This window comes from Festucalex cinctus, chromosome 19 (assembly GCF_051991245.1).
Source record: "Festucalex cinctus isolate MCC-2025b chromosome 19, RoL_Fcin_1.0, whole genome shotgun sequence".
Classification (NCBI taxonomy): Eukaryota; Metazoa; Chordata; class Actinopteri; order Syngnathiformes; family Syngnathidae; genus Festucalex; species Festucalex cinctus.
The window spans coordinates 1,710,587-2,720,000 of NC_135429.1; the positions used below are offsets into that span (position 1 = coordinate 1,710,587).

The following is a 1,009,414-nucleotide window of genomic DNA, read 5'->3' on the forward strand; positions in this document are numbered from 1 at the left end:
TGTATTGTAATAACTACCATTGCTTTAAATGACCTCTTCAGGTCAAAAGCTGCATCAAAGCCTTCTGTGTAGTCTAGCATTAAAAAACATTAAAAAATAAAACGTATAAATACGTTTTTGGTAGGGAAGAACAAAGTATTAAAAAATGTATACACATTTTGGGGTTTGAATGAGTTAAAAAAATGGATTGTGACATTTTTTTTAAATATTTATTTATATTTTATATATATATATATATATATATATATATATATATATATATTTTATATATATATATATATATATTTTATATAATATTTATCATTTTTATCTCAATCATTTCTTCATTCGAAGAATATTTTATCTTCAAAGAAAATCCAAATAAATATGTAAAGAAAGGTATTAATTTCTATTTTTGCTTGTAGCAGGACTAAAGAACCGCGCGTGGCTCCAGAACCGCAGGTTGCATTCAAGAGAAGAATACTGCAATTATTCACCATTTTTATTCAGTGCAGTGCAACAACCTTGGCAGAGGTTTGCGGGACTGTAATGATCCCGAGCTTCCGGGTGCATTCCAAGCATTTTTTTTTTTTTTTTTTTTTAAAAGATTCAATCAACAATCTGTGATAGTCAGCACGCAAGCGCACACCTGGCGCTCCCTTTATTAGCTTATGCAGCACTAAAAGAGTCGTAATGAACCGAAGTGGGACTCTGCATTGCTGCGCTCCATTCGAAATCAAACGCACGAGCGTGATTTGTGTTTTCAGGCGTACTTTATGAGTCACTTCTTCGCCGTCCGAGGAATATGCGACATTGCATTTCGACGCAGAAAGGGCAGGAACTGCTATGTGGATTTCACCTATAGGTTTTTTTTCTTTTTTCTTTTTTTTTTGGAACACAACCCCAGCAATAAACAATGGAACACTGTATCTGTACAATCTTGCCTGTGATCAAATGACAGGCCTTTGACCTTTACGCATTCCTGTCGTCTAGCTTGTACACTCAAAGCATACTTTAACATAGAGGTCTTTATTGTTGGTTATTTTCTCGGCATGCTTCTCTTTTTGAAATTTACAGGCCAATTAGTGTGCACGGTATTCTTGAATATATGTTATCTTTTGACTCGCAGAAGTAATGGGGAAAAATATACGGTGAACTTGACCTGGTTTTGCACACGCAAGCTTCCTCATTTGATTGTGAGAAGAAAACAGTGTTGTGGTTTTGTCCGTCTATGTAGATAATAAAACAAAAACAAAATACAGTCAAACCTCGGTTTTCGGACATAATCCGTTCCAGAAGGCTGTTCTAAAAGCGATTGTTCGAAATCCAAAACCATTTTTCCCATTATAATTAATGTCAATAATTTCAATCCGTTCCAAGTCTAAAAAAAAAATTTCCAAGTTTTTTTTTTTTTTTTTTACTATTTTACACCATAAACTGCACTGTATACTATTTACCATAAATAGAAAAAAAGGGTAGAAATACTGTTTTACTTAGATATCCTATCTAAAATGATGAAAAAAAAATGCAAACATTTCCTTTTTTAAATTCAATAGTTCTGTGCATAATAATAATCATCATAATAATAATAATAATCCATCCATTTTCTTGACCGCTTATTCCTCACAAGGGTCACGGGGGGTGCTGGAGCCTATCTCCTATCTCCTGTCCTATCTCTGGACAGTAGGCGGGGGACAATCTGGACTGGTTGCCAGCCAATCAATCGCAGGACAATAATAATAATAATAATATTATTTCAGGATTCACACATATATTGATTGAATGAATTGACTACCAATGGTAATACTGTTGATGAATATGCTAATCAATGCTTCCCCAACTACATATTAAAGTGTAAATAGCTGTGAAAACATGATTTCTTTGACTTTGTCGATCTTTAACATAAAATAACATGTTTTGTTTTGTTTTTCTTCAATTCTCCATATCAGCTTCCATGTTTTGACAGCATAGCGAAAGAATGGCACCGACGTCATGCCCTCCCTTGCAGGAATAACAATGGATGGCGGGCTTGGTGAAGGCCAACAAGCGAGGGAAATAGCGTCCTATAAATACATTCCGAGTGCTGTGTCTGAGTCGAGAAGCGGTTGGCGGCGAGTGGCCGTCCTGGATTGGAGCCTCTCGGAAAGCGCCGTCGACTGTAAGCAACGGAAGTAAATGATCTGTGGCTCATGCGCAGCGCACACATAATTACAACCATAAATAGAGTTCGACTATACACACAGCTGAAATGGATACCTGGCAAGCTGTGTTTCCCCCTCCAGGCGGAATGTTTTGGAATCTCTCCGTCAGTGATGCCGCATTACACGTGTTTAAGTCTGCGGCGGAGCGAGCTCGTGCTGAACTGCAAAGAAACGTTACAAAGGTGAGCCGGCATCGAAACGGGGGGCCTGATCTTTCCGAAGTCCTCCCATGTCAATGTATTAATGCTGCGTGCGTGCGTGTATGGAAGCGTGCCAGCATCCCCCCACTGCAATTGTTCAACTTGAGGAATTTTAATAACTCGCACTGCTGCATTGGACTTGGATCAGATCCACGAATGGTTCTGCTTGTTGGCTGCAGCTGTCAACAGTTGTTTCGCAACATCGCCCGGGGTCAATTAACGCGGCTACCTGAAGTTAAGTATGACGTCATTGTTTCATTGGTACAAAACACAGTTCAAGGCCCAGTCTGCCGGTTTCACTCAGGAAAATGCACTTTAACTTCCTCTCAGTCTACACATCTGGGCTTATGTTAATGTCTGGTGGTGATTTTGTCCTAAACAATCATCCCCCAATGCCTGTATTTTGCCATTTTGTGTTTGTTTTGTAAACTGCGGGACGTTTCTGTGGAAAGACAGTATTTACACCCCTCCAGCCAATCGCAGAGCGGGGGGGGCGTGTCGCAAACGGGGCCGGGCGAACGTGTCGGCTGCGTGACGTCACTCCCGCGGCAATTTCAAAGCACGCACGGATTTTTTATTATTTTTTTTTCACTCACCCACCCACCCACTCACTCACAGAAGCTTACATTTGTGAATGAGTGAGTGAAAAAGAAAAACAATCCGTGGGTGCTTTCAAATTGCCGCGGGAGTGACGTCAATATAGGCAGCAACCCTGTTTCGAATCCGGGTCACTGCAACCAGTTGTAAAGTTCTTATGGCAACTTTGACTTTTAGCATGCATATTCTCAGTGAAACTATTTACTGGATGCCACAAAAGATGCAGTACACAGCTGGGGAGCCTTTTTTTTTTTTTTTTTTTTGCTGGATGCGGAAGAAGGTCTAATCTGTCCAAAATGGTTTCTACTCTTACGCTGTCTTGGTCTAGCCCACGTGAAAATGTGTGACCTGATTGTCTTAACTGGTTTCAACCAGAAAAGCGTGCCAGAATGCAGATAGATCGGAAGACGCCAAGTCATTGCATTTTGTGACTGAGAAAGTCCGGATGAACTTGCTTATGGCTTGACTTGACTTTTTTTTTTTTTTTTTTTTTTTTTTTTTAAATGTAGCCAGAATGATTTTTGCCACAAGAAGTTTTGACTAGTTTGTCTCCCTGAAGGAAACACACTTGCTAAGACTTAAGGTAAAGCGTGTTTTTTTGTTTTTTTGTTTTTTGTACTGGGCTCGGTCATGTCTGTGTAATATCCCGAAGCCACAGAAAAGTGTGTGCGCCGTCTTAGTAAAAGACCAAACGAAATCGGTTGTGTTACCATGGTATCAGCCGGACAAACAGGGGTACACAGTGAGGAAGATTAAGACGTGCAAAGCTGGAGCTGTGACGTTCGCGTTCCGCAACAGTTTTCATTTCGTTTCCATGAAAGTAGAGAAAACTTGAAGAGGGATTGAAAATAAACAAGCAGAGAGACGGAGAAGGGAGCGGCTCGGAACGAGGAGCGGCGGCGATCTGGTGTATGTCTGGACACAGTTGGCAGCTGCTCCTGCCGGCACATCTGGAGACCTCATTAGCTAACAACAACAAAATGGGCTCGACCTTGAGTGTCTATTATCGTTTATAGAAATCGAAGTGTGGCGATAAGAAGGAAATTTGATGAATAGTTGATTGTATAGTACAGGGGTGTCCAAACTACGGCCCGGGGGCCATTTGCGGCCCGCCGTCCATTTTTCAGTGGCCCGCGACGTATGCTAAAAAAAAAAAAAAAAGGCATTTGACTCGGTTCAAATCAAATAAAACAAAAATGTTTGGAGAAGGGAGGGTATCGAAAAACAGGTGACATTAAAGGTTATTTTAGTAAACTAAAACTAATGAAAAAAATCAAATTCAAGAAACAATATTGCTACCGAAATAAAACAAAAACGAAAATGCTTTTTAAAAAACGAAAACTAACTGAAACTACATTTTATGTTTACAAAACTAACTAAAACGAACTATAATTATCGCAAACATGTCCTTTGTTTTAGTCTTTGCTAATTAATTTAATGCATGAGCCTTTGGGGATGATTTGAAATGTGATTTTAGTAGATTTATTTTGATATCAACCGGAATAATGAGGTTTGAAAGTAAGTCACACAGAAGTGACGTCATCTAGCAGCAGCCAATAGAAAAGCACCAAAAGATGACGTTACTCCCATGGTGTTTTTTTTTTTTTAATTATTGCGCACAAGTAATACACATTTAAAAAATAATAATAATAATAATAATAATACTGAAACTAACGCAGAACTAAACTAATAAAAACTAACAGAACCACCCTGGAAACTAATAAAAAATTAACTAAAATGAAAAATTAACTAAACTATAATAACACGAAAATTGGTTTATATACTGTAGCATTTTTTCTAAATATGCAAAAGCCCAATTAAATGATTTGTACAATTTTTAGGACTAAACCCAATTTCTCTTCATAACATTATGTGGCCCTTTTTCTGGATGTGGCCCTCAAATGAAAAAGTTTGGACACCCCTAGTATAGTATGTAATATTATTAATGTTTATTTCTGTTTATTTTATTGACTAAGAGACGGGGCAAATTTGACGTATACTTGTTTTTCAGTTGTTAATCATTGTATAATCTAAAATATTCTTTTGACATTCCTCTTTCCTCTTCCAGTGCACCATAAATTGTCTCTACTACAATAGTCCCACTTCAAAAAAAAACCAAGTTTCTATTTTCTGGTTGATCTCAGGTGACCAAACTGCGGCCAGCAGCAAGCAGCAGCAGTTTTCCTGTGCATACAATACAATAACAAGCAGCTGCCACCATCATTGTTCTCGCCCTCGGGCCAAGCGGTCCGATAACGCAAACATCGTGGCCTCAATCGGGAAATCTCGTCTCGATAACGGCAGACGGACCGGCGTGCACCCTCAATTTCTTATCAGATTGGAAAGGGTGAAACCTTTTCACCTCATTGCCGCTAGCGAGGGAAACTTGAAGCTCGCTTCGCAGCTGCACTTGAAACGAAGAGCTTCGACAGCAAGTTGAGCTGGATGGCATCGCCTTTTAATGAGGCGGGATAACGCTGGCTGCTTGACAATATAGAACTGCCAGAAAGGTTCATTTCCTCTGCTGATTTTTAGGAAAGATCAGCATGTCGCAAAAGTGCCGCTCAGAATTTAATTTTTTTCCCCCCCAGAAAATGTTCATATTATGGCTTTTTACCCAATAATGTCTTATGAATCTGCTGTCCAAACAAACTAAACCAGGGGTGTCCAAACTACGGCCCGGGGGCCATTTTTTTAGTGCATTTGGCTCAGTTCAAATAAAAGAAAAACAAAAATGTTTGGAGATGGTCAAAGTAAGAAGGGAAGGTGTGGAAAAACACAGGTGCTATTAAAGGTTATTTTAGTTCACTAAAACTAATGAAAAAACTAACATAAAAAAAACAATTTCGAAGATGCTTTTAAAAAAAAAAAAGAAAATTAACTGAAACTACATTTTATGTTTACAAAACTAACTAAAATAAAACTCTAATTATTGCAAAAATGTCCTTCGTTTTCGTCTTTGGTAATTAATGCATGAGCCTTTGGGGATGATTTGAAATGTGAATTTTAGTAGATTTATTTTGATATAAACCGGAATAATGACGTCGCGCCCATTGTTTTTTTTTTAAACGTTGCGCACGAGTAATACACATAAAAAAAATTACAACTAATACTGAAACTAATTAAACTAAAACTAAGCATTTATTAAAGAACTAAAACTAACAGAACCACCCTGAAAACTAATTAAAACTAACTAAATTGAAAAAAAAACTCAAAACGAAATAAAAACTCAAATGAAAAATGCCAATAAAACTAATAACTCTACTGCCATATTACAAACAAATTGGTATATATATACTGTAGCATTTTTCTAAATATGCAAAAGCACGAATCAATTATTTGTACAATTTTTAGGACTAAACACAATTTCTCTTCATAACATTATGTGGCCCTTGCGATTTTCTGGATGTGGCCCTCAAATGAAAAAGTTTGAACACCCCTGGACTAAACTAAGTGCAGTTTCTGAAGAAACGCTGAATGCTCAGATTTTAAAGCATGTGCTTATGAAGTAAATTGAAAAATATATTATGTGGCAATTACACATTTTTAATTGTAGTTAAATGACGAATAAAAAGAGAAGTTGAACTGCAATCTGTCACAGGTGGGATTTAATCGTTTCAGGGAAATTGTAATGCATTCCCTGATCCCTAACTATTTCTCCATCACATTCCTTTTTCACATGAAGAGTTTTTGTTAGTTCTTTTGCAGTCCAGCGCTGAGCACCACACGGATTCTTTTTTTGTTTTTTTCCCACTTTCTCGCTCTTATCAGTGTTGGGTGACGCTGGTATTTCCTGTCTGTAACAAGAGCAGAAGGTGGCACAGGATGAGAGCTGCTTCCTTTTGCTGGCACACCCAACATGAACCCGCTGGACGCATCCACTGGCTTCTGCAGTGACGACAGCTTGGCCCTGGAAAAAGTCGCGTCACGTCGTCACAGGTCAAAGGTCGCATGCCGCAGTCTTGGTTTGAACTTTGATCAGTTTGTCACTATCACCAAGGATGTTGGTTGTCTCTGTTTAGATCTTTAGATTGGTTTATTGATTTGTTTGTATGCAACTCGCTGTTACTGTTGACAGCTGACAAGCCCAATTGTCGTTATTTTTAGGTGTCTTCTTTTTTTTTTTTTTTTCCACAAAATTTGAGCGAGTTAAGAATAAAAATCATTGAAAGAAAAAACGACCAAAATAGCCCTAATAAAATAAAACTATTAAAGGGGAAGTCAACCCAAAAGATTCCTTTATTTTTATTTTTATTTTTTTTTTTTACAGTATGTTCTGTGCAGCCCCACTTTATGTTTATGTCGTAAAAGTACACAATAATCCTGTTTGCCTTGAAAGATGAGTTAAAATGCTTGAAATCGGCTGCCACTTTTTTTTATTTATTTATTTTTGATAACATGTGGCAGTAAAAGTGTTAACAATTATTAATTCAATAATGGGTTAATTATATTACATTATTAGTATAACTGCAAAAAAAAAAAAAAAAACTCATTGTGCACATGATCAAGATGTTAATTTCCCAAAAAAATACAATTACCGGTATATCATTCTTCCCAACTAAGTTGATGCTTTTCCTGATGTTCATGGCAGACGGGGTGTGGCTGGTGTATATTCTCTCTTAATGCTTTTTTTTTTTTTTTAACTCTGTATGAATGATTCATGCCAATTTTGGCACACGCGCCCCCAAGGGACTGAAAACAGCGAAACGTCATCAGAGAAAATGGCCAGATGTGGTCCGCATGAACACGCGCAGCTGTTGCCACCAGGGAGGGCCGTTGCTGTACGTGTGTTTATTCGAAGTGGCTTCCTTGATCACCGGCTTCGCTCAGCAAATGTTATTTGGACCGCTTGGGCGGCGTTTGGACCATTTTCAGCTACACTTCATCCCGTCGTGAGTCAAGTGGAAATATGAAATCAACGTTTGCAGGTATACTTCAAGTGTTTGCAATTCATTTGCTTTGGCTTGATGTATTTTATTATTATTTTTTTATTAATCATATGAACATAAACAGGTAGCAGATAAAAAATAATTAAAAGAAAGAAAAAACGTATACAGTCATCAGTGACAGTTTACATGTTCAAAGGGAGGAGGAAGAAGTTGAAAACTTATCTAGCCCCACCCCTTATTCTTTGTCTCTTTTGACTTATTTCATTATTAATACAATAAATTAATACATTTCAACAAAAGAAAATGTGTAATCCTGCCCGTGCCAATCGCGTGTATACATGAAATTCATCCACAATAATAATAATACATCCTCATACTCGCATATACAATTTTTATTACACTCATACTGGGACATCGGAAAAGAAAACAAAATTAAGTTCCTACTATATTAATTTTCATGTACTCATCAACTTTTTAAGCTTTTCCGTTTTATTTGAAGAAAGAAAGATGTTTTTGTATGTATTTATTTGCTTATTTGTTTTTGTCGGCTGGCTTCTTTTATTATTATTATTATTACATAAAAATACTAAAAAAAAAAAAGCATGCAATTAATATCCAGTGAATATTTTTCCCCATTTATTAATTTATTATAATCAAACATACCTAGTCCATTGTAATTAAATTCAAGGCTAGTAATAATAATAATAATAATAATAAAGAAGTGTAATTCAGCAAAAATTAATTGGATATTTGATGCCACACTTAAAAAAATAAAATAAAATTTGGGAAAACAAAATGGTGGCATTTTGGATGGCACAATAGCAGCATATAAACCTGGTAATGATTTTTGTATGTACTTATTTTTAGAACAGCATACGGTAATATTTGTGATTAATGCTGTTCTAAAAACTGACTACTATTTGCTGACTAGCAATTACAGACTGAAAAGTTGCGGCTGTAATTAGTTTCATGCAGATGTAGCTTGAACGCATCCAAAGGTTTCCCACCTTGTAACTCAACACTGAACGCCGCCTTTCGCCTCATTGGACTCCGATTGGAGAATTTTATTGAGGGCAAGTAATAATTACATTTTCTTTTTTGCTAAAATGTTCTGCTGTCTGTAATTTCGGTTTAGTGAATGTTATGATCATCGTCTGCTCTCACCATAGAAGTTACGGACTAGGGAGCCATTGAGTGAACATCCCTGTACATGCTCGGTTTGGCCACTGAACAGATGCCACTTATAGACAATTGATGTTTTTAAATGGTGCATGGTAAGTACGAATCACTTTTATTTTGTTCTCTGGTTTGTCAACTCTGACAGTTTATTGAAGCAAGATTGGAAACGAGCTGAAAAGGAAATGCTAAAACAAAAAGGCTCATTTGTATCTTTTAACAAGAAAAATGTCATTTTACAAGATTGCAGTCTGTCTGTTTGCCTGTCCCCGTGGCTGCTAGCTGTTGCATGGTATGTAAGATTTTTTTTTATTTTGTTCTCTGTCAACTGTGACAGTTTAATGACGCAAGATTGGAAACGAGTTGAAAAGAAAAGAAAATACTAAAACAAACAAGGCTAATTGTCTGTTTGCCTGTCCCCGTGGCTGCTCGCTGTTGCGCTCCGACGTCATCACAGTGTGAGTTTCAATTTTGTGTTATTAGTGGATTGCCAACATTAAAAGTTATGACCAATGATTTCTTTGTGATGGTGTGCTGAATTTGAAGTACAGTAGCTGTACTTTTAAGTGCGAGACAAAAACTAAGCCCAGATTGACTTTAATTGAATCGATCAATCTTGAGCAGGAAATTTCAACTGCATGTTCACATGAACTTAGAAACGGGAACGTCTTCCTGGGAATAATTGCTCACATGTTTCCTCGAACAGGTTTTGGCAAAGTTTTTGCCATAAATCATGCACCGTCGTCACCAAACAATAGCTCCAAAACTCTTGTCATCTTGTAGCTCGTAACCTTTGGAGCTTTTCAGATTAACTTTCCCTTCCTTTGTGTGTCAGCCTTGTCATATTGTGGGAGAAGAGAGTTGGAAGACAGAGAGTGCTTGTTGCCGTCAGAACGAGCCATTGTGCACCAAGAAAACCGCACTAATTCACCGTGTGGGTGATATTGTGCAAGGCTCGCTATCTGCCCTTCGAAGAATGTTCCGTGTTGTAAAAGTGTGCGCGCACACCCACAGAAAATCCAAAATAGTCTTGCAGTTTGTGCCAAACTGTCCACAAGTGATTATTAATATGTACAATGACATACAAGTGGATTTCACTTTTCCCATAGTGTTTATTCTTATCTCCACTTTTCTGCAAAAAAATTAGAATATGTAGATAATGTAGGAGAAGTACAAGGCATAGAAATAGAAAGCACGAATGAAATTAAGTTTCTAGGTATCTTTATTGATGAACATTTAATATGCAAAGCGCATATAGAACATGTCAAATCTGAGGTGTGACAAACCGTAGCCGTGTTACACAACCGTAGGCAGTATTCTGACCCGTTTTGGGCTTTTGTTGGTTCTGACCAAGTCATTTCAAAATAAGATATGGCTTACGGGTTAAAGAAAAAAAATAATAAAAATCATTGACTGAACCCATCTTTCTTTTACAGAAACGTGCTATTTGTGTCGCTTGCGGTTGTGGATACAGAGACCACGCTAATCCATTATTGATACAACTGCAAACTTTCAAATGTAATAAATTGATGGAGTTTAACCGCCTTCAAATACTGTATAAAGCCCATCATAAAATTTTACCAGTCAATAAATTGGATAATTTATTTAAAAAATATATATAAATAATAAATTACAAAAATAAAAATAAATAAATAATGTATTTGTTTATAAAATATAAATAATGTAATCATTTATATTTAAAAATAATAATTAATAATTATAATAATTTATATTAAAAATAAATTAGAAAAAATAAAAAAATAAAAAGGGTACAAAAGACATTTTTTTTCAAACCTAAATATAGAACAAAACAAAAAGAACGATGTATTTCAACTCAAGGTGTCAGTCTGTGGAACAATCTGGATTGTAAAACAAAATCATGTCAGTCTATTTGTATTTTTTTTTTAAAATGTATTAAAGTACAATTACTGCAAAAAAACAAAAAAAAACTAGCACAAGGACATGCAGTTAAATTATTTTGAATTATTTTTGGTACACTGAAAGCATCTTGACCGCTCAGTCATTCATTTTGTGTTGATTTTTTATTTATTTTTTTCAGACAAAACAGGTTTCATTTCTTTTACTTTAAATAGTAAAATTAAAAAAATGGAATTGAATTGAAGTATGCACATGACATCCACTTGAATGAAAGAAAATAATAATACCTACAAACACAAGTCCTTTAATTTAATTCATGGATGTGCAGATGGAGCAGATACATGGCAGATAGTTTTTATATTGGAATTTGTAGAAGAAGTTTGAAGACTTCGCTGAACCAATCGAGAGCAAAACTGAAGTTGGGGGTGATGTGCTTCCAGGGCTAGTGAGAATACTTGCTACAGAGTTCTGTAGATTTTGGAGTCCATCCAGGACATCGAGCTGCAGCCCAGACTGGATTTTGTTGCTTACTTTTGTTTGCTTCACTTGCACATTGCCAAAAAAATGAGCGAGCTGCAACAGTGGCCCTCGGGTCAAAAGGCAATTCGGCAAATTACGCCATTCTAAAAGTTGTACTTGAAATTCAGATGTCATAGTAACTGGTCAGCGTAGTCAAACATTCAGTTATTTTCAAAGCATCTGCTCTGGTCTTGTTGAACACCAAATATTACTTTAAATTTGGAATAATATTCAAATACAACACGTCAACACGACTACAAGTGCTGAGTATTGCTGACTGTGATCGTTCAACTTTGTTAGAAACTTTATTTGCTGTATATAAGATGCAACATAAAATTAGAAATAAAATACCATGAATTAAAAAAATGTTTTTCTGAATCAAATTTTCAAGAAGAGCTCCCCATAATAAGCATTTGTTCTACAAGAAGTCCAGAGTTTGATTCCCTGTCATTGTACAATCCAACGTGTTGTGAATGAGAAGGCAAACGTGAATTTGGAAGTAAATAGGAAAGAATTAATTTCCCCATTAATTTCCGAACGCACCAATGTGTTGTGTTAGCAAGATTGCGACTTGTTTTGTATACATCTCGACTAGCCCACGACTCAGAACTTGCGGCACTAAACCGCAAACTTCAGGGGAAAAAAAAAAACAATTAATTCACACACAGTATAGTACATCTTTTTAATTTAACTACATTTTATCAATTATTATGAAATTACGGTATCATTACTAAAAGATGCAGCCATCGTTCTATTTAACATTTTTCTCCACTTTTATGTTAACACGAGTATGAAAACATAGAAAAAAATGTACATTGTTTTGTACATTTAGAACAGATAAAATTTGCAATTAATCGTGAGTTAACTATTGATGTTATACGATTAATTACGATAAAAAATTGTAATCGCCTGACACCCCGAGTATTTAGGCAACGCAATAACTCTGATAGCAAGCCACGACGTGATTTTTCAACATGTTTGCCGTCAGAATTATCTCGAGGCACGTGTCCAGAGATTTGTCATCATCAAGTTTCTCTGTTTGTTTTCCCACTCAACCAAAGGAGCTTATTGGAGAAAGGCAAGCACCTGCTATTAAACGTAATACCGCTCAGGATGTTTGCCTCACTTCTGTTTATCTGTGTTTGTGCAATGAGGTGGGAAAAAAAAGATTCAAAGGCACAACAATGGCAAGGGAAAGTGAAAGACATTTCGGAAGGAAGCACATAAAGTAACGCTGTAACGACTGAGCAGATAAAGCGAATACGTTAGTTTGAGTTTTGAGTTCACCAAGAAGGATGCTGTGACCCGATGACATCACACATTGTGCTCAGGCCAGCGGGGAATGATTGTTTTTTGGGCTCACGGTGCAGCCGGATCTCCACCTTGTGGCTTGGACGCCGTCTTGCAGCACTCAAACTCCTGCCTGGCAGACACGCCGGAGTGAGCTCCACACGCACACACCCTCCGGCCCACACGCGGATTCCCCGGCAAGTCAAATGGAAACGGTGAAAAGGTGATTTTCACGCACCCTGCATGTTGTTTTCGCCAAACGGGCTTAGCAAAAGCAATAAAAGAGCTGTTTAAAAAAAAAAAAACTGAGTGAGCCAGCAGCGGGCGAGTGAAGGAAGAGGACATACTTTTGTGGAGATTTATAAGCTCCGGGGTCACAAGGTCATGACTGAAACCTGACATCACTGCTCAAGTATGCAGAGCAAAAGAAACGCCTACGCAATAATGACGCAAATATACGAGGGTCGTCGTGGACTGAACCTACCGTGTGTTTTGAATAAAAGTCACACTTTCTGTCACAAATTGATCACGTCTGGAAACTCTCTGGGGAAGCGTGGAAGTCATGAATGTCATTTATACACTGTTTCCACCCTGTTTGCCACAGTTTGGGAATAGCAAATCCCCAATCTGGCTTGTATTTCCCAAGTGGTGCGTATCAGCCGGATGACGATGGCTGCCTCGGCTACGTAAACAGTGCGACGTCACACCAGTGTCGCCCACCAGTGAGTCAACAGAGAGGGAGAAAAAAAAAGACGGAGAAAACAACGGGATGACTCCCAAACTTTAAATTTAGACACTTACCTACACTATCTGTTTGTGGGCAGCAGTTATCTACTCTGTCGGGACTTTTTGAGAAGTATAGTGACGATGATTCAACAGATTAGATCAAATTGGACATCTGAGGGTCACCAGCAGGTTGCCCCAATGATCACATAACTAGCCGACACCTGTTCTAAAAATAGTTCACCGGTAGTGTTCATTTTATCACACATTTTGAAATTTAATCTTTCCACACTTTTAATTTCATCAATGTTAGTCAACCTCATCCTGTTTTTATTTAGTCAACTTTTAGTCGACTATAAATCTAGCATTTTATTCTTTATTTTAGTCCAAGAAAACAGAATTTCATTTGTCGTGTTTGAAACAACTTCACACACAATTAAAGTGGCGACTATGGCTCAAGCTATTAAGTTAGCCATCATTAGTTAACGGGAGAAGGGCGGCTGTGCAAAAATGTACCATGCAATTCATGTTGCTTTCTTGTTAAGCAGTTTTGTGCTGTCCTTTAATTCACTTCAATTTAAAACAAACAAACAAACCAAAACAAAAAAACAAAACAAAACGTTATTTATTTATTTATTACTTTATAAAGCACTTTAAAACAACCATCGCTGCATAAAAAGTGTTGTAGCCTACATGAAATAAAAGTCAGTCAAAATGCACATAAACAATACGGCTAATGTTTAAAGTAACAAAATACAGATACGATACGTATCGCGATACATATGTGTTCCAATACTTGATCTTCATGGCGATACGTATCTCAATATGTTACATTAATTTTCTTGCATTTAATAATAACAGTCATATGTATGCCTAAAGGATATGTTTGTTATGCTGACTGACAAAAATATTTTTGTTAGTAGCTCTTCTGGTTTACCACCAAAGCGGTGTGCCTGGTCTAAATTTGCAGCTTTCACAGACACACCGGGAACAATTATTAATAGGCATGAGCCGATATGAGCAAAAATATCAACGTATTAAAATTACAGCTCTAAAATGTGCTTATTTGAAATATTTGGGGAAACAAAAACAGCATTTTTTTTCATGTAACACATTCTACTTCGTTTTTAAACAAAATATAGGAAAACTGGTACATTAAGACAACGTGCCATGTTGAGTTTATAAGTAAATAAATATTAATATTCTTCCTCTGCTTTAATTTTTCTTAGCAAGACAGAGTGTCCAATCACTGGTGAGCTATTTTTTGCATTAATTGAAGGCAATTAACTTCAAAACGGCAAACGTTAACTGCCTCTTTAAAGTTAACAAGCAATATCGATTCTGACGCCTGCGTATCGATACGTGTATTGTAATGAGGCCCGCGACGATATATTGCCGTATCGATTTTTTTGAGCACAGTGAGTAGGTGTCGCCCCCAGTTAGCTATTTGTGAACATGTCATTTCAAGTTTTGCCCTGCTGGATCTTAGCCTCCTAATGATATGGTTCAAGACTTTGGGAGCCACATGAGCATGACTAAGGGAGGAGGAAGAGAGAGAGAAAAAAACTGACCAACCCCTCAGAAGATTTCCTGTTTCATGAAAAGTGCTCGTACAGTGAGTCATATAGGGCACGTCCTACCCGCTTGTGTTTACTCCTCTCACAGCTGCCGAAGGGAGCAACAAGCGGACCGAAGAAAGTTCGCGAAAAGTCTGGATATTAACCCCCCGTCAAAGCTTCGGCTAATTAATGAGAAAGAGAGGAGCCTCTTGTCTGTTTCTTCATGGAGCTACTTCGCTTTTCCGCTTTCTGGTGTGGAGCGATACTCTGTGGTAGTATTGTGCTCGAGCAGGCGGGTGAGTTGGGACTTTTACTGTCAACAAAAAAGTTCTTTTATCTTCCAAGTTAATTCACTGACACTTTAGGGTTGTTTAACTCTTTTTCGAAAACTCAAACTGCGACTTTTCCCACAGGTGTTGTGGTCTTCTCATTGTAACTTAAACCAAGTGGCGTTTAAGACGACTTGAAGCAGTCAGTGACGTGTTTGCTTTCTTTTATTTTAGTTGAATTGTTGTGCCTTTTTTTAAAACGACGATACGTTAAAGTTGAGCCAGTGTGCGGAGCCAAGTCACAATCACAGATATGTCCATCTTTGGTGTGCTGCATGGAAACATTGCTCACAGGTCGAGCTACCCCCCCACCGGAGCAAGACAGTCTTGTGCATTCATCTGTCTCACTCTCATTCCCGGCGGCTGTTAATCCGCCTCCCCTCGCCCTGCAATTAGACGTAGCCTCGGGTGACAATTACTATCATTCACCCTCTCAAAAGCCACCCCGCTGGGTTTAAATGACACGCTCTCTCTCTCTCTCTCTCTCTCTCTTTTTTTTTTTTTTTTTTTCCTCCTCACTAATTATGTGATTATCTAACACGAGTATTCAAGCATGGACACCTCCTTATCACACTTGAACCCCAGCCCACCAAGAATTGCTGTCAAAAAGTTAGGTCATGCAAAGGCTGTCAGAAAAGTTTTAATATTGTGTCCAACTGACTCAAATCAGCCAACATCCTGCTTTGTCTCCTGTGTATATCCCGAGAAGCCTTGCATGCAGGAAGAGGATGCAGCAGCTCTCTTCTTTCTCGCTGCAGGTTGCACAGTATTTCTGCAGCAGCAAACCACAGGGCTAACTCCACCCTGCATACTGACAAAGGGGGCTTTTGTGGCATAGTACGCACACACACACACACACCACCTTTGCCTCCTGCCTGTGTGAAGTCTGGCATGTCCAAACAGACGCTGAGCTTCTTCACAACAAGTGGCTTCTCCGCTCAAGATGCATGCATTTTAAGATGGTCGAACAATAGTAGCATACCTCCATTTATTGTGGGGGATACTTTACCAACAAGCTTTAAAAAAATAAAATTCTTAATTTTATTGTTCCCTACCGCTCACTTAAAACATAATTAAACTGACTGAAACACTTTTTAAGTATCCCTTACTGCTTCTTCTCACTGACTTTGAGGCAATAAAAAGCAGATCTTAAACATTGAGAATATAAACACCAAAATGATTCACCAAACATCTCAATTATCATTTCGTCTCACGAAAATCTGCTAACATATAGGGTCTAATGATAAACCAGACCAGAATGGAAATGAGATGTTATGATAATTATAAACCTTCACGCAAGTACTACTGTAACGTACTTTGAGCAGTTATGCATGCAAATACTCGTGTATACAGAATATTTTCGCATATGTCTGTGAACGACGACTTGTTGACCCCCACATGTCGGATTCACATATTCTCAGATTTAAAAAAAAAAATGTTGTGAATAGTATTGTATTTTCCGGTATGTTTATGAATCTGTATTTGGGCTGTGCAATTAATCAAAATTCAATTACAATTTCAAATATTACAGTCCACTATTACAAAATCAGCATAATAGTGTTAAAAAGAAAAAAGAAAAAAGAACAACAACAGAAACATTAACTATATAGCCGTTGTTTTAAGAAACATTTACAGCCATACAAAAAATAAAACTAAGTCAAGAGTTCAACTCTACAGCTATATTTTGTAGTCCACTGTGTTTATTTTGACCAACGACTGAGGCGGCCAAATTCATTTTTACGCAACTGACTGATTTCTTTTACTTTCTGACTGCTATGCATGACAAATGAGCAACGTCCCCACAAGTGAGGAGACGCTTCCATGTCTGCTTTTGTTCTTGGCTGTCTGGGTTTTGTCTCCACGATAAAGATCGAACCTTCAGGCACTCGGCCACAATCGTGTCTGTCTGCTGGCAAAGTCAAGTCAGAACAAGTGCAAAGGAAGTGGATGCTTTTGCATACTGTCATAACGATTTTTTTTTAATTATTATTATTATATCCTGTATTGTACTGGATTGTTGATTGAGTCTTGAAGCAAAAGAGACAGAATGGCGTGTGCTACATGAACAAACCAACAGTAGATAGGGCCTGTGAATTTCAAGTTAAAGCCCACAAGTAATCGACTCTCTCCATTTGCCTATATTAATATTGGATAGTCTGCATTTTGACAAATATTGCCATTGGCCATTTAAAAATATCTGAAGGCCACTTGCTGTCGACTGAAGATGAGCTAATATGAGTTTGACACCCCTGCTTTAAAGTCATTTCAGGATTCCCCAACCCTGTGATTGTCATAAGTTGGTTGGAACCAAAAAATAGTCTGTTTTTTAACGTTTTTAACTGACTAAATCCATTTCTTTCTCTCCCCAGATTCCTATATAATAAAGGTAAGAAGGCTGTGCAAGTTTTGCGACGTACAATCGACCAGCTGCAATGGCCGAGGGAGCTGCAAGGTGGAGTGCGACATCACCTCCATCTGCCCCCATGACGACGACGTGTGCGTCGCTATTTGGTACGAGTTCGCCCGTGCGCCTTTCCTTTTTAAGAGAGAGTCATCACGAGCTGACGTCACAAGTACACAACACTGTTCAAATGATCTTGGTTGAGGTTGGAATCGTTTCCTCATTCGTTTGACCTTTGAACTGTCAACAACCAAGACTCTGAATATAATTATGGAAGCACAAGTTACCTACAGTAGCTAACTGTCAGGCTTTATTATGACTCATTGGTTGCGCCTAAACGTGTAAATGTCTCTGACGGTATTTCTCACATTGCTTTTATTGCTCGTCTGCTCACAAGGCGGAAGAAAGACGACAATGTCACGTTTGACACCGTCTGCCACAACCCGGCCCACAAGCTGTACGGTCTGGTCCTGGACGACTACAACAACAGCAAGTGCGAGATGAAAGAAAGAAAGGGCATGGGCTCGTCCTTCTTCATGTGCTCCTGCTCCGAGGACGAGTGCAACGAACGCATCATTTTTAACTCCTGTAAGTTGAGAAAAAAAAAAAAAAAAAAAACACATCGTCATCATCAAAGCATAACTCAAGCCGTCAAAGCCCAAGACCAGTTGACAGTAGGGCTGTGCAATGAATTGAAATTCAATTACAATTTCAATTATTACATTCCACAATTACAAAATCAGCATAATCATAAAAAAGTCAATAATAAAATAATAATTATATATATATATATATATATATATATATATATATATATATATATATATATATATATATATATAATTTTTATTTTATTTTTTTTGGCACAACTGCCTTGTACATTCTAGTTGCTCTCGACCTGGAATCGGAAATACCGTATTTTGACTACAGCATCCAAGGCAATAGCGGCAAGCAGCAAGGTACATTTTCCAAAACGCAGCTCACCACAAAGTGCCAAATTGAAAGCACCTGGGCAAGCCACATCACGTAATTTTTTTTTTTTTTTTACTCGCTGTGGGAAATGTCCGCACTTCTTCTGTGACTTTCAACACAGCCTTGCAAAAGGTAGCATCGAAAACGAATGCAATACCAATTGCATTATAGCGTAATCATTTGCAGTACTGTTATTTATTTTTTTATTTTTACAGCTATTTTTTTAAAGCCTAATTTAGCTGGAATAACCTTAATTTCTTTTTCCCATCCATTTAATCAGTCTGTGAATTAATATCGTTTTTTATTACATAAGACTCAGTAATGAGCTGTCTTCAAACTGTCATCTGGGTTCATTCAGTGCCAGTAAAAATAAGTCAAAACTTGCACCCCACTCACCAATGCAATTCCACTTGAACCACTCGAAACCTGAGTCGCAGTCGCCACCTATTTGAACATAGCATCCATATTTTGACGCCGTTTCTCCCCCAAAAGTGTTCAACGTGATGAAAATGTAAGCAGTCGTAGTCATGTACAGTAACAGGTTTGTTGTGAGGAATAGCTTCTCACTCTGAAAATCTAAACAAACCGTCTGGGGGCCACGTTGAGGATTTCAGACATGTGGTTTCCTGTTTAGAAAAAAAAAAAAAAAAAAAAAGAGAGAGAGAGCGCGAAGCAGAGAGCTTGCCTAGGCAAGCAACGAGATGCCCTCCCCAAGACTTCCTCCTCCCTTATTTACACAGCTTCTGCACCTCGCAACGACACTTCTAAACTCGGATTCACTGCTTTGGCTTGGAGCAAAATTTGGAAATTGAAAAGAACACTTCTGTTCTGTGTCTGTACATATCATTTTGGAAGTCGCCTATTTAGTAACTGCACCATAAAAGCAGCACAATTATAAAGGTTCTGTTTTTTTGTTTTTTTGTTTTTTTACCAAAACCATAGTTAAGCGCCCAGACGCAAGACTTTCCAAATTTTAAGCCTCAGACATAAACTATGAAGAGATACAATATGTGGTTGACTGGGTCACGGTTTGGGGCACTTTGCCTTTGCGGTGGTGTAAACACTAACTTTAGCTCCCTGAGACATCAGACATTCCTCAGGGAAGGGTCACGTTCCTCCTCCTGTTATTGGCAACAATAATGCATCTTTGGAGCCTGTCTATCAGGAGGGGATTTTTGTCATGCATGCCGACAGCTGGAGCATTTTAGAGCGGAGACGACACTCCAAAGTCTAAACAAGAAAAAGCAAAAAAATCTCACAACCTACATCTCATAGATGTGACATGAAAGTCAAAGAAAACAAAATAACTCTCCAGTTAATGCCTGCTACTTTGTCTTTCCCCATTTTTATTCTCGTGTGACTTTGGCACTTTATTTTCCCAAACTAATGATGCTACCAGCGGACCCTCAAATACAACACAATCCTTTCCAAAAGATTTTGCTTGAATTCAATTTGTCTTGTGATACAAACTTCTACCATTGTTAAAAAAGAAAGAAAGAAAGAAAGAAAGAAACCAATAAACTTTGAGTTTTTCTTTTTGACTTATCATCATTGATACTCTTGGGATGTTTTTTTTGTTTGTTTGCTGCCATCTGGTGGCCATAGTTAGTGAGTGTTTTTGATTCTACAACCCATTGACCAGGCAGCGCTGCACTTAGATGTTGCACTGCCCATTGATTAAAAAAACAGAAAAAAAAAACGTAGTTGACGTCATTTAACGTTTATGGCGGCATACATCGTGATTTTATTAATCGTGATTAAACGTTTTTGGCAGTCAAAGAGAAAAGCATTCCACATGCATTCAGCTTTCAGCATCCCCACGCAATTTCTCCAGAAATTGCACTTAGTCTGGTTAATAATGTCATTCCGTTTTAGGTTCATCTTGTTGTCCTTTGTGTGTCTCAGACATGGATTCCCAGGTTGCCGTCATCCTCGTGAGCCTGGTTCCTCTCCTGGTCATGGCGATTGTGGTCATTACGTCCTTCTACTGCTATCGGGTGCACCGCCAGCGGCGAGCTAACGCCAAACGCAAGAAAGGCGCCCCCCTGGATTTCAGCGACGCGCACGCCATCATGGGCGACGACGAAGGCTCCGACAGCAGCTCCACGCACGCCAACAACCTCAACCACAATACAGAGTTGTTGCCCATCGAACTGGACGTCCAGGTGGGCAAAGGTCGCTTCGCGGAGGTTTACAAAGCCAAACTGAAGCAGGGCTCGTCGGTCAGCGACGAGCAGGGCTTCGAGACGGTGGCGGTGAAGATCTTCTCGTACGAGGAGTACGCCTCCTGGAAGAACGAGAAGGACATTTTCTCGGACGCCGACCTGAGGCATGAAAACGTGCTCCATTTCCTGACAGCGGAGGAGAGGAAGGCACAGAGACAGTACTGGCTGATCACGGCGTACCAGCCCAGAGGCAACCTCCAAGATTACTTGAGCCACCATATTATCAGCTGGCACGACTTGTGGCTGCTGGGAGGATCGCTTGCCAGCGGACTGGCTCATCTGCACAGCGACCACACGTCGTGCGGTCGCTACAAGGTGCCGATCGCGCACAGGGACATTAAGAGCTCCAACATACTCGTGAAGAGTGACCTGACCTGCTGCCTGTGTGACTTTGGCCTCGCGCTGCGGCTGGACAATTCGCTGTCTGTGGACGAGCTAGCAAACAGTGGTCAGGTAGGTAACTTTGACTTTTTCAATCAGTTTTATTTTACATAGTTAATCTCGTCTTCTGAGTCACACTTAGTTTCTCTGGTTTAACTCACTCAGAGAGTTTCGTTTCATTTTCCTTATGGTTCTGTTTCTGTTTAAAAACCTTATTTATTGATTGATTGAATTTTTATTTTATAGTTGTATTTTTCTAATTATTATTATTATTTTCATTAATCCAATCTCTGGTGTAATAACCTTATTTATTGATTGAATTTTTATTTTTTATTTTATTTTTATTATTATTAATTCAATCTCTATTTATTTATTGATTGAATTTTTTTATTTTATTATCTTTTCTTATTGCTGCTGGACATGTAAATTTCCCAGAGGGGGAGCCATCCCAAAGGGATCAATAAAGTCAAGTCTAAGTCTAAATAAAATTAAAATAAAGAAGAAAAAGAAGTTAGGTTAAAATGGATAAAGTATCAGATATTTATTAGGAGTTTAATATTATTATTATTATCTCATATAATGCTTTTATTCTTGTGTTTGGTTCTTAGGTGGGAACAGCCAGGTACATGGCACCGGAGGTCTTGGAGTCCAGGATCAACCTGGAAAACATTGAGTCCTTTAAACAGGCCGACGTGTATTCCATGGCACTTGTACTGTGGGAGATGATTTCCAGGTGCAGGGCTATTGGAGGTAAGATATCAGCAGACACTGATAAGATTGAGACTGCGTTCCGTCTGACCTATTTTATGATCGCAAAACAGAATAAATTTATGATTTTTTTTTTTCGCGCAAATTTGCCATTTTATAAAGTGGCAAATTTGCGACTCTATAAAGTGGCAAATTTATAATTTCAGAGTAAATATTCTGAGAAAAAAAAACTGAGGAAAAAAAAATTTGAGAAAATATTCAGAGAAATTTGCCACTTTATGAAGTCGCAAATTTGCCACTTTATAAACTCGCAAATTTATGAGGGGTTTTTTCTTGCAAATTTGCCACGTTATAGTCACAAATTTGCAAGCTTTTTTTCTTTGCAAATTTGCCACTTTATAAACTCACAAATTTGCGACTCTATAACGTGGCAAATTTGCAAGAAAAAACTCGTAAATGTGCGAGTAAATATTCTGAGAAAAAAAACTTTGAGGAAAAATAAAATTGAGAGTAAATATTCAGAGAAAAAAAACTCACAAATTTTCAACTTTATAAAGTGGTAAATTTACGAGTTTTTTTTTCTCTGAATATTGTCTTCCCCTCTAAAAAAAAATATATATATATATATATATATATATATATATATATATATATATATATACGCCGTCATATGTGTCGACTGCATCGCTGGTGCTACAAAATGTGAGAACAAAACTCGAGTGTCAAACCCACAATGAATCTTGTGGGAGTCTCAAGGATTACACTCTATGCTGCTCATGTGCCGTTACCTCTGTTTGTCATCCAGTTGCAAAAACAAGGTCAGGATACGTGCGAATAATAGAAATGGATGATTGTCGGAGAGCGAAGCACACATGTCAGACCTCAGTCATTTGTTTTCACTTCCCCTTAAATGTCTCCGCGGGCCTGTTCTTTGCTGCGACTGCTCCATTGTGTCGCTGCAGTGATTGAAAGCTAGCTTTGGGCTTGAACGCGCCTCCTTGAGCTCTTTTCCTGTTTTGCACCCCCCCCACACACACACACTCCCCCCACGGAGGTGCTGGGACTGTATTGCACAGTCGTGTTGGCCAACAGGCCAAAGTGACCCACAAATCCCACTTGTTTTCCCTTTCCCGAGTACAAGAATATGCACGCTCTGTGGGTACGTTTTGAAAATAAAATCGGCCATTTCCTGTTTTGCATAAGCACAGACTGTTTTGGTGTCAACCTAACTACTGTTTAAGTACGGACGTCTTTATTTGCGGATGCCGTGTCTCTCGACAGAAGTCCAGACAGAATTCTTGCTTTGTCGTGACCGACCAGATGCGAGCGGCTATATTAAAAAAAATCTCCTCACGAGCGTGAGTTTGACTCGCTTTGACATCCTATTCCCGTCCATATCTTTTATTTCTTACTTCCTCTCCAACGCGTCCATTGTTCTGATTTAGGACGTCCATTTCTAGGGAAGCTGCATTATTTCTGTACCAAATTTAAACACATTGCTTGGAATATTGCTGTCATTTTGTGCTACTAAACTTGACAGCTTCTCTATATTTCCCGGTGTGCCTTTGCACTCTGTCTGTCTCTCAAGTACTTCCTACCCTGAGGCAGGTGATGCAGCAGTTAATGACTCCCCCACTGCATGGAAACACTCTCGAGAGCTTTACTCATGCCAACACAGTCTGACAAGGAGGACAAGACACAGGTTTTCCAGCGAGATGGAAAGCAGAACCAGAATAATAATGGAGGGCAGCTTGGCTCGTTCGTGCATATTTCTTTTTACGCTACCCAAGCACGTATTGGGACAACTGGCCGTTAACACCTTACAGGTAGTGAAAATTGCCCCCCCATCCTGCTTCCATAACTAACAACTTGCATGTGTTTTTCGAGCTGACTCATTGCAAGATGTTTGAAAAGGGGCTGAGATCACCATCGGCAAACTTGCCCGGCCATGTTTTTGTGCACTGTCACGTCCCAAACGGCTCCCGTAAATTGTTTCGGTAGTAGGGCTTGGTTTCAAAAATGGAATGGAATTTCAGTGGCCCGCGACATATGCTAAAAATGGCATTTGACTAAGTTCAAATAAAATAAACAAAACAAAAATGTTTGGAGATGGTCAACGTAAGAAGGGAGGGTATCGAAATCCAGCTGCCATGAAAGGTTATTTTAGTTAACTAAAACTAATTTAAAAAAATAAAATAAAATAAAAAAAATATATATATATTGTTACCGAAATAAAATGAAAATGCTTTTTAAAAAACGAAAACTAACTGAAAGTACATTTTATGTTTACAAAACTAACTAAAACTAACTATAATTATAGCAAACATGTCCTTCGTTTTAGTCTTTGGTAATTAATTGAATGCATGAGCCTTTGGGGATGATTTGAAATGTGATTTTAGTAGATTTATTTTGATATAAGCCGGAATAATGACGTTTGAAAGTATGTCACACAGAAGTGACGTCATCTAGCAGCAGCCAATAGAAAAGCACCTTCAGGTGACGTTGCTCCCACGGTGTTTTTTAAATATTGCACACCAGTAATACACATTTAAAAAAAAAAAAAAAAACTAATACTAGTACTGAAACTAACAAACTAAACTAAAACTAAGCATTTTTTAAAGAACTAAACTAATAAAAACTAACAGAACCACCCTGAAAGCTAATAAAAACTAACTAAAATGAAAAATTCCCAAACTATAATAATAACCCGACTGCCATATTACCAATAAATTGGTTTATATACTGTAGCATTTTTCTAAATAGGCAAAAGCACAAATAAATTATTTGTACAATTTTTACAACTCAACCCAATTTCTCTTCGTAACATTATGTGGCCCTTGCATCCTCCTGATTTTCTGTATGTGGCCCTCAAATGAAAAAAGTTTGGCCACCCCTGGTATACGGTTTTCCCGTATATAATCATATCTGTAGTTGATTCAACTCAATAATAGAGTTGGTGGGAATAATTTTGGTTGGGCCTTGGTTGAAAAGTGCCAGAGATTTGGTATTCATTCAGGAATCAGTCAAAAAAAAAAAAAAAAGGGGATTTTTACAGACTTAATTCCCCAAGTTCAACAAAAAACATCAATGAGTCACCGGTGAGCGCTCACATTTGCTCCGACAGACAAAGTATGAACATGTGTCCACAGGCGTGCACATACCGCACATAAGTTGAGCAACACATCCCGGCTCCACATTTTAACGACGGAAGTTCCGCATACCGCCACCTGTGTGCGATCCCCACCCGCCCGCCTTGTGTGCGCGACAGATGTCGGATCATCTCTCGGAGCCTCGGTGGCAGGCGGCCACATGGCCGTTCTGTCCCCGCTCGCGCGTCTTTTGCTGTGATCTGAGATCTGCTGCCAGGCGCGAAGGACACACTCGTTGGTCTGTTGATGGCAGCCAACCAGCCAATGCTGACTTCTTTTTTTTTTTTCTTTTTTAACTAACAAAAAAAAAAAAAAAAAGTGAGATATGACAGAAGTTTACGGTCTAACAGTCTCCATTCATTCTAAAAATGGTTATGGTACTAATTGGAAATGTGAATATGGGCCAACCCCAGCATTGTTTCGATTTTGAAGCAATACATTAAAACCTTTAAGAGTACTGGCATTTTTTTTAAAAGTGGAAATCAACCCCAAACAACAGATTTAATATTGAGTTTGTGGAATATGAATAGGGCAACAAAATCCACCTGTATTTATCCATCTCAGGGAGCGGCCATTTTGTCACCACTGACTGAAAATGACATCACAGTTGCTCAGGGCTCATGTAACAACCATTCGCGACTCGCCTTGCGACAATCACGTGACCAAACTCGGGCCCCGTCCACACGAAAGCCCGAATAATCAATATTGTATTGATATTCCTTTTTGAGCCAATCGATTCATAAAATCGTGTATTGATTACTTTAATCGCTTTTTCCACTTAAATTTATAGGAAAAGAATTGATACCCAGTCGTAATAAACTTCACAACTTTGATCAGATGTAATGTATATCGTGCAGAATTGGAAATTTGTCCCTCTTTTGAGACTGGACCTTCATTTGTAATAAATGTTGCAAAACAGACACACGCCCAAAGTTAATGCCTTATTGCTCATTGTATGAAGGCTTGCATGACATCACTTGTGATATCATACAGCAGAGTTTTTTGTTTTTTTTGTAACTCATAGGCGTAGTCATGCCGAAATATTTGAGTTCCGAATCTCAGGGGCATTTGCCGCATTCAACTCTACAGGATCCATTTTGAAATCCTGATCTGGTATTGTGCCCGTTCCTGACACTACGCTGGCGTGGATGTTTTTGTCTCCCGTCAGCTGAAGCAATATAATGTGCCACTATTAACTTATTTATCTTGTTGACCCTCAAGGAATGTTTCTTGTGAGACTTTTTTTTTTTTGTATTTATTGTTCCCTCCCAACAGTGAAATGAAATATCCGCCTTTGTACAGAGGCAGAGGAAGCATTTGAGCGATCCGACATGATGAACAGTCCCACGAGAGACAGAAAATGCTGGCGTGGAGGCCTTTTTTATTTCCTACAAAATGTCTCCCGTATAATTTAGCCGGTCCGGATTTAGGGCTTGGAAATCCGATGAAGGCGTTCCTGCGACGGGTGGGGCCTGGAGGTGGGGGGGGGATAATGGCGGAGTACGAGTAGACGGCGAAATGCCTCCCAAGTCCCAGGAGGGAGAGATTGAGCCAGACTCGAGGCGAGGAGGAGGAGGAGGTTAGGCCAGCTGCTTTCCACATGTCAGAACGTCAACGCTGTCAGGGTTCGAGGGCCTGGCGGCGTGGCGTGAATGAATGTGAGAGGAGGCGTGGTCTGTTTTGGATGTTTGAAATGTGTATCAAAATCTATTTGCATATATGCAGTGTGTGTGTAAATGGCTTTTACAACCTGTGAGGAATACAAAACAAGTATCTCCGCCACTACAGTTTAATTAATAATGAAAGCCAGCAGAAGAGGACGGGAGAGGATTAGCGGATGACTCACACAGACTTTGGGAAACAGGCAATGTTATTGCGATTCCGATTACCAAGTCCGCCTTGTACCATATCAGTCACAGCTTTGTAAAAGCGCGGAACGCTTTCTCTTAAAGACAAGACGGTAAAATAAAATGTTAACGGTGCTTTACTGTATGTCTGCTTTGTTTTGGCTTGCCACTGCAAATGACGCTGTTTAACTGTGCCTCCGGTCAGCCGGTAATCACAAGATAACAAGGTGGCGGGAAATATAAAGACTCGATGAACTTAAAACACATCATCTGTTCATTGTAGGACTTTTCAAATTCCAGACATACAGTATATACAAACAGCACTTTAAAACAACCACTGCTATTTTCTTAAGATTGAACCCAGGTGCAGCAGATGCAATGAAAACTGCAGAGGCCCCAGAATTGAGCCCTGTGGAACACCATACGTTCAGTTATTCATAATGTACATATTGTTCCAACCACTTTCTTTTGTTTTGTTTTGTTTTTTTCTCAACATATTTAGTATGTACGGAAGCGTATTGCATTGATTCACTTTTAAAAAATTATTATTATTATTATTAATGATTATTTTTTATTATTAATTTTTTGGGGGAGCTTTGTTTTTTTTGAGTAACTTTTTTTTGTCTATTTTTCTGAATATTTTTCTTCTGTCATAAAAAAATAAAATAAAAATCCAAAAAACAAAGACATTTTTCAGAAAAACAGGAGGGAAAATTACTCAGCAAAAATAGGTTGTTTTTTTGTTGTTGTTGTTTTGTTTTGTTTTGTATTATTATTTATTTTGTGTGTTTGGCTGCTGTTGTGTTTTTTGATAATGTTTTTTTGTTGTTGTTGTTTTTTGTTTGTTTATTTACGCAGAGGTGAAAGAGTATGAGCCCCCTTTTGGGAATTTAAGGGAGCACCCGTGCGTCGAGAGCATGAAGGACAGCGTGCTCCGAGACCGAGGAAGACCTGAGATTCCCAACAGCTGGATTAACCACACAGTAAGAGGCAACACGCACACATTTCGATTTGCCAATTTCCCAAGTTTCAGTCTCCCAAACCTTAAAACAAGTCGTTCATACTCCCGTTTAGGTGCGTTTGCAATCATTTCTAGTTTGAATACATTCCAGTTTGACAAAATGCTTGACTAAATTGGAAAATATTATGCAGGCTGTCGCTTTTATTCAATATTCTGACCCCAATTTTAGGGTGGTGTCCTTTTTTATTTCAACCACTCAGGATGAGTAACCAGACGAGTGGAAGACGTTACGTCAAAAGTGGATTTTGATGGACGTACAATTGGCAACTTGAAGTGCACGTTGCGATGAGATCTCATATTGTAGAGCAGACAAAGCGGGATTTCAATTGTAGGGCTTTTCCAGACGCTTTCATTCAGACGTGGCTGCATGTCAGCATAGCACAGTCCGACTACTGTAAGTTTCGTCGCCTTCCAGTTGGTGTGGGTGGATAGCGATTGCATTGAGGGCCGCCAGACGAGAGGAGGGAGGGGAGAAGTTGGTATGTGAGGGAGCAACAGATGGTGCAAGCCGGGACATTGCAGTGAAGGATTGTGTGGACTGGCCGGATATTGAACGGTTAGCAGCTAAGTCGCTATCCGTATTACTTGTCGGCGGTGCTTTCCCTGCCCATTAGGATTGTTTACATTCCTCCCGTGGCTAATGTGTCACAGGCTGCTGATGCAGTCAACGGCGTCGTTACAGTCGCTGCATCCAAAAATACACTATTAGTTGAAATCCTAGCAACAGTCGCAGCCTTGGATGACTTCCTAAATGACTTTTCGTTCAATTTCACGTCATAATCAGACATTGTGGCCTGGCTAAACTCGTTAATGTTTTGCAATGAGTTGTCATTAGCTGTCGACCGTCTGCGACAAGTTTCGTAGCAAAAGTCTCCACAGCAAAGAAGACACAGCCAATCAGAATGCTTAGTTATATCACATGGTCTTTCAAAAAAAAAAAAAACATTTTTAGGTAGTAAGTAGGGGTGGGCTATATGGTAAAAATGTCATATCACGATTCTTTAAAAATAAATTCACGATCTCAATTTTATCACAATTATTCTGAAAAACAGAGCACCGACTTTTGTTTTTCGGATTTTTTTTTTCTTTCTGTTTTTGTGGAATGTTTTTTTTCCCCCTGTTTTTTGGAGTAATTTTTTTCTCCTGTTTTTCTGAATATATATATATTTTTATGACAGAAAAAAATCTTCAGTAAAACAGAAGAAAGAAGAAATCAGAAAACCAGAAAAAAAATACTCAAAAAAAACAAAAAAAATTAGTCAGAAATGTTTTTTGCTTTTTTATTTTTATTTTTTCAAGTGAATGCAATACACCACTTATCTATTTAATATCCCTAACTATATTTATAATTAGCTGTGGACGAAAATCAAACCAAATATAGTCTTTCCGCCACCAAAACAGATTGACGTGTGGTCTAGCCTCTCAGATGGCAACATTCCGTGTAACATTTCAAATGTTTTAATCCCAGAAATTCAATTCCTTTCCTCCCCCTGCAGGGCATCCAGCTGGTTTGTTCCTCCATCGACGACTGCTGGGACCACGACCCGGAAGCCCGCCTGACAGCGCAGTGTGTCGCCGAACGCTTCGAAGACATGGAGTATTTGGACAAGCTGTCCGACTGCTCCGACTCGGAGGAGAAGATCCCCGAAGAAATCATTGTGGTGGATGAGAAGTAGAGCGCCCCCTCCTGGGTGACACGGAAACAAAACTGGAAAAAAACAAATCTGCGGTTCATTCCGAAGGCAGAAGGACTTTTTTTTGGGGGGGGGGGACATTTCTCATCTCATATACAAGCGGATCACAAACAAAACAGGGATATCACAAATAGAAAGCTTCCAACCAAATACTTTTTGCACTTTATCGTTATCTATGCACACTAAACTTCTTACGTCAGGACAAATTCATTTCAGGCAGACCAAGTAAAAGGAATGTTTATTTAAAATACGTTTGAGACATTTCAAATATAAGACCGCTCATGACGCTAAATGTTTCATGGTGCAACTTTAACTTATCGTGACAAAGCAGTGACGCACGTGTGAAGAATCCACGGCGGTAATTTGTGTTAAAAGACACTTTTGAAACCAAAAAACAAATCTTTATCAAAGAAAAAAAAAAGTGTTTGTGAGTTTGTCTTACTATGCAGTGTGATCTCCAGTAAATGAGGAAGTCTGCTTAATCATTGCCAGACATTAAAGGGGATGTACAGTCAGTAAAATTTGAACCTACAACTTCCTGACTGCTGCCTGTAAAAGCTGAACTTAGGTTTTTTATTTTTTTGCAGAAACGGGGAGTATATTGTACATCCCACGCTTAGAAAAAAAAATCATTTGTTTTGTATAAAAGTGTTAAGATAAAATTTAGTGTTATATGAGAAATTAAGTGGTGTTATTGAGGTTTTCATGGGTTTGTCAGCTGGTTTGAGCAAGCCAGTGAAAATTGACTATTGTACAAACGACGACTGTAGTATGTTGCTTTGCATTTTGAAATTTAATATCCGTGCAGACACTAAACGTTGAACCTATATGCTTATGCTTGGACAATTCACATCCTCCGTTCTTACACTTCTTTTTTGGTTGTCCATCTTGTGTCAATTTTAACCAGGAGTTCTCCTTGTTTACATTTTGGATTACAAACTTTAAGCTTTAATGCTCTTGGACCTGGATGGTCTCGTCATCCTGTCTCCGTTATAAATTGGCAGGATATGAACCGCAAGCTACGCCAAAGTTTCTCTTATATGGTCATTTTCATCTCTATATTGTTGTCATATTCCGGATTAAACCTTTTTGTTTTGTTTTTTTTTCCTTTTAAATCTACACCTGTTCAGTCATTTCTGTCGTGGTTCTGTAGGTGGAAAAGCTGCTGTCAGGGATGGTATCATCACTGATTTTTTTTTATTATTTTTTTTATTATAACTACTGCATAGCCACAATTTGGAATACTGAGTAAATAATGGCAAAATAGTGACCACACAATTATGTTACATGATCAATAAATATCAGCGAGCCGGTTCAATAAAAGCAGCCATACTGTCTCCACTGTTTGACTGTTTATTTTTTTTTTCAGTGAGCCACGCCCACCTCTTTAGCCACCCTACTCACCTGGGTGTACAGGTGCGTCAAATCAGCAATAAGTGAAGTGCGCATCTCGAATTCAAGGTGCATTCATTGAAAATGAATTGGATCCGGTGGAATGGGCTCTGATAGAAACGTTTCAACAACTACGAAGTTGCTGGGGGTTTTTTTTTTCTTTCTTTCTTTTTTAATTAACATGCATAACGTGGTTTACTGATATCGGGTAAGTTGACTTGCAAGCTTTATAGTGTACAGTTAGGCAAAGATTGTCACCACGCTAATCTCCGCCATTCAAATTAATGATAGGGTAGTTGGTCGCCTCGTTTGTTTGTTTTTTTCCTCGCGCATGCGCAAACTTCATGCGCACTTTGCTTATTAGCTGCTATTTTAAGGGAAAGTCGACCTTACAATGTGTTTTAGGTGCCCCCGCTAGTTTAAATACAGCATTATGATTAATATTGCATTTGTAGCACATGAGTTAAGCAGCAAAATCCACCTGTTTATCCATGTCAGTGGGCGGCCATTTTGCCACTAGCCGCAGAGTATCGAAATGTGTAATGAGCGGAGACCATGGCAACGTTTCACAATCTCCATATTACAAGGTAAGCTGTTATTTTAATGTCATATCCCGAAATATTGTAACACCTGTTCTCAACATAAAAAAAGTTCCTTATGCTATAAACCAACGTGTAGTTTTTCAAAATTTTGTTAGTTTGTGTCATCGCTATTAGCTCTAATCAGTGGTATTTGACTATTCGACTATTTGAAAAATTATATTCCATGAAGTCCAAGATATAAATCCAAAAATAGAAATGAAAAGGATCATAAACATTTTTCTCTTCATCCAAAACACATTCCAAACAGCCCCATTGCAAGAAATGTCCACATGTACATGACAATACTTTTGGTGAATTGTTAGCTAGCTAGCAAGCTTTTTTCTTTTTTCTTTTTTTTTTTTGAAGATATTCAAACCTCCAATACAACTTATATGATTTACAAACATACATGATGAGATAATGAAGACTTAAGTATAAATAATTAAAAGAAAATGTATAAAGTACAACAAATTCACATTTCAAACTAGCTAGCTAATCGCCTCTCGCGTTGTAAATTCCCATCGTATGAGCTTTTCTATTGCTCCTGTGGCAGTTTGTATGCTCTGTATTTATAACCAGTGCCAAGCCAGCAGATAAATTGGACCGACCCCAGGAAATCCACATGGATAATAAATTATTTAAAGCCGGACTCCCATTATAAATGGATTGCCATAGTTTGTCACAGCCAGGTAGCGGTTGTTGGGATTCTTAATAATGCAATAATATCATGCAAATTATGTACAGTTCATGCTTTTAATTATTTATTCATCCATCTATTTTCTATTCTCCTTTTTTGTAGTGACATGGGTGAGCTGGAGCCTGTCCCAGCTTCCGCCCAAAAAGGCCGGAACCTCAGAACTGTAAGGCAGATGTGATAACCACTCTAACATGTTTTATCTCTTTCATTTTTATTAGCAGTCGTAGTAGCTTTAGCTGTGATGGGAAGTAAACAAGTTAAAAACAAACGGGGGAAAAAAACATAATAGGCCAACAGTACTTATGCAGCTTTTTCTTATTTTGTTGTTTACATCATTCAATTCAATCCTTTTTTTTTTTTTAACTACATGTCAAACAATCCGAAAATGTGACACTGTACAGTACTTAATTGACACAGTATCTTTGAACAAAAATAGAGCACCCTTCTCATGAATCAAACATTTTTTTCCCTTTGCTTCCCACCTTTCCTCGCCTGAGAGCGATACGCTGCCTTATATGCAGTAATGTAAGTACCTGGCATAAACCAGGATATGTGGCACATGTCTTGATTTTTACTTCTCAATACCAACACACGATTATCACCACCAGTCCTCGTTTTTTGCTGCATTTGATCAAAGGTAAAGACAGGAGCACGCTGAAGTTTTTATTTTATTTTTTAGCGATGATAATTCCAGGTGGTGAGACTGTCATCTATTTGAATCGACAAACTTTCTTTTGTCATAAATTCAAAGCGCTACTGTCAAGCTAGCATAGTAACTGCTACCCAAGAGAGGAAAAAGAAAATAGTTTCTCAATGTTCTCCCTCAAGGCAGAAAAATACATAGCCAAGAAGTAAGGTGTATTTTTTTCCCAGTCATCGTGACCTAATTGTTTGTTTGTTTTTTACTCAGTTGACGTTAGAAAAGCTTTGGAAGCCATTGTTTTGATTTCGTTCACGTTGAGCTAATGTCGGGTCTCGGGTCAGGTCTGGAGCCGGAAGGCTGGCCGCAGCGTCACCTGTCTCAGCACCTGCTGGCAGGCTGGTGCTCCAGGTCTCCTTTTGCGTTGTGTGTTGAAATCAAATGCGAGTCGGGAAAAAGAATAGGCGGGAGTCCAAAGTCAAGCTGAACAAAAAGTGGCTTTATTGGCAAAAGCACAATGAGACCATTCAATTTGCGCAAATGGAAAAAATCTGATCATCTCAGGAAGTGCAGCAGTTTATAAAGCTTCATCCATGGTACAACCTCTTTTCCCAATTGGCTGTCAAACTTGTCTGCCCACTTCACGCTTAGATCTTATTGGCACGGGAAAGCCTCGGCCAAACCCACTTATTAACGAGATGCAAATTATTGAATGCTAATGGTATCTGCTTTTGACCACTAGGGGGTAGTGCGAGCTTAGTTTTGTGACTTCTACTGGTATCCAATTGTTATTGAGTAGCCCGCAGATCATACGTCCCCCCTCCCGTTCTTGAGACCAGAAGTAGTAACAAGTTTTACTGGTATCAAAAGAACTTATTCGTTCATAAAAATAAGGTGACCTATCATTTACATTGAAAAGAACTTATTCGTTCATAAAATAAGGTCATCTATCATTTACATTGTATAATCTAATAATTTTGCTAAACTAACCTTTTGCAGACACCCAAAAATAGTGAGAGCCCTGTCCCAAGCCTCGTCCCCCAGCCAACAACAACGGGATCCCTGTCCCGAGTCACCTGACTGCCACTTGACCGTTTGCAAAATAATGAGATCCTTGTTCTGAGCTTCTCCTATGATTGTCCACTAGAAGTCATAAAGTAATTAAGATTCTGCTCTGACCTTTTTCACCGTCATGCTTGTTAGCTTCTTCAGGATATCTCTTGTTCGTTTTTTGGCCCTTAAGCGTGAAGGGGCAGCTCTCAACAATTGACCACAGTGAACATGTGATTTCGAAGGGGAAGTTCTTTTCAACAGTTTGACCATCGTGAACATGTGATTTCTGGTATTTTCAGCTGGCACCTTAGAGTTTCAAAATTAAGTAAAATGATTAATTGGTAACAAATACATGATTCCCTTTGTGAAAAGTCAGGATACACACTGGCATTCAATTCCCTTAGGCTATTTAAACACAAGTAGCAATCATAAAGTTGTTTAGCATGAAAAGGATTTCACTTGAACATTTGGCCTAGAATAGGTCAATAGTTCAAGAGACAGCACCAAAAATCAGATCCCACATTCCCCCCTTCATGATGTGAATACATCATGAACAAAGTAGACAAAGATGATTGGAAGCACAGCTTAGTCGTTCATGAAATCACAACACAGACACCAGCATACAAATTCTGAGTTATTGGCACCGCTAACACCAATCATACAGCGTAAACAATTACACACCGCGACACCTGCAAACCTCCACATCAACTCCAGTGTTAGAGCAAAGCTCTGCAAGTGACCAATATTGAACCCGAACAGATCGAGTGTGCGCTCTTCGGAGGGGGCAGGCACCTCCTGGAGCGCGGGGGAACTTGGAAGCGGCTCGGTATGAGCCTCCACACCGTGGGACTTGGCCACATGTCAACCTGCGTAAGAGCATGGGGCCTTAAATTAATGAAAGAACTACTAGACACCTATAGCCCTGTGTCACGTAGTCAATAACCAAGCAAAAAGGCAAGTTAACACTCGCTATCTACATTACAAGCGACAGAGTTTAGCACATCAACACTAAAAAAAAGGCTAAGTGAAATAATTGTATGCCAGTAGTTGTACCCGCCGGCTGGCGGCCAAAGGGACAGATTAACATAGTGTAAGTTTAAAGGTAAAGTAAAAATAGCATAGACATAAAAAAATTGCATAAAATCATAATAAGATTAAAATAGTACAGCCATAAAGGGCTAAATAAAAGAAAAAAGAAAAGAAAAAAACATGTGGATCCAAAAGGCTAACATAACATAGTGGAGGATTTTTTTTTTTTTTTTTTTTTTTAACAAACTGAAATCTCAAAATATAAAACAATAAAATGGCACATTATAAAACCACATCGAAGAGAAGAACAAAGGTTATATGTCTAACACGCTAAGATAAATGCTGAGCACGTAACATGCTAACGGTACTCAAAATTTGCTATGCGATATTATGTCCAAGGAGAGGAGCGGATGGGGAAGCTCTCAGAAGAGTGACAGTTCAGGAGAAAAATGTGAGCGGTGTATGCATGGATACAGGGAGTGCATGGGCTGAGAGAGAGAGGCTAGTGATGGGTGGGGGTGGAAATGTTTGCAATGGCCCGGGGCAATATGAGTGGAAGGAGGGGTGTAAATGCAAAAGAGAAAGTGGAAGAAAGAGGGGTCCAGAGGTGACGAGAGTCCGTGTGTGCGTGTGAACGCGAATGTCCATGTGTGTGCGACACATGTCCGTAAACGAACGAGGGCTCCGTGCCCTACACGAGTGAGTCAGGTGGATGGTGTGTGGATCAGCGACGACCATCCGATCATGATTTCCACACTGCGTGGGGATTATTATGCCCCAACAAAACAGTGATAATGCAAGATGCGATGAAAGGGTTTCCCACTGCCCTGGGGATTATTATGCCCCAGTCAGAACAGTGACTGCAAAGGTGTGGTCGTGATGTCCAGTTGTCCTCTGGACAGCACACCTGTACTGAAAAGGTGAACCAGAGTCGCAAGGGGCGGTGCAGGCGTCGGCAGGGGACCGAAAATGTCAACCCAGATTCTTTCTCGGTTGACAGGACAGGTGGTCAGAAGTGAGGCCTCTTCAGGCTAAGGATTCGGCTGTGCAGCCATGCCACGCTGTCTGGCTAGGTCACGCTGTATGGCAGCTCTCTGCCTGGCACGGGCTTTCATGATGCCCGCGCGCCACACCTGGTATAGCTCCTTGGTGTCATCTGGGATCCGGCTGCACAGGATCCTGAACTCGAGGCGGGAGATGTCAGCCAGCTGTTCCACTGCCAGGGTCGCGCAGTCGTAGCCTTGTTGCCCCAAGCTCGGGAAGCACAGGCCATGGGGCATCCTCAGTCTATGCCGCTTCCATGAATGGCGGCAAGGAGCCAAATCCTCATCTGGCCTCGGGTGTACGGCTGACGCAGGATGAGCACCTCCTCGCACCCCTGCTGCTCCCGGTTGTGGGGGAGGGTTGGGGGCCACATAAGATGAGGAGCCACTGGGGGAAGTCAACAGGTGGATGAGTCTGGTGGGAGCCTGGGGGGACCACATGCCGGGCCTAGCAATATCAGTTGGCAGGCCAGACGGCTGTGGCCTTGGCGCAGGTGATTGCCTCCCAGGCGGAGGGCACCAAGGCTGTGACCCTGGCCGTGGAGTTGGTCGCCTTTGTGGATTGGCTGGTGAGTCAGGAGATGCTGGGTCCGAAGGCGTCCGCAGCCGCAGACGGATTGGTTGCAGTGCCGGGGAAGGCCTGGATGGGTTCAATGGTGGCTCCCCTGGCTGCATCGGGGGACCCGCCGTTGGGAGTATGTTGTAACTCCCCCTTCCAGCCAGCTCATCACTCAGGCGCGGCCACCAGTTCCCGGGCGTCTCTCCCATCTCCTTCCTCCTGCTTAGGTGAGGGGGATATAAAGGAGAAACGCATCTGCCACCGCCACTTCCCTTTTTCCTGCTGCGCCACGCAATATTGGTCAATATTCTGGAGACATCTAGTCATACGTAGACGTCTATCACTCATAGTGTCCGCAACTAGCTTTCTCCGTGTAGAAAACAAAGTATATCCATTTAGCTTAATTGTTATCACTTCTATCAGGGCCCTAGTATTCAAAGTCTTATAATGGTCCTGGCTGAAAACGTCGTACTCAAAATAAACAGGGAATATATCAGTAAAAATTGCCATTCCCCCCTTTAAAACATAAACATGTTTTAACCATTTCCAGGGATAAATAACAACCTCCCTAACAACAACATGAAGGGGGAAAGAGCCTACATAGTGATAGGGAGTAAACACTACTTTATTACTCCGGGCACATCGGGTAGTAGAGCGACAAAAAGGGATGGGGCCGAGGGGTAAGTCATTCAATATGTCCTGCAGACCAAATTTAAGTTTTTTGTTTGTTTTATGAGTCATTAGTTAAGATATTTATCTGCCATAACTTCATAGACAGAGTCGCAAGGGAAAGAGGAAGTGGCATCAGGCAAATGCATGTCGGCGCCGTAAGAATCAACCACCACTGGAAAATGGGTTACAGCATTAATAGATCTCCTAACTAGCACTTTAATCAGGGGCAATATACAACAGGTGGTAATTAACACTAGCAAGAGGAGCAGGCCCAGTGCAGTGGCAATGAGGGACAAAACCTTCCCGAAAGACATACTTTCAAGCCATTTGGCGAGTGTGTCCAGCCACCCAGTTTTGGTGTTCCAATTTGAATTACGGACATGCTCGTCTTGTAGCGTAACCAATTGTTGTAAGACTAAAGTAAGGTTACCTTTTTCACCAGTATGCATAGGAATCTCCACGCAACATTCGTCACCAATCATTGAACAGATCCCGTTATCTACGGCTAACATAGTGTCCAACACAAGTCTATTTTGCAAGGTCATTAGAGTGGTAGCATGGAGCTGCTCATGAATATTCTCTAAGGCCATTACTGTCCAGTTAATAAAACGTTGTTGATTATACCACAAGTAATTGATCCATCTACTGTTACGAGCAATATATTGTGAATTAATAAATGGACCAAAGAGCGGAATCCAGCCAGTGCCTTGGCCGGACCGGATCCAACCTTCAGAAATAGCAGAATGCTCATCTGGGACCTCTATTGGCTGCTGGTCCCATGAAATATAGACAGAATCGGGCTCAGTGAGTGTGTTTGGACGCAAAACAGACCTCTTCCCAGCCTTCTTTTTAATAGCCAACACTGCCAACTGCCCAGTCACCATAACAGGTGCACACAACCCCCGCCAGCGGGCGGGAATTACAGCCTTAACTTGATCATCATTGTCGCACAGCCAAAAGACGTCTGCGAGTGGGGTACTGGGAGCATCACCTGCAATAACAGGGATGACTCTGTGGGTTCCAGAAGTGCCATTAACAGCATGGACCAGGTCACCTCCATTTTGGAGGACCTGCGCACATTGCAGTGGGGACAGGGCAGTTGTGTTAATTAAATGTATGACTGACCAGAGCTTGCGACCACCCGGGATGACACTAGTTAGGGTGTGGGTTCTTTGTAGATGCCCATCCATTGAACGGTTAGCTGCTTTTATCCACATTCTTTTATATTTAAGCCCAAAAGCAACACAGACCGGGTGCACAATATTTCGGTCTATACGCGACATAGGTGGGGCAGCTAAAGACATATTTTTAGACAAAACCCGCGGGCAATGGTACTTATCTGTGACCCACTCAGGATAAATACCTGATGCTAACCATAGCGCACAAGTCGTAAAACATAATCCAGCACCACAATCATTTTCCCTTAATTCCGGCAGGGGCCGTACAGTGGGCAAGCGCTTACGATTATAACATGTTATACAGGGGCGTTTACTTATTTGTCGGGCTGAATAGGTCATCCATTGATAAAATAAACTACTATCCTGTCCCAAGATTTTAACAGAATGATCATTATTAGCAATTTCATTATAATTAGGCAAATTAACAGCACGCCGGGAGCGAGTGTGTGCCACGCGCATCAGAGTAAAAGCTTCATTTACAGTCATAGTAACGCCTGTATAACCAGTAGTCGGGAGACAGTGGGTGACATTGCATATGAGTGTGACTGAACCATAAACGTAACATTGTCTAGTCAGTGCCTCCATTGCAAATTTGTCATGAGTCGGTCCTACAGTCAGAGTATAACGGCTAGAGGGAGTATTTACATATGTCAGATCTATGTTAGAGTCATTGTCCCAGGCTCCCTGCGCCGCAACAACAAGCCCTGCAGCCAGAGCACATTGGTGAAGACGCACTTCCCTATCCTCAATACTCTGTACTACGCTAAAGGTGAAATACGTCAGGGGCGGCAGGGCTATCAGCAAGATCAGCAAGGTCAGGCTGATATTCCTGCAGTTCTCGGAGGAGGTCAAGGTCAATGGTCGAGAAAGGGACACAGTCACTCCGACTCGGCTCAGCCTGGACTGGATCCGCCTGACCGGTCTGGGCGGAGGACGGGCCGGCTCCTCCATCGTCAACTGATCCGGCCCCAATGTCCCCTCCAACTGATGCATCTCCACCCATTCCTGAGGTGGGGGGTGGGAGAGCTGCACTTCCCCCCCCCTCGGGGGAAGCATCACTTGTGACAGCACCTGGGCTAGGCTGCTCATTGTCAGATGATGCCAACTCACTTGCGCAGCTAGGACTCAGAGGCGGAGGTAGCGAGCCACTACTAGGTGATGAAGAGTCGCCCCCTTGTGCTAGCCTTTGGGATCGTCTAGGAGCGCGCTGCACAGAGGGTTCTCTAGCCGCCGCGGGCGTCCGAGGCCTGGCTTCTCCCTGCGGGGTGGCGTGGTCACCCCTGGCCAGGCCTGGTTGCGTTTCAGCAGGCCCTTCAGGCCGCGGTGCAGGACAGCAGTGGTTTAGGTGGAACCAGACTGATTTACCTTGGACTTTGACAGAAGTTGGAGTTGACAAGATGACCTTGAAAGGACCTTCACGTCGAGCCTCGTTCCACCTGCGCTTGAAAGTCTTCACGTACACCCAATCACCGGGCGCCACACGCTGCAGGTCAGGCTGGATTTCGGCCTGTCGGTCCTCTGCGGTCTCAATAACCTGTCGAGAGATAGCCTTGTGTATTTGGGTTAAATGGTGCAGGTAGGAGGTCAATTCCATTTCACACTGTTCTAATGGAGGCCCTTCATACGGGCCTCTCAAAAAGGGCACAGGCATGCGACGGCCAGTTAGCATTTCATGCGGGGTTAAATGGGTCGTGCGGTTAGCCTGTGATCGCATTGACATGAGAGCTAGCGGCAGGGCATCCATCCAATTCAACTTACCATTACTGCTTGCTCTAATTTTGGCTAATTTGGCTTTCAAGGTACCATTAGCACGTTCGACCACACCTTGAGACTGGGGGTGGTAGACACATCCAAATTTTTGTTTTATCCCAAGCATTTTCATGCTAATTTTTACAATGTTGGCAACAAATGCTGGACCATTATCCGAGCTGATCAGGTCAGGGATGCCAAATCTGGGGAACACCTCCCGGCACAAGAATTTAGCAGCAGAACTGGCATCAGGACCCTTCGTGGGGACAGCCTCAATCCACCTACTAAACCTGTCAATTACCACCAGAACATATCTGTAGCCCCTCACCCTTTCAATCATGTCGATGTGGTCCATCATTAGATGCCGAAACGGTCCTTCCGGTATAGGAATGTGGCCCAGTGGTGCTGAAAAGGATTTCCTCACATTGTGCTGTGCGCACACAATGCACTCGTGTAAAGTCCGATCCACCATGGCTGCCAAGAAAGGTGTCCACCAAACCGCTTTTAGCTTGCGCAACACCTCACCCCGATGACAATGATCTTGGCCATGGGCAGCCAAAATTGCTGTTTTCACCAATGACAGGGGCAACACAAAATGTCCCTCCGGGCTGCGCCACAAATTTCTCTGATGCCCATCTGTCAAACACTTGGAAGCGCCTCTTTTCTTCCAAACACTCTTCTCATACACTGATGCCGCATCCTGGGTCTCAATCAAGGAGACTAATGTAGTCAAAGGCTCACAGTCACCCGCAACCAGCAGGGGGGCCATAGCCCCCACCGATGTGACCTCCCTGGCTAACTCATCTGCATAGTTATTCCCCTGGGCAATCAATGAGTCATTCTTTTGGTGACTAGCACATTTGATGATAGCCAGAGCTGATGGCAGCATCATGGCTTCCAAAAGTGAGGCAAGCGCTTCTGCATGAACAACTGGAGTACCATCAGCTCGCTTAAAGCCTCGTTGCTGCCAAATTTTTCCATTAATATGACACACGCCATAAGCATATGCAGAATCTGTGTATGCATTTAGACGCTTGTCTCGTGCCAATTGACATGCGGCTGTCAATGCCATCAGCTCAGCAAGCTGGGCTGAACAAGGCTGCGGAACCTTTTTCGCCTGCACTTTAGATAATGAACCATCCAAGTGCAATTGGACAACTGCATAACCCGCATGGTTACCTGTTACATCTTTAAAGCATGACCCATCAACAAAATATGTGAGATCCGCCTCGATAGGCTGATTATGAAGGTCATCACGAGGTTTCAGAAATTCTTCTGTTGATTGAATACACTCATGCGTTATATCTGATTCTGGGACCATCATACGAGTGGCTGGATTAACTGTATTACATCTTTGTATCGTTAACTCAGGTGCTGACAAAATTACTTCGTATCCGGTACGCCGGGCTTGAGTCAACACAAAACGCGGACTCGTAAGCAGTGCATGCAATTGATGTGAAGTAAAAAGGGACACAGGGTGGCCCATAGTTATTGGTGCTGCTTTTTGAAAAGCAAAGACGGCCGATGCTAATCCTTGGTAGCATGGAGGCAACCCTAACTCAACATTGTCCAATTTAGAACTATAGTAAGCAATCGGCTGCTTCCCAGTTGGAGTATCCTGCATCAAGACAGCACATGCATGCCCAGATTTTTCTGCAACATACAAAAGGAATGGCTTTGAGTAATCAGGGTTTCCCAAGGCAGGTGCTTCCTGGAGGTCACGCTTTAGCATTGAGAATCCCTGGAGGGCTTTTTCATTCCACTCCAAGTTAGCTGAGCCATTGTTCTGTCCGGCCGCGCGGATCATTTCACGCAGAGGGGCCGCTTTTATGGCATAGTCACAGATCCAGGCTCTGCTATATCCTGTCATTCCCAAAAAAGTCAGCATTTGACTCACTGTTTTTGGCTGTGGGGCTTTAGCAATTGCCTCCAGGTGAGTAGCAGATATTTTTCGTAAGTTGCCGCATAACCTCCTCCCCAAGTAGTCTACCTCCTTTTGACAGAACTGCAACTTGTCTCTGCTAACTTTATGCCCTCCCTTTTCAAGTGCTAAAAGAACAGTCAATGAATCACGCTCGCAATTTTCTTTTGTCGGACTGGCAACCAAAATGTCATCCATATACTGAATGACAGTGCTTTCTACCTCTAGGTGACCTAAATCCTCTGATAGGACCCTGTTAAAGATTGTGGGGCTGTCAACATAGCCCTGTGGTAGGCGTGTGTAGGTATATTGCTGCTTTTCATACGTAAACGCAAACAAATATTGCGATGCTAGATGTACTGGAACGCTGAAAAATGCTGAACACAAATCAATCACTGTATACCAGAGTGACTCAGGTGGGATGTTTGAAAGCAAAGTGTGGGGGTCCGGCACCACGGGAGTCTCAGCATCCACTATGGCATTAATAGGTCGTAAATCATGCACAAGTCTGTAATCAGGCGAGCGTGGCTTGGGAACGGGGAAAATCGGTGTGTTGCACGGGCTCTTTGTTTTGACCAAGACCCCTGCTGCTATCAGTCCTTCAATAGTGGGCTTTATCCCTATGGCTGCTTGTGGCTTCAGGGGATACTGGCTTTTATTGGGCAGTGTCACGTTTGGTTTTAACTTGATTACAACTGGCTGTGCTGACTTAACAAAGCCTATGTCTGTCTTATGTTGTGACCACAGTCGCGAGGGTATCTGACCAAGCAGGCTTTCATGCTCTGCTGACAGTGAAGCTTGCACAAAAGCTGGCCTGTGCACCAATGTGGTCACAGCGCGGCCTTCACTGACAGCAAAAAATGAAATTTTGATAAATTGTTTATCGGGTGAAATATGGACGCGCGGATTATCGGTGTCTTTCCATGCAATAATTTGTAATGCTTCTTTTACCATTGGGCCAAGCTCCCATGATTTGTGTCCCTTTTCAACAAACAGTGTCATGTGTGGTGCTGAATTTGGCACTTGAAACCATATGGCTGCTCTTAATGGAAGTGTAATTGCTGCGGCTGCCCCTTGGGGGCCTACATAAATGTTGACTACGTGCACATAGAAGCAATTATTATCCATAACTTCCTTCCAGCAAATCTCATAGTCTCTGTGGTTTTGCAATTCGTCAAAGAAGAGTGTGCAATGTTCAGGCATTGATGGCTTTCTTGCATGGGGCAGTATTTTTTGTGTCCATTCAGTCCATAACTTCCAATCCGACAGGAGTGGTGCAGTCTTCACGAGCAACAGAGAGTATACAGTGGCATAATGCTGTTTTTCTCGTGGGGTTTGGAGTGGCATCAGGGTGGTGGCTGGTAGCGAGTCTTTCGGCGGCAGCTCAACCCAGATTCCATCCGGTGTGCACATGATATTGGCATTAAGAGCACAGAGAATGTCTCGTCCAAGTAGGTTGATTGGCGTTTGGTCAGAGATGAGAAGTGGCGCCACTACCTTTCTTCCTGATACCAACATTGGAATTGGTTGGGTGAGGGGGATTAACTGGGTTTTCCCAGAGAAACCTATAGTCTTTATCGATGAGCCAGACAGGGGGAGTTTTAATCCAGAGCTCCCCACGCAGGAATAAGTAGCCCCTGTATCCACCATGAAGTCATGTTGTGATCCTTCAATGACAACAGGGACAGTGGGCTCGTCCTGTGGTTGCGTTGTTACTGCTGGCGCCATGACGATTTCTCCCCCAGGCTTCTCTGGGCCCCCCTATTGCGGCCCTCTCAAATCTATCCAGGGATTGGTGGGACAGTCGCGTTTGACGTGGCCTGGCTCGCCGCAGCCCCAGCATTCGTTTCCCTGGGGGCGGTTCTGGCCCCGGGGTGCTGGTCCTCGATGAGCCGCATTGCGCCTGGGGTCAGCAAAAGAGGTTGGTGGTCCCCCATGGTGGCCCGCTGGAACAGTCTGTGGGCCCGCATTTCCACGACCAGGTGTCCGCCGGCTGCCATGGCTGTGAGTCTCCCTTGTGGGCTGGCTTCTTCCATCCCTTGGCTCATTATAGTGCACGTGGATTTCAGTTGGCACTGAAGGATGCATGGGAAGGTTCAGGGTCTGCGGCCCATTAGGCTGAGTCAGTAGGGGTCCTCCCAGTGGGAGGATTGGCAGGACAGCAGCTGGCACAGGTGCAGGTGCTTGTGTTGTGAAGGCAGTTGCCTGGGGCATGGGGGCCGTTACCTGGGGCACCTGGGGGCAGGAGGCCACATATGGGGCCACAGTTGGAGCCGGAGGCTCAGGGATCGGGGGACCTCCCACCGTTACCAGAGGAGCTTGAGTCTTGACCTTGTCCTTCTTCTGTCTCAGCTCAGTCAGCTGCAAGTGGGTGAGCTTGGCGTTCATCTGACGATGTGCCTCTTCTTCTTTTTGTTTTTCCTTCCGCAGGGCCTCCACATGGTGCACCAGGTGCTCTTGGAACAGAGGCCAGTCCATTTTCATGAGTCCCACCACATTGTCCAGCCGGTCTTGAACTTCATCAGGCATAGATTTTTTCACCATGACTTTGAACAGGCTTTCAGTGGTGCTGTTATTATTCCAGGCACTGCCGGTCTCCTCTCTCCACTTCCGCTGGAAAGAGTGAAGGAATTTAATAGGGCACTCATCTTCCTTCAATGTCTCACCCTCCAGTTTGGCTGGGTCCATTTTTTCGGGATAATATTGTCGCAGCTGCCTCCAGACATCGCCACGGTGTCCATTAAAGCCAACATGATCAGCCTGGTTCCCCATCAGCAGCACATCCAGTCCAGCTCTCTCCAGGATCTCTTCCGCTGCATGTTTTCCAACCAGGTGCATCAACAGCGCTTTGATGTCTCCCAAGGCAAGCGTGACTCCGGCAGTGCTTTCTTCCAGGGCGGTGATCCATTTGTTAGCCCCGTTCGTCAAATCAGGCAGCCTGTCAGCTAGACCTATCATGTCGCAGAAGGACCAAGGCACATAGTGGCGCTTTCCATAACTTCTGGTGACCAGTGGGCACTGGGAGACGCTGGCCCCGTGAGGGCCTCCTTGTTCGCTGCTTGGGTGGTATGCTCTTCCGCTGCGCAGTGTTCCGCCAGGCCCATGTGGCTCGGCTGCATTCCTGCCAGGAAATGATGATCTTGGAGTGTTCTCATAGTCCGCCCCTTGCAGCGGCCTTTCAGTGCTCCACTGGCTGGTGTAGTGGGGAGGATCAAATGTCTCAGGGATGTCCACCAGAGCTTCCTGGTTGGGCGTGGGAGCAGTGTAGGAAGCGGATGGTGGGCTCTGGCGTGGATGCTGGCCTCCTTCTGGAGTGGGCCCAGGGTGCAGGTTCAACTCCCGTCGTGCCGTCAAGGGAGTCTGGGGGCTTAGAATTGGAGGTGTTGGTTCGGCAGCGCTTTCTGACAGCTGGATCAGGGATGTCTGTGGGCACCTGCTCTCACCCCCCCCGTACCGCTTCTCCATGTCAGCCAGTGAAAGGAGCCCATTGTTGGAGCCTCCCTCATTCGCGCGTGCGATATGTCCTTGCTTTTTAAGGCACTCTGCTAGCATTATGTCTTTGTATTGCTTTCTGTTGTCTCTCGTCTCTTGAGTTGTCATTTCCATAAAGTCCAATGAGTCATCCGTGAACTTCTTCTTTTTTGACCACATGGGCAAAGCATCCACTCCTACTTTTCGTATTACTTCATGAAGGGCACTTAGTTTTTCTTCCAGTTCCTCATCATCAATCATGGGTGTGCGTGTCTGCGAATTAGGATCAAGTCTATGTGTGAATAAACTCGATCGAGTTGTCGGGTTGTGGGCTGTGTCTATACTATTCTCTTTGGCTCTGATGCGTGTGAGTGTGTGTGCTTCAGCAGCGCGCCTGTGTGCAAGGGTCAAAGGGTCAATAGAGTGCGCGCGCGCGCGTGTGAGCTCGCTTGGATCAACAGTGTGCGTGCATGCATGCATGTCTGTACCTAAAATGTCTCCTAATGGGCTAGGACTACATGTGGATGTAGACAAATCCGAAGAACCGCCCGCCCTCGCACCTGCATCAAAGCCCACCCTTCCATATCCTCTGTCTGCTTTTGGCTGTGTTTTGAATGACACCTCAAAAGTGCCTGTAACCTCCCCGCTTAAACTTCTGTCTTGGCCCCCCCTTACCACGTATTGACCAGACTGGCCCCCACCCTTCTCACATGTATATGGTGGTGGGTTGGCCTGCAGCTCTGGAGCAGTAGGCAGGCACAGTAGCTCTTCAGCTTTATTTTTTTGAATTTGAGGATGAGACGGCCCGTCTTCCCTCAGCGGGAGCTGTGATGCCCCAAATGCCCGCTTTCTGCCCTCCTCTCTAAAAAATCGCAACACTTCTCGCTCTCTCGCCCGCTTTCCTTGCCTGCTTGCGCTAAAGTCTTTTGCTTTATAATGTTTAATATTTTGCTCAATTTCATCGCAACAGGCAGCCATAAAGGTCCCTTCTTTAGGCCATCTTAATTGGCCAGAGGTTCTTTTGTGCCACTTTGCCATACTTTGTCGAATTTGTTGCTCAAAATCAGGTTTTTGCATGATTACAAATGCCATTGGGCTAGATGTCCCGACTCCCTTTGAGTGTCGAACACCCATGACGCCCTGCGTAACCTCACCTGATTGTGAATTCAGACTTGCCGGTTCGTTGTCCGCGCTTACTTTTATCAAGACAATTATCTTGCCCGCGGTAATAGCAGTTTTTAGTTTTGTTCGGGGGTGAAAAGTTAGCCTTAGCTGCTCCTCGCCGTCACAGTCAATTTCTTTAGTTAATTGCCCAAATTTACCCACCTCCCAATGCACTTTTCGGGGAACCACTGAAATACAGAGCTTTGGATCTTCTGAAATTTTGTTTTCTCCCACAAGAGGCAAATGGTTGGGGATTCCCAATAAAGGTTTTAGAGGGACAACTGCTTGATCTTGAAAATTTCTGCAGAGATAGTCCAACAGTGGAGCTAGCCGGGCTGCTGTCCAAATTTCCCTAAGTTGCAAGTCCCAGTCAATACCGGGAAAATCTTTCTTAATACACCCAAGATTACAGAAATCTGTTATTTTCCACAGTTTATGATTTATCAATAGCTCACTTTGCCACTGTTCTTTCCCGTTTTTGTCACGAAACGTACGTTCAAGCCAGAAGTGGGTTCTTATTCCCTGCACTTCGGGCTCGTCAATATCAGGAATATTTAATTTTGGCACACTTTCCTGTACGATTATATTCTCCATCCACTATTAGTTCATATCACTCACCTTACTTTTATTTATACTATTTTACTATTTCCTTTCTTTATTTATTCGTTTAATTATTTTATTATTATTGCTCTCGTTATTATTCTTATTATTGTTGCCGATAACAAAAAGGCACTTTATTTATTAGTTTTTATTATTATTATTAATATTATTATTTTTTAAACCCGCTCTCCTTCCTTTCTATCCCTCCCACTGCAGGCTTAACAATTTTATTTCTTATTTTTCCATGCCGTTTACAATGCAATCCACAGAATAATTCACAATGCGATTCACAAATCTTTCCAACACTATTTCCCACTATCTCACAATCCTTCCCTAATTACCTATTTCACATCAGTATTTCAGAAAACCTTCCTTTGTTTTTTTTTTTTTCCAACTGACTAGCACACAGGCATCAACCACTAACCTTCTCACTATTTTGCATACTTTTCATCCAACTTTAGCTCAAACACCACTAGACAACACTACACAATCTTCTTTCCAGTTAACAACTTTTTCTTGATTATCCCTAATGGACTCTTAAAAAACAACATTCAGTTATGCTTTTCCTACTAGCAATCCACTTTTATCCACAAGTCCGCCGTCTGCCACACAATTTGCCTGTCACAGACCAAAAGACATTACAAACATAGTTCCTCTTGAACTAAGCTTATAGACAAAAACACAGTGATCTTAACGACCCAAAACCTTCCTGGCTGGGGACACTGCAATCACTTGGCTCAATACAATTTCTTTAGCCTACTCCGAGGCTCTTAAACACACACAAAAATAAGGTCTTCTTCGACCTAGAAACCCGCCCGAATTTTCACACACTTAGCACAATGCTTCTCGGCCTGTCCTGAGGCCGAAAAATAGGGTCACCTTTACCCAAGCAGGTGCTCAGTTACCAGTCAAATTTACATCACAATGAGTCCATCTCGGACTTACAACAAGTCCCTTCGGACGAGACCCGCCTCGGGTCTTAAAACAATAATACTGTGGCTCACCTCAGAGCAGAAGCCTAACTAGGCTTTTTCAACAAAAATAATCCGTCCTGGATTTGCAGCCCACCTAGAGCAGAAACCTAACCTCTTAGGTTTTTACAACAACAAGGATCCGTCCTGGATCTGCAGCTCACCTAGAGCAGAAGCCTAACCATTAGGCTTTTACAACGAAAATTATCCTTCCTGGATCACCCCTTCCTGGGGCAGCTCACCTTGAGCAAAGAACACTTTCTACTTAATACTTTGGCCGTTTTTCACACAATCAAGACAAACAAACATACAACATGCACGTGGTCAGGTTGACTTGGACTCCTACAATTTGCAATTTACTTTTGACTAAATTCGAAATAGACCTGGGCATATGTCAGACAGCTAGACACGCCGTGATCAGGCAGTTAGTTTCCAGACTTCAATAATTGAGCAGAATAAAAGGTCTGCTTACCTTAATTTTTGTAGGCCTTGTCTGGAAGTAACGCACCGATTTGGCGTGACACGCTGTCCGTTTTTCCCCAGAACTTTGTCCAAATCCGGGTCACGGCACCAAAATGTCGGGTCTCGGGTCAGGTCTGGAGCCGGAAGGCTGGCCGCAGCGTCACCTGTCTCAGCACCTGCTGGCAGGCTGGTGCTCCAGGTCTCCTTTTGCGTTGTGTGTTGAAATCAAATGCGAGTCGGGAAAAAGAATAGGCGGGAGTCCAAAGTCAAGCTGAACAAAAAGTGGCTTTATTGGCAAAAGCACAATGAGACCATTCAATTTGCGCAAATGGAAAAAATCTGATCATCTCAGGAAGTGCAGCAGTTTATAAAGCTTCATCCATGGTACAACCTCTTTTCCCAATTGGCTGTCAAACTTGTCTGCCCACTTCACGCTTAGATCTTATTGGCACGGGAAAGCCTCGGCCAAACCCACTTATTAACGAGATGCAAATTATTGAATGCTAATGGTATCTGCTTTTGACCACTAGGGGGTAGTGCGAGCTTAGTTTTGTGACTTCTACTGGTATCCAATTGTTATTGAGTAGCCCGCAGATCATACGTCCCCCCTCCCGTTCTTGAGACCAGAAGTAGTAACAAGTTTTACTGGTATCAAAAGAACTTATTCGTTCATAAAAATAAGGTGACCTATCATTTACATTGAAAAGAACTTATTCGTTCATAAAATAAGGTCATCTATCATTTACATTGTATAATCTAATAATTTTGCTAGACTAACCTTTTGCAGACACCCAAAAATAGTGAGAGCCCTGTCCCAAGCCTCGTCCCCCAGCCAACAACAACGGGATCCCTGTCCCGAGTCACCTGACTGCCACTTGACCGTTTGCAAAATAATGAGATCCTTGTTCTGAGCTTCTCCTATGATTGTCCACTAGAAGTCATAAAGTAATTAAGATTCTGCTCTGACCTTTTTCACCGTCATGCTTGTTAGCTTCTTCAGGATATCTCTTGTTCGTTTTTTGGCCCTTAAGCGTGAAGGGGCAGCTCTCAACAATTGACCACAGTGAACATGTGATTTCGAAGGGGAAGTTCTTTTCAACAGTTTGACCATCGTGAACATGTGATTTCTGGTATTTTCAGCTGGCACCTTAGAGTTTCAAAATTAAGTAAAATGATTAATTGGTAACAAATACATGATTCCCTTTGTGAAAAGTCAGGATACACACTGGCATTCAATTCCCTTAGGCTATTTAAACACAAGTAGCAATCATAAAGTTGTTTAGCATGAAAAGGATTTCACTTGAACATTTGGCCTAGAATAGGTCAATAGTTCAAGAGACAGCACCAAAAATCAGATCCCACACTAACACATGCGAATGGTAACATGTTTGGGTTTTAATCTTCTTAGTGTGAGCACTATGTAAACTAACAAAAGAGTATGCAGTAATCCGACAACAACGCATCATCGCTGCATGCATTTTTGTCTTAACGCCACAGGAGGGCGATGTTGGACTGCTGGATGACAGTTGATGCGGGCATGATTTGCGTCTGCGAAGAATTGAATTGAAGTGCTGGATCCAGCAGCGTGCGTGTTGGAAGTAGTGGACTCACTGGACAAACATAAGGTACTTGAAGAGGGGGATTGTCATTGTGCCACACACCACTCAGCAAAAAAAAAATGTGCACTGAAACAGCTTTCTTGGCTCATTAAACCGTGGAGCTTCATTCTGTTGGAGGAGCCAAACAGCAGGCGGAGTATTTGGCCAAAACTAGCTCATCATTGTGTACTCGCGGGTCACTTCATTAGGCACATCAGAAGAAGAGCCGATGAGAGAGATACTGTATGTGTGTATTTAAAATGTGTGGGTGTTGGATATTATTACTGTATGAAAGTGACTCTGTTATCAGAGCTTCTATAGTTAGTGAGCATATGCTCACATAACCCTGAGGTATTGTTATAATAATCAGAGAGAAATGCTCTGCTGCCAGTCATTGTTCATTCCTGTTTGCAGGTTGCCATGGGGATGCAGTATATATCAATTAAAGCTACCGGAATGTGTTGTCTGGGGTAAGCAATAAAAAATATTGCATGCTTCAATGAAGACTTTCCTCCTCAGGTGCAGTAAAAGTCATAACCCGTTTTCATCTCTGACCCAGTCGGTTCTATATATTTTTTTAAGGAGACATATTATGCGACCACCACCCCCACAAACACGCACACACAAAAACTCTGAATTTTCCTATCATTTGTGGAGACAGCATTTCATCATCAAGTCACTGAATTAATACACTTTGTCAATTAGTGTAATTTGACATCAACAAACACAAACGCCTCCCGCACCCAGGTTGAAAATTGAGCTGCAATAGAAGTAGTGATTTACCCCAATTTAACAAAAAAATATGATCATTGAAGTCTACAAGATGTCACATTGATTTAGAAATAATTTGCCACGAAATATTTTTTGCGTGCCCAATATTAATTTTCATACGTACTGTAAAAATCAATCTATCTTTTTTCCTTTGGGCTACTTCTCCATGACAACTGCAGCAAATGCTCGTGCGAGGCTGTCGATGCTTGCTGTGCTCTTGTGCATTCCTGAGCACTTTGTGTTGATTCTCTGCGCCCTCCGACATCATCCCATATTCACCAGAGAGGCCGGTGTAACTTTATTTAGGAGGCGTGAAAGGTGCTCTGTCACATGAGCGATTGAGGGCAACCGGGAGGAGGATCGATTAGACGCGGGCAGTGACTAAGTGGTCACTCTTTAATGAAGTGCCTCCAACGGTTGTTGTTTTTTGGGGTCTGAAAAGGGTTGACATAAACATTGATTTTGGGATGAAAGTGAAAGAATGAGGGAACCTTATTTCACTCATGTTGGGCTGTTGGTTAATAGATGTTCTTGTCTGTACGGTAGAACACAATCGACTGATCTTTCTCTGTCGGTCTGTCCATCTGCCTGACTGCTTGACTATCGAGCCTTACCTAACTGTCTTTCTGTCTAGCACTTTATTTTTTCCAAATAATACACCTTATCAATCTATCTGTCTGTATCGCTAGATAGCTAGCACATCTCTATATAGCTAGCTATCATCTAGTTAGCTAGCTATCGCCTCGCTATTTAGCTAGCTATCATCAGTCTAGTTAGCTAACTATCACATCTCTAGCTAGCTATCATCGATCTAGTTAGCTAGCTATCGCCTCGCTATCTAGAAAGCTGTCATCTATCTAGTTAGCTATTGCCTCTATTTAGCTATCTATCACATCGTTAGCTAGCTATCATCTAGTTAGCTTTTTTTTTTTTTTTAAATCTAGTTAGCTAGCTAGCTATCGCCTCTCCATCTAGCTAGCTATCATTCTATCTAGCAATCATCCATCTGTCTCTCATCTGCAGCTAATCTATCAGCTATCTCTCTAGCTAGCGAACTATCAGTTATCATGCGACCATCTATCACTATTATAGCTATTGTCTTTTGGTCCGTCCCTCATTCCTTCATTATCCATCAGTCATTTCACTTCTTTCGATCGGCCCATCCGTCCGTTCTCCATCCATCTTGAGTGTTCTTCTCTGTACACAGCCTGATTGTTTTGTGATCACTGCAGAATAAAGTGTGCAGTCCCAGGGCCGCCATTGGACATTCATCTGTTGTCGCGGCTATTGATGCAAGCCCGAATAAGCCTCTCAGGAAAGTAGCGAGGGGTGTATTTTGTCAAACTGAGGCTACGCTTACTGCAGTCATCAACACTGGTGGCATTTTCCGGTGTACGTTTTTTGTCAGATCTGCAGTTTTTATATTTGAACTTCACCTTCCTTCAAAAGACGTCATGGAGAGGTTTCTTGAACCAAGTGAAATGTTGATAAGGCAAAGGGTGCTTTCAAGATGTTGAACACAATTTGGGTGTGACATTTTGCTCGCAAACAGCAAACTTCTCTTTGCTTTTCTCGCTACCTCTCGTCAATAAGAAGTGAAACATCCCTGAAGGCTGTCAGTGATATTCCATCTATTTATGAGCAATGGCACCTTTTATGCAAAAGGCCAGTGCCATATTTGTTGTTTTTTTAATCCCTAATTCTATACTCTAACCCACCCTTCCCTATATCACATTTTATTTTAACAGGATTATGCAAAATACCACCAACCATCATCATTACTGAATACACATGACTGCTTAACATTAACATCTAATTTTACTCCCTGTGATAAAAACATTGCTAAAAATAAAGCAATGGTCTGAGTTTTGTTCACAACAGTGATACATGTCCAATTAATATTCAGACTGGCAAGAATCGACTATAATTGGATTCTCCCCCTTTCTGGTGATTAATGTATTTGGTACCAAAGTAAGAAATCAAAGGAGAGAGTTTCGATATGGGGAAACTGTCATCGTTTCAGTTCCTGTAGCCTCACAGAAGCACTAATTCATCATGTGCTTTGCAAAGATGAATAACATAAATCACGCCATGATGGATTGTAACATAATGGTGATTTGCACCACTATTTTGCATTCTATCGGGCGACATGAAAATAAAACGAGGGCGGTGTGTAGCTCAAAAGAGGTAATTGACTTCTATGCAAAACAATATTTACGTTTTTATCAAATTGAGCAGCCTTAACATATTCGCAAAAATGAAAGTCTTCCGTGTTTTGACATTTATAGAGAACATCTGTTCCGCCATGTTCACATCAGGATTTGAACTACTTCCCCGAGCCCCATTGACTGTTGGAGAAATGAGGCATGCTTTGAGTGAAATGGGGTGTCACTGATTAGGGCGCACAGGTGACACCTGAACAACAACCTCACCAGGTAGTGGCTCATTACTCATTACATGTGTTTAATCCTTAATTCGGCTCAAGGCACAGAGAGACATTAAAACCTAACTACTAGGTGTTATTGATCACCGAAAGTTAAATTAACTCGACATAGTGTTAGTCAGTTACTTGTCTAATTCCTGTAGTGTGAATTTAACTCTGCTTAGTGAGTTATAATGTACTCTCTCCCAGGGTTAAAGGTTGTACGACATTTTAAAGGCATTGATCACTGTGCAGTATTTACCAGGGATGTAACGATATCCAAATATCACGATACGATATTAACACGATACGGTAACTATCACAATATTGTGGGAAGGTTGGCGCTATTTAAAAAAAGATCACAATATTGTGTAAAAAAAAAGAAGAAAAAAAGCTCATACAAAAAAAAAAGCAAAATATTGTGCTTTTGTACATAACAGCAATACATATAAACAACGTCCAATCTCTAATAACTTTTAATATTGAGGCACTCACCTAATGCAAGCACAGATTGAGTTCCTCCACATATTGACTCGCTTCACAAGAATATTCCCAAACAAAATGGCTAAAAAAAAACATTGGTGAATTACATTGCAAATCCTTTTGACCAGCTCATGCTCCAACCTCCAACATGTCTGAGAAAGAACTACAGAGCAAGGTGCAATGAGCATTTCTTGCCAAGTATCTTAAGCTTTTTTTTTTTTTTTTTTTTTTTTAGGACTGGCCTTTGGCAGAGTGGAGCAGTATAAACACCTTAGAATGCCAAGTAGAAAATTGGCCGGTGTTTTATGCTGTTGGGCTGCAAGCACAAAGGCAAAAAAAAAAACCAATGCAAATATTCAAGTCTTTGCCTCGGAGACGTCGGGGAAAGACAAAAGAGCGACGTTAGCGCCTTGCCCGTTAATTTTGCCAGACTTTCATCTGCGTTTTGGCATTTTGACAAGCAATCGTCATGTTATAATCTGAATCTGTACGCGCAGACGTGGATTTGTTTCATGATCACATTTTATAGTCACAATGTTGGTGTTTATCCGTGTCTGTGTACCTTTTTTTTCCCTGTGATCTTGTGAACTCCAGACTTGCATCCACCTCTGCCAATCCTCTCTCCAAGATGACCTCATCAATTTTCATAATCACACTTATCCAGCCTTTCATCTCTGCAAAAACTGCGTGATCACCGTCTTATCTCCCCCCGTTCTCTCTCCAGACTATAGCCCCAATGCACAGCTCCGTTAAGCCGACTAACTTCAGTGCAATTTTCCTCAACATGAATATTTCATTTTAATGTTAAATCATTCCGTTTTTGAGGAAAAGGGTTGGCCGTAAATATTTTTACTGAAAAGGAACAAGCACATTGAAAGATTTATGACATTTTAGCTGCATAGCAAAGAATGTAACCCTCCACACTGCTTTAGTGGTGCACATTTGCACAATTTTGAAACCATCTGGCGTGTTAAAAATTACGTATGGCGTATCAGAAAGCGTGACCGGAGGCATCGTCAGGAAACTAAGCGGCTGCTTGGCGCTCGGTGGCCACTAGGGGGCCGCCCAAAATCGTGAGGTTATTAATGATCTCATAAAACCTACAAACGAACACGTGAAAGGACTCACAGGTGACCGAGGTGGTTCTTTCTATAACACGATTCTTCTTACAACTCCAATTTATAACAGTACAATTTCATCCGTTCCCAAAGTCAGCATTTGTTTTCAGTGTTCAAAAATCCCATCGTCCATTATAGCCTTTAAAAACCTTTTGGAAAATTGTGAACGTATACTCAGATGAATGCTGTGTTCTCGTATGTGCTGACAGGCATGATAAATGGCGTGACACATCAATCTTTATTACCAATCCAATCTAGAGCATCCAAGGGCACCACAATTATTACATTGTGCATTTATCTTCACATGACTGCTAAAAGGCTTTGGTGCGATTATTATTTTTTTTTTTTTTACTGTGCAAGTGGACAACTAGCACAAAAAAAAAATCTTACTTTCCATTCTGTTTAATTGAATGACAAATGTCTTTATTAGCAGAGAGCGCCAGACTGACACCAATTCAAAAATCCTCAAAGTTAGCGATCAACGCTAAATTTCAATTGGTATATTGATCCTGTCAATCTACTCGATGCTGTTCTCCCATTGGTCGAGCGGCGCGCAGCCCCGCCTTCTAATACCTGTCGATTTGTGACAGGCCGCAACAGCTTCCGGTAACCCCGCCCATCGCATCCCTTCTTCCTCTTTCCACCGGTGCTCTGGTGTGGAGCGTCGTGTGTACCGTGGATTGACTGTTGCGGTTTCAGTGCGTAGCAGGCGTGTGCATCATGGGATGTAACCGCTACTAGCTCAAATCTCATTCGAAAACTATTCTAAATTCCAAAGTAGGCGGCGGCTCGGGTGGAAACCAAGGGAACGTACATCAGCACGGAGCGGAGGGAGAGACGGTAGTTTTGGCTGGAGGGGGACTCTAGCAAAACCTACTGACGCCGCGCGCAGAAATGGCGGAGCACCACGCAGTCAGCGACGGCAAGCACAAAGCGTCCGCTAATGCCGGCAGCTCGGTGCACGGAAACAGCCGAGCCGGCGCCGCGGGTGCTGCGGGCGGCAGAGGAGGCCTGTCGGGCGGACTGACACAGCCGGCGGGGTGGCAGTCGTTACTCTCGTTTAGCATTCTCTTTCTGGCCTGCCTGGCCGGATTCAGCTCCAGACTTTTCGCCGTCATTCGGTTCGAGAGTATCATCCACGAGTTCGATCCGTGGTAAGTCAAGCTAGCCAACACAGCCGTATTGGTTATTATAATTTTTAAATATTTATAAACGTCGGTGCATTCATGTCCCGTTTGAATGATTGAGACTGTTGTCATTGTCATAATGACCAACGTGGACCGTTGACATTTAAACATGACGCTTCGTGTCTCATTTAGCTAGCCGGGCTAGTTTGGACTTCTTGTCTCGTGCTGATTTGTCTTCTTCCACACTCGTGGCCCAGTTGAGTCACACGAGGACTGCACTTCACACAGATAAGAGGCGTGATTAACCGTGAGAAATGAATGAGTGTTTGATTTGTACCTTTTTGGGGAGTTTTAATACATTCAAAGAAGGGAGTATGACGTTGCACAATGTGGCGAGAAATCGCTTCAGCCGTAACTGCTGTGATTGATAAGCTGTTGTGTCGCCGGGGCGAGATCTTATCGTCGAATTTGTTCGTAATTATACTGTGGAATAATGAAATGCATCATGGAACACAGGGCTTTCGTTGACTTTTAAGCCGGCGCTCGTCACCACTGCGGACGGTTTGTAACCCGGAAGCAGACGGAGTCGCTGTGACCTGTCATCACAAGAGCCGTATTCAGGCCGCTTGTGTCACGTGGGTCCTGCATAGATTGGACTTCCTGTGTGCCTTCACACAAGTTAACGTTAGAACCACAGTGTTGATGAAATATACTATTGAAATTAATTAATTAAAATACTAATTAAATATACTGATATCAACAGCTTATTTAAAAGGGATATATTATGGAAGGAAGTGCAAATGTATTGGTAATAGAGCTGCAACTAACAATCATTTTGATAATGAAAAAATGTATAGTATTATTATTTAATAATTAATTATATTAATTAATTAAGATTTAGTTACTAGTTTGGTCCGTAACATGGCAGGAAATAGGTAAAATGTTAAGTATAAGCTATTTTTGCAAATGTTTTATTTTGAAATCTGTTTTAAAGAATTTTTACTGTTTAGGGGCAGAAATTCTGAGCATTTGGACAATTTGAAATTAACCGAGATCTCTAAAGGATTAATTCATTATCGATTTGAATTATCGAAACAGTAGCGCAAAGAAACAAACGGACTGTGTGAAGATTAATTACTGCGCTTCCCTTTTTATGGGGCGGAGCCTAGGAAGTGACCTCAGGAACTAGGTCATTTGGTCTGCATGTGAGTCTTGAGCGTGAGTTTAGCCCTACTTTACCTCCTTGTGTGTTTTGACGTTTGTGCCCAACAATTGAATGCACTGGATAGTTATTGACCTCTGACTGAATTGTGACCTTTGATTCATCCGACTAGGAAATGTTTAGCTTTAGGCAAATTAGTTTGTACCGAGCCACTACGGCTTTGCTGATATGCTACCCAGTACCCACTAGGTTTTATTTCCGGTTCTGTGGGCATCATCTCAGTTCCTGTTTGCTCTCACTGGTATGCTACTCTTTGTAAAAGATTAGCAGTGGACAGGCCAAGTATGTTGTTAACTTGAAAAGAGTCTGAGCATTTCTACTTAGAGCTTGGAATTTGCCCCAAGGAGTGACCTTAACATTGTTTCTGAGTGTTAAATACTGGCCAGAGGCCACTTTCTCTCATTAGAGCCTGCTTACCTAGCATCTGGGTGGTCACATAGTTTACCACACTGCATAGTGTAAGTTGGATTTTGGTTTTATTTTTTTTGCACACCATTTTAAGTCTGTTAGTAAGGATATGCTCGAGGGCTGCACGATATTGGAAGAACATGCGATGTGTGTTATAGTTGCTGAATATAGCGATATCGATGATATTGTGATATTTAACATGTACCTAAAGAAATGACATTTTTATTATCTCATGAAAGGATTGCATTTTTTTCATACGGCAAAATAATCAAACTCAATGTATTCTTAATTGTAATTACCTCTCGATAATAAAGTATTTTATGGCAGTGCACATTTTCGTTAAGTACACGGTGTTACAACTATGTTTTGTATTTGCATTATTAGGGTTGGAACACCCACGTAACTAGGGGCATGGAAAGCAAATAAAAAGAGGGTGAGGATGGTATTTTTTTTTTTTTTCCAGAGAGTGCAGTAGTGAATTGTATCAGTCAGTTCCTCGCGAGCTTTGATCTGAGTGTCTTCTCTCCTTTTTGCCATGTTTAATAAATGTCAAACAGGTAAACCCGACAGTCTGCCTGGTCAAATTCAGATAAAAGCATAAAATTCCATATCAAGCATATTGCAAGTCTTTGCGATATGCATATTGCATCGGCCAATATCATGATATCGATATTGTTTTTAATATATTGTGCAGCCCTAATATTAGAATCTGATGATGATGATGATAATCTATTGATTATTCAATCAATTGACTAATTGGATTCATTTTGATTTTGCATTAAATTGTATTACAAAAACATTTGACTCCCTGATTGCTGTTTATTAACCAGTGATTAGTGTTTATTTTGTACTTCATATTTGTTACAGAGATTTAAAAAAAAAATAAAAGCGGGGTTGATTGATGTTACCGGTTCGGTCATTGATTTCCAAGGTAAACAGATGTTTGCAAATGTCTTAAATTGATTAAACACAGAAGATAATCAGTCCTCTTTCATGAAAGACTACAGAAATCAGTGAACAATTACTGCTTATATGCTGTAATCAGAGGATTTGGACAAATTTAAATAAAAATAATGGCTCTAAACGATTACTTAAAGTTAAAACATCCCCATTCTCTGTGGAAGTGCTCATAACAAACATTTTAAACTTGATTTGAGATAAAGTAACAAACACACACATTGTATTTGCTGACAGGCTGCTAGCAGCCAACATGAAGTCGGAGTAATGTGTGTGTTCCCTGGACTCTCAAACAAAGAAATTGCAAATGTAATTGTGAAAAATGGTTGGTTCAGATTTTTGTCAGGTCAATCAAGTGGATTGAAAATCCAATCGCTGTTTATTCATCTTTAGTTATGCTGATCACATAACCGAGAACCACAGCCTCGTGTTTTTCACATCGTGCGACACAGTTGGAGGTTTTACAGGGTGCGTGGTAGAAGCACAGAATGGCTGTTTTATTGATTTCATGTGAAAAGGTGGACTAGTGTTGATACTGGTTTTGACTGGCACGTCGGTCACGTTCCTCATTTACAGTATATTTTGTTACAGCCTTACACCAAAATGGATTAATTCATTTTACACTCAGAATTCTACCCCTTAATTAATGACATTTTAAAAAATCAATTAGTTGCCTGGAAATTATTTCCAAAGACAAACACCTCTATAAGATCCTGCTGTTTGACAGCACATGTCAGAGCACCAACAAAGCATGGAAATGTTTGCAGACCAGACAGGAAAATTGCTGCTCCTGGGAAGGTCCCAGTGAGCACAATGTCTGTGAGCCTACCGCTAACAGGAAGTTAGCAAATGCTAACAGGAAGTTGATATTGACTTCGGGGGTGTTTTTCCTTCAAATAACGAATTTCCACACAAATCTTGTGGGAACGCATACCCACAGATGAGATAATACTACACAAAGCACAAATTCTTCTCAATGTGTGAAAAATTTTATTTTTTATTATAAAACCAACAAACATTTATTTAAAGGTTTAATTCATCAATACTGTGCAAAATGTTCAGACAACAATGTATGATTTTAATTAAATAATAAAAAAATTACATTCATAGCTTATGCAAAAAAATAGCTGTTCATAGCTTGCTTAAAAGCCGCAATTAAATAGTAACTATCATATCATGATATGACGGTTCATGTCGTAGTTTTGTCTGACAGTGGAGTGAAGATGGGGAGAAAAATGCAATTAAATTCTCTGGAAAAGCTGGAATGACGGTGTTTGTTTTTGAGATTTGGGTGTTTGTCCATGTTCATCTCGAGTGATATTCTTAATTAATTTGAGCTTTTTAATTTGGCATCTTGGTCTGTCGTCTTGTCTATACTTGTGCATTTAAGAGAGTCTTGAATATGGTCTCAGTTAACGCAGCGTCATGTATTTCTTAAAATATATCCTCTGGATGCTATGCGCGGGGCTTCGGGGTAGAAGTGTGGAAGAATGAAAGGCTTGAATCTGGGCATACTGACAGGTGTCGGCATGCAGCTCCGTGGGAGACTACAGCTACATTTGGAGAAAAGATAAAGAGGGGAGGGGGTTGGGGATAGAAATTGTGGAAGGATTTAATACCTGTCAGGCATCCAATCTGAGGGAGGTTCTGTAGATACAGCCATAGAGATTTCATTGTTTTCATAGTTTTTTTGTCGTCGTGTGTCTTTGCTGTGTTATGACGTTGGGAAGTTTTTATCTGCCCTCTTTACCAACTGTGTAAAAAGTGTCTTTGGCGGATAGAAGTCTTTCAGAAGTGCCCATAAAATAGAATCTGCTGAAGAGTAGATTGATTTTTGAGCAGCTGGGTCTGTCTTGGAAAAAAAAAAAAAACAAATTCACAAAATTCCAAAGAAATTTTGCTACCGGTTTTTGCCATTTGTTTGTTTTGCTGTATACACAAGACAGTAAATTGTTACTTTGGGAAATAGCAACAATCCAGTTTCACACTTAAGTTATCACCATGCAAATGAAATTAATACTGTTCAAAATACAGTCCCAGACATGCTATTGAAAAACTTGCATGGATCTGATCCTTTCTCACCAATGTGCAGTCAGTGGGCACCACAGTCAATTGTGCAATACATCTTTTTTTTGGGGGGGGGGGGGGGTGTTCAATACCTTGGTACATAAAACTTGATGAGCAAAAGTTCTTTCTTTCTTTCTGACTGTTTTTGGTCTAATTTAATAAATCTAGTTGGTGCCGAAATTTGCTTTTGGTCATTACTGAACCACAGTGTGAAACTGTAGCATAAAATATTACAAAATATTGACAAATGCAATTGCAAAAAGTAGTGTAGCACTCTGCATAATGCACAAAGGTAAGTAAATGAACAAAATAGAATTGAATCGCTCCCATCTATGCAGTCTTGAGGAGACGAGTACAACAATGTTAATGCGTTCGATGCCCCGTACACAATTGAAAGACAACTCCAGAATTATGACTGCAAAAAAAAGGGACAAATGCATGTGACTAAATACTGTTACGACACGCCAAGGGTAATGCTCTCCAATAAACAAAAACAGAATGCCGAAAAAAAAACAAATACTGTTTTTGGATGAATTTGCAGATGTATGTAGGGGAATGGCGCTATTAAGACATTCACACAGATGCTCGGTGCTTTTAGCTGTATTCATTGGCTCACTCACAGCTACCAATTACTCTTTGTTGCATGGTGTGCGTTTATTAAAATGAACTGTGTGTCAATGGTGACTGACATGCCAGAAGCTCATTAAAATACCATATTATTACAGTGGCTGTGTCGTTGTCCCCTTTAATTGGTCTTTTGTTTGCTTCAGCTGAGATGATTCATCACTACTTGAAACCTCAGTGTGAACCAAAAATATGTTTAATTATTAGTGTCCATGGGGGACTTTCTACCACAATATAAGAATGAGCCTGAATTTCCCAATGTGAACATAAACTTGGCTGACTTAATGACGGCTCAAATCTTTTAATTGACCGTGAACGTGCTAGTAATATTCTTCATGGAGATATTCACACAAGAATACGGTCAGTTAGGGTAAGCGACGAGAGTCCACTGCAATTGACTCAACTTCAAGCACGAACGGTTGCGACCTTGAAAGAACCATGACGAGAAAGAGAGAAATCAAAATCCGCAAAAGTCGCAAAATGTGTTTTTAAATGTACTAATTGTGAGTGAAAAATAATGAAAATATTAAATTAATTCGAAACAAAATATTAACTTTTCATTGCTATAATGGGCTAAATAAGTGAGGTATCTCTTTAAAGTGTTACCTAAACAGCTTGAGACTTCATGCTGTCTGTGTCTGCTTCAGTAACTTGCAAGAGAGCGCAAAGGAATGATTTCCCCCCAGTTGTCACTCTGGGCTCCAGTTCAATCAGAAGCCCCAAAGTGTGTAGTCATCTCTTTCTTCTTTTCAATCATCTCATCCAGGCTCTCATGAACATAGACCCGCGTGAACAGGCCTGGATGAAGGAGCGTTCAGAAGGAGATGTACCCTAGAGTGAAAATGGTAACCGACAAGATGGTAGCGTAGCGGTTCACTAAGCTGCCTTCCATGCGGCTGGCGCAGGCTCATTTCCCAGCGAATGCTGCAAACGTAATCACCCTGTGATTGACTGGCGATCAGTCCAGGGTGCGTAGTGCACGTCTCACCCCAAGTCATCTGGGATAGTCTCCAGCTGCTCAGCGATCCTGAACAGGATTAGCTGTTTAAAGAACTGATGTATGGACTTTTAAGATTTAAAATCACTTACCGGGATTATTTATGATTACTTAAAGATTTAAAAAAAATTCTGCTTATCAGGATTGTTTGAGTCCAATTAACTTAAAAAAATAAATAAATAAAATACTTTTCAGTTCTAAATCATGCCTTTTTTAGCCAACGTTGGTGCGGCTAGACAAAAGCTGAATTTGGCTACGAATGAAGCACTCTCACGCGTCTCTTGACTCGCTACAACAGGCTGTTGGATGTGCTTCCCACTCTGCGATTTGGAGATTTAAAGCGAGAAGCAGAGGTTAGTCATTCAAACTCTAATCTGTCAAGTATGGTGGAGCGCGAGCAGTATGAGGTCATTATTGCCTTTTGTGCCTTTTGGATTTGATTGTTTATCATAAGGTTGTGGGTAGAAATTTGAAATATTAGATTAACTGTTCCTCAGTAAATTCTGCTGACTTGCCATTCCTACTCATGTCGACCTTTTGAAAATATAAAAGCAAAGAATTAATAAAATTCGGGTATATAGACCTTAAACCAAAAATAATTTTCAGTGTACAACGAAAGTAAATTGTTCCAATACTTTTGGAGGAGAGTGTGATGTATTTTATTCTGTTTATTTATTTTTTCTTTTATGTGCTCCGGGTACAAATTGGGTCATGTCACTGTAACTCATGCTACATTTTAAGACGCATGGAGAATTTATATTAAATTCAACCACTGTGACTCAGTTAGGACCTTATTTTTAAAAAAAATTAAAAAAAAATAAATAAAAAGCTGTACTGCCTGCTTTCTGTCGCAGAGAAACTAAATTCTCTGGGCGCTGAGATTAATTTGGGTTTCCTCTGCCTGATGAGGAGCAGAGCATACACTATAGTATCATCCGTTTAGCCATGAGCGATCCTTCATCCTTCCCACCAAAGCCCTTAAGTGTGAAAACTCCCCCATAACTGGGATGATATAATTGGAAGAAAATCCAATGCTTGATTTAGCACAGGAATTTCGCCCCCCTCTAAACAAATTGGTGTCCCCTTTTCCTCCACTAAATTATGCATGTAAAGTCACGGTTAGAATAGTGTAACTTTGTGTTTTACAAAGACAGGAAAAGCCCCCTTTGGAGTTATCTGTATTCTGCTTGGTTGCTCATTAAATTACGGGGATAACGGCTGCTACATCAAACGAGCACTGCTTGGGGGTTTCGTGCAGTGGGACAACATTTCTTGTGTCGTCTGGGTTCCTCTCCAACTTTTACCAAAAAAAAACAACCTGACCAAGCATGTGTTGCACTCCGTAATATGATGTAATTTGTTTTTAGTATTAGAAATTCCTCATAAATTCAAGTAACCAAGATGGTTGACCAAATTGTTTTGGGTTTTTTTGGCAGATTATTTTGGGAAGTGGCAAAAGACTCCCGCATCCGACCTGTTTTTATAAATATGGACAAGCATATGTTAATTCACGGTACTCGTTAAACAGGTCCAGTAAAATAAAACTGGACTTGTAAAAGATTTATTCGTCAGATGTTCAGTTATTTTAATGAACAAAAGCCATCACATAATACGTAGCCTCTGTAAACACTGAACTAGCTTTATAAAGATACTTGATTATGTATATGGACCATTTAAAAATGGTGTTTTGTGATAAACTGGTGCTTAGCGAACTTGTCCTTCCGATGTGTCATCTACAACTTTTTATACATTCAGAATGTAACGTAATCCCCCATAACTCGTTTTTATCTGTTGGTGAAGTGTAGTTATTGAGCAAGGACAACAAACAAATCACATTTGTGGGTTACTTCCATCATGGAACTTCACTGCTACTTCAGCCGGCAACAACGTTATGGACCCTTCTGCAGAGACTGCAACATCGAGTGTGTGTTAATGGCAGTAAACGGGTTCAACAACAAGCAAAAATTTATCGTGATCTTTGTGTTCTGCAATGGTGGTCAGTGTATTGAATAAGCAATTTTACCATTCATTTAACTGCAACATCGACTAATAATGCCTCTTAGATGCCTAATCGGGGAAAGATTGTGTTTAGTTCTTCCTGTGCAGTGAAGAGTCTCTCCACATCTTAAGTCACTACCTCCATATATCATCCGCTTATTCCTCACAAGGTTCGCTGGGGCACTGGAGCCAAATATGTTATATGCAGCCCCACTAGTCTAAATATGGCATTCTGGTTGCTCAGGGCTCAGATAACCAATCACAGCTCAGCTTCAGAAAACAGGTGAGCTGTTATTTGTCGTTGCCAGAACGCTGAGCAAAATTGATGTCATTATCAGTCGACAGCAAGTGGCAAAATTGCCGCCCCAAGATTTTGCTTCATAACTCATATTCCACGAATATAATATTAATCAAATGTCATGTTTAGAGTAAGGTCACATATAACATTGCCAAGAAATGCTTAAGATTGACTTCTACTTTAAGGACAGTCACATACCGCATGTTATTGTTCTCTGCTGGCTGTTGACCAACCAGGATTACCGATAACCAATGGCAAGTCTTCATGCAGCGATTGCGGCTTTGTGTGGAGCAGCATTAACTTGTGTGATTTAACACACCGTATTAATGATTTAGTTTGCAGAGAGGCTGCAAAAATGTCAGTGTCTTGACAGTGCTTGCGCTGAATTTCTGTCCATTGGGATGGAGATATATTTCTCACGCTCTCTTGGTGACTTTGCAGTACATAACAAAGCCGTTATGCGCAACACAAGAACAATGACAATTTTATTTTTTAAACAGCAATCAATTGCACGCCTGACATCTTTGTGTCCACGGCTGTATTTTCGTTTATCATACTCTTTTTTTTTTTTTTTTTTTAAGGTCTATTTCTTCTTGCAGCAGGTAAATATTTGGACATTACTCAGTTTTTTTTTTTGTTTTTTTGTTTTTTTTTGTACTGTCAAGTCAAGATGAGGACTGAAGTCATAATGACACACGGTAATAAAAATGCTTCAAAATGTTCTCAATATGCATCACTGTCACTGATGAATAGGCAGACAACTTCTTCCGTTTGCCTTTGGCGTTTGTGTTTGCAAAGTCCCATTAAATAGCCACCCACCCAAGCTGTTTTGTGTCAGTAATTAGTCAATTTCTGTGGGATTTCAATGTGATGTTATCTTCTGCTTCTTCCTGATTCCCCCAGTGCTTTGCCCAGTTTTGCTTGATGGTAAAAATTGCATTTATTTTTGTAGATAAAAGCAAATCCTCCGAAATCCATTTCCTTTGACTCGTATGCCATTGTTTGGATTTATTTGTTCTGTTTAGGCCTTAGTGTTTAATTTTCTTCTTCTGATTAGTATTAGCTACAATTTCAGAGACACCCACAAAGTGACTTGAAACACACCATTCGATTTAGCACTGTTCAGAATGGAAATTGTTACATTTTGTTAACATTAATAGCTGCAGTGAATTGTGTTTATTGGATTTTAAATTGACTTACTTGCTAACGAAAACCTTCATGTATCCAATTAAATTCTCTTTGGGAGATAATTAGCATGTACCTGCACAGAGTGAAGGCAAAATGGGCTCAGTTTCCCATTCATTTCCTTATTGGGGCACACCCGCCACAGTCATAAAAATGATAACCTTGATTTGCTCAGACATTTATTTGGCATTGGCTTTTGTGGCACATAATAAATTAAAATGTATAAATACAGGAATTATTTTTAATTAACCTTAAAACGCAATCCATATAGTGCTCCCAATTAGTCTGTTTAAATTACTATAGATCAGAACTCAGGAGTGTCAAGCTTCTTTTCATTAGGGGTCACGTCAGAGTTATACTTTGTCTCTTCGGGCCAGGTAGAACTGTGAAAATCTGTAAATGTGTAACTCTTCTTCATCATACATCAATATATTGTAGATCATCTTACCAACAAGTTGACAACGTATCTGCATTGCAAGCAGATACTCAAATATAAATATGGCCAACATTTAAGTGAAAAATATGCCCTTAAATTCTTAAGTTGACACTTAATGTTCATTAGGCGCATGAAGAACATCTCTATTGAAGCCTCGGGAGAAGTGCGAGACGAGGCAGTTTTCGACAAAAACGGAGCGCCGCATAAATGAACAACTTGTCAATTAATATTAATACTGTATTGTCTTCCAATTTTAAGCACCGCTTCCTTTTTACCACCAGGTCGACCTGCAAAGTATGGTCTCCCTGAACCGCTATAGGTTGTTGCATTGTATTAGTTCACCACAAGATGGCACTACATTTTACACACTGTCACTTTAAGGTTGTTTTATTTTTTTTATTTTTTTCCCTACTCTTGCCAGAGGTCTCCAGTCTACCCTTATCGCCTGAGAACAGTGTGGGTTTACTGTAGCCCCAAGTTGCAGTTTTGTGCCCACCCAAAATTTGCCAACCAGCAGTTATTGACATAACTTCGTATTTAATCTTAATCTCCAGTGATTAGAACCACCCTTCTAATTTTTCCATCTGTTGTTTTGTGTTGTTCAGTGGCTGTCACTTTACTTAAACATCTGCTGCAAATGAGTTTTGTCAATCAGGCATACTCACAAGGAGGATTTTAGCTGACATCCTCTTTGGAGTAGTCCTATGTGATTATGGATGTCTATGTGTCTTGTAATAGGATTATGGATGTGCCCCTCAAATATTCTATGTGGAATTTTAATAAGGTTCACTTCACATTCACATTGCAAAGTTGTGTTGTTAAGACACCTGGGCTAATATTTTAAATGTAAGTCACTTAATAATTCCACTGTGAAACGCTACGGTCTAATTTACTTACTTTTCCAATTCTATTCTCTTGCAAGAATGATTAATTATTCAAGGTGCTGACCGGATGTCTGGAACCAAAAGTCTACTGAACAGGAAATGATCATGTCCGATCACATAGTTGATAGTGAACTGTCTATCTGTTTCAAGATCTTCCCGTTCGTCATGGTAAAGTAAAAGCGAAAGGCCACTTAAACCTAAATACAACGCAGTATGAATTTTTAAAAATCGGATTATGAGTTTTAGGGAAATTGAGCTAAACTACCTTTTTGGGGAACACTTTTGTGTTATTTTGCCTATTGGAAATCTGGTCAGAAAAGCACCTTTTTAGTGAAACAGTTTCACGTCATTTCTCAACGTATCGCAACAAAAACGGACTCCCTGTATATGTTGCGATAACGATCACAACTGGTTTAACTAAAGAAAAGTATGCCTGCATAATTAGATGTTTAAGATGGTGCTGATTCTTAGTTTTTTAATCACATAGTAGCTTGCATGTACACACCAAGGAATCTGATGATTAGTTTGAATAGCAAATCTGAATAATCCTCGCCTCTTTAGTATACCTCTCTGGTAATCACCACAAAGCGCATTTTCCTGCAATCTTTTTTTTTTTTTTTCTTTTTATCTTAAGGCTGACCTGAGCAATTGGCATCACCGCAAAAGGCTCTGGGTGAATTGAAGCCTTATCTTCCCCTTTCTCACAAGGTGAAGCCGCTGCAGCTTGCCCATTGTTGCTGCTTGCAGAAAACCCATTCCTTTTCGGAAAAGTGCTTCTGGTCTGTCAGCTGACATAGCAATTTGGCAAGCTGTGACAAAGATGAAAATGTCATGTGGTATTATAGCCTTACACTTAACTTGACCCCTTTTGTGTCTCTTTAGGTTCAACTACAGATCAACACATCATCTCACAACCAATGGTTTCTATGAGTTTCTTAACTGGTTTGATGAAAGGGCATGGTACCCGCTGGGAAGGATTGTTGGTGGCACAGTAAGTACCTCCATGGGAAAATGAGGTCATGCTCTGAGTCACACATGTCTACTTTGTCCGTATTCCCTTTCTAGGTACTGGTTAAAAACACATTTTAACAAGAACAATAATGTAGCGTATTTGGCAATTTTGTTTTAATTATTTTTTTAATTAATCTAGAATCTAGTGAAGATAAGAGGTTTAAAAAAATGGATGGATGGATAGTTTTCATTTTGCTTGTGTCTTCTTTATCTGTCAGAGCAGTGAATTCTGAGCTCGTTACAAAATTCCTCTGCACAGTTGCGACGATGCTTCAAATGATGTGCAGGTACCATTATCATCCCATCGCCCACTGTAGCAGATGGTAAAGGGCAGAAGCTTTAAAAATGACAGATAATGTTTGAATTTTTTACTCTCTAATGCACAAACGCAGCGAGGAACACCAAAACCTGTCCCTTCATGTGTCACACGTAGTTATTGTCAGAGGCTGCTAAGTGAGAGATGACAAGCCAAGCTTGTAATAATGGATTTGCAGGTTGTGCTACAATGCTCATAGTGTTTGGGTTTAGACCATGTGCATAGTGTGGGGATATGATTAACATTATTACAACACCAATGAACAAGACATGACATATTGTTAGAAATTACTGGTACAGTTTTGCGACGTGAGAGCTTACTCGGATTCTTTTGTTGTCTTCTCTCTATGTCCGTCCATTAGCAGTTTAGAAAGAAATGAAGGATGTCATCCTGTCTCTTTCTGTGTCTGCCTCCATGTTGGACAGATTCGGCCGTCTTATTTTCCACCTTATTGAGAGGATTTGTAAGCTTAATCAAACTGTGCTGTTTTTCCCAAATGTAAACATTAATCCAGCAATGCCCCAAACTGAGATTGTACGACTGTGCAGTGGAGAAGTAGGTTCTGTGTTGTACAGTAATTCCTTTTGTGTATCTTTTACCCACTTGCAACATTTGAATGTTTTATTGGCATTCCTACAGTGCCGCCACTGCATTTTTCCACTTTTTCTCATCCTGACAATGCTCCATCCCTGCCTTCGTCCCAGCCTTATAGCAAGCTGCTGGCTTTTATTTTTTATTTAGATTCAGACTTTTCTCATGAATTGTGTATGATAACATTAAGCCTCCGAGCACTCAGGTGGTTACGCCATTTAGCAAATAGATGGGCCTTTTATCAGTTAACGTGACAGTGGACTTTCTTTCGAGACCGGTCCCGCTTATTTCTATTTCACGACCACCCATCATGCATTCCACAGAGAACTGCCAGATATGCTTTGTCTTGAAACTACAGATAAGAAAGAAGTGTTTCTTTAATGTGATGGTCCAAATAGAGCACAATAAAAAGCAATAAAACAAACCTTGTTACCCCTCAGGACGTTGACACAAGTGCATCTTTGATGAAAGCTTTTGTTTTGCACATTTTGTTTTTGGAATGAGAAACCTGCTTAATGCATCACTAAATGAATGCTTGCTTAGAAATGTTTATAAATAATGTATAAACATTCTTTGCAAATGTGCTGCTGTGATGAACAATTTAGAACTTCTCAGCATTACAGAACCAGTTCAAATGAGATTTTAAACATTGTAGAATAACAATTATCACAGGTGCTGTCCTTTTACTGAAGGGAAACTTTGCTCTACAAGGCCATAATTCGAATCAGAACTGGAAGTCGGGTTATATTTTTGATGAATCTTGAAAATAAAATCAGTCCTTATTGTGGAGCCGAGTTATGCCAACTAACTCAAACGAATTGCGAGCAGATACAGATGTCATTTCTCATCTATTAAATCTCAAGCTGCAACAAAATGCCACGATCCAAAACGATTCATGAACAAACCCCTTCCTGAAGCTAATGTAGTCCAGCAAACCACAAAGAGAGCTACTCTCCACAAATGGCAAAAACATGGAACAGCGGTGAACCTTCACAGTACATTACCACAACAGTGACTACATATTCACCATGAGCTCACAAAATGAACACAGGAAATGATTTAAAACGGTGGTTTTCCAACCACTGGTTCATTTGGTATTGGTTCATTTTGGTACTGGGTAGGGATGTAACGATATCCAAACATCATGATACGATATGAAGGTCACGATAAGATAATTATCACAATATCGAGGGGAGGTTGGCAATACAAAAAAAAGGTCACAATAGTGTTAACAAAAAAACAAAACAAAACAAAAATGTATGTGAAATGACAGAATGAAAGTGCATGTTTTTTTTCCAACCTAAGTATTGATAAACATCAATACAATGTGACATCTATTTTTTTAAATACATCTGGACTGAAATCTGACATAAATGTTGTGGCATCAAAAACCCTCCAGGTTGCTGTACTAAAGCAATTCTGCAAGAACAATGGGCCAAAATATCACCATAGATGTAAATCCTAGCTTAAAAAAAAAAAACACTTAAAATTTCGGTTGTTGCTGCTGAGGGTCGCCCAACCCATTATTAGGTGAGGGCCTTACTCTTTACACAGGGCAGGATTGCTTTAAATAGTATAGAAACTATTTTATTTGGGTTATAGCTCCCTGGTGTGGCTGTTTTTTTTGTTTTTTTTTGATGGCATCAAACAGTAAAGTGGGCAAACTGTGCCAAAAATGCGTTTTAGTAGTGGGCTATTACTTTTTCATGGCACTGTATATTTTCCATCAGCACCTGTCAAGGAAACTACCTAGTTGTTTTCACATGACAGCTTTTTATTGCATCAGATTTTGTTTCTCCCAAATTTTCATCTCTCTGCAGTCATTCAATTTATTTATTTATTTGTTAAACCCATCTCTTCCTGTCTCTGTCCACCTACACAGGTATATCCAGGATTAATGGTGACTGCGGGACTCATCCACTATGTACTCAACATGCTTCACATTACGGTCCACATTCGAGACGTGTGCGTCTTCCTGGCGCCGGTGTTCAGCGGCCTCACGGCCATCTCCACGTTCTTGCTGACGCGGGAGCTGTGGAATCAGGGCGCAGGGCTGCTGGCAGCCTGCTTCATCGCCATCGTCCCGGGCTACATCTCCCGCTCGGTCGCCGGCTCGTTTGACAATGAAGGCATTGCCATCTTTGCCCTGCAGTTCACCTACTATCTCTGGGTGTGTATGCTTGATTTCATTTGTAGTAATTGGTGGATTAAATTGTGAGACAAAAGAGCTGTACTGTAGGCAAAGGTGAATGTCTTCATATAAAAAAAAAGAACAAAATGAGGGAAAAAATAAACCACTGGCAGGCCAGATAGATGAGAAAAAAAAAAAAAAAAGTCTAAATTACATCTACCTTTTGATAAACATGCAGCATTGTCCCTGAAGAGCATCTTCAGTCCTTTGTTCAGTTTCAGCAAACACACTTTGTTTCACCAGAAAAGTGGCCCCACTTTGTTGTTTGGCCACAGATGATGAATTATAGATCTGAAGTCTTAAAAGGCATAGAGGGTTTCTATGCCGACCATGTGGCAGCCAAGTAATGGCAGACCTTCACAATAAAACCTTTTAAAGCATAGAATACAAAAGCATTAGGTCTGGTTTTACCTCAACCAGATGTGTTGCATTTGAAGTCAACATTCGAGCATGTTTTGGTTTCGTCTTGATGCCAGATAATTTGTTTTGGATATCGAGCGTGTTAAGAAAGGAAAGAGAGTAAGTATCGTAATTTTCATTCCGTTGTATGCCTCTTCTTACTAGCATTATGCTATTCAAATACCAAAGGGCAAATTAAGTAGTTTAATACATCATTCCACTAGAGAGCAATTCATTGGCTGTACAGTAATGCAATGATCTTCATGGGATTCACTTTCCATTGTTGCTACTTCATTACGTTTCTTTTTCTAAATACCTATAACAGTGCTTGATTAGAGGAGCACGGGGACTGTTAGACTCCAAGACTCCACCAAATTAGATTAATTGGGAATGTGAGTCAGCCACTATTTGGGATGTTATGGTTTAATTCTTGAAAAAGAATATTTTTGTATTAGGATGGAACCACGCTTGTTAGCTTAAAAGTGCATTGGGGAGTTCAAAATGTTAACGTTTAAGCTTTTTCTACATCATGCATACTCCACCAATGCCCAGGTGAATACAAAGAGCCCTGAATATTTAGCTGCGACTTTGCTATCAGCTTGCATATTTCCTGTGTGGAGTGTTCGGGGGTGGAGTGTCAAATCACGCTCGTCGCAACAGACAGACAGTGTTGTTAGCGAGTGTACAACAAAATTGGGATGGAAACGCGCGCGCGCACACACACACACACACACACACCCCCCCACACACACACACACCCACACAAAAAAAACTCCGGCACCATGCACAAGCTTGACACAGAGGCTGCAGTTCCGCTTTAGGCCAGCGGTGGCAGTCTTGAGTCAAAAGTGACAAAGTCCACAATGCACCTTTAAGTCAACTTATAGTCATCGTTATTTATATAGCACTTTCTTTAAGATGAATGTGTATCATAAGTGTCTTTTGAACTTCATTAGCTGTATCAATTTGTTAAAAAAGATTTTCTCTTCCTCTTGAGGGATTTTCATCCATTGGAAATTGTTAGCACAGTCCTTTTTTTAATTTAATTGGTCAGCATTACCAGGCCATAGCATGTATATTTGAGTCGGCTATCGCATCCACACAATAGCCTGTAGGCATGTGAACAGGTCAGCATTTCTTACAGGCTTGTTACTTCTCCCGAGTGCAGTGCTGAATCATTTCTCGGTGTATACTTAAATCATTTACAGAGAGGATTTGTCATGTCTGCTGTTGGCTGTTGTCAACTGTCATATTTCCTTTGTACTTCGTCTCCAGGCCTCCAACACTCAGCACGGAAACAGAACCTGAATTTGCAGCTAGTTTTTTTTTTTTTATTTTTTTTTTTTTTTTTATTTTTTTTTTTTTTGGGACACCATGCACGCTTGTCAAATTTCTGGAAGTAATTGCCTGAGTCGCACCTTGAGAAATTTTGGGGTTTTGGGTGATTATAAAAGTGTTTCCTTGACTAAAGTGGGCCCCCAATACTTGTTTTCAATCATTTACTTTTTAAAAAAAGAATTTATTTAGGGGACAAAATCCTCTTTCTTTTTTTTTTCCTTTTTTTTTTTTTCTTTTTTTTTTTTTTTTAAATTAATGGGGTTCAGCTTAAATTGTACATGACTTTTCTCAATTTGTGGCATCCAGTTCTACTGTATAGTTTGAAGTTGTAATATCACCATTCACCACTAAATGACTGTACTAGGATGTGAGGCCTACTATTTTTTTGTGGATTTAGAATGACACGCAACCCAAACATAGTGAGGTTGTTTTTGTGGAAGAAATGCACAAAATAAGTTCTTGTACTTGATGTCGTGTTGCTCCAATTTACTGCCGCCCTTGATTGTTTCAATTGTTATTCACAGGAGCCCCTTGCAGGGGGGAAAAAAAATCACACTGTGCATTAAGTAGCAATTTTTAATTGTTCAAACCCTAGCTTTTCTTATTCTATTACATTATTGCTCCATTTTGTTCCTCACACGGTCGTAAATGCTTATTGAAGTCCTCAAGTCACAGTCCTCCCTTTGATTCATTATCTGACAGTCTTTCATTTTGACCACTAATGGCATATTCAACTTGACTCACTTAATCTGTTTATACTCAAAACACAAGTGCGTGCGTGCGTGCGTGCGCGCACACACGCGCACTCTTCCATAATCTATATACCGGTAATTGAATCCTTTCATTCCCAGGGAAGGCACCCTCCAATATATGCATACTCACAACAAAATGTTCCCTTGTGCAACCTATCGGAACATGCATAAAATGTTGGACCAACAATAGCACTATTTTCTTTTATTTTTTTTATGATCAGGACTTGGGGAGAATATAACATATGTTTGATAGGACTTTAAATATGAAAACTGTCCACAGTGTCTTCTGTCAAATTCTGCTATTTGCAGTCAGCCATTTTAAAGCAACTGTGTAATTTGTGTACTATTTACTGTCAGACTAAACTTCATAACGGTCCTTGTTAATACCTTACATCAATAGAACAACTTGAATAACCACCGATGCATTTTTACCTTAATGTAGCCACAAAGTGTAGTTATAAAACGCTTTTAAATTTGACCGGCTGGCCATGTTGACGTCTTGATTGTTGGAGTTGTATGGTAACACATTATGATGCCCATTGGAACGGGATGCACGTCAAAGAAATTTGAAGCCAATTAAATATTCAACACAAATTAGCGGTAGATTCACCTGCTTTTTAAGTTGCTTGTTATTTTTGGCGAGATGAGAACAATTTTTCCCACTGGCCACATATCAAGAGATTGAATTGAACGTCACAGCAGGTGGGGAAGAGCAGAGCAGAGCAGAAGACGTGAGGTTGAGCTCGTAGAAAAACATTTTGTATTTAAAGTTTCTTAATTGGGTTAATGTGTTTGTTTCGTCTTATTTGGAAAGATTTATCCCAACACAAGAGATCTGAAGTGGTGTATTAATATAATATATTTGCAATAGTTTATTTTTTTTTAGAGATTAAACCTCCGTGCAAGTCTGTGGCTATTCTACAGTAGTGCATCTCAACCTTGATTGAAAATCCTCAATAACTGAAGGCTCGCACAATGTCATAACCATTCTCACAGTAGTCCTCTACCTCTCACCGAGTGTTTGTTCAGTCCCACGGTCCTATTGAGGGCAAACGCTGTGGATTAGAATAGGAATCGATGGGCAGCCAGGAGATGTTTTTTTTTTATTTTTTTGGACATCCAGTCAGTGCTTGTTTACAGCCTATCGTATATGGCAAGCCCTCTTCTAATCTATTCATTGTCTTTCCCAGGTGAAATCTGTCAAGACAGGCTCTGTGTTTTGGACTATTGGCTGTTGTCTCTGCTATTTTTATATGGTAAGTATCATTCCGCACAAACGTTGACACTGCTGACATTTTGACGTGATTCACCACAGCTGATATTTGTTTTATCCCATGACTACTGCTGATATTTGTACAACCTAACACAGCCTTCGGTTTAGTATTTGCAGATAGTATACAACTGTTAAATACAAGTTGTTTTTAAGGTCAATGGACTTCCACGTAGGTCAGAATGACAATTGCTTTAAGATGCACCCATTTAATGAATTTTGCCAGGTCTAAATAAAAATCTCTGGCTTAGTTTTTCTGGCTCGTAGATGGGTGTCCAATGAGATAAATTACAATCGATCACAGCATCCAAAAGGGCTCATTTTGATAGATGGGCTGATTGAAAGATGGATATTACTGTCTCTGAATCAATTGAAGCTGTAGAGACGAAGGAAAAGAGTTGTTTGTGTCGGAAGACGGGGTATACAAGAATGATAAGGGAATGCACAAATTATGTTTTTCTCTTTGCACCATAGCTGGGTTGCTCATGAGACGATACAAATTCAAGCCTCCCGTGCTTCTGATTTTTATTATTGGTGTGTCTTCATTCTCCATCATGCGCTCTCTGTATTGGTAATAAGTCTGTGTACTTTATCCGCAGCCCTCCCACTGTTGTTGATACAGTCGCCCTAGCAACAAAAACAGCTTTTGGTCATGAGGCGAAAGCACGGCATAAACTCATTGTTGCTCCCCCCCCCCCCTTTCGGGGTCACAATTCTGCCAACCTATGTTGACACTTGGTCGTGGTTGTAACTGAATGTGACAAGTGGGAGAGAGAAAGAGAGAGAGAAAGAAATCATTGATCTTGAAATCCGCTTCAGGAGAGAAAATGCGACAAGAAGGGCAAGTTAAAGAGAAGGATCAAAGCAGCAGGCTTCCCTGATGGACGGGAGCAACGGCAACCATGCTAGTTGCTGTGCAACATCCTCCTTTTTCCAGTCGGTTGTGTGCGAGGGTGGAGAAGAAGCATTATGCATGACTCTCTACTGCTGTCATGCTCATTCTCCAAGTAATGTATTTTCATTATCCCTCTGTCTAAACAGTCACTACCCACTATCATCGGGGAGCAGCGGAGCTCATTTTTGCCCAATTGAGTATTTAAACTGCTCGCACCAGCCGCTCCGTTATTCTAATTCACTTACACGGCTCTGGAAACAATTATGAGAACACTGCAAAATTATCATGTTTCTCTGGTTTTGCTGTTTGAGATTTGAGTGAAATTAACATGTTTTATTCTATAAACTGCTCACAATGCACCCTCCATATTCCAAATCGTGTGAGGGTATTCCTTTGCAGAGTAAAGCAAGCAAAATGGTGCATTCAGGGTAGTTTCACAATGTCGGAAATATCAAACGGTTTGCACTTTACACCAATGTACAATGAGGAAAAAAGCAGGCATTGACACAAACAAAAAAAAAATGTTTGGTATATCAGAGTTGTCCACACTGCAAACCACTTTTTCTCACTGCGCTCCATGTTCGCGATATCTCTTCCGGATGGCCCTGCGGTCAGCCTGTGAAATTCAGAGTGTGATAAGAGTGAAAAGACTTTGCTCCAACCACTGTCGGATTCTTGCCCTGAGCTGTTGCCCTTTGGCTGTAGGCCAGACTGTTGGCTTTTAGAACCGTGTTCTAACAGCCAAGCTTGTTTGAGTGCACCCTCGGGTGGGACTCTCTCCATTCCTCACGATTCTATATTTTCCTTTTAGTTCATTTGTGTTTTCTAGTTCAGTATATAGCAGTCTTCAGCATTCATACTTTTGAATAAGAAGAAAAGAAACTATTGCTTTAAAAAAAATAAATTCCTCTCTGCACGAGCCCATGGTCAATGTTAAGCCATCCGAGAGCGACTACTTGAATTCTTGCACTGTAACGTATATGTCTGGTCTGTCCTATGCAAGTCCTGTATATGTATATGTATATGTATATGTTTCCGACTGTCAGAAAAGCAACAAGTAGTTCTAGCTTTCTGCTGTAAATGCTAATGCTGAAAACAAGCAATTTGCTTCCCCGTAGAAACGCGCAAAAAACATGCCATGATTTATGCATCTTCGGGAAAGGGGCACTCAGGGGAGATGCCAAATGTTTCTCCTTCCCCACTGTACACTGCATAACAAGCAAAGCCTTACAAGTCTTGGCCCGACTGGAAATTAGGCCAAAAAAGCTGGCTTAATTATTGCCGTGAATGGCGAGATATTGCTCAATCTCATTTCTTTCTCAAACGCTCATGTGAATTTCACTCATCATTGAATTCAGTTATATTATTTGAATATGAAAGCTTGAATTATTTTTGTTCTTGTCTCTTCCAGGTATCGGCATGGGGAGGCTATGTGTTTATAATCAACCTGATTCCCCTCCATGTGTTTGTGCTGCTGCTGATGCAACGTTACAGCCGAAGAGTCTACATAGGTATGGTGCACAGGTTTACCGTAATAAGATGTTGTAGGGAATGGCTTGATGTTTACGATTAGATTGGAATATGAATGTAAATGTATGCAAAAAAAAAAAAAAAATCTCCCTCCAATAGAACCTTCCGTTAAGATGCTCGAAATTCAAATTCCCATCTCACAATCGTAAGCAATTGGCCGTGATTTCTCAAATTCGACCTCCTGCTACAACGTTCGTAGAGAATATATTTGCGACGCTGAAACATGTACAACTTGGTGGGGGATGAAAGTAGACATGAGTCTACATTTGTCGAAATATCTGACATTGATGGCCCTTTGGGAGCTTGTGGTTTTTTGATAGCTTCTAAGTTCCTTTCCTGTCCTTATCTCTTCACAGCCTACAGCACATTCTACATCGTCGGACTTGTACTGTCAATGCAGATTCCGTTTGTCGGCTTCCAGCCAATCAGGACCAGCGAGCATATGGCTGCTGCCGGTAAGTCAGATGTGACTGATTTGACATTTTCATTTTTCGGCAGAAGTACAATTGCGTTTAGTTGTTTACTTTGTGCGTGCCAACAGATAACTGGTGTGAGACAACGGGGGTATATGTCATAAATTACAGTCGACGTGATTGCATCGAAGTTGTTTCCAGTAACGGGTGGCAAAATAGATTCATTATCAGTGTGGCTGCATGTTAGTATGTTAGTATGTGTAGCCCACCAAATCCTAATGTAGTTGACAATCTACTTTCAAACTAAAAGGAATTTTGGCTCAGTTGTGATTGATTGCATAATAATAAACACATGGGCAAAATTGCCCCCAAAATCTATTTCCTTGGTTATGTAACAGGTGTCTTCAAGTGTGTGATCAATGTGTGCAATAATTTTATTATAATGGCCTTAAATATAAACCCATACATAACAAGGTAATATATGCCACAGAGTTATGGGGGGGGGGGATTGAGAGCAGAAATTTGGACACGGTTTGCTCTTTTTAATGAGACTGCAGGAAAAAATGACTTTGCAAGATAATTACCTTCTTTGCAGAGAATGCAGGAAAAGTGGAAGGTGGGCAGCATGTCACTTTACAACACTGTTTTTTGTTATTTTAATGTTAGGATTTGGTTTCAGCTTTTTACAAGTAAAAAAACTCATTTTAAACGTGTGCAGGGTTGCTGATTTCGTTCTTGTATTCAAAATAAAAATAAAACAGTCCTCATAGCAAACTTTACCAAATTTCTTTTTTTTTTTTTTTTAGCAATATTGTGATAACAGTGATTACATTATATTTTTTGTTACTCTAAAGTTTCATTTCTTCTAGTAAAATGTCTTTGCTGACTTGGCAGCCACACAGGTTTGTCATTACGCAACTGCAGTTTCACCATTCAACGTCTCACATTTTACTCAAGCAAATTCCGGTCTTTGAAGTATTTCTGCCCACTAGCACACCTGATTCATATAATCAGCTCATGCGCATGCCTGATAACGATCCTGATCGTTAGTATCGGGTGTGCACAGGTGAGTTAAAGATGTACAAGGGAAGAAATGATCATCTCCTCGAACTCAAGTGTGCGAAGCACATCATAAATATCTGAATAATGATCCTTATTTAATCTACTATCTGCTCTCCTTTACTGGCCTACTTTGAAGATTTAATGACACTCTTGCTTTGAAAGAGGTGAAAAGTTACTGAAGCAGTATTATCTATTTTTTTGTGCACATTTAAACGGCTAATATATTCTGGAAGCAAAAGGGAACTTTGGTTGTTGTTGTTGTTGTTGTTGTTGTTGAAGTTAATGCATATAAAAGCTGGGGAATAAATGGTGAAACAAACATTGTGCCAGGTCAATAAAGCAAATGCCAGCGATAAAATAAACCAAAGTAAAACTTTTATTTTAATAAAGCCAAGTCATTGTCATGTAAATTGGACATATTTTTGTCAAATATTTCTATTCTAAGTCAATATCACCCTGCCCTACACACCATGCAATGTCCGATCGCCGTCAAAACCCTTTGAAGCCATTTTACCACCATTTTGACTTTCATATATTTACATTTTGTCAAATGCCCAGCAGCCCAGCCTTATTTGCATTCATAAAATGTCAGTATTGTTTTTCAAGACCGTAACTAAACAATTGTATTGTTTTCTTAAAACTACTGAGCAAATTTTTTTCTATTTTTGGCCACTGACAAACACTATTTTCTTTAAACATGCACTAATCTTGTATATACTTTTTGTTTCTAAGCAATGCTGCAGGAGCATTTTTTTTCTCTTTTTTTTCTTTAAACAATGTACACAAACGGCATCCTGCAAGACGTTAAGCAATTCAACACCAGAAATATCCGCGACTCCGTTTTTAGCTTTGCCTTCCCGCTTAAGTCTATTTTGTGTCGCCTGTGTAGCAGCTGCTCCGAACATCTGGTGGTAGCATTTAGGAGGCACCATGGGAGGCGATAGGAGAGTGACTGAGCCATGGATTTGTTAGGACGGTGCCCCCTTGGGCACGTGGGGAGGTGGGATAGAATTTTAGCACCATGGCTGCTCTCCAAGAAACCTTCAAGGGGCTTCGTTGTGGAAAAGGTGGGCACGCTGAAGAAACAGGGTGATGTGGGTTGACAGAGAAAAATGCTGGAAAGAAGAAGTGCTTAATTTCTTTCCTAACAAATTCAGCAGATGTTAAAAAGAGGCAGATTCAAGAGCTCTGCGCGATGAATAAGTCATGAAACACGTATTCAGTGCAACCTAAAGCACCGTGAATTGACAAAAGACAAAGCAAACACATTCACGATTTGAAAGCCGTCTGACGGGTCGTTTCTTTTCCTACTTTCAGGTGTGTTTGCCCTCCTCCAAGCATATGCCTTCCTGCAGTACTTGAGAGACAGACTGACCAGACAAGAATTCCAGACGCTCTTCTTCCTCGGCGTTTCTCTCGCCGCCGGCGTGGTCTTCCTCACCGTCATCTATCTCACGTACACGGGTATGAATGCAATATCCTGGCTGGCGTGGTATCAACATGTACAACGTGATCCGTGTTTGCCATTGTGAGCAATTGCACAACTTCACATTACACTCAGTAATTATCAGATTTAAGTGTGGGAATGCCCACGTTATTGTGATTTTTATTCCCCACACTTTTTTGCCGCTTAACAACTCCCACATTCAATTAGCTTAGAAAATTGACACCTCCCGGCGTATATATCGTCTGATTCCACATGACTTACAGTAGTTGCACAATTTAACATTTAATATCAACTTTTCCTCATTCATTTTCAATGGGATAGACGTTGAACCTTTTTCTAAGTATCACTTTCCACGCCCGCTGCCATACATATAATTTATCATCATTAAGGGATGCTCGATGGCACAGTTGTGCATTGTCCAGTAACCAGGAGGTCATAATTTCATAATTTATTTACTTCATAAGCATTCTACGTGTATTCAAATCTTAGCATTCAGCTTTCAGCATTCGCACGCAATTTCTCCAGAAATTGCACTTAGTCGAGCTGTCTATTGGCATTTAAAACTAATAAATATGCATACAACCTCAATAATGAATCCTCGTAAATCTGTTTCATGAATTTGTTAATCTGTTGATCTTTCTTTCCAATACTTCCCTTAATGTTCTCTATGGCTGTTATTTGTGCATGAATACCATGGCAGATTTAGATGAATAAGCATGCTCTCAAATAGGTCAATGAACTGATCTGGGATGCAATATATACCATGCTCAGAGGATTCTTGTGCCACACTAAAAGCTCCTAATGATGGCAAATGTGCGTCAAGACCGATGAAATGCAGTTGTACATAGAATACAATCCATTTTTATCTGCAACAAACTGAGCAAGCAGTGTTTCAAGTGACTTAAACATTCTTCGTGTTGTCCTCTTATTAGTGTTGACATATTGTCCTGAGCAATCAAGGCAGATAGTTTTAGCTACCTGTATGTCACAATAGATTTATGGTTGTCATCACATTTTTTTCACTTTGCCTCAGCGGCTAGCTTTTTGTGGTGGCGTGACAAAAGAATGGAGAGAGAGAGAAAATGCAAAACAAGCTGATGTCTCGTGATATTTGCTGAAGTCTTGCCGATTGCCTTTACATGTGTCATGGTTTGTTTGCTTAGCACATTTTACAGTGCACGGAGGGAATGATGCCGCAAAGGCTTGTGGTACACCTTCATACTTTGTCTAATATTAACTATAATTTTGTTTGACAATCTTAAACATTAAAGTGAGGGTAACTCAAACAAAAGTACTTTTTTTATGGCACTGTAGTGATAGAAACCCCCCCAGCATATTTTAAGCATGGAAGTACCGCTCCAAGTTTTAAACACAATTGAACTTATTAAAACGGTGTAAATGTATTTGAATGCACAAATATCTATAAGCATTTTTGTCTCTTAATATTGTCCTTGCACTTCATATTTTCTTCTGATATGCAGCTCTGCGCTAAGGTTAGCCGAGCCGCCATCGTTTCACGCTTCCTTGGCTATTTATCGATTCCATTTAGCTTTTTATTAGTATTTCAATGCTGTAATTTGTGGCGCTGATGGACTGCTTTTTGTTTGTGAAATTACACTTCATTCCATTTGTGCGAATTAGACTTGATTTACCATTTTGAGATCACGTCTTCGTAGAGCTCTGTTCGACATCACCCCAAATCACAATGGCGAGGAATGTCATAAATTTACAACCACTCAAACAGTATCCATAAAACACATTGCTCCTTCAGTAGATCATCATTAAAGTGGGGTTTATGTCATTGTGCTTAGAATCAGTTGCTGTACTTGGGCCAGTTAGTGAATATGTGTATGTTTTATATATAGATAGCATGTGGCTTTTCAACACTCACCACCATTCATTTAAACTTTACCAACTTGTTACTTGTTTTCCTCAGTCTTGGGAACCTTGTGATATTTTTTATTTTTTTAAATTCTGCAAACTATTCTCTCTGTTATAGAAATGAAGTGTAGGTGCTTTGGTTTGTTTAGTTATAGATGGTAGCAAATTGGTATCGCAGTTGGGAAAAGGGAAACGGTGCATTTTTAAAATATGCGGCTGAGCTCATTTGTGTTGTCTTGTATGGGTGTTGGTTGTGCACATGTACGACTGTGAAAGCCCCCCAAGCAACAATTCAGAGCTGTAATGTATTCCAGATCAAAGCTTAAAATATATATGCACATATGAAATGCCTTGTGCCTAATTTGCAGTATAAATGCTTCCTCTTATGTTTATAAATAAGAGAATTCCCGTAATTAAGATGTCAGAATACTATTCCTACAATCAGGAGGACTATGATTACACATGAGCCTCGCATTTTCTGAACCATTTTGCTCGTGTGATTTAGTGTCTTATAAAAAAATTATAGCCAGCACAATGTGTAGTTTGTTGGTTTAAAAATAGTATGCAAATATTGCTTTCAGACGTTGTTTCTTGCATCACATAGATGACTAAAACGTTGCATTTTGTATGTTTTTGTAATTTAGAACTGTTTCCAGGCATCTAAATAGTTTGGGCAGGCAACAATTGTTCATATGCATACCACATAACGATTTAAACGAGTTAATTCTAACATCTATACAAAGAAAGAATCTTGCCGTGAGCCTCTGAGTTATCTAAAACTGGCAGTTTTTTGCACTCTTGGAAAGTGGCTAACTTTTGGAATGGAAGTTGGCCACACAGCATAATTCTACGATTGAGCCAAACTACAAACTACAGCCGCTAGAAGTCATATTTGGCCAGAGGCACAGAAAAGCCGGCAGCCAAACTGGCAGTGGAAATAAAAGGCTAACGTAATCTCGGGTGTCAGCCCTGCAACTGACTGTTGATCTGCCCAGTACGCTGTACGCTGCCTCTGCCGGGATGTATCAACATGATTGTGCAGCCACTTTATGACCACTTGCACAATATACTGAATGAATGAATATAAATCAGCCTGTTTTTATGTATCTTGGGGTGACCATTTTGCCACTAGTTGTCGATTTTAAAAATGACATCACAGTTGCTCAGGTAATGACCAATCACGATTTACCTGTTTTCTGAATTTGGCCATTTGACATTCTCAAGCTGAGCTGTGATTGGTCGAGCCCTGAGCAGATGTGATGTCATTTTCAGTCGGCAACAATTGGTAAATGAGATGGGTAAAAACAGGTGTGTTTTTGCTGCCCTTATTCATATTCCATACACACAAGATTACATGTTTGGACAATGTGGTGTTGGTTCACAGTTATGGTGGGCATAAATGTGCTGAAGCACAGATGAGTCAGCAGGGGACAGGGCTGGGCATGGTTTACCCCACCGTAGTACAACATTGAATTGTTTATTTAGCCATTCATTGTAGTAGTCTTAGACTAGTACTTAGTCCATTTACTAAACTACTAGTTGTTGATCATATGAATGTTTGCTGTTTTTGGTGACTGGAGGGCAATGATCACATATTTATAGATAGTGATTTACAGTTACCGGTATTTAATTTTGATTTTTAGTTGCTGAATAAATAGGGCGTAATGTTTCAGATTGTCTTCAGGCAATTTCCATGTTTATTCCAAGACCTGAAGATCAGATTGCATTAAATATAGTTATTATTGTTTTTGAAATGCAATTGAAAAGACTATTTCCTGTCTTACAGGATACATTGCTCCATGGAGCGGGCGTTTCTACTCACTCTGGGACACTGGGTAAGTTTTGCTGAAATGTGTAGTAAAATTGAACATTCTGTGCAAACCTAACTTGCACCATGACGTAGAGGGTTAAACGCTTCAACAGAAATATTTCTTGTCCCACATAGCAGCATGCGCTTTGTGATCTGCAAATGACAAAAGACGTATGTGACAATCAGTTCCCACCCTATTTGCTGATTGATGCCGTTTCCTTTGGAGGCTGATACAAATTCTTTTTGTGGCTCTTTTTTTTTTCTCCCCATGGTAATCAGTAAAAACTTCAGAAGGAAATATTTCAAGCTGTATTGTAAAAGGCCGTAATGAATGAACAGAGAGCATAAAACACAAAAGGAAGCGCAAAGAGAGCGCATAACTCGCGTGGTGATATATCTTAATGTTTCATTACAAAGATGCCGTGGATGTAATGGATCTTTCCACCTTATTATTCCGGGGAATTTATTGCATCATTTGTCTGTCCTTCCAACTTTCCCTTTAGCTATGCCAAGATCCACATCCCCATCATAGCATCGGTGTCGGAGCACCAGCCGACGACGTGGGTCTCCTTCTTCTTTGACCTTCACATCCTAGTGTGCACCTTCCCGGCAGGCCTCTGGTTCTGCATCAAGAACATAAATGACGAGCGAGTGTTTGGTAAGTCTTTGGTGGACTTCAAGGTCATCTAATGTCGCAGTTTGTTTTCAAGACAGTATTGTGCAACAACTCAATGAACATATGAGTGGGCTGATATATTCATCATATTTGACATCTTTTACCACTCAATGGATAGTCGTTAAATGAGCAGAAGGGGACCTAACTCCAAGCCTTGAAGGACACCACGTTTAACGTGGGGGAGCTTTGTCCTTATAAGTAGTCATCCTTTTCACCCAGAAAACTGTCCATGCCAGAATAATGACGTAAGCAGACATTTAGACAGAGCAGAGAAGTTAAACGGAAATATGGAAATGGAAGACTGGATTGAATGGAGCACAAAAGTACTTCTGAAGCCAAATGTAATTTCTGCTGAAAATGAATGCTGACAGTTTCATATTATTCAGCAGAGTTATGATGAATTGCTAAGTCGTCTTCATTCAGATAAGGAAACACTCAATTCACTCAATCTTATCATAAAAAAGTCATCGAATGTGGGTGGAAAAAAAAATATTGATAAATGCTTGTCCGCCAACATCCCCAGCCACCACCCACCAAAAAAAAAAAATCTTGATTATGAAATAGTGTGGCCTATTATTGCTTGCCATCTAATATGAAACTGATTAAGACAAAAAATAATGAAAAGATTTTTGTGAATAAGAGACTAATACTGTATAATACAGTTTTATCCTGCTGATTCCAATCACATCTATGAATTCTGATACCAGTAGGGATGTAACGATACTGGCAAAATCGTGATATCGCGATATTAAAACAGCCACAATATATCGTCGTCGTCATGTCACGAAATTAAAAGCAGCACATCTGATCAAAAAAGTCAGGTTGATTTCCATTTTTGCAGTTCTAGCACCCTCTGGTGGCTACTTTTTTAGTGCAGTTTAATTTTCACAAAGGCATGTTTTGGCCCTTCTATGTTTAAAATGCCCGCTAATCATCAGATGATCGTCTTAGTATGCTTGTGAAGCGAGTCGATATGTGGAGGAACTCAATGTGTGCGTGCATTATTAATTAAGTGCCTCAATTTTAAGTGTTGTTAGAGATTGTAGCTTGTTTATATGCAATTTTCTTATGCACAAAAGCACAATATATATAATTTTTTTAGTATGAGCTCTTTTTTTTACAATATTGTGACCTTTTTTTGTATCGCAAACCTCCCCACGATATCGTGATAATTATCGTGATATTGTATCGTGATGTTTTCGATATCGTTACATCCCTAGATACCAGTCGCATTGATTAGCTGCACACTTGTCAATTTTAGAGATGCTCATTAATGCTTATTAAAATAATTGATTAATCTATTTTTTTAAGTAATTAATCAAATTAAAAATAATTATCCAAATCCTTTTTTAATACATAATTGACTTATGACTTGATTAACAAATATTACAAGCTTTTAATGTAAAAAAAAATAGGACAGCCCAGTCTAGATAAAGGTCAGAGGACATTCAAGCAATAGAAACGTCCTTCAGCTGTCTGTTTCTCCTCCAACTTACTCAGCCAATTATTGCTATTGATTAGGCACTCACTTGTTGAGCCCGGTCGGCGCTTTTGAAGGACGGAAAGCTACCGGTGTACTTTCTATTCCGGCGCTGTAATGTGGAGAAGTAGAAAAGACTGATTAACTGAGCCTGAGGCTGCCTTTTTTTGTCTTTATTCATTTTTGACATCGGCGTATCTTTTCAGTCTGCACTTATTCAATGAGTCATGTTATTTTCGTCTTTTTTTTTTTCCTTTGCAGTGGCCCTGTATGCCATCAGCGCGGTGTACTTCGCCGGCGTGATGGTGCGTCTCATGCTGACACTAACTCCGGTGGTGTGCATGCTGTCGGCCGTGGCTTTCTCCAGTGTCTTTGAACACTACATGGGAGATGACACCAAGCGGGAGAAGCCCCCCGCCGAAGACAGCAGTGATGAGGACGACAAGAGGAATTCTGGGAATCTCTATGATAAGGTAGGGTGTGATGCATTGTCGAGCTGTACTGTACAAATGGACATTTTTTTTTTTTCGACACAATGTCGCAGGAAGCAGTCGCGTTTCGATCCGACACGTGTCGAGGTGGATGGTACCACCTTTGCTTGGATTTGCATTGCAGGGTCCCAGTGCCCAATTACAATTTGGCATTGCAAGCCCCCCAAAAGCAATGGGGTTGTCAGCGTCCTGGTTTTAAGGAAGGCTGTGATACACTGAAAAATCCCCCAACTCCAAGCATGATACATTTTTTTTTTTTCTTTAATAATTCTTTAGAACTATTCACACTTTTATAGAAGCTTTTTTTGTGCAGCTGTTTTTTTTTTTTTTTTTTTTAAATAAGATTTTTGTGGCGAACAAAAGCTTTTAAGGCCGTAATCACCCATTCCTAAATCACTTGCATTTTCTATAATGGGCAAAAAAAAATGTTTTACTAATTATTTATTATTATTGTTATTGTTATTATTGTTATTATTATTATTAAATTGGATTAATTAATTTATTTATTTATTTTTACATAAGCTTTTAAGGCCATATCACCCATTCCTAAGGCTGCTATGATGCATATCCGAGTTGAACGACTGGAGAGCCAAAAATTGAAATTGTGTCACTTGAACCATACAGTGTAAATCCATCTCTGGAGTCTTGAAGTCACTGTGATATCTCTCTTTGTTGGTCGCGCTTGGCTCAACACCCTTTGTGGGGCTTTTGTGCTCAAACAGGAAAGCTGGCAGCTTTCATCTACACATCCCACCAATATTTTGAGCCGTTTCAGCTAACCTGTGATTCATCTGTGATTCAACTACAGCTATTTGATATGTTCACCCAATTCTGAGCACACTCGCATGGTAAATGAGCGGTTCGATACCTTTTTGTTGTTCGTCAGACAAAAGCAGTCAGTATAAAGCGAACACCACACGTGCAGAAATATTTTTGAAATGAATATCCTCTCTTCAACATCCGGACCAATGGCGTTTTTTAATCGAATCACCGTCCTTCCGGCAAGCACATCCACATGCACTTGAAATCCACTTCAACCAGTCAAAAGCCTGAAAATATTTTTTTGTTTCACATTTGAACGCCTCCGTACAATAGTTATACCCACACTGATGTTGTCAAGGTGCATGAAATCAAAGTGGCTCGTGTAAGACAACATCATTTCATCATTCAACAGCTTTCTCCCCCTCCTCCCTGTGCCACGTTTTGTAAAAAAGTGACCTAAAATGATATGGAGGGATATATAAATACCCAACATGGCCTTGTTAGAAAAGAGGGAAGGGTGAGTCTTGTTTTTTATTTTATTTTTTGTATTGTATCCTCAGAGGCACATAACATGAGGACTCTGCACCATAGTTTGCATATGTAGTACTTTGTCCGTTCTTTATGGAACGTCAGCATCATAAATCATTGTGTGCGCTAGGGATGTAACGATAACGGCAATATCGTGATATCGCAATATTAAAACTGCCACAATATATCGTCGTCGTCGCGTCACAATATTAAAAGCGGCACATCTGTTAAAAGAGTCGGGTTGATTTCCATTTGTGCAATTCTAGCACCCTCTGGTGGCTTGTTTTTTATAGTGCAGTTTAATTTTCACAAGGCATATTTTGACCCTTCAATGTTTAAAATCCACAACAATGGTCAGATGAAGGGGAATGGAATATGCTCGTGAACTGAGTCAATATGTTTAGGAGCTCAATGTGTGCTTGCATTAGCAAGTGCCTCAATATATATTTTTTATATATAATTTATAAATTATAAATTCTCATATTTTTCATTGCTGTATTGTACAATTTTTTTTAGTATGAGCTAAAAAAAAAAATTAATACAATATTGTGACCTTTTTATTTTATTATTATTATTATTATTATTTATTGTATCTCCAACCTCCCCACAATATCATGATCATTATCATATCGTGACCTTTGTATTGTGATGTGAAGTTTGGATATTGTCACATCCCTATTGTGTTGCCTCCCTTTCAGGCTGGCAAGGTACGAAAACACGTGTCCGAGCAGGAGAAAGCTGAAGAAGGTTTGGGTTCAAACATCAAGTCCATCGTCACCATGCTCATGCTCATGCTCCTGATGATGTTTGCCGTCCACTGCACGTGGGTCACCAGCAATGCTTACTCCAGCCCCAGCGTGGTGCTCGCATCGTACAACCATGACGGGTAAGGAGTGACAACACCCTCACGTGGTGTTCACACGCCTGCTGTAATTTGATAATGGCTGTAGAATTACCACATGGAGAGGGGCTAAATTAGTAGTTGGGGGGGAAAAAAAGTGTCTCCACAAAAAGCAGCAAGACAGGAAGTACATGCATATTTCATACATTTGTTGAAATATTGATGTGCGCATGACAGCGCGCGCTTTGATATGGCTACTTATTTTAGGCTTTCTAGGTCACGTAAATGTGTTTGTGTTAAGCATATGCTGCAGTTATTGGCCGTCTTCAGAGAGTAGCGTAGCACTCATCCCAAACTTTTAAAATACTTGCAGCGAGATGTAACAAAGTTGTCTTACCCCTTATACATTGTATTTCTGGTCGCCATATTTAGGACATGAATCCACCCTCAAAAAATTGTGAATTACTATTCAGATAGCTTTCTGTACTAACTCAAATAGATGGCAGCGCACATGTCATGCCAAAATATCATCAATAAATCTCTTCATGGCAGGTTTTGGGAAAGACATGACTGGGACTATGGTAGCCCATAAGTGATTAAAAAAAAATAAATAAAACAAAAACACAAACTCGCAGGGCAACAAAATTAAACTTTGATGCCAAGTAGGCGGCCACAAAATCTCATCCTGTGGCCCACAATTGGCCCCCGCACCACAAGTTTGAGTCTGTTCTGAGCAACAAGTAACAACTAATGAATTAATTTCAGTATGTGGAAATATTGTAAAATGGCCCTACATTTAATATTTTTGACGACTTCCCTGCAACATTATTTTGCTTTTGTCTCGTCAGGTCACGTAACATCCTGGACGACTTCAGGGAGGCCTACTACTGGCTGAGGCAGAATACAGACGAGCATGCGCGCGTCATGTCGTGGTGGGACTACGGGTATCAAATAGCCGGCATGGCCAACAGGACCACGCTCGTTGATAACAACACGTGGAACAACAGTCATATAGCACTGGTGAGCTCTTTTAATCGCAGAGAAACAAAAATGAGCAGCAGCCACCAGATCAACAAGCTCTGTTGTGATTGTTTTTGTTTTTTGTTTTTTTAATGAAATTGCCAATTCTATCAGCTCTCTCTTCGTCATGTTTTCTTAAGCATTTCATTTCATTGCTGTCACATACAATAGGAGGTTGGTCGCGTTGATTTCTCCCTCAGCTGCTGCATTTAAAAATGTCTTCCTTTAAAACTCCGTCTCCACTTTGATGCCCTCGCTGCCTGTCTGCTCCTCATCTGTTCTTGGAAAATAGAATCACGGCGCATTAGAGGGCGTAATTGACTGGTGGCTACTGCTCTGCTAGCGACCCGTGTGCACTTGCATTTTATTTGAGGTTTTTCCCTTTCACGGAGTCAAGAGTTGACTGTGACAGTGGATGGCCATTGGAGAGACTTCCTCTCACAAAGCAAAGAGGAGAAACTTTACGAGCGTCATAAAACGTTTCATCCCCCAAGGATGCAGCCAACTTGCGAGATTAAAGCCTGCTTGTGTCCAACATGCTGGCATGTGTTTTCTGGGTACAAACCAATGTTTTTTTATTTTTTAGTTTTTTTCTAAATTCAATGGCAAAACTTTCAGAGCTAAGCTGTAAATCACTGGTTTAGGGAAAAAAAAAAAAGTGGAGCATTCTACAGATAAACTAAATTTCTGACAGTCACCCACAAAAAAATGTCAACAAGAATCAACATGCACAACAATGTGAAAGTGGGTGTTTTTGAGCCAGATGTTCAAATTTAAAAACCGTTATACTACAATTTTGCTGAAAAACAAATATACAATACAGTTAATCTTTTTTTGTTTGTTTGTTTTTTGTGATTACATGTGGATGAGAATGAGAACGCAAATGTGGTATAGGAAGAATTGATTTTTGTTTTTTTTACTTGATTTATCATATGAACCACGATGACAACTGCGTGATTGACAGACACATGGCCCAAACGAATGGCTTGGTCACAAAGTGTCTTGGTTAAACCGAGACATCTGGTTTAGAAGGTAACGTGTACGTGAGGGTATGTTTCTGCCTGAAGATGGAGACTGAAGCTTATCCTCCATTTTGGATCTGGTGAAGATAACTGTGTGAAGCTCTTTACAGTTTCCCAGTGATAGAGGTGACAGTTGGCCAATAAATGTTTTGAGGGATGAGGACTGGTGGCAAGATCTGGAATATATGCTGGCAAAGTCACATTAATCATGTCGCACGCATCCAAGCTTGATTCTCTGCAGGGACCTCTGCAAATGTTTACGTCGAACTTGGAGGTCTCAAGTTGCAGCAACAGGGCCTACAAGTGTTTTTCATACGTTACTGTACAGTAATTCTGACTTGAATACTTCCATTAGCATTTAAAATCGATTCAACTGGTACTTTTGCCACTCTAGGTGGGGAAAGCCATGTCTTCCAACGAAAGCGCCGCCTACAAAATCATGAGGTCCCTGGACGTGGACTACGTGCTGATTATTTTCGGCGGTGTCATCGGCTACTCGGGCGACGACATCAACAAGTTCCTGTGGATGGTGAGGATCGCCGAGGGGGAGCACCCAAAGGACATCAGGGTAAGTGGCGGCGCATCCTCAAAAAGGCACATGACGCCAATCTCTTCTCTTATTGGCCACAAGAATGTGAAGAAGGTTTGCACTGCCAGTAATGATGACAAAACCAGTTTTGCGGAAAACTAAAATACACGTCTGGAATTCAACACAGCCAATAAAACAAATGAAAGTGATGCGGGCGTGCTCAAGTGAAGACGTATCAGTTAAGCAACAGTAATCTGTTTAAATGCCCCCTGCAGCTACATCACCGTAATGATTTTTTGTTTTTTTAAAGCAAGGTGCAAGCACATCAGTAACACCGATCGACTGTTAGCCGCAGATGCGATCAGAATACCAATAGGGAAGCAGTGGCAGTAGTTTTCTGTCTCAGTAAATGTCACTTGTGTGTTAAAAGGGATGATTGGAACAGGATGAAAACCAAAGTAGCTCTCTTTGAGATGCAGCTTGAATAGTTAGCATCTTTGTCAAATTCATTGGGAACTCTATTGTGCCGCTTGGTGGAAAGGTTGCAGTCGTGTCGTGTACGGTTTCCAACTTGCGAGGGGTTTTCCAGCAGCCTGACCATCTGCACAGCTCCGTCTTGGTACCTGATCTGTTCACTAAGCATCCAGTCTGGATGTTTCCGTTAAACGGGCTCCAATTAAAAGCCAAGTGCAGTTTCCTCCTCCCTTTTTCCACTCTTCAGATTCCATCCTCAAATTTGTACAGTACAAATATAGTCTAATTACAGTTTTGAAATTTGAAATAAGAGTAGCTGCAGCCGCAAATTGTGAAATACAATCTAGTGAGTGGTGAGAGTAGGTAAATGTTTTGAATATTGGTATGGTTTTCTTTTTTTCTGCACCTGGGAACTGTCAAAATACATCAATAAACAAACAAGTAATTGATTATCAAGTCATCTATTTTAACTCATTCACTGGCAGCCATTTTCACATTTCGCAATCCCGTTCACACGCGGCTGTTTTGCTGGATTTGGACTGATTTTGCAAGGCCCGCAGAATATTGCGTTCTATTGCTATTAAAACATGGAACATATCAAAAGAAAGATTCAAATCTCTTCTTTCATCAGGGAAAAAAAAAAAAGTACATTTCTGTTTCCGTTTTGCAGCAAATAGCATTAGAATATAGCTAAGTTTAATCAATTGTCACAAATATGTTTAGAATCGTGAGTAATTAAGGTTTTTGTTTTTTTTTTTTCAACATGGCCCTGGTTGAGTTCCGTTGCTCAGCTGCCACCTGCTGGCCGTTTGTGTAATAACTACCATTTCTGCAACCGTTCTTTGCAGTTGAGAGGCTGCATTAAAGCCTTCTGTATGCTCTAGCATTTAAAAAAAATGTCTTTGGGACACTTAAAACATTAAAAAAAACACAAACAAACGTATTTATACTTATTGGGGAATAGATTAGTTAATAATCGAGCACAGCCATCGTTTGGAGCCATTTTTTAATTTAATATTGTCCAAATTGTCTGATTTCAGCATATCAACAGTAATGGTTCATTGATTTCTGTAGTCCTTCATGAAAGAAGACTGATTATCTTGTGTTTAAAATCAAAATAAGACATTTGCAAACATCTGTTTCTACTTTGGAAAACGATGAACTGGTAACAGTACATCAATTCCCCTTTTCTTCAATTACTATTCGAATACGGAGTATGAATTAAACGGCAATCACTGGTGTTTACATCACAAAATGCTTTTGTTATGAATGCATTTTAATACAAAATGTAAGTGAATCAAATTAGTGGATTGATTCTAAAAATGTTCTATAGTAACAGCACTAGTACTTACACCAAATCGCCACAGAGTGCATTTTTATGAGTCGGGTAGAATTGAATAGATGTTTAAAAAAAATAATAATGGTAATGTTGTCTTCCAGGAGAGCGACTACTTCACTCCTCAGGGAGAGTTCAGAGTGGACAAGGCCGGTTCTCCCACTCTGCTCAACTGCCTCATGTACAAGATGTCCTACTATCGGTTTGGTGAGATGCAGGTGAGTTTGAGCTAACGGCCGCTTTTTTTTTTTTTTTGCACCCCAACTCCAACAATACAACACACGACTACAGTACCGTACAGTATTTGATCTGTTGCGCATCTCGAGGGCGAGTCGGGTCTCGTGAGAATCCTCAACACTTCCATCCGGCGCTCTGATCCACTTCAGGGGCTCGGATAATGAGTCGCAGTTGTGCGCAAAAGTTCACACAAGTCGTCTTATCCCGGAACAAGTCAGGTGCACTGTTCCTGTGCTTTGTAGACAGTAACAAGCGGCTGCCGCCACGAAAGGTGATTGGCTGGTTCAAAGGTGTTCGCAGGTGCCTCGGGAGTCCCCGCGGTGTGACGGAAGATTTCAAAGATTTTTCACATGCTTTGTGCTGCGGGACTAGTTGGGAGTAGGCAAAGGCAGGGGCGGAATGATCCTTCTTGAGATCACACGACTGCCTACAGGTCGATTGAATCCGTTTCAGCCAAGAAATGGGGGAAAAACAAATACGATGTATTATAGAAAATGGCAGTGGAAGAAAACTGGTAATATTAGTGGTTGTTAACGGAAAAAAAACAGGTTATGTGTCTTCTCCCATCTAATGGAAGCGCACATCCATCACTATATGTTCCAGACGTACATAGATGAACAAACATACTTGTGTAATCATTTTCAGACCAATTAAAGTAAGACTGGATAATCCCCCGCGGCGCACGGAATTATTTTTACACCAAAATCAGATATTGCCCAGCAACCTGCAGCTTCCGCTGTTTTTCTCATTACTCTGTAGAATGACCTCAAAGCCTTTTCAAGTTCCCCCGAAGCTTTGCAACTGTTTGTATGTCGTAGCCTTCTCTGCTAGATTCCTCTAAATCTCACACTAGTTCTTCTTGAGACAGGTTGGCTAATGAGTTTTCTTTTTTCTTTTTTGCCCCGGGAAGCTGCGTTTCTTCTGACATTTTACTACCCCCCCCCCCCCCCCCCCATCTATCTCTCAGCTGGACTTTCGAACGCCCCCGGGCTTTGACCGGACGCGCAACGCTGAGATTGGGAACAAGGATATCAAATTCAAGCACCTGGAGGAGGCCTTCACCTCGGAGCACTGGCTGGTCAGGATCTACAAGGTCAAGAACCTTGGCAACAGGGAGCCGCTGGACCGCAAGCTTCGCAGCATCGTGCCCAAACAGAAGCACACCTCCAAAAAGGTGCAAACAAGCATGGAACGCACATTCATATTGGCATTTTTAAGACCTCTGTTAACTTAAGAGTTAGTGCTCGAAAATTCAAATCATTTCTGCCTTTGTAGGCAACACTTGAAACAGCCCCGCCAGCCCCCCTCAACAAAATAAACTGAGTTGTGTTGCATTTGCTCCTTTCAGACGGCCAAGAGGAAGCGAGGCTACGTGAAGAACAAGCTGCAACTGAAAAAAGGCAAGAAAGTACAAAAAAAGTAACCCCGACGGACTGTCCAAGCAAAACAGATGCGAATGCGACGAAAACCTCTGACAAACAATGAAGAAGAGCACCAGGGTTGTGGATTTCTGTGGCACTTGGTCGGCAAGCGTTTCTCATTAACAGCACCCCCGTGTGGCCAGGAAGGTGAAGTGTCAAATACTGGCTTTCTCCAGAAAACCTTTGTCCATTTTATCTTAGGGGGGGGACGTTTTTGTCTTGCTTCTTTTCTCCACTTTTTTTTTTTTTTTGATTTGCAATCGATTTTTTTTTTTTTTTTTTTTTTTTTTTTTTTTTTTTTACTTTGTACTTGAATGTGCAGCGAGGCATCGGGCTGCTCTGTTGGTTTATGTCGATTAAAACTGTTGTGGTTCACAAACGATGTGATTATCAGTGCGCGTAAGGGAAGAGGGAGGGGTTGGGGGGCCAGTTTGCACCAAAGAGCCATTGACGTGACCTTGCTCCATGGCACATGTGAACTCCTGGGAAAGAAGAAAAAAAAGAAGCGAGGAAGCGCTCAGGCCTCGTTCCTGACACGTGTACACGCCAACGTATGCGGTATGGAGGGACGTCAACCACCTGTTTGAATTCATCATCATCATCATCACTCACGCTTCCTTTTTTGATCATTTGCAAACCAATTGGCCTAACGTGTAACTGTTATGTAAAGATAATGTCAAAAGAATTATAATATATTGGATTCTTGTGATTTTTTTATTTTTTTTATTTTTTTTTTTTAATATGCTGTTTGTTTTTTGTTTTGGATGTTTTTTGTATGACAGCAAATAGATAAGTGAATGCAATAATAATTCTTGTACAGAGGGCCTTGATTTTGTTAATGGATGGAATGAATGTGAATTTTTACAATGCCGATCCCCCCCCCCCCCCCCCCCCCCCCCCCTCCTAAATGGCCTCGATTGTACATTTTTGCTGCTAGGGCTTCAAAGAGGCAAGCAACAATACGTTAAAAGAAAAAAAAGAAAAAAGTAGGGATGTTATTAAATTAGGCCTCCCTTCCTGCAGAGGGCGCTCTCGTCATGGACTCACATTTTTGCTGTCTTCCGTCGTTTAGCAACAGGTGCGGAGGCCTCGCAGACGGGATGTTACTAGACTGATACTGAAAATACTGATTCAAACGATTTCATCATCATGCAGTGTTTTGTTTTGTTTTGTTTTTTTGCCTTGCTCTCCCCGTCTCGTAGGGATACTCGCATAATCACCATTCATGTTTTCCACTGCAGAGCTGCGTCCACTCGCTTGGGGTGGAAATGTTACTACTAGGAGGAAAAGTGCAAATATTACGATGACACTTGTAATCTTACATAAGAGTCTTTTCAATATTTGCTTCTTTTTTTTTTTTTTTTTTTTAAATAAATTACACCTACCTGTTCTCCATTGTTCCTTGTGCCCCCAAAACATTAGCAGCATTGTTTGCGCATCAATCTGGTGGCATTACAGTGCCAAGGAAATGTTGACGTGAGTTGCAGAGCTCCGTTTAGACATTAAGTAGTCATTTGCTGCCATCTTGTGGCCACTATAAACAGTTAGTTTGCGTACATCATTTCACCAATTTTGTTTTTCGTAGCAGAAATGTTTGAGCTGGGAATGAAACTTACACACAAGTATCACATCAATGTCTTAAACCGCATTTTTGATTTTTACGTTTACTCTGACAATTTTGTTGAAAATGGTCAATAAAAGTTGCAAGTTTGAAGGGATCTTCTACAGTTAGTTTTTTCCAAAAAGATGAACAGTAGTAGTTTGAAAAACAATTAACATTTTCATGACGTCTTCTAAAGGGTTATGTAACAAGGACGCAGCTCTGATTGGCTGTTTTGTTTTTTGTTTTTTTTTTGTGCTAATTTCAAAGACACTGAATTGTTCTTTGTGTTGCCATGTCTGAACTTGAGATTTCGATTTTCTTTCCTCGCCAGTGTTGCTTTAATGCTCGTGACATCTTTTTCGGCTTTCAGATCATCACCTCGAGTTTGCTTTCAAGAGGAGTTCAAACTAAGCCTTAATGTGATGTGAAGTTGCTCTTGATTTCCTTTTGGGTTGTTAGTTTGACGCCATCATCCTCAGCGCTTCTTCTCCCCTTCAGCTTTTTACACTGTTGCTCTGTTTGTTCAGTCATCTTGAAATATACACCGAATCGAAATGAAAGCATCTTCTTGTGTTGTCATTGTGGCCTCCACCTCGAACAAGTGCAACCGGGCAGCGTTTCTCTCTTGTGGGTTTAGTTATATTCCACTAGGTGGCAGCAACAACCCTCGCATGACCGAACACTTCAGAGAACTGCTGGTTGGCTTTGACGAGAATCAGGTTTGAAATCGCATGCTACTAAATATTGGTAAAACAGCTTAGTATATATGTGTGTATATATATATATATATATATATATATATATATATATATATATATATATATATATATATACATATATATATATAAGCCAAGTTACATGGTGTAAAGAAAAAAAAAATCATGCTGAAAATATTTGAAAGTCGTTTTGGGGATGTTACGGACATTACCAAAGACAGTGACATCTAGTGGATATTTTAAGTCTTAACAAGTTTACAAAAATGGTGACTAAAACAATCACTAACGTAGAACAATGTACAGTAACTTCTTTTATTTTTATTTTTTAAGACCACGTCAATTTTTAGAACACCCAAACGAAATTTATATAATAGCCTATGAATATGAATATATATGCAAATGAATTTCCACATGCATCGAAGCTTAAAGTTTCGAGTAAAAAAAAAACAACTAAAATAAATATTTGTATGTATTTTTTAACTAAAAAAAAACAAAAAACACAAATAATGCAGAATATATAATGCTTTTTTTTGTGCTCATGTACAAAGTACAAACATGGTGAGAATGGGACGTCATATCAACGGCCAACGGACGTTTAGACGTCAAAAGTCAACCTAGTTTGGGGGTCATATGGACGGAGAAATAGTCCACGACCGGCCAAACACGATTCGTACATGATCTGGAGGTCCATTAGATGTCGGATGTTTAGTGGGAGATATATGAATATAATATGATATATGAATGATTGTTTCACTAAAGATAATATGGCACATTCATCACGTCTGCATCGAATTTGCACTCAGAGATTATGACCATGACGCTCTCCCTCCACCGTGACGTCACACAGGAATGGTCTATAAATGGCGACCCGCGTGCTTGTGGGATATGTTTGGTTTTTTTTTAATAAAGGTGAGACACTTTTGCAGTCCTGATGACAGGCCAGCAGGCGGCGCTAGTGTGCAACAAGCGGAAAAATTTGAATGGTGGGCTGACGTCACGTCCGACTGCAGCTCGCTTGATATACAGGTTTGGGGGGTTTTTCTGCGACCATATGCGTGGTCTTCTGTCAGCTCGGTAGGCGAGCACACGAGCAACTTTTTGGCGTTTGTTGCCCTTTCTCACATGACGTTTTGCTTCTTGTAGGATTCGCACATTTGAGGTAAAAGAGCGTTTGAGGTTCGAGCACATCACGTCACAATGCGTTTCTTTGCTTCATTGAGAACGGCTCGCTCTTTTACCACCGTTTCAAACTTTATTTTTTCTTGCTGGCCAGCAATCTGTTGGCGCTAGGGAAACACTTCCAAACAATCTTTCAGAACCTTAAGTAAATTGAGTTTTTGTAACGGAAATGAAAATGGCGAATGTGCTTTGTTGAAATAACCTGCTCAGTTGTCGATGCTAAAATTTGGTCAAAACATTTTTTTTTTTCATTCTTGGTAAGTCCTCCTTACAACAGACAGCGTGCACAAGTTCACCATGTATCATTGCTCGCCGATTTATCAACTGTTTGACCTATTTTCTTGGTCACACTGATTGTTTTCAAATACACTCGCATTGACGCTCTCCCTTCACCGCAAGAGGGCGCACTTTAACGGGACGTCACACTGGAAGGGTCTATATATGGCGACCCGCGTGCTTGTGGGATATGTTTGGGGTTTTTTAAATAAAGGTGAGACACTTTTGCAGTCCTGATGACAGGCCAGCAGGCGGCGCTAGTGTGCAACAAGCGGAAGAATTGGAATGGTGGCTTGACGTCACGTCCGACTGCAGCTCGCGTGATACAGGTTTGTTTATTTTTCTGCGACCATATGCGTGGTCTTCTGTCAGCTCGGCAGGTGAGCACACGAGCAACTTTTTCGCGTTTGTTGCCCTTTCTCACATGACGTTTTGCTTCTTGTAGGATTTGCACATTTGAGGGAAAAGAGCGTTTGAGGTTTGAGCACATCACGTCACAATGCGTTTCTTTGCTTCCTTGAGAACGGCTCGCTGTTTTACCACCGTTTCAAATTGTATTTTATTTTTTTCCTGCTGGCCAGCAATCTGTTGGCGTGAGGGAAACACTTCCAAACAATCTTTCCAAACTATTAGTGAATTGAATTTTTGTAACGGAAATGAAAATGGCGAATGTGCTTTGTTGAAATAACCTGCTCAGTTGTCGACGCCAAAATTGGTCAAAACATCTTCTTTTTTTTTTCATTCTTGTTCACCATGTATCATTGCTCGCCGATTTATCAACTGTTTGAACTATTTTCTTGGTCAAAATGATTGTTTTCAAATACACTCGCATTGACGCTCTCCCTTCACCGCAAGGGGGCGCACTTTAACGGGACGTCACACTGGAAGGGTCTATATATGGCGAGACGCGTGCTTGTGTTTTTTTTTTTTTATAAGCATTTATTTATCAACAAATGAAGCTTACAGGCTTACAAAAACATAGACATGTACATCTGGGCGATCTCAAAAACAAACGTGAAAAAACAACATAGATATGTTATAAAGGTGAGACACTTTTGCAATCCTGATGACAGGCCAGCAGGCGGCGCTAGTGTGCAACAAGCGGAAGAATTTGAATGGTGGCCTGACGTCACGTCCGACTGCAGCTCGCGTGGTACAGGTTTGTTTATTTTTCTGCGACCATATGCGTGGTCTTCTGTCAGCTCGGCAGGCGAGCACACGAGCAACTTTTTGGCGTTTGTTGCCCTTTCTCACATGACGTTTTGCTTCTTGTAGGATTTGCACATTTGAGGGAAAAGAGCGTTTGAGGTTCGAGCACATCACGTCACAATGCGTTTCTTTGCTTCATTGAGAACGGCTCGCTCTTTTACCACCGTTTCAAACTTTATTTTTTCCTGCTGGTCAGCAATCTGTTGGCGCTAGGGAAACACTTCCAAACAATCTTTCAAAACCTTAAGTAAATAGAGTTTTTGTAACGGAAATGAAAATGGCGAATGTGCTTTGTTGAAATAACCTGCTCAGTTGTCGACGCCAAAATTTGGTCAAAACATCTTTTTTTTTTTTCATTCTTGGGAAGTCCTCCTTACAACGGACAGCGTGCACAAGTTCACCATGTATCATTGCTCGCCGATTTATGCCGGTTTGACCTATTTTCTTGGTCACACTGATTGTTTTCTAATACGAGTGTATTGGATGCATATAATTTATATATGTATTGAAGGCAGGTGTAAAATGCCTTAAGTTCTGTTTAATGAATTAAAAAGAAAAACATAAATCATGCTATTTCTACTAATTACTGTCAAATATTTTCTCCAATTTGGATACTGTAAATTTATAGAATCGTATGCCGATAAACATTTATTGGGAGGAGCAATATGGCGGCCTCGCATTTGGCTATTGAGAGCGCCGTCCATCGCACGTTACATGGTACTTATTAGAATATTGAATTGAATTGTGTGCTCTATATAAAATTTGTACTTTTGTGTGAGGAAAATCAAATAAAAGATCACAGAAATTTACCAGTTGCTTCGTTCAGTTTGTATTATTGGTGTATATAAAATGCCCATATCACACAGTTCTATTGCAAAATGGTCAAGTAAAACAACTGCATCATATTTTCTCGAGATGTTGTATTTGATTGTGCGTTTGTACCTAATGTAATGTCCCCATATGTCACCCCCCCTGCAGAGAACATGTGGTGCTCTGGGTCCTCTTCCAAACTGCCTGGCCGCTGTGAGACCACCAGATGACGAGTCGGCAGCTCTCCCACCCCCAAGTGTCCCCACATTTGTTCCCGTGTAATATTGTGAATTCATCTTTGTTTCTCGTAATAAAGCACAAGTAACAAACTCCACTGCCTCTTTACTTCAGTCATAAAGTGACTTAGCAATTCCAAGACGAGCCCCCTGCGGCTTGACAATGAAAGCAGACCACACCATGACAAATATGCTCAAATCGAGTCATGACAAAGTTTACAATTGAAATACTCGTCTGCTATTTGTATGAAACACTGAGCAATGCTAACGTGCAAGCTGATATTTAAAAAGTGAATGGTCAGTCAAATGTTTCAAGTGGATATCGGGCAGGACAGGTTTAGTGATGGAGGAGAACTTGACATTTTGACTTTGGTAAATGTTCACTTTGATGGCGAAAGGAAACACAAGCAGTCCTGCCAAAGCCAACGTGCCAGCGGCTGGCTTGTGGTGGACGAGTCGACGTCCATGTTACGTAAAGGATCAATGTGCATTTAGCACTTGGAATACTAAAACATAAATCGCCGCTACTCGGACAAAGTGGCCGAGCGGTAAAAACTTTGCCTGGTGTGCAGACGACCACGGTTCGATCCCCGGTGACCCCAATTTACAATTCAAAAGCAAGAAAGAGTGAGAATCGAACCCGAGCGTGCTGATGCACAGGCGAAGTCATTTACCATTCGACTATCTCGAAGTGAAAAATTTCAGTCGTTTGGTCGTATTTAAATGTTGTTTGACGCATTTGCGATTTGCTGCGTCACTGTGACACTTGATGAATACGTTCTAAAAAAACGAAACCGGCATGAGAACCACTGGCCGAGTGGTGAAGGATCATGTCTCCGGAGCAGACGAACCGGGTTCAAGCCCCGGACGCGGTGGACGCGTCTTTCTATGAAGCACTTTGAATGTTTCTCTCTTGCGTATTCAATGCAGTAAACTTCGATTTGTGTTTGTTTCTATGTTAAATAGCGAACTTTTTTATTTTTGTGCTTGTTTTTTTTTTTAAATAGTGACGTCATCACCGGAAACCTATTTAAGCCGGAAGAAACGCGACGTTCATTCTTTCTCACCTCAGACAGCATCGCGTCGTCCTCGTCTTCCTGCTGCTCCGCACGAATTTCCACAAGATCTTACAACACTTTGACCAGGTTAGTGTTCGTGCTTTTAATAACTTTAAATTCGCTACTTTTGTTCACTTTTAGCGCAATGTAGCACTTTTGGCGTGGTTGCATCTTGCAAACACGTTTGTGCCAGCATTGCTACTAAAAAAAAAAAAAGGTTCTACGAGGTTAAACTGCACCAAAACGCTTTTATTGTCACTTTTTTTTTCCCCAGAATCGCGATGAAAACAAAGCGACGTTTTCCGGAAGGTAAGTAGACCAAAATGTAACAATTACACGGACTGAATCAAGCAGATTTAAATACATGCGTGTTAATTGTCTAATTGTTTGTCTACAGATGGAAATCTTCAAATTGAGCCTAAAATGGCCGACTTGCTGTGCGTTTCAACGTGGACTAACAAACCAGTTTGCATCAAGTGTTTCTAAATGTCTCCTTTCTGTCCACAGGCTCGCATCTTCAACAAATGGCCAGATTGACTGCAAAAATGGCAGAATGCAAGTTTTTATTAAATATATCTATTATTAAAACAGACAAAATAAAGTTTTAGGTTGTGTTTCTTATTTCTGTCCACAGGCTCTAAAATGGCCGACTTGCTGTCGTTTGAGGCGTGGCTTCATGAGACTTTCAACTAAGCTAAACTAGCTTGTAAGGCCGACTGTTGCAAAAGTTAAAATGCTTACACAAACGTTGTCGTATCTTTCAGGCCAGCAGCTGCACGTCGTCGTGGAAGAGGCGTCCAGTGCTGCCCTTCACTGGTGAAACACACGTTCACAAGAGCCCAAATGTTTGACACGTTTATTTAAGCATGTGATTGAACCTCTTGTATCACTTCAGGCATAACGAGCTCGGCACAGGAGATCTGGATGAGATGGACGACAGCTTCAAAGAGCTGTGGAACAAGACTGGCAACAAGTGAACATTTTCTTTTTCCATTTAATGTTTCACCAAAGCGGCAATGAGAAACTGCAGTCAGGACCCTCTTCCAATTCTGGTCCTTCAGGGCCAGAGTCTTGCAGGTTTTACTTTTTTCTGCACAACAGCTGATTCTGATCTTTAAGAGTCAGGTGTGATGTACAGAAAAATGTAAATCGTACAGGACTCAGGCCCAAAAGGACCAGGATTGGGGAAGCCTGGTTAACAAGGTACTTTACCCTCTTGCATGTTCTTCCTGCTGTTGTCCACCAGGTGGTGGTGAAGAGCCTGATTGACGCAACATGGCTCCTCCTGTGCAGGTCAAAGTCATCTTCATCAAGGTTTGGACCTGTTGCAAAGATTTAACTTAACACATTTTTTTCCTTAAAATTCTAGATGGTGCAGTCCATCAGACATGATCAACTTGTGTCCAACATGAGTGTCAACGTAAACTCCAAACAAATTTGCCAATTAAACATTTCAAAGTGCACTCACCTGCATTCTTTGACTCTGCATGCAGCGCACCTTCCAGTCCAAGTGGGGCCCGTCCGAGTTTCTGCAATCAAGACGACTCCTTGCAGGTGGTGCTCCAAGCTGCCTCCATTTTCAACGTTTTAGTTTTAAATAAAGAAAATAAATGAGCATGTTGCCTGGTCCCTTGCTTGTGTTGTGCAGGTTTGTCCGTCCTCTTCACAGGTGTGCCAGCATGTTCGGCGTGCTGCTTCAACAAGAGGTTAATTATTAAAAAAAAAAACTGCGCTAAAAAAGTGATTGTCTGTTTGCCATGGTGTCCACCTTGCATGTTGTGTTGCAGATGAAGCTGCTGGATGTTCCAAGATGAAAGAAAGCAGACTGATTGGAGTTGGTGTCCTCAGCTGGTAAGAGAAAAAATTTGATTTCAGCTTTCAATTGTCTCATTTGAATTTGATGTGTCCAGTGTGGAGGACGACGGGGTACCTGCTGACAGCCAAAGTTCAACGACGAGCCAACAACTTTTGCTTTTCTTGCTGATTTTGCATCCACAAGGTACATGGCAGATGTTGACACTCTTGATTGCACAATCAGGCCAACCTTGATCAACTCGCCTTTTTTTCCTCTTTAGGCAGCAAGGAAGGTGATGAGCTTCCTGAAAATGCAGTGGTGTGGAAACAAGTTACAGAAAACTCGTCTTGGTAGGTTTTTCATGCTAAACTTTTTTTTTTTTTTCTGCACTAGAAGTTGACTTAACTTTGTGACTCACTTTTTTTTTTTTTTTTGACGTCTTAGGTCCACGTTCTTCTTCCTGGCCAGCCACTTGACCACATGCAGTGAGGAGCAGACTTATTTTTTTTTTTTAGGTCCATGCGCTTCTTCCTGGCTGACCTGTTGACCACAAGATCATCCAACATGTAACTTTTGTTTGCTTTGTGATTGACTCTGCAGAAGAAAAAATAAAGCTTGATTACAAAAGAACACTTTAATTCTTGATTTGTTTCTCAAAACATCACAAACACAACATAAAAAAAAAAAATCTAAACTTAAAAAAAAAAAAAAAAACATATAAAAAAATTAAAACTTAAAAAAAAAAAAAAAAAACTTCTAAATTCTTTTTTTGGATTTCTTTTTTTGAGGGTTTTTTTTTTTTTTTTTTTTTTTCCTGGAATTTTTTTTTTCCCCTCAAATTGGGCAGGATGAGGCCGGAATACTGGTTTGTGATTGGCTAATAGTTCTGGAAGTGGGCGGAGCAATGAGGATGAAAGGCTATGATTGGTTGATAAGTGGGTGTGGCTATGCAAACTAGAAGCGCTGTGATTGGTTGGTGTAAGTGGGTGTGGTTATAAAATTTTAAAGCGACGTGATTGGTCAGAATTGCAAAAGTAAGCCCGTTTTTGCAAAATCGAACACTGTGATTGGTCGGTTTGGGGTGGGCGTGGTTATGCAAATTTGAGCTGCTTCGTGATTGGTGGAGCCAAAACTGGGCGGAGTTAGAGGTAGTCAAAGCAGCGGAGAGCTTCTGGAAGCCATTTTGAAGTGTTGAGGTAAGAGTTTCACATCAGTTACTCCAATGGACACGAGACTTTTTGTGTTCACCTCAGCCAAAGTGGCTCAAATTTGACAATTTGGAGAGCAACAGGAGGAGGAATATGAGACGACAGAGTGGTAAACTGCTGTCAGACTCAGAATCGTTTGTTTGCCACTACACAGCAAAGGCTTCCAATGCGCCGAGGGCACATTTGACTGATAAAACACAAAGACGCCCGTTCAAGTTGAAGCATTTATTGAACACAAAAGCTTGACATGACAATTTGAAAGCCTTTGAGGCGCTTTTGTGTGGGACCGACTCAGCTGAAGGAGCTCACATGTGGCGTCACTTCCTTCCAATGCCACACGGACACCACGTGAGCACACCAACCGACATCTCGCACTGGCAATCAAACGTAAGTGCCGTGTACTTTGCAACATCCTCACACACCTCTGGACAGGTTTTCAAATCACAAGTTCATTTAAAAAAAAAAAAAAACAAGGTAGAAAATGGCGGAGCTAACAGGTGCTCAAAAAGTCATGGAGAAGCCTTTGGCAGACTGACAGAAGAGTTTATTGTCAAGGCAAAAACTCTTCGTAGGGGCTAACGAGGCATCGCAGGTGTGTCAACATGTTTTTTTGTATGTTTTTTTTGTCCTTTGTCCATTACAAAAATTAGAAAAGATTGATAAAGGTGCTCCTTTGTTAAGTTTATCCTTTTTTTTTTTTTTATTATTTATTTATTTTATTTTTGTCCATTACAAAAATTAGAAAAGATTGATAAAAGTGCTCCTTTGTTAAGTTTCCTTTTTTTTTTTTTTTTTTTTTTTTTTCCCCCCCATTACAAAAATTAGAAAAGATTGATAAAGGTGCTCCTTTGTTAAGTCTATCCTTTTTTCCTTTTTCTTTTTTTTGTCCATTACAAAAATTTTAAAAGATTGATAAAAGTGCTCCTTTGTTAAGTGCTTTTTTTTTTTTTTTGTCCATTACAAAAATTAGAAAAGTTTGATAAAGATGCTCCTTTGTTAAGTCTATCCTTTTTTAAAAAAAAATTATTTATTATATTTTTGTCCATTACAAAAATTAGAAAAGATTGATAAAGGTGCTCCTTTGTTAAGTGCTTTTTTTTTTTTTTTGTCCATTACAAAAATTAGAAAAGTTTGATAAAGATGCTGCTTTGTTAAGTCTATCCTTTTTTTTTTATTTAATTTATTTATTTTATTTTTGTCCATTACAAAAATTAGAAAAGATTGATAAAGGTGCTCCTTTGTTAAGTTTCCTTTTTTTTTTTTTTTTTTTTTTTTTTTTTTTTTTGCCCATTACAAAAATTAGAAAAGATTGATAAAGGTGCTCCTTTGTTAAGTTTATCCTTTTTTTATTATTATTTATTTTATTTTTGTCCATTACAAAAATTAGAAGATTGATAAAGGTGCTCCTTTGTTAAGTCTGTCCTTTTTTTTTCTTTTTCCTGTCCATTACAAAAAAATTTAAAAGATTGATAAAGGTGCTACTTTGTTAAGTGCTTTTTTTTTTTTTTTGTCCTTTGTCCATTACAAAAATTAGAAAAGATTGATAAAGGTGCTCCTTTGTTAAGTCTATCCTTTTTTTTATTTTATTTTATTTTTGTCCATTACAAAAATTAGAAAAGATTGATAATGGTGCTCCTTTGTTAAGTTTATCCTTTTTTTTTTTTTTTTTTTTTTTTATTTTATTTTTGTCCATTACAAAAATTAGAAAAGATTGATAAAGGTGCTCCTTTGTTAAGTTTATCCTTTTTTTTTTTCTTTTTTTTTGTCCATTACAAAAATTAGAAAAGATTGATAAAGATGCTGCTTTGTTAAGTCTATCCTTTTTTTTTTTTTAATTTATTTTATTTTTGTCCATTACAAAAATTAGAAAAGATTGATAAAGGTGCTCCTTTGTTAAGTGCTTTTTTTTTTTTTTGTCCATTACAAAAATTAGAAAAGTTTGATAAAGATGCTGCTTTGTTAAGTCTATCCTTTTTTTTTTTTTAATTTATTTTATTTTTGTCCATTACAAAAATTAGAAAAGATTGATAAAGGTGCTCCTTTGTTAAGTTTCCTTTTTTTATTTTTTATTATTTTTTTTTTTTTGCCCATTACAAAAATTTGAAAAGATTGATAAAGGTGCTCCTTTGTTAAGTTTATCCTTTTTTTATTATTATTTATTTTATTTTTGTCCATTACAAAAATTAGAAGATTGATAAAGGTGCTCCTTTGTTAAGTCTGTCCTTTTTTTTTTTTTTCCTTTCTTTTTCCTGTCCATTACAAAAAAATTTAAAAGATTGATAAAGGTGCTCCTTTGTTAAGTGCTTTTTTATTTTTTTTTTGTCCTTTGTCCATTACAAAAATTAGAAAAGATTGATAAAGGTGCTCCTTTGTTAAGTCTATCCTTTTTTTTATTTTATTTTATTTTTGTCCATTACAAAAATTAGAAAAGATTGATAATGGTGCTCCTTTGTTAAGCCTATCCTTTTTATTTTTTTTTATTTATTTATTTTTTCTTGTCCTTTGTCCATTACAAAATCACAACACTGCGTACTTACAATCATCATGTGTCCAAATGCAGGTTGCCGTCCGTCCGTCCGTCCAGTCTGTCGGCTGCTGAAAGGTCCCCCGAGGCTGTCAATCATCCAGACAAAAAAACAAAGCGGTGAGTCACATTGTCAACACTTTTCACAATGGCCACATAATGATCAGAATCGGATAACGTCAATATGGCAAAATGAGTTCAAATTAGACATCAAACAGGCAACAAACTGCTCCTCCATCAGTCCTTCACCTTCCCGTGGAAAAAGATTACTTGATTCGGGCAATATGACTCTCAAAAATGGAAAATGATCTTGAAAAGATATTTTCCATCTCAAAAATATGAAAATGTTTTTAAAAACAGTTTTACCTTGACAATACAGTTTGCGTCTTAAGAGTATTTAAATAAAAAAAAAACATACCAACTTGAATATCACATTCTTCAAATCACTTGTATTTATTTATCTATTAATTTAAATGATTTCTTGAATAATTATGGTACACTTCGCTTTTTCTTCTCAGAATCAATTGTTATATTTATTTTCATAATGTTTTTGATTCAAGAGTTTCACTTTTGTCCACTAACTGATCAGTTTTTTTCTTGTTTTTTTTGTGCGTGAGATGAAAGTCTTCCCTTCCACAAGGAATCGCTTCAACAAGATTTCAAGCTCAGAAAATGTAAACTTTACATATTCAGATTTTATATTGCAATAGAAAAAAAAATACATGCTAAATATAAAAATCTTAATTATGGCTGCAACTAACAGCAATAATTGATTAATCTGTCGATTATTTTGCAGGGCAATTAATTGGATAGAAAAAAAAAACTTTACATTTCATTATTTCAATATTAGTTGAAAGTTTACCATGCACAATAAACGGATTATGATTACTGTAAAACTATTTTTTGAAAAAATAAAAAATTAAAAAAAATATCCCCAAAAGAAAGTAACATTGTTTAGGCAGTACCTACGGGTTGAAGAAGAAAAAAAAAAACTGCTTTTTAGCACATTTCAATCGAAACTTATTTTAATAAACAAAGTGCAAAAACAAGATTTTTAAAAACCTTCATTAAGTTTATGAAAATCACAACAGTATTTTTTTCTCAATCTACACTGTTAGCAATTTGTTCCACAAGTCCCATTACTGCCTTTCTCAATAAGGTTTATGTGAAAATAGTTTACTGGATTTTTTTATTTTTTTTAAAGAACTATGACAGTAACAATATATAGGTTTGTAATTAGTAAATCAATGTTGATCTCCACTCTTATAAATCAGAATAACTTTTGCTGTTTTCGTTTTGAGAGGTTGCACTATAAATTTGACAATACTTGATATTCAAGCCGTATCAATATTTAAACAGTCAGTGGACTTTAAGAAAATAAAAAAAAAATAAAAAAAAGGAGACTTAAACAATTGATCAATGATGACGATGGTTTGAAATTGTGCTCGGAATGGCCTTTGAAAATTCCAAAGGAGTCGTCTCCATACAGCAGCAAAATAAAAGCTACATCCAAATTGATAACCCAAAATGAGAGACACCTCTCATATGGCGACACTCCATACTCCAATGTTGGGCTTAGTCGAATTATTTCAATAAATATATATATTTTTTCAATCTTTAAACAGTTTTTCTCATTCTTTATGACAGGTCGTCTTAAAAAAAAAAAAAAAAAAAAAAAAAAAAAAAGATTTCTTTTTTTAAACAAATGTTCAGAAATTATTAGCAGTATTCATATTATGAGGAGCTTGTGCAGGTGTACAGTCAGTGTGTTTTGGTCTGTGGATATTTCTTTAAAAACAAATATGAAAAATAAGAGAGTCATTTGATTTTCGTTTTAAAATAGATTGAAATACAGCTTGATTTTCTCGTTTGGCTGTCTGGAACGGGTAAGGAGAAGTCTCATTACTGTTTTAGTGAGTGAGTGAGAGAGATTTAAAAATATATAAGACATTTAAAAATATTTGTAAAAATATAAGATACATTTAAAAAAAATTAACTACAAGAGACATTTAAAAATATATTTTTTTAAATAAGACATTTAAAAATATTTTAAAAAATACAAGACATTTAAAAATATATTTAAAAAAATACAAGATATTTAAAAATATAAAAAAATACAAGATATTTAAAAATATATAAGACATTTAAAAATATTTGTAAAAATATAAGATACATTTAAAAAAATTAACTACAAGAGACATTTAAAAATATTTTTTTAAAATAAGACATTTAAAAATATTTTTAAAAATACAAGACATTTAAAAGTATATTTAAAAAAATACAAGATATTTAAAAATATAAAAAAAATACAAGATATTTTAAAATATTTTAAAAAAATACAGACATTTAAAAGTATTTTTATAAAATGAGACATTTAAAAATAATTTTATAAAATATGAGACATTTAAACATATTTAAAAAAATAGACATTTAAAAATATTTTTAAAAAACACAAGACATTTAAAAAATATTTGTAATAAAATGACATTTAAAAATAGGAGATGTCTGATGTATGTCGTTTTTTTTATTATCATTATTATTATTATTATTATTATTATTATTATTATTGCATTAAAAGACGGGTACCGGTAATTATGTCTACATGTGTAGTTTGTCTAATTTTGTCTGGAGATGGTCACATAGAATCGATATTGGGGTTGTTGTTTTGTTTGTTTTTTTGTTTGTTTTTTTTAGATGTCAATGTCGCCATCTCCTGGCCAGTATGAGAAATGCTCGGGGTGACAACTTCGAGATCCAAAAACAAAAAACAAGTCGGTTTTTTTTTTTCGGCTTGTGCCTCGTGCGGTCTCCTTTTTACGTTGTTGAAGTAAAAATTGATAATTAAACTGTTACTAGGCTTTCCTTTCTCGTTCCAGACAACCAAACGAGAATAACGAGCTGTATTTCAAATTTGGTGTTTCTATTTTAAAACGAAAATGAAATAATATGACTCGTTTTTCTATTTCTATATCTGTTTTCAAACGAATATCAAATGACCCAAAGAGTGAGAATGTTTTGAGCGACTCTCCACCAGCGGCACAAGAACAAAACAGGAGCAAAATAGGCATGTGTTACCTTTTGTAGAAGATGTTGGTGACGAGATGTAGCAATTTGTAGCATGTGAAGCCATTACTCTATTTTCATTGTGGCCGTCAGCATCTGTTTGGAGAAGAAAACAAGAATCAAGTCAAGCGTTTTCCTTGATTGACTTTTGATTGACAGCTGAGTGCTACTTGTAGGCGTGCTAGCTGCCTAGCCACCCGGCTTTGTTGACATATTAGCAAGCGAGCTTCCAATGACCTTGCGAGTAACATTAAACAAGCTCAAATGTTATCAAGAGCCTTCTAGGTCGTGTATTAGTCATACACATATAAAGGGCAGTTTAAAATACTCACTCGAACGACAGGACTGCGATTGATTGAAGGCTTGCTTCTGCTTCCTATACGTACGGTAAGCGAGAACGTTCAATTCACATTAAGGCAAAGTACGTGGTTGTCTGAAGAAAAAATAAAAAATAAAAATTACGTTGAGGTTCATAATGTGTACATATTTCTTTGGTTTTACATCTTCGGGTAATCCGATTGAGTTAGGGAAACACTTCCAAATATCTTTCAAAACAAAAAGTAAAAATAATTTTTTGAAACGAAAATGAAAGTGGCGAATGTGCTTTGGTGAAATAACCTGCTCGGCTGTCGACGCCAAAAGCGTGAAGTAAATGAATGAATAAATGAATTTGATTGTTTATTTTTGTATTTATTTACACATTTATTTGTATTTTTTTTATCTATTTTATTTTTATTTTTGTGTTTGTACTTTTTGATCAAGCATTGTCCAAGCACAGAATCTGAAGGTTGATACACGACAAACACAAAGATAATCGTGATGTTCTTGATATGTTGTTATAAAGGTGAGACACTTTTGCAGTCCTGATGACAGGCCAGCAGGCGGCGCTAGTGTGCAACAAGCGGAAAATTTTGAATGGTGGGCTGACGTCACGTCCGACTGCAGCTCGCTTGATGCAGGTTTGTTTGTTTTTTCTGCGACCATATGCGTGGTCTTCTGTCAGCTCGGTAGGTGAGCACACGAGCAACTTTTTGCCGTTTGTTGCCCTTTCTCACATGACGTTTTGCTTCTTGTAGGATTTGCACATTTGAGGGAAAAGAGCGTTTGAGGTTCGAGCACATCACGTCACAATGCGTTTCTTTGCTTCATTGAGAACGGCTCGCTCTTTTACCACCGTTTCAAACTTTATTTTTTCTTGCTGGCCAGCAATCTGTTGGGTTTAGGGAAACACTTCCAAACAATCTTTCAAAACTAATAGTGAATTGAGTTTTTGTCACGGAAATGAAAATGGCGAATGTGCTTTGTTGAAATAACCTGCTCAGTTGTCGACGCCAAAATTGGTCAAAACATCTTTTTTTTTCATTCTTGTTCACCATGAATCATTGCTCGCCGATTTATCAACCGTTTGACCTATTTTCTTGGTCACACTGATTGTTTTCAAATACACTCGCATTGACGCTCTCCCTTCACCGCAAGGGGGCGCACTTTAACGGGACGTCACACTGGAAGGGTCTATATATGGCGACCCGCGTGCTTGGTGGGATATGTTTTTTTTTTTTTTTTTTAATTTAGGTGAGACACTTTTGCAGTCCTGATGACAGGCCAGCGGGCGGCGCTAGTGTGCAACAAGTGGTAAAAATTTGAATGGTGGGCTGACGTCACGTCCGACTGCAGCTCGCATGATGCAGGTTTGTTTGTTTTTTCTGCGACCATATGCGTGGTCTTCTGTCAGCTCGGCAGGTGAGCACACGAGCAACTTTTTGGCGTTTGTTGCCCTTTCTCACATGACGTTTTGCTTCTTGTAGGATTTGCACATTTGAGGGAAAAGAGCGTTTGAGGTTTGAGCACATCACGTCACAATGCGTTTCTTTGCTTCCTTGAGAACGGCTCGCTGTTTTACCACCGTTTCAAATTGTATTTTATTTTTTTCCTGCTGGCCAGCAATCTGTTGGCGTGAGGGAAACACTTCCAAACAATCTTTCCAAACTATTAGTAAATTGAATTTTTGTAACGGAAATGAAAATGGCGAATGTGCTTTGTTGAAATAACCTGCTCAGTTGTCGACGCCAAAATTGGTCAAAACATCTTTTTTTTTTTCATTCTTGTTCACCATGTATCATTGCTCGCCGATTTATCAACTGTTTGAACTATTTTCTTGGTCAAAATGATTGTTTTCAAATACACTCGCATTGACGCTCTCCCTTCACCGCAAGGGGGCGCACTTTAACGGGACGTCACACTGGAAGGGTCTATATATGGCGAGACGCGTGCTTGTGTTTTTTTTTTTTATAAGCATTTATTTATCAACAAATGAAGCTTACAGGCTTACAAAAACATAGACATGTACATCTGGGCGATCTCAAAAACAAACGTGAAAAAACAACATAGATATGTTATAAAGGTGAGACACTTTTGCAATCCTGATGACAGGCCAGCAGGCGGCGCTAGTGTGCAACAAGCGGAAGAATTTGAATGGTGGGCTGACGTCACGTCCGACTGCAGCTCGCGTGATGCAGGTTTGTTTATTTTTCTGCGACCATATGCGTGGTCTTCTGTCAGCTCGGTAGGTGAGCACACGAGCAACTTTTTGGCATTTGTTGCCCTTTCTCACATGACGTTTTGCTTCTTGTAGGATTTGCACATTTGAGGGAAAAGAGCGTTTGAGGTTCGAGCACATCACGTCACAATGCGTTTCTTTGCTTCAATGAGAACGGCTCGCTCTTTTACCACCGTTTCAAACTTTATTTTATTTTTTCTGCTGGCTAGCAATCTGTTGGCGCTAGGGAAACACTTCCAAACAATCTTTCAAAACCTTAAGTAAATAGAGTTTTTGTAACGGAAATGAAAATGGCGAATGTGCTTTGTTGAAATAACCTGCTCAGTTGTCGACACCAAAATTTGGTCAAAACTTTTTCTTTCTTTTTTTTCCATTCTTGGGAAGTCCTCCTTACAACAGACAGCGTGCACAAGTTCACCATGTATCATTGCTCGCCGATTTATCAACTGTTTGACCTATTTTCTTGGTCACACTGATTGTTTTCTAATACGAGTGTATTAGATGCATATAATTTATATATGTATTGAAGGCAGGTGTAAAATGCCTTAAGTTCTGTTTAATGAATTAAAAAGAAAAACATCATAAATCATGCTATTTCTACTAATTACTGTCAAATATTTTCTCCAATTTGGATACTGTAAATTTATAGAATCGTATGCCGATAAACATTTATTGGGAGGAGCAATATGGCGGCCTCGCATTTGGCTATTGAGAGCGCCGTCCATCGCACGTTACATGGTACTTATTAGAATATTGAATTGTGTGGTCTATATAAAATTTGTACTTTTGTGTGAGGAAAATCAAATAAAAGATCACAGAAATTTACCAGTTGCTTCGTTCAGTTTGTATTATTGGTGTATATAAAATGCCCATATCACACAGTTCTACTGCAAAACGGTCAAGTAAAACAACTGCATCATATTTTCTCGAGATGTTGTATTTTTTGATTGTGCGTTTGTACCTAATGTAATGTCCCCATATGTCACCCCCCTGCAGAGAACATGTGGTGCTCTGGGTCCTCTTCCAAACTGCCTGGCCGCTGTGAGACCACCAGATGACGAGTCGGCAGCTCTCCCACCCCCAAGTGTCCCCACATTTGTTCCCGTGTAATATTGTGAATTCATCTTTGTTTCTCGTAATAAAGCACAAGTACCAAAACTCCACTGCTTCTTTACTTCAGTCATAAAGTGACTTAGCAATTCCAAGACGAGCCCCCTGCGGCTTGACAATGAAAGCAGACCACACCATGACAAATATGCTCAAATCGAGTCATGACAAAGTTTACAATTGAAATACTCGTCTGCTATTTGTATGAAACACTGAGCAATGCTAACGTGCAAGCTGATATTTAAAAAGTGAATGGTCAGTCAAATGTTTCAAGTGGATATCGGGCAGGACAGGTTTAGTGATGGAGGTGAACTTGACATTTTGACTTTGGTAAATGTTCACTTTGATGGCGAAAGGAAACACAAGCAGTCCTGCCAAAGCCAACGTGCCAGCGGCTGGCTTGTGGTGGACGAGTCGACGTCCATGTTACGTAAAGGATCAATGTGCATTTGGCACTTGGAATACTAAAACATAAATCGCCGCTACTCGGACAAAGTGGCCGAGCGGTAAAAACTTTGCCTGGTGTGCAGACGACCACGGTTCGATCCCCGGTGACCCCAATTTACAATTCAAAAGCAAGAAAGAGTGAGCATCGAACCCGAGCGTGCTGATGCACAGGCGAAGTCATTTACCACTCGACTATCTCGAAGTGAAAAATTTCAGTCGTTTGGTCGTATTTAAATGTTGTTTGACGCATTTGCGATTTGCTGCGTCACTGTGACACTTGATGAATACGTTCTAAAAAAAAGAAATCGTCGTGAGAACTGCTGGCCGAGTGGTGAAGGATCATGTCTGCAGAGCAGACGAACCGGGTTCAAGCCCCGGACGCGGTGGACGCGTCTTTCTATGAAGCACTTTGAATGTTTCTCTCTTGCTTATTCAATGCAGTAAACTTCGATTTGTGTTTGTTTCTATGTTAAATAGCGAACTTTTTTATTTTTTTGCTTGTTTTTTTTTTTAAATAGTGACGTCATCACCGGAAACCTATTTAAGCCGGAAGAAACGCGACGTTCATTCTTTCTCACCTCAGACAGCATCGCTTCGTCCTCGTCTTCCTGCTGCTCCGCACGAATTTCCACAAGATCTTACAACACTTTGACCAGGTTAGTGTTCGCGCTTTTAATAACTTTAAATTCGCTACTTTTGTTCACTTTTAACGCAATGTAGCACTTTTGGCGTGGTTGCATCTTGCAAACACGTTTGTGCCAGCATTGCTACTAAAAAAAAGGTTCTACGAGGTTAAACTGCACCAAAACGCTTTTATTGTCACATTTTTTTTCCAGAATCGCGATGAAAACAAAGCGACGTTTTCCGGAAGGTAAGTAGACCAAAATTTAACAATTACACGGACTGAATCAAGCAGATTTAAATACATGCGTGTTAATTGTCTAATTGTTTGTCTACAGGTGGAAATCTTCAAATTGAGCCTAAAATGGCCGACTTGCTGTGCGTTTCAACGTGGACTCACAAGCAAACCAGTTTGTATCAAGTGTTTCTAAATGTCTCCTTTCTGTCCACAGGCTTGCATCTTCAACACAACGGCCAGATTGACTGCAAAAATGGCAGAATGCAAGTTTTTATTAAATATATCTATTATTAAAACAGACAAAATAAAGTTTTAGGTTGTGTTTCTTATTTCTGTCCACAGGCTCTAAAATGGCCGACTTGCTGTCGTTTGAGGCGTGGCTTCATGAGACTTTCAACTAAGCTAAACTAGCTTGTAAGGCCGACTGTTGCAAAAGTTAAAATGCTTACACAAACGTTGTCGTATCTTTCAGGCCAGCAGCTGCACGTCGTCGTGGAAGAGGCGTCCAGTGCTGCCCTTCACTGGTGAAACACACGTTCACAAGAGCCCAAATGTTTGACACGTTTATTTAAGCATGTGATTGAACCTCTTGTATCACTTCAGGCATAACGAGCTCGGCACAGGAGATCTGGATGAGATGGACGACAGCTTCAAAGAGCTGTGGAACAAGACTGGCAACAAGTGAACATTTTCTTTTTCCATTTAATGTTTCACCAAATTGGCAATGAGAAACTGCAGTCAGGACCCTCTTCCAATTCTGGTCCTTCAGGTTTTACATTTTTCTGCACAACAGCTGATTCTGATCTTTAAGAGTCAGGTGTGATGTACAGAAAAATGTAAATCGTACAGGACTCAGGCCCAAAAGGACCAGAATTGGGGAAGCCTGGTTAACAAGGTACTTTACCCTCTTGCATGTTCTTCCTGCTGTTGTCCACCAGGTGGTGGTGAAGAGCCTGATTGACCCAACATGGCTCCTCCTGTGCAGGTCAAAGTCATCTTCATCAAGGTTTGGACCTGTTGCAAAGATTTAACTTGATTAACACATTTTTTTCCTTAAAATTCTAGATGGTGCAGTCCATCAGACATGATCAACTTGTGTCCAACATGAGTGCCAACGTAAATTCCAAACAAATTTGCCAATTAAACGTTTTAAAGTGCACTCACCTGCGTTCTCTTTGACTGCATGCAGCGCACCTTCCAGTCCAAGTGGGGCCTGTCGGAGTTTCTGCAATCAAGACGACTCCTTGCAGGTGGTGCTCCAAGCTGCCTCCATTTTCAACATTGTAGTTTAAAATAAAGAAAATAAATGAGCATGTTGCCTAGTCCCTTGCTTGTATTGTGCAGGTTTGTCCGTCCTCTTCACAGGTGTGCCAGCATGTTCGGCGTGCTGCTTCAACAAGAGGTTAATTATTTAAAAAAAAAAAAAAAAAAAAGTGTCTGTTTGCCATGGTGTCCACCTTGCATGTTGTGTTGCAGATGAAGCTGCTGGATGTTCCAAGATGAAAGAAAGCAGACTGATTGGAGTTGGTGTCCTCAGCTGGTAAGAGAAAAAGTTTGATTTCAGCTTTCAATTGTCTCATTTGAATTTGATGTGTCCAGTGTGGAGGACGACGGGGTACCTGCTGACGGCCAAAGTTCAACAACAAGCCAACAACTTGTGCTTTTCTTGCTGATTTTGCATCCACAAGGTACATGGCAGATGTTGACACTCTTGATTGCACAATCAGGCCAACCTTGATCAACTCGCCTTTTTTTTTCCTCTTTAGGCAGCAAGGAAGGTGATGAGCTTCCTGAAAATGCAGTGGTGTGGAAACAAGTTACAGAAAACTCGTCTTGGTAGGTTTTTCATGCTAAACTTTTTTTTTTTTTCTGCACTAGAAGTTGACTTAACTTTGTGACTCACTTTTTTTTTTTTTTTGCCGTCTTAGGTCCACGTTCTTCTTCCTGGCCAGCCACTTGACCACATGCAGTGAGGAGCAGACTTATTTTTTTTTTTTTAGGTCCATGTTCTTCTTCCTGGCTGACCTGTTGACCACAAGATCATCCAACATGTAACTTTTGTTTGCTTTGTGATTGACTCTGCAAAAGAAAAAATAAAGCTTGATTACAAAAGAACACTTTAATTCTTGATTTGTTTCCCAAAACATCACAAACATAAAAAAAAAAATAACATAAAAAAAAAATATAAACTTTAAAAAAAAAAAACAACTTTTAAATTCTTTTTTGGATTTCTTTTTTTTTTTTTGGTTTTTTTTTTTCCCTGGAAATTTTTTTTTTTTCCCCTCAAATTGGGCAGGATGAGGCCGGAATACTGGTTTGTGATTGGCTAATAGTTCTGGAAGTGGGCGGAGCAATGAGGATAAAAGGCTATGATTGGTTGATAAGTGGGTGTGGCTATGCAAACTAGAAGCGCTGTGATTGGTTGGTGTAAGTGGGTGTGGTTATAAAATTTTAAAGCGACGTGATTGGTCAGAATTGCAAAAGTAAGCCCGTTTTTGCAAAATCGAACACAGTGATTGGTCGGTTTGGGGTGGGCGTGGTTATGCAAATTTGAGCTGCTTCGTGATTGGTGGAGCCAAAACTGGGCGGAGTTAGAGGTAGTCAAAGCAGCAGAGAGCTTCTGGAAGCCATTTTGAAGTGTTGAGGTAAGAGTTTCACATCAGTTACTCCAATGAACACGAGACTTTTTGTGTTCACGTCAGCCAAAGTGGCTCAAATTTGACAATTTGGAGAGCAACAGGAGGAGGAATATGAGACGACAGAGTGGTAAACTGCTGTCAGACTCAGAATCGTTTGTTTGCCACTACACAGCAAAGGCTTCCAATGCGCCGAGGGCACATTTGACTGATAAAACACAAAGACGCCCGTTCAAGTTGAAGCATTTATTGAACACAAAAGCTTGACATGACAATTTGAAAGCCTTTGAGGCGCTTTTGTGTGGGACCGACTCAGCTGAAGGAGCTCACATGTGACGTCACTTCCTTCCAATGCCACACGGACACCACGTGAGCACACCAACCGACATCTCGCACTGGCAATCAAACGTAAGTGCCGTGTACTTTGCAACATCCTCACACACCTCTGGACAGGTTTTCAAATCACAAGTTCATTTAAAAAAAAAAAACAAGGTAGAAAATGGCGGAGCTAACAGGTGCTCAAAAAGTCATGGAGAAGCCTTTGGCAGACTGACAGAAGAGTTTATTGTCAAGGCAAAAACTCTTCGTCAGGGCTAACGAGGCATCGCAGGTGTGTCAACATGTTTTTTTGTATGGTTTTTTTGTCCTTTGTCCATTACAAAAATTAGAAAAGATTGATAAAGGTGCTCCTTTGTTAAGTCTATCCTTTTGTCTTTTTTTTTTTCTTTTTTTTTTTCATTTTTGTTCATTACAAAAATTTGAAAAGATTGATAAAGGTGCTCCTTTGTTAAGTCTATCCTTTTTTATTTTTATTTTTTTTTTATTTTTGTCCATTACAAAAATTAGAAAAGATTGATAAAGGTGCTCCTTTGTTAAGTTTATCCTTTTTTTTAATTATTATTTATTTTATTTTTGTCCATTACAAAAATTAGAAGATTGATAAAGGTGCTCCTTTGTTAAGTTCATCCTTTTTATTGTTTATTTTTATTTTTTTATTTTTGTTCATTACAAAAATTTGAAAAGATTGATAAAAGTGCTCCTTTGTTAAGTCTATCCTTTTGTCTTTTTTTTTTTCTTTTTTTTTATTTCATTTTTGTTCATTACAAAAATTTGAAAAGATTGATAAAGGTGCTCCTTTGTTAAGTCTATCCTTTTTTTTTCTTTTTTTTTGTCCATTACAAAAATTTTAAAAGATTGATAAAAGTGCTCCTTTGTTAAGTGCTTTTTTTTTTATTTTTGTCCATTACAAAAATTAGAAGATTGATAAAGGTGTTCCTTTGTTAAGTTCATCCTTTTTTTTTTTTTTTTTTTTTTATTTTATTTTTGTTCATTACAAAAATTTTAAAAGATTGATAAAGGTGCTCCTTTGTTAAGTCTATCCTTTTTTTTTTCTTTTTTTTTGTCCATTACAAAAATTTTAAAAGATTGATAAAAGTGCTCCTTTGTTAAGTGCTTTTATTTTTATTTTTGTCCATTACAAAAATTAGAAGATTGATAAAGGTGTTCCTTTGTTAAGTTCATCCTTTTTTTTTTTTTTTTTTTTTTTATTTTATTTTTGTTCATTACAAAAATTTTAAAAGATTGATAAAGGTGCTCCTTTGTTAAGTCTATCCTTTTTTTTTTCTTTTTTTTGTCCATTACAAAAATTTTAAAAGATTGATAAAAGTGCTCCTTTAAGTGCTTTTTTTTTTATTTTTGTCCATTACAAAAATTAGAAGATTGATAAAGGTGTTCCTTTGTTAAGTTCATCCTTTTTTTTTTTTTTTTTTTTTTTTTTTTTTTGTTCATTACAAAAAATTTGAAAAGATTGATAAAAGTGCTCCTTTGTTAAGTGCTTTTTTTTTTTTTGTCCATTACAAAAATTAGAAAAGATTGATAAAGGTGCTCCTTTGTTAAGTTTCCTTTTTTTTTAATTTATTTATTTATTTTATTTTTGCCCATTACAAAAATTAGAAAAGATTGATAAAGGTGCTCCTTTGTTAAGTCTATCCTTTTTTTTATTTTTATTTTTGTCCATTACAAAAATTAGAAGATTGATAAAGGTGTTCCTTTGTTAAGTTCATCCTTTTTTTTTTTTTTTTTTTTTTATTTTATTTTTGTTCATTACAAAAATTTTAAAAGATTGATAAAGGTGCTCCTTTGTTAAGTCTATCCTTTTTTTTTTCTTTTTTTTGTCCATTACAAAAATTTTAAAAGATTGATAAAAGTGCTCCTTTGTTAAGTGCTTTTTTTTTTATTTTTGTCCATTACAAAAATTAGAAGATTGATAAAGGTGTTCCTTTGTTAAGTTCATCCTTTTTTTTTTTTTTTTTTTTTTTGTTCATTACAAAAAATTTGAAAAGATTGATAAAAGTGCTCCTTTGTTAAGTGCTTTTTTTTTTTTTGTCCATTACAAAAATTAGAAAAGATTGATAAAAGTGCTCCTTTGTTAAGTTTCCTTTTTTTTTAATTTATTTATTTATTTTATTTTTGCCCATTACAAAAATTAGAAAAGATTGATAAAGGTGCTCCTTTGTTAAGTTTATCCTTTTTTTTTAGTATTATTTATTTTATTTTTGTCCATTACAAACATTAGAAAAGATTGCTAAAGGTGCTCCTTTGTTAAGTTTCCTTTTTTTTTTATTTATTTATTTATTTTATTTTTGCCCATTACAAAAATTAGAAAAGATTGATAAAGGTGCTCCTTTGTTAAGTTCATCCTTTTTTATTTATTTATTTTTTATTTTTTATTTTTGTTCATTACAAAAATTTGAAAAGATTGATAAAGGTGCTCCTTTGTTAAGTCTATCCTTTTTTTTATTTTATTTTATTTTTGTCCATTACAAAAATTAGAAAAGATTGATAAAGGTGCTCCTTTGTTAAGCCTATCCTTTTTATTTTATTTTTTATTATTATTATTTTTTTGTACTTTGTCCATTACAAAAATTAGAAAAGATTGATAAAGGTGCTCCTTTGTTAAGTTTATCCTTTTTTTTTTTTTTCTTGTCCTTTGTCCATTACAAAATCACAACACTGCGTACTTACTCACAATCATCATGTGTCCAAATGCAGGTTGCCGTCCATCCGTCCGTCCGTCCAGTCTGTCGGCTGCTGAAAGGTCCCCCGAGGCTGTCAATCATCCAGACAAAAAAACAAAGCGGTGAGTCACATTGTCAACACTTTTCACAATGGCCACATAATGATCAGAATCGGATATCGTCAATATGGCAAAATGAGTTCAAATTAGACATCAAACAAGCAACAAACTGCTCCTCCATCAGTCCTTCACCTTCCCGTGGAAAAAGATTACTTGATTCGGGCAATATGACTCTCAAAAATGGAAAATGATCTTGAAAAGATATTTTCCATCTCAAAAATATGAAAATGTTTTTAAAAACAGTTTTACATTGACAATACAGTTTGCGTCTTAAGAGTATTTAAATTAAAAAAAAAACATACCAACTTGAATATCACATTCTTCAAATCACTTGTATTTATTTATCTATTAATTTAAACGATTTCTTGAATAATTATGGTACACTTCGCTTTTTCTTCTCAGAATCAATTGTTATATTTATCTTCATAATTTTTTTGATTCAAGAGTTTCACTTTTGTCCACTAACTGATCAGTTTTTTTCTTGTTTTTTTGTGCGTCAGATGAAAGTCTTCCCTTCCACAAGGAATCGCTTCAACAAGATTTCAAGCTCAGAAAATGTAAACTTTACATATTCAGATTTTATATTGCAATAGAAAAAAAAATACATGCTAAATATAAAAATCTTAATTATGGCTGCAACTAACAGCAATAATTGATTAATCTGTCGATTATTTTGCAGGGCAATTAATTGGATAGAAAAAAAAAACCTTTACATTTCATTATTTCAATATTAGTTGAAAGTTTACCGTGCACAATAAACGGATTATGATTACTGTAAAACTATTTTTTGAAAAAATAAAAAAATTAAAAAAATATCCCCAAAAGAAAGTAACATTATTTAGGCAGTACCTACGGGTTGAAGAAGAAAAAAACAACAAAAACTGCTTTTTAGCACATTTCAATCGAAACTTATTTTAATAAACAAAGTGCAAAAACAAGATTTTTAAAAACCTTTCAAAAACCTTCATTATGTCTATGAAAATCACAACAGTATTTTTTTCTCAATCTACACTGTTAGCAATTTGTTCCACAAGTCCCATTACTGCCTTTCTCAATAAGGTTTATGTGAAAATAGTTTACTGGATTTTTTTATTTTTTTTAAAGAACTATGACAGTAACAATATATAGGTTTGTAATTAGTAAATCAATGTTGATCTCCACTCTTATAAATCAGAATAACTTTTGCTGTTTTCGTTTTGAGAGGTTGCACTATAAATTTGACAATACTTGATATTCAAGCCGTATCAATATTTAAACAGTCAGTGGACTTTAAGAAAATAAAAAAAAAAATAAAAAAAAGGAGACTTAAACAATTCATCAATGATGACGATGGTTTGAAATTGTGCTCGGAATGGCCTTTGAAAATTCCAAAGGAGGAGTCTCCATACAGCAGCAAAATAAAAGCTACATCCAAATTGATAACCCAAAATGAGAGACACCTCTCATATGGCGACACTCCATACTCCAATGTTGGGCTTAGTCGAATTATTTCAATAAATATATATATTTGTTCAATCTTTAAACAGTTTTTCTCATTCTTTATGACAGGTCGTCTTAAAAAAAAAAAAAAAAAAAAGATTTCTTTTTTTAAACAAATGTTCAGAAATTATTAGCAGTATTCATATTATGAGGAGCTTGTGCAGGTGTACAGTCAGTGTGTTTTGGTCTGTGGATATTTCTTTAAAAACAAATATTAAAAATAAGAGTGAGTCATTTGATTTTCGTTTTAAAATAGATTGAAATACAGCTTGATTTTCTCGTTTGGCTGTCTGGAACGGGTAAGGAGAAGTCTCATTACTGTTTTAGTGAGTGAGTGAGAGAGATTTAAAAATATATAAGACATTTAAAAATATTTGTAAAAATATAAGATACATTTAAAAAAAATTAACTACAAGAGACATTTAAAAATATTTTTTTTTAAATAAGACATTTAAAAATATTTTAAAAAATACAAGACATTTAAAAATATATTTAAAAAAAATACAAGATATTTATAAATATAAAAAAATACAAGATATTTAAAAATATTTAAAAATATATAAGACATTTAAAAATATTTGTAAAAATATAAGATACATTTAAAAAAATTAACTACAAGAGACATTTAAAAATATTTTTTAAAAATAAGACATTTAAAAATATTTTTAAAAATACAAGACATTTAAAAATATATTTAAAAAAATACAAGATATTTAAAAATATTAAAAAAATACAAGATATTTTAAAATATTTTAAAAAAATACAGACATTTAAAAATATTTTTAAAAAACACAAGACATTTAAAAAATATTTGTAATAAAATGACATTTAAAAATAGGAGATGTCTGATGTATGTCGTTTTTTTTATTATCATTATTATTATTATTATTATTATTATTATTATTATTATTATTATTGCATTAAAAGACGGGTACCGGTAATTATGTCTACATGTGTAGTTTGTCTAATTTTGTCTGGAGATGGTCACATAGAATCGATATTGGGGTTGTTGTTTTGTTTGTTTTTTTGTTTGTTTTTTTTAGATGTCAATGTCGCCATCTCTTGGCCAGTATGAGAAATGCTCGGGGTGACAACTTCGAGATCCAAAAACAAAAAACAAGTCGGTTTTTTTTTTTCGGCTTGTGCCTCGTGCGGTCTCCTTTTTACGTTGTTGAAGTAAAAATTGATAATTAAACTGTTACTAGGCTTTCCTTTCTCGTTCCAGACAACCAAACGAGAATAACGAGCTGTATTTCAAATTTGGTGTTTCTATTTTAAAACGAAAATGAAATAATATGACTCGTTTTTCTATTTCTATATCTGTTTTCAAACGAATATCAAATGACCCAAAGAGTGAGAATGTTTTGAGCGACTCTCCACCAGCGGCACAAGAACAAAACAGGAGCAAAATAGGCATGTGTTACCTTTTGTAGAAGATGTTGGTGACGAGATGTAGCAATTTGTAGCATGTGAAGCCATTACTCTATTTTCATTGTGGCCGTCAGCTTCTGTTTGGAGAAGAAAACAAGAATCAAGTCAAGCGTTTTCCTTGATTGACTTTTGATTGACAGCTGAGTGCTACTTGTAGGCGTGCTAGCTGCCTAGCCACCCGGCTTTGTTGACATATTAGCAAGCGAGCTTCCAATGACCTTGCGAGTAACATTAAACAAGCTCAAATGTTATCAAGAGCCTTCTAGGTCGTGTATTAGTCATACACATATAAAGGGCAGTTTAAAATACTCACTCGAACGACAGGACTGCGATTGATTGAAGGCTTGCTTCTGCTTCCTATACGTACGGTAAGCGAGAACGTTCAATTCACATTAAGGCAAAGTACGTGGTTGTCTGAAGAAAAAATAAAAAATAAAAATTACGTTGAGGTTCATAATGTGTACATATTTCTTTGGTTTTACATCTTCGGGTAATCCGATTGAGTTAGGGAAACACTTCCAAATATCTTTCAAAACAAAAAGTAAAAATAATTTTTTGAAACGAAAATGAAAGTGGCGAATGTGCTTTGGTGAAATAACCTGCTCGGCTGTCGACGCCAAAAGCGTGAAGTAAATGAATGAATAAATGAATTTGATTGTTTATTTTTGTATTTATTTACACATTTATTTGTATTTTTTTTATCTATTTTTTTTTATTTTTGTGTTTGTACTTTTTGATCAAGCATTGTCCAAGCACAGAATCTGAAGGTTGATACACGACAAACACAAAGATAATCGTGATGTTCTTGATATGTTGTTATAAAGGTGAGACACTTTTGCAGTCCTGATGACAGGCCAGCAGGCGGCGCTAGTGTGCAACAAGCGGAAAATTTTGAATGGTGGGCTGACGTCACGTCCGACTGCAGCTCGCTTGATGCAGGTTTGTTTGTTTTTTCTGCGACCATATGCGTGGTCTTCTGTCAGCTCGGTAGGCGAGCACACGAGCAACTTTTTGGCGTTTGTTGCCCTTTCTCACATGACGTTTTGCTTCTTGTAGGATTTGCACATTTGAGGGAAAAGAGCGTTTGAGGTTCGAGCACATCACGTCACAATGCGTTTCTTTGCTTCAATGAGAACGGCTCGCTCTTTTACCACCGTTTCAAACTTTATTTTTTCTTGCTGGCCAGCAATCTGTTGGCGTTAGGGAAACACTTCCAAACAATCTTTCAAAACTAATAGTGAATTGAGTTTTTGTCACGGAAATGAAAATGGCGAATGTGCTTTGTTGAAATAACCTGCTCAGTTGTCGACACCAAAATTGGTCAAAACATCTTTTTTTTTTCATTCTTGTTCACCATGAATCATTGCTCGCCGATTTATCAACCGTTTGACCTATTTTCTTGGTCACACTGATTGTTTTCAAATACACTCGCATTGACGCTCTCCCTTCACCGCAAGGGGGCGCACTTTAACGGGACGTCACACTGGAAGGGTCTATATATGGCGACCCGCGTGCTTGTGTTTTTTTTTTATAAGCATTTATTTATCAACAAATGAAGCTTACAGGCTTACAAAAACATAGACATGTACATCTGGGCGATCTAAAAAACAAACGTGAAAAAACAACATAGATATGTTATAAAGGTGAGACACTTTTGCTATCCTGATGACAGGCCAGCAGGCGGCGCTAGTGTGCAACAAGCGGAAGAATTTGAATGGTGGCCTGACGTCACGTCCGACTGCAGCTCGCGTGGTACAGGTTTGTTTATTTTTTGCGACCATATGCGTGGTCTTCTGTCAGCTCGGTAGGTGAGCACACGAGCAACTTTTTGGCGTTTGTTGCCCTTTCTCACATGACGTTTTGCTTCTTGTAGGATTTGCACATTTGAGGTAAAAGAGCGTTTGAGGTTCGAGCACATCACGTCACAATGCGTTTCTTTGCTTCAATGAGAACGGCTCGCTCTTTTACCACCGTTTCAAACTTTATTTTATTTTTTCTGCTGGCCAGCAATCTGTTGGCGCTAGGGAAACACTTCCAATCTTTCAAAACCTTAAGTAAATTGAGTTTTTGTAACGGAAATGAAAATGGCGAATGTGCTTTGTTGAAATAACCTGCTCAGTTGTTGACGCCAAAATTTGGTCAAAACATCTTTTTTTTTTTTTTTTTCATTCTTGGGAAGTCCTCCTTACAACGGACAGCGTGCACAAGTTCACCATGTATCATTGCTCGCCGATTTATGCCGGTTTGACCTATTTTCTTGGTCACACTGATTGTTTTCTAATACGAGTGTATTGGATGCATATAATTTATATATGTATTGAAGGCAGGTGTAAAATGCCTTAAGTTCTGTTTAATGAATTAAAAAGAAAAACATAAATCATGCTATTTCTACTAATTACTGTCAAATATTTTCTCCAATTTGGATACTGTAAATTTATAGAATCGTATGCCGATAAACATTTATTGGGAGGAGCAATATGGCGGCCTCGCATTTGGCTATTGAGAGCGCGTCCATCGCACGTTACATGGTACTTATTAGAATATTGAATTGAATTGTGTGGTCTATATAAAATTTGTACTTTTGTGTGAGGAAAATCAAATAAAAGATCACAGAAATTTACCAGTTGCTTCGTTCAGTTTGTATTATTGGTGTATATAAAATGCCCATATCACACAGTTCTATTGCAAAATGGTCAAGTAAAACAACTGCATCATATTTTCTCGAGATGTTGTATTTGATTGTGCGTTTGTACCTAATGTAATGTCCCCATATGTCACCCCCCTGCAGAGAACATGTGGTGCTCTGGGTCCTCTTCCAAACTGCCTGGCCGCTGTGAGACCACCAGATGACGAGTCGGCAGCTCTCCCACCCCCAAGTGTCCCCACATTTGTTCCCGTGTAATATTGTGAATTCATCTTTGTTTCTCGTAATAAAGCACAAGTACCAAAACTCCACTGCTTCTTTACTTCAGTCATAAAGTGACTTAGCAATTCCAAGACGAGCCCCCTGCGGCTTGACAATGAAAGCAGACCACACCATGACAAATATGCTCAAATCGAGTCATGACAAAGTTTACAATTGAAATACTCGTCTGCTATTTGTATGAAACACTGAGCAATGCTAACGTGCAAGCTGATATTTAAAAAGTGAATGGTCAGTCAAATGTTTCAAGTGGATATCGGGCAGGACAGGTTTAGTGATGGAGGTGAACTTGACATTTTGACTTTGGTAAATGTTCACTTTGATGGCGAAAGGAAACACAAGCAGTCCTGCCAAAGCCAACGTGCCAGCGGCTGGCTTGTGGTGGACAAGTCGACGTCCATGTTACGTAAAGGATCAATGTGCATTTGTCACTTGGAATACTAAAACATAAATCACCGCAACTCGGACAAAGTGGCCGAGCGGTAAAAACTTTGCCTGGTGTGCAGACGACCACGGTTCGATCCCCGGAGACCCCAATTTACAATTCAAAAGCAAGAAAGAGTGAGAATCGAACCCGAGCGTGCTGATGCACAGGCGAAGTCATTTACCACTCGACTATCTCGAAGTGAAAAAATTCAGTCGTTTGGTCGTATTTAAATGTTGTTTGACGCATTTGCGATTTGCTGCGTCACTGTGACACTTGATGAATACGTTCGAAAAAACGAAACCGGCATGAGAACTGCTGGCCGAGTGGTGAAGGATCATGTCTCCGGAGCAGACGAACCGGGTTCAAGCCCCGGACGCGGTGGACGCGTCTTACTATGAAGCGCTTTGAATGTTTCTCTCTTGCTTATTCAATGCAGTAAACTTCGATTTGTGTTTGTTTCTATGTTAAATAGCGAACTTTTTTATTTTTTTGCTTGTTTTTTTTTTTAAATAGTGACGTCATCACCGGAAACCTATTTAAGCCGGAAGAAACGCGACGTTCATTCTTTCTCACCTCAGACAGCATCGCGTCGTCCTCGTCTTCCTGCTGCTCCGCACGAATTTCCACAAGATCTTACAACACTTTGACCAGGTTAGTGTTCGCGCTTTTAATAACTCTAAATTCGCTACTCTTGTTAACTTTTAACGCAATGTAGCACTTTTGGCGTGCTTGCATCTTGCAAACACGTTTGTGCCAGCGTTGCTACTAAAAAAATGGTTCCATGAGGTTAAACTGCACCAAAACGCCTTTATTGTCACATTTTTTTTTCCATAATCGCGACGAAAAGCAAGCGACGTTTTCCGGAAGGTAAGTAGACCAAAATTTAACAATTACACGGACTGAATCAAGCAGATTTAAATACATGCGTGTTAATTGTCTAATTGTTTGTCTACAGGTGGAAATCTTCAAATTGAGCCTAAAATGGCCGACTTGCTGTGCGTTTCAACGTGGACTCACAAACAAACCAGTTTGTATCAAGTGTTTCTAAATGTCTCCTTTCTGTCCACAGGCTCGCATCTAAAACACAACGGCCAGATTGACTGCAAAAAATGGCAGAATGTAAGTTTTTATTAAATATATCTATTAAACAGACAAAATAAAGTTTCAGGTTGTTGATTCTTATTTCTGTCCACAGGCTCTAAAATGGCCGACTTGCTGTCGTTTGAGGCGTGGCTTCATGAGACTTTCAACTAAGCTAAACTAGCTTGTAAGGCCGACTGTTGTAAAAGTTAAAATGCTTACACAAACGTTGTCGTATCTTTCAGGCCAGCAGCTGCACGTCGTCGTGGAAGAGGCGTCCAGTGCTGCCCTTCACTGGTGAAACACACACGTTCACAAGAGCCCAAATGTTTGACACGTTTATTTCAGCATGTGATTGAACCTCTTGTATCACTTCAGGCATAACGAGCTCGGCACAGGAGATCTGGATGAGATGGACGGCGCTTCAAAGAGCTGTGGAACAAGACTGGCAACAAGTGAACATTTTCTTTTTCCATTTGTTTCACCAAAGCGGCAATGAGAAACTGCAGTCAGGACCTTCCTCCAATTCTGGTCCTTCAGGGCCAGAGTCGTGCAGGTTTTACTTTTTTTTTTTTTTTTTTTTTTCTGCACACCTGATTCTAATCTTTAAGAGTCAGGTGTAATGTACAGAAAAATGTAAATCCTACAGGACTCGGGCCCAGAATTGGGGAAGCCTCCTCAACAAGGTACTTTACCCTCACATGTTCTTCCTGCTGTTGTCCACCAGGTGGTGGTGAAGAGCCTGATTGACGCAGCATGGCTCCACTGGTGCAGGTCAAAGTCATCTTCATCGAGGTTTGGACCTGTTGCAAAGAGTTAACTTGATTAACCCATTTTTTTTTTTCTCAAAATCTTAGATGGTGCAGTCCATCAGACATGATCAACTTGTGTCCAACATGAGTGCCAAAACGTGAACTCCAAACAAATTAGCCAATTAAACGTTTTAAAGTGCACCCACCTGCATTCTCTTTGACTGCATGCAGCGCACCTTCCAGTCCAAGTGGGGCGGGTCGGAGTTTCTGCAATGAAGACGACTCCTTGCAGGTGGTGCTCCAAGCTGCCTCCATTTTCAACGTTTTACTTTAAAATAAATAAAATAAATGAGCATGTTGACTGGTCCCTTGCTTGGGTTGTGCAGGTTTGTCTGTCCTCTTAGTGTGCCAACATGCTAGACGTGCTGCTTCAACAGAAGGCTAATTATTTAAAAAAAAAAAAAAGTGTCTGCTAAAAAAAAAAATTGTCTGCTTGCCATGGTGTCCACCTTGCATGTTGTGTTGCAGATGAAGCTGCTGGATGCTCCAAGGTGAAAGAGACTGATTGCAGTCGTTGTCCTCAGCTGGCAAGAGAGAAAGTTTGATTTCAGCTTTCAATTCTCATTTGAATTTTGTCAAGTGGAAGACGACGGCGGGTTTACCTACTCAGTCAAAGTTGGACAAGCGTGCGCACAACTTCAGATTTTCTCGCTGATTTTGCATCCACAAGGTACATGACACTCTTCATTGCACAATCATGCAAACTTTGATCAACTCCTCACTTTTATTGGTATTTTTCTTTACAGGCAGCAAGAAACACGATGAGCTTCCTGAAAATGCAGCAGTGTGGAAACCGTTCCAGAAGACAACTTGTCTTGGTAAGTTTCATGCCAAAAACCTATTTTTCTGCACTACAAGTTGACTTTGACTCACTTTTTTGTCTTTCGTTGTCTTAGGTCCATCTTGTTCCTGGCTGACTTCTTGACCACAAGCAGAATGTCATCCAACTTGTAACTTGTTTGCTTTGTCATTTCATGTCTACTCTGCAAAAAAAAATAAAATAAAGCTCGATTACAAAAGTACATTTCAACTCTTGTCATTTTCAAACATCACAAAAACGTTAAAAAAAATATATATATTAAACTTACACAAAAAGAACTTTAAAAAAAAATTCAGGAATCAAAAAAAAAAAAATTCAGGAATTAAAAAAAAAAAAAATCCTGATTTTTTTTTTTTTTTTTTTTTCTGGATTTTTTATTTCCTGGATTTTTTTTCTCCCCATGAATTATTATTTTTTTTTTTTGAAATTGGGTGGGACAAGGCTGGAATACTGCTTGATGATTGGCTGATAGCTCTGGAAGTGGGAGGAGCAATGAGGATAAAGGGCTGTGATTGGTTAAAAAGTGGGCGTGGCTCTGTGAAAAGAAGCGCTGTGATTGGTCAGTATAAATGGGCGTGGCTACAAAATTTTTAAGGGCCGTGATTGGTCAGAATTGCAAAAGTTTGCAAAACCGTGCGTTGTGATTGGTTGGTTTGGAGTGGGCGTGGTTATGCAAATTTGTGCCGCTTCCTGATTGGTGGAGCCAAAATTGGGGCAGAGTTAGAGCTTTTGGAAGCCATTTTGAGTGTTGAGGTGAGAGTTGCACATCAGTCACGACAATGGACAAAACACTTTTTGTCTTCACCACAGACAAAGTAATGAAAATGTCAACATTTGATAGCAAGTGACATCAATTTCACCATTTGGAGAGCAAACAGGATGAGTAAGACGAGATGACACACTGGTTTGATGACTGCTGGCAAACTCTCCTCAACCTTTCACATGGTTTGCCACGACGAACCAAAGCAGTTGAGGGCACATTGACGGATAAAAAGACAAAAGACGTCCGTTCAAGTTGAAGCATTTATTGTTAAAAGTTTTGAAAGCATTTCAGGCGCTTTTTGCATGTATGTGGGACCAACTCGGCTGAAGGAGCTCACCTGTCACCTGACTTCCTTCCAATGACACACGGACACCACGTGAGCACATCCGACATCTCGTACGGACCGGGATAAAAAGTAAGTGACAAGTACTTTCCAACATCCTCACACACTTCTGGACAGGTTTTCAAATAAATAAATGAATAAAACACAAAGAAAGTCAAAAAACTTAGACCTAATGGGGGCAAAAAGTGGCGGAGAAGCCTTTGGTTGACTGCCAGATGAGTTTATTGTCAAGGTAAAAACTCTTCGTCAGGGCTAACGAGGCATTGCAGGTGTGTCAACATGTCAAGTGAAAAGCAGTCATGTGACAGCAGAAATGTCAACCTGACCAAAAATAGGCATGACGTATCAGCACTTCTCAAATGACGTTTGAAAAGATTGACAAAGCAGCAGCCATGCAAAAAAATAACAAATACATAAAAAAGCTTGATTGACAGCAGTTGCCTCCCTGCCACCAAAATTGACAAAAGCACAAGTTGCTCACTAAAAGTCACTTCAGTGCAACAATGCAATATTCAGTGTTGACTGTTGCTCATGTTTGTCATTATTAAATATACATTTTAAAATTTATTTTTTTAAATCGATTTAATAATTAAGTGAATTATTTCTTTTTCAAAAAAAGTCTGTATTATGGGCACAAAGTGGGACACTATTTTTATGAACACAAAAATGTACTTTACAATTAAGTTTACTATTTAACTATTTTTTATTTATTTTTTTAAAGTTGAATAAAGCAGAAAGCGATATCAAAGCAACCTGTCTTTGCTTTGGCCTGGTTAGGGGCTACCTGGCTGATAAAATATTTTGCAGGGGGTAAAGGTTGACAATCACTGCACATGCCAAAAGAAAAAAGAAATAAATAAAACCGATCCTAACTGGACAAAAAAAATAAATAAAAAATAAAGAATTAAATAATAAAATAAAAAATAAAAAACAACCTTGTCCATAAGTGTTTGAGGATGTGCGAGAGCGAGGCCCTCTTGTGGGCCGATGTAACATCACACATGAGGGGCCCGATTGCCAAAGATTCTCCGTGCAAGATTCTCAGTGCTTTGAGAGGCTTGGGAGAATCTTTGGGAATTGGCCGGGTGGGCGGGGCCAGCTCCTTAAACACACAACACTGCGTACGTACTCACAATCATGTGTCCAAATGCAGGTTGCCGTCGTCCGTCCGTCAAGCGTGTCGGCTGCTGACATCTCCCCCAGGCTGTCAATCATGCAGACAAACAAAAAAAAAAACAAAGCAGTGAGTAATATTCTAAACAATTGTTGACATGTCAAAATGCAAACGAGTTCAAATTGGAGGTCAACAGGCAACAAACTGCTCCTCGTTCATTCCTTCACCTTCCCGTGGGAAAACAATACTTGATTCCAGAAATATGATTCTCAAAAATAGGAAACATTTTTCAAAAACTTACAAAACTTGAATGTCAATCTATATTATTGATTACATATTTTGACATCGCCCAAAAAGGCAATGTGGGCCCGTCTTCCTATGGGATCACCACCTGGAGGAGGGGCCAAAGCGAGGTGGGTGGCGGCCCAAAAAAAAAAAAAAAAAAAAAAAAAAAAAAGACCCCCTGACTAGGGAGGCAAACTCTTGTTGGTTGGGGTCTTGTTCACGAGTGTTTGGGGCCCCGGGGACGAGGCAAGACACGCTTGGAGAGACGCGTGTCTCTTGGCTGGCCTGGGAACGAACGTCAGATGAGCTGCTTAAAGTGGCTGGGGAGAAGCAAGCCTGGGCTTCTTCCCTCCTAAAGCTGCTGTCCCCACCACACGACCACTGGAGTAAATGGATGGATTTAATATTTTTATTTATTCATCTATTTATTATTTTTAAATGAGTTAGTTAATAATGATGGTACACTTGACGTTTTTATTCTCAGAATCAATTTTTATATTTATTTCCAAATGTTTTTGATTCAATATTTTGAGTTTTGTCCACTAACTGATAAGTCATCAGTCTTTTGAGCATGCTGGATACTTATTTTTATTTTATTTTATTTTGATTTATTTTTTGTGCATCAGGTGAAGTCTTCCCTTCCACAAGGAATGGCTTCAACAAAATTTCAAACTCAGAAAATGTCCAATTTAAATATTCAGATTTTAAATTGTAATAGAAAACAATTGCATGCTAAATATAAAAATCTTAATTATGGCTGCAACTAACTGCAATAATTGATTAACCAGTCGATTATTTTGGCGGGCAATTAATTGGATTAAAAAATAATAATTATATCCCTTTATTCAAAAACAGGAACATTATTTGAAAGTTGAGTGTGTACAATAAACTAAGAAAATTATTTTTTGCGGTGGTCAAAAAAAAAAAAAAAAAAAAAAAAAAAAAAATCCCCAAAAGAAAGGAACATTGTTTAGGCATTTACCAGTACCGATGGGTTGAAGAAGGAAAAAAAAAAAAAAAGACAATTTGAAAAATATGTTGGAAGACCTTAATCGTAGGTATGAGGATAAGAGAACATAGTTTTGAAATCTGATTGACACATTATTGGAATGTTTTTCATCTTATTCTTTCATATTAGCCACTCTGACAAAAAAGGATACATCAGGGGATCGTGTTACACAAGTACCAAGAAAAATAACTGCCTTCAAGGGTGATTTTTTTTTGTGTTTTTTTATGTATTCAATTTAATTTTTATTTTTTTATGACTAGTTGAAGCGTGAGCACAGACCCTTGTGACCTCGTGAGTCATCATTTGATTTGAAATGATTAAGCAGCACATACTGACGTCATTTCTGTCATCTACATAACTTTTAGGTCATTTATGTGTCAGGACTCTCACGCCATATTTAATCTTTTTTTTTTTCTTCTTCTTCTTCTTCTTCATTAATATATTGTGATCTACAGTATCAAAAACCTTCATCAAGTCTATGAAAAAAAGCCCAACAGGATTTATTTATTTTTTCTTTTTTATTTTACACTGATATCAATTTGTTGCCCAAGTCCCATTACTGCCATTGAGGTTTGGTGCCATTCAGCAAAAGTGCTAAAAAGGGTGGATTTCCCCCCCAACTATCCAGGTAGCGTGATTAAGAAACGAAGAAAGAAAGAAAACAATAACATTTAAAAATGTTTAAAATAAAAATAAAATAAAAAAAACACAGGCATAAATAAATCTCTTTTTTAATCACAAAACATGCCTGGACAATTATTTATTTATTTATTTATTTTTTAAATGATGATGATGCCTCTAAGACTGAAAATAATTTGACTTTCGGGACACGTTGAAGGTTGTGGATGAGCATGACAGACATTTTCAAACTTGTAAAGTGGGAATTTGTTTCATTTGGGCAACATTTTCAGACATATTCTCCACTATCACTTCAAGTTTGCTCATGACTGCATTCTCAGGGTTTCACTCCATGTCAAAACACATGGGCAAAAAAAAAGAAAAAAAAAATTCCTTCTGGTTTTGTGTGCTTTGTAGCAACAATGATGTTTTACTGTTTTGTTTGGTTTGTTTTTCCTCGCCATTGGGCATTCAATTAAGTTGAGAAATGAGACTTGTGTTTGAACAGAGTGACACTTTGAGCATTTTGAATTGATGTTCTCCTTAAAATAATTCCATCAGGTGTTATTGAAAACTTTGTTGCCATTTACTGTTAGTATTATTGTACCACCTTAATGTTTTTGTCCAGGCCTGATTTGTGCCTGTCTTTTTTTTTTTTTTCTTCTAAAACGCCTTAAAAAAAATGTAAAAAAAAAGATGCACCCAGAGTAAAGTAAGAAGCTGTTTTTGGGGTATCAGCAAAATTTTTATCTTTTTGAAGATGACACTTTGATTTTTCTCCCCAACAGTTAGAATATGTTAAAGTGCTACTGGCACGGAGTAATGCAAGTTTGAATTAAGAAAAAAAAAAAAAAAGACATTTTATGTACGTCTATTTTTTTTTCCATTATTATTATTTTTCACAAAGTCTGCCATGGAAATGAGTGTAGCATGGTGCTGTGAACTGGGAAACGCAAAAGGATCACAGCATGAAGTCTTCCCTCGTTCCACTTCAAATTTGAAAATAATACGAAAGAAAATGAGCATTTTATACATGTTTTTCCAAACCACAACTTAAAAGCAATGTCTGCTTTTCCTTGTTTTATTATTATACTCGCATTAACCAGCAATTATCTCCACGTGTTTAGTTACCGTTTGTGGAATTTTGACTGGAGATGGTCATACAGAATGGGTATCGTTTTTTTTAGACGCCAGATCGCCATCTCCTGGCCAGTATGAGAAATGCTCACGGTTACGAGTTTTTTTGTTTTTGCTTCGTGCTTTATCCTATTTACGTTTTTGAAATATAAATTAATAATTAAACTGTTACGAGGCTTTTCCTTGCTCGTTCCAAACAACCAAACGAGAAAATCGAGCTGTATTTCAATTTTTAAAACGTTGAAATTAGAAATTCGTTTTATTTTTGATATATGTTGTTAAACAAATATCCAATGACCAAAAGAGACATGGGCCTATTTCAATAAATAATTTGTTCAATATTTAAACAGTTTCTCTTTTTTTTTTTTTTTACAGGTGTTTTTAACATGTTATTTTTAAAACCAATATTCAGAAAATATGAGCAGTATTCGTATTATGTGTAGCTTGTGCAGGTGTACCTAATGTTTTGATCCACTCGCCACCAGCTACACAGAATAAAACAGAAGCAAATAGGCATGTGTTACCTTTTGTAGAAGATGTTGGTGATGAGATGTGAAGGATGTAGCAGGTGAAGCCATCACTCTCTTTCATTGTGGCCATCAGCTTCTATTTGCAGAAGAATACACCAAACAACATTCAAGTCAAGCGTTTTCCTTGATTGACTTTTGATTGACAGCTGAGTGCTATTTGTGGGCGTGCTAGCATGCTAGTTGCCAAGCCACGAGGCTTTGTTGACATATTAGCAAGCGAGCTTCCAATGAACTCGCGAGTAACAATAAACAAACTCAAGTGTTATCAACATCCTCCTAGGTCGTGTATTAGCCATACACACATGAAACGGCAGTTTAAATTTGTTTAAAATACTCACTCAAACGACAGGACTGCGATTGCGAACATTGCGAACTTGCTGAACCGGATGCCTACGGGAAGGGAGAAGGTTCAAATCACTTTAAGGCAAAACTGTGCGGTTGACAGGTTGTCTTGACAACGCAAAAAAAAAATAAAATAAAAAACAAATTTTTTTTTGTTTATTTGTACCGTTTCCGGGCAATCCGTTGGCGCTAGGTAAACACTTCCAAACAATCTTTCAAAACAAATAATTTTTGTAACGAAAATGAAAGTGGCGAATGTGCTTTGGTGAAATAGCCTGCTCGGTTGTCAACGCCCAAAATTGAGTCAAAACAGCTTTTTTCATTCTTGGTAAGTCCTCTTTACACCAGACAGCGTGCAATAAATACATAAATAAATATATACGTGAATGAACGTTTTTTGTGGCGTGAAAGCAGCAAATTCCATGGTAAAACAAAGCAGTAATGCTGACGGGCCACCGGGGGGCGCAAGTGTGCAAAGCGCCGTTCAACAAGCAGAAGAAAGCGCCGTTCAATTAAGCAGAAGAAGACTTTGATAGGTGATATTGGAGACAGGTGTGCACGACGGGATTACAGGTCAGGCAAGATGGCGCCGACACGTGTGGCCTTTTCTCAGGTAAGTTAGCACGCGGGCGAATGTTTGGCCGGCGTTTGTTCCAGTTTCTTACAGTGACACGTATATTTGCTTCTTGCAGGACTGTCTTGAAGTGAAAAGTCCAAACCAACCGGTGACGTTTACCTTCATCTGTCAAATGCAGATAAGCTGCTGGCTGCATGAACTGTGAAGCTAACATTAGCTTAGCTTCACAAGGACACGACAAACATTTGAGGTTTGATCACATCACATCACGTCACAATTCAATTCACTTTGCTTTATTTTGCAATTATTTTGGGTACTTTTGCCACCATTTCAAATGTATTTGCTTTGTTTGGTTTTAATGCTGGCCAGCTTTTTTTTTTTTTCTTCCATTGTTGTAAATGACACACCTGAAAGCTTTGTACTGAACTGTAAGGTCTTTTGTTGTTTAATTATTGATTGGGTCTATTGAATATCGTTTTATTTCTGGTGGTGTGTAACTTTTGTTTTTGTCTTTTTTTTTTTCCATCATTGGTCATTTCCTTGTCTGGGCTTGTGAATTTTGCTGTTGTGGTCAAATGTTTTTGTTTTTTTTCCCCCCCTTCAACTCTGAGTTATTGAATTTGTAAGAATTGTACTCGCCAGCCACCCACCATCTCCATCTTACAATTCATGTGAAGGGTTATCTAATATTGTCATTTATTTTCCTTGATTGTTTTTTGTTTTGCAAACTTGTGAATGTGATATTGTCTTATGCACTGTTTTTTATTTTTTGTTTTTCTATGTGTAATTTTCTGCTAAACTTGGCAGTCTGGGTCATTTTATTTTGTTTCAACATGGATTGTATGAGGGTGAAATATACAAACACACATGAAATAAAGTTCCCTCCAGCACACAATTAATGGCATGTTTGTCTTTTGCAGGTTGGATGATGAGCCAGATGGGACGAGGAGGCAAAGGAACAAGTCAAGAATCAAGCGCACACACAAAACTTGAATTATTATATGAATTGTATGATGTGTGGGGAGCTCCAGGTGCCCTTTGGTTCTGGGTGACAATTTTGTGCTGGACTGGAAAGGTTGCTTTGAAATGTGGACAAGTTGGTCAGAGCTGACGGTTGGAGTTGTCTTGCGTCAGGTGGTCTGCACTTGTGCCTTGTCTGGATCCAGACGTTTGTTGTTGTTGTTGTTGACGACAGTTGAAGGCCAGTGTAGGATTTGAGGAAGCACGCAATCATGTTAATAAGCACAAATTGAAAATAATTATGAAATTGTCCCACTGTGTTTAAGGCTTGTGGAGGCACCAGCTTTCGTGAGGGGAGCCAAGAGGAAGTGGACCAATATAGTTAGTACACAAGTGTTTTGGTTGTTTTTTTTTGGGGGGGGGGTTACACTTGTCATCCGTTGCAGCCGATTGGTCCAGCCGTCTCCGCTCTCGTCTCCAGGTTGCTCAAATGTTTTTTTCCCCTTCTCCTTGGATGCTTGCGGTCAGCGGACGTCGCCAACCTTTGATAAGCCGTTGAGACTCATTTCTAATGTTTTGAAAAAATGTTCTTGCAGGTTGTGGGAGGGGCCATCACATCCAACCGCAGCAGTTGCACAAAAAGGGCCGCATTTGTGTGCTTGTTTTGAGCAGCCTCATGAAACACATCAGGCAAGTCAAGAAATAAGCAATATGAAGTTAGCACATAACTCATGAAATTTCTTTTCTTTCCCCAGCAATTTAGGAACCAAGTGGCTGGCACCATAAAGATGACTTGACACAAGATGTTTGTTGGTATCAAAACTGACTTGCGACCAGGAGGGGGCAGAATATGGAGATTTGTGGCATGCCTTCGTTGTTTGGGTGTGCAAAGTGTGGGGAGAGTGGTTCGTGTTTGCAAGATCTTGCTCTGTCATTGTTTTTTGCTTGTCTGGGTTCAGTTTTGTTCCATTGATGGCTACTTGAAAGTGGCTTTGCACAATGTCGGTTGCATTTCAGGCACAAGTCCGTCATATTGAGCCATTTTTTTGTCCATTTTTAGGCTTGTCTCTGCACCTTCACAAGAGGACCTGAACCAAGTACACGACTCATTTTGCCTTTTTTCGTCTTGCACAATAATTTGTTTTTAGCAAATGCAGAGCAGTCTTTTTGGGGTTGGTCCATCCATCGGTCCACTTGATTTTTTTTTTTCTTTTTTCTCTCTCCTTTTCAGATGGCATTTAGGTTGGGAGATGCCACCCACAAACCTTTTAATTTCGCCAGCTGTGGGCTCAAGAAGCCCTTTTGAGATGCTATTTGTGATTAACTGGCTCGACAAATGCACTTGAATTCATCTTGCAGGAAGGAGGTGGAGTCCGTCAAGTGGCAGCATCAAAAGTCAACAGTGACCATGCGCATTCATCTGCTTGTTTTGCAGGTTGAGAAGATGAGTGACAAGTTGGTGAAGTTGTTTGGGGGCTGAGCAGCTTTTTGGTTTGTGCAGTACAGGCTTTGCATCATGATTGAGCAACATCAATCAAACCTTTTTTTCTTCTGTTACAGGCTGAAGAAGAATAAATGTACACAAAGGAGCTCCAGATGAAAGTCTTCATTGCTATTGAGGCAAGTGTGCAGTTAATTGCGTATCAACATGGATGGCAACACGTTCACAAGAGTCTGTTTTCTGTTCCCCACGAAGGTGCTTGTGGATGCTGCAAGTGTTGAAGAGCAGAGCCAGCAATCTTGGAGGGAGGGAGAATATGTCTTGTGTGAGACTTGCGATGTTTATTTCCACTCTGTCACCAACTCACTGGGTGTGCACCAACTCACACTGACTGCATGCTTGTCTACCCCCCCAAACCACTAAAAATGTAGCCGGTTTCTACGTCTATGAAGTGGTTTTTTTTTGTTTTTGTTTTTTTAAAATTATGGATACAACTGAAGCTTGTTTTACTTCTGTCTGTTCCAAATATGCTTTTCTGCTTGAATAAAAAAAAAAAAGTGGTTAGTGTTTGCAAGATCTTGCTCTGTCATTGTTTTTGTCTTGTCTGGGTTCAGTTTTGTTCCATTGATGGCTACTTGAAAGTGGCTTTGCACAATGTCGGTTGCATTTCAGGCACAAGTCTGTCATATTGAGCCATTTTTTTTGTCAATTTTTAGGCTTGTCTCTGCACCCGCTCGTACAAGAGGACCTGAACCAAGTGCACGACTCATTTTGACAGTTTTCTTCTTGCACAATAATTTGTTTTTAGCTAATGCAGAGCAGTGTTTTTGGGGTTGGTCCATCCATCGCTGGTCCACTTGATTTTTTTTTTCTTTTTTCTCTCTCCTTTTCAGATGGCATTTAGGTTGGGAGATGCCACCCACAAACCTTTTAATTTCGCCAGCTGTGGGCTCAGAAAGCCCTTTTGAGATGCTATTTGTGATTAACTGGCTCGACAAATGCACTTGAATTCATCTTGCAGGAAGGAGGCGGAGTCCGTCAAGTGGAACCACAGCAGCATCAAAAGTCAACAGTGACCATGTGCATTCGTCTGCTTGTTTTGCAGGTTGAGAAGATGAGTCTGACAAGATGGTGAAGTTGTTTGGGGGCTGAACAGCTTTTTGGTTTGTGCAGTGCAGGTTTGCATCATGATTGAGCAACATCAATCAAACCTTTTTCTTCTGTTACAGGCTGAAGAAGAATAAATGTACACAAAGGAGCTCCAGATGAAAGTCTTCATTGCTCTTGAGGTGTGAGTGTGCAGTTAATTGCGTATCAACATGGATGGCAACACGTTCACATGAGTCTGTTTTCTGTTCCCCACAAAGGTGCTTGTGGATGCTGCAAGTGTTGAAGAGCAGAGCCAGCAACCTTGGAGGGATGGAGAATATGTCTTGTGTGAGACTCGCGATGTTTATTTCCACTCTGTCACCAACTCACTGGGTGTGCACCAACTCACACTGACTGCATGCTTGTCTCCCCCTCACTAAATTGTAGCCCGTTTGTACATCTATGAAATGTTTTTGTTTTGTTGTTTTGTTTTAAATTATGGATACAACTGAAGCTTGTTTTGCTTTTGTCTGTTCTAAATATGCTTTTCTGCTTGAATAAAAAAAAAAAAAAAAAGTAACAATTGCAAGTTTTCAGTTTCAGACTTGAGAGAGCGAGAACATGCAGGATGCATTTAATAATTACAAATATGTATAATGTTGCACTACATTTTGCCAAGCATGCTGTCTAATAAAGCATGTCGAATGAACATGTATGGCATTTTTCACAAATGTGTACTGCTGTTGTGAATAAAGTGCTGGTTTTGTTGTTGTCCGAGTTGTTCTTCCTGCAGACGATGGGCAAGCTCCAGCTGGCTCTTCTGCTGCGGTTAGTGTGGGCTTCAGGTCCCCGTGTCTGCATTCACGTGACCCTCAACATCTCAAGCTGAGGTACGCCGCCTCCCTTTTGGTCCCCTCAGCTTGCGATGACCTGAAACAATTCAACTTTGAAGGGCCAGGGGACCAATTGTAGGCTAAAAGCTACTACTGATTCATGTGAGGAGGGACCAGTTTGACATGAATACCTTGAATGTTTGTGTAAAGATGTTAACATTGCTAATACGTCACTTTTTATGATTTTAGAGCTGTCAAATGATTTAAAAAAAAAAAAATCAGATTAATCACTATAATTTTGATTAATTGCTTAATTAAAAGCTTTTTTATCAACTTTTTTTTTTGCCTGTCAAATTTAAAGTGCACCTGTTATGTGTTAAGTCTTTTGACATTTAATGTTGATGTCAACAGTTTTTGGTCCCCTGCACATGCTCATGCTCTTTTTCTAATCATTACTTGCATACAAATATTCTGAATATCATTTATTAAATGCTTTACTTGAATGCATGCTGCATGTGTTTATTTCTCAAACAACCTGTGCTACCTTGAACGTAACCATCTGCTGTCAGCTAAAGCTGCTGTCAAAATATTCTGCATTAATACATAATACGATATATATATATATATATATATATATATGTATATGTATATATATGCTTGATTAATTTGATTAATGCTTTAACAGCACTATTAAATACACAAATTTCACCAAATTTAATGGCTCGTCAGTCTTCGATGTCAAAGATGCCAAATACTACCTTGATTGACAGATCAGCACCACTAAACAAGTCCATGCAGTTGCCATTATCCAACCTTTTTGCTCTGTAACGACAGCGATTGACAATTGCGAACATCCGGGCATCAACACAGTGCAATTGTATTGTTTTTTTCTTCTGTGACTATCATGCAAACTAGGTGTGGTGTATGGCTTTAAGCCAATGTTTATGGTCGCAGGTTGTGACGTCACGGCGACCGGGCCCAAGTGTGTGTGATGAGAAAATAAAAGCTCAGTGAGCACAAGCCTATGGAAGCCCAAAAGTGTCAAAATTCAATAAATAAAAAGGCCTTTTTGAAATAACTATTCTTTTGATAAATAACAGGCCATTATGTAATATGGCCATTAAATTTTAAGATGAGGTGTTAGTATTATTAACAGTTTTATTCTATTCTTGAATATGTAACAAATATTTTATTTTGATTAAATATTTCGTAATGATTATTTTAACAACGTCATACTTTTTAAAAATAATGACATTTAATTTATTTTCAAGGTTTTATAACATAATAAAACGTTGTTTTACAAAGTCAGTTTTTATTTCATAATGTCCTTTTCCACAATGGTCTTCTTTTACATAATGGCGTTTTACAGCCGAATGTCTTGGTCTGTCAATCAAATGACATGAGGCGGAGCCATTTACGTGATTGGCTGAGTCCCTTATACAGACATGAGCAGCAGCACTTATTTAATGAATTTCGACAGTTTTGGGCTTCCATACAGGCACATTTCTGCAGCAGTCCAACGACATTTCATCACGTTTTGAAATCGAAATAATCCCAACAAATCCAATTAGTAATTGTTACAAGGATCCAAAGTCCAATGCTTTTCAGTGGGCGGGGAGCGTCATTTTCACGGAGGTGGCCGCCATTGTGACTCATGACGTAATCGGAAGCTGGCGGTGCCGTTTAGCTCGCGCCGGCCACGCATTGCAATGCAGTAGTAGAAATAGACCGTTGAAAAACTTGACCTTGCGACCGCCAGTGAATAGTAGGACTACATTTCCCATAATTACTAGCTGCAAAAGAAGGAAGTATTTCGAGTTCCCGTCAATGGCGATCGCTCGCTTTGCAGGATTTGCATATGACAGAACGTGCTTCAGGACCTCTTCACACCGAATAAACTAAGTTTTTAAAAATAAAACAAAACAGAAGAACAACTTTTATGTAATGGAGAGAAACGTTAGTGTGTTAATTGCACAGACAGTAAGCTTGACACTTGCTTTCATATCGAGATCATTGCTTTATCGTTTCTTGTGAAACACATTCATTGTTATGTAACGTTGACAGCAGTTATTGATACACACGGGAGGGAATGAAACATGGTTAGGGTTAGTAGCACACATTACACAGACATTTAACATACGACGTTGTGAGATTTGAACCCTGGACCTCAGGGTTCGCAAACCGTGTACCTAACCGCTCGACTAGCGGAACGACTGAGGGTGACCGCCGCTCTGTGTCCATATATATGAAAGAATAGGATTTTCAGCGCCAGGGGGCGCTTCTGTCAGCAAGCAAAAGACAAAACTGCGCAGAGACCGGCCGACTTCGTTGCCACCGTGGTCTGGAGGTTAGCGCTTCTGCTTGAGACGTCGTAGGTCCCGGGTTCAAATCCAGCAGCGGCTGCTTCCGCTTGCTGTCCTTCACTATACTGATACATACAAAACTACAATTGGGCATGTTGTAGTTGCAATCAAAGTGCAATTTTGTTATTCAATTAAAAAAGAAAAAAAAAAAAAGCTGAAACACAATCCTTTCTACTAGTAGCATTCTAGTAGCATGCTAGTACAATGCTAGCAGAAAGCTAGTAGAAAGCTAGCTACCCACTACCATTCTACTAGTAGCATTCCAGTAACATTCCAGTAGCATGCTAGTAGCTACTAGCTTTCTACTAGCATGCTACTGGAATGTCTCTAGTAGAATGCTAGTGGGTACTAGCATTCCACTACTAGAAAGCTAGTGGGTAGCGGGCGGGGCAAAGCTATGCTAGAATGCTAGTAGCATGATAGCAAAATGCTAGTAGAAAGCTAGTGGGTGGTGAAGCCCCGCCCACCACCCACTAGCTTTCTACTAGCATTCTCGTAGTGGAATGCTAGTAGCATGCTAGTAGAATGCTAGCAACATGCTAATAAAATGCTAGTAGCATGTTAGTAGCATGCTAGTAAAATACTAGTAGCACGCTAGTAGAATACTAGTAGAAAGCTAGTGGGTAGTGGGTGGGGCTTCGCCCCGCCCACTACCCACTAGCTTTCTACTAGCATTCTAGTAATAGAATGCTAGTAGCATGCTAGTAAAATACTAGTAGCACGCTAGTAGAATACTAGTAGAAAGCTAGTGGGTAGTGGGCGGGGCGAAGCCCCGCCCACTACCCACTAGCTTTCTACTAGCTTTCTAGTAGTAGAACGCTAGTAGCTACCCACTAGCTTTCTACTAGCTTTCTAGTAGTAGAATGCTAGTAGCATGCTAGAAAAATACTAGTAGCATGCTAGTAGAATACTAGTAGAAAGCTAGTGGGAAGTGGGCGGGGCGAAGCCCCGCCCACTACCCACTAGCTTTCTACTAGCTTTCTAATAATAGAATGCTAGTAGCATGCTAGTAGAAAGCTAGTGGGTAGTGGGTAGTGGGTGGGGCTTCGCCCCGCCCACTACCCACTAGCTTTCTACTAGTATTCTACTAGCGTGCTACTAGTATTTTACTAGCATGCTACTAGCATTCTATTACTAGAATGCTAGTAGAAAGCTAGTGGGTAGTGGGCGGGGCGAAGCCCCACCCACTACCCACTAGCTTTCTACTAGTATTCTACTAGCGTGCTACTAGTATTTTACTAGCATGCTACTAACATGCTACTAGCATTTTATTAGCATGTTGCTAGCATTCTACTAGCATGCTACTAGCATTCCACTACGAGAATGCTAGTAGAAAGCTAGTGGGTGGTGGGCGGGGCTTCACCACCCACTAGCTTTCTACTAGCATTTTGCTATCATGCTACTAGCATTCTAGCATAGCTTTGCCCCGCCCGCTACCCACTAGCTTTCTAGTAGTGGAATGCTAGTACCCACTAGCATTCTACTAGAGACATTCCAATAGCATGCTAGTAGAAAGCTAGTAGCTACTAGCATGCTACTGGAATGTTACTGGAATGCTACTAGTAGAATGGTAGTGGGTAGCTAGCTTTCTACTAGCTTTCTGCTAGCATTGTACTAGCATGCTACTAGAATGCTACTAGTAGAAAGGATTGTGTTTCAGCTTTTTTTTTTTTTCTTTTTTAATTGAATAACAAAATTGCACTTTGATTGCAACTACAACATGCCCAATTGTAGTTTTGTATGTATCAGTATAGTGAAGGACAGCAAGCGGAAGCAGCCGCTGCTGGATTTGAACCCGGGACCTACGACGTCTCAAGCAGAAACGCTAACCTCCAGACCACGGTGGCAACAAAGTCGGCCGGTCTCTGCGCAGTTTTGTCTTTTGCTTGCTGACAGAAGCGCCCCCTGGCGCTGAAAATCCTATTCTTTCATATATATGGACACAGAGCGGCGGTCACCCTCAGTCGTTCCGCTAGTCGAGCGGTTAGGTACACGGTTTGCGAACCCTGAGGTCCAGGGTTCAAATCTCACAACGTCGTATGTTAAATGTCTGTGTAATGTGTGCTACTAACCCTAACCATGTTTCATTCCCTCCCGTGTGTATCAATAACTGCTGTCAACGTTACATAACAATGAATGTGTTTCACAAGAAACGATAAAGCAATGATCTCGATATGAAAGCAAGTGTCAAGCTTACTGTCTGTGCAATTAACACACTAACGTTTCTCTCCATTACATAAAAGTTGTTCTTCTGTTTTGTTTTATTTTTAAAAACTTAGTTTATTCGCTGTGAAGAGGTCCTGACGCACGTTCTGTCATATGCAAATCCTGCAAAGCGAGCGATCGCCATTGACGGGAACTCGAAATACTTCCTTCTTTTGCAGCTAGTAATTATGGGAAATGTAGTCCTACTATTCACTGGCGGTCGCAAGGTCAAGTTTTTCAACGGTCTATTTCTACTACTGCATTGCAATGCGTGGCCGGCGCGAGCTAAACGGCACCGCCAGCTTCCGATTACGTCATGAGTCACAATGGCGGCCACCTCCGTGAAAATGACGCTCCCCGCCCACTGAAAAGCATTGGACTTTGGATCCTTGTAACAATTACTAATTGGATTTGTTGGGATTATTTCGATTTCAAAACGTGATGAAATGTCGTTGGACTGCTGCAGAAATGTGCCTGTATGGAAGCCCAAAACTGTCGAAATTCATTAAATAAGTGCTGCTGCTCATGTCTGTATAAGGGACTCAGCCAATCACGTAAATGGCTCCGCCTCATGTCATTTGATTGACAGACCAAGACATTCGGCTGTAAAACGCCATTATGTAAAAGAAGACCATTGTGGAAAAGGACATTATGAAATAAAAACTGACTTTGTAAAACAACGTTTTATTATGTTATAAAACCTTGAAAATAAATTAAATGTCATTATTTTTAAAAAGTATGACGTTGTTAAAATAATCATTACGAAATATTTAATCAAAATAAAATATTTGTTACATATTCAAGAATAGAATAAAACTGTTAATAATACTAACACCTCATCTTAAAATTTAATGGCCATATTACATAATGGCCTGTTATTTATCAAAAGAATAGTTATTTCAAAAAGGCCTTTTTATTTATTGAATTTTGACACTTTTGGGCTTCCATAGGCTTGTGCTCACTGAGCTTTTATTTTCTCATCACACACACTTGGGCCCGGTCGCCGTGACGTCACAACCAGCGACCATAAACATTGGCTTAAAGCCATACACCACACCTAGTTTGCATGATAGTCACAGAAGACAAAAACAATACAATTGCACTGTGTTGATGCCCGGATGTTCGCAATTGTCAATCGCTGTCGTTACAGAGCAAAAAGGTTGGATAATGGCAACTGCATGGACTTGTTTAGTGCTGCTGATCTGTCAATCAAGGTAGTATTTGGCATCTTTGACATTGAAGACTGACGAGCCATTAAATTTGTTGAAATTTGTGTATTTAATAGTGCTGTTAAAGCATTAATCAAATTAATCAAGCATATATATACATATACATATATATATATATATATATATATATATCGTATTATGTATTAATGCAGAATATTTTGACAGCAGCTTTAGCTGACAGCAGATGGTTACATTCAAGGTAGCACAGGTTGTTTGAGAAATAAACACATGCAGCATGCATTCAAGTAAAGCATTTAATAAATGTTGATATTCAGAATATTTGTATGCAAGTAATGATTAGAAAAAGAGCATGAGCATGTGCAGGGGACCAAAAACTGTTGACATCAACATTAAATGTCAAAAGACTTAACACATAACAGGTGCACTTTAAATTTGACAGGCAAAAAAAAAAGTTGATAACAAAGCCTTTTTAATTAAGCAATTAATCAAAATTATAGTGATTAATCTGATTTTTTTTTTTAAATCATGACAGCTCTAAAATCATAAAAAGTGACGTATTAGCAATGTTAACATCTTTACACAAACATTCAAGGTATTCATGTCAAACTGGTCCCTCCTCACATGAATCAGTAGTAGCTTTTAGCCTACAATTGGTCCCCTGGCCCTTCAAAGTTGAATTGTTTCAGGTCATCGCAAGCTGAGGGGACCAAAAGGGAGGTGGCGTACCTCAGCTTGAGATGTTGAGGGTCACGTGAATGCAGACACGGGGACCTGAAGCCCACACTAACCGCAGCAGAAGAGCCAGCTGGAGCTTGCCCATCGTCTGCAGGAAGAACAACTCGGACAACAACAAAACCAGCACTTTATTCACAACAGCAGTACACATTTGTGAAAAATGCCATACATGTTCATTCGACATGCTTTATTAGACAGCATGCTTGGCAAAATGTAGTGCAACATTATACATATTTGTAATTATTAAATGCATCCTGCATGTTCTCGCTCTCTCAAGTCTGAAACTGAAAACTTGCAATTGTTACTTTTTTTTTTTATTCAAGCAGAAAAGCATATTTAGAACAGACAAAAGCAAAACAAGCTTCAGTTGTATCCATAATTTAAAACAAAACAACAAAACAAAAACATTTCATAGATGTACAAACGGGCTACAATTTAGTGAGGGGGAGACAAGCATGCAGTCAGTGTGAGTTGGTGCACACCCAGTGAGTTGGTGACAGAGTGGAAATAAACATCGCGAGTCTCACACAAGACATATTCTCCATCCCTCCAAGGTTGCTGGCTCTGCTCTTCAACACTTGCAGCATCCACAAGCACCTTTGTGGGGAAGTGAAAACAGACTCATGTGAATGTGTTGCCATCCATGTTGATACGCAATTAACTGCACACTCACACCTCAAGAGCAATGAAGACTTTCATCTGGAGCTCCTTTGTGTACATTTATTCTTCTTCAGCCTGTAACAGAAGAAAAAAAGGTTTGATTGATGTTGCTCAATCATGATGCAAATCCTGCACTGCACAAACCAAAAAGCTGCTCAGCCCCCAAACAACTTCACCAACTTGTCAGACTCATCTTCTCAACCTGAAAAACAAGCAGACGAATGCACATGGTCACTGTTGACTTTTGATGCTGCTGTGGTTCCACTTGACGGACTCCGCCTCCTTCCTGCAAGATAAATTCAAGTGCATTTGTCGAGCCAGTTAATCACAAATAGCATCTCAAAAGGGCTTCTTGAGCCCACAGCTGGCGAAATTAAAAGGTTTGTGGGTGGCATCTCCCAACCTAAATGCCATCTGAAAAGGAGAAAAAAGAAAAAAAAAATCAAGTGGACCAGCGATGGATGGACCAACCCCCAAAACACTGCTCTGCATTAGCTAAAAACAAATTATTGTGCAAGAAGAAAACTGTCAAAATGAGTCGTGCACTTGGTTCAGGTCCTCTTGTACGAACGGGTGCAGAGAAAAGCCTAAAAATGGACAAAAAATGGCTCAATATGACAGACTTGTGCCTGAAATGCAACCGACATTGTGCAAAGCCACTTTCAAGTAGCCATCAATGGAACAAAACTGAACCCAGACAAGCCAAAAACAATGACAGAGCAAGATCTTGCAAACACGAACCACTCTCCCCACACTTTGCACACAAACAACGAAGGCATGCCACAAAGCTCCATATTCTGCCCCCTCCTGGTCGCAAGTCAGTTTTGATACCAACAAACATCTTGTGTCAAGTCATCTTTATGGTGCCAGCCACTTGGTTCCTAAATTGCTGGGGAAAGAAAAGAAATTTCATGAGTTATGTGCTAACTTCATTTGTGTTTGTACATATTGCTTATTTCTTGACTTGCCTGATGTGTTTCATGAGGCTGCTCAAAACAAGCACACAAACGCGGCCCTTTCTGTGCAACTGCTGCCGTTGGATGTGATGGCTCCTCCCACAACCTGCAAGAACATTTTTGCAAAACATTAGAAATGAGTCTCAACAGCTTATCAAAGGTTGGCGACGTCCGCTGACCGCAAGCATCCAAGGAGAAGGGGAAAAAAAACATTTGAGCAACCTGGAGACGAGAGCGGAGACGGCTGGACCAATCGGCTGCAACGGATGACAAGTGTAACCCCCCCCAAAACAAAAAAAACAAAAAAAACTGGTGTACTAACTACATTGGTCCACTTCCTCTTGGTTCCCCTCACGAAAGCTGGTGCCTCCACAAGCCTGAAACACAGAGTGGGACAATTTCATAATTGATTTCAATTTGTGCTTATTAACATGATTGCGTGCTTCCTCAAATCCTACACTGGCCTTCAACTGTCGTCAACAACAACAACAACAACATCTGGATCCAGACAAGGCACAAGTGCAGAGCACCTGACGCAAGACAACTCCAACCGTCAGCTCTCGGAGCCCGGACCAACTTGTCCTCATTTCAAAGCAACCTTCCCAGTCCAGCACAAAATTGTCACCCAGGACCAAAGTCAACCAAAGGGCACCTGGAGCTCCCCACACATCATACAATTCATATAATAATTCAAGTTTTGTGTGTGCGCGCTTGATTCTTGACTTGTTCCTTTGCCTCCTCGTCCCATCTGGCTCATCATCCAACCTGCAAAAGACAAACATGCCATTAATTGTGTGCTGGAGGGAACTTTATTTCATGTGTGTTTGTATATTTCACCCTCATACAATCCATGTTGAAACAAAATAAAATGACCCAGACTGCCAAGTTTAGCAGAAAATTACACATAGAAAAACAAAAAATAAAAAACAGTGCATAAGACAATATCACATTCACAAGTTTGCAAAACAAAAAACAATCAAGGAAAATAAATGACAATATTAGATAACCCTTCACATGAATTGTAAGATGGAGATGGTGGGTGGCTGGCGAGTACAATTCTTACAAATTCAATAACTCAGAGTTGAAGGGGGGAAAAACAAAAACATTTGACCACGACAGCAAAATTCACAAGCCCAGACAAGGAAATGACCAATGATGGGGGGAAAAAAAAGAAAAGAAAAACAAAAGTTACACACCACCAGAAATAAAACGATATTCAATAGACCCGATCAACAATTAGTTAAACAACAAAAGACCTTACAGTTCAGTACAAAGCTTTCAGGTGTGTCATTTACAACAATGGAAGAAAAAAAAAAAAAAGCTGGCCAGCATTAAAACCAAACAAAGCAAATACATTTGAAATGGTGGCATAAGTACCCAAATTAATTGCAAAATAAAGCAAAGTGAATTGAATTGTGACGTGATGTGATCAAACCTCAAATGTTTGTCGTGTCCCTGTGAAGCTAAGCTAATGTTAGCTTCACAGTTCATGCAGCCAGCAACTTACCTGCATTTGACAGATGAAGGTAAACGTCACCGGTTGGTTTGGACTTTTCACTTCAAGACAGTCCTGCAAGAAGCAAATATACGTGTCACTGTAAGAAACGGGAACAAACGCCGGCCAAACATTCGCCCGCGTGCTAACTTACCTGAGAAAAGGCCACACGTGTCGGCGCCATCTTGCCTGACCTGTAATCCCGTCGTGCACACCTGTCTCCAATAACACCTATCAAAGTCTTCTTCTGCTTAATTGAACGGCGCTCTCTTCTGCTTGTTGAACGGCGCTTTGCACACTTGCGCCACCCGGTGGCCCGTCAGCATTGCTGCTTTCACGCCACAAAAAAACAAAAAACAAAAAAAAACGTTCATTCACGTATATATTTATTTATGTATTTATTGCACGGTGTCTGGTGTAAGGAGGACTTACCAACAATGAAAAAAGCTGTTTTGATTCAATTTTGGCGTTGACAACCGAGCAGGCTATTTCACCAAAGCACATTCGCCACTTTCATTTTCGTTACAAAAATTATTTGTTTTGAAAGATTGTTTGGAAGTGTTTAACTAGCTCCAACGGATTTCCCTTAAATTCTACAAATAAACAAACACATCTTTTTGTTCTATTGTGAATATATTTTTGTTGCGTTGTCAAGACAACCTGTCAACAACACACTTTTGCCTTAAAGTGATATGAACCTTCTCGCTTCCCGTAGGCATCCGGTTCAGCAAGTTCGCAATTGTCGTCTTGTCGTTTGAGTGAGTATTTTAAACATATTTAAACTGCCGTTTAATATGTGAATGGCTAATACACGACCTAGAAGGATGTTGATAACCCTTGAGTTTGTTTATTGTTACTCGCGAGGTCACTTGAAGCTCGCTTGCTAATATGTCAACAAAGCCTCGTGGCTCGGCAGCTAGCTCGCTAGCTAGCACGCCCACAAATAGCACTCAGCTGCCAATCAAAAGTCAATCAAGGAAAACGCGTGACTTGAATGTTGTTTGGTGTATTCTTCTCCAAACAGAAGCTTTGATGGCCAAAATGAAAGCGAGTGATGGCTTCACACGCTACAAATTGCTACATCCTTCACATCTCGTCATCAACATCTTCTACAAAAGGTAACACATGCCTATTTTGCTTCTTTTTTGTTCGAAGTAGCTGGTGGCGAGTGGATCAAAACATTAGGTACACGTGCGCAAACTGCAGATAAAAATACTACTAATAATTTCTGAGTATTGGTTTAAAAATATGTATCTATTAGACCACTTGTCCTAAAAAAAAAAAAAAAAAAAAAAAAAGAGTGCAATTGTTTAAATATTGAAAAAAATATATATATTTATTGAAATAGGTCAGTGTGTCTTTTGGTCATTGGATATATGTTTGAAAACAGATATTAAAAATAGAAAAACGCATTTCTAATATCATTTTTGTTTTAAAACAGAAACACCAAAATTTAAATTGAGCTAGATTCTCTCGTTTGGTTGTTTGGAACGAGCAAGGAATAGAATTGAAAAGAATAGAATACAACTTTATTTTCAACGCACTGTCACAAGTTCAGAACAACGAAATACAGTTTGCATCCATCCAGAAGTGTTTTAGCAAAAATAAATTATATATTTTAAAAATAAGACATATACAGTATATACACATTATTGCAGGCTATAAATATGTATTCAGCATTGATAAACTAAATATTTCTAATTATATATAATATAATTGTATATGACTATCTCTACAGTATTTACAGATATTTATTTATAGTAGTGCAATTATGATCAGGAGACAGTGTTCAGGAGTCTAACAGCAGTGGGGTAGTAGCTATTCTGATATCTATTAGGAAAAGCCTAATCATAGTTTATCAATTTTATTTTAAAAACGTAAATAGGATACAGCACGACGCACAAATATATATTAAAAAAAAAAAAAGGCTCGTATTTTTGTTTTCCATTCCGGAAGTTGTCACCGCGAGCATTTCTCATACTGGCCAGGAGATGGCGACACTGTCATCTAAAAACGATATTGATTCTGTATGACTCCAGTCAAAATTCCACAAACGGTAACTAAACACGTGGAGATGATAATAATAATAATAATAATAATAATAATAATAACAAGGAAAATCAGACATTGGTTTTAAGTTGTGATTTGGAAAAACAGGTATAAAATGCTCATTTTCTTTCGTATTATTGTCAAATTTGAAGTGGAATGAGGGAAGACTTCACACTGTGATCCTTTTGCGTTTTCCAGTCCACAGCACCATGCTGCATTCATTTCCAAGGCAGACTTTGTGGAAAATAATGAAATAAATAAAATAAACATATATATATATATATATATATATATATATATATATATATATATATATATATATTTTTTTTTTATTCAAATTTCCATTACTCAGTGCCAGTTGCACTTTATCATGTGTTATCTTCAAAAAGAGATCCAAATTTTGCTGATACCCCCAAAACAGCTTCAAATTTACTTTGGGTGTATCTTTTTTTTTTTTTTTTTTTTAGGCGTTTTAGGTTTATAAAAAACAAAAAAAAAAAAAACAGGCCTGGACAAAAACATTAAGGTAGTACAATAATAATAAAAGTAAATGTCAACATAGTTTTAATAACACCTGATGGGATTATTTTAAGGAGAACATCAATACAAATTGCTCAAAGCGCCACTCTGTTCAAACACAAGTCATTTCTCAACTTAATTGAATGGCCAATGGCTTGAAGAAAAAAACAAACAAAAAAAAACAGTAAAACATGATTGTCACTACAAAGCACACAAAACCGGAAGGAAAAATATTGAACTTTTTTTTTTTTCCCGTTATAATTTTAAAGAGTCCAGATCCTCACATTCTCTGTCTATATACTTCTTCAAATGTGGAAAAAAAAAGATCCTGGAGCAATGCGGCGCATTTTTATTGATTTATTTTTTTGGCTGGCATTTTCTGACATGCAAGTGAAACCCTGAGAATGCAGTCATGAGCAAACTTGAAGTGATAGTGGAGACTATGTCCGAAAATGTTGCCCAAATGACCGCTTACAATTTGAAGATATCTGTCATGCTCATCCACAACCTTCAACATGTCCTGAAAGTCACATTATTTTCAGTCTTAGGGGCACCATCATTTAAAATAAATAAATAAAAATTGTCCAGGCATGTTTCATGATTTAAAAAACAAAACAAAAAGTTCATTTATTTATTTATGCTTTTTAAGTTTTTTTTTTTTTTTTAAACTATTTTTAAGTTCTTTCTTTCTTTCTTTCTTTCTTTCAAAAAAAAACATTTTCATCCAAGTGCCTACTTAGTGTTTGTGTAATTTTGGCTGGAGATGGTCATACACAGGACAATATCGTTTGTTTGTTTTAGACGCCAGTGTCGCCATCTCCTGGCCAAGTATGAGAAATGCTTGCGGTGACGATTTGTGTCCCCTGCCATATCCTATTTTCGTGTCTGAAATACAAATCGAAAAGAAAACTGTAATTAGACTTATACTCAATTACCCGTTCCAGACATCCAAACAAGAAAATCAAGATGTATTTCAATCTATTTTCAAATGAAAATCAAATGACGAGTTGTTCTCTTATTTTTCATTTCTGTTTTCAAACAAATATCCAAAGACCAAAAGACACGGACAATTCACCTGCACGAGATACAGATAATACAAATACTGCTTATACATTCTGAATATTGGTTTCAAAAAATATGTATCGTCATAAAAAAAAGATAAATGTTTAAATATTGGGAAAAAAAATGTTTGATGTAGTTAGACTAATGCCGATGTCAGACTACACGAAAACAGCCCGATTTCAGGCCGACCGACGTGTCGCGGACAAACGGGGCATGTCATAAACGATTTTGGGTTGTCTTGACGTAGCGTCGCCCGTGTAGTGTGACACGTTCAACGACTGGTCGCCTGTTGTCCGGGACGGTTCACGACCATCACGATGAAAGTCTAGCTTGTTAGAATTTTTGCTCGTCTTGACGCATAATGTGACATACCGACATCGTCGTCCGTTTGGTTCCATAGCAAACTGACCAATAGCGAGAGGGAGCGAAACGTCAATCACACACTAACAGCACTTTATAGCTCTTTTTATTAGCATTTTTATTTTATTTTATTAGCATTTGTTTATTTATTCGTTTATGTATTTATTTATTTATCCCCTGGATATTTAATGGGATGGGGCCAGCAGGTGCATTGCATTTCTGGGGGGGGGATTAAAAAAAGAAAAAAAAAAGCGCCCCGCTGCGGCGCTGCGGCTGCATGGAGCGCGCACGCATCCGTGCAACCCGTCAGGCAACGGCGACGTGAATAGAGGACCAAAACATATTGTGACTGTTGTTCTAATAATTTCAGAGATTTGGGCACATATTTAGTGAGGATCGATCACATTTTCATATCGTCGGGCCAGGCCTCGCCGCCTTAACTGTCATCCGCTCTCACTTGAAAGTTTTTTTTTTTTCCCCCTCGGAGTGAGTGGCGTACTATCCAATGCACCGTACTAAAACAAGTCAAATATGAATAAATGAAGCAGTAAAAAAAATACTCAAACAATATAATATTGTTTGATAAAATAATAAAACAAGATGTCATGTCATGTCATGTCATCCCGCATGTAGGCCTAAATAAATTAAAATACAATGTTGGCTAGTAAATCATATTTTAAACACTATTGCAGAGCAGGGAGCGCAAGCTCACATCACACTTGTCCCATGCGTGCTCCATTCACGCAAACACTCCCTGTCCTTGCCTCTTTTTTTTTTTTTTTTTTTTTTTTTTTTTTGGTCCGACCTCCCCGACAAACAGTGGCCGACGCGTCTCTCTTGGCAAGACAACACGCGATGATCGGCTGGTATCTTGTCGCGTTCAGACGTAGTGTGTTGTCTTGCCAAGAGAGACGCGTCGGCCACTGTTTGTCGGCGAGGTTGGACCAAAAAAAAAAAAAAAAAAAAAAAAAAAGAGGCAAGGACAGGGAGTGTTTGCGTGAATGGAGCACGCATGGGACAAGTGTGATGTGAGCTTGCGCTCCCTGCTCCTCAATAGTGTTTAAAATTTGATTTAGTAGCCAACACTGTATTTTAATTTATTTAGGCCTATATGCGACGGGGTAATATAGCCGATTTTGTTCATTAATTTGCGGGATGACATTTTGTTTTATTATTTTATCAAACAATATTATATTGTTTGAGTATTTTTTTACTGCTTCATTTATTCATATTTGACTTGTTTTAGTACGGTGCATTGGATAGTACCCACTCACTCCGAGGGGGGGAAAAAAACAAACTTTCAAACAAACTTTCAAGTGAGAGCGGGTGACAGTTAAGGCGGCGAGGCCTGGCCCGACGATATGAAAATGTGATCGATCCTCACTAAATATGTGCCCAAATCTCTGAAATTATTAGAACAACAGTCACAATATATTTTGGTCCTATATTTACGTCGCCGTTGCCTGACGGGTTGCACGGATGCGTGCGCGCTCCATGCAGCCGCAGCGCTGCAGCGGGGCGCTTTTTTTTTTTTTTTTTCCCCCTCGAGATGCACCTGTCTGGCCCCATCCCATGAAATATCCAGGGGATAAATAAATACATAAACGAATAAATGAACAAATGTATCCATAAATAAAAAGAGCTATAAAGTGCTGTTCGGTGTGTGATTGACGTTTCGCTCCCTTCGCTATTGGTCAATTTGCTATGGAACCAAACGGACGACGATGTCGGTATGTCACATTATGCGTCAAGACGAGCAAAAATTCTAACAAGCTTTCGTCGTGATGGTCGTGAACCGTCCCGGAGAACAGGCGACCAATCGTTGAACGTGTCACACTAAATAGGAACCATCATCATCATCATCATCATCGCCACCATCATAAGTGATGAATTGTTTAACGCTTCTTAATTTCCTTAAAGTCCACATACAAACGGTTTAAATATTGATATGGCTTTAATATCAGGTATTGTAAAATGTAAAGTGCAACCTCATTATGTAACCATTCTTTCTAAACTGCTATTTTTCCATCTGATTTATAAGAGTGGAGATCAACATTTATTTTCAAATTACAGACCTATAAATTTGTACTGCCACAGTTATATAAAATAATAATAATAATAATAATAATAATAATCCAGCAAAACTATTTTGACATAAACCACCTCTATGGCAGTAATGGGACTTGTGCAACAAATTGATACCAGTGTAGATTTAAAAAAAAAAAAAAAAAAGAATAAGAAAAAAATATATATATACTGTTGGGATTTTTATATAGACATGATGAAGGTTTTTCATCCTGTAGATAACAACATATTAATGAAAAAATATAGAGAATTATGGCAAAGGATTCCTGACACATAAATGGGGGAAATAAAAAATAAAAAATAAAAAAGGGAGCCCAGCATGCTACATTTTGCGTCGTCTCGCTATTGGTCAACGCTGTGGGAGCAAAAGATTGACGACATATATCGATCGCATTGTTGGACAAGACGAGCAAAAATTCTGATTCGACTTTGGTCGCGATGGCGGTGAAGCGTCGCGGACAACAGCTGACCGATGAGTGAACGGCTCACAATACACGGGCGATGTCAAGACAACCCCAAATCGTTAACGACGTGCTCCGTTTGTCCGCGACATGTTGCTCGGGCCAAAATCGGACGCTTTTCTTGGAGTCTGACCAAGGCATAAATAATACTCACCCCTATATAATAACCAAAAAAAAAAAGAATCACCCTTAAAGGCACTTTAAAAAATGCTGTTCTTGCACTATATGCTTATTGAGATACTGTTTGAAATGTACTATAAATTAGTGGGGGGGTTCAGTGTTTTTTTTTTTTTTTTTTTTTTTTTTTTTTTTTTTTAAACAATAAAAAAAAAAAAAAGATTTTACAGTAATCATAAGCCATTTATTGTGCATTCAAACAAAGTCCTGTTTTGGAATAAAGGAATGTAATGTTTTTTTTTTTTTTTAATCCAATTAATTGCCAAAATAATCGACCGACTAATCGATTATTACCGTTAGTTGCAGCTATAATTAAGATTTTTATATTTAGCATGTAATTTTTTTTTCTCTTGCAATATAAAATCTGAATATTTCAATTTGACATTTTTTGAGCTTGAAATCTTGTTGAAGGGAAGACACACACACAGAAAATAAAAAATAATAAATAAAATATGTCCAGCACGCTGAAAAGACTGATGACTGATCAGTTAGTGGACAAAACTCCAAATATCGAATTTAAAAAAAAAAAACATTTATGAAGATAAATATAACAATTGATTCTGAGAAGAAAAGTTAAGTGTACCACAATTATTAAATCATTTAAAATAAGAGATTTGAAGAATGTGATATTCAAGTTTGTATGTTTGAAATATTGTAAGACATATTGTCAAGGTCAAACTGTTTTTGGAAAAAGGTTTCATAGTTTTGAGATGGAAAATATCTTTCCAAGATCATTTTCCATTTTTTAAGACTCTTATTTGTGGAATCAGTCGTGAAGGTGAAGGAATGATGGAGGAGCACTTTGTTGCCTGTTGACATCCGATTTGAACGCGTTTGTCATATTTTGCCATGTTGACATCCGATTGTTATCAGGATGTGAAAAGGGAGGAGAATCTTACTCACTGCTTTTCTTTTGTTTTTGTCTGCATGATTGACAGCCTGGGGGAGCTTTCAGCAGCCCACAGACAGACTGGACGGGCAGACAGACAGACAGACAGACGGCAACCTGCATTTGGACACATGATGATTGTGAGTACATACGCAGTGTTGTGTGCTTGACGAGATGGAAGCGTCCAGTTTTCTTCATCTGTAGCCACAGTTGACTTCAATCTGTACTCTTGAGCATGCCAATAAGAAACCAAGATCAAAGTTTGATGTATTTGAAAAGTGTGGTAGTTTTGGAGTGTGAAACAGGCGATAAACTCCATGACATTTTCATTTGGTGCAAATGACAGCAGGTTCAAATCAATATAGATTTTTTTTTTTTTTTAAACTGTAGGCAACAAGAAAAGCAACAGTCTTCACCAATGCAAAACTGTGAAAACATTGCCATCTTCTGGCCAGAAAATGCAATTGAGATTTAAGTTTGATAATATAGCCTTAAAAAAATACTTTATTCAATACTTTCCATTTACAATTAATAATCAAGTTCATCAAACAAAACAAAAAGGAATCACAAACCAAAAAAAAATTCAAGAAACGCTCAGAGGTAACTAAAAATAGATGTGAAATGAAATAAATATGTTACATTTAACGCAAGCAGAAACAGTCTTCATATTTTATTTTTTTTTGTATTTCTTACAATATCTAATTGACAGAAAATAAAAGCTTGAGTTTGTTAAAAAAGGCCTAATTCCCAGAAATGTACACTTTATGTATGTGAAATTTTGCCAAAATGATAAATAAATGAACCAAAAACACATTTGCTTTGCTTTTTTTCAACAAAACCAAAAATAACATTCTTCCCAAATAAAACCAAATCTTTGTGAAAGTAAGTTCTTCTAAAAGAAAACAGGAAAAAAATGACATGTTGAGATTTCCAAAATTAATTGATAATATCGGCGAATATATGGACTTGGTAGTATCATGACGTCATGTTGGAAAGGATCCTGCTTCAGAAATAGCTGTCTGTGCTAAAATTGTTCATAAAGTGAATCAAAGAAGAAGCACAAGGTGATTGTTAGATGTATCCAGGATTCAGTTTAGCTTCGTCTGCCGGGAGAAATTGCTACTTTTGATGTGAGGATGAGTTAATGATGTATTCTACAAACGATGGATACCTCCAAAAGCTGCAATTGCATTATCTGGCCTGAAGATGGCAGTGTTTTGCAAATTTGCATCGCTCTCCTCGTTGCCTACAGTTAAAAAACAAAACAAAAACACTGATTTGAACCTGCTCTTATTTCCACAAAATGAAAAATGTTCTCGCCCATTTTACACTACCACACTTTTCAAATACATTAAAGTGTTATTCTTTGTTTCTTGCCCATAGTTCACACCTTTTCTCAAAAAGAAATCAGTCACTTCATTAAAAAAAAATTATTATTTTTTTTTTTTTGGCATGGCTGCTCGTTTGTCCATCTTTTCAAGTGTCATTTGAGAAGCGTTGACATGTCATGCCTATTTTTGGTCAGTTTGACATTTGTGCTGTCACATGACTGCTTTTCACTTGACACCTGCGATGCCTCGTTAGCCCTGATGACCAGTTTTTGCTTTGACAATAAACTCCTCTGACAGTCTGCCAAAGGCTTCTCCACCACTATTTAGCAACTTTTTTTTTTTTTTTGCCCACCTGTTAGCTCCGCCTTTTTCCCCTTCTTTGTGTTTTTGAATGAACTTGTGATTTGAAAAGGTGTGTGACGATGTCACAAACTTGTCACTTACTTTTGATCCCAGCACGTGCCAGATGTCGGATGTGGTGTCCGTGTGTCATTGGAAGGAAGTCAGGTGACAGGTGAGCTCCTTCAGCTGAGTTGGTTCCACACATGCAAAAAGCATCTGAAATGTTGATGTCAAGGTTTTGTTAAAAATAAATGACTTGTTAACGTGAACAGACGTCTTTTGTATTTTATCCGTCAATGTGCCCTCAACTGCTTTGGTTCGTCAGAACAAACCATGTGAAAGGTTCTTGAGGTGAGAGTTTGCCAACAGTCACCAAAACAATGTGTCATCTCATCTTACTCCTCCCGTTTGCTCTCCAAATGGTCAAATTCATGTCACTTGCTGTCCAAATGTTGACATTTTCATCACTTTTTCTGTCATGAAGACAAAAAGTGTTTTGTCCATTGTCGTGACTGATGTGCAACTCTCAGCTCAAGACTCAAAATGGCTTCCAAAAGCTCTAACTCCGCCCCAATTTTGGCTCCACCAATCAGGAAGCGGCTCAAATTTGCATAACCACGCCCACTTAAAACCAACCAATCACAGCGCACGATTTTGCAAACTTTTGCAATTCTGACCAATCACAGCGCTTCAAGATTTTGTAGCCACGCCCATTTATACCGACCAATCACAGCGCTTCTTTTTGCAGAGCCACGCCCACTTTTTAACCAATCACAACCCTTTTCCCTCATTACTCCGCCCACTTCCAGGGCCATCAGCCAATCAGCAAGCAGTATTCCAGCCTTGTCCCACCCAATTTGACCAAAAAAAATTCTGGGGAGGAAAAAAAAAAAATTCATGGAAAAAAAAATCCAGGAAAAAAAAAAAAAAAAAAAAATCAGGATTTTTTTTTTTTTTTTTTTTTATTCCTGAAGTTTTTTTTTTTTTTAAGTTTTTTTTGTCTAAGTTTAATTTTTTTTTTTAAAGTTGTTTTTGTGAGGTTTGAAAATGACAGAGTTGAAGTGTTCTTTTGTAATCAAGCTTTATTTTTGTTGCAGAGTAAACATTTAATGACAAAGCAAACAAAAGCGACAAGTCGGATGACGTTCTGCTTGTGGTCAACAAGTCAGCCAGGAACAAGAAGGTGGACCTAAGACAAAGAAAACAAAGTGAGTCACAAAGTTAAGTCACCTTGTAGTGCAGAAAAAAAAAATAATTGGGGCATGAAACTTACCAAGACAAGTTGTTTTCTGGAACTTTGTTTCCACACTGCTGCATTTTCAGGAAGCTCATCACCTTCCTTGCTGCCTACAGGAAAAAAAGGGAGGAGTTCAAGTTGCCATGAAGCGTGTCAACATTTACCTTGTGGATGCGAAATATGAACTTGTGCGCACTCTTGTCCAACTTTGGCTGTGAACAGGTAAACCGTCAGTCGTCGTCCACACTGGACACAAAAATTTAAAGTGAGACAATTGAAAGCTGAAATGAAACTTGTCTTCTCTTACCAGCTGAGGACGACTCCAATCAATCAGTCTGCTTTCACCTTGGAGAAGCCGGGCAGTGAAATCTGAAACAACCAACATGTAAGCAAGTGGACACCATGGCAAGCACACAATCACTTTTTTTTTTTTTACGCAATTAACCTTGTGTTGCAGCAGCTCGTCAAGCATGTTGTCACACCTGTGAAGAGGACTGACAAACGTGCACAACACAAGCAAGGGACCAGTCAAAATTATTTATTTTCTTTTATTTTAAACAAACATTGAAAATGGAGGCCGCTTTGAGCACCATCTGCAACCAGTTGTCTTGATTGCAGATGCTCGGACAGGTGCCATGCTGATGCAAAGAAGAAAAAAAAAAAACGCAGGTGAGTGCACTTTAAAAAAAGGTTAATTGGCAAATTTGTTTGGCGCTTACATCATCCTTTGGTATTCATGTTGGACACAAGTTGGTTATTTTTTTTCCTATCAACTGCACCAGCGCCATCTGAAAGAAAACAAAAACTGGATTAATCAAGTGAAATGTTTGCAACAGGTCCAAACCTTTTGACAAAGACAAGTTTGACTTGCACAGGTGGAGCCCTGCTGCGTCAATCAGGCTCTTCAGCACCACAAGAACACGCCAGAAGGTAAAGTAGCTTGTTGAGCAGACTTCCACAATCCTGGTCCTTGAGGCCCTGAGTCCTGCAGGTTTTACATTTTGCTGTACAACACACCTGACTATTCAGATCACAATCAGATGTGTTGGAGAACAAACTTGTAAAAACCTGCAGGACTCCAGCCCTCAAGGACCAGGATTGGGGACACCCGTTTCTCATTGACAGTTTGGGGGGGATCCTGCAGAAAACAAAAAAAAAAAAAAAAAAAAAAAAAAAAAATTGCCGACTTCTTACCAGTCTTGTTCCACAGCGCTGTCCATTTCGTTCAGATTTTCGGGGCCAAGGTTGTTGTGCCTGGAGGGATGCAAGAGGTTCAAGGTTCAATCAAATGCTGAAATAAAAGGTGTCAAACAAATTTTGCACTCTTGTGAACGTGTTTATTTCACCAGTGACGACTCCTCTTCCACAACGACTTGCAGCTGCTGGCCTGAAAGAAACGACAACGTTGGTGTAAGCATTTTAAACAACCTTACACGATAGTTCATCTTACCTCAAATGTTTAGCAGGAGGAGAACTGCAAACATCTCATGAAGCCACGCCTCAAACGACAGCAAGGCAGCCATTTTGGAGCCTGTAGACAAGTAAGAATCAAACAACCTGACACTTGATTTAGTTTAAAAACTCACAAATTCCATCTTTTTGCAGTCAATCTGGCCGTTGTGTTGAAGATACAAACCTGTGGACAGAAATGAGACAAATTAGAAACACGTGATACAAACTGGTTTGCTTGTGAATCCAAGTTGAAACGCACAGCAAGTCGGCCATTTTAGGCTCCATTTGAAGATTCCCACCTGTAGACAAACAATTCGACAATTATCACGCATGCATGTTAATCTGCTCGATTCAGTCCGTGTAAATGTTACATTTGTGTCTACTTACCTTCCGGAAAACGGCGCTTGCTTTCGTCGTGAAACTGAAAAAGGTTAGAGACAAAAACGAGGATGTTTTAGTGCAGTTTAACATGTTTAGCATTTTAAGTAGCAACGCTGGCGCAAACGTGTTAGCAAGATGCAAGCACGCCAAAAGTGCTGCATCGAGTTAAAAGGGAGCAAAAGCAGTGAATTTTAAAAAGATACGATTTTAAAATAGCGAACACTCACCTGGTCAAAGTGTTGGACGATCTTGTGGAAATTCGTGCGGAGCAGCAGGAGGACGACGCGATGCTGTCTGAGGTGAGAAAGAACGACTGGCGCGTTGCTTCCGCCTTAAATAGGTTTCCGTTGGTGACGTCACTAGGAGAAAAAAAAGTAAAAAAAACAAAATACGACGTTTATTTAACATATAAACGCGCAGAAAGTGAGCTATGTTGCATTGAGAAAGCGAGAGTGATTCGTTCAAAGTGATTTATAAAAGACGCGTCGGGGTCTCGTACCCGGGTCGCCTGGTCCGCAGACATAATCGTTAACCACTCGGCCAACAGTTCTGACGACCAATTTCTTTTGGAGGTTATATTCATGAAGCAGTGGAGTGACGTAGCGATAAATGTGCCAATCAACACTTAAATACGACCAAACGAGCTAATATTTTCACTTCTCGATGGCCGAGTGGTAAATGACTTTGCCAGTGCATCAGCAAGCTCGGGTTCGATTCTTGCTCTTGCCCACTTTTGAATTGTAAATTGTCGGTACCGGGGATCGAACCGTGGTCGTCTGCACACCAGGCAAAGTTTTTACCGCTCGGCCACTTTGTCTGAGTCGCCGCGACTTTTCCTTTGGTATTTCAAGTGATAAAGTGACGCTCATATTTAACATTCCACATGACTTCGATTCCGTGCTTGTGTCTCCTGTCGCCATCAAAGTGAATATTTAGCAAAGTCAAAATGTAAAGTTCACCTCCATGACTAAACTTGTCCTGCCTTATCCATTTGAAACATTTTATTGCCCATTCACTGAAAAAAAAAATAGCTTCCACATTAGCACTGCTATGTCCATCCACCCATTTTCTTGACCGCTTATGTCGCGGGGGGTGCTGGCGCCTATCTCAGCTGGACACTGCTATGTCTTCCATACAAATAGTACAGGCCAATATTTCAATTGTAAACTTTGCCATGACTTGATGTGAGCATATTTGTCATGCTTTTCATTGTCAAGCCACAGGGGGCTCGTCTTTATGAATTGAAGGAAAGAGGCAGTGGAGTTTGTTACTTGTGCTTTATTAGGAGAAACAAAGCTCAATTCACGATATTGTACTTTTATTTCCCTCCAGAAAGTCGAAGTGAACCCCGGGACCAAATGTGGGGACACTTGTGGGCGGGGTCGCTGGCTGCCTTGTCGTCATGTGGTGGTCTCACAGCGGCCGGCAGGCACTTTGGAAGACAACCCGGAAGTACCACGTTCTCTGCAGGGGGACACTACATTAGGGACAAATGCACACTCAATCAAATAACATGTTGAGAAAATATAATGCAGTTGATTTGTGTGATGGGGGCATTTTATATACACTAATAAAATTAACTCGATATATATATTTATTTTTATATTTTTTTGAACGAAGCAACTGCTAATTTTGTGTGATCTTTTTTGTGATTTTCTTCACACAAACACATTTTATTTATCGATAAAAGTACTCATTTTATATAGGACCACACGATTCAATTCATGATTCAAAAAGTAGCTTGGAACGCGCGGTGACGTTGCTTTACGTTTTCACTGTTGGGAATGTTCGAAAGTTTACTTCCCCTCAAATTGAGCGTGCAGTTTTCAAAGGAGTTAAAGTTGGCGCGTTGACGGACGTGACCACAAGAGGGCGCACTTTAGTCTTTTCAATTTTCTTTTCTCTTTAATTTAGCATTTTTCGTGCCATTTTTTGCATTTTGTTGTTTCCATTTTGATACTTATTTCTACGTGACCACAAGAGGGCGCCAACATTACATGAATCGCAGAGGACCTTTGAAACTCTCTCTTTTTTATTTAATTTTATTTTTTACATTAGCTATATACTTTTTTCTTCATTTTGTCCATATATACTTTTAGAGGTTTGTATTTTTTAGTCTTTTCAATTTTCTTTTCTATTTAATTTTGCATTTTTCGTGCAATTTTTTGCATTTTGTTGTTTCCATTTTGATACTTATTTCTACGTGACCACAAGAGGGCGCCAACATTACATGAATCGCAGAGGGCCTTTGAAACTCTTTTTTTAACATTAGCTATATACTTTTTTCTTCATTTTGTCCATATATACTTTTAGAGGTTTGTATTTTTAGTCTTTTCAATTTTATTTTCTCTTTAATTTTGCATTTTTCGTGCCATTTTTTGCATTTTGTTGTTTCCATTTTGACTTTTTATTTCTACGTGACCACAAGAGGGCGCCAACATTACATGAATCGCAAGGCCCTTTTGAAACTCGCTTTTTTTTTTCTTTTTTTTTTTACATGAGCTATATACTTTTTTCTTCATTTTGTCCATATATACTTTTAGAGGTTTGTGTTTTTAGTCTTTTCAATTTTCTTTTCTATTTAATTTAGCATTTTTCGTGCCATTTTTTGCATTTTGTTGTTTCCATTTTGATACTTATTTCTACGTGACCACAAGAGGGCGCCAACATTACATGAATCGCAGAGGGCTTTTGAAACTCTCTCTTTTTTTTTTTTTTTTTACATTAGCTATATACTTTTTTCTTCATTTTGTCCATATATACTTTTAGAGGTTTGTATTTTTAGTCTTTTCAATTTTCTTTTCTATTTAATTTTGCATTTTTCGTGCCATTTTTTTGCATTTTGTCGTTTCCATTTTGATATTTATTTCTACGTGACCACAAGAGGGCGCCAACATTACATGAATCGCAAAGGCCCTTTTGAAACTCGCTTTTTTTTCTTTTTTTTTTTACATGAGCTATATACTTTTTTCATTTTGTCCTTAAATATACTTTTAGAGGTTTGTATTTTTTAGTCTTTTCAATTTTCTTTCTATTTAATTTTGCATTTTTCGTGCCATTTTTTTGCATTTTGTGGTTTCCATTTTGATACTTATTTCTACGTGACCACAAGAGGGCGCCAACATTACATGAATCGCAGAGGACCTTTGAAACTCTCTTTTTTTTTTTTAACATTAGCTATATACTTTTTTCTTCATTTTGTCCATATATACTTTTAGAGGTTTGTATTTTTAGTCTTTCCCCCTTCCTTTTCAAATTTTATTTTGCATTTTTCATGCCATTTTTTTCGTTTGTTATTTCCATTTTGATACTATTATTTCTACGTTACCACAAGAGGGCGCCAAAACTACATTAATCGCAGAGGACCTTTTGAAACTTGTGTGTGTGTGTATATATATATATATATATATATATTTGCGATAGTTTTTAAATTGTGTCCATTTATTCTTTTACAGGTTTGTATTTGTTTCTTTTCCCTTTTATTTTGCATTTTTTTGTTATTTTGTTTTTTCCATTTTGATACTTTCTATTGTGTTGTTTCAATGTATATTTTTTTTGTCCTCCAAATGAGCCAACAACATAGAACATTTTAGCTCATGAGCGCCATCTGGTGATCCAAATAAAACGTAAACGAAATCTTCCATTTCCACCATTTTTATTGTTTGATTGTAAAAATAAATAAATAAATAAGCCGTAAAAGAATAAACTCATGATTACATTAACGAGCCAAACATTGGCTGGTGCTCACCTCGCTGACTTGCGGTTGGCCGCCATCTTGCCGTACCTGTCGCTGAAGGCTTGACGTCAATCCACCAATCAAATTCTTCCCCTTGTTGTGCGCTAGCGCCACCCGCTGGTCTGTCGTCAGCACTGCAAGAGTGTTGCTTTTCCATTCGACCAGTTTGGATGGATCAACACTATCATTTTATTCGTATTAAATAAAAAAAATAAAAATAAAAAATAAAAATAAAAAGTTGAAACATTAAGAAGATTAAAAGAGGCCAAAAGATGAGTTTGTGCGTTGTGATTGGTCAGTTGATGGGCTGGTAGTTGCCTGCCATGGCCGCCGCCACCCGTCTCTCACGCAGGCACACGTAGACTCCGCCCATCAGCAGGATGGCGAGCGGCGCGCCGAGGCCCGCCGCCATGATGGCCGCCACCAGCGGGGAGAAGGCGTCGGCGGGGGGGATGCCGACGCCCACCAGCGTCGTCCTGACCAAAAAAAAACAAACAAAAAAAAGACTTAGTTGGACAATTTGCTAGCATGCAAACTCTGTTCCTCTGTCCGGCCTGTTTGAGGCGTTTCCCTCCTCCAAGACAGCTGATTCGAATGATCGGCTCATCCGCAAGCTTGCTCATTCGAATCAGCTGTGTTAGAGGAGGGAAACAGCTAAGACAGGCCGGAAAGCGGCGGCGGAGGACTGGAGTTGCTGAGCGCAGTCAGGCGGCTGGTCCACAGGGGGGCGCCAGCGTGTTGGCCAACTTGGTCTCAGCAGGGTAACAAGATGGCGTCCATATGTCATGTGACCAGCAGTTGGCCAATCACAATCTAGTCTATGCTTGCGCTCATTTTGTCAACAAAATAAATGTCAACACATTCGTCACCAGACTCAAACTAGACTAAAACCATTTTAATAAACAATATTGAGTGAAATACATTTTCACTCAATATTTATTTTTTAGACTAAAATCTGTGGACATTTTAGTTCATTAACAAAAACAAGACAAAAATGATAATTTTGTATAAAAAAAAAAAAAAAAGCTAACAGCTATAAACATTCCAACAATAACGCTCATCCGACCGCTAACTAATGCTAGGCTAACTTACTAGCTTGTAGCATGGAACCACAGTAGCCACTTGTCAATATACGAAACTAAAAATATAAGAGAGACATTTAAAAATATTTTTTTTTAAATATAAAGATATTTCAAAATATAAAAAAAAAAAAAAAAAAAAAAAAAAGACATTTGAAACTCTCTTTAAAAAAATATGAGACATTTAAAAATATTTTATAAAATATAGGAGAGACATTTAAAAACATTCTTTAAAAATGTACGAGACATTTAAAAATATTTGTAAAAAATACAAATATATAATTTATATTATTATTATTTATAATTTAATAAGCATTTTTTTTAGATCACGAAACACTCCTGGACATACATAAATAAATAAATAAATAAATAAAAGGTGCCCCTAAGACATAGGGACATGTTGAAGGTTGCCGATGAGCATGACAGATATCTTCAAACTTGTAAGCGGTCATTTGGGCAACATTTTTGCAGCGGCACAAGAACAAAACAGAAGCAAAATAGGCATGTGTTACCTTTGTAGAAGATGTTGGTGACGAGATGTAGCAATTTGTAGCATGTGAAGTCATTACTCTATTTTCATTGTGGCCGTCAGCTTCTGTTTGGAGAAGAAAACAAGATTCAAGTCAAGCGTTTTCCTTGATTGACTTTTGATTGACAGCTGAGTGCTACTTGTAGGCGTGCTAGCTGCCTAGCCACCCGGCTTTGTTGACATATTAGCAAGCGAGCTTCCAATGACCTTGCGAGTAACAATAAACAAATGTTATCAAACAAATATTATCAAAGATCCTTCTAGGTCGTGTATTAGTCATATAAAGGGCAGTTTAAAATACTCACTCGAACGACAGGCCTCTGCGAAGGCTCTTGAAGGCTTGCTTATGCTTACTATACGGTAAGCGAGAACGTTCAATTCTCATTAAGTGCTGATGTCACGTGACATCAGTCCTGTATTTTAATTGGATGATGGTCCCAGTTAATGTGGCCCCCATGGCTGAGATCAGCTTGGGACATCATTTGAGTGGCTCATCCACTTAAAATGGCTTAAAATGAAAGTTAGACTGTTGAACTTGGTTGTGTATTATACATATATTTTTCAAATGAAATTACCTTACGATGGAGTATATGCCACGGAAGAGGCGGGACGTGATTTTACACATCAGCTTGCTTCCGGTCCGTGTTGCGAACGCGCAACCGAGGGGCACAAAGTCGGAAGCACAAGTATTTTTGACGCAGACCACACGTTGCAAACCGAACCGGAAACTGATGAGCAAAAACAGTCCCGCCTCTTCCGTGGCAGATACCCCATTGGTATCTATGTAAATATATTATTCATGAAATAAAATGTTACAAATTATGGGCTATAAAGACCAATTATGAGCCTGCATAGTGCTCAACAGCGCCATCTGGTGGGCCCCAAACGCAGAGATGCGGGAGGCCTGACTCAGAAGTATAACAAGGCCTTAATATGTGATGTGGCTCATGATCTTAGAGTGATAGAATTACATTGTGATATTGTATTACAAAATAAGGGCCCACAAGAAGAGAAGTAAGCCTTTATGAGAGCTAAACTATAAATAATACAACACAAAAGATGGCGAATAAACCATTACAAATGTGAATACATTCAAAAGTGTAGACTAAACAATCCAAGCCGTTAAAAGCCAATGTACTTACCGGTAATCATATTAAAGTAGTACATTTGTATTGGCAATGACATTTAAAATGTGATCCTGATTGGCATAAGGTTATAAAAGTGTATTATTACATCTATGGTAAAAGTGCTTTATAAACTTTGTTGTTTTTTTTTAGTGTTACGTGAGCCAAGTAGAAGACAACATGTGACAAAAGGATGTAAAAACCGCAGACAGACTTTTAAGTGTGAATGTGCAAAAGGCCTTCTTGGCACGCACAGGTGAAAAATAGAAGACAACTCTAATCCTATATCGACTGTATACAAAATGTCCCACGCGGAGATTTTCCCTTTGGCACCGTTGCTTGGCTCCCGTCTGTCTCCGTGGCAACAGGGCGAGTCCAAATCCCTGCTTTGAAAGTTTCAAGCAGCCACGTTGAACCCCGGATGTGATGTCATCACTCGCTGTCAAGTGGACTTCCACAGAGGATTGTTGTACATCCAGCCGTCTCCCTGCAACATGTTACACTTTTTTTTTTAATAAGCAAAATGAAGGGGTAAGCGCACAAGTCTGACCTCCTTGGTGAAGTATTTGGGTGTCCACGCTTTATTAACAGCCGCCCTCCGCCTCTCGTCCGCCCTCTGCTGCTCCTCCAGTCCGTGTTTGTGCGCCGTCGCCTCGTCCATGTTGCCGTCTCTCAGCGACGCCGTCACGTGTTGCCATAAGCGCCTACAAGCGCACAAACGATCCCATCAGCGTCTCTCCGCGAGCGCCCGTGCGAAGCTTTCATACCTGGACTCGCTGCGTCCTTGTTTGTCGAGCGGCCGCAGCTTCTTCCTGGTTACGGCCAGCCGGGCCGTGTCGATGACTTTGGTTTCGCCGCTGCTGTAGGTGAACTCCAGGGTTCCGTTCCACTCTCCCTGCGCTTTACACACGATGGTGTTGGTCGGGTTGTGTTTCACCTCTGCAGTCACTCTACGGCGGACAAACGCTTGTTGGATTTCATCGAAGAAAAAACATTTATGTGCAGAAGTTCCCTACGTTGTGAAAGTACCCTGATTGCACCATGTAGCCCGGAGCGAATCAGATTCTAGCGTCCCCAAGCGTCCTTTAAGCTATTTAATGACACTCTAGTTGGAGTTAAAGGGACACTCCACTTATTTAGCCCATTATAGCAATAAAAAAAGTTAATATTTTGTCTATAATTAATGTGATACTTTCATTATTTTTCACGTACAATTAGTACCTTTAAAAACACATTTTGCAACTTGCTGTCGACTGACAATGACATCACAAGAGCTCAGGTAACCAATCACAGCTCACCTGTTTTCTAGGTTTGGTCATGTTACATTCACAAGCTGAGCTGTGATTGGTTAACTGAGCCCATGTGAGTCATTTTCAGTCGACCGCAAGATGCAAAATGCGTTGTTAAAACGTACTAATTGTACATGAAATATAGGCCAAATATTAATGTTTGACTGCCAAAAATGGCTAAATAAGTAAAGTATCCCTTTAAGTTTGAAAATTAAGAAGAAAAATGCAAGAGGCTTGAACTTTATATGATATTTATAAGGTTATGTTATACTTAACGAAAAGAATCGTGTTCAACGTGAAGGGACGAATCGACTTAAAGGAGTAGCTGAGTTTTAAAAGCGACGGATTATTATTTTTCCCCATAATCATGCAGCCCTACTCACCTGTGTACTTTGCCGCCATAGAAAGGTTTGGTGTGGAAAGTGACGGCGGCCGAGTAGCCGCTCCTGGCGCAGTTGATGGAGACTTTCCCTCCCAGTTCCACCCAGGGCACGGTGAGGATGGAGCGGGCGTAGGCCGACGGCAGCGAGAAGACGTACTCCTCCTCGTGCTCCGCCAGACACAACACGCCTGGCGGAAGGACGTCAAGTACACCACCAGTTCAAGCGGCCATCTTGCATGCATATAATCAAGTTAACATTGTTATTCGTATTTTAGATGTTTCCCCTCCTCTGACACACCTGATTCATAAAATCAAGTCAGGATTGCTGATAAAGTGACAAAGTGAAATTAAGAAATAAAAACTATGCCATATAAAAACAGGAAGGAATGTTGTTCCTTATTGAATTGTAGTAAGTAAATAAAAAAAAATCAAAATATACAATTATTCTGTAGAATTTTCAGTAGTATCCCAGAATATTCAACATCTGGGAATATATATTTTTGTATTTTTTTTTAATTTATTTTTTTAACCTGAAAAATAGAAAATAACTTGGAAAAAAAAAATCATCAAATAAATTCCATCCATCCAACCATTTTCCGAACACAAAATTGCTCCTCAAATGGGGGAAGAAAAAAATATGAGAGTCATTTGGTACCTCCAAACCTTTAAAACGACCGATTAAAAAGTGCAGTCACGAACAATCGCAGCATTCCAAAAGTCAAACGCAAACGTCAACGAGCTATGACGCACATAACAAAGCCTTCAAATTGTCACGCAGGAAAAGGGAAACGTGTCTAATGGGTGTGCATTCAATGTGTACGTTGTGTTCAGCTCTACACTGATTACAAGTGTGCGATCACAAAGGCAGCAATCAGTGCCTGCGCTGAAGGTCACCGACATCAACCGCCCTTGCACTCGGCAGCCAAAAAATTCAGTTTGTGTCATTCGGTGCCATTGACGGCGATACACGTCAAAGATCCATTTTTAATGACGACTTGTAAAAAAAGGGATTAGTTGGTCAAAACTCACCTTCCCCAACCATGGACACACCTATGGACATGCCCATGAATTTGCTCTTGGTCCACACGTGCGCGTTGACACACATCCGCCTCTCACGGCACTCGCAGTAAAAAGCCGAAACCGGCGGATGATGGCAAACCTGCTCGGCCACAAAACGGACCCTGTAGCAGCCGCCCGTCGCGTCCCTGCTGGACTCCCGGGCGGGACCCTGGTTGGCTCTGAGCAAAGGTTTGATTTTGTCCCGAGGTACTTCCCACGAGCAGTGGAAGGTCTCCCCCAGCACGGGGTTGTAGGGCTTCTTGGCAACAGCCCCCTTGCGCCCCTCGTGGAAGGAGGTCAGGTAGTACTCCACAAAGCGGACGATGCGATCCTCGGCTGTGACTCCGCCCGCTATTGACAGGAACAAGTCCGGATGCGCCATGAAGTTGGCGTACATCTCCAGCAGCGAGCGCTTTTCCAGAATAAACGTCGGCAGCACCACCTGGGGAAAAGCCAGACCGTTAACATTTGAAAAGTCTTCAAAAGATGGGAATGGGAAACGCACCCGTGTGAGGTCCATTCCCAGTTTGAGCTGGGACAGCAAATGGAGAATGACGCTCCTCTGGTCGTCCAGGACTCCCAGGTCCTCCTCCTCATTGTCCTCCGTGTCCGTCACTTCCTCGCTTTGGCTGATGTCTCCCGGCCCGGCCTGGTGCTGTCCAGACAAAAATAAACGCCGGCTGTTTGAATTTGTAAGACAAATCAGTGCTGTTTAATAGGGATGTAACGATATCCGAACATCAGGATACGATATCACGATATGATAATTATCACAATATTGTGGGGGAGTTGGCGATAACCACTTTTCATCAAACTGCAGCACAAGCGCTTGGATTGCTTTCAACGTCTTGTTTGCCTTCAGCCCTGATGCACATGACTGGCCAAAGCCGAGTGAAGATGTGTACTTTCTTTTGTTTTCCCAGCATTCAAGTGAAGGCCGATCGAGCTGACGATGCCTTTGATATCTCCTGCAGTAACGTGACGGAGGCAGGAAGAAGAAAAAACAAAACAAAACAAGAAGAAGATTGTAATGTATAATGCACAAAGTGCTCTCAAGCCTGTGCTTTTGTGCAATACCAGCTTCGGGATCTTATTTTAATGACAATGCCTCTGGAAATAACATCAAAAACAACCGAAACGAACCAGAATGTGAAATTGGCAGAGAGGTGGAAACGCGTCTTCCTGTTACCTGAATATTTCATTGTATGCATGCAAAAGGCCCGCAGAGCGCACACTCGACACGAAAGACCTGCGCAACAACGTGTGCCGGGATGCAGACGTATTTATAGACGTGTTATGAGTCCAGTGGTTCCAATTCATTAAAGGCTCTCGAACTGAGACATGAAATTGCTGCTACGAGGGTCACAGCACTTCGGCTGGAGATTGTAATGAAGTGTTGTCAGCGCAGAATTGTAATGATTAGCTACGAGCTCATACTCGATCATTATTTAGACTTAGACTTGACTTGACTTTATTGATCCCTTTGGGATGGCTCCCTCTGGGAAATTTACATGTCCAGCAGCAATAAGAACAGATAATAAAATAAAAAATAATTCAATCAATCAATAAATAAGGTTGTGACACCAGAGATTGAACTAATCATAATAATAAAAATAAAATTAAAAAAAATAAAAATTCAATCAATCAATAAATAAGGGTATTACACCGGAGATTGAATTAAATAAATTAAAGTACAGTAAGTTTAATAAGGTATAATCTCGAGCGAGAGAAATGCGCGCTCAGTTGGATTCAGGTCAGGTGATGGACTTGGCGGTTGCATAACGTACAATTTATTTGCCTTAAAGAAACGTATTTGGTTGTTTTTATAGCAGGCTTCAGGTTATTGTCCATCTGCACTGTGAAGCGCCGTCCAAACCGTTCTGAACCAATTGACTGAATAGAAGATAATATTGCCGGAAGCAGCTCAGCGTAAATTTTACAAGGTCTGACAAGGTTTGTTTTTTGTTTTTGTCATTGTTTTATTTTTATTGTTATTTTTATTTTTTTAATTCCAAAGTCTGTTCTACAATTTGAATACAGCGAGTCTCTTCTACTCCGCCGGCACTTTAATGAAAATTAAATTCATGTGACTCAACTCATCTTGTGCTTCAGTGTGCCAGGAAGTAGCGCAATGAGTAAGGTTCCCGATAACAAATTGACATTTCCTCTATTTACAAATGCCGCTTGAAATAATACGAAAATTGCCTAAATTAACACATTAAGCCATTTTTCTTTATTGACATTGTTTTGAAATGTCAATCAAATGTCTCACAGCAAAATGAGGTTACAATTCATCAAACTTTTAGCTAACGCGCTCTTGGATGAATTTATAATGGAGACCTTGTATAACCTGCACAAGCCGTCTTATCATAAAGTAACTATTTCATGTTTACTCCCAAAAAATAACAGCTGGCTAATTTGGTCAAATGAGCATACAGTAAGTTCACCATATTTCAACAACATGCATAAACCAGGAATACAAAAAACTCACGTTGTCTTGATGGTTGACCGGCATAAAACTCGACTTCATCTCCATAAAAAGTCAACAACAACAAAAATAACGAGACCAAAGTCAAAGTTGTGTTTAAAGCTGTGCTAAGCACCCATAACAAGACATCTTCATCTCTTCAGGCTCACGTCGCGGTAGTGAGCGGCTGCTGTGCAACCCCCCACCCACCCTGAAAAACAAGGAAGTGGTGAAACAAAGCTCAGGGCTAAGTCCCAGTGACGTCTCCTGCTGCTTCTTCCCATCATCCCTGCGCTGCGCTGCGCTGCGCTGCGCTGCGTTCCCCCGCACGCTTGTTACTTCTTCCTCCTCCTCACTTCTGCCCTGTCTTGTATTTTCTCTCCTGACATCACTTTGCCTCCTCCCCCCTCACTTGGTTGACTCCTCTTCACTGATTTGGGGGCTGGTGGCTAAGAATAGAAAAAAGCCTTTATTAGTCCCATATGCCAAGGTCAACTTTTTTTTTTTCCCCCAACACTTTCACATTCTTTTCATATTCCTTTACAGTTCAATTTGTTACCGTCCTCCCGAAATTATTCCAAGTCCAAATTCTGTCGTGTTTTCCTCCCCTGTGCTGTAACACGTAATCTTCCGTTTGTCGTCGTTTCCTTCATCCACCCTCCTTTCCTTCCTCTGCTCATTCCTGCCACCCTGTTACATCATCGTCGCCCTCCCTTAACCCCAAACCGTCTTCCGCATCCATTCCCAGGCTTTCCTTCTGCTTACAGTCGCTCGCTCTCGTTCCATTTTGCAAAGCGCAGATGGGGCAAGTCTTCATCTTCTTGATCCTCCAGCTCACTTCCACTTCAACTCGATAAAAACTGTACTTTCGACTATTTATACTTCATGTCATTAAGTGTGACCGGTGTTTTGTCTCGTGTGGTGGATTTAACTTGGTTTTTGCTCCTTGAGACCCTGAACAGGGGAAGTGGTACAGCTAATGGAAAGCTACGTCATATATATCTACAAAGCATTTTGCTGACCTCTACTGGTGTAAACCAAAACAACATGAAAATTTGTTTTGCACAAAAAGAATAATAAGATGCATAACAATAAAAGAAAACAAAACAAAAATATATTTGATATATTTTACATCTTTCCATCCCTCAACAGACCTAATTCAAATGATCACTGACTATCAGGCTCTTGCAGAGCTCGCTGATTAGCTGATCATTTGAATCAGCTGTGTTGGAGGAGGGGAACCATCTGAAACATGATTAATGATCCTGACTGGACTTGATTATTTGAATCAGGTGTGTTGGAGGAGGGGAACCATCTGAAACATGATTAATGATCCTGACTGGACTTGATTATTTGAATCAGGTGTGTTGGAGGAGGGGAACCATCTGAAACATGATTAATGATCCTGACTGGACTTGATTATTTGAATCAAGTGTGTTGGAGGAGGGAAACATCCGAAACATGAGCAATGGTCCTGATTTGACTTAGTTGAATCAGGTGTGTTAGAGGAGGGAGCCATCCGAAACATGAGCAACAATCCTGACTCATCACATCCCGACTCATCACAATCGTTGACCGAATGATTCAGGCAAATGATTTATTCAAATGATCACAATCAATCATTTGAATCACGATTGGTGATCATTTTAATAAGTTGTGTTGGAGGAGGGAAACATCTAAAACATGCAGGTTAGTGGCCCTCGAGGACCGAATTTGGACAAGTCTGGTGGGGTGGGCAATTCCAGACCTCTAGGACTCCGGTCCTGCAGGTTTTAGAGGTTTCTCTCCTCCAGCACAAGCTGAATCCAATGAGAAGAATTATGATCAGGCTTATGTAGTTTGCTGATCATATGAATCAGGTGTGTTGGAGAAGGGAAACATCCCAAACCTGCAGCATTTTCATCGAAACCTCACATGTACATTTTTTTTTTTTTAAACAGTAACCAGCAGAGTTGACATTTGTGGTGGACACCGATGCCAATCCTGCTCACCTTCATACAAAAGGACAGCGAGTCCAAAGTGACCCGTCTCACCTCGGCAGCGTGCGACAGGCTCCTTTCCCTGAGGGCCGGCGAGGGCTCGGCGGAGCGCAGGGGAGTCGGGCCGCCGTTCTTCAGATGCTGCCCTGAGGGTGACTTTGGTACCGTCCACACAGGCGCGCCATCTGAGTGAATGACAACGTGTCAGCGGCAAAAGTCAAAGGTCATCATTGATTGCCCGAGTTGGCTCGCAAGGAACGAGAATGGCGAGGAGGATGGAGACAGGCGCCGATCACTTCTGGTTTGCTTCTGACAGTCAATATTAGATTTCATAAATAAAGCTGAAAGGCGGCGGTGGGATTGACACAGACGAGACAGCAGGAAATTGCGTGTGCGCCTTTTTGTGTCTGTGCTTCGTGCGTGTGTCTGAATGAAATATGTGACCGCTTCTCTTTGACTTTGTATCAGAAAGATAAACACTCAGAAAGTCAGAATGTTGCTTTATTTTGACTTGTGAATGTGACTTCCTGACATTTATTTATTTATTTATTTTTGTCAGTGAGCACTTAAAAGCACAATCACAATAATAAAAGGAATAATAGTAAACACAATAAAATGAATGGGGAAAAAAGTTGATATTAAATGTGAAATTGCGCAAATACTAAGTAATGTGGAATCAGACAATATATACCCCGGCAGGCGTCAATTTTTTAAGAGAGTTGAAATTTGAACAATATCGTCTGATTCCACGCTACTTACAGTATGCGCACAATTTAACGTTAAATAACTTTTCCCCATTCATTTACAATGGGACAGTCATTGAACTTTTTCTAAGTATCACTTTCCACGCCCACTTCCATACATATAACTTATCATCATTACCAGGTGTAGTTGGTAAAGTGCATTGCCCAGTCACCAGGAGGTTATCATTTCATAATTTCTCTCTCAATTTGCTTCATAAGCATTCCACATGCATTCAACTCTTAGCATTCAGCATTCCCACGCAATTTCTCCAGAAATTGCACTTAGCCTAGTTATTATTATTTGTTTATTATTCCGTTTATTATTTTGATTGTGCTTTTACAAATATTACCTGCGACAAATGTTTTAAGATGTGAGAAATGAACAATTTAAAATGTATTGGGTAGTTGACTTCATTGCTGTCCATGCAAATCACCGTCCACCCATTCCTCTGTACGTACAGTAAGTCAAGGCCCAACTTTAAATAACTCGTTGTCGGGCTGTGAAGGGACTCGTTGCATTTGTGGAGTTTCATTTCACTTCCTTACAGGATTTTTTTTTTTTAAGTTCGCGGAGGTGACAGAGGAGAGGAAAGCGGATTCGAGAAGAGTTCGAGAAGAGCCTCGCAAGACAGACCATCAGTCCATTCACAAGCTCGACCCTGCCAAACAGTTGGCCATGCACTGCCACAGTATTAAGCACTTTTTCTTCATATCGTGGATAATTCTCATGCGTCGCACAGCCCAGCATTCTGCTTAGAAAATTCCTCACTGTATTAAGGGGCCTATCAGCCAGGCAGCGGATACAAAGTGGTTTGTACTTGCAGCAAGGTGGTCCCACTCCACAACAACGCGTGGCGACTGTTGGTGCAAAGAAAAGTCAGGACTGACTTGCAAGTCAATTTCAAAACGTTTAGAGACAACCCAAGAAGTTGGCACTTTTGGGGTACAATCATCCAATATTAGACATCCTAATCCTTTGTTTGAAATCCAGTCAAGCACCCTCAGGCTGCATGAGGTTTCAATCCAAATAACTTTTATTGGCTCCATTATGATCAGGCACAGGGAAGGTGAAATTCAGCAACATTTGGTACACACACCAAAGTTTACATTAGCCAACGTGCAAAGACAGGAACTGCAGTCCAGTTGGCTCTCGCTAATGGGTTTGGAACACGTGGGCAGAAAGGACAAAGAGGAAGGAGAAGATGGAGAAGTTGGGGGCTCCAGCAGTACAAGAACGGAGCCCCGGGACGACTCACCCGTGGTGACGGCGTGGTTGCGCTGGGTGGCCTGAGACAGAGGCGGCGCCTGGCTTTGGCTCTGTTGGAGGATGTTCAGGCACTCTCCCAGGCAGCTGAGCGTGGCGGCCGACGTGGCTTTCAGCAGCAGCAGGTCCTGGTCCAGACAGGAGACGGGGCCTTTGGTGGGCAACGAGTCGATGGACTGGACAAGGTTCTTCTGTTGGCCCTCGGCTTGCGACATCATCTGGAAGGCAACGCGGGAATTATAATCTCTGCTTCAAGTCTGCAACCCTGAACTGGACAATTTTTTGTTTTAGTCTTCCGCATATATTCTACACCATTCCCGTTATTCTTATTATTCCATTTTAGTCCTCGCGCTTTTTTGACGCGCGACTACTGCCACATTTTTCAACCGATTCTCACCGTTCAAAGTTCGACATATTCCAAAAATTCACGCAACGACCGCTTCCATTTTTCTCAGTTCAAAAATTCACGGCTTAACCACAATTCCCGATTTTTCCCCATTAGTCTTAATGGGAGATTCTACATTTTCCATTTACTTCCACATTATTCATCCAATTCACGTTATTCCAACTTCAATATATTCCAGTATCATTCAACATTATTCCTAATCATTCCACGGGTTTTTATTTAGCCTTCCAGCCTTCACACGCCATTTCCCCATAAATGGCATTTTCTAGTTTAACTTACAACTTCCTCTTGAGTCAAGCTTGACTCTAGCGCACATTTCAAAACAGAAGGTGTATAAATCCTGGCAGTAGAGAGACGAGAAATAAGGAGAACTGGCAGAAAGGTAGAGCGGAGGCAGTAGCAGGATGAATTGCAGATCTTAATTCAAATTCGGAAGGCCATCTTGGATAAATATCAGCCAGCTGTCAAAAATGCCCGACTCCAATGATTTTCGAATCTTTTAAAATGCCACAATGACAAGGTACTTTGTTAAACTCTGCTACTTATTCCACCGCATAGAAGCAACCGACTCTAAATAGGATGAGTTCAACTTTTTCCCTAAAGACAATGTACTCTTCGAGAGCTGTCCAAATTAATCGATTAATTGACAAGTAATCGATTATCAAATTAATCAACAACTGTTTTAATTTCGAGCAATCGTTTGGAGGCTTTTTTTTTTTTAAATTAATATTGTCCCAATCCTCTGATTTCAGCATATCAACAGTATTGATTTCTCTAGTCTTTCATGAAAGATTATCTTCTGTGTTTAATCAAAATAAGAAGGCATAAAAAGCAGGATGTAAAGGAAATTGACATTCAATAATCCTGAGCAAAAACTAGGGTGAGCTGAAATATTGGACTTCCTGTTTTCAATCTTCTCAAATTTACAGTGTCAAGGACACTACAAAATAGTGTACCGCCATCTAGCGGCCGCCAGTGAAATCCAACTTTTTATTCCATGATATTGAAAGTGAAAGTGCATTGCAATTGACTTTATCATTTCATTCTTCCATCCATCACACTCTTCTGTGCTCACAAGCACAGTGATGTATGCCATTTAAAATTAGACTTGAGTGGCTAAATTATAATTAAAAGGGATCAGTATCTCCAGTGCATCATAGTTAATACATATATTGTATATGCATTCTGATAGTATCACCTCATCTGCACCAAAAGAGGAGTACCAAAAAGTATGAGAATTATTCCTATTTGGCTCGAAAAGCATCACAAAAGAGGAAGACAAAAGTTGCATCTTCCTTGTGGGTAATGAAGCTTTTCTCAGCACTAATGTATGCGGGTTGCTAATCTTGCCTTCATTAATATTGTATATGTTCACAGCCCACACCTCGTGTTCTGCGCGCACTTGACAAGCGCATCTGCAGCGGCGCACAAGAGCTATTTTTGAAGCAGTGAAAGCTGCCGGATGAGCTTATTTGCATCTTCTATAGTCAATGGGAAAAGATCCAACAATCGGTATTCAGCTATGCATTCACTTAGATTGGATCCATTGACAACGGATTGTTCAGTTTTGTTCCATAATCTACCTTTATGGAGGACCAAACATGAAAAATAAATCATATAAATACATAAAAAAAAAATGTGAAAATTAAAATGGATAGAAAAATATTCAAAAATTTAATACAACAAAATCATATCAATGGAAATAAAAACAAAATATATAGAAATAATTTAAAAAGTAAAAACCACAAAAATAAAAAATGAGAATCAAAAAATAAAAATAAATTTCAAAATAAATGTTCTCCATAATATGGCGGACCGAAAATGCCAAATAAATAATAATCAAAATTAAATACAAAAAAAACTGAATATAAATGGAAATAAAAACAAAATATAGACATACATAATATAAAAATGTGGAAATAAATACAAAAATAAATAATAGAATTAAACATCAATCAATAAAAAATAAAATAAAAAGGCTCTGCTTTCATATTTATTCCACACTGCAGACGCTGTTATGGAGGACCAACAATGCAATAAATAAATAAGAAAATAAAAATACAATTGATAAAGTACAACTAAGAGACAGATGTAAAAATCTAAATATAACTGAGCATAGCTTCAGGGTTCCTGTTAATGAACATGTGTTCCCATGAATTAGTAACGTGTCATGAATAATATTGAAGTGACATGATCACTCGGCCCCCTGACAGCAAATGTAATTATGCAGATGACAAAAGGCACACAAGAGAAGTGTGAGATAAGAAAAGTGACTGAAATGTATTACTTTCCCTGGCTTATTTATAACATTTTGTTGAATGTTATTAAAGTACTTGCAATGCGTAATCTATGCATTTTTGACGTGTGACATGACTCAAACCAAAAAGGAGCAGACTGGCCCTATTTCCAAACACAGCAAAAGCAGACTTTCCCCGTGGAGCCAACGGGATCAGCCACGTTTCCAGAAATAGCCTAACTAACCCCAGTGATCCAGCTCTCCAACATGGCTGCACGAGCGAGTGCCCGCCCGCGCCGCCGTTTGATGAGCTCACATCAGTCGGCTGTGACAAGCTGGCTGAGGGCAGACGCTCGCGTGGTCCGACTCCCGCTGCCGCACAGACGGGGGATGGACAAATACACGCGTGCGCGGATGGACAGACAGGTTGAAGTGAAGGTGACAAATGTGGCAAGGACCAGTTCTTGTCTCTACACTCGCTTCTCAAAGAACAAAAGTCACACTTGCACTGAATATTTTTTTTGTCTTTTGATCATTCAGGCTTTCATTTATGATCAAAGATGTTGCCAATGCTGCATCAAAAAAACATTTCAACATTGGTTAGTGGTTACCATCACTGTTATTTATTTTTTTAACAATCAAGGAGGTTGTGTTTTTATTCCCTCCCTCCATCCAGTTTTTTTTTTCTTCACTCACTCACAGAAGCTTACGTGTGTGAATGAGTGAGTGAAGAAAAAAATAAATAAATCCCTACGTGGTTTCAAATTGCCGCGGGAGTGACGTCACGCAGTTGACACGTTCACCCGGCCCCGTTTGCGAGTGGCAAAATACAGGCTGGGGAGGTGGGGGTTTAGGACGAAATTACCACAAAAGGTTAATAAAAACACAGATGTGTAGACTGAGAGAAAGTTAAAGTGTGTACATCCTGTATTTAAAAAAGTGCATTTTCCTGAGTGAATCCGGCAGACAGCCCCTTTAAGAAATATGTTTAAAACAAAGATACAAAGAATAAGGGGTAGGCTTAGATACGTTTTTAACTTCTTCCTACTTCCTTTGGACATGTAAACCATCATTAATGATTGTTATGAGTTTGTTTGTTTTGTTTTTTTCTTTCTTTCAATTTTTATTTCCTATTTGTTTATATGTTATGTTTACATGTTCAATAAACTTAAAAACAGGCCAATACCGGATATCAATAGCATTAATTGTTCAAATCATACTGTCTTGATGGTAAGGTGGAAAAATTAAAATTCAAGGAAATTAAGTTTTCGAGCCCAGTCCCTGAGTAGACAACATTTTACAGTAGTAAGCATTTATTTTTATTTTTTTTAAGTTTATGCACATTTAACGAGCCGTGTGGATTTGAGAGAGCACAAACGTAGCAATCACAAAAAGCCCAATTGTGCGTCTGTTGGCTTCCAGCCTGGAAGCTAAAAGTGATACTGGCTGAAGGTCAAACCGACGAGACAAATCATGTATCAATTCACGGATGTGGGAAGGAGCCAGAAAAATGCACGTGCCATACAAGGTGACGTTCTGCAGTTTAAAGTTTACCCATATAGCTCAGCCGTATCTGCACGCAGCAGCTTCTTTTGTCTGTCAAATGTACCCGAGGAAATAAATCACAGAACAAGCCGTCTCCTGCACAATCAGTTCGGAATAAAGGAAAGATGACAAATTGGGAAGAAGTATGAAGTGCTGCATGACGTAGGAATCAGGTCAGACGAATGTGAAGCCAAACAGAATGAATCACAAATCTCAGAGGGCCTTTTTTTTTTTTTTTTGGTTTTTTTTCAGTCTGACGTGGAAACACAAGCACCAGAGGAGTGTTTGTTTTACTTAATGAGCACGCCATCTGCTCGCTATTCACTCGCACTGCAGCAGGTTGACACGAGGAGGCGGAGCAGTCTGCTCCTTGGAGGTGATGAAGGATTCTCCCATTCAACCGACGGCAAGATGCTCTCTTTCTGTCAATGCGGTGAATCACTCGGATGAGATATTCTTAACGAGACGATGCCGACGCGCAGCGTGGCGCAATCGGAATGTGGGGGGGGACCGCACCACGTGTGGAGTGGCCAGAGAGGCAATTAAAAGAAGAGCTCTGCACGAGATTGCAGTCAAAATGGGAAACTTTCAAAATGTTTGTGATCTTGCAGTCCATTTGGGGTATTGTTAAAAGATAATGCTGCCAAATTTGTATGAATAGTTTGGGGAAGGTCCTTTTCTTGACACGCTCACAAATTATAAGACAATTTAAAATCTGTTTATGCTTTTGGAATGTCGGGAAAAAAAAAAAAAAAACCTTAATCAAGATGACTTAGCCGACTTAGCCGCGAAATCCAATTATTTCAAGAAAACAGTTATTTATAAAAAAAATAAAAATAAATAAAAAATAAATTTTGAGCTCAGATGTATAGTATAAACAGTAAACACAAAATGACAATTTAACAGCGACATTGAAGAATAAAGTTTATTTATAAACCGATCCATTATTTCAAATTGGAAAGAAATGTCTTTTCAGATTTCACTTAAATTTCCTACTTGTTTTTAATAAAAATAAAAAATAAAAGATTTCATTTAAGAAAAATATATTTTTTAATCATTTTTAAATTAAAAGGTACAAAAATTACTTGGAAGTGTTTTAACAGTGACTTTTAAGAATAAAGTTTGTTTTTTTATTATACATTAAGCATTATTTTCAATATGTGGGTGAGATATTAATGAGTCTAAATGAATCCAATCACGTCTGTTTCAATATTTTTGCCCACTTGAAAACTATTCAAGCTAGAATTTCTCAACTTTTGCCTCACAATATCTTTTGATTCACATTTTTTGGCACCCACCTCTTTGACCTCCAGCAGCCGTCCCGGATACTGACTCTTGGCCCGCCGCGCTGCCGCCGGCGACTTGTGGTGCGTTATTGTGACGATGTTGCCCGGCGAAGACGTGTGGGCCGGTTGCCTCTGAGAAGCCGGTGATGAAGTTGGCGTGAGGTGTGGGAGGAGGGAGAAGCTACGGTTGCGACCAGATGAGGAGGAGCCCTATGCAATACAAAATTATACATAAATAAATTATCTATATAGGCCTGTATAAATCAATATGAATAAGTATCATTTTTATATATATAATTGAGGGTTATTGGACTTTCAGATGAGATTTCACGAGGAACCTAAAATGCTCTTCAAGTCAAACCAGTTATCCTCAAAGGCCTGCCTTTTTTCTTTTTTTTTTTACCCCCATTAGTGGACAGGGAAACACCAGAGCTGATCTGCCCCGAGATAACAGAGGTCTGGTTACAGTGCCGGTGAAAACAAAATAGATCAAACTTGCACAACAGAGCGCTGCTCACTGAAAGGCAAACAACCAAGCTGCGGTCACGCTGCTTTGCGCTGTAGTAACCAAAAGCAGGTTGCTTCAGATTTCTGAAGAGTGAGATTTCTATCACATAGGTCCTTTGTGATGTTTTGGGGCAGGACTTAAATCAGCTTACAGGAGAGAGAACAGTGTTGCATTGTGCAAAGTCAAGCCGTGAGCAAGCAGAGAAGGAACGGCATTAAGAATTGAGGTTTTGTCCTCTATAACTGGAACAGAGCCCCGAGCATTTCATTAAACTGGAAAGAACTTATTGGACCCAAGAATATGTCTGGACAAGAAGGGGAGGGGCAAACAACTTAAAGAAAAAGGTAGTACTGATTTTTAAATCCCCACACATCCTTATTATTATTTATTTTATACTGTATTGTACGAAAGCGTATTGCATTCACTTGGAAAAAAAATAAACTGTTTTCTGGCTATTTTTGGGGGGGAGCTTTATTTTTCTGAGTATTTTTTTCCTGTTTTATATATATATATATATATATATATATATATATATATATATATATATATTTATTTATTTACTGTTTTACTGAATATTTTTTTTTCTGTCATAAAAAAAAATATTCTGAAAAACAATGAAAACTAATCCTCAGTGACTTGTTGGTCACTTGGAGTTCAGAGGTAAAATAAATAAATATAAACAGGTGATGATGTCATCTTCAGTTGACATATAAACCACCTACAATCTCTAATAATATTGCGGCACTTATGCAAGCACACATCGATCGCTTCACAAGCAAATTAGGTTCCCCTTCATCTGACAATTAGCACAGATTTTAAACATATAAGGCCAAAACATCCCTAATGAAAATTAAATTGCACTAATAAACTAGCCACAAGAGGGTGCTAGAACTGCACAAATGGAAATTAACCTGACTTTTTTTTTTTTAACATATGTGTTCCCTTTAAATATTGTGAACATGACGACGACGATATTGTGGCAGTTTTAATGTAACGATATTGCCCTTATCGTGACATCCCTAATTATGACAACCATGGAAATGGATAAATAAATAAAATGTCTTTGTGCCAGGCATTCTCCGTTAGTGTTACCGTTTATTTGGCTCGGGGGAAACAATTCCAGTGCTGTCACTTTTCTATCTCGCTTTTTCACTCAGCTGTCGACAGATTTGGCCCTGCAGCGTGTGGGCGTAAGTAAGGTACAACGGTCAGCTGCTGATCCGTCACATTTTACACCACAGGATGCATTCGTTACCCTCACACCAGATACTCTGTGAGCACACACTTTTCCAATGTCCGCCAGGGTCAGAAAACTGCCAACAGAATCTAACCAGATATTTCATTAAGTCACTTGTACACATTTTCAAACAAAGAATTTCAGCAAAGCTGAAACAAAGAAGGCAAAGAAATCCTGTTGTTTGCTTTATGCCATCACAAAGACAACTGGACTAAGTCCACAGACTTACTCACCCTACGATTCCTGTTAGGATGCGACCACACTCGATAACAACCTGCTAATCATCGTGAAAAACATTCCGCCTTTGCTTCCGTGCGGCGAGCTCCGTAATCGGCTAATAAACTGTGGTTGCAAAGTGGCACCAACAACAACAGAGCCAAATGTTCTGAGAAAGATCGATCATATCGTGCGCTACAGCCAGACAACCTGACTGCTCGTGCGTTTCTACCAAATAACAGGCGACGGGAAAAATTGAAGCTCTGGCTCCTGCAAATATTACGATAAATAAGACGGGGAGGGCGCATTCGAGTGCGCAAACGCGTGTTGCTCCTGGAAAATGTTTGGAGCTGTGAAACGCATGCCCATTTAAATAGGTAACGACCAATCATGGTCCACCACTTTTCTGGGGCTGGTCAGAAAACAGGTGGACCATGATTGGTCGTTACCTACTTCCTTAGCACAGGTGATGATGTCATCTTCAGTTGACAGTAAGTAGAAAAATGACTTTTTAAAAGGTATTAATTGTACATGAAAATGAATGAAGTTACCACATTAATTATAGACAAAATATTAATTTTAGTCAACAATTATTTATTTTCTCTTCAAAATTCACCTTTAGTCATGCCAGAAACTTTCTGATATGGGGAAGAGCGGAACTGAACAATGATATTTAATAAGCACATGGCAGTACATGCTGTCACAGAGGAGGACATCTCCATTATGAAGTGCTGCGCATCTTTAATAAGATGGCGGTGTGTGTTTATTAGTGACTCACCAGCACATCTTGTCCTCCCCCCGATTCCTCTGCACTCAGGTGTTCATCGGAGCCCTTCAACTTCCTTACCTATTAACCACATGCACACACGGGAAGAAAAGAAACACTGCTTTCAAAAAGTAGAACAGAAAATGAATTCTAGTCATGCAATCGTATCCATTATTGTCAAGTTTTATATATATATATATATATATATATATATATATACTCCCAAAAACATATAAATACGTTCTATTTTAAATGTTTTAAGTGTCCCAAAGACGTATTTATACGTTTTTGTTTTTATGCTAGAGCATACAGAAGGCTTTGATGCAGCCTCTCGATGGCAAAGAACAGTAGACTTCAATTATTGCCAAAATAACTAATTAAAACCCAAATACGTATAAATACATTTTTAATACTTTGTCCTTCCCTACCAAAAACTATTAAATTGCAATCACAATATTGAGGTGGAGGTTGAAAAAAAAAAATGCAATTATTTTTCAAAATCATTCAGCCCTAGTCTCCAATATCACTAAGCATCCCAGGTAATGCAAAATCTAAATCTTCTTGAAATGTATGTGGCAGATAAGCATATTTCAGAATAAGTACTGTTAAGGAATTGTCATCTCTTTTGATGCAACATCTTACGTCTGCAACAAAACAACAGCAACCTTTCCTCAAACTTGATATGTTGATGGAGGACATGCCAAGGTGAATCTATTACCAGAACACAACATCCAAATTGATGTCTGGCTCACGTCAGAGAGCGCCGCTTGTTTATGCTCCTTTGTAAGCGGAAGGCTGAGTTCGAGAGTCATGCGGCGCTCTTCATTAGGAGGTATTATTGTTATGATTGCAAGTCAAAGTACTGTCACTGCAGTTATCGTTCATATACATTAAAGTGCTGTTTCTGTCCAACAATTGCTGTTTTGTTTTGTTTTTTTGATGTGTAGATGTGTGACAAGTCAAATCCATTTACCGCAAAATGAATCCAACCAAAGAGGTGGTGCCCTGTTATGGATGTTTGGGATTAAAAAATATAATCTCATCTTCATTTCATCCTACTGTACAATTTCGGTTTTTGAATGTTATATTAATACTTATGAATCACATTTTTATCTTGAGCCCGATAACACTAAAAACATATCATGGAAAAACAGAGCCCCTGCTTTCTTCACATACATCCGAGGTATACCAGGAGGTGCAACAATTAATCGAGTATTATTTTTAACATCGTTTAATTTAAAAATATCCCTCACGACTTTCATTTCTTTCCTAGTCAACAACAACACATGTTGAACACTAAAAACTATCTGCATCTTATTGTATTTATTTATTTATTTACTTACCTTGGCACTGCAGTCCGAATGTCGCCTGGCACACGCTTGGAGCTGGCTAACCCAATACTGCTGCTCTTTGGCATCAGATGCTGAAAAGATACAAAAAGAAAAACAAAACAAAGTTAATTTACAGGCTTTCTTCCTATTCATGCAATAAACTCTTACAGGAGTTCACAGGCGGGTCGATATGTAGTTAAAAGAGTCTTCGTGTCCACTGAGGGATGCCATTCGTTTTCTTTTATGCAGTCCGACTGCACAGATGAACCTCTGAATTTGATTAAGGTTGCTAGAGCAAGTCTCGCCCTCTACAGATAGCTATTCCTTAAGTCGATTAGTTGAATAAAGAATCCCACATTACTGTCTTAACATTTAATCACTAGAAGAAACATGCAGGTGTGGCATTTACTTGTAAGGTGCACCCCCATTGAGACCACCAAATAGATACATTGTCATGTTTGGAAGAACATACGTAGTTTGCGGTACTTTCAAAGTGTTAAGATGCTGAGCAATCGTTCAATGTTTTTACAAAGCGCAACTTTTTCGTCCAACATCTTACGACGCTCTCATGAGAAGAGGCTGCTTGAGTGCAACCTTGCAGAAAATAAACAGTCGAGTCTGCCGCAGAGGTGTCAATCAGATCCAAACTGCTGCACCTGACTCCCCTTTGCTGTTTGTTGTTCATCACTTGGGAACTCGAGCCACAGCAAAAACTCACTTTGACAGGACGTCCCTCATCTCACATTGAGAGATAGCAAACTAAAGGTACAGCACTGAAAAATGACACTTATTTTTCCGTATCATATGGTTTGACATGGTCAGTCAAAAAATTTTTATAGTTTAATTAAGGATTTAATTTTATTTTTGAATTTCAGATGCACTTTAAATCTTTTCTGTTACAGTTAATAAAGCAATTCTTTGTAAGTTGGTCCATTTTCTCTTTTTTTTTAATTTATTCTCTTATACATTAATACGGATACAGTGTTGTGCAGAGATGTGCTTATAACAATTTTATAGACAAGTGATACTATTTATAGTCGCACGGGGATTGGGGGGGTTGTTTTCTTCTTACTGGTTTGGGGGCATGACAGAAAATAATTGAGAAGCACTGCCATAATACCACAAGACATTACTTGTGCATATACGAGTGGGAAAAAGTAGCAGAGCCTTTGTAGCATTTAGCCTACAAACATTAAATGTGTATTTAAATACGTTCAAACATACACGCAATTACGTTCGAACGTACTCGCCAGTCGCCATTGCAAGATTGTCGTCTGATAGTAATATTGTCTATTTTCAGCCTTGCAATTGTCACTAATGCCTTTTTGTTATGAAGCCAAACATCCCCCCGAGGCTGTTGGAGGCCATTCATGGATACAATTACACGTTTCTTAAATTCAAAAGTGAAATGTAGTAGAATGGCGGCCAGTTGTTGAAACCATCCAGTGAGACCGTGCATTAGTGATACAGTGTATGTATCCTCTTACAGCAGCACAAGTGATAAGAAAAACATGTTAAAAAAAAAATAAAAAATACAAAAAATCAAATTCAGTGAGACGATACACATCAAAAGCTGCATAAGCCGCGAAAAGTGCAAAATGACTCCTTGCTGAACTTTAAAGTTCCGCTCTGCCAATCCCAAGGTAGGATTTCAGGGGGGTTCCCATGGTAACCAAAACCAAATCTGAGCATGCTGGCTAATCTTCATCACTGATTGTTGAGGCCACACATGTGAGCTACTTAAACGCTTTCCTGATGTTTCGACTTGTTGCTTTAACAATAAGCTAGCTGGGCTTTTGTTTGTCTAGGGCTTATAAAATACACTTGTAAACGTTATCTTGGGTTAAATGAGCGAAGATTCCGGAAAGACAAATTATGAAAATCAATTGAAGAATAGAGTCAAGATCATTTTTGTCTGCGCTGTATACCCAAAATATGAGTAAGGCACTTGAAAATGGAAAGATCTCAGTCTGTGTGCGACTCTGCCGACCTCTCCTCGGGTAGGATCATTGATTCCCCTTCGCTCAATACACATGGAGTTATTCAGGGAATATAGGCCAAGTTGTTCTTGTTTTGAAAATCCTTCCCCCAAGAGCGTAAGGGGGCATACTGGTTCCAGTGGTTAGAGTTGAGCAACAGTCAAAGAAAAAAAAAAAAAAAAAAGTCAGTGAAAGAAAAGGCCCTACTAGGCACAAAGCTCAAACCGTCCTGCTGTTATACCTCCCATGTTATTCTAATTTGTTCAAGACAAACATGCCTGGTCAAATGTCAAAAAGCATATACCAACATCAATCAATCTTTTTTTTTTTGGTGACAATTCGCACTGTTGTAGATGTGATCACTTGATTTGCTGCCAACCAAAGCCGCTACCTTCCGTTAAGTTTAGATGAATTTGTGTCACCAAAATGTCAAATACGCTAGGTGCAACTTCAAGGTCCCACTCTCTGTATATCCAGAACGTCCAACAGGCACAACAAGTCCTGCGTGGGCATGAACATCACGTTTTTAATGCTTGAGCGCAGCTGAGCCGTCTACAAAAACATTGTCCAATGTGTTAAGTGGAAATATGAAAGGCACATCCCCCTCCTCAAATAAAACACTCTTCTTGAGAGTGAAGTCAATAAACGAGCAGATCAAAACGAGCGGCGTCGTACCTCTGAGTTTGTACAGCTCTCCATTCACAGAATTGACGATGAACATGTGCGGAACCTCATCGCTCTGCGTCACCGTGGCTCCGATCAAGGGGAGGGACCCTCGTGGCTTCTGGCTCCTTCCCTGCTCGTTAACGTAGTACAGCAGCTGTCCCAAATCTGGATCTAACACAAAGTACCTGAAAAACAGAGATCGATAAACTGGTTAGGAGGCAACATTTCACCAGGCCAAAAATCGGACTACACCATACCCAGCCATCAAAAATGTCTCAAGACATCTTAAAATGTCTCTTAAGACACATTTTTGAGATGTCTTAAGATGTTTTTATAATTCAAAACATGTCTATTAGATGTGTCCATAGACGTGAGTCTTAAGATGTCTTTAGATGTGACAAGGCTGTGGCAGATTCAAGGACTCGGGTGCAGAGAGTTGGCCACCAAGGCAGATGTTTATTAAAAAAACCCACCTGACTCTGAGGGGAAAATAAAAACAAGGGCTATGAAAAGGTCAAACTAAAGGCTCTTCAAAAGGGAGGATACCTAAGCTACAAACAAAAGAACCAAATACAGTCCTAAACTAAACACTAAACTGTGGCTATGTAAAGTACAACAAAAATTTCTCAGACGAGACAAACGATAGCAAGGCTGTGGATCGAGACTGCGGTTGGGCTTGGGTGCTCGAGACGAAACACTATGGCACAAGACAAGGGGAGACACAGACTATTTAACACATGAGGGTAATGGGAAACAGGTGGACACAATCAGGAAGCAGGGTTGACACTGACGCCACATGAAGAAGGGCAGGTGACCTGAAATGAAAGAAGAGTCAGGATCTTCAAAATAAAACAGGAAATGGCAAGACAGAAAAGCCCTCGGCAGGACAACCTTCTTCTACTACCCAACACAGGCCAGAGTGTCACTGGCGTTTTTCTGCTGACCTATCCATAATTTGAAGAAACAGTAGTTGTCCTTGCTCTCTCCTTCTGCCCTGCATTATCTTCTTTTGGCCGAAACTGATCATCAATGCTCTCCCTCCACGTCCAATTAAGGTATTGATTTGCAATCCAACGGCACATCATGGTTGCATAGAATGGTTGGAGACGTGGGACCCCCGCCAGTACCCAGAAAAATCCTAAAGGAGGCGTGTCCAAACTTTCTGCATCAAGTGCCGCATAAAGAAAAATGTAGATACTTGACATTTTTTAGCTTCCGGTTAAAACGCTGTCTAAAATGAATCTATAAAAACTATATACAACTATGAAAACACAAATGTAACAGTTTTATCCCAATGTTGTGTGATCATAAACAAACTCTAAAAGACGAGGGATTCACTACGACCTGAATATTGATCCCTATTCACAATCTTGTTCGTGCATGAGTGTCAACCTCAGCAAATCAGTGAACGATCTGCCTACGTCAGATACTCAGCCGTGTCTTTTTGTCACACACGTCCATACACACACAAAATCTCCCATGTTCAGTCAGCAGAGCGGTCTTTTTACTGTTGACCCCCTCCGGGCAGTCTTGCCCTAGCAGCTAAACAAGACGTGATGGATGGTGCTGGATAATACATACAGGGCCGTATGTCCAAGTTCACATGTAACAGAGCTGAAAATGCTGACGTATGAGACGCAGGATGTAAAAATGGCTCAAAATCCCAAATTCAGTCCAGGGTAATGCAAGGTGTCGTGCGCTATGCTGAACTGTCTATTATGTAGAAGTTTTCTTCCTACGAGTATGCCACTGAGACACCTGACTGAAGCTGCACTTTTTCAATTCACACCTTCAACCGAGGCAGTGAAGCAATGTCATGATTCATCCCTCAAAATGTACCCCGACCACCCACCTGCCACCTCGACATTATTCATTTGACAGCACAGAAAAGTCTGAATTTAGAATCAACACATGGAGGAATCTGTGCCTCCACTATACGGTAGATTTATATTCTACCTATAGCAGACGTAGATGTTGCTTCAAGCCAGTAAAATAAGTTAATAAAAACTCTGGATTGATGTTAGTATTGCATATTTTGCACAAACCTAATATTTGTTGAAATGACAGCACAGGATGATTTAATACACAAGCGTTAACACTACTCACATCACTGAAGAATAAGTAAAAAAAAACAACAAGGGCAGATATCTACCGCTGTTCCATTCCAATCATGCACATCACTTACACAACATTATCAACACTTCACATTGGCAGAGGGCCACCTACACAGCATCGTATTTAGCTCCACTCGGGTCGGTCTGTTTCTCGCCACCACACCGCCTGCCCGGCACTCACAATACACTTGTAATTCGAAAAGCCACTGATGACTGTAATTACTCTACACTGCGCGACCTGCAAGGCATTTCTATTAATAATCGAGTAACCAGATTTGATCCAAATCACAATTCACCTTCACACTTAAGACAACAGCGTTGACTTGAATTAATTTTATATCATTCACTCCACTTTTTATTTTTATTTTTTTTTATGAAAACTCTGAGTAATGGCTGCATTGTGAGAAGAGTATATCAGAACGAGGCAGGGGGTGAAGTCATAAATGCTGAATGAACCACACAATAATGCACTGCTGAGATGTCGACTTCTCTGTGGGCTCATTATGAGAGTGTCCATGGTGCTTCAAAAGAAGAAATATTATGAATACAAATGCACACACAAAAAAAATAGACAGCGATAACGAGAAAAGGCATCAAGATAAGACTGCGCAAAATTAACCCGGCACAGAGATATATGAAAAAGCAAGTAAAATGCTAATTGTATTATTGTGGCTGTAATTATCAATTTTATTTGCCATACTTTTTGAAGAATGGGTACTATTCCCACCTTTTGGTTTAAACAAATAGTTCAAAAGTCACTTGTAAGCATTATATCTTAAAATGATATCCAAATATAGAAGTTGCACTGTAGAGGCAGCAAAAGAATTTATATAGAACAGATACGTGTGTAAAAAATAAATGAAATAAAAAAAAATAAAAAATAAAAAAAAAGACCATGTTCAAGTAAAAATATTGATTTAAATCTGTACTTAGGTAAGAATAAAAGTACAAGCTGAAATGTATATCATTAAATGTTACATTTTGTCCTCTTTCATCTATAACTGCTTCAAACATCAAAGCATATGTAGGAATGGAAGAATGTTGTTTTGTTGTGATTGTATTGTATTTGTGTTCATGTTTTATGTTATGGTTGGTTTTTTTTTGTGTGTTTCTGTAAAGCGCTTTGTGACAACTCAGGCTGTTTGAAGGCGCTATATAAATAAACTTGAGTTGAGTTTTTTCAAAGCAACCACAGCTTAGTTAGCTATGCTAGCTAGCTAAAGCCAGCTAGCACTGGCATGACTTTTATGCTGGCAAAACATATTACCAGCTAAAATTGTGTACTTTTTTTTTAGTATTAAGTAGTAATAAATATGAAATTAGCTCATGTTAACTGAAAAAAATAAAAAATAAAAAACACCTGTTTTTTGTTTTTTTTCTTTTTCAGATTTTCTAGCTTGGCATGAGCAAAGCTTGAAATGAGGACAGCTGGCTCTAGTCTAAAGAGGAGCTTGTTAGTGAAATATGGACTATCTTGACAACATAGATCTGAATCTGTTGCATATTGTTGTTATTGTTCTCTGGACGATGTTCCTCCATATTGCTGCTCTCAATATCTCTCACTCAAGAGCTCAACCACAGTTGGCTTTATCTCTATTTTCTACTTTGTGTTGTCATCTATATATTCACACTCATTTGTACCTGAATAGAAAATGTATAGTCATAAATCTATGGATGTTTTGGGAATGTGAGAGGAAGCAGCAGTACTTGTAAAAACCACGCAAGCGCTGGGAGAACATGCGAACTCAACATAATAGAAACTATTTGAACTTCATAACTTTGAGGCAGCTGTATGAACTACCTTTTCACTGTGCCATGATACTAACAAAGCAGAGAAAGTAAAGCACTGTTTGTGCAAAAAGTAGAGAAATAAACTTTCAAGTAAAGAAAAATGTCAACCTCTCATCAAGTACAGTTTGCATTGAAATGACTCCCCGCCCCTCCCCTTAAAGTGCAACGTGGACAATGCAGCATCAACAAACGAGCCATTCACAAAAGTAAAAGCCAAACTAACTCCGTGTGTTGTTTTATTTACCTGTTCTGCCAGCCTTGGATGAGGTTGGTGTACTTGCTGAGAACTCCTTCCATTTGTCGCCTACGACCCTGCTGCGAACCGGTACTGCTCCCCAGGAAAGCCCCGCGGCCGCCTCCTGCCCCGCACTGGGGGCCGGAACCGGAGCCGGGGCTTGCCGACCCCGTCCGCCCGCCGGGTTTCCTCGACGAGTTGTTTCGCTCACAAGAAGAAGAGTTGCTTTTGTTGGTTCCGTGATGTGGACTGCTCGGCGTCCTGTCCATGCTGCTGACGGGACGGCTGAAGGAAGAAGAGGAGGAGGAGGAGGAGGAGCTGGAGGACGACAAGGAGGAGGAAGGGGGGGACAGGGATGGAGCCCAAGCAGTCGTGGGGAAGGATTTCACCACCACATTGAAGTGTCGAGAAAGACGGCTCGAACTAAACGCGAGACCTGCGGACGTGTCGTGACCGCGCCGTGACGTGGATGCGAGCGACCCCCGCCGCGTGTAAAAACCGACATCTTCCTTGGCCGGTGTTCGAGTCCCGGCTGGCTCGTCTCTGCACTCAGGCTGTGTGACACCGCGACACTGAGCCAGCGTTTTCTTGCACTAAGACACGCCCACTCGAGCCGCCCATCCCGGAAGTTACAATGGAGCCTTGTGGTGCGAAAATGAGATTACAGCCACACAGTTTGGATGCAAAACGTTTTTTGAATATTAATTATTGACAATTCCTAACATCCGGGCATTTCTGATATTTTCATAATGCAACGCCTCCGCAACTAAAAGATAAACTATTCAGAATTAGCACATTTTTACACAGCAATTATCCACCTGTTGCCATTCACACAACAAAATATCATATAGGCTCCGCTCAGGTCAGATTGGACTTGATTTAATTTCTTACAAAGACTATTTGACACAAGGACATGCCAACATCCGGGATTAAAAAGAAGCATCGTGCGGGCTATCGCGATCGACGATTGCACTGACCAATCGAAGGCTCGCCTCGATGAATCTCTGCAGGACACTTAACGGGGCTCAGATAGATTCCCACTGCTGAGGCAGCCTCAAAGATGAGATCAATAGCCTACGGAAGAGTGAAAACATTTTTTATCCCTGAGCAACACAAAATGAGCGATGTTGGTTAAAAGCTCGTGATGAGATTCAAGATGGGGTCAGCTGCATTTCTTTAAACCATTCAGAGCCTTTTCCATTAACGTTCAATTCCAAACATAATATAGAGATGAAACAATGAGCGTTATGAAGGAATCTGGGGGGGGACCAACAAGCCCAATCTAGTTCCTCATCATTAGCAATAATACTCGTCTCCGCTTCATGGCCTCCTCATCTGTTGCTAGATCAAAACGGCATGCGTCATCCTTCTCAGACCTCAGCGCTGTGAAATATGAAAGAGGCTTTGATCCAATCGGCTTCTTCTTCTCCCCAACTAGAACGAAGCATCAAACAGGCAGACGAGACAACCTTAACGCGGGCCTTCTTCCAGTCCTCTCCCAGCATCTGTAATCTGGATTAGCGCCGAGGAGGAGGTCTTTCTCGAACATGAATGTCATCTTTTCAGAAATGAAGAACATCAGCAATGCAAGATGGGAGTTTAAATCTTAAATAATACCTGAAGTTGAACCTGTCTGCATCAGTAAAAGAGCATTAGATGATGATGACCGTAGGACTGGAAAATTAAGTCATTGTGATGCCTTTGTATGATTACAAAAGTACAGAATATACAGTACAGTACACCAGAAAATAAGCTTCAGTCGTTAATGTTCACATTTCTCAAGGACAAGCATAACACCTTTTTGATCATGGGCATTCATTCAGTTAGCTTGTCAGTAGCACTTTGGCTTTAATATTAACACACACAGAGAAGATAACAGCTATCTTTTAACATTCCAATTCAAACAAAGGACAGTGTTGATTTCACCACCTGAAATGTTTCCTAGCTAGGAAAAAAAAAAAAAAAAAAAAAAGACAGCTAACTTCTCTCTGACAACATAAACAGTGAGCTACAATTACGTTCAGCAACCATGAGGACTGGAAATGATAATAAAGTGTTGGTAAAGGTACTCGGTGGTCGAAGCAAGGAAAGAAATGTTCCACATAAACCAGGTTTGGTCTGAGTAATAGGCTGCATACTCACCTGTGTAAATAAGCACTAGTTCGGGGAGGGGCTAGCTGGAGCAAACGGTCCATTTGAACAAAGTACATATATAACTTGTTATAAAAAAATAAAAAAAAAGAGGATATACTGTAAATTTTAAACATAAACAATCTTTTTGGGTGGGTGGAATTAACCATCCCCAAAATGGGCTAGAAACGCCCATGGATTGAACAATAATTTGTAAAATAAACAAATTTTAAAAAGTAAATAAATAGATACATAATAATAATAATAATGTAAATAAATAAATAACCACCCAATAGTGTACAGTGGATATATGAAACATGAAATTGATCAAATTTAGACTGGCGAGGTCTCAGCCTGTCATTGATGATTTCCTATTTTAATCAACTTGCACCTAGTCACAATCTAAGATAATACAAAATATGGTCCAGTATAAATCTAAATTAGAAGGAGAAAGTTTGTTTTTGTTATTTTATATGATACAAAATAACAGTGTGTGGAGTATGCTTTTAATGTCAGTCAGGTTCATAGTAGCACAGCCTTACCTTAGCATTTGCCACCCAAAATGAACATTGTCAATATCACCAACTGAAGTGAAAAATCAGAAAAAAAATGTTAATCAATATTCCAAAATAATGATATAAGTACACAAGATCACAATACAATTGAGTTGAACTCAACTTGTGTAAGTGATCATAAATTGTTTATTTATTAGAGTAGTTCCAGAGTGTTACCTTGCGCACTAAACTCACACTTTTCTTCCAATGCATTTGACATTTAGAGCGCTGACGACCTTTTCAGAAAGTAACTGATGTCAGATTCGCCTTAGAAAAAAAAAAAAAAAAAAAGCAGCTTTGAAGGTAAAAAATGAAAAAGTCCTCTCTCAGTCTTTCTCGCATTTTGCCTGGCATAATATTTCACGGGTTTTAATGAATCATGCTCAAGGAGTTTCGTGATATGAAAGAGCAAACGTTCATTGCCTGGTCAGACTCATTTTGAGAGCTTATTGGAAAAAAACGGCTTCCTGGCAGAGTTCGTGTTACAGTGACGGCAGACTTCGAATACGGATGATTGAATGCATTTCCTCAGCTGTCATATCGGTTCGTTGATGGAAATCAGACATCTCCAATGTCAAACACGATCAATAACTGTGGGCACAAAAATACATTTAAACATTTAATTCTTGCGCCTACCAAGTCAAGGTCACCACTTACAGATACTTGACACTGATAGTTTTTTTGTTATATAAAACAAAAAGAGCTCACACTAAAAAAAAATTGTTTGGATATCGTTACATCCTCACTAATATCAGCACTGCTCTGTTTTCGGGGTCAAATTTGAATAGAGTCACAAAAAGCACACACAAAGAAATATGAATTAAAAAAAGACAAAAAAGTAAAACACTGCTAATAGTAATAATTTTCCACCAGTTGGATTTTCTGCATGATGAACGGCTAAATCATGTTGTGGTTTTGCCCCAGCCTACATTCATTATAAGTAGCAGCTAATAAAACTACTTCATGGATTAGAGGGTGGTATTTTTTTTTTTTTTTGCGCACTGCTTTTCTCCGTGCAAGGCCATGAAAATTCATATTCCATCTTTTTTTTTTTTTTTTTTTTACAAAATCAACTAGCATACAAAGTTAACCAAACAGTGTAATCAGTATACAGTAGAAAATTGATGACTGGGTAAAATTTGTTTCGAGGTTATTCTATTCAAACCCCATTTATTCATTTTTATCCGTATTTGATGGCTGATAAGGTCAAGCTTGAGTCTTCTGTCAAATTAACTTGAATTTAAAGTCTGATTAGCACCAGCAGTGTGGAAAAAGATGAGAGCCGGTGACAGCTTTTCTCTAAAAGTGTCACAAGGATCATATTGGCTCAATTACCGCTCGACTGAACAAGGATGGAAGAAGCCCAATTAGCTCTTTAACTTGACATTAAGAGAGAAAGAAAGTTACGAATGTAACTACGGTTCTATGAGCCCTCCTGTGCTGTAACCAGCACGGGAATTCCCCATGTCGCGACAGCTCTGTAACATTTGTCAATAAATCAGGTATTTAAGCATATTGTCTTTATTGTATCTTTAAAAAACAAAAAAACAAAAACAAAAAACAGAAAAATTCCCCCTTTTAGTCTCATCTGTTATAAAATATAAAGAATTGGTTGGAGGGGGGTCATAACAAGATAAGCATAAACCCTACTGTTGACTTGAGATTCAACTTTACAGAATATACAAATTAAATAACAAATTCAAAACATTATGTAATTCCTTTGTTCGTTAGTCACTAAAGTTAAAATCGTAAAAAGGCTTTAAAAACAATTCGCATTTGTACTACTTATAAACTTATTGAATGTACATGACTTATATGTATATACCCCCTGTCATGTGCTTGTTCAACATTGTATACAACGTACTTGTGAATATGGTTGTTAATAATAATAATAATAATAATAATAATAAGAAGAAGAAGCAAAGTAAAAACAAAAAAAAAGTTACAATCGAAAACAGAAATACAAAAACTTAAACTTTATTATATTTTATTTTATTTATTTTTACTTTATATTATTTCATATTATGTTTTATATAGTTTTATTTATAGAATTTTTTTAAATTATATTTCATATTTTATTATATATATATATATATATATATATATATATATATATATATATATATATATATATATATATATATATATATATATATATATATATATAGACTGCAACTCCCAAAATGCAACGCGTGCCGATTAGTCCACACCCCCACTCGTCACTTCTCCGGCCGTATGCGCCGTGACTGCCACCAGGCGGCTGATTGGAGACAGTGCACCGCACGCTTCCACGCAGGCGGGCTCTTGAGCGGAGCAGCAGCCCCAGACGGAGGTGGAAAGATGGAGTAGCCCATTATGTGTCGAAGCTGTCCTCCTTCAAGATGTTCCCCGGAGTTTTCTATGCACTGCTGGCGGGTTTCCTCGCGGCCGTGGCGTCGTCGTCGGCCAAGCTGTCGCTGGGAGCGGACTACCTGAAGGGAGTGTGCGAGACGGGGCTCCGGACGTGGGGCGAGCAGCGGAGATTTCGCCAAGGGGATGAAACTACCGCCTGCGACCGGGTGAGTCATGGAGGAGTGTCGGGAGTCAAGTTAGCAAGCGCGTCTCGTCCATTCTCCCTCAGCTTCAGCACCAGTCGCGATTTTAGGGTGCGCTCGCCTGATGGGTGACATTGCAGCCGTATGGTATCGCGTTGTTTGCCGTCACAACGCCGTTTCCTCTCACCGGGGTCGGGTTTCCTCTTTGACCTTCAGCCACCTTTAAAAACGTCACGTGACTGTCGAAACGCCAGGTAGTGCTCCGAAAGGTGATCACTATTCATTTTGCATCTCATAGCCTTTTGAAATGAATTGGAAATAAATTCATCTGTTACTTCTTCGTTTTTAGACATTTTATGGTCATTTTTATTTATTTTTTTATTTTTTTAATTCATAAATCTTTCGTCTCTTTATGACAGCTTAAAAATTTGTACTGACATTTTTGAATATTTAATTATTATTTAGTAATTCATTTAAAGAATATTTTACCAAAAAAAAATGTTTAAAAAAAAAATTAAAAAAAAATTTAATAATTTTTTAAGAGATCCACAGGCAGGGCTGGACTAGCCATATGGCATACAGGGCACATGCCCGGTGGGCCGGCCTCTTTTGGGGCCGCTGCAGTGCTTTTTAATTATTATTTCCCTACATTTTATCCCAAGACACTGGCCCACAATGTAGAGGGACCAGTCCGATAATCCGGTCCGAATATGGATAGCAAACTGAAACATCATCAGTCAACATCAATGGCAAAACTACATGTTAGAATAGAGTGAGGATGGGTCAAAATGCCAGGGCCAATTTATTTTATTTTTTTGTGCCAGTTCAGCTCTGTCCACAGGGGGGCACAAGAGACGGATTAAGAGCCAAATGTGGCTCCAGATCCGCAGGTTGCAGACCCCTGATTTAGACAACCCCGTTCACATTTACACAAGAACAATTTTTTATTCCTCACATGCCTTTTTTTTTTTTTCTTCTTTTTTTTTACGACTGAATGGGCTATTTTTTTTTAAATGAAAAATGTGGTCAGGTTTAGTGATGCATCTGAACTTCAAGTTAAAGAATCTCAATGAGCGATGACGATGTAATGTTTCAGCTCCACATCCCTCTGAGGCTGCTGTGTGGCGGGCTGCTTTTCACCTGCAATGCTGTGATGTGGACCTTCCTTGCCAAAGCACTCAGGTACTCCTCCTCCTCCACCCAGACCACTGTGACCACCACTGCCTCCAACTTCGTATCTTCCGTGAGTAGTGCAGGTCACTGAACCAGAAAATGAAAAAGAATGAGGAATTGATTTGGAATATTTTTCTCATCTTGAGGCTTTCCTGGGCCAGCTGATCTTCGGCGAGGCCCAAATGACACTGTGGTGGGTCGGGATCTCCCTGACGTTTTCCGGCCTGCTGGTATTGCAGCGGGTTGCGCCGCAGGATCGACAACCCAGCGCAGTCGCCAAGAGAGACGAATGATGCGTCTCATCTCCACTTAACTGTGCTAAAGTACTTCTCATACTGGTGCAATGTGTGCTTTGAATAGCTTCTTAAGTCGGATTTTCCATCACGCCAAAGATCAATCACGTCAAGTCGTTTTTGTGTGTGTGTATATTTATGAAATGTGTGAAGTACAGGGAAACCGAAGGAACACAAATTGCTAAAACAAAACAAAACAAAAATATTAGATGTTATGTATGCATCTTGTTCAACTAGCTAACAAGCTAACTGGCAAAGTTCTTGGTAGCCTGAACAGCTAAAGTCGGGTTAGTGGTAACAAAACTAAGTTTGTTCGCTAACAAAGAAAAAATAACAGTGAAATCAGTTCGACGACATTTTGAGTAAAAGTGTAAAATAGCCATGTTTAACTTTAGAACTTCTACTTTAGCTTCATACAGAATCCTTTTAAGCTTCACTTCAAATTAACATACAGAGGCAATGGGAAGGAATTAGCTTGTTAGCAATTAGCGCAACTTGCAAAACGGAGCCGTGCAGTAGCAAACTTACTAGCTGAGAATAATCGCTTTGTTTTAAAAGATATTAATGGCCTGAATATAAAGAAAGAAAATGCTTAGTGTAAATAAGTGTGAAGATGGGAAACAGGAAGAAGCAGCTTGCCTGGCTCTTGTCCAAGTTTTGTCATCTGTGCAAATGGATTCCTTTGATTAGTTCTTTGGCATAATGAGATCCTGGAGTTTTGTCGCTGTGTGGTTGCCAGGCAACAAGGTGCCAGTGGGTTATCACATTGCCATGATGTCACCATTAATTCATGTTGATTATGTACAGCAATTGGTTACCAAAGCGTTTGTTTGAAATAACTAGTGACACTCACTGTAAACATCTGTGCACACTTTAGTTTAGCCGAATAACTGAGTTCCTTTTCCCCCCACAATAATATAAATGTAGCTGTTGATCCTAAAATAGAATTTAAAAGCAACTTTCCGTTTCTCAGTCCTCAATTCTCACACACGGCAAATCATGTGACATCAAGCTATGAGCTGCTATTTTCATTAAAAGTGGACATTTTGGGTCTTCAGCGGACAAACTTTGGCTTTTATTTCAATCGTGTCTTGGTAGGACATTCTAAAATGGCGGTCTCTGCTCGAATTGATGCTGTGCCTCAATTTATCGCCATGCTACTTCAGGAAGCAAATATGAGATGGTACAAATCTATGTCGTTAGCTTACTAGCATAAATCTGTGTTGTTAGCCTACTAGCATAACTCCGTTCGCCTACTAGCATAAGTAACTTATTGTCGCAATACTAATAAATAAATACATTTTTAAAAATGTGCTTGCTGACAAAAAATAAAAATTATGCTACTCGGCTAATGATATCTGTTATTATCTTCACTGAATACCAGTTTGATTTCGTCCACTAATCTTGGTTTTAGCGGGTGGGATGCTGCTAGCTGTTTGAGCTCTGTCAATAGTATGACATCATAGGCTGTACACTTTGGACAAAACCACAAGAACTGAGTTGGAAAGAAGTAAATGGCGTACATTCATTTATTAAACGGTCACACTTTGCTGCTGATTAGGACATCAAATGAACGCGTAATGGTAGCTATAATAACGCACACATACTGTACATCAGACACCCTTACAACCGTCGCTGCGTATATCACGTGTATGTACACGCATCCCTATTAATGTGACCACAATGTGAACAGAAATGTCGATGATGTTTTGTTTTGTGTGTTGCAATACTTGGATTGCTCACTTGAATTTTGCATTTTGGGAACACTTAAGTCCGCTATATATTATGGACTAAAGTTGAATGTATAGAGTCATGGCTGTCATTGTCCTATTAAATACAAGTCCTATTTAACTTTCTTTTTTTTTTTGTTCCACTTTGATACAGTTAAATGTTCACTGATAAGCAATACAATATGTTTGGCTGTGATCTGAACGGCATCACTCTACTCTGCTCTCCATTGAAGCCTTTCCAAATGAGATCATCCTCGTAAAGGCATCCTTTCTGAAGCAGTTCTCATTAGACTTTGCAGTTGTACCTAATGAAGTCCCAATGAAAGACTGAGCAAGTCACAACAGTTAAGCATCCTCACTATCTAAATGAGGGTTTCTTTTCCCTCGTTACATCTAATAGGGCAATCTTGATGTGGGAATTTAGAAAAACGCCCGCAAGGCTCTTTTAGTACCTCTGCTTCTAGAATGTGCTCTTTGCTCTTGTGGTTGGCAATTTTTCTTTTTCTTTTTAAACACTCTGATGTGATCCAATCATGATGTGTCGCAAATATAATGTGAAAGATTTGTAAATGTGTAAATTACATGATTTTGCAGCAGAAATGGTCACCTCCACTTAGAGGGGGTAAAACACTAAAATAATGAAATAAACATCTCATCTGACACAATTTTGTTCTCCACTTTTGTCTTTGAAATCATGTTTAAAAAATGTGGTTGATAAATTATTTATATTTATAATCATTATTTACTGCAATTGGCTGGCAACCAGTTCAGGGTGTACCCCGCCTACTGCCCAAAGCCAGCTGAGATAGGCTCCAGCACCCCCCGTGACCCTTGTGAGGAATAAGCGGTCAAGAAAATGGATGGATGGAATTATTATTTATTATTTGGTTATTTTTATTTTTAGTACGTTTTTTTTTTATAACCAATTTGTAACCAATTACTTGGTAGCTTTTTGTACTTTGCCAAAATAGGGCAACAAGTGTCAATCACTTAGAATGGAAAATATTATTGGGTCATGCAAGAATGTTATTATTATTATTATGTTTTGTTTTGTTTTAATGCTGCTTCATACCATTTCAATGTAATATTTACCAATGCATCTTTACAGAATAATGTAACTTAAAAATAGACCAAAGACTTTAAGACTATTTTTAAATCAATGTTGTTTACCTATTATTATTATTATTATTATTATTATTATTATTATTATTATCACTGATTTAGCTGTTAAATGTGATTGGGGGGAAAAAAATGAATGAAGACATTTCCCGAGCGGAGACACTGTAATAAATAGTCATCATATATTGTGTCAACATAACTTTATTTCTCGTTCCTTTACTCAAATACATTATATAAAAAAGAATCATCTTAAAAGCACTAAAATAGTATTCATGACGGACCATACATGTTATAAGATGACAGCTGGTGTTATTATTGTAAGCTGAATAGCAGACTGCATATCCACAAAACGTAAAAAAAAAAAAAAAAAAAAAAAAAAAGATGAATATTGCAAAGATACTGTATTGCGTTTTAAAACACTTTCTAAAAAGAAAGCAACATGCAAATTCAAATCAAATATCAAACTCCCCTTTAACAGCTGGATGATTCATCGAAATTTTCAGTCGCTCAATTCACTTCGACGAACATTTTTCAGTCTTCAACATTTTTATGCTTTAAGGCTGTAAAGGAGCACCTGATTGCTGACTGACATCATTTTAGCGAGCCTTTATTATTCCCCTGACTTCTTTAGCGTAATGTATTCTTGGCAGCAATCTAAAACTCAGCATTTCGTAACAATATACACAACTGCACAAAAATATTAGGTCATAACAGATCTATCGGCGGCCCGACACTTTTTTGTGGGGTTGCACGTTCACCGGCGACAATAACGTTGTGATAGCATCATCTTGAGCAAGTCTTTTATTGATTCACGTTATGGTGTTGTGTTTTTATCTTTTCACATGTAATTATCCTGCAACAAAATGCCTATCCAGCATGTTTCGAGGTTTGTACACCAGCAAAAGTGAGTTACTTGTTGTATACTCCAAACTGTCCACGATTTACAGTATTTCCTCACATAGTGGCTTCCGTTCTAATAGATGGCCACGCCCCCATTCATGGCAGAGAATTTAGCGCCCCACTTCAAATCGATGCCAACAATCTTTACTAGTGACACGTCTGTAAAGCTGAAATTTATAGTGGAGTTTACAAAGTTCAGTTTACAGAGCAAAAACGGCTAAAATTTACCAGTAAATTTAGAAGAAGAAAAAAAAACAAAAAGGGTTCTGAAATCACTTGATAAATCGCAGCAGAAGGTTTTTAGGATGTATTCTTTATTAACTTATAAGTAATGTCCAGAAATTTGATAAAAAAAAATATTTAGATCTAACATTTAGTGTGTGACAAAGGCTGTAATAAAATATAAATACTGCATTATCTTGTGTCAGTAGCATTAAACTAAACTACGCAGACTTTCTAAGGCAGTTTTTTTTTTAAATTCAATTTACCAATTTAGTCAATTTACCATTTTTAAAATTTTTATTTTGAAAGTAAACATGAACTGGGAGACGTAAGAAACAGAACTATTTTTCTTCCTTTTTTTTTATTTATTTATTTTTTTTTATTAAAGAAATGCTCTATCTGCCTATTTGTAAATCGGGTCATCCCAATCTCAAGGCACCATTGTTGTAATATAGATGTATTATAATATATTGAGGATACGTTCCACATAAATACACTTTTTTGATTTGATAGTTTTACCTCTCCCACGTGCTTTAAAAAAATATTTAAATGTATTAAAACAGTTTTCAAACACATTATACTGTACATGTATTTGAACATAAAAAAAAACATGGAATGTACAGAAAATACTGTACGTATTGTGAGAGACCTTTAACTTTTTGACCGCCAAAAACATTTAATAACGATCAGTAAAATCACGACGTATGCCGCCATAAACGTTAAATGACGTCAACTAAGTTTTTTTTTTTTTTTTCCCTCAGTGCAACGTCTAAGAGCAGCACTGCCTGGTCAATGGGTTGTGGAATCAAAAACACTAACTATGGCCAGCAGATGGAAGCATTCTATATATATATTTTTTTTCGTGAATGTTCAATAAATTTGTCATACCAAAGTTTAGTTGTTTTTTTTATCACATGTGGCAGTAAAAGAGTTAAGAGGCGGGGCCTCAGCGTGTCTGCGTGAGTGTCTGGGGAGAGCTGTGGCCAACAGCAGCGTCAGCTCGAGGATGTTTGTTGTGTTTTACGTCACAAAAAAGTGCATCGGCCACTACGGCTCTCCTTTCCCCACACGCAGGGCACTAATTGATGTAATTATACTGTAAAAATTCCACAAAATATAAGTGGGGGGTGAACAATTAAATGCTATGGCGTGAGGAACACTACATACTTTTTTATTCAGTATTATTTTTAGAAATAATGAAAAAATATATTAGTGATTAAAAAAAAAAAAAAAAGTAGTTGAGTAAACAAACTCTACCACCATATGAGGAAATACAATATTTACTCTAATCATAATCTGTATATTTAAAAAAAAAAAATCACATAAAATTCACTCCTAAAATACATTCCTTTGATAGAATGACTTGGACATCCGGTCCAAAGTTCGCCATACGGAGACAATACAAAAAAATGACATCCATATGTACTTGATGCCTCTGCCCAATAATGTAAGGCAATTTCAGCCACAGTGTTGAGTTCAAATTACTGCAGCAAATGAAGCTTTACAGGAAGACAAAATGTCCTTGATTGTTAGTGCACATTGTGATAAAGGTCACACACGAATGATAATAATTCATATTTTGCCCAAAAATCTGTGGGAATCCACAGCAAGCGGGACGCAACATAGTGGAGTGGATTTTTTTTTTTATTTTTTACAAGTTGTGTTTTATTTTAAATATCCATTAAATGGATACTTTACTTTTTTTAGCCATTTTTGGCGGTCAAACATGAATATTTCGCCTATAATAAATTAGATATTTTCATTATTTTTCAAGGGGTCAGGTAACCAATCACAGCTCAGCTTGTGAATGTCACATGACCAAACCTAGACAACAGGTGAGTTGTGATTGGTTACCTGAGCCCTTGTGATGTCATTTTCAGTCGACAGCAAGTTGCAAAATGTGTTTTGAAAGGTACTAATTGTATGTGATAAATAAGGAAAGTATTAACTTTTTATTGCTATAATGGGCTAAATAAGTGAAGTATCCCTTTAATGGAGGAATATGGTCGTTTTGTGCCGTGTGCAAAGTTCTACCTTCACACTATGTACTGGTACACGTCTGCCTTGCCGTGATCGGGCGTCGCGAAGGGGTTGAGCCAGGCCACGGAGAACGGGTGGCCGAATACCACCTTCATGTTCATCCATTTGGACTTTTTCAGCCATTTCCTCTCCTCCTTTTTCAGCTGCTCGATACCCTGGGAGGTCAAAAAAAAAAAAAAAATGAAGAATCTCAATGCGGTGATAAGAAAAAAAAAACTAGGGGTGTTAAAATTAGTGTGTTAATTTTGAGTTAATTTAATGCCACTAACTCTTTAACATGCAATTAATGACTCACAATGCAGCAGAAACATCCACATCAAAATTTAGCAGTAATAAATGTAATAATGCATATATATTTGTGGAGACTGGGATCAAACTGTATTTTACAATTTTGTAAAAAATGTGCAGAAATTAGTTTAAAAGTTACTAAATGTTATAGATAGCTCTTAATATGAAAAAAAATGCACTGAGCTGTCGCCAACGTTTTATAAATGCAATTATGCCATCTAGTGGCAGAAAAATGACAACACAAATCAAGATCAAGTACATCTACTCAATTTTATGAATTATTATGAAATTACTGTATCAATGGCTAAAAGATGCAGACATACATTTCTCTTAGTTTAACATTTTTTTCCACTTATGTTAACAATGTTTTTGTTTTCCCGATGTCACGATATTTGTGATATCGTTACAGTACAAGGCACTATAAAAACACAATATAAAGACATTTAAAATTATTTATCACCAGTTGAAATCAGGTTAATCGCTATGCAACCCTGTTTGTACAAAATCCTTCTGAGAGCAGGCGGCTTTTGGTTGCCTGCGCTTACCGTTTCGTCGGTACAGATCGAGTGCACCTGTGTCCCGAACATGACCGCGGTGAAGATTAAGAATAGGAGCCCCTCGAAGCACAGGAGGATGAGGAGGATGACGGTTGCGGGTGCGGAGAAGGTGCTGCACTCTGATGCCGGAAGGGAAATACGTAAGCAACTACGTACACTTTTGCAATATAATAACAGCAAACTACACACGGATTATTTTATATGAGTGTCATAGAAATACATGACACATTATTTACAAAAATGTGATACTGTAACATCGCTCAAAGTAGAAAGTGCTGATAACAAACATGGGAAGAAAGTTGCCCACTTACTTGACCAATCTTCTTCAAAGCAGAATACAAAATGGAACCCCACCATCGCAAGCGCGTGGAAGGATATTAACGCAATGTACATCTGTATGTAAACAGACATATTAGCAAGAATATGAACCTTGAGATTCCAATTTTGCTACTTGTCTAAACGAAGATATGTACGATCCGATTTCGAGACTCACCGTGAAAAGCACAAAATACTTCTGATTGTTCTCCCCCACACAATTGTTGACCCAAGGACAGTGGTGATCCATCTTTTTGATGCAGCGCTTGCACACACTGCACACAAACACACAAACATAGGCAGTAATAAGAACTGTGACCTCATCAGTACGAGCTTCCCGTCAGCAGCAACTATTTTTTTTTAAACATTTATAGATTCAAACAGTTGATTAGCTATCGCGATTAATCATGACCAATTGTGATTCACGCCGGCCGGTTTACCTGCAGTGGTGAGCTCGGTCAGGCTTGATACTGCAGCATTTAGGACACTTGTAGACCACCTGGCCTGGCTTGAGCTGGAGGCTTTCGATGAATTCTTTAGTCGCGTTTCCTTTTGGCACAGCTCCCTGGTAACAGGAAAAAAAAGAAAAAAGGAATCAGATTAACTCGTTCACTCCCAGCCATTTTCACTGAAACAACCCCTACGTTCATGGCTGTTTTACTGGATTTTGACTGATTTTGGCCCACAGAATATTGTGTTCTATTGCGATAAAAAAATATGGAATCTACCAAAAGAAAGATTAGTCTCTTCTTTCATCAGAAAAAAAAAGTATATTTCTATTTGTTTCCAATTTGCAACAATTAGCATTAGAATATAGCAAAGTTTCATCATTATTTGCAAATCTGTTTAAAACTGGGGAAAAGAACTTGTTGCAACATGGCCCTGGTTGATCTCTTATACTCTGCTGCCACCTTTGTAATAACCATTGCTTCAATCGTTCTCTTCAGTTCAGAAGCTGCACCAAAGCCTTCTGTATGCCTTAGCATAAAAAAAAAAAAACCCATAAAAAACGTATAAATACGTCTTTGGGACATTGGTAACATTTAAAATATAACATTTATATATCAGTGATCAGTGAACAGTGATCATTGGTCATCAACTAACCGGGTCAGTGCACATGGCCCTGGCGTGCGAGGCAAGCGCAAGGAAGGCCAAGCTGTTGAAGAGCAGCCCGTTGAAGAGGCTGTAGGCCGCGTTCTTGGCGGGCCACAGCATCACGAACACCACCACAAACTCGGCGTAGAAGACCAGCAGCCAGGTGATGACGGCGCACACGATTCCGCAGCCGTCGCGGATGAACCACATGGTGTCGGAGGCGCCGCGGGGCGGCGGGGGGACGCAGTGCTCCGGCCTCAGGTAGCCAGCCTGCCGCTCGATGTCCCTGGTGCGGCGAGCCGAGCTCTTCATTCTACAGCAGCCGCGGCTTCAACCGCATGCTGAAAGGCAAAATTCGGAGGGAAATAAGTAGTATACCAACAACCACTCTGGGGACTCAGATGGCATCACTACAACACAAGGTTTGTTACAACTGACTTGAGGATGTGAATGAAACACTGAATGTGGTATACAACTGCCTAAAGGTAGCAAAGTGAAATTCCTCGACTCAGCCAGCATACTTCCTTGGAACCAAGATGGCCGAAAAGCACTATTTAATTTCTCAAGTCACTTCACCATTGTTCCTTGGTTCAAGATGCCACAAGATGGCGCCAACTTAGTACTTTGTTCTTTATTTTTGTGGTCATTTGCTATTCCTCGCCCTCACCAAATTACTGAGCATGGGGACAACAATTCTGATACAGGCATGGAAATACGCTCTTGAACTTGCAGTGTAACTTCCAGTCTGTAAGACAAAGGAAGTTCAGTAAACTAGTGAACCTTTTTATTTGATATGTTTTGTAAACTGGATGCTCAGAAACAATGCCATCTTGTAAATACAAAAGTGCTTTTTTTTTTTTTTTTTTTTTTACTGTGCTTCCTTTATCGTCTATGAGAACAAGATAAACAGAATTGTCTGTGAATCATACATTTGATATATGTACATATAGTGCTTTTTTCAACATTTATCGTTATCATTTTCTAAATATTAATCACATGTAACAGACAAAAATAAAATTAGGTCTGGGCAATCGACCAGTGAAAACTAGCGGTGGTTATATTTCATTCCTAAGAGGTTTGTTGTATTGTTTACACAAGAACTGCGATATGAGGATGAATAAATAAGTTCTTTATGTATACTTGTAGTGTGTCTTAAAACTTGAGTTTTCTTTTTTTTTATTCCTTACTTGTACTCAGCATTACATTTGTCCTTGAATTGGGCTGTTCTTAAGAAAAAATTCATTCACTTCTGAACTCTGAGACGATAAAGCGATGTCCTGAATCAATCAATACATTTCATTATAGAATTAAACACTAAAATTAAACTGTGTTTTGATATAAAACACGTCAGTGGGAAGTTAACATGCGTCGATAAACTCAATAATGAGACTCATCCGGGAGCAGAATGTAAATAAATGCAACGCACTACACTTACAGTTCTTTAAAACATCATTTATCAATCTCTATTTTTTAATCTTACCTCACGCTCTCTCTCGGCGCTGTGGCGAAAATATCACTTAGTAGTTTCTAATCTTTCGAAGTTAAATTCCGTAAAGTAACCCGGAAAGCGTCTCCCCCGCCGTTCCCCCCCGTTAGCGCAGACCCAGTTGCCAGCTAACGTCAGTGGTCTGCTGGGCAGTGGCTGTGCTCGCAGCTCCAGTAGTCACTTTCGTCGCGGCCGCAGTTTCGGTGTGATATTACCGAAATTGTTCATAAACTAGAAAGGCCGGAAATCGCACATTTCGGCCGCCGGTTGCTTTGCTACCTCGATACTTCCTTCCCGGTCGAATCCAGAATCCTCCCCAGTTCACGGGACAATAAAACAGGGCCAACCAGGAAGTATGCGATACTGTTAGGAGTCATGTGGATGGCGAAACTGTGACTTGTACCCTTTACTTTGTCTGTCAGGTTTCTCTTTCACCTATAAACTGGTCGCAAAGCGAGTAAATATTATCCTAGTGTATTTCAAAACATTTACAATTTATATATTTATAGAGGAACTAACAATATTAGCACACATACAGCATTTTTTTTTAATCATCCCAGACCCTCAGGTGTTAAATGACAAGCGGGGCGCTTAGGTTACCGAAGCAAGTGTTCCTTTACACTCGTCTGTTTTTGATGACGTATAATTTCCTCGACGCACATAGGTCCACAATGGCAACAGTGCAAGTAAGCGAAGCTGAAAAGGTGTATATTTTACACGGGATAAGGGTAAGTGTTGACGACGTGAAGATTGTTGATTGTGTTAGAAGTTGCTGAGTAATATGTCGCCATGTTGCAACGATCAGGATGATCTGCGAGTGGATGGAAGGGGCTGTGAAGACTACAGACACATGGAAATTGAGACTGACGTGGTGTCAAATACTGACGGATCGGCCAAAGTTTCTCTGGTAATATATTAATTTTCGAGTTGGCTCTCGCCATATGACTCCTTATGTCACTCATCGGTTTCATTTGTCATCTTCCAGGATGGATATTGCAGGCTTGATCAAATTGTATTCATGTTTGCAGGGCCACACAGCAGTTCTAGTGGGAATAAAGGCTGAAATTGGAAAACCAAGGCCCATGGCTCCAAATGAAGGCTATCTAGAGTTCTTTGTTGATTGGTAAGTTGGATGTGTCTGCCAGTATGATGATGATGATATTACGACTTGGTTAAAAACTCATTGGGCACTAAATCAAAGATTCTGTTTGTACTTGTGTTCACCAGTTCAGCCAACGCAACGCCGGAGTTTGAAGGGCGAGGAGGGGAGGAGCTCGGGACGGAGCTGAGCAACACACTCTACAAAGTCTTCAACAATAAGCACAGTGTGGACCTGAACAAGCTGTGTATCAGTGAGGGAGAACACTGCTGGGTGCTCTATGTAGATGTTCTGGTGAGAGAATTGTTTTTTTTTGTGTGTTTTTTTTGGAGTTCTTGAACTAGCAAAAGTGCAAATACGCTGATTTGCGTTCCACAGCTCCTGCAATGTGACGGAAACCTGTATGATGCCATTTCAGTAGCTATCAAGGCAGCTCTCTTCAGCACCAAGTAAGTTCTGTATGAACAGTTTGTTTATATCTAAGTGTTGTTGTCACAGCATCATGCCTAAAAGGTCTTCTTTTTTTTTTTTTATAAATGTATTTTCATTCAGGCCACAAGATGGCATCATATCTCATGTGACAGCAGCGCACAATGTACTATCGAACATATTAATGCCGTTTTATTTTCACTCAGTTTTAATGGTAAATGCACATGTTTGATTCCTTGAGAAAAATCCATGAAGGTCACATGTAATTGTAGTTAGTAGTATCCATTGATTGATTTTGTTAACCAAGTGCTTTTTCTGATAGAATCCCCAAAGTCCACATATCAACCGATGAAGAAGGGGGGAAGGAAATCGAGCTGTCAGATGACCCCTATGACTGCATGAGGCTCAATGTAGAGAATGTTCCCTGTATCGTAACATTGTGCAAGGCAAGCTCACTCATTAGACTCGCACAAGTCAGGAAAATTATTTTTACGAATGCAGAAGATTCATTTTTCAGCATTGTTTTTCTTGTTTGTGGGGGGTTTAGGTGGGCCACCGGCACGTGGTGGACGCCACTCTGCAGGAGAAGGCGTGCTCCGTGGCCAGCCTCATTATCTCTGTCACGCACAAGGGAACGGTCACCTGCGTGAGGAAGGTGGGCGGCGGCAGCCTGGACCCCGAGAGCATCTTTGAAATGACAGAAGTGAGTCGTCGCCGCTTACACTGATAAAGTTTGTTTGGCAGTTTTTACACTAAATGCAAACCTGTGCCTTGTAGGCTCTGCTAGCTTTATGCTAACATATAATGTGAAACCTCATTGACGGGCTAATGGAAATTAGCATAGATGTTACGACAATGGTAAAGCGTCAAACAGCTGCCACAAGTTGTAAAACCTGGATGCAATGAATTTATACTGTTTAAGTAAACAAAAAAAATGTACAAAGTGTTGAATAGCGTCTTTTTTTCCTCTTTCTTTCTTTTTCCAGGCAGGTAAACGTGTCGGCAAAGCCCTCCACATGCCTCTCATGAAGCTGCTGCAGCAGGAAGAGAGTTTAGGAACAAAGAGACAGAAAGTGGGCTTTCTTGGTTAGAATTGTCAAAGGTGGATAATGCTATGTATATTTCATCATGTAATTTTTGTTTTGTTTTTCAGTAAAAACTCAACATTTTGTACAGCTTACTTGTACTGTCCTTATTTTTTGCATTAGTTTAGATCTGTTTAAATACCAATTTTCATGGAGCCAGGAAATGTATTGGTTCATTCGAGGATACAACTTGACCTTAGCATCACTTGTCCAAAGAATGTAGTTGCAGCTTCTTTTTTTATTGTGTATTTTAAAATAGTAAAAATCTGTTCTGATTATGTAACATGGTTGAGGAAAATTCTAGAATCTCTGCTGCACCTTCTTGCTTCTGCCACGTGGCTTAGGCTGAGGGTTTGAGTAAAGGGAGACCAGATGGGAAGAAATCATTCCAGACGTCTGTCAGACGGTCCAAAGTTTGACGGCAGGCAGATCCAAAGCAAACTGTGGATTTGTCACTTTTTTCTTTTTTTTTTAAATAGAGTTTGGCGCCTAAACGAGACATTTCACGGTTCCCAATGATTTAACGGTTAAAAGTGCATCATCATTAATTTCATTATCCAATTTGAAACAAAAGCAAAACCTTCCCTAACAGCATTTGGTGAACATTCATGAAAAAAGTGGGACAGATCGTTCAAGGTGGCGCTTCTTTCCTTTTCGGCGATTGTTTTTTTTTTGTATACAGTCATTGTAATGCGCGGTGGCGTCGAGCCCGCTGTTTCTTTTTGTTGTTCGTTTAGAATAAATGTTGTGAACTTAAGTTGCTCTCCTTTTTTGTTTTTTTTTGTTTTTATTTTGCTGTCCTGCCGCGCCGTCCATGGCAAAATCAGCCTCCACGCATTACTATGAAAACCGCACATGGTTATGTCATCAGTACTTGAGATTGGTTGACACGCTCTCATCATTTTTCCACATGCACGCACACAAGAGAGAGAATGGGAGGGGGCTCAGAGGCAAGGAGATAAATAGCGAAGGCTCCACGTTGGCCCATCCTCAGTCTGACAAAACGTCGCCATGGAGTGCAAAGGTGTGTGCGTGCTGATGCTCGCGCTGATGCTGGTCAACTGCTCACTCCAGCAGACTCCGCCAAAGAAGAAGCCTGTACGAAAAGGTAATTTGCACCCAAAAAAAAATAAAAAAAACTGTTTAACATTTTACCTAATGTATCATATGTGACACTGAGTTTATAATTATGATCACGTGTGACTTAACATTTTTTTTGTGTGTTTTGGAATTAGACAATAGTGCTGCCATTGAGGAACTACAGAGACAGATTGATGAGATCGTGCAGGACCTCAACCTGCTGAAGGAAGAGCAGGCCTTGCAAAGAGGTAAAAATGAACCTATGAAGCACAGATGTGGGGTTATGAAAACTACTAGAAAATAACTTCAATTAAGTGAAGTTCAGAACTGTTACAAAACAACTAATCAAGTTAATATTAGAGGAACCATTTATATATATATATATATATATATTTTTTTTTAAGACATTCACTGCCATTGACGGTTCTACACGTCAAAAGTTCCATTTTAACTGGGCTGGCAGTGAATGAGTTAATAGCACCTCCACAAACAACAAAAACAACGTCCACTGCATTTAACAATTAAATCTGTCTTATGTAGTATGTTTGAAGGGCACAAAGATGAACGGCAAGTGCATCTTGGCCGACCCGGTGAAGAAGTCGTATCACACGGCCAGCGAGGACTGCAACGCCCTGGGCGGCGTCCTGTGCGCCCCGACGTCGGCCGAGGAGAACGACCTGCTGGCCGACTACCTCCGCCTCAGCGTGGGCCGGGATGAGCAGGTGTGGCTGGGCATCAACGACATGGTGACCGAGGACACCTGGGCGGACCAGAGCGGCGCCAGCATCCAGTTCAAGAACTGGGACACATCCGGCGGCCGCGCCCGGCAGCCGGACGGAGGCCGCTCCCAGAACTGTGCCGTGATCTCGGGGGCCGCCAAAGGGAAGTGGTCGGACGAGAACTGCCGTGACGAGAAGGCCTCCGTCTGCCAGTTCAACGTCGTGTGATGCCGCATAATATGAAATAAGCTGCTTTTTGTGTGTACTTCTGCTGCAATGCCACTTTACCTTCTTTTTAAAAAGAAGCTTTTTTTTTTTTTTTTTTTTTTTAAAAGACGTCTGGTTCTTCAATTGGACTCGTGGGTGTAATTTCCTTTGTGTTCCAAACAATACACCAAAACCAGGAATATTGCAAATCTTGTGCATTCTCTCTTTAAAAAGCGTAACTAGAGCTGCATGTGACATCATCTTTAAAAATACCACTAGCAACACACTCATTAGCACCCCCATTCTGTAACAAAGCTCAGAGCTATTCAGTGTTTCTCATTGTGGTTGTAGAACTGCACTCAGATGTCATTGAAGGTGTGCCGGTGTATTCGATGTCATCAAATACAAACGTGGTCTGACGAGACAAGCTGAAACATCACAACTATTATATTGTGCCTGTCAAAACTGTACTTTGCTGCATTCTGTATTTCACTGACAAGTCTCACATTGAGCCTGAAGAATATTCTTGTTTTTAACTTTTTTTTCCTACATCTTCCTTTTAGCTAGCTAATGTCTAGCCTGATTTAACCTGAATAAACGGTAAAAGCAAATTGTCCACCAATCCTGGACTCGTCAAATTCCTGTTTTCTTTTCAGCTCTTTTCTTGAAGTTTTTGTACTCATGAGTGAGTGAGTTGGAGCTAATTCGAGCCAAGTTGGACCCTGGACTAGTTATTAGCCATAACATTCAACACGTTTTTGAGAAAACTTACATAAGAGAACGGCAATAACTCCACACAGGAAGGCCTGAGTTGGGTTCAAGCCTAAATTTAAAATATCTGCGCGGCAGACATGCAAACCACAAATATTTTTAAGATTTTGTGATGATACGAATTGGTGGGGATAAACTATGTCAACTTGGACTACTGAAGCTGCCGCTTTGCAACTTGGACCACGTTTCTGCGGTGGAAATCATTTCCGCGATCCAAGAATTGAAAACCTCAAGTGTTCAGTCAAATGAAGTGCAACTTTCCCTAAAATTTATTGTAAAAAAACAACAACAACAAAACTGCAATTACAGGCAAATAAAACCAGCCTGACAACATTAAACACCTAAAACATAAATTTGCATCTCCAAAATCCAAAACATGGGAGACTGAAAAATACAAAATGATGAACTCTGAAAAAATAAAGTTCACAACTCCTCTTCTGGAAGCGTTTGAAAATTTCTGAAAAAGCTCAAGTTTAAAACGTTTTTCAACTTATTTCCCTGAGTGCGACTTAGGCACAGAAGCTCCCATCTCTGAGAAGTAACAGAAAATAACATCGTCGTCGTTGTCATCCGACAGCCAAAATCCTACAAGTACTCCTCCGACGTGGGTGGTTCCGGTTCCATGTCGGCACCGGACAGTCGGATGGTGCTCACCTCGCCCGTGTTCCTGAACGTGTAGAGCTCGTTGTCCACCATCCGGCGGTCTTGGAAGCCCAGGCTGTCCTGCCGATCGATGGGCGTGCGCGGACGAGGCGGGATGAACGACTGGGACGGGTCCAGGAAGGTATTGAAGTGGTCCACCTCGGGCTCGGGCTCCGGCTCGTTTATGACGGGCAGCTCGGATGGCCCCGCGAACGTGTGGTAGGAGTCCATCTGCATTCCGTTGTAATGGTCTTGCAAGCTGTCGGCGTAGCTGGACTCCCCCAGGAGGTGACCGTACGCCATGGTGTCGTCAATGGAGGCGTACACGTGGGACTCGTTTTCCGACCGGCCTTTGCTGAACTTCCTTTCGCTGGGACGGAACATATTCCCGCTGCCGATGTAGATGGACGCCTCCTTGCTCATGCGCTCTTTTTTCTTTTTCCTGTTTGAAAATAAATCAGGATAGCCCATTGAAATGAATGGAAATGCTATTAATCCGTTCCAGACTTCCAAAACACCACAATTTTTCTCATGAAAAATAGCACTACATTCTCAACTCAACTCAACTTTCCAAAACTATTAGAACCTTCCTTAAACGTTAATCAGTTGTATTGGTGCAAATATTCTACAACAAAAAATCTCAGTAGTAGAATGTTGCTGACTCGATGGACTCACTTTACAAAGAAGCAGACTAAAGCTAAGACAACGAGGAGGAGGAGGAGGACTGCCGCTATCCCAAGAAGGATGGCTAAGAGATCTGTGAAAGCAAAAGAACACGAAATTAATCTTTTGAATTTTGCAGTTCATAAAGGCCCCAAGAGAACGTTTTCTTACTGGTCTTTGGCTCTAAAACAATTTTGGTGACTGCCCCAAAGTTTCCATCTTCTGGTATACAGTTGGACATGTTGAGGTAGAAGCTCCTTGACACCAATAACTTGTCGTCGGTCTTCTCGTCCTCCCGGCGGCTCAGGATCTCCTCCTCCGAGTCCAGCATCTTGACCTTGATGGCCGTGTGCCGGTCGTCGCATTTGGGTTGGCTGACGTTGGCGAACTGGAGCTGTGCCCGGTATCCGCTGGGCAAAGAGACGATCCAGGACACGGTGGACCCAGGACGCATTCCTTTGGGCCAGTTGGGCGTGGCCAGCAGGGTTGGAGAGGACACATGTGGGCTGACTTGATAAATGAGGGTCTCTGGGAAAACAGCGCAATCAAAAAGAAATCAGGACGCCATTTTGTGTGGAAGTGCAACAGTGCGCTCATGTTAATTAATATTTTACAGTGGACAAAAAAGTTTTTTTTTTAAATTATTATTATTATTTACATTTTTTTAAAGGTTTACTTCACTTATTTATTTAAAATAATTTTTCCTCCTGAATACATTTTTATGAATATTTTTTATGACACAAAAAAATCCCATATAACAGAAAAAATATATATATATATATATATATGAGCTTTTTTTTTTTTTTCAAGTAACTGCAATACACTTCCGCAGAACAGCCATTTAAAAAAAACTATACTGAAACTAACTAAAACTAAGCATGAAAATAATAAATAAATAATAAAAACTAAAAGAACTGTCCTGAAAACGAATTAAAACTAAATTTAAAAAGCAAAACTCAAAAGCTAAAATGACAATCCAAAACTATAATAACCCTATTAATCAGTTTCCAGTATTTGCTGATTTTTTTTTTAACCTATCTATTATTATAATAAACTTTTGTTGTTGTTTTTTTTAAACTCTTTCTACGAGACATAGCGTTGGCTAATAAAGCAAAAGTAATACTTTGCTGCCATCTATAAACCTTTTGGAATGGAGGCTTGTCTCTCACTCAAGGAAATTTTGCTATTCACAGCATGGCCATCTGCTAACATACACAGCCAAAGTCCACCCAAGTAGCATACGATACAAAATCGCATTACCTGGGATCTCTTTCGTGAAGGTGACGTTGAGGAAAGGCCCTTTGGTCTTGCTGAAGTCTCGTGTGGCGGCCGTGACGGAGATGTTGGCGTGCACCTGAAGTTTCTGGATGTTCCCGTTGGAGCAGAAATCCCCCACGGAGAAGCCTTCGCTCTCCTCCACATGCAGGGAGACCGAAGCGTTGCACTTGTGGCCTGGCACCGACTGTTGAAGACTTCCCGATGGCGACACGAGATCGATGGTGCGGTCCTGAGGGATGTTGAGGTGCCAGGTGAAGCTGTGGAGGGGCATCCGTAGACAGGAATCCAATTGGGGGACAGTGAGGAGGGTGCTGGAGCAGGTAGCTCTCTTCTGACAAGCTGGTAAATATTATAAGTTAGTTTACTTAAAAAAAGTCAAGAAATATATTAGAAATTCTTACCAATAACTTTACTGGCTGTCAATTGCACATCTTCATTGGGACAGTCGAGGAAGGAGAGCTCGGCAGTACTGCCTGCAGCCACATTTATCTTCTGTAAAACCTCAGAGTTGACGCTCATCTCGCAGTAGGGATCCGAGCCCACTTTCTCAATCTGCACGGACACTTGTTGCTGTTTGGTCAAGTCCACTGTGCACAAAACTGCGAGGGAAGAAACAGACGAGAACAATCAATTACAGAAAAAGTACTTTGGGTTTAATGGCTCATCCCATCGCGTGTTGTACCTGGATGACCGCTTCTCATAACCGACACGCTATATTTCAAAGTAAGTCCTGGCAACGTCCGGTTGGTTTCACAATTCGTCAGCACCATCTCAAAGTCGCCCTGCTGATGCTCCGGCTGCTTGTCGGTCAGGCCCGTTTTGATCACCTTCTTGTCCTGTCTCCTGTACTCCACTTGCACGATCTTGCCGAGGCACTCGGGAGCCGTGTGATTGTGGAAATGCACCGTGTAGTTGTGCATGCCGGGCACGGTAAAGTCCCATTGCATTTGCTGGTCGTCGGGGAAATCTTTGGGATAGTGGGCGGAGATGAAAGGCGTGTCAGAGACGCCTCGCGGTAGGTTGACTTTCACTATGGCCACCACTGAAAAAAGAAAGAAAAAGCCTCTTTGGTACAGCACATACCGCAAAGGAGTAATATGGAGGACCAAACCTGCCAAAATTAAAAGATAAATACACGAATAAATAACAGCGAAAATTAAAACATATTAAAAATTAAACAAAAAAATCAATATAAAGTGGAAATATACACAGACAAACAAATAATAGTAAAGAAAAAAAAAGTAAAAAAATAAAAAAATAAAAATAAATGTGGAAATAAATACAAAAATAATTATATAAATAGAATTAAATGTCAATCAATAAATAAAAAGACTTCATGCTGTCCACATGAAATGTTATTCAAATGAGGGGGCGGTCCTAAGTGTTTCTTGGGTTGGAATGAAAACACAACACAAGGCAACATTTAACGTATCTACTTACCACTAGTTTCAGGCCCAACACTGAGTTTAAAGTCAACCGGATCCAACTTTCTGTCTTTCGGCACCTGGAGAGAGATGCGGCCCTTGTAGCGTACCTGGATACTCGTCACAGAACCTCCCTTGCAGAAGGTCCCGATGGTGGCAGGGCCCGTTCGCAGATAAGTAACAAGAACGTATGTGTGCCCGTCCGGACAAGTCTTTTCATTGTCAATCTGCTGCATTCCCAGCTCAGGGAAGTCCAGCTGGAAGGCCCGAGTGGAGCTGACTTTCAGATCCCAGGTGAAGGTCCGGTCAAAGTCCGGGAAATGCGAGGACTCGGCCTGGACGATATCGCCAGAGCAGGAAGCTGCTGTGCAGTCTGGAATGACATGGAAACAAACGCAAGCGTTGGGAAAGTTGTGGATGTCAAGAGAGAAAAAAATATAGTGCAAAATTTCTGCCTTAATAAATAAAATCCTTTTGGATAGTAATAAAAATGCATTTAATAAAATATTTCATTCATAATGACTGTGGCTTAATTGAACATATGGATGTACAAAATGTATAATTCTTGTGAGGATAACAATTGAAATGCTTTAAACAATTCACTAAGTCAATATTTATTTATTTAAAAAAAAAAAAAAAAAAGGTGGGTTTGGGGAAACTCGAATTAATTAAAGTTTAAATCGTCCACAACAAATAATTCAAATTAATTCTCAAAATCGATATATCGCTCAGGCCTACTGTACAGTATTGGATATTTAAGTGTTATTGTGGTAACGGAACATAAATAGCAGTACACAAGTTTTCCCATTTGCCTACCAATTTCTCTGTTGATCTCCACAGTGAAGACCTCCTCGGGGTGAGGACAAGTAAAATCCAGGGAGGTGTTCAGAGATTCTCTCAGGATTACAAATTTCGGATCGCAGGTCTGTGTTGGGAGTTTGCCCACACACACGCTGCAGTCAGGTTCAACGGTGTCCCTGCTGATAGTAATGATGGTTTCCGGGTCAGGGGTCACAGACAGCGTTCTGCCAGCTGAAGAGAAAGGGGAGCAGAAAACATAAGTTATAGGATTTCTCACGTGAAATGAATTCCATATGATGCTGTTCATAATACATGATCAATTATCATGAAGATATTTGCCTCTGGGTGCCGCTTTGGCTGTGAAAATCGTCCTGTACATTTCGTCTCCTCGGGACGCCTCCACGGTCACGGCAGTCCTTCCAAGGAGATCGAGACGGGTCACCGGTCCGCCTCTGCAGTAGCTGTTGGTCTTGACCTGCCCGTCGCTTCTCGTTGTGCTCAAAGAGTACCGTGGACCTTCTTGACATTCGTCTTGTGCGGCTACCCGTTTCAGGTTGTCACCAGGCAGTTCCAAGGTCAAGGTCGTGCGATCCGGGACGCGAATGTCCCATTTCAGCGTTCTTTTGAAGTCCTTCCAGAGGGACGGATCGAGCTCTCCATCAGTAGGTGTGCAAGAGCTCTTGGTACATTCTGAGAAGGGAGCATAGTATGACATCCGCACAGATTCTGCAGTTCCACTATACGATAGGGATGTAACAATATCCAAACATTACGATACGATATTATCACGATATGAAGGTCACGATACGATAATTATCACGAATATTGTGGGGGGTTGGCGATACAAAACAAAGTCACAATATTGTAAAAAAAATAAATAAAAAAAATAAAAAAATACATGCTTTTTTACATTACAGCAATAAAAAAATCTAAAAATATTATGAATATATATAAATACAATATATTTATGAATAATATATTTAAAAAAAATATAACATATATTGAGGCACTACTACAAGCATTACAATAAATTGATACAATTTTATTATTAAGAAAGTCAATACATTAATAAATAATTTAATAATTAATTAAATTCAATAAGAAATTAATACATACAATAAATTGAGTCCCTCCACATATTGACTCTGATCACAAGCATATTACTTTCCCCTTCATCTGACAATTAGGCGTGGATTTGAAACATAGAAGGACTGCACAAGTGGAAATCAATCTGACTTTTTTTCTTTTAGAAGTGCTGCTTTTAATATCATGACATGACAACGACGATATATTGTGGCAGTTTTAGTATGGGGATATCACGATATCGCGCTTATTGTTACATCCCTGCTATATCATGACATCGGAGGATAAAACGGCTCACCTATTGTCGTCTGCACCTCCACACTGTACGCGTCTTGAGGTCTGAGGCAGCTAAACTCCAGCGCGAGACTTTGCACGTTGGTCAGGGTCTTTCCAGTCTGGCTGCAGGTGCGGGCAGAATCGACACCGGTACAAAGCTCGCATTGTGGCTCCTGCGAGAACCTGCTGATCGTCACCGTCGTGCTGGAATCGGCGCTCACAACCACCGTTCGGCCATCTAAACAGGAGAGCGGGACCAGAAGTCGAACACAGATTAAGAATCACTGCTTTTACGGTGATAGTGCAGCAACCTTTCCTTCCATTCATTCATTTTCTTCTATTTTTTGGGGGAAATTTTTCAGACTTTGTTTTCATACATTTTTAGACTTTTTTTTGCTGTTCTGTCAATTTTAAAAAATATATTTATGGCGATTTTATAGACATGTTATGATCCTTTTCTGACCTTTCCTTTTTTTTATTTTTAGAAATTTTATGGCTTTTTTTTTTTTTTTTTTTTTTTCCCCCCACACTTTTTTGCTATCAGTTTTCTTACATTTTGGGTAATTTTGTGGACATTTTATGGTAATTTTCAGGAAATCCTCTTTTGTTTGGGGGCATTTTTAGCTACTTTTTAAACATTAGGTTTTCTTTTCTGCTTTTTTAAAATAAATATTCTGACTCTTGGCAATTCTAAAGAAATTTTATTGTAATTTGGGGGATTTTTTGTTTTTGGACATTTTATGATTACATTTTTAACATTTTGGCTTGTAGCTTTTTTTTCTTTTCTTTTTTAATTCAATTCTGTCATTTTTGGTAATTTCATGCACATTTTATGGTCATTTTCAGCTTTTCCTATTCCTTTTTTTGGACATTTTACGGTCATGTTTTGGAAATTTTTAGGTGATTTTTAAAAACTTTTTAATCTTCCTTGAATTAATCTTTTTCTGACAACTTAAAAATTTGGACTGACATTTTTTAAACATTTAATTATCTTTTTTTTTTTTTTTATCTAAATCAGTAACTCATTTAAATATTTAACCGAAGAATTTATATATTAAAAAAAAAAATAATAATAATAATAAAAATCAAATTTCTACTAAATCATTTTTTTTACAGATCCAAAAGGAGCCGCAGACCCCTGTCATAGATAGATAACTTTAATATTGCGTTGTTGTTTTTTTGTATTTGATCACATTGAACACCTCTAATGTGACCGTGATCGTACTTCTGTCATGTGATTCAAACAACCACAGCTCATCCACCAAGAACTGAATTTACAGTACATGAAATATTCTTACTTAGTGGTCTCGCAAAGGCATGGAAGACCGCAGATGCCACTTCCGTCTTCGGTGTAACTTGCAGAGACACAACAGCTTGATCGAGCAGGTCGAAATGGGTCACGGAACCCACTTTGCAGTAACGAGTGTCTGCTCTGTTGTTCCCTTCAAACATGGTCACCGAATACTGATATCCGTCGTGGCACGGCTGCGATGTTTCCCGCAGCGCGTCTCCGAGGACATTCAAAACCACAACGGTCTTTTCCGGCGCCTTGATCGTCCAGATGAACGTTCTGGCGAACTCGCTGAGGAGGGACGGTTGAGTTTCCATCACAGAAGGGGTGCAAGTGCCGTTTGTGCATTCTGCATAAACAAGGAAGAGAAGAAAATGAAGACAACATGCACACATTTTTATGTACTTTTGGTGAGTGGCACTCTGCATTTCATTCCCTTTATACTTGTGACGTTAAATCTTTTCTGATTAAACTGTTTTTGACATATGCTCAAAATGGTTTTAGTTTTTCCTAAATACACAATTTTATGCTAAATAAGTTGAATTCATAATTAAGAGCACAACAAACTAATATGACAAGTATGCCAGTTAACTCACCAATGAGCTGATTGATGGTGACGACGTAAGACTGTTCGACGGGGCAGTTGAATTGCAGCTTGACCTCCTCCTCGGGCTCCAGAGCAAGAATCCCGCGGCACGCCGTTTGCGTGCCGTTGACTCCGCTGACCGTGCACACCGTACACGCGTCCGACGACTGGCCATTCGACACCGTCGCCGATAGCCCTTTGTCGGGCCGGACTGTCAGCTCCAACAAGCATTCTGAGGAAAGAGACTGGAGGAAGTCAAGATGATGCAAGAAATGGAAATCAAGAAATGACAAAACACGAGAAGGGATTACCAGACACGTTGTCTGGCACATCCAGCTGAGAAACAGACTCACCTGACCTTTAATTTGGCATTTTCCCTGTTATTGGACTTCTGGATGCACAAATACTGGATATAAACTATTGATCTTTTTAAAAAGGTCTAATTCTACTAGGGATGTTACGATAAGGGCAATATCGTGATATTAAAACTGCCACAATATCGTCGTCGTCATGTTCACAATATTTAAAAGGAACACTTTGTTAAAAAAAGTCAGGATGATTTCCAATTGTGCAGTTCTAGCACCCTCTAGTAGCTAGTTTATTAGTGCAATTTAATTTTCATTCAGGATGTTTTGGCCTTCTATGTTTAAAATCTATGCTAATTGTCAGATGAAGGGGAACCTAATTTGCCTGTGAAGCGATCAATGTGTGCTTGCATTAGCAAGTAAGTGCCTCAATATTGTTATTCTAGATTGTAGGTGGTTTATATGCATTGCTGTTATGTACAAAAGCACAATATTGTTCTTTTTTTTTTTTTTTAGTATGAGCTCTCTTTTTTACAATATTGTGATCTTTTTTAAATATCACCAACAGCCCCACAATATTGTGATAATTATCGTATCGTGACCTTCATATAGTGATGTTTGGATATCGCTACATTCCTAAATTTTCCAGTGCGGCATTACAATGGAACAATCTGCCAAGGGAACTAAAATTAAGTGGAACCTTACAAAAAAAGCCCTCAAACGGTGGCTACAAAACTATACTTAAATCCTCATATGAAGTTATTTATTTTTATGAAATAATCAATTTTGTATGTTTCGAGCTATTAAGTACCTTTATTGTGCTGCTGTTGTCTTCACCCTGTTTTTATATGAAAAATATGAGTTTATTTTTTTGTTTTAATATTTGTGCTTATAGCTTGTACTTGAATGATTGAAAATTTGAATTAAACTTACTAACTTTGTCGATGAAATGATGTTGCCCTTTTATGTCTTTGTTGTGTCCTGCTGTGTGTTGAGGACCACAGTGGAAATAAGCCCTCTTGCTTTATTGTGTTTTTATCCTCTGTCATGTCAGACTGAAGTGATTGGAAGTTGGATTTTATTTTATTTTTTTCTCTGTCGTCACCAATTTTGTCTTCATATGTTCTGGATTCCAATGTGAGGTTAATGTAACATTTTAGAGGTGCGTATCTGTAATAAGGCAATTTTGTTTTGAATGTCAAAGTATAACACTTGTACCACTAGTGGTACTCAGGCTCACTCTAGTGGTACATGAAAGAAAAATCACCACCCAAGTACAGCTCGGTTGCATTTAAAACTTTACAATACATAATTTTTCCATACCCGCGACCCTTGTGACAGACATATTCAAATGTAAGTGAGAGAGACAGACTCCATTGTATGTGTGGGTTGCTATGATACGATGCCTTCATTTTTAAGTATTTCTGCCATTTTTCACTTTATATCAACTACATAGTTTTGTTTTAGTAACCACAAACTTTTAAAGATACTCCATTCAACATATGCTACTCCCCTACAAGCATGTCATGTATTACAATGGCTAATACAACTGTAAGCCTGGATTAAAAGGGTCAGTTGTACTCCACAAAAGGACAGTCACAGCTCTGTAGCAGATTGCAAGTCAATTATTAATGAAGACATGATCAATTCGAGCCTCCCAGGAAGCGCCATAAATGCCTCATAAAACCTTATAAAGGGGAAGTTCTATGTGTCAAACTAAATGCTTCGACGCTGCTCGGCGTTTTATGAGATACGTCACCATTATTGTGCATTAAAAAAAAAAAAAGTGCTGTTTTAGCTGCAGCTGGTTGAACAAGAACAAGACACCACGGCTTGACCCATAATTTAACGGTCAAACACATAAAACGCTTGAAAATAACTTCATTGAGCAACTTACCCATCGTAGCATAAAGTCTCACCTGATACATCGAGGATAATCAACAACAAAAGTCCGAGCGGCAGGCAGGTGGCGAGCCGCATGTTCGCTTGCAGTCCTCCTTACTGCCAAAACACGTCCAGGATAATATTTTGAATTCCCCCACTCCCAAAAAAAAAACAAAAAAACGTTATAAAGCCCAGTTGTGGCGTGTCAAGGTCGCATTTTGGCTAGGTCCCACATTACGACGCGAACAGGCTGCCACTTCCTGCTTACCTGAGGAGCAGGGGCGTGGTTCGCGGGCACGCTGACCTGTTCAAACCTGACAGGTGAGCTCACGCTTCGACAACTTCGATACACAACCGCGAGGAGAACTCTTCCCTTTTTTTTTTGCGCGCGGCACAATGGCTGACCTATTTATAAGCACTGAAATATGCCGGCGAACACTACGCAGGGTGTGGACAATGTGGCGTTTACGCACACGTGCTCAAGTTGACTACTTGTGGAAGACTGGCAAAAGTGAAAGTGCCGATTCAACCCTGTATTTCAAGGGAGTTAATTTTTTTTTAAATGACAAGATATTTGTTAAAATTGTCCACGTTATCTGACAGTAGTACGAGTGAAATAATCTTCGAAGAAAAATATCAGTAGCTGGCCCCAGTTTGTAACAACAATGCTGCATTCGAGGAAATCGAGGAAATTGGGAATTCGGACTTCCCAGATTGTGGCATTTCTGACCTCCAAGTGTTCAAGGCGAAACAAAGATGGTTGATTCCGATAAACTGTTAGTTGTTCTGGTTCACGCATTCAGTCAAAATCACGTTGTGTGAGATAAATGTATTTTTGATAACTATTTTTTTTTTTATTAAATAAAGAGATAAATATGTTTATAATTGTACTATAAATTATATTTACGTCAGATTAAAGCCGGCTAGTGATGTCGGAGTCCCAAAGGTGCATTCCCGTGCACACTTCCTGGTAAGAAGCTGGAAAATTCTGACTTTTCACTTTCCTCGAATGCAGCATAGCATAATTTAAATTTGAAAAAACTGTATCGCCCATATCAACCTATATGAAAAAAAATGAAAAAAAAGAAAAGGCAAAAAAAATGTATGAAAAAGTCTGAAAAATTAGCTAAAAAAAAAAATCCCCAAAGAGAGGAAATTAATCTCTAGATTTTGATTATTATAAGTAAGAAAATAATCAGATTAAATGCTGTTCATTACAGAGAGACCTTAACTTGTGGGTCAAAAGTGGCCATGAATATTTGAGTTGTGTTTAAAGGAAATTATCCCAAAACAGTTTTTCACAGTACTCCTAGACTGTCTTCATACATTGACAAAAAACCGATATGAACAATAATATATTACCTGTCTATCAGATAACAAGTTAGCATAAAAATGTGTTTAAAAAAAAATATATATATATATCGTTGGCCAACGGCTGTCTTTGACAAGAGTATGTGCCAAGGCATCACATCTAACGAGCTAATCTGATCTGACATGTTTGCGTATTCAAATGGATGCAACTGACTCGAGTTAGTTCATAAATTTTGTACTGGCTTGTGAGGACAATTTTACTTCCACGCTTGATTCTCGCTCGTAAGCCTGAGCAATGAATTTCACTCTAGTGTTGCAGAGGCCTGCTGCCTCCACATGCCACATATCAGAAACATTCCTGAGCAGAAACATACCTGAGGGCAAGAATATGCAACGCACGCACACACGCACTGTATGTATAAGCAAATCATGTGTCTGCTATATTTGTTTGCTGTGTGATATGGCAAATTTATATCCAGAATACATCTTTAACATAAAAAAAAAAAACATTTATCCAAACAAAAATATTTTAAACTAGACTAAGTGGAATTTCTGGAGAAATTGCGCGGGAATGCTGAAAGCACATTGAGAGAAAAATTATGAAATTATAACCTCCTGGTTATTGGACAATGCGCTTTACCAACTACCGAGCAGTATCAGACAACTGGTAATGATGCTAATTTATATATTTGGAAATGGGCGTGGAAAGTGACACTTAGAAGAAGTTCAATGGCTGTCCCATTGAAAATGAATGGGGGGAAAGTTTATCTTAAATGTTAAATTATGCAAATACTGTAAGTAATGTGGAATCAGACGATATATACTCCGGGAGACGTGAATTTTTAAAGCTAGTTGAAATTTGAACAATGTAAATTGGAAGTATTATGTGGGAGTTGTTAGGCGGCAAAAAAAAGTGTGGAGAATAAAAATCACAATAACATATCATTCCCACAATTACATTGCAACGATCATCAGTGACAGACGACAGCAAAGTCTACTACTGATTTCGCTGAACCAGTCTGACAGCATGCAGAGTGGGCGTTGTGGTGGCTACAAGTGTCGCGCCTGAAAAACAAGGGAGCTCAGTGAAGAACCAGCAGCTGTCACAAATCCCTCCCCTCCCATGCTGGTGTTAAAAAAATAAATAAAAAAAAAAAACGGGACGAGCGCACATGTGCTTGCGAGGCCCACCTCTTTGCATGGTTTCGTACCGAGGAATAAGGTTTCATGGCAAATGTTTCTTTCCCACACTCGGATGGGAGATGACCGCTCTTCCGCAGCTGAGATGACCCCAGAGAGTAAAAATGCAGAGTTGGAACATTTGGAAAGTGTCTCATCCGGATTGTAAACAAAAGTGAGTTACTGCACATGGGTGGGTCGAATGCTGGAGCTTGAACACTCCACATGAGGGCAGTCACACAGTACAATTCCAATGTCAGACTCTTCATAACTTAGCAAGTTGATATACAGTGTTTTTGTTAGGGATTTTTGATATTACTTTTTTCTCCCAGACCGATACCAGTATTTGTACTCAGTTCTTGAGTAGTCACTGATAACAAGTACCGATACCACAAGTACTTTTGATATACCCCCCCCCCAAAAAAAAACAAACAAACAAACAAAAAAACAATACCCGATACTTTCAAAGAAAGACCTATATATGCCAATTTAGCATTGTCCCTTAAAATTGCATGAAATTAATAGCAATTTTCAATTCTTCTAATTTCCAATTTCTGATTATTAAAACTCGTTGGCTCGCAGCCACAGTTGGTAAAGTGCATTGCCCAGTAACCAGGAGGTCATCATTTCATAATTTATCTCTCAATTAACTTCAAAAGCATTCCACATGCATTCAAATCTTGGCCTTCAGCTTTCAGCATTCCCACGCAATTTCTCCAGAAATTGCACTTAATCTAGTTTTTTTTTTAAGATACTGTCACCTAATCAATAAAGCAACAAATGTGCTAAAAATTCTTCTTTATTTGCATAAAACATACTTTGCAGAAAAGGAGCTCCATACAGTAATGTTTGTAGTGATAATTAATGCCATGTGATTTTTGACGTTAATCCACATTATTGAGCAATATAAGCACGGATGTAAATGTGCGTGTAAAATTATACCACATGACCTGTTGCCACCCACCTTAGAAGAGTTGGGGAGGGGGTGCGACCAATAGTACTGACCGCACCAATCACAATCTCGAATGGCAGCTCTCCTTACAGCTGTCTGTGCAAAATTAAACCTCCTCGCTGTCAGACAGACGGCTCTGAAAGGAAAAGACAACTTGGAAAAAGAGGAAATGGACACCAGCGGCGGTTCAAACTTTTATTTTGGTAAGATGGAAATATCATTCTGTGATATTTACCTCTCAATTGGGTTTTGTTTTCCTCGACTACTGCACTTTTGTGTGTGTGATTGTGTTGTTAGATGTCACTACTCCTTCTCAATGAATGACTGATAAAGTACAACCTGTTTTTGTTTGTAGGTCATTGTGCAAAATGCAGTAAAGAGGTGCACGGTGCGGGGAAGGTCTGCCAAGCCATGGGACAACTATTCCACGGAAGTTGTTTCACCTGTAGCATTTGTAGTGAGTTGACGAGAAAAGAACATATCACAAAAAAATGCTCAATAAGATGAAACTACATCATTTTATTTTACACATATATTGTTGTAATATTAACTCATTCACTCCCAGGAATTTTCACTGAAGCAAGCCACTGCGCTCCACACTGTTTTACTGGATTTTAACTGATTTTGCAAGGCGTCACAGAATATTGTGGAATACACCAAAAGAAAGATTAGTCTCTACTTTCATCAGCAAAAAAAAAGTATGTTTGTATCTCTTTTTGTTTAGCAGCAATTAGCATTAAGATATATCTAAGTTTCATCATTATTCACAAACCTGTTTAAAACATTGGGAAAAAGAACTTGTTGCAACATGGCCCTGGTTGATCTCTTATACTCTGCTGCCACCTGCTGGCCGTTTTTTGTAATAACTACCATTGCCGTAAGCTACCTCTTCAGATCAGAAGCTGCATCAAAGCCTTCTGTATGCTACAGCATAAAAAACAAACAAAAACAAAAAAAACACCATAAAAAGCGTATAAATACGTTTTTGGGAGTGAAGGATAAAGTATTAAAAACATATTTATACGTTTTTGGGGTTGAATGAGTTAAGTCTCTCATGTTACTAAATAAGTTCAGCAGAATTTTATAAATCAGTTTGATGCAGTTCTACATCACTCTAAACCAACCAAAACATTTTTTGACAATAATATGTTATATGTGACCTCACTAGTCTAAACATGACATTCTGATTAATATTACATTTGCGGAATATGAGTCAAACATCAAAATCCAGCAGTTTTTTATCAATATCAGAAGGCGGCCATTTTGCCACTTGCTGTTGACTGAAGATGACATCACGGTTGCTCAGGGCTCAGGCAACGACCAATCAGAGCGCACCTGTTTTCTGAAGCTGAGCTGTTGATGTTATTTTCACTCAACAACAAGTGGCAAAGTGGCCGCTGTTGGATATTGATGCTTCAGTCATATTCCACAAATGTAACATTAATCAGAATGTCATGTTTAGACTAGTGAGGTCACATACGACATATTATTGACAAGATTTTTTTTTTTATGGGTGTTGACTTCCTCTTCAATTTAGTAGTAATGTGAATTTGTTTCCCATTAGGTAAAAATCTTCAAGGCAAGCCATTCTACACATTGAGCGGAATTATCTATTGTGAGGAGGATTTTTTGGTAGGTACACATGGACAAAATGGTTGGTACCCTTTCATTAACGAAAGAAAAACTTAGTGAAGCTTCATTAAAGGCTACTTTCGAGTCAACTGTTATGTCTTTGTCGTTGTTTTGGGTCATCCTGCTGTTGATAGCCTGCACAGCAAAACAGCCCAAAGCTGAGCTTAATACATGTCAACACAATAAGTGCAGTGTTCTTTTCTTCGCCTTTCATATTTGTATGTGTAAAAATAGAGCTCATTTGACTTGCCAAATAGCTCCACTTGTGTCTCATTTATTCCAGAAGCAAAGAGGACCAACAATATAATCCACGCGTGTACAAGATAGAAACATACAGTAGATTCTCAGTTGCATTTTTATTTTTTTTTTTTTTTATATAATATGCAGTATTCGGGAGTCCATCCATCCCCTGAAGTGTGTTACAGCTGTGGTCAGTTCATCGAGGATACGGTAAGGTACAGGGTGTTCCAAAATGGTTGACCCCATTATAAATGCCCATATCTCGGAAACTACTTGATGGATCTTAATGAAACTTAAAAACACTTTATGTTGAAGGTCACAAGTTTTATTGGTTAAATTTACAAAGAAAAATACAAATATTTGTTGGTTCTATGACAGATTTTCATAAATGTTCAACACCATGTGGCAGGTTATATTTTGGAATTACAGCCCAAGTGCTTTTTAGGACATTCAGAACTTCCTTTCCTGTGTTTTATGTAAGCTCGACGTTACACACAAAAACTTGAAACGTTTCTACACAAGCTGTGAAAATTTGAGGCCATTCCAACGAAAATTGTCCAAATTATTGGCCTGCAAAATGGGGTCAAAACATTTTGGAACTCCCTGTATATTTATGTGCATGTTTGTGTACGTTTGATTAATTACGCCTGCGATTGGCTGGCAACCAGTCCAAGGTGTACCCCGCCTACTGCCCAAAGCCAGCTGAGATAGGCTCCAGCAACCCCCGCGACCCTTGTGAGGGATAAGCGGTCAAGAAGATGGATGGATGGATTAATTACGCAGCGTGCGCACCACCAGGTCCTGCAGGCTCACGGCAAGTCGTATCACTCGGCCTGTTTCCGCTGCGCTGTGTGCAGACAGAGCCTGGAGGACTCGCCCTTTACCGTGGGCGCCGACAAGAAGGTTTACTGTATCAAAGACTATCACAAGTAAGTATGTTTGCTATTGGGTCACACCCAGTTGAGTTATTATCCTGACAAATAAATGACGAATCCGGGAGCTGCAGGGCAGGTTTAACATGAAAGAGCTGTTGGTGCTTTCAGGGTGCTGGCTCCTTGCTGCGCTGCTTGCGATAATTCCATACTACCAACCGAGGTAAGCCTTCAATTTTTTGTTATGATGTTGCATATTTTTCAATTATGAAATCTGTTAACAGCTTTCTATCATTGTTTGCAGGGTTGCACGGAGTCTATTCGAGTGGTGTCGTTGAACAAAAACTATCACGCAGAGTGCTACGGATGCAACGTTGACTTTGTTTGACGATAAGATTGTTGTGTATATATATAAAATATTAAATAAAGTATATAATAGTTAGTGTGCTGTTTAATTTCTGCCTGCAATAATTCCAGTCCAAGTCATTAAACTGTTGTGCTGTCATGTTATTTTTGTCTTTTTTTTTCAGATCACCTTTGTGATAACAAACAGAAATGTCACATTTTTATTTAATTCAAAACGTACATTAAAGGGATAGTTGACTCATTTGGCCATGTTCAGCAATAGAAAGTTAATATTTTGTCTTATCTTTTGTTTGTTTTTTCATCTACAACGAATAGGCTACCTTTAAAAACATTTTACCACTTGTTAACTGAAAATGAGATCACAGGTGCTCAGAGCTCAGGTAACGACCAATTACGGTTCACTTGTTTTCTGGGTTTGGTCACGTGACGTTAGCAAACTGAGCCATGATTGGTCATTACTGTACCTGAGCCTAGAGCACACATGATGCCAATTTCAGTCGACAGCAAGGGGCAAAATGTTTGTTTATTTTTAAAGGTATTAATTGTACATGAAAAATAAATGAAGTTGTCCAAATTAATTCTCGACAAAATATTATCTTCTTACTGCTGAAAATGGCTAAAAAATGTAGTCAGTATCTAGTATCTCTTTAAATATATTCTAGGGTCATCAACTCTGGTCCTCAAGGAACGCTATCCTGCATGTTTTAGATGTTTCCCTCCTTCAACACACCTGATTCAAATGGTCAGCTCATCAGCAAAGTTTGAAGAAGCCTGATAACGATCCTGGTCATTTGAATCAGGTGTGTTGGAGGAGGGAACAATATAAATCGTACATTATAGGGGCCCTTGAGGACTGGAGTGGCTGACACTTGTTCTACATGTATCATGTTTTAAAGTTACATTGTAAATGGCCTTTTTAATTATATTTACTCCCGATATGTCCACACTAAAACTTCTATACCTTCTGTACAAGCTCCTCTGCATATACAGTAATTTGCAAATATTGTATTGTCAATAAATTCAATATGCATCTAACGGGAACCCAGCATTCACCATTCTGAGCAAATTTTCCAAGCTGGTTATACCGCCCCCCTGTGTCGCTATTTGCAAATCACACATTGTCCCCGGAAGGCAGCTCTGTGGGAAATGTAGAAAGTAATTCATCGAGAATGGAAATGGCGTCAGTCACGCTCCGTCGCTGTGCTCTGTGCACCGCGACCTTGCTGAACTTTGCTTTCGTTTTCATATCCGGCGCTGATTTTATTCGCTTTGTATCCTTTCGAGCCATTTACCATAACATCACTGGAGAAACGATACTCTGCCAAGGTAAAACTTTCCTAAGTGTCGCTGGCAAGTTAGCGTAAACCTTTACGAGTGGTATGTTTTTTGTACACGTTTTATATCGTACGCATTCTTTGACACTGCGTCATAACTATATTCATTTACTAGTAGTAGTACTAGTAGTTTTATTTAATTTTACGGCGGTTTTCACGCACGCCCGGCTAGCTCAGTCGGTAGAGCATGAGGCTCTTAACCTCAGGGTCGTGGGTTCGAGCCCCACGTTGGGCGTGAAGTTTGTCTTCTGTTCATTTGCTATGTCATTTCTTTTCCTTTTTTTCTTTTTTTTTTTTACGTTTATAGTTGTATCAGTTATGAAATAGGCCAAACTTAATGCCTGTTGGAAGACAACAAGTTACATAGCGAACAATTTTTAAGTTAAAAATCAAATTTTTCATTTGAATATGATTGAGTCAGTCTGAGCTTGTTTTAGGTCAAATTAAAAACGTCTTTATTTTATCTATAAGTCCTTGACATGGCTAACAAAGTTTACTTTGCTGTTATTTTCCAAATAAGGTATCTTCTCACTCAGTAAACATCCTATAATGTACTTAAAAAAAAAAAAAAGTTGCTCAGGTAATGGCGGCTCGCCTGTTTGTTTGTTTGTTTGTTTGTTTTTTAAGCTGAGCCGTGATTGGTTGTTACCCGAGCAACCATGATGTCATTTTCAGTCGACGGCAAGTGACAAAATGGCTGCCCCCTGAGATGGATAAAAAATGGCTGGATTTTGCTGCTTCTTAACTCATATTGCACAATATTAATCACAATGCCGTGTTTAGACAAGTTGGGGCACGTATATTATTGTAAAGAAAGTTTTTGGGTTGTAGTAATCATTTTCTTTCTCTTTGATTTTTAGTACCACTTAATTAACACTCTTTTTGTTTTCAGTGTCTCGTGACAACAATCAACTTGACTGTGTACTACCCCCCCCCCCTCCTCCCCCTGTTTATTCACCTTATAAGACTCCATAGCATGGTCAGAAGCACTACGAGACAGCTCTGTCCTCCAATCTCTGGTCGTCGATGTGGCTCTGCTGGCTCTGTTCACCGTGCAGCACAGTCTGCTAGCATGGCCGCCTGTCAAACAGGCCTGTCAGTCCATCCTGGGCTGTCTGAACAGAACTGTGTACTGCTTCACCACTGCACTGGCTCTCCAGGTACTGCAACACACGCCGGATAAAACTGTGATCTATTAGTTATTGTGGGAATGCTGAAGCACACATGTTATTGGGATTTTTATTCTCCACACTTTTTTTGTAACAACTCCCACATAATACTTCCGATTTACAATGTTCAAATGTCAACTTGCTTCAAAAAAATCACGTCTCCCAGGGTATATGTCGTCTGATTCCGTATTATTTACAGTATTCGCACAATTTAATGTTAAATATCAGCTTTTCCCCATTCATTTTCAATGAGATAGACATTGAACTTTTTCTAAGTATCACTTTCCACGCCCACTTCCATACATATAACTTATCATTACAGGGTGTTTGATACTACTCAAATCATAGCATTCAGCTTTCAGCATATCCACGCAATTTCTCCAGAAATTGCACTTTCGTCTAGTTTTGACAAAAGTTCTTGTATTTGTGTTAGATCCTGATGCGTTATTGGCAGCCTGTGACTGGCGCCCCCTGTCTGTGGTCAGTGCGCCAAGCACCTTGGAGCGTCTGGTTCCCTCTGCTTTGCTTCACGGTGCACTTTTTCTGCTGGGCTATCATCTGCACCGTCCTTATGATATTTGACTACCCGGAACTGTTGGGCATTAAGCAGGTAATCTCAGATGAGAAATGATCATTTTTAAACTAGGCTTCAGTAAAGTGTGTTGACTAGAACTCGACAATGAGATGAGGAAACTGTCCCATCTTTGCGTAGGTGTATTACCAGTGTTTGGATATGGGGGAGCCCCTGTCCTACAAGTCCTCCCAGGTCCAACGTTTCCTCTCTCACTTTCGCCATCCGGTGTGCCTGGAGCTTGGCGTTGTGCTGTGGCTCCTGCCGGCTTTATCCCTGGACAGGCTGCTCCTGGCATTAACGATGTCAGTCTACCTGGCGCTGGCACACTCGCTGGACAAACAGGATTTAGCTTTCCTCTGCGACCATTTTAGCAGCAAGGTGCACATCTTGACACCAGCCCCCAGCCTGGCCAGCAACCGCAAGGAGAAGTGAAAGTAGTCGTGCCGCTGTGAGCCGAAGCTGATTTAAAATTAAACACTGGCTTAGAACTGGCTGGTCTTCTGGACTTGGAAGGTCTTCGGTGACCTTTTTCGCGCCCTCTTGATGTATTAATCAGTTTGCGGTTTAACAAGGAGGATTCAGTTGCAAAATGTGATTGTATATTTTAATGCATAGAAACAAGAACCACTTTTTTTTTTTTCAATATGGATTTGTGGATGTTGATTGGATAACGGGGTTGTTTTTTTTTAATATTTAATTTTGTACTCTTGTTTTTTTTTTTATTACTGTTTATTAAAAGCTACTGACACCAATTCAATACTTTGATTATTATCATTTTGATGTTTTAGAGTGACAAAGAATTGCATTATGAAAATAAATATAATTTGGAACCCAAAAATGTGTGAATGTCCGGTATAGTATACAGCACACTAATTTAGTAATTTCACAGAGAATGGATTGTGAACCTTGAAACCTTGTTAATTATTAAAAACATACTGAACGTGTATTTTTTAGGGGTGTCAGGCGATTAAAATTTTTTAATCATAATTGTCGCATGACTTCAATAGTTAATTCAATAGTTAACTCCCGATTAATCACAAATTTTATATCTGTTCTAAATGTACAATAAAATGTAAAATAAAATACTTTTTTAAGTTTTTATACTCAACATAAAAGTGGAAAAAATCTTAAACTAATAGAATATGGCTGCAAAAATTTAAAAAAAATGTAAAAAAAACAACAACAACCTGATATTGATTTGTGTTGGTCATTTTTTTTCTGCCACTAGATGGCATAATTGCATTTGTAAGACGTTGGTGACGGCACACTGCATTTTTCTTTTCATATTAAGAGCTATCTAATCTTTAACATGGCATAACTTGTGAAATTCTGCACATTTAAAAAATTGTAAACACCCCTGTTTTGTTGTTGTTTTTTTGTTAGTAATAATAGTTTTGTTTTGTTTTTTAGTTTTATTTGCTGCTTTTCAAAAATGATACAATTAATTCTACAGTATTGGGTCATGTTAATAGATATTAACAAGTCACTTTTTTTTTGTATCAGTCCTGATCCTTTCTGCCAGTTACTCCTTGAGCTCTGCCCCCCTCGACCTCCTCCATCCTCCATCTCCAATTAGACCGTGAGATGAGACGTGTGTGTGGAGAGAGGTGGGGGGGTTAGAGCCCGGGCAGACGGCTGTGCTCGTTAAACGCCTTTCTTAGGTCTCACAATATGGTGCTTGCCACTTAACTCCACTGATGGAATTGAACGTAATTATCGGATTAGTGTCCTGGTGCTTGGGACCAGAAAATATTCACTGTACTCCAGTGATGGTGCCGTGTTCTCCGTTTGCTTCTGAGTGGGACCGAAAAGTACTACTGAGAATATTTTTTCGAGATGCCAAACATCTATTTGTTTGAAGAAGACATGATCTAGTGGCGAACGAGCTGAAGTGGATCATACGTCAATACAAAGTAGGATTCCTGTAAGTATCGGTTACATTTGACTATTACAGAAATGTCTTATGTTAACAGTTAGGCTGTATGCAGAAAAAAATTCAGGTGTTAATCCTGTAATTTAAAAAAAATAAAAAATAAGTGCATCTTTGTATTTTAATCGGTTTAGACTGGACTGCCACTTCAGATCTGCACATTTGAGTAAACTGTCAAGTAATTAGCACCATGGTTAAAATACACATACAAACTTATGACCACTTTCACAATAATATCCAATACAAGATATGGAATAGAAATTTTGCTTTAACAACATTAAAAAACAAATAAATCAATCAATAAATAAAATTTTAGATTTTGACACAATCAGAGACTTAAGCTAACAATTTGTTTATGATTGTGGCTGGAGTATGATTTTGTGTAGGAAGTTGGAAAGGTTTTGTATCATCCCAAGAGCTGTATAGATTAATTAAAGTTGACGGATGACGCAGTGCAGTTCTACAGTGTAAATTGTAAATTAGAAGTGATCATTATTATCTACGGATAGACATTTTTTTTATATATATATACTTGTATTATATTGATTATGTCTATTTAGAAACAATGCATGTTTAAAAAAACAAAACTCTGAAGTAAAATCCTTTTTGACCTCAATGCAAACATAAGCAATATAATTTTCTACGATATAGAAGTGATTTAACTGAACTGAACTTCTCATTTCTGTACTCCAGTCACAGGGGCCGGGACAGAAAAAAAAACTGCCACTTTTCTGTTATGTCTGTCTCCTCTCTTCCGGAATGGAAGCAGCTCCTGTTGGAGAGAAAGAGGAGAGAGGAAGAGGAGCGGGGAAGGCGAGAGAAAGAAGAGGAGGAGAAATTGGCCAAGATGCCTGCCTGGAAGCGAGGGATCATTCAACGGAGGAAGGCGAAGCAGGAAATCCTGGTCGACCGGGAGAAGGACAGAGACGTCGCGATACTGCCGGTGGATGCTCAACCTGCCTCAGATACACTAAGTGATACAGATAACTCTGTAACTGTCAGTCAGGGAAATGAACAATCGCTCAGTCCAGATCCAAACCAGTGGATGGATGTCGACCTTAAATCAGGGAGCCAGGTCTCTATGGAAACCATAGTTCCAGTCCATGAAAACCCATTTATACGCACACAAAGCGTGTGGAAGAAGGGCAAAGAAACGGATGTGGGGTCCCAGGAGAGGGGCAACGAGTTGGAGGTAAAAGAGCGGGAAAAGGACAAACTGCCTCCCAGGGGTCATGATGGGGAGTCTGGAAGAGGAAGAACTATAGAGCAGAAAATAGAGAGATTTCGAGATTTGAGTGAAGGACGAGACAAGGAGAGGAGCAGAGACAGGAGTCAAGGGAGAGAGAATAACAGAGAGTTTTGGGAAAAAAGCCCGTGGAAAGAATCGGTGAAAGATGTCGCCAGGGAGAAAGCCTTCCTGAAGGAGGAAAATGAAAGAGATCCAGCACATTCATTTCCCCCCATCGTTCCTTGTCTTCGAACCATTCGTGCGGACAATATCATCATCATCGAACAGAACCGCAGAGGAAGTGACGAGATAAGAACAAAATGGAGGGAGATGGAGGTGGAGCGGCCTGAGGAGGACTTACAAGGAAAGAGGGGGATGAAGATGGACCTAAGAGAGATCCTGGCAGGGGGAGCGAGCGTGACCGAGATCCGAGCTTCTGATGTTCTTATCATAAAGCCCACAGTGAGCATTGAAGAGCGATCTTCAGGAGGAGGAGGAAGCAAAAACCCTGGGAGAGAGGATGGTGAGATGGGCACCTTGGATGCAAAGAGGGAACATTTGGCCAGGGAACTCAGAACCGAAATGTCCCGGATGAGGGAAAAAGACTACTCCAAAGAAAAAGAAAGACCATTCAGCCAGGCAACAGTGATTAACGATAAGAGGAAGGACAGCTTGGATGACAATGTGTTTTATGAAAGAGGAGGGAGAGTTAGCCAGCTTCTCACTAAATTTGGGGAGCTCCGTAGGCCTCCATCCAGATCGAAAAGTTCCGATAATTTCCTTAGGCCCGGTAGGAGGAAAAATTCAAGGGAAACCGATGAACAAACTGAGGGGAGGACATACGATGGGAGAAATGTGCCGCTCAAAGGTGTGCCAAAACGTTCATTCAGCTTCTCTGATAGGATCGTCTGTGCTAAGGAAAATGGGTTAGATCCAGATGGGTACTTTGAAAGGAAGCCACGTGAGAGGCTATATTCAGACAGGAGTGGGTCAGGACTTGGGAAGGAAATACCAGCAAAGTGCAAAACGGAGTGTGCACAACTTTTAGACAAAGAGAAGTTTGGAAAGAATAAGGATGGGCAAGTAAGGAATGACGATCCGAGTGATGGAACACGGAAAAGAATTGATACAGGGATGGGGTTCCAAAACAGGACTGAAGTCAATAAATTTGACCCTAGTGAAAGGAGGTCTACAGGGATGGCAGGCGAAGATCGGGAAGGCTTCACAATGGCATCTGTCAAAAGCACAGAGGGAATTTCATTCGCTAGAAGAATACCAATCAGGCAGGATGGAAAGGCAAGGACGGCTGAAAGGGAGGCGAGGAGCCTCACAGAGAAAGATTCTATCTTGGGAAAACATAAGGGGCAACTTTGTGGCAATACGGATGCATTGGAGAAAACGGAGACATTCACTAGTCGTTGCGCTGCAGAGAGTTGCTTTCGGCTTGAATCAGACCACAGGGACTGCTCCAGTCTGCTCAGTACTGTGGCAGACAGAGGGGCAGAGTGGGATGCTTTGTCCCATCACACAGAAGAGCTTATCAGCAAAATTGAAAAAATCGTAGACGCACCTGATTATAACAATGATAAAGGTGTCGGGTTTTACAAGAATGAATGCAAGCAGGGGGCACAAGTTCATAATGAGATCGCTGCTTATGATGTAACCCCCAGATCTCCAAAAGGGATCCCTCCTTTGGGGAACCCCCCAGGTCCCCTAGAGATCCAGATCCCTAGGACCGTGTTTTATGTTGCAGAAGAGGTGGCGAGAAAGAAGAATACGGGTCAAAGCAAGGAAGGTGAAGACTCCGAGAAAGGGCAAGGAGTCGAGAGGAGGGATAGTTGGAGGGTCGGCAAGCCCTTGAGCCGCATCGAGTCCCTGCGAGAGAAAATTAGACAAAAAGAGCAGGAGAGGCTAAAACAGAGGCGGGCACAGGGTGTGAATGGGGGGGAAAGCAAAAGGATTTCTGATGCAGAGACACAAGGGGACACCTTTGAGGAAAGTGGGACTGAAAAAGAGAGAGGTTGCGAAACCGTAACTCCTTTGCAGAATAGGATGATGGCAACCGAGCGCGATGAGGCACACACAGAAGCGCAGACATCCGGGTCTGTGTTTGACATCACGCAGGAAGTCGACATGTTGAAAAACTGCCCTCAGCTTCCTGTTTCTGTCCTACACTCACCCACTGTTGGTGGAGAGGAAGTATGCTTTGCCAATGCTCCCTCCGAAGATTGCGTTGAAATATCTGACGATGGACGTGACAAATTGAAACATGTGGAAGAACAAGTGACACTCCACAAGATCCAACACCAGAGCAGGGACGGAGAACAAGAGGAAAAAGACACAGAGGACGCCGAGAAGGAAGTCGTGGAAGGATACAAATCATCCACTGACCCTGCGCAACGTCCCTCCTCGTCACCACCGCATCCCAACTCCCTGGCAGCAATGAGTCGGATCTACAACTTGGAGACAGTTGGTTCCAGATCAGGCTTGTGTTTAAGAGAGAGGAATGTGGACGTTTCATCGGTACATCTCATTAAGGTGAAGCCGCTAATCACGTCAGATGCACAAAAGGGAGATGGGAAAGTGTTTTCAGGTGAAGACGCCTGTGGGCTTAAGACAATACAACTCCAAATTGAGCAGTTTCAGCTTAAAGAGCAGGAAGTGCTGCAGTCTCAACACGTTGCCTCAACATCAAACACTCCTTGTAAGGACAAAGAGGCAAAAGGACCCCAAAGCAAAGGATTCAGAAAGCATCAGACGGAAGATATGGTCAAAGAAATACCAGAAATGAAGCCCAAAAAGTGTCCAAGACGGGTTTTTTCCCCAACATCTCAGCTCAAACAACCAAACCCAATTATTACCTCACACTTCAGGAGCCAATCCCCGGACAAATCTCTGAAACCCTCCGACTGTGCACCAACTCCAGCCTCCTCGCCGTGTCCTCCATCTCCCGCTGCCTCTCCAACACCATCGCCAACGCTCTTCTCCATTCGCAGTGCCTCGGGGGGTCACGGGAAGAGAGGGGCCACCATTACAATCACTCCAAAAAAGTCCACAGGAACGGGAAGAACAACCGGATCCATGACACCGTCCGTACCGGCGGCATGCCCCGATACGAAAATACCCCAGCCGATCCAACAAACCCAGACAACCTTGGCTGTGGCTGAGCCCACGAAGAAGAAATACCCAGCAGTAGAAGAAATTGAAGTGATTGGCGGATATCAGAACCTGGAGAAGTCATGTCTTGTTAGGAGCAAAGCCACTCCAAAAAGGGTAAGTGCGGAATGCTTTATCCATGTTTTGGGATGTGATCAGGTCAAATATAGAAAAAAAAAGTGCAGAGACCATCAATTTACAACAACCATAAGCAGATTTGAGGTTACGAACAGTGCGTAATGATTAATTCTAGACCACGGTTTAATAGTAGTGGATTTTTCATTATATATATATATATATATATATATATATATATATATATATATTTTTTTTTTTTATTTAATGTTGACTTTAGTTTTTTTTAAATTTCGTTTTAATTTTTTTTTAGAGCAAGTTGGTTAGTATTTATTAGTTTTCTACTTTTATAAATGCATGTCGTTTTTTTAAAAAAAATTTTGAACGCTCCTTTTTATTGTATTTATTATGTATTTAATTGTGCTTTCAGGCTTAGTTTTAGGTATTTCATTAGTTTCTGTTAACTATAACATTTTTCTAGATACAAAAAGGCATGCTCAGGTATTTAGTTTTTCATTTCATTGTTACCTAATTTTGGTCGAGAAGTGTTTTTCATCCAAATATTTACTCTAAGTATGCCTTCACTACTGCACTAGCGCTAGCATAGGTAAGTGATAGACTACGGCACTTTCAGGTTAAAAATTCGAATTACGTCACCACCATAGGAACAGAACACCATTATAAACTGAGGATCCCCTGTAGTGGGATACTTGGTCATCTCTGTTTGCAGTTCATCCAAAAATGTTTAGTGGGACTGTTTTGGACTTTATCTAGTTTGACTGTTTGTCAGTCATGCTGACACAGCAAAAGATCTTCTCCAAACTGTTGCCATAAATTTGTGAAGAACTGTCATATTTTTTATGTCAGAAAAAAAAATATCTTCAGGTGAATTGTGTTGTTTAGCCAACATCTGATTAGTCAATTCATAGATGATCACATTTATCCTATATCCATGTGATCGTCAAGACGAACTTGAGACAGGGGAGGCCTCATTTTGCGTCACCTGACCGTCTGTCTCTTTTTGTTGTGTGGGATCGCCTTTTACTGGGAGAACATCCGTCTTGATTGAGAGGCCCAACCACAGAGACAGACCTAAGCTGGTTAAAGCCTTATCAAGCACGGCATCATGATTCTTAGCCATAAAACCCTGCTGGGATCTGCTCGGCGACTGTGCGCTCTTTTGCCATAGTGAACTGTGAACCTGTGTTGACTGCAATCGAGTCTGAGCAGTGTTTCCGTCTCAATAAAGTTAAAAGTTCCAAATTTTCTCCCCTCGCTTTGTTCAATCACATTAAAACTAGTGCAGGATTCTATCGCAGAACCCTTCCTCTTTCCATTGCACCAATGTTGCAGTTTGTGCTGAGTCAGCTTTCTTTGTGTATTTTTGGCTGTTTCAACTGAGTGTTTGCATGGTATGCTCAACAGTTGTTTGCGACAGGCTGCCAATTTTTAATATGACCGAAGGAATTCCATGCACTTGTGTCAGTGAGTTGAAAGCACGGAGCCCGCTTGTGGTAATGAGTTGGAAAATAAAGGTGTTAATTACTAAAACAGAAACTTGGCTAGCAAAGCCTCAGTTCCTCATTCAAACTTATTAACTTCTCTTTACTGAACTTTGGAGAATACTAAGCTTCTTTGGAAAAGGTGGAGGAAGGTTTATATTTCCCCAAATAGTTCCATTTATTCAAATAATGCACACACAAATGATATGTGTACTGTACAAAGACATGACGCTAGTGTTTAGCATGATGACATCGCAGTTGTTCAGGGCTCGCAACGACCAATCACAGCTCACCTATTTTCTGAAGCCGAGCTGTAATTGGTTGTTACATGAAGCATGAGCAACTGTGATGTCATCTTCAGTCGACAGCAAATGGCAAGATGGCCGCCCTCTGAAATAAATAGAAATGGCTGGATTTCGCGTCTTAATCATATTCCACTGACTCAATATTAACCAGGATACCATATTTAGACCAGTGGTGCTGCATAGAACATATTATTTTAAAAAAAAATGTTGTGGTACTCCCCCTTTAAGACTGCATTTCCATATGCCACCACAACTGTACGTTTGACTGTTAACAGGGGAAGGTATGTTTCGACGAGGACCGGCTCGAGCAGTTGTGCGAGTATCCTTCCGAGACCTCCATGTTGGTATCCACCCCTTGCCCTCACGAAACCGGCAGGACCGAGACGCCGCAGGGCGAGGACCCGCAGGAGGAGGAAGGGGAAGCGGACGGAGGAGCCGTCATGTCCAAGAGCACAAGGAATTTGGCGACTGCTTTGGGACGGGGTCTTCGAGTGGGTCAGTGTCACCCCCTTCTCAAAAAACACAATGTGTGATAATCGTTCTTGAAAAAAAAAAAAAAGTGCAAATAATTGATTGTCTAAAAGGTGCTAAAGTCTTGTTGTGAAAGATATTGTAAGAACTTGCATCATAATTACGACGCGTAGCTCGCTAGCTAGCTACGCCTACACTTTATACAGTCCACTGGTGCGACCACTTTAGAGCGCCTCATTGTCAGCTGTGAGTGTGTCCCAGAGAGAAAAGTTGAAGAATGTTCGGAAAAATGCAAAGTGGGGTTTATTTAATTCAATAAAACACAATTTTGGAACTCACGTTATTTCCTTCCCATCTCTACCCCCTTTATCTTTTCCAGATGAGTCATGCCCTCGGTAGATGCCACTCACCTCGCCAAAATGGCCGTGCGGTGCAATCAGGTTTTACTGAGGTTTTTGAATGTTCCATTAGATGTGTTGACATGAGTCATCTCGGTCTGTGTAGCGTTGATGTACAGTTTGGTTGCTGCTGTTACTTGTTTAGCTTTATTTTTCAGGGGGAAAATGTGAATGTATGACACATAATGTCAATGTCCTGTAGTTCACCAACTGTTTTTGGTGCTCTGTGGCAAAAGATCACTTGTCTATGCAATTAATAAGATTGTTTAATTCTGTAGTTAATATATGTGGTAAGATATCAGTGATGTTTATGTCATCTGCGTGCCTTGTGCCTGCTTTATATACTGAACCCACACAGATGATATGAAAATCAGTTGACATATTTTTTCCTGCATTTGTATGTATTCTTGAAAGAAAAATAAACAGGTGACTGTTATTTTAATATTTTGTCATGGGGATGTGGCAAAAACTCCGGAATACAGGAAGAAGACAACAAAAGATCGGCATTAGCATTTTACAACTGCTGTCACAGCTGTTTGTTTGTAAATGAACATGTTTGATTGGTGAACCATGCATAGAGTCTGTACAGGAAATCCACAAATTATTTTTTATTTTTGAAACAGCTTTGCTTGACAATATAATAAATATTTAAGAAACCATTTGTTTCTGTTGTTTTTATTAACTTTTTTTGGTGTGAATTTACATACTAATGTAAGCACACAAATCTATGCTCATGTATGTGTGTAGGTTTATATAATCTGAGTGTTCGTTCTTTTTTAGGTGTCAGCAAATATTTTAGCAATTTTCAACTCTTCATCCTTCCCATAAATGGAGAAAAGAGAGGCATACTGCTATAGTTTACCATGGATCATGTTTAGAATGTTAATAGTTGTCAAACAGAAATTATTTAGCAATATATCTTTAATGTTTCCTCGTGGTGGGACGTAACAATGTACAAATAATAATTTGTGGCAAATATGTTGTGTAATGTGCCATTCTAAAATACAAATTCGAATTACTATTACAGTATATTTATTTCTGTATTTATTTATTTATTTATTTGTTTGTTTATTTATTTCCTTTATACCACTGTTCTGTTCCCAACGTTAGCAAATGTACTGTATTGAGAGCACTTTTTTTTTTTTTTTTTTTTTTTTTTTTTTTACTATTTTTGAGAAATAAATAGTCAAACACTAAATTATAATTTTACCAGCCTGCTTTAACACAAGTACAGTACAGGTACTTTATTTTTAAGTAGAGTATAAAAAGTTAACTATAAAAAATAAAAACTTGTGTTTGTCAAAATGTTCCCGTCATTGTTTTGTTCCTTCTTCTTCCGGTGAAACAGCGACACGTAATGGAGGAATGCGGTACTGCAGTTAGTTTTCATATCTCCGTTTACGGAAACTACTTTTGACGTCAACACGTGTGCAGGCTTGCCCTGAGTTCACTTCAGTACGTGAGGCGTTGCATGCATGTTCCTGCTTCCGAAATAACAACGACGCAGAGGAGGGTAGGTCCGTTGTTGTTCTTTCTCTGTTTTCAACTTGGACTCTGCTTCGTCGATGAAGACTCTCTTGCACATCTTCGATGGAGCACGACTCATAGTTTGTCATATGAAGCCACAACGACTGTGCTAAAGGGTGGGGGGGTTCCATAGGCCGAGGACTTTTAAAGTTTTCGTTCGTATGCTGAGCACGTCTGACAGATGCAAAGGCGACTACAGGCTTGATTGGAGGAAACATGATTTCCAGCAGGATCCAACCGGGAGCGTGCAGACTATGGTTTACTCGTGTACGTATTTTTATTTTATACACGCTTGTGCACGTCTTTGTGCGTCTGTCTTCAGTCTTGCATCAACTGTGTGAGCAAAACGTTTTCTTTCTTTCTTTTTGCAAAGCTACATTTGTAAATAGGGTTTTAAAAAAAGTTTAGAATGCATATGTGTTTTAAAATAATAATAATAATAATAGTAATAATAATAATAATAATTAATTGCAATTAATAATAATTGGATTGCAATTAATGACCCATTTTTTAAAAATAAAAAATGTACTGTATATGAAATTTTTTTTATTTTTGTATTTTATATTTTACAATAAGCCAATTAATTAATAAGAATTTTTTTTAATAAAAATGAATAAACAAGTGAAATATGTAAAAATTTACATTTATTTTAATAGTTAATTACATTTTGTTTATTTTATTAATTTAATTTGAAGAAATTACTGTTTAATCAAATAATATTTTGGTTTTAAAAGGATCAATCAAATGCATTTAATACAATAAACAAATAAAACATATCTAAATATAAAAAAAATAGATTAAAAAAAATAAACATAACATGAATAAATACAATTTTAATTACCCATTTTTTAAAAATTAATGCCACAAATACAGGACTGTCTCAGAACATTAGAATATTGTGAAAAAGTCCTTTATTTTCTGTAAACCAATAAAAAAAACAAAAAAAACAGTGTCATACATTACGGATTCACTTGGAAACACTTGCAGGTGTTTCGAGTTAATTAGACGATTCAAGTGATTAGTTGAATAGCATATACTAGTATACTTTTTCATGATATTCTAATATTTTGAGATAGGATATTTGAGTTTTGTTTAAGTTGTAAGCCATAATCAACAATTTTAAAATAATAAAAGGCTTGCAATATTTCAGTTTATTTGTAATGAATCCAGAATGTATGACATTTTTGTTTTGTTTTTTTAGTTGCATTACAGAAAATAAAGGACTTTATTTCAATATTCTAATTTTCTGAGACAGGACTGTAGAGGACTTGTAAACAAGTTTGTGTTGCTCTGTTTTGACTTATTTTTGTTCCATTATTGGTCATTTTGTGTATGTGTTTATCAATATCAAAGACATGAAGGGATGCTTGCATTAGATTTAAATATAAAAGCCTATATTTGGGTGCATCCTACACAAACTGTAATAATATATACAAAAATGAAACTGACACAAAAATATGAAATGAAATGAAATTAAAATATATAGATAAAATTCCAATATAAGGAGCATTATTAGTACCAACATAACATGTTTTAAACAACTTTTGACTCACATATGTAAAACCACCGTTGACGTTTCCTCCAGGTGACATCCAGGCAGGAGCTGAGCATGTCCACCTTCGTGCCCCCGCAGCCGGTGCCTCCCCTTGGTCAGACCCTGCAGGCCTATATGAGAGGCCTGGAGCCCCTCATACCGCCCGAGGAGCTCGCCCACACCCGCAGGGTGATACGGGAGTTCGCCGGGCGTGGTGGTCTCGGTGCGGAGCTTCAGAAGGGCCTGGAAAGGAGGGCCAGAAAGACAGACAACTGGGTATGTGTTTTGGCTTTCGTCTCACTTGGGAAAGGTGACACATGTTTGCTGATGGATTGATGTGTTGGTAAAGCACAAAGAATGCAACAGTTACTGGATAGCTGTATTGTAGTGCTTAAATCAGTGTACACACTTAACCATTGTCAAATTTGAGCACCTTTTTTAAACCTTAAAATCAAAGTCAGATTTTATTCTTGCGCGGTTTCCTCCGAAAATGGCTAAGCCGCCAAATGTAAGAGTAAAACATGTTATTTATAACCGCAATTACAAGTTCAGCCAAGTGTGAAGCTTGTGCTGTTGCCGTACACAAATGGAGTAGCAACCGGTTTTGTTGTGTTTGTATAACGTCATTCCAAGTCATTCACAAAAGTCCAAATGACAAAAAGAGCTTGGAACTGCAATGTAGTTAGCAAATGAGCTAACAGTTAGCCTAGCTTTCTACTATTTCTTTTTCTTTGTATTTAATTCATGCTACCTCTCGTAGGTCAATAAGAGAACTGTATTATTAAATGTTTAGGTGTTGTCTATGTTATTGTTTAATATCTATTATCTAATGTTAAATGTTTGTCTATTGAGGCGAAACAATACAAATAGTATGTTGACATTCCCTACACGCTTCTCTATACATCCTGATAGTACAAATGGAACCATTTTCAATGATACAAAACATATTAGACTAGTTTTTGTGTACCTTCCCTGTAGATCACAGACTGGTGGGTGCAGTGGGCCTACTTGGAAAGTCGACTGCCGCTGCCTGTTCACTCCAACCCGGCCATTTCTCTCCCCAGACGAGATTACAATGGCTGGAGGAGCCAACTGTTGTGAGTAAACAATGACTGCGCTACACGCAGCACGTGGAGCTAACGCGTAGCTAATCTTGTACTAAAGGAATGGAGTGCATTTCAAAACACAATTAGTTGGCTATATATGATGTTAGGCTACTTTGTAAGCCATTTTATTTTATTTTATTTTTGTTCTGCTCCAGTATAGAGGCATATTTCCCACATGGAACATAATTAGTTAAGCAACAGGAAGTGTAGCTGCCTTGTGCTTTAGCCGCTAATTTACTCTGGAAATAACATAGCATCTAAGCTAGCATGCGTCATGGCTAGCGATATGCTTTTGGTGCGACATGAAACTCATTTTAAACAGCTTTTGATGGTATATTATATACTATACATGTGTTGTCAGAAGCTATTATAAACAAAATATGGTGTTTATTGTTTGTAATGTCTTTAGAAGAAAAAAAAAAAGGAAAATGCGGGTCCCAGGGTGACAACAGTCGAGAATCACAAAAGTTGACAAAATAATAATAATAATAATGATGTAGCCATGACAAAGATGCTATTCTCCTTATTTCAAGACAGTATACAGCAAAATGATTTTATTTTAAGGTAGTATTATTTTGTACTAACAATAATTTGTGTCCTTTCAGGTTTGCTTCCAAGCTGATTGTAGCAGTACTTGAATTTAAAGCCAAACTTGACGCGTAAGTCCTAAATGTGAATGCCCTATATACGAAAAATGATCAAATGATCCTGCTTCATGTTTTGAAAGTTGGGTGTGCTAATATTTATTCATATTTCTAACGGTACTGTAGTGAATTGAACTACACTCAGGTGGCAGTAATCCTCTAATAACCCCCGTAATCTGTCGCACTGCTATTTGTGTGTGCTGACCTTCAGCCCTGCTGGCAAGGCCTTGTATTCCTTTGCTGTATGAAGTTAATCTGTTTCTAAATATACTTGAACACACTTATTTGTAATAGTATCTGTGCCAGGATTACAGTTTGTTTTAACAAGATTTGTGAAATATGAGCTCTTGTTATGAAAACAAGTCATTTGTGGATGTTAACTTGGTGTCTCCCACCTATTTACATGCAATACGTACGTCATTGGCCTACCTCAGGGGTCTGCAACCTGTGGCTTTGGAGCCACATGTGGCTCTTTAGTCCCTCTCATGTGGCTCCCCGTGGCTCTATAAAATAAAAAATAGCATCAATTAATATATATATATTTTTTTTACATATTTATTAGTAGACCAAATATTCTGCAGATGAATTAACGTTTTAGATAGAAATTAATTAAATATTCCAAAAAATGTAAAAAAATAACAAATAATAATTTGTCAGAAAAATGTGCTTGCATAAAAAAACAAAACAAAAAACCCCCCATAAAAAACGTATAAATACGTTTTTGGGACCGTGGTACTATATAAAATAGAACGTTTTTATACGTGTTTGGGAGTGAATGAGTTAATTGATACTGCACTTTATGTAAAAACAAAACAAAAATTAGAGTTATGTCGCATTGGAAAATATATTTGATAAATCGCTATTACTGGTAATCAAATTAACTCAGTGATGAAAATGTTTGGTTTTTTTTACCTGTTAGTGGCCGGCTGCCATTGGAGTACATGCGAGGCAGGCCTCTGTGCATGGAGCTCTACCCGCTGCTCTTCTCGTCCTGTCGCATCCCGGGGCCCAAACACGACTACGTCGCTCACTACGGGACCTCCCGACGATCACCAACGCACATCACTGTGGTCCGGAACTACCAGGTCAGCAATGTTGAGCTCATTATTTTCATATTCGTACTTGGACTGACTGCGATTGGGTATTTGTTGGAGGAACATATGAACCTTGAGATATTTTCATGTACAATAGGAAGCAAAAGAAGGAAGTCAAATATTTTGACCTCCCGTGTTCCTTTGTTTGTGTTCCGCTGTAGGAACAGAATTATGTCATGAACTGAGCCATGTAGATAGAGTACATCCGTGAAAATAATCAGGCAATATTTATTTTTGTGTTTAGTATGTTTTGTTCTGGTCGTAGTTCTTCCAGCTGGAGGTGTACAACAGCGACGGGTCCCGTCTGACGGAGAGTCAGATTCACGGGCAGTTGCTGAGGATCAGGTCTCAGTCCTGGAAGACGGACAAGGAGCCGATGGGCATCCTGACCAGTGACCATCGCAACACGTGGGGACAGGCCTACAACCGGCTGCTGAGAGGTAAAAAAAAAAATACAAATGTACGAGCCTCAGATCTGTACGATGCCATGAAAGATTTTTTTTTTTCGACATCTATTTACATCCTTGTCCTCCTGTGCCTTTCTATACCCTTGTGTCACCCAGATAAGCTGAACCGGGAATCCGTGCAGGCAATTGAGAGGGGGCTTTTTTCGCTATGTCTGGATTCTCCGGTTATGAGGATATCGGATGAACGGTATGTATGCACGCACGCACATTTATACATAGGTTAAGCAGTAGATTGCTGGCTAGAACCCCAGTTTCCCTTCACAGGAAACCGAACACCCAGATGCTTGCGCTCCGTCGTCGGTGTGTGAATGAGATGTTTATTTTACTGCCATGGCAACATTATTGATGAAAGGGCTGCACAAAGGGGAAGCCAACCCCAAAAAATAAAATTAATGACAATAATCTTATATGTGACCTCACTAGTCTAAACATGACATTCTGATTAATATTACATTTGTGGAATATGAGCTAAGCAGCAATTTCCAGCAGTTTTTATCAATGTCAGAAGGCGGCCATTTTGTCACTTGCTGTCACATGAAAATGACATCAATGTTGCTCAGGTCTCAAGTAACAACCAATCACAGCTCAGCTTCAGAGAACAGGGTGAGCTGTGATTGGTTGTTGCCCGAGCCCTGAGCAGCTGTGATGTCATCTTCAGTTGACAACAGGTGGCAAAATGGCCGCCACCTGACATGGACAAAAACGGATGGATTTTGCTTCATAAACTCATATTTCACAAATGTAATATTACGGTAATCAGAATGTCGTCTTTAGACTAGTGAGGTCACATATAACAGATTGTCAAGAAATGTTTATGGTTAATAACTTTGAAAGGAATATACTTTAAAGCAGGGGTGTCAAACTCATAGTAGCTCAGGGGCCACATGGAGGAAAATGTATTAGCAAGTGGGCAGGATCAGTAAAATAATGGTATACAACTTAAAAACAATTCCAAACCCCTACTCTCTGTTTATTGATTGTTCCAACATTCCAATTTTTTTAATTTTTTAATTTACAAAATCATCTTGCGGGCCGGATTAAACCCCTTTTGCGTGCCTGATCCGGCCCGCGGGCCGTATGTTTGATAGCGTTGCTTTTAAAGAAACCACAATTATGATGAACAGATATGCTAGCCGTAAAGCAGCCCAGGTCCTGCACGGAGGCGGGACCTTCTCCAACAGTGGCAACCGCTGGTTTGACAAAACTCTGCAGGTGAGCGAGCAAGCTGCTCACCGTCGACAAACGCAAAAGTTGAAAGCGGCGCCGGTTTGTTGACTTTGTGTGTTTGGACAGTTTGTGATCGGCGAGGACGGCTCGTGGGGTCTCCTGTATGAACAGGCCACAGCTGAAGGGCCGCCCATCGCCACCCTGCTGGATTATATCCTGCGCCACTGGTAATAAAACTGCATGACTCCAACCCCCCTTTTATGAACTAAACTAATGAATCACTTGCACTAGTCTAACAAAACTTTGTTTTGTTTTGCTTTGTTTTTTTAATTGCCTGCAGTGAGAATCCAGACCCAACGAGAGCACCTCTGGTCCCTCTTCCAATGCCCAAGAAGCTTTACTTCCATATAGACAGAGAAATCAAGAGGGACATCGAGAATGCCAAGCAGAACCTTGATATGTAAGTTGTATAACTTGGGTAACAATTTGAAGATTAGAAAAGACTTATCTTGCTGTGTATTGACAACCAGACCTTTTGTTTCCACTTACTTGTTACGTTTGTCCCCAACTGTAAATGAACCCTTGATTAAAAAAAAAAAAAAAGAGAACTCTTGTTGACCTAGTTCTTTTTCTCTTTCTTAGAATCCCATAATAACAACAATGAGTTGTATGACGTTAAGCCTGCCGCACACTGGCGCTATCTGCTGAGCAAAAAGTCATTTGAGACCGTTTGCTCAGCAGATAAGCTCACTGTGTGTTTAATTTTCGACGAGTTGACATGAATAGCTGACATGGTTTGTTTGTTTTTTGCTTTGCGATGTGGCAAACTTGCCATGTTCGCTACTTTGGCGAAATGCTAAGAGCAGAAGTTCAGTTTGACTAATAAAATTAAAGTTTTTCAACAATGTTTTATCAGATGTTGCATCTCTAAACAAAGTAGTCTGAAGTTTATGAGGAAAGTATACAGGAAAAGCCACTGCTAATTCAGAATGATTAAATATACTCAAATGTTTTTTTGTTTTTTTTTCCAGACTGATAAATGACCTGGACGTGAATGTATTCAACTTTACGGAATTTGGCAAAGACGTTCCCAAGCAGCACAAACTGAGTCCCAACTCCTTCATCCAGGTGGCGCTGCAGCTGGCCTACTACAGGTAAAATCAAAACTGACGTTTGAAAATATTTGCAACATGAATTCATTTATTACGGAATAATAATTTGGATATTTCCGATACCATGTTTTTTTTTTTTTAAGGACCAATACCAGTTTGAGTAAATTTTCTCCTTTTTTTAATAGTACCAATACCTTGAAATAAGGCCAAATATCCGCCTGTTGTCAATACCTGGTATTGCTACTCGCCCATCCCTAAATTTGAATACAATCCAATTAGAACTGATTTAAAAAAAAAAAATCTGTACAGCAGCAAAACAAATGGACATATAGAATTTCATATTTGCATATGTCTTCCGTTTGTGTTGGTAGAGTTCATGGCGACGTGTGCGCCACCTGCGACATCGCCTCTCAGAGGATGTTCCGGAAAGGAAGGACCGATTACATCCGCTCGCCTTCAAGCCAGATGCTTAAATTCATCCTTGCCTTCGTCGATCCGTCCGTGTCGGTGAGCAGGCGTGCAATGTTTGATTTTGAACGTTTTGTTATTGTTATTTATTTTGTCTTGCCTTGCAGCGTGAAGCCAAACTCCAACTGTTGACAGAAGCGATTGATGCCTACTCGGCTCTGACTGACCAGGTAACCAAACTATTTAAAAATAAATAAATAAGTATAGATAGGTCTGGTGCCACTGAACATTTTGAGTGGTTGAAATTGAAAAAAAATATATTCATAAATGACTTAGTTATGACATTTCAAAGGAAAAGCCATATTTTGGACAAAATCACAATAATTTAGTTCTATTCAGAAAACTGCCATTGTGTAAAAACTAAGCATGCAAAAAAAAAAAATCTGTTTTCATGACTTATAATCTTATTCAAGCCTCTAACTCTGTCATATGAAATATTCAAATTAGACTTTTATTTTCTATACATGTACAGCATAGTTAGTCTTGCTATTAGAATAATACTGCTATTATTAGCCCATAGAGACATTAAAAATAAATAACTAAATAAATAACTACATATGTATAGATAGGTCTGGTGCCACTGAACATTTTGAGTGGTTGACATCGGAAAAAATATTCATAAATGACTTAGTTATCACACTTCAAAGGAAAAGCCATTTTTTGGACAAAATCACAAGAATTTAAACTAAAATTTGCGCCCAGGAGTTAAAATGTCAATGAAAATTATGGTCAATGTAAATATGATTGTAAGTATTATTGTAAATCATGGTGCCACTTGTACAGTACATATGTCAAACAAAATGTCCATATTTGGACTCTGCAGGTACTTAAAGGACACGGCATAGACAGACACCTGCTGGGTCTCAAGCTGCAAGCCATTGAAGAGGGACTGAGCGTTCCCAAAATCTTCATGGATACTGCCTTTGGCCTGGCAACTCATTGGAAACTCCGAACTGGGCAGGTGTGGGCATACGTTTGTGAAAGAGTACAATTTGTTGGTTACGGTTTTATTTTGTGGGGCTTATTTTCATATGTAAGCGTGAATGCTTGTCTATACGTGACATGCTTTTGACGAGCAACCAGTACAGGAAACCAACCGGTGCTGATATAGTTTTTTAGAATGTACAAATTAGAACTTAATTTGACCTGATTTTGAAAACATGATTTGTAGAGATGTAACGATAACAGCAATATTGTGATATTGTGACATTAAAGCTGCCACAATATATCGTTGTCGTCATGTCACAATATTAAAAGCAGCACATCTCGGGTCGATTTTTATTTGTGCAGTTCTAGCACTCTAGTGGCTAGGTTATTAGTGCAGTTTAATTTTCATTCGGTACGTTTTGGCCCTTCTGTGTTTAAAATTCATTCTATTGGTCAGATGAAGGGGAACATAGTATGCTTGTGAACCAAGTCAGTATGTGGAGGAACTCAATGTGTGAGTGCATTAGCAAGTGCCTCAATATTAACTCATTTGCTCCCAAAAACGTCTAAAAACGTTCTATTTTAAATATTGCCAATATATTTATACTTTTTTTTTTTTTTATGCTAGAGCATATAGTAGGCTTTGATACAGCCTCTGACCTGAAGAGGTCTCTTAAAGCAATGGTAGTTATTACAAATAACTGCCAGCAGGTGGCAGCAGAGTATAAGAGATCAACCAACTTTTTTTTTGTTTCCTGATGAAAGAAGAGGCTCAAATCTTTCTTTTGGTAGGTTCCATGTTTTTATAGCAATAGATCACAATATTTTGTGAGTGGAGGAGATTAAGTTAAGTGTTGTACCGTAAATAAAGATGACTTGAGTACAAAAAAAAACAAAAAACTCTGCTTTTTTTTTCTTTCTTTTTTTTAATATTCATTTCTGTCTTCCCTTCAAGGTGCCTGCGAACACAGACAGCGTGATGTGTTTTGGTCCGCTGGTTCCTGACGGTTACGCCATATGTTACAACCCGCAGTCCGACCACGTCCACTTCTCCATAACTGCCTTCAACTGCTGCGAGGAGACAAATGCAGAAACGCTGGGCGTCGCCGTGAGGGACACCCTGTGCCAACTCTACGAACTGCTGGAGCCTACTGTGTAGCGCTACGTCGGACGAAGAGCATTCCACTTTTCACTCCTCTTTAGTCGTTAAGCAGATTTACAAAAGTGTTTATGAAAGGCTATTTCCTATCTTTTTTTTTTTGCATTGTTTATTTCACGGGTGCACACGTTTCTCTGTGTGTGAAAAGACATCTTAAGCATTAATCACAGTCAAAGTGTTTGTATGTACAGTACAGTATGATTCACTGTTACCGCCATCAATAAAGATTTGCAGGTGACTTGGTGTGGCTGTGAAGGACCAAAAATATGGAATAAAAACGTTGATGGTAACAAATGGTGCTATTGCTTGAATTAAGCTGATGTGGCCCAATTTGTAGGCATGTTTGCGCATAACTTTTTGGTTTGGTTAATAATAAAGCTTATGTTATTGCTCACTAAGGTGGTCTTTGTTCAGCTCACAATCCTTCTTGTAGTTCATCCCGAAAATGTGAGGTGAGGCTTTGTTCCAAACTCATCGAACCTTGGCTTCTTGACAGTATTCAGCAGACTGAATAATCGAATGAGGATGTGACGTCATAATCAGCATGCCTAATCGATCAGTGGACTGGACCGTTAGCGTTACAAACTACTGCATGTTTGTTCTATAATAGCGTCAATCAAACGGCCTCCCTAGGGCCTTCAGAATCAGCTAGTGTGTAAAACGATGTCAGCAATAGAACTGCTCCAACAATATATATATTTTTCTCCATCCTCACATATAGTCAAAGGGGGGCACGTTCCACAAGCAAAACACAGATGTTGCAATCTGCACACAATCAATCAGCATCTGGTGACTGTAATGTATATTGTTTACGTATTTGTTTTGAGATAAATATTGATTCTGATATTTCATCATGTTAAGATCGGTTTTAGCGAAATTGTTCATGGTAATTTACGTTACAATTCTCATGTACTTAGCTGTTAAGGGCGAACAATTTTGTTTTAAAGATTATATGGCACTAAAAAGCGTATTTTAAAGCTTTGAAACTGCAACTGCGCTGATTTGAAACCGGAAGTGACGTATATCGTGACGTTTCAATTTATACCGGAACAAATAAACTTCATGCTCGCTCGGCTGCAACACTCCGGTGTTTACCACCGTGTAATCGAACTACCGCTACTAAAGGGATTTTATTATTTATTTTAGCAGATGTCTGTTGAAAAACAACTGCGCGGAAGTTCCGACGTATTTATCAGGGCTTAGGTGGCAGGGAATGGAGCGAATATTAACTTTTATATTTAAATTATTTAACACCCCTCAGTTTTAATAGAGCACTGATTTATCTGGAGTACATATTGTTATGATGAAAAGCTTTACGACGGACTCGATCGTCCGAAGAAGGGAGAGGAGCAGCTGGGCAGCCAGTTTCCTGTGGCCACTGCTCGGTGCGTGTCTGTGGGCTGCAGCCGTCGCCTACAAGCCGGTGATCATCGTGCACGGCTTGTTCGACAGCTCGGGAGATTTTAAAAACCTGCAACGCTTCATTAACGTGGTAGGTTTTTCAGATGGTCAGAACGATGATGTTTGGCTTATCTCGTCTGCATTACAATTTTTACAAATCCTAATCTGCAGGATGTGATTTCAATTTAGCTTTTACTTTGGAAAACATTTTTTAATTTTTTTTGCGTATTTTCTGACAAGTTACGGGTCAATACAGTAACAGAATCATTATTATTTTGTGTTTGTACATCTGCATTGTCGCATTTAAATAATGTCCTTTTAAAAAAAATAATAATAATAATAAAGGGATTTTTTGTTTTTTTTTATCAACAGATTGATCATGTTTTTAAAAGAATCCCATAGGTACTTTTTTCATCTAAAACTTTGTTCTACCTCCTTTTTCCAGTCCCATCCTGGAACAAATGTGACCGTGATTGACTTGTTTGACCGAGGTTCCAGCCTGCAGCCCATGTGGAAGCAGGTGGATGGTTTCAAGGCTGCCATTTATCCTATCATGCAGAATTCCGCAGAAGGAGTCCATTTTATCTGCTATTCTCAAGGTACAGTATGTGCACGTGTGCGAGTCACACGAAGCAGTGGCATGTTCTGTAGTTGTAGTTATAGTGTTAGTATTGCATAAAAATGACCTTTTGACACATGGTGTTCACGTTACACAATGACTGCTGGTGAGAAAAGTAAGCATTTGTTTCGGTTTAACCACAGGCTGGAATGTCCCATGAAGCATTCTTCAATTCAGTCCATGTTGACATTTTCTGAATGTGAAGCTTATCAGGTTTTTCCTCGTGAATATTTGTTCTTATTGCTGTGTGATGATAATTTAGAAAAGTAAAAGCAGCATTTGTATATTTATTTATTTCAAGTTAGTCACCATGTTATTTTCCCCCACATTTCAGTTCAAATGTGTGGGACCAATATTGTTGATGTCGTTTCAGGTGGACTCATTTGCAGGGGAATATTATCCACTTTGCCAGATCACAACGTGCACTCGTTCATCTCGCTGTCTTCGCCTCAGGCCGGACAATATGGCGGTGAGTTCCTTAAAAAGCTTCAACACGCACTATTTAGTGACTGTTTGCGGTTCGCGTTACGATTATACGACCTTCTGCTTTTTGTTTTTCCCAGACACCGACTACTTGAAGTACCTGTTTCCTCAATTCGTCAAGTCCAACTTGTACCATCTCTGTTATACAGCCATAGGCCAGAGGGTATCAATCTGCAATTATTGGAATGGTGCGACTCAAAACAATAGTTTTGTTGTGTACATTTCTTGTCCTTTTGAATTATTGAATGTTCTTTTAAGTAGGGCTGAACAATTAATTCAAATTAACAGACTTTATTTCGTCGGCTGTTAGCCTTTATTTTATATATATATATATATATATATATATATATACTGTATAATGTATATTCTATGTATCAATATAGTGTTTAGATGTAAACATAATCACCTATTAATCGCAAAGATTCTTTTTCAAAAAGCTTCAGCCCTACTTTAAAGTGACTTTCAAAACACTGTTTGAATTTGGCAGAATAAACAAGTGCCTCTTTCCTCGTCCATCTTCAGATCCTCACCACAGGGACATGTACACCAACAGCAGTGATTATCTGGCGCTGCTCAACAGCGACAGACCCAATCCAAATTCAACAGGTCAGCCAATTCTTATTGCTTCAACTAAAGTTCACCTTCTACAGACCAGTGAGGTCTCGCGAGACGGGACATTCCGAGAATTGCGCCTCAGAAGCGAAACTCTCTTCAATGGGAAATACCGACAATTCGAAATTGTACTTTATCGAAATAGTACAATATCGCTTTTATTTTTGCGAAAAAGGGTAATGGAAACGCACCTATCGATTCATTTGTCAAGTATGACTCCAAAAGAGTTATGTTTTTTTTTTCCCTACCTATACAGAGGAGACATATGTTCAAATAGTTATATTATACGACATCTTTGAGTAAATTTTCTGACTATCATTAAGTAAGCCTCTTTTTCATCTCTCAGAATGGAAGAAAAACTTCTTGAGAATCGACAAGCTGGTGCTTGTGGGAGGACCAGACGATGGAGTCATCACTCCCTGGCAGTCGAGGTGAGTTCTTCTTTTGAAGTTACTACTGTACTGTTTTTACCCCACAACGTCCACATTTTTTGTTCTCGGTTTACATACATTACTGCAGGTTTGTTCCCTTTACATGTGCATGAACAGGTGACGCTCACGCACACATTCTGTCTTGTGTTCCGCTTGTATGTTTTAGTCAGTTTGGATTCTTTGATGACAATGAGACTGTCGTTGAGATGCAGCGACAAGGCGTGAGTAAGATCTAACCGATCTGTTTTGTTATTTTTTTTTAAGATATGATTTGAGGAGCCATTATTGTATTAGTTTTCATATAGCCAGACTAATCTAAAGATGGTATTCTGGTCAGTATTGGGTTTGTGGAATATAAATTGAGGAAAATCCATCTCTTTTTATCTGCCTCAGGAAGCGGCCATTTTGCCACTTGCTGTCGACTGAAAATGACGGCCAATCACGGCTCAGCTGTTTTCTGAAGCTGGTTCGTGATTGGTTGTTACCTGAGCAACTGTGATGTCATTTTCAGTCGACAGCAAGTGGCAAAATGGCCGCTCCCCATTCAGCAAACCCAATATTATAGACGACACAACGTTACATTGTAAAGAACATTATTTTGAAAAAGGCTAACCCTGATGTTGAACTCTCTTTTCTTAATCCAGATCTACTTAACGGACATCTTTGGTCTGAAGACGCTGGCGGCTCGTGGCGATCTCATCTTGTGTTCTGTTCCTTACGTCCAACATGTCTGGTGGCACTCGAATGAGACCGTATTTCACACTTGCATGGAGAAGTGGCTGGTTTAGAACCAAAAACGCTTCGTCATCAACGTCAACATTTGCTATGAAATCTTCATACAGTACTACAGGGGGTCCTCGGTTGACCACGTAGTCCTATGGTGGCAACCTAATCCAAATTGGTATGTGTAGTTGGAATACGCTGTCACTAAACTTTGCTAATGTAAAGTCAAACTGTTGTAAATATTTGTATGAAAACCCCTTCTTTGCTCTAAATATAAACAAATGAAAACTGAAATATAATGTAAAACTACAGAGTAGAGCTGCCAATGTGGAGTAAACATTTTTGGCTGGCAAATATGTTCGAACATAGTCGCATATTATTTGCGCATGCGCGAACCCGTTTTTAGGCATTTGCGCCACATTAACAATTCATTAGAAAATTAAGTAGACAAAAAACAGTTTTTATTCATAACTTTTACGATTTATTATGTCTGCCGTGCATGATTTAGATTCATCATTTTTTTTCACTCGTGCACGTGCAAATAATATGTGAAGGTATGCTAACTTTGTAGCATGTAGCCTACAAGTACGTTCAAACGTTTTTGCGACTCCGTTCGAACATACTCGCCAGTCAAAAATGTTTACTTCACATTGGCATCTCTATGCTTCCGTAGTAAAACAATGAAAGACAGCGGTAACTGAGCCTGCCGTTTGGTGCTGCGTGACGACGTATTGTTACGCCGCAATGCAAACTGGTTCATCATGTGCTGTTGTTAACCTCCAAATGACATATTTGGTATAAACCGAGGCCCCCTGTAAATGAACCACTACAATTTGGGGTCTGAACAATGTTATTATTTGGAAGTAATAACAGTCGTCGTTTTGATTTGATTTTATTTCCATTGCGAGGATGACACAAACTAACTGACATCTGTAAAATTGCAAACGCTTCTATAAAATAAATGTAGAGGTTGACCAGCATTTAAAGCTATTCACGAGGACCAGAATTTATTTGCAGCAACTCCATCAAAGCAACCCAACAGTGCCTGAGCAACGTTCTGTCATCTTGTGTCATTGCCTTACTCTCATTTAATGCAGTATTTCATTCTTTTGATAAATGCACGGTTTTCCATGTTTATTTGTTATTAACGGTAGCTATTTTATGAGTAGCACCAGTTTTAGTCGACGCCGCCTTAAATTTCCCCCTCATGCCTCAGTGTTCCATGTCCCAAACCGCAAGTGCTAAGATATACTGCCTGTTGTGATAGTGCTAAAAGAATTGAAGGATCGAAACTTTAAATTATTAGCCAGAGTGCAATATTATGCAGTAAATTGTAATAGTCTCTTTCTTTATTACCTTTCGTGTCACTTTTTTGCCTGTGCTTATAGGGGTTAGTCATTTCAACCTTTGATTGTGCCCATTTGGCAAGAGATTTGATTCTCATAATACATTCTGTGCTATTTCAGATAAGGATAATGTAATTTTTCATAGGAGTATTTATCAGTGGATCTAAAAGGACTTCTATTGAACTTCCTGAAAGGAATTCTCCACTTTATGATGATTTAAAACATGAGAGGGAAAGCTTTTACTGAAAAGGGAAAACGAGGTTTGTTTGAAGCTTTTGTATGTCATTTTGAAATATTTTACATTTGTTGTACTGTATGCTTGTACAGACTCACGTACCTTTATGGTATGGTTTGAAGGTATAAAGTGAAGTTGTACTTTTTAAAATTATAAACAGATACAGCTATTTTGTCATTGTCCTGAAATTTATACTGTGTAATGTGTTTGGGAAGCTGTTACTGTAAATGTATTTCCGCAATAAAATGTTTTAAACGTGCTTTGAGTGGTATCATTTAGAAAATAATGTATAGGTACATAATTTAGTATTAGATAATGTATTTAATATGTACAGTATAACCAGCAGTTATTCTCTATTATCGTCACCATATATATATATTTTTTGGCCTTAGCCATCTCAGGATGCTGACCACCAAATCAGCTACGATTTAGCCTTAACAGATTGTTTAATTTCATCCATGAAATGGAATTATGAATGCATTTGATCAGTATTCGTTTAAGTTTTTTGTGCTTTCTGGGAAAAAAAATGAGGGTGACGCTCAGGCCAGTTTATATTATAAAACAGATACTACTACACATTTTGACAGTGTTATAAATTTTAGGGTGTGTAATCTGTTTAAGAATGTGTTCAATAAAAGTATTTCCCAATAAAATGTTTAAAATGCGATCTGAGCAATACTTTTCTGAAAGTGTAAATACAGTAGTGAATGTAATGAAAAATACAATAAAATGTGACATAAATTTAGTGTATCATGTTTAACGAAGATATTTACCTATGCAAATAAACCTCTATATGTACTTGTTGACACAAACTGCTCCTTTCTAGTAATATAAAGTACGTTTTAATCATCCTTTTCAATCCCAACGTATAAAAACTACGTTACCCATCATGCACTGCGTACCGGAAACACGTATCCATCCAAGCGGATATGTGAGCGCAGCGCCGCAAGAAGGCCCTTTTCCGTCTCTGAGAAGTGTGCTTCAGACCGTCAGACACCAGTGAGTCAAATATACATTTTTAGTTGCGTTTTCTAGCACACAAAACAAATGTTGCCGTATTAATCGAAAGGACATTAACTCCCTGTCTTCCCAAAAGTTGTGACGAGCGTAGTAATTATGTGGAATGTCTTATTTTCCCTGAAAGTTTTTCGTCCTCATAACAATACTAAGCGCTAGCATGGTGCTAAGTTTTAGCCCATGTGGAAGCTAGCTAGCGGCTAACGACGTTTAACGGTGCATTCTCTATTGATTCTACGCGTCTGTTTTTATTGTAGCGTAGTTGACAAGTCTGACTTTTTGTGTTTTAGAAACTCATGCGGTAGGATTGTTTTAAAATTTGTTAATTGCAAACGTGTTGGGAGACGCGCGTGCGCGAAGGCCCTGCTTAGGAAAGGCAACCAGCCATTACTGTTAACTTAGAAGCTGAAGTAGTTGACAGGCATATAATTCATTAACATTTTTTTCTAAATAGTTTTAGCCCTCCTCCAAGCTTCAAACAAATTTAAAGCCTTATAAACAAACATTTTTGTCTCGCACAGTTCTCCAAATATATATATATATATAAAAAAAAAAAACATGAACCACATAGCTGGCAAGCATTGTGAAACTAAATCTATTTACTGTGCACAGTGACTGAGTGGGAGACCGCCCCAGCCGTGGCTGAGACTCCTGAGATCAAACTGTTTGGCAAGTGGAGCACCGACGATGTCCAGATCAATGACATCTCCCTGCAGGTGAGCACAGCCCCTTGAGGGAACGTTTTGGTGATGAAAAGCGAGGCTAGAGTCACACCTCGGCATTTCTCCGTTGTCCTGGTGTGCTAGCGCGCTCGCAGAGAAATGCGTCTCTGCGTATTCATTGGCTGTTTTCCTCCAGTGGCTCAGCCAATCACCAGCTTAGACACATGACCAGTTTAATAGGCACCTCAAATGCAAAAAAAAAAAAAAAAAAAAAAACCCAGTTGTTTAATGGCTCTTTTGGGTTGCAGGACTACATTGCCGTGAAGGAGAAGTACGCCAAGTACCTGCCTCACTCTGGCGGCCGTTACGCCGCCAAGCGTTTCCGCAAGGCACAGTGCCCCATTGTGGAGCGTCTGACCAACTCCATGATGATGCACGGCCGCAACAACGGCAAGAAGCTGATGACCGTGCGCATCGTCAAGCACGCCTTCGAGATCATCCACCTGCTGACTGGAGAGGTGCGACATTTTTAACTTGGATCACATTTGGAAATAATCGAGTTTAGTCAAGCGAGGCTAGAGTCACGCCTTGACATTGCGCTGTTGTCCTGGCGTGCTAGAGCGCTCGCAGAGCAAACGTCTCTGCTTATTCATTGGCTGGCGTCTCATGTGGCTCAGCCAATCACCAGCTTGGACACATGACCTATTAAATGGCACCTGAGGAAGAACTTATTTTCTATTTATTCTTTTTTTTTTTTTAAATAACTTTTATTGTTATTGTAGAATCCCCTGCAAGTGTTGGTGAACGCCATCATCAACAGTGGACCCCGTGAGGACTCCACCCGTATTGGCCGCGCCGGTACCGTCAGGAGGCAGGCCGTGGATGTGTCGCCCCTCCGTAGAGTCAACCAGGTAACACGACAAACCCAAGCTTTGCGCTAAACTTCATACTGTGACGTTGAAGCTCCTGATAAATGACAAAATTGCCAATTTAACGCGAGGCTAGAGTCACGCCTCGACACCCGTTTGTTGTCCTGGCGTGCTAGAGCGCTCGCAGAATGAAACGTCTGTGCTTATTCATTGGCTGTAGTCTTGAGGTGGCCCAGCCAATCACCAACTCAGACACATCACATTGCCGGTGTTTGCGTAGCCACGTTTGTGACAATTTCTGTCGTTACGTTGCAGGCTATTTGGCTGCTGTGCACGGGCGCAAGAGAAGCTGCTTTTAGGAACATCAAGACCATTGCCGAGTGCCTGGCTGATGAGCTCATCAATGCTGCAAAGGTCTGTTCATGGAGTGCAATTGCTTGATTGCTGTAGCCAGAATGTAGTTTGATTTCTTGAACTCTGGATATTCCCCCCCTCCCCCCTCAGGGTTCATCTAACTCTTACGCCATCAAGAAGAAAGACGAGTTGGAGAGAGTTGCCAAGTCCAACCGTTAAATGTTCTAACAAATCAATAAATTTGGATACATCACTTTACTATTTTGTTGTCAGACATTAACTTGGAAGTAACACAAGGGACATCTAGTGGACAAAATAAGTAAAAGCTACCTATGTCATTAACGTGAAATATTCACTCACCCTTTCAGCACTTAACTCATTCACTCCCAGCCATTTTCATTGAAGAAAAGCCCTTTTGACAGATTTTGCAAGGCCCACAGAATATTATGTTCTATTGCTATAAAAACATGGAACCTACAAAAAGTCTCATCAGGAAAAAAAAAAAAAAAAGTATGAGTTTCCATTTTGCAACCATTAGCATTAGGATACAGCTAATTTTCATCAATATTCACAATCCTGGTAAAAACACTCACAAGAGCTTGTTGCAACACGGCCCTGGCTGATGTCATACTCTACTGCCACCTGCTGGCCATATTTTTAATACCTCTTCATGTCAAGCTGCATCAAAGCCGCCTGTATGTTCTGGCATCAAAAAAATGTGTAAACATTTTTGGGCTTGAATGAGTTAAAGTCAGAATAAATGATACGGAACAATGTATTTACAGAAGATTAATTTTAATGCTTTTCCATAAATATTTTTTTTTATAAAGGGGCTTACTTTAAGTTACAAAATGACACATGACAGTTGTGTATTTTCACTTGTACTTTTCACTGGTCACCATTACTAACCCACACAAAAACACTTCAATAGTTTGGTAGTTCGCCAAACCAAATAGTCAATTTCGAAGCAGTGCGATAAAGATTGTCCAAAGAAGGTGTCGATATCATTTGACCATCACTAGCTTTTTGTATTCAGACACTTTAATAGGTGGACCTTCACAATCACGTTAAATACAAAAGTTGTAGCAAATTCTAACTATACAAAAAGGCATGATTCTAATATTTTGACCCCAAATAGCGTAACCAACGCATTAAAACACTCATGTGATGCCTACTGCACAGCACAAAATTTCATCCCAAGGTTAGCGTTCAAAAAAAAAAAAAAAAAGTGGCACCAGTGAAGTGTTAACTGGATTGAAGAAAAAGTGACATTTAAAAAGGTGTGGCATTTTCTCGCTTAACTTTCAAGGACTTTTGCATGTCATAATTTCCTCCCAACTATGAGATTTTGGTCTTAAACATGAACGTGATAACACCGAGGGATCCAAACACAAGTTTTGCAAATCAGAAATATGCGTGCTTCTTATTGATAAGCAGGCAGAGCGAGGACAGAGAAGCTCCCAACTTGGAGGCCTCGCTGCAGGCCGTAGGCAGGAAGACGTAGTCCTGCAGCTTCTGGAAGGCCTGCGCACAAACGCGAAGAATAATTTGATACAGGAAATGGGGAAAGAAAAATCAAAAGAATCAGACTTTTTAGTGGGCGGGGCTTACAGGAACGCTGCCAGGACATTCATCCACTGGCCTGTGGAGCAGGAAGTCCCTCTTGGATGGGCCCTTTATGTAGATGCAGTTAGCTGCAGATTGCTCGGGAACAGTCAGAACTTCATAGTGGTGGTCCGTCAGCTGTTCCATCATCTGGACACAAAACATGAAAACCTCAAAAGCAGTTCTCAACATTTGCCCAATCACGGAACATTGAGCGATACTAAGAAAAAAACAAACAAACAAAAAAAAAAGACCCGCAAGGTCTTCTTGGCCCCGTCACTGTTGCTGATGACGATGGTGTTGGCCCCTCCCATCGAGCAGATGTTTTTCAGCCGAATCCCACCGCAGACTGGCACGGTGGACACGGAAAAGTCCTGAACACATCAGAGCGGAAAACGTTTTAACGTGGCCCCGTTACACTCTTATTACATAACAGCAGACGCAGGCTTTTACCATTAGGTACCCCCCCCAAAAAAAAAAGCCATAAAAACGGATTAATAAAGTTTTCTTCAATTTATAGCAAAAAGTCTTTTTGTCAGCACACCGTTTCAAAATGTACGGCGTGGTATGAAAAACACAGCTGTTACTAAAACAATCATCGCCACCTGTGCTTCATCTGTTCAAGTGCCTCATAATGATTCCAAAATATGTCATCATGGAAACAGCTGCTTTTTGGCCTGTACTGTATTTAATTCCATTGCTCAGTAAATCTTATGATTGCAAACAATGTGATGTGATGTAGTGCAGCTATTGTTGATGGTGTAACATAACGTTAACGCCTCTCCCCCTCAATGACACCCAAACGTATGTAACAGGCACTATCCATAATGAAACGTGAATGTCCAAATGGCCTCGTTTTCATCCAAAAGGAGAGGCCCATTCATCACCACTTCCACTCCAATTCGCCAAATAACACCTGACTGATTCATCATCTTCATCACTGCTTCTTTGCTCTTACCCGAAACGTGTCCGCCAGCATCTCGGCCCCTTTGTGGTTGGTGTGGGACGAGATGCCCACGAAGAACTCCCTCCCCGTGAAGAGGATGTCGCTGCCCTCCAGCGTGGCCCCTCCGGAGTCCCCAAGGGCCCCGTCCATCTCCACCACAGTAAGGTTGAGCTCCGACATCACCCTGCGCACGGCCTCCACCTGCGTAAGAGTACACATTCTTTGTTATTGTACTTATGGAAGAGTTTTGCTGCCACCTGGTGGCTTGTTAAGGCTAAGGAACTACGTTACATTTTTTCAGTTTTTTTTTGCCACAACATTATTCAACTCCTACTGCCAAAATTCCATTTGTCAAGGATCCCAATCTTGATTTTTCAGTTCTGGTTCACTGATGTCAAGCTGTGTTCACATGATAGCACAGCTGCAAGGTTCTGAATGCTTTCCTTGTTGGGTTTAAGGAAAGAAAAAAAGATTTCCCTTGCAGATTCATTAGTTCTATCGTTTTCTTGCCCCCCAGAAAGTTCATCCTTGGATGCTCTGAATTCTTGCTCACATGCTGACATCTCACGCTTTGATTTAATGTCGTAAAGTAAAAATTAATAAAAAATAAATAAATTTGATACTTTCATTATTTTTCCACATACAATTAATACCTTTAAAAACACATTTTGCGACTTGCTGTCGACTGAAAATGACATCACAAGGGCTCGGGTAACCTGTTTTCAAGGTTTGATCATGTGACATTCACAAACTGAGCTGTGATGTGTTTTTAAAGGTACTAATTGTACATGAAAAATGATGAAAATATCCAATTTATTATAGGCAAAATCTGAATGTTTGACTGCCAAAAATGGCTAAATAAGTAAAGTAACCCTTTAAGCAGCAAAATCCAATTGCTTTTATCTATCTCAGGGTGCAGCCATTTTGTCCGTCGATTGCAAATGACATCATAGGGCTCAGAGTTGGATAAAAGGATTTTGTAATGATTTTTTTTTGGGGGGTTGACTTCCTCTTTGATGACGTGAAAATGACATGACTCAGGTTGTCAACGGGAAATGAAATCTAAAACGTTGCGTGTTCACCTCGCTGCGCCTCTGCTGCCTGAAGGGCCTGGTGATGAGCGCCGTGCCACCTTGGATCACCGCCACGTCCTCCACCTTCCAGCTCATGGGCAGCTCCGGGTCGGGAGGGATCTCGATCAGCTGCAGGCCCACCTTTTGCCTCAGCGCCCCCGTCAGGCAGCCAAACTGACGCTGAGCCTTGGCCAGGTCCACTGAGACGTCCTTGTTCTCGCCGTTGTCTCCCACAACCTTCCCAAAGTTCTCCGGGATGCCTCGCACCACGGCGTGGGTGAACTGGCCATACGGGCACATGTTTGCCATCTTTTGTGGGGGGGGTGTGGAGAGGAGGAACAACTTCTTCACTGTCGAGTTGGGGTGAATTTGAATCAAGTGGAGAGACACTTTCTACCTCCTCCTGTTGCGCATTCTTACAAGAGAAGAAGCACCACCTACGGAAAGAGATATTAACTTTAATCAGGGGAAAGGGTTAGAAAAAACAAACAATTTTACGACTGTTAAAAACCAAAGCATAATAATCATCATAGTCCAAAAGCTTTCCAAACTAATTTCCAATGCTTATGGATTATTTGGTTCTAAGGATTCCACAGGTTTAAATGAAAACAATTAAAGACCAGTTTTACCCATCAATATGACAAAAAAAGTGGGGTTATTAAAATGTTTTTGCCCATCAATTTTGGTTTTAGTTGAGCACCGGTGCAGACAATCTGCAATCTACAAGTAGTGCGACGCCCAACTCTTTATCCTTTCAACCTTTAAATCATCCTTTGGGAAACTGCAGAAAACTAATAAAGACATGAAAGTGGAAGTCCTTACCGCTTCAAAGCGTGGAAGTAAGACGCTTTTTAGCCACGTTCGCCACTTTCCGACGTATTTCCCAAACAGGGCCGTTTCCCGTTATCCTGCTTTTCACTCCTTGTCCTCCCGCCCACTGCTGTGTTGAAATGTGCTACTTCCCAGTAAGCGCTTCAAAATAAAACAACTTTTTTTTCGATTCTCAGACGCTCCGTTTTGGATTTAGAAAAAGACTCGACATTTCTGTTGCGCCGCCCTCTAACAAAATTAATTTTACGACGTGTGGGTGACGAATCTGAACGCCATGTCGGTGTCATTTCCGGTTTGTTGGCGTGCATTTTGTTTGACATAGTTTGAACCATCTGAGTTATTGATTACAAATAAATTGGAACAGCCTATATAAACACAAGGTAGCAGGGAATGTTTTTTTTATTTTTATTATTAAATTATTTATGTATGCAAAATGTGTAAAAGTAAACCAAAATTCAAAGTAATTCATTGCGCGCCGTTCGTACGTTGAACTGTCGGACCACCGTAAAACGAGTGAGATATATTATTATTTAAACAACTATTCTAAAACATTATTCATGTTGTTACAATACTTCTATAAGTGACCAATGCAGTAATAGAAGAATATTTAAGAGTGATTTCACATTTATTTCACATAATTTCTTCCTTAATTTATTTAATGTTGCATTATAACAAGATGCCAAATGTGAATGCAAACACTGCTAATGGTGCATAAAGCTTTAATGAATGACAACAACAACAAAAACCGTTTTTGTTTAAATGTTTTTGAATAAATACAATGCTTGAATCCTTTGTTCTATTCCTCAACTGCATTTAGTAACAGTCCTCATATATTAGCGCCTGTTTATCCAGAGCGGTTATCTGTTTTTGTCCTTGACGTGACAAAAAAAATTAATCTTTTAAGCTTTTCCCAAATGGGTCAGATGGTGCTTGACTATTGGATAAGCACGTTGGACCGTGAGGGGAAACGGATTTTTAGATGCCACTTTTAATAACAACACATAAATGATAGTTTACATTTTATTTTGGCAACATACTTGTACATCTGGACAGTCGTGACTGAGCAAACTTTTACGACTTATGCAGCAGCACAGCATTCCTTTCTGACTGTGTGACTTACAGCAGTAAAAGTCCGGGGACAGCACAAAGACATAAATCAGTGGCGGCGTGGTACAAAAAAAAAACAATTCTGGGCACATAAAGTGGTGGAATAGCATCGGGGGAAATGAGTGCGCGAGGGGGGGGTTGGATGAAAGATGGCAAGTAGAGGGCGCAGACAGGATTAAAGAACACCATCTGTCCCTTTAAGGTCAGGCAAACATTCATGTAAACACATGAACAACACTGGCAGTTCTCCAATCCAAACCATAAATACGTGTGAATGTGAATGATTGTTCGGTGGGTCTGAATTTAGATTTGCACACCTTCAATGCGATGTCACATTTTGCCACAACATGTTTGGCAGCACTGAGATCGACTGGATACACTAGAATGAAGAAGAAGAGGCAGAAAAGGTCAGCTGAGTCACATTAACTATAATCTTCACTTGATTTTGAAGTTGTGAAGAGTAGCAATTCAAAGTCTCCTTTCATTTGTGTGTTTTAATAGTGTAAATGTGGTTTATTATTCTCCAACAGTCCGGATGCCGTTTGGCTCCATGCTGCCACTCATAGGTCATTCTTGGTATGACAGACATGTAAATAGCAGAACTTATTAACCCCGCCACAGGGTGGCAGTGTTGCTCATCAAACAACTTCCTGTTCACTCTTGCGCATCTCTTATCTTGGAATTAAGTGTTTTTGTTATACAGTGGCCAAGTCGACAGTTGAAATCATACTTGTGATGAGTGAAATTTGACATTTCATTCCAATTGAGTAAAATGATAAAATAATTAAGTAAATAAATAAATACAAACCATTGTATTTATTCAAAGAGAATAATATTAAACTATATAGTGTCTGGAAATATTACTGCTACAGCTGCAATTAATCTGTCAACTAATTTGTGAATCTTTGCACTCAACACGATTTTATCCTGTGCTTCTCCACAGTCTCATGAACTTGTAAACAGCTTATCCGGTCTGAGCCACTCGACTGGTCCCATCACAAGACCTCCAGTCAGAAGACCGTCCAACATGCTGTCCTCACGTCACGTCTCCCATTACAACTCAAGGGTAATTCGCTTAAACTCGACGTTCCTATCTTCTTACTTTCTCTCGTCTGACTCTGCAGTCGAACGGATTTTTTGGCATGCTTGTGGAAATGACATGCCAAGGACTCCGATGGGATGTTTATGATTCTTTTTTTTCTTTTTTTTACGCGATGACGCTTGAGACCATGTCAAAGAAGCATTCCAAAATAATATTTGACATTGTGGCTTGGATGAATGGAATGTTCGTGCAATGCATGCTGGGGACCGGCGTTGCATTCTTTAATTGATTCTTTTTATATGGCACTTTGCAATGAGCTTTCAAATTAAGTATCTAAACGGAATTTAGGCACAGGGTGACCTACAAAGCCAGACAAAATGTGGAGTCAATATGCCTCAAAAGTCAAACAAAACTTGGAGTACATTTACAGTATAGAATACAATAGACTTTATTTGAATACATTGATACAATTTCATGAAACAAATTAGAATTTAAGTTGCTTTTGATTGTGTTTAGGACAGCAGAGAAGGGTAAATACACAAATGTAACCATAATTGCAGACCTTAAACAAAGCACGCCAACTTAAAGCTGCCCTCTCAGCTGATCAAAATTATCTCTCCAAATTCAATTAGGAACCTGGCACGCACATGGGGATTTTTCAAATCCTAAAGCAGGCTTTCTCAATTCTGGTCCTCAATGGCCGGAATATCCTGCAGGTTTTTAAATGTTTTCATCCTCCAACACACCTGATTCTAAAGATCAGGATCGTTGTCAGGCTTCTACTTGATTAGCTGGTTTTATGTATCAGCTGTGATGGAGGACAGAAACATCTAAAATAAGCAGGATTCCAAAGGATCCGTTACAGACACCACACATGAAGATTAAAAAAAAAAAAAAAAAAAAAAAAAAAAGAGACAACTCAGCGTTTTGGTTGTACTGTTCTTAATGGAAATATTTGAATATACGCCATTAATTTGTTGTCGATCTGTAAGTGAACATTTATAATAATCACATTCAAATGCACATATGTTGTTTTTGTTTCAAGTCTGTTTCTGATAAATGTTATTATGATTGTGAAGGGGAGACTGAGAAGCTTTAACTTTGCGAATTTGTGTTGGGCTGTCGCTTTTCGTTTGTGGATTTACGAAGCAGATATGACACATCCAATATGGCGGATGGGCCGACGCAAACTAGTCAGTCCATTGCCAGGGTCTTGAGTGAGGTTGGGAGTTCAGTGGCCACCAGCTCCCTTATCCTTATAAAGTAAGGAGAAAAGTTGCGCCTTTTCTTTTATTTACCAAGCACACTTAATATATTGTGTTTATTATTTATGTTCAATGGGGATCATGTTTAATGAAACTTAACAGTCATGTTTTTGGAGAGGCGCATTTGAAGAATGCAGCGGAGGAGCTCGTAAGACGAGGGGTGTGTACTTCAACGGCAAATTGAATTGGACACAATTTGGAAGTTGCTGCGGAAATTTATTTAACGTGAGACTCGTTGGACTGGAAGGAAGCGTCATGTCTGCCTCGCAGCTTATCTTGCTGCTGGGTTGTCTTCCCTTGGCAAGTAAGGAAAAATACAATTTTACTTTTTGCTCCTATGCACTTTTTTTTTGTTAGAATATGATGATTATTTATTTATTTACTTATTTACTTATTTATTTTTAACAAAAAATTTCCCGGTGTTTGAACTTGTTGGACTTTTATTTATTTATTTTTTTTTGACGTTGTCATCCTCTGTAAATGACAAAAAAAAACAACTTCTCGTTAACCACAGTGCTTCAGCACTTTTGCCATATCTTCTTTATCCATTTTGTGTGCATTCTAAAGTTTAAACATCTTAAAAAATACAGTCAAATAAATATTAAAAGATAGAGGTCCTTTCACATTCTTTGAATTTTGTATAAAGTTAAAGCTTTGTTTCACTGTATCATGCTAAAAAAACAAAAAAATAAAAAATAAAAAAACATCTCTAACATATTGTACAAGTAAAATGTGTCTATTTAATGTGGCACATATGTAATTGACTCCCATTTAATATCTATCTACCTATCCACCTACCTTCTCTCTCTCGCTCTCTCTGTCTCGCTATCTAGCTAGTTATTGCTAGGGATGTAACGATAATGGCAATATTGTGATATTAAAACTGCCGCAATATATCGTCGTCGTCATGTTCACGATATTAGAAGCAGCACATCTGTTAAAGTCGGGTTGATTTCCATTCCTGCAGTTATAGCACCCTCTGGTGGCTTTTTTATTTTATTTTATTTTTTTAGTGCATTTAATTTTCACAAGGCATGTTTTTGCCCTTCTATGTTTAAAATTCACGCTAATAGTCAGATGAAGGGTCACGTAATTTGGTTGTGAACTACAAGTAAGTGCCTCAATATATATATTATATTTTTTTATATGTGATATTTTTATACTTTTCATTGCTGTTATGTACAAAAGCACAATATTGTTTTTTTTTGTATTTAGTATAAGCTCTTTTTTTAAATATTTTTTTAAACAATATTGTGACCTTTATTTAATATCGCCAACCTCCCCACAATATCGTGATAATTATTGTATCGTGACCTTCATATTGTGGTAATATCGTATCATGATGTTTGGATATAGTTACATCCCTAGTTATTGCTAGCTAGCTACTGTATATTTTTGTATATTAGCTGTAAAAAAAATTTTTTTTAAAAGTTGACTAACTACTGTACATGGTTTTCTAATAGAAAGTAGTAACTTGGACTATATTTGTGTTCTGTTTCAGCTAGTTTACTGTGTTACACTTGCGTATTTCCTGCCATTTCTCCTATGGACTGCCTAAAGTTTCCCGAGCAGTGTGCGGATGGACATCGCTGCCTGTCCAGCGTTGCAACGGCAAAACGAGGTGACGCTTTGTGTGTGTGTGTGTGTGTGTGCGTAAAAACTGTGGCGCTATTGTTGTACAAATGGAAGACAAAAAGATTCATTGTGTAACGTCTCCAATGGTCTGGATTGGAAAATATTGACTCCATTGTACTGCTGTGTTCAGATTCAAAGACAAGCGCGTGCGCATAATATGAAATCTTCCTCATGAGTGGCGGGACCAAGAGCTCGAAATTGAATAAACATAAAGTGGAAGTTTCTTAAAGTGAAAACTTAGATGAAATTTGAAATTAAAACATGAGAGCTTCCAATTTGCTCATATTCTAAATTAATTCCCCCCCTCAGAAACTAGTATATGTACAAATTTAGCATTATTTTTTACATTGTGGTTACTTTAAACACAGTGCTTGTCAAATAGTGGGGCGGGCCCCCCCAGGGGGGCGCGAAGCTCCATCAAGGGGGGCGCGTTTGACCTCGGGGAACATGCTTTTTAATTTTATAATTTTTATTGTATTTTTTTTACTGTCCTAGAATAAAGTGCAATTGCACCTCCACTACATTAGGGGGCAGTGGCGCTCTCATTATTGGCAGGGAGCATTCGCTCGGTGGTGTCTGGGTTTTGTTTGCACTGAGCATGCTCGCTTTGCACACAGCGAGATGTTTTCTTCTTACTGGGGGGCATGACAGAAAATAATTGAGAAGCACTGCTTAAACAAGACGTTTTTTTTTTTGTTTTTTTTCCCCCCCTTCTGCGTCCATAGGTGCACTTCAAGTAACTTTGTACGAAAAGAACTGCGCCGTTCCCTCCCAGTGTGGCGCGAGCGGGCAGAAATACACCAGCGGCATTTATTTCAACTTCACCAACGTGTGCTGTGATACAGACCTGTGTAACGGGGCGTCGGCACACGCCAAGTGGGGCGGAGCTGCACTCTGCCTGCTGCCCGCGCTCGGCCTCCTGCTGGCCTGAAAGCGACTGCACGAAAAGGCTCTATATGGTATTATACATTTTCTATTGCATTTCTACATACCGGTATATGTATAATAATGCAGTTAACTGAGCTCTGACCTTGTTTGTTTCTCAACCTTTGCCTTTATGTCGCATGTTTTCTGAACACGTGTCTTAACCGATTGCCTGCTGCATTTTTTAGGATTGCATCACCCATGGTAACTCGGGGCGTGGGAACCAAATAAAAAGAGAGGGTGAGGAGAGGATTCTTCAGAGAGTGCAGGAGTGAATTGTATCAGTCAGTTCTTCTTCTCTCTCCTTTTTGTGTCACGTTTAAGAAATGTCAAGCTGGTAAACCTGACAATAATGAACCTAGAGCTTGTTATTAAACTTTTTTTGGGAACTCTTTAGCCTCAAGTCTTGCATTTGGATCATATACTTGGTACTATTTGTGAGCAAAAAAATAAATAAATGGAAGTAACCTTGTCCATGCATTTTCTATAACACTTGTCCTCGTTTGGGTCTTTGGAGCAAGAGCCTATCCCAGATGACACATGTAAACAAAAAATAAATAAAAAATATTCACACTCACGTTCAAGTACAAACGCTCGACTATATGCCGGAGAAAAGACTTGAACCTGGAACCTCAGAAACAAGAGGCAGCTGTGCTAACCACTAGTCCACTGTGCTGCCCCAATTAGCACACGAGTCAAAATCAAGTGACCATAAACATTTAGAACTCAAGAGTAGCAAATGTAGAGACTCGGACACCACTCATTTCTGAAGAAAACTTGATTTTATTTTTTAAAGAAATGCACCAATGAAACGTGGCTTTGGAAGTACAAAAGTCAACATGGAATGAACAAATTATTTCAACATACTTGCTTCATGGCCACTTTTCTGTTGAACAAATGTGAACACAAAACGCGAAAACGGCTACAATAGCAACAAGCTGAAGAGTAAATAGGTGTCATTAAATCAAAAAAACAAAAACATAACATAACATAAGACACGAAATGTTAAGAAAGGTGAAAAACAAAAAAGTAATTTTGATGAGTTAGGTCCCTGAAACTGTATTCAACTCTACAGTACATAACGAAATCTAAAATGAGGCTCTGAAAAATATTTAAGACACTGTCCCTTTAATTGACTCGTTGAGGAAACAGTTCAGTCAAGTAAAAAACAAACCAAAAAAAAAAAATAAATCACTTTGGAAAGAAGGGGTCGACTTCTCCAATTTAAGATGTGTAGCACATATATCAAAAACAGCATAACAAAAAATGTTTTTATTCTTAAAATTGCACTTAGGTGGCTTGATTTTTTTTTTTTTTTTTTTTTTTAACCTCCTCTGGCAAACAAGAGATTATACTGGACTGCTTACATGAACTTTCATTCAATTACATTTGAATTCCAGAACGCCTTCAGTAATAGTTAATGAAGTATAAAGCTTAAGTTATCCAGTTCAGTTAACTCAGGAGGGAAACAAACCGTAACTGAGATATAGTGCACATATATTGTACATATTTAAGTTTCACTCCCTTTTTTCAATTTGTCATTGTTCAAGAGACCTTTTTTTTTTTTATGTAAGTGCACATTTCTTCAAGCTTATCGTTCATCCTATTGAAAACTACCCGCTATTATTTTTAGTTGCAACACTGTCAACTTCCTGTTGCGTGTCGCCAGTATGAGTAAGTAACATGTGACACGCGCAAAATGTTTCAGGACAGTGCCAACTGCTGAACTCAAATCATATCAAAGGAGTATTTGGGTCACAATGAAAAATGAGCGCCATCTATCTCCAATTGCTATAGTTAGTCCTCTTATGAGGAAAAAAACAGTACAGAAATACTAAAACTGCGATATCACAAAACATGTATTAAAAAATACACCTCTCATATCTTTTTTTTTTTTTTCCCCACAAATTGTATTGACCCCAATACTCCATAATAAATTTGTGCTAAACTTTTTTTATATGCTACAAAAAAAAGTCCTTCATATATGAGATGGAATAAAATGGAGGGTATGCAGCTTGCTACAAAGGAAACCATTTCAATAGATTCAAGCTCTTGAAATGGTTTCCTCTCACTGCGTCCTCCAAATGAGCCTGCACCCCTTCCGCTCTATTGTGTGCTATGACACACACAAAAAAAAAACTTTCCGATTTAAAGTGTAACAGTCCTTGTTGCGATAATAAATGTGTATGCCAAATAGTTTGGCCAGTGCTGGTGTGCATGTTTTCTACCAAATACTCCACATTGAAACTGAATGAGCTTTGAAATTTGACCTGACTTGACAACTTTGTGTGTGTATAATCTCCACAAAAGTCAAACGAAATTGTACAAAGTGTACATCTTTTGCGCCCCTGCAACATCGAGGATTTTTAAGCAAACATTTTTTTTTTAATAGGTTTTGGAAGAAGAGACAAAATGTGCCTGTGAGTAATTGTTTGTTCTGCTTTTTTGTGTGTGTGTGAGTGTAGCAGTTGTTTGAAGGTTTATAATTACCGTAATATCAATGCTAATTTCCTTTAGCATGTTTATGGCGTTTCACATTATATATTAGCATTAAGCTAGCTTGTGTTTGATGTGATTATATGGTAGACACTAAGGAATACTTTAACAATTGTGTTTTTAATAAGTTACAATGTGTTTGGGAGGGGGAAAACTATGTTTAAAAAAAACAAACTTTTTTTGTGTGGTCTCTGTATTGTGGATTTTCAACAACCACTGCTCATAAACAGAAAACAAGCAAACAAGTAGAGGCCATCAAATATGACCGCATATTTGTGACTAACGTGAGCATTTGTAGAACACTATGAGGACAAAAGTATTGGGACACCTCCAGGGACAAAAAAAATAAAAATAAAAAATCAGAAGAATGACGTAACTTGATATGTCTCAATACTTTTGGCCGTGATTCAGCAATAGTTTGACTTGGCAAAGCGGTTGTATCCAACTCAGGTTATATAACATATGTTGTTCTTCTGTATATACGTCTGCTTGTTAAATTGAGGATGAATTCTAACTATTTTTTTTTTTCTGCCAAAGCCTACTTGAGAACTTTGGCCACCGAAGAATAAGCCATGTGGATCTCGTCATCGACCGGGCAGGTGGAGGCGAACTCGTCCCGGCCGTATGCTGCGTTCAGGTACCTCCACAGGTTGGACAGAGACTGAGGGATGCTGAATTTTCGGTACTTTAAACACACAACCTAAAACGGATGTAACTTAATAAATAAATGTTGCCAAAAGAAGGGTCGCAAAAAAGCGGGAAGCCTCATTACCTTGACGATGTGAAGCTTTGGAAGCAAGTTGCAGTCAGCCAGTGTGAGTTCTTGGCCGTCGAGGAAGGGGCGGGACGAGGAAGTGACCTCATCGGCACTATTTTGGTCAATTTCGTCAGGAAGCGGCGAGCCGAGGTAGTCGTCGAGTTTCGTCAGTGCTTTCAGGAGGCCTTTCTCCAGATCTGAGCACGTCAAAATAAAAATGGTTTCATTAAACATGAGAAAAACAAAACATTAAACAGTGGCTTGAGGATTTTATTTGACTTACTTTCATTCGTCTGAGGGTTGGAGTTTTTGATGTAAGCTGAGAACTTGGAGAAGACGTCCATGCCTGCTGTGTTTGACTCGGGGTTACGCGCAGCCAGGCGAGGATACCTGAATGACACAGACATGATACAATAATAGTATCTATGGTGCCCCACTAGTCTAAACACGGTATTTTGTAGTGATGCGAAATATGAAGCATCATGAAGCTTCATGAAGCACTTGCAATGTTTTTGTTTTTTTTAACTCCTCTGGATTAAATATTAATGCCTTTACAAGAGAAACTGATTACATTTCTGCATCTGTAAACCAAGAGTGCCATCTAAAGGAGTCAAAAAACATCACAAGTGCTTCATGAAGGTTCATGAAGCTTCATTTTCGCGTCACTACAATACTTAATATGAGTTAAGCCGCTTAATTTAGCAAATTTTTATCAACATCAGAAGGCGGCCATTTTGTCACTTGCTGTCGAGTGAAAAATGACATCACAGTTGCTCAGGTAACAACCAATCACAGCTCAGCTTCAGAAAACAGACGAGCTGTGATTGGTCATTGCCTTAGCCCTTGAGCAACTGTTATGTCATCTTAAAGGGATACTTCACTTATTTAGCCCATTATAGCAATAAAAAGTGAATATTTTGCCTATAATTAATTTGATACTTTCATTATTTGTCACGTACAATTAGTACCTTTCAAAACACATTTTGCAACTTGCTGTCGACTGAAAATGACATCACAAGGGTTTCAGGTAACCAATCACAGATCAGCTGTTTTCTAGGTTTGGTCATGTGACATTCACAAGCTACTAATTGTACATGAAAAATAATGAAAATATCAAATTTATTATAGGCAAAATATTCATGTTTGACTGCCAAAAATGGCTAAATAAGTAAAGTATCCCTTTGGCTGTATTTTGCTTCATAACTCATATTCCAAAACCGTAATATTAATCAGAATGTCATGTTTAGACTAGTGAGGTCACATATAACGCATTATTGTCAAGAAATGTTTAACGTTGACTTCCTCTTGTAAAGATAACAAAAAGCAAAATGGATGAATGCGGTGGACTACTTTGGGGGGCAGAGATTTTCCTCCAAGAACTCCTCGATCTTGTTGGTGTCGGTTTTCACCTCGCTGCCGTACAGCAGGAAAGGCGGCTGGGCGCCGGGAGCCAGGTCGTTCAAGATGTCCGGCTTCCTTTCCATGGATGACAACAAGGAAAAGGGTTCAAGGAATATTACACCGCGGTGCAATAAATAGTCGATTCCCACCTTTTCATGTCCACTGTAGTGACATCAAACGTGACTCCTTTAAGCCACAGCACCATGAAAAGACGCTGGGAGAAGGGACAGTTGCCGATACTTTGGCCATCACTCCCTGCCTGCGAGACAAAATACAAATTTTGCATGAAGTACCTCACAAATGTGAGTACACCCGAAAATATTTTATGAAATCACTTTGCAAATGCACAGCCATTGATGTCGAAACTACAGGAAACAAAAGTGAGCACAGCCGTCAGTGAAAATAAACCAAAAGATGTGATAAATGACCAATGTGAGAATTATTATTTTTTTAACTTAAAAATAAATATTAGCGCACCAAGAGCTGACTGGGAATATTCATTGAATGAGGAAGCATATTTGGGGAAGGGTGGCTTATTTGAAACTACTTGTTCTCTCTCCCCCCCCCCCCTTTTTTTTTTTTTTTTTTTTTTTTAAGTGCAACAGTAACACAAGAAAAAGGGAAAAGAAGATGAAAATGTTTACACTTTTTCAAACATCATACTCTGTATCAAATATGGTATTTTGCCTTTCTGCTGAAGCTAAATAAGGTAACCAAAAATAAAAAATAAAAAATGCAATTAGACATTTGTTGAAAATCATTCAGCCCTACTGGGAAGTCCTTTTACATTCCAAACAAAAAGTCTCCTTTTGTGTTGCAGGTCACTCGCCTGACAGGTTAAGCTTCCATTCAGTGACAGAATGCGTCTGACTGGTTATTTGTCTCTATATGTGCCCCGTGATCGACTTTCTACCAGTCCAGTGTTGTGTGCTGAGAGGTTTGGATCCCAAAGGTGCAGACACAAATAAGATTTTTATCTATCTATTCACACCGAGATTCACAGAAACTCAGAGATGCTGTACACAGGAACAGGTGGACAATAATCCGGCAAAACACACAATTTTCAGACCCGTAAATAGACAGTCAATCACTCTCATTGGTTGTGGCTAGACATGTGAGTACTAGTACTGACATGGAATCATCAGATTGGCTGTTGACTGGTTTCTAACCATATAGAGAGAGATAAATAGAACCAAACATTAGACATTTGCCTCAAACAAATCAAAACAAAACAAAACACAGTCATGATAGTTGAACCCAGGTATGACCGCAGACATGAGACAAGACCCAAACATTACTCCTGCATGACTCGAGTCATGGCATCCAGGGTGTTCACCATATCTTGCCCATTAAAATTCTTTTTCAGAAGTTAATCTACAACGCAAACAACTGGACACTAAAACACAATAATAACACAGTACTATCGCATATATGAACATCTATCGTACAAGTTACTTTTGGTTTCCATTTAAATGACCCTGAAATGGAGGTAAGGAAGTTGAAGTGGCAGTATTATTCTGAGAAGTTACAACAGCATCTTTCTTCCATGGAGAGGAAAAAAAAGTAGAGGGTGTAGCACATGTTCACACAGAGGAGTCATTATGGAAACTTGTGCACAACATATGACTTTTTTTTTTTTTTTTTTTTGGAAGCATAAACATGTAAATACGATGTGTGGGTAGCATGCTATATGACTAAATATAGATTCAGGTCTAATGTTAATGTGCATTTAATAAGATTAGTGGTTTATAAAGCTCGTGAGCCAACAGAGGCGTTGTGGCTGACACCGACACACGTCTGCTTCATTTATGCCAAACGATAGACTGACGCGAAGGACATTTAATAACAATGAACAAAAATGAATCAGCGTCGCGTAGTTTCAACTTGACGACGCGGACCACGTCACGACGTGCGCGTTAATGGAAAAAAAAGAAAAAAGAAAAGTCTCGTCCTTACCTTGACAAAAAGTTCGACTTTGGGCGGATTTGGGTCGCTCATCTTTATTTCCTGCCAATGAGAAGGTCAAAAATGTTCTTTAAATATCAGCGAAGTAACAACATAAAAACCGGAGGAGAAGGATTTCGAAACCGGAGGAGAGCCAAGCCCATCTTCCGCTAACGAGCCCACAGACATTAAACGGCCACTAAACGACATGAAATAACTATAAAAGCACTTCACAAACTAGCGTAACTGTTAAACGACAATCTTATCGTTCTCTTATAACGAATTGTAGATTTTTTTTTATTGTATTTCCGTGTATGTTGAGCTACCTTGAAGCGCTGCTCGAAGCTGCTGACGCCTGTTGCTGTTGCTAGTTTCTCCTCCTCCCAGTGGTGCGTCCTCTCTCCGGGTAGCACACGCACCCCGTTCCCATTTCCTGGAGGCCACCGGCCGAGGCAACCTCATCGCAGAATTTAAAAAGAAAAAAAAAATTACACAAGGGGCGGGTATGTAGTTATTTATAGAAACAAACCAGTGTCACGGCTCAAGAATGTAATCCATAGTATACAAAGAAACATACGAAAGGGAAGGGATTTGCAAAGTCTATTTAAACCAATCGAGTCGGTCCCGTTTTGTTTTCTAGCCCTCGGTTAGAGGCCGAGTTGAGATTTTACTTCACGGTGTCAAACTTAAAGTGACAGTGTGTCACGAGGCCACTTGATGTCGCCAAATAATAAATAATAATTTGCACAAGTGAACAGCAATCTTGGTGAGCTACGCCGACTTGGTGGCAGCCGATATGAAGCAGAACAACAGAAAAACAAAACAAAACAAAGCATGTTCCTTTTACTGCAAGAGAACTGGGAATAACATTCAACAGGTTAGAAGAATTTAGCGCTTTTTTTCCAAATTTTCTGTATGGATAGCACACGTTTTGGCATTAATTAAAACAAACAAACAGTTAACCTCATGAAATTGAAAATTGGTTGCGAAATTAGAACGGTATGACCTAGTTTCAATGTCATCGCGTTGTTGTTGATGGGTACGTGACCCTCCCAATATGGTCGCTTCGTAGACATGTCGCTTGGTCGGACTGACACATACTCCGGCACAGTAGGTGGCAGTAATGCGCCTTAAACACTCCATACCAACCACAGGACTAACTAGAGTTACTAGACGAAGGAAAAGAAGAAGAAAAAGTGGGCGTAAGCAAACGAAGAGGCGACAGGAGGACACGAGTGGAAAACGTTATAAAGGTTACTAAAGTGAGCAACTTCTTGCGGCTACCGACGAAATCTGGGTGCTTTGTGAAAGATTGATGGCGTCGTACGAGGAACTGTGTCGAGTGAGAGAGGAAACTGAGCGACAACGGCTCCCAAACGTCACGTGACCAAACCCGGAAAACAGGTTAGCAAACTTCCTGTTTGTTTACTTTTTTTTGTAAACTTCGTTGAACAATATTGAACACTGAAATTACATATTTTACAGTATGCAGAATGGGGATTATTGAAAGAAATAAAAGATAAAACTAAATCAATGAGCAAATAAGGTACATTTAAATCCAATTGGGCATTTAAATTTACACACAATGGATCATAGGCAAGAAAAAAAAAACACATTTTCCTTGCATTAAGCATAGTTGCTTATTTCAAAATTTATTTTTTCATATATTTTGTCTAACACTTGGAGAATCACTACCATATCGTATTTGACCTTTGTTATCTAAACTATATTGTATTGCTTGCATCATATCCTGCAGATGTCCAGCATCTGATTGGGCATCAGGAAGAGCTTCCCCTTAAGGTGGGGAAGCCCCAATTTGGAACGGGAGGATTCACAGCCCTTCCATATTAAAGAAAAAGAGCAGGCTGACATCAAGCAAGTTGCCACTGATCATTGTCGTGAAGGACAAACCCTGATGCCGCAGCTTCATCTTCACAGTACAAATCACGGAGCACTGTCAGACAACGGCGGCACAAAAGAACCTTCAAGGAGTGACACGGACTTTTGAGGTGAGGACAAACTGTTGAAAACACCTGAAAAGGGCAAAACTATGAAGGAAAATACTTCTCCAGTGCGCAAGCGATAGTGTGCTCGCAAAGAACATTTCAACTGCTCAATTTGTGCTAAAAGAAAGGAAAAAAAAACTTATAAAAAGTCAAACCTTTTGTTGCTCATTGTGCGGTAAGACATTCTTTCAAAAGGAAAATATGATAAAGCACATGAGAACACAGATGGGAGGAAAAACCCTTTAGTTGCTCCACTTGTGGTCAAACATTATCCAGAAAAGACTCAGTGAAGACAAGACACATATGAGAGTACACACAGGAGAAAAGCCATTCAGTTGCTCAGTTTGCAGTAAAGCCTTCATTCAATGAAAGTGCAAAAGTAAACCTCTGTCTAGCGAGGGATGACTACATTATCTTACGTTACCTTATCTTACCTGATGTTATCTTATCTTCTGACTGAGGCGTGAAACCTGCTGGTCTGGTGACAGTTGCTCATCTACAGTCTGTTGTATACGACCCAAAATCAGTCGCTCGTAGAGTTTATAAAGTAGAGAAGGTGTATATAGGTCTATAGCTTGTTGGTAATTTGGAGTCATTTTTAGGTTTAAGTAAGTCTGCTACTTTTTGCATTTTTCCAGATCTTAGTGAGTTTAAAAGTAACTGCACGGTTGTTAAAACACTTCAAGTTGGAAGTTCTCTCAGATTTGTGAATGTTCTTCAATTGTGAAAAAAATATCTATCTAGATCTGCTGCTGCTTAATATGTCAAATTTCAAGTATGTTACTAAAAAATTCTATGGAATAATCTATCAAATATCGATATAAACTTCAACTCAGTATTTTTTTGCATCAAAACATAAAGTATTAAAACTTCGAGACATTAAACTTCACTTGTGCAAAGCTAGAATTTTAGCAAGCGTGTGCAAGACGGATGTGTGATGGAAATGGTCAGTGATGTGGAACACAAGGTAAAATCAAGCACCACATGCCAAGAACATAGAAAGGCACCTGCTTGTGCACCACTCCACCCATGGGAGTGGCCACGGCGGTGACTTCACATTGATGATGCAAGTCCTTTTCTGGGGAAACATGTTTTTAGTCATTGTGGATCCACATTCCAAGTGGCTTGACGTTTATCCTGTGAACCCGGCGACGTCACTTTATTGAATATTATCTTTCCAATCCCTTATTCTTGAACAATTAACGTAGAGGGCAAAAGAGAAAATAACAGGCAAAAAGTGCAAACAGGGAAGACCTGGTTGGTCCTACAAAACACATCAAAAAACTCCAAGGCCCTAAATGGCCCACGTTGAAAAAATGGCTAGGCAGACGGCCATTGTCAGGGAGAGCTGGACGGACGCGGCGCCATTACACAGATCCGTGTTACAACACTCAAAGGAGGCGGTATAAGCATTTCCAAAGATGTCGCCAGTCAGCACATCCCCGCACAGGTCCGTGTCCAGGCAGCCGCGAATTTTTAGTCTGATCGACCCGGTAGAATTGAACTCTGAAATAAGCATAACAAAAAAAAATTAATTAAAGACAATGCGACATAATAGTGGTTGTAATTAAGAGGTGGATTAAGTCGGGTAAGACCTTACTAAAGGGCCAAGTACCAAACACAATCAAGAGGAGAGACAGAAATTGGAAAAAAAAAATAAAAAAAGTTAACTGTCTTGTGCTGAATACTTTTAACGAACACAGTAAACCCGTACCACCTAAAAAAATAAAGTGATGTCTCCTTACGTGCAGTTCCACGATAGCAACTCTGTGTGTCTGCACATGTGACGTCACTACCAAACAGACATAGGTTCACTATACCGACAGGGCAGCGGCGGCAGGTCAGACAGCATGCTGTTCAGTGAGAAACATGAGAGAGAAAAAAAGAGTCAAGTTTTTTGTTTTTGTTTTTGTTTTTTTATCCCCAGAGGTTCCTGGTATACTGACATAGAGTAGGTGGTTGCTGGGCAAACAACAAAAAATAAATAAATAAATGAATGCATAAATAAATAAATAATAAAAACACTTGTTTGACATCGGGGAAGCCAATCCATTTTCTACTGCGTGCATATAGGAAAAGGCCCAGGTCCAGATGGTGTTTCATCTGAATTCTCTGTATTATTATATTAACCTGTCTGCATGTATGTGCATGTATACAGGTTTTGCCATTTTAATTGGTTTCATAATCAGAGATGCTTAATTATATTAATTAAACCGTAATTTTCTGTCCATATTCCAATTTACTGGTGTCTTTCTCAGTCATTGAAAGCTGGAAGATGACCAAGGGCGGATGACATTCTCGTTTTAATAATTGAATATGTGGATGAAAAGTCAGCTGTCTCAAGCCACCTTTTTTGCCTGAATTTGGGATAAGTGGCAGCTTAGCTATGACCTTAATGAGCATAACCGGCACTTTAGAAAATGCACAGAATGACGTATCTATAACGAATGTACCGAATGTATAACGTGTCCTGTTCAGGCTCACGGGGAGTTGGAGCCTATTCCAGCTCATGCTGAGAAAAAGGTGACCATTTAAACTTACATTCACAAAATTGAAATAATACTTGAAAAAAAAAGAAATACTTTATATGTTTAACAATTATAGTGTCAAGTTACTTGAAAATAAAACTGTAGACTTTTACCTTTTTTTTTTTTTTTTTTTTTTTTTTTAAACCAGCCATTGAAAGTACAGTAAGCCGTTATCTTTATCTGAGGAACATCTGCATCCGCAATATACAGTAAGTAGCAACATAAGTCTACTACTAATAATAATAAAACACAACTCATACACATTTCTTGTAAAAGTGAAGCAAACATGCTCGTCAGGTTTTGATGTCGATTTTGATGTTAAGTCCTAAGATCATACATTAAAAATAAGGCTAAATTAGTATTAGCGTTATCCATTTTTACTCTCAGTTACTTACCAGCTGCTACTGTAGTAGCCAGGAAAAATGCTGTTTTCCAAAAGTTGTTCATCGTATTCCTTTGATCACCAAGTTGGCAATTGCTGTAATGCTGTCAATTTAGGCGAGAGACATCACCGACAAGGTGAGCAACCAACAGACGTCATGTGAACGTCAGCAAAAATCTGACTTTTCAGGTTTCTGCACTTGTCATGAATGAGTAGTAAGAATGGAAGACTGAGTGACGCCCATTTGTAGTTTTTGTTTCCTTGTTTGTTGGGCATGGCTCAATAAAGATTTCCTTATTCACATATATGCACAATCGAAACATCTACCCAGTTAACAATATTTATCTACTGCATATCTACACTAGAGGGTAGTATTGGCCTTAAAAATGACTCACCAGTCAGTTTTTTAAATCATTATTTATTTATCATGCTAAATATGGAACACCGTAACCCCACACAATTCAAAACACTCTGTTGTAAATATTTGTCCACACAAAGAAGCTGACTACAACTGGTTGCCATCTTTAATACTAAGATCAACATACTAAATGTTTCATTCATGGTTGTATTTTCATTGTTGTCCTAATCAATGCAGTCTTCAATGACATATTCTATTCCCAATCCCTGATTCTTCAAGTAGAAACTGCAGGTACAGTAATCCCAGACATGTTGAAGCTTCATGCACATAATACCAAAATATACTTATGAAGTGCAGACATCATTTTTGTCCACCTGGGGGTCACCATACTCGCGGTCTAAACTGTAGTATCCGTGATGTTGAATGTGTTGAGTGATGTGAAAGGCAGCAAATGAGAATGTGGAGATGGTTGACTGTTAGTTGGCTATTATGTTTTGTGTTTCCTGTATTTTACTTTGTCATTCAAGCAATTTATACTGTACAAGTGGCTGTGTCTACCCTCCTTTATCCTAACCACCTCCTTTGGGATTTCAAGTCTTCCTAACTAGCTATGGTAGGCTATACTAAATTCATTAGTTGTGTTTACCGTACATGTGTAGTTGTGCCAGTTGTACTTTGCGCTTTAGCTTATTAGGCGTAAAATGATCCCAAATTTTGGACAATCTGTCATGACTCTCACCTGTTGCTACGTGAGTCTACAGAACAGCCCATGTCGGAAAAAAATAATAGCAAGTATTCCACAACATCAAGTTGAATAAAAGAGCGATGCAGTGAAGCTGCAAAAAGTGAACCTCTATATAGCGAGGGATGATTACGTTATTTTATCCATCATAATAAAGGTAAAGTGGACAATGCTTGATTTGATCTGTAAAAACACATCAAGTAGGCTAACTCCGAGGTTTTACATAGCCCAGAGTGAAAAAATACTGGCACAGATGGCCAATATGAAGGAGAGCTGGAGAGATGTGGCGCCGTTGCATCGATCGGTGTTACAACACTCAATTTTGGCCGAGACGGGAGTTCCGAGGATGGTCTGAGTCACGTTTAGCCCGCATACGGCACTCGTCCGGCAGCCGAGTAGTATGTTGCTCCTCGATCTCGAGCCAATCCCTGAAATAAGCAGAATATAAAAATAAATCAATGACAATGACTCAGGTTTGACTCTCGATTGACCTTTTGTGGAGTCCTCTGGGGGTGCTTGATAGCACTCCTGTTGGAGACTCCATCATTTTGCCGAGGGACGTCAATGCACAGGTTGGCAATGACAACGAGATCTGAAAGGGCTTGATTGGGAGGAACGCCCCCCACCCTGATCAAAACTCAGTCGGTGTTCTGTTATTAGACTTTTGTGTCCGTCACGGATTGATGGTTCAAACGTAAGGGTGTCCAACAGTCCATACTTGCACTTGGCACCAGGACACCCTCTCTTCACCACACTCCAATATTCGAGACAGCTGATGGGTATCGGCTGGCCAAGTGGAATGTATCTTCAGCGGTTGTGGGCGGAGTTTGGTTAGGCCATTGAATACGACGTATGAGCAGCTTCAAGGAAATTCTTGTTCACCATCCGGCAGCCCCGGAGGGAGAAGCAATGCACAATTTACACTGTGTATAGTTGAGATTAGGTGCTGCTGATCTCGACTCAAGATGTTTTGAATCAGTGGGGAGAATAATTCAAAGACTTCCTCAATTCCACCAACATGCCTTCCTTTGAGGAAGCAGAGTCTGGGGACTTTGTGGTGGGCTCTCCTTTGTCTGGAGTTGAAGTAACCGAGGTGGTTAAAAAGCTCCTTGGTGACAGCAGGGGTGGATGAGCTCTGGATGTTGTGGTGCTGTCCTGATCGTAAACACAGGTGTCAGAGTCCGGTCCTCGATGGCTTGAGTCCTGCATGTTTTTGAGGTTTTCTCTACTCCAACACAATGAAACTAAGCATGTGAGTTTGCCAATCAGTCTACATGTGTTTTGTGGGCTTGGTGCATTCCACCGTGTCTCTTGGGGAGTTCTGTCAGGGGTGATTCGGTAGTACTATATCGAATCACAGTACGGGCTCTTTGATCCCTGTACGACTCGTGTCAGAAGTTTGTTCCTGACTGCCGGCAGTAAATTTGGATTAGTTTCTGGTGAGGGCTGGACTCACCATTTCTCTTCATAATATTTATTGACAAAATTTCTAGCCACAGTTAGGCATGAAAATCAGCACCTCCTAATCTGAGACCATGGTCCACAGTCGGAAAAGGGTGGAGTACCCTCTTCAGGTCAATTCTGCCCTAAGTGGAGGAGTTCAAGTGAGGTGAGGATGGATCAGGAGATCAACAAGCAGAATGGTGCAGCATCTGCAGTGATACAGACTCTGTATTGGTCTGTCATGGTGAAAAGGGAGTTGAACCCAAAGGTGAATCTCTAGATTGTAGATTAATGGTGGATCTACGTTCTTACCCACCAATGGTCATAAGCTGTGGGTCATGACTAAAAGAATATGATCCAAGCGGCTACAATGAGTTTTCTTTGGAGGGTGTGGAACTGGTTCTTTAACCAACCAGATTTAAAATTTGCCCTCAGAGGACCAGCGTGATATCGATGATGTCAACAACACAGAGACTGAAATAAAATACACTATTTAACTGTCTTGTGTAAAATACATTAAACAAACACAGTAACCCGTACCACAGCCACCAATAAACCGAGGGACTTCTTCTTACCTATAGATAAACGGGAACATTGTTGGTTTGCATTATCTTCACAATCGATGTCTTCTCCCATCCCACATTGTTCATCAGCACCACTTGGGCATTGGAGGCAGGTCAGGCAGTTTGCTATTCAATGAGAAAATAAAAGGGAAAAAAAAACATAGTCAAGACACAGGCATCTGTTTTGTTTTCCCTCCTAAAAGTTACTTGATATCATCAGTCCGATGTTTTGTTCTTAGCCACTTTTCGGTTGTTTTTGAATTGTGATTTTATTTATACCTGTTCTTGTGTGAAACAAGCCCCACTATTTAAATAATAAATGAACAGTGACGGATCACTCCCCCCCCCCCCCCCCTGACTACCTCCAGACAAGGCCTGAACTTCAACTGTGACGGGTGACTGCACCATTCCGCTTTGACAGGTTGTCATTCAAATCGAAAGATTGGCCGATTAGTCTTATCTTATGTTGGCAATCGAAATGGTCGACTTAACGTCAAATCTCTCTTTCTCTGTCTCCCTCTCACTCTATCTCACAGCTAAAATTCAAATCGAAACCAAAACCTCTTGACTGTGAGGCTGCCATGCCAACCTCTCATACTTTCTTGGGTGTGTCACTTTCATAGGATGCTAGATGTTTGGTTACGTTTATTTGCATTGTAACGTACAATTATTTTTAAGCAGCGATGCTAAGGCAGAAGCGATCTGAGGGTTGGGATACGCACCCATCACCCAAATGTGGACCATCGATTACAGATAATGCAAAGCTCAAACTAACTTTTTTTTTTTTTTTTCTTTGAGGAGCAATTTTGCTAATCAGTGACATTCATCAGAGATGAGGGTTTTATCAAATAATCAAAATTACCACGACGGACAGGCGGAATATAGATCTGCAGCTGCTTAATATTTCATTCAAGTATGCTACCGAAAATTCTATCAAATAATCTATTAAATATAAATTTAAACTTCAACTTAGCATTTTTTCTTGTCTCAAAAACACAAAACATGAAAACTTCAAGGCATTAACTTGTGAAAGCTAGAATTTTAACATGCAACATAATATTGTAGTAGACGTATGCGTTTATGAACTTAGAGCAGTATATTTTTTATACTAGGAAAAGTGAACTACTGGAAAATGAAGAAACAGTCTAAATGGCAAACTATACTATAGTGATTAACATTCTAATCAACTATAGTAAAAGTGTTAAGATGATCATCTCATTAGCTAATAATCCTCAAGTAGGATTTTAAAAACTTTAATTTGATCAGGAAATAAGTGATTTTTTTTCTTCCAAATTCACCAAACAAGACCCAGTAAATTCATTCTTCTTGCAAGGTTGAAGCAAACTACTGCTAATCAGATTTTTGATATAATGTGTTGGTACAATAGTTTTGAAATCATACTACATTTAAAAAAAAAAAAAAAAAAAAAAAAAATGAGCGTTATTGCTAGCTAATTTCTTTGTCATCTGCTATCATCTTACCAACTGCTACAATAGTAGCCAGGAGAATTGCAGTTTTCCAAACGTTGCTCATCGTGGTCCTGTTATCACAAAGATGGCCGATGATGCTGTCAATGCTTTCGATATAGGCAAATGGTTCCGTTAAATACTCTTTCGACGAGGTGGGCAGGAATTAGACGGACAGATAAGAATGCGACTCTTCAGGTTTCAGCAACTGTCATGGACTATCTAAATTGAAGACAATCAAAACAAAATGAAAGATAGCACCATTGACTTGGCAGCCTGTTTCAAGAGCTTTGTATTTTTCTCTTTAATTTGTACTTTTCCACGCTTTTTTTGTCATTTAATGTTCATTGTGAGTTATGCGGATCCATGGTGGACTTTTCGGCCATTTTGCCGGCACCCACTTTAGTAAGACATCTAAACAGTTTCCAACAACTTGTGCAACAAGATGCTGTTTCGAATGCTCGTTCAGTTTTGAGAAATGCTCTGGCAAAAGGGTCCTCAAGTTTAAAAATAAAAATTGAGATTCATATATTCCAATTATGCACTTAATTCCCTAAAAAATGATATATAATACATGGTTGTACCTCAAAAAATGGCAAAGTTATATCAATTTTAATGCTGCCAGGTAGAAAAATGGATTTCAAGTTTTGGTCCTTGCACCTTTCAAATATCCAAAGCAACCAGTATCTTATGAAAAATATATCGACCCCAAATTTTCAGGAACTGTAAAAAGATGACTGGAAAGGCAATTCTTATAGCGGGTAAGGACATCATCTGAGATTTGAATAAAATTTTCTGTAGCCTTTGTGTTGTCACTTTTTGCCCTGAGCAATTATAGAAAAATCATTGCACTGTGATCATCAGTAAATGTTATTGCATATCTGCCTTTATCAGCTGGCTATCTGTGTGAACTTGCTGTAGCGTAGCTGTAGCGTTAGCATCTGCCTCCGTTTCTGTTTTGTGTAAACATTCTTTATATTTTACAGTTTCGATTAGACTTGTTCTCTTTTTATCGACATTCCTTTTACCACCTTTTCAAGTTTTACAACATCAAGTGCCCTATGCCAAGTTTGAATGTCATAACTAGCACATACTTTATCAACATTTTCATTTTCGATTGTCCTAAGATAGTCCAGCCTACCGTACACGTCCATCCATCTTGGAACGTTTCACTTTTCACTTTACGTCCCTCAGCAAGTAGACTTCAGCGTCTCCTATTATCTTCGGTTCAGCTCTTTCCCGTCAGCTAGCTTAATCACGTGATCGCCTCGGTCTGAAGCTTTTATCGAGCCTTTTGAATTGCTGAGTGCCGAGTTCTGGGCATGGACCTTTTTCGATTTTAAACAAGCAGCCTCTTTAAAGTGAATTGCCATCAATTCATTTAATTTTCCCCTCAAGCGACCTTGTACACGGAGCTGGAAATGCAAAGATACACATGGGTGGGCTTCACAGTTTTCATTGTCCTTAAAAAAATAAATAAAAAAAAACGTGCACGAGCTTACCGTTGATGGGAAACTGTGACATGCGAAGAAGAATTTAAACCGAAGAAGATTGTAAACATGTATTTATGTATTTAAACTTAACATGTACGGCATGTGGACATCAGCAAAAATGCGACCCTTCAGGCTTCTACACTTATCATGAGGAAGTAGTCATCAGAATCAAGTTTCTCGTAATTGTACAAGTACATAGCAAAGAAAAATAGTTATCAGGTTCAATTGTCGAAGAAATACAAACATACGCACAAAAAAAAAAAAAAACGACTGAAGGCCTGTCGCTTTTAGTGTTCCGAAGATCTTAGATAAGGAAATGAAACAAAAAGGTTCCAGGCTCTCATCATGTTACATTGGGGAGCATGAGCCTGTCGCAACGCAGTACATTTTTGTTCAAGAGTGCCAGGTTTTGTCTTGTTAGACTACAACAACATAAAACAGGTAAATACACCCGAAAAGAGCCTATATTCGGCGGGAACCCCAGCGCTGTGTGTTATGCTAGCGTAGCAAACGTATGTAATTCTGCCGTCCATAAGCGTCCTTTACGACGTTTAATGACAACACCATTGGAAGATAATGTAATACTAAACACACAATAAAAAGAATTACACACATTGAAGCAAAACATTGCTTCGTTGATTACCCATCGCTAGCGCTAACGCTAGTCAATGGAGAATCACATTCAAATGCAAATGGCAGATTAGCATCGACTTCAGGAGCGACATTACTTCAAGTCACGAATATTTACACATAAACGCTGTGGAAGCACATACATGACAATATATTAGAGGTTTTTTTTTTTCTTAAATTGATTAATTTAATTACTAGTTCACGATGGTAATAAATAATAAATTTCTCTTTGAACATAGGAAAGCTTTATGAAAAAGTAAAAAGTAAAATACTTAAAACATCATTCACTAAAATGTTGCTCAATGAAAAAAAAAGTGTAAAGTATAATGTTCAGTCATTTGTTTCTAAATACATGATGATGAAATATGTAATGTGCATAGACTGAATTGTTGCAATGTAGCGCTACATTCTTTTTGATGATTTCCGTTTTCGAGATTTTTTGGGGCGAGGTTGAAATCATGCAAGCTCAAGTATGCACTTGGACTTTCTAGCATGTCCCCTACAGGTCAAAAGTTTACATACACATGAGGCAAAAACTTTCTACTTAAATTTTTAAACATATGCTCTTTTTTTTTTGGTAGACTTTTACTTTAGATGTCTGCTATCTTTAATTGCTACGTTTATTGTTTCTTTATTTCTGACTTATGTAACAAATTTGGTTGTATGTCAAAAAAAAAAAAAAAAGTAGCTGAAAAGGCCAATCCTCAAACAACTGATCGTAGTTAGATGTAAGCTCAAACAAATACACTTAAAATGAACACCAAAAGCTAATGTGTGATACTAATTGACAAAGAAGAAAACTAAACTAACTGAGGACATTTTTGCTATAATTAATATAGTTTACTTTTACGATCGGAATTTTTCATTTTCTATCCCAGCTGACTTCGGAGCACACCCTCAAGATTGTTTTTATTCCAAACACAACATCCATGAAATTATTTTTGATGTGGACATCTCATTTATCATGATAAATAAAAAAAATAAAATATGAAGTCAGATTTACTTTATTTTCACATCTTGGGTTTCAATTTTGTCAAGTACAAAGGATAAATACAAAAAACAAAGTAAAAACTTTAACACAGTGGAAGATTTACGAGCTCAATGTTTCCCTGAAACATTCCATTGATCGACTTCTACAATGTCAGCACATACATTTTTGTCAGCATACAACGTCCAAAGATTTATTTATGTATTTTTTTTATGACTAGCGCTAGACTATAGGCAGACCATCCCTCACAGCAGACTTCCCCACGCGGAGGTCAGGACGGCGGCCGCGATGGCGCTGGCGAGGGTCATCCTGGTGGACGGCGCTCCGCTCTGGACCGGGTTGCACCGGTCCGTGGAGCAGCAGTTGACCGTGGCCTCGTACGTCACGCCCAGCAGGGTGGCGTTGGCGGTCGCGTTGCACTTGGCCTCTGCGATGCAACCCTGCGTGTTGAAACCAAACGAGGAGGAGATGGAAGCGAAAGCTGTCGGGGAGAGAAAATGATATCGCTTGAGTGATGCTGGAGTGGACAGATAATAAATAAATAAATAAAAGTAGTAATAACTCATTTGCTCCCACAAACGTATTTTAATTTAACTATATTACCAGTGTCCCAAAGACGTATTTAAACGTTTTATTTATTTATTTATTTATTTATTTAATTTCTAGGACATACTTGAACTTGATGGAGCCTCTAAACTGAAGAGAATGGTTGAATCAATGGTAGTTATTACAAAAACGCCCAGCAGGTGGCAGCAGAGTATAAGAGATCAATCAGGGCCATGCTGCAACAAGCTGTTTTCCCAACAGATTTGTGAAGAATGATGAAATTTAGCTATGTTCTAATGCTAATTGCAGCAAAACTACGATGGCGTATTAGGGGTACGTTTTTTTTAGGGGGCGGGGGCAATATGACGAGAAAAAAGTGGCAAATTTGCCACTTTTTTCTCGTCAGAAAAAAATTCTTGTCATATTAAAAAGTGCCAAATTTGCCATTTTTTTCTCGTCATATTAAAAAGTGGCAAATTTGCCACTTTTTTTCTCGTCATATTAAAAAGTGGCAAATTTGCCACTTTATAAAGTGGCAAATTTGTCACTTTTTTTTTCTCGTCATATTGACCCCGCACTCTTAAAAAAAAATAAATATATATATATATATATGTGGTCCTAATATACTGTCGTACAATACAGATATAAATATACCTTTTCTTTTTTTTTTCATGATGACAGAAGTGACTAAAATTACTTTTGGTAAATACCATGTTTTTAATAGAACTCAATATTCTGTGGGCGTTGCAAAATCTAGTAAAACAGAGCAAAGGGTCTTGCTTTAGTGAAAATGGCTGGGTGTGAATGAGTTAATTAAATAAATATGAAATAAATAAATTGATAAAAAAAAAACGGGCTACAAGTGGACCTACTTGCTTTTCCCGTGAAGCACTGGGAGGTGTTGGTCGGGCACTCGACAGTGGAGGGGGACACACAGAGCCCGAGCAAACCAAAGGAGCACTGGTTGCATGTGAGGGACTCCACTGAAACAGACAGAAATTAACCTTCGACAAATATTTGTATGCAACAAACAGGATATCGTCATGGCCTGTCAGCATTGTATTGTTTGCACAACAAACAAACGCGCTCCTTAATAAAGTGAGCAATTTTCTTCTAAACCAGCATCCAAAATGTTATCGTGAAAGACAATAGAAGGATTTTTCAGACCTGAATATCATAACAATCTTCACTTTTTTTTTTTTTTTTTGTCTCTATGCAATATCAAAGACAGACGACATTCTTCACATCGCTGCATCTTCTTACCAAGCATGAAGCAAGCAAGCGCCGCAATGCCTCCGATAAGGATCCTGCCCATCTTCCCTGTGGTCGTCGCGAGCACGGAATCCTTCCCAAGGGTCTTCGGGCACCTCGCAGGCTTCAACTGATGAACCTGTTTGAGGGGTGGGTTTTATCAGCTGCAGAAACAGGTGGGTCAGCAAAATGGGAGGGGGTGATCGGGTGCGGTTTCGTCTGCTTTTGTCTTCCAGGCGATTTACGTCAACCGGGGAATAAAGGAATGCCAAAGGGTGTACCACCTTTTTTTTTTTTCTGGCTGACTGGCCAATACCGGTCCGAGTACTCAACTCTTGAATAATCCTACCGATACCGCTAATACTTTTGTTGACACATAACATTTTATCCCGCCCACCAAAAAAATAAAATCACATATACTTACCAATATAGCAATTTTACTAAAATTGTTGCGTTAATTCTTTCTACATTTGTTACAATGTCAACATTTTTTGATCCAATGCAAACTCTCATCCTCGTTCTAATCAATTAATTACTTTGCATAATTTAAAACGGAAACGAATGACCCCAAAATAAATATTGTGAATGTCATACACGAACATTAAATGCTTTACTTTAAGCCAGGGGTGTCCAAACTTTTTCATTTGAGGGCCACATACAGAAAATCAGAAGGACGCAAGGGCCACATAATGTTATGAAGAGAAATTGTTTAGTCCTAAAAATTGTGCAAATAATTAATTGTGCTTTTCCATATTTAGAAAAATGCGACAGTATATAAAGCAATTTATTTGTAATATGGCAGTAGGGTTATTATAGTTTTGGATTTTTTTTAAATTTTAGTTAGTTTTTATTAGTTTAGTTCTTAAAAAAAATGCTTACTTTTAGTTTAGTTAGATTCAGTATTATTTTTATTTTATTTTTTTTTAATGTGTATTGCTTGTGCGCAATATTAAAAAAAGACACCATGGGAGTAACGTCATCTTTTGGTGCTTTTCTATTGGCTGTTGCTAGATGACGTCACTTCTGTGTGACATACTTTCAAACGTCATTATTCCGGTTGATATCAAAATAAATCTACTAAAAAATCACATTTCAAATTATCCCCAAATGCTCATGTATTAAATTAATTGCCAAAGACTAAAACAAAGTACATGTTTGCTATAATTATAGTTGGTTTTATAAACATAAAATGTAGTTTCAGTTAGTTTTTTTAAAAAGCATTTAGGTTTTTATTTTATTTCGGTAACAATATTGTTTTTTGAATTTTAGGTTGAGTTTTTTCATTAGTTTTAGTTAACTAAAATAACCTTTCATGGCAGCTGTATTTCGACACCTCCCTTCTTACTTTGACCATCTCCAAACATTTTTGTTTTGTTTATTTGATTTGAACTGAGTCAAATGCCAATTTTTAGCATATGTCGCGGGGCCCCTGAAAAATGGATAGCGGGCCGCAAATGGCCCCCGGGTCGTAGTTTGGACACCCCTGCTTTAACGCATCAGTCAAACACAACCTGTGCTACCTTTTAACGTAACCATCCACTGTCAAGCCAAAGGATCATCTGTGATCAAAATTAATAGTGCGATTATTAATATGCGTTAATAAATGATTGCAATATATATTTTTTTGTGATTAATCAATAAGGTTACACTTCTACTTTAACAGCACCAATTTTATATCATTTCAGCAGCTATACTGTGAGACTAGTAGGAAAAAAAAGATGACCCAATGCTAATTTAACTTTACAACAGTTGGGTGGAAATGGTAGAAAATTATTGTTAAATAGAAAATAATACACCATGAAGGCCTCCAAATTTTAAGTGTTCAATTCAACATCAGCGGAATTATCATTCACTTGGAATGAACGTCCGCTGTCCTCCACAAAATGCCAAAACAGGCAAGACGGGTTCATCCTGTCGGGTGGAGTTAGCCCAACAACGAAACTGCAACCTGAGTAGTACATACACACGAAAAAAAACGTTTTTTCTTCCCAATTTGAAGACTTTATTGCATCTTTCTTAATGATACAATCTTACACGAGCAATTTCAAGCACACCGTTCAGACACATGCGCACGCTCGAGGGAGAAAACGAATCAAGTGGACACTTGATTCGTTTGCTTGATTTCTGATTTGGATTGAAGCCTGGTGTGTCATATTCAGTTTGATATCGTCTCACCATTGTTAGTTCAGACCATTACTGTCAAACGGTCACACCTTAGTATACATTCCACACTTGCATCTGACAGTTATAGAAAAAGAAAAAACACAAACAAATAAAATGGAGGATAACAAGATGCTAGCAAAAGTTTTATAGTGAAAGAGAAATGTTTACAACCTTTTAATGCAAAGTGTAAAGCTGGTTACATTTATTGTCAGTGTTATACAAGTTGACACTTTGTCAAAAAAAAAATGGATGAAATGATGCCCAAGGCAACTTAGACGACGATATGAAACGAGCCATAGAAATGGTTTTGGAACCGTCAATATAAAACAAACAAAAAAACAGATTCTTCTTAACGTGGCGCCGTTACGACAGCATGTTGGTCAGAAGCAGAGCGATGACGGTGGCGAGGACCAGCGGCCCGCCCGAGATCCCCGGCGCCGAGTTGCACAAGTTGCTGTTGCAACACGTCTTGGTCATCTTGTAGATGGTCGTGTTGCTGCTGGACGGGAAATTCACGTCCTTGGTGACGTTGCACTCGGCCTTCGCTAGGCAGCCCTTCATTCGGATGTCCATGAAGCCGGCTGGGGGGGGCAGGGGACATCGTCAGATTCGACATGACACGAGCAATTTTGTGGGAATGGCAACAATGTGGACTAGCAACAATTGGCAAACTTCAGAACTGCACCAGAAACTCCAGTTGAAATATTCGAGCTCTCAACTTTGTCAAAGATGTCAAATAAATTCCTATTCAGACAGCTAATTTTGCTCGAATTGAAAGGATTTAAAATAAGCATTTGAGCACGTTAAAATGGATTATTCCAATCTTGACCGACCTACATTAAAGTGTGCTGTTCCAATACCAAATCTAAATTGATGTGAACTCCACAATCTGGATCCGATCTGGATTCAAACCGGTTTGACATTGGTTCCAAACCCATCATAAACAGCAAACCCTATTCAAATGAGGAAAAAGGATCAGAAAATTTTAAACAGGATTGTTTTTCCCCAGCATAAACCGAGATCAAATCCAGATTAAACAGCATTTTATAGCAATGCTTCTTTTTGTGCTTATTAAAAAAAAGGAAAAAAAAAGGGATTGGATACATTGTGACGAAAATGTGATTTATTTATTTTTTTTAATACATTTATGACAATAAATATTTTTTAAATGTATTTATTTAATGGGAACATCAACTTTTGACAGCAGAATAAATGAAGGCAGTTGGGTCCGAATAACCATTTTAATCGTTTTTTACAGAGTTCATTTGAATTCCTTCAAGGAAGAAAATGGAGCCAGACTAACTTTTCTTATCTGCTTTTTCATCTATAATGTAAATATTGCTATAGAAAAGCATTACATCCAGTGTATATTTAGTTCTACAATGACGGATACATTGGCTTGCTAACAGTATTGATGACATCATAATTATCTTTTATCTGCAATCTGCAAATATTTTTTTTTTAATAATAACCCAGCACTCCCATCCCACAAGTTGCTACTTATCTCCCCGTATTTTTATTTTTTTTTTTAATGACAGTTCGCCTTGTTAAATAAATTGTGACGTGTCAACGTCGCGTGTCACATTCCGGAAGCCGTTTGAGTGACAGCTGCAAATTGCTGAAAAGAATGTCGACAGGCCAATCGCCGCACTTACCCGCCGTGCCGTTGCCGCTAAAGCAACGCTCGCCTTCTGCACACGTCACCGTCTTGGTGATGCACAGGTTCCAAAAGCCGATTTTACACTCGTAGCACTGCAGAGCATGGCCTGACAATGACAACGAAGAGGAGGATATTAAAGGGTGTATTTAAAAAAACATTTTATAATAACCACAAGTCCACCTAAACAACACAAATAAAATAAATCTAAAACAAAGAATTGCACATTGCACATTTAAAACCACATTACCATTTACGAAAGTCTGTTAGCTTGATGCTAATGCACACTGCAAAACACCATAGATGGGCTAACAAAATTAGCATCAATGTGTTATGATAACCCTTGAGCACAAACAAAATGGAGACAGACACTATAACAATATTCACAAGGATATTTATTTTATTTCATATTTTTTTTATTTTTTTTTAAGGAATTAATCATTTTTGGTCAGGTCAAAAAGTATTGTTTCAAAGTCCACACTTGGAATTAATAATTGTAAGTATTTTTTATATATAGTATTTATTAGGGGTGTTAAAAAAAATTGATTCGGCGATATATCGCGATACTACATCGCGCGATTCTCGAATCGATTCAATAATCGGCAGAATCGATTGTTTTTTTTATTTATTTTTTTATTTTTTTTTATTTTTTTTTAGGATTCACACCTTGAGCATGGAAGAATGTTATATGAACGGAACATTAAGCCTTAATATTTTATTTTAATGCTGTTCAAACATGAAACAGATTACAACCTCTATAAGACTGAAATTTCAGATAAATAAATAATACATTTTCATATAAATCTTACACTCTACAAGCTTACTGATTAGTATTTTCTAAATTTGAATGAAAAAAATCGCAACAATCGACTTATAAATCCGTATCGGGATTAATCGGTATCGAATCGTGACCTGTGAATCGTGATACGAATCGAATCGTCAGGTACTAGGCAATTCACACCCCTAATATATATATAGTATATTTATTTCACATCCTAACAAAAATTGAGGATTTTAAAGGATTTTATAACATTAATAGGGGATAACAATTAAAGCTTATGAAATCAATGTCTAATAATACTAATTTTAAAAATTGGGCAAAAATATGTTTGGTTTTTTTGCAAATACAAAACAAACCTGCAAACAAGCCTATTAAAAGGAGTTGGTCACAATTTGAAATGTGAATTGAAGTAGAGCAAAGCAACTATATGCATTTGCAGCGGAATAAGATAACAGTTTAAAAACTTCCATTCATGGAATTAAAAATTATATTTTTTTACAATGTTGGTGGACTCCCCCATGATGCCTCTTAAGTTGTTGGGATTTAAATTTAACAAAGAAAATATAAATAATTATTAAAAAAAAAAAAAAAACAGTACACAACTAATGTTTACTTTATATCCTTACCCATCAGTATAAATGTTCTCAGTTGTGACAAAGCATCAAAAGCAGTTTAAAAAAAAATAAAAACAGACTCGAATAAATTATGACTCAATGACTTTTCGTAGTGATGACTTCATGCAGGTTTATGGTCAAACAAAATCAGGCGACTCGCCTCCGCTGAGAATCTTTAAAATGCTGACCAACGAGTTTACGTCAGATTCTTATCTGTTGCCGAGGACTTGTTCGACCGGATGGATGCGTTTGTCAAACTCGCTGCTCGGGGGCCACTTCTGGCCCGCTACATTTTTTTTTTTTTTTTTTTTTGGTCCAGTAAAGCAAATTGAGTTGTTTCCTGCCAAAATAGATTTGCTTTTCCTTTTGACAGAAAATCTGTCCCAGAATAATTTTTTGGTTGCCACTATTTTCCATGACTTTAGCTAGTGGAACCGTCACTTGCCTTCGGTGCCCCGCCTGGGAGAGAGACCATGTTTGTTTGTGTGAGTAAGTGACCAAAAAAAAAAACCTCTTAAATGTTAATTTGTCCTAGATATTGAGAGAACAACTTTCCCTTTATTTGTTTCATGTTCGAGAAGGACACGCCTGACAAAAACAACAACAACAAAAAAAAAAAACACAAAGGCATCATGTATGACGCATGAGTTGCGTGTGAATACATTGCATTAAATATTGTGAGTTGTCAAGTTACTCGACAGCGAAGTTTTTTTTTCTTTTCAGGCACTCGTCATTCAAAAACTCCAATTAAAAAGTTGGAAAAATTGACAAAATATGAAATTATTATTTTTTTTAAATATATGCCAATGGCTCCAAAATAAAAAATTAATTTGTGACAAAAATAAAAAAATAATTATGCATTATGGCTCAACTGTAATAACCTTATTTATTGATTGGTTGAATTTTTATTTTATTACCTGTTCTTATTGCTGCTGGAAATGTAAATTTCCCAGAGGGGGCCAACCCAAAGGGATCAATAAAGTCAAGTCTAAGTCTAATTAATAGGAATTTGGTATTACAAACATCTTATAGTAGCAATAAAAGAATACTAGAAATGTACTTTGGGATTAAACTAGCCCTGAAATTCGACTTTGCCAACCAAAGTCGTATTTTATACTGTAAATTGTAACACCTCAACTATTAAAAATCATGTAGTAGCATTAATAGTTTACAGAAAAACGAGCTTCCAGCTTGAAACTGATTGGATGCGGGGTAATAATTGGGGAAAAGTGAATCTTTCAGGCGTGACTCTTATGAAGACCACATCAGGCTTAGCCTGCCACCTGCTGTTGGTGAGGTGAACTGACAGACCTAAAAGAAAAAAAAAAAAGGGTGGAGTTGAACAACATCCTTTTCTATTCACATGTCCACTAGAGGGCGATAGTATTCCAAAAAGCATCAGGTAGTCCTAAAAGCTTGTATGTAGTTTTGAGGGAGCCTGCTGCCATTGTGCACGTTTAATTATTCTCACAGGACGGTGCGTGTATGTGTGAACCTTCCCAGCAGCAGAAAAACCATTTAGAAAAAAAACAAATTATTTCCAGTGAGTTTTGCTTTGTTAAAAAGCTGTGTATTTTCTTAGTCAAAAGTGGGAAACGGGAAGCGAGGGCAAAACAATGACCAACTAGGCGACCGTAAACTCACAATGAGCTGCGAAAAAAAACAAAAAAAACTTTTGAGGCCAAGGTGAAATAAAAACAAATAATGAAGTCACGCACAGTGATAAAAATCGGCGTTAGCATTAAAAAAAAAAAAAAAAAAAAAGTTCCAAGATAAATAGGCACAAGCAAGTCAGGTGTGTAATGTAAATAGCAGTAGTTTGCATTAGGATTTGACATTGACACCTCATTCACTTAACAGCCTGGTTGATGGGATAATCACTTATAATCCAAAAGACATTTGGATGTTAAGCAAACTTGCAAATAGGTAACACAATCAAAGAGAATATTACTCCCAATTTGTCTAAATTTGAGTGTAGCTTGCATTTATCTGGATAGTGATTCACATAATATCCCATAATAGTTTACAAAAACAGCGTCAACTTTCTTTTCTTAGCACGTTTGGCTTGTAAATAATTTAGCAACTGTCACCATGACAACCATGACCACCTCCTAATAACAATTTAAAGGGCCTGCCTGGAGGACCATCTGGACGTATGTGTCGCGCTAGCTAGCATCACGGATAGCATTACCGTTCAGTTTCGCTAGTCACACGATGCTGTTCTGTTCATGTGTAAAATGGCAATAAAAGAAGCATTTTGGCGCCATTTTTTGGGAAGTTTGCATAAAAAAAAAAAAAACATGTTTAAGTGACTTAGTTACATTTTTAAGTGGTTTGCTGCCCTCTTGTGGAATTAAAAGTGAGTAAAGGAGTTTCATTTTGACAAAAATAGTTCTTTGGCACCATACAATAGCCAATGACTTGCAGTTCTTCCCCTGCTATTTGGGTTTAGTGAAGTCCAATACTGCCCACATGAAGCATGATCTCACTGATTTCAAAAACTCAACCAAGATCATTGGGAAAACATTTGCTTCTAAATCCAAAGCATCAGCACACCTCAGCTTTAGTGAGCATTAGTCATACTTTGCTTTTTTTTTTTTCTTCTTTCCTTTGGCCTGTGTGTGCTGTTTTTGTGACAGTCAGACCATAGTGGTTCGTCTGTATCATACACATGAGGATGGAAATTGTTAGTATACCGAAAGTCAAAGAGAGTGAGAAACGTGGACACAAAAACTGGCCTAAGTTAATAAATACAACCTAAATGTGTGTACGTTTAAGAGTAGAGAGCGAAATAGGATTTAGATTAGGCCATTTCAGGATAGTCCAAAGATGAATATTTTGTTTTTGGCTATTATGTGGTATTTTTGACTGTGTTTATTTTGTTAGAACCCATGCATGGCCCTGTAGCTGAGTCACTTGGGCAACACATTTCAATCCAGAATAGATTTCATTGTACCCTTCACTGGTTCCAAGTACCCAGTTTAGCAAAGCAGCTGCAGAACATAACCAAGCGTCGTCCTCACGACTGAATTCTGAAGTGGCCGTTGAACCCGATGCAGTCAAACCTGAGGCAAATTGGAGATTGAGTCTCAAGAAACTCTTTTTAAAAGCGTAGAGCCAGATGTAGTTCTATTTTTATCTGGAAGCTTATGCAGCAGGAACTATTTCAGTGGCCTGCGACATGTTGACAAGAAACTAAATCAAGCGGGCATCTTTTTGGAAAGCACCTGAAAGCAGCCAGAATTGGAGGGAAAAAACAAACAAAAGAGCGTCGCTGTGAGTCAGGGTGTGGCCTGAAACAAGATCCAAATAAAGCCGGTGGCGCGGGGGGGGGTTACCAAAGGAACAATGTCACCCAAAAAAAAAGACAATAGCCACTGAACAAAAGTTACTTGTGGTGTGGACTCTGCAAATCCTCGGTGGAAATGGAATTTGAGACACGGGCCTCAACTGCTGCGAGGTGAGGAATTTCTCACGAGATGGTCCGACAAGTTGGGACGCGATTCAGTCTTTCAAAAGCGTCTCGGGAAAGCTTCTTGCCGCCTCTCACTCAACGCGCGATAAATAGTTTGCCGTGCGCACACGAGAGGTGCCGCTACTTGTTCTTCTGAGAATATTTGCCAACTTGTACTGTGTTGTTGTTGACTCACTTGGAGGCGAGCAGAATCAAAATAGATGCGAGCTAAATAAACGGCAACAAAGCACAACATAACCAGTATGTGTGATTACAGACCTTTTTTTTTTTTTTTTTTTTTTAGGTGTCATGAGCTTAACAGTTGCCGGGCACACACAAAAAAAAACAACCTAACAGCCGTTTGTGTTGAATGTTTGTATAACGTATCACCCGTTGGGTGTTTGCGTAACATGTCTCCTAAGTTATTCACATCGACAATGTAGGCTAGTTAGCAAATAAGCTAACAGTTAGCCTTAATGTCATTTTCTTCCTCTATTCTTTAAAAATTTCAGCAGTTCAGTTCAATAAACCATCTCTAGTCTAATGCTGGGTTCTCACCAAATCCGAAAAGGTGAACTGGAACTCTTCCTTCGCGAGTGTTTCACCGCGTAGAGTTTTTTTGGAACGATTGCCGCTTATTTGCGCAAACGCGCCGCCGAAACGCCTTCCCCCGCTTTTGGTGAGAACGCAGCATAAACATGGTATTATATTAATACTGCGTTTGTGGAATATGATTCAATTGTCAAAAAAAATAACCCTTTATAATCCATCTCCGGGGGCGGCCATTTTGCCTCTTGCTGTCGACTGAAGATGACATCACATGTTGCTCAGTGCTGTAGCGACCAATCACGGCTCACTTGTTCTGAATTTTGTCACGTGACGTTCGCAAGGTGAACCGTGATTGGTCGTTATTTGAGCGCTGAGTAACTGTGATGTCATTTTTAGTCAGCAGTACGTGGTAAAATGGCCACCCGCTGAGATGGATAAAAACAGGTTGGATTTTGATGCTCAATTCATATTTCACAAGCAATATTAAAATCACATTACCTTGTTTAGACTAGTCCGGCTACTCATTTATATGATTTTAACATTTCAGATGTGAAGAGCTGATATGGTCATATCCTGCCATTTTGTGTTTCAGGCGGAATGTGTTCCTGCCAGGTCTTCTTGGTCCGTTTGAAAGTTTCCAAAGCTGCCAAAATTGTGTAAAAATAAATTTGAGACATTTCCCTCCATCTAAAAATGTGCATGGCAACAAATGAACACAACACTTTACCAAGAATAAAACAAAATGTTGCGACGGCTTGCTCAATTTTCTTTAACGATTGATTATCTCTTGTCAGTGTGGTTGTATACTGGAAGAGGAAATTGGCATCATGCAGTATTCATTTATCTGCTTTTTAAAAATTCATGGCAACAGCTTTTGGAGAGGGGGGGGATCCTAATTAAGTGATTGTCTGTCCAGTGGTGTGACCAGTAAGCATGTGACGTGATTCTTATCGCATTTGGCAAAAAAAAAAAAAACTAAACTGAAGTTTTTTTTTTTTGATTGGTTGGAGGGAGGGAGGAAAATATGACAGTAATATTTCATTTCCTGCCAGCCTTGCCAGTCTGCGTGTGTTGCACTTTAGTAAACAAGTGCCGTTTTATTTTAGGGTGTGCCTCTGGTCAGACGAGTGTCCAATTTGTCCCTCTTTTGGGGCCCCACCCTCCCCTGTGAGTGTGCACACGCCCTGGCAAACCGTGTGCACAAAAAACAAACAAAAAAAAACATCCTCAGCGCACTCCAAAATTATTAAATAAACATATCTCCGAGTAGTCATTTTAACTTTTTTTTTTTTTTTTTTTAGGCGCTTAGATCACGTAGAAAAAGTCTTATTAAAAACCAATGTATTTTTCAAGTAAATAAATAAAATGAAGAAAGTACGTTTCTTACCGAGAGCAAAGCAGACTCCCACAGCGAAAAGCTGGAGAACAATTCGGTTCATGTTGATTGACAAGACGTGTGGAGGAGCTGTCAACCCGCGTGTCGCAGACCGTTAGAAGAATCGAACTTTTTTTTTTTTTTTCCCCATCATCAGCTTATTTATAATCTTCCACCCCCCCCGCCCGTGCGTCACCGTTATCCAATGAGAGGAGGTCTTCTGTGCAGAGCAAAGCAGTTTTTTTCCGCCTCCTCTCTTCCCCCAAAACAAACTTTTCCAATCCACCTGCGATCACGTGACGTCACTTTTTTTCCCCACAGTTTTTTGTCACAAACGCACACAAACTTCCAGTGGGCTCCATTTAATACATATTTAAAAGAATGTGACCTATAATGTTAGAGTAGTTTGATTAAAACTAATATCACGAGTTAGCAGAGCTGCAGAATTGATCTACCCAAGTAAATGACTTAAACAAAAAGTAGTCCTCCAAATCATTACTTGTTTTCAGTGTACTTTTTATTTTTATTTTTATTTTTTTAAGTAAGTGAACGTCAAATAGGCAAACATAAAATGGGAATATGCAAATTAAAATATTTCTTAACAATATTGCTTTAAAACAATAAATAACATATTTTTTTAAAGAATAAAATAGACAATTTGAGCCACAAAAATGTTACAAGTAACACATGAATGGCACACTAGGATAATCACGCAGACATTGGTCATGTGACGTTGGTTTGGCGAGAAAATCATGTGACGTAGGTCTCAACAAACAAACCAAAATACGAGTAGTGAGCTGAATTTGTACAATTTATCCAAAATGTTACTTATGTAAATGTAAACAGAGTAAATTGTAACGTTCAACTCTGGCCTAGCAAAGAAAGAGGGAGTCAACTGAACTCATGTGAATCATCTGGGAGGTTTATGTCAAAGTGGCTGGTTGCTATGGAGATGTGAATTACGCATTATTATTATTATTATTATTTTATTTTTTATTTTGGAGTGAATACCTGATTTACATGTCACACAAATAAAAAAAATATTTTTTTTTTTGCCTAAACTTGACCTAAAATTAAAAATCTTAAGTTTGTGTACACTGATTATGTTCTATGACCTAATTTGTGACCTGCCAACAATGACGGTGCTTCATGTGAATGGCTTTAGTCAGTCGGTGCCGTCAGCTTGTATCACGTATCAACACAGGCGGGGTCATGGATGTTTTTAGCCCAAACAATAGCGTTATCGAGATCCTGCTACGTACAATGACATCGGAACACAACAACAGCAACCCTTGCTCAGCCTAATTTAGTTAGCAGAGAGCAGTCAACGCCTAAACAAATGCATCCACAGAAGACTGAACCTGGCATTTTAATTTGTATGTAATTGTGGTATTACTAGTTTTCAGAAAGTATAATAAATATGTTAACAGAATAAAAGAATAAAAACTGTTCAGCAGTTTCGGGTCTAGACAGGTTGGTGTTCAATCACAAGCCACGGAAGAGACTTTGGGTAATAAGTCACGCAAACAGGCCTCATCTTGCCTAACTATGTTTGTGTTCTAAGTGTGTGGGTCACGCCCGAGAAAGAACACTAAACATTTAGTCAATGACTGACAAGCAGAGTCTTGGCCGAAACAACAACAACAATGGGGTCCTTCAAATTTATTTGTCCACATGACACTCTCATGCCCTTTTGTGTTGTGTCTTGAGTTTGGGAAACTGTTTGGTTTCCTTGGCTGTTAGATAACCTCTTTGGAGGCACCTTTTGGAGGCTGCTCAAGCTAGTAAAAAAAAAAAATGCCTCGCTTTGTTTTCCCAAGATATATTTGTCAACGTTACTTGGAAATAGGGTGTGAGGGTGTAACAGAGCTAAAATCATACTAATTCCATCAGCTAAGTGATTACAGATTAGTGACCTGGAGATTCCTGATTGGTCAGAATACAAACTGGAAAAGTATTGAGTCACTTTTCACTTTGTCAGTTTCGGGAACTTTTTACCGCAGCCAATTTGGAAAAAATAACCAGTAGGGAATATATAGTTAGGAGAAGTACTAATGTAGTATTTATTTTTTTGAACGACTTTTTACTTTTACTCCCTACATTTTATTTTATTTTTTACCTGGACGGATTGTGCTCGATCTTAGACATTCCACTGATGTCGTCATTGAAATGCTGTAATATTTCTGACACATTACACTATTTGTTTTGGAAGTGTTTCCCTAACTCCAACGGATTACACGAATAATGTACAAACAAACAAACATGTTCAAATTTTGAACCTCAACGTAGTATTTATTTATATATTTATATTTTTGTCAAGACAACCTGTCAACCGCGCACTTTGCCTTAATGTGAATTGAACGTTCTCGCTTACCGTACGTAAAGGAAGCAGAAGCAAGCCTTCAATCAATCGCAGTCCTGTCGTTCGAGTGAGTATTTTAAACTGCCCTTTATATGTGTATGACTAATACACGACCTAGAAGGCTCTTGATAACATTTGAGCTTGTTTATTGTTACTCGCAAGGTCATTGGAAGCTCGCTTGCTAATATGTCAACAAAGCCGGGTGGCTAGGCAGCTAGCACGCCTACAAGTAGCACTCAGCTGTCAATCAAAAGTCAATCAAGGAAAACGCTTGACTTGATTCTTGTTTTCTTCTCCAAACAGAAGCTGACGGCCACAATGAAAATAGAGTAATGGCTTCACATGCTACAAATTGCTACATCTCGTCACCAACATCTTCTACAAAAGGTAACACATGCCTATTTTGCTCCTGTTTTGTTCTTGTGCCGCTGGTGGAGAGTCGCTCAAAACATTCTCACTCTTTGGGTCATTTGATATTCGTTTGAAAACAGATAATAGAAATAGAAAAACGAGTCATATTATTTCATTTTCATTTTAAAATAGAAACACCAAAATTGAAATACAGGTCGTTATTCTCGTTTGGTTGTCTGGAACGAGAAAGGAAAGCCTAGTAACAGTTTAATTATCAATTTTTACTTCAACAACGTAAAAAGGAGACAGCACGAGGCACAAATCGAAAAAAAAACCGACTTGTATTTTTGTTTTTGGATCTCGAAGTTGTCACCCCGAGCATTTCTCATACTGGCCAGGAGATGGCGACATTGACATCTTAAAACAAAAAACAAAAACAAAAAAAACAACAACCCCAATATCGATTCTATGTGAGCATCTCCAGACAAAATTAGACAAACTACACATGTAGACATAATTACCGGTACCCGTCTTTTAATGCAATAATAATAATAATATTATTAATAATAATAATAATAATAATACTTAAAAAAAACGACATACATCAGACATCTCCTATTTTTAAATGTCATTTTATTACAAATATTTTTAAATGTCTTGTTTTTAAAAAATATTCTTAAATGTCTATTTTTAAAAATATGTTTAAATGTCTCATATTTTATAAAATTATTTTTAAATGTCTCATTTTATAAAAATACTTTTAAATGTCTGTATTTTTTTTTTAATATTTTTAAATGTCTTGTATTTTTTTTTTATATTTTTAAATGACGAAGAGTTTTTGCCTTGACAATAAACTCTTCTGTCAGTCTTCCAAAGGCTTCTCCATGACTTTTTGAGCACCTGTTAGCTCCGCCATTTTCTACCTTGTTTTTTTTTTTTTTTTTTAAATGAACTTGTGATTTGAAAACCTGTCCAGAGGTGTGTGAGGATGTTGCAAAGTACACGGCACTTACGTTTGATTGCCAGTGCGAGATGTCGGTTGGTGTGCTCACGTGGTGTCCGTGTGGCATTGGAAGGAAGTGACGTCACATGTGAGCTCCTTCAGCTGAGTCGGTCCCACACAAAAGCGCCTCAAAGGCTTTCAAATTGTCATGTCAAGCTTTTGTGTTCAATAAATGCTTCAACTTGAACGGGCGTCTTTGTGTTTTATCAGACAAATGTGCCCTCGGCGCATTTGAAGCCTTTGCTGTGTAGTGGCAAACAAACGATTCTGAGTCTGACAGCAGTTTACCACTCTGTCGTCTCATATTCCTCCTCCTGTTGCTCTCCAAATTGTCAAATTTGAGCCACTTTGGCTGACGTGAACACAAAAAGTCTTGTGTCCATTGGAGTAACTGATGTGAAACTCTTACCTCAACACTTCAAAATGGCTTCCAGAAGCTCTCTGCTGCTTTGACTACCTCTAACTCCGCCCAGTTTTGGCTCCACCAATCACGAAGCAGCTCAAATTTGCATAACCACGCCCACCCCAAACCGACCAATCACAGTGTTCGATTTTGCAAAAACTGGCTTACTTTTGCAATTCTGACCAATCACGTCGCTTTAAAATTTTATAACCACACCCACTTACACCAACCAATCACAGCGCTTCTAGTTTGCATAGCCACACCCACTTATTAACCAATCATAGCCTTTTATCCTCATTGCTCCGCCCACTTCCAGAACTATTAGCCAATCACAAACCAGTATTCCCGCCTCATCCTGCCCAATTTGAGGGGAAAAAAAAATTCCAAAAAAAAAATCCCCAAAAAAAAATCAAAAAAAAAAAAAAACCCTCAAAAAAAGAAATAAAAAAAAAGAATTCAGAAGTTTTTTTGTTTTTTTTTTTAAGTTTTAATTTTTTTATGTTATGTTTTTTTTTTTTAAGTTTAGATTTTTTTTTTTTATGTTGTGTTTGTGATGTTTTGGGAAACAAATCAAGAATTAAAGTGTTCTTTTGTAATCAAGCTTTATTTTTTCTTTTGCAGAGTCAATCACAAAGCAAACAAAAGTTACATGTTGGATGATCTTGTGGTCAACAGGTCAGCCAGGAAGAAGAACATGGACCTAAAAAAAAAAAAAAAAGTCTGCTCCTCACTGCATGTGGTCAAGTGGCTGGCCAGGAAGAAGAACGTGGACCTAAGACACAAAAACAAAGTTAAGTCAACTTCTAGTGCAGAGAAACAAAAAAAAAAAAAGTTTAGCATGAAAAACCTACCAAGACGAGTTTTCTGTAACTTGTTTCCACACCACTGCATTTTCAGGAAGCTCATCACCTTCCTTGCTGCCTAAAGAGGAAAAAAACAAAAAAAGGCGAGTTGATCAAGGTTGGCCTGATTGTGCAATCAAGAGTGTTAACATCTGCCATGTACCTTGTGGATGCAAAATCAACAAGAAAAGCAAAAGTTGTTGGCTTGTTGTTGAACTTTGGCTGTCAGCAGGTACCCCGTCGTCCTCCACACTGGACACATCAAATTCAAATGAGACAATTGAAAGATAAAAACTAACGTTCTCTCTTACCAGCTGAGGACAACGACTCTTTCACCTTGGAGCATCCAGCAGCTTCATCTGCAACACAACATGCAAGGTAGACACCATGGCAAGCAATTACTCATTTTTTAGCAGAATTTTTTTTATAATTAACCTTCTGTTGAAGCAGCACACCTGTGAAGAGGACAGACAAACCTGCACAACACAAGCGAGGGACCAGTCAACATGCTCATTTATTTTCTTTATTTTAAACTACAATGTTGAAAATGGAGGCAGCTTGGAGCACCACCTGCAAGGAGTCGTCTTGATTGCAGAAACTCCGACTGGAAGGTGCACTGCATGCAGAGTCAAAGAGAACGCAGGTGAGTGCACTTTGAAATGTTTAATTGGCAAATTTGTTTGGAATTTACGTTGGCACTCATGTTGGACACAAGTTGATCATGTCTGATGGACTGCACCATCTAGAATTTTGAGAAGAAAAAAAAAAAGGATTTATCAAGTTAAATCTTTGCAACAGGTCCAAACCTTGAAGACGACTTTGACCTGCACAGGTGGAGCAATGCTGCTCAATCAGGCTCTTCACCACCACCTGGTGGTGGTGTGCAGGAAGAACATGAGGGTAAAGTACCTTGTTGAGCAGGCTTCCCCAATCCTGGTCCTTTTGGGCCTAAGTCCTGCAGGATTTAAATTTTTCTGTACATCACACCTGACTCTTAAATATCAGAATCAGCTGTTGTGCAGAAAAATGTAAAACCTGAAGGACCAGAATTGGAAGAGGGTCCTGACTGCAGTTTCTCATTGCCAATTTGGTGAAACAAAAGGAAAAAGAAAATGTTCACTTGTTGCCAGTCTTGTTCCACAGCTCTTTGAAGCGCCGTCCATCTCATCCAGATCTCCTGTGCCGAGCTCGTTATGCCTGAAGTGATACAAGAGGTTCAATCACATGCTGAAATAAACGTGTCAAACATTCGGGCTCTTGTGAACGTGTGTGTTTCACCAGTGAAGGGCAGCACTGGACGCCTCTTCCACGACGACGTGCAGCTGCTGGCCTGAAAGATACGACAACGTTTGTGTAAGCATTTTAACTTTTACAACAGTCGGCCTTACAAGCTAGTTTAGCTTAGTTGAAAGTCTCATGAAGCCACGCCTCAAACGACAGCAAGTCGGCCATTTTAGAGCCTGTGGACAGAAATAAGAAACACAACCTAAAACTTTATTTTGTCTGTTTAATAGATATATTTAATAAAAACTTACATTTTGCCATTTTTGCAGTCAATCTGGCCATTTGTTGAAGATGCGAGCCTGTGGACAGAAAGGAGACATTTAGAAACACTTGATGCAAACTGGTTTGTGAGTCCACGTTGAAATGCACAGCAAGTCGGCCATTTTAGGCTCAATTTGAAGATTTCCATCTGTAGACAAACAATTAGACAATTAACACGCATGTATTTAAATCTGCTTGATTCAGTCCGTGTAATTGTTAAATTTTGGTCTACTTACCTTCCGGAAAACGTCGCTTTGTTTTCATCGCGATTCTGGAAAAAAAATGTGACAATAAAAGCGTTTTGGTGCAGTTTAACCTCGTAGAACCTTTTTTTTTTAGTAGCAATGCTGGCACAAACGTGTTTGCAAGATGCAACCACGCCAAAAGTGCTACATTGCGTTAAAAGTGAACAAAAGTAGCGAATTTAAAGTTATTAAAAGCGCGAACACTAACCTGGTCAAAGTGTTGTAAGATCTTGTGGAAATTCGTGCGGAGCAGCAGGAAGACGAGGACGACGCGATGCTGTCTGAGGTGAGAAAGAATGAACGTCGCGTTTCTTCCGGCTTAAATAGGTTTCCGGTGATGACGTCACTATTAAAAAAAAAAAAACAAGCAAAAAAATACAAAAGTTCGCTATTTAACATAGAAACAAACACAAATCGAAGTTTACTGCATTGAATACGCAAGAGAGAAACATTCAAATTGCTTCATAGAAAGACGCGTCCACCGCGTCCGGGGCTTGAACCCGGTTCGTCTGCTCCGGAGACATGATCCTTCACCACTCGGCCAGCAGTTCTCATGACGATTTCCTTTTTTTAGAACGTATTCATCAAGTGTCACAGTGACGCAGCAAATCGCAAATGCGTCAAACAACATTTAAATACGACCAAACGACTGAATATTTTCACTTCGAGATAGTCGAGTGGTAAATGACTTCGCCTGTACATCAGCACGCTCGGGTTCGATTCTCACTCTTTCTTGCTTCAGAATTGTAAATTGGGGTCACCGGGGATCGAACCGTGGTCGTCTGCACACCAGGCAAAGTTTTTACCGCTCGGCCACTTTGTCCGAGTTGCGGCGATTCATGTTTTAGTATTCCAAGTGCCAAATGCACATTGATCCTTAACGTAACATGGACGTCGACTCGTCCACCACAAGCCAGCCGCTGGCACGTTGGCTTTGTCAGGACTGCTTGTGTTTCCTTTCGCCATCAAAGTGAACATTTACCAAAGTCAAAATGTCAAGTTCACCTCCATCACTAAACCTGTCCTGCCCGATATCCACTTGAAACATTTGACTGACCATTCACTTTTTAAATATCAGCTTGCACGTTAGCATTGCTCAGTGTTTCATACAAATAGCAGACGAGTATTTCAATTGTAAACTTTGTCATGACTCGATTTGAGCATATTTGTCATGGTGTGGTCTGCTTTCATTGTCAAGCCGCAGGGGGCTCGTCTTGGAATTGCTAAGTCACTTTATGACTGAAGTAAAGAAGCAGTGGAGTTTGTTACTTGTGCTTTATTACGAGAAACAAAGATGAATTCACAATATTACACGGGAACAAATGTGGGGACACTTGGGGGTGGGAGAGCTGCCGACTCGTCATCTGGAGGTCTCACAGCGGCCAGGCAGTTTGGAAGAGGACCCAGAGCACCACATGTTCTCTGCAGGGGGGTGACATATGGGGACATTACATTAGGTACAAACGCACAATCAAATACAACATCTCGAGAAAATATGATGCAGTTGTTTTACTTGACCATTTTGCAATAGAACTGTGTGATATGGGCATTTTATATACACCAATAATACAAACTGAACGAAGCAACTGGTAAATTTCTGTGATCTTTTATTTGATTTTCCTCACACAAAAGTACAAATTTTATATAGACCACACAATTCAATTCAATATTCTAATAAGTACCATGTAACGTGCGATGGACGGCGCTCTCAATAGCCAAATGCGAGGCCGCCATATTGCTCCTCCCAATAAATGTTTATCGGCATACGATTCTATAAATTTACAGTATCCAAATTGGAGAAAATATTTGACAGTAATTAGTAGAAATAGCATGATTTATGATGTTTTTCTTTTTAATTCATTAAACAGAACTTAAGGCATTTTACACCTGCCTTCAATACATATATAAATTATATGCATCTAATACACTCGTATTAGAAAACAATCAGTGTGACCAAGAAAATAGGTCAAACCGGCATAAATCGGCGAGCAATGATACATGGTGAACTTGTGCACGCTGTCCGTTGTAAGGAGGACTTCCCAAGAATGAAAAAAAAAAAAAAAAAGATGTTTTGACCAAATTTTGGCGTCGACAACTGAGCAGGTTATTTCAACAAAGCACATTCGCCATTTTCATTTCCGTTACAAAAACTCAATTTACTTAAGGTTTTGAAAGATTGTTTGGAAGTGTTTCCCTAGCGCCAACAGATTGCTGGCCAGCAGAAAAAATAAAATAAAGTTTGAAACGGTGGTAAAAGAGCGAGCCGTTCTCATTGAAGCAAAGAAACGCATTGTGACGTGATGTGCTCAAAAGTCAAACGCGCTTTTCCCTCAAATGTGCAAATCCTACAAGAAGCAAAACGTCATGTGAGAAAGGGCAACAAACGCCAAAAAGTTGCTCGTGTGCTCACCTACCGAGCTGACAGAAGACCACCATTCAAATTCTTCCGCTTGTTGCACACTAGCGCCGCCTGCTGGCCTGTCATCAGGATAGCAAAAGTGTCTCACCTTTATAACATATCTATGTTGTTTTTTCACGTTTGTTTTTGAGATCGCCCAGATGTCCATGTCTATGTTTTTGTAAGCCTGTAAGCTTCATTTGTTGATAAATAAATGCTTATAAAAAAAAACCACAAGCACGCGTCTAGCCATATATAGACCCTTCCAGTGTGACGTCCCGTTAAAGTGCGCCCCCTTGCGGTGAAGGGAGAGCGTCAATGCGAGTGTATTTGAAAACAATCAGTGTGACCAAGAAAATAGTTCAAACGGTTGATAAATCGGCGAGCAATGATTCACGGTGAACAAGAATGAAAAAAAAAAAGATGTTTTGACCAATTTTGGCGTCGACAACTGAGCAGGTTATTTCAACAAAGCACATTCGCCATTTTCATTTCCGTGACAAAAACTCAATTCACTATTAGTTTGGAAAGATTGTTTGGAAGTGTTTCCCTAAACCCAACAGATTGCTGGCCAGCAAGAAAAAATAAAGTTTGAAACGGTGGTAAAAGAGCGAGTCGTTCTCATTGAAGCAAAGAAACGCATTGTGACGTGATGTGCTCGAACCTCAAACGCTCTTTTCCCTCAAATGTGCAAATCCTACAAGAAGCAAAACGTCATGTGAGAAAGGGCAACAAACGCCAAAAAGTTGCTCGTGTGCTCGCCTACCGAGCTGACAGAAGACCACGCATATGGTCGCAGAAAAAACAAACAAACCTGTATATCAAGCGAGCTGCAGTCGGACGTGACGTCAGCCCACCATTCAAAATTTTCCGCTTGTTGCACACTAGCGCCACCTGCTGGCCTGTCATCAGGACTGCAAAAGTGTCTCACCTTTATAACAACATATCAAGAACATCACGATTATCTTTGTGTTTGTCGTGTACCAACCTTCAGATTCTGTGCTTGGACAATGCTTGACCAAAAAGTACAAACACAAAAATAAAAAAAATAGATCAAAAAAATTAAAAATAAATGTGTAAATAAATACAAAAATAAATAATCAAATTCATTTATTCATTCAAATTACTTCACGCTTTTGGCGTCGACAGCCGAGCAGGTTATTTCACCAAAGCACATTCGCCACTTTCATTTTCGTTTCAAAAATGTATTTTTACTTTTTGTTTTGAAAGATATTTGGAAGTGTTTCCCTAACTCGATCGGATTACCCGAAGATGTACAACCAAACAAATATGTACACATTATGAACCTCAACGTAATTTTTATTTTTATTTTTTGTTCAGACACACCACGCATTTGCCTTAATGTGAATTGAACGTTCTCGCTTACCGTACGTATAGGAAGCAGAAGCAAGCCTTCAATCAATCGCAGTCCTGTCGTTCGAGTGAGTATTTTAAACTGCCCTTTATATGTGTATGACTAATACACGACCTAGAAGGCTCTTGATAACATTTGAGCTTGTTTAATGTTACTCGCAAGGTCATTGGAAGCTCGCTTGCTAATATGTCAACAAAGCCGGGTGGCTAGGCAGCTAGCACGCCTACAAGTAGCACTCAGCTGTCAATCAAAAGTCAATCAAGGAAAACGCTTGACTTGAATCTTGTTTTCTTCTCCAAACAGAAGCTGACGGCCACAATGAAAATAGAGTAATGGCTTCACATGCTACAAATTGCTACATCTCGTCACCAACATCTTCTACAAAAGGTAACACATGCCCATTTTGCTCCTGTTTTGTTCTTGTGCCGCTGGTGGAGAGTCGCTCAAAACATTCTCACTCTTTGGGTCATTTGATATTCGTTTGAAAACAGATAATAGAAATAGAAAAACGAGTCATATTATTTCATTTTCGTTTTAAAATAGAAACACCAAATTTGAAATACAGCTCGTTATTCTCGTTTGGTTGTCTGGAACGAGAAAGGAAAGCCTAGTAACAGTTTAATTATCCATTTTTATTTCAACAACGTAAAAAGGAGACAGCACGAGGCACAAATCGAAAAAAAAAACCGACTTGTTTTTTGTTTTTGGATCTCGAAGTTGTCACCCCGAGCATTTCTCATACTGGCCAGGAGATGGGGACATTGACATCTAAAAAAAACAAAAAAAAAAAACAAAAAAAAACAACAAGCCCAATATCGATTCTATGTGACCATCTCCAGACAAAATTAGACAAACTACACATGTAGACATAATTACCGGTACCCGTCTTTTAATGCAATAATAATAATAATAATAATAATAATAATGATAATAAAAAAAAACGACATACATCAGACATCTCCTATTTTTAAATGTCATTTTATTACAAATATTTTTTAAATGTCTTGTGTTTTTTAAAAATATTTTTAAATGTCTATTTTTAAAAATATGTTTAAATGTCTCATATTTTATAAAATTATTTTTAAATGTCTCATTTTATAAAAATACTTTTAAATGTCTGTATTTTTTTTAAATATTTTTAAATATCTTGTATTTTTTTAAATATATTTTTAAATGTCTTGTATTTTTTAAAATATTTTTAAATGTCTTATTTTTAAAAAATATTTTTAAATGTCTCTTGTAGTTAATTTTTTTTTAAATGTATCTTATATTTTTACAAATATTTTTAAATGTCTTATATATTTTTAAATATTTTTAAATATCTTGTATTTTTTTTAAATATTTTTAAATATCTTGTATTTTTTTAAATATTTTTAAATGTCTTATTTTAAAAAAATATTTTTAAATGTCTCTTGTAGTTAATTTTTTTTAAATGTATCTTATATTTTTAAATGTCTTATATATTTTTAAATATTTTTAAATCTCTCTCACTCACTCACTAAAACAGTAATGAGACTTCTCCTTACCCGTTCCAGACAGCCAAACGAGAAAATCAAGCTGTATTTCAATCTATTTTAAAACGAAAATCAAATGACTCTCTTATTTTTAATATTTGTTTTTAAAGAAATATCCACAGACCAAAACACACTGACTGTACACCTGCACAAGCTCCTCATAATATGAATACTGCTAATAATTTCTGAACATTTGTTTAAAAAAAAGAAATCTTTTTTTTTTTTTTTTTTTTTTTTTTTTTAAAGACGACCTGTCATAAAGAATGAGAAAAACTGTTTAAAGATTGAAAAAATATATATATTTATTGAAATAGTTCGACTAAGCCCAACATTGGAGTATGGAGTGTCGCCATATGAAAGGTGTCTCTCATTTTGGGTTATCAATTTGGATGTAGCTTTTATTTTGCTGCTGTATGGAGACGACTCCTTTGGAATTTTCAAAGGCCATTCCGAGCACAATTTCAAACCATCGTCATCATTGATGAATTGTTTAAGTCTCCTTTTTTTTATTTTTTTTTTATTTTCTTAAAGTCCACTGACTGTTTAAATATTGATACGGCTTGAATATCAAGTATTGTCAAATTTATAGTGCAACCTCTCAAAACGAAAACAGCAAAAGTTATTCTGATTTATAAGAGTGGAGATCAACATTGATTTACTAATTACAAACCTATATATTGTTACTGTCATAGTTCTTTAAAAAAAATAAAAAAATCCAGTAAACTATTTTCACATAAACCTTATTGAGAAAGGCAGTAATGGGACTTGTGGAACAAATTGCTAACAGTGTAGATTGAGAAAAAAATACTGTTGTGATTTTCATAAACTTAATGAAGGTTTTTAAAAATCTTGTTTTTGCACTTTGTTTATTAAAATAAGTTTCGATTGAAATGTGCTAAAAAGCATTTTTTTGTTGTTGTTTTTTTTCTTCTTCAACCCGTAGGTACTGCCTAAACAATGTTACTTTCTTTTGGGGATATTTTTTTTAATTTTTTTATTTTTTCAAAAAAATAGTTTTACAGTAATCATAATCCGTTTATTGTGCATGGTAAACTTTCAACTAATATTGAAATAATGAAATGTAAAGGTTTTTTTTTTTTCTATCCAATTAATTGCCCTGCAAAATAATCGACAGATTAATCAATTATTGCTGTTAGTTGCAGCCATAATTAAGATTTTTATATTTAGCATGTATTTTTTTTTCTATTGCAATATAAAATCTGAATATGTAAAGTTTACATTTTCTGAGCTTGAAATCTTGTTGAAGCGATTCCTTGTGGAAGGGAAGACTTTCATCTGACGCACAAAAAAAACAAGAAAAAAACTGATCAGTTAGTGGACAAAAGTGAAACTCTTGAATCAAAAACATTATGAAGATAAATATAACAATTGATTCTGAGAAGAAAAAGCTAAGTGTACCATAATTATTCAATAAATCATTTAAATTAATAGATAAATAAATACAAGTGATTTGAAGAATGTGATATTCAAGTTGGTATGTTTTTTGTTTTTTTAAATACTCTTAAGACGCAAACTGTATTGTCAAGGTAAAACTGTTTTTAAAAACATTTTCATATTTTTGAGATGGAAAATATCTTTTCAAGATCATTTTCCATTTTTGAGAGTCATATTGCCCGAATCAAGTAATCTTTTTCCACGGGAAGGTGAAGGACTGATGGAGGAGCAGTTTGTTGCCTGTTTGATGTCTAATTTGAACTCATTTTGCCATATTGACGATATCCGATTCTGATCATTATGTGGCCATTGTGAAAAGTGTTGACAATGTGACTCACCGCTTTGTTTTTTTGTCTGGATGATTGACAGCCTCGGGGGACCTTTCAGCAGCCGACAGACTGGACGGACGGACGGATGGACGGCAACCTGCATTTGGACACATGATGATTGTAAGTACGCAGTGTTGTGATTTTGTAATGGACAAAGGACAAGAAAAAAAAAAATAAAAAGGATAGGCTTAACAAAGGAGCACCTTTATCAATCTTTTCTAATTTTTGTAATGGACAGAAATAAAATAAAATAAAAAAAAGGATAGACTTAACAAAGGAGCACCTTTATCAATCTTTTCTAATTTTTGTAATGGACAAAAATAAAATAAATAAATTTAAAAAAAAAAGGATAGACTTAACAAAGGAGCACCTTTATCAGTCTTTTCTAATTTTTGTAATGGACAAAAATAAAATAAATAAAAAAAAATTAAAAAAGGAAACTTAACAAAGGAGCACCTTTATCAATCTTTTCTAATCTTTGTAATGGACAAAAATGAAATAAATTTAAAAAAAAAAAAGGATAGACTTAACAAAGGAGCACCTTTATCAATCTTTTCTAATTTTTGTAATGGACAAAAATAAAATAAATAAATAATAATTTAAAAAAAAGGATAAACTTAACAAAGGAGCACCTTTATCAATCTTTTCTAATTTTTGTAATGGACAAAAATAAAATAAATAATAAAAAAAAGGATAAAATTAACAAAGGAGCACCTTTATCAATCTTTTCTAATTTTTGTAATGGACAAAAAAAAAAAAAAAAAAAAAGGAAACTTAACAAAGGAGCACCTTTATCAATCTTTTCTAATTTTTGTAATGGACAAAAATAAAATAAATAAATAAATAAATAAAAAAAAGGATAAACTTAACAAAGGAACACCTTTATCAATCTTTTCTAATTTTTGTAATGAAGAAAAAAAAAAAGAAAAAAAAAAAAAGGAAACTTAACAAAGGAGCACTTTTATCAATCTTTTCTAATTTTTGTAATGGCCAAAAATAAAATAAATAAATAATAAAAAAAAGGATAAACTTAACAAAGGAACACCTTTATCAATCTTTTCTAATTTTTGTAATGGACAAAAATAAAATAAATTAAAAAAATTTAAAAAAGGAAACTTAACAAAGGAGCACCTTTATCAATCTTTTCTCATTTTTGTAATGGACAAAGGACAAAACAAAACAAAAAAAAAGCACTTCACAAAGGAGCAACTTTATCAATCTTTTCTGATTTTTGTAATGGACAAAAAAAAAACAAAAAAAAAACAAAAGGAAACTTAACAAAGGAGCACCTTTATCAATCTTTTCTAATTTTTGTAATGGACAAAAATAAAATAAATAAATTTTAAAAAAAAAAGGATAAACTTAACAAAGGAGCACCTTTATCAATCTTTTCTCATTTTTGTAATGGACAAAGGACAAAACAAAACAAAAAAAAAGCACTTCACAAAGGAGCAACTTTATCAATCTTTTCTGATTTTTGTAATGGACAAAAAAAAAACAAAAAAAAAACAAAAGGAAACTTAACAAAGGAGCACCTTTATCAATCTTTTCTAATTTTTGTAATGGACAAAAATAAAATAAATAAATTTTAAAAAAAAAAGGATAAACTTAACAAAGGAACACCTTTATCAATCTTTTCTAATTTTTGTAATGAGAAAAAAAAAAAAAAAAAAAAAAAAAGAAACTTAACAAAGGAGCACTTTTATCAATCTTTTCTAATTTTTGTAATGGACAAAAATAAAATAAATAATTTAAAAAAAAAAAGGATAAACTTAACAAAGGAGCACCTTTATCAATCTTTTCTAAGTTTTGTAATGGACAAAAAAAAAAAAAAAAAAAGGATAGACTTAAAGGAGCACCTTTATCAATCTTTTCTATTTTTTGTCATGGATAAAAAAAAAAAAACAAACAAAAACATGTTAACACCTGCGATGCCTCGTTAGCCCCTACGAAGAGTTTTTGCTTTGACAACAAACTCTTCTGTCAGTCTGCCAAAGGTTTCTCCATGACTTTTTGAGCACCTGTTAGCTCCGCCATTTTCTACCTTGTTTTTTTTTTTTTTTAAATGAACTTGTGATTTGAAAACCTGTCCAGAGGTGTGTGAGGATGTTGCAAAGTACACGGCACTTACGTTTGATTGCCAGTGCGAGATGTCGGTTGGTGTGCTCACGTGGTGTCCGTGTGGCATTGGAAGGAAGTGACGTCACATGTGAGCTCCTTCAGCTGAGTCGGTCCCACACAAAAGCGCCTCAAAGGCTTTCAAATTGTCATGTCAAGCTTTTGTGTTCAATAAATGCTTCAACTTGAACGGGCGTCTTTGTGTTTTATCAGTCAAATGTGCCCTCGGCGCATTGGAAGCCTTTGCTGTGTAGTGGCAAACAAACGATTCTGAGTCTGACAGCAGTTTACCACTCTGTCGTCTCATATTCCTCCTCCTGTTGCTCTCCAAATTGTCAAATTTGAGCCACTTTGGCTGACGTGAACACAAAAAGTCTTGTGTCCATTGGAGTAACTGATGTGAAACTCTTACCTCAACACTTCAAAATGGCTTCCAGAAGCTCTCTGCTGCTTTGACTACCTCTAACTCCGCCCAGTTTTGGCTCCACCAATCACGAAGCAGCTCAAATTTGCATAACCACGCCCACCCCAAACCGACCAATCACAGTGTTCGATTTTGCAAAAACTGGCTTACTTTTGCAATTCTGACCAATCACGTCGCTTTAAAATTTTATAACCACACCCACTTACACCAACCAATCACAGCGCTTCTAGTTTGCATAGCCACACCCACTTATTAACCAATCATAGCCTTTTATCCTCATTGCTCCGCCCACTTCCAGAACTATTAGCCAATCACAAACCAGTATTCCGGCCTCATCCTGCCCAATTTGAGGGGAAAAAAAAAAAAATTCCAGGAAAAAAAAAAAAATCCCCCCAAAAAAAAAAATCCAAAAAAGAATTTAAAAGTTTTTTTTTTTTTTTGTTTATATATTTTTTTTTATGTTATGTTTTTTTTTTTTTAAGTTTAGATTTTTTTTTATGTTGTGTTTGTGATGTTTTGGGAAACAAATCAAGAATTAAAGTGTTCTTTTGTAATCAAGCTTTATTTTTTCTTCTGCAGAGTCAATCACAAAGCAAACAAAAGTTACATGTTGGATGATCTTGTGGTCAACAGGTCAGCCAGGAAGAAGCGCATGGACCTAAAAAAAAAAATAAGTCTGCTCCTCACTGCATGTGGTCAAGTGGCTGGCCAGGAAGAAGAACGTGGACCTAAGACGCCAAAAAAAAAAAAAAGTGAGTCACAAAGTTAAGTCAACTTCTAGTGCAGAAAAAAAAAAAGTTTAGCATGAAAAACCTACCAAGACGAGTTTTCTGTAACTTGTTTCCACACCACTGCATTTTCAGGAAGCTCATCACCTTCCTTGCTGCCTAAAAAGGAAAAAAAAAAGGCGAGTTGATCAAGGTTGGCCTGATTGTGCAATCAAGAGTGTCAACATCTGCCATGTACCTTGTGGATGCAAAATCAGCAAGAAAAGCACAAGTTGTTGGCTCGTCGTTGAACTTTGGCCGTCAGCAGGTACCCCGTCGTCCTCCACACCTGACACATCAAATTCAAATGAGACAATTGAAAGCTGAAATCAAACTTTTTCTCTTACCAGCTGAGGACACCAACTCCAATCAGTCTGCTTTCTTTCATCTTGGAACATCCAGCAGCTTCATCTGCAACACAACATGCAAGGTGGACACCATGGCAAACAGACAATCACTTTTTTAGCGCAGTTTTTTTTTGTTTTTTTTAATAATTAACCTCTTGTTGAAGCAGCACGCCGAACATGCTGGCACACCTGTGAAGAGGACAGACAAACCTGCACAACACAAGCAAGGGACTAGGCAACATGCTCATTTATTTTCTTTATTTAAAACTAAAATGTTGAAAATGGAGGCAGCTTGGAGCACCACCTGCAAGGAGTCGTCTTGATTGCAGAAACTCGGACCGGCCCCACTTGGACTGGAAGGTGCACTGCATGCAGAGTCAAAGAATGCAGGTGAGTGCACTTTGAAATGTTTAATTGGCAAATTTGTTTGGAGTTTACGTTGACACTCATGTTGGACACAAGTTGATCATGTCTGATGGACTGCACCATCTAGAATTTTAAGGAAAAAAATGTGTTAATCAAGTTAAATCTTTGCAACAGGTCCAAACCTTGAAGATGACTTTGACCTGCACAGGAGGAGCCATGTTGCGTCAATCAGGCTCTTCACCACCACCTGGTGGACAACAGCAGGAAGAACATGCAAGAGGGTAAAGTACCTTGTTAACCAGGCTTCCCCAATCCTGGTCCTTTTGGGCCTGAGTCCTGTACGATTTACATTTTTCTGTACATCACACCTGACTCTTAAAGATCAGAATGAGCTGTTGTGCAGAAAAAAAGTAAAACCTGCCAGACTCTGGCCCTGAAGGACCAGAATTGGAAGAGGGTCCTGACTGCAGTTTCTCATTGCCGCTTTGGTGAAACATTAAATGGAAAAAGAAAATGTTGACTTGTTGCCAGTCTTGTTCCACAGCTCTTTGATGCGCCGTCCATCTCATCCAGATCTCCTGTGCCGAGCTCGTTATGCCTGAAGTGATACAAGAGGTTCAATCACATGCTGAAATAAACGTGTCAAACATTCGGGCTCTTGTGAACGTGTGTTTCACCAGTGAAGGGCAGCACTGGACGCCTCTTCCACGACGACGTGCAACTGCTGGCCTGAAAGATACGACAACGTTTGTGTAAGCATTTTAACTTTTACAACAGTCGGCCTTACATGCTAATTAGCTTAGTTGAAAGTCTCATGAAGCCACGCCTCAAACGACAGCAAGTCGGCCATTTTAGAGCCTGTGGACAGAAATAAGAATCAACAACCTGAAACTTTATTTTGTCTGTTTAATAGATATATTTAATAAAAACTTACATTCTGCCATTTTTTGCAGTCAATCTGGCCGTTGTGTTTTAGATGCGAGCCTGTGGACAGAAAGGAGACATTTAGAAACACTTGATACAAACTGGTTTGTTTGTTAGTCCACGTTGAAACGCACAGCAAGTCGGCCATTTTAGGCTCAATTTGAAGATTTCCCACCTGTAGACAAACAATTAGACAATTAACACGCATGTATTTAAATCTGCTTGATTCAGTCCGTGTAATTGTTAAATTTTGGTCTACTTACCTTCCGGAAAACGTCGCTTTGTTTTCATCGCGATTCTGGAAAAAAAATGTGACAATAAAAGCGTTTTGGTGCAGTTTAACCTCGTAGAACCTTTTTTTTTAGTAGCAACGCTGGCACAAACGTGTTTGCAAGATGCAAGCACGCCAAAAGTGCTACATTGCGTTAAAAGTTAACAAGAGTAGCGAATTTAGAGTTATTAAAAGCGCGAACACTAACCTGGTCAAAGTGTTGTAAGATCTTGTGGAAATTCGTGCGGAGCAGCAGGAAGACGAGGACGACGCGATGCTGTCTGAGGTGAGAAAGAATGAACGTCGCGTTTCTTCCGCCTTAAATAGGTTTCCGGTGATGACGTCACTATATATAAAAAAAAAAAAAAAAGTTCGCTATTTAACATAGAAACAAACACAAATCGCAGTTTCCTGCATTGAATAAGCAAGAGAGAAACATTCAAAGTGCTTCATAGAAAGACGCGTCCACCGCGTCCGGGGCTTGAACCCGGTTCGTCTGCTCCGGAGACATGATCCTTCACCACTCGGCCAGCAGTTCTCATGACGATTTCGTTTTTTAGAACGTATTCATCAAGTAGCAGTGACGCAGCGTCAATCAACATAGAAATACGACCAAACGACCAAGACTTTTCACTTCGAGATAGTCAAGTGGTAAATGACTTTGACTGTGCATCAGCGAGCTCGGGTTCGATTCTTACTCATTCTTGCTTTTGAATTGTACATTGAGGTCCCCACGGGGATCGAACCGTGGTCGTCTGCACACCAGGCAAAGTTTTTACCGCTCGGCCACTTTGTCCGAGTCGCGGCGATTTATGTTTTAGTATTCCAAGTGCCAAATGCACATTGATCCTTGACGTAACATGGACGTCGACTCGTCCACCACAAGCCAGCCGCTGGCACGTTGGCTTTGGCAGGACTGCTTGTGTTTCCTTTCGCCATCAAAGTGAACATTTACCAAAGTCAAAATGTCAAGTTCACCTCCATCACTAAACCTGTCCTGCCCGATATCCACTTGAAACATTTGACTGACCATTCACTTTTTAAATATCAGCTTGCACGTTAGCATTGCTCAGTGTTTCATACAAATAGCAGACGAGTATTTCAATTGTAAACTTTGTCATGACTTGATTTGAGCATATTTGTCATGGTGTGGTCTGCTTTCATTGTCAAGCCGCAGGGGGCTCGTCTTGGAATTGCTAAGTCACTTTATGACTGAAGTAAAGAGGCAGTGGAGTTTGTTACTTGTGCTTTATTACGAGAAACAAAGATGAATTCACAATATTACACGGGAACAAATGTGGGGACACTTGGGGGTGGGAGAGCTGCCGACTCGTCATCTGGTGGTCTCACAGCGGCCAGGCAGTTTGGAAGAGGACCCAGAGCACCACATGTTCTCTGCAGGGGGGTGACATATGGGGACATTACATTAGGTACAAACGCACAATCAAAAAATACAACATATCGAGAAAATATGATGCAGTTGTTTTACTTGACCATTTTGCAATAGAACTGTGTGATATGGGCATTTTATATACACCAATAATATCACTCCCGATATATTTATTTTGGTTTAAAACTGAATGAAGCAACTGGTAAATTTCTGTGATCTTTTATTTGATTTTCCTCACACAAAAGTACTAATTTTATATAGACCACACAATTCAATTCAATATTCTAATAAGTACCATGTAACGTGCGATGGACGGCGCTCTCAATAGCCAAATGCGAGGCCGCCATATTGCTCCTCCCAATAAATGTTTATCGGCATACGATTCTATAAATTTACAGTATCCAAATTCGAGAAAATATTTGACCGAAATAGCATAATTTGTTTTTTTTTCTTTTTAATTTATTAAACAGAACTTAAGGCATTTTACACCTGCCTTCAATACATATATAAATTATATGCATCTCATACACTCGTATTAGAAAACAATCAGTGTGACCAAGAAAATAGGTCAAACAGTTGATAAATCGGCGAGCAATGATACATGGTGAACTTGTGCACGCTGTCTGTTGTAAGGAGGACTTCCCAAGAATGAAAAAAAAAGAAAGAAAAAGTTTTGACCAAATTTTGGCGTCGACAACTGAGCAGGTTATTTCAACAAAGCACATTCGCCATTTTCATTTCCGTTACAAAAACTCAATTTACGATTAGTTTTGAAAGATTGTTTGGAAGTGTTTCCCTAACCCCAACAGATTGCTGACCAGCAGGAAAAAATAAAGTTTGAAACGGTGGTAAAAGAGCGAGCCGTTCTCATTGAAGCAAAGAAACGCATTGTGACGTGATGTGCTCGAACCTCAAACGCTCTTTTACCTCAAATGTGCGAATCCTACAAGAAGCAAAACGTCATGTGAGAAAGGGCAACAAACGCCAAAAAGTTGCTCGTGTGCTCACCTACCGAGTTGACAGAAGACCACGCATATGGTCGCAGAAAAATAAACAAACCTGTACCACGCGAGCTGCAGTCGGACGTGACGTCAGCCCACCATTCAAATTCTTCCGCTTGTTGCACACTAGCGCCGCCTGCTGGCCTGTCATCAGGACTGCAAAAGTGTCTCACCTTTATAACATATCCCACAAGCACGCGGGTCGCCATATATAGACCCTTCCTGTGTGACGTCCCGTTAAAGCGCCCCCTTGCGGTGAAGGGAGAGCGTCAATGCGAGTGTATTAGAAAACAATCAGTGTGACCAAGAAAACAGGTCAAACAGTTGACAAATCGGCGAGCAATGATACATGGTGAACTTGTGCACGCTGTCTGTTGTAAGAAGGACTTACCAAGAATGAAAAAAGATGTTTTGACCAATTTTGGCGTCGACAACTGAGCAGGTTATTTCAACGAAGCACATTCACCATTTTCATTTCCGTTACAAAAACTCAATGTACGATTAGTTTTGAAAGATTGTTTGGAAGTGTTTCCCTAAACCCAACAGATTGCTGGCCAGCAAGAAAAAATAAAGTTTGAAACGGTGGTAAAACAGCGAGCCGTTCTCATTGAAGCAAAGAAACGCATTGTGACGTGATGTGCTCGAACCTCAAACGCTCTTTTCCCTCAAATGTGCAAATCCTACAAGAAGCAAAACGTCATGTGAGAAAGGGCAACAAACGCCAAAAAGTTGCTCGTTGCTCGCCTACCGAGCTGACAGAAGACCACGCATATGGTCGCAGAAAAAACAAACAAACCTGCATCAAGCGAGCTGCAGTCGGACGTGACGTCAGCACACCATTCAAATTTTTCCGCTTGTTGCACACTAGCGCCGCCTGCTGGCTTGTCATCAGGACTGCAAAAGTGTCTCATCTTTATTTAAAAAAAACCCAAACATATCCCACAAGCACGCGGGTCGCCATCTATAGATCCTTCCTGTGTGACGTCCCGTTAAAGCGCCCCCTTGCGGTGAAGGGAGAGCGTCAATGCGAGTGTATTAGAAAACAATCAGTGTGACGAAGAAAACAGGTCAAACAGTTGACAAATCGGCGAGCAATGATACATGGTGAACTTGTGCACGCTGTCTGTTGTAAGGAGGACGTACCAAGAATGGAAAAAGATGTTTTGACCAAATTGTGATATCGACAACTGAGCAGGTTATTTCAACAAAGCCCATTCGCCACTTTCATTTCCGTGACAAAAACTCAATTCACTATTAGTTTTGAAAGATTGTTTGGAAGTGTTTCCCTAACGCCAACAGATTGCTGGCCAGCAGAAAAAATAAAATAAAGTTTGAACCGGTGGTAAAACAGCGAGCCGTTCTCAAGGAAGCAAAGAAACGCATTGTGACGTGATGTGCTCAAACGTCAAACGCGCTTTTCCCTCAAATGTGCAAATCCTACAAGAAGCAAAACGTCATGTGAGAAAGGGCAACAAACGCCAAAAAGTTGCTCGTTGCTCGCCTACCGAGCTGACAGAAGACCACGCATATGGTCGCAGAAAAAACAAACAAACCTGCATCAAGCGAGCTGCAGTCGGACGTGACGTCAGCCCACCATTCAAATTTTTCCGCTTGTTGCACACTAGCGCCGCCCGCTGTCTGTTGTAAGGAGGACTTACCAAGAATGAAACAAAGTTTTGACCAAATTTTGGCATCGACAACTGAGCAGGTTATTTCAACAAATCACATTTACATTGGTGCCAAATGGCCTTTCCTTACCTCCAATCTCTTTCTCTCTCTCTCTCTCCGCCCCAACCACAAGTTTTAATCGACATAAACCCAGAGCAGCCCGATGCCTCGCAGCACATTCAAGTACAAAGTTACAACAAATATATATTTTCATATTAATTAAATAGCAGAATAGTAAGAGGGACCCACTTTTTTTGGACTTTCCATCAGCGTGCAGTGTCCGTCTCTTTCGTCCTTGTTTTGCTCCTGCACGAACGTCTTTGTTTTTTTTGTTTTGTTTTGTTTTACTTTGCCGTTCCCCCTTTCAGGCACGACTGCAACATCGTGGCTTCACTTGTTGATCTCGTTATTTTTAGGCATCTTGCAACTTCTTCAGCTCGTGCTGTGTGTGGTTTGTGCAAAACAAAACCAAACCAAAACAAAACAAAAAACGTTCAATGTCCACACTTGAGAGATAAATGTTTGTTCATTCCGTCTTTCAATATATGCAACCGCAAAAGCGAAAACGTGCAACTTTGCAGCTCTCTCGACTTGGTGAAAGAATGAAAACATTTGACTGAAAGACGAAAGCATGAATGTTTTCTTCTTCTTTTAGCAACCGTGGCGTCTCAGTGCTGACGCCAGCACAGACAGCACCACCTGGTGGATGAAAAGATGCTGTGGAGACAGAATGTCTTAGATTTCATGGAAATAAAGTGCTGTACACACGCTTGGAATGGAGATTTTACACTGCTTGTAAACAAACTATACTTAAAATGCTTTATTTGCAAAAATTCATTGCGTCATAACAACCAAAACTCAGCCAAGAACATCACGATTATCTTTGTGTTTGTCGTGTACCAACCTTCAGATTCTGTACTTGGACAATGCTTGACCAAAAAGTACAAACACAACAATAAAAAAACTAGATAAAAAAATATTAATAAATGTGTAAATAAATACAAAAATAAATAATCAAATTCATTTTTTCATTCATTTACTTCACGCTTTTGGCGTCGACAGCCGAGCAGGTTATTTCACCAAAGCACATTCGCCACTTTCATTTTCGTTTCAAAAATTTATTTTTACTAGTTGTTTTGAAAGATAATTGGAAGTGTTTCCCTAACTCAATCGAATTACCCGAAGATGTACAAACAAACCAACAAACAAACAAATATGTACACATTATGAAACTCAACGTAATTTTTATTTTTTATTTTTTCTTCAGACAACCACGTACTTTGCCTTAATGTGAATTGAACGTTCTCGCTTACCGTACGTATAGGAAGCAGAAGCAAGCCTTCAATCAATCGCAGTCCTGTCGTTCGAGTGAGTATTTTAAACTGCCCTTTATATGTATATGACTAATACACGACCTAGAAGGCTCTTGATAACATTTGAGCTTGTTTATTGTTACTCGCAAGGTCATTGGAAGCTCGCTTGCTAATATGTCAACAAAGCCGGGTGGCTAGGCAGCTAGCACGCCTACAAGTAGCACTCAGCTGTCAATCAAAAGTCAATCAAGGAAAACGCTTGACTTGATTCTTGTTTTCTTCTCCAAACAGAAGCTGACGGCCACAATGAAAATAGAGTAATGGCTTCACATGCTACAAATTGCTACATCTCGTCACCAACATCTTCTACAAAAGGTAACACATGCCTATTTTGCTCCTGTTTTGTTCTTGTGCCGCTGGTGGAGAGTCGCTCAAAACATTCTCACTCTTTGGGTCATTTGATATTCGTTTGAAAACAGATAATAGAAATAGAAAAACGAGTCATATTATTTCATTTTCGTTTTAAAATAGAAACACCAAATTTGAAATACAGCTCGTTATTCTCGTTTGGTTGTCTGGAACGAGAAAGGAAAGCCTAGTAACAGTTTAATTATCAATTTTTACTTCAACAACGTAAAAAGGAGACAGCACGAGGGACAAATCGAAAAAAAAACGACTTGTATTTTTGTTTTTGGATCTCGAAGTTGTCACCCCGAGCATTTCTCATACTGGCCAGGAGATGGCGACATTGACATCTTAAAACAAAAAACAAAAAAAAACAACAAGCCCAATATCGATTCTATGTGACCATCTCCAGACAAAATTAGACAAACTACACATGTAGACATAATTACCGGTACCCGTCTTTTAATGCGATAATAATAATAATAATAATTTAAAAAACGACATACATCAGACATCTCATATTTTTAAATGTCATTTTATTACAAATATTTTTAATGTCTTATATTTTTTTTTAATATTCTTAAATGTCTATTTTTAAAAATATGTTTAAATGTCTTATATTTTATAAAAATAATTTTAAATGTCTTGTATTTTTTATATTTTTAAATATCTTGTATTTTTTTAAATATATTTTTAAATGTCTTGTATTTTTTTAATATTTATAAATGTCTTATTTTTTAAAAATATTTTTAAATGTCTCTTGTAGTTAATTTTTTTTAAATGTATCTTAAATTTTTACAAATATTTTTAAATGTCTTATATATTTTAAAAGTATTTTTAAATCTCTCTCACTCACTCACTAAAACAGTAATGAGACTTCTCCTTACCCGTTCCAGACAGCCAAACGAGAAAATCAAGCTGTATTTCAATCTATTTTAAAACGAAAATCAAATAACGACTCAACTTATTTTTAATATTTGTTTTTAAAGATATATCCACAGACCAAAACACACTGACTGTACACCTGCACAAGCTCCTCATAATATGAATACTGCTAATAATTTCTTAACATTTGTTTAAAAAAAAAAGTTTTTTTTTTTTTAAGATGACCTGTCATAAAGAATGAGAAAAACTGTTTAAAGATTGAAAAAATATATATATTTATTGAAATAGTTCGACTAAGCCCAACATTGGAGTATGGAGTGTCGCCATATGAGAGGTGTCTCTCATTTTGGGTTATCAATTTGGATGTAGCTTTTATTTTGCTGCTGTATGGAGACGACTCCTTTGGAATTTTCAAAGGCCATTCCGAGCACAATTTCAAACCATCGTCGTCAATGATGAATTGTTTGTCTTTTTTTTTTTTTTTTTTCTTAAAGTCCACTGACTGTTTAAATATTGATACGGCTTGAATATCAAGTATTGTCAAATTTATAGTGCAACCTCTCAAAACGAAAACAGCAAAAGTTATTCTGATTTATAAGAGTGGAGATCAACATTGATTTACTAATTACAAACCTATATATTGTTACTGTCATAGTTCTTTAAAAAAAAATAAAAAAATCCATAAAACTATTTTCACATAAACCTTATTGAGAAAGGCAGTAATGGGACTTGTGGAACAAATTGCTAACAGTGTAGATTGAGAAAAAAATACTGTTGTGATTTTCATAGACTTAATGAAGGTTTTTGAAAGGTTTTTAAAAATCTTGTTTTTGCACTTTGTTTATTAAAATAAGTTTCGATTGAAATGTGCTAAAAAGCAGTTTTTTTGTTGTTGTTTTTTTTCTTCTTCAACCCGTAGGTACTGCCTAAACAATGTTACTTTCTTTTGGGGATATTTTTTTTAATTTTTTTATTTTTTCAAAAAAATAGTTTTACAGTAATCATAATCCGTTTATTGTGCATGGTAAACTTTCAACTAATATTGAAATAATGAAATGTAAAGTTTTTTTTTTTCTATCCAATTAATTGCCCTGCAAAATAATCGACAGATTAATCAATTATTGCTGTTAGTTGCAGCCATAATTAAGATTTTTATATTTAGCATGTATTTTTTTTTCTATTGCAATATAAAATCTGAATATGTAAAGTTTACATTTTCTGAGCTTGAAATCTTGTTGAAGCGATTCCTTGTGGAAGGGAAGACTTTCATCTGACGCACAAAAAAACAAGAAAAAAACTGATCAGTTAGTGGACAAAAGTGAAACTCTTGAATCAAAAACATTATGAAGATAAATATAACAATTGATTCTGAGAAGAAAAAGCGAAGTGTACCATAATTATTCAATAAATCATTTAAATTAATAGATAAATAAATACAAGTGATTTGAAGAATGTGATATTCAAGTTGGTATGTTTTTTTTTTTTTAAATACTCTTAAGACGCAAACTGTATTGTCAAGGTAAAACTGTTTTTAAAAACATTTTCATATTTTTGAGATGGAAAATATCTTTTCAAGATCATTTTCCATTTTTGAGAGTCATATTGCCCGAATCAAGTAATCTTTTTCCACGGGAAGGTGAAGGACTGATGAAGGAGCAGTTTGTTGCCTGTTTGATGTCTAATTTGAACTCATTTTGCCATATTGACGATATCCGATTCTGATCATTATGTGGCCATTGTGAAAAGTGTTGACAATGTGACTCACCGCTTTGTTTTTTTGTCTGGATGATTGACAGCCTCGGGGGACCTTTCAGCAGCCGACAGACTGGACGGACGGACGGATGGACGGCAACCTGCATTTGGACACATGATGATTGTAAGTACGCAGTGTTGTGATTTTGTAATGGAAAAAGGACAAGAAAAATAAAAAATAAAAAAAAATAAAAAGGATAGGCTTAACAAAGGAGCACCTTTATCAATCTTTTCTAATTTTTGTAATGGACAGAAATAAAATAAAAAAATAAAAATAAAAAAAAGGAAACTTAACAAAGGAACACCTTTATCAATCTTTTCTAATTTTTGTAATGGACAAAAATAAAATAAATAAATTTAAAAAAAAAGGATAGACTTAACAAAGGAGCAACTTTATCAGTCTTTTCTAATTTTTGTAATGGACAAAAATAAAATAAATAAATAATAATTAAAAAAAAAAAGGATAAACTTAACAAAGGAGCACCTTTATCAATCTTTTCTAATTTTTGTAATGGACAAATATAAAATAAATAAATAATAATTAAAAAAAAAAGGATAAACTTAACAAAGGAGCACCTTTATCAATCTTTTCTAATTTTTGTAATGGACAAAAATAAAATAAATAAATAATAATAAAAAAAAAAAGGATAAACTTAACAAAGGAGCACCTTTATCAGTCTTTTCAAATTTTTGTAATGGACAAATATAAAATAAATAAATAATAATTAAAAAAAAAAGGATAAACTTAACAAAGGAGCACCTTTATCAGTCTTTTCAAATTTTTGTAATGGACAAAGGACAAAAAAAAAAAAAAGAATAGACTTAACAAAGGAGCAACTTTATCAGTCTTTTCTAATTTTTGTAATGGACAAAAATAAAATAAATAAATAATAATTAAAAAAAAAAGGATAAACTTAACAAAGGAGCACCTTTATCAATCTTTTCTAATTTTTGTAATGGACAAATATAAAATAAATAAAAAAAAATTAAAAAAGGAAACTTAACAAAGGAGCACCTTTATCAATCTTTTCTAATTTTTGTAATGGACAAAGGACAAAAAAAAAAAAAAAGCACTTCACAAAGGAGCAACTTTATCAATCTTTTCTGATTTTTGTAATGGACAAAAATAAAATAAATAAAAAAAAAAAAAAGGAAACTTAACAAAGGAACACCTTTATCAATCTTTTCTAATTTTTGTAATGGACAAAAATAAAATAAATAAATAAATAAATAAAAAAGGATAAACTTAACAAAGGAGCACCTTTATCAATCTTTTCTAATTTTTGTAATGGACAAAAATAAAATAAAAATAAAAAATAAAAAAAAAGGAAACTTAACAAAGGAACACCTTTATCAATCTTTTCTAATTTTTGTAATTGACAAAAAAAAAAAAAAAAAAAAAAAAGGAAACTTAACAAAGGAACACCTTTATCAATCTTTTCTAATTTTTGTAATGGCCAAAAATAAAATAAATAAATAAAAAAAAAAAAAAAGGAAACTTAACAAAGGAACACCTTTATCAATCTTTTCTAATTTTTGTAATGGACAAAAATAAAATAAATAAAAAAAAAAAAAAAAAAAAGGATACACTTAACAAAGGAACACCTTTATCAATCTTTTCTAATTTTTGTAATGAAAAAAAAAAAAAAAAAAAAGGAAACTTAACAACAGAGCACCTTTATCAATCTTTTCTAATTTTTGTAATGAAAAAAAAAAAAAAAAAAAAAAAAAGCACTTAACAAAGTAGCACCTTTATCAATCTTTTCAATTTTTTTGTAATGGACAAAGGAAAAAAAAAACATACAAAAAAACATGTTGACACACCTGCGATGCCTCGTTAGCCCCTACGAAGAGTTTTTGCCTTGACAATAAACTCTTCTGTCAGTCTTCCAAAGGCTTCTCCATGACTTTTTGAGCACCTGTTAGCTCCGCCATTTTCTACCTTGTTTTTTTAAATGAACTTGTGATTTGAAAACCTGTCCAGAGGTGTGTGAGGATGTTGCAAAGTACACGGCACTTACGTTTGATTGCCAGTGCGAGATGTCGGTTGGTGTGCTCACGTGGTGTCCGTGTGGCATTGGAAGGAAGTGACGTCACATGTGAGCTCCTTCAGCTGAGTCGGTCCCACACAAAAGCGCCTCAAAGGCTTTCAAATTGTCATGTCAAGCTTTTGTGTTCAATAAATGCTTCAACTTGAACGGGCGTCTTTGTGTTTTATCAGACAAATGTGCCCTCGGCGCATTTGAAGCCTTTGCTGTGTAGTGGCAAACAAACGATTGAGTCTGACAGCAGTTTACCACTCTGTCGTCTCATATTCCTCCTCCTGTTGCTCTCCAAATTGTCAAATTTGAGCCACTTTGGCTGACGTGAACACAAAAAGTCTCGTGTTCATTGGAGTAACTGATGTGAAACTCTTACCTCAACACTTCAAAATGGCTTCCAGAAGCTCTCTGCTGCTTTGACTACCTCTAACTCCGCCCAGTTTTGGCTCCACCAATCACGAAGCAGCTCAAATTTGCATAACCACGCCCACCCCAAACTGACCAATCACAGTGTTCGATTTTGCAAAAACGGGCTTACTTTTGCAATTCTGACCAATCACGTCGCTTTAAAATTTTATAACCACACCCACTTACACCAACCAATCACAGCTCTTCTAGTTTGCATAGCCACACCCACTTATTAACCAATCATAGCCTTTTATCCTCATTGCTCCGCCCACTTCCAGAACTATTAGCCAATCACAAACCAGTATTCCGGCCTCATCCTGCCCAATTTGAGGGGAAAAAAAAAAAATTCCAGGAAAAAAAAAAAAAATCCCCCCAAAAAAAAAATCCCAAAAAAAACAAAAAAAGAAATCCAAAAAAGAATTTAAAAGTTTTTTTTTTTTTGTTTATATATTTTTTTTATGTTATGTTTTTTTTTTTTAAGTTAGATTTTTTTTTATGTTGTGTTTGTGATGTTTTGGGAAACAAATCAAGAATTAAAGTGTTCTTTTGTAATCAAGCTTTATTTTTTCTTTTGCAGAGTCAATCACAAAGCAAACAAAAACAAAAGTTACATGTTGGATGATCTTGTGGTCAACAGGTCAGCCAGGAAGAAGAACATGGACCTAAAAAAAAAAATAAGTCTGCTCCTCACTGCATGTGGTCAAGTGGCTGGCCAGGAAGAAGAACGTGGACCTAAGACGTCAAAAAAAAAAAAAAAAAAAGTGAGTCACAAAGTTAAGTCAACTTCTAGTGCAGAAAAAAAAAAAAAGTTTAGCATGAAAAACCTACCAAGACGAGTTTTCTGTAACTTGTTTCCACACCACTGCATTTTCAGGAAGCTCATCACCTTCCTTGCTGCCTAAAGAGGAAAAAAAAGGCAAGTTGATCAAGGTTGGCCTGATTGTGCAATCAAGAGTGTTAACATCTGCCATGTACCTTGTGGATGCAAAATCAGCAAGAAAAGCAAAAGTTGTTGGCTCGTCGTTGAACTTTGGCCATCAGCAGGTACCCCGTCGTCCTCCACACTGGACACATCAAATTCAAATGAGACAATTGAAAGCTGAAATCAAATTTTTTCTCTTACCAGCTGAGGACACCAACTCCAATCAGTCTGATTTCTTTCATCTTGGAGCATCCAGCAGCTTCATCTGCACCACAACATACAAGGTGGACACCATGGCAAACAGACAATCACTTTTTTTTTTTTTTTTTAATAATTAACCTCTTGTTGAAGCAGCACGCCGAACATGCTGGCACACCTGTGAAGAGGACGGACAAACCTGCACAACACAAGCGAGGGACCAGGCAACATGCTCATTTATTTTCTTTATTTAAAACTAAAACGTTGAAAATGGAGGCAGCTTGGAGCACCACCTGCAAGGAGTCGTCTTGATTGCAGAAACTCCGACGGGCCCCACTTGGACTGGAAGGTGCGCTGCATGCAGAGTCAAAGAGAACGCAGGCGAGTGCACTTTGAAATGTTTAATTGGCAAATTTGTTTGGAGTTTACGTTGACACTCATGTTGGACACAAGTTGATCATGTCTGATGGACTGCACCATCTAGAATTTTGAAAAAAAAATGTGTTAATCAAGTTAAATCTTTGCAACAGGTCCAAACCTTGATGAAGATGACTTTGACCTGCACAGGAGGAGCCATGTTGCGTCTATCAGGCTCTTCACCACCACCTGGTGGACAACAGCAGGAAGAACATGCAAGAGGGTAAAGTACCTTGTTAACCAGGCTTCCCCAATTCTGGGCCTTTTGGGCCTGAGTCCTGTACGATTTACATTTTTCTGTACATCACACCTGACTCTTAAATATCAGAATCAGCTGTTGTGCAGAAAAAAAGTAAAACCTGCAAGACTCTGGCCCTGAAGGACCAGAATTGGAAGAGGGTCCTGACTGCAGTTTCTCATTGCCAATTTGGTGAAACATTAAATGGAAAAAGAAAATGTTCACTTGTTGCCAGTCTTGTTCCACAGCTCTTTGAAGCGCCGTCCATCTCATCCAGATCTCCTGTGCCGAGCTCGTTATGCCTGAAGTGATACAAGAGGTTCAATCACATGCTGAAATAAACGTGTCAAACATTCGGGCTCTTGTGAACGTGTGTTTCACCAGTGAAGGGCAGCACTGGACGCCTCTTCCACGACGACGTGCAGCTGCTGGCCTGAAAGATACGACAACGTTTGTGTAAGCATTTTAACTTTCGCAACAGTCGGCCTTACAAGCTAGTTTAGCTTAGTTGAAAGTCTCATGAAGCCACGCCTCAAACGACAGCAAGTCGGCCATTTTAGAGCCTGTAGACAGAAATAAGAAACACAACCTAAAACTTTGATTTTGTCTGTTTTAATAGATATATTTAATAAAAACTTACATTCTGCCATTTTTTGCAGTCAATCTGGCCGTTGTGTTTTAGATGCGAGCCTGTGGACAGAAAGGAGACATTTAGAAACACTTGATGCAAACTGGTTTGTTTGTGAGTCCACGTTGAAACGCACAGCAAGTCGGCCATTTTAGGCTCAATTTGAAGATTTCCACCTGTAGACAAACAATTACACAATTAACACGCATGCATATAAATCTGCTTGATTCAGTCCGCGTAATTGTTAAATTTTGGTCTACTTACCTTCCGGAAAACGTCACTTGCTTTTCGTCGCGATTCTGGAAAAAAAATGTGACAATAAAGGCGTTTTGGTGCAGTTTAACCTCATGGAACCATTTTTTTAGTAGCAACGCTGGCACAAACGTGTTTGCAAGATGCAAGCACGCCAAAAGTGCTACATTGCGTTAAAAGTTAACAAGAGTAGCGAATTTAAAGTTATTAAAAGCGCGAACACTAACCTGGTCAAAGTGTTGTAAGATCTTGTGGAAATTCGTGCGGAGCAGCAGGAAGACGAGGACGACGCGATGCTGTCTGAGGTGAGAAAGAATGAACGTCGCGTTTCTTCCGCCTTAAATAGGTTTCCGGTGATGACGTCACTATATATAAAAAAAAAAAAAAAAGTTCGCTATTTAACATAGAAACAAACACAAATCGCAGTTTCCTGCATTGAATAAGCAAGAGAGAAACATTCAAAGTGCTTCATAGAAAGACGCGTCCACCGCGTCCGGGGCTTGAACCCGGTTCGTCTGCTCCGGAGACATGATCCTTCACCACTCGGCCAGCAGTTCTCATGACGATTTCGTTTTTTAGAACGTATTCATCAAGTAGCAGTGACGCAGCGTCAATCAACATAGAAATACGACCAAACGACCAAGACTTTTCACTTCGAGATAGTCAAGTGGTAAATGACTTTGACTGTGCATCAGCGAGCTCGGGTTCGATTCTTACTCATTCTTGCTTTTGAATTGTACATTGAGGTCCCCACGGGGATCGAACCGTGGTCGTCTGCACACCAGGCAAAGTTTTTACCGCTCGGCCACTTTGTCCGAGTCGCGGCGATTTATGTTTTAGTATTCCAAGTGCCAAATGCACATTGATCCTTGACGTAACATGGACGTCGACTCGTCCACCACAAGCCAGCCGCTGGCACGTTGGCTTTGGCAGGACTGCTTGTGTTTCCTTTCGCCATCAAAGTGAACATTTACCAAAGTCAAAATGTCAAGTTCACCTCCATCACTAAACCTGTCCTGCCCGATATCCACTTGAAACATTTGACTGACCATTCACTTTTTAAATATCAGCTTGCACGTTAGCATTGCTCAGTCTTACATACAAATAGCAGACGAGTATTTCAATTGTAAACTTTGTCATGACTTGATTTGAGCATATTTGTCATGGTGTGGTCTGCTTTCATTGTCAAGCCGCAGGGGGCTCGTCTTGGAATTGCTAAGTCACTTTATGACTGAAGTAAAGAGGCAGTGGAGTTTGTTACTTGTGCTTTATTACGAGAAACAAAGATGAATTCACAATATTACACGGGAACAAATGTGGGGACACTTGGGGGTGGGAGAGCTGCCGACTCGTCATCTGGTGGTCTCACAGCGGCCAGGCAGTTTGGAAGAGGACCCAGAGCACCACATGTTCTCTGCAGGGGGGTGACATATGGGGACATTACATTAGGTACAAACGCACAATCAAAAAATACAACATATCGAGAAAATATGATGCAGTTGTTTTACTTGACCATTTTGCAATAGAACTGTGTGATATGGGCATTTTATATACACCAATAATATCACTCCCGATATATTTATTTTGGTTTAAAACTGAATGAAGCAACTGGTAAATTTCTGTGATCTTTTATTTGATTTTCCTCACACAAAAGTACTAATTTTATATAGACCACACAATTCAATTCAATATTCTAATAAGTACCATGTAAGGTGCGATGGACGGCGCTCTCAATAGCCAAATGCGAGGCCGCCATATTGCTCCTCCCAATAAATGTTTATCGGCATACGATTCTATAAATTTACAGTATCCAAATTCGAGAAAATATTTGACCGAAATAGCATAATTTGTTTTTTTTTCTTTTTAATTTATTAAACAGAACTTAAGGCATTTTACACCTGCCTTCAATACATATATAAATTATATGCATCTCATACACTCGTATTAGAAAACAATCAGTGTGACCAAGAAAATAGGTCAAACAGTTGATAAATCGGCGAGCAATGATACATGGTGAACTTGTGCACGCTGTCTGTTGTAAGGAGGACTTCCCAAGAATGAAAAAAAAAGAAAGAAAAAGTTTTGACCAAATTTTGGCGTCGACAACTGAGCAGGTTATTTCAACGAAGCACATTCACCATTTTCATTTCCGTTACAAAAACTCAATGTACGATTAGTTTTGAAAGATTGTTTGGAAGTGTTTCCCTAAACCCAACAGATTGCTGGCCAGCAAGAAAAAATAAAGTTTGAAACGGTGGTAAAACAGCGAGCCGTTCTCATTGAAGCAAAGAAACGCATTGTGACGTGATGTGCTCGAACCTCAAACGCTCTTTTCCCTCAAATGTGCAAATCCTACAAGAAGCAAAACGTCATGTGAGAAAGGGCAACAAACGCCAAAAAGTTGCTCGTTGCTCGCCTACCGAGCTGACAGAAGACCACGCATATGGTCGCAGAAAAAACAAACAAACCTGCATCAAGCGAGCTGCAGTCGGACGTGACGTCAGCACACCATTCAAATTTTTCCGCTTGTTGCACACTAGCGCCGCCTGCTGGCTTGTCATCAGGACTGCAAAAGTGTCTCATCTTTATTTAAAAAAAACCCAAACATATCCCACAAGCACGCGGGTCGCCATCTATAGATCCTTCCTGTGTGACGTCCCGTTAAAGCGCCCCCTTGCGGTGAAGGGAGAGCGTCAATGCGAGTGTATTAGAAAACAATCAGTGTGACGAAGAAAACAGGTCAAACAGTTGACAAATCGGCGAGCAATGATACATGGTGAACTTGTGCACGCTGTCTGTTGTAAGGAGGACGTACCAAGAATGGAAAAAGATGTTTTGACCAAATTGTGATATCGACAACTGAGCAGGTTATTTCAACAAAGCCCATTCGCCACTTTCATTTCCGTGACAAAAACTCAATTCACTATTAGTTTTGAAAGATTGTTTGGAAGTGTTTCCCTAACGCCAACAGATTGCTGGCCAGCAGAAAAAATAAAATAAAGTTTGAACCGGTGGTAAAAGAGCGAGCCGTTCTCAAGGAAGCAAAGAAACGCATTGTGACGTGATGTGCTCAAACGTCAAACGCGCTTTTCCCTCAAATGTGCAAATCCTACAAGAAGCAAAACGTCATGTGAGAAAGGGCAACAAACGCCAAAAAGTTGCTCGTTGCTCGCCTACCGAGCTGACAGAAGACCACGCATATGGTCGCAGAAAAAACAAACAAACCTGCATCAAGCGAGCTGCAGTCGGACGTGACGTCAGCCCACCATTCAAATTTTTCCGCTTGTTGCACACTAGCGCCGCCCGCTGTCTGTTGTAAGGAGGACTTACCAAGAATGAAACAAAGTTTTGACCAAATTTTGGCATCGACAACTGAGCAGGTTATTTCAACAAATCACATTTACATTGGTGCCAAATGGCCTTTCCTTACCTCCAATCTCTTTCTCTCTCTCTCTCTCCGCCCCAACCACAAGTTTTAATCGACATAAACCCAGAGCAGCCCGATGCCTCGCAGCACATTCAAGTACAAAGTTACAACAAATATATATTTTCATATTAATTAAATAGCAGAATAGTAAGAGGGACCCACTTTTTTTGGACTTTCCATCAGCGTGCAGTGTCCGTCTCTTTCGTCCTTGTTTTGCTCCTGCACGAACGTCTTTGTTTTTTTTGTTTTGTTTTGTTTTACTTTGCCGTTCCCCCTTTCAGGCACGACTGCAACATCGTGGCTTCACTTGTTGATCTCGTTATTTTTAGGCATCTTGCAACTTCTTCAGCTCGTGCTGTGTGTGGTTTGTGCAAAACAAAACCAAACCAAAACAAAACAAAAAACGTTCAATGTCCACACTTGAGAGATAAATGTTTGTTCATTCCGTCTTTCAATCTATGCAACCGCAAAAGCGAAAACGTGCAACTTTGCAGCTCTCTCGACTTGGTGAAAGAATGAAAACATTTGACTGAAAGACGAAAGCATGAATGTTTTCTTCTTCTTTTAGCAACCGTGGCGTCTCAGTGCTGACGCCAGCACAGACAGCACCACCTGGTGGATGAAAAGATGCTGTGGAGACAGAATGTCTTAGATTTCATGGAAATAAAGTGCTGTACACACGCTTGGAATGGAGATTTTACACTGCTTGTAAACAAACTATACTTAAAATGCTTTATTTGCAAAAATTCATCGCGTCAAAACAACCAAAACTCAGCCAAGAACATCACGATTATCTTTGTGTTTGTCGTGTACCAACCTTCAGATTCTGTACTTGGACAATGCTTGACCAAAAAGTACAAACACAACAATAAAAAAAACTAGATAAAAAAATATTAATAAATGTGTAAATAAATACAAAAATAAATAATCAAATTCATTTTTTCATTCATTTACTTCACGCTTTTGGCGTCGACAGCCGAGCAGGTTATTTCACCAAAGCACATTCGCCACTTTCATTTTCGTTTCAAAAATTTATTTTTACTAGTTGTTTTGAAAGATAATTGGAAGTGTTTCCCTAACTCAATCGAATTACCCGAAGATGTACAAACAAACCAACAAACAAACAAATATGTACACATTATGAACCTCAACGTAATTTTTTTTTTTTTTTTTTTCTTCAGACAACCACGTACTTTGCCTTAATGTGAATTGAACGTTCTCGCTTACCGTACGTATAGGAAGCAGAAGCAAGCCTTCAATCAATCGCAGTCCTGTCGTTCGAGTGAGTATTTTAAACTGCCCTTTATATGTGTATGACTAATACACGACCTAGAAGGCTCTTGATAACATTTGAGCTTGTTTAATGTTACTCGCAAGGTCATTGGAAGCTCGCTTGCTAATATGTCAACAAAGCCGGGTGGCTAGGCAGTTAGCACGCCTACAAGTAGCACTCAGCTGTCAATCAAAAGTCAATCAAAGAAAACGCTTGACTTGAATCTTGTTTTCTTCTCCAAACAGAAGCTGACGGCCACAATGAAAATAGAGTAATGGCTTCACATGCTACAAATTGCTACATCTCGTCACCAACATCTTCTACAAAAGGTAACACATGCTTATTTTGCTCCTGTTTTGTTCTTGTGCCGCTGGTGGAGAGTCGCTCAAAACATTCTCACTCTTTGGGTCATTTGATATTCGTTTGAAAACAGATAATAGAAATAGAAAAACGAGTCATATAATTTCATTTTCGTTTTAAAATAGAAACACCAAATTTGAAATACAGCTCGTTTGGTTGTCTGGAACGAGAAAGGAAAGCCTAGTAACAGTTTAATTATCAATTTTTACTTCAACAACGTAAAAAGGAGACAGCACGAGGGACAAATCGAAAAAAAAACGACTTGTATTTTTGTTTTTGGATCTCGAAGTTGTCACCCCGAGCATTTCTCATACTGGCCAGGAGATGGCGACATTGACATCTTAAAAAAAAACAAAAAAAAAACAACAAGCCCAATATCGATTCTATGTGAGCGTCTCCAGACAAAATTAGACAAACTACACATGTAGACATAATTACCGGTACCCGTCTTTTAATGCGATAATAATAATAATAATTTAAAAAACGACATACATCAGACATCTCATATTTTTAAATGTCATTTTATTACAAATATTTTTAATGTCTTATATTTTTTAAAAATATTCTTAAATGTCTATTTTTAAAAATATGTTTAAATGTCTCATATTTTATAAAATTATTTTTAAATGTCTCATTTTATAAAAATAATTTTAAATGTCTTGTATTTTTTATATTTTTAAATATCTTGTATTTTTTAAATATATTTTTAAATGTCTTGTATTTTTTAAATATTTTTAAATGTCTTATATTTTTTTAAAATATTTTTAAATGTCTCTTGTAGTTCATTTTTTTTAAATGTATCTTAAATTTTTACAAATATTTTTAAATGTCTTATATATTTTAAAAGTATTTTTAAATCTCTTTCACTCACTAAAACAGTAATGAGACTTCTCCTTACCCGTTCCAGACAGCCAAACGAGAAAATCAAGCTGTATTTCAATCTATTTTAAAACGAAAATCAAATAACGACTCAACTTATTTTTAATATTTGTTTTTAAAGATATATCCACAGACCAAAACACACTGACTGTACACCTGCACAAGTTCCTCATAATATGAATACTGCTAATAATTTCTGAACATTTGTTTAAAAAAAATATGTATTTTTTTTAAGACGACCTGTCAAAGAATGAGAAAAACTGTTTAAAGATTGAAAATATATATATATTTATTGAAATAGTTCGACTAAGCCCAACATTGGAGTATGGAGTGTCGCCATATGAGAGGTGTCTCTCATTTTGGGTTATCAATTTGGATGTAGCTTTTATTTTGCTGCTGTATGGAGACTCCTCCTTTGGAATTAAAAAAAAAAAAAAAATCCATAAAACTATTTTCACATAAACCTTATTGAGAAAGGCAGTAATGGGACTAGTGGAACAAATTGCTAACTGTGTAGATTGAGAAAAAAATACTGTTGTGATTTTCATAGACTTAATGAAGGTTTTTGAAAGGTTTTTAAAAATCTTGTTTTTGCACTTTGTTTATTAAAATAAGTTTCGATTGAAATGTGCTAAAAAGCAGTTTTTTTTTTTTCTTCTTCAACCCCTAGGTACTGCCTAAACAATGTTACTTTCTTTTGGGGATATTTTTTTTAATTTTTTTATTTTTTCAAAAAATAGTTTTACAGTAATCATAATCCGTTTATTGTGCACGGTAAACTTTCAACTAATATTGAAATAATGAAATGTAAAGTTTTTTTTTTTCTATCCAATTAATTGCCCTGCAAAATAATCGACAGATTAATCAATTATTGCTGTTAGTTGCAGCCATAATTAAGATTTTTATATTTAGCATGTATTTTTTTTTCTATTGCAATATAAAATCTGAATATGTAAAGTTTACATTTTCTGAGCTTGAAATCTTGTTGAAGCGATTCCTTGTGGAAGGGAAGACTTTCATCTGACGCACAAAAAAACAAGAAAAAAACTGATCAGTTAGTGGACAAAAGTGAAACTCTTGAATCAAAAACATCCATCCATCCATTTTCTTGACCGCTTATTCCTCACAAGGGTCGCGGGGGCTGCTGGCGCCTATCTCAGCTGGCTCTGGGCAGTAGGCGGGGGACACCCTGGACTGGTTGCCAACCAATCGCAGGGCACACAGAGACGAACAACCATCCACACTCACACGCACACCTAGGGACAATTCGGAGCACCCAATTAACCTACCATGCATGTCTTTGGAATGTGGGAGGAGACCGGAGTACCCGGAGAAGACCCACGCAGGCACGGGGAGAACATGCAAACTCCACCCAGGAAGGTCCGAGCCTGGACTCGAACCGGAGACCTCAGAACTGGGAAGCAGATGTGCTAACCACTCGACTACCGTGCCGCCCGAATCAAAAACATTTTGAAGATAAATATAACAATTGATTCTGAGAAGAAAAAGCGAAGTGTACCATAATTATTCAAGAAATCATTTAAATTAATAGATAAATAAATACAAGTGATTTGAAGAATGTGATATTCAAGTTGGTATGTTTTTTTTTAATTTAAATACTCTTAAGACGCAAACTGTATTGTCAAGGTAAAACTGTTTTTAAAAACATTTTCATATTTTTGAGATGGAAAATATCTTTTCAAGATCATTTTTCATTTTTGAGAGTCATATTGCCCGAATCAAGTAATCTTTTTCCACGGGAAGGTGAAGGACTGATGGAGGAGCAGTTTGTTGCCTGTTTGATGTCTAATTTGAACTCATTTTGCCATATTGACGATATCCGATTCTGATCATTATGTGGCCATTGTGAAAAGTGTTGACAATGTGACTCACCGCTTTGTTTTTTTGTCTGGATGATTGACAGCCTCGGGGGACCTTTCAGCATCCGACAGACTGGACGGACGGACGGATGGACGGCAACCTGCATTTGGACACATGATGATTGTGAGTAAGTACGCAGTGTTGTGATTTTGTAATGGACAAAGGACAAGAAAAAAAAAAAAAAGGATAGACTTAACAAAGGAGCACCTTTATCAATCTTTTAAAATTTTTGTAATGGACAAAAATAAAATAAATAAATAATAATTAAAAAAAAAGGATAAACTTAACAAAGGAGCACCTTTATCAATCTTTTAAAATTTTTGTAATGGACAAAGGACAAAAAAAAAAAAGAATAGACTTAACAAAGGAGCACCTTTATCAATCTTTTCTAATTTTTGCAATGGACAAAAATAAAATAAATAAATTAAAAAAAGGATAAACTTAACAAAGGAGCACCTTTATCAATCTTTTCTAATTTTTGTAATGGACAAAAAAAAAAAAGAAAAAAAAAAGGATAGACTTAAAGGAGCACCTTTATCAATCTTTTCTAATTTTTGTAATGGACAAAAATAAAATAAATAAATAATAATAATAAAAAAAAGGATAAACTTAACAAAGGAGCACCTTTATCAATCTTTTCTAATTTTTGTAATGGACAAAAAAAAAAAAAAAAAAAAAGGAAACTTAACAAAGGAGCACCTTTATCAATCTTTTCTGATTTTTGTAATGGACAAAAAAAAAAAAAAAAAAAAAAAAAAGGAAACTTAACAAAGGAACACCTTTATCAATCTTTTCTGATTTTTGTAATGGACAAAAAAAAATAAAAAATAAAAAATAAAAAAAAGGAAACTTAACAAAGGAGCACCTTTATCAATCTTTTCTGATTTTTGTAATGGACAAAAAAAAAAAAAAAAAAAAGGAAACTTAACAAAGGAGCACCTTTATCAATCTTTTAAAATTTTTGTAATGGACAAAAATAAAATAAATAAATAAGAATTAAAAAAAAAGGATAAACTTAACAAAGGAGCACCTTTATCAATCTTTTCTAATTTTTGTAATGGACAAAGGACAAAAAAAAAAAAAGCACTTCACAAAGGAGCAAGTTTATCAATCTTTTCTGATTTTTGTAATGGACAAAAATAAAATAAATAAAAAAAAAAAAAGGAAACTTAACAAAGGAGCACCTTTATCAATCTTTTCTAATCTTTGTAATGGACAAAAATAAAATAAATAAATAATAATTTAAAAAAAAGGATAAACTTAACAAAGGAGCACCTTTATCAATCTTTTCTAATTTTTGTAATGGACAAAGGACAAAAAACAAAAAAAAAGCACTTCACAAAGGAGCAACTTTATCAATCTTTTCTGATTTTTGTAATGGACAAAAAAAAAGAAAAAAAAAAAAGGAAACTTAACAAAGGAGCACCTTTATCAATCTTTTCTAATTTTTGTAATGGACAAAGGACAAAGGACAAAACAAAACAAAAAAAAAGCACTTCACAAAGGAGCAACTTTATCAATCTTTTCTGATTTTTGTAATGGACAAAAAAGCACCTGTTAGCTCCGCCATTTTCTACCTTGTTTTTTTTTTTTTTTAAATACTCTTTAAGACGCAAACTGTATTGTCAAGGTAAAACTGTTTTTAAAAACATTTTCATATTTTTGAGATGGAAAATATCTTTTCAAGATCATTTTCCATTTTTGAGAGTCATATTGCCCGAATCAAGTAATCTTTTTCCACGGGAAGGTGAAGGACTGATGGAGGAGCCGTTTGTTGCCTGTTTGATGTCTAATTTGAACTCATTTTGCCATATTGACGATATCCGATTCTGATCATTATGTGGCCATTGTGAAAAGTGTTGACAATGTGACTCACCGCTTTGTTTTTTTGTCTGGATGATTGACAGCCTCGGGGGACCTTTCAGCAGCCGACAGACTGGACGGACGGACGGATGGACGGCAACCTGCATTTGGACACATGATGATTGTAAGTACGCAGTGTTGTGATTTTGTAATGGACAAAGGACAAGAAAAAAAAAAAAAAGGATAGACTTAACAAAGGAGCACCTTTATCAATCTTTTAAAATTTTTGTAATGGACAAAAATAAAATAAATAAATAATAATTAAAAAAAAAGGATAAACTTAACAAAGGAGCACCTTTATCAATCTTTTAAAATTTTTGTAATGGACAAAAATAAAATAAATAAAAAAAAAAAAAAAAGGATAGACTTAACAAAGGAGCACCTTTATCAATCTTTTCTAATTTTTGTAATGGACAAAAATAAAATAAATAAAAAAAAAAAAAAAAGGATAGACTTAACAAAGGAGCACCTTTATCAATCTTTTCTAATTTTTGTAATGGACAAAAATAAAATAAATAAAAAAAAATTAAAAAAGGAAACTTAACAAAGGAGCACCTTTATCAATCTTTTCTGATTTTTGTAATGGACAAAAATAAAATAAATTTAAAAAAAAAAAAGGAAACTTAACAAAGGAACACCTTTATCAATCTTTTCTAATTTTTGTAATGGACAAAGGACAAAACAAAACAAAAAAAAAGCACTTCACAAAGGAGCAACTTTATCAATCTTTTCTGATTTTTGTAATGGACAAAAAAAAAATAATAAAAGAAAAAAAGGATAGACTTAACAACAGAGCACCTTTATCAATCTTTCCTAATTTTTGTAATGGACAAAGGACAAAAAAAAAAAAAAAAAAAAAGCACTTAACAAAGGAGCACCTTTATCAATCTTTTCTGATTTTTGTAATGGACAAAAATAAAATAAATTTAAAAAAAAAAAGGAAACTTAAAGGAAGGCTCCTTTAATTTTACATGTATGGCTTGATCGGCAGTAAATAGTTAGTTTAGCTACGAAAAATGCATAAGAGCTGAAGAATACACCCTTATATTGATTTATTTAACTTTTCTTCAACATAGAAGTACTTCCGTGTTGGAACGCCCCCGAGTGGTGACGTCACTAGTGTGTATACTCTCTTGGCGAACAGTAGTTCACGCAGACATAACAACGAGGAGGACACAAACTGTCACTTGTGCCTTTGTGTATTGCGAAATTTTGCAAGGCGTCGGCAAGGAAAAACCCGCGAGACCCCCCTAAAAAAAAAAAAAAAACAAAAAAAAAAAAAAAAAAAAAAAAAAAAAAACCCTTGAGTAGACAATGGTTTGTTTGCTAAGTGCTGTCAACCTCCCGGCAAGGACAAGCAGGCGCGTGTGTGCAGCGAACATTTCAGGCATGAGGACTTCGAATATATGTTACAATTTGAGATGGGGTACGCCACACGCCTAATACTAAAGCCCAACGCAGTACCGAGTATCTTTAAAGAACCAGACGTGGGAAATAATCCAGCCGATGGAGGATCTCTGGCGGCTATTTCCGCAACTGCTAGCAACACGGAGCCTTCACTGTCACCAACAGCCGGCACAAATCGAGTCCCTACCTACGGCCACTGAAAGATCTCGGAGAAGCGAAGCAAATTTAAAGCGAAAGGTAGGCATGTTTCGTTATTATACTGCACGGACTGTTTTATTTCATAATTCATTTGAGTGTGAACATCGTCAAGTACGGGGACGAGGACGTTATGTTTTATTAGCTCGTAAGTTGTTTATACTTCACAAATTGACCATGTTCATAATCTTATTTTACCAAAAAATTTATAGAATGTGGATTAGTGTCATTATCATGTGTCGTGTGCGACGTACTACATTTGTGTTCTGTCCCGCTGTTCTTCCTGTGGTAACCAGCCTAGGTAACGGCGTCTCGCATTTCCTTACTTCATTCTGTCTATAAATAAACACGGTTAATACACAACCTTCTTGCAACCTTTCGTTTACATCATCGGGACGCTACGCAAAAAAAGAAAAGAAAAAAAACAGCTAGGGGAGGTTGGGCGCTGTAACGATGATACATTTAATTTTACTATTTTTTCTTTTTCCTGAAATAGTTCGTCAGTTCCACACGTTTTGCATTGCTCGTGCTGCGTGTCACGTTACCTGTTGGATATTGGCAGTTGAGATTGTCCGCAAGGAACCGATCCTCGAGTTCTTTCATTTCCAGCCAGCACACATTCATTAGCGGATTGTCCATTCCTGTGCAGCTCCCGCACCACCCCCCCGCCTGATTCACTCGTTCGTTAAAGTTTATTTTGTGCCCGAAAAGACCATCTGGCGCCACAACTTTCACATCCAAGGCAGACTTTCCTTCGGTAGGGTTATTTTGTCGTGTTGGATCGAAGCGATAAGGTTTAATCCTTCCGGGTTTGACGCTAGATGCACGGCTGCGTTGCATAGTGCTTCCATAGTGTAGCGTTTACACACTAGTGACGTAAACATCCGGGTTATTTAGTCACGTGTAACAAACATGCCGGCGTTCGATTCATTTTAACATCGGTTTAAAAGTTATTAAATGTACATAAAAAAATAATCACGTCACCAAATTAATTATTGAAAAAGTAGCAACTTTTTGCTGCTAAAAATGGATCAATAAGTAAAGTGTTCCTTTAACAAAGGAACACCTTTATCAATCTTTTCTAATTTTTGTAATGGACAAAGGACAAAACAAAACAAAAAAAAAGCACTTCACAAAGGAGCAACTTTATCAATCTTTTCTGATTTTTGTAATGGACAAAAAAAAAAAAAAAAAAAAAAAAGGAAACTTAACAAAGGAGCACCTTTATCAATCTTTTCTAATTTTTGTAATGGACAAAAATAAAATAATAAAAGAAAAAAAGGATAGACTTAACAACAGAGCACCTTTATCAATCTTTCCTAATTTTTGTAATGGACAAAGGACAAAAAAAAAAAAAAAAAAAAAGCACTTAACAAAGGAGCACCTTTATCAATCTTTTCTAATTTTTGTAATGGACAAAAATAAAATAAATAAATAATAAAAAAAAAAAGAATAGACTTAACAAAGGAGCACCTTTATCAATCTTTTCTGATTTTTGTAATGGACAAAAAAAAAATAAAAAATAAAAAATAAATAAAAGGAAACTTAACAAAGGAGCACCTTTATCAATCTTTTCTAATTTTTGTAATGGACAAAAATAAAATAAATAAATAATAAAAAAAAAAGAATAGACTTAACAAAGGAGCACCTTTATCAATCTTTTCTGATTTTTGTAATGGACAAAAAAAAAAAAAAAAAAAATAAATAAATAAATAAATAAAAGGAAACTTAACAACAGAGCACCTTTATCAATCTTTCCTAATTTTTGTAATGGACAAAGGACAAAAAAAAAAAAAAAAAAAAAAAGCACTTAACAAAGTAGCACCTTTATCAATCTTTTAAAAAAAATTTAATGGACAAAAATAAAAAAAAAGAATAGACTTAACAAAGGAGCACCTTTATCAATCTTTTCTAATTTTTGTAATGGACAAAAAAAAAAAAAGGAAAAAAAAAGGATAGACTTAAAGGAGCACCTTTATCAATCTTTTCTAATTTTTGTAATGGACAAAAAAAAATAAAAAAATAAAAAAAAAATAAAAGGAAACTTAACAAAGGAACACCTTTATCAATCTTTTCTAATTTTTGTAATGGACAAAAATAAAATAAATAAATAATAATTAAAAAAAAGGATAAACTTAACAAAGGAGCACCTTTATCAATCTTTTCTAATTTTTGTAATGGACAAAAATAAAATAAATAAATAATAATTAAAAAAAAAAGGATAAACTTCACAAAGGAGCACCTTTATCAATCTTTTCTGATTTTTGTAATGGACAAAAAAAAATAAAAAAATAAAAAAAAAATAAAAGGAAACTTAACAAAGGAACACCTTTATCAATCTTTTCTAATTTTTGTAATGGACAAATATAAAATAAATTAAAAAAAGAAAAAAAAGAAAAGGAAACTTAACAAAGGAGCACTTTTATCAATCTTTTCTAATTTTTGTAATGGACAAAAATAAAATAAATAAATAAATTTAAAAAAAAAAAGGATAAACTTAACAAAGGAACACCTTTATCAATCTTTTCTAATTTTTGTAATGGACAAAGGACAAAAAAAAAAAAAAAAAAAAAAGCACTTAACAAAGTAGCACCTTTATCAATCTTTTAAAAAAAATTTAATGGACAAAAATAAAAAAAAGAATAGACTTAACAAAGGAGCACCTTTATCAATCTTTTCTAATTTTTGTAATGGACAAAAATAAAATAAATAAATAATTTAAAAAAAAAAGGATAAACTTAACAAAGGAGCACCTTTATCAATCTTTTCTAATTTTTGTAATGGACAAAAAAAAAAAAAAAAAAAAAAAAAAAAGGATAGACTTAACAAAGGAGCACCTTTATCAATCTTTTCAATTTTTTTGTAATGGACAAAGGAAAAAAAACATACAAAAAAACATGTTGACACACCTGCGATGCCTCGTTAGCCCCTACGAAGAGTTTTTGCCTTGACAATAAACTCTTCTGTCAGTCTGCCAAAGGCTTCTCCATGACTTTTTGAGCACCTGTTAGCTCCGCCATTTTCTACCTTGTTTATTTATTTTTTTTAAATGAACTTGTGATTTGAAAACCTGTCCAGAGGTGTGTGAGGATGTTGCAAAGTACACGGCACTTACGTTTGATTGCCAGTGCGAGATGTCGGTTGGTGTGCTCACGTGGTGTCCGTGTGGCATTGGAAGGAAGTGACGTCACATGTGAGCTCCTTCAGCTGAGTCGGTCCCACACAAAAGCGCCTCAAAGGCTTTCAAATTGTCATGTCAAGCTTTTGTGTTCAATAAATGCTTCAACTTGAACGGGCGTCTTTGTGTTTTATCAGTCAAATGTGCCCTCGGCGCATTGGAAGCCTTTGCTGTGTAGTGGCAAACAAACGATTCTGAGTCTGACAGCAGTTTACCACTCTGTCGTCTCATATTCCTCCTCCTGTTGCTCTCCAAATTGTCAAATTTGAGCCACTTTGGCTGAGGTGAACACAAAAAGTCTCGTGTTCATTGGAGTAACTGATGTGAAACTCTTACCTCAACACTTCAAAATGGCTTCCAGAAGCTCTCTGCTGCTTTGACTACCTCTAACTCCGCCCAGTTTTGGCTCCACCAATCACGAAGCAGCTCAAATTTGCATAACCACGCCCACCCCAAACCGACCAATCACTGTGTTCGATTTTGCAAAAACGGGCTTACTTTTGCAATTCTGACCAATCACGTCGCTTTAAAATTTTATAACCACACCCACTTACACCAACCAATCACAGCGCTTCTAGTTTGCATAGCCACACCCACTTATTAACCAATCATAGCCTTTTATCCTCATTGCTCCGCCCACTTACAGAACTATTAGCCAATCACAAACCAGTATTCCGGCCTCATCCTGCCCAATTTGAGGGGAAAAAAAAAATTCCAGGAAAAAAAAAAAATCCCCCCCAAAAAAAAAATCCAAAAAAAAAAAAAAAGAAATCCAAAAAAGAATTTAAAAGTTTTTTTTTTTTTTTTAAGTTTATATTTTTTTTTTTATGTTATGTTTTTTTTTTTTAAGTTTAGATTTTTTTTTTATGTTTGTGATGTTTTGGGAAACAAATCAAGAATTAAAGTGTTCTTTTGTAATCAAGCTTTATTTTTTCTTTTGCAGAGTCAATCACAAAGCAAACAAAAGTTCCATGTTGGATGATCTTGTGGTCAACAGGTCAGCCAGGAAGAAGCGCATGGACCTAAAAAAAAAAAAATAAGTCTGCTCCTCACTGCATGTGGTCAAGTGGCTGGCCAGGAAGAAGAACGTGGACCTAAGACGTCAAAATAAAAAAAAAAAGTGAATCACAAAGTTAAGTCAACTTCTAGTGCAGAGAAAAAAAAGTTTAGCATGAAAAACCTACCAAGACGAGTTTTCTGTAACTTGTTTCCACACCACTGCATTTTCAGGAAGCTCATCACCTTCCTTGCTGCCTAAAGAGGAAACAAAAAAAGCCGAGTTGATCAAGGTTGGCCTGATTGTGCAATCAAGAGTGTCAACATCTGCCATGTACCTTGTGGATGCAAAATCAGCAAGAAAAGCAAAAGTTGTTGGCTCGTCGTTGAACTTTGGCCATCAGCAGGTACCCCGTCGTCCTCCACACTGGACACATCAAATTCAAATGAGACAATTGAAAGCTGAAATCAAATTTTTTCTCTTACCAGCTGAGGACACCAACTCCAATCAGTCTGATTTCTTTCATCTTGGAACATCCAGCAGCTTCATCTGCAACACAACATGCAAGGTGGACACCAGGGCAAACAGACAATCACTTTTTTAGCGCAGTTTTTTTTTTTAATAATTAACCTCTTGTTGAAGCAGCACGCCGAACATGCTGGCACACCTGTGAAGAGGACGGACAAACCTGCACAACACAAGCGAGGGACCAGGCAACATGCTCATTTATTTTCTTTATTTAAAACTAAAACGTTGAAAATGGAGGCAGCTTGGAGCACCACCTGCAAGGAGTCGTCTTGATTGCAGAAACTCGGACGGGCCCCACTTGGACTGGAAGGTGCGCTGCATGCAGAGTCAAAGAATGCAGGTGAGTGCACTTTGAAATGTTTAATTGGCAAATTTGTTTGGAGTTTACGTTGACACTCATGTTGGACACAAGTTGATCATGTCTGATGGACTGCACCATCTAGAATTTTAAGGAAAAAAATGTGTTAAGTTAAATCTTTGCAACAGGTCCAAACCTTGATGAAGATGACTTTGACCTGCACAGGAGGAGCCATGTTGCGTCAATCAGGCTCTTCACCACCACCTGGTGGACAACAGCAGGAAGAACATGCAAGAGGGTAAAGTACCTTGTTAACCAGGCTTCCCCAATCCTGGTCCTTTTGGGCCTGAGTCCTGTACGATTTACATTTTTCTGTACATCACACCTGACTCTTAAAGATCAGAATCAGCTGTTGTGCAGAAAAAAAGTAAAACCTGCAAGACTCTGGCCCTGAAGGACCAGAATTGGAAGAGGGTCCTGACTGCAGTTTCTCATTGCCGTTTTGGTGAAACATTGAAAGGAAAAAGAAAATGTTCACTTGTTGCAAGTCTTGTTCCACAGCTCTTTGAAGCGCCGTCCATCTCATCCAGATCTCCTGTGCCGAGCTCGTTACGCCTGAAGTGATACAAGAGGTTCAATCACATGCTGAAATAAACGTGTCAAACATTTGGGCTCTTGTGAACGTGTGTGTTTCACCAGTGAAGGGCAGCACTGGACGCCTCTTCCACGACGACGTGCAGCTGCTGGCCTGAAAGATACGACAACGTTTGTGTAAGCATTTTAACTTTTACAACAGTCGGCCTTACAAGCTAGTTTAGCTTAGTTGAAAGTCTCATGAAGCCACGCCTCAAACGACAGCAAGTCGGCCATTTTAGAGCCTGTGGACAGAAATAAGAAACACAACCTAAAACTTTTATTTTGTCTGTTTTAATAATAGATATATTTAATAAAAACTTACATTCTGCCATTTTTTGCAGTCAATCTGGCCGTTGTGTTTTAGATGCGAGCCTGTGGACAGAAAGGAGACATTTAGAAACACTTGATACAAACTGGTTTGTTTGTGAGTCCACGTTGAAACGCACAGCAAGTCGGCCATTTTAGGCTCAATTTGAAGATTTCCACCTGTAGACAAACAATTAGACAATTAACACGCATGTATTTAAATCTGCTTGATTCAGTCCGTGTAATTGTTAAATTTTGGTCTACTTACCTTCCGGAAAACGTCGCTTGCTTTTCGTCGCGATTCTGGGAAAAAAAATGTGACAATAAAGGCGTTTTGGTGCAGTTTAACCTCATGGAACCATTTTTTTAGTAGCAACGCTGGCACAAACGTGTTTGCAAGATGCAAGCACGCCAAAAGTGCTACATTGCGTTAAAAGTTAACAAGAGTAGCGAATTTAGTTATTAAAAGCGCGAACACTAACCTGGTCAAAGTGTTGTAAGATCTTGTGGAAATTCGTGCGGAGCAGCAGGAAGACGAGGACGACGCGATGCTGTCTGAGGTGAGAAAGAATGAACGTCGCGTTTCTTCCGCCTTAAATAGGTTTCCGGTGATGACGTCACTATATATATATAAAAAAAAAATAAAATAAAAGTTCGCTATTTAACATAGAAACAAACACAAATCGCAGTTTCCTGCATTGATAAGCAAGAGAGAAACATTCAAAGCGCTTCATAGAAAGTCGCGTCCACCGCGTCCGGGGCTTGAACCCGGTTCGTCTGCTCCGGAGACATGATCCTTCACCACTCGGCCAGCAGTTCTCATGATGATTTCGTTTTTTAGAACGTATTCATCAAGTAGCAGTGACGCAGCGTCAATCAACATAGAAATACGACCAAACGACCAAGACTTTTCACTTCGAGATAGTCAAGTGGTAAATGACTTTGACTGTGCATCAGCGAGCTCGGGTTCGATTCTTACTCATTCTTGCTTTTGAATTGTACATTGAGGTCCCCACGGGGATCGAACCGTGGTCGTCTGCACACCAGGCAAAGTTTTTACCGCTCGCCTACTTTGTCCGAGTCGCGGCGATTTATGTTTTAGTATTCCAAGTGCCAAATGCACATTGATCCTTTACGTAACATGGACGTCGACTTGTCCACCACAAGCCAGCCGCTGGCACGTTGGCTTTGGCAGGACTGCTTGTGTTTCCTTTCGCCATCAAAGTGAACATTTACCAAAGTCAAAATGTCAAGTTCACCTCCATCACTAAACCTGTCCTGCCCGATATCCACTTGAAACATTTGACTGACCATTCACTTTTTAAATATCAGCTTGCACGTTAGCATTGCTCAGTGTTTCATACAAATAGCAGACGAGTATTTCAATTGTAAACTTTGTCATGACTTGATTTGAGCATATTTGTCATGGTGTGGTCTGCTTTCATTGTCAAGCCGCAGGGGGCTCGTCTTGGAATTGCTAAGTCACTTTATGACTGAAGTAAAGAGGCAGTGGAGTTTGTTACTTGTGCTTTATTACGAGAAACAAAGATGAATTCACAATATTACACGGGAACAAATGTGGGGACACTTGGGGGTGGGAGAGCTGCCGACTCGTCATCTGGTGGTCTCACAGCGGCCAGGCAGTTTGGAAGAGGACCCAGAGCACCACATGTTCTCTGCAGGGGGGTGACATATGGGGACATTACATTAGGTACAAACGCACAATCAAAAAATACAACATCTCGAGAAAATATGATGCAGTTGTTTTACTTGACCATTTTGCAGTAGAACTGTGTGATATGGGCATTTTATATACACCAATAATACAAACTGAACGAAGCAACTGGTAAATTTCTGTGAGCTTTTATTTGATTTTCCTCACACAAAAGTACTAATTTTATAAAGACCACACAATTCAATTCAATTCAATATTCTAATAAGTACCATGTAACGTGCGATGGACGACGCTCTCAAGAGCCAAATGCGAGGCCGCCATATTGCTCCTCCCAATAAATGTTTATCGGCATACGATTCTATAAATTTACAGTATCCAAATTGGAGAAAATATTTGACAGTAATTAGTAGAAATAGCATGATTTATGGTGCTTTTTAATTTATTAAACAGAATTTCAGACTTTTTACAACTTGCCTTCAATACATGTATAAATTATATGCTTCATGATGTTTCGTACAGGAGGAAACTTGTAATTTTTTATTTTATTAACTCTTTGACCACCATAAACGTTTAAAGAATTATAATGCCAAATCTAATATTGGGGTCTAAGCAACTAAGGCAATGAGCGGCTTTGGAGTAGCACACGTTTGGCATGTCAAACCACGACAGTGACGCAAACTGTGTCACCTGAGGAGGTGAAACCTTTCGAACTTAATAAACTGCTCGCCCCAGGCTGACGGCACACAACTGCCACCCAGTGGCCATTTCGCAAAACTCATTTACGTCTATTAGATGCCTTTTAGACCGAAAAACACAATAAAATACAAATAAAACCCCAAAGCAATAATTCACAAAACAAATATAAGTCAATTCTAGGTAAATAAAATACGTGTTGGCAAATCAATGTGTTACGCAACCAAAAGGTCACTCACTTCCGGGTCACGCAACTTGCGTCAAGTCAAATATCCAAAGTGGATAAAACCGTCCAAATCGCCCGTTATGTTTTCTCCATTTTCCATTTGTGCACAAAATCGGAAAATGGAAAATGATTCGTTATCCGTTTTTTTCCATTTTCGTTTTGGAACGAATATTGATTAAACAAGTCGTTTTTTTGTTTTTGTTCCCCCCCCACTTCCTGTTCTGTTTGGAAAAACGACTGAACGAATCATACCCTTCGTAGCCGTCGCGTCCGACGAACTTGGGAAACGATGGGGTCCAGCAGAGAGAGGAAGATTCAGACGTCTACTTTTCTGATAGAAATAATCTAAAAATGTTGTGGTGGTGCTTACCATGTTTCCTTCCAAAGCCTTGTAGTTGATCGACAACGAAATCGATCCCGGCGTCCAAGTCGTACCTCCGCTGGAAAGGCAACCTGGCTCTCAATAAATAGTCTATTGAAATGTCTCTCTGTGATAACGATTCCTTGCAATGTCAGGCTTTTCAATATGTCCTCACTTAAGCCTAAAATACAGTTCGACCATTCTATCGGTTTCCCTTGACCTTTCAACTTTTAAAGAAGGTGCGTTCGATTTGTCTATCTATCTGACCGGTACAAAGCCACATAGCGACGTGGTGTGCACGTTGTAACGAATGGTGCGCACAAAGTAGTAATTCGTTGGCACGAAGCAGTAGTTTCGTGGGCACGAAGTTGGTGTTCGTGCCCACAAAATAGGTGTTCGTGCGTACGAAGTTTTTTGTTTTTGTTTCTTTAATGTCATGTCTGGGGCTCCGTAGCTCAGTGTTGTAATGTAATTTAAAACAACAAGAGCACCGGCAAGGGCATAACACGTCTAAGAATAAGGAGCAAAACGTATGAAAAGAAGAATCAACCTTTATTGAGATTTAATCCTGTCCACCTTTCCCTAATAGCACAGAGAAAAACAACAAACAGGAGTTCAACTGTGGCCATATAAATACGGATTCATTTGAAGAATTCCAACTCATCAGGAAAAAGTATTTGCGACAAGAGGAAACAAGGAGCGTCTGCATCACTGTTTTTTTAGAAAGGGGGGGAAAAAATAAAATAAAATAAAAAATGGCAGCTGGTGGTCTTGCTATTGCTAACCCTAAAATCAAACGAGTTGCAGCAGTGAAATCAGTGCTGTGCTGCAGCGTCTTTACTATCCTCTTTTTTTTTTTTTTTTGTAGAAAACAGCGTTTGTTTTTATTGTGAAGATGAATATGTTAAAACAAACAAACAAAAACAAGCCGGTTTGTATGTCAGATATGAAGCTGACATCCACAGATGGCTAGCTTAGCCTAGCATAAAGCCTGGAAAACAGCGGCAAAGAGCTAACACACTCTGGGATGTCACATTTGTCGAGTAAATCTAAACTCACGACACAATTTGTTTAGCAAATGAAAATAAATACGCAAAAGTGTGTACGGTTGGTGTGAGCCATTTCCAGCTGGTTTCCAAAAGTTATGCAAACTGGTGACTTAATTCATATAAACGAGTAAAACGAGGCCAAGTATGATCGCTTGGAAAAAGTAACATTTACAGACAGCTAGCTTTGTTTCTATAATGTCCTTCCTTACAGTAGAAGCACAGTACGTATTTTATATCTGTAAGATTTTTGTTTTGACACCACAACGACAAACATTTGTAGCCTATGAACCAGCAACACGAGAAAAATAGATCAGTTCTGGTACTATGTTTGAACTGCTGGCAGCCATGTTTGTGGGCTTTTATTGGGGAGAGGGTGCGGACCACCAGTGACTCGTTACCAAACTGTGCCAACACTGACGCCGCTTTAAAATGATTTGGAAAATGATCCGTCTTTTTGGCACGTCAGTTTGGTGAGGGAAGGATACCAAAAAGTAGGATAACCAAATATACACTCGTCACAAAAATGGAAGGATATTGAAATTTTAAGTTGAACCTAAAATGCGCTTTAACTTTTACAGGCAAACTGCTGTGCATTTTTGGAGTTGTGCAAAAAAAAAAAAAAAAAGGTACGGGAACGTTGAACGTGCATTCAAAAGGTTAGAAAAGGTGAAATGAAGTTTGCTGTCGAAGTTATGGTGCATTTTAAATTCATTCGAGTTCCACCTGAAAGCTCGACATCCTTCAATTTTTCCGAGTCGTGTTTGTGTCTTGACTGAGGGGGGGACTGAATACACATTTACGTGATGAAGACTATTACTCATAATCATCATCATCATCAACATTATTATTATATGTTGCTGTCATTTGCTCTAATCTAACCCTCAAAATAATACAGTCTTCAGAGCGGGGAGGGGTCACTTGTGTCACTTACGGGAAAAACACAGGTGACCCCTCACCTTTTTTTTTTGTCAATATTCTTTTGTCGTCTCGTCTCTTTTGACAGCTCCGCTAGCGGATGGCCTTGACGGGGCTTTTGAAGCTAGAGGCCGCTTGCAGCTGCAGCTGGTAGGCCATTGGGTGGATCTTGAACCCGTAGAGCCTGGAGAGGGGAACAAACATCTGAGAATTTGGACGAGATGATTGTTTGCTTTCGACTAAAACGCGCCACAAAAAAGCTTCAACCAAATCTGACGACGCCGACAAAAACATTCAAGACTGAAATTGATGGGGCGCTTTATATTTAATGGTAATGGGAATGTTATACAAAATGGGACTGTTTAAAAAAAACAAATATCAGAGTTAGATTTTCGTTTTTTTAAATAGTAAAAAAACAAAAAAAAGTAACATTTATTTATTTATTTTTTGAATTGAAATATATGAAATTGTTCTGGCTCGCATTCAGATTCGTGTTTCGTCACCGCCATTGCAAGCCAGGAAGAAAACGCGGAGGATCCCCTTTCTGCTTGAATTATTTGAGAGGAGGCATTTATTTGCATCAAAACGCAAATGTGTGACGGTGCAGCAACGCCTGGTCAATCGGGAACCGTGTTGAAATGTGAACCTTTTTGTGTGCCCTTTTTAAGTCCTCGTTCCCCCACCTGTTATTTACATTATTTGTGAGTCACGACAGCAGGCAAAACTGGCAAAACCGCTTTGAGGCGACGCCACTAAACTGACCTTGGGACAAACTGATTGGCAGGTCTCTTGGGCCTGTTCTCGGGGTGAACCATGAACAGCATGTGGGGGAAGCCGGTGCCGAAGTAGGCTCCGTCCGTGTGGTGGTGCCTGGAGGACTTGGGTGTGTACACGTCCATGCATTTGGGGCAGTAGAGCTTGACCATGGCCTCTCCCGGGATGTCTGACAGGCCTGTTGGAGGACGCCGGACAATGTAGTTCATAACCTTTCAGTATCAAGGATCTCCGTATATTCACCAAAACATTGCCACATATTGAATCATTTAAAAAGAAAATCATCTGAAATAGTCTAATTTCCACCCTAATTATACTCACTCATTTATTTTGTTTACTCACCAATGGGAAGCATCGTCTGATTCTCACAATAGACACGAGGACAGTAGCCAAAGTCGCCCTGCTGATACTTCTCCAACTAACACAAAAGAGGAAATGAAGAGAAGCAACATTGGTGGCAAAAAAGTCTGTACGCAAACACATGACAAAAGCCGTGATCAGAATCCACTTGGTCTATCCTTCACTTCCTCACAGTTAATGTTTACCCAGAGCCGTCACCCCACATGCTTTTAATGACGTCCCATCTCACTGAGATAAACAGAATGGGAAAAAAAATGGCCTCGGCGTCTACCATCTGCGCGATGCCTCGGTTGGTGAGGATGTAGCGTGCGTGGATGAGGCCGTAGAGCATCTCAGCCGCCTGCTCGATCAGGTCGCTCTGGTTGGGATTGTCCTCCAGCTCCTCATCTGCAGACACATCGGAGTTACAATTGTCGATTCGCATTCACAGTTTGAAGGATGAAAGCTGTGTAAGCGAGCATGAAATGGTTCCTTGTGCTCATGAATAAATTATTAAGTCAGTCAAATACAGCCCATTAAATGCATACCGATATGACAGTATAAGTGCAAACAGTCCATCCATTCATATTGTTACAGAACACAACATACTGTGGGTCTTTAGTGGACATAAAGCGTTAAAACACCTGGTTCAAGGTCCAGAATCATGTCTAGAGCCTGGCGGTAGTGAGGGACTTGCTCGTTGAGGCCCGTCAAGTTGAATTTGTCCTGGATATAGTCTTCATCCACCTGCCAATCAATAACAAACACCGATCATTTCTTTGTCATTTAACTGAGACATAACGTGGAATGTTTACATCATTTTATTTGCACTGTATGCATCAGTATTAATTCTGTGATAAAGCCGGGTGGCACTGCATTACATTTAAGGCCATGGTCAATTAATCTAATTGAAAAAAAGAAATCGTACCTCGCAGAAAAATTCATTCCCCCTTAATCCACAGAACCAGGAGATCCATGACACTTCCTCTGAACTGCTCATGTCTGAAGACCTGCAAGTGCAAGCATTTTATACGCATGGATCATGTCTTCAAATTTATATGTGTACATCGTACTCACGCAACAGAAATGCGGTTTAATTAAAAACCGGTAAAATGTTATTTCAGGAAGGAATGATGACGAGCTCAGGTTTGGGGCTAGGCTAACTTGACAAATCACAGCTGTTTTAGCCATTGTAATAAACAACTCGCTGTTGTAACTCAGAAGAACACACTCTGAGTTACAGTAAAAATTGTTTTATGCGTCCGATAACGTTCAACGTTGCAGTATTAATATATATATCTATATATATTTTTATTGTAGCTAGCGTTAGCTCGTCATGCTAATACGAACTAGCAAGTGCTCAATCAATATGGCGCATCGTTGCCGTCCTCGGAAGAGCTTTCGCCATTTCCGTTCTTGTGTCAAAGTACGTTTCTCGGGGCAGATAAGTGACAATTTGTGAGCTTACCCAGTTTTTTACTTTTTGCAACAGCTGAAAAATGCGACAGCTCAAATCAACGTAACAAGCTATCGGGTTTAAATAAAATGGACACCGGCTCCCACTACAGGAAGTTCTTCCTGGACTTCCGGCGCAGGTTGAGAGCACTGCTGCCACATGATGGCGAGTTCGACTACTACAATTTTTTTCCAAATGAAGGCCATCCTGTCTTCGACACGTATTGTTTGATTAAAGCTGTAATGACATAAGTGACATTATAATTCTCAACTCTCTAAGCGTTTGTTATAATTGAGCTCTGTAGTCACCACGTCGTGTTTTTTTTTCTACGTTTGAATTAATGAGTTACTACAAATTCTAATTTGTTGGCTTCTTGGTGACATGCTACCTAAAATAAAGTGAAGATAAACTGTCCAAAGGTGTGAAAATTCGTGTGAATGGCCTCCTAATGTCAGCTAGAATCCTAATGAGGACAAAGATGTGGAAAATACAGTTGTTCAAATTGAAGATATTCTGTAATCTATAAGGGAACATAACTTGCAAATGACATTCTTAAATATGTCTGATCTGCACAAAATGGTAAGCAAAGAATCAGACGTGCAACTCCGTATTTCCATTCAATCAAAAGTAGTTTATTTAACTTTGCCTTCTCTGTATAACTTTATTATAATAAGACACTTCTCTGCTTGTACATTGCTCCCTTGAACTAAAAATGGCAACATTTGTTGGTGGGAATGTAAGTTGGGGTCGACAAAACTTAAGATACATACCAATATACATACATGTGCATATATTACGGCGCCATTAATAAAACCATAAATGCTAAAACAAAATGGACCACTCCAGGTACCTCGAGAATGCTGGAAACAGTACAATCTTTTTGAGTAATTTCAATACACTACTTTTTTCTTTTTCTTTTAGCATGGGTACATACAATAATGTGCACATCAATATCAAAGAGTTAATGAGGGATGGCGGACTCTAAGCCAGTCTCCAAAGTACAAGCGATGCCCAAACCAGTGACAGGCAAGCTGCACACATGGCTATGAAATTATGCTTGAAAGTTCTAGTGGAAAGAAGACGCATAGCTTGCTTGCTTATGTACTGTATTAAACTATACAAAAAAACAGTGATTCCTTCCACTGCTTGTTCATTTAGATGAATGTACTGTTTGTATGCAGAGCTAAATGCATCACCGTGGGTGGGTTTTTTTTTCTTCCCTTTCTTTCTTTCTTTCTTTCTTTCAAAGCAGCAGATTTGGTAACATGGGTTCAATTAAGTGTGGGCAAACAAGGCAGAAAGTGCGTGCCATTCTCATTACCCTCTGGTGCTTGCCGTTCCCGTTACAATATAGATACCAGAAAACGCACACATACCAAACACATCACACAGTCGCGCACACTCACAAATCACCAAATGCCCGAACTCGCAACATCCCCGTTAAACTTGTTGTCAGTAAACAAACAAAAAACCCCAACTTACAGCAGTGAATTGATGCAGAGGAGTAGTAAAGTTCACCTTCTTTCCAAACTGTGCAGGTCTGTCTACTGCGTGACTACAAGTGTTACCAATCCAAGATTTCCTGAACAAATCCAGCCTGGTTGCTGAATTGCCCTCACGGGTGGTCTCGGACGACCTTGAACAGCCATCCTTGAGAGCACCCACGTTGGAAAAAGCCTTCCGTCAGATAAGGAGCTCCTGGTAGTCCTTGTTGCAGCGAGAAGTCCCAATAGTAATAGCACAGGGTGCATCACAGCATGCACGACAGCAGAGGAAATGTAATACTCGACCTAGATCTGCGTACTCTGGGCCCAGACAGAGTACCTGTCCTTGTTGCATCACATTAAACTTGCTATACTAAATGAAAAGAAAACAAAAAAAAAACATCAACCAAGTTGTTTTTTTCTTCTTATACTACAAGGAGTGCTTTTTACAACATAATCCACCGAAGCAATTACAATTTAACAAACCAACAATTTGTGAAAACGTGTTCTTTATCGTGAGCCATTTTCTCCTTGAACGAATTCCCCCCTCAAAACAATAAACATTCCACTTTAAAGAGAAAAACGAATTCTTCCATATAAAAATGGAAACCTCGGAGGAAGTAACTTGAGAAATAAAGCCGCCACGTAATTAACGGATTAAACCAATGAAAGCGGAAAACTATTGTCCAATGGGGAGAATTTTTGCAGTGTGCAGAGCTTCTGCGGGTAACGAGGATGCTACGGTGAGGCTGAAAAAGCCTTTATTTTCTTAATTAAAAAGAAAAAAAAAACAAAAACGGATCAATCTAAATGAAACGTCAACGCAGGTTGACATGAACGCGAGAAAGGGAAATAAAACAGCATCTACACACGCAACAGGACGATGATATAAAACGAGGAACTTTAGTGATGTCGAACAGTAGTACAGAAAACTGAAAAGCTCAGACTTGGGAGCAAAAGAAAAAGTAAGTAAGAGATTGAGGGCTGTTTAATGATCCACTTTGTTAAAAACAAAAAAAAAACAAAAAAACACAACCAACCAACCACACACACATACACACTTAACATCTCCTGTGTGGCTGAAAGTGAATTGACAATTCCTGAAAACAAATATAAGATATAAGTATGATATACTGGTACTCTTCTTGTTAAGCTGAAGCTGCGCTTTCTCCCTTTGTTAAGGGGAAGTCGCGCAGAACCGGACTACTGTACACCACCAAAGGCCAAAGTGTGGTAGAAATATACACACGTACACAAATAGAAAAGTTTGCCCAATTTCACCGTTTTGCCAATCATTTTACATCCACGACTACACAAGTTCTACATGTCTTGAAGATGTCATATTGTGCTTGTATGTGCAGCTATGTGAATTCCCCCAATTTAAAACAATGTGCACTTTCGATGCAGAACTACATGCGCGTTAGGGGCAAGATTTTTTTTTTTTTTTTTTTTTTTTTTTTTGAAGGTGAAGAGGACACGATTCAACAGAAATAAGGAAACCAACAGAGAACATATACAAGAAAGGACGGTCAACAGCAGACTGATGCAAAAAGGGAGAAAGTTGAGTGGGGTGAACATAGAATACCGTCTCCGTATACTGTACAATACACTAATATGCTTAGGGATGCGAACACGAAATCATCAAAACAGGGTAAATTTAAAAAAAAGAAAAAAGAAAAAAGGAAGAGTTGGGTTGAAAGTGAGTGCAGTTCAGCCGAAATGTTTTGAAATATTCGATCACTTTCGATTTTTCGGGGAGGGCCAGTTGGCCCGCTTCTCTCCACGGTTGCCGCCTCCGTTTCCTGTCCCACCCGAGCCACCACCGGGTGGACCTCGAGGGCCTCTGCCTCCGCCCCCGCCGACGTTAACCCTCCGGTTTTGTCTTTCCATGCCGGGACGCTGGCTCGAAAAGCTTCTTTTATTCGCTTGAGGCTCCTTGCCGGCCAGCTCTCGCTCGACCGCGCCTCCTCCGCCGCCGCCGCCTCCCTTCCCGAGGTGGTGGTGATGGTGAGAAGAATACGGCTTGCCTCCTCCCTCTTTGTCTCGGAACTCGGTGAAGTCGCTGCTCTCTGAGGCCGTCTCCCACTCCTCGTTCGCCTGGTCGGAGTTCTGGTTGGTGAAGTCCGGGGACTTGGCCCCGTGGCTGTGGTGGTGCTGAGGGTGGGCGGGTCCTGTGCCGCCCTGGTTGAAGTGCTGATGGTGGTGGCTGTTTGCGTTGCTGAGGTGCCCGCCGCTGCTGTTGTTAGCCGTAAGGGTGGCGTTGTGGTTGGCATTCTGGGCGTTACCGATCAACGTCGCCGAGACGGCGGTCCCGTTACTGTCCTGAACCGAGTTTACGGAAGGGGAGGAGGGCCTCCCTCCCCCTATCACGCCGACTCCGCCGTTGATCCGCGCGGCATTCTCTCGCTCCTTCAGCCTCCGGAAGCGAGGCGGCTTGTCCTGCTGATGTTGGGAACGCATGTGGCGGCGACGCTTGGGTCTCTCGAAGCCACCGGGAGGGAAGCCGCGGTTAGTGGGAGGCGGGACTGAATTTGGCCCGCCAGCGATTGACGCAGGGTTGGTAGAAGCTTGTTGGGTCAAAACAGCTCCGTTGTCAGTGGAGGCTTGAGTGGTCGGGGCTGCGGCCAACGGAGTGGACTGAGGTGGATTGGCTCCATGACTTTGAGCTTGGTTTCCATCGGTTGTCTTCTCCTTCTTCTCCAAAGGAGGCCCTCCCCTGCCCAAGTCTTTGTGCCCTGAGGTTTGTGACGGGGCTTGCCTTCGTGCCGAGTTGGGCTGTCTTGAGGGCCCCCCGTAAGAGGCCGAACCGGGGGCACCCCTGTGTCCCCCAGCCGGTCCCCCAACATGGCCGCTATTCCTGTAGATGCTTCCTCCGCTACCACCACCCCTGCCCCGCCTCGACGGCACCCCCCTCGGGGTGAAAACCCGAGCCTGTGACCCTCTGGGTGGCGCCGACGAAATGCTCCCGCTGGTAGCGGTGTTGGTATTCTCAATGCCGTTCTTGGTGTTGGGTTTGTGGGTGTCATCCTTGTCCGACTGACCGAGATCACTAGCTCCACTCTCGCTGCCCGTCTCCGAGCCCCTCTCCCTCCTCCTCTTGGGGATTTCTTCATACTCGGAGCCCTCGCTGCGCGTTTCGCTTCGATTCCTCGCCCTGGCCGGGTTGTGACGGGGCCTATCTTGACCGTGTCTACCGCCGGGTCCCTCACCCTTTAAATCGTGATGGTGGCCAACGGCAACAGACGCGCGATAGTCTCTGCCACTCCTGCCGGCCATTCTCCCGCGGTTGCTGCCACCGGGCCCAGCACTGGCTGTGTAGGTACCTCTATAACCACGACCGCGGCCGTAAAACTCTCCACCTCGCCCACGACTGCCCCTGGTGGCTTTGTTGGAGACTCCATGATTATGGGCATTGTTGGTTCTCCTTTCAAACGAACGGTCTCGGTCCCTCCGGGACGAGGATCCTGAAAATCCTGAAGAAGTGGCGTCTGCGTCTTTAGGTAATCTCCCTGACCCACCGCCGCCACCTCCGGGCGGCCGTTCTTTGCCGCCATTCCTGGGTTTTATTGTCGCAACAGGCTCTTCTTTGCTCGATGGAGCTGAAGCGTTATGAGAGGAGGAGGCATCCTGCTTTCCTGAGGTGGCTTGGCCACCATCTTTCTCTTTATCCTTAACAAAACCTTGGCTTGATTTCTCTCCGAAATCAACTTCTCCCTCTTTCTTTACATCTTTTATCATTGGCTTCTTGATTGGACCTGCCCTTTTGTTGGGATTGTTGGCTCCTGCCTGGCTGGTGGGCTTGTGCTCTGATGGGGCATGGGAGGTGTCATCTCCGCCACGGGAAATGTTCCCACTTCCTGCATTGTTGGCCCTTCTGCTATGAGAGGAAGCCCCACCTGCGTTGGTGCTGCCGGGTCGAGGGCCCCACTGGGTCTCGGTTTTGTGATCCCGCATCCCTCTTTGGTTTGACCTTGGATGAGGATGGTGCTGGGGCTGCGAGTGACTGCCATGCTGGGCAGGAGGTGGGCTTGAGGCCATGGAAGCATGTGGCACATAGGCAGAGCCTGTTTTTTCATGTTTGACATGACCGCCACTGCTGGTACTACTGGTACCTCGTTCACCAAGATTTTGGCCAACACTAGCTTCACCTTCTCTGTGAGAATGATGATGAAGCAAAGGGGCCTTTACATTGCCATCTTCTCTGGTAGAAGCAGAAGAGGAAGATGAGGAGCAAGAGGATGATAGGGAGGGCTGGTTGAGTGGGGGAGAAGGGTTGATTTTCTTCAGTGGGCCCTCTGCTACCCTGTCATGGTTGTTCTCGAGCTTATGTGATTGGACAGCGTAGTGAGGCTTCTGCTGAGGGTGGTGGTTATGATGGTGGTGGAGGTGTGAGTTGCCTTCTACATTAGGGTGCTCTGAACGGCCATTCCGATCATAATGAGGGTGTGGGGCCCCCCAGAGCTGGCCTGACTGAGATCCCCGGGGCGGGATGTCGTCCTGATGGGTGAAGCCATGGGAGTGGCTCCCCCGTTCACCACCTCTTTGTTGTTGCTGCTGCTGGTGCGGTGTCATCCTTGCGCATTGATCGGGAAAGTTGTTGTAGTTGCCCCGCCCACTCATGTAATGATGAGGGGGGTGGCTGCTGCCCGCCGCATTGACAGGAGGTGGCGTCTGGTTCGACGGGCCCGACGTTGCGTTGGGCTGCTTGATGGGGCCCAATCCACCCTCTCTTATGCGATGTGGAGGAGTGTCACTCCTAAATCAAAGATAAAACAGATGCATTTACATAATTGCCAATTAGCAAATGAAAGACAAAGTTAATGGAATATGAATCCAATACAGCCCAAAACAACTACTGTGTCTCCATACCTGGGTCCTTTGGCCACATCCTCTTCCTCTGACGTCTGCCTCTGCCTCAGAGGGGGATTTATCCCGCAACCTTCTCCTCCACCAGGAAATACCTCAGGCCCCCAAGCTATTTTAGGATCAATAGGGGGAGTACCACGGTGAGGGTGCCCTGGATGCTGTTGTTGCCGATCAAAGGTGTCTGAACCAGATCCTCCTGAATCCGATCGCTCACGCCCAATAAGACCTGATGATTTAAAAAAAAAATTTTTTTAATGACTGCAATTATTCAAATATATACATATTTTAAAGGATTACAAACATTCTCTTACCTGATGGATGCATGCCAGTGGAATAAAAGTCCATAGGTGGGCGGCCCTGCATCATGCGCGGGTCCATGTACGGCATCATCATCCAGCGTGGGTCAAAATTCATCGGAAGCGGACGAACTAAGTTGCCGGGTTGATATAACGGGCCACCTTGCTTAGGTCCAGGTCCTGGCTGGGGTGTTGAAACTGGTGAGGGACCTTGTGGTGCCTGGGGTTGGGGTGAGATCTGGCTTTGGGATGCCTGGCTATGCTGCTGTTGCCATTGCTGCTGCTGCTTCAAAAGCTGCTCCTATCAACATGAAGAGAACCGGAGTTTGGGGGTAAGAACATACCACAACAATACTTTGCTGAGTGTAAGGTATGTGGTGCGTTTGTTGTGTGCGGTCACCTTTTGGGGCGAAAGCAATGCAATGCTGCAAAGTGACTAATTTACTAATTGTCACTACATTTAGTGAGATTCAAACCCATATAGCCACCAAAATGTATATAATCAACCAGCAAAAAAAAAAAAAAAAAAAATTTTTTTAAACTGAATAATGAGACTTTTTTTTGCAAAACTACCAGACTTTTGTGCAATCAAAATAACATGTTTTTCAATGTTTTCAGACTTGATTAATATTCTTATAATCGTGATATTTTGGTCATGAAATTTAGTAACAATACATATTTAAACGATACATACAGTAGTGTTCAATCAATCGCCAGAGTAATTTTCTTACCTGTTGCTGCCTCTGAAAACGAGGTGGGAGGGACTTTTGGTACTTTGAGTAACCCTGGCCCGGAGAAACGATTGCTTGACGGCCTGGTCCCCCGCCAATATTCTCAGTCTTCACCGGTTCCGTCCCTCTTTCACCTCCACTTCCTGTCCGTATGTGAGGAGTGCAGGCAGTCTCCTCTTTGTCGACGGGTGAAGGTACTTCCAACGTAGACGGCTGTGGATGCGTCACAGCTGGCTGAGGACAATGCTGCACATCTGAATGGCAAAGAGAATTGTTCGTGGTTTTTTTTTAAACTTCAAACAAATTATACAGACCGCTCATTATTATCTGTGAGCGTACCTGTGTTCGACTCGTAGCTGCTGTTGCTGCTCGCCCGCTGTCTGTCACCAACAGTAAGACCTGTGGCCGCAGGCAGCACAGGAGGCTCTTCAGGGTCGACACACGGCGAAGGCGGCTGGCTGATGTTGGGGGAAGACGCAGAGGCCGATAACGATGGACTCGGGCTGCCAGCTGTGGCCGCCGTAGAATTCCCATCCAGGCTGGGTGTTTTACTGCCACCGCTTCCTCCGACGTTGCCGCTTTGCTGCTGCTGCTGCTTCTCATCCAGCCGTTTCAGCTTTTCGGCACACGCTGCGCGTCTCTCCTCCTCCATCCGACGTTCCTCCTCTTCGCGGCGGCGACGGGCTCGCTCAACTGCAGCGGAGATCTCAGTGGAAGACTGCTTCCTGCGCTGACGCCATGTCTCATCCTCGTCGTCCCCTGGGACCCCGTGGACCAGCAATCCAGGCTGGGGAGGGGGGGTGGGGCCTCCTGCTGCTGGCTGATGCTGGGTGTGGCCTACTTTCCCAGAGCCCAATGATGCACTCTGGATGTGAGACCGGTCCTGAACAAATTGTGTTAGAATTTTTAATCACTATAAATGCGCTTCATGTTCTTTGAAGAGAATTTTTTAACCAAAGAATAAAAAATGAGAGAGAGAGAAAAAAAAAAGAGAAAAATACCAAAAAGCAAATTCTGCATATGGAATTACTTAAAGGTTTTGTGGCCCATGAGTGACAAATGGTGGAATTAAATTAAGAGGCCTGGTCAGGATGTCTACCTGTCGGTAAAAGGAGTGAGGCCCTTGTCCGACGAGTGGCCCAGGTGGGGGGGAGGGCTGCTCCCGGTGACCACCTAGTCCATGCCTGCGCCCCTGTATACAGGCAGACACCGTCAGCCATACTCCACCATCATGGTTTACGCTTATAAAAACGCAGACATACAAGCCGACATGTCGACAAGCCTATGTGGTATGTTGGGCCTCTCTGCCTCTAAAAATGTGCCTGGGCCAATTATTAATCACGTAAATCTATGAAAAAATAAAATGCGTTGAGACTACACATCTCTGTCTAGCCCACTAATAATTTGAAGTTATAACTACACCTGTACACAAAAATGGAGAGGAAATCCAAAGTTGTAATTATTCAAATTAGTGTCATTAAACCTCTCAACATTAAAAACGGCTAAACTACCTGGTAGTTGGATGGTGCTCCTTGGCTACCCTCAGCCCACCCTGGCTTGATGGAGGCGTTCTGTGGGCCATCCTCAGTGTTGGAGGGAGGGCTGCGGCGGTTATCTCCACTGCTGTCTGAGGCTCGAGAGCATGAGGTTGCAGAGGGGGCTTCTTGAGATTTCTGCTGCTCACTAAAATATATTTGTTTAAATGAGCTTTGAACAACAACCATTTTTAGCATTATTTGGTCACAAACTGACTTTGAATCATTCTTGCTCTCTGTTGTGTCCTCTTCTCCCTCTTCATCTCCTTCGTCATCACTGAACTTCAACTTTGCGGAGTAATCAATCTCCTCATGTGCCCCTGTTCAACCAAAATAGGACAAATAATCATTAAGAGCAGCACTTTGACAAACATTGCCTTCGATGTGTGTACCAAAATTCAGTGATTGTTCTCAAAGTCTAAAAGAAATGCTTGCATAAATGAAATCAATACGTTTACTTTAGATTAGTGGCTCTGCACCTTGTTGGAGTTACTGACCCCCACCAGTTTCCTATGTGCATTCACTGAACCCTTCTTTGCTGAAAAATAGTTGGCTAGTTGTGCTGGACTAGAATTGTTCAACTTGGCATTGCAAATCATGCAGTTAGGATGCTGAGTGCCATCACACAACTCAACTCTATATTCATACAGTACTTAAACAACCACTGCTGCTTTATAAAATGGAACGACAATGAAAACGGCAGAGGCCCCAGAATTGAACCTTGTGGAACACCATACATGTGAATTTATATTGCACACACGTTCGACCACTTTTCTTTTGCTCGTCATTGTTAGTATGAAGGGATTACACTAATAAAGGAATCACACGACATACCATCACAATAGTCAAAAGTCGACTACTGAGGGCACTAAATTCCTGCAGCACAGATTGGTCAAGCAATGTAGTGTGAAAACCAAGCGGGGCACATTATCACAAATCATATGAGTTGTATGTGTCTTGACTTCCGCTGAACCACTGCTTTCGATACTTTTAAATCTATTCCAAGGTTCCAAAATCCCCAACAAAATAAGATTGGTAAGTAAGTAGAATATTAGGAATGGGTAAAGTCAGACCTGCCCAGCCTTCATCTCCATCGTGGTCCAGCTCATCGAGCTCCTTGAGGTCATCCTGCTTTAGGATGGAGGGTCGCTTGACCACCTCTCCACCTGCATCTCGTGAGAGAAGCTGAGGCCTGCAGTCAGGACCAAGCTGCGACCGAGAGAACCTGAAAGCGGTGGGACAATCATACATCAAGTTGGAGTATAGAACATTTCATGTGACACTTTTTTTTTGTGTGGGCAGACTGCCATTGTCTGCAAATTGTTCATCTTGGCTGAATTCATTTTTCTACATCAGGATTCATTTTACAGTAAATGTATGTCAAACCCAGCGGAATCCAACGATAGTTAAATGTTTTTGAATTCACTTTCAAAAGAGTTACTCTATTTGGAAAAGTACATACCTTGGAGCTGGACCTTCACCAGGTGGTGGAAACCTGTAGGGCCCTTGAGGACCATAATTTGCCGGGAAGGGTAAATATGGTGGATACATCTAGAAGAAAGAAAAAAACAAACAACTAAGACGTACTCCTCACACAATTCTTTAAAATCAAGAGCCTAAAATGAAGAGGACAAGAGAATGAAAAGCAAACGTACGAATGGAGGCATGATCCCTCGGAATTGGGGAAACCCAGGCCCCACGGGGGGCTGAGGCAGGGGTAAGGCGGGGCTGCCTGCGGGAGGGTTCCTAGGTGGCACGAGGGACTGCGAGTTCTGAGGCGGGACCCCGGCTGCCCCGTCCATCAGCAAAGCCCCGCCGCCGCCACCCTCTGCCGCCCCCTCCCCAGAGAGGGTGGGTGCCAGGCCTCGGCCCCCACCGTCCCGCCAGCTTGTAACGTCTACGCAGACGGCACAGAATTTGAATGCAGAATTCGGTAGACGTTTTCTCCAAGATGAAAGAAACATCACTTACTCTGGGGGCGGAGGCTTGGTCCGGGCCCATACCACTGATCTGCAGTGCCCTGTTCTCTGCCAACTTTGTCCTGGTCGCCAGCCGCCTGCAGGGTGGGAAATTCCTCGCGAGAGAATGGCGACGGTAGGTTTGATCCCTTTCCACCTGCAGAAAGCAAAGATACCACTATGAGATAAAAGGCTGATTCTTATGAATATGAGCGCATGTGTAAGTAATACATAAAAAAAAAAAAAAAGACCCACCATCCCCTTGTACTCCATGTGTAACACTGGCCTGTGCCCAGGACCTTGCCCCTCCGGCCTGGGTTGAAGCTGGGGCCATAGCCTGAGCAGGACACACCAAAATAAGACACACGTCAGCTGTGATCCCTTACAACCTAAAATGACAATATTGATAATACGGCGCATGTATTTTACTGTGACCGTTGGCACCTCTGAAGCTGGCGGGGTTCTCGGGCGGGTCGGTGCAGGCGTCTGTGAAGCCACAGGCTGCTGCGGTTCCTGCTGCGGTGCTGACAATGCATCGGTACTGAAAGGAAAACGGTTTAAAATTACATTCGGCGAAACTGAAAAATCAATTCTGATTTTATTGCGACATGTACACATTTAGAACGTGTATATGACTCAAGTGCAATTGACCTCTTTGGGTCCGCTTGTTCCGGTTTGCTTGCCCATCCTGTGCCGTCTTTGGGAACGAGTGAGACGTTGGGATCGTTGCCTTTATTCTCTGCCTTCAGACTTGGCAAACTGGCAGGGGGTGGCATACGCCGGGCAGAGGCAACTTTACCGAGAGACTGCAAGCCATGGCGGGGGGGAACTGATCGGAGAAAGGAATTAATATGTTAGGTGAGGCCAGGAACCAAAAATCACATCAATTGATCGATCTTCACTGCACACTGGTTTCGGTAATAGAAGACAAAATGACTTCAATCAAGGTTTATAATTTTGTGAGTGTCTGATAGTCATTTAAAAAGTTACATCAGGAGAAGCCAACTGTGAAACTGATATAGGGAAAAACTTTGTAATTGAAAAGAAGCTGTGCTGATTCAAACCGCCATTTTGTCCTGGGGGATTGAAATAAAAATAAAAGAAAACATCACAACATCGCATAGATTTACTATGCTGGAAGGGAAACGGCGAGATCCGAAATAAAACTTAATAAACAATAAACAGACTGTTCACAAGCAAACCTCTGGATCAGCTCACATGATAAACCTTCCATTCAAAATTCTGGCCTATGTGGTGCTACGGAAAATAATTACGGTATTTAGCACGTATGAACATAAGTTTATACAGTATTGTGGACACCTGTATTCTCTTTAACCACGAGCTTTTCTTTACTTGTAGATGAAGCAATATCGATGTGACCTTGACTGATAAGCCTGCTCGGAACAGACTGTTTGCTTTCCTGTCTTTTGACCCTTGTCGAGTGCTGTTAGACTTGTGTATATTTGACGCGTCATATAATAATTGTAATAATAATTGTTTTCCAACCTGTTTCATACATCTCGCCTAACTACTGAAAATTCCACAACATTGGCAATAACTGTAACTGGAGAGCGGAGACTCTACAAACGTGTAACGCAAGCATAAAGACGTCCACAGACCAGGCATGGAAGAAATTATTTCAGTTCAAAATTGAGAATTAAAAAATGTTGTAACGCAGATTTATGCCACGGTTCACCAAACAAGATCCCAGAGATGCTTGAGGTGCAAGCGTGACTGACAGAAATCACTTTTGCATTATGCCGTCACCGACGCTACTAAGATACTCACCAATAGGCTTTTGTGTTTCAAGGCTCTTTCCTTTGTATGTATCAAACAGGTTGAGAGACGCATACTTGGTTTTGCCTTCCTTCCCCTTTGCAGTTTGCCCAGAGCGCTCTGACATTGCGCTGTCCGCTCATCGAGTATGGTGAGCCCTGAGACTGTGAGATGGAAGAGACAATAAGTTACAAAGAGGCAGTTATTTTATAAACAACACAATGGAAATGGAAATACTTATCTAATTCTAAATGACACAAATCAAATCAAATCACACACACAGCAAGAGATCTAAAAACCGGGGCAGCTCAACTCAGAGTTACCCCAAACTTCGATTGAGGAAAAAATTGGTTGCAGGCTCATGACTACTGCAATCGAGGTCTTCAAATATCAAATTCTAATCTTAAGTTCTCTCATGTGTACGCCAAAGCACATTAATTCATTATACTTAAAGGAACTTTAATAGTTACAAGGAGGCTGACGGTAGAACAGGTTGCCACTCCCCAAAGAGCCTGTTGTGTTATTTGCCCTACACTTTATTTTACATATGGACCGGTTCTGTCTAGCGTCAGAGGACGTGGACAAATGACATTACTTAACGATGAGTATTGTGGCACTGGAGGACTAGTTTAAAATCATCCCATTTATGCCGGTACATAAGTTTCATATCTGCATAACTAAACTCTTCACCACAAAGAATCACTGTACAAAAAAAAATGGAGAAAGGAAAATAACTGTTGCTATAGAAACTAATGTTTTTCTCTGTACCTTGCTTTGTGAGATGCAACTAAGTGCCAGGACTGCACATCAACAAAAGGTGAACTGAACTCATTACCATTGCACCATTCATTTGTCACTTAACATGATTCATAAGACATATATGATTTTGTTGTAATAATGAAAACCAAAAACATAAGAAATTGAAATATTTCAGGAATTAACAAAGAAAAACTAACAATCTTTTGGTGACATCATCTCGTGGTGCAGTCTCGTCTCCTCCATATTCGCAAAATAAGACGGAATGGAAACGGGCATGAATCGCATGATTGTTTTGCGGATTTTCACTAGATTCACTTAAATTTGGAAACATTTGGATGGAAACTAACTATTACAACACGTACATGGATATATTCTTTATCCTCTGCAAAAAAAAAAAAAAAAAAAAAAGACTAATTATACTGCATCCTACTGAGTCACTATGTTGTAAAACTGTTCTTCGCGAGTGTTTGTATAACTGTATTATATGTCCCGCGGTATTCAACGTGCGCACCAGAAGGCACGCAGGGGTTGGAAGGGTGAACAGAATTTCCGTTCATTTCAATAGTGAAAGATTATTTGCTCTATGAATATTTTGAGTGGGATGATGTCAGGGCATTAATGTAAATCAGAAGTGAAGCTACGACTCTCAATGGTAACTCCCTTACCATTGACGTTTGATCTCAAATGTCCCTCCAACATAATTAACAGCTACATTGGGATATCATTCCTAAGCAATGCCACTTTAAAAAAAAAAATGCAAACAAACATCTATGTGGCATATAAACGTAAGCAACACTGCCCAAATACCATATGGTGTGTGTGTGTGTGTGATGTTTACATTAAAAAAACACAACAAACAACACAACCGATGGTGTCACTGTATGCATGGACCGTGTGTAAATGGCCAGATGAGATTAAAAAATTAGGTCGTGGTCAACTATATGGGATTAAAGGGGCCAGCAGCCATGCTATACAAAGCCTTGGACTATCTGCAGCATCGGCAGGCCTTACCTAACAATATTTTTCAGGTTTTACCTCAACGCAGTTGTCAGTGCAGTGCAACGCAAAGCCAAAAAAAAACAAAAAAACATCATAATTTGAGAACATCGACTATAAGCCCCAAATCGTCAACTACTTCGATTGATAGTTGTAGCACGGATGCTAGCCGGAGCTAACTGGCAGGCCATCCATGTTCGCATTGGGAGGGGGACTGCGTTGATGTTTCGTAACGCATTTCAAAACTTGCAGTGCCACTTCCGAGCTTGTTCCCACCGTTTAAGTGGACTTTCTTACAAATCACACGTTAACCGGTTCCCGTGAGCTTTCTCAATAGTTAGTTCGGCCATATAACGCTTGTAATTTTGACAGACTTGTGAGTGAACGGAACAAAATGGCGCTGGACACAGGCCCGGTTGGTTTTTACCGTTAACATTTAGCGACACCGGTTTAGACATGGAGTAAGATAAAAACACATTTACTGTTCGTACATGTAGAGGTTAATAACATTACTCGTATTTTCAAACGTTGATACATCGCAGTCTGGCAATGAAATAGCTAAAGATATATGTTGGTCTGAAACTGACTGAACAACCTGTTATAATAATGTTTGGCATTATCCACACACATTAAACGTATATGGTCAGATAATTGAGCAAAGCACATGCAACTTGTACCGAGATCAAATCAAGCCTGGTATTAGAGTTCCACCGCATTTAATTTGTAAGACAATAAAGCCACTGTCTACATTCATTAGCAAGCTAGGCTAAACAAGCTAGAAACAACCAAGGCTGTCCCTTTCCGAGGGAAAAAAAAACAAACATCCAAGACTGCTCCTTCACGAAATTCCATCGCTGGTCTGTTCCAACAGCGTATTCAATTTCTGCTCAAAACAACGCAGCAACTATATATCTCTTCATAAGATATATTCTAAAACTATTTCCAGCCACTGACCTGGTCTTATCCCGACTTGTCTCGAGGTTGATTCGCAGAATGAGGTTAGATTAGCTTTGCTAGCACAGTGACCTAGCTAGCGAAACAACGTTATTTCCCCCGCATAGTCAAACACCCCGCATTAGCATTTTCGTCACAGATGTGAGTGAATAAATACAAAGAAACTATGCTGCTTACTTGTACTCCCCTTCTTTATCCCGAAAACAAATGAATAGGGGGGTGGGGGGAAGAAAAGTGTAAATCGAAGCGTCACCTAAAAAGCTGTCAAAGGCTACTGGGTAATTTCGTGAGATGGGAGCCGTTTGAGAGACGATGGGGGATTAAAAATAATAATAAAAAATTAACGACTGTATCCTATATTAAAAATGGAAAACAAACATTTTAATAAATCTGAATAAATCACAGCTATGGAAAAATGCTGGTCTGTTTTTATAAATAAACTTGGAAAATGCCGTAATGCTGCAAAGAGAAAATTACTGTCAACAGTGAGGGTATTCCAGGTCAGGTTCATTCTGACATGATTGATCTAATCCTAAAAATATGATTCAACAAACATAATTGTTGTTTTAATATATTATAGACAGTTATTTTAGTCTGCTTCTGAGGTACAAGCCAGTTTGCTCTTTAAAAATGGAGTAAAATCAGTGACGTTCAAAACTTTCCACTACATGATGCCATTGATGCATTTTGTATTTTAAAATAACAACGGGGGAAAAAAAAAAAAAAAAAAAAGAATCAGACAAATGTGAATATTTTGACAACAATTTATTATTTCTGATGATCACAGAGGTGTTGGCAAAGAGTTCATTTGAATTGATGCAAATCCAAAAATAGCTAAGATGATAACACAATGTAAAAACAAATTCCCCACACACTGATTGCATCATAAGTAGGAGTGGCTTCCAGGTCCCTCACATGCACCCACACACTTTTAAAATTATAGCCATGGTTTTGAAGCAAACCATTTAAACTCAAGGAGATTCCAAAGTGTATGATACATTCATCAAAAAGACACGAGCATTATTTAACATTTTGTAAAGAAATTGTTACAATCAAATCGAATGTAAAGACATTTTTTAGACAAATGGACAAAGCTAAACGCAAGTACACAGCGTGCATCCCACTGTAAGATATCAGTAAAGTGGATGCATCCTTAAAAAACTAAGCAATATTAAAGCCTCATTTAATTCTACTGAACTCCTCGCACAGCTGAACATTCATACACAGACTGTGCTGGTAGATGTCACAATTTATTTATTTATTTATTCTTAAGTGTTTATTTTCAACTAATATGTCGTCTAGTTTTGGGTGGTCAGCCCCAAAGCAACATAGGGGTAAAGTTATCCTATTACACGTTAATTTTCATAAAAAAATAAAAATGTTTTTTGTTCAATAAAAGATAGAAACATGACAAAGATTAGACAATTATGGATATCCTGGTGCAGGGGTTCACATTTCATGTTTTACATTATAAAAGGTGGGGGGGGGGGGGGGGGGGGATTCCCTTTTGTACCTTCCTGAGAAAGTGTTTCCGTTTTTCCTCGGGTGATCAAACCCTGAAATAATAAAATAAAATAAAGTCATTTAAAAGTCATATTCAGATACCTGTGCTTCTGGATTAGATTATGATTTTTAAATTACCTCCTCTATGATGCACTTGCATACTGTTTGCACTTTGTTGGTTGTTTGTATATTGTTAACGTTAAGTGTACATTTGTGAAAACTGGTGCTGTGGTCATTTCAATTTTCCTCATGAGATGAATACAGTATATATATATATATATATATATATATATATATATATATATATATATATATATATATATATATATATATTAGGGGTGTCACGATTCGCCAACTCCACGATTCGATTTAAATTTCGATTTTGGGGTCACGATTCGATTTTTTTTTCGATTTTTTTTTTTTTTTTTTTTTTTTCTCCGCTCCCCCACTTCATAACACAGAGGCATATGCTTCTGTAGGCTAAGGCTAGTCTATGATCATTGGTTCTATTCATTGTACAGTAAATCTTATTTCAAAAGATCGGCTACATATAGGTGATGCAATTTCCATATTATTTTTGTGTAAATTTATGTAATATATGATAATTGACATTAGGCAGGAATGATCAAATTCAAAGAATTTATTTACAATATAAAGTTAACCGTCTTGTTCTTACTGAAGTGTAAAATAAAAAATAAAAAAACAAAAACAAAAAGTCACAGTGGGTGCCTGCCATCTATTGACTGTTTTTGGTTACAACAGTGTGCTGTGCGTTCCTCTTAAAATAATGTGCAATGTGCAACAACAACAAAAAATATATTGTATCCAAAGTCATGGAACAAATACAGCCTGAACAAACTATATCCCAACATTTACAGTTGCTGGGCATACTGTAGCGTGGTTCAAGTACACTAATTAAATGTTTGAATCCAGCGTTTTCCAAGGCTGCAGGTCTGCTGCTATAAATAGACCTATGGATCTGGCGTTTCGCGCGAGCTGAAGTGTGTGGAAGTTTCACTGTAAATGAGGATGAAATAGTTGGTTGGACCGTTGTTTTCCCACTTCTAGTTGAATTTGATAAATCTAAATCTTTGTGATGCCTGCGTAAATGTCCCGTCATGTTTGTCGTGTTTCCCGTTGTTACGGCTGGCGGCTCGGGCCATTCAGTTTGAATGCGCCAGCGCGACACTCTGATTGGAGGACTGTGCCAGCGCGACACTCCGATTGGACGACTGTGCCAGCGCGACACTCCGATTGGACGACTGTGCCAGCGCGACACTCCGATTGGACGACTGTGCCAGCGCGACGCTATTGTGTATCCGTGTATTATACCCCTATTAGTTATTGTTTCTCCTCCGTTCTGTCAGTTCTGTCAAATGCGGTTATTATTTGTTCACCTTCCACTTTCACTCCCTTGTCAAACCCCTGCCTGAAATTTCAATTAAAACTACTCAGATGTTAAAGTCGACCCGTGTTTATCTACTCTATATTTTCTGTTATTGTGTTACTTCCCTTCCCCTTGACGAGCCGGGCGTAACACCGTGGCCGAGTACAGTACGCGCACATAGCATATCTTGCAACTGTGGTCTTTTTATCGACAACGTGAACGTTGTCGACATAACTCACCGGGAACGCAAAATGTTTCCAAACTGGTGACGAGAGAAGCGGGAGCGGCTTGAAGCACCATTGCTGTGTCTGTCCGCGCTTGCCATCATGACTGCAGGAGAAGTCAGCTAACAAGTGCCGTTAGCTAGTAGCTGAATGGCTGCGTCTCATTTGCTTTCCTGGGAGGTGGCGGTGGCGGCGGTGGCGGCGGGCGCGGGGGGGGGGCATCGAATCGTGTGTCCTCTCTTCTATTTCGATGCTCGAAATCGTGACGTAATTTCGATCGATTTCGATAAAAAATCGAAATCGTGACACCCTTAATATATATATATATATATGTGTCATATCCACACACAAGATCTGTATCTTCAGATTAGAATCAGGCCGCTTTGTGAATGTGTATAAAAATCCAACATGGCCATTGTGAATGGAGTATAAATGTTGAAGGAGTATTAGAAAACAAAAACCGTAAAATTACAGAAGAAAAAAAAAAAAAAAAGTCATACAGTTGCAATAAAATAAAGTTGTGTCGTCACCAGAATCAATTACTAGTAATGGAACTATAATCATGATAATGCCGTGATCACTTGATTGAATGTTTTCACGTTCCTCTACTACAGTTGATCCCCCACTTTATTAGTTGATTTTTTTTTTCAATAATTAAAAAAAAATCTATCACCCATGAATTGCAGAGTTCCACTGTATAGTTTGTAATTGTAATACCATAAATCACCACTAGGTGTCAGACAAGCATGTCAAGAGGAAGGATAGCGACAAGATCAGAATTCTGAACCTCAAAACTAAAAAAAAGCAGATATGCCAACCACTTCTGCACCGCAGTTTGCCAAATTTATAAAAGTCTAACCTCACCTGCGATTCACGTGCATCACCGGCCTCCATACAGGTGGATCTTGGCAAACGAGACCGTCTCAAAGTAGTCTTTCGTGCCCTTCTCGAAGATGACGTAGATGTGTTTCCGGTCATCGGCGGAGCCACTATCCAGCGATGTAATGCAGGAGTAACCGCTTGGGCCCGGCCAAATCTGCAGAGCCGCCTTCTCCCAGGAGTTGCCGGCAGTCAGTGACCAACGTAAGGTTAGATTAATCCCTGCGGGGGACACACTTCAGTTAGCCATCATCACAAACGTGCCTATTGACTAACTGACGTTGTCAGATTTGAGAGCAAATATTTTTCATGTTGCAATTTCATGCTCAAAAACGCAGCCAACATATACTGGCCCCTAGGGATGTCACGATAAGGGCAATATCGTGATATCGCGATATTAATTAAAATTCATTCCCAGCCATTTTCACATTTCGCAATCCCGTTGGCTCCCGGCTGTTTTACTGAATTTTGACTGATTTTGCGAGGTCCACAGAATATTGTGTTCTATTGCTATAAAAGCATGGAAATTATCACAAGAAAGATTAAAGTCTCTTCTTTCATCAGGAAAAAAGTATGTTTCTATCTGTTTCCGTTTTGCAGCAATTAGCATTAGAAGAGAGCTAAGTTTCATCAGTTTTCACAAATCTATTTAAAATTGTAAGTCATTTAGCTTTTTTTCTAGATGGCCCTGGTTGATCTCCTTTGCTCTGCTGCCACCTGCTGGCCGTTTTGTATAATAACTAAAAAACATAAATACGTCTTTGGGACACTTAAAACATGAAAAAAAACAAACAAACTTATTTACACATTATTGGGAGCAAATGAGTTAAAACTGCCACAATATCGTCATTGTCATGTTCACAATATTTAAAAGGAACACATTTGTTAAAAAAAAGTCTGGTTGATTCCCATTTGTGCAGTTCTAGCACCCACTAGTGGCTAGTTTATTAGTGCAATTTAATTTTCATTAGGGATGTTTTGGCCTTCTGTGTTTAAAATCTATGCTAATTGTCAGATGAAGGGGAACCTAATTTGCTTGTGAAGCGATCGATGTGTTTTTTTTTAGTATGAGCTCTTACTATGTTGCTCATTTGATGGGTTGGTGAAGAAGAGCATGCCCTCTTTCTGAAAGGCCCCGGCTGCCACCGCGGGATCCACAAGCTCGTAGTCGAAGTACAGGTCGTCTATGGGCAGGGACATTCCTCCATCCTGGCTTCGCACCACCACCCGACACCTACAGTGGTAGTTGTTCTGGTTTCGGACATTGATGACAATGCTTCCGTCGGTCATTTCAAATGGCTGTAGAAAAAAGCAGGAGAATAAAAGCAACGGTGGAAGCCGACTGCTTCTCAGTTTACCAGTCAGTCGACATTCCAAATTCTCAACGAGCTGACTGAATGCGACAAGAAGCCAGCGAAAGCGATTGAAGTCTCGCTAATGAGGAACTCCAGCTGCGGTTGGACATTTTCCACGCTCTTAATGTCTGCTTGTTGCAAATGTTTTCATTTTGTATTTGTGGTTTTTGGCTGCTTGTCTGATTTAACAAACGGTTGAAAGTGCATCGTTGAAATGATCCCTCTGTCCCCCCAAATTAAACCCTGCAAATGATAAGCAGACCTGCGTACCTGGCACTCATCAGGATTAAAGTCTAGCGCCTTTTTCTGTTGGTTGTAAGGGATGCTTTTCAGCGCTGCACCGTTGAACCACGTCTGTCCATGGTCATCACTCAGGATGCAGAAAACGCCATCGCCTTCTATCGTGCCGTGACCGCACACCACCAATCTTCCTTGGTTTGGCTCATAGCGTTTCTGTTATGGGTGATAAAAAAAAAAAGTAGTGGAAAAATAATCAAGATTTAAGTTGAGTTTTCTTTAAAACCTCATCTTACCTGGATGCCAGAACCTGGTCCAGGAGCAAAATTCTTGACTCCAAGCTGGACCGAAAGGTTTCTGGGTGGACTCCAGCTCAAGCCGTCATCCTTGCTTTCTACCATCATGGTGCTGGCGGGTCGGCACTGGTACAGGTGGAAACAGGTTGTGTAGATCAGAATAACCGAGCCCACTTCCTGGTCGACCACCACCGAGCCCAGGTTCAGGCCGTCCTGCTGAAGTCCATCGTCGACAATGAAGCTGGTCGGGGACCAAGTGGATCCTTAGTGGGATGAAGGAGAGAATTATATTATTAAACAACTTACACTTACACTTGTAAGTGAGATTCAGATGCATAAACTATTTCTACAAGCATTATTTCCGATTTTCATTGCCTGGTAAGCAATGTCTCCTTGGCTAGGCCTGACACAATCAAAAGGGGAAGCGATATCACGATATTGTTGTAAGCTGACAACAGGTGATGACGCACACTTCCTCCTTTGTTTTCCTCCTCTTTGTAGTTGGAGCTTTCTTGACTACTCTCCAAAAACATTAGTCATCGCTTTTCAAAATTTGAACGTCCCTTTACTAGGGCTTGATCGATTTATCAGCTAATATTAACTCATTCACTCCCAGCCATTTTCACCGAAGCAACCCACTTCGCTCCCGGCTGTGGTTCTATTGCTATAAAAACATGGAACCTACCAAAACAAAAATTAGAGTCTTCTTTCATCATGAAAAAAAAAGTATATTAGAATATAGCTAGGTTTCATCATTATTCACAAACCTGTTCAAAACACTGGGGAAAAGAGCTTGTTGCAACATGGCCCCAGTTGATCTCTTATACTCTGCTGCCACCCGCTGGCCGTTTTTTGAAACAACTACCATTGCTTTTAGCGACCTCTTTAGGTCAGAGGCTGCATCAAAGCCGTCTGTATGCTCTAGCATAAAAAAACATTTAAAAACAAAAAACAACAACGTATAAATACGTTTTTGGGACCATGGCAATATTTAAAATAGAACGTGTTTAGGAGCATATGAATTAAGAATTGGCCGCAGTTTTGCCCATTAAACGGCAATACATTCTAATTAAACCTACACATAAATATGTAAAATTTGATTTTTGTGAAGAATCAACAAGATGGAGACATTTGTGACGTAGAATGAAATTTAAATGGCGTAAGAAAATATTTACCCCCTTTTCTCTCAGTGCAGCCAACTGTCTCCAAAATTGCCCTGATGATTCCTGAATGATCCGATATTGAATTTTATTTTGACGTCCTTGGTTGCCACTTGCCAGTAATTCATATTGTCATTAAGGGAGCAAAAATAAAGTTATTTTACTCATATTTCGTTTACAATAAATGGTAATAATAATCCATTGTTGGTAACCGTTTTGTCTGTGTGTGAGTGAATGTTTATCCAACTGCCACCCTAAGTCTGATAATAGTTCAGCAGGTGTGGTTACAGTCACGATACCTTTATCAGTGGATCGCCGCATCGCAATGAACTTTGCTCCCACATCGCCGGATGAGGATTTCCTGCCCTCAGCAAAAGCCAGCAGACTTCCCGCGGCGGTGAAGGTGATCAGAGGGATCCTGTAGGTGTTCACCTCACCTTCCACCCCGCTCACCCACAGCAGCTGCTCCTCAAACACCAGCGGTTTGATCTGGACCAAGAGAGCAAAACATCTGAGTAACTGTGACAGGGCAATGCTCAAAGATGACACGAGTTGTATCACGTCCTGATTTAGCCAATAACATAAATTATGCAAAAATAAGGGGTCCTCTCATGCTCATATTAGAGCAGTAGTAAGTCATAATTATAGTGCAACTTTATATGAAAGACATTTCTGGGAACTGAGCATGTTATGTACGCCATGGCATTTTGTTTTAAGCTGATAATTGAGACTAGTTCATTGCGTGCAGTTTAGCGATAAACCTGTTATGTACCGGTGTTCTGTCACACCACCGTAGTAGTAGTAGTAAAAAACAAACAAACAAACAAACAAACTAACTAACTAAAAGCAATACATGCGTTAAGTTAAACATACCACAATACTACTTTAACTTTGTTGTTTCGGACAAGTAAAGGTCGTTATGGTTTACCGTGACAGAGCAGATGATGACAGCGGGAAGTAATAGCGACAGTGCTGTCGCTAGCACACTTCCTGTTTTAACGTTCCATCCCCGTACGAAAGTCATTTCTTCGGTTTGAGCAGAAAATGAACATACATGTGGCGAGAACTGCTTCGGAATATAAACTAAATAAAAAAAAAAAAATCAGTATTCAGCCTGTCCACATTGTGACCCTGAATCATCAACAAGAGTAATGGCTCATGTGACCAAGGTGGGCGGTCACATGATCACAGCGTGAGACTAAACCCGGAAATAGAAAGTGTGTTTTGATGTTTTTGAATGATATTGAATTCATAAATGGGACAGCTGTTATTTTAAGACTTTTTTTTTTTTAAGCAGCTTTGTTGCATACGTTTTTTAAAATTCCACACAAGCAGTGGCAACCACAATAATTATAATACTGTGTGCAACTTTCGGTCACGTTTGACTGTAAACGTGTAAAAATAAAACATTATAAATCAAAAATAAATAAATAACCAGGCGGAGCCAAATTTGTCACAATATGTCAAAGATTAAGACTGCTTTAGAGATAAGACATTAATAGTTTCTAAATATTTTTTACCACACGATGGCAGTAATTGACCTAAAACAAACAAGGACCCCTAACTGGACCCACTACGAGAGGCCAATATAAAATATATTGTAGAGTAAGTTCAGTACATCAATAACTGATTCGTGATTGAAATCCGTAGCACTTTTGAGCAAATATAGCAAAAAAAAAAAAAATAATAGAAAGCAAAATAATTATGATAATATACAATCTATGCACATGCGGAGTAGAAAACATGCATTTCTGGAATGAATTAGGCTATGCATAACAAATGACACTAGATGCTGTAGAAGTAAAATAAGTAATAATAAAAACAACAATATAAAGGATGAAAATGCCAACTGAACTGATATGCAATTATTTGTGCTTTATATGGTTCAAGTAATGCTCATGAAGGTCTCCATCTAAAATGTAAACCAGCCATTAATGTGGTGAAGGGGATTAAAATCACATGCCAAGTGTATTTGTTAAAATGGTGCAGAAGTATTTGGTCAATAACACTGCATTTTTTATCATTTGAATTTTATACATCATAATGGTTTGGAAATAAGCTTAAGCGTCAAGTGTGAGCTTTGTTTTGAAAATATCAACGTAATTTGAAATACCAGGATGAAAATGCTTCACATTCAATTCCTGATTGAAGAACTTGAAGTTTTATGTATCTTTTATGAATAACAAGGTAGGCTAAGCTAGGCTCTTGTGAGTTTTGTCTAAATATCTTTGAGCCCATGAAAATAGAGTGCATTTATAGGCTGAAACTCTTAAATTAAACCTGAAGGTCTGTGTCTATTATACATAAAGGCAACATCTGAAAAACTCTGTCTGGATCTGAATTTGCCTGGGAAGTTTTAACAATGTAACCGCAAAAATAAAGGCAAAAAGGGCAGATAACTAACTAAACAAAAGCTAAAGTAAACCAAACAGATGTGCCAATGTTTACTCTTCGATAAAGAAATACAGAATAGTACATATAGAAGGAAGAAAATGTTGCTTTCGGTTTTGAAAGTATGTTGGGAATTTGAATTCTCTGTCACTCACTTGCTCACTCACTCACTCACAAGTATATATGAAAAAAAAAAGCAGCAAAATCCACCCGTTATTATCCATGACAGGGGTGGCCATTTTGCCATTTGCTGTCGACTGAAAATGACATCAGAGTTGCTCAGGGCTTAAAGGTAACGACCAATCACGGCTCACCTGTTTTCTCAGTTGGTAATGTGATGCTCGCAAGCTGATCTGTGATTGGTCATTTTACCTGAGCAGTGAGCAACTGTGATGTAATTTCCAGTCGACAGCAGGTGGCAAAATGGCTGCCCCCTTCAGGTGGATTAAAAATGGGCGGCGCTTTATTCATATTCCACAAATAGATCAGAACGTCGTGTTTAGATTAACGGGCCTGCATCTGTAGAACATATAATACTAATTGTCTTGACTAACTTTTGTTCCTACTTTATGAGTGTTTTGGGCAAGTTTGGTTTATTGATCGAAATCATCCTCGTCCCGTTCGGGTTGCCGGGACCACCACTGGCTGCCTTAGGTCAAGGTACCACTGTAGATTTTGCAGGAAAACCACGATACAGTACGTCTTCTGTGGCACCTGTTTACAATTGTGGAAACAAACACGTGTCACAGACACTCTCACATTTAACGTCGTGCTGTGTTGAACCGCGAACAGCATTCCAGCAGTCATGAGGCCGTGCTGAGCTGAGTCACACGCTAAGAAAGAGAGAGAGAGCAAGAAAGAGAAGCTGAGTGGCGTATCCAAGTGTACGCTTCAGTCTGACTTATCTGCTTTGAAAACATGGCGCTACATATCTATCTGCCAACAGCAGCGAGAATGGAACTTAAAAAGTCATCCAAACTTTGTTGACATGAAGAACTTTGATCAGGAGAGCAGGTAGGGAGCTTTTTTTTTATTGACTTTTATTACTCTAAACCTATAAACCTGATTTCCTTTTGTAGTAACTTTAACCCCAGAAGGCATTTGGCGATATAAAAACATACTTTAAACACGTCATCTTCTATTTTGAGTGTGTGTTCTTTCTTTCCCTTTTTGTGTTGAAACAGTGAAGCTACTACTTGTGCAACACAGTTTTGTGAAAGCACTCTTGGAGTTTGTGTAACTTGTATTAGTGTAAATGTCAACGGGAGTGAAGGCAAATAAATAGAAACGAAACATAAAGAGCAGAGAGGAGGAGTGTACATTTTGAATGATGATAGCATATTGTGACATGGCACGACAGCGTTAATATGTGGCAGTGAGACAGGAGAGCAAGAGAAATATTTATTTATTTATGTATTTATTTATTTACTTATTTATTTATGTATTTATTTCGTTATTTAAACAGTTGGTGAGCTGGATATGGCTTTTACTCTATTTCATTATCACACAAAATTATTTTATTTTATTTATTTATTGTTTACAGTTTATTATTAATGTGAAGCCTGATTTTTTTTTTTTTATTTTTTTTTTTTTTTTTAAACACAAGTTGTTCTGCTTTTCTGGCAGATTGCATCACAACATCCGTTACAGTATGTAGGTTCCTTCTACTCCATTTTTGAGCAACTTCAACCAAATGTGAAGTTTTTAATCCCCCCCCCCCCCCCCCCCCCCCATCATATCTCATGATAACAAATGAAGCGCTACTTGGATGTCTCACGCATACTTGCTTTCAGCAGTCATACGCTGATTCCGAGTCTTGTCTGCACAAGACTCGATTGGCTGCGGTGAGATTGCGCAATGATGCTTGGCTGCCAGTGGCGCATAATTGCAAGATTTTGTTTGTGTTGTTGCATGCTGCGTGTTTTTAAGGACGTTTCATTCATTTTGCCGAGGTTCAGTTCATTGTCAAATTTGTTATTATAAAGTTGATAACATACTACACATGTTTTTTTTTTCAGTCAGTTTTTTCATCCCTGAGAAGATGGAAGACAAGGATTGTAATAATCAGATGATGGAGGAGAGTGACGTGGATGAAGCTCAGACGCAGACGAACAATAAACCCAAATGGGCAAATGGTGATATAAGATTAATTGTTTCCTTATTATTTTTCAGATTTAAATACTTATACATACATTTTCAACGCACACATCTCTCTCTCTCTCTCTCTCTCTCTGTTTTTTCTCTTCTTTTTTTTTAGGTCAATGTGTTCTGGCAATTCCAAGCTATTCTCTCCTAAACCCCAGTTTTGATCTCTCACTGTGCAGCTCGACATTGGAGAGGAAAGGCTTTCAGGTCTCACGCACGCAATTACTGTGCACATCTTATTATGTATCAAGTGGCCAGTTTGCAGTATATTTTTGTTTAATTTTTCCTCACCATGTTAGATTCCAATCACAGACATTGAGATTCCGCTGAAAACAGCTCTGGAAGTTCCTTCAGTGAGACGATTCATGATTTTCAACTCATCGCTTTTCCATTTCATAATGGCTCCGGTAAGGATGGTTCACTTTCATGTCATTTAAGAATTGTGTCAATTCTGCAGGGCTGGAATGTAACTATTTATTTTTCTGATGGAATTTGAAAACTTCTATATCATCCTGTTCCTAAGTATATTTTACAGTTTGGTAAAAAGGAAATGAATTGCTACTTTTAGTTTTACACAAAGTAGTGAGTACTTTTGTAACGTCTAAAAAGTTGTGCCTTTTGAATTTGTGTGCACATTAATAAAGCCAGATGATTGGGATTTTTTATTTATTTTTCAATTCCCGATATTTGGCAAAAGAAAATTCCGATAACCGATTTAACGGTCCATTAATTAAAAATACATAATGAATATAATAACTTCTTTTCATGTTACTTTACAACAGAAAGAAAAATCTGTATATTAAAAAAAAATGTTTGTTTGAATGTCATTATCTTTGTCTTATGTTGTAATGTTTTAATGTTGAGAAAAATAATCAGTCGGTTTTTTTGTCCATTTGAAGATGGCAAATATCAGCCGATTAAATCGACCGCAGATTAATCAGTCAGTCAGAGAACACACTTTGAATGTTTGGGAAACATACTAATGACTTTTTTTTTTTTTTTTTTTTTTAAACCGCCTTCACTTATGTGTTAACTATTCAGCCTCAGGCAACAGAAGGTTCTCAGCAGCAACAGAAAGCCAGAATGTTTTTTATTCAGCAACACCCTTTTGTTTGAGAATTTTTTTTTTTTCTTAGGTCAAGGAACCACATTTGCTAACATAAACTTAGTTTGTATAGGCTGAAAATATAATATTGTTGGATTGTGCCATTGAATTGGTTGAATTTTTATTTTATTATTAGTATTATTATTATTATTAATTCAATCTCTGGTGTAATAACCTTATTTATTGATTGATTGAATTATTTATTATTTTATTTTCTGTTCTTATTGCTGCTGGAAATGTAAATTTCCCAGAGGGAGCCATCCCAAAGGGATCAATGAAATCAAGTCTAAGTCTAAATTGTGCATTGTTGGAATAATAATAATGTTCACACACAATAAATGTAAATCCTGCATTACCTACAGTGGAACCAGCTCACAAAGAAAAAGAAAAAAAAAGTAGTGATGATATCACGCAAATCCATTTCCTGTACATACGTATATCTCCTTCCTGCAGTTCCTTTATGTGGTCTTGTGGTGCGCCGTCTTCTCCACGCTGCGCCTCTACATGACGCTCAGCGACTACTGGATCTTGTGTCTGTGCGTCAGTCTCATCTCCATCTTCCTCACAACTGCCATCATCTTTGTTCTCAACCGGAATAAAAAGGAGGTAAAAAAACTAAACACATCTCGTTCAGAGTTCTGTCAGATTCAAGCATACGTACATTTTCATCTGGTTTGTGTCAGATCAACATGAACTTGGATGTGCGGCTGATCCAGGTGAACGAGACGCTGGTCGAGCACAAGCTGCTGGTGGCCGTGGCCGACTGGGTGTACAACTGCAGAGGAAGCATGCGGGTTGGTCCTCCAAAATCAACCAATAGCGTTAAAACTGCGATGTGTGTAAATGTTGCCCTTTACGATAAGAAAAAGAAGACAATTGTCAGCGAAGTCACCAAAAAATGTTCTTTATAATAATAGATGATGATATAGCATAGCATAGCATAGCCTAGCATAACATAGCATAGCATAAGTATAGGTCAGCATAGCATAGCCTAACATAGCATAGCATAGCATAATATAGCATAGCATAGCATAGCATAGCATAGCATAGCATAACATAGCATAGCATAGCATAACATAGCATAGCATAGCATAGCATAGCATAGCATAGCCTAACATAGCATAGCATAGCATAACATAGCATAGCATAGCATAGCATAGCATAGCATAGCCTAACATAGCATAGCATAGCATAACATAGCATAGCATAGCATAGCATAGCATAGCATAGCATAGCATAACATAGCATAGCATAACATAGCATAGCATAGCATAACATAGCATAGCATAGCATAGCATAGCATAGCATAGCATAGCATAGCCTAACATAGCATAGCATAGCATAGCATAGCATAGCATAGCCTAACATAGCATAGCATAGCATAACATAGCATAGCATAACATAGCATAGAATAGCATAGCATAGGATAGCATATACATAGCATAAGCATAGCATAAACATTGTATAGCATAAACATAGCATATCATAAACATAGCATAAACATAATATATGAGCATGAGTTGAATTAAGTTCAATTAAGAATCAAAATCCATTCATTTTTATCCATCCCAGTGGGCGGCCATTTTGTTACTTGCTGTCGACTGAAAATGACATCACAGCTGCTTAGGACTCGGCTAACGACCAATCGCAGCTCAGCTTGTGAACGTCACATGACCAAACTCAGAAAACAAGTCAGCTGTGATTGGTTGTCAGCAAATGACAAAATGGCTGCCGTAAAAAGTGGATGAAAATGAGTGGATTTTGCTTCTTTAGTCGTATTAGCACAAGAATATTAATCAGAATGTTTCGACTAATGGGACTGTCTACAACATATTACTGTAAAGATATTTTTTTGTGTTGTCAACATTTAATTCTTTGTAGGCCTACTTTAATAACATCTGATCATCTTTAGTAACATCTAATCATGCGGTGGTTTGTTCCTTTTCCACAGCTGTACTTTGTGTACTGGGACATGGCTCGTTGTTTGCGAACGCTAACTGAAACGCTGGAGGAGCACAGTTTAGGGGGCATTGACACCTGGGTGAGTTATTTTCGTTACCGCGGCCTTCAAACTGGGTCGGCTCTTTCATTTCTCGAACGGGAAAAGCAACATTGAGACATCCTCGTGCCGTGGAGACACTGTGCGTTAAATCGGGGTGCGACTCTTTCGCCAGAGCAAGCTGAAAAAGAAAATGTCCCATCTCGTCCTGGTGGCCGAGGTCCCGGACGGGGGTCATGATGAAGGTCACTCGGAGGTGGAGCAAGGTTTAGAGGAGCAGAGGCCTCTGCTGAGGAATGGAGACAAAGGCTCCACTTTTTCTTCTTCGAAACTCACCACCAACTACAGTCTCATTCCTGATGCATCCTTAAACGCTCAGGTATGAAAAACAGTCTCGTGGTTCACTACATGCAATTCTGACAATATGAATCATGACTTTTTTTCTTTTTTTTTTTGCTATAGGCTAGAGCCCACCAGCTGTTGATGACCTACAGCGCCGCCTACGTGAAGCTGCTGGTGTCTTCTGATAGGCTGTCCGGCCCGTCACAACGTCACCTCCGACCGCCGAGGAACCACTGCGCCACTGCGCCATTCTGCCTCTGCCAGTTCATCAAACTGAAGATTCTTGAATAGCACAACGGACCGGACGCACGAAAAAGTGAACTTAACTTCCTCCATTTGCAGGAGTTACATTTCCCCCCATGGTAATGAAGTTGTGACCCAATTCCATAGACGTCATACGAAACAAATAATAAATGAACAAAAAACCGAACAAGTCTATACATTACAGTACACAAAATTTTACACATGGAACCTACATTTCATATTATTAGGGAACTATTGTGTAAATATTTTCTATATTCCTGTCATAAAACTGAAAAACACCAAAGCTGTGTTTGGAATCATTTCCCATCCACTGCAGTGGTTTATGTACAGTGGATAGAAAAAGTCTACACACCCTCGCTTCAGTGCCATATTTTTGTGATTCTAATCTTATCTTTTCGAAAGGGGAAGTAAAAATAAACAACTGAAATAATGTGGTTGCGCAAGTGTGCAAACGCTCTTAATACTGGGTCAGGGTTGTTTTCAAAATGGATTAATCATGCTCAAATTCATGTTCAATGAGAGTCAGAACAAGAGTTATAAAAGTTTGAGATTTTTCATTGTAGTTGGTTTTTATTTTGTATTGACTTTTGTTTTTTTAAAGCAGGCATGTGAATTTTTATTTGTTAAAAATGCTTTATTTTAAGTTAGTTTTTATTAGTTTTAGTATTAGTTTTATTTTATTTTTTTTTATTTTTTTTATTAATTATAATTTATTTTGACTTTCTCCAATCTTTGTGAAGTAACGAATACTGCAAAAGAAATTTAAAAAAAAAAAGTTTTTTTTTTTTAAGCTATGATGTGTCCACTACAGTGGACATTTTTTAAAACTTAAATGCTAGGCTCAAATATTGTTAAAACAATTCAAACAATACTTTAATGTGTTCTTAAGAGTCTTATAGAAAACATGCTAACAACATTTAAAGCCTAAATTTGTTCAATAAAAAGTGTTTTATACACTTAACTTTTCCTCTTCCCTAAAAATTGCTTGCACTTGCCTTCTTTTATGATGCAATCAAAGGTAGCAAGGCCCCACCCCTACACATTTGGGATCATTGAAAAGCTCTGAATGTCCTCTACAGAGCACAAAAGGGATTTATTCAATCGTATGCACTGGGTGGGAGATATTCAGGTTTAAAAAAAAAGTCCACTACAGAGGACAAATTTGAATTGCTGGTCGTCAGGAGGATACATATAGCTAATATCAGTCTTGATCCTTTCATCCAAAACAAACGCCAGCCCTGTTAAGTGGCCGGCACAGTTTCCTAACCGTGCAGTGTGTCCCCCACCTTGTGGAAGTTGGCACCCTAATGAAGGCGAGTGGGAAATGGCGTGCAGCATGAGGCCAAGCTGAACAATTTCAGAGACGTGGGCTCTCCTCGGGAGGCTAAACGACCAACTGTGATCCCGCGCACACAAGCCTGGCTCGGCTTCCGTCTTTTGGTTCTCATTTCCCTTATCTCATACTTTCTTGTTTCTGTAATGTGTCTGTGGGTTAATTATGATGGAACACTGACATTCTGGTGCCATATTTTGCATTAATCATCCGGATTCATCATCATCTGGAAAACGGTTTTGCTTCCGTGCACTGACTCAGCGTGACCTCGTCTCTCACTGCCACGGAATTACAATTGTATTATCGTGACAAAAAAAAATAAATCTCAAGAATGAAGTGAATGTGCACAAGATAGGGTGACACTGTGATAGCGTACGAGAGCAAGAGACAGGCGCAGGAAAACGGGTCAGCTATAAATAGCGTTTTAGTGAGAGGTTGGAGAGAGAGAGACACACACACACACACACACACAGAGGTGGAAGAAAAAACACACACGCAGCCAAAGAAAAAGATGCTGCCGTCTCCAAATTGTCATTCACAGACCGTAATTCATATATTTTATTCAGGACTCAAAAACAGCTCAACTCCTGCGCAAAACATCCATAAATAAATAATCACCATTTAACAAAACCGAGGACACTTTGTATTTACTTGTCAGCCGCCTCCTTCCTTAGGAAAAAATAAATAAATAAAAATCACTGCTCTATGACAAGGTCAAATAAAATAAAATAAAGACTAAGCACACAATAACCTGTGGGGTGGGCGAGGGGGGGTGAGATAATATTTGTATCAGAAAGTAAAGTGCTCAATAAGCTGCAGCTAGTTAGCATTATCTAAACTAGTTATGCTAGTTGTGTATGTTTAGTACAAACACAAATTCATGTCTGCGCAAATGTGCAATTCATGCTTTAAATGGGCCATATATATATATATATATATATATATATATATATATATATATATATATATATCAGGGGTGTAATAAAAACATTTCAAGCTGCAAACAAACCATTCGACTCATATTCACACCTATGGACAATTAGCATCTTCAATAATCAAACGCATGTTTTCAAAATGCCGGAGCCTCAGAATTGTCGAACAGATGTTCTGCCATAAATCTCAATAATTAGGCAAAGAAATATAATTGTAAAATATATCAACTTTTGAATAAATTGGCATTTTTTAACATGCTGTCTCCCATATCAGCTATAAATAAATTATCATAGCAAACAAACAAACAAAAAAAAAGAAAATATGCAGAACTAAGTACGTAAGCAACTTTATACATTTTTAATTAAGCACTTAAATCGTGGAGCTTTTCCTAATCAATGAACATTGGAGACTGTATAATACAAATAAGAATAAGTGGTGCCCTGAGATACAACTTAAAAAGAATGGTAATACTGTTAATCTATAAAAAAAAAAAAAAAAAAAAAAAGTAAAATAAATTACAAAAAAATTGGGATGTGTTTTAATCGTGGAAAAATAGCCCTCTTTATTATTGTACTTAAATTAAAAAAAAAAAAAATAGTGATGTCATAAATAAATATAATGTAAAGAATGAAACTGTTTTTGTCCCACTTCTTTTGGTTTGATACATAAGAATCAAGAAGAGACAAATATGCAATCTTCGCAGAGGATAAATAATACATGCCTGGGAGTATTGTTACATTATATGTCTACAATGCTCAACCATTTGTGGTCAAATATCTGTTGCTTAAAGTTACAACACTGCCATGTAGATTATATTTTAACATTAGCATTATGCTAACCAGAACCCTTTTTTTTTTTTTTTTTTTAATGAATTGTATACAAATTCTATTTGTCAGGCAAATGGCGGCTCATATCGAAAACTCCTTAGTCAGGTTACTTGTATCTCAAGGCACCACTGTAAAGTTATTTAAAATAATAATAACTAATTGCTCAAGTAATTTAAACAGTATGATATGTTAAAGTAAAAAAACAAAAATACTTTAGGTCCAGGGAAGATGAACAATATTTTAAAAAAGTGCTGTAAAGCAGTGTAGGCAATATGATTGTTTTGCTCCCTCTTCTATCATGAACATTCATTTTTAGGGTTTCCTATCCTGCACTGCTGATCTAATGATTGCTACATAACAACCACACTCATAGAGGAATATTGTATATAGTAGCTCACATATGCACATCAAGTCTCCATATTTAATATAATTCTAAAGAAACTGCGAATGGCATGCAAGCTTATGCTGTCTCCTAATCGCTACCAATTCACACGTTGTGTCTAGGCGCAAAACGATATACCAAAACCTAGTATTGACAAAATTGAACCAATCTCTTAAAGTGGAAGTCAACCTCACTAGTCTAAACATAACATTCTGATTAATATCACATTTGAGGAATATGAGTTATGAAGCAAAATCCAGCCGTTTTTTTTTAATCCATTTCGGGGCAGCCATTTTGCCACTTGCTGTCGACTAAAGATGACATCACAGTTGGTCAGGGCTCAGGCAACAACCAATCACAGCTCACCTGTTTGGTGAAGCTGCACTGTGAATGGTTCGGTCGACAGCAAATGGCAAAATGGCCGCCCCCTGAGATGGATAAAAACAGCTGGATTTTGCTGCTTAACTCACATTCCAAAAACGCAATATGAACTCTTTTCCTGCCAAAAACGGCAATTGACGTTAAGGACACGCCCACCGAGTACTGCCAATAACGTAAAATCACGTCAACTATGTTTTTTTTTGGGTGAATGGGTAGTGCAACGTCTTGTGCAGCGCCACCGAGTGAATGGGGCGATTTTTTTTTTTAAAAAAAGACCCATAAACTATGGCCAGCAGATGGCAGCATTGTTCCTCTTTTCAATGGGCACCTGTGTAAATGACATGAAAACATGGCGGGATCTTAGCAAATAGAACGTTTTCAAGGATGACGTGAATGAAGTGTTTGTCACGTTAAATCTAATTCACAGAGCGTCACAAAAACAAAAGATATCAGTGTCGGAGTTAATTTTTTGTAGAAAAGGTGTCTTTTGACAAAAAGCTTGTTTTTTCCCCCCCATTTTTGCTTGGTGTCACTCAAATGATCTATTTTCAAATGGTGGTTACTAAAGAACGGAATAAGGTAGAAAGAATGGAATTCAATCTTTCATATGGTGTCCACCATGTTTATGTACTCATAGCACACAACATTTTGTTTTGCCTTGAAGGATAAGTGAAAATGTTTTTTTTTTTTGTTTTTTCCCAGTAAAAGAGTTAACCAGAATACCGTATTTAGACTAGTGGGGCTGCATAGAACACATTATTGTTGACTTCCTCTTTCATATAAATAGTTTAGAAATACGCTTTTAGAAATTTGATACTGCTTCACAACAAATGCATTTATTATCATGCACTACTTGAACTAGTAAAAAGCTGCATCATCACCTCAGATTCAGAATAATACTGATAATACGGTATTAAATTCAAGCCAATTTGAACACAAAGTAAATATCTGGCACATGTTAGATTAATCAATAAATATGTTTGTTTGTTTTTTAAATAATCCACATATTATATACTGTAAGTTTTGACAGCAAATAGAAAATATCTCCCAAACATCTGTTGGGCCACTTTGTCAACGAGCCTACATTTGGTGTGTTGAATGTGTATTGATCCGCTCCCCTTCACATTTGAATTTTACTCTCTTACACAAGTGCATCATCAATAATACAGTAGCAGCAACATGGCACAGTTAATCACCCCCCCCCCCAAAATATTAATATACTTAAATAGTTAGCGACTTACCCTTTGTGTCAGTGGTCCCATGACACGGATGAATTGCAGCTGAGTGTGAATATTAGGTGGATAACAGTTTGTATTTGGCATTTGGACATCCAGCGTAATTGGTTGTTTTGGCTGTCAATGCGGTTGTGTGTGCGCGCGCGTGTGGAGACGCAAGCAGTTAGCAGCGCGTGTGATCGGCGCTTCCCGCGTGATCACGGCCGCTCGCCTCGTCACGGCTCCCAGTCGTCGTCGTGATGCTGCGAGGCGATGATGACCACCACGGTGAGGATGGTGCACAGCACGATGGAGGCGATGCCGACGGCCAGGCTGATGAAGGAGAAGTTGCGGGCCTCGCGGGAGGCGATCTCCGCCGTCACCATGTCCCCTCTGGCGATGGCCGTGCGCACCTAAGCGACAAACGGAACTCTTTTACTGTTTACACGTTATCAAAAAAAAAAAAAATCCACAGTGCCATACAACGTGGGTACCAAATGAAAGATCACATTCCATTCTTTCATTCGAAAAAAAAAAGTATGTTTCTACCTCATTCCATTCTTTCGTCATCACCATTTGAGTGACATTGTGCGAAAATTGAAAATATAATGAGATTTTTGTGTAAAGATACATTTTCTCCACAGCACTAATTTCTCCACTAATATTTTTTGGTTTAGTGACGCTCTGTGAATTAGCTTTAATGTGACAAAGGCTTTGATCATCATGTCATTCTTGAAAATGTTGTTTCATCAGATTTAATCAGATTCCAGCCCATTGAAAAGAGGTACAATGCTGCCATCTGCTGGCCATAGTTAGTGGGTGTTTTTGATTCCACAGCCTCTTGACCAGGCAGCACTGCATTGAGACGTTGCACTTCCCATTGATAAAAAAAAAAAAAAAAAAAAAATAGATGACATTTAATGTCTATGGCAGCATACATCGTGATTTTACTAATCGTTATTAAATGTTTTGGGCAGTCAAAGAGTTAAGACTGCTTCTTTGATAACTGTGACATTTAGTGAGTTAATTTCGAGTTAAAAAAATCAAAGTATTGCATAGTAACCCAACCAAAAAATAGTGTGCAACCTCCTTTCTTCAGACTAAAGGCCGTGCTGTAATGTAATAAAAAAAAAAAAAAAAAAAAAACCCATTTAAAACCAATCGATCTTTGCAAGCTCATGTATTAAATTAATTGGCAAAATTACAGTAAATTTTTTGTTAATTATGTAGATATAAAATGTAGTTTCAGTTACTTACAAAAATATTTTCATTGTTATTTTATTTTGTAACATTTTTATTTTATTTTAGTTATTTATAATACGAGTAGGAAGAAATCTAAGTAAAACTAAAAAGCAATGTTAGCATAATTTTACATACATTTTTTTCTTTACTCTTTCTTTGCTTTCCCCACTTTTATCTCATGCACTGATTCACGAGCTAACAAATCAGTCATAAGTGGCCAATTTGTCACCTACATCAATTCTAGTACCAACTACCAAGTGTATACTAGTCCATAAACCTGAAACCGATTATCAAGAATATCAAATGAATGCTCACACAGATTTCCATAGGAGGGGGCACTTGAATATTATGTAACTCGAAGATGCACGAGTGGCTGCAGCGCAAACACAAGCGGATCGATGTCGCGGGGCGTGCGGAAAGAAAAGAGGCCACGTGGCACCGCATCTACGCACCAAAGTCAGGCCCAGGCCTTGTCAGCTCGACTCAACTCAAAGCCAACTGAGCTGAGTGAGCAGGGTCACTGGGAGAAAAAAAAAAAAAAAAGAAAGAAAACATCCCCTCCAGTTGCTCCCTAAATGGTGCTGTTATGTAACGTAACTGTTGGGTGCATGTGGAACTGCACAGTCTGCTTGTTGTTGAACAACACAGGTAGAGTAGATAAAAACCTTCCTGTGTGAGCGCTACCTGAGCAGTAACCGCTGTACGAGGCCAGATGTTGAGTCGTCTGATTTTATGAATGAAACCGAACACAGCTTTTGAAATCAGAGGATGATACGGCATACAATTGTACTATCGATGATAGATAGATCCTCCTGACTACCAGCAATTCAAATTTGTCCTCTGTAGTGGACCTTTTTTAAACCTGAATATTTCCCACCCAGTGCATACGATAGAATGAACTCCTTTTGTGCTCTATGGAGAACATTCAGAGCTTTTCAATGTTGCCAAATGTGTAGGGGTGGGGCTTTGCTAGCTTTGATTGCATCATAAAAGAAAATGGCTTCCCTCGGTGCAAGCACTTTTTCGGGAAGAGGAAAAGTATATAACACTTTTTATTGAACAAATTTAGGCTTTAAATGTTGTTAGCATGTTTTCTCTAAGACTCTTAAGAACACGGGAGTGTACTCACCTGTACCGCTTTGATGATGGCGATGATGCCGGTGGGCCAGAAGCAGCACACCGTGGTGAGCACGGCGATGGGCAAGTAGTCGTGCGGAGGCCGGCGGTCCATTAAGGTGATGTTGGGCGGGATCTGCATGGGGTGAATCTGACCAGGCGGCATCGCCGGGTGGCCTCCTGTCGCAGGCATGTAAGGCTGCCCCTACAATTGTGAGTTACATTTTTAACATCTAAAATTGAGCTGTGCTAGAATTGAATGCAATTCATTTCATTTTTTACTTTCATAACCTTTTAAATGCAATTCTAATTCGCTGCAAGATATGAAAGAGAATTCATGCTTCTGGGAATGTAAATTATTCAGTTTTTTTTAATCAAATTTCAATGGAATATAATATAATGATGCTGCAGTTTGTATAAAGAGATTGTCATAGTTGGTATATCATGTTGGGAGGTCTTATTCAACTAGTGTCATATGAAATCAACTGATAAAAACTTCATATTTTGACTTTCTAATTATTTTCTAATTCAGATTGATTTTCTGGACAATAGAGGATTCAATGAATCCAAAATGTAGTTGTTTTGTTTTTGTTTTGTTTTTTTACATTTTTTTATTTTTATTTGGGGGGCAAGTGGGATACCTTGAGGTGACATTTGAACATTTTGAATGTGAGACAGACATGCAAACTATGAGGATACAGTGCTACCCTACATTACTAACATGTGAAGACTATATAATTGTGGAGAACAATAGTGGTAGGCCTACTTTAACCTTTAAAAAATTGTTACAGGCTTTATATTTCTCGCTGGTTAAGTCACAAATAACCGTAATTTGTTTATAATATTGACCACACAAAAAAACCTCTGACTCACACAAAAAAGGGAAAAAAACAGCCTCTTATTCAACAAAAAACATACAATAAAAAGAATATCCTCCGACAGAGGAAAAACATTTATTTTTCCTTTATTTATTTCCCCCTTTTTTTCCCCCTCTAAACAAGGAGTAAGCTTTTTTTTGTCCCAGCGAGTCACTAGCTAGAGATAGTTAGTTAGCTAGCTAGATAGCTAGCTTATAGCTAGCTAGCTAGCTAGATAGATAGATAGATAGTGATGTGGATAGATAGATAGTGATGTGAAGTGTTGATGACACTAATAGCGTCTTTTAAAATCAGACTCACCGAGGCCATGGGGTACACGGGAACGTAAGCGGTACATGGCTGCAGTTGCAGAGGGTACCCAGGATGGAGGTATCCCACTGGAGGATGAGGCATGGTTCCACCGGGACCCTGAGTCTGGACTGTGTAACCCTGCGGGGCCCCCGGGGGACCCATTGTGTTACAATGGAACTGAGTCTCTTGGAGGTATCCCTCTGAGCCCGGGGGCGGAAGCGGCGCCGGATAACCGGGCTGGACGCCGGGTGGCATGTTGGGGTGCTGTGGTACGTTCGGGTCCTGAGGGCCCGGGATGTACGGAGGGGGCTGCATCGTCTGGCGGCTGGAGTCGTCGAGTCCTGGGAGAGGAGGGACAAAAGAGGGCACAGTGGAAGAAGGCACGGCAGGATAACCGAGCACAAAGAATTTAAAGTTTTTGCCACATTATTTTGCTTTAGTTCAATGGACATTGTTTTGATCCTAAAAAACAATTACATGGAATAGTGTTTTATCGTTTTGTTTTGGTTTTCGATTTACACTGGCTGAGCTGTAAAAAAAAAAAAAAAAAGTTGAGTATTGTATTTATTAAGAGTAATTAAATGTTCTTCCACTAGATGGCACAAGGTTCACAATAAACGAGCTTCTTCACTTTTTGTGACATTTTTCAGTTTATTTCCCTTTTTTTTGTGTGTGTAATAATAATGAGGTTGACCAATATCCCACCTCTAAAAGTGACAATTAGTGTTATTTTAATTGATAAAATCCAAAAATTACTATTCACCATCAGCAGATATAGTGACGTCATCAACAGATGGTAGGACAACGTGTGGAAATTAGAAGGCTTAAAAAAAAAAAGAGAGACTGGTTTAATGTGCTTAACTTACAAAAACTAGAGGTCAAGGTTGTGGCGTGTGGAGGCACATCCGTGGACGGAGTGGCCACGCATTTGATTTGATGATTTTTCAGCCGCATGACGTGATTCTTTCATCTTAATTCAAACGATTACAGCATCATTATGGCAGCCTGGACGCCCACGTTAGATGCCAACATTTGTTAAGGCTAATGTGGTGAATGAAAATAACAAATCCAATTGAAGAAAAAACAAAAAACAAAACAAAACAAAAAAAACAATTGAAAATAAAAGCATAATTTAGAAAAAGTGTGATAACAATCATTTAAGGCCGCCATATGATGTTGCTCCGCTGGCTGCACCCACGCAGCGCGTTGCATCGAGTCGGCTGTACAAATGCGCACATCGGATGGCGATGGTGACAAATTGGGAATATACAATATTTTCCAAGCACACAAACACAAGACGTAAAAACAATACGCAATACAAAAAACAATTGATTTTACCGTGTTTTCCCGACATGCCTCTCTATCCTCCTTTAAATGGATGCTGTTGTCCCCAATCCAGATAAAGGTGAGGGGGGGGGGAGGAAAAAAAATCCCTTCCAAAGATGCGCAACGGTGCTGACTTCTACTCTAAAGGCGTGCAGGCCATTCTCAAGACGCCTTCATCTTCAAGAGCACAGATAACCTGCGCGTTATCTCTCCTGGAACACTGTGCCTCTGCTCTCGTTCGCGCGCACGCGCCGAACACGACGGTATGAATATGAAATCAATCAGCCTCCCAGAGATGGGCGACAGTCACTTCTGACGAAAGAAAGGCGCAGGCATTGAGCTGGAACATCCCATTAGAACTCAATAAAGAGGCTGGATTTGGATTAGCTGCACCCCCCTACCCCCCTCCCCATATTCTCTTAAATGATTTTCAGGGCATATTCATTTTTTAAGCAACAAAAATACACACACACCTAAGAATACAGTAAGTTTTATTACAACCATTTACAAAGACAAAATTTACAAAGGCAAAAGTAAATGTAATTTCAGCAGTGGCGGAGTCCGGGCTCCGGCCTTCCTGGCTGGAGTTTGCATGTTCTCCCCGTGCCCGCGTGGGTCTTCTCCGGGTACTCCGGTCTCCTCCCACATTCCAGACATGCATGGCAGGTTCATTGGGTGCTCCGAATTGTCCCAAGGTGTGCTTGTGGGTGTGGATGGTTGTTCGTCTCTGTGTGCCCTGTGATTGGCCGGCGACCAGTTCGGGGTGTCCCCCGCCTACTGCCCGAAGCCAGCTGGGATAGGTTCCAGCACCCCCCGTGATCCTTGTGAGGAGCAAACGGTTAAGAAAATGGATGGATGGCTACACTGTTCATCCCAAACTGATGTTGTTGATAGCTTATTGAACGACCAACCTTAGGTTATGTGACATTTGTAAAATATGTAATCCACTTATGCTGAAATGAACTGGACGGGCTTTGGTCGAAACGTTTTTTTTATAAAGCACACGTTCTCTCAGTGGGTGTAGAGGGAGGCGGTAAAGACGATGTCCCTCCGGATGGCGAGGGAGGCCTTCTCCATCTTGCTCCCCAGCACCGAGTCTCCCACGATGCGGGCGGCCTGGCGCACCTCCTTCAGCACCTCGTCCAGACGCTGGATGCAGCGCACCACCGTGCCCTCCTGCACGTCCGTCAGCTGGGCGATCTCGGCGAACGGCTGCGGCGGTCGACGGATGACGGATGGTGAGGAGATGTGCGATGCATGAGAAATAGCGACATGGCAATTTAACGACTCAATACAGCGTGTAATGAAGCTTCATACGATATTTCAACACCGGCGTGGTCAGAAATGCAGGCTAAATATAGGCGAGGTTGGTTGCTCGGAGAAGCCACCTGTTGTCATGGTAACCAGTCTGCATTTGCGTGTGACAACATGAGTCCCTATTAGTAAGCATTAAATCAGACTCTTCTAATGACACTCACATGTCATAATGAATTAGTAATTATTGTCCTCACATGATTCATTTCGGTGGTTGCTAGGCAACAGCATCTCTTACCATTCGCGCCGTTTCGGCGGAAATTACAATTGTGGCTATTTGCTGCTGCCAAATATGGAGGACCAAAAAATATCAAAATAACAAGAAATAATAGTCAAAAATAAAAATGGATATAATATGTATATATATATAATTTTTAAAAATCAATACAAAAAAAATATAAATGGAAATAAAAACAACAAAAATGAATTAATAAAAATAAAATTAAATTAAAAAAAAAATTCTAAAAATAAATATATAATGATTTTTATTATTTTTAACGGAAAGGAACATTTTCCCCCAAATAAAAGAGAATCCAAGACTCACCATGCCTCTGGCCCAGCAGTACACCACCTCTGTCAGGCCAAACTTGAACTGGCCCACAAATTCTTCGGCTGTTTGTGGTAAGCCGCAATCCCGTTGCAACTCTCCTATACGCTGTGCCACTGACAGCACGCGATCAATACCCTGAGTAGAAAACATCGATGAGAGGAACGGTCAACCAATGGAAGGTGGAAAAGGTAAGGGGGAAAACATCTTGATATTCAGTACTGTATAATGCAGTTCAGTTCTAAACCAATGAAATTACAACCACATGAATAAACATTGTTTGATCAAAATGGAGTCATATTGAGTTTAATAATAAATTACGCAAGTGTACCTGCTGTTGTTTGGTGAGTGTACAGTACATGACTCACCTCTTGCTGCTGCAAAAAAAGATTATGCCATTTGCTTTTTTTAAGAATCAATTTTGCTGCTTAACTGAGCATAACGAGATACAAAGAGGGCTCATGACTAATTTAAGAGCATATAAAGCACTTCCATGTCCAGGGTTAAGCTCCAAATACGTGGAAGAAGCAGCAGCAAAGAGCGTTTTTTTTTTTTTTTTTTTTGCAAAACATGAGCGAACACAAGTGAAGCATGATGTTATGCATCATAGGTGCACGTGTACAGTCTTACAGCGGTGAGTCAACCAAAACAAAATGTATTTACAATAATATTTTCTGTGCAGCCCCACTAGTTTCAACACAGTATTCTGATGAATATTGTTTTTGCAATATAAGCCTCCAAGAAATGTCGTTTGGCCCCACTGTGTCTTTAAACAATGAGATTGTTTCTTGAACCAATCAGAATTAGAATTTGTCCTCACAGGGACAACAATTAACTAGTAGTAACAGTAAGTTACTTACTGTAATTATTATATATACAGTAAAAAAAAGTATAGATTTTTTTTAAACTATTATATGCAGTAATAGATATTTACAGTAATTAAATGATTTTACAATAATTAACTGGGAAAAATTTTTTTCCCCAGTTATTAACTGTAAATTCTACTGTAAATTCTTGACAGTGTACATGACCTCACCTCCTGCAAAGTGTTGGTAATGTGCGGCTCCACTTGGGTATTCTGCGTGAAAACCAAACAGGACAGCAGGGCGGCGCTCTCCTCGGGCGCCAGCGGGCTCAGTGCGTTCTCAAACAGCAGCTCGGTGAGGAGCAGCTCGTGGCTGCTGATCTGACAGGCCACGCGGCCTTTGAGCTGCACGGCGCCGCCGCCGTCCACGTACTGGAGCGACTGCAGCACCTGAGGCATGCCGACGGGCAGATACAGCCCAGTTACTATTTATTTGATTCATTTTGATATAAACTATGATTTAACTATATCATCAGTGAACATTGCTAAAGTCAAACAAGCCAACCTTGATCCTCTGATGGTACTCAGGCAGCAGAGATAACGACTGATCTGAGACCAGGAAAAGCAGCTTGTCCAGCTCCTCTTCCACACTCATCCTCTCCTGAACTTTAGCAAACTGAAATACACGCAAAAGTGACACTTTTATGACATCGATTATCGCATCGATGCGGCAATCGCGTCACGCGGAAGCTCGCACCTGCTCGGCGAAAGTCGGCGAGTGGATGCAGTTGAAGTCTCTCAGGCTGTCCTGCAGCACGCGGAGACGCATGGAGGCCTCCACCACCTCGACGCTCTTCAGCTGAAGGTCGTTGACCGGGTCGAGGGTGGCGATGCCGCCGGTGTTGGCCTCGGCCAGCCGCAGGAGCTCTTGGGCGGCCGTGGAGATGGCTTGACCGGGTGGCTCGGTCCTGGATGATGAGAGAAGATCCGTTTTGTCTGCCCAACTGAGGAAAACTTTCCTAAAAACGCAGTTGACTGCCAAACCTGAATCGGGGTTGTTGTCTTTTATGATAATTGTCGATTATCCTGTCGGGAATCACTTTGAGGGTCTTCATTGTGATGCCAGTGATGTCCTGAGGCTTCAGCTTCTGCACTGTATGGCTGCATGGACCTGGGAAAAAAAAAAACAAAAAAAACACCTTGAGTCACTTGTTGCTAAGCAGATTTGATGGAGCATGACCATTTGTTCTGAAAACCATAAAAAAAAAACCTTCATCACTACCCTGCATGACATTCTAACAATATTTCGACAGGAAAAAAAACAACAGCGCCATCTGCTGGTTCCTCCCAATGCATTCCCAAAATGTAGAGTTCACAAATCAAATCCAACTGACCCCACCTTCAGGGATGAAGAGTGCCTTGTTGTAGAGGTGAGGAAGAGCTCGGCTGTCGCCACTGTTTCCTTCTCCTTCCTCGTTGCTTTTGTCGCATATGATGAGTGCTGTGAAGGTGCGATTCACAGCGTCGCCGGACACCTGCAGAGGGAAGCGGACATGGAGGGACCACTGCCTCGAACCTAATTTTTGCTTACTTATTCACAAGACCAAAAATGCCAAAATAAATAAATAAATAAATAAATAAAATAAACAAAAGTAAAAATAAAAAAAAACTATATAAAAATATAATCCAAAAATGAATGAATGCTGGGAGAGTTGTGCCTTCAAATCAATGTGGCGCACACCTAAATATTTTTTGTGCATTCACACTAATGCTTTAATTTATCATTATTCTCAATGTTCTTCTGTATACGTCTATATACTATCTCCTCAAACCTTCCAAGCAGGATATGCGTGTGTAAATCTACCTGCAAGATAACTCCCAGGGCGTTAAGATGCTGCTTGTTGTTCACCACCACAACTCTGCCGACAGACAGCGCTTTCAGCCCATTGATCGACTCCAGAATTGCATGCTGGAGACAAAGACAGCACATGTGCAATTATTACACTCCACAATGACAATTCTGTTTGCGCCAATTTGTTTTCCTTTTTTTGTGTTCGATGCCTGTTTTTCTTGTACTTGTAAATAAGTACATTATTACCGGTAATCTTATATAATTATGACAAATTGTGATTGGTTTTCTGTAAATCACCTTAGTGATTAGGCAAAATATTGTCACCCTAAATTGAGGGACTATTTTGATGTTTTGTTTTTGTCCTCAGTTTGAGGTTCTGTCGTATGAGAAATATGTATAACCCAATAGTGGAAAATAAGGGGTAGCATTACAATAAGTTATAATAAATAAATACATATCATTATAAATTCTATTTGGTCCAAAAGGAACTTACATAATTATAGTGTTTCTATTTTTTTTTAATTGGTCTTAATATTTTTAAATGCTAAAACATTTTCTTGTTTTGTACCAAAAAATAAATAGTCATTTGAATAATCATGATTTCAATTATTACCAAAAATAATTGTGATTATTATTTTTTCCACAACCGAGCAGCCTTACTAGCGACTTATTAGCAGTGATGGAAAAGTGTGAGGTGAGGTTGTGTGTGTTTGTAGCACCTGCAGGATGTCTCTGGTGGTCCGTAGTTCGGTCACTGTGTGGTAGTACGGCAACAAATCAGCGAACTGGCCCTCACTGGCCACAGCGGGCAGCGTGGACAATGTCGCTTTTAGCTGGGTGATCCTCGTCTCATGTGCCTAGAGGAGCACACGATGACAATGAGCATGCATGCAGCAGCTGCTGTCAAAACACACGGACTCGCCAACATCCAACCCCAACCCCACTAGACACGACGTGCGCACACTAATTTCCATAAATTCTATGCCTTGTCAATTATTTGTGTTCAAATTCAATTGTGATGTGTTGCAATCATGTGTACGTCAAGTCAACTTTTCTTAGCTGAGCATTTCAATCCGCTTTGTTGTCGTGTTGCTACCTGAGTGTCTCTGTGGCTTTCAGAGAAGCTCCTCCTCATCATGTCCGTCACGTGGAGCGCCTCAACTCGCAGCAGGTTGAGGATCATGGTGTAAGTCAGTCGGAACTGCGAGTGAAGTGTGGTGGGCTTACCCTGGGAGGGCCAAGATGTGATATCAAAATTAAAAAAAAAACACAAAAAAAAAAACACATAACGAAGTCTTTCCAAAATCTCTGTTCAAATTCATTTATCGCAATCTTTGGCCCTATATTAAATATTCCAATATGTGGATTTATAGCGTTCTATTTCAACTGAACCAGGATGCTGCAGTACACAGAAAAAGACTATGCAGTATTCGGTCGGGTTGAGGAACAATCTTCAGCATGGTAGCCGGCCACTCTACCACGTGAGCTATGCCACACCTACTGTTTGTTAACATATTGCTAGTGTTTCCAAAAGGAGACCAAAAATGATGGAGGTATGAGGATTTCACCTGACACCTGCGATAGACTAACACACATCAGGAGCTATAATAACATTTTACTCTCTTATTTTCCAAGTTTATTCTGTTTATACTGGGACCGAATATTGTCTTTTTTTTGTGTGTAAATTGAGCCTCACCAGCATCATGACATGCAAATCAGACATCTCGTGAACGCCGGCTTTGCAGAGAATGATGACGGTGCCTGTGGCGTCGAGACCTCTCCTGCCTGCTCTGCCCGCCATCTGAATATATTCACCTAAAAACATGTTTTTAAAAAGATGTCAAAACTCGTCTTTGTGTGCTGAAGAAGAAGCGGCGTACTAAACAGCATACCAGGCAGCAGATTCCTAAAGCCGGTTCCGTCATGTTTCCGGATGCTGTCGAACACCACCGTCCTGGCAGGCATGTTTACTCCCATCGCAAACGTCTCCGTCGCGAACAGTACCTAAAACAATGACATATATGATTAAAAGATGCTTATTTTGCCATGTGATGTAAAAAAAACAAACAAACCCACACCAAATAATTATGAATACATTTTGAACACGTCAGACTTACCTTCACGAGACCTCTTGAGAAGAGCATTTCAATAACCTCCTTCAATATGGGCAGGATTCCACTATGATGGACCGCTACTCCTCTCTTCAACAGATCCCTCATCACCACAATCTGAAGAAGATCAAATAGTATATAGAACGTTTTACCTTAATAAGCCTAACATAGCATTCTGATGAATATTGCATTTGTGGAATATGCATTAAGCAGCCAAATGCAGCCGTTTTCATCCATCTCAGGGGGCGGCCATTTTGCTGCTTGCTGTCAACTGAAAATAACATCACAGCTGCTCAGGTCATGACCAATAACGGCTCACATTCAGACAACAGGTGAGACGTTTTGACTAATCAACCCCAAAAAAAATTCTTTACAATAACATGTACGACATACGATTGTGGAATATGAGTTAAGCACCAAAATTCACCTAATTTTACCCATCTCAGAGGGCGGCCATTTTAGCATCTGCTTTCGAACGTCGACTGAAAATGACGTCATAGTACCTAATGGCTCAACTTCTGTACGTCACATGACCAAACCCAGACAACAGGTGCTCTGTGATTGGTCATTACTTGAGCCCTTAAGCTCTGTGATGTCATTTTCAGTCGACAGTAAGTGGCAAAATAAGTAAGTGGCTTCATGGTTTCTTCCCACATTCAAAATATATGTTTTTTAGGTTAAGTGAAGACTTAACTGCTTCACTGTCAGCTATTTTAGTCCAGGCTATACCCTTGCTCTCACCCAAAGTCATCTGGGATAGGCTCAAGCTCACCTACTTCCATAAAAAAAAAATAGAAGAACTGAGATTTCCTGTGAAAGAACGTCTGAGCTACCTGAGGCAGCTGTCTGTCTCCCCCTCTGAGGCGACTCAGGCTCTTTTGGAAGAACGAGTGGATCTCGGCCTTCTCGATGGAGGTGGTCATGTCCATGGAGTCCAGCGAACGGGCGTTCTCGTCACAGCGCGTCCGCGAGAAGGTGAAAGCCACCACGGGGGTCTGCTGCCGATTGGACAGGAAGTGCAAGAGGGTGAGCCACACCGCTCGGTCCTGAAATGGAGACAAGGATGTACATGAGGGGGGGGGGGGGGAGAACATAAAGAAATAATAAGAGCAGCTTTCTGACTGTTTCAGGGAGATAGAAAGAATTACTTGACTAGCTGTGGTGTTCTGGGATGTATTTTTGGCGCCAAAAGATTGGGCGTATTTGCTGGTTCGCTCCTTCTTGGCATCCACAGCTGCGTAGTAGCTGAAAACACACAGTATGCTCTACTTGTAACAACTTTCCATCCTATAAAAGTAGCCTTTCTGTACTTCTACATCATCTACTGATAAGAAAATAAAAGGTGGCAGCTACCCTTTGGTGAGGAAGTTTCCTGTAGCATCCACAAGTAAGAACATCTCTTTCTGGGTCTTTGTGTTGTTTCCAGTGTACAAATAATGCTCCAAAGGCACGGGCCTCTTCAAGGTGCTGATCACATAAATGTGCTTCTTCTTAATGCGTCTGGAAAGTTCGGCAGTTGATATGTCACATTCATCCAGCTCCATTTGTTTTTGGCAAAACTATTCAAAGTCAATGATGAATAATTTAATACTTGTTGTGGCTGCTGTGGACGTGAAGCACCTACCCGATCCACTCGCTAAACTCCAGAGCGTTCGGCACTGTAGCACTCAGGAGAATGATGCTTACGTGATCAGGCAACATGATGAGAACCTCTTCCCACACCACGCCTCTCTGTGCAATTAAAAAATAAATAAATAGGAAAACAGGTGCTATTGAATCTGAATATTTTTTCTAAATTGGAATTTGTATGACTCTTCTGACCTCAGCATCATTAATATAGTGGACCTCATCAAATATGACCCACTCCAAGTCTCTGATGACTTCTGAACCATTGTAAAGCATTGACCTGAAAATGAAGAGAAATTTATCAGTTTTCTGGGGGGGAAAAAATATTCTAATGCTAACCAGAAAAAAAAAAAAAAAAGTAAGAATACCTGAGGATCTCAGTGGTCATAATGAGACATGAAGATTCAGGACTGAGCTGGACGTCACCTGTGAGGAGACCAACGTCCCCAAAGGTGGTCTTGAAGTCTCTGAACTTCTGATTGGACAAAGCCTTGATTGGGGAAGTGTAGATGGTCCTATCCATAAGACAAAAATTACACATTACTAACATCCATCAATCCATTTTTTGTAAAAATATATAGCACTTGCACGATCATTCATATCTATAGATATTTTTCTTAACATTCATAATGTTTTACATGAAACAGTGCTTTAGTATCACATTATTTTTTTATTTTTTTCATAGCCCAGTGAACTAATTTTCAGTTAGTAACTCGGGCTGCTTGTAAAAACAAAGCCAGTAGGTGCATGATGGTAGTCTTCCATTTTTGTTTTAATCTTGGTGTCCCCCTTGTGGTAATGAGAAGAACTTCAATTGGACTTCCCTTTAACCAAAAAATGAAGCCGCTATTTTCAAATAAGAAAAGTGACAGCTCAGAAAGACACAAAAGTGTGACGTGATTTTGACCTTTTCTGCAAATACAGACCTTGTCATGTGTTTCTGCGAGAGCGCGACGGCGTATTCGGCCACTACAGTTTTGCCAGCCGACGTGTGCGCCGCGACAAACACCGAGTCGTGGGCCTCCAGTCGTAATATGGCTTGTTTCTGGAATACATCTAACTCAAACGGCCACTAGAGGAGCAGGGGAGGGTGCAAAAATACCAAAACAGTAAACACCAATGAAAGAAGAGCATGAAGACACTGTTTGGTGCACCGCAGTACCTTAAAAGCTGGATGAGGAATACGTTTGTGGAAATCCTCACAAGGTGAACTTATGTCAACAGGAATGGCCCATTTCTTTGTTTCTTCCGGCTTCTCACTCTTTTTTGAGTTCCTATCTTTTCCCTTGCTGAAGCGAGACGAGGCCGACACAGCATCCTGATGGCAAGTAATGAATAAAATCATACCATTTTTTTTAAATACAAAACCTATTGTAGTTACTAAAACACCTTGATAAATGTATAACAACTGTGCCATGTACTATAAAATACTGTAGTTCATTTGTCATAAATGAACTAAAAACCAAAGTGGAGATATGAGTGAGCTGCAAATTGCCAGATTAATACATATTATAAAACACTAAAAAAAAAAGATTACTTTGATGCCCAGGTCTTCAAGGCTGTTTGTCCTTGGAAGTTTGGCTGCCTGTTCATGTCCTTGGCCTTCCTCCTTTGCTTCTGCCTCAGCCTCCAAATCGGTGACATCATCAGAAGCCGACAGCAGCGACATGAGGTTGACCTCGCGTTTTGCTACTTTAGTTTCTTCAAGATGCACATTTAGAAAAGGAAAAGTTACTAGAAATGACGTGTTTGAATATTGCAAAATAAATCTTCTGACAGTGCCATGTTATTTTTTTATCATCCTGGTTAATTTTTCTATTGAGAAAGTGGCTTGAAATAGCACATTCCCTCTGAAAGAACTTCATGTTTGCTCTTTGAGTGTCTGTCACTAATAATCATTAATCACTAATAAAACCTATGCCTGTAGCAGAATGGCTTAGCCTTAGTGTGAACCAATACAATTAAAATATTCAAAATGTACGCAAGCCGAAGCATGTCGACAAACCTCTGTCAGTGAAGTCCATTCCAGCTTTAAAACCAGGAGGAACTTGGAGCAAATCTGTCAGTTAGAAATTAAGAACCTAAAATAACATATCGTGGAATTACAGTACAGTTTAATGTTTTTTCTGATTTACTTTCATTTTCCCAGAAAGAAATAATGGAATCTGTTACAGATTTTTTGTTCAATATTTGGAGCATATTTTCTTGTAAATACGGTGTCAAATTTGGCATTGCTGGGAAAAAAAAAACATTAAAGCTCACCATTCTCAAAGTCTATGTCCTGTTCCAACTCTGTCTTGTTCTTGATTTGGTCCAGAGTAAGTTCTTCCATACCCCCTATGGAGAAATAGATGGGGGAAATGTGGTAAATACACTTTCAGATATTGACAGTGTTGTCCTCACTTAGAAAAATAACTGAATGCATTTATTTCACCAGGCATAAAGGGGTAGTTTGTGTTGCTTCCTCGAAGGCTCTCGGAAGGAGGTCCGGGTTTGCGTTGTAATGACAGCGAGTTCTTTGACGAAAGGCCAGTGTTCTCCAATGATACCTAAATAAATAACACCAATAATAGGCTCACAATTGACTTCAAACAATGCAATACCGTAGCTCGCAAGAGTTCCAATCACTGCATTCACTTCCTAGTCTTAACATAACAGTAGTACAATGCGAGGAGTGAGAATACCTCTGTGAAATCCAGCAGCATCCCTGTAGTCGGATCTCTGATGACAGAGAGGCCAGAATTGAGTGGAGATGATGTGCAGTTGAGCAGGGAGTCCACATTCACGTTTCTTTGTGTCACTCTGGAAGAGACAACAGCAGAGCTGAGCTTTAAATATTGGCATATATAATTCTTTCCAAAATACAAATAATGGTAAAATGTTTTTGAAAGGAAGCACAGGAAGTGGATTGACATTGTCAGGGTTAACATCAAGTAAGAAGTATATATACATTCTCCTAAGGGAATACTGGCATAAAACAAATGTGATTTTCTTTGGGATACGCACTTTAGAAACTTTTGGAAGGCAAAGTCTGTGTCGTGCAAAGGAAGCCAGCCAGGATCCTGTAAAAACTGTTTCTTTACTTCAGCCTCCAGGCTCAGGCTGGTGGGGGGAAGCCCGTTGGGGAGCTGATAAGGGAAATATATGACATGATGACTGCACAAGCTGAAAAAACCTGTTGAGTTGGCAAAGACCTTCCAGGTCCACCATCAATACTGACCGTGCTCTGCGGAGGAAAAGGCAAGCCTGGGGAAGGATGTGTGATGAGTTCAAACCTACCAGAGCATCCCATCTCCAACAAGGACAGAGGAAGGTCCATAGGGCCCGGTGGGGGCACATCTACAGAGAGGCAGGAGGAAACAAACACGCTAGTAAACGAGATGTACCTTGACAACGTAAATACTATCGGGGAAATGCTATTCTGAAAGAAAACACTGATAAACTCAACAATTACTAACATTAATTCATAATTTATTTGTGGCCAAAAGCGTTGGTGCTGCTACATAAAGCAGTGACTGAAGCTGTTAGTCGAAAATAGCTCCTCATACTGAAGTAACAGAAATTAGGTAGTATATAATAAAGTACTATTATTTTACAATTTTATTGGTTATTTGATAGAACTGGTGGAATTTTAGCGAAACATGTCAAACTTACTTATTCTGTCCATATTCTCTATCAATGGTGCTGGGTTGTCGCATTTGGTTGCTTCGAAACCGGAAGTAAATTGCTTGATGAAACGGAAGTGGCTCGACAGCCACCGTACAAGGCAGATACGAAACTTTGAAGAAAAAAAGACTTTGATGTCAAAATAACTGAAATATAAATAAACATAATTTGTTGTAAAAAATATATAATATGTCACTGCCGCATACAAATATATTCGATTTAGTTAACTATGTATTTTCCCCCGAAATGCCGTCGCCATGTCGTACGTCATATTTACGCGACTGTGTTTTTGTTCAAACGCTCCCTGTGAATTTGGTAAGTAGAAGATTCTGATTATTGCAGACAAATTCAAATAAGTTTATGCATTACGAGAATGACAAATAAAGGTAATTATTTGCTTTTGAACTATATTTAGTTACGTACGTTTACATTTTTGTGCAGCGCGTTTAAATTTACGACAAATTCTTGTCGAGCTAATCGTCTCGGTTGTTGGATTGTGTTGCCGATCGTTAGAACCGCTGATTTGAATAATAATAATAATAATAATAATAATAATAATAATAATAATAATAATTTGTTTTTCTTTTTTCATAGTGAAACCAATTCCATCATGGTTGCGTTTCCATCTTCGCTAACGGAGGAAGAAGAGGCTTTGCAAAAGAAGTATGCGAAACTCAAGAAAAAGGTAAAGAGGAATCACATTATGTATGTACACCAATAAATATATTGTTACTACACTCTTTAATCACTTATTGTGTTTCAGAAAAAGGCACTGCTTGCTCTTAAAAAGCAGAATACAACCAACCAGACAAACACGAGTGGATTAAAACGGAGTAAGTGAATTTACCAGTGGCTGTGACACCTCTGCTAACAAAATGAATCTTTATCGTCTTTGTTATTTGTGCATGACTTGATCACAGCACTGTCAGACCAGCCTGTTGTTGACACGGCGACAGCAACTGAGCAAGCGAAGATGTTGATCAAGTCAGGAGCGATCAGTGCCATCAAGTCGGAGAACAAGAACTCGGGTTTTAAACGTTCTCGTATGCTGGAGATTAAACTAAAGGTAAGATATTATCATTATATTTGCATCTCTATATCTTTTGTTTGTGTTAATATTATTTCTCTTATACTGAAAAGGACCCTGAAAAGGGCCCAGTTCCAGCTTTCTTACCTTTCCAAAGGAGCGTTTCTACAGATGAAGAGCAACCTGAGGTAATATGCAATGTGTTAGCATGATGCCATTTTTGCAATAAGATCCACCTCTAAATATTCAATTTCTTGGTGTATTTTTTATGTTACTTCAAGTCTGGAAGGAGATCCCACAGAAAGTCACTGTATGAGAGGTAGTATGTCACCTTGGATAAAAAGTGGAACAGTGTTTGACTCCGATTTGTTGACGTGAAATACTTCCCTTGCATTTTTCCACAGCTTCGTCAGTTCAAGTGACAGATACCGAGATGAAGATGACGGGGGAGGAATGTCCTCCAGCCGAGAGATGGACAGAGACCGGGACAGAGACCGAGACAGAGATCGAGAGAGGGAGCGGGACCGTGACAGGGAGCGTGATCGTGACAGGGACCGAGAACGGGATAGAGATCGAGAGCGCGACAGGGATCGAGAACGTGACAGGGCGAGGGAACGGGATCGAGAAAAGGACAGGGAGAGAGACCGGAGCAGAGACCGAAGCAGTGAGATGGATCGAGACCGGGATGCGGACAAAGAGCGTGATGGGACATTCAGACGTGAGTAATCATTCCCTGTTGAACATGGGAGAAAAAAAAAAAAAGGCTTGTGCTTCATCACTTGATTTGTAAATCTGTCACTTCCTTTATAAGGATCGGATTCATATCCTGAGCGCAGAGTGAGGAAAGGGAATACAGTGTATGTTTACGGCTCGGGGCTCTCTGAGGACAACATGCGCTCAGCTTTCTCTCAACACGGCAACATCATCGACCTCTCCATGGACAACCCACGCAAGTAGGGAGCAATATCATCATCATCATCATCTAATGTTTTTCAATATTTGTGCATTTTCTTTGATTGCGTTATTCACTGTTACTTTCTTGATCATTATTATTTCTAGTTGTGCATTCATTACATTTGAGAAGATGGAGTCTGCAGACCAGGCAGTCGCTGAGGTTGGTAGATGATGACAATATAACAGGGTGACCTGAGCCCTTTGTGATGTCATTTTCAGTCGACAGCAAGTTGCAAAATGTTTTTAAAGGTACTAATTAGACATGAAAAACAATGAAAATATCAAATTCATTATAGGCAAAATAGTGTTTGACTGCCAAAAATAGCAAAATAAGTAAAGTATCCTGTTAAAGAGCATAAAATTAGACTTGCTGATACCTGCAGAAACTCTGCGTAAAGCAATACGGGTCTATTGTTTTGCCTTATTCTAATGTCAAATCTTTTTCTTACCTTCAGCTGAATGGGAGCACAGTGGGAGACATTCACATCAAAGTCAGCATTGCCAGGAAGCAACCCATGTTGGACGCTGCCACCGGCAAGTCTGTGTGGGCCTCACTGGGTAAACAGTCCACTCGTTCAACTTCTCTTTTTCAACTCTTTGTGCATCTATATCTAGTTTAATCTGCATATTTGCCTCCCTCGTTTGCAGCTGTGCACAACAGCACCAAAGGCTCTTATAGAGACAAGAGGAATCAGGTCGTGTACAGTGAAGATTTCCTGGAATGAAACAAAGTGGATATTATTGTTTTTGTTTGCCTTTCATGTTTTTCTCGTTACAACCTGTTGGCCATCAAAGGATGATGGCTTATTTTTCAATTCTTGTTTGATCCATATATCCACATGCATAAAAACGAGTGTTTAGCTTCTTTTGTCGAGAAGTGTCTTTTTGTTATCGTCACATTTGCTGCAGTGACTTCCAAAATAATGTTAGTTGAAATGGAAAAGGTAGCGCAGGTCAGGTGGACCACTGACCTACGGATGAACGTTCCAAATCAATTTTCAAAAATGGTATTACAAATGTTGTCACTTAGTTGGTTTGACCTGTGAATTTCATCCACTTTTTTCAATTAAATTTTCACTTTTGAAATGCCCTTTTTTCTTTTGTTTTGTGTTTTTTGCCAATATTCGTACCCTGGAAACATTTTCAGTTGCAACTAATTTTCTTTTGACTGGAAATAAAACAAGAAATTGGCAGAAACAGGTTTAAAATATTTGCAATTTCAATGTTTTTTTTTTTTGAAAACTTGAGAATGTTTGGCACCTTTCTGAAGGTTTTTGGTAAGTTCTAGCATTCACAAAATATTGAAAACATTTGATAATGCTCATAAATTTGCACATGGACTATTTTGTCAAAATGTAACAAATAAAATATTTTTTGCACTGTTGCCACTTATGCCATTTCCAGTTAAAATATGCTTATAGTCACCAAATAATTTACACAAATTTTGGACAGTGTTGTAACTGTACTAATGGCTGTGCAAATAATCGGAATTCAATTACAATTTCAAGTATTACACTCCACATTTAAAAAAAAAAAAAATCAGCATTCTCAAAAAAAAATAAAAAATACTAATTTTGACTTGACTTGATCTTGCATCCGACCTTTACTTAAAAATGTCAGATGTACAGTAAATTAACAGGAAAGCAGACCTCAAACATTTATTTCTTTGAACAACAGTAATTACCAGAGGTCTAAGTCATTGAAAGGAATTATAAATTGAACAAACCTTATATTTAAGGCCCCATATTAGGCAGTGTACAACAGGTGTGAACAGACTTCTCGGAATACCTTTTACATGGAATACAATATGTACAGTCAATAAAACCAGCACTTTTTTTTTTTTTTTAACAAAAAATATTTTGAAAAACGTATTTTTTTTCTCCACAAAAGACGACATTTTCAACATACAAAATAAAATCAGTTCTTTCAGACTAATATGAAACACAAATTTCAAAGGCCTCACAGCTAAACTACGTTTACATGACAAACTAGTTTAGCTTGAAATTCTTTGGTTTTTAAGATGCTTGCTCAGTCACCGGACATTCTTGCGCTTCCTCTCGTATCCTCCCGAGCGATCTCTCCCGCTCCTCCTGCTCGTGGATGGAATTCTGCACCGTGGTTTTGCCGTGCTGCTCCTTCAGGTGGCGCCGTAAGGCGGGCTTGTGGGCGAAGCGGGCGTGGCAGTACGCGCAGCGGTGCGGCCGCTCGCCGCTGTGGAGGTTCATGTGGTCGATGAGCGTGGAGCGCTGCGTGAAGCCCTTGGAGCAGAGGGGGCACTGGTGGGGTTTGCCGTTGCCCCGGTGCAAGGCCATGTGCCGGTTCAGGTTGTAGGAGTGGTGGAACTGCTTGTCGCAGAAGGGGCAGGCGTACACCTGGTGGGCGGAGCAGTAGTGCATGGCCAGGGCGTGAGTGGAGGGGCACGTCACGCCGCAGTGCTCGCAGATGACCGGCCCGGTCACGCTGGACGTCGAGCCCACCACGGCGACGGACTCGTCCCCGCCCTCGCTCGTACCGCCATTCAGCCGGCAACTCCCCTCGCCGGCGCCGCCGGACTCGTCCGCTGGGAAATGTGACAAGCTATTGGCGGCCGGCGGCAAGGACTTCTCCCCCCGAGCGTCATCTAAACTCAAGTCCATTCGCGGGAGGTCGACTGAGAAAAAACTTGCCGTCTTCAGCCCCTCACTGACGTCCACCCCGAAGCCGCCAGCTGTCCCCGCGAGGTACCACAAATCTTGGGAGGCTGATCGGGGAGATTTTCTCTCCTGTGAAGACACCCACCGTCTCCTCTTGAAACCCCTCCCCATTGCTCTCCCTCGGCCACGGCTCGGTTCCGATAACCTGTGTCTGAAAGGACGTAGTCCTTCCCTTGCGAAGCCGTCGGGGCCTTGACCTGTTGGATTCAAGTCATATTCGCCGCTCTCTCCTGCAACGTCCCCGTCTGCGGCAGGGGAGCGGGCGTCTTCATGCTCATCGATGGGAGCGCCGGCCTCTTCCTCCTTGACGCTGTTCTGCTCTTCATCAGAGATGTAGACTTGGAACATTTGGGCATCTCCTCTCTGGCCATTCTCCTGGGCCCAAAATAGAAAAATTAGCGTAATACTTTTCCCCAAATTCAAAACAGAAGTAGAGGGCAGGGATCAGCAACCTTCCATGCCAAAAGAGCCATTTTAGGCCAAATAAATCAACTAAAATATGTCTGGAGGCACAAAACATTTTAATGTTGTGATGAAGGAAAGCGTGTTCCTGTACTGAGAGCCCGAGAGCGAGCACCACAACATCCGAAATGTACACATTTATTTTCTTCTATCTTTCATTTTGGGATATTTTTGTTTTGTTGGTAATTTTTCAGACTTCATTTTTCATACATTTTTAGACTTTTCTATCTTTCTGTCAAGTTTCAGGCAATTTTATGTGCATATTTTCTGCCTCTCCATTTTTTTTGAATATTTTATGGCTATTTTTTCCCGTTTCCATTTCTTCTTTTGTTTTTGGACAGTTTTGTGGTTACTTTTGAAAGATGTTCTTTCCCGTATTTTCTTAATAAATACATTTTTGGCAAGTTCTTTGACATTTTATGGTATTTTTCTGCTTTTCTTCTTCCTTTTTGGTCATTTTATGGGAATTGTTTTGACATTTTAAAAATGTTTTCATCTACCTTTCATCTCTAAAGAGCCACATATAGCCGAGTTTGCTGTTTCGAGTGCTTGACCTCACTAAAGACAGTGTGGTACCAATTCCTATCCATCAAAATGTACCAAATGACTGAGATAAACGCAATCTGTTGATTATTGAACAGCTGAAGATCCTTTCTCTTGTTAAACCAGGTAAAACGCATGCTGTTGTGATGCCATGCTTTTTTTCTTTTTGTTAATGACGCATTGTGGAAGTGGAGAGCCAGATTCAGCATTCCATAATGGGAAGTTGCACTTAATTATACTGCTTGGTGGAACATCAATTGGGAACACACACACCTTCACATGTGCCGTTTCCATCAAAGGACGGCCATCATGGTGCTGACTGCATTGCTGCGCGTTCGTCTCTTCCACCAAGTGCGCTTCTGAGCTCCGCAAGGGGGAAGGTCGGCTGCCCGCGGGCGATGCGATGGAATGAATGCTGCCGCTGACAATCACAGGCTGGGGCTGTCCCCCCTCTTTAGCCATCTGCAACATGTGGAAAAGAAAATAACGTGAGCTCAAACTGATTGCAAACTGGAATAATAAAAAAAAAAAAAAAGAGTGAGGAGTTCCCCCAAACTTCTACAAAATGACCATTTGTAAAAAATGTGATTCATGACACCAGGTTCAGGATCATAATGGCCTCCAAAATTGCTGGATTATTTTCTCACTGATTTACTGATTTCAGTAGGCTTACATCTTTACACTTATTTTAGATTCATAGATTGGGTCATTGATCAGCTAGGTCGTTTATAAATACAGTTGAGTTGAGTTTAATTAAACAATGGTTGTGTTTGTTTGTTTTTTTGTCTTTTAGGAAAAACCCCTTTGGGTGACCCACCGTCAGTGGATTGGGGGTTTTCAGCTGCATGTACTTCTTCAGAGCATCCCTACAGCGCTCTACAATATATTCCATCTGCAGGTAACTTGCGGCAGTCAAGTAGTTAACGATCTCCTCTGGTTTGAATTGCAGAACACCGGTGTAGCAGGACTGCAGCAGATCACACATGACTGAAGAGCTGTGCAGCATTGACACCTGGACATTTGTGAGAAAGAGAGCGTTGTTTATCACAGGACAACTGACACAATGACATCGTGCAAATTGGCATTCCTTATCGACCTGAAGCTTCGACGAAGGGTTGAGGAGGAACTGGTCTCTCAAGAAGGGTGAGCAAGCAGCCAGCACTACCTTGTGTCCCGTGAATGTTTGGTTGTTGTTGGTCAATATGGTGACATCACAAAAATGCTGGCAAGATCTCAAAGAATTCATGTGTTGGAGGGTCATGTCCCCGTGGCCGGGCAAGCGGAAACACAGAGTCTCCATCGTGTCTGCAGAGATGGAGTCACTTCTAAGCAACTTCATTTGCAGATAACAATAGGAACACTTGGGAAGGACTACAATTGAATTTACAGTGTACTATAGAATTTAAGATGTGGTAGCTACCATAAAATATATGATGACATAAAAAGAAGAGTGCGTCATAAGCAATAATCTGCAAAAAAAACAAACATATTTAATCCATATTTAAATAAATTAACAACAATGAAAAGTCACCTAAATTCGGTGCCTGTAAAACCATCAATCGTAATGATAAACAGGCAAGAGAATGAAATGAGGCTATTGATCAGTGATTACTATTGTTTTCGCTTCCCAGCTAATCCACGCAGTACAAATAGCAGCTAGCGTTAGCAAACAGGTTAGCTTGATGGCATCTGACCACTCACGCACAAACGAAACATCCTCACTTTATCGTCTTGCAGTTTTTAACTTTGAACGCACTTAACTCCCCCTCTGATTCCGTCGAGTTTTCTCACACGACAGGTGCTGATTTATTTGTTTTAGTGACAGTTTTCTTCCTTCCTTCCTTTCGCTGCGCCGCTTGCTGCTCAAGTGAGTCTGTTTACTTTACGACCTCTCTGGATGAAAGCGTCCCGTGACAACAGCAGTAAACCAGCGTTGTCAGACTACTCGACTGACTTTGAGTCGGTTATACTGTTCGCCTAACGCTGTAGTCCTCCTTAAACGCGATGGTGCAGACTGATTTCTGATCAGCGGGTTTTAAAATCAATAAACTCAAGCGCTTGGGGGGGGGGGGGCAGGGCTTGGGTGTGACGTAGGCACGTTCACGTACGTTTACGCTCATTGGGAAACATGTCGGCATATGAGCCTGCGACAAAGGTATTAAGGAACACACATTACGGCAGTAAATAAGATTCATACATTTGAAAACGCTCTCACGCTAAGCGAAACACGACACTTACAGCGTAGAGATGTTAGAATGTGGCAGCGATTTATTTGTTGGTTATAGGAACTGTTTGCTTCCAAGTTGTGCTAAACTGCTAGCAATTGTGTTTGTTAGCTAGTAACAATGCTGTGTTTAATAAGATGACTACTATGTATATGATCCCGTTTGTCGCAGATATTTTTTGGCTTTTTTGTTGAGACCGTCTTCACTTACCTGTAAAATAATTCATCCAATAGAGTTGCATGGATTTGAATTCGTCCAGGCTTTTGGCTGGTCGAAACGAATTATTCAAGGTAAACGTGGTCTAATTTGACATTTTACAATTATTTGTATTTATGTTTTCCAGTCGCTTTTCAGCTCTGATGCTTTTGTGCATCATTAAGTTGTGTCCTTTTGATAAAAGGAATTGTGGATGGATGTTTTGTTCGATTGTGATGAATGGGTTGCTTTATTGATGGCGGCATTTGACGTAAACACCAGGTCGACCGGCCATTGGTTGAAATATAAACATAATGGTAATCAATGGCAATATATTTGTGCACATTTAATGGCTGAATTTTTATTTGTCGTTGCAGTGATTTTGCATATCGTCACTTTATTAAAATAGTGGCATACATATTTTAACTTTCTGGCAACCTCGAAACTCAGCTGCACACTCTCAATTCAATAGATCATAACTTCCACCCCTAAAATGAAATTATTGATAAATATAATGTAATCAGTATTTGGTTCAGTTGTTTGTTTTCTTAGGGGGGAAAAAGAAGCGATAACTGAGGCCATCATTTTAGGAAGGTGGCGACTGGCGGTTTGTTGACTGGATAATAGCTATGCATGTAAACTAATTATTGCACAATTTGTGAATACAGTGTTATACAAACGCTGTACTTGGTTAAAGCTAAATTAAACCACAATGATTGATTCAGCCCCTCGAAGACTGTGCAGTGTATAATAAAAGCTACTTATAACAAACACAATAAGTGGACTCAGAAAAATAGATGAATATATACTTATGTTTTGGATATCGTCTTATTTCCCAGGAGTCTCTAGAAGGAAATGTCTCAGAGGCTATTGCTGGCCCAAGTCAAGTCAAGCAGGGTATGTACCCCCTTTAGTTGATTTTCTGCGTGCATGAGGTAGATAGTGGATACCTAATGTATTTGTTTCAATAAATTCAGATAATGCAGATGTCACTATGGATGCCGATGCCAGAAAAACAGAGCAAGGGGACAGTGGAACACCAGCGTTGAGTTCTCAGCAGCCTGCAAAGGATGCACCCAAAAATCGGGAGGATGGCGCATCATCACCACTTAACAAACCACCTCCAGGTGATATTTTGCTTGTGAATGTCCACAATTTCCTACATTAACATCATTTGTACTAAATATGACTTCTCCCTTAAAGGATACGCAGCCAAATCCATAGCGCTACCCGTGACCTCCTCCTTGTTGTCCTCCTCTCCTTCTACGTCGACGACGCAGTCCCCGGGCCGAGCAAAGATGAGCGTTTCTGGGCCTGTTAGTAGTAAACCCATCCTGCCATCTGCACCTCCATCTTGTTCCTCTCCCTCTAGCTTATCGGAATCACCCAAAATCCACCGGGCACGTAAAACAATGACCCGACTACCACCAATGCAGGTAAATCTGCTTTATGTATGCGATACAGGAAATCCACTGCACCTTTACGAATGAAAACATATATTATATTTCATTAGCATTTTTGTAACTAACTACTTTGTTATTCAGAGGAACCAAAGTAGTGACACACCTACTCCACCTGTGCCTCCATCAGGGTCATCCACTGACATCGATACTGGTGAGCGTCTTAAATCACTTGGAAATAATAATGTACATGTTATTCTGTTTTGGGATGACTTTATCTCACATACAATGTTCAGTGACATTTGCTGTCAACGCTTTGGCACATCCAATACTGTTATCCGACTTTCAAGCCCAAAAATATTGGTTAAACTCAAACTGTGCACTCTTAGGAGCATTAGAATCTAGAGGTTCCATATTTTAATATGTTAGGAAGTAAAATTAATAAGTGTCCAGCTCTGTTACTATGACAGAAATCCCCATAAACCACACACTGCACACAACGCAACCCGATGACAATTACCATAATATCCCCTTTTAAAATTAACCTGTTTGTTTTATTATCATTGCAAAAAAGAAATAATAAATGTTATGTATCTTTCTCGACAGTTGCAAAAAAAAGAAAACTTGGCCAACCATCTTCCAGCTCTCATGAGAAGTCTGAGAGCTTTTCCGACACAACGCAAAAGACGGTAAGTCGAAGTTGGAAATCTTCAAGCCAGTTGTAGGCTCCTGTTTTCATTTAAAATAAGATTTTTTGTATGCACTATTTTGCACCAGACTGCTGACTTTTAATTTTGATTTGAGATTTGCACAATAAATGTTGTTATCCAAAGTATATTTATTCTTTTATTGTTTTTCAATCAATTTAGCTTTATAAAGGACTATGTCAACCAGTAAGCAAATAATTTATAAAAAAAAAAAAAAAAAAAAAATGGAGACAAACGCTGCAGAAAAATGTATGATTGATATTTTTGCTGTATTATTGTCATGGTAAAATGGGAAGTAATGTTTCCCTTTATGGTACCAACACGTCTGCAAGTGTGGACAACTTGTGGGCTAATAATCATTATTGATTTTGGTCAACAGTTTGAAGATGTTGGCGGAATAGAAAGGCCGCATGTTCAAGACACAGAGGGCTCCGTGAACATGTCAGATCATGTAAGTTTTGTTCTACTTGGTTGGTTTAGTTGGGGAAAAAAAGGGGTTTGACAATTAATACCTTTTTAAAAGGTGACAGGCCGTTCTTCATAGAAGAAAATGCTGACGTGAATGCGACATCACATGCATTGAAACTCTCATCAGATTGAACGTTCTTCTCAGGAATCGGATGCCGAATCACAAAGAGACGCGCGCAAGTCTGGCGAGTTACCATGGAAACAGGCGGATCGGGGGAAAGAAGGAAACAGCGCTGACGTGCTGGAGACAGTTGGAGGTGAGCGGCATAAGCGCAGACATTGATCACCCTAAAACATGTTTCGAGCCATTCAACTTTTTTCACATCAACAGTAAAATTAGGAACTGTGTCTTAATCTAATAGTTGTACTGTATTAACTAATATCTCCCTCATGAACAAAACTTCCTATCCCCAAAGATTTATTACAAATTCAGCTTCAGGCTATAGTACGATTATATGTGGAACTAGAGCTACTTTTAATTGTTTACTGTCCCAAGAATCTCCCATGAACAACAGCACTCACTCATGCTGGTATGTGATTTTTGCGGGTTTCAGATGGACGGTCCAGTGAGTACACGGAAGTCCCCTTAGATGCACTGGACATCGCTGCTGCCGATAGCCTGACACTCTCACCTCATCATGGTAGGTCATCAAAATGTACGCTTGCAAGGAAATTATCGGAATTTATTTGGACCGCCGACGCACCTGTTATAGAGTTTTTGCGTTCCGTTGAATCATATTTGACAAGAATTCCTGAGAAGTGTTTTATCTGCTCAATATGTTGTTTATCACATCATCAAGCTCAAGGCGAAAAGCAAAAAAAAAAAAAAGCTAAACATTTTTGAATACCGTAATTTCATGAGTAACATACATTTTTTGTTTTAACAAAAAAAAAAGGTGTAATCTGGACAAGGACTTGCAAAACTTATTTAAAAATGTACCCATATAGATAGGGACACTGATTACAAGTGATCAAATCCCAAATATCGTTTCACCTGGTGTAGCCGATTAGATGGTGGAAATTTTAAAATCGCCGGCTGTCTTTGTTGCAGAGGGAAGCGACGGGGACACGGAGCGACTGGAGGAGCTTCCCCTTTGCAGCTGCAGGATGGAAGCGCCTCGTGTTGACACCACCAACCATCGTGTCAGCAGGCAGTGTATGGCCACTGAGAGCAGCGATGGAGAGGTTTGTGCAACGTTCTTGTATAGCCTTCAGGCCAACCCATCATTTAGGATCCATCCATTTTCTTATTCACTTGCTCCTCACGAGTCGCAGGGGTGCTGGAGCCTATCCCAGTCGGCTTCGGGCAGGAGGCGGGGTACACCCTGCTGATACGTTCGCAACTGACCTATATGCTTTTTTTTCCCCCCCCACTGAGATGAGACCGAAGATGACATTTTGTGATTGGTCACAACAAACGTGCACAAGATGCCACATCGGCCAATCAGCTCGAAGTATTGGACAGAATGTCCCATGGAGCAGTCCTAGATTGAGAATGTGAAGAATCACAATTGTCAATCTGGTTACATTTCCTTATTATAGCTAATGACTAGGCATGTCAGGTGATTCAAAATATTAATTGCATGACTTCAGTCGTTAACTCGCGATTAATCGCAAATGTAATATCTGTTCTAAATGTACAATAAAATAATTTTTTTCTCCGCTTAACATAAAAGTGTAAAAAATGTTAAACTCATAGAAATATGGCTACATATTTTAGTCATTGATAGAGTAATTACATAATAATTCATAAAATTGAGTTAAAATTAAAAAGAGTTACTGTAAAAAAAAAAAAAGGGTGTGATATTGGTTTGGGTGGAGGTCATTTTTCTGCCACTAGATGGCATAATTGCATTTCTAAGACACTGGTGACAGCTCAGTGCATTTTTCTTTTCATGTTAAGAGCTAGTAACTTGTGAAAAATGAAAATCTGCACATTTTTTAATATTGTAAAATGCAACTTGACCCCAGTCTCCGCAAATATATGCATTATTAATACATTTATATTTGCTAAATTTTGATGTGGATGTGTCTGGTGCTTTGCGACTGAAATTCACCCAGTACAGGCTTTCCAAGTCAGTCGGTCAGTGGTGAAAAAAGCTTGACAATATCAAAGGTTATCTTTGTAACTGTCATTTTTTTGGTTAATATGCCAGCTGAGGGCTTGCACCAATATGACGACCAAAGGAGAGACCATGCGTCCATCCAGCCGGGTGCCCCTGATGGTGCTTTGTGACACCCACCGCTCCCACATGGTCAAACATCACTGCTGTCCTGGTTGTGGTTTCTTTTGTATCGCAGTAAGTAATCAGTTGTCGTTCTTAAATCGGCGTTATTTGGTTGTCCGTTCTCATCCCCGTTTTCTTCTTCAAGGGAACATTCCTTGAGTGCTGCCCGGACCAGCGCATCGCCCACCGCTTCCACCGCGGGTGCGTCACGGTACTCGGGGGTGGGCGGAGCAGACCAAACGGCGGAATGCTTTTCTGTCCCCACTGTGGCGAGGATGCCACTGAGGCGCAGGAGGTCACCGTGCCTTCCTTCAGCTCGGCGACGGCGTCCGCGACCATGGTGGTCACCATGTCGGCGTCCTCCACCACCACGCCGTCTTTGCCGCCGGCCGTCCCTTCGGCGCTCTCCCTCACAGCCTCCACGGGAGGGATGAAAGACGGGAAAATGCCTGAAAGGCCCGTCAGGTATGATTCCTCGAGGGCTCAGTTAGGGCTGCGCAATTAACGGGAATTCAATTACAATTTCAATTTGTACACTCCACAGTTGCAAAATTGGCATTAACGTAAACAAAAATAAAAGATTAATACTAATTTTGAGATGTTTAGCTAAAAGCAATGCTTGTTTTAAAGTGCTTTATAAATAAAGTTTAGTTGAGTGTATAGTTGACATTTAAGCTGTACGTGGCAGTATTTCACATTTCAAACTGGTCGCCAACTTCCCCTCAAACAATTGACTGTGAAGACTTCCACATTAACATGAAAACGATTTGTTTGCAGGCCTGATTCATCAACAACGTTTAGTGCGTCCATTCTTGGCAAAGTAAATAAAAGAATAGGTGAACAACTTTAAGTAAATAAACAGTTTAAGATCAGAAATGGGTCATAAAATGTGCTATTAATAATGAATTCATGATTAATGCTTTTTGGGCTTTTAAAGATATCAAAAAGTGGTAATTGAAAAAGGGAAAAAAAATTATTAAAATTATTAAACCTAATTGGACAAAAAAAAATTCTGAATTTTCATATCGAGCGTACTTCTTACCAACAACTGCTTTCACCAGTGCACGCATGCGCAGCCACGGAATGGCGACACTAACGGTCGAGCAACAACAGCCGCCCCAGCCTGTGCCTTCAACTGCATCCGCCGCCACCGCGCCCCCTCCTGAGGAGGGAGTGGACAGCGTGGGGCCGTCGCTTTGTATGCCAAACGGCAAGGCGGTTTGCCCCAGTGCGCTTCCACCGGGACCCAGCAGGGCGGCGCTACAAAAGGCGATTCTCACGCAGGATACCGAAAGGTTTGCCCTCAAGTACAGTATTGCTCTTTCTGTCAGGTAGCCCTATAAAGTGATGATTTTTCCAAGTCGATGAAAATTGTTGCGGACTTCCCTCCCAGGAGAAAGAAACTGAGGTTTCACCCACGCCAGCTGTACCCTGCTGCCAAACAAGGCGAAGTGCAGAGAGTTCTGCTCATGCTAAGTACGTTGTAAAAGGTCCTGCAACACTGTGGTACATTTCTTTGTAAAAGTGAATTGTTATGTATCGAATTTGTTTCTCCAAGTGGAGGGCATTGATCCCACATACCAGCCTGACTCTCAGAATCGACGCTCTGCTCTGCATGCTGCCGCTCAAAGAGGTCTTTTGGAAGTCTGCTACATACTTCTGCAAGTGTGTGAGGCCATCCATCTATCTATCTAATCTACCTACCTACTACCTATCGATCCATCCAATCTGATTCACTCTGTTTCCATCTTTTCCACATTTGTGCCTCGACTAAATGATCATGTTTTACCGGCAGGCGGGCGCTCACATCGATGCCCAGGACAAGGACCTGAGAACGCCGCTCCTCGAAGCCATCGTCAGCAATCACGTAGAAGTGGTTCGATGCCTGATACAGAATGGCGCTTGCGTCTACCATGTCGTGAGTATCTTCTGCTGGAAACGTTTACATGTTTGGTCAAGATTTATTTCATTTAGTTGTGTTGTTTTTCTTTTTCAGGAAGAGGACGGATATACTGGTCTCCACCATGCGGCCAAACAGGGCAACCTTGAAATTGTCAACATACTGCTGGAAACAGGGCAGGTGGATGTAAATTCACAGGTAAAGAAAAATGAAGCCGAGCGGTCAAATACAGTACACGTGGTCTTTTCGTTCCGTTCTATTACTACCCAACGCTAATATAGTAAACTGTGTTCACATAACAGCTCATTTCCATTTTTTTTTTTGCCAATATTCAACATGTAGGTATGTGATTTTTTTTTTTATTTACTGGTACAATTCCGCTAACCCCCACCGCACCCACGCAAATGCAACCTGGGCTTCTTTCATATGTGGATATAAATCCGATATTGCATACAAGTACAGCGCACTCACACATTGTCATGATTCATCTCAGGATAATGGTGGTTGGACGCCAATCATCTGGGCCGCAGAACACAAACACGTGGAGGTGATCAAAGTGCTGCTGAACCGAGGAGCTGACGTTACCATCAATGATAAGGTGATACCTCAAACTGGAAAGCTTTCTAAATCTGCTTTAAGAAATTGTACGGATTGTCCAATGGCTCTTGTCATGTTATAGATATGCATACATACAACAAAAACATGTTTTCCATTATGCTGTACTTCATCTATAGCGGCAAGCTAAATCTGTATTAACACTGCATGGTTCTAGTGGTGTAATTCGAATTTGCATCATTGCCAACACCTGTCTTCCCCTACTATTTCAAAAAATATAATAAAAGAGATGGTTTTACTTAAAATGTCATTTTTCCCCCCATTAGGAGTTGAATGTATGTCTCCACTGGGCAGCTTATGCAGGAAATGTGGACATCGCAGAGATGGTGTTGAACGCTGGTTGTTCCCTTGCCTCAGTTAACGTGCACGGCGACACGCCGCTCCATATTGCCGCAAGAGAAGGATACTTGGATTGCGTCACGTGAGTCATTATTCAAGCTAAATAATCAAAACACTTCCTTTTAAAAAAATAATGGTGATAATAATACTAATTGTGTTTTTCACTTTAGGTTGTTTCTCTCGAGAGGTGCAGATATTGACACCATTAACAGGGAGGGAGACACGCCTCTCACCCTCGCACGACCCGACACGCCGGTATGGGTTGCACTCCAGATTAACAGGAAGATACGAAGGGGGATAACCAATCGTATGCTTAGGACAGAAAGGATTATATGCAGGTTGGTCTGTTGACATTTCAAATGGGCTGCATAACCAGGGAATTTTTTTGCTATTTTCTCTTTCTGTTGTGGGCTTGAAAAATTCTTTTTTTTTTTTTTTTTTCCCCACCTCACTCGTTGCTGTACTGTCCTAGCGACATCGCCCAGGGCTACGAGAACGCACCCATTCCATGTGTAAACGCGGTAGATGACGAAGGCTGTCCTTCGGACTACAAATACGTTTCAGAAAACTGTGAAACGTCAGCAATGAACATAGACCGTAACATCACACATTTACAGGTAAAATGCACGACTGCCGTTCTGCTCCAAAAAGACGACGAGCTACTTTAAGGCGACGTTTGTCACGTGTTTCCTCAGCACTGTGGCTGCACCGATGACTGTTCGTCGAGTAACTGCCTCTGTGGACAGCTCAGCATCCGCTGCTGGTATGACAAGGTAAGACAAAAATCAAAATTTGGTTTGAGATTCAAAACGAAGGAAGTCATGAAAATAATGGTTTATTATTATTTATTTTATTTTACTTAAAAAAAATAAAATAAAAAAAAACTTTTATTTTATTATTATTATTTTTTTTACAGGATCAGCGGTTGCTTCAAGAATTTAATAAGATCGAACCTCCCCTAATATTCGAATGCAACATGGCCTGTTCTTGTCACCGCACATGTAAAAATAGGGTGGTACAGGCTGGCATCAAGTAAGTATTCCAAATATACACTCACGAGCCACAAGATTTGGTGCCTCTTCATATTCAAGACGTAGCCCAAAAGGGAATCAATTAAGTCATCGGTCACATTGACAGATTGAGAATATCTTGCTCCGTCAGAACAATAGTCCGATTCCGTGACATTTAGCTGGAGCAGCATATTACCTGAATACACTGCTGTTAATTGTATGATTTTTAACACATTCACTGCCATTGACGGCTATAGACGTCAAAGTTCCATTTTAACTGGGCTGTCAGTGAATGATTTTATTTGCCTCACATTCAAACCACTGAACTATGTTCCTCTCATTCCCTCAAGAGTTCGCCTTCAACTCTACAGGACAGCGAAGATGGGCTGGGGCGTTCGAGCGTTGCAGGACATTCCCCAGGGAAGCTTCATCTGCGAGTAAGAGAGGACCATCCACTCCCTTAGCTGTTTTTGTCACTAGGGCTTCGATGTTAAAATATCTTTATTCCACGCAGATATGTAGGGGAGCTGATTTCAGATGCAGAAGCGGATGTCAGAGAGGATGACTCCTACCTTTTTGATCTGGACAATAAGGTAATAATTAGAACACAATGCACCGTACTCAAGTGGCGTCTAACGCGTCCGGTGTTTTCTCTGAAAGGACGGGGAGGTGTACTGTATCGATGCCCGTTACTACGGGAACATCAGCCGCTTCATCAACCACCTTTGTGATCCTAACTTGATCCCAGTGCGTGTGTTTATGCTGCACCAGGACTTAAGATTTCCACGCATCGCCTTCTTCAGCTCCAGAGACATCCTTAGTGGCCAAGAGCTGGGGTGAGTGAGATTTGTTGAAATGGAGATCGCCATTATATATATATATATATATATATATATATATATATATATTCTGTATAAATCAACTAAATTGCCAAAAATGTCAGAGAATTGAATTTAAAAAAAAAACTGAAAAGAAAACATTCAAAAAGTAATCATAAACTGTCCAAAAACATTGGTTTCTAATATTTTATCACTATTCCCCCCCACCATAGGTTTGACTATGGCGATCGATTTTGGGACATTAAGAGCAAATACTTTACCTGCCAGTGTGGCTCGGAGAAATGCAAACACTCTGCAGAGGCCATTGCTTTGGAGCAGAGCAGATTGGCTCCACTGGAGGCCAGTCCTGAGTCGGGAGCAGACTGTGGGTTGACTATACCCAGCATTTAAACAACAGAAATAGGAGTTTGTCTTTCATATGATGTTTTTGAATGGAAAGGTGCTTTTTTTTTTTTTTTTAACTTCATTCAATGGTGGTAATTTTTTTTTGCCATCAAATCACAGGCTGATTTGCAACGTCACTAAACATTTCCTCCATGAGACAATATGCAACAGTTACAACGAAATGCCATTTTTGTTTACATAATGTATGCTTGTTGTTGAACAATGTAGCTATATTTGACAAAACCGGTTTCAGCATTAATATGCCATTGCATAACCCATATTGTATATTTCCTGTGGTTCTAAAAACAGACTGCATTTTTGTACACACTCCGGAAAACCAGAAATGAAATGACCTGTCGTGTATTTGAGGCATCGCATATCCATTTGTGTTGCCTTTTACTGCTGTTGTTTTGTAACTCTTTTTAAAATATACATTTAAAGTAATAAATTTGAAGAAAAATGTTTGCACATTGAGTTTTACTACCATTGTATCTTGTTATAACTACACAGTGCCCGAAGTAAACTTAGAAGCCAGTGATGGGATCATTAATTGCGGTTTTGTCAATCGTGATCCTCAACCCAGATCGTGTCTCAAGTTTCTCAACCAAAATAAGATTATACGTACGACAACAATTACACTAAACAACAAGCAGAAAGTTTAGATTGTTTTGCTTATACTATAAAAACGGTTCATATCCTTATGCAGACAAGCGAGGAAGCACGCTTCAATAAGATTCTGATGTTCTCTCTTTTTTTCCTTCCTTCCTGTCAAGTTAGTTTACTCAAGTGCAGTTCCTCCAACTTGAAAGAGAAACAAGCATCCACTTGAAGACTCCAACTGGGATTCACGCAATGACAAAAGTTTTCTTTTTCAATTTCAAGGTATTGACCATTAGTCGACCATTAGGTTGCCCATTAAGTGAAAAACCTTTCAAACAAGAAAATATATACAGAATATTACAAGCACATTGAAGCAATCTGGACTTATCAAAATACATCCTACATTAACATTTTCCATATTCAATGCAAACCATTTTATATCAATACGACGACTCATTCAATAAAACACATTAAGTTAATTGTTAAAAATCATTTACATTAGTTTTTAATACATAGCTCAATCATGTTTTAAACTTATTTAATTGCAAATATTTTTTTCTCCCCCATTTTATCCGATAAACATACACTTAAATCAATGCTACCAACTAAGCCCTCATTCAACTCCTACTTCTGAATCATCACAATAAACTCTTCACCACGTGTGACTGAAAGCAGGCTAGAAACCGAGCATATCAATTCAAACAGTTAAACAAATAGCCAGCAATCAACATCCTTATAGTAAAACTCGCACTCCTAAACACAGTGCTTCTCACCATGTCAATTCAACAGGCATGGATACATTCAAACTCAAGCAATTAATCACACCCAAACAATTAGCATTGCTAGACAAACACTGAACTTATTTAATATATGTTGCTCTTACCGGCTGCCTCTTCAATTTTTGTGGAAGCTTGCCCTGCACTCTTATCACAACACAGCTGTCAGTGATGCAGAGTAGTGTTGCTCACTGCAAGGCTGATTTTAATGTGACACCAAGTGGTGCCACGCCTTAAATGCTCCGGACACAACAGGCGGCCTACTCCCATCAGTCTAAAAATTATCTCACGGTTTTAAATTAACAAATTAAGCCTCGCAAAATAAACCTGTTGGCTAGTAGCTTCAAGTGTTCAGAAGGCATCGTTTGGCCATTACATTTAGCACTCCAAATTGGGGCATTGTTAAAACCCATGTAACGTTTTTCCCATTGTTTTGGATTTATATGTATATTTTAATTAAATGCCAATCCATTTCTGTCACTTGTCCAGGGTACATGCAGAACGTATCACCAGCCAATGACCGGGCTCCATTTACTCAAGCAGTAAAAACCAACCAATCAAAACTCAGAACTATGGGACGCGCTTGAATTACCCATAATGCATTATGGTAGCTTTTATATCATTCAAATACAATCACATATTAAAGATACTGTTCCTACTGTGGAAATTATCGATATATTATTTATGATACTTCAACCACTTATACACAACCATAAATGCAGTTTACTAAGTTTTCGTACTATTGTAACACCTTGACAGAGAAACGTTTTACCACTGCATGTATTGGCAACATTTCCATCGAATCAGTAAAAGGGCTTCAACAACGTCAGTGTTTCGGATAGTAACCTTAATTGGGCGCTATTCGCGGAATCTAAATCAAGAGATTTCGGAAGCACAATTTTTACAATAGGGAAAACTGGTATCCGATTGATCCGGTGTCCCGTCAACTTGTAAAAAATAACACAAAATCAGACGCTAATATAGCGACGAGTATAGTAGCGTTCACGTTACTGACTCAATTTAAGCAGTCGCCCGTTTATATTTACCGTACATTACCGGCACCCTGCCACCGTACAACAAATTCTGTTAACGTTAAGCTTCATACTACGATATATATATATTTTTTTAAAGTATTTCAAAGGAAGCCATGTTAAAGGGATCGTTCGGCTTTTTTAACATGAATCTCAATTTGATCCTCACCTCCCGTGTGTGCGATCAGCACTGACTTACCCCTGACAGCGTTCGGTGAGACCAGTTCTGGTTCGGCGTTGGACGAGAGGAAAATAGTCCAGCAAGCTGGCTGGGGTCTCGGAAATAAAGCGTTGCCAACGCAACAAATCGTAATTGGTGATTTGTCCTTTAATTTTTTTGCTTATTGCATATATTTTTTTTGTTTTGTATTGTTTGTTCCAGTAGAGTTTATTATTCAATTTTTTTTGTGTGTGTGTGGCTGTAGTGTGCCATAAAAAAAAAAAGGGATTCTGAAAGAAAAGCGCTGTGGTGAATTCCATGTTTAACACTGCAGTCTTAAAAGAGACTCAATTAAAAATTTAATGAGCACAAACATAAAAACACATGCAGCAGAAGTTTATTTTTCAGTTTATTTTAACATGACAAGCCAAGATTTGGTCATCAAAACCTCGGAAGCAAAATACCAATAAAGAGTTTGAAAAAAACAAACAAACAAAAAAAACATTTGAATTTGTCCTAACAAAATGGTCTGCCTCGCTAGTTTCACTCGTATCTTTAAAAGTATGGCAAAATACTTTCCTTGTTCAAAGAATAGTCCGTAATGTCAAAGTCAGTAAATAAAACCTCATGAAGCAAATGCATCCAGGTTTAATAGCTAAGCGGGTCTGGTATGCTGAACATCACTTGGTCCTGTTCTGATGAGAATTCTGCCGATTTCCACTGACAGTCTATCAGAGCGTCGTACAGTTCTTCACTGTTCTGTATGAAGCGCTTGTTTGTTTCCACCACATCCAGCTCTGCTGATGGATCTGCAACACAGACAGTCGCTGACTGAAACACACCCTTGTAATTCAATCATTTTGACTGCTCAATGTGCAAAAAATCCAACCTTCAAGTCCATCATCCTGAATATCAAGTTCCTAAATAAAGAAAATATGACGTCATCATTTCTACTTCCAAAAGATGGATATTGCTGTCCAAAACGGAAATGAGAGCTCACCTGCGACTGGGCATACTGCGAGTAATCATACTGTGGATACGTGTAGCCGTACGTTGCTGCAGTCTGATCGTAGCCCCAGGTGGAGTAATAGTTGGGATACGCCGCCTGCTGCTGTTGCTGCTGCTGCTGCTGCTGTTGGTGGTACTGGCTGTACTGGTCGTAGGTTGACGTGTAGGTGGTGCTTGTTGGCCATGCTTTGGTTTCGGGCTGTGTCGGCCTGTTCCTTAAACTGCATGCGGAGAGAATGACATAGGGAACTGGATAGGATATTTTGGCATCAGGAGGTTTCAGACGTTTGTTAATATTAAAGCTTGCATGACATTATGTAAGGGAGTGTCGTGTTTTGCTGCAAATCATATCATTCAACTAGGACTAAGTGCAATTTCTAGAGAAATTGCGCGGGAATGCTGAAAGTTGATAGCCAAAAAACGTTTAATAGCGATTAGTTAAATCACGTCAACTACATTTTTTTTTTTTTAAATCAATGGGCAGTCTAACGTCTAAGTGCAGTGCTGCCTGGTCAATGGGTTGTGGAATCAAAAACACTCAATAACTATGGTCAGCAGATGGCAACATTGTATCTCTTTTCAATGGGCTGCCGGTGTGTGAAATTAAAATGAAACGTGACGGAATCTGATGAAATGGAACGCGTTCCAGGATGACGTGAACGATCAAAGCCTTTGTCATATTAAAGTTTTTTTTTATAACGTGGCAGTAAAAGAGTTCATGTTAAGCTGAATGCTTATGAAGTAAATTGAAAGATAAAATATGTGAAATGTGTAATGATGATCAGTGGGCGTGGAAAGTGGTAAAAAGTTCAAAATTAACATTAAATTGTGCGAGTACTCTAAGTAATGTGGAATCAGGCGATGAATACCCCAGAAGGCATGAATTTTTTTCAGCAAGTTGATATTTGAATGGTGTAAATCGGAAATGGGAGTTGTTTCTCGGCAGAAAGTTGAGCAGAATAAAAATCTGAACAACATACGTAGGATGCTAGTAATAAGACAATCTGCGCAAATTCACTTCGTTTGAGTTGCCAAACTTGTGTTGTCGTTCCACGATGATGTCATGTGAATATCCTTTTAAACAAACTCACTTGCTAGCTGCTAAGCTCAGTCGCAGGGGTTTGCTACCCAGTCCCACAGCTCCTTGACACTCATCCAGTGCACGCTTCTGCAGGCGCTCGTCCGGAAACTGAACAAAGCCACAACCCCTACAGCAAAACAGAATCTCAATGTAGAGTCAATGAGTTTACATTTAGATTCAGAAACTTAGAAAATTACGAATCAGTGCAAGGCAACAAAAACAAGTTTCTTAATTGTCATATTTCGGGAATGTTCTCCATATACCGGTGCCATAATACCTCACTTCCAAAAATGAAATACCACATGGTTTTGGTCACAAGTGTGAATTATTTTATTATTTTGTGACACTGGTTGCAATAGTGTCTGAACCAGTGGTTCGATCGAACTACAGGGATTCGACCTGTGTTGCAGGGAATTCGGTATGCTCAGTAGTCGACTTTTACTGCTTTGATGCCGGTAAATCGTATTTGCTTCATTATTGTAATCACTTCAAACTATGTCGGGCAAAAAAAAAAAAAAGTACTGGGTGTTCCACAGGGCTCAATTATGGGGCCTCTGCTGTTTTCATTGTATCTGCTGTTACAGGGTTCCATCGTAAAAAAAACAACAACAAAAAAACAGCGGTGGCTCTTTGAGAGTGCTCTATAAATAGAGAGTTGAGTGACGGGAGTCACCGTACTAAGTGAATGATTCGCAATGCCAAGTTGAGCCAATTCTAGTCCAGCAAGACTAGCTAGCGATCTAGCAAAACTACAGAATACTTCCTTAGGAAACCGATAGGGTTCAATATCTCCAACAAGTCTAAAATAACACGTGTCTCACTTATTATTTAATGTTCCCCCCCCTTTTTTTTTTATTATTAATAGCACTTTAATCTTAACCCCCCCCCCCCCCCCCCCCTGTGTAATTTCTTTTTTTTCTTCTACTGGTTATCTCCATATTGAGCAGCGACAAAATGAAAACGTACTTGGAGTTTCCCATGCTGTCCAGCACGACTTTTCCTCCCCGACAGGAAGGGAATCGATTGTAGAAGAACTCGTACAGCATCCCATCATCTACCTCTGGAGTAAGATCTCCCACGAACAAAGAGTACATCTGACTACAAAAGATGAAACTGGATCAATTCTGAGAACACACAATGCGCCGACATTAAAATAAGTTATAGAGGGCCTCATGTACAGTTACCCTGTTTCTTGTTTCCCAAAGGTGGCTCGATTTAACTTGAATCTTGTAGGCTGTAGGAATAAAATTGAATGTGTCACCCGACCAGAAATAATAATGACAAACTTCCCGTTAATTCTTCATACCGGGCTGGCTCCTGGTAGGGATTTCCCATTGATTTTACGAAGACACCTCTCAGCTGTGGCCTCATCGGCCATTTCCACAAAACAATAACCCAAGGCACTGCTGGATGACGGCACACTGTCAAAAGATAAATCAGAATCACAGGTACAGCGACAAAAACTTCGCAAAGTTTAAACTCTCACCCTGGAACCTTGCTGCGTATGATCCGAACACTGACTGCCTGCTCACCCATGGTAGAAAAAGCTCTGGTGATGAACTTCTCGTCCATATAAGAATCCAGCTACAGAGCAGCATGGAAACAGTATTCAGATTGCGAGCATTTTAATGCTAAGGCCACGTTATCAAAATGAGGACTCAGTATTTATGTGGTGTAATGTTTAGAGATTGGCTAATGACATTCAATAAAAAAGTGCCGTCCACATTTGTATTTTTTTTTAACCTAACAATGTTTAAGAGGCACCATGACTAAAAAAATAAATACATAAATACAAATCATTAAACCTTGTGACTAAAACTGACCCTAAAAAAAACCAGTACATATTTTAAGTTGCTGCATGGAAGAAGGTGAGCCCTTTTTCAAGGGGATCCAAACCCTGATTATGATTCCAGTTTGAAATATCATGGACAAATCCGGGCGTTTTTTATATTTCCGCAATGCAACTCATTTTACACGAAAACATACTGCATATTATATTACTTTTGCATGTGACTATCATACAAGTCAGGTAGATTGTTATAGTAGTCAAATAACATTTTATCACATTTTACAAATTCCAACAAGCCAAAGTCGAATGCTTTTCAATGAGGGCAGATGTTCCTTTCACCGAGTAAGACCACCATTTTGACTTGTGTCATGAGCTTGAAATTATCCATTAGTGGTGGATATGGATACGTTTCTAAAATGTATGTAACCCTTTAAAGCTACAGTAATTAAGGGGCACAATTCGCAGTTGCATTACATTGCACAGGAGTGAAGCCATGTGGTTGAAGCGGTTTTAATTGAAGCGTAACGTTGTTAGCGGCGATAACGTGAAATAATTATTTACATTACAAGGATATCAAGACTTCCTATTATCACGTATTCATACCAGAGTGGGGTAAAGTAAATCGTTTAAACAGCGCTTTTTTTGTTTTGTTTTAGCCGTTATAACTATCGTGCATCCTCACTCAACGTATTGAGACTAGCTAAAATGATCACCACGCCGCAGTTCAACATTTTTCACAATTTGAAAACGATCTTACGTTTCCCATCCATAATGTACTCATGGTGCAGTCAACGATGTGGATTTTAGAACTGGAGTTTACACATTAAGCTCGAAATAAACTGATTAACTTCCGCATGCCAGCTAGAAGGCGCGGACGTTCTAGCTAGCAGTGTCTGTGTCTTCTTCCTCTTCTTCTCGTAAATTACTGGCTGATCATATCTCGCGGTACCGCCACCTACTGTGGACGAACATAAAGACCACGGATCTGTATACATAACTGGATAACTGCCATAGCAGCAATCTCCTGTAGAAATCACAAGAAATTGTTAATGATTGAAATTTAAGTTATTTTGAAATTAGTTCAAGGAAGTCTGCCCCTCATTATGTAAAATTGCTGGTGTAATTGAATATTGTGTCTGATTTACCGTTTAGTTTTGCCTTCCTTACACATAGCAATACAATTCCCTTTTATCAAATCGACAAATAAGACTCTAAACCTGTGGTGTCCAAATTCAGTCCTCGATAACAGGTGTGTTATCAGGCTTAAGCAGAGCATGCTGATGAGAAAATAAAAATAGATTATTGTTAATCTGTATGTTTTATTGGGAGAATTTCATATTCACAAATGTAAATTTAGAAATTCAACCCCTTTATTCAAATACTTTCTGATAGATTGACACTTTAGGTAACTTAACTTGATAAGAAATAAATGTCATCCCATAATTGTTATTCATGCAATAATATTGGGGGGGAAAAAAAACACCTATGGATATCTAAATGTAATTGATTTCCCGCCTCTCTTTATTTTTATTATTATATAATTTCATTTTACTTCAATGTTGCATATCTCTTGCAGAACCTGTAAATTGAATTGCCTGATCTTGGTATCACACATAACATCTTTGTTCAAAAAAATAAAATAAATAAAAAAATAAAATAACATAAAATAAAGGACCACCCTTTCTTACGTATTCCTTAAATGCAGTCAGTACATGCAGGGTAATAGCGCGGACACAGAAGTAAAGTACACTACCAGAAGTAGACTTTGAAAACAGAAGTGCACTACAAAGGAAGTCAGTTCACAGTTTATTGTCAAATATACATTATAAACAAGGTGATGAAGGCTTAACTGAATGTGATAATAGTGATGACTGCTGAGGAAAAATCAAAATTCATCTGACTGGATCCAAAATGTAATGTATTATAAATGCAGTGAGATTTGTGATACCATAAATTTCCCACGAATGACCAAGTTGACATTTTTAATTCACTTGCTCCACTGTTGACAAATTTGCAAGACATGATCATATAACCTTCAATCTATATTAATGCTGTACACAAAAAAATATTACCAATGTATAGATATATATATCTCGATATAATTACAACACAAAACACATTATAGGACAGTTATAGGACCCTAAGTCACACAAAGACCCCAAAAAACAAGTCCATCATATTTGCAAAATGTGTCGAAAAGATATACAGATACTTTCTATTGAGTTTAAACATCAAGTTGTCTGTGCAAATTATAATGGACAAATAAGTCCCTCTATTATTTGTGTTAATAACACATTGACTCCATATTCATATAAGATATGAAGTGAAGGGAATACGCAATTGAGTACCTTCTTCCAAAAATATGTTGTTCACAAATCATGACCTTTTATGTGCAAACATACACAACTGTGCACAAAACAAGAATAACAAAAAAACAGTTAAAATTAGAAATATGAATAAACTGATGGCAATATTTCAAAGACTGCACAGTATCTCCGTACCACACAGAGAAATTAAAATCATGATTAATGGCTTTGTGATAAATGGGGCAGTTTTACAAGTCAAAGTCAAACTACTTCTGACAGCTTAATGAGTAATATTTGATAGTATATCATGTAAAAGTTGATACAAATATTACATTTAGTAGTGTGCTAAAAGCAAACTGTAAACTAAATGATTGAGCTTCTTAATGAAATATTTCAATTGGTCTTAGAAGCCATTGCGAATAAATGTTTGCTTAATAGGGGCAGTAGTTCAATAAGCAGTAAGAGGTGAACTTGGCAAAACCTAATTTATTAATTCTCAGGCTTGGACCCAATCCTGTGCGAATAGTTTAAATTCATTGCATACAGAAAATGACAATAGAGACTGAATAATCCTGAAGTACAAACACACAGACAAAAAAAAAAAAAAAAAAAAAAAGGCGTTTGAAAAATATAGGCAGTACTTTTGTTTGTTTCCACACAACAAAAAGTGTTTCGCAGTGAGGAAAATCTGTTGAAAGTTACAGCCCGATCAAAACAGAACGTTTTTGACCATATACATTTTGGGAACAGATTTGCCAAAATCCAAATTTTAGGCTGTGCAACACAGTAAGAAACATCGTAAGGGAAGTATGAACACATCAGACAATATAGTCTTCATATGTGGATAATGTTGACGGTATCTTGGTGTGATTATCATGCACCTTCGCAGACACAACTCACTCAGTCCATCTTCTCTTTGTGAACAAGTTTAGGAGCATCCACGAAGTCTTGCCCATTAAAGAGGATGATGGTGGCTGTAATGGCACTGCAAGCGCCCCAAAACATCACATAAGCAAACGTCTCCGTCCATGTGTCACCTGAAAGGACAAGAAAGCTGAAATGAATATCATTGTGTGGTTTGGGATGCATTTGTGCATGATTAAGTAACACACACAGAGAGCACAGTGCTTTCAATACATAAACTGTCAAATCTTCTGGCAAAAAAATCTGTCAAAATCCAGTAAAACAGGAGTGAAGGGGATTGCTTCTGTGAAAATGGCTGGGAGTGAATGAGTTAAACACCTGATTACAACATATGGATTTGAGTTTGGGAGAAAAATACTGTCACTTGTACCTTTCTTTTTTAAAAATCCTAATTCCAGTGCGTTTGCTCATTGTCAAACAGGAAATGCAACAATTTATAACTGACATGAGGGTGTGGTTGGTAATAAGAGCTAATGTTAATGGAATGTCATACAAGACCTTCTTCAAACAAAAGCACCGTGTATATTCTTAATATTTAACCTCCCATGGCTTACTACTGATATCTACCATTGGATGTCACCCACTTCAACTATTATTATTGATACATCCACCAATAAGTATATTTATTTTAGCACCATTTGTTCGTGAGTTTATTCTCATGTCTTTTTTTATAGACTATAAATATACGATGATCAAGCAAAAACTATTTCACTCCATATTAACCATGAATTGTAGATTGTACAGGGAGGAGCCAAGTGGGGGGGAAAAAATGTGGCACCATTTTTTTGGGTGATTCACTTAAAATAAAAAAATAAAAAAATAAATAAAAAAATCGCACAGATTCAACAGAAGTAAAGAACTTACCAGCCATGAGGAAACATACAATGCACATTGAGAATGCCACCAACATGATTATAGGCAGCTGTAAAACAGGATTCAACGATTACATCGAAGTTGACTCCTTGTGCTGCAAATTGTCAAACGTATTGATCAACTGACCGTGAGGAACTTCCAGTCTTTCTGCACCCGAAGAGGGCCGGACCCATCTGATTCATCAATGGTAAAATTACCCAGAAACAAGTCAATTGAATCCTGAAAGAAGAACATACATACATATACATATATATATATATATATATATAAAAATAAAAAAAAACTTGGCAACCGTTCATTTACTTCTGATCCAATATCAATCATTTGTTAGGTAGCAATGACTTGTTGGCCAAGATACAAATATTTACTATTTATTTTTAGCACTGCAAGTGTTTTCTATGGTGACATACTTGTCGGAAGCCATCAGAGAAGTTGTTTTTGTAATAGCGGATCATGGAGTTCCAACCATCCATCAACAATCCCCAGTGGGTTCTTTTCCCTGTCCTGAGTGGAGGGGGGGGGGGAGGAAAAGGAAAAAAAAAAACAAAAAACAAAAACACACTTCTGTCAAAGAGGAGCTAAAAGAATAATTTAAGAATTGTCAACATAGAAAACCCCATGTTAGTAGTCACTTGATACGTGAAACATGAGTGTTACTGTACCTTGTGAAGTCTGTTTTTAATGCACCAGTTCCCGCGTACTGCACAGCACATGCATTGGCATTGTCAGCCCATGCTGATTAGAAAGCACAAAAGATGTGAGGGTATGCTCACGTCACACGTGTCATGCTGACACGCAAATGTTAGCACCGCGTTACCATTTTTGTAGATCTTCTCAAAGTCAGCCTGTTCTTCAAGACGCTGCCCAACATTCAGAACACCCATTCTCTGAACGATGCAAGCAGATACACATTGTCAACCTCATGTAACTCATTCACTGCCTTTGACAAGTATACTTGTCAATTGTATTTTTTAGACAAGTATATTTTTATTTATTTTTATTTTGACAAGTATACTTGTCAAAGGCAGTGAATGAGTAACAAGCTTTTGCTCAGTACACGATTACCTGGAGCTGAGACTGCAAGGAACGCCGTGCCAAAAGGCTCTGGATGACATTGGTTCTGTCCAAGCAGTCCATACAGTTACTGCGGAAGACACCTTTCTGCTGGGCTAGCACCTTTCCGTCCAGATTTACCATGAAGTAACTGCACAGAGAGTGAAAAGGTTTGTGGTATATCCACATTACGCACCTTAAACACTTTCATATAGTTGCTGTGTGAAATACCTGTATTCATCTTGTGTCTCAGCTACAGTATCCACCAAGATCTGGAGACGATCCCATCTCATGTGGCTACATTCTTTGTGGAAGTCAAAAGCTATATAACTGAGGATGAAGAACAAAATGTTCTGAATAGGAAGCGATCACTCAGATACGAATCCCTGAGACTGACCCCGAACCCCTGGAATTCGAGCGAACACGGGCTAAGAAACACTGGCGTATCCAGTAGTAAACAAATGTGTTGCAAAGTGATGAAAATTAAGTAATTGATTCCCACGTTATTGTGATTTTTATTCGCCGCACTTTTTTTTGCCACCAAACAACTCCCACATAATACTTCCAATTTTAACTAGCTTTAAAAACAAAACAAAAAAAAACAAGAAAAAAAAAAAAAGAAAAAAGAAAAAAGGAAAATGAGTACCATACCACTTACTTGAGCATACCATTATTCATACCCGCCACCATTTTGGCAAATGCCTGTTCAAGAGGCTTTTCGGAGCCTTTCTGATTTACCTGGAAAAACAGTACATAATATATACAAAATATTACTTTCATATATATATTTTTTTAATACCTACCTTAAGACCTTCCAGCTCAAACAAGATCACTGGGGTAAAATTTATGAAATTGTGATATATACAAATTTCCAATGGTATTTATTCAGACAGTGAAAACCAGGCAGTTCTGTACTTGGTGACATATTATCAATTTTAAGACCAGGAACTAAGTAGCTGGAGAACACAGAAAATCGTGATCAGTAATATGTATGTACTCCTTTGCAACACATACTAGATAAATTAAAAGCACTTATTTTACAGAACATGACCTTTATAATTATAAGTTTCCTTACACATATACCAGCAGCAACTTGCATAAAAAAATATTTTCTTCCATTTCATTTTTCATTAATTTCGTAAATTCTCAATTATTTTGAGAAAAAGATATGGCACGGGATTTTCAGACATAATGTGTGAAGTAATTCTGACCAATCACAAGCAGCCTTTCAAAGTCAGCCAAGCAACAAGGACAGTTTGTTTACATGAGGGATTGTTTTACAACATTTTGTTTGCTCATAATCATAAACATGATGTCATAGATTTAATGTAAATCCCGGGCTGCAGAGAACCCCAAGCTTTCTGTTGATACCAGACATGATGTGGTTTCATTGCTTTTCGGACTACTATTATGGAGAGGGTATGCGCCTCAAGAAAAGCATTTTGGTTTTTTTTTCAAGACTTTAAGATATGAAATTCACATCAGTATCAACTGGTAAGTAATATTTACTTAGCTTTCTCATGTTTGAATCACAAATCCGTAAATTGATCATTTTCAAATGATCATTGCTGATTGGGTTGTAGCTTAAAACCGTGCGACTCACAATCAGAAAGCCAAGAATGAATGAATAAATAAGTAACACCATGCAGCATGTCAATACACGCTGAACAGAGCTTAGCTGACGTCTGGAATTACATCATGGTTGACTTGATATGAGTTGACCTTTGGCAATTAATTTGGAAGGTTGACTCACCAGGTTAAGAAGGGTTTGTTTCCCATAGATTAGGAGCTGAGAGTCAAAATGCCTCTGGAAACCATCCAACTGAAACACGTTTCCAAGTGGTTAGTATGAATTTCTCTCAATTGCACGAACAACACAATTACTGAAGGCCTGTCCTTACATGACTGGTTGTTTTGCTGATGATAGGTTTAGGTTTGTATTTAAGGTTGGGCCTTTGACTCCAGTAAAAAGGCATAGAGCCTCTTGTCTGTGGGACAAAAATAGCATTTTGAAATTACCCGGCAACTTTTAAACATGCACGCAATGAATGACATTAAAAAGCAAGTCAAAGCAGATGTCATACTTGCCTGCACGAAGGAAGCTTTGGCTCCTTCATATAAAACGATCTGCTCGGTTTCAACAAAGTTAGCAGCATGGCCTTCTGAGTCGATGCCTGGAGAGTAACGCACAGAAAAACTTAATTAGTGTGAAAAGAAAAATGCTAATTTTCTACTTCTCATTGTAAAACAATATTTGAATTAAGTTTAATGCATCTAATCAAAACCAAATTACTATCCAAAGATCTACTTTGTTTACTGCACTCTAAAGTGATAATAGACATTTCATGAATCAGTCAATATTTTGCATTTGATGTAACATATGCAATCGGCTGTAATAATTTGCTTATTGATCAATTCCGTGAAATAAGACATTTCAGCCAACAATCTCATTCATTTCGGGGGCTTTCCATTTGTCATTGTTTGTGTTTGAGTTCGAAAGCTAATCTACTTTTAGCCTTGGTTGAGTGTCATGTGAGTGTAAAGCCTTTTGTGCTTGCAGGCGGAAGTTCCATCTCAGTAATAGTGTTCACAATTGAGGTGGTAAGAGTATAAAAAACATTTTACTTATATCCAAACAAAAAAAAACAACAAAACAAAACTACAGTATTGTGTTATTTATTGCATTTGAACATCTTGGTGAATTTTACCATAATGGCACTTATGGATGTAGCACTGAACTGTAACGGTTTTCTGAAGCATTCCTGCGCTCATGTGGTGATACCCTTTCCAAATTGCATTTTTTGATGCAGTGCCACTTGAGGGATCGAAAGTCACGGGCATTTAATGTTGCTTTTCGGCCTTGCCGCTTACATGCAGTGATTTCTCATGATTCTGTGAACTTTTTGATGATATTGTGCACCGTAGATGATGACTTAAATTATTTGCAATTGTATGCTAAGGAACATTGTCCTTAAACTGTATTTTTTCATGCAACTGTTCACAAAGAGGCGAACCTCGCTCCATCTATTCTCGCGAATGACTGAGCAATGCAGGGAAGCTCCTTTTATACCCAATCATGGCACACCCTGTTCTCAATTTGCCTCATCTTCACCTGTGGGATGTTCCAAATTGGTGTTTGATGAGCATTCCTAAACGTTCTGTCTTTTTTGCCACCTGGCGCAGTTTTTTGGACCATATTGCAGCCATAAAATTCTAAGTTAATGGTTATTAGCTAAAAATCAATAAGTTTCATTTTGAACATTATCTATCTTGTCTTTGAAGCATATTTAATAAAATATAGGTTTGCAAATCATTGTGTTCTGTTTTTATTTAACACAACATCCCAACTTCATTGGAAATGGGTCCCTACTTGTTTACAGCTGTTGAACCAAGATAGTAATAGTATTTACTAGCATTTGCCAGTGATGTTCATGCATTTTCTTTGAATTTCGGTCAGAGAAGGAGGAGACCTTCCACTAAAATTTACTTATTTCATAGCATGAGACTTATGTAAGGTTGAAACACTGGACAGTTTTTGTCACCTCTGACATAGTATCTGACACCAGCCCGGAAGCAGCTTCTTCGGGATATGAGGATCCATTCAAAGATCTTCCCGTTGATACGACATGGTTTCATAACAATGACTGGACCAACAGATCAAGGAAACCATTCTGTTAAGTGTTTCTTAAATCACACCAAAAAAATGAACATTTAGTCTCTCTCAATCTTCAGTTAAATATGTGGTTAAAAGGATACAGCCATGTACAACAGGCAGTGCAAACCTGTGCAGCTATGGGCAGTTAATTTGGAAGTTAAGGCAGATTGTGAAGACTGAGCTATTAAGTGAAAGAGAGTTTGACAGTCATGTTACCTCAGGCTGGGCTGCCAGCTCTCGGAGGAGATTTGCATTCCACACAAACCTCTGATCTGCCTGAAACACATCAGCCACACACTTATTCTTTGTTTTTTTAATAAATCGGCTCTGGTTTCTGAGCTATGAATGTGTAATTTGGTTACATTTGATTAACAAGGTAATCGCTTGTTATTAGCAGTGGCAAGGAGGTTCTCTTCTATACTGGTCACCAGTCAATCACCGGGTACAAACAAACGGAGACAGACAGAACAAATTCACTTTGTATAGAAGTATTTGTTGGATCACTTACCCTCTCGAGCAGGCTCATCTCTTGGAAGTCGGGGCTGGTATTGGCCAGTCGCTGAAGGGTGTGTGTCAGGTCATAATCAGTGCAGAAGTAGAAACCATCTGTAGTCAGCACATTATTTAGCATGGACAGGAAGGTCTTATTCTCCTGAGACTAGAAAAGGACAGAAAAACAACATCTTTTACAGGGGTTGACAAAATCGCATACCCTTGTGTATTAACAGCTAATGTTAGTGTCAAAAGTTCTAACACAAGGAAGGCTAGTTGTTATTACTATTATTATTATGACAAGCTGTCTAACTGCGCAGAGGGGGGATAGACTGAGTGTTGGTAATTTTGCAGAAATGCTCAAGCAGGCAGATTTCTAAAAGGGTAATTGGCACCGCTGTGAACACCAATTTGATTTGTCAGCAAATGTAGCGGCTTTTCTCACTCTAAATTTGGAACACAAAGGGCACACATTCCTGAACATGGCGTAAAAAGAAACTGATTTGCTCAAGTCCAATGGGAGATTGAAGCGCTCAAAAACATTAATAAGTGACTGCAAGCAGACCTCCACAGGCTGATGATGCACCTTTCTCCTGTAAAATTCGCCTGCCATTAGGCAGACACAATCCCGTGGGCACCTGGTTTGTAGATCATCTTCCACATCTGTGTGAAATTTCCGCCCATTTTTTGGTATACACAAAGCTCAGGTAAAATTCTGGTCTTAAGTGTAATTGCTGTGGTTAAACAACCGCAGTGAATAATGTATTAGAACGAGTTGCATGCTTTCTGGGCTTTGTGTGTCTCTGTTGAGATAATAGGATAAGACTGCTAAGCCAATTTGCAAAGCAGTGAAACGTCAACATTTCACTGGTCACAGACTCCATATGTTATCTGGCATTGTGACCATTTGATGTGCTCTTAAACCCCCATTTTACTTTTTTTTTCTTTTTAAAGTGCATATGAGCAAGATATGCAGTTACTTCCTTACTTCTCCACCGATTTTCCCAAATACAATTTATACGTCTTTAAAATGTTCTACAGAACAAAAACACCACAATACCTTCAGTTCAATGCAGTTCTGAAGTCCTGCCAAGGTTTGTTTTGCTTTAGTTTTTAAATTACTACTGCCTTACAACATCACTGTTCTAGATTACAAGCCCCACCTTTCTGACTTGTTCACGTTTCCCCATTTTTGCATGGGTTCTTTTACCTGGATTTCTGACAGATGCAAAATAGTCTTCTTGTAAGAGATGATATCAAAATCCACGGCTTTCCACACTGCATGACCCAGGAGGCTTCCCACATTTCTCTTCCTTGTGATGATGATTAGGTACATCCCTATGGAAAGTCAGTCGGTGCAATATCCATCATACAGAACAATGTACTGAAAATGCTCCAATAAAAGAAGACTACATATTGGTAATACCTACCAGCAACCAGGCGAATAGTTCCCATGATGCCACAAATAGGCCTGGTCACTGCTGAGGCAGGGATATCCTTTTTACCTGCAAATACACTACAGATTAGATGCTTTAAAAAAATAAAAAGCATCTCAAAATCTCTTCACTGTGAGAGCATCAGAATAGCACTGATAGACATAATTATACTAGCCATTCATTTTCAAAAAGAAAGAAAATTGACAGCTGTTTTTTAAAGGCACTGAATAGAGCAGATGTTAGTAGTAGCAATCTTTAAGTAATTTCAAGAGAAAAAAAATGTTATTTCATAACTCAAGATGTTTTGATTTGAAACACACAGTTGTCTCATGCAGCTTCTGTAAGAGCCTTCTTACTTGTGAGGGTCATCTCATTTGACACCCTGTCGATAGCCAGGACAGCATCAACCTCTTCATCACAGGCTTCGATTAAAAACTTTTCTGGGGTGGTGTGTCTGAAGAGAGATTGGGAATATGAAGCGAAATACTTTGAACGTTATGTCATATAGGCGTGTTTGTATTACTAACAGTTGAATGTGTCATATTTAATGTCACATTTGTTGTCCATGCTCTGATATGTATCTTTAGCCGCTATGGGTGAAATGGATGGAAGTAAAGAAATTATAAAGAAAAAATATTTTAAATAATAATAAATATGGCTTCCCACAGATCAAGATCCCTGCAATGGGAAAGTGTGACCAGTTTTTTAGCTACAGTAACAAACGGAACTGAAGCTAGCATGTACTGTAGTGAGAAAGTTGCACAAACAACCTATTGTTGCCCTGTCGTAATCTGAACTAAACTAATGCTGTGTACACAGGTCACACCAATGTTTGCTCAAAAAGCAGTATTGTGTTTCTTTTTCAGGGTATCATTCATTCATTCATTTCTATGCATTTTTAAAGAAATGCATAATTCAAACCTCTAAAAATATGTTAGACAAGGGGAGTTGAGTAATCCAGCAAAAGGTAATAAAGACATTTTTCATATCAGCTATTCTTCACTAAATCATGGAATGATAAATCAAGTAAAACTTTTCAACGGGAACAACAAAGTATCTACCTAATCTAAGATTTGTCAAAACTCATACATGGTGGAGTAACAAAAACGGTGAGGGGCCAAGGGATGCCATATATGAATACAGTTTCTGACTCATATTTCCCTTTCACATCCATGTGACAATCGATGTTCTACAAAACCAGACCTGTCCAACTGCCACAAGGAAAACAAAAAGTGCCGTAACTAAGTCATTTCTACGAATAAATGAACAAACATTCATTTGTCTGACGACGTGCATCATACTCACAGGGGGTACTCTGAACAGACAGACAAAAGCCATGTTCAAGTCTTTGATATTTTGCCTTGGTACACACTAATTATAATTTTAATGATGAATAAGGAGTTTAAACTTTAGTACTTCCTGATGTAACAAGAGTCACTCGGTGAACTTTAGCTGTCCAGTCGCCACGTTTAAAAGCTAATTTCCGCCCAGAATGTAGCTAACACCGACTTGCTTCCCAGCTACAGTTAGACCTTTGTCGACATAAGGCATTTAAAAATTAAACTTAGTTAAATGTAATGTACTTACAAATTGTATCGCTCATAGGCGGTCGCCATCTTCGCTCCGTCGACCTAACCAAAGCAAGCCAAGAGTGACAGCGCCTGCGCTTGTGTTGCCAGCTCCGATATGTTGAACCGGGAACAAATCTTGGTGTTTAAATTGCTGCTCGTCCGTGGAATCTGGCAACCAGGGGAGGCGTGACTATTAGCATACACCACCGCCCCAAAAATGAGCTAACGAAAAAAAGTGCCTGTATGCAGCTCTGAATTTGTGCTGTGGCAGAAATGAGGAACGTTACAGTATATATATATTTTTAAAAAAAAGTCACAATAAAATAGTTTTAAGGACGAATAGTTTCCTTTTTCGTCTTTAATTTCCTTTAAAAGGAGTCGAGCAACTCGGTAACGCAAACATTACCTTCAATTAATAATTCTGTAACTCAAGTAATGCAATTCAGTGTTTTTTTTTCTCATTTACAGTTAGTTTTTTTGTGCCTATATTTTCTGAATTTTTGTTGTTGTGAGTTTTTGTCAGGCACTGATGTCGCCCTTCCATTTCAAACTGGGAAGGACCCCGCTTAAAGCTTCGAAAGCAGTTCTTCCTGCCTCTTTTCTCTTCTGGGTGGTGGTTGAGGTACATGAAACTTAGTCTTTCATCATTTGACACGAAACTCGTTTTTCGAGAGAGTGAGAGAGACACAATGAAAGGTAATTAATTATCGACAGTTAATCCAACATTAGACAAAATGATCGCAGCCGCGCTATCGCGTGTTGCTCTGATGGAGAAATTGTGTGAAGCACGTGGTGTGACGCGACTTGGGCAGCGTTGGTCATTTTCCCCACTCTCATGTATTCGATTTCAGAATTTAATGAATTCCTGATGACCATAAGCTTGTGTATTAAAGACCAGCTTGGAGATGGGTGACAAAAGTAAGTGAAAACATTGCAGAATGCTTGCATCGGTGTCGAGTTAATCTGTTGCATGTTTGGAAGTGTTGATTTAAAATCTCTTGATTGTCTTCATTTCTGTGCTTTGCTTTTGCCGAAATGCAATTTTAAAACTTCGACATTTTTGTTTGTCAGGTTTACTCTGCTAGCTATAACTACCACCATGTTGGAAATCCTGTGCATATAGAGTAATGCAGCCGTGTGTTGACTGTGAGTATTGACCGATATTCTGTGAGTTACATGTCATTATATTGCTGCAATGATGATTCACTAGACTAGAGTCTCTGATTATACAATGAAGCATTTCACAGTGCACTGAGCATGCATGTATTTTACTGTGCAGAATTTGTGTGGATGAACACATTTTTACTGTCATTTTTCTTCTTCAGGTGTTAAAAGGCCTGCAGTTGAGTTTGCCAAACCAGCTAATCAAAGCTCAAACCATTTTGGGTACACTGGGCAGTGGGTCAGTGAACATTTGCCCCTTTACTATTGAGTAATGAATGGGGCAGGTTCCCCTGCAAGGTATGTTGAAACAAAATACAGTAATCTTCCTAAATGTGGAGTGATGATTCATAGACTAGAGTCTCTGAAACGCCTGATGTATTTTCACAGTGCACTGACCACACTCTTTAGTCCATTAAATGTGCTGCTCTGTTTTACTGTACCAAGTTGAAGCGTGGGATCACATAATGGGCTACTAACGTCTAAAATAGTGTCTTGACATTTGGTGTGGAATTTTGTCACGATTGTGCTGTCGCCATTTTGTTTTGCAGCTCCTGACTCAATGAAAGGATATTGAATCTTGCAGTCGTAAGTACAGTTGGGTTAAATTTACATTTTGTGCTTGCGTAATGTGCGAAAACATGCATGTGGTCTATGTTCTATGATGATTCATATTCGGTTCTACTGATTTAAAGCTGAAGTTTACTCGCAGCGCACTGAGACACTTGGACCATTGAAAGATTTACTTTAACCCACAAGGTATTTCATGTTGAATCAAAACTGATCAATTTGTTGTTGTTTTTTCTATACAGCTGATTGAGGCACTCAATTTGATGGCTTTCAGACTATAGCTGCTTTGAAAAGGTTGGTGTTATTTTTTATTTTTTTTGGTTCATTCAGTAATTCTAAGTTGCTGAAACTTTAAATTCTGTCTTGCAGGTGCTGAAGCAAACATTGAGGTGTTTTGTTGAAGCTGCCATCTTATCTGGTCTATTATTAAATGCATTTTGTTCAGTAAACTTGATGACGCTGAAGTACAGTCTAATAAGTGTGTGTCTACATTTTGCTCAATAAAATTGAAGCTGAATCGTAACGATTTGTTGTGTGTGTGTTTATAATTTACATAAGTTAGCATGTTTACAAAAGATTCATATTTTAATGTAATAAAACGTGAAACAAACTTAAGGTTTTACATTTTCATGTTTTTAACGTAATGTATCATGAATACAGAATTTGATCAATTCTGCCCCATAAAATGTGATTCGGCATTTGTTATAGCTTCACAATAACCTCGCATGATTTTTTTTTTTTTGTGTGTTTATATTTTTGGACACTATAGTAACAGCATGTACTTCAAATTCAGGTATATTCACTGTGGATCTATTAATAGTTGATTTGCTAAAGAAAGGTAAACGTGATTAAGGTAACGCGAGCAATAAATTAAGGTAGGCACAACCTTTTCATAAAGTTAATTCATAAAGTAGCTCAGGTTTAACAACAGTTTTATTTTGAAGGCGAGCCGGTAGTCGCCACTCCGCCCTCCTTTGTTCTTGTTTTGTGATGCACGTTACCTTAATTTCCCAGCCAAGTGCCTTCTGCTTGCTACATGCCGTATTGAAACGAAATTGCTTTTCTCCAAATCTATATCGTGTCAAGCCATGACACGACACCACACAACCGCCAATTTTGGACTTGTCTCGGGGTCGAGTTTCGGGGAGTTCAAGCTAACTACCATATGAGCTAGCAGTGACACCCTGGCCAACGTCGATGAAGGTGATCATTTATGTTGAGATAAGTTGTCGACTTAAACAAGTATTGGATGTATTTGCATGGTACCACTTTCCGTGGCCGACATTTACCTAAGGTGTTTTATAATAGTCGACAGAAATAGTCTTATCAAATGACCTAACGTTACCGAGATGTGTGTGCATATGCAGCATTAGCGACACTGACTTTACTGTCTACGTGGAAGGTACGTTTCGAGACTTAACATTTAATTCCTTACGTTTACAGGTACATGACGCCAAAAACGTCGTATCAACACATTGAAACTGGCCGCTGTTTACTTCCGCATTTGACGAACCTGAACAGCAAGTGTTGAGGAATCGGTATTATGGAGACCTGAGTCGTGATAAATGAATACTGCATGCTCTTTCACATAAGGGCGTAGAATACAGAGCTTCCCCATCATTTTGGGTAACTGTTGGGAGTTCCTTTGATTATCCAATTTAGGTTCCACAACTGCCCAAACAATTTAAGACAAAAAAAAGCTGGATTTTTTATTTTTTTTTCCCCAGTTGGAGTGATCTGCAAAAAGTTTCTGGAGGAACCATGACAGCTGTGGTAGGACGAGCATGGGGGTGGGTGCGCTCCTGGGGTAGCAGAGGAGCGTCAGACAAAGCTACATTGGATAAACTTGAGATACAAAATCAGACGAGAGGGTTTGATCGACAAAAAGAGCAAAATAGTCCAGGAGACGATGAGTACTGGGAAGCTCAGGAGAAGCTACAACCTATGGAAATCGAAGATCTATGTGCAGGGAAGGAAGAGATGGAGACAACTGTTGAGCGCGCTCCAAGATGGTGGAATAAATATCTTCCAACATCCTTTCTTCCCTGGGGAAGAAAAACACAGCCAAGTGGACTCGAGCAACAAAAACGGCACATCAAGAGCGGTGATCGGGATATCGATGGGGACTTTTCAGACTATGGAACACCTCCTCCTTCCCCGACTCCACATTCCCAGCTAACGTCCCCCTTTCGTCTGTTTGTGCACAGCTGGAATGTGGAATTGTTTCCTGAGCACTATGAGATCTGCTTCAACTTCCTCCGCCACCTGTTTGACTTGTTCGTGGTGGGATTCCTGTGGATCGTGTCGCCTCCCGTCAAACTGATTTTGGAAATTTTGGGGATCCAGGGACCACTGAGGCTTTGGCTCCATGGCATGGCCATGTTTTTCGTGTCCACAGTGGGGATGGCAGGACTCCTCTGGCTGATCCAGGAACATCTCCCTGAGTTTGCGTTTATCTACGGCATTGTGCAAGCCTTAGTGATCTCTGTCAGCCTGAAAAAGAGTGTGCTCCTTGGGTTGGATGAAGAAAAGCCACGAGTGGAGGAGGAGAGCAGGGAAACTGCAGTGACGGATGAAGATGGTAAAGAAATGCTTTATACAAGTGGAAAAATGAAGACAAGCTAAGCTTCTTGGTAAGTTTAGGAAATTTATCAGGTACTTCTGTTTGGATGACATGAAACAACAAAAATATTTGACCTTTTCTGGATATTTGCAGCAAAACGACAAAGCTGATATTATGACCTAATTAAAAATGCAGTAATTTGCAAATCAGGACCTCTACAGTTGAGCAGGCACTGTTTTCTTAAGAATTATTAAAATACAAGATAGTCACACTAGCTGGCTCTAATTATGTTTACTACTGTATATGCTTGGTTTTCTCTGTGGCTAAAAAAAAAATAAAAAAAAATGCCCCTGGCTACTATAGAAGTAAAAATAGAATTCTAAATATTGATTTGAGGCATGGCAAGCAGGAATGCAATTATGACATAGCCTCCATCACAATCCATGACAAAGTATGAACAGGACAACCAGAAAGGCAGTCTCGAGAGCTATTTAGGTCAGATTACCATTGAAAATGAAGTGTGAAACCAAACTCATACCACTGACAAAAACGCTGATTGTTCATTGGTGCATTACAGTTTTTCACATATCCAAACGCTTTGTGATTTGTTTGTACACGAATTTAGAACGATGTTGGGCAGATACTACAAATTATGACAGTGTGGGTAAAGTCGTGTACCACAAAATGAAAGTGAGCTCGGCACATTATAATCATGTGGTGCAACCAAAAAGAAATAACCAATTTGGGACTTTTATTTTGAAACACATGAAAAGCGCACCATTTAAGCAACTGGCATGTGGTCATATTTGAACATCAAAAAAAGAATAATAATTTTGTCCAACAAATATATAATTTGTTATTTTACTTGTGTGACTAGCTAGCTGTGTTGCATCTGGTGAAATCTGTCAATTACCCTTAAGAAGCTTTGTAACTTAGAAATGGAAAAACATGTACTTACCACGTCAATGATAAATCAATTAAGTAATAAAAATGGGGATTGACATTTCTGTGTACAGTTTTCAGGCAGATAGTCTTGTGTTTTCCATTAAGCAAGTCTTGTCTTGCAGGATGTGGCTGTACAGTACTTCTTAGGGCATAACTGTAGGCAGCGGAACGCTAACAACAACACACCAAAAACTTCCCTGGAATGTTTGTGTTGTGAGGGAAAGACCTGTCGAAAGTGCCAATGATACAAAGAGAATTTTCTAAGCCTATTTTTTATATTTAAAGGGAAAGTCAACTCCCCAAAATCCCTTACAATATGTTGTATGTGCCTTCCACTCGTCTAAACGCGGCTCAGGGAACGACCAATCACTTCAGCTTCAGAAAGCAGGTGAACTGTGATTGATCGTTACCTGATCCCTGAGCAACTGCGATGTCATTTTCAGTCGACAGCAAGTGACAAAATGGCCGCCCCCGAGATGCAGTTTCTATTTTGTGACCATTGATTCTTGGATCTAGGGCAAGAGTTTACAATAGTTTGTTTGTCTATTTGGATTTAGAATATTTACTGTGTCTACAGCTTAAAAAATCTTAAAAAATCGAATAATTGATAGCGAATCGATTTTCCTTTTCCAGCCTGATATCGATTCATAAAACCATGAATTGATTATTTTAATATCTTTTTTTCCCCCCCATAAATTCATAAGGAAATAGAATTTTATAGAACAATTTTTTTGTGTATTTTACCGTTTTCGTGAAATTTACTAGTCACATGAATTCAAAAGTATTTTCTTAACATTTATGAAAGACCGGACATTGCACTTTTAAGGCAATTCAAAATCTTTTTAAATTTACATTTGCAATTATTGACTCAGAATTCTGAAAATATTTTCCATCTCATCCTTGCAAATGTCAATGTTTGTGTAACATTCGCCCGTCCCGCCTGCCTACTGTGAGTGACACGCCCCCCACCACCCCCCGCTCTGCGATTGGCTGGAGGGGTAAACAACTATCTGTCTACAGAAACGTCCCGCTGTTGACAAAACAAACACAAAATGGCAAAATACAGGCTGGGGGGTGTGGGTAGAGGGAAAAAAAAAAAATCACCACCACACATTAACAGAAGCCCAGAGGTGTAGATTGAGAAGGACTTCATGCGTATACATCCTCTATTTATATAGTGCATTTTCCTGAGTGAAAACGGACGACCCTGCCTTTAATAAAGTTATCCGTAAATATTATCCATCCATCCATCGATTTTCTTGGCCGCTTATTCCTCACAAGGGTCGCGGGGGGTGCTGGCGCCTATCTCAGCTGGCTCTGGGCAGTAGGCGGGGGACACCCTGGACTGGTTGCCAGCCAATCGCAGTGGTAAATATTAATATATTATTATTTTAGTAACAATTTATTAATTGAATATTTGGTGTGAACTATTTGTTGTTTTGTTTTTAGTATGCGGATGACACACCCTGCGGTTTAATTGAGGCATAGCATCCAGTAGAGTAGAGAGCACCATTTAAAAAATAATGGTACTTGTAGTGTAGTCTTAGTGTGCTGGTAAATTCTTAAATCTCAGTTGTCTCCAACTTAACAGTTTGTTGTCCTCCGCAGGTGGTGTAATGTTGCCGATACCATCACAGCAGCAACAACAACGGCAGCGGATTTTCATCATTCACCACACTCTAAAGCCGTTGGGCTTTAAAATTGTATTGCACCTTTATTCCAGACTTGCACAAGTCCTATTCGAGTCAGTTTCAACACCATCCTTGTGAACTTTGCGTTGTCGTCAGAATGTTGACACATCTACTACTTAAGGGGAAGGTTGAATGTTCCTGAAAATGCTTCTTCAGCCAAAGATTTGTTAGACACTTTTTTTTGTTGTTGCAATTAGGTCTGCTTTCATTTGTGTATATTTTTTCATGTGTTGCAGTGTGTGTCATAAACAAGATATAGTGCACAAAGGGCACCAAAGGGCCACTATACAGGAGACCACAAATGTATTGTGGAAGGAGACGGAAAGTTATTCTGAGCCAAGACCTGCAAAGTCAACAAGCAAATCAAATCAGCTTTTGTTTTCTTTTAAAATGTAAGTGGAACCCCCAAAGTCAAATATACTCTGTTGAGTTCCGGGTTCTCATTTCAAAGCAAATTTTTCTGAATGCTTCAATTAGTTTTTCAGTATTTACAGCAGGCAAATGGTGACGCCATGTCACATAGTGGCGTCGTTCCACTAGTTTTTTTTTTTCTATAAGCACCCTCAATTTTGACACTAACCTGCCTGTGTTCAAATATTTGAATATGTAACGGGGTGACTTATCACCGCTTCGTAAACATTTGTCACCACTCGTTTGATGTCTGTAAGTGCGCTTACAGATCTCCACTTTGTATCTGTTCAACTAACATTTTTCGATTGTTCTGTTCGTTCATACCTTATCAAAAAGAGTGAAGTAGCTATGGAGATTGTGATGTTCATAAAGTAGGGTCTAATTTTACTACTACGTTCTATGTCAATAAACACTCTTATTAGTTAAAGTTGCATCATTTAATAAGTGCATGACTACAAGCCAGCTAGAGACTGACGCTCAATGCTTAAGACAGGATAATTTGTCAGTCTTCCGATTGAAGCCATTACTGTTTTTTGCAATTACTAATAATTTACATCCATCTTTCTGACATAATGTATTTGCTAAATGAAATACAATTAAAAACAAGTTGCCAATATGCATGTTTTTATTTTTACAAACTGCATCAGACAATTGTGGCCTTCAGTAATGTGATGGTATCACACATCGTGACGGTCGCATGTTGTTTTTATGAATGTCAACTTTCAATTACAAGAGTTAGACTTTTGAGTTGTTAAATTTTATTTTGTGTAGATGAATTGAAAGAGGCCAAAAATATACAAATGTAGAAATAAAGTTTGATGATTACAAATTTGATCATCTTATGATGGTGGAATGTCTGGTTGTTGTAAAATCGATTTACTTAACTCATTTTCTCCCAAAAAACATATAAACATGTTCTATTTTAAATGTTTTGAGTCCCAAAGACGTATTTATACGTCTTTTTTTTTAATGCTAGGCTTTGATGCAGCCTCTGAACTGCAGAGAACGGGTGAAACAATGATAGTAATTACAGAAACGAGCAGCGGGAGGCAGCGGAGTACAAGAGATCAATCAGGGCCATGTTGCAAACAAGCTAAATTCCCCACAGTCTTAAACAGATTTGTGAATAATGATGAAACTTAAATGCTAATTGCTGCAAAACGGAAACAGATAGAAATGTTTTTTTTTTCCCTGATGAAAGATGATACTCTAAACTTTATTTTGGTATGTTCCATGTTTGTTATAGCAATAGAACAATATTCTGTGGGCCTTGAAAAAATCAGTCAAAATCCAGTAAAACAGCCGGGAGTTAAGGGGGTTGCTGCAGTGAAAATGGCTGCCAGTGAATGAGTTAATTTTAGACAAATTGAAAATCTGATCAATTGTTAAAAGGTGTTTACATAATTACAAATGCCCCATGTACAACAGTTGCTCAACAGTATGACGTCTTTGGTGTACTTTGCACTTGATAATGTGCCACACATTTTCAATGAAATGGGTCTGGACTGCTGGCAGGCCAGTCTGGTACTCACACTTTTTGACTGCAAAGTCATGCTGTTGTAGGTTGTGGCTTGGCATTGTCTTGGTGAAATAAGCAGGTATGTTCCTGAAAAAGATGTTGCTTGGATGGCAGCATATGTTTCTCTAAAACCTGCATTGGTGCCTTCACAGATGTGCGAGTTACCTATGTCACGGTAACTCACACCCGCAAGCCATCAGAGACCTTTGTGCGTATAACAATCCTCTTAAGTCCAGAGGACAGGATGTCCATGGTCTGCAAACATAATTTGAAGTGTGGACTCGTCAGACCACAGCACACTTTTCCACTTTGTGTCATGCCATCTCAGATGAGCTCGGGCCCCAGAGAAGAATCCTTAAGGTTTGTGCAGACATCATCAGCATTAGTTGATTAGTTACATTAATTTAAAAAAAAAAAACATCCCACATTATCATGCCAGATTTCATTAATTACGTGACTTCTAAACGATATCTGTACTTTTTGTTGTACATTTTGTCTTTTGTACTTGACAGTATTTGCCTTCTCTTCCGCAAGTTCCACTCCAAATTTGTCCTCATGCTTTTATGCACTTATAAAATGTATTATTTAGTAATAACACAACATAGAAAACACAGTTCAAAACTTTAATTCACATTCAGTTGGATTTTATGCTTAATTGTATTTACAGAAATGTGCATTACCAGAACAAGACCATTTTACTGTACATACCGTATCGCTGTGCATGTGGGCAAGTATGGACTGTATGATAATACAGGAAATGTTTGAATAAAATAAGCGCGCGTGAGCCCGAGAACGTGATGTTCAGTGAAGCGAGTTGTCTCAGACGCAAGACACGAGAGCGCAAAGCTTGGGCCATGCACCTTCAGCGCTCGTCTTCTTTTGTTAACATACGGAAATGGATGTCTCATGGAAACCTCTGAGAACAATCCGTAATTATGCAATCTCAACGACACAGCAGAAAAAGTATTATCACCCTTTAGGCTATCCGTGGAATGCAGGTGTTTTATAAAAAACAAAAAAACAAAAAAAAAAACATGCTGTAGAACTTAATGTTATGAAGTTTCACTCCAATATTAATACGGTGTTCACATTCCAGACTGCAAAGTTTAAAAGAAACTGCACGAAATAATGTGGAGTTTCCATCTCATGTTTCATTATTGCACATTAATTAGAAATCAATTCCACACATACGTCAAACTACTTCCTTAACAAATAATTATGCTTTCCCTAATGATGTTGCATACCGAAATGGTACAACGATTTAGTAGTTAAAGATGGTCCTTTTATTTGTATTGTAAATTTTCCATTTGCCACAGAAAGCACCGTTGTGTTCCTGAAAAGCGCATAATTCCATCCACCCATATTCATACTCTACGTATTTTATGCGTGATTACTACTTCAGAATGCAGTCCCCTTGCTTTAGAATATAGAGCAACAACATAACCCATTGCTGTAGTAGATCTTTGTATGAGCAAGCGCAAAATACACAACAGGATTTTTACAGTATTTTCCATCTTCATGAGTCTTAACTTGCATGCTGCCTTCCACAGATTTAAGTCTGAAAAATGACATCAAACTTAATGGCAGTTTTTGTGTGTGTCTTTTTTTTATGACAATTCAATCCAAATTAAAACAAATAAGTGTTTATTGAGACTCTCTTGATATTTTTGTCGCGATATGGCGCTTTTCTGTTTTACACGTTTTCATCTGGGGCTCTGTGTGCTCGATGGTTCAAGTCAGATGTGTGGAAGGTAGCATGAACCGTCTCTAATGTTGCGATGAAGAACCCCTCCCTCCATCCAGGTACCCTGCCACTCGCCCCCCTTTAAAAGGCCCACCTAGTGAGCATGTGACCTTCCAGACTTTGGGGGCGCCGTGGGTCCCCCGCCCCCCCTCTGTCCGTGATCCCGTCGCCCGTGGCCCAGGATACAGTGCGCGCTGCCACACCCTTCGTCGTCGTCATCTCCCTCGCTTTCGGAGGACGACTCGCCGAACTGTCGAGGCTTCTCATAAATACAGCAGCCTGAAAAAACAGCGTGCTGGATTAGCGATGATCAAGGTGAGCTTTCATTAAAAAAACAAGTCAGATATACAACTGTTAAATTAAATGTTATTCATGGTGTGACTGGAAATGATTCAATTACTGGTTTGATCCAGAACATGTGAGAAAATAGAGAAAAATATTGGTCATTGTTTCTAAACAATGGTGCTAAATTATTAACTGATTACCAAAATAGCTGTTGATTAATTGGATGATCGATTAATTTTGGCAGCTCTCGTTTTTGTGATTGGTAAATGTACATTTCTGTCTAGAGCCAAGTCATTTCGGACAAATGAGATCAAGTCCAGTTTATCCCTACAGATAATATTTTGAACGAGTTCGCTTGTCCCAAAGCCTAGAAAACACACTGTTAATTAAGCCCAACTGTATTCATAAACGTTTTGCAGAAAAAAAAAAACTAACAACGAATTAAGGACTCACATTTTGAAGACCTCCTCCCCAGGTGCTCATTGTCAACCGTGTCACTGGACCATTCCACCTTTTTCTCGGTTTTCCTCTTCCTTAGCTTGATTGTCAGACTACGTCCCTCCTGGAAACATGCCACAAATACAGAATGTTGACAAAAGTAATCATTTTGATCAATACCCCTGATGTAATCACTGACACATTTTGCACAATGTTAACCCAGGCCCTCCTCCTTGCAATTTTGTGTGGGTTTTCTGCAGGTTGTCCATTTTCCTTCCACATCCAAAACTAGTTAGGTTGCCGTAAATGAAGAATTGCCCATCGGTGTCAACCTGTGACTATGAACGTGTGACCAGTCTGCTCTAGGTTGTAGGTTGTTTACCATCACGGGCCTAATGGTAACCAGATGAAATACATCACAATTCACCACAAAAGGTGCGGACTGTCATGAAATCTGGGTGTCACTGTCACGCCGCCACCAGGCGTGGCGGTTCATGCTTTTATTTTTGTGTCTCTGTTTCCCGTTTTACTTTGAAATCCTTACTCTCCTCTCACCCCAGGTCACTTGCCCTTCCTGCCGCTCACTCATTACCGGTCCCCGCTCATGATTATCACCACCTGCCACCAATCAACCCACACAATAAAAGCCAGCTGCATTCTCCCCTCAGTGCCGAAGTGTCACCGTCAGTGCATGGAAGCGTCCTCAGTCCTTATGTCCTCGTTCATGTTGCCTAGCGTTGTTGCCTTGTTTTTGTGCCTTTTCCTCCCTTTTGGAGCGCCTTTAGTTACCCCTTTTGCCTTGAGCCCTTTTTCCTCCCTAGCGGAGCGCTTTCTGTTGTCCCCAGTACCTTTTGCCTGTTTTTTCCTCCCTAGTGGAGCGCTTTTTGTTCTCCACTTTTTCCCCTCCCTGTTCTCCTCTCAGTTTGAGAGGAGACCTTTGTTGGCCGGAAATAAACCTGCTGCCTTGGTGGCCTACCTTACGCCTGCGTCTGAGTCCTACTTGTCCTCGCCTTGTCAGTACACTTCGGCCAGCATGGACCCAGCAGGCACGGTCGAGGCCGCACTGCAGAGCCAGGAGGCCCGGCTCAACAACCAGGACTGGATCCAACAGACCATGCTGTCCCGGATGGAGGAATTGACCAGCCAGGTCCACGAGCTGGTAAGCCTTTCACGGCGTCAAGCGCCAGCTCCCACTGGACAGATTCCTCACCCTGAGTTCTCTGCACCGACCACGCCATTCACCGGGGTAGGATTGAGACTGGCCTCCCCAGAACGATACTCCGGTGAACCCGGACGCTGTCAGACTTTCCTCACGGAATGCGACATTCATTTCGAACAGTTACCACAGGCATTTCCCACCGCCCGATCCCGAGTGGCCTTCATGTTGTCTCACCTGACGGGACGGGCCAAAACCTGGGCGACCGCGGAATGGGCCAGGGGTTCCTCGGTCTGCCAAAGCGTACAGGACTTTCAAATCGCTTTGCGCCAAGTCTTTGATCCAGAAAACAATGACCGAGAGAAGGCACGAGCACTGAGCCGACTTCAGCAAGGCAACGAAGCTGTCAGCGACTATGCAGTTCGCTTTCGAACGTTGGCAACGAACAGTGGCTGGAACGCCATCGCACTTCACGACCATTTTTTGAAAGGACTCTCACCTGCCATTCAAGAGCTTCTGGTTCCCGTAGAGCTCCCCGCGGACTTGGACGCCTTGATTTCCCTCACCATCCGGACCGATCATCGTCGCCAGGAGCTGGCCAAGATCGGCGGACCGCGAAGGAGGGAGGAACCTATCCCCTGGACGCGGACACCGGAGGCCAGAAGGCCGCGATTCATCGCTCCTTCCCGACCGGAACCAGGAGAGGTGGACCTCGCTAGCGACGAACCCATGCAACTGGGAAGGGCTCGGCTTTCGCCGGAGGAGAGGCAGCGCCGACGCCGAGAGGGCCGCTGCTACTATTGTGGTGGTCTTGGGCACTTGGTGGAATCCTGCACCACAAAGGCTCACTCTCCGGTGAGTCCTCCGTCACCCCGACCCGCCAAGAATCACAGACTTACGCCAATTCAGATAATCCACCACAATGTCACCATAGATCTGTCAGCCCTCATCGACTCCGGATCCGACGAAAGTCTCATGGACTGGGAGCTCGTAAAGCAAATACGAGCCTCCACCGAACCCCTTTCTTTGACCATCCTGGCTAGAGCGCTGAATGGCAAGGAGCTCTTCCAAATCACCCACATTACTGAACCTCTGGAAGTCCGAATCGGACCTCACTTCGAGACTCTCCGTTTCCATGTTTTCCACGCCGCTTCCCCTACTTTGGTTCTGGGACACCCTTGGCTGTGTCTACATGGTCCCAGAATCGACTGGAACACTGGAGTTGTGCTGGAGTGGGGAAAAGACTGCAGCTCTCACAGGTTGGAACAACCCGCACCCCGAAACTCCACAGCCCAGGTTCACCAGGTGACTCTCGTCCCACCGGCTCAAGAAGAGTACCCGAACTTGCACACTGTTCCCTCCTGCTACCACCCTCTGCGGGAGGTCTTCAGCAAGACCAAAGCCATGACTCTTCCTCCACACCGCCCATATGATTGCCCGATCGATCTGATTCCCGGCTCAACCATTCCCAAGGGGAGACTGTACTCGGTCTCTGGACCCGAACGCCAAGCCATGAACAGTTACATTGACGAATCCTTGAAAGCCGGCCTCATCCGACCGTCTTCCTCGCCTGCAGGAGCAGGCTTCTTCTTTGTGAGCAAGAAGGATGGATCCCTACGCCCATGCATTGACTACAGCCCCTTGAATGACATCACGGTCAAGAACCGGTACCCATTGCCATTGATGTCCTCTGTGTTTGACCAGTTGCAACAAGCTAGAATCTTCACAAAGCTCGATCTCCGCAACGCCTATCACCTCATCCGGATCCGCGAGGGAGATGAGTGGAAAACTGGTTTTAACACGCCCCGGGGACATTACGAGTACCTCGTCATGCCTTTCGGACTCACCAATGCACCAGCAGTCTTTCAGGCCATGATTAATGAGGTACTAAAGGACTTTATTGATCACTTCGTGTACGTTTACTTGGACGACATACTAATATACTCTCCTGACCTAACGAGCCATCGAAACCACGTGAACCGAGTCTTGCAACGCCTGCTGGATCACCGGCTTTACGTGAAAGCAGAAAAGAGCCTGTTCCACGTCAACACCATCTCCTTCTTGGGATTCGTCGTGTCACCCGGAAAAGTGGAGATGGAAGCGGACAAGGTCAGCGCCGTGAGAGATTGGCCCACGCCGGACTCACGAAAGAAGGTGCAACAATTCCTCGGATTCGCCAACTTCTACCGGCGATTTATCAGAAACTTCAGCACCATTGCCGCCCCTCTGCACGCCTTGACCTCCCCACAGGTTCGATTTAGGTGGAACACGGAAGCAGAAAGAGCATTCAAGGACTTAAAGGCTCGCTTCACCAATGCGCCAATCCTCAGAGTCCCTGACCCCAAACGCCAGTTCGTGGTGGAGGTGGACGCCTCGAGTATTGGAATTGGGGCAGTACTGTCTCAGCGTTGTCAGGAGGACGGCAAGACACATCCCTGCGCCTTCCTCTCACGAAAATTATCTAAAGCAGAACGCAACTACTCAGTCGGTGATCGGGAGCTCCTAGCTGTAAAGGTGGCTCTCGAAGAGTGGAGACACTGGTTGGAAGGCGCCGAACTCCCCTTCGTGATCTGGACCGACCACCGAAATCTGGAATACCTACGCCAGGCCAAAAGACTCAACCCTCGACAGGCCAGATGGTCTTTGTTTTTTAACCGCTTCGTTTTCTCTCTGACCTACAGACCCGGCAGTAAGAACGTCAAGGCTGACGCTTTGTCAAGAATTCACGAGTCCGAACCACTGGAAGCCGAGCCTGAGACCATTCTGCCCCGGGACTGCATAGTCGGGGCCATGAGGTGGCAAATTGAGGACGACGTCAAAGAGGCACTACGGAACGTCACTCCCCCCACGTCATGCCCACCACGCCGACTCTTTGTGCCTGAGGAACTGAGGGCCCAGGTAATACACTGGGCCCATACTTCACGATTATTTTGCCATCCTGGAGTCCGCAGGACCATGTATGCTGTCGCCCGGAGATTCTGGTGGCCGGCAATGGAGACCACAATCAAGGACTACGTAGCTGCCTGTCCTACCTGTGCCCGCAACAAGACGTCAAACCAGTCCCGGATGGGTCTACTCCAGCCACTACCAATCCCATCCAGACCATGGGCGGAAATTTCAGTGGATTTTGTGACCGGACTACCACCATCCCAGGGTAAAACCACAATCCTCACAGTCGTCGACAGATTCTCTAAGATGGTTCGTTTCATCCCATTAACCAAGCTCCCATCCGCCAAGACCACAGCCGACATCATGATCCACCACATATTCAGGTTTTATGGTTTCCCCTTACACATCGTTTCCGACCGTGGACCACAGTTCGTCTCCCGTTTTTGGACTCAATTTTGTAAAGCCCTAGGTGCCAAAGCTAACCTGACTTCTGGGTACCATCCTGAGGCCAATGGGCAGGCAGAACGGCTGAACCAGCAGCTCGAAACCGGTCTCCGATGCCTCGTCTCCCAGAACCCGACAACCTGGAGCAAGTATCTAGTATGGGTCGAGCTCGCGCACAACTCTTTGCCCACATCTGCCACAGGTCTCACCCCTTTTAAATGCGTCCACGGCTACGATCCGCCATTCTTCGCCGAACTGGAAGAGGAGGCAACGGTCCCCTCGGTCAAGGCCATGATCCGTCGGTGCCACAAGGTCTGGTCGGCGGCCCGGACGGCGCTTCAACGCCAGGGAGACCGGGTGAAGAGGGCCGCCGACCGGAAGAGGAGACCGGCACCAGAATACCGCCCAGGCCAGCGAGTTTGGCTATCAGCCAAACACCTCAGGCTCAAGGTACCATGTCCAAAGTTGGCCCCGCGCTTTGTGGGGCCTTTTCCAGTAACCAAGTCCATAGGTCCCGCCGCCGTTCGACTCCGCCTGCCAAGATCCCTCAGAGTTCATCCAACTTTCCATGTCAGTCAAGTCAAGCCGGTCCACGAAAGCTCACTTGTGCCCTCCGAACCCGACCCACCCCCCCCAGAGATGGTTGAAGGCGGCCCCGTTTACAAGGTCAGGAAACTCTTAGATGTGCGTAATCGGGGCCGCGGAAGACAATACCTAGTCGACTGGGAGGGGTACGGCCCGGAGGAAAGACAATGGGTCCCCTCCCGGTTCATCGTTGATCCCTCTTTAATTGATGATTTTTATGCTGAACACCCTGACATTCCTGGGCCGTCAAGAGCCGGCCGTTGAGGGGGGGGTACTGTCACGCCGCCACCAGGCGTGGCGGTTCATGCTTTTATTTTTGTGTCTCTGTTTCCCGTTTTACTTTGAAATCCTTACTCTCCTCTCACCCCAGGTCACTTGCCCTTCCTGCCGCTCACTCATTACCGGTCCCCGCTCATGATTATCACCACCTGCCACCAATCAACCCACACAATAAAAGCCAGCTGCATTCTCCCCTCAGTGCCGAAGTGTCACCGTCAGTGCATGGAAGCGTCCTCAGTCCTTATGTCCTCGTTCATGTTGCCTAGCGTTGTTGCCTTGTTTTTGTGCCTTTTCCTCCCTTTTGGAGCGCCTTTAGTTACCCCTTTTGCCTTGAGCCCTTTTTCCTCCCTAGCGGAGCGCTTTCTGTTGTCCCCAGTACCTTTTGCCTGTTTTTTCCTCCCTAGTGGAGCGCTTTTTGTTCTCCACTTTTTCCCCTCCCTGTTCTCCTCTCAGTTTGAGAGGAGACCTTTGTTGGCCGGAAATAAACCTGCTGCCTTGGTGGCCTACCTTACGCCTGCGTCTGAGTCCTACTTGTCCTCGCCTTGTCAGTCACACAGCCATAAAAATGCCTTATGTCGGATTGTGACATAAACTGCCCCAGTATACGCTATCAAAATATTCGATTCTGAGCTAAAAGACTCAAAATGTTGTACGTTGTATTACGTATAGTGTGGCATTCTTCTGTGTGCTTAACGAATCAATTTTATTATCGTGATCAACATTTGACGTATTTACGTTACTTGCAAGAGCGGCCTTTTTTAAGTAACTGGAAGTGGCTAACTGGATTAGCCGCTAAAGCGCATTCAACAGAATCTAAACGTCTTCACGAGACGTCTTTTAAGTGGTTTACCTGCTGAGGCGGTGGCGGTGTGCTGGTTTGAACAGTCTCAGTTATCGTCTCACTTGACGTCCCCGGAACCTCCGCCATCCCTGGAGCTCGTTTGCTAACGCGAGCGTCAGCTAACTTTGAAGATGGAGTTCTAACAACCGCTGTCTACGGCTTATTGTAAAAGCGTCAACAATAAAAGACAATTATAAATAAAATCAAAAACACGGGGGAAATGTTAATGAAAGTCTGATTTGAGGTCTTTAGCACTCCGCTGGAATGGGATGTGGCCAACCAATATGTCAAGAGTCAGGAATCACCAATAGCAAGATTCGAAACGGAAATGTATTATTATAGTGTCGAATGTCTACATAATTTTAACTTCTAAATATAAATCAAGATGTACCTGGGATTGAAATGAAGCATATTATTCTACGTTTTTACGCGTTTTCATTAGTAAAAGAAAAAAAAATGTTTTGGATTTGACTTGTGCCTTTAAAACTGTACGCTGGAAATATTTTACTCTGAAGCCCAACAGGTTAATCTATTTCCGTTTTGTGTCTGTGTGCTGTGCGTGGTATATTTTTGTTTTTTGAAAACAATGAGGGAAGATATTTGTTGATGGACAGCAGGGATTTCCTGTTCCGGAGTTCCCATCGTCCGTGATGAAAAACAGACCGTCGTCAAACAACAATCACGTGCTGACATACAATTGTATTTTTATTATTTTTCTTGCTAAATATTTTGAAATGGCATGTTCATCACGGGACTATGCTAACTTTTTTTTTTTTTTTTTTTTTAAAGCATAACTAATAAAATTAAAGAAATGCGGGCTTTATAAGAAAGAGGAATTTAAAGGTCGTCGAAAGCGTCTCACAGTACTTTGAAAAACAAGCAACCTCAGGTGAACACAGCTATGATATTGAAAACGTATTCTTGTTTTCTCATTTCCTCATTTCAAATGACACCAGTCATTGAGAGTAAAAATATTATTCCTGTTCCGTGTATAGCTTGTCATTGAGGATGTGGAGGGTAGGTCCTGTTCATCGTCTCGCGGGGAGAGAAGCGGTCAGGCTCTGTTCCAGTAACTCGTGCAAGCCTTCATCATTATCCGCCAAGTCAAGCTTACATTCTCGTCTTCAAGTTGAAAAACACAAGCGGAAAAAACAGAGGGAGGACGCCATATTAGCCACTCAACACCTTGTAAGTATGAATGACATTAACCTGAATGTGCGCAGTAGCTATAGTGAAATATACAGTATACCTATATGGACTTCTGCAGATCAGACCACTTAAACAGTCACTGGGAGTCAACAACTTATATGTCAATTGACTGCCCCTGCCCCTTTTCACATTCATCCTACGAAACCCGTGATCGAGTAATTTAGTTGTACAACCAGTAGTTTTGTATTCCATCTGTGAGGTTTTGTTTCCAGACTGGTGAAGAAGACGTTATCAAATGGAGTGAGAAAGAGAGAATTCTCTACACTGCTCATACACCACCAGGGGCAAAGAAAGGTGAGTTTGTCCAGTTCACGCCGCACTCACCCAGTGTCATTTCATGTTGTAACTTATTGTTGTTGTCGCCGTCGTTCTGGGGCACTCAAAACAGGTTCATACTGATGAATGAATGTGTTTTTGGTAGACACAAGCTTGCCATTCCCATCCTCATACAGCCCAGATTATGTGGAATCCAGCTGGTATCAGTGGTGGGAGAAGGAGGGATTCTTCAGGCCCGAGTATCATGTGAGATATCAAAACACCATGTTTGTGACATCCGAAATGCTGTGTATGCAAACATACATTTAGTTAGGTGTGTGTCAGTTTTGGTTGCGGAATTATTCACGATATGACGTGTTGTTTTTCTCGATAGGATGTTCATGAGTTATCTCATGCTGTGGATAAGAACTTCTCTTTGTGTATACCGCCACCAAACGTGACAGGGACTCTGCATCTGGGCCATGCTCTGACTGTAGCGATAGAAGATGCTTTGGTTCGATGGTAAATACCAAAAACAGATTCAGAATGTTGCCTTTTTTAAGCTAGTTTTGCTATGATTATAATGTTGCTGGCTAAACAATGGGTCAGATGTACTCTATGCTTTGTTCAATCTACTAGGAGAAGGATGCAGGGCCAAAGAGTACTATGGGTTCCTGGCTGTGACCATGCTGGTATAGCAACACAGGTAAAGCAGTTCCGTTTCTCCTCCCTCGTTTGTCATAATTCAGTATTTAAGATTGGCTTTTGTTGAATCTTCACACATGTTTTAATCAGAGTGTGGTGGAGAGGCTGCTGCTTCGGAAAGAAGGGAAGCACAGGCAAGACTTGACGAGAGAAGAGTTTTTACAGGCGCTTTGGAAATGGAAAAATGAGTAAGTCTACCTTTTTATCGCGAGTATAATACTGCACTTGTTGTGCGGTCATTTCTGAATGCATGTTCGTACTGGTTTTGCATTAGGAAAGGAGATGAGATATATCACCAGCTGAGGAAACTCGGTGCTTCCTTGGATTGGAGTAGAGCCTGTTTCACAATGGATAAAGTAAGACATATTTGAACTGTACTGAATAAAACAGAATCTACTGATTGGTAATCGTTCTACTTATTTATTCCTTAGTTTTGCAAGCATGTAGATTCTATTTACTTCGATTCACAATGCTCTTTTATAGGGAATGAACTATATTTGGTAACTCAAATTTACATCAAAATCTGGAAATCTGTTCAGATCAACTTAGACCAGAGGTGTCCAAACTACGGCCCGGGGGCCATTCGCGACCCGCCGTCCATTTTTTAGTGGCCCGCGACGTATGCTAAAAATGGCATTTGACTCAGTTCAAATCAAATAAAAACAAAAATGTTTGGAGATGGTCAAAGTAAGAAGGGAGGGTGTCGAAAAACACAGGTGCTATTAAAGGTTATTTTAGTTAACTAAAACTAACGAAAAAAATAAAATCCAAAAAAACAATTTCATTAACAAAATAAAATAAAAACGAAGATGCTTTTTTAAAAAAAAAGAAAACTAACTGAAACTACATTTTATGTTTACAAAACGAACTAAAATAAAACTATAATTACAGCAAAAATGTCATTCATTTTAGTCTTTGGTAATTAATTTAATATATGAGGCTTTGGGGATGATTTTAAATGTGATTTTTAGTAGATTTATTTTGATATAAACTGGGATAATGATGGTGTTTTTTTAAATATTGCGCACAAGTAATACACATTAAAAAACACACAAAAACTAAAACTAATACTGAAACTAACAAAACTAAAGCTAAACATTTATTAAAGAACTAAAACTAATAAAAAAGTAACAGAACCACCCTGAAAAGTAATTAAAACTGACTAAATTCACAACATTATGTGGCCCTTGCGTCCTTCTGATTTTCTGCATGTGGCCCTCAAATGAAAAAGTTTGGACACCCCTGGCTTAGACAAACAAAAATGGATGGTGCATTAATAAGCGCATAGCTTGAATTTTGAAAGGCTGGCAGACATTTAAGCAGTGACTGAAAGATGATTCAAACTGCATAAAATAAGGATTGCTCAGATTCGGATGGAATCCTACTTTTAAAAATGGAATTATAGTACGTTGTTTCCTAATAAAATTTTGATGAATAATCTTCTTGTCTCTCTTGTTTCAAGGGTTTCAGTAAAGCAGTAACTGAGGCCTTTGTGCGTCTGTGTGACGCTGGCCTGATTTATCGCTCAGACGGTCTCATCAATTGGAGCTGTGCTCTGGAGTCCGCCATCTCAGATATCGAGGTGATCAAATATGTACCTTCTGTGCACAGTTGATGCACAGTGTTGTCAAAGAAGAAAACATTTTAGTGCTGACAGCTACTCTGCGGCTGTGCAAACTTGGGAAAAAAAAAACAGTCTACATATGTATTATACCTAATGGTTGCCCATTAATATATTATGTTTCCTGTTGCTGTGGTATGGCCTGCAAATCAATCCATTTAGTGACCGCAAGATTGCATTAAAAGCTCTGGAATCGTAATGGTTGTCAGAGTCAAATGACTGTTTTCATCTTCAAAAATAAAAAATAGGTCAAAATTTCTTACCGCATGTATTTTGTGTTAGGTTGATTCGAAGGAACTATCTGGGAAAACTATGCTGTCTGTGCCGAGCTATGAACACAAAGTGGAGTTTGGAACCATGCTCACATTTGCATACCCAATCGATGGTCACGGTGAGTATGAGTGTTGATGGGGGAGTCATTTTGGACGACTCAGTGTTTTATGAGAATCATTTTCTTGTCAACATGACTGCAGCTTGCTGCAAAACAAAGGAAAAACTCACCACCACACATTAACAGAAGCTCAGAAGTGTAGATTGAGAAGAAGTTCATGGGTATGCATCCTGTATTTGTATAGTGCATTTTCCTGAGTGAAAACGGAAGACCCCACCTTAAATTTAATTTCCCAAAAATAGAATTATTAACTCATCCACTCCCAGCCATTTTCACATTTCGCAATCCCGTTCGCTCCCGGCTGTTTTACTGGAGTTTGACTAATTTTGCAAGGCCCACAGAATATTGTGTTCTATTGCTATAAAAGCATGGAACCTACCAAACGAAAGATTAGTCTCTTCTTTCATCAGGGAAAAAAAAAGTATATTTCTGTTTCCGTTTTGCAGCAATTAGTATTAGAATATAGCTAAGTTTTATCATTATTCACAAATCTATTTGGAATTGTGAGTAATTGAACTTTTTTTTTTTTTTTCCAACATGGCCCTGGTTGATCTCTTTTGCTCTGCTGCCACCTGCTGGCCGTTTGTAGAATAACTACCATTTCTTCAACCATTCTTTGCAGTTGAGAGGCTGCATTGAAGCCTTCTGTATGCTCTAGCATAAAAAAAACATAAATATGTCGTTGGGACACTTCAAACATTTTAAATAGAACGTATTTATACGTTGTTGTTGTTGTTTTTTTTTTTTGGGGGGGGGGGGGGGGGGCAAATGACTTAAAAGGCCAGATGTCACGTTTTGTGTTCTGTCGTTTTCAAACCATCCAGGTGGAGAAATATTGGTCTCAACAACTCGTCCAGAGACCATGCTGGGAGATGTGGCCGTAGCTGTTCACCCTGACGATCCTCGATACCAGGCTAGAATCTTTTGATCGAAATATTGATGCATTGGAATGTTGGATAAATCAATGACTCAAAGAGGTGAAATTGGGACATGACATCGATTAAACATGACACAAAAAGGAGAGAAGACACTCAGTTCAAGACGAGAGAGGAGATGAACTGACTGTTACAATTCACTACTGCACTCTCTTAAAAAAAAAAAAAAAATCCTCTCCTCACCCTCTCTTTTTATTTGGTTTCCACGCCCCTAGTTACCATGGGTGATGCAATCCTAAAAATGCAAACGCAATGCATAGTTGGAACACAGTGTACTTGTTTGTCTACGTGTGTGCATGTGAGTGGAAGATTGCTGAGTACATGGGGTCAAGTTTGCAATCATTTCAAAACAGACAACAGGTGGACTTAAGTTAGACGTTCTTGTTCTTGTGCTCTTAAGAAAACATATAGCTATGCTGTGTGAATGTGAGTGCGGAGCAGAGCAAAAGCATTCTTCATTGCAGCAAATGTATGATAACTTATTATTTACAATTACTCCTACAATGGATTAAAATCATGACACAAATAACTGTAAACTCTTATGACCCACAGTTTTCGGTCAAAACACTGAAACTGTGTTGATTCTTGACATATAAATGTATTTTTAGTACTGGTAAGTGTTTTTCTATCAAAAATGTGGAAAGAAAAAATAACATTTAAATTTAGTTTGAATGATCATTATTTGTTGTTCCAGGATTTTCATGGAAAGCAATGCCGCCACCCCTTTCATGACAGACTGCTACCCATCGTCACTGATGAAATTGTGGACATGGAGCTCGGCACAGGTCTACTGCCTATTTTAGACACAGTCCCAAGAACATAAAGCGGTTTATCATAGCTTCACTGCAGTCGCCATGTTTCAAGTTTATGTGGCAAAAAACTCTTGATTTCTGTTGACCTCTTTGCTGAGCTAACTTGATGTCTTTAGGTGCAGTAAAGGTTACTCCTGCTCATGACCACGCAGACTTCCTGTTGTCACAGAGGCATGCTCTGCCACGCCTCACTGTGATTGGAGGAGACGGGAAGATGACTCCACTCTGTGGACAATGGTTGCAGGTGCATGAACTTCACTGTCATTCATGTCGTATTCCCTTCAAAAAAAGGTTTTATAGGAATATATTTGGAGGTGATTTATTCTGTTACATTTCATACAAAATATCTTGTTGGATATTTTAAGGGAGTGAAGCGATTCGACGCCAGACAACTGGTCGTAAATGCTCTGGCTGAGAAAAAGCTGTTCAGAGGAAAGCAAGAGCACGCCATGGCCTTACCTATCTGCAGGTAAACCGATACCGGCAACTGCTTGATTTAATACAACCACTGGATAAAAAAAAAAAAAAATGTGAAAAGTAACATAAATATTCGTTTATAAAATATTAATATTGATTTATCAATATATGTATTCATGTTCTAATACTTGTTCAGCTAAATCGCATTTTGACAGATGCAGCTGTAATAAAGCAAATGTTTTTGTGAAATCGTTTTCCACGTCTAAGCCGCTCAGGAGACGTGATCGAGCCTCTTCTAAAGAAGCAGTGGTTCGTCCGCTGTCACGGAATGGCTCAAAAAGCTATACGGGTAACTGATATGATATGATATGATGTGATGTGTTGTTGGTGGTTGACAGCTGAAACACTCTGTATGACTCACTCTTTCATTGTCAGGCCGTTGAGGATGGTCATCTGGAAATCATCCCTCACTTTTACACGAAAACATGGACCAGCTGGCTGTCCAACATCAGGTAGGCTGACGCTGACCTTTCCCCTCACATTTACAACATTCACATAAGTTAACTTTTGTTGAAATGAGTGTCATCTATTGTTCTGTGATGAGTGTGAAATAACACGATTCTTGTCATGAATGCATCCTTGTTTCATTGTATGGGAGTGAACAATGCAGCTCTGTTTGCTTTACAGTGATTGGTGCATTTCGAGGCAGCTGTGGTGGGGACATCAGATCCCCGCTTACAGGGTGGAGTTTCATCGTTCTTCTGACAAACAAGAGGTTAGCCTTTGCTAACTGGACAGCATCCTAATGTGTAAAACTGTAGTGCTTTGAGATATGAGTGACCTAACTTGTGATTTTTTTTCTTCTTTTTTTTTAAGTATAGTAAACTCACTTCACAATAACAGCACTTAAACTCCCAGTTGTTTTTTTTGTTTTTTTTAACTGTCAAACTGAACTTAAAACTAGATGAATTCCACTTTTTTTTTTTTTTTTAAATATATATATTTAAAGCATAATCTCACAGTCTGCTAGCTTAATTAATGCTAGTGCACGTAATGAGAAACGCATAGACCAGGGGTGTCAAACTCATATTAGCTCAGGAGCCGCATGGAGGAAGTGGGCCAAATCGGTAAAATAATGGTATATAACTTAAAAACAATTGCCGTCAATTATACGCAGATTTTTGTGATTTTTGGGCCAGCCCTAAATTACGGAGCTCAACTTGAATCTATTGTTTAAAAAAAAATAACACGAATGCAAATGAAACGCGGCAACACTTTGCCAGTATGAGTTCCGGATGTGTTAAATCTACCTGTTTTGCATATATATAGTTCCCAGAATGCATTGTGTGGCACAGTTAATGAAGTTATAAGGACGTTAATCCCTGTCATATGTATTTGTGTTACCAGTAATTGAATTTGTGTCATATTTAACACATTTATGTTGGTCTATGATTTAAAAAAAAACAAACTTTTTTTTTAAACAAACCGTAACTTTAAGATGTGTGTATGTTTGACACCCCCGGCATAGACAGTACAAGGACCAGGCTGGCTGGTGAATAGCCAAATCCACATATAATTGACGGCCATTATAAATGTTTTGAGAGAAGAAAAAAAAAAAGATACATTTCTCTTAAACTCCCCGCAATTTTGACAAAAAAAATAAAATTATATTAATTGTTCACGAAAATATTTTTAAAAACATTGAGGGGAAAAAAACTCACTTAATCTGAACCACGATTATGCAGGGGTCCGCCGCGTAACCCTTTAAATAACTAAAATCTAAAGACATTCATTATAACAGTACTTACTATTATATATTCTTTAGGATGAGCTGACACAAGCTGGGAGGTCCAGACATCCATGTATTATTATTGTTATAAAAGTACTGTATATCTATGTATCTGTCTGTCTTATACTGCCCCCAGCAGGCCAAGACAAGCAGTAGTACAATGTGCATTGAATTAAATGCATTGAATGAGGCAAAAAGCTATTAGATAAAAAAAAAAAAAATCTATTTAATTATGCTATTACAGTTTGTTTTTATAAAGTTCTATTTTTTTCTTTAAAAAACACATTACAATTTTTTTTGTTAGTTTTTGGAGACGTAGGAACCAAATCAATGGCATGTCTATTCATTTTATATGTGAAAAATGAGTTCAGAGGGATTTGAGTTGCATGCTTGGTCACGGAATGAATTCAACTGTTATCTCAAGGCGCCGCTGTATTTTGGTTTACCTCATAAAGTATTGGAGAGTCAAACATATTTGGAGCAGTTTTTAGTATGATGCAGTACAATTATGGGCAGCTGCAAACTACACCTACAAAAAATAAACATATGGTTAAATGCATACATCTAACAGTGTCGGTCAAAGTGAACTCTATAATTATTTCTTTGTAGAGGCAAAACATTTGATACTGCCCTTATTGCATATAATTATATTCGGCAAGTGGTCATTAAGTTGTGGTTGGTGGGTGTGTACGGTATAGTATCAAAAAGAAAAATGATTTCGAAATTTATTTGAGGTTCAAAAATATTTTATTGTTTTTTTGTTTTTTTTTCCCAGCCCAAAGTGTAAATATTGTTTCTGTTTTTGTTAGGACCAATGGGTGTGGGGAAGTAACGAGGATGAGGCTCGTCAGAGAGCCACTGTCAAATATGGAGTGAACCCACAGGACTTCAGTTTGACTCGGGGTACGCCAACCTCTTGAATCCCAAATCCGCATTTTGTGGAATGTAATGTTCTGTTTTCATTCTCAGAAGTTGCGTATATTATAAAAAATTGTGAAAAACATTTGGTTTGGAGAAATTGTGGTAATTTTTATTTTTTTTAATATTACATCTTTTTGTATGTGTGCACGCCGCGTGGGTCAGACTCTGATGTCCTGGATACTTGGTTCTCCTCTGCGCTGTTTCCTTTCGTTATGTTGGGCTGGCCTCAACAGGTACCGCGTCTCCAGCAGCACATTATCATGAATGACATCATTGATTTTCTAGACTCTAACCACACCCTCCTTCTCCAGACTCCAGATTTTCAGCGCTTTTACCCAAACTCCATCCTGGAGACGGGCAGTGACCTGATTTTCTTTTGGGTGGCGAGGATGGTAATGCTGGGTACGGAGCTGACAGGCCAATTGCCTTTTAAACAGGTACTGGGACGATGAGTGGCTCAAATTTGATTTCCTTCAAATCTAAGGATAAATACTAGTGTTGTTCCGATACCGGTAGGAAGTAGGTAACGACCAATCCTGGCTCAGTTTGCTGACCAAACCCAGAAAACAGGTGAGCCATGATTTGTTGTTAACTATTTCCTCATCACAGGTTAGAATATAGCTTAGTTTCATCAATATTCACATTCCTGGTGAAAACGCTGACAAACAGAGGTTGTTGCAAACTGGCCCAGACTGATCTCTTATACTCTGCTGCCACCTGCTGGCCGTGTTTTTAATAACTCTCATTGCTTTAAGCCACCTCTTCATGTCAGAAGCTGCATCAAAGCCTTCTGTATGCTCTTGCATAAAAAAAACAAAAATATGTTAACACGTTTTTGGGAGTGAATGACAAAGTATTAAAAACGTTTTTACACATTTTTGGGCTTGAATGAGTTAACATGTTCCATATTCATAAGGTAATATGTACAGCTTCCCCCCCCTTCTTTAAAAAAAATAAAATAAAATAATACAAAAAAAAAATAAATCACGTTATTTCTGCTTCTTGATTCTAAGGTTCTTCTCCACTCTCTGGTGAGGGATAAACATGGGCGGAAAATGAGTAAATCCTTGGGAAATGTCATCGACCCCTTGGATGTTATACATGGAGTTTCCTTGGAGGTGTGTAACAATTTTTTTTTCCGTCATTCCTATCTTTTGTCTTGCAGTTGTGTTTTAGTCTCTGTAGAAATGACCAACTTTATCGTCCTACTTTACTTTCCATTGTGTAATCATTATCATGTTCATCTAACAAGTCAAAGGTCAGCGGTTTGGTAACTCTTTCTTAATTTCATAAATGATACGAATCTGTTTGTAAACATCTGGATTTTTTGTTTTACAAGTAGCCAATATGAGGAAGATGAAGGTAGTAATATGTGATTGTACAACTTCTGAACATTGGTACATATAACTGGAGTTAATCCATTTACAACAAACAACTTCTTTACTGAACAAAGTCCATTTGACAAGTTTACATGATAGATGGTTAGCATGTTGCGCAAAGACAATTTAAAGATTCCTTTTTATTTAATGTTTCATTAAAGTAGACCAGCAATAAAACATACTGAATTTACATATCGACACCTTCTTAAAATAATCAAGTCTTTATCCCCCCCCCCCCCCCCCCCCCCCAGATTTTTCAGGAAACACAAAAAAAATTGAATTATTTCAATCATGAGTAGAGAATTTAGGCAAAAAAAATACTGAGGCAATTATTTTAACTCTTTGACTGCCAAACATCTTTCAAAGCAAACAGAATATTGTGCGATATGATGACATAAATATGGTGGATACCATATGAAAGATTGGATTCCGTTCTTTCATGAGGAAAAAAAAGTATGTTTCTACCTTATTCCGTTCTTTAGTAATCACCATTTGAAATGAGGTCATTGGAGTGACATAAGTGAAAATACAAACATATTATAAGAAAAACAAGCTTTTTGTGAAAAGATACATTTTTTTGCACAACAGTGACTTTGACACTAATATTTTTTGTTTAGTGACAAGGCAGCGCAGCACAAGACGCGCTGCCCATTGAGAGAGAGACAGAAAGAAAAAAAAAACGTAAAAACCGTAAATTAACGTTTTTGGCAGCATTCATTAGGATTTTAGAATACGTCATTAAACGTTTTTGGCAGTCAAAGAGGTTAAATTAAGATGGCGACGATATAAAAAAAAAAAAAGCTCTGTATTGGAATGTTTTAACTGGAATTGATACACAAGAACATAAATTGTTGGTGCTCCAGCAAATGCCCTCCTCTTAAGAAAGAAAACCCCACAGTGGTCATAACTTGAAATAACTTGAAAACTGACAAGACTGGAATTTGCTCAAATGCATATATACAAGCCACAAGGCTTCTGGAGGAATGCAGGGTTCAAAAGAACCTCAAGACTACCAAGGCATTCAGGAGAAAAATGTGCTGTGCAGTGCGAGAAAACTTTATCTCAGCCGTAGGTCATGGATCCTCCAATAAGGATAGTTGATTCTTTCTTTTTTTTTTAATGGAAGGAAAAGCAATTTTGTCCATGTGTGTAAACAGGACATCTGATAGTAGAAGATAGGAAAACGTCTCTCTTTGTAATTCTTTTTTTTTTTTCCTCTTAGAGACTTCAACAGAAAGTTAAAGAGGGGAACCTTGACCCCAGGGAACAGGTGGTTGCCATGGACGCGCAGGTCAGATCCCCTCGCTCTTTATTCGTGTTTCCTTTCTGACTGAGCGCGTGTGCTCATTCCCTCCTCGTCTATCTAACCACTGCATCTGCTTCCCTCAGAGCAAAGACTTCCCGAAGGGAATCCCTCAGTGCGGAACCGATGCTCTGAGATTTGCCCTTTGCTCTCACAAAATGACGGGTGAGTGATTGTTAACCCTCACTTTTATTTCCCAGTTGTAGTAAAAGTATTTTTGAAGCACGTTTAAGAGATGCTGCATTTCTGCTCATCACACCTGACATAGGAAGACAGTCAGCGCACTGTAATATTTGTCGGAACAATGTACAGGTATGTGTCTTATTTCTTACTTTTATTTTAGGAGAAGACATCAGCCTCTCAATATCTCAGGTCCTGAGCTGCAGACATTTCTGTAATAAAATGTGGCAGACGCTGAGATTTACTCTCGGCGTGCTGGGTGACAACACTACCCCAGTGGAGAACCTGGAGGAGGTACAACCAGCTTTTGCACATGTTGAACAACTTGAGAAAGATAGAAAGCATTTTTTTTTTTAAGTTTAGTCAGTATTATTACTAGTTGTGGGAATGCTGAAAGCATTTATTTACATACGTTTTATTTCATGCAGTCAATTTAATGTTCAATGACACATTCACTGGTTCGGCAAGACATCTCTTGCTTATTCGAGACCCGTCCCCATCGACCCATTACTATAACGCATCAGTCATATACATTATTTAGAATAGTCATTGATTTTTATCGTTATCCATCCCATACTATCCCAGACACCGCTCGCTCAGTTCGTCTTGAATGTCCGTGTGTAGATTGCGGCTCGTCCCAGTCATTTGGAACTGGTGAGTCGGTTCCTTGACACCACCAGCAGGCCTCGGACCAGCTTTTACACATGTTGTGGCTTCCAGAAGAGTAGATTGGCTTGCATTCTGCCCATTGCTTTCAAGCAATTTTTGCCTCGATTCTGGCTCAGCCCAGCACACCACTATTGCTAGCACCAGCAGTTCCTGATGACTCCTGAGCGCTACCCAGCCTAGCTCACCCAGCAGAGCGGCCCACGCCAGCCCCATCTTTGTTCATGAACTAGAAAGTTCAGAATGTTTAGTCCAGTTTTAAGTGAATTACATTTTCGTCTCGTTTTCATTATTTGACAAAAATGCATATTTATTTAGTCTCAGTTATTGTTTATTGATGAGGGTTTTAGTCGAGTCTAGTTTTAGTCCGGTGAAAAATGCGTGTTGACAAACCTGACAAAAATATTTTAGTTTAGTTTTCGTTAATGAAATGAACACGACCCAGGAGGTCAGTACTATCAATATCTGGAAACAGAAAGCTAGCATAGGAGGAATTAAGAGGAGTAGTGTGGACATACTGTTCGAAGATTCTGTTTCATCAGTACGCTTTGATGGAGGACTACATTAATCGGATAATATTTACTGTTAATACTTTAATATGTCCCTAAACGAGTCATTCAAAGTAGAAAATTGTTGCCTCTGGGGTCACCACAGAACTGTATCCTCAAGGATTTTATTTTATTTTTTATTTTTTTTAAGCTTCTGGCTTATCCATTTATCATTAGATGTCTGATTTGAGCAGCATGGACCGGTGGATCTGCTCCCGACTATACAGCACAGTAGCACAAGTAGAGAAAGCCTTTGAAGAATATGAGCTGCACGTGGTCACTGCTGCTTTGTACAACTTCTGGGTCCACAATCTGTGTGACGTCTATATGGTAAGAGACACACAGGGCACATTTGCCCGCAAAGAGGGAAATATGTTTTGTCATGTCCCCTTGTATCTGTGTGTGTGTGCATGTCTTATAGGAGAGTGTGAAACCAGTTCTACTGAAACAAAATGAAGGAACAGTGAGGAAAGTGAGACCAGCAGCAATCGTTGTTCTTTATAACTGTGTGAGTGCGTCTCTGACTCTCCTCTCCCCAATCATGCCGTTCCTTACTGAGGAACTGTGGCAGAGACTCCAGCCGTTCAGAACTGAAGCTGCAGCTCAGAGGAGCCTGTGTCTCCAGCCTTACCCCCGCTCGTCTCAACTGGTACCGCCACTACTTCTTCTAAACCGTACAAACCAAAATATGTTCTGTAATTTCCTTTCTTAAATGTGCTTCTGGCTTCATGTAATGATTTACTAGATATTGGACTCTATTAAAACAAATTCAATTCATAAGAAGCTTTGTAACAGATTCATTGAAAATAGTCATCACATACTACAACTACAATAAGCAATGTTAAATGCGCATGAAGTAGTTGTCATAAATAAAAATGAAAGTCCTATTACGGTACTCATCTCAGCAGAAGAATACAGTGGCTAACTTTTTCAGACCTCTGAGGTGGGAGGTGAGATTGGTGGAAAAGATCGCTTTCTTTGTAAGGGATCGGCCGATCGCCGAGCTTCCAAAATTAAAGAAATCGGGGCCGATAAATCGGCCAGCCGATCAATCGGTGCACTCCTACTTGCATTTTTGTTTTTATTTTATTTTATTATTTATTTATTTATTTTTATTTTATTTACATTTTTTTATTTTAGTTTTAGTGTTTTTGTTAGTTTTGCAAGCATAAAATGTACTTTCAGTTAGTTTTTTTTTTTTTTTTTTTTCAATGCTGCTGTATCTTTTTTTTTTATTTTTATTTATTTTTATATTTTTTTTCATAAGCAACAAAGGTGTGACACCCCTAACGTGTACAATGCGTTGTTGTGCACTAGTGGATTGATAAAAAAATATATATTATATTTGCAGTTTTTTTTTAATATATTGTTTTTAGGTGTACATTTTGAAGGTCAAAATATGAGAAGCACATCTTATTCTGTACCCCCCCCCCCCCCCCCCTCCCCCACACACACACACACACACACACAGGTTCTGGGTTCATGGTGCCACTATTTTACTGATGATGATGATGATGATGATGATGATTGAGTTTACTAAATGGCGGCATTTTCTTGAACACTGTAAATTTGAAAGAAAAAGAGTGAAGCGGGCCTTTTTTCAAGCTCTGCCTAGTTTTTGCTGAAGAGTATAGAATGTGAAATTCAATAATCCTGCTTTTTACACCTACAAAAAGTGATAGCTGTGGGTTCATTTTATGATTATTGATATGCTATACTGTGAGATATGTTTGTTTGGTAAAAAAAAAAAAGAAAGGGGATTTGTTTACACATCGGAGCTTTTGTGGCAAAAATAAATGTATTTGAAAATTGCACAGCATTAGCAAACAAATTTATGTTGTTATTTTGTCTCCTTCCTGCCAGAAACACTGGCACTTCCCAGAAGAGGAAAGAGATTTCCTCCTGGTCCAGGAAGTGATTCGAGTGGCTCGCTCACTTCGGGCTCAGTGTGGTTTGACCAAAGAAAAGCCTGATAGTAAGTAATCACTAGTAAGCAGTTTCCAACATCAACAAAGGCAATAATTGGTCCTAAAATATTATTTATGTTCAGATTTTTGGGGAAAATCTTATTTAATGTTTTTTTATGTCCTCTTTACAGTATGGGTGGTATGTTCACCCAATCAGGCCCAGATTCTCCTTCACTTTGGATCTACTGTTTGGACTTTGAGCCGAGTTTCCCGCTTCAATATCTACTGTCCTGAAGAAGCTCTCTCCACTTTCTCTACCACTCCCCCACCAAAAGGCTGCCTTGTAGGTGTTGTGGACCACACGTGTCAGCTGCATCTTCCTCTTCCGGTAGTAATCAATATTTTATCTCGAATGACACTGACCAGTATAGAAATGATGGTATTTGTGACTACGTATTTTGTTGATGATGTCCACTGCTGGAATCGAGCAATTTCTGCAACATTCAGTTATACGTGTCCTTTTTTCACCCAATATTTTCACATTACATCATCTTAGGATATCATATTATTTACTTTGTTTGAGTTTAAAAGCCCAGTATACCGGTTTCACTCAGGAAAATGCACTTTTTAAATACAGGATGTGCACACTTTAACTTTTTCTAAGTCTACACATCTGGGTTTATGTTCATCTTTGTTGGTGATTTCATCCTAAACCCCACCCCCCCAGCCTGTATTTTGTCATTTTGTGATTGTTTTGTAAACAGCGGGACGTTTCTGTGGAAAGACAGTGTTTACATCCCTCCAGCCAATCGCAGAGGGGGGGTGTCGCAAACGGGCCCGGGCGAACGTGTGGGCTGCGTGACGTCACTCCCGCGGCAATTTGAAAGCACGCATGGATTTTTTATTTTTTTTTCTCACTCACTCACTCACTCACTCACAGAAGCTTACGTGTGTGAATGAGTGTGCGAATTCTTGTGGTATGTGGTCGGTTTTGCCCTTCGTGATTAATTGCCCCATCATGGGATAAATAAAGTTTCTGAATTGTATGAGAACAAATAAACAAATAAATTATCCATTCAAATATTCCCCCCAGAGTTCCGTGAGCGTCAACAAACAAGTGGCCCAGCTCACCCAACGTAGAAGCAAGCTTGTCCCCAAGCTGGATGAGATCCTCCGCAAAATCCAATCTCCGGACCACTTGACCAAAGTCCCAGCACACATCAGGGAGCAGATGGACAGTAAGGTAAGCGTTGGGCAGATCACAGGGAAAGACATGATTGGCGCTTGGTTATTTACAAAAATAACAAAGCTAACAGCGTTTTTGTTCTTGTTGCCTACATGAATAAATTCAGAAACTGCTCATGTTACTATGAAAATGACCAATAACAGTATTTTTGATTTAGTTTAAACTATTGTTTTACCCTTACTAAAACATTAGTAATGGCTTTCGTAAATGTACAGTAGATGTTTGTATACAGTATATGGAATAAATGTTTCCTTAATGGTGCACATGCTAACCCAGAATAATTGATGATGATGATGATGATGAAGAGTGTATTCATTTTTTTTTAAGATGTGCAAAATGTTCTGTGTTTTAGTAACTCCTTCCACTCTTCTTGAATTTTAGATGTTAGCCTTTCAGCAGGAGTTGAAGACTATTGCAGACCAGCTTAAGGTGTTGCAAATGACGGAATGTTCCAACAGCAGCTATTCCAAAGATGATGTATCACTTAATCAGTGTCATACACCAAGTTCTTGAGGGCACATCATCACAATCATGGCATAATAGAAAGGATTGTAGTATATAAGTAATATTTTTAAAACTATTATTCTCATTTTCACAATGGTGTCCATGTACGCCATTTGGATTATGTGTTTATGTGAACGCATCATGGTGTTGTCCAATGGTCGAACTGGTCTTCACAATAAAATAGAGTGAAAATGTCAGACTGTGCTTATATGATTCTGTATATCATTTATTGTGGAAGATGTAATTCTGATGTGGTAAATTCACACACCCCTAGAAAAGCCTCTGGCCACCATATTGGGAGTTGAGGTTTTGTTCCGGTACTTATTGAGTGCTTGAATAGAAAAATCAGACACATTAATAACTGGGTTTTTTTTGGGTTCCAATAACATTAGTTTATTCATTCTAACTAACACATTTATGTAATATTGTTGGATATTTGTTGATTGTTGCCCACGGTATTATTTTAAACCCATATACAAACTACAGTACATTAACATGAAGTCCTTGATTACTTAAATAGCATATGAGTTACACCATGCCATTATCTGGCCTTGAGGCTTGCCTGTCCAAGAAGCCCAATGACAGAAACATCTTTTTAAGTTGCTCAATGCATGAAATTGAATTTTGAATCGCAACTGCCACATATTGCTGAAAAAATGAAACTGATAATGTGGGAAATTCAACCTGAAAACTATTGGGCAGAGGCTGGCAGCTGTTCACCCATTGTGAACGGACGGCTAAGGTGATAATCTGATAATTAGAAGGTGTCGAGTCATAAACGGTCAAATAAAAGATATTGAAAAGATATTTTGGGGCAAATTCCTCCATAGAGCAGCTTTAATGCTTTCAAATTGCGAACGCTGCTTCTTTACTTACGTAACCACCACCCACCTCCACTTGTATTATGGCTGTGGCTGGATGACCACCTCTACATAGCTCTGCCATAATGTTATGTTTATATTATTAATTGATTAATGTGCTGTTCCCTCTAAATTGTGGGCTCGTCTCTTGGGGGAAAATAATGTCCAAAAGACCCCGGCCCACCGGGCATCTGCCCTCTCTGCCAAAGGGCGAGTTCAGCCTTGATGGTAGGTATGTTTTTCAAAATAATAGTTATTATTATTTATAAATGTGCATAATTCTTGGCTCTATTGATAGGAAAAGCCCTAGAAGAGAACACTACTTTATTAACTAGTACTGTGGATGGGTCATGTCAAGATGGTTGTTGCCGGAGACTTCGGCTTGACTCGGCTCTAATCGTTAACTCACGAGTCAGTAATACGGAAGTGTAGTCAAGTGAAAATGTGTTGCCGTCATCATACACAAGTGATGGAGGTAGCCAGCGGCAGTGGCACAAGCAGCTGGAGCATGCGAAACTAAACCACGACATTCTACCGACCCCTTCACTGTAAAGCAACATTGTGGATACACAGCAGGCTAATAACGCTAACACTGTACTGGAAAACTCAACGTTCCCCGCTCATGTTTAGCAGTCAGTCTGCGGGGCCAGCGGTGGATGCACAGAAGAGAGACCGTGTCGGAGCCGCTGTGTACCAGCATCGAGATGAGCTGCGAACGTGATAGCGAAGCGGAAGCCAGGGTGGCTAACGTTAGCTAGCTACAAAACCGAGCTGGACTGGATGTGAACCCTATCAGCCCTCCAACATGAGAGGCACACGGTTTTGTTGGGAGCGGCGTGTACGAGGTGAGTGTCTGAGCGACGTCCCCCCCCCCGCCACTGCATCCGAAGCGGCTCGTGACTTCTCAACACCGATTGGTGTTAGCTAGCAGGCTCGGGGCACATCAGCGGAACATATTAGTTTGTTTTTTCGACTTTTCCTTCCAGGACGCCAGCTTATAATTAGGTGTACAGATGCCTGACACTCGTGATAACGTTTAATGAGCCCCGGTGTGGTTAGTTAATGCTTTGTTTTTGGCTAGCTTAGCATACCGAATACAAACGTAACATTCGGGAGTCATTAGTCAAGTCCAGGTGGCTTAATGTTGGCTTTGTAACGAGATATGTGTGAAATTTCCATTTCAGATAGATACTGTGTGACAACATAGCAAGAGGCGGTGCCTGTGGTTGTTAATTGGCTCTGTCACGGTGGGAGTCATGTGAATCATTTCTCTCCGTTGCCTCACAGCTGGTTTGTGGAGAAAGGCTGCTGTCTTGCTTCTTCTTGGCAACACGTCTCCGTGGAAAGCATAAGGGAGTTTTGAAGGAGAATAGAGTTTCAGCTGGTACAAGTTTGTAAAGTAGCAAGAGTTTCCTCCCTCCCACTGCCCATCCTCCCTCTTGTTCACAGTCATCCAGCTCTTGTCTGCAAATCTGAACTTTGAACAGCTTTGCAAAGGTCGGACCGTGCCATCTCTGTGAGCTGCTCCCAGGGCAGGTACAGCTTTAGTTTGGACATTATTGTTCGACTTGGATCTTGATTCGTATTTTATTGTGTTCCTGACATTTACTAGCTTTCTATCTTCTACCCCAATTGATTTATTTATGTGTGCTGCTGAAGACAGTTCAGTTTGGCAAGCAGGTTTATTACGGTACATGTTGCTGATTTTGTTGGCTCGGAAATTAGTTTTCCGTTGTCAAAAGCCCAAGCTACCCCCCCCAAAAAAACAAAAAAAACACCTAGACTTTCAAACAAAACTGCCAATGCTTTGCAAAAATGCAGAAACATATATTCCTGTACTGGTGTTTTTTTTAGAAGTAGGCCTATTGGTGTTTTACAAATTATACTGTGACTTTGTAACACAAATTAATTTATTGCTTATTTGTTAAAAACTATATGGGAAGAGGACCTTGAAAAATAATTGCATGCTATATTGCAATATTGAAGGGAGAAAAAAAAAACAGATTTTTAAATATCCAACTTTAGCCCAAATCACTTCATTATTTGTCAACAACTTACTCGAGCTTTTGTTTTATCTTATCCTTAGGGAATCCTTTCTCAGATTTGGTTTCAGTTAAACGTGATGAAAATTCGTAGGGTTCTCCAAGTCCGTGCGTCAAAATTATCGAGATGTTTTAAACGGTATCACTATCACTCAAACTTTGACTTCAATAGCAAAACTTGAAAAATATTTGTTCGAAAAGCAGTAATCAACACCCCGCCCCGAATTCATCTAATAGCGGATTTTAGAGGCATTTGAAGTGCGAAGGCTTTGTTCTTGTTTTTACGAAATGTCACAAAGATGGCGTCCAACTGTCATATTGCTAATTGCATAATAGACTACAGTCGAGCTGTCACTGTAACAATTTTAGAATCGATTATTCTTTTGACAATTCCATTGATTAATCAAATAATATGACAGCATTTTATTTTGCATTGAAGTGTATTAGAAGTTTAGAACCTCTAGATAAGTCCTAATGTCTGATTGAAATAATATCCATTAATAGTATAAAATGCTCATGGTGGCGGGGAACTGTATCTTATCTGACTTGGGTCAAAAGGTGGATTACTCCTTGGACTGGTTGCCAGTTATCCATCCATCCATTTTCCAAACCGCTTATTCCTAACAAGGGTCACGGGGTGCTGGATCTTATTTTAATAATGGAGTAATCGTTTGGAGCCATCGTTTTTTTTAAATTGTCCAAATCCTCTGATTTCAGCATACCCACAATAATTGTTCACTGATTTCTGTAGTCCTTCATGAAAGAAGATTATCTTCTGTGTTTAATCAAAATAAGACATTTGCATCTGTTTTTACTTTGGAAAACAATGACCGACTTGGTAACATAGTCCAACATCACCCCCACCTCCTTTTTTTTTTTTGTATTCCTACACAAATATGAAGTACGAAATAAACATCAGTCACTGGTTAATAAACAGTAATTAGGGAAAAAAATGCTTTTGCACTACACTTTAATGCAAAATTAAAACGAATCAGATTAATCGGTTGTTCAACCGATTCTAAAAATATTTGATAGTGACAGCACTAAAAAGAAGTGATTAACTAATAACCCAAATCTTGGTCGCTGGGTTGAACTGTCACAAAAGGGTGCTGTATTGTAAGTTCTCTGTTTGACATTGGTGTGTAGCCAAATCAATCGATGCATTATGTGATGTGACGAGGTGATGTTAAGGACCCCAGAATCACATATGTGGCACCTCTTCCCAGAAGACCCTCATACTGCTCGTGATTTTGCATGAACATTGATTTCCATTTAAATGTTACCTTTCTATAGTCTATAATTTGATGGTTTCTACATGTGAACAAGCCAGTCTTGACCTCACCCTCACACATTGTATCTGTTATTAGTACACTAATCTGTGGGGAAAATAGATTTCCTCTTGTCCCAAACCAGAGGAGCGCAGTTCACATCCATCCTAACAAGATTACTTACTGTGTGTCTATATTTACCAACACTAATTGGTTTAGAATGCTAATGCTTATGACCTCCTGGGGAGTTGTTGAAGTGAGCCATGGGGATGTTCCACTAACCTACTACCATCATCAGAATACATCATCATCTTTTATTGGTTACATGGCCAACCTTCAATTGACTGATGATTTGTTTTGTTCCGCTTTGTTTCCAGGATGATGGCCGAAGGATAATGTACAAGGAGTTGCCTTCCCTCAACCCAAAGTGACCCAAATTCCCCCCATTTTTGTTGATCATTTCATGGAGTTGATGTATTCAACAAAAATAGTGTATGAATTGGATTGCTCTGTTCTCCTTGGGGCACCCTCTTTAAAAGACGACAGGTTGAGTCTGTAATTTGATATGATGTGATATCTGTCAAACAAAGCATTCCGCTTGGATCTGAAGGACTCCAATACGTGTTCCCTAGCTTAGTCCTTATTCCACAACCTGCCCCTTTTAATGTCCTTGGGCCATGGTTCGAAAGAAAGGTTCCCTCATACTATGTGGTGCTTTTCTGTTTGTTGCGTGGAATGCTTTGCTTTTACTTTACCTTTGGGGACGCCCTCCGATTGGCCGCTTCGGGGAAGGAGGTGGCGCCGAACCAGGAGGAAATGAGGAGTGGGGTCTGATCAAAGGCAAAGGAGGCCGACTCAACCTGGCAGGGGAAGTGATCCGGCTGGCAGAGGAAGTTGAAATTCAGCTTGAGACCCAGAAAAAGCTGTTAAAGCAGATTGAAAGTCACAGGGCGGCATGGTCCAAGCGGAAAGATGTTGGGAAAAGAGAAATGGCCGTTACAAAACATGTCCAACCAGATGACATTCACCAGCCGCAAAAGCCTCTTCTTCCTTTGATAGACAACGTGGATACCAAGGATCAAACTCTAAAACAGGTTCAGAAGTCTTTTGCTTCAGTGGCCCCAGATTCTCAGCGCCAATCCAATGTCATCAAGACGGACAACACTGACAACGAGAAATTGTCAACCTTTGTCGCAAGCTCGGAAGTCGTCATTCCTATCCTTGTGATTGCTTGTGACAGAGTTACAGTAAAAAGGAGTCTTGACAAACTGATTCAGTACCGTCCTTCTCAAGAACTCTACCCAATTATTGTCAGCCAGGACTGCGGTCATGCCGAAACAGCTGGCGTCATTGGTTCGTATGGCAATCAAGTCACGCATATTAGGCAACCAGACCTCGCAGATATCCGAGTACGGCCGGAGCACAGGAAGTTCCAGGGCTACTACAAAATTGCCCGACATTATCGCTGGGCACTTAACCAAGTGTTCAACACTTTCTCGCAGTCCACTGTGGTCATCGTGGAGGATGACCTTGAGGTGAGTTCTCGTCTGCTTCTGCTTTATTGTAGCGAGTGTGGTTCATCATAGCTCATCAGGTCCTTTTGAGACCAGTTGAGTAGAAGCACCTGTGGCTTCAACGGTGGTAACGTTTTTACTTTGTGGACCTGGATTTGCCACCACTGTAGCTCATGCATAGTCAAACAGGCTACTGTATGTCATGGTATATTTTATCCATGAATGATCTGAAACTTTCTATGACCAAAACTGTTAACTGTCCCTCCAATAGCATTTGAACTTTGTCTGGATAAATCAAGGGTTGTCAACTAGTCTTACTTGTTGTCACACTCAACCTTTTTTGTTGGTCTTAGGTGGCACCGGACTTCTTTGAATATTTCCGTGCCATGTACCCGATCCTGCGCTCTGACCCGACCTTGTGGTGCGTGTCTGCCTGGAACGATAACGGCAGAGACGCCTTGGTGGATCCGTCCAAAGCCGGCCTTCTTCACCGGACAGACTTCTTCCCTGGACTGGGCTGGATGCTGCTAAAGGAGCTGTGGGAGGAGCTGGAACCCAAATGGCCTTCTGCGTTCTGGGACGATTGGATGCGTCTGCCAGAGCAGCGCAAGGACCGCTCGTGCATTCGCCCGGAAATCTCCCGGACGATCACCTTTGGCCGCAAAGGCGTCAGTTTAGGTCAATTCTTTGACCAGTATCTCCGCTATATTAGACTTAACACTGAATTTGTGCCTTTTACCAAACAAGACTTCTCTCATTTGCTTAAAGACAAGTACGACGAGAAGTTTATCAAAGAAGTTTACGATGCCCCGCTGGTGAAGATCGAGGAGCTGCAACAGGGGGGAAGTTTAAGAGGACCCGGACCATACAGAGTCAAGTACTCGAGCAGGGATAGTTTTAAAGTCCTTGCCCGGAATCTGGGAGTGATGGATGACTTGAAATCTGGAGTCCCACGGACAGGCTACAGGGGTGTTGTCAGTTTCCTGCATCGTGGTCGAAGGGTGTTTTTGGCTCCACCAGAAGGTTGGACGCAATATGATGTCAGCTGGAGTTGAGACAATCCAGTCTGTTAAAAAAAAAAAAAAAAAAAAAATAGTGTTGATGAGAAGAGTCGTACTCTGCATCCTTATGGTTGAAGAAGGATTTCCAACAGCACACCAGTGGGACTGTGAGCTGGCCTGTTTGCCAGGAAGCTTCTCAAATGAGGCGCTCACTCAGGATCAGCTCGCGGGGAGGTCACAGAGTTAAGTCTCGTGAAAGAAAAATTCCACTCTTGAACACAGCTTTTGGAAAAGTGCCTTTATTTTTTGACCCATTAGGTTGGGTGTATTATAACTTGAGTATCAATAACCTGACAAATCCACATGTTCACAGCAGCTGTAAATAATCTTTGGCAAGAGAGGACAATTTGGATTTGTGTCAGCCAGGAAGTTTCATGTTTCAGTGTCGGTGAAAAGAAAGTGGAAGACTTGGAAACTTTGTCTGCGTGCACATATGAAACTAAGCGTTAAATCTGTGAAATAAATATAAAATTGTTGGGAAAAACTCGGCAAAATCACCATAGGTAAGACAGATATGATGATAGTTGGCCTTTATGGGATAATGATGAAAAGACCTCTTCCTTGCAGCTAAATATAATCGAGCTGAGCTGCTGTGTCCTGCAAACCGAGTGTTAAAATTCAAGACTCATCAAAAAGTAATAAAACTGACTGAAGTGAATCATAATTTTATGAGAAGCTTCAGGTAAAAGGAGGTTGCTTGACCAGCGCGTCACCGTTATTACTTGTGTTCACGTCGCAAAGCCCGTATCCCACTGAGGGGTGAGCGTTTACGAAGCTAGCGAATATTGATTTCTCGTCGGGGTTTGTTCAATGTCGCATCGTTCGCTAAACGTTCGTCTAATGTTTTAATGCTTTTTCTAATCCCAAGAAATTTTCTTCACAAGTGAAAAAAGCACGAAAAAAATAAAATAAATCTCACTGAGGGGCAAGCGTTTGCGAAGCTAGCAAATGTTAATTTCTCGTCGGGGTTCGTACAAGGTCACAACTTTTCACTAAACGCTTGCACTTGCATAATGTTGTAAGGTTTTTTTTTCTGTTGCAAGGAAATTTTAAACATGTTCAAAGTTCCCTTACAACAAGAAAAACTTTTTTTTTTTTTTTCCCCCCAACAAATTAAGCCCATATCCCACTGAGGGGCGAACGCTTGCAATGCTAGCAAATGTTGATTTCTCGTCCGGGTTTGTTCAAGGTCACAAAGATGGCCAGACGTTCGCTTCATGTTTTGTTTTTTCTTGTCGTGAGGAAATTTGGAACATTTTCAAAAATGTAAAAATTTCCTTGCGACAAGAAAAAACCTTGTTTTTTTGTTTTTGTTTTTTTTATTAAGCCTTTATCCCACTGAGGGGCGAACGTTTGTGAAGCTAGTAGCAACTGTTGATTTCTCGTCAGGGTTCATTCAAGGTCGTAACATTGGCCAAATATTCGCCTCATGTTTTAATTTTCTTGTTGCAATAACATTTTAAACATCTTCAAATTTTCCTTGTGACAACAAAAAACATTAAAAAAAAACAACAACATATATTTAGCCTGTATCCCACTGAGGCGCTTCAACATTTGTTCAAATTTGCAACGTTTTCTAAACATTAAACTCTCGGAAAACATTTGCATACCTTGAACGGTGCCAGAAGGCAGCACGCGTTCACTAATTTCACCAACACAAACATTCACCCCTCAGTGTGATACGGGCTTCATCAGTGGAATACTTGCAATAACCAAAATATGACATGTTTCCACCAAGTGGTACAGTTCAGTTTGATTTGCCACTGCAGCTGATTACGGTAAACGTTTTTACTATTTGGCATTGCTGAGGTATGTTAAAACAAGCTGTCACAACGCATTGTGATGTTTGTGATTTTCATGTTTTTCTAAAATACTTAGCTCCAAAAAAGATTTTTCTGTTGGCCCTTGACATCAATTTTACAACGCATCGTATTTTTATGGAAGTATGAAAGCACAGTTTATTTTTGTAGTCACTCCAAATATTTTTTTAATACTGATATTGGTATACAAGAATAAGATTCGAAGTGTCCATGTAGGATGCTCGTAGGTGAGTCGACTACATAAATTAGAAGTAAAATTAAGTTGAATTTGCAAGAGAATTCAACAAAAATTAAATTCGATATGGGGCAGCAGCATTGTAAACAGAAAAAAATGGACTGAACTGTGCTACTTTGTGGAAACTGAGAAAAGTAACCAGTACTTGATGATTATAGTAGTTGTGTAAATGCAAAATCTATGGCAGTCGAGGATGTAGGCTCACAGGTGGAGGTTTTTGTTGTTTGAAATTCCAGCGCTGAAGCGCTTCATGTACCAGTTTTGGTTCTTCTTCTGCTTCAAACCGTGGAGAGAAATGTGTCTAAATTTTATTCACACAAATCGAGCTACGATTGAAATGTTTTTCAGATCCATAAGCATAGCATGATTTACATGTTTGGGTTTATATTTGTGGATCAGAAAACTGGAAATCACTGTTTTTGTGTGAATAATTTTGAGAACAACTTTGTGTGTGTGTGTATTGTTCATTTCATCTCTTAAAAAAAAAAAAAATCCATTGTGTCCTTAAAACTCTAAACACAATGACACACACATGCTATTTTCAGTGCCACATAATTTAATGTTATTCGAGAAGTAGTGTTGTGGAAAAACATTCAAATTCTGCCACCTTTTCCATTTTCGGGCTCCGGCGCTGCTCTAAGTGGGGATTTTTGATTATTTACTTTGGTCAGGTGTATTAAGATACTATTATAATGACTGACAATCTTTTGTTTGAAATGGTGTCCACTTTGTTGTCTTGATTCTCTCTGTAGCATTTTTTGATTAATTTCACTTAAGCTTGATTTGTCAGTACTCTGTGTTAAAGAATTTGCATTCAACCACTTGCGACAGTTTGTTGAATTACTGTCTAAACATATTGAAGGATGAATTTGTAAGTTACAACTTAACTGTCTTGAACTTGAAGTTTCAAACTTTTGCCAAGCAGAATGATATTCCACCTTCAACCCTGATACAGGGCTGGTTCTAGTTTTCATCCAAACCATTGTTTGGTCAACTTAAGGTTTGTTGAAAAACCGAAACGATTGTCTGCTATTTTTCTTCTTTGTTTCTGCTAAAAAGAAAAGAAAAAAAAAAAGAAGGCTGGTGAGTGTCAAGAAATCATCACTGTACTGTATTATGCTTGGGAGGGTGTTTCCATTCAAATGATTGACATGTCTGTTTGTGAGATGAAAGTACACTGCCTGTGTTTAGAACTTTAATACATCATGAATAAAATCAACTATTTTGATATTTGTGCAAATGTTCGAAGCTGTCTTTTAATCCCTTTTTGCGTGTGCGTACTACTGCTAAACTAGATAGAAAACGTACCACAATATGGCTTGAAAATACGAAAACGAGGTACAAATGTTTGGAATTAATTATTTTGTGGAACATTACTGATTTACCCCCCCTTTGAAATTAAACATTTAAACGATCATCCCCTAGGAGCTTTTTTTCCCCCCTAGAATTTGTGCCAGGGGTTGTAATTGGGTTACTTTTCTTCAGTTGTAAGGGTTTTTCAAAGGGGAAGAACAATGAACAGTAAACAGAATGTTTTGGACCAAAACCTGCTGAGTTTCCAGTATTTGAGTAGCAGCAACTTTAGAATAACAACGAAATGCTCAATCAGCGAGCAGTGCCATGACAAACATCCTCTGAACAGTCTCGAAGCTGTGATCGGCAGTCATCTCTCTGGTTCCGGTCAGTCATCCTGCAGATGCTTGCTCAATTTCCTCTTTCAAACCCTGCTTTATGGGGTATATGCCACGGAGGAGGCAGGATTTCCGACTTCGGGGTTTTCACACGCCAGCTTTGTTTCCGCTTCCGGTTTGCGACGTGCTGGCCACGTCCCAGTACTTGTGCTTCCGTTCCCATTAGCGAGTATGGAGTGTGTCCGTCTCAGTTGTCCGAAACATTTCAGAGAGCTGAGACGCCCTACGCGCTCCCGAACGTGCGGTTGGTGGCCGCAGGGGTGTTGGAACGCCGGCAGCAGTGGCCGGAAACGGCGCTAATGTGTGCAACCCGGAAGTCCGTGGCATCTACCCGGTTGCTTGAAAACGTTCGTCTTCCACACGGTTCGCTGGGTCTCAAGGGCACAATTTTTTTTCTTCTTCCTTTAAGTAGGGCTGCAGCAATGAATCCATAATATTGATAAAAAATAAATAAAATAAAAAACATTATTTAAAATAGTTTACTGAATAAGGTTTATTCAGAAGGCAAACAGAAGGCAGTATTGCTTTGTGACTAATTGAACTTCCAATGGCAGAGATTCGTCAGGCATAGTGTACAAAAAAAAATAATTTTTTTTTAAAAATCACATGCCATATGAACTGTTCCCTTGTTTTACAGGATACAAGGCAACTTATGTGACTAAGTCTTGGGCTCACAGCCAATTTTCCATGCATTTTCCAAACGCATGTGATAATGAAATCCTACGACTAAAACAAATCGGAGAATTACAGTTGTTTCCAAGCTGGAATCCATTCTCAACACATTCTGCTATAAACTACAATACCGAACAACAGTTTGTCTGTTTGTGGCATGATCATGCACTGCCATGTATTTATGTACCTACATTAGAGTCTCTGGAATGTGGAAAGAAATTGGATTACCTGGAGGGGGGGCATGAAAATATGAATATGAACGTGCAAACTAAACAAAGATCTAGGATTTGAAGTCAACATCAGAACTGTAAGCGTGAATTGATGATAACTGCTTGACCACAGTGCCCCCTTTCGTCATTAAGTGGGTAAGAGAATGTGTCGGCTACAGTGAAAATAAAATGTCTACAACACTGTACAAGTGCCCGGTTTTAGCGATTTAAAAGTGACAGATTAAAAAAAATAAAAAATAAATAAGAATGTGATCTACAGTACAAACTACTACTTTTTGGAAAAATAAAATAAAAAGAAATATATTTTCCTTCTGACAGCTAGCATATACTGTATTGTAAAATTAAAAAAATAATAATGTATACAGAAGTGAAGAAATACATGTTCCTATTAGCCTACTAGTTTAAACTGAACACGTTTTTTAAAAACATTTTCTGTCGTTTAAATGACGTCATCATGGGGAAATGACGTCAGAAATACTTAATGTTTTTTTTTTAATCATTTTTATTTCAAACAACAAACACAACTTTCTCAAATATCAACATCAAAAGATGATCATTACGATATTAATAGCGTTGAACATGAAACAATCAAGATACCATGCACAAATACACAAATACAGATCAAAGAAATGTATACAAAAAAAGAAAACGGTCAGAAAAAAAGAAGGGGAAAAAAGGGAAAAATAAAAGCTCATGCTGCAACCTACCAGGGACTTGGGAAATTATAAAATATATTTAAATTAATAACGCAGTGAATATTTTTTTTTGTTTTTTTTGTTGTTGAAAAAAACATGTGAGGTCATTTTCGTGCGACGCGTTGATAAGGACCGAGGCACGGCAGAGTACACCTAACATTTGATATATTTAAAATTATTACAAGGATATTATTTTATCCAATCGTCATAGTAATCATCTTTTTTTTTTTTTTTTTGACAAATCAAATTAACAAGTTACGAAACACTGAAGTGAGAAGAAAAGATGACGTCATATCCGTGCGACGGGTTGATGAGGAGGCTGGCGGTACTGCTGTACACTTAACATTTGTTTACAGCGTTATTTTGGACAGCGGAGAGGTAAGAAGCGATTGTAGCACCAACGCGAAACGTATTTATTTTTAGTATATAATTTTCCACTGCAGTAGCATATGTATCCTCGCCACATGTTTAGCTCATGCTGTCATGTTGTCAACTTCATATGCGACTCGTGCGTTACCGTTCGTATTGTATTTGGAGGAAAAACTGTTTTATGGGTGAATACGATTGTAAACAGACGTTTTGAACGGTGGCGTGCGTATCTTCTCTTCATTACAGACATGTCGTGTTTTAGTGCTGATCCCAACTTCTGTCCAGAGTGTGGAAATGTTGTTCCTTTGCCAGGGGTAAAAGACACGGTTTGTTGTCCCCGCTGCTCCTTCTCCATCTCTGTATCAGGTACTGCTGTAATGCTCCCATTTGAAATGAATAGTCTTTTAAATTATGAGTGCTGTGCATTTGTATTTTGCTGCCTAGAAATTTCAGGCCGAGAAATTCGCTCGACGGTCACCTTTAATCCGATGGACAAGTCATCTGTGCTTCTAGAGAGTAGTGATGACTCTGAAATGAAGGGTCCTGTGGTAAGATGGAATCCTCTGCAGCCTGACTCCGAATGCATAATTGGGGTCTTTTTTTTTTTTTGCCCGTTGTTCATCACAGTATGCGTGTTGTGTCATCGTTTCAGATCGACAGACGCTGCACGCGCTGCAATAAAGAAGGCATGATTTATCACACAAGGCAGATGAGATCTGCAGATGAAGGACAGACCGTCTTCTTCACGTGTATACATTGCAGGTAAAAATATAATCTCTCTTAAGTTATGTGGTGTTTGCTCATATTATTGTGTTTGTCCTGCTACAGGTTTCAAGAGAAGGAAGACTCCTGAGAGCATTCGGATCTTGTCAATTTCATTCACCAAAAAAAAAGTGGTATTTTATAGATGTTGTAATAAAATGTTGTCTTTTATGGAAAACACTGGCTTTTGTTGTCTAATGGACTTTTTGGGGCCAACATACCAACTTCCTTTTTGACACTACATTACAGAGATGATGCTACCGGCACTTAAAGTTGAAATTTAAAAACAAAAACAAAAAAACAACAAAGAACAGTTCAATATCGGAAAGAGCATACCTTTAAAAAAAAAATCCATTATAACAACTTGATTTCTATAAAATATAGTCGCTTTGATGAAACTCAACAATAGTGTATTTTCACAATATTCTAAATTAAAATAGATAAAACAAAAAACAAAAAAACGAACGCCAGTTCAAGTGCAGTCACTAAATCTGTCTCTAGATGGCAGTAGTGCATTCTTCAAGTGCAACGACCAAGGCTCACGACAGAGAAGAAGGATGTCATCCAATAAGAGCGCGCAAAGAATGTCACATGACCCGGTAGCGGTAATGTAGTTTGCAAACAACAGTACACGATCCAAATGGCCGTCAGATGAAGCCAACAACAAACCGGTTGACAACAATGCGGCTCTATCGCTCTGTTTTGTTCTTTTAAGTTAAAGAGATCGTGAAAAACACAAGTTTTTCGGTAAATAAAGCTGAAGTGTTTTTTTTTTTGTTTTAACCGCAACGATTGCACACATTGCTTCCGACGAGCTACTACAGCTATTAATTGTAACTTTTCATTTTTCCATTTCTTTTAGGTGCCTTTTAATACAAGTTTATTTTTAGACAATGAAGCTGCGAGTCCAGCTGCAGTGCAAAAATTTGCACGAATACCTCAGGGAGCTGAGCCCAGAGATTTTAGACCGACTGTACAACCATCCAGCAACATGTCTGGCTGTCTACAGGTAAGCTGACTTTGTCACTTTGAAACGTCATCATTGACATTGTGTTTATTATGATTTATGATGTTGTTAAAACTTTGCAGGGAGCTTCCCTCTTTGGCCAAAAACTATGTGATGCGAATGCTGTTCCTGGATCAGCCTCTTCCACAGGCAGCAGTGGCATTATGGGTGAATAAAGAAAGCCAGAAGTGAGTTACTTCTCTTTTAAAGCATTTGCAGTTTTTTTTTTTTTTTGTATGTTAAAATGAATCATGCACTCTTGGTGTGCTATACACGTGTAAGTGTTGGCTTCTGACCTTATGGCTAAGTATGCACTTTGCTTGTGCTGAAATCTCTGCAAAAATTTGACCATCAGTTCATAATTATTGAATCGAAAGCACTAACGTGGATGAATTTACTTTAATAATTCAACTCACATCACCTGCAAATTTGACGACAGTGCGCGAGGGAGTGGAAACAGTTGGAAGACATTTTTGCCGTATCTTTTAACCAAACCGAAGCAGTATATACCGAACTTGTCTGTTCATATCGTGATAATGCTTGCTGGGCAACTCAAAAAGGTAAATTAGTGGACCAGCAAGTGGTTGTCCTTGGTTTTGTCTGCCTAAAGAATCACCATAACCATTTTTGGTTTTTAATCAGATGTTTTCTGGCAAAGTGTAAACTGACTTTCCTGTTCTTGTTGTCAAGAGTCTGTATTTACTTCTACAGTGTTCCCTATGTTGCCATAAAAACAAACACAAACAAACCTAACAAAAGGAAGATTAGAGTCTCTTCTTTCATCAGGGAAAAAAAAAAGTATATGAATCTGTTTCCGTTTTGCAATTAGCATTAAAATATAACTTATGTTGCATCTTTAGTCCCAAACTTCACTTCAAGGACGCATCGGTTGAGGAAGGATGCGTCTGTACTTGCCCCTGCGCTCGCTCGTGATTCTATGTGTTGATTTTTGCATTGGGATTTTAACTACATTGCCGCAAAAACGCCTGGCGGAAAAAGAGCCGACGAGAATGAGGAGATAAAATCTTCTCTTAAAAAACTCGGTCGCCGAATGACTTGAAATGAAGAAGAGCATTGAGCCACTTCTTCAGGAAATACAGCAATTGAAGACAGAGACACAACAACAAGAAACCACAACGTGTGAAAGCTGATCCGAGGTCAGCAAAGACGCTACTGGTGAAAGAGAAGAATTGCGCTTGCCTTGGCAGGCTCGCCTGGCGGGGTGGGCCTGCTGGTGGTGTCAAGGAACCGACTCACCAGTTCCAAATGACTGAGAGGAGCCGCAGTCTACACACGGACATTCAAGAGGAACTGAGCGAGCGGTGTCTGGGATAGTATGGGATGGATAACGATCAAAATCAGTGACTATTCTAAATGATGCGTTACAGTAATGGGTCGATGGGGGCGGGTCTCGAATAAGCCTCTACCCATCTTTCGGATGTCAATGTTGCAAATGATGTGATGTGAGCTGTAATGTGTCCGAAAGCAAGAAAATGAATAAACCAAACCAAACCTATTGAAAACACTGAAAAATAGCTTGTTGTAACATGGCCCTGGCTAATCTCTTATACTCTGTTGCCACCTGCAGGATATATTTTTTGTAATCACTATCTTTTCTTTAAGCGACCTCTTCGGGTCAGAAGCTGCATCAAAGCCTTCTGTATGCTCTAGAATAAAAACAAACATTACAACGTATAAATACGCTTTTGGGAGTGAACGACAAAGTATTAGAAAACATAGTTATCCGTTTTTGGTTTTGAATGAGTTAATCACCCCCATCACAGGAATCATGATGAATGCGTCTCAGTGCTGGCAGGACTCCGCCTTTGGCACAGTCGGCAGCTGCAGGGCGGTCTGCAGGGATATATCCTCAATCCAGTGTTCAAAGACAACTTGAGGATCGCGCTGCTCGGCGGGTACGTCCGTTCTCCACATCATCTCTTTCGCCGTCTTCACTTTGCCGTTTTGTCAAAACTCATTTTACGCTGAATATACGTGTAACGATTGATATCTGGAAAAAGAAATCCATCAAGATTTGTGTTGTTCAAAAAAAGCTCCATTTCAGTTTGATGCTTTCCGCTTGTTCACGCCAAGCCGTCTGTGTGTTTTTTTCTTTTGAGTTGCAAATAAAAGGTGGAACAACACCTGCACACGGCAGCTAATTTCACTGAACAGACATTGAAAGAGTTCCCCTCGGGAGTTTGATAATTTGGGAGAAACGGATCACTTGCTTGGGGCTGTTTCCCCACATTCAATATGTTGATCCAGCGAATGTTGACAATAACAACTGCAATACATTTTGTTTTTGTTTGATGACGTAACATACCTATTTACATGCTGACAATAGGGACACGTTCAACCTAAGTGTGTTCTCTAATTGGCATCGCAGGCGTCGTCAAACTTGTCCAGTCTGTTTTAAAAGGGTGACGAGTAGTCACTTTTTGTTGTTTGGGAACACGGTGTGGATTGCACTTAACATGGAGCAGAGAAAGTGTAGGAGGGAATTTTCTCAGGAGATTCGAATGAAAATCATAAAAGGCTTGTTTTTTTTTTAAATTCTGATTATTATTTGAGCAACAACAACGGATTCTAAAGCGTGCGTCATTGCACAGGGGCCAAGCATGGGCAGACGAAGGCAGCAGCTTGGGCCCCGACCGGCACGCTCGCGACATTGAGAGTCTGGACCGTTACGCCGTGGAGCGCTGGGAGGTGATCCTGCACTTCATGGTGGGTTCTCCCAGTGCGGCGGTCAGTCACGATCTGGCTCAGCTGCTGATTCAAGCAGGCCTCATGAAAAGGTAGGTTCAGAGCTTTTTTTTTTGCACGCGGCCAGGAAATGACTGCCTTCCCTTTATTGATTATAGAGCACATAAGTGCAACTCAAAATGTGTCATTTAAACAACGGTAGTGCAAAATGAAAAAGGAAAACCACCCCTCCTACAACCTAAGAAGTATGTCAAAAGACCTGGCGAGGCACAGAGAAACCATGTGAGGAAAATTGCACAAATAGGCGTCAGCGCATTTTCCCTCCAAAATGAGGATAAGTAGTATGGATAATGAATGTTATGATTTATAATTGTGGATTTAGGATGTCATCTGGGGCACAAGAGCCACGTTGGCATAAATGGCTGAAGCTAGGGGTGCGCTTAAAATATCGATACGGCAATATATCGTTGCGGGCCTCATTACAATACACGTATCGATACGCAGGCGTCAGAATCGATTTTGCTCGTTATCTTTAAATAGGCAGTTAACGTTTGCCTTTGCAGCTTGCGTTGTACCTAAAAACTAAAAACCAGCAGCGTCTTTGAAGTTAATTGCCTTCAATTAATGCAAAAAAAGCTCACCAGTGATTGGACGCTGTGTCTTGCCAAGAAAAAATGAAAGCAGAGGAAGAATATCAACATTTATTTACTTCTAAATTTAACGTGGCACGTGTGTCTTAATGTACCAGTTTTCCTCTATTTTGTTTAAAAAACGAAATAGAATGTGTTACATGGGGAAAAAATGCTGTTTTTAGTTCCCCAAATATTTCAAATAAGCACATTTTAGAGCTGTAATTTCAATACTTTGATATTTGTACTCATATCGGCTCATGCCATTAATCAATTAATTAATCAATTTTCCCGGTGTGTCTGTGAAAACAGTGCGTATACATTTGGACCAGGCATGCCGCTAGGTGGTAAACCAGAAGAGCTACTAACAAAAACATTTTTGTCACCCAGCATAATAAACATATACTTTAGGTATACATATTATTATAAAATGCAAGTAAATGAATGTGAAATATCACGATACGATACGTATCGTGAGGTTGGTGGCCCTTGCTGACGCAATAGCAAAAACCGCAACCAGAATTTAGAATATCACTCAAATGATGTATGAAAAAGTGTTGAAAAGATTAAAATCGAGATAAAAAGAAAACGCAGGAATAAATATGAAGATCAATACCTTGATTTTTTTTTCTTTTCTTGTCTTTGGACAACCACGCGATGCACTTCCGGGAGCTGGATTGCTTTTGTTTGCCGTCGCAGACATGACACGACGTCATGATTGGTTTTCATGTGGGTGTGGTTTACGGCGAGCTCGATTGTTTGACCGCAGCAAATCGTGTCATCGTTTCACAGTGAGGCAGGAGAGGCCCCCTCCATCACCTCTGCGGGCTTCCAGTTCCTGCTATTGGACACAGCCTCGCAGTTGTGGTATTTCACCCTGCAGTACCTCAAATCTGCTCAGGTACTCCGCCAACGTCCATGCTGACCTTTTTACTACTTTCCAATTTTGATGAGCTCCGTGCCGCTGCGTCTGAAAAGCCCGTCATTGCTCTGATGAGCACGCACTCGGGTGGAGAGGGCACCGTCGTGATACGAGGGCCTACGAGAGCCTGGCTGAGATAAACGACTTGCGTTCTAATCATCACTTGCAAAACTCTCTGGAAAAAAAGCCGACATTTCCCAGCCAAGTTCGAAAAGAAAAAGGCTGAAGTGTGAAACTTTGACTCCATCCAATCAAGACACAATCGGCGATTGCTGACAAGGGTCATTTCAATGTAATCACTCAGTTACGCTCCACTTTCGCAAAAGGCAGGACATGACCGTATGAGAACGAGGCACCGAGCTTGAAATCGCAAGTAAATGCTAACACGCTGCAATGCAAGGCTGTCATTAGAATCAGAGTTCATTTGTCTGTAGGAAGATGAAGTAGTAGCGAAAGTCGCAGGCTGTTTTTTCTTTCACGAGCCAGCTTGGCTGTTAGTTGCCTAACAACCACGTCCCAAGCTGCCACTGAGTAGTTTCTCGTTTTGAACTGGTATATTTGAATCTTTTTTTTTTTTTTTTAGAAATCTGCTGGGAGTTGATTCCAACTATCATTTTAAAGAGGAAGTCAACCTATTTTTTTTTTAATGACAGTTTTTTATGTTCTATGCAGCCCCACTAGTCTAAATATGCTATTCTGGTTAACTCATTCACTCGCCGCCATTTTCACTAAAGCAACTCCCGTTCGTTCATTCCCGGATTTGACTGGATTTTGATTAATTTTTTTGCAAGGTCCACAGAATATTCTGTTCTATTGCTATAAAAACATGGAACCTACCAAAAGACAGATTAATCTCTCTTCTTTCATCAGGAAAAAAAAGTACATTTGTATCTGTTTCCGTTTTGCAACAATTAGCATTAGATTCTAGCTAAGTTTAATCAATCATCATTCTTCTGTTTAAAACACAGCAACGTGGCCCTGGCTGATCTCTTATACTCTGCTGCGACCTGCTGGCCGTTTTTCTGTAATATCTGCCGTTGCTTTAAGTGACCTCTTCATGTCAGAAGCTGTATCAATCCTTCTGTATGCTCTAGCATAAAAAAAACAAAACAAAAACATCCTAATCCTAAGGAAGACGTTTTGCTGCTTATTTTTCTGTCAAAAATGGATTTTAAAAAATCGATATATGCGATACATTGCCGAATCGATTTTTTTTAACGCCCCTATTAAAAACGTATTTATACGTTTTAGGTTTGAATGAGTTAATATTGCGTTGGTTATGATTTAAGCAGCAAAATCCATCCGTTTTTATCCATCTCAGGTTGGTGGCCATTTTGCCACTTGCTGTCGACTGAAGATGACATCGACGTTGCTCGGGTAACAACCAATCACAGCGCAGCTTCAGAAAACAGGTGCGCTCTGGTTGCTTGTTGCCTGAGTCCTGAGCAACATTGATGTCATCTTCAGTCGACAGCAAGTGGCAAAATGGCTGCCCCTTGAAATGGATAAAAACATCTGGATTTTGCTGCTTAACATATTCCAGAAACGTCATATTAATCAGAATGTCATGTTTCGACTGGTGAGGTCACATAACATAAATGCTAATGGTTGACTTCCACTTTAAAATGGGCTTGTTTATTATTTGCTTGAAGTGTGATCATACCTTGCCTACCTGAGACATGATTTCAAAATTGCTTTGTGTGATATTCGCAGCACTGAAGTCATTTGTTGTTGGAAAAATAATGTTGCAAATAATGGGATGTTTTTTGTTGTTGTTTTTTTTGACTATGCAAAACTAACTTACATATATCTGCAACACTCAGTCTGCCATACAGACGTGATTTAAAATATATGATGTCATGTATTGTTTTTGTTTTGTTTTTTTCCAGTCAAGAGGGATGGGCCTGGTGGAGATTTTGTCATTTTTGTTCCAGCTCAGTTTCTCAACATTGGGCAGAGTGAGTGCACAATAATCAACCTGTGTCGCGTGCGTGTGCTGAAATTGATGTTGCCGGTTTCTTGCTTGTTTTTTTTTTTTTTCTTTTTTACTTTTTCGTTGTTATTGAGGATGCGTTTTTGTTGGCCTCAGGATTACTCAGTGGAGGGCATGAGTGAGTCATTACTCACATTTCTGCAGCACCTTCGGGAGTTTGGACTGGTCTTCCAAAGGAAGGTAGGCGCTGAGAGGGAGACGAAAGGTTTTGTTACACTCCCTTCAAGTACTATTTCCTTCGATGAGAAGCGACTTGATGGCCCACATGGGGAAGCCGATTTATTGCCGCAGTAAAACGGCACCGGCTTCCATCACGGCTGCCTGCTTCACTTCTGGAATGGAACTATGCGAAGGCACAAAAACAAAAAAAACAAAAAAAAACCCGATAGAATTTACCCAATAAATGTAGGGTAGCATTTAACACATTCATTGCCAGACCAGCAAAAAAATGCATCATTTGACGTCTTTTTTTCGTCACTGGCAGTGAATGAGTTAAACGTGGTAAAAATCAATGAAGCAATTATAAATTGTTGATATAATGTACAGCAGGGGTGTCCAAACTTTCTCCTCTGAGGGCCACAGACAGAAAAATTGAAAGCTGCAAGGGCCACTTTGATTTTTTTTAAAAGTTATTTATTAACACATTCATTGCCAGACCAGCAAAAAAAAAAATGCATCATTTGACGTCTTTTTCCGTTAATGGCAGTGAATGAGTTAAAAATACAAGCAGGATCAAATCTAAGTAAAAACAGCATTTATAATTGTGAATAACAATTTACATGGTTTGTGCAATCAATTGCAGTGTACGAAATAGGGATGCAACGATATCCAAAGGTCACGATACGATAATATCACGATATGAAGCTCACAATATGCTAATTATCACGATATTGTGGAGGGGTTGGTGATATTTAAAAAAAAAAAAAGGTCACAATATTGGAAGAAAAAAAAAAAAGAGCGCTCATACTAAAAAAAAAAAAAAAAAAAAAAGAACATTGATGTTATGTTTTATTTTTATTATGTTATTATGTTATGTTATGTTGTTAATGCACACACACATGAAGTTCCTCCACATGTTGACTCGCTTCACAGGCATATTACGTTCCCCTTCATCTGACAATTAGTGTAGATTTTAAAACATAGAAGGGCCAAAACATCCCTAACGAAAATTAAACTGCACTTAAAAAAAAATAAAAAATAAAAAATAAAAACTAGCCACGAGAGGGTGCTAGAACTGCACAAACGGAAGTCAGCCTGACTTTTTAACAGATGTGTAACTTTTAAACATCGTGAACATGACGACGATGATATTGTGGCAGTTTTAATATCACGATATCACGTTTATCGTTACATCCCTAGTACGAACATAATATAAAAGAAAAAGGTTAAGGCTTTACATCAGTTGTAAACAAGTTCGAATTGGTTTATTATTGACACATAAATCTATACAATAACCTTGTATACTTAATGATTTTTCTTGATGTGGGGAAGGTTAATTTTATGTGTTATAAATATTTTTAATAAAAAAATCTGCAGATTAATTAGGAATCTGTTTGTTTGTTTTTTTCTTTCTGCCAATTAGAAACTACTTGACTGCGTTGGCACAATTGTTATTTTTTCGTCCCATTTCCAGAGGAAGTCAAGGCGGTACTATCCCACCAGACTGGCCATCAGTCTGGCTGCGGGAGTTACAAGCAGCTCATCTTCCCTGTCCTCTTCTACGTCTGGTGCCGGCGATGCAGGCTTCATTGTGGTCGAGACAAATTATCGCATCTACGCCTGCACAAGTATGTCAAGAATAGAACTGAACGCCGCTACACTGTGTGATCAGATGGCAGCATGATTAGGGGAACGCTGGCAAGGGAATCATTTGGATGGTTCTTCCAAAATACACCTGCAAGCGTGTCATCGTGTTTCTTATTTTACTACAGATGAAATGAATCACTTATTTGCATCGACTGTGTGTTCCCCCCCCCCCCAGACTCAGAGCTCCAGATTTCACTGGTCGCGCTCTTCAGTGAAATGTTGTATCGTTTCCCCAATGTGGTGGTGGCTCAGGTCACAAGAGAGTCGGTGCAACAGGCCATCGCGAATGGCATCACTGCACAACAGGTATACCCAAACACTACTTAAATCATTCAATCCTGGCACATTTTTTTTGTGTGCTGTTTTACTGGATTTTGAGTGATTTTTGCAAGGCCCACAGAATATTGTGTCCTATTGCTATCAAAACCAAAAGAAAGATTAGAGTCTCTTCTTTCATCGGGAAAAATACAAAAAACATATTTCTATCTGTTTCCATTTTGCAGCAATTATGATTAGAAGATATCAAAGTTGCATCATTATTCACAAATCTGTTTAAAACAGATGGGGGAAAAGAGCTTGTTGGCAACATGGCCTTGGTTGATCTCTTATACTCTGCTGCCACCTGCTGGCCGTTTTTTGTAATAACTACAATTGCTTGAAGCATTCTCTTCAGTTCAGAGGCTGCATCAAAGCCTTCTATATCCTCTAGCATAAAAAAATAATAAAAACGTATAAATACGTCTTTGAGAGCATGGTGATATTTAAAATAGAACGTATTTATACATTTTTTGGGGGAGCAAATGAGTTAAAAAGAGAGGAATTCACCCATTTCTAATGCTGCAACGCTAATAGCTAGCACGCATGCTCACTTGGCAAATTTTGGTATGCTTACATATTATATCTTTATACAAAGGCTGTATGAAAATGTGTATTTTTATAACAATTGAAACCAGAACAAAATATACATTTAATATGTACTTTTATATATATTTAATATGTGTGATAAAATCAAAACTGTAAAAATGGTTTGTGCAGGGTTTCCACAAATCTTTAATAGGAATTAAAAATCATTAAATGGTTGAAATTAAAGCCCTAAATTGCATTATATACGATTTTGAGAGGTACTAAATTATTATATTATTTTACATACACTATGTCAAGGAGTCACTATAGCATAATTTCGCAATAATCTGATAAAAAGGTTTATTTGAGGGAACTGGTGATTAGTTGTAATTTGCCAATTAATAAAAATGGCCCAGAGTCCACCAGGTGCTTCATTTGATAAATATCAACGCCCAACATTAAACACAAATGCTATCTAGTGGCAGAAAATTGCTTCACACTCCTTTGAACCGTAATTGTTAGATGTAACTTTATGAATTGCTTAGTATAAAATGACTGTATCAAAGAACTAAGATACAACCACATTTGTATTTGGTAGCCATATTTGTCTACTTGCATTAAAAAGCATTAAATTAGTTTTGATGATCCTTGCAGAAGCCCAATGTGAAACCAATTCTTCAATCTCAATATTTTGCAGATCATCCACTTTCTTCGAACCAGAGCACACCCCATCATGCTGATGCAGGTCATGATTTGTTTGATTGAAATGTAAAAAAAATATGAGTCCATGTACAGTATCAAAATTATGGGGCTGTCTTGATCTGACGTGTATCTCCGTTTTGCAGACACCAGTTCTTCCTCCAACCATAACAGATCAGATCCGACTTTGGGAGCTGGAGCGAGATCGACTACAATTCACTGAGGGTGAGTCGGCCGATTTATTGATTTACAAAGCAGATAAGGTCGATTACATTTTACTGAAACTTTCATTATTTTGTTAAACGATTAAATGTACACATGCCTAGAAGTTAGACGCCTGTTTGCGTGTACAGTAGTTGACATTTAACTCATTTGCTCCCAATAACGTGTAAATACGTTTTTTTTTTAAATGCTGTAAGTGTCCCAAAGACGTATTTATACGTTTTTTTTGTTTTGTTTTTTATGCTAGAGCATACAGAAGGCTTTGATGCAGCCTCTCAACTGCAAAGAACGGTTGCAGAAATGGTAGTTATTACACAAACGGCCAGCAGGTGGTAGCAGAGCAAAGGAGATCAACCCAAGGCCATGTTGAAAAAAAGCTCAATTACTCACAAGTTTAAATAGATTTGTGAAAACTGATGAAACTTTGCTCTTTTCTAACGCTAATTGCTGCAAAACGGAAACAGATAGAAACATACTTTAATCTTTCTTGTGATAATTTCCATGCTTTTATAGCAATTGAACACAATATTCTGTGGGCCTTGCAAAATCAGTCAAAATCCAGTAAAACAGCCGGGAGCGAACGGGATTGCGCAATGTGAAAATGGCTGGGAGGGAATGAGTTAAAGTCGGAATTCTGAAGTAGGAATTGTGACTTATAGTCAGAATTCTGAGAATAAAGTAAGTGGCCAAAACAAATGCTCCTTTTTAGCTTTGAGTTAATAGAGCTGTCACTTTGTTTCTCCTCGTCCCTTTCAGGTGTGCTGTACAACCAGTTTCTCTCCCAGGCTGACTTTGAGGTGCTGCGAGACAGAGCTCAGGTTGGATTTGGTTTGGTTGATTGATTTTTAGTATCGAGGATACTGGTTATTTCGGTCCTCTCACCATCTGTTGTGGACATGCGCTTCACCAACTAAGCTAATTTCAAAATGGCTCCAGCAGTAGAACCATATGATTTCTCCTTGTAATGAGAAAAAATATACGAGAATTGAAAAGTTCTAATAAAAATGTGATTATATAATATCGCAATTTCTTTATAATCAATGACCATCGCTGGTGTCAGGCCAAAACCTTGTTACCTCCAAAATAGTCACTTTTCAACCATTAACATTGCATCATCAAAGAGAACAAGCCATTTCCAACACTTTAGATTGGCTAATAATTTGTAAAAATGGCACGTGTGGACTGATCTAAAGTATGGATTTTTGAAAAAATATTAAAATGCCAAATTGTGACATACAAGGTTTCGGCCCGACGCCAAATAATACGTAGTGTCTCAAATATATGGATAATCATTCATTTTTTAAAGACTTATCCCAACAGCGTATAAATACATTCTAGTTTAAATGTAGTAGTAGTAGTAGTTTAAATGTTTTTTGTTTTATTTTCTACGCACACAGAGGAGGCATACGTTAAAATAGTTTTAACGTATGGAATCCTTGAGTGTCAATTAATTATCTCAAGGCCAGGCCGAGTATGATCTTTTTTGGAAATAAATATGTGGTCACCCTATTGTACGTTTAAATTACACATTTTATATACATTACATACAATACACTAATACATTTCTTAAATTATACATTCGTGAAAAAAATCAAATGAAACCGGTCTATGCCTAAACTACACTTTTAAAAAGGCTGTTTGGATCGAACTGCTCGTTACCATAACCCACATCTGATTACCTTCTTTCTTTAGATATACTTGAATTTTCCTCCATGGTATTGTGGTGCTATCATTCTAATCACACATTATTTGCCTTAAGTAGCTTTAGGAAATCATCCCATGATCCCTTCCATCTCGGTGACCTTCCCAACTTGGTGCACCTCTATTTGTATACAAGTTGAAACGTTTTGTTTGGTCTCTTTTGCCCCCTTTAAAAAAATAAAATAAAATAAATGGCTATCTAGAAAAAATAGCACTGCCTTCTATCCGCTCAAGTGTCCATGTTGTGATTGATTTGTTTTGCTGCAGGGTCTGGATTGTCTGGTGTGGCAAGATGTAGCTCACAGGGTGATGGTGGTGACACCGCACGGACATAGCGAGGTCAAGAGGTTTTGGAAACAACAGAAGTCTCACACATAACCAGGAGAAGAGGAAACAGGAAGGATGAAGTCGGCATTTCCGATGCACTTTTATACCTTTAAATGATCGATTCTGCAGTTGCTCTCAACTGTCGTTACGCCGGGACCTTCATTTTCCTATTTGTCCCCAAGTCGTGACCCACTTTTGTGTAAATTAACTGTCATGAAAATGTATACTTTAAAAAATAATCTCTTGCAAACATGAAGAATGCTATGCTTACATGTTCAAAGTACCATTCGGAACGTATTAAGTAACTGAGGAGTACTGTAACGTGATAAATGCATGTTCAAAAATGAAAATGGTAAAGTTAAATATCAAAATGCAAAATACTCAATTTTCTCTATGGTACTGATCTCATCTTTTCTCTGAAGTGGAACATAAATGATTTGTATTTTTTATATAATTGTAATAATTGACAAGATGACACCGAAAGGAGGAAGAGTTGTGGGGAGTCGTGTGCAAGTGCAACCATCCTGGGTACATCGTCAGTTCGTCACACGCGAAGCTTTATGGGATGGGGCGCGTTTAGCTAGCGTTAGCTCGACGGCTAATTCTAACATGGAAGCCTCCACGCAACGTTTTAACGCGTGAACACAAAGTTTCTTCACGAAAAGCCTGATGTAGGCTACGCACAAGACGCCTCGTTTCGTGGCGAGCTTCGGTCCGAGCGGAAGGCGAGCGACAGGCCGCAAATGGAGCCCGGGACCTCGCGTGGAAGTCCGGCCGACGTGGGGTGCCCCAAACGCCCGGAGTTGAGGGAGGAGACCCCGGGGGAAGAGGCGAAAAGCGGGGACGGGAGCACCGTGGCGTTGAGGCGAAGAGGAGGGGACGAAGCAGTCAAATGTAAGGATGCGAAATCTGAACGTGGACGTGGCGGAGAAGCCGAATACCAGCTGAAAACAGACGAAGAGGATGCTGGCAAATATGAAGAGGAGCTGGACCCAAGAATTCAGGTAGCCTAGGATGCGCTCTCAAATTGGTAAATCGACCTGTCATCGCCAACATAATCTAATTTTCATATTATACCATTTAATTCATTTCAAAAAGACAAAGTGAACTAAAGGTGTTCATTTCCAACCAGAACAATTTACACTCCAAATGTCAGCTCAACTTAAAGTATTCTGCTCATTTCAGTACACAACAAACTATTGACTGTTCTAATAGTTTGGGCAGATAGATACATAAATATGGCTAGTAATCACCACATTTTTTTTAAATAAAAATGTGTGCAGGTTCGGGCTGTGCAATTAATCGAAATTCTGTTACAATTTCAATTATTACATTTCACAATTACAAAATCAACATAATTGTAAATATATATATAATCAAATCATTTTGAATCGAGAATTGAAAATCAATTCCGAATCGAATCGTAGACCCAAAAATCGTAATCAAATCGAATCGTAAGACAGTCAAGTCACAGATTCCCAGGCCTAATAATCAATATTTTGGTCTTCAAGTTCACACTCATGGCTTTTCATGTGTTTACCAGGAGGAGCTCGAGCACCTCAACCAGGCCAGCGATGAGATCAACAAGCTGGAGCTTCATTTGGATGTGAGAAAGTTGCTTATTGGACACTACAAACAGGACGGCCAGCTGTCACTACTGTTTTACTCTCGATGTATTTCCGTGCGTGTTTTTCTTCAGGATGCCAGGTCCAGCTACAGGAAAATTCTGACAGATTCTGCCAGGAAGCTGAATGCTCAGGGCTCCCAGCTTGGTGCCTGTATTGAGAAAGCCAGGCCTTACTATGAAGCCCGCAGACTGGCCAAAGAGGTGTGTGTCTTTTGTAAAAATACTGTATGTTGTACTGTACAGCGGTTTCAATTGTCTTTTTAAAAAAAATTATTATTTGAACTAAAGTATCCCAACATGAGATATTTTTATACGGCTAATAAGTCTAGCAGCAGTGGTTCAAACCTCGTAAACACATTTTATGGCATATCAGTGGTGCAGTACAAAAGCACGCAAACAAATTACATTTAAAAATAAACAAAAATCTGAAAATAAAGTATCAGAAAGGCCAATTTCAGTAACAAAGGAGATATCTTAAATGGACAGGAGGTAGTTTTGACACTGCAAACCTAAGAAGCTCGGCTTTCCTTTATTGATGCATTATATCAGATTTGTTCTTAAAATAAATAGAAGAGTGTTCTTTGGGAGTGAGACGACTATTGCTCGTTTGCCATATTGCGTGTTTTTTTTTGGGCCCAGTGGGATGATATGAATTTGAATGTACATTATTGTTTGATCTGAGCACATCATTACATCAGCACTACAGGATGTCTCTCAAATCCATCGGTTCAAGCAATGTTCAATGTCGTGAAGAGAATACATCGGAATGAAAGCGAATACGTTTTCACATTCATATCTTTGTATCGATTCTATCCAAAGTAGAAACGTGTTAAGAAAAAAAAAAAATCTTTGCATCCTTGAATTTTGAGAACAGAAAGTCTTTGACTCCTTAAAATATCAACTTCATAATATAACTTGAAAAGACAATGACAAAATAAAAGCAATAAGAACGTGAAATAAGAATAGAATAAACTAATAGAAACTGAAAAAACGGTAAGAACAAATACTGGCTGTTCCTGTGCGTTTTTGCCTCTTGGGGGCAGTGTGGTGCCGTGCATCCATGGCGTGCACACTTGAAGCGAGTACAGAAGAAAGTTGCGGTTGAATTCTATTGAACTAACTCGTTTTTCACACATTGGGAACAATTTGTGCCTTTTGCGTAATGTTATCTCGTCTGTGTTCCCGCAAGATTTGTGTGTGGATATTCGTTATTTGAAGGAAAAACACTCCTGAAGTCGATGCTAACTTCCTGTTGGCGCTAGGTTAGCGATGCTTTAAAAACGAAGCATGTTTTGTATTTAAATATATAGTGAATGTAATTCTTAATGTTGTGTATTTAGTTTCACAGTTAACCGCAACTGCGGTCTCATTAAACAGCTTAAAGGATGCTTAGGGAACAACAGAATAACCAGAATAACATACGCTACACACTTGCTAGTTGCTTATGCTACGCAAGCAAAAATGGTGCAATCATGCTACTTTCATATCGTCGGAAACTTCGGATTTCTTCAATAACGTTTTAAGGCGAAAATAATCGTCCATTTGGCCCAATTGGCCGATTGTTTTGGCCGATGTTGGAAGTCGGCCGATTATAATCGTCGGCCGATTCATCGGTAGAGGCCTCGTTTTATTGTCATGTTTTAGTTTTGCACAATCAGTGTTTAACTCATTTGCTCCCAATAACGTATGAATACGTTTTTTTTATGTTCTAAGTGTCCCAAAGACGTATTTATACGTTTTTTTGTTTTGTTTTTTTTAATGCTAGAGCATACAGAAAGCTTTGATGCAGCCTCTCAACTGCAAAGAACGGTTGCAGAAATGGTAGTTATTACACAAACGGCCAGCAGGTGGCAGCAGAGCAAAGGAGACCAATCAGGGCCATCGAGGGAAAAAAAGCTAAATTACTTAAAATTTTGAATAGATTTGTGAAAACTGATGAAACTTAGCTCTCTTCTCATGCTAATTGCTGCAAAATGGAAACAAATAGAAACATTTTTTTTTCCTGATGAAAGAAGAGACTTTAATCTTTCTTTTGATAGGTTCCATGTTTTTATAGCAATAGAACACAATATTCTGTGGGCCTTGCAAAAACAGCCGGGAGCGAACGGGATTGCGAAATATGAAACTGGCGGCGAGTGAATGAGTTAAGAAATCTGCTGGTCATGAAAATGACTCAAGCTAGTTTTTACTCTCTCAAGGCACAACAGGAGACCCAGAAAGCCGCTCTTAGGTATGAGAGGGCCGTGTCCATGCACACCGCCGCCAGAGAGATGGTGTATGTGGCGGAACAAGGCCTGCTGGCTGACAGAAACACGATGGATCCAACATGGCAGGAGATGCTCAACCATGCCACTGCTAAGGTACGGTTCGGTTCGCCCCTGCCGCTGACTGAGAACGACATTCATGTACATATCAAATTAATATTAATTATATAATGTACCATTCAAGCTATATTTTTCAGTCGCCTATTTCACATCAAAATTTAAGGTTAGCGCAGCCCCCGCCGCCATTTTTTTGCTACGTTGCAGCCATGCTTTCGGCGAAATGTAATTTTGAATTGCCAGCAAGTGGAAGGAAAAGATATCCTGTCAACCAGCTACCGTGATGTCTTTTTCAAAACCATCATGTGAAGCGAAAGGTTGCCGACGAGTACAGACAATCTCAAGAAAAACAGGAGACGGAATTTTTTTTTTTTTTTTTTGTGAAGCACAGGTGTGTTGGAGTAGACCGTTGAAGTCACAGGGCGGCCATCTTGCTCCTCCCATCTCGCGAGCAGACTATACGGTATACATACAGATTAGAAATACACAGCTCGTAGGCACTTAGTATAGGGCTGGGGGCAGGGCTGAGGGGTTTGTGGCGGGGTGCTCACTATTTTTTAACAAGTAAAATAATATTAATAAAATAACAAGTGTGTCTGTTTGTGCTGCTTTGAGACCCCCTTTTTCTTTTGTCACTCAGTTCCTTCGGCCTCAATATTACAATGTAGTCCTGTACTGTACTGAACGAGTGATATTGATTTGTGTCGAGGTCATCCGTCTGCCACTAGATGGCATAATTGCATTTGTAAGACACTGGTGACAGCCCAGTGCATTTTTCTTTTCATATTAAGAGCTATCTAATCTTTAGCATGAAGTAACTTGTGAAATTCTGCACATTTTTTTTTAAAATTGTGAAATACAACTTGACCCCAGTCCCCACAAATATATGCAATTATTATTGCATTTCTTACTGCTGAATTTTGACAGGTGAACGAGGCTGAGGAGGAGCGTTTTCGCAGTGAGCATGAGCACCAGCGCGTCACGCAGCTCTGCCAGGACGCCGAGGCCAAAGTCCAAACCCTCCAAAAATCACTGAAGAAGGTCATACTCAAGTCCAAACCTTACTTTGAACTAAAGGCTCAGTTCAACCACATCCTGGAGGTATGCGCGTGCACAACTTCATGACATTCCGACACCTAAAGCAGCTTTTCACTGCTTGTTGCTGGCCTGCTGCCATTTGTGGCCGATACCAATGCAGGATAGTGTATCGACCTGCAACTTCCAAGGTCGCACCAGAGGCATAACAACATGGAGGATCAAAACTGCCAAAATTCAAAAAGAAATAAATGACTAAAAATGGATATAAATGAAATATAATTCGAAAATTATATCCAGAAAATAAATAGAAATGGTAATAAAAAGAGCAAACAATAAAAATAAAAAATTATATATATATATAATACATTTGTATTAATTTTTTTAATTAGATTTTTCTATTTCCGTTTTTATTTTCACTTTTAGTCATTTATTTAGTCATTTATTTAGTTATGTATTTTTAATTTTGGCAGTTTTTGGCTGTACTGCCAAGTCGGAATGTTATATAAATGAGGGGGCGGTCCTAAGCGTGACATGGGTTGGACTCCGCCAAAATTAAAAATAAATAAATGACTAAATAAATTTAAAAAAAAAATGACTGAAAGTGAAAATAAAAAATTATATTGAAAATATAATTGAAAAAATGTAAATCTAATTCATTTATTTATATAATGTATATATATTTTTTTATTTACATTTATCTTTGTTTTTTGATATCATTTTCAGATCATTTTTTATATCCATTTTTATTTTCACTTTTAATCATTTATTTATTTATTCAGTCATTTATTTCTTTTGAATGTTGGTAGTTTTGGTCCTCCATATAACAGAGACAACGTTGACGGGAGAATGTGAAGTTTATCACAGCGCTTTGTGTCGTGTCGCGCTGACGTCGCCGTGCATCTCATTATCAAAATGCTCCAAATTGTTGCAATGTGTGAAGATTAGAAGCACTGCAGTGTTCCAAAAATCTTAACGGCTCTCTCTGTTACTGCACATTTTAAATGTAGAACTGAGTAATGTAATATTGTTTTCTTTCTTTCGACAATGATAGTCAATAAAATATATTTTGTTCGGTTAGGGCCTGGTCTGCAGCCAGACTTTTTTTTTTTTTTTTCTCTCTCTCTTGATCCAGGCTGTGAAAACGGAGCCCAGGTTTCGCCTTTTCCAACATTAGTTTATGAAATGGGTTCAATTCTGCACATTGTTGCATTTTTTTTTGTCCTCACGCTCTTAACCTCGAGCTATTTTCTTCTGTCTGAAATGATCATGTCGACCGTGCATCGGATGTACTTGTGTGGCTCGGAGGTTTTAAAAGTGCAGGTCAAGACATTCCATCGTCAGTGATTCATTTTAAGTTGGAGAACAAGAAAACTGGAATGTTGCCTCATCGTTTTTGTGCTTACCTCCTTCAGCCATCTTTCTTCCAGGTACGTCACATCGGGGAGTGAATTGCGTAGTACCTGACGATTCGATTCGTATCACGATTCATAGATTACGATTCGATTCGATACCGATTAATCCCGATAAAAATTTGTAAGTCGATTATTGCGATTTTGTTTTTTTTGTTTGTTTTAACTGAAATTTCAAAAATACTAACCAGTAAACTTGGACATGTGCACTGTAAGATTTGTATGAAAATGTATTATTTATTTTTCTGGAACTTCAGTCTTAGCCACTTTATTTAACAGTTTGTAATCTGTTTCATATTTGAACAGCTTTGAAATAAAATATTAAGGATTAATGTACGATTAATTAATAGAACATTTTCCATGATTTAAGGTGGGAACCCGTAAACCTAAGTAAGACATTCTGTTGAATATTTTCCATCAAAAATGGACGTTTAAAAATCGATTCGGCCGCCCTTTGAATCGATTCGAGAATTGCGCGATGTAATATCGCGATATATTGCCGAATCGATTTTTTTTTAACACCCCTAACGTCACATCTGCTTGCCACGCTATGCAGTATTGCTTGTGTTTCCACTGAAAAGTGCAAAGGCTTAAATTGCATTTTATTAAAAACATACTTTTCATTCCCACTCTGCTTCATATAGAGATGTCAGTCAATTTCCCCCCCCCATTGGAGTTTTGTATTTATTTGTGGATGAGGTCGGCACGTTACTCCAAGAGAACGACGGAATTCACCGTGCTCCAATTCAAAAAGCACAGCTCGGGGAACATGGGACATCATTTTTTTGCACAAGCACTGACCATCCCGCAGTTGAGATCGCAGCCCAATTTAGAATCTTTGGGATGGTTGTGATTAGTCACGATAAAATGCTAATTAGCCACTCATTATTCACCCTCCACTGTTATATCTCGAAGACAGTACACACATATCTATATTTGGGAGTGATCGAGAAGTGCTTCACTGTTAGATGAGGTTCTTGTGGGTCGGCTGCAATGTGAAAGTGATTGATGTGCTGATTAGTTTTGATTAGTTTCATTTTCAGTAATTAGCAGGCAAGAGGATGAAAGTGTCACATAAACGCCCACCCAATTCATTAGGCTTGAAATAACATTTTTATGTGGTGAAATCTGCCTTGTTTGTGATTTATTTCTTTTGTCCTTCTGCACGACCCGCGAATAGAATTCCTGATGTATCCTGATGTATTTTAAAAATAGCTTCCCTACCAGCACATTAAATGCTGTGTGTTTAAATCTTTAAATGTATTTGAATTTTACATTTCTGCAGTCAGTCACTGGCCACAGCTTAAGAAAATAAAACGCACACGTTAGATGAGCGAACCACGACACTATTAGTGACAATATGGAATGATAATCAAATGTCACAAATGTCTGTGTAGTTTCTGCCGAACAAAAGTGCAAAAATGAACGAAATAAACAGCGCAATTGCATGTAAATATCGAGTCGACGCAATGCCAATTATCAGAAGTCACAGTGCAAGTAATGTTCACCTCAATGTACCACAGCAATATTGTGGCATTTTGGATGTCGTAATATCGAGATATTTTTGTTGCATCCCTACTTTGTTCCAACTGGAACTGGAACTTATTGCAGTGTAGCAACAAAGGAGCAATAAATGCCCTCCATGCACCTGTCCGAACTGTTCAGCACAGTCCAGTTAGATCAAAGTTGACAAAGGCTGACGAAGGTCTTCAACTATTTTGGGGGGGGGGGGGGGGGGGGGGGGGGTGCCTGGCTAAAAGCTTTATGAACCAGATCCCGGTCCATATGCTTCATCCGTATAGATTGAGACGTATAAGGCACTTTTCTATTACAGGATTGATAACAGCCTGGCCCCGCTCTGCCCCGGCCTTGTTTGACCTGACCCGACCTCTGCCGCTTCTCCATGACAACATACACTAATCAATTGGAGCGAGATCGAATGAACTGTGCCAGCCTCCACTGCACATTCGCAGCGAGTCTCAGCCACCGGTTTTTCAGCGACTCAATATGTGGGATTCCGTTGCACGATGTGGCGACATCGCAAGTTCTAGAGAAACGTTCGTACATATGAAAAATCCATTTTCCAGGTTTAAGCGAGCGAGACACAACTGTCTGCCTACAAGGCTTAGTACACGTTTCATAACAAGCATATTTACAATTTCATATGCACCTGTGGGTGAAATACTGAAGTTTGTGGTCAAAAAAAAAAAAAAAATGAGCGGCGCTCGCATCACAGGATCCATTCAAGTGAATGTGAGCGAGTCCCATCATTCAAAATACTGTATCGCCATTGGTGTCTTTCTCGAGCCACCAGGGTTATTATAGTTTTGGAATTTTCATTTTAGTTCGTTTTTATTTCGTTTTGAGTTTTTTCTTTATTTTATTTATTTTTTTAGTTTGAATTAGTTTTCAGGGTGGTTCTGTTAGTTTTTATTAGTTTGTTATTTAATATATATTAAAAAAAAATAGTTTCAGTATTAGTTTTATTATTCTATTTATTTATTTATTTTAATGTGTATTACCTGCGATTGGCTGGCAACCAGTCCAGGGTGTCCCCCGCTTACTGCCCAGAAAAAGTATATTTCTATCTGTTTCCGTTTTGCAGCAATTAGCATTAGAATATAGCTAAGTTTAGAATTGTGAGTAATTGAGCTTTTTTTTTTCTCGATGGCCCCGGTTGATCTCCTTTGCTCTGCTGCCACTTGTTGGCCGTTTGTGTCATAACTACCATTTCTGCAACCGTTCTTTGCAGTTGAGAGGTTGCGTCAAAGCCTTCTGTATGCTTTAGCATTAAAAAAAAACAAAAAAAACGTATTTACACGTTTTTGGGAGCAAATGAGTTAATGCGGCTTGTTTTGGATCTCGCTCAATGTTGTCTTTCAGGAACACAAGGCCAAAGTCGTACAGCTGGAGGAGCAAGTATCAAAAGTAAAAACGCGTTATTCTGTGGCTCTGCGGAACCTGGAGCAGATAAGTGAGCAGATCCACGCGCAGCGAGGCCAAGTCCGCGCTAGCCGGGGGCGGCGAGCGACGTGCGGTGGCCGTAGCTCTCCAGTTGGTGCCGAGGCTGAGACCAGAGTTGCGGTCAGGGTTCCGATTGGCAGCTGGGCGGGAATGGCTAAGGTGGAGAGTGACTGGGCAGACGGTGAGAAAACACGATTGTGGGTGGAGAAGCACCGGCAGAACGGCTGGGGCCAGAGAGAGGAGCCGGAACCCGAGCACGCCGGTTCAGACCGCACGTCCATCGTCAGCCTGCAGACCATCGCTTCCGACCTGGAAAAATGCGATTCGGTAGAACACCTCGGTGACTTCAGCGATGGCGGCAGCGCGCTGGCCGAGGACTGCTGGGACTGGAACAGGAAGACTCCGCTCAAGCCCGGCAACGAGGCGGAGGTGACCGAGAGGCCCCAGCAGGCCAAAGCGCGCCAGCGGAATGAAACGGGGAGTCAAGATAAGCAGGAGAGCTTCGTCAAGCAGCACCACAGAAGCGTGAGTCTCTAATGTCGAGAAAGATGGCGTTCAGCATTCAAATAGGGGGAGGATTAAAAAAAAAAATGGACTGCTGCATATTTGGGCCAAGTTGATTGATTTATTTATTGTTTCAATTATCTTAATGTCATAATGTAATGTTTTCAATTATGGGGTGTACCCCACCTACTGCCTGCTTTTACTTGATGCTTCAAATAATTCATTTACAAACTATTTTTATGCTGTTCGGGACAGTAAAGGGAAGTACGACGGCGTAGAGCCACGTGTAAATATATATCTTTTTAGCGGGTGGGGGCAATATTCCGAGAGAAAAAACTCGCAAATGTGGCAAATTTGTGATTTAAAAAACAAACAAAAAAAACTCGTAAATATGCAACTTTATAAAGTGACAAATTTACGACTATAAAATGGCAAATTTGCGGAAAACAAACTTGGAAATTTGAGACTTTATAAAGTGGCAGATTTACGACTATAAAATGGCAAATTTGCAGAAAATAAACTTGTAAATTTACGACTTTATAAAGTGGCAGATTTACGACGATAAAATGGCAAATTTGCGGAAAACAAACTTGGAAATTTGAGACTTTATAAAGTGGCAAATTTGCGACTTTATAAAGTGGCAAATTTGCGACTTTATAAAGTGACAAATTTACGACTATAAAATGGCAAATATGCGGAAAACAAACTTGTAAATTTGCGACTTAATAAAGTGGCAGATTTACGACTATAAAATGGCAAATTTGCAGAAAACAAACTTGTAAATTTGCGACTTAATAAAGTGGCAGATTTACAACTATAAAATGGCAAATTTGCAGAAAATAAACTTGTAAATTTACGACTTTATAAAGTGGCAGATTTACGACTATAAAATGGCAAATTTGCGGAAAACAAACTTGGAAATTTACGACTTTATAAAGTGGCAAATTTGCGACTTTATAAAGTGGCAGATTTACGACGATAAAATGGCAAATTTGCGGAAAACAAACTTGGAAATTTGAGACTTTATAAAGTGGCAAATTTACGACTATAAAATGGCAAATTTGCAGAAAATAAACTTGTAAATTTACGACTTTATAAAGTGGCAGATTTACGACTCTAAAATGGCAAATTTGCGGAAAACAAACTTGTAAATTTGCGACTTAATAAAGTGGCAGATTTACGACGATAAAATGGCAAATTTGCGGAAAATAAACTTGTAAATTTGCGACTTTATAAAGTGGCAGATTTACGACGATAAAATGGCAAATTTGCGGAAAATAAACTTGTAAATTTGCGACTTAATAAAGTGGCAGATTTACGACGATAAAATGGCAAATTTGCGGAAAACAAACTTGGAAATTTGAGACTTTATAAAGTGGCAAATTTGCGACTTAATAAAGTATGCTAGCTTCTCATTGGTTAGCGTTAGTCAGCTGATAGGTGATCAGGAAGTGCTGTCGCTCTCGCTGCCGTGTATGACGAGTAAAGCTTCAAAATGAACAATGAATCCGTCTCCATCCTGCTTTTTCATTTCATAAATAGTGTCCCAACCAATCCTCACATTAGACTATCACCTTGCTGAGTGTATTTGTCGTAAATTTAAATTTTTTTTCTCTCGCAAGTTTGCCCCCTTTTTTTTTTTTTTATACGTGGCCCTAATACGTCGTCGTAGAGGGAAGAGAGAGAAAAAAAGGTCACTGTCTAAAATTGCTAACTGCTGCGTCCAAGTCGTCCCTTATTTAGCTGACTGCTATAAATTCCAAATCAATGGATCTTCACTTCAGTTGCTGAGCTGTCATTATTTACAGACTTTATTTAAATGAACTGCTGTGAGAAAGAACCCGACTGACCTCTGATGTACCAAACGGAGTCAAAACACAAAAAATATTTTCAAAATGTATTTGCATGCGTTTATATAATATTCAAAGTACTGCATTACATTTTAGTAAATATTTGCAATTGTTGCACCATCTTACGTAAGGTTGTTCTTGAGCTTGTGTCCTGTCTTCATCAAAGTGTTGTTATTTTGGTTATTATGAGCTTCTACAATTTATGTCTAAACTTTGGAATTAACTGTTGAGGCCATTTGAACTCCTGTTAATCCCCACCACTAAAATTCCTCCCCACTATCGCTCTGGAGGCTTCTCACATGTTGTAAACAAGCTACTTAAATAGTATTAAAGATGATCTGACGTTATATATTTTCCGCCGATTGGCTCGCTTACTCTCTGACTTTTATTGTGTAGAATTCTGTTTTGGGTTGATCTGTCCACAGAACATTTTCCCAGATGGATTACAGTTTGTCCTGGTGGTCTTTGCCAAAGATAATGACCAATAATGGATGCCAGAACTGTATTATAAGATCATAGGCGCCAGTAACGGCCAAAAATTATTTATTTTTTTATTGTTGTTGCATGGGTGTGGGTAATTAATTAGCGCAATGGTGAATTTTTTTCATTTATATCGCTCTCTCATCCGCATTGCCATTATACGTCGAAGACATGCTAATATTGTTGCAAGGCCACAAATGTGTCTACACTGTATTATTATGTATATTTGTTCTATAATTGTTCCATTTGCACCATGAGTTGAAAGAGATCTATGACTCGTGTAAACAATTCAAAGGTAGTAGGGCTGCATAATATATCGGAAAAATATCCATATCGCGATACTGGCCAATGCAATATGCATATCGCAAAGACGTGCAATAAGTTTGATATGGAATTTTATTCTTTTATCTGAATTTGACCAATCAGACTGTCAGGTTTACCAGTTTGACATTTATTAAGCATGACAAAAAAAAGGTGAGAAGACACTCGGTTCAAAGCTCGCGTTGGAGAGGAACTGACTGATATGATTCACTATTGCAATCTCTGGAAAAAAAAAAATAAAAAATCCCCTCCTCACCCTCTCTTTTTCTTTGGTTTCCACGCCCCGAGTTCCATATATGTTCCAACCCTAATAATGCAAATGCAGAACATAGTTGGAACACATCACGAAAATGTCCACTGCCATTCAATAGTTGAACATTATCGAGAGCTAATTACAATTAATTAAGAATACATTGAGTTTGATTATTTTGCCACATGAAAAAAATGTATTACTTTTATTAGATAATAAAAATGTCGCTAAATTCAGCAACTATCTCACATATCGTATGTTTTTCCAATATCGTGCAGCCCTACAAGGTAGTAATAAGTAATGCTTGTGGTTACATTTATCATGCTCACTGTCGTTTTGGAAATAATTTGAGAATGGTTTTGAGATGTATGCAACAGTGGCGGGAATTGTTGATCAACAATAATATTGTGATTGTCATAAACTGTATATTGCAGGGAATTCTTTCAATTCACATTCAATCACATAAATTGACTTGAAAAATAATAACACATTCATAACACATGATTCATGGATTTTTTTTTTTCTCTCTTGAATGGAAAACTGTGGCTGTATAGCTACCAATGACATATTTTAAGTGGTGGTTGATTCATTCTAGACAACAGCACTTTGGACCAGCTGGAGAGTACTTAAACGACTCCCTCGAGCAGCATGCTAAAAAAAAAAAAAGTGACAATGAAAGTAAACAAAGGTTTAATTTTGCCCATGGCTTTCCTGTTTCCCTTTTTAATGTATGAAATGTGAATGTGTTAACGAAATTGTTTTTTTATTTTTATTTTAGTTTTTTCGTTCACATGACCCGCTGAGGTGTTCAGATGATCAAAACATGCAAAAATCACTGGCGTAATCAACATTTCCCTTCGTTTATTGAGCAGCAACGTTGGCAAAATTGGAATCGCTGTTGCCATTTTGTGCTACCATCTGAGCACATCGTGATTCCCTTTTGTTTATTCAGTCACGAAAATAATCGTTTATGATGATGAAAACATCCTGAACATTTATCCCGAAAAAAAAAATGCTTTTATTAAACCCCCAGTGGAACAGTAGAAGCGAAATCTCTTTCCAATTGCTTTCCCCCTTATAGTCACGAGGAGCAATGCAAGCAAAGTGAGGAATTCATAAAAGCGTTTTATTTGACAAATTGTGTCTGGGCTTAAATTGGACACCGCATTCTCGCAGTTCTCGGCAGCAGCGCTTAATCTTTCGATGAATAGGTGGCACATTTCCCTGCCACATGTTCAGCGCTTTTGCGCACGCGCAATCTTTCTGGGGACAGATGTGATAATGAGTGCAGTTATGCCCTGTGTGAACAATGCCTCATATTTACATCTGCAGGGGGCGTGGCCTGTCTTTTTGATTTAAAAAGATAAGAAGAATCGACTGGTGGTCTTGATGAATTGCTTCCCATTAAAACAGTAAGGGAACGTGATCACCAAGAACAAGCATTTACAGTATAATCAAGTGCCCCCATTATCCCAAAACAGCAAATTTATTGTTTTGCCCTTCTTGGATTTGCAATATCAATGCAACCATCTGTTGTTTGACTGCTCCGTATGTGTGCACAGACAGCTTTGAAGCAATTATACGGATGGACAGGAGAGTTTTATTTCATATGGATGAACTGCTTTTTTTGGGGGGAAAAAAATAAAATAAAAAATCTTAAAATGAAAATCGTGACTTTAACTCATTTTCTCCCAATAACATGTAAATACGTTTTTTTTATGTTTTAAGTGTCCCAAAGACGTATTTATACGTTTTTTTGTTTTTTTTTAATGCTAGAGCATACAGAAGGCTTTGATGCAGCCTCTCAACTGCAAAGAACGGTTACAGAAATGGTAGTTATTACACAAACGGCCAGCAGGTGGCAGCAGAGCAAAGGAGATCAACCAGGGCCAACGAGAAAAAAAGCTCAATTACTTACAATTTTAAATAGATTTGTGAAAACTGATGAAACTTAGCTCTCTTCTAATGTTAATTGCTGCAAAACGGAAACAGATAGAAACATACTTTAACATAACATACTTTTCCTGATGAAAGAAGAGACTTTAACCTTTCTTTTGATAGGTTCCATGCTTTTATAGCAATAGAACACAATATTCTGTGGGCCTTGCAAAATCAGTCAAAATCCAGTAAAACAGCCGGGAGCGAACGGGATTGCGAAATGTGAAAACGGCTGCGAGTGAATGAGTTAATTGATTAATCGACGGGTTAATCGGATACCAAATCAATCCACAATTATTTTAATAACCAACTAATTGTTTGGAGCTATTTTTTTTTTTACTTAAAATTGTCCAAATCCTCTGATGTTAGCATCTCAACAGTAATGGTTCACTGATTTTTTTTGGAGTCCTTCATGAAAAGAAGCAGCAAAAACATCATCAGCATAGCATAAGCAGATAAAACTGAAGGTGATTTCCAAAATGTTTTCATTTTTTTTTGTCCTGAAACCAGCCAACAAAATAAGAGTGTAAATACAGATGACCCATGTAAAAAGCTGTTCATAGTGAAGCCAGTTAGATGTGATTAAAAAAAAATATATATATATATATATATATTAGGGGTGTGAATTGCCTAGTACCTGACGATTCGATTCGTATCACGATTCACAGGTCACGATTCAATTCGATACCGATTAATCCCGATACGAATGGTCACGATTCGATACCGATTAATCCCGATACGAATTTATAAGTCGATTGTTGCGATTTTTTTTCATTCATATTTAGAAAATACTAATCAGTAAGCTTGTAGAGTGTAAGATTTATATGAAAATTTATTATTTATTTATCTGAAATTTCAGTCTTATAGAGGTTGTAATCTGTTTCATGTTTGAACAGCATTAAAATAAAAATAAAGGCTTAATGTGCCGTTCATATAACATTCTTCCATGCTCAAGGTTTGAATCCTAAAAAAAAAAAAAAAAAAAAAAAAAAATCGATTCTGCCGATTATTGAATCGATTCGAGAATCGCGCGATGTAGTATCGCGATATATCGCCGAATCGATTTTTTTTAACACCCCTAATATATATATATATATATATATATATATATATATATTCAAGTAGTGCTACTGATCAGTACATTATCATTACAGAACACCTGTTTAAATTTGTAGGTTTATTGTCGGCTATTTTTGTGAGGGAAAAACATACGACGAGCAAAAATAAAGCCTGAGCATCGTGTTCAGTCGAACGGGTCTGTGGACTCTGAGAAATGAACATGCACAGCGCACCTGAGAGACGTGACCCTCATGCTGCAGTATTTTCTCAACAAAGAGCCGAAAAGGGGAACACAATACAGTCAATTTTCCTGGTGCGAGACGACCGAGCGCTGTTCTCGACACATCCGAGCGTTAGCAGTCACAGAATTCTGGCACGCGGGATGAGCGAATCACAGCTGCGTGTCTCGGCAATTTATCGAGCGCGGCGTTTGAGGCCTCTTGTCTTTCTGTCAACCAATCAACACCTTAATATGTCTTCTACTGCTGTATATCTAACCACATCCATTTTCCACCACTTACTGAGGAAGGAAACTCGGCTGTCATTTTCCTTAGCATGTGATTGGTCTCATGCATATATCTGGTTATAACAGCACTGATGAGTATCGAGTTGTTGTTGTTTTTAATCTTGCCAACATTTCTAATCAGCAGAGCTAACCAGAAGTTGGGAGTGCATAAACCTTGTTGTTCTGTCCTCACTAGATGTGTCAGCTAGACAGACAGTTAACAGATGAGACGCTTCTTGTAGTTTTTATCTCTATTTATTACAATACAATAAATACAATACCGCATATTAGTACAGTGCTAAAAATATCCAAGTTAATCTAACATTGTTTTCCAACTAAATTAGCATACGCCAATCACAAATGTAAAGACATAAGTCACACCGATAATTGTACTTTTATGTTAAGATATGCGTTCTGAATTAAAGTAGACGACACAACCGAGGTACGCTAACATAGTTAGCTTAGTTAGCAAACTCAAGTCCGCTAGCATAAAAGCTAACGAATGCTAACATCTTCACTGACTCGTTTTTGCCAACATTTTGAGTTCACAAAAAACATTCAACCGGACTTGCTGGCTCTTTATAGTTAAAGAAAGTTGTACAAATGTACACAAATAGTTACTTACAAGTTACAGCCTTAAGTGGGCCAACGCTCCACCGTGTGTGCTGTTGCCCTTCAGGAGGGTCATTGAAACTGACGTCAACCCAAGTAAATCAGACGTGATACGCATTTAACCATTAGGGGGTGCTAAAGTCAACATAAATCACTGAAAATAAAACGGAATGAAACTACAGTATAACGTCACACTTGCATATCTGATTTATTTATTTTTTCCCCTCACAACATGGGTGTGGTGATGGACCCAAATGCAAGGAAGCAGGGCGAGGAGGCAAACAATGCGGTCCAAAAAAAAAAAAAAAAAAAGTTTAATAAACAAAAACGAGGAGGAAAAAAATGAGCTACAAACTAGGAAACCAAAACAACAAAGTCCAAAAGGGTAAAACGAGGCAAGGCGTGGAACAAAACTGACAGCATGACAGGAGGAAAATGACAATGAATCTACGCAGACAGAAGGGAGACAAGAGACTAAATACACATACTGACACAATGAGACACAGCTGGGCAAGGCACAAGTGGCAGAGGGTGCTGATTGGTTGACACATTAGGACGGGCAGACCAAAACACAGGTGAACATAATGCTTGACAAGACGAGGGAGACACACAAGGACAACAAACCAAAACGCAGATCATAGATGAAATTTAAAGAAACATGAGAATAAAGACAAAACCAAACTAAACCTGAACCATGACAAAAGTAAAACAAAAAAACTAACCAAAACCCAAACCAAAACCATGAAACTGTTGTCCAACGATGTTGTATGCATATTAATTGCTTTTTTTTAAATCAGTTTTGTGCTATGCAGATGTCACTTATAATGTGTGTGAACTGGCCCACAGCATTAACAAACACTTGCTAGTGTTTCTCCTTGCTGCTATTAGATTTATTACTGGTGATGGGTTTATTGACCAATCACTGTAAATTGTACAAGAATGTCAGCCCGACCTCCTTGGCTCTGTAAAGAGAGCACTTGTGTTTATTTATAAGGCCTTTCTCCATAATTTACTGTATCTGCTAATTTATCAGATTTGCTTAGCTTGAAGTAAGTCCATGTATGCTCATAATCCCTTCACTTCATGTCCCAAATGCTTGGACAGGTGTAAAAATTGCTTTTAAGTATTTTGCACCATTCAGATGAAATAATGGTTTGTCAAAAGGTGGATATCTTGAGTCCCTATGATGATTTTTGTGTAGTTTATCACGGATTCCATACATTGTGAAAAGATATTCATTGAAAAAGCGAGTTAGAAAACACTACTTTGAGTAATTAAGCAGTGAAGAGATGGCATCTAGTGTGTTGATTGATAGTTTTATGACCATCATGACATTATTGTCACATTATTACCTGTGTGCAGCGACACCGTGACAGGGCAGACAACCCAAACAATTATCTATAGGGCCACGAGCTAAAGCAGGCTCAGTGAGATGGCTGACATTGGCCTATGTCAATAACAAACAATGGTGCCGCTTTAGACACTGCAACACGTCCCGATGAAGGAATCCCGACCCAAGCATAGGCAGCCATATTGAGCTGTGACGATTCAGAACCGATGCGGAATTAGCAACATTTCTGCTCGACAGGTAAGACTATCACCTCAACAAAAATAAACATTACTAAATAAATATCACGATAAAGATATAAATAATCACTAAATCAAACTTTCCAACTGATAACATCTTGTGTTTTAGTCACGTTTTACGACGTATAATTGATACTACCAAACCTAGCTAACGTTAGCGGCCGTAGCTCATGTTAGCTTGATTACAGTGCACATGAAACAACAGGGTGACCTGTGATTGGCTGGCAACCAGATTAGGGTGTAGACCGCCCACTGCCCAAAGCCGGCTGTGATAGGCTCCAGCAACCCCCCAGGGGCGTGGCTTTGGTCGGGATAAATAAAAAATCTTGTTAGTAGTTTTAATTCTCTCCTTAACTAACACTAGTTAATTAAACAGAAGATTAGCTAATAAACTAGTTGAGTAATTAGTATTTAAAAAAATATTACAAGCGCATTTAAACACATTTATTGAAAGCCAGCAAGAGCTTAAAAAAAAGGTGTAACGGTGCCTCAATGTTTTTTTGTTTTTTTTTGTCCAAACAAACTTATCATGCCCACAGTTGTACATTAGAAAAATGAACCTAAAGTCACAATTTCCAATAGGTATAAATAGCAGGATGCTATATCAATTTTCACCAAAAACTAGTGTGTGCTGAAATACAAGCATACTTCCGGTTTTGTTCACCTGTGATGTAGTGCACCTGTGATGGAGGGAAGTTTATTGCAGGCTATTTGTCGTTCAAGTGGTGGTAGTTCAGTATTGATTGTCATTTGTACATCAGCGATTTAATCAAATGAATTGCGAATTCTGGCTAACTTCTCCCTTGCAGTTGTTTTAAAATGGGGGCGAGACGCCACCCGGTCAATCTACAAACGCCGCCGAACTCGCGCGTCATGGAATCATTTGACGAAATGGCTCGCTTGCGTTTGGATTTGTAACACTTTTTTTTTTTTTTTTTTTTTTGACACATAACCTACTGAAATTGGAATCAGCTGCCGACTTGTGCAGTGACGTCACCAGTGAGGGATTCTGCTGAAGGAGAGTAAAAGGAGGCGATGAGGGCAGAAGCTCCACGGCGGTGGCGAAGCGTGAATGTAGGCTGTGTGTGTGTGTATGTGTCAAATGTTTGTTACCGTGTGTGCTTGCTTGTATTCCATAGGCGCGTTTTTTTTTTGTGTGGAGCCTGAACAACATTCAGCGAGCTGACGGGATTCAATTTGGGCCACCGAGGACGAGTTGGGACTGAAAAAAAAAACCGCTTTGCTGACTAAATTGTCCACGGGAGACACTTTTTTTTTTTTTTTTTTTCCACTCAATGCGGGGACGGACACTTCTCTCAGTCGGTGACAATCGGCTCGAACAACCGCCCGCTGCTTTTTGTGAGTATAACTCTGCCGCATTTACAATTTTTTTGGGTGTTGAACTTTTTGATTAGGATTAATAGATGGGTGGCGCATTTGTTTGAAATGCATTGTACAGTGAGTCATAGTGATGATGTACAGTAACACACCCGGCGTTTGTGATATTAGAACGTGAAATATGTCCGCGGCTGGTTTGTGATTAAGGCGCCCATTTGCACCGAGGTGATCAAGCACTTGTATGCTCACACGTGCGCTCTCGCCACAACGAGCCCCACTATGCAGCGTTTGTTTGGGTGTTGCTCGATCTTCGACACGGGGGGGTGACGTGGTGACGTGTTTACGTGCTTTCCATACGTGGACGTGTCGGTATCTTTCTCCCATCAGTTTGTGTACACTGCCGATGGCCGGACCAAGTTGTTAGTGGCTCCATGATGACAATGTGTGGCTCTAATAAGACATCCGAAGACAATTGTCGCACTTTGAAATACTGACTGACTTGAAGGAAGACGCCGTGTCTGTGAATTAATTCACTAACACAAATGGCATTCTCCATCCGACTGACTGAATCGTCCTATTATTCATAACTATACGGCAGCTATAAATTGCACACAGCAAAACACAGGTGTGTGTGTGTGACCACACTTACTCCACATGCCTGAATTTGGTAACTGAAGTGTACACAATATTCATAGGAAATGAATGAAAACTCCAGCAGCACTGTTTAAAGGAGGAAAAGAAAACTGTGCACTACTTTTGTAGGCATTTTATAAATACCAGTGGAAAGACTGGGAAAAAGTCGTTTTTTGTTTTTTTAAATAAAAAATAAAATAAAAATTGTACCGTTTGGAAATACATACGAGCACCACTGTTTGGTCCACGTTCACACTTTCTCCATTAAAAATATACTTTTATTTATTTATTTTTTTAAAAAAAAATTTAACCAATACAATAAAATTCTATGCTCACTTTTGGGTTGACACCATCATGTAATTATTAGTTAACATCTGCTTTTTATTGTGGTTGCTTTTTACAATAGTTCAGAATCACACAATGAGTTTTAAGGCTACAACGAAAAAAAAAAAAAAAAGACCAAAGTTTATCATATTTCAAGAATAAAGCTGTATTTTTATGAGTATTGACGGGTAATTTTACAATTTAAGAGAAAGGCTGAATACTTTACCGGAATATGGTAATAATTTTATAAGAACTTAATGTACCGGGAAAAAGTCAAATTTTCCTGAAATTTTAGATTTTTACGTGGCTTAGGGTAGTTAGGGGGTATATTTTTAAAATTGATATACAAGGGGGGGGGTCTTGAATTTCCAAGAAGGTAAGGGTGGCAAATGTCATTTTAGGGGAAACATCAACACAATTTTTTAAAATTAATTTAGAGGAAACCGGAAAAAAGTTTATTGTTCAATTATTTGTGAAATAATACTTCTACATTCATAATTTGACATCATATTTCTGTTATTTTTTTTGTAAAGACTACTATAAACTATACCGTGAGCTGTTTACACAACTTAAAGTTACGGTTTGTTTAATTATAATTATTTATTTATTTATTTTTAAATCTTAGACCAACATAAACGCGTTAAATGTGAAAAAAATTAAATAACTGGTAACACAAATAGATATGACAAGGATTAAACGCCCTTATAACGTCATGAACTGCGCCACACAAAAATCTGCGTATAATTGGCGACAACCGGTTTTAAGTTGTATACTTTTTATTTTAACGATACGGCCCACTTGGTAATATATTTTCCTCCATACGAGCTACTACGAGTTTGACACCCCTGAGTTAAAAAACAAACAAACAGATTTTGAGGCTACAAATGTGAGTTACAAGTTAGCATTACTGATGTTCGTTATTAACACTCATTCACTGCCATTGACGGCTATAGACGTCAAAGATCTAACTTAACATTACTGATGTTCCAGCACGCAAAACCGACCAATTAAATATCCAACTCGAAATCAGTTGTGTCAAACATTTTTCCATTTTGTATGTCTGAGTGTCAAAAAAAGGAGAAAACATCTTTTCATTTTATTTTGTATTATGTGAAAAGCAAACAATTAAATAATAATAATAAATTTTTTTTAATGCTCTTTGATTGCCAGTTGAAAATGGAACAAACACATGCTACATGGATTGAGTTGGTGGTGCTGGTAGTTCTTATCATTTATTTTCCATTTTAAAGTTGCCATCTCTAATTGGAATCTGGGTAACGAATCAGCATGTTAAAATATGCAAATTCCACCGTGACGAATGACATGCGATTTGTGCCGTTTGTATAGCAATTCATCTGCTCAAAGATGGAAGCCTCACTGCATTGAAAGACAAAACGTGTTTAATATGCATCGCTCTTGGCAATGGCAACATCTGAACCTGATTCTCGCTTCGAGCCATGTAAGCGGTTCTGAGTCACATACAAATTTTAGGATTGTGCAGCGCCAGGTCATAAACAGTCTATGCTAGAGGTAGAGAATCCTGGTCCTTGAGAACCGCTGGCCTGATGTGTCCAACGCACCTGATTGGGTGATCAGGATCCTTATCGGGCTTCTGCACATTATACGTTGTGATCTACTGTCTGCAGTGAGAGCGCAGAAGCGGCCACAGGCATTTATTGTTGAAGGAAATGTGCTCATTTTGAATGCATTTACACGAGGGACGTCACGATAATATCGTGATATTAAAACTGCCACAATATCTCGTCGTGTTCACAATATTTAAAAGGAACACATCTGTTAAAAAAAAAAAAAAAAAAAAAAAAAAAAGTCAGGTTGATTTCCATTTGTGCAGTTCTAGCACCTTCTAGTGGCTAGTTTATTAGTGCAATTTAAATTTCATTAGGGATGTTTTGGCCTTCTATGTTTAAAATCTGTGCTAATTTTCAGATGAAGGGGAACCTAATTTGCTTGTGAAGCGATCAATGTGTGCTTGCATTAGCGGGTAAGTGCCTCAATATTGGTATTAGAGATTGCAGGTGGTTTATATGCATTGCTGTTGTGTACAAAAGCACAATATTGTGCTTTTTTTTTTTTTTCAACATTTATTTACTTCGAAACGTAAGATGGCACGTGTCCTTAATGTACCAATTTTTGTATATTTTGTTTAAAAACGAAATAGAATGTTCCACAAAAAAATATTTTTATTTCCCCAAATAATTCAAATAAGCACATTTTAGAGCTGTAATTTTACTACTTTGATATTTTTGCTCATATCGGCTCATGCATATTAATCAATTTTCCTTGCTCTGCAGTGCGTGCACATTTCGACCAGGCATGCCGCTTGGTGGTAAACCACAAGAGCTGCTAACAAAAATATTTTTGTCAGTCAGTCAGCATAACAAACATATCCTTTAGGTGCACATATGACTGTTATGCAAATAAATCAATGTAATATAATCAGGATACGCATCAGCTTGAAGATCAAGTATTGGGATACATATGTATCGCGATACGTATCGTATCGTGACCCCTGTATCGCGATTCGTATCGCGACCCCTGTATCGCGATTCGTATCGCGACCCCTGTATCGCGATACGTATCGTATCGCGACCCCTGTATCGCGATACGTATCGTATCGCGACCCCTGTATCGCGATACGTATCGTATCGTGACCCCTGTATCGCGATACGTATCGTATCGTGACCCCTGTATCGCGATACGTATCGTATCGTGACCCCTGTATCGCGATACGTATCGTATCGTGACCCCTGTATCGCGATACGTATCGTGAGGTTGGTGGCAATACCCAGCCCTACTGAGAAATGATTCAATCCCTTCATAAAAATGATTGCAGGGGAAGTTCATATTCAGTGTCACATTAGACCTCGATAAACTTTAAGCCTCCGTTATTTTGACACACATTTTACTTCGTTATCATGTATTAAAAAAAAAAAAAAGCTGTTTTGATGTAGTTTGGCAACTGTATTTGTGATAAATCACCTTCAGGGTTGAATCATTTTTAGTTCAAAGTGAATTTCTAAAGACGAATAAACAAGAGAACACCGGAGGGGAAAATGATTAAATAGCTTTGACATGTTTAATGAAATTTGATGGGACTATTCGTAGCCTGGCAGATTGGACGGAATCGTGACTTTATGTCAATGCTCCCCTTGTAAAAAAATTTTAATCCTCAAATATTTGCCGGTACTTTAGGAGATCAACTTCTGGCCTTTGGATGTGCCCTTTTGTCTTTGGTGGTTCCATTCCTTGTCAGCTTAGTTGGTAAAATGAGGGTGTGTTTTCCTTTTTTTTTTTTTTTTTTTCCCCTTCACATATGAGCGTTTGTGCTTGCGGCACCGGCATATAGCTTGGTTAAGATTTGCTGCGCCGCCGCAGGGAGAATACGTGTTCACAACGGTTGCGGCCCCCTCGATAGCGGCGAGGGTCATTCCTGCTGACTTACAGTCTCTCAGTTGCACGGGATGGGGCAGATTTATCGTTGCCCTCACCGCTTGGCGTTTCCGATTGTTTATTTCTCGGCCTTCGTTATATTCCTTCCCTGTAAGGCCCTCAACTATTGGATGTTTCACTTTGAGCCAATGTCTTCCTCTACAACCTCCAACAGTTGCAGTGTGACTAATAAACATCGACAAATGGGATTTGGGTTTTTTTTTTTTTTGTTTTTTTTCCCGCTGCCTCCTATCAGCCAGTTCGATGTAAAAAGAAAGATTGCAGTTTTATTGATTGCGTTCCGTAAACGGCAGCGTGGTGCACCATAAACGTTAACAGCTACATAAACAATGAGTAAAAGAATAGAATAAAAAAAAAAAAAAAAGTGATTTGAAAAGATCAATCAGAATCAAAAGGAAATGAAGGAGGGGGTTAATCACTTGACCGCCGCCAATTTGACATCATCCGCAAGTAGGTTGATGTCGAATGACGAATGTCACCGTTTCCTCATTAACAAATTCACTCGCCGCCATTTTCACGGAAGCAATCCCGGCTGTTTTACTGGATTTTGACTGATTTTGCAAGGCCCACAGAATATTGTATTCTATTGCTATAAAAGCATGGAACCTATCAAAAGAAAAATTAAAGTCTCTTCTTTCATCGGGGAAAAAAAAGTGTGTTTCTATCTGTTTCCGTTTTTCAGCAATTAGCATTAGAAGAGAGCTAAGTTTCATCAGTTTTCACAAATCTATTTCAAATTGTAAGTAATTGAGCTTTTTTTTTCTCGATGGCCCCGGTTGATCTCCTTTGCTCTGCTGCCACCTGCTGGCCGTTTGTGTAATAATTACCATTTCTGCAACCGTTCTTTGCAGTTGAGAGGCTGCATCAAAGCCTTCTGTATGCTCTAGCATAAAAACAAAAAAAACGTATAAATACGTCTCTTGGGACACTTCAAACATAAAGAACAAAACGTATTTACACGTTATTGGGAGCAGATGAGTTAAAGTCACGATTTTCATTTGAAGATTTATTTATTTATTTTTTTCTTTAAGAGATTTGAAGATTTTAAGCTTACCTTTTGGACTGTTACTTCTGTCTAGTTAATTTTGGTAAAGTGGTGACACAGTGACCGCCCACATCAACTAGCATGTTGTTGTCGGCATAGGTTACATTTTAAAACATGCAATAATATGGTTCTATCGCGCTGATATTTTATTTTAATTTTCACAACGAAGCAGCAGTGGGTGAACTCGAGTCGCGATTCTTATGAGAATAATTTTTTTTTTTTTTTTTGTTGCCTCTAAGCTGCGGTGGTGAGCAGATGAACATATGATTGGCTAAATGTAATGCAGCCAGCGGTGCATGCGCTTCATGGCAATGTATGATATCGATACTCGCGTAATAGATCGATACTGCGAACCATTATTGCGATATATTGCCAAACGACATTTTTTTTTAAATTTTTTTTGGTCCCAGCCCTATAGTATGTTCCTTCACGCTGACCGTAACGAGATTTCAACAACATTTGAAATGTATAAAAATATAAGATTCCAAAATAAATAAATAAATAGTGTCTTCTGGTAGCAGCCAATCAGCAGAGCTCATCTTTTGAGCAACCAATCATCTGGAATGTAGCAGTAAAGCAATTATCCAATTACATTCCGGTGAGCGATTACTGTACATATATCCAACGTTCAAATACAACACCGAGCAAGAATGTTTAATTGATTGGCTAGTACAAGACTTCACAGTGAAAAGATAAATAAATAAATAAATAAATAAATAAATAAATACATATCTAAATGAAGCTAGCAGATGAGAAATGGGCAATCTTGCTCTAAGTGTACAAGAATGAAGTGGCTGCAGCAAATGCCTTCAAAAACGCCCTCAGGCCAGCTTCATACTTTATTTTTTATTTTTCTCTCCAAGTAAAAAAGGTCATCATAGATGACTGTAATCAAGAGAATCATTCTGTATCTTCAAGCTCTTCTCATTCATTCCAAGCCTCTCAAGAATCATCATCATCAACATCGTCAAGTTTAAGAACAAGTTTGGCGCTTGCTTCTGCAAAAAAAAAAAAAAAAAAAAAAAAGCAAGCGTGCCGATGCGCAGGCCAGTTAGCTGTTTTCAGAGAAATTCACCTCAAAGTACCGAAAGCACATTTTCAAGCACCTGTCGACCATATTACAAGAGCAAAAGGAAGGCGATGTACTGTAATAATTCACAGCCAACAAGACGTTTCCGGCTGGTTGATTGGAACTTGGCTTTGAAGTTCACAGCGAGGACCAGGAAAATGAACGACATCAGCTCGCCGCCATACAGGACACATGAAAGAGAGCACGTGTCAAGAAATGGCAATCAAAAAGCGGAAGACGACGATGTCGTTCGCGCTGGTTTCAGGCCGAGCAAACGATCGGCTGAAGTTGGAAAGGATGATGATGATTGTTAATTTATCATCTTAGAAGGAGTTTTTGGTGTTACTCGCAAAGGCCTGCACAGATTCCAGTAAGGGTGTGCTAAAAAAAAAATCGATACGGCAACATATCGTTGCGGGCCTCATTACAATACACGTATCGATACGCAGGCATCAGAATCGATATTGCTCGTTGACTTTAAATAGGCAGTTAACGTTTGCCTTTGCAACTTGCGTTGTACCTAAAAAATAAAAACCAGCAGCGTCTTTGAAGTTAATTGACTTCAATTAATGCTAAAAATAGCTCACCAGTCCTGCTAAGAAAAATGAAAACAGAGGAAGAATATCAACATTTATTTACTTCTAAACTTAACATGGCACGTGTCCTTAATGTACCAATTTTTGTATATTTTGTTTAAAAATGAAATAGAATGTGTTACACAAAAAAAATTTTTTTATTTCCCCAAATAATTCATATAAGCACATTTTAGAGCTGTCATTTTAATACTTTGATATTTTTGCTCATATCGGCTCATACGTATTAATTAATTTTCCTTGCTCTGCAGTGCGTGCACATTTCGACCAGGCATGCCGCTCGGTTGTAAACCACAAGAGCTGCTAACAAAAATATTTTTGTCAGTCAGTCAGCATAACAAACATATCCTTTAGGTGCACATATGATCTGTTATGCAAATAAATTAATGTAATATAATCGGGATACGCATCTCCTTGAAGATCAAGTATTGGGATACGATACGTATCGCGATACGTATCGTATCGTGACCCCTGTATCGCGATACGTATAGTATCGTATCGCAATACGTATCGTTCGCGATACGTATCGTATCGCGATACGTCGTATATGTCGTATCGTGAGGTTGGCGGCAATACCCAGCCCGAGATTCCAGCTTTTAGTCTTTCCGGGCAATATTTTAGAGCGAAGGAATACATGGGATGGACCTACAAGAGTTGTCCACAAGACGCACATTTATTCAATTGTAAACGGCAAGAAAGACGTTTGCCAAAATAAATATTGGCCCACATTTTAAAACGACTCATTCTGTGAATAAAGGGCAATTTTGTAAAAGTTAGTGCATGGACTCGGGGTTCTCCTTCACATCAACGACCGAGTCCCGAATAAACTCAAATTGCGTATTTATTGTAACAAAAAACCCCAAAACAAAAACATAGTGCTCATGTTCAACCGCACGTATCACTTCTTGGTACTAGTGAACAAAAATTGCACTAACACGGGTCTACAATTGGTTGTGCTTCCTAAAAGCGCTTTATGCTTCTCAAGTAATCCTAATCTCTAGAAGCGTTCACACATGGAGTCCAGAAACCAATTTAAACCTCATTGCTTTAAGATGGCAAATGCTCTCTGCCTCATGCTCATGCGAGCAGCGTAACGAACAACGCTGACCCTCCCCCACAACTCCTTTGCGGTTATGCTGCGCACTAACGTAAACTAGTGTCCTTTGTTAATGGATTCATTAGATTTTGAACTTGGAACATTCTTGAAGTGTCCTCAAGAATTTAACACATCACAGTGGTGGAGATGTCGAGCAGAAAATGGAGTAAGGGGAAACGAGTACTGCAGTTTTGACGCTATCAGTGCCTCCGTTTTCAAGCCGAGGAGAATTTGCAACTAAAATGAATACAAATATTCGTGCATACATTTTGCATAGTGTTATCAAGCACATCCTGAAGTTGAATTATGCACGAGTTGAACTGAGATTTTTGTGGAATAGGCAACCTAAACCGTGGAAGGGGGTCGCAATTCTTTTCAGTGCTACGGGGGGTCCACATAGGACCACACGCTTCCCAAACTCGATGCAGGACTGCGAGGGTTACTGTTAAATGTGTGAGTGTGTGAGTGAGTGGATATGATATATTCAGGGAAATCTGGCCTTACCTTAACTCATTCACTGCCTTTGACGGAAAAAGACGTCAAATGATGCAATGCATTTTTGCTGGGCTGGCAGTGAATGTGTTAAAATGACATTGTACGCACTTTTTAAAAAAAATATATTTTTATTTTTTTATTTTTGCTCAACACGCTTTTCTTTTCCACTTTCATTCTGAGCTGATAACAACTTTGTATTTGTCCCTGAGATATTCATCCACCGTTTGAACTGTTTCCACATCCAATACCCCAAATCCCAGCTGACATCCCTGGAGTGCCTCTTAAAAAAAAAAAAAAAAAAAAAAAAAAAAAAAGTGATTGCAATCTAAAACCTTTAAGCCGTGTTACAGAGCACTTTCCCCCTCATGTAGTACCCAATGAGCCATTTCTTTTTTATTATCAAAGTCCATCTACCTAGCCGGGATCTAAACTGAGCGCTCGTACACACGCACACACACGCGGGGTGTTATTTTGGTCTTTCAAGGTTGTGAACAATTGTCCTCAATTTGTGTGAAGGAAAAGTGTGTGCTCACCTTGTGGCCCCGGCCTGCCCCGTGGAGACGGTGATGGAAGTTGTCCGGCCTTGCCTCAGGCTGACACTCGGCCGGCGAGCCGAGCGAGCGAGCGTCGCTGCCTCCAAACGCGGCAGCGACGCATCAGTTGAAATTACAGTTCAAAGCGACGATGCGAGGCGTTTTCGTGGTGACGCCGCTTTATTTGATTTGTGGCTAAATGTCTCCTCGCGCTTGCAAAGTTTATTTTATAGAATTAGAAATTATGTAACCTGTTGTAATTGCTGCCACAGAGATGAAGTTGTGCTGTGAATCGATTGCTTGTGAAAGAAGAAGGTGTAAATTGAAAATGAAATAGTGTTGGAAATAACATTATTATTATTTTTTTTTTGCCTGTCATTTAGGCATGGGCTGATTACTGGCTTGACTATTAAATCACTATTAAAAGTTTGATGTGCTCTACTTAGGATTTCTGAGTGAAGAAAAACGTTGCGATAATTCTCTCATACACAGTAAAAATACTTTGGGTAAATTTTATTCGGAATATTTACTCTCCTCCAAGTGGGAATTTTACTGTTTGGCGTGGGACTAAATAGTATTTTTTTTTTTTTTTTTTTTTAATATTGTACTTTTATATTGCCTTTTTTTTTTTTTAATATTGTACTTTTATATTGCCTTTTTTTTTTTTTTTTTTAATATTGTACTTTTATATTGCCTTTTTTTTTTTTTTTTTTTAAATATTGTACTTTTATATTGTCTTTTTTTTTTATTTTTTTTTTTTTAAACACAATATCGCGGCCTTTGTTAAATATCGCCAACCTCCCCACAATATTGTGATTAGTGTTGTTGCGATACCGTTTTTTGGCTGCCGATACCGATACCCAGCTTTGCCGTATCGGCCGATACCGATACTGAAGTTTTTTTTTTTTTTTTTTTTTCCTCAACATGAAAAAGCTGTCCCGCTATTGGTTCAGAGCATTCAAGGGCCAATAGGATATCTTAGATTGGCATGTAGTGAGCATGTCCAAAATCCTATATTGGCGTTGGAATGAATGGTATCGGCATGTCACTTGTGAGTACATACCGATACCACTGTTTTAATGCAGTATCGGCACCTCTGCCGATACCAGTATCGGTATCGGAACAACACTAATTGTGCTAATTATCGTATGGTGTGCTTCCTGTCGTGATATCGTTACATCCCTAGTATCAGCCATGTTTTTGTAGTCATAGCTCACAATATTCTGTTTGCTTTGAAAGATGAGTGAAAATGCTCAGTCAGTTGGCACTGTCGGGGTTGTTTTTTTGGAGAACGTTTGGCAGCCAAAGAGTTAATACCACAGTATATACAAAATAGCGTATCCAAAGAGCAACTATAATATGAACAAATACACAGACGGATAACTTTTTTTTTTTTTTTTTTTTTTTTTTTTTTTTTTTTTTTTCCCCTGCATGATTTTCTTTTCCCAGATAACAGAAACGTAACGCTCGTCATCCCATCTCATCCACAGTTGATTTCTTTCATGAAGGCCAGACCAAATGAGGACGAGAAGCTTAATTAAGCCACACTGAACTAAGCCTGATAGATGCTCGCTCACGGCGCTTTCAAAAGGACCTAATGACTCGGACACAGATTCACTGCTCAAATGGACGATTGTGTTGCGCGATACTCTCAGACTCGCTTTTGATGGAGGTTTATAAAGAAGGGAGGTCTCGTAAGTCTATAAACCAACTAATGCTAAAAAGCCAGGCATTGTGTATTTTTGATGAAGTGCAACATCTTTGCCTGTTAATTGCCGCAATTGTCCAGATTGACGATGCGCTTACAATGGCTTCAGACTTGCGTTTCTACTGCAGAATATTTTCTTTTACTGCTTGATATAAAGGCACACAATATACATAAGATTTGATCAGTGCTGCAAACCTGTAGAAATAGACTTCCTAAACATTTTTTTTTTTTAACTCATTCACTGCCTTTGACGGAAAAAGACGTCAAATGATGCATTGCATTTTTGCTGGGCTGGCAGTGAATGTGTTAATGATCAAGCATTATCGTGGTACAGGGAGGTACATGGGGGGTTTCGCTGTGTCACGAGTCGCGGTAAATGTTGTGCGCTGAGAGGTTTGGATCCCAAAGGCACGGACACAAATAAGATTTTATCTATTTATTCACATTGAGAGGCACAGAAACTCAGAGACGCTGTACACAGGAACCGGTGGACAATAAACCCGGCAAAACGCACACAATTCTCAGACCCTTAAATAGACAGTCAATCAATCTCATTGACATGTACTAGTGCTGACATGGAATTCTCTGATTGGCTGTTGACTCCGTAATTAACTCTTTGACCGCCCAAAAACGTTTAATAAAATCACGATGTATGCCGTCATAAACGTTGACGTCAACTACTTTTATGTATAAATTTATACATATTTGCACGCACACATACACAAAAAAAACAAAAAACTTCAAGGAACACGAGAAACTCAAAACCCATTCAAAAGTAGAACCCCAACAAAAGCTAAAAAAAAACAAACACACCATGACAGACTGGCCCTTTTGGCCCCCAAATGACTCGATACGAACCTGGGCTGAGCCAACCAAAGATTTATTAGCGGCTCGAGAGTTGATGAAGGAAGCTGCGAGAAATAATGTGAATTGCACATTACCATCCAACACTTACGTTGTGATAATAGACTTCAATTTGGCATCGAGACAGGCTCACTCAGCAACCGGTTATGAGGGACCCACCGCCGGGCAGCTGTGCCCCCCCCCCCCCCCCACAGCTGGGAAAGCCTGTGAGGCTGTCTGCTCAACCAACCAACAGGGATTTTGACGCACCAATACTGGCAACGGCTCCACTTCTGCAATTGGCATGCAAGTTGAGCACAGGCTATCGCGATTATCCGTCAACTCTTTCCGCTCATCTTCAACCAAAATGTGGACGCTCGGTAACAACTGGAAGCTCTGGGTTTGGTCACAACAAAGTTTGACGTAACATTTGTATGTTCTGATATCGCTTTACGCTAAGTGAAAGCATGCAGAATTGCTGCAATTAGGCTGGTGGAAGATGAACAGCGCAACCCAACATCAATCCAGAATCAGGAACGGTAAACTCAAAGAAGAGTTGGGTCAAAAATGGGCCAAAAAGGGGACCAGCCCAACTGCTTGGGTTCATCATTTTTAAACCAAAATGTTGAGCCAAATAAATTACCCATAAAACAAAAAAAAAATGTTTTTACAGTTTTGGTTGCCAAAATGAATAACCCACAAAACAATATAAAAAGTGTTGTTGTTTTTTTGAGGTTGGCGGCAATACCCAGCCCTAGTTGTCACCCAACACAGTTTGACAATATCCAGAGCCTTTTGGAACACTACACGAATCTCATCCATCCCCCAGGTGGAGGATTTTTTTTTTTTTTTTTTTTTTTTTTTTTTTTTTTTTTTTTTTTTTTTTTTAACCACCTTGGCAACCTCAACCATTGAGATAAAGAAGCCCACCAGACTCCCCAGACTCGGCTTCCATAAAAAATGGCATTTCAGTGCGATAGAAGAAGTCTTCAAAGTGTTTTCTCCGCCGACCTATAACGTCCCGAGTTTAGTGACGTGCTGCATTCCAGGGTGGGTAAGCAGCTGCACTGAATAGGAAATGACAGCGCTCCAGAGGATCATCAACACGGCACAAGAAAAAAACAGCGCCTCCTCATAGAGGAGCTGTTTCGGTCCTATATTAGAAAAGCTGGCAATATCCCGAAGGGCTCATCCCACCCAGCACATCACCTACGACTTGAAATGCTGCCCTCAAGGAAGGTGGTACGGGGCAATAAAGGACAGATCAAACAGACCCAGAAACAGCACCGATCCTTGGGCCTATTAAGTAATTAGTCTTTTTTTTTTTTTTTTTTTTTTGTAATAACTACCATCGCTTTAAGCGACCACTTCAGGTCAGAAACTGCATCAAAGCCTTCATACAAAAACTCTAGCAAACAAAAACCTAAAAAAAAACAACAAACAAACGTATAAATACGTTTTTGGGAGTGAATGAGTTAATTTATTCAAATGAACAACGCACCTGGCAATTATTGGTACTGCATCAATTTTGGACATGGAAATCCTGTATTCTCGTACATCTTACCTGTATCTTCTCTTTCTCTACCACACTGTGCTTCCTTACTTTTTTTTTTGTGTTTCTCATCATCTTTTACTTTTTATCTCTATTGCTGCTGTCATATCGCTCTCCCATCCTATGGTTAGTCACACTGTTGAATGCGGCAAATGCAGTGTGAAATAGCACCCCACAAGCAATAATACGCTAAGCCCCAACCGCAATCTGCACTGCTCACATTTTTTTTGTCCGTTACTCACAACGCTCCTTCTCTTTTTCTTCTCAAATATTTGCTAGAATGGTTTTTCAATATCACATTACTTCATGTACATAATAACAATAATATTACGAGAATAACAAAAGTAGCAGACTTGGTCCTCAACATTTTTGGATCATTTGGAAACATTAAAACATGCGAACGTTAAGTGCCATCTTGTAACATTGAGGTAATGTGAGTTTATTATTATTTTTTTAACTCATTCAATCCCAAAAACGTGTAAAAATGTTTTATAATACTTTATCCTTCCCTCCCAAAAATGTGTCTACATTTTTTATTTTATTTTATTTTTTAATGAAAGAGCATGCTTTGGTGCATCGTCTGACGTGAAGAGGTGGTTTAAAGCAATGGTAGTTATAAAAAAAAAGGCCAGCAGGTGTCAGCAGAGTATAAGAGATCAGTCAATGCTATGTTGCAACAAGCTTTTTTTTTTTTTTGCCAGTGTTTTCACCAGGAATGTGAATGCTGCAAAACAGAAACATACAAATACTTTTTTTTCCTGTTGAAAGGAGTCTCTTATCTTTCTTTCTTTTTTGTTTTTTTTGTTTTTTGTTTTTTTTGTTTTTTGTTTTTTTTTTTTGGTTTTGAAATGATTTGTTGTACTCTTTTAATTTAATTCAAGCTTATTTTCATTTACCTTACTGTCCTTTTTAGCTTTTATCTCCTTTGATTAGCTTTTTGCTCTTGTTACTCTGATGTCCTTTAGCTCCAGTGTTTCCTGGGAGGGGTGGCTTGCCTTCACATTGGGGGCGTGGCTTGGGGTTCATCCCGTAGGCTCTTTAGTATCAATCAATCAATTTGGGCTGGGAGTCTCTGGGATGGTGGCTGTGGGATGTGTATGAACTCCCTTTGGGATTTTTATTTTTTTTCCTCACATGGTTTCTCTGTGCCCCGCCATGTTCTTTTTAACCATAGTACTTCAGGTTGTGTGTATGTGCAGGTGTGCTCCTGGGGATGTTGGGGGGGGGGGATGCATTTTTACGTATGAAAGTGCTATATAAGTAAATTGTGATCGATAACGTACATTTTTTTTTTTTCCGAGTAGGATAACGGATCATTTAAAAGCGGTCTGTCGTGTGCGTTATTAAGAATGCAGCGAGCGTGTCTGGTGTGGAGTGGACAGAGGGCACCAATCTGTGTGAACACATTATCGTGGGGCTAATGTGCAGAATGTAATTGGATTCATGTTGCGGCACTTTCCTCTCTGTTGCCTCGTGTCTCGTCATGTCGGAGCCTCTCGCTCCTTCAAACTCGGGCATCCCCATTGACTCTGGCAGCATGAGAATTGGCATTTAGTATATTTTCTTTCCCCCGAGGAATTATGTTCAGCTGGAAGGATGGAAGGTCTTCCGCTGGAGCTTGAGATAAGGACAGGGAGGTGTTGCTATGAATATTTAAAGCGGCAGGACTTTTTTTTTTTTTTTTGCGGCGCCTATTGAGAGGGAAGTCAACACAGGGCAGCATTCGCAGATCGATTATGTTTTAATGGTGATTAATAATGGTGAACAACTCCCCTGAACAATCTGCTTTACAATTGGAAATCAAATGTCAGTTTTCTCTGCTGTTCAAGTTCAGTCAAGGACAATAGTTTGTTCAACTATCGAAAATGCTTGCAATATCTCAATGTTGATTATTTATCACATCATGAAAATGGGAAATTTTGGTTTAGCAAGAATGATGGAATTACTTGAATTGATTTTATGATGCAGACTGTTTATTAGGGTTGGGTATTGCCGCCAACCTCACGATACGATACGTATCACGATACGTATCGTATCCCAATACTTGATCTTCAAGGAGATGCGTATCCCGATTATATTACATTAATTTATTTGCATAACAGTCATACGTGCACCTAAAGGATACGTTTGTTATGCTGACTGACAAAAATATTTTTGTTAGCAGCTCTTGCGGTTTACCACCAATAAAAACATCATTTTTTTTCATATAACACATTCTATTTTGTTTTTAAACAAAATATACAAAAATTGGTACATTAAGGACACGTGCCATGTTAAGTTTAGAAGTAAATAAATGTTGATATTCTTCCTCTGCTTTCATTTTTCTTAGCAGGACTGGTGAGCTATTTTTAGCATTAATTGAAGTCAATTAACTTCAAAGACGCTGCTGCTTTTTATTTTTTAGGTACAACGCAAGCTGCAAAGGCAAACGTTAACTGCCTATTTAAAGTCAACGAGCAATATCGATTCTGACGCCTGCGTATCGATACGTGTATTGTAATGAGGCCCGCAACGATATGTTGCCGTATCGATTTTTGGAGCACACCCCGACTGTTTATGGTCACCCAATGTCTTCCAATTGCAAATCACATTTCTAATAGTTAACAATGTTTACTGAACGAATCGCATGAAGTATATAATATGCTAAAAGAGACTTCCAGAAGCTGATGCTTTACTTTTGACAAAAAGTCTTATGCAGTGCGTTGGGAATGGCCCACAACATATTGACATGTCGGCTCAGCTCTCCGGTACTCCCTAACCAGCGCTTATGATTTCAATAATGTTGTGCATCGGTCCCCAACTGCTGTCTGTTGCTAAACAAAGGAACTCAACAAAAAAGTATTATATTGTAAAAAAATGCTACAGTATATAAACCAATTTATACGTAATATGGCAGTAGGGTTATTATAGTTTTGGATTTTTTCATTTTAGTTAGTTTTTATTAGTTTTCAGGGTGGTTCTGTTAGTTTGTATTAGTTGAGTTATTTAAAAAAATGCTTATTTTTAGTTTAGATTGTTTCAGTATTAGTTTTGTTTTTGTTTTTAAATGTGTATTACTTGTGTGCAATATTTAAAAAAACAGCATGGGAGCGACATCATCTGTAGGTGCTTTTCTATTGGCTGCTGCTAGATGACATCACTTCTGTGTGACATTCAAACGTCATTATTCCGGTTTATATCAAAATAAATCTACTAAAAATCACGTTTGAAATCATCCCCAAAGGCTCATGCATTCAATTAATCACCAAAGACTAAAACAAAGGACATGCATTCTGTAATTATAGTTAGTTTTAGTTAGTTTTGTAAACATAAAATGAAGTTTCAGTTTTCGTTTTTTTTTTTTTTTTAAAAAGCATTTAGGTTTTTATTTTATTTCAGCAACAATATTTTTTTATTTTAGTTTTTTCATTAGTTTTAGTTAAATAAAATAACCTTTAATGGCACTCCCTTCTTATTTTGACCATCTCCAAACATTTTTTTATTTTATTTTATTTGAATTCAAAGTCAACTGCCATTTTTTAGCATATGTCGCGGGGCCACTGGAAAATGGACAGCGGGCCGCAAATGGCTCCCGGGCCGTAGTTTGGACAACACTGCTTTACCTGCTCATTTGAACTGAGGTGTCAAGCGTCTGTTTGGAATTGATGTAACAGCATCTAGTTTTAAGTTATGTGACAGCTATGTGATGTCAGGAGCTTTGTGATGTCCATCTTTAATCCTTTACTTAGTCACAACCAATCAGATCGTTTCAATGTCTTGAGTAGCGGTCTGGGAAGTGTGTTTGTGTTTGTCGGATTATTACCTCTGTTCCTCTGTGCAACTCTCTTTGATTCTCATCTCGTCAAGTTTGTTCCACGCCTCTCGATGTGAATAAATAGTTCAAAATCTTATTAGTGTCAGTGTGGGAATACTGCTTGTGTCTTCGCTGTTAATTTACAGCATAAAAATGACTCAAGCCGCAGCGATGGACGAGGTTAGAAGGATGAGTTTGACTGTGTGCTTTTGCCACCCGTCAACGGAAGTTGACTTGGCACCGCCAATTGGCAACAAAAGCAGACAGAAGACTGTGGCAGCTATTGCGAACAGTATGAGCGGCCCCGTCTTTGTGACTCATTCAAATTTACATACAATCTCCTTTAGTCACTCGCTTGCCATCTTGATGATCAGTTGAGGAGAGGATTTGTCATGTTGATCTGGGGCAGGTCATTAGTTCTTAAATAAGGAGGACTTTTTTTTTTCTTTCTTTTTTTCTTGCAGTTGAAACTTTGAACTCATTCACTCGCCACCATTTTCACAGAAGCAGTCTTGTTCGCTCCCGGCTGTTTTACTGGATTTTTACTGATTTTGCAAGGCCCACAGAATATTGTGTTCTATTGCTATAAAAGCAACCTATCAAACTATCAAAAGAAAGATTAAAGTCTCTTCTTTCATCAGGAAAAAAAAAAGTATGTTTCTATCTGTTTCCGTTTTGCAGCAATTAGCATTAGAAGAGAGCTAAGTTTCATCAGTTTTCACAAATCCATTTAAAATTGGAAGTAATTGAGCTTTTTTTTTTCTACACAGCCCTGGTTGATCTCCTTTGCTCTGCTGCCACCTGCTGGCCGTTTGTGTAATAACTACCATTTCTGCAACTGTTCTTTGCAGTTGAGAGGCTGCATCAAAGCCTTCTGTATGCTCTAGCATAAAAAACAAACAAACAAAAAAACGTATAAATATGTCTTTGGGACACTTGGAGCATTAAAAAACGTATTTATACGTTATTGGGAGTAAATGAGTTAAATAATTTTGCCTTTTTAATTTTTTTTATTTATTGTTTATTGTGAGGTCGTATAATCCAAAAAGGAACATTGTGCAATCTGTTCTGACATTCACCTCAATGTCCCTCCAACAATTTGCTTGAATTTGTATTGGTGAAGGATTATAAAAACAGCCTTCAGCTCAGTATGAATCAGGTTTATGTTGGCATGAATACATGCTCGTTTTTTTTTTTTATTTGACATGCAGCTTATGCATTATCAATAAATAGCCAGGGCATGGTGTGTATTATTATTATTATTTTTTCACCCTGTCAATGATGTGGAGGGGTGGGGGGGGGGGGTGCTGAGGTGACAAAGCTGTGATGGGAGCCATACAAGACAAACCATCATTGGTGCCTAATCCACACACAGGAGAGAGAGAGAGAGAGAGTGAATGTGAATGGTTGCTAGGCAACAGCAGTAGCCAGATTTGCTGCCTTTTGCAGTCAGAGGAGGACACTGCTTTTTTTTGTATGTGCGCAATTCTCTGCAAATATTTGGCTCCGACAATATTTCGAATTGTGTACAAGAAGTAGATGCTTGTTAATATCCTCTTGGTGATGTTTGCGTAGCTTATTATACAAAAATGCATATATAGGTATCAAACAGTGGCATGTGTCGTCACCCCCCCCCCCCAAGGCACATTACCAATGCACAAGAAGAGCCCAGCGAAAATACTGCACATTTTTCCTTTATGCCAGGAGCTGTAAAAAGATGATGATTGACTATAAACAAGGTAAAAGACAGAAATGGTCGCCAAGACTTGACCGGGAAAGGTGGAAGCTGGTAGCCATGATGGGGCGGGATGTGAGCGGACTGGTCGCCATGACGGGGCAGAACGTGGGGGCGACTTGACTTGACTTGACTTGACAGTAACAACATGACAGGACAACACAATGCTCCCACCCAACTTCCTGGTGTTTTGTCTCGTTACTTTTTTACACTGTTGTTTTGGACTTTTGTTAATTCTGTATTTTTGGTAATTCAAAGTTTACCTTTTGGGTAATTTTTTGAGAGCAAACGACGTCCATACTATCCATTAGGGATGCAATGATAAGCATGACATCGTGATATTAAAACCGCCACAATATCGTTGTCGTCATGTTCACGATATTTAACTCATTCGCTCCCAGCTGTTTTACTGCAGTTTGACTGATTTTGCAAGGCCCACAGAATATTGTGTTCTATTTTTTATAAAAACATGGAACCTACCAAAAGAAGATTTAGCATCTCTTCTTTCATTAGGAAAAAAAAAAGTATATTTTTATGTTTCCGTTTTGCAGCAATTAGCATTGGAATATAGCTAAGTTTAACCATTATTCACAAATCTGTTTAATATAGTGGGGAAAAGTTTTTTGCAACATGGCCCCGGTTGATCTCTTATACTCTGCTGCCACCTGCTGGCCGTTTTTGTAATAACTACCTTTGATTCAAGCATTCTCTTCAGTTCAGAGGCTGCATCAAAGCCTTCTATATGCTCTAGCACAAAAATAATAATAATAAACAAAAAACGCATAAATACGTCTTTGGGAGCAAATAAGTTAAAAGGAACACAGCTGTTAAAAAAAAAAAAGTTAGATTGATTTCCATTTGTGCAGTTCTAGCGCGCTCTAGTGGCTAGTTTTCTATTTCGGGATGTTTTGGCCCTTCTATGTTTTAAAATCTACACTAATTGTCAGATGAAGGGGAATGTAATATGCCTGTGAAGCGAGTCAATATGTGGAGGAACTCAATGTGTGCGTGCATTAACAACATACCATAATAATAATAATAATAATATGTACAAAAGCATAATATTGTGCTTTTTCTTCCGTATGAGCTCATTTTTTTACATCGTGACCTTTTTTTTTTTTTTTTAAATAAATATCGCCAGCCTCCCCACAATATCGTGAAAATTATTGGATCGTGAGCTTCGTATCATCATCATATCGTATTGTGACGTTTGGATATTGTTGCATTCCTACTATCCATTATGTGAACCGCTTATCCGATGTTTTTTTTTTTTTTTTTTCCGTTTTTTAAGCTTGCACACGAGATTTAAAAATCTAAAACGAAAGAATAGCCGAACTAAATAATAACTATGAGCCAAAATAAATAAATAAATAAAAGATGTCAGTGTGTGGGGGAAAAAAAAAAAAAAAAAGAGGCGCTCTGAGATGAGATATTTAATCAGACGGCAGCTGTGTCAATTGACTCACCTGGCACTGCACTTATGTGTCACGCTGCCTCTCCGCTCCCATTGTTGTACAACTCTGACACTAACAACGAGCACAGATGAGATCTCAGCTCTCAAAATGGGTGTGCATGCATTTGTTGAAAAACATGATTTTTTATTTTTTTTATTTTTTATTTTTCCTGGGGACCAAATTTCCACAAATTCTTTTTGTGTATTATTCATGTATTTTATATTCATCAGAAAAATTGGATGCAAATATTATAAAACAGTATCATTTTTTTGCTCATTAGATGAAGATAAAGGGGGGGGGGGGGGGGAGACCTTGTTGATTTAAACTCTGCATTTAATTAGCCCGGCCTGCTAAGCATCAGGGACTAAATAGGCCACGCGGCAACATTTTTGTCCCAAGTGTGGCTCCAAAGATCAATTCGGCTCTGGTAGTGTTCGCAACTTACTGACTGAATGGGAACAAGCCCTGAAAACAAACAACTGAAAGTGACTGTGGTGAAAGCTTTGAACAGTATCCCACAAAAAAAAAAAAAAGTTTGGTGACGGCAAATGGGCTTGGCAAGCAAAATGATTTGCGATAATTATCAATTGCTCACCATATATTGCCCTTCCCTGCACTGACTTCTTATTGTTTGGACAGGGGGAGTAGCTCAATTCCTTTCCACTCTATTTTCGCAGTATTTTGCTGATTCTGCCTTGTCGAATCAATAACTCAGAAGTGAGCCATTGTTGAATAACTCGTCTTTCAAGCACAGTGACAATGAGCCCAAGCCTCATTTGCATCAAAATGAGATGTCCTCTAAAGCAAATAGATAACATTTGTGTCGGTGCAGCCAGCTGTGATGTTAGGTAAGTAGACAAGGACTGTTTGCACTGGCGAGGAATGCAAGTACTGTTCTTTTTTTTTTTTTTTTTTCTTCCCCAAACTTGATTTCGTTGGAGTGGAGGCACCAACAAGCTGTGAATTAGTCAAACTCTTTTACTGCCACACGCTATCCATTGTAATTCCATACACCGGCAACCCATTGAAAAGAGATACAATACTGCCATCTGCTGGCCATAATTAGTGGGTGTTTTTGATTTCACAACCCGTTGACCAGGCAACGCTGCGCTTAGATGTTGCACTGCCCATTGATTTAAAAAAAAAAACAACAAAAAAAACAAAACGTATTTGACGTCATTTAACGTTTACGGCAGCATACATCGTGATTTTACGAATCGTTATTAAATGTATTTGGCAGTCAAAGAGTTAAGAGATTTTGTACATAGTTTGATTTATGGAAAAGTGGTTAGCAAAAATGTTCTGGGTTTGAATTGATGTCGATATTTTATTTTATTTTACTACGTAGATGTTAAATGTTTAATCAGTAGGGATGTAACGATAAGGGCAATATCGTGATATTGTGATATTAAAACTGCCACAATGTCGTCGTCATGTTCACAATATTTCACTCTTTTGCTGCCACATGTTATCAGAAAGACTTTGATATAATAAAGGCTTTGATCATTCACGAAAAGAGATACAATGCTTCCACCTGCTGGCCATAGTTAGTTATTATAGTGCTGCCTGGTCAATGGGTTGTGGAATCAAAAAGACCCATGTTTGATTCCACAACCCATTGGCCAGGCAGCGCTGCACTTGGACGTTGCACTGAGAAAAATAAATAAATAAAAACCTTAGTTGACGTCATTTAACGTTTATGGCGGCATACGTCGTGATTTTACCGATCGGTATTAAACGTTTTTGGCGGTCAAAGAGTTAACTTGTCAATTTGCCTCTTCTTGATACTAAATGCATGCTTTTGTTTTTTTTTCTTTCAGGTGTAAAGATGGTGCCCTTCTTTCTCCTGTTCTTCTTTGCTGCATCGCCCTTACTCGGCGCATCCGCACACAATACATCTGCTGGTAATGACGACGCGGCCTCACACTCGTGTTTCTTTGGACTGTCTCGGGTTGTCTGGAGAAAGTAGACGTCGCTGCAGCAGTCATGGCGGTCGGCGAGTTTGCTCGAAGTTTGACTGTTGCTGCGGGTTGCTCCGATGCTCCTTCGCAACGTGTCAATATGGACAGTTTAAAGAAATTTACAGTCAGCGATTGAATACATATGAATATCTTGAATCCGTCTGCATTCTTTGCCAAGGTCCAACGAATGCAGTTCTTGTATTCATTTAGCAGTTTTTACCCCCTAAAATTGGTTTATTGAAACATATTTGTTTATTTAGTTTTTAAATGGAATTATGTCATAAATTAACTAGTTAGATTTATTGTAAATGATAACATTCAATCAAATTTTAGCAAAAGCAAAATTACATATAAATGTAAGATTAATGAATTTTATAGTGATAGACCGATATGGCTTTTTCAGGGCCGATGCCGATACCGATTATTAGTTGTCAAGGAGGCCGATAACCGATATTTCAAGCCGATTTTCATTTGCAGTAAAAGAGAAAATAATAGCATAAAAAAAATAAATTGCCTTTTCTTTTAATTTTAAACATATAAACAATAGACGGCTTTGTTTAATTAAAAATTCTAACAAAAATTGTAGGGAACTTCCAGGGTCATCAGCTTGTGTTAAGCTAAATTCAAAACTAAGCAAGTAAATAAATAAATAAGTTTCCTACTGTAAATAAAGTTTTCCATAATTTCTAAATGTGTTTTGTTTTTTTTAAGCATTTTTAGTATTTTTTGGGGGGGTTTGCAGTGACTAAATAAATAAATAAATATTTTTCTAAAGTTTCCTACTGTAAATAAAGTTTTCCAAAATTTCAACAATTTTTAAATTTAATTTTTTTTAATTATTATTATTATTTTTTTTATAAATTAAAAAGTGTTGGGACTTCCCAGTGTCAGCAGTGACAAATGTATGCAAAATTAAATGCATTTAATTTTGGGTTTTCGTCAGGGTTCAAAAGATCTTCGCAGACAGTGACAAATTGTCTGAATATGTTTGAAATGTATTTGCAACAAGTAAAAAATGTCTGTGCACATCTTGCAAATCCTGATAAAACATTTGCTGCGTTCGCAAGCATTCACTGTTAGGTGCGATTCCAGCTTTTATCGGCCTTCAGTTTCGTAAAAAGGCCGATGCCGATATTGGTGAACATGCCAAATATCTGCACCGATAATCGGCCCGGCCGATAATCGATCTATCCCTAGAATTTTATTAGACAAGTATTTAATTATGTTAATCAATTACCATCGAAACTCAACTAAGTGCAATTTCAGGAGAAATTGCGTGGGAATGCTAAGCTGAATGCTAAGATTTTGAATGCATAAAATAGCTACTTAATTGATTTATTGTAAATAACATTCAAACAAATTTTAGCAAAAGCAAAATTACATATAAATAAGTAATGAATTTTATTAGACAAGTATTTAATTATGTTAATCACTTACCATAGAAATTAGACTAAGTGCAATTTCAGGAGAAATTGCGTGGGAATGCTGAAAGCTGAATGCTAAGATTTTGAATACTTATGAAGTAAATTGAGAGATAAATTCTGAAATTATGACCTCCTGGTTACTGGACAATGCACTTTACAAACTGTGCCACCAAGCAGTATCACACCTGGTAATGATGGTAAGTTATATGTATGGAAGTGGGCGTGGAAAGTGATACTTTGAAAAAGTTCGAGTGGGGGGGGGGGTGATATTAAATGTTAAATTGTGCAAATACTGTAAGTAATGTGGAATCAGACGATATATTCTACCCCGGGAGACGTGAATTTTTAAAGCTAGTTGAAATTTGAACAATGTAAATTGGAAGTATTATGTGGCAAAAAAAAGTGTGGTGAATAAAAATCACTTCAGCATTCCCACAATAATACAGATTGAAATGGGAATTCATGTGTATATTATTGAATTTATGAAAGACTTGGCACAAAAAAAAATGTTGGAGGGAGGTCGTTGCACACATGAGCAGCCAAGCAGTTGAGGGTTTGCTTCCATTTTCAAAGGCACGTTGAGTGTTGCTGGGAAAGAGTTACAGCGACAGTAACTAGTGCCAATTTCTATCTTGTGGAACTTGATTAGCTTCCAGAGTGCCACATTGCTCCGTATTGAAACATCAGTCATGTGTTCTACCAAAGTCTTCTTTATGAAGTTGGACTGAAAAGTTCTGGTCAGGGTTCACAACAACCTTAAAATGGCCGAGAAGCGACCCTTGACATAGTCCCACCTCCAGCTTTCTCTCGTGTCTCTTGCAGCAGCAGCACACCTCAACACTTTTGCTGTTCTTATCCATTTACTGAAGTAGTCGGACATACTTCTCTGCCATCAGGTTTTTCTAAAAAAATAAAATAAAAATACAGTGTAGCTCCTTTTGACCTTCTCCATGCAATAGTTGATGCGGCCCACTTGATCATAGATTTTCCTCCACGCGGCCCCCGACACTACCCCTGCCCTATTGCAATGGCTATGCGATGTACTCATTTGCTCCCAAAGACGTATTTATATGTTTTTTTTTCATTTTTTTTTAGAGCATACAGAAGGCTTTGATGCAGCCTCTGAACTGAAGAGAATACTTGAAGCAGTGGTAGTTGTTACAAAAACGGCCATCAGGTGGCAGCAAAGTATAAGAGATCAACCCGGGCCATGTTGCAATCAGCTCTTTTCCCCACTGTTTTAAACGGATTTGTGAATAATGATGAAACTTCGCTATATTCTAATGTTCATTGCTTCAAAACGGAAACCGATTTATTTATTTTTTTGCTAGGTTGCATGTTTTTATAGCCAAGAACACAACAGAGTCTGTGGGACTTGCAAAATCAGTCAAAATCCAGTAAAAGGAGCAAAGCGGGTTGCGAAACGTGAAACTGGCGGCGAGTGAATGAGTTTAATTAGTTACTACTGCGATGCTTGTCATCTGGCCAGCACACATCTTAAACGCGTATCCGAGCGTTTGTTTCGGCATATCCTCTCGATCGGCGTGATTTAGTTCCCGTTTAAGCATTCCGCAGTCGGGTCTCTGGACCTTTCCATCGGTTACATCAGTCATCCTCTTGCACGAAGCTCGTCTGACTCCTCCTGAGACTCGTCGCGGTCAAGGGCCGTTTCCCACCTCTGTGGAAAATAGAAATTATGGAACTAATGGATATCAGCTGTAAAGTCATCATGCTTATTATTATGAAGCTTTTCAATCGGAGTGAAGCCACTGATGCTGCGCTAATCCCCACAGGCAGCTGTCCGATCCATGTCATATACACATAAACCTGCTGTCAGATTAGAGAGCTGCCATTTCCTTTTTTTTTTTTTTTTTTGCGCCCATCACTGGCGCTGATGGCGTCGAGGGCGGGAGGCGGCGTTTGCGATGGGAGTCACGTCCGGTGGTCTTTCCTGGCCTCTGGTGAGTAATGAAGTGGATGTTTAGCATTTAAGGGTGCCGCACTGTGCTCGAGCCATGTACGGAATGGCAGACAGTATAAATGGATCATCCCCGAGAACGACGTTGCGGTGAGAGGCAGAACATTGCGGATTGGCGGATAGAAACGGCAATGAAATTGTGCTTTGCAGTCGGCCCATGACGAGAAATGTCAGAGCAGCGCTCGTTGCTGCATGCTTCCGGGTTGATTGATTTTTTTTTTTTTTTTTTTTCCCCCCCCCTGTGCTTAAATGGATTAGTGATGCCTATAGTGGGAAATAAGGCGGCGAGGGGTGTGCATCAAGGTCACTTCCCATCTCCATCAAAGCTTGACTGACCTCTTCATCAAAGAGTCTGTTCCCATTCTTCTGGCAATATTTAACCCCCCCCCCCCTCCTCCTCTGGTGGCATCTTTATCTCTGCCTCCCACAGAAATCTGTTTTATTAAAAGGCTGCTCAGGTTTAGCACACTGAAGGTGCCTCCTCGGTCGGATTGCGCTGCGCTTTCTTCTCCACACATTGGAGCGTTTTTTTCATCGTCTGTAACTTTTTAATACTATTGAACGCATGATTATTAACTCATTCACTCCCAAAAACGTATTTATACGTTTTTTTGTTTTAGGTTTTTGTATGCTAGAGCATTATGAAGGCTTTGATGCAGTTTGAGACCTGAAGAGGTTGCTTAAAGCAATGGTAGTTATACAAACAAAAAATAAATAAATAAAAATAAATAATGGCCAGTAGGTGGCAGCAAAGTATAAGAGATCAGCCAGGGCCATGTTGCAACAAGCTCTTTTTCCCAGTATTTTCAACAGGTTTGTGAATAATGATGAAACTTAGCTAATTCTAATGCTAATTGCTGTAAAATGTAAAAACAGATACAAATGTACTTTTTTTTTCTAATGAAAGAAAAGACTTTAATCTTTATTTTGGTAGGTTCCATGTTTTTTATAGCAATAGAACATGAAAATGTCTGGGAGTGAATGAGTTAAAGAGGTACTTCGCTTATCGAGCTCATTATAGCAATAAAAAGTTCATATTTGGTCTATAATTAATGTGATACTTTCATTATTTTTCAAGTACAATTAGCACCTTTTAAAAACATTTTGCAACTTGCAAAATGACATCACAAGAGCTCGTGTGACCAATCACCTGTTTTCTAGGTTCGCTCATGTGACATTCACAAGCTGAGCTGTGATTGGTTACCTGAGCCGTCGTGATGTCATTTTCAGTCGACGGCAGGATGCAAAATGTGTTTTCATAATTGTGCATGAAAATAATGAAAATATCACATTTATTATAGGCAAAATGTTAATGTTTGACTGCCGAAAAATGGCTAAATAAGTCAAGTATCCCTTTAATTAAGTGCCCATACATGCGACTGGCTCTGGCAAAAGGGTCCACATGTGCCCCAAAAAAAAAAATCAAAATCAATAATCGAATTCTGCACTTAATTCCCTTTTAAAATGATATATAATACATGGACATGCCTCAAAATTGACAAAGTGACAGCACTTTTAATGTTCCATAGTTTTGAAGAAAACGGGGTTTAAAGGACCTTAGAAAAAAAAAAGATATGAACCTGAAATTTTCAGGTTATCAATGGAAAGTCAATTCCACGAGCAGGCAAGGCCATTGGCTGAGATTTTAACCCTTTTAAATGTTTTGGAAGTGTGACCTCTCAAGAGATGAAATCAGCCTCAACTTGGAGAAAGACTTGTTTTGTTTTGTTGATCCTGCCTAACATGCAGGTCGCATATCGACGAGAAAGATTATGGGGGGGAAAAAATGTGGGCATAACAAAATCTTTGCTGTTTTCACTACGTAGATGGCTTGAGTGTTTCTGTAGCTCATTTCAGTTGGAATGCAAGACAAAGTTTATCGAGCTAGCTATCTTCAAATGACAATAAGAGCCAAAATGAAAGCTACAGCACGAGCATGACGGCTAATTTCAATCAACTGCATGGGTGAGGCTCCATCCAGCCATCTTTCCATTCAGGCATCCATTCATCACTTTAGGATGTCGGACTAAGTATGATTATTTTTTTTATTTTTTATTTTTTTTTATTTTACATTTTTTTTTTTTTTTTTGGTATGTTATACTTTGGGACATTTTTGCATTTTAGATTAATACTGTTTTGCTCACTCAAATTGACATAGTCAGAGCCGTAACATTAAATAAAACCTATATTGAAAAAAATAATATCAATAATAAAACATTATGTTGAAAAATATTTGCTGGTATGAGTGATTTTATATGAGCGGCAACCGCCGTAGTGGCCAAAACACTAAATGACTTACAATTTTGAATAGATTTGTGAAAACTGATGAAACTTATCTCTCTTCTAATGCTAATTGCTGCAAAACAGAAACATACTTTTTTTTTTTTTTTTTTTCCCTGATGAAAGAAGAGACTTTAATCTTTCTTTTGATAATTTCCATGCTTTTATAGCAATTGAACACAATATTCTGTGGGCCTTGCAAAATCAGTCAAAATCCAGTAAAACAGCCGGGAGCGAACGGGATTGCGAAATGTGAAAATGGCTGCCAGTGAATGAGTGAATAGAAAAATAATTGACTAGAAAATAATGGACACGTAACGCAGAACTAATTGGAAAATTAGTCTTGTTTTTATGCCTTTGGCACGTTCCAAATCTTTTTTTTTTTTTTTTTTTTTTTTTTTTTTCTTCTCCTCCTCTCCTCACCTCCACCCTGAATGTTATCAGTCTTAATCAGTATTGGTCTCTGTGCAAGTCAGGCCCCTGGCTCCATTAACTGCACTTTTCATCCCGCTGAAACCACAATTGCTTTATGTGAAAGCCTTGCTCGATTCTCAAATCAACTTTGATGGCAGCAGTGAACCTCAAATGAAAACCGTCTTGTTTTTTGGGGGGAAAAAAAGCACCTCGCATGAGTAATGAGCAAGACTTTTGTATATCGGATTACGTGCTGATTAAATGTTGGCTGAAAACAAAACTGAAGTCGCCATCTAGTGGTAGGTCTACAGCACACATTTGGTTCATTTAAACCGACTATTTTCTTTTTTTTTTATCATTACTTTAAACATAGGGAAATGTGTTGGAACTTACCAGAGCAAAATCGACAGTGTTAATACAACACCGAATCGAGTATTTAACACGCCAAACTAAATATAGTTCAAACAACACTTTTGAAAGTGTTCATGTTTGGTTTAGTTTATTCATTTTTTTTCCTTTCGGACACATTACAGCTCACATCACATATTTATCCATTTTTATTTTCACTTTTAGTCATTTATTTATTTATTTATTTATTGATTGATTTAGTCATTTATTTTTAATTTCGGCAGTTTCGGTCCCTCATTTGAATAACATTTTGACTTGGCAGTATGGACCAAAACTGCCAAAATAAAAAGAATAAAAGACTAAATCAATAAATAAATTACTATATACATAAATGACTGAAAGTGAAAATAAAAACGGATATAAAAAAAAAATACTAAAAAAATTAAATTCAAAGGTATTTATTTATGTATATTTATATTTTTTGTTCTTATTTCCATTTATATTTATTTTTTTGGATATAATTTTCAAATATATATTTTTTTATGCCTGTTTTTATTTTTACTTTTAGTCATTTATTTATTTATTTATTTATGTAGTGACGAAATGACTAAATTTTAGTCATTTATTTATTTTGAATTTCGGCAGTTTTGGTCCTCCATACTGGACATGTTTTCAGTGGCATCCATGTCGTTAATTATTAAGGTTCGTTTTGAAATAAATAAATAAATGAGGTCTTTTCTGTACTTTTCTCAAATATTTACAAAATGATCTGCTAACAAACATGTACTGCACAGTTGCATAAAGTGCGTGAGCCGTTTGGGTTTACCTGCATTACACCATAAAATATTATAAGTCACAACAATTAACTCATTCACTCGCCGCCATTTTCACATTTCGCAATCCCGTTCGCTCCCGGCTGTTTTACTGGATTTCGACTGATTTTGCAAGGCCCACAGAATATTGTGTTCTATGGCTATAAAAGCATGGAACCTATCAAAAGAAAGATTAAAGTCTCTTCTTTCATCAGGAAAAAAAAAGTGTGTTTCTATTAGTTTCAGTTTTGCAGCAATTAGCATGAGAAGAGAGCTAAGTTTCATCAGTTTTCACAAATCTATTTAAAATTGTAAGTCATTTAGCCTTTTTTTTTTTTTTTTTTTTTTTCCCTACATGGCTCTGGTTGATCTCCTTTGCTCTGCTGCCACCTGCTGGCCGTTTGTGTATTAACTACCATTTCTGCAACCGTTCTTTGCAGTTGAGAGGCTGCATCAAAGCCTTCTGTATGCTCTAAAAAAAAAAACCCCAAAAAACGTATAAATACGTCTTTGGGACACTTACATTAAAAAAGACGTATTTACACGTTATTGGGAGCAAATGAGTTAATAAACACACTTTTCTTAAACTAATACCACACAATCAGAGTCGAGACGGGCCAAGATAAGTCCAGTCTATATTGATGATGGAGATGTTGATTCAATAAATCTGTCCTGCCCCATCAAATCATGTATTGCAGTTTGTAAAGAGGAATGGCCCCGATTCCTCCCGGATGTTGTGCCGAACGCCACAACTGTGCGCAATGTTCACATTCTTCAAATTTTGTTTTCGAGTCGAAACGCACCATTTTTCCACGACTAACATATGGAAAGCAAGCGTTCATTTGCCATACGTTGAGACTGTTAAGCTGAGGATCCCGTTGACATTGTTGGTCCTTTCGTTGCATTGCTCCACCTGATTTGTGAATCTCTCTTCCAGGCTGCGCTATCATCCGCCCTCCCCGAGATGGTGGGATCAGATACAGAGGCCTCACACAGGAGCAGGTGATTAATGCTCACTGCCACTTGTGATTATGGCTGCAGAAACACACACACACACACACACACACACAAAGATTTTTATCAGTTGAATGCACTTTGAAAACAAAAACAAAAACGTGTTTATACGCTTGGAAGTGGACAAAATACTGATTCACATATTTATTTACATAACTGAAGGTGACCAAGATCAACCAAGTGCAGGCTTGCGTCAGGAAAGACGACAATTTCATAATTATACTTCAACCACAACCAGACACAATATTACATCATCCTGAGCAACCAAATTAAATTACATTATTAAAAACAATAATTAAATTAAAAAAAAAATACGTTAAATAAATTAACTTCAACAAAAAATAATTTAAATTATAAATTAAATTATTAACTTAAATTACATAATTCTACTCCAACCACAAGAAACAATATTACATAAACCTGAACAATCAAAACAAATTAAATGATTAAAAACAATAATTAAGAAATAAATTAAACTAAATAATAAAAATAATTTAAATGATTAATTAAATTATTAAATTAAATTCCATAGTTATTCTCCAACCACAAAACACAATTACATAAGCCTGAACAATCAAATTAAATTATTAAAAACAATAATTAAATTAAGAAATGCATTAAATTAAATAATAAAAATAATTTAAATGATAAATTATTAAATTAAATTCCACAAATAAACACCAACCACAACACACAATATTGCATAATCCTGAACAATCAAATTAAATTAGATTATTAAAAAAATAATAAATTTATAAATAACATAAAAATAAATTAAATTATTAAATCAAATTCCATAATTATACTCCAACCACAAGACACTATAATACATAATCATGAACAATAAAATTACATTATTAAAAACAATAATTAAATAAAAAAATACATTAAATAAATAAATAATAAATAAACTAAATTAAATAATGAAAAATAATTTAAATGCCAAATTATAAAATTACTGCAATTGGCTGGCAACCAGTCCAGGGTGTCCCCCGCCTACTGCCCAGAGCCAGCTGAGATAGGCGCCAGCACCCCTTGTGAGGAATTAGCGGTCAAGAAAATGGATGGATGGATTATAAAATTAAATTCTACAATTATACTCCAACTATACAATTACAGTTGTGTCCAAACTTTTTTTTTTTTTTTTTCCTCTGAGGGCTGCATACAGAAAAACTGAAGGATGCAAGGGCACTTTGATTTTGTTTTGTTTTTTACTTTAATTTCTCAAACACACCAAAAATCAGTCAATCAAGCAATTGCATATGTTTGCATATGTTTTTTGTTGTTGTTGTTGTTTTATTAACTGCTACCTAAATAGCTTTCTGTAAGGAAAATCGTTTGGGATTTTACAAGATTTAGAGGGGGTCTTAAAAACCCTCCAGAAAATATCAGTCGAGGGCGTTACATGGCAATTCCTCTGTCATTTTTCTATGCTTCTAATTCCACATTGAATTGTGTAATTGCATGTCTAGATTCGAAGTGTGCAGGTTCTCCCTGTTGACTACGAGATTGAGTACATCTGCAGGGGAAACCGTGTGATTATGGGACCCAAGGTCAGGAAATGTTTGCCCAGTGGCACCTGGACCGACCTCAACCAACAAAGTAGATGCTGTGAGTGTAACACTGCACAACCTAAAAAAAAAAAAAAAAAAAAAAAATGTGACCCATGTTTAGACGTGTTTTTCCCCTTTCAGTATTGTTGTGTCCTCGGGTTTGGACATCTTTGGAAAACGGTCGCGTGTCTTCTTGGCCACCGGGGCCCCCAGTGGAGGGAACGGTGCTGCACTACAGTTGTCTCCCTGGCTTCATCTTGATGGGCCGAAACTCGACGCAGTGCAATAAGTTGGGCAAGTGGGACACGCCCAAACCCGTGTGTCACTGTAAGCGCCACAAAACAAAGCTTTTGTTTTCGTTTGTAACTTGAATCATTTCAATGATCAAAAATCTAATTGTAATGTTTTGTTGTTGTTTTTCTCTGAAGACGACAGACATTTTAAAGGTAGGACCTTTTTTTTTTTTTTTTTTTTTTTTTTTTTTTTGTATTGCATGTTTCTTTGCCTAACCTTGCCTCTGTTGACTCCATATAATATTGTATTCTGAGAGTTTTAGTAATTTAGTACGCCTCTCTCACTCTACACCAATGCTTCTCAAATGCTTTTTTATTTATTTTATTTTGATTTTTTTTTTTTTTTTTTTTTTTACTGTCCTAGAATAAAGTGCAATTGCACCTCCACTACATTAGGGGGCAGTGGCGCTCGCATTATTGGCAGAGTGTGCGCAGGGAGCATTCGCTGGGTGGTGTAGGTGTTTTGTTTGCACTGAGCATGCGCACTTTGCACGCAGCAAAAATAAAAAAATCGGCACAAATTTTTATATATTTTTGGTTTGCAGGTTAAAATTTTTTTTTGTTTTTTTTAATATTGTGCTCCTGAGTTAATGTTGGTGATCAGTTTGAATACATTATTATTTATTGATTTTTATGTCATTTTATTTTTCTGCATCATATGGTTTCAACATGGTCACTCAAAAAATGTTTATAGTTTAATTAAGGATTTCATTTTATTTTTTAATTTCAGATGCACTTAAAATATTTTCCATTACACTTAATGAAGCTATTCTTTGTTGTAAGTTGGTCCATATTTCTTTTTCTTTTTTTTTTTATTTTATTTATTTTTTATCTTTTACATCATTAAGGGTACAGCGTTATGCAGGGGTGTGCTTATAACAATTTTATAGACAAATGATACTATTTATAGTCGCTTTGGCGAGATGCATGACAGAAAATAATAAAATAATTGAGAAGCTCTGCTCTACACTGTAATGTTGGAATATGAAGAGTTGTCATACCTTCTGCTCTGAATTTCCGGGTTCCAGTCAGTTTGTAGATGCTGACACCTGGTGGCGTTTAATGGCTATTGCGGGAATTGATCATTTTGTATTATGCCCGTTGAAGGACAGCAGAGGAGCTTTGTGGTCGTTTCTCTTGAACGTGTTTAATTCTGCACATAAAAACGGTTGATTCATCAAACTGGTTTGTGCAACTTTCAGGAGCGTTTGACTTTTGGGGTTCACCGTTCCTGAGAATTTCAATCATGTCTTAAAAAAAAAAAAAAAAAAAAAAGTACAACCTTGCTGTGAGGAGACATAATTATACATTTTATTAGTTTCATTACTTTTGAAACATTCATTAAACTGCTAATATTTTAAATAAAGTGCTTAAAACACGCACTACAAATTACAGTACTTGTTAAAGTTAACTATTTCGAATGGTATTTTGTCAACATAACATTTACACTGTCGAGGATTTTAAAAGACAAATCAGAGTAAGATTGAGCGTTCAAAATCAAGTAACGTTGACGTCAACCGCCGGTGGAGGAACACAACCAACAACAGTACTAGTTGGCGCCTCATGGGGGCAATGTTGCACTCTGTAAATAAGATGGAATCGTGGTTCAACTCAAGTTGGCAGAGTCGCAACACCTCAAATGTCACGAAACTGGCGGCTCGGCTGCATTTCATGATGTCCTGCAAATAACTGAGCAGAAATTATGCGCATCGTATATATTTGTTTGTAGCTATGTGCTGAAATTACAAATGTATGTGAATGTGTAAACTGTGTGGAAAAATACAGGGCTCTAAATGAACACACTTCCATCTTGGGCATGCACCCCTTTTTTTTCTTTCACCCATAAACAAGTCGGCTTTGTTCACTCTCCAATCATGGCACAAAGCCAACTTTCTAACTGCAACCCGTCTACCAAAATGCTAAAAGAAAGTTAGACTGCACTTTGTACTGGTCTTGTGCTGGCCATAAACTTTTCTTTGTTTTTATTTACATTTTTTTTTCCATTGATAAATAAAATCTGCAAAACAGCAGAGTTAGCAGCATGTGTTCTAAAACTGCTATTGTAAACTGAACAGTCCAAATCTAAATGCAACTTGTACTCTAAAGGAGTCTTAATTACTGCTATTTACAAACTCATCTGATGAGTAATGTAAACCAGTTGAAAGCAGTTCCTTTAATGCTCCCAAAAAAAGTACTACAAGTACTAGTACTTCTACTCGATTCAGAATCGTCCTTGCACTTATACTGTCTAGGCCGCCCGCCCACATGGGCGAACGGCTCAGCCTCCCCATGTGAGAATGTGTGGCCCAATGGCCTGAACTGGTTTTGACTGGATACGTATGTCAGAATGTAGACAGATAGAAAGGCGCCAAGCAAGGACAAATAGCAGCGGCACAACGGCCTCGCTCAAGTCATCTTATCTAGTCACGAAGAGCCCGAATCTAACAGAGACAAAAAGGTCGTTAGTAGCCTCGATTAGTGGAATGATGGGTTGTAAATCCCGACTGAAAGTCCTCCATTTTTTTTTGTAGAAAGAAGTTGAATGTTTGTGACTGATGTCAGGCATCTCGATCAAGCGAAAGTATGTTTTTATTTTTTATTTTATTTTTTTATTGCAGCCAATTTAAATGACTGTTGCTTGTCAATAAAGACATATTGATTACATTAACTCCTTTACTCCCAATAACGTATAAATAATTTTTTTTTAAATTCTAATTGTCCCAAAGACGTATTTATACGTTTTTTTGTTTTTTGTTTTTTTAAATGTTAGAGCATACAGAAGGCTTTGATGCAGCCTCTCAACTGCAAAGAACGGTTGCAGAAATGGTAGTAATTACACAAACGGCCAGCAGGTGGCAGCAGAGCAAAGGAGATCAACCAGGGCCATGTTGAAAAAAAAAGCTCAATGACTTACAATTTTAAATAGATTTGTGAAAACTGATGAAACTTAGCTCTCTTCTAATGCTAATTGCTGCAAAACGGAAACGGATAGAAACATACTTTTTTTTTTTTTTTTTTCCTGTTGAAAGAAGAGACTTTAATCTTTCTTTTGATGCTTTTATAGCAATTGAACACAATATTCTGTGGGCCTTGCAAAATCAGTCAAAATCCGGTAAAACAGCCGTGAGCGAACGGGATTGCGAAATGTGAAAATGGTGGCGAGTGAAGGAGTTAAGGACAAGAGAGTCAACCTAAAGTCAGTCACTCATGATGGATTTCTGACTTAAAGGCCATTATCGTATTTCAACTGAGCTTCTAAATGGGCTCTGCTTATTAAAGCGTATCCATCAGTGTATTTTTGAGAGCTCCGTGTTCCAAGCACCAAAGTCGTCGTACTCACTCACTCTTCCGACCACCTCATCGCTTGGCCTGCAGGGATCTTGGCATCATGTTGAGCCAATTGTGCCGCACTGCAGTGATCCAGAAAAGCCCGCGCAGCCCCAACATTCTGGCCCGCGTGACCCGGCAATCCGTGTAACGGCGGCGTTCGCAATCGATTGGGGGCTTTGTAGCCCCCCCCCCCCCCGGTCAAGTCCCGTCTGGGAAAAGCTGCCCGCCGGGCCATTCACAAGCAAAGAACGACAAGCTTGTTATTTTCCACTCGATATGTACGGATGGCGAGCGGCGTGCTCGCCTTCAATTAGGATACATCTTGTTATTTCTCAGGTCCTGAATTCTGGTGTTGCATCATTTGATTGGCAGTTTGGCTCTCGAACTAGTGCCTATTTTATTTTCTATTTTTTTAAATAATAAAAATGTATCCTGTTCTATATGATAGGAAGATCTAACTTATCCCAGGTGACTTCATCAGTCAGTAACTGGGCACATGTAGAGACAGCAGGATTATTATAGTTTTGGAATTTTCATTTTAGTTAGTTTTTATTTGGTTTAGATTTTTTTTTTTTTTTTTTTTTTAATTAGTTTTCAGGGTGGTTCAGTTAGTTTTTATTTGGTTTTAGTTATTTAATAAATGTTTACGGTACTTTACGTGTAGTTTTAATTAGTTTCAGTGTTAGTTTTAGAATTTTCATTTGTTTTTTATTTTTTATTTTTTTTCCATTTTATTTTAATTAGTTTTCAGGGTGGTTCAGTTAGTTTTTATTTGGTTTTAGCTATTTAATAAATGTTTACGGTACTTTACGTGTAGTTTTAATTAGTTTCAGTGTTAGTTTTAGAATTTTCATTTGTTTTTTATTTTGTTTTGTTTTTTTCATTTTATTTTAATTAGTTTTCAGGGTGGTTCAATTAGTTTTTATTTGGTTTTAGCTATTTAATAAATGTTTACGGTACTTTTCGTTTAGTTTTAATTAGTTTCAGTGTTTTAGTTTTAAAAAGAAATGTGTGCGCGATATATAAAAAAAAAAAAAAAAAAAACACCATCGGAGCAACGCCATCTACAGGTGCTTTTCTATTGGCTGCTACTAGATGACATCACTGCTGTTAATATCAAAATAAATCTACTTAAACGTTTAAAATCACCCCCAAATTTGAACACAACAAGATGCAAACTCCGCCCAATACTTCTATAAGCCAATTTTCAAAAATGTTGTATCGAAAGTCAAATGATAAATCATATCTTATGCTGGGGCGGCACGGTGGCCGAGTGGTTAGCACGTCCGCCTCCCAGTTCTGAGGACTCCGGTTCGAGTCCGGGCTCCGGCCTTCCTGGGTGGAGTTTGCATGTTCTCCCCGTGCCCGCGTGGGTCTTCTCCGGGTACTCCGGTCTCCTCCCACATTCCAGACATGCATGGCAGGTTAATTGGGTGCTCCGGATTGTCGCTAGGTGTGCTTGTGAGTGTGGATGGTTGTTCGATTGTGTGCCCTGCGATTGGCTGGCGACCAGTCCAGGGTGTCCCCCCGCCTACTGCACCAGAGCCAGGTGGGATAGGCTCCAGCGACCCTTGTGAGGAATAAGCGGTCAAGAAAATGGATGGATTTCCGTTGCTGCCGTGTCGCGTGGCGACTCGTGTCCGTGTCCTCGCGTAGTAAATGAACATATTCGTGCGCCATCGGTGGGCTCTTTCTGGCAAGTGCAGCGCATCAACTCTGATGACTTAAGTCATTGGTGGTATAGATTGAAGCTGGCTGGTAGCGGTTTCTCTCATCTCGTTGTCACTTTGAGCCTGGTGTTCTATTTTAGAACAGACCCCCCCACCCCCAAGTCGGTAACAGAAAGCCCATGAATATCAGATGTAGCCCCCAGCTCCTGGAGTCCTACCAAGACTGTCGCGCAAGCAACACTTTTAAAGATCCTTCTCCTTCCTCTCGCTTGCTCGCTCCGCTTTTCGAACGGCATCTGTGTAAACCGCCCGCGCGGGTCCACCGGGAAGGTGAAAAGCGCTCGTTCTCTGCAGCAAGTAGCAGCACGAGGCCAACGCAATGCAGTAGTTAAGGTTTTGCCTTCATTGGGCTCCCCCCAGTAACAAGAGTAATTTAGTTTAATGGCTGCACTGGTGGCGGCGCTTTCATCGAGTGTAGCGTGGCCCACTTTGAAGACGAGTGCTCAGCGATAGATTCAGCGGCTCAGGTGGAGGGAGGACACAGTGGAAGCACTTAGTGCGTATTCAACATCTCATAGCGTGTGTGCAACGCTGCTCAGTGAACCGCCGCCAAGCTTTCTGCGATCCCTTTGTCACGTAACATGTCAACAGTTCGGGACTGTAACAAATCATTGGTATGGGCTAGCAATGTACAATCGACATGAACTCATTTACTCCCAAGAAACGTATAAATACGTTCTATTTTAAATATTACCATGCTCCCAAAGATGTATTTATTTTACATTTTGGCTTTGATGCAGCCTCTGAACTGAAGAGGATGCTTGAAGTAATGGTAGTTATTACAAAATCGGCCAGCAGATGGCAGCAGAGTATAAGAGATCAAAAAGTCCCCCCCCCCCCCCCCACTATTTTAAGCAGATTTGTGAATAATGATGAAACTTAGCCATATTATAATTAATTTACTCCCAAAAACGTATAAATACGTTCTATTTTAAGTATTACCATGCTCCCAAAGATGTATTTATTTTACATTTTGGCTTTGATGCAGCCTCTGAACTGAAGAGGATGCTTGAAGTAATGGTAGTTATTACAAAATCGGCCAGCAGATGGCAGCAGAGTATAAGAGAGGAAAAAGCTCTTTTTTTCCCCCACTATTTTAAGCAGATTTGTGAATAATGATGAAACTTAGCCATATTATAACTAATTTACTCCCAAAAACGTATAAATACGTTCTATTTTAAATATTACCATGCTCCCAAAGATGTATTTATTTTACATTTTGGCTTTGATGCAGCCTCTGAACTGAAGAGGATGCTTGAAGTAATGGTAGTTATTACAAAATCGGCCAGCAGATGGCAGCAGAGTATAAGAGATCAAAAAGCTCTTTTTTTCCCCCACTATTTTAAGCAGATTTGTGAATAATGATGAAACTTAGCCATATTATAACTAATTTACTCCCAAAAACGTGTAAATACGTTCTATTTTAAATATTACCATGCTCCCAAAGATGTATTTATTTTACATTTTGGCTTTGATGCAGCCTCTGAACTGAAGAGAATGCTTGAAGTAATGGTAGTTATTACAAAATCGGCCAGCAGATGGCAGCAGAGTATAAGAGAGCAAAAAGCTCTTTTTTCCCCCCCCCACTATTTTAAGCAGATTTGTGAATAATGATGAAACTTAGCCATATTTTAACTAATTTACTCCCAAAAACGTATAAATACGTTCTATTTTAAATATTACCGTGCTCCCAAAGATGTATTTATTATACATTTTGGCTTTGATGCAGCCTCTGAACTGAAGAGAATGCTTGAAGTAATGGTAGTTATTACAAAATCGGCCAGCAGATGGCAGCAGAGTATAAGAGATCAAAAAGTTCCCCCCCCCCCCCCCCACTATTTTAAGCAGATTTGTGAATAATGATGAAACTTAGCCATATTATAACTAATTTACTCCCAAAAACGTATAAATACGTTCTATTTTAAATATTACCATGCTCCCAAAGATGTATTTATTTTACATTTTGGCTTTGATGCAGCCTCTGAACTGAAGAGCATGCTTGAAGTAATGGTAGTTATTACAAAATCGGCCAGCAGATGGCAGCAGAGTATAAGAGATCAAAAAGCTCTTTTCCCCACTATGATGGAATTTGGATTTTTTTTTTCCTGATGAAAGAATCTTGAAAGCATCGATGCCTTTCGTTAAGAATTCCGTCCATTTTTTATTGGGTTTTGAGAATCTAGTGGTTTTAATGTCTGCCTCCATCTCGAAAGGTTCTGGATTTTGAATCTCAACTCAGCCCTTCTTGTCTGGAATTTGCATTTTGTCAGTGCGCTTGTGGAGGTTTTCTGCCCATGAAAAGCCGTTAAAAAAAAACTTTGTTCAGTGATAACAAACATGTTGTACTTGCGTATTTCTCTGTTTCTTCAGTTGAGTTTTTTTTTTTTTTTTTTTTGGTGCTGTCATCACCAAGGCTGACATTTGCGTCTGGAGCCCTGCATGCTGAACGCTGCATGCCAATGTCGACTCGTGCAGCCAACCCTGACGGCAGCGTGAGGTTGTTCGTGCCTGTGCGTGGAATAGAAACAATGTCTGCCAGCCTGGTTTTGTTTTTCATGCCCAACACGGTCACCTCATTCCAAACCAAATGTGTTCGTAAGTTCCTGAATCTGTTTAGTGTATTGTTTGAATGTACACTTCAAATCATGCCAAAGTAATTACCGTATTTTCCGCACTATAAGGCGCACCTCATTATTAGGGATGTAACGATAAGGGCAATATCGTGATATTAAAACTGCCACAATATCGTCGTCGTCATGTTCACAATATTTAAAAGGAACACATCTGTTAAAAAAAAGTCAGGTTGATTTCCATTTGTGCAGTTCTAGCACCCTCTAGTTGCTATTAGTGCAATTTAATTTTCATTAGGGATGTTTTGGCCTTCTATGTTTAAAATCTATGCTAATTGTCAGATGAAGGAGAAGCCAATTTGCTTGTGAGGCGATCAATGTGTGCTTGCATTAACAAGTGAGTGCCTCAATATTGTTATTAGAGATTGTAGGTGGTTTATAGGCATTGTTGTTATGTACAAAAGCACAATATTGGACTTTTTTTATTTTTTTATTTATTTTTTTATTTTTTTAGTATGAGCGCTTTTTTTTTTTTTTGTGATCTTTTTTTAAATATTGCCAACCCCCCCACGATATCGTGATAATTATCGTATCGTCACCTTCATATCGTGATAATATTTTATCGTGATGTTTGGATATTGTTACATCCCTACTCATTATAAGGCGCACCTTCAATGAATGACATATTTTATAAATTTTTCCATACATAATGCGCTACAGTAGAGGCTGGGGTTACTTTATGCATCCATTAGATGGTGCTGCGCTAAAGGGAATGTCAACAAAACGGTCAGATAGGTCAGTCAAACTTTATGAATAGATTACAAACCAGCTTTCTGACAACTCCCAAAATGAAAAAAAAGCTGTTTTATTATTTTCTCTGAGGTCAAGTATTAGCATTAGCTAGCGATCCAAGATGGCGGGATCTTCTGCGCATGCGCGTCGCCGATCGTGCAGGGTCACCTGTGGCGGCTCAATATTGATCCATATAGAAGGCGCACCGGATTATAAGGCGCATGGTCAGCTTTTGAAAAAATTGAAGGCTTTTAGGTGCGCCTTTATCGTGCGGAAAATACGGTCATCAAAGCAAACTGCCTTCTTATTATCCCGCCCACAACCACCAAGTTTGAAGAGTGCCCGTTATAAACAAGTTTTTCCTCCTATTATGTTACAGGCACGTCTTCGATGTTTTCCATCCGCTGCACCGCCGCCATCATCCTCCTCCCATTTTTTTTTTCCTCGCTTCAGCGTCACTCGGAATTGAACGTTTCAAAGAGCAGAATCTTTTGATATAGCTTTTGCGTTGGAGCTCATTAAATTGTTCAAGCACTCGTACTCTAATGAGGTCCAACGCAAGCGCGGTCTGAAAAAAAACGATCCAAACAAGCCGGGACACTTACCGCTGTGTTACATCACTTTTCCTTTTAACAACACTCACGACGCGTTTGCGAACGGAGGACACTAATTGTTGACGCTTTGTAGGTTGGAATTCTTTCACATTTCTTGAGATACGACTTTGCTTGCAGTCCAGAATCTCCGTTCTTGTGTTTTGGGCTTCACAATACTTTTTTTTAAATTAGGTGCTCTTTTACTGCAAAGGCACACAGTTGTCATATATGCAGAATGTTTACAGATGCTCACTTTTAAATTTCGTGCATCGGTCCTTGCATTTGAAATGTGGACTCGTCAGACCGCGGCACACTTTTTTTTTTTTTTTCCCCTTGCGTCAGCTCGGAAAGTTGACAATGTTAATGTCTGTTGTTGATAGACGATATTGCTTTAGTACCTGACGATTAGATCCGTATCACGATTCATAGGTCATGATTCGATTCAATGCCGATTAATCCCGATATGAATTTACAAGTCGATTGTTGCGATTTTTTTTAATTTTTTTTTTTTTACTCAATTTAGAACATACCTTTTCAGATTCGTATGAAATTGTATTATTTATTGATCTGAAACTTCAGTTTTATAACTGTGAGCTACTGTATTGAACAAACAGGAATTGAAATCAAATATTCAGGCTTAATATTCCATGAATATAACATTCTTCCATGCTTAAGGTGTGAAAGTTAGACGTTTTGTTGAATACATTTCCATCAAAAATGGAAGTTAAAAAATCGATTCGGCTGCCTATTGAATCGATTCGAGAATTGCGTGCTGTAGTATCGCGATATATTGCCGAATTGAATTTTTTTTTTTAACACCATTTATGATTTATGTTCAGAACATTACTTTATAAAAGTAATTCTAGTTAACCGTACTCATTACTTGCACAAAAAAAGTAACTGAGTTGGTAATTTAATTATTTCATAATAAAAGTAATTCTTTATCTGGCAAAATACCTATTTTCACTACTTATTTATTTATTTATTTATTTTTATATCAAATAACAGTCCTGGAACATTTCTGACACAGCTCGTCTGGCTGACTGGCGAAGGAATAAGCAAGCAGCGTGTGCTTGTCTTGTCCTTTTTACAAGGTTTTACTCTCCGTAGTTTGCTTTTACGATCACTCATGTTGTGACTGAGCAAGATTGCATGGCGTGACTTACGACTTGTATAAAACAAGTGCTGACTTGATTCCGCTTAAAATATTATGGCGACATGACTTTGCGAGCTTGATTTTTGCGACAGTAACTTGGGCCTTGTTTGAAACTTGAAGACTTGAGACTTTGCCTGCGTCCTGCACATGTGACATATTGACTTTTAGACATGCTGAATGACTCGATAAATGCTTTTGAGGATACAGAATGTGTCAATTAGCTTGCGGCCATGCTAGCCTCATAAGGTATTGCTGATTGATTTAAATGGTTTGAGGTGCATTGGTGTGGGTGGAAGCAATTTAGGACAATTGGAACAGAATATTCCCTGATTGAGGTCACATCTGATGGCATCAAGGGTCTGTGTATGGAGGTAAATATGGTGCAAAAGTAACTCGTAAAAATAAAAAAATAAAAACTGTAGAAAAAAGTATACATTTAGCTGGAGAAAAAAAATGTACCTGTAAAAAAGAAAATGTACTAAAAAAAGAAAATGTATGGAGAAAAAAGTACCTGTAAAAAAAAACTAAATAAAAATGTTGTACCTGTAGAAAGAAGTATAAATTTGTATCTGTAAGTCGTAATTTACCTGTAAAAAAAAAAAAGTGTACATAAAAATAATAAATGTAGCTGGAGAAAAAAAAAATTGTACCTGTAAAAAAGAAAATGTACTAAAAAAGAAAATGTATGGAAAAATAATATGTACCTGGAAAAAAAAATAAATAAAAATGTTGTACCTGTAGAAAGAAGTATAAATTTGTATATGTAAGTCGTAATTTACCTGTTAAAAAAAAAAAAAAAATGTAGCTGGAGAAAAAAAAATTGTACCTCTAAAAAAGAAAATGTATGGAAAAAAAATGTACCTGTAAAAAAAACTAAATAAAAATGTTGTACCTGTAGAAAGAAGTGCAAATTTTGTATCTGTAAAAGTCATGATTTGTACCTGTAGAAATGACAACTTGTAGTGAAAGAAGTCACCAGTAGGAGTCACGAGTGCTTTTTTTTTTTCTGCTGCTGCCCAGTCATGTGACTTTTGCACCAAATTTCTCGCTACAGATTTGTGCTCGTCGAGGTCAGTGATTTGTAATCGAAGCCGTTTTGCAGTTGACTATACTATTGTAAGATTATGCTAACACTAAGAAGGATTTTGAAGTACGGCATACTGAAGTTAGTTGGAATGAGGTAGTCTGGGTTTTCTTACCATGGCAATTGTGAAAAGGCTTTTTTGAAGATAAATTAGATTTTTTGCAGTAGTCTAGAAGCATAACGAATTTGTGGTGAGGTTTTATAAGACAATATTATTATTATTATTATTATTATTATTATTATTATTATTAATACCATCTATCCATCCATCCATTTCCTTAACCGCTTTTCCTCACTAGGGTTGCGGGGATGCTGGAGCCTATCCCAGCTGGCTTCGGGCAGTAGGCGGGGCACACATTTCATTTTATTTCAATGCACTTTTCATCACGCACCAAGTTAAAAGCATGTTAAGTGTCAAATGAAAATATAAACTTCACAGATCAATAAATAGCACGTCAGCATCTACTTTTCGAATAAACACGTTTTTTGGCCGACTGCGAAAGAGTCCAGCCTGTGTGCAGACCTTAGCTGGATGGGAAAGGCTGTTTGAGAGGCGAGATGCAGCCGAGCAGAAGGCTTGTGCTCCCATGGCGCAGAGCTTGGTGGTGGGAGGTTGCCTGCACATCTGCGAAGTCGTGGAGTGGAAGTGGAGGTGTGCGTCCGCTGAGGCATTTATGGATGAGCAGTACAATTTTGTAATTGATCCAGAATGATACGGGGAGCTTGTCCAGTGAGTAAAAGATGAAAGTTATGAGCTCATATTTACAGACTCTCATAAGGACTGCCAGCGCTGTTTTGGATGTATTGCAGCTTGCCAGGAATGCCAGTGAGGAGCCAATTCCATAGAACAGTGCGTGTGCAATGTCTGTTTACCCGTATATTGTCTCTTTTTTTTTTTCTTTTTTTTTCCTGGGTATTCATATGACAAATGCCAAGCAAAACTTATCATTCAGTTGAGGGTAAAGGTAAAGTTTCCCCACGTCAGGTCAAGTTTCCCCACATCAGGTCAAGTTTCCCCACGTCAGATCAAGTTTCCCCACATCAGGTCAAGTTTCCCCACGTCCAAGTCAAGTTTCCCCACGTCAAGTTTCCCCACCTCAAGTTTCCCCACCTCAAGTTTCCCCACGTCCAAGTCAAGTTTCCCCACGTCCAAGTCAATTTTCCCCACGTCAATTTTCCCCACGTCAAGTTTCCCCACCTCAAGTTTCCCCACCTCAAGTTTCCCCACGTCCAAGTCAAGTTTCCCCACGTCCAAGTCAAGTTTCCCCACCTCAAGTTTCCCCACCTCAAGTTTCTCCACCTCAAGTTTCCCCACCTCAAGTTTCCCCACCTCAAGTTTCCCCACGTCCAAGTCAAGTTTCCCCACGTCCAAGTCAATTTTCCCCACGTCAAGTTTCCCCACCTCAAGTTTCCCCACCTCAAGTTTCCCCACGTCAGGTAAAGTTTCCCCACATCAGGTCAAGTTTCCCCACGTCAGGTCAAGTTTCCCCACATCAGGTCAAGTTTCCCCACGTCAGGTCACGTTTCCCTACGTCCAAGTCAAGTTTCCCCACGTCCAAGTCAAGTTTCCCCACGTCCAAGTCAAGTTTCCCCACGTCCAAGTCAAGTTTCTCCACGTCCAAGTCAAGTTTCTCCACGTCCAAGTCAAGTTTCCCCACGTCCAGGTCAAGTTTCCCCACGTCCAAGTCAAGTTTCCCCACGTCCAAGTCAAGTTTCCCCACGTCCAAGTCAAGTTTCTCCACGTCCAAGTCAAGTTTCCCCACGTCCAAGTCAAGTTTCCCCACGTCCAAGTCAAGTTTCTCCACGTCCAAGTCAAGTTTCTCCACGTCCAAGTCAAGTTTCCCCACGTCCAGGTCAAGTTTCCCCACGTCCAAGTCAAGTTTCCCCACGTCCAAGTCAAGTTTCCCCACGTCCAAGTCAAGTTTCTCCACGTCCAAGTCAAGTTTCTCCACGTCCAGGTCAAGTTTCCCCACGTCCAAGTCAAGTTTCCCCACGTCCAAGTCAAGTTTCCCCACGTCCAAGTCAAGTTTCTCCACGTCCAAGTCAAGTTTCTCCACGTCCAGGTCAAGTTTCTCCACGTCCAGGTCAAGTTTCTCCACGTCCAGGTCAAGTTTCCCCACGTCCAGGTCAAGTTTCCCCACGTCCAGGTCAAGTTTCCCCACGTCCAAGTCAAGTTTCCCCACGTCCAGGTCAAGTTTCCCCACGTCCAGGTCAAGTTTCCCCACGTCCAAGTCAAGTTTCCCCACGTCCAAGTCAAGTTTCTCCACGTCCAAGTCAAGTTTCTCCACGTCCAGGTCAAGTTTCTCCACGTCCAGGTCAAGTTTCTCCACGTCCAGGTCAAGTTTCCCCACGTCCAGGTCAAGTTTCCCCACGTCCAGGTCAAGTTTCCCCACGTCCAAGTCAAGTTTCCCCACCTCAAGTTTCCCCACCTCAAAGTTCCCCACGTCCAAGTCAAGTTTCCCCACCTCAAGTTTCCCCAGGTCAAGTTTCCCCACGTCAGGTCAAGTTTCCCCACGTCAGGTCAAGTTTCCCCACGTCCAAGTCAAGTTTCCCCATGTCAGGTCAAGTTTCCCCATGTCAGGTCAAGTTTCCCCACGTCAGGTCAAGTTTCCCCACGTCAGGTCAAGTTTCCCCACGTCAGGCCAAGTTTCCCCACGTCAGGTCAAGTTTCCCCACGTCAGGTCAAGTTTCCCCACGTCCAAGTCAAGTTTCCCCATGTCAGGTCAAGTTTCCCCACGTCAGGTCAAGTTTCCCCACGTCAGGTCAAGTTTCCCCACGTCCAGGTCAAGTTTCCCCACGTCCAGGTCAAGTTTCCCCACGTCCAAGTCAAGTTTCCCCACCTCAAGTTTTCCCACGTCAGGTCAAGTTTTTGCAGTTTTTTTTTTTTTTTTTTTTTTGTGGAAAACCTGCTAACGACCAGGTTAGGTTGACGGACGATGTTGCTATGGTAACTGACCGAGAGTTTAAATGAAGTAAATGAAGTACCATTTGATTCCATTCCATTTCCTTCCATGGTAATGACAGTTTAACCTTGGAAAACATTATTTCTATTTGCATTACGTCTTATTGGTTGCAGTGTTTCAAATCCAGACAAATTGGAGGTCAACCAGCATCTTGATTCTGTCTTTTACCGTGAAAATTAATACTGAAGAAACATTAGTTTACATTAAAAAAAATCTTTGCTGATGACACTTTAAAAAGCGTCTGCTTTAGTATCTATATTTGGAGGAATTGGCTGGAAAAACTCCAAATTGATTTCCAGAAGCATCCGCCTTTGTCTGCCGTGTCCTTGGAAAGCAAGTGAAAGCGACTGTATGCAGAGCAGCCTTCTCCGAAGTCACAGCAATAAAGCAGATATACGGTACGCGTCCCTTCTATTGCACGGATAATCAAAATGCATGGAAGAGGCGCGCGCAGATACATATCGACCCACGTAAGAAAATGAAAAGCAGCCAGGTAGAGAGTTTGCCTGCGAGCGAAACGGGAACGCAAAGCATGATGGAAAACGTAACTATTATACCATAAGCAAGATTCGTATTCTGTTCATTTTCCGTATGTGTTGGAAGTGGAGGTGTTGAGTTCGAAATCTCTTGACTGTGCCAAATCACATGAAAATCACCATAAACGTCCAATCCATTGCTGATGACGATTCCGCGTCGGCGTCGAGTGACATTCGCTTGATCTCGTTACGCCTTCATGCAACAGAAAAAACTCATTCAAATAGTAATTTTCTTGCACAATTTTTGTGCGCAATTAACTAGTTTAGGGCGGCATAAGAGTAAGAGTTTTATTTATTTTTTTTTATTTTTTTTGTTTTTATTTTTATTATTATTATTTTTTAAGGGCATAGAAGTGTTTATCATATGTAACTATAATTGCAATTTTACTGTAACATTAGCACTGGTTAGCACAAATTACAATCATGCCGACAATCGGAATCATCATCAGAAAGTAATAAAAAAACAAAACAACTCTTGATCTTTTACTTTGGCATCATCTTCTGGCAACAAACTATGTTGACGTTAGTAGAGGAGCTTTCTTTAGACAAAAGTAGTTGCTTTGCTGCCATCTTGTGTCATCTTGAGGCTAAGCAACTACGGTTTGAGGTGTGTTGAGTCAAAAGTAGTGATTTGGTGCATTGCGGCAACTTGGCGCTGTTGAACTAAATTGAAGTGAGTTTTCATTTTAGACAAAAGTAGTACTTTGCAACCATATTAAGATTTTTTGGAGGGGGGGGGGGGGTGGGGGTGGTTGTGACTTTAATCCAGCATTGCCATTGTGGATGGCAATGCTGGATTCTTATTTATTTAGTTTCCATGTTTATTATTCTTCTCTTCACCCCTTTTGGTGCTTGACCGTTCTTGACGAACGTGTACCTAGCTAGCATGACAACCAAAACATTTCAGAGGAAATCCTTTGAACGTTTTCGTGGCAAAGAGGACAGTTATAACGAATACTCGCATTCACAATCAATCTCCATCGGAAAATTAGCTTTATGTATGTAGCCACAAGTCCGAATATGATCGATGGAAACGACGTGTCACGTTAGCGCCAGTTGAGCAGCTGTGCTGACTCGGTAATGGGGGTTATATTAATGTTTGAAGTAACGCTGCATAAAATCAGTCTCTGTGAGAGCCTCCAAACATTTAGATGACTTTTTTACTTTTTTTTTTTTAATGGCCAGGAATGAAGATTAAAACTTAACTGGTACAGAAGCATAAATCAAGCATAATTATTTTTATTTTATTTTTTTTAAAAGGTAACTGTTCCAACAGATATGGTTTAAATGTTTTTTATTTTTTATTTTTTTTAAAACTATTTTACACCATAAACTGCACTGTATACTGTTTACCATAAATAGAAAAGTTTAGAAATAGACACGGTTTTATTTAGATATCCTATCTACAATGATGAAAAACAAAATGCAAACATTTCTTTTTTTAAAATTCAACAGTTCTGCGCACTACTTTCCTCTTTTCTTCACCAGCTTTACCACTTGCACTTGCTTTCTTTGGACCCACGATTAGGGGCTAATACATGATGCAAAACTTATAAAAAAAAAAAAAAAGATTTGCGGAAATAAGAATGAACGAACTCTGAACGCGAATGTGCTAACGGAGAAAGCATCCGAATTAGCTCGGCTCCCGAGTGAGTCGCGTTCAGATGCGCTTTTTGGACGGGTTCCGAGACATAAAATTCTGGAATTTTCTCGTTGAAAACCGATTTGGTTGAGAACAGAAGCGTTGGAAAACCGAGATTTGACTGTATACGTTTTTTTTTTTATATCAATCTATTGCTCCATCTTCTGATCGAATCGGTTGTTTTTTTGTTTTTTTTTCATCGTATGAAAAATCCTGATTGTGTCAAGTCTACTATAATGTAAAAGTTTTAGGGAAGGGGCAGGAGTAGGTTTTACTTATTCCGACATTTTATTTTAGCTTAATGTCGTGTATAAAAAAAAAAAAAGTATTCATTCCCTCAGCTGGATATGTGGAGTAACATCCAAAAATATAAAGACTGGTGAGGAAAACCATCACTGTGCAAAAGTGCTGTGAGAGATGCAACAAGTCAGTGCGGGACGACACGCTGAGACGGACGTGAAATAAATAATGGCGGTGAAATGGCGGCCCGTCGGGTTCATCTTAATGAAGCTGACAAATATAAATGCGTCCGATCTCCTCTGGGCGAGGATTGATTCATGAGGAGCATTTAATCGAATCGGGGTGAAAAATACACCGATTTGGTATGTCGGGTAGCGACGGCAAGAAGGTGGGCGGGGGGGTCGTGAGGGCGCACAGTGGGAGGGGATTGGAAGGTGGAAGATAAATGAGCCGGGCTGCGTTATGGGATTGCAAATTCAAAGTGGTTTGTGAAACCGAGAGAACATCCCCTCCTCCTCCTCTCCCTCCTCCTCCTCCTCTTCCTCGCCTCTCACGCGCTCCCACACGCGGCTGCTGCAGTCAAACCTCCGTCGGACACGGCGAGTCGAGTCGAGTCGAGCTCCCGTCCTCTTCTCCCCGTCTTTTTCCTCCACAATCGGGATACTTTTCCGTTTTGGACGCACGGTCGAGTCGAGTCGCGTCGCGTCCCCGCTCAATCTTACTTGGCTCCCTCCGAATGGAAAGCGACAGATGATGCTCGTGCACTGCGGCGCTGTCGTAATGCGCCTTTGGACCGGAAAGCGGAGAATGTAGGCGGGCTGAGCAACCAAGGCAGAGCGAATCGGAGCGGAGCGGAATTAGACTCTTGATTCTTCGTGATGGGTTTTCTTCATATGTGTCAATGGGGGGGGGGGATTTGATTCTTAAAAACGAGAACATTTCAGACGTCTGAAAATCTGGACTTCATATCCAAGTTGGGACGAACTCCATCTTGCTCTTTTCTCTGGAATTTCTTAACAGTTTAGCTATTGGCTAACTTTGAGTCACCTGTTTTGTTCGATTTAGACGAAAAAGTTAACTTATTGTGACTAATTAGTATCTATCTCTCTCTATCTATCTCTATATCTATCTCTCTCTCTATCTCTATCTAACTCTATCTAACTCTATCTATCTCTATCTCTATCTCTCTCTCTCTATCTATATCTATCTCTCTATCTCTATCTCTATCTCTCTCTATCTCTCTCTCTATCTCTCTCTCTATCTCTCTCTCTATCTCTCTCTCTATCTCTCTATCTATCTCTCTATCTATCTCTCTATCTCTCTCTCTATCTCTCTATCTCTCTATCTCTCTCTCTCTCTCTCTATCTCTCTATCTCTCTATCTATCTCTCTATCTCTCTATCTCTCTATCTATCTCTCTCTATCTATCTATCTCTCTATCTATCTCTCTATCTCTCTATCTCTCTATCTATCTCTCTATCTCTCTATCTCTCTCTCTCTCTCTCTATCTCTCTATCTCTCTATCTATCTCTCTATCTCTCTATCTCTCTATCTATCTCTCTCTATCTATCTATCTCTCTATCTATCTCTCTATCTCTCTATCTCTCTCTCTATCTCTCTATCTCTCTATCTCTCTATCTATCTCTCTCTATCTATCTCTCTCTCTCTATCTCTCTCTCTATCTCTCTCTCTATCTCTCTATCTATCTCTCTATCTCTCTATCTCTCTATCTCTCTATCTATCTCTCTATCTCTCTATCTCTCTATCTCTCTATCTCTCTATCTCTCTATCTCTCTATCTCTCTATCTCTCTATCTATCTCTCTATCTCTCTATCTATCTCTCTATCTCTCTATCTCTCTCTCTCTCTACCATTCCATCCATCCATCCATCCATCCGAAAAGGAATAAGTAAATGAAAAAGTGTCTGTCAGTAAAATAGTCTTGCAAATGTCAACCCATCTCCGAGGGCAAATCAGATGCGTTCACGTAAATTAATTTTTCCGGCCTACTCGCACACGACACGCCGCGGGCTCCAAAGTTGCGGTCGAATCAACTTTCCCGAGTGGCCGTGAGCCCGAAGCGCAGGTCCTCCGACAGCATGGCTCGGCTCGGGCAAAGCGGCTCTCGCAGCAGGTCCGCCCCCGGCTCGCGTCTGACCCTGACCCCGACGCTGACCCTGGCTGTGCTCCTGCTGTGCCCCTCCCCAGCTCTCGGAAAGAAGAAGCTGTACATCGGAGCGCTCTTCCCGATGAGCGGAGGCTGGCCCGGAGGGCAAGCCTGCCTTCCTGCCGCCAAGATGGCCTTGGCTCTGGTGAATGAGAGGGCCGATATTCTTCCAGACTACGAGCTGGAGTTAATCCATTATGACAGCATGGTGAGTAACTTGACATCTTTTCTACTGTTGCATCTGAACGACTGTACATGCCACCTGGTTTGGTCAACAACATTGATGAGACATTCCTTGATGGTCATTTTTAGAATTCGCACTGTGTGAATATAGAAATAACTGACAACACTATTGGTGATTTTAGCTTTAGCGACAGTTGCTTGTACTCAACCGACAGGTAAACGAGAAACACCTGTGGCTCAAGCTACATTCTTGATCTGGTGTTCCCATCTCTGACACTAGTTAATTGTACATGTACATACATACATATATATATATATATATAGATACATCAAAGAAAAGTAAGTAAATAAATAGACCGCCCCCTCATTTGAATAACATTTCGACTTGGCAGTACGCACCAAAACTAACAAAATACAAATTAAATAAATTAAATTAAATATTTTTTTTTAAAATATTTCCATTTATATTAATTTTTTTTATATAATTTTTGAGTAAAAAAAATTTTTTCTATTTTTTTTTATTTTCACTTTATTTATTTAGTCATTTATTTATTTATTTTGAATTTTGGCCGTTTTGGTACTCGAATACAAACACGCAGTTAAATGCAGTGCGACATGCTCCTGCTTTTAAAAGCGATTCGTTCGAGTTGCTCTCCAAATGCCACGAGGCGAGCAGGGTGTTGGATGGCGTTAGATGTAGATTGGCATGACAACAGTAACCTTGGTAACGTCACTTCAAACAAACACCATTTATGCCTCTGAGATTGAATAAAAACCGAGTATCAAGATCACGCAATCACGGCGGTGGGTGTTTGTTGACGGTGGAACGTAACACTGAGCTCATGTAAAAAAAACAAAAAAAAATACTGGCTGCTCCTGCACCTGACCAGTTGCACTCAACACTATTACCAAAGATTCATCAATGCAACCAAGCCTGTGTCATCACATCAGGCAGTAAACCGGGCAGAGAATTTCTCACGTTCATGAGATCCGCCGAAAAGATGATCAAATGTATGTCAGCCTCGAGGTATGACATACAACCTATAGCATCTCCATTTAAATGTGCTGGTGATTTCCCCAGAGTGGTGCAGTGCAAGCGGTTTGACTGATTGACAGACTAATCCTTCAATCTTGACAATACGACAATTCAGTGTCGTGCACATGCGCTGCATGGTTCCCCCTCAATACTTACCTGAAATTCCGCCATGTCTAAATACACCCGAGTTCATTTTAAAACAATGCAACATAAGCGCAAATAATGCATTGTATGGAAAGTAGAATATCAACTGTAATAAGACTTAGAAAAATATCGACGCTAAAGCAGCACTGCAAAAACTGAACAGTGGGGATTACTGTACAATATCATAGCCCCAGTAACTCATTCTAACCCAAAAACGTGTAACGTTTTTTTTTTTTAATACTTTGTCCTTCACTACCAAAAATGGATTTACACGTTTTTTGTTGTTTTTTTTCTTTGCATTTTGCAGAAGGCTTTGATGCAGGTTCTGACATGAAGAGGTGGCTTAACGTAAATGTAGCTATTACAAAAAACGTCCAGAAGGTGGAAGCATTTATTTATTTATTTATTTTTTAAATAGCAATAGAACACAATATTCTGTGGACCTTGCAAAATCAGCCAAAATTAAGTCAAACAGCCAAGGGCGAAGGGCTGTCAAGACTTCTTAGCGACCTTGCTGCCATTTATTCGGCAACTCCAAGAATGCTTTTCAGTTATTTTGTTAGTTTTCGTTCACTATAATAACCTTGTTTCCAAATCACTTTTTGTGGCACGTTTTGCCTCAGGAAAAGAAAAAGCTGCCGAATAATTGCAAACACCTTGTGTTGATCTCCTTAAGCCACACCCTCTCTCATTACATTACACACCACCTGATATGTTTAAGTCCAATAAGCATTCAAGTTTATTTCATTAATTATTCAGACTGCCCACCATGCCTAGCCTGCATTTATTTATTTTATTTTATTTATTTATGTATTATTTTTCATGCTTAATTTCTTAGAGGGAGCCATCCCAAAGGGATCAATAAAGTCAAGTCTAAATCTTTTTTTTTTTTTTGTATTCATTTGTATATTTTCGGCGTAACCCGCCTACTGCCCAAAGCCAGCTGGGATAGGCTCCAGCAACCCTGTGACTCTTGTGAGTGACATTTTTTGGCAATTTCATGGACATGGTCATTTTGGGCCTCTCTTCTGCTTTTTGGGGACATTTTGTGCCCCCCAACCCCCCTCCCCCACCCCCTTTTTTTTTTTTTTGACTTTTTTTTTTTTTTTTTTCCTGCCTTTTTGCTATCAGTTTCAGACACTTCTGGCAATTTTGTGGACATTTTCTTGTGGCTTTCATGATTTCTTCTTTTGTATTTGGACATTTTATAGTCCATGTTTGCTGAAATGTATAGCAGAAATTTCATTCAGTTTTAACCAAGGTTAAATGTATGTTCCATTGCGCAGTGTTTACGATTGAATGAATCTACAAAAGCAAATGAACGAATCTTGAAATCATTGTCGAGACTTGACGGATGAGACTCGAGTTTTGCGGAGGTCCCACGCGATATTTTGTACTGTCAGGATGGCAGTTTTTTTTTTTTTTTTTTTTTTTTTGGGGGAAGGGGTTTGCCCTTCTCATTCAATCATTTGTAAGAGCTTTATCTCTGCAGCGCTGGTGATTATCACTCAGCCAAATTGATAAGATGAGCGTGGCCTGCTCTGTATTCTCGCTCTTCTGCTCTCGTTTTGATGAATGGAGAACAGCCACAAAGCGAGATGGGATCATTATATAATGCTTTTTTCCCTTTTTCTTTTTTTCTTTTTTTTCTTTTTTTTCCTTTTTTTTCCTTTTTTTTTTTCTTTGTTTTTTCTTTTTTCCCTTTTCCCCCTTTTTTTCTTTTCCTTTTTTTCCTTTTTTCCCCTTTTTTTCTTTTCCTTTTTTTTCCTTTTTTCCCCTTTTCCTTTTTTTTCTTTTTTTTCCTTTTTTTTCTTTTCCTTTTTTTTCTTTTTTCCCTTTTCCCCCTTTTTTTCTTTTCCTTTTTTTCCTTTTTTCCCCTTTTTTTCTTTTCCTTTTTTTCCTTTTTTCCCCTTTTTTTCTTTTCCTTTTTTTCCTTTTTTCCCTTATTCCCCCTTTTCCTTTTTTTGCTTTTTTTCCCTTTTTTCCCCTTTTATTCTTTTCCTTTGTTTTCTTTTTTTCCCTATTCCCCCCCCCCCCCCTTTTTTTTTCTTTTTTTTCTTTCTTTTTTTTTCTTTTTTTTTTTTTTTCCAAGGGGGGGAAAAAAAAGTTGGGCACCTCTCCAGTTTTGGATCATGCTAAGATCTGAATTCTCATCACAAAAGATCTGAAAAAAAACCCTGATGATTAATTGGCAAAAACTGTCAAAGGTGCAAGCCTGCTGGTATGTTTGACCGTCCTTTTGACGAGGTAACATCCCATCACAGCAGCTAATGTCAGGTGTCCAGGGACTGGTCTTTAATCAAGCCGAGATTGATTAATATGCTGCATCTGGGTGATTATAATTTTATGAATCATTTTCTACAGATTTGTGTGTGTGTGTGTGTGTGTGTCATGCCGAGTCTGCATGACATTTTCGTGTGCATATTTAACCAGTGTTGGTATGCATAATACGATCTATTTGCTGATGAATGGCGTACATACCCATGAGTGAGTCTTGGAACCACAGTTTGAAGTAAACCTTTACATATCAAATACAGAATGGTTCATTTCTGACAAAAAAAAAAAAAAAAAGTCCCTGATAATGCATTTTGTTGCTAATTCTTAAAGGGGAAGTCAACTGATCTGAATATATCACTGGATCGCCGCTAGGCCAAGACTTTTGAAGTCGTGAGGCGGCCATATTGCTCCTCCCAAGAAACGTTTCTCGACATACGATCCGATACATCTCAAGAGCTCAGAATTGTTCATTCGGTAGTCTTACCGATTCAACGTTTTATCTTTTTTTTTTTTTTCTTTGTATGTGTGCGTGCGTGTGCATGCAAATATGTATACATTTATACTCATTAATTCACCTAAAACCTCATAAAAATCCCATTACCCTTAACCAGGTACTTCAGAGTCGCCAGAGTCGTGAGGTTCAAATGGTCGGGAGACCAGAGAAAAGGTCAGAAAAGATAAAAAGATAAATCAAAGTGAAATCCAGCACCGACCAAACACTTCCTGCCTTCCCCATGGTTACAAAAACAAGGTCTTAACGCCAACCCCAGAAGCCTCTAAATTCCAACAAATTAACGAGATCTCAAGAGACCAGAGGAAAAACTAAAGAGAGGAAGGAGGGAAGGATGGATGAGGTGGAGTGAGATCCATAGAAACCAGTGCAAACCAAACACCTCTTCAGCTTTAATGATCCAAATGACAAATGAAAATCTCCAAAATTCCCAAGGAGCCGTCAGAAAGTAAAAACCATCTGTGGCTTGCCCTCCTCGACACGATCAAAGGTTAGTACGCCCTTTTTGCATTATCGCTGAAATTGCTTATTGATTTTTCATTTGCCAAAGTTGTAAAATGGAAAGCCAGGCTTTCCATTTTGTATGCGCGGCTCGAGATAATGCGACTTGACTGGTGGGTAAATGTTTTCCGCCGGCCTCCACATAGAAAAATGGAGCCTCCCCTGACGAGGCTGTCAGGACTGAGATGACCTTGAAACATGCCCTCACCTTGCCTCCTTGGTAATGCATGTGGGCTACGTTCAAATGTGAATGGGAGTATTTTTCTCACTATATGTTCAGTAACAGTTGACATATACGTGCTAATTTTCACTCAAATATTATTATTTTTTTTTAAAACAAACAAAAAACCGCCATAGTACAACAGATGAAAAATGCAATTTGATTTAAAATGGTGAATGGAGTGGACTTGTGTAGCACTGTATCCACATCAGACGGTGGTTGATCAATATTCAATATTTTCATTTTCAATTAAGTGTTTTCTTGGATTTTGACTGATTTTTTTTAAGGCCCGCGAAATATTATGTTTTATTGCTATAAAAATATGGAAGATACCAAAAGAGAGGTTAGTCTCTTCTTTTATCAGGGAAAAAAAAAAAAGTATATTCCTATCTGTTTCCGCTGTGCAGCAATTAGCAATAGCTAAGTTTCATCGTTTTTCACAATTCTGCTTAGAACTGTGGGAAAACTGTGGGAGTTTTAACATGGCCGGGTTGATCTCTTATACTCTGCTGCCACTCAACCATTTTCTGCAGTAGAGAGACTGCATCAAAGCCTTCTCTATGCTCTGGCATAAAAAAAATGTATAAATACGTCTTTGGGACACTTAAAACATTTAAAATATGACGTATTTATACGTTTTTGGGAGCTAATGAGTTAATACAAAACGTAATATCAAAAATGCGGGATAAGGGGTAAGTCTATACTTCCTGCTACCCCATTTCAAGCAAGAGGAAGTGTTTATTTTGCCTTTATACTTGTGTTTATATTTCTTTGATTTATTGTATTGATTTTTTTTTGTTTTTTGGAAAAAAACAAAAAAAATCAATCACTGATAGCCGTGCAATTTCTGTGCCAACAGTGCGATCCCGGCGAAGCCACCAAGCTACTTTATGACCTTCTGTACACGGAACCCATCAAGATTGTCCTGATGCCGGGTTGCAGTTCGGTGTCCACACTGGTGGCGGAGGCTGCTCGAATGTGGAACCTCATCGTGGTAAGATTTTGGTGCCCAGGAAATGGGCAGCTCGCACACTTGCGTTTTTTGATCCGTGGAGGCGATCTTTTGAGTGACGCGTCGATATTCAGTCAAGTCAGTAAAGTTAACTACTGCAATATCAAAACATTGGAACGTTACAACCCTCTATAAACACTTGTAACTTGAATGACTAAAGTTACAGCACTTTGGTCTTTGAAGTTACTCCTGACACAAACGTTTAAGCACTTTTTGGATGAAAAAACAAAACAAAACTATAAAATATTCTAGCTCTGATAAGAAGGGAAGACTCATATAGCAGCGAGCCAATGGGAGGATAATAAACATGCCACCGTCTGTATGCATCATTTTAAATTGTTATTGTGATTTTTATTCTCCACACTTTTTTTTTTTTTTTGCCACCTAACAACTCCCACATTCTTATTTGCATTGTTCAAATTTCAACTAGCTTCAAAAATTCACGACTCGAAGGGTTTACGTCTGATTCCGCAATTACATAACATCAACTTTTTCCCCATTCATTTTCAATGAACTTTTCGTAAGTATCATTTTCCACGCCCGTTTCCATATATATAATTTATCATTAGCAGGTGTCTGATACAGCTCGGTGGCACAGTTGGTAAAGCGCGTTGTCCAGTAACCGGGTGGTTAGAATTTCACAATTTATCTCTCAATGTGCTTTCAGCATTCCCGCGCAATTTCTCCAGAAATTGCGCTTAGTCGAGTTTTACGTTTTGAATTGCGATTGCATGTTTGTAAATATTCTTAGCGTAATCAAGTGTCATTTTTTTGTGCAAGCAGAAGAAAGTGTATTACGTAGCTCTTGTTAGAAGTGGTTAATTGAGCGTATTACTCGCATAATTCCACAGTCAATTGTTCTGAGTTTCTATCTCATTCGCGATGTATCATTAATTGTCGTTTCACGCCTTCCAACGTTAACGAGCGCGGCGACGAGTCGCGATGGGAGCTGTTGGCGCTCGCCTGTCGGTGCTCCATGCTTATACCCGCACGTACAGGAAGAAAGAACAAATATACTGATTAACTCATTCACTGCCAGCCCAGTAAAAATGGATCTTTGACGTAGGGCTGCTCGTTTATGGGGAAAAATAATAATCATGATTATTTTTGGCAGAAGTTGAAATCACGATTATTCAAACGGTTATTTATGTTTTGGCACAAAACAAGAAAATGTTTAAGCGTTTAAAAATATTAGGACCAAATTTAAAAAAAAATATATAATTAAGTTTTGGACCAAACATAATTTATAATAATTATATAGATTTATTTATGTTGGCAAAAACATGAAAGTTGGAGTGCAGCGTATGCAATGTGTAGTAAGGCAATATTTTTTTTTGTATTTTTTTTTTTTGGTACAAAACAAGAAAATTTTTAAACATAAAAAACAAATACAAAAAATCTTAAGACAAAATTATTTGAAACACTATATTTATGTAAGTTCCTTTTGGATTTAAAAAAAAAAGAAGATCAAATTAGTTATTTTAAAATAAAAAAAAAAGGTGCAAATGTATAAATTTAAACAACACAATAGCCTTTTTAGTTTATGATTATGCTGATTTTGTAATAGTAGAGTGTAATAATTGAAATTAGAATTGAATTTCCATTAATTGCACCGCCCTACTTTGACGTGTATCGCTGTCAATGGCACTGAATGAGTTAAATTGTTGCATAATTGACATTGAAATTTTTTCCCCCTTTCTTTTTTTAAACCGACTATAGAAAGTACGAAATTACTAATGATGACTGGCCTTTTTCAAAGTATAAAATGAATTCAGTTCAGTTATCATATCTGTGCAGGTTGCACATGACGGGTGCGTTCAGTCGGTCATGCCCCTTTCCTGGCCGGGTCGACTCTATTTTCAATATAGCAATTATGTCATCGTGTTCTTCGGGCAATGCTGGTAAAAGGCGCCCTCTTCCATTTTGCATGCACTCGGCTATTTATATGATCGCGTTGCTCCACTCGTAAGACGGTGACCCATATTCCTTCACCGTTGTCCAACATTGTGACTGAGGTGGCTTGACGGAGGCCGATCCGATGTTGTACGTCAGCTGACAATCTGGCTAACTTGAATTTGCTATTTATTAGGGATGTAACAATAATGGCGATATCGCGATATGAAAACTGCCACAATATCGTCGTCGTCATGTTCACAATATTTCAATGCAACACATCTTTAAAAAAAAAACAAAAAAAGTCAGGCTGATTTCCATTTGTGCAGTTCTAGCACCCTCTGGTGGCTAGTTTTTTTAATTTTTTTTTTTTTTCATTAGGGATGTTTTGGCCCTTCTATGTTGAAAGTCAATGCTAATCGTTAGATGATCGTCGTAACGTGCTTGTGTAGCGAGTCAATTTGTGGAGCAACTCAATGTGGGCTTGCATTAGGTGAGTAAGTGCCTCAATATGAAGTGTTATTAACTCATTCACTGCCAATGACAACTATAGACATCAAAAATCCAAGCAAACAGCCAGTGTTAATTTTGAAAAAATAAAATAAAATAAATAAAATTAAATTAAAATTTTAATAAAAAAAAAAAAAAAGAAATTCAATCTAGTTTTAGTTATAGTCTTCTGACTAAATATAATTAAAGCCTTAGTCATATCTTAGTCACCTGATTGTATTGGAGTTTTAATCCAACTTTAGTCGACAAAAAATAAGGAGCAATTTTAGTCGACTGAATTGACTTCTGGAGGTCGAGACCCAGTTTGTGGTCTCAGTAAGACCAAGACCGATCACTATGCACGATGGTAGCACTTAGCAATGAAATTGTTGTCATTGTTGTTATTAATAACAATGGGGATTAATAACTATGAATGAAAACAATGAATAACTAAAACTAAATTCAAATTTCTTGTCAAAATTTGCACTGGCTGTTTGCTTGGATTTTTGACGTCTATAGTCGTCATTGGCAGTGAATGAGTTAAAGATTGTAGGTAGTTTATATGTATTGCTGTTATGTACAAAAGCACAATATTGAGTTTTTTGTTTGTTTTTTTAGTATGAGCTCATTTTTTTTACAACTAGGTAGTTTATATGTATTGCTGTTATGTACAAAAGCACAATATTGAGTTGTTTTTTGTTTTTTTTTTTAGTATGAGTATGAACTTTTTTTACAATATTGTGACCTTTTTTAAATATCGGCAATCTCCCCACAATATTGTGCTAATTATCCATTCGTGAGTGTCATACCGTGATAATGTATCGTGATATTTGGATATCGTTACTATTTATTCACAGCACCGAAACACGCTTCAACACGAGTATCCGCACCTGCGGTTTAGTTTGGCGACGCCGATTATTCTTCCTGCTAACAACCGGTGGGAGGAGGCCACGGAATCCATAGCAAGCATGGAGAGAATGTGTCAACTCACACAGAGAGGCTACAACTGGCTGCTTCAAACTTGGCAAAGACAGTTGTAATACGTCAACACACCTATTCAAAACTCCTGTGTTTCAATGAGCGGAGAGTTTTTCCCTTTCACCAAGTTGATTAAACTAAATATAATGACATTTTAGGACTTGGTTGAGTTTAAAATAGCACAAATAATGTACAAAGTATATAATAATCTACTCTGCTACAGTATTCAGAAGCGATTTGAAATTAGACACCTAAAACCTAAAACGAGAACAAATATTAAGCTAAGGTGTGTTTCTGTAAGAGGTATCAATTTGTGGAACAATTTTGGTAATGAGCTGAAAAGGTGCAAGTCACTTGCTGAGTTTAAAAAAAAAAATGTTAAAAAGAAAAGTTCAAGAGCATTATTTAAGTCTGATATAAGCTAGTACAATTGTAGCAATGTAAAAAAAAAAAAATGTTCCCGATGTACCAGAATGAGTGTAATGAAAATTGTATATGTATATATCCAAACATCACGATACAATATTATCACGATATGAAGGTGACGATACGATAATTATCACGATTTCGTGGGGGGGTTGGCGATATTTAAAAAGAAAGATCGCAAAAAAAAAAAAGTACAATATTGTGCTTTTGTCCGTAACAACAACGCCTATAAACCACCTACAATCTCTAATAACAATATTGAGGCACTCACTTGTTAATGCAAGCACACATATATTGTTTGACAAGCAAATTCGGTTCCCCTTCATCTGACAATTAGCATAGATTTTAAACATGGAAGGCCAAAACATCCCTCATGAAAATTAAATTGCACTAATAGCAACTAGAGGGTGCTAGAACTGCACAAATGGAAATCAACCTGACTTCTTGAACAGATGTGTTCCTTTTAAATATTGTGAACATGACGATGACGATGTTTTAATATCACGATATCACGATATTGCCCTGATCGTTACATCCCTAATTATTATCGTTTATTTCTATTAATTTTATGTATATACGCTATATGAGCAGGATCATATATTTTCTTTTATTGAAATATAACAACGTATATAATATCATATAAATATATTATATTTATATAAATCTAAATATAATATAATCGTATTATAAATGAAGGACTAGATAAGTTTTCAACTTCTTCCTGCTCCCTTTTGAACATGCAGATTGTTATTGACTGATTTTATGTTTCTTCTATGTTAAAATTGTCTTTTCTGCTGTCTCTCTGTTAGTGTGTTTATGCTGTATGTTCAATAAAGAATCCAAAAAGAAGGAAAAAAAATGCTGCATTCGAGGGAGGTGGGAATTTGTACTGATTATAACAGTTGATTTCATCTTGTCATTAGCCGGCTAACCACATGCGTATTCTCTGTCACTTGTATCGCCCCTTTGGAGTGACACGCAATTCGGTGTAACTGGAACAAAGGAGAAAATATCATGTCGTTATTTATTGAACGCGTCCTCCTTGCCCCTCGCAGCTGTCCTACGGGTCCAGTTCTCCGGCGCTGTCCAACCGCCAGCGCTTTCCCACCTTCTTTCGCACTCACCCGTCTGCCACGCTGCACAACCCCACCCGAGTGCAGCTCTTCCAGAAGTGGAAATGGACCAAGATCGCCACCATTCAGCAGACCACCGAAGTTTTTACATCCGTGAGTAAAACATGTTTGCGATGAAGCTTCGTATGCGTTACACCGTCGTTTTTTTTTTTTTTTTTTGTGTTCCCTTCAAATTGAGCCGAACGAGTCGAGCATTGGAGGTTTTAATGGCGCATGATTCCAAGAGCAAAAATGTGGAGTTCATTGAGGGCTACCAACGATAATTAATCCTTTTTGTTGTGCTGAATGCTTCTGTAAACGATAAGGGGTGTGCTCAAAAAAATCGATACGGCAACATATCGTCGCGGGCCTCATTACAATACACGTATCGATACGCAGGCGTCAGAATCGATATTGCTCGTTGACTTTAAATAGGCAGTTAACGTTTGCATTTGCAGCTTACGTTGTACCTATAAAAAATAAAAACCAGCAGCGTCTTTGAAGTTAATTGACTTCAGTTAATGCTAAAAATAGCTCACCAGTGATTGGACACTGTGTCTTGCTAAGAAAAAATGAAAACGGAGGAAGAATATCAACATTTATCTACTTCTAAACTTAACATGACTTTGATATTTTTGCTCATATCGGCTCATGCGTCTTAATACATTTTCAGCTAACAAAAATATTTTTGTCAGTCAGCGTAACAAACATATCCTTTAGGTATATATATGACTTTTATGAAAGTAAATTAATGTAATATATCGGGATACGTATCGCCTGAAGTATCAAGTATTTGGATACATATGTATCGCGATTAGTGTTGTTCCGATACCGTTTTTTGGCTCCCGATACCGATACCCAGCTTTGCAGTATCGGCCGATACCATACCGATACTTAAGGTTGTTGTTTTTTTTCAACATGAAAAAGCTGTCCTGCCATTGGTTCAGAGCATTCAAGGGCCAATAGGATATCTTAGATCGACATGCAGTGAACATGTCACATAACAGTGAATGTCGTGCATGAGCAAGACACAAGATGCTGCATCCAAAATCCTATATTAGCGTTGGAATTAATGGTATTGGCATGTTACTTGTGAGTAGTCACCGATACCGATACCACTGTTTTAATGCAGTATCGGCACCTCTGCCAATACCAGTATCGGTATCGGAACAACACTAATCACCTGTATCGTGATACGTATCGTATCGTGACTCCTGTATCGTGAGACGTATCGTATCGTGACTCCTGTATCGTGGGACGTATCGTATCGTGACTCCTGTATCGTGCGACGTATCGTATCGTGACTCCTGTATCGTGCGACGTATCGTATCGTGACTCCTGTATCGTGAGACGTATCGTGACTCCTGTATCGTGATACGTATCGTATCGTGAGACGTATCGTGACTCCTGTATCGTGATACGTATCGTATCGTGACTCCTGTATCGTGAGACGTATCGTGACTCCTGTATCGTGATACGTATCGTATCGTGACTCCTGTATCGTGAGACGTAGCGTGACTCCTGTATCGTGATACGTATCGTATCGTGACTCCTGTATCGTGAGACGTATCGTATCGTGACTCCTGTATCGTGATACGTATCGTATCGTGACCCCTGTATCGCGATACGTATCGTATCGTGAGGTTGGCGGCAATACCCAGCCCTAGTAAACGAGAATATGAAGATGACTGTTTTACCAGCTGCCTGTAAAACACGCAATAAAAACAACGTGTGATGCAACTGCAATAAAAAAGAAAAAAAATAGGCCATTTTCTTTTCTATGTTACAGTTGCAGGGTGACTTTGAATTCTTTTTCCTTATTTCACGTTCTCCCACCGCTCTTTTTGTCTCCCCTATTTCTATGATGTCCTCATTTATTAGTCCCCGCCTCTATTGCCACCTGTTATCTGTTTGTAAACAAGCGCTCCGTCTCACCGTGATGCTTTTATTCGATTGCGTCTTCACATTTCTTTTTTTATGTTCGATCAGCTCCCGCCAATGTTCCTCTTGCGTCACTTTTCTGTCTTACGATTCCATCGCTCTTGGTTTGACAGACGCTGGATGATCTCGAGGAGCGGGTGAAGGAGGCCGGCATCGAAATCAGCGTTCGGCAGAGTTTTCTCACTGACCCCGCTGTGGCTGTCAAAAATCTCAAGGTGCCTCAAATTCACAATTGCCTGCTACGCGAGTTCTTTGAATGGTCCCGATTTGCCGCACGCTGCTGCTTCTTCTGTGGGTAACATTCAAAGGCAATCATAATCCGTCCTGCGATGCTGGTCGATTTCCAGTTAGTTTTAATTTCCTTCCATTTCAATTAGACTGTTTTTACATTTCCCCTCCAATGACATTCACCGACGTGCCACGTTGGACCATCTGTTGCGGTTCATATCGACAAAATTCAGCTTCATGGTGCTTTGTGTATATATTAGTGCTGTCAAAGTTGAGTTCATCGCAAAAAATGATCGCATTAATCATTGTATTACCGCAGATTAATCGCACTATTAATTTTGACGGCAGATGATCCTTTTTAGCCGACAGTGGATGGTTACATTAAAGGTAGCTGTTGGAGTTTTGAGCAATAAAAATAATTTCATGCATGAAAGTAAAGCATTTAATAAATGTTTACATATGCCATAGGTCATTTTTTTCCCCCCCCCATTTTAAATTATGCAAATAATTGATTTGAAGACGTCTTCATTACATTAGATGTAAAAAAAATAACACATAACAGGTGCGCTTCATATTTAGCGGGCAAAATATGTTGGGGGGGAAAAAAAGCCTTTTTAAGTCGGTGATTAATCATGATTAATCAAAATTCTAAGATGTGATTAATCTGATTAAAACATGTAATCGTTTGACAGCTCTAATATATATATATATATATATATATATATTAGGGGTGTGAATTGCCTAGTACCTGACGATTCGATTCGTATCACGATTCACAGGTCACGATTCGATTCGATACCGATTAATCCCGATACGGATTTATAAGTCGATTGTTGCGATTTTTTTTTCCATTCAAATTTAGAAAATACTAATCAGTAAGCTTGTAGAGTGTAAGATTTATATGAAAATGTATTATTTATTTATCTGAAATTTCAGTCTTATAGAGGTTGTAATCTGTTTCATGTTTGAACAGCATTAAAATAAAATATGAAGGCTTAATGTTCCGTTCATATAACATTCTTCCATGCTCAAGGTGTGAATCCTAAAAAAAATAAAAATAAAAAAAAATAAATAAAAAAATCGATTCTGCCGATTATTGAATCGCGCGATGTAGTATCGCGATATATCGCCGAATCGATTTTTAACACCCCTAATATATATATATATATATATATATATATATATATATATATATTATTTTATTTTTTTAAACATTGTGTAAAATTTACATAATGTTTCAATGTATTAGTTTGACTTAGTAGTAGTCCAAAGTCTATTTGTATTTAAGTAAATTTTACAAACAATTATCGGCTTACTTATCAGTTATCGACATCTGCACTTTCTAACCGATTGGCGCATCGGTTTGAAAACAGCATTAACGTGCATCCCTAATAAATACACAACATAAATAATAAGCCGAGTTAACGTTGATGTGAAATGTATAATTGAGATCTGCGGATGTTTCGCTTTATGCTTTTGACGACGACCTGCTGACACTTTCGCCAGCAACCATACGTGCACGTCTGTTCTAGCAGACGCGCTCGGAGCCGTACCGCAGCCCTCCCTCTCTGCCCGATTCCCAAAATAATGTGTTCCTGCATGTGCAGCCTGTCTCGCTCGGCTTGCATCATCGTGGCAGCGATGAGAACGCGAGCTTCCGATCCGTGAATCTGCAGCCTCGACGCGGCTCGTGGGGGTGCGCGTGTTTTGCTGTTAGCTTAAGCTCCCCGTTATGTGCCAGTGCTGAAAGCAAATGTTGGCTATGGCTGATGAACGTGCCGTTTTACGCCGATGTCTTCTTTTTTTTTTTTTTTTTAAAGCAATAAACACGACAGCATAATGTCGAGTCATTTAGTTTCATAAGCATTAATAATGCATGTCGTTATAGTTCATTATCATTTTTAACAGCGGTTAGGGGGAATTTAATTTTGTATTCCAGCTGGCTGCAAAAATCAAGTGGGTTTTTGGTGTACCGGCCTACTCACAGGCTGAACTTTAACCCCCGTCAAACAACTTTGGAAGGAAAGAGTGGACGAGTGGGTCTTACTCACAGTTTGACGAATCAGTCGATAAAGGGGTTTGTGGTTTTTGATATCGGGCTACTTTCAATAAAGCTTGACATGCAAATGATTCCTATTATAATCCTGTAAGTGTGTTTAAAAAAAAAAAAAAAAAAAAAAAAAAAAAAAAGGTTAATTTAACTCATTCACTGCCTTTGACGGAAAAAGACGTCAAATGATGTGATGCATTTTTTTTATGTAGGAATTCTAGTCGCAACACAGCAGGCACATCCACGTCAAAATTTAGCAGGAATAAATGTAATAATAATGCATATATTTTGCATATATGTTTAATTTCAACTTTTTCCAAATTCATTTTCAATGGGACAGACATTGAACTTTTTCCAAGTATCAGTTTCCACGCCCACTTCCATACATATAACTTATCATCATTACCAGGTGTCTGATGCTCGGTGGCACAGTTGGTAAGGTGCATTGTTCAGTGAACCAGGAGGTTCTAATTTCATCATTTATTTCATAAGCATTCCACATGCATTTAAATCTTAGCATTCAGCTTTCAGCATTCCCACGCAAGTTCTCCAAGAAATTGCACTTAGTTTAGTTTTAAATAGCATTGTTGCATGAGCCGCTTTTTTATTTTTTTTATTTTTTTATTTTATTTTTTTTTCTTAACCACTTGTTCAAGGTTCAGCACTGTTAGAGATCTGTGACATTCAGATACACGGCATATTTACTGGTTATTTAGGTGTATTTATTGTTTGAGAAAGGGATTCACTCTTATCGCTTACAAGCTGATATTTGTTCTCTCCAAGTGTTTTTGACATTCAGTCGCACCTTATTCGTGACTATATTGTATAATCCTCACAGCTGTCTTCATGCATCCTTCCATGAGTCATTTGGTCGCCCAGTTATTGTGAAATTCCAATTTGAACTCATTTGCTCCCAATAACGCGAAAATACGTTTTTTTTTTAAATGTTTTAAGTGTCCCAAAGACGTATTTATACGTTTTTTTTGTTTTTGTTTTTTTATGCTAAAGCATACAGAAGGCTTTGATGCAGCCTCTCAACTGCAAAGAACGGTTGCAGAAATGGTAGTTATTACACAAACGGCCAGCAGGTGGCAGCAGAGCAAAGGAGATCAACCAGGGCCATCTAGAAAAAAAAGCTGAATTGCTACTTTCCTGATGAAAGTAGAGACTTTAATCTTTCTTTTGATAGGTTCCATGTTTTTATAGCAATAGAACACAATATTCTGTGGGCCTTGCAAAATCAGTCAAAATCCAGTAAAACAGCCGGGAGCGAACGGGACTGCGAAATGTGAAAATGGCGGCGAGTGAATGAGTTAACAGGAAGTGAGACTGAAGCAGATCACTGCAAGGTCGTTCCTTTGTCGACTAAAATGCAAAATTGAACAACAATTTGGTGTTTATTTTGTAGTTGCCATCAGCTGTTGGTTGCTGCAATTTGCATTTGTTATATTGTGCAGTTCAATAAAAAAAATAAAAATAAATAAAAAATCAAATAAATTGATGTGTTTCCTGCAGTGTCGCTGCTCTCCTTTATTTCTCCTCCACCTGCCGGCCTCACTTGCCGTCATTCTTGGATGTGCGCACACACGCGCCGCCCTTAAGAATGACCTCGCCACAAACGCCGGCCTCGATTTAATGTGCAGGATTAATTAGCTATTGTAACGGATACCATGGCAACGGCTGCCGTGTTGCTTGGCTCCCGCCTTCACCGCATCCACACTGTGAGGAATGTCCTGCTCGTTTCTCGTCCCGCCGCGTGGGTGACTTGTCTTTTTCTTTCTCCGTCTTTCAAGCGTCAAGACGCCCGAATCATTGTTGGCCTCTTCTATGAAACTGAAGCCAGGAAGGTCTTTTGTGAGGTAATGTATTCTTTTGTTCCTTTTTTTTTTTTTTTGTTTTGTTGCTCTGCTGAATAGATGAATGATTTCTCTGATACTTATTGAGAATGTCAGAGAAAATTAACTGTTTTAAAAGGTCATTCTGTGTTTCAAATGGCTCACAATACAGTCGGGGGTGCGAATTGCCGAGTGCCTGACGATTCAATTCGTATCACTATTCGATTCAATACCGATTAATCCCGATACAAATTTGTAAATCGATTGTTGCGATTTTTTTTTTTTACTCAAATTTAGAAAATACTATTCAGTAAACTTGTACATGTACAATGTAAGATTTGTATGAAAATGTATTATTTATTTATCTGAAACTTATACAGGTTGTAATCTGTTTCATGTTTGAACAGCATTGAAATCAAATATTAAGGCTTAATGCTCCATTACTATAACATTCTTCCATGCTTAAGGTGAGTAAGACATTTTGTTGAATATTTTTCCATCAAAAATGGATGTTTAACTCATTCACTGCCACTGACGGAAAAAGACGTCAAATGATGCATTTTTGGGCTGGCATCGAATGTGTTAAAAATCGATGTCATAATATATTGCCGAATCGATTTTTTTTTAACATCCCTACAATACAGTGCTGTTTATTTTATTACAATGCTAATTTATTTATTTTTTTTAGCTCGTTTGTTTTTAAATGGTTCATTAGTCAATACCACACTCTTGAACTCTTTTACTGCCACACGTTACAAAAAACAAAAACAAAAAAAAACAGTGCCAGCCGATTTTGAGCATTTTAACTCATTTTTCAAAGCAAACAGAATATTTTGTGCTTTCACTTACGTATACGAGGTCTCGTACCACACGAAAGATCGCATTCCATTCTTTCATCAGAAAAAAAAAGTATGTTTCTACCTTATTCCGTTCTTTAGTAGGGATGTAACGATATCCAAACATCACGATACAATATTATCACGATTTTGTGGGGGGCTTTGGCGATATTTAAAAAAAAAAAGATCACAATATTGTAAAAAAAAAAAAAAAAAAAAAAAAAGAGCTCATACTAAAAAAAGAAGCACGATATTGTGCTTTTGTACATAACATAGCTTTTGTGGTCGTTATTACAAAAACGGTCAGCAGGTGGCCATGTTGCAAAAAGGCTGTTTTCCCCACGCTAATGCTAATTGCTGCAAAACGGAGACAGAATTTTTTATTTTTTTTTTTTTGATGAAAGAAGAGACTAATCTTTCTTTTGGTAGGTTCCATATTTTTATAGCAATAGAACACAATATTCAGCGCTTGACATTTGGAGCAATAATAATAAAAAAAAAAAAAAGAACTACATAGCACATCAATTCTCCTCTCACGCGCAAACTCTCATTATCTCAAAACTCCTCCGAGGTCCAAGTGACCCAGTATGCAGAGCACTAACGTTAAATTATCTTCTTTGAATATGAATATGAATATGAGATTGTCTCAGGGGTGATGGTGGGGGTCAAAGTTCAATCACATCTAAACTCGGGCTTTCCTACACAACTGCATAAATGCAAAACAATGAAGCATTTTTAGAAAACAAAAAGGGACTCAAACTGTATTTCACCCCCCCCCCCCCCCCAAAAAAAAAATATGAAATATTTAATATCAACCCATGAGATGTCTGACAGTAGATGCTTACGTGTGACGTTTGTCTCCCGCCGCAGGTATACAAAGAGAAGCTGTACGGGAAGAAATACGTGTGGTTCCTCATCGGCTGGTACGCCGACAACTGGTTCAAAATCAACGATCCGTCCGTCAACTGCACGCTGGAGCAAATGGCAGAAGCCGTAGAAGGTCACGTGACCACGGAGATCGTCATGCTCAACCCAGAGACCGTGCGAGGAGCCTCCAACTTGGTAAGCACGAATACAGAACGGAACGAGGGCGATTCTCGGCGATGTTTGGGTGTACTGCGCGTTTTTTAGTCCAACATAATAAAAATGTTTCGAGCGTGGCACAGCGCTCTGCCACTAAAACTCACACACACAATAATAAACATCTTGTTTAGTCTGCGCTCCCAGAAGATAAATGATCATGTTTGTGTCTGGGGAAAAAAGATGAATCTGTCATGAAGGCTGCGTGGATGTGAGGGATGCACCCAAATGTGGGCACACGTGGCAGGAAGGACAATCGCAACAACTTTGACAGAAAACAAGGAAGGTGAGCGAACGAAGACTGGATGGGATGTGAGAGGACTGGTCGCCAAGACTTGACTGGACGAGGAGAAGCGGGTTGCCATGGCTGGACGGGATATGAGAGGACTGGTCGCCCAGACCTGACTGGACGAGGGGAAGCCGGTCGCCATGTCAGGATTGGACGAGAGAGGGCTGGTCGCCATAACTGGACTGGACTAAATGAGAGGAGTGGTCGCTATAACTGGACTGGACTAAATGAGAGGAGTGGTCGCCTTAACTGGACTGGACTAAATGAGAGGACTGGTCGCCCTGACTGGACTGGACTGAATGAGAGAGGACCGGTTGCCCTGACTGGAGTGAACGCGAGAGGACCGGTCGCCCTGACTGGACTGAACGCGAGAGGACCGGTCGCCCTGGCTGGACTGAACGCGAGAGGACCGGTCGCCCTGACTGGCCGTGAACGCGAGAGGACCGGTCGCCCTGACTGGACTGAATGCGAGAGGACCGGTCGCCCTGACTGGAGTGAACGCGAGAGGACCGGTCGCCCTGACTGGACTGAATGCGAGAGGACCGGTCGCCCTGGCTGGACTGATGAGAGAGAGGACCGGTCGCCCTGACTGGCCGTGAACGCGAGAGGACCGGTCGCCCTGACTGGCCGAGAACGCGAGAGGACTGGTCGCCCTGACTGGCCGTGAACGTGAGAGGACTGGTCGCCCTGACTGGACTGAATGCGAGAGGACTGGTCGCCCTGACTGGCCGTGAACGCGAGAGGACCGGTCGCCCTGACTGGACTGAATGCGAGAGGACCGGTCGCCCTGACTGGACTGAATGTGAGAGATATGGCATGACTCCTTCTTGTGATTGCGGACTAGGTTACAATATTCAAGTGCGTTGCTGTACACAATAACACCAATTTTCAAATAAGTCATCTCATAAATAGTTACACAGTATCACTGTAAAACCTTTCGTTACTTTTCAACCAAAACTTTCGAATGGATGTCGGTTCAGTGTTATTGTTCGGAAACTGCATCACGGCTCAAGTCGGCAGCATTGAAAGCAAAATATCTCCTGTCGCATGCTTCAGCTTTCTTCGTCCTCATTCCCTTATCAGCGCTTGAGCACATTTCCATTCAGCATCACTTCATCATGCCGCACCATCCTCAACAATCGCTCTGATCACAATAAACTTCGACTTTCTGCACCTGTTTCCAACCGGCAATGACTTTATTTTGACGTTATGAATTGCTCCGAGCCGTTCAAAGGTTAATTCGATTATGCGATCATTCAGTGACCTTAAAAGAGGTTCATGAAAAGCCACGTATTTATTTCCATATTTTCAAATTTCTCACGCTGTCCTCTGTCAAGGCTGTCGTTTCATTCGTCTCATTCTTGAAAACATGAAACGGGAACACAGAACGATGGTATGAAAGATTTAACGGTGTCGATTTCAAAGGGTTTGAGAAGGCGCTGCTCTTCGCTGCGTTCAAGACATGATAACACGAGTCATTATTAATGACTTTTGGACCACTGACTGTTTTGCTTTTGGGTGAATAGGCATCGTAGCATTTCTTAAGGGCTTAATAATTGATGTAAAAAGACGCTAGCCTGTTTTAGTCCCTGTGATATGCTTCTATACCCGCACAGAATTAAGTATGGGACACTTGTCTCTTGCAATTCAGAATGGAAGACAATATGCACTCGTCTGCAATGTAAGCTTTTATGGAAAGACTATACAAAATATGTTGTACATTTTAATGTGTATAATATCAGTCTTCTTACAACAGTATATGCCATGAAGGATAGTTTTAACACATTGACTGCCATAGACGTATATAGACGTCAAAGATTCCTTTGGACTGGGCTGGCAGTAATTAAATGATTTTTTTTAATTAGATGATGGCAATAATGCTGATATGTAGCAAAGAGCTTCTTAACTCTTTGACTGCCAAAAACGTTTAATAACGATGAGTAAAATCACGATGTATGTTGCCATAAATGTGAAATGACGTCATCTACGTTTTTTTTGTTTGTTTGGTTTTTTTTTTGTCAATGGACGGAGCAACGTCTAAATGCAGCGCTGCCCGGTCAATGGGTTGTGGAATCAAAAAACCAGCTAACTATGGCCAGCAGATGGCAGCGTTGTCTCTTTTTTTTCAATGGGCTGCTGGTATATGGAATTACAATGAAATGTAATCAGCGATATGGCACTGTGCAGGTGTTGGATTTTTTATTTATTTTTTTCCATAACGTGTGGCAGTAAAAGAGTTTAATGAATAGAAATGCAAAAAAAAAATAAAAATAGTGGGATAGACGTAAGTATTAAATTGTACATTTTTTTTGTGATTTAAAAAAAAATGCCATAAAATGTGTGTGTGTGTGGGGGGGGGAATTGAAGATATATCATTAAAAAAAAAACATCACCATTAATGTGACAACTTGATTTTTAAAAATGAAACATGCTCTTATTCCAAATGGCCCAAAACTCGTCGAACAATTTTCAGCAGTAAAAAGTTCATATTTTGTCTATAATTAAAGTGGTAACTTCCATATTTTCCACATACAATTAGTACCTTTAGAAAGTCATTTTTCTACTTGCTGTCGACTGATGATGACATCACCTGTGCTGAGGAAGTAGCTAACGACCAATCATGGCTCACCTGTTTTCTGGGTTTGGCTTTAAAAAACAAAAAAAAAACAAAAAAAAACACTTCTGAGAGAGGAGAACATGAACCAAAGAGGGCAAAAAACGAGCATCATTTTGATTCTTTACTCTATTCTTTGTTTTTTACATTACGCACAACTCTCATTTATTGCGCAATAATCAAATTGTAACTTGCATTTGTTACATGTTTTGATGCATTTTTTAATGCTTTATAAAACATTTATGTCTGAATTTTGGGAGGCTTGGAACGGATTAGGGCATTTACATGGAAAATGCGTCTCTACTTACAAAATTTTCGACTTAAGAACTTTCTTCCAGAACCAATTAACTTCGTAAGTAGAGGAATCAGCGCCGATCACAGATCTTCCCTAAAACCCCTTTCTTGCTAGACCTCCCAGGAATTCCTGGAGCAACTGATGTCAAAGCTGGGCGGTAAAAACTCTGACGAGACTGGCGGTTTCCAAGAAGCCCCCCTCGCTTACGACGCCGTGTGGGCTCTCGCGCTGGCTCTCAACAAGACGGTGGGGCCGCTGAAGGCCAAGGGCCGCCGCCTGGAAGATTTCAATTACAACAACCGGGACGTGACGGCTGAAATCTACCGCGCCCTCAACACCAGCTCCTTCGAAGGAGTTTCAGTGAGTACAAAAAAAAAAAAAAAAAAACTCCAAGAGAAATTGAGCACATGATGAGGTGCAGGGAGTGAAATAGGGATCAGCAATGAGATATTATTAGACGGATGAATATAGAGAGCGGTGCAAAGTGCAATACATCGAGAGGGTTGTTAAAACATTCCGATTCTGCCCGTTTCTTCCAGGGTCACGTCATATTTGATGCTCAAGGTTCCCGGATGGCCTGGACTCTCATTGAACAGCTTCAAGGTATGGCACAGCTTTAAAATGGAATTCATAAAAATAATGAGGTCAACACGCATCCAACACTTTTGCACTTACTATCAAATTGTACATTTGCAGTTTATATCGCGCACTCTTAACTCATTCACTGCCAATGACGACTATAGACGTCGAAAATCCAAGCAAACAGCCAGTGCAAATTTTGACAAGAAATTTGAATGTAAGTTTTAGTTATTCATTGTTTTCATTCATAGTTATTAATCATTGTTGTTATTGATAACAACGATGACAACAATTTCATCGCTAAGTGCCACTATCGTGCGTACAACACGGGCGTTGACGTTCTTGTGATCGGTCTTGGTCTTAGTGAGACCACATACCGGGTCTCGGCCTCTAAAAGTCCATTTTAGTCGACTAAAATTGCTCTTTATTTTTGTTGACTAAAATTGGATTAAAACTAAAATACAATCAGGTGACTGAGTTGTGACTAAGGCTTTAATGAAATTTAGTCAGAAGACTATAACTAAAATTTATTTTTTTTAATTAAAATTTAAATTGTATTTTATTTATTTATTTATTTCAAAATTAACACTGACTGTTTGCTTGGATTTTTGACGTCTATAGTCGTCATTGGCAGTGAATGAGTTAAAAACAGATGGGTCAAAAGTAGGGGTGTGCTCAAAAAATCGATATGGCAATATATCGTCGCAGGCCTCATTACAATACACGCATCGATACGCAGGCGTCAGAATCGATATTGCTCGTTAACTTTAAATAGGCAGTTAATGTTTGCTTGTACATGTCCAAGTTTACGGAATAGCATTTTCGAAATTTAAGTCCAAAAAAAAAAAAAAATCGCAACAATCAAAACATAAATTCTTATCGGGGTTAATCGGTATCGAATCGTGATGTGAATCGAATCGTCAGGCACGAGGCAATTCACACCCCTCGTAAGCAGGTTCTTGTATCGATAACTGTCAAGCTGTTAAGGGTGGAAAACGTGTTTTTTGATCAGAAGGTAAACAATAACGAGCCAGGCTGAGCAATGAGTTATTGAGCTGATATGAAAATGCAAGTTGGACAACATTTCTAGTAGCGCTCAAGTCTGCTCTCTTTCCCTCGCAGGAGGAAGCTATAAGAAGATTGGCTACTACGACAGCACGAAAGGCAATCTGTCCTGGTATGGGAATGACAAATGGATTGGTGAGAGACATTTTTACCCCTCCCCCCCCCCCCCCCCCCCCCCCCCCCCCCTCTTTATCACTGTCTCTCACCCTCCTTCCACCATCTCATCTCCTGTTTTTATCTAACCCTGCACCCTTACCAGGCCTGGTCCTCAATCCTTCCTGGTTTTATTGCCCTCCCGCAGCCTCCAGCGCTCGACATTCAAATTGCATCGTGAACGTTCATCAATCATCCGGGCTTGATCGCGCGCGACTGTTTATGATCCTTTAACCTATCGCAGAAGCTATCCGACGACATGCGACACAACTAATGTTACATTCCGTTTACGAATGAAACGTGCAGCGGAATGTCACGTCGGTGACAGTGGAAGTGATGCAATGAATAGAAGATGCTCGTGAGGCGGAACAAACATAACGAGAAAGAGCAATCTGTGAGGTGATGGCGTTGGGCGTCCATGACCTTGACTTTGAGGGATGAAAATGTGTTTCCTAATCAGGACGGAGGCAAAGTGAGCGCTTGTGTCGTTTCAGCTTCCCTGAACACACAAAATATGTCGCGCCAGCAAATGTGGAAATGTACGTTAAATCGACAGGGAAACTATAAATGATAGGAGTTGTCTTCCACATCTGTGTTTATAAAGCACAAGTTGAAGAAATATTTGTATTATTATTAGGGATGCACGATAAAAGCGGTCGCCAATAATTATTGGCTATTGTTGACTTATTTGACTTCAAACAGGTTGTGATCCCATTAAAAAAATAAATAAAAATAAAATAAAATGAAAAAGTAAGAAAATGGCCACCATGACCAAAAATTTGGTGTAAAAATACAGCTCATTACAAAAAAAAAAAAAGTACAGTGAAAATTCCTTTAGAAGGTTATGATTCCATTTAAAAAAAAAAAAAAAAGAAAGAAAATAGAAACACATTTTTGTAACCAAGCCACCGTCGAGCAAGGTCAGTCAAGCGACCTTTTTCCTCTTGCTGTGATAAACCTGAGGGAAGCCAAAGAATGCACCGACCTCTTTACTATGTGGTCATGCGCCCTCCAGCATGTCTGCCTGGACCATCTGGACGGAAGGTCAACAGATGCTTTTGGACAGGGGAAGGAGCCAGTTGGCCAGTATTTGTTGTGTGACAGCCAGTCACCCTGACGTCCTTTTAAAAATGTTCAGCCAAAGTGGTGACAACACTAAAAATAACCAGAAGACACTGAGGACTTTTTGGGGGTATAGCCTAGTTTTTAACTCATTTGCTCCCAATAACGTGTAAATACGTTTTTTTTTATGTTGTAAGTGTCCCAAAGACGTATTTATACGTTTTTTTGGTTTTTTTTTAATGCTAAAGCATACAGAAGGCTTTGATGCAGCCTCTCAACTGCAAAGAACGGTTGCAGAAATGGTAGTTATGACACAAACGGCCAGCAGGTGGCAGCAGAACAAAGGAGATCAACCGGGGCCATCTAGAAAAAAAGCTCAATTACTTACAACTTTAAATAGATTTGTGAAAACTGATGAAACTTAGCTCTCTTCTAATGCTAATTGCTGCAAAACGGAAACAGATAGAAACATACTTTTTTTTTTCCTGATGAAAGAAGAGACTTTAATCCTTCTTATGGTAGGTTCCATGCTTTTATAGCAATTGAACACAATATTCTGTGGGCCTTGCAAAATCAGTCAAAATCCAGTAAAACAGCCGGGAGCGAACAGGATTGCGAAATATGAAAATGGCGGCGAGTGAATGAGTTAATAGGGGAGTACAGCATTACACCTCCAGAAATTGAAAATGGAGTAAATGCAGAATTCATAGGTGCGAGGTTTCGAAACGTTTCCATTCATCCGGAAGAGAACTGAACAGAACTTACTTTGGGGCTGCTTTGCTACATCTGACACGGGGTGTCTTCAGTCTATGCAGAGTAAAAAAAGAACTGCTGTTTTGTCACAATGCCAACGATGCTCGACATGAGAAATCATGCTTTCATGCAGGAGATCCTCCAAAAGGAGACTGACGCAAAACACGCTAGCTATCTTAAAAACATCCCAAATTGGCTAAAAACAAAACAAAAATGTCAGGAATTGAAAAAAACAATGTGTCCAGTCCAGTTTCATTTGTTTTTTTTTTGTTTTTTTTTGTTTTAGCTGAAATTGAACTGATTTTCATCAGTTCAATTTCAGTCATATTTTTCTACAATATATTAGGAATGTAGCGATAGCGGCAATATCCTCATATCGTGATATTAAAACTGCCACAATATCGTCGTCATGTTTACGATATTTAAAAGCTACACATCTGTTAAAAAAAAAAAAAAAAAAAGATTTCCATTTGTGTAATTCTATCACCCTCAGGTGGCTATTTTTTTTTGGAGTGTGGTTTAATTTTCATCCGGTATGTTTTGGGCCTTCTAATACACTAATTGTCAGATGAAGGCGATTGTAATATGCTTGTGAAGCGAGTCAGTACGTGGAGAAACTCGATGTGGGCTTGCATTAGCGAGTAAATGCCTCAATATATAGTTTTTAGAGAGATTAGGGGTAGTTTATATGTATTGCTGTCATGTACAAAGTACAATATTGTGCTTTTTTTTTTTTAGTATGAGCTCTTTTTTTATTTTTTTATATATATTTTTTTAGTATGAGTTTTATTTTTTTATTATTATTATTTTTTTTACAATATTGTGTCATTTTAAAATATCGCCAACCTCCCCACAATATCGTGATAATTATATCGTCAGCTTCATATCGTGATATGGTATCGTGAAATTTGGATATTGTTACATCCCTAAAATATATATTGAATTGATAGTTTGAAGTTATTTCAGTGTTATTTCAATATCGCCTGTGCGTTTGTTCTTATTGCGCTCTCGCTCTGTCCAATCTGTCCTTTTCCTAATATCCGTTTGTGTCCGTCTCTCACCCTTCTCATATCTTGGCTCCGCCTCTGTCTCACCTCACTGTATTTGCTCACAATCTCTCCTCTTCTCTCCGTGGCAACCGCTGCTGCATCAGTGCCTCGCTCTTGTATTGCCGTGGTAACCATTATGGGGCTTGTCGCCATGGTAACATATATCCCGATCGCACCATCAAGGGCACGGGACTTCCTGTTACATATGCACACACACACAAACGCACCACCGTCATGCACATGTAAAAAAAAGTGTACTGACTTAAAGTCACATTTTTGCAAATTAACATTTTGTTTTCTTGTCCTCGTTATTTTTCCCATTGCAGTAAAACCTACACTGCAGATACAAAATGATAGATTTGTTTCCACAGTCGTGTTCCCGGTTCAGGGTGCTAAACCCCCCCCCAAAAAAAACATGTTCCCCGTAAGGTTAGCTCGCTAATGTTAGCCCAAGAATACTCAAACATTTAGGAAAGAGTGTACATGTATTCACATGTAGGCGTACTCTACATTTTTGAGGGAGAGTGACACCCCCTATTTCAGATGACAAATTTATTTACTTAATTATTTATTTAGTGCGATGAATCCTGACTCAATCGCATTTGCCGTTAAAAAAAAAAAAAAAAAATAAAAAAAAAAAAAAAAAATGCCTGATGACCAAGGTGGAATCCAATAAAAAAAAATAAAAAAATAAAAGAGCAGAATGATTTTGAATGCAGAAAAGGTGTTGCATGGCTCAGCGCTGGTCATCTCCCATCTGTGGAAAAAAAGAGCTCATAGATTTCCTGTGTAGCCTGTTGACCGTAGCTCCGAAAGTGACTTTTGGATATGACCGCGAGTGAGTCTTTGGAGTGAGCATGCTGAAGTGTCACATATGCGAGCGAGTGCCCGCAAGGGCGCGAGCTGAAAATTTTTATTATGAATTTCAATATTAAATATTATTTAATTATTTTATACCGCTGTGTAGGTATAAAATTAAAGCGGAAACGTTCAGGACTGACGCAGATTGATATGCACACACTGTAATGTAACCAGCTCCGTGGTGAGTGAAATGACAAAATCACAATTTGCCAATTTGTTGGAATTTCCTATATTCGGAACTGGCTCGTGCCCATGATGTGGGCTCAACCCGGGAGAAGGAAAAAAAAATGACATTGCATTCTTGAAAGTGAGGGACGAAATACTTCCCCGTTTTCATGATGATTACTCCAGTAGGACGACCACTTGAAATGCTATTTTTGCTGGAGCATTCCTGGAGAAGGGCCGGAGGAGCGCGGAGCGCGGCCGAAACCGCTGGAGCCCCCTCGGGCATGAAATCTGGCATTTTCCGGCCCTCGATCTCCGGGACGCAAAGCCACTGACTGCTCGCCAATAAGCCAATTATGCGCATGCGTGTCGTTTTCAGATACGCTGCTTGACTGCCAGCTTTTTTGGGGGGGGGGGGTCACGTTTTAGAAATCCCTCAGAACTAACAACTTTATTTCTCATTGCGCATGCGCGGAAGCTGTCGGCCTTCCGGTTTGCAAAGCCGAGCTTCCTCTGGCGAGACGCCCGTTTATCGCGATGGTTCGCGCGTGCCAACTATCCGCTGTCGGCTTTCCACCTCTCCTCAAGGAAAACCGGACAAATTACACAGGAATTTATCCTGTGATGAGAGGGCAGACTTGCGCTCATGCCCTTATCTGTTTTGATAAAGTTTTGTCGTGCCAAGTCTACCAAAGCTACCAGAAGATGAAGCCACTAACATCAGATGAAAAATCATTTTAAGTCAAGCTCCGTGGTAGGGGAAAGCGCTGTGGAGTTGCACCAGCAAAGCGTGTCTGTGAAAATGTTTGAATGACACTTTTAAGGCAAGGGATTAGAAAAATGTGAAATTCTATGGCAGAATGCAATGGGAATAGTCTGAATTCAATACAGTACATCCTACTGGTCCTTGATCTTCAGATGGTAATATCATCACATACAGTACACAAAATCATGACGCATCCAACAAGCTATACTGGCAGACTGCAATGTGCCTACATGACAGATTTCAGGTTGAAGGAAATCAAAAGGGAGGAAAGTCTCTTTGTGTCCTGCGTTGTCACTCTGCCAAGGTCAAATAGCTCCAGGCTGGGTTGGGATTTTCTGGCGTTTATCTGATCCCTGACCAGAATAAACGCTGAAAAATGTGCTTGAATAAGAAAGCCAAGGTGAAAGACCCGCAGTCCGAGACACTCTTTAGATTAACCCATTCACTGCCATTGATGTGTATATCCGTCAATGGCAGTGAATGAGTTAAGTCAATTCCGTTCCCATTGACGTGTATATCCGTCAATGGCAGTGAATGAGTTAAAAACACTGTCTGAAGAAATCTTGTCAACCCAGCTGTCACGTTGCGACCCTTTTCATTCGTATATTTAACCCCCTTGAATTGTACGCTCATTTATTAGTTCAATTAGTTCGTTGAATTCACCTGGAATTTTATCTCCACGTGTGCCGGATGTTGAGCCAGCGTACATGAACAGGTCAGAATGCGCTTGTCGTCTTTTGACTGAGCCTTTATTAACTCATTCTCTCCCAGCCATTTTCCCCCTTCGCTCCTGGTTGTTTTATTGGATTTGGACTGATGATGCAAGGCCCACAGAATGTTGTGTTCTATTGCTATAAAAACATGGAACCTACCAAAAGAAAGATCACCAGGGAAAAAACAAAAAACAAAAAAAAAAAGTATTTATATCTGTTTCTGTTTTGCAGCAATTCGCATTAGAATATAGCTAAGTTTCATCATTCACAAATCTGCTGAAACACTGGGCTTGTTGCAACATGGCCCTGGTTGATCTCTTATACTCTGCTGCCACCTGCTGGCCGTTTTTGTAATAACTACCGTTGCTTCAACCGTTCTCTATAGTTCAGCGGCTGCGGAAAAGCCTTCTGTATGCTCTAGCATTAAAAAAAAAAAAAAAAAAGTTGAAATATATCTTTGGTAATATTTAAAATAGAACGTATTTATACGTTTTTGGCAGCATATGACTTGAACATGCCACGTTCAGTACATACAGTAACATAGGAGAGTCTGACCTATTAATGTCTCCTACTGGATATTTACTATTAGTTCCAGCACACCACATGGTAAAGATAATGACAATTAACTGAACTTTGATTTGTGTTTTAATATTTTCAAACTACACCGTGGATTTGCATTTGTTGTAGCATGTAACTGATCAGGGACGATTGCGCAGTCCCAGGAAAGATGTGGCAGCAAAAGATGCGGAAATCCGTCAGTCGTCAATCCGCCACCGAAATGGGACGTCTGTCATTGACGGATTGCCAAATTTACTGACGGATTTGCCGACCACGTTGACGAACCGTCAAGGCTTAGATCGTCAATTTTTTTCCGAAGTTTGCCATTAATCGTCAACCGTCAACAAAATGGCTGCCCGTCATTGACGGCTTGCCACTGATAAAAGCTTTCTGAGAGAGATTCCTATATGTTAATTTTTTTTTGTAGTGTGTCATAGGGGAGCACCAGATCATTCACTCCTCTTTGTACAGTACAGTGGAGTTTCTAAACCAATTCAAGCAATCTGCAACCGTAGTAATAAACGTGTCAAAATAAATTGCTCGCTGGCTGTGTCTATCAAGAGTGATGGACGCTTTAATGCAGCTCTTGAATTGTACCTGGTGGAGGCGTACTTAAAGTGTGCTGGTAGTTGAAGACAAATATACAACTAGAAAGCAGACCAAATCATCAAAATGAGAAATGAGTCCGTCTGTGTTCCTCGAAATGAGGCATTAGAAAATCAAACGTTACACAAATGTGGGGTCTGTCGGGTCTGTTATATGGAGGTCCCACTGTACACGATGTTGAGCTTATTGCGCAGGAGATTTGGGTCATTTGGGTGAACCATTTTCTGTTCCAAGTGTGTTCCTCGATATGACGCATACATCAGGGGCCCATTCCCTTGCTCCAATGGTCTAATGGAGTCACACACTCCGTAATAACGGAACTGGCAATGTCGGATTCACTCCAACGATCATCACCAAAACAACCTCTACATTCTCATTGTCCTTGTCTTTCCCTTTTATAGGCTCTGGACCCCCTGCAGACCAGACGATGGTCATTGAGAAGTTCCGCTACCTCTCCCAGAAGCTATTTGTGTCCATGTCTGTGTTTTCTGGTGTGGGAATCCTGCTGGGCATCATCTGCCTTACTTTCAATATCTACAACAGCAGTGTCAGGTACATGCAGTACTTTTGATGGCCATGAAGCTCCTTTTGATATACTGATGAACTTGTGTTTCTTGTGCTCACTGTAATGTGAAACGTATCCATCGCCTGGTTGTTCAAGTCTCGGTTATTTTAACCACAGGTTAACCTCTAACCGCCAGTGTTTAAATTCTTACCCGCCGTTAGCTAACCGACCGTTAAATATGCCGTCTTCAAAACACGGTTAGTTAACTTACGCGCTGTCAAAGTTAACTGTGTGGTTAACGTCACTGGTTAGCACAAATATATCAAATATATCCCACAATTCCTCATTTTGTTTACTTCCATGTCTGCCATCTTTTCCATATCTTATAGAAAAACTGACTTTATTGTGGCAAACCGATTCTGAATAAATCCACAAACTTTTTTTTTTTTTTTTTTTTTTTTTACTTATGTTTGTTTCTTATGGAGTATGTCTTATGTCTATTGCTATTATATCATATTGCTGCGATTGGCTGGCGACCAGTTCAGGGTGTACCCCAAATACTGCCCATAGCCAGCTTAGATAGGCTCCAGCACCCCCCGCGACCCTTGTGAGGAGTAAGCGGTTCAGAAAATGGATGGATGGATGCTAATTGAATCGAATTTTTGACTGTTGTTCCAGTTACGATGGCCTGCGAAAATATCAACATGTCACACTTGCTTCGTACAAAAACGCCATGTTTACCTCTTTCCAATATTTGTTTTTGTCTTCATTTTGTAAGATCACTTGACTGTTTAAATAGATCAAAGTCATGTCTTGTAAAATAAAAAAAAATATCTATGAAATATATGTTACTTTCACAACTTTACAAAAGATTTTAACAACATGGATTGAGTAGCATAGCGGCGGTCCTTATACACCTGTTAACTTTAACGTCAAATTAACAGCGAGTTAATTTGAGCAAGATAACAGTTAAATTCATATAACAAGCGGTTAAAAAAATATAGCCGAGTTTTGAACAACTGGGTGCAGGTTGCTACTTGAGGTCTGGAGTACAAATGCTTTATTACTGTGCTCATGTATATGTTTCAAGTAACCTAGTTCCGCCTTTACTTTTCCTATGTTGGAAATTTGAAATCTGTCATTTCTCCTTTTCTTTGTTAAAATGTCATGTAAATAGACCGGGAGAAACATGAAGTCAACTTGAGATCTTAGACTGAGATCTTGGAGACGGTAGCAATGTCACTGGAGAAGCTAGCTAGCTAGCTAGCAAGCTAGCTTGTGAGCTACAGTAGATAGCTAGCTCGCTAGATAGACAGCTTTATTACTGTGCTCATGTATATGTTTCAAACTTATTTCCGCCATTACTTTTCCTATGTTTGAAATTTGAAATCTGTCATTTCTCCTTTCTTTGTTAAAATGTCATGTAAATAAGACCGGGAGAAACATAAAGTCAACTTGAGATCTTGGAGACGGTAGCAATGTCACTGGAGAAGCTAGCTAGCTAGCAAGCTAGCTAGCAAGCTAGCTTGTGAGCTACAGTAGATAGCTAGCTCGCTAGATAGACAGCTTTATTACTGTGCTCATGTATATGTTTCAAGTAACTTAGTTCCGCCTTTACTTTTCCTATATTTGAAATTTGAAATCTGTAATTTCTCCTTTCTTTGTTAAAATGTCATGTAAATAAGACCGGGAGAAACATAAAGTCAACTTGAGATCTTAGACTGAGATCTTGGAGACGGTAGCAATGTCACTGGAGAAGCTAGCTAGCTAGCTAGCAAGCTAGCTAGCAAGCGAGCTTGTGAGATACAGTAGATAGCTAGCTTGTTAGATAGACAGACTGAGTGACTGGCTGACTACTTTTCCAGTACATTTCAGTCACTATTTATTTATTTTTTTTGGAATCAGGACTTCTACTTTCAGCCATCTACTTTTACACAAGTATTTTCACTTGTCCTCCAGTACAGTGTGAGTACTTTTACCACCTCTGCGTGAGGTTGAAGTTTTACCTTCTGTTTTGTCATTCAGTATGCATCACATGGGAATACTCGTTCCCTGTTGGATGCTGCAACTCCTGTCCTCTACCTGCCCAATTTTAAACAGTAGGAAGGCATGTTTAATGGTGCATTTATACAGAGATATGTCGAGATTTCGTCCGTTATTTGAGTGCCTTTATTGCTCATGGCAATTTGTTGAAAATCTGTAAATATTTGATGGGCATTGTGCATGCCTGTTGTTTTATGTAAAACGGTTCAAGCTCCAATTGTTTTTGGTGGACTTTGCTCCTTTTTTTAGCTGCCTTATTGGATTTCTACTGTTTGGGTTGACGCTTACTGCCCTTTGGGGTGTCATTTTCAACGTTTACCTGGTAGTTGTTTTCAGGGAACAAAACACTGAGCTACTTAGCACCAAAAAGAATCACAGTCGCTGAAATGAACGTAGTGGAACATTATGCAGTTAAAGGGGCAAGATATTTCCCAGCAGGCTTTGGAATGGTGCAAAAAAAAAAGAAAAAAAGTCATTGTTCTGTTTACATTAACCATGATGACAAAGCACAAAAGAATGATTGTGTTAGTGGGAAATTGGATGTGCAAATGAGATACTTATGTAGCTGCTGGTTTGGAATATGAAAAGACATTCGACTGAAAAGTATCACAATGGTTTCATTCCTGGGGGGGGGGGGGGGGGGGGACAATGTGCAACTGAGATACCGTTATTCACATTGTTGGCTTGTGTTAAAAACTTGTTTTCATGAATTTGCATTTTTTATTTTTTTTTTATATCCCGCACAATAAGAAAGGTACTGCTCAATAAATTCAAACATAATCTAAATTTGCAAGTTGGTGAGCTATTTTTTTTTTCTCAGCACATTAGTTGCAAGATATTTTACTTTTTATCATCAGATTTGATGTGCAGTAAAACAACCAAGCCACAAAGATGCAGCAGTGAAATGTGGCAAAATATGTCTGAATTTACTGTGATCATAAACAAAAACAAACTGCTTTGATTTGTCGAATAAATCCAACGGGAAGTCGCATGTTTACTTTCATCCTACACAGGAGAAGCCAAAAAATAAAGCATATCATCATCACACAGATTTGAATTGAACTCCTTGTTGTCTTCTCTATTGACAGCTCCAAGATTCTATTTGCATGGTTGCTATGATGATTGTTAGCAACTGTAATAATAATACAAGACTGCGTCACAGGTGCCTCAATAGGAAAATGACAAAGAGGAGCCTTGTGTGTCAGTAATAATTAGTCGACGCTTTATGATCAGATGAATATTGACTGAATGAATTGCGTATGCTTCTGGAAATGTTCACTCATCGCCCTGAATGTGTTTTTTTTATTTTGGCCGCAGGTATATTCAGAATTCGCAACCATACCTGAACAACATGACCGCAGTGGGCTGCATGATGGCTTTAGCTGCCATCTTCCCTCTGGGCATTGATGGCCTTCATGTCCGCAGGAAGCATTTCCCTGTTGTCTGCCAGGTACACTTTCAACTTCTCTCCCAAACACTGAATTTCCTTCCAAGCGAATGCACAGCATTCGCACAGTTGCCATGGAGACGGGGCTTTATATAGACATTTTATATGGTAGGTTTTTTTTTAGGTTTGGGTCCCATAAGTGCGATGAGGGAAATCCTGAGTCCTATGTTGACGTTAGAGCGGATTCGGCATCCTCATATGTTAGGTAAAACAATAAATCGAATTAACTCGATACATTGTCATTTAAAAAAATCGAATCGTTGAAAATTTGTAAAATCGGGAAATGGAGTTTGTTTACAACTACTTAATTGTGGCATTTAAGCACAAACTATGAATGTTAAGTGTATGTTAAAACTAATCTAGAATCAGTATACATTACTGGTGTCTCAACATTTTGCACAGGAATTATTTTTTGAATAAATGAAACGTTTATTTAAACGTTTGTTGGATGGATTAGGTTAAAATCGTTTTATTTTCTTTTTTCTTTTTCCCAATTTATTATTTAATTATCTTATGCCTTTCCCTCAGTTTTGGAATGCATGGTGTGAATGTGTGATTGAATGTGTTGTTTTGGTGGGGAATACCATTTATCTTTCGTTTACCTTATTTGGATGGAAATTTGTAGGACTTATTTTTGTTCTCGCTTTGCGAAAGCTGATGGTAACTTGTTTATTAACCTGTTGAGTGTGTGTGTGTGATATCCGCCTTGTTTGTACTCACTAAAGAAATGGAAAACATCAATAAAAATATTTGACAAAAAAAAAAAAATCGTAATCGTCCTGAATGACTGCAAAAATCGAGATTTTCTTTTTTGGCGATATCGCCCAGATTTGTTCATTCTTAACAATGTGAACGCCTGCATTTGTGAGAAAATAGTTTTTGGTCTCAAGTCAATGTGAATGAATCGGAGTTGCAGGAAAGTTTCTTGCTGCTTTAATGACCCCCCCGGTTTTGTATTCATTAAAAATGCGGTCTGCTACTAGCACATAACTCAGGTGAAACAAATTAAGGTTTGTTTACAGGATACATCTTGAATCACTGGGCTCAGGGGGTAGGTCGATTTTTGTTTGAATGTTTAAACAGAGGCAAAGGCATTACGGGGCTAATCCACACCTCGACTGCAGTGTTGTACGAAGTAATCAACTCAATTATTAAATAGATCCTTACAAATTGTTCAGCATGGATCTTCAACATCATTCACTGTCCTACACTATTTCTGTTGCAATGTAATGTTGTTTCCTCAGTTTGGAAACAAATCAAATGCAAAATTAGCATAAAATAGAGATATTCTATACCACTTTTTTTCAGACCGATACCAGCAGGCCTACATCTTCTCAACTCTTAATTTGTCACCGATACCATGTACCGATACGACTATTACTTTTGATATTTATAATCCCCCCCCCCCCAAAAAAAAACAATGTTAGTTAATTTTAATAAAAGACCTACCAAAAAAGATTTTCCCCATATAAAATTATTTAAAAAAAATCATCACACCATATTATACACAGAATATGTATATTTTTAAACAATTTATTTACATTTACCAGTACCCAGATGTTATAGAAAAACACACTCCAACGTGATAATTATTTATAGCGATAGACCAATTTTTTTTTCAAGGCCGACACCGATAATTACTAGGGACGTAACGATACTGGCATTATTGCGATATTAAAACTGCCACAATATATCGTCGTCATCGTGATGTCACGACATTAAAAGCAGCACATCTGTCAAAGAAAGTCGGCTTGATTTCCATTTGTGCAATTCTAGTACCCTCTGGTGGCTAGTTTTTTTTTTTAGTGCAGTTTAATTTTCACAAGGCATGTTTTGACCCTTTGTTTACAATCCACACTAATAGTCAGATGAAGCGGAATGCGCTACCCACTAGTGCGGCAGTTTCATCGACAAAAATGTCTCTGTGCACATTGATGCTGACATTTGCATATAAAAGTGTCAATGTAAATAATCTCCGTTGCCAGCGTTGAGTACTTCTGTCAGGTTTTCATTGACAGTTTTAACATATAAAACAATCAAATATATATTTTTGAAAATCGCTACCTTCCCCTTCATCTGCGAGAGCACGTGCTAGCAGGGCAGGTCGCAATTTGCGTAAGAAAAAAAAAAACACAAGCGGTTGTCTTGAAGATTAAACACAGCTCACTTTACATTGCGCTTTCAATTCTTCTTTTATGATGAGCGCTAAAGTATTTGAGCTTCCAGGAGAGAGGCTTTCCGCTGCCTTTCCATGCTGCTCATCAGTTTTATGGCTAAATTATATTTCTCCGCTGTGCTATCGCCGGTACCCTTCTGTGATGGCATCAAAAGACACACAAAGCAAAAGCTAAATATACCTACATAGTTAATCCTTTAGATGCTCGCTAAGCTGAAGGCTCGAGAGATGCCGGAATTCTGACATCACACGGATGATGATGATGATGATGATGATGATGATGATGATGACTCAACACACATTTAAGGTTGATTTTTCTCTCCTCACTTGTGGGTGTTGGCCCGCGGGAACCAGGTAAACCCCAAGGACTACTTTGCAGTGATGAGACATTGTGATTTTCTAGGCTAGTTATAAAAGTGACCATTTGAAAATGTAAGCACGAGTAGAGATTTGTAAAAATAATGCTAAGTGCAATTTCTGGGGAAATTGCGTGGGAAAGCTGAATGCTAAGATTTGAATGCATGTGGAATGCTTATGAATTGACTGAATTGAATTGAATTGAATTGTGAAATGATGCTCCTGATGACTGGACAATGCACTTTACCAACCGTGCCACTGAGACACCCGGTAATGATAAGTTATATGTATGGAAGTGGGTGTGGAAAATGATACTTAGAAAAAGTTCAATGTCTGTCCCATTGAAAATGAATTTGGAAAAAGTTGATGTTACAAGTTAAATCAGACGATATATAAGTTTGAACAGTGTAAATTGGAAGTATTATGTGGGAGTTGTTATGCGGCAAAAAGGTGTGGAGAATAAAAATCACAATAGCATATCCCCACAATTAATGTAAGAAATTATTAGTCGGATCAGTGTGTTCTCATGAATGACAATCTTTTCATTATTAACTCATTCACTGAAGCAACTGCTTCGCTTCCAGGCGGTTTTACTGGATTTTGACTGATTTTGCAAGGCCCACAGAATATTGTGTTCTATTGCTATAAAAAAAAAAGAAAAGAAAAAAAGCCTTAGGATATAGCTAAGTTTTGTCAATATTCATATTCCTGGCAAATACACTGGAAAAAAAAACAGCTTGTTGCAATATGGCTCTGCTACTCTGTTGCCATCTGCTGGCCATTTTTTTTTATTTTATTTTTTTAATAACTACCATTGCTTGAAGCGACCTCTTCATGTCAGAAGCTGCGCCAAAGACTTCTGTATGCATGCATTAAAATAAAAAAATAAAAATTAAAAATAAAATAAAATAAAAAAAAAACATACAAAAGCGTGTAAATACATTTTGGGGAGGGAAGGGCAAAGTATTTTAAAACGTTTTTACACGTTTTTGGATATCGAATGAATTGAAGTTCATTTGAGCAAATTGCTGGGAGCCAGTGTAAAGCCTTAAGGACTTGAGTGACAGGTTCTGATCTCTTTGTTTTGGTCTGAAATGGTCTGAAACATACTTAGAAACATACTTTTTTTTTTTTTTTTTCCTCATGAAAGAATGGGATCCAATCTTTCATGTAGTATCCACCATATTTATGTGGTCATACTGCACAATATTCCGTTTGCTTTGAAAGATGAGTGAAAATGCTCCAAAATCGTCTGGCACCGTTTTTTGTTTTTTTTGGGATAACGTTAATGCACTGTTCATTTCGAATATGCGATATATACACGGCCTCTCCGAGAAATAGATATCTTAACTCATTCACTGCCATTGACGGAAAAAGACGTCAAATGATGCATTTTTGCTGGGCTGCCAGTGAATGTGTTAAATTGAGGTGAAAGTGACCTCAAGGCTTGTGTAGGTGTCACAGCTGTCCCCTGAGCCTGAGGGGAACTAATGAACTAATGAAATTGTGAAACTACCCACTTATCGGAGAAGATGCAGTAATTACCTTTGCCGTCTTTATTTCTTCCTCAATTGAAGGTCTTCCCTTGTGATGCCCACAACCGCAGCAAAAGTAGACACACAATGTCGACACCAAGTGAGGGAGCCTGTGAGATGTTTAATTCCGTTTGAAGGTCACTTTAAAAAAAAAAGAAAAGTCTATTAAACTCTGACAGGGCTTAATAATGGCAAGTGTCTGTGAAGCTGATTTGCTTAATTTGTTTGATGTATTAATCCAAGATTGTGAGCTCTCGTGTCTTTGCTTCTCTAATAGTTCCGCCTTTGGCTGCTGGGTCTGGGTTTCAGCCTCGCATACGGCAGCATGTTCACCAAGATCTGGTGGGTCCACACGGTCTTCACCAAGAAGGACGAGAAGAAGGAGAAGAAGAAGGTAATTGTGAAAGGACGCGATTGACTGTACGGATGTTCAAGCTTCTCTGCTGAGCAGCCGCTTCAGCTTTATTTAATCATCATCTCCTTCCAAGGGCAAGAGATGATGTATCCCCAATCAACTGTTATTTTTTTTTTTTTTTACATTGACTCGCCCTATGATTTTACAATTGGCCCACTCCTTGCCCTTGAGTGTTCCGTATCATCTTTTTTTGGTCATCCTGCCAAGACGACAAACTCTTCCGATTGGCCCCAACAGCGACTTCCGTATGTTGTCACGTCACTTTCACTGTTGACAGAAAGATGCAGCACCGGACTGAATATTTAGGAATAACCTTAGCAGCAGAAAGTCAATCATGAGGAGTTATATATCATATATGTGTGTGTGTGTATATATATATATATATATATATATATATATATATATATATATATATATATATATATATATATATATATATAGATATAGATAGATAGATATAGATATAGATAGATAGATGGATAGATATAGATATATATATATAGATATCTATATAGATATATTTTTTTATATGATATATATGATATGATATATGATATATGATATGAGATATATATATATTTATATATATATCATGAGTAGCTGGTTTTTATTATTATTATTAATTATGGAAATATTAATATATATATAATATAATATACTGTATATAATCTAATGTAAAAATATTTCGAATTATTAAATTAATTATTAATTAATTAATTAATTAATTAAATAACTATTTCATCTAGAAGCACACATGTACTCGGCGTACATGCTGGGAATTTTGCAGACTTGTGTTATGACATGCTGGGCAGGGCATTCCATCGGTCCGAGAGCGATTTATCTTTATCTTATCTAAGACCCCACCCAGCACACCTGACAATTTGATAGGAACAAGACTGACAAAAAATTGGTCTAAGTTGTGGTGCAGGTGGCGTAAACACGATTTTGGTGTCTGGCAGTGAGATTGTGCGCTTCACTGATGTGTGGTGAATTTGATCCATAAAATAACGTGCATCGAACCTTCTGAATCAGTGTAGAAATCAATTCATTGAATACATTATTATTATTGTGGTTTCACTCAAACTAAATGTTCTTGATAGATGTAGGAAATGTTGCTGAATCTTCGACCACATTCGACACAACGTATAATAACAGCAGATGACTCGCGATGAATGTGCGTGTGCGTCATTGTGTTGCAACGGAGGCTCCATATCCAGTGATGACATATTTTCCATCTGCATAACTTGAGACAAAATCGATGGCCGCTTTATTACGCTGGACCTGATCCAAGGAAATCATTCTATTCTTAATCATAGGAACATAAAGCAACACCTGTTTTCTCTGAATAAGCCAGTCGGGTGTGTATTCCCATTTGGATGTCTTTTTGTCTCAGTGCTTTGAGGGCAGATTGAATCGGCCTCAGTTAGTGACGGATCATTGTTTCGGGAGCGGCTCTGGCCGGTCTGTTTGTGGCTTCATGAATCCCTCCTTCACGACATGAGATAAAGAGAGAGGATTTGTGCCTTTCCTTTCCCTGCAGCACCTGGAGCCATGGAAGCTCTACGCGACGGTCGGCGTCCTGCTTGGCATCGACTTCTTGTCTCTCATGATCTGGCAGATTGTGGATCCCTTACATATCACGGTGGAGGTATGATCATCAAGTCGTATGATATGCAATCGAAGTCCTTATTGGAAACACAACATGAAATCTTGCCCTGACGTGAACGTGTTTTATGAGAAGACTCAAACTATTTGAGAGTCAACATTTCACATTCCTCAAATAAAGTCATATTTTGTCAAAGAAATCTTTTTTTTTTTTTGCCTTAAACATCTCATGTGTGATGTATTTGTATTGTTGTTTTTTTTGCATGTAAACAGAAGTTCACCCGAGAAGCCCCGAAAGGAGACCTGGATGTTTTAATCCAACCGTTACTGGAGCACTGCAGCTCTGAAAAAATGAACACCTGGCTGGGTAGGTTGAATAAAAGACACTTCCTACTTTGAACTAAACTAAAAGTTGTTGTTTTTTTGTTTTTTTCATGATTTAGTTAAGCTTCAATCATCAATTTTGAGTCCAACAAAACTGCCCAGCCCTCATAATCGCACACAGATGCTATGTTTTGGTCCCAATAGAACGAAGGACGATGAAAACATTTTGAGCGCGTATTTTCAGCAATCGCACAGCTCTATTATACTGCAACTGTTGATGGATATTAACTCATTCACTCCCAAAGACGTATTTATACGTTTTTTTAGTTTTTTGTTTTTTTTTCCATTAATGAAACGGATGAAGCACACTTTTTTTTTTTTTGTAATGACTACCATCGCTTTAAGCTTCCACTTCAGGTCAGAAACTGCATCAAAGCCTTCATACAAAAACTCTAGCAAACATAAACGTATAAATACGTCTTTGGGAGTGAATGAGTTAATTGGAAAATTGCAAAGATCAAAGCGGTCAAATCCTAACTATCATGTCAGATGATCTAATTTGTTTATATATATATATATATATATATATATATATATATATATATATATATATATATATATATATATATATATATATATATATTAGGGGTGGGGAAAAATCGATATTGCAATACATTATTGCGCTCTCTGTCGCAAAAAATTATTGATTGACTGTAGATATCGATGTCATGTGTCCAGTTGTGCAGTGTCATGTTATAAATGTTTATGCACTTTAATTTGTCTCACTTTACAATGTTTACAGTTAAAAGGCGAAGAAGCAGTGAGGCACTATGCAGAACTTTTTGCATTGTGCAAAGTTTTGCCATTGAATAAATGCATAATTAGACATTTTCCTTTTTATGGGCATTTGTGATATATTGCAAAAAAAATTTGGATAATGTATCAAAAATTGTAGATGTTGTGTATCATGATATTATTGATATTGTGAGCCAAATATCATCACAGTATCGAATTGTGGTTTACCCGTATCATCCCACCCCTAATATAAATATATATATATATATATATATATATATATATATATATATATAATCTTTCTTGTGCAGGTGTGGTGTACGGTTACAAAGGATTATTGCTGCTGCTCGGCATCTTCCTGGCTTACGAAACCAAGTCAATCTCCACGGAGAAAATCAACGACCACCGAGCTGTGGGCATGGCCATCTATAACGTCGCGGTGAGTTGGACAAACGTCGCGCATCATATGAAGCTTTCCGATATGTGGATAGTCGTACGGATGCATTTTTGGGTGTCGTCTTGATGTCAAATTGTAAACGGCATGATGAAGACGACTGTTAAAATAGTACTTCGACTTGCCTCATTTGCTCCCAAAAACGTGAAAATACGTTCTATTTTAAATGTATTTAAGTGTCCCAAAAAGATATTTATTTTGGGTTTTTTTTTTAATGCTGGAGCATATAGAAGGCTTTGATGCAGACTCTCAACTGCAAAGAACGATTGAAGAAATGGTAGTTATTACACAAACAGCCAGCAGGTGGCATCAGAGTATAAGACATCAACCAAGACCATTTTGAAAAAAAAAAAAATTCTAAGCAGATTTGTGAATAATGATGAAACTTAGCTATGTTCTAATGCTAATTTCTGCAAAATATACTTATTTTTTTTCCCTGATGAAAGAAGAGACTTTAACCTTTCTTTTGATAGGTTCCATATTTTTACAGCAAAAGAACACAATATTTTGTGGGCCTTGCAAAATCAGTCAAAATCCAGGGAAGGGGATTGCTCCTGTGAAAATGGCTGGGAGTGAATGAGTTAATTGTTTCGATGTCAGATTAAGTTAACCAAAGGTTGCGGCGCATTTATTTTCACCCAAAAGCCAGATTAGCCGTATGGCTATTGACAGTCAGGCAAACGTGTTTGTCACATCTGCGTAAGTCTGCACACTTGCTCCTTCACTTCCGATCCTGCATCAACGCGGCCTCCCTCATCATGCGTGGCGACCGTTTCTTCCGTTCACACTTCACTGAGGAAGCTTCATCAGCTTTCTGGGCGAAGCCTAACTTGTGCACTTAAGCAAGGGCAGAAATGGCTTCTGCAGATGGAGTCATATGTCACAAAATGACAACTTCTTACACGGGAACCTGAAATAATAGAGTTGTGATTTGTCCTCCTCATCGGGAATGAAGTCATACAAAGGACAGCGCTGCTCACCTTTGCTGGAGATTAGCTTAGCCAAGTGAATGCTTGCCTTCCTTCAATATATCCGTGTCATCTGGATTAAAAAAAAAAAAAAAAAAATCTCATTCTATTTCCACTTTGGGTCAAGATTTTTCATCTACCAAACTACGGGGGCCCGGGGGCCATTTGCGGCCCGCCGTCCATTTTTCAGTGGCCCGCGACACGTGCTAAAAATGGCATTTGACTCAGTTCAAATCAAATAAAAACAAAAAATATTTGGAGATGGTCAAAGTAAGAAGGGAGAGTGTCGAAAAACACAGGTGCTATTAAAGGTTATTTTAGTAAACGAAAACGGAAAAACTAAAATTCAAAAAACAATTTCGTTAACGAAATAAAATAAAAACGATTGTTTTTTAAAAAAGAAAATTAACTGAAACTACATTTTATGTTTACAAAACTAACTAAAATAAAACTAACTATCATTATAGCAAAAATGTCCTTCATTTTAGTCTTTGGTAATTAATGTCATGAATGAGCCTTTGGGAATGATTTTAAATGTGATTTTTAGATTTATTTTGATATAAACTAGAATAATGACGTCGCACCCATAGTGTTTTTTTAAATATTGCGCACAATACTACACATAAAAAAAACTCAAACTAATACTGAAACTAACTAAACTAAAACTAAGCATTTATTAAAGAACTAAAACTAATAAAAACTAACAGAACCACCGATAAAACCAATTAAAACTAACTAAATTTAAAAGAAAACAAACTCAAAACAATAAAAACTCAAATGAAAAATTCCAAAACTATAATAACCCTACTGCCATACTATAAATAAATTGCTTTATATACTGTAGCATTTTTTTCTAAATATGCAAAAGCACAAACCAATGATTTGTACAATTTTTAGGACTAAACACAATTTCTCTTCATAACATGATGTGGCCCTTGCGTCCGTCCGATTTTCTGTATGTGGCCCTCAAATGGAAAAAGTTTGGACAACCCTGATCTAGGCCTTAACAGGGAGCAAGCATTATTTAGCGCTTCTGAAAGTACTTTAGCCTGTACGCTAGCCCTCTTTACGTCATCATTGTTTATACAGTCTTCTTAATTTAGCCATGTAAACTTCTACTGTCATTCAAAACGTTGTCACACACGGCACTTGTACCGTATTTTCCGCACTATAAGGCGCACCTTCAATGTTTGACATATTTTCAAACTTTTTCCATATATAATGCGCTACAGTAGAGGCTGGGGTGACGTTACGCATCCATTAGATGGTGCTGCGCTAAAGGGAATGTCAGCAAAACAGTCAGATAGGTCAGTCAAACTTTATGAATAGATTACAAACCAGCTTTCTGACAACTCCCAAAATGAATAAAACAGCTGTTTTATTGTATTAGCGTTAGCTAGCGATCCAAGATGGCGGGATCTTCTGCGCATGCGCGTCGCCGATCGTGCAGGGTCACCTGTGGCGGCTCAATATCGATCCATATATAAGGCGCGCCTGATTATAAGGCGCATGGTCAGCTTTTGAAAAAATTGAAGGCTTTTAGGTGCGCCTGGAAAATACGGTAAGTGATCAGTGAATAAAAGTCACTCTCCACTTCTGGTGGGTGACAGACTGCTATTTGGAAAGTGAGCGGGTTCCTTCCTTGATACATCAAGTTGGGTGACTTTCAGTTCTGTTGTGAATGCTGTGAGATGTTTACTGCCCAGACGTGGTTTCATTTATGCCCGAGTCGTTTTACCATTGGATGGAAAAATCAAGAGTGTCCAGCTTGATGGATCGATTTGTCGTAAGCAGCCTCTGAGTAATTGCGTTTCGGCCCTGAAGGAGATTGCTCTGGTGTCTCTTTCACAGTTTTTTTTTTTTTTTTTTTTTTTTGTTGTTGACTCGACTGCAATCAGCGGTCGAGCACATCGCTGTGTTAACAGCCAAGGAGACGACGAGCACAGCTCTCTTTCCACTATTGTTATGACTTTCATTCATTTTGGCTTGACAGCATACAAACCTGTCGTGCATTGCGACACACAAAATCGGGTCGGATTTGATTCGTTTTGTTTTGTGACAAGACGATGTGTCTGTCACTGCATAAATAACTATGTTGTTTACTTCCTCACCGTAGTTTTATTATCTACTAAATGGACGCTGCTGCTATTACAAATAACATATTTCCTTCGAAAAAAGGTGATTCAGTCACATTCAATCCACATTGTATGAAAAGAAATAAGGAAATCTTATTTGTCAGTACAACACAAGCAAGGTCAACATAAGCAAACTTAACTCATTCACTCCCAACCATTTTCACTGAAGCGATCCCTTGAATGGATTTTGACTGCTTTTGCAAGGCCCACAGAGTATTTGTGTTCTATTGCTATAAAACATACCAAAAGAGAAAATAGCATCTCTTCTTTCATCAGGAAAAAAATAATAATTAATTATATTTCCATCTGTTTCCGTTTTGCAGCAATTAGCATTAGAATATAGCTAAGTTTCATTAGAAATCTGTTTAAAACAGTGGGGAAAAGAGTTTTGTTTTTTTTTGCAACATGGCGCTGTTTGGTCTCATACTCTGCTGCCACCTGCTGGCTGTTTTTGTAATAACTACCATTGCTTCAAGCGTTTTCTTCAGTTCAGAGGCTACATCAAAGTCTTCTGAATGCTCTAGCCTTAAAAAAAAAAAAAAAAAAAAAAAAACGTATAAATACGTCTTTGGGAGCAAATGAGTTAATAACAAGGAGGAGGAGGAGGATGTAGATGATGGTACAAATGTTTTACTTTGAGGGCATGGAAACGCCAAGTCAATCAGACAATGACATATTTGAGCGCATATTTTCTTATTTGTCTGTCTGATCTTGTCAAATTCTATTTCGTCCCTGCCGACTTGGGATGTCACGACAAGGGCAATAAAAATCGTGATATCGTGATATTAAAACTGCCACAATATCGTCCTCGTCATGTTCACAATATTTAACTCATTCACTCGCCGCCATTTTCACATTTCGCAATCCCGTTCGCTCCCGGCTGTTTTACTGGATTTTGACTGATTTTGCACGGCCCACAGAATATTGTGTTCAATTGCTATAAAAGCATCAAAAAAAAGATTAAAGTCTCTTCTTTCATCAGGAAAAAAAAGTATGTTTCTATCTGTTTCCGTTTTGCAGCAATTAGCATTAGAAGACAGTTAAGTTTAATCAGTTTTCACAAATCTATTTAAAATTGGAAGTAATTGAGCTTTTTTTTTCTACACAGCCCTGGTTGATCTCCTTTGCTCTGCTGCCACCTGCTGGCCGTTTGTGTAATAACTACCATTTCTGCAACCGTTCTTTGCAGTTGAGAAGCTGCATCAAAGCCTTCTGTATGCTCTAGCATAAAAAAAACAAACAAAAAAAAAAAGTATAAATACGTCTTTGGGACACTTAGAACATTAAAAAACGCATTTATACGTCATTGGGAGTAAATGAGTTAAAAGGAACACATCTGTTAAAAAAAGTCAGGTTGATTTGCATTTGTGCAGTTCTAGCACCCTCTAGTGGCTATTTTATTGGTGCAATTTAATTTTCATGAGGGATGTTTTGGCCTTCTATGTTTGAAAAATATGCTAATTGTCAGATGAAGGGGTAAGAAAACTGTTGTTATTACTGATTGTATGTGGTTTGTTTGCATTACAATATTGTGCTGTTGTTTTTTTAGTATGAGCTTTTTTTTTCTTTTTTTTTTACAATATTGTGATCTTTTTTAAATATCGCCAACGCCCCCACAAAATCATGATAATTATCGTATCGTGACCTTCGTATCGTGATGTTTGGATATCGTTACATTCCTACTGCCAACACCTAACACCGTGGAATCTTAGTTACACGTGTAATGCACCAAAAAGTAATCAATTTTTTTCCTAGACAAAAACAAGCTTTCTTTGTAAAGCTGGCAAACAACAGAAACCTTCTACCAATGTTTTTTCTATCAATCTCTCGTTTCCTCAGGTGCTTTGTTTGATCACGGCCCCCGTCACCATGATCCTGTCATCTCAGCAGGACGCCTCGTTCGCCTTCGCCTCCCTGGCCATCGTTTTTTCCGTTTACATCACCCTGGTGGTTCTGTTTGTTCCCAAGGTAAAACGACATCGCTGTCGCCCGTCATGCGGATTAAAACGTCCCACGTTATCTGAGCTGCAATATCACATAATGACCTGTCGAGTGTTTCTGTCTTGCTACTACTTTCCAAACGTGCTCTCTTTTGTCAACCTCGGAGTCTATTCATCATTTTCCTCTTTGGTCACATTTGAATTACACAGCTGTAAAGACAGTTTGGCTTCTTTCCATTTGCTGCAAGGAAACGTAATTGCAGTTGTTCTGATATCCAAATAAGAGGCTAAATGTAATCATAACATAAGATTAGCCATGTTTTTATTATAACACGGGAAGGTCCGCTGTCATGCAGTCTAATGATCATTTGTAAAACAGCAAGTGCATGCTTTGCAGATGCGACGTTTGATCACACGAGGTGAGTGGCAATCGGACGCCCAGGAGACCATGAAGACCGGTTCATCGATGAACAACAACGATGAGGAGAAATCCAGACAGCTGGAGCGAGAGAACAAGGAGCTGCAGAAGATTATACAAGAAGTGAGACAACTATACATATTCCTGGTGAAAAGAGCTTTTTGCAACATGGCCTGGGATCTCTTATGCTCTGCTGCCACCTGCTGGCCGGTTTTCTAATAACTACCATTGCTTCAAGCATTCTTTTCAGTTCCGAGGCGGCATCAAAGCCTTCTGTATGCTCTAGCAAAATAAAAAAAATAAAATAAAAAAAGCCTTAGTATACATGGTCGTTTAAAAAAAAATAAAATAAAATAACGCCTTACTATACATGGTCGTTTAAAAAAAAAAAAAAAAAAAAAAAAAAAAAAACGCCGTACTATACATGGTCATTAAAAAAAAAACAAAAAAAAACGCCTTCCTTTACATGGTCTTTTAAAAAAAAAAAAAAAATGCCATACTACATGGTCGTTTGAAAAAAAATAAAATAAAATAACGCCTTACTATACATGGTCGTTTAAAAAAACAAAACAAAAAAAAACCGCCTTAGTATACATGGTCGTTTTAAAAAAAAAAAATGCCATACTACATGGTCGTTTTAAAAAAAAAAAATGCCATACTACATGGTCGTTTGAAAAAAATAAAAATAAAATAACGCCTTACTATACATGGTCGTTTAAAAAAATCAAAAAAAAAAAAAAAAACGCCGTACTATACATGGTCATTAAAAAAAAAAAAAAAAAAAAAAAAAACACACCTTCCTTTACATGGTCTTTTTAAAAAAAAAAAAAAAAAAAAACGCCATACTATACATAGTCGTTTGGGAAAATAAATAAATAAATAAATAAAATAACGCCTTACTATACATGGTCGTTTAAAAAAAAAAAAAAAAAAAAAAAACGCCTTAGTATACATGGTCGTTTGAAAAAAAAATAAATAAAATAACGCCTTACTTTACATGGTCTTTTTTTTTTTTTTTTTAAACCCAAAAAACAAAAAACGCCATACTATACATAGTCGTTTGGGAAAACAAACAAACAAAAAACGCGATCCTATACATGGTCGTTTGGAAAAAAAAAAACGTCTTTGGGAGCAAATGAGTTAATCAGAATCCAGTTTGGTCTAGCGGGGACGCAAAGAAAACACGATAGCAAATAAATGTCACGGATTTGCCCTCAGAAAGAAGAACGCGTCTCGGAGCTGCGGAACCAGCTCTCTGAGCGACAGGCCCTCCGCTCGCGGAGAAGACCGTCCACCGTCTCCAATCAAAACCACAGCACCCCCCCACTCGCCATCCCCCCCACCGACCCCAGATCGTTGGCCCCGCCGCCGGGGTACCCCGCACCCGCTCCGGAGCTGCACGCCGCCCCCCCGTCGTTTGGAAATTCCTCCAGCCTCTACCAGCCTGACAACAAAATCAGCCGCAATAACTGTCACACCAGCCGGCTGCAGATGCTCTACAAGTGAAGTTGGATATATGTCGATGAACTGAACACGGTACAACGAATTGGCATAAAGACAAAAACGTGCAATTTTGCATTTGTCATATCCTAGTGGTGCGTCATGGAAACTACGATTTGAGAAAATGCTTCCATGTTGACCGTTTGCTGAGCTTTATGCCGCTTTATGTGCAGTGCTGTTGCTTGCTGACTTCAATTTGAAAGAAGACATTCAAATTTGGGATCAGCAAATTGAAATACTGTATTTTTCCGACGAGAAGTCACTCTGGAGTAAAAATTGCAAAGTCATATTTTTGGGTGAATTTTTTTCGATGAAGAGCAGCAGGGCTCGGTCTCGCACCCAAAATCACCGTTCCACTAATGAGTTGTGGAACTTCTGCTTCTTCTTTCTGTTAGATAGCTTAGCATGAAAGTAAATTACAATAAATAAATGACACCTGGCATTTTTTTTTTTTTTTTTTTATAAATACCATGATTTGACTACATTGCAAACCATATGTAGCAACAATACACAACAGCAAGACTTCATAGTCTTTATACTCCAGAGCGAATCAGTGTGATTGTGCCATTCCAAAGCGCCTTTAAGCTGTTTAACGACACTCCAGTTGGAGTTAACTGTAAAACGAAACACACAATAAGGAGAATTTTATACAGTGTGTATTTAAAGACAAAACATACATCGTTTTTTTTGTTGTTTTTTTTTTACACATCGCGAGCCTCGCGCTAACGCGAATGGAGGATCCCATATAAATGCTAACAGGAAGTTAGCATCAACTTCGGGAGTAATAGTCCTTCCAATAACCAATATTCATACACAAATTCTGTGGAGACACAAATTCTTCCCAATTTGTGAGAAACAAGTTATATTTGAAGAGAATTCAATGGCAATGTTCTTCTGTTCTCATTGTAAGCGAGTATATCATGGATGCATGGCACCACGCTGCCCCCAAGAGGCCAAAACGCGCAGGAACACCCAGTATTTGTTTTGCAATTACTGTTTTAGTATGCAGTACTTTTATTGTACTTTTTCAATTTTAACTTTTCCAACAAGAAGGGATGAATGAGTATAAGACTATGATCATAGTTTTAGTAGTTGGGAAAAAAAAACGCTCCTGAACAAATTGGCAATGGAAATTCGACAGACTCGATCTCCTGAGCAACGGCTGTTTACAAAATGGAGTTGACAAATTCAGCCAATCGGAATGTGTGAGCTCGGGTTTGAAAGGAGTTGCTTTGATTGGCCACGGTTGAAGTTGGCTGTGACCACTCCCACAGCCTTATTTTAGAACTCCGCAACACAGCTGTCATGAGAAATGAACTTTTCTCGGTTTGACATGAATGCTTGCAGTTCACATCAGAACAGAAAACTTTTTTTTTTTTTTTTTTTTTTTTTTTCCCAGTGGTTGCAATAATGCACACTGTGAAGTGGCGCGTTTCAGCAAACGGTCATAATGGCAACCAAGGAATGATTCCAAAGCATTTCTGATCGTACAAGTACCTTCCACTAATGTCTGTAGACGGTACTTATGCACCTTCTGATTCATGACTGATCAAAAATGACACATTTGTGACGTGATCAATCACTGTACCCATGTCATGCAAAAAAAAAAAAAAAAAAAAGATTTGATTTCATTTACATTTTTATGAGTCTCTGTTGGAAGAAATTGCAGTCACTTAACATGGTTTTGAGGACTTCCTTTGATTCTTTTGTGCCCACCCCAATCAAATCACTCAGGTTAGGAGACCTCAAGCAACATAATTTAGGTGAGGATGGAGGCTGCCATTTTATGGCCTCACATACAGTAACAACCGTTTTCATGGTCTTACAGTACTTTTGTCTTCTTGCAGGAGCCTTCTTGCTAACATTTTGCTGACTTTATATTCAAGTGTATTATCCACTTTACTTTTATCCGAAATATTCCGTTTTTCTTCTAGAAATTTTACAATCATTGAAAAGGTTTGATTTCATCAGATGCCGTCATGCTTCGTTAGAATTCCAAACACCGGCAGTCCATTGAAAAGAGACGCAATGCTGCCATCTGCTGGCCATAGTTAGTGTTGTTGATTCCACAACCCATTGACCAGGCAGCGCTGTACTTAGACTTTGCACTACACTTTGATTAAAAATAATAATAATGAAAAAAAAATGCAGTTGACGTCATTTACCGTTCATGGCGGCATACGTCATGATTTTACTGATCATTATTAAACGTTTTTGGCCGTCAATGTTAGCTCCTTTTCATTTCTCAGGGTTGATTAATGAAATTGTTTTCTGGTGATGATGAGGACATGACTCGCCAAATGGTTTCCTTACTTGCTGCTCGTTTTGAAGCAAACTTTGCTGGCTTGATAGCAGGCGACTAACTTAACCACTGCGAATGTTGTGTTGATTTGCTTTGTTTGTTTTAGGTTTCGCTTCATTTTCTATCTGCACTGTGACGGACTGTAACTATCAATACTGTAGCAGAAAATATCATTTTTATTCAATTAAAGGCAAAATTATATTGGGGGGGGGGGGAAACTAATTCCGCAAAAATAAATATGAAACAAAACATCTGTCAGTTTGATTTCAAGTTATTCTTAACTCTTTCATTCCCAGCCATTTTCACAGAAGCAACCCCTTTTGCTCCTGTTTTACTGGATTTTGACTGACTTTGCAAGGTCCGCAGAATGTTCTGTTCTATTGCTATAAAAACAGATCCGTTTCCATTTTGCAGCGATTAGCATTAGAATAGTTTCATCATTATTCACAAACGTGTTGAAAACACTGGCAAAAAGAGCTTGTTGCAAATGGCCCTGGCTGATCTCTTATACTCTTCTGCCACCTGTTGGCCGTTTTTTGCAATGACTACCATTGCTTTAAACAACCTCTTCATGCTTTAGCATTTAAAAAAATAATAATAAAAAAAATAAAAAACTGAAAAAAAATGAAAAAAACGCATAAATATGTTTTGGGGAATGAAGAACAAAGTATTGAAAAACGTATTTATACGTCTTTGGGTTTGAATGAGTTAATAAGTTTGTTTTAATGTTTCATCAAAAATCATGGAAAACTTCAACTCAAAGTACATTGACTGCATTTCTTTTCATGAATGTGATCCCCTCCCAAAAAAACAGTATTTTCAGATGAACAGATGTCATTTTTTTTGCTTGAATTTCCACAATGAATGACTGTGAAAATCATTGTTGTCTTAAAAGTTTTACAAACCTGTCTGTGGAAGTGTATTGCATTTTCATGGGGTGATTTTTTTTTTTATGAATATTTTATGCATTTTTTTTTTCTGTTTTTCAAGATATTTTTTTCTATTTTTCTAGGACTTCTCTTGAATTTTTTTTTCTGGTTTCATAATACACTTTTGTCTGCTTTTTCTGAATGTTTTTTTTTTTGTTTTGTTTTTTTTAATTTTGACAAAAATGCGTTTCATTGTTTTTAATACAGCAAGTATATTTTTTTTGGAAGTCCTGTCTTTGAATCACATACAGTCGATGGGGTTTATTATTATTTTTGTCGACTTTAAACGGGTGCCTTTTTTTTTTTTTTTTAGGTGAATGCAATACACTTCCGCCTTTGTCCACATTTATGACCAAAAAAAATCACACATATTCATCAATCGTTAAATCAGTCAAGAGTTGTGTTCGATTGGTTTATCAGCCTGAATCCTAATTGTTGTTATGCTTCAATTCCACGTCTGTATAGACGACTTGTTGTATATTAGTGCTTCAAGCAAGGATTTGTGTCTCCAGTTTGTGGTCGAACAGCTTGATCTGTAGCATGGGTAAAGTGACTGAAAACACTCGTCAGTTTCATAACTACAGTCTGAGCCGCAGATGTACAAATCATGAAAACGTCGCGTATTGTTCCTGCCACGTCCGCTCCAAGTCAACATTGTAATGAAATCGATGAAATGTTTGTCTGTAATGTGTTTTCACTGTTGAGTATGTAAAGCAGTGGCGACATGAGAAAATGCACTATAAATAATACAAATGATGTAAATAAGAACATTTGACTAAGCTGTATTTCATGTGTATTAAAAAATATATTTCTATGCTGTAATACCTGATGAACTGGTGATGTATTTATTTTTTTCAGTTCAGTTGCAACACACAACCATGCCAGTATTGTTTGGAAAGAATATTTTTTGCTGTCGTAAAAACTCACAGAGCATTTTTAACAAGCCAATTCTGAAAAGCATCGATAATATAAATCACTGATGGTCGTTTTGAAGGAGGAAAAAAAAGACGCCTTACTATACATGGTCGTTTTTTTTTTTTGTTTTTTTTTTAAAGGCCTTACTATACATGGTCTTTTTTTTTTTTTTTTTAATGCCTTACTATACAGGGTCTTTTTTATTTTATTTTATTTTTTTAATGCCTTACTATACATGGTCTTTTTTTTTTTTTTTTTTTTTTTAACGCCCTACTATACATGGTCTTTTTTTTTTTTTTTTTTTTTTTAACGCCCTACTATACATGGTCTTTTTTTTTTTTTTTTTTTTTTAACGCCTTACTATACATGGTCGTTTTTTTGTTTTTTTTTACGCCCTACTATACATGGTCTTTTTTTTTTTTCTTTTTTTTTAACACCTTACTATACATGGTCTTTTTTTTTTTTTTTTTTTAAAGGTCTTACTATACATGGTCGATTTTTTATTTATTTTTTATTTTTTAAACGCCTTACTATACATGGTCTTTTTTTTTTTTTTTTTTTTTTTAACGCCCTACTATACATGGTCTTTTTTTTTTTTTTTTTTTTTTTAAAGGTCTTACTATACATGGTCGATTTTTTATTTATTTTTTTTTTTTAAACGCCTTACTATACATGGTCTTTTTTTTTTTTTTTTTTTTTTAAACGCCTTACTATACATGGTCTTTTTTTTTTTTTTTTTTTTTTAACGCCCTACTATACATGGTCTTTTTTTTTTTTTTTTTTTTAAAGGTCTTACTATACATGGTCGATTTTTTATTTATTTTATTTTTTTTAAACGCCTTACTATACATGGTCTTTTTTTTTTTTTTTTTTTTTTTTTAAACGCCTTACTATACATGGTCTATTTTTTTTTATTTTTTATTTTTTTTAAACGCCTTACTATACATGGTCTTTTTTTTTTTTTTTTAAAGGTCTTACTATACATGGTCGATTTTTTATTTATTTATTTTTTTTTAAACGCCTTACTATACATGGTCTTTTTTTTTTTTTTTTTTTTTTTAACGCCCTACTATACATGGTCTTTTTTTTTTTTTTTTTTTTTAAAGGTCTTACTATACATGGTCGATTTTTTATTTATTTTATTTTTTTTAAACGCCTTACTATACATGGTCTTTTTTTTTTTTTTTTTTTTTTTTTTTTTTAAACGCCTTACTATACATGGTCTATTTTTTTTTATTTTTTATTTTTTTTAAACGCCTTACTATACATGGTCTTTTTTTTTTTTTTTTAAAGGTCTTACTATACATGGTCGATTTTTTATTTATTTATTTTTTTTTAAACGCCTTACTATACATGGTCTTTTTTTTTTTTTTTTTTTTTTTAACGCCCTACTATACATGGTCTTTTTTTTTTTTTTTTTTTTTAAAGGTCTTACTATACATGGTCGATTTTTTATTTATTTTATTTTTTTTAAACGCCTTACTATACATGGTCTTTTTTTTTTTTTTTTTTTTTTTTTTTTAAACGCCTTACTATACATGGTCTATTTTTTTTTTTTTTTTTTTTTCAAACGCCTTACTATACATGGTCTTTTTTTTTTTTTTTTTAAAGGTCTTACTATACATGGTCGATTTTTTATTTATTTATTTTTTTTTAAACGCCTTACTATACATGGTCTTTTTTTTTTTTTTTTTTTTTTTTTTTTACGCCCTACTATACATGGTCTTTTTTTTTTTTTTTTTTTTTTTTTTTTTAAACGCCTTACTATACATGGACGTTTTGGGGAAAAAAAAAAAAAGACCATGTATAGTAAGGCATTTGCCTTACTATACATGGTCTTTATTTATGTATTTATTTATTTATTTTTTAAATCAAATAAAAATTCAAGTGACACAATAGAAAGTAGGGCTGCTCAATTATGGGAAAAACAATCACGATTATTTGAATGATTATTTTTTTGGTAGGAAAAACAAAATGTTTAAGCATTTTAAAAAAATTATTACATTTAAAACAATAGAAACACTAATTATGTAAGTTCCTTTTGGACCAAACATAATTTATAATATATAATTATTTATGTTGGCAAAAACTTGAAGTTGGAGTGCAGCATGTGCGCTGTGCAGTAGGATGATAATTTATTTATTTTTGTACAAAACAAGAAAATGCTCAAGCGTAAAAAAACAAAAAACAGAAAAAATTCTTGAAACACTAATTACGCAAGTTCCTTTTGGATGAAACCAAATTTATTAGTTATTTTAACATAAAGGTTCAAATGTCTACATTTAAACAACTCAAAAATTAGTATTAATCTTTTTTTTTATGATTCTGCTGATTTTGTAATTGTAATTCAATTTCAAATGAACAGCGCTAATACAAAGTATTAGAAATAAAATAAAACAAAATACAAAAAAATCAAATAAAAATGGAAAAGAATTAAATAGAAAAGAAAATGGAAAATACAGAGAATACAAACCTGTAAAAGAATAAATGAAGAAAAATTACGTATTAAAAATGCCGCGTTTGTAAAAGGTCCTCCGCGATTAATGTAGTTTTGGCGCCCTCTTGTGGTCACGTGCGTCAACAGGCTAAATTTTAACTCCCTTGAAAGCTACACGACCAATTTGAGGGGAATAAAACCCAATAATGCCGATGAAAATATATTAACCTATGTGATCAATTCATTTTTCCTTACACGGATCATAAATTCTGACAGTACAAAGTGAGTGACTTGACTCTGCAAACTAGTTGTTGAGCGTTGATTTGGTTTCCTCATCGACAACAGGTGTTGTGTCGCAAACGGCGCCCCCTCGCGGAGGCGCGCGCGCGTTTGTTCTCCGCCTCCTCATACGTCGTTCGAGTTGCCTCTTGATTAATTAACACCCTCATTGTTCGGTTCTCGAGGAAAACGGAGATTAGTGGAGATAAAATCTCCGCCAAAAATGTAAAACACTAAATTAAAAAAAACAAAACAAAAAACGATTACTTAGTGGCACTTTTATGCATGCACTGGTAAATATGTAAACAAAAAATGAATAGGCTATAAAAAGAATGAAATCCCAGGTGTGAATGAAATCCCATATTAATTTTTTAAAAATTATAATTAGTAAAACAACTCCTCCTACTGGCCAAACACAAAATTACATCTGCAGTACGGCACCACGCCACAAGGTGGCGCCTCCTTGCGATTGTTATACCTATGCAGCACTTTCTCCTTTGGACATTGATGCCGTGGACTTGTACGCGTCATCGTGACGTTGCTGTCTATTTAATTTTAATTTTTTTTAGTATTTGATTGTGCATTTGTCCCCCTGCAGAGACTTGACCAGGAGATGGCGACAGCTTGGCGTTTGAAGACGACCTGGCATGCATTTCCGGTCCGGCTTCAACTGCCACAACCTGCTAACTAACTACACACGTAGAGGAAATTGTTGCGAACAATCCTGTTAATGAAAGAAAAATAGAACATTAAAAGAATAAAAACGAAATAACGTTGGTTCACGTGATTGACTTTGACACGAGTGGCGTAAATCGCGACACTTTTGCAGTCCTGATGACAGGCCAGGGGGCGGCGCTATAGTGTAAGAAGCGGAAACATTTGAATGATGGGCTGACGTCACGTCCTTTTGCGGCGTGTGTGAAGGGATTGTTCGACAAAAAAAAATACTTTGAAAAAAGATCATGAAACTTAAAAAAATAAATAAAAATAAAATTCTTTTTTTTTTAAACGCCTTACTATACATGGTCGTTTTGAAGGGAAAAAAACGCCTTACTATACATGGTCGTTTTTTATTTATTTTTTTTAAACGTCTTACTATACATGGTCGTTTTGAACCTATGATACCTATGCGTCCATTAGTTTATCGGTATATTTATTTATTTAGCAATTTTCGTCATACTATATTGTTTATCCTGTGTTGTTCGTTTGTTTCCTCCTACCAAACCGGAGGACGCACGACTACCTCGGTTTCGCTTCCGGTTTAATTCTTGACATAGCCAATCATCACAATAACGGAAAATCTCGGCCAATCAGACCACTCGAACTTGCGGAAGTACTTCCCTCTGTTCTCCCCCCTCAATTGCTGAACTCTCGATGTAACTCCGTGAAAAGGCGGCCATACATTCGTTTTTTTTATAGCCAAAATAACGGAATTTCAATCTTTTTAACGGTCTCGTCGAAGAAACAGGAATGATTGAGCCGAAGAAGAGAATGGCGGACATGGCGGTGGTGCCGTCCGCTGCCATGAAGAGACCTCGGACGGAGCTGGTGCTGGCAGCCCAGTCTCAGCAGCTCGTGGCCGGGGTATTGTATTCAATTTCACATAAAAACGACCACTAACTTCTTTAGTTCATGTTAATTAGAAGATAACTGGATATGGACTACAAAATACCTTGAAGTGCACTTTCGGCAGTTTTAGCATAAATAGCTTAGTTATGCTAATAGTAAGCTAGACCAAACTAATTGTTGGCAATATTAAAAATGTAATAATGTGAATTGACTTTTTCAGGGGCCCCCAAGGACCTCCAGCCTGCAGGCCCCCATCATGCTACTGTCGGGCCATGAGGGTGAGGTGTACTGCTGCAAGTTTCACCCCAACGGAGCCACCCTGGCCTCGTCCGGCTTTGACAGGCTCATATGTAAGCCCGTCACATACAAACAGCATGAAGATGTTAAAGTTGTAAGGAAGACATCAGCTGTGTTTTGTGTGTCTGTAGTAATGTGGAACGTGTACGGAGATTGTGACAACTTTGCCACGCTGAAGGGTCACAGCGGAGCAGTGATGGAGCTGCACTACAACACAGACGGAAGGTCGCTAAACTTACGTACTTTGAAACCCCAACTCGGGCTTGAGACTGTATTGAAACCGAAAACCGTGATTAAAAATCTTAAATGTGTCGATACTCTGTCAGATTGTTGCTAAAACACCAGATGAGTTTAAAGAGTCGTTCGTATTTTGTTCCCATTCAGCCTGCTGTTCTCTGCCAGCACGGACAAGACGGTGGGCGTGTGGGACAGCGAGACGGGCGAGCGGATCAAGCGGCTGAAGGGCCACACCTCATTTGTCAACACCTGCTACCCCGCCCGCAGGGGACCCCAGCTTGTGTGCACCGGCAGCGACGACGGGACCGTCAAGGTGAGGGCGGAGTATAATGTCACATATGTCTCAAAAACATATTGTCACTTGTTTATTAATATGAAAAATGCACTGCATTATGAATGCATGTACGTATTGTGTCGCAGCTGTGGGACGTGCGCAAGAAAGGCGCCATCCACACCTTCCAGAACACCTACCAGGTGCTTGCCGTCACCTTCAATGACACCAGCGATCAGATTCTGTCTGGAGGCATCGACAATGACATCAAGGTATTGATTTCATCAATTAATTTAGTGTGTTTGTTTTTAATTGTCATAAAACATTTGAATAACGTGGCTTACATAGTTGAACGTGCACTGCTTTACCCTAACAATATGGCTGCAATCAAGATTGTTAGTTTACAAAAGTAGAATCACTTGACAATTTTTTGCATGATTTTGCCACTTTTCCATGTCCTCCACTGATTATTTTTCCCCAAAACTAATTACTACCTAAGTCCTGCTAAGAAGCAGACACTTGTTTTTGACATGAGCCGAGTGGGAGGTAATCACGGAGTTAAAGGCACTCAACGTGAGGGCCCATTTGGTTAATTGGCGAGCCGATTTAATCAGTTAAAATTAGCTGTTTTAAAATTGTCTCTTTTTTTTTTCTTGTCAATTGTTGTTTTTTACACATTCACACACAACATAAAACGAATATAGTGACATTCAAACTCCCAAAAGGGTACCAAAAAACAAGTTATTTTATTCTCTTTTTTTTTTTTTTTTTTTTTTTTTTTTTTTTTTTTTTAATTAAGCTGTCAATTAATTGGTTATTGGCATTTTGTTTCTGCCATAAAATCTTTGTTGGTTGGGCCCTACTAAATGTTTAAAAAAAAAAAAGTTTTTTTTTATATGTTTCTTTCAATTGTTTGATTAAACAAACTGGAAGAAATCAAACACATAATAAGCACATTCATACACAAGCTGCGGGTTAGCCAATTAGCAGCTGTACTTGCTCATATGCTGACACCCACGTCATTCACACACACTCAAATTCACAGTACAACTTGAGGATGACCATTCCTGTGTGTTCCTGTACTTTGCAGGTGTGGGACCTGAGGCAGAACAAGCTGATGTACAACATGCACGGACACGGTGACTCCGTGACCGGACTTAGTCTCAGCTCGGAGGGATCTTACCTGCTCTCCAACTCCATGGACAACACTGGTAAAACTTTTATCTGTTTTAAAAAAAAAAAAAAAAAATCCCAGTGTCTCTTTTCAGGCATGTTTTTTGACCATTGTTTTATGTGTGCATACAGTGCGTATTTGGGACGTTCGGCCTTTTGCGCCCAAAGAAAGATGTGTGAAGATTTTCCAGGGCAACGTACACAACTTTGAAAAGGTCTTTATTAATATTCACGAAAATCTTGTTGATACTGTTTGTTTGTTTTTCTGACAAACTCCAACCCCGTTTTCTTCAAGAATCTCTTGAGGTGCTCGTGGTCCACCGACGGCAGCAAGATAGCCGCCGGATCGGCTGACAGGTGACACACAGGAACACGAATCTTGCGTTCTCGGCTTCTGGGAAATGAGAAGTGTCCTTGAGAGAGTAAATCACCCCAAAAAGTTTCCCATTGATTCTAATGATTTTTTTTGCATTAGATTTGTTTACATTTGGGACACCACGTCACGCCGCATCCTCTACAAGCTGCCGGGACACGCCGGCTCCGTCAACGAGGTGATCTTTCATCCCGAGGAGCCTGTCGGTAAGTCGCGCTGCCACCTGACGGCGTTTCGGGTTTACGGTACGGGGGAACCTCGTCAAGTCGCAGTTCGGGACAGTTTTCTGTAGGATATCATTCAAACTATTGGCTGAAAACGCACTCAATGATGCCCAACCGTATATTTTTGTGCTCTTTTTGAAACTATAAAACATTTCTCAAAAATTCCCTTTAATTTTTTAATGGAAGATGAGTTTGAAATTTGGGGTTGAAACTACAGGGTTGACTGCCTTTTTTTTACATTTATTTATTTATTTTTTTAGATTTTGTTTCTATTTTTAATAATTTTATGTGGTGCATGCTTTGTCTCCACAGTACTCTCTGGTGGCAGTGATAAACGACTGTACATGGGAGAGATTCAGTAGCAAATGTTTGTGAGTGTGTAAGAACATCAGCAGTGATTTTTTTTTTTTTTATTGCAATGTTTTGTTCTTTTTAATAAAATCTACAAATTCTTTCGAGAAATCATGTCTGATCTTGTTTTTCGATATGATGCGGTGCTAAAACTCCATTACGAGCTTTAAAAAGGATATACAGCGCCATTTACCATACCCGACCGACCAAGCTCACGTGAAGCCAAATTTAATTCAGATCTGGTCCAGTTTGAAGTCCATTTGCAGCCTGTAATGCAGTCTGTAAATGGTGATGTCAAGATCGGATCACCTTTGATTGAAAATTTCTGATGTCTTTTTCTCATTTATTTAATCCAGTTTGAATTTAATTGTTCATAATGTGTATGCTAAATCTGTAAATTAATCACATACAATTTAATACAAATTGATGGCATAATTACACAATTGTCAAATTTGATCCAATCTGGATCCAATTTGATTGTCATTGTGAAAGGTCAAACTTAATCCATATCTGATCCTGTTTGATTCACATTTTCTGTTTATTTTATTCAAACTGCAATCTGTGCCAAATGTAATTTAGATTTTGACATCCTATTGAAACTAGATGTGTGTGCATAATCTGTCAATTACAACATCAACCCAAAGGTAATCTGACACAAATACACCACCAGAGGTTTCCTGGCTCAGTCGACTCCCACGCAGCCAAGCAAGCACCAGGCCACACAAAAACATGAAATGCTCTCTTTAAAAGGCGTTGAACATTTGATGCGGCTGTTGGAAATGTACCCTAAAGATGTTTTAAAAATATAAATAGAGACCCAAAATTGTCAGAACCGGTAGATAGCATCTACTGGCAACGAATGACAAAGAAACTGTAAAGCACATCCAGACTGTGCTGCTTTTAATCATTATGCTTGTGTGCGCATGTGTGCAACAGATGTGTAACATTTTTTTTTATTTTATTTTTTTATCTTTGATGTGTGTAGAATGACATTTGAGAAGAGTTAGTAAAAAGAAGGCTGCTTCGATCTAGATGTGCATGTACTAATATTAAAGTGTATATAGTTTATTCATTGTCAGCTCTGCCAATGATGTTTTCCTCAACAACTGTGTGTTGTTGACGGTAAGTATTCCATCAAAGTTTGTAAACTTGAGTGTTTATTCATTTTATTCAGCGCTGATCCCATTTGAATGAAAATTGATATTTGTGGTCTTTAAATGAATTATATTATATATATATATATATATATATATTATTATAAATATATATGTATATATATATATGTATGTATGTGTGTGTGTGTATATATATATATATATATATATATATATATATATATATATATATATATATATATACCTAAATACATTAGACCAATTTTAAACCAGAGCTGATTTTGTTGTTTGAATAAAATCTACTATTTGGATCTAGGATGTTTAAAAGTTAATTCAAAAAAGTTATATTGAGATCTAATCCAGTTTGTTTTCATGTTACTCCATGTGCACAAACTGTCCAGCTTCAAAATTTGTCTGAAATCCTTTTTTTTTTTTTTTTTTTTTTTTTTTTTTCATAATTAGTAACTCAACATGAGAATCTGTTCTCGTTTCACGGTTTTATTGGGTTAGTTTTACATTTTGTTATTGTTTTGGTTACATTTTTATACAGCTACAGCAATTTGTTTCGGCTGCAATTGATTCTGGATGTGATCCAGTTTAAATTGAATTGATTTGCATGCAGATTCGGTATTCTGGATAGTCTGAGCAATTCTAAATCTTTTCTGGTTTGTATGAAATTTGTTTTTGATGTATGTTCGTGTAATGTAAAGCAGAGTGCAATCCAAATTTGATCCGGATGACAATTTCTGTATGCAGTCTGTAAAACGTCAATTCAAACCAAATGTCATCTGGATTATGATTCGGAAGCAATGTAAATGCAGTACCATTTCACATATTCGGATGTTCTTTTGTTTAGAAATGTGCTTCTCATATTTCATTTTCTGTCTTCATTGGGTGTATTTTGTTCATTTAGGTGTTTCGATGAGTCATTTTGTATTTAGAGCAAAAGGTGGATGGACATGATAATGATGACAACTGTGAGTATCTGAGCACCGCCTCTGGATCCATCCTCGCTACCGGGCGTGCGTGCATTTTTTGTAATTTTTTTTTGCCTCCCCTTTTGTTGCTCCTCATTTTCTCCCCCTACAGGATCCACTCAGCTCCTCGTCGAGGGGGGTCGCCACCACGGCCAACCCCCAACACTCCCACCACCACCACCACCACCACCGCCTCCTCCTCTCCTCACTCTCCCGCCCGCCTCTTTCCCCTCACTCCTCGGGCTCCTCCTGCGCACACCCCGGCACCGATTGTTGACAAAAGACGGCGAGGAGGACGAAGCGAGGCAGCCCAGTATTTGTGGTTTTTCCCCCCACCCACCGGAATCCCCAAACGGAATCTCGCCGTTTTTTCTTGGAGCGTGACCGAGGGAGGAGACGGAACGGGAAAGGCGGCGCGCGGAGGAGCCTCCGAGGGGGCCCGCGATTGTTGTTCATCCAAACGTGGTGAGTCACAACGGGCTGCTTTGTGCGTCCGTCCGTCGCCGGGCGGGAGGGCCGGAGCCTCCGAAGCAACGCTGCGGCTTCGGTTGCCTCCTCCCCGACGTCCCCCGTGTGATCCCGCGATCATATGATGCTCATTTCTGTCTACAGCCTGGAGCCCATCATAACACTTTTCCGCCTCTCTTTGTGCCATTGTGTGTGTGTGTGTGTGTGTGACCCCCCCCCTTCCTTCCAGACCCTCCGGAAGGTGTGGCCGAGGTGATTTCGCTTGTCGCTGGTGGTCTGACCGCAGTCGGGCGAGAAGCGCTCCTCCAAGGAAGAAGACGACAATAATTTGAGAATTTGAGCATAAAATGGGTCATCCGCTGTGAGGGGAAGCAGCACTCGAGCCTCGAAGGAAGGAAGGGAGAGAGGAGGCGGCAGGGAAGGCCTCCTCAGCCCGGAATGGTGTGAGCTTGACACGGCCAGGCAAGTCTGGATCTGAGCGGGGAGCCGTCCTTCCCCCCCCGGAGCCTGCGCGGCCCGAAGCCGCGTGCCGAGCCCTCCAAGATGGGGAAGTGTGACGGGAGATGCACGCTACTGGTCATATGCTCCCTGCAGCTGGTGGGTACCCAACAACAGCCTTTCGATTTACACTACTTGACACACGCTTATTCACATGAAACCTAAATCCTCCTTAGTTTCTTTTTCTTTTCTTTTTTTCTTGTGAAATCAAAGTCACGTTTTTATCCAGAGCTGATCCAGTTGGAATTCAATTTTACGCTGCAAAAGTAACATCATACCAAGTTTGATCCAGATTGGATTCAGTTTGAACAAAGTGTGGAGTTTGTATTCAGACTTTCAGAAAATAGATGCAAATCTGTAAATAGGTAGTGTCAAGTACCGATCTTGAATGAAATGTGCCTTGTACAGAATGTCAAAACAGGTTCAACCTAGTTTGGATCCAAATTGAATGATATTTGAACTTCATGGTGTAATGTTTGCCTAATGAAATCCAAACCTTAATCCAGTTTGAATAAAGTGGGAATTTTGTGTTCAGTTTTAATAGTCAGGATGTAATGTCCGCTAAAGTGAAACCAGATCTGCTCCAATTTCCATAAAATTGTGCTTTCTATATGCAGTGTCTGGAAAATGTAATGTGCAGTTTAATCTACATTGGCTGTAGTTTGAATGAAATTTACTATTCTATGTGTATACTGTAATACTAATGTCAATCCAAGTTCAATCTAGATTGCATTCAGTTTGAATGTAACATGAAATTCATATTCAGTCTTGACTCAATCAAGTTTGATCTGGATGAGATCCAGATTCCAGATTGAATGGAATGTGAAATTTGAATTCAGTCTTTACATCAAGATGTAATTTTTACTAAATTGAATCCAGAGCCAATCCAGGTAACATAACATTAGTTTGGTTTCTGCAGTTGATGAAATGTGATGTCAAATTTAATGGAAGAAACATCTCTAGTAAGTTTAATCATATTTGCTTTGTGCATGCATGATGCATTGGTATGCACTGCAGTAATATCAATGTCAAACGATAAATTCAGTCTAGATTGGATCCATTTTGAATGAAATGTGTAATTTGTATTCAGTCCTGATTGCAGGAATCGTTAAGATGCACTTTTTAGCAAGTTTAATCCAAATCGAACCCACTTATAGTAGAATATGAAATTAATACTCAGTTCTGATAGTGATTTTCTGCATTTGGCTGGCAACCAGTTCAGGGTGTACCCCGCCTACTGCCCGAAGCCAGCTGGGATAGGCTCCAGCACCACCCTTGTGAGGAACAAGTGGTTAAGAAAATGGATGGATGGATAGTGGTTGTCAAGAAATATTTACCAAGTTTATTCCAGATCTGATCCTGTTTCCATTTGTGTGTGTTTTTTAATGTTTAATCCAGATCCACTCTAGTTTGAATGTGTTATGCATATGCTGTAAAATTGATGTCAAACCAATTTCAATGTAGATTAGATCTCATTTGAATGAAAACTTAAGTCGCCTGTAAGATTTAAAGTCAAATCAATTCCCGATGTGATCTGATTTGAAGGGAAAATGACTTTGAAATTTGCATCCAGCAAACTGTAATGATCAAAAAAGGGAATTTTTCTGTCTGCGTGCAGTCTAAGTATAACTTCAAACTACAACAAATCTGGATCCGATCCAGAATGCAAAGACGTAAATAATGTAAACATGGACAATCTCGTTGCACACCTTCAGACGCAACGATGCGTGTCATATTGTGAATTTCTTGAAGGTTTTACTACCGTATATTTTCTTTCTTTCGTACTGATTATCTGAGTATTTATGGTTGTGTGTTGGAGGCCTGGAACTGTTGTTGCTCCTGATAATAGCATTGATATGATTTACGCAGGGTGCCACTTTTACTAGTTAGAGCAAGGCAAATAAATCAAGGAGATAACATACAAGATATTTTGTTATCTCCAAAGATAGACAAATGGCTGCATACACAAACACAGTTATTGCTTCTGGGAGGAGTTTTCTTTATAGGAATGGCTCATAAATGACATATCAGCCGGTATACAATACTGCACAGTATGTAGGAGGGTAATTCCAGCTGGATCAGGGCCGAGGTTCCTTGAACGCCTCACATCAATGTTCGACTCTGTGTGCTGCTTGGGGGTATAATTAAAGCAGCGTGCTACATGCGGGTTAATCAGACATTTTTGTCCAGTACAGTCAGTGCTTTGAGTTGCAGCTGCTTGGTGTGTGTGCGTGTGCGTGTGTGTTGGGGGGTGTTTGCCCTCAAATATGCTCCAGAGGGCCCCCATTCACCATCTGGTGTCCATTCGAGAGTTAAACTTAGCAGCTCCTTGCGTCTAAAAATAGATTTTTATTTTTTTATTTTTTTGTCTTGTCCGAATGTAATAAGTGTGTAACACGAGCGGCATTGACGTTGTGTGTATTTACGTATGTGTGTAATGGAGGCCATTGTGGGGATTGCGGCCCGTACATCCTCATTAGTTTGTATTGGGGGGGGGAGGCGTCACCGGGCTCCCGGCAGTTGCCATGGCAACAGCCGCAGCAGTGTGCGCGATGCGTGTCGCCGCCATGCTCTAACGGGACGCCGCTTCCTCCTTGTTCCGATAATTCCCAGGTGGCCGCCCTCCAGAGGCAGGTGTTTGACTTCCTGGGCTATCAGTGGGCGCCCATCCTGGCCAACTTCCTGCACATCATGGCCGTCATCCTGGGCATGTTCGGCACCGTGCAGTTCCGCTTCAGATACCTCATCTTTGTGAGTGCACGGTCGGTGATTTGGCGTTCTAAAAATAGACGCGTCTGAGGCGAGCCTGTTTGTGTGTTGTGTGTTTGTAGTATGCAGTGTGGCTGGTGCTGTGGGTGGGCTGGAACTCCTTCATCATCTGCTTCTACCTGGAGGTGGGCAACCTGTCTCAGGTAAGTTCTTCAGCCCTCAGTCTCCTCATGATTAGAGAGAAGCTGATACTAAGTTGAAAACAAGAGAGATCCGTTTTAGTTTGGTTGAAATTTGTCAATAAAAAGCTGGCTTCAAGCACATTTGCCTTGCATATCCTCAAACAAGAATCGCAAACAGGTTTCGATCCGGATCAGATCCATTTTGAATGAATGAAATTTGCTGTGATTGATATGAAACAAACATCAACCCAAATGTACTCATTGCAAATAATTTTGATTAAATGTATGTATGGTTAAAAAAAAAAAAAAAAAGATTGGGTTCAAAATAAATTTCCGAGATGCAAGCTGCTAAACTAATATTGAGTCAAGTTCAATCCATATCAGATCTACTATACTTTTAATGAATTTTTTTATCATCTAGAATTGTAATGGCAAGGAAATTTAATCCACATCAGATTAATTGGAATGCAATTTGCTGTGTTTGTGCTCTAAAACAATCACTCCAAATTCAATCCATATCAGAAACAGTCTGAATCATATTGCAATGTTTTTGTTCTGAAATTGGAATTCAAACCAGGATTAATACAGGTCAGACCGGTATGAATGGATTGTGCTATGTACGCTGTACAACTTCAATCAAACCAGGTTGACAACAGATCATTCGGTGTCTAGTTTGAATCAAATTTGCAATATGACCTGTATGTGCTAAAGTTGTAATTCAAGACGTTTCATAAAGGCCTTCTAAAATTGAATGAAATCTGGTTGGTTCACGGCTTCATGTAGTAAAACTGTGATGTCAAACCAGGTTTAATCCATTTTTTATTTTTTTATCAACCTCAAATGAAATTGTTTGTCTATACTCCAAAACAAACATCGAACCAGCTTTATTCCAGATTAGATCCAGTTTAAAATGAAATTTTTTCTTGGAATATGTTGAGAATGTAACACCAAACCAGGTTTAATGCAGATCAGATCCAGTTTGACTTCAATTTTCCATATGTAAACCCAGTTTAATCCTGTTCAGATTTAGTTTGAATGAAATTTTGAAATTCGTACTCAAGAGTATTGAAGATGTAATGTGTCGTAAATTTCATCCAGATCTGATCCAGTTTTAATTCAATTTGATATATGGATGCCCATCTGAAAACTGCAGAATTAAACCAAATGAATAATGAATAGAAGTGGCTGGGTATTGTGCACCACTGCTCATTGCAATTGTGACGTTTGTGGTGAGAAATAAATGACAACCAAAAGGATACATGTTGCTAAAGTTCCCTCTCTTGCCCGTAGTCTCCTCTTGAATAAAATCGCAGAAGACCACCAAGCGTCGAGGTTTTCACATCCCCTCCACCCCAACCCGACTTAAAATGCACTCAAGGAGGAAAGTTGATGACGGAATTGTAGCTCACTTGGATTTGAAAAAATAAGAGCAGCATGAGCAGTAGAGTCGCTTCAAGGCCTCCGGAGACGAGCAAGGATGAGGGGGGGGGGGATAAGCATGCCAAATGGCCCCTCCCCCCCTTCTTTTCCTCTCTTCCCCAGTGGTTTTGAAAGTAGTGGACCATATTCCAGCAACCGCAAAGTCGCCGTCCCTCTCCATACCCTCAGGGTACATCCCTCACGCTTGCTTTTTACCCATTTTTTTTTTTTTCATGTGCTATTTTGGAGACCACCGCAAAAGTCTACAAAGTTAAGCTAAAGTCCGTCCCCATTAGACGAGAATGTAACAATGACAGTGTTTTGCACGCCATTACATCAGAAACATCTGTCTGAGGCGTCCTCAACAAAGTGCTCTTTATAATATTTATATGAACATGACGATGATGTTCCACTACTGCAAGAGAATTTGCCCGGAAGGCAGCCTGTTATACGTTAAGAGCCGTGATAAATGATTGCTTTGTTATAACTGTTTCTTTTTCTTTCTTTTTTTGTAATTTACAAGTTACTGGAATTCTATGGAACCCTTTAGGAAAAAATCACCACCACACATTAACAGAAGCCCACAGGTGTAGTTTGAGAATGAGTTCATGGGTACACATCCTGTATTTATACAGTGCATTTTCCTGAGTGAAAACGGAAGACCCCGCCTTTAACTAAAATTAAATTAAAGTTTTTGTCGTAATTTAGTCATCTGATTTTATTTTAGTTTTAATCCAATTTTAGTCGACGAAATTGACAGTTTGGTCGATATTTTCCTTCAGCATACATTTCAACTTTTACACAGAAAATTATAACACACCTATTTATAACTCTTAAGTCTTTTCTCCCATTCATGTTTGGTTGCTTCTGACTGGATCGTGTGAATTTTCGTCACCGTGTTATTTTCATTTTCCTTGGTAGTCATTGACGAACTTGTTAGTCAATTTTAGTTATCGTTATAGTAGTCTCAATGATTGGCTTCTATTTTAGTTTTCGTCTGAAAAAAATTTGTGATGACATTTTTGGGTTGGGGAAATTATCACTTGATAATCTTTTTCTTGACGTGCAGTGACACAGATGAGAATTTTTTTTTTTTTCAAGCTTTCACTTTGCCCCCAAATAGTCAATATCCTGTTCAACTTCAGGCACGGGTCCCTGAGATTTTTTTCCCCGCGGCTCATTTTTATGCTCATGTGTGCGGACATGTGCAGGACAGGGACTTTCTCATGACATTCAACACGTCGCTGCACCGTTCCTGGTGGATGGAGCACGGCCCCGGTTGCCTGGTAACGCCGGTGTTGGACTCGCACCTGGCCCCCGACGACCACCACGTCATCACCGTCTCCGGCTGCCTCCTGGACTATCAGTACATCGAAGTGTTGAGCTCGGCCATCCAAGTCCTTTTGGCCGTGAGTAGACCGCCATACACGCTATATATGAACGCAAACACAATTTTAGACGGTGTGTAACGCGCAGTTATCTTGTCTTTGAACAGCTCTTTGGTTTTGTGTACGCATGCTACGTGAGCAAAGTCTTCCAGGATGACGAGGACAGCTGTGAGTGTTTTCGCCTTCACCCGCCCCCCCACCATTGAATGTTTGGCCTAGGGAGTAGTGTAGTGGTTCACATAGCTTATGTGCTGTTCTTTTACCCCTGTCAACAAACCAATTGTTTTCATTTTTGTTTATGTATTTATTTTTTGAATTATGGATGATGTCACAACAGTAGTAGTACTTGTTTATACGGCTGGGTACCGATCCTAATTTCCTCAATCGATTCCATTTGGATTCACAAGAGAAGTGTTTGATTTGATTTGGAATTTTCCCGATTCCATTCACTTCAGTTCGAGGCAGTAAATGGTGAAATTATTGACTTTATTAACTCATGCACTCGCAGCCGTTTTCACTGAAACAACCCCCCTTTGCTCCAATTCCAATAAAAATACCATAAAAAATATTAATGGCGCAACACCGTCCACGTCTCCAATGATTTTCTGACTTCCTGGTTGAATGGAGAACGAAATCTCATACTATTAAGGACACAGAGACCTCTAGTGGAGTAGTATCAGCATAACATCTATCAGTCAAGTGGTAGCGATGGCTCAATTAGCTCGGGATATAATTAATCATCCAAAATGGAATTTCTAAATCTGACTGTCGGTGCTTCACCAGCCATGATGCGCCTGGCCGCACGTCACCGGTGCGCGTGGGTTATAAATTTCAGGGATTCCCTCGTGATCGCGTGTGTGCGACTGGAATATTCCCGTCTGTCATTTTGTGTGTGAGCCATCTGCGCGTCTCACGCCTCCCAAATGAAGGCCTTGTTCTTCTTCTCCTCTCCTTCTCCCGCCAAGTCGACTTCATCGGCGGCTTCGACTCGTACGGCTACCAGCCGCCGCAGAAGTCCTCGCACCTCCAACTGCAGCCTCTCTACACGTAAGCCCAACCGCTTACCAAACTTCACCTTCTTCTCCATTTCCAGCACTAACCTGTCCTCTCTTGCGCCCGCAGGGCTGGCTAACAGACGCTGGCGCCTCCCTGAGGCTAAACGGTGCCACTGCGGATCGAACAAGGTGGTGGCCCCCGTCGGACTTGTTTTTACCCCGCCTCGGAAAAGACGTGTGAGAGTGTGTGCCTGAGGAACGACGACCGTCCCTGAATGGAATGTACCAAGCTCAGGGATGAACCAGCTTTGTCGGATGGATGGCAAGATGGGGATGAACCGGGAACAAAGGAGATGGTCGATTCACCACGGACGCACGTCTTTACCAGCTAGCGACACAAAAAAAGTGTAGTGTACCACAGTATGTGTGTGTGTGTGTGTCACGGGATTTAACCGGTGCTTTGAGATTGCACCTCGCACCATTGTTGTCATGGGAGGGAGGGTCACGTAATTTAAAAAACAACAAAAAAAAACAAAACAAAGGCACGGCTCATTGTCATTTTAGAATGTGTTGATGTCAAGCTAGAGCAGTTTTAAGATTTCTGCTCCCAAAGTCATCTGCGGCCAGTCCACAACAAATAATAACAAATAATCTACCTGCGCATCAGGTGATATTCCCTAAGAGGGCCTTGGTAGTGCAGACGGCTTTGGGATCAGTTAGTGTGTCGATGGGGGGGCGGGGGGATACTGTGCATGTAAATAACCAGCCAATGACGGATTTTGATTAGGAAAAAAAAAAAAGAGGGGCTTGCGTTGGGGGGGTATATTTTTTCTTCATACCTGTGTCTCTTGTTGGTCTTCTCACTCTCAAACATCTCAACACACTCTGTGACACTTTTTAATCTGTCAAACGGGAGACGAGACGAGCGAAGGAGGGAGACAGGTATGAGGTGAACACCTTGACGTAAAAGGTGCACGGTACAGTTTGAAATAATAAAAACACACTTTCTACATGAAAAACGAGAGTCGTGTCCTCATTGGGTTGATTGTTTACATTTCGAATGAAAGCTTTCGAGATTGTTGTTGTCTTATTACAGAATTAAGAGTTTCTAGACAGGGTTTAAGTTTTGAAATATGGTTTTCAGCCAGAGCTAGGGTTAAGATCTTAAATTAGGGTTTCAAATTCAGGTGTGGAAACTCTTTGGAATTGAGTCCCTTCCTTTTTCCTTACCTTCTTAAAAAAAATAATTTAAAAATTGTATACCTATTCTTGGAACACTGTAAAGTAGGGATGTAACGCTATCCAAACATTCACGATACGATATCACAAAAATAAAAATAATTAAAATAATTTTTTTTTAAATCAATGTGCTTTTGTGAATCAATAAGAAAATAAATAATAAAAACAAATTTAAAAAATCAATATTGTGCTTTTGTGAATCAAGAAAAAACAAATAAAATTATCATAAAAATAAATAAATGTGTTTTTGTGAATCAATAAAAACTAAATATTCATAATAATAATCATGAAAATAAATTTTAAAATAAATCAGTATTGTGTACAAGCCCACATTGAGTTCATCCTTATATTGACTCGGTTTATAAGCATATTACGTGCCCCTTCATCTGATCATTAGCGTGGATTTGAAACATAGAAGGGCCAAAACATGACTCATGAAAATTAAACAGCATTTTAAAAAACACTTGCCGCAAGAGGGTGCTAGAACTGCACAAATGGAAATCAACCGTCGGGTTAACGACATCTTGTGGCAGTTTTAATATCACGATATCACGTATTGCCGTTATTGATCGTTACATCCCTAAAAGTGGCTATTTTTTTTGGGGGGGGGGGGGGGGTGGCTTGGTTTCAGCCAAAACAATCCTGAATTAAATGACAACACTGGAAATGCTCATCCAGTCGTTTTTATGCTAAAAATATGCATTATAGGAACAAGTACACTGTTACCATGGCAACAGTCTGTCTGCATTACGTCACCCCCACACGCTTTGCGGCAGTCTTCCCTTTAGCCCCGGGGGATCGAACAGGGAGAGCCACCCGCTCATTTCCAAGTGGTCGGATGAGGCTTTTTGTTTTGGCCTTATTTTTTATTTTTTTATTTTTTGAAGGCTGGCGCCATGAGTGGCGTTCTGTGTGTCTGACCGCAGCGCGTTGCCATGGCTGCCAGTTACCTGGTTCCCTTGGAGACAGTCCTCCCCACCATCAATAACAATGTTTTTGTTTCATTAAATTAGATGTGTCATTTTTTTCCCTCAGTACGGTGTGATAGACAAAACATGTCGGCGCCACAGCCCCTGTTCTTGTCAGATCAGCATACCTCTTCAGAATTAGCATACCCGTTACCCTAACCCCAACCACCGAACCCCTTCTGTCATTTCCTACTGCGCATGCACAGAAGTGTGTGGCACGCTGCTCGGACGGGTATGCCGTGTTGGTCGGGACACCCCGCTTCGGTACAGGAATGAATGTACAGTATTTCTCCATTGACAAACGGCGTGAATGAGGTCCATAAATACAGCACACGGCCTAACAAAGGAAGCGGGCCCCGGTGCGGCCCTCCCCTCCCGGGTTGGCGCAATGAACCGCACGCTCTCTCCCGGCCCTTCCCATCATGCAGCGCTCGCGCCTACTCCTCCGACGAGCCGCCATGTTGTCGGAGTGAAATCCTGGGGCGTCAGAGAGAAGCTGGGGCCGAAATCCGTCACCATCCACCCTCTCCGCCGGTGAGTATCGCCCGCTGGCCGCTCGCGATACCTCGGCACGCCGCTTAGCCACGCACCGGTGCGGATATTGTCACCATGACGGGGCTAAAAGAAGTGTCTTTTGTGAGACGGAGCCGACTCGCCTCCCGAGCTTACTGCCTCCACCCCCCCTCTTTCTTCCCGTTGTGCGGGTCTTCCACTCCAGACAGCTCGCGGGCCTTTGTTAGCACCCGCGTCACGAGTACTTGCCCGGCTACACCGGCAAGAGAGTCCGCTCGTCCGGCCGTTTTGTCCCCAATACCACCGCCGCTTGTTGCAAAACACACGTTGGCGCCCATGTTTTGTCACCGGTTCACCCGGGGCTGAAAGCGGTGTGGAGTCGGAGGAGGGGGGCAGGCCGTGTTATTGTTGCGAGACGCCGACACACCGAGCGAGTCTTTCTGTTTGTGGCGTGAGTGAACCCGCATACCGGCGAATGAACGTCTCGGTTATTGATTGTCGGTGCCGGTGCGCCTTCTGCCTGCTTTTGTTGTGTCATGTCCGCGGTGGAACGGGAAAGACAAAACGTGAGTGCCCGGGCAAGCTAACCTGTATTGTCACACCCCGTCAACGTAGCCGGTGGTGGATACATGATATGGATATATTGACCGGTGGACTCCGCAGTCGACTACCCGGTTCTCGGTGGCTTTCAACCAGGGAATAGTCGCTTGCTTGTTTCCGGGTGCTGCAAGCATGTCACGTCGGCGAATGACCCGAGTGTTGTGGATTTCCGGGTGTTTGTCGAGCTGCCTCTTCGTCGCCCTAGCCGTAAAAAATACCTGACACTTGTATCGAAGCTGCTCTTGGGTGGTGCAGTTAAACCTTTTTCTCGTGTTTGACCGTATTTTTAATCAACAGTCAAATGGTGTCTTTTGGCAAAAAGGGTGTGTGTGTATATGAAGATGGCTAACATACATGCTAATGAAATTGAACAATATGGCTAAGTGCACTGAAGGCCCTAATATGAACCTGGTGATTTCCCCCCCCCCCCCCTTACTGAAAAGCGATTAAAAGGGATAAGGTAAGGTGGGGGGGTGTAAAAGACAGATTGGACCGAGCGTGATGCATTATTTGAGGGGTTTAACCTGCTCAGCATCCATCTGCCAGACTGCATGAATCACAACAGAAAGTGAGCATTGTTATCATTGTCAAGGCAGACATTTTGTTTGGGATCTAATCAGATTGTGCAAGGTGAGTGCCCATAAACCGATTCCTCTAATCATATTCTTTCAGTATGGCCACAATTGCAGTTTGAAGATGCACCTCAGCACAATTTATTACAGCGAAACGATTATAAAATAAGGGCGATACTGTCATTCTAAAGTGCATTTGTTTAAAATGCGCTGCTATATGTTTATTGATGCATATGGAACTGCTGAAATGTGTGACTATTGTCCTGTTTCCAAGAGATTTTCTAAATTTCCCCCAAATATTCTCACCGTGCAAATGATTATACTCCATTTGTTGGATAGCATTTCACTATCTTCCTTGTGAATGAATCTTTTTTTTTTTCCATGTCCTCGGGATGAAAAGAACAGCAATGATTGCGGGAAAGATAGGGAGTTAAACAATTGGGTCAATCCATAGTCCATGTTCAGTGGTTTATGAATGAAAGTGTTTATGATAAACTTAAAAACAAAAGTTGGTTGTTAATGTTGAAGTTTGCAGTAATAAACAAATGACAATAGTTTATTTTTCATCTAATATTTTTGTGTTATTTTATCATTTGCGTATTTTTCCAAATATGTATTTTTTAATCAAACACATTTTTGTTTTGGGTTTTCATCTATTTTTTTTTTTTTCATTTATTGTCTAATATTTTTTGTGTTTTTTAGCATGATAGTTTTATTCTTGTTTTTGTTTTACTCTGTAATAGTTGGGTCTATTTTTTTTTTAAATATTTTCTATTTTGCCCTATATTTTTAGTATTTAGTCTCATTTTCATCTAATTAGTATTTGTTGTCATATTTCCAATATGTAATTTTTCTTCAAATGTTTTTCTCATTTATTTCCCTGTATTTTTCATTTCATTAGTTTTTTTTATTTTTGTATTTTTTATTTATTTTGCGTAATATTTTTTATTTTGTGATAGTTTTTACATTTTGACTACATTGTAGTTGAATAATTTTTCAGCTTGTAATATGTTTGCCTAATTGTTATATTTTTTGTTGTAATGTTTTTTTTTCAAATTTGAATTTGTCTAATTTTTAGAAATACTTCCCTGCTAATGATTTAGTACTCGTTTCTTCAACGTTGTTTAATTGCTGTTGGAAAGTTCTTGTACTTTTAGATGGTTTTTATCATTATTTTCAGCACTTTGGCTCTTGTTGGATTGTGCAAGTGTACCGAATGTTTTCGTTCACTTGCTCCCATTAGCAAATCTGTGGCTCATTTCTATGAGCAACAGTGCGATAACACTAATATCTGTAATCGTTATGCTTCCTGTAACTGTGGTATGAAACTTTCATTTCTTCTTTGTAGGGTAAAATAAAAAACAAAACAAAAAAACTGAAGCAAATGATGAGCCAGTGTCGCCGATTTAGTCTTCAAGAAAATCGCCCGCTTTACGAGTCCCAATGAAACGCTGAGTTATGCCCGGCAACCAGTGCGATTCTACGTTGATGTGCCGATTAGCTATTCACACGGTGATGTCATGGCCGACCGCTTGTTTTGTTGCTCCCCTGGCCAGGCTGTGGTGGAATGAGCAGTGCGCGCTGAAGAGGAAAGCAGTACTCTGGCAGGATTCCTTCAGCCCCCACCATAGAACTACGTCTCCCAGCAGCATGCCCGTGGTGCTGAGCAGCGGAGGACACGCCCCTCCCGCCGGGCAGACGCCTCAGGCCGCGCCGCCCAGCCAGCAGGTAACGCCAGTCACATTCTCTTTGTCGTTAACCCCGTTTTTTTAAATATAATTTTACTCTTGCAAAAACATACAAACACAATCGCTAAAAAGAAAATCCCGTGCATGTGTTCGCCCGCCATTTTGTCCGTTCAGGGTGTGGCAGGTGCCGGACGTTCCCAGGATGACGCCATGGTGGACTACTTCTTCCAGCGGCAGCACGGTGAACAGCCTGGAAAACACCGCTGGCCTACTGGGGACAACATCCATGACAGCCAGGTATGTGTCTGCTATTATTGCGCCAAACAGTATTCTTACTAGGAATGTAACGTTATCCAAACGTTACGATGAGATAAATATCACGATTCGATAATTATCACAATATTGTGGGGAGGTTGGCCATATTAAAAAACAAAACAAAAAAATAAACTTAAAAAAACAAACAAACCGATACTGTGTTAAAAACTCAGGATTGTGCAAAAAAAAAAAAATAAATATATTTGTTGGTATGAGTGGTTTTATATGACGCCGCAGTAGCCAAAACATTCCAAATTAAAATTAAACTGCTCTAATTAACCACCAAAGGGCGCTACGACACAAATGGAATACAAATACAAATGGAAATGAGAGAGTTGAGCCTGTTTTAGCTACGTTGCCGACCAAAATGGCAGCATCTCCAGCGGCGCAGAAACAATTGCACCACAATGATTTTTGAGTCTGTGTTGCATGAATAAATGCCACTCTCCAATGGGGGTAAAAAAAAAAAAAAAAGCGGTGATTGTCAGGTCATAACATTTTATTGTTTAAGTGTGGAAGACTTCATTTGGTGACTGGCCAAAACAGCAGCACCTACCAAGATGAATGTGTTCATGTTATGTTAAAAAAAAAACAACAACAAAAAACGCCTTCCTCAAATAGACTGGGGAGGAACGGTAATAACCTCAGTTTATGGTTGGGCATTACAAATGGAATGAAGATTTGCCTCCAAGTAGACTGACATGCGCTCAATGCAGCCGGTGTTGTCTTTGCCCATGTTGCATAAATAAACACCTCCCTCAAATAGACTGCGGAGTAACTAACGATCACAGTTTAAAGGCATTCGAGATGCGATCTTGACCGACAGTTAGCGTCCCACCAGAGTCTGAAATGTGCTTGCACCACGATGTTGTCTGCATACATGTATCATCAATAAATGTCTCCCTCCAATAGACCGGCTCGTAATAAGTTCAGTTCATGGATGGCCATGAAAGAGATGGTGTTGTTGAATTATAGTACAGGAAGTCAACAATGAATAAATCATTTTTCCATTTGACTCTGACTTGCGGTCGCTCCACAATGTTGTCTTTCTGTATGACAAAAATAGAAGCCTCCCTTGTGGAAACGCAACTCAACTCAACTCAACTTTATTTATATAGCGCTTTCAAACAGCCTGAGCTGTCACAAAGCGCTTGACAGAAACACAAAAAAACAAACGTGAGTAAAACATTAACACCAAATACAATACAAACAAACAAAGCAAGTTGTATCTGTAGTGACTTCATTTTATGGAGAGACATCAAACAGCTTTCTCTTTTTAATGACAATTTGCCTTCTTGTTGACTCTGTGGTGTGGTTGCCCCACAATGTTGTGTTCGTCAGTATCACAAAAAGTAAATGCTTCCCTTGTGGAAATAATACTGTTTGGAGCTGTCATTACGTCTTCCCAGTCAGATGAGATACGCACTCGTTTAAAAAGAAACTCAATTTTGTTGTTGCTGAATTTTTATAATTTTTTTTGTTTTAATATTTTTTGTCCTCAGGTTCGCTCCATGGACGAGTTGAACCATGACTTCCAGGCTCTGGCATTGGAAGGACGCGCCATGGGAGAGGTGAGACCAACACACTTTGTCTTTTTCTGTCAAGGCCAAAAGGCGCATGCTAAACGGCACTGGTTGTTGCTGACTGGTGGACTCGGCACCTTGGCCAATCCCTTGGCTAACCGCAGACTTGACGAACAGGAAATCCACAGTTGTTGGAAGTGGGCGGAAAGTTTAGAAGGGATGTGCGGACCTGGCCTTTGATTTTCCAGAATAACAAGATTGGAGGAAAGACAAGAAGCCGAAAAACACTTTTTAAGTTTGGCTTCATTCAACCTCATTCTACTCTGGGACAAAAGATTGTGGGCAACAAAAGTCATTTTCTTGTCAACAACTTTTCTGATATTTATTTCCCCATTTTTTTTTGTGTGTGTTCGATTGAATTGTTGGTATTTTTATAATATTCACTTTTATATTTTACATTTTTGTTCAATATTCTTATCAATATTTTTTTATTGTATGCATAGTTTTATTCAAATATTTTGTCATTTTCGTGTACTATATTTTACTGATTACACAAGTATTTTGTACTTAGTGTTTTATACTTGAATATTTTAGTATTTTTTTAATCAAATTGTTTTACTTCTTTCTAATATTTTTGTATTTTTACCTAATCTAATATTATTGCATATTATGTGGAATATTTAGTGCCTTTTTATTTTTTGCTGAATACTTTTGTAATTAATTTTGTAATACTTTCTAATATTTTTTGGGGGGTTTTGTACAATAATTTTGTACTACTTTCTGATATTTCTGTATTTTAAATTAATGTAGTATTTTTATTGCTCCTCCCCTCAAAAAAAAAAAAAAAGACTTTTTCAAACTCTTACCTTTCCTGTTTTATGTTGCAATTATTGCTAATACCGTATTATGCGTGTCGTTGACAATTCCATATATATATAATATATATATTTTTTTTCCTTTCTTGTAGGGTTCAATCATTCATATCCCAATTATGCCACTGGAGGCTAAATAATCGTAATTATCACTTGAACCATGTAGTGTAAATCTAGCCCGCAAATGATGAATTTTTTTCATTGTGTCTTTGCTGTCTCGAATCAAATTTGACCGTTTTTCCCTCTGGCTTTATTTCACTGCAGCAGCTGCTCACCGGCAAGAAGTTCTGGGAGACAGACGACTCCGGGAAGGATGGGCCAAAGGGGATCTTCCTTGACCAGTGGAGGGACAGCGCATGGGGGGCCTCAGGTGGGGGGTACATTTGGATTCTTAAATTTTTTCCCTCTGCTCTTGATTCATTTAAACGGAGGGATATTTTCCTCAGTTTCTCAAGCGTCCCTTCCGTTTGCCACAGACCACTCGGTGTCTCAGCCGATCATGGTGTCCCGCCGACCCGGTCAGGGGTTCCATGGCGGCGGCGAAGTGGGCGTGGGCTCCGTCATGTCACCGCGATCTGAGAGCGGCGGACTGGGCGTCAGCATGGTGGAGTACGTGCTGTCCTCCTCGCCTGCAGACAAGCTGGACTCTTGCTTGAGGAAAGGACCTTATGTGAGTCTCGGGGATTTTGTGTTGTTCTCAGCAGTTGCCTAAAATGGGTAAACAGTCTTCCCTCGTTTGTCGTGGGTTCATCTTTTGCGGCATTGCTGTTTTGTGCTGTTTTTTTATTTTTTTGTCTTTGCTCGGCCGTACTTCTCGAACCCTACGTCCGGCCGGGAACATACGGGCATCCGCGGGTTCGTCTTGACGAGACCCTTCCAACGGTGTCTGTCGCGTCACTCCACGAAATTGCATTCCAGAGATAGAAAATATATACTGTGCTGTATAATAAGTAAATTAAAAAAACAAACATACTTTTAATGGGGGAAAAAATTACTGTAAATAGGGGAAAAAAAACATAAATGAGGAATAAAATAAAAAAGCATTCATAATAAACTAAAAATCAACGAATGAAAAATATAATAAATGAAAAAATTATGTACTTATATACTATGCTGTATGAATAAATTCAAAAATATTTTTAATGGGGAAAAATGAATGTAAATGAAGAATGAAAAAGCATTCATAATAAACTAAAAAAATCATACCAACGAGAAAACATATCTAATAAATAAAAACAAAATATACTGTGCTATATAATAACTACATTTAAAAAAAAAACGTATTTAATGGGAAAAAAAGACTGTAAAGAGGGGAAAAAAATAATGAATAGAAAAGCATTCATAATAAACTAAAAATCATACAATGAAAAAACATATATAGTAAATGAAAAAATTATATACTGTATGAATAAAATAAGTATAAGTAATGAATTAAATGAAGAATGAAAAAGTATTCATAATAAACTAAAAATCATACCAACGAGAAACATATATATATATATATATATATATATATATATATATAATAAATGAAAACAAAATAAACTGTGCTCTATAATCAGTATATATATATATATCTATAATAAAAAAAAAAAAAAAACTTTTAATGGAAAAAATGAATAAAAAAAAATCATAATAAACTACAAATCATACCAAAACGAAGTTCTTACCTTGGGTGCACTTTTGAATCCTTTTTGTGATGCGCGGCACAGGGTCAACGTGACGGTGAGGTGGTGGAGGACAAGCGAGAGAAGCCAAAGGCGACGTTTGAGGCGGAAAAGTTGAAAGAGCTGGCAGAGGTGGAGGCCGACGTCATCAACGACGTCATCAACCCCAACGGGCTGCCCGTGCAGAACGGACTGGACGTCGACGTCAAAGAGTTCGGGTGCGTCTCAAGTCGCAACAGCGGCTTCTTGGCAAGGCAACGTTTGTTTTTTTGTTTTTTTGCGTCAACGTTGTCATTCCCACAGCCGCCCGCCGGGCAGCATGCAGCCGCCAGGCCCGGAGGGGGACCTGCTGGGCGGACCGGGGGGCGTCGGCGTGGACGGGCTGACGGCCCTCGGTGGCGGCGGGGGCCCAAAACCGCCCGAGGACTTCCCGGGCGTGGACCAGGGCGGCGTGGCCATGGACCCGATGGAGTCGGTGATGGAGCCGCTGCAGTTCGACTACAACTCGCAGATGACCATGGACTCGGCGCCGACCGTCGGACTTTTTGATTACGCCAACCAGCAGCAGGTTTGTGTGTTCGGGTCGTTCGCTGTCAGATTATTGTAATCTCACATTTTTTGCAAAATTGATTACAAACACAACTTTGTGGATTTTATTTTAAAGCCATATTGCCCAGCCCTCCTTTTGAATCAATTTTTCTTCTCTTGTCCGACAGCTCTTCCAGCGAAACAACGCTCTCGCCGTGCAGCAGTTGACGGCCGCCCAGCAGCAACAGTACGCCTTGGCGGCGGCGCAGCAGCCGCACATTGGTTGGGAAAACGACACCTTTTTTTCCATCTTTTTCAACAAATGGAAGAGAATCTGATGTTTATGGCTTCCTGATGTCATCTCCAGGTCTGGCCCCTGCCTTTGTGCCCAATCCTTACATCATCAGCGCCGCCCCGCCAGGTACGGACCCCTACGCGGCGGGACTAGCGGCGGCGGCTACTCTTGGTAAGTTTTAGCGCTCGCTATTAAATAAAAAAAAAAAAAAAATCCTCGACTCACAAATTGTGTGTTTGTAGGTCCAGCAGTGATGCCTCCTCAGTACTACGGCGTCACGCCGTGGGGCGTGTACCCCGCCAATCTGTTTCAGCAGCAGGCGGCCGCCGCCAACAACTCGGCCAATCAGCAGGCGGCAGGCCAGGGCCAGCAGAACCAACAGCAGGTGATGCGGGCGGGGGGCAACCAGCGTCCGTTGACGCCCAGCCAGGGCCAGCAAGGGCAGCAGAACGAGCAGCTGGTTGCCACGGCGGCCGTCAACTCCGCCCTCGCCTTCGGGCAGGGGCTGGCGGCAGGAGTGCCTGGTGAGTCCTTTGGTTCGATTGCCCTCGCTGTTAAGTGCCCTTTTGTTTTTCTCAGCTTGCTCCTATGTATTTTTTATTTTACTTCCCCTTCCAGGTTATCCGGTCTTGGCCCCCGCCGCCTACTACGACCAGACGGGCGCCCTGGTGGTCAACACTGGCGCTCGCAGCGGCCCAGTTCGCCTCATGGCGCCCGCGTCCGTCATCATCTCGCCTTCTGCTGCGCAAGCAGGTGAAGTGAAAATGAATAATTCTTGTAAATTTGACACGCCACAGAGAGCAGTGTTGCCAACAATCCTGCTTGATCACTTTTCTTTTTTTTTAATTAATTTTTTTTTATTTTTTTTTATTTATTTATTTTTCTCTGCCCAAATTTTTGGGTTTGCTTTTGTCTTAGTTTAGTTTAGTCTGCCCTAGCAGGTGTCCTGAAAGGCGCTGATAAATACATTTATTATTATTATTAGTAGTAGTAGTAAGCTTTATTTGTATAGCGCTTTTCATTATATAATAATAATAATAATAATAATAATGCTATTATTAGTAAGCTTTATTGGTATGTAACGCTTTTCACTATTTATTATTATTATTATTATTATTATTATTATTATTATTATTATTATTATTATTCCACAACCCTTGTGAGGATTAAGCGGTTAAGAAAATGGATGGATGGATTTGAATGATTAAAATAAATTAGAAAGTAGATAAATTGAGGCATAAAAATCGCAAAAAAGAAAATCAAGCAGTTTTCTCTGCCTGTCGACTGTCAATCAAATACCGCTACTGAACAGTGTTATTGTAGTTTGGAAATGTTTTATTTTAAGTATTTTTTATTTATTTATTGTTTTAATTATTATTTTTTTAATTCTTTATTTGTAACTTTACAGACTTTAACAGATGGGTACAATTCACACATGCAAGAATATGCTTTATTTATTTTTTTTTTAATTAGTTTTAGTTACTTAATAAATGATTAGTTTAGTTTCAGTATTAGTTTTATTTTTTTAGTTTTGTTTTTTGTTTAAATGTGTATTACTTGTGCGCAATATTCAAAAAGCACCATGGGAGCGACGTCATCTGAAGGTGCTTTTTTTATTGGCTGCTGCTAGATGACATCACTTCTGTGTAACACACTTTCAAACGTCCTTATTCCGGTTAATATTAAAAAATAATTCTACTTAAAATCACATTTAAAATCATCCCCAAAGCCCCATGCATTAAATTACTTCCCAAAGACTAAAACAAATGACATTTTTTGCTATAATAATAGTTAGTTTTAGTTGGTTTTGTAAACCTAAAATGTAGTTTCCGTTAGTTTTCCTTTTTTAAAAGGCATTTTTATTTTATTTTGTGAACAAATGTTTGTTGGATTTCAGTTTCAGATTTTTCCTGGAAAAATTCAAATGTCACCTTCCAACATTCAAATATTATTATATATTATAATTATGTAGTATATTATTATAATAATATTATCTCTCAGTGAATGCATGAAACGTGTCCGTTTTGCACTCAGTTGCGGCGGCGGCGGCCTCGGCGGGCGGCGCCAACGGCGGGCTGGGCGGCGGCGCCAACGGGCCCTTCCGCGCCATGACGTCCCAGCAGCCCCAGCAACAGGGTGGCCCCGGCGGCGGCCCCTTGGGCGGGAGCTCCTTTTACGGCTCGTCCTCACTCAGCTCGTCTTCGCAGAGCTCCTCGCTTTTCTCGCAGGGTTCCGGCCAGCCCGGCCCGGGTTCCGCATCGCTGGGCTTCGGTCAGCAAGCCTCCTCCTCCCTCGGCGCCACGCTGGGGGCCACGTTGGGAGGCTTCGGTACGGCAGGTAGGAACGGTTTTCATTCGTTGTGTTTTATCAAGCGGAAATTTCCACAAATTATGTTTTTTGACAACCACCGACGTGAGAATCTCTCTCTAATATGGATTAGCGTGAAGGTGATTTGAATGTGCTGAATAATTTCACTTCTGAATGCAGTTATGTAACATCAGTTCAGTGTTGGTGTTTTATGATTCCATCCCTTTTTGTGGCAACGATACACAAACATTTTTTTTCTCACTACATTTTTATTTATTCATCCATAAACATGCATGTGTTGTTCAAAAAAAATATTTATTTGGGTTGAATATTATTAATTATAAATAATTTGTCAGTGTTTTATCCATCGATGTTCGCAACGTATAGTATAGGTCCACTAGATGGCAGAAGATGTCAAATGTATTCACTTTTTTGATGCCAACTGTTACATTTTTTATTTTTTCCCCAAATGTAAACGTCATTTCAAGCTGGGAAGGGTTAAGTATGAAAATGTATGTATAAGTATTTGTTACATTTCAAAAATATATTTTCAACATGCAGCAAAAAGAATATTTTTAGTGCTTCAACAATAAAAAAAAAAACAATTTAAATAGAATTATGTATTTTTTTTAAAAAAGGAGCCATTGATATCTCCTTATTCATATTTATTTGTATTATGTAAACACATTTATGCTGTTTTTTATTAATTTTGGTGTATCAAGAATTAAAAAATATACTTTAAAAATAAATATATATTTAAAAAAATGGAGCATTGAAATCTCTTTTAAAATATTTTTGTGTTTTATGTAAACATATTTATACTTGTATTTTTTTTATTTTGGTGTATCAAGACTTAAAAAAAATATTTAAAAAAGTATGTAATTTTCTTATTCATATATTTAGTTGTAACTATATTTATATTTGTATTTATTTTTATTTTGGTGTATCAAGAATTAAAGAATATATTTTTTTAAATAAAGAAATAAAAAAACACAAATAAATAAAATAAAAAAAAAGAGTGAAATATCCTTATTCATATATTTATTTGTAAATATATTTAGACTTGTCATTTTTCAACTCGAGCAATTGACCTGCATTTTTAACACGGAGGATTGTTGCTGTTGTCTCCGCCCCCCTCTAGTGGCCAACTCGAGCGGCGGCAGCGGTTCCCGGCGCGACTCGCTGACAGGCAACAGCGAGCTGTACAAGCGCACGCCCTCCAGCCTGACGCCCATCGGCCACGGCGGCTTCTATAACGGCACGCTGGGCTTCAGCCCCTCGCCCGGCCCGGTTGGCATGCCGCTGCCCAACCAGGGCCCATCCCACTCGCTCACCCCGCCGCCCTCGCTCTCCAACCATAGCTCCTCGTCCAACCTCAATTTGGGTAGGCGGGGTGCGGGGCCGAGTGTTGCGGGCTTTTTTTGCATCTACTTCAATTTGCACACATCCCCTTCACAGGGGGCCTGACCAACGGGAGCGGGCGCTTCATCTCGGCCGCCCCGGGCGCCGAGGCCAAGTACCGCAGCGCCGCCAGCTCAGGCTCGTCGCTCTTCTCGCCCAGCAGCCAGCTGTTCCCGTCGTCGCGGCTCCGCTATGGCATGTCGGACGTGATGCCGTCGGGGCGCAGCCGCCTGCTGGAAGACTTCCGCAACAACCGCTACCCCAACCTGCAGCTGCGCGACATCGCCGGACACATCATGGAGTTCAGCCAGGACCAGCACGGCAGCAGGTTAGCCACGTTAGCGTGTTGCTTCAATATCATCGGTTTTACAGAACGCCTGTTAATTTTTTTTTAATAGAAAATAAATATTTACACATTTTAAAAATATTAAGTTTTAAAAAAATAGAAACACGATGTTTATGCAAGTTCCTTTTGGGCCAAACAGCAGCAAATATACCTATTGGAGAACATTGAATAATATCTGTGAAATAATACAAATGGGTTGTTTTAACGGCACATTATAATTCTCTCAAATAAAAATAAAAACCTTTTATTAGTCCTAGTAGAAGCGGACATTGGCTGGCTTTTTCAAACCTCTGAGGCGGGTAGATGAGATTGGTGGAAAAGATCGGTTTATTTTAAAGGGATCGGCCGATTCCCCAAAATTAACTCATTCACTCCCAGCCATTTTCAGAGAAGCAGTCCCGTTCGCTCCCGGCTGTTTTACTGGATTTTGACTGATTTTGCAAGGCCCACAGAATATTGTGTTCTATTGTTATAAAAGCATGCAATCTATCAAAAAAAAAAAAGATAAAAGTCACTTCTTTCATCAGGGAAAAAAAGTATGTTTGTATCTGTTTCCGTTTTGCAGCAATTAGCATTAGAAGAGAGCTACGTTTCATCAGTTTTCACAAATCTATTTAAAATTTAAGTAATTGAGCTTTTTTTCAAGATGGCCCTGGTTGATCTCCTTTGCTCTGCTGCCACCTGCTGGCCGTTTGTGTAATAACTACCATTTCTGCAACCGTTCTTTGCAGTTGAGAGGCTTCATCAAAGCCTTCTGTATGCTCTAGCAAAAAAAACAAAAAAAAAAGTATAAATACGTCTTTGGGACACTTAGAACATTAAAAAAACGTATTTATACGTTACTGGGAGTAAATGAGTTAAGGAAATCGAACGTTTGACAATTGTAAAATACTTTGTCCTTTAGTATGTGTTTAACTGTACAAAAGAGGTGGGGAAAAAATCTGCAAAAATTGAGCTTTTTTTGGGTGGGTTGGGGGTGTTTAAAAAAAAAAAAAAAAACGGACCAAATCGGCTTGCTTTTGTCCGACTGATTGGGCCCTACAGTGTTTCGTATCTTGAAGCAGACAGTTTTGTGACTCTTGCTTGCTGCCACCCAGGCCTGGCCCCAAAACTTGAAAGGCACACGCACACACACACTCAGACACAGATACTACAGTAGATCATGAGGTTGGCATGGTACCTGTCCTCTCGTAGCTCAATGGGTAGGCTACTAAAGCGTTGATCAGTGAACAGGAGGCGAGGGTTCTAATCCCACCTTAGACTTGTACCTGTACTTCACATTAACATGTTATTTATAGCAATTTAAAATATTGCTTTAAGTGATGGACTAATCGGTCAAACGTGATTGCATTCAAGTGCAATTTGCATTATTTTACACAAACATTTTGCTCATCTTGAAGCAGACAGACTGTAGGTGTGTTGGATTCCACTGACCACATACAGTCGATTTCTCCAGAGCCTGCCATGTGTTTCAATTTTGTGTTTATCCAGCATGACGCATCGTCTGCTCATTCCAGACGGTTTTTGTTGTTGTTGTTTTTCTCTTCCTCCCCCTTGCCTATCATTATCGCTGGCTTTCTTATCCGCAATTTAGCCTGGCATCCATCACAGGGCCGCGTTTGCTCTTCGAGCTGTCATGTTGCACTGAGTTTTAGGGCGTTAGCATCATGCTAAGCTAAAGCTAAGTGACGATCACCTCGCGGCAGGTTCATCCAGTTAAAGTTGGAGCGGGCCAGCCCGGCCGAGCGCCAGCTCGTCTTCAGTGAAATCCTGCAGGCCGCCTACCAGCTCATGGTGGACGTCTTTGGCAACTACGTCATCCAGAAGTTCTTTGAGGTAGACTCCAGTGTGTGATTTTTGTTTTGTTTTGTTTGTTATCGTAATTGTATCATCGCAGAAGATGCAGACTTGACTTTGTGCGCAGTTCGGCAGTCTGGACCAGAAGCTGGCGCTGGCCGAGCGCATCCGCGGCCACGTCCTGTCGCTGGCGCTGCAGATGTACGGTTGCCGAGTCATCCAGAAGGCGCTGGAGTTCATCCCGTCCGATCAGCAGGTCATTGTGAGTACCGCCATACACAAAAACATGTACACGATAGACCACATTTTTAACAACTTTCGTGCTGTTTTTTTTTTTTTTTTATATATATATATATATATTTATTTTTATATATAAAATGGATGAATCTATCGATTACTCTTGACTTTATGATTCATTCATTGACTTACTTTTCCTGTAAAAATGCATGCATGTTTGTATGGCTTGTTTGTGAAGGTAGTGTTTATTGCTTTTAATAAAAAATATTTGAAAGAATCTATCGACTATTCAATTATATTCATCGACTAATCAGATGCATTTTAATTTTGCATTGGTGTATTACAAAAGTATTTTTTTTAGCCCCGGATTACTGTTTATTAACCAGGGATTGGTGGTTATTTCCAGAGTTAATATAGTTTTGGAATTTTTCATTTTACTTAGTTTTGCGTTTTGTTTTGTAAATTTTGTTAGTTTGATTAGTTTTCAGGGTGGTTCTGTTAGTTTTTATTAGTTTTAATTCTTTCAGAAATGCTTAGTTTTAGTTGAGTTTATTAGTTTCAGAATTATTTTTTTTTGTTTTATCTTTTTTTTGTGTGTGTATTTTACATATTGTGTGCAATATTTAAAAAAAAAAAAAAGCACCATGGGAGCGATGTCATCTGAAGGTGCTTGCTTTTCATTTGGCTGCTTATAGATGTCGTCACGTCTGCGTGACACACTTTCAAACGACCTTATTCCGGTTCATATCAAAATAAATCAACGTAAAATCATCCCCAAAGGCTCATGCATTCCATTAATTACCAAAGACTAAAAGGACATTTTTACTATAATTATATAGTTAGTTTTGTAAACATAAAATGTAGTTTTAGTTTGTTTTTTTTAAAAAGCATTTTTTTTTATTTTGTTAAAGTTTTTTTTTTTTTTTTTTTTTTTTTTTTTTTTTTTTTTTGTAAAGTTAGTTTCAGTTACCTAAAATAACCTTGGTTATTTCATACTTTGTATTCGTATAGTGATTACATAAAAAGGGGAGGGGGATTGATGTACTATGTTACCAGTTCAGTCGTTGTTTTCCAACGTATAAAGAGATGTTTGTAGATTTTATTTTGATTAAAACACAGACGATAATTGGGTCTTCTTTCACAAAGAAATCTGTAAACAATTGCTGTTGATATACTGACATCAGACGATTTCGGCACTTTTCAAATAGAAAATGGTGGCAAACGATGACTCGATTGTTAAAATAGTTGTCGATTACCGGTAATTTGATAAGCAATTAATTTTGTCAGAATTGTTGGTTATTGAAATGTCCATGAAATAGCAAGACTGTGACTGTCAAGGATTTTACTGTATATCAAAATATTTTTTGTAGGTTTTTGAACTTTAAAAAATGGCTCCGTTTTGGCCACAAAGCAGGACAAAGAGTAAGTAGCACTTTGGCTTTTTAATGCTAATCCATAACTGTTGATGCCAAGAGAAGCGAGCGAACTTCACAGGCTTCCCCCGTTTTTTTTTGTTTTTTTTTAAATGACTCATTACATTTTCGGGCCAAGACCCGCTAGGGTGTGTTTGTGATGTATCCATCTCTTCACTAATGGAGCTCACAAGTTGTTTTCTCCAGGGCGACTGTTCAAAGCGCACCGATGTTTGTTGCCTACACTTAAGCCCCTGTTTAACAAAAAAAAAAAAAAAACTGCTTGAAGGCACTATTTGATTTCTGGCCAATGATGACTTGTCTTCTCTCTTTTTTATTGCCGGCAGAGCGAGATGGTGCGCGAGCTGGACGGCCACGTGCTGAAGTGCGTGAAGGACCAGAACGGCAACCACGTGGTGCAGAAGTGCATCGAGTGCGTGCAGCCGCACGCGCTGCACTTCATCATTGACGCCTTCAAGGGACAGGTACACACACACACACTGTCGCCGTGGCAACACGAACCAACAGTAGCCTGGTTTCCATCTTTTGTTCATTAACGCGCATATATATATATTTATTTCAAAAAGAAGAAATATTGCGAAATATGTAATTATCATATATATCAAAATAAAATGCATATCTATAATAAATTAATTTAAAAAATAAATAAAAACAATAATAAATAAAATTTGAAAAAAATGAGTGTTGCGTATTTTACTCGTTTGTGTGGACTCAGGTTTGTTTGTGTAGCGTGAGGAATTTTTTGTTTTCACCTTCCCCGTGGCATTGCGCAGGGTGTGGCTGTTTTTTTTTTTTTTTTTTTTTTTTTTTTTTTTTTTTTTTTTTGCCAATGAAGCAGCAACATTCAAGTCTTTCTTTGTAACTGGGATGTTGACAAAGTCGAAAAGAGCATTTGCTCACACGCGAAGGCAACACAGCAACAGTCTCCAGAAGAATCTTTGTTTTTTTTTTTTGTTTTTTTTTTTTCTCCCCCCCCCCCTGCTCATGTGGTGTGCGTCTTCCTGGCTCGTATCGACAAATAATGTTGCACAGTTTTGTTTTGTTTTTCAGGACCTTTTTTAATGTTCAAAACAAAACAAAAATCCCACAGAAATGCCGTTTTGTAGTACATATTTTCCAAAAAAGCAGGAGTTAATGTTTACATTTGACGTCGAAGTGTAATGGCGTGCATGTGTGTGTTAGGTGTTCGCCTTGTCCACCCACCCGTACGGCTGCCGAGTCATCCAGCGCATCCTGGAGCACTGCTTGCCCGAGCAGACGCTGCCCATCCTGGAGGAGCTCCACCAGCACACCGAGCAGCTCGTGCAGGTCCGCTTAACACCGTCACTCATTTATTGTGTATGGGCGTGTAATATCGTTACCATACAGGCCATATTTCAAGGTATCGGGTACTTGTGAAGGCTGCCAATACAAGGTAAAAAAAACAAAACAAGTCCTCCTTGGCAACACACTGTGGCGGATAATTTTATGCATGGACAGGAACACAATGATCTGACGTTGTGGTCAGTGAAATTTTATATGTCATAAGTTTGAATGGTATTGGTTCATACTCGAGTGACGACTAGTTTACTTTACCTAAAGAAAGGGGGGGGGGGGAGAGAGGAGGTGTATCGATTTGTGGGGCTGTCAAAATGTAGTAAATGTATTGTACAGTGTTCCCTCGGTTATCGCGGGTGTTACTTTCCAAAAACTACCTGTGATCATGGAAATCCGTGTTAATTAAAAAAAATAATAATAATTAAAATCCAGTTATGTTTTTTCGTTTTGGTGTGATTTTTACTTTATTATAAATTTTCATTCATCATGTTCTTTTCATTTACGTTCATTTTTTTTCATTAAAAGTATGTTTTTAATTTACTTATTATACAGCACAGTATATATATATATATAATTTTTTTTTTTTTCAATTATTATATAGGTTTTTTCATTGATTTGTTTTTTTGTTTTGTGTGTTTTTTTTTGTTTTTTTTTTAACTTTATTAAATGCTTATTCATTCATCATATATTATTTTTTTCATTTGTACATTTTTTCCTTTAAAAGTGTTTTTTTTTTTTTTTTTTTTTTATTATACAGCACAGTATATTTATTTCATTGTTTTTTGTCTTTTTCATTTTGGTGAGATTTTAGTTTGTTATAAATGCTTTCATTCCTCTTTTTTTTTTTTTTCCACTAAATGTATGTTTTTGTTTTTTGTTTTTTCCCTTGTCATGCAGCACAGTATATTTTCTATGACTTGAATGCAATGTCGTGCAGTGATGGGACAGACACCGTTAGAAAGGTTTCGTTTCATTTCATCGAGACGAATCCATGGCAAAGACCAAAAAAATAAACTAACCTAAATGCAGCGAAACAGCAAGGCCGCGAAAGATGAACCCGTGACAAACGAGGGAACACTACTTTTAAAAATAAAAATAAATACAGCTCAACTGTACTTAACAAATATGTTAACCACTGTAACATTAATTCACGCGTTCTTTCCGTACCACATTTTGAGAACCACTTGCTGCGTTTTATTTGATGATTATTCTTCCTTCCATTTGCGTTTGCACAGGATCAGTACGGCAACTACGTCATCCAGCACGTGTTGGAACACGGCCGAGCCGAAGATAAGAGCAAGATCGTGGCGGAGATCCGAGGGAACGTGCTGGGACTCAGCCAGCACAAGTTTGCCAGGTAAACAAAAAAATCAAAAAAACATTTTACTCAGTTGCTACTCAAATTGTACGAATAAAAATAACCAAATACAGTAGGAATGTGTGGAAAATTAGATTGTTTTGAATAAATATGTCAATATAATTCGAATGACTTAATTATATGTACTGAGAAATATTTGAAAAAGAATTAGAAATTTAAAGTATAAAAGGTAAAGAGGAAGTCATCATTGAAAAAAAAACTACATTAACAAAACAAAATGTGAATAAAATTCAATAAGTCTTACTGTCATCTGTGATTTCACCAAGGAATGAATAAATAAATGTCGAGACATTTTTCAGTTTTTACAAAGTTTCACCTCAAAGCTGTAACAATTAGTGTAAGGTGCTAAGGTAAAAAACACAACAAAAACAAAAAAAAAACCTTGTCATTTTTTAGGATTTGGAATGACTTAAGTATACAGTGTATGTAGTAGGGGTGGGAACCTCACAATGCGACACAATATGAGATACAAGGCTCATGATCATAATTATCTCACGATATGATGATACCACGATTAGCGATATATTGGTCAGGTCATAACTCCTCAATAATTACGATAAAACTACTCGAGACAAACTGATGTTTTTTCAATGAGAAAATAGTTTTTTTGTACCATCATGTCTTCTTTACAGTGAGTACTTTAGTGTATTATTTTTTAAACAAATACAAATGTCAGAACTTTCTGTGAACAAATTTGTAACGTCAGTGACGTCGTCGTTTCGTTTTATAAACTCTGACACCATTTTTTTGTGTCACATAAGTAAAATTACTTCAATATGAAATCCAATTAAATCAATATTAATGTTCCTCAGAAGTTGTGTGCTTAAAGTTGAAACGTAAAATGTTAAAATTGAAGATGTAATCCACCTTTTTCATAGAAACGTATGCAAAATCAGTTGCTGACTCGATAAATGACTTCCACAAGCCAAAGTTAGCCGATGAGTCTTCTTCGCCTGAAGACTTGCGTCCATTTTCCTGCCACTCTTACCAGGTGCTCCCCCTAGTGGCCCGCCAAGTCATTGCTCAATAAGTTAATGAACAATGGAGCCGTTCTCGTGGCTGTATATTAAACTACAAATATTGTGATACTTGCGTATCGATAATCTACCTTGAAGCAAAGTATCACGATTTCTATCGATATATCGTCACACTCCTAATATATAGTGGTGGTGTATTTCAGGCATTTCTCAAAAATGTCTACTTATTACGGTCCTATAAAAGCGTAGCCACCGCCTGTTTTTTCTTCTTCTCATTCATTCCTGTTTGCCAGCAACGTGGTGGAGAAGTGCGTGACGCACGCGTCACGGGCGGAGCGCGCGGTGCTGATCGACGAGGTGTGCAGCCTGACGGAGGGCCCCCACAGTGCCTTATACACCATGATGAAGGACCAGTACGCCAACTACGTGGTGCAGAAGATGATCGACGTGGCCGAGCCCACCCAGCGCAAGATCGTCATGCACAAGGTGGGAGTCCACGCTCGGGGAAAAAAAAAAAAAAGTTTGCTGGAACATTTGATGACGACAAAAAAAAAATATAAAAATACACATGCAGTATTGACTCGCTTCACAAGCATCTGACAATTAGCGTTGATTTTGAAACATAGAAGGGCCAAAACATGCCTTGTGAAAATTAAACTGCACTTAAAAAAAAAAAAAAACTAGCCACCAGAGGGTGCTATAACTGCACAAATGGAAATCAACCATTTTTTGAAACGTATGCGCTTGCGTTTAAATATCGTGACATGACGACGATATTTTGTAGCAGTTTTAATAATCGTGAAGTCACGATATTGCCATTCTCATTACATCCAAGTTGAGATAGGAGCCAAAATATGGAGGGGGGGAAAAAAAAAAAAAGTGTCATTTATAATCCAAAAAAATATGTTAAGTAAATTTTGAGTTGGAACTTGGTGTCACCAAAAAATAAAAATAAAAAATGAAGCGATTTGATTTCTATCAATAATAATAAATTCCCCAAATGTGATTTTTTTATTATTATTTTTTTTTAACTATTATTATTATTATTATTGTTTTTTTGTTTTTTGTTTTTTTCCCCCCAGATCCGGCCGCACATCTCCACGCTGCGGAAATACACGTATGGCAAACACATCCTGGCCAAGCTGGAGAAGTACTACATGAAGAACGGCGTGGACCTGGGGCCCCTGTGCGGGCCCCCCAACGGCATCATGTAAACCCCTCCCCCTAGCTTTATGCGAACCCGTAAAAAAAGAAGGAAATTTTCCCCCAACCCTTCCGTTTCCATGCCGACCCTTCCAATAAGCTCCACCCCCCCCCACCCTCGCCCGGCCTGCTGAACTTGGGGGGTGTTGTTCCACCTCTCCCATGTTTTTTTTTTTTTTTTCTTCTTCTTGTTTGTTTCCTATTTAACTTTTGGCTCCCTTAACCACTATTCCGAATTGACTATTTAATTTGTCAGCCAAACGTAGACGAGTACACACACGCACACACACGCAAGCTAACCAGCCTACACGTCATTTAGCATGGGAGTTTTTCTGGTCTTGCTTCTATAAATATAACATGTATACTTGGTGTAGAATCTTTGCATATACAGTACATATAAATATATATATATAAATATATATATAAAAACTTTGTAGGTTTTTTCTGGTTTTTTGATGTCGACTCTGTATCTATAATGTATCCTAGTAGTGACCACGCATACTTCTGACTGTATACTTGTACATTTGTAAACCCTTGTAATGTAAAAGTGCTTTGCCGCCCTTTTTTTGGTATGAGGGGAAAAAAAATTAGGGGGAAAAAAACAAAACAAAACCTTGACCTGTGCATTTCAGTGTATATTCTCACTTTTTGGTTTGTGATATTGGTTGTTGTATATTGTAAATTGTAATATCAAGTTTTGTTTTTCCTCCCTCCCCCACCCCCTTCAAATGCCCTTTCTATATCTATACAGCATAGTACTTGTACAAAAAAAAAAAAAAAAAAAATGCACCATGTTTGGTTTTATCTGCTTAACTTAAAAAAAAAAAAAAAAAAAAATCTCCCACTGACTTTTTTTTTTTAAAGATCTTTTTATAGAAACGCTTCACTGATGGGAGTGAACACGGCTTGTACAGAGGAGATTCTTTTGTTTTGGTTTTCATTTCTCTAGTGCTGTATCATACTTGTCCATGATGATTTTTTTTTTTGGGGGGGGGGGGGGGGTGGATAGAAGAGAGGCAGCCATTTTATTTTATTTTTTATTTTTATTTTATTTTTTTTTTGGGGGGGGGGGGGGGGGTGAAGATAAACACAAAAAAAGGAAGAAGAAAAAAATGCCGCCTTGTGTATACAGTATTTACTACTACGAGCACACCTTGTAACCATATGTGTATAGTTAACAGAAACCTGTGTATGCTTACTTGCCTGGGCAACTATTTTTTGTAACTCCTGTTGTAGATTGTCTCTAAACAACTGTGTGATCTTTATTTTGGAACCAAATGGAAAAAAAAAAAAAAAAGAAAAAAAGAAAAAAAAAGTTGAAAATGTAAACCTCTTTTTTTTTGTGTGTGTTTGTGCATCATTGTTCCCTACTTGATTGAACGCCTCCCCTTTGATTTAATTAGCCTCGTTTTTTTGTACCGCTCGACGAGTTCAGGCATAAGTAATCGATCACAGATGCTTGAGAGACTCGGAAGCTTTCTTCGTATTAAAGCGTAATTGGAGTAAAATAGGGCAAAACAAAGCAGCGTCTGCTTAGCATCGCAATGCCATATGTTCAAGATTTATTTTTATTTTTTGCTTATTTACGAGAGAAAACAGACTTCATAACTGGGGCATCACGTCGACTGCAGGGTCAACGCAAGAACATAACGCTACATTGTATCGATTATAGGTTTACAACGTTGTTTCTTCCTCCATTTTGATTCAATATATGCATTTTTTTCTTATAAAGTGGTCCAAAAAAGGTCATTTCCCCCATTACTGAACTTGAATTTTATTTTGCTCGATGACACGTGCTCAAGGTGAATCGCGTAAAGAGCAACGTAAGGTCATGGAAGCACGGTAGAAATAAATTAGAATAACCTCAGTGTCGTGAAATGGCGAAATGAATAATGGACAGTGGCGAGTAGTTAAGTGCGATATCCACTGGATTAAAATTCAATGTGGGGGGCTATTTTTAAAACCCTTCTTTCGCCTGCGCCGGAGCACCTGCTCGGTTGCTAGGCGACCATGAAAATGAAATCTGACGTAGTGGATGGTGCGTTTGACACACCTGACCGGGCATCAGTAGAGAGGTCGGTTAAGGGGGGGGGGGGACAAAAACAAAACAGGCGTGTACCAGCCTCTCATTTAAATAAATAATACTAAACAACCCATTCATGAAGGAAAAAAAAGCGGGAATGGCTTCACTTCCGCGTGTGAGGTGCACTCGTCACACCGACCAGGATAAGGGGGCGGTTTCACTAAGGTGGTGTGAGCCACCCCTCTTTAAAAAAAAAAAAAAAAAAAATTGAAAAGAAACGCAACCAACCCACCCAGTTGCTAGGCAACCACGATATGAACGTAGTGGAACTGCGTTTCCAACACCTGGTAAATATTAGGGGGCGATTCGCTGAACCGAAGGTGTGTACCCGCACCTCATTAATCAAACACACCCACCAAAAGGAGGGGTAAAAAAAAAGCGGAAAGGGTTTAATGAGGGTGAGTTTGGCACTTTTTGTGCCACGTGATAGTTGAGGGGGGGCGGTTCATTGCGAAGGCGTGTACCCGCCCGTCTTTAATGAACTGCAATTCACAACAAACCCACCTATGAAATCGAGGACGTCACTTCCGCCATACGTGTTAAACTCGCACACCTGACGCCCGTGACAACAGCGGAGGCTGGTTTGCTAAAATAATTAAATAAATAATGAATAGATCAAATAAAATAAAAGCAATTCATTGGGAAGAGCGAGAAGGACTCCACTTCCGCTGCGGGTACCTGCTCAAGCTGCAGGGGGCAATCCTCTTCCGCGGAACCCCCACACCTCTCCCACCCTTCCCCCTTCATTCAACCCCTCCTCCCGCCAGACTCGCGCTTCCAGGCGGCGTCTCCTCTCCATACGGAACATCCTGCCTTCTTAGCGGCGAGGGGGGGAGGAGATAGCGAGTGAGCGAGAGAAAGAGAGCCGGAGGGAGGCGAGACGAGCCAGTAAATCTATCAGGAGCGAAGGGAGAGGCGGCCCGGAACTCGAGAAGAGGGGGGGGGGACCTTCTTCTTTTTCTTTTTCTTCTTGGTCTGGCTTCTTTTTGTGTGTGGATTTTTAAAAGCTCGGCCGGCGGCGCGCTCTGGAAGTTGGACCCCAGACGGCTTCGACGACCCCCCTCGAAGGAGGCAGCGGCGGCTACCACCAACCGGGGAGGCTGTGGCCGCGTACCCCGCTACCGAGCATGAGGCTGCTGCCCGGGTTGCTGCTGCTGGCGCTGGCCGCTGTGCCGCACGCTCACGTCGCCGCGGTAAGTCACCCTACCTGCCTACCTACCTGCCTACCTAGCGACCTACCTAACCCCACCATGTTGGATCCTTTGTGTGCACGCGCACGGCCACTTCTACTTAACTAGCCTCGTGCGTGTGCGCATGCGTGGTTAATGAGACAGGAGTGATGATATCAACGAGGAAATCCTGCACTCGACCTACATATCAGACCTGTGTGGGCCCCCGGTGACCCCCCCTCGCCTCCTCCTCCTCCTCCTCGTCTTCACACGCACGCGCATTAGCCTTTTTTAACCCGTAGGCTACGTTCGTGCGTACGTTCACGTGTGCGTGCGTGAGTGAGTAATTAGTGGCTAATCTCTAATTGAGCTTGATTACGGGCTCTGCGGCTTGTGGCGTCTGTGTCACCGGCCTCGCATCCTGGCGTCATTTCGGGAGAAGGGGGGGCGGGTAGTTTGGTGGGTGGGGTAGCGGGCACATTTTATTACACGCGTGGAAGCGGATGGATGATGTCATCGGGACCCCGACATCTCCTCACCCCCCCTCCCGAAAACGGGACCACCGTCATAACACGCCCACCTCTTCCGTTGCCGATGGAGCCGCATTTATCCTTGGAGTATGTGGAGGAGGAAGAGGAGGCTGCGCGGACACAGAATCATTGAGAGAAAAGCAGGCAAAGGGCAAAAATAGACCAAATTTGAAGGGAGTTCTGTTTGTGACGTCATGGCCTGCCACAGAAATGAGTTTGTTTTCCTCGTTGCTGATGAACTGAATTGAGAACACATATCCAACACAAATACAGAAATACAACAGTCAAACAGTCCATTTTAATTTTGATAACCAATGATGGCACGTAAGCCTCAATACTTTTGACATGTTCTGATTATTTGACATGGATTGTCCCCCCCCAAAAAACTTTACAGTGAAATTTAACTTTGGAGGTTAACCTTATTAGTTGATGTCATTTAAACCGTGGCACTAAAATATAAGCCAGCAAACAGTAGTGTAGCATGAATTATCAAGGGGATTTGTGTTTGTGTGTTTTTTTTTGAAGTGCTAAAAGGTTTTGACGCGGCTCTTCAACAGTCACTCATACGCGCACACCCGAACTCACACTTGTCTGGATTATTACTGGGTCAGTCGGTTAGCGTAGCAAAGAGTGCACTGGCCTGGACTTGAACTAATCTGCCATCAAGTGTTTGGACGGGAGACAGGTGTGGATGTTGAAAAGCGCACACACAGTGAAAAGTGTGTTCATGGGCTAGTTTTTTTTTTTTTCATGTGAGTGACAGAGTATAAGAGAGAGGTGTGTGTGTGAGATGTATGCGTTTGTCAGAAAGTTGCGTGGGAGATGTGTCTGGTTGTGAGAAAAATGTGGGAGATGCAGCTTTGCGCACGACAGGCGTGCATGACAGATATTTGCGTGGGTAACAGACAGATATTTCTGTGGGTTTGTGTGAGAGATAGGTGGGTGTGAGGGAGGGGAGAGAGACAGAAATGAGAGATGGGAGTAAGAGTGATTGTTTGTATATGAGAAAAAAGTGAGAGAAGTGTTTATGTGAGAGAAATGTACGTGTGTGTGTGGGTGGTATAGAGATTGAGTGAGATGTATATGAGAGAGGGAGAGGTATATACAGTATGAGTGAGTGTGAGAGGAAGGTAGCTGTGTGGTAGGGAGAGATTGATGTGGTCATGAGAGAGGTGTCTACATATGAGAATGATGGGTGCTTCAGACTGGCGTTAAATGTGAGAATGTGCGAAAAAGAAAAGTTTGTGCTTTGGTTTTGTGTCAACATTTGTGTGTAAGAGAGGAACGGGAGAATTGTTTGTGAATGAGAGAAATGTGCGTGTGTGTGTGGGTGTAGGGATGTCAATGAGAGAGAGGTATGTATAGTATGAGTGAGTGTGAGAGAAAGGTGAGCTGTGTGGTTGAGAAAGATTAGCTATGAGAGAGAGAAGTGAGTGTGTGAGAGAAAAGTTTGTGCTTGGGTTTCGTGTCAACATTTGTGTGACAGAGACTCACAGAAGAAATGTTTGCGTATGAGAGAAATGTGAGAGAAGTGTCGGAGGGCGTAGAAATTTGTGTGAGGTGTAAGAGTTGCAACTGTGTGTGAGAGCTGTATTTATGTATGGGTGTGCGATATGTGTAATAGTTATACGTGTTGTGAGAGAGCTATATGTGAGAGGCAGATGTTATGAGAGCAAAGTGAGTGTGAGAGGCAGGTGTGAGCGTGTAAGAGATATATGCGTGTTTGTGAGAGACCGGTTGTGCTTGTGTGTGTGCGTAATATATTTCTGGCTACTTCCTGTTATCGCAACTTGTGCTATCATGTCCGTGCGGCTGTTTTGCATGATTTTCCCACAGACATCTGTCGTGTCCCAAGGATGGCGCGTGCGCGTGTGCGTGCGCGCGTCTCCCGTTTGTTTGTGTGTCCTCCATGAGAGCCTCGATTGTCCATCTGTCAGCGTGTGGGCCTCGCGGAGAAAAAAAAAAAAAAAAAAAAGTCGGGACTCTCCCGATGCCAACAACTTGTGCTGGCCGGCTCCTCCGAGGCGTCGTGTTCCCTCCGCCGATCGCAATGGACCCCCGTAGAACAACCCCCCTGCACTCTCCGAGTTGGCAGACAAAGCCCCCCATAGTGCAGGTGGCGAAAGTGAGAAGGGGCGGCAAAAGATCCCGAGCAGCTTGAGCGAAGCGAGATGGAGGCCAAGTGTGGAATGCGGGAGGCAATTTTGACGCAGGAAGTCCGGGGTGGGGGGGGGGTCAAAGTGCACTCACGCACACAAACAATGAGGGAGGGGGTCCGGAGGTATTTCAGGTGTGCGGTTGATGGAGGAAATGAAAGAGAAGGTAGTTCATATCCGGGCCTGCTGACGGCCTGAGGTCAGCGTGGGTGAAGAAAGACCCAACAAACACTTCACGTCATTTTTGTCTCATGAGAATTTGTTGTTTCTCGGAGGGAATTTCCCATTCGCCATCAAAAAGCATTCGTACGACGTGTATTATTTGTGGGCCCAAATCCAAAAACTCGGAACAGCAAGTCCCAAAAAAGGGGAGGGGCGCTAGTCTGTATTCATAACAAAAACAACAAACTGAAAATGCTGAAAAGGGTCAGATTCACGCTCATGTTAAGAGGTGCCACAAAAATCCAACCTCAGTGGCTTTTCAGTACTTAAAAAAAAAAAAAAAAAAAAAAAAAAAAAAACTGAAAAATGTCAGCTCAACAAAGAAGAAAATTGCTATGGAAAGATGCACTCTGTATTAATTGTAAAAAACAAAACAAAACACCAAGCTCGAGCTAAAAATGCAAAAAAGTTTGCATTCACGGTGTTCCCTCGGAAAGCACACCAAAAAAAAGTTGCAAATTTCAAAACCACCCAAAACATTTTTCTGTAGACGCAAAATTCCGCATTCAAATTCAAAACATAAAACTGATGACAAACTTGAGTCAAAAACACAAAAACTTTCCTTGATTTAAGTGTTGTAAAATGTCCGACCCAAAACTTTTTTTTTTTTTTTTTTAGTACTCACTACTAAGTATTGCAATGGAATTACGTCAGATAAAAAAAATCGTTAGCCGAATAGTGTAGCAAATCAGATATACAGTAAACTTAAACAAAATATATATAAGCTTGGCAAGAATATTGACATTTGCGCAATTATGCTACTAAGCTAACAAGACTGAAAATTGCGACGATAAACTTGAATCAAAAACGCAAAATTTCGATTTGCGGCTTTGCTGCTGTGAAGGTTTCCCAAACGCCAATTGTCCTGGCGGCCATTTTTTGTTGCAATATTTCTTCCTCAATTCCAATTCAAATAAATGTAAACATTTGATGGAGAAGCACGCTGGTTTCAGAACCAAAGCAGCCAAATGTCCATTTTGCAAAACATTTTCAAAAACAAGAAAACACATTTTTAACTCGCCAAGAACATTTGTTAAAAAAATGAAGAAAAAAAAAAAAAAAAAAGTAAAATAAAATGTTAACAATCAGTTACAAATAACTAAGGAAATTATGCTACTGTGAAAGCTCCCACAATGCAAATCATCTTGGCGGCCATTTTGCGTTAACTACTCAGACAAAGACAAGCACTAAGCTAGTTTGAAAAACCAAATCAACCGGGTTGTAGTCTTGGCGGCCATTTTGTTAATGGTTTTGTTAGCAACACCTGGAAGCGTTTGGAATGTTTTTCATGGAGAAAAAACAACAACACGCTGTTAACCAGTGCGGGCACGTTTGTACGTAACAACGCACATCAAAGCCGGTCATTACGTTATTATCTTACACACGCACTTGCTGATAGCGTGCCAGTCTTTAATACTAGCAGTGAGTCAGACGGGGAGACTGTAGAACCCTGGAGGTGCTTTTTTTGTTTTTTTTGTTTTCCTTCTCCTTTCATTTAGGCTGGTCAAAACGGGTGGAGAAATGCCGCTTGTGCAGATACTAAACACACACACAAGTCTCCCCTGCAGTAATTGGGAAGCGCAACACACACGCAGACGCGCACATATTCTCCGGAGAAGGGCTGAGATGAAAATGGAGGCAGCGGAAGGAAGGAGGAGGAGGAGGAGGAGGAGGAGTGGAAAAAGGGAGAGAGGGAGATAATGAGGGGAGTGGAAGGAAGGAAGGAAGGACGGAAAAGGGGTTAAGTTAATGGCAAAGCGTGGAGGTGAGAGGGCGTGTTTCTTTCTCCCAAACGCGCCCACCAAAAACTCAGCCGGAATCGGGCAGAAGGGGTGCGAGGATCGTTTGGGAGTTGGGGGCGGAGGGTTGCACCGCTCATTCCCGAGGGGCGAACGAGGGAGCCATCCGGAGCTACCTGCTCTCCGTCGTCATGGCAACCACCTCTGTCATGGCATGAGCGCTCCGGATTTTTTTTTTTTTTACCGATTTTCACGCCTTGTCCATTTGTTCCGGCACAACAAATCAGTACCCGATAAAATGGATTCTTCAAAGTAGAATTTTGTGAAGTTTAGTACGTTAACAACTCGAACGTTTTATTTATTTTATTTTTTTAGACTGATGCATGTATTTACTTTTGTTACGCTGCTAAGAAATCATGAACGCATTTGACACATTCTCTCATTTCCGAGTCTCATGAACGTCTCCGTGTCGCCTGACAATGACGTCATAGACACGGGACGCTTTCATATGAGGCGATTTTTTTTTTTTTTTTTTTTTTTTTTTTTTTACAACTCGAATTGAAGTAGATAAAGTGGCTTTCATATTCATTTGTGGTTCATTTGCATTAGTGCTGTCAAAATTGAGGCGTTAACTAATTAATTAATCACAAATTTTTTTTCCATCACGCTATTAATTTTGACCGCAGATGATCCATCAGCAGTTTGTTACGTTAAAGGTAGCACAGATTCTGTTTGAGCAACAAACATAACTGCACGCGGTAAAGTAAAGCCTGTTTTCTAGGTTTGGTCATGTGACATTCACGAGCTGAGCTGTCATTGGTTACCTGAGCCCTTGTGATGTCATTTTTAGTCAACAGCAAGTTGCAAAATATTAATGTTTGAATGCCAAAAATGGCTAAATAAGTAAAGTATCCCTTTAAATATCCACAGAATTAACACGTAACAGGTGCTCTTTCTTAAATTTGATGGGAAAAAAAATATATTGATTTAAAAAAATAAAACATTTTGTAATATAGTGATTAATCATGATTCATCAAAATTCTAACGTGTGATTAATCTGCTTAAAAAAAAAAAATCGTTGGATAGCTCTAATTTGCATTCATCCTAAACTATTCGACTAAAACATTTACGTTTGAGCGATCCAAATTTTTTACCCAGCTTTATACTGTGCCCCCTTTAAAAGAGCAGTGCTTAAATGTTGCCCCCCACCACCACTTTTTTTTTCTTTTTTTTCATAGAAGAACCTAAAAAGAAAAACATCTCATTAAGTTGTAAAATTGAGGAAAAAAACATGACAATTAGATTATTTTTCAAAATCATTCAGCCCCTCCCCGCACTTTATAATTGGGTCAACGATGGGTTAATGTTGGGCGGCGCAGGCCCGCCGCGCCCGCCCGGACCCCCACCATTAATTACGGCAGCAGCAGAGGGTTGTGGTCATTGTTTGTTTGTTGGCAGGATTATCAAGCGGCGGGGCACGGCTTGCGGAATATCCCGTTACGTTTTGGCCTGGATCCGGATTAAAAGCCTCCGATCCCCGATTGTCAAACTCCCAACACGGGCGGCGGCCGCGTCTGTGAGCTGACACTCAATACCGAATGCGAGACAACGTTTAGGATTCACTAATTGTGGCGCTCGGTGCTCGTCTGGGTATTGATCCCACTTCTGACACGAAAGACACCATTTTGCATCATTTCTGACTCTAAATAAGATCATCCTGACATACAGTCGCTACTGTTGTGCGAATAGATCCCACTTCTGACACCAAATACCTTCAGAAATTAACATTTTGCATCATCCATGACGACTAACAACAAAATGCAAAGTACAAAAGCTAGTTATCTTTGAATGGATCCCACTTCTGACACCAAATACTCCAATGGATTTAAGCCTGACTTCATGTAATCTAACAGAGCATCAAACCATTTCACATTTCTTTGTCCATTACCTGTGATTGGATCCCACTTCTGACAACAAAACACCTCATGAATTTTTGCAACATTCTTTGTTCTGCACCATAATAACATTCAGACAGAGAATCGGAGCTGGTTATCTGTGAGCAGATCCCACTTCTGACACCATCTTTTCAAAATTTGATAGTGTCTTTGGATTTTGATCATTGCATTTTTGCAATGTTCATGACTGTCAAAAAATAAAAATCCAGCATGGTTAAGTACACATGGATCACCGCTTCTGACACCAAATACCTTCAGGAATTGACATGTTGGAAAAATCCATGACTGTTAATAACAAAATGCAAAGTACAAGAGCTTGTTATCTTTGAATGGATCCCACTTCTGACACCAAATATTCCAATGGATTTTAGCCTGACTTCATGCAATATCAGAGAGTATCGAACCATTCCACATTTCTTTGTCCATGATCTGCGAATGGATCCCACTTCTGACACCAAATACTCGATGTCCTCCATTACAGGACTAATCGAGGCTTTGGTGTTGTCGTTTTGCAACTTTCCTGAGTTGAACTAAACCAAATAATTGGGATGTATAGAATAGCGGTTGCTTATGGATGCCTTGTTGGAATTTCCCCACCACGCGTGTACTGTGAACACGTTTGAGAACTTCTGCAACGGGATAATGACGTCCAAATGTGTACTTGTGTTGATCAGAGCTGAAGGGGATTTTTTTTTTTGTTGTTGCTAAGGGGCCAGACTGTATGTTTATTTTTCGTCTTGCGTTGACAAAGAGTGTTTGTGGGTGCGCGTGTTTGTTCTTTTGGGTCACCAGGTTACAGGACGGACGGACGCAGGAAGTCAAAGTGTGTACTTCCTCACTGGCGCTTTTATCCACGTGGGCGCGTGTGCGTGACATGTGACTGCATGTGTGTTTGAATAATTCAGCAGACGGAGGAGTGAACCAGGTCACGAGCTCAGTGCGGAAACGTTGCCCCTGCATCCGCCTTTTCTTGCCATTCATTCGTTCATTCATTCATTCATTCATTGATCCGTCCTTTCCATGCATTCATCCATCTATCGTGTCCGAGCGTTGAAACTTTCATCCATCCGTCCATCATTTCCGTGTGCTCGTCCATCCTCTTCTTGCATCCGACCACTCATTTATCCATCCGTCCGTTCTCTCCCTGCATACAGCTCACTCATTTGCTCATTCGTCCTTTACATACGTCCATCCATTCACTCCCCTCGTCCGACCATTTGTCCAGCCAGCCGTCCTTTTCACACTGATGCTTTCATTCATCCATTCATTCTCTCGCTGCATCTAATTGTCCGTCCATCCATCCATCCGTCCATCTTCTCCACGCATTCATCCGTCTATTCTGTCCAAACATTGAAACCTTCATCCATCCATCCATCCATCCACCCCCTCATCCGACCATCCATCCTCCTCACATTGACACTTTCATTCATCCATTCGTTCTCTCCATCCATCCATCCATCCATACCATCCATCCGTCTTCTCCACGCATTCATCCGTCCATTCTGTCCGAACATTGAAACCTTCATCCATCCATCTTTTCCATGCACCCATCCATTCACTCTCTTCATCCGACCATTTGTCCATCCATCCATCCGTCCTTTAATTCTCCTCACATCAACGCTTTCATTCATCTATTCATTATCTCCTTGCATCCTATGGTTGGTTCATCCATCTGTTCATTGCATCAATCCATTCACTCCATACATCCGACCCATTGTCCATCTACAGTCCTTCAACACATCCTCTTCTTGCATCCGAGCTTTCATTCTTACACATATCCATTAATTGTCCTCACATTCATCCATCCATTCTTTATGCACATCAATCCATTCCGTCCCTGCATCCATCATCCGTCCTCTTCTTTCCAACAATTCAGGCGTGTGCCCCGCTCGGTTTTTCCCCAAACAGGAAGTTGGCCAGGGCGGGCTTCCCACATGTTACTCACGTCCTCTCTCCATTATTGGCCGGCCACGAGGGACGAGCATTGATCCAATTAAACGCAGACACTGACACACCAGCGGCGCTCTTTGTGTGCGTGCGTGTGTTCAACCTTTGAACTCTGCTGCTTGAAAGGCCTTTTCAAAGGCATCTGCAGTGTGAACAAGTTAATGAGCTGCCGGTGCGTGCGTGCGTGCGTGCGTGCGTGCGCGCTTTTGACAAGTTTGCCGATGTTACTCGCCGCTTGCAGCACTTTGTCTTTCCCAGTAGACCTTTCTTCCTCCGACACACACGCACACACACACGCACACTCGCAGAAGCAGCAGCAGGTGATTCGTTCCCTAATCTTTCATTCCAACAGTTGTGGATTAGCAATAATCTGAGGCCCACAGAGACGCAACCCTCAAAGGCGCACTGACACCGAGCATGCGTGTCCTCCACTCTATTCTCCAATAGACGCGTTGGGGTGAGGCTGGGTTTGAGTGTATGTGTGAGAGTAAGTGTGTGAGAGAGTGGGTGTGAGCTACTGTGTATGCATGTGTGTGTGAGAGCGGGTGAGCTACTGTGGAAGCATGTATGTGTGAGAGTGTGAGCTACTGTGTTAGCATGTATGTGTGAGAGTGTGAGCTACTGTGGAAGCATGTATGTGTGAGAGTGTGAGCTACTGTGGAAGCATGTATGTGTGAGAGTGTGAGCTACTGTGGAAGCATGTATGTGTGAGAGTGTGAGCTACTGTGTTAGCATGTATGTGTGAGTGTGTGAGTGAAGAAGAGTAAGTGCGAGTGTGAGAATGAGAGTGATTTTGTTTGTGTGAGAGGGAAGGGAATGCAAGTGTCATAGCGTACGTGGGGATCACCAGGAGTGCGAGAGCTAACTAGAGTGGCGCATGAGATTTTGCGAGTAAGTTTGAGTGCAGTTAAGTTTGTCGGGTGAACCAGTGAGTGAGTGAATGTGCGCAAGTGTGAGCATGAAGGGGACCGTCGGCATGTGTATGTGAGTGCATGACTGTGTGTGATTAATACTGGACTGGGTGCCAGTGAAAAATGTGAGAGAGCCAGTGAGCGAATGTATTGCGTGACTGCAAGCGGGAAGTGTGTGAAAGTAAAAGATTGTGTCAGGCAGTGAGTGAATGAGTTTCATGTGAGAGTATGAGTGTTTCGTGAGAGCTTGGGAGTAAGTTTGAGTGAGTGCAAATGTGGTGCGAGAGTAAAACATTAGTGACTGAGTGAATGTGTGCAGGTATGAGAGTGAGGGTGAAGGAGACCGTCGGCATGTGTATGCACGTGAGGTGACTGCGATTGTTGTGAGTGACTGTGTGTGAGAGTGAGTAAGACCGACTTGGTGCCAGTGAATGTGCGAGAGTGGCTGTGAGCAAACGTATTGAGTGACTGCAAGCGAGAAGCATGTGAGAGTAAAAGCTGTTGTGTCAGGCGGTGAGTGAATGAGTTTACTCTGTGAGAGTATGAGTGTGAGAGTGAAGGAGACCGTCGGCATGTGTATGTGAGTGAATGACTGCGATTGTTGTGAGTGAGTGAGTGAGTGACTGTGTGTGAGAGCGAGTAAGACCGACTTGGTGCCAGTGAATGTGCGAGAGAGGCTGTGAGCAAACGTATTGAGTGACTGCAAGCGAGAAGCATGTGAGAGTAAAAGCTGTTGTGTCAGGCAGTGAGTGAATGAGTTTACGTTGTGAGAGTATGAGTAATTTTGTGTGTTCAAGTTTGTGAGCGAGGCTGAAGTAGACTGTCAATGTTTGTGTGCATGTGTGAGAGCGAGTAAGACTGATTGGCTGCAAGTGAATATGTGTGAGAGTCTATGACTGAAGCGTGAGAGTAAAAGTTGGTATGAGCCAGTGAGCGCATGAGCTTATGTGTGAGTATGAGAGTGATTTTGAGCATGAGAGCGGTGAGTATGAGCGGTGCCCGCGTGTGCGAGAGTGCTTGAAAAAAATGTGTGAGAGTGAAAAGAAATTGAGTGTCAGTTGACAGCGTTTGCGACCTGTTTCAACAGTGACACGCCAGACAGGATTGCGGGCCGCTTGTTTATTTATAAACGCACGCAATTAAAACGGGGGCGTAGATTAACGAGCCTCATTAACGAATAGCAATTGTCGCCGGGTGATTATCTGCGTAGCTTGTCTTAATGAATGCGTGGTCACGGCTGCTTGAGGAAGCCAAACGGCTCGTCTCGTCTCGTCATCGTTTCTCCGCACAATATCGCAATATGGATAGAAATCACACGATCCGGATTGCGCAACCGTCCGGGGGTGGGGGGGTGTTTGGAGTTTTTTTGGCGTCCAAGCGGGTTTGGTGATGGATTCGGTCGCCGGGTTGCCCTCCCGCGGAAGCGATTAGCGGCTCAAGGTGCGAGGCGGGCGATTAGATCCGCGGCGGAGATGGATTTGAGGAGAATGAAAGGGGATTGAGGTCAAACGCAATCGGGGAGCCGGGCCAGATGAAACTCGCCGCGCATTTGGACTCGGACCACTTCCGCTTTGTCTTCCTCCTCTTTCGTCTTCTTCCTTGATATCGTCTACCGATTTGTTTTGTTTTTAATCTCATCGAAAAAGACTTTTGTTAAATGTCATTTTATATGTCAGGAGTACAGTAGATATCGCCGAATACTTGATCATTGTAATGGTATCGTTCTGAAATAAAAGTGGTATCAGGCATCCCGAGCGTTATTTCTACTTGGTGACCGATTAATCGGCTGATATGAGCTTTCTTAAGAAAATCACTTTTTTTTTTTTTTTTTTTTTTTTTTACGCATTACAACGTAAGACAAAGATAATGATGATAATGTTTACGTTTTGAAGTTTATTCATTACGTTTTATTAATCAATCGGCCACTTAATCGGTTATTGGAATTTTATTCTGCCAAATATCGGACTCAAAAAAATCCAGATTGGTCCAGCCCAAAGCAAAGTCAGTTTTCTCCTTCTTCTTCTTCCTTTTTTTCTTTTTTTTTCGATTTTTCATCATGTCTTTCTAATGCAGATTTATTTATTTATTTATTTATTTATTCATTCACTTACCTACTTCTTGTTATTAATTTGATGTAAAATTTATTTAGAATGTTTATTGTTTCACTTTTCTTTACTGCATGTACAGCAATGCTTGTTTTAAAGTGCTTTATAAATAAAGTTGAGATGATGATTTGCCACCGTATAGCGCCAACTACTGTCGAGGAGGACATACGCAATGTCAGATTTTGTTTTTGTTCACCCGGGCGCCGCTCGTGCTGGTAACAAATTCGTCAACAAATCTCTGTTGAAAGAGAAAACAATGAAAAGGTACATTTTAGCCAATCAGATGCCTGAAGAAAGTCTTCACTTGAAGTAAATGTAAGAAATGAGGAGTTTAACGTGAGCTGCTTTGCGATTGGTTCCAATCCTCCACGTGTTTTCATGTCGCCGGGCAGAAAATGTGTAAGGATGTTTGGAAGTTTGCGTCGGCCTGCGGGAGGCTCGTCAGCCAATCCGGCGAGCCCAGGGACCGTGGCGAGGTCATCTGGTCTTTATTGTGCCCCGCAGGAGCAATTTGTTTACCACCTGTGTTGTTTACACACACGCACACACGCGCTCACATTCCAGATTTAATGACTTGATTGGATTTTGCGACTTTCTCCCCTCTGAACTTCTTGTTTCTTCTTTTTTTTTTTTTTTTTTTTGTTCTGCCTTCAATGTTTTTGGCCTCGTCTTCCTGTTCCTTCATCCTCGCCTTTCTCCAGTCCTCGTTGTCTTCATCTCCGTCCGCTTCTTCATCTTCGTACTTCTTCTTCATATTTGTCCTTGTTGTGAATATAAATTTGGAGGGTGCCGCAAAAGTGCAACTTTTGCTAGCTAACTTCCTGTTAGCATTTGCTAAACTTCCTGATAGCCCTAGGCTAGCCATGTTTTTCTGTATTTAGTATTAGAAAAACACTCCCAAAGTCGCTAACTTCCTGTTAGCATTTGCTAAACTTCCTGATAGCGCTAGGCTAGCCATGTTTTGTGTATTTAGTAGTAGAAAAACACTCCCAAAGTCACTAAAATCCTGTTAGCATTTGCTAACTTCCTGATAGCGCTAGGCTAGCCATGTTTTGTGTATTTAGTATTAGAAAAACACTCTCAAAGTCACTAACTTCCTGTTAGCATTTGCTAAACTTCCTGATAGCGCTAGGCTAGCCATGTTTTGTGTATTTAGTATTAGAAAAACACTACCAAAGTCGCTAAAATCCTGTTAGCATTTGCTAAACTTCCTGATAGCGCTAGGCTAGCCATGTTTTGTGTATTTAGTATTAGAAAAACACTCCCAAAGTCGCTAACTTCCAGTTAGCATTTGCTAAACTTCCTGATAGCGCTAGGCTAGCCATGTTTTGTGTATTTAGTATTAGAAAAACACTCCCAAAGTTGCTAAAATCCTGTTAGCATTTGCTAAACTTCCTGATAACGCTAGGCTAGCCATGTTTTGTGTATTTAGTATTAGAAAAACACTCCCAAAGTCACTAAAATCCTGTTAGCATTTGCTAACTTCCTGATAGCGCTAGGCTAGCCATGTTTTGTGTATTTAGTATTAGAAAAACACTCCCAAAGTCGCTAAAATCCTGTTAGCATTTGCTAAACTTCCTGATAGCGCTAGGCTAGCCATGTTTTTCTGTATTTAGTATTAGAAAAACACTCCCAAAGTCGTTAACTTCCTGTTAGCATTTGCTAACTTCCTGATAGCGCTAGGCTAGCCATGTTTTGTGTATTTAGTATTAGAAAAACACTCCCAAAGTCGCTAACTTCCTGTTAGCATTTGCTAAACTTCCTGATAGCGCTAGGCTAGCCATGTTTTGTGTATTTAGTATTAGAAAAACACTCCCAAAGTCGTTAACTTCCTGTTAGCATTTGCTAACTTCCTGATAGCGCTAGGCTAGCCATGTTTTGTGTATTTAGTATTAGAAAAACACTCCCAAAGTCGCTAACTTCCTGTTAGCATTTGCTAACTTCCTGATAGCGCTAGGCTAGCCATGTTTTGTGTATTTAGTATTAGAAAAACACTCCCAAAGTCGCTAAAATCCTGTTAGCATTTGCTAAACTTCCTGATAGCGCTAGGCTAGCCATGTTTTGTGTATTTAGTATTAGAAAAACATTCCCAAAGTCGCTAACTTCCAGTTAGCATTTGCTAAACTTCCTGATAGCGCTAGGCTAGCCATGTTTTGTGTATTTAGTATTAGAAAAACACTCCCAAAGTCGCTAACTTCCTGTTAGCATTTGCTAAACTTCCTGATAGCGCTAGGCTAGCCATGTTTTGTGTATTTAGTATTAGAAAAACACTCCCAAAGTCGCTAAAATCCTGTTAGCATTTGCTAAACTTCCTGATAGCGCTAGGCTAGCCATGTTTTGTGTATTTAGTATTAGAAAAACACTCTCAAAGTCGCTAACTTCCTGTTAGCATTTGCTAAACTTCCTGATAGCGCTAGGCTAGCCATGTTTTGTGTATTTAGTATTAGAAAAACACTCCCAAAGTCGCTAAAATCCTGTTAGCATTTGCTAAACTTCCTGATAGCGCTAGGCTAGCCATGTTTTGTGTATTTAGTATTAGAAAAACGTACTTCTTCTTCATATTTGTCCTTGTTGTGAATATAAATTTGGAGGGTGCCGCAAAAGTGCAACTCTTCCACTTGAAGTATCATTTCAACCTAACCTTTTTTTTTTTTCTTTTTTTTTAAATACTGAAAATGAATTCCGGTTATCGCCCTCTTGACTAATAACTGGCATCGCTATCGGCCTTGAAAAAACATTATCAGGCTATCTTCAACTTTCTTTGGCGTCTTTGTCCTTCCTTGAGTTTGTCCAAGTCTTGTCTTCTTCTGTACCTTTTTTGTCTTTATTCTTTCTCATTCATCCTTTTGATTTTTTTTCTTTCTTTCTTTTTTTTTGTCCTTGCCTTCCTCATCTCCATCCATCTTTCTTCTCGTCTCCGTCCCGGCTCGTCTTGTGCCCGCAAAGGCGCATGACAGTCATCAGCCTAATTGCACAATCTGTAATTACACCAGCGCGCGCGCACGCCGCCGCCTTGTGACTCACGCGGGGACTCGCCGCCCCGTTCAGCTTCCTCCTTCTCGTTTTTCGATTTTGCTCGACGGAGAAAGCATTGATTAGCTTCCTTGCAACCCCCCAACACTAAACACAAAGGCATGAAGGGTCCGCAGGGGGAGGGGGGGGGTTTAGCAGACGCATTTCTGAGCCCCCTTTTGAAAAGTTCCTTAGAAACGGCCGAAAAGTTGCGAGCGCAGGCGCCACGCCCTCCCGCTGCTCCTGGCAGGGACCCCAACATTGAGCCAACACACACGAAATAACACATCAATCTGCTTTGCCATTGACCCGCAAGCTGACTAGCATACAGCGCTAACTGCAGCATCCCCCCCCCCCCACACAATCACACATCAATACACACACACACACACACAGTGGCACTCCCTGATAGACACCCACACTCGGAAGCACAAAACGGTGCATTATGCAGTGTGGGAGCGGCAGTCGTGTCGGAATCTGAAAGCATTTCTGGCTACGCAAACACTTTAGACGCACACAAACGATTGAATTCTCCTATTAAAATGTCCCTAATTTGCTTGTTGTCCTCCGAATGTGTCGACAGCAATGGAATGCGTCTAACAATTTAGTGGACGCGCGCATACACGCTTGCACGCGGAGATGCATGTTTCATAAGGTCATCCATAATGGAAGACGATTCCATGCAGGGAGGCCTGTTGTGTGTGTGTGTGGGGGTGTGCGTGTCTACGCCGTCTCCATGTGAGGAACAACAACAAGCCAATTGGGGAGGTTCAACAACTCCAAAACGTGGACAACAAATTGGGGGATGTTTTTTTTTTTTTTTTTTTTTTACAGTGATGTCCTCTCAAGTGATGACACTGTGTTGCACTTAATCCCGTTGGATTGTCAGATTAGTGGAACAGCTGGCTGATGCGCCATGCTATGGAGGACCAAAATTGCCAAAATTCGAAATAAATCAATGACGAAATAAATAAATAAATAAATAAATGACTAAAAGTGAAAATAAAAACGGTTATAAAATATAATTCAAAAATGCAAACGTATTTTTATATATTTATATTTATTATATATATATATATATATATATATATATATATATATATATATATATATATATATATATATTCTTTTTATTTCCATTTGTGTTTATTTCTTGGGGTATAATTTTCAAATTATATATATTTTTTTTAATATGGAGGACCAAAACTGGCAAAATTAAAAATAAATAAATGACTCTAAGTGAAAATACAAATGGATATTTAAAAAATATAATAAAAAAAAATAAATACAAATGTATTTATTTTTGTATATATTTTTTTGTTCTTTTTATTTCCATTTATATTTATTTTTTATATATTTTATATCTTATATCCGTTTTTATTTTCACGTTGTTATTTATTTATTTAGCCATTTATTTTGATTTTGGTAGTTTTGTGTTTGTAAATAATAAATGACTAAACAAACAAATCAATAAATGAATAAATAAATATAAAATATATATAATTCAAAAATTAAATACAAATGTATGTGTATATGTGTGTATATTATATATATATATATATATATATATATATATATATATATATATATATATATATATATATATATATTCTTTTTATTTGCATTTATATTTTATTTTATTTTTTTAATAATTTTTTAATTATATATTTTGTATATCAGCTTTTTATTGTCACTTTTAGTCATTTTATTTTATTTAGCCATTTATTTATTTTGAAATTTTGACAGTTTTGGTCCTCCATAATTCCACACTTCCAAGCCATCTGAAGTGTCACTCGAAAGTCATGTGACCCGACCGAGTCTGCGGCTTCATTCTGCAGCTGCTCGCTCAAACATGCTACGAGCTAACACGCTAACGTCCTTCAGTGCTGAGCAGCTGAATGAAAAGTGTAGCGTAAATGCAACATTTTAGTCACAAGGACAAAAAAAAAATGTGGAGTGCGTTTCTTATCATGTCCTTGATGCTTCAGAAGACTTGATGTTTCATAATTGATCAATATCGAATTGGGGGAAAAACTGAAACGGGCTCCAACTGCCGCCATCTTGTTGCCATGTAGCGTAGCGAAAATCCTCAAATTCGGATGATTTCCCCCATCTCGTTTATCATCCCGAGTTTGAAACAGATCAAAGCTGACGGGACGGCGAGCCGAGGCGGCTTTTCAATTTCAACGTTTGGAAGTTAAACGAGTCGCTCCTTGAAGCTGGCGTCGGCGTGAGCCACTTAACGGGCAGTTTTAATTAACTGCTGCCAGATAAGAAGTGTCAGTAAAGTTGACGCTTGTTTGAAATTAACGATGATGATGATGATGATGATGATTAAAGGATGATGTCATTTTAGAGGTGACTGTGTGCAGATTATCCCGCTAACACCCATGTGTCTTTTTTTTTTTTTTTTCTTTATGGGGAGAATTCCCATATGGCGCCAACGTTTGCTGCAGGAAACGTTCAACACCACATAGGGCTGCACACTTAATTAAAATTCAATTAACAATTTCAATTATTACACTCCACAATTACAAAAATCAGCATCATCGTAAAAAAAAAAAAAAAAAAAAAAAAAAAAAAAAAAAAAAAAAAAAAGATGATAAATTAGGGGTGTTAAAAAAATCGATTCGGCGATATATCGCGATACTACATCGCGCGATTCTCGAATCGATTCAATAATCGGCAGAATCGATTTTTTTTTTTTTTTTTTTTTTTTTTTTTTTTTTTTTTTTTTTTTTTTTTTTTTTTTTTAGGATTCACACCTTGAGCATGGAAGAATGTTATATGAACGGCACATTAAGCCTTAATATTTTTATTTTAATGCTGTTCAAACATGAAACAGATTACAACCTCTATAAGACTGAAATTTCAGATAAATAAATAATACATTTTTCATATAAATCTTACACTCTACAAGCTTACTGATTAGTATTTTCTAAATATGAATGAAAAAAAATCGCAACAATCGACTTATAAATTCGTATCGGGATTAATCGGTATCGAATCGTGACCATTCGTATCGGGATTAATCGGTATCGAATCGAATCGTGACCTGTGAATCGTGATACGAATCGAATCGTCAGGTACTAGGCAATTCACACCCCTATGATTAATAGTCATTTTTGAGTTGTTTAAATTCATACATTTACACCTTTTTTTTTAAACATTTTGAAATACAGTGTTCCCTCGTTTTCCACTGTGGTTATGCTCTAATAAAATACCCGCAATAAATGAAATCCGCAAAGTAGTTAGCTTTATGTTTTACATTTATGATCAATGTTTTGAAGGCTCTAAAACACCTCACCACACCGTTTATACACGTTTCTCATTGTCATATTTCTCTCGTTTAAACATTCACAATGTTCAAACCTTCATGAATATTATTAAAATGGGTACATTACTGTTAAAAAAATAATAATAATAATTAAATTGCACACAAAAAATCCGCAATACGAGAGCGCAAAAAAGTGAACCGTGTTATAGCGAGGGAACACTGTAACTAATTTAATACATTTGCTTTCATCCAAAAGGAACTTGAATAAAAGAATTGTATTTGTCTTAATTTTTTTTATGTTTAAACAATTTTTTGTTTTGTACCATAAAATTGTCGTCGTGATGCACAGTGCACATGCTGCACTCCAAAAGTTTTTGCCAACAAATATATATATATATATATATATATATATATATATATATATATATATAATATATATATATATATTAGGGGTGTTAAAAAAAAATCGATTCGGCGATATATCGCGACACTACATCGCGCGATTCTCGAATCGATTCAATAATCGGCAGAATCGATTTTTTTTTTTTTTTTTTAGGATTCACACCTTGAGCATGGAAGAATGTTATATGAACGGCACATTAAGCCTTAATATTTTTATTTTAATGCTGTTCAAATGTGAAACAGATTGCAAACTGTTTGTGTACAGTGGCTCACGGTTATAAGCCTCAAGTTTTAGATAAATATATTCATACAAATCTTACAGTGTACATGTACAAATTTACTGATAGTATTTTCTAAATTTGAATGGAAAAAAATCGCAACAATCGACTTATAAATTCGTATCGGGATTAATCGGTATCGAATCGTGACCATTCGTATCGGGATTAATCGGTATCGAATCGAATCGTGACCTGTGAATCGTGATACGAATCGAATCGTCAGGTACTAGGCAATTCACACCCCTAATATATATATATATATATATATATATTGTTAGAAACATATTATTAATAATTATAGTACAGTATTTCTATTATTTTTAGTGGTCTTAATATATTTTTTAATGTGTAAACTGTTTGCTGTTTTTGCCAACATAAATAAATCTAAATAAATAAATACATACAATTAAAATATTATTTGAAAACATTATCGTCCTACTGCACAGTGCACATGCTGCACTCCAAATTCAAGTTTTTGCCAACCTAAGTATATATTATTATAAATATATATTATTAATAATTAATGAATTAATGAATAATCATAGTACAGTATTTTTATTTTTTGGTCTTAATATTTTTTTTTAAATATGTAAACATTTTCCTGTTTTTGCGTTAATATTAATATTAATAACATTCATAAAAATAATAAATACATAAATAAATAAATACACAAATTTATTATTATTATTATTATTATTATTATTATTATTATAAATTGTTTGGTCCAAAAGGAACTTACATAATTATAGCGTTTCTATTTTTATTTTTTTTAATTGGTCTTAATAATTTTTTTAAATGCTTATGTTCTTGTTTTGTACCAAAAAAATAACTAATCGTTTGAATGATTGTGATTTCAATTACTGGAAAAATAATGGTGATTATGATTTTTTCCCCCCAGTAATCGAGCAGCCCTAACGCCACACCCTCGCATGCAACTGATTGCGTCTAATTTGGGCACAAACTCTGTAAACATACCTGCATGATGCTTCCCAATCCATGCAGTCTACTTTTTTAGCTTAGCTATGAACGCTAACGAGCTGAGAGGTGGAACAAATTTAAACCTCGGACCTCCGAAATGTAAAGTAGACATGCTACCCTCTGAGGCAAATTGGAAAAAAGTTCAGAGAGGCTTCCAGAGACGTGATTTATGAATTTCCCCCCCCACTTTTCCTATCTTTTGTGCACCTGCTCACCCGACGCTCGCCACGCTGGCCGTTCTGTTTCCAGATCATTTTTGCAAGTCGGCTAAGCGGAACTTGGCTCTGCCGCCTGATTGACAGCAAACATGTTGCGTTCATTTTCTGGCTCTCGCACACGAGCTTGTTTACGAACACTCGAGCGTGGAGAGCTAAAAAACAAACACGCGACACATTAGTCTCCAGCATTAACACTTTTTTTTTTTTTTTTGGTTTGTTTCTCCCCTTGTAGTGGCAGATAGCTAATATACCAAAAAAAATGTATTTCTTCCCTCATTCCACTCAGGACCTTCGGAAAGCATTTTTTAAAGCGCTAATGAGCGTAAAACTGCGCAGCGGGTTCTTTCTTCCGAGCTCACACTTGTGAACCCCCCGCTGCCGACGACTTCCGCTTCCCTCGCATTTCCTTCATGGCGAACTTGCTCCGAGTTTGGACGGCCAGTAGTGAATATAAATTTGGAGGGTGCCGCAAAAGTGCAACTCTTCCACTTGTGCGGTTTAATGGGCTCGCCAGACAAACCTGAAGTATCATTTCAACCTAACGGAACCCTGGGGGAGGGGGCGAGATTGACTCGGTATATTTTGTTTGGCTAGGAGGCTAATTAGGGAGGTTTTGGTATGCTTAATTGTTTATTTATTTTTTATATCAGTGACAAGCTCTCTCTCTCTCTCCCTCGTATTGTTGTGTGACAATTAGCGGTGGGCGGAACGATCCAAACATCGATATTATTGATACCGAGTCAATATCGATATCGGATCGAAACTGGCACTAAAATATTAGTTTCAGTTTGTCTCTTGTATGTCCTGCTGCGCTTTGGTCAAACAGATAACGTGCATGTCACAGTTGTGTGTTTCGATCGTGTGACGTCACGTGACTTGGTATCTTATTTTTGGCGTAGATTGCATGAACATACACAGTAGTGTACTTAAAAAATACTTTTTTTTTTTTTTTTTTTGGTATGTTGTTTTATATTTTATATTTGTTATTGCATGATAATCTTTAACATCTTGTTCAGGAAGGCAGCATTTGTAGTTATTTTTTTGTAGTATTAGAAAAACACTCCCAAAGTCGCTAACTTCCTGTTAGCATTTGCTAACTTCCTGATAGCGCTAGGCTAGCCGTGTTTTGTGTATTTAGTATTAGAAAAACACTCCCGAAGTCACTCCTAACTTCCTGTTAGCATTTACTAACTTCCTGATAGCGCTAGGCTAGCCATGTTTTGTGTATTTAGTATTAGAAAAACACTCCCAAAGTTGCTAACTTCCTGTTAGCATTTGCTAACTTCCTGATAGCGCTAGGCTAGCCATGTTTTGTGTATTTAGTATTAGAAAAACACTCCCAAAGTTGCTAACTTCCTGTTAGCATTTGCTAACTTCCTGATAGCGCTAGGCTAGCCATGTTTTGTGTATTTAGTATGAGGAAAAACACTCCCGAAGTCGCTAACTTCCTGTTAGCATTTGCTAACTTCCTGATAGCGCTAGGCTAGCCATGTTTTGTGTATTTAGTATTAGAAAAACACTCCCAAAGTCGCTAACTTCCTGTTAGCATTTGCTAACTTCCTGATAGCGCTAGGCTAGCCGTGTTTTGTGTATTTAGTATTAGAAAAACACTCCCGAAGTCACTCCTAACTTCCTGTTAGCATTTACTAACTTCCTGATAGCGCTAGGCTAGCCATGTTTTGTGTATTTAGTATTAGAAAAACACTCCCGAAGTCGCTAACTTCCTGTTAGCATTGGCTAACTTCCTGATAGCGCTAGGCTAGCCATGTTTTGTGTATTTAGTATTAGAAAAACACTCCCGAAGTCGCTAACTTCCTGTTAGCATTTGCTAACGTCCTGATAGCGCTAGGCTAGCCATGTTTTGTGTATTTAGTATTAGAAAAACACTCCCGAAGTCGCTAACTTCCTGTTAGCATTTGCTAACTTCCTGATAGCGCTAGGCTAGCCATGTTTTGTGTATTTAGTATTAGAAAAACACTCCCGAAGTCACTCCTAACTTCCTGTTAGCATTTAATAACTTCCTGTTAGCGCTAGGCTAGCCATATTTTGTGTATTTAGCATTACAATGAACACTAACTGCAGTGTCATTAAACAACTTAAAGGGTGCTTTGCGACAACAGAAGAATAACAGAATAACATACACTACACACTTGCTAGTTGCTAATGCTACGCAAGCAAAATGGTGCATTCAGGGTACTTTCACAGCGTCAGAAACTTTCGTTTTTCTTCGCAAACGTTTTGAGGGGGAAAATAATCGACCGGGCCCTACTAGCTAACATTGCTAATGTAAAGCGGGGAAAGAGGGCAGAAGTAACTGATTCTCTAAAAAAAAATATAAGTACTTTGTTTTCTTTTAACAAATGAGTCTAATGAACCTTAATTGAAAAACAACATCCGAATCTGGTTGCCTGAACGCATCACGTCAAAGTTGGATATTGTTGCTTGTGTGTGCGCGCCAGACGAAGATTGTGTGTGAGCAGTGCGGCCGGGCTATCTGTGCTAATCTGCGCTGAAGGTGGCAGGTGTCTTAACAAGGCTCTCACCTGCTAACCTACTCCTACACACACACACACACACACTCATTTCAACTCCCACACAGTCCACCCCGCCTGAATGGAAAGTGTGCGAGCACTCAGGCTGGCCGCCGTCCAGACCGCCCCGCCAGTTAGCGAGCGGTGAGCCGGAGCATCAAAAAAAGATGGAGGCAGAGTGGAGGTCACCGCTGATTGGCTCGGGGATTTACTGCGAGGCGGGGAAAAAAAACCTCAAGATGGGATCGCTACAGACAATAAACAGCCGGCGTTTATTTTCTCGGGAGGGTCAGCTGATCCCCTTACTACTCGGCCGCTTCGGCGCGTTTGGCGAAGAAGAGCCGACGCAGCAGTCGGCGTGAATCAGCAAGCTCTTTTACGAGGCGTGGGCAGCCATATTAGAAATGTGCCACCTCAACTCCGTGTGAACTTTTCATGATCTGCTTTTTAGGATCATCATAATTCTGCGTTATTGTTCTCGGGCCAAATAAATCGACAAACGGAGAAATTTCCCATACCGCCAGAAAAAGTTTTTTTTTGTTGTTGGATCAAATGGTTCAAATTTGGCTGCAAAGCACCGCCTGGTATTTGGTTGGAGCCTTAGCGACATCAAATTTGGTCGACATTTCTATCGACCTGCTAAAAAGTTTCAAGAAGCCACGATGGAAAGGACACAGGACGTCTGTCATGATTGCCGATTATTTAAAACACATATTTCATGCATGAAATTGTGTTCCCACAGCATTTGTGTGTGAATATTCGTTATTTGTAGGAAAACCACTTCCAAAGTTGATGCTAACTTACTGTTAGCATTTGAATGGGATCTTCCCTTTACATTTAGTGTTAGCGCTAGGCTAGCGATGTTTTAAAAACGAAGCTGGATTTAATGTTTAAAATTGTTCCCACAGCATTTGTGTGTGAATATTCGTTATTTGTAGGAAAACCACTTCCAAAGTTGATGCTAACTTACTGTTAGCATTTGAATGGGATCTTCCCTTTACATTTAGTGTTAGCGCTAGGCTAGCGATGTTTTAAAAACGAAGCTGGATTTAATGTTTAAAATTGTTCTCACAGCATTTGTGTGGGAATATTCGTTATTTGTAGGAAAAACACTTCCAAAGTTGATGCTAACTTCCATTTAGCATTTGAATGGGATCTTCCCTTTACTTTTAGCGTTAGCGCTAGACTAGCGATGTTTTAAAATCGAAGCTTGTTTTGTACTTAAATGTACAGTGGATGTCGTTCTTATCGTCGTGTGTTTAGTTTTACAGTTAACTCCAACTGAGGTGTCATTAAACAGCTTTAGGGACAACAAGAATAACATACGCTATACATACTTGCTAGTTGCTAATGCTATGCAAACAAAATGGTGCATCAGGATACTTTCACAGCGTCGGAAACGTCTGGTTTCTTTGATGAGAATGTTTTAAGGGGAAAATAATCAGCCATTTGGGCCAATTGGTCGATTGTTTTGGCCGATGTTTGAAGACCAATACAGCCAATATCAGTGAGCAGTGTGAAATTTGGTAGACGTGTTTATCAAGAGTAGACACTCAAAAAAAAAGTCTTCCAAAGGAATACACCATTGGGGTCGATTGGAGAACATTTTTCAATGCGTCCTTCAAAGGCTAACTACTCCTAACGGATGACTTCCAATTGCGAGCAAATTCAAACCACGTAAACTTGACAGATGGCTAATTTGCGGTTTGGTCAGCGTGAGCGGAGGACGTTGCCATCAAATGTGAAACTGTGACGTAGGCGAAAGTTCTTGCTGTTATTTATGATCGTTGCTAACATGAAAATGTGACGCGTTTCATTAGGCTAAGTGTTTTTCCGCCACTCTTGCGCAAGCTTTGAATGACAACAGACCCTTTCACCTTGATTATCGCCGCAGATGTCGTTCATATATTTGTCTTTGAACGTTCTCCTCTCGATCCGTTCGCGCAACAGGGCGACATATGGATGGAAAAAAAGCGTGACCCGGGTGTCCTTAATTGTATTTATCCCCCACACCCCTGCAACGTCTGTCCCTCAGTTTAGCGACGCGGAAGGCGCGTCGCAGATGGCGTCGCAATTCAAATGTCGCCCCCGCAGTTTGAGAGATGAGAACGATCGGATAACATCTCCCACATTAAAAAAAAAACAAAAAAAAACAGGGGCAATTAACGATTTGTACGTTGCGGCGTGTATATGTGTGTGTGTGGGGGTGTGTGTGTGTGTGTGTTGGCCTGGCAGCCTCTCTGGTTACTGAGAAACGTATTTGAAGTCAAACACAAGGAAGACGAACAGAAGCCGACTCAGTTTCAACAACAACAACAACAACAAAAATGGTCTTTACATTAGAAGCCATTCAAATTGTACATAATGCGCTGTAAACGCTAACACAAACAAACACTGTCAGGCAGCCTCAGAACTTGAATCAATTGAGTCACGAGTAGGATGTCGGCCTTCCCACAACATGACGGCGCTCGCGTTTGTGTAAAATGAGACGTCACACGCGGCCGGCGGCGGCGGCGAGGTCGTGCCGCTCCACATCGCATCGCCAACGCCTCGGAGGACGCACCTGTGCTTTAACGCACCACGTCGGAGAGCGCAGGCGCTTCAAAAAAACAGCGATTTGCGTTGCTTTTTGTTTGCACGCACTTCACTGGATTGTAGCTCCCGTTTTTTTGTTTTGTTTTGTTTTTTCTCTATTTTTGGTCAGGAAGAACAAGGTTCAGAATCTGAACTTGTGGGCTTGTCGCTGTCTGCTGCTACAGAAGTCATGAAAAGACGTCTCACTCACTCACTTCAAACGATTGTCAGCAAAACAGAAGTTTTCGGACATTGTTCCCGTCAAGCATGGTAACACTGCGAAACGGACGTGGTGCGTTTTCCGTGCGGACAACGCAAGAATAGAACTCATTCAAGTCTGCGGTGCGGAACGGATGCGGTGCGGAACGGATACGGCAACGCCGAAGGTTTCAGATGTTGTTTGGTGAACTGGTCAGCCGGCAGGAGATGGATTGTTTGTCATATTTGTGTTTGTTGAACTTGTGGACAGAACCGGGGGGGGGTTCAACGAGTGAGTGTGTCAGTTAATGTCGATTGTTTTGGTGTACTTGCCAACAGAAGATGACTTGGTTGGTAGTTCGACAAACTTGTCAACAAAGTGATTGGTTCTTTGGAAAATTTGTCGGGAGATCAGTTGGCTCCCGCAAACGAGTAGAAAACCCGATCACATCTGCCAAGTTTGAATTACAAGATTGTTTTCCTTGCTTCTTTTTTTTTTTTTTTTTTTTTTATAGTGAGGCACAGTTTAATAAAAACATCCAATTTGACGCTCGGTGCATTTCGGTTCACTCCAATTAACTCTTTCACTGGCAGCCATTTTCACATTTCGCAATCCCGTTCTCTCCCGGCTGTTTTACTGGATTTTGACTGATTTTGCAAGGCCCACAGAATATTGTGTTCTATTGCTGTAAAAGCATGGAAGCTATCAAAAGAAAGATTAAAGTCTCTTCTTTCATCAGGAAATAAAAAAGTATGTTTCTATCTGTTTCCGTTTTGCAGCAATTAGCATTAGAAGAGAGCTAAGTTTCATCAGTTTTCACAAATCTATTTAAAATTGTAAGTCATTGAGCTTTTTTTTTCTCCATGGCCCTGGTTGATCTCCTTTGCTCTGCTGCCACCTGCTGGCCGTTTGTGTAATAACTACCATTTCTGCAACCGTTCTTTGCAGTTGAGAGGCTGCATCAAAGCCTTCTGTATGCTCTAGCATAAAAAAAACCCCATAAAAACGTATAAATACATCTTTGGGACACTCAGAACATTAAAAAAACGTATTTATACGTTATTGGGAGTAAATGAGTTAAAAACGTTTTTGTTTTTTTTCCCCTCCACTAACGAATAAGCCGTCCACTTCTGGCGCTCATCCACAAATCTGCTTTCCTAGTAACATTTTCAACACTTTCTGTGTGAATAATACATGACTCATAACCACCCCATCATGCAGAATTATGCAGACGCCGCGTGTCTATGAATTTTTGCTGTACCTAATGAAGTGTCCCGTGAGAGTACCGGTTTTCCGTGACTCCCGCGGTGGAAACCGTCTCCGCGTCTTTGCAATGCTACGAAGCAGGCCGGCCAGGCAGATTGTCGTCTTTTTTTTTTTTTTTGCGAGCGGTGGCGACGGCTAGCGAAATCGAGGGCAGCCTGTGCGCCCCCCCCCCCCCCCCCCCCCCCCCCCCCCCCACAACACGTGCCCCCCGCCCCCTCTTTTGGGTTTTATCGGCGCGGTGTGGGAGAGCCGGTGGCGTCTCGTTGCGGTCGGTTAGCTATGCGGCGCGGGGCTGTTTATAGCTCGCCAAAATGCAGCGCGGCTTGGTCCCACTCAGCTCGGGGGGGGCACAAAAAAAAAACACACACACACACACACTCACCACAATCAAAACCTGTCATTAGAGCCAGTGCAACACACACACGCACGCACGCACACGTTGTAATTAGATGCAGTGACGCATTGCTCTCTGGCCCACTGTGAATTTACACCACAATATCAGCTCATAAATTGAACATGCTGGGACACAGTGTGATGACATCGTGCTTTTCAGTGTGCGCGTACGGGGGTGGGGTGGGGGGTGCACACGTTTAAACACACAGTCTGCATACAACTCTGAAAATAGACGAGGGAGACTCTCAGCCGCCGTATGGCCTGGATTTAGATGTGTGTATTAAAAAAAAAGAAAAAAAGGGAGGGTGCCGGGGGTGACTTCTGGACCTGCCTCGAGGGGTCTGGCCATGGGAGGGGGGGAGGGTTTTATTTAAGCGTGTGTTTTTCAAAGCCACGCTGGGTCTCGATAAGGCAGATGAAAGGAAAGTCGGGCGAGTAAGGGGGATGCACTGTGTTGGGCGGGGGGATGTCGAGCTGATTTTGAGGTCGTTTTGATGTTACGCAACACCTTTTGCGAGGAGTTAGCCCCTAGCCCCGCATCTCACCCCCAAAAACGATGGCGTTCTCTGGGAAAGGCAAAGGTTGCCCATAGCAACGGCCTTCATTGTGAAATCCTTGGATGGCACGCACACATGCACAGTGTTAGCATTTTTTTTTTTTTTGTAGTACTTTCACACTAACATATAGAGCTCTCATGAGTGGGTCATGCCAGGGTTAAGTTTGGGTCAAGTTTTGAACTGATCATCTGGTTTCAACTGGAAAAAACACTATGTGATGTCAGGCGCTACGTGATGTCAAGAATCTTTAATCCTTTACTCGGTCAACAGCCAATCAGATAATTCCATGTCAGTCCTGTTTCCCCACATGTCTAGCCACAGCCAATCCGATCAATTGACTGTCTATTAAAGCCAAACCGAGAAGGGCGTGTTTGTCGGATTATTACCTCTGTTCCTCTGGGCATCTCCGCAGTCCAAGGGGGCTTGGCGTCTCGTGATTCTCGATGCATTCTCGTTGTTTCTCGTCTTAGTCAAGTTGTTCTGCGCCCCTCGATGTTATGCGAATAAAGAGGTAAAATCGTATTTGTGTCTGCACTTTTGGGATCCAACCTCAGAATGTAACAAGAGCTCCCAACATGACATGGAGGGAAAAAAACTAAATAAAAAATAATAAATATAAAATACGAACCCTCTCACGGTACTGCTGTAAGTCACATCTCGCACATAGAAACTCACATTCAGACCAACCATCCAATCAGATTCCAGCTCCTGACATCAATGACAAGGCCACGCCCTTTTATGGCACACATTTAATACACGAATGCTACATTGTGTATTTGTTTACATTCTTTTTTTCTTTTTTTTTTTCAATACAGTCCTATTTTTTTCTTGATTAAAATAGGTAGAAAATGTATTTTTTTAAAAAGGAAATTAATTTACGAGCCTAGTCGTAGTACAAATTAAATTTAACGTCACTTTAGTTTATTTTTATTTTTAATCAGTTTATTTTGTGGACACAAATTAGCATCAATAACCTATATAGGTCATAATAATTTAAAAAAATAAAAAATAAAAAAAACAGACACCATGTGATGTCTGGGACTCTCTCACGCTCACACACAAAACAAGCGCGCCTCTTCCCAACAAGGTGCGCCCCCGCCGCGACGGAGTGCGGGGGCGCTCGGGTTTCCATCTTCCATTATGACTTTATTGGCTTTTAAAGGCATCGGGTTTCCTGCGTCTGGAAGCGGCGGGTGGGGGAGGAGCTTCTCCTCCATTTTCATGCTTGCACAATTAGCATCACACAAGCTAGCTGGGGCGCCCCCCCCCCCCTCACCAACACTGCCAACGACTCCCCCCCCTCCCGGGGAAAGATTTAGATTTGCCGGGGAGATAAAAAAAAAAAAGTGCGCTTTGGTCACATACGATTGAGTTTTCCAGCACCTCCAGCAAAACGCACAGCGTTTTTTTTTCTTTTTCTTTTTTCTTCCTTTTCACTTTTTTTTTCCAGCTAATTAGCAAATAAACTACCCGAAAGTTTGTGTGTGTAAATAGGCCATTTTAAGTGACAACACTGCAGTGCGTCATCAGCAATAAAAACACTTTTCTAACTCATCCTCGTTTTTTTTTTTTTTCTACATCATTAAAAGCCTCGCGATGCTCAATTTAAAGTTTGAATCTCAACTCCGGCCGTCCTTTTGCGCTTATGTTGGTTCACGCCCGTTTCAAAAACATGTTCACTGATTGGTTGCTTGTCTGTATGTGCTCTGTGATTGGCTGTCGAACAGTCGAGGGTGTAGAATGGAACAGCTATGAGCATTTTTGACTGATCCTTTTTTTATTTTTATTTTTTTTATTTTTGTTTTTGACTGATCCTATCCAAAAAAAAAAAGTGGACTTCTTGCTGTTCCTCAGTAAGGAAAAATCGATTCTGCAATATATTGCGATATTACGGCACACAATTCCTGTATCGATTCAATATGCGGCAGAATCAATATTTAAAGGGATACTTGACTCATTGAACAATTTTCAGCAGTGAAAAAATTAATATTTTATCTCGAATGAATTTGATAACTTTGTTATTTTTCATGTAGAATACCTATAAAAAGTAATTTTTCCACTTGCTGTCGACTGATGTCGACATCACCTGTGTTGAGGAAGTAATCATGGTTCACCTGTTTTCTGGGTTTGGTCAGCAAACTGAGCCATGATTGGTCGTCACCTACTTCCTTAGCACAGATGATGTCATAATCAGTCGACAGCAAGTAGAAAAATAATTGTACATGAAACATTAATTAATGTTAAAGACAAAATATTAACATTTTACTGCTGAAAATGGCTCAATAAGTCAAGTATCCCTTTAAACATCAATTTTTGATGGAAGTCGTCAACAAAAAATTTACTTAGGATTAGGGTGAACGCTTTAAGCATGGAAGAATGTTATATTAATGGAACATGAAGCCTGAATATTTGATTAGAATGCTGTTCAAACATGAAATAGATTGCAAGCTGTTTGACGTTTCGGTTCAATACATTATCATCCTAAATTTGAGTTGGAAAAAAAAAAATTCGTAAAATAATCGACTCAAAAATGAATCGGTATCAAATCGAATCGTGATACAGATCCAATCGCCAGATGCGAGGCAATTTACACATGCAAAACATTTTTTTTTTTTTTTGTGAATGTGTCAAGCAGAACGTTGACACGAACATATTTTACTTTTGTGACCCCTAAAACGTCAAAATAAACTAAAAAAAAAAAATGGATTCATCACATGACTTGAAGATCAGCAGCTTTTTTTTTGCACAGCATTTGTCGTCTTTTTCTCACAATCACGAACGCGCACTTTTCTAACGAACTGCTAATTCTTTGTTTGCAAGTTTGCAATTCTCTCCAGCGTAATCAATTACAAACAAAGCCAAATCTTTCATTTCTATTCGATAGCTCTTCTGATCTCAAATCTTTTCTCGTCACAAAAAAAAGTAAGGAAAAAAAAACTGAAGTAAATCCTTTTTACTGCAAGCCAAAATGTTGGACGACAACAAATATTTTTGCTCATTGTACGTTTTGTAAACGGCGAGCTATTAGCCTGCCCTGCGGTCATCCCGTGAGATCACAACACCGCTTCTCTGTGATCCTTTTTTCTGCTTTTTTTTTTTTTTTTCTTGATTTGATTTAAAGAAAAAAAAAAAATGCATAAATCAGGCTGACAAGTGAGCATTTGCGTTGTAAGACTTAGCGGCTCTGACGTCTCGCAAACCATCCGATCACGTTGGTTTTTTTTTGCTTTTCTGTCATCAGGGACAGACGTGGTCGCCCGTGGATGACGAAGGCTCGACGGCGGACGACTTCTACGACGACGAGGACCTCTACTCGGGATCCGGCTCCGGATGTAAGTGTGTGTGTGCGCTGTGCACACATGTGTGTGTGTGTGTGTGTGTGTGTTTCCACCGCCAGCTGCCGCCTTTCAATCTACTGACCCCCGAGACCTGCGCGAACCACTCGCCCGTCCCCCTTGCAACACACGGCGTCCCAACACGACACACACACACACAAAAAAAAAAACGCTTTCAAGGCACAATTACTGCAAACACGGACACGCCCTGGCAAAACCGGACCACCCTCCCCGAGATCTTATTTGCGCTAATCAGATTAAAGTCCACGCAGATTAGACCATCGCGCGCACCTATCTGGCGCACGGCATGTTGGCATTTGTCTGGCGTGCGTCGGAATTAGCCGCTTAGTCTAAAGCGCATTGCCGTAATTGGGCCTGATGTTCTGATCTGCGCTACTAGCATGCGACGCTCGTCATGAATGGAACGCAGAGGAGATAGTTTCGTTCTTGGGCGCGAGGAATACATCACTCAAAAAAAATAAAATAAATAAATAACAGAGTAGTTGACTACCAGCTGAGATCCTGGATTTGTTGATTTGCTGTCTAAAGAAGTTGAAGAATGAATTACAGCCAGCTACAAAAAACAAACGGCTAATTGTAAATAAATAAACTATCCAAAAAAAAAACCTCATAAGTTGAATTTTATTGATTAGTTAAAATATTACATATATAACAAGCAATAAAATGTATAATTTAAATTAGTTGAAAGTTATACTCACTAATGTTGTCCTCCGGTCCAGTGGGGGCGCTAAAGTGCAAAGCAAACTTGCTGCAATGATGTATTTTAAACTGCAAAGTTTTCAGTCATGCAAGTAAGAAATCAAATCAAAACGACAGCAAAAATTATGTCAGAAAGTTGAATCCAGATCTGATCCAGATTGCAATGTAAACGATGCCCTGGAAACAGTATTTAACTCATTCACTCGCTGCCATTTTCACATTTCGCAACCCCATTCACTCCCTGTTTGAATGGATTTTGACTGATTTTTGCAAGGCCCACAGAATATTGTGTTCTATTGCTAGAAAAACATGGAACCTATCAAAAGAAAGATTAAAGTCTCTTCTTTCATTAGGGAAAAAAAAGTATATCTGTTTGCATTTTGCAGCAATTAGCATTAGAATATAGCAAAGTTTCATCATTATTCAAAAATCTATTAAGAATTGTGAGTCATTGACCTTTTTTTCTACATGGTCCTGGTTGATCTCCTTTACTCTTCAGCCATCTGCTGGCCAGTTGTGTAATAACTACCATTTCTTCAAACCTTTCTTTGCAGTTGAGAGGCTGCATCAAAACTTTCTGTATGCTCTAGCATAAAAAAAACAAAACGTACGTCTTTGCGACACGAGCGCGTATTTATTCGTTTTTCTTTGAGCAAATGAGTTAATAAACTTAATCTTACGTGGCAGTTTAATAAAGCCTCAGTGGAAGTTTGCACAGTTTATGTCCTGACCGAAGTGTTGAGGCATGTTTGAAATTTGAGTTTCCACAATGATGAATAAAAGCTTCATACTAGATGCCTCCGCATAATCGGCTTAGCAGTTTTTGCGTATTGTCCGTGTGCCAACAAATGGAAACGCACTCAACTAAAAACAGAGCCTCCTTTGGTGGAGGTAATGAGAGCGGCGGCAGTGGAAACAGCCGCCTGGAAAATTGCTTCAACTCCACCGGTGATGATACGGATCAGTCCGGCAGCGGCTTCGCCTCGTCTTGGTTTTTGACAGGGTCTCCATTGTCGGAGTCCATTTTTGTAATATCCTCTGCTGCCCGCATGCCTTTTGTGAGCCCACATTCAATTTGCTCCCCTTTCAAGCGCCGCTCAAACGCAATGAAAGGTACGCGGGGAAAATTAATCTCCTCTCTGCACTTGTTTAATACTCAAAAGCGCCTTTCCCGCCGCACTCTGCCTCGTGGCGTTGCCGCACTTGTACTTCATGCCTCAGTCATCGCGGGAAACTGTCGACAGTGGATTATGACAAAGCTGTGGACCGGCTGAGATAACATTAGTGTGCGTGTTTATTTAGTCTTTGCTCAATTTTTATAGTACTGCGAAAGACAAGGGGGAAAATATGTGCTAGGAAATGAGCAAAACGCATTCAAATTTCACATCCTGCCTGTTCAATAAAGTTCATTTCGAGCAGCCGGCTCTGCTTCGTGTCAATAAAGTTTCATTCAAATGTCCCCCTTGACTTCTCACTACTTTTACATAAAGTTATTTTCAATAGTCCACCTCTCTTTTGAATAAAGTTCTATTTAAATGTCCTTCCCAAGTTACATTCAAATGTCGCACTCTCCTTTTCAATAAAGTTTTGTTTGTTTGTACACGCTTCTTTTACCTGCCCAAGTTGTAAATAAAGTTGTAAAAGTAAAATCTCATTCAAGTGACATGCTCCCTCATAACTTTTGTAATAGTTTACATTTGAATATCCCACCTAAAAATGTTGTGCTCTGCTTCTCAATAAAGTTACATTCAAATGACCCCCTCTTTTTAAAAAAACAGTACATTGGAATGTCCTACTCTCCTTTTCCAACAAGGTTACATTTTTATCTTATCTTCTCAATAAAGTTTTATTTGAATATCCCACTCTCCTTTTCAATAAAGTTTTGTTTGTTTTTACACACTTCTTCTATCTGCCTAAGTTGTCAATAAACTTTTGTACGAGTTACATTCGAATATATTGCCACCTTACTTACCAATAAAGTTACCTAAAATGTTATGCTCTTCCATCTCAATAAAGCAATATTTGAATTTGTCACTCTCCTTTTCAATATGTTGTATTCTAAATTTAACTTCCTGCTTTTATTATTGCTGCCTTTTCAATACATTTGAATGTTCCACTCTACCTCTCATCAATAAAGTTCTCTCTGTTCAATAAAGTTACATTCAAATATCTATTTATTTATTTATTTTTTCTTCCTTTTTTCAGTTCCCGACATCAGTGTGAGGCCAACGTCAGTGTCCGTAACCTTCACCACAGAGGACCCCATCCCCCAGTCCACCACCCAGGCCACCAGCCCCGCACCCTCGGCCGCACCAGCGGCCGAGCCCAGCGCCGACCCAGACCCCGCCGTCGCCATCACCGTGGCCGCCACCACCACCACCGCCGCCGCCACCACCGCCGCCACCACCGCCGCCTCCACCGCCGCCTCCTCCGCCGCCACCACCCTCCTGCCGACGGAAACAGACGGGGAGAGCGGCGCCTTCTGGGAACTGGAGTTGGAGAAGGAGAAGCAGCAGGAGAGGGAGCGAGAGCGGGAACGCGAGCGGGAGCGGGTTCGAGAGATGGAACGGCAACGGGAGAGGGAGCGGGAACGGGAGCGGGAGAGAGAACGGGAGCGAGAGCGGCAACGAGAGAGGGAGAGGGAGCGGGAGCTGGAGCGCATACAGGCCGCCGCCGCTGCCCAGACCACCGCCGCCCCGAAATCATCGGCTCCCGTCGTGGAGGTGACCACCGTAACGCCCACCCAGGAAGAAGAAGAAGAAGAGGACGTTTACCTGTCGCCGGAGCCCACGTCTGTCTACCCTGCGTTGGACGTGGACGTCACCACGGAGGAGGACGCGTCCACCACGGAGGAGCCCACCACCAGCGCCCAGCCTCCCACCACCACCACCGTCAAGACCAGGTTCCCCTTCAGGCCCCGGGTTCCCGTGGCGACCACCACGCTCAGGGTGCCCACGGAGAGAAGCACACGCCCACAACAGCCAACGACCACGCAGGTGAGAGCCCAAAAATGCAAAACATGCTTCATCAATTTTTGGCTTTATCAGCACAAGTTACTGTTTTTTATTTTATGTACCAGTTCCCTTCGACAATTTTTGATAAATCATTTAATTCCCCTCAGGTTATGTTTTGTTATTCTTCGTTTAAATTATAATATTCTGATACAATTTTTCAATAAATATTTTTCATGGCTATTTTTTTAAATAGACAATTTGTTTTAGTTATTTTTTTTCTTCAGGGTTTTATGAAAATATTATTATACACACATTAACTATAATATTTTTTAGATTTTTATATTTAATTTTTGGTCAAAATATTTGATGATATCATCTAAAATTATCCAGATTAAAAATTTACCGTTATTACCGACAAGTAATATTTTCAAATATGAATATTTGATAACAGCACCCCAAATTGTCTACGTAAATAATATATATTTATGAACATACCTTGTAATACAAAAAAAAACAAGAATTTTCCCTGTAATTTTGTTTCTGAATATTTGATGTTACCATTCAAAATCCGAATAAAAACATTTTTTTAGTTATTGAAAAAAAATATATACTGTATATAAACCACCCCAAATTAATTGTCTTGATATGTGGACGCACACTTTTTAAATGCAAATTTCCATTCATGAGGGGGGTTCAAAAACACCCCAAAAAATTCATGCAATTTTTTTGCACATTTTTGATGACATCCGTTGAAGATGAACCAAATTAAATGCAAAATCCTTCCTGGAAAAAGAAGGGGGGGAGGGACATTTATCTGAAATAAATGCATGTAAACCAAATTTAACCTGGCTCTGATCCAGATTAGATTTAGTAACAATGTAAAGAGTCTTAGAGTTGTGTCGACCTTTAAACTTAAGTGGAGGTCAAACATCTGAGCGCTTACCCTGCGAAAAAAAAAAAGTGGCCTTTTAAAAATAGACTTCTTCGAATTTTAACAGATGCAACTATTAAAAAAAAAAAAAAAAAAAAAAAAAAGTCTGAGCGAAAGTGAATAAATAAACACAAGTTCCTTCAAGGAGCAACAAATTGAGATCATTCAGGCCTGGGCTGCTCCCGGAAGGCCTCAAATATATCCTTGTATATATTTCAGGATATACTTTCATGTGTACGCTTCTCTGTCATTACCCAAATCCGCCAGCTGTGCGCGGTCGTCGCGGCCAAAAAAGTGCACACGCGCGCATAAACGCACACACACACTGGCACCTTTTGTGTTCACCACTGAAGCTCTCCAACAAAAGTCACTTCTTCCATCACCACAAAACGGATCTTGGTGCCAGAGATAACGAGATGCACACGCTTGTGAGAGGCATCAAACATGATTGATTTTTTTTTTTTTTTTTTTTTTGCGATCCTTTATAAATGGGATTCTGCGTGTGGGGTGGGCGTGAGTGTAATGCAAAATGTCTTTGTTGTCAAGAACCGCCTTTGCAAGAACGTTACATTAATAGAACAAAGGCGTTTTTATTTTGCCATTCCAATCTGGAATGGCGACAAACAACATTAAAAAGCTGCGAGCAGCCGTCAGCGAGCGAGCGAGCGCCCACTCTTTTTTTTTTTTTTTTTTTTTTTTCTCCCGGTGAATCCTCGAAAATAATCAGAAAAGCGACGCTCAAATGTTTTGCAATTTAGGAGAACTGAAGCTCGTTTGAGGGAATTCGCCAGTATGAAAGCGGGAATTTTGTCCATTTGAAAGCAAGATGGCTGACTTTGTTTCGTACATCCTGCTCAGATTGGCCTGATTTTGTGTTGATTGGTAAAAACTTTCATTATGATTTAGAGCAGCACGGGAAGACATTCAAGGGGGTATGTGAGATTTTAAAATATATTTTAAAAGTATAGTTAAAGTTTTTTATTAGATTTTATCATCATTATTATTATATTTTATTGTTTTTATATTTCTAAAATATATGTTCATAAAATATTTTTTTCTATATTCAGTAGGCTATTTAATTTTAGTGTCATAAAAAAAAAAAACAGCATCTCCCCCATACCAGAATGGTTTGACCCAACTTGTCACATGCCACCGAGAATCACCTGTCAATCGCTTGAAAGCGTTATTTAAAATTCAGTTTTTTCTTTACTATGATCCCAAAAGATGACACTTTAGGTTGATAATATTTTTTTTAAATAATTAAATTATTATTATTTTTTAATTATAGTTCTTTTTTTTTTCCAAATGGTTCAAGAGACAAAAGAAATTGCACTTGGTTTCATTATTATCATTATTATTATTATTATCATTATTATTATTATTTAGTTTTCTTCATTCAGAAATGCTTTGCGCTGGTTAGGGTGTACTTGGCTCAAAAAAAATATTTCATAGGAAATATGTCACTGAAAAAAGGTTGAGAACCATTTTGATTCAGAAAGTAGAGAAAAACAAAACAAAGAAAAAGGCCGAAATTGAACAGGAAGTCAGCCATTTTGTTTTGATGTACCTACTAACTGTTAAAAGGGAAGGGAATTCACCCAAAAAAAAAAAAAAAGTCCCAATCATAATGATATTAGACAGATGCTAAACTGTCAGGATTTTCTTGCCTATGTCAATAAGCACAAAGTTGGATGATAATTTCGAGGAGTCTCCAGGAAAATAATATGAGTGCAAGGCCATACGCTTTTCCGACCGCCTTTTAATACTTGACAGACTCGACTGTATTTGTTTAAGTTTGGAAATATGGAATAACTTTCCACCGATGGGGAACACAAAGGGACTCGTTGTTCCCGGTGGAAAGGTCCTAAAGTCCACTTCCTGTCCCCACGCAGGCACGCGCGGAGGAGGGCAACAACGAGCTGGCCGCCGTCGGCCCCAGCGGGGACTTCGAGATCCGCGACGACCAGCGCAACGACCTGGGCCGCGGCGCGGCGCCCGAGGATCCCGACCTGGCCGGCAACACGGTGGACGGCGGCAGCTCGGCCGCGCAGCTGCCGCAGAAGAACATCCTGGAGAGGAAGGAAGTCTTGATAGGTTGGTCTTGTCTCTTTTTTTTTTTTTTTTTGGGCCTTGGAAGCACCTGGAAGCAATTTAGCCCGTTTTCATCGAGTGGCGCCGTTTGCGTTCACTTCTCCGGTGTTAAAACTTTTTGAAAATTCAGCCCCTGAAGCCAGCTTCACGCAGCAACGTGAAATTTGGTCAGCGCGTCTGTGAGGAGTAGACCCACAAAAAAGTCTCAAGAACCATGCCTGTAAAGTCACATGTAGTTGGCCGTTTTGGGGGTTTTGTGCAGCCATGTTAGGGACCATTTTGCTAATTTCTTGGTGTCCTTTAAAGACAAACTAGTTAAAAAAAATTCAGCCCCTGAAGCCAGTTTCACTGAGCAACATGAAATTTAGTCAGCACGTCTGTGAAGAGTAGACCCACAAAAAAGTCTCAAGAACCATGCCTGTAAAGTCACATGTAGTTGGCCGTTTTGGGGGTTTTGTGCAGCCATGTTAGGGACCATTTAGCTAATTTCTTGGTGTCCTTTAAAGACAAACTAGTTAAAAAAAATTCAGCCCCTGAAGCCAGTTTCATTTAGCAACATGAATTTTGGTCAGCACATCTATCATGAGTAGACCCACAAAAAAGTCTCAAGAACCATGCCTGTAAAGTCACATGTAGTTGGCCGTTTTGGGGGTTTTGCGCAGCCATGTTAGGACCATTTTGCCAATTTCCTGGTGTCCTTTAAAGACAAACGAGTTAAAAAAATTTCAGCCCCTGAAGCCAGTTTCACTGAGCAACATGAAATTTAGTCAGCACGTCTGTGAAGAGTAGACCCACAAAAAAGTCTCAAGAACCATGCCTGTAAAGTCACATGTAGTTGGCCGTTTTGGGGGTTTTGTGCAGCCATGTTAGGGACCATTTTGCTAATTTCCTGGTGTCCTTTAAAGACAAACTAGTTAAAAAAAATTCAGTCCCTGAAGCCAGTTTCATTTAGCAACATGAATTTTTGTCAGCACGTCTCTCAGGACTAGACCCACAAACAAGTCATTCATTTCCTGGTGCCCTTCAAAGACAAACTCGTTGAAAAATTCAGCCCTTAAATCCAGTTTCATGGAGCAACATGTGATTTGGTCGATGTCTATCATGTGTAGACCACGTCGTCTTCAAGTTTTTTTGTCCAATTGCTGCCATTTTGGACCCATGTATGCTAGCTAGACAAATGATTGAAGCTAAATAGTAAAGAATGCCAATTTTTGCTGTTGCGTGTGGGCCGAGTATGGCAGCAAAATGTGCCGATTCCCCATGAAATGTCATTTAATTGAATACGCTTCCCCCCGTTGTACATCTAATAAAGATTATCGATTGGAATCCAATTTGAAGAACAGTGACCTCCATTGGAACGAAACGCGCAGCTTGAAAGCTCCCCATTTTCCACTTCCCACCCGTGTCGGCCCTCCTCCGTCGTCTCCCAAAGAGGTTTCGACTCGAGCGTAGCCGAGGAGATTCCAACTGGTCTGACCTTTTTATGTCTCTTGCAGCCATTCTGATTGGTGGACTGCTGGCTGTGGTTTTTGCTGATTTCCTGGTCACCGGTAAAAAGCAGGAGGCAACAGACTTGAGGCTAGACTAGCCCATGCGTGTGCGTGTGTCCTTGTGCTTGTTAGGAATACAAAGCTTAGCAGTCCTCCTATCCTGTGCTTGTAGAAGTCCGCCCTCGTTAACAAATCTTTTATTGTCTGTTTATAAAAAAAAAAAAATAAGGCTGACGGGCCCAGCTGCAACAAACATCAGCCACGTGCTGAGCCCAAGCAAAAGTTCCAGACAAAGAGTCTTTTCTCTCTTTTTTTTTTTTTTTTTTGGAACCAATTAGTTTAACGTCGTTTCCTCAGCTATTAGATGAGCACACGTTAGTCCATCACATGCCGTCAAGTGTTCCCACAAGGCTGCAAACGGTTCTGGCTACGTCGCATTTTGCTCCGTTTTCACTTCGGGCCCCAACGTTTTTGTCCATTGTCACTTGCCGTAGAGGTATGATGAGCATGTGTCCCAATACTTTTGCTGATTTTCACTAGCTGTCAATATATATTTGGGAGTCATTTTCACTTCCTGAATGAACACAAAAAAATGAGACAGGCAGTGAAAATTGATTGATTGAAATATTTGATGGACAAAAGTATTGGGACGTGAAGTCAAAATAGACCAAAAAATATTGAGATGGAGTTAAAATGGACAAAAGTATTGGGACACGTGGCCATCATTCCTACAGGAAGCATATAATAATCATTACACACAGGAAGTAAAAAATTGACCAAAATATTTGGACTTGTTGAGAGAATGGACAAAAATATTGAGACAGAAAATGAAACTGGAACAAAATATTAGAGCAGGAAGTAAAAATGGACCCAAATATCAGGACAGGAAGTGAATATGGACAAAAAAAAAATTGGGACAGTAAGGTGAAATAAACTGAAGTATTGGGTCACCTGGTTGTGCAATTAATCAAAATTCAATTACAATTTCAATTATCGCACACCACAATTACAAAATCAGCATAAATGTGAAAAAAAAGCAAAAAAAGATTAATACTATTTTTTAGTTGTTTAAATTTAAATGTTTGCACCTTTTTTAATTTTTAAAATAACTATTTTGTTTCATCCGAAGGTAACTTGCATATTTATAGTGTTTCAAAGAATTTTATTTGTCTTCATTTTTTTTTATTTTTTTTTTTATGTTTAAACATTTTCTTGTTTTCTACCAAAAAATAAAGTGCACAAGTAGCACTTTATCTTCAAGTTTTTGCCAACATAAATAAATAAATAAATAAATAGATATTATTATAAATTTTGTTTGGTCAAAAAAATTACATAATTATAGTGTTTCTATATTTTAATTGGTTTGAGTATTTATATATTTTGAACATTTTCTTGTTTTGTACCGAAAAATAAATAATGATTTGAATAATCAGGATTTCAATTATTGCCAAAATAATTGTGATTATTATTTTGTACGTGATTATTATTTATTATAATACTATATAATAATAATGTGTGTGAAAATAATATAATACATATAAAATATTTATTCTAATTAAATAACATTTATTATAATTATTTTGTGATTATTATTTATTTATTTATTTTATTTTATTTATTATTATTGCCAAAATTGTTAGGAAAAGATGTGTGACCGTATTTGAAAATTGGATAAAAACATTTCGAAAGAAATTGAAAAGTTTTTGAACAAGAAGTGTGAAAAGACACCAAAAAATTTTTGGTTATCGAATGACAATGCGCAAAAATATTGGGCCAGGCGGCCATGACACTTCCAGAAACCATTTCAACTTCCTGTCTCAATACTTTTTTTTTTTTTTTAACCAATGGAATGAGTTCCCTTGAGTCACATGACACCTCGAGACTAAAAATGCCCCGCCCCCCTTTGTGTGTGTGTCTGTGTTTGTCATCAGCGGTCATCGTGGGCGGCGTGGTGGGCGCCCTGTTCGCCGCCTTCCTGGTCATGCTGCTGGTGTACCGCATGAAGAAGAAGGACGAGGGCAGCTACACGCTGGAGGAGCCCAAGCAGGCCACCGTCACCTACCAGAAGCCGGACAAGCAGGAGGAGTTTTACGCGTAACCCGCCGCCGCCTGCCACCAGCCACCGCCAATCTGACGCCAAACCTCCTCTTCCTCTTCCTCTTCCTCTTCCTCTTCCTCCACATCGCTTTTACAAACCCCTCCCCCCTTCTCGTCCTCTCGTCTGCCAACCACGAGAGCGCCTTTTTTTGCGGACTTGGAACTTTCTTTTCAATGAAAGTGTGGGAAAAGGGGACAAAAACAACAAAGGAAAAATATTCTTGGAAAAAAAACAAAAAAAAACATTTTTTTTCAATGTTATTAATATTCTCTTGTTCTGTATGTGACGACGATATGATTATTTTGTAAGAAAACATCCAAACGAAACACGTTTGTGTGTGACGGCGTCTAAAGAGAAAAAAAAAAAAAAAAAAGTACCCTTGAGTTTTTAGCGAAAAAAGCCAAAAAGTGAGAGGAGAGGAGACGAGGCAAGGTACGAGAAATCTGATTGGTCGCTCAGAGCCTGGGGTCGAAAGGAAAGGTCTCGCCGGTGCCTTCCGTCCTTCTGATAACACACACGCGCGCGCGCGCGCACACGCACTCACAGGTGGCTGCGACCGCTCGCTCTGTGCTCGGCCAATCAGAAGGCGGCACGTCCGGCCCTCTCGTCGCTGTACAAAGACGGTTCCAAATAATCTACAATATATCCATCAATGTTTTGGCCTGGATGGTTGAATTATTATCATAATAATAATAATAATAATAATAATAACAAATAATGCTGTATTGATAATAATACTTAAGAGGATGTGTATTTAGCTGTTTAAAACAAAAAGTTTATATGTAAATATCAGCGTTTTCCTTTTCTGGCATCACTAATCATCTGCATGAGCATTTAAAATTTTTTTTTGTTTTTTTTAATTTATCTGTCATCACTTTAGATGAGCTGTGCTCTCATCTCTCTCACAAACACACGCACAAACACAACTTTCTGCGCCAATATTTTTCTCCGTTTTTACTTGTGGTCCTAATATTTTTTGTCTATTTTCATATAGTAGCCCATTTTTTTATTAGTATTGTTTGTTTTTTTTGTAAATTTAATTTTGATTTCCTGTCTCAATATTTTTGGTCCATTTTTACCTGTGGTCCTAATAATATTGTCTATTTTCATATAGTAGCCCCCCCCCTTTTTTTTTTTTTTTCTTTGAAAATTTAATTTTCACTTCCTGTCCCCATACTTTTTGTCCATTGTCCCAATATTTTGGTCCTTTTTTTTTGTGTGTGTGTAAATTTTATTTTTATTGCCTGTCCCAATATTTTGGTCCTTCTTCTTTTTTTTTGGGTCCATTTTGAGTACCTGTCTCTATACTTTTGTCCATTGTCCCAATAATTTGGTCCTCCTTTTTTTTTTATATATATATATATATAAATTGTATAAGTGTCCCAATACTTTTAACTTTCTTCTTCCTGTCCCGACATTTTACACACACACGCACACCCGCGCACACACACACGTACACCCGCGTGTAATGCAATACTGTGGATGAATCACACGGTCGTGGCTCTCTTCCCATCAGCCCGTTTTGTTGTTGTTGTTGTTGTTGTTGTTGTTGTTTTGTTTTGTTTTTTTAAATCTCTTGGTTTTAGCCATCAGTTGCCGCTCGGTTTGAACCCGTGCCACCCTCAACTGTCATGTTTGCATGACTCTCATTTACCTGCACAGGAGGAGGAGGGAGGTGGGGAGGGGGGAGGGGGGGGGGGTCAGGTTTGTGTTTGTGAGGTGGGGTGGGGGTGCTTCTATCTAAGAGATTGTAACCGCGCCAGTGCGACTGGGCTAGTAGCTTCTTATACTCAGTACTGTAGATAAAACAAAAACAAAACAAAAAAACAAGCATGGGAGTCCAAACTATATTAGTGTGTGTTTGAGAGAGCGTGTGTGTGTGTGTGTGTGTGTGTCTGTGTGAGGTGGTGAACTGTGTTAGCCTTCTCCAGCAATTCTCACGCTCTTCCACAGACAGGTGACACTTGGTTCACAGGTGTGTGTGCGCGTGGACTGCTCATCTGAAAATGCTACTCGCGTGTGATAAATGTGTGTGAAAGAGAGAGAGGGAGGATGTGAGAGATTTCTGTAAGAAAGAGAAGTGTGAGAGATTTGTGTGTGTTATACAAAGATGTGCTAGGTATGCAATAACTATGAGATAGGTGAATGTGTGAGAGTAAAAAAAGCAGAGATGTGTGTGTGAGAGGAATGTGTGTCAAAAAGAAGTACGTGTGTGGCATGAGAGAAGTGTCTGTTTGTGTGAGAGAGTGCGCAAAAGATGTGGAAAAGAAGGCGTGAGAATAAATGTATGAGATTTGTGTGTGTTAGACAAAGATGTGATAAGTATGCAGTAACTATGAGATGGGTGAATGTGTGAGAGTAAAAAAAAAATAGAGGTGTTTATGTTCCTGTGAGAGAGAAATATGTCCAAGTGAGAGGAATGTGTGTCAAAAAGAAATGCGTGTGTGGCATGAGAGAAGTGTCTGTTGTGTGTGAGAGAGAGTGCAAAAGATGTGGAAGGAATGTGTGAGAGTAAATGAATGAGAGGGTGTGCCCAAGTGAGAGAAATGTGAGGGATATATGTCAGAGAAAGAGAAGTGTGAGAGGTGTGAATGTGAGAGGCAAATATGCGTGAGTAAAATGTATGAGCTTTGTGTGAGGGGGGCGGGGGGATGTTTTCGAGTGAGATTTGTGAGAGACAAATATGCGTGAGTAATATGGAGAAATGTTCGTGTGAGAGGGATGTGAGAGAGATGGGGGAGATGTGTGAGATGTGTATCTGGACTCATGTGAGAAAGATGTTATGAGAGATGTACTTCATCTCATCCTGACACAAGAGTGTGCGAGAGATGTGTGCGTTTGTGTGTCTCCACCTGCCACTTGCATATGTGTGTGAGAGCACCTCATTTGAACCCGACACTTGGAAGTTTCTGTGCGCGTGTGTTTCACCTGAGTATGTCACAGTTGAATATAAAGTGCACTGACCGTGGTGTGCGTGTGTGAGAGTGTGTTTGCTTGCTCACAACAGAATGTCTCTCTCACGCACGCATGCGCGCATACGCATATGCCGAGCGCGCCACACGGCGCCTGCGCGCATGGCGGAGATGACGTAAACACGTGTTGTCTTTTCTAAAGTGACTCTGTCTCAAAATTGTGCGTGTGTTTGTCGCCGAGCGTGAGTGCGCGTGCGCGCGCGCGCGAGGCCGACGGAGGCGACACGACTTCTACGTTTGCTGTTCTCATTCCTGTTTTTTATACATTTGCATTTTTTTAAAAGGCTGAGTTCTTCGAGTCATTTGGCTGCGTGAGTGTGCGGGGGAGGGGCGGCTCGACCCTCCGCGTCACTGTCGCCCTGTCACACTAATCTGCCTCTCTGTTACAAATAAAAGACCTGATTGGCTAAAAAAAAAAAAATCTCGTCTCTTGCTTAATTGTCTATTTTCATTTTCTTTTTCTTGTGCTGTAATTTTTTTGTCCATTTTTCACATCCATGATTTCTTCCTGCCCCAACAATTTGAGCTCATGATCACATTATGTTCCAATCATTTTGGCCATTTGTATTTCCTGTGGACTTGATGTCCACGCGTCCCAATATTTATGACCATTTTTCCTTCACGTTCCAATATTTTTATCCATTGCTTGCAGGTGTGCTGGCCATGTGTCCATCTGAATACTTTCAACTTACTTTTTAATGTTCTGTCGCAATATTTTTGTCCATTTCTACTTCCTGTAGGCGTGGCTTCCACTTGTCCAAATAATTTTTGTCCCACTACCTTTGTCCACGTTTTGTTTGCTAATTACAGGGACTTTTTAACCTTGCTCCCGCAAGATGAATTCTCTATTTGTGAGTTCACAAACTCCGGAGAATACATGTTGTGCCTTCCCGCAGATAACGGCCGTTCCCGAACCACCAATCACAGAGCGACATTGTGTTTGGGGGGCGGGATATGCAACTGAAACCAGGAAGCCAGCGCGGACGCTGGAGCTAACAAACAAACCGAACATGGACGAATGCCACAATTAATTCGGTTCTCGCAGAATTACTCACAGTTTCCTTGTTGAATGTTGAACAGCGAGAGGCGCTTCGTGTATTTCTAGCTGGTAAGATGTTCATTCTTTTTCTCCCCTTCGACAAGAACGAACACGAAATGTCACCCGTGGCCGCGATTGGTTAAAACAAACGTGTGGAATGTCGCATCGTCCAATCAGCTTGAATTATTGTACTGAATGTTCTGACTAAATGACTGTGGAGCGGTACCATCTGGCTATTGCCAGTTTAGGGACTTATTTGATGTCGAGGCAAGAAACCTGATTGATTTTGAATGATTACAGGGCCAAATGAGCTGACATCAAATTTCAAATCAGTTTCTTGGTCGCCATTTCCAACAACTTTCAGACGTTTCTTTGGACGTTGCGACAAGAACCATCTTGATTTTGAAGTAAAAACCACCAGAGTAAGTACTTTTTTTAAGTCATCATGTGGTACTCAAGTTCATCTCCAGTCGCAGTTTACAAGCCATAGTCAAATACAAGTGCACATTTTGTCACATACGTGACGTTACTACAAATATGTATCAGCACACTGTTGAGTTTTGAGTGACGTTGAGTCTACAGAAGTGCAGATTCACCTAAGCACCCCACCTGGCGGCCGATTGTGGGACTACATGGGACTACATGTAAATAAGCGCCTCATTAGCAAAATGAGTGTGACAAAGACGTGCGTTTAATCCGGCTCATTATGTTTGCGTAGCAATTGGCAGCCACACTTGCAAAATCGTGATGCTAAATCGACATTCCACACCGTTTTGCGCCAAAAACTAACACTCGTGTGGCTCTTTTTGTTGTTCAAGTAATCAAGACGCGTTAGAATCACAACCGTGTTCCTTCTCCCTCGTTGATTGGCTGCCACTGCACACGTGACCTGTAACAGACCTCCCACCTCCCCAATCGAGCGGCCAATCATTCAATCATATCCGGCGGTTTGCCAAGCATTGCGGCCACTGAGTGACCCCCCCCTCCTCGGCCGTATTTGCGCATAGAGTCCGTAATTCGGTAAAGACATGGATGAAGAGCCGAGCCAACCATTTGGTAAAACGTCTTTAACGGTCACTTATTGATTTATCACTTAGTGCTCACTCGTTGAGTGGCGAATCACTTGACTCGCTTAGTAATTTCTTCTAACACTTATTTAAAAAAAAAGAAAAGAAAAGAAAAGAAAAAGTTTATAATCTCTTTTCTCGCGGGGCTCCAGGGCCCCGGGTAGACGCTCTGAAGAAGCCCAAAAGTGTCTCATTAACTCCGGCGACCTTGTGGCAAGAATCGGGGGGAGAAAGCAGGTAGTTGGTTGCTAGCAGGCCAAAGCTAATAATTAACAGTCAGGTGGGTGGGACACCTGGGACACAAATTAATGAAGCCCTTTCATTTCTTTCGTCTTACATATTGAGGAATATTTTATCAGCGTTTTGTCAACATGTCCCACAAAGGTTCACGAAAAGTTTTAGTTAACTTTATTCAGCTTACACTGGATAGAAAAGTAATTGTAGCGTCGCAAATTTGAGGTGAAAGTAAATTAAATAAATAAACATCTTTTACAAATATTTTAGATATGTTAGAAAGCAGTTAGTGTTATACTTAAAAGTAAAATGAATCACACATTTGTCTGCTTTAATCATATATGAAATTTTACATGTTATGTACTGTTATTTGTTATCAAGCCATTTCACATGAACGAGAGCTGTCAAACGATTACATTTTTTTAATCACATCTTAGAATTTTGATTAATCATGATTAATTGCTTCATTTAAAGGCTTTCAATTAACATGTTGAAGCGCACCTGTGGTCAAAAATCATCTTTGGTCAAAATTAATAGTGTGATGAATCTGCGTTAATAATGCAATAATCTTTTTAATGAATTAGTTTGTCAACTAATTTAAAAATACTCAAAATTAAAAATAGTAGAGAGGGATTTTTATACAAAATTATTACAGGGTATATATTAATTATATTGGTACCAAAATTTCCACCAAAAACAATTACAGATGATGGAAAAAAAATACTTATAAACCACACTATAGTATTTTCCTTAAAATTGCATAAATTTTTATCTATTTATAACTACTCTTGTATTGGTACTTGCCCATCCCGACAAAAAAAAACCCAATATATTATGGGGAATGTCTCTTTTGTAATTGAGTCCACATTTTGTAATTTATTTTCCACATCAACTGATGAGCAAGTTTCATTGTAGAACTGACAATGATTAAAAAAAAAAAAAAAAAAAAAAATGGAAGACCCTTGATGACGTTAACTGCTTGTTGGGACATCCGCGTTTCCTCGCACGTCTTGATTGCAGGCAGTCAGAGTCTCTTCCGTGAGGGGTTGAAAACCCAAGACGGCCAGAAGAGGAAGAACACAAGCGAGGAAGAGGATGAAAAAGACGGCGAGAAGGAAGGTGAAGCAATTCAAGACGTGGCCGAGCAAAAAGTGGACAACGCTGACGGCGGGAGCGCCGACGCGGTGCAGACGAGCTCCGAGGCGGCTCCGACGGGGCCCCCCGTCCAACTCATGAGCACCTGCGACCTCGCCGAGCCAATCTGCCTCGCCGGTGGCCGTCCGGGTGTCTGTGGCCCCGCCTCCACCGTATCAGCGGCGCATTCGTCTCAGAACAAGAGGCCGTCCAGCCCCAGTTTGCCGCAAAGTGCGTCCCAGCACTGCCTGGGGCCACAAGAGGTGACGCGAAACAAACCCGTTTTACACTTCAAACGTAAACGCGGGACAGAAGACAACCCCGCCCGCCAAAGGCTGCCATTTTGTTTGGGTGCAGCCATTTTAGGGTCATTTGGTCCTTTTCCAGTTCTTCGGACACATGAAAAAGAAATAGGGCTGTGCAATTCATCAAAACTCAACTACAATTCCAATTGTTACACTTCACAATTGCAAAATTAGCAAAATCGGGGAAAGAAAAGATTATTAATACAAAATTTTTTTAGTTGTTTAAATTATACATTTGCACCTATTTTTAAAATAATTGTAAACAAAAATAAAAGATTATTAATACTATTTTTGAGTTGTTTAAATGTACTGTATATATTTGCACATATTTTTTTTATTTTAAAATAACTAATTTTTAAAAATATTGTTTGGTCCAAAAGAATCTTGCATAATTATATATATTATATATATTTTTTACTTTCTCGTTTGCGCCCAAAAAAACAAGTGATCGTCTAAATCACGATTTCAATTATGACCAAATTAATCATGATTAATTCATTTGCTCCCAAAAACATATAAATATGTTTTATTCTAAAGTGTCCCAAAGACATATTCATACGTTGTTTTTTTTTTTTGTTGTTTTTTTTTTTATGCAAGATCATACATAAGGCTTTGAAGGAGCCTCTCAACTGCAAAGAACGGTTGAAAAAAGTGGTAGTTATTACACAAACGGCCAGCAGGTGGCAGCAGAGTATAAGAGATCAAGAAATTTGTGTATAATGATAAAACATTACTAGATTATAATGCTAATAGTTGCAAAATGGAAACAAATAGAAATATTCTTTTTTTCCTGATTAAAAAAAAAAGAGACTTTAATCTTTATTTTGCCCATTTTAGACTCATTTTGTCCAATTGCGAGAGTCCTTCAAAGATGAGCAATTTGACCAGCCGTTGGTCATCGTTGTTGTCTGTTGTCATCTTTGAGGTCAATCAGGTGGACTCCACCCGACGCTCCACGCGCTCCTGCAGCCGCTTCTGCTGCGGAGGCGGTGCCACCGTCAACGAAGCGCAAGTCCCGGAGGTGGACAGCGTGCAGGCATGCCCGGTGCCGCCGCCGCCGCCGCCGCCCAAGAAGAAGTCCAGGACGCTTTATAGCATCAGTGAAACATCTCGTCATCTCGTGTTTGGATTTGCCTGTATGGTCCGTTTGTGTGTGTCATGCGTTCTCTCTTTGTGCGTCCAGATCAACTGGAGCACTTGGAGGCCTTCTTCCAGGAGGACCACTACCCCGACGGAGATAAGAGGAAAGTTATCGCAGCGTCAGTCGGCGTCACGCCGCAAAGGATTATGGTGCGTCCGCCTCGCCTCGCCTTGTCTTGTTTTTGTTTTGTTTTGTCGTGTGTATGTCCGGGTCTGTTCTGGCCTGTTTAGTCTTGTCTGGTCCAGTCTTTTCTGGTTGTTCTTCTCCCGTCTTGTCATTTTCTCGTCTGCCGGTCTTGTCCGGTCCTTGACTTGTCTGCTATGATCTGTGTGGTCCTGTCCAGTCTTGATTGGTATGGTACTGGTCTGGTCATGTCTGGTGCAGTCTTGATTGGTCTGGTGGTGTGTGGTCCAGTCTATAATGGTCTGGTCTGGTCCAGTCTTTCCTGGTGTTGTCCTTGTCATTTTATTCTGTACTGGTCTGGTCCTTGTCTCTACTAAGCTAGTCTGGTCGTGTCCAGTCTGGGTCTTAACTTGTCTTGATTAGTATGGTCCTTGTTTTGTCCAGTCTGATCTTTGTGTTGTCCTTGTCTTGTCTGGTTTGGCTAAGTCATTTCCAGTCCTTGCTTGGTCCAGTCTTTAATGGTCTGGTGTGGTTGTGTCTGGTGCAGTCTTTATCGGTCTGATCTTGTCTGGTCCAGTCTTTAATGGTCTGGCCTAGTCCGGTCCGTTTGAGTCTTTGCTGGTCTTGTCATTGTTTCTTCTAAGCTAGTCGGGTCGTGTCCCGTCTCGGTCTTAACATGTCTTGATTGGTATGGTCCTTGTTTTGTCCAGTCTGGTCTTATCTGGTCGGGTTTGTCTTGTCCTTGTCTTGTCTGGTCTGGTCAAGTCCAGTCCTTGTTTTGTCTTGTCCAATTTGTATTGGTCTGGTTGTGTCTGGTACAGTCTTTACTGGTCTGGTCTGGTTCAGTCTTTAATGGTCTGGTCAGGTCTTGTTTGTGTTTTGACCTGTCATTTTATTGTCTGCTGGTCTGGTCCTTGTCTCTTCGAAACTAGTCTGGTTGTGTCCTGTCTGGGTCTTAACTTGTCTTGTCCTGTTTGGGTCTTCCTGGTCTGGTCTGGTCTGGTCTTGTTTGGTCCAGTCTTGTTGTTGTTTTGCATTGTATTGTCCTTGTCATGTCTGGTCTGAGCCAGTCCTGTCCCATTTGGGTCGGTTTTGTCTTTTTTTTTTTTTTTTTTTTTTTAATGTAATTAAAGTTTTTTTTGGTCCAGACTCATTTGGTCTGGTTCTTTCCTTCACTTGTCTATCTTTCCTGATTCAGGCTTTCCTGATCCAATCTTGTCCTGCTGGTCCCTTCTGTCCTGTCCTCTTGTCTCATCATGTCCTGTCCTGTTTTTCTTCCTTCTTCAGCAATTAAAACAAAAAAAAAACTGGATTGAAATCCCCTTAAGATGCAATCGATCTTGAAACACATACTGCTGTCTTTTGACTCCTTCAAAGTGAAAAAACATATTTTTGTTTCTTGCGGGTGACTTTTTGTTCCGTTGTGTCAGGTGTGGTTCCAGAACCGACGAGCAAAGTGGCGCAGAACCGAGAGCTTGGTGTCAGCCAAAGCCCAAGAGCGGCGAAGCAACGGCAAGTGGAGCCCTGCTCGCCCCCAAGCCCAACTCACCGTGCCCAAGATGGCCGCCACCGCCAGCAGGTGAGCAGGTATGATTTCATCGGCCGGGAATTGCACTTCACTCAATAACCCCCATACCCGCTCGTCAGCAACGTGGCGCCCGTTTTCTCGGGACACTTCAGCGCCGCGATGCCGACGTTGGAGCCCGTGCTAACGGCGCCGCCCGCGCCATCGTTCTCCACGCAGGCCTCGCACACCCTGTCCTCCTTCAGCCAGATGCTGGCCACCAATGCAGGTTTTCGTGCTCATGATTAGTCCACGCTGAAGTTTACTGTCAACAAAAGAAAGAAAAAGACACCGTTTTGCTTTAGGGGCGTCTGCTAGCGGAATGCTAACAAACAATGCGGAACGGCATAAACGGGCTAACTAATAGTATCGCTAATCGTGGTGTTCCACAACTCACACACAAAAAAATAAAAATTACATGTCATTTTACTGCATCTTACGTCGTCAGTTGTGACGATCGTAGTTGTTTGCGTGTCTGTGTTACACTGCCTCCTGGTGGTCAAACAGCCTCATGTCATTTCCATTCATTTCAATGGGGAAAGAGTGATTTGCACCACCAGATTAGATGATAATTATTTATTTCTTACCTTTCTGGCATTATGAATCAAAATAAAGCATCTATATATCAATAAATAATAGTGACATTTAAAATCTTTTGAATAATATAATTTGGTGGAATACTATTATTAGATGGTGTGCGTACTTAATATTCAGATCACTGTTAAACGCACAAGTAATTATTGTGCCGTAAAAGTCAAAATATGTTGAAAAGCAGCCGAATAAACCATATTGTAGTTTTACTATGTTTGTTACTAAATGATGCAATGCAAGCCTATCGAATATGAAAATGGGATGCGGAGTAGAAATGAGCCGTGTTGGCTTTCATGTCGGCTGTTTTAATCTGAGCCTTTCATCTCCAAGGTCAGTCCAGGGTGAGAGAGCAGCCCGCCTTCCTCCCCCGCCCCATGCGCAGCCCTCCCCCCCTGAGGCGAGTCAGCCTCCCCCTCCTGGCCGCCGCCTACAACCTCAACGCCCCGCTGCTCCCCCCCCCGCCGCCGCCGACGCGTCTCTTCATGGACGACGGATCCGCCTTAGGCGACCGCGACAGCCACCAACCGCTGCAGGCGGACGCCAGGTCAGTGGAATGCGCGCGCACCTTGACAGGAAAAGCGCCACACTCAACGGACGCTTCATTAGGTACACCGAAGCCGTCGGATCTGGCGGCTGCAAAATCAGCAGTGTCTCTGATTTGGTTATTTTATACATTTGAATATAATGAGAAGGTTTTTTTTGTTTTTTTTTCCCCCTGTAAATTACTGACAAGAAATGTCAACAAGTCCAAACACAACTATTGTCATTTATAGCATTTATTTGCAGGAAATTAAATATAGGCAAAATACAAAAAAGAAAGGCCCATATTTGTTCTTTTTTTTTTTTTAGAGCTGTATTTATATGTTGTGTTGTAAATTATAAGCAAATATTAGTATTTGTAATACACAAAATAGACATTTTAAAAAAGTTGTAACAATTATTGTTCCAAATAGATTTTTAGCGCAAGTGTCTAGCAAATTGAAATTAAAATGTGTATTTTAAATTAGAATTTTAATTTAAAGTAATACTTATCTGTCATTAAACTGTATTTTTAAAATGTATTTTATTGCTCTCAATATATATATTTTTAATTATTAAAATCTGTATTTAAAGATTTACAAAACTGAGCATTAATAATAATAATGAATGATTAAAAAGTAGAAATAAGAAATGCAAATTTTATTGAATTGCCTTTATAATATATTTTCAAATGATTAATTAATCAATTCTCATTTTAATTATAAAATAAATACTTAATATTTTTTAATTAAAATTAAAATAACGTTATATATTTAAAAAATAGTGTAATTATTATCATATATAACTTGTTTTATATTATTTCATTTTGTACGGTCATCATAAATTGAACATACTGAAATACAATTAAATAAAAATAGAACAATTAAAAGGTTTTAAAGTGACCCTTTTTCGATTGAAAACAAGCATTGATGATAATAATCATAAGCTACACAACATTATTGTGTCTTCATTTTGCTTAGTAAACAACAAATCTCCCGCTAGAACTGATAATCGAGTGTCAATTAGAACTTATCAATCCTGTCTTCGTAAAGGTGGTTGTGCAGTGAGTATTTCCTGGAGTGAATATTTGAGTTTCCTGTCTGTCTGTTGTCAGTTCTCTGTTTGACGTCGGCGAGGGTCTGGACTATCTCGTGCCGTCGGCCCATCAGAGCAACGCTCAGCTGTCCTTCCAGCTGCCGGCGTCGTACCCCGGCGGGCACCCGCCGCCGCAGCACTTCCAAGCCACGTCCACGACCACCCTGCCCTCCAGCATTGCCTTCCTCAACCCCTCCCACTACCCGGACGCCACTTCCTACTTCAACTTTGGCCCCGCGGGGACTTCCACCGGGGGCCACGCCTACATGCAGTCGCAGGGCGGCGGGCAGAATCTGCTGCAGCCCACCAACCACAGTGAGTGTCATTCGACGACTCCGACTCTCTTGGAAACAGTCGATATCAATTGCGTATTTACACATTTTTTGAGGAGTATATCATGTATTATTCACTCATAATGTATTTATTTATTTTTTTGCTGTTTCTGTGCTCACGTCAAAACTTTTTGTTATTGTTCGGTTAATTTAATTGGCACAAAGTCGGTTTGTGATTTGTGTGCATGCCAGATGTATATGGAGGACCAAAGCTGAAAAAATAAACAATTAAATAAATTAATACCAGTGAAAATAAATACGGATATAAAAATGTCATTTAAAAATGGAATACAAAAATATAAATATAAATTTAAAATACAACAACATATATCCATATATAAATAAAAGTTAATATAAATAAAAAAATAAAAAAACGAGATTAAAAAAATACAAATAAATACATAAATGAGTAAATGTGAAAATAAAAACGGATATAAAAAATATAATTAAGAAATTAAATACAAAATAAATATAAATGGAAATAACAAAAACAAAAATATATATCCATAAAAAAAATACAAGCAAAAATAAATGCAAAAATAAAAAACGAGATTAAAAAAAATAAAAACAAATCAATGCATAAATGAATTAGTGAAAATAAAAACGGTTATAAAAAATATAATTCAAAAATTAAATATAAAAATAAATATAAATGGCAATAACAACAACAACAACAAATATATATCCATAAATAAATAAAAGTAAAAATAAAAAGAAATATAAACACATTTGGAAATAAACATATAAATACAGTTGGAAATAAACACAAAAATAAATATATAAATTCAATTAAATATCAATCAATAAATTTATTTATTGATTGATATTGATATATCACATTTATTTAGTTCATGCTGCAGACGCTCTGTCAGGACAAAATGTTATTCAAATGAGGGGGCGGTCCTAAGCGTGTCTTTTATTTTTAGATAAATATATATATATATATATATATATATATTGTTTTTATTCCAATTTCCATGTATTTTTTTTAAATCTGTTTTTTTTCCACCTTTATTTATTTATTTATTTATTTATTTATTTGTTCATTTATTTAGTTTTAATTTTGTTAGTTTTGGTCCGCCATAGACTATGGTGTTGATGCTTTATGATTCTCTCGTTTTTTTTTTTTTTCAGTGCTTGGGCGCCATCTTGTGGCATCTCTGTGCAACAACAAACCCCTTTTTTTGTGGGGGATGTCAATTACATGCAGATTTTTGCTTTTTTGCAGCAGGGTTGACTTGATTGGATTCCTTATCACTTGATTTCAAGTGCGCTTATTTTGGGCCCCTTTTACAAAAACGGCATCATTCAACACCGGCATAAATGGAACAGGTCGGTGAGGGTCAAGAGTCGACCCAACTGTTTTCCCGTGTGTTTTGCATGCAGGCGGCATGGCGTCCTACCAGTCGTACCCTTGGTACGCCCAGCCGAGCGTTTGCCAGCTCGCTCCCAATTATCCCGCCGGATTCGCCGCTGCCGCCACTCAGGACCTCCAGATGCCGTCATCCTCTGCCGGTATGGCCCCGTGCTTCCAGCGCACGTACGCGCACGTCGGCCCCGCCGCCGTCCTCCCGCCCGTGTCCACCCTGCAGCGCTCCCACCTGTGGGCGGAGAGCGGGACGGCGGCAAAGGGGGCGGCGGAGGCGTCGCCTCTGCAGCCTTCGCCAAAGGGGACGACGGCGGCGGCGGCGGCGGCCCCTCTGCTCCCAGCGCAGGCCAGCCCGGGCTCCCTTTGTAGCTCTGTGGCGCCCTCTTGTGTCAAGATTGAGTGTGACAGCCCGGTTGTGATGAACAGCCACTTCCACTGTGATTTCTCTCCCACTCACTTTTGAATATTGTGGATAATCAATGATCATAATAATGTTTGATTGGTTGCTCTGCGTTTTGCTAGGTTGTTGTAAATGCGTGTTGTTCTCTTGAGATTCGTTTAATTAAGTCACAACTGACGCTGGTGGGCCAGGCCCTGAATGGGAATTTACACCAAGCCTTACAAATGTTCATATTGTAAAATGTATACTCAAAAAACTAAAATGTGTCCTCCTCACACTTGTCCGTTTATTTCAGATGTCTGCCTGCTGAGGGCGCTAATTCGTTCCACTTTGGATCATGCTTGACATGAAGGATGTGAGGCACATTTTCATGGTCCACACTTGCTTTTTTTCAGCCGTTCAAAAAAAATATATATATTGGAATAATATATTATTTATTTTTAGTCATAATTAATGTAATTATAATCCATTATTTAATCAAATACGTTGGTTGGTTTATTGGTTTTGAACATATAAACACAGTGGGATGCCACTGTGTGTTTAAAAAAACAAAACAAATATTTTTATTTTAATCACTTATAAATTAGGTAGAATGAATTTCATTATATGAATATATCCACATATTTATAAATATAATTCAATGTAGATGACAAAAATGCCAGTTTATATACTATACTTATGGAGGTGAGAGGGGAGCCTGACTTTTTGTGTGAGTTTTTTTTTTTTTTTTTTAAGAGAATATGTCAGAGCAATAGTGTGAGAACGTGAGAGTGTGTCTTTGAAAGTGTTAGTGAATGAGAGTGTGTGCATGAGTGAGACCAGAGAGGTTTTGTGAAAGTGTTTTAAGAGAGAATGTGTTCAGAGAGTGTGTGAGAGTGTGAGTGCATGCTATCAGTGTTCGTGAATTAGTGCGTTTTTGTATGAGAGTGAATGTGTGAGTGAATTTAAGTCAGTGTGTGTGTGTTTTGTGAGAGTTAGTGAGTGTGAATTTGTGTGAGAGGACCTATTCATACTCTGCCCAATCCTGTGTTTTAATATCTGCATGTGCTTTGGACAGGACACTGTATGCAATTAAGCTTTTTTTTTTCTTTTTTTTTTTTGGCTATGCACTTCCTCAGCCGTGAACAGAGCGAGCATAGACGACAGGCGGAGAGCCTGAATGTATGCACGTGTGTGCGAGTGCGTGCGCGCGCGTGTATGGGATGCTTCATTCCGCCCCCGATCTCGCTAAGTCAACATTGACAGAGATTGGAAAGAAAGGCAAACTTGTTGCAATATTTATGTTTGTGGCCAGATCTTTGCAGCGTCGCCGCACACGCACGGACACACAGGAAATACACAGAGTAGATTATAGCAGCCGTCTTATTTTGATTTTGATTTTATTTTTTTAAAACAGTGTGCCGGAATACATGCAGCGTGAGTTGGCTTTCCACTTGTTTGCGTGCTACGAGGCTCTCGTCATTTTTTTATGTTTTCTGTCAAAATGTGCAGGGCCACTTACAGGAATATGATCTAATATAAGATGCTATTTGTGTCTGTTTTTGTTTTTTTGGCCAAAACAGACAAACAACACGTGGGTATAAATTAGACCCCTGTGGGATGCCAACACATGTTAAAAATAAGTGACACACTTTTGAAATCAAGTCACCCTTGATTGATCAATAGTATGAAGAAATATTTACGGATAATATAAATATGAAAATGAAAATATTTTCTTCATAAAATAATTATAATAAAATATTTTAAAAAAAATAACTAAATCAATAAAAAATGTTAATTCGATATAATTATTAATTATATATAAAATAATTAAAAATATTTTATTTAGTAGTCCTAATAATACTAGAAAAAATTAAAATGTAAAGAAAAGTCTAACTGTAAAATATTGCTTTTTAACACATTCATTGCCAGACCAGAAAAAAAAATGCATCATTTGACGTCTTTTTCCGTTAATGGCAGTGAATGAGTTAAACATGGTAAAAATCAATGAAGCAATTATAAATTGTTGATATATTGTACAGCAGGGGTGTCCAAACTTTTTCCTCTGAGGGCCACATACAGAAAAATAGAAAGCTGCAAGGGCCACTTTGATATATTTTTTTAGTTATTTATTAACACATTCATTGCCAGACCAAAAAAAAAAAATGCATCATTTGACGTATTTTTCCGTCAATCGCAGTGAATGAGTTAATGAGGATTTTTTTTTTTTTGTAAATATTCCTTGCATTATGATTCAAGATTTTGAGAGATTATCGTTCGCCCCACATACGTCCAATTATTGGTGGAAAGGTTTTAACGAACAAATTATTTGTTTTTGTCCCATTTTCATTTTTTTTTTTCTGAACTCAAAATTAAATCAAACTTTATTTGTAATTCCCCTTTCAGACATAAAAATAGAGATTGATTCACATACACACTATTTTTTTATTTTTTGAGAATTGTTCATTTGGCAGTCTTACTGATTCAACATATCATTATCCTTTATTTTTTATGTGCGTATGTGCACATTTGTGTGCGTGCGCATGCAGGCTTGCTTTGCTGATGCATGCTCCTGTGTATGTGTGTGTGTGTGTTACATAACTGCACTATACGTGTGCAAACATATGCGTTGTGTCTCCCTTCTGAGCCAAACAGGGTGCGTCCCCGAGATGACACGTTTTCCAGGAATCTCCTCTTCATCTCAGGCCTGTCAGCACACCCACACACATTTACATTTACATTTACATATATATGCACTCGTGTTGTTTTTGAAGTATGTTCACTTACTCTCGACTTTTGCATCCTCAATTGCAGCTTGTGTGTGTGGATAGAGTGTGTGTGTGTGTGTGTAAGAGGAGGCTCGAGGAATGCGCGCTGGTCTGGGTGGGATGTTGGCGGTAAAAAAAGAAGGCTCTCTGTTTCACGTGTATGTGGCCGCCATTAATGTGTATATGTACTGTATATGTGAATGTATTGATGAAAGTTTTTTTTTTTCCTGTCTTGTGTTTACACCTTCAGGGGGTCCCGGCGGTGCCCACCCGCCACCACAGCGTCGGGACACCGTCGTAACGTTGTTATGAACACCTTTCGTGAGTTTTGCGTTTGCCTTTTTTTTTTCTTTTTTTTTCCCTCAAGTGTTTTTGCCAGCGAAAGACTTGGCAAATACTTTGAGCGGAATTGGTTCAAGTTTTATGGGGTACATAAATTGTGCTGTTTTCCAATGTGATGCTAAGTGTTAATATTGTATCATTCGTACACGATTTCCTCAAGTTTGCGTAACATTGGTTTGCTTTATTTTTCCTATCCTAATTTGTCAAATTCTTTATATTAGGACAACAAAAAAGCCTGTAAATTAAGTCTGACTTTTTTTTTTTTTTTTTTTTTAAGAAATCATAATACAAAAAATATATATTTTGTAATGAGGGGAAAAAATAAATAAATAAATATATATATATATATATATATATATATTAATGTTTAAAAAAGTAACAACATTCAAATGAAAGCCACTATATTATGAAAAAAAAATATTTAAAAACGCGTCAGATTCCAAATCAAAAAGTTGATACGTTACGAGAACTCGAATTACAAAAAGTCACGAGAGATGAGAAGAAAGTCGTGATGGAACATAACTAATTATTAGGTAACAATATTTTCAGAAAAAAAATGCAATGTTGTAAGACGAAAGTCAGATTTCAGAAGTCAAAATTTAACATTGTTTGGAAAAAAAATATTAAGAAAAGTGACAAAACCCCAGAACATAACAGTTTTGTTTTTGTCCTCAGTTTGAGGTTCTGTCATATGAGAAATATGTAAAACCAAACAGTGGAAAATAAGGGGTAGGATTATTGTAATGTATAACTTTAGTTGAAATAGTTTTGTTTCTTTTAACGTGTTACTAAAAAAAAAAAAAAAAAAAAAAAAAAAAAGTGGACAAAGATAAGACCCCTGTGGGACGCCAGGCAATGTAAAACACCCCTCCAGACTTTTTACAACCACTAATCGCAATGCTGATTTGTGATACAAATGCTGTGCGAACAAATTGAACTTGTAAGTCAAGGTGCCGCTGTAAAGCTTCAAACGCACACACGTGGCGACACACAGTGAGCGCTCTGTGTGTGCGCTCTGTGTGTGCGCGCCAATCCCCTGCGACTTCCTTTCGCGGCGTTTTTGGGAACGCGTGGAGAAAAGAGGAATTCATGTTGCTGTTTATTTGGCGCAATCCGAGCGCCCTTACCCCGGCTGCTCCTGTACCCCCCCGACACGCACACACATGCACACGCACGTACTGTACCAACACACAAACGTACCTGTCCAACCTAGGTGTGTTTATCTTTCCCCGACCACCATTTTAGGTCCTCCCAGTGCAGGTATTTCCCTCTGTCAGGCACAAACATGGCTAACTAAAAGAGGGTGTGTGTGAGGGGGGGTGTTAGGGCGGGGGGGGTTTGGAGGGTGGGGGCTTATGAGTGTGCGTGAAGCACTTGCATTGATAACCTGCAGCTCAGAGTCCCTCAGTCTCATTCTCACTGTGGCCAGGGTCCGTCCGTCCGTCCGTCCGTCCGCGCGTGCGTCTCTCTGCATCCCGACTTCCGTCCCCTCGCCGTCGCTTGCCGCCATGACGCTGACGCCGCCGCTGCTCCTGGCGCTCACGCTGTGCCTGACGGGCGCCGAGGCCGCCGTGGACCTCCGCACGGCCGCCGCCATGGGTGAGTGGTCAAATTGAAACTTTTTGTTGAGACAAAAAAAAAAAAAAAAAAAAAAAAAAAAAGTGAATAATTGTGAACAAAAAGTGAGTGAGTGCTGAAAAGTGGTTTGTGGACGGAGATGTCGGAGTGGATTGAATCGACTGCATGGTGTGCAGTGTTGTGTTGTGTTGGCGGGAGGGACGGAGGTGAAGGGCGAGAAGGGAGATCGGTGAGGCTTCAACTGAGGTTGGAGTTGGCTGTTAAATACGCACGTTGAATTGGATTTACACGATATGATCATTTATAGTAATTATTATTATTTGGTCATTTATTCCATTTTGAATTTAGTTTTTTTTTTTTATAGATTTTTTTTAAATTAATTATTAGGAATTATGTCATTGAATTCATATTATAGTTTTTAGTAATTTGTGTGTGTTTTATTTGGAATTTATTTTAGTTGACTTATTTAGATTTGTTCTAGCATTTTTTGTAATTATTGTTTTATTTTTATTAGCTCTGTCATGCTACAAATTGATAGATTTTATTCATTTTATTTTTTGTGCACTTATTTATGTTAGAACACATTTGTTGTGAAATTTTCTTTTCAATTTACTCTCGTTATTTTTTTGGATGACAGTTTTCCATTTTTACGTCTTACTTTCATTTGTTTTCATTGGTTGCGCCATCTCCCTTTCAGTTTTCATGCCAACTCATTCAAATTTCTTTCATTATATTTCATATATTTAGTTATTTGTAGACTTTATTTCTGTTTGTATTTATTCATGTTGTTTTTAAATAATTTCGCTTTTTATCTGTAATACTATTTTTTTTACATTAACTTTTTTAAATTAATTTTAAATAGTAATTCATTGATACACATTAATTTTCATTTTATTTGTCTAATTTATTAATTAATATTTTCAAATATATTATTTATTTGTGTAGCTTCATCAACCTTGACTGTTTATTGTTTATTGTTTATTATTATTTATTTTTTTTAATGCAATTTCTGATCTGTTTTTCCTCATTGCCTCTTCTATCATAATCGTTAGAAATGGTCACAATATTGGTTGATTGCTTTACTTCAATATATAAATCAAACCAAAACATGAACAAAGTATATAAGGAAAAAGTGGCATCAAATGACATCATTCAGCACACTTGGGAGAAAAAAAATGTATGTGTGTGGTTGCAGAGCAGTTGTGTTTTTTGTCGCCCCCTACGTGCAGCGGCGGGGCTCTGCAAGACGCGCCCCACCGACCTGGTGTTCATCGTGGACAGCAGCCGCAGCGTGCGTCCCTCCGAGTTCGAGCAGGTCAAAGTCTTCCTGGCCAAGGTCATCGAGGGCCTGGACGTGGGACCCAACGCCACCCGGGTGGGCGTGGTCAACTACGCTAGCCGCGTCAAGAACGAGGCACGTGGCTCGCGCGACGTGTCAAGGTCGTTTCTCCCCAAAAAAACAAAAACTTGAATACGTCTCCAACCTTGTGGACCGCGATTGTGATTTTTAGGTGTCGCTGAAGACGCACCGCACCAAGGCGGGCTTGATCAAAGCGGTGACCAAAGTGGAGCCGCTGTCCACGGGCACCATGACGGGCCTGGCCATCCAGTTCGCCCTCAACGTGGCCTTCAGCGAGAGCGAGGGCGCCCGCGTCAAGTCGCCGGACATCAGCAAGGTCGTACGCGCAAACAGTCACCTCATATCGTCAAAAAACACCTGACGTAATTCGATACCGACAGTGGGTATAAAAAGTCTACACACCCCTGTTCAAATGCCACGTTTGTGAGAGATAAATCATTTCAAAACTTTTTTTCACCATTAAAACTCAGTAGGGGAGAAAAATAATCTTTTGTAGAGAGGAAAGAAAGATAACAACTGTAGTTGCACAAGTGTGCACACCCTACTTACAGTGTGGCGATGTTCATAAACATGCCTGCCACTATTTACAGTGCCTCTGATCAATCCCAAATAAAGTTCAGCTCTTCTGGTAACGTTGAAATTGTGCCAATTAGGATGTTACAGTTACAAATACGTATTTACAGTTACGTAATTAGTTAGCTTCTGAAGGAGGACCAAATTTGCCAAAATTAAAAAATAAAAAGTGAAAATAAAAATGGATATAAAAATATAATTCAAAAATTGAATACAAAAAATAAAACCGTGTGTGTGTATATATATATATATATATATATATATATATATATTACAAAATAGAATATATAATATAAAATATATAAATATAATAATAATAGTATATTTTATTTATATATCCCTAATAAATAAAAGAAGTAAAAATAAATACAAAAATAAAAAGCAAGATTAAAAAAATACATTTCGTTGAATCTCATTTTTTATTTTTATATTTATTATATATTAATTTTGTCAATTTTGGTCCTCCATAGTTTCTTAGCGACAGTTATTTAATTCAATTGAGAGGGTGTGTCTGTTTTCAGCCAATCACGTTCAAACTCATGTTAAGTGGGAGTCAACACTTAGCAGCAACCATTTAAATTGCCTGTGATTACCTCCAAATAAATTGCAGCTGTTCTAGGAGGCTTTTCCTGGCATTTTCGTAGTCACAATTTTTATAACATTTACTCTTTAAAAATAAATAAATAAATAAATCAATCAATCAATGTGCTTCAGCGGTTCTATGGCTGCTCCTCATACTGTGAAAAACACTTCCAGGTGGCCATCATCGTGACGGACGGCCGCCCGCAGGACAACGTGAAGGACGTGGCGCAGCGGGCGCGCGACGCCGGCATCGAGATCTTCGCCATCGGCGTGGGCCGCGTGGACATGAGCACGCTGAAGCAGATGGCCAGCGAGCCCCTGGACGAGCACGTGGACTACGTGGAGAGCTACAGCGTCATCGAGAAGCTCACCAAGAAGTTCCAGGAGGCTTTCTGCGGTAAGGAGGAGACGAAGAACGCTTCCTTACTTTTGTCCAAGTAGGTCGATACAAAGGAAAGGAAGGTTCGGCATTTTTTTCCTCCCTCAAAATTGCTTGAATTTCATGAATTATTCAGCCCCACTAACAGTAACCTGCTCTATATCTCATTTGAAACGCCCCTTTCAAAAGGATGATGTCATTTCCTTCCCGTTTTAAGGATCCACTTGCATTCCAAGCTCACAGTGGGTCATTAAAACGCCAGCGACTGACATAGTTTGTTCTTTTTCTCTCCTTTAACCCCTCCCCATTTTCCTCCTCCGTGTGCCTCAAATCCGCGCACGCAAACGCACACAGTGTCGGACCTGTGCGCCACCGGGGACCACGACTGCCAGCAGGTATGCGTCAGCTCGCCCGGATCGTATAAGTGCGCCTGCAAAGAAGGCTTCACCCTCACGGACGATGGCCGCAGCTGCAGTGGTGAGTCGTCAGCCAGGGTTGTTATAGTTTGGAACGTTCATTTTAGTTATTTCGTTTTGAGTTTTGTTTTTTTCAAGAGATGCTTGACTCATTGAGCCATTTTCAGCGGTAAAAAGTTAATATTTTGTCTATAATTACTGTGGTAACTACATTATTTTTCATGTACGATTAATACCTTTTAAAAAGTAATTGTTCGACTTGCTGTCGACTGATGATGTCATCACCTGTGCTGCGGAAGTAGGTTACGACCAATCATGGCTCAGTTTAGTGACCAAAACCAGACAACAGGTGAGCCATGATTGGCCGTGACCTACTTCCGCAGCACAGGTGATGACATCATCAGTCGACAGCAAGTCGAAAAATTACTTTTTAAAAGGTATTAATCGTACATGAAAAATAATGTAGTTACCACAGTAACAGTACCACAGTAACAGTTTTGGTCACTAAACTGAGCCATGATTGGTCGTGACCTACTTCCGCAGCACAGGTGATGACATCATCAGTCGACAGCAAGTCGAAAAATTACTTTTTAAAGAAAAATAATTCATTCTGGGCAAAATATTAACTTTTCACTGCTGAAAATTGCTCAATGAGTCAAGTATCCGGTTAAGTTTAGTTAGTTTTAATTTGTTTTATTAGTTTTAGTGACTTAATATATGCTGACTTTTAATTTAGTTTTAGTTAGCTTCAGTATTAGTTTTAGTTTTCTATGTATTAGTGTGCACAATATTTAAAAAAACACCATGGAAGCGACGTCATCTGAAGGTGCTTTTCTATTGGCTGCTGCTATATGACACTTTCCTTTCACCTTAATCCGGTAATATCATAATAAATGTACTTGTAATCACATTTAAAATCATCCCCAAAGGCTCATGCAGTAAATTAATTAGTAAAGACTAAAATTACAGACATTTATGCTATAATTATGTAAACAAATTGTAGTTTCTTTTCGTTTTTTTTTTTTAAAAGCATTTTTGTTTTTATTTTATTTCGTTAACGAAATTGTTTTTTTTTTTTGTTTTTTTTTTATTTGATGTATTTTTTGTTAGTTTTAGTGAACTAAATATGTTAGTTTTAGCCTAACCGCCCAGCCTGCAACTCTCTGACATGTGCGTGCGTGTGACCCAGCGTGCAGCAACTCCGCGACGGACGTGGTCTTCCTGATCGACGGCTCCAAGAGCGTGCGCCCCGAGAACTTCGAGCTGGTCAAGAAGTGGATCAACCAGATCGTCGACAAGCTGGACGTGTCGGACAACAAAGCGCACGTTGGCCTGGTGCAGTACTCCAGCTTGGTCCGACAGGTAAACATGCACAACATGAAATGATATCGGTGCTTCTCAATTATTTTTATTTTATATTGCCCCCAAGGAAGAAGAAAATATTTCACGACCCCCCAACTCTGTGCCACAATAAACAGTATAATTTGTCTAAAAAAAAATAGTTGTAAATACGCCTCTGAAGATGAGCTAATAATCCTTCCACACTCCCTGATAATGAGAGCGCCACTACCACCTACTGTAGTGGATGTGCAATTACACTTTATTCTATTATGGCAAAAAAAAAAAAAAAAAAAAAATGTTCACTTAGGTCACACGTGCTACTGCTCGCATCGCATTATTTTTCAATGAAAATTAATTTGGGAAATTTTATTTATTTTTTTAAATTATTTGAACTAAAAAAAGGCACCCGAATCAGTGAATTGGAAGTTGTATTTTATAATAAAAAAATAAAATAGAATTTTATTTATATTATTGTTTTTTTCAGTATGTTGTTGAGAAGAAAAATAAAGAATTTATTTTTGTTTTAAATTCTAATGTGTGTGTGTGTTTTTTACTACAATAAAAAAAAATAGTGTTGTAGGATCTTTTTTTTTTTTTTTCTTTTTTATTCATAGAAGTCAAAAATTACAGAAGCGTATTGCATTCACCAGAAAAACATAAAACTGTTTTTCTGACTATTTTTGGGAGGAGCTTTGTTTTTGTGTTTAAAAAAAAAAAAAAAAAATTCTGTATATTTTTTCCTGTTTTACTGCATATTTCTTCATTTAAAAAAATTGAGAAAAAAAGGGGGAACATTTTCAGAAAAACGGGAGTAAATTATTTAAAAAAAAATTGAGAAAAATTAGAAAAATAGAGCACCAGCTTCTGTTTTTCAGAGTAATTTTTTTATTTTTAATAATTATTTCTCCCTGTTTTTCTGCCCCCCCCCACTCCACAATTTTTCAGAGGATTTTTTCTTTTAATGTTAGAAAAAATTCAGTAAAACAGAAAAAATATTCCCCCCAAAAAAGGAAAAAAAACAACAAAGCTCCCATAAAAAAAGGTTATTTTTCTCAAGTGAATGCAATATGCTTCCAAATAAAATGTAAAAATATTGATGGAATTAAAAAATCAATAAATAAATCTCTCTGCGCCATCAGGAATTCCCGCTTGGCCGCCACAACAACAAGAAGGACCTGAAGGAGGCGGTGAAGAAGATGGCCTACATGGAGAGGGGAACCATGACCGGCCAGGCCCTGCGCTACCTGACCGACAAGAGCTTCAGCATGGGCCACGGCGCCCGGCCCGGCGTCTCCAAGGTGGGCATCGTCTTCACGGACGGACGCAGCCAGGACTACATCGGCGACGCCGCCAAGAAGGCCAAGGAGATGGGTGAGAACACGCACGAAATCATTCATCGACCAGACTGCTGTCAAGGTGTCATGTTTGTGTGGCAGGTTTCAAGATGTACGCGGTGGGCGTGGGCAACGCGGTGGAAGACGAGCTGAAGGAGATCGCCTCGGAGCCCACCGGCGAGCATTACTTCTACACGGCGGACTTCAAGGCCATGACGCAGATCGCCAAGAAGCTGCAGATTAACATCTGCCATGGTTGCGTGACGCCGCATTCACACTGTCCATTATAATCTCATTCTAAAATGTCATCTCAACTCCTTTTTAATTTCCTGTCCCGACAGAGGAGGACCCGTGCGAGTGTGACTCCCTGGTTAAGTTCCAGAAGAAAATAGAAGAAGCCCTGCAGGCACTAACAAAGAAAAATATCCTTTTTACTGCAAGAGCTATGGGATGGAAAAGAAACAGGAAGTCTGCCATTTTGGTCACACTGTTGAAAATGTCGCTTACTTTATTATTATTATTCGTGTTGCTGTTGTTTGTTGACCTTAACAAGCATCTCACTCGAGAATATGTCCAAGAGGATCGCTCTGCTGGAGAACAAAATCGTGTGAGGACTCGCATCACGCAATTCCCCATGAAACCTGCAGACCAGCTCTCACTCCTCCTCCACCACCACCACCACCACACTCGGCCTCCTGGGACACAAAAAAAAAAGCACCGGTTGCCATGGAGACTGTGCCTTTGTTAATACAAGTCTTCCCTCATAGGGAAACGCTGATGGCTGACCCCCTCCACAAAAAAGTGTCACTTTCGCTCATTTGTCTTTTTTTTTTTTTTTTTTAAATCTGTCCTATTCCTCACTTCCTTCACTTGTGTATAAAATACAAGCAAATGAATATAAAGGTGCCTAATAATAAGGGTACGACCATGGTGTTTATTTTCCTAAATAAAGGTGATTCAGGAAGTATATCAAAGGTTGTGGTTCTGTTTTTTTTCATATCGTACACTTGATTTCACCAAATGTGGTCTACCAGGACCTCAGGGACCCTCCGGACAGACTTGTTAGTTTACTCATTATTATGATACATCCATCCATTTTGTATAACGCTGTGATGAGACGATGACAGGCAGGGTACACCCTGAACTAGCCATTTGAGGAAGCCTATAAACAAGTATTCATACTTCAAAGTCTTCAGCGAATTTGATAGGCATGTGAAAATAAGAGAGCTAAAAAAAGTCCAGACATGAAGTTGGAGCACAGATTTAGATCTTGAACCACAGAACTGTGAAGTAGACGTGCTTTACCACGACTACATGGCGCCGCTTCATTATAATCCCTCATAAATATGTACAAAGAGTCTACATAATCATATCAGTGTTTTCTGTCAATTTTAACCCCATTCATTTTTCACAAATAGGCATGTTTATTATGTTTCGAAAATAAGGACATTTTGTAAGTGACAGTAAACCTTTCAACGAGTGTGTATGAATCAATATTTATTTTAAAAAATCGTAAGGCGTCTTCGTCGTAATATATTTTTTAATTAACTAATGGAGCAACTAATTACCAAGAATATTTTTGAAAAATATATACCGACATGTTGAATGATTCGAGTTTTTAATAGTATCATTTAGATTGTTAAAAAAACAGAACAAAACAAAAAACCGAACCGTTTTATCACGGCCGCCGTTTAATTATTGGAAAGTTCCGCATACGTCACGATGACGTCGCCGGCAAAGGCGAGAAAGCGACAGCTGAGTGAAACGGGCCACTTGTGTATCTTCGCCGTCAAACTTCGGGCAAAGCTGTCGTCTGGCTCGTTTTTTTTTTGTGTGTGTATTTTTATTAATTGTCACGTTTGTTGGCTCGGCCCGTCTGCAAACCACAAGCCAGTCGGACCCTCATCTCGTTCCATGAAGGAGCTTTTTGCCGCCTGTTGAAAACACATTTGAGAGCATCTTTAGACTTGTTAGCCTAGCCTAGCCTAGCCTAGCTTAGCTTAGCTGTCTTCAGTCTCGACCCGGGGATGCGCGGATGGATATCTGCCTCGTGTGAACGCTGTCCGCCGCCGCCGCCGGTGTTAATCATTAACGAGACCGGGGGTTGCGCGGTACACTGAGCCCGGGGCATCGGACAACTTTCGGCACCCGACGTAAACAACGTAACGGTTAGCGCGGAGCTAACGGCGGCTAGCCAGCCGAGCTGCAAATGGCCAGTGACACCGAAACGGGCTTCATCAGTCGGGCCAACGGAGACGGCACACCGGGCCCGGGTCCCGAACCCGACAACGGCGGCGGAGGAGGCGGGCCGACCATGAAGACCTTGGCGCGGCTTTGTAGCAGGGACGAGGAGGAGCGGGCGGCGGCTCTGGAGGAGCTCAGCCAAAGTGTTCTGGTGTGTCTGGGTCTGGACCGGCCCGGTTCGACGCGGCTGGGCAAGGAGACGCTTCTGCATCTGCTGCGGCTGGCCCGGTCCTGTCCGTTGCGAGAGGTGCGAGCCAGGGCCACCGAGCTATTGCGGGCCGCCCAGGTGAGTCTACCTGTCTGGGCACAGAGCGGGCAACAAAACCGAAAAGCGCTTATTCCAGTCGACCCTCGCTATTCGCGGAGGTCAGGAAGCAACACCTGACGCGAATAGTAGACAACAGACGCCCTTCCAAAATATTGTATACTTTGCTATATTAACCGCTTAAACCTTAATTACACGCCAAAGTGTGACACTAAAACAATTGCATATCATTTTAATTTACAACAACAACATTGAAAAGAAATGGCATACAAATTGGATTTAGAAAAAAATTGCATCAGAACACAAATAATACTCTGTGAGCATGGTGCACTTAACATAAGCATTAGCTTCTAACGTTGCCAGCAATTTTAGCTGCCATTAGCGTAACATTAGATTTTAATATTACCGTCCAATGTAAGCTTCAACATTGCTGTTTGTTAGCTCCAACATTAGCTTCCAAAGGTGGCTTCAATGTTAGCTTACAATAGAAATGTCCATCATATTTTGAAGTTCTCTTCTAATGTCAGTCTCAATGTAACCACTAAAGCTAAGCTACCCTTCCAATGTTAGCTCCCGAAATTAGTTTGACAGCTCCTGAAAACAAACATTGGCTTCAACATTAGCTTGCAATGTCGGCTTCAACATTGGCTTGCAACGCTGCCACCGATATCGGCTAATAACATTCGATTCTGAAGTTAAAGGTCCAGTGACATTAGCTTCGACATTGGCGTCTGTAGTTAGCCTACAATGTTAGCTTCCAAAGTTACCTCTAATATAAGAATATAGGAAGACTGTAAGCTTTTGTTTTTTGTTAGCTTCAGCGTGAGCTTCCAACTTGGATTTACCGCCTGCCTCTTGGACTAATAATGGGTTAGAATCTTCTTTTATCTTCTTCAAGATGACTGGATACCCGCTGGTAGCCCAGTCCTAGCGAGTCGTCCGCAAACATGGTTGGTTAGGAGGAGCAGGGCCATTTTAGGAATGTTTCAGAAAGAGGACAACAAATGCATCATTCTGCAAGTCATATTATTTGTAGTATGTAAATAATTTTCAGACCAGTTAAGTAAAACTGGCTCATGCTGATGTGCTAATCTTAACCGTAAATGGCCAAACATCACCACAAAAGAAAACACTGACTCGTGTTAAATGTTTCGACTTGGACTATGTGTTGAAAAGAGCGCCGTTGGGGTAAGTTTTATCACATTAATCAATCAAGTTCCAAAAAAGCAAAAAGTTGGACTTTATGGTTTCCACTGGTTTCATCAGACACGCAGTAGGATGTGATGCAAGACCGGTCTGAGGTGAGCACACAAACAAGCAGCCTGAGGCACGCCCCCTTTTGGTCATGGTGTGCTGACTTCCTGGGGTAGCCACGCCTCCTTTGGGTCACGGCTTTTTCTAGCTACTTTCTAGCCCCCACCGCACTCGAGTCAAACAAGCGGCAGTTTTTCATCCAAATGCTCATCGCAGAAGTAGCAAGGAAGATTTTGTCTTCTGCAAAATGTCGGTGAGTTTACTTTTTCATCATTGAAATGTTTTATTTAGGCGCTGGAGCCCATTTGAAGGGGCTGCCTGTTCTGAAACGTCTCTCAGGTTACAGTCCAACTGCTCAAGCAGGAAGACGGCTGTTGAATGTTTGAGAGCAAAACAGACATGACCGCTTGTTTCATTCATAAAGTTTGACCTTGAAGGCGGAAGGGAAAATAAAAACCAAAAGTATATTTGCATGGTTCACGGGATACTGCAAGTCATTAAAAAATCTGACAAGGGTAGATTTCAGACCTCATCATTGGGGTTTTCACCCACAATTCAGGCATTATTGGTCCAAGAAATTACACAAAATGTATACAAAAGTTAACGAGCAAAATTCTTAATTTTCTCATGGAAATCATAAAATGATTGTCGTCTATTTCATAAATATTGAACATAATTTGTGAGCTAGTTTATAATCATCTTGTTAGCCTAAGACCATTTATTACTTCTTTCGGAACGCAAAACATTCAACAAATTGGCTCGATTGAATCTTTTGTGGATTATCATCACCATTAGATTCTTCAGAGATATAAGGAACAAATAACATTTTTTGTTGTGAGCTTATTGCTATTAATTATTGAGCTTGTGAAAATCAGTTCAATATTTGCGTCTGGCTAACTGATGCAACAAGCTCCTTGTTGGAGATAACCGTCAGTTTAGGCCACGTTTGCAATTTTACAAGTCAATAGTTATGGACTTCAGTACGCTTTTGTTGAAATTGCAACAAGAACAGCTGGCGCGTGACTCATTTTGACGTGTTCACACTTTCAAAGCGCCTCGTCACCGACCACGATCTCGTCACACCAGCCTCGCTCGTCCGGCGTTTCGCAACGGCCCCTTTTTCAACTCCCAATTTTGTGTCCTCTGCATCACCAGGAGCAAGGAGTTGAAGTTCCTCGCGCCCTGGTCTCGGGTCCCAGCGCCTTCATTCCTGCCCGACAGGCGAGTGGCTGCCGTTCCTTAACAGCACGAAAACACTGCCAAGGTTTTCAGCTGAATCACAAGAAGCATTGACTTGGTTGAGGGATTTAAAAAAAAAATAAAAATAAAATAAATATATATATATATATATATATATATATATATATATATATATATATATATATATATATATATATATATATATATATATATATATATATATATATATATATATATATATTAGGGGTGTGAATTGCCTCGTACCTGACGATTCGATTCGTATCACGATTCACAGGTCACGATTCGATTCGATACCGATTAATCCCGATACGAATTTATAAGTCGATTGTTGCGATTTTTTTTCATTCAAATTTAGAAAATACTAATCAGTAAGCTTGTAGAGTGTAAGATTTATATGAAAATGTATTATTTATTTATCTAAAATTTCAGTCTTATAGAGGTTGTAATCTGTTTCATGTTTAAACAGCATTAAAATAAAATATTAAGGCTTAATGTTCCGTTCATATAACATTCTTCCATGCTTAAGGTGTGAATCCTAAAAAAAAAAAAAAAAAAAAAAAATCGATTTTGCCTATTATTGAATCGATTCGAGAATCGCGCGATGTAGTATCGCGATATATCGCCGAATCGATTTTTTTTTAACACCCCTAATATATATATATATATATATATATATATATATATATATATATATATATATATATATATATATATATATATATATATATAGGGATGTAATGATATAAAAAAAAAATGAGATACTAAAAAAAATAAATAAATACATATTGTGCTTTTGTACATTACACCAATGCATATAAACAACCTAAAATCTCTAATAAGACTTAATATTGTCCACAAGCATATTACGTGCCCCTTCATCACTAACATCAATTTAAAACATGGAAGGGTCAAAACATGACTCGTGAAAATTAACCTGCACTAAGAAAACTAGCCACCAGAGGGTGCTAGAACAAATGGAAATCAACCTGACTTTTGTAAAAGATGTGCTGCTTTTAATATCGTAATATGACGATGGCGGTATATTGTGAGTTTTATCACGATATCACGATATCGTCGATATCTTTACATCACTAATATATATAGATCTGATTCAAAATTGTGCTTGTGTTAAATGCAACTGAACTGCACTCAGCCAGAGGATCCCTTAGTGTGCCTCTAGAGGGAGCCTGCAGATTGACCGACAAGGAAAATGCACCTGCAGTCTGTCCAATGTAAGCCAAAGCAACTGTGTGAAAGTAGCCAATCAGAAGGCTGAAGAAATGGCAGATGACAAAATGGCGGGACATGTGAAATTGATCTCGTGTTAATATAGGTTAAAACAATAACATCTTGAAACCCTTGTTCTGGTTTTAGGTTTTGAAAGACGGTCTGGAGCAGGACATCTTGATCGAGTCGTTCCTGTCCGTGGGTCGCGTGGACCACGTCACCATGGTGATGGCGCTGCACCCCGCCTACCTCAGCTGCTTCCTGAAGACCCAGCATGCCTTGCTGGAGATGGACGGCCCCCTGCCTCGCCACTGGCGACACTACATCGCCATCATGGTGAGAAGAAACGCCAAAACGCTCACAAGCGCCATCTTTGTGCCTTAAACGTGTCCGCTCGGGCGGTCCCCTCAGGCCGCCGCCCGCCACCACTGCTCCTACGTGGTGCAGCAGCACAGCGCCAGCTTCCTGGAGGCCGGCGGCGACGAAAGCTGGCTGAGCGGACTGCAGCACGCCCCCGCGAAACTGAGAGTCCTCGGCGTCCTCAACAAGCTGCTGGCCCACAGACCCTGGCTCATCACGCAGCTGCACATCCAGGTTTCGTTTGGCGCCAGGCAAAGCGGCCTCGAGTGCGAAGTTGTCCGAACGGGGCGTCTCGGGGATTTGTGTTTCCGCAGGAGCTGGTGTATCCGGGCGCCGAGCTGCGCTGGTCGCTGGCCGAGCTGATCCACGCCGTCATCCTGATGGCGCACGCGCACGCGCTCTGCTCCTTTGTGTGGGGCTGTGGACTCAACCCCGAGCCCGACCACACGGGCGGCCACACCTTCCGACCGCCGTCGCCCGGGCATCCAACCCGCAGCCCCCGCAGCCCCGCTAACGAGGACGGACGGCAGGAGGTGAATTTTTTGTATTTTTTTTAATATACATTTTTTCCACATTCATTTGTTTATTTATTTATTTGTAATTTTGGCCGTTTTGGTCCTGCATATGAGCCGAGCAGAATTGTGGGGGAAAAAAAATGAACTTGTTGCCGTTTGGTAGCTGGCGGACGGCGCCGTGGAGGTGGAGGTGCTGATGAAGAGGATGGTGGAGCTGCAAGAGCAGCAGGAGGAAGAGTGCACACACGAGGAGATGGTGACGCGTTTTGAGAGGGAGCGCAGCGAGAGTATCCCCACCGGTACTCCCTCCAATTCAATGAAACAAGTAGTGGATCCAGCATTGACCCCTGAGGGACTCCGTATGGAACGTTGCTGCTCATATTACACTTCTGCTCTTGCATTGCAGCGTTGGTGCGAGGGGCCCCACCCGAGAGGCTCCTTCACCTCATGGAGGACCCGGATTTCAGGTACGAGGACTTTGCGCCTCGAGGAGAGCAAGCTCCGCCCACCATGAGAGCCCAGGTAGCGGTCGGCGTATTTCTCGATGACCTTGAACGTCTTCTGTGACTTATCGTGGGGGTTTGCAGGACTACTCGTGGGAGGACCACGGCTACTCGCTGGTTAACAGACTGCTGCCGGACATGGGACAGCTGCTGGATGAGAAGTTCCAGGTAGCGCTCCCCATCTTCCACACACCACTCGCAGCACATTCGCCGGCAACAAAAGTGAGCGCACCCCTGAAGTGAGAATGTCCAAATCATGACGGCGTCCGCTTTTTGCGTTGGGAGGTGGTGAGCAACCTGACGTACCACCGGATGGCCATGCATGAGGGCGTGGACACGCACACGCTCCGGAAAGCCCTGTGGAACTACATCCACTGCCTCTATGGGATACGGTCAGCGCCGATCGGTGCTTTCGAGTGCCCCGTCGCACACGTATTGGCACGCGCACCCCGCTGACCGAGCCCGCCGTTTTTTGGCGCCGCAGGTACGACGACTATGACTACGGCAGCGTCAACGTGCTGCTGGAGCGATCCTTGAAGGTTTTCGTCAAGACCATGGCCTGCCACCCGCAGCAGACCACCGCGCACGTCTACCACGCCTTCTGGAAGGAGTTCAGGCACTCGGAGAAGGTGAACGGGCACCGTTGAAATTGGTTTCTGTTTTGTTTTGACTTGTTTGCTTTTTGAATTGAATTAGGTTTGTTAGTTTGTCTTCATTTTAGATGAGTTTTTATTCGTTCTAGTATTAGTTTTTTGTCTTAAATATAGAGCATTTGTCAAATACTAGATATGAATATAAAGTCAAAGTATTGTGTAAGTGCAATTCTCAAATAACTTAGTCATTTATTAAATAAATACTATAAATAAATATATGTAATTTATTTTTATTTTTTTTTAGTAAATTACACATTATAAATAAGTCATGTGCGTATGATTTTTCAGGTGCACGCCAACCTGATTGTGTTGGAGGCTCGCCTGCAGGCGGCGCTGTTGTACACGTTGCGAGCCATCACTCACTACATGAGATGACCGCCGCCGCCCTGTTTACGGATGCTGAGCCAGCTGTGTGTTTTTTCTTCTTTGTCCTTTTACCACCGCGGCCTCCTTAAAAATCTTCTTTCCACGCAGCCAATGCTTCTATTTACATATCTTCTGTTTCAGTGTTAAGCATGTCTGAGCCGCATGTGCCAATTCATATTTAATGTTTCTTTTTTGGGGGGGGCAACAAAAGTATCAATGCGCGTTTTCATATCCCCACTTATGTCTGCTGATCAGATTTATTTTTTTATTTTTTTTATTTTTTTTGATGGTTTATCCGTCAACTACGACTACTTTTTACACTCACTCCTCCACTTGTGTCCTTAAGCACACTGAGGGCTGAGATTAAAATGACAAAAAAATCTTGTATTTTTCTATTCAATAAAGTTACTTGACACAAAAAAAAAATGGTAGCGGTGGCTTTTAAGTGTACACCGTAAGGCACACCTGTGCAAAAATCATGCCTTCTAATCCGCATCTTGATGACAGGTGAGGCTGGAACACTGACCTGTATAAATGACTGGATAGTCGAGAGCCCGTACACGCCAGTCCAAGCCGTTGAAGTCACAGGGCGGCCATCTTGTTACTCCCACCTCTCCATCAGACTACTGTATACAGGTAAAACTTTACCATTTGGTGGAGGCATCTTTTGCTGAATTGCAGTTATAATTATTTAATAAAAAAATAAAATAAAATACAGGTTTCCTCTAGTACTAACCATTAAGCTTAAGCATATAATTTATACATTGATTTAAGGCAAGTTGTAAAATGTCTGAAGTACTCTTGTTTAATACATTTAAAACACCATAAATTATGCTATTTCTACTAAGTACTGTCTCAAATGGTCTCCAATTTCATGACTGTAAATGTATCGAAATGTATGCTGAGAAACGTTTCTTGGGAGGAGCAATATGGCGGCCTCGCGACTTCAAAAGTTTTGGCCTATCGGCCTTCCAGTCTCACATGTAGATCAGTGCGTTGGAAGTGCGATTTTATTTTTCATACTCTGAACCACCGCAAGAGGGAGACAAAGTCCAAAGAAGAAAAGCGTGTTCCGCTTCACTCATCGAGTGGGCGTATTGTTCCCCTTCCTCAACTTCGAAACTTTTCAACTACTTTTTGACTCCACTTCCAAACAATAAAAAGCTAGTGTCGTGACGTCACCAGCCCCCACTGTCCACCCTTGCTCATTTGTCAACAATTGTGTTGCGCAAGAGCGAATGCGCGCGCTCGGCGCCATCTCCCCTCTACCCCCTCCGGCTGGTCCGACGTGCTTGCGCGTGCGTGCTCTGGGGTGGGCCTGACCCGCTGCTGTTCGTCTTCCGGTCCAGCCCGGGCGCACGCGCACGCGCGCTCAACGTCGAAAAGTTGCGCAGCAGCTGAGCAAGTGGACGGACGCCCGGCAGTAAGTCGCATTTTTAATTCATTATCATGATTATGGATTCACTTGAAAGACTTTGTTTGGATTTTACTTGCCATGAAACAACATGACTCTCTTGCATAACACTTTAAAAAATGGGAATTTGGGGTGTTTCCTGTGTTGTTGTTTTTTTGCTCTTGGTATTTTTATGAGCTGTATTTAGGGCAGAAGTCTGATATCAAGTTGATTGGAAGTAACCAAACGTTTGCGTTATGTGTGTCGGATAACCGTTTCCCGTGTGTGTGTGCGTTTCCTTCCCGTGGTGCATCATGGTTTTTCGTTTGTGGTTTTATTTCGGGTAGAAGTAAGGAATTAAAGTTGATATGACGTTCCCAAACGAAACTGTTATCTGATGTTCCCCGTTTGTGTGTTTCCTGTGTTATTTTTGTAACTGATGTTACTAGAGGACCGTAGAAGTCAGACATTATATTCCTGTCAAGTTCCCAATGCAGGCCTCAATATTCCAAGATGTTCTTAGCAGATGAAGGATAAGCAACTGGTGGCCCGAGGGCCACACCTGGCTGCACCCACACCCTGAGTGGCCCCCGATTCATTACAAAAAACGAAACGGAGGGGTTTATCAGCAGGTTTTGAAGAATTATTGGAGTTTACAAAAAGATATAATTATGTAAAAAAAAAAAAATGGTGTGCGGCTAATTGCAATGGCCATTAATTATATGCAGATGTTTGCTATTCTCGGCTGTCTTGAGTCTTGACCATATTTAAAAGGGCATTTTTGCTGATGAGCTGCTTCACTCCATTTAAGTTTCCCATGTTCAGAGTATGTGTGTCGTATAGTGTGCGTGAGATATCACTGAGTCACTTTCAAAATGCTGACTGACGGGCAGACAAAAAAAAAAGGAAGTTGAATTCAGTGAGAATGTCCACGCTGACTCTGTATTAAATAGCAAAGTTCGACAGCAAAGCAGCGATCGGTCGCCGCTGAATCCCTTGTTGTGGAATGCACGGATCCAGCCGGGAAAACTCCCCCACTTGGAAGTCCTTCCGAGACGGCGTTCCCATCTCGCTCGTCGCCGCTTTGGCGGAGGAGCCGTCTTGGAATTTTTCCACGGGAGGAAGGAAGAAGGCGGGCGGGGGCGGTTGGGCGGCATCCCTTCGGGTTGTCGTAACCGCCGGTTGGTAACGCTTCCTCGGAAAGCAGGTGGACGTCATACCTGTACTGTATGCTCCATCTGTCTGGCGGTTACCGTGGCAACCGGAATGTGAGATTGAGGGAGGATGTGACGACATCATGCGGAAACGGGGCTTTTCCTTCCTCTCCCTTGAGTGTGTACCTTCCCTACATGAGTGTGTGTGTGTTGGACTTCCCATTGTCCTATCATCCTGCACACTCGCACTCCGCATCCTGTCAGGCCTTCCTGGGAATGTGCGAGTGTGGCGAGGCGAGACAAAGAAAGGTTAGAAAAAGAGGAACAACAGAGCAGAAGAAGAAGAACTTTCAGTGTGAAAGTACAAAACTGTACTGTACATAGCGATTGCGTGTGTGTAGAATTCCCCAGCACGAGCAGCTTATCTGCACGGTTGTCAGTGCAGGAAAAGGGTGTGTCGCTTGGATTCGGGTGTTTTGTTGACAAGATTTATGTGTGCAATGCAACACAAGCTGACTCTCATTAACAGTAAGAATTAAAGCTGCTAGTTATATGGCCAAATGGCCACTCGGTGCCAAAATGGCGGACTTCCCGAGTATTTTCAGACTTAGCTTCTTGAGACTTTTTTTGTGGGTCTATTCATGATAGACGTGTCCACCAAATTGTAGCTTGTTAAGTAAAACTGGTTTTGGGAGCTGAATTTTCAAAAATGTTTAGTTTCGTGTTTTATGGCAAATCATCAAAATTTGTCTGCTTCAAGCCAAAATGGCAGATTTTCTTGGCATTTTCAGACATGGTTTCTTGAGGCTTTTTTGTGGGTCTACTCTCGATAGACATGTCTACCAAATTCTAGCTTGCTAAGTAAAACTGGTTTTGGGGGCTGAATTTTCAGAAATGTTAAGCTAGTTTCGTGTTTTATGGTATGTGATCAGAAAATTTCTGCTTCAAGCCAAAATGGCAGATTTTCTTGGCATTTTCAGACATGGCTTCTTGAGACTCTTTTGTGGGTCTACTCTTGATAGACGTGTCCACCAAATTTTAGCTTGCTAAGTAAAACTGGTTTTGGGGGCTGAATTTTCAAAAATGTTAAGCTAGTTTCGTGTTTTATGGTATGTGATCAGAAAATTTCTGCTTCAAACCAAAATGGTAGATTTTCTTGGCATTTTCAGACATGGTTTCTTGAGGCTTTTTTGTGGGTCTACTCTCGATAGACATGTCTACCAAATTCTAGCTTGCTAAGTAAAACTGGTTTTGGGGGCTGAATTTTCAGAAATGTTAAGCTAGTTTCGTGTTTTATGGTATGTGATCAGAAAATTTCTGCTTCAAGCCAAAATGGCAGATTTTCTTGGCATTTTCAGACATGGCTTCTTGAGACTCTTTTGTGGGTCTACTCTTGATAGACGTGTCCACCAAATTTTAGCTTGCTAAGTAAAACTGGTTTTGGGGGCTGAATTTTCAAAAATGTTAAGCTAGTTTCGTGTTTTATGGTATGTGATCAGAAAATTTCTGCTTCAAACCAAAATGGTAGATTTTCTTGGCATTTTCAGACATGGTTTCTTGAGGCTTTTTTGTGGGTCTACTCTCGATAGACAGGTCTACCAAATTCTAGCTTGCTAAGTAAAACTGGTTGTGGGGGCTGAATTTTCAAAAATGTTAAGCTAGTTTCGTGTTTTATGGTATGTGATCAGAAAATTTCTGCTTCAAACCAAAATGGCAGATTTTCTTGGCATTTTCAGACATGGCTTCTTGAGGCTTTTTTGTGGGTCTACTCTTGATAGACATGTCTACCAAATTCTAGCTTGCTAAGTCAAACTGGTTTTGGGGGCTGAATTTTCAAAAATGTTAAGCTAGTTTCGTGTTTTATGGTATGTGATCAGAAAATTTCTGCTTCAAACCAAAATGGCAAATTTTCTTGGCATTTTCAGACATGGCTTCTTGAGGCTTTTTTGTGGGTCTACTCTTGATAGACATGTCTACCAAATTCTAGCTTGCTAAGTCAAACTGGTTTTGGGGGCTGAATTTTCAAAAATGTTAAGCTAGTTTCGTGTTTTATGGTATGTGATCAGAAAATTTCTGCTTCAAACCAAAATGGCAAATTTTCTTGGCATTTTCAGACATGGCTTCTTGAGGCTTTTTTGTGGGTCTACTCTTGATAGACATGTCTACCAAATTCTAGCTTGCTAAGTCAAACTGGTTTTGGGGGCTGAATTTTCAAAAATGTTAAGCTAGTTTCGTGTTTTATGGTATGTGATCAGAAAATTTCTGCTTCAAACCAAAATGGCAGATTTTCTTGGCATTTTCAGACATGGTTTCTTGAGGCTTTTTTGTGGGTCTACTCTCGATAGACATGTCTACCAAATTCTAGCTTGCTAAGTAAAACTGGTTTTGGGGGCTTTCTTTGTATTTTCAGGTCTGAATGACTTTTTGAGACGTTTTTGTGGGTCAAATCCTGATAGACATGTCGACCAGATATCACGTTGCTCAGTGGGAATGGCTTCAGGAGGTGATTCTGAAAAATGTGAGGCTTGTGTGCGCGCGTATGTGAACGGTAGTGTGAGTTTCCAGGAAAAGGGGGGAGCCATCAGAGGAGTGGACAGGAAGCATGAACATGGCCAACTTCCTGTTGCTCCCCTGATGGTGGACCTGATAGTCGTGCGTGTTGCAAAATTGCGAGTGGGCTTTGTTTTGCATATTGTTGAATAGTACACAGACTGGCTACTTTATTAGGTACACCTTTTCAAATACAATGCAATATATGAGAAATTTGTCTCAACAATGTTTATGATCATGCAGTCGTGGGTTAAGTTTGAAATATGTAAAAAGAAAAAAACAAAAAGTAACTTTCATTCTCAGTAATTGAATTGTGATTCATTTAATCATTTGTTAATAAAATCAATAGAATGTGTTTGTAAAATTATTTATTGTACTAATATCGATTATTAATGTACTAATTCTATCATTTACAATAAATATACTAACAATTTAAAGAGACGAACGAATACAAAATAAATACATGTAAAATCCATATAATAGTTTAACATTAAAAATGATCATTTTCATTTTAATAAATGTTATGATGTATAATTAATTTAAATGTAATTAAATAACCAAATATTTAATCAAAAAAAATGTGCAAATGTGATTTAAAAAAAAAATGTTATTAATCAGTTTTGTGTTATTTATGCTGAATCCAGTAGCCAAATATTGAATGAATTCAAAGATTAAAAATGAATATAAAATGATACAGTCCCCTTTTTAATGTTAGTCAATTTAAATAATTGTTAAAAAAAATAAAAAAATTCATAATAGCAATGAATCAACTAATTAGTTAATAAGGCAAATGAATAAAAATAAATAAAATGTGGTGAGATATCTGAATAAATAGGTAAAGTAAGTCATTTTCAGCTTTAATAGGGGAAGGCTGGTGTTGTATAACTAGCTGCATATTCAGCTCTGGGCAAAGTAGAGGTGCGCCCTACATGTCTGAAGGGGAGCTTCTGCACATGTCCAACTTTTAATGAGCGCGTGTGTGTGTGTCAAGATTTCGTCATCACAACTTGAATTGTCTTGCAGGCGTACCAAATCAAGTGTCACGTTGCGCCAACGTGTTGGCATGACACAACCGCCTTGATGTAACTTTTCACACGCTCGCCCCAACATGTGCATTCGCGGGCCGGTCATTTCACCATGCACAGCAAGGATGACACAGGCGTCCCTTTTCGAAACGGCTCGAGGCCCAAAAAGAGGATGTGGCTAACCTCACTTCTTCTTCTTCTTCTTTGTTTGCGTCTTGCTGCAGCTGCGGCGATGCTGATTGACAGATGATCTGACGCAGGAAGAAGACATCAGGTGAGGAATTGTCGCGTCTTCACGTGCACCTCAAACACAAAATGGAGGCGTCCTAGTCATACGTTGTCGTCGTAGAATTTCCTCCAGGATCAATAAATAGCAACCAAACCTAAAGTTTATGCAAGTAAAAGTATGCAATGCATACACGTAATGCAACGTGCTGTTTGTTGGCCTAGACGGCGTCCGTGTGCGAGCGCGTCGACGATGGGTTGCGCTTGTTGCAAGCAGAGGAAGTCGGCCAAACTGGAAGCGTCCATCTTAACCGGCGCCTCCTGTGCCGCTGATGCTTCGCTGCAGTCTCCTAGCAACGGCGACGGCGCCGGCGCCGCGTCCGCGGGCCCGGCGCAGGGGCGCTACTGCCCGGACCCCACGCAGGTCATACCGGACTTCAACAAGGGATTCTCCAGCAGCGCCGTCTTCCCCAACGCCAACACGCAGCACTGGTCCGCCGGCGTCACAAGTAGGGACGTTTATTACTGGGGGGGGAGAAATGGAATAGCATATATTTTATATAGGGGCTTATTAAAATGTAAATACATTATAATAATAAATAATTAATTAAATAATACTTATTAATATACTATTTAAATTATAAAATATTTTTTTTTGAAATTTTCTTTTTATTTGTATTTTATTTATTTATTTATTTATTTATTTTTTTTATTGAGAGATTACATATAAAATATTTATATATATATATATATATATATATATATATATATATATATTATTACTAATTGTTATATTAATATAATAATGTAAATAATATAGTTAATTAATTGATTAAAAAAAATGCATAATTATTATAATAAATTATTCTGCTGTGGTTCCCTTATAGGGGTGTCAAAATGAGTTTGTTAAATTTGAGTTAATTTAAAGTGATTTTAATGCCACTATTTATTTTTTTAACTCACAATTAATGAACGTCAAAAATGATCAGTAATGAATGTAATTGTGATGTCTATATTTGTGTTGACAGGTGTCAAGTTGGGCAGAATTTCTTGACTTTATGAGAAAGATTAGATCTAAATATGAAAAGAAAAATGCACTGAGCTATCATCAGTCTTACAAATGTAATTATGCCATCTAGTGGCAGAAAAATTACCTCAACAGAAATCAATATCACACTCGTTTGTTACAGTGCAGTGCATCTTTTTAATTTTAACTCCATTTGATGAATTATTATGAAATTACTATATCAATGACTAAAAGATGCAGCCATATTTATATATTTTCTGCTTTTATATTCGTAAGAGTATGAAAACTTTGATAAAATGTGATCAAAATGAACGAGTTAAATATTGAAGTTATGCAATTCAGTCATTTCAAACCAAAAAGGTATTTTTTTTTAAACTAAAACACATTTATACATTTTTTTTAATGTTTTTCTTTTTTAATGCTAGAGCATACAGAATGCTTTGATGCAGCCCCTGAACCGAAGAGCATGGTTGAAGCAATGATAGTTATTACAAAAAACGGCCAGCATGTGGCAGCAGAGCAAAGGAGATCAACCAGGGCCATGTTGCAACAAGCTCTTTTTGTCATTGTTTCAACCAGGAATGTGAATAATGATGAAACTTGGCTATATTCTAATGCTTATTGCTGCAAAAACGGAAACAAATACAAATATATATTTTTGCTCCTGATGAAAGAAGAGACTTTTCTTTCTTTTGGTAGGTTCCATATGTTTATAACAGTAGAACACAAATTTGTGTGTCTCTTGTAAAATCAGTCAAAATCCAGTAAAACAGTGAATGAGTTAATTATGATTGAAAATGTAATTTTATCGATATATATACGCAGCATATATCGAACCTGTAAGCAGTTGGGAATGAAATTGTGAAGCTATTTAAGCTACTGTCCAAAAAATAGCAAACAAAAGGTGACAAAACCCTGCCTTCCTTGGCGGAGGTGATAAAACGCCCTAGCGATTGTTCCGCGAGTGTGAAAATAATCGGGTGTCTTTTGTCCGTGGGGCGGGGGGGCGCTACAGGCGGCGGCGTCACGCTCTTCATCGCGCTCTACGACTACGACGCTCGCACGGAGGACGACCTCACCTTCCAGAAGGGCGAGAAGTTTCAGATCATCAACAACACGTGAGCGCAAATTTGTCACATGGATCAAATCATCATCATCATCATCATCATCATCAATGTGGTTGTGCGCTCTTCGTTCTCAGCGAGGGCGACTGGTGGGAGGCTCGTTCGTTGGACACGGGCAACGCCGGCTACATCCCGTCCAACTACGTCGCTCCGGTTGACTCCATACAGGCCGAGGAGTGAGTACGCGCACGCACACACACGGGGCGGTCAGGTTTTGGTGCGCGCGTGTGACCGAATGTTGCTATGGCGACAGGTGGTATTTCGGAAAGATGGGGAGGAAGGATGCGGAGAGGCAGCTGCTGGGACACGGCAACCAGAGGGGAACTTTTCTCATCCGCGAGAGCGAGACCACCAAAGGTGACGGACCACAAAAGTTTAGATTGCTTTCGTTTGAGGGCCAAAATATGAATATGAAGAACTCTCAGTCTGCTTCAGTGAAGTTGAACGTTACTGTGCAAACTTCAACATCAATAACCGATTTGAATTATTGATTATTGAGACAGGCAGAATTTTGAGGGACATATCATGTGATTTAGAAGAAATATTTTTGATTTATTTAAATATGGAGTTTTGTAATTATTTTTTAAAAAGGGCTATTTATTTTCTATTACTATTTATATATAATTATTTCAGTTCATTATATTTTTAGTGTTTTTTTTTTATCTAACAATATTTTATTTAGTTTTGTAATTTTAAAAAGTAGAACAAAGTAAACCTACAACTAAATATTATTCTACAATAAGTAAATATGTTTTGATAACTAAATAAAACTATTATTTATTCATCAGAAATTTATAATATTAATAATGTTATTTTGAATTAAGTTTTTATACATACTTTTGTTTTATTTATAGAGCATTGCAAATAGAACCTAAAAATGACGGGTAAATGAAAATTTAAGGCTAAATAAAATGGTAAATGAAAGATTTCACAAAGTCAAAAGTAAACCTAATAAATGTAGAACAAAAAATAAACCTACAACTAAATAATATTATTCTATAATGAATAAATTAATACTATGACTAATAATATTTTAGTTATAGCTTCTTTTATATATAGTTTTGGTTTATATGTTTTTTTTAGCTAAATAATACTGTAATAAAAGTAGAACAAAAAGTAAAAATAAATATTCTATAATAAATAAATAAAGAAATAATATGACTAATAATATTATTTTATTTAGTCTCAGCTTTTTTGTATATAGTTTTGGTTTATATATATTTTTTATAACTTAAAAAATACAATTTTTTATCATAAATTTATAATATTGTTTTACATTTAATTTTTATGCATATTTTTGTTTTATTTATAGAACAATACAAATAGAACATAAAAATTACTGGTAAATGAAAATCTAAGACGAAATAAAATGATAAATGAAAGATTACAATTACAAATATATAAAATACAGATGATATATCTGAATCCATTTTTGATTGAATGAAATATTTTATATGCAAATGAACCTCATGATTTGCGCACCTCAAGGTTGTATCTTTTTTTTTTTTTTTTTTTCCCTGGCAGGCGCGTACTCGCTGTCCATCCGCGACTGGGACGACAACAAGGGCGACCACGTGAAGCACTATAAGATCCGCAAGCTGGACAACGGCGGCTACTACATCACCACCAGGTCTCAGTTTGACACCGTTCAGCAGCTGGTGGCGCACTACACAGGTGCCGCTCGCAAACCTTTCAAAAATGGCTTTTTCTCCACATTCCTTTGATTTTTGGTCTCATTGTTCTCGGTTTTGTTCCTGCTGAGGTCAAAGGTGACTTTTAGTGACGCTCGTTTGAGCAGGTGATTTTTTTTTTTTTAGGGGGTGTCCAAGCAAACATGTCCTTCCTTTTCCCTTCATGTGTTTTTTTTTTCTTTTCTACTTCCTGTCCTGTCTGTTTTGTCCCCGCCCACGTCCGGCTCGAGCAGAGCGAGCGGCGGGGCTGTGCTGCCGCCTGCTGGGCAGCTGCAAGCGGGGCATGCCCAAGCTGGCCGATTTGTCAGTGAAGACCAAGGACATGTGGGAGATTCCCCGCGAATCCCTGCAGCTGATTAAAAAGCTGGGCAACGGCCAGTTTGGAGAAGTGTGGATGGGTACGACGCATGGGGGCGAGGAAACACAAAAAAGGGGGCGGGGTTAGTTGGGTGGCAGTTGTGGGAGGGTCTCGGTGGAAGCAGACCTGGATCAAAAAAAGAGTCAGCATCGTGAGAGTGAGGACAAAAACTATTGGAATTGATTTTGATTGATTATGTCCCACTGCCATGCAATTCGGGATGTAACAATAACGGCAATAACGTGATATCGCGATATTAAAACTGCCACAATATATCACCATCGTCTTGCCGCAATATTAAAAGCTGCACGTCGTTTTCCATTTGTGCACTTCTAGCACCCTCTGGTGGCTACATGTTTTGGCCCTTAAATGTTTCAAATCCACGCTAATGGTCAGATGATATATAATATTATATTGTTAATATTGTGTTTTTTTTCTTTTTTTTTTTCTTTTTTTTTTCAATTTATATTTATTTTATTTTATTTATTTATGTATTATTTCATTTTTTTTAGTATGAGCTGATTTATTTTTTTTAAACAATATTGTGACCTTTTTTTTTTTCTTTTTTTTTCAATTATTTTTATTTCTTTTATTTTATTTATTTATTTATGTATTATTTCAATTTTTTTTAGTATGAGCTGATTTATTTTTTTTAAACAATATTGTGACCTTTTTTTTTTTTTTTTTTTTGCATCGCCAACCTCCCCACAATATTGCGATAATTATCGTATCGAGACCTTCATATCGTGATGATATCATATCATGATGTTTGGATATCGTTACATCCCTACTGCCGATACTATTTTATCCATATATTGTCACATGATGACATGTTGAGAAAAATCCAGGTGTGCGCAGCTGGACCCTCGCTCTCCCTCGCCGTGGTCGCATGCGCCATTTTCCACTCACCACAACCTCTTTTCCCACTCTTCCTCCCATCCCGCCTTCATTCTGCCATCCACTCCATCCATCCGTCCATCCGTCCGTCCGTCCGTGGCAAGAAACTCACGACGGGCTGTGCTACTACCTGACTAAGGCGTGTCCCAACTGCACGCCGCTCACCATGGGCCTGGGCCGGGACGCCTGGGAGGTGCCCCGGTCCATGTTGGCCCTGCACAGGAAGCTGGGACACGGCTGCTTTGGGGACGTGTGGATGGGTGAGAACCCCGCCAAAAAAAAAAAAGCTTATTATTAATTTTTTTAATAACAATAGCAGCCAAATTATGACATAGTTACCGGTATGAATAAATACACATTAATTTAATTATGTCCTTTTATAAGATAAGAAAATATGATTAACCACATCAGGTCAGCTGATTTTTTTTTTTTTTGTCTTGATTTGCAAGCAAACGTTTGACATTAACTGTCAAATTAAACATAAAACCAAAAGAATCACAACCCGTATTTAAATTAATCAGACCACATAACTATCTGAAAGTCCGCTAGCTTAATGCTAACAAACACTCCAATAGGCTATAGATGGGCTAACAAAATTAGCATCAACGTCGCAATGTGTCTGTATTATACCGCCCCCTGGTGGCCGAGGTACATACCACAAACGCAATGCATGATTCAGAAAACGCAGCTGAATTCTTTGCAATCTATTTAATTACTGTATATTACTGCATGGTTTTATTTAGCATAATACTATGGAGTGATATTTGTACTATTAAAAATATTAAACTAATTTTTAAAACAAATATGTAAAACGAGTTTAATATATTTTTCTGCTTTATTTATATATTTGTTTATTTTAGGGCCGCACTAATATGGATTTATTTATTTTTTAATGGCAGAAAAAAAATGATAGATTACCGATTAATTGGACGATTAATTAAAAAAAACTATCATGCTTAAAATAACCATTTTCTTCCTCTGTTGCATTTCAATTGGAGTCAATTAATATTGTTAAAAAATATATTTCCAGATACAAGGTTATGGTATTGATTTCTGTGTAATAAATAATGAGACTAGTGTACACCGGCTGTCAATGGTTGGTGTACATAGTTATTTGCTAATTAGCTGATTATTATGACCAATGTTTGAAGTGCCATAATCACAGCTGATTAACTCATACTCCCAAAAAACGTATTTATACGTTTTTTTAGGTTTTTATTTGCCAGAGTTTTTGTATGAAGGTTTTTATGCAGTTTCTGACCTGAAGTGGTTGCTTAAAGCGATGGTAGTTATTACAAAAAAAACAACACAATAACAAAAAAATGGCCAGCAGGTGGCAGCAAAGTATGAGATCAACCAGGTCCATGTTGCAACAAGCTCTTTTTCTAGTATTTTCAACAGGTTTGTGATGAAACTTAGCTAATTCTAATGCTAATTGCTACAAAACATAAAAACAGATAAATTTTTTATTTATTTTTTCCCTGATGAAAGAAGAGACATTTTTCTTTTGGTTGGTTCCATGTTTTTATAGCAATAGAACATGAAAATGGCTGGGAGTGAATGAGTTAATTGGCTAAGACCTAAGCTAAATTTACATATATATATTTATTTAAAAAAAAAAAGAAATATTGTTTGTTACTTTTTTCCCGTATTGACTTTGTGTGTGTAGTTTGCCCCTAAAAGCCAGCCGAGCGCTGTCCACGTAGCTCAGGTACCGCTTTCCTTGCATCCCAACATGTGCATGCTCACCCCACGCGTGCGCTTCCACGTGACGTGCATGCGTTTGCGTCTCCTCGTAACCCGCATGCCGGCACGCCGCGCGCTCCCCCGTATTGACGCCTGCGCGGTGTGCGGGATGTCAGGCATGTGGAACGGCACCACCAAAGTTGCGGTGAAGACCCTGAAGCCGGGCACCATGTCCCCCGAGGCCTTCCTGGAGGAGGCGCAGATCATGAAGCGGCTGCGCCACGACAAGCTGGTGCAGCTCTACGCCGTCGTGTCCGAGGAGCCCATCTACATCATCACCGAGTTCATGAGCCAAGGTACGGGCTATGTCGTTTCATTTTTACAAGGCATGTTTTGGCCCTTACAAACCATGCTAATCGTCAAAAGAAGGGGAACGTAACATGTGAACAGATTCAATATGTGGAGGAACTCGATGTGTGCTTGCATTAGCAAGTAAGTGCCTCAATATATGTTTATATATTTTTATATTTTTCACTGCTGCAATGTACCAAAGCACAACATTGTGTGTGTGTGTTTTTTGTTTTAAGTATGAGCTCTTTTTTTTTTTTTTTTTTTTTTTTTTACAACATTGTGACCTTTTTTTTTTATAGATCTCCAACCTCCCCACAATATCGTGATAATCACGTATCGTGATGTGTGGATATCGTTACATCCCTAGTAGTTATTTGTGTTAATTTTATCCGCCATTTTTAGTCCAATTTTAGTCACGCTTGTTCGTTTTTATTACAGTTAGTCAACCTCGTCCCATTTTTATTGAGTCCATTTTTCGTCGAATATAAATCTAGCATTTTAGTCTTTATTTTAATCCAAGAAACATAATTTTATTCGGCTAGTTTTAGTCAACAAAAACTGTCAACGTTTTAATCTAGTCAAGACAAGTCATTTTTACCCCTGCATATTATTTTGTCAGCAGATTCTGTTGCACATTTTGTATCTAAAAACTATTTCACATGAAATTTTCTCTCATCTTTTTGGTGAAAAACAATTTGACACACAATTACAGTGGCTACCATGGCGAGTAAGTTAGCAAAGCTTTAGTTAGCAGTCACATTAACATTACTGTTGGAAGGTAATAGCCGTTGGTTTAATAACTATAATTTACTTTTTTTTTTTTTTTTTTTTTTTTTTTTTTTAAACATTCACCATGAATCCACCTCCTGTCAGTCTCATGTGTTTGTGTATGTTGCACTTTCTAGCTGCTGATTTGAAAGTTTTTGTTGATGAACTAAAATGTCCATAGATTTTAGTCCAGTTTTTTTATTAAGTGAAGTACATTTTCGTCTCGTCTTCATCATCGCCGAAAAAACATCCTGATTTAGTCCCAGTTATTATTAATGAGGGTTTTAGTCTAGTCTAGTTTCATTCCGGTAAAAAAAAATGTGTGTTGACAGAATTACTTTGTTTCGTTTTCATTGCCGAAATTAACACTAATCATCACTTCCTGTTTGAATCGCAGGAAGTTTGCTGGACTTCTTAAAAGACGGCGAGGGACAAAACCTGAAGCTCCCCCAACTTGTGGACATGGCGGCACAGGTCACTGACAAACGATTGAATCATCATTTTTTTTCAACGAAAGTAATTGTAACGCGAGCGCCACGTTACAGATCGCGGCGGGGATGGCCTACATCGAGCGGATGAACTACATCCACCGAGACCTGCGCGCCGCCAACATCCTCGTCGGGGACAACCTGGTGTGCAAGATCGCCGACTTTGGCCTGGCCAGGCTCATCGAGGACAACGAGTACACCGCCAGACAAGGTCAGACACATCGAACCAACGTATGCGCACATGTGTGTCATCGTGGCTGATGAAAGCGCTCGGCCTCGTTGCCATGGTCGCAGGGGCCAAGTTCCCCATCAAATGGACGGCGCCGGAAGCCGCGCTGTACGGACGCTTCACCATCAAGTCGGACGTGTGGAGCTTCGGCATCCTGCTCACCGAGCTCATCACCAAGGGCCGCGTGCCATACCCAGGTGAAAAGTTTCGCAGATATTTCGCAAACTTGACTTCACATGATGACACATTTGAGAGCCAAGGAAAAAGAGCTTCTTCAAAATGTCTGCCTTTTGAAAGGAAATAATGGTTACTTTTAAGTGGTGTTAATTGAACAAAATGATTTTGCTGCACATTGTAAAAGAGAAAGAATAAAATACATTCACAATGCAATACAATTACGATTATGTGATATGATACAAATACTGTTTGATATGATACAACACATTCACTTCAATGTGAATACGATGCAAATACGATTTTTTTTATGATACGATACACTCCAGTTACAAATTAAATGTTAGTTATGTGATGCAATGCTATTCACCACAATTACAACACAATGCAACCTAAATACAGTTGAGTCAAAAATAACCCAATTTGGGTAAAAAAATAAATCAATCAATCCACGACTTGGGTAAAGTTGACTCGATTTTCTGAAAAAAAATAAAAATAAAATAAATGGGTCGTTTTGTATAAAATCATCCAAAAATAATGGGACATTTTGTATAAAACAATTTAAAAAAATGAGTCGTTTTGTACAAAACAACCCCCCAAATTTGGCAATTTGATACAAAACCATCCCCCCCAAAATTGGGTCGTTATGTATAAAACAATCCAAAAAAATTGGGTCATTTTGTATAAAACAATCCCCCAAAAATTGGGACATTTTGTATAAAACAATAAAAAAAAGAAATTGAGTTGTTTTGTACAAAACAACCATCAAAATTGCATAATTTGATACAAAACCACCCCAAAAGAAATTTGGTGGTTTTGTATAAAACAATCCAAAAAAATTGGGTCGTGTTGTATAAAACGATCAAAAAAAAAAAAAAAAAGGGACATTTTGTATAAAACAAACAAACAAATAAAAAAATTGTGGTTTTGTACAAAACAAAACAAAAATTGGGTCGTCATGTATAAAACAACCCACAAGATTGACCCAAATTAGGTTATTTTGAACCCAATTGTTCTTAGTGTGCAATTTAATCCTAATTGTGATATGATACAAATCACTGCGATTAAAATGCAATATGATACAATGTGATCCGAAATTATAAAAAGAAAAAAAAAATGCTTCATGCTTTGAATATGAGAGGATTGTGCCATCTGGTGGTCGTTCAGAAAATGTGCGCTTATTCATAAAATTATTTTCAGCTGTTGTAGCTCTGAACAGTTCTTGGATGGGATCTCATTAGATGGCGCAGGTGTGTCTCATGTTCTGTCAGTATGCGACGTGCATGACTTCACCATTTGCCCTCCTCTTCCTCCTCCTCCTCCTCCTCCATCATCCCCGGAAGGCATGAACAACCGCGAGGTGCTGGAGCAGGTGGAGCGGGGCTACCGGATGGCCTGCGCCCCGGGCTGCCCCGCCTCGCTCCACGAGCTCATGCTGCAGTGCTGGCGGCGCGAGGCCGACGAAAGGCACACCTTCGAGTACCTGCAGTCCTTCCTGGAGGATTACTTCACCGCCACCGAGCCGCAGTACCAACCCGGCGACAACCTGTGACCGCGCACCAAAACAAAAAACACTGCAACAACAACGCCGTCTTTTTTTTTTTTTTTTTCTTTTTCCCCGTAAACCTTTCGGGACGGACGAGGAAGGCGCCTGGACTTCGGCCCCGCAGTGATGTTGCTTTACTCGGTAACCATGACAACAAGGAAGAAGATGTAGATGGTCGGGGAGGAGGGATGCGACTTGGCACATGATCCTCTCGCTTCTTTCTCCGCCGCCATATCACGTTTTGTTCCGTCCGTTCGAACGGATTGAGCATCTTGTTTTGTCATAGCAAACATGATGAAGGCCTCGTGTGCGCTGTGTCAATCGATCAGAGCAGCCGTTCTCAAACTGGGGGTCCCTGGGCAGTAATTAAATGCAATAAATTGATGTTGCGCCAATGAGACGAACATAATAAACCAATTAGGCTACTCATCCTACTCAATTACAGTATCAGCACATACTGTAAATCTGACATCCCTGCGCAGTCTTTTTATTTTTTATTTTTATTTTTTTTTGGGACAAAAAGAGAATTATCACTGGATTTTTAATTTTTTTTTTTTTCCATGAACAGAAGATGTACTTTTTTGAGAATGTAGTCCTATTTTTAAGTTTAGAGAACCCCAGGTTTAGACGCCGCATATTCTAGAGGATGTATTTGTATGGCTACATTTACTTGAACAAATCAGTCAGTTTCAGTATTAAGGTCATTCTGAAACCATGTTTAAAAAAAACAAAAAACAAAAAAACGGTGAGGAATAACTTTTGTTTTGTATGAGCCGACTCTTTTAGTGGTTTTTAATTTAACACATCACAAAGACTATATGACAAAGTCAGCATTTATTAATTCATTCATTGGGAGGGCAGCAAGAATGAAAGCATAAAAAGTAAATGTCATTTGTGGACTTTTTATGTGGACTTTAACCCTGTCACGTTTAATGTAATAAAGATCAGATATATTTGGATACGATCTCGTCATTTATTTGGATCTTAAACATCCTGTTTTGTTTGGTGTTTATCTTTTTTGGAACGTCTTAATTGGTTTCGTGGTTCACAACACTTATAGTAAGGGCTCCTTATAGTTTTGCGTTGATTGTCCGGTTATATTTTATTCATTTAATCTGTTTACTAGTTCATAATTGGTTGTGTGGTGGGTGGTTGCAGCAAGTTAATTAAAATATGTTGTATTAATTTAAAAATAAGTTGAACTAAAAGCATTAACGAGAACCAAAAAAAAAAAGTTAGGTCACACTACTTCCGGTCAGGTGGTCAGGTGACCAATTAGCTACAAGACTCGCGATACCCTGGAAGAAGAAAGCTGAATGTGTTATATCGCGACACTTTGGAAGACAAAGAAACGAAAATGGCTAAAAATGCAAATGTATGTTTCTATCTATCTATCTAGCTATCTATCTATCTATCTATCTAGCTCTCGTTCTTGCTAACTCGTTAGCTAGCTCGCGTGCTAGCTTGCCATTTTGCTAAATCACAAAATGCTTTTTATGCAGTCAGTGGGACCAAATTAAACATTTATACTCGAGACTCAATATATACAGTTCACTTAAATACTCGTAATTATTTCTTTTAGTGAGCTTGAAATGGTTCAAATGACTTTTTATTTTATTTTTTTTTATTTTTTGAGCAATACGCAGTAACGCGCGTTTACGTTGGAGAACTACAATTCCCATAATTCCGCAGGTGCAACGCGAAGCTACGGATCCCCAGACGGAGTTTGACAGCAGGCACAGCACAGGCTGACTGGAACGAAACACACACAGCGGCTGGAGCTGCAGAGGTGTGCGGGCTCTCGCTCCTTCTTCTCCTCTCTCATCGAACCAGGAACACGATACTCTCAACGCAGGTCATCGTTTCTCCACTGCTGCCATCTTTGCGCTCCTCCGTGTGCGCCGACGCGTGCCGCGCTCATGGCGAACACAAGCTGACCGCGACATGCCGCGCAGCCAGCCGGGCAGCGGCGCCTCTCGCCGGGCGAGGAGCGAAGCGACGCTCCGCCGCTGAGCACCGTCATTGCAGTCGGTGAGTAACCACTAAACATGCTTGCACAACTAGTGAACGTACATGAATTGTTAGCGATGTCTCATGAATGCTTGACGAATTTGGTATATTTCGACTGGTGCCACTTGAACATGTGGACACACTCCACATGTTCACTTAAGCTGACTTTGGGACTTCTTGCCATGCACACCAGTGTAGTTTTTTTTTTCCTCACACAAGCTTCCAGACACTCATCATCATCATCATCATCATCAGTAGTTTTTCTCCCTCCTCCTCCTCCTCCTCCTCCTCCCTTCCCCAGCTGTTAGAACACAACAGCAGCAGCAGCACATCTTGCAGAGGCAACAGGGCCGCTTCCGCTGCTGCAAGAGGAGGAGAGAGACGCTCATTGTTGGTGATTATCAGCTCTTGTCTGTGTGCTTTGGGGAGGGGTGAGGGTGGCGGGGGGGGGGGGGGGGGGGGGGCGTAATGGCGTGAGGAGGTAGTGGGAGGGAGGGAACAGGAGAGAAGTCAATGTCAGTGTCTGGCCGGTGACAGTTTTGTTATTTAAGGGCCCTTCGGAGACGTGCGCTTGGCCGCGCTGCGGCTTCCGTTAGTATGCAGACGGACGCTCAGTCTGTCTGTCTGTCTGTCTGTGTTTTTGTGTGTGTGTGTTTGTGTGAGCGTCTCACAATGTCTCACCATCATCCTCGCTCCCGATTGGCACATCCCCACTTGGATGTGACGAAGAATGTCGGAATGAAAAGGAAAAGGCCCCCAGCTTGGCACGCCGTCTTGTCAGTCTTGAGCGAATGTCCTTGCATGTGTGTGCGTGTTGCAGTGTGTGTGTGTGTGTCAGAGCAGCAGCAGCAGCATTGTGCTCGCTACCTGTGCGAACGAGACTAGTTGTCATGGCAACGGCCTTGTAGCGCCGTCGACGTCGCTCCTGTCCTCATTGGCGGGGTCAGCGCTCCTAACGCACGGCGTGCGCGTGCGCGTGTGCGGTGGAAGTGGCTTTTGTTCGAGCCCTGCTGCAGTTTGCAAGGCGTGTGGGTTGATGGCACAGCAGTGCCCGCCGCCGCCAATCAACTGTTTTCTTGGCCTATCAGTGCATCCTGCTGATTTGTAGAAGTTTATGGGGGGGGGGGGGAAAAGAAAAAGTTACATTGGCGTGAAGAATTCTGGTGATTTTTGTGTATTGAGCCAAAATGGAGTCAGGTTAGGAGCTTTTCGAGCCAAAAAACGTGTCGATTTCGTCAACGAAAACTTAACGAAAATAATTTCGTCAACACACATTTTTCACTGAAAAAAAAAACAAGACTAGACTGGATGAAAAAAAACAAAATTAACACTACTTGGCCCATTATTTTTTAGTTGTGAGCAAGAAAATGAATGTTACAAAGTGTTAGATGGTGTCGGAAAACAAAGATAAATTAATTTGTCTATGTAATTAATGGTATAAACTTGAAAAAAAAAGTCTGCTTGTTTATGCTAACACATAATGTTGAAGCACTGTAGCAACAAAACTAGCATCACTATCAGTACGTACTGTTATATACTATACTATATTCTCTATCTTCAGCGAAAATTACTATTTTCTGTTTGGTTAAACACGTTTTTCTGGAAGTCACTTTTTTTAAGGCTGCTGATTGGCTAATGTGCTTTATCAGGTTTATTGTGCTTTCACCTGTTGCTTCGCCACTAGACTGAAGTATTTAGCTTTTATTATTTTTCAATATTTGGATTGTATTTTTTATTTTCATTTTTTGGAACTATTTTCTATTTTATTAATTTTTAAAAAAAATATTTGACTGTTTTGTATTTTATTAATATTCTTGTTTTATTATTTATTTTTATAACTATAGTTCGTGTTTTATTTATCCTTTTTATTTTGTTTTGATTGGAAAGTTGCAAAAATAATTCCGTTCCTTTTACAGTCGACTTGTCATTTGAGCATACATTTTGGTTTGGTCGGTCATGTGACACTCACTTGGCCCTGCACCATGAGCACTTATTCTTTGCCCCTTTTTTTTTTTTTTTTGATGGGCTTGCAACGATGACCATAGAGCTTTTTGCAACATCATAGGAAGTAATTTGGATGAATTAGTTGTTGAAGTGGATGCTAACCTAAGGGTACTTATTGTACACTAAAAAAAGGTGAAGTCCAGAATCACTCAAAAGCCAGCAGCTTTGTTTCCTGCCCGTCAAGTAGTGTTTGCTTTCTCTTAGTCAAATTTTACTGTATACACATGCTATAATAATAATAATGATAATAATAATCCGTTGCAAACTTTTTAAACAATAATAATGGCGCTGGTAGCACCCTCTGCCTCAATTTTAGACAGGAAAAAGCCTTCCATGTTGAAATTTGACCTCATAGTGATGATCAGGGTTATTATAGTTTGGGAATTTTTCATTTATAGTTAGTTTTTATTTCATTGTTGTTGTTTTTTTAATTTTATTTAGTTAGTTTTAATTAGCTTTTAGGGTGGTTTTGTTAGTTTTTATTAGTTTTAGCTATTTACTAAATGTTTAGTTTTAGTTAGTTTCAGTATTAGTTTTAGTTTTCAAAATGTGTATTACTTATGTGTAATATTCCAAAAACAACATGGGAGTGACGTTATCTGAAGGTGCTTTTCTATTGGCTGCTGCTAGAGGACGTCACTTTTGTGTGACACACTTTCAATTAGGGCTGCTCGATTATGGGGAAAAATGATGATAATCACGATTATTATGGCAATAATTGAAATCACAATTATTCAAATTATTATTAATTTTTTTGGTACAAGCAAGAAAATGTTTAAGCTCTTAAAAATATTTAGACCAATTAAAAAAAAAAAATAGAAACACTCTAATTATGTAAGTTCCTTTTGGACCAAACTGAATTTATAATATTTATTTATTTAAATATTTTAGTTAAAAACTTGAAGTTGGATTGCAGCTTGTGCACTGTGCAGTAGGTCGATCATTTATCATTTTTTTGGTGCAAAAGAAAATGTTTAAACGTAAAGAACAAATACAAAATATTAAGACAAATAAAATTCTTTGAAACACTAATTATGCAAGTTCCTTTTGGGTAAACAAAATTGAATATATTATATATATATATATATATATATATATATATATATATATATATATATATATTATTTTTTTTTTTTAATAAAAATAAAAAAGTGCAAATGTTTCAATTTAAACAACTCATGAGGTTTGAATTTAATTTAAAGTTCATTAAAATTTAAAATAAATTTCAAATTAGTATTAATAATATATATTTTTTACGATTATTATGATTTTTGTAATTGTGGAGTCTAATAAGTGAAATTGGAATAGAATTTGATTAATTGCACAGCCCGTCCTTAATCCGGTTAATATCCAAATAAATCTACTTCAAATCACATTTGAAATCATCCCCAAAGACTCATGCATTAAATTAATTACCAAAGACGAAAACGAAGGACATTTTTGCGAGAATTATTGGATAGTTTTATATTAGTTCTGTAAACAATGTAGTTTCAGTTACTTCTCGCTTTAAGAAAAACAAAACATTTTTCGTTTTGATTTTATTCTGTTAACCAAATTGTTTTTTGGATTGTATTTTTATCTTTTATTAGTTTTAGTAAATTAATATAATGACGTTTAAGACTCCGACAAGCCCCCTCCCCATAATATTCAAACATAATCTCGTCCACACACGCTTAAGTATCCGCCAGCACTTGACGGGGTCTGGTTGCAGCCGGTTTATGTCTGACGGCGGTGGAGGGGGGGGGTGGGGGGTGGGGGGGCTTCAACCTCTCACCTTTGCGAGGAAGAGGAGGGGATGCGGAGGTCAAAGAACAGCAGAGATGGAGGATGAGCGAGCGAGCGAGTGAGTGTGAAGCCGCTGTGTACCTCCCTAACAAGCTGGACAGAATCAGCTCAATTATTAAAGAGGAGTGAGAGATGGGGGAAAACACGCGCACTCAACATGCTGTCTGCCGCACACGCACACGCACACACTCGAGTGTGTCTTGAATTTTTGTGAGCTTACACAAAAAAAAAAAAAAAAGTCTGATTCCGTGCTCGTGCGTCAGAGTTCTGAGTGTGCTTGTGCGCGCTTAAAAACAGTCACGGCGAGGAAGCCGGGAGGGAGGGGCCGAGGCGAGGCTCGTTAGGGATTCTTCTCAACTCTCCTCCGCACGCACATGCACGCACACGCGCAGCGCCATCCAGCTTCTCTGTCATCACGTCCCTATGAAGAGATAATCAGAGCAGCCAGGGGTCTGCTGATAGGCGCACCCCCCCCCCAGAGGGGCGAAAAGGATTCATCCAGGAGATGTTTGCATGCAGTGTGTGCGTGCGTGTGCACGTGAGTGTGAGACTAGTGAGAACGCACACTTTCTAAGAGAGGGCGAGCGAGGCAGGGATGAAGAGAGAGAGAAAGTGGAAGCAGGAGGTTGTCAGGGGAGGAGGCGGAGATAAGAGAGGAAGAGTTGTCAGGGAGAAAGGGGGGGGGGGTGGATGAGTGCACCTCACGCGTGTGCGTGGAAGGTAGACGGAAGTCGTCGGGGCGTGCGTGTGCGTGTGCGTGTGCGTGTGCGTGACGAGGTGTTAGCACCCGCAGCCGGAGCGCTCACGGGGCAGCCATTGTTGCCCGCGCAGCCAGCCGGCGGCCGTCGCCTCGGCAACGGGCGCTGCGGCAGCGTCTCCCACGGCAACGGGGCGGAGGAGGAAGAGGAGGAGTCAGGGTCGCAGGGGCGGCGAGGCCCCTCGCTCTCGCGGGAGCGCGTCAGCCCCTTGAGCTTGCGGCGAGTTTGTGCACATGCACAATCTTTCATTTTTTTTTCAACAGCGTTATGATTTAGATCTACTTTGTTTGTTTTATGTCTGCATGATTTGTGTAAATAATATTTTTAATTTTGTTAATGGTTTTATTTTTATTATTTTGTATTAAGTATTTTTATTGTGTATTTTGATTTTTGAATTTTATTTTGAATTATGTATTCTCTTATTTATATTATTTTGAATTTTTTTTAATAAAATATATTACTGTATTTTTTTTTAATTCAGTATGTTATTTGTATTATTTCGTTTTATGTATTTTTATTGTGTATTTTTATTTTTGAATTTTATTTTGAATTATGTTATCTCTCAGTTGTATTATTTTGTTTTTATTTTATAAAATATTTGTTTTTATATTTCGGTATTGAATTTTGAATTTTATTTTTATAAAATATATTTCTGTATTTTTAATTCAGTTATTTTTATTTCTACTTTTTTCATTTTGTTTGTAGTATTTTGTTTTTCATTGTGTATATTTTCACGTTATGTTTTATTTGGTGTTTTATTATTAATTTTATTGAATTGTTTTTATTGTTATATTTAAGTATTTTATTTTTTAGTGTTATGTGTTTCTTTGTTTTAATATACAATATATATAATATATAATATAATAAATTAATAAATATTCATTTTTATAAAATAAATAATTTATTTGTTTTAATAAAACATTTATTTTATTCCTTATTTCAGTATTTTATTTTAATTTTAATATTTATTTTTCTTATTTTGTGCACTTATAGATTTTATTTGTTTGATATTTTTTTTAATTTATTGTTGTGTGGTTGTCTGAGTGGATTTGTGTGTATTGGCATGTATTTTTTTTTTTTAAATCATTAGGCCTTTATTAGCTTTTTGTGTTTGTGCATCATTTGCTCATACTGTACTTGCACGTGCAGTACCTGAATACGATTTTCTGCATGGAGTCATTCCCAGATGGCGGCTGGTCATGTGACACACAAATTATACACCCCCCCCTCCCCAACATCGGGGCGACAATCAGGAAGCTGCCTGCAGGAGAGCGGCAGGAAACTGTCAGACTGAGTTGAAGATGAGGAGGGGGAGGGGGGGGGGTGCTATAACAGTGAGGATGAAGAGTGAGGAGCGGGTGAGGAAGGGGTGATCTAGTCGTCCGTGTCTTAAAATAACCGCGTTGTAGGTTCTCACAAACGGGGGAGGTGGGCCGCACTCCCCCGTGTGCGCGTCCTTGGCTGAGTTTGGAGTTTGTGTTTACATCCTCTCGCCACCTGTCTCGTCTTTTGTGTTTGCCGGCGCGTGCGCTTTTTGATGCGTCGACGCGAGCTGCTGTTAGCATCGTTAGGAACGTCCTGCAGCCATTTAGCGTTGAGGTGGACAAGCAGGCGTGAGGATGAAGCGAGCCGGCATTGCGTGACTTCAGATTGGATGCGATTAATCGATGACGTCGTTGATATTATATGATACTTTCAAATTCTATTGGGATGTTCGATACCACTTTTTTTTCCCCAGACTGATACCTGTAACGAAAACTCAACTCTTGTGTATTCACTGATGCCAAGTTATCGATTATAGTACTTTTGAGCCACAGAATTTCTATTAAACCAAAGACAACACATTTTTAAGAAAGACCATTTGGTAGTGGCCTTCATCACAAGTTCTCGATATTGGGAAAACATGCAATATAGTTGCTGAATGTAGCGACATCGATGTTAATTGTGATATTGAACCTGTACCTTAAAGAAATGACATTTTTATTATCTAATGAAATAATGACATTTTTTTTTTTACACGCGGCAAAATAATCAAACTCAATGTATTCTCAGTTAATTAATTGTAATTACCTCTCGATAATGTGTAACTATTGGATGGGGGGGTTCACATTTTAGTTTACGTCTGACTGGTCAAATTCAGATAAAAGCATAAAATTCTATATGTAACTTATTGCATGTCTTTGCGATATGCATTTTGCATGGGCCAATGTCATGATTCGATATATTGTGCAGCTGTAGCAGGTACGATACCTCAACTCAACTTTATTTATAAGGCTTGTATCGGTACTCGCCCATAATGTGCATCAAATTAAGTCGATAAAACTCGAAATATTTGGGGTGAAAAGCCCAAACCGATTTGAGTTCATCATTTTTATTTCTAAAAATTGTACTAGCCTGTACGGTGCATGGTGTCCTAACAGTGTTGAACCCTGCCTACCGATTATCCACTGGTTTAATCGAGTAAAAAAATTGATTATGAACCATGAACCACAATAACAGTAGTCTATGGGGAAAAATGACCCCTGAGAGTTGCCGTTGACCTTTTCACGTAATCAAATTATTTGATTAATTGTCGCCCTAATCGTAATAATGTTTTGTCACCTTTTTTTTTTTTTTTTTTTTTTTTTTAATACATGAAACAAGTCAGTTGTCATTTGTCCTTATCAGATGAAGTCATTTGCAGCCTGTCAGGCGCCACTCCAGGGCAACAGGTGGCGCTGTAACTTTGTAAACCAGAGGCACTTTTTTAGCCAGTCGAACGCCAGAAGTGTTGCGTGGGCGTGGCTTCCAAACTCGTCATCTTCGGTCCATCCAACGTCACTCAAGTCTCCACGGACCCGCCTGACCCACATCTTCGCCTCCTCCTCGTTTTTCCCCCCCGGTGACCTCGCATCCATTCTCCCACCCATCTTCTTCTTTCACCCCCCCTACACCTCCCCATGCTGTTTCCATGCTGCTGCCTGTCTCTTAGCAACAACTGCACACCCGCTCGAGCTCTGCGAGTGCTTTTACAAACACACCCAGGAAGACGCGCTCGCACGCACGCACGCACCCCCACACGCGTGCGCAGCACAATGCTTGTTTCTTTGTGGGGCGGGGGGGGCAGCGGGCCAAACTCTTGTGCATGTTTTTTACACGCACGTACGCACGCACGCAACTTGCCTGAATCTGCTGCGTCCAAAGATGAATTTATCGGACGGATGCCAAAAGTGTTTGCATAAACAATGATTCTTGTGCACGCGCACGTATTTGCATGTGTGTCCTTGTGTGTTTGTCTTTATGTGCAAATGGGGACGCGTGCGGAGAGTGTGGGTGGATGAAGCTGTTGCGGCATATTTGCACGTGTGTGTGTGTGTGTGCGCGTCGTCGCCGTGTGTCACTCACAGAGTGCAGAGAGAGAGTGTGTGTGTTTAATTAAAGCGTGTGTTTGTCTCTCCAGCTCTCACACACACATACGGGTCAGAAGGATGATTAATGAATGAATGCTGTTAATTAGAGGAGGGAGGAAGAAAGTGCGGAGATGAGGATGTGAAAGTGGGATTGTTGGGCCCGACCCTGGCAGGGACGTTTTGAGGCCGATGGCGATATTTGCCAGAATAAAAGTCCGATCACCGATTAATTAGCCGATTTGTTTGAAATAATATGAAAATGACTGAAGTCCAAGACATGAATTCAAGAGGCAGAAAATTTCACTGATTTACAGCACTTTGTCCTTTTGTTTAACTTCACAACAGACAGAAAGTTTGATACTAAAAATTGGCACATTTTTTTGTTATTTATTATTATTCTCTTTTATTGTTATTTATTTTATTATTTTCTTAGTTTTTTTATTATTATAATGTATATATATATATACATATATATATATATATATATATATATATATATATATATTTGTGTTTATTATTATTTGACACATTTTTTATTTTATTATTTTCTTCATGTATTTTTATTATATATATATATATATATATATATATATATATATATATATATATATAAAATACAAATTTATTTATTTATTTAATGGATTTATGTTATTTTTATTTAGACACATATTTATTCTTTAGTTTGTTCTATTGTTACTTTTTTATTAATGTATTTTTTATTATTATTGTTACATATATATATATATATATATATATATATATATATATATATATATATATATATATATATTGTGTTTATTATTATTTGACACATTTTTTATTTTATTATTTTCTTCATGTATTTTTATTATATATATATATATATATATATATATATAAAATACAAATTTATTTATTTATTTAATGGATTTATGTTATTTTTATTTAGACACATATTTATTCTTTAGTTTGTTCTATTGTTACTTTTTTATTAATGTATTTTTTATTATTATTGTTACATATATATATATATATATATATATATATTATATTTTTTTTTATTGAATTTATTTATTTGTTTATTATTTTTATTTTATTTTTACTTTTTTGCCAATTTAAAAAAAAAGTTTGTTTGAATGTCATTATCTATGTCTTATATTGTAATGTGGGAAATTAAGTTTAAATCAGATTATAAAAACAAATTTTGTCAATTTGAATTTCAATCCCTATATTATAAAACCGAGCATTATTTCAAATTGACAGTACAGCAGCAAATGCACCAACAATACATTAAGGTTCAGTTCGATCTGTTGATGTTTGTTTTCCAAAGTAAGTGCAAATGTGTAACTTTTTATTATTATTGTGCTATTTATGGTGAGTTTGTCGAACGTACTTCCTTCTTCCACATTTCGCCTTGTACTTTCTTTCTCACACATGCAGGACACGCCCCCTCCCTCCTCGGCTCCCTCCTTCCCTCACCCGTCTCCCCCCCCCTCTCATGCTGCTTCCTCACTAATCACGGCCATATGTCGGTGAGGGAGATGCCGAGGTGTTGTGTTGTGTGTTTGAAGGCGTGCACGTGTGACCTACACACACACGCACCCTCTCATCATTTCTGCTGTCACCTTGATGTCTTCATCCGCTTCAATCCTCATCACCCCTTTGCTTCCCCCTGGTGGCTGCTATTGTATTCACACAACAACAACAAAGTGACTCTGCAGCTGCTGATTCTTATTGGTCCATTCCGAGTTCTACTGCAGCCCTTTAGGCAGGAAAGCCTCAATTAATTGCCGCCACATTAGATTAATAAGAAACACTTTTTTTTTCTTTTTTTTTTAAATGGTCTGACATGATTCCCAAACTTTACTTTGGTCCTTGTTGGTCTGGCAAAAATTGGAAAATATAAAATAAATATTTGACCATGTCTATTGCAGCCCATTTCGGAATCATAGTGGAAATTAATGGCACATTCCAGCCGTCATTTTACATCCACGATAGTCTGCCAAAGGGCCAGAAATGCCAAAAGAGAAACATGTAGTTTATATTTTCTACCGCAACACGTTTTGGCAGCAGACCAGTTTGATAGGCAAACTAGTATGGAGGACCAAAACTGCCAAAATTAAAAAATAAATAAATGACTACATAAATAATTAAATAAATCAATGATATATCATTTGATATATTTTTTTAATATAATTTTCTAATTATATTTTTTTGAAAACAGATGAAGGTCCCATTAATAGAGGCTTTGCTGCCTAAAAGGGCTGCAGTCGAATCAAAAATCGAAACCAGAAATTGAGGAATTTTAGGGACCGATTAAACTGCAGGAAGGACTAATTTTATTGATTTAGACCCCACCCCCCCTTCCCCCACCCCAAAGACGCCCAACACAAACCAAAACTGCCAAAATTAAAAAAAAAAAAAAATGACTACATAAGTAATTAAATTAACAAATGAGTAAATATATAAATGACTAAAAGTGAAAGTAAAAAAGGATATAAAAAGTATAAAATTCAAAAATTAAATACAAATGTATTTATTTATATACACATATGTTTTTTGTTCTTTTTATTTCCATTTATATATATATTTTTTATATAATTTTCTAATTATATATTTTTTTATCTTTTGTATTTTTACTTTTAGTCATTTATTTATTTTTAATTTTGGCAGTTTTGGTCCTCCATATAATTCGTGTTGGTTGTGTTGGGGGGGGGGGGGGGGGGGGGGGGGGGGATCGGAATCAATAAAATGAGTCCTTCCTGCAGTTTAATCGGTCCCTAAAATTCCTCAATTTCTGATTTCGATTTTTGATTCTACTGCAGCCCTTTTAGGCAGCAAAGCCTCTATTAATGGGACCTTGATGTTTTTTTTTGTTTTGTTTTTTTCCCCTCAAACTGACTTTTCCTTTTGTTCTGCAGCCCGTTCAGGCATTACAGTAAATGGCACATAACAGCTGATACTACACAAACTCAATGATCACCCACTTTTCAATTTCGACCGCAGCCCGTTGAGGCTTCACTCACTGTGTCTCTTATTCTCCTCCTTTTTTCTACTCTGCCCCTCTTCACCTTCACCCTAGCCTATACCAGCCCCCCCCCAAATCTTTTCTCCCCCTCTCAGCGACCATGTGCGACGTGAGGAGCAGAGGGGATGCGGCTGGAAAGAGCCAAAGTGCGCGAGTTTCTGCTGCTGTTGCTGCTGCTGCTGCCCACTGCAGTATTGATGACCCGCTGATCCCCTGCAGAACTCGGCCAGCCGGGCAGACAGACCGAGGTGAGCCTCGGAATCCGAATCAGCCGCCGAGCGCTCGAGTGGGACGTGAATGCTAACTAAGCGCGGGACTAATTGTCGTCGCGCTGCGACGTGGGCGGGACGCGTCATAAAATAACGTTTATGATGTTGCACGACGTATTTAAAAAAAAAAAAAAACTGCAAAAAAAAAGTCTCAGAGCAGATTTGTTGTTTTATAGACTGTGTGTTTACTCACCTGCAGGTGGTGGTAGGCGTCAGAGTAGGAGGACTTTTAATTTGGTGCATTTTTTTTTTTAAAGGACTGTGAAACCGTTAGAATTCATTTTGAGCGAGAATGGAGTTTAAAAGTTAACGAACTGGTCTACATTGTGGAGCAACCAAATCATCACAAAATGGCAGGGTGACCAAACACACGTCGGCGTCTATTTGAGCTCATATTTGCCACATCTATGATTTTCAGAAATATAGATGTTGAAGCAACACTGACTGCGCAAGGTTTAGAAATAGCAATAAAGTTTCTCGGTATTTTTATTGATGAACATTTAACATGGAGAGCGCAATATAGAACATGTCACGTCTCAGGTATCCCAAACCGTTACCGTTTTACACAAGGTTAAAGAATCATTGAGCAAGAATGCTTTGTTATTGTTATATAATCCCATACCTGACCTTTTGCATTCAGGGTTTTTCCTGGCTCAAATCGAGGCAGAGGTGGTATCACCCATGACTACGATGGGTGACTACCGATACCAGGTATCGGTATCATCTTATTTTAAGGTATCGGTACTCGCCCTCCTGCAGCCATTTTACAATCAGGGACTAGAAATTAGAAATTATATGAATACAAAGCTACCATTAACTTTTTGCCATGTTTTTAAACTACAATCAGTAAAAAATTAATCCACAATATAATTCAGCGTTTTGTTATGTTTATTGTGTATATACTGCCTCACAACCAGGAAATGGACATGCGCAACGGTTGCTCCATGATCTGTTAAGAAGACAAAGAAAGCTGTTTCTTCTTCGGTTGTTGCTTCAGGTCTTTCCCGTGCACTGCTGTTGATATAGCGCCTCAATAATGGTGCAACGCTGCAATTGCAGTTAAAATGCGCTCCTGCCCAGCTCAATCAACACAGCTGGAGCGCTGTCTTGGGCGATATCAATGGCTCAGGCTGGAGGTGGCCGCCTCAGAATTTTGTACACAGGAAAAACCCTGGCATTGACGTGTGGGGGTGTGCAGCTAAAATCTATACTGAACCCATCTTTCTTTTACAGAAAGCTCCTGTAATCACGTTTGCCTTAAATTGGCGACACGCCTGCCGACGTACAAGATTGACGGCCCTATTTGAGGAAAGCACATGACTGATGTCTATGTTTGCTTCTTCAGGTCTTTGAATCATCTCGACGAGCTGTCGAGGACATCAAAATCGAGGCGCACCCGAGCATGATCGCTGGATGAGCGGTCTTTCCGCACATTTGCACACCGGACAAACTGGTCGGCTCGCGGGGCCCGAGCCCTGGACCGCGGGGCTCCTGGCTCGCCATGACCCGCCGCCGGTGACCGACGACCTCGCGCTGGCCAACGGCGCCCACCCGCAGCGCAGGGGCGGGCACCGCACCTGCCCACCGAGGCGGCCGGCAACTGGCGCCGAGCCAACCGGAAGCATGCAAACCCACGTCGACACGCTTTCGCGTTCGCGCGCCGCTTTGGACTCGTGCGGCTCTTTGGAGGCCCAGCAGTCCAGAACTCTGAGCACCGCGTCACCTAAGTCCTCGTCTTTAGCGCTCGCCAATCATCCGATTGCGGCGGGGCGGAGCCTGGCTCCAGAAACGGATCTCGCCGCCAACGTTTGCTCGTCCCCTCTCATTGTGGAGGCCGAGAGGAAGTATGCGCTGCGCAGCTCCGGGCGCTCCCGTTTCCCCTGCCACGTGCGGAAATCCTCCCGCCTCCGCCGAATCCCGGAGGACAGCGAGAGGAGGCTGGAGAAGGAGCGAGCAGACGAGGAGGCGCTCCTACGTTGCGAGGAGATCTGGAGTGTGAAAGAGGAGCAGGCGGAGGAGGAGGCGGTCACGAACAAGGAGCCGCCGTCCACGGAGGCCGTCGTCCCCGCAGTGTCCGACGTTCCTCTGGCGCTAACCATACCCAACCCCGTTCCCAAAGCGGCCCCGAAACCTGGACCCAGACTCGGGCACAGACCCGGACCTAAATCTCGCTCGAGGCCCGCTCCCAAGTCGGTCCAGAAACCCGGTCCAAAAAGTGTCATGAGGCGCCGTCAGGCCGCGCAAGCCGCCCTGCAGTGTGGTGCCAATCACCTCCCGCCGCCCGCCGTACCGCTGCCACTCGTGAAAAAGGAGGTGCAGATTTTCTCTCCCAATGGCAGGAGGTGTGGACGCTTTGTCGGAGTGAGTTACTTAGCTTTTTTTTTCTTTTTTTTTGCATGTATGGCGCTGGTGTCAAGACTAGCCAATTATAGGCGCCGATTTTGGCCATTTTGACAAATATCGGTATTGGGCTTTTTTAAAATTTGACAGCCGATATAATGTAAATCTAAAACAATTTTAATCTCAGGGAGCTATTTATTTACATTTTCAGTTAAAATTATGAGAACCGTTTGTGTTTGTTTGACATTTAAACAAAGAAAAATGTGCATGTTTAAGATTTCAGGTGTTTTTAAATTTTGGACAAAAAATATTTACTGTAGAAAACTATAGAGAGTTTTGGTATTTACTTGCTTAAACATGCAATTAACTTTTACTAATAACGGTACTAATAACCTTGGGAGTGTCCTGAACATTTTGTCAGAAATTGAAAAGGTTGTCGTCTAAGATGAAAATAAATAAATAATAAATAAAAACTTTTACATTTTGAAAAGTCTGAACAATTGTTCAGTAATTATGATTTACAGAGTCAAGATTGACATTTGTATTTAAAAAATAATTGACGTCATACGCATCAGTATCAGCCCTGAAAACCATCGCTCTATCTCGAGTAGGGATGCAATGATAACGGTAATATCGTGATATTAAAACTGCCACAATATCATCGTCATCATGTCATGATATGAAAAGCAGCACCTCTGTTAAAAAAAAAAACAAAAACAAAAAAAAGGTCAGGGTGACACTTCAATGAGTGCAGTTCTAGCACCCTTTGGTGGCTAGTTTTTTTTTAGCGCAGTTGAATTTTCACAAGGCATGTTTTGGCCCTTCTATGTTTCAAATCCACATTAATGGTCAGATGAAGGGGGACGTAATATGCTTGTGAAGAACTCAACATGTGCGTGCATTAGCAAGTAAGTGAGTAAGTAAGTCAGTATGAATGAAGTGTTATTAGAGATTGTAGGTTGTTTATATGCATTGCTTTTATGTACTAAAGCACAATGTTGTGCTTTTTCTTTAGTATGAGTTCATTTTCTTTACAATATTGAGACCTTTTTTATTGTGTGAATTATTGTATCATGAGCTTCATATCGTGATATCGTTTCATGTCGTGATATTGTTACAATATCATATTGTTACATCCCTAATCTCTAGTCAAGACAACTTTTACCGACCTGTTTGATACTTTTTCTGTGCTGCACAGGTGAGGAAAATCGTGGTCAAGGTGGCCCGTATTCCCGTCAACCTCGGGCGGCGACAGAAAAGCTACAAGATCTCCAATTTGGAGACGGTCACACTATCAGAGAAGGGCGGGACCGCCGAGGGCACGGAGGTGGTCAGGGAACCGACGGCGCTCCTGCGCATGAAGAACAACGGCAAAAGCGTCATGGTCATGTTCCCGCCTGGCGAGCTGCCGCTTATCGTCAAACGCCGGCGGGGGCGACCGCCCAAGCAGCCCGTGCTCCTGATTCCGGGGGAGGGCCCCGCCCATGGTGGCGACGGAGATCCGCTCAAGAAGCCCCGGAGGCGGCGGCGGACGAAACTCCCGTGCCCTTATCCGTCATACGTCGGCGACACAAATGACGTGATGACCGAGTATGGCGACGTCCTGTCCAAACTGGCCTTTTTAAACCGCCAGCCGCCCGCCACCGGCCGATGCTCGCCCCCTCGCTGCTGGACACCCAGCGAGCCGGAAAGCTTCCACACCCCCTCGGAAAACCCGGGAATATCAACCCTGCTGCACCGGCTCACCGGGTCCAGGCGGCCTCGGGGCAGCAGAGGAGGGGGTTCTGGGAGGGGTGGGGGTGCCGCCGGGGGCAGCGAGCACAACAAGAGCACTTTCTGCGAGTTCTTTGAGGCCATCGGCAAGAAGCGCAAACCGGGTCCCCTCTCCGAGCACGGGTTACCCAGGAAAAGGGGGAAGGGCGTAGGTCGAGGAGGGGGTGTGGTCGGAACCGAGCCCGGCGGGGAGAAAACGGTCAGGAAGAGGCGCGTGAGGAAAAATGGTGCATTAAAAGGGGAAGGACAGGAATGGCCCAATGGTTCTGGAGGGTGGGGGGAGGAAGACTCTGACAAACGGTACCAGCTCTGTGGATCCACAAGGGGCGGGTTTCCCTCCTGCGAGGTGGGCAGGAGAGGTTCCTATGGCCGCGGAAGCAGAAGGGTCCGGCAAACCGGGGACGATTCACAAAGTCTGTTTGCGGGGTATTTCCGATCCTTACTGGACTCTGATGACTCGTCCGAACTTTTGGACATCTCGCAATCAAATGGGCGCAAAGTTTCCGGTTATGAAGCAGCCGGTCACCGGTGGTCCCCGGCCATGTCGAAATGGGGAGCCGACGGGGCAAGTTCGACAGCGGACGGTCCTATGCAGACTCACTGCCCCTCTGGTGGTCCTCCGTACAACTACGCCAGCCAGACTCAGACGTCCCCCACCCCTTCCACGTATCCAAAATCCAACCCTGCGCCGCTCTCGCAGTCTCCCAGTTCCGCCCACTCTGCCGGCTACGGACACTACTCTCCGGCCTACGCTGCGTCCTCTTGCGTTGGGCCCCCGAGATCCTCGGACTGCAGTTTTTCCTACAGCGGCGGGGGCAAGACCGGCGTGAACAACCGCGGCCAGGCGGGCTACTCCGGTTACCAGGCGGAGGCCAGGAAGGGCTACGGTGGAAGTCCCTCCTCAGGGCCCACGTCACCAGGTGGCGCGTACATGACGGTGGCCAAAGGCAGCCCCTTTAGCTCCTCTTCCTCGCCAGAGTGTTACAAACAGTACAATAGCAACCAGTGGAGCTTCAGGTACGTCTGTTTGACACACGACACATTGAGAAAATGTCCTGTTTTCTGATGTTAATGTCATGTTTAACAGACAGTGTGTGTCTGTTTTCCGCTCTGGACACACTTCATCACTCCCTCTCTTTTTATTATTAATTATTATTATTAATTTATTTGTATTTAATTTTAATTATTTTATTTTATTTATTACACCTAGAAAATGTAGTGTTTTCTAATGTTAGGTTTAATAGATGGAGAATATATCCAGATTAGTCTGTTTTATTTTAATTTTATTTTTTATTACAACTAGAAAATGTCCTGTTTTCAGATGTTAATGTCAGGTTTAGTCAACCTGAACATTTAATAACATATAGAAGAAGGAAGACGAAAATTATATCCTTTTTGCTCGCGAGGAGAACAAACTGTGTGTGTACCTATATTACAGTCTCTTTTTCGCTCTGGACACACTTCGCCACTCCCTCTCTTTTTATTCTTTTTTATTTATATATATTTTATGTGTTTATTTTTTATTTTATATTTATTTTATTATTTATTTTATTTTTGTTTTTTATTACTAGAAAATGTCCTGTTTTCTAATGTGCTGCCTTGTGATTATTTTCTAGACAAGGTTACAGTGGATGGCCAGCAGACAATTTTGGGCCTCATGCTTACAACGAATATGGCGCCAATGAATCAAAGGACATCTTGGACATATCCAACTACACCCCGCAGAAGGCCAAGAGACCCCCGTTCCCCGAGAGTCTGTCGGAGTCCTCCTCGGACAGCTCGCATCCTGGCTCAGGAGCCGCCGGAAGCGGACCCCCCTCCATGGGCGGAGTCTTCAAGCAGAGCGAAACGGTCAGTGCGGAGGGGCCCCAGTCCAGCCTGTCCAGCCTGGAAAAACTGATGATCGACTGGCACGAGAGCGCCTCGGCGCCGTCCTACAACTGGAGCCACAACGTCCTCTTCCAGGGCGGCGGGACCAGCAAGCCCGGCCGGGGGCGCCGGAAACGGACCGAGCAGCCGGAAAAAGAAGCGGGCTCGGTTTTGCACTCGGATTCCCCGTCCAGCCCATCGCCAACACTCACCCCTAAGCGAGGCGGAGCCGGAGGACGCGGTCGAGGGTCCAGAGGGGGCAGAGGCGGGGTCTCCGGGTGTTCGAGAGAGCGTCTTACGGGGTCCAAAGGCCGGGGGAAGTCTGCCGCAGCTTCTTCTGGTCTGGAAGCTTCTGGATTATTCCAGGAGGGTCTGGACTATTACAGCGGGGACAGTAGCAGCCTCTCCCCCAATTCCGCACCCCCTTCCAGTTACCTCCCAGATCCCTGTGAGTACCCCTCCCCTTATTCCGCCCACCCCTCCACGCCATCTTCTGAGGAGCGCTATCCGGCCTTGTACCCCGGGGAATCCTCGTCCTCCCTGTCACCCGGCGTGTCATCCCCCCCTTACCCCGCCAAGCCCCAGTCCTACCACCTTGCTCCTTCTCGAAACTTCTCCCCGTCCTGCTCCCCCCTACCGCGGGTAACGGCGCACTGCAGCTCGGCAATGAGCCCCTCGTACCGGCCCCCTCCCAAAGACGTGCCCTTCTCGCAGTACGACTCGCCCAGTTACTGCGCTTCGCCCTACTGGTACGGGCAGACATCGCACAGCAGCACCCCCAGCCCGAGTACCCACCCGCACACGAGCCCGCACGCCAGCACTCACGGGAGCCTGCTGGCGAGCCCCCCCAACGCGCACATGAACCCGCCATCTCACGAGCCGCCGCATCACCCGAGCGCCCACGCCAAGGCGTACGCCGGCAACGCCCACGCGCACGCCAACAATCATCCGCATCACTCCACGCAGGCCGCCGCCCATTCGGCTCCCTCGCTCTACGACGAGTGCGGAGCCGCGGCTGCCGCTGCCGCCGCCCACAAGCAGGAGCTGATGGCGCGCCAGGCCCTCCTGACGCCGCCGCCGCTATATGCCAAAAGCGCGCTGGACGAGGACTCGGGCGCTTACTCGCTGTCGCAACTTTCCTGCCAAGCCATGGGGCACCGCTACCCGTCGCAGCAGGGGGGCGGGGTGCTGTGCCAGCTTCTGGACCAGGGCCATGATGACGGCTTTAGCGTGACCAGCCTGTAACAACAGCAGGTGAGTCATCATTTCATGCATTTCAATAATCAGGAGAAGTCTTGAGGCTGTTTATCGTCAGCTGCCAAAGTCGGAAAATTTGTCTTGAAGAGAGCCGTTCAGTTTTTGTCTCTATTGTTACATCACAGGTGTGCTCATTTACATAATCCCTCCCACGTATCAGTTTTCCCTAGATTATCGGCGCCGATATTGGGCATTTTGATGAATATCGGTATAATCTGATGGCCGATAGCAAGTAAATCTAAAACCATTTTAATCTCAGGGAGCTCTTTATTTAAAATTTCAGTTAACTTTATAAGAGATGCTACTGACCCTGGGAACATTCTGAACCATTTGTTTTTATTGGACATTAAAACAAAGCAATGTGGAAGTTTTAAGATTTCAAGTATTTTGGTCTCTTGAGATCTCACTAATCCCTTGGAATTTAGAGGTTTCTGGGGCTGGTGAAAGATTCTGGTTTTGTAACCCTGCAGCTGGTGTCTGGTTGGTGCTGGATTTCACTTTGCTTCATCCTTCTTCCTTTGATCTTTCCTCTGGGTCTCATGACCTTTTGAACTTCACAATTCTTGCGAGTCTTAAGGTGAAGGTTATGAGATTTTTATTAGGTTTCATGAGAACAAACACACACACAGAAAATAACAAAGAAATGTGAAAGTTTAAGATCGCAGGTATTTAAAAATTTAGGGGGGGGGGGGGGGGGGATACTATAGAAAACTATAGCAAGCTATGATATTTACTTGCTTAAGTTTTTAAGACTGACTGATAAACTTGGGCGCTCCCTGAACGTTTTGTTCGAAACTTCAAAGGATGTAAAAAAAAAAAAAAACTTCTACATTTAGAAAAGTTTAATAACAATGCTCAATTAACATGCATTAAGACATTACAACAGAGGCAAGATTGTACGATGGCGTATTAGGGCCACGTATAAATATATATATATTCCGCAATATTCCGAGAAAAAAAACTTGCCAATTTGCCACTTTATATAGCTCATAAATTTGTGAGATTAGAAAAGGGCAAATTTGCAAATTTCTAAAGTGGCAAATATGCAAATTTCTAAAGTGGCAGATTTGTGAGAATATTTTTTTTACCACTTTATAAAGTGGCAAATTTGCAAGTTTTTTTTTTTTGAATATTGCCCCCACATGTTAAAGAAAAAATGTTTTAAACATTGGCATTTGTATTAAAAAAATAAATGACGCCAATGATTTTTTTTCCTCCTTTTTGCTGAAAGTCAATATCGGCTTCAAATATTGGTTATCGGCCTCCTTGACTACTAATAAAATAACATCTGTCTATCTTGTTTTCTCCCTTCATGACTTGATAACTGGGTGAAGTTTTCTTTTTTGGATTCCACATACGCACTCTCAGGACAGTTGTGTTATTTCAAACGTTTATTTTATTTTGTTTTAAATGTCACTTCCTCTTTCTCCCTTGTTGTCTTTGTCCCTCTCTTGTGCCCGCAGGTGAGTTCAATCTGCGCTTTTTGAAGCATTCGTTTTATTCCTTCGCTTTTGTACGCTTTTGACTTCTTCTTTGTGGAAGGCTGAAAGGGTGAGAATTTTTAGCTGCCATCTTGTTTGGGGGACAGTAAAAGCTTTAATTCTCCGGCATTGACAATCAAGATCAACACACACCGACGCATGTGCACAAAAGAATCATGCAAGTTGGACTCAAGTTGGCTTTTTTTTTTTTTTTGTCCTTCCTGAACGTTCCCGCCTCTTGCCGCTGGTGCACGCTTTGAAAAACGCCCCCCCCACCCCCCCCCCCCACTCGCTCTTCTTGAGACACCAGCATCTGTACATACTCTCGTACATGCTCTCCTCCCCCGCCTGTCTTTTGCTGTCTTAACCCCACCGTAGGTCCCCAAAAGTCGTATGTGTGTGCGCTTGCGTGACTTGCAGTCATGCGTGTGGCTGTGGGGGTCCTCACGAGTGGGCTTTCTTTCACTCTCTCCCTTCTCTTTTTCTGTTCTGTGGTCTCGTTGTTGTTGTTTGGTGGGTTTTTTTTGTGATGCGAAATCCCCCCCCCCTCCCTCCAAAAAATTACAAGTTGTATATCTGTCCGTTACATATGTATGTATGTATGTACGTATGTATGTATGTACCCAAGGTGCAAAAATATTTAAATACACATTCTGTTCTTGCCATTGGTAACGGCGTGTGCGTAGTGTCTAATAATTCGCCCCTGCCGGGAGATGATGAGGAGCAAGCACGTTGGCTTTTAACTCCGGCTGTCCTGGGCGCGAGAGCGAGAGTTCAGACGAGGACATCAATTGGGGAAGGGGGGTAGAGGAGGGAGGCGCGAGAGGAATGGATGACTGCATTGGGAGGAAATCCGAGTTGTTTAGGATTCATTTGCTCCAGTGACTCGACAGACGGGGGGAGGAGTCGATTGGCCGCGTGTTGTGGATACACTTTGTCAACAGGCTGATGGGGGGGAAAAAAAAAAAAAAAAGATTGCGTTTGCGTTGACATTCCCGCCACATAGCTGGAGTTCAAAATGCCACAGGATGAAAACCTCCTAAAAACACAATATGAGTGACCTAAAGAATCATTACGTTACCTTGCAATGTACAGTAGCTGTTTTGTTTTTTTTGTTGTTGTTTTTTTTTAACTTTATTATAACTAATTTAATAAATTTTGTTTAATCCAAACGGAACTTGTATAATTATGTTCCAAATATTTTTATTTCAAATATTTTTTTATATTATTATATAATATTATATAATTATATAATATTTTTTTTTTGTTTTTGTTTTTGTTTTTACATTTTCGTGTTTTGCACCAAAAATAAATAAATGTTCGTCCGACTGCACAGTGCACATGCTGCACTCCAACTTCAAGTTTTTGCCAACATACATAAATAAATAAATAAATAAATAAATAAATAAATATTATTACAAATATATATTATAAATTCTGTTTGGTCCAAAAGAAACTTACATAATCATAGTGTTTTCTATTTTTTTTTTAATTGGTCATATTTTTAAAAGCTTAAACATGTTCTTTTTTTCTACCAAAATAAATGTTTGTCCTACTGCATAGTGCACATGCTGCACTCCAACTTCAAAGTTTTTGCCAACATAAATATAAATAAATAAATATATTATTACAAATATGTATTATTATACATTTTGTTTGGTCCAAAAGAAACTGACATCATTATAGTGATTCTATTTTTTTTCTTATTTTTTTTAATTGGCCATAATATTTTTAAATGCTTAAACATTTTCTTGTTTTGTACCAAAAAATGATCGTTTGAATAATTGTGATATCAATTATCGCCAAAATAATCACAATTATTATTATTTTTTCCATAATCGAGCAGCCTCACCCAATAGCAGACATATTAGGTAACAACTTCTTTGTTTTCAGTTAAAAAAAAAAAAGAAAAAGAAAAAATCAACATGAGCAGCAGAAAAAAAAAAAAAGTGCTTTAATTGCCCTACAGCGTTAATGACCATTTTGTGTTATTGCTAGGTGATCACATTCACATGACACATTATTATTATTATTATTGTTATTATTATTATTATTTTATCCTTGTGGCTTCCTTTTATGGCACTCTGACCAAAAAAAGTCTAACTAAAGCAAATATTAGTGCAGCACCGTTTTTTAAATATTCATGCGTCTGTCTGGCTCCTCAGTTGCTTAGGAACAAGACAGCATCGGAATACTCTCTAATTAGCATAGATTTTACACAAACTAGATAATATGGACTTTGTTTTAAAAATAAAAAACAATGAGGTCAAGGGGTCACAAGAATGTGACGTCACCTGTTCAGGCAAAGGTCTTCGTCGGCTGAGGAATGCGCCTCATCATCCAGTTTGTCGCCCCTGGGGGGGGGGGTTGTGAGTTGAGCCGGGGGAGAGGAAAGCGCCAGAGTGGTTGGGGGGGGGGTCCCCAGCCAGGAAAGGACTCTCCTTTCGCCGCCCTCCGGAGCGGAGCGCAAGCAGCGGGGATGCCAACACGGCGCTGGTGCCCGAGAGCGGCGCTCCTTCTCCTGCCGCTGCCGCTGCTGCTGCTGCCGCTGGCGGTCCAGCTTGTCGCATTCACGAGAGCCGGCCAGGACGAGCTCGAGGGCGCCGTGGCTTTTTCCGTCATGAGCATCGAGCTGGTGAGGGGCGGCGGCCCGGACGGCGGCCCGGACGGCGGCCCGGACGGCGGCCCGGACGGCGGTGGAGGCGCGCGTACGAGGATGAGAACGAGATCAACTGGCGACAGGTATGTTGTGTGGCCGTGACAAAATGCCAGGATAGGTTCAGGTAATGTTTTTTTAGTAGGCTCCAAAAAAATATTTCTTCAGAATTTATGTATGAGGGTCAACCTATCCCAGGAGAAGTTGAAGCGGGAGCATTTTTCATTTTAGTTTTGATTTTGTTTTGAGTTTTGTGTTTTTTTTTTTATTTAGTTAGTTTTAATTCGTTTTCAGGGTGGTGCTGTGAATTTTTATTTGCTTTAGTTATGTCATAAATGCTTAGTTTTAGTTACTTTCAGTATTAGTTTTAGTTTTTTTTTCTAAATGTGTTTAACTTGTGTGCAATATTTTAAAAAACACCATGGGAGTGACGTCATCTGAAGGTGCCTTTTGTATTGGTTGCTGCTAGATGACACACTTTCAAACGTCCTTATTACGGTTAATATCAAAATAAATGTTCTTATAGGCGCATTTAAAATCATCCCCAAAGGCTCATGCATTAAACGAATTACCAAGGATGAAAACAAAGGACATTTTTGCTATAATTATAGTTAGTTTTAGTTAGTTTTGTAAACATAAAATGTAGTTTATTTAACTAAATTGTTTTTTTGAGCTTTAGTTTTGATTTTTTCTTTAGTTTTAGTTCACAAAAATAACCTTGATGTAGCCTCACTTGAACAATTTAAAAAAATAATGTGATTCATTTCATGCAATTATTTGTTCAACGTCCTCATGTATTTTTTTGTTACCAATCTTTCTGCCTGTTACAAATCGGTAGTCATAATTTTTGTTTGGATTTTTTTTTTTCCAGACGAAAATTAAACAAACTACGATAGAGGCCATTCATAGAGACGACGATAACAGTGACAAAAATTCACGCAATCGAATCAGAAGGAATGAAACGCGGGTTGGAGAAAAGAACCACTCAGAAACTGTTCAGTGTTCACTGCACTTTATTTCACGTTCAAACATGTTTACATTCATTGTGCAGCTGTCAGGTTTATCTCAAGCAATTATGCACATTTTTATTTTTTTTTATTTAGATGAAAACTAAGTTATGTTATTGTCAGTTCAACATGCTTCACTGAAACCATTAATAAAGACACAACTGTATTAAATGTGTCTTGCATGTTAAACTACAGTTACTAATAGGTGGGTTCTAATTTTCTGCATAAAAGTTGAAATGTATGCTGAAGGAAAATATCAACTAAACTGTCAATTTAGTCCACTAAAATTGCTCTCCTTTTGGTTGACTAAAATTGCTCTTTATTTTTGTTGACTAAAATTGGATCAAAACTAAAATACAATCAGATGACTAAATTCTGACCAAAACGCTAATTCATTCAACACTACACTAAATTTAAAAATTATTGTAAAAATTAACGCTACAAATAGATGAATCTGTTTTACAATTTCTGATATATTGCATACGAAGCGTTGAATATGGCTGTAAGCGATCATATTCATGCAAACAAATCTGTGACTTTATCACTTCAGCGTTTCATATTTCATGGAACAAATACAGTACACACACTGCTGTTTTTTTGTGTGTTTTGTTTTGTTTTTCCCAACTGGACAAAAAAGGTGAAATGCACAAGTAATTTTTCCTCCAAATTGTAGCCTTTTGCGATTTTGAAAATTACATTCTACAACTTTGCAATGTCAATTAGAATTTGATTAATTGTTCACAAAAGCCATTTTTTAACTGTAAACTTTCTTTTTGATTTATGCACTTGGTCCAGACATGACAGAACAGGTGAGATCAGAATTGGGTGAGTTGTGGGGGCGGGTTACATCTGTTGTCTTTGTGTCTCTTTTACCATTTGGCCTTTACAACCTCCATCAGCGTGTCCCTGTAAGTCCTCAACCACACACACACACCCCACACCACCTTTTCTTTTTTTTCCACTCTTTTTTTTTTTTCTGCTCAAGGCTAAACTCTCTGACTCATTCCAGTGATTCATAACCCCCCCACCCTGCTACTTATCTCTGTTGCCATGGTGACCACAGCGCACAGTCTGGGTTGGGGCTTTATATACATTGGTACATTAAAGCATAATTTCGACATCGCTTCAGGTGTGTTGGTCTACAGCCGCAGTCCCCAAACTTTTTTTTTTGTGCCACAGGACAGTTTGTGGGACCGGCATAGAAATTTTATTCAGACCTGGATGTTTTTTTTGTTTTTTGTTTTTTTTCTCAGTCAATTTAAAACAGAGGTCCTGTAATTCATATTTTTCTATGAATATGCTGAGCAATGTAAATGTACTGTACAGTAATGTACTGTATGTAAGTGCTGGTGTGTTTATGTGTGGCTAGGTTGGAGCTGCAACCTTGGGCCCAAGATCTTTCTCCGCCGAACTCGAGCGTTTCGTCCTGTATGTCAACACGCCACAGGTAGGTGGAATCGAACGGAAGCTACTCACTTTGGGTGGTCGGCCATTTTAATTTGAAGCGTTGGGGTGTTTTTTTTTTTTTTTTCCTTCATTGAGCTTCAGGGGGATTCTTCCTGTCAAAAATGTTGTGAGGGGTGTGCGCAAGACGATCAATCATGTATAACAGGCAACGTACATGACTTTCCATGGTGTGTATTTATAGTGTGTTTCTTTTGTCACCTTCAGTTGAACTGCTCCAGGGTTGTCGCCGCGGGTCAAGTCCAAGTGACCCGCCCCCGTGCGGACTCGCCAGTTTGGATGCTGTGCGCCGAGGAGTGGCTGCTTCCGTCTGCAGACACGTTGTGTGCTGCGTATTCCTTCAGGTGTGTGAGACATTGAGTGTGTATTACAGAGAATGTGCGAGAGAGTCTATTTATGTGAGAGTGTGTGTGGGAATGTGAGAGAGACTGTGACTGCATATAAAAGTGTGAGAGTGCATGTGTGAGTGGGAGAGTTTAAGTATGTATGAGAAAGCGTAGCTTTGTGTGAGCAGGTGTGCGCTCTTGTGAGAGTGTGGGAGTTTGTGTGTGCATGTGAGGCAAAGTGCATGTGTGAGAGTAGGGGTGTGTATTATAGAATGTGTGCGAGAGTCTATTTGCATGAGAGTATGTGGGTGCAAGTGAGAGACTGATACGTGAGAAAAGAATGTGAGAGGGAGCATTTGAGTATGTGCATGTGAGGCAAAGTGCAAGTGTGAGAGTGTCTGTGGGTCTATGAGACAGTGTGACTATGTGTGAGAAATGTTTGTGAGTGGATGTGTGAGAGGGTGATTTTGAGTACGAATGAGAAAGTGTAGCTTTGTGTGAGTGTGTGCACGCATTTGTGATAGTGCGTAAAATTTTGTGAGTGTGCATAAAGCGAGTTTTGTGAGTGTGAATGTTTTTGTCTGTGAAGGAAAGCGTGTAACTGTGTGTGCATAGTAGTTGTGTGTGTGGTGTTTGTGTGTGAAGGAGTGAGAAATATATGAGAGGGATTGTGTGTTGAGAGAATGTTTGAGAGGTGTGAGAGGATATATGAATATGAGTGAGAATATGAGTGTGTTTCAATAAGTGAGAACATTAACGCGTGAAAGAACATTTTTAAATGAGAGTCTCTCTATGTGAGAGTGTTAATGTGTGAGTGTACACATGTGCCGTCCTCTCCCTTCCACCCAGCATGGACGGCGGAGACGAAGCCTTCCTGAGGACGACGCTGTCTTTAGGCTGCGACGTTCACCGCTTTGATCCCGGCGGCGCCGGCGCTTACGTTGGTCGCCGCGGCAACGCGTTGGCCGGTCGCGAACGCTGGCCGACACTGTGGCTGAGTTGGGACACGCTACGGTGTGCGCGCACGCACACACATGCACACACATTTTAGAGAAAGGGGGTGCCGAGCAAATCTACCTTGGAGCCCATCATAAACACAAAGATGTCGTACTCATACTTGTGTTCCTATAGCAACAGAGCTCTGCACCATCCATGGCTGCTATGGCAACAGTTCCTTCAGGCTCAATTACAGCCTGTAGCCACAAGGGGGCCCTACAAACCCACTTTACAAACAGCCTATAGGGCATTTATTGAATGGGCTAGTAATTTTTATCTTTTATTATATTATTTTTTTAGTAATAATTCACATATTTAATAATGATAATCAATAATAATAATTATATATAAATTTAAATATATATATTTATATGATTATTAAATTCAATTAATTATCGTGACAAACACGATTAAAATTATTATTGTTGTTATTATTTTCTTATTTCTGTTGCGTTTTGCTTTCCAGGTCCACTTCCTGTACGGCGACCTGGCGAGCGCCGAGTGGCGCGTCTTCCAGAACTGGATCGAGCAGGGAACGCTGCATCGCGTGCGCCACGCGGTGGCCCGGGTGCACCTGCAGTGGGCCAGCTTCCAGGTGGGGGGCGCCGACGAGCAGGTACTGCGCTATTGGTTCAGCGTGCTGCGAGGGCTGCGGGCCGCCGGGCTCGATGGTACACAGTAGCGGCGGAGAGGGACGCCGCGTGCTAAAACACGACGTCGGCACCGCGCGCAGCTCCTACACGCTCAGCTTCGTCAATATCAGGCGATGACGTCACCGGACGTTCCGTTGGGCATGCAAAGAATAATTCAATAACATATTCTTAAATTTGAGGGATATTCAAGATAAAATTTATTCAATTGAATGAGTTTTTAAAAATACAACAATTTTAAAAACTATATTTAGCCTATACCCCTATAGTAATAACGCCAATGTTTTTATTTTTAACTTCATCATGATTGTTTTGTATTTTTGGCTTTTTGAGGGGGATATAAAATAACTAGCATAAAAATGACTGAAGTTAAATTATATATATATTTTTTGTTATTATTATTATTATTATTATTATTAGGGACGTTTACTACCACTTTTTCCCAGACCGATACGAGTGTTCATTCGACTAAATAAAAATTAAAATACATTTGTAATTAAATTTTACCTCTCAATGGTCATTAAATCAATATACAATTTTTCATCTATAACGAATCAAATTTGAAAGGACCAAACTAGCTATTGCATAAATATTGTTTCTAAATCGCATTATATACTAGAAGGTAACCAAAATAGAGCAACAACAGACATATAAATACGTTTATAGCGCTACTAATAAAAAATTGTGAATTTTTTATATTTTTTATTTTAAGTACAGTATCTTGCAGTATGCAGGTATACCTAATGAAGTGTCCGTGTGTGTATGCCACCACCTAGTGGACAAAACGGATGGCCTCCTTGAATGGAATTTTGCTTTGAAGTGCTGAGAACAAACATGGCAACAAAGATATAAAAATAGTGCTTAAGAAAAATAGTGATTAAGCAAACACATATTCTTGCTAAATATGATATCAACATTTGACGTCCTCACTTGTGCCATTTTAAGTCAATTCCCAGCCATTCTTTTCCCGTATTTTACACTGCGGACGTTTTTCGCCACGTGTGTGAAATAAATTTAATCACACAGACAAAAAAAGGCAGCTGAGAACATTCTGTTTTGTGTGTCTTGTTAAATTCTGTGTCAAGATGACATGGGAAGAGTCCAAAGAATGAAAGTGTGTCAAATTGTCTAAGTTATGGCTGAAGATTTTATTTATTTATTTATTTATTTTTTTTACTGTGTGATTGGCTTTAGAAAAGGCCAAGTTGGACATATTTAAACTGTGAATCATGCATCAAGGTTGTTGTTGTGAGCCATAACGGCAAGAAATGGCCAAATATTGATTTTGTGCAATAAAAAAATGACGGTTCCTTGGAGAAGTCTGTCTTTTTTTTGGCACAAGAGAGCTATAGAGCCTATATCAGATGACTTTAGGCTAAATGACACACTGGTCACCAGGTAATTTCAGGGCATAGGTAGGTCAAAGGTGAGATTCGAACCCTTACAACTGCAAGATAGACAAAAAACTTTCCATTTACTCCCTTTAAAAGTAATGTTTTGTCTTCTAGTGGAGTAAACGCCACTTAGACCTAGTTTAGCTTCCCTTTTTCCACCCTTCCAAATTGACTCATCGTCGTCGGAGGGCAATCCTGTCATTCTTCGGACGCGTTCCAACTCGCCGGAGCGCGCATAGGAATGCGCGTTGCAGCCCTCCCTGCTTCATTTTACGCAAATGGCGCACAGACGTTTGCCACAAAGTAGCGGTGGAGTTTTACGCCAACGTAAGCCACCTTTCCGCTCATGTGACAGCCGCCTCGGCCAATCAGCTCCCAGGAGCTCGGTCCGCTCAGCCAATCACAAGCTGGCAAACTCGGGACATTGCCCTCCGCTTCGTCCGGTCCGCGTTTGCTTGACACACTGTAACCGCTCGCAACATTTTCGAGTGGAAAACCTTTCAAGGCGCACAAACGGGACAGCTAAAGAGGGAGCTACGCTGTGACGGTAAGCCAACAATAAAACCATTCCATGGTGTTTTATCGTGGAAATAAACGACCGTTCGGCCAGTTTCGTTCAAAACAACAGTTGGTGTGTTCAAGTTACTTCCTGCTCTTGACAAGGCCAAGAAGCCAAGTTCCACTCAGGCTACTTTGAGCTAGCTTCGCGTCGCTTGGTGAGTTTCGTGTAGTTTAACTTTATCAATAACTCCGTTAAACTACATTTCGGGGGTCATTTGAGACCCTGAACGTGCTATTGAAAATTTTTTTAAAAAAAAGTCCAATGTGACATTTCCACCGCGGGGTATCAAGTGGGGCGCGGCTAGAGACTTCATGGCCCCTGGGAAACAACAACATGAATTCCAGGTTGGGCCACATGGTGATAACATTCCACCCACATTGTTGTAAAACAATGTTTACCTTAACTTCACGTACACATAGAGACACTCAGGGGAATTACAAATAAAAAGTTGAAAGAATTTATGTCAAATGACGGACTTCACCGTCCACTGTGACGCCCTTGCATATGAAGCTTATAATTAGGAAACCCAAATGGGGAAAAGGAAGCTGTACTTAAAGGCACTGCACTGGCTTTCTGTCATTTATCATTATTTTGTGGACATATTTGTCAGTGTGGTGATTTTGTTTGGTGCTTAAATATGTCTATCGTCGGGTATGCCGATTATGGCCTCCCCCTAGTCTTGCTCAGAGAAAAAGCGAATGATGTTGACAAAAAATAAAATAGTTTTGACTAAAGTTGAAAACTGACTGCTCACTCTATTCACAGCCTTGTTGTTAGTGTAAGTAAACAGTGCACCTCAACGCCGGTGCACTTTGAACTGCAAATCATGCAAAAATGCAAATAAAATGAATGAATCTGCTCTGCTTTGTTGTAGTGTGCATTTAGAGTGGGGAGTTTTTGCACTGCATCATTGGCACAATCAAATTGTTCACCACCGAAACTGGTGACAAGACAAAAGCTCGAGTTTTGCTTCTGCTTTACGCTGTCTGGCTCAGTTTATTTATATATGTGACTACAGCTCACAAGGCAACTAAGAGGCCGACAAAGTCTTACGTTCCAGACTCAACCACAACCATAGATCTCATACATTGGAAACACATTAAAACACACGTTTTTAACAGCCCTTGTGTCTCTTCTTTGTACTTTTTTGCTCACACAGTTCTCCGAATAGTTACAGTGTACTTGCTTCAAATTGTTTGTCACTACTGGCTGAAGATTACTGGAACATTGAAACATAAATCGGAAAAGAATTAAACATTGTATATTTAAACTTCAAAATGTTCACCCAAACACAATGGTGTGCTGATAAAAAAAAATAAAAATAATCTTTTTTTTTTAAATAAGAAAATTACCGTTGATAGTATTGTACTTTATTTAAAAAAAAAAAAAAAAAAAAAAAAAAAGTCATGTGATATTAAATTAGAATGTATAAAATTAAACAGTGCATTACCATAATTCAATGGGTATTGTGCCGCTCACTTTGGTGTGGGCATCTTGGCCACCAGGGGGCACTAGAAAACTCAAATTTTTGCTCTCAACAAACAAAAAAAAAAAAGGGGAGGATGGTTCATAATCATATCTTGAAAAACCCGTAAGCCTACTCGGGGTACCACTGTAATTTCTTCAAACTAAAGTGAAATGATGCGATATGTGGGTTCATGGAAATGAGCATACAGTAATTCTCAGCCTCACAGCAGCCGCTTTAACACAGCAGAACACTCACCCTAATACAAAAATTCAAAACCATGTATTTATTGACCACCTCATTACTTCCAGGGTTTGGCCTGCCTCGCCCGGCCACAAGCCCTCCGCCACCATGCCGCTGATTACTCGCAACATCGAGCCGCGCTACGTGTGCCGCCAGCCCATCCCGACGAGCATCCACAGCGAGCTGGAATGCGTCTCCAACAACAGCCTGGCCGCCATCATCCGCCAGCTCGGCTCCCTGAGTGAGCGCGCCTTGCCGCGCTGCACCGGCAGAAATCTCCAATGATGCAAATACAAACGTGTTTTTGTTTACGCGGGCAGGCAATCAAGCCGAGGACGTGTTCAGGGGGCTGTTTGACGAGGCCAGAGTCTTCTCCGGCCGGTTGGAGGCTCTCGGGGATCGAGTGGACAGGCTGCAGTTGAAAGTCACCCAGCTGGACCCCAAAGAAGAAGAAGGTAGGATTAATTTATGGTGGTTGGGGGAGTTAAAAACTTATGAAAGCGTATTGTATTCACTTGGGGGCAAAAAAAAAAAAATCCTGTTTTTCTGCCTATTTTTTCTGGGGAGCTTTTGTTTTTGAGTACCAAGTTTGTTCTGTTTTTTTTGTGTTTTTTTAAATAATTTTTTCTGTTTTACTGAATATTTTTTTTTCTGTAATTTTTTTTTTAAAAACAGGTGGAAAGAATACTCAGAAAACAAGAGAAAAAAATATTCAGAAAAACGGGGAGAAACATTCAATAAAACAGGGGAAAAAAATTATTAAAAAAAAAACAACGTGTATTGACTATCGGCTATCCAGTCATATATACAAGTCAGTGGTCTGCAACAAGTTACTTGGAGTTAAGAGGTGAAAAAAAAATACTCAGAAAATCAGGAGTTGGTGCTCTGTTTTTCTGAATATTCTTTCCCCTGTTTTTCAGTACATTTTTTTAAATGACAGAAAAAATATTCAGAAAAATGAAAAAAATTACCCAAGAAACAAAGTTCCCCAAAAAATTAGTCAGAAAAGTAGATTTTTTTTTTTCCAAGTGAATGCAATACACTTCCGTAAAGACTTGCATCTAAAAATGAATAACTGAATTTACAAACCAAAAGCAACTAAAAATGAAAATGTGTTGTGTGCCAGTGTCTTTGCAGGCCATCACCACACGCAAGGCATTCCGCAGCAGCCTGACGCAGGACCAGCAGATGTTCACACGGCCCTCGCTGCCCATGCCCGTGCTGGACACCTACATCACGTGTGACCCGCCTCCGCCTCTCGACTACCTCAGCCCGTACCGGTACGTTGCTCAGGACAGGCCATATATACGGTAACATGCGCGCATCTTCCCGCCACTGTGTTATTTCATCTAAAATATTCGCAATGAAGGCTTAAAAAAAAGGGGGGGGGGGGCATTATGACGGTAGACCACATCAACCTTGCAAAGCGTTCATGTAACGGGTTAGCCTGTGTTGGTGTTTGCAGTGGTTCCCCTTCCACTTTTACGGTGAATTTTTACATCAAAAACATACCTGAAAAATCGTTCAGATTTACGGGGTGACCGTAAATCTTCAAAAAAAAAAAAGGCAAAGTAGATTGTATCTTACATTGGCGTGATAAAACAACTTTTTTTTCAAAAGTATGATCTTATGTGAACAAACTCAGAATATATCTAAATTTGAGCAAAAATATGCCAAAAAGCTATTGTCTTATTTTATGTATTTTTTATTTAATTTATTTATTTATTTATTTTCTCAAAAAAAAAAAAATTAAGTCATATCTGTATCTCAAAAAATGTAATTTATTTTAAACAGTAGTTGCATTTTTATAGAAGGTAAAAGAACATTCTCATTTCTTCTGATATAATAATTGAGTACATAGAGAATCTTGCAAGAATAAAGTGGTAGTTTTTGTTTTTTTTATGTCCGTTTTTATTTTACGATTTCCCATCCAAGATAATCCATAATCTTATACAAATAGGATTAAAACAAATAACCTATCCATGTTAAAAAGCCTTATGTTCTATTTTAGGGTGTTCAAAAATAATGATGGCAGATGGAACCAATGAACATATTATGTTCTGTGAATTAATATATTATGCTCTGTGCAGCGACGATGGAAGGGAGGCCCTCAAATTCTACACGGATCCCTCCTATTTCTTTGACCTGTGGAAGGAGAAGATGCTGCAGGACACCAAGGACATCATGAAGGAGAAACGAAAGCACAGAGTGAGAGTCGCGCACCAAACACCGCAATTTCCTCAAACAGCAGAAGCGGCTGCCTCAGTGGACGCCACCCGTTCAGGAAGTAGCTGCAATTACCTCTTGTTTACAGTGGCGGTCGTTAAATAAGTTGACCGCTGAGCCCATTCCAACTCCCTTGCTTCCTATACCAGCAACACCCAAAAAAAAATGTAGAGCATAGAGAATTGTCCCGAGGTGTCTCTGTGTGCCCTGCGATTGGCTGGCAACCAGTTCAGGGTGTAGATAGGCTCCAGCACCCCAGCGACCCTTGTGAGGAGCTAGCCAGCATTAGTTAGCGGTTGGATTAACATTATTGTTGGAACAGTTATAGCTGTTGGATTAATGTTACTATAATTGTTAACTATAAATGTTAACAATAATTGACTTCATTTTTTATTTCTTTCAGAGTGAATCCACCTGCTGTCTATCCCATGTGTTTGTGCATGTTGCATTTGCTAGCTGCATATTTGAAAGGGGGTGTGTCATGTGTATCAATGTGACAGATTTGCAAAGACGAGATTTTGCTCAAATCATATTCGTGTCATTTGTGTTCACGAAAGAAAATGTCCATAGATTTCAGTCCAGTTTTTATTACGTAAATATATTTTCATCTTTCTTCGTTAGTCGACGAAAATGCATACTGATTTAGTCCCAGTTATTGTTTTATTCTATTCTAGTTTTAGCCCGATGAAAAATGTGTGTTGAGAAATTATTTTTGTTTAATTTTTGTTGACGGAATTAACACTGTCTACCCAAAAAAAAAAACATATGCATGCTAAACAAGTTCAAGTCCAATTGCTGCCCTGTGTCGAGCAGAAGGAGAAGAAAGACCACCTGAACCAGCGGACCCTCAACCCGCGTAAGATTAAAGGCAGGAAGGAGGAGTGGGAACGCCGCAAGATGGGCGAAGAGTTTGTGGTGCCCAAGAATGAGATGATGTAAGTGGACGTGACACTTTTTAGCGCATTAGTCCCATCTGAACACAAACAAACGTGACCATTTTGTTGGGCTTTTCCCTCCCGGGGAAACGTGAGCGCCGCAATCACGAGATAGACAAATTAGAGCCACCAGTGCTTGTACGTTTTAGGAGGTCATCTTCTTGTTTTGGAACTAGCAGACAAAATGAATGACAAGTGATGTTATTGAATTTCCCATAATCAGGCCTTCATTATCCTTCAATAAATGACGTTTGGCCATTAAAATGTGCCATTAAAAGCGCTTAAAAATGTCATAAACAACTTTTTGTTCTTTGGTAAACATAGGAGATGATTCTTTATTTTATACTACGGTAGATATTTAAAGATAAAAGTACATACGGTAATCTTTTCACAAAATTTTAGTTCTTGTGGTATAATATTAAGCCTATAATGAGAGTCTTACCACAATATTAGTCATTTTTCAAGATGGGACGTTTTTGACCAAATGTTTTGGCTATTTTTTTTTTTTTTCCATGAATAAGTCAGAATATTATTATTAATGTTCATTTTTAAATAAACATTTAATTATTCTTAAATAAAATCTAGTTATAAGTACTGTAAGTTTAAAATAAAAATTCAAGCTGTCTTACATTTATTGAGCTCTTATGGAGACACTTAAACCGATTTTTTAGAAATTTTTATTTTTTAATGCTAAATTTGTATCTTTCCAGAGGGGAAATTTTATTTTTGTTGTTGCTGTTATTGTTATTTTATTGCATTATTATTATGGATGGATGATTTGGCCAAAAAAAAAAAAAAAAAAATTATTTATTTAGTCATTCAAGACGGTAACGATTTTAATCTAATAAACCCAACAAACGTTTATTTAAAGGTTTCATTTATTCAAAAATAATTCCTATGCAAACTGTTCCGACAACAAAAACTGTATACGGATTCTAAATCAGCTTCTGAATACACTTAACATTATAGTTTGTGCTTAATTGCCACAATTAATGAAGTAGTTGGTACATATTGTATGAACATGTCTCGTAAAGCACCCATGCTGCCACTTGTGCAAAAATGACAACTCAAATTAACATCTGAATGCAACACAACATAAGAACAGTAGTTTTTAATAATCCAGAAGACAAAATTTGACTTCATGATTTAGCTCATTTTCAACGATTTGATTTTCTAAATGAAGGTTAATCAAATGAATTTGATTTTATTGCCCAGCCCTAATATTATTATTTTTTCCCATCTGTGTTATGCTCCTCTGCCGAATGTTAATGGAAATGCAAAATCCCTGGTGGAGGTAATAAATAATGTTGCTTTCAAAGGAGCTCCATGGATGGTCTGAACGGCAGCCTGGGATCCGGAGACGAGGGCCTGGATTTGAGCACGGGCTCTTACGCGTACGAGGCACTGCCGCCGCCCGGCCCCGACGACTTCCTGCCTCCGCCGCCCCCTGACATGTCGTAAGTCGAGATTCACGCCGCCAAACACAGTCGGGGGAGGTGGCTGCATTTGGAATCAACCAATCACATTCAAGCTCCCCAGTCATCTGGTTCCAACTGTAACTAGCACAAAGTAATTAAATAACTTAGTGGAACTAACTTACTGATAACTAAAGCAAAGTAAGCAAAAAAAAAAACAATGTCGGAAAAAATGTTCTTTGTTTATGATCAAAAGCACTTGAAATGGCGGCATGAGTTTGAATGTTACTGGTTCTTTCTGAACACAGAAACATCCCAGCTCGATTATTGCCAACTGTAACTCCGACTTAAAAGGCCTACTAGAACATCTGAGCTTCATTTGGGCTAAATCGGTGGCACTTCAAATGGTGGCAGGTGTGCGCTGACTCCCGCTGAACACAAGTTTAATGTTTGAACAGGCCCAATGATGAGAAGGGTTTGCACACCAAGGTTATTTAATGGAGTTAATAACAAAATAAATATTCTTATAATCACATTTAAAATCATCCCCAAAGGCTCATGCATTAACCGGAATAAGGTGGGGGGGAAAAAAGTGCGGCACACATGAGATGACGTCGCTACCATGGCGTGTTTTTTTAAATATTGTGCAGAATAAAATAAAAACAAACCAAAAAAAAAAACTAAAACTAATAATGAAACTAAAAGTAAAAGTGCACTGCATACTTTTGCAACCACAATGCTTTATTTTTGCTGAAACAAGATTTGATTTTAATTTTAATGTTTTTTTTTTATGGTAATAAAAATTTTTCTTGCGCCCTGGAACATGGGTGTGTAGACTTTTCCAATGGACTGTATCTGTTCCATTGTCATGCGCAGGTACATTGACAGCGGCGCCGGGAACCATAAGCGCATCAGCATCCTGAGCCCCAACCACCCGCCCCCGGCTCCCCCCGTGGCCTCCCCCGCGTCCAACTCTCGCCCCAACCTCTCCCCTCCGCCCGCCCCTCCTCCCCCACCCCCGATGTCCGGCTTCGGGGCGCCGCCACCGCCCGCCGGCTTCGACGGCCCGCCACCACCGCCCCCGCTCTCGTGCTCGGGCCCCTTCGTCTCGCCGCCCGCCCCGCCCCCGCCGCCCGCCATGTCCGGCATGGGCCCGCCTCCTCCGCCCCCCATGCCCGCCAACGGGGCCTTTTCTCCTCCACCGCCGCCGCCGCCGCCCCCTGGGCCGCCGCCGCCGTCCTTCGGCGACCCCGCCCCGCCCACTCCCGCCGCCGTTCCGCCGCCCTCCAGCGCGCCGCCCAAACCGCAGCCTTCCCCCGCGGGCGACGCCCGCAGCGACCTGCTGCAGGCCATTCGACAAGGTAAGTTCTTAACGAATCCGCCCTTCTGATTGGCTTGACAACAATAAAGCCCCCATTTTTCCACATAAAAGGTTTTTTTGTTTTTTTCCCCCCATTTTTAGATAAAAGTTGTATTTTGCAATATAAAAATAAAAATAAATTGAAAAATAATATATTACAATTAATTTTTTTTAAATAATTGAGATTTCATAATATTACGAGACAACAAGTTGTATTTTTTGGATATTTTGCTTTTTTACTACGATAAAACCAAATTTATTGGAATTGAAGGCAAATGACATTCAAACAAATACATTTTTCATGCTGTTTTTTTTTTATATATATATTTTTTTTAATCTGTCAAGAAAGGGTTAGTACACGAATATAATGCAATTTTTTTTTTTTTTCCTTTCAAAAATCTTTTCTTTGTTCAATATGTATTTTCTGAAATTGTCATTTTTCATTAAGTCGTCTTTTGTTTGTTTTTTTAAAACAACTTGTTTTTCCGCTGTTGTCCTCCAGGCTTCAACCTTCGCAAGGTGGAGGCCCAGCGAGAGCAGGAGACGCAGGATCACTTCGGCAACGACGTGGCCGCCATTTTGTCCCGCCGCATCGCCGTGGAGTGCAGCGACAGCGAGGACGACTCGTCCGAGTTCGACGACGACGAGTGGTCCGAGTGACGGCGCCGTCTGTCTTTGTTGCCATCACGTTCAGGTTCGCACAGATGAAAAAGTTCCATGTAGTCACAATCACATTCCTTCACTTGTTGCTATTTATCTTATCTGCAGCCTCTCTAATCAATACGCTATCTTTAAGAAGTACCATATTTGTTCCTTCGGGTTGTTATTTTTTTGTTTGTTTTTTGTGGCGTCATGGGAGCAATTTCGAACTTTTTTTTTTTTTTTTTTTTTTCTTAGTGTATGTGTGACCCAAAGGGGGAAGTTACAAGCGGAACACAAATACATGACTTTGAAATGAAAGTGTAAAAGTGACAAAATGGTGGGGACCACCTTACTTCTCAAGTGCCTTTATTTTTTTTCTTCATTTTTATATATAATTTGAAATTTGTGTCTACGTATAGTCACATGCGGCTCGCTTTTCCAAAGTGATGATGTTGTTTTGTTCATGTTCCCAAAGACGGTCTAACAAAAGTAAATATATTTTGCCTGTTAAAAAAAAAAAGAAACAAAAAAAAAGAGAATAAATTTAGCAGAATTTATTCACCCGTCTCATCGGTTCTGATGTCTAACGTGCATGACTTGCTCTAAAAAATGTTCCAGATGGATGTTTTCAGGGGGGAAATTTGCCTTTTGTTGTAGTAAAAAACAAACAAAGTCCTGAATAGCTTTCTTATTTAAGGGGGAGTTGAAATTAAAAAAAATCTAACAATTTTAAATTAATAGAAACATATTTTCAAGTATCATGCCATTTAAGTAAAAAAAAAAAAAAATGGAGAAATATTTTTCTCATATTGGTTAGATAGAAGCAAATTTTAGACAAAGATGATGACTTTGGTCAAGATTTTTTTTCCTACAATTTTATTGAGTGCAATTTGTCAAAATGAAAAGTTGTTTTCATGACAATTAATGTATTTTTGTTTAGTTGCATTGACATAAAACAATGGAAAAAAGGCTGTCGCTTTTTAGATCAATAATTATTTTTTTAAGCACTCATGATTTTTTAGAAGAATTTCCCAGAAGTCTTTTAGTCAAAATTTTCAAGATTATTATTTTTTTTCCCCAGATGAAGTCATGTTTTCGACACGTTTTTTTTCGACACGATTTTAGGGATTTTTTTTTTTTTTTAAGTCATATTCTGAGAGTTAAGTTGTCTATCGGGGGGAAAAAAAGTGTTATATTTATATGATTATTGTTTAGATATTTGAGACATTATCAGAATGTATCAAATGTAAGGTTAAGTGCTTGTTATAAAATCCATTTAGCCCATTATAAATTCAGACCTAAGTTATGTAAAGTGAAACCTTCAGTCTACTCAAAAAAAAAAAAAAAAACTCCCCGATCTTATGCAATCACTGAACACCGCAGTGTTAATGCAAACTGAATCGAGGGCCCGACATCTCAAGCTTTTAGTGCGCTCGCGATCCCCGACGGAAGAATGCTGACATCATTCAGTAGGGAGAAAAAAAAAAAAGCATATTTATTATTCATCAGTATAAAATATTCATTCATTTGACAAAAAAAGGTTGTGCAACATACAGTCCCAATGGCTGAAAAGTGCCTTGACAGAGAGCGTGTGCAAAATAGAATCTGAGCTCTCCATTAGAAAGTACATTGTGTTTGTAGCACACATTTCAAGTACATCACGTTATTATTACTATTATTATCAAGCTTTTGGATCCAATTAACTCAACAACATGACTTTCATTTTTCTCTCTCCATAACCGCACAAATGTCATTTCAATCCGCTTTTATTTACGAGCGACTGATTGTTTTCACTCGGCGGGATCCCGTGCAGCTACAAGTGGGCTGATTTGTTGGCAGGAGGCACAAATTCAAGTCTGGTAGTAGTGGGAGTTCCTCCAAGATGGCCGCCGGCCAGGACAGTTCAGAACGTTCTGATGAGGACGATAAGGGGGAGGAGGACCTCACGTCCTGTTTCCAAAAAGGAAAAGTGCTGTTTTTTGTGTGTGTGGGTGCGTGAAAGGATTTCACGATGCGAGCGCTACTGTGTGTTGTGCGCACGTCTGGCATAGATTGCGGCGCTTTGGCGGAGGCGCCGGTTTTTTGAAAAGATCATAAAAATGCACTTCATTTGTCTCCACGTGTGACTTCCAGCAATTCCAAAGAAACTTTTGGTACGGAATCAGGTCTTGATACGAACAAGAAAAAAAAAAAGCCCCTTTCACGCTGTTTTTTCCTGGAAATTTGTGCATGAAAAGTTTCCAGCTAAGTATCCCTGTTACCTTGCACAGCCGCTGCAGCTACTCGCATTTAGATAATTAGCCTAATGGCAAGTGCTTTTAATGCAAATGCTGTGAGTCCATCAAATTTGGTACCTTATACAGCAGTCCGGTTTGGGGATCCAGCGTGAAAGGGTATTACCTCCTCCAAGGAGGCTGTTGCTTTTTTCCCCCCATTCACCTTTGACAGTAAAAATATACAAATACGTCAAACATAAAAACCCCCAAAACATATTAATTCTCAAGAGCGTGGGCCTCCTCCAAGGCCAAACAATGTTTATTTAGGGGGTATCCAACCCCTGCATAGGTCTGAATTTTATCACGAGAAAAACATCAAGGTAGGGAAATTCTGGATTTACATGGAAATGATGGCTTTTCCTTTTGACTCATTTTCAGTCAAGTATGTTCACACACGTCCTTCGCAGCCGCCGGCCAGTGTAGGATAGGACCTCGAAGAAATTCTGGTGTGGATTAAACGGGTTTTATTTCCACATGATTTTTTTTTTTTCCCCTTCCAGAACCAAGTTTACCAGAGTTTCAGACTGTCCCCCCTCCATCCAGGATTTGTTTACCCCTGAGATTTCAGATTACAACCCCTTGACCTGCCACCCACCAGATCTGGGAATCCAACCCTCTCCAGATTTATCATTATTATTATTATTATTATTATTATTATTATTACCAGAGCCTGGATTAAACAAACTGAATTTTTCCCCCTCTTCCTTGTTTCCCCCACCTCCCAAGATTTTGGATGTTTTTTTTTATTCCCTGATTCGGAGTACACCTCCTAATCCAGTATTATTAGATCACTGCCCCCTCAAAATCATCATTTTTCTCCCGCAAGATCCAGAATTTCCACTGCCCGAAGAGCCATGAATCTCCGGAATATTTCCCTTTCCAGATCCTGGATTTCCTGTCCCCGGACCACGAATTCTGGCCAAGAGTCCGTCCTGATTGACTTGACGCTGGCGTCCTACACGTCGACGGGGCAGTGCACTTGTGCGGCCTGCCTGCGGGGGCAGCAGGCGTGCAGCAGAACTTTGCGTATGTCTTTGTTCCTCAGGCTGTAGAGCATCGGGTTGAGCAGGGAGCTGAAGGCGGCGGGCACCAGCGTGGCGTAGGTGTACAGCGGCGGGCTGGACGCGTCGCCCAGAAGCCCCCACAGCGAGAACGGCATCCAGCAGCCCACGAAGACTCCCAGAACCAGCACCAAGCGCGAGAAACCCCGCCCGCCGCCGTGCTTGCCGCCGAACGAGCGGCTGGAGGGCAGGAAGTGCCTCTGGGTGGCGATGGCGTTGGCGTGGCGCCGCGCCACCCGGCAGATGCCGGCGTACAGCTGCAAGGTGGCCACCACCACCGCCAGGAAGCCGCCACACAGCAGCGACAGGTACGTCCGAGTGAGGGGCGGGGCCACCGAGCAGGAGGCGGGCTCGTCCAGGCAGTTCCACCCCATGGCCGGACCGGCGCCCACCAGGCAGGCGCCCGCCCACACCAGGAGCAGGAGGAGGGCGGCGCGCCGGCGCGATCGTCCCGAGCCGTACGTGAGGGCGTGGCTCAGCGAGAGGTAGCGGTCCAGGGCCACGCCCATCAGGCTGCACAGCGAGGCGCTCAGCGACGTCACCAGGAGTCCCGACGTGGCCAGCTCGGACCAGTCGCTGGGCGCCAGGCAGAAGCGGAACAGGAAGCGGGCCACCAGCGCCACGCCCGCCAGAAGGTCGGCCAGCCCCAGGCTGGCCAGGAGCAGGAAGACGGGCGCGCGCAGGGACGGCGTGGCGAGGATGGCGGCGACCACCACCGCGTTCTCGGCCGTGATGACCGTCCCGGAGACGCACAGGGCCACGCCCCATGCCGTCAGCGGCGGGGATTCCCGAGCGGAGGCGCCGCCCTCTTGGCGGCCCGACGGCAGCATGGCGTCCGCGGCCGAAGACTCCTCCCACGACAGCTCGGACGCGTTCAGTCTCATGACTTGCGAGAGAGACCGACGCTTGTACCTGAGGAAATAAACGACGCATTTACGTTCAAGTGCTGAAATCATCGAGACCTTTGGAAAACACCTGGAATGGTTTTGGTTACAATTTAAAAAACAAAAAAAGAAGAAGTTGGGAAATGGGGCCAAAGAAAAAGCCATGAATTTTCCATATGAAGGGATTTCTTTTTCCAAGCGATGGGTTTGGTGTACTAGATTGTGTAATTTTACAACCACTGCATTAGGTGGCAGTGGCGAGCTCATGATCAGAGTGTGCAAGGAGGTTCATATTCTGATTCTGTACATAAAACCGTTTAATAGACAAATTATATCTTTAGTTGTGGTGGAGAATTGGGCGGAGGGTGAAAAATTATTATTCATATTCATAGTGAGAGAAAAAATTATTTGTAAAAATTTGAAAAAATATTTATTCCTCCCGACCCCCCAAAAAATTATGATTCACAATGTTTAATCCAGATACATCCCCCCCCCCTTTGATCTTCTACACTTGAAATTCTCCACCCAACAAAGATTTAGAATTTTTCCCTCACCAAAACCCGACCATCAACCCCATCTCAGGATCTCGGAGATTCGATTCAGAGCCAATGAAGACTTTCATCTTGGCTAACGATCGATGTGGAGGTTCCTCACCTAAATACAATCCTCAGTTTCCCCTGCAGCTTTACTTAGACATCAATTCCAAACTCGTGTTGGTGCGCGTGTGATTAAGTGCTGGGGAGTGTTGGCCGCCCCCCCCCCACGGATGTTCAGACACAGTGTTCGGCCCACGGACACACGCGCATACCAGCATGCCGCCCCACTGCCAATTAGGTCGCGCTTGCTGTCATGTGCGGACTCCGTTACAGTGCAAGGAAATCACAACAACATGCGTTGTGTTGTTTTTATTTTTAATAAAATGGATAATTGTGATGAGTAAATCGGAAGTAGCGAGTGACATGGGGTGTTCGTGATAGAATATTGGGGGTGGGGGGCATATTGCACCCCTTGTTGTGTAATCTGTGCGCCATTGAGAGTGAGCGAGCAATAGAGATACATCTAGATATTTATATTGTATGGCATATTTATACAAGATGTGTGTATATAGACATATACGGTATTAATAATTTACCTTTTAGGAAAAGATGGCCTGATGTCCTCTAATGTAAGATCCAAAAGGGCGCAATCAAGCGGTCTCTCCTGTCGCTCTCTCGCCGTTCTTTGTGCACTTCCGGTCGGGGAGATCCGCTCGGTGGTCCCGCTCCTGTCCACCGGAGAAAACAAAATCTCCTCCTCCTCGTTGGTTGCTCCGAAGCAAGAATGGATGCTGAAGGTCTCAGCGCGCCGTCCACAAGAAAGCGGCCGTGACGTCACAGGCTGGAGCCGCCCACCAATCAGAAGAAGAGGATGCAGGAGAGCGGGGGGGCGGGGGTCGCGGTGTATGCTGGCGTTATTTCATTCAGAAAAATGCGGCATCGAGACGAAGACACGCCCACTGCGGTCCAGCGCCATTCTTGTTATCGTTTCTTGTAAGTAATGTCCAAGCACATGTACAGGCATCATCATACATTGTAATACAGCCCCCCCCCCCCCCCCTTTTTTTTTTTTTTTTCTTGTCAGGGTGCTGTCCACGGTGCTGAAACGCAGTAATGACTCATGGGGACACACGGCGGCCACTTCATTAGGTACACTTGTTGACGCTGGCTTTTTAATAGGATTTAAAATGCATTTTCGTGATGACGTAGATTGAACACGCAAGAAGGTCAAAATATTAGGAACAACTGGCAGTATAAATTAAACTATTTAAAATGGTTTTTTTTTTAAAGCTGCATTGTACAGCATATGCATTGTTTTATGTTGTTACTGGATTATTTTAACTTTTTTTTACCGTATTTTTTATATTCATCTTAGCATTAGATTTATTGTACAGGAAGATAACCATTAATCGATTTTATACTTCAATTGATTCCTTTATTTATTTCTTTTTTTTTTATACATTTTTAGTTTTAATAAATTGTAAATAGATTTAAGCACACTTGTTTGCGTTGGCTGTCCTAATTTAGTGTTCTTAATGAAGTGACCACTGTGTTTATATGTACAGTACTAGTATACAAGTGGACGTACGTTATTGCTGCATTAAATAATTTCACTTTTGGAGTTATGCAACATTTCCTCCGGTCACTTGTACTGTACTGCTTTTCTCACGTCTGCTTTTGCTGCCCCCTAGCGGGCAGCCACGTTACAAAAATGTCCCCCCCAAAAAAGACGTCCTTTGTATCAAACATCCTCAGTCATTAATTAACGTACGAGAATTGTGTTTATTGTCGTTCGTCCAAGGTCACCTCGCAGATACGAGAACGGCAGAGAGGCTTCCCCAGGTTTTGATGGCGCAATAGGGGGGGTGCAGCATCACGAGTGGGCGGGGCCTGCCGCTTCGAAGGGCCTCGCGACCAAATAAGGAAACTTCCTGCCTACGAGCTGACGACGTTGGCGGCTGAGCGTGAGTCGCGTTTTTCCTCTCCCAAATCACCTTAAACTTGCTCACGTATGCAAATGAGGCCCTTGTGGAATGATTGATTCACTGTACAGTGATGTGATGTGATGTGATGGAGGCGGGAGGGAAGCGTCGTGAGACCGGAATGAAACACCTGAACGAGTGTGAGATGTGGATGAGTCAGAACAGCAGCAGCAGCAGCGTGAACATCCGCCCACCAAAACACGCAGATGCACCAAGGCCTGGAGCCAGTCTATGGCTTCAAGATCAATATATTCCACAAATGTCTGTCTAGATCGCTCGCTGTTTAGCATCTTTTCTAGAGTTTTTATCTGCCCTAAAAATAAATTCTAGATAATAATAATAGATTATAAATTCTAGAGCTAGCTCGCTGTCTGGGCTCAATATAGTCAATATAGTTTAGCTTTGTCTATTGTACACCTAAATGTTTTCTGTTTATAACTAGCTCTGATTGATTGATTGATTGATTGATTGATTTGATTTTATTGAACATACAGCATAAACACACAAACAGAGAGACAGCAGAAAAGAAAATTTTAACATAAAAGAAACATAAAATCAGTCAATAACAATCTGCATGTTCAAAAGGGAGTAGGAAGATATAATAATAATAATAATAATAATCTTCCTTCTTAGTTAGTTTTGTAAACATAAAATGTAGTTTGAGTTAGTTTGAGTTAAAAAAAAAAAATCATTTTCGTTATTTTATTTCGGTAACAATATTGTTTTTTGAATGTTAGTTATGTATGTATTTATTTATTTATTTTTTATTAGTTTTAGTTAACGAAAATAACCTCCCTTCTTACTTTGACCATCTCCAAACATTTTTGTTTTGTTTTATTTGATTTGAACGGAGTCAAATGCCGTTTTTAAGCATATGTCGCGGGCCACTGGAAAATGGACGGCGGGCCGCAAATGGCCCCCCGGGCCGTAGTTTGGACACGTCTGTTTTTAATCTATTCTCAATCTGACTGTTCATACATTTACGTAGCAAATGTCAAGTGTACCTGTGTGCGTGTTTCAGGTGACCTGAGGGTGGGCGGGTCTTGTCATGGTTGCCTAGTGACAAAGTTTGGATCTCATTACACACACGCACACACTTTCCATCCTCTTGCTGCCATCGTCACGTCGCTCTTCAGCACTCGGCCTACTCGAGGAATTTGGATTATTATTTTACTGTTGGTATACTTTGTCCTTATCAATTGATTGATTTTTGATAACTCCATTTTTTGGTCCAGAATGCAGAATCTGTCCATCAAGATGTTCTTCTGCTGGCTGCTGCTGCTTATGATGATGATGGCGGCGCACTCGCAAGCGGGTAAGCGGGCTCATTCGGACTTTTTTTTTTTTATTGATCAGCCGTCCATCAAAAGTGCCGCTTCGCTCGATTGACAGCTCGTGTGCTTCCTCCCTCCAGATTGTAGCCGAGCTGAGTCATGTGACCTCTGCGTGGGCGACTCCATGCTCAACCTGACCGGCTGCGTATGGAGGTTGTGTCCCGACGGTAAAACACGCCGGCTGTAATTCTATCTTAGCACGGCAGCTGCTGCAATGCGAGCTGCCGTGTGGTTTTGTAGCGTGTGAATTATTCAGCATTCCGCAACACACGCATACTGTACAACAATACGCACACCTTTATGTCGCTCTCAGGTAACGACACGGGCATGTGTATGACGGACGAGGGCAACGTGGCCGACAGCTCCAGGAACTGCAGCTGGACCAGAGTGTCGGAGCTCTGCACAGGTATGACGCCGCCACTAGAGGGTGCTGTTTCTACCTTCTTTTTTTTTTTTCTTTTAACGTTTTAACAACGTCGAATACAGAATAAACAATGGAATATTGCTAGTAGGTAGAGAAGTAAGACTTTCTAGCAGACAGAAAGCTTCTGGCGGACAGGAAATAGCGAGTCCGGAGAGCTGCTAGCATAAGCAAGTTACTAGCAGACAGGACAGATAAGAAATAAGCGGGCAAGAAAGTGCCACTAAGAAGCAGCATCACTAGTGCACTCGGAGTTTCGAGCAGAAAGAAAGATTCTGTACATATGTATGACACGCCAGTTGAAGTCACTGGGCGGCCATCTTGTGACTACCACCTCACGAGCAGACAACTGTATAAACTATACGGCATACATAGAGATGAGACATATACAAGCTTGTAGGCAGGCAGTCTAAGGCCAGAGGCGGGTTGGGGGGTTTGTGCCGGGGTGGGCACTATTTTTTTTTAACAAGGGGGGGAAAAAAACAAACAAAAAAAGACCCCCTTTTTTTTTTTTTTTATCTCTCAGTTCCTTAGACCCCAATATTAGATTTGGCAGAAGCATCTTTTGTTGAATTACAGTTATAATTCTTTGATTAAAAAAATATACAAGTTTCCTCCTGCATGAAACATTAATCATAATTTATACATGTATTTAAAGGATACCTGACTCACTGGACAATTTTCAGCAGTGAAAAGTTCATATTTTGTCCAGAATTAACTTGATAACGTCATTTTTTTCCCCCATGTTCCATTAATACCTTTCAAAACTATTTTTTCCTCTTGCTGTCGACTGATGATGACATCATCATGGCTCACCTGTTTTCTGGGGTTGGTCAGCAAACTGAGCCATGATTGTCCGTTACCTCCTTCCTCAGCACAGGTGATGTCATCATCAGTCAACAGCAAGTAGAAAATTTACTTTTTAAATGTATTCATTGAACATGGGATAAAAATGAGGTTACTGCATTAATTACAGACAAAAAAAATAACTTTTGACTGCTGAAAATAGGTGAGAGTCTAGTATCCCATTAAGGCAAGTTGCAAAATGTCTGAAGTCCTCTTGTTTATATTTAATAAATTTAAAACATGATAAATCATGCTGTTTCTACTAAGTATCATCTCAAATATTCTCCGATTTCAATACTATAAATGTATAGGATCGTATGGTAAGTCAACATTTGTGATGAGTCATCCGACAACGTCGACGTTGGCGTTCATTTTCAGCAGGGAAATGCTAATCCAGCAATGACGCACACGCTAACCCGCCGCGTGTCGTTTTGTGTGCAGTGGTGGAGACGGTGGCCGAAGGAGGCGGTGACTCAGGTAAATGGAGTCGGCGTCACTCGCATCCCCCCCCCCCCCCCCCCAACCTCCCAACCGGCTGCATGCGTTGTCTCACTCAGGCTTGGGCGGAAAAGCGCGGCCGCAGCTCTCCCCGGCCCGCTTCAACTTGTCCAGCTTCATCGGCGGCGTCCTGCTGGTCATCTGCCTGCAGGCCGCCGGCGTGCTCGCCATGCGCTTCCTCAAGTCCAACGAGCAGAGCGACTACGACCCCATGTGAGACGCGCAACAAGAATACCTTCCACATACATTATTTTTAAAAGATTGGAATATTTCTAGGTAACTCATTTTTATCAACGGATTATGTAATCAAATGAATAAAAATCCAGTTTGTTTTTTTTATTTCACAAATATTTTCCTTTACTTTTGATTAATAATTCAATTAAACAATTTATATCGATTGTGATAAATTGATCAAAACAACTAAAGAAAATGCAGCACAACCAATTTAGGCGGGGGAAAAAGAGCAAAAATGATTAAATCGCAACAAAAACACGTGAAAATTTTTGATGTAAAATTACATTATTTACTATATTTTTATTGCATTGTTTGTTTGTTTTTTAATTTACAATAAATTGTGACTTGAGTTAAATATTTTTAAAAAGTATTTTAATGAACCAGTTTAGTTGGAAAAGGGCAATAAAATAAATTAAAACATTTAATAAATGTACATATTAATTGGCTATTTTACTCTTTTTATTTTTTATTTATTTTTTTACAATAAATCAAGTTGTTTAAAGTGACAAAAAAAGTGAATTAACCACCTCTATAGGAAACAAACAGTGAAGCTTGTGAAATATTATTAACACATGCAAAGTTTATTTTACTATTAAAAAACAAAACAAATTGTATTACTTTTAATAAATTAAACAGCCAATTATTTACAAAAGATAAATACATTAAAAATGAAAAACACATTTTAATCTATTTTTTGGGGGGGATACCAAATATGGGAAAAACAAAATAAATACAAATTTTACGTCATTTTAAAATGTTCTTATTATTCTTCTCATTATTTTTGTTTACAATAAATCAATCAACCAATGAATTAATTAGATCAACGAATGCAAAATAAATACATTTTAGGGGATACAATGCAGGATTAGTGTTTGAAACAGCGTCCTCTGGTGGCTATACAGGAAAACTGCAAGCACGTTGTTCCAGTATGCAAAGCAACCTTGAAATAGGTTTGGCGATTGGACGGTCCCATTTTCCTTTTTCTATGGCTTTTTTTTTTTTTTTTTTTTTTTTGAGTGTGTGTGTGTGTGTGTGACCCCACTACAGGCACGGTGATGGCACAAAATTAAGGTGTAATAATAATAATAATCATAGAACATGAAATCGACCTTTTTTTTAGCATTAGCATAGCAGCAAATATCCTCAGTACAAAATGACTCACTCACTGATTATTGATGGACAGAATTTTGCGACTGTCCCAATACTTTTTTGGCCACATTGCGCAATCAGTCTACATCCCCTCTGATGATGTCATCCGTGTATGTGCGTGCGCAGAGAGCAGCCTCAGTGAGGTGACCGACCGGCGGCGAAGGACGACGAAAGGAAGAGTGACGCACGGGACGGTGACAAGACAATGCGTTTTTACGATTGGTCGCCATTAACCCCCCCCCCAGCTGGAAACAAATCACTTCGATTCGACTCTTAATTTGTGTGTATTTTTGTGTTGAATTGTGTTTAGAGTGCAGTTTTTTTTTTTCTGTAGATACATTTGACATCAAGAAGGATTTTATGCATGCTAACATGCTAATGCTAAAAGATGTTGGATTGCTTGTTTTTGTGTCGTCACTGAAATAAAGTTAGAAGACGTATGTGGAAAATGTCTTTTTATTTTTCTTTTTTTTCTTTTGTTTTCCTCTCCAAATAATGCCGTTGAGGAAAAGTGCAGTGCGACGGTTTGTTCATTTTCACCTTTTTATATTCCAGTTCATTTCTCAAGTCATATTGGATGTTCAGTGTGGGTCAGGCTGGCATTCACCCTGAATGAGGCCTCTGAGGCGCTGCTTTCCCGGAACCATCACTCACTCCCGGTCTGGACTGGAACCAAAAAAGCTTGAAAGGACCCTCACAGAACCGCAGCAACCGTGGCCAATGTCCAATTTTGTTGACAAAAGAAGGGTAAAAAAAAAAAAAGTTGTTCTCATTCTGAGAGTTTCCTCCGTTTCCCACATTAATGTCGCCTTCAAGGACTGTTGGATATTTGACAACGGCTCACTTTTATCTGGGTGATGTGCGTTTTAAGTCATACTTTAAATGTTTATTCTAAAACTAAACACACATTGCACACTTTACTACTTTTTGTTTTAAAAATATCATCAGCTCAGTGTCAGACAAACAAAACCATGTTGACAGGCTAGCAAAAAATTAGCATTGGATGCTAATATGCTGTAACTTCTCAGAAACGTGAACTTTATTTAAAATTATTTTTTTTTAAATTGCTGCGATTGGCTGGCAACCAGTTCAGTGTGTCCAGTCCCGCCTACTACCCAGAGCCAGCTGAGATAGGCGCCAGCACCCCCTGCGACCAAAGCGGTCAAGAAAATGAATGGAATTTTAAATTGCTAATATTTTTAAAATATTATTTTACTCATTACGAACTTATTTTCGCATTGTTCTTTGGAGCTCTCTTGATAATCAAACACATTGAAAGTTTTCCAACTAAATAATGCATTAAAATACAAAAATCATGTGATTATTATTTGTTCCATCATCGCCCAGCTCTAGTTGGAAACTTAACATGGCATCCTTGTATGAAACCGCCGAACTCCACACACACAAACTCCTCCCCCCCAGGCACAGACAGGAGGCGTGGTCACCGAGTTGACACAACACACGTTTGACACACACACACACAAAAAAAAACAGTCCACGACACGACACGACACCCTCAGCACAAGTTTGCGGCAAACTTCCCCCCACGCATGGAGTTCCACGACGCTATCGATTAGCAGGTAACTCCATTTTGTTTTCTATCATGTTGCCTTGCAAACGTGTTAGTGCCACCTTAAAAAAAAAAAGAAAAAAAAGGGCGACAGGTGTTTCGTCTCACGCGTGGGCTGAGCACAAGACGACGTTAATTTCGTGGGACTAATGGCGAACAACACAAACACACGTTTATGGAATACTTTTAAAAGACCAAATATGCCACTTGTGACTATTATTCTTATTATTTTTTTGTTTTGTTTTGCGTCGCCTCAGGTCAAGTTGATGTTAGCTTAGTTCCGGTTGGACCAACTGAGCCGCCGGCACTGCGCATGCGCCAATTACCTCCTTGGCTGCCTCGAGGCAACATACACACGTGCACACACAGTAAATATACAAAAGCAGGAAGTAGAAAGGAATCATTACTAACCCGGCTGCATTCAAAGGTTGTTAAGTTATTGGCGGTCCATGAATAATAAACAAATAGACATTTGCGGTAGTGTTTATTCCTACAGTCCCCATCAGTCTGAGGATGACGTCTCTGAGGCGTCATGGTCGCCCTGTGTTCGTCTTTATTTTTCTTGCTCGCCTGGAAGACTTGACAGCTAGCATACAAGAAGCATTATGAGGTTTTATTTAATACAGAGTAGTGGCTCACTTAAGTCGGTCATGTCCTTGAGCCTTCTTGAGCCTTTTGTGCCACCGTACTTCCTGTCAAAATAGCATACAGATTACATTGGCCCAATTCTGCCTATAGCAACCAATGGCCACTTAGGTGCTGAATTCCAATAAGCACATTTTATAATCCACTTGTGTTTTTGCAATTTATGATGTGACTGAGTTTTTTATTTATTTTTTATTTTTTTGTTTGGACAGGCATGGAGGCAGAAAGTGGCGTCGGGTCTCTGGACCTGAGCCACCTGACGGAGGAGGAGCAGGACGCCATCTTGCAAGTACTCCAGCGGGACTTGGAGCTACGACGCCAAGACGAAGGGCGCGTAAGGTCAGAGGTGAACCACGTCGGTCCACAACATTCGGCTCACCTGCTCCATTGCAATTGGCTGCGCAAGCGTCACATCGTTAGGAACACTTCAACCACAATGTCATGTAAAAGCTGGAAAAACGAAAGGCGATCAAAAATGGTTGGGGAAAAAAGGCCGACTTCCTGTTTTTTTTTGTTTGTTTTTTTTACAACGTGCGTTTTGGTCTGTTTATTTATTTGGTCTTTGCGCGGCCTCATCTCTCGAACCGTACGTCCGACCAGGGACATCCGCGACTGCTCCACGACATTGCATTCCAAAGATTGAAAATGTATACTGTGCTGTATAATAAGCAGGGCCGTAACGATCATCACGATACGACATCATCACGATATAAAGCTCACGATACGATAATTATCACGATATTGCCGGGCGGTTGACAATATTTAAAAAAGGCAACAATATTGTTTAAAAAAAAAAAAAACTCATACCAAAAAAAAAAAAAAAAGCTTAAATCAATACAATAAAGGGGGGGGGGGGGGGGGGGTGAATACTGTGCTGTATACTGTAATGAATACCGCTAAAAGGAAACCAAAAAATGGATGAAAAATCCTTCATAATAAACTAAAAATCATACAAAGAAAAAAAAACATGTTTAATGCAATTTGGGGGGATTTATATACAATTAATGGGATTTTTTTTTTTTTTTTTTAATTAACGGTGGATTTCCATTATCACGGGTAGTTTTTGGAATGTAACACCCGTGATAAAACGAGGGAACGCTGCACTTGGGGCTCAAATCCAAAAGACACAACAGCACTTCCTTATGCCTTGAAATGAATCGCTTCACGTATGTAGTTGCCGTCCAAAGCGAACATAAAGGCCAAGGCGTCGAACAGGACACGCCCACACGTGCCCTTGACAATTTGATTAATGCGTCCGATTTGCCTCCCAAGGTAATCAAACAAGAATGTCGCCGTCATGCGTGTTTGCTGTGTCAACAGGATGCTGGCGCAGAGCAGAGCCGACCCGGCGCAGCTGCACTCGCAGTCCGGGGCGTGGTTCCGCGAGGTGACCAGCGGGCGGCACCGCGGCCGCATGTCCGGCTCGGACCTGGTGCGCGCCACCATACGCCGACGCACGACAAAGATCACCGGTTTCTCTTTGTTTTTTGTTTTTTTTCCTCAACAAACTCTTGATATCATCAAGTGATGTAACCAATAAGGATTTTTGTTTTGGTTTCCATAGTAACGGACTCGTTGGGAGTGGATCTGTTCAACGGCAAGGCGGATGATGAACCGTCAAGCAGCTCCTCCCCGGAGGCACGATTGAGAGAGTCTGCGGAAGACAGTCCAGGGTCTTTTATTTTTTTTTTTAATTGTCCTATTTGTTGTTTTTTGATGACGTCTTCCAACTTTTCTTTGTAAAATTTTCAGGAGTCCATCCGGCTTAGTCTCTGCACCCAGCCGGGAAAGAATTGCAACAAAGGTGTGTCAAGTCATTGTTCATTGTTGTAATGGTGGAATTTTTCCATATATGACATTCTGTTGTTGTTTCAGCAACATTGCAAAAGGGAGTCCGTGTCTCTTTGCATCCTGACCGACTTGGAAACGTTACCTTTGCAACCAAACATTCCACAACACTCTCGTTCCAGCCATGCGGTACGCGCACGCACACACTCGATTGCTTCTAGATGATGAGTCGGCCTTGTAGCGACGCAGGATTTTTTTTGTCCCCCGCGCGCAGCTCGGCGGCGGCAAGAAGAGTCTGTTCAGCTCGGGAATCATCGGCGCGGTGGAGGTGTGCGGCCGCGTGCAGTTCTCGCTCGCCTACGACGGCCACAAGGGGGAACTGCGCGTCAAGGTGCACCGCTGCGAGGGCATCTCGCCCGTCGCCGATGAGAACCGCTCGGACCCGTGAGTGGCCTTCAGTTTGCAACATTTTGCAAGTATTTATTTATTTATTTTTGTCCAATCGGGTCTCAGCCTTATGAAGGTCCAAAACGCCAAATAAAAAAAAGACCATCTTGCTTGCGAGGAGGCTCATTCTCCTAAAATGGACTCATTCAACCCCTCCTACACATAATAGGCGGATTCATGAAATTTGGCATTGTGTTCAATCTGAGAAGATCAGATTGTCCTTCGGGCTTTCCGCAACACTTTTTGCTACACATGGATACCTTGCATATTGATGCAGAGAATCAAAGAATGTTTATCTTTTTTCAATAATTAGTTTATCCCCGCTTTTTAATATTTAGTTGTGTTTATTTACTAATTATTATTTATTATTTTGTTTTATTATTGTCCTTTGTTTTTCTTTCAATTTATTATTTAATTATTTTATGCTTTTCCCTCAGTTTTGGAATGTATGGTGTAGCTGTGTGATTGAATGTGTTGTTTGGGTGGGGAATACCGTTTGCCTGAAATTTGGCGTAATTATTTTTTTCATGCTTTGTAAAAGCTGATGGCAACTTGTTAACACATTCACTGCCAGCCCAGCAAAAATCCATTATTTGACGTCTTTTTCTGTCAATGGCAGTCAATGAGTTAAGATGAGATGTAACCAAAATTGACAGATTTTTAAGCAAAATTTGCCTTAAAAGGTTAAAAAAAAAAAAAAAAAAGGATGCTGCAATGTAATCACAAAATATATTGGAACTTTGTGTTTAACACATTCACTGCCAGCCCAGCAAAAATCCATTATTTGACGTCTTTTTCCGTCAATGGCAGTCAATGAGTTAACATGTTTTTTTGTGTTTTTTTATTCCCCCCCAATTGTATTCACTAAAAAATGAAAAACAGCAATAAAAATATTTGACAAAAAATAAAAAATAAATGACTAAGTGGGAATAAAAACAGATGCAAATGGTATATAATTTGGAAATTATAGACCAATAAAACACATATATAAATGGAAAGAAAAATATATGTAAATACATTTGCATGCAATTTCGTAATTATATTTTTATATCCTTTTTTATTTTCACAATTTCTTTAATCATTTATTTATTGTTAATTTTGGCTGTTTTGGTCCATATAGCCAAGTTGAAATGTTACCGCCGCCTCAACTTGCAACTTGAGTTGCTCGGCAACAAGTCGAGGTGACTTTGACACATTTGAATAAGACATTTGAATAACATTTCGACTTGGCAGCATGGACCAAAACTGCCAACATTTAAAATAAATAAATGAATGATGAAAGTGAAAAGAAAAATTGATATATAAATGCAATTAAAATAAAATAAAATGTATTTATTAATGTGTGTGTGTGTGTGTATATGTATATATATATATATATATATATATATATTTTATTATTATTTTTTTTTCCCCTTTATATTTTTTTTTGTGGGATATAATTTTCGAATTATATATATTTTTTTTAGATCCGTTTCTATTTTCACTTTTAGTCATTTATTTATTTAGAATGTTGCCAGTTTTGGTCCTCCATACAGCCTCTCTGCGTTGCCATGTCAACCTAATCTGACCCTGAGTTTAGAAATCTGGTGGCAGATGCACCTTAAACAAACTTAGCAATTAGACTGTTTGTTTATTAACCAATCAGACTTCAAATTTTCTTCATTCATCAGCAATTCCAATTGAATGTTTGTTGTTTTTTTTTTTTTCAAATTATTCTGCGGACCCTCAAGTTTATGGAGGACCAAATTTGTCAAAATGTAAATTATATTTAGTAATTTTATTTCCATGTACTTTTTTGGATTTAATTTTAATTTTTGAACGACATTTTTTTTAAATAAATTTTTATTTTTACTTTCAGCCATTTATTTATTTAGTTTTTTATTTTATTGTAATTTTTTTTATTTGTATTTATTTATTTTTTTTTTAATTTTGGCAGTTTTGGTCCTCCATATGAGCCAGGGTTGTTTTTTGCTGCTCTTCAGGTACGTCAAATGTTACCTGCTGCCCGACGTGTCGAGTCGCAGCAAGAGGAAGACGGCTGTGAAGAAGCGGACCCAGAATCCCGTCTATGAGCAGACCCTCAAAGTGAGATCGTCATACGCTGTTGGGACACAACATTAGGCACACCCGTCAATTCCAATGTGATTTTTTTTTCTTTTTTTTTTTGTTCATCTGCCCCTGCCCAGTACAAAATCTGCCAAAACGAGCTGAATGGTCGCACCCTGAACCTGTCGGTGTGGCACGACGAGCCCCTGGCCAGGAATGTTTTCCTGGGTGAGGTGGAGGTGGCGCTGGGCCCCTGGGACTGGACCTGCACGCAACCACTTTGGCGGGACCTGCAGCCACGGGTGACACTCACACACCAGCATAATGGCCACTACATTAGGAACATCAGCACAATTATTGTTCAAATTGGCCCTCGAGTTAACGGACACTGAATCAAAATGGTAGATGTTTTGCGTCTTTTTTTTTTTTGGTATTTTTTTGCTGGATTATGCATGAGAGGTATACGGTGTCCACCAAACCAAAATGGCCGACTTCCTGTGTGGATGTGGGCGTAGGTTCCACAGACTTATTTTTTTTTTTGTGTGGGACAAATCAAACTATATTTTTTTAGGTTTATGTTTTTACTCTTAGAGTAAAAAAAAAAAAAATGACAAACCAATATGTGACATGGGTAAGCGATGTGCAGGGGTACCTAATGAAGTGGCCTGCTATATCATTTTGTGGCCTCGCTGGAGAAGACGCAGATTCTCTTTGAATTTCAACGACGCTTCTTTTATGTCATGTTTTTGGGGCCAGCTCGACTTGAGGCCGGACTGCATCAGCAGCCGCGGCACCCTCCTCTTCTCCATCAAGTTCATCCCGCAGGGATTGGAAGGTGAGCAAAACAAGGTGCGACTCCCGCCTAGAAATGACGACGAACGTCTCCTTTTGCTTGCGTTCCTTCCAAGGTGGCGCGCCGCTCACGGGGGAGCTTCACATTTGGCTTCAGGAGGCTCGGGGCCTGCTGTCGAAAAAAGGGGGCGCCATCGACTCGTTCGTCAAGAGGTTTGCGCGCTCGTCCGTGTGTTGTGTTTTCGGCGGTTGTCATGGCAACCGGCGAGGACCGCGTCTGCAGTGCCTCATTGCCGGACCTTTTCAAAGTTGTGCATGTCACGGTTTTTAAAAAGTTTGCTGATGACACGACTTTTTTTTCATTGTGCTACAGAAAATCTGGAAACAGATTCTGAGTTAAAAAGAGTTAAACGTACCAAAAATGTGTTTGTTTATCTTTGAATCTAGACAAAACATAATTCATAATCTTCGGTGCTAGACAAATTAAATGCCACGTCCAAAATCACAGTTGACTCAATTGTGTTCCAATTCATGCAAATTGATCTCCTAAATAAGAAATAATGGCATACATTATTTTGTGAATTATTAGTGCTAAAAGGTGCACTGATCCCAAATCCAAAACGATGCAACGCTGCCATCTACAGGGATCTGTAAGTCATTACAGCACATGTTCTACTGCTTAATAGAACAGAAATTTTTGGAAGAGTCGACTCCTTTTGGTAGGCTCGGTTCTAATGTTTTGTGGGTAAAAATGGCTGCCAATATGGGAAACTCTGCAAACACCTTGCACTAGTTTTGCTTGGGATAATTTGCCTCAAAAAGGTGGTTGGTGCAGTGGGGGGGGGTGGTTAATTCACACTAGAGAAGTGAAGGTCACTCTACCACCCTTGTAGAACTATAGGAAAAACATGTGTAAAGTGGTATTTTATTTTTATTTTTGAATAAACATTCAAAATAAAAATTAGGGGCGCCATGTAATTAATCTCATGGCCTAAATAGTTAAAAAACAAAAAAAACTCACGATTTATCACAATTTTATCTGTTCTAAATATACAACAAAATATTTTTTTCTTAAGTTTTCACTCTTCTTCACATAAAAGTGAACTGATAAACTAAACTAATAAAAATGTCTGCATCTTTTTTCAGCCATTGGTGGCAATGGCATAATAATTCATCAAATTAAGTTAAACTTAAAACGATGTACAAAAAAAAAAAAAAGAGCGTTATATTGATTTTGAGGTAATTTCTCTGCCACTAGATGGCGTCATTGCTTTCGCAAGAGTGTTCTCCTTTCACATAAAGAGCTGAGCTATTTAATCTTTAACATGAAGAAACTTTCTTTTTTTTAACTGTGCACTTGGGATAGTCATGTTTCTTTTTATAATCCACTGCTTTAATTTCATTTGTTTATCGAATAGGAACAACTTGTAAGTATATAAATATGATAGAAATAATAGGGAGTACTATGTAAGTACTCCTTGAACATGTAAATTATGGGATTTATTGTTAACAATTAATTTTTTTCTTTTCTCCCTTTAACTTTGTATTAAATTTCAACTTTTTTTCTACACTTGTAATGTGTTTGTTTATATGTTGAAAACCAATACACCGAAACAAATTTGTGAAATTCTGCACATCTTAAAAATGGTAAAATACAACTTGACCCCAGTCTCCACAAATATACGGATTATTATTCAACTTATTACCGCTAAATTTTGATGTGGATTAGTGGAGTTCATCCCAGTACAGGCTTTCCAATTAAGGGCCATACATTAATTGTGCGCTAAAAAAAATTAGTGGAACTTTAAATGAACTCAAAATTAACGCACTAAATCTGACACTCCTAATTTAAACATACATAAAAATAAATAATTTAGAGTGTATTTGGTAAAACAAAAAAATTATCACCATTTGCAATGTCTATCTTTTTTAGTTATGTACAAGAAAAAATGCCATATTTGAATGAGTCTTTGTTGTAATCCCCCCCTCCCCCCCCCAAAAAAAAGTTACATCTTGCCAGACGCCGGCTGCCAGAGCGGCCAGAAGACGCACGTGGTGAAGCGCTCCATCAGCCCGTCGTACAACCACACGATGGTGTACGACGGCTTCCAGAGCAGCGACCTGGTGGAGGCCTGCGCCGAGCTCGGCGTGTGGCAGCGCGACGGCTTCAAGCAGCACGCGATCGGCGGGATTCGACTCAGCTGCGGAACCGGTAAGACCCTTTTTAGGGATTGCAAAACTGAAGCAAAACAGTATAAATGCGTCGTCTCGGGCGTGCAGGGGAGAGTTACGGAGAGGCGGTCAGTTGGATGGACTCCACGGAAGAAGAAGTCTCTGTGTGGACGGCCATGATCAAAAACCAAAACCAGTGGATTGAAGCCACGTTGCCCCTTAGGACCAACCTGACACGCCGCTCGCCTGATTGACATTGTGTGTGCGTGATGCACATGGACTGAAAACCCTTACTGGCTACATATCCAGCCCTTTTTTAATAATTCTTCCCAGAGTAGCTATTGTAAATGAGCTGCATAATAATAACTTGTGACAATGTGATCTCCTTATGTAATTAAATGTGAAACACGTTTTTCCTGCTTGCTCATTAACAGGTTACCGGTAATCAGTGCTTTAAAATGCAATAGTTATGCCTCATGAACTTTATATTTTTGGACCATTTAAATTTAGTAAAAATGTATTTCTCCTAATTAAAAATAATGAGGGGAAAAAGCTGTCTTCAAGCCAAACATGCCATTGTGGTTTTACTGGTTTACATGCCAGGCCTTGTGGTGTGACAACAAATGATGTTGCTAACCTCTTTATGTTGTATGGAGGAAGTGAATTTAACTCAGTTCCATTGGCAAGTAGCGAACTTTTTTTTTTCTTTCCTCTCGGTCTCTCTCTCACATAAGAGGATTTATGCCGGTTTTTGCCACTCCCATCTGAAGTTACTGTCAAACAAAATGGAACAGGATGACAGCGCAATAGCTGTATAATACTGCCCCCGTGTGGCCACCAGGAGCCAGCACATTGCCCCTTGTGGATTAATGGGGGGATGTGGCAATGTATTTTTTATAAGATAAAATATAGAATGGCTCCCACCAAAAAAAAATAATAATAATAATAATCTGGAACAATTAAATGTTGTTTCCATTGATTCCAATGGGGAGAGGTGGTTTTATATAAAAGTGTTTAGTGGTAAGTGTAACGACCTCCTGAGTTTGTATATCAAGGCAAAACTATATTTTGCTGATTCAATATTGAGAGAATTTTGAACATCTACAGTTGCTAGGCCAGTACTTTTGCTGCTGTTTATATTTTAATTCACCTGTGATTTTTCCATAATGCGCATGCGTATAACATCCAGGCTACCACTTCCGCCGTTAGCAAGATGGCTGCTTTACCAAACATTTCTCCCCTGAGGTTTAACTTTAAAAAAAAAAAGCTTAAAACTTACATACGAAAATCAGATTACTAGCGACAGCATTTTAAAACATTCCAATAAAAGTAGCCGTAGCGCATTAGACGTGTGTGGTGACGTCACCAAAGCCCTAATGTAGAGGAGCATGGCGCTTTTCAGTAAAAGTTTTTCTAAACCACGGAAAGCACTACACAATTTGCTACCGTTGATAAGACAAGTTGAAAACGAACTGTTCATTTTTAGCGACGCTTTCTCCAACGCTATCCTCCCTCGTCCCCGTCCTTCCCCTTCGTTACTTCGGCAACGAGCCCCCCCTCCCGTTTCCCCTTCGACCGACATGCTCCCACGCTAGTCAGGAATTGAACGATGACGACACCCAGCCAGGTAAACCGGTAAATTCCACACAATACAGAAGTAATAGAATGCGTTTGTGCCGCTGTGCAAACTTGTGTTGCTTGCTAAGGTGACTCCACGGCAATTTCCGGCCCCAGGTCGTCCCTTTTGAGGCCCAAACTAGGGGGCAAACATGTCCAAGAGGCTGATCCAAAACCTTGCCAAGACCTTGTCAAAACAAGTGGACCGCTGTAAGTTATTATGCGGACAAGATTAATGTCAATTTGACTGATTTATGTCATTAGTTCTTTATGTAACCTTTTGTCACATCTTTTCCTCACATGCACCTTCTCCTGTCTTATCAGTCACTCAAACAGAGATCGAGTGCCTTATTCTCGAGTTTTACTCCATCCTCGGACAGACGACGAGTACTGGGAAAAGCAGTTTGGATGAAAGGAAGTTTAGAAGTGTACTGACAAATGAGTTTGGTCTCACCAACAACACCATCATGGAAAGAGGTTTCACTTATGGCACAGAGATGTTATTTTTTATTGTTTTTTTAAGTTAGTTTGAAATGTGATGACATGATCTGATTTCCAGTTTTTAGGACGTTTGACAAGGACAACGACAGCTTTGTCAGCTCCAAAGAGTGGGTGGAGGGCTTGTGCGTGTTCCTCCGTGGCACCTTGGATGAAAAAATCAAATGTAAATGGGACAATTATATAGATATAAAGCGAAGTGATTTCCAGCTTGTCTAATTAACCTGCCTTACCTCCCCCACCTCAGACTGTTTTAAGGTGTACGACTTGAGCGGAGACGATTACATCACCAGGGAGGAGATTCTTCTCATGGTGCGAAACTGCCTGCGGCTGCACGGCGAGGAGGACCCTTTTGACAGCATCAAAGATCTGGTGGAGATCACGCTCAAGAGGATGGTGAGACGTTCAGCACGGCACACTTCACCGACAAACATACAATCATAATATTTCCATGGACAGGATCACGACAATGATGACAGACTGTCTTTCGAAGACTACAGAAAGTCTGTGACAGAGTTGAACATTGTGCTTGAAGCTTTCGGGACGTGCCTTCCCAATGCCATGGTAACAAAATTCTAATGAGTACAGGTATAAATATTACACATAGATGGCATACTATGCCAATAATTAATTAATCTTATACCTGTTTTTTTTTCCCAGAGGATTGAGATGTTCGAGCAGCGTGTATTCAATAATAAATTGGACCGCAGATGAAGTCCAAAAGTGTCCAACTATTTTTTTTTATATACACACAAATAGCTGTTTGTTTTGTAATGTGTAAATAAAGTGGGTATTTAAATGTTTGTTGTTGTTGTTTTTTTTGCCGCAGTGAATCAGACAACTTTATCATTGATTTTCTCCATCAGTAAAGCAACTCCTGCACAAGATTGATTGATATGTGGATAATTTTTCATTGTGCTACCAACAGATAGAACATCACTTAGTTGCCTTTTAGAAATTACAATTTTATTTATATTCATTAATGTAAATGAACACATTTACTAAACAAGTTTGTAGAGTTGAAGCGGGGTACTTACTGTCTATAGGTCGCTTGCACATCGTAATGCATCATGGGAGTTTTTCCTTCGGGCGCCATATTGGGTGTCCGCCGGTTCACAAGGTACACTCGCGAGTTACACGGTAGAGCTTATCAACCTGATGTAATTTTCGCAGTATTTTCACGATTTACCGGAAGATCAAAAACAACGATACAGGCAGAAGGTGTCTCTGTGTGGCGGGATTGATCCTAATTACGTCCTGACCAAGGGTGATTTTTTTTTTTGACGGAGAAAGCTTGCTGGCCAAATGTGACATCTCTGGACATCTTTCCCTACCTCGTGTTGACAACATGCTCCATAACACGCCAACAAATCCCTGGAGGCTTACAATTATTTTGTAAGCGGGTGGATACAGAGTGTAAACTTTAACATCGCATCAGAAGAAACTGTTGCACGTAAGTAAACCACATGGTGTTGGTAATTCTGCACACAAAAATGTTGATTTGTTCTCAGGCTTCCTGTTATTGTGTTTACATGCACAGCTAGGTTTACCTGATGTGGTTTTTCTAACAATTTTATAACAGGCAAATATGGCAGAGCGTATAAGAATAAAAAGTAACTATGCACAGCCTCCCCGTGGCTTAATTAAATTTAATGCTACCCTTTCACTAGTTACATGTTACTTAATCAACTTATTCTAAATGGTTAAGGTTAACCACTCTCAGAGGACGTATTTTTAGTTTCAGTTTCCAGTACAATAAAACGTGTTCATGGTAACTACTGAGCATACTGACAGCTTTTCTTATGATCTCACGGTTAAGGAGGCTCTCACAACACCCAATTTCTGTCTGGTGCCAGATGGCAACAATTCCCATCACTTGTCACGACAACACCAATAGTATTACCAGGTATGTATGGCTTTACTTTTTGTAGTTTCTTATTTAATTCTATGTTTCATATTTTCATTACAATGTTTGTAATATTTTCAGATTCAGGCACAGATGAGTTTAACTGGACGGGACTTCTGCGACTTTGTGGTGTGGACAAAGTGTGATTGAGCGAGTCCACCCAGATCGCTCGTTTTGGCCAGTTGGAAAAGCCAGAGTTTTTTTTTCCCAAAATCCCCTCCTTACCTGAACTGCTCGGGAGAGCATTTACTAGATCAGCAGTGGACTTCCAGTGTTCCTGCTCAGCCGCTGTCACCTACCACTTGCTCATGTACTTCAAAGATGCGGAATAAAGTAGTTTTTTGTGCTGCAGCAGATTGTAAAATCAAATGATATCACTTGAAGTGTGCCAATCTAGACTGCCAAAAGGACAGTGGTTTTGTGACAAGTGTGAAACAAGGATTATTGGGAAAACTGTAACACAGTACTGGTACTTGTCTTACATTAAACAAATTTAAAAGAGAGCAACTTTTTCCTCTGTACATAGCATAATGAAAGTCATTGCGTACCCCATCAACATTACATCATACCGTCATCTCAGGATGGTAGGCACCTGTGCTAAAATAAACTACATTAATTAACAGTTCAATTTTTAACCCTGAAATTACTACATCTAATCATTATTCACTTCATTTTTTGTGCTTTTAGAAATAATAGAGATTTATGCCATTACTTTAAGAGGGACCATATTGCCATATTGAGTCAAATCCTGTCATTTGTATTATGTATAGCTTTGTAAACAAACCCAACAATAGAATTTGTATAAACGCTGCCTTTATTAGCGCCAAACAAACAGTCGCATGTTGTCCTCCTCCAATGCTTTGATGCTCGCCTTCGTTTCCATCATGTCATTGGCAATCAAGTCGGTGTGGCATGAGATCCCTAAAGAAAAAAATAAAGAAAAAATCACAAAAAAATACGGTACCAGTAATAGGTTTAATATAGTAAAGTAGTATAGTTTTTTTGTCAGTGTAAAAGAAATGTACACATTTTGTTGCATTTTTTAATGTATGAACATTGCTACAGGCAAATACTTATTTCTATAAACACTTCCAAATGTCTCTAAAATATAAGGTGCGTGTACACACACAAACAAACACATACATTCACTCATGCATACAATATATCATGTAATGAATTATGAGTGGCATACCAGAGTCAATGATGTCAGCAGTACTTGAGGGTACAGGTTACTGGAGCCATCTGGCTGCATAACTGCAACAATCTCTGCCACTTCGAGTCGTCTTTTCTTTGCTTGTCTCTCCTGTGCACGTTCATATCTTGGCACCGACTGGGCTGAGACATAGATGTTGTAACTTGGGACCCAACTTTAATGTTGGAGCCCAGTCGGGATGATTGGACAGAAAAACGGGCGCAGGGCGACCTGTTAAAATAAACAAATATATAAACAAATAAAATATGGAAAGACTGGTTATTTTACCGCAGTAGGGTGGCCGTGAATAAGTTCTTTAGCATGATGTGTAGGCTACCGGGGCTCTGTTTTCTTGCATCACCCCCTTCTGTCTCTTTTTTTCCAAGTTCACATTTTGCCACCAAAAAACATGTTATCGGCATTAAAAGCCCAAGACTAATTAATCCAATTTCAGCAGTAAACACTTTGCACTGGCACTACTTGGGTGAAAATGTTCGATGTTAGCTTTCGGCTAACGTCCGCTAGCCAGCTTGTACTACCGAACTTGCTTGCTCATGAATCCAAAACATAAGCAACTTGCCCATATATGGGCGGTCGAAACGTTATTAATCCTCATGCATTAAATAAAGGTAAACAAGCTTACCGCTCACAAAGTGATCGCTGCACACACGAGCCCAAAGTAACGACTTCCCTCCGGAGTCCGCACTCCTCTGTCTCCAGGCCCTGGTTCCTAATTATTTTCGGAATTCGGAAAAAAGACCGACCATTTTCCCCCTTGGCTTTGTTCGAACAGCCAACGATGCAGCAACAATGTACCATTTTAAACGCAGAAAACAAACGTGATAGATACGTGTCCGAATCATTACGTAAATGGAGGCCACCCAGCATGGCGACTACGAGAAATCCGAGGCGGAAGTGACGACATGTGCAAGCGACCTACTAAAGATGTTCCCAACGTGAGCCGACTTTTAAGTTTTAACTTGTGTTCTTTCGCGTTTGACAGCTAAGTTGAAAGTCGTGTTTATTCTGGTTATTTAAGGAAATTCACACACACATAAAATGAAACAGAAATGCCATGTTTGTAAAAATGTAATATCGAACAAGCAAGCGATTGTTTCTGTTGAACTTTACGGAAACGTTGCGTTGTTGAACACACTCCAAAATAAAAGCTCTGTCCGTTTCAAAAGCATGCGTGCTTTGTCTTTTGAAAAGCGAGTAAGTTGCGCAAACGTCTAGAAGACATTTAACTTCGCGTCGCATTTTGGAAGGTGTCCGTGAACCATTTTAAATGGATTTGATGGAAATTCTAAAAGTTCCTTTTAATCACATAGCTTGCAGACTCAAGCAGCGTTCGTGCGACTGTTTTCGCTAACTTTGACAGCATTGTTTATGCAATCGATTTCCTATTTTATGCACTTCAAAATAAAATACGAGGCCCCTTTCGACAGCAGCGGCAATGTACGAATCTAAACCGCGATAGATTTTATTTTGAAACACTTGGCAAATGCGCTTCCTATATCTAAACCAATCGCTGTTGGAGCGCGTCGACGGGAGTTGTTAGCACGATTAGTTTTTCACCTGGCACAATATGATTTAGTCAAAGTTCACTTGCGTGACAACATGTTGAGTGGCATTCAACCCGTGACGGTTGTGTTTATCAACGCAAAAAACTGCTTCCTCCATTTGCCAGCTAAGCTAATTTCTCATCTGTCGCTCAACGAGGTAAGCTAGCGACAGTTAGCCGAAGTGGCTACCTACTCAGAAGTTTGGCCAAACATTTACACTTGACTGAAAGACGCCTACACGTTTTAGATGTTATATATCTCACCGAGCAGATTCCCAGTTAACAAAAGTAGTTAGCGGTAAACCAATGTTATTCCCAGCAAAAGATAAACGCACACGCAATGCGGTGTGTAAATGAACGAAAATAATGTTAGCTGCGTGATGTAGCTATCAGTTTCCTTCGATTAGAGCAAAATTTGTCCGTCTGAAATTCTCAACTAAACTGTGTGAACTTGAGAAGAATGATTTCCATCACTTTCACCAATTGTTTGATCGCCACTGACCACAGTTTGGTGACGAAAGACGTTACTCGTGTCACGGCAATTAATTTCTACAGCATCTCCCCCTAATACTTTGCCAGTTATGCACATTCTTTGTCACTGGTGGTAAATGATTAAACTTTTGGTAGTTTTGGTCCCACTTTCTCCACTTTACTGGGTTCCTGCCTCATCCTCCCCACAACACACCATCAGGGTTGTTTTGAGTCAAGTATGCAGATATGCGTGGGAAGATGGAATAGTTCACTAACTAGCAAGATAGAGCAAGTATTTGTAATGTGCAAATTGAAGATGCCTTCATGAATGAGGAACTATAACCTGTGTTTTGTTGTTTAATTTTAAAAAATTAATAGTTAAAGGCACCAAAAAAAAATCCACACAATTAGGAATATTATGTAAAATAGACACATTGACCTATCCGGATTTCATCAGTGCTTTGGCCACATTTTTACACGGTGCACAGCTCAGATGGCTTTTGCTGCTTCCTGTCCTCCAGCGATAATGGCAGTGACTTGTTTCAGAATCAGGCCTTGGAGCTATCCAGCAGTCACGGCGGCCCTCCTGTGTTCCTCAGCTGGACTCTGAGCAGCAGTAACTCTGGCTTGGACAGTCACCACGTGGAGCTGTGCAGACACCTGGCAGAGAAGCTGGGCCTGCGGGACGGAGAGGAGGTAAAAGACCATTTGTTGTTGTCGTGTGACCACTGCAGGTAAATACGATTGCTGTGCTCCTCAGGGGTTCGTGAGGACGTGTCAGCAGGTGTCGTCGGTGCACCGAGTCTTTGTGGAGCCAGTGTCGGCCGATGACTGGGAGATTTTGGTATGTTGTGGTATGACTTCAGTGAGATGAAAAATTGTGCTTCATGGTGTGCTTTATGTGTCCTGACGCTTGAAGGAGCTCCATAGTGGTGTGCTGGAGCAGAAGCTTCTGGATCAGATCAGAGTGGTGTTCCCAGCTGCTGTTTTCCCCGTGTGGGTGGATACCCACACAGTCATCTACACCCAAATAGGTACAAAATGCAGCAAAACTCTCCCCCTCCCCCAAAAACGGTGTAAACTCTTTAGTACAACATTGTGTATTCTTCCTGAAAACCAAGTAGAGCTTTTATGATTATGAATTGAGGTTTTAATTGTTTTTATGAAATTTTTTTTTTTTCGGGGCAAATTGTTAAAGAAAATTTTTAAGAAAAAGTAGTACTAGTCCAAACATATATGTTTAAATTTTTCAAGAAAATGGTTATCTTGTCAGAGAGAGAAAAGAAAGTAAACACATAAAAATAAAACACCTTAATTAGGAAAACATGCATTAATTTTTTTTGGATAAAATAATAGTAATCTTACAAGCAGCATCATACAACTGAGTGGTTTGAGAAAATTATGTTGCAAGAACAAACATATATATATATATATATATATATATTTATTTATTTATTTTATTTTTTATTTTTTTCTTGCGTGACTGTATATAGCGTATGACTAACAAATGCCAAAAATCACCACAATAAGAAAATTTAATATTACATAAGGAACAGGCCAGAAGATTTTGAGAGCAAGAAATCAGTTTGGAACTTCCTAGCAAAAAGGTCTTTTCTCATGTTTAATGAATTTGTGTAATACAAGAGTTTCCGTACTCTTTGAATTGAACCACTGAAATGAAAGAATATTTTTTTCAACCGAGGAAAAATCTGTTCAATTATTCTGTTTTTTATTTTTTTTTATTTTTTTTTTTATTTTGGACTGTATGGGAATAACTGCTGTTGCAAAAAAAAAAAAAAACAGCAAAAAGACTTGTCTTGACTGCTTTTTTTTTTTTTGCGGCTACATTTTCAAAATGGCTGATTCAGCTGTCCTTTGTGCAGCTTCTTTGTCGCCTTCAGTGCCTTACGGTCGCCTGGAGCCCTTCACAGAGCTTGTGGTGACTCCCAAGAAGCACACCAGCCGTCTCGAGGAGTCTTCCCGTTTCCACTTGGACCCCACACCCGCACCACCTCTTCAAACTGTTCCATCTTTGAGTCAGCAGTGGGGTGGAATAGCGGGTCTAAAAAGTCTGTTTGGCTACATGACAAAAGGCACTCAAGACCAGGTTCGGGAGCTCCCATCATTACCGGAGATCCCTGTCCTGCTCGCTGATGCCCTCTACAGAGTATGCGGCAATGTGCCGCCGCCTCTCTCCAGTGCCGGCCACGTGGCGCCAGGCGTGCTTCACGTTTTCCCATTGAGCCACGCTGCGAATATGGACATTGCGGGATATCAGCCGGAGATGACGTATGGGTTGCTTTCCAAAGTGCCTTCGCCCAAGGAGAGAGTCAAGGCAGAGAAGAAGAAGAACGCCACGGGAGATGGCGGAGAGGAGGCGAAAGGCCAGGAGGACACGGTGGTGTGTTTACTGTGTCATGATACTGATATGCAAAGGCGAAACATGGACGGAGACATCCACTGTGGGAGAGTCTGGGTGAGACAGACAAATATCATTTAGTCATACACACTATTCTCTGCTCAAAACTGGCTCTCTGTTTTTGTCCCACAGATTCCTCCAGCCTTGGTTAGCAGGCTCAACATCCTCCCACATTCAGCAGTAAGAATAAAGCCAGTCAAATCAAGCATTAAAGAGGCGACCTCCATTCAGCTACAGCCTCGAAATCCATTGGTGAGTCCCAAGCAAGGGAAACAGACAGGAGCAACTCATGTTGGTCTTTATTCGAAATGTCTTTTCTCAAGTTCAGAACATAGCAACATCAGCGTTTCTTCTAGGGGGGAGGTACTAATCTCGTGTGAAAAGTGAGTAAAAAAATAAAATAAATAATTGTAACATTGGATAAAACATTAGAAATGTAACTGAAAATAGCAATATTTGCCTTTTTTTTTATACCTGGGGAAAATGGCAATCTTACTAGCAAAGCAAAATCATTTAGCAAAGTAGTACATCTCTTAAGGGAAAGCAGAAACATTCCAAGAACAGTTCTTTGTTCTCCTGTAAAAAATGTAATGTAATGTAAAAGATTTTTATTTTTTTTTAAGGAAACATAGTAAAAGTTAATATTTTTTTTGAGAGTCAGATTTTTAAAGAAAGTAAATTAGATTTTTTTGTCTCCTCCCCTAGAAAAGCCAGATTTTTTTTTGTGTGTGTGCGAAACTCATCAAGATGGTTCTGGGGGAAAAGCAATAATTGTTCCCAAAAGGTTTTTCTTTTCAAGAAAAATGTCACCAAATCATAAAAAAAAAGGCTTTTATTTCCATTGTAAATGTGAAACTATTTCAGAGAAAAGGATCAGTAATGTTAGAATATTGTATTTTTTTTTAGAAAATATAGTAAACATTGTGGGAATAAAATCTCTCTCCCCTGCCCCCATTCTACTGGTATAGTCTGGTCTTCTGTTCTATTTCAATCATGTTTTCCTTCCAAAACGTGTGTTGTGCTCTTGAGACGGAGGAAGTTGAGGAGGAGGCGATCCAGACGGCTTTCCTGGGCTGGCTTCACACTCAGACTCACCAACCTTTGGCCTGCTTGTCACCACGAGTTGGCTTCGTTTTCCTACGCGTCACTGACGGTAATTCATAACTACTTGCTTTGTTTAAAAAAACAACAACAAAATTCCCGAGATGCTCATTTCAACCACAAGGCACCTGAAAATGTTGGTCTTCACCTTCCAGACAAGTTGGAGTTTGCTGTCACGGTGCTCAAACCACAACCTGAGAGTGACCTGCCGGACCAGCTCTTTCTGTTGTCACCTTCCATCCTACAAAAGAATCACATCCAGGTTGGCTGGATTTGTTCTGGCATAAATGAGTTCACGCCATCACCATCTCATCTGCTACGTTCCACATCCAGGTAGTCCGAGAACCGGCGTCTGCACCAGCCACTGATGCGGACCTGCCAAAACAAGAATTCCCTTCGCTTGATTCTCTTGGGTGAGACAACAGAGTAACATTATTATTATTATTTTTGAGCACTTTTGCTATTAAAGCAAGTTTGTCTGTGTCTGCAGCGGTGTGGATGAGCTGAGCAGAAGAAGTTTTGAGTTCATCTCACACAGTCTGCTGGCTACTCCGTTGTCCAGAGAGCTGCTGGGAGGCGTTGGGCGAGGACTCAAAGGTGGAGCGCTGCTCATCACCGGCACCAAAGTGAGATGATGGCATGTGTTTGTTCGGTGTCTACTTCCTGTTGCACGGAGGCTTGGCTTCCACAAGCACATTTTCACGATACCGCTTAACAAATGTGTTAGACTGGCTACAAACTCAAACCACTTTATTGGGACTATTGCAATTTCACTAATAACATCTATTAGGGCTGAACAATATATCGAAAAAATATCGATATCGCGATATTGGCCCTTGCAATATGCATATCGCAAAGGCAAGCAATAAGTTTTATATGGAATTTTATGCTTTTTATATGAATTTGGCCAGGCATATGCTAACTAAAACGTGCATTGCCATCCGACAGTTGAAAATTATCAAGACATAATTACAATTAATTAACTAAGATTACATTAAGGTTGCTTATTTTGTTGCATGCAAAAATGTTTTTCTTTCATTAGACAATAAAAATGTAATTTCTTTAGATACGCTAAATATTGCAATAATATCCATATTGCTATGTTCAGCAAGTATATCGCATATCGCATGTTTTTCCAATATCGTGCAGCTCTAACATCTATGCATTTTTCAATGTTCTTTTTAGGGAAACCCACTTTTACAAGAAACTTCCCCCAGTCAGGAATAAAAGGGGGGGTCACCCATAATATTCATGCATTAAATGTGGGCAAAAACCTGCCAGTTCATCTAAAATGGGGGGGATACATCTGTTTGACAGGAAGAAAAAGTAAGCATGACGGGGAGAAATTTCAGGAATGTTTTTTTTAATAAAAAAAAAAGAAAGAACATTTCAATGAGAGGGTGGGATGAGTATTTTCTTCAGCATAATTTTTCAGCAAGCAACTTATCTGGGGCGGATTATTCAGGAGCACAGCAAAAAAAAAGTAGAGGTTAGGTACTTGAATTTTTTTTCAGAGAAATTAGTTTTTCCCAAACACTTTAAAAAGATGCATTTCAGAAAGAAAAGAACAGAATTGGAGGGTTTTCTCAACTCAACTTTATTCATAAAGCGCTTTAAAAACAGGCATTGCTGCATACAAAGTGTTGTACATGAAGTATAAATTGTTTTTTTTTGACTAAACAAAGTCAAATTGTAATTTGGTTAGTATATAATGCTTCCTTGTGGGTAACATTTAGCACTGTCACAGTATAATATTATAGTTTTTAAGAAAATATACAGTTTTTTTAAAAGATGAAAAAAAAAATTAGCGATGTGTATCTGTGTACTGGCAAACGTGTGCATGGCCTCTTTCTGTAGGGCAGTGGGAAAAGTGCCCTGTCTCGCGCCCTCTGCAGGAAAGCAGCAGACGACTTGGATGCGCATGTGGAAGTTGTGGAGTGTAAAAAGCTACAAGGTGGTTCACTGAAAAGCCATCCACACACCACAGTATCATTTCTTTTTTTACTCTAACAGCAAATTATTTCTGGTAGGCAAAAGGGCGGAGACGATTCGTCAGACGTTGCGGGACATTTTCACGCAGGCGGAATGGAAGCAGCCTTCTGTGGTCCTATTGGACGACTTGGACCATGTGACTCGGGTGCCCACCTCACCTGAACACGAGCGCGGCCCTGAGGCGCTGCTGCACCTGCACGTTGCGCAAAGTATATTCACAGCACAATTCACTTGGTTGTATTGTTGTTTTACGATCACATGCTGCTGCAGGCTTGCTGGACCTTGTGAACGAGATGGTGGAACTCGACGTGTTGATGTGTTTGGTGGTGACCAGCGAGAGCAAAAACTCCTTACATGGCACGCTCACTCAAGTACAAGGAGCGCACTTCTTCCAGGCCTTCACGCACATTCAACCACCTGACCAGGTAGATAAAGCAAATCATCAAACTGGCTGCTTGGCTATCTGACTGCAGGCTCATTGTTGACTTTGCCTGTGTGGGTGTGAGTGTAGCAGGGCTATTGTAGTGTAGGGATCTTCATTTTCAGCCAGTTTTTAAGTTGTTTTGAGCTTTCAGGGAGGTTCGGTTGGTCTATCTTAGTTTCAGCAAAAAACAAACAAACAAAAAAAAAAGCTTATTTTTGTTATGGGAAAGAAGGTGAGATTAATCATTGGACCTAACAGTCAAGTGTTCAAAATTGCCACCTTGTAGTGACATCACCTGAAGGCGCGTTTCTATTGGCTGCTGCGAGATGATGGCAGTATTTTTTTGTGGGACGCAATGTCAAATGTCCTTTGTCTGGTTAATACTGATACAAATGGACTTTTCTTCAACATAAAAATAGTTTTGTGAACATTGAAGGCAGTTTCAGTTTATGCTTTTATTCTCTGATGTTAATGAAATTGTCCTGGGATTGCAGTTGGCGTTGTTTTGTTAGCTTTTGTTAACTAAAATCACCTTTGTGTGCAGACCCAAAGAGAGGACATCCTTTTTCGTGCAATCCAAACAAAGTGTGCCCCGCCCCAGCTGGATTCTGCCAACTTGGATTTGGTGTCTGTTGCCAAGGAGACGGAAGGTTACCTCCCTCAAGATTTGCTGCTGTTGCTGGAACGAGTCCTCCACGCCAATGTTGCCCGCCAACAACAAACAGACCAATCTGGTAACGGTAAACATAAATTATGCCCCAATCCCTTTTACTTTAATTTTTAGCTTTGGTTGGCGTGGAGAGTTGTCACCACGTGTGGATGTAAACGCTGGGTTGTGTGTGTCCAGAAATGAGTTTGTTGCAAGAGGACTTTGACCAGGCTCTCAGGGACTTCACCCCACCCTCTCGGTGGGGCGTGGACCTCCACAGTCACAGCGGAGGGGGGCTGGAGACGGTAGGGGGACTGACGGAAGTGCGGCAGCAGCTGATGGACACCGTCTTGCTACCTGCCAAGGTTGCTCGAAGAGCGCACCCAAATGCATGCTGTGCGCTTTGGCAGGCGCTAACAGTAAGTGTTGCCTTTCAGTACCCGGTCCTGTTCTCCAAACTGCCCATCCGACATCGCTCGGGAGTTCTGTTGTACGGGGCGCCAGGCACTGGAAAGACGCTGCTGACCCGAGCTGTTGCCAAAGACAGCGGCATGAACTTCATCAGCATCAAAGTATGTGTGCAGTGGGGTGGGAGTTTCAAGCCACTGTAAGCCAGCTTGATCATTTAATTAAGTCACGCTTCCATGTACCAATAGAGGAGTTGCCATAGTGCATTTGTGTGTGCATTTTGTTTTTTTTGTGTTCATTACAGCTTGTCACCCTTCACATGCGTTGTTTGTGCTGTTCTGGTTAGTGTGTTCATTCAAATGTGTGTTTCAGGGTCCAGAACTTCTGAGTAAATACATCGGCGCCAGCGAGCAGGCGGTGCGTGATGTCTTCCAGAGGTGAGGGGGGCTTAATGTTCATCTCATTCTCACAACAGCACTTGAGATGATGGCATGGAGGCTTGTTCTCCAAGTTGGCAGTTTTAAGCCAGGGCTGCTGAAAAGTGTAAATCACCACCTTGGCCACAAGATGCTGACACTGATCTTGCTGTATGTAACAGGGCTCAGGCTGCCAAGCCCTGCGTGGTCTTCTTTGATGAGTTTGACTCGCTGGCGCCCAGGAGGGGCCATGACAGCACGGGTGTGACCGACCGTGTCGTCAACCAGCTTCTCACTCAGTTGGATGGCGCCGAGGGGCTGCAAGGTGGGCACGAGCGCATGTGTCTTACTTTGAAACAACACTGAAATAGGACTGTTGTGATATTTAACTCATTGCATGCTAAGAATAAAATGAGCTCAATAAGTTTACTGGATGCAATAATTCTTTGCTCCTCAGGCGGTGTGTTATCGTGACAGACCTCCTGTGAAACATAGACAAAAACCCCATCACCTGTGTTGTTCGAAACCATCAATGCAACTTGAAACCCTAATTTATAGTTCGGGAACATAATGTGAAACTGTAACCTCACCTTGAAATTAATGAGGCTGAAACTCTTACTGCACTTTGAAACACTATCACCTGCTTTTAAATTTTAGCATTAGTTTGAAGCCCTGAATGGGAACATGAACTCTGGTTTAAAGCCTTAACCATGAAATGGTATCTTAAAACCTTACCTAGAACTCTCAACTTGACTCTTTTGAATGTGGATCTGTGAGAGTTTCTCATGTTGTCTTTCAGGTGTTTATGTGCTGGCTGCCACCAGTCGTCCGGACCTCATTGACCGAGCTCTGCTGCGGCCAGGCCGGCTGGACAAGTCGCTCTACTGCCCTCCGCCTGACAAGGTCTGACCACGCCCATGTAATCTTCTTGGCCGCCTTAGCAACCTTCCTACTCTGCAGGAGGACCGCTTGGCCATCCTGAAGGTTCTGAGCAATGGTGTCCACTTGGCCCCCGACGTGGACCTGGAGGAGCTGGCGGCGTGGACTGAAGGCTTCACCGGGGCGGACCTGAAAGCACTTCTGTACAACGCCCAGCTGCAGGCACTAAATGGCAGCCAGCCGCATGTACGTGACAACGAGCGCTACTTGGTGCAACTGCCTTGGCGGAGGGCATGATGTCGTTTTGCTTTCAGGAGACGACGTGTGACATGAGCCTGTCCTCCATGGCGTTCCCCAACAACAGCAGCGGCTCTGATGAGTTGCCGGATGACGGCGACGGCGTCAGCCTGGAACCTGCTGAGCTTCAAGTGTCAGACAAACAACAGCATCAACCAAACAGCGGCGACGTCTGGAGGCTGCACTTCGGAAGATCCTTTGAGTCTGCAGAAGAAAATGTATGTACCACGAGTGTCGTACGGAAAGTTGTAAACACTTTAGAATCTGAGCCCCAGATTGAAAGCCAATGTAGTCATGCCTGAGAGACAGGAAGTTGGGAAATTTAGGCAGGCAGCAGCCATATTGGGGAGCATTCTCAAGGGGTCCTTCAATGTGTGTAGCCCGTTTTAGGCTCTGACAGACTAGACTTCCATTTATTTATTTTTTAGCCATTACACCCACCATGCGCTGTGGAAGATGACTATAATGACCAGAGCTTGTGTAGACAATCAAAAAGAAACAGGATATGAGATCCTGGCTGACATTTGTGTAAAATTGCCATTTTTTTCCAGGGGTTGTGCTCCACTGCCTCCAGACATGGTTTGGAAATTTTGGACTCTGAGCCTGGCTTTGCGCTGCCCCCCCTTGCCATGCCTTCCCTCCAGAGTGGCTTCCAGGAGCTCAGCGATGAGCAGTTGCGGCGCCTCCAGCAGGAAGTGGCGTGCATCAAGATCAATCACTGCAGAGTCAACGTATGCAAGTTGCCCATTATACTGCACTCCTTTGTCGCATTTACTCGCACTCTGCAAACTTGTGTTCAGGGGGAGCGAGCGTCTGTCCGGCCCAGGTCCAGGTCCAGGTCCAGCCAGCTGGGCTTCCTGTTGCGGCGTCGCCATGTCCTTGCTGCTTTGGATGACACGAGGCCGTCACTCAGCAAGGATGACTGGAGCAGATACACAATGCTGTGGGTGGAGCAACATCTGACACATGACAGACACACACAGCAAAACACAACAAACCCAATGTGGATGTTTGCGTTTGCAGGTATACGGCTTTTTCTGAAGGCAGAACCACCATGCTCACATTTCAACCAGGGCAACGTGTGACGCTGGCATGATGATGCACTCAAAAGTTCAATCGCTGTTTGCAATTCCTTGAACTGTTGTACATTGTGTACAAAGTGCCAAGGGTGACTCAAAGGAGAACTGGTGAAAATTTTTGAACACTAGATAGCATAATCTCGATGCTTCAGGTAATTGTGCAAAGGGAGCCTGCATGATATTTCAGGTCATTATTATATTTTTTCCATGGACTTTTCTCTTGTCTGATCCGCCCCCCTTTCAATCTGAAAGTACAGAGAAAACTCAACATTTCATTTCATTTCCAAAATTTTCATATAGTGGTTTCTTTTTTTTCCTGGCATGTTGCAAAAATAGCTATGACAATGCAACAATGCATCTATGGATTATTCTGTATCAAGTATTCTCAAAAAATAAATTACCAGTTTTAATATGGGCATAAATACATATGCTTTGTTTTTTTTGGTGGGGGGAACTTGAGTTAGTGAATTGTCATTGGTGCAGTGGTAATGTGAAGGATACGTGGTTTGTGGCAATCTGTTGGCCCTTTGGGGGCCCTGTCATCAATGCATGTTGTCAAATGTTAGGCCAATTTGCAAGATGCTTTTTATTTCAATTAATTGAAAAAGTGGTTTACCTGCAACCAAACACCTTCTAGGATGAACCTGTTGTATTTTTGTGGTATTAATTGTTCCGCACTCACCTTACTAATCCCTAATTTGTTCCTTACATGGAGCACAGGTTGTTGCAAAGTGCTTTTCAGATGCAGTCGAGAAGAAGGCTGGCTTTGATTGGCTCGGCATGCAGGAGGTGGTTCATCAAGGGCAGCCGACAGGGATGGCAAAAAATGGCGACCACATGCGGATGGACTCAGGTGAGTGCGAACACAAGCAATATGGCTCCCAGTCGTGTTCTGCTGCAGGATTTTAACGTTTGAGTTGATACGACAGTGCTTGAGCATATGTGAAAAAAACATTCCCATTCGCTTTACTTGGCACATTGTTTTGCTATTTCCCTTTTTTTGCTTGGCACTTAATGTTGGCCGTGTTTTTTTTTTTCTTTTCCAATTGTTGTGAATAACAACAGGGCTGGAAGCAAAAATAGAAGTGACAGCCATCAAAGTCACGATGTGCATTTTTTGTGCTTGTTTAGCAGGATGGACGATAAGACAAAGTGATTGAAGGCCACAAAACAAGTGCAGAAGCCACAGGATGCAGACTTATGGGATGCTTCCACTCACTAAATGAGGACTTCAAGATGAACGTGTTGGATCAACAGGTAAGTGTGGAATGAGTGTGGACTGAATGTATGATGGTGCAATGTTTTTTTGTCTGTTTTGTTGCGAGATATGCAGCAGTGTGCTGTGCAATCTTGCAGAGCTAGTTGGTTGGTTTCAAGTGTCTTTTGCAAAGTATTTGTAGTGATTCCAAGTGTCTTTTGCAAAGTATTTGTAGTGATTCCAAGTGTCTTTTACTTAGTGTTTGTGCCAATTCCAAGTGTCTTTTACTTAGTGTTTGTGCCAATTCCAAGTGTCTTTTACTTAGTGTTTGTGCTAATTCCAAGTGTCTTTTACTTAGGGTTTGTGCCAATTCCAAGTGTCTTTTACTTAGGGTTTGTGCCAATTCCAAGTGTCTTTTACTTAGTGTTTGTGCTAATTCCAAGTGTCTTTTACTTAGGGTTTGTGCCAATTCCAAGTGTCTTTTACTTAGGGTTTGTGCCAATTCCAAGTGTCTTTTACTTAGTGTTTGTGCTAATTCCAAGTGTCTTTTACTTAGGGTTTGTGCCAATTCCAAGTGTCTTTTGCTTAGTGTTTGTAGTGATTCCAAGTGTCTTTTACTTAGGGTTTGTGCCAATTCCAAGTGTCTTTTACTTAGTGTTTGTGCCAATTCCAAGTGTCTTTTACTTAGTGTTTGTAGTGATTCCAAGTGTGTTTTACTTAGTGTTTGTGCTAATTCTAAGTGTCTTTTACTTAGGGTTTGTGCCAATTCCAAGTGTCTTTTACTTAGGGTTTGTGCCAATTCCAAGTGTCTTTTACTTAGTGTTTGTGCTAATTCCAAGTGTCTTTTACTTAGTGTTTGTGCTAATTCCAAGTGTCTTTTACTTAGTGTTTGTGCCAATTCCAAGTGTCTTTTACTTAGTGTTTGTGCCAATTCCAAGTGTCTTTTGCTTAGTGTTTGTGCTAATTCCAAGTGTCTTTTACTTAGTGTTTGTAGTGATTCCAAGTGTCTTTTACTTAGTGTTTGTGCCAATTCCAAGTGTCTTTTGCTTAGTGTTTGTGCTAATTCCAAGTGTCTTTTACTTAGTGTTTGTAGTGATTCCAAGTGTCTTTTACTTAGTGTTTGTGCAAATTCCAAGTGTCTTTTACTTAGTGTTTGTGCCAATTCCAAGTGTCTTTTGCTTAGTGTTTGTAGTGATTCCAAGTGTGTTTTACTTAGTGTTTGTGCTAATTCTAAGTGTCTTTTACTTAGGGTTTGTGCCAATTCCAAGTGTCTTTTACTTAGGGTTTGTGCCAATTCCAAGTGTCTTTTACTTAGTGTTTGTGCTAATTCCAAGTGTCTTTTACTTAGTGTTTGTGCTAATTCCAAGTGTCTTTTACTTAGTGTTTGTGCCAATTCCAAGTGTCTTTTACTTAGTGTTTGTGCCAATTCCAAGTGTCTTTTGCCAAGTGTTTGTAGTGATTCCAAGTGTCTTTTACTTAGGGTTTGTGCCAATTCCAAGTGTCTTTTACTTAGGGTTTGTGCCAATTCCAAGTGTCTTCTGCTTAGTGTTTGTAGTGATTCCAAGTGTCTTTTACTTAGTGTTTGTGCTAATTCTAAGTGTCTTTTACTTAGTGTTTGTGCCAATTCCAAGTGTCTTTTACTTAGGGTTTGTGCCAATTCCAAGTGTCTTTTACTTAGGGTTTGTGCCAATTCCAAGTGTCTTTTACTTAGTGTTTGTGCTAATTCCAAGTGTCTTTTACTTAGGGTTTGTGCCAATTCCAAGTGTCTTTTACTTAGGGTTTGTGCCAATTCCAAGTGTCTTTTACTTAGTGTTTGTGCTAATTCCAAGTGTCTTTTACTTAGGGTTTGTGCCAATTCCAAGTGTCTTTTACTTAGGGTTTGTGCCAATTCCAAGTGTCTTTTACTTAGTGTTTGTGCTAATTCCAAGTGTCTTTTACTTAGGGTTTGTGCCAATTCCAAGTGTCTTTTGCTTAGTGTTTGTAGTGATTCCAAGTGTCTTTTACTTAGGGTTTGTGCCAATTCCAAGTGTCTTTTGCTTAGTGTTTGTGCTAATTCCAAGTGTCTTTTACTTAGTGTTTGTGCCAATTCCAAGTGTCTTTTACTTAGTGTTTGTGCCAATTCCAAGTGTCTTTTACTTAGTGTTTGTGCTAATTCCAAGTGTCTTTTACTTAGGGTTTGTGCCAATTCCAAGTGTCTTTTACTTAGTGTTTGTGCCAATTCCAAGTGTCTTTTACTTAGGGTTTGTGCCAATTCCAAGTGTCTTTTACTTAGTGTTTGTGCTAATTCCAAGTGTCTTTTACTTAGTGTTTGTGCTAATTCCAAGTGTCTTTTAATTAGTGTTTGTGCTAGTTCCAAGTGTCTTTTACTTAGTGTTTGTGCCAATTCCAAGTGTCTTTTGCTTAGTGTTTGTAGTGATTCCAAGTGTCTTTTACTTAGTGTTTGTGCTAATTCTAAGTGTCTTTTACTTAGTGTTTGTGCTAATTCCAAGTGTCTTTTACTTAGGGTTTGTGCCAATTCCAAGTGTCTTTTACTTAGTGTTTGTGCTAATTCCAACTGTCTTTTACTTAGTGTTTGTGCCAATTCCAAGTGTCTTTTACTTAGTGTTTGTGCCAATTCCAAGTGTCTTTTACTTAGGGTTTGTGCCAATTCCAAGTGTCTTTTACTTAGGGTTTGTGCCAATTCCAAGTGTCTTTTACTTAGGGTTTGTGCCAATTCCAAGTGTCTTTTACTTAGTGTTTGTGCTAATTCCAAGTGTCTTTTACTTAGGGTTTGTGCCAATTCCAAGTGTCTTTTACTTAGGGTTTGTGCCAATTCCAAGTGTCTTTTACTTAGTGTTTGTGCTAATTCCAAGTGTCTTTTACTTAGGGTTTGTGCCAATTCCAAGTGTCTTTTACTTAGGGTTTGTGCCAATTCCAAGTGTCTTTTACTTAGTGTTTGTGCTAATTCCAAGTGTCTTTTACTTAGGGTTTGTGCCAATTCCAAGTGTCTTTTGCTTAGTGTTTGTAGTGATTCCAAGTGTCTTTTACTTAGGGTTTGTGCCAATTCCAAGTGTCTTTTGCTTAGTGTTTGTGCTAATTCCAAGTGTCTTTTACTTAGTGTTTGTGCCAATTCCAAGTGTCTTTTACTTAGTGTTTGTGCCAATTCCAAGTGTCTTTTACTTAGTGTTTGTGCTAATTCCAAGTGTCTTTTACTTAGGGTTTGTGCCAATTCCAAGTGTCTTTTACTTAGTGTTTGTGCCAATTCCAAGTGTCTTTTACTTAGGGTTTGTGCCAATTCCAAGTGTCTTTTACTTAGTGTTTGTGCTAATTCCAAGTGTCTTTTACTTAGTGTTTGTGCTAATTCCAAGTGTCTTTTAATTAGTGTTTGTGCTAGTTCCAAGTGTCTTTTACTTAGTGTTTGTGCCAATTCCAAGTGTCTTTTGCTTAGTGTTTGTAGTGATTCCAAGTGTCTTTTACTTAGTGTTTGTGCTAATTCTAAGTGTCTTTTACTTAGTGTTTGTGCTAATTCCAAGTGTCTTTTACTTAGGGTTTGTGCCAATTCCAAGTGTCTTTTACTTAGTGTTTGTGCTAATTCCAACTGTCTTTTACTTAGTGTTTGTGCCAATTCCAAGTGTCTTTTACTTAGTGTTTGTGCCAATTCCAAGTGTCTTTTACTTAGGGTTTGTGCCAATTCCAAGTGTCTTTTACTTAGGGTTTGTGCCAATTCCAAGTGTCTTTTACTTAGTGTTTGTGCCAATTCCAAGTGTCTTTTACTTAGTGTTTGTGCTAATTCCAAGTGTCTTTTACTTAGGGTTTGTGCCAATTCCAAGTGTCTTTTACTTAGGGTTTGTGCCAATTCCAAGTGTCTTTTACTTAGGGTTTGTGCCAATTCCAAGTGTCTTTTACTTAGTGTTTGTGCTAATTCCAAGTGTCTTTTACTTAGTGTTTGTGCTAATTCCAAGTGTCTTTTACTTAGGGTTTGTGCCAATTCCAAGTGTCTTTTACTTAGGGTTTGTGCCAATTCCAAGTGTCTTTTACTTAGTGTTTGTGCTAATTCCAAGTGTCTTTTACTTAGTGTTTGTGCTAATTCCAAGTGTCTTTTGCTTAGTGTTTGTAGTGATTCCAAGTGTCTTTTACTTAGGGTTTGTGCCAATTCCAAGTGTCTTTTGCTTAGTGTTTGTAGTGATTCCAAGTGTCTTTTACTTAGTGTTTGTAGTGATTCCAAGTGTCTTTTACTTAGGGTTTGTGCCAATTCCAAGTGTCTTTTGCTTAGTGTTTGTAGTGATTCCAAGTGTCTTTTACTTAGGGTTTGTGCCAATTCCAAGTGTCTTTTACTTAGTGTTTGTGCTAATTCTAAGTGTCTTTTACTTAGTGTTTGTGCTAATTCCAAGTGTCTTTTACTTAGGGTTTGTGCCAATTCCAAGTGTCTTTTACTTAGGGTTTGTGCTAATTCCAAGTGTCTTTTACTTAGTGTTTGTGCTAATTCCAAGTGTCTTTTACTTAGGGTTTGTGCCAATTCCAAGTGTCTTTTACTTAGGGTTTGTGCCAATTCCAAGTGTCTTTTACTTAGGGTTTGTGCTAATTCCAAGTGTCTTTTACTTAGGGTTTGTGCCAATTCCAAGTGTCTTTTACTTAGTGTTTGTGCCAATTCCAAGTGTCTTTTACTTAGGGTTTGTGCCAATTCCAAGTGTCTTTTACTTAGGGTTTGTGCTAATTCCAAGTGTCTTTTACTTAGGGTTTGTGCCAATTCCAAGTGTCTTTTACTTAGGGTTTGTGCCAATTCCAAGTGTCTTTTACTTAGGGTTTGTGCCAATTCCAAGTGTCTTTTACTTAGTGTTTGTGCTAATTCCAAGTGTCTTTTACTTAGTGTTTGTGCTAATTCCAAGTGTCTTTTATTTAGTGTTTGTGCCAATTCCAAGTGTCTTTTACTTAGGGTTTGTGCCAATTCCAAGTGTCTTTTGCTTAGTGTTTGTAGTGATTCCAAGTGTGTTTTACTTAGTGTTTGTGCTAATTTTAAGTGTCTTTTACTTAGGGTTTGTGCCAATTCCAAGTGTCTTTTACTTAGTGTTTGTGCCAATTCCAAGTGTCTTTTACTTAGGGTTTGTGCCAATTCCAAGTGTCTTTTACTTAGTGTTTGTGCCAATTCCAAGTGTCTTTTGCTTCGTGTTTGTAGTGATTCCAAGTGTCTTTTACTTAGTGTTTGTGCTAATTCTAAGTGTCTTTTACTTAGTGTTTGTGCTAATTCCAAGTGTCTTTTACTTAGGGTTTGTGCCAATTCCAAGTGTCTTTTACTTAGGGTTTGTGCCAATTCCAAGTGTCTTTTACTTAGGGTTTGTGCCAATTCCAAGTGTCTTTTACTTAGGGTTTGTGCCAATTCCAAGTGTCTTTTACTTAGTGTTTGTGCTAATTCCAAGTGTCTTTTACTTAGTGTTTGTGCCAATTCCAAGTGTCTTTTGCTTAGTGTTTGTAGTGATTCCAAGTGTCTTTTACTTAGTGTTTGTGCTAATTCTAAGTGTCTTTTACTTAGTGTTTGTGCTAATTCCAAGTGTCTTTTACTTAGTGTTTGTGCTAATTCCAAGTGTCTTTTACTTAGGGTTTGTGCCAATTCCAAGTGTCTTTTACTTAGGGTTTGTGCCAATTCCAAGTGTCTTTTACTTAGGGTTTGTGCCAATTCCAAGTGTCTTTTACTTAGTGTTTGTGCTAATTCCAAGTGTATTTACTTAGTGTTTGTGCTAATTCCAAGTGTCTTTTGCTTAGTGTTTGTAGTGATTCCAAGTGTCTTTTACTTAGGGTTTGTGCCAATTCCAAGTGTCTTTTGCTTAGTGTTTGTAGTGATTCCAAGTGTCTTTTACTTAGTGTTTGTAGTGATTCCAAGTGTCTTTTACTTAGGGTTTGTGCCAATTCCAAGTGTCTTTTGCTTAGTGTTTGTAGTGATTCCAAGTGTCTTTTACTTAGGGTTTGTGCCAATTCCAAGTGTCTTTTACTTAGTGTTTGTGCTAATTCCAAGTGTCTTTTACTTAGGGTTTGTGCCAATTCCAAGTGTCTTTTACTTAGGGTTTGTGCTAATTCCAAGTGTCTTTTACTTAGGGTTTGTGCCAATTCCAAGTGTCTTTTACTTAGGGTTTGTGCTAATTCCAAGTGTCTTTTACTTAGGGTTTGTGCCAATTCCAAGTGTCTTTTACTTAGTGTTTTTGCCAATTCCAAGTGTCTTTTACTTAGGGTTTGTGCCAATTCCAAGTGTCTTTTACTTAGTGTTTGTGCTAATTCCAAGTGTCTTTTACTTAGGGTTTGTGCCAATTCCAAGTGTCTTTTACTTAGGGTTTGTGCCAATTCCAAGTGTCTTTTACTTAGGGTTTGTGCCAATTCCAAGTGTCTTTTACTTAGTGTTTGTGCTAATTCCAAGTGTCTTTTACTTAGTGTTTGTGCCAATTCCAAGTGTCTTTTATTTAGTGTTTGTGCCAATTCCAAGTGTCTTTTACTTAGTGTTTGTGCTAATTCCAAGTGTCTTTTACTTAGTGTTTGTGCTAATTCCAAGTGTCTTTTACTTAGTGTTTGTGCCAATTCCAAGTGTCTTTACTTAGGGTTTGTGCCAATTCCAAGTGTCTTTTACTTAGGGTTTGTGCCAATTCCAAGTGTCTTTTACTTAGTGTTTGTGCTAATTCCAAGTGTCTTTTACTTAGGGTTTGTGCCAATTCCAAGTGTCTTTTACTTAGGGTTTGTGCCAATTCCAAGTGTCTTTTACTTAGGGTTTGTGCCAATTCCAAGTGTCTTTTACTTAGTGTTTGTGCTAATTCCAAGTGTCTTTTACTTAGGGTTTGTGCCAATTCCAAGTGTCTTTTGCTTAGTGTTTGTAGTGATTCCAAGTGTCTTTTACTTAGGGTTTGTGCCAATTCCAAGTGTCTTTTGCTTAGTGTTTGTAGTGATTCCAAGTGTCTTTTACTTAGGGTTTGTGCCAATTCCAAGTGTCTTTTGCTTAGTGTTTGTAGTGATTCCAAGTGTCTTTTGCTAAGTGTTTGTAGTGATTCCAAGTGTCTTTTACTTAGGGTTTGTGCCAATTCCAAGTGTCTTTTACTTAGTGTTTGTGCTAATTCTAAGTGTCTTTTACTTAGTGTTTGTGCTAATTCCAAGTGTCTTTTACTTAGGGTTTGTGCCAATTCCAAGTGTCTTTTACTTAGGGTTTGTGCTAATTCCAAGTGTCTTTTACTTAGGGTTTGTGCCAATTCCAAGTGTCTTTTACTTAGTGTTTGTGCCAATTCCAAGTGTCTTTTACTTAGGGTTTGTGCCAATTCCAAGTGTCTTTTACTTAGTGTTTGTGCTAATTCCAAGTGTCTTTTACTTAGGGTTTGTGCCAATTCCAAGTGTCTTTTACTTAGGGTTTGTGCCAATTCCAAGTGTCTTTTACTTAGGGTTTGTGCCAATTCCAAGTGTCTTTTACTTAGTGTTTGTGCTAATTCCAAGTGTCTTTTACTTAGTGTTTGTGCTAATTCCAAGTGTCTTTTATTTAGTGTTTGTGCCAATTCCAAGTGTCTTTTACTTAGTGTTTGTGCCAATTCCAAGTGTCTTTTGCTAAGTGTTTGTAGTGATTCCAAGTGTCTTTTACTTAGGGTTTGTGCCAATTCCAAGTGTCTTTTACTTAGGGTTTGTGCCAATTCCAAGTGTCTTTTACTTAGGGTTTGTGCCAATTCCAAGTGTCTTTTACTTAGTGTTTGTGCTAATTCCAAGTGTCTTTTACTTAGGGTTTGTGCCAATTCCAAGTGTCTTTTACTTAGGGTTTGTGCCAATTCCAAGTGTCTTTTACTTAGTGTTTGTGCTAATTCCAAGTGTCTTTTACTTAGGGTTTGTGCCAATTCCAAGTGTCTTTTGCTTAGTGTTTGTAGTGATTCCAAGTGTCTTTTACTTAGGGTTTGTGCCAATTCCAAGTGTCTTTTACTTAGTGTTTGTGCCAATTCCAAGTGTCTTTTACTTAGTGTTTGTAGTGATTCCAAGTGTGTTTTACTTAGTGTTTGTGCTAATTCTAAGTGTCTTTTACTTAGGGTTTGTGCCAATTCCAAGTGTCTTTTACTTAGGGTTTGTGCCAATTCCAAGTGTCTTTTACTTAGTGTTTGTGCTAATTCCAAGTGTCTTTTACTTAGTGTTTGTGCTAATTCCAAGTGTCTTTTACTTAGTGTTTGTGCCAATTCCAAGTGTCTTTTACTTAGTGTTTGTGCCAATTCCAAGTGTCTTTTGCTTAGTGTTTGTGCTAATTCCAAGTGTCTTTTACTTAGTGTTTGTAGTGATTCCAAGTGTCTTTTACTTAGTGTTTGTGCCAATTCCAAGTGTCTTTTGCTTAGTGTTTGTGCTAATTCCAAGTGTCTTTTACTTAGTGTTTGTAGTGATTCCAAGTGTCTTTTACTTAGTGTTTGTGCAAATTCCAAGTGTCTTTTACTTAGTGTTTGTGCCAATTCCAAGTGTCTTTTGCTTAGTGTTTGTAGTGATTCCAAGTGTGTTTTACTTAGTGTTTGTGCTAATTCTAAGTGTCTTTTACTTAGGGTTTGTGCCAATTCCAAGTGTCTTTTACTTAGGGTTTGTGCCAATTCCAAGTGTCTTTTACTTAGTGTTTGTGCTAATTCCAAGTGTCTTTTACTTAGTGTTTGTGCTAATTCCAAGTGTCTTTTACTTAGTGTTTGTGCCAATTCCAAGTGTCTTTTACTTAGTGTTTGTGCCAATTCCAAGTGTCTTTTGCCAAGTGTTTGTAGTGATTCCAAGTGTCTTTTACTTAGGGTTTGTGCCAATTCCAAGTGTCTTTTACTTAGGGTTTGTGCCAATTCCAAGTGTCTTCTGCTTAGTGTTTGTAGTGATTCCAAGTGTCTTTTACTTAGTGTTTGTGCTAATTCTAAGTGTCTTTTACTTAGTGTTTGTGCCAATTCCAAGTGTCTTTTACTTAGGGTTTGTGCCAATTCCAAGTGTCTTTTACTTAGGGTTTGTGCCAATTCCAAGTGTCTTTTACTTAGTGTTTGTGCTAATTCCAAGTGTCTTTTACTTAGGGTTTGTGCCAATTCCAAGTGTCTTTTACTTAGGGTTTGTGCCAATTCCAAGTGTCTTTTACTTAGTGTTTGTGCTAATTCCAAGTGTCTTTTACTTAGGGTTTGTGCCAATTCCAAGTGTCTTTTACTTAGGGTTTGTGCCAATTCCAAGTGTCTTTTACTTAGTGTTTGTGCTAATTCCAAGTGTCTTTTACTTAGGGTTTGTGCCAATTCCAAGTGTCTTTTGCTTAGTGTTTGTAGTGATTCCAAGTGTCTTTTACTTAGGGTTTGTGCCAATTCCAAGTGTCTTTTGCTTAGTGTTTGTGCTAATTCCAAGTGTCTTTTACTTAGTGTTTGTGCCAATTCCAAGTGTCTTTTACTTAGTGTTTGTGCCAATTCCAAGTGTCTTTTACTTAGTGTTTGTGCTAATTCCAAGTGTCTTTTACTTAGGGTTTGTGCCAATTCCAAGTGTCTTTTACTTAGTGTTTGTGCCAATTCCAAGTGTCTTTTACTTAGGGTTTGTGCCAATTCCAAGTGTCTTTTACTTAGTGTTTGTGCTAATTCCAAGTGTCTTTTACTTAGTGTTTGTGCTAATTCCAAGTGTCTTTTAATTAGTGTTTGTGCTAGTTCCAAGTGTCTTTTACTTAGTGTTTGTGCCAATTCCAAGTGTCTTTTGCTTAGTGTTTGTAGTGATTCCAAGTGTCTTTTACTTAGTGTTTGTGCTAATTCTAAGTGTCTTTTACTTAGTGTTTGTGCTAATTCCAAGTGTCTTTTACTTAGGGTTTGTGCCAATTCCAAGTGTCTTTTACTTAGTGTTTGTGCTAATTCCAACTGTCTTTTACTTAGTGTTTGTGCCAATTCCAAGTGTCTTTTACTTAGTGTTTGTGCCAATTCCAAGTGTCTTTTACTTAGGGTTTGTGCCAATTCCAAGTGTCTTTTACTTAGGGTTTGTGCCAATTCCAAGTGTCTTTTACTTAGTGTTTGTGCCAATTCCAAGTGTCTTTTACTTAGTGTTTGTGCTAATTCCAAGTGTCTTTTACTTAGGGTTTGTGCCAATTCCAAGTGTCTTTTACTTAGGGTTTGTGCCAATTCCAAGTGTCTTTTACTTAGGGTTTGTGCCAATTCCAAGTGTCTTTTACTTAGTGTTTGTGCTAATTCCAAGTGTCTTTTACTTAGTGTTTGTGCTAATTCCAAGTGTCTTTTACTTAGGGTTTGTGCCAATTCCAAGTGTCTTTTACTTAGGGTTTGTGCCAATTCCAAGTGTCTTTTACTTAGTGTTTGTGCTAATTCCAAGTGTCTTTTACTTAGTGTTTGTGCTAATTCCAAGTGTCTTTTGCTTAGTGTTTGTAGTGATTCCAAGTGTCTTTTACTTAGGGTTTGTGCCAATTCCAAGTGTCTTTTGCTTAGTGTTTGTAGTGATTCCAAGTGTCTTTTACTTAGTGTTTGTAGTGATTCCAAGTGTCTTTTACTTAGGGTTTGTGCCAATTCCAAGTGTCTTTTGCTTAGTGTTTGTAGTGATTCCAAGTGTCTTTTACTTAGGGTTTGTGCCAATTCCAAGTGTCTTTTACTTAGTGTTTGTGCTAATTCTAAGTGTCTTTTACTTAGTGTTTGTGCTAATTCCAAGTGTCTTTTACTTAGGGTTTGTGCCAATTCCAAGTGTCTTTTACTTAGGGTTTGTGCTAATTCCAAGTGTCTTTTACTTAGTGTTTGTGCTAATTCCAAGTGTCTTTTACTTAGGGTTTGTGCCAATTCCAAGTGTCTTTTACTTAGGGTTTGTGCCAATTCCAAGTGTCTTTTACTTAGGGTTTGTGCTAATTCCAAGTGTCTTTTACTTAGGGTTTGTGCCAATTCCAAGTGTCTTTTACTTAGTGTTTGTGCCAATTCCAAGTGTCTTTTACTTAGGGTTTGTGCCAATTCCAAGTGTCTTTTACTTAGGGTTTGTGCTAATTCCAAGTGTCTTTTACTTAGGGTTTGTGCCAATTCCAAGTGTCTTTTACTTAGGGTTTGTGCCAATTCCAAGTGTCTTTTACTTAGGGTTTGTGCCAATTCCAAGTGTCTTTTACTTAGTGTTTGTGCTAATTCCAAGTGTCTTTTACTTAGTGTTTGTGCTAATTCCAAGTGTCTTTTATTTAGTGTTTGTGCCAATTCCAAGTGTCTTTTACTTAGGGTTTGTGCCAATTCCAAGTGTCTTTTGCTTAGTGTTTGTAGTGATTCCAAGTGTGTTTTACTTAGTGTTTGTGCTAATTTTAAGTGTCTTTTACTTAGGGTTTGTGCCAATTCCAAGTGTCTTTTACTTAGTGTTTGTGCCAATTCCAAGTGTCTTTTACTTAGGGTTTGTGCCAATTCCAAGTGTCTTTTACTTAGTGTTTGTGCCAATTCCAAGTGTCTTTTGCTTCGTGTTTGTAGTGATTCCAAGTGTCTTTTACTTAGTGTTTGTGCTAATTCTAAGTGTCTTTTACTTAGTGTTTGTGCTAATTCCAAGTGTCTTTTACTTAGGGTTTGTGCCAATTCCAAGTGTCTTTTACTTAGGGTTTGTGCCAATTCCAAGTGTCTTTTACTTAGGGTTTGTGCCAATTCCAAGTGTCTTTTACTTAGGGTTTGTGCCAATTCCAAGTGTCTTTTACTTAGTGTTTGTGCTAATTCCAAGTGTCTTTTACTTAGTGTTTGTGCCAATTCCAAGTGTCTTTTGCTTAGTGTTTGTAGTGATTCCAAGTGTCTTTTACTTAGTGTTTGTGCTAATTCTAAGTGTCTTTTACTTAGTGTTTGTGCTAATTCCAAGTGTCTTTTACTTAGTGTTTGTGCTAATTCCAAGTGTCTTTTACTTAGGGTTTGTGCCAATTCCAAGTGTCTTTTACTTAGGGTTTGTGCCAATTCCAAGTGTCTTTTACTTAGGGTTTGTGCCAATTCCAAGTGTCTTTTACTTAGTGTTTGTGCTAATTCCAAGTGTATTTACTTAGTGTTTGTGCTAATTCCAAGTGTCTTTTGCTTAGTGTTTGTAGTGATTCCAAGTGTCTTTTACTTAGGGTTTGTGCCAATTCCAAGTGTCTTTTGCTTAGTGTTTGTAGTGATTCCAAGTGTCTTTTACTTAGTGTTTGTAGTGATTCCAAGTGTCTTTTACTTAGGGTTTGTGCCAATTCCAAGTGTCTTTTGCTTAGTGTTTGTAGTGATTCCAAGTGTCTTTTACTTAGGGTTTGTGCCAATTCCAAGTGTCTTTTACTTAGTGTTTGTGCTAATTCCAAGTGTCTTTTACTTAGGGTTTGTGCCAATTCCAAGTGTCTTTTACTTAGGGTTTGTGCTAATTCCAAGTGTCTTTTACTTAGGGTTTGTGCCAATTCCAAGTGTCTTTTACTTAGGGTTTGTGCTAATTCCAAGTGTCTTTTACTTAGGGTTTGTGCCAATTCCAAGTGTCTTTTACTTAGTGTTTTTGCCAATTCCAAGTGTCTTTTACTTAGGGTTTGTGCCAATTCCAAGTGTCTTTTACTTAGTGTTTGTGCTAATTCCAAGTGTCTTTTACTTAGGGTTTGTGCCAATTCCAAGTGTCTTTTACTTAGGGTTTGTGCCAATTCCAAGTGTCTTTTACTTAGGGTTTGTGCCAATTCCAAGTGTCTTTTACTTAGTGTTTGTGCTAATTCCAAGTGTCTTTTACTTAGTGTTTGTGCCAATTCCAAGTGTCTTTTATTTAGTGTTTGTGCCAATTCCAAGTGTCTTTTACTTAGTGTTTGTGCTAATTCCAAGTGTCTTTTACTTAGTGTTTGTGCTAATTCCAAGTGTCTTTTACTTAGTGTTTGTGCCAATTCCAAGTGTCTTTACTTAGGGTTTGTGCCAATTCCAAGTGTCTTTTACTTAGGGTTTGTGCCAATTCCAAGTGTCTTTTACTTAGTGTTTGTGCTAATTCCAAGTGTCTTTTACTTAGGGTTTGTGCCAATTCCAAGTGTCTTTTACTTAGGGTTTGTGCCAATTCCAAGTGTCTTTTACTTAGGGTTTGTGCCAATTCCAAGTGTCTTTTACTTAGTGTTTGTGCTAATTCCAAGTGTCTTTTACTTAGGGTTTGTGCCAATTCCAAGTGTCTTTTGCTTAGTGTTTGTAGTGATTCCAAGTGTCTTTTACTTAGGGTTTGTGCCAATTCCAAGTGTCTTTTGCTTAGTGTTTGTAGTGATTCCAAGTGTCTTTTACTTAGGGTTTGTGCCAATTCCAAGTGTCTTTTGCTTAGTGTTTGTAGTGATTCCAAGTGTCTTTTGCTAAGTGTTTGTAGTGATTCCAAGTGTCTTTTACTTAGGGTTTGTGCCAATTCCAAGTGTCTTTTACTTAGTGTTTGTGCTAATTCTAAGTGTCTTTTACTTAGTGTTTGTGCTAATTCCAAGTGTCTTTTACTTAGGGTTTGTGCCAATTCCAAGTGTCTTTTACTTAGGGTTTGTGCTAATTCCAAGTGTCTTTTACTTAGGGTTTGTGCCAATTCCAAGTGTCTTTTACTTAGTGTTTGTGCCAATTCCAAGTGTCTTTTACTTAGGGTTTGTGCCAATTCCAAGTGTCTTTTACTTAGTGTTTGTGCTAATTCCAAGTGTCTTTTACTTAGGGTTTGTGCCAATTCCAAGTGTCTTTTACTTAGGGTTTGTGCCAATTCCAAGTGTCTTTTACTTAGGGTTTGTGCCAATTCCAAGTGTCTTTTACTTAGTGTTTGTGCTAATTCCAAGTGTCTTTTACTTAGTGTTTGTGCTAATTCCAAGTGTCTTTTATTTAGTGTTTGTGCCAATTCCAAGTGTCTTTTACTTAGTGTTTGTGCCAATTCCAAGTGTCTTTTGCTAAGTGTTTGTAGTGATTCCAAGTGTCTTTTACTTAGGGTTTGTGCCAATTCCAAGTGTCTTTTACTTAGGGTTTGTGCCAATTCCAAGTGTCTTTTACTTAGGGTTTGTGCCAATTCCAAGTGTCTTTTACTTAGTGTTTGTGCTAATTCCAAGTGTCTTTTACTTAGGGTTTGTGCCAATTCCAAGTGTCTTTTACTTAGGGTTTGTGCCAATTCCAAGTGTCTTTTACTTAGTGTTTGTGCTAATTCCAAGTGTCTTTTACTTAGGGTTTGTGCCAATTCCAAGTGTCTTTTGCTTAGTGTTTGTAGTGATTCCAAGTGTCTTTTACTTAGGGTTTGTGCCAATTCCAAGTGTCTTTTACTTAGTGTTTGTGCCAATTCCAAGTGTCTTTTACTTAGTGTTTGTAGTGATTCCAAGTGTGTTTTACTTAGTGTTTGTGCTAATTCTAAGTGTCTTTTACTTAGGGTTTGTGCCAATTCCAAGTGTCTTTTACTTAGGGTTTGTGCCAATTCCAAGTGTCTTTTACTTAGTGTTTGTGCTAATTCCAAGTGTCTTTTACTTAGTGTTTGTGCTAATTCCAAGTGTCTTTTACTTAGTGTTTGTGCCAATTCCAAGTGTCTTTTACTTAGTGTTTGTGCCAATTCCAAGTGTCTTTTGCTTAGTGTTTGTGCTAATTCCAAGTGTCTTTTACTTAGTGTTTGTAGTGATTCCAAGTGTCTTTTACTTAGTGTTTGTGCCAATTCCAAGTGTCTTTTGCTTAGTGTTTGTGCTAATTCCAAGTGTCTTTTACTTAGTGTTTGTAGTGATTCCAAGTGTCTTTTACTTAGTGTTTGTGCAAATTCCAAGTGTCTTTTACTTAGTGTTTGTGCCAATTCCAAGTGTCTTTTGCTTAGTGTTTGTAGTGATTCCAAGTGTGTTTTACTTAGTGTTTGTGCTAATTCTAAGTGTCTTTTACTTAGGGTTTGTGCCAATTCCAAGTGTCTTTTACTTAGGGTTTGTGCCAATTCCAAGTGTCTTTTACTTAGTGTTTGTGCTAATTCCAAGTGTCTTTTACTTAGTGTTTGTGCTAATTCCAAGTGTCTTTTACTTAGTGTTTGTGCCAATTCCAAGTGTCTTTTACTTAGTGTTTGTGCCAATTCCAAGTGTCTTTTGCCAAGTGTTTGTAGTGATTCCAAGTGTCTTTTACTTAGGGTTTGTGCCAATTCCAAGTGTCTTTTACTTAGGGTTTGTGCCAATTCCAAGTGTCTTCTGCTTAGTGTTTGTAGTGATTCCAAGTGTCTTTTACTTAGTGTTTGTGCTAATTCTAAGTGTCTTTTACTTAGTGTTTGTGCCAATTCCAAGTGTCTTTTACTTAGGGTTTGTGCCAATTCCAAGTGTCTTTTACTTAGGGTTTGTGCCAATTCCAAGTGTCTTTTACTTAGTGTTTGTGCTAATTCCAAGTGTCTTTTACTTAGGGTTTGTGCCAATTCCAAGTGTCTTTTACTTAGGGTTTGTGCCAATTCCAAGTGTCTTTTACTTAGTGTTTGTGCTAATTCCAAGTGTCTTTTACTTAGGGTTTGTGCCAATTCCAAGTGTCTTTTACTTAGGGTTTGTGCCAATTCCAAGTGTCTTTTACTTAGTGTTTGTGCTAATTCCAAGTGTCTTTTACTTAGGGTTTGTGCCAATTCCAAGTGTCTTTTGCTTAGTGTTTGTAGTGATTCCAAGTGTCTTTTACTTAGGGTTTGTGCCAATTCCAAGTGTCTTTTGCTTAGTGTTTGTGCTAATTCCAAGTGTCTTTTACTTAGTGTTTGTGCCAATTCCAAGTGTCTTTTACTTAGTGTTTGTGCCAATTCCAAGTGTCTTTTACTTAGTGTTTGTGCTAATTCCAAGTGTCTTTTACTTAGGGTTTGTGCCAATTCCAAGTGTCTTTTACTTAGTGTTTGTGCCAATTCCAAGTGTCTTTTACTTAGGGTTTGTGCCAATTCCAAGTGTCTTTTACTTAGTGTTTGTGCTAATTCCAAGTGTCTTTTACTTAGTGTTTGTGCTAATTCCAAGTGTCTTTTAATTAGTGTTTGTGCTAGTTCCAAGTGTCTTTTACTTAGTGTTTGTGCCAATTCCAAGTGTCTTTTGCTTAGTGTTTGTAGTGATTCCAAGTGTCTTTTACTTAGTGTTTGTGCTAATTCTAAGTGTCTTTTACTTAGTGTTTGTGCTAATTCCAAGTGTCTTTTACTTAGGGTTTGTGCCAATTCCAAGTGTCTTTTACTTAGTGTTTGTGCTAATTCCAACTGTCTTTTACTTAGTGTTTGTGCCAATTCCAAGTGTCTTTTACTTAGTGTTTGTGCCAATTCCAAGTGTCTTTTACTTAGGGTTTGTGCCAATTCCAAGTGTCTTTTACTTAGGGTTTGTGCCAATTCCAAGTGTCTTTTACTTAGTGTTTGTGCCAATTCCAAGTGTCTTTTACTTAGTGTTTGTGCTAATTCCAAGTGTCTTTTACTTAGGGTTTGTGCCAATTCCAAGTGTCTTTTACTTAGGGTTTGTGCCAATTCCAAGTGTCTTTTACTTAGGGTTTGTGCCAATTCCAAGTGTCTTTTACTTAGTGTTTGTGCTAATTCCAAGTGTCTTTTACTTAGTGTTTGTGCTAATTCCAAGTGTCTTTTACTTAGGGTTTGTGCCAATTCCAAGTGTCTTTTACTTAGGGTTTGTGCCAATTCCAAGTGTCTTTTACTTAGTGTTTGTGCTAATTCCAAGTGTCTTTTACTTAGTGTTTGTGCTAATTCCAAGTGTCTTTTGCTTAGTGTTTGTAGTGATTCCAAGTGTCTTTTACTTAGGGTTTGTGCCAATTCCAAGTGTCTTTTGCTTAGTGTTTGTAGTGATTCCAAGTGTCTTTTACTTAGTGTTTGTAGTGATTCCAAGTGTCTTTTACTTAGGGTTTGTGCCAATTCCAAGTGTCTTTTGCTTAGTGTTTGTAGTGATTCCAAGTGTCTTTTACTTAGGGTTTGTGCCAATTCCAAGTGTCTTTTACTTAGTGTTTGTGCTAATTCTAAGTGTCTTTTACTTAGTGTTTGTGCTAATTCCAAGTGTCTTTTACTTAGGGTTTGTGCCAATTCCAAGTGTCTTTTACTTAGGGTTTGTGCTAATTCCAAGTGTCTTTTACTTAGTGTTTGTGCTAATTCCAAGTGTCTTTTACTTAGGGTTTGTGCCAATTCCAAGTGTCTTTTACTTAGGGTTTGTGCCAATTCCAAGTGTCTTTTACTTAGGGTTTGTGCTAATTCCAAGTGTCTTTTACTTAGGGTTTGTGCCAATTCCAAGTGTCTTTTACTTAGTGTTTGTGCCAATTCCAAGTGTCTTTTACTTAGGGTTTGTGCCAATTCCAAGTGTCTTTTACTTAGGGTTTGTGCTAATTCCAAGTGTCTTTTACTTAGGGTTTGTGCCAATTCCAAGTGTCTTTTACTTAGGGTTTGTGCCAATTCCAAGTGTCTTTTACTTAGGGTTTGTGCCAATTCCAAGTGTCTTTTACTTAGTGTTTGTGCTAATTCCAAGTGTCTTTTACTTAGTGTTTGTGCTAATTCCAAGTGTCTTTTATTTAGTGTTTGTGCCAATTCCAAGTGTCTTTTACTTAGGGTTTGTGCCAATTCCAAGTGTCTTTTGCTTAGTGTTTGTAGTGATTCCAAGTGTGTTTTACTTAGTGTTTGTGCTAATTTTAAGTGTCTTTTACTTAGGGTTTGTGCCAATTCCAAGTGTCTTTTACTTAGTGTTTGTGCCAATTCCAAGTGTCTTTTACTTAGGGTTTGTGCCAATTCCAAGTGTCTTTTACTTAGTGTTTGTGCCAATTCCAAGTGTCTTTTGCTTCGTGTTTGTAGTGATTCCAAGTGTCTTTTACTTAGTGTTTGTGCTAATTCTAAGTGTCTTTTACTTAGTGTTTGTGCTAATTCCAAGTGTCTTTTACTTAGGGTTTGTGCCAATTCCAAGTGTCTTTTACTTAGGGTTTGTGCCAATTCCAAGTGTCTTTTACTTAGGGTTTGTGCCAATTCCAAGTGTCTTTTACTTAGGGTTTGTGCCAATTCCAAGTGTCTTTTACTTAGTGTTTGTGCTAATTCCAAGTGTCTTTTACTTAGTGTTTGTGCCAATTCCAAGTGTCTTTTGCTTAGTGTTTGTAGTGATTCCAAGTGTCTTTTACTTAGTGTTTGTGCTAATTCTAAGTGTCTTTTACTTAGTGTTTGTGCTAATTCCAAGTGTCTTTTACTTAGTGTTTGTGCTAATTCCAAGTGTCTTTTACTTAGGGTTTGTGCCAATTCCAAGTGTCTTTTACTTAGGGTTTGTGCCAATTCCAAGTGTCTTTTACTTAGGGTTTGTGCCAATTCCAAGTGTCTTTTACTTAGTGTTTGTGCTAATTCCAAGTGTATTTACTTAGTGTTTGTGCTAATTCCAAGTGTCTTTTGCTTAGTGTTTGTAGTGATTCCAAGTGTCTTTTACTTAGGGTTTGTGCCAATTCCAAGTGTCTTTTGCTTAGTGTTTGTAGTGATTCCAAGTGTCTTTTACTTAGTGTTTGTAGTGATTCCAAGTGTCTTTTACTTAGGGTTTGTGCCAATTCCAAGTGTCTTTTGCTTAGTGTTTGTAGTGATTCCAAGTGTCTTTTACTTAGGGTTTGTGCCAATTCCAAGTGTCTTTTACTTAGTGTTTGTGCTAATTCCAAGTGTCTTTTACTTAGGGTTTGTGCCAATTCCAAGTGTCTTTTACTTAGGGTTTGTGCTAATTCCAAGTGTCTTTTACTTAGGGTTTGTGCCAATTCCAAGTGTCTTTTACTTAGGGTTTGTGCTAATTCCAAGTGTCTTTTACTTAGGGTTTGTGCCAATTCCAAGTGTCTTTTACTTAGTGTTTTTGCCAATTCCAAGTGTCTTTTACTTAGGGTTTGTGCCAATTCCAAGTGTCTTTTACTTAGTGTTTGTGCTAATTCCAAGTGTCTTTTACTTAGGGTTTGTGCCAATTCCAAGTGTCTTTTACTTAGGGTTTGTGCCAATTCCAAGTGTCTTTTACTTAGGGTTTGTGCCAATTCCAAGTGTCTTTTACTTAGTGTTTGTGCTAATTCCAAGTGTCTTTTACTTAGTGTTTGTGCCAATTCCAAGTGTCTTTTATTTAGTGTTTGTGCCAATTCCAAGTGTCTTTTACTTAGTGTTTGTGCTAATTCCAAGTGTCTTTTACTTAGTGTTTGTGCTAATTCCAAGTGTCTTTTACTTAGTGTTTGTGCCAATTCCAAGTGTCTTTACTTAGGGTTTGTGCCAATTCCAAGTGTCTTTTACTTAGGGTTTGTGCCAATTCCAAGTGTCTTTTACTTAGTGTTTGTGCTAATTCCAAGTGTCTTTTACTTAGGGTTTGTGCCAATTCCAAGTGTCTTTTACTTAGGGTTTGTGCCAATTCCAAGTGTCTTTTACTTAGGGTTTGTGCCAATTCCAAGTGTCTTTTACTTAGTGTTTGTGCCAATTCCAAGTGTCTTTTACTTAGGGTTTGTGCCAATTCCAAGTGTCTTTTGCTTAGTGTTTGTAGTGATTCCAAGTGTCTTTTACTTAGGGTTTGTGCCAATTCCAAGTGTCTTTTGCTTAGTGTTTGTAGTGATTCCAAGTGTCTTTTACTTAGGGTTTGTGCCAATTCCAAGTGTCTTTTGCTTAGTGTTTGTAGTGATTCCAAGTGTCTTTTGCTAAGTGTTTGTAGTGATTCCAAGTGTCTTTTACTTAGGGTTTGTGCCAATTCCAAGTGTCTTTTACTTAGTGTTTGTGCTAATTCTAAGTGTCTTTTACTTAGTGTTTGTGCTAATTCCAAGTGTCTTTTACTTAGGGTTTGTGCCAATTCCAAGTGTCTTTTACTTAGGGTTTGTGCTAATTCCAAGTGTCTTTTACTTAGGGTTTGTGCCAATTCCAAGTGTCTTTTACTTAGTGTTTGTGCCAATTCCAAGTGTCTTTTACTTAGGGTTTGTGCCAATTCCAAGTGTCTTTTACTTAGTGTTTGTGCTAATTCCAAGTGTCTTTTACTTAGGGTTTGTGCCAATTCCAAGTGTCTTTTACTTAGGGTTTGTGCCAATTCCAAGTGTCTTTTACTTAGGGTTTGTGCCAATTCCAAGTGTCTTTTACTTAGTGTTTGTGCTAATTCCAAGTGTCTTTTACTTAGTGTTTGTGCTAATTCCAAGTGTCTTTTATTTAGTGTTTGTGCCAATTCCAAGTGTCTTTTACTTAGTGTTTGTGCCAATTCCAAGTGTCTTTTGCTAAGTGTTTGTAGTGATTCCAAGTGTCTTTTACTTAGGGTTTGTGCCAATTCCAAGTGTCTTTTACTTAGGGTTTGTGCCAATTCCAAGTGTCTTTTACTTAGGGTTTGTGCCAATTCCAAGTGTCTTTTACTTAGTGTTTGTGCCAATTCCAAGTGTCTTTTACTTAGGGTTTGTGCCAATTCCAAGTGTCTTTTACTTAGGGTTTGTGCCAATTCCAAGTGTCTTTTACTTAGTGTTTGTGCTAATTCCAAGTGTCTTTTACTTAGGGTTTGTGCCAATTCCAAGTGTCTTTTACTTAGGGTTTGTGCCAATTCCAAGTGTCTTTTACTTAGGGTTTGTGCCAATTCCAAGTGTCTTTTACTTAGTGTTTGTGCTAATTCCAAGTGTCTTTTACTTAGTGTTTGTGCTAATTCCAAGTGTCTTTTGCTTAGTGTTTGTGCTAATTCCAAGTGTCTTTTACTTAGGGTTTGTGCCAATTCCAAGTGTCTTTTGCTTAGTGTTTGTAGTGATTCCAAGTGTCTTTTACTTAGGGTTTGTGCCAATTCCAAGTGTCTTTTACTTAGGGTTTGTGCTAATTCCAAGTGTCTTTTACTTAGGGTTTGTGCCAATTCCAAGTGTCTTTTACTTAGGGTTTGTGCTAATTCCAAGTGTCTTTTACTTAGGGTTTGTGCCAATTCCAAGTGTCTTTTACTTAGTGTTTGTGCCAATTCCAAGTGTCTTTTACTTAGGGTTTGTGCCAATTCCAAGTGTCTTTTACTTAGTGTTTGTGCTAATTCCAAGTGTCTTTTACTTAGGGTTTGTGCCAATTCCAAGTGTCTTTTACTTAGGGTTTGTGTCAATTCCAAGTGTCTTTTACTTAGGGTTTGTGCTAATTCCAAGTGTCTTTTTCTTAGTGTTTGTGCCAATTCCAAGTGTCTTTTGCTTAGTGTTTGTAGTGATTCCAAGTGTCTTTTACTTAGTGTTTGTGCTAATTCTAAGTGTCTTTTACTTAGTGTTTGTGCTAATTCCAAGTGTCTTTTACTTAGTGTTTGTGCTAATTCCAAGTGTCTTTTACTTAGGGTTTGTGCCAATTCCAAGTGTCTTTTACTTAGGGTTTGTGCCAATTCCAAGTGTCTTTTACTTAGGGTTTGTGCCAATTCCAAGTGTCTTTTACTTAGTGTTTGTGCTAATTCCAAGTGTCTTTTACTTAGTGTTAGTAGTGATTCCAAGTGTCTTTTACTTAGGGTTTGTGCCAATTCCAAGTGTCTTTTGCTTAGTGTTTGTAGTGATTCCAAGTGTCTTTTACTTAGTGTTTGTAGTGATTCCAAGTGTCTTTTACTTAGGGTTTGTGCCAATTCCAAGTGTCTTTTGCTTAGTGTTTGTAGTGATTCCAAGTGTCTTTTACTTAGGGTTTGTGCCAATTCCAAGTGTCTTTTACTTAGTGTTTGTGCTAATTCTAAGTGTCTTTTACTTAGTGTTTGTGCTAATTCCAAGTGTCTTTTACTTAGTGTTTGTGCCAATTCCAAGTGTCTTTTACTTAGGGTTTGTGCCAATTCCAAGTGTCTTTTACTTAGGGTTTGTGCTAATTCCAAGTGTCTTTTACTTAGGGTTTGTGCCAATTCCAAGTGTCTTTTACTTAGTGTTTTTGCCAATTCCAAGTGTCTTTTACTTAGGGTTTGTGCCAATTCCAAGTGTCTTTTACTTAGTGTTTGTGCTAATTCCAAGTGTCTTTTACTTAGGGTTTGTGCCAATTCCAAGTGTCTTTTACTTAGGGTTTGTGCCAATTCCAAGTGTCTTTTACTTAGTGTTTGTGCTAATTCCAAGTGTCTTTTACTTAGGGTTTGTGCTAATTCCAAGTGTCTTTTACTTAGGGTTTGTGCCAATTCCAAGTGTCTTTTACTTAGTGTTTGTGCCAATTCCAAGTGTCTTTTACTTAGGGTTTGTGCCAATTCCAAGTGTCTTTTACTTAGGGTTTGTGCTAATTCCAAGTGTCTTTTACTTAGGGTTTGTGCCAATTCCAAGTGTCTTTTACTTAGGGTTTGTGCCAATTCCAAGTGTCTTTTACTTAGGGTTTGTGCCAATTCCAAGTGTCTTTTACTTAGGGTTTGTGCTAATTCCAAGTGTCTTTTACTTAGTGTTTGTAGTGATTCCAAGTGTCTTTTACTTAGTGTTTGTGCCAATTCCAAGTGTCTTTTACTTAGGGTTTGTGCCAATTCCAAGTGTCTTTTACTTAGTGTTTGTGCTAATTCCAAGTGTCTTTTACTTAGTGTTTGTGCCAATTCCAAGTGTCTTTTATTTAGTGTTTGTGCCAATTCCAAGTGTCTTTTACTTAGTGTTTGTGCTAATTCCAAGTGTCTTTTACTTAGTGTTTGTGCTAATTCCAAGTGTCTTTTACTTAGTGTTTGTGCCAATTCCAAGTGTCTTTACTTAGGGTTTGTGCCAATTCCAAGTGTCTTTTACTTAGGGTTTGTGCCAATTCCAAGTGTCTTTTACTTAGTGTTTGTGCTAATTCCAAGTGTCTTTTACTTAGGGTTTGTGCCAATTCCAAGTGTCTTTTACTTAGGGTTTGTGCCAATTCCAAGTGTCTTTTACTTAGGGTTTGTGCCAATTCCAAGTGTCTTTTACTTAGTGTTTGTGCCAATTCCAAGTGTCTTTTACTTAGGGTTTGTGCCAATTCCAAGTGTCTTTTGCTTAGTGTTTGTAGTGATTCCAAGTGTCTTTTACTTAGGGTTTGTGCCAATTCCAAGTGTCTTTTGCTTAGTGTTTGTAGTGATTCCAAGTGTCTTTTACTTAGGGTTTGTGCCAATTCCAAGTGTCTTTTGCTTAGTGTTTGTAGTGATTCCAAGTGTCTTTTGCTAAGTGTTTGTAGTGATTCCAAGTGTCTTTTACTTAGGGTTTGTGCCAATTCCAAGTGTCTTTTACTTAGTGTTTGTGCTAATTCTAAGTGTCTTTTACTTAGTGTTTGTGCTAATTCCAAGTGTCTTTTACTTAGGGTTTGTGCCAATTCCAAGTGTCTTTTACTTAGGGTTTGTGCTAATTCCAAGTGTCTTTTACTTAGGGTTTGTGCCAATTCCAAGTGTCTTTTACTTAGTGTTTGTGCCAATTCCAAGTGTCTTTTACTTAGGGTTTGTGCCAATTCCAAGTGTCTTTTACTTAGTGTTTGTGCTAATTCCAAGTGTCTTTTACTTAGGGTTTGTGCCAATTCCAAGTGTCTTTTACTTAGGGTTTGTGCCAATTCCAAGTGTCTTTTACTTAGGGTTTGTGCCAATTCCAAGTGTCTTTTACTTAGTGTTTGTGCTAATTCCAAGTGTCTTTTACTTAGTGTTTGTGCTAATTCCAAGTGTCTTTTATTTAGTGTTTGTGCCAATTCCAAGTGTCTTTTACTTAGTGTTTGTGCCAATTCCAAGTGTCTTTTGCTAAGTGTTTGTAGTGATTCCAAGTGTCTTTTACTTAGGGTTTGTGCCAATTCCAAGTGTCTTTTACTTAGGGTTTGTGCCAATTCCAAGTGTCTTTTACTTAGGGTTTGTGCCAATTCCAAGTGTCTTTTACTTAGTGTTTGTGCCAATTCCAAGTGTCTTTTACTTAGGGTTTGTGCCAATTCCAAGTGTCTTTTACTTAGGGTTTGTGCCAATTCCAAGTGTCTTTTACTTAGTGTTTGTGCTAATTCCAAGTGTCTTTTACTTAGGGTTTGTGCCAATTCCAAGTGTCTTTTACTTAGGGTTTGTGCCAATTCCAAGTGTCTTTTACTTAGGGTTTGTGCCAATTCCAAGTGTCTTTTACTTAGTGTTTGTGCTAATTCCAAGTGTCTTTTACTTAGTGTTTGTGCTAATTCCAAGTGTCTTTTGCTTAGTGTTTGTGCTAATTCCAAGTGTCTTTTACTTAGGGTTTGTGCCAATTCCAAGTGTCTTTTGCTTAGTGTTTGTAGTGATTCCAAGTGTCTTTTACTTAGGGTTTGTGCCAATTCCAAGTGTCTTTTACTTAGGGTTTGTGCTAATTCCAAGTGTCTTTTACTTAGGGTTTGTGCCAATTCCAAGTGTCTTTTACTTAGGGTTTGTGCTAATTCCAAGTGTCTTTTACTTAGGGTTTGTGCCAATTCCAAGTGTCTTTTACTTAGTGTTTGTGCCAATTCCAAGTGTCTTTTACTTAGGGTTTGTGCCAATTCCAAGTGTCTTTTACTTAGTGTTTGTGCTAATTCCAAGTGTCTTTTACTTAGGGTTTGTGCCAATTCCAAGTGTCTTTTACTTAGGGTTTGTGTCAATTCCAAGTGTCTTTTACTTAGGGTTTGTGCTAATTCCAAGTGTCTTTTTCTTAGTGTTTGTGCCAATTCCAAGTGTCTTTTGCTTAGTGTTTGTAGTGATTCCAAGTGTCTTTTACTTAGTGTTTGTGCTAATTCTAAGTGTCTTTTACTTAGTGTTTGTGCTAATTCCAAGTGTCTTTTACTTAGTGTTTGTGCTAATTCCAAGTGTCTTTTACTTAGGGTTTGTGCCAATTCCAAGTGTCTTTTACTTAGGGTTTGTGCCAATTCCAAGTGTCTTTTACTTAGGGTTTGTGCCAATTCCAAGTGTCTTTTACTTAGTGTTTGTGCTAATTCCAAGTGTCTTTTACTTAGTGTTAGTAGTGATTCCAAGTGTCTTTTACTTAGGGTTTGTGCCAATTCCAAGTGTCTTTTGCTTAGTGTTTGTAGTGATTCCAAGTGTCTTTTACTTAGTGTTTGTAGTGATTCCAAGTGTCTTTTACTTAGGGTTTGTGCCAATTCCAAGTGTCTTTTGCTTAGTGTTTGTAGTGATTCCAAGTGTCTTTTACTTAGGGTTTGTGCCAATTCCAAGTGTCTTTTACTTAGTGTTTGTGCTAATTCTAAGTGTCTTTTACTTAGTGTTTGTGCTAATTCCAAGTGTCTTTTACTTAGTGTTTGTGCCAATTCCAAGTGTCTTTTACTTAGGGTTTGTGCCAATTCCAAGTGTCTTTTACTTAGGGTTTGTGCTAATTCCAAGTGTCTTTTACTTAGGGTTTGTGCCAATTCCAAGTGTCTTTTACTTAGTGTTTTTGCCAATTCCAAGTGTCTTTTACTTAGGGTTTGTGCCAATTCCAAGTGTCTTTTACTTAGTGTTTGTGCTAATTCCAAGTGTCTTTTACTTAGGGTTTGTGCCAATTCCAAGTGTCTTTTACTTAGGGTTTGTGCCAATTCCAAGTGTCTTTTACTTAGTGTTTGTGCTAATTCCAAGTGTCTTTTACTTAGGGTTTGTGCTAATTCCAAGTGTCTTTTACTTAGGGTTTGTGCCAATTCCAAGTGTCTTTTACTTAGTGTTTGTGCCAATTCCAAGTGTCTTTTACTTAGGGTTTGTGCCAATTCCAAGTGTCTTTTACTTAGGGTTTGTGCTAATTCCAAGTGTCTTTTACTTAGGGTTTGTGCCAATTCCAAGTGTCTTTTACTTAGGGTTTGTGCCAATTCCAAGTGTCTTTTACTTAGGGTTTGTGCCAATTCCAAGTGTCTTTTACTTAGTGTTTGTGCTAATTCCAAGTGTCTTTTACTTAGTGTTTGTGCTAATTCCAAGTGTCTTTTATTTAGTGTTTGTGCCAATTCCAAGTGTCTTTTACTTAGGGTTTGTGCCAATTCCAAGTGTCTTTTGCTTAGTGTTTGTAGTGATTCCAAGTGTGTTTTACTTAGTGTTTGTGCTAATTTTAAGTGTCTTTTACTTAGGGTTTGTGCCAATTCCAAGTGTCTTTTACTTAGTGTTTGTGCCAATTCCAAGTGTCTTTTACTTAGGGTTTGTGCCAATTCCAAGTGTCTTTTACTTAGTGTTTGTGCCAATTCCAAGTGTCTTTTGCTTCGTGTTTGTAGTGATTCCAAGTGTCTTTTACTTAGTGTTTGTGCTAATTCCAAGTGTCTTTTACTTAGTGTTTGTGCTAATTCCAAGTGTCTTTTACTTAGGGTTTGTGCCAATTCCAAGTGTCTTTTACTTAGGGTTTGTGCCAATTCCAAGTGTCTTTTACTTAGGGTTTGTGCCAATTCCAAGTGTCTTTTACTTAGGGTTTGTGCCAATTCCAAGTGTCTTTTACTTAGTGTTTGTGCTAATTCCAAGTGTCTTTTACTTAGTGTTTGTGCCAATTCCAAGTGTCTTTTGCTTAGTGTTTGTAGTGATTCCAAGTGTCTTTTACTTAGTGTTTGTGCTAATTCTAAGTGTCTTTTACTTAGTGTTTGTGCTAATTCCAAGTGTCTTTTACTTAGTGTTTGTGCTAATTCCAAGTGTCTTTTACTTAGGGTTTGTGCCAATTCCAAGTGTCTTTTACTTAGGGTTTGTGCCAATTCCAAGTGTCTTTTACTTAGGGTTTGTGCCAATTCCAAGTGTCTTTTACTTAGTGTTTGTGCTAATTCCAAGTGTATTTACTTAGTGTTTGTGCTAATTCCAAGTGTCTTTTGCTTAGTGTTTGTAGTGATTCCAAGTGTCTTTTACTTAGGGTTTGTGCCAATTCCAAGTGTCTTTTGCTTAGTGTTTGTAGTGATTCCAAGTGTCTTTTACTTAGTGTTTGTAGTGATTCCAAGTGTCTTTTACTTAGGGTTTGTGCCAATTCCAAGTGTCTTTTGCTTAGTGTTTGTAGTGATTCCAAGTGTCTTTTACTTAGGGTTTGTGCCAATTCCAAGTGTCTTTTACTTAGTGTTTGTGCTAATTCCAAGTGTCTTTTACTTAGGGTTTGTGCCAATTCCAAGTGTCTTTTACTTAGGGTTTGTGCTAATTCCAAGTGTCTTTTACTTAGGGTTTGTGCCAATTCCAAGTGTCTTTTACTTAGGGTTTGTGCTAATTCCAAGTGTCTTTTACTTAGGGTTTGTGCCAATTCCAAGTGTCTTTTACTTAGTGTTTTTGCCAATTCCAAGTGTCTTTTACTTAGGGTTTGTGCCAATTCCAAGTGTCTTTTACTTAGTGTTTGTGCTAATTCCAAGTGTCTTTTACTTAGGGTTTGTGCCAATTCCAAGTGTCTTTTACTTAGGGTTTGTGCCAATTCCAAGTGTCTTTTACTTAGGGTTTGTGCCAATTCCAAGTGTCTTTTACTTAGTGTTTGTGCTAATTCCAAGTGTCTTTTACTTAGTGTTTGTGCCAATTCCAAGTGTCTTTTATTTAGTGTTTGTGCCAATTCCAAGTGTCTTTTACTTAGTGTTTGTGCTAATTCCAAGTGTCTTTTACTTAGTGTTTGTGCTAATTCCAAGTGTCTTTTACTTAGTGTTTGTGCCAATTCCAAGTGTCTTTACTTAGGGTTTGTGCCAATTCCAAGTGTCTTTTACTTAGGGTTTGTGCCAATTCCAAGTGTCTTTTACTTAGTGTTTGTGCTAATTCCAAGTGTCTTTTACTTAGGGTTTGTGCCAATTCCAAGTGTCTTTTACTTAGGGTTTGTGCCAATTCCAAGTGTCTTTTACTTAGTGTTTGTGCTAATTCCAAGTGTCTTTTACTTAGGGTTTGCGCCAATTCCAAGTGTCTTTTACTCAGGGTTTGTGCCAATTCCAAGTGTCTTTTACTTAGTGTTTGTGCTAATTCCAAGTGTCTTTTCCTTAGGGTTTGTGCCAATTCCAAGTGTCTTTTACTTAGGGTTTGTGCCAATTCCAAGTGTCTTTTACTTAGTGTTTGTGCTAATTCCAAGTGTCTTTTACTTAGGGTTTGTGCCAATTCCAAGTGTCTTTTGCTTAGTGTTTGTGCTAATTCCAAGTGTCTTTTACTTAGTGTTTGTGCCAATTCCAAGTGTCTTTTGCTTAGTGTTTGTAGTGATTCCAAGTGTCTTTTAATTAGTGTTTGTGCTAATTCTAAGTGTCTTTTACTTAGGGTTTGTGCCAATTCCAAGTGTCTTTTACTTAGTGTTTGTGCTAATTCCAACTGTCTTTTACTTAGTGTTTGTGCCAATTCCAAGTGTCTTTTACTTAGTGTTTGTGCCAATTCCAAGTGTCTTTTACTTAGGGTTTGTGCCAATTCCAAGTGTCTTTTACTTAGGGTTTGTGCCAATTCCAAGTGTCTTTTACTTAGTGTTTGTGCTAATTCCAAGTGTCTTTTACTTAGGGTTTGTGCCAATTCCAAGTGTTTTTTACTTAGGGTTTGTGCCAATTCCAAGTGTCTTTTACTTAGGGTTTGTGCCAATTCCAAGTGTCTTTTACTTAGTGTTTGTGCTAATTCCAAGTGTCTTTTACTTAGTGTTTGTGCTAATTCCAAGTGTCTTTTACTTAGGGTTTGTGCCAATTCCAAGTGTCTTTTACTTAGGGTTTGTGCTAATTCCAAGTGTCTTTTGCTTAGTGTTTGTAGTGATTCCAAGTGTCTTTTACTTAGGGTTTGTGCCAATTACAAGTGTCTTTTGCTTAGTGTTTGTAGTGATTCCAAGTGTCTTTTACTTAGGGTTTGTGCCAATTCCAAGTGTCTTTTGCTTAGTGTTTGTAGTGATTCCAAGTGTCTTTTACTTAGTGTTTGTAGTGATTCCAAGTGTCTTTTACTTAGGGTTTGTGCCAATTCCAAGTGTGTTTTGCTTAGTGTTTGTAGTGATTCCAAGTGTCTTTTACTTAGGGTTTGTGCCAATTCCAAGTGTCTTTTGCTTAGTGTTTGTAGTGATTCCAAGTGTCTTTTGCTAAGTGTTTGTAGTGATTCCAAGTGTCTTTTACTTAGGGTTTGTGCCAATTCCAAGTGTCTTTTACTTAGTGTTTGTGCTAATTCTAAGTGTGTTTTACTTAGTGTTTGTGCTAATTCCAACTGTCTTTTACTTAGTGTTTGTGCCAATTCCAAGTGTCTTTTACTTAGGGTTTGTGCCAATTCCAAGTGTCTTTTACTTAGGGTTTGTGCCAATTCCAAGTGTCTTTTACTTAGTGTTTGTGCTAATTCCAAGTGTCTTTTACTTAGGGTTTGTGCCAATTCCAAGTGTCTTTTGCTTAGTGTTTGTAGTGATTCCAAGTGTCTTTTACTTAGGGTTTGTGCCAATTCCAAGTGTCTTTTACTTAGGGTTTGTGCCAATTCCAAGTGTCTTTTACTTAGTGTTTGTGCTAATTCCAAGTGTCTTTTACTTAGGGTTTGTGCCAATTCCAAGTGTCTTTTGCTTAGTGTTTGTGCTAATTCCAAGTGTCTTTTACTTAGGGTTTGTGCCAATTCCAAGTGTCTTTTACTTAGGGTTTGTGCCAATTCCAAGTGTCTTTTGCTTAGTGTTTGTAGTGATTCCAAGTGTCTTTTACTTAGGGTTTGTGCCAATTCCAAGTGTCTTTTACTTAGGGTTTGTGCCAATTCCAAGTGTCTTTTACTTAGTGTTTGTGCCAATTCCAAGTGTCTTTTACTTAGGGTTTGTGCCAATTCCAAGTGTCTTTTGCTTAGTGTTTGTGCTAATTCCAAGTGTCTTTTACTTAGGGTTTGTGCCAATTCCAAGTGTCTTTTACTTAGGGTTTGTGCTAATTCCAAGTGTCTTTTGCTTAGTGTTTGTAGTGATTCCAAGTGTCTTTTACTTAGGGTTTGTGCCAATTACAAGTGTCTTTTGCTTAGTGTTTGTAGTGATTCCAAGTGTCTTTTACTTAGGGTTTGTGCCAATTCCAAGTGTCTTTTGCTTAGTGTTTGTAGTGATTCCAAGTGTCTTTTACTTAGTGTTTGTAGTGATTCCAAGTGTCTTTTACTTAGGGTTTGTGCCAATTCCAAGTGTGTTTTGCTTAGTGTTTGTAGTGATTCCAAGTGTCTTTTACTTAGGGTTTGTGCCAATTCCAAGTGTCTTTTGCTTAGTGTTTGTAGTGATTCCAAGTGTCTTTTGCTAAGTGTTTGTAGTGATTCCAAGTGTCTTTTACTTAGGGTTTGTGCCAATTCCAAGTGTCTTTTACTTAGTGTTTGTGCTAATTCTAAGTGTGTTTTACTTAGTGTTTGTGCTAATTCCAACTGTCTTTTACTTAGTGTTTGTGCCAATTCCAAGTGTCTTTTACTTAGGGTTTGTGCCAATTCCAAGTGTCTTTTACTTAGGGTTTGTGCCAATTCCAAGTGTCTTTTACTTAGTGTTTGTGCTAATTCCAAGTGTCTTTTACTTAGGGTTTGTGCCAATTCCAAGTGTCTTTTGCTTAGTGTTTGTAGTGATTCCAAGTGTCTTTTACTTAGGGTTTGTGCCAATTCCAAGTGTCTTTTACTTAGGGTTTGTGCCAATTCCAAGTGTCTTTTGCTTAGTGTTTGTAGTGATTCCAAGTGTCTTTTACTTAGGGTTTGTGCCAATTCCAAGTGTCTTTTACTTAGGGTTTGTGCCAATTCCAAGTGTCTTTTACTTAGTGTTTGTGCTAATTCCAAGTGTCTTTTACTTAGGGTTTGTGCCAATTCCAAGTGTCTTTTGCTTAGTGTTTGTGCTAATTCCAAGTGTCTTTTACTTAGGGTTTGTGCCAATTCCAAGTGTCTTTTACTTAGGGTTTGTGCCAATTCCAAGTGTCTTTTGCTTAGTGTTTGTAGTGATTCCAAGTGTCTTTTACTTAGGGTTTGTGCCAATTCCAACTGTGTTTTGCTTTGGGTTTGTGAAGATTTTAAGTGCCGCAACAAACTCTAGGTGTTTTGTAAGTCAAATATGTAGTCAGCAAAGTATTTTGAATATTAAGTATTTTGAATGTAAAGTATTTTTACTGCATACGTATTTTCAATATTAAGTATTTTGAATGTATAAGTATTTTTACAATAAAGTATTTTGACAACAAAGTATTTTGAATGCATAAGCATTTTCAATATTAAGTATTTTCAATGTATAAGTATTTTGACAATAAAGTATTTTGAATATTAAGTATTTTGAATGTATAAGTATTTTCAATATTACGTATTTTGAATGTATAAGTATTTTGACAATAAAGTATTTTGAATATTAAGTATTTTCAATACTAAGTATTTTGAATGTATATGTATTTTGACTAAAGTATTTTGAATATTAAGAATCCTGAATGTATAAGTATTTTCAATATTAAGTATTTTGAATGTAAAGTATTTTGAATATTAAGTATTTTGAATGTATAAGCATTTTCAATATTAAGTATTTTCAATGTATAAGTATTTTGACAATAAAGTATTTTGAATATTAAGTATTTTGAATGTATAAGTATTTTCAATATTAAGTATTTTGAATGTATAAGTATTTTCAACATTAAGTATTTTGAATGTATAAGTATTTTGACAATAAAGTATTTTGAATGTAAAGTATTTTGAATATTAAGTATTTTGAATGTATAAGTATTTTCAATACTAAGTATTTTGAATGTATAAGTATTTTGAATGTTAAGTATTTTGAATGTTAAGTATTTTGAATGTATAAGTATTTTCAATACTAAGTATTTTGAATGCATAAGTATTTTGAATGCATAAGTATTTTCAATACTAAGTATTTTCAATACTAAGTATTTTGAATGTGTAAGTATTTTCAATACTAAGTATTTTGAATGTAAAGTATTTTGAATATTAAGTATTTTGAATATTAAGTATTTTGAATGTATAAGTATTTTCAATACTAAGTATTTTGAATGTATAAGTATTTTCAATACTAAGTATTTTGAATGCATAAGTATTTTGAATGCATAAGTATTTTCAATACTAAGTATTTTCAATACTAAGTATTTTGAATGTGTAAGTATTTTCAATACTAAGTATTTTGAATGTAAAGTATTTTGAATATTAAGTATTTTGAATATTAAGTATTTTGAATGTATAAGTATTTTCAATACTAAGTATTTTGAATGTGTAAGTATTTTCAATACTAAGTATTTTGAATGTATATGTATTTTGACTAAAGTATTTTGAATATTAAGAATCCTGAATGTATAAGTATTTTCAATATTAAGTATTTTGAATGTAAAGTATTTTGAATATTACGTATTTTGAATATTAAGTATTTTGAATGTATAAGTATTTTCAATACTAAGTATTTTGAATGTGTAAGTATTTTCAATACTAAGTATTTTGAATGTATATGTATTTTGACTAAAGTATTTTGAATATTAAGTATTTTGAATGTATAAGTATTTTCAATACTAAGTATTTTGAATGTATAAGTATTTTCAATACTAAGTATTTTGAATGTCTAAGTATTTTCAATACTAAGTATTTTGAATGCATAAGTATTTTGAATGCATAAGTATTTTCAATACTAAGTATTTTGAATGTATATGTATTTTGACTAAAGTATTTTGAATATTAAGAATCCTGAATGTATAAGTATTTTCAATATTAAGTATTTTGAATGTAAAGTATTTTGAATATTAAGTATTTTGAATATTAAGTATTTTGAATGTATAAGTATTTTCAATACTAAGTATTTTGAATGTGTAAGTATTTTCAATACTAAGTATTTTGAATGTATATGTATTTTGACTAAAGTATTTTGAATATTAAGAATCCTGAATGTATAAGTATTTTCAATATTAAGTATTTTGAATGTAAAGTATTTTGAATATTAAGTATTTTGAATATTAAGTATTTTGAATGTATAAGTATTTTCAATACTAAGTATTTTGAATGTGTAAGTATTTTCAATACTAAGTATTTTGAATGTATATGTATTTTGACTAAAGTATTTTGAATATTAAGTATTTTGAATGTATAAGTATTTTCAATATTAAGTATTTTGAATGTATAAGTATTTTCAATATTAAGTATTTTCAATGTATAAGTATTTTGACAATAAAGTATTTTGAATATTAAGTATTTTGAATGTATAAGTATTTTCAACATTAAGTATTTTGAATGTATAAGTATTTTGACAATAAAGTATTTTGAATGTAAAGTATTTTGAATATTAAGTATTTTGAATATTAAGTATTTTGAATGTAAAGTATTTTGAATATTAAGTATTTTGAATATTAAGTATTTTGAATGTATAAGTATTTTCAATACTAAGTATTTTGAATGTGTAAGTATTTTCAATACTAAGTATTTTGAATGTATATGTATTTTGACTAAAGTATTTTGAATATTAAGTATTTTGAATGTATAAGTATTTTCAATACTAAGTATTTTGAATGTATAAGTATTTTCAATACTAAGTATTTTGAATGTATAAGTATTTTCAATACTAAGTATTTTGAATGCATAAGTATTTTGAATGCATAAGTATTTTCAATACTAAGTATTTTCAATACTAAGTATTTTGAATGTGTAAGTATTTTCAATACTAAGTATTTTGAATGTAAAGTATTTTGAATATTAAGTATTTTGAATATTAAGTATTTTGAATGTATAAGTATTTTCAATACTAAGTATTTTGAATGTGTAAGTATTTTCAATACTAAGTATTTTGAATGTATATGTATTTTGACTAAAGTATTTTGAATATTAAGAATCCTGAATGTATAAGTATTTTCAATATTAAGTATTTTGAATGTAAAGTATTTTGAATATTAAGTATTTTGAATATTAAGTATTTTGACAATAAAGTATTTTGAATATTAAGTATTTTGAATGTATAAGTATTTTCAACATTAAGTATTTTGAATGTATAAGTATTTTGACAATAAAGTATTTTGAATGTAAAGTATTTTGAATATTAAGTATTTTGAATATTAAGTATTTTGAATGTAAAGTATTTTGAATATTAAGTATTTTGAATATTAAGTATTTTGAATGTATAAGTATTTTCAATACTAAGTATTTTGAATGTGTAAGTATTTTCAATACTAAGTATTTTGAATGTATATGTATTTTGACTAAAGTATTTTGAATATTAAGTATTTTGAATGTAAAGTATTTTTACTGCATACGTATTTTCAATATTAAGTATTTTGAATGTATAAGTATTTTTACAATAAAGTATTTTGACAACAAAGTATTTTGAATGCATAAGCATTTTCAATATTAAGTATTTTCAATGTATAAGTATTTTGACAATAAAGTATTTTGAATATTAAGTATTTTGAATGTATAAGTATTTTGACAATAAAGTATTTTGAATATTAAGTATTTTGAATGTATAAGTATTTTCAATATTACGTATTTTGAATGTATAAGTATTTTGACAATAAAGTATTTTGAATATTAAGTATTTTCAATACTAAGTATTTTGAATGTATAAGTATTTTGACAATAAAGTATTTTGAATATTAAGAATCCTGAATGCATAAGTATTTTGAATATTAAGTATTTTGAATATTAAGTATTTTGAATGTATAAGCATTTTCAATATTAAGTATTTTCAATGTATAAGTATTTTGACAATAAAGTATTTTGAATATTAAGTATTTTGAATGTATAAGTATTTTCAATATTAAGTATTTTGAATGTATAAGTATTTTCAACATTAAGTATTTTGAATGTATAAGTATTTTGACAATAAAGTATTTTGAATGTAAAGTATTTTGAATATTAAGTATTTTGAATGTATAAGTATTTTCAATACTAAGTATTTTGAATGTATAAGTATTTTGAATGTTAAGTATTTTGAATGTTAAGTATTTTGAATGTATAAGTATTTTCAATACTAAGTATTTTGAATGTATAAGTATTTTCAATACTAAGTATTTTGAATGCATAAGTATTTTGAATGCATAAGTATTTTCAATACTAAGTATTTTCAATACTAAGTATTTTGAATGTGTAAGTATTTTCAATACTAAGTATTTTGAATGTAAAGTATTTTGAATATTAAGTATTTTGAATATTAAGTATTTTGAATGTATAAGTATTTTCAATACTAAGTATTTTGAATGTGTAAGTATTTTCAATACTAAGTATTTTGAATGTATATGTATTTTGACTAAAGTATTTTGAATATTAAGAATCCTGAATGTATAAGTATTTTCAATATTAAGTATTTTGAATGTAAAGTATTTTGAATATTAAGTATTTTGAATATTAAGTATTTTGAATGTATAAGTATTTTCAATACTAAGTATTTTGAATGTGTAAGTATTTTCAATACTAAGTATTTTGAATGTATATGTATTTTGACTAAAGTATTTTGAATATTAAGTATTTTGAATGTATAAGTATTTTCAATACTAAGTATTTTGAATGTATAAGTATTTTCAATACTAAGTATTTTGAATGTCTAAGTATTTTCAATACTAAGTATTTTGAATGCATCAGTATTTTGAATGCATAAGTATTTTCAATACTAAGTATTTTCAATACTAAGTATTTTGAATGTGTAAGTATTTTCAATACTAAGTATTTTGAATGTATATGTATTTTGACTAAAGTATTTTGAATATTAAGTATTTTGAATGTAAAGTATTTTGAATATTAAGTATTTTGAATATTAAGTATTTTGAATGTATAAGTATTTTCAATACTAAGTATTTTGAATGTGTAAGTATTTTCAATACTAAGTATTTTGAATGTATATGTATTTTGACTAAAGTATTTTGAATATTAAGAATCCTGAATGTATAAGTATTTTCAATATTAAGTATTTTGAATGTAAAGTATTTTGAATATTAAGTATTTTGAATATTAAGTATTTTGAATGTATAAGTATTTTCAATACTAAGTATTTTGAATGTGTAAGTATTTTCAATACTAAGTATTTTGAATGTATATGTATTTTGACTAAAGTATTTTGAATATTAAGTATTTTGAATGTATAAGTATTTTCAATATTAAGTATTTTGAATGTATAAGTATTTTCAATATTAAGTATTTTCAATGTATAAGTATTTTGACAATAAAGTATTTTGAATATTAAGTATTTTGAATGTATAAGTATTTTCAACATTAAGTATTTTGAATGTATAAGTATTTTGACAATAAAGTATTTTGAATGTAAAGTATTTTGAATATTAAGTATTTTGAATATTAAGTATTTTGAATGTAAAGTATTTTGAATATTAAGTATTTTGAATATTAAGTATTTTGAATGTATAAGTATTTTCAATACTAAGTATTTTGAATGTGTAAGTATTTTCAATACTAAGTATTTTGAATGTATATGTATTTTGACTAAAGTATTTTGAATATTAAGTATTTTGAATGTATAAGTATTTTCAATACTAAGTATTTTGAATGTATAAGTATTTTCAATACTAAGTATTTTGAATGTCTAAGTATTTTCAATACTAAGTATTTTGAATGCATAAGTATTTTGAATGCATAAGTATTTTCAATACTAAGTATTTTCAATACTAAGTATTTTGAATGTGTAAGTATTTTCAATACTAAGTATTTTGAATGTATATGTATTTTGACTAAAGTATTTTGAATATTAAGTATTTTGAATGTATAAGTATTTTCAATATTAAGTATTTTGAATGTTAAGTACTTTGAATGTTAAGTACTTTGAATGTTAAGTACTTTGAATGTTAAGTACTTTGAATGTTAAGTACTTTGAATGTTAAGTATTTTGAATGTTAAGTATTTTGAATGTTAAGTATTTTGACAATAAAGTATTTTGAATATTAAGTATTTTGAATGTATAAGTATTTTCAATACTAAGTATTTTGAATGTATAAGTATTTTCAATACTAAGTATTTTGAATGTATAAGTATTTTCAATACTAAGTATTTTGAATGTCTAAGTATTTTCAATACTAAGTATTTTGAATGCATAAGTATTTTGAATGCATAAGTATTTTCAATACTAAGTATTTTCAATACTAAGTATTTTGAATGTGTAAGTATTTTCAATACTAAGTATTTTGAATGTATATGTATTTTGACTAAAGTATTTTGAATATTAAGTATTTTGAATGTATAAGTACTTTCAATGTTAAGTACTTTCAATGTTAAGTACTTTGAATGTTAAGTACTTTGAATGTTAAGTACTTTGAATGTTAAGTACTTTGAATGTTAAGTACTTTGAATGTTAAGTACTTTCAATGTTAAGTACTTTGAATGTTAAGTACTTTGAATGTTAAGTACTTTGAATGTTAAGTACTTTGAATGTTAAGTACTTTGAATGTTAAGTACTTTGAATGTTAAGTACTTTGAATGTTAAGTATTTTGAATGTTAAGTATTTTGAATGTTAAGTATTTTGAATGTATAAGTTTTTTGAATGTATAAGTATTTTGAATGTATAAGTATAGCATGCCAGCCATTCAACATTTTTCTTTTTTTGTCAAGTCATCATTCAGCATTAGATGACCTCGATCAGATGTTCAGTGAACTTACCCAAGTATTCGCATGATACAAACATCTTTGAAAAGTATTTTGGAATCAACATTAGAACGAGATGCGACTGATATGCTTTTTTGTCTGGATTGATTGCGATTTGCTCAGGGCAAAAACTTGTTGTCAATGTTTCCCGTTTCAAAACAGCTCATCAAGTGGGCAGCGAAAATGCTTTTCAGCACAACCTTTATTTAAAAGCTGCATGTTAAAAGATTTTCACATCTTACAAAATGACGAATAAATAACAGGAGAAGTGACATTTTCTTCTTTGATTTCACTTTATTTCAAGTGCATCTTTGATGTAACTACTGACCAGCTGAGAAACGAAAATGTCTCATCACGGCTCTCTTTGCTTCCGGCATTCTTTTGTGGCTCAAATGCAACCGTTGTCGTCACGACGATGCTTTTCTGGAGCAGAAACAAGTTAGACAGACACGAGCGACTTTCGCTTGCAGAGTTGCCACTCGGGTTTGAAGGAATCATTTTGACCAGCCATTTGGAGTCATGCGAGACAAAAGTGAGGGATTTACAAATTGGGTCAAGTCTTACCTTGGCGTTCGCTTTCCTCTTTGGCAGGTCGGCGGTCGACTTGCAGAGCACACTGAATAAAAGCACTTATTTGAAAATTTAACAGCCATTAACAATAAAATAAGGCAGATGCCAATATTTGCGCAATATCAGCCCACGGCTGGGGAAACTTCCTTGACTAACAGCGCAAGGAGAGCAATGCACCCGAAACAAAGCATGTTTAGCATTCATACGCAGTGGATTTTATTCTTCCTTAGTTTTACAATTGTTTTGAATGTTTAAGTTTTAACTGCATCAATACAGTATTTTGAATGCATATGTTTTGACAATAAAGTATTTTGAGTGTAAAAGTTTTGACTGCATCAATAAAGTATTTTGGATTAATAAGTTATGACAAAGTATTTTGAATGTATATGTTTTAAAAAAGTCTTTTGAATGTATAAGTTTAGACTAAAGAATTTTGAATGTATAAGTTTTGAGTGTATAAGTTCTGACTACAAATATTTTGAGTGTATAAGTTATAACTGCATCAGAGTATTTTGAATGTATCAGTTCTGACAGACTTTTGAATGTGTAAGTTTTGAGTATAAAGTATTTTGAGTGTATAAGTTTTGACTACATAAATACAGTATTTTGAATGCATAAGTTTTGAATGTATGTTTTGACAAAGTATTTTGAATGTATAAGTTTTGAACGTATAAGTTTTGACTATTAAGTATTTTGAGTGTATGAATTTTAACTGCATCAATAAAGTATTTTGAATGTATAAGTTTTGAATGCAAAAATTTTGACTATAAAGTGTTTTGAATGTATAAGTTTTGACAAACTATTTTGAATGTATAAGTTTAGAATGTATAAGTCTTCACAATAAACTGTTTTGAATGTCTAAGTTTTGACAAAGTATTTTGAATGTATTAGTTTTGACTATAAAGTATTTTGTGTATAACTTTTAACTGCATCAATAAAATATTTTGAATGTATAAGTTTTGACTAAGTATTTTGAGTGTATAAGTTTAGAATGTATAAGTTTTGACAAATTATTTTGAGTGTATAAATTTTAACTGCATCAATAAAGTATTTTGAGTGTATAAATTTTGACAAAGTATTTTGAGTGTGTAAGTTTTGACTATAAAGTGTATATGACAATAAACACTGAATAAAAGCTCCCAATTTAAAATGTATCCTATTTAGCCATCAACAGGCAGATGCCAATATTTGCCCAATATCAGCCCACAGCTCAGGAAACTCCCTTGACTTCAACAGCGCAAGAAGAGCAATGCACCCTAAACAATGCATGTTTAGCATTCATACACAGTGAATTTAATTCTTGATTAGTTTGACACTTTAGTCCAACTGGGGACATTAAACATTTTTAAAGCTATTTTAATTTATCAACATTAAAAAATAAATAGTACAAGTGTTCACTTCAACCTTTATTGGACCACAGTCATCGAACGCCACAAATGAAATTGCCCTTACTGACTATTCATAAATAAACAGCCTTAAGTTAACCCTTCAAAAACAACCATCCAAAGTCAAGGCAGGAATGTGTTGAATGAATGAGCTACCGGTAAGACGCAAGGTCAACACGGAAATTAATGTAGCGTCCATCATTCAGAGTACAATCAATGTTTATTCAATTGTGCTTCCATTATGGTTTAAGATCAGCAAATTTGGCACCCGGCCATTAGCAATTTTTGTTTCTTTCATTACAACCAAATTAAAATTAGGCCCAATTGTTTTTCTGGTGCAAACATGATCAAACGTTAAAAATACTCAGTTGCCCAAGCTGCATGATAATGCTCCATTCTCATGTTATAAATATATAAAGTGTAACCAGTCAAGCCCATTTTCAAAATAGATCAGGGATGTCAAACTTTACTCCTAATGGAAGGTTACAACAATTACATCAATAATCTGCGTTTAACTATTTTAAAATTACTGGGATCTACCTCGGAAATATTCCACTTGATATATATAAAAAGGTGTATTTACCACAAATGCTTCTAGCAGGTGGCAAAATTTGCTATGTTTATATAGTTTTGGTTATATTGACATCGCCGGAGTAACTTGGAGATCTCAACTAATTACAACCAAGACACTGGAATCGAACACATTCAATTTTATTTAAAGTTCTCCACACAGTCATAAATTACTGTTATGGCATTTCACAGAAACATGACACAAGAGTCAGACCAGCCGAGGCTTACCTTCTACAGCTGGTGCCTGCGGTTGGTCTTCACCGAGTGCCATGAATCGGGCGCCCATCACTTGTCGCCTGCTGCTTGGCTTTGCTTTGGACTCTTCTTTTTGGTTGGGTAGAAAGATTTGCTTGACTGTAGCTTCACCGACACTCGCCCTGCAAAATAGTTCAAAAACAAAATTACAGAAAAACTGCAGTAACACACGTCACAACAACAAAAGAACATTTAAACCGCAACTAGGCGGAAGGCTAGCTAGCCAAGAGGCTAGCTTAGCATGCTAAGCTAGCCGAGAGGCTAGCTTAGCACGCTAGCTGGCCACGAGGCTAGCCTAGCACGCTAGCTAGCCACAAGGCTAGCCTAGCATGCTAGCTAGCCAAGAGGCTAGCTTAGCATGCTAGGTAGCCACGAGGCTAGCTTAGCTTGGTAGCTAAGCATGCTAGCTAGCAAAGAGGCTAGCTTAGCATGCTAGCTAAGTTAGCTAGCTCCATTCCCCGTGTGGCGACGGGTGGAAAGGCACCGCTGACTGGCTGACAAGCAGGTCAGCCACCACCCTCCCTCCCAAGACAAACCTGCTTGCCAGCCGGCCAGCGATACCTTTCCACCCGTCATTGCGCAGGCAACGGAGCCAGTCCTCAAATAGAGGAAGGAAGGTTGTGTTTTTTTTGTCATGTGAACGAGTGTTACCTGGTGTCGTGCATCAGCCGGCTCGTCCGCAACGTAAAACAGAAGCCCTGATTCGCCTGGTGCAGATCACTTCATCTCGACCCGTTTGCCCTTCAAAACAGATCACATGAAAGAAATCTGTTTGTTTTTATTTACACAGACAGCATAGTATACAAGATTTTTGTCAATCTATTTTTTAAAGGCTCTGTACAATATTCTACACTACACACAAGTCTAAAACCCAATGTACCTTTTTTTTGTTGAAGGGGTGCATTTTTTAACAATAAAATGGACTTGAAATGCTAAGTCAGGGGTGGCAAACTGCGGTCCTTGAGGGCTGGTGTCCTGCAGGTTTTGCAGATTTCCCTACTTGAAGTGTAGCTGATTCCAATAAACAGGCTTGTTATCGGGTTTCTGCAGAGCTTGCTGATGAGCTGATCATGAATCAGGTGTGTTGAAGGGAAATATCCAAAACCAGCAGGACTGTGGCCCTCAAGGACCAGATCTTGGCACCCCTGTGCTAAGTACTTAAAGTAATTTGAATGTATAAGTTTTAACTGCATCAATACAGTATTTTGAAAGCCTAAGTTTTGAGTGTATAAGTTTTGACAAAGTATTTTGAATGTATAAGTTTTGAATATAAAGTATTGTGAATGTATAATTTTGACAAAGTATTGTGAATGTATAATTTTGACAAAGTATTGTGAATGTATAATTTTGACAAAGTATTGTGAATGTCTAAGTTTTGACTATAAAGTCTATATGACAATAAACACTTTATAAAAGCTCCCATTTTAAAATGTATCCTATTTAGCCATCAACAGGCAGATGCCCAATATCAGCCCACTGCTCGGGAAACTCCCTTGACTTTAACAGCGCAAGGAGAGCAATGCACCCGAAACAAAGCATGTTTAGCATTCATACAGTGGATGTAATTCTTGCTTAGTTTGACACTTTAGTCCAACTGGGGACATCTTAAAAGCTATTTTTTTCTCTCTCTCTCTCTCAACATTAAAAAATAAATAGGACAAGTGTTCACTTCAACCTTTATTGGACCACAGTCATCAAATTAAATTGCCCTTACTGACTATTCATAAATGCACAGCCTTAAGTTAACCGTTCAAAAACAATCATCCAAAGTCAAGACAGGATTGAGTGAGCTAGCTACCGGTAAGCCGCAAGCTCAACGAGGAAATTAATGTAACGTCCATCATTCAGAGTACAATCAATGTTGATTAAATCGTGCTCCCATTAGTGTTTAAGATTAGCAAATTTTGTTTTTTCCATTACAACCAAATTAAAATTAGGCCCAATTGTTTTTCTGGTGTAAACATGATCAAACATTTTTAATGTTGCCCAAGCTGCATGATAATGATCATTCTCATTTTCTAAATATATAAAGTGTAACTAGTTAAACCCATTTTCAATGTAGATCAGGGATGTCAAATTTTACTCCTACTGGAAGGTTACAACAATTACATCAATAATCTGCGTTTAACTTTATTTTAATTTTACTGTGATCTACCTCGGTAATATTCCACTTGATATATATAAAAAAGGGGGGCATTTACCACAAATGCTTCTAGCAGGTAGCAAAATTTGCTGTGTTTAGATAGTTTCGGTCATATTGACAACATCGCCGGAGTAACTTGGAGATCTAAACTAATTACAACCAAGAGACTGGAATCCAACACATTCAATTTTATTTAAGGTTCTCCACACAGCCATAAATTACTATTATGGCTTTTCACAGAAATATGACACAAGAGTCAGACCAGCCGAGGCTTACCTTCCACAGCTGGTGCCTGCGGTTGGTCTTCACCGAGTGCCATGAATCGGGCGCCCATCACTTGTTGCCTACTGCTTGGCTTTGCTTTGGACTCTTCTTTTGGCTGGGTGGAAAGACTTGCTTGACTGGAGCTTCACCGACACTCGCCCTGCAAAATAGTTCAAAAACAAAATTACAGAAAAACTGCAGTAACACACGTCACAACAACAAAAGAACATTTAAACCGCAACTAGGCGGAAGGCTAGCTAGCCAAGAGGCTAGCTTAGCATGCTAAGCTGACCGAGAGGCTAGCTTAGCACGCTAGCTGGCCACGAGGCTAGCCTAGCACGCTAGCTAGCCACGAGGCTAGCCTAGCATGCTAGCTAGCCAAGAGGCTAGCTTAGCACGCTAGGTAGCCACGAGGCTAGCTTAGCTTGGTAGCTAAGCATGCTAGCTAGCAAAGAGGCTAGCTTAGCATGCTAGCTAAGTTAGCTAGCTCCATTCCCCGTGTGGCGACGGGTGGAAAGGCACCGCTGACCGGCTGACAAGCAGGTCAGCCACCGCCCTCCCTCCCAAGACAAACCTGCTTGCCAGCCGGCCAGCGATACCTTTCCACCCGTCATTGCGCAGGCAACGGAGCCAGTCCTCAAATAGAGGAAGGAAGGAAGGTTGTGTTTTTTTGTCATGTGAACGAGTGTTACCTGGTGTCGTGCGTCAGCCGGCTCGTCCGCAACGTACAACAGAAGCCCTGATTCGCCTGGTGCAGATCACTTCTTCATCTCAACCCATTTGCCCTTCAAAACAGATCACATGAAAGAAATCAGTTTTTTTTTATTTATTTTTTTTATTTACACAGACAGCATACTTTACAAGAGTGACAAATTTGACAAAAATCTATTTTTATAAGGCACTGTACAATATCCTACACTACACAAGTAAAATCTAAAACCCAATGTGTTTTTATTAAAACGATGGACTTGAAACGCTGCCATGCTTCGTAAAACAAAACCTTGATTTGCTTGGCTCTGGTAGCTTCATCTGCACTGCAAAACGGATCACAGGAACAAATTCTCACTTTTTTTGAAACATCACACACAATAGTGAAGGTTTTAGTCACTAATATCTATGCATTTAAGAAAAGCATGCTTTATTTTTAATACATAACCCATTTATAGCAAAGTAAGACTACATCAGTTCTGGTACTCCCTTTGAACATGTAAACTACACTTGAACTATGCCAATCCACTTTTACAACTTATGTTTAATAAAGCACCATTCCCAATGTCAATCGTGCATTCCTGTGAACCCAATGACAGTATAGCAGTATGTTGATATACTTTTATTTAATTTTTTTTAATGTAATCAAACACAAGTACAAAGCAGGAAGTCAACGAATCAAGTCGGCTTTGCTGGACACTTAGTTTTTTCAGCGTACCATGTCTTAGCACTGATGCAGCATTCACACCAAAAGCTGGGGGGGACGACGACGACGCATGCTGGTCAGTGTATTTACTTAAACGTACCGACCCAGAAGTGTTAATTATCCATGCCAAAGCTATTTTTAGCGAAACTGCCGGCTGCGAGATTTAAAAAAGCGCAAGTGCCATCACGTACCTCAAAGAGTAAATACTGCCACCGTTGTATGTAACTAAGTTTTAGTTCTTAAATAAATGCTTAGTTTTACTTTAATTTCAGGATTAATTTTTTTTTTCTTTTTTTTTAATGTGTATTACTTGTGGGCAATATTAAAAAAAAAACACCATGGGCACAACGTCACTCCGTTTTATATCAAAACAAATCTTAAAAAATTCATTTAAAATTATCCCCAAAGGCTCATGCATTAAAACCAAAGACTAAAACCAAGTACATTTTTGCTCTAATTATAGTTTTATACACATAAAATGTAATTTGTTTTCATTTTTAAAAAGCGTCCGTTTTTATTTTATTTTGTAAACTAAATTGTTTGAATTTTAGTTTTTTCGTTAACTGAAATCAACTTTAATAGCACCTGTGTTTTGACACCTTCCCTTCTTACTTTGACCATCTCCAAACATTGTTTTTATTTTATTTGAACTGAGTCAAATGCCATTTTTAACATATGTCATGGGCCACTAAAAAATGGACAGCAGGCCGCAAATGGCCCCCAGGCCGTAGTTTGGACACCACTGTACTAGATGCTAACATGCTACGGGTGCCCACAGGACAACTTTGTACAAAGTGCTTGCTTACAACGACTGACCCAATATGTCGCCCACCGCTTACCTTCCACAGCTGGGGCCTGCCGTTATCTTCACTGAACCCCATGATTCGGGCTCCAGCCACTTGTCATCGATTGCTCTGCTCAAGATTATTTTATTTTTTTATTTATTTTATTTATTTTATTTATTTTTTTGGTAGCTGGAGGGTGGCAGACTGGCTGGGTTGGAAGGTTCGTTTGATGCTGGTAGCTTCTTGATCTCGACCCATTCGCCCTGCAGAATACACAGCAAACAAAAAATTACAGCAACAGCTGAAGTAACACAGATCACAGCAACAAAAGAAACTTTTACTCCGCAACTAGGCGGCAGTTAGCTAGCCAAGAGGCTAGCTAGCTGGTTAGCATGCTAGCGTGTTAGCATGCTAGCTTAGCTAAGCTAGCTTAGCAATAGCTAGGTTAGCTTAGCTAAGCTAAGCTAGCTCCATTCCCCGTGTGGTGACGGGTGGAAAAGGCACCGCCGACCGACCAACAAGCGGACCAGCCGCCAAAAAAAAAAACGGCGGCTGACCCGCTTGCCAGCCGGCCAGCGGTGCCTTTCCACCCGTCATTACAGGGAATGGAGCCACAACAAAAATTGTGGGAATGAAGATTTTGTTTTGTCGTGTGAACTGGTTACCTGGTCTCGAGGTTCTCATTCGCCAAGTTCAACGGAAACCCAGATTTGTTTGACGATGGTAGCTCCTTCATCTCCACCCACCTGCCCTGCAAAACATCACAGGAATTAAAAAAAAAAAAAAAAAAAAAAAAAAAAAAAAAAAAAAATTTATTCTATTACACCCACACTTTAGAATAGTGCCAATGTTTTCACCTAATCAATTAAAAACAAGATACTTCAATATTCAACACTACATGCTTAACTCATTTGCTCCCAGTAACATGTAAATGTTTTTTTTAATGGAAGTGTCCCAAAGACGTATTTATACGTTGTTTTTTTTATGGTTGAGCATACAGAAGGCTTTGATGCAGCCTCTCAACTGCAAAGAACGGTTGCAAAAATGGTAGTCATTACACAAACGGCCAGCAGGAGGCAGCAGAGCAAAGGAGATCAACCAGGGCCATCTACAAAAAAATCTAAATGACTTACAATTTTAAATAGATTTGTGAAAATTGATGAAACTTAGCTCTCTTCTAATGCTAATTGCTGCAAAACAGAAACGGATAGAAACATACTTTGTTCCTAATCTTTCTTTTGGTAGGTTCCATGCTTTTATAGCAATATAACAATATTCTGTGGGACTTGCAAAATCAAAAATCAAAATCCAGTAAAACAGCCGGGCGCGAACAGGATTGCTTCTGTGAAAACAGCTGGGAGTGTGGGATAGTTCGGCTTTTTTGACACCATTTCATTCTCACCTCCAGTGTGTGCAATCAGCACTGACCTACCCCTGACAGCATTCTATGACAAGTTCTGGTCCGGTGTTGGACGAGAGGAAAATAGTCCAGCAAGCTGGCTGGTGTCACAGCAATAAAAGTGTTTTTCTTCTCAAAACAATTTGTGTTCAAAATTGATACATTAGCATCATTAAAGTCCGCATCACTGCGCGGCGCCCTGTAGGCAGCTGATAGTCGCACCTTCCGCCGTCAAAAAGACAAACTTCTAGATGTGTGCGTCAGTCAGCTGCATGCGGGGCGCCGAGATACGAACGAACAGAAAAGTAGTGCCGGCGGTAATGACGTCTGACTTTGTTCAGAAAAGGAGTTTAGTGATGCAAATGTATCACTTTTGAACACATTGTTTTTAGAAGAAAAAAAAACACTATTTCCCGTGACCCCAGCCAGCTTGCTGGACTATTTTCCCCTCATCCGACACCGGACCAGAACTCGTATCAGAGAACGCTGTCAGGGTTAAGTCAGTGATGATCGCACACACTAAAGGTGAGGATTAAATAGATTTATGTCAAAAAAAGCTGAACTATCCCTTTAAGTAAAATCTAAGGATAAATGTAATGTTATAGGGTGCTTTTTTTGAAAAAAAAAAAAAGTTCCTGTGCTTAAGATGTTTAAATGTTCCAACATTTCTAAATTATTCAACCCCCCTGGAGATAAGTTTCTGCATGCTTTACATTTGTTTAATTACATCAAATAAGAACTTGTCCAATACACGTCGCGTATATTGCAATTTTTTTTATGACCAAAAAAACATCCTTTTTAGTAATTTTCACGGACAAAATTAGTCAACCCTCCACAATTAACTCTTTACAACCTATTATCTCTTGGAATTTGGTGTGAGAACACATGTAGGCGTCAACAGAACCTTGCCGGTCTGAAATTTAGCAAATGTAAATAAAATGTGACACTCTTCCTCCTTCCAGACAGTCAATGATGTCTTTGCTAAGTGGTGAAGTCCAGGTGACAGCCAAAAAGGTCAAGAGGGGAGATCATTTCCATTCATGAGCAAGGAAAAGAAAAATAACTTTACAAGAGAGAGACAACTGGAGGCCGAACCGGCAAGTTGAAGAAAAAAAAAAATTTAAAAAAATGTGGAATTGCTGTGGATAACTCAAGCAAAAGGTGGGGGAATCCCCGGATGACAGCTGTGCAACTGTGATAGTCAAAGTACAAGAACAGTTGACTCAAAAGCCCACGTTTGAAGTCTTTGGTCGCTCAAGATGTCAGGCGAAGCGAGAACTTCTTTGGATACATGCAAATCGACAGCATGTGCAAGGTACCATCAATTCAATCAGGAGATCGTGGGTGTCAAATTTGATACAGTCAGTGATGATAAAGCTTGACTGACGGACCTTCCAACAACAATTCCAAGCATGCCTCCAAATCTTAGTTTGGATGCCGACAAAGTGTTGGAAGATTCAAACTTCTTCAGAGAATCGCTGATGTGTCATGAAGACGACAGTTGCTGAACACAAGGCAAATAATGTGAAAGAAGAAGTGCAGGCTTTTTCCACCCGCATGAAGAACGGGCAAAGATACCAGTTGATGGCTGCAAGAACCTTGTGGCAAGCTACATCCCACATCTGAAAGGAGTTACTCCAAAAGTGTTGTACTACTGTCCCAAGTACCGATGCAACTAAGGGGTTGAATAATTTGGTCAATGAGGAAATTAAACCAATGTTTAATCGTACGTTACAAAAAAATAAAAAAAAATTCTAAACTAATTTGGGTTGCATTTGTATTGTAAGCCCATTCCCACCAGTAAATAAGTTTTTTTTTTTTTTTTTTTTTTTTACACGTTCAAACGGGGGGATATTCTATCAGACTTCCATGCGGCACTTTGCACCCTCCAGTGGCGAGCAAAGTTTGAAACAATTATGAAGACCACGTCACACTCAACGACAATCTAAGTCAGGGGTGTCCAAACTTTTTCATTTGAGGGCCACATAGAAAATCAGAAGGATGCAAGGGCCACATAATGTTATGAAGAGAAATTATGTTTAGTCCTAAAAATTGTACAAATAATTTGTGCTTTTGCATATTTAGAAAAATGCTACAGTATATAAACAATTTGTAATATTGCAGTAGGGTTATATAGTTTTGGAATTTTTTTTTTTTTAATTGGGTAGTTTTAAGTGTGGTTCTGTTTATTTTTTACTAGTTTTAGTTCTTAACTCATTTGCTCCCAATAACGTGTAAAACGTTTTTTTTAATGTTCTAAGTGTCCCAAAGACGTATTTATACGTTTGTTTTTTATGCTAGAGCATACAGAAGGCTTTGATGCAGCCTCTCAACTGCAAAGAACGGTTGCAGAAAGGGTAGTTATTACACAAACGGCCAGCAGGTGGCAGTAGAGCAAAGGAGATCAACCAGGGCCATGTAGAAAAAAAATCTCAATTACAATTTTGAACAGATTTGTGAAAACTGATGAAACACATCTCTTCTAATGCTAATTGCTGCAAAATGGAAACAAACTTTTTCCTGATGAAAGAAGAGACTTTAATCTTTCTTTTGATAGGTTCCATGCTTTTATAGTAATTGAATATTTTGTGGGCCTTGCAAAAATCAGTCAAAATCCAGTAAAACAGCCAGGAGCGAACGGGACTGCTTCTGTGAAAATGGCTGGGAGTGAATGAGTAAACCCTTAGTTTTAGTTTAGTTTCAGTATTAGTTTTATTTATTTTTTAAATATGTATTACTTGTGAGCAATATTCAAAAAACACCATTGGAGCGACGTCATTCTCGTTTATATCAAAATAAAAAAATCGACGAAGAAACATTTAAAATCATCCCCGAAGGCTCATGCATTAAATTAATTACCAAAGACTAAAACGGACATGTTTGCTATAATTAGTTTTTTTTTTAAGTTAGTTATGTAAACATGAAAATTTATTTATTTAAAAAAAAAAAAAAAAAAAAAAAAAAAATCTTTGTTTTTATTTTATTTTGTTAACGAAATCATTTTGATTTTTAGTTTTCATTTTAGTTAACTAAAATGACGTTTAACAGCACCTGTGGTTTTCGACACCTTCCCTTCTTGCTTTGACCATCTCCAAACATTTATTTTATTTGAACCAAGTCAAATGCCATTTGTAGCACATGTCATGGGCCACTAAAAAAAAAAAATGTACGGCGGGCCACAAATGGCCCCCGGGCCGTAGTTTGGACACCCTGATCTAAGTCTTTATTAAAGCGAGAATGGGAAGCGCAAGCCCTCCATCGGATTCAAATGTCAGACCATTTTTACGTGCCGTCGATGCAGGCGCATCAACCAAAATGAGCGTAATGGCAATCCGAATAAACCGTTGGTCACCCGTCCAGTTCGTGCAACCTTGCTTCAACGTGATGGGCTATTATCGCATATCGGTCTATAACGCCACAAATCACATCATAATACATGTTGCCAAGTACAATAATTTAATAAAGTCGACTTTTAGATACTCGCTGAGTGTGACGTGGTCTTCATAACTGTTTCAAACTTTGCTTGCCACTGGAGGGCGCAACGTGCCACATGGAAGTCTGATAGATTTCTCTTCCCCCTACTGGCGGATTCTTGTTTGAACATGTATTAAAATTTTAAACAAATAAAAAAAATAAAAAATCCACTGGTGGTTTGACAGGAATTTTTTTTTTTTTTTTTTTTTTTTAAAAAAATATACCTCTTTTTACTGGACAGAATGGGCTTTCCATTAATTTGTCCTTATTAAAAACAAGAAAAAATATATAAAGTGCAATGTAAGGTTAACAAGTCACGCTAATCGATGCAATTAAGAAAAGCATGTTTTGTTTTTTTTATTTAATACTTTATTGAATACAAATAAGATTGAGAACTTCTTGCACTTCTTCCTACTCCCTTTGAAGATTTAACCTCCATTTGAATTCCCTTTACATGCAATGTGTACAATAAAGCAGTGGCACATTTGAAAAACTAAACAAGCTGTAAATCATACATAAATGTAATTTATACAAGCTATATGCTCATTTTTTTTTCACTTTTATTTTTTTATTAAGACCCAACATGTCCTAATCCTGTGATGTGCCGGGGTGCGGCCTAAAGGGGACCAACTAACAGGTCAGTCGCAAAAGGAGGAGGCGACTGACCTGCTTGCCAGCAGTGCCCGTTCCACCTGTCATTATATGGGAAGGAGCCAGGACAAAACGAACGAAGGTGTTTGTTTTGGTCATGTGAACTAGTTACCTGGTCTCATGTCAGCCAGTTCATCAGCAACGTAAAACAAAACCCAGATTACTTTGGTCGTGGGTTGCTTCTTGATCCATCTGCCTGCAAAATAGATGACAAGAACAAAATTTTAGAGCGTAGAAGAGTGCCCAATTTTAATAAAAAAGGCACAAAAAATATTAACTACATTCATAATGATCTAAAAAAAAAAAATTAAAATAAAGTTTCTTGATTGGTACATTTTGGAAATATGAAATTTCATTCAAATGCTGCGCTTCCTGTGTTTGAGATAAAAAAAAAGTTCCAAAAATTACATTCTTCAACCCCTCTGCTGACAACTTAAACACTTAGTCAGATTGAACAGCTTGTCAAATACTTAAATTCTGTACACTATACTAAGAAATGTCTTTTCCATGATTTCCACAGACAAAATTAGCCAACCCCTTCTAAATTTTATAACTAATTGATCTCAAGGTGTTGAAGACCTGTAGGCAGGCAAACATTAAGCACAGGTAAATCAAATGTGATCTTCTTCCTGCTTCCAGTCGATGGTGGCTTTGCAAAATGATTCAAGTCCAGGCAAAGAGGTCAGTTTCATTCATGAGCAAGGATATAAATATAAAGATGGCAAAGAATTATTTCGAGAGACAACTGGAGGAAGAATTGCCAAGTTTTAAAAGGCAGTGGAAATCATCCTGGGTGCGGCAGAAAGACCAGGCTGCCCGTGACTGCTTTTCCATCTCTCAAGCAAAAGGTGGGGGGGGAAGAATAAAAATAAAAAATCCCCAGATGGCAACTGTGCAACTGATATTTGTCTGAGGATGTCCTCAACTTTCAGCCCAGATGATGAAAATGCACATTGAGAGCAAGTCTTCCACGCTAGAATTGTAGGCGCTCCCAAGTACAAGAAAAGTGGACTCAAAAGCACATGTGGACAAAGCACAAACATCCTGGAATGTTCTTCTCCGGTGCAAAAAATAAAAAAAATTTGAACTCTTCAGTTAGGCAACATTTCTGGAGGGGAAAAACAAAGGCAAAGAAAACTTAAGCTTGGGAGATCCAAGCTTGGCCCTGCCAACAGGACAATTGCAAGCATGCCTCCAAATTTGTTTGGTTGCAGACAAAGTGCCGGAAGATTCTGAAGTGGCCATTATCCGACTTAAAATACACTGCCGTGTCATGAAAGAAGACTGTCGCCAAACACAAGGCCAACGTGTGAAAGAACTGGTGGCCTTTCGGGCAAAGATAGCAGCAAGAAGCTTGTGTCACGCTAGATTTCTAATCTAGTTTCCATTCCCAAAGTGTTGTATTACTCCCGAGTACAGATGTGACTAATTTTGTCAGAGGAAATCACAAAAGCAACATTTATTGCGACACAATATAAAAAGTAAAAATGTATACACATTACCTTGATCCCTAACCAAATCTGACTCCGCAACCTTGAAACACAAAATGGTGAAATGGGGGTGGGGAGGAGCTGTTCCTCTAACTTAGAGGAACATAGAACGTTTGTGTGCAGTGTAGGGTTAGACTCGAACCCTACACTGCACACAAACTTTCTCCTGCCATCCTCACCTAAGAAAAAGCCCTTGTGTTAACACTCACCACACGTGTGCAGCTTGATCCTTGACTTGTGGAATTGTTCCTTTGCCTCATTCCATTTGGCTCCGCTTCCACCCACAAATGCAATTTCATCAAATGCCTCCCACCTAACCATCGCAGCATGCCATGTCAAAATTCTAGTAAGACAAGAATAGAATATTAACTGTCAATATTTTTCTCAAAAATAATCATTGAATGTAAGGTACTTTAGACGAGTTTTGTAATTATACTCTGAAAAGCCATTTTAATTCAAAGAGCAAGTCTGGAAAACTCACCTGGAACCTCGACCTTCAAATTTATTTATCGCCTCCAAACAAGTAACGTCAGTGCAAAGTAGTTTAAGGGTAACCTAGAATAGAAGGTACAGCATTAACACACACACACGCACACAAAAAAAAAAAAACATTGACATACCGGATAAAAAAAAAAAAAAAAAAAAAAAGAAAGAAAATGTGGTAAACCAACCAAACTGAGTTGTGGTCAACCGCCGTCGCGTCCCTCGAGTGTGAAAATCCTGCAACAAAACAAAGTAACATCGTGAAACACGGGAACAAACATTTGCTGGTGTTTACTTAGATGACGGTCGCCGTTTTGCCGCACCTGTGCGCTTCACTTGATGAATGGCAAATACCCTCGCGCACACCCGTCTCCAACAGCAACGCCAACGTTCTTCTTCTTCTGCTTGTTGAACGGCGCTTTGCACACTAGCGCCCCCTGGTGACTTAACACTCAACCCAACTTTATTTATAAAGCGCTTTCAGAACAGGAGTTTGTGTAAACAAAGTGCTGTTTAACATAAACATCAGTTTTGCCACAAGAACAAAAGCAAACATTTTGAAGTGTGAATACAGTTTTTTTTTCCAAGTAAATACATTTTACAGTGAACAAATAAGTAGTGAATAAACAAATACATAAAGTAGACTAAACCACCAAGATCAAATCTCATGTTGCGCCAAAAACAAAGGAATACTGTTTTGAGGGGGGAAAGAAAAAAAAAAAAAGATAACGAGGGGGACGGCCTAATATTTAGTGGTAGGTCGTTCCAAAGGGAGGGACCGAAGACCCAACATGTGCCGAGTATGGCCTATAGGGGACCCACTATTAAGTCAGTCGCAGGGGGGGGGGGGGGGGGGGTGCCCCCGTTCCACCTGTCATAGGGAATGGAGCCAGGACACAAAAAAAATTTTTTTGGTCATGTGAACTCGTGTTACCTGGCCTCATGTCAGCCAGTTCATCAGCAACGTAAAACAAAACCCATATTACTTTGGTCCGGGTTGCTTCTTGATCCACATGCCTGCAAAATAGATCACAGCAACAAAATAGAGCGTAGAAGAGTGCCCAATTTAAAAAAAAAAAAAAAAAAAAAAAAAAAAAAAAAAACTAAAAATATTCAACACTACATCCATAATCTTAATATTTTCTCTTCAAGGGTACATTTAGGGGGAAAAAAAAAAAAATGAAGACATTAAAATGTTGCTGTGCTTCCTGTATTTAGAGAAAAAAAAAACTTTTCGTGTTCCAAAAATGTCATTATTGAACCCCTCTGCAGCTAACTTATTCAACACTTTATTCTTTAGTCAGATGGAACAACTTGTCAAATACACTTCTTACATTCTGTACACCATACCAAGAAATGTCTTTTCCATGATTTCCGCAGACAAAATTAGCCAACCCCTTCAAAACTTTAACCAATTTATTTCCAGGTGTTGAAAAAGACGTGTAGGCGTCAACTGAAGCTTGGCGGTCAAACATTAAGCACAGGTAAATTTAAATGTGGTATTCTTCCTGCTTCCAGACAGTCAATGGTGGCTTTGCAAAATGATTCAAGTCCAGGCAAAGAGAGGTCAGTTTCATTCATAAGCAAGGATATAAATATAAAGATGGCAAAGACTTATTTTGAGAGACTGAGAGACTTTTAAACTGGAGTTTAAAAAGGTAGTGGAAATCATCCTGTTGTGGCAGAAAGACCAGGCTGCCCGTGACTGCTTTTCCATGTCTCAAGCAAAAGGTGGGGGGGAAGAATAAAAATAAAAAAAATCCCCAGATGGCAGCTGTACAACTGATATTTGTCTGAGGGATGTCCTCAACTTTCAGCCCAGGCGATAAAAATGTGCACATTGTGAGCAGGTCTTCCACGCTAGAATTGTATACACGGTGTTTTGTTTTTAACCTTTTTACTACTATTCACACCGATTTATATATTATAAGACAAAACTATAGATTATCACTTGGGGGAAAAAAAAAAAAAAGCCTTGCATTGTCATTTAAAAAACAATGAAATAAGATGCCTTAGTATATACACGCCGTTTGTTTTATTCAAAAGTATGATCATTTACCAAAATAAATAAGTCTTCCAATACATGGCCCTTTTAAGCTAAAACATAGCATCCATACCACAAGGTTTCCACTACTTGAAATCACAATTTTATTTCAAAACACAAAAGGCACATTTGGAACATACAAAATTGAAGTGTTGTCGTCAGTGCCGTAGCATCTGCACATTTATTGTTTGCCAACGCTAAGGAAAAGAAAGTTGTCTTAACGTGTTAAACATTTCACTTGCCTGTAGAAGCTGTTCATCTTCACTTGATGCGTGGAATCGTCCCATCACTCTGCATCCTGCAACAAAAAATAAATAAAAATACACACAAGTGCAGGGTTTTTATTTGCCATCTTTTGTTACCTTTGTCCAGTCTTTGCTTTCATCCGGCTCCTCTTCCATCTTGCTCAATAAGCACAAGACTGACACCCTCAAAGACACAACAAGCTACTCTGGATCCAGACAAACCAAACTCATGCCAACAATCCTTTCCAAAAACAACTCAACCACAGACACGTGTCCAACCATCAGATTTAAAAAAAATAAAAATAAATAAAAAAATAAATAAAAAATAAGCACGTTAGTGCAGGGTTTTTATTTGCCATGTTTTGCTACCTTTCACCAGTCTTTGCTTTCATCCGGCTCCTCTTCCACCTTGCTCAACAAGCACAACACTGACACCTTCCTGAAAACCTGACACCAGCTTCCAACTTGACACCCTCAAAGACACAACAAGCTACTCTGGATCCAGACAAACCCAAACTCATGCCAACAATCCTTCCCAAAAACAACTCAGACACGTCTCCAACCACCAGATTAAAAAAAAAAAAAAAAAAAAAAAAAAAAAAAAAAAAAAAAAAAAGGAGAAAAAGGGGGGGAGAAAAACAAACAAAAAAACAAACCAAAACAAAACCTCCTGCCCTTGTTACACCACATCATCAACCTCAACCACCAACAAACCTCAACAACCAACAAGCCTCCACTCAAGGCAAAGCACAACTGCGCCCCCTACAGACACTGGACTGCGTGCACCACTACACTACACTTATGAAACTGCTCCTTTTCTTCTTCCCATCCAAGCCCTGCAAAACAAAATAGAAAACTACAATTATTGTTGTGCCACTTAGCATATTCAATGCACATGCTTTCCATTACATGTTACCAGCATTTCCATTCTGCTTGCTTGTACTTGTAATCCGTCAGGCGGCTTCTTTACACTGCAATACAAAAAACAATTAATGTACACATACTATAACTTTTATTGATTTTACTGACATTTGTACTTGTGTCCCTGTTAGTCTCCAATGTGCTTCCTGTTGCAAATGTTCCTCTTCCTCCAACCTGCAACAACAAATGAGTACATAACTGATGTCACTAGCTTATTTCAATGGCGTCTACTTCAACAGTTACCTTACCCGTGTCCAGCTTCTCTTCCCATGCAGCTCATGCGCGGTCGCCATCTTGCCGCACCTTGTTGTACGCCCGTCTGAGTTCCCGCCTTGATACAGTCAAACATAGCCTGCCCTGGTAGTTTCTTTATCTCGACCGATTTGCCCTGCAAAACAGATAAAATTACAGCAATGAGACAACACTACACAATTTCTTGTTTACTCCACAACCAAGCGGCAGTCTAGCCAGCCAGGTTAGCCTAGCATAGCTATCCAGATTCACCTAGCATAGCTAGCTAGCTGATTAGCATGCTAGCTTAAGCAAGCTACATTCCCATGGTAGCGACAGGTGAAAATGGCACCTTTGGACGGACAGAGGAAGGCGACCGACCTGTTTGCCAGCCAGCGGTGCCTTTCCAACTGTCAACACGGATTGGAGCCACGACAAATGTGGGAAGGAAGGTTTTGTCTTGTGAACAAGTGTTACCTGGTCTCGCGTCTCAGCCGGGGTTCATCATCCACGACGTCAAACACCAGATTGGTTTGGTGCCGATCACTTTTTCTTGCTCTCGACGCATCTGCCCTGTAAAGCACGTCACAGGAACAAAATCTGACCTTTTTTAAACGCTTTTCATTCGGCAATGTTGCCAAAACTGCTTAATTTTTATTTATTTTTTTACGTGCATCCAAAGTAAGTTTGAAGCTGTCCCTGAACCATTTGGAGCCTCTACCTACCTTTCCTGTTGACGAACGCACAGACGTTGGACTCCTGCGCAACTTCACTTCTCTGCTCCTTTTCTTCCCATCCACGCCCTGCGAGAAAAACCCGCTTGTGCCATTTTGCATTTTAAATGAGCATGCTTTTCATTACATGTTGCCAGCGTTTCCATTCCGTTTGCTTCTACTTGTCATCTGTCAGGCGGCTTCTTCATACTGAAATAAAATTAAATTAAATTAAAAACCCATATTGACTACTGCATTTTTTTTTAATCACTTTGTTGGTTTGAGTGTCAATATAATCACCTTCATGAAGATGTGAATCAACTTGGCGTGTCTTCATTTGACAACTGCAGCTGTTCCTCATCCCAGCAATCAAAGCCCTGTGACAAAAAACAAAAACTACAGTTTCATGCCACGTGTAAATCTTTGCCACATTCATCCATTCTTACCCTTCACCCGCTTCTGATTATTCAAGGTCCCCTTCTGTCCCAAAACGGCGGCTCCTCCACCCTGAACAAACAAACGAGTGGCATTAAAATGGCAACTTGAATCCACTTATCGCTTCAGTGAGTCCACTGCACCTTGCCGGTGATCTTGTCCGGGCTTTCATTTTCATTGCATCCAGCACATCTTCAATTCTGCAAAACACAAGCAGACTCAACACTCGTTTGCACACTTGGTCTATTGATTAAGCTCACCTGGTGCTTCTTTGCGCCATCACACTCTGCTGCCAACCTGCCAGCAAGTTACAAGGGAGACATGAACCACTCATTTTTACTAACATTATTCTTCATTTGTTTGTTACCTTTGTCCAGTCTTGCCATTCATTGGGATCCTCTTCCACCCTGCCATTAAAAAAATAAAAATAAAATAAAACAAAATGAACGTACATTACGTTTGTGACTGATTTTACTGACCCACAGTTGTACTTGTGACCCTGTTGAGTCTCCAATGTGCTTCCTGTTGCAAATGTTCCTGTTCCTCCAACATGCAACAACAAATGAGCGCATGACATGTCACGAGCTTATTCCAATGGTGCGTCGACATTGACAGTTAACACTTACCCGTGTCAAGCCTTTCAGCTCAACATGCGCGGTCGCCATCTTGCCGCACCTCGTTGTACACCCGTCTAATGAGCTGCAGACTTGACAGTCTAAATGGGCTTAACAACCCACCGCCCCCCAACCAGGTGACTCATTTTATTAGACAAATTGATATATAACCCCCAACCTAACAACTAAATTCCCAAGTACAATGCCATTAGGTGTCCCCGAAAAAAAAAAACTAAACAAAAAAAACAAACAAAATTAAATAAAATGCTGGCCAGCATGACAAAAAAACAAACAAACAAAAGTTTGAAACGGTGGCAAAAGAACGAGCGAGCGAGCAAGCTAAACGAATTGTCGGTTGTCACTTGATGTGCGCGACACTCAAACGCTGTCGTGTCCCTCAAGCGTGCACATCCTGCAAGAAGCAAAACGTCGTGGTTAGAAAAGGGCAACAAACAAACGCCAAACATTTGCTGGTGTGCGCACCTACCTGCCAAAAAGGCCACGCGTGCGGCCGCCATCTTGCCGTCCATGTCGGACAATCACTCTCACGGCGCACACCTGTCGCCTTATAAGCTGCAGCCCTGACGTCAATCCACCAATCAAATTCTTCAGCTTCGTGCACACTAGCGCCGCCCGCTGGCCTGTCATCAGGACTGCAAAAGTGTTGCTTTTCACGCCGGGACAATAACGTGAACTTTTTTTTTGTTTTGTTTTGTTATTTTTTAATTATTCGTATTTATTTCATTGGCAGGATTGTTGCCAAAAATCTCACTTTAACTGCAAAGTCTGAGTTACTGAGCGTTTGTATCTATTTTTTGTCTTTTTTTTTTTTTTTAAACAAAACAAATTGTCAATTTGTGTCTCGTGATATTTTCTCTTTACTTTAAATAAACACATTCACTGCAAATCTGTTAGACCTTTCCTGAAAATAAAAAAATCAAAATGTATTTCAATTTGGTGTTCCATACTTTTGCCCTTTCTATCACTTTGGACGAGCTTCGTCTTAATTCTCATCGTAACATCAAACTTTTTGTTTGAAATTAAAACAATTATTTTATTTATTTATTTTTTGCTTATGGGTGGTTTGTATCTTGCACATACATTTCTCACCTCTTCTGGTTGTACTCCATTTTGCATGCTTGTTATTCTGCATCCTTTTATTGGTCCAATATTTACATGGTAAGGTCAAATAACAAGTGCATCATTTTGTCATTTCCAACTTGAGCTTTGAAGAATAAACTGTTGATCAGACGCGTCTGAAGGCTTGAAACAGACGCTCAAGTTTCCCTGGCGTGAGACGCGTAATCTTTGACGCCACGCCAGCAAAAACGGCTCCGATTGGCATTCAGGTGTGCAAATAAATACTGGACTGACTTTCAGCAACTACATTCCGGATGGTCAAGAAAACAAGAAGAATTTCGAAAACATTCACAGAAAAGGGGAACATATTTTTGTTTTATACCAAGTTTTACGTTTGTGGATTAAAAAGAACAAAAAACAAAAACAAAAACAAGGCCTACCAAAGGTCAACATGCTGGCGAGCATGTTTGGGACATTGTTTTCAGTTAACGTTTAACTGAAAATGCTCAACTAGGCTCAGGCTCATGGTACCTTGTGTTTTGAAACATTTATAGCATTTTATTTATCCCACAGGTGTGTCCCAGTTCCACCCTCAACGCATTTGAAGCAAATGTAAACAAAGATGGCCGATCCGGATACATTGCTTGTTCTTGTGGTTAATGCAGTCATTCCAAATCACATTTGTGTCATGTGAACACGTCTTGTATTTACATTTGCCTCGAGGTCGGAACTGACACACCAAGAGGGATACATTAAATTTCCCACTTTCCTCAAATGCAACATTGAGCCTCGGTGAAAGGACCGCTCTCCGCTCATTGAAAAGCATCGTCGTAAATTTGATTCGTGAGGATTATTTTAATTTGAAAATGTGATCAAATGGTATTTGACTATTAGAACAATATGGCTGCTTTGTATGCTAGTCACAGGCAAAAGCAATCCAATACGCCAGCCCGTGGAAATGAAGTGTTGCATTATGGAAATATCAGAAATTTGCCCGGATGTTCGGAATACCGACTGACAGTTCGGCCCATTCCAAATCAAGCACTCTCCTTTTTCAACTAAACACGTTCAAATTGTGGAATTTCAAATCATTCAGCACATTCCCTTCACCTGAGGAATGATTTTCAACTTGCTCCACATTCTAACTTACCAAAGTTTATTATCATTATACTTTTTCCCTACATTGGTATGCTTTCAAAGTGTAGATATTATTCAAGTGCATTCCCACTTGACGTCAAGAAATCATCTCCTGCGCGCTGACGGTGTCTCTCAGCTGTTGTCTGCCGGCTCCTTGAACTGCTCCACGGAATTGTAGTGCTCTCCCAGGCCGTAAGCGTGACGCATGTAGCTGCAAAGTCACGCGTGACGGATGAGACAAGCGACAAAAAAAGAAACAAACATTCTTTTCTTTTCTCATTTCAGGAACTCGCTCACATCAGGGTGACGCCGTCGCCGGCAAACTCCTCGCCGACGGTGATGGCCGGTGAGTCGGCCTGGATGACTTCGATGGGACACTGCAGGACTTTGCTCAGCGCTTGGAGCTGTTCGCAGACAATTAAGATGTAGTTATGACCAAAATAATTTCGACGCTGGACACGTTTTGAGCTCAAGGGAATTTTCATGTGCTACGTTACACTTTCATTTTTTTTATTTTTTATTCCATGTCCAAAATTTTTCAGAATCTTTTTTTTCTATATTTTATTGTTTTTATGTAAGTTTGATATTATTGTTATTAACTTGACTTTTAAAATTCAAAATACATCAATGCAATTTGCATTTTCAAATACATAAATAAATAAAATTAGCATTTCTGGTCAAAAAATAGTCCAATTAAGTAAATAAAAAATATAGAATTAATACAAATTCATACATTACAGCGATTCTCAAAATGTGGCTCCCCCTAGTGGTATACAATTGGTTTCTAAAAGTATGGAACAAATCACTGCTGTAGTTGCATATCACTTTTGAGTTAAGACATTGTCTTTAACAACTGTTTCTGTTTATTTTTATTCCCAAACAATAATTAACATTTGTTTACCATTCATTTTAGTGGGATAATTAATAATCAATTTATGACTGCAAATTAACTCATTCTCTCCCAGCCATGTTGACTGAAGCTCCCTGTTTTACTGCAATTTGACAGATTTTTGCAAGGCCCACAGAATACTGTGTTTTGTTGATATAAAAACAGACACCCAACAAAAGAAAGATTAAAGTCTCTTCTTTCATCAGAAAAACAAACTACATGTGTATCTGTTTCGGTTTTGTAGCAATTAGCATTAGAATATACTGTCTCTATGTTTCATCAATATTCACATTCCTGGTGAAAACTGGCAAAAAGAGCTTGTTGCAACATGGCCCTGGCTGAGCTCTGAAACTCTGCTGCCACCTGCTGGCCATTTTTTTTTTCTTAAATAAAAACTACCATTGCTAAAATAAAAATAAAAAACATTAAAAAAAAAACATTAAAAACGTCGACGTTTTGGGAAGTGAAGGACAAAGTGTTAAAAAACACGTTTCCACGTTTTTGGGTTTGATTGAGTTCATAAAAACTCAATGTAACGTCAAATATTTTTGGAACATGTTTAACTCTATACTTTTGACACAGTGCTTCATTTGCCTGTCGTGTCTAAGACTCACTTCCAGCTGTCCGCCCCACGCCGCTGTGTGCTCCACGTCGCCGCAGTATTTCTCAAAGTCCTCTGCAAGACAAGCCACACTTAATTATGATGATGATGATGATGATGATGAAAGTGTTTGACGAGTCACGTAGCACGCTTCGCTTTCAGGTACCCGCTGTGTACACGTCACCCGTGTCGGGGTTGCTGAGGAACGGCAGGAAGTCGTTGGCGTGGCTCCGCATGTGCGCCGCCGTGCGACACCGCAGCTCCTTCACGCTCAACTCGGACTAAGATCGGACAACAACAACATAACAGTACAAGCACACTACCGCCACACTGTCACGGGGGACAGTGGATACAAATCATTCAATGGAGCTATTAATCAGTGGGTTCCACAGGGATCAATACTGGGACTGCTTCTTTTTAGTCTGTACATTAGCAGTTTTGTTCATTCCACTCCCAGTTGAAGTTTCACAGTGAAAGCAACACATATTTGAACACACCACATGTTAACAGACAATATAAGTATGGCTGGGGTTAAAAAAAATAAATATATATATATATATATATATATATATATATATATATATATATATATCAAATAATCCACAGATTCAATTTTACTTATGAGCCTGATGTTGATTCATAAAATCATGGATTACATAAAATCGTGAATTGATTATTTTAAAATCGTTTTCCCATAAATACATAAGAATTTGAATTTTATAAGCCTTTTTTTAAATAAATATTTGTATTATTATTATTTTATTTGCTAGAAATTGACCGTTTAAATGAATTCAAAAGTTTTTTCTTACATTTATGAAAGACCTGACATTGTGCACTTTGAGACAATTCAGACTTTTTTTTAATTTATATTTACAATTATTGAATTACAATGTGCAAAAAAATAAATAAATAAATAAATAAAAAAGAAAATATTTTCATCTCATCCTTGCTGATATCAATATATGGTTTAAACTAAATCATTTAACCAGTTACTGCATCTGCAAAATTTAAATTAGAATTTGGAATTTAATGTTTGTGGCGTTTTTACGTTGTCATGTTGAATTGATGTTCCATAATTGATCAATATCAGATTCAATTGAAGTAGGGCTGGGCAATAAATCTAATTAATTCAATACGTCGTCATTTTAAAAATCAAATTGTTGAAAATTTGCTAAATTGTGACATCAAGTTTTGCCTTCTGGATGATTAAAACTGATGATTTATAAGACATGTTAGATTAGATTACAATCAATTACAATCGCAATTGCTCTGAATGACTGAAATAAATTGAGATTGTATTTTTTTGGCCATATCTCCCAGCCAGAAGATGAGGTGAATTGTATCGAAATGGGAAGGAAAAAAAAATCTTATCGAACTAAACTCTTGTGACTCAAAATCGTATCAATTGATGCAATTAGAATCCATGCCCTGACCTAAATATAACACACACGTGCATTATTCTTTATCCGCAAACATCACACAGTACCTGAGCTCGCCGCTGCAGCTGATCCTGGATGGCGCGGTACATGCAGTGGCCGTCGGAGGAGATCTCCTTGATCTGAAGTCCCCGCAGCGCCAGCTTCTCCTCCAGCTTGACGCCCTCCAAGTGGCGCTCGCCCTGCAGGTTTTGCACCTCTGCCTCGGCGATCCTGCTCTCACGCTCGCGCTCCTGGGTGGCCTTCTTGTCCTGGAAGCAAAACTCAGTTGAAAAAAAAATGCTTGGCTTGTAGAGTACGCTGACATTCTGCGCTCACCCTTCTCTTCTGGGCTTTGGAGACACGAGGCTGCGCCTCCACCGTCAGCGCCTCCACGCCATTCACCGCCTCCTCCACCTTCAGAGGACACCCGTGGTGGATAAAAATGACTTCAAAACACCTGTGTTAGTGTTGTCACCTTTGAGTCCGAGGTAGGCACAAGTTGCCGCAGCTCCTCGCCGTGTTTCTGATCCAGCTCGGCCTCCATCTTGGCGATCTCCTCCGTCATCTGCTTCCGCCTCTTCTTGTCGTTTTTGGGAACGTTGTTTTTCATGCTTTGGATTTTGGCTGCCAACACAAAAGGGTTGAGTCAATTGATTGAAAGGTGACCATTTGAAATAAAATAGGTTTAACCTTTATAATAGATTAAAAAAAAATCTGCCTTTGTCTGTGACTAGCATACAAACCAGACAGCTTGTTGTAGTACTCAAACTTTATTTGATCACATTTTGAAAACAAAATAATCCTCACAAATCAAACAACGATACAAAGCCGCCATTTTGACCTGTAACGTAAGATCAATATATGTACTGTTTGCAATCATGTAGCCAAATAAAAGTATGGTGCAGTCTTAGTCCTACAAGCACCAACAGATGAATTGAGTTTAAATGAACAGCTTAGGATACAAAACAGAAGAGAACAGAATATTTACCTTGCAGGTCCTTCTTCTCCCTACGATGCTGCTTTAGCAACATCTCCTCCGGGGTCTCCACATCCCCGTCTTCCATGATGTAAAGGTTCCGTTTTTTAGGGTGCTACGTGAAAATGTTCATAAAACTCCATGTTACATGTTTTTAATTTGGATATTAGACCGGCCAGTCAAACCATTCAGGCCGTTCTTCCTGAGTGTCTTCTTCGCTTGTCGCAAGTTCGCAAAAGTGATGACAAGTGGTCACAGCGCCCTTCTGGCCAGATGGGGTAACACAGGCGCAGCAACGGTACTGTGTTCTATTGTGTAGATATTCCCAAAAATATATATGTATAAAAAAATATTAACAGACGTAGAAAAATTACTACATATATTTTTGACGTATATTTTAGCCAACAGTTTTTTAACTGGATTCTACCACTCGAGCGTCATTGCTGGTGACGTCATGGAACGGTGACGTTTACGCGCAAGGGCGGAAGAAGAGCTGCTTGTTTATGTTTTGGTTCAAAGGGAACTTGCGAGAAGAAAGGAAGACGTGACGACTGCGCATTTTCCCCTCCTCCTCGTTTTTTTCCTCCCCGACGACAGCGGAGAACCGAATCCGTGTGGACGTTCTCTACATTTGACATTCCTGAACGTCGTCTGGCTGTCAGGTTTGCGGTGTACATGACGTCACAGTGGTTGGGGTTTTCCTGTTCGGTAGTCAGCGAGCTTGTCGTTAGCCTTCTTGCGCTAATGTAGCAGTTTGTTTGTTTTTTGTCACGTTTTGGTATTTAGTCTTACTTTTACCAGAAAACATGCCCTTTCTAACTAACTAAGTAGCCAGCATGCTAACGGTGCTTGCTTGTCCCTTAAAATAATATTAACAATAAGAAAATATATAATACACACACACACATACATACAAAGTCAAGATTTAAAGTGTATGTATATACATTTTATATATTGACTTTATAGTGTCATTAATTTGCAAGACCCAAAAACTGTTTGAATAACACAATAATAAATGATACTTATCACATGCAAAATAAAATGTATTTTAAAATGGTCAGGTGGTGCGTTTATTGTCAATTCAAAAGTCGAGTTAATATGTGTTGTGGGAGTAAGATGTATTGTATATACAGTGGTCAGTTGTTGCCTAAAACTGTTTTTTACGAAATGTGCTTTTTTTTTTTTATTACATAATTTATGGACAACAAACCTACATGACATTGATTGTATTTTAGATCTGAATAGGTTATAATATAATATTTATGAGTGACATTACCACAAACAGAAACGGCTTCAAAACTGCACCATTATGTAGTCAAGCAAGGTTCATTTGAGCTTTTGTATTAAGATTGCATTTAAATATATCTCTGTTGGCTCAACAAGAAGACAGACCAAATGATCTTGTGCTTACAGCAAACGGTGCAAATCGTGAGGCGAGCGAGCGGGACGCCCTCGGGGGGGGGGGGGGGGGGGGGGGGGGGGGGGAATCTAACTGGGTCGTCATGGCCAGTCGAGGTGCAGCCACAAGACCCAACGCTGCCAACAAGATCTGCCAGTTCAAGCTGGTGCTGCTGGGCGAGTCGGCCGTGGGCAAGTCCAGCTTGGTGCTGCGCTTCGTCAAGGGCCAATTCCACGAATTCCAGGAGAGCACGATAGGAGGTGAGTAGGAGGCGCTGTACAAACGACAGACTCCAATCAACCTGAATTGTAATTATTATTATTATTTTTTTTTTCCTTTTATTATTTTTTTGAACATATAAACAGATGAACAGCAGAGATAAAACAAAAAACAACAATCAAAAGAGAAGAAAATCCCAATAACATAATCATTCAATTAATCATAACTTACATGTTCAAAAGGGAGTAGGAAGAAGTTAAAAACTTATCTAGTCCTACCCCTTTTACTAAATATATTTAAACTTATTTCATTATTAATACAATTTTAATTTACTAATTATTAAAAAATAATAATAAAATAATAAATGATATATATAACCCAAGTTATATATATATATATATATATACACAAGTGCACTTAACATATTCACATTTACCAAAAACATATATACATAAATTTACTAAACATATACCATAATACCTATCTAGATCATTTACACATACTCACATGTACATTTTTCATATACATATAATTAAATTAATATTAATACATTAGTTAATTTATAATGATTATTTTTTATTATATTTTTATATATTATATTTTTGTTATATATATTTTATATTATAATTATTATTATAATAAATTAATTATTTAAAATATGTATAATTTTTTTTATTTTAATTACATTTAAATTCATTTAATTACACTTAAAAAATACTTACAAAATTCAATATTTGAACCTAAGTTTTATTCTCACCCACCCCCCTCAACATTTTTCTTTTGTTTAGCTGCATTTTTTTGAAGAATTTTTGGGGTTTAAAAACCAAAACAAAACAAAAAACAATGCAGGTGTCAATCCTACACGTAGATAATTTATATTATAATTATTATTATATTTTTATATATTATATAATTGTTATATTATTATATATATTTTATATTATTGTCATTATAATTAATTCATTTATATTAATTTAATATAATAATTTATTGCAATTAAATTTAGATTAAGTTAATTAAAGGAAAAAAAACATACTACATTCAATATATCCTACACGTATTTTGCCTCTTCGCGGGTGATCGTGGTCCCGGATGTGTGTGTGCATGTTCCAGCGGCCTTCCTCACACAGACGGTGTGCCTGGACGACACGACGGTCAAATTTGAAATTTGGGACACGGCGGGCCAGGAGCGCTACCACAGCCTGGCGCCCATGTACTACAGAGGAGCGCAGGCCGCCATCGTGGTCTACGACATCACCAACGAGGCAAGACGGCTGCGCTCGCGTGCTTCACGACGACGGATACATGACAAGGCTGGACATTTTTGATTTGGTCCCCAGGAGTCATTTGCACGGGCAAAAAATTGGGTGAAGGAGCTGCAGAGGCAAGCCAGCCCGCACATCGTCATCGCCTTGTCGGGCAACAAGGCCGACTTGGCCTCAAAGAGGGCGGTCGACTTCCAGGTCGGGTGCAACTCTTTTCAACACTTTCAAATAGCTGTCAGTGATTTTTTTGTTTTTGTTTTTGTGTTACAATTGTTATAGATGACTTTAGTGGTAGAAAACATTATTGAAATATTTTATCTTGGTCGTTTTTTTTTTTTTTTTTTTTTTTTACACACACACACACACACACATTATATATATATATATATATATATATATATATATATATATATATATATCACAGAATAATGCTATTTGAACAGGGGTGTGTAGACTTTTTCTATGCTTCAGTGTGTGTTTGTTTGTCAGGACGCGCAGGCGTACGCGGTCGACAACAGTTTACTTTTCATGGAGACGTCGGCCAAGACGTCGATGAATGTCAGCGAAATCTTTTTGGCTATCGGTGAGTGTCGCCATGACAACACTTACACCCCCCAATTAAATATTCAAACTTAATTTTTTTTTCCCTCTAAATCTTGACAATGTTTCTTCCTGTAAAACATTAAAAGGTAGTCATTTTTCATGGGGGGCTGATTTTAAGACTTTAAAAATTGTTTTTTATAAACTTTTGCCTGGAAAAAAAATTCTACTTTTTTTTTTTTTTTTTTTTATCTCTTAAAAATGCTGATTATTTTTTCCTCCTCGAAAAATATTGACTGAATACAGTTTAAAAAACAACAACTATTTTCTCATAAAAATACTCGAAAAGAAGAAGAAGAAAAAAAAAAAACTTTTGGGAAAAAAAATACTGACTTCTTTGTAATAAGAAAATTAAGTTAATTTCCTGCATAAAATACTAAATTAATTAACTTTAGTTATAGGGCACTTTAAAAACAACTGCAGTTAATTCTCATAAGTCAACTGAGTATACTTTACTTTTTCTCGACCCTTGACAAAAATATTGCTTCATGATGATTGAAGTTGGAGGTCATCAAAAGTTGTGTATGTACTTGCATAACCACTTTATTTTTTGCTTTTTGCTAGCTAAGCGCTTGCCCAAGACGGAGCCCCAGTCGGCGGGCACCAACAACGGAGGGCGTAACCGGGGCGTGGACCTGACGGAGGCGGCACAGCCCGCCAAAGCGGCGTGCTGCAGCAACTAGCGTGCCGGACGCCTTGCCGCCGCCCACCAAAGCGGACCCCTGACATGTCGCCATGGTAACGCATACTGAAGCGCTCCACCTTGTGGACGCTGGAGGCGATGCTGAATATTTCGGTTGCGTTTGCGTCGCGCCTTCATTCATTCGAATCGAGCTAGCGGAGCGTTTATTAGCTTTCAATCGGCCTAAACGGCGGCACACGGACGTGACCGCTTGCCATCCTGACGCCTGTCCGCTTTGCAATGTACAGTGGTGCCTTGACATACAAGCATGGTCACGGGAACAAGTGCTAACTCCAAGCAGACTTGAACGAATGAAGTGTATGGAAATATCATTTATTCCAGCAAGTCAAAAAAAAATTTGAACAAAAAAATGTTGTGTAATGTGTTTTTTTTTGTTAGTAAAGATAACATTCAGTAATATTGCCGTTTATATATATATATATAAAAAAAAGTGTGTTAGCATTAAGCTGGCGGACACAGGAAGACTAAAGTTTTGTGGTTTGGTTCAAACACTATTTATTTTTTAAGACGTTAGCTTCCACTCAAATTTTTAATCTCAAGACGAAAACTGTCAGAAAGATGGACAAATCTGGGGAAAAAACAAAAACTTGTAAATCAAGGTACCACTACTTTCAAGCTTGTTTGTGCTACAGTGAATTTCAGCACACGTGACTCATAAATGAGTATTGGCCGCCCCCTGGTGGCTCCACGATGCACATGCAAGGACCAAAAATTTTTAATTTGAAAACACAATTTATAAGTATATCATCGTGTCCGAATAACAGCTCAGCCGTTTAAATATTTAAATATTATACAGTAAATAGCCTGTTGTTGATTTAGAAGTTGTGTAATGACTATATGCGGAGGTGGTCTTAAAGTGTATGTGAGGTTATTGGCCTTCATGTTTCAAATTAATTTTCAGCCTTTGATTAAGTGCTAACGTGAACATATATCAAGAAAATGTTTCATTTCACTCATTTGTACATTGAAAAAAACTGCATTGCCACTTTTTGCTTCAAATAATATGACGGCATTGTATATTCTCATTTCAGTCCAACTGTAATATCATAGTCACAATTTTTTTTTCTTTTTTACTAAAAAGACCAAGCAATTTACAAAAAATAAAGCCCCCCCCTTTAAAAAAAGCAGACTTTTTCAAAGAAAAATATTGCACTTGTATTTCCCCTGGAAAAATGACTGTCCTTTCAAAAGTACCGTTATGTTGGGGAAAAAGTAGCATTTTTTCCACTGTTGTGTACTAAATTAATAAATACTGGACTACATTCATGTATTGTTTGAGTTTGAATGCAGTGAATGATTGTTTCAATGTTTTTATTGTTCAAAAACAATACAATTCTGGGTTGGGGAAAATGCTTTGAAAAGCATCTGATATAGATTTTTTTTGTATTTGATAAATCTACATAAACGTTTTCTTTTCTTTTCTTTTTTTTTTTTTTTAATCTATATTGGTTCCTTTTGTAAAATAGTTTAAAAGGGGGGGGGGGGTCACGTGCATGAGCCAGCTTGACCTTGAGCCGCTTGTCCAAAAAAGCAAGCGAGGCAATTGCGGCTGCCAACGGCTGCACATTCGGCTTGCTCGCCGCGGCGGCGCCCCCCAGCGGCGGCGAAATGGCAGCGCGCTCCCGACATGGAAAAGAATGACGAGCGCCATGTCTGATCCTCCTCCTCCGCTGGCGGACTAGCGCGGGGACGGCGGCGACAGACGCGCTCGGTCCCCCGGTGGACGACCACCACCGCCGCCAGCACCTGGGGGGGGGGGGGGGGCGGGAGGGGGAGAGGAGGGGGGGTGGTTTCGCTCCCCCTCCGTCGGGATTGAGACTGAGGTGCCATGGCCGACAGCGCGGGGATTCAGCAGGGCTCGCCGGCCATCGGCGCCGCGGGCTCGGCTCCGGCCGCTCCGGGCCCCGGCGGCGCAGAGAGCTCCGGCGCCGCCGGAGGTGGAGGAGGTTCGGCGCGGATCAGCGTCAAGAAGGCGCAGCTCCGCTCGTCGCCTCGCCCCAAGAAGCTGGAGAAGCTCGGGGTCTATTCGTCCTGCAAGGTGGGATCTGTGTTGTTATTATTATTATCATCATCGCGAAGCCTCCCCCAAGGCGACTTGACTTGTCGTTGCTTTTGGGGCATTTTGTTGTCTTAAATCGCCACCGCGCTGGCTGCAAATCGGTGGAAGCCATTACTCGGCTGCACGTTTGCATGCACCCTTGCGCAACAGCGTAAGGTAAGAAAAAATAAAAATTTTCATGGTTTGGATCAGACTTCCCAACGCGGGCCTTCCTTCTGCGGGCTTCGTTGTACAAGGGGGCGGGTGTAAACATTGACAAAATGAACTGGACTGCATTCTTGCGTCTTATACGCAAATAAGAAATAACATGGCCTTGAGTCGTCAGGAGTTTCATTATTAGTTCGAGTTATTATTATTATTTTTTTCCCCCCCAGACGCGGCCTTTGTTTTGACAGGCTGACAGCTGCTGGCAAGGCGAGGAAGGGGGCGGAGTTTGTTGTTTCCAAGAGCATGCGCACAAGGCATCTCTCGCCTGACAACTGACAGGACGCAACATGTTGCACAGCCGCAAAATAGAAACATCACTCAACGCTTGCTAATATACTTTCTTGCATCGATACACACAACAAAGGTCGTAGTCAACTTATGATGGAATTGGCAGAGTGTTTTATATTTTTCTTTTTTTTTTTAAATAAAGTCGAACTTTTCATAGGAACTGGGCAGTTTGTACAGTCAAGTCAAGTCATCTATTGATTTACAGTATATAGCGCTTTCAAACAGCATTAGCTGTCACAAAGCTCTTCATAGAAAGAAACATAACATAAAACATGGACAGCAATACAATACAATCACAACAAATTTACATATTTCCAATCCTACTACATACGCTTTTTGAAGTTGTGTATAAAAGTATGTTCAGTTATTTTTATTTTTTTTTACCAGAAAAACTTTTTTTTTTTTTTTACATTGTTACTTAGTTAAATGTACTTTTTTTTTTTTCTCTTGAAAAAAAAACTGGACACTTCCATGAGGAAATAGTTGCATTTAATTAAAGAAAAAAAAATAAATGGAAGAAAAGTTGGAATATAACAAAATAAAGTATTTTTTCTCCGTAGATTGAAGTATTTATTAGGGAAAAATATCTTTGAGGAAACAAAATAATCCGACAAGAACAAAGGTTTCATGTTTTTTTTCCTCAACATTTTTTAATTTATTATTCAATAAAAAGAAATCCAAGGATTTTAAGTTGTATTTAGTTTAAGGCAATAGTTTTTTTTTGTTTTCGTTTTATTTATTCATGAAAAAAAATCCTATGACATTTAGTTGCATTTATTCATGAAAAAAGTTTTATTTATCCCAAAAAAGTTGCAATTTGAATATAATGTTTAATTTATTTTGCGTGGAGGACAAATTTGAGTTAATCCAATGAAAATAAGTGTTTATCCGAGAAAAACAATCACAATTCGTTAAGAATGTTTAAAAATTTGGTTTATTTACAAAAAAAAAAAAAAAAAAAAAACGCCCACTGAAATGCATTCGGGTAGGACCATTTTTTTTTTTTTTTAAACCCCCAATTTTCTTCAAAAACTCCAATAAACCTTCAATGTGTTTTCTTAAAAAAAATGGGGTTATTTAGAACAAAATAAATCCTAGATTAAATTACAAAAATAAATACGAAAAATTATATCTGAGAATATGAGTACGGGGCTCGACTGCAACCGCTTTCATTTTGTGTGATGTTTTTGCCAGCAGGCGGAGGGCGCGTGCAAGTGCAACGGCTGGAAGAGTCAGAACCCGCCGCCCACGCCGCCTCGTAGCGAGCAGCAGCAGCAGCAGCCCGTCGCCGGCAACCTGCGCCAGCCCTGCCGCAGCTGCTCGCACGCTTTGGGTGGTTGCGCCGCGACCTCACACAAATCTGTCATGTGACTACGAACGTTTGATTGATTATTTTTGGTTGGCAGGGGATCACGTGAGCCACCTGGAGCGCGTCCCCGAGGACGAGATCAACCGGCTGCTGGGCATGGTGCTGGACGTGGAGTACCTGTACACGTGCGTGCACAAGGAGGAGGACGCCGACACCAAGCAGGTCTACTTCTCACTCTTCAAAGTAAGCACCCCCCCGTTTCTCGTGCAAAAACGTCGCTTCAAGATTGTTTATTTTTATATATATATATTATTTATAATTATAATTACAAATATCTTAAATATTTTTAAATATTTATTTAAAATATTTTTTCGTTTTTATCGCCAGCATCAACTGCTATTTTTTCCCTCTAAAAATTGTGCATTTTTCCAAATAAAAATAACTTTCTTTGAGGAAGAAATATAAAATAAATATATATATATATATTTTTTAAAAGTCTCTTAGCTTTTGAGGTAATTGTTTAATTGGGGAGAAAAGTCAAAATCTCCAAAGATTTTTTTTTTCTGAAAATCTTATTTATGGGAAAAAAAAAAAAAAAAAAAAAGTCATTTCTTCAAGGGAACATTTTTGGGAAAAGTCAGACATTTTTTTCCTTCTACTACTATTCATTGCAAATTTACTGATACGAGAAAAAGTCCTAATCTGACAAGAGCAATTTATTTTTTATTTTTTTCGGGAGTGGTTTTATTTAAGGGGGAAAAAATTAGGAGTTTACATGAAAATGAGAGGCAAAAGGCAAAAATTTTATTATTATTTTTTAATCTGAGAAAGTCAAACAGACAATATTTTTTTTTTTTTTTGCTGAGATTTTGTAGTTATTTTATAAAGAAATGTGAGATTTTCCATGGAACAAAAGTTACATTTATTCAAGGAAAAAAGTTTTTTGTTTTTTTATTTAAGTATTAATTTATTTCAGCTCCTGAGGAAATGCATCCTCCAGATGGGCAAGCCCACGCTAGAAGCGCAGGAGAGTCCGCCCTTCGAGAGGCTCAGCATCGAGCAGGTATAGTCACACGACGCGAAGCCCAGCCAATCGGCCCGCGCTTATTTTTTTTTGTGCGCACGTTGTGGTCCCCCCCGCCGTCAGGGCGTCAACAACTTTGTGCAGTACAAATTCAGCCACCTGCCGTCCAAAGAGCATCAAACCATAGTGGAGCTGGCCAAGATGTTCCTCAACCAGATCAACTACTGGCAGCTGGAGACGCCGTCGCACAGGCGCCAGCGACTCCCCAATGACGACATGGCCGGCTACAAGGCCAACTACACCAGGTACAACCGGGGGGGTGAAAATATCAAATCGAACTGAACTCTGTGAATGGAAATGGAATCGATTGAGGAAATTTGAATCGATAGCCAGTCCTACTTACTAGGGATGTAACGCTAACGACAATATCATGATGTCACAATATTAAGATTGCCATAATATATTGCCGTTTTTCACAATTTCACAATATTAAAAGCAGCACATCTGTTAAAAAAAAAAAGTCAGGTTGATTTAAAGTTGTGCAGTTCTAGCACCCTCTGGTGGCTAGTGTTTTAGTGCAGTTTAATTTTCATAAGGCATGTTTTGGCCTTTATATGTTTAAAATTCATGCTAATGGTCAGATCAGATTTATGCATTGTTGTAATATACAAAAATACAATTTTTTTTATTTTTTTTTTACTATGAGCTCTTTTTTTTTTTTTTTTTTTTTTTTACAACATTGTGACCTTTTTTGTATCGCCAACCTCTGTGATAATTAAAGTATCGTGGCACCTTCATATCGTGATAATATCATACCGTGACGTTTGGATATCGTCGCATCCCTACTACTTCCAAACACCGAGCTCCACGCATGCGTGTCAAGCGTTTTTGTTTTCCGGGCATCGCAGGTGGCTGTGCTACTGCAACGTTCCCCAGTTCTGCGACAGCCTGCCGCGCTACGAGACCACGCAGATCTTCGGCCGCACGCTGCTGCGCTCGGTCTTCACCGTCATGCGCAAGCAGCTGCTGGAGCAGGCCAGGCAGGAGAAGGACAAGCTGCCGCCCGAGAAGCGGACGCTCATCCTCACGCACTTTCCCAAGTCAGAGTTGCAAATACAAATGCAAAAAACAAAACAAAAACAAAAACAAAAAAAACAAAAAGAAAAGCGTCGTGCGGGCCCGATGTCCGTCTGTTTGGTGACCGTCGGTTGGCTTGTTGTTGTTTGTGGTCAGGTTCTTGTCCATGCTGGAGGAGGAAGTCTACAGCCACAGCTCCCCCATTTGGACCCAAGACTTCTTGGCAGGGGCACCCGGGGGGCAAATTCCCGTCCATACCGGTGAGTCGCGCGGCACAAAAACGCAACAAATTGTATTTGTCCTTTTACACACGCCGCACAATTAAATAAATCGAAACGTTTGCATGTGGTAATTCAATGACAGATTGCAATCCAGTAATAAATTCCTTCTCGAGCCAAAGAATAACAGCTTTTTTCTTTTTTTAAGTCATTCTGGACAATTACAATTGTAATCGATTTTAAACAATGTAATAAACCCAACAATTGCTGTGCAAACAAAAAGTATATAATACTGTATACCGATTTTAAATACATTTACATAAACATAACATTCACAACTTGTGCACAATTTGTAAAATAATTATTCATTAATTTATATATATATATTTTTAATATTTATTATTAGGGATGTAACAATATCCAAACATCACGATACGATAATTATCACGATATTGTGGGGGCATTGGCGAGATTTAAAAAAGATCACAATATTGTAAAAAAGAGCTCATACTAAAAAAAGAAAAAGAAAAAAAAGCACAAAATAGTGCTTTTGTACACAGCATCAATGCATATAAACCACCTACAATCGCTAATAATATTGAGGCACGTACTTGGTAATGCAAGCACACATTGATCGCTTCACAAACAAATTAGGTTCCCCTTTAACAATTAGCATAGATTTTAAACATAGAAGGCCAAAACATCCCAAATGAAAATTAAATTGCACTAATAAACTAGCCACTAGAGGGTGCTAGAACTGCACAAATGGAAATTAACCTGACTTTTTTTTAACAGATGTGTTCCTTTTAAATATTGTGAACAGGACGACGACGATATTGTGGCAGTTTTCATATCACGATATCACGATATTGCCCTTATTGTGACATCCCTATTTATTATTCGCGGTGTAAATTGGCTAGTACCTGACGATCCGATTCGTATCACGATTCATAGCTCACAATTCGATACCGATTAATCCTGATACAAATTCATAAATCAATTGTTGCAGTTTATTTTTACTCAAATGTAGAAAATACTAATCAGAAAATACTAATCAGTAAACTTGTACACTGTAAGAATTGTATGAAAATGTATTATTTATTTATCTGAAACTTCAGTCTTACAACTGATTTAACAAACAGGTTATGATCTGTTTCATGTTTGAACAGCATTGAAATAAAAATATTAAGGTTTAATTTTTCATGAATATAACATTCTTCCATGCTTAAGGTATGAACACTAACCTCAAGAAAGATGTTTTGTTGAATATTTTCCATCAAAAATGGATGTTTAAAAATCGATTTGGCCACCTACTGAATCGATTCGAGAATAGCGTGGTGTAAATATTGCCAAATCGATTTTAACACCCCTATTTATTATTATGAATATTATTAGTTAATATATATTTTTATTTATAAATGCTGATTTATAAAAAAATTATAGTATATGCACCCCCAATTCACGATTTAGATCATTTGTAACAATTCGACTTTTAAAATCATGATTAATCAAATTAATTTGAGTTATTGCCCAGCCCTAATTCCTTCCCAGTTATTGTAATAGCCTATAATTGTAAAATTTTGCATTGTGACTTTGTCAACGTTTGTAGTAGCCTAAACAAGATCCACATTCAACTTGACTTGGCAAAATGGCAACGCAAAGATTTGTTTGACTTACTTTTTCGATGACTTCAGTCTCTGTGCCACTTGCTTCTCCTTGCGTCCATTTGCTGCCTTTGGTCGTGTCTGTGTGACAAGTTGGTCAAAATGTCAACATTTAGCATCAATCAAAACAAAAGTCGCCTCCAAGTTTCCCCATCAAGCTTTTTCTCCCAGCCAACGCACCTGTTCCAATCACTGGGCCATGTGGGCACGCAAGAATGCAAGCTGGCCACTAGGTGGCATAATTGCTTATTTTAAAATGAGTTTCAAGCTAAATGATTTCAAACAAAATATGCAACTTGCAGTCCATTCAAATGTACTTGTAGGCTAAATGCTAAAAACTTTTTTCCCCATACTACCATGGATAAAAAATTTTTTTTTAAAAAAGATTATTTTTTTTTAAAGTCAGTAAACATTTTATTATTGTTAATTTTTTATAATTTAATATGTTTGCAACAAGGTTATTTTACTTAACTAAAACTAACAAAAAACTAAAATGACAAGTCAAAAAACAATTTTGTTAAGAAAATAAAAAATAAATAAAAATGCTTTTTAAAAAACAAACGAACTGAAACTACATTTTATGTTTACAAAACTGATTAAAACTAAGTATAACTAAATCAAAAATGTCCTTCGTTTTAGTCTTTGGTAATTAATTTAATGCATGAGCCTTTGGGGGTGATTTTAAATAATGTTTTAAGTAGATTTATTCTGATATTAACCGGAATAAGGACGTTTGAAAGTGTGTCACACAAAAGTGACATCATCTAGCAGCAGCCAATAGAAAAGCACCAAAAGATGGCGTCGCTCCCCATAGTGATTTTTAAATATTGCGCACAAGTAATGCACATTTAAAAAAATAAAATAAAATAAATAAATACATAAATAAATAGAAAATAAAATTAAAACTGTTTACTTCTATTATTTTCAAAAATATTGGTATAATGTAAGCCAATTGCTTATTTTTATTTATTATTTTTACTTGTGCATGGGAAAAAAAATGTTTTTAGCACTTAGTCTACAAGTTTACATATTTAAATACGCAAGTACTTGTTGAACTGTATTTTCTTAGTGGTCAGTGCGCCCCCGGTGGCCAGGCCCTTATACTACAGCATCAGCCCAGCGTCGTGCGTGGACCTCTTGAGCGGCGCCGTCAGTCCTGCCAGGAAAACGTCGACGGTTCTCGAGCCAAGTCCCGGTACGGTATCAAATCGAGCACTCTGTACGCCTTTGCCAACGTGTTGCCAGTTTGCATGTTTTTGTTGTTGTTGATTGCAGCAGCGGCTGAGAAGCGCAAGCCGTCGGAGCCCCTCCTCCACGAGGAGATCAAGAGGCCCAGGGTGGTGGGCGACATCCCCATGGAGCTCATCAACGAGGTGATGGCCACCATCGCGGACCCCGCCGCCATCCCGGAGGTGAGCAGGAAGGGGGCGCCGTTTATAGGATATTATCGAATACTTTTTTGTTTTTGTTTTGGGGGGCTTATCAGACCAGCCTGCTGTCGGCCCACTCGGCGCGCGATGAGGCGGCGCGGCTGGAGGAGCGCCGGGGCGTGATCGAGTTCCATGTCATCGGCAACTCGTTGCACCAAAAGCCCAACAAGCGGATCCTCATGTGGCTGGTGGGCCTCCAGAACGTCTTCTCGCACCAGCTGCCGCGCATGCCCAAGGAGTACATCACGCGGCTCGTCTTTGACCCGTAAGGTGCCGCCGCCTTCCCGGTGCTTTACATACATTGAAACATTGTGCAAAGTTTATGTTTCAATGTATTTGATAGACTTATAATAGGACTCAAATGTATATTTGTCTTCAAGTTAATTTTGCAAATAATTATCAGCTTACTTATTGGTTATCGACATCGGCACTTCTAAATTATTGGTTTATCATTATCTGTTGAAAATAGCATTATCGTGCATCCCTAGTTTTAATTGGTTGTCAGGGTGTTTCTGTTAGTTTATTAGTTTTGCTAAATGCTTAAATGCTTAGTTTTAATTAGTTTCAGCATGAGTTTTAGATTATAAAAAATGTCTATTACTTCTGCGCAATATTTAAAAAACAGCATGGCAGCAACATCTTCTTTTGGTGCTTTTCTATTGGCTGCTGCTAGATGTCACTTCTGTGTGACACACTTTCAAAACGTCCTTATTCCAGTTCATATCAAAATAAACTGACTTAAAATCACATGTAAAATCATCCCCAAAGGCTCATGCATTAAATTCATTACCAAAGACTAAAGGTAATTTTTTGCAATAAATATAGTTCGTTGTAGTTTTGTAAACATAAAATGCAGTTTCAGTTAGTATTCGTTTTTTAAAAAAGCATTTTCGGTTTTACTTTATTTTGTTAACGAAATTGTTTTTTGAATGTTAGTTTTTTCGGTAGTTTTTGTTCACTAAAATAACTTGGGACAGGAAGCACAAGACGCTGTCGCTGATCAAGGACGGCCGCGTGATCGGCGGAATCTGCTTCCGGATGTTTCCCTCCCAAGGCTTCACTGAGATCGTTTTTTGCGCCGTTACGTCCAACGAGCAGGTCAAGGTGAGACGGACTCGCGTTACGTGGACTTCATTTAACGCACGCGGCCGGGCGCGCTCCATGCATACTCCGAACGTGGTGATTGCAGGGTTACGGCACCCACCTGATGAACCACCTGAAGGAGTATCACATCAAGCACCACATCCTCAACTTCCTGACCTACGCCGACGAGTACGCCATCGGGTACTTCAAGAAGCAGGTAGCCTATAGCCGACCGGCCGCCGATCGCGCTCCTTGACGAAAAAGGGTCGCTAACCGCGCTGTGACCTCTGCCAGGGTTTCTCCAAGGACATCAAGGTGCCCAAAGCCAAGTACGTGGGCTACATCAAGGACTACGAGGGAGCCACGCTCATGGGCTGCGAGCTCAACCCCAGCATTCCCTACACCGAGTTCTCCGTCATTATCAAGAAGCAGAAAGAGGTGTGCGGGCGTGCGTGCAAGAGGATGTGTGCTAACTAGCAAGCATGAGAGAGTATGTAAAAGTGAGTGTGAGGCTTTCAAAATCAAGTTTTAAACTAAAGCAAGGGTAAGCAAAAAAAAAAAAAATATATATATATATATATATATATATATATAAAACAAAGAAAATGGTTTTCACCATGCTGCGATTTAATAATGGACGTTTACAAAATGAAAGGCCAAACAGCATTTGTAGATCAGAATCACGGTTGGTTTGAAACTTGTTGGGAAAAATGGTTAAGGTACATTCAAATCAAATCAAAAAGCCCGATTTAATTTTGAATTAGGATAATTTGAAAATAATTATACGGTCACTCCCTGATGTTCATGATAAAATGTACCGCTTTTTCTGGATGGGATTTTTTTTTTTCCTTTTTTTTAAATGGAGTGATTACTGATGACATTCATATTTTGGCCTGTGTGAATTGTACCCATCTGTAAAAGTGTGAAAAGTTATAAATAATTACAAAAAAATAAAATAAAAAATAAAATAAAAGGTTACGGTTTCAAAATAGGACTGCTCAATAATGAAGTAAATATTAATCACGATTAATTTGGTAATAATAATTAAAATCACGATTAGGACGATCAAGATAATGTTTAAACGTAAAAAGTATTAAGACAAATACATTTCGTGAAACACAATATTCAAGTTTCTTTTGGACCAAACAAGATTTTTATTAGTTTTTTTTTTTTTATTATTATTATAAAGAAAAAAAAAGTGCAAATATATACATATAAACAACTCAAAATTAGCATTCATTATCTTTTATTTTTGTTCACGATTATGCCAATTTTGTAATTGTGGAGTGTAATTGAAATTGTAATTGAATTTCAATGAAATGCACAGCCCTATTTTAAACTGTTATGATTTTTAATTAGGGTATCAAATCAGTGTTTTAAACTGTGGGTAGAGGTTCCAATTATGGTCTTAAAGTAGACTTAAGGTTTTAATGAGGGGCTTTAAAGTGGGTTGAGGGTTTCCAAATAGGGTTTTGAATCAAGGTTAGGGTTTCAACATAAGGTTTTAAACTGAGGTTATGGTTTCTAAGGGGGATTTCAAACTACAGGTAGGGTTTTCAATCAGGCTCAGGTTTTCAAAGTAGTGTTTTATAAGTGTGAGCAAATGTGAGTTTGAAGAGTGAGGATTGTGTGCGAGAGCATGCACTTGAGATTGCAACGAACTTACGTGTCCCGCCGCTTTCAGATCATCAAGAAGCTGATCGAGAGGAAGCAGGTCCAGATCCGCAAAGTCTACCCGGGCCTTTCGTGCTTCAAGGACGGCGTCCGGCAGATTCCCATCGAAAGCATCCCCGGCATCCGTGCGTCCTTCCGTCCTTTTTGTCCCCTCGCTTGCCGTCGTCCCTCGTTTGACCCCTCTTGTGATACGTTCCACAGGTGAAACCGGATGGAAGCCGCTGGCCAAAGGGTGAGTTAAGCGCGCCCAGTCGCGCTTGGTGACCTTGGGCTTGACCTTGCCGCCTCTCCCCTGCAGGAAGGACGCCAAAGACCCTGAGCAGCTGTATGGCGCGCTCAAGAACATTCTGCAGCACGTCAAGGTGACTTTTACATGCATGTGGCTTACATGTTACGTACACGTGCGCGCATCCTTGACTGGCGGCGCGGTCTCGTCTTCTGTCAGAGTCACCAAAACGCTTGGCCCTTCATGGAACCTGTCAAGAAAACTGAGGCGCCGGGATACTACCAAGTTATCCGCTTCCCCATGGGTGAGTCTCTTGTGTATGCATTTAAAAAATTTGTCGCATAGAGACATTTTCAAAAATAATTACGGTAGGTCAAGATTTAAAAAAAAAAAAAAAAAAAAGATAGTATTTAATTAAGAAAAAAATAAAAGGCATTTTTACCTGGAATTATGTAGGGTAAGGCAAAAAATCATTACAAACTATATTGAAAGCCTTTTTTAAATCAACTTGTGTATTTTTTTTTTTTTTTTTTTACACTTGTAACAAAATATGACAAGAATAACTTGGAGTAACATGCATAGTACAGATTGTTTTGTATAAACAACATGCATGCTTGGATGCTAATTTTTTTAAAACATAATCCTGTCCTAAGGCATTTTTGTAATGGCATGATATCTGGTAAGATTTAGTTTAGTTTTTTTTTTTTTTTACTGACTTTTATAGTAAGGTATTTTTTAAGCTTGCTTAACAAGCCAATTTAAAAATGACTGTCATTTTTAAATGCACGTACAGAAAATCATTTTGTGTAATAAGGAGTTTGTCCTTTTTTTTTTTTTTTTTTTTTTTTTAAACCTGACATCAACTTGTTCCGATGCACGGCGCGCGTCAGACCTGAAGACGATGAGCGAGCGTCTGAAGAGCCGCTACTACACCACGCGCAAGCTCTTCATGGCCGACATGCAGCGCGTCTTCACCAACTGCCGCGAGTACAACCCACCCGAGAGCGAGTACTACAAGTGCGCCAACCTACTCGAGAAGTTCTTCTACACCAAGATCAAGGAGGCAGGCCTCATCGACAAGTAGCGTCGGCATCCTGCCAAATTAAAACGCAGCGGAAGCCGCTAACCCACCCCCTAACCCTTTGCTCTACGCGAATGAAAAATGTACATAAGGTGGATTTTCTTTCATGTAGGGCAGCCGCGCGACTATCAAAAATTGCACTTTTTTCTTCTTTTAACTCCAGCATTTTCCTTTCCTGACAATTTGACTGCTGTTTAACCAATTCAATTCAGTCTTAATTTATTTTTCTCTGATATTTGTGCTGCAGATAGAGATTGACAACTTTATACTTTGTGCAATACTATGTAGTTTTTCTGTTTTGTATTAAGAAGAGAGAGGAAAAAAACAAAACATTTTTTAAGAGGCCCCTCATTGTACAGTTGGTTTTAATGACGCAGTATTAGTCGCTTTTATAGACGGAATAAAATGAAAAAGGCTTGTTGGGGAAAAAAAAAAAAAAAAAGTGTCATGTTTATTGAGCATCTTTTAAGTGTCCAGTCTCTCTACAAGTAACATTTACATTACGAGTAATTTTATATCAGACAATAGCATATTTGTGTTGTTGTGAAACCAGATGCTCGTTTCTTGTAATGCGGGAAAAAGATTAATTTTGCACAGCCCATTTGACATTTTATGACAAAATGATTTACATGCATTGTTTTAAAAGCTACTCATTTTAATACACTCAATTTATATTCCAAAAAAAAAAAGCTACTGAAATTTTAATATGTTTTTAATTAAAGTACTTTAACACAAAAACTAATCCGAAATGACTCAAATAAAAGTTTAGAGCCTGACTTGACTGACTGACTGACTTGACAGTGTTAACGGCAGCTGACAAACGGCTCATTATATTTGTCTAGCTTGTCGTCGGCTGCCCGAGACCTCCTGCCTGTCGACTTGGTCTTGTAAATCGGTGAGCTTGCCCGGAGAAATTTCAAGTCAGTAAATCTGTCGCCACGCCGGAGTTTCCTGTTGGGAAGAGAAGACATCACTCAATCAACATATAAGCATCTTTTTCACACTGCGTTGTTTGATCAATAAAAACGTTAACGGACAGACATTCGATTGGAAAATCAATTCATTTGACTGTGAAATCGGGCGAACGTACGCGTTCAGCGACGGCTCCCTGTAGTCCACTGCTTGGGTGCTGCGGCGCGTTCTCCTCTGCAGTGGCGTGGACGGGCGTGTCGTTTGGGAGCCGTCGTGGCCGGCTGTAGGCAACAGATTGGTGACGTCACATAGACTGGAGTGGCAACGCCCCGGCGTCAGACTGCTCACGCCGTGCGGGACGGAGCCGCCGAGGCCACCTGGAGACGTGATCGGCAGGGCCAGAGAAAAGGAGGAGAGGTGCACATGGTGATTCCCGGGAGGAAACGAGAAGAGCGCTAATGCTAAGCTAGCACCTAGTGGACAACTATTTGGATATATATTAGGAGCGGAGGACGCACGTTTCTTGCGCATGGCCACATGGCGGCCGGCTCGCGACGAAGGAGGAGGAAGCGGGGACTGACTTTGGCAGATGGAGTCCCCGAGACGCGAGAGGACCTCATCGATGGCCATGTCAACTTCTGCCTCGATGCTGGCGCCGTCCACCACGTCATACCTCGGCGCTTCTGTTAAGACAAATGATTCATCAACATAAGTCCGTCAAACTTCATGTAGAAGTTCATGTGCATATAACAAGGTTATTTTAGTTAACAAAAAAAATAATAATTTGTTAATGAAATCAAATACAAACGAAAATGCTTTTTGAAAAACAAAAACTAACTAAAACTAACAATAAGTATAGCATAAAATGTCCGTTTTAGTATTTGGTAATTAAATTTAATGCATGAGCCTTTGTGGATGATTTTAAATAATGTTTCAAGTAGATTTGTTTTTATATTACTCTCAATAAGGACATTTGAAAGTGTGTCACACATAAGCGACGTCATCTAGCAGCAGCCAATAGAAAAAGCAACTTCAGATGACGTCGCAAGTAATACACATTAAAAAAAATAAAATATAAAACTAATACTGAAACTAACTAAAACTAAGCATTGATTGAATAACTAAAACTAATAAAAACTAACAAAATCACCACGAAAACTAAATTAAAAAAAACAAACAAACAAAACAAAACTCAAAACAAAATAAAAACAAACTAAAATGAAACATTTCAAAACTACAATACCCTGGTATACAGACATACATTCACACATCCACAAACTCTTAAGTGTAGAAGACGCCCCTCCAAAATAAAAATCTTTTAAAGCAGATTTTTTTTTCTGTACTTGTGTGTCACACGGTCCCCCCGGTTTGTGGGTATCCTTCATCAGAGTGAATAATATGAATGAACAACGATTCAAAAACACCCCTATAAAGTGTAAATGCTTTTCAATCCAGGTTCCAAAACTCTTTTCTGCTCTTCTCACAAAGTGTTTTAAAAAGTGGACTAACTGCAGATTTGCACATTTTTATGTCGGAGGTTTGGGCCTGCCACCAGCGATATGTGACTTTAGTGACACCTTCAGGCTGGCCAAAATCGCCTAGTTGACCACAAAAATATGTCAAGTTGTCAACGCAACATTTTTGCACCGAAGCGTTGCCGCCCCAGCACCATGTTGCATGTTGCATGTGTGCATGGACATTCCACACAGACATTTGCATCCGTTTTCTTAGCCGCTTTTCCTCACAAGGGTCGCAGGATATGCTGCAAACATTTATTTAATATAATTTATTCAAAAATAATTCCTGAGCAAAATGTTCAGATAACAGCAATGTATACTGATTTGTGCTTAAATGCCACAATTATGTAATTGGTACCTATTGAAAACATGTCTTGTAAATCACCCATCCAGCATTCTGCCACTTGTGCAAAATTACAACTCACAAAAAAATTGGATGCAACAAAACATACTAAGTAGGTACAACAGCTTTTAATAATCCAGAAGGCAAAACTCGATTTCACGATTAAGCAAATTTTCAACAATTTGATTTTTAACATGATGATGTATCTAATTAATTTGATTTATTGCCCAGCCCTACACTGTTGCCATGAGAACGTTTCCATGAAAATCAACTGACCTTCTTGCCGTGTTGCGCTCAGGTGAGAACCGCTTGAGACACTTGATTGGCCAGCATCAACTTCCTCGTTGGGTTGCTGCTGCTGTTGCTTCTGCTGCCACTCGTGCGCCGTCAACACTGTGAGGGTGAATGTACGCATACTTAATCAAATGACAACATAAATCGTGCGTCATAATGTGGATGCTGACCAGATTTTGGCATGCTCGTGTTCCTGTCGGGGTGCTGCCCCCGTCGGGTGATGATGACTTTGGTGGTCTCAGGGGAAGCGTGCCCCCTTCTGGCCTTTTTCTTTGGCAGGTACAGGCTGTCTTCTGACGCGGAGGACGGCGACGACGAAGGCGAGCCGGCGTCCGGAGCCGGGGTATTCAGGGCGGGGCCTGCAGGGTGGTCTTCCGGCTTGGCCTTGAAGGGCGTGAGGTGCACGGCTTCCTCGCAGTCAAAATCAAAGGTGTCGTTGAAACCCAACGAGGTGTTGAGGTGCTTGGGGGCTGGCACACGGCACTCCCGGCTCTTGGATCGCACCTTTCGCTTGGGGTTCTCCCAGGGTTTTTTGAGGGGGGCTCGCTCGGGGGGCTTACGAGCGGGCTCCTTGGGCTGATGGTGGCCGCGTTTGCGAGTGTTCACAGGTGGCTCTGGGTCTTGCGTGCAGACACCATTGTCCAGATGTGCCTTCAAAATCTCCCAAGGTTCTTCCCGCTGCTTGGCGGGTTCCGCCACGCATGCTCCCGACATCCCCTCGCTGATGGAGCGCACGCGGTCGGACCGCCTCCTGCTCTTCTGTGCTCTGTCACTGTGTTTTTGCCTCGCTATCACAGGAGGCGGCAAAACCGTTTGGACATGGCCATGCTGGACGTCCATTTTAGAAGACTCTGGCAAAACAAGGTCAAAGGTTGTGACTAGGGCAACACAAAGTCAAAGGTTGTGACTAGGGGTGTGAATTGCCTAGTGCCTGACTATTCGATTCATAGGTAACGATTCGATACAGATTAATCCCGATATGAATTTATAAGTCGATTGTTGCGATTTTTTGCTCAAATTTAGAAAATACTATTCAGGCAACTTGTACATGAACACTGTAAGATTTGTATGAACATGTATTTATTTATCTGAAACTTCAGTCTTTATAACTGTGAGCTACTGTATTTAACAAACAAGTTTTAATCTGCTTCATGTTTGAACAGCATTGAAATAAAATATTAAGGCTTAATGTTCCATTAATATAACATTCTTCCACGCTTAAGGTGTGAATCCTAACCCTAAGTAAGATGTGTTGTATATTTTTCCATCAAAAATGGATGCTTAAAAATCGATTCGAGAATTGCAAGCTGTAACATCGCGATATATTGCAGAATCTATTTTTTTGAGCACCCCTAGTTGTGACTGACTTGTATTATTGCACACACAAATATAAACTCACTTAGATAAACTAAGCCAACTTGCATAAATCTGCATAATATTTCATAGTGTGTACCTGCACAAATGGGGGAGACTTCGCAAATCTTGCCTTCGCTGATTTTTTCTTTCCTACACAATCCCAAGCAAGCATTGTTAGAAAATTGACATTGTTTTAGAGCTGTCAAAGACTGACAGCATTACATTTTTTTATTCAAATTGACATGAAACACTTAATAGAAAGGTAACCTGCACCTTGGTGACGCTACGTCCATTTCCACGGGCAGCGCCGACGCTTGAACCTGAATCAAAGGACCACATGGACAGATGCTCCGACGATGCAAACATGCTTCATGATGTGATGATGTCGACGACGGTTACCAGTGGGGAGGAGGTGGCGGGGGCCTGCTGCTTCTGGAGCTTCCTCTTGAGCGCCAACAGATGCAGGAGGAGGGTGTGCCGCTCCATTCGCAGCTGGCCGTTGATGGCGTCAGCTTGTCTCACCTTGGCCTTCTCCGCTTGCAGCGCCAAAGCCAGCGCACGGTTGTTGTGTTGCAGCGTTGTCAGCATGCTGCCTGCCACCATGCTGCCTAATGACCGCAACGACGACGACGACGCAGACAGGGTTAATACTGTGTAAGGCATTAGCACAAAAAAATTAAAAAAAAAAAAAAAAAAAGGATGCGTTGATAAAGGACTGAAGGAAAACAAAAATATTCATAACATAAGAGTTTGAAAAAAAAATAGGGTGGCATCATAGTATTAAAATTAGTAAATTACAGCTGTAAAATTATCTTTTTTGAAACATTTGAGTTAAAAAAAAAAAACTTTTATTTTTAAACAAAATAAAATATTTGATACAGAAGAAACATTTATTTACTTTATTTTTTTAAATAAATGTTACCATTCGTCTTCTGTTTGAATCTTTCTTAGTAAGTCAGCCCATCACTGGTGAGCTATTTTTAAAACAGACCTAAAAGCTACTCAAGTTGTCAAGTTGTCCAAAAAGGTAACCACTGGCACAATTTTTTATTTTTTAAAAGAACAATTCACAATAATTACAGCAAAAATGCACCTCTGGTTTAATATCCTTGAATATAGAATTTTATAATAAAAAATGTGTTATAAATTATAACTTATCAAACTCATACAAGTATATAATGTATATATTTTCCCCACATTTCAAGAAGTAGAAGAAGACAATGGCTTTATTAAAACGGTGCAAAGTTAGCCTGGTAACGCCGATAACTGCCTATTTTAGGTGGCAAAACAAAAATGAAAACTTCGAGAAAAGAGTGGTGGTGAAAGCATCCCAGCAGCCTACACTTCACGGCCAACCGTAATAACGGTTAAAGTAGCCGTTCACGCAGTAGCCGTTAAATCGTTCTGGCGATTGACTAATCAGAGACGTTCATGACAAAAATAACACTGTCAAAAACAATACGATGTAAACAGCAGAAGTTAATTTAACAGTTGTCACATTACAACAAATAAATATCACAAGGTAATGTAAAAGAAGATGGGGACGTTACTGGCGTGTTTGTGGGCGAGTCTCGATGTTGTCCTGCTTTGCGCCGCGGCCCGGGACAGCTGCTTGTCTCGCTTCTGCTTCACTTTGTCCTTTATCGCTTCCAGAACGGGCTGGATGCTCATTTTCGCGACCCGTTCCCTCACCATGACTAGGTCTTCAGAAGCAATAAAAGACAACTTTAAACGAATCCCAACGGCTCCAACGACCAACAAAACACAACTTGGAGCCTCAAAATGGCCGAAGGAACAGCAGCTACTCTGAACCAGCTTACGTTACGACGAACGGCCTTCAAAACGGCTAATTTAGACTAAAAGATATAAACCTTACCAAACGTTCTTTGTATCCACGTAATTCGTAGCTTGCTTAAACTAAGAAGTGAGTGTTTCGGCCAGTCAATGTCGCGTAAACGAGCGACGGAAGACAGCGAAATAACGTTCGAAAAGAGTGCCACCAGCGTCGATTGGCCACAAAATGGAAGGTGCGTCACTTCCGGAGAGAACTGCAAGGTAGATGGCGCCCTCTAAAACTGCGATGACGACACAATATCGTCTTGTTACATTTTTAATTTTGAATGTAAAATTTGACATTATTTTTGTAACGATTTTTTTATTTTTTATTTTGTGTATTCGTGTTTAATCTAAATGTTTTTACATGTATTCAATAATTTATATACATCTTGTAAATTACTATTTTCAAATAATACAATATTTTATTTTCATCACCCTTACAAAGTAAATGCGTATTTTCAAACATGTTGATATATATATATATATATATATATATATGCAAACTATCTTGAAGAAATAAAATTGAAAGCATTTTTTTAAATTGACAGCTTAAAATTAAACATTTTCATATAAAAATAAAGTTAGAACATTTTAAAAAATGAATCGATATATTTATTCACTCGCCTACTTATTAATTTACTGATGTAAACTTGACTTGTATACAAAAAAAAAAATGTATACTCAAAATGTTTGCTTTGTTCTTATTTTCATGTACAGCACTTTACATACAGCAATGCTTGTTTTAAAGTGCTTTGTAAATAAAGTAGAGTTGAGTAAAATACAAAAATGTATACCAAAAAACAGATGTCAGTTTACAAAATGGAGCTTTACAATGTATCAAATCACAAACAGCACATTTGATGAGACCAAAAATAAATAATAATATTCAGTAGTGAGGAAACACAAGCTGCGGATGAATAAGCGCCTGTGTCAGGGGCGGCGCGCGGAAGAGGGCTTGGCCGTCGTTGGGGGCGGGATGGACTTGGAAGGATGGCTGCAATGACATAGTGGTCGCCAGCTGGGCATGCCGGAGAAGCAAGGTCGCCGGCGCCGGTTTGAGCCGGTCGTGGTTCTTCCGGAAAAGGTACGGGAAGTGGATTTGCAAGGTTTTGTTTCCATTTCAAACAGAAAGTTCAAATAACTTACAGGTTGGAAGGTGTGGCGCCGTCCCGGCGCGTACGGCTTGAACTTGGGCTTGGTCCTTTTCCCCGCCGCTCGGTCCTTGTGCCTCCGGCTGCTGATGTGCTGCAAACACAACCACCGCAAAACTCGACTTTGACACCCAACTCTAGTTTCAAAACCTACATTGAAACACAAACTCGAGAATTAGACATTGAGGTGAGCGAGAGGACCTGTTTGAGTTGTGTGTCCGAATTGACGTGCACATCGCAAATGTGGCAGTGGAAAGTCTTGTCGCTGAGGCCGCCGGCCGGCTCAGACGATGACGGCGTCTTGGCCTTGCCGACGCCCACTCTGGGGAAGGACTCGATGGCGCCGTCGCCGCTCTTGGCCTCCAGCATGGTCTTGTGCTTGACGCCTCAAACATGAACATAATGCACAGGGTGTGCACATTTTTGCAATCACATTTATTTATTTATTTTCAGTTTGTGTTTGCTTACCCTCTCAAAAGGACTATAAGGTCACAATGCTGGTATTTATTATTATTTTTTAAATTATTTATCCCCAAAAGTTTCCATTGGCAAGGGGTGTATAGACTTTTGACACGCGTGGTTTGTGTCTCACCGCTGTTATGAGCTTGCAACTGCGAGGCCGAATTGACGGCCACTTTGCAGAGTGAGCAGTAGAGCAGGCGCTCGGTTTTGTCCTCATCTCGCATCTCTTTTTCAGTCACGCTTGCAGCCGTCGAAGTCTCGCGCGACTCTGAAGCAGGAAGTCAAAATACTCAAATGAACCTCGAGGATGTAACTGTTGCGCAGCAACGAGTCAAATCAAAACAAAAATGCTTTTCCATATATACAGATAAAAAATGATAATACAGTTATTTGGTTTGCTTTTATTTTTTTTCAATTTAAATTATATTATACTGCAGTATTTTAAATTGTTTCACATTTCATGTTAAATAAAAAAAAAAAAAAAAAAAAAAAAAAAAAGGGAAATAAGTTGTAATAAGCATGCCAGGCCATTAGTTGGCGACGTTTGCAATTTGAATATGAAATAAAAAAATTCAAAATACTACAAGACTTAAGTAATAATTTTCAGGAAAATAAATTCATTATATTTTTATTTTGCAATTTTTAATTTTATTTTTTTACATTTGTTTTCTTTTTTTTTTTAATGGAAAAATATGTAATAAGAATGCCAGGCCATTAGTTGGCGATGTTTGCAATTTGAATATGAATATATTTTGAATATGAAATAAACAATTCAGAATATTACGAGACTTAAGTAATCATTTTCAGGCAAATAAATTCATTTTTAATTTGCAATTTTTTATTTTTTTTATTTTTTAAATGTCAAAATATGTAATAAGCATGGCTAGTTGGTAATGTTGGAATAGAAGTCAAAATTCAAATATTACAGGACATCTTCAATCTAGTACAGTATTACAAAAAAAAATAACACAAGAGCGAAGTTGTATTTTGCCGGGGGAAACCGTGAAGATAATTATCATCTCCAAAGCAGTTACAGTGGTTTGAGCCATAGTAACAACATACACACATCACCATGGCAACACAACAGGTGACTGCTTTTCATGTTGTAGTAGGCGAAAAGTGAATTATTTTATAGTTTGTACTCACCCAAATTCATGCTGGCGTGCAGCATCCACGTGTTTGTGTCCTCACTGCTTTGCATTGGCGCTGCTTCCTCATCTGCATCCTTCTCTTCTTCATCATCATCATCATCGTCGTCGTCGTCTTCCTCCTCCTCCTCCTCTTCATCAGCTCTTGGCGCGTTACAAACTAGCCTGCCTCCGTCCCGCCTGCCCTTCTTCCCTCCCACGAATGTGCTTTTTTTGTTTTTTTTGAAACGCAATAGTAGTCAGGCTTGCTCAAATCACCCTCAAAGCGGATCGGGTGTCACTCCTTGGAAAACACGTTGCAATTCAAAAAGATGAACACGAAAACTTGAATTTGAAATATACAAAATGAATAGGGAAAAATAACTGAGCTTGAATTTGGAAAAAAGAAATAAAAAGCGATTGTATTTTATAAAATTTCAATAAATAAAATTAAATTAACAGCAACAAATTAACAGCAATTTAAAATTACAATAAAAATAAAAATCAATTCAAAATAAATGAAAAAAATAGCTATGAAATAGAATTTTAAATTTTAAGGCAAAATGTTTTTTGTTTTTTAGGTAAAAATGTAAATTAAAATAAAAAATAATATTGAAATAAAATTCATGTTGACACTAAACTAAATAAATTGCATGGCAAAAATACACATTTGACATTTCAAGAGATGTGAAAAATATAATACAAATTGTAAAAAAAAAATGTTTGGGCATTGAAATTTGAAACTATAACGTCATTTTTAAATATGTAGATTTTTAAACCCAATTCAAAATTTTAAATGTAGACTAGATTAAAACAGAAATTGTCAATTAAATACAAATTAAAAATAAAATGATTGAATACAAAACTTCAAATTAAAAGTTCAAATTATTAAACGAAACAAAAAACATTTAAATACAATTTAAATGATAATTAAGTACACGTAAGAATATGTAATTTTACATGAAGGACTGAAATGGAAAATGAAAAATACAAGATTAAATGAGGCCGTTGTCGGCCATAGGTGTCCGGGCGTTTTCCTCAAGTTGCACTCATGTAATTAAGCTAGACCTGTGAGCCCTAACGAATTCATCTAATGGGGGGGACAGCGGGTGGTGTTGGTGGAAGTGGGTTCGTGTTGCCACTTGCAGGCTGCAAGGTGATCTCCCTGAGGCCACCTCACGCCTCGTCTTCATCTCACGGGGTCACCTGAGCTCACCTGCAGTTGCTGCGGCAACCCGTAAGTGGCCGGATGTGCATGGCCAGATACGCTACGACGCCGTTTAAATAAAACCTGGCCTGCATTTCAAAGGAAACGCAAAGCACTTTTTGAGACACAACACAACACATATTGATGCCAATGATTGGTCGCCATGACACGGCTCTGGTAATCGGCGAGCATCGATTGGGAAAACATTTTGGTTGATGTGGAAAGTCTTTTACAATGAAAACATTTTTTGAAGTAAGATTTTTTGGAAAACAACCGAACCTGATCAAATTTTTTTCCCTCAAAAAATTATACATTATCGTATTTTTCTCCTATTATTGTAACTTTAATCCTGTAAGATAACGGCTTCTTGAAAATTGTGACTTGAGTCACGAATTGCAACTTTTCTTCCTAGTTTTAAACTTCTACCAAAAAAATAAACTAAAATAATGAAAATTTGTGGCTCTGTAAATTTGTGTATTATTACATCTTTATTCTTGGAAATTGGGACTTACGTTATTTTTCCAGAACTTTCATATTTTAGGAAATTACAACTTAAGTCTCAAAATATTTTTACATTTTTCTCATGACTATTACTTTTTTATTTTTTTACTTCCCCCCCCCAAAAAAAATTTGCAATTTTAGCCTCAATCTTAATTTTCTCGTAATACTGCAATTGTATACTGTCTGTCATACATTTAATTTATCTTGTACTTACACTGCAATTTAAGAAATGTTAATTTAACAAAGAAAAAATATTTCCAAGTTGTGAATTTACTATAATAAATAACCGCCTACAAGACTTAAGGCATAATTTGAGAAAAACAATTGCACTAAAAAAGTTGGAAAAAAAAAAAAGTCCAATTTGAGCAACTTTTTTTTCCCCTCCCATTTGTTGAGAAAAAATAGGTTGGAATACCACAAGACAAAATTTGTAATTTGTAAAAATTAAATCTGTAATTAATTACATTTAAACAAATTAATTACATTTGTGAAAAGAAAAAAGAAAAGAAAAAAAACCCCGAAAAAGTGGTAAAAATGATTAAACTGCCAAAGTAAAGTCAAAATATCACTTGGAAGGAAGGTAATAAAAGTAATAAGTCATTATACTACTTGCATTGCCATTGAAGAATAATGAAGAAGCTAAAAAGGGAATTTCTTCTGTCATGAGCTTGTGCAATTAGAATTATTAGTCATCATTGTCATTACAATATGCACACACAAAACAATACAGTAAGCTAATTCAGTACCAATCAAACAAATTGCAGTCGTTTATGAGTTCGGAGGTTGTTACCATGGCGACCACATTACATATTCATATGATAAGCAAAGTAGCTGCACTTCTACTTGTACTTACTGTACTGTAAACACTAGTATTTCACGTCAAGATGTGAGGGCAATACTGCCATCTAATGGCTGACAGCAGATACAACATCCTCACCTGAGTGACTGATCACGGTAACTTTCAGCCAGTGCAAATTTACACAAAAAAACCTGCGCAGCGGATTTTTAACAAGCATGAGACAGTCTGTAAAATATAGATTTTTTTAAATTGTAATGTTACGAGGTGAAAATTTGCAATACAGTATGATTATTATTAGACCAAGATTATAAATCCTGAGTCAAAATCAGTATATTATAAAACTAAAATTGTAATTCCTAGAGGCAGAATGTTACACAATTTAAGTGCAGAAAGTAATTTTTTTTAGCAACATAAACCCACAAGATTTTAGTCAGAACTTTGGAAAAAGACATTATTGATAATTTTTGATGGATTTGTCACTTCTGTTTTCCACACTTAATAAAAATGGAATATTATTCATTCAAAAAAAAAAAAAGAATCTTCATGTGAACTTAAATAATTTATTCCAAAATAACTGCCATTGTTTGGTTTCACAATCGTTGTTTTTGTTTTTTTTAACATGCTAGTTATAAGCAAAATTTTTTTGATTGCGAGCTATGATTGGAAGCCATCTTAAAAAAAAAAAGCATCAGTTTGGCAGATAGTTAGCCATTCATCAAACCACTTAACGCTAACACACAATGTAAACCGCCTAACGAAACTAGCATCAACGTCACGATTATTTATAAACGTTCAACGACTTTCATTTCAATACAAGTGGTAGCATGAAAACAACACTCACAGGTGTGAAAAATGACTAATAATGCTGCAGCTTACTGAGCATAGCTGTGAGCATCTTTTCCATGCTAATTCTATAGCGACAACTCTGCCCCCTAATGGCCAAGACGCACTGGAACGGATTCATGGTAAGACAGTTTGTGATACAAGTGTTTTAAGTTGCGAGTGTGGCCCAAGAAGGAATTAAGCTCGCAAGTCAAGACGCCACAGTATCACTCAAAACAAATGTAAGAATGTCGGATTTTCTTTTTTTCTTTTTTTATGGTTACGAACTGTTGCAGCACCGCCTTCGCTCCTCCTGAGTCTCGCTGGTGGCTCGGACCGTCCCAGAGAGCGTCACGGCGCTTATGGAGCCACGCGTCACCTGTCGACTGGCAACCTTGTGATGGATCGCTGCGGGGTGTGCGGGGTGAAAGGGGGGGAAAAAAACAAAACAAAAAACGTTTTGAACGACTGCAAGCAAGAGGTGAGGTGGCAACAAGGTGAGCATACCCGTCAGGACGTCGATGAAGGCCGCCTCCACGTTGGTGGAGTCCAACGCCGACGTCTCCATGAACATCAGACCCTTGTTCTCTGATGGAAAGGATGGAACGGGGAGATCATGTGATCAAAGAGTTGTCGTGTGATTGGACCACAGAAACTACAAACTGAAAGTTTTGGAAATTAATGTTGGTATTTAATAAAAGTCGTAACACAGCTGGAGACCATTTTGAATATTACTGAAATGTTTCTTTAAATTTGAGACTTGAGTCTATGAACTTTATGAACAAAAATAATCCATCCATTTATTTTCTGTACCAAATTTCGTATAAATCTTCTGAAAATGAAAGAAGAATAAAGTTGTAATATGTAATTTAAAAAAAATTACAATTAAAAATGTCATATTGCTGGAGACTAAAGTCAGAATTTTCAAAAAGTCATAACATTATGAAAAACAATAATACACAGAAGAAAAAAAAAATGTACAAGAGACAAAAAAATGAGTTCCAAGACCAAAGCTTTAAGCTATAATACAGAAAATAATTTATGAAACAAATTTCGGATAAATAGTCAGAAATTGAAAGAAGAATAAAGTTGTAATATGGGAAAAAATTTTTTTTTTTAAATCTCATTGCTGGAGACTGAAGTCAGAATTTTCAAAAATTTGTAACATTCTGAAAAACTGTACAAGAGAAAAAAATCATTACAAGACTATAGCTATAATACAGAAAATAATTTATGATACAAGACTTAATTTGCGGCATAAAAATGGCATACAATTAAAGTCGTAAAATATATGTTTAAATGTTGGGAAAAATTTTTTTTAAAGGTGATGAGAAATAAAATCTATTATACAAAATTAAATAATTTAAAGAAGTCCATCTTTGAAATTAGTCATAATGCTAAAATTTAATTAATTAAATAAATAAATGATTTAAGTTGCCATCCAGAAAAAAAAGAATAAATTTGCAACACAAGAAAAGTCGGAATATTACACAATTAAGTTAAAATTTCAGAAAAAAAATAATAAAAATAAATAAATCTCAAAATTTTGACAGTACTAGATTTGTAAATTTCAATTTTGAGACCAAGAAAAAAAAAAAAAAAGTTGTCATGTAACATTAACGTGGCAAAAGATGAAATACTTGAGATGAAAAAAATATTACAATATTAATCTAATAAAAAAAGAAAAGATGTAACATTAAGAGAAACAAAAAAAAAAAAAAGTATTTATGTTAAAAGACTAAGGTGGAACTTTTGCAAAGTGTTGATGTGCAACCTGCAAAGGCCTTGGCCTCCTCGGCCGGCACGGTGCGCAGGTCCTCCAGGTCCTTCTTGTTGCCCACCAGCATGACCACGATGTGCTGGTCGGCGTGGTCGTACAGTTCTTTGAGCCAGCGTTCGGCGCTCTCGTACGTCAGGTGCTTGCTGATGTCGTACACCAGCAGGGCGCCCACTGCGCCGCGGTAGTACCTGACAACCACAAATTGCAACACTTCCTGAAAAACTAGCAAGGAGTTGCGAGCTTTTATTGCTTTGGTAATAGTTAAAAATGGCTTAACCGAGAGTTTTTTTGTTTGTTTGTTTGTTTGTTTTAACTGACACAAGTCGCATTATATCTTTTCTTTCCCCTCATATTATTGCAACATAAGTCCCCCAACATTGTGCTCTTAAAGACTTAAATTATTATAACTTTTTCTTGGTATACTAAGGTATCCCCCCCCCCCCCCCCCCCATAAATTGCAACTTTAGTTTTGTAATAGTACACATTCTGTTAATATAAAAAATAAATCTACTTAAAATCAGATTTAAAATCATCCCCAAAGGCTCATGCATTAAATTAATTACCAAAGATTAAAAACAAAGGACATTTTTCCTAGAATTATAGTTAGTTTTAGTTAGTTTTGTAAATATAAAATTTAGTTTCAGTTAGTTTTAGTTTTTAAAAAAGGATTTTCGTTTTTATTTTATTTCGTGAACGAAATTGTTTTTTGATATTCATTTTTATTTTAGTTATTTTTTTATTAGGTTTAGGTCACTTTTTTTTTTTTTTTTAAGTAACAATTTGCTTTTTGAAAACGGCACTTTTTTTACTTCTCAAAGTGTACTCACGCCGAGGTAATGGCCCGGTAGCGCTCGAGCCCGGCGGTGTCCCACACTTGCATCTTGATGGTGCAGTTGTCCAGCTGAACGGTGCGTGTGCTGAACTCCACGCCGATGGTGGTGCGGCTGTCGTGTTTGAACTCGTTCTTGGTGAAGCGTGTCAGCAGGTTGGTCTTGCCCACGCCGGACTCGCCGATCAAAACCACTGAAAAAAAAAAAAATTACAACAGAGGCGTCAACAACAAGCCCATAAAGCCGTGGTTCAATCTCGCTGCAGATCGCTCCCATGGTTTATTTTTTATTTTTTTAAATATTATGCACAAGTAATACACATTTTTTTCTGTTAATGTATTATGGATGTTTTAATTGTTCAGCACTTTGAGTTGCATTTGAATGTATGAAAGGTGCTATATAAATAAAGTTTCATTGATTGAAGTTTTAAACAATTTTGTTTTTTACATTACAAATTTTTTTTTCGAGCATTAAATTATTTTGGAGAAATTAAACGTTTGGCATCAGTGAAAGAAGCTGCTACATTTTTTTTAAATGTATGAAATGGACTTATTTTGAATGTCACATGTTAAATTGTGCGGTTAAACTGAAGCGCTTGCTATATTAGTATGCTAGTCCTAACAAAATAAACATTTCATCGCAGGCAAATTGCAAATGTTTCACTTGTGGGCGTTCAACCACACGACAACCACTTCTGATGCCAAACTGATGTCTTTTCCTTTCACACACACATTTCAACATCATTTGCCACGTCAGCGGAATAGAATCCGTAATCACTGCCACTCAAACCGTAAACGGGGGACTCACCTTTGAAGACAAAATTGTACGTGTCGTCCGACCCCATGCTGTAATCGCTAGCTCAGCCTTCCTTCCCCGACGTGACGCCGTTCGACATCAGAAGACCCCCGGAGAGAGTAGAAAAAAATACATCCAAGTCCCCTGGCTTCTCTCCCTGCACGCCAGGAGAGTGCTGAGGTGGAAGAGAGAACCGGTCCGACCGCATCCGTACACTTCCTTCTTTATCGCAGGCTGCCGGTGGTTGGGCGGGGGGGGGGGGGGGGCAAAGTGTGCCCTGCCCATCCCTCGTCAGCTGACAGGTGAAACTGGTAGAACCACTCGAGAAGCTGGCCTGACAGGTGGTTATGCATCTGCCGGGACAAACGTGGACTCACCTCGATTGATAAGCGCGAGGACGTCCAAGGCAACCATGTTGGCTCAATAAACGCTTGACATTGTTGTCGAATGCTTTTTCTCTGCTCTCATCCTTTTCACAAAAGATAATTAATAGAGCAGAAATAGTTGTAGCTTTATGTCCGAGCCACACGGGGGCACTGCTAGCTGCTACCTTTGGTCCAATCTCTTGGCTCTCATTGTTCAGACCAGTCAGAACAACGTTGTTCAAAAAAAATAAAAATAAAAATAAAAATAAAAAAAATATTCACTTTACCTAAAATTTTGCCAGCTGCTACATTTTTGGTCAGCTCTCATTGTTTGGGTTAAACATTTGGAGGAAATTTTTTTTATAAAAAATGTAAAATAAATAAATATCGGTAAATAAAAAATAAATACATAAAAAATATGTCATTTTTGGGCAATCATTTTGTAATGTAGTTCAAATTATAATATATATATATATATATACAGTATGCTATATATACTTAATGTTTTTTAGATTAATTTTAAATGGACAATAGAATATAATTGACACATATTTAACAAATTATTTTTACTTGTGAAAATTTGCCTCAACTTTTTGATTACTTAAAAACTTCCCCACACATCAGTCATACAGCTGTAATTATGTCGGAGATGTAAATTGGTAATTTTGTGAGAAAAAATGTAAATATGAATAATTATGTTTGTCTAAGACAAAAAGGAAGTTCAATCATGTCTTGACACTAAATTTTGCCCCATGAGACAAATGTTGCTTAGCTCCTCTGTGATCTTAAACAGCTTTACAAATACCACGTCTGAATCAACTAAGACAGGGCGCAGACAGTTTTTGACCACGTATCATTTTTATTTTTTATTTTTTATTGTTTTTTTAGTACAGTACTGTTAAAAGTTAGTTCCAACATGTTCAATTGGGCGATGGACTTTTTTTTTTTTCCTGTTCTGTTGTTTTCAGCCGAGGTCAACAAACAAAGCAAAGCCAGAGAAGCAGTTGCCATGGTTACCACAACTATAATGCTGAGATTTATTAAAAAAAAAAAAAAAAAAAAATAGATTTGATGACCTAGCACTAGATTTGTTTATTTTTCTTGAGAAATGCATGGAAGGTCCACCATAAAATTGTTTCTTAACACCAACTGATTCAACTGATTTTGATTTGTTTAATTTAAATGCAACTCAAAAAAAATAAAATAAAAAAATCAGATTAAAATGAAAGGAAAGCTAATTTTGCTTCATTCCAAACAGCGGCGTCGACTACGCCAACTCTTTGATAAGTAAATGTCCTGTGACATGCGGCTGCGCGGATTCAACTCGGGACCGCCCTCCTCCTTTTTTTCCCACCCCACATACACAGACACACACGTGGAGGTCTCGCTTTGAAGGGGGGAGGACACAAAAAGGCACAGCAGCGGTGCCTCAGACACACAAAGACACATTTTTTTTTTTTTTTTCTTCTCTTGAACCTGGAATGACAAACTACTAAAGTGTGGAGGGCAATCATGTGGAAAGCCGCAATCGGTGGAGGAAAACGTTGCTCTTCTCAACAAAGCGGGAAGTCGTATGAACAAATGAAACCTTTTTGTTTGTTCGCGCACGCCGGCCAGGCCACGGCCAATCACGTCGTATCCTTTGAGTTGGATGACGTAAACAAAAAGAGGGGGAAATATTGGAATGGATCTAACAACGCGATGGGTGTCAGATCGAGCCCAAAGTGTCTTTGTAAAGCTTGGGGAGCGATTTGCGATACTTTTAAGTCTGTAGATGTGACGTGGTGTGGTGTGTGCGTGTATGCAGGGCGCCAGTATGTACCGCGTGTGCGTGTGTGTGTGTGTGTCTTTACGAGGGCTGCGAGCCCAACAGTCTCTCGATGGCGGCGTTGATGTCCCCTCCAGTGGCAATGAGGGCCTGCAGGTTGGCCTCGCGGTTGATGAAGCCCATGGCGTTAAGCTGGTCCAGCTGCGACTGGAAGCGAACCTCGGGGGTCTGGTTCTGCCCAGAGAAGGGAGCGGAGCAAACATACAAGTTCAATTATTAGACTCCACAATTACAAAAAAAAAATCAACATCATCGTTGTTTCATTAAATTTAAGAGTTTTTTAATTTTATACATTTGCACCTTTTTCTTTATTTTAAAATAACTAATAAAGGTTTCATCCACAAGGAACTTGCTTAATTATAGAGTTTCAAAGAATTTTATTTGTCTTAATATTTTTACATTTAAAACATAAATGATAATGCACAGTGCACAAGCTGCACTCCAACTTCAAGTTTTTGCCTAATTAAATAAATATGATAAATTCTGCTTGGTCCAAAATTATATTGTTTCACATTTTTTGAATTGGTCTTAATATTTTTAAATGCTTAAACAACATTTTCTTGTTTTGTACCAAAAAATAAATGATCGCACTTCAACTTGAAGTTTTTGCATAAATAAATAAATAAATAAATAAATACCAATAAATAAATAAATATTATTATAAATTCTGTTTGGTCCAAAAGGAACTTAGATAATTATATTGTTTCTATTTTTTTATAGGTCTTAATATTTTTAAATGCTTAAACATTTTCTTGTTTTGTACCAAAAAACAAAATAAAGAATCGTTTGAATAATCGTGATTTTAATTCTTGCCAAAATAGTAGTGAATCTAGTGATTATTATTATTGTGGGGCCCACCCGTCCTTGTGGGGCCATTTTGCTGGGCCCCACAAGTTTAGACCTCTTTTTGAGGGTCAAGACTTGGTTTTACAGTTTAGGTTTCAATTGGGTTATGGTTGAGGTTAGGGTAAGGAATGGGGGTAGGCAATAATTTTTGATGGTTGGGGGAAGGGGAAGGGGGTAGGAAATGCATTATGTCAATGAGAGGGCCCCACAAAGATAGCACCGTGAGGATGGGTGTGCATGCGTGTGTGTGTGTGTGTCTGTACCGCTGCGGCTGCTCCCGCGCCTCCTCCGGCGAACATTTGGAGCATCTGTTGCATGAGCTGCTGCTGAGCGGCGTTTGGCGGCGTCCCAGCGCTGCTGGGCGAGGACGCGGGGTTCTCGGTGGGTGCGCTGCCTCCCGTGGTGGGGATGCCGCCGGGGATGCCGCCGGGGATGCCTCCGGGGATGCCTCCGCCGGGGATGCCTCCGCCGGGGATGCCTCCGCCGGGGATGCCTCCGCCGGGAAGGCCGCTTGACATCAAACTGAGGCAAAAAAAAAAAAAAAAAAAAAAAAAAAAAAAGAGCCGCACGGTCGTCATTAACCCATTCAAACCCAAAAAATGTATAAATACGTTTTTTAATACATTGTCCTGCACTCCCAAAGATGTATTTATACGTGTGTTTTTTTAATGCTAGAACATACAAAAGGCTTTGATAGAGCTTCTGACATGAAGATGTCGCTTAAAACAATGGTAGTTATTACAAAAAAAAAATGGCCAGCAGGTGGCAGCAGAGTATAAGCAATCAGCCAGGGCCATGTTGCAACAAGCTCTTTTTGCCAGTGTTTTCAACAGGTTTTTGAATAATGATGAAACTTAGCTATATTCTAATGCTAATTGCTGCAAAGTGGAAACAGATACAACTATATTTTTTGTTTCCTGATTAAAGAAGAAACTCTAATCCTTTTTTTTGGCTAGGTTCTATGTTTTTATAGCAATACAACAGAACATTCTGTGGACCTCGCAAAATCAGTCAAAATCCAGTAAAACACCCAGGCGCGAAGGGGGTTGCTTGAAGTGAAAATGGCTGGGAGTGAATGAGTAAAAAATAAATAAATAAATAAATAAATAAAATCTGTGTTGAAAATGTTTGTGCGGTTTACCTGGGCATGAGGCCGGGTGCTTCCGTTTGCAGCGTCTGGAGGCCCTGTTGGATCTGCATGAGCGCTTGCATGGCGCGCGGATTCGTCATCACTGACAACGCCTCTGGGTTCTGCATCTGAAGACGATCAAACAATCAAAATGACCTCAACTATACAAACAACAGCTTTGCTAATCAACTTTTTTTTTTTTTTTTTTTTGAAAGACAAGAAAAATGTCGTCATTACCTGCTGCAGAAAGATGGGAAGCTGAGAGCGGAACTGCTCCTGCAGCTGTGGGTTTCCGGCAAACAACGGATTATTCAGCATAACCTGGGAAGAAGAGACGGACGGGTAAGCGTCATCAAAGAGTCTTCGTGGCTCTGACCTTGTTAGTTTAGCATTTGATGACAAGTCATCAGAAATCATTGTCGACAAATTGACAGCTGCTTTGAGGTGAAAACGGAAGACTTCCTGCTTCTTTTTTTTTGGTGGATCTACCGTATTTTTCGGATTATAAGTCACAGTTTTTTTCATAGTTTGGCCGGGGGTGCGATTTATACTCTGGTGCGACTTATGTGTGAAATTATTAACACATTATTATATCATTTCACATGTTATTTTCACACTAAACCGCAAGAGGGCGCTCTCGGCCTATGTTGATAATTTCAACATTGCCGGTAGAAGAGGAAGCGGCGCATCGTCTACCTCCCAAGTTGGGGGAGTTGTTTAAAAGTGACACCGAGGATGAAGATTTCATTGGATTTAGTGATTTGGAGTGAAACTGATAGTTTGGTAAACTTGTTAGCATATTCTTTATGCTATAGTTATATGAATAACTTGTAGAGATGGGAACTTAATTCACCTACGGAACGTTGGGACGAAGGGAGAGTTCTGGGCGGGAAGGTGGGAAGGGGAGTTAGCCTGTTAGCTTCCAGCTGAGTGGGGAGTTGCTGTTAAGACCTCAGAAGCTGATGTCAATAAAACGGCAGCCTTACCAAAGACTAAAACAAAGGACATTTTTGCTATAATTATTGTTAGTTTTAGTTAGTTTTGTAAAGATAAAATGTAGTTTTGGTTAGTTTCGTTTTTTATCAAGCATTTTCGTTTTTTATTTTATTTCGTTAAAGAAATTGTTTGTTGAATTTTAGTTTTTTCGTTAGTATCAATTAACTACAATAACCTTGATGACAAGTTCCTTCTAGAATGAGCCCTGAAAAAGTCAAAATTAGGACAAGCTCCTGACACAAAATGAGCCGAAAAGGACTGCTTCGACATGCATGGCTTTTTGTGTGTCTGCTCATGATAAAAGTATCCACCTGCGAGGCCAACTCCGGGTTCTGGGACAGCGACTGCATCATGCTGCGCATGTAGGGAGCGGACAGCATGTTCTGCATGAGCTGAGGGTTTTCCGAGATCTGCTGCAGGAGGCTTTGCATGCCCGGACTGTTGAACATTCCTGGGAAATAAAAAAAAACCCAAAAAAACATTGGGTTAGCGGACAGATTAATTGTAATTCAAATCCCGTCGTCTCCATTATACCGTTTCCCAGACTGCCGGGGTTGATGCCCAGCGGGTTGGACACGGTGGGATTGGTGCCGGTGGCGGGGGCGGGGGCGGGGGCGGGACCGGTGCCTCCTGCCGGGCTCCCGCCGCTGCCGTTCTCCGGAGGGTTCGAGGCGTTGGGTGGACCCCAGGGATTGGGGAGGGGCTCGCGGTTCTCCGTCCGCGACGGCTGGACGCCCGACTCGGAGCCGCCGCCGAGGGCCGAGAAGGGATTGTTGCCAAACTGCCATGGAAAGAAAGTTAGATCCCGACCGACTCTTGCGATATCACCAATGTCAAGCATTTCAAATTGGAATTGAAATTGTGCGTGAATGCGGAGGACGTCAAACAACAATTGCTGAAAAATCTAAATTGTTGGACAGAGGTAAATTCATTCAAATCATTTTTGGAATGTTCTCATGAAAAATTAAATCTTCAAAAAGTAGGAATGTTTGAAATGTTCAACTTTTTAAAGTTGGAATATTTGACATAGTTCAGGTTATGTTGAATTTTCGGTTAATGTATTAAAATGATTAATGTGAAAATGCTCTAATGGAATATTTAGACATCTTCAAAAAAATGGTAAGGTTGAGAAAATATATATTTATTTTATATTATTTATTTTTTAAATTATCTCTTGGAATATGAGGATTTCAAAAGAAGTATTTTTTTTATGATAAACAATTCAAATTAATTCAATCAGTTGAGAAAGGCTGAATTTGGGTTCAATAAGTCAAACTTCTCCATGCATACAAATGTTTCCATGTTTTGTGAAAAATGTGGAAAAATGGATAAAGTGAATCGTGGAAATGTCCCAAATGAGCCAAATATTTTGACAATTGAACTGGTCTGAATTGCTAAAAGACGTATTGAATTTGATGTGAAATTGTTAAATGTTCTATTAATGTGTATCTTCAAATGGGAATTTCTTTCCCTTGTTTGTGCAATGTGCAAGTCTTTTTTGGTGAGTTGGTGAATTTACAGTAAATTTATTATCTATGAATTTGAATGATTTGGTTTCTCGTGAAAAATTTGGGATTGTGGTAAACAGAATTATGAAAATGTGTAAAATGACATTTGGGAATACTGACTATTTTCTCCTGGGGAAATGTGGATTTCATCTAACAGTAGTAATGTTTGAAATTTCAACATTACAAGGTTGGAATTATTTCATCGTTTTTTCATATATTCCTATTATATTATTTTGTTTTAATTGAAGCGTTACTGTTACTGTGCATGGTTTGTTACAAGAAGACAAACTATTCATGTCGCTCTTTCCTAAAAAGAAACAAATTCCAGCTGGGATCCAGTGACCGGCACCTGCTCTCTGGCCGCGCTGAACATGGGCTCCTGGATGTCGGTGTACATCCTGCGCAAGGCGTTGTAGCCACCCGGGATGCTTTCCAAGTTGCTCAGCGCCCGATCCTGGTTGCGCATCATCTCCTGCATCATGGCTGGGTTGCGAGCCAGCTCCATGGTCTGCGCCGAGGGACAAAAACCAGCGTGTGAAGTCTTCTGGACGGTAGTGTTAATTTCAGCCACCACTTTTCAATGTAGTCTCCGTTTTAATTCAGTTGTTAGTTTTTAATCATAGTTAGTCAATCTCGTCCCATTTTTATTTAGTCAATTTTTAGTCGACTATAAATGTAGCATTTTAGCCTTCATTTTAGTCCAGGTAAACATAATTTTATTTGTCTAGTTTTAGTGAACAAAAACAGTCAACGTTTTAGTCAGGACAATCATTTTACCACTGTATTTTTTTTTTTTGTCAGCATATAATGTTGAATATATCACATCTAAAACTATTTCACACAAAAAATTCTTTCCGTTTGTTCGAATAACTTGGAGGTTTGCTCGTGCCCGAAAAGTCGCAGGGGTCAATTCCACGTTTCGCCAGAGGAATTGTGCAAATGTGCAAAAACTCTGAATCTTGCATCGTGCCCCTTTAATGTTACATTCTAACTATAATTTGTTTTTGTTTTTTTAACCTTTCACCATGATTTCACCTCCTGTCTGTCCCATGTTTTTGTGCTGTGGCACATGACAGTGTCACAGACGTGACAGATTAGCAGAGACAAGATTTTACAAACTCAGATCGTTTTCATCTCGTTTTTTTCATGAACTAAAATGTCCATAGCTATTAGTCCACTCTTTATTAAGTGAAGTACACTTTTGTCTTGTCTTCATTAGTCGAGGAAAATGCATACTGATTTAGTCACAGTTATTGTTTCTTAATGAGGGGTTTAGTTTAGTCTCGTCTTAGTCCGGTGAAAAATGTATGTTGTTGAAATTATTATTGTTTATTGTTGTAATTGACGAAATTAACACTACCGGACGGGACGGGCTTGTTCCCGGACACTTGCTCCCACCTGTCTCATGAGCTCAGGGTTGTTGAGCATGTGCGAGATCTCCGGGTTGCGCTCCATCAACTGCTGCATCTGCGGGTTGGACACGATCATGTGTCGCATCAGGTCCGGGTTGGACATCATGTTCTGCACCAGCGGGTTCTCCATAATCTGCGAGAGCATCTCTGGGTTGGACATGAGCTGCCGCTGCATCTGCTGCTGCAGCTCCATGAAGTTGGCCGAGCCCATGCCCAGGCCCGCCAGGTTTGACAGCTCGCCAAAACCGCCTGCGGAGAGTCGAAGCGGACGCGGGTGAAGATTTACGGACACGGTCACGGGAAATCAGCCAACTCACTCAGTAGGTTGGGCGTCTGTGTTGGAGGAGGGGCGGAGCCGGCGGTGGAGCCGGCAGGAGAGGAAGGCGTGGTGCTCGCATTGGAGACGCCGCCGATGTTTCCTGCCGGGGAGGACGCCGAGTTTGAGGCTGAGGTGCTGCCTCCGTCTGAGGCCCTGCACAGATGGCGCCAGAAGAAATTTTTTCAGAAGAGTGCAACTTCTGATTTATTTAGCACAAAGCAGAAGGCGACGCGTTTCACTCAAAGGCTGCAAGTCAGTTTTATTATTTCAACCTAGAGGTGTTCCTCAGGGATCAATCTTGGGACCACTCTGCCTCACCCTCCCATATTTTTATTACTGCCACCCGCATGCCGCCACCATCCCAACCTTTTTTTTTTTTAAACAGACTGTTCTATTCAATTACCGCATTTTCCTCACTATAAGGCGCACCGCATTATAAGACGCACCTTCAATGAATGACATATTTTGAAACTTTTTCCATTATAAGGCGCACCTTAAATGAATGACATATTTTAAAACTTTTTCCATATATAAGGCGCTACAATAGAGGCTGGGGTTACGTTATGCATCCATTAGATGGTGCTGCACAAAAGGGAATGTCAACAAAACAGTCAGATAGGTCAGTCAAACTTTATTAATAGATTACAAACCAACTTTCTGACAACTCCATTCACTCCCAAAATGAATAAACAGCTGTTTTATTATTTTCTCTGATGTAAAGTATTAGTATTAGCTAGCGATCCACGATGGCGGGATCTTCTGCGCATGCACATCACCGATCGTGCAGGGTCACAGATAGCGTCTTGACAGCGAGACCAGTTGCAGCTCAATACTGATCCATATATAAGGCACACTGGATTATAAAGCGCACGGTCAGCTTTTGAAAAAATTGAAGGCTTTTAGGTGCGCCTTATAGTGTGGAAAATACGGTATATGCCGATGACATGCAGACAGCAAAGGCTTCCGCTTCACAAATTCTGACAATTTTTACTGTGAGAAAAACTTTACTCTGATTTTGACTTTTTGCTTTGAACAAAATAACGGTAGAATTCTTTAGAAAGTCAATACGTATACTATACGGGTGTTTTGAAGCTTTTTTTTTTTGCATATGATTGACTATGCAGATAACATTGACCGGAGTTCATCAAAAATTGTTTTAAAACACCATTTTATATTGCGTGACGCACTTAGGTGGTTTCGTTGTGTAGGAGGACCCCCCCTCCCCAAATGAGATAGAGAATGAATTTTCAATTATGCGTTTCATAAATGTTTCTTACCTACAAATAAACACTGGCATATAATTACATATTAAAATGAATCAAGTACAGTAGGTGGCGGAATTTACTGCAGACGAATTGATTCATCCAAACGTATTTCTTGGAGTAGTATTTATTAAAAACTATAAACATTTCCCACTGTGAGGCTACTACTTGGCCGGTACGCTGCCTTACTTCTGTGCCGTCTTGATGACCAGATGCACCGTGAGGCCATCCTTGATGCCGTGCTGGCTGAGGCTGTCCCCATCTTTCAGGATCTTGCCGGCGAAAATCAACACCAACTGGTCCTGCTTGGCTTTGAATCGCCTGGAGATCTCCTCCTTGAACTAAAATATAAATACATGAAAATGTTCTTTGGTTATGTAGTTCTAACATTATTATCATTATCATTATTATTATTATTATAGATCTATTGTGTACAGATGCCACAATTGTAACAAACACAACCTGGAGTTTAATAAACACAAGGGTGTGTTTGCTGCCAAAGTGACATAAAGAGAGAGTTAGTGAACTACAGGGCACTTGTTGAAAAACCAACCACTCAGCTTCCCACATATGGACAATTTTAACGAATCCAAGAATTTTGGGGATGTGGGACAAAGCACTAGCACAACCCCCTGTCAGAAGAAAACAGTCAATGACAACCAAAATGACCCCTGTCCCGAGTTAATGATTTACAACATGCTGCTTCGTAGTATTTGAAATGCAAGATTAAAAAAACTTTTCTTCCCTTATCCTTGAAGAAATAGGGTGGATGTTGACAGCTGATTAGCTGGTAAACATAAGTGCCCAACTAAGGCTGGGCAATAAATCGAATTAATTCGATACATCGTCATTTAAAAAAATCGAATTGTTGAAAATTTGTTAAATCGTGAAATTGAGTTTTGTCTTCTGGATTAGAAAAAGCTGTTGTTCTTATGTCATGTTACATCCAAATGCTTTTATGTGTTGTAATTTTGCACAAGTGGCAGAATGCTGGATGGGTGGTTTACAAGACATGTTTACAATAGCTACCAACTACTTAATTGTGGCATTTAAGCACAAACTGTGAATGTTAAGTTTATGTTAAAGCTAATTTAGAATCAGTATACATCACTGGTATCTGAACATTTTGCACAGGAATTATTTTTGAATAAGTGAAGCCTTTAAATAAAAAATTGTTGGATTTATTAGATTAAAATCGATTAAAACCGTAATCGTCCTGAATGACTGCAAAAATCGAGATTTTATTTTTTGGCCATATCGCCCAGCCCTATGCCCAACTAAAGGTAGAGTCATTTTACGGTAAACAGTGAACATCCGCCTATTCGCGGGCTGCTATTCACGAATTCCCCAACTTTGTTTCTTTTTTTTTTTTTCTGGCCTCAGAATAGCTATTAATAGCTATTCTGCTTATTGAGACTCCATTTGAAGTTTTCTGTAACACACAAAACATAAGTGGATTCTGACCAAACCAGTAACTCAATCATAATCAATCTTTATGAGTTTTCTACATTGTCGGTTTGAAATATTTCTAGAATATTTTATTGAACCACAACACATTTTCATCGAAATTGCAAGACGACTGGTCCGGTTACTTGGTATTTGTGCATTCCTAGTCTAAACTATCGTTATATGCATTTTTTTTGTAATTGGGGGACGAGGGTCTTCTATTTTTCTGCAGGTTCGTGCAGTGTCTAGACAATTTCAACCCCAGCCCAGCTGCAGATTATTACATCTACTCCTTTATATGAATAGCTTTCAGGTGATGCTGTGTGACTGCGCTTGGGACACGTCGCCAAGCCAACGGCCACTGCGAGGCTTGAGCGACAATTCCCAGGGAGGAGGAAACGAGCAATGACTCAGTCAGTCGGTGGCGGTGATAGTGGAGAATGTTCTAGACGAGGGAACGCCGTGATTAGCTTGGCCAAAACGTGGAGCGAAACTGCGGCAATTGACCAAGCCCCAAAAACACACTCGCGGGCAGCCCCCACTGGTGTTTATGACCATCGGCCACAGTTTAAAACGCAAGCATCAGCTGACATTCCATTGACGACACAGCTAGCGTTGAGTTAGCCCAGCTAGCCTAGCGGCTAACCGGTTAGCCTACAGCGCACATTTAAAAAGAGACTATCTCCGTATGTTTAGTGTGATTAAAAATAATAATAACACTATGTGTTTGTTGAAACAACAGGTTGTACTCCAAGTATGAAAACAAAAAAATATTTCAACCGTGTCGCACTTTGCAGGTAAGCGCGGCGTCGATGCTAACGAGGCTAGCTGGTTAGCTGAAGTTGTGGGCATGTCGCTCGCTTCGCTTCCCCCTCCCCGCACACACACACGCATGCACCAACCAAGCCCCCGCCCGCCGCCGGCCTCAAAAAACCGCCACAAACCTGCGTTACGGACGAATCTTCAGCGATGGCGATTTCCTCCTTGTCCTTCGGGGTTTTAACAGTGACCTTAATGATGGTTCCCTCCGAGGCGTCAGCTTTATTGTTGTTATTAGCAGGATCTGCGGCGCCCTGGTCAGCCATCTTTACTCGACCGATGGGAAACAGCTCGCGACTAGATTATGCTTCCGGGTCGGCGCGAGGGTCAAATCTTGCCCGCCGGAAGTTGAAAGAATAAACGCATCCGTTTCTTCTTTTTAGTACATTTTAGTTTGAGCACAGAATCAGAAATTGTACTACATTATATTATAAATTTTAGTTTTTCAAATTTATGAATACAAGTATATTTTTTGTCGTTCGTTTTAACATGTACTCTTTTACTATGAAAAACAAATGAACGAATGATACACAGACGCCGGTGCCATTTAAAAAAACATTTATTAAAGCTATGAAAATTGAATTCCAATTAATTCATTTCTACATGAAAGATATATTGAAATAACTTAGCATAAATAATTTGCTTTTATTAGATAATGTTGAATGTACAAACACAAATTTAACCCGAGAGTAAAAAATAAAATAAATAAAAATAAGTGCCCACTTTGTTGGATGCTGTGCTAATGCTAATGTTAGACTTTCGTGTAATTATTCGTGCTGTTGTGGTGTGTGTTAGTGCTGTTAAATACTCCGCTACTGAGCACCCGCAAATTTTATCCCAGAGGAGACTGCGGGCAATGAGAAAATGAAGTAGCCTACTGTAACACAGAAACTGTGGCCCTAACATGAGAATTTGATGTCTTTTTAAGCTTTGCGTCCTCAAATGTTACAGTGACTTATCTTCTCGACCAATGAGGCACCATGAAGTTTGTCTGACAGGAGACTATGGGCAACAGGAAAACAGAATGCTGTAGCAAAATAGCTGTGCATCAACTCATGTTAAGAGTGGAGTGACAAATTCGATCCACGATTCAGTGATTCATCCAAGCGGAGACTATGGAGATAACGTTAGCATTGTAAAAAGGTTGTAAATCATCTTTGATATCGATCGCTGCTGTCGTCTTCCATTGTGTAGCCTGTCGTACACGTTAACAATGCTCACGTTGAAAGGAAAGTGTTCCTTTCAGCACATTGCATTGACGAGGGCAGCTCCAGAGCGCGGCATTTAAAAACAAAAACAAAAAAAAACTCAACACGGGTTGGCTCTGCAAATCCATGTATGCGCTTGTGCAGGTCTCATCTTTCCAACACATTCCCGCTCTTTCTCGAAAAGCATTCTGCTGCCATTAACAGGGAAAAAAAAGGGGACACATTTTGAATTTGACAGGCAGGAGAGTGCTTGTTTTATATAAATAAGGTAAGGAATATATTTTTTTTAATGGCGTTAATAGTCATGATATACCCATACAAAGTTATTGTGTATTTGAGTATATTAGGGGTGCGCATCTCTTGAGGTATGATACGATTCAAGGATGTAACGATTTTTATTTTCATTCATTTCATTCATTCATTCATTCATTCATTTATTTCAGGCAGCAGTCAACATCAACATATCAATTTTACTAAAAATTTTTTGTAAACCTAGCCTGAAGAAAAGTGGGAGGAAGAAAAACGTATTAAGTCCCACCCCCAATGTCCTTAATATCAAGCATTGGAAACCAATTTAGCTACTTTCCTGCAAACTTGCAGTAACCAACAGCGGTTTTCATGAATCCAGGAAAAACAGTGTGTTTACAAACAACTAAAACAATGTGTTAATGAACTAACATGTTTCGAAAATGCAATGATTGTAGATAAAAAAAACAAAAAACAAAAACAAACCTTTATTGTGTGATGGCTCCTCTTGCCAGTCATTCCCATTAACAGACACCATGCACGATAGAAATCAACAAGTGGACTGGAAATAATCCACAAAGTCAAAACATCTCATGTCCTCTCCTCTTGCTAGTTATAATGCCACCTTGCGCAATAGCAGTCAACAGATTGGCTAGAAATAATCCACAAAGTAAAAAGAGAAAATACATACTAAAATCACTCTTCTTTCCAGTTATTTACCATAACTACCACCATCCATTAGAAATCAACAAAATCGCTTAAAATAATCAACAAAATTAAAAAAAAGTCAAAGGTATCCATGGCACAAATGGTCCTCAAATGGCCAGTTACTCACAATAACCGCCACCTTGCACAATTGAGATCAACGGAATGACTCGAAATAATCCACAAAGTCGAATAAATTGCATGATGCAATGGCTCCTCTCAACGTTCGACTGAATATGGTCAGGGTGCACAATAGAAATTAAACACCAAATCCAGAAAGTCAAAAAAGTGAATGGCACAGAAGCTTCTCTCGCCTCGCCAGTTATGTACAACTGCCACCCCTTTGCCAAATAGCAGGAAATAATCCAAAGTAAAAAAATTTTTTAAAAAAAATCATGGAACAATGGCTTCTCTGTAATGTAAAACTGCAGTTTTCTAACAGCCACAAATTCATCTAACAGCGAGTCACACAACATTCAACCCGGCAACTAGAAATCCATAAAGTCATGAAAATGTTAGTTGTTTGGCGTTTCCATCACAGCTCTGTTGGCGCTGCTGGCCGTGTACACGGCGGCCAGGCTCAACTTCCTGGCAACCGGCGCTTCTCGTGGTCGGACATCCTGGCCTGGGTGTCCACACTCATGACATTCTTTGCAGGTGACGCACGCTAAAAACAAGAACAGTATTGATGGTCGTGTTATGTTGCAGGCGTTTTCTACATCTGGAGGGTCAATGCGCCGCCATAGCACACCAGAGTGATAAGCTAGACCTGGAATGTGTTGCACTAGTTTGCTTTCCGATGAGATTATTGTACAATTCAAGCACGCGATGTGTTGTAATGTTTAATATCGACCCTAGATGTAATTCCCCCCCCCCATGCCTGTTTGTACTACAAGTGACCACAAGATGACAGTACGGGACATGTTTTGTGGCTGAGAGCGGAAGTTGAAACAGATGGACATGTTTTGTCTTAAATTAAATGAATTTCTGAAAATGCAACTCAAGTTATCAAAAAACAAACAAACAATGAAATTAAAAGTCAAATACAATTTAAGGCAAATTAAATTAAGTAAACAATAAAAATACATACTCGTGTGATGAAGCACAATATAAACAAAAGGTAAACGAAAGTGAAATCAAATAAAATTATAGTATAGTAAGTAGTTATAAAAAGAGATACAATCAAATTAAATCTAGTTTATGAAATCTAGTAGGCTCCAAGCTTGAAATAAAGACCACAAAATAGCATCAAATTAACTAAAAAAAAATAAAAAATAAATAAATAAAATGTACTTTGTTACTCATATCCATCCATCCATATTTTTTGCAAGGCACGTTTATTTCTAGAGCACATTTCATACACAGGGCAACTCAATGTGCTTGCAGCTTTTCTTATATTATTCACATGTCAATGTTCACCATTACATCTTTTTTTTTTTCATCAATTATTTAGCATCTCTTATTTTTCCTAAAGGTGGCAATTGAGCATCAATGGAAAAAAAAAGCCGTTGCCCCGGAAGAAAGGCTTCCTCTATGTGGAGAGGAATGCGTGTCTGTCTGCAAAGTATGAATATGAGTCCACATAGCAGACATATATAGGACCATGTCGGATGGACGTACGCTCCCAGCACTTCCTCCACCAAGTGAAATATTTGCCTTTGATGCTGTCTGAAATCCTCTTGCACATGTTTGACTTGTTTGTACCAGGGTGGGGTCGGCACCGATTGTTCCGCTTTCCTCGTCCGAGCGAGGGCGGGCGGGCGTTCGGGGACCGGGTCACTCGCCGCTGAGGTAAACGGCCGCTTTGTCGGCCGGCTGACGCGCAAACAATGAGAGAAATGTAAACAATGCGTCCCACACAATCCAACTTTCCGTACTCGAAATTGGTGTGAGGCTGCTACCACCAGATAAGCTACAGGCAATGACAAATTGGGTCCATAAAAGACAGCAGTGGGAATATGGAGTGATACGGCAAAGTGGACACTGTGGAGCCAATTTTGGAGGGTTTTTTTTTTTGGTCCTGTCTAGCGATGTATCTTCAAATGTTGCGGTCTAAAATTTGCTCCAATGAGTGACGGCAAATTTGATCCAAGTGGACACTACGGGCAGCTGAAAACAAGTGCTGCACGAAAGTTGAGACTTTGTTAGTACTTTAATCATTTTATGGTGGTGGATCTCAAAATGTCATCATGACAATCATCGTAACCACAAATTTTAATCACGAGGAGGACTGAGGACATCAGAAAAAGGAACACGACATGAAAGTGGAGACTACATTCAAATTTGCACCCTTTCTCGACATGTAACCTCAAGTGTGGCTACATCTGCTCAACTAATGAATGACCACAAATTTTATCATGCAGGAGACTGCGTGCAGTAAAAAAAAAATGGAGTGATGCAGCAGAGTTCAGGCCGCGGAGCTAATGTTTGCATTATGGTAATTTTTTTATGTTAATATTAGGCAAAACATATCCAAGACGAGACTGTGGGCAGCGAGAAAACAGCGATGCAGCAAATTAAAGACCGTGGTGTTATGCTAATGAAAGCATTATTTTAGTCAATACTTGCTATGTATCCTCAAATGTTATAACAATAAACCTGTTGACCACAATTTTATCCAGCAGGAGAAAGCGGGCTGCAGGGAAACTGCGAAGAGGCAAAGCGGAGACTGTAGGGCCAACATCAGCATTTTCTTATTTTTCTTATTTCTAGTGAGGAATCCTCAAATGTGAATAATATAACACATTTTATCCAAGAAGAGATTGTGGGCAAAGGAAAAGGTTGCAAAGCAGCAAGGTGGAGACTGTGGGGCAAACATTAGCAATTTTGTCATTTCTAGAGACGTATCCTCAGACGTTGAATCAAATTTTATGAGAGAGAAAATTGCACAATGGAGCAAATTGGACACTGCGGAGCTAGCTAGTGTTGCCATTGTTTTTTCCTCCCAACAAAAACATTGCAACGGAGACCAGGTTGATGGAAAGACTTTTATTGTGCGGCACGAGTGGACACTCGATTCTACATGAAGTGCTCACCGTACGGCCGATAGCGTAACATTGCACCGATACGAGAGGAATAACGCACAGTGTAGCATAATTTATTTATCATAAATAAATGTCGACACACGCACTCACACGCACGCACACACACACACACAACATTGTGGAGTGGATGTTAGCATTCTTTAGTTGAGGGGTGAGACAAGCACGTCGCGAGAAGTGGCGCATAATTGAAGGCCAGCGGTAATAACTGCAAACCTCACTTTCAAGTGAGCGCTGGAAATCCCAGCTTGGGGGAGGTGGACCGCCTCGAAAACCCCCCAGACCCCCACCCACCACTCCCCTCCTCTACAACGTAAAGATGCTTGAAAATTAAGAAGAATTAAAATGGCTTGAAAAGTGTTTGCTTATGAGTGGGCTCACTATTTGTCATGCCAAATACTTGCTTTAAGAATTTGAGCTATATGGCTGGGATCAGTATTTGGCAGGTAGAATAGGGGCTTCAGGAAGGGGAGTGCCACAAGATCTCACTATTTGGTCGGTGAGTTTATTATAGAACTACTTCTAAAAGTGGGATCCCTATTTGCCAAGTGAAATGACTACATAAGGAAGTAGTGAGCTCAATATTTGGCATGCGCAATGAAAATGGTTGCTTGAGGAATCTCAGCTATAAGTGGACCCACCATTTGGTTGGTGATCTTCTTAATAAAAATACTGATAATAGTGGGATCGGTATTTGACAAGTGAAATGATGATGTAAGCAAGTACAGTTACAAATGGGGCCCACTATTTGGCAGGCCAAGCAGTTGCTTCATGCTGTTTAAAGGAAGATAGCTACAAGTGGGCTCTCTATCTGACAGGTCATGTGATCGCTTCAGGAATTTGAGCTAAAATGGGATCACTATTTGTCAGGTAAATTAGTTACTTAATGTTGGTTAAAGAAGGAAGTGAGTTTGTCTATTACTGCCAGGGAAGTTGCATTTTTCTTTTAACGTTCTCTAAAAAGCACCCAAGACAATCAACATATAAAAATTAGCCACATGAGTGTTGAGTTTGTAATGATTGATCACGAAATACAAACCATCATATACAGTACACAGGTAGCAAAATAAAATCTTGCAATAACTCAGCAACACGAAGATAGGGGCATATTCTCGAAGAATGCGCTGCGTCCGGTAATAGCGCGAAATATTGCACCACAACTGCACCCCCCAGTTACCCACCTATTCACTCAGGATATTGCGCTAATGATATACCGGCGCAAACACGCCCACAAAACTGACAGCTTGGAGCAAATGTGCACCTGATTTACCACACATGGAAACGGATTTGCCGCAAGAACATGGTTGTTATATTAACAGTTGCGAGAAAGATGACATTAACAGAAAGCGAGTTTGGACCGAGAGGAAGCGTTTAGAGCGCCATTATTAAGCAGAGAGGACGACAACGACGTCGTTCATTCATAAAGTACAAATTATTGGTGCGATCGTTTTTTAAACATATATTCTCAGAAGTTGGCGTGGGCGTACAGTATGCATCTGGCACGTAAAAATGATCGGAAAATGCCTCCCCGCCATTGCCGATCATCCCGGGTTACGTTATGTGTCCTAAACTAACACAGAAATATTTCCCCCTCTCTCTCTTTTTTTTTCTCTCTCTCTCTCTCTCTCCTCTCTGCGTGATCTGCCGTGGACGTTGTGCTGCAAATGGCACGCAATGCTGCCATGATCGAGGTTGCAGCAGTTAATACGTGCTTTCCAAAAACGTTATTTGCGTCACGCAAACGAGGTGTGGCTATTTGCGTTAGTGAATTAGACGCTGCATATCAATGAGTCTCATTTGCATTTTGGGCATATTTTGCGTCAAATGTATGCAAATGACCTCATTTACATACGCGCAAATAACACCGGCGCACCGTGACGCAATCTGTTCGGCAGAGCGCTTAGTGACGGATTTCCCCATCTGCGCGTTTAGTGAATTAGGCGCTCGCAGTTTGCTCCATTTTTGCCGGTTAGCGCGGTGCAAAGGCGACGCAAACCTTTAGTGAATAGGCCCCATAGTGCGTTAAGACTACTTTGCACAAATATATTATCATAACAATAATCACGTCTTGAATCAAAGCTTTCTCTTGAAGGCATTTTGGCCCCACGCAAATTTGTGTGTTGATTCTGAAGGGAGAGAGGTCAGAGGGCAAACTTGTGAAATTCCACCGCCTGCAGCTTTGTCCGAAAAGTAACATGGGGATCGTATTCCAGGTGAAGGTTGCTAGCGTGTCTCTGCTGCTTGTTTTTTGGGGATTTGTGCCTCTCAGATTTCCTCTTTTCCCAAAACTGATCCAAAAGTGTTTCTCTTTCATCATCTCCCTTCCCACACGTGTTTCTTTTTGATGTGAAGGATGAAGGAATTCCGGAATACGTGGCAGTGTCTGCAACAGTACCTGAGGGGCCTGCATGGGCGTGCGCTTCTTCAGACGTCCGCCCAGGCAACGAAAAACGAGCTTAGATGTGGTTGACCACCTGCTGGCGGGCGTGGGTGACTGCGAGGGTGGGGTGCATCGGGTGAGGTTCTGAGTGGCTCTAAACGTGGCGGCGGCGGTGGTGGTGGTGGTGGGGATGGTGGTGCATATCCTCCATGGTGACCCGGCCCCACACGCCGATCACGAAGGTCTCGATCTCGCACTCATTGTTGCCGCGGGCGATGCGGAAGTAACCGTTCTCGCCCCAGTTCTTGCCCCAGGAGTTGGCGGCAATCTTTAAGGGGGAAAAGATCACGCGTTGAATGCAATGTCATGTGGTTGAAGATGACAGGAAGTGGTCTTTGTCTTACCCAGTACTTTTTGGGAGTGCCATCATGGTCCCACTGTTCGCCCCACCTGAAGAAAGTGGAGAAGACGGTTATTGTCTTGGGAAAAACAATAATCTAACTTTATGTCAGTATCCTTAGTCAGATCAGCCCCAAAATGGCTGCTTCAAACCAAAATGGCCGACTTTTTCATGCCTACCCAATTTCATGTTAATCGACTTAATGCAACTATATAAAATTCATACATAGAATGGAAAATGGCCGTTTTCAACCATAATGGCGGATTTCCTCCATCTTCCCAGGATTCCTTCTAAAGACTTTTTTTTTTGGGTGGGTATACTCATGATTACCACAAGTAGCAGTGCTATGTTGCTAATGCTAACTAATTTGGTAGCGATTCGACACAATCTGTCGAACAAGCTCGGCTTCAAAATTCGAATTAAAGCTAAAATGGCAGCTTTCAACCAAAATGGCCGACTTCCTGTTCAATTATAGGTAGGGGTCTTTGAGACTTTTTCATGTGTCCTGTCATGTTAGACATGCCGACCCAATTTCAGGTCAATCGACGAAATGCAACTACATCGAATACAAACATTGAATGGAAAATGGCCAATTTCAACCAAAATGGCAGATTTCCTCGATCCTTCCAGGGTCCCTTCGAAATATATAGATATTTTTTTGTGGGTCTATTCACGATTACCACAAGTAGCAATGCCATGTTGCTAACTTATTTGGTAGCGATTCGACAATCTTTAGAACAAACTCAGTTTCAAAATTCAAATTGACAATAAAATGGCCGCCGAATCACAAAATTTCCTGCTGCTAACTCATTTTGTAGCTACTGGACATAATCTCCAGCACAAATTCTCCTTGGAAGGACCAATGCCCGAATCGACCCTAAAATGGACGCTTTCTAACAAAATGGCAGAGTTCCTGTATCTTCTTGTTTGGAGACTTTTATGGTTCTGCTCATGCTTACCAAATTATATGTTCACTTTTTTTGGTAGCTATTGGATGAGTGTACAGTTAGTCATCAAAAGGTTTATGGAAACGGCCAAATTGACCCTTAAATGGTCGCTTAGAACCAAAATGGGAGCTTTCCGGTCTCTTTTCAGGTATGCTATTTTTTTAGTAGGTTGATTACTAATTCCTACCGAATTTCATGTTACTTGCTAATTTGTTAGCTATTGGGCAAAACTTTGAGGACAATGTGGCTTTGGCAAGACCGACCAATGAAAACTGCCAATGAAGCGATACAAAATGTCAGACTTCCTGTGTCCTTTTTCACGGCTTTTTAAGACTTTTATTTCTTTTTTGGTAGGTCCACTCATGGTGGACTTGTCGATACAGTAAGAAGGCTGGACTGAAACAGAAAGCCAAGTTACAGAGAGAAAGCAATGAGGGATGCCAATGAGTTGCTGGAATTTAAAAAATCCCAGCATTACTCAGCTCAACAGGAAGTGCAGGTGAACAACATCCTGCAAAAAACGAGTATTTATAGCCAACTTTCCAACAACAACCTGAACTTCAAAAAAACACAGAATAGTAGTTTTCCCTCTCGTGATTTAGAACAGGAAGTAGAGGACAGGTTACGAGGAAGTTGATGCCGCCTTGATCCTAAAATAAAATGTAAAATTAAAAAAAACAAAAAACAAAAACCTCTTCCTCAGCGCTCTGTCTTCTTTGCCAATGTTTGTGTACTCGTGACCACTTGGCACGGTTCCATCAGAATTCCCATCGTGACTCGCTCATTGCCAACTTGTACAAAACACTCGCCCTCCCTTGAGCCAATTCCCATCCTGTTTTTTTGCGATCCGGAACGTTCCGCTTCCCCCCTGGGAGACTCCTGGTAGCCAACGCCGTTTTTATCTTAAATGGGGAGGGAAAGCAATTCTGGGAAACGGACAGATTCGGATATCGTCGCCTGTCAGTCAGGACTTGTTACGCTGATGACGTTCCATCCGAGGAACTGCACAAACAACTCCAGCCGGGAGATTGTGGATTTGGGACGTGCCAGAAGTGGACAGGGTTACCAAAAAGAATATATAACGGGATATCAGGTCTATGTTGCAAAACTACGGAAAAGGATTAGGGCCAAGTGAAGAGAGGAAAACAAAAAAAGTTTGGCAGGATTCTCACGTTCTCAGAATTCTCACTTTAAAGTCAAAAGTTCTTAACTTTAAATTCTGAGATTAATGAATTCTGACTTGAAAGCCAGAATTCTGAGAGCCAGAATTCTGAAGGTTAAAGAATTCTCACTTTAAAGTCAAATAAATTTACTTTAAATTCTGAGATGAAAGAATTCTCACTTTAAAATCAGAATTCTTTAATCTCAGAATTTAAAGTTAAGTACATTTGACTGTGAGAATTCTTTGAGCTCAGGATTCTGTGAACAAAGTGCGAATTCTAACTTTAAAGTGCTTTAATCTCACAATTCTGATTTTAGAGTGAGAATTCTCAGATTTAAAAATTCTCACTTTAAAGTTAGAATTCGCATTTTAGTCTCAGAATTGTGACGTTTAAAACGAGAATTCTGACATTAGTTCTCAGAATTCTCACTTTAAAGTCAGAATTCTGAGAATTAAGTGAGAATCCTGCCACACTGGCAATAAAATCTCACAAACTTAAATTCATTTTTTTTCGAGCGTGTACAAAACCAGACAGAATGGTACCACCGCTGAGGTGCAATCTGACCTCCAATCAGATCGCTTCAGAAAACCCACCTTAGCCGCTATACGCCCCTCGGCCTACCCTTGACCTCTTGTGCGGGTGCACTGAACCCCCCCGTTCTTCTGTCCGGTGCGTTCGGGATCAGCACGGCAGACAATGCCCTTTTCCACCACAGTGGACCTCAATGCTCGTTCCGCAAACTTTCCCAGGCTGCCGGCTTAAAAGGACGCGCAGCGCTATCAAAACAACTCGGCACGCCCGCGGGCCCGGGTGGCTTCGGTGCCCCGAAACGACCCTTTGTGCTCTTTTGGTGCGTCCACGTCGTCGCGTCCAAGATCCAGCAGAATGGTCTTTCATCGTGTTTTTGGCGTCAAGGTGCGAATCGTGACACGGTTGAGTGAGACGGATGAGTGTCATATTTTACAAGGAAAAGTGGCATTTATGACATTTTACGAGTCGAATCCTCCCGCATACATTCCGTTAAAAAATGAAAAATAAAAAATAAAGAGCCTCAAAGCGGCAGATTGTCTGGAGATAGTCTCAAAGTTATCGGGTGTGTTTTGTCTCGAGCGGTGAAGAAAAAACAATAATAATAAAAAGGCATTCATTTCATGAGTGTCAGACGTCCGGCCGCCCAGTGATGACTGAGACGCGAGTCAGGTAGACCAGGTGTGTCAGACGTCTGCATATTTGCGGTCTGAGCACTGACAAGGGGGCCAGACAGGGGAGAAGGAGGACGGGGGGGGGGGGACGGAGTAGTGTCGAGGAAGCGAGGTGTGTCTTTATCCCTGATTCATGTTTCCAGCGTGTGGCGACAATATCCATTGAGCTGTTTTTTTTTCACGTACCCTGTGATCCTGACCGAGTGCGTGCCGTGCTTGCGGTAGTGCGGCGGCTTGGTGAAGCTGACGTCCGTGTGCTTGTAGATGCCGCTCTTGTACACAAAGAAGTCCTCGTGGACCTCCATGATGGCTGCCGGGACACACACAAAAAAAAAAAAAAATCATATTGATGAAGTCAAATATGGCTTATTTGTATTCCTGCAAAAACGACAATAATTTTTGTTGTGCGTGGGCGAATTGAACAACTACATTTATTTATTTATTTTTTTTAATCATTTTGCTCATCGGGCCAAAACCTCATAACTCACAATTTGGCAAATTTGGTATTTATTAAAAAAAAAAATCTATACTTTTACCGAGTCCACAACAAGGTTGTTTTTTGTTAACTAAAACTCACGGAAAAACTACAACTGAAATTCAAAAAACAATTTAGCTAACAAAATAAAATAAAAATGAAAATGCTTTTTAGAAAATGAATACTAACTGAAACTGCATTTTATGTTTACAAAACTAACTAACTGTAATTATAGAAAAAATGTGCTTTGTTTTAGTCTTTGGAAATTAATGTAATAAATGAGCCTTTGGGGATGATTTTAAATGTGATTTTAAGTACATTTATTTTTTATATTAACCAGAATAAGGACGTTTAAAAGTGTGTCACACAGAAGCGACCCCATCGAGCAGCAGCCAATAGATAACCAACTTAAGATGATGTCACTCCCGTGGTGTTTTTTTAAATATTGCGCACAAATAATACACATTTAAAAAAAAAAAAAAAAAAAAAAAAAACACTTAAAACTAATACTGAAACTAACTAAAACTATCTCAGCCTAAATACAACGCTAGGGAAAAAAATGCATTACTTTTTTTTTATTTTACCAATGTTGTTTAGTAAATATTGTGTACAAGTAATACACATTTAAAAAAAAAATAATACTGAAACTAACTCAAACTAATATTAAAAACTACAACGAATTAAAAAATTTAAAAACTACAACTAATAAAAAACTAACAGAACCACCATGAAAACTAATTAAAACTAAGTAAAAAAAAAAAAAAACTCAAAATAACTAATATACAAAATAAAAAAAATAAAAATAAAAACTAATTCAAATGAAAAATTCCTAACCCTAACAGAACCCTCTTGAAAACTAATTAAAATGAACTAAATTTAAAAAACAAAACTCAAAATGAAACAAAAACTAACGAAAATGAAAATTCCAAAACCATAATAACCCTATATTGTATGTTGAACGCCTATTCTAATGCAACTTCCATATAATCAGAAATTCTGCTCCAGAATTTTCCAAACAAACACCTTGAGGAAAACACAGTTTGTATTTAAGCAGGTGTTTTCCTGATTGCACCAGTCACAAATGACAATTCTCCCACGAGTCCCATCATTCCACAGCGCACGTTGCACACCTATTATACGAGTGACTTTCATATTCCGCCAAAACCAATAATTTCCCCATAAATTCCCTCCGTTGGGAAACATTCGAATCAAGACAAAGTTACACGAGACAATAGGTCATTAGACGCGCGCGCGCACACAGCGCACATGTCTTTGTTGAAGCAATCCAAAGGAAACTTGTCATGAAGCCAACATGTCTTCCTGGCGTGAACAATCAGACAAAAGGTGAAACGCGCGCGCGCACACACATATGCACGCACACACATGTGCCTCGCCTATTCAAGGGGAACTTGACAGCGGTCCAGATGGGCAGCAGACTGTGAGGCGGGCACAGTGACGGAAGCTGACCGGGGGTCAAAAGCCGGACAACAAAAACGCTCCAGCGGCGGGTCAGACACGATGACATCATGTGTGCACATTTCGATTCATTTGGGTCTTTTTTTTTTTTTTTTTTTTTTTTTAAGCCATATGTTGCATATATATAATTGTTTTTTTATTATTTATTTATTTGTTAATTGATATTTTATATAGTATTTATATATTATTTAGATGTATTTATATCAATTTAATTAAAAAACTTAATTTATTTACTTATATTTCATATAATATTTATATATTTTCATTTAGATTTATTTATTTTATTTATTATTTTATTTCTTCTTCTTATTATTATTATTTTTATTTATATATATATATATATATATATATATACATATATATATATTTTTTTTTTAAATTATTATTGCATATATATATATATATATATGTGCCTCATAATTTTTTAGGTCGTGAATACATTAAGGAAATGTGAATTGAATATAAACTAAGTCAGGCTCTGAGGTTTGGTAGTAGGGATTTAACAAAATCCAAACATCATGATACGATAATTATGATATTGTGGTGATGCTGACGATACAAAAAAAAAAAAAAGGGTCACAATATTCTAAAAAAAGAGCTCAACATAATATTGTGCTTTTGTACATAACAACAATGCATATAAACAACCTACAATATCTAATAACTTAATATTGAGGCACCTTCATCTGACCATTAGCGTGGATTTGAAACATGAAAGGGCCAAAACATGCCTTGTGAAAATTATACTGCGGTTAAAACTCAAGTGGAAATCACTGCTGCTTTTAATATCATGACATGACGACGACGAGATTTTGTGGCAATTTTAATATCGCGATATCACAATATTGCCAAGCATACATGGTGAAGCAGCATTAGCCGTTATGCCGCCGACAGAAGTAAAGTCAGCCCCAAGTGTAAACTTTTTTATTATTATTATAGTTACGATAAATACAATAAATTTATTCAAACCGTTCTGATTTAGCTGAGCTAGCATTAGCGGTTTTGCTTACTCCGGTCAGATGACCTTCAAGGGAAAAGTCGTCACATGACATGCAGTTGGAGGAGGCTTGCATTTGCATTGAATTTTTATAGCTTTCAATAATAGTCAATAATCGTTTTACCCTTAAGCCTAATACTTCATGAATAGCGAGATTTTTGAAACATCTTATGGACACAAAGTGAAATAAATGAAAATGCACAGCCTTACCTTGCACGGGGCCATTATCCATAATCTCCTTCATAATCTCCTTTTCCTACAAGAGACGACATCAACGGAGAGATCGTTACATCCCTCCAGTGCGCTACAAGTCGAAAAACAAGATTGATCTTTGCCCCCCTCCCCCCCAGGGTCCTTAATGCTTGACTTATTGACTTCACAAGCGGGCTCGGATGGCTGAAGGAGGCATCAGCTGTCGTTTTAGCATCGCTGACGTAAGGTGATGCTTTTGCCCAAATAAGGGAAGCCGACAGGGCCTACTTTTCCCCCCGCATGATTGGACGGATGACGGATCTGACGCTTACGTCGGACGAGAGCCTGTAGGGCGGCGTGGACTGGTAGATGTCGTTGTGCTGGTAGTGGTGCGCGTTGGGGCAGCGCTGCGTGGCCTGGCGCTTCCCGCGGCCCACCGAGCGGCTCCGCATCATGCAGCGGGCCACCTCGGCCGCCGTGTGCTGCGGGGGGGAGTACGGGTAGCAGTCTTCCGTCACCACTCTGAAAAAAAAAACAAAAAAACAAAAACAAAATGGGTGTCAGAGTACGACATTTCAGCGAATTTGACCTGTTAGCTTAGCTTGCTACGCTACGTTAGCATGTTGGCGAACTAGCAAAGAAAAAAATTAGCATTAGTTATGCGGATGTGACGAGAAAATTGCTTAACTTGGAGCAAACAAAAGTATGACTGTCAATTTTTAAAGGATTGAAATGCCTAGCATAATATTTGCATTAGCAGGTTAACAAGCTAACACAAGCACACTGTTACTTTATAGATTAAGTGAGTACATTGCTCTCCTTGGCGCTAACAGTGATTGATGATTAATTTTGGAGGTGTTCAGTTGACGTTTCAGACCGTCACATGGCTTTTAGGTCTCCTATTAGCCACAAAAATGTAGTATTTTGTAAAAAAAAAAAAAAAGCTAACAAATCATAGGCTACCACACGACAGTTCTATAGAGTTTTTAATTAAGCGCACCAATAAAATATGAATATCACTTATATGAGCAAACACTTCCAAGACTCATTTGATTAATTTATTTTTTATGGAACGCTAAACAACATAGCTAGCCTTGTTAACCTGTTTTTGATTACTAAGTAGCGCTGTCAAACGATTACATTTTTTAATCAGATTAATCACATCGTTAAAATTTTGATTAATCACGATTAATCGCTTAATTTAAAAAGGTTTTTTTTAATCAACATTTTTTGCCCGCCAAATTTAAAGAGCACCTGTTATGGGTTTTTTTCTTTCGGTATTTAATGTTATGAGGATGTTTTCAAAAAAATTTTTAGCTACTGCACATGCTCATCCTTCTCTTTTTTTATAATCAGTTAATTACTTGCACAATTTAAATGGGGGGGGGGGGATGACCCCCCCGATAGTTTGACATGAACAAATATTCTGAATGTCATAACGCAAACATTTATTAAATGCTTAACTTTAATGCACATAGTTATGTTTATTGCTCAAACCTGTGCTACCTTTAACGTAACAATGGGCTATCAAGTGTGGTGAAAAATAATAGCGTGATTAATCTCCGTTAATACATGATTAATGTGATCATTTTTTGTGATTAATTAGTTAATGATTTAACTTTGACAGTTAAGTTAACATTAGTATACTCTTACATTACCAGAAAAGGGTACGCAGAGCAGACTAGCTTGATCTCAAATTAGCGTTATTGGGTTAGCTTCACTTATAAATGTTTGTCTACTATTGCAAAAGTCACGGAAAAACTTCAAAAAGAGAGTATCTTTGACCTTAACATCAAAACAAAACAGAAAAGCGTCTGATTTGAGTTCTGTGCCGTGATTGGCCAGCTTGCAACCTGAGGGGGCGTGGCCCCGTGCTTACCCCCTGCGGCGGAGATACCACCAGGCTCCGTCAACGCGGCCCCCGGCGCAGCCGCCCTGGTTCCTGGTGTCGCAGGAAATGAGGTTCTGCGGTGACAGCTGAGGAGTCATGTGACCCATGGACTGGATGGAGATTCGGTCTGACGCCACGGCTGAAGGGAAAAAAAAATCGTCAGAAGGTCTTTTCAGGCCTCTGACTCCTTTCTGAGGAAAGCCAATCAAACAGCCTACCCGCTGTTGAGAAGGCCCAGGAGGCGGCACAGTTGCCCTGGTCCAGAGGTTCGTGGATCTTGCCGGGCCACTTGTCAGCCGAGTTGAAACTGGTGGGCAAGGCGTCGCCTTCGGAATCCATGTTCATCTAAGGCAACGGCTAACGTTAGCCAGCACAGGAATTGGGTCTTTCCAAAAGGTTTTTGATTGCGACATAGGAAGGGTTATTATAGTTTTGGAATTTTTCATTTTAGTTTGTTTTTATTTTATTTTTTGTTTTGTTTTGTTTTTCATTATTTATTTTGAGTTTTGTTTTTTAAAATTTAATTTTTTTTTAATGAGTTTTCAGGGGTTTTTTATTATTAGTTTTAGTTTAACTCATTCACTGCCATTGACGGAAAAAGACGTCAAATTATGCATTTTTGGGCTGGCAGTGAATGTGTTAATAAATGCTTAGTTTTAATTTAGTTTCAGTAGTAGTTTTTTTTCCAATGTGTATTACTTTTACACAATATTAAATAATAATAATAATAATAATAAAAATAAAAAAAAAACAGCATGGGAGCGACGTCATCTGAAGGTGCTTTTCTATTGGCTTCTGCGAGATGACGCTTCTGTGTGAGACACTTTCAAACATCCTTATTCCGGTTAATATCAAAATTAATCCACTTAAAATCACATTTAATATCAACCCCAAAGGCTCATGCATTAAATTAATTACCAAAGACAAAAACAAAGGACAGTTTTGCTCTAATTATAATTTTAATTCGCTTTGTAAACCTAAAATGTAGTTTCAGTTAATTTTTATTTTTTTTAAAAAAGCATTTTCGTTTTTATTTTATTTCATTAACAAAATAGTTGTTTGAATTTTAGTTTTCTCGTTAGTTTTCGTGAACTAAAATAACCTCGGACACAGGTGCAGGTAGCGACACGCCGGCAATGATAAAAGCGTTAGCAGGAGGCGCCATGATGATTTGCGAGCGGAAGAAGCCGCAATGGAATGCCGGCGCAAGGGTACAAGGAAAGCAATTAAAAGTAGCCGCACATCCCCTCCATGTTTTGCTTGGGGTCTTATGTAATGGAGCAGGTCGGAGTGCACACAATGGGCGGAGCCTCTGGCTGCAGCCGCATACCGACCTGCTCTCTCTTTTTATCGAAACGAAGGAACACGTTGCAGATTCCCGTTTACCTGGATCTCGTTCATGTTCATGATGCTTTTGGAGGGTCTCTGCGTGCCCAGCCGGTAGCGGATGCCCTCGTCCAGCGTCATGCCGTACAACTGGCTGTAGTTGGCGGCCCTCCACCTGGTTTCAACCACTTGATTAGGACACACCGTATACGACACCAAAGATTTCATTCGGGCTCAAATGAGATCAACCATTCCCCACAGTTGGGCGGGCTAGACTTTGCTTGTGTGTCCGTCTTACCCATAATTCCCTCTGTTGACGGCCTGGATCATGTTGCTGTCCATCAGACAGGCGTTCTGCTCGCACTCCCAGCGTCCTGTGGTGCCGCACGTGCTGCAAAAGCAAATAAACAAAAAAAGAATGCGCATTTCAATGCTAAAAGCTGGATTTTTGCTTTGTTGCTAGGCAGAGTTCACAAGGCTTAAATCGATGGAAAACTTGGCATATACCGATCAAGCTTGTCTGAATAGAAATACATGTTTGTTTGTTTTCTTTTTGTTTTGTTTGTTTTAAAAAAAAAAGCTTTTTGTAGTGATTTTAACTTTGTCCTCAATCTTTTTTGGACTACGTGTGAAGCGTCTTTGAGTACCTTGAAAAGCGCTATAAAAAAAGTAAATAATAATAATAATTATTATTATTATTATTATTATTATTATTATTATTATTAAACATGTTTTAATAATTCAATTCAAATGTGCCGTTTTCCTGGATCTGCGCATTCTTGTTCCTGTTTTCTCATTTGTTGCTAGGCGGAGTTCACAGGGTAGCTTGTAACTGCACTAAATAAATGGGTGGGGGGGGGGGGGGGGGGATTTAATGAATCCAAATAAGCGCAGGAAGGTGCGGATAAGACCTTGCGTGGGCTCAACAACTGCTAACGAAGAGGGAGGAGCGGAAGTCCTGATTGAGGCGGGTGTGCGTTTGGGAAATGATCAGGAAAGCGAGTGGGAGTTGTCGATTCTTGGAGAGCGCCAACACGAACAAGGAGTCTTTGTTGTTCTAGAACATACGTGACGTTTTCTGTCTATTATTAGCAGCCGGCGTGTGCGCGTTTTGCTCGGCTGCTGTTATCCATCAACTTCTATTCTTACTTCTCTGGAGGTTTCCTATCCGAATTCCCCGACACGCCTTGATAAGCGTCAAAGTCGGAGCCCGATCGCGTTGACGGCACCGACTTCCGACAGCGGACAGCTGCGAGCTTTTCTGCAGATAACGTGACGCTGAAGTGGAAATAAATGAAGGCTACGTTTTTTTGTTTTGTTTTTTGTTCGACATACCACAAGTTGCAGTTGTCCTTGTACGTTTGTCCTGAGAGGAACTTGATCCCGTTTCTTTCACAGGAGCCTAAAAAAAATAAAATAAAAAAATACAATAAAAATTCACACGTGAAATCTGAAGAATGAGTCTGAAGTGTGTTTGTGTTGTGTTTTGAAGGTCGACAAAGAAGGTTAAGGAGCACGGAGCGCCGGTAATCCAGTGCAGGAATGTGCTGTTTGCTTCCCTCGCGCTTCCCAGTGAATATCTTGTCAGCCATTTTATCGTACTTCCTCTCACAAAGAACTGAACCGTTTTTTTGCTTGCGTCTGGCTAAAGCCGTCTCAAACTTAGAAAACTACACCACATCAAACCGCTCACAAAAAATTAAAGGTCTGCATTATAGGAGTCTATATGCTGGTCACAGTAAAGGAGACCATTTTTTTTTTATCCAAGAGGAGACTGAGGGCAGTCTGCAGCACTCTGAAGACTTTGGAGTATTACACTAAAACGTCAAAATATGCAGAACTTATTTTTTGTATTTGTTTTTTTTTGCCACTTCATCAAATAGTGGAGGAAAGGACTTTAATCTTGGAGGAGACTGTGAGCACCATCAGAGTGCTGCAGCAAAGTGGAGACTGTGGAGTATAGTCCTATATTGTGGAAATTGGAAACGGAGAGGAGAACAATTTAACAGAGGAGACTGTGGGAATTAAACTAGGAAAATGTTGCAGCAAAGTGGAGCAATTTTATATGAGAGGAGACTGTGGGCAGATAGAAAACACAGTACTGCAATAAGGCGGAGACTGTGGAGTATAATACTGCAGCTTCAAGGTAAGACAACATCAGCGTCTGTTTGTTTCAGTTACTTCAAGATATACTGTGGATGGAGATGCAGGGAAGGATTTTTATCCAGGAGGAGACTACGGGCAGCTAGACAAAAGAGCACTTTCGCAAAGTAGAGACGGTAGTGCATCGGAACACAACGACCAGAGCTTGAAGTTCTTTTGGAACAATTGTAAGGAGATTCATTTTATCCAAGAGGAGACTGTGGGCAGCAACAATGTAAAAAGAGATACTATGTAGCATAGTGCTACAGCAACCAGAGCCTCTAGCCATGGATCTTTAAATGCTTGGAATCATGGGACAGATACAATGTTATCCTAGGGGAGAATAAGGGCGGCAAGAAATCAGAGCGCTGCAGAAAAAGAGACTGTGGAGCTTAATACTGCAATGTCCACAGCTTCTAGCCGGACATCCTCAAAATTTTTGGAGAATGTGGGCAGGGAAAAAAAAAAAAAAAAAAATCGGAGCTCTGCAGCAAATTAGAGACTGTGGAGTAGCGCAAGTAACCCTTGAAAGCCTGCAGCAAAGTAATCCTCCTAATCTCCCATGGGAATGTTAGTGACATTCTTTTTGTGGGGAATGCCGATTGCTGAGTTTGAGCTGGGATGACGTCGGTTTATCGCCCCGCGTCCAAAAAAATTGCACTGGTGGAATTCTCGGAAAGAGCTGGCGGGCAATTACCGAGGTGCGCAGCTTTCCTCGTCAGGTGCGAGGGGACTTCGTTGCCGAGTTTGTGACTGACTGGGGAGGCCAGAATTCTACTGAGGTAAGTGAAGGCAGCCGCTGATGTCATTAGTTGCACGTTTGCAACACACCGGACACGGACTCATCGGGGATAAAAACTCCCGGAATCTTCCGGACACGAAAACCATCGACTATGATGGCATCAAAGCGGAAGGAGCCTTTCTTTACAACTCTTGTCCTGCAACGCCTGCCTGTCTGCACTGCCCCCGCCCCCACATCGTCAACATTCTTTGTCCCGACCTCCCACCTTCCCGCCGTGACTCCATAAGAAGTCTTCTGTTCTCAGGTGGACTTCTGCTGCTGCTCGGGGCACATTTTTACACGCCTCGACTTTAAGAAAGCTCCGAGGGAGCCCAACTTAGAAATAGAAAAAAGAAAGAAAGAAAAAAAAAAAGCAAACAGCAAAATAAAACAAAGCAAAAGAAAAGCAAATACACCAAATACAGATAAATACATAAATAGAAATGACCAAATACACATGGGCAAGAGAGTTCATAACAGCATTCATGATATTGCTGATGTAAATATTGAAAAGTGTCGCACTAAGTACAGAGCCCTGTGGGACACCTTTGAGGAGTGTTAACCCGCAACTTGAATGTGTGTTCCCACAGGAGAACGTTTTTTTTTTTTTTTTAAACCTTTTTAAAGACATATTTGTGTAAATTAATTTCAAGTAAAGAATATTTGTATGAATTAAGTTAAAATTAGATTAATACAATTCAAATAACATTAGAAATGTAAAAAAAAAAAAAAAAAATACCATATTCAAAGCATGAAAATATATTTACTCAAATTTAATTTGAATGTGGAAACATTTATTTAAGATAACACAGATCATAATTACATAATTAAAAAACATTTTTTATATAGTTTAGTATTGAATTTGCCTATTTCCACAGACTTTTTTTTTTTAGGGAAAATGCTTTTAATTTAGAGTAAAACTATTTGTAAAAATCCATGTAAAAAATAGTATAAATTAATTTAAAGCAAAGAATATTTTTAGGAATTTATTTAAAATAAAATGTATTCAAATCGAATATGTTAAAATGAAATATATATATTACATAAATAACATAGTAATTTAAAGCAGAAATTACGTATAAAATAGATAACGCAAGTAAAATAAAAGTTAACAGAGAGCTTCCCCCGTAAAATCGACCCCAAATTCTAATTTTAATATAATTTTTATAATTAACATAATTTTGTAATTTTTTTTTCTTCTTCAAAAGATGTCCAATAAATATTCAATATACCATACCCATGAATGGAGGGAAAAAAAGAAAAGGAAATATTTGGGAAAAATCATGGAAAAAAATAAAATAAAATAAATGAATGCATATAATTTTGAATCCTGACTTGCAAATACGTGTGGGATGATTGTAATATTTAAAATAAAAAAATAAATACATCAGAATTTAATTTGGCCATTTGCTGCATATTTCAAATAAAATTATATTAATGTAGTGTATGTATTAACAAGTTGAAAGTTTAAAAAGTAGAATTAAAGATGTTGACTACCTTGACATTTGCTATTTTTGTGTGGGATATTGTATCTTAAAAAATACTGTTTGCCTAATTCTATACCTGAATAACGATCTATCATACAGTCTTAACATTAAATTAAGATTAAAATCATCCCTCCCCTCCATATACATACCAATGAAAGGGGGCTCGACGCCCAGACAGTGTCCCCAGAAGTCGGGGCAGCAGTCGGACACGGTGCGGTTGCAGAAGAGGTCGCAGTAGCAGATGGTGTCCAAATAGGGCACGGTGCAAAGGTCGTCTCGTCCCGGGCAGCAGCCGCCTCGCCGCTGGCAGTACGAGCCCAGCGGGTCGCGGATGCCGCCCGTGTGGAGCGGGGCGGCCAGCTCCCTCTTGGACCTCCTCCAATGGCTCCTCTCCTCCGCGTTTCCCTCCGCCACCACTAGGAGCAGCGCGCCCAACAGGAGGAGCTTCATGATGATTCTGCGAGCAGGGGGGGCGGAAAAAAAATATAAAAAAAAATAGAATTAAATGAAGTTGCCAAGACAAACAGCAGCTAAATGCGACGCTCCGTTTCGCGGGAGGTGATGGAAAAGTTCTCCAAATGAAGAGTGATGCGTCATGCGGGGAGGTCATGGAGAAAGGCCGCTTCCCAGGGAGGGAAAAAAAAAGGAGGCATTGCTTGCATTTTTCCGCCTAGTAAATGTCCTTATTTAGCATCGTTTGTGTTAGCAAGTGTGTTAGGAAGTAAGTATTCCTTCCTTAACAAGTATTTGTGCATATAATAAAAACAGGCAGTCAATCATGTCTGGTCAGCTTAATGCTAACAAACAATTCAGACCGCCATCAGCGGGCTAACAAAAGTAGCATTTACTGGATGTCACCATCGCAATTGAACACCCCGCAAAGTGAAGCAGCTAACATCTTTATTTCATTTTGTATATTTAAAGGGATACTTGACTCATTGAGCCATTTCATTTTCAGCAGTAAAAAAAAAGTTTCGATTCTGCGATTGGCTGGCAACCAGTTCAGGGTGTACCCCGCCTACTGCCCGAAGCCAGCTGGGATAGGCTCCAGCACCCCCGCGACCCCCACAAGCGGTTAAGGAAATGGATGGATGGAAATAGTTCATATTTATCTAATTAATGTGCCAACTTCATTATTTTTCATGTACGATTAATACCTTTAAAAAGTCGTTTTTCTACTTGCTGTCGACTGATGATGACATCACCTGTGCTGAGGAAGTAGGCAACGGCCAATCATGGCTCACCTGATTTCTGGGTTTGGTCAGTAAACTGAGCCATGATTGGTCATTACCTACTTCCTCGGCACAGGTGATGTCATCATCAGTCGACAGCAAGTAGAAAAAGTTACTTTTTAAAGGTATAGTATAATATATAAAAATAATGGTTACCACATTAATTATAGACAAAATATTAACTTTTCACTGCTGGAAATTGTTCAATGAGTCAAGTATCTCTTTTTCAAAATGACAAAACATGAGAGAAGACACTCAGTTCATAGCTCGCGAAGAGAGAGGAGAGGAACGGACTGATTCAATTCACTACAGCACTCTGGAAAAAGATTTATAGGGTTAAAAAAAAAAAACTCTTGGAAAGGAAATGTTCTTATTTTAGATTTTTGTTTAGTAAAAAACTGGATGCACCAGTTTGGTGGTCCTTAACCAATGAAGTGCAAATGGCTACGGTCCATCAATTCTGCCTAGCAACACTCGGAAGTTCAAAAAGACTGAACTCGATAGTGGTTCTTTCACGTACCACTAGAGGGAGCCGATGTATCACTCGTCGCACAAGTGCACACTGAGCCAAGTGTCCATTTCCTGTGTACAGTTAGTTCCCACGTGGCCCCGCCCATCGCATTCTCCCCCCCCCCCCCCCCCCCGGAAAATTTGACATTGTATGGCGCCTTTGGCCTTCTGCTCACATAAAGATAAATAGCATCATTAATTATCCAATCAGATCATCGGAAAACAATGGGAGGCCCCACCCCTCGAATGAAGCGACGCTCCGGAAAGATCTTTGCTGCGCGGTTTTTCTGCATGACTGCATCTTTTGTTGTCGTTCGTACGCGCACACACACACACATACATACACACATACGGTATTATGGGATGGGAAGGGCCACTCTTTCTATACGCAAATGTTTTGTTGCTGCAGCAGCGGAGCAATAAAACACCCACCGAGGCGTTCAATTCACAATGCCATGATGGGAAAATAAAAACATTACAAACTCTTAGAGCGAATTGAATGAAAACCTGAAAGTAAAATAAAAAATAATGCAAATTAGCCTCATATGCTGACAAATTGAATGTAGCATGAAGTCATGTAGTGAAGGAGTCAATGTTATTATAATACACAGTATGAAGTATTTGTTCACGTAGTAAATTAAATGTTTGATTAACTTTTTTTTAATTTTTGTTTAACCGTTTACTTCTTAAGTCTAAAAAATAGTTTTTAATTTAAAGCAAGTCATGTGTTCACTCCATTTAATACTGCCGATGATGATTATTTCATCTGTGACTGATTAGATTTTACATTTTGATCGACAGAATGTCGCTGACTATTCTTGCTGCAATTAACTATTTTGGAATAACGCTTTGCTTATATTGGGTGTAATTCCACTATAGGCCACACTTAATGATGGTGCACATTTGAAAGAATGAAAACGAAGTATTTCAGCACAGTCTAGTTTTGGTTGAAAATGATTGGACATCACCCTGAGTAATCCTGCATTTTACGCCTACAGAAAACGGCAGCTGTACGTTCATACAGTACTTTTTTTTCTTTTTTTTTTTTCACTACATACAATCCTGCTGCTTACTCGTCTTTCTGCTGTTGACTAAGTACAATGTTCATGTAAGTATTTGGTGCAGGGCAATTAGCTTTTATAGCGCCTTTACATTCGTCGACGTGACCTCTGACCCCAACTCATGGACTTTGAGTCACACTATACGGCGCACATGACGACTCAGATGTTCTTATATATCATGTCGTTTTTTAAATAAATGGCACTTAACTACAAAACATTTTGGTGTGGAAGTGCAGGATATTTAGCGCAGGTGAGGTGTAGATTGGATTGTTGTCAGGTACAAAGAAATGTGACACACGTACACAGTGGACTCGGTAACCTCTTGGATGGCAAAAAAAAAAAAAAAAAAAACACCATCTCATAGTTGCTGCAAGACTTAAAACAAATAGATACAAATTGAAAGTAACTATTGTAATTACTGTCCACATTTTTAATCAACGCCGTTGAAGCACAGTGAAGGTCATCTGGCAAGTTTTTCCTTGCACCTGACAGCTGTGGTGAAGAATTCAGGAAAACAAGTTCAAAGGATGACTTTTAAAAATATGTATATTTTAAAAAATAAAAAAAAATTAAAAAAAAATAAAAAATAAAATAAAAAAAGAAGAAGAAGAACAAGAAATTATTTTCATGAATACAAATAAATTAGCAGAACTATTTCTGGTCAACTGCTCCCACACGGGTAAAGACAAAAATGTGTCAAATTAAATTTTAATGTTATGAAATACTGAAGATAATGAGAGGAAATATATTTTTTTAAGAATTTAATGGACTTTTTGAGTATTTTGACAGATAACATTCAATTAGAAGAAATCAGGTTTTGAACATGTTGTACATTCAGACAGCAAACATGAAATCGCTTTATCCCAAATCGAACACCTTTTGAAGCAACCTGAGCTTTTGTAACCATTGAAACTACCTCTAAACTCACACGATGATCACTAAACGGTCAATAAAAAGTTAATCAGTGCAACATGTAAAAAAAAAAAGACAAATATACATCATGCACTTGTCACGTTACCTTATTGCAGAAATCGGAATTCTTTTCTTTGTAAATCCGAAAGTAAAAGTATGAAGAATCTTCTGCTCTTTAATCTTTTTCTGTGTGCGTGTCTCTCAGAGGATGTTTGGAGCTGCACTTGAGTGTTCTCTATATACAGACAGGCAGGCAGGCAGGAGGGATAACCACACCCCCCGTGACCCCCCCCCCCCCCCCCCCCCCCCCCCGTCCTCCACTGTGGCCCTGCTTTGCCGCCTGCCTTAATCTTTCGCCCGCGGACGTGCACTCTCTCTTTTTCTCCGCTTCTCTTCACCGCCACAGCTTTGCTATCGCTTGTCCTTATCCGAGACTGCACGTGTGCGTTTGTTTTGAAATCACTCGGCTAGAAAACAGCAGCAGCAGCAGCATTACCTGTCTGCTCTCACTTGTAAGGTCAAATGGTAAACTCGAGAACTTGGAAGAGAGTGGTGTGGGAGAAACAGCACCGTCTGGTGGCCTAAACTTGCATTACGTCACCAGGAAACGTCTAGATTAGAAATGATTTATATAATCTATTTACATTAAACAAGATTTAATAAATGTCAACGTAATAAATACGTGTAAATGTACCACAATACGAACATTTTAAAGCGCATAACCCACTTTTTCGCTCTCTAATTCAAGGTAGCATTCCAAAAAGGGCCGAAGCTAGGCGGCTAATCGACAACCACTGTGCTAATGCTAAATTAGCTTGGATAACGTCACATAACATTCAACATGTTGTTACATTTCCTCTCATCTGATTGCTTTTTTTGTCTCTTTGGCCAGGCTGTCACCATGCAAACATTTCTATGGCCGACATTACATGTGTTTTGAAAAGCAGCTAGAAGGTTAGCATTAGTTAGCTCAGTCAGTTGTCAACCTATTCGCTGACTATAAGGGCTTCACTTTGAGTTAAATGACAAAACTGTGCCTAAAATGGCAACAAAAGCATTAAACTTGTAAAAAAAAATGGTCAGCAAAAAGGCAAAGTGAAGCCAGTCTCTGCGTCGACTAAGCTAGCTAACCTCATTAGCGCCTTGTTGTTATGACTGCGTTGCATTTGTTTCCCCCAGTTATTTATTTTTAGAGATAATACATATAGATTGTTCACCTGAGAGCAGACAAAAGGTGTGCCTGGTGATTTAAATAACTATATTCAACGCCACTAGCATAATCTTAGCATTTTAAGCTAACAACATAGGCTACAGATATTACACTTAGCTACTGTACATCAACTACATAACTTCATTCTCGAGTCTGGATTTTTTTTCTTAATGTGGTCATTTTGTAAACAGAGCCAAAAAATAAATCAATAATAACAACTGTACTTCAATGATTGTCCCAGAAAATACATAAAAAGGCCCATAAACAAGTAGTGTTAATTTCGTCAACAAAAACTGAACAAAAACAATTTCGTCAACACACATTTTTCACCCGACTAAAACTAGACTAGATTAGACTAAAACCCTTATTAATTAACAATAACTGGGACTAAATCAGTATGCATTTTCGTCGACTAATGAAGACGAGACGAAAATGTCCTTCACTTCAATAAAAAGGGGACTAAAATTTCTGGACATTTTAGTTTGTGAACAAAAAAAAAATGATTTGATTTTAATTTTATAAAATCTTGTCTCTGCTAATCTGTCACGTCTGTGACTCTGTCATGTGACACAAACACATGAGACAGAAAGGTGGTGGCATCACGGTGAAAGGTAAAAAAAAAAGAAAAGAAAAGTAAATTATAGTTATAAGATCATGAATCTAACGGCTATAATGGTCCAACAATAATGTTAATGCGACCGCTAACTAATGCTGGCTAACTTATTAGCTCATAGCATGGAGTGGTAGCAGCTGCTCTAATTGTGTGTCAAGTTGTTTTTCATTAAAAAGTTGAGAAAATTTGATGTGAAATAGTTTTACATCTGAAAAGGGGTACACAGGGGTAAAATGGTTGCCCTGACTAAAACGTTGTCAGTTTTTGTTGACTAAAACTAGATGAATAAAAATGTTTTCTTGGACTAAAATAAAGACTAAAACTGTGATAAAAACTAACAAGCGTGACTGAAATTGGACTAAAACTGAGACTATATTTAACTCATTCACTGCCAGTCCAGAAAAAAAAAAAATGAATCTTTGACGTCTAAAGCCGCCCATGGCAGTGAATGTGTTAAAAATGGCAGACTAAATTAGCACTATTAACAAGTTCATGCGTCAAACAACACTATAATTTAACCCACCCCCAACCTCCGTGATAATTATACCTGTTGTTTACCTTCCCGTTAGCCGCGTAACATTTCAACACGTGATTCTATACTGACAGTAATTGCACAAGCGTGTGATTGTGTGCCTCGGGTGAGAGATTCCGCCCCCCCCCACGTCCGTCCGTCCGTCCGTCTCCGATCAAACGAGGCGGCTGATGAACGTCTGACTCACGCTCCAATTGAGAGTGGAAGTGAATCACGGACGTTTTCGCAAGAAGTGTAGGCGAAGGAGTGTCGTAAGACGTTCCATACGCTGCGCTGACTCGCGTGAAAAAAAAAAGAAAGAAAAAAAATGAAATTAAACATCAGCATTTGCTGCTGATGGTCGTTTCTGAGAATTATGTTGACATATGACACATGGGTAGGAAATGCAGGCTAGTGTATAGACCAACATACAACATTGTTAGTCAAATAGCATCCTGGCCTATATTTTTTTATTTTAAATTACTGTCACATTAAAAATTAAATTAAAATAAAAATACGATGCAGGCAGCTACGCAATTATGCTAACGATTTTAGACATACTTAATTGTTACTGTTCTAAATTATTACGAACTGCTCGTGGAAACTTTATAGTGCAGGGAACTATATTTCGTATATTTTGTATATTTATTTTTTTATAACGTTTTCAGAAAATTACTGTCACCTTGATGACCGATACTCTTCATTTATTTTTTTATTACATGTTTTTATTGATATTGCGACAATAAATAATCAATGACTTCAGCAACTATGCACTGAAGTTTGAATGTAAAATTTGACAATATAAGAACATTGTGTTAAAGTACAGTACAGTTGTATCATTCAAATCATAAATTAACATGACACTGCATATGTTTATGTTGTTTTCCTGGTGATAATTAAAAATAGTCCAATTTTATAAAAAATATAAACTACAAATGCTAATTACATTGGCTGTATTTCTTTCTTTTTTTTTATTATATAAAAAAAATTATATATTATAATTTAATTTTAGGTAATTTTAGGTAATTTTTAAGTATGTAATTTTAGCTTCTTTTTAAAAAAACAAAACAAAACAAAACAAAACAATATTTTAATTTATTTCAATTGTTTCCAGTAAGGGTTTGAATGTAAAAATATGACAAAATGAGAACATTGTATTAAAGTACAGTACAGTTACATCATTTAAATCATAAATTAACATGACACTACATATGTTTGTTTGTTTTTTTCCTGGCGACAATTAAAAATAGTCTGATTGCATAAAATATAAACTACAAATGATATTTACATTGGCCGTATTTTTGTGTATTTACTTCAATTTTAAATGTATTAGAGGAAAAAAAATAGAATGTAAAAATGAAAAAAAATGTGCTAGCAAAATAAATGGACTTATTTAAAAAACATTTTTTTAACTCTATATTGTTTGTTAATTATTAAAATATTTAAAATAAAAATATTTCTATAAAAGGCCACATGCCAGGAGGGAAAAAATACAATGTAAAAATGAAAATAAAAAATAAAAATAAAAATCAATGTTTGTATAAAAAAAATCAATGTGCTACCAAAATAAAATGTACTTATTTAAATGTGTATTATTTTAGTCAGATACATTTGTTTTGTTTTTTTACTCTACATTATTTGTTAATTAACAGATAAAAAATAGGGTATTTTCATTTTAATAAGTATGTAATTTTAGCTTCTTTTTTTTCCACAATATTCTAATTTTCATTTATTTCAATTGTTCCCAGTAGGAGTTTGTGATGACATCATCAACACAGAAAAAAAAAAAAAACTAAACCGAAGGAGTATTTCCGAGGAGATTATTTTGACTAGTTTTGAAAATGGTCCAAAAATCAAAATGGCGCCTTGTCGAGCAGAAGTCATCTCCTGCTAACTACTAAATTGTTTTTGTGGTCCATCTCTAAGCATGTAAGAATGTAGCCCGAACGATGAGGCCCGAGCCGTCACTCTGCGTGGGCCACGCGATCACACGATTGCTGTGGAAACAATCCTCCCTTTTCATCAACTCTCCCATGATGCTTTGAGGGCGCGGGGGGCTCCCGTTTCCGAGGAACGGCGTTCCAAGGACATTGTGATAGCGAGCGCGATGACAACAACAGGCTTCCTCCGTGTTTATCGCTTCGAGGCGTACGTACGGAACAACAACCGCGCTGATGAGAAGCGCAGACGTCTGGGAAGGAATGCGCGTCGATTTCCTGCTCTTCGCTGGCGACCAATCAAAAACAACTGCACGTCAAAGAAGAACACGGTTCTCCAGAGGCGGGAATCAGTCACTTGCAAAGCGATACGAACATCACAGTATCATGATACCGTTATCGTAGATTGATGATTCAATATGTATCGATACTGTAAACGATACGTTAATATCACTATTTTCCCCGTTTTTATGAGCAGTGGAAATGACCCTCACTTGTGATACAAATGCTAGCCCCACAGTATCGTGATACTGTTGATACCAAACAGTTGTGATATTAAGGGTGCTGATATTTGCACGATGGTATTCTGATAGCTTGAATGCATCTCGGACAATACATTTGAAAAATCAATATTTCATTCTACACCAACTATGATATAATATTAGTGATACAGTATCGTGATACGGTTAGTGCAGATTGATGATAGGGTGTGATTAGTGTATTGATACTCCATATAAAACGATAAATGGCAGTATCATTATTTGTCACATCTGTACGAGGAGCATTAGAAATTATGTTTAGTTGCAACATAATGCTAGCATAACAGTATTGTGATACTGTCGATACCAAACAGTGTGAAATTAACATTGCTGATGGGGTCCTCCGGTGGTATCCTGATAGCTTGAACACATCTCGGGCAATACATTTGGAATACCAATATTTCATTCTACACTAACTATGATATCATAATAGTGATACAGTATCGTGACAAGTATCATGCAGATTGATGATAGTGTGATTTTTGTATTGATACTGCATATAACACGATACATGGCAGTATCATTATTTATCCCATCTGTACGAGCAGTATGTTTAGTTGCAAAATAATGCTTGCACCACAGTATCGTGATACTGTCGATACCAAACAGTGTGTTATTAACGTTGCTGATATTAGCACGATGCTATCCTGATAGCTTTAACACATCTAGGACAATACGTTTGGAATAGCAATATTTCATTCTAGACTATGATATATTAGTGCTGCAGTATCGTGATACAGTTATTGCAGGTTGATGATACAATGTGTGATTTTTGTATCAACACTGCATATAAAACGATACGTGGCAGTATCATTATTTGTCCCATCTATTATCTATTTTGCCACCACCTGTATCAGTAAAGGGAATCACGGGCACACATGATATGATATTGATAGTATCATGATACTATTAGTACAGGCCGAATAAGCGATACGGTTTGTATATCGACACTGTATCTTTAAAGAAAACGATATGATACAAGGCAACTAATCAGAGTAACTCCTAATATTAGCACCACAGGATCATGATATTGTATTGATACTATTTTTATTTTTTTTTTAAGTTGTCCCGCCCCTTGCTATTCTCTCCATAATCTTGCATTCTTCTCACATTTCTCGTCGAGAAAACAATCGCTTATCTCCGAGACAAAACACCTTTTTGCCGCCCTCTGCCCTTATTTTCACGTTTGCTTGAAAATATGGCGGAAGATGTTCCCACAACAAAAAAAAAAAAAAAAAAAAAAAACAAAAAAAAAAACAGTCTCGGTCGCTTTGCTTTGTCTTAAACTCGATTTGTTGCCGTTTGCCCGTCTGTCACCTTTCATTCACATCGATTGCGCAAGCTCCAATTTCACAATCAATATTAGTTGCTGACAGCAGACGCGACAGAATCGTCATCATCAGTCATGGAAATTTAGTTTGAAAAGGGCAAAAAAAAAATAAATAAATAAAAATAAAATGTTGCTTGTCAGCAAATTGTTTGGCTTTAATGTTGAACAAAAGTCAGCGTCGCGTGGCAAAAAACGGTGACATATTAAACGAGAAAGTTAACAGGCTGCTTCCTGCTTCACTTGGATAACGGAAGACACAATCATTTTTCATTCTGTGGAAAGGCGGAATAAAAAGACAAAATACAAATTGTTGTCTTTTAAAAATTGTTAAAAAAAAAAAAGAATTAAAAAGACATTTCTAAATCCATAATTGTATCCACATGGGAACCAAATTTGACATGGATCCCGCTCGGACTCTAACCAACAGACGGCGATCAATAAAGAGCTCAGGTGGTTTTTGTCGACTCCCCCCATTGTCACCCGTCCAATGTGGCGTCCCACAGGGAAGGATGCAGCGGGGGGTCTTACCAGGAATCGTTCCTGGCCCATCCCGAGCAAATACATCAAAAAACGCGTGAAAGAGTCTTCCGAATATAGAAGCAGATCTGATTGACAGACATTTGACATTTTTTTGTGATCGGTTGTACGATCAATTTGCAGATCAATTTTTGCCATTCAATTGTTATTGCATGCTTTTTAAATGTGCGTCAGTTATGTTTTGATCGTTTTAGAACCCAAATGTTGCATTCCACCCGTGACTTGTTACTGAATCACTTGTTAGTAAAACTTTACCAAGCAACACGCTGCTCTGACTCATTTTTGTTTGAAATGCTAATTTTAGCGCAAAAGCACGTTTGCCAAAACGAGGCGATCTCGGCGGAGGGATCACTTTTGATGTCATTTGGTCGTCTTAAGCATCAAAACACGCTCGGTGCTGTCAGAAGACATCCGCTCCGTTTGTTTGTCCTCTCGGCCGGGCCAAGCGTCGGAATGCCTGCGGGACCATCGGGGCGTCACGTGACCCAAACCGTCGCCGTGGCGATGGGACAAACAGTTCACAATTTGGAGGAGGAGGCGTAAATGTCAAGAGTTGAATGGAAGGATGAATCTTATGGGAATAAAATGCCAATTTGTGTCGCAGGTTTTTTTAATATTTGCTAAGCCACGCCCCCGACGAAATTCAGATCAGCCAATCACAGCCTGGCAAAGGAAAAACAAGGTCCTGCTCTTTTATTTGTACTATTTTTGAAAGCTGATTACGGTTTAATGAGTTTTTTCACGTAATCGTTTTTCAACAACAGACGTGTCTGTGCGTCCTAAAGGTAAGGAATGCACGAGTATCACCCGTAAACTAAAGTCCCTCCCCCTTCCTCCCCCTTTGCGTGTTGCCGCTCGCATTCCCCGCATACTTGAGTTACGCTATCGGCGCGTGTGTGGAAGCAAAGGCAAAACAAACAAAAAAGATTTGGAGGGAGGGAGACACAACAAAATGAACGGGATTCTTCAGACCCGAAATACTTTTCGATGTTACGCTTTGAAGACAACGTTTTGTTGTTGACATACTGTAGTACACCTGAACTGGATATGAACTTTCAAGCGAATGTCAGGGTAAATGTCAAGGACCTGCACGTTTTTTTTTGTTTTTTTTGCTTCATTTGCTGCTCAGAAGACTGAAAAAGAAATACTTTTTGAAACTTTTCCTCACAGTTACCTTTTTTTTGTGGAGTGAAAAATAACTGGAATTGAATATTATACTCCGCCAGAACTTACAATTAGGTAATATATATATATATATATATATATATATATATATATATATATATATATATATATATATATATATGTAATAATAATGCCGGTCAAATTGACCCGTTTCAAAGCTAAAAAAAAATAAAATAAAATACTTGAATATTAAAGTCCCTCCAGAACTGACATCTAATGTAAGTCACAATGTCCAAAAATCGCTTTGTTATGCTGTGGGTCAAATTGACCCAAGCTAATATCACAAATAAACTAACTAAAATGTCACTGCAAAACTAATAGTGAGGTAAAAACAATAATTATGTTTATTTCCATTTATATATATATATATATATATATATATATATATATATATATATATATACAATAATAATAATAATGACAGCAAATGGAAATTTCGCTGTGAAACTAATAGTGCGATATAAACAATAATTGGATTTAAAAAAAAAATAATTAATTTACTTTGGGATAATTCACATGCTCGGGTTGAATTGACCCATTTCAGAGTAAGAAAAAAGTAATAAAGTAATTTTTGGGTATGAAACAATTTCATATTGTTAGTAATGGACACAATTATTTGATTGTGATTCATTTTTTCCCCCCTTTGTCATTTCTGATATTTTAGTGTAATTATAAAAACAACGGTTAAATTGACCCAAGGTCATGACTGCTGTTGTAAGTGAAACAAAGAGAACTCAAATCTGATTGGCTGCTTAGCAGGCCCTGTTCATAATCTCCTTTCCTGACTCAATTCTATTTGAATCTCATTTTTTGATCCCCCCCCACCCAGAGCATTTAGTCACATGATCATTTCGATCCACCTGGTGGTTGCGATGAAACGTCCAATGTCGCCCTCTGGTGGTCAGCCTCGTAATCACCCGCTTCCGGTTCCGTCGCCGTCCATTCAGGTGATCGATACTACAAAAAAAAGACAATCAAGTTCAATGACCTCACACTGATGAGCAAACTTAGAAGTGAGCTTGTCAAGTCACCGATTTGATTGGAATTTCTCTTCCTCTACAATTTCTTATTATATTATATATATATATATATATATATATATATATATATATATATATATATATATATATATATATATATACATAATATTTTTATAACAGACACGCAACAGTCACACTCACAGGACAAGATATTAGGTAAACTTTCACACTCTTGTGGGACTCAAACTTGACTTCAATATTGAACCATTCTTAAAAAAAAAAAAGAAGAAGAAAATGGCCTTCAGCTGTTGAATGCCACTTGAAAACTAAACACAAAAAGACAATTACACTTTGTAACAACAACCACACAACCTTACAAGTCTACCAGTTCGATGCTAGCGATAATTAGCATATTTTTGGTATTTAAAAGTAATGAAAACTAATTTGCGTTATCAATATAGCAGTACTCACGTTCACATATTCTTTATTCTGCGCATCGAACGACCAGTATTAGTGCTGCACTGATGACTTGAGTTCCATGGCGAAACTTTGCTGCCAACGCTGCTCCCACACCCTAAAACGAAAACTCAGAAATTCAAATCTGGTGAATTTGCTTGGAGGAGTTGTGGTGAAAAGACACAAACAAAAACAGAAGCTCCAAACCAAAATGGCCGACAAGCAGCTTGTTTCACAGCATGGGTCCTGTTTCTATTTTCGTGCATGCAAACATTTTTTTGAACAAATGAGAGCTTGGACAAGCACACAGTCTAAAGATGTTTTTATTGAAACAAATAAATTAATAAGTTAGTCACGTCAGCTACTTCTACTCTCGGCAGACGCACGACATCATCATCATCATCATCATCATCATCATCATCTTCAAGTGCGGGAATCGGCTACATCGCTTGGAAGGAGGTGGAAGACTGTCGGAGTGTAGCTTAGCATTGCTAGCTTAGCATTTTATTGCTTTCTTCAGTGTGTGTGAGATCGCTATTGGAAGGACTGCGCAGAGCTGGAATGTCAAAATGGCGGCAAGTCAGCGTCGACGTCATGAGCGGTCATGAGCGAGAGAACGTGCAGAGAGAGAAAAAAAAAAAAGGGGAAAAAACGAAAGACATGCAAAGGCATTCAGGCAGGCAATCGCTCGCTCGCTCTCGCACGCTTTTAGCGCCCTCCAGTGGCCTCAGAGGTAGTTGCGCAATGCCCGGTGGGTTCGGATTGGTAAGTGTTGTTCGTCTCGAGAGGCACACCTGTGCAATAACACTGCGAGATCCAATGAAAGAATCCTGCCTGGATTTCTGAAATAAAAGCCTGCAGGTATTAATTTGCTCAATTTGAGGGATTTATGTGAGGTTGTTTATCAGAAAGGAAAAATGCATTTTTTTTTTTTTTTTTTTTTTTTTTTTTAACGGTTATTTTCACAAGTATAAATAAAGAAAATAAAAAATATAGCTGAAATAGTTATTGGCTTCATTCATTTACGCAACTGCAGAGAAAAAAAATTTATTTGTGTGGTAAGGCGTTTACCAGTTAAAAAAAAAAAAAAAGTTTTTATTCATGTTAACACATTAAGAGACTGCCTGCATTTTCTTAAAATATTTTATTGAACATTATTATTATTTATATTTATTTAATAGTATAATAATAGGAGTGATCATTTACAGAACTACGGCAAATACCAGTTGCTTATTCGGGGGTAATGTGATCGTTTAATTAAGATGTATTTATTCATTTATTTCAAAATGCATTACTTTTCACACATCATGCAGGAATTAAAATACTTCAATCTGAAATTGTTTCTGGGCAAGGGGAGTTTATTTACTGGAGATTTTTTAGGAGTTGATTCAAGTAAGGTGCTGCGATTGGCTGGCAACCAGTCCAGGGTGCCCCCCCGCCTACTGCCCAGAGCCAGCTGAGATAGGCGCCAGCAGCCCCCGCGACCCTTGTGAGGAATAAGCCGTCAAGAAAATGGATGGATGGATAAAGTAGGGTGTCGAAAATTAAGAGCATTAATTGCAAAAACAAAAAATGCATTCTGTATTCTTTTTTTTTCTTTTTACATTTTTTTTTTAATTAAAAATATGAAAGTCAAATAAGCAAGAAGCATGGGATTTAATTGATGTATGGCATTTACTAAAGATTTTTTTTATTTTTCAGTTATGTTATTGGATCTCGGAATTTAAAAGTGCAGGTGTACCTCATATGACCAATCAATTGATGCGTCGACTGATAAAAAGAAAAAAGAAAAAAAAGTTTGTTTTCTTTTTTTTCTTTTTTTTTTTTTAAATATTTCCTAACTTTTTACAAGTCATATTTACAATATGGGAATCTAACCGACGTGCGGGTCCTTATAGAAGATGCCACATGCAACTTTTTGTTCTTGGCGACGTCTCGTAATGCCGCAAATACGTCAACATGGCTCCGGCGTGCATGATGACAAACAGGAAGTGATGTTTTTTCTATTTTTTTTTTGCATGTGGGCTAAGAGCCTTACATTCATCACAATATTCTAAAAAACAAAAACAAAAAAACCCAAAGGAAAAAAAAACAAAACTTTTTTTTTTTTTTGTACCGAGTACCAACACCTCTTAGTACAGTGCGCCATCTACTGGCAAGGATGACTTATTCAACGTCAGATTTTGTTTTTCCTGGTGGCTGGTATCGAGTACCTTGAAAAAAGGCCATTACCCGGCATCGGTACTCACCCAGTCATTTTTTTGTTTGAATACCCTTTGAGAACATACCTGTGCAATTTCTATTCGGTGTACCTTTTGGGGGATTTTGCGTGCATGGGTGGCCCAAAAAAAAATTCAAATAAATAATAATCCTAAGAATAAGATGTCGCTAGCAATCCAAGGTGTCGCTGTGGGACTGCGAGAGCGTGTTGGCGGAGGGGAAGAGGTCTCTTTGGTCGCTGGGGCTGTGGTAGTCGGACGTGAGCTCGCCATCCGGCGCCAGCTGCAACGACGAGCCTTTCTTCAGGCACGACGAGTACAAGCTGAGCAGCACGTCCAGCTTGTTCTCGATGGACTGAATCTGGAGCAGACGGCGTTTAGACGGGGTAAGGTGGACATTTTATTTTAGTTTTTATTTTTAACACAAAATAATGATACAAACTAGGGATGTAACGATATCAAAATATCACGATACGATATCACGATATGATACGATAACTATCACGATATTGTGGGGAAGTTTGCGAAATAAAAAAAAAAAAGTCACAATATTGTGAAAAGAAAATTCATACTAAAAAAAAAATGTGCTTATACAGCAATGAAAAATATTATAAAAATATATAAATATATGTATTGAGGCACTTACTAAAAAAAATAAAAGATTCACAAGCATATTACTTTCCCCTTCATCTGACCATAAGCGTGGATTTGAAACATATAAGGGCCAAAACATGCCTGGTGAAAATTAAACTGCATTAAAAAAAAACAACAACAACAAAAAACTAGCCACTAGGGGGTGCTAGAACATCACTTCTCTGCGACACACTTTCAAACTTGTCCTTATTCCGGTTCATATAAAAATAAATCGACTTAAAATCACATTTAAAATCATCCCCAAAGAATGATGAATGATATTTTTGCTAGATTTAGTAAACATAAAATGTACTTTCAGTTAGTTTGTGTTTTCAAAAGCATTTTTGTGTTTATTTTATTTCATTAACAAAATTGTTTTTTGAATTATAGTTTTTTTTTTTTTTTCCCATTCGTTTGAGTTGACTAAAATAACCTCGGTGACGAGCGCACCTGTTTCTCCACTTTGACCACGCGTCCCATCATGCTCAGCTCATCCAGAGAGTCCAGTTCCGGCGGCATCTTCTCGCCCTTTTCCGGCCGCGCCTTCTTGTCGGGCGGGACGGCGCCTCGCCCGATGATCTGGTCCACCCTGGTCCACGCGAAGCCACATCATCAGAAACAGATTCGTTTCTTAGGATTATTATTACGGTGATAACGGATCCTACCGCATCTGCAGGCTTTTGATGCGGCCCAGCATGTCGAGGTGGCCCGCCGAGTACTGCTCGATGACGTCCTTCACGTCGTACGGACGCAGCGTCTCCTTGAACTTTCGCTTGGCCACGAGGAATTTCAAAATCCTGCCACCAAAAGAGAAGCGTTGGTTTGCTCGTTTCTCGCCGCTCACAACGCTCACAATTAAACAATAAAAGCCCCGCCGTGTAAGATTAATTACAGTATCCAATGACCTTATCGTTCACAAACAGGCCCGTCAAAAAGAGCGAAAGGCGTGCGTGCGTGCGTGGGCGTATATTGTGATGATGAGGATGAAGATGAGACATTTGGCTTATCGAGGATTTGCTGCTTCAGCAAGTCGGGGAAGCGGCGGCGGCGGCGGCCAGCGACGCTAAATGGGATGCACCGTCGCAGCTGCTAACTGATATTCAAAGAGAAGATCCGAATGAACAGGTTGGCAAAGCAAAAAAAAAAAAAAAAAAAAAAAATTTTGAAAAAATGAGTGCATTGTTCCCTCGTTTATCGCGGGTTCATCTTTCTCTGTTTCGCAGATTTTTTTTGCAGCAGTTTTTTTTGTTGGTCTTTACGCAGCCATATCTCTCGAACCCTACATCCGACCGGGGAAACACGGGCATCAGCGGATTCGTCTCGACGAGACCTTTCCAACGGTGTTCGTCCCGTCGGCCCACGACATTGCATTCCGGAGAAAATATATACTGGGCTGAATAACAAGTAAATTAAAAACACATACTTTGAATGAGAAAAAAATACTGTAAATGAAAAAACAACAAATGAATCAAAAAGCATTTATAATAAACTAAAAATCCTGAAAAAATGAAAAAACAAATGGAAAAAATAAATAAATATATATATATATATATATATATATATATATATATATATATACACACACATACATACATATATATATATATCGGTAATTAACGAGAATTATGATTTTCATTATCGCAAGTACTTGTTGGAATGTAACACCCGCGATAAACGAGGGAAACACTGTATACTTGATAAAAGTTGACCCCACCTTTAGCTATTAATAACCTACATATGAGCGGCTAATTACAACCTGATTGCATGAAATTGGACAGATCTGGTTTCGGAATATGGTCAGCGTAAACACACAATATGGATTCAAATTGGTTTGACATCTCTGCTTCTGACCAAAGATACACAACCTGGATCCAAATGAGTTTGACAACAGATTCAGTTTTGTTCACATCTGACACGCATATACTGTAGCTGCCTGGATGTGGAAACGCACAATCTGGATCAGATCTGATATAAGCTGGTTTGACAACACAGCTTCTCACCTTGCGATTTAAACAAACCGAACTAATGTTTTGCAGATGTATTGGTGTCTCAGCAGGGCGACTGTAAACACAATATGGATTACATCTAGACTCATCTTACTACATACAAATAGTGAGCTTTGTTCACATCGGATAAGGATTTAACAGAAACTATAGATGCATGCAACACACAACCTAGAGCGGATCAGGATTTAAATCTGTTTGACATCACAGTTTGGTGAGTTATGGAGAGATACAGTTTAAGTGTCAATGTAATTTCGGTGTAAACACAATCCGGATCAGATTTAGATTCAAATTAGTTTGACATCAAACCAGATAACATTGGCCATTTTTTGTATTTATACTGTCCATTGCATCATTTTGATGACATCATCAACATGCGGCAAAAAGTAACAGAAGGTTCTCTTACCAAAAGCGTAAACAGGAAGTGGCGGCCAAACAATGAAGAGAAGAACCTCTTGCTTGTCCGCGGTAATCTGATAGCTTGCTTTTTTAATTTCTTTCTAAATTTATTTCGCAATTCAGCAAAGGGTAGCTTTTGGCTTTGGTTACTGATACTCGTCCTCCCCTGCGCCGTCGCTCGTTTACCTGCCGACGCTTTGAAATTCAACACACGCCGGCCAGTTTGTTCTCACAGAGGCAGCAAATATACTGCAAGAGCATCACATCACATACCCTAAAGTGAGAATGCGACAAAAATGGACCGTGAACAAGAATGGCGGGCGAAGACCTCCCCCAAGGCCAAACAAGACGCACCAAGTATGCAGTATTTGATACCATTCAGCCCGTTCAAAATCATGAGTACATAAGTTTGTTGTAGCAATACATACAGGATGTGAGATTTTTCCATAATTAAGATAACTTGAGAGAACGTAAACAAGTCAATATATGTATGACTTGAACAAGGTATTTGAGGTGTGGTGTTGACGAGCATTTCCATATCCATAATAATCATACTGACGGACATTTTAATTAAACGGGATTTGCTTTCACTAGTGTAAACGCATATTCTGGATTTGATCCAGATTGAAATCAGTTTGACGTTGGGCATTTTGACATTACTTATGTCAGAATTTTATGTTGACTGACATCTTGAAAGGGATTTGCTTTGGCTAGTGTAAATGCAGAATCTGGATCTGATCCAGATTGAAATCAGTTTGACGTTGGGCATTTTGACATCACTAATGTCAGAATTTTATGTTGACTGACATCTTGAAGGGGATTTGCTTTGGCTAGTGTAAGCGCCTAACCTGGATCTGATCCAGATTGAAATCAGTTTGACATCACTCATGTCACAATTTTCTGTTGACTGACATCTTGAAAGGGATTTGCTTTGGCTAGTGTAAGCGCCTCACCTGAATCTGATCCAGATTGAAATCAGTTTGACATCACTCATGTCACAATTTTTTGTTGACTGACATCTTGAAAGGGATTTGCTTTGGCTAGTGTAAGCGCCGAACCTGGATCTGATCCAGATTGAAATCAGTTTGACATCACTCATATCACAATTTTATGTTGACTGACATTTTAAAAGGGATTTGCTTTGGCTAGTGTAAATGCCTAATCTGGATCTGATCCAGACTGAAATCAGTTTGATGTTGGCCATTTTGACATCACTCGTGAGAATTTTATGTTCCTGTAAATTGGCATTCGAAGTGAGTCCTTAGCAGAAGGTTCTCGTGTGTCCCACTCACCTGACGGCTCGTATGAGCGTCTTGACGGCGGGAATGACCTCGTCCGCGGCCACGTCGCAGTAGCCTCTGTCCTCCACGCTGTCCTCGCCCAGACCCTCCACTGGGGACACACGCGTCAGCACGTGGAGTAGGCACGGGGAAAAGGACGGGCAATTTTTACGCGCTACCGTCGACGGGAGGGCGAGCTTTGAGCCGCAGCGACGTCCGGAAGCGAGTGCGGTCGTTGAAGCTCCAGCTCTTCTGCACCTTGCCGGGGCTGGCCGCCTCGGGGACGTTCTCCTGGCTGGGCGAGCGCTTCACGGCCGGGCCCGCCGCCTGGGGCGACGCCTTGTTCCGGATCACCTGTGCCGAGCGGGAGTTGTTCATCCGGATCCGGTCCCGGAAGCCCAGTTTACTGCTGGTGACCGACAGGGGAAGGAGGAGTAAGATTTGGTTTTGCATTGCGACACACAATCTTTTTTTTTTTTTTTTTTTTTCTCCCCCTTTCAGGATCGGGAGGGTCAATGCTGCTCGGGATGCAAGGAATGCAGAGAAACAAAAATCAGATCAAGATTTCATTAGTTTCATTAGTTAAAGAGGAAGTCAACCTTTAACATTTCTCTCACTAGTCTAAACGTGATATTTTAATTAATATTACATTTGTGGACTCCATCTCAGGGGGGCGGCCATTTTGCCACTTGCTGTCGACTGAAGATGACCTCACAGTTGCTCAGGCAACGACCAATCACAGTTCACTTGTTTTCCGAAGCTGAGCTGTGATTGGTTGTCACCCGAGACCTGAGCAACCGTGATGTCATCTTCAATCAACAGCAACTGGCAAAATGGCCGCCCCCTGAGATGGATGAAAACGGCTGGATTTTGCTTCATAACTCATATTCCACAAATGCAATATTAACCAAAATACCGTATATAGACTAGTAGGGCTGCATACAACATAATATTGTAAAAAAAAAAAGAAAATAAAAAATTGGGCAACAGGAACCATGCTCCCACTGATCTCACACAACTCAGCAGATGCTGGAAAACGCCGTCAGAATAAAAAGACGCGCTCTTTTTAATCGCATCACCGGAGAGATTAAAAGCATTCAAATCGACTTCAAAGTGCACACGCACAAAAGTGAACACACACGCTTGGAAATAAAGCAAGTCAAGAAAAAAAACGCAAACTAGCGACATTGCGAAAGTGCAGACACGCATCTTATTGGAGGAAACCGCGATATACTCTTTCTGTGTGCATGAAATTGTCACCAGTGGGCTGTGAAAAGTCAGCAAGGTTTCAAAACATGGCCACACAAATGCAGGTACGTCCTTAGAAAAAGTAGACACACCCCTGTTCAAATGCTAGCTTTTTGTGGTTAAAAAAATCTATATTCCTTTTTCATGTAAAATATTCAAAAGTAAAAGTTGATTTTGACTAGACATGTTTTCACTTGTGATGCTTTTTAACATAAAATTACATTTTTCGTTTCATTCTACCTAGAACACTTCACATAACATTCTGACTTTTCTTCATTTAACAAATAAAATAATTTTTTTTCACACATAATACAACTTTTTTTCAAACGTTAAATGACATTTTCGGGTCATAATACAACAACGTATATATGTTAAACATTTTTTAAATGTTCTTAATGATACAACTTTAACTTAAAATGCAATTTGTATGTCATATTAAGACTTTAAATATAATAATTTTCTTTGCTATTATTTTTAATGTAAAATTATTTTTTATCTTAAAAATTATTATTTACAAGGCTCCAGGTAACATACAAATTTTTTCCACTTAACACATTTTTCTTGAAAAATATATGTCTATAATATTAAGACTTTAAATAAAAATTAATATCAAATATTTTATATTAATGTAAAATTAATTTTCATCTTAAAAAATATTATTTACAAGGCTCCAGGTAACATGCATTTTGAAAAAATATGTCTGCCATATTAAGGCTTTAAATAATTTTCTTTGCTATTAATTTTTAATGTAAAATTATTTTTCATCTTAAAAATTATTATTTACAAGGCTCCAGGTAACAAATGAATTTTTTCCACTTATAACATTTTTCTTGGAGAAAAAAAAAAAAAAAAAAAAAAAAAAAAAAAAAAAAAAAGACTTTTTTTATTACGTTTTTTAAACATAAAGTTGACTTTTTTCAAAATATTAAAACATTTCATTTCAGACTACTACTACAGTACAACCATTTTTTTTCATCGTTTCATTTCCACTTTTTTCCTCTTGTAATTTTTTTGCAGTACGAGTCCAGCGTTTGCTCTCTCAAGTTTTTTCTTTCCAGATTTCTTTTTTTCCATATAAAACTACCAACAAATTATATAACCTGTACAACTCAAGTGAAAAGCCTACTAGAACATCTGGAGTTTATTTTGAGTTGTGTCTCAACATACAAATTCTTCCCAGCATTTGTGTGGCGGGCCTGGTGGAGCGTGAGATGATTTTTGGCGGCAAATGTCCATGCAAAGAGAAACACGAGCGCACTTAAGAGCTGGTAAATAATAAAGAAAGAAAAGTGAGGCATGCTGAATGATTTATACGCCAGTGCCCACTTCTCATTAGACATGCTGGACTCGTCGCGCTCGTAAAAAAATAAATAAATACATAAATAAATACATTAAATTAAATATGGGCGACTTCCGCTGCGTGCTCAGCACATGCGTACTATGTATTGAAGCTTTCCATATATATATATATATATATATATATTTTTTTTTTTTTATTTTTTTTTTTTTATTTTTTTTTTTTAAAGAGCTGCAACCCAAAGCAAAGTAGGATTGCAAAACTTTTCGTCACGTTAAGGGTAATCAATTTTAGTTGAACAATTACGGACCAGAGAAAATTTGGTCTAATTGCGCAAATGCTGAAGTTTTTTTTTTCCTCTCTCTCTTTTTTTGTTTTTTGTTCTTTTTTTTGTGTATCAAAAACATGGTACTATTTTATATTTAATTTATTGCATCTTTTGAATCCAATAAAATGTTCTCAGGCTTCACACAGGCATAGGAATGTATTCCAATTTTGATTGAATTAAATTTAATTATTATTTAATTCTTTAAGATCATTTTTGGTTGTATTTGCTGTAATTAAATGTTAAACAATTGTATACATTTGTATTTATTATTTCATTTTTACTGTTATTTACTAATGCAATTAAAGGAATAGTTTTAAATATTTAAAAAAATAAATGTTATGAAATAACTTTCAAAATTGTATAATATTTTTGATTGTAATGAATTATGTAGCAAGTGCCAACGATTGTGTGCACTTTAAAAAAAAAAAAAAACATTTTCAGGATCTATTTGTCATGACCTGGGTCGCATGCGCCAGAGTTCACGACCTGTTAGGCGTCTGTTTAGGTACTGATGTAACAAGTGTCTTGTTTACAAAACGTGATGTTCTTGATGTCAACCTTTAATCCTTTAGGTGACGTCTGGACCTATGTGATGTCGTTCTTTAGTCCTTTCCGATCCACTGTCGGTAGGTGCAGTCTGAGAATTGTGTGTGGCTTGCCGGATTATTATTATTATTATTGTCCAACTGTTTCTGTGTACTGCTCTCTTAGTTTCTGCTTCTCGATGTGAATAAATAGATAAAATGTTATTTTTGTCTGCATCTTGGGGTCCAACACCTCAGTACACAACAGTCTTATTGTAACGAATAAAATGTTGTAAATGTTAAAATACAGTTTTAAAAATTCAAATGAATCATATGTATTGAAAAAATATATATATTGTAATGTACTGGAAAAAAATGTACATAATTTAAAAAATATATAGAGTCTAAGACTAAAATTTAGTTAAAAAAAATTAAATAAAATTAGATAATAGATCATTATGTAAAAAAGTAAGAGAGTAATAGTGTTTAATAGGTTTATTAATTTTATTATTTTACATTCTTGTGATCTACGATTTGTTTGTTCAATCTTACAAATGCAGAAGATTTTTTATTTATTTTTTTTTTTTTTAAATCAGCCAATCAAGCATTCCGACATTCAAGCCCCGATTTTCTCCGTAAAACGTTGACCGACGGCTCTGTCCCGCCGAAACGGGTGCAGCAGGCAAAGCGATTGAGGATCAAAGGTCAAAGGTGATGCACAGGCCGCGCGTGAATACCTCTGCTTGCGTCCGGCATGAATCCGGAAGAGACTGCGCTTTTTAGCGAGGACTTGACTGGAAGGAGGAGACACACAAGGCAAAGTGGGTGTGGAGCGGTTAGGATGGTGGGGGGGGGTCTCAATATTGCCCCATACCAAATAGATTTTGGTGGGGGGGGGCTCATGCAGGACACCTCAAGAGTATATCCGTCAACATCAACAACAATTCCTCCAAACACGGCAACAACTTTTAACGGCTAATCTTCAGGAAATGAGGCAAGCAGAAAGCGGCAAGGCCCCAAAATGGCGGCCGATGACGAAGCACAAACCTGCACGGCGCTTCGGGCCTCCTGACGAGGACGACGACGGCAGGAAGGGGGTGCGATTTGGTGGGGGAGGGGTCATGATGGTGACCGCGAAGAGGAAAAAAAGAAGGGGGGAAGAAGAGTGACAAGCGGTGAGGATGAGGATGATGAGGACGAAGATGAAGACAAAAGATGGAGACACTGACAAAACGTCAAATGAAGCAACATTCAAGATCTCAAATGAGATTTGCTGTGAGGGGTTTCAAGCCCACTTTTTGCAGGGTGCAACTGGTTACACCCCCCAAAAAGTGGATTTAGAAAACAAAAATGAGGAATAGATTCATTTCAGCAAAATTATCTGACAATAGCAGAACATTTTGACTCTTTAGAAAAAAAGGGGAAAACCAAAAAAAAAACTGTGGAAAATTTAAACTAAAAATAAATAAATAAATAATTATTATTATTATTATATTATATATATTTTTTAATTTAATTAATTTAATTAAATTTTTTTAAAGACAGTAGCAGAAAAAAATTACTTCTAAAAAAGGGTAAACAAAAAAACAAAAAAAATGTAAAAAATTTCAAACTAAAAAAAATGAATTATAGCTTTAAATTAAGTTAATTAAACTTTTAAAAAATTATATACTACCTGCACCTACCATTCATAATCACATTTTTTCTGAGCTTATTAATATAAATAATAAAATCTCAAAAACAAGTTTTAATACATAAAATTGCCTGTCCAATTTTACAATTCCCTTCGAAGATCATTTTGCTTTCAATTAAATATTCCTCATTCATGACATTTTGCACAATTATTATTATTTTTTGTTAAAGCCGAGTTCTTGCAGTGTAAACAACAGAGTTAGTGCGTTAAAATCGCTGTTAGACGCACGGCAACACGCAAGCTCGGCTGTGTGGGCGTGCGTGTGCGTCCCTGTCAGGTGGGCAGCGGCGCGAGGTGCCTACCTGTCCCCCGACATATAGGGGGCACTGTAGGGCCGCAGCCCCGACAGCGGCACGTGGTGGAAGTTGGCGCTGTACGGCGGCGGCGGCGGCGGCGCCTTCTTGGGGGCGTTGCGCTGCCGCTGGAGGTGACTGAACAGTAGCGTCAGTTCTCTGACGGCCACGTCGCACAAATAAACACAAAACATGACAAACAAAACAAAAAACAACACAACAGGGAATGAAGAAGGCAAAATGAAAACAGGCAAAAAAAAAAAAAAAGGCTAAAATCAGGGTTCTGGCGCTTAAAAGAAGATAACAGAGAAGACAGACACGGTGGTTGCGCAAGACGTGATTTTGAACAAAAAGTTCTACATTCAATTTTTTTAAAAAAAAATTGAAATTCACATGGAACCAATGAACAAAAGTCATGCAAAAGATTTTGTCATCAAAAATTCACATTTTTGCGATCAAAATTTGTGCTCACAAGCTATGTGAATTCTGATTACGTACGTTTTGTCATCAAAACTGATGCAAAAAAGCATCAAAATCGAAAATCATCGACATCTGTTCACTAAAAACTGCATTTGATAAGAGTTGTGCTTACAAGTTTGTCATCAAAAGTTCTGCAGATTTTTTTTTTTTTATGATCTGAAATCACACTCACTTTTGTTATCCAAAGTCATGTTCACATCTTTTTCTTACGGGAAGTTGGAAAAATGACGATTTATTTATTTATTTAGACTAAATTCAAGCGGACAACTTTTGGTTATCTGGATTCATGTTCATACACTTTTTGTTGGGCTTATTTATTCAACTTTAAAGCTTGATCAAATGCGTAAGCCACAAAGTAAACCAATTTTGTAGGTTGCTTTGTACAAAACAATTTGTGGGCATTTTAGAACAAAACAACCCAATTTTTATTCATATGGCAAATTTTTGGGGTTCAATGTAAAACCCTCAAAAAGTTTGGGTCAGTCCCCTTTTTTCAGCCAACTATTTTTCAAGTCCATCTTTGCGTTTTTAACGTGCGTCTCTGTGCTGCGTCTCCTTTTAAGCAAATTAGTCAAACGAATGAGAAAAAAAAAAGCACAATGTCAGAAAGTAAATCAAACAGAATCAAATGGTGGCGCCATCGGGAGATCATTGACAGTTATGAGGGAGGAGATCATTAAAAAAAAAAAAGCATGAGTCCGTGGGTGGGGGAGGGGCATATGCTGTATATGGATACTCGATGTGCAGTATGCGCGTATGCGCACGGGCGCGGCAGCGAACGCGACGCACGACACGCGCGCGTCGACCGAACGGGTCCGGACGACGTGAGGTCAGTCAAAAGTACCTGAAGGACGGCAGCATGCTGTCGTAGAAGTACCAGGTGGCCGTCAGGTACGAGTGCTTGGCGTCCGTCGAGTACAGGCGCCACGCCGCCTGGCCAACACGCAAACACACGCAAACAGATTTACGCGGTCGAGGCGACCGTGGCTGCGCTTTCGCTTACCTGGATGAGGTTGGCGGCGGGCATGCGCCGCTTCTCAAAGTGCTTTTGCCGGTGCTCCTCTTGAACCTTCAAGGCAAAGCCTGAGCCCAGAATTCCCTAACCAAAAAAACAAAAAAAAAGTGACGACAAATCGTAATAATAATGCAGAAATAATAATCCGAATAATTTGGATTGATACGGACAGCGGGCAGGGCAAAGAAGGAGACGCCCAGGAGAGCAAAGCCGGCCGCCAGCAGACGACCTTGCCACGTGCGAGGGATCTTGTCGCCGTAACCGATGGTGGTCAACGTGATCTGAAAAGTCCGAAAAATAGAAATGACAATTTTTCAAACATTTTTCACATCATGGTTCAACGTATACCATTTATTTCCGAATAGAAAATAAATCAAATAAAATATGGTAATTTAAAAAATATTTGGTACTTTGTATGTACCTTTTTCTTTTTATGAATTGATTTCAACCATTTATCTCTGCAAAGGGAGAATTAAATAAAAAATAAAACAAAACATAAAACACTAATACTAAGTTACTTTCAGCTTTAATATACTACATACATAAAAATAAAACAACAAATATTACTATGTTTTATAATTGTTTGTAATTACTTTGAACTAAAAATGCATATTACTAATCTGAATTTTTATTGCAATTACGAAATGCAGAATTACAGTATTAGTGATGAATACTATAAGGTATATAATAAGCCATTTTAAATATTTTTAATGAGTCAATGCCAGCTATTATGGTAGTTTAAAAAAAAAAAAAAAAGAATTTAAAACATTGCATTAAACAAAAAAACAAAAATAAGAAAATTACAAAGAATAAATATTAATGGGACAAAAATCTGAATAAAATGCATAAAAATAACTACACAGATAATGGGGCAGGAAAAAAAACTTTAAATGAAAAAATAATAGAGAAAATATATTTACAAAAAAAAGAAAATGTAAGGAAGGAAATGAAGTTAAAATAATAATAATAATAATAATAAATGCATCCATAATTGCTTAGGCCAGTGGTGTCAAAATCGGGTCCTCGAGGGCCTGAGTCCTGCATGTTTTCGAGGTTCCCCACATTCAACACAGCTGATTCATATTTAAGCCAATC

The 1,009,414-nt window shown here is 39.2% G+C and overlaps 71 protein-coding genes, 21 long non-coding RNA genes and 7 other non-coding genes across 305 annotated transcripts in view; 60 read left to right on the top strand and 39 right to left on the bottom strand.

Moving 5' to 3' along the window:
- Positions 1-14,872: 14,872 nt before the first annotated feature.
- LOC144007698 (TGF-beta receptor type-2-like) lies at positions 14,873-31,075 on the top strand. Its single transcript, XM_077507542.1, has 7 exons — positions 14,873-15,307; positions 17,710-17,851; positions 18,139-18,329; positions 20,619-21,391; positions 21,928-22,069; positions 27,882-28,006; positions 29,541-31,075. The coding sequence occupies exons 1-7, from the start codon at positions 15,235-15,237 to the stop codon at positions 29,718-29,720; spliced, it is 1,626 nt and encodes a 541-aa protein (XP_077363668.1). The 5' UTR covers positions 14,873-15,234; the 3' UTR covers positions 29,721-31,075.
- Positions 31,076-31,225: 150 nt separating this feature from the next.
- stt3b (STT3 oligosaccharyltransferase complex catalytic subunit B) lies at positions 31,226-96,060 on the top strand. 3 transcript variants are annotated; one of them, XM_077507170.1, is made up of 20 exons: positions 31,226-31,338; positions 31,629-31,717; positions 32,511-32,571; positions 50,418-50,545; positions 50,933-50,988; positions 68,398-68,506; positions 71,316-71,603; positions 75,304-75,369; positions 77,690-77,789; positions 78,165-78,263; positions 80,601-80,747; positions 84,398-84,446; positions 84,925-85,079; positions 86,839-87,050; positions 89,057-89,244; positions 90,048-90,219; positions 91,636-91,809; positions 93,685-93,798; positions 94,785-94,991; positions 95,166-96,060. In XM_077507170.1, exons 5-20 carry the CDS (start codon positions 50,939-50,941, stop codon positions 95,238-95,240), a joined length of 2,205 nt encoding a protein of 734 aa, XP_077363296.1. In that variant the 5' UTR covers positions 31,226-31,338; positions 31,629-31,717; positions 32,511-32,571; positions 50,418-50,545; positions 50,933-50,938; the 3' UTR covers positions 95,241-96,060. The 3 variants fall into 3 exon arrangements, with proteins under 3 accessions (XP_077363296.1, XP_077363297.1, XP_077363295.1); XM_077507171.1 differs by lacking the exon at positions 31,629-31,717 and having other exon boundaries at positions 31,246-31,338; XM_077507169.1 differs by lacking the exons at positions 31,226-31,338; positions 31,629-31,717; positions 32,511-32,571; positions 50,418-50,545; positions 50,933-50,988 and adding an exon at positions 55,932-56,466.
- A 2,274-nt stretch (positions 96,061-98,334) lies between these two features.
- On the top strand, positions 98,335-101,360 carry LOC144008142 (uncharacterized). Of its 2 annotated transcripts, none has more exons than XR_013280673.1 (2): positions 98,335-100,651; positions 101,200-101,360. It is a non-coding gene; the product is annotated as an uncharacterized LOC144008142 (long non-coding RNA). The 2 variants fall into 2 exon arrangements; XR_013280674.1 differs by having other exon boundaries at positions 98,335-100,171.
- Positions 101,361-101,791: 431 nt separating this feature from the next.
- Positions 101,792-104,750, top strand: LOC144008132 (uncharacterized). 2 transcript variants are annotated; one of them, XM_077508232.1, is made up of 10 exons: positions 101,792-102,412; positions 102,600-103,141; positions 103,221-103,298; positions 103,572-103,618; positions 103,695-103,745; positions 103,819-103,879; positions 104,113-104,176; positions 104,236-104,324; positions 104,401-104,470; positions 104,565-104,750. In XM_077508232.1, exons 4-10 carry the CDS (start codon positions 103,601-103,603, stop codon positions 104,665-104,667), a joined length of 456 nt encoding a protein of 151 aa, XP_077364358.1. In that variant the 5' UTR covers positions 101,792-102,412; positions 102,600-103,141; positions 103,221-103,298; positions 103,572-103,600; the 3' UTR covers positions 104,668-104,750. The 2 variants fall into 2 exon arrangements, 1 of the variants encoding a protein (XP_077364358.1); XR_013280627.1 differs by adding an exon at positions 103,974-104,031 and having other exon boundaries at positions 102,600-103,618.
- LOC144008136 (uncharacterized) lies at positions 102,319-136,891 on the bottom strand. 12 transcript variants are annotated; one of them, XR_013280650.1, is made up of 10 exons: positions 136,767-136,891; positions 136,423-136,504; positions 132,869-132,939; positions 130,683-130,792; positions 130,416-130,579; positions 130,247-130,333; positions 129,956-130,077; positions 103,538-103,647; positions 103,067-103,275; positions 102,320-102,862 (listed from the first exon to the last, which is right to left on the bottom strand). It is a non-coding gene; the product is annotated as an uncharacterized LOC144008136 (long non-coding RNA). The 12 variants fall into 12 exon arrangements; XR_013280649.1 differs by having other exon boundaries at positions 103,067-103,288; XR_013280643.1 differs by having other exon boundaries at positions 102,319-102,862; positions 103,067-103,647.
- On the top strand, positions 105,274-108,709 carry LOC144008144 (uncharacterized). The gene is made up of 3 exons (XR_013280677.1): positions 105,274-105,715; positions 107,889-107,972; positions 108,470-108,709. It is a non-coding gene; the product is annotated as an uncharacterized LOC144008144 (long non-coding RNA).
- Positions 111,881-114,630, top strand: LOC144008143 (uncharacterized). Of its 2 annotated transcripts, none has more exons than XR_013280675.1 (2): positions 111,881-113,482; positions 114,469-114,630. It is a non-coding gene; the product is annotated as an uncharacterized LOC144008143 (long non-coding RNA). The 2 variants fall into 2 exon arrangements; XR_013280676.1 differs by having other exon boundaries at positions 111,881-113,431.
- LOC144008130 (uncharacterized) lies at positions 115,383-117,982 on the top strand. 9 transcript variants are annotated; one of them, XM_077508224.1, is made up of 11 exons: positions 115,383-115,682; positions 115,863-115,897; positions 115,986-116,025; positions 116,100-116,148; positions 116,228-116,870; positions 116,951-117,001; positions 117,075-117,135; positions 117,362-117,425; positions 117,485-117,573; positions 117,652-117,721; positions 117,814-117,982. In XM_077508224.1, exons 5-11 carry the CDS (start codon positions 116,853-116,855, stop codon positions 117,938-117,940), a joined length of 480 nt encoding a protein of 159 aa, XP_077364350.1. In that variant the 5' UTR covers positions 115,383-115,682; positions 115,863-115,897; positions 115,986-116,025; positions 116,100-116,148; positions 116,228-116,852; the 3' UTR covers positions 117,941-117,982. The 9 variants fall into 9 exon arrangements, with proteins under 9 accessions (XP_077364350.1, XP_077364355.1, XP_077364357.1 ...); XM_077508229.1 differs by having other exon boundaries at positions 115,863-116,409; positions 116,489-116,566; positions 116,824-116,870; XM_077508231.1 differs by having other exon boundaries at positions 115,863-116,299; positions 116,358-116,409; positions 116,489-116,870.
- On the bottom strand, positions 117,033-125,275 carry LOC144008141 (uncharacterized). Its single transcript, XR_013280672.1, has 7 exons — positions 124,881-125,275; positions 124,561-124,644; positions 121,550-121,629; positions 117,789-117,910; positions 117,505-117,675; positions 117,343-117,422; positions 117,033-117,272 (listed from the first exon to the last, which is right to left on the bottom strand). It is a non-coding gene; the product is annotated as an uncharacterized LOC144008141 (long non-coding RNA).
- On the top strand, positions 118,507-127,516 carry LOC144008133 (uncharacterized). 4 transcript variants are annotated; one of them, XM_077508233.1, is made up of 6 exons: positions 118,507-118,929; positions 121,573-121,660; positions 122,158-122,214; positions 125,392-125,506; positions 126,240-126,325; positions 127,356-127,516. In XM_077508233.1, the coding sequence occupies exons 3-6, from the start codon at positions 122,158-122,160 to the stop codon at positions 127,467-127,469; spliced, it is 372 nt and encodes a 123-aa protein (XP_077364359.1). In that variant the 5' UTR covers positions 118,507-118,929; positions 121,573-121,660; the 3' UTR covers positions 127,470-127,516. The 4 variants fall into 4 exon arrangements, 1 of the variants encoding a protein (XP_077364359.1); XR_013280628.1 differs by lacking the exon at positions 126,240-126,325; XR_013280629.1 differs by lacking the exons at positions 122,158-122,214; positions 126,240-126,325.
- Positions 128,337-130,825, top strand: LOC144008134 (uncharacterized). 10 transcript variants are annotated; one of them, XR_013280634.1, is made up of 12 exons: positions 128,337-128,568; positions 128,765-128,784; positions 128,873-128,912; positions 128,987-129,036; positions 129,113-129,294; positions 129,376-129,553; positions 129,647-129,771; positions 129,855-129,907; positions 129,981-130,041; positions 130,278-130,300; positions 130,390-130,627; positions 130,706-130,825. It is a non-coding gene; the product is annotated as an uncharacterized LOC144008134 (long non-coding RNA). The 10 variants fall into 10 exon arrangements; XR_013280637.1 differs by having other exon boundaries at positions 128,337-129,036; positions 130,390-130,479; positions 130,556-130,627; XR_013280635.1 differs by having other exon boundaries at positions 128,337-129,036; positions 129,113-129,184; positions 129,243-129,294.
- LOC144008138 (uncharacterized) lies at positions 136,812-141,604 on the top strand. Of its 19 annotated transcripts, none has more exons than XR_013280659.1 (8): positions 136,814-137,098; positions 137,185-137,383; positions 137,463-137,597; positions 138,268-138,688; positions 138,789-138,830; positions 138,904-139,798; positions 139,868-139,927; positions 140,004-140,322. It is a non-coding gene; the product is annotated as an uncharacterized LOC144008138 (long non-coding RNA). The 19 variants fall into 19 exon arrangements; XR_013280668.1 differs by lacking the exons at positions 139,868-139,927; positions 140,004-140,322 and adding exons at positions 140,854-140,911; positions 140,978-141,037; positions 141,116-141,604 and having other exon boundaries at positions 136,822-137,098; positions 138,268-138,830; positions 138,904-138,997; XR_013280667.1 differs by having other exon boundaries at positions 136,822-137,098; positions 138,268-138,830; positions 138,904-138,997; positions 139,743-139,798.
- Positions 141,605-148,202: 6,598 nt separating this feature from the next.
- On the bottom strand, positions 148,203-152,460 carry LOC144007636 (uncharacterized). 22 transcript variants are annotated; one of them, XR_013280255.1, is made up of 9 exons: positions 151,707-152,460; positions 151,429-151,602; positions 151,287-151,349; positions 150,105-150,156; positions 149,959-150,001; positions 149,792-149,885; positions 148,968-149,712; positions 148,839-148,898; positions 148,206-148,760 (listed from the first exon to the last, which is right to left on the bottom strand). XR_013280255.1 is itself a non-coding variant. In XM_077507446.1 (8 exons), the coding sequence occupies exons 2-7, from the start codon at positions 151,456-151,458 to the stop codon at positions 148,859-148,861; spliced, it is 357 nt and encodes a 118-aa protein (XP_077363572.1). In that variant the 5' UTR covers positions 151,459-151,602; positions 151,707-152,460; the 3' UTR covers positions 148,203-148,760; positions 148,839-148,858. The 22 variants fall into 22 exon arrangements, 3 of the variants coding, with proteins under 3 accessions (XP_077363572.1, XP_077363573.1, XP_077363574.1); XR_013280252.1 differs by having other exon boundaries at positions 149,959-150,036; XR_013280254.1 differs by having other exon boundaries at positions 150,102-150,156.
- On the top strand, positions 151,942-163,101 carry LOC144007638 (uncharacterized). 10 transcript variants are annotated; one of them, XR_013280278.1, is made up of 11 exons: positions 151,942-152,032; positions 152,299-152,392; positions 158,926-159,016; positions 160,664-160,721; positions 161,647-161,757; positions 161,903-162,008; positions 162,097-162,171; positions 162,244-162,302; positions 162,405-162,455; positions 162,623-162,716; positions 162,984-163,101. It is a non-coding gene; the product is annotated as an uncharacterized LOC144007638 (long non-coding RNA). The 10 variants fall into 10 exon arrangements; XR_013280279.1 differs by having other exon boundaries at positions 162,662-162,716; XR_013280280.1 differs by having other exon boundaries at positions 162,247-162,302.
- On the bottom strand, positions 161,612-164,263 carry LOC144007639 (uncharacterized). 3 transcript variants are annotated; one of them, XR_013280284.1, is made up of 15 exons: positions 164,119-164,263; positions 163,847-163,978; positions 163,626-163,659; positions 163,498-163,537; positions 163,373-163,422; positions 163,237-163,317; positions 163,133-163,173; positions 162,981-163,040; positions 162,506-162,574; positions 162,377-162,424; positions 162,232-162,280; positions 162,094-162,155; positions 161,983-162,032; positions 161,823-161,896; positions 161,612-161,738 (listed from the first exon to the last, which is right to left on the bottom strand). It is a non-coding gene; the product is annotated as an uncharacterized LOC144007639 (long non-coding RNA). The 3 variants fall into 3 exon arrangements; XR_013280282.1 differs by having other exon boundaries at positions 163,237-163,422; XR_013280283.1 differs by having other exon boundaries at positions 161,951-162,032; positions 163,237-163,422.
- Positions 164,264-167,257: 2,994 nt separating this feature from the next.
- Positions 167,258-169,477, bottom strand: glmp (glycosylated lysosomal membrane protein). The gene is made up of 3 exons (XM_077508251.1): positions 169,269-169,477; positions 168,947-169,029; positions 167,258-167,831 (listed from the first exon to the last, which is right to left on the bottom strand). The coding sequence occupies exons 2-3, from the start codon at positions 168,988-168,990 to the stop codon at positions 167,651-167,653; spliced, it is 225 nt and encodes a 74-aa protein (XP_077364377.1). The 5' UTR covers positions 168,991-169,029; positions 169,269-169,477; the 3' UTR covers positions 167,258-167,650.
- Positions 169,478-169,970: 493 nt separating this feature from the next.
- On the bottom strand, positions 169,971-202,067 carry osbpl10a (oxysterol binding protein-like 10a). Of its 4 annotated transcripts, XM_077508240.1 has the most exons (15): positions 201,945-202,067; positions 196,564-196,660; positions 195,596-195,904; positions 191,456-191,631; positions 188,814-188,893; positions 187,483-187,551; positions 184,756-184,953; positions 179,263-179,488; positions 177,318-177,448; positions 173,323-173,472; positions 172,788-173,259; positions 171,760-171,946; positions 170,855-171,037; positions 170,638-170,791; positions 169,971-170,589 (listed from the first exon to the last, which is right to left on the bottom strand). In XM_077508240.1, exons 3-15 carry the CDS (start codon positions 195,853-195,855, stop codon positions 170,530-170,532), a joined length of 2,346 nt encoding a protein of 781 aa, XP_077364366.1. In that variant the 5' UTR covers positions 195,856-195,904; positions 196,564-196,660; positions 201,945-202,067; the 3' UTR covers positions 169,971-170,529. The 4 variants fall into 4 exon arrangements, with proteins under 4 accessions (XP_077364366.1, XP_077364365.1, XP_077364367.1 ...); XM_077508239.1 differs by lacking the exons at positions 196,564-196,660; positions 201,945-202,067 and having other exon boundaries at positions 195,596-196,513; XM_077508241.1 differs by lacking the exons at positions 196,564-196,660; positions 201,945-202,067 and having other exon boundaries at positions 169,971-170,574; positions 195,596-196,203.
- Positions 200,540-204,121, top strand: tmem42b (transmembrane protein 42b). Its single transcript, XM_077508250.1, has 3 exons — positions 200,540-200,828; positions 201,901-202,047; positions 202,124-204,121. Exons 1-3 carry the CDS (start codon positions 200,652-200,654, stop codon positions 202,268-202,270), a joined length of 471 nt encoding a protein of 156 aa, XP_077364376.1. The 5' UTR covers positions 200,540-200,651; the 3' UTR covers positions 202,271-204,121.
- On the bottom strand, positions 201,578-212,696 carry zdhhc3b (zDHHC palmitoyltransferase 3b). Of its 5 annotated transcripts, none has more exons than XM_077508249.1 (8): positions 212,623-212,696; positions 210,546-210,877; positions 209,882-210,006; positions 209,620-209,716; positions 209,438-209,519; positions 209,115-209,245; positions 208,276-208,436; positions 201,578-202,064 (listed from the first exon to the last, which is right to left on the bottom strand). In XM_077508249.1, the coding sequence occupies exons 2-7, from the start codon at positions 210,846-210,848 to the stop codon at positions 208,278-208,280; spliced, it is 897 nt and encodes a 298-aa protein (XP_077364375.1). In that variant the 5' UTR covers positions 210,849-210,877; positions 212,623-212,696; the 3' UTR covers positions 201,578-202,064; positions 208,276-208,277. The 5 variants fall into 5 exon arrangements, with proteins under 5 accessions (XP_077364375.1, XP_077364374.1, XP_077364373.1 ...); XM_077508248.1 differs by having other exon boundaries at positions 212,559-212,632; XM_077508247.1 differs by lacking the exon at positions 212,623-212,696 and adding an exon at positions 212,097-212,508.
- On the top strand, positions 212,076-214,725 carry exosc7 (exosome component 7). Of its 2 annotated transcripts, XM_077508244.1 has the most exons (9): positions 212,076-212,375; positions 212,687-212,750; positions 212,828-212,929; positions 213,051-213,145; positions 213,250-213,415; positions 213,500-213,570; positions 213,873-213,996; positions 214,098-214,253; positions 214,537-214,725. In XM_077508244.1, exons 2-9 carry the CDS (start codon positions 212,694-212,696, stop codon positions 214,639-214,641), a joined length of 876 nt encoding a protein of 291 aa, XP_077364370.1. In that variant the 5' UTR covers positions 212,076-212,375; positions 212,687-212,693; the 3' UTR covers positions 214,642-214,725. The 2 variants fall into 2 exon arrangements, with proteins under 2 accessions (XP_077364370.1, XP_077364369.1); XM_077508243.1 differs by lacking the exon at positions 212,076-212,375 and having other exon boundaries at positions 212,445-212,750.
- Positions 214,726-215,599: 874 nt separating this feature from the next.
- Positions 215,600-217,263, top strand: LOC144007610 (tetranectin-like). The gene is made up of 3 exons (XM_077507389.1): positions 215,600-215,743; positions 215,871-215,963; positions 216,256-217,263. Exons 1-3 carry the CDS (start codon positions 215,647-215,649, stop codon positions 216,660-216,662), a joined length of 597 nt encoding a protein of 198 aa, XP_077363515.1. The 5' UTR covers positions 215,600-215,646; the 3' UTR covers positions 216,663-217,263.
- A 395-nt stretch (positions 217,264-217,658) lies between these two features.
- On the bottom strand, positions 217,659-250,510 carry cdcp1b (CUB domain containing protein 1b). Of its 6 annotated transcripts, none has more exons than XM_077506471.1 (17): positions 250,368-250,510; positions 249,420-249,643; positions 236,490-236,694; positions 231,100-231,530; positions 227,681-227,762; positions 225,467-225,688; positions 224,878-225,219; positions 223,602-223,817; positions 222,560-222,910; positions 222,236-222,451; positions 221,436-221,792; positions 220,678-221,037; positions 220,397-220,594; positions 219,978-220,334; positions 218,889-219,245; positions 218,730-218,811; positions 217,659-218,496 (listed from the first exon to the last, which is right to left on the bottom strand). In XM_077506471.1, exons 5-17 carry the CDS (start codon positions 227,739-227,741, stop codon positions 217,998-218,000), a joined length of 3,618 nt encoding a protein of 1,205 aa, XP_077362597.1. In that variant the 5' UTR covers positions 227,742-227,762; positions 231,100-231,530; positions 236,490-236,694; positions 249,420-249,643; positions 250,368-250,510; the 3' UTR covers positions 217,659-217,997. The 6 variants fall into 6 exon arrangements, with proteins under 6 accessions (XP_077362597.1, XP_077362595.1, XP_077362600.1 ...); XM_077506469.1 differs by having other exon boundaries at positions 227,681-227,802; XM_077506474.1 differs by lacking the exon at positions 227,681-227,762.
- limd1b (LIM domains containing 1b) lies at positions 227,684-234,273 on the top strand. Of its 5 annotated transcripts, none has more exons than XM_077506480.1 (8): positions 227,684-227,966; positions 231,218-231,290; positions 231,443-231,544; positions 232,652-232,719; positions 233,107-233,169; positions 233,758-233,888; positions 234,003-234,054; positions 234,136-234,273. In XM_077506480.1, exons 2-8 carry the CDS (start codon positions 231,257-231,259, stop codon positions 234,217-234,219), a joined length of 534 nt encoding a protein of 177 aa, XP_077362606.1. In that variant the 5' UTR covers positions 227,684-227,966; positions 231,218-231,256; the 3' UTR covers positions 234,220-234,273. The 5 variants fall into 5 exon arrangements, with proteins under 5 accessions (XP_077362606.1, XP_077362605.1, XP_077362607.1 ...); XM_077506479.1 differs by having other exon boundaries at positions 227,685-227,966; positions 231,168-231,290; XM_077506481.1 differs by lacking the exon at positions 231,218-231,290 and having other exon boundaries at positions 227,686-227,966.
- nrm (nurim) lies at positions 235,325-238,296 on the top strand. Its single transcript, XM_077506477.1, has 4 exons — positions 235,325-235,523; positions 236,498-236,691; positions 237,134-237,310; positions 237,413-238,296. Exons 1-4 carry the CDS (start codon positions 235,367-235,369, stop codon positions 237,704-237,706), a joined length of 822 nt encoding a protein of 273 aa, XP_077362603.1. The 5' UTR covers positions 235,325-235,366; the 3' UTR covers positions 237,707-238,296.
- On the top strand, positions 235,694-235,766 carry trnak-cuu (transfer RNA lysine (anticodon CUU)). The gene has a single exon. It is a non-coding gene; the product is annotated as a tRNA-Lys (tRNA).
- ppp1r18 (protein phosphatase 1, regulatory subunit 18) lies at positions 238,888-246,998 on the top strand. Its single transcript, XM_077507541.1, has 4 exons — positions 238,888-239,198; positions 239,898-243,705; positions 245,746-245,965; positions 246,321-246,998. Exons 2-4 carry the CDS (start codon positions 239,941-239,943, stop codon positions 246,338-246,340), a joined length of 4,005 nt encoding a protein of 1,334 aa, XP_077363667.1. The 5' UTR covers positions 238,888-239,198; positions 239,898-239,940; the 3' UTR covers positions 246,341-246,998.
- Positions 247,752-257,938, top strand: cratb (carnitine O-acetyltransferase b). The gene is made up of 15 exons (XM_077506475.1): positions 247,752-248,133; positions 249,452-249,676; positions 250,379-250,497; positions 251,112-251,165; positions 252,070-252,235; positions 252,510-252,684; positions 252,808-252,898; positions 253,836-253,923; positions 254,005-254,105; positions 254,219-254,338; positions 254,910-255,032; positions 255,362-255,497; positions 255,566-255,628; positions 256,282-256,419; positions 257,341-257,938. Exons 1-15 carry the CDS (start codon positions 248,083-248,085, stop codon positions 257,542-257,544), a joined length of 1,854 nt encoding a protein of 617 aa, XP_077362601.1. The 5' UTR covers positions 247,752-248,082; the 3' UTR covers positions 257,545-257,938.
- Positions 257,939-258,603: 665 nt separating this feature from the next.
- On the top strand, positions 258,604-263,653 carry ppt2b (palmitoyl-protein thioesterase 2b). Its single transcript, XM_077507848.1, has 8 exons — positions 258,604-259,036; positions 259,391-259,544; positions 259,938-260,033; positions 260,128-260,235; positions 260,570-260,653; positions 261,006-261,090; positions 261,257-261,311; positions 261,735-263,653. Exons 1-8 carry the CDS (start codon positions 258,845-258,847, stop codon positions 261,876-261,878), a joined length of 918 nt encoding a protein of 305 aa, XP_077363974.1. The 5' UTR covers positions 258,604-258,844; the 3' UTR covers positions 261,879-263,653.
- A 629-nt stretch (positions 263,654-264,282) lies between these two features.
- Positions 264,283-266,554, top strand: rps5 (ribosomal protein S5). The gene is made up of 6 exons (XM_077506045.1): positions 264,283-264,393; positions 265,024-265,127; positions 265,382-265,591; positions 265,856-265,984; positions 266,258-266,356; positions 266,447-266,554. Coding segments are annotated over exons 1-6 (612 nt in total). The 5' UTR covers positions 264,283-264,392; the 3' UTR covers positions 266,516-266,554.
- LOC144008210 (small nucleolar RNA SNORA3/SNORA45 family) lies at positions 265,167-265,301 on the top strand. Its single transcript, XR_013280727.1, has one exon. It is a non-coding gene; the product is annotated as a small nucleolar RNA SNORA3/SNORA45 family (small nucleolar RNA).
- Positions 265,642-265,774, top strand: LOC144008208 (small nucleolar RNA SNORA3/SNORA45 family). The gene has a single exon (XR_013280725.1). It is a non-coding gene; the product is annotated as a small nucleolar RNA SNORA3/SNORA45 family (small nucleolar RNA).
- Positions 266,068-266,202, top strand: LOC144008209 (small nucleolar RNA SNORA3/SNORA45 family). The gene has a single exon (XR_013280726.1). It is a non-coding gene; the product is annotated as a small nucleolar RNA SNORA3/SNORA45 family (small nucleolar RNA).
- Positions 266,555-267,074: 520 nt separating the features above from the next.
- On the bottom strand, positions 267,075-271,003 carry ddah2 (DDAH family member 2, ADMA-independent). 2 transcript variants are annotated; one of them, XM_077506042.1, is made up of 6 exons: positions 270,743-271,003; positions 269,930-270,357; positions 268,860-269,048; positions 268,156-268,275; positions 267,908-268,051; positions 267,075-267,820 (listed from the first exon to the last, which is right to left on the bottom strand). In XM_077506042.1, exons 2-6 carry the CDS (start codon positions 270,227-270,229, stop codon positions 267,701-267,703), a joined length of 873 nt encoding a protein of 290 aa, XP_077362168.1. In that variant the 5' UTR covers positions 270,230-270,357; positions 270,743-271,003; the 3' UTR covers positions 267,075-267,700. The 2 variants fall into 2 exon arrangements, with proteins under 2 accessions (XP_077362168.1, XP_077362169.1); XM_077506043.1 differs by lacking the exon at positions 270,743-271,003 and adding an exon at positions 270,550-270,699.
- LOC144006925 (prostate stem cell antigen-like) lies at positions 270,842-278,649 on the top strand. Of its 5 annotated transcripts, none has more exons than XM_077506048.1 (7): positions 270,842-271,131; positions 272,217-272,265; positions 272,802-272,924; positions 274,053-274,163; positions 274,282-274,469; positions 275,667-275,786; positions 276,526-278,649. In XM_077506048.1, the coding sequence occupies exons 4-7, from the start codon at positions 274,069-274,071 to the stop codon at positions 276,729-276,731; spliced, it is 609 nt and encodes a 202-aa protein (XP_077362174.1). In that variant the 5' UTR covers positions 270,842-271,131; positions 272,217-272,265; positions 272,802-272,924; positions 274,053-274,068; the 3' UTR covers positions 276,732-278,649. The 5 variants fall into 5 exon arrangements, with proteins under 5 accessions (XP_077362174.1, XP_077362173.1, XP_077362172.1 ...); XM_077506047.1 differs by lacking the exon at positions 270,842-271,131 and adding an exon at positions 272,045-272,060 and having other exon boundaries at positions 272,166-272,265; XM_077506046.1 differs by lacking the exon at positions 270,842-271,131 and having other exon boundaries at positions 272,085-272,265; positions 276,526-276,759; positions 276,913-278,649.
- Positions 277,488-284,494, bottom strand: clic1 (chloride intracellular channel 1). The gene is made up of 7 exons (XM_077506044.1): positions 283,649-284,494; positions 283,335-283,385; positions 281,528-281,637; positions 281,328-281,453; positions 280,261-280,367; positions 279,993-280,174; positions 277,488-279,920 (listed from the first exon to the last, which is right to left on the bottom strand). Exons 2-7 carry the CDS (start codon positions 283,374-283,376, stop codon positions 279,759-279,761), a joined length of 729 nt encoding a protein of 242 aa, XP_077362170.1. The 5' UTR covers positions 283,377-283,385; positions 283,649-284,494; the 3' UTR covers positions 277,488-279,758.
- LOC144006935 (uncharacterized) lies at positions 283,021-314,522 on the top strand. 6 transcript variants are annotated; one of them, XR_013279977.1, is made up of 9 exons: positions 283,027-284,726; positions 285,079-285,331; positions 297,695-297,894; positions 310,977-311,060; positions 313,106-313,504; positions 313,587-313,650; positions 313,723-313,915; positions 314,071-314,172; positions 314,403-314,522. It is a non-coding gene; the product is annotated as an uncharacterized LOC144006935 (long non-coding RNA). The 6 variants fall into 6 exon arrangements; XR_013279979.1 differs by having other exon boundaries at positions 283,031-284,726; positions 313,106-313,220; positions 313,328-313,504; positions 314,071-314,522; XR_013279981.1 differs by having other exon boundaries at positions 283,021-284,726; positions 297,699-297,894; positions 314,071-314,522.
- LOC144006934 (uncharacterized) lies at positions 288,637-292,992 on the bottom strand. The gene is made up of 3 exons (XR_013279975.1): positions 292,826-292,992; positions 291,357-291,470; positions 288,637-289,766 (listed from the first exon to the last, which is right to left on the bottom strand). It is a non-coding gene; the product is annotated as an uncharacterized LOC144006934 (long non-coding RNA).
- LOC144006928 (uncharacterized) lies at positions 295,922-297,960 on the bottom strand. The gene is made up of 3 exons (XM_077506054.1): positions 297,731-297,960; positions 297,340-297,450; positions 295,922-296,402 (listed from the first exon to the last, which is right to left on the bottom strand). Exons 1-3 carry the CDS (start codon positions 297,780-297,782, stop codon positions 296,167-296,169), a joined length of 399 nt encoding a protein of 132 aa, XP_077362180.1. The 5' UTR covers positions 297,783-297,960; the 3' UTR covers positions 295,922-296,166.
- Positions 299,697-308,442, bottom strand: LOC144006929 (sperm acrosome membrane-associated protein 4-like). The gene is made up of 3 exons (XM_077506055.1): positions 308,324-308,442; positions 301,537-301,647; positions 299,697-300,462 (listed from the first exon to the last, which is right to left on the bottom strand). Exons 1-3 carry the CDS (start codon positions 308,373-308,375, stop codon positions 300,245-300,247), a joined length of 381 nt encoding a protein of 126 aa, XP_077362181.1. The 5' UTR covers positions 308,376-308,442; the 3' UTR covers positions 299,697-300,244.
- On the bottom strand, positions 313,014-327,080 carry LOC144006931 (uncharacterized). Of its 12 annotated transcripts, XM_077506062.1 has the most exons (10): positions 315,271-315,727; positions 314,808-315,088; positions 314,551-314,732; positions 314,097-314,469; positions 313,964-314,014; positions 313,843-313,888; positions 313,584-313,631; positions 313,436-313,524; positions 313,282-313,351; positions 313,014-313,202 (listed from the first exon to the last, which is right to left on the bottom strand). In XM_077506062.1, the coding sequence occupies exons 7-10, from the start codon at positions 313,616-313,618 to the stop codon at positions 313,076-313,078; spliced, it is 321 nt and encodes a 106-aa protein (XP_077362188.1). In that variant the 5' UTR covers positions 313,619-313,631; positions 313,843-313,888; positions 313,964-314,014; positions 314,097-314,469; positions 314,551-314,732; positions 314,808-315,088; positions 315,271-315,727; the 3' UTR covers positions 313,014-313,075. The 12 variants fall into 12 exon arrangements, 9 of the variants coding, with proteins under 9 accessions (XP_077362188.1, XP_077362183.1, XP_077362186.1 ...); XR_013279972.1 differs by having other exon boundaries at positions 313,584-314,469; positions 314,808-314,855; positions 314,926-314,965; positions 315,054-315,088; XR_013279971.1 differs by having other exon boundaries at positions 313,584-314,469; positions 314,808-314,855; positions 315,054-315,088.
- Positions 316,324-324,686, bottom strand: LOC144006940 (uncharacterized). 2 transcript variants are annotated; one of them, XR_013280000.1, is made up of 5 exons: positions 324,265-324,686; positions 322,143-322,230; positions 321,589-321,645; positions 318,275-318,391; positions 316,324-316,484 (listed from the first exon to the last, which is right to left on the bottom strand). It is a non-coding gene; the product is annotated as an uncharacterized LOC144006940 (long non-coding RNA). The 2 variants fall into 2 exon arrangements; XR_013279999.1 differs by lacking the exon at positions 321,589-321,645.
- Positions 318,425-327,098, top strand: LOC144006938 (uncharacterized). 3 transcript variants are annotated; one of them, XR_013279995.1, is made up of 9 exons: positions 318,425-318,902; positions 319,139-319,222; positions 322,174-322,253; positions 325,309-325,427; positions 325,539-325,710; positions 325,793-325,872; positions 325,957-326,179; positions 326,330-326,436; positions 326,687-327,098. It is a non-coding gene; the product is annotated as an uncharacterized LOC144006938 (long non-coding RNA). The 3 variants fall into 3 exon arrangements; XR_013279994.1 differs by having other exon boundaries at positions 325,255-325,427; positions 326,330-327,098; XR_013279993.1 differs by having other exon boundaries at positions 318,426-318,902; positions 326,330-327,098.
- A 1,486-nt stretch (positions 327,099-328,584) lies between these two features.
- LOC144006939 (uncharacterized) lies at positions 328,585-338,206 on the bottom strand. Of its 3 annotated transcripts, XR_013279996.1 has the most exons (4): positions 337,786-338,206; positions 335,778-335,865; positions 331,659-332,126; positions 328,585-328,745 (listed from the first exon to the last, which is right to left on the bottom strand). It is a non-coding gene; the product is annotated as an uncharacterized LOC144006939 (long non-coding RNA). The 3 variants fall into 3 exon arrangements; XR_013279997.1 differs by lacking the exon at positions 331,659-332,126 and having other exon boundaries at positions 328,585-329,914; XR_013279998.1 differs by lacking the exons at positions 328,585-328,745; positions 331,659-332,126 and adding an exon at positions 333,908-335,282.
- Positions 332,673-340,344, top strand: LOC144006937 (uncharacterized). 2 transcript variants are annotated; one of them, XR_013279992.1, is made up of 9 exons: positions 332,673-332,777; positions 333,014-333,097; positions 335,809-335,888; positions 338,852-338,975; positions 339,089-339,258; positions 339,341-339,420; positions 339,491-339,715; positions 339,865-339,974; positions 340,225-340,344. It is a non-coding gene; the product is annotated as an uncharacterized LOC144006937 (long non-coding RNA). The 2 variants fall into 2 exon arrangements; XR_013279991.1 differs by having other exon boundaries at positions 339,865-340,344.
- LOC144006930 (uncharacterized) lies at positions 338,754-346,380 on the bottom strand. Its single transcript, XM_077506056.1, has 15 exons — positions 345,251-346,380; positions 345,114-345,138; positions 344,459-344,651; positions 341,097-341,234; positions 340,630-340,916; positions 340,371-340,552; positions 340,215-340,291; positions 339,894-339,940; positions 339,764-339,814; positions 339,628-339,688; positions 339,476-339,533; positions 339,338-339,401; positions 339,190-339,278; positions 339,043-339,112; positions 338,754-338,946 (listed from the first exon to the last, which is right to left on the bottom strand). Exons 6-12 carry the CDS (start codon positions 340,451-340,453, stop codon positions 339,398-339,400), a joined length of 381 nt encoding a protein of 126 aa, XP_077362182.1. The 5' UTR covers positions 340,454-340,552; positions 340,630-340,916; positions 341,097-341,234; positions 344,459-344,651; positions 345,114-345,138; positions 345,251-346,380; the 3' UTR covers positions 338,754-338,946; positions 339,043-339,112; positions 339,190-339,278; positions 339,338-339,397.
- On the bottom strand, positions 342,122-355,677 carry LOC144006933 (uncharacterized). The gene is made up of 4 exons (XR_013279974.1): positions 355,270-355,677; positions 350,566-350,653; positions 348,702-348,789; positions 342,122-342,283 (listed from the first exon to the last, which is right to left on the bottom strand). It is a non-coding gene; the product is annotated as an uncharacterized LOC144006933 (long non-coding RNA).
- Positions 345,291-358,435, top strand: LOC144006936 (uncharacterized). Of its 9 annotated transcripts, none has more exons than XR_013279984.1 (8): positions 345,291-345,578; positions 345,815-345,898; positions 348,733-348,812; positions 350,597-350,676; positions 356,276-356,735; positions 356,818-356,897; positions 356,975-357,197; positions 357,344-358,435. It is a non-coding gene; the product is annotated as an uncharacterized LOC144006936 (long non-coding RNA). The 9 variants fall into 9 exon arrangements; XR_013279987.1 differs by lacking the exon at positions 348,733-348,812 and having other exon boundaries at positions 345,293-345,578; positions 357,344-357,453; positions 357,704-358,111; XR_013279989.1 differs by lacking the exon at positions 348,733-348,812 and having other exon boundaries at positions 345,293-345,578; positions 357,344-357,453; positions 357,717-358,111.
- On the bottom strand, positions 356,240-358,709 carry LOC144006927 (uncharacterized). 2 transcript variants are annotated; one of them, XM_077506053.1, is made up of 11 exons: positions 358,580-358,709; positions 358,114-358,400; positions 357,962-358,033; positions 357,852-357,903; positions 357,373-357,770; positions 357,246-357,296; positions 357,112-357,172; positions 356,815-356,878; positions 356,667-356,755; positions 356,517-356,586; positions 356,240-356,426 (listed from the first exon to the last, which is right to left on the bottom strand). In XM_077506053.1, the coding sequence occupies exons 5-11, from the start codon at positions 357,388-357,390 to the stop codon at positions 356,282-356,284; spliced, it is 498 nt and encodes a 165-aa protein (XP_077362179.1). In that variant the 5' UTR covers positions 357,391-357,770; positions 357,852-357,903; positions 357,962-358,033; positions 358,114-358,400; positions 358,580-358,709; the 3' UTR covers positions 356,240-356,281. The 2 variants fall into 2 exon arrangements, with proteins under 2 accessions (XP_077362179.1, XP_077362177.1); XM_077506051.1 differs by having other exon boundaries at positions 357,852-358,033; positions 358,114-358,163.
- A 900-nt stretch (positions 358,710-359,609) lies between these two features.
- LOC144007708 (uncharacterized) lies at positions 359,610-361,424 on the bottom strand. The gene is made up of 2 exons (XR_013280316.1): positions 361,062-361,424; positions 359,610-359,773 (listed from the first exon to the last, which is right to left on the bottom strand). It is a non-coding gene; the product is annotated as an uncharacterized LOC144007708 (long non-coding RNA).
- A 159-nt stretch (positions 361,425-361,583) lies between these two features.
- csnk2b (casein kinase 2, beta polypeptide) lies at positions 361,584-365,758 on the bottom strand. The gene is made up of 7 exons (XM_077507553.1): positions 365,598-365,758; positions 365,058-365,139; positions 364,774-364,876; positions 364,422-364,537; positions 364,133-364,208; positions 363,779-363,968; positions 361,584-363,200 (listed from the first exon to the last, which is right to left on the bottom strand). The coding sequence occupies exons 2-7, from the start codon at positions 365,127-365,129 to the stop codon at positions 363,110-363,112; spliced, it is 648 nt and encodes a 215-aa protein (XP_077363679.1). The 5' UTR covers positions 365,130-365,139; positions 365,598-365,758; the 3' UTR covers positions 361,584-363,109.
- Positions 365,759-366,195: 437 nt separating this feature from the next.
- prrc2a (proline-rich coiled-coil 2A) lies at positions 366,196-381,256 on the bottom strand. Of its 6 annotated transcripts, none has more exons than XM_077506371.1 (17): positions 381,118-381,256; positions 378,244-378,395; positions 377,107-377,284; positions 376,885-376,996; positions 376,711-376,792; positions 376,469-376,612; positions 376,153-376,394; positions 375,960-376,048; positions 375,571-375,722; positions 374,715-374,817; positions 374,474-374,645; positions 374,062-374,154; positions 373,302-373,845; positions 372,963-373,216; positions 372,247-372,532; positions 371,939-372,161; positions 366,196-371,825 (listed from the first exon to the last, which is right to left on the bottom strand). In XM_077506371.1, exons 2-17 carry the CDS (start codon positions 378,356-378,358, stop codon positions 368,807-368,809), a joined length of 5,808 nt encoding a protein of 1,935 aa, XP_077362497.1. In that variant the 5' UTR covers positions 378,359-378,395; positions 381,118-381,256; the 3' UTR covers positions 366,196-368,806. The 6 variants fall into 6 exon arrangements, with proteins under 6 accessions (XP_077362497.1, XP_077362500.1, XP_077362495.1 ...); XM_077506374.1 differs by lacking the exon at positions 381,118-381,256 and adding an exon at positions 380,941-381,109 and having other exon boundaries at positions 376,900-376,996; XM_077506369.1 differs by lacking the exon at positions 381,118-381,256 and adding an exon at positions 380,941-381,109.
- A 430-nt stretch (positions 381,257-381,686) lies between these two features.
- neu1 (neuraminidase 1) lies at positions 381,687-401,471 on the bottom strand. Of its 8 annotated transcripts, none has more exons than XM_077506495.1 (10): positions 401,325-401,471; positions 394,284-394,473; positions 394,057-394,200; positions 388,910-391,205; positions 388,281-388,470; positions 386,822-387,084; positions 386,559-386,741; positions 386,013-386,232; positions 384,919-385,155; positions 381,687-382,496 (listed from the first exon to the last, which is right to left on the bottom strand). In XM_077506495.1, the coding sequence occupies exons 4-9, from the start codon at positions 389,003-389,005 to the stop codon at positions 384,935-384,937; spliced, it is 1,173 nt and encodes a 390-aa protein (XP_077362621.1). In that variant the 5' UTR covers positions 389,006-391,205; positions 394,057-394,200; positions 394,284-394,473; positions 401,325-401,471; the 3' UTR covers positions 381,687-382,496; positions 384,919-384,934. The 8 variants fall into 8 exon arrangements, with proteins under 8 accessions (XP_077362621.1, XP_077362623.1, XP_077362619.1 ...); XM_077506497.1 differs by having other exon boundaries at positions 391,132-391,205; positions 394,057-394,207; XM_077506493.1 differs by having other exon boundaries at positions 394,057-394,207.
- Positions 391,121-396,510, top strand: tmem268 (transmembrane protein 268). The gene is made up of 9 exons (XM_077506502.1): positions 391,121-391,386; positions 392,391-392,507; positions 392,630-392,724; positions 392,817-392,924; positions 394,076-394,228; positions 394,306-394,416; positions 395,574-395,663; positions 395,797-396,000; positions 396,084-396,510. Exons 2-9 carry the CDS (start codon positions 392,414-392,416, stop codon positions 396,252-396,254), a joined length of 1,026 nt encoding a protein of 341 aa, XP_077362628.1. The 5' UTR covers positions 391,121-391,386; positions 392,391-392,413; the 3' UTR covers positions 396,255-396,510.
- prrt1 (proline-rich transmembrane protein 1) lies at positions 401,063-406,498 on the bottom strand. Its single transcript, XM_077506503.1, has 4 exons — positions 406,163-406,498; positions 404,834-405,165; positions 403,669-403,860; positions 401,063-401,710 (listed from the first exon to the last, which is right to left on the bottom strand). The coding sequence occupies exons 1-4, from the start codon at positions 406,176-406,178 to the stop codon at positions 401,534-401,536; spliced, it is 717 nt and encodes a 238-aa protein (XP_077362629.1). The 5' UTR covers positions 406,179-406,498; the 3' UTR covers positions 401,063-401,533.
- A 135-nt stretch (positions 406,499-406,633) lies between these two features.
- Positions 406,634-418,174, bottom strand: skic2 (SKI2 subunit of superkiller complex). Its single transcript, XM_077506006.1, has 29 exons — positions 418,060-418,174; positions 417,626-417,744; positions 417,412-417,533; positions 417,090-417,207; positions 416,840-416,954; positions 416,668-416,742; positions 416,411-416,464; positions 415,943-416,106; positions 415,568-415,723; positions 415,332-415,477; positions 414,774-414,920; positions 414,601-414,685; positions 414,404-414,510; positions 414,133-414,279; positions 413,928-414,024; positions 413,613-413,825; positions 412,786-412,896; positions 412,561-412,672; positions 412,365-412,483; positions 411,765-411,896; positions 411,388-411,525; positions 410,681-410,785; positions 410,216-410,351; positions 409,861-409,987; positions 409,574-409,784; positions 409,382-409,492; positions 409,048-409,266; positions 408,009-408,149; positions 406,634-407,362 (listed from the first exon to the last, which is right to left on the bottom strand). The coding sequence occupies exons 1-29, from the start codon at positions 418,070-418,072 to the stop codon at positions 407,162-407,164; spliced, it is 3,741 nt and encodes a 1,246-aa protein (XP_077362132.1). The 5' UTR covers positions 418,073-418,174; the 3' UTR covers positions 406,634-407,161.
- Positions 418,175-418,193: 19 nt separating this feature from the next.
- On the top strand, positions 418,194-421,142 carry nelfe (negative elongation factor complex member E). Of its 2 annotated transcripts, none has more exons than XM_077506017.1 (11): positions 418,194-418,386; positions 418,666-418,756; positions 418,835-418,904; positions 418,992-419,137; positions 419,212-419,286; positions 419,380-419,417; positions 419,503-419,816; positions 419,910-420,051; positions 420,158-420,212; positions 420,508-420,610; positions 420,701-421,142. In XM_077506017.1, exons 2-11 carry the CDS (start codon positions 418,682-418,684, stop codon positions 420,775-420,777), a joined length of 1,095 nt encoding a protein of 364 aa, XP_077362143.1. In that variant the 5' UTR covers positions 418,194-418,386; positions 418,666-418,681; the 3' UTR covers positions 420,778-421,142. The 2 variants fall into 2 exon arrangements, with proteins under 2 accessions (XP_077362143.1, XP_077362144.1); XM_077506018.1 differs by having other exon boundaries at positions 418,386-418,457.
- Positions 421,143-421,696: 554 nt separating this feature from the next.
- On the bottom strand, positions 421,697-437,699 carry LOC144006906 (uncharacterized). Of its 6 annotated transcripts, XM_077506016.1 has the most exons (6): positions 437,544-437,660; positions 435,937-436,022; positions 424,847-425,055; positions 424,568-424,762; positions 424,024-424,212; positions 421,697-423,120 (listed from the first exon to the last, which is right to left on the bottom strand). In XM_077506016.1, the coding sequence occupies exons 3-6, from the start codon at positions 425,048-425,050 to the stop codon at positions 422,068-422,070; spliced, it is 1,641 nt and encodes a 546-aa protein (XP_077362142.1). In that variant the 5' UTR covers positions 425,051-425,055; positions 435,937-436,022; positions 437,544-437,660; the 3' UTR covers positions 421,697-422,067. The 6 variants fall into 6 exon arrangements, with proteins under 6 accessions (XP_077362142.1, XP_077362140.1, XP_077362136.1 ...); XM_077506014.1 differs by lacking the exon at positions 435,937-436,022 and having other exon boundaries at positions 437,544-437,699; XM_077506010.1 differs by lacking the exons at positions 435,937-436,022; positions 437,544-437,660 and adding an exon at positions 426,186-426,373.
- ehmt2 (euchromatic histone-lysine N-methyltransferase 2) lies at positions 425,850-436,528 on the top strand. Of its 3 annotated transcripts, none has more exons than XM_077506009.1 (27): positions 425,850-425,905; positions 427,010-427,067; positions 427,148-427,297; positions 427,374-427,606; positions 427,715-427,784; positions 428,177-428,259; positions 428,657-428,728; positions 428,891-429,002; positions 429,300-429,386; positions 429,797-429,930; positions 430,902-431,045; positions 431,119-431,438; positions 432,035-432,280; positions 432,367-432,449; positions 432,532-432,638; positions 432,769-432,891; positions 432,970-433,071; positions 433,367-433,471; positions 433,755-433,909; positions 433,998-434,165; positions 434,300-434,444; positions 434,523-434,600; positions 434,744-434,859; positions 435,188-435,274; positions 435,352-435,430; positions 435,498-435,673; positions 435,889-436,528. In XM_077506009.1, exons 1-27 carry the CDS (start codon positions 425,879-425,881, stop codon positions 436,064-436,066), a joined length of 3,438 nt encoding a protein of 1,145 aa, XP_077362135.1. In that variant the 5' UTR covers positions 425,850-425,878; the 3' UTR covers positions 436,067-436,528. The 3 variants fall into 3 exon arrangements, with proteins under 3 accessions (XP_077362135.1, XP_077362133.1, XP_077362134.1); XM_077506007.1 differs by lacking the exon at positions 425,850-425,905 and adding an exon at positions 425,994-426,265; XM_077506008.1 differs by lacking the exon at positions 425,850-425,905 and adding an exon at positions 425,995-426,265 and having other exon boundaries at positions 432,035-432,268.
- A 544-nt stretch (positions 437,700-438,243) lies between the features above and the next one.
- On the top strand, positions 438,244-438,379 carry LOC144008217 (U11 spliceosomal RNA). The gene has a single exon (XR_013280733.1). It is a non-coding gene; the product is annotated as a U11 spliceosomal RNA (small nuclear RNA).
- A 623-nt stretch (positions 438,380-439,002) lies between these two features.
- LOC144007949 (tRNA selenocysteine 1-associated protein 1-like) lies at positions 439,003-443,443 on the bottom strand. 2 transcript variants are annotated; one of them, XM_077507942.1, is made up of 9 exons: positions 443,263-443,443; positions 442,203-442,300; positions 442,023-442,137; positions 441,901-441,950; positions 441,683-441,814; positions 440,727-440,843; positions 439,628-439,856; positions 439,517-439,547; positions 439,003-439,436 (listed from the first exon to the last, which is right to left on the bottom strand). In XM_077507942.1, the coding sequence occupies exons 1-9, from the start codon at positions 443,284-443,286 to the stop codon at positions 439,276-439,278; spliced, it is 957 nt and encodes a 318-aa protein (XP_077364068.1). In that variant the 5' UTR covers positions 443,287-443,443; the 3' UTR covers positions 439,003-439,275. The 2 variants fall into 2 exon arrangements, with proteins under 2 accessions (XP_077364068.1, XP_077364069.1); XM_077507943.1 differs by lacking the exon at positions 442,203-442,300 and having other exon boundaries at positions 443,263-443,440.
- An 855-nt stretch (positions 443,444-444,298) lies between these two features.
- sacm1la (SAC1 like phosphatidylinositide phosphatase a) lies at positions 444,299-454,989 on the bottom strand. The gene is made up of 20 exons (XM_077507253.1): positions 454,832-454,989; positions 453,601-453,698; positions 453,239-453,313; positions 453,019-453,146; positions 451,825-451,974; positions 451,533-451,592; positions 451,418-451,451; positions 451,204-451,305; positions 449,750-449,835; positions 449,563-449,649; positions 449,415-449,483; positions 448,320-448,399; positions 447,893-447,991; positions 447,674-447,812; positions 447,426-447,495; positions 447,271-447,343; positions 447,019-447,112; positions 446,735-446,827; positions 446,600-446,657; positions 444,299-445,848 (listed from the first exon to the last, which is right to left on the bottom strand). The coding sequence occupies exons 1-20, from the start codon at positions 454,858-454,860 to the stop codon at positions 445,712-445,714; spliced, it is 1,761 nt and encodes a 586-aa protein (XP_077363379.1). The 5' UTR covers positions 454,861-454,989; the 3' UTR covers positions 444,299-445,711.
- Positions 454,990-455,352: 363 nt separating this feature from the next.
- Positions 455,353-457,069, top strand: LOC144007525 (uncharacterized). The gene is made up of 7 exons (XR_013280201.1): positions 455,353-455,511; positions 455,667-455,733; positions 455,887-455,961; positions 456,141-456,276; positions 456,528-456,564; positions 456,789-456,840; positions 456,916-457,069. It is a non-coding gene; the product is annotated as an uncharacterized LOC144007525 (long non-coding RNA).
- On the top strand, positions 456,007-456,073 carry LOC144008206 (small nucleolar RNA SNORD52). Its single transcript, XR_013280723.1, has one exon. It is a non-coding gene; the product is annotated as a small nucleolar RNA SNORD52 (small nucleolar RNA).
- On the top strand, positions 456,313-456,377 carry LOC144008207 (small nucleolar RNA SNORD52). The gene has a single exon (XR_013280724.1). It is a non-coding gene; the product is annotated as a small nucleolar RNA SNORD52 (small nucleolar RNA).
- Positions 457,070-457,492: 423 nt separating the features above from the next.
- c19h6orf47 (chromosome 19 C6orf47 homolog) lies at positions 457,493-462,990 on the top strand. Its single transcript, XM_077506254.1, has 3 exons — positions 457,493-457,749; positions 457,990-459,179; positions 461,663-462,990. The coding sequence occupies exon 2, from the start codon at positions 458,308-458,310 to the stop codon at positions 459,169-459,171; it is 864 nt and encodes a 287-aa protein (XP_077362380.1). The 5' UTR covers positions 457,493-457,749; positions 457,990-458,307; the 3' UTR covers positions 459,172-459,179; positions 461,663-462,990.
- A 1,294-nt stretch (positions 462,991-464,284) lies between these two features.
- Positions 464,285-472,848, bottom strand: ppp1r11 (protein phosphatase 1, regulatory (inhibitor) subunit 11). Its single transcript, XM_077506255.1, has 3 exons — positions 472,346-472,848; positions 466,158-466,266; positions 464,285-465,698 (listed from the first exon to the last, which is right to left on the bottom strand). Exons 1-3 carry the CDS (start codon positions 472,421-472,423, stop codon positions 465,514-465,516), a joined length of 372 nt encoding a protein of 123 aa, XP_077362381.1. The 5' UTR covers positions 472,424-472,848; the 3' UTR covers positions 464,285-465,513.
- Positions 465,617-489,321, top strand: vars2 (valyl-tRNA synthetase 2, mitochondrial). 4 transcript variants are annotated; one of them, XM_077506251.1, is made up of 31 exons: positions 472,550-473,035; positions 473,126-473,225; positions 473,332-473,524; positions 473,758-473,839; positions 473,967-474,067; positions 474,195-474,322; positions 474,440-474,506; positions 474,596-474,693; positions 474,780-474,861; positions 475,968-476,087; positions 476,409-476,517; positions 477,342-477,430; positions 478,147-478,237; positions 478,381-478,508; positions 478,630-478,733; positions 478,949-479,030; positions 479,117-479,193; positions 479,369-479,456; positions 481,280-481,373; positions 481,554-481,624; positions 481,703-481,828; positions 482,405-482,509; positions 483,993-484,061; positions 484,160-484,238; positions 484,417-484,547; positions 485,645-485,797; positions 485,889-486,116; positions 487,331-487,442; positions 487,566-487,762; positions 488,468-488,617; positions 489,002-489,321. In XM_077506251.1, the coding sequence occupies exons 3-31, from the start codon at positions 473,345-473,347 to the stop codon at positions 489,131-489,133; spliced, it is 3,273 nt and encodes a 1,090-aa protein (XP_077362377.1). In that variant the 5' UTR covers positions 472,550-473,035; positions 473,126-473,225; positions 473,332-473,344; the 3' UTR covers positions 489,134-489,321. The 4 variants fall into 4 exon arrangements, with proteins under 4 accessions (XP_077362378.1, XP_077362377.1, XP_077362376.1 ...); XM_077506252.1 differs by lacking the exons at positions 472,550-473,035; positions 473,126-473,225 and adding an exon at positions 465,617-465,734; XM_077506250.1 differs by having other exon boundaries at positions 472,551-473,225.
- A 1,111-nt stretch (positions 489,322-490,432) lies between these two features.
- Positions 490,433-499,168, top strand: mgat1b (alpha-1,3-mannosyl-glycoprotein 2-beta-N-acetylglucosaminyltransferase b). Of its 3 annotated transcripts, XM_077507220.1 has the most exons (4): positions 490,433-490,829; positions 491,272-491,520; positions 493,672-494,829; positions 495,162-499,168. In XM_077507220.1, the coding sequence occupies exons 3-4, from the start codon at positions 493,972-493,974 to the stop codon at positions 495,861-495,863; spliced, it is 1,560 nt and encodes a 519-aa protein (XP_077363346.1). In that variant the 5' UTR covers positions 490,433-490,829; positions 491,272-491,520; positions 493,672-493,971; the 3' UTR covers positions 495,864-499,168. The 3 variants fall into 3 exon arrangements, with proteins under 3 accessions (XP_077363346.1, XP_077363347.1, XP_077363348.1); XM_077507221.1 differs by lacking the exon at positions 491,272-491,520; XM_077507222.1 differs by lacking the exon at positions 490,433-490,829 and having other exon boundaries at positions 490,871-491,516.
- Positions 499,169-501,438: 2,270 nt separating this feature from the next.
- Positions 501,439-502,521, top strand: polr1h (RNA polymerase I subunit H). 2 transcript variants are annotated; one of them, XM_077507451.1, is made up of 5 exons: positions 501,439-501,590; positions 501,828-501,947; positions 502,026-502,129; positions 502,234-502,343; positions 502,410-502,521. In XM_077507451.1, the coding sequence occupies exons 2-5, from the start codon at positions 501,830-501,832 to the stop codon at positions 502,432-502,434; spliced, it is 357 nt and encodes a 118-aa protein (XP_077363577.1). In that variant the 5' UTR covers positions 501,439-501,590; positions 501,828-501,829; the 3' UTR covers positions 502,435-502,521. The 2 variants fall into 2 exon arrangements, with proteins under 2 accessions (XP_077363577.1, XP_077363576.1); XM_077507450.1 differs by lacking the exon at positions 501,439-501,590 and adding an exon at positions 501,597-501,720.
- A 421-nt stretch (positions 502,522-502,942) lies between these two features.
- gtf2h4 (general transcription factor IIH, polypeptide 4) lies at positions 502,943-515,577 on the top strand. Its single transcript, XM_077506898.1, has 14 exons — positions 502,943-503,090; positions 503,206-503,352; positions 503,433-503,537; positions 505,134-505,265; positions 505,962-506,147; positions 507,477-507,585; positions 509,496-509,564; positions 509,696-509,779; positions 511,233-511,386; positions 511,581-511,711; positions 512,946-512,993; positions 513,094-513,172; positions 513,926-513,987; positions 515,138-515,577. The coding sequence occupies exons 2-14, from the start codon at positions 503,237-503,239 to the stop codon at positions 515,246-515,248; spliced, it is 1,386 nt and encodes a 461-aa protein (XP_077363024.1). The 5' UTR covers positions 502,943-503,090; positions 503,206-503,236; the 3' UTR covers positions 515,249-515,577.
- A 140-nt stretch (positions 515,578-515,717) lies between these two features.
- On the top strand, positions 515,718-528,465 carry sh3bp5lb (SH3-binding domain protein 5-like, b). Its single transcript, XM_077506897.1, has 6 exons — positions 515,718-516,201; positions 516,741-516,803; positions 516,897-517,025; positions 519,023-519,184; positions 520,073-520,246; positions 524,476-528,465. The coding sequence occupies exons 1-6, from the start codon at positions 515,941-515,943 to the stop codon at positions 525,091-525,093; spliced, it is 1,407 nt and encodes a 468-aa protein (XP_077363023.1). The 5' UTR covers positions 515,718-515,940; the 3' UTR covers positions 525,094-528,465.
- A 5,883-nt stretch (positions 528,466-534,348) lies between these two features.
- Positions 534,349-642,720, top strand: gabbr1b (gamma-aminobutyric acid (GABA) B receptor, 1b). Of its 3 annotated transcripts, none has more exons than XM_077507748.1 (24): positions 534,349-535,021; positions 557,165-557,248; positions 565,499-565,563; positions 567,048-567,186; positions 567,270-567,455; positions 567,557-567,574; positions 586,264-586,430; positions 591,954-592,088; positions 596,948-597,118; positions 599,059-599,160; positions 603,017-603,082; positions 604,765-604,956; positions 608,287-608,532; positions 608,712-608,775; positions 609,874-609,951; positions 616,904-617,054; positions 620,368-620,500; positions 624,843-624,959; positions 626,521-626,628; positions 626,859-626,952; positions 628,016-628,143; positions 633,101-633,229; positions 633,599-633,742; positions 642,580-642,720. In XM_077507748.1, exons 1-24 carry the CDS (start codon positions 534,958-534,960, stop codon positions 642,670-642,672), a joined length of 2,874 nt encoding a protein of 957 aa, XP_077363874.1. In that variant the 5' UTR covers positions 534,349-534,957; the 3' UTR covers positions 642,673-642,720. The 3 variants fall into 3 exon arrangements, with proteins under 3 accessions (XP_077363874.1, XP_077363873.1, XP_077363875.1); XM_077507747.1 differs by lacking the exon at positions 642,580-642,720 and adding an exon at positions 634,838-635,603 and having other exon boundaries at positions 534,350-535,021; XM_077507749.1 differs by lacking the exons at positions 534,349-535,021; positions 557,165-557,248; positions 565,499-565,563; ... (2 more) ...; positions 567,557-567,574; positions 642,580-642,720 and adding exons at positions 585,908-586,189; positions 634,838-635,603.
- A 556-nt stretch (positions 642,721-643,276) lies between these two features.
- snrnp40 (small nuclear ribonucleoprotein 40 (U5)) lies at positions 643,277-646,587 on the top strand. The gene is made up of 10 exons (XM_077507093.1): positions 643,277-643,565; positions 643,771-643,900; positions 643,979-644,072; positions 644,232-644,397; positions 644,505-644,627; positions 645,446-645,566; positions 645,661-645,743; positions 645,824-645,885; positions 646,004-646,107; positions 646,438-646,587. The coding sequence occupies exons 1-10, from the start codon at positions 643,452-643,454 to the stop codon at positions 646,485-646,487; spliced, it is 1,047 nt and encodes a 348-aa protein (XP_077363219.1). The 5' UTR covers positions 643,277-643,451; the 3' UTR covers positions 646,488-646,587.
- Positions 646,588-648,061: 1,474 nt separating this feature from the next.
- nkain1 (sodium/potassium transporting ATPase interacting 1) lies at positions 648,062-656,948 on the top strand. Its single transcript, XM_077507774.1, has 9 exons — positions 648,062-648,568; positions 648,681-649,033; positions 649,266-649,633; positions 652,148-652,285; positions 652,366-652,446; positions 655,056-655,253; positions 655,340-655,400; positions 656,198-656,279; positions 656,355-656,948. The coding sequence occupies exons 3-9, from the start codon at positions 649,580-649,582 to the stop codon at positions 656,362-656,364; spliced, it is 624 nt and encodes a 207-aa protein (XP_077363900.1). The 5' UTR covers positions 648,062-648,568; positions 648,681-649,033; positions 649,266-649,579; the 3' UTR covers positions 656,365-656,948.
- A 1,681-nt stretch (positions 656,949-658,629) lies between these two features.
- On the top strand, positions 658,630-680,391 carry pum1 (pumilio RNA-binding family member 1). Of its 6 annotated transcripts, none has more exons than XM_077506996.1 (22): positions 658,630-658,968; positions 661,676-661,847; positions 661,982-662,104; positions 663,625-663,693; positions 664,785-664,887; positions 664,964-665,187; positions 666,230-666,402; positions 666,488-666,752; positions 666,901-666,994; positions 667,080-667,178; positions 667,250-667,531; positions 667,626-667,760; positions 669,042-669,344; positions 670,456-670,698; positions 670,773-671,043; positions 672,768-672,897; positions 672,986-673,120; positions 674,855-674,992; positions 675,711-675,836; positions 677,081-677,202; positions 678,494-678,686; positions 679,283-680,391. In XM_077506996.1, exons 1-22 carry the CDS (start codon positions 658,745-658,747, stop codon positions 679,412-679,414), a joined length of 3,756 nt encoding a protein of 1,251 aa, XP_077363122.1. In that variant the 5' UTR covers positions 658,630-658,744; the 3' UTR covers positions 679,415-680,391. The 6 variants fall into 6 exon arrangements, with proteins under 6 accessions (XP_077363122.1, XP_077363121.1, XP_077363124.1 ...); XM_077506995.1 differs by having other exon boundaries at positions 658,631-658,968; positions 664,782-664,887; XM_077506998.1 differs by having other exon boundaries at positions 658,631-658,968; positions 664,994-665,187.
- A 1,616-nt stretch (positions 680,392-682,007) lies between these two features.
- Positions 682,008-726,040, top strand: sdc3 (syndecan 3). Its single transcript, XM_077507119.1, has 5 exons — positions 682,008-682,679; positions 713,147-713,237; positions 716,166-716,956; positions 719,738-719,939; positions 723,358-726,040. The coding sequence occupies exons 1-5, from the start codon at positions 682,614-682,616 to the stop codon at positions 723,522-723,524; spliced, it is 1,317 nt and encodes a 438-aa protein (XP_077363245.1). The 5' UTR covers positions 682,008-682,613; the 3' UTR covers positions 723,525-726,040.
- Positions 726,041-727,447: 1,407 nt separating this feature from the next.
- Positions 727,448-737,684, top strand: nobox (NOBOX oogenesis homeobox). 5 transcript variants are annotated; one of them, XM_077508078.1, is made up of 10 exons: positions 727,448-727,604; positions 727,836-727,957; positions 729,857-730,233; positions 731,201-731,375; positions 731,459-731,565; positions 732,970-733,118; positions 733,187-733,332; positions 734,025-734,238; positions 735,328-735,623; positions 737,027-737,684. In XM_077508078.1, exons 3-10 carry the CDS (start codon positions 730,069-730,071, stop codon positions 737,470-737,472), a joined length of 1,698 nt encoding a protein of 565 aa, XP_077364204.1. In that variant the 5' UTR covers positions 727,448-727,604; positions 727,836-727,957; positions 729,857-730,068; the 3' UTR covers positions 737,473-737,684. The 5 variants fall into 5 exon arrangements, with proteins under 5 accessions (XP_077364204.1, XP_077364205.1, XP_077364203.1 ...); XM_077508079.1 differs by lacking the exon at positions 727,836-727,957; XM_077508077.1 differs by lacking the exon at positions 727,448-727,604 and having other exon boundaries at positions 727,725-727,957.
- A 1,946-nt stretch (positions 737,685-739,630) lies between these two features.
- On the top strand, positions 739,631-749,035 carry matn1 (matrilin 1). The gene is made up of 12 exons (XM_077506924.1): positions 739,631-740,314; positions 740,407-740,477; positions 741,928-742,097; positions 743,306-743,490; positions 743,588-743,752; positions 744,766-744,988; positions 745,325-745,447; positions 746,576-746,748; positions 747,867-748,098; positions 748,164-748,316; positions 748,403-748,483; positions 748,623-749,035. The coding sequence occupies exons 3-12, from the start codon at positions 742,007-742,009 to the stop codon at positions 748,670-748,672; spliced, it is 1,476 nt and encodes a 491-aa protein (XP_077363050.1). The 5' UTR covers positions 739,631-740,314; positions 740,407-740,477; positions 741,928-742,006; the 3' UTR covers positions 748,673-749,035.
- Positions 749,036-749,796: 761 nt separating this feature from the next.
- sesn2 (sestrin 2) lies at positions 749,797-763,340 on the top strand. 3 transcript variants are annotated; one of them, XR_013280121.1, is made up of 13 exons: positions 749,797-750,591; positions 752,980-753,045; positions 754,420-754,608; positions 754,684-754,866; positions 754,947-755,165; positions 755,311-755,446; positions 755,554-755,669; positions 755,735-755,818; positions 755,936-756,042; positions 756,135-756,279; positions 756,592-756,713; positions 763,016-763,065; positions 763,242-763,340. XR_013280121.1 is itself a non-coding variant. In XM_077506651.1 (11 exons), the coding sequence occupies exons 1-11, from the start codon at positions 750,271-750,273 to the stop codon at positions 756,676-756,678; spliced, it is 1,653 nt and encodes a 550-aa protein (XP_077362777.1). In that variant the 5' UTR covers positions 749,797-750,270; the 3' UTR covers positions 756,679-757,095. The 3 variants fall into 3 exon arrangements, 2 of the variants coding, with proteins under 2 accessions (XP_077362777.1, XP_077362778.1); XM_077506651.1 differs by lacking the exons at positions 763,016-763,065; positions 763,242-763,340 and having other exon boundaries at positions 756,592-757,095; XM_077506652.1 differs by lacking the exons at positions 749,797-750,591; positions 763,016-763,065; positions 763,242-763,340 and adding an exon at positions 750,607-752,077 and having other exon boundaries at positions 756,592-757,095.
- Positions 763,270-774,314, top strand: yrk (Yes-related kinase). 3 transcript variants are annotated; one of them, XM_077506655.1, is made up of 12 exons: positions 763,270-763,525; positions 765,059-765,161; positions 765,245-765,343; positions 765,421-765,524; positions 766,692-766,841; positions 767,092-767,256; positions 768,218-768,373; positions 769,976-770,155; positions 771,316-771,392; positions 771,464-771,617; positions 771,701-771,832; positions 773,153-774,314. In XM_077506655.1, the coding sequence occupies exons 1-12, from the start codon at positions 763,270-763,272 to the stop codon at positions 773,359-773,361; spliced, it is 1,785 nt and encodes a 594-aa protein (XP_077362781.1). In that variant the 3' UTR covers positions 773,362-774,314. The 3 variants fall into 3 exon arrangements, with proteins under 3 accessions (XP_077362781.1, XP_077362779.1, XP_077362780.1); XM_077506653.1 differs by lacking the exon at positions 768,218-768,373; XM_077506654.1 differs by lacking the exon at positions 767,092-767,256.
- Positions 774,315-774,640: 326 nt separating this feature from the next.
- On the top strand, positions 774,641-795,554 carry ahdc1 (AT hook, DNA binding motif, containing 1). 3 transcript variants are annotated; one of them, XM_077506650.1, is made up of 8 exons: positions 774,641-774,730; positions 775,048-775,386; positions 775,667-775,759; positions 786,363-786,556; positions 787,923-788,938; positions 790,116-791,707; positions 792,307-793,813; positions 795,280-795,554. In XM_077506650.1, the coding sequence occupies exons 5-7, from the start codon at positions 787,991-787,993 to the stop codon at positions 793,802-793,804; spliced, it is 4,038 nt and encodes a 1,345-aa protein (XP_077362776.1). In that variant the 5' UTR covers positions 774,641-774,730; positions 775,048-775,386; positions 775,667-775,759; positions 786,363-786,556; positions 787,923-787,990; the 3' UTR covers positions 793,805-793,813; positions 795,280-795,554. The 3 variants fall into 3 exon arrangements, with proteins under 3 accessions (XP_077362776.1, XP_077362773.1, XP_077362774.1); XM_077506647.1 differs by lacking the exon at positions 775,667-775,759; XM_077506648.1 differs by lacking the exons at positions 774,641-774,730; positions 775,667-775,759 and having other exon boundaries at positions 774,992-775,386.
- Positions 795,555-795,564: 10 nt separating this feature from the next.
- Positions 795,565-803,930, top strand: LOC144007229 (putative methyltransferase-like protein 24). Its single transcript, XM_077506663.1, is given in 9 exon segments — positions 795,565-798,039; positions 799,756-799,769; positions 800,330-800,397; positions 800,399-800,407; positions 800,632-800,768; positions 801,600-801,676; positions 801,679-801,764; positions 802,213-802,412; positions 802,414-803,930. Coding segments are annotated over 9 exon segments (957 nt in total). The 5' UTR covers positions 795,565-797,776; the 3' UTR covers positions 802,517-803,930.
- A 258-nt stretch (positions 803,931-804,188) lies between these two features.
- On the top strand, positions 804,189-817,800 carry wasf2 (WASP family member 2). Of its 3 annotated transcripts, XM_077506657.1 has the most exons (10): positions 804,189-804,337; positions 806,129-806,301; positions 806,381-806,515; positions 807,187-807,340; positions 808,151-808,268; positions 809,100-809,221; positions 810,541-810,678; positions 811,513-811,997; positions 812,499-812,690; positions 815,798-817,800. In XM_077506657.1, the coding sequence occupies exons 2-9, from the start codon at positions 806,169-806,171 to the stop codon at positions 812,654-812,656; spliced, it is 1,443 nt and encodes a 480-aa protein (XP_077362783.1). In that variant the 5' UTR covers positions 804,189-804,337; positions 806,129-806,168; the 3' UTR covers positions 812,657-812,690; positions 815,798-817,800. The 3 variants fall into 3 exon arrangements, with proteins under 3 accessions (XP_077362783.1, XP_077362782.1, XP_077362784.1); XM_077506656.1 differs by lacking the exon at positions 815,798-817,800 and having other exon boundaries at positions 812,499-813,195; XM_077506658.1 differs by lacking the exons at positions 804,189-804,337; positions 815,798-817,800 and adding an exon at positions 804,360-804,506 and having other exon boundaries at positions 812,499-813,195.
- On the bottom strand, positions 813,916-818,204 carry gpr3 (G protein-coupled receptor 3). Its single transcript, XM_077506659.1, has 2 exons — positions 817,992-818,204; positions 813,916-816,887 (listed from the first exon to the last, which is right to left on the bottom strand). The coding sequence occupies exon 2, from the start codon at positions 816,857-816,859 to the stop codon at positions 815,870-815,872; it is 990 nt and encodes a 329-aa protein (XP_077362785.1). The 5' UTR covers positions 816,860-816,887; positions 817,992-818,204; the 3' UTR covers positions 813,916-815,869.
- On the top strand, positions 817,955-824,791 carry cd164l2 (CD164 sialomucin-like 2). 4 transcript variants are annotated; one of them, XR_013280122.1, is made up of 10 exons: positions 817,955-818,388; positions 818,480-818,544; positions 819,197-819,359; positions 820,613-820,692; positions 820,792-820,878; positions 821,025-821,117; positions 822,420-822,455; positions 822,536-822,689; positions 823,986-824,139; positions 824,415-824,791. XR_013280122.1 is itself a non-coding variant. In XM_077506660.1 (9 exons), the coding sequence occupies exons 4-9, from the start codon at positions 820,614-820,616 to the stop codon at positions 823,999-824,001; spliced, it is 465 nt and encodes a 154-aa protein (XP_077362786.1). In that variant the 5' UTR covers positions 817,955-818,388; positions 818,480-818,544; positions 819,197-819,359; position 820,613; the 3' UTR covers positions 824,002-824,791. The 4 variants fall into 4 exon arrangements, 2 of the variants coding, with proteins under 2 accessions (XP_077362786.1, XP_077362788.1); XR_013280123.1 differs by having other exon boundaries at positions 822,536-822,752; positions 823,986-824,791; XM_077506660.1 differs by having other exon boundaries at positions 823,986-824,791.
- Positions 824,792-825,298: 507 nt separating this feature from the next.
- Positions 825,299-833,731, top strand: LOC144007669 (synaptotagmin-like protein 1). Of its 2 annotated transcripts, XM_077507499.1 has the most exons (13): positions 825,299-825,439; positions 826,287-826,413; positions 827,395-827,546; positions 827,639-827,747; positions 827,827-827,878; positions 827,950-828,051; positions 828,137-828,306; positions 830,292-830,394; positions 830,496-830,657; positions 831,112-831,190; positions 831,264-831,360; positions 833,154-833,359; positions 833,428-833,731. In XM_077507499.1, exons 2-13 carry the CDS (start codon positions 826,289-826,291, stop codon positions 833,571-833,573), a joined length of 1,503 nt encoding a protein of 500 aa, XP_077363625.1. In that variant the 5' UTR covers positions 825,299-825,439; positions 826,287-826,288; the 3' UTR covers positions 833,574-833,731. The 2 variants fall into 2 exon arrangements, with proteins under 2 accessions (XP_077363625.1, XP_077363626.1); XM_077507500.1 differs by lacking the exon at positions 831,264-831,360 and having other exon boundaries at positions 831,112-831,204.
- Positions 833,732-833,834: 103 nt separating this feature from the next.
- Positions 833,835-836,237, top strand: LOC144007670 (calaxin-like). 5 transcript variants are annotated; one of them, XM_077507502.1, is made up of 7 exons: positions 833,835-834,954; positions 835,026-835,146; positions 835,261-835,413; positions 835,496-835,600; positions 835,682-835,830; positions 835,894-835,998; positions 836,095-836,237. In XM_077507502.1, exons 2-7 carry the CDS (start codon positions 835,089-835,091, stop codon positions 836,146-836,148), a joined length of 624 nt encoding a protein of 207 aa, XP_077363628.1. In that variant the 5' UTR covers positions 833,835-834,954; positions 835,026-835,088; the 3' UTR covers positions 836,149-836,237. The 5 variants fall into 5 exon arrangements, with proteins under 5 accessions (XP_077363628.1, XP_077363630.1, XP_077363631.1 ...); XM_077507504.1 differs by having other exon boundaries at positions 835,054-835,146; XM_077507505.1 differs by having other exon boundaries at positions 833,835-834,946; positions 835,894-836,022.
- Positions 836,238-838,136: 1,899 nt separating this feature from the next.
- Positions 838,137-839,923, bottom strand: LOC144007672 (uncharacterized). The gene is made up of 3 exons (XR_013280304.1): positions 839,176-839,923; positions 838,533-838,763; positions 838,137-838,261 (listed from the first exon to the last, which is right to left on the bottom strand). It is a non-coding gene; the product is annotated as an uncharacterized LOC144007672 (long non-coding RNA).
- A 121-nt stretch (positions 839,924-840,044) lies between these two features.
- Positions 840,045-850,655, top strand: pex1 (peroxisomal biogenesis factor 1). Of its 2 annotated transcripts, none has more exons than XM_077507846.1 (24): positions 840,045-840,254; positions 841,114-841,263; positions 841,328-841,411; positions 841,487-841,601; positions 842,451-843,043; positions 843,119-843,238; positions 844,016-844,139; positions 844,243-844,349; positions 844,421-844,500; positions 844,578-844,713; positions 845,945-846,041; positions 846,118-846,288; positions 846,350-846,504; positions 847,048-847,243; positions 847,351-847,517; positions 847,590-847,724; positions 847,933-847,997; positions 848,159-848,301; positions 848,776-848,879; positions 848,937-849,101; positions 849,170-849,370; positions 849,704-849,883; positions 849,953-850,095; positions 850,176-850,655. In XM_077507846.1, exons 1-24 carry the CDS (start codon positions 840,153-840,155, stop codon positions 850,246-850,248), a joined length of 3,606 nt encoding a protein of 1,201 aa, XP_077363972.1. In that variant the 5' UTR covers positions 840,045-840,152; the 3' UTR covers positions 850,249-850,655. The 2 variants fall into 2 exon arrangements, with proteins under 2 accessions (XP_077363972.1, XP_077363973.1); XM_077507847.1 differs by having other exon boundaries at positions 847,048-847,237.
- Positions 850,656-890,514: 39,859 nt separating this feature from the next.
- LOC144007956 (uncharacterized) lies at positions 890,515-909,132 on the bottom strand. Of its 7 annotated transcripts, none has more exons than XR_013280480.1 (27): positions 909,034-909,132; positions 908,559-908,958; positions 908,416-908,469; positions 908,300-908,339; positions 908,193-908,229; positions 908,076-908,132; positions 907,944-908,004; positions 907,798-907,874; positions 907,646-907,707; positions 907,510-907,587; positions 907,262-907,357; positions 906,802-906,941; positions 906,662-906,727; positions 906,549-906,603; positions 905,750-906,468; positions 905,630-905,685; positions 903,667-904,360; positions 903,532-903,580; positions 903,342-903,415; positions 903,070-903,203; positions 901,483-901,566; positions 896,512-896,597; positions 895,901-896,109; positions 894,340-894,432; positions 893,660-893,807; positions 891,892-891,981; positions 890,515-891,362 (listed from the first exon to the last, which is right to left on the bottom strand). It is a non-coding gene; the product is annotated as an uncharacterized LOC144007956 (long non-coding RNA). The 7 variants fall into 7 exon arrangements; XR_013280478.1 differs by having other exon boundaries at positions 908,412-908,469; XR_013280479.1 differs by having other exon boundaries at positions 908,416-908,475.
- A 1,633-nt stretch (positions 909,133-910,765) lies between these two features.
- otud6b (OTU deubiquitinase 6B) lies at positions 910,766-915,093 on the bottom strand. The gene is made up of 8 exons (XM_077507275.1): positions 914,660-915,093; positions 914,147-914,295; positions 914,008-914,085; positions 913,740-913,940; positions 912,420-912,534; positions 912,267-912,328; positions 911,061-911,167; positions 910,766-910,974 (listed from the first exon to the last, which is right to left on the bottom strand). The coding sequence occupies exons 1-8, from the start codon at positions 914,733-914,735 to the stop codon at positions 910,896-910,898; spliced, it is 867 nt and encodes a 288-aa protein (XP_077363401.1). The 5' UTR covers positions 914,736-915,093; the 3' UTR covers positions 910,766-910,895.
- Positions 915,094-916,134: 1,041 nt separating this feature from the next.
- LOC144007541 (ras-related protein Rab-5A-like) lies at positions 916,135-920,095 on the top strand. Its single transcript, XM_077507279.1, has 5 exons — positions 916,135-916,306; positions 917,379-917,530; positions 917,606-917,728; positions 918,020-918,113; positions 918,695-920,095. The coding sequence occupies exons 1-5, from the start codon at positions 916,150-916,152 to the stop codon at positions 918,811-918,813; spliced, it is 645 nt and encodes a 214-aa protein (XP_077363405.1). The 5' UTR covers positions 916,135-916,149; the 3' UTR covers positions 918,814-920,095.
- A 296-nt stretch (positions 920,096-920,391) lies between these two features.
- On the top strand, positions 920,392-933,215 carry kat2b (K(lysine) acetyltransferase 2B). Of its 2 annotated transcripts, none has more exons than XM_077507271.1 (18): positions 920,392-920,871; positions 922,585-922,720; positions 922,794-922,939; positions 923,673-923,759; positions 923,844-924,025; positions 924,629-924,820; positions 924,954-925,057; positions 927,749-927,874; positions 927,955-928,091; positions 928,166-928,374; positions 929,087-929,213; positions 929,299-929,409; positions 929,487-929,630; positions 930,877-930,991; positions 931,068-931,098; positions 931,165-931,228; positions 931,312-931,396; positions 931,983-933,215. In XM_077507271.1, the coding sequence occupies exons 1-18, from the start codon at positions 920,662-920,664 to the stop codon at positions 932,174-932,176; spliced, it is 2,400 nt and encodes a 799-aa protein (XP_077363397.1). In that variant the 5' UTR covers positions 920,392-920,661; the 3' UTR covers positions 932,177-933,215. The 2 variants fall into 2 exon arrangements, with proteins under 2 accessions (XP_077363397.1, XP_077363396.1); XM_077507270.1 differs by having other exon boundaries at positions 920,393-920,871; positions 922,582-922,720.
- Positions 932,684-938,660, bottom strand: sgo1 (shugoshin 1). Of its 2 annotated transcripts, none has more exons than XM_077507274.1 (10): positions 938,472-938,660; positions 938,146-938,298; positions 936,995-937,203; positions 936,869-936,915; positions 936,693-936,745; positions 935,410-936,090; positions 935,222-935,338; positions 933,604-933,768; positions 933,264-933,366; positions 932,684-933,124 (listed from the first exon to the last, which is right to left on the bottom strand). In XM_077507274.1, the coding sequence occupies exons 2-10, from the start codon at positions 938,288-938,290 to the stop codon at positions 932,977-932,979; spliced, it is 1,668 nt and encodes a 555-aa protein (XP_077363400.1). In that variant the 5' UTR covers positions 938,291-938,298; positions 938,472-938,660; the 3' UTR covers positions 932,684-932,976. The 2 variants fall into 2 exon arrangements, with proteins under 2 accessions (XP_077363400.1, XP_077363399.1); XM_077507273.1 differs by having other exon boundaries at positions 933,264-933,462; positions 938,472-938,658.
- Positions 938,661-939,205: 545 nt separating this feature from the next.
- Positions 939,206-944,079, bottom strand: LOC144007539 (zinc finger protein 385D-like). Its single transcript, XM_077507277.1, has 5 exons — positions 941,191-944,079; positions 940,175-940,312; positions 939,784-939,968; positions 939,578-939,676; positions 939,206-939,503 (listed from the first exon to the last, which is right to left on the bottom strand). Exons 1-5 carry the CDS (start codon positions 941,243-941,245, stop codon positions 939,318-939,320), a joined length of 663 nt encoding a protein of 220 aa, XP_077363403.1. The 5' UTR covers positions 941,246-944,079; the 3' UTR covers positions 939,206-939,317.
- Positions 944,080-944,224: 145 nt separating this feature from the next.
- On the bottom strand, positions 944,225-948,949 carry LOC144007540 (ras-related protein Rab-25-like). The gene is made up of 5 exons (XM_077507278.1): positions 947,918-948,949; positions 947,108-947,303; positions 946,275-946,468; positions 945,008-945,088; positions 944,225-944,908 (listed from the first exon to the last, which is right to left on the bottom strand). Exons 1-5 carry the CDS (start codon positions 947,952-947,954, stop codon positions 944,781-944,783), a joined length of 636 nt encoding a protein of 211 aa, XP_077363404.1. The 5' UTR covers positions 947,955-948,949; the 3' UTR covers positions 944,225-944,780.
- Positions 948,950-949,108: 159 nt separating this feature from the next.
- On the bottom strand, positions 949,109-960,162 carry ubqln4 (ubiquilin 4). The gene is made up of 11 exons (XM_077507272.1): positions 959,961-960,162; positions 957,760-957,911; positions 956,307-956,461; positions 955,976-956,238; positions 954,927-955,085; positions 953,604-953,850; positions 953,381-953,520; positions 952,311-952,394; positions 952,086-952,201; positions 951,208-951,466; positions 949,109-950,272 (listed from the first exon to the last, which is right to left on the bottom strand). Exons 1-11 carry the CDS (start codon positions 960,099-960,101, stop codon positions 950,120-950,122), a joined length of 1,869 nt encoding a protein of 622 aa, XP_077363398.1. The 5' UTR covers positions 960,102-960,162; the 3' UTR covers positions 949,109-950,119.
- A 4,805-nt stretch (positions 960,163-964,967) lies between these two features.
- On the bottom strand, positions 964,968-995,064 carry tinagl1 (tubulointerstitial nephritis antigen-like 1). 2 transcript variants are annotated; one of them, XM_077506590.1, is made up of 13 exons: positions 994,923-995,064; positions 994,332-994,428; positions 982,044-982,351; positions 978,820-978,886; positions 977,783-977,875; positions 977,545-977,659; positions 976,377-976,503; positions 976,147-976,297; positions 974,600-974,789; positions 974,286-974,331; positions 971,314-971,437; positions 967,820-967,865; positions 964,968-967,743 (listed from the first exon to the last, which is right to left on the bottom strand). In XM_077506590.1, the coding sequence occupies exons 3-13, from the start codon at positions 982,342-982,344 to the stop codon at positions 967,570-967,572; spliced, it is 1,434 nt and encodes a 477-aa protein (XP_077362716.1). In that variant the 5' UTR covers positions 982,345-982,351; positions 994,332-994,428; positions 994,923-995,064; the 3' UTR covers positions 964,968-967,569. The 2 variants fall into 2 exon arrangements, with proteins under 2 accessions (XP_077362716.1, XP_077362715.1); XM_077506589.1 differs by lacking the exons at positions 994,332-994,428; positions 994,923-995,064 and adding an exon at positions 985,716-985,844.
- A 150-nt stretch (positions 995,065-995,214) lies between these two features.
- Positions 995,215-1,009,414, bottom strand: part of kcnq4 (potassium voltage-gated channel subfamily Q member 4) — a 34,745-nt gene continuing 20,545 nt past the window's right edge. Inside the window, exons 6-16 of one of the 4 annotated variants that reach the window (XM_077506588.1) lie at positions 1,008,490-1,008,600; positions 1,008,308-1,008,403; positions 1,008,149-1,008,237; positions 1,006,834-1,006,983; positions 1,005,886-1,005,906; positions 1,005,576-1,005,632; positions 1,001,621-1,001,850; positions 1,001,454-1,001,553; positions 998,425-998,556; positions 998,210-998,348; positions 995,215-997,487 (exon numbers count right to left, since the gene is read on the bottom strand). In XM_077506588.1, coding sequence (XP_077362714.1) covers positions 997,296-997,487; positions 998,210-998,348; positions 998,425-998,556; positions 1,001,454-1,001,553; positions 1,001,621-1,001,850; positions 1,005,576-1,005,632; positions 1,005,886-1,005,906; positions 1,006,834-1,006,983; positions 1,008,149-1,008,237; positions 1,008,308-1,008,403; positions 1,008,490-1,008,600 — 1,317 coding nt within the window. In that variant the 3' untranslated portion in view covers positions 995,215-997,295. The remainder of the gene's footprint in view (positions 997,488-998,209; positions 998,349-998,424; positions 998,557-1,001,453; positions 1,001,554-1,001,620; positions 1,001,851-1,005,575; positions 1,005,633-1,005,885; positions 1,005,907-1,006,833; positions 1,006,984-1,008,148; positions 1,008,238-1,008,307; positions 1,008,404-1,008,489; positions 1,008,601-1,009,414) is intronic. The other 3 variants (XM_077506585.1, XM_077506586.1, XM_077506587.1) reach the window with 3 other exon arrangements.

Bases quoted from the DNA above. Each gene is read 5' to 3' on its own strand.
- LOC144007698 (XM_077507542.1), top strand. From the start codon at position 15,235: ATGGAGCTACTTCGCTTTTCCGCTTTCTGGTGTGGAGCGATACTCTGT. The intron at 22,070-27,881 runs GTAAGATATCAG...TTATTTACGCAG, and splicing joins CAGGTGCAGGGCTATTGGAG to AGGTGAAAGAGTATGAGCCC. The intron at 28,007-29,540 runs GTAAGAGGCAAC...CTCCCCCTGCAG, and splicing joins ACAGCTGGATTAACCACACA to GGCATCCAGCTGGTTTGTTC.
- stt3b (XM_077507169.1), top strand. From the start codon at position 56,207: ATGGCGGAGCACCACGCAGTCAGCGACGGCAAGCACAAAGCGTCCGCT. The intron at 68,507-71,315 runs GTAAGTACCTCC...CCACCTACACAG, and splicing joins GAAGGATTGTTGGTGGCACA to GTATATCCAGGATTAATGGT. The intron at 75,370-77,689 runs GTAAGTATCATT...TGTCTCTTCCAG, and splicing joins GTCTCTGCTATTTTTATATG to GTATCGGCATGGGGAGGCTA.
- LOC144008132 (XM_077508232.1), top strand. The intron at 103,880-104,112 runs GTGGTGCTCCAA...GTTGTGTTGCAG, and splicing joins ATCAAGACGACTCCTTGCAG to ATGAAGCTGCTGGATGTTCC. The intron at 104,177-104,235 runs GTAAGAGAAAAA...TGATGTGTCCAG, and splicing joins GGAGTTGGTGTCCTCAGCTG to TGTGGAGGACGACGGGGTAC.
- LOC144008130 (XM_077508223.1), top strand. The intron at 117,426-117,484 runs GTAAGAGAAAAA...TGATGTGTCCAG, and splicing joins GGAGTTGGTGTCCTCAGCTG to TGTGGAGGACGACGGGGTAC. The intron at 117,574-117,651 runs GTACATGGCAGA...TTTCCTCTTTAG, and splicing joins GCTGATTTTGCATCCACAAG to GCAGCAAGGAAGGTGATGAG.
- LOC144008133 (XM_077508233.1), top strand. From the start codon at position 122,158: ATGAAAGTCTTCCCTTCCACAAGGAATCGCTTCAACAAGATTTCAAGC. The intron at 122,215-125,391 runs GTAAACTTTACA...GTTGTTATAAAG, and splicing joins AGATTTCAAGCTCAGAAAAT to GTGAGACACTTTTGCAGTCC. The intron at 125,507-126,239 runs GTTTGTTTGTTT...TCCTGATGACAG, and splicing joins CTGCAGCTCGCTTGATGCAG to GCCAGCAGGCGGCGCTAGTG.
- LOC144007636 (XM_077507446.1), bottom strand. From the start codon at position 151,458: ATGGCGCCGACACGTGTGGCCTTTTCTCAG. The intron at 149,886-149,958 runs GTCAGCGGACGT...ATGTTCTTGCAG, and splicing joins CTTCTCCTTGGATGCTTGCG to GTTGTGGGAGGAGCCATCAC. The intron at 148,899-149,791 runs GCAAGTCAAGAA...CTTCTGTTACAG, and splicing joins AGCCTCATGAAACACATCAG to GCTGAAGAAGAATAAATGTA.
- glmp (XM_077508251.1), bottom strand. From the start codon at position 168,990: ATGCTACAAATTGCTACATCTCGTCACCAACATCTTCTACAAAG. The intron at 167,832-168,946 runs GTAACACATGCC...TTTTTTGGTCAG, and splicing joins CACCAACATCTTCTACAAAG to GACGACGCTGGTGGGCGTCG.
- osbpl10a (XM_077508240.1), bottom strand. From the start codon at position 195,855: ATGGACAGGACGCCGAGCAGTCCACATCACGGAACCAACAAAAGCAAC. The intron at 191,632-195,595 runs GTAAATAAAACA...TCTGTTTTTCAG, and splicing joins ATCCAAGGCTGGCAGAACAG to GTACTTTGTGTTAGATCCAG. The intron at 179,489-184,755 runs GTGGGTGCCAAA...GTTGCCTTCCAG, and splicing joins GGCTGCTGGAGGTCAAAGAG to ATGATGTCGCAAGCCGAGGG.
- tmem42b (XM_077508250.1), top strand. From the start codon at position 200,652: ATGTTCCCCGGAGTTTTCTATGCACTGCTGGCGGGTTTCCTCGCGGCC. The intron at 200,829-201,900 runs GTGAGTCATGGA...GTAATGTTTCAG, and splicing joins AAACTACCGCCTGCGACCGG to CTCCACATCCCTCTGAGGCT. The intron at 202,048-202,123 runs GTGAGTAGTGCA...TCTCATCTTGAG, and splicing joins CCTCCAACTTCGTATCTTCC to GCTTTCCTGGGCCAGCTGAT.
- zdhhc3b (XM_077508249.1), bottom strand. From the start codon at position 210,848: ATGAAGAGCTCGGCTCGCCGCACCAGGGACATCGAGCGGCAGGCTGGC. The intron at 210,007-210,545 runs GTTAGTTGATGA...TCCTGTTACCAG, and splicing joins GGGCCATGTGCACTGACCCG to GGAGCTGTGCCAAAAGGAAA. The intron at 209,717-209,881 runs GTAAACCGGCCG...GTTTGTGTGCAG, and splicing joins GACCGAGCTCACCACTGCAG to TGTGTGCAAGCGCTGCATCA.
- exosc7 (XM_077508243.1), top strand. From the start codon at position 212,598: ATGACAAGCGGGGCGCTTAGGTTACCGAAGCAAGTGTTCCTTTACACT. The intron at 212,930-213,050 runs GTAATATATTAA...TCATGTTTGCAG, and splicing joins GATCGGCCAAAGTTTCTCTG to GGCCACACAGCAGTTCTAGT. The intron at 213,997-214,097 runs GCAAGCTCACTC...TGGGGGGTTTAG, and splicing joins GTATCGTAACATTGTGCAAG to GTGGGCCACCGGCACGTGGT.
- LOC144007610 (XM_077507389.1), top strand. From the start codon at position 215,647: ATGGAGTGCAAAGGTGTGTGCGTGCTGATGCTCGCGCTGATGCTGGTC. The intron at 215,744-215,870 runs GTAATTTGCACC...TTTTGGAATTAG, and splicing joins GAAGAAGCCTGTACGAAAAG to ACAATAGTGCTGCCATTGAG. The intron at 215,964-216,255 runs GTAAAAATGAAC...TGTCTTATGTAG, and splicing joins AGAGCAGGCCTTGCAAAGAG to TATGTTTGAAGGGCACAAAG.
- cdcp1b (XM_077506471.1), bottom strand. From the start codon at position 227,741: ATGCGGCTCGCCACCTGCCTGCCGCTCGGACTTTTGTTGTTGATTATC. The intron at 225,220-225,466 runs GTGAGTTAACTG...TTGTTTATGCAG, and splicing joins CACCATCAATCAGCTCATTG to AATGCACAAACGGCACTTGC. The intron at 222,911-223,601 runs GTGAGCCGTTTT...CTCCCTTCTCAG, and splicing joins GGAGGTGCAGACGACAATAG to AATGTACCAAGAGCTCTTGC.
- limd1b (XM_077506478.1), top strand. From the start codon at position 231,161: ATGGCAGCTCTCCTTACAGCTGTCTGTGCAAAATTAAACCTCCTCGCT. The intron at 231,291-231,442 runs GTAAGATGGAAA...TTTTGTTTGTAG, and splicing joins CGGTTCAAACTTTTATTTTG to GTCATTGTGCAAAATGCAGT. The intron at 233,889-234,002 runs GTAAGTATGTTT...TGGTGCTTTCAG, and splicing joins TGTATCAAAGACTATCACAA to GGTGCTGGCTCCTTGCTGCG.
- nrm (XM_077506477.1), top strand. From the start codon at position 235,367: ATGGAAATGGCGTCAGTCACGCTCCGTCGCTGTGCTCTGTGCACCGCG. The intron at 236,692-237,133 runs GTACTGCAACAC...TATTTGTGTTAG, and splicing joins CCACTGCACTGGCTCTCCAG to ATCCTGATGCGTTATTGGCA. The intron at 237,311-237,412 runs GTAATCTCAGAT...ATCTTTGCGTAG, and splicing joins AACTGTTGGGCATTAAGCAG to GTGTATTACCAGTGTTTGGA.
- ppp1r18 (XM_077507541.1), top strand. From the start codon at position 239,941: ATGTCTGTCTCCTCTCTTCCGGAATGGAAGCAGCTCCTGTTGGAGAGA. The intron at 243,706-245,745 runs GTAAGTGCGGAA...GACTGTTAACAG, and splicing joins GCAAAGCCACTCCAAAAAGG to GGGAAGGTATGTTTCGACGA. The intron at 245,966-246,320 runs GTCAGTGTCACC...TATCTTTTCCAG, and splicing joins GGGACGGGGTCTTCGAGTGG to ATGAGTCATGCCCTCGGTAG.
- cratb (XM_077506475.1), top strand. From the start codon at position 248,083: ATGATTTCCAGCAGGATCCAACCGGGAGCGTGCAGACTATGGTTTACT. The intron at 252,236-252,509 runs GTCAGCAATGTT...TTCTGGTCGTAG, and splicing joins CTGTGGTCCGGAACTACCAG to TTCTTCCAGCTGGAGGTGTA. The intron at 255,033-255,361 runs GTAAAATCAAAA...TTGTGTTGGTAG, and splicing joins CTGCAGCTGGCCTACTACAG to AGTTCATGGCGACGTGTGCG.
- ppt2b (XM_077507848.1), top strand. From the start codon at position 258,845: ATGATGAAAAGCTTTACGACGGACTCGATCGTCCGAAGAAGGGAGAGG. The intron at 259,037-259,390 runs GTAGGTTTTTCA...TCCTTTTTCCAG, and splicing joins TGCAACGCTTCATTAACGTG to TCCCATCCTGGAACAAATGT. The intron at 261,312-261,734 runs GTGAGTAAGATC...TTCTTAATCCAG, and splicing joins TTGAGATGCAGCGACAAGGC to ATCTACTTAACGGACATCTT.
- rps5 (XM_077506045.1), top strand. The intron at 265,128-265,381 runs GTGAGCACAGCC...TTTGGGTTGCAG, and splicing joins TCAATGACATCTCCCTGCAG to GACTACATTGCCGTGAAGGA. The intron at 265,592-265,855 runs GTGCGACATTTT...TTGTTATTGTAG, and splicing joins TCCACCTGCTGACTGGAGAG to AATCCCCTGCAAGTGTTGGT.
- ddah2 (XM_077506042.1), bottom strand. From the start codon at position 270,229: ATGGCAAACATGTGCCCGTATGGCCAGTTCACCCACGCCGTGGTGCGA. The intron at 269,049-269,929 runs GTGAACACGCAA...ACTCTTACGCAG, and splicing joins GGCAGCAGAGGCGCAGCGAG to GTGGAGGCCGTGCGCAGGGT. The intron at 268,052-268,155 runs GTCTTTTTTTTT...TTTTGTGTCCAG, and splicing joins GGGCCAAGAAGACCTTGCGG to ATGATGGAACAGCTGACGGA.
- LOC144006925 (XM_077506048.1), top strand. From the start codon at position 274,069: ATGGCGGATGGGCCGACGCAAACTAGTCAGTCCATTGCCAGGGTCTTG. The intron at 274,164-274,281 runs GTAAGGAGAAAA...ATGTTTTTGGAG, and splicing joins AGCTCCCTTATCCTTATAAA to AGGCGCATTTGAAGAATGCA. The intron at 275,787-276,525 runs GTGACGCTTTGT...CTGCGTCCATAG, and splicing joins CGTTGCAACGGCAAAACGAG to GTGCACTTCAAGTAACTTTG.
- clic1 (XM_077506044.1), bottom strand. From the start codon at position 283,376: ATGAGCGACCCAAATCCGCCCAAAGTCGAACTTTTTGTCAAG. The intron at 280,368-281,327 runs GTAGTCCACCGC...TGTGTCATTCAG, and splicing joins GAAAATCTCTGCCCCCCAAA to GTATCCTCGCCTGGCTGCGC. The intron at 280,175-280,260 runs GTAAGTCAAATA...TGACGTGCTCAG, and splicing joins CAACCCTCAGACGAATGAAA to ATCTGGAGAAAGGCCTCCTG.
- LOC144006928 (XM_077506054.1), bottom strand. From the start codon at position 297,782: ATGGGCAGGATCCTTATCGGAGGCATTGCGGCGCTTGCTTGCTTCATG. The intron at 297,451-297,730 runs GTAAGAAGATGC...TGTCTGTTTCAG, and splicing joins GCTTGCTTGCTTCATGCTTG to TGGAGTCCCTCACATGCAAC. The intron at 296,403-297,339 runs GTAGGTCCACTT...TCTCCCCGACAG, and splicing joins GTGCTTCACGGGAAAAGCAA to CTTTCGCTTCCATCTCCTCC.
- LOC144006929 (XM_077506055.1), bottom strand. From the start codon at position 308,375: ATGAACCGAATTGTTCTCCAGCTTTTCGCTGTGGGAGTCTGCTTTGCT. The intron at 301,648-308,323 runs GTAAGAAACGTA...TGTCATTGTCAG, and splicing joins GGGAGTCTGCTTTGCTCTCG to GCCATGCTCTGCAGTGCTAC. The intron at 300,463-301,536 runs GTAAGTGCGGCG...TGCCCCCCCCAG, and splicing joins TAGCGGCAACGGCACGGCGG to CCGGCTTCATGGACATCCGA.
- LOC144006931 (XM_077506064.1), bottom strand. From the start codon at position 313,618: ATGCTCCAAGGTGAAAGAGTCGTTGTCCTCAGCTG. The intron at 313,352-313,435 runs GTACATGGCAGA...TTTCCTCTTTAG, and splicing joins GTTGATTTTGCATCCACAAG to GCAGCAAGGAAGGTGATGAG. The intron at 313,203-313,281 runs GTAGGTTTTTCA...TTTGTGTCTTAG, and splicing joins GTTACAGAAAACTCGTCTTG to GTCCACGTTCTTCTTCCTGG.
- LOC144006930 (XM_077506056.1), bottom strand. From the start codon at position 340,453: ATGCTTACACAAACGTTGTCGTATCTTTCAGGCCAGCAGCTGCACGTC. The intron at 340,292-340,370 runs GTGAAACACACG...GTATCACTTCAG, and splicing joins TCCAGTGCTGCCCTTCACTG to GCATAACGAGCTCGGCACAG. The intron at 339,689-339,763 runs GTAAACTCCAAA...CTCTGCATGCAG, and splicing joins TGTCCAACATGAGTGTCAAC to CGCACCTTCCAGTCCAAGTG.
- LOC144006927 (XM_077506051.1), bottom strand. The intron at 357,173-357,245 runs GTAAACTCCAAA...CTCTGCATGCAG, and splicing joins TGTCCAACATGAGTGTCAAC to CGCACCTTCCAGTCCAAGTG. The intron at 356,756-356,814 runs GTAAGAGAAAAA...TGATGTGTCCAG, and splicing joins GGAGTTGGTGTCCTCAGCTG to TGTGGAGGACGACGGGGTAC.
- csnk2b (XM_077507553.1), bottom strand. From the start codon at position 365,129: ATGAGCAGTTCAGAGGAAGTGTCATGGATCTCCTGGTTCTGTGGATTA. The intron at 364,538-364,773 runs GTGTTTTAACGC...ATGTGTCTGCAG, and splicing joins GATTCTGGACCTTGAACCAG to ATGAGGAGCTGGAGGACAAT. The intron at 363,969-364,132 runs GTGAGTAAACAA...GTCCTCCAACAG, and splicing joins TCAGACGATGCTTCCCATTG to GCCTGTCAGACATCCCGGGA.
- prrc2a (XM_077506371.1), bottom strand. From the start codon at position 378,358: ATGTCAGAGCGCTCTGGGCAAACTGCAAAGGGGAAGGAAGGCAAAACC. The intron at 376,395-376,468 runs GTAAGTGATGTT...CCGTCTGCGTAG, and splicing joins ACCAAGCCTCCGCCCCCAGA to ACGTTACAAGCTGGCGGGAC. The intron at 374,818-375,570 runs GTCTGACTTTAC...TTGGTTGAACAG, and splicing joins TGGAGATGAAGGCTGGGCAG to GGGCACATGAGGAGATTGAT.
- neu1 (XM_077506495.1), bottom strand. From the start codon at position 389,005: ATGACTTTCGTACGGGGATGGAACGTTAAAACAGGAAGTGTGCTAGCG. The intron at 386,742-386,821 runs GTAAGATGAGGT...CACCCATAACAG, and splicing joins GACCAGGTTCTGGCATCCAG to AAACGCTATGAGCCAAACCA. The intron at 386,233-386,558 runs GTACGCAGGTCT...TTTTTTCTACAG, and splicing joins TTAATCCTGATGAGTGCCAG to CCATTTGAAATGACCGACGG.
- tmem268 (XM_077506502.1), top strand. From the start codon at position 392,414: ATGGAAGACAAGGATTGTAATAATCAGATGATGGAGGAGAGTGACGTG. The intron at 394,229-394,305 runs GTAAAAAAACTA...GGTTTGTGTCAG, and splicing joins TCAACCGGAATAAAAAGGAG to ATCAACATGAACTTGGATGT. The intron at 396,001-396,083 runs GTATGAAAAACA...TTTTTGCTATAG, and splicing joins ATGCATCCTTAAACGCTCAG to GCTAGAGCCCACCAGCTGTT.
- prrt1 (XM_077506503.1), bottom strand. The intron at 403,861-404,833 runs GTGAGTCTGATT...TCACAATTGTAG, and splicing joins CCGTGTACCCCATGGCCTCG to GGGCAGCCTTACATGCCTGC. The intron at 401,711-403,668 runs GTGAGTACACTC...TTTGTCGCTTAG, and splicing joins CCATCATCAAAGCGGTACAG to GTGCGCACGGCCATCGCCAG.
- skic2 (XM_077506006.1), bottom strand. The intron at 414,511-414,600 runs GTCAGAAGAGTC...TTAATTGCACAG, and splicing joins ACTATATTAATGATGCTGAG to AGAGGCGTGGTGTGGGAAGA. The intron at 410,352-410,680 runs GTAGATTTACAC...TTCCCTCTGCAG, and splicing joins CCCTGGGAGTTATCTTGCAG to GTGTCCGGCGACGCTGTGAA.
- nelfe (XM_077506017.1), top strand. From the start codon at position 418,682: ATGGTTGCGTTTCCATCTTCGCTAACGGAGGAAGAAGAGGCTTTGCAA. The intron at 418,905-418,991 runs GTAAGTGAATTT...ACTTGATCACAG, and splicing joins CACGAGTGGATTAAAACGGA to CACTGTCAGACCAGCCTGTT. The intron at 419,287-419,379 runs GTAATATGCAAT...TGTTACTTCAAG, and splicing joins CAGATGAAGAGCAACCTGAG to TCTGGAAGGAGATCCCACAG.
- ehmt2 (XM_077506007.1), top strand. From the start codon at position 426,215: ATGGATTTGAATTCGTCCAGGCTTTTGGCTGGTCGAAACGAATTATTC. The intron at 427,068-427,147 runs GTATGTACCCCC...CAATAAATTCAG, and splicing joins CCCAAGTCAAGTCAAGCAGG to ATAATGCAGATGTCACTATG. The intron at 433,072-433,366 runs GTAAAGAAAAAT...GATTCATCTCAG, and splicing joins AGGTGGATGTAAATTCACAG to GATAATGGTGGTTGGACGCC.
- LOC144006906 (XM_077506010.1), bottom strand. From the start codon at position 426,216: ATGCAACTCTATTGGATGAATTATTTTACAG. The intron at 425,056-426,185 runs GTAAGTGAAGAC...CCATCTCTGCAG, and splicing joins TTGGATGAATTATTTTACAG to ACACGATGGAGACTCTGTGT. The intron at 424,763-424,846 runs GTCGATAAGGAA...ACAAATGTCCAG, and splicing joins ACCCTTCGTCGAAGCTTCAG to GTGTCAATGCTGCACAGCTC.
- LOC144007949 (XM_077507942.1), bottom strand. From the start codon at position 443,286: ATGAGTACATTATGGATGGGAAAC. The intron at 441,951-442,022 runs GTATGAAGAATT...TTATTCCTACAG, and splicing joins CCCTACCAGGAGCCAGCCCG to CCTACAAGATTCAAGTTAAA. The intron at 439,857-440,726 runs GTGAGTTTGTTT...CTCCGCATGCAG, and splicing joins CTGAGCTTAGCAGCTAGCAA to TTTAAGGAACAGGCCGACAC.
- sacm1la (XM_077507253.1), bottom strand. From the start codon at position 454,860: ATGGCGACCGCCTATGAGCGATACAATTT. The intron at 453,147-453,238 runs GTAGGTATTACC...GACTTTCCATAG, and splicing joins AACTATTCGCCTGGTTGCTG to GGATGTACCTAATCATCATC. The intron at 451,452-451,532 runs GTAACATGACTG...AACTGCCCATAG, and splicing joins AGCTGGCAGCCCAGCCTGAG to CTGCACAGGTTTGCACTGCC.
- c19h6orf47 (XM_077506254.1), top strand. From the start codon at position 458,308: ATGACAGCTGTGGTAGGACGAGCATGGGGGTGGGTGCGCTCCTGGGGT.
- ppp1r11 (XM_077506255.1), bottom strand. From the start codon at position 472,423: ATGGCGGAGGTTCCGGGGACGTCAAGTGAGACGATAACTGAGACTGTT. The intron at 466,267-472,345 runs GTAAACCACTTA...GCATGTTTCCAG, and splicing joins CACCGCCACCGCCTCAGCAG to GAGGGACGTAGTCTGACAAT. The intron at 465,699-466,157 runs GTGAGTCCTTAA...CTGTTTTTTCAG, and splicing joins GGGGAGGAGGTCTTCAAAAT to GCTGCTGTATTTATGAGAAG.
- vars2 (XM_077506252.1), top strand. From the start codon at position 473,345: ATGTGGAGGGTAGGTCCTGTTCATCGTCTCGCGGGGAGAGAAGCGGTC. The intron at 476,088-476,408 runs GTGATCAAATAT...ATTTTGTGTTAG, and splicing joins CCGCCATCTCAGATATCGAG to GTTGATTCGAAGGAACTATC. The intron at 477,431-478,146 runs GCTAGAATCTTT...TTGTTGTTCCAG, and splicing joins CTGACGATCCTCGATACCAG to GATTTTCATGGAAAGCAATG.
- mgat1b (XM_077507220.1), top strand. From the start codon at position 493,972: ATGGTTCGAAAGAAAGGTTCCCTCATACTATGTGGTGCTTTTCTGTTT. The intron at 494,830-495,161 runs GTGAGTTCTCGT...TGTTGGTCTTAG, and splicing joins TCGTGGAGGATGACCTTGAG to GTGGCACCGGACTTCTTTGA.
- polr1h (XM_077507450.1), top strand. From the start codon at position 501,696: ATGTTGTCAACTTCATATGCGACTC. The intron at 501,948-502,025 runs GTACTGCTGTAA...TTTGCTGCCTAG, and splicing joins CTTCTCCATCTCTGTATCAG to AAATTTCAGGCCGAGAAATT. The intron at 502,130-502,233 runs GTAAGATGGAAT...TCATCGTTTCAG, and splicing joins CTGAAATGAAGGGTCCTGTG to ATCGACAGACGCTGCACGCG.
- gtf2h4 (XM_077506898.1), top strand. From the start codon at position 503,237: ATGAAGCTGCGAGTCCAGCTGCAGTGCAAAAATTTGCACGAATACCTC. The intron at 503,538-505,133 runs GTGAGTTACTTC...CCCCCATCACAG, and splicing joins GTGAATAAAGAAAGCCAGAA to GAATCATGATGAATGCGTCT. The intron at 506,148-507,476 runs GTAGGTTCAGAG...ATCGTTTCACAG, and splicing joins CAAGCAGGCCTCATGAAAAG to TGAGGCAGGAGAGGCCCCCT.
- sh3bp5lb (XM_077506897.1), top strand. From the start codon at position 515,941: ATGGAGCCCGGGACCTCGCGTGGAAGTCCGGCCGACGTGGGGTGCCCC. The intron at 516,804-516,896 runs GTGAGAAAGTTG...GTTTTTCTTCAG, and splicing joins AGCTGGAGCTTCATTTGGAT to GATGCCAGGTCCAGCTACAG. The intron at 517,026-519,022 runs GTGTGTGTCTTT...TACTCTCTCAAG, and splicing joins CCCGCAGACTGGCCAAAGAG to GCACAACAGGAGACCCAGAA.
- gabbr1b (XM_077507747.1), top strand. From the start codon at position 534,958: ATGCGGGGACGGACACTTCTCTCAGTCGGTGACAATCGGCTCGAACAA. The intron at 603,083-604,764 runs GTAATGTATTCT...CTCCCGCCGCAG, and splicing joins CCAGGAAGGTCTTTTGTGAG to GTATACAAAGAGAAGCTGTA. The intron at 604,957-608,286 runs GTAAGCACGAAT...CTTTCTTGCTAG, and splicing joins TGCGAGGAGCCTCCAACTTG to ACCTCCCAGGAATTCCTGGA.
- snrnp40 (XM_077507093.1), top strand. From the start codon at position 643,452: ATGATTGAGCCGAAGAAGAGAATGGCGGACATGGCGGTGGTGCCGTCC. The intron at 643,901-643,978 runs GTAAGCCCGTCA...GTGTGTCTGTAG, and splicing joins CGGCTTTGACAGGCTCATAT to TAATGTGGAACGTGTACGGA. The intron at 644,628-645,445 runs GTATTGATTTCA...TGTACTTTGCAG, and splicing joins GCATCGACAATGACATCAAG to GTGTGGGACCTGAGGCAGAA.
- nkain1 (XM_077507774.1), top strand. From the start codon at position 649,580: ATGGGGAAGTGTGACGGGAGATGCACGCTACTGGTCATATGCTCCCTG. The intron at 652,286-652,365 runs GTGAGTGCACGG...GTGTGTTTGTAG, and splicing joins GCTTCAGATACCTCATCTTT to TATGCAGTGTGGCTGGTGCT. The intron at 655,401-656,197 runs GTGAGTGTTTTC...TCTCCCGCCAAG, and splicing joins CCAGGATGACGAGGACAGCT to TCGACTTCATCGGCGGCTTC.
- pum1 (XM_077506995.1), top strand. From the start codon at position 658,745: ATGAGGTCCATAAATACAGCACACGGCCTAACAAAGGAAGCGGGCCCC. The intron at 667,532-667,625 runs GTGAGTCCTTTG...TTCCCCTTCCAG, and splicing joins GCTGGCGGCAGGAGTGCCTG to GTTATCCGGTCTTGGCCCCC. The intron at 677,203-678,493 runs GTAAACAAAAAA...CCTGTTTGCCAG, and splicing joins AGCCAGCACAAGTTTGCCAG to CAACGTGGTGGAGAAGTGCG.
- sdc3 (XM_077507119.1), top strand. From the start codon at position 682,614: ATGAGGCTGCTGCCCGGGTTGCTGCTGCTGGCGCTGGCCGCTGTGCCG. The intron at 682,680-713,146 runs GTAAGTCACCCT...TTCTGTCATCAG, and splicing joins CGCACGCTCACGTCGCCGCG to GGACAGACGTGGTCGCCCGT. The intron at 713,238-716,165 runs GTAAGTGTGTGT...TCCTTTTTTCAG, and splicing joins CTCGGGATCCGGCTCCGGAT to TTCCCGACATCAGTGTGAGG.
- nobox (XM_077508075.1), top strand. From the start codon at position 728,564: ATGGATGAAGAGCCGAGCCAACCATTTG. The intron at 733,333-734,024 runs GTTTTCGTGCTC...TTCATCTCCAAG, and splicing joins GATGCTGGCCACCAATGCAG to GTCAGTCCAGGGTGAGAGAG. The intron at 734,239-735,327 runs GTCAGTGGAATG...GTCTGTTGTCAG, and splicing joins CCGCTGCAGGCGGACGCCAG to TTCTCTGTTTGACGTCGGCG.
- matn1 (XM_077506924.1), top strand. From the start codon at position 742,007: ATGACGCTGACGCCGCCGCTGCTCCTGGCGCTCACGCTGTGCCTGACG. The intron at 746,749-747,866 runs GTAAACATGCAC...CTGCGCCATCAG, and splicing joins ACTCCAGCTTGGTCCGACAG to GAATTCCCGCTTGGCCGCCA. The intron at 748,099-748,163 runs GTGAGAACACGC...TTTGTGTGGCAG, and splicing joins CAAGAAGGCCAAGGAGATGG to GTTTCAAGATGTACGCGGTG.
- sesn2 (XM_077506651.1), top strand. From the start codon at position 750,271: ATGGCCAGTGACACCGAAACGGGCTTCATCAGTCGGGCCAACGGAGAC. The intron at 755,166-755,310 runs GTGAATTTTTTG...GCCGTTTGGTAG, and splicing joins ACGAGGACGGACGGCAGGAG to CTGGCGGACGGCGCCGTGGA. The intron at 756,280-756,591 runs GTGAACGGGCAC...ATGATTTTTCAG, and splicing joins AGTTCAGGCACTCGGAGAAG to GTGCACGCCAACCTGATTGT.
- yrk (XM_077506655.1), top strand. From the start codon at position 763,270: ATGGGTTGCGCTTGTTGCAAGCAGAGGAAGTCGGCCAAACTGGAAGCG. The intron at 765,344-765,420 runs GTGAGTACGCGC...CTATGGCGACAG, and splicing joins GACTCCATACAGGCCGAGGA to GTGGTATTTCGGAAAGATGG. The intron at 771,618-771,700 runs GTCAGACACATC...CCATGGTCGCAG, and splicing joins CGAGTACACCGCCAGACAAG to GGGCCAAGTTCCCCATCAAA.
- ahdc1 (XM_077506650.1), top strand. From the start codon at position 787,991: ATGAGCGGTCTTTCCGCACATTTGCACACCGGACAAACTGGTCGGCTC. The intron at 788,939-790,115 runs GTGAGTTACTTA...TGTGCTGCACAG, and splicing joins GGTGTGGACGCTTTGTCGGA to GTGAGGAAAATCGTGGTCAA. The intron at 791,708-792,306 runs GTACGTCTGTTT...ATTATTTTCTAG, and splicing joins AGCAACCAGTGGAGCTTCAG to ACAAGGTTACAGTGGATGGC.
- wasf2 (XM_077506657.1), top strand. From the start codon at position 806,169: ATGCCGCTGATTACTCGCAACATCGAGCCGCGCTACGTGTGCCGCCAG. The intron at 806,302-806,380 runs GTGAGCGCGCCT...TTACGCGGGCAG, and splicing joins CCGCCAGCTCGGCTCCCTGA to GCAATCAAGCCGAGGACGTG. The intron at 807,341-808,150 runs GTACGTTGCTCA...TGCTCTGTGCAG, and splicing joins GACTACCTCAGCCCGTACCG to CGACGATGGAAGGGAGGCCC.
- gpr3 (XM_077506659.1), bottom strand. From the start codon at position 816,859: ATGAGACTGAACGCGTCCGAGCTGTCGTGGGAGGAGTCTTCGGCCGCG.
- cd164l2 (XM_077506660.1), top strand. From the start codon at position 820,614: ATGCAGAATCTGTCCATCAAGATGTTCTTCTGCTGGCTGCTGCTGCTT. The intron at 820,693-820,791 runs GTAAGCGGGCTC...TCCTCCCTCCAG, and splicing joins GGCGGCGCACTCGCAAGCGG to ATTGTAGCCGAGCTGAGTCA. The intron at 822,456-822,535 runs GTAAATGGAGTC...TGTCTCACTCAG, and splicing joins CGAAGGAGGCGGTGACTCAG to GCTTGGGCGGAAAAGCGCGG.
- LOC144007669 (XM_077507499.1), top strand. From the start codon at position 826,289: ATGGAGGCAGAAAGTGGCGTCGGGTCTCTGGACCTGAGCCACCTGACG. The intron at 828,052-828,136 runs GTACGCGCACGC...CCCCGCGCGCAG, and splicing joins ACTCTCGTTCCAGCCATGCG to CTCGGCGGCGGCAAGAAGAG. The intron at 830,395-830,495 runs GTGAGATCGTCA...GCCCCTGCCCAG, and splicing joins TCTATGAGCAGACCCTCAAA to TACAAAATCTGCCAAAACGA.
- LOC144007670 (XM_077507502.1), top strand. From the start codon at position 835,089: ATGTCCAAGAGGCTGATCCAAAACCTTGCCAAGACCTTGTCAAAACAA. The intron at 835,147-835,260 runs GTAAGTTATTAT...CTGTCTTATCAG, and splicing joins GTCAAAACAAGTGGACCGCT to TCACTCAAACAGAGATCGAG. The intron at 835,999-836,094 runs GTAACAAAATTC...TTTTTTTCCCAG, and splicing joins CGTGCCTTCCCAATGCCATG to AGGATTGAGATGTTCGAGCA.
- pex1 (XM_077507846.1), top strand. From the start codon at position 840,153: ATGTTGAGTGGCATTCAACCCGTGACGGTTGTGTTTATCAACGCAAAA. The intron at 844,140-844,242 runs GTAATTCATAAC...TTCACCTTCCAG, and splicing joins TTTCCTACGCGTCACTGACG to ACAAGTTGGAGTTTGCTGTC. The intron at 846,505-847,047 runs GTAGATAAAGCA...CTTTGTGTGCAG, and splicing joins ACATTCAACCACCTGACCAG to ACCCAAAGAGAGGACATCCT.
- otud6b (XM_077507275.1), bottom strand. From the start codon at position 914,735: ATGGAAGACGGGGATGTGGAGACCCCGGAGGAGATGTTGCTAAAGCAG. The intron at 913,941-914,007 runs GTGAGCGCAGAA...TTTTGCTTCCAG, and splicing joins CCAAAGCCCAGAAGAGAAGG to GACAAGAAGGCCACCCAGGA. The intron at 911,168-912,266 runs GTGAGTCTTAGA...GTCTGCGAACAG, and splicing joins CGTGGGGCGGACAGCTGGAA to CTCCAAGCGCTGAGCAAAGT.
- LOC144007541 (XM_077507279.1), top strand. From the start codon at position 916,150: ATGGCCAGTCGAGGTGCAGCCACAAGACCCAACGCTGCCAACAAGATC. The intron at 916,307-917,378 runs GTGAGTAGGAGG...TGCATGTTCCAG, and splicing joins CCAGGAGAGCACGATAGGAG to CGGCCTTCCTCACACAGACG. The intron at 917,729-918,019 runs GTCGGGTGCAAC...TTTGTTTGTCAG, and splicing joins AGAGGGCGGTCGACTTCCAG to GACGCGCAGGCGTACGCGGT.
- kat2b (XM_077507270.1), top strand. From the start codon at position 920,662: ATGGCCGACAGCGCGGGGATTCAGCAGGGCTCGCCGGCCATCGGCGCC. The intron at 922,940-923,672 runs GTAAGCACCCCC...AATTTATTTCAG, and splicing joins TCTACTTCTCACTCTTCAAA to CTCCTGAGGAAATGCATCCT. The intron at 929,631-930,876 runs GTGTGCGGGCGT...CGCCGCTTTCAG, and splicing joins TTATCAAGAAGCAGAAAGAG to ATCATCAAGAAGCTGATCGA.
- sgo1 (XM_077507273.1), bottom strand. From the start codon at position 938,290: ATGGTGAGGGAACGGGTCGCGAAAATGAGCATCCAGCCCGTTCTGGAA. The intron at 936,091-936,692 runs GTACACACTATG...TTGTTTTGCCAG, and splicing joins AGTCTCCCCCATTTGTGCAG to AGTCTTCTAAAATGGACGTC. The intron at 933,769-935,221 runs GTCAGTTGATTT...TTGTCTTAACAG, and splicing joins GAGCGCAACACGGCAAGAAG to AAGCGCCGAGGTATGACGTG.
- LOC144007539 (XM_077507277.1), bottom strand. From the start codon at position 941,245: ATGCAAAGCAGTGAGGACACAAACACGTGGATGCTGCACGCCAGCATG. The intron at 939,969-940,174 runs GTGAGACACAAA...TTCATGTTTGAG, and splicing joins GTTGCAAGCTCATAACAGCG to GCGTCAAGCACAAGACCATG. The intron at 939,677-939,783 runs GTCCTCTCGCTC...TTGTGTTTGCAG, and splicing joins CGGACACACAACTCAAACAG to CACATCAGCAGCCGGAGGCA.
- LOC144007540 (XM_077507278.1), bottom strand. From the start codon at position 947,954: ATGGGGTCGGACGACACGTACAATTTTGTCTTCAAAG. The intron at 946,469-947,107 runs GTGAGTACACTT...TGTGGTTGTCAG, and splicing joins TACCGGGCCATTACCTCGGC to GTACTACCGCGGCGCAGTGG. The intron at 945,089-946,274 runs GTTGCACATCAA...CCTTTCCATCAG, and splicing joins GGAGGCCAAGGCCTTTGCAG to AGAACAAGGGTCTGATGTTC.
- ubqln4 (XM_077507272.1), bottom strand. From the start codon at position 960,101: ATGGCTGACCAGGGCGCCGCAGATCCTGCTAATAACAACAATAAAGCT. The intron at 956,462-957,759 runs GTAAGGCAGCGT...CCATCTGTGCAG, and splicing joins GTCATCAAGACGGCACAGAA to GGCCTCAGACGGAGGCAGCA. The intron at 952,202-952,310 runs GTAATGACGACA...GATCGTCTTCAG, and splicing joins TTCCCATCTTTCTGCAGCAG to ATGCAGAACCCAGAGGCGTT.
- tinagl1 (XM_077506590.1), bottom strand. From the start codon at position 982,344: ATGAAGCTCCTCCTGTTGGGCGCGCTGCTCCTAGTGGTGGCGGAGGGA. The intron at 976,298-976,376 runs GTAGGCTGTTTG...TTTTCCCTTCAG, and splicing joins CTGGGCCTTCTCAACAGCGG to CCGTGGCGTCAGACCGAATC. The intron at 974,332-974,599 runs GTAAGCGTCAGA...CGTCTCTTGTAG, and splicing joins CCTACAGGCTCTCGTCCGAC to GAAAAGGAGATTATGAAGGA.